Source organism: Gopherus evgoodei, chromosome 5, assembly GCF_007399415.2.
Source record: "Gopherus evgoodei ecotype Sinaloan lineage chromosome 5, rGopEvg1_v1.p, whole genome shotgun sequence".
NCBI classification, from domain to species: Eukaryota; Metazoa; Chordata; order Testudines; family Testudinidae; genus Gopherus; species Gopherus evgoodei.
The window spans coordinates 77,768,170-78,921,602 of record NC_044326.1 but is presented as its reverse complement, the minus strand read 5'-3'; the positions used below and the strand labels follow the sequence as shown (position 1 = coordinate 78,921,602).

General features: G+C 39.8%; 1 protein-coding gene across 3 annotated transcripts; it reads right to left on the bottom strand.

Annotated features, from left to right (window-relative positions):
* Positions 1-572,351: 572,351 nt before the first annotated feature.
* FSTL5 (follistatin like 5) lies at positions 572,352-1,150,815 on the bottom strand. 3 transcript variants are annotated; one of them, XM_030564448.1, is made up of 16 exons: positions 1,150,297-1,150,815; positions 1,100,321-1,100,459; positions 1,057,129-1,057,162; positions 974,654-974,902; positions 832,914-833,110; positions 820,504-820,624; positions 742,764-742,930; positions 701,805-701,925; positions 688,474-688,635; positions 682,023-682,157; positions 654,333-654,359; positions 650,258-650,376; positions 643,274-643,423; positions 635,614-635,721; positions 625,790-625,914; positions 572,352-574,789 (listed from the first exon to the last, which is right to left on the bottom strand). In XM_030564448.1, the coding sequence occupies exons 2-16, from the start codon at positions 1,100,441-1,100,443 to the stop codon at positions 574,087-574,089; spliced, it is 2,541 nt and encodes an 846-aa protein (XP_030420308.1). In that variant the 5' UTR covers positions 1,100,444-1,100,459; positions 1,150,297-1,150,815; the 3' UTR covers positions 572,352-574,086. The 3 variants fall into 3 exon arrangements, with proteins under 3 accessions (XP_030420308.1, XP_030420309.1, XP_030420310.1); XM_030564449.1 differs by lacking the exon at positions 1,150,297-1,150,815 and adding an exon at positions 1,149,693-1,149,759; XM_030564450.1 differs by lacking the exon at positions 654,333-654,359.
* Positions 1,150,816-1,153,433: the final 2,618 nt, after the last annotated feature.

Genomic DNA, 1,153,433 nt, shown 5'->3' with positions numbered 1-1,153,433 from the left:
TATAAACAAAATGCAGCTGTTCCTTATTATTGTCTGTATTATTGCTTGTTGTTGTCTGCAACAAAGGTATAAATGCTTGCTGTAATTGTTTCTGTTGAGAGACTTGTTCCGGACTGGGGCGACCCTGTGTCCTAGGGCACTCCCTCCCTCTACTGCAATTGCTGGAGAAATAAAAAAGTATTTGATTTTGCTGCACCCAAAGAAAAAGCAAGAACTGAGTTTTTCTTCGACAGTAATAGGGATAGAATACTGTAATAAGAAAATTAAATGACCAGGTCTTTTTTGGACATTATTTTTGTAATGGTGTGGCAGCTTACCTGATTTGCAAGTAATGCAAATCAGTTAGGCTAGGTCTACACTAGGAGGGAGAGTCGACCTAAGATACACAACTTCAGCTACTCTGCTTCCGCCTCTTGCCGAGGTGGAGTTCTGGAGTCAATGGCAGAGCGATTGGGGATCAATTTTATTGCTTCTACACTAGACGAGATAAATCGATCCCCAATAGATCGATCACTACCTGTCGATCTGGTGGGTATTGTAGACATACCCTTAGTGTATACACCAGTTTCATCAATTGGTACTCAAATGAACCTTAGGATGACATTCGGAATAGGTTCAATATTGATATTAAAAAGAGAATCTCCATTAGTTTACAATTTCTAGTTTAATACTGTGTACTGAAAAAGACATCAACAACTAACAAATTCCATTGTTTATCTATTAAGCTCTCTGGCAGTTTGATAAAATAAACTTGCTGTTATGATGAACAGATTTTTTCTTAAAGGGTTAGCAGATAGAATAGGTTTGTTTCTATGGCGGTATATGAAATATTATGTGAGGAATATGCAGTCTGTTTACTACTGTAAGGAGAGGTGTGACTGGTAATGTGTACAAGTGCTTTCAAAACTTCATCACTCTAGCAAGGTAGTTGGTGACTGGATGATTAAAAGGATTGGTAATAATGTACTGAATCTTTCACATCTGTCACTGGTTTAATGGTTTAAATTTGGCCCAATCAGTAATGGCTAAAAATTATTACTGTATGATGGCTGTGTAGTGGCCTACACAAAATAAATTGGCGGTCTCAATTCAGTTTCTAATGAACAGATATTCAAGTCAAAACAATCTGCACCAATGCCAGAATTTGGCATTCCTGAACAGAGAGGTGAACAATATTAGTGGAGGAGCATGAACTGTATTAGGATTATTTTAAACAAAACTGCCTGCATTTCCCTTAATAACTTGTCATAACATATCTAAGCATATTCTTGATGAATTGATTTTGTAACACTTTATAATAACCAAACAGAAATTAATGCTTAATTGCAATGTAATTCCTAGTAGTCAGAGGAGTCTAGCCTAATGGTTGGAGCAGAATCAGCATGCAGAACTGGAAGCCTGATCAGGGGACAAGCCAGTAGTTGGGAACCAGAAGTCAGGGGCCAGAACTGAACCAAAATACAGAATCAGAGTCAAGACCAGCAGACAAGCCAGTGGTCAGAGCTGGGAATCAGCAGCAGTTCAGAGGAAGGTAGGGAGAAGGGCCAGGGTGGGAGCAGGCACTGGCTGGAGGAGGGTCCAGACAGCAACCAGGTCTGGAGCATCTGTGGGCATGGAATGCATTGAACAGCCATTATGCTGCTGTTGATACAACCCTAAATGGTGATCTGTTGGCCCTTCTGTCCAATCAGGAAGCACAGTCATGTAGTGAGGGTTTATTGGGCCCAGCTGAGCTCATTAGACTGCTAGGTGACTGAGGCCAGAGTCAGCTGAGTCTACACCACGGGGGGAGCGGGGGAGAGGATCAATCTCAGTTATAACGTAGCTGAAGTTGACATACTTAGATTGACTTACTGTGGTGTCTTCACCATGGTGAGTCGACTGCTGCCACTTCCCTATCAACTCCGCCTGCACCTCTCACGGTGGTGGAGTACAGGAGTAGACAGGAGAGCACTCGGGAATCAATTTATCGCATCTAGACTAGATGCGATAAATCGACCCCCACTGGATCGATCGCTGCCCACTAATCGGGGGGGTAGTGTAGACATACCCTGAGAGATGATGGGCCTAAGCCTGCCCAAAGCTAATGGCCCACCCCCTCACCTGAGTGGGTGAGCAATTGAAGCCATGTCACAAGTGAATACTGGGAACAACAAATGAAAAAAACAAGAACAAGAGTGAAGATTAAAGGTTAACAATCAGGAATGCAGAGGGGTCCACTGAGCAGAGACCCCCTAACAATGCCTACTGTTCCTCTAAGATATCTAAGGACTCATTGGAAACTGCCCAAATGAACTCTGTCTGGGGCAGTGATCAGATGAGGGACCAGAGATAGACCTCACTTCGCAGAGCATTTCTCTCCCCCCCCGCCCCCGCTGCCCACCATCCAGCTTCCTCCTCCTGTAGTGATAGATGGCCATCTTGGCCAGGATGAGGAGGTTGATGAGGAAGTCTTACAACTTTATGGGGTTAAGGATGAGGTGTGCATAAATAAGGAGGTGAAGGGGAAAATGCAGCCAGAACCTCATTAAGAGGTTCTAGAGGAAATGGAAGACTTGCTGTAGCCTGGCACACTCTACACAGACATGTGCTAGGGTCTTCCTTTTGCCACAGAGGAGCAGGTATCAGGGGAATTCAGGAACTGTGACAGATACAAGCCCATGTTTACACTCCAGGGAGGAGCTGCCAACTAATATCCCCTGCGGACCCAAAATAGTATAAGAATTGAACTATAACCAATAGCCAGAAAATAAAATCTAATAATAAATGTTATAGAATTAGTGTTAAAAGAAATAGCTGTGTGATGATGACATCCTCAGGTTGTGCAAAATATATTTTGTCATGGACTGTAGAGTATAAAATGTAGATGTTAGTCTTTGATGTTACATACCTGGTTTATTAATTCCAAAGTACAGTGGCTAATTATTGAGACTCCAGAATACACTCACCAGTACAGTGGAATGAAAAAAAGCTCACCTGACATCAGCAGAAATGTCAGGAATATTAATGTGTCTTTTAAAAGTCGTTTATAGTCACTAACCTAGTTATAATCAATGGCTTAGGAAGATGGGAAGAGAGCATTTGTGATCAGGAGAGGTCAAAGTATTCCTCTGTACATATATAAGATAGAGTACATTGAATGTGAAGTGACTTTATTCCATATTATCCAAGTTATGAGATATGCTGGTTAAATACAAGAATATATAAAATATTTTAATGTAAAATGTGTTTATAGTATTTGCTTTATCTTAAATAAACTATTCAGTGTCAATCTCAACTTCATGTCTTGAGCAGACTACCATATGCCTCCAAAATTACTTCATAGTGTGCCTTGTGCCAACCCAATTCCCAGTTAATTTACTAATAACATAGTTGTAGTACAGGGATAGCATTTAAAAGAGAGAAACATGTACAGTGAGAAAGAGATGAATGACGAACTGCTGTAAGAGAAAATGAAGGAAATGTAGGTAGTTCCTCAGAGTAAACAACAGCAAGTTGCCAGAAAATTAAAACTGTTCATTGGGAAGGAAACAAAAGGGAAAATGTCAAATGTGCTACATGTTGTAGAGAACAAAATGCAGTACCTGTGTGATGGTGAAGCTATTTTCCCTGTATAGTCAAAATAGACTTGAGATCATGGAAATCCTTCCTCTTTAGTCCAGTTAGAGCACATAAATATATGAGGCCAAATTCACCCTGGTGTAACTTCACCAAATTCAATGGAGTTATATGAAGGATAAATTTGATTTGGTGAATGCACCATAAATATTACATTCAGTTCTGGGCACCAGATCACCTGAAACTTATTAACAAATTGGACAGTGTTCAGAGCAAAGCAACAAAAATTATCAGGAGACTGACTTGAAAGAATACTTAAATATATAAAGCTTGTCTGAGGGGAAGACATGGTAAAAGACTACAGATATTGAAAGTGTGTAAACACCAAGGCAGGAGACAAATTATTTTAGGTGGTGTTATTAGATAATATAACTAGAAGTATGGGATGAAACTAAAAACGTGAACATATTTCCTGATAGTGGTCTGTATTCTGTACTATCTCTGTACACGTTTATATACAGAGCTCATCACTTTAGTATCTGAGTGCCTTCCAGTACTTCATTAACCAACATGACTTACATTTTGATTTTCCTCACGTGTTTTTTCTTTTTCAATCAGCCTTTCCCCCATTAGGCTGTGCAAATCACTGTCGGGGTGGAGTGGGTGGGGGGAGGGAAAGGGAGAGGAAGAGGGAGTGGTAAAAATCCCATCACATAGGACTTTTAAAAATAGACTGGCAAAAACCATTAGAAAATACATTATAGAAACACCCCCTTATTGACTCAGGGAAGGAGATCTAGTAGATAATTTTCATATCTAACTTCTGTGAACAAAAGGAAGTACTTTTTCATACAACACATGCTCAATCTGTGGAATTTGTTGCCAAAGGATATTGTGAAGGCCAAAAGTATAACTGAGTTAAAAAATAATTAGAGAAATTCATGGAGGATAAGTCCATCAGTGATTTTTAGCCAAGAAGATCAGGGATCATAGAATATCAGGGTTGGAAGGGACCTCAGGAGGTCATTGAGTCCAACCCCCTGCTCAAAGCAGAGCCAATCCCCAGGCATGCTCTGGGTATCCCTAAGCCTCTGACTACTAGAAGCTGGGACTGGAAAATACGGGGTTGAAGCACTCACTAATTGTCTTGTTCTGTTCATTCCATCTGAAGAACCTGGCGTTGGCCACTGCTGGAAAACAGAATACTGGGCTAGATGGACCATTGGTCAGATCCAATATGGCTGTTCTTATGAATATAATGTACATTACTTATATAAAATTGTTACTTATAAAAAATTATGTTAACTGACTGTATTATGCTCTGTTCATAATTCTGTTCATGCATGTCAAGTACCCCATAACACTTTGGAAAGCTGAAGTTAGCTTTATCATTAGAAAGCCTGTCAGAAGCCATGATATGTAAATGATGTGTCCAGGCACAGGATGGGATGTATGTTGTGGCCAACTCTTTTGGACTGTGATATCCTAAACAGAGATAAAAGAAGTACTGAACAAAACAAGTAGTTAAGGAACTGTTACAAATTGGTGGGTTTGATTTTAGTGACATTGAGAGTGTTGTCATTTGCAAACTCATACCATAAATACTACTAGCTGAAATGCATAGCGTTGAAGCACACCTTCTGTGTAAGATCAACATGCTGGGACTTAAGAATTGCTTCCTGGAAGGACAGTCTGTATTTATACTTTGTGTATTATACTGATTTGTCTGTAGGCAATAAATTTGATTAAATTTGGTTATTTGGTCTTCTGAACATTTATAAAAATGAACCATAAGTGTCATCAAACAATTGGCTATACCTTTTAGTCAATAATGTAAATTAATAGATTCAAAGGCCAGAAGAGACCAATGTGATCATTTAGTCTGACCTACTGTATAACACAGGCCATTGAATTGACCCAAAATATTTTGTAGAAGGTATCTTTTAGAAAAAATAGCCAATCTTGATCTAAAAATTGTCAGTGATGAAGAATCCATAATGAACATTGGTAAATTGTTCCAGTAGTTAATAACCCTCATGGTTAAATATTCATGCTTTATTTCCAGTCTGAATTTGTCTAGCTTCAATGTCCAGCCATTGGATCATATTATATTTTTCTCTGCTAGATTGAAGAGTCCACTATCAAATAGTTGTTCTCCAGGTAGGTACATAATCAAGACACCTCTTAACCTTTTTTTTTTTTGTTTAGCTAAATCAATAGACCTCCCTGAGTCTATGAATATAAGGCAGATTTTCTAATCCTTGAATCCTTCTTGTGGGTCTTATGTAAGCCCTCTCTAATTTATTAACATCCTTCTTGAATTGAGGACACCAGAACTGGACACAGTATTCTAACAGTGGTTATACCAGTGCCAAATATAGAAGTAAAATAATCTCTCTACTCCTACTCAAGATTCCCCTGTTTATGCATTGTGACAAAGTTCCTCCTCTACCTTGGTGGGTCCTGCACTTGTTGGCAGATTTGCTCACCTCAGTGATCTCCCCCACAGTCTGGATCAACTCCTCCTGTGTCTGATCAGGAGTTGGGAGGGTTGGGGGGAACCCAGGCCCACCCTCTACTCTAGGTTCCAGCCCAGGGCCCTATGGATTTGCAGCTGTCTATAGTGCCTCTTGTAACAGCTATGTGACAGCTACACCTCCCTGGGCTACTTCCCCAAGGCCTCCTCCAAACACCTTCTTTATCCTCACCACAGGACCTTCCTCCTGGTGTCTGATAATGCTTGTACTCCTTAGTCCTCCAGCAGTTCACCCTCTCACTATCAGCTCCTTGTGCCTCTTGCTCCCAGCTCCTCCCCTATCTGACTGGAGAGATCTCCTTTTAAAACCCAGGTGCCCTGATTAGCCTGCCTTGATTGGCTGCAGGTGTTCTAATCAGCCTGTCTGCCTTAATTGGTTCTAGCAAGTTCCTGACTACTCTAGTGCAGACCTTACTCTGGTCACTCAGAGAACAGAAAACTACTCACCGAGTGACCAGTATATTTGCCCTCTACCAGACTCCTGCACCCCACTGGCCTGGGTCTGTCACAGCATCCAAAGATTGCACTAACCCTTTTAGGTACAGCATTTCGCTGGAAGCTTCTGTTCATCTGATTATTTGCCAGGATCCAAATCATTTTCAGAGTCACTGCTTTCCAGGACAGAAACCACATCATGTAAGTATTTCCTACATTTTTGTCTGATTTACATTTAATCATATCAAAACACATATTATTATGCTTGTGTCTAGCTTACCAGATATTCTAGATTGCTCTGTAACAGTTACCTGTCCTCTTCATTATTTACCGTGCCCCAAATTTTTGTGTCATTTGCAGAGTTTATCAAGTGAGGATTTTATGTTTTTTTCCAGGTCATTGATAAAAATATTAAATAGCATAGAGCCAAAAACCTGTTCCTGTCAGACTCCACTAGAAACACACCAGTTCAATGATATTTACCTGTTTACATTTTGAGATCTATCAGTTAGCCATTTTTAATTCATTTAACATGTGCCGTGTTAATTTGATATTTTCTAATACGCGTATTGTAACTAACGCTTCAACTGATTCAGCACCCTTTACATAACACTTGTAAATCTGACCCTATGAATTTAGAGACGGGCTTTGAAGCTCAGAAGCTAGTTGTATTTTGGAGTTAGATAAAAATTCAATAAAACGTGATGCAAAGTTGTTTCAGCATATGCACAACAGCCATTTAAAAATGTTAGCATCTCCTCTACAATCAAAAGAAACATTTTCTTGTTGTGGAAGTGCACTGTGAAGTTTTAATGTCTTAAGGAAGAAAAAAATGAATAATAAAACCCCACTTTTAGCCTCCAAAATCTTGGTTTTATTTGCCAACCTGGAAAAAAAGAGAGAGTCAGAAATAGTAAGTAAGTAAGTAAATAAATCCTTCTGGATTGTCAGCTTGAATAACAAATTCCAGGCCAGGGAGAACGTGTTTCATTTCATATACTATAGAATGGGGGATTGGATGTAAATGCTCGTATACAGCTTTAAGTACATGGAATTACAAATCTACAATAACATTTTTTACTCTCTCACTTTCATTTTTTTTAAATTAAAAGTGTCTGCAGAATATTCCATATATGTATTTTAAAATTAAAGCTTTATAGCATTCCATTAAGAAAAAAACACTCAGGCCACATTACCAGCATTCAGAGATGCAGCATTAAATAGATGATTCTGTACTCACTTAAGTGTTAATGCAAGACAGATTGTGATTATATTCCAACAAAGAAAGGCAAAGTAGGACAGTTTTACTATAGTTTTTAATGGACTTTGAAACTGTTCAAATGAAAAATTCTAGTCACATGGTCATTTCTTTCAGCCACTTCTATTTCTTTGAAATATAGTCAAGACTGCACTTTTAAAAATTAGAGCACAGAATATATCTTACTATCCAAGAGTACTTATTTCTTGTTATTTTAAAACAAAGTGTAATTTAGGATGAATAAACTCCAAATGTTATATATTATAATCAAAATCCAGCATAGAAAACCCAATGGATTATAGTTTATAACACTATTAAAATTAATATGACTCTACTCAATTTTGAAAATGTTCTTGGTAATTGTTCCTAAACTCTAGTCATCAAAAGGGAACTACATTGAACTAATATTTTAAAATCACATTGAAAAATTCAGTGAATTTAGACCTATTTTGTGTTAAACTTTTTATTGCAGAAATAATTTTGGACCGTATAAACAAAATAAATTCTACAAATCCTAGCAAAGTAAAAGAGCTGGAGCTAAAGAGGTACATTGATGAGCAATTAATATATTATGACAGGAGATACGGTATTACAGTTAACATATGAGAAACACAGGAATAATGTACCAGCAAATGGGGGAACTAGACTTTAAATTTACATTTTATTAAAGTGATTCACAGTATGCAAAAGTATGCAATGGTGGGGACTACAGAAATATTGTTATCAACAGCCTGGTTAGACTTGTATATCACAGAGCTACTGTAATATCAGCAAATGAGTGTGGAATTCATGACACTTTATTCTCCTATACTTCATATTTATTAGGCTATAAGTTTTGAAACTGAGATCATAAATGTTTCCTTTTCCCACTGAAAGATATCCCTTTGTTTTTCATTCAATGGCTATACTGCCATAAAAACAATGAAACACCTAATATCTGCTATGTATGTCTAGGTCTGGGACATAAAGATGTGCCATGCATTGTAATTTACTTAACTACTCAGCAAGCTACTTCAGGAATTCTTAGGAAAACATTTAAACAAAGTAGAGCAAAGGGAAGTGTGCGGCATATGGTAGAAATTCCTGTGCAAAACCAAATGCATGAACAAAGATGAGAGAGTAAGGGCATACTATACAGTAGTTTTAATCCAAAAATCTATAAGTAGCCCTCATGATGTCAGTGGAATTCCACAGGGTACAAGTTTCAAGTGGAAGGGGTATTGTCAGTTACCATTTATTGATGATCAATGTGCAAACTGTTGTATTATCTCTTTTCTCCCTCTTTTATGTTTTTCTCTCTTTTCTGTCCTAGGAGCATAGGGATTGCCATATTGGATTTACCAGAAGTCCATCTAGTCCAGCATCCTTGTTCTGACAGTAGCCAGTACCTAATGCTTGGTAGGAAGGTGTAAGTACTTTGCCGAAGACAGATACCTGCCTCCCATTAGGTCTTATCCAGATCTCCAATGGTTAGTAACAGAGATTGGCTTAAGCACTGGAGCATGCAGTGTAATAATCCTTTCAAAATGTTTGCCATCATTAATGATAACTCTTATTCTTGGTATCTATACAAATATCCAATCCCTTTCTAAACTTGTTAACATCTTGGCCTCAGCAACTTTCTGTGACAATGAGTTCCACAGGCTAATTTCACAATGAGTGAAAAAGTATTTCCTTTTATTGATTTTTTTTAATTCCTCACTTTTTTTGTATTCAGAGATGGAGAAAGAAGTTCCCAATCTACCTTCTCAATTCCCTACGTTATTGCATATACTTTTATCATGCCCTTCTTATTTCTCTCCTTCCAAAGGTAAACAATCCAATTCTTTCCCATCTCTTTGCACAAAAGTTTTCCCTCATCCTTAATCATTTTCATATCTCTTCTTTGACTCTCCCTCTGTAGTTATACAATATCCTTTTTGAAATGTAGTCACAAGTGTTGTACATGATATTCCAGATGAAACTTCATCATTGGTTTATATCAAGTCATTGTAATATTTTTTTGTATTATTCATTATCCTATTCCTTGTTCATCATTACAGACAACACAGAAAGGAATACTTTTATGACAGACAGTGGGATCTCAAAAACTAGAAATGAAGAGTAATTTAACAGTAAGTCTTTGTTCTTGGAATTTCTGGATGTTCAAGACAGTAAACAACCAGCACAAAGTGAAATAGACATTTGTCATATCAAAAGGACACCAGGACCGTTCATTAATAATATTCTGACATCATCTATATTGTTAGTTTAGATGTCTCAGCTTATATCTCAATATTTCAATAGATAAACTATTTAGAAAAAATATGAAAAACAAACACAAATTAGACTCTTCCAAAGGAAAGCAAAATATAAAAAAATAGGATGAGATCCACACCTGTGCAACCTTTTTACACCAGGTATAAGGGCTGGAGTCATGTAAAAGGACTGTAAAAGCCCTCCAGTTGTGTGGAGTATCCTTCAACTCAGACACTGGCCTCTGTGGGTATATCTACATTGCAGTTAAAAACCTGCCGCTGGTTTGTGCCAGCTTACTTGGACTCGCGAGGCTCAGACCAAGGGGCTGTATAATCACAGTGTAGACATTTGGTCTTGGTCTGGAACCTGGGCTCTAGGGCCCTGAGAGGTGGGAGGCTCCCAGACCTCAGCTGCAGCCTTAGCCCAAACATCTACCTGAGTCCCTTAGCTTGAGTCAGCTGGCATGGGCCAGCTGTGGGTTTTAATTGCAGTGTAGACAAACTCTGTAAAGCTGCAAGACTATCCTCTAAGGACCCATCACAATCACTTGTGTAGGGGATATGTTGGGGGCTGGGCTGGGGCAGGAAGGGCAAGCAGAGTGAGGTTGAAGCATTGTAAAGTTTCCAAGCAGTACTGTGGCCCACAGTACAGCCCAGGGAGACTGCCATAATGTAGTCAGGTTCCCATAGCTCCATCACAGAATCTCATCCTGAATAGGAAAAAATGTCAAAAGCACCTAAGTCCCATGTTTAAAAGACTTAGGCTCACTTAGGCCCTTCTGAAAATTTTACCCAGTGTCTCAAATATAAAGATTCTCCAAGATACCAAAATCTTCATCAGTTACTTTAACACAAAACAGAGATCCCCCCACCCCCAAAAAAGATAAAAAAACAAATCCCTTCACCCCACCCACTGAAAACAGTACAAAACCAGGTAATGCAATCACAGTCCAAAATACAATATTTAGTTCTACTTGATCATAGCATTAATGAGTGGGGAAAAAAAAACGTAAAAATTGAGCAGCTGTATTGAGAGCAGCTAGTTACTTAGAACTTTAAAGATCTTTCTTCTCTCCTCTCCAGCATTATAGGATGTAGGTGACTTTGGGAAATATTTATTTTTGGATGTAACCATTCCATTTCAAAGAGCCTTTAAGAATTTTTATTTGCCATCTGTTTGTTTTTATACTTCTGGATGGAGAAGCTAAAGCGGATCATGATGAATGCTTATGCAAACCAGATAATAAACACAGTAAAAAGGGGAATTAATTTTTTTTCCACGAGGATTTACTTAGAACTAGGAGTTATATGTCATGAGGACAGGAGTCGGAGTCGGAGACAGTGCAGCAGATTTTTTAGCTGTTATGAATTGGCATAGCTGTACTGAGATCAAGGGAGTAATACCAAGTTACACCAGCTGAGTTGTGAATATAGAGGTTCCAGTTGTATGTCTTGTTATTTGAGGAAAAGACATGGCTAGGACAGACCTGAGCACTCAGAATGGGGGACTGTTCTAAGAACACAGTGTTGTTAGAGAATCCAGAAGACTGCCTGTCAAGTATATTTTGTTGCTGCTAGAATTTATTTCTGTTCAAACTTAGCAAAAAGTAATTGAACATCATGAATTTTCGTGGTACTAGAGACAACTGGATATTTCTGCATAACATTAAGGTGAAGATGGCCACTTTTTAGAAAACTGAGGCAGAGAGGAAGAAGATCAAAGCTCAGGTGAACGTTTTTCTCTTTCATTCCCCATGAGATGCAGAATCTATTCATAGTACAGTGTACCTGACAACAATATGACTAATGGATAAAGCTGTCTGTAACCACTAAGTTCAATACAAGCATTTGAATTGCCCACATGCAATGTTTGTAATGTTACTGTAAGATAGGCATGGGATGTGTAGCGAGTTGGTGCGGCTCCCCTCCTGCCCAGGGGAGGGAACGCCCAGCCAGAAGCCTCAGTGGGCGGGGCTAATGAGCGGTGTGCCGCCCCTCAGAGGGTCAGGTGGCGACCCAGAAGTACAAAAGTCGGTTGTCAGAGCTCAGTTGGAGCCCAGCTGCTGCCGGGAGCAGACCTGCCACAGGGAGCTCGAGACTGGGAACCCTCTAGGGCCCAGGGCAGCCACCCTGACTGGCCGGAGCTTCCCCGCGCCCGCTACTTGGAGGAGCTACTGGAGCTTCCCCGCGCCTGCTACTTGGAGGGGCTGCTGGAGCTTCCCTGTGCCTACTACCCGGAGGAGCCGCTGGAGCCCCCCCGGCCCTGCTGTTACCCGGAGGAACCATCGGAGCAAGCCAGCCCCAACTTCCCTGAGGAACTACCAGACCTGCCACCCAGCCCTGGCCACGAGGAGCCCATGCTGCTGGACTTCCCGGGGGGCGACCCCATGGACCAGGTAGGTCCTGAGGGGGAGGTCGGAAGTAACCTGGGGGCAGCCGACTCCGGACAGGCTGCAACCATATCCAACCCTATGTCAGTGTGTTGCGGGCAGGATCCCCACTGATGCAGCAGTGGACCATCTGCCGCTGTTAGGGCCCCGGACTGGGACGCAGTGGAGTGGGTGGGCCTGATTCCCCCCTGCCACCCCACTTACAGGTGGCAGTCTCCCCCTCTCCCCGGTGCTCAGGCCTATGGGCCTGGGCTTATAGACTGTGCTTTGCTCAGCCCTGAGCCAAAAGGGTCTGAGCTCTGTGACTCTGCGTTTGGTGCCCCGCCCGAACTTAGGGCTGGGCCTCTTTAGACTGTATTGCTGCTCAGCCCCGAACCAGAGGGCTTGAGCTTCCTAAACCCTGTGCCTTGCTCAGCCCTGAGCCAAAAGGGCCTGAGCTTTGTGACTCTGCTTTTGGTGCCCTGCCTGAGCTTAGGGCTGAGCCCCTTTGACTCTGTATTGTTGCTCTGCCCTGAAGCAGAGGGCCTGAGCCCCTTTTGACTCTGGATTGTTGCTCCGCCCTGAAGCAGAGGGCCTGAGCCCCTTTTGACTCTGGATTGTTGCTCCGCCCTGAAGCAGAGGGCTTGAGCCCCTTTTGACTCTGGATTGTTGCTCCACCCTGAAGCAGAGGGCCTGAGCCCCTTTTGACTCTGTAGTGTTGCTCTGCCCTGAACTTGGGGACCCGAGCCTTGTGACTTTGTGTTTGTCGCCCCAGGACCGGAGCCAGGGGGCCTGCCCGGCCAGAGAACATGTAGCGAGCCGGAGTGGCTCCCCTCTGCCCCTCAGAGAGGGTCGAGCCCCGGTCCCACACGTTCACAGATGCCATATCCAAAAATGAAAGTGACAGCAACAACAGTCTTACTGCTGGTTAATGTCATTGTTGGCAAGACTCAAGCTCCCTGTTCAAGGGAGAAAGAATGGTCAGAGAAAGAACAGAATGTACCTTTGGCTTTTCCCTCTTTGAGGTCTCCCAGGCTTCCAGCTCCTCCCAGAAGCTTTTTTATTTTTGTTTTTAAATCTTGAATGATAAGCAGAGAATTGGCTGATTTGGGTGGAAACAACTGCTAGGTCTGTGGGACTACTGGTTTGGCTTCTGTGTAGGTGAGTGTCCTTTCTCTCCTTACCAGCCAGCCAGCATAGCTGAATTACTGCAAGGTGAGAAGTAAGCACTTTAGCCTTGTATCATATTAGTTAAAAATCTGTCTATTATTAAATTGCTTACTTTATATTCTGTGTACCAGAATTCCTCCTGGAATAAAAGGGATTATGAACCATATTTTAAAGTGCTTTGGGATGAAAGATGCTAATAACCAGTTAGTATTATTATTTTTAATTGCATAATCACACACTGCTTTTCCACAGACCCCCTGCCTCATTCAGTGAACAAGTTAGAGGTACAAGGAGGCTGAATTAAGGTTGGACAGGCAGCCACAAAGCTGACAATTCCTAACTCTTGAGTGCTTGACTCTGCAACCTAAATAAATGTCTTTAAATGTAGTTTTAGTATGAAAGTATTAATAGACTTCATCATGACTGTGAGGGTACATTGAAGAAAGAGTTGATGATTTCATCATGGGAAACATCACAGGGAAGTGAAATAATACTTTTATTTTTTTACTTTCCCAAGTTGTGCTTTGTTATGTGATACCTGTACCACTCATGTAAATGTTATGTTTTTGAAGTTTAGAATGATCAGGGAGAATATTAAAGCACAGCTGATAAAATTTTCAAAAAAGCCAAAGTGAAATGAAATCCCATTGACTGTCAGTGACATTTGGGCTCCTAAGTGTCTAAATCACTTTTAAAAATGAAACTTAGAGTTCTAAGTCACTTGAGTTTTTTTGAAAATTTTACCATCATCTTTCTAAACATTCATTTACTTATAAATAGGACGACTAATGAAAAAGGTTATCTCGGACTTTTTTCCTTTGTGACTAGGTTGCTGTCCAGTTCATCTTCCTTACAGACCTTTTGTTAAAATGCATAGCTGACTTGAAAAGACTGATTTATTATTGCCATTGTAGACTTGGATGAGGACATAAGCCAATGAGGTTTTAAGTTTAGCAGTCACCAAATTAATAACTTTCCATAATGAGCAGCACTGATGTTTGGAACATGTAGTATATTATGTGAGCTTTGTTTTCCATTTGGTGATATGCATGCAAAATGAACAAAACAAGCAAAATGTTTTCCTAACCTTCCCTGTTGAATTTTACATCAAGAATGAGAATGGAGGGGAAAGTAGGCATGAGGGAAAACAGAATTATATTATCACTTCACTGGAAACAAGAGAGGTAGCCATTTGTGAATTCTGCTGACACAAGAGGCACGAGAGAGCTTTATTTCATGGAAGAGCTGTTTTCTCCATTTATATTATCTGTGGCTTCACTAATCAGTACACAAGCAAGATCCTCATTTTGGAGTTTTTTAAATAAACCTATTAGTAAACAAGTGAACTTCTATGGTTCTCCGCCCCCCAAAAAATTGACAAAAGAAATAATTTACTGGGCCATATTCTCCCCTCAGAGTGTACATAAAACTTCCATTGGATTAAATTTCTTGTAGCCCCAATTACTTTAGTAAGGTTGTGTGGGGTCCAAATCATGGCAGATTGTGTCATTATTTCTAGCATTTCAAGTAGTCAAATTTGTTCTCAAGGAAGAGATCCTTTTTCTGAAGAAATTGCTAATCTAGAAAGGCTATCAAATTTATATCTTCCTCAGCTCAGACACCAGTTCCAACCATTCCTACTATAATTCTTTGCACAGTTCTAGTCATTGCTCCCTACTAAGAATATTAAAACTTAAAGAAAATTAGGAGAAATAGAAAGTAGACCACTGCAAGGGCTGGGCCTCATGACATATGCAAAGAGACTTCAAGGAGCTCAGTTTATGCAATCTGGAAAACAAGAGATTAAGGAAAACATTACACTGTATAAATATCTTCAGGGAAATCATATCAAGGAAGGAATAGGAATATTCAAATTTTCTGAAGATGGTAAACCAAGAAGTAATGGCATCCAGCTAAAAATTGAAGCATTCAGATTAGTCTTTAGGAAAATATCCTGAGGAGTGTGAATGATTAGGCATTGAAATAGGTTACCGCTGAGAACAATGTGCTATATTGGACATTAAGTATTTCTGAGTTCTAATCCTACTTCTTGTATGGATTTCCTAGTGTGTGCTTGGGCAAATCACTTAAACTCTCTCTCCATCAGTTTGCATGTTAGTGAAATTGGATAAAACTACTTGCACCTTATGGGGCTGTTGTGAGAATTAATCAATGAATGTCTTCAGAGTACTTTCAAGATGGAAAGTGTATATAAATGTTCACTATTAATATTAAAGGCAATAGTTAAGGCAAAGATTTCTGAGATAAAAAGCTATTGGGAATGACATAGGGAAAATTTCCTGTACTGTTCATATTGTTGGTCTGTACTTCTGTGGCAGAAGAGGCATGAACTTAAAGGCCACAAGGACTTCCTCAAGATAATTACAGGTCATTAGACCTAGTTAATGTTTGAATTTTCACTGAATCTTTTAAAACCCTACAATTCTGAGGCTCTTAGGGAAGTTTCTAAAAAGATGGTTACCCTGACATTGCATCTTAACTTGATCAGGAGATGGTTACCTGTAAGGGGGGTAAAGGTTAGTTCACCTTCCATGCAGACTCAGTCCTTAACCTCAATTCTGTGATTACCAGTAGCCATTTTATTGCCATCCATGGTGCTGGTTTTGTGATATAGACCCCATGCTAGTCATGATGAGATCACCGTTTCATTACTAGAGCTAGACAGAGGACAATTCTATTTTGTGACAACTTTCAAGATTTTGAAATTTGTTCTTGTTCTACATTGGAAAGAAGTCCAAACTTTTTGGATGTGTTAGAAGAATGAAATTGTGTATAAGTGTATATCTACCTAGCAAAAGAAGACCCAAGGCAGAGTGTCTCAAAGGCTGGGTCAACTGACTCAGGTTCCTGGGGCTAAAAATAGCAGCGTAGACATTTGAGCTTGGGCTCAGCCTGGTCTCTGAAACCTTGAAGGCTCTCAGAGCTATTTTTAGCCCCATAGCATGAGCCCTGTGAATCCAGGTTAGTTAACCAGGCTCTGCATTTTTTTTTCTGCACAGGTGGACCCTAAGGGTATGTTTACACAGTAAAAAGAAACCTGAGGCAGTGAGTTTCGGAGCCTGGGTCTACAGACTTGAGCTTGTGGGGCTCGTGCCAAAAGTAGAAATGTAGACACTCAGGCTCAGGCTTGTGTTCAGGCTCTGAAGCCCAGTGATGAGGGTTGGCTTCAGAGCCTAAGTTCCACCACGAGCCCTGACATTTACATAGCTATTTTCATCTCCGTAGCTCAAGCCTGAGTCTGTAAACCTGGGCTCTGAGATTCACTGATGTGGGTTTCTGCTTGCCAAGTAGACATATCCTAGATGTCCACTTTCAGACCAGTTCAGGTCTCTCATTCTCTCATCAGAAGTGACTACAGAGTTCATCTTGGACCTTAGAAATTTTCCTGTCCAAAACATCATCAACATTAATCTGTAAGGCCTCCTAGACTGGAACTAGCAATCAAGGGGTTGGAAAAATCCATAACATCTAAATCATCCAGTCTTCGGATGTGTAATAGGATATGATTCAAATTTGTGAGGACATGATTCATTGTTACAGTAGTGTCAATTTACCAAATGTTTAGTTACACTATTCACTTATAAATGTTCCTTTTAAGAAGGCCTTTAGAGATGCAGCATCTTATTTTCATTTCAGTCCTAGGGGACAGCAAGAAATGTATGTATAATGACTATCAGTTACATCTACCTAATGAATTCACATTGCTTATAAATGAAAATTGTGTATCAAATGTGAAAACGTTCAGTAGATTAACAATTTGTAAAAGCACGGACAGGCCCTACACACAGTAATATAATTCAGTTTTAAAAGCAGTAATTTCAGGAGATGCTCTTTAATTCTACTCCTCTTGGACAAGGTAGGAAATAACAACCTGCCTGCCTGGGATAATTGGGTAATATAATATATTACTAGATTACAAAAAGATACTGGAGAAATAACCCATTTGTCTAGATTAATCTGAGTTGTTTAGTGTCCTCCATCTTCCTGCATTTAGATTAGGTGTTCATCACCAATCTAATTCTTTTTTATGTGCATTGGTTTTTTTTTTAAAGCATAGTTTGCTCTAAACAGTTTAAATAATGGTAGTTTTGTAAAGTTTTGAATAGTTTTTCAAATGCCTTGAATTTTAACGTTGTGCCTCAGATTTTATTGCAGAATGTGCAGCTTGTATCAAGATATAACCTCAGCTCCTTTTAACTTGATGAAATATTTTGGTATGGAAGTAAGGGATAAAAAGGGTTTAATGCCACATTTCTGCTCCCCTGATCTTGGTGCCATCCCCTAAATTATGCCAATTGGTAATAGTTACCAAAGGCCATTATGCTAGCCAGGAGTCATCTAGAGTCAATATTCCCCTTGCCTCATACCAGGCCCTTACTTTTCCTTTCTGCCAGTTTCTACAAAGGGAGATGATGTAGAGCAGTGTTTTTCAATCCATGGATGGTAACTCAGTACTGGGTTGCAGCATGTAAGGTGTTGGGTCACCTTGTTCTGGTCAGCACCACCAACCGAGACATTAACAGCCTAGTGCCTACCTGCTCCAACACCGCTCTGTATCCTGTAAGTGACCAGCAGCAGTCCGGCTTCTAGGTCGTGGGACCATGGGGCTCCATGCGCTCCCCTGTGCCCCGAGCACCAGTTCCGGACTCCCGTTGGCCGGTTGCCAGCCAATGGGAACTGGAGGGGGCAGTGCCTACAGGTGAGAGTCACGCAGAGCTGCTTGTGTGCCTCTGCCTAGGAGCCAGACTTGGTTCTGGCTACTTCTGCAGTGCAGCACAGTCCACAGTGCAACCCTGCTGTGCCCCTGAGCTGCTGGGAGTAACTCCGTGCCCATGCCCCAATCCCTTGGCCCAACCCTGATCCCCCCCAAACCTGGAGCTCTTCCTTCACTCCAAACCCTTCAGCCCAAGCCCTGCCCCCCTCCCACACCCCAACCCCCTGCCCCAGCCCTAAGCCCCCCCAACCTGGAATCCCTTCCTGCCCCCAAACCCTTCATTCCTGCCCCCACTCCAGAGCCAGCACCCCCAGCCCAGAGCCTTGATCCCCTTCTGCACCCCAACCCTCTGCCCCAGACCTGAGCCCCACCCGCACCCCAGGCCCCTCATCCCTGGCTCCGTTGAGTTGCGTGCATCAACAATTTTCTTCAACTGGGTCCCCAGTTTGAAAATCACTATGTAGAGACAACTATACTGTATCTATACTGCCTGGGGATTCACTTTTGCCAGCTGCTCATTTAAGGCTGTTTTACATCCCCTTTGCACTATCAGAGTGGCACAATGGGCCATATCAGTCATCATGTTATTTCCAAATTCTGATAAAATAAACAATTAATATATCATCTCAATGTAGCACATTTTCTTCTGACACATATATAGTTACATTTCTGTTCTTAGAAATGCAATAGCTAGATCATTCTCTAAACCAATAAATATTTTACAGGAAAATCTTGCATATGTAACTCTTTTGTCAGGTAGATAAAGGCATCAAAAATGGCCAGGTTCAATATATAGAGTCCTCCTTGACAGATCACTAATCTGTCTTGACCCCCCACCAATCCCTTCCAAAACCTGGGAAAACTAAAACACATCTCCCTATGCACCCATTACAGGAAGAATTTCCCCATTCTTGAGCACTCTGAGACTGTGTACAAACAAGGAAATCTTTATTATGGGAAAAGGAACATAGTCATAACGTTTGAAAACCCAGCCACAAGACTGTATATGCAAATAGAGTAAGATACATTCTCTCTTCTGGTAACTTTGACAATAGTCCATCTAACTACTTTCCCACTCACTGGTGAGATGTCCCACAGGTAACAGTCTCTTGACGACACGATCTTACCCATCTACCAAGTCCCACTGATCAATCTGGATCAGTGCAGTAGTCCAAGTATGTTTCTTTTTTGCAGGTCTGTCTTCAGTCCCAAGGTTGCTGTTTGTCTGGTCCTGCTTGGTGGAGCCACCACCTAATCCAGTTTAGTAATTCAGTTTGATTAAGATGCTAAGTAGGAAGGGCATTACTAGACTCTACTCAGCTCTGCTGTTGTTGTCTGTAATGTTTTTCGCAGCAAGGTCCTTAGTTATCTCACCATGGAGTTCTTGATCTATATTGTCTCTTACTGTGAAGTCATCACAGGAAGGAAACCAAGAACTCTTCAGATCTTTGAGCAGAGTCCTGGCTGTGTGGAAATGAGGTAAGAACTTTTTCCCCTCTCTAAGCTCACTGTCTCCTGAAATCAAGCTCCTCTATAGTTATGGTGACTCATCAAGTGTCACTAGAGGAACTGTGGGTAGGTAACCTATGCAAATAAAACTCTCTCTAACAACAATTTTTCACCAACAGATGGAAAACTTCTGGGAATAGGCTAGGCAGAATTCAATGTTTATTTTTCGATAATTTTGATGGATAGTACTGATGTTTCTTTCTAGCTTTTTAAATTTATATCTGTTTACTTTTCCAGAGTTGTGAGAAATTATGGGGTTGGGTGATGTAATTTATTTAATGACCATAGATGTTGAGATTAAAAAAAAATAAAGATTTTTAATTATTAAAATACAAGTTGTCAACTTCACGTCAAAATATACAAAGCAAATATCCTTAAATGAAACTCTACAGTCTCAAGCAGTATTTTGCTTACTTGTTTATCTGAAAATTGTTTTCAATGGAAATATTTTTTGTCTATTTGTATGTGTAAACTGAAATTAACATTTGTCAGCATTTACTGATAAAAATCTAATCCTTTCAAATGTATATATAAATGAAAAATATTGAATTCCTCTGCATATATCACATTTAATAATGTTGACAAATTTTGTAAAAAGAGTAGAAGAATATAAAGAATTCAAGCTGAATTACTATTTTTGAAGGAAAGTCTTTACTAAAAAACATCCTGTGTGTAAAAAATTCTACCAGAACTGTTTTTACTTAGTATTGGTACACCCAAGATAACTAGAACTGAAGAAGTTATAGAGAAAATAGTAATTTATTATTTAGTTTGTTTACTTTGTCTCTTGACTGGATTTTCTTGTTGAGTCAGTTCCCCTTGTTGATTCTGTGGATCTTCATACAACAACAGGGAAAGGGTAATCATTTTTTAAAAAAAAATATTGTAAAACTAAGAAAATTGGAAGGTAGACTGATGGTCAAATCTAATACATGAAACTGCTTTCAAACTCCACTTTTCAAATTGGCTGGATTTTAAATTGATGTCCCCTTAAAATAAATGTCTACAGGATGGATTCTCTTCTACACGATAGTCCCAATAATTCAAAGGAACTACAATGTCAGCCCAGCTAATTGTGTGGAGATTTCCCTGAGTGTTGGGAGAATCCCTGATTGGTGTCAATCAAAGGTAATCTCTTTATAGCACTTTCTTTACAGCTTTTGGCATAAGATGTGTGGTGATATTACATCTCTCTCTCTCCCATTGTCTCCTTGGGGGAATAGCTATTCTTCAGTAGCTGTCTTTGTGGACACTCTTATTTTGCATTAAAAGTACCTTTGTGTGGTTTAGCTTAATCTACTTCAAAGTTAAAGCACAATAACTATTCTGCATTTCCGAAGTGTCCACATGGGTGGTTTAAATTCTCACCTTAGCAAAGATCGCATTACCTTTCCCATATAGGTAAGCTCTTAGGTACTTATATGGCCACCTATGACAAACCCCACACGAGGCAAGAAGGGGCTAAAAAGAGCAGCTTTGGTTTCAGCCAGCCCTACCACATCTATGAAGCATGCTAATCTTGGAGGAAGACCCTTAAAAAGGGAGAAACTCTGTTCAACAGGCCCCAGTCTAGGGAGATGGACAGACCTGTCATCCTCCTCTCCCAGAGAGGAGCACGACATAGACCCAAGCTTAGGTTGACTATGGACACAGAGCAGTAAGAGATAGATGGAAGATCTGGGTAGGAGAGAGAAGCTGGAGCCAGTCTTTATTTCTGTTAATTTAGTTTCTTTTCTTTTGTTACCTTGAGAAGTAAAATGAGGGGCTAGGCCCCAGAAAGGCTCCTATGGAGAATTAAGAGCCCCCCACCACCTCAAGGAGAAGGTGGATATAGGAAGTAGTCCTAGAAATAAGCAGGCAGTCTGACCAAACAGGCCTTAATCACTTGCCACAAGAGTTCTTGGGCTGGAACCCTGGGTAGAGGGCGGGACTTGGTTCCCCTATAGCCTCACTGGGAAGATTAGTTGGAAGACCACAGACAAAGGGACCAGAAGGACTATTGGCCCTGAGACTCTTGGGTGAAAACCCTGATTTACCCTGAAAGGGGCAAGACCAAAACTGACCCAACCAGTGGGCCAAGTTACAAGGCAATGGGTAGCAGTTGTGGACCTTGTCAGTGGGACTACAGAGTACAAAACACTGCAATGCTGCTCCTACTCACAAGGCAGCGCCTGGCTGGTGAATCACTTTTCCACATTGTAGTAATTACTGAGTGGCTCACTATCTTTACAAGATTTATCCTCTCAGCTCCCCTGTGAAGTAGAGAAGTGGCTGCAGAATGACCCTTTGGGACAGTTGGTAGTTAGGCATAAGTTAGAACAGTCCTGAGGTTCCTCTAATTTATGCTAGGGGTTGAACCAGCCCCTAGCTGGCCCCAGAGTTGAGGAATTACAAAGACATAAAGCCAACTTTCTCCCCACAAGTCCTATATTTAGTGCTGCTCAGCCAGGCTCAAGAATCAGGGCCTATGTTTTTGCTCAGCCTAACTCAGAAATATGAAAGTTCAAGTTCATTGAAATCACTGTGTATTTGAAAATGCAGGGTTTTAAAAACGAATTGGCACTTCTAAGCCAGCTTCTATTGGCAACTTTTTTGCTAAAAGTGACACAGGCAGCAGGAGACTTCTGTTTAGGAGTGAGTAAATAAATTCCCCTACTTGCTACAGTGTTGGTTCAGCATTCAGAAAAATAGTTTTACATTTTAAAAATTAAACAATTCCTGTAGTACTGCATAATAATCCCTTTCTTCTGGCTGCTAAAGCAATAGCACAGCAGGCTGAAACTTTATTAGAGTCCATTAAAATGAGCTCCCATATTGCTGGTGCCACAAATGATACCGTTTTTTATCAAGATGGCTGCCACCAGCAGCTGTCTCAGAAATACCAATTACAATTTTTAAAACTTTCAGTTTATTCTTGGTGACAAGGGCCTCTGATCTTTTGAACTTTCAGGTGCTAGGACTGAGTCAAATCAGGAGAATGTGCTTTGACCCAATACTTATGCTGTGCATTCAACACACAGAAGTCAAAAAATATAATGTTCACGTATGTTCCATTCTTAACCCACTGTTTGGGGAGCGGGGGGAGAATAGTCTGCAAGTTCTGTGTCAGCTTCTATTATGAATTTCCTGGCCTTTGTCAGTTTGTGTTATGCTAGTGATGATATTTACACCAAGCCCAGATTCAGCTTTCCTTGCACTCTGTGATGGAATGCAGAATTGAGCCTATAGACGGTACAGCTTCAGTAATAACTCCACCTTTAAATAGGATTTTAACCTGTTGCAGCCAAAGGAGCTAGCAAGAGTATTTCATGTTAATGATAGAGGAAGATCCTGTATTTTATTCCACAAATCAAAGTGACAAGTTATCAAGTGTTCTCTATTAAACAGAAACTTAGGATTTGATCAAATGACTGTTGAAATCAATTGGAGTTTTTCCATCAACTTCAAAAGGCTTTGGACAAAGTCCATAGGCAGCTTAAAAATATACGCAAAGAACTGGAATGAAATCTAAGTTTCAGTTTGGGAGAAGTGTTTGTGTGCCTCTTCCAGCTAGCTTGATCCCCATAAACTGAAAGTACTTCATCAGGAAGGGCCCAGCTTGGATTGGACTCTAGTTTCCCTCTTTCCTTGCAGCCCAATCCTGCAAGATGCTGAACATCACTTGTGATGTGCTGAAATCAATAGGGTGATGATGCTCACAAGATTAGATCCCTGGCATCATTTAATTTTCTATTATTTATTGTCATAAAAATACAAAAATCTTTAACTGAGATTAACAAGTACAAACATTCTATATTTACTTAAATGCCAAATAATTGCAAGACTTTTGTTCTGTCATCTGGTGTTGTCTTGCACATTTTGGGTCCTTATTCCAAAGAGTAAAGTCTGGTGTCACACATTTGCTGGAAAAAGCTATGAGGAAGGACACCCACATGATTAATCAGCAGGGTTTGAACCTTTAGATCCACCGCACAGACCTCTGTCTCTTGAACTATTGGAATAACTGATAGCAATAGTAGGATGTTATCCTCTCTGTGGAATGGCTCTAGCGGGCGTGGCATACTTTGCTAGTGGGCTTCAACAAATATTTGCTGACTCAGCATTCTTGGGTTCCATTCCAGGCTCTGGAGGGGAATGTGTTATAGGTGGCACAGATTCTTCTGCCCATTCCCCCCTAAGCATGACCTCTTCTGTCCCCATCCTGTCCCAGTGTTGTCTTTATCCCACCACTGGCTCCTCATCCCAGTCCCATTCTGCTCACCTAGCTGGTGTCAGTCTCCCTCCCATGCTATGTCTCCTGGACCAGCCATTCCCAGTTCCCCCCTTATTCTCACTCTCCCTGCCCTGGCAGCCTCAGCTCTATCCCACCCCGCTCCTCAATCTATCATTCTCCCCACCTTGGTCTCCACTCACCAACTTTCATCCAGACACTCCATCCCCAATGGCTCCCAGCCGCAGACTCCCTCCCTGTGCTTCTCACCCTCTCTGTGTCTTTGCCCAGTCAGTCAGTTTTTTTCCCTGTGCCCCAACTCCTTGTCAGAACTGTCACCCCTCCCCCAACATATATCTCCTACCTCACTGATTCCAAGATCCTTGCCCTGCCAAATTTCAGCTCCCCCCATATTCCTCACTGTTTCCCGTACCTTGGTTTCTAATCCTAGCCTCCAAGCCCAGTCCCAATCTCCACCCTCAGTGCCAACCTCTATTTCCAGTTACTGCCCCCAGGCTCCTTGTTCCAATTTACTTTTCCCCAGCCTTCCTTTCTTCACTCTAGTTCTTGTCCCCTCTGCATTTGAACAAGATGACTTCCTTCTGCACTGTCTGGGTGCCAGCTGGGGGACATTGATAGCACAGGAGAGACAGGCTTCCTGCTTTCCATTCCAGTGCCCAGCCCTAAATCAGCCCAAGAACAGGGAGCAGCCATTACAGTTAAAGTCTGGCTTTGCTTCTATAGACCTAGAGTGAAGTGATCATAGTTGCTCTGTGGGGACAGAGCATGTGCACTCCTGTCACAGGCAGGAACTATGAGCAGATGGACCATGCTCAGTTGCTGTCTAGAGATGGGGCACATGCAGCACTAGGAGATATAAGAGTATTGAGCTTGCTCAATCTTTGGACAGTTTAGCAGTTAAAATCTAGCAAGTCTCTATTGAGCATGTGTAAAATATTATTTTTTTTCAAAAGCTTATAATTTGTCCAAATGTGAATAGATTTTCACAGGGATGCCAAAGACATATCCCTCACACCAAGGCCACTCCCATGCCAAATTTCAAGCCCCTGCTCCAAAGAATTGGGGCTCTACAGCTTTCCAAATCAAAGGTTGCCAGAATTTTTTAAACATTGAAATGTAACTTATTTGCACAACTTCATTCTGAGAAAAGGCTGAAATATTTTGTGTAAAATTTTTAAAAAAGGTCAATCTGAAGCAGACACCTGGCATGGGAAATTTCAGCCTGAACGATTAATGTTTGGTAAAGCTATCATAGAACCATAGCAATGTAGGATTGTAAGAGACCTGAGGCAGGGCCAACTTAACCTAGACCATTCCTGACAGGTGTTTTGTCTTGGTCTTAAAAACTTCCAATGATGGATATTCCACAACCTCCCTTGGAAGCCTTTTGCAGAGATGAACTACCCTTATAGTTAAAAAGATTTTCCTAATATCTAACCTAAACCTTCCTTTCTGCAGATTAAGCTCATTACTCCTTGTCCTACCTTCAGTGGACCTGGAGTACAAGTGAACACCCACTCTTTAGAAAAGTCCTTAACAGGTCCACCCACAGTTGTCTGTTTTCAAGACTAAACCTGTCCAGTTTTTTTAAACCTTTCCACATAGGTCAGATATTCTAAACTTTCCATCATTATTTTTAGCTGACCTCTGGACTCTCTCCAGTTTAGCCACATCTTTTCTAAAGACTTGTGCCCAGAATCGGACTCAGTACTCAGGCTGAAGTCTCACCATTACATAATTGAGTAGGGGTAATAACCTCTCATTTCTTATCTAAAACTCTCCTGTTAATATAGCTCCAAAATATTAGCCTTTTTTGCAATTGCATCACATTGTTAACTCATATTCAATTAGTATTCCACTATACCCCACAGATCTTTTTCAGAACTACTGCCACCCAACCTGTTATTCCAATTTTGTATTTGTGCATTTGATGTTTTTCTTCTTAAGCGTAGAACTTGTGCTTGTTTTTATTGAATTTAATCTTGCTGATTTCAGACCAATTCACCAATTTGTCAAGGTAATTTTTAACTCTAATCCTATCCTCCATACTACGTACGACCACTCCTGACTTCGAGCCATTCACAAATTTTATAAGCATACTCTTCATTCCATTATGCAAGTAATTAGTGAAAATGTTGAATTGTCTAAGACACAGAAAAGACCCCTATGGGATCCCACTAGATATTTTCTCCCAGTTTGACAGCAAACCATCAATAACTATTCTTGGAGTAAAGTCTTTCAACCAGTTGTGCACCCACCTTATAGTATTTTCATCTAGACCACATTTCCGTAGTTTGCTTATAAGAGTGTCAGATGGGACTGTGTCATGTGGGACTGTTCCACTGTCCACTAGGTCAGTAACCCTGTCAAAGATGGAAATTAGGTTGGTCTGGCATGATTTGTACTTGACAAATTCATAATTGTAACCCTGTGATCCTCTAGGAGGTCACAAATTAATTGTTTAATAATTGTTTAAAGTATCTTCCAGGTATTGAAGTTAGGCTGACTGGTCTATAATTCCCTGGGTCCTTCTCCCCCCCCCACTTTAAAAATAGGTACTATGTTTGCCCTTCTGCAACTCTCTGGGACCTCACACATGATAGCTGTGTTCTCAAAGATAATTGGTAATGGTTCTGAGATTGCTTCTGCTGGTTCCTTAAGTACCCTAGGATGAATTTTATCAGGCTCAGCTGACTTGAACACATCTTATTAATCTAAAGTTCTTTAATCTTTTATTTTCCTGTTTTGGCTTGCGTTTCTTCTTCATTGCTAATATTAATTGTCTATATCTGGTCACCACTGGCCTTTTTAGTGAATACTGAAGCAAAATAGGCATTAAATACCTCAGCCTTTTTGATGTTGCTTTCCCTGCTAAGTAGACTTACATTTCCCTTCCTCTTTCTCTTGTTTCTAATGTTTTTGAAGTTTTTTGATCTTACAAGCAACTGAAAATGAGATGTTAGAATCAGAGAAGTCAGGCAATCTTACTAAGACATGATGTTACCAGCCCTGCCTGTAATAAACTGCATATGGGATGTTTGCTGGCAAATACTTGACAAATCCTCAGGAACCAGGATGCCAAGTATGTCACAGATAGTTAGGCTAACTTATGCCTTGCTTCCAGTGGTCACTTACTTGAGATGAGACGCATGTTTAACAGACCTTTTGGAAGCTGTGTGCTTTAAGGAAGGATTTAAAAGAAAAGAGAAGGTATATGGAGCAGTCAGTATCTGGTAAAGAGAGTATATAACAAAAGCCAAAAGTCAGGAGCTCTGCAACCAAGGATGTTTGTTCCTTTCCTTCTTGTAAATAACCTGAGCAGAATGGAGGAAGAAGCAGAAAAACTCAATTTTTATTATTGGGAAAGGTTATGTGTTTCATACTACTCACATGCATAAATGGGCATAAATGCTGGAACTAGAGGTGCGGAGGGTACTGTGCCCCCGGTTTGAAGTGGTTTCCATCATATTCAGCGTTTACAGTTTGATTCAAGGGCTCTCAGCACCCCATTACACAAATTGTTCCAGCACTCCTGTAAATAGACCAAGGGCGGGTCTACACTATGGGGGAAAATCGATCTTAGATACGCAACTTCAGCTACGTGACTAACGTAACTGGAGTCGAAGTATCTAAGATCGAATTACTCACTGTCCTCACAGTGCGAGATCGATGTCCGTGGCTCCCCCTGTCGATTCCGCAACTCCGTTCAGGTTGGTGGAGTTACGGAATCGATATAAGCACATTCGGGGATCGATATATCGTGTCTAGATGAGACATGATATATCGATCCTCGAGCAATCAATTGCTACCCGCCGGTACGGTGGGTAGGGAAGACGTACTCCAAGTCAATACTGGTCTGTTTACGCAAGATCACCCTGCTTCTTTACACAAGGAAAACTCATTACAAGCATGAGGAAAAAAATTAAGCTCAGGCTTTTGAGATTAGGCATATTACATTTTTGGAGTATTATATTTTATATCTTTAAAAGCTAACAGATTTTTAAAATTTTTTTGTACAAAAAGGCTGGGTCCATTATACTCCAAAATGTCATGTTGTATATTTTTTAGTAAGAGGACCTAGAAGAGATTCACTCAGAACAGGTTAATTTTAAAACATTTTTCTATAACTTAAATATATAAATATAAGTTCCAGAAATTTAAAATAAAAAGACTCCCAGGATGAGTATTTATATGTCAAGCCAAACACTGGAGTGAATTTTTATGGTCCAGTTATGAATCCATGAAAGTAGAGGTTTATAAGTACTGACAAAACCTTTAAGTAGTGTGAACAGTGCTACTATTATACTTCTAGATTTCTGGTATTTCTTTTAAAGCATTTGAAAATAAATAATATAGATTATGTTGAGAAACTACAAAGGAAAGAAGGTAATTTTGACAATACATAATAGGTGTCAGTACTAAATATGATTAGCATTCCAGCAACATATTGCAAAATGACCTTGTGCATTTCAAATAAAAACTTAGAAGTGAATTGTAGTAAAAACAACAAAACCCTTTTTCTTATAAAACCTAGTCATTCAGTTACCTGAAATTATTCTGCTGACTACTGTTTTTTTGCCTTCATTTATAGTGTATCATCACAAATGTACAGCAAACTTATGATTTCATTTATAGTTTATAAATTATAGGGTTTTATAGTTATAGATCTGTAAAAATTAAGATTTACATGTAAAATAAAACTACATTGTTGTCATGAATCTGATTTGTTAGTTGCCTCTTAAAAAAATTGTCCTGGATGAGTGCTCTGCTTGTTACAGAACCAATGTTGTATATTTTATCTAGTGACACTATGAGATGGACTGTCATAAACCTAGTCCCAGATTTGGACCTTAGCGTCCAAAATATGGGGGTTAGCATGAAAACCTCCAAGCTTAGTTACCAGCTTGGACCTGGTAAAGCTGCCACCACCCAAAAAATTAGAGTGTTTTGGGGCACTCTGGTCCCCCCAAAAACCTTCCCTGGGGACCCCAAGACCCAAATTCCTTGAGTCTCACAACAAAGGGGAATAAACCATTTCCCTTCCCTTCTCCCTTCCAGGTATTCCCTCCTTGGGTTCCTGGAGAGATAAACAGAAGCAAACTCCGTGAATCTAAACAGAGGGATTCCACCCTCCCCATTTCCAGCCTTGGAAAACAGAAGTACCGAGAGCTAATCTCTCTTCCCCCTCACCCAGAGGGAATGCAAAGTCAGGCTAGTAAATCTAACACACACAGATTTCCCCCTGACTTCTTCCTCCCACCAATTCCCTGGTGAGCACAGACTCAATTCCCTGGAGTTCCCCACTAAAGAAAAACTCCAACAGGTCTTAAAAAGAAAGCTTTATGTAAAAAGAAAGAAAAATACATAAAAATGGTCTCTCTGTATTAAGGTGACAAATACAGGGTCAATTGCTTAAAAGAAATATGAATAAACAGCCTTATTAAAAAAGAATACAATTCCATACACTCCAGCAACTACACACATGTAAAATACAAAAAAAAATATAAATCACTATCTGATCTTTTGTACTTACAACTGGGAAACAGAAGATTAGAAAACAGGAAATAGAGAAATCCTTCCCATAGCCAAGAGAGAGATAGGCACAAGACAAGAACTCAGACACAAACTTCCCTCCACCCAGACCTGAAAAAGTCTGGTTTCCTGATTGGTCCTCTGGTCAGGTGCTTCAGGTTACCTCTTTCCAGGTGTAAGAGACATTAACCCTTAGCTATCTGTTTATGACACGCCCCCCAAATTGCAGACAGTGGGGAAGCTCACTGGCGGCGATTTCCTCCTAGAACTTTCAAATAAACAGATTAATACAACACATGCACCTTTACATATACCACTAAGTATATAACTAACAGACTTCTACATTTTAAGAACACTTTTTAACTACTGGATTCTGGGAAACTCTCACGGGAGAGTGCATCAGCTACTTTGTTAGAAGCTCCTGAGATGTACTGAATTTTAAAATCAAAATCTTGGAGAGCAAAACTCCAACGAAGAAGTTTCTTGTTGTTCCCCTTGGCAGTATGAAGCCACTTTAGCGCAGCATGGTCAGCTTGTAGCTGGAACCACTGTCCCCAAACATATGGGCATAGCTTTTCCAGGGCGTACACAATGGCATAGCATTCCTTTTCACTGACTGACCAGCGACTTTCCCTCTCAGACAGTTTCTTGCTGAGAAACACGACAGGATGGAAGTTGTGATCTGGTCCTTCCTGCATGAGAACTGCTCCTATACCACGCTCAGATGCATCCGTGGTTACTAGGAATGGCTTGTCAAAGTCCGGGGCCCTGAGCACAGGGTCAGACATGAGCATCGCTTTAAGCTGGGTAAAGGCCTTTTGACACTCATCAGTCCACTTAACTGCATTTGGCTGGATCTTTTTGGTCAGGTCGGTCAGTGGGGCAGCAATTTGGCTGTAGTGTGGTACAAATCGCCTGTAGTACCCGGCCAAGCCTAAGAAGGATTGGACCTGTTTCTTTGACCTTGGGACAGGCCACTTTTGGATAGCATCCACCTTGGCCTGTAGGGGATTTATGGTTCCTCGACCCACCTGGTGCCCCAGGTAAGTCACTCTGTTTTGGCCTATTTGACACTTTTTGGCCTTAACAGTTAGTCCGGCCTGCCTGATGCGCTCAAAGACCTTTTCCAGGTGTAGTAGGTGTTCGGGCCAGGAGTCTGAAAAAATGGCCACATCATCGAGGTAGGCAACTGCATATTCTCCCAGTCCTGCTAGTAGACCATCTACCAGCCTCTGGAAGGTGGCGGGTGCATTTCGAAGGCCGAAAGGAAGGACATTAAATTCATACACCCCCGCATGGGTGACGAATGCTGACCTCTCCTTGGCAGGTTCATCTAGCGGTACTTGCCAGTACCCCTTGGTTAAGTCTATTGTAGAGATGAACTGGGCATGTCCCAACTTCTCCAATAGCTCATCGGTGCGTGGCATTGGATAGTTGTCCGGACGAGTTACCGCATTTAGCTTACAGTAGTCCACGCAAAAGCGTATTTCCCCATCGGGTTTGGGTACCAGAACCACTGGAGATGCCCATGCACTGGTAGATGAGCAGATTATACCCATCTGTAGCATGTTCTGGATACCCCGTTCTATAGCAGCTTGGGCATGAGGAGACACCCGGTAGGGTGAGGTTCTAATGGGGTGAGCATTACCTGTGTCAATGGAGTGGTATGCCCGTTCAGTCCGTCCTGGGGTGGCTGAGAACAATGGGGTGAAGCTAGTGCACAGCTCCTTGATTTGTCGCCGCTGCAGACGTTCCAGAGTGGTTGAGAGGTTCACCTCTTCCACGCCACCGTCTTTTTTCCCGTCGTAGTAGACACCGTCAGGCCACTCAGCATCATCTCCCTGGACTATAAACTGACAAACCTGTAAGTCTCTGGAATAGAAAGGCTTGAGAGAATTAACATGGTACACTCTGGGCTTTAGTGAGGAATTGGGAAATGCTATGAGGTAGTTCACAGTTCCCAGGCGCTCTTGGACCATGAATGGCCCTTCCCATGATGCTTCCATCTTATGGGCCTGTTGTGCCTTCAAGACCATAACCCGGTCTCCTACCTTGAAGGAACGTTCTCTGGCATGTCTGTCATACCAGGCCTTTTGCTCTTCCTGAGCATCCTTTAGGTTCTCTTTAGCAAGGGCTAAGGAGTGTCGGAGGGTGCTTTGTAGGTTGCTTACAAAGTCCAGAATGTTAGTTCCTGGAGAAGGCGTAAACCCCTCCCATTGCTGCTTCACCAACTGTAATGGCCCCTTAACCTCGTGACCATACACAAGTCAAACGGTGAAAACCCTAAACTGGGATGTGGTACAGCCCTGTAGGCAAACAGCAACTGCTGCAACACTAGGTCCCAATTATTGGAGTATTCGTTGATGAATTTACGTATCATGGCCCCCAAAGTTCCATTAAACCTTTCCACCAGGCCATTGGTTTGATGGTGGTACGGGGTGGCAACCAAGTGGTTCACCCCATGCGTGTCCCACAGTTTTTGCATAGTCCCTGCCAGGAAATTAGATCCTGAATCTGTAAGGATGTCGGAGGGCCAACTTACCCTGGCAAAAATATCTGTTAGGACCAGGCACACAGTGTTAGCCCTGGTGTTGCCTAGAGCTACTGCTTCCGGCCATCGGGTAGCAAAGTCCACGAAAGTCAGTACGTACTGCTTTCCTCTGGGCGTCTTTTTTGGGAAAGGACCCAGAATATCCACAGCTACTCGCTGAAATGAGACTTCAATTATGGGGAGTGGCTGGAGAGGGGCCTTGACCTGGTCTTGGGGTTTTCCCACTCTTTGGCATACCTCACAAGACCGGACATACTTGGCAACGTCCTTGCCCATCCCCTCCCAGTGGAAGGACTTTCCTAACCGGTCCTTGGTTCTGTTCACCCTAGCATGGCCACTGGGATGATCATGGGCTAAGCTTAAGAGCTTCCCCCGGTACTTAGTTGGAACCCCCAACTGTTTTTGTGGCTGCCATTCTTCCCGGTGTCCACCAGAAAGAATCTCCTTGTATAAAAGTCCTTGGTCTATAACAAACCGGGATCGATTAGAAGAGCTGAGAGGCGGTGGGGTGCTCCGTGCCGCCGCCCAAGCTTTCTGAAGGCTGTTATCTGCTTCCTGCTCAGTCTGGAACTATTCCCTTGAGGCTGGGGTCACCAGTTCTTCCTCAGACTGTGGACTTGGGCTTGGTCCCTCTGGAAGCGCTGTAGCTGATGGGGTTGTTTCCGTTGCTGGTGAACCGCTCTCCGCTGGTGCACCTGAGGGTATTTCAGGCTCTGGCTGTGCCTTTTGGGTATGGGTGTCTGTTGCTTCTGCCAGTTCTGGCTCGCTGGCGCCCACTGGCGTTAAGTTTGAAGATGTGGTTGCAATTGCTGGTGCTGGTTGCTGTTCCAGTTCCGGGACTGGGACTGGAGGTGCTGTGGCTGTTTCAGTGGTTGGCATGGAATCCGGGTCCACTACCTCTGTCTGGGTCTCTGGTAACACAGACGGGGCCTCTGTGGACGGCTCAGGAACAGGAATGGGTTTGGAAGCTTGTCTGGTTTGGCTGCATGTAACCATTCCCACTCTCTTGGCCCGCTTCACCTGGTTGGCCAAGTCTTCCCCTAGTAGCATGGGGATGGGATATTTGTCATAAACTGCAAAAATCCACATTCCTGACCAGCCTTTGTACTGGATAGACAGTTTAGCTGTAGGCAAGTCTACAGCTTGTTACATGAAGAGGTAAATTGTCACTTGGGCCTTTGGGTTGATGAATTTGGGGTCAACGAAGGATTGGTGGATAGCTGACACTTGTGCCCCCGTGTCTCTCCACGCAGTAACCTTCTTTCCACCCACTCTCACATTTTCCCTTCGCTCCAAGGGTATTTGAGAGGCATCTGGGCCTGGGAATCTTTGGTGTGATGGTGGTGTAATGAACTGCACTCGGATGGCGGTCTTTGGACAGTTGGCCTTGATATGTCCCAGTTCATTACACTTAAAGCATCTTCCATCTGATGGGTCACTGGGTCGAGGTGAGTTACTGGAAACCGGTGAGGTGGAAGAATAGTGTGTCTGTGGCTTTACTAGGGTTGTAGGTGGGGTTTTTGGCTGCCCTCGGTTGTAGGGTTTATGGTCGGTGTGCCCTCTGGGGTATTAGTTCCCCTTGACAGTAGCTTTCTTGCCTTCTGCCACTTCCATCCATCTGGCTCCAATCTCCCCCGCCTCGGTGAGATTTTTTGATTTTCCATCTTGTATGTACCGTGTTATGTCCTCAGGAACACTATCCAGGAACTGCTCCATTTGTATGAGGAGGTGCAGTTCTTCCAAGGATTTAACATTGTGTCCTGATATCCAGGCCTCATAATTTTTCCCAACGTAGTAGGCGTGTTTGGGAAATGACACATCTGGTTTCCACTTTTGGGTTCTGAAACGCCGACGGGCATGATCCGGGGTGATCCCCATTCTGTATCTGGCCTTGGTTTGAAAAAGTTTATAGTCGTTCATGTTCTCCTTAGGCATTTCAGCTGCCACCTCTGCTAAAGGTCCGCTGAGCTGTGGCCTCAATTCTATCATGTACTGGTTTTCAGAGATGCTGTACCCAAGACAGGCTCTTTCAAAATTTTCCAAGAAGGCCTCGGTGTCATCACCTGCCTCGTAGGTGGGAAATTTCCTGTGATGTGGAACCATAATTGGCGAAGGGTTGTTAGGATTGATTGGCGCATGCTGCCCAGCCTGCGCTAAATCCAGTTCATGTTTTCTCTGTTTTTCCTTCTCTTCACTTTCTTTTTGTTGTTTTTCCATGTCTTGGCGGTGGGCCACCTCTTCTTCTTCTAGTTTTCTGTGGTGGGCTGCATTTTTGGCTTCTTGTTCTCTTTTATGGGCTGCCTGTTTGATCTGTTCTTCTCTTTCTTTCATCTCTATCTCTTTTTGTTTTATTTCTAGTTCCTGTATTTTTTTTTCCATATCTCGCCTGTGCTCGGCGTCTTTGATTTGTTCTTCGGCCTCCATTTTTGTCTTGTTAGGCATGGTTCTTATTTTCTTGTGTTGGGGTGCCCTCCGGTGTTTATCTTCTGAACTGCAGGTTCTCTGTTGCCTCCTGGGGTCTGCCTAGCAACAGTGCCTTTTTCCCTTTCTTCCTCTAGCTAATCTTTTAAATGTAAAGTAAACCAGAAAAACCACTTTATTTGCATGTGTATAGTGCTGGTATTTGACTCCTAATGAGAGTGCTATTGTCGGACAAAAGACCTGTTTGTCACAGCTTAATGGTTCCTTGCTTAATATGCAAGCCAGAAACTTCAAGAGAGAGCAGAGAAAAAAAAATTCTCTCTGGTTCCTTTTAAAACCAAACCATTCCTCTCTGCTTAAAAGCCCCTAGCAGAGGAAAGAAAAATATAATATTCCTACTGGCTTCTGGATTCTATCTTTCCCACAAACGCTGCCACTCATGTCAATAAACCTAGTCCCAGATTTGGACCTTAGCGTCCAAAATATGGGGGTTAGCATGAAAACCTCCAAGCTTAGTTACCAGCTTGGACCTGGTAAAGCTGCCACCACCCAAAAAATTAGAGTGTTTTGGGGCACTCTGGTCCCCCCAAAAACCTTCCCTGGGGACCCCAAGACCCAAATTCCTTGAGTCTCACAACAAAGAGGAATAAACCATTTCCCTTCCCTTCTCCCTTCCAGGTATTCCCTCCCTGGGTTCCTGGAGAGATAAACAGAAGCAAACTCTGTGAATCTAAACAGAGGGGTTCCACCCTCCCCGTTTCCAGCCTTGGAAAACAGAAGTACCGAGAGCTAATCTCTCTTCCCCCTCATGCAGAGGGAATGTAAAGTCAGGCTAGTAAATCTACCACACACACATTTCCCCCTGACTTCTTCCTCCCACCAATTCCCTGGTGAGCACAGACTCAATTCCCTGGAGTTCCCCACTAAAGAAAAACTCCAACAGGTCTTAAAAAGAAAGCTTTATGTAAAAAGAAAGAAAAATACATAAAAATGGTCTCTCTGTATTAAGGTGACAAATACAGGGTCAATTGCTTAAAAGAAATATGAATAAACAGCCTTATTAAAAAAGAATACAATTCAAAACACTCCAGCAACTACACACATGTAAAATACAAAAAAAAATATAAATCACTATCTGATCTTTTGTACTTACAACTGGGAAACAGAAGATTAGAAAACAGGAAATAGAGAAATCCTTCCCATAGCCAAGAGAGAGATAGGCACAAGACAAGAACTCAGACACAAACTTCCCTCCACCCAGACCTGAAAAAGTCTGGTTTCCTGATTGGTCCTCTGGTCAGGTGCTTCAGGTTACCTCTTTCCAGGTGTAAGAGACATTAACCCTTAGCTATTTGTTTATGACATGGACTAATTCATAAGAATCAATAAGCAGGATGTATCTTTGTGGACAGCATACAGACAGGGCTATCCCTAGCCATTTTGGTGCCCTACGCAGCCCCACTCCCCGCCCCAGCCCACTCGGCTTGCTCCCCTGGCTTCCAGCCTTGGGGGGAAAAGGGGGGAACTGCCTCCCAGCACTCACTGGCAGTGCAGCTGGGAGCCAGGGGAGCGAAACAGGCTGGAGCCGGGTCGCTTCACTTAACATGCAGTGAATGCAGGTCCAACCCCTGCAGCAGTCCTCAGGGAAGTGGGAATGGGACTGGGACGGAGCAGGGGTGGGAAGAGGTGGGGTGGGAGTGGAGGAGGGGCTGGGGCTTGGGGAAGGGGTGAAGTGGAGGTGGGGCAGGGGCAGAGCAGGGGCAGGAAATGGCAGGGCTGGAGTGGAGAAGGGGCGGAGGCCATGGGGAAGAGGTGGAGCAGGGGTTGGAAATGTGGTACCCCAAATTTCCTGGTGCCCTACACAGCTGCATACTTTGCGTATGGGTAGGAACAGCCTTGCATACAGATTATAGAATCATAAAAATATAGGTTTGGAAGGAACCTCGACAGGTTATCTAGTCCAGCCTTCTGCGCGAGGCAGGACCAAGTATACTTACACTGTCTCTAACAAGTGTTTGTTTAACTTCTTAAAAAGCTCCAATGATGGGGATTCCACAATCTCCCTTGGAATCCTGTTGCAGAACTTAAGTATCCTTATAAGTTTTTCCTAATAACTAACCTAAATCTCCCTTGCTGCAGATTAAGCTCATTTCTTCTTGTTCTACTTTCAGTGGACATGGAATATAATTGATCACAATCCTTTTTAGAGCAGTTTAGTTTCTTTTTAAACATACTCAGGTTTTGTTTCCTCATTGGTTGGGTTTTATAAACCTTTTGTCATTTTTGTAGCTCTCTTCTGGACTCTGTCTAATTTATTCACATCTTTCTTAAAATGTGGCACTCCGTGTGTATATTCTGCCATTAATATTTTACAAATAGTTCCACTTTAGTTTTCATGTATGCATGAACAACTGTGGCACTTTCTTTCCACAATCTTTTTCTGAATAAACTTTTGCTCATGTAAATGTTTGCAAAAGACAACAAAAACAGGTTTCCAATATTATTCAGGGTATTTCATGTTTTTAATCAAACAAATGTTTGCAAATGCTTTTTAAATATTAATTGTCCAGCTCTAATGATGAAAACTTTACTCTTTACATTACACCTATAGTTTCGATTTAGGCTTCCATCTCCAAATCAGATATGTGGCAATGAGTATAAAATGCACTGCATTGAAATATCATTGCAATAAAATCTGCCTGGTTGGAGAGTGTGATTTTTTTTTAACTGATGTGATTACCTCAAAGAGAATAAAGATTGTGGGTGGCTAATTAAATGAAGGGCAGGCACAAACAGTGGTTTTAGCTTCTTATATAATGCATTGAACATTTTCTGAGGTATGAAGAAATGGCTATGTGTTGCAGTTTCAGAGTATCTGCTCCACTATTCTGTGGTTCACTAATAGCACTCACGGTAGGCTCCTGGCTCCCAGCTGTAACCTCTCTTGGGTGAAGATCCATGTTTCACTCCCTCCTGATGATGGGATATTTAAAGCTGCACAGTTCCCTGCCTATACTGTAATAGTCCCAGCAAGCCAGACTGCCTAAAAGCCAGCATATGAGCTTTGCTTTCTTTCCAGAGGTTTTGACCAGCATATTGCCTGCAGTTTTAAATTACCACACAGCTCTTTCTAGGCAAGCACATTTGTTCTTAATTTGAAAAGATTACAGAGAAAACATATTAAAAAAATTTAAAAAGGTGTTAGTCCTTCAGATCTTACTATTGGGTTTTCCCCATGGTTACAAGTTCGTAACTATCTCAGACTAGACTAGACTCATAACTAGATTCAGAGACTGGGTAGATCACCCTGCTTCTTTTTTACAGCTGGGATCTTCGATCTCCAGGATCACGTAATCAGCAGACAATCACTCTCTCCACAGGTTGTAGCTTCAAAAAGCTGTTGGCTTTTTTTGCATGACCAGAGATGGAGTATTTACATTAACCTCTCCCTATATAGTCCCCAGGAAATCCATTTAACATTTATTGTCCCAAAAGTCCATTCTTGTCTGGCATATTTTCAATATAATCCTTTGAACTTCCAGGCCTCACATCTGTCACATCTCCACCCTAGAGAGTTTACATATAATCCCAGCCCTCAATCCTACATAAATCATTCATTTAATATAATGGACCAAAGATGCTTTAATTTAATTCAGTAAGGTCTTCAAAGGATGTGGCAGGATGTTGCCATATATGTCATACTGTGAAATGAAAAAAACAACACCAGCATTTCCTACAGTTTAATGATTAGCCCAAAATAAGTGACAGTTCATGAAAAGGTAGCCATAAAATAAGATGATCAGACATCTAAACAGACTTGGAACAAGAACAAATGCAATGTAGGCTGCCTCATGTACTCAAAATACACAGTATATCATTCATAAAATTCTTGGGCCCTGTTACCATGGTGCCTTTTTTACATTGTCTGGCTGTGTCAAAAGAACAACAGGAGACATTTGACATGGGTTTAATCAGGATGCAACTTTATTATTAGATGTCCGGGACTACCTGGCAGAAAACAGTGTACAGTGCAGGTAAACACCATGTTTATTCCATAATTACCCACGAGGCTTTTAACAGCTCCCCCTCTTTTTCCATACCCAGGGTGAAGGGCTGCCACCAGCTCCACCTTTTTTTCCCTCCTGGTTCCTCCAGCAAATCCATTGCTGGGACCTTACCACCCACCCCTGCCTCCCAGGAGGGCTAAGGTGGGCTATAAGAATAGGGGGTTGGCTCCCTGCTGTACCAATCATAGGAGTCCCCAACTTCCCCCCCATTCATTCCTTTAATGAACACCTCTTTTTAAATCCTTTTCCAAGTCATTTATCCGGTCACTGTATGCCTTTCCTATGGAGTATCTGCACTGGACATCTGCTGTACACTTAAATGGTGAGTTGAGACACATGGCCTACCACCTATCATACTGTGCATGAACAGAGTCCTTCCACCAAAAAGAGACGGGTAGTGTAATTCCCACAGCAGGTGTTAACCAAACTAGTATTTAACCACCTAAAAGAGATGGAGGGTGGGTCCTGCCTGCCTTGGTCTGTGTAAAAGGAAGGCTCCTGGCACCATTCTGCTCCTTTTCAGACCCTGCATTCCTAGGGGATAAGTCAGCTACCACTCTGCCCCTTTTGCAGCAGTTTTCATCTCTCCCCATTCCCTAGCCATAGAGCACTGTTCCATTCACTCGTCCAGACCTGCCAAAAAAACTCTTGCTTGAAGGTGCAGTGCAGTCATTCTTCACAAAAAGGGATTACTCTAAAATTTTATGACATTATATAGAGAAGATTAATATGTAGCACAAAGGAAATTGTGGAAGTTATATTGCCATCAAATAGTTATTTATATTCAAGTCAGATCACACTGGATAATATTTCTGCTTGCATGCCCTGCTCTGCCAAATACCCTTCCAAATGGTTATAAGGAACTAGGCAACACTTAACATTAAAGATTTTAGAAAGATCAAAGTACACTCAACTATGTAGAAAAAATGAAGTGTGAATTTGCCTTACTTCCCTGTGAATTCTTGGATTTGGTTGTTGTCGAAAATTGACCACATGGTTGATTTTAAATCAGACAGCCTGAGGCTCCTTTATTTCATACAAGCATATATGCAGGGAGAGACAGCATGACCCCACGCAAGAGGCAAGCTGCTCTGCTCTCTACAATTCTTACCAAGTTTATAAAGGGTAAAACCGAAAACTGTAGCATGCTTGTTACACATTTTAATTGCCTTATTTGGGATACAATGTTAATCACAAGCAAGCTGACCAATTACTTTTCCATATATGGTTTTTCCTATTTTTGTTATCCCTAGCCAAGTCTGCGATTTGACTGTTTTAACACCTTTTCTGTAGTCCTGACAGCAAGCTCAGCTGTTGTAACTTAACAGATTTCCCGGTTCCCCTTTATCCAATTCCAGTTCCTCTTTTTGGGGCCCTGACCACATCTTTCTACCCCCGCATGCCCTTTGTACACACAAAGCCATTGTTCCATTTTGGGAACTTTCCACTGTGACTCCTTTCACCTCTTGACACACAGAAGGAACTTTCCTTCATTCTTTCATCACTTTGTTTCCCCCTCCTCTCTTCCCCTTATACACAGAGACAAGCTGAACCAAATTTCAACACAGCTTAAAAAGAAGCTTATCCAAAGTTTCGACCTAAAAGCCTGGCCAAAGTTGTAAGCCCACTGTATTTTCCCTCACATGGTCCTTTAGGCAAAACTGTTTGTAAACTCAAGGTAAAGAATGATGGCTTTTACTCATGCCTTATATGTACATGTCACTCACTCCCTGGATAATAAGTATGCGTCTGTCACTGAAGCCTTTTTTTCAGGCATAACTGCCATGGAGTCCTTGCAGCGTAACATCAGGCAAGTAGCAACCAAATAAGAGCCACCAAAAATAATAATCTTCATTCAAAATTGTCAGATATTATGCAATCAAGTAGATTAACGTTTGGAGATATGTACTAAAGTGAACCAGGGCTCATATGTTTAGGACATTAGAAGCTCAATATTTATATTTATTTATTTATATAAGGATGTGGATGGAATTTGTTAGACAGTATGAATTGTAGCCACCATGTCAAAGTTTCCTTTGAGAACCAGATCATAAGGTTGTGTAAAGTAACCTAGCTTCACTGAAGTCTGATTCAGGGCTAGACCTATCACAATGTACACCAATTGAGGATCTGATCCTGAAACTGCACTGCCATCTGAAAGTTGCTGTACTCCAGCTCCCCAGGCTGATCTGTATTTTCACTGTAACAAAAACCTAGTGAAGAAGGGTGACTGTTGTAACAAACATACTGTTTTTTCTTTGGGGTGAAATTATAAAGGAATACAGTATACTGCTCAGAAGTATCTTTTTCATGGTGAGTTTATTCTCCAAGGATTTTTCTCCATTACAAGAAGCTTAAATGTCAGTAATTATTCTGATCACATCAGTCCTCCATATCTCCCTCTCCATACTAGTGAGGTAGCCAGGCTATTTTACAGTTTGGTATAAATCTTGTAGCTGGCTGTGTAAGTAAGAAGCCAAGAGTGAAGATGTGACACAGAGACTGAGAAGCAGAAATACAATGAAAATGTGAAATTCATGCTACTTTTAGCTACTGCTTGCTTGCTTGCTTTTGGTTTGAGAAATATGAGCTAATACCCTAAGCCTATGTGATTAAATGGTTTTAGCAATTTTAGGACGCTGAAGATACTTCACTAACCCTGCTATTTAAAACCGGCAGCTACTCCGAAGACTTGTTCAATTTTGAAACATTTCTTGGATACCAATAGTAAAGTCATGCTGCAAATAATGGCCAAGTTGGCAATTAAAAGTACCTCTTCATTTCATTATTGTTTCTTATATTTTTATTATATTGATTTTCTTTTTTAACAGTTGGAAATGATTCAGTTTTTGTATTTTTCTTTATCTTTTAACATTTAGTTATAATCATGTAATAAGAACAGCTTGATTCAGTTCTGAAGACTTTTCTTTCTTACTCAAATGAGTAAAATATCTTTTGGTATCTGACATGAGTGATGATCAGATATGTACAGTATCCTGTCTACCTTTAGAAGAATGAGGGCCAAATTTAGCCATCATCTAAGCAGGTGCAAATCTTGAAGTCAGATAATAGAGTTGCATTAATTACCTGTGAGCTGAATTTGATCCTCAATGTCCCTATTTTTCTTTATAGTAATTGAACTTAGGCGCCATGCTCAACTTAATGTCAAGCACAGTAGGCAATACACTTAAAATTGTTTTCTTTACTCATAATATTAGTGATTATATTTGAGATATTTGTCAAACACTCAGACTGCTGATAATTATGGTGCTCTGAATAATATATTTTATTTGGTACGCATCCAATATTCAGAGGAAATCTACATTTAATAGAGCCAGTACAGAAGAGAAAAAGATAAGAGGATTTTCCCCTTCAGTTTTAGATTCTATGGGACAACTTTTGCTCTCAAAAAGTCTGGGTTTGTACAGATAGAAATAAGTGACAAATTTGGCCATAAATCCTTTACTGACATCTTTGAATGAGAACTGTTGAGACACAGGGAGTTAATTGGGACAAAGAAGTGGGTCTCAGTCTGGCTTGAGGATCGTTGAATAATTCCTCCATAGCATTCCTCCTGAAGTCATTTTAGATTCAGTGTCTTTAACTGAGTTCCAGTTTTTAAGCAAGGAAGCCTTGAAAACATTTAAAAGCTTTATACATGAAACCATATAAATGTGGGCATTTTACATTTCTAATGGCTTGTTTTATCTCATCTTTTCCAATAGAAGACCCTAAAGCAGTAATTAACTCTACAGGCCAAATTCTGTCCTCGGTTGCATGCAGGAGTCACATACACATCAAGAGTCAGAATTTAGCCCTCTTTCTGTGTCTCAGCCCATGTCCACACTACAGGTTAAAATCAGTGGTTTCAAAATCAAATTTATAAAGCAGGGTTTATAAAATCGATTTTGTGCGTCCACACTACGGCGACTTACATCGATCTTGAGCGTCCATGTTCCCTGGCGTCCATCGAAACCCAGAGCGTTGCACTCTGGGTACCTATCCCACAGTTCCTGCAGGGGTCCCTGCCCATTGGAATTATGGGTTACTACCCCAGTGCATGATGGGGCCAAAATCCCCGTCGTGGGTGGTTCTGGGTACAGTCTCACCCCTTCCCTTCCTGAAGGCGGCAGACAGTCACTTCGCGCGTTTTTTACTGGCTGCAGTGAGAAAACGCCATTTTGCAGCAAGCATGGATCCTGGTCAGCTCTTATCCTTGATCGCGGATGCTGTAAACAGTTCACGCATTCTTGTGCTATCCATGCTGAACCATGAGACAGAAATGCAAGAGAGAATGCTTCAGTGCAGGGATGACAGTGATGAGGACTTGGAGAACGAGTTTTCCGACACTGCGGGCCCCTGCGCTTTGGAGCTCCTGACGGTTATGGGGGAGGTTCTACCCATTCCTCGCCGATTTTGGGCACGGGAAACAAGCACTGACTGGTGGGACCGCATAGTCCTGCAGGTGTGGGACGATTCGCAGTGGCTGTGGAACTTTCGCATGTGTAAGAGCACTTTCTTTGAGCTTTGTGACTTGCTTTCCCCTGTCCTGAAATGCCATAATACCAGGATGAGACCAGCCCTCACAGTGGAGAAGTGAGTGGCAATAGCCATCTGGAAGCTTGCAATGCCAGACAGCTACCGGTCAGTCGGTAATCAATTTGGAGTGGGCAAATCTATTGTGGGGGCTGCTGTGCTGGAAGTAGCCAAAGCAATCATTAAGCTGCTGCTACGAAAGGTTGTGACTCTGGGAAACGTGCAGGTCATAGTGGATGGCTTTGCTGCAATGGGATTCCCTAACTGTGGGGGGGCCATAGATGGAACCCATATCCCTATCTTGGCACCGGAGCACCAGGGCACCCAGTACATAAACCGCAAGGGGTACTTTTCGATGGTGCTGCAAGCCCTGGTGGATCACAAGGGACGTTTCACCAACATCCAGGTGGGATGGCCAGGAAGGGTTCATGACGCTCGTGTCTTCAGGAGCACTACTCTGTTTAAACGGCTGCAGCAAGGGACTTACTTCCCGGACCAGAGAATAACAGTTGGAGATGTTGAAATGCCTATAGTTATCTTGGGGGACCCAGCCTACCCCTTGATGCCATGGCTAATGAAGCCATACACAGGCAGCCTGGACAGTGGTCAGGAGTTGTTTAATTACAGGCTGAGCAAGTGCAGAATGGTCGTAGAATGTGCATTTGGCAGATTGAAAGGATGCTGGAGAACGCTACTTACTCGCTCGGATCTCAGCCAAACCAATATCCCCTTTGTTATTGCTGCTTGCTGTGTGCTCCACAATCTCTGTGAGAGTAAGGGGGAGACCTTTATAGCGGGGTGGGAGGCTGAGGCAAACCACCTGGCCGCTGACTATGCGCAGCCAGACACCAGGGCAATTAGAAGATCACACCAGGATGCTATGCGCATCAGAGAAGCCCTGAAAAGTAGCTTCCTCATGGGCCAGGGTACAGTTTGAATGTAGAGTTTCTTTTCCATTGATTACCACCCTCCCCATGTATTCAGTCCTGCTGCTGCAAGGTAGCTTCCCTGCACCCTTCCAGAACTGCTTGCTTATGGAAAGTAAAGTTGCTGTCTGTAGAAAACATTGAATTCTTTATTAGAAGACAGTCCCTGTAAGCAACGCACCCTCCCTCTTGCATTTACAAGCCTGCGAATAGAATTACATAAGTTGGGTTTTTTTGGGGGGAGAATAGTAAAGGATTAGGGTTAGGGAGGGAGGGAGGAAGGGAACACAAAGGTAGTTAAGGGAGCCCAGAAGTGTCATCATGGACCAGGGAACAGTGTGACTGCTATGTTTATTTCCCTTTTATTACCCACCTCCCCATGTCTTGACTCCTGCTGCTGCAAGCAAGCTTCCCTGCACCCTTCCATAACTGATTGCTTATTGAAAATAAAGTTACTATTATATGCTTAAAAATTGTGTTCATTATTAAAAGTCAGTTCCTTTAAGCAACCAACCCTCATGCTTGCTTTATCAAGCCTCTGAATGAAATTTCATACCTCGGGGTTTTCCGGGGGAGGGAGGGAGGTTTGAAGGGAGGGAGGGAGGGAGGTAAGAAAAAGGCGCATCAAAGAAGCCCTGAAAACAAGATTTATCATGGTCCATGGTACGGTGTGACTGCTGTGTTTATTTCCCCTTTATTACCCACCTCCCCATGTGTTAACTCCTGATGCTGCAAGCTAGCTTCCCTGCAGCCTTCCAGAACTGCTTGCTTACTATCATTAACAACCCACCCTCACACTGCCTTTGAATAGCATGTACTGAGAGTCAAAAAAATGAAAAGGTACCACGGGAGAGGTTTGGGAGGAGTACAGGAGGGAAGAAACATGACATAAAGGGCATTTCAATGTAATGACAGCCTTCTGGTTGGACTGTCCACGGGGGTGGAGTGGGCAGTTGCAGAAAGCCTTCCCCCATGCGTTCTTACACGCCTGGTTCTGGAAGGAGTGGGACACGGTGAAAACTGAGGGAGGTTATACATGGGCTGCAGTGGCACTCTGTGACCCCGCAGCTCTTCCAGCATACTGGGGAGGATGTCAGTCTGATCACGAAGAAGCTCCAGCGTTGCTGCCCACCAACGCTGATCTTCCTCCCGCCACAAATCATTTTTAGCGTCCCTCCTGTCTTCACGTTGACTGGCAGCCTCCCTGTACTTTGCGACCAAATGTTTCCAGTCCCCCGATGAGCTCTCTCAGTACGGGTTACTGCCATTATTTCTGTGAACATCTCCTCCCGTGTCCTCTTCTTCCTTAGCCTCCTTATCTGACCTCCCCGTCGGACAGGAGAAGGGAGGCTGGAGAAATGTGCAGCTGTGTGGGGGGTGGGGGGGAGAAAGAGTGATAGAAGAATCATAAGAGACACATTTCACAGAACAATGGTTATACTCTTTCACAGTGAACTGCACTATTCACCGTACCTAACACATGTAACTGTACTACAAGGTCGCCTTAGGATTCTTTTAATACTTATTGCTTGCGGCTGTGGACTGAGATATCAGCTCAGACGCAGTTCAGGGGATCACACAAACCGTGTCTGGAGAACATGGTAAGTGAAATGGCAGTGAACCGTTCAATGGCTTTTATTACCCTGCACCCCCTGCTATTATCAGGTAGCTTGCACGCTTTGGAGGCAAAGTGCTTAAAGGAATAACACTGGATTCTTTTCTTAAGCCATGGAAAAGGTTCAGCAGAGGGCAATAGTGAATGCCCCCCCCACAATCTGCATCTCTGCTGTACTGGGAGGTAGGTTTAATGCTTTCCACCTCACCCCTTCCCCCCTCTGCCATGACAATTACTAGCAATGATTCATGCCGCCCAAGTGCTTGGAGACACCGCCCCGTGGGAATGTTTAGCATTCTACCATCCCCCACAGGGCTAAATGTTAGGAAAGATTTTCATTTACTGGAGCAATACAGCAGACACGAAAGAATGGTCATCTCTGTTCCCTTACTAAAGTACATTAATTTCTAACAGGTGACCATGAACGATATCACTCTCCTGAGGATAACAGAAAGAGAAAAAGAAATTATGCTTCTTGAATGCCAGCAGTCCCCGGGCCCATTCGCTGCTAGGCTTTGTCATGCAATGATACCTGATTACGTGCTCCAGGCATGGCGTGGTAAAGTTTCGTTTCATGGCGGACGGAACAAGGCAGCCCTGCCCAGAAACCTTCTGCAAAGGCTTTTGGGGTTCCTCCAGGAGTGCTTCATAGAGATGTCCATGGAGGATTTTCGCTCCATCCCCAGACATGTTAACAGACTGTTCCAGTAACTCTAATTCCAGCTACTGCATGCAAGCACTCATGGCAAATCACTCACTAAAAAATGCTTGCTTTCAAGCTATGCTTTTAATTAAAAAAAGTGCACTCACCAGAGGACGGTTCCACAGCTTCATTTTCTGGGCTACTGGCTTGAGAGGGCTGCCAGGGTACTTCTGTCAGGGTTAAGAAAAGATCCTGGCTGTTAGGGGGAATTGAATGCTCTGTGCTATCTGCTGTCTCGTCCTCCTCCTTTTCCTCATCCACATCTTCAACGTCCTCTAAGTCTTCAGCAGTGGCAGAGAACACTACCCCCACCTCTGAATCCACAGACAAGGGGGGGTTTGTCGTTGCGCAGTTCCCTAATATTGCGTTAAGCTCCTCGTAGAAGCGGCATGTTTTGGGGCCAGATCCCGACCTGCCCTTTGCTGCTTTGGTCTTCTGGTACGCCTGTCTGAGCTCCTTCACTTTAACTCTGCACTGCAATGAGTCTCTTTTATGTCCTCTCTGCTGCATGGCATTAGAAATCTTTTCAAAGGTTTTCTCATTTCGTCTACTGGACCGCAGTTCTGAAAGTACTGACTCTTCTCCCCATACAGCTATCAGATCCAATAACTCCTGTGTGTTCCATGCTGGAGCTCTTTTCCTATTCTCAGGAGATTGCATTGTTATCTCTGCTGCTGAGAGCTCCACGCTGGGCAGACAGGAAATGAAATTTAAAAGTTCCCGGGGCTTTTCCTGTGTACCTGGCCAGCAGTAGAGTTCCTTTACCTGTGCAGAGCGGCCACTGGTGCACTGTGGGATACCTCCCGGAGGCCATTAACTTCGGTTTCCGTCCACACTAGCTTAAAATCGATTTTAAAAAATCGATATTAGGGTTACTCCTCTCGTTTAGCTGGAGTACAGAAATTGATTTTAAGGCCCCTTAAAATTGATTTTCTATACCCTGTAGTGTGGACGGTTACAGCGTTAAATCGATTTAACGCTGTTTAAATCGATTTAAAGCTCTAGTCTGGACCTGGCCTCAAAGAGAAAAAGTCAAGAATCAAGATGCTGTATTACTGTAATATTCTGATGCTTGGTGGGGTTTTTTTAATAGCATTGTGAAATTTGGGATTTCTGTAGGTCCAGTGCAACCCCAGAGTTAAATTGTTTAGTTGAGCAGTGGCAGTACCTGTGCCTCTGGAAAAACATGCTGCACACCCCTGACCAGAAGATACAGGGGCCTTCTCAGGCCTTGGAAGACACAAGATACTGAGTGGTCCAACTGTGAAGAACCAGTAAGGGCAAGGGCCAGCCGGTTTCCCTCTGAAGATGATGGAAGGTCAGAGGCTGAAGGACAATGAGACACCGGGAAGAGGAGTTGAGAGAAGGAAGGGAACGAGCAGCTGCACGGTGCAGAGTACTTGATTACGGGACAGTAAAGGATAGGCTTGTTGCTCCTAATTCTACTAATAATCTGCGAACCTCACTTTTTCAGAGACTATAAAAACAGATAGCTGAGGTTTGGATAGGTGGAGTTCTATATAAGCTGGAAGTATTATATGATTCCTTTATATCACTCATAATCACATTGGCCATGCTCTTTGGCAGTCTTGGTGCAGGAGAATTTTGTTTTGTTTGTTTGTTTGTTTGTTTGTTACACTAGGCTGATTAAATCATAATGTTGCCAATTGAGCTGATTGTCTGTACCTGCCTCTGCTTCTGAGAGCATGGCATGTGGAATAGGAGAGCCATTGCTTTGGTCACTAACTACTGGCAATGGAAACAGTGGCATCTTTACGGGAGGTGCTGGCTTAGGTAGGTTGATTTGTAGCGTGGTGGCCAGGAATACAGTCACATTTCACTTCCAGAAATATCAGTTAAGCTCTTACTTTTATCTTTCCTCAGGTCTTTTTTGGTAAAATGGAAGAAATTCTCCATTAACCAAAATGCTGGTTGTCTATGATATTGGCATGAAGAGACCTGTGTTCCCTACTTCCACTGAAACTTCCCAGTGTTTTTATATATACAGAGAGAGAGAGAAAGAGAGATCATGTAATCCAGAATCATTCTTTTAAACATTCTGAAAACTTGGACAGGGACTCATTTTGTATGCTGAACAGATACTCCCATGAGTCTGGTTTTGTCATGAAGCAATCTGTTCTTCCCCGAATCAATTTCACAAGATGACAGGGTCCTGGGGTTCTACCCAAGACACAGAGTGGAATTCCTACCTATATGCCTTACTAATAATCAAACAGAGATTAGTGATGTGTGCTTTCCAGGGCTTTTGAAGAATGCCAGGGACACTGCAGCCAGACATACAGGGCAAAGGAGGAGTGATGATAGGCATAAGGCTTTTTATTCAAAATGTTTCCATTTGGGGGTAACATACGTAGGAGCTGCCCACTGTCTCTTTCACATTCCTGTTTTGCAACAATGGAGTACAGAATTGAGACTTTGCAGCATTTTTTTCTAGCACTCTTGCAAATCTCAGTAAATTACAGATTTATTTCAGATACTAAGAAATACTTCAATAAATAAATAGGGTCTATTCCTGTGCCCATTCATGTTAATGGGAGTTTTGCCATTTCAAAATTTCAGAAGTAGTACTTTAATATTTACTTCAAAATCATGGGAACAGAAAACAGATGAGGTGTTTTTTCTTGCTTTTTTTGAATAACCTTCTCTCCAGCTAGAACATAAAAATGAAAGAAAAGCCATGTGCTTTGATTGTATTTCTTTTTTTTTTCATATAGGTAATAGCTGAACCGAAAAGAAAGCGTCCAGCAGAGATATTCTCTGCCATCTGTATTGTATCCTACTAAAAAAAACAAAAGCAAAAAAAAAATCTATAGCTAGAAAACAAAAGCAAAAATCAAACAGAGGGAAAGGAAACAAAATATCTCACTACCTACTGTGCCTCACCAGTTTATTTAACATGAAATTAAAAGGAAGGCAGTCCTTTGATGGCTTCTTGTCAACAGCTTCCTTTCTTTGGCTGTATTCATTTAATTCTTTAGAAAGAAAAAAATGTATATCAAGAATAATAAAATGCAGATAATCACTTATCTGTCCCTCTCCATTTATCTGCCATTCACAACTTGGGTTAGAAGGAGACAGCTATGAGTGTAAACTGTATCACAGAGTGAAAGTAGTAGGGCAAGAAGTGTTGGGTAGCAGTCTTACAACCCAAGTTGTGGATGATGGATTAATGGGAAGAGACAGATAAATGATAATCTGCCATTTTATATCTGCCAAACATCCTTTCCCACCCCATGTAATTCAAAAGCAAGAAATGCTCTGAAGCATTTTGTAATAATTGAAATATAGATGTTTTTATTAGTTTGCATTAATGGTAGTAAAATATTCAGATGTTCATTTAAACTTTGATTAATAATAAAAAATTGCATTGCATACATTTAATTTTAAATATTCATTTATCGTTTATTATTTTATTATTTGTAAGACTAAGACTTTGTCATGGTTATTTTTAGTAAAAGTTGTGGACAGATCACGGGCAATAAACAAAGATTCACAGAAGCTATGACCTGTCTGTGACTTTTGCTTCCGCGGCTCCATAGTTTCCCCCACCACTATTGTGGCTTGGAGCTGTGGGGTGACCCTATTTCCCAAAGGGAAAACAGGGTACCCCCAGCCACTGGCCCGAGGTGTCCCTCTCTCCCAGCGCGAGTCTGTCACCTGTTACTGCAACCCTGCATGGGCCCCCTGTTGCCTGTCACTGCTGCTGTCAGAACCCTTCTAGTGCCCTGCTGGCTGCCAGCTCCAGAGTTTGAGTCCCACAACCCCTGTCATGGAGGCCTCTGGAAGTCATGGTTAATGTAACCTAAGCGATGTTAATGTAGCCTTAGTTATTTGTAATACAGTAGCACTCAAAGGCTCCAATCAGGGCCCTTTCTTGCTGGGTGCTGAACAAATGCAAAGGCTGCTGTAGACTCTAGAGCTCTATAAGGTTCTGGTCCAAAGCCTCTTGAAGGCAATGGGAGTCTTTCCACTGGCTGAAAGGGCTTCGGATCAGGCCCTATGTTATGTTTTTTGTTATTTATTTTTAATTTTGTGCTAGGAGTGTATTCTCAGAAATACCAGCAATGTTCACAGACAGCTATGATGCAGGTATTTTACAGGTGCACACAGTTGCTGTAGCTGCAGATATTGGATACCATCTCAACTGCTTTACAAAATTCTCCAACAAAAATCTACAAATACATTGTTCATATTAGCTTACCACGAGGTACTTTACAAACAGTATGAATGAACTGATACTTTCATAAGTCAAAAAGTTAAATAAGAACACAAACATTTCATTTCAAACTGCAGCAATCCCAGCTGGGAAAGAGCGCTGCAACCATGAGACATCAGAGTTAAAAGCCTTGAAGATATAAAGTACAGTATGTTTGAAAATGGAAGGTAAGAACCACAAAAACACCAGTATCAGCAAATCCCATGAAACAAGAAGTTAGAATGCCTTTCAAGAATAGTTCTTTATGAAGTGCCTACCTGTTATATCATACATATAAAAAGTGTAATCTTCTATCCAATGTTTTGATTACCAGGCAGCAAATTCAGGAATAAAATCATATGCTCTGAAAATTCTTCGTGATAAGTGTATTACTGTGTATAAATCCTAAAATGGTAAAAAGATTTAACTGTTGAGTTCATAGAAGGCTGCAGCAGTGTTTTGTCTCCTGTATGACAAATTATGTCAGAAATTATATAGAAGTGGTAAAAGGGATGAGTCTGAAATAGGCTGGACATAAACATTAGAATCCATTTTGGGATTCTGCTCTTCAGATAGCTCCAAAGCTCTCATCTCATAGTTTATCTTCATTTGTCTCTGACAGAAGTTATGAGGGGAAAACTAATGCTCTGTTCAGCAGCCTCTTTAGTGGCTTGGGACCCCAGACTTGCATGGAGATGTGCAAAGTATAAACTCACCCTTTATTATGGAGGCAACTGCTTCTTGCTAGTGAAGGCTCATAACCAGCACAACTCTACCTTATTCCAGAAGCATACTAGGTTGGGGGCCTCTTTTATTGTCAACTCTATTTTTGAAAGGAAAATACAATAAGACTGAAAGCCTGGTCTTAATGTGGAACAAATATTATCTTTAAAGTAAAACATATTTTTTAGTTGTTTGAGTTATTATCCAGTCTCGAAAACATTGCCACATATAATGCTTACTAATGTCATAGTCAGAGTGAGTTATCCCATTGACTATGACAATAAGCCCTATGGTCCAAAGACTTAGGCATGGTCTTAATGTTACACACCGTAAGTAGTATCATGTAGCTGAAGTCACCTTGCACTACTGAAGGCTGAGTTGAAATCAGTTGGACTACTCACAGATGGTGGTAGATGTTCGGCTGCATGTGTGTGTTCTTTCTGTGTGCTGCCCCAGCTCTGCGCAGAGAGCTGCCAAAGCAGACTGCGCAATTATCGACAAAGCACAGAAATAGCACTTGGCAGACTCTACGAGGATACTAAGACACATATGCCAACGCAATGGATGCAGCTCAATGAATGGTGGGACTTCCCATTCCCCGCTCAGCTGGACAAAGACACTCCCTCTGTTTGTCAGAGGGTGGAGATGGATGGCAGGAGAGAGATCACTTGATCATTCCCTGTTAGGTTCACTCCCTCTGGGGCACCTGGCATTGGCCACTGTTGGCAGACAGGATGCTGGGTTGGATGGACCCTTGGTCTGACCCAGTATGGCCTTTCTTATGTTCTTATACATCTTTATACCCAACCATCTATCCCTACCTTGCCTCAGTGGTTACTGCGAGTTATCAGATAGCCCCCGCTCACTGGGGCAAACTGCAGTCTGTAAAAGGCCACTCATCATTGGCAAGGGGGTCAGACCAGCTGCCTAACCCCAGGCTGCAGCCTCTGCAACCTGTTTTGGCCTTTAACCAAGCCCACAACCTGGGGAATTATTAGGCTGAGCTCCCCAGCTCCTCTTGCCTTTCCCCGAGTGCTGCTCCGTTCCCTAAGCTCCCAGGCAACTGAGTCCTTCTCCCTCCAAGGCTGCAGAGAGAAGACTTAGCTCCTGGCTCACAACCTTTTTATAGGGCCCGCTGTGGCCTGATTGGGGCATGGCCCCAGCTGTGGATTCTTCCCCAGTCAGCATAGCTTTTTCTCTCAGGAGCGGGGTAACTTCCACGTTACAGAAGCATGTTACCAGAAAAAGAACTGGTCCATTATGGATGGAGCTGCCTTGCCTATACAAGAAAATATTTTAATTACAGAATCAAGGGCACAGTGAATTTCTTGTCTAATTCTAAAACAAACTGGGGAGACTGTACCACAGAGGTGAAACCTTTACAGCATCATTTTGGCAAGGTATTGAGGGACAGGTGTCTTTGACAGTATTATAGTGCATATTGTAGTTATATATCATTCACAGAGCCTGTAATGTTTACTCATGTTGAGCACAACTCAACATCCTTAGTCAGCATAGATAATACTCTTTAGCTTTTTAATCATTTCTACTGCACAGTCATTTATAAAATGTTAACAGTTAAAATAACTAATAGTGAATACATAAGTGCATCCTCAAATGAAATGTGAATCATAGTGAATTGAAATAACAGTGGGGCCAGGGAGTGTTTTAGTTCAGACCAGAGCAAGAGGTTATACTGGTCTTGCCCTTACACACTGTATATTTTAAAGATGATGTCACTCACATTGAAAATCTGCAGAACTGTCTATAATATGTCATCTTGCTTCTGTTATGGTACATGATCCTTTAACAATTAAAGATAGTGAACTAACTTCTGCCAGCATGTAAGTGAGTGAAATTCTTATTGAAACTATCATTTAGTTGCACATGCTTACACCTGAACTGAGTTGGATCCTACATCAAAAGAAATACATGTGTGAGGGAAGTGATAAGTTTCCTCTAGGAGCCTTAATTTATGAATTTCTCCTCATTTTTGTGTTTAAATTTTATACCAAACTTAGCATTTACATAATTTTATTATACTTGAATTGCATTTATTTTAAAAACATTGTGAGCCATCCAGTATGTTAACTTCACTAAGACAGGATAAAGAAAAAGTATTTTCTGAGAATTAAATAAATAATTCCTAGTGTTACCTGCTTAGAAATAATAATCTACATTATAAGAGCAAAGAGCCTTATAAAAAAGCTCCTGGGAACTCTGTAATTGACAGAAACAGTATCAGAAGAACACTTATCTAAGGTGACAAACTGTTACTGCTGAGATAAAGGAAAGAATTACATTGTGGCAAAGCAATTTGAGAGCTCCAGCATGAGAGCTACAGTAACCACACTAGCAACAAACCACTGAAATATTAAGAATCATTCAAATTGTAGATGTGGCAAAATCAGTTGATAATTGAAAACCTTCATCAAAGCTGCATGTTCTTTAGTTTGTTCTAATACTTGATTGAATTGTTAATGACATATTATCTGAACAATAATATTGCTGAAAAATATTTTGTAACACCCAAAGAAATAATAAGAAATGAAGTGGTAGATAATGCTTCAGAGATGTGGACAAATTAGGGAGAGTGTAAAGAAGAACTGCAAAAGATTTTAAAAACCTGACCTATGAAGAAAGGTTACAAAAAATGGTGTATGTTTAGCATTGAGAAAAGATAACTGAGGGGGACCTGATAGTCTTCCAATATATTAAGGGCTGCTCTAAAGAGGATGGTGAGCAATTACTTACAATGTACACTGAAGGTAGGACAAGAAGTAATGGGCTTAGTTTGCAGCAAGAGAGATTTAGATTAGATATCAGGGAAAACTTTCTAACTATTAGGACAGTTAACTACTGAAACAGGTTACCAAGGGAGATTGTGGAATCTCCATCATTGGAAGCTTTTAAGAAAAGTTTGGACATACACCTGTTAGAGATGGTCTAGGAATACTTGGCCCTGCCTCATCATGGGGGAGCTGGACTAGATGACCTCTCAAGTCCTAGATTTCTATGATAATTTCCTTAATTGTATAAAATTTCATTTTTTTTTTGATGTGGAGAATTATGCTTTCTTTTTGAAATGTCAGTTTTCCAGCATTTTACTTATTAAAACACAAAAATACATACAAAAACAGCCTTTCATTTATGGCAGAAACTTCCAAAGATGCATTTGTGAAAACCATCCATTTTTACAATACAAGTGGAAAGCCAAAATGAGTTAATTTGTAATACTAATGAAAGATTTCACACATTTTCATATAAGCATAAATATGGTGCCAAATGCTGATTTCAGTTTCAATATCTATCTTTATGCTATAGTATGTATTATAATTATAGCCCTGGTTCAGCAGTTATTATTTCTTCCCTGAGTGTAGTCAGCCATGCAACATATGTAGGGCTAAATTTTCAATGCATTTATAGCATTAACCAAGGCAATAATAATAATTAATAAACAAGAAATAAAATAAATAATAAAGGCTCTGGTTTAGCAGTTTATCACTGTTAAGCAAAGTGCATAAGCATGTTCTTAACTGCTTGGGTGAATAAGGACAGATTTAAGTGGGTGCTTAGATGCTTTACTGAATTGGGTCTAGAATTTGCAAATTTTATTCATATTCAGTCAATAGACTTAATATGGTTTAATATCAGTGCAGCTGAGATCAGAATTTGTCCCATGATGCTAAACTACCCGTAGAGAACAGAGAATTATGAACCCCTGAATTATTGCATTAATAATATTCTGGTTGTATTGGTTAAAGAAATACAAAATATACAGAAACCTCTGACATGGGAGTAAATTTTCATATGAAGTGTGTCTTTCTGGGCCAAGTGCTTCCATAAAATGTAGTCATATTACATTAAGGAATTCATTCTCAAGTATTCAGAGTCACTGATCTGAGTGGTCCAGAATTAGATCAAAACAATGGAGTCTAATAAAAGTTATTTGTAACCATAACCATATCATCTCTGTAATGTTTATAACAAACTGTGCTTTCGTTTTTTGTCTGTATTATTCAAGCTCTGTTGAGGGAAAATTCATTAAAGATAAAAGTGGACAAAAGCTTTAGTGAGCTCCCTCTAGCTATTGTTTTCTAAGCTCTGCAAGTCAGTCAGCCATGAAATATGTATGTAGGGCTAATTTTTCAATGTATTTAGCCCTAAGTTGGACAGTTACACCCATAGTAACAGACACAAACTGTGGGCCAGTTCTGCAGCTAGTGTAACATGGCATAGCTCCATTGCTGAGGACATAGTCTGGTGCTTTTGCTTGCAGTGGAACACAAGTGGAATATAAGCACTAATAATTACATGACATAGATGGGGTATTTTTGGGGCATGATTTTAAAAAATATGTATCTTCAATGTAAGTTTGAAAGGAGAACATGTGGGTGCAAGTAGTTATTTAGCGGCAAACATTTTGTGCCTTCAAATGCAATGGCAAGTCCTATGCCAAGGTGAGCAACCCATATATCAGTTGATCTACATTAGTTCATTAAAGCAGCCTTGGATTTGTCGCCAGTCTCAAGAAAGAAGGAAACGTAGAAGACACAGATAAAGATTTCTAGGCAATGCATTCATTTCCTTGATTTGTTGGAGGAACAATGTTGATACACAATCCTGAATTTCTGTGAGAAATTATAAAGGGCTCGCTGAGTCAAACACAAAGTGCTCACGGTGAAACCTCTAGTGATCAGAGTGACCACTGCCTCCAATGCCTATATACAAGTGCTTTTCAGAGAACTATTGGAGACATCACAGGTAAAGCAATCCACTCTGCTGCTTCTGTCTACTCTAAATACCACTATCTGGATGTTTTAATCATTACATTAATGTCTCTAAAGTCTAGCACCAGCAGCAGTAAGTAATATGAGAGTCTGATGACATAACTAACTTGTCATCAGTCCTGGGTGCTGTTTGATGAAATGAACACTCATTCCTTTTCCCACAGCTTTATTCATTATACAAGAGTGTCCTGTTGGGAATCAAATCTATAGATCATTTGTGATGCAAAACACATTGTCACATATGCAGGAGTTGAAAACCCAGATCTTAATTCTCAGGTCTGGTCTTGCAGGAAAATTTGCCCCTGGGGAGCTACATGGGGGCTGACTAATGGCTAAGCAGTGGTTGTCAATTACAACCTTATTAATTATTGTTTATTATTATAATCTGTGATGTTGTTGAAGGCACAGTTTCATAATAAATATACTTTGTTGTTGAAGACCCTGCTGAACCTTTTAACACCTATTTAATGATGATCCTTTTCCAAATCATCCATCTCTGTCAGACTAATATGATGGGGCTAAGCATCTTGCCATCAAATCCATCATAGGATGAATCTTGTGGCACATTACAACACCCCACAGAAAGATCTGTGAGATAGTTCCAACATAGTACAACTAAGGTAGCCACAACAGATGGACTGTAATGTTCCTGAGCAATTGAATATTGAACTATCAGACCAAAAGGAGCACAATGATCATGAGCTAAGGGAAATGATTGTAGGTTGCCCCTGCAGCTCAAGCTAAAATGCTGTAGATAATCAGTAGATACTGATGGAACAACTGCTGAGCTAAATATACTACCATCATTTTGTTAGTTCCTAAGCGTAAGATGCTGAATGTATGTTTACAGAAAAAATAGCAAACCGAACTTTTAACCAGCACAGGATATTGGAATGAAGAAATTGCACTTCCTCTTGACCTGATTACCATTTTCCCTGTCTGAAGCTATGGCTGGCAGAAATCTTTGTAAAATATCTGAAGTTTCTAAACATAACTTTTTGACCATTTTGAGGTTCATTGTAAGCAACTTTCCTTTGCTAACCCCTAACCCTTCCTGATGATGCTCTGCCTGTCAGGTGTTGGTGACCATAGCTAGCACCATTCTTAATTCTGTTGACAATATTTTTGTAATAGCTTTTCAGAGATTTTTTGTTCCAGATAGGGAAAAAGGGGATAAAAACACATACGCCATGCTTAGATTAGGTGTTTAGCTATTTGTTTGCAGATACGATGCTTGAACCAGAAGTAGTACACAGCATTTTATACCAGATGTTTATGTCAATGTAGCAGAATTTTTGTACTAACTGTTATTTTCTTGCATTTAGCATGTATCCTTTAGCCCAGATAGTGAACATAATGTACCCAGAGGAAAATACTAATAGCTCTTTTGAAAATATTTTAATACCGTGAAATTCAAAAAATTCACATTATTAATTTGAAGGCTAAAATTAAGCATAGTAAATACCAGACATTCTGTAGCATTTAATCTACTAGTTGTCATAAACAGATAGCTAAGGGTTAATGTCTCTTTCACTTGAAGCACCTGACCAGAGGACCAATCAGGAAACCGGATTTTTTCAACTTTGGGTGGAGGGAATTTTGTGTCTGAGTCTTTGTTTTCTGGCTGCCTGCTTTCTCTGAGCTTTGGAGAAGTAGTTCTGTTTTCTAATCTTCTGTTTCTAAGTGTAAGGACAAAGAGATCAGATAGTAAGTTATATGGTTTCCTTTTTTTGGTATTTGCATGAATATAAGTGCTGGAGTGCTTTGATTTGTATTCTTTTTGAATAAGGCTGTTTATTCAATATTCTTTTAAGCAATCGACCCTGTGTTGTGTCACCTTAATACAGAGAGACCATTTGTATGTATTTTTTCTTTTTTTTTATATAAATCTTTCTTTTAAGACCTGTTGGAGTTTTTCTTTACTTCAGGGAAATTGAGTCCCTACTCACCAGGGAATTGGTGGGAGGAAGAAATCAGGGGAAATCTGTGTGCGTTGGATTTGCTAGCCTGATTTTGCATTCCCTCTGGGGAATAGGAAAGTCCTTTTTGTTTCCAGGACTGGGAACGGAGAGGGGGAGTCACTCTGTTTGGATTCACAGAGCTTGTGTCTGTGTATCTCTCCAGGAGCACCTGGAGGGGGGAAGGGAAAAAGGATTATTTCCCTTTGTTGTGAGACTCAAGGGATTTGGGTCTTGGGGTCCCCAGGGAAGGTTTTTCAGGGGGACCAGAATGCCCCAAAACACTCTAATTTTTTGGGTGGTGGCAGCAAGTACCAGGTCCAAGCTGGTAACTAAGCTTGGAGGTTTTCATGCTAACCCCCATATTTTGGACGCTAAGGTCCAAATCTGGGACTAAGGTTATGACACTAGTTCAGCTAAATTCCAAATTAATTTATATTTAGAAAGGCCTCTCCATCTGTAGTGAAAGCATGTTCTCAATTATATACTGAATTAAATAAGAGAGAAGATTTTTTTAGAGCTTGAAATTTATGGTTTCATTAGGCTGAAAAATTAAACCTAAAAATGTGTAAAAACTCACATTAATCATTTAATTTCAGAACATAAATGCAAATGGATCGGAATTCACCTTCATTTCCAACTGTAAGTAATAATTGCCTAGCAATACTTCATGAACTTCATTAGACGCCATGTTTAATAAAAAGTGGGGGGCACCAGGGAACTGCACAACAAGAGGATTATGGTATTTAATCAGCACAAAATGATAGCCATAAAGCTTCATTAGGTAACATTTTCAAAAACTGAAAGCAGGGAGGATGATCTGAAATAAGAGTGAGTGAACTATTCACAAATTGCAAGTTAAGCAATTAATCCTGCCCTTTTTTCTATTCATGAATTATTTGTGAACAGCCTTTGATATATATGAATCAGTTTGTTGTTTGACATTATTCACCGGGGTATATAGGAATCTCTTTCAGCTAATCAATAGCTCGCACACTACTTGCTGTAACAGTTGTCTCACACATTTGCTAATCACAATTTGGAATTTGTGGTGTGTTATGGTTACCTATATCAAAAGGTTGTTTCTGCTTCCTGGTTAGAGGACCCATAACCAGCTTTCAAGATGGCCTTGGAAATATGTTCAGCATGAATATGCATGCAAATATTTCTATAAGTATTCACAACTTTTTTTCTTTCTTCAAATATTATCACTAACAATATTCCACATTCATTAATATTTGTGAAAAATAAATAAAAGAGGTAGCAAACATTAACCAGATTCTGTGGAATTTTTAAAAAATGTATCCTTACAAATATTGTTTTATGCATTATTTTCTCAGCCCTGATCTTGAAAATGAAATCAGTTTCCAAGTGAATGTTAACTCAGGAAAATTTAACTAATTTCAGACAGATGTATTTTAATTCTTTTATAATAAAAAGTGATGGGGGAAAGATTCAGATTTACCTGAGTGAGATTTGTGGATCTATTTTCTTTGTTTAGAATATTTTTGTAATGTATATACAAAATGTTATAGTCTAAGAAAGATATTGAGGCAAATACTTCTAGTGCATGAGGAATAAGATGCACTGCTCCTGTGATTGTAATTAAGAAAAGTTGTGCTGAAAAGTTGCATGCTGCTATATTTAATACCACACTGAAATCGCAGCTTTCTTAGTACTGGTCCCTCACTGTACGTTAATATCAAATTGAGCTGGGGAGCTTATGTACAGTAATGCAGTGAACTGAGAAGGGTGTTTTCTAGGTGAGCTAGTGCCATATACAAGGAATTTAGATGAGGTGCATGTCATTCCCTTCTCACAATTCTTTGTTTAGGATGATGAAAAAAACTGAATTTGGGAGGCAACTCTCTGATTAGTTTCAAATTGTTTTTGTCCTTGACAAATTATGCATAGTTTAGTACATGAGAAACATGTATTAATTGTTCTCATGCCATAAAACAGGAAATATAATTGTACATTGGTAGAAGATAGAAAAAAGGTCTTGAAATATACCCTGATGTAGACTTTTTACCGTATCGTCTAATAATGTTTTCAAAGTTTAAGGAAATAAAAGTGCATTCATCTACCCTTACATTAAACACGAAACAAAAGGAATATACATGTAAATATTTTATTATATACTGTATTAATAATTATCTGAAAAAAATAGAAATGCAAATAAGTATACAAACCACAACTAAGAGGTACAAGTCTACTTTTCATTTCACAGAACAGATATCTATTGAAAGGGTATGATATCTCCACTCTGTTCAGGCCTTTCTTCATTCCAGTAAATATAAAGCTCTACAACCATTAATTTGTCCTTCCCTTATTTCAGAGTGGTGCACTCAATTTCTAAGCTTTGTGTTTGTTTTATTTTTAAGAACCTCTAATTACATATCCAGATACTCAAAACTCTTTAAAGCATAATCATTTTGACATTGTTTCTGTGGATTTGTGACTAATAAATACTTAAGTCTTTAAGAATTGAGCGGTAGCTGACACAGAGTTTTGGCCATTAGGACTTATTTTATTGAGCATGATAGAATTTTAGGTAGAAACCCAGAGTTACTTTCTAGTCTTCTGAACAAAGCTGTGAGATCTTCAGCTTCCTACGTGATCAATAATCAGAGAAGGGTAGAAGGGACTTCTGTTTAATATCTTTGTTAAGGGGGCACGCCAATTCTGGTTAAAGCTTAATTCTGACAGATGACATCTCTACCAGTTCTGCACTACAAAAGTCCTATACTACATGTACTCAAGACCTTGCATATGGCTTCAATTCATGATGTTCTGAACTAAAGGTAAGCATATTGCAGTGGATCTTACTGACATATACAATGGCCTTATCCCTCTCTGTCTTTCCTATTATAAATATATTGGCCTCATCCTACCAGTTTAATATTTACCCTGAAAATTTGTTTTCACTGTTGGCTATGTCGCATCCTACAATATCTTCACCTCAGCACTTTTATCATCTGTGCTGTTTAAAACTAAGCCAAGTGCTACATCTCAAGACGTCTCTGCCATCTGTTTATTTACAGGGCAAATATCAGAACCTTTCTTAAGGCATGCAAAACTAATGCTTGTAGAAGTTTGCATGTTCATCCAGGTATTTCAGAACATCAGATGTTAACCTCTTCAATCACAGAGGAATTTTGGATTCATATCTCTGTCCAAATGATCTCTACAATATGGATCTGAACTGCAAATCAGATCTGAAGTTCAAGGTTTTAGGAAGTTGCTCTCTTATTAGAATGAGTATTGCTTAGGTAGCTGAAATGCCCTATGATTTCCTATCTTTTCTCACAAAAATCTCTCCATTTTGAATCATTTTCTCATCTCCTACAATTTATAATGTTGTCTAGATGTTAGCAATAATCTTCTAATCATGATTTTGATGATTGATTCTTCTAGGCTGTTTTGAATTGTTTTCTCCTCCTCACCATAGCTATTTTTACCACTATCATTTTATCCTCAAATTTTCTCCTTCCCCTCTCCAGCTTCTACTCCCTGCCTACACCTTCTCCTAACCCTCTCTCCTCTGCCATGTTTTGCTACACATTCCCCAAGAATGTTCCTCACCTCTTCGCATTTGAGTCAAGTTTCTCTATGCTTTCATTTCTAGTGTCTGGCACCATGTTAGCAGCTGGAAACAGCAATTTTCAGTCCTAATCAGTCCGCACAGTCCTAGAATGGAGCATGCTCAGTTACTCTGTAGGGTTGACACACATGCTATCTTGTTTGTACATAGGAGGGGATGTAGCACGCTCAGAGCAGATGGAATCTTCAGAGAATTTAGTTGCCGAACTCTAACATGTCTCTACTGAGCACATGAAAATTGAGATTTGTCAGAGGTTTATAGCTTGGGCAGATTGTACAAGGATGTCAAAATGTCCATCCCTGACACTAGGGCAACCTCTTGCCAAAAGTCAAGTCTCTGATCCAAAGCACAGAAACATTAGTTTCTTAGCATAACAGTTGTAAGATATTTTTAATTTATGATCATACAGCCTCTTACATGAATACAGATGCTTCCTCTCAAAGTAGCTGCTAGGGTTGTATAGTGGACGTGTTGCTGCCTTATTTTGCTGCTATAATCACCATTATGTAGTGTATTTAGATAACTCCTGTTTCAGAAGAAATCATTCCTCTCTTCCTCCCAGCATTGAAATGATCTGGAGCTGGGGGAGAGGGGAAGAATCTAAAAATATTAACAGAAGGTTAATAGAGCAAACAGCCATTACGCAGATTGAAAACTGAAGTACACTAATATGAGAATCTCTTAGAACGATCTTGCTGTAATACACAATGCAATGCTTTCATACCTGGAGCTGGAGAGGAAAATAAGTACTAAAGGAAGATATAACATAATTCCACACTGTCTTGCTGGAAAATGAGCACAAACAATAAGAAATTTTAAGATAGCTTAACTCCTACATGGTGTTAAGACATTCTGGAAGAGCACATGTCGTAAAAGTCAGCACATAGCTTCGGAAAGAGAAGGAATCACAGTTCACTGAAACCTCCCTCTTCAAGTTTAAACTTCACCCCAAAACTCCAATCTCAGTTACTGATCATTTCTGATCACTTTGAAACATTCTCTAATTTAGCTATGGTATAGCCATTATGCATACAAAGAGAAAAGTTAATGGGGCTGATCCTGCATCCCTGTACTTCCATACACACTGTCATTGAGTTCAATGGGACTATGTGTGAAAGCAAACTTGTGTATGGTGATAAATGTATATATGACTAAGCCCCAAAAGAATCTGACCACCCTAAGAATTTTTCCTACCGCTCTCAACATGCCAGAAACAAATCCAGCTATTAACTTTTTTAACTGTAACTCCAAGCAGAAACACACACACAATACACATCTTACAATAATATTGTATGTAACATTTAATACAAATGTTATTAGCAGAGCAGGTCAAATACCCAAACACAGTGCACATGGACTTTCACTGTATTTCTGAATGGTTATTCAGTTTGAATCAAGACCTTTACTGTTAGTATTGATGAACACTCTCTGGAAGTAGTTTATATTCACATAAATGTTTCAGAAAGAGCTGTTCCCCTCATAGGTTAAACTTGTCCACATAACTATTCTGAAAATATGTTAGGAGTAAACAAGGTTGGCTCATGAGCACTCTGTAAACAAAATGCTGAATTCATGGAATAATTTATTCCCAATTAGCTCTAGGTAACTCGCTATATATGCAGTAACTGAAATGTATGTTCTTTACAATGAAAACTTCTGATTTTTTTATACACACTTTCTGGATATGGCCACCAGTTGTCCTCAACCTCACCCAACACACGTTCAAATTTGATAGCTAGATTGAAGGGCCAATTATAGATTATTTTAGACATGAGATTAAATTGAAAAGAACTTTCACACATCCTGCAATAACAAATCTTCTGCAACAGTATTCTAGAAGGCACTTTATGGGAGGGGAGATGGAATGTCTGAGACTACTATTAAAACACAAAGTCACATCAGTGCTAACAGTATTTGGAATGGACGAGGAATGTAAAAAGACTCCAAATTAAACCTCCTAGGACAATTCTGGGCTGAGTTACACACATGTATCAGGTTTTTAAACTTATTTACCACAATGATGCCACTGATTTCAGTGGAGTAACTCCTGATATGCACTAGTATATGTGAATTCAAAATCCTATGTATTCTGATTGAAATTAATAGGATTATGTGAGGTGTAATCTAGTGCAGAATTATGCCATTTTCTTTTGGAGGTACTAAATTTGGTCTGAAGGTATTTTACCAGTGCCTAGGAATCATTTTGAGAAGCATTTATATATGTCTACAAACATTCAGTTAAATTTATACCCGCTGTAACTCTGTCTTCACTAGAATTACATCAGGAATGAGTTTTGCCCATTTTTTAAAAAATGAATTACTTGTGGATGTGAAATACCATTTAATTTAGCAATTGAATTCCAACAACTGTGGCAAAATTTTAAGTAGTACCATAGGTGAAAGTGTCCATGATTGTTTCTAGAAACTCCTTGAACATATGCAAATATAAATAATGATTAGTTTTTCATTTTGCCCGCTTTTATTTATTATTTCAATGTGTTACTAAAATATAATGCTGAAGTAAATAATATCATTTTAAACATATATTAATAGAAAACAAGCTTGGTGTAATATTTTAATTTGTAGAAGGCAGTGAAATTAAAAACATCTGTTGTGCAAAACAGAAGCAAAACCTGTAGGTTTAATAGAGAAGCAGTATAGCGTAATTTATAGTGACAGAATGAGATTTCCTGAAATTAATTAGTCCTGAATTAAACCAGCACTGAAAGTACATTAGTCAAAATTTCAAACTAGCTTTGTATGTATTTCAAAATATCTTTGAAATGGTAACCATAGATATGATTTGTAACTTCCTCTGAAAAAATGGATGTAAAACTAAAGAGAGTGTAAAATCTGAATATCTACTACCATCAATGTTTCCCCCACAGTAATTTGCCAAAGCCCCTCACAGTCCCAGTTTCTACAACAGGCCTGTTGTGATACCAGTATCTGACATCTTATGTTGTCACTGAAAGGCAGTATTTCCAGGAAAAGCTTTGTGATACCAGTCAATAAGATAGTCTCATGAAGCAATGTTATTCTAGGGATGATCACTTTGAGGGTATATATGTGGGGAAAGGTATTTGCTCCTCAGTAACATAAAAAAGGCAGGAATTCAGTTCATTTCATAGGAAACAGAGGTAGCAAACCAAATATTATCATATAGCGTAACCAACAGTTACAAGCAAACTAATGGTCCACTCTACCACTCCTGAAAGACAAAAAGGTACCTTGAAAAGAATTTGTGATCAGGTAGCCTGTTGCACTGTCCCAGGAGAAGGCCAGGATAATCCTGAGAGTCACCATCTCCCTCCTAGTCTCTCCATTGCTCTGCAGAAGGGATAAACAATAGCAAGTCAATACCTGACACTGTGTAGGCTCCATGAAATGCTGGCCACATTATGTCATTATTACTCAAACATATCCCCAGCCCTCTGTGCTTGTCTGCACGAGGAGGATACATAGTCACTCTGTGGAGACTGCTTCTTTCCTATATATGCAGGAAGTGGTGGTATGGGCCACTAGCACAAGAGATTGTGCCAGTAGACAGGAAAAGCCATATTCTACTCCACAATGAAAAAGCTCATCTGGCCTATGTAAACAATAAATCAAAAACAAACTTCTAAAAGAAATATTGCTGAACTAAAGCAGTCAGCATCTACTGTGCTAAGTGCCCATATTAAACGACATCCAAACACAGTTGCTGTTAGGTATAGTACTGTGTTAATAACCCAGTTTTAGAGCTGGAACATGCATCTAGTGAGTACAGTGCAGATGGGTGCAGTCATCCTCTGAGTATTATTACTGTCTTGGGAACTAATAGAGAATTTTTTTAAAGTGTTTTGTTCCAATATATGTAAAGGAATCTCATCCTGAGCATTATTTAAAAAATCAGGAGCCAAATCCTGAAGTAATTGTCAAGTCTTTACCTTGTTATTTTAGTCCTTTAAGACATTCAAGTCAATGGGACTTTTCCTGAGTGAGAGCTGATTATGAACAAATGGCCTGATCTTGCAAGGTGCTGAGCATTTCCTGATATCTGCCCAGTACCTTCAGATCCCAAGAATTCAATGAGCTGAGGGCACTGAGCACTTTGCTGAGGACATTCAGCAGCTTATAGGTTCATGGCTGACCTAGAGAGGAGGGCCTCAATCCTCAAAGGCTTTTAGATACCAAATATCCTTTGATGAAGAAAGGAAGAAAGAAGAGCAGCAGAATACAGATCCTAGACTTCAGAAAAACAGACCTTGACACCCTCAGGGAACTGATGGGCAGGATTCCCTGAGAGAATAACATGAGGGTGAAAGAATCCTTATTGAGGTTGGAGGAACAAACCATCCTGGTGTGTAGAAAGAATAGGAAATATGGCAGGCGACCAGCTTGGCTTGACATTGAAATCTTTGCTGATCTTAAATGCAAAAAAGAAGCTTACAAGAAGTGGAAGATTGGACAAATGACCAGGGAGGAGTACAACTATATTGCTCAGGCATGCAGGAGTGAAATCAGGAAGCCCAAATCACACTTGGAATTGCAACAAGCAAGAGATGTTAAGAGTAACAAGAAGGGTTTCTATACGTATGTTAGCAACAAGAATAAGGACAGGGAAAGTGTGAGCCCTTTATTGAATGGGGGAGGCAACCTAGTGACAGAGGACGTTGAAAAAGCTAATGTACTCAATGCCTTTTTTGCTTGTGTCTTCACGAACTAGGTCAGTTACTAGACTACTGCACTGGACAGTACAGTATGGGGAGGAGGTGATCAGCCCTCTGTGGAGAAGAAGTGGTTCAGGACTGTTTAGAAAAGCTGGTTGAGCACAAGCCCATGGGGCCAGATGCACTGCATCTGAGGGTGCTAAAGGAGTTGGCAGATGTGACTGCAGAGCCATTGGCCATTATCTTTGAAAACTCATGGTGATTGGGGGAGGTCCTGGATGACTGGAAAAAGGCTAAACTAGTGTCCATCTTTAAAAAAGGGAAGAAGGAGGAGCCAGAGAACTACACGACAGTCAGCCTCACATCAGTCCCTGGAAAAGTCATGGAGCAGGTCCTCAAGGAATCAGTTTTGAAGCACTTAGAGGAGAGGAAAGTGATCAGGAACAGTCAGCATGGATTCACCAAGGGCAAATCATACCTGACTAATCTAATTGCCTTCTATAAGGAGATAACTGGCTCTGTAGATAAAGGGAAAGCAGTGGATTCCTTGACTTTAGCAAAGCTTTTCTTATGGTCATCCACAGTATTCTTGCCAGCAAGTTAAAGAAGTATAGGCTGGATGAATAGACTATAAGGTGGATAGAAAGCTGGCTAGATCATTGGGCTCAACGGATAGTGATCAATGGCTCCATGTCTAGGTGGCAGCTGGTATCAAGCAGAGTGCCCCAAGGGTTGGACCTGGGACCAGTTTTGTTCAATATCTTAATTAATGATCTGGAGGATGGCATGGATTTCACTCTCAGCAAATTTGCAGATGACAGTAAGCTGGGAGGAGTGGTAGATATGCTGGAGAGTAGAGATAGGATAGAGGGGGACCTAGACAAATTAGAGGATTGGGCCGACAGAAATCTGATGAGGTTCAACAAGGACAAGAGCAGAGTCCTGCACTTAGGATGGAAGAACCCCATGCACTGCTACAGACTAGGGACCAAGTGGCTAGGCAGCAGTGCTGCAGAAAAGGACCTAGGAGTTACAGTAGACAAGAAGTGGATATGAGTCAACAGTGTGTCCTTGTTGCCAAGAAGGATAATAGCAGTTTGGACTGTATAAATAGGAGCATTGCCAGCAGATCAAGGGCCGTGATCATTCCCCTCTATTCGGCATTGGTGAGGCCTCATCTGGAGTACTGTGTCCAGTTTTGGGCTCCACACTACGAGAAAGATGTGGAAAAACTGGGAAGAGTCCAGGGAAGAGCAACACAAATGATTAAGGGGCTGGAGCACATGACTTATGAGGAGAAGCTGAGGGAACTGGAATTGTTTAGTCTGCAAAAGACAAGAATGAGGGGGGATTTGATAGCTGCTTTCAACTACCTGAAAGGGGATTCCAAAGAGGATGGATCTAGACTGTTCAGAACAAGGAGTAATGGTCTCAAATTGTAGTGCGGGAGGTTTAGGTTGAATATTAGGAAAAACTTTTTCACTAAGAGAGTGGTGAAGCATCTAGGGAGGTGGTGGAATCTCCTTCCTTAGAGGTTTTTAAGGTCAGGCTTGATAAAGCCCTGGCTGGGATGATTTTTTTGAGGATTGGTCCTGCTTTGAGCAGAGGGTTGGACTAGATGACCTCCTAAGGTCCCTTCCAACCATGATATTCTATGATTCTATGATCTTGGCTGAGGTGCCTTAGAACAGTGTGTTTTACTGCAGTCTGGTCTCAACCATGTAATCCTGTCTAATCTGATTATAAACAGATGTAGTGAGAACTACATTAATACACAGACTCCAAACCTGGAATGGGTTCTGTGTGGATAGACCCCCTTTGCCAGCATAATGCTCTTCCATGACAAAAGCCAGAATCCATAAGCACAACCATGAGGCTAGTATAGATGAGCTCTTACTGAATGATGGTTACTCATTGCAGAGATGCACAAGGGCTTTCCAAGCCTTGAAATTCAGATGACATTTATGTTCATTAGGCTCCCTGATGTGGACATTCAATTAGATATCCTGAAAACACATGCAGAACATAAAGGAAGCCATGGAGACAATGGAAGCAAAGACAAAACTATAGAAAAAGCATGACATGTATGATGATATTTGCACAGAATAACTAGTAAACTAAATAAGTGTCAATCCTCCAGAGTTCTTGGGTCCCATATGTAAAAATAATTATTTGCTACAAAACCCACTAGTTGAGGCAGAGGATCTTGTCCTGAAATTTTTATTTTAAATAATAAAAATAAAAATTAACAAATATACATGGAACAAACAATTCTCTTTCTGTGCATTCAAAAATATCCAATTTTCATCCTGTCACATTTTTTGCTGCTGTTGAGTCTCTATGTAGTCATGAACAAAATCTCTCTTCTTTCCATTTAAGACACCTATTTGCTCCTTTGTTCCCACTGGGCTGGATTGTAACTGAGCCTGGGCACAAACCAGATTATGATTCTGTCTGTCGTAATTCGGTCTTTTTCCCAGGGTCGGTGGAAGTCTTCACCAGCCCTTCTGTTGGCACATTAAATCCCCATGTCCCCTCCCCATGTCTGGTGCACAGACCTGCACATTGGAAGGGGATGCTTTGCTAACTTCTTTCACGCACTCTGTGCCCACCTGGATGGGAAAGAGGATAGTAGCTTAGCAGACACCAGTGATGTGGGTAGGCTACACTAGGGCAAAGGGGGCTCCTTATTCCTATTTATTGCCCTGCATGGGAATGCAGCAGGGTTTACAACTGATATAACTGTGTTTAGTAATCTATCCCAATTAAAGTTGTGCTTTGTCTAATTTGAGAGGATGACACCCCTCAGCACTCTCAGATGTTGGTTACTAATTAAATGATGCAATCTAAAATCCTGCCTAGTGCATTAACCTTTAATCAACCTTTGTCTTTGCCTATAACACAAAGTAGTTTTCTTCCTCTGAATTCCTTAGCAATGGTAATGCATAATGGCACAGAAGAAATGTCATTACAAACATTAGCTGCAGGTGATGGAAATAATCAGGAAACTCTTTCAATCACCTGGTTGAAATCTTGCTTTTTGTTTTTTGTATGCGTTATTTCTTCCATAAAGGAGGTCCCGATCCAACATTGATTAAAAAGAGAATGCATTTTGCAGTAAAAAATGCAATTTTTCAAAATGATCACTTTCAAGAGCTGAGTTGCAATTAAATAATTACTTGGATTGTTGAAGTTCGACATTCTAGCAGCCTTTCAAAATAGTATTACAAATATAAATTATTTATGACCCTACAATTGTAATATACAATACTAATTCTGGTCTGCCAGACATTTAATCTTCACTTACTGTAAGATATAGTACCCCTTTCTGCTTGAAAATTCTTCAGTTACATTCCATATTTCCTACCATTAGCAGTGTAGCCGGAGGCCTAATCACATTCACTTTAACACAGAAGTCTGCTCTCCTATTTCACTTTTGCGGTGTTTTTTTTTTTTTTTTAAATCATTTGGAGGTTAGTCAGCACACACAGTATAATGTAAGGATTAGTAATCACTCAGCAGAGGCATGTCAGCAATAGCAACAAAAGGACTCTGTGCTTGACCTTTATTCACCAGAAAGACAATCGTGTTGCAGCAACATAATTCAAAAGACTCACTTGTATATACGTAATTTTAGAGGAGATAGCTAAGAAGCTGTTCCGCTCAATGCAGAATGTTGGTGAGGGGGAAGAATAAACTTTAGGAAAAGAGACAGATGTGGCAGGTATCAGCAAAGAGCTATCCAGCTTCTATCTAGGGACAAAAACATGATTTGGACAAAGGTCATAAAACAAACAAAGGTGCAGCAAAAAGCAATCACAGAGGAAAGCCAAAGTAGGAGTGAAATGTGAACAGAGAGCTTTGTGTGCTGTATGGACTGGACAAAACAAATTAAACACCACTACTAGGCTAGCTCATTCTTTTAAGAAAATATAAAAAACTGTCAATAACAAAAGAAAATGTCACCAAATGCCAGCAGCAGAAACACAAAATAAAGCCAAACATTTTCTACTGATAAAAGTTGTACAAACTTCACAAAACTCTCCAAATCAAATTCCAGACAGAGAATAAAACAATAGGAGAGATTGTCAATGCTAATAATGAGTGAAACGGAAACCTATCTATTGAGGTCACAGCCATGAGAACCTCCACAAAAATATCAAGTACAGATGGACCTGAATCAATAACCTGGTTGATGCCATCCCTAAACCTAGGGCAGGGCAGAGGTTTTTAAATCTGAATTCAATCCAAATCTGAATTTTGCAAATGCCTCCTATATATTATAAGTAGAAGAAAAAGAATTGGAGCCAAATCCCCCTGAAATCTGTTGTGCTCTAAAGCTATGTCTGACTTTTGCAGCTTGAGCACATATATTTTAATAGCTAATGATAAATGGATACATTTGCTGAAAAAGTATAGTAACAAAATACCTGTAACCATTATTTATATTTCCTTTTCACATTTATAGGAATGGTGGGTCCAATACATGATGGTGCACAATTCATAAATCATTTGGGACTGTGGTCTAGCACTCCTAATAAGATGTTTACATTTGTGTTCAAGGTGTAAAAATGTCTGGTTTGTTCATATTGCTCATTTGCATCTCTGTTCTGATTTCACATTTGTTTTGCTGTAAAATGAGGAACTGAAAAGCAACAAAACCCAACAAATTCTTTCTCTCCAAAAATACCTACAGCACCTACACACCATTTGCACTTAATCTACAGCTTCCGAAATAAATTCATTTAAATCATTTTGAACAGCTAAACTCATATCTAGAGATCATGGACCCAATTCTTAGACTTATTTCAGGCTAGAGAGAGAGGAGGAATTTTGGCTGAAGAGGTGTACCCACTAAAACTCCACACTGCAGATTTCCTATCTATCAAAAAGGCATGAAATAGCTCAGCCAGAAAAGATTAAATGTAATGTTATTGCCATAGAAATAATGGCAGTAACACCAAACCCGCAGGCTTTAAGTCTCCTGTGACTTTAGTGGCATGTTTGCAGCAGCATCCAAACAATCCATTATATGCCTATATTGGCTTCTGATGCAAAACTAGGTTTTGAGGGTATGAGAATAAAAGGAGAGAAAAGAAGAGCAAAGAAGCCTCAAGTCAATGCAATAAAAGAAATGATTGTAGGAGAAAACATCTGCAGTGCAAAGCATAGCTGACTTTGCAATTAGCATTCCATGGTTGATGAGTCCCAGGATTTGGGTTATGGTTACCTTTGTACATGGATTAGTTTTCTAATATTTCCAGTTGTTAGTATCCCCTTTTCCAGCTTATCAAACAATGAGGCTTCACAGCCTTTAACATAAATCCCTGCAATAATTTGGCTACAACAGCTTTTGGCAAGTAGAAATACTTCTAATATTTATTTTTTTTACTGCTATTTATAAACTTACTTACATTTGGTGTGCTGTTCCTATTGATTTCAATGCAACAGAACTGACTTCCTGCCCTTGGTTGTCACTTTCTCCCTGTTAGCAAGCAATATCAATAGTTACAGAAAAAACTCAGAAATATTCATACCCATAAGTAAGCTGAAATTTCTAGACCATTTCATAAACAATATTTTTTCTTGGAGGGTAGAGAACAAGTTAGTTATTTATCTAACTATAAAATAGGAAAACACTGAAATTTTTCCTTAATACCTGTTCTTATTTCCCTATTCAAACTCATGTATGTATCTTGCCTTATAGCACACACAGACACAGGAGATCTGTATCTATATATACTGCCCTTTCTGAATTTACGGTATTAGTAAGGCTATTTAACAGTGTACAGGAAATGAACATTTTGAAGCAATATTTTATCACTCATTTCACCTACTTTTGATTGCTTAAGGATCCAATCCCACAAAGACTTATGCACATGGTTAACTTTATGTATCTTAATAGTCCCACCGATTTCAACAGAACTACTGCTATGTGTCAAAAGGCATGTCCTTAAATCTTTACAGAGTCGGACACTGAAAGTGCAGCTACATGAATGCTATTTAAATATTGTCTTTCCTCTCGCAGGCTCTCTGAATTTCTGTTGGTCAGGCTTCCCAAACATGAGCACATGCAGCAAAATAAAACCATTCCAAACTTATTCTGCATGTTAGATTTCAATAGCCTCCATTCATGCCAGCATTCCAAAAAGCTCATTTTTCTTCTGACCTTATAGTGTAATTTCAAAGACCTTTTATAGGCTTGTTCTTCAGTTCCGGATTAATGGGAGCTGTAGTGGGGCAGATTGGATGCCCACAGACCCGGAGGGGGAGGAGCCACTCATTGAAACCTGGTGGGCAGAGCCATGCCTCCCTCAACCCTCCTGCCAGAAGTTAGTGGGCGGGACTGGAAGTACAAAATGCAGGCTGGAGAACTTAGTTGGGAGGCAGCCGCCGGAGGAGCCAGATGTCCCCTGCAAGCTGGGAAGCCACTGCAGCCCCCAAGGGAGCCAAGGCCATTTACAGACCCGAGCATGGAGGCGCTGCAAGCCTTTTTCCCCAGTGACCCTCTATAGTGCCAGGTACACCCTAAGGGGGAGTTGGGAAGTGGCCCAGGGTAGATCACCCCAGCCTGGCTGCAATGCTGACAGCGAGGGAGTCAGCAATAGTTACTCTGACAGCTGGGGGCCCAGCACCGACAGCAACAGCAACAATGTCTCCAGTAACTCACAACACTGCTGCCCCGACCTAGTTCGGTCCCTGGTGGGGCCACAGGGAATCCCCCCACTCCCTCAGTGCCCATAAGGCTGTCCAAGATGGGACCAAGGATGACCCAGAAGCCTTCCCTGTCACCTTTGAGTGGGTTGCCATAGTCGCAGGGTGGCCCCAGGAGCAGTGGGCCATTCTTGCAGCCCCTACTTGACTGGAACTGCGCAGACCACCTACCAGGGGCTTCCTCTGGAGGAGGCGTGAGACTATGGAAGAGTGAAGTTGGCCATCTTAGATGCCCTCAACATCACGTCAGAAACCTTGTGTCAGTAGTTCTGGACGATGACCTACCTCCTGGGTGCCTGGCCCCGCATCATAGCCCTGGCAATTAAAGACCTCTGCTGGTGCTGGCTTCTTCCAGAGAGATGCTCAATAAGCGAACTCACCAAACAGGTCACCCTACAGCAGTTCATCCAGGTGCTCCCACCCTGTGGTTGGGCTTGGGTATTCCACTACTATCTGATGACCTTGAGTACGGCGGTCACCTTGATGGAAGGCTCTCTGGCCATAGATACCCCCTTGGGCCAAGAACAGCCCACTCAGAGACCCGAACCCAAGACTGAACACTGACTGGGGCTCTGCAACCCAGACAACCAGCTCTGGAAAATCCCTCGGCAATCTGGAACCATGTTTTGTGGACACTCAGAGCAACATGGGCTGGGACTCTCACTGAAGCCCTCCTGCAAAGATGCCACCTTGGCAAGGATGTCCAGAAGTGGCACCCTGTTTCTCTGGCAGCCATTTTGGGCATTTACAATGGAAATGTCCTGAGATGAACTGCAGCTTTGGCCAGAGAGTCCTGTGCCTGCAAGCAGTCCACCTTGAAGCTGACGACATCCGTGGGGGTGGGACCTAGACAAGGCATGGACCTTCTGGACTCAGAGTGTTGGCAGACCCTCATTCATCAGGGGGTTGTCCCCAATCCTAGAGTGACAGAGGGGAGATCAGACTCCAGTATATACATGGGGATGTGAGAGTGTACCCCCACGTCAGGGTACTCCTGATGATAAATGGTGTGACAGAGGAAATGGGGTTGGCCCCCACTCTCGCCTATCCCATCATCCTCAGCCGAAACTGGCTGGGCTTTAATGACTTGCTGCAGGAGGCAGCCTCAGGGTACCTCCTACCCAGCTGGCTCTAGAGGGAGACCCTGTTGGATATCGAGACACTGAGGCCGAAGAAAATGCGGAGAGGAGGCTGGAAGGAGGGGATCTTGATGAGTCCGGAATCCCAACCCCCCCGGGGGAAGGCCCCTCGACAATCCTCCTAGCCGACTTCCCTCAAGACCATCGGGATGATCCTACACTCAGTTATGCCTATGACCAGGTGAGTACAGGCCTGAGCCAGAGACTCTTTGCTGCCTCGCCCCAGCCAGGGCTGGAGCTCCATAACTGTGTTTGTTGTACGGCCCTGATCAGAAGGCCTGAGCTTACATCTCCCATCACCTTGCTGATTCCCCACATCAGGCGACCCCCACAGGAGGAGGAGCCACTCCACCCAGAGGACTACAATGGCATTCAGACTTGTACTCAAGAGAGTGCCCACTGAGTGAATGAAAGTAAGCTTGTGAGTTTAGAGGGTCTTGTTCACTAGAGGAGGAGAAAAGTTAGCTGCTGCTCTAGTAATTAATGGTTAAATTACCCTTGGGTAGCAGGTAGCAGGTAGCATAACTTTACAATCTGGTAGCTCTAAATTTCACATCTAATTGCAGCTGTGGGAGTTTGAACACAGGTTGAAGACATAATGAAATTACCACCGGGAGGAACAGGCTAATGAGATGAAGTCCAGCAAAAGTTATAGCTAGGTTGCTGTCATCCTGAAAGTCTGTAAATAACAACTTTGAAAACCACGGAGGGCACTAGACAATAGATTTTATGTACACGTAAGCATGAATTGTGGATTGGGAAGGATAATAGAGTTTGCTATATTGTCAGGTATGTACTTGGAAAAAATCACTGGGTCATCACTTTAATTTCCATCACACACTATTTTCATTTTATTTTCACTTTTAAGCAGAAGACTGCAGAACCACTCTTAAGTCATACAGCATTGGGTTGTGTTAAACGGTGAGTATACAACTTTTATAAGTCTATTAATTCCTCAGTAAAATGCTTAGGGGAAAATATAGTAAGAAGGCAAAACATTATCACTCCACTCCAGGCTTTAGGTACCTCAATGTTCAATGTCATAATTTGGCCTGTTAGAAATACTCAGAATCTTCAGTCTACCCACAGCAGCTGTATGGAATGTTAATTTTAAAATAGCCTTTAAATGACTCCAGCCTGCATTTAATAAAATAATCTGCCATTAATAAACTACAAATGGGTGAATTCGGTGCTGTAGCCAGTATTAGCTAAAAATTGGATTTCTGTAGTTGTCTCCTCCTCAAGAAAAACTATATTGTCTATATCAAAGCACTTGTATTTACACTTTTATAAACTTCTGTGCTGTAGAGGCATCATATGTAGATGTCAAATCTGACCATTTCCCTTCTAAATATGGTTGGTGAAACCTGAGTTGATAGTATTTGCCATGTCTCTCTCTCTCTTTTATTTATATATATCTAATATATTCATTGTCAGCATACAATGAAACCCCATGAATCTGAGAGTCACTTCTTTATACAGGCTGACCCTCTGATCTTGTCCTCCGGTAACAGGTGACCAGTGGTCAGTGGGCCCTTTCTCAAGATGAAGCTTCAAGAGGCTGAGTTCTTACATAACTGGAGCAGGTATATTTGCATACATCTTCCCCTAGATATTTCCTGGAAACCCAACTAAACTGTGTTTGTCCTACAAGCTCATTGTTGTTTGGACCATTGTTTAAGTAGTCCTTTGAAGCTCATAACACTTCCCAGGGTTTACATTATTCACGATTTCCCCTTGAAGACATTACATACAGTCCCACAATCATACATAAATATTTTCATTTTTAGTAAAATGAACTCCTAAAATACTTAAACTGAATTCAATATGGTTTGTCCAGGATATTGAAGGAAATTCCTATATCTGTCACAATAACGTCCAATCTTTCATCTAAAGTGACTGTGTAGGCAGCATTAGTATGTATTTTAACTTTGACAATGGGTAGGCTGCTGATGCGCTAAGATCACAGCCTGCCATATTGACCATATTGTCTCATTGTTTCCTTGTACTTCCTGTCAATCTATCTGTATCCATTTGTAGTCTCCAGAGACTACTTATATTGTAGTCTCTGGAGGGCAGGGCAGAAACTGTCTTTTTGTTCTATGTTTACACAGCACCTAGCACAATGCAGCCCTGGTCCGTGATGGGGGGCTCATAGGCAGTATGATGATACAAATAAATAATAAGAAGGGCTATGCAGGGAAGATCTGATTGTGCGGGTAATCATTCAAGGGTTCGGTTTAGAGCTCCTGTTGCATTACAGATCCATGGTAGGAGGAAAAGGGGAATGAGTGAGATAAAGGAGATGTGAGTAGGGGCTGAAAAGGAAGCTAGAAAGTGTACCTCTGCCTTTCCTCTGGGCATCTACCTGATGTGGTTCCAGCTACTTGGCCAAACAGTGGAATAGGGGATTTTAGCTTAAATGTGAGGTAACTGTTGAAAGAATCTTGGTTTTAGGTTTAATCATAGGTTTAAAGCACCACATTACTTGAGCTAGAGACTTTTGTGTGTGTATGGGAGTTGGGTTAGATGCAGTGCTCAATTTATACCTTGTACTAATACTGCAGTAAAGATAAACCTATAGAAAATCCAAGAGCAGTCACTCAGACACTTCTGTCACTTGTATTCCCTCAGCCCCTCAATTTTTATTTTATATTACTCCTCTATCAAGCTTCCTCATACAATAAAACACACAATCAAAGCAAGGAGGCAAGATGAAAATGGAAAAAAAGCACTAGAATCTTCACTTTGTGGAGTTTGTTTTCTAACAAGCTTAGTCTTTGATCATTTCTCATTTGATCAAAAAGTACTTTGATGCTCTTTGAAGAAGTACTGAATTATTGGAATAAAGTAATAAAATTTGATTCACAATTTCATCATGACAAGCTAAGCAAGAGATGGACAGATAGTTTACAGGAGGTGTGCCTATGACATATGTTTTTCTTTCCACTTGTTTACAAGTATAAAATAGAAAATAATCTAATTCTAGTTATAAAAGAAAGTGGAAATGGGGAAAATAAAGCCACAGGTATAGTATAGTATAATATGCTTCTATGGCAGTGGTTCTTAACCTGGGATGCATGCACCCATTGGGGTTGCGAGATGCCCTTTTTGTGGCTGTGAGACGTGCCACAAATGAAGCACAGGCATGTAAGTACAACTACTTTGTTTCATCAAACCTATGTATTTATTAACATTATACATTTTTTTAACAATTACTGTAATATACAAAAAATATATCTAGGTTTAAAGAACTGACCTACTTCAACGATTTTTTATAAGAGGTGTGAGAACATATTTCGAGAACCAAAGGGGTGCAGGCTGCAGTAAAGTTTAGCAACCACTGTTCTATGAGACCTATGTCACTAATAGTCAAACAAATGATGATAAATGCCTTCAATTTGGAAACCAATGCATGCTTTTGAATATTATACGGTACATGTTTAGTACAGAACAATGCCTAAACCACTATGCACCATGTCTGGAATGATTTCAGTTTTCTCTGTTGTTGTAAGAAAAACAGGGAGGACAAGTTTTGAAAAACAGATGTATTTTTAGGTTTCTGTGATTTTGGTTTGTGTTCAGAAAATATTTTGGATGTAAACAAAAAAATATTGTAAGTAGGAAGTTGTCTGGCGTTCCTGAAAACCCTATGTTATGCAGTTTCAGAAAGTGTATATGTGAAAGGATGTTTCATTGTTAGCTGGATTGTTTATCATGTATATGGGGTAATAGTCATTGCAAATGTAAAATGCAAATTTTTATCCACTTCCTCATGCTACTGATGTGAAGAGAAAAATATATCTTTTACAAAGTCTTTCATGTGAGGATATCAAATATTTACAAACATAATTAAACCTCAGAACAACAAGGTGAGGTAGGTAGACACTGACTATTCCCATTTTGGAGTTGGGAAGGCTAAGGCAAAGTGACTTTATCTACAATAGAGAAATTTGGCATGGTAATCACCATTTGGTCCCCCATGACTCTCTTGAGGTGGTGTCAGTAGGAGTCTTTATCTCCTAACCACAGTCCTCCCCCTTCCAGAATGGATCTCAGCTTGCCTGAAGACAGGGATCAGTAGTCTAAGGTGATAGGTTCCAGCATATGTGGGGTGATGGTGACTGTGAGAGGGAAGGTGTAACATTTTAGGGTGCAACCTAGCCAGTGAGGGATTGTCACCACCTGCCCTGTAATTTTGGGTACCTTACATATTCTTCTGCTGTGACTCACCTCCTGGACATCAAACGCATGCGGCTTCCTGAGTTCTGTGTACGACAGAGCTTTGGTTCAACACTCTGACCCCATCAGCCCACAGACAAGAAGCAGTCCCACCCTCATCTCCACCAGCTTGATTACTTTTTGCAGGGTGACTTCAACACATTCCTAGTCTCAAATTTGCCCTGAAGTGTCATGCCTCTCCTGGAACACTCAGATAAATAATAAGGTCCATTGCACCTTTAAAGAGACAAAAGCTCTGTTTATTACTTTAACTGGAGTTAACAATCCCTTTAATTCAAACACAGCACTGGGTTGGTTTAGGTTAAAAGTGAAACAAGTTTATTTAAATAAAAAAGATAGAGGTTGTAAGTGACTTTAAGTACAAGGGATAAAGACAAAAATGATTACAGGCAAATAAAAATAAAACATTTTCTATTGGCTAAGACTTAACTCAACCAGCCACAATGTAGATTTCTTACCTATCTTTTCCTTTCCAACCATGAATGAATTTCTGTCAGTCACGATTTTCCACCGAAGTGCAAGGTGTTGCTTTCCCTTGTTTTCCTAGGTGAAAGATTTTTGCAGATTTCTCACCTATATTCAGTTGCAAGAGACTTTAAACCCTTTGGTTTAAGGACCTATCTTTCTCAGCTTGCAAGAGGTCTGGGCCCTTGTGTTTCTCCAGTGACGGATGCCAAGACAGCTTCTTCTCTCTCCTTATATCTTGCCAAACTCACTGTTTTGTTCCCAGACTCAGAATGACCTCCTGCTGTTTTTCCCTTCATGTGGACTTCCCATCCCTCTTCTGTTTTGTATGTAAATGGGGCTTCCATTGTTTTTTGTCACACCTTGATTAATTTCACTGGAGATAGGTAGATAGTGGCCTTCCCTCCTTTCTGGGAGAAAACCTGTTTCTTCCTGTAATTGGTCACAGACTTCAAAGCATAATATTATTGAGTGTCAATAATTCCTCATACAGTGTTAATACATACATTTCACAGTGATAATAATCACCAGTGTGTCATTAGCATTCATAAAATACTTGATATACTTCTATAATACAATAATATTGAATATAACAGTTGATTCAATTGCTTAACATTTGAGGTTCAAATATCTGAAAGAAACTATCTCATTTATTGCTAGGTTGATAGCTTTGTTTACCTTTTATGTTAATGTACCTTCATCGTATCTGATGACCAGCCTGGTCAGACAAATAAATATATGTTCCTTTGTATAAGGCAGACCATGCTTAGGCATTGCTTGCCAAACCCATTTTAAGGAAATAATTCTAGCACATATTTGTAACTCTTTGTGCACAGCCTGTATATACATCACACAAGAATATTAATGATCAATGACTGATTAGTTTTCCAATAATATCTTTTATGACACCTTTTAGATAAAGATTATGACATCAGTGTGTTAAAAGCGCAGTGAATATGTCAGGCCTGAGAAGAGCTACTGACACAGTCCTAAACCACTAATAGGACTCTGTGGCCTGGTCTACACTATGACTTTAGGTCAAATTTATCAGTGTTATCTCGATTTAACCTTGGACCCCTCCACAAAATAATCCTTTGTTGTTTTTTTTTTAACTTAAAGGGCTCTTTAAATCGATTTTTTTACTCCACCTCCGATGAGGGGATTAGAGCTGAAATCGGCCTTGCCGGGTCAAATTCGGGGTATTGTGGATGCAATTCAATGGTATTGGCCTCCGGGAGCTATCCCAGTGTGCTCCATTGTGACCGCTCTGGACAGTGTTCTGAACTCAGATGCACTTCCAGGTAGACAGGAAAAGTCCAGTGAACTTTTGACTTTCATTTCCTGTTTGGCCAGTGTGTTTGCAGAGCTCATGCAGAGCATCATCAGCATGATGTGCACATTGCCCGTACTTTGCCCATGCTGCTGTTGCTTCCTTGTGTAGTTTTGTGCGAAACAACTGTCTGTCGTTGCTCTGACAGAGGAAGGGGCGACTGATGACATGGCTTACAGGGAATTAAAATCAACAAAAAGAGTGGCTTTGCGTCAAGGAGAAACACAAACAACTGTCACACAGAATGGCCCCCTCAAGGTTTGAACTCAAAACCCTGAGTTTAGCAGGCCATTGATTTCACATCTTTTATATCTTAGGCTGGCAGCAGATTGTGCAGTATGACTGCTAGCCATTGTCATCTCCTGGGTGCTTGGTAGAAGATGCTGCATTATGATTGCTAGGCATTATCATCTCCTGGCTGCGCACCAGAAGATGGTCCAGTACAACTGCTAGCCATTGTCATCTCCTGGTGCTTGGCAGAAGATGAGAATGACCTGGCTGAGTCACTCCCATGTCTGCCCAGGCACCCCAACTGACCTCACCGAGGTCGGCTGAAAGAGCACTCAGGAATACGATGATGATGGCTACCAATCGTAATGCACCATCTGATGCCAAATGACAATGAGCTGATGCTGTGTAGCAATGCAGTCCCATGTCTGCCAGCACCCAGGAGACGTACAGTGACGGTGAGCTGAGCGGGCTCCATGCTTGCTGTGGTATGGCGTCTGCTCAGGTAACCTAGGAAAAAAGGTGTGAAACAATTGTCTGCTGTTGCTTTCATGGAAGGAGGGAGGGAGAGGGGGGCCTGATGAAATGTACCCAGAACCAGCCATGACACTGTTTTTTCCCCATCAGGCATTGGGATTTCAACCCAGAATTCCAATGGGCAGCGGAGACCGCAGGAACTGTGGGCTAGCTACCCACAGTGCAATGCTCCAGAAGTCGACACTAGCCTCGGTACTGTGGAGGCAGTCCTCCGACTTAATGCACTTAGACCGTTTTTGAAAGGGAGGACTTGTTCAGGCAGAAGGAGGAGGAACAGATGTTGACTTCAAAGGGAAGGGGAAATGAGATTTGAGGACTCATTTGACTTGTATTGTCACAATACAGTCTTTTATTGAGCACATAAAGGCTCAAAATATAAATGACAGCACAGCTGACCCTGGCAACTTAAAGACTGACAATATTACTGGTTGGACTGTCCTGCAGTTACCAACTCCCTCACACCCATTCCCCAGGCATTCTACCCTTTTGCAGACTCATGACAAGGAAAAATGAAGATACACTTTATGTTCCTGCAAAATAAATACTCTCTTTACTGCCCTACTTTGGTTCGATATTGCAGCTGGCCTACATGCTCATTTGTCTACAGTAAATTAGACTCTGTAAAAGAGTGTTGAGTACTTTAATATAGTACAATAATTTCCTCCATGAACTAAAACAAATCTTGAACAAACTATAATACAAATAAATGCACAGAACCACTTAATATATGATCTCACCATGACAAGTGCATGGAAAGGCACTTTAGAGCAGTAATTACTAATAATCACCTTCCCTCAATACTGCAGCACTGCACAACATTACTCATCTTAGAAATCAAGAGAATGGGATACATATTAAGGGTCACATTTGATACATAAGTAGAAATTCCACACCAATATAATAAAAAAGGCTCCAATATGTAAGAAAAAGTAATAGGCAAGTCCACATCCACATTTTTGGAACTGTGTTTACAGAACACTTTTAATTTGGCCAACACAGGCTGAGTTTATATATGTAACAACCCCCAGCACAACAGCTGGTTTGTCCAGCTGTGCACAGACTTCTGCAAATCTCCTCATTCCATTCTGCATTAAAGAATTCACCTTTGCTTTCACATATATTACCCAAAGTGTGGTAAATTGATATTATAATGCTATTTACATTAGTCACTGGACTGTCAGTGTAGGCCAACAAATACCAGCTCTTTGCTTTTGGTCACATAAATGCATACCCTACCACCAACCTGTAAGTGCTGAGCATATACTTAGACCGTCATCTTTCTGGGTTTATATAATCTGGACATGGTTTTGGAATCATGACAAAAGTGGGTGTGTTGGGGTCACCAGAATCATGACAGGGATGTCCAAAACATGTTAATCCAAAACTATGGATTTTGTAACTGAATTCTAGTTTTTAAACTTCTTCTCCATTCGCTGTCATTAGATTTGTAAAAGATTTGATCTTTCCCCTTCTTCCATGCATAAGTATTTTTAAAAACCTTTTGGTTTTGAGTGTATTTTCTTCTTACCTGTCTTTTGCTTTGCAGGTTTGTGGGTTTTTTTTATAGGATTTATCTAAAAATGCTCTTACTAATTCCTTGTGCTGGATTTGCTACTAAGAGAGTCAGTTTTTAAAATAAAGTAAATTCAGTCACTATTGTAGAAAAAAAGGCACTGAGCCAGACCAGGGAATAAGTATTCAGCACGCTAATTAGGAAAAGGATTTAGGATTTATTATTAAAAAAAAAAAATCTTTGAAATCATCATCTCAATAATAGCAGCAGTAAAAGACAAAAATATTAGACTGTAGTAGCTAAGGGATAGAACACAAACACAGTAAGTGATATTGTTATGTATAAGGGACTAACTAGACCTCCTCTGGAGCACTGTATATATTCCTGGGCACTTCACCAAGGTGTTGCTGTCTTGAAAGGCATAAATAAATTTGATATAGATAGATTGATAATGACATTAGAGAAGGAGTAAAAACTTATGACCAATTTTTTTCTAAAATAGCAGGAAAGTTAACTAGAACTATTGAATGCAATAATCAGTTAGCATATGAGATAAATTACTAGGGAAAAGTTAAATGTAGGGCCTGATCCAAAGTTGATTGGATGTAACAGATATTTCTAGGAGATTTATGTTCCTTGTAACTGATCAAATACACATATAGTCAAGGCAGCCCAATCATACTATAATAGGTAATAAAAATAAAAACATATGTTTCATATACATCTATTAAATTAGTTGAGCATTTTTTGTTTACGTGTCATTTGTGTCGGGGGCTCCGAATGAAGCCACAATTGTAAACCTGTACAAATGTGTATCTCCTTAACTCTTATCCCTATACCTATTTCCTTTCAGTTTATCAGTTTATTACTTTGTCTATGGAACAAGAAACAAGTGTGGGTTTTTTTGTTGTTTTTAGTTTTGTGTGAAGTGAAACTTCTACTGCCTTGAGCTTTACTGTACCTTTACTGTTAGATCAGTGTTTTTGCAGCTGCATTTATGTAAAACAATACTGGTTCAATGGCTGTCAGGGTGAGCACAGATATTCTCTCTTTTTAGATGTGTGTCAGCAGATGTACCAACTACCTGCTTCTCCTACTGTACTGTAGTTATCAGGATGCCAAATAACAAAGGCTCTGGCATTTCTTATTACTGTCCAGTCCAAATTGTCAGGTACACTGAAGTGACAAGCACAAGAGAGTATCAGAGGGGTAGCCATGTTAGTCTGGGTCTGTAAAAGCAGCAAAGAATCCCGTGGCACCTTATAGACTAACAGACATTTTGGAGCATGAGCTTTCATGGGTGAATACCCACTTTGTGCATCTGACGAAGTGGGTATTCAGCCACGAAAGCTCATGCTCCAAAACGTCTGTTAGTCTATAAGGTGCCACAGGATTCTTTGCTGCAAGCACAAGAGAAAAGTTCCTGTTGCCCTTGAGCTGGTAAGAACTAGTCTGGTCATCTGTAATTCAAAGTAAGATTGTAGCAGGAGTTTATAGTTTCTTTTTCAACAGTGAATTATTTTGCATATATTTTGGCATATATGCAAAGAAACCCACTTTAATCCTTAATATGAAAGAAAAGGCTGAGCATATTCAAAATAAAGAAAAAAAGTCATTCATATCTCCAAATGAAACAAGCATAATGGATTGTGAAAATTTTGCAAAGGCTTTCAGGTTCTCTCTCAAGGGAATGGTTTCTTACCACAAGTGTCCTGCTTTTTAGCATCTGTTCATTCTTTATTACTCATTGATCAGATAAAAGTGAATCACCCAAACTTAAGCTATAGAAATAATAAGAGGTCTGGGATTTGAAAATAGGCACAAACATATGTAACCCACTCCAGCTCAGTGTGGCATTCTGTCTCCTTCTGGCCAATAGGAGCTGCGGGAAGTGGCGTGGGCCGAGGGATGAGCTGGCCGCCACTTCCAGCAGCTCCCATTGGCCTGGAGCGGCGAACCGCAACTAGTGGGAGCCGCAATTGCCCAGACCCATGGATGCAGCAGGTAAACAAACCAGCCCAGACTGCCAGGGGCTTGACCTACACAAGCAGCATCCCAAGTTTGGGAAACACTGCTATAGGCCATGAGTAGAGCTGAACAAATAATTAATTTTGGAGGTTTGGGGGGACTGACCCAAAAGATTCAGTGTGGTTTGAACCAAAACTAAATTTTATTCTTTTTTTTATTTTGTCACTTCGGAGTGGAGGGAGTTTCAAGTAAAAAACAAAACAAAACAAAACATTTCATTTGACCTGAAATGATTTTTGTTTTGGTTATTAGTTTTGAGTCATTTTCAGAAGTTTTTACCCTATTTAATTATTTTTAAAAAATTAGTTAAATTTCTAAGTGAAATGCTGTTTCAAGATGGAAAGTCAAAATGAAACATTTTAAATTGATCAAAATGGAACATTTAGACTTTAAAAAAAAAATTTCCCCCCATTTTTTTTCAGCTGAAACTATTACTCAAATGCTCCCTAAATTTTCAAATAATATGGGTGAGCTGAAAAAATGCTTTTTTCAGTGAATTTTCTATTTGATGAATTTTTTTTGCCCAAGTCTAGCTGTGTGTAAACTCTTAACCCTACACTAGTAAATCCTGGTAATACGGTCAATACATGACCAACAGCCATTAACCTCCAACCGAAATGTGTTGTATATATCCATAACACAATAGCAGTGAAAATGAAAATAATCCAAACAATTTAAAAATGTGTATAATTTGAAGCTCAAAATAAATATCATAAAAATATCAGTCTTTCAGTAGAAAAAAAACACCCAGATGGGACCTCGACCCACATTCCATATGGCACTCAATCTCCCCATTCTATATCCCACTGTTTTCATGATATAATCCATATGAACATTACTTAATTGATCTGTTATTCTTGCAACATTTATTATCTGTTAGTATCTCCTTCAGGTAACAATATGATCAGTTCTCATCAGACACCCACTTCTTCCTAAATTAACATATATTGCTGGAAGGGTAGAAAATTAATTTCCTCATTTATTCCCCTCAGTGCCCCAGCTTGCTCCATTAGAGGTGGTGTAGGGAGTGCCTCATGGTGATCAAAGATGTGCAATTTGAGTCAAAATAGGAGTGGTGATAAGCTTTCCCCGAGCATAGTGATGTGTGTGCTTCCCTGTATGGCAGCAATACTCCTAGGGCATGGAGTAGCTTGAAGAGAGACACAGACACCTGGGCTATGTTCACCGTGTATGTTCTCCTTCCAACTGGGCATAATAATAGAGAGCATAAAGGAAGCCTGGAGAGTAGCAGTACAAGAATGGCAGAATCATAGATTAGAGGCATTATGGAACACACTCTCCAGAGAAAGGCAAAAAGAGGACAAGAGGCATTTAACCAGGGTTATAATTTCTAAGTGTGAGTCAGGGCAAACGAGTAACACCTGTACATTATGAGCTGGAATGGCTCATGGAATGTGGGGCAATAAGGCCAATGCCTGGCTTTCATCCCTGTTGCCAGAACAATACAAATTGCTGGGTTTAAAGTTAACTGTAAATCTGCATCTCATTGTGGATAGAAAGCTGGCTAGATCATCAGGCTCAACAGGTAGTGATCAATGACTCCATGTCTAGTTGGCAGCCGGTATCAAGTGGAATGCCCCAAGGGTCAGTCCTGGGGCTGGTTTTGTTCAATAGCTTCATTAATGATCTGGAGAATGGTGGGGACTGCACCCTCAGCAAGTTTGCAGATGACACTAAACTTGGAGGAATGGTAGATATGCTGGAGGGTAGGGATAGAATACAGAGGGACCTAGACAAATTAGAGGATTCGGCCAAAAGAAATCTGATGAGGTACAGCAAAGATAAGTGCAGAGTCCTGTACTTAGGACAGAAGAATCCCATGCACTGCTACAGACTAGGGACCAAGTGGCTAGGCAGCAGTTCTGCAGAAAAGGACTTAGGGGTTACAGTGGATAAGAAACTGGATATGAGTCAACAGGCTAACGGCATTTTGGGCTGTATAAGTAGGAGCATTTCCAGCAGATCAAGGGACATGATCATTGCCGTCTATTCGACATTGATGAGGCCTCATCTGGAATACTGTGTCCAGTTTTGGGCCCCACACTACAAGAAGGATGTGGAGAAGTTGGAAAGAGTCCAGCGGAGGGCAACAAAAATGATTAGGGGGCTGGAGCACATGACTTATGAGGAGAGGCTGAAGGAACTGGGATTATTTAGTCTGCAGAAGAGAAGAATGAGGCGGGATTTGATAGCTGCTTTCAACTACCTGAAAAGGGATTCCAAAGAGGATGGATCTAGACTGATCTCAGTGATAGCAGATGACAGAACAAGGAGTAATGGTCTCACGTTGCAGTGGGGAAGGTTTAGGTTGGATATTAGGAAAAACTTTTTCACTAGGAGTCGTGGTGAAGTACTGGACTGGATTACCTTGGGAAGCGGTGGAATCTCCTTTCTTAGAGGTTTTTAAGGTCAAGCTTGACAAAGCCCTGGCTTGGATGATTTTTTGGAGGATTGGTCCTGCTCTGTGCAGGGGGTTGGACTAGACAACCTTCTGAGTGCCTTCCAACCCTGATATTCTATGATTCTATTCAATGATTGTGGACAGCTTAATAAATACCTGTTCCTTGTGCAGCAAAGGTTAAAAAAATATAGAATGTCTGGGTCCATAAGGAATGGGATAGAAAATACTACAGAAAACACTATAGTTCCCAAATATAAATTAATGTTACCCACTCACTGGGAATGCTGTGTTCACTTCTGGTCTTCCTGTCTCCCAAAGGAGATAGCTATAATAATCAGGGTTCAGAGACGTGACGGTATGATGAAACTTACTAGGAAGATCTCCCTGTGAAGCAGGTTGAAAGTATTAGAGGTGAAAGATTCAAAAGGGGGATTCACACATTGCAATGCCAATGTTTTCATCCTGCTGCTGCCTAATGGAATTCACAGCTCCAAGGTAGGCATCCAAATTCTCTATACAGTGTATGTAGAGAATTAAACACCTAAAATAATAACTTGCAAAAGCTAACAGGTTGAGTGTGGAGCCACTTAAGCTAGCCAGTGGGAAAGAATGAGGAGAAGATGGTCTAAGCATATCGCTCAAAGGGAGTTAGATGCCTAAATCTGGACAAGAGGGAGGTGTCTCCCTTCACTTGGGATTCACAGCCATGAATCCTCTCCTGGTGTTAGGTGCGTAAGCAAGGTTAATTAGGTTTTTTGTGGTGAGAAAATGATATGGTGGTATGTTCTCAAAACAGCAGGGACTAGAGCACAGCTGGCACATGGAAGGTCTAGGTTCAAATCCTCACTCTGCCTGATTTAGAGCAGAGACTTGAACCCAGGTGTGTGTCCTAACCACTGGGTGATTAAGTATTTGGGGGTGGATTGCTCTCGCTCTCTACTATTCAAGTTGTTCTACTTTGTATAAAATTTATGAATAGTTGTTGGGCCAGAAAAGGGAATGGCTCTATAGCCAGGTGGTTAGGCTCCCTTGTGAATGCAATGCTGGGAATGCTGAATTTAGAGAGGAAATAATTAAGGAAAACTCTCCCCAAGTGTGGAGAGATGTCATTTAGATGTTCAGAATGATGGATGCAGTGTAAGAATCTGAATGAAATTCTGAGAGATAACACGTAAATTGCACCAACACATCTATTGTGCAGTCTTTTAAGGGAAATGAGCTGATTCTTCAATTAAAAATAGCAGTAGTAATAAATAAATTATCATCATAAATTTCAAGGTTTGCATGCATTAATTATTTTCAATAAAATTCTTTACTATTGTACAATATAGATCTGTCATTCTGCTTTTTCTAATTCAATCTATTTCCCACTGATAATATGTTCAAAATTCAGCCTTTTCCCCTCATTTTTATTCTATACTAATATATCCCCAATTAGGATATTTCAGTAATCCCCTCCCCCACATTTGGAATGTTGGGAAGACTACTAACATTAGAACAAGCAACCAATCAAAATTGGAATTAGTCTTCTTTTTCTATCTGCCAATTTCAATATGTATGTTCCAAAAAAAACATTCCAGTCACTCTGTTCAATATCAATCTTTATTAATTATTATCATTGTATGTCCATCCATACAATTCAACAAATGGAATAGAAAGTCTAATTACTTTTCCAATAAAGTTTAGCAGAGCTGACCAAGCTGTGTTGGGGAAGGAGTGGGGTGTTACCATGATAATTTGGAAGCATTTTACTCCCATTTTGCACAGTTGTAACACTAAGTACAAGGTAGCAGTGAATCAGGCCCTGAGTCCGTTAGTATTTTTTTCTGTTACAATTACACAGCTGTGATATACAGTTAAATGCATCATGGGCTACTGCTCCCTTAGAAGTCAATGGGTATTTTGACATTGACTTTAATAGAAGCAATATTGGACCCTAGGTGCTTTAAATATCTTTGAAACCTTCATTTAGAAGCATGAATATTGCCCAAGAGTAGATGGTTTTGATAACAATTTTACTCAGTAGACACTGTATTGACTTTGCAGTAAAATCAGTTGATGATAGCAAGTCTAGCTGTGTTTGGTACACCGCAACTCTAGCATTGCAGTTTCTGACAGGTTCAGTATTCATGACACTGACGAAGTAATGAAAAGTGAGCCTCCAGACTTAGATGTTCACCTGACCACAGTATATATGTGTGACCTAGAGCTGACCCTCATAATGTAAGAATCCACTGATTTTATAGATCTCATGACCTTTGAGTTAGTTAGCTTTATCTGGAGTTTTCGCTTTGCACTGATTTTTTTTTTCCCCTCACCAAATTTTCACAGCTACAAGGCATTGGATCAGTTCACCTTATCCTTTAATAACAAAAGAATGACTTCAAGGAAAAGAAAGTATAAATAGTACTAAAGTGCAAGAGACCAGCATTCACTGCAAATATTAAAAAAGATATAAAGGAGACATTTTAGTGTATTGCAACTTTGTTTTACAAGGCCATCTATTCTGAATATGTGAAGGGATATGTTTTTATTTAGATGACAATGTTCATAGCAGATATAATGTTTATTTTCTTCATTGTAATGATCTAGACTCAATATTAATTCAAGTGGTCAAAAACCAGACCCTAATTCATACTGTAGTCAGATGCAGAATTACATATATACACTGAATAGGGTTGATTGAATATGCCAAGTTTAAATTTGAGGTGGTTTTTTAGTGTGTTGGCAAGTAAGGCTTTAATCACTGATCTTCAGATGTTGCTAAAAAATGCCCAAGTGGATGTGGATTAATGTTCTTGCTGGATACACTTTTCTCCAAGTAAAAATTGATTGATTTTACTTCATTCTGCAAACAGTAAAGATCATGGATATGTGTTTCTGTGATAAATGGGTGGTGGCAAGGGAAATTTTATATGTTCTCTGCATATATTAGTTGAATGTGGTGTCTAAGGTTCCTGAAGAGGAGTGAGGGAAAATTGTAAATTAATTTTCTCCTCTAATTTAACTACAAATAAATGTTGTGGTAATTGTTATAAAAGGCATAAATAGTCATTCAACTAATCCTTAATTATCTGACCATGACAATCTAAAATCTAGCTAGGGTTATTGGTTACATATAATTAGATACAGTCCACAGCAAGAGGAGATACAGAGTTTCAGAGCTCAGGATGGAATTCTGGAGCTCCTAGCAATACAGGAGGAACATGACTTCTCTAAACCACTTCACAGCTGCAGCTTACTATACACTTTCAGAATTAGCATGGAGAAGAGGCAGAAAATGGCCTCAACTGCCTTGGACTTTCCTGCCACTTTCAAGGTTCTTCAACTCCCCAAAATATGGAAATGGAGCAATTGCATGCCCTCCCACTGTGCTGGAGGCATTCTGGTTCACAGCGCAATCATTACATTCCAAGCCATGTACCTACGGAAGGAGAATCCCATGAGGCCTTAAACTTTTAGTTCTCTTCCATAATCTTTGAGGAAGTAGCAATTAATCACAGACATATATGGAACACTCAGATAGAATACCAGTGCTTTTATCTGGGCAAGGACAAAATCTCAATTAGTAAAAGGGGACCCTGTGGGGAGTCGTGCACAACACTGCATGGATATCACAGTGCACTATAGCTACAAAAAATACAAAGTAATACTATCTAATCCAATGAAAAATAAAAACTATCTGCCAGTCTGAATCCTTTAGTCTCTGAATAGGGTACCTTCTTCCCTTTGCAGAGATTGCTCGTGCTTGGAAGTAGTGTCAGGTCACAGTGGTGATTCCTGGTCTCTGCTGCATCACCAGTGTCTGTCCTAGAGCTGGTTAAACCTATAAATCCCACCTCCCTTTATACACATAAATACAGAAAGTTTTGAATTTTTAAAAAAAAAAATTCAGAATTGGTTTTCAAACTAAAAATCAAAAATCTTCATTTACTGGCCAATTTTTTTGTGTCAGATTTTTGCTGATTTTTTTTCTGGAAAAAAAAATCTTCCAGATATTTTGAAGTTAATAGAGTGTTCTTGTGAGAATGACGAACCCTGTAAATCTGTGTATTGTGGATGTAACCGTGCCAAAGTGCCATGTACCATATTCTGTGCATGCCAAGGAAGTGTGATGTGTTGCAATGACCTGACAAAATTAGCTGTTACTGGACCAACTTCAAATGGTGAGAGAGACAACAGAAGTTGGTCCAATAAAAGACATTATCTCACCCACTTTGTCTCTCTAATATCATGGGATCAATCCATCTACAACAACACTGGATAAAATCAACTTTAGCATTTCCCTATGAAAATGGGATGACAAGTAGTGCCTGTATTACTTGTGTTAGGATGCTCAACTGCAATTTGAATGAGAGAGAATATATATCTGTAATAATTTATAATGATTCCAAAATTAAGTATTTGGTTAACATTATTGTTATTGTTGTATTATGATTTTGTTATATAGTTATGATTTGTTAAATATTTTTCACATTAAAAAGTGGTCACTATCTCAAATGAAAATTGAGGTTCACGCTATGCCCCCAACCCTCCTCCTCATATATTCTTCATATTCAAATATGTATCATTATTGACTGATATTACAAATTTTAAATACAAGCATTTCATGTACTAAAACTCTTCTGCCTTGATTTTTATGCCCCAAATCATGCAAACTTTTACTGATTAGGGGACTGGGCGTGGCAAAGGTGGACTGAAATGCTGATATTTCAAAATGCTCAACAGTGATAGTGTGTTCAGGGAGCTTTTAAAATGTATGCTCGCAAAATACAGAATCCACAAAAAAAAAAGGTATATAGATTCAAGGCAAGGTTGACTAGAGTGGCTTTGAGCTTCTGGGTGACAAATCCTTTCTCCTCTCCCAACCTTCCTATAGGTTCTGTCTCTCCAGCTCTGGGTCTTGCAGAAAACTCAGAGTCTCAGGCACTGTGCCAGGCAGCTGCTGCGGGTCCTGTCCAGGTTCCATGTGGACACTGAGAGTTCAGTCACTGGTTGCAGTTGATGGTCTCCACTTAATGCACTGCTGTGTGCCACCAAAGATGGGGACTTAAAAGAAGGGTTGTGGGCTGGAGGAAGGCAGAAGCTGGAGGAGGCTTCACTGCAATCAGCAGAGGGACCAGTTCAGATTTCAATATGGGGAGCAAATTTTGGCAGGAGTCCAGGGACAGAGGAGCAGCCAGATAGAATCCAAGTGGTGTTGCAACCCTGTAAGGGTAAGGCCTTTTCCTGTAGTCATATTGTAAGGTCCGAGGTCTTTTTCTGCAGCCTTATTAGGAAAGTAGCAACCATAAGCTAAGAAGCAGAAAGTCGCATCCTCACATTCCATCTAAATTATATTAAAACAATATAATATCTGGCTGTTAAGAAGGTGATCCTGTCCTAATAGTACCCACCTTCACCATATAAAGAAACATCTTAAGATGGTCAAAGAAAACTTTGTTTGATAGCATCTTGTCTGGCAAAAAATCACATCAACAGTTGTGCTTGAAAAATCTTTACTTCTGTTTTGCCTTTATAGTTACCACATCTCTATTGTTTATCTGTTTGTCTGTTTTTTTGATTGTTTCTATCTGTTGCAGAACTAATTTTGCTAGGTGTAAAAATCAGCTCTGGTGATGGGGTAAGATTGGTTAAAGGATTGTTTTATAATATGTTAGGACTGGTTAGAAAATTGTTTATAAATATTTTAGTAAAATGGTTGGTTAAGGTACAGCTAAGCAAGACTGAAGTTCCACTATATAAACTGGGGTCCAAAAGGAAATTCTTTGGAATGAACTCCATGACACAGCCCCAAGATCAGAGCTGCCAGATCTCAACATCCTGCCAATCACACTGAGCAGAAGTTGGAGTTCCCCAGATGACCTGATCCTTACCGGGCAACAAAAAAAGTTCATCTGCCTTATTGGAAGCGGTGAGCACTTTATGCTTAACAAGTGTATTCTGTTTTGGTAATTGTTAATAAATAGGGATTAAGTAGAATATTACTGTATAAGGCTCTTTCACTGGTAGAAGACACCATAAACCTACAAAAGATTGAGTCCACAGGCATGAGTGTTTGCTCTGAGTCCACAGGGAATGGGTGTTTAACTGGAGCCCATGGAGGGGTAAAGTTATGTGCATTTTACCTGGAGTCCTAAGAATTGGGAAAGGGTGGGGATGCCTAGATCCACCGGGTTATGCCTTGAGCCCTAGGAACTAGGTAAAGGTGTGATGTCCTAGAGTGTGCGGGCAACAAATTTAGGGTAAAGTTGGGTGCCTTATACCTGGAGCCCTAGGAATTGGGAAAGAGTGGGGATGACTAAATTAATAGGATTATGCCTTGAGCCCATGAAAGGGTAAAGGTGGGTGTACTAGAGTGTGTATAACAGAGCATTTTGTGCGGGTAACAACCCTCTGTGCCAGGTCACAATGCTACTCATATTTGGCCCAGCTGCCTCTCTATCTGGCATGATGGAGAGACATCGAGGCCAAATTTTGCAAAGTGTAGCCAGAGTGCCATTCCATCCTAGGTTTCACGTGCCAGAACGATGCCCTGGGCCATTGTGGCAGCCCTACACCCTGGTTGAAATATGGGATAAAAGGTGTCCTTTACTGATCAAATATGGGACAGGCAATTGTTTATTTAAATAAGGGAGATCCCTTATAACATGGGACTGTTGGCAATCCTACCTTCAACCAATCCCTTGTTTAAAAATGGGTAGGCCTGCTCTTGAGTGCTATTCATCTACTCCAATGAGAGGCAGGCTGGCAGCAGAAGTCAGGAATGGGATAGCCTCCCAATCCTCTTAAGCATTAATAGTTCTGAAGTGGAGGGTCCATCTCCCCTCTCTCTCTGTGCTCCTTATTAGTCAAGTTTTATGGTTAATAGGACAGGCCCTTCCACACAATTCAAATAGGCATGGAGAGTGATAAGCTTTAATGAAGAGACAGCTATTGGTCCTGGGTTCCTCATGGCCTCCTCACTAAGCACTCACATAAATGGCTAGACACAATCAGAGCTATAGTAATGCTATAACTGATCAATTGCTCTATATTTTTAAGAAGTACGAATGCATAAAAGCCCCCAGGTACCATACAGTGGGTATTCTGTGTAACATTGAAACTGTTAACACAGCTCAAAGAAATAAAATTAAGCAACAGTGGGTTTGATGTGAATTTGAGAATAATTCAGATGTATTTCTCACTAGTCTGAGTTGTTCATTAGCATGAAAAATAACAGTCTTCATCACATTTACATTCATCTTAGAAGTATGTAATGAGGGGAAAATAACAAGAAAACATATAAAAGCTGTCTGCATAGCAAGGAAATAGCTATTATGAAACATAATAAAATGAATACATCCACCTAGAACTACATGTTAATTAGGATGATTTATTGTACTCAAAGAAATGAAATTAGATGTAAACTCTGTTTTTCTGATGAACCCAGAAAGTTGTTTGATTTTTTCCAAAGGGAAGATTAATTTCTAACTGGCAACTTGGTTCCTATTCCTGGCACTAACTCTGTATAACTTGCACATGTCGGTGAGACCAAACTTTTCAATTATAATTGATATTTAGGCACTTAAATATATGGCCTGATTTTTCAAAGTTGCTGAACTCATCAGCTGTAATTACAGCTTTTAAAGGTGTTATCATTTTCCTTTATTACATACTTCCTAAATTAACATGAATGTGATTAAACATTTATTTTTCATTCCAAAGTTCAGATAAGCTTATCCAGAGCTTTATCCAAATCTTCAACATTTTAACTATCTCATTAAAAAGGTGTTTCTTTCATAATTTTAGTACTTCTAGTTTCTGTTAAGACAGGAAATAAATTGCATGCAACTGAGAAACAGAAATATGAGCCTAACAGCTGAAAACTTTTATAACAAATTTTAGTTTTAGGTCTTCAAAATGGGACAAAGTGTGGGGAGGATAAAAGAGAGGTTTTAATTTTCAGAATAACTGTAAATCTGTCATCTCCTAAAAAAAAAACACCTATATTTTAATGTCAAAGATTCAGAAAGCCCTTGGCCATCTTTTGCTTATTTCAACTATTGACAATCTGGAGTAACTTTTTTGACTAGTGGAATTGGTGGAATTGATATTGGTATAGCACAGTGCATAGTTCAGACCACTGTTGAGAGCACATTTTAACTTAATTGTGTGCATTCCAGTAAATAGACAATGTATCCACAATGAATATTATTATAGAATCATTTCAGCACATTTATGACTAATACTCACACTTATAGTTTTAGGGGAAAAAGAAAAAAAATGGGGCACAAGTCTAAAAAGAACCTTTAATGTTTTAACTGGTATTGTTCAGTAACATCTGGCGTCCCTTTTCCCTGAAAACTTCATTAAAGTGCTTTGCTATTTACAGAAGGATCTTTCAGTTTTATCTAATAGTTAACAAAAGTATACAAGTTTTCCCTATTCACTTTTGTGGTCAATTACTTAATTATAAGCCTACTCTGTTTTGCAAGCAGAACTTGTACAATGTCAGTCCAGCAGGCCAAGAGTTAAAGAACATTCACCACCAGCCTCTCCTTGATCTTGGCTGATAGGGTTCTTTGCTTAATGCTGCTGGAGCCTGAACTCTCTAGAATCAAGAACTACCGGTGATTTAAAGAAAAGCGAAGTTATGTAAGTTTTCACACATTAGATGGAGCAAGGAAACCATTCACTTACTCAAATATAAAAGAGTCAGACCTTTGAGTCTATCAGCTCTTTAGTACCTGGTGCAGCTTGGGACATGGAGGCCACCAGCTGCTGGGTTGCCTTCAAGGAGCAACTTAAAGCAACCTCACGAACACTGTAAATTGGACTGCCTGTAACAGCTAGCAAGGTGCTACTGAATTCCTATCTATTCATAATGACTCTTGCTCAAATTCTGCTCAGCTACAAAAGCTGTGAGAGCTTCAACAATCATGAAGACTTATTTGTGCTTTGCTAGTTGTGCTGCCATGTGCTTCAGATGAATTTCAGGAAAATTGTTCGCTGATGACATGCTGCATATTTGTGTTTTGTTGCTATGCATCACTAAAGAAAAGTCATTTCAGTGTAAGTGTTGTCAACAATCCTTCATCATGAAGATATTTGAACTTTTTGCTACTGGAGACTTTTTCTCACCTTTTATGGATGTTATTTTATTAAAAGTATACATTCTATGTATCTTAGTTACTTTTGCCAATACAATATTGCAGCAACAGGATAACATAATTATTTACAATGTGTATATTTTTACACAGGAGTTTACTTTGGTATTAATAAAAATGTGTACTTGCTATAGATCTTAATAAATTGCTGTAATGAGGTGGCCTGGCCCTTTAAGACCTGGGGCTAGCCTAGCCAGACCTGTTCAATCATCTCACCTGTGCCATAATTAACTTTATCGTAGGCAGAGGGAGCAGAGTTTATTAGTGTCAGCTGACAGCTTGAAAACCTGGGCCTCATAAAAGCCCCCTAAAGAGATCTCAGGAGGGGGATAGAACAGGGAGCAAGCTGTGTTCTTGCACAACACTCTGGAGTAGGGTCTGGAAGAGGGACTGAGTTTGAGACTGTGAGGGGAAGGAACCTGTGAGCGAGGGCTCTATTTCAGAGCTGGAGAGACTTAAAAGGTAACTCAGAAGGGGCTGGGTGTGAGTCCTGGAGGGCAGACTGAAGAGGAGACCAAGCAGGGTAGAAGAACCTTTGTTTGTATGAACATTTGTTGGACTTCTCTATGGGACTCTTGTTACCCCCGAAAAGAGATCCAGGCTAGACATGACTTAGCTAGAAGGCTAAGAGGTGACAGGGAATGCTAAGGACAAAGACTCTTGCTAGAGGGTGCTATGGTAGTGAGCAGGACTGCTTACATTATACAGAATATATTCAACCTGAGAACTGTTACTTCCTCCCCCTTTTTTAAACTACTCTTTTTAATGTGGCTTCTGAAAGAGATGTAAAATTAAAATTACAACATGTAAAGAAGCTAAAAAACTCTATAAAATAAAAATTACAGTGTGGCACGAACACAGATCAAGCCTACTTCTCTCTTTAAAACACAGTCATAAAAATGCCTGGTGTCACAATGAACTCCTACAATACCAGCATGTGTACAAATATTCAGTTGCAGCCAAAGAGGGACGGGATGCATCAAATGACCACTGTGACATTAATGCTTAAGTATTATGGCTGCTGCATCTGGGCACACACTATGACACTCTCTATCAGCATGGTTGTAATGGTACAGCAATAACCATTAAAAAATATTTGCCAGAACACTGCATTGAACACAGATGCAGTGACAAATGAATTTATATATTCACTTCTTGGTATGGCTTTAGTCCTTTCTATACCAGTTTTCTGTAACACTGAAGAATATCATTGTTTGCCATAAACTAATTCTTCAAAGGAAGCACATTCTTTGATTCTCTAAGTATGCATTTTCAGCAGAGCATTTATATTTACCATCTGCACTGTGTATTTTCTCTTTAAGCTTATTGAGGACTGAATTTGTGTCACACGTAATTAATTATTAGACTCTGAAGGTTTTTCTTGAAAGTGAATAATAGAAAATCTCACTTGCACTTGTCAAAACTTCCATGATATTCTGATGCTGCTCCACTTTGTCCATGTTGCAAAATGAATAATGGATGGATCTACATTTTCCTCATATTCCTCACACACAGGTCAAGGTCATGCAAATATTGTGACAATGTAGGACACTTCAGCAACTTCCCACAAGCCCCAGGCAGCACCTAATTTAAATAATTTGCATAACTTATAGCAAAAATTAATTCAAAGCAACATAACACTTCTTTGCGATCTTACACTTCTTTGCTGCTGAAGCCAAAGTTTTGACAGGAGTTCAACAGGGTTCAGCACATGTCAGCAGAGAGAATGAGGTGAACTGAGACTGCAGGGGAAGCAGGGCAGTCAGAGTCGGCAGGCAGAATGAGGAAATCTGAGCCAGCAGGAAAATAGCCTGGCAAGATTCAGCAAGCAGAGTCATATACACTGCTGTCACTGGTCAGCAGTCAGCCAAAGCACAACTGAGCCAGTAATCAGCATCGGAAGCCACAGAAGGAGAAGAATAATCAGGCACAGGAAGCAAAGTCTTTGACCTAAACAAAATGGTTGAGTGTTCAGATGAACTCTGAGGTAGAGTGGCCATAGCTGTGCTGTCTACATGGCTAAAGAAGAAGATGACCTGGAAAAAGTCTTCCTCGGAAGGTACTCATAATGTGAGATGCCATCAACATGTAATACACATTCTTTTCACAATCACTCATGGTGTTGCCAGACACCAAGGGGGAAGGCTGCTCGGACATCTCAGTGTTTCTGCCAATATGCCAAAGTTGTATGCAGTGTTGTTGTAGCTGTGTTGGTCCCAGCTATTAGGGAGACAAAGTGGGTGAGGTCCACCAGAAGTTGGGTCAATAAGATATTACCTCACCTACCTTCTCTCTGTAACATGACATTGGTAATATTTGATTTTTATGTTGTCTTTTAAATATATATTTCCTCATATTATCTAATGAAAGATCAGGAAGAAAATAGGTGGTCGGGATGGATGGCTGAAAGAGATCTTTCGTTTATATTCTTTCTTACTTTTGTTATGGAAAAGTGGACCAATCTTAAAGTAACCTCCTCAAATCATTGTCAGTAACACAGTTTACCTTAAACAACAAAATACTCTAGCCTTTCTTGTGAATTCATCTGTTGATTTCTGTAGCGTTTTCTTTGTCGCAAACCATAGACAGCAGACTGGAGATCCTGCTTAGGAAATAAAATTAAAATGGCAGCCCTCCTCGAGAGACATCAGAACAGTTCACAGTTGGGTAGATATTGAAACTGTGATAGGTATAATACAGCATTGCTAAAGAGCTTCATGGAAATTCATTCATGGATTCTGTCTTGGGAACTACAAAATGTATTTTATACTGGAGAATTCACTGCATTTTTTGTTTAAATAATTAAACTAGTTAGGCATGAAATCAGTTATAATGATAGAATATTCTTTGTGACAATGCTTGATGGGAGAGCACTAGATTTAAAACAACACTCTTGGGGGTAAAATACCATCTCCTTTGTCCTCAGACTTAATGGTTTAGTATACAATTGGACTCATATTTTAAAAAACCTTGTCTGGGATTTGCAAAACAAAACTTTGCAAACTTGCAAAACTAGAACCAGCCCTTTTCTTCTCCATTTCTGTCTGGAATAGTTAAGAGCCCAAACCTGAAATATTTATGTGACTTACCCCTGAAGTTTGTAGATTCAGATTCACTGAGATATCCTATAGTTTCAAGCCACCTCAGAGATCTGATTTCTGCATTCACATCTAGCCCCAAAATACTGCTATCTCCTGAGGCTGTGTTCCCTCTTTGCTGGGTTTTGTAGGGCTGTCAGATTGCTGTTTTTCCATCTTTCTTTGAAGAAGATGTGTATCACTATCCACTTATCTGTAATGTGGAAGTTGGTGGGATCAATAAACTGCCTGGATACACTAGTTCGCTGAAGTCTAAGCAGTAAGTAAGGGAGAAATTCCCTTTATTTTGAAGTCACTGTTGTAGTAAGAGAGGATCAGCTGCTGTCTAATAAGACTTAGCACATAGTTGTCAGGGGATCACTAGGAACCATAAGCTAAACTGTGAGGGGGCACTTAACCTAAATTGTATGGGGAAAGCTAACATGAAGAGCTACACTGAGGCCAGCTCCATGAACATTACAGTGTGTTGGTTGTAGGGGTTTTCTCTTGTAGTCCCCCTCTCATAGACAGAAGAAAAAGAAGCAATTACTTGATGTCCTTAGAAAACCCTAGAGGAGAAGCTCTAGTGGGCCTCTGAAGAATGGGAACAGATGCATTTGGGCCAATAATTTCGACCCTCAAGACTACCATTGTAAGGAGGGAGGATTTAAGCAGTGGTGCTGGAACAATTTTGATTGTGGGGGTGCTGAGAGCAATTGAACGAAATTGTAAATAGAAACCACTTCAAGCTAGGGGGTGCAGCACCCCTAGTACCAGAACCTATTCATTTAAGGGAAGAAAATCGCTGAGGGCCAGGCTGTCTGGGGAAGACAAATAAATTATATTTCTCCTCCATTTTTCCCACCTCCAAATTTTATTTGTGTGCGTGCAAGTGTGTGAAAGATTTATTTAACAAGCTGTAAAGCTTGTGCAATATTTATTTCTTTTTGATTAAAATAAAATAAAAATAACGTTTAAGAAAACATATTAATCTGAAGAAACAATATTTGCAAAAAATAAGTTACAAGCTTCTTACTGGCAGGAACCCCTTGGCAGTCTATATAGCTTAATGTGGATTTCAGTAAATTCCTAAATAAAAATGCAAGCAGATCTGTTTGTTCAGATCAACACAGTGGCACTCTTCCCCCCTTAAAGATGTGGTTTAAAGTAAAGTTTGTTTGCTGTCAGAAACAAGAGCCATATCTTCTTGTCATAAAGAATCTTGCTAAATCATTTATAACATTTTTTATTACTTATTGGTATTAGGATACAGCTTAGGATTTCAATAAGGGCTGGGACTCTGTATATGCAGTGGTTGCACCCACACCCCAAGCTTTTATTGTATTAAGGAATACTAACAGTTTCAGTGGTAATGTCCCCATTTTAAGTATAGGGAAACTCTCTAAATGACAGAACCTTTCAATCTAGAAGAAACCTGTTGAGAGGACTATAGGAAATCATTGTGCCTGACTTGTAGTATCTCCAATGGAGGTTGAAATAAAATACCACAAGTGAGTGTGACAAAGGAGGAGAGTAACAGAGTGATTAAGGCCAATGATGGTGCACAAATTCTATCATGTAAGTGTTGTGGTTTTTAAAATAAACACATATTGAGTAATACTGATGTCCCCCCCTCTAACTGTCTATCATTAATTAGCTGATGCTTTCTAAATAAGTGCCTCCCTCAAGAGGAGTGGCTAAGTGGCCTTACGGGCTGCTTCATGATAGGCATCCTGAAAGTGGTTAGCACTCCTGCCTTGTGCTGAAAACCTAAGTTCCTCTGAAATTAAAGGGAAATTGGGGAACTGAGCATCCGAGCAACTGTTAATATCTCACAGGTGTGCTCAACACTTGGCAAGGTTGAGTTTTTACTCATGAAGGCCACAGACAAAAAAATATGAAATGTTAATCAGAGAATCAGAGCAATGAGAAGTTCTGACTCTCAGTATTGTCAGAGTGCTTGAAGATTTAATAACAAAACAAAAGTAGATGAGAATCTCTAATAAACAATAAAATCAAATAGTAAATATTACTGTGCAACTAACCTATAATATTGACTAACAAGGAGAAAAACAACTATTGAGCATGATTCTCCTTGGCATCAGTTTTTGGCTCATGTAGTTCTGTTGAAATCAATGGAGTTTAAGTGATGAGAAACTGGTATATCCCAGTAGGGATATGGGCAAGTAATGGCAAGGTTGGTAAACATAAAGGGACAAAAGCTAATACAAAACTCTACAATAATCCTTAGGAGTTTTAGGGGTGGAAACTACTTAGATTTACACAAAGAATAAGGATTCACATCGACATGGAAAGTGTAACTATTGTCCAGCAATTTAATATAATACATCTAGATAAAGTCAATATAAATAACGCAACCAACAGGCATATCAGAATTTTGCCGTATGTGAAGTTAACCCTATCCTGTGTAAATCCATTCACATACTGCTAGGTTTGTTCACGTGGACTAAATTCATTTAATCTGATTGTTGTCTTCCTAAATTTGTTAACTCTAAGCAATTAGGATTTTACAAAAAACCATTAGATCTTGGGGCAGTGATACATAAAAGATGCTGGGTAGCAGAGTGGGTTCTGGTGGATAGCACTGTTGGCAGTGCTAGTGTTCCCAATTAAGCTATGTATGAAAGAGCATGGCCCCCTCACCCATTTTCCTTCAACTCTACATTAAGAGGAGTTGTCATGGTACAATCCCCCACTCTGAACCTTAGCGTCCAAAAGATGAGGTACCAGCATGAATTCCTCTAAGCTCAATTACCAGCTCAGTACTTGTAGCGCTGCCACCAACCAGGAATTCCAGTGCCTGGTACACTCTGGTCCCCCCAAAACCTTGCCCGGGGACCCCCAAGACCCAGTCCCTCTGGATCTTAACACAAGGAAAGTAAACCCTTTCCCTCACCATTGCCTCTCCCAGGCTTTCCCTCCCTGGGTTAACCTGGAAGATCACTGTGTGATTCAAACTCCTTGAATCACAAAACAGAGAGGACAATTCACCTTCCTCCCTCCTTCTCTTTCTCCCTCCCAGACTCTTCCTGAGAGAAAGTAATCCTGGCACAAAGAGAAATCAGCCTCTCTCTCCTTCTCTCCTTTCTCCCCACCAATTCCCTGGTGAATCCAGACCCAGTCCCCTGGGGTCTCACCAGAATAAAAAAACAATTAGGTTCTTAAACAAGAAAAGCTTTTAATTAAAGAAAGAAAAAAAACAGTAAAAATTATCTTTGTAAATTAAAAAAAAAAATGGAATAGGTACAGGGTCTTTCAGCTGTAGACACTGGGAACACCTTCCCAGCCTAAGTATACAAGTACAAATTAAAATCTTTTCAGGAAAATACCAATGTGAACTCCTTTCAGCCAAATACACATTTGAACTTCTTCCAACCAAATACATATTTGCAAATAAAGAAAACAACCATAAGCCTAACTCGCTTTATCTACCTAGTACTCACTAGTCTGAACTTATAAGAGCCTGTATTGGAGAGAAACCTGGTTGCACATCTGATCCCGCTGAGCCCCCAGAGTGAACAACAACCAAAACTAACAGCACAGCACAAAAACTTCCCTCCCTCAAGATTTGAAAGTATCCTGTCCTCTGATTGGTCCTCTGGTCAGGTGACAGCCAGGCTTACTGAACTTGTTAACCCTTTACAGTCAAAGAGATATAAAGTACTTCTGTGCTATTAACTTTTCTGATCTGTTTATGACAGGAGTGGTAGTGACATTTTTTTGTCCAAGCTATTTTCCAGCACACAAAACCCATTCCCATTAGTAATTAACTCTAACATTAAAAAGCTAAATTTTCAATGATTTAAAAGAATATATTTTAACTGTTTAAATTATAGTAAAAATTCTGCTTATACTCATGCTTAAATAATCAGTATCAACCAGCTAATGTTCACAATTAAGCTCCAATCATGCAAACTCACTTATTTTGTGACTTTTATTTAAATACATTTAAATACATTTCTATTTAAATACATTTTTTAATACTGTGATTGGTTTTTGTTAACCTTTTCCATACTATACTATACCTTTTCCATAAACACTTACAGAAGTATTGTTATGCTGGAAGGTATTAGTGAGCTGACATCAAGTATGTCTTTTATATACAGAAAAGTCATAGACCTCATTAAAGCTGTGGGCACTCTTCATTCAGACTAAATGCAAGAAGCAATTAATCTCTTTTTTGGAGTAACATTGTTGGAGCAATGGAAGCCACTACTCAAGGCATTAAGCCACATGCCCAACACGTGCAAGGCTCACCACGGTATGTCTGTATTATACTATAAGCTCAGGGTTCAATTCAGGCTGAAGCTTAACCCTTCCCCCGATTTCTGTCACCACACAAATTGTTCTAACTCAGGTTTGGACCCTGGACCCTATGGGATTGGCGAGTCCGAGCCTGAAACAAGCCAGAGCCCGTGGGTCAAGCCCTATTTCTTTGCAGTGTAGAAGCAGCCTCAGTGAACTCATGCTCTGGGAATCCACCAAAATTATTCCACAATCCCATGGGCCAACTTTCTTTGTCCTCTCGACAGTCAAGTTTTCCCACTCTGTACCCTGAACAAAGAGCTAGAGCTAAGAAGTCTGGGGTATGGGTTTGGATGCTGGAGTCCCAGGTTTGGACCCAGGGTTCAACAATTTCTAACTTAGGGTTAAACATGAATGTAGACACTCAAACCCTTGGTTAGCAAACCCAGGGCCTGTTAACTTGGAGTATGTCTACACTGCAATTAAAAACCTGCAGCTAACCCATGCCAGCTGATTTAGGCTCCTGGGGCTTGGGCTGTGGGGCTGTTTATCTGTAGTGTAGATGTTTGCACTTGGGCTGCAACCTGAACTCTGGGACCTCCCACCTCTCAGGGCTCTAGAGCCTGGGATCTAAGCTGAGCCCAAACATCTATACTGCAATTAAACAGTCTCCAAATAGCTCTGTTTTAAATCTTCTTGAAGTGGTGGGAGGACTTTCTTTATTTTCAGGGTTCAGAATTAACCAAGAGAAATCTACAAAGATCTGATTATGATGGGTTACCCCACTCCCGGGATGCCACCTGGAACTGAGGTATCACTGAGCCCTCTGATCCACTAGCCTGGGCTCCCTCTCACACTGTGTTGCCATGACAAGTTGCAAAGCCCTGCAAGCTTGCACTTTCACCAGCATTCACACAGGTAGAGACACATACACCTGCAGTCATATGCAAGCTTTCTAACCTCCCAGCCTAGGACCCCAGAGCAGTACCATGCTGCCCTGGTCAAATTTGGCCAGTATATGGGTTTAATAGTCTGCCTCTTCCTCAATTTGAAAAGGACCATGCACACTTATAGTAATGAACTTGAGATTTTCCCCAGACACCTTAGTCAAATGCACACTTGTTTGGATTAAAACATAGAACAAGTTTATTAGATATGAAAGGATAGATTTTAAGTGATTATAAGTGATAGAAAACAGATGAAAGCAGATTACCTAGTAAATAAACAAAACCACAAACTGATCTTAAAATACTAGATAGGTAGGATATGAATTAGCAAATTCTCACCGTGAGTGATAAACAGGCTGGCAGATTCTTAAGGCACAAGCTTCCCTGGCTTTGTAGCTTGGGTTTCCCATGTTTTCATACACAGGCTAGAAATCACTTTAGCCTGGGACCATCACTTCCCCCAGTTCAGTCTTTTTCCTCAGGTGTCTCCAGGTGTGGTGTTGTAGGGAGAGTGAAGTTTCCCTGTGATGTCACTTCCTCTCTTTTATATCTTCTTCCCACTTGCTGGAAAGCTCTTTTTCTGTGACCTGGGTCAAACAATTACCATTGTATAGTGCTATCTCAGAGAAGTTTCTATTGTACACAATTCCTGGAGTAATCTCTGTGCTTGTGTGAATTTCCTCAATAAGCCATTAACATTGTTTGGCCTTTTTATTCTTGTACCTGAAAGGCTGCTTGTGTGTGTTTTCAACCTCACAACATGTTTCAGTAACACATACATAGCCAAATTTCATGACTTCACATAAGACAATAGCATGTACAATCCAATGAGATATTAATGTCTAGCAGATCAAGACTGTTAGAATGAATTTTCACAAGGTATACTTTGTTGAAAACATATCCTGTTTACATGATAGTGGGGAACATTGGGGTGCCAAGGTATCACACTAATCATGTACTTTTCCTAAATAACAGTTTTTTCATGGAGTTTCTTGTAATACCAAGATAACATGAAATATGTCAGCAGCTGGTCTGACTAGATATAAGATCTGAGAAAGATGCACAGATATTACTCTTAGAAAAATTTCAGCATTCTGTAAAAGAACCACAGTTATGGTATCCATTGAGTATGCCTTGCTGATGGATTTCAGAAGCTGTTTTGTTTTGCTAGCTAGTTTCCTGTTAACAGTTTGGTCACTTTGAGATGGGTAAGGTTAGGATACTTCCAAGGAAATATTTCCTGCATCAGTCCTGCTAGGGTAATGGTGCATATCTGTCTTTGTGACCAGAATTTTATTCATCCTGCTAGTCAAAGGTAGGATTGATGTCTCATAGTTATGTGGCAGTGGTGGGAGAATATTGTTGTTATTTCCAGCAGTAGTAGAGTTTGCTTGGTAACCTGCAGACAGCAACATATTTACTAGCTAGCTAGCTGGGGGCCGATCATGCCTCTTTTTCTGCAGTTCATGCCTTCTTGGGGATATGTTGGCTTAGTTGGTTCATTAGCTGGGCATTCATCCCAGTACGTGCTATGGATGTATCTTGTCTTTGTTCAATGGGTGGGAAGAAGTAGTTTCTTCAATATGTTGTTACAAATTTGCACACCAACACAGTAGAAGGCACAAATTGGCACTAATTGTTTAGGAGTCTGATTTATTACAAGAAGAGATGTGTAGTTTTTGCAGTAAATAGTGACAGGGAGGAGGGGTGACCATAATGAGTACAGCTCATACTGATTTCAGGAAGCTGCTTTTTTTGCTCATCAGTGAGTGGATTTAAGAGTAGAGCTAATTCTGCCTCCCAACTCTTGTCCCTTATACTTTACTCTTGTGGCATCCATAACCTGTAAACAAGCCACACTTTGTGAGGGGAGAATTCCCTCACACCTCCGCCTACTGCTTCACCCTCTTCCAAGTGGGGGGCATGGGTAAGGCTATAAGGGGGAGGGAGTGGATCAGGGACAGAAGGACACATACCTGTAGTGCTGAGTGCTTCAGGGACTCTGAGCTGCCGTGGATCCTAATCCCAGACACAATCTCAGGGGAAATGCTGTAAATTAAAACCTGCCCAAGTATTTTTACTACTTCACCAGGCTAAGCTCCATAAAACTCATCAGATAAGCTGTCAAGACATTAATTGGGAACCAGGAGCGCAGGTATGTGGAATAATTCTTTTCTTCTTGATTATAGTCTCAATGTATTCATTTATTCCTAACTACTATCCCATGCATCAACACTGTGAGTAAAATACATTATTCAGTCCTTTTTGTTTTTTTTAATTTCTTGTTCCACCAATGGCCTCTAATAGTCTATATAAATCATAAATATATAATCAAAGTTTACATCTCCTGTATCTACAATTTGTAATTCACATATAAAATTTATTGATATTTAGCCTGCATACATCTGCTTTCACTAACTTGATAAGTACTTGTTTTAACTTATTACTATTTTATAAGTTAAAAATTCAGATACATTTACTCATAGGGCCAGATTAACCATAAATCCAACCCTTTAGGAATGTTAAATCTAATATTTAGGCAGCACAAAACCATTGCTTACTTGCCCCTAATCCTGTAGGCACCTAAATTTCCACCAGTAAAGTCCCATAAGCACATACATTTCTGCTGGTAGACATGAGCAAAGATGTCTAATTGCAGAGCTGCTTGATGCCTAACTCCCACAAAAGCCCTGGCAGGACTCACAAACTAGGGGACACCTGCACAGAGGAGGAGGAGATGACAGTAGTCCCCTTATAGCAAGTAGCTCAGCGGTTAGAGTTCTTCCACAATGTGAGTTACCCAATTTCAAATCCCTCTTCTGCCTGACTCACAGCTCTAGATCTCCTTGAGAGACTGGTCTGAGACTGCACTTCTCATCTCAGAATTTCATACTGGCTAGCTTTAGCAGCTCCCTTCTCAGTGTGCTGGCTTCTGTAAATCCCCTCTTTTTTTAGGTGCCTAAATTTCCCTATGCATTGTATAGGGAGCCTGGGCATCTAACTCTGGTCTGTGAATTCTGCTAGGTGACAGGGTACCTAAAATTTAAAGTCCCCCTTCTGAGTTTAGGCTATGGTGAATAATACCTTCCTCCACCAGTCAACGGGACTACTTGTGAAGTAAAATGCTACTTTAATGGAACAAGAATCTGGTCCTAGTTTATTATAGTTAATTCTGTTTTAATGTATAATTCCACACTTATAGAAATATTTTTATTTGCATCGTTTATAACAGAAATCCAATCAATATTTACTTCTGAATTATTCTATTATTTAATCTATATTGGATTCACAAATGGGAAATTAATTGATCAGTTTACAAATCTAACTTTCAATCTGCTTTTTTAATTCCTTTTTCCTCACATACTCATTTCTTTAATAAATTACCAAATGTAACTTTTAACATATATGGCCATTTTATGTCTGGTGAAAACTAGTGGGGATGTTTTAGATCCATTATTTAGGGGATTTTAAATTCCTGGCTTTCTTCTTCATGTTTTCTTTTCTTCTCTTTCTTTCTTTCTTTCTTTCTTTCTTTCTTTCTTTCTTTCTTTCTTTCTTCTCATCATAGAAGATGAAGCCTTTGTAGTTTCATCTTGTCCTGTCTTCTGTGTTACCTGTTACTGTGGGATGTTTAGGTGGGTGTACTTTAAATTAAATGGCATGGAATTAATATTATTAATACAAGGTACCACCAGACACTAATTAAACCCTAAATTCATCTATTAAATCCAGAGGTCAAATTATATTTATATAAGTGTTCTAAACATATTTTCAAAGCCTAAATAATAAGCAATTTATATGTCCATCCAGTAACAAACATTCATAAGTATTGATCACAATGCTCACAGAAGGGCTAGACCCAGAGGTGCTTAAATCCATGTTGTCTGGCTCCAACTGGACAGGCAGATATTAGCAATGAACCCTTCAAAAATTCACCCTTTTATACCTTTTAACAAACAAGAGACGTCATTGCCAATTTCTAAGTTTAGCTGAGAGCTAGTTTGGGCACATTATGGTTGGAGTCTTTTCTTAGGTTCTCCAGGCCTAAGATAAGAATTGAAACTTGTCGTTCTCTCTCCAGGACATTTTCCTTCTCTCTGATCAGATACATCCCAGGTCCTAAACCTATAATAAAGTACATTGTACTAATTTAACCCTTTGTATACCTATTTAAACTACAAAGGGATATGTTGCGAGTGTTGGCCCCTTGTAATATTATCTACTCACTGTCACCAGTGACAGAGGGGTCAAATGGGAACTACTTTTTTCAGGTGAGAAGTGTCCTGATCTGAAGGGTGAGTGTGTGGATGTGATGAGACTAATCTTATTTCTTAAGGGTTCTATGTGATAGGAATTCAGTTGTGGATAATAAAATCCCTCCTATTCACTGTCACATAATATGTATATGGCAATTACACAATTGCCTATATGGGAAAGTATATATAGTGTGTTTTTAGATGTCTTTTAATTAAACTTATCAGCTGGGATAAGGAGAATGCAGCTGCACAATGTCATCAGCCAGCTCTAGCTGGACCACAAGTAAGTGGTCCATGGATCACTGTTCAAGAACCCCTGCCTTTGGTCATGCAATATCAGGATCTTCCACATGGAACTTTAATCTACAAGTATTTGAAAGGCATACATATCAGGAAGGGAGCATAATTATTTAGAATAATCTAAGGGGACAAAAAATAATCTTGCGATGAAAATATGTACAGAAAAATGTTGACTTCTCTAATGGTAACAAAGTGAGTCTCAGGAATGTCTCAGGAATGCTTTCCTAATGGTGATGTGTAATAGTATGATTTATTTGCTTAAAAATGGACTTGGAGAATGCAACAAAACATTATCATGAGGAAAAATTCTGCACTGACACGGGGAGATCTTTTCAATCTATAATGTCTATTAGTCTAGCTCTGTTAAACAAGCACATTTTATTATCATTTCTTAGTTATACTGTAGTGTCCAAAGACACCAATTAGGTTTGGAGCTCCATAGGGCTAGACAGTACAGAATAGATCCATAAAGGGATTGCCTAACTTTAAGCTCCCCAAAGCAGAGAGCTGCCTAAGATAGCTGATAGGAAATGATGAGGAGAGGGATGTGGCCTAGGCCTCAACCCCTTGAAGGGAGTTAGGGGCTGCACTCAGGGCCACAGAGAGGTGCCTCCTTCCATTTGGGATTCACAGCTATGAACCCTCTCCTGGAATTAGTCATCTAAGTCAGATACTTAATACTTGCAAAAAAACAAGAAGGAGCAAATCTTATATCCTGGTGCATAGTGGGAGACCCAGATTTAAATTCCCACTTTGCCTGATGTGGAGCAGTAATTTTTAACCAGATTTTTCACCTTCCAGGTGACTGTGCTAACAATCAGATTATTGGGTATTCTGAGGGTAAGAATTGCCCTGTTGAAGTTGCTTCACTTTTTGGAAATACCATTGGTGGCACCTGCAGGGTTAGGCAAGAGCTGAACAGGGTTTTGAGGGTCTAAATTTTGATCTTAGGTGCTTAAAATGCCACTTAGCCACCTAAAATCCTTTGTCAATCTAGCCATGTACAAAGAGATGTGGTGAGTGGCTAAAAGAGGAGGATTACTTTTGCAATTTCACTTGAGAAGAAACATTCTCTTGTTTTACTGCAGTACCTCAGACACTTAGTTTATATGTTGGGAGACATCAAAGAGTGACTGAGTGGAGCAATCATTTGCCTTTCCTCATTCTGTAAAAATCAACAAATTCCACAACATTCCCTTAGAATTAAGACTCAAAGACATTTTCAGTAGGGACAGCTCTACAGCAAATTGAACATAAATTGATTCAAGATACATTTGACCCTGACAGCTTGTTAACCAAGATGGATGTAATATGCTCTTTTTAGATGGAGACTGAACCACTTTGAATCTAGCAGGCAGCAAACTCCTGATTTAAAGGTTGAGGAAAAGCTGGCACTTAAACTATGATCTCTGCCATGAAGAATAGACAAAATTCAATTATTACCAATAACAGAAGAGATCAGCCAGGAATTTTAAAAGAAATCTGAAGGAATTTTATAGCTTTAACATAGAAAATGAGGAAGATAATATGAAATTTATGAATAAACTGATACTGGAAAAACCTACAGTATATACCTTCAAAGGTTAAAAGAGCATAGCCTGGAATGAATTCAACCTTTTTTTAAAACTAAATTTTGTATTTTCATGTGTGGTTTGGGGAAGAAGTTATATGTTCTGTAAAAATATCCCAATATAATACATATGCATTTAGCTCATGAGGCTTTTATCTGCTGTCTTTCTCCTCTGCATTTTGTCTAAAACAAACAAACAAACAAACAAAAAGCACCTTTTAACAGACTTTCTCAACAACAACAAAAAAAAGAAGTTGTTTTGCTATGTTCAGTTACTGTTATCCAAGGCCTCACACCTGAAATTATTCTGTTTTGGCTGTCTCTGTAACCATGTGGAACCCTGACTTAAAGGTTGAGGAAAAGCTGGCACTTAAACTATGACTTTCCTGAGGGTGATGTGTAGATGTAGGGATCTACCTGCTCTGAGTCAGCTCCAGGACAGGGACTAGTTTTGTACAACAGTTTTAATGAAATGAGATCTTTAATGCAAATAAATAGAAAAGTCAGCTCTATGATCAGAGGATTTAGAAAAATCACGTTTCGTATCTGAAAAACAAAAAGTTCTCAGCTAAACAGAAATCATGGCAGTAGTGTCTGGGTAAATAACATAAAATAATTCTGCAACTATTTGAACTTTTATAGTTAAATAGCTATTTAATTTCTTATACCATGGCATCAAAGGCCTTCAATGAATTTGTAACAGACTGTTCAAGCTCCTTTCGTGTTATCTTCCATGAACATCTGAACAATTGAGTTTCATTGGAATTAATTTTCATGGCAAATGAATTTCAAAGCACATACAGAAATATTAATTGAAACTGAATATTAAATTTTATTGTGTAAGCATTTGTGCTGGAAATAATTTTACACACACCCAAGTCTACAGAAACGTATGTGACTTATTTGACCAAGCATAATCTCAATGAAGTCAACAGCCATATTTAGAAAGTTGATTGTGAGCAGTTCTCTGAGTAATCTGTAGAGTTAAAAACCTTACCCAGATTCATCTAATAATAGTGAAGAAATTATTTTGTGAGTAGAAAAAGAAGCTAAACTTATTGGATAAATTAATTGCTTCGTCTTATTTTCTTACCTTTTAATGTCAATATGTAAATAAAGGGCTAAATTGTGATTATTAACCAGTGTCTTGAGTGTTGGTGAAGAGACACTAAGCCTTGTTGGAGGCTTGGGGAAGGAGTATCCCAATCCTTATCCAGGTTACCTTGTGTACGGGGAACATGCAGTCTGTAATTTGTAGCTGCCTGTACCTATTGGGTTTCTGGGAACTGGGCGGGTAGAAGCCCGCCCACTGCGAAAGGATCCCCCCCTAGCCTAAGAGGAGGATCTACAGGACCTCAAAAACCCAACTGATTTTGGGGCACAACTAATAAAAGAACAGGGACAGGAGTTGTAGCTGCCTGTAGGAGGGTGGTCACCTGTCCTGCCTTAAAAAGCTTAAATCAAACCTGGGAGAGGGCTGAGGCTGTGAGATGGTTGCTGCTAGGAAAAGAAGCAAGCCTCCACTGATTGGGGAACCACCACAGATGTGGCCATGTCCCAATCAGGGCCCAGCTGTCCCTTATAAGAGGGCAGTGGGCTGGGAGCACACAGACATTCTCTCATTAGATGTGGAGAGGGATGGGCCTTGCTGCTATGAGCTAAGCAGAGTATTGAGACTGAAGCAGGGCTGGGGGAAGGCCAGAGGAGCTGGGGAGCTCTAGCCTAGAAACCCCATGGCTACAGGCCTTGTTAAAGGCCAAAGAAAGATATTGGGATTGCAGAAGGCACCCCAAGGGTATGCAGAGGCAGCAGGTTTGACCCCCCCTTGCCGGTGATGAGTGGCACTTACGCTGCAGTCTGCCCCAGGGTATGGGGGCTAGGTGAGGACTGACAGTGGTCATAGACTGAGGTGAGGTGGGGATAGAGGGTAGGAGTTCCCTAGGGAGGGGATACCCAGATCTGTGGGCCTGAAAGAGGCACTGGGGTCCAGGATGGACTTGAGTCCAGTGGCAAATGGGACACTGGCCTGCAGAGGGTGCTCTGGAGGCTAGAGAGCTAATTCCCGAGACAACCAGCAGGAGGTGCTGCACCAGTGAGTCATCACCCTGCCACACTACTCATCAGTTTGATTAGTGTAGAGGGAGGTGTGGCTATGGTTCTATCTTCTTCCTGCCCCTTGGTACTCCCTTGATACAAAGACTGTAATTGTGACAGGCGCTTGTGTGGGCAGTATAAGTGTGTGTGTTGTCTTCCCCTTTTCCATTTCCCCATGCACCCATATTAAAAGCTGTCATAATCTAGCCCATGGACTGAGTTTTAGTCTCCAATGAATGGCACCAAGAGATCAGATTAGTGCCATTCCAAATTTTCATCTCCAGGGCACTGTATTTCTACTGTTTGCTTCTCAGACAAAATTGGTTTTAAAATATTACCTTACATCATTTTTTTGGGTAGACAGTAATGGAATGGTGTGTATGTGAGAGAGAGAGGAAGAGGGTTTCAAACACACATTCTGCACCAAGTAGAAATCTCTAGCAAAATGTCTTATCCATTATCATTATAGATATAAAGTAAAAGCATGGAAAAATGTAAAATGGGAAAGTGAAATGGAAAAAAATACAATTAACGTTTTTTGTCACTTGCTCTTGGATTTTGCTGAAAGGTTTAAGTTCATATATACACTTTTTGCACATAGCTCCATAAAGGGCCTGTTCCTCAAATGATGTAAATCAGTGTAGCTCCATTAAGGATTGTGGAGGTACATCAGTTTACTTCAGCTAAAGATCTGATCCAAAATCTGAGGCTGCCCTCAGACTTTTCATGTAATATCATAGGATGGCATAAGGAATTGAATAATGATTCCTGACTTTAAACTTTGGTTTTACGTTTTTTAAATAGTAAATGAATTTCTTTAGATTTCCAGTAAGATAAAAACAGGATATTAGATTTTTCTGAGGCTTTTTCTTTCATATTTTCACTTGATCTCACTGAAGCCCAAATATAAAAAATGTATTACCGTATGATTAGAGAAGATTCAGTGCTTGTTTTCCCTCTTGCCTGGGTTCTGGACAAATGATTGTATCTCCACTATGAGTGTTTTATTGACTTCCTGCTCAGTCAGCTGTTTTCTTGGACTTTGATTTGGGACAGCAAGACTTAAGAAGTTTCTCCATCCAGGATAGCACCAAAAGGGAAAGATGAGCTCCCTTGAAAATAGGTGATGAATGCCACAGGATGCAGTGAAACATTTGGTGACCCAGAAGTGTCCCAGAACCTGAGGCATTTCCATTGGCTTTTCAGAATGAAGAATGGAATTGGAGTGTGTATTACTGGTGGATTACTGGAGTCATGGTACAAGACTGAAGATAACATGAAGGTCCTTGAATTAAATACAAGTAGCTTATATTTGATATGATGGAGAAGGGGAAAATACTGCTTTGCAGGATGCTTTTCTGTTTGACAGCCAGGCTCTGGTGTTGGATCAGGAAGACAGGAGAGCCCCTTCTAGATGATTTTTGTGTTGAGCACATGGTGCTCTTTCAAGAGAATAAGAGACACAAATGCATGTATTGGTATATGGAAAGCGATCACCTTACTGCACTCCTTTGCCTTTACTTTAGTGTTCAGTGCTTCTGTGTTTTTCCCAGTGCTGTGCTGCAGAAAGAAAAGACAACTGAAGTGTCTCTCTCATTGTTGGGGAATTAAACCAACCAAACAAAAGAACAGTTTCCTTCAGCAATTTAGAGGCTCCAGATCCCATAATAGAAAAGAATCTAGAGAGAAATTAATTTGTACTGAATGGAAAGGACATTTTTAATTTCTTAAAGATTTGGGCTGAGACTTTCAAAAAGTCCTAATTTCCATTAAAATTCAATGGCAGTTGAGCACCTAAGGGATTTAGGTCCCTATGAAAATCCCAGCCTTGGAGAATTCATGCTCTTTAAAGGTATTTCTGGTTCTGGGATACAGTACAGTAGGTGTAACAGAACTGGTAGGCTCATTAGGGGGCAGATTTTAGCACCAAGCCCATGATTGATAAATCTGATTCCTTAAGCTACAGCAGCCTGGAGATCCTCCACAGCATCTGTGGACCTGGATGTGAAGCATTCCTTTTTTTCATGTGCGCGTATGGATGTTACTTGCATTATTCTGAGTGCATACTTTAATGACATAAAGAAAAGGAGGACCTTTTTCCAACACCGATAAACAGATTTTCCATAAGTAGTTTATCTTTAAAAGATAAATTCAAAAGAATAATTCACAAAATAATTTGTCCAAGGAATATAACTTCTTTTCTGCTATCTCCAAGATAGATTCTGCTTTCCTCACATTTATTTACTATTTGAAATTATTTTACAATTTTGGGATGAAATTTCTAATTCCATGGACTAAATCTGAACAAGTCTCTCTGGATATTTTTTGGTTTGCTATTTAAGAGCACCATCACTGCTTGCCTTACGCATGAGTGCAGGGAGATAAAGTGACCAAAAGTACTCCATATTCCTCTAAATGGTCTATGCATCCTATAGCACGTAGCATGCATGGTAAAGCAGCCTCTACAGAGTTACTACTCCCATGCAGTACAGGTGAGTTGTAAGTGGACAGGCAGGACAGGGAGAGGATGAAGACTTACTCCACTCCTTTCCCCCACCACCTAAGTGTCAGCCAACCAAGCTGCACCTGCCCAGAGGAGGATGCTATTTGTTTAGAGTACCTCCTCTTCCCCAAAGCTCTTCCAGTATGAAATCATGCATGAGAGAATGTAAAATGTAACTTCCACAAATTCACATGCAGCTTTGCAATCAATTTTCTGTGAATGTTTGTGCTAGTAAAACTCAATCATATAAATGTTCACAGGAATCAAACACAAAATGGTGGGAAAGAGTTTAGAATGGCCCATGGGAATACACTAATCAAGTAATATTCACAGATATTTCTGTAATACTTACTTAACTCTAGTATTTATAATCCCTTTTTGGCCTTGCTATGTAGTTCACAACCACTTACAAACCTTTAGATGTTTTAAAAAACCTGTCTCCCTTTCCAAATAGGGGGATACATATGTCTACAAAATGTAGTCTGGAGCTAGTCAGAAAAGGGAGGAAAAGTGTGATTTTTTTTTCTAAGTTCATATTCCTTAGGTTTCAAAAAGGAATGAGTTTTCATTATTAAATATTTGTGTAAATATTTTATTGAACATTTTTCATTTTCAAAAATGTTTTGGCTATTTTGGGATTTCTTTCTCTATGCCTCTAAAAAAAGAGAGGTGGGTGGGAGAAGGAAAAAAATAAAAAAAACACTTTTCTGATTTTATCAATAAAATATATAAATTTAAAAAAAACTAGCAATTTTTGCCAAAATTTTCAGTTTTGACAAAAGGTTACTTTTCATGGAAAAAAATTGTTTGAAAAATTTCAGCCAGCTGTAGTGTGGTCTCTTATGTATTTCTAAAGCAGCCATGACGAGCTCTTCTTTACTGTGAGGTGTTTCATTTACAGAACAAGTACAACAATGTTACACCACTAAAGGCAGTGTTTGTATTAACTGACTATAAACCATTGTTTTATGCTTCTGTACTGATCAGCGTAGTGTGACACATTTCCAGTTTTCCTGTACTTGATAAGTGCATATTGTATTTTTTGTGCTTTCCTGTGGTAGCAATTTTTTTTCCTTTCATTTTGCATTCAGTAAGACTATTTTTGGCCTAGCATGGGCAGCTGGGAGTACTGCCAAAGCATTTGGCACCACTCATTGACCTCCCTCCAGCTGACCATAAAGCAAATTGATGGGATTCAAAAAGCTCACACTCTGGCCAGTAGAATGGATCTGGCTAATGCAGATTCTTTGAAGGAGAAAAGAGAGGTTATAGAGGGTATTTCTACAAAATACTTTGTACATTCTGTAGTTCTCTAAATTTTCTTTTTAATTAAGTGCACACAGCTTCCACAAGGTGAAGACCTAGTTTTTCTCTGGCAACTGCTCTCTACAATTATATTTTAAAATGATTATCAATTGAGAGTGGCAAGAATTTTTTGGCTGGTTCAGAGCTACCTAACATAAGTATTGAGCAAAATCAACTTCCAGTGCTGGCATATACCTCACATTTCACCATACATTGAACAATGACATTTGAATGTGGCTGCAGGAAACCGTCTACTTCTGCAAAAAGGCTGCAGTGGAAGCTAAATGTGAACAGATTAAGAAGATAACAAAAAAAGGTGTTAAAAGTGACCAAACATAGATGCTTAAAAAATACAGCTCTTGGGACCAAACTCAGGCTATATCAATTCTGGGGAATGGGGGACAGATGGAAAGGAAGGCATACACTAATGCTACAAAAGGAGCTAGCTCTTCTTTACCAGAAGCAAAAGCAGCATTAACAGAGGCCTGACAGTGGCCTCATGTACATACCCTGGCAGATTAATCTTGATATGACTAGGTCAGGGGCATGCAAACAAGAATTGACTACGGGTTTTAAGGGATTGAGGTTCTGTACTTCCTGAGTGCCTCTTTACAAGCTTATACATATGTGGAAGAGGCAGCCTAACCTTGGCCTTTATTGTTACCATAATGCTATTTTTGGTGGCTTGGGAACCTAAAGCTTGAATTTCTGTATTTTATTTCTCATTATAAAGTTGCCGGTATGGAAATAATAAAAATAATTGATTAAGGTTAGAAAATTGTTATGGGTTTTTAAGCCCCAAATGAGGGTGACCTCTGCCGACAGTGAAGGCTGATTGCTTTTTCAGGACATTTATCGAGTCTGGTAGTGCTGGAGCAGGGTAACAAGCTGCTCTCAGGTAAACTGGACTGTGCAGTGCTGCAGGTTCCCATCTGATCATCACTGTCCTGGGTTGAACACACAAAACATGGAAACTGAGAACCAAAACTTGTGTATAAAGCAGCTGTTCTCAAACTGTGGGTCGGGACCCCAAAGTGGGTTGGCACCCCATTTTAATGGGGTTGCCAGGGCTAGCTTAGACTTGCTGGGGTCCAGGGCTGAAGCCCAGGCCTTGAGGCTTTAGCCCTGGGTGGTGGGGCTCAGGTTATAGGCAGCGATGCACTGCCAAAATCTTAGGAACCAGTTCCCTACCAGTTCTTTGGCGCTGAGTCCTTCACTTGCTCCGAGTCTTCATCGGCATGTCGGTGGTGGGTACTTCAGTGCCACCGAAGATCTGGAGCAAGTGAAAGACCCGCCACCGAAGTTCCACTGAAGAACCTGCGGGGAATCGCTCGGTGAGTACAAGCCCCATGTGCCTCCCAAAACAGCCTATTTCCTCCCATCTGACCCCCCACCCATGTCCTGCCCCTGACTGCCCACCTCAGAACCTGCAACCCATCAACCCCCTCCGCTCCTTGTCTCCTGACCACCCCCTCTTGAGACTCCCCCACCCTAACTTCCCTCCAAAACCCCACCCTGTACCCAGCTCGCCCTGCTCCCTGTCCCCTAACTGCACCAACCCCATCCACCACCATCCCGACAGACCTCCAGAACTCCCATGCCTACCCAACCCTTCCCCGTTCTCCATCCCCTGACCAACCCCCCAGAACCTCCACTCCCTCCAACCACTCTCTGCCCCTTATCCAACCCCTCCTCCTGGCCTGGCCCCCTTACCATGCTGCTCAGAGCAGCATGTATGGATGCTGTGTGGCCCACTGGAGCTCGCAGCCCCACCTCCTTACCATGCCGCTCAAAGCGGCAGAAACTGCAGAGCTGTCCAGGAGTGGTCCAGAGTGCTGTGAGAGGGGGGAAGGCAGGGGATGGGCCAAGGGATCCTCCCCAGCTGGAAGCTCAGGTGGGCCAGATGTGGCCCATGGGCCAGTGTAATGACAGAAAAACTTCCCTCTCCCAACTGTCTGCCCCTTTAACAACCGGTTCTAAACCAGCTTCTAAATTTAACAACTGGTTCACGTGAACCAGTGTGAACCAGCTCCAGCTCATCACTGGTTATAAGCCTCCTGCTTGGGGCTGAAGCTCTTGGGCTTTGGCTTTGGCACCCCCCAGGAGGCAGAGCTCTAGTTGGCTCAGGCTTTGCTCCCCCCCCCTCCCCCGGGGTCATGTAATAATATTTGTTGTCAGGAGGGGGTTGTGGTGCAATGAAGTTTGAGAATCCCTGGTCTAAAGTATAGATCCTAATTTAGCTTAGTTTTGAAGGTTTCATGCTCCCTGGGGAAGTGTATGCTTCTCTCATTGACGGCCTGACTCAAAGCCCAATGAAGTAAAGGGAATGACTCCCGTTAGTTCTAACAAGGTTTTGGATTAGGCCAGGAACACTAATAGTCACATTTTCAAAAGTGGCTGCACAAATGTATATTTCAGAAGTGCTGAGCACTCAGTTTCCATGGATTTTAATTGGACGGGTGGGTGCTCAGCATCTCAGAAAATCATGCCAAAGATTTGTTAAACTCAGGTGTTGCTTTTGAAAAATTTGGCTTTTTTGGGGAGAAACTGCTTTCTGACATTTTAAAACATACAAATGATACATTGCCTGTGGGTGGAAAATTACAACTGGCAAGCCCAAACAAGATTAAAAGTGACAAAGTCATAAAGTCTATAAGCTATTGGAAAAATAGAAAAGATAAAGCAAACAGCTAACTCAATTTGATGCTACAGCTGAGAGTCTCTGTATTTGCAGAGAAGCTCCTTCTGCTGCTTTCATGCAGACTCTTTATTTCCATCAGGTGATGAGCAGGGGATGAACAGCTTAGGGAGCTTAGGTTATAGACATAATAAACGTTCAAAACAACATTTCCAAAGAACATGCAAATGACAAATGTAAGAGTACATGTCTAAAGAATAACTTACAATCCCTGCATCAGTCAGAACAATATAGCAAGAGCAGCAGCTCATTATGCACAGGAACATACCAACATTTGACAGCTTTCGGCTACATTTTACTGGAAAAGAAATGTTATCTTGATTTCTCATAGTAAATGCTTTTAATGATGCCCCTGTGGGCAAGCTGTCGGGTAGTACATGTATCATTTTTCCTAGAAAGATGAAAACTATCAACAGTGTTTTCATGGTGTTGCTCAAACACAAATCTTCTGCATCTTTTAATGACCATATCCATAATACCTTAATAATAACACGATTTCCTGCTGAATATCCCCATTGTTGTTCTTGGAAGAGCATGGCAACACTGATATATTGAAACTGTTTTATTGTTATAGTTTTGATTTCCTACCTGCTGAGCGAGCATATTTATAAGAATCAGAATTAAAAAATACCATGTCGAGTATTTGGAAACAAGTGCAAAGAGTCAGTGCTTCAGTTCTAGCTGAAACTGCATAAAGCAGTTTGCTTGAGAATTTTTACACGGGCAGCAATTCTCATGAATCCCCCTTTATGAATTGTAAAATACAATAAAGCTATGGTTTTCAGAAAGGAAAGATGTTTTAGGGGGCACAAATACCCTACTGATTATTCTGTATTATATGCAATATATAATCTCAGCCACTGCTCAAAACGCATTAGGAAAAAAATACATTAAGATAATTTGTTCCAGAGACTCCTAGACTCATGGTTGCTTGCTTACTGAAAAGCCAAATAGAACTTTATCCTGAATGTCATTTCCAAAAGTGTGATAGTGCAGGAATTCTGTCATTGACAATGGAAGTATAAATAAATTGACCTAGAATAAAATAGAAACTAAATAATAAAAAAAGCATTAACCACCCCCTTCATCCAAAAATAAGTTATTTAGGAAGCATTTGAAAGTTTGGAGCTGTCAGACTTGTGGTTGCCTGTACAACTTTAGTTCCCTGTGTACTGAATGAGATGGGCTCAGTTGGGAAAAATGTTATGCGATCATATAGTGAAAGACTGCATCAGAATGCATACACACAGCAGCACAGAACTAAGGTGGCATGAGCAATTGTAAATCTATTATTTCCTAACTTTTGTGGTTTTCACCTTGCAACTTAAATAATCTTCATTTATCACAGATTTTTTTTTGTCTGTCATTTCTTGGGTTATTTTTTAAGAAAAGAGTTTTTTAAAAAATCTATTTTAGACAAGTGTATCATTAGTAGGGATAGAACTCTGAATCTTCAATGTTATGCTAGAAGACTTCTACTTGAGCTACAGGACTAAACTACAATAGCTGGAAAAATCTATTATTCAAAAAGGGGGGATGGTTTGCTGGTATTCTGTGTTGGGCCCAGAATTTGGCTGGGAGAAGCCCAGCCCAGCTCTTTCATTTCCACCCCTTGGGGAATTGCTGCTTTATCTGGTGCCCCAGGTGGGCATATGAGCCATTGGGGCAAAGGGCTAAGCTACTGTGGGGAGGGACTTCACTTGGCACAGTCCAGTCCTCCTTCTCCCTCCCCCAATTCTCATGGGTCTGGCTTCTCCAGGAAATCCTGGGTGTTACTAGTTAGAACTGGTTGGGAATTTTCAGCAAAACACTTTTCCATCAGAAAATTCTGATTTGTCCAAACCAAAACATATCTGTTTCAGCAACGCTGTTCAGAAAGGTTTCTCAGGCCCAGGATAGAATTTATGCTTAAAACATAGGAGTGTGACCTATCCCAGTGGTTGGGACCCTCATCTGAGATGTAAGAGATTCAGATTCAGGTCTCTGCTCTGTCTGATTTTGAGTAAGGACTAGGGTATGGAAAACCAGTTTCCAGATGAGTGTCCCAACCAGCAGGATACAGAGCCAATCTCTCTAATTGCATTAGTATTTAATTATTTGTACAAAGTGGAACTTTCTTACAAGAGAGATTGTGAGAGAGAAAGAGAGAGAGATACTTAGACTTTATAGCCTGGTGTTTAGGACACTGTCCTGGGAAGCAGAAGACCCACATTCAAGTCCCTTCACTGGATCAGGCAGAGCCCAGCCCAGAGCTTCAATTGCAAGAAAAGTCCTGCTCACTGCTGGTGGAATCTTTGAGGAATTTAGCTACTCAAATCTAGGAAGTTTCTACTGAGCTTGTGCAAACTAATGTTTTCAAAGTCTTTTAATTTCACCAAATCTGGGCAGATTCTCACAGAGAAGGCACATCCCTGTGAATTCAAAGTCCCTATTCCAAAGTATAGGGTTGCTACAGCTTTTCAAATAAAAGGTGTTCAGAATTTTTTAATGTGGGTGTGATGGAGTGTACTCCACACACTGGTGCTGCAAGAGCTGAATTAGGCCAACAGGGTCCAGTCAGCCAATTAGGCTGCCAAGGCTGGAGATTTAGGCTGTTTGGTGGAAGCTAATTAAAAGGAAGCTCACCAGTGAGAGAACAGGCAGGGCTTCTCTAAGCCAGGAGGCTGGAATTAGTGTGGAGAAAGCAGCAGGAAGGAAGTCAATAATCCCTTTCCCTGAGCTAAGAGAGAACAAGTCTGGTAGGAAGGCATCCTGGGGTAAAAGCAGTAAGGTTGGTGGTGATGCAGACATTCACTGTTCACTACAGGGCCCTGGATCCAGAGTAGAGGGTGGACCTGGGTTTCCTTACCAATCACTGCAGTGTGGTGGTGTTATGAGCAGTGAACAGGAAGACTGCCAGAGTCACTGCTGGAGTGATAGGGCCAGGGCAGCTGGCTTTAGGGCTGCCTGATGCTGCTTGGGGACAAGGACTCTGAAAGACTACCCTGGAAGGGGAAATGGCTGAATCATGAAGAGGTTGCATCAGCTCTTGGAATGAAAGAGGGCTGTAGAGTGAGAGAGGGGTGGAGTGCACCTGCAGGAGAGGTGTCTGACTTGCAGAACTAATCCGCAAAACTGCCAGAAGGAAGTGCTGTCTAGTGGTGAGCAGAGCACCATCACAGTGGGCAAAACAATGTATTTTTCCCTAGCCTAATTTTTTGAAACAACTGAATTATTTTTGGCTACAAATTAAAAAAAATATATTACCTAGAGGCAGACACCCTGTGTGGAAAATTCAGCCTAAATAGTTAAAATCTGGTACAGTTATAAGCAACTGAAAACAGGGTCTTATAATGGGAAGTGATGGGCAAGATGAGTAATATTAGTGTTGCCAGTCCTACCTACAGTTAATCATATGCAACCTTCTGATTCAGTTATCATCAGATATGAAATTGAATGTAAATCTAGATCCAGGTCTGAATTTGAACTTTCTCAGGTGTGTGTTGTTTGTTTGGTTTTGGGAGGGGATGGTTATTAAAAATGTTGGTTCAGTTCATAATCACTTGTGGAAACAGATGTGAGCTGGAAAGCTCCAAAACAGATTTGAACTTCCTTTATCTTCATCTATGTAGGTTTCAGAGTAGAATTATCCTGTAGTATTTTTAGGTGGTCTGTAATCCAGTGTTACGATCCAGGACCTTCTCTGATTCAGATTTCAATTCTTATCTGAACTACCAGAGCAGAGCCTTTTTTTTTGTTTTGTTTTCCCCCCAAAATGGCCAGGAAATCTTTCAAAAGAGGTGCTTTTGTGAGTTCCTGATCTTTCCCATGGGTCAGAGAATACAGCCAGCACCTGTTTGGCCAGTTTTTTTAGGCTATAGTCCTGGTTTTGTTTTTAATTCATACAAAATAATTTTGCCATCCTTACTGTGTCTATGCTTGTTCCTTATGGGCCTGTGTTAATGCCCACTGAAATCAGCGGCAGCCTGTCCATTGAATTCACTGGATTGGGGATCAGGTGTGTTATTAAGTAATTGACACTTTTATTTGGCAAAAAGGTTTGCTAGCACATTGTGAAGTTTGCTCTTAGGACAGATCATTTGGTTCAGCTTGATCATGTACTTGGGCCACTTGTTTCTTCTCCATTATTACTGGTTTATTACAAAACAAAGTTAACATAGGTCCCAAGGAGGATTTGAAACAAAACCACATTTAACAATAAAATACATTTTTTACTGTGGTAGCACTGCAATATTCTAGCCTTGAATATAATACTAGACAGACTTGTCTTGCCAACCAGTCATCCTTAAAAGAGAAACAAACAAATGAAACACTTGGTGTTTGGTGTATTAGGAAAGCAACAAAAAGAGTAATTGGAGAATGTCCTTGATATGCTTGAATGCTGAGGGAAACTGAAATTGCCTATCTTGAATAGCAAAAGGCAAGCTTCTTCAGGGATTTCACCTCTGCACCCAGATGTGGTTGCTAGGAGGAGAAGATGGTTGTTAAAGTGACTATACTGCCATAAGTGCTGGAAGTAGGGGTGCTGGGGGTGCTACTGCACCCCCTGGCTTGAAGTGGTTTCTATTATATACAGGGCTAACAGTTTCAGTTAAATGGCTCTCAGCACCACCATTATAAAAATTGTTCCAGCACCCCTGCATGCAGTTGTTTTTTCTGGAAGACCTCCTGCTTTGTATGGTGGTGTGATTCAAATATATACTACATATTTTTCTGTGATTTACAGTTTTCAGTAAATACATTCATTTTTTCTAAAGAATGAGATTCTCACCATCATAGTGCATTATACTCAAACCATAGTGTGTGTGTGTGTGTGTGTGTGTGTGTGTGTGAGAGAGAGAGAGAGAATACATGATGCTGCTTTATTGCACACCTGTGCACTCACAACTTCTTCATTGCTATCTCTATTAAAACTATGGGATTCAGGTACTTTGTTCCTGGCTGGGTCATAATTTGCCCCCTCTATATGACAGTCACCTAAAAGCTGAATATATCCCCCTTTCAGTTCATTTGTTCAACTCAACTTTTTCCCGGATTGTTAATTCAGTTATTTCCAACCTGTATTGATTGCTGTCAGCTGGCAGTTTCTGGTGGAATAGTGAAAATCTGAGCTAATGTTCTGTTCTTTGTATTATCTGAAATATGATTATGATGTAGCTATGTTCAGTTTTCCATTACAAATAATCAAGTGATCTTGTTTTGTGGTCATGATGTGTAGACCTCTGCAATCAGTTAGGTCATCAATATGGAGAAAAAATATCAGTGCCTGGAATTTTGACTCCATGTGCTATTTTCATTTATTTTCCCTCTTGCATCTGCTGTTGAATGGAAATATTTAATAAGCTTTTTAACTAATGATTGTGCCTAGTTTTACTATTACTATTTACCAGGGCCAGATTAAGGTTATGAGGGGCCTAAGGCTAATGGGAGGAAAGAGCCTAAGTATGACTTGCATATTGCGGAAAAACTTATGAAATCATCAAACATTTATCTACATACATATTTATTTATGTAAAATTAGCAAGTTTATTCTACTCTCACTACACTCAATTCTTCAAACAGATACTTCTGAGTAAGAGGTATCATGAGGGATGCTACACTGTCCTTCTCTTAGGCCTCTTTCCTCCTAGGTATTGGAGTGCTCGTATGTATGAGGATGAACACTGTAACATTCCCCATCTTGCTCACCTCTTGAGCTTCTATCTTCAGCTCCCCACATGGCACTGTGCAAAGCCAACCCCTGCAGGTTTTTTTCCCCAAGCTATGGACTCTACACCACATACCCTGTCTCACTCTGACTGCAGTCTGGGAGCAACCAGCTTTTATTATGCACAAGAAAACCACTCAGGTGTAAAATCCACTGAAGTAGAGGAAGTAGTAGTGGTAAAATTACATTGGGTGGAGTGGCATTGTGTTTTACGCTGTCTTGCTCTGAAAGATGCCTCCCAGTGTTGCACTGGTTGAGGACAATGAATTACTGTTTTCACATTGAACTCAAATGTTATTTGTGGGATGATATCCAGTTTGTGTAGTTAATCTCCAGTGATTCACCAAGCTCTTCCACAATTAGAATAATAGAATAGAATCATAGGATTAGAAGGGACCTTGAGAGGTCATCTAGTCTGGTCCCCTGCACTCATGGCAGGACTAGGTATTATCTATTCTAGAATGTGTGATCAGGAGCCCTGACATAAGGTATCTTAAGCATGAGTTCTGTGTGCACCAGTCCCCTATGGTTTGCATTTTTCTTTTAATCTTTCTGCAAGATATAGGTAACAGATAGAAGTGATGTAGATCTTTAGATGGTTGCCCAGTCATAATATTTAGCACGTTTGTACTATATTATCTCTTCAAAATCACTGTACAAACATTAAATAAACTTAATCTAAAGCCTTTCAGCTTTTGAATAACTAGGAGTTGACAAAACAGAGCCATTCCCTCTCTGTGTTCTCTGTCCCCCTGAACAAAAAGATTTCATTGAGAAATCAGCATCTTAAAAGAACCATTAAGGATCTTTCAAAAGAATAGCCCAAGCGAGGCTACTGTAGAGACACCCTTGTTACATCAAGTCTGGTGTCTGTTTAAGGCTGGTGTAGAACAAGAGAGATTTTCCTTTTTCGTTTGCATGTGTAAATCAAGCAGACCTTTCTTATTTTTTTTCCCTTAAAGTGCTCAGAGTTTAGGGAAGGAAAGTGGATGAGATTCTGCTTATACCAGGTATGAAAAAGCAGAAGGGACCAAAATCAATTCTTGTGCAATCAATTCTTATGTTCTCCCTGAAGTCAATAAGGTTACACATGTATAACCATCAGCAGGAACTGATCTGTGTTCTCATTCCCTTCTCGAATCACACACATTCTATTCTTGCCCAACATTTTCCATTCGGGAAAGAAACTGGTCTGAGATGGGGCAGAAAAATGAAGACTAACTTCAGGTTTATTTAGCTTTAAGTTTTTGGAATGAAACTCAAAAGAAATCAAATGTGAGGTACTTTTTTGATGGATTGAACTGCTAGAGAACCAGAAAATGGAAAGAATTTGCCTGTTGCCTATTAATCCAGTCTTTCTATCATAGCCTGCTAAGAAGTGGATTTAAAATCCATTGAGGGAGAGAGGAGGGAGAAACCTAAAACATTGTGATGAGCTTCTTCCAGTGCGTTTTCAACCCCTTAAAAGTACAAAGTTGTGTTGGCCTTTGGAACTAGGCTAAACATAGGGAAAGAACGTGGTTGCCTGTGTATCCTAGTACAGAAAAATACATCAAAGGAAAAAATGGATTTCTTTGATTTTTGTTACAGTTCTATACTCTATTGAACATAGTGCATCATAAATCTGAAGCCCCTCAATGGAGGGTACTGTAAAATTTAAAGTACTTGTATCCAGAATGGGATGTTTTGTTTTTCCTACAAATGTGTGGGAATTTGTTCCTTACACATGGGAGGGCAATAGTTCTGGCTGGAGCTGGATATAGTGTATGCAGGTTGTGTGCAAGCTTCTCACCCTACCACTCTGGTACTGCATTTTCCCCACCACCACCTCCTGGCCCTGCCCCCTCACCAGTTATCCAGAAATGGGGCCCAGCACACACAGAAGATAACAATGATGGGCACTATGACCCAGGAGGCAGCATCATGGAGCTACCTGCCAGCCTCAACCCAGGAGAGGGACAGAGGGAGCTTCTTATCTCTCTGACAGCTAAGCAAAGCTCTGGCGAAATCCAGAGTGGAGAGAGCAGGAGGATGACAATGCCTGCTCAAACTACAATTTACATGGAGGAGAATGACATGGTCTCTGCCCAGAGGTGACTGATTTCTATGTGGCTACTGAAACAAAATCATTAATGACCCATGGGATCAATACTACTGAAAATATCTGCAGATTTCCAGGCTGCCCAAGTTTGAGCAGACTACTTGCTTGTACAGAATAAATCAGTTCCAGAAGATGCTGATTCTGCACACGGCTGATGTGTTCTGAAGAAAGTTTTTGTTCACCATGGAAGCCAATGAAAATGAAACACTCTGTACCTGAGAATTGTATATCTGCCCAGGAAGAGTGAGTTTCATACTCAGTGAACTCTTTCCTCCACCCCCACCCCAACCGTTTTTCTCTCTGTTCCCAGACTGTGCAAGTTGTGAGAAGTATTCCAGCACCCAAGAGTTGAACTACAAGCAGATGGATAGGCCTCAAACATAACATGTGTACCATCTTGTTGGGAAAGGGATGTGTTTGTGTGGAGTGAGTTTTTTTTTTTTTTTACTTTTTTATTTTGATAAAGAACTAGATAGTGAAAAGGTAAATTGTAATGTCTTGCGGCTTGTATACGTTTCCAAATACCATATGCTTCATTGGATTTCCAGTGGACTTATGTAATTATGCAGTTTTACAACTTGTTAAAGCTTCAAGATCAGGCTTGTTTGGGTTTTTAAAAGAAGTAAAAGAAACACTACCCCCTTCAAGCAAAATACCTTAATATATTTATAATAGGGAGCACTAACATAGGGAGAACAGTAGTGACAGAGCCTTTATGAAAAATGATAGAGAGGAGGGTAAAGTGAAGGCAGTTGAAAATCTCTTGGGGGTGGAGAAAATGTCTTCTTTTGATTGGCTAATCTGGGGAATGGGACATAGGGTCAGATGGCAGTCAGTGAAGTTCACTTAATCAGGAAGAATTTGCTCCCATATTCAAGCAATTCTCCTGTATAATTTCTCTTTAGCCCAGTTCTTATAGATATCAGGTTGTAAGGAAGTTATGGCAGCTGACATTCTATGGCTGTTGAAAAGATCTTTTCTCCTCTGAATAAAGAACAAATTTTCCTGGCTGAAGAGCATTAGTCAGAGCATCCCAGGGCCATGGAGTCAGCTTATAGCTAGAATGTTTTACTGTCTTACTGTAGAGCCCTATTAAAAGCTAACATGTATGTATTGCATATTTTTCATGCCTTGTAGCATACTGCTCATGCCTTTTTAGACTGGGAGTTCTTTGGTAATTGGACCCCGCTACTGAATGGCCAGTTGTTGTAAGGACAGTGTGTATATTTTCAGCATTTTGTGTATATTTAAAAACTTACAATAATTAAAATGCACATGTCTTTACAGAGCAACTGTGATCTATCATTGTAAACTTTCTTTTCCAGTAGTTTTGTTTTTCCTAATCTCAGTAGTGATGTCATTTCTAAATTTTGAGTAAGATCATTGTTGATTCCTGCTTGTACACAGGAAGACAAGTATCAGAGGGGTAGCCATGTTAGTCTGGATCTGTAAAAGCAGCAAAGAATCCTGTGGCACCTTATAGACTAATAGACGTTTTGAAACATGAGTTTTCGTGGGTGAATACCCACTTCGTCGGATGCATGTAGTGGAAATTTCCAGGGGCAGGTATATATATGCAAACAAGAAGCAAGCTAGAGATAACAAGGTTAGTTCACTGAGGGAGGATGAGGCCCTGTTCTAGCAGCTGAGGTGTTAAAACCAAGGGAGGAGAAACTGGTTTTGTAGGCGGCAAGCCATTCATAGTCTTTGTTTAATCCTGAGCCGATGGTGTCAAATTTGCAGATGAACTGAAGCTCAGCAGTTTCTCTTTGAAGTCTGGTCCCGAAGTTTTTTTGCCGCAGGATGGCCACCTTAAGATCTGCTACTGTGTGGCCAGGGAGGTTGAAGTGAAGTGTTCTCCTACAGGTTTTTGTATATTGCCATTCCTAACATCTGATTTGTGTCCATTTATCCTTTTCCGTAGCGACTGTCCAGTTTGGCCGATGTACATAGCACATCCACCAATGTAATATACACCATCATATGCCAACAATGCCCTTCTGCTATGTACATCGGCCCTGATTCCTTCCCAGAGCAGGTCCATATTACATACTAAATGAGACGTGGGTCTGTGGAAAACACAGTATGTGATCATGTAATTAAAGATTGTAACATAAACATTTCTCAACTGAATTTTTGGTTCAACTCTTGGATGTAAGGTTCTTTGCACAACTAAGTGCAAAACATAATTACATCCCACACAAAAAAGCTATTAAACTGTAGGTATAGCTGGGAATATAATTCTATAACTTTGGGAGGGGGAATTGAATGAAGTTTTATAAAAAGGAACATTAAGAAGCTAGGATAGACCAAGTTAAGATTAAACATAAAAAACCCACCATCACTGAAGTATTGGGATGGAAATGGGTACCTTGATTTTACTCCAATTTTATCAAAATTTTACTGCAAACTGCATTCTCAAATGACACAATTGTGGCTTACAGACACACTTGTTGTATATGTAAGTCCTTACATTTTCCAATGAATAACTGGAACAGATGTAAATCCTGTTCAACTTGCCCTTAACAATAAGTAATATTTCCATTAAGAAACAAAATGCAAACTTTATCTTCAAAGAATAAACAAAACCTAACAGTTCCACAACCATACCAGACTCACTGGCATCTGAATATATTCCATGTATCACTGGATTTCCACTTGTTTTATTCTCCATGCTCCTTTTCACTCTTTCACTCATTAAGTGACTTTAGAAATTATTTTCATGGAGTGGAGGCAAATGAACACTTGAGCTCATCAGTTTTAGCAGAAGTACTCTTTGGGAATTCCAGAATTTATTTAATACTTTTATTGCATCTGTGAAATGTCATGAAATGTAAGTTCAATCTTCCAAATAATTCATGGCTGCATCTTCTCTGGGGGGTGGTGAGGGTTTAAGGGGAAGTGTCCCTATAGCATTCCATAGATTACAGTTCTATAAAACCTAAATTGTATGTAATTATATGGATCTGGGTAACAGGTCAAGAAAACTTCTACAATATTTGAAAAGGTGAATACTTCCATTCTGCCATTGACTTACATTAAGGGATATGGAAGAGGTCATGGGACCGAATCCTTTGACCTGGCCTTGGTGTGCCTGTTTTTGTACCATCTTTGAAGCTACTTGATTCTGAGACTAGCCAGTGACAAATGGAGGTCCCAGTGCAGACGATGAAAGCCTTAAGTTCTCTTCTTCTATCCTCCATTCCTTCTCCTGATATCCTCTCTGCCCTGTGCTCTCCATACCAGTTATGATTGGATGTGTGGTGTCAGGAATTGAGTGATCCAGGTGGGGAGTTACCTGTCTCTTTTTTGGGTGTGTGGTATATTCAGGAGCAGCTCAAAGATGCAGGAGGAGAAGGTTAGAGAAATGTATAGTGATTCTATTTCCATTTCTATCACACAAACCTCCTTTGGTTTGCAATGAAAACCCTTTATGAACCTCTGGTGGTTCATAGGGTGGAGAAGGCAGGGCAGCAATCGTGCATCCCTGATTCTTTCTGACCCAATGAGCTGCTCAGAGTACCCACTCCACACTTCTGAAATCCCTTGTATAGGGCCCCTAGGGAGTCAAGACTCTCAATCCCTGGTCTACTTGACCTTCTATTCACCCTCTCAAGCTTTAGGAGGCTCATGGCTTCCATTCCCCATGATTGTTAATGCTTTCACCAATGCTATTTCAGATGCTGTAGTTAAGATATTACATTGCTTTCCATTGTGGGGTGAAATAAGTAGGATTTTTCTCTGTACCACTATTTCAATGTCTGTTTCAAACTTTTGTAGCCTGGTCTTTCCTTGAAGTATCTAACACCCTCTTGTCCATCTATATCATTGTTATAAAAACTCCTGCTGGTAATACTTTCACGTCACAGAATGCCCAGGAGTTCACAAGCCTTCAGTTAAGGGTTTAATGAATGCATGATGGTAATTCACTTGTTGCAGCACTGAATTCCAAGGCCATAATTTTTCCTCTGAAAAAATTAGGTTTATTTTAATTCAAGTAAAATACAATGCTTAGATACATCCTACAATGCCATTTAAATCCAAAATGATCCAGATCTTGAAGGAAAATGCATATGTAAGATGATGATGAGTATTGTGGCTCAGTAAAGAGGAAACTGAAGAGGATTTCAAAGATCTAAGTTACATTATATATATGATCCATAAAGGAAAGGACTGATAGTTACTCATTTAAAAACATGGACTTAGATTGAGGAAAGTCTCCTGTACAAGCAATTTAGGTAGAAATTTCTTTATAGAAAAGATGGTTGGAATATGTATTGTGCTGCTAATTCAGCAATATAAGCACAATTCCTCAGTTTAAAAATCAGCTTGATGACTTTTTTCCAAAAATGCAAATCGAAGATGCAGCTATTAGAGGAGGAAATGTACAGTCAGTATAATTGAAACCTGGAGGTGCTCTGGCCCCTTTATGTTCAATACAAGGGCCAGAGAGGCTCAAAGTCCTGATTACATCTGGGGGAATATTTCCTTGACACAGGCGCTGCAAGTGTCAGCCATAAGGCTGCCTTCCAATAATCCCTTGGAAGCCCTGGCATGTGAGGGAGGTGTGTAGGAGGCAGCGCTGCCTCCTGTCCAGGGCCACAGAGTATCCAGGCAGTGGTGTGGCCTTTAAAGCAGCCCAGAGAGGATGCCATAATTTAGACACCCCGACCTCAGGTCTGTCTAAATTATGCTGGGATAAAGGGGCAATTCAGGCTCTGGAGAACACCAGGATGACACAAAGGTATCTTAGCCACTTTAGCCAAACTCTCCCCACCCTTCTGGGCTGTCAAGCGCAGCACAGAATCCACCATGGGTATTTTACCGCAGGAGAAAAGTTTACGGTCATATTGTGGTGGGGAGAATACTACAGATAACACAAATGTGTTAATCATCACTTTTAATGTCATACTGTAGGTTCAGAAGACTTGCATTTCCTGTGTTGTAGATCAAATTGTTTTATTCCCTCTTCTTATGTTCATTACTAAAAGGAATACATTGTGCATGTTAAAAGAATACATCACACTTCTTCAACAGCTTTACACACATAATAAGTTTTATTTGTTCTAACAGAAAATATTGCATTCTTGTTGCCGAATATGTGCCCCTGGCTACAACTATGAGATTGTTCAAAGAATGTTTTCATTTCCTGTAACTATTTTCTCCCTGGGAGGTAGGGAGATTAGCCTGTGGAAATTCTTTCTTGTAAATCTGAGGCATAAGTCCATTTTTTTTTTTTTAAGGAAAAAATCAGGATTTTTATTTTCTCAAACAAATCTAATTTCTGCTGATAGTAGGATTCAAAAACTGTGCAAAATGACTTTTCTTTTCTATTTTGACTCATTTTCTCAAGTCAATATTGCTAAAAATATTTTTTACTTTTTTAAAATCAATAGAACAGTTACAATAAGGCATGAGTCACTCGCAGTCAATGGAGTTTTTCTGGTATAGAACTGTTCTGAGATCAACATTAAGTCACTTACTGAAGTGTTTAGTATTTAGTTTTTTCAACAAATTTAATAATAAAACATGGAAAACTAGGAATCCATAAATACTGAACTGTGCAAATTTTCTGTGAATAATAATTTGAAATATCACAGTTCAGCAATTAGCACTGGACCTGTTTCATTATTCATCTACTGTGCCTACAAAGTTAACAGGCACCTTTAATATAAAAAGGCAACAACAGAAAACTTTGTAATGATCTGGAATCATCAATTTATGCAATAGGAAACATATATAACTGATCTTATTAATGTTATCCTCTGCTTCTTCCCCCTTCCCCTTTTTCCCTAATAATTGGTTGCACCTTGTGCCAATTAAATTTAGAGATCATGTCTTCATAAACTTTTGCTTTTAAACTGATTGGAGCCTCTGAGCACTACTGAAATATATTTCTATTTATTTATCCTGTTATCTAGGAGTCCAAGTCCTAGAACAGGACACTTTTGTACTCAGTGTTGTACAAAGAAAGAACAAAAAGACAGTCCCAGCCCTACAGAGCATACAATCTAATTTGAATAATCACCTCTGAGTTACTACTATGTGATAGCTCTCAGAAAATGCTGACCTGATGACTAGGTAGGGATACTTTTTTAAATCTATTTAAAAAAAAACCAAATAATTTAGTGGAATTTTAGTGCTGATAACTTTACATCATGTTAGCCTAAACACTGCAAACATTTAAAAAACTTGCTAACTCCCTGATATGGCAATTCTTTAATGCTTTAATTTATAGTTGAAAAATATGCAGGAAATTACATTCCAGTACCTGACAGTTTACTAATGTGTTGTAACTAGCTTTTCTTGGAACAAATAGATTATCTCAGAATACATTACATTTAAAGCTTCTAAGAAATCTCTATCCCAAAATCCAAACCATTACAGTAGATAAATCTCCCTGTCTGCCTGGATTAATGCAAAGTAATCACATGACTCCTTTGTGTTTGTTTGGTAAAATGTTAACAGGTCTGATTGGGATTTAAATATTTAGAGTAGAAATTAAATTTTTATGGTTACCATGGGGAAACAAGCTGTAGCAACCTTACAGTAAAAACAGCTTTAAAAGGAAAGTGACATTAAAAACATATGCTGGTACTTATGTACTAGTCTACTTTCTTCAGTCATAGAAATGACCAAACTTTGGCTCTGTTCCTACATGATGCTGAGTGCCCTCAACTGTCCCCTTAGGTCAAATTCTGCTGTAAATCTGGAGACAAAATGACTTACTTGTTTGTTTATTTATTACTTCAATGCTGTTGCTCCTTATTATCTGTGGCTTAACAGAGCAGAATTTGGCTGACTTTAATGAGAATGGGGAGTGCTCAGCACCTTGCAGGATTAGGCCCTTCATTTGCAGTGTCTTTGAAATAATAATAAATCCATATAAGGGAAATGAGCACAAACATATACAGTCTGTTTCTCAGGACATTAGCTGAATCCATCTTTTTTCCTGCTCTTGCCATAATGTGCCCCTTCAGATAAAAGGGCTTGTGAAACGTGAAGAGCGTGCACATGAACATTCAAGTCAGAAACCATGGAGATATACTGCTGTGTAGTTCACTTAGACTGAGACTATACCATCTGGGAAGGAATTCCTCAAAGTTCACAAGTGCAGATGGCAATGCGCAAAAAGTGAAGCATCTTCTCCCTGCACAGCTAGTCAGCTGAGCCACAGCTCCACATATTTTCTGCCCCACTCCATCCACTTTGGGGCATCACCAGGGAGTAATTTAGTGCAGGGGGTGCAATTCTGTGTGGTCCTCATGCAGTCCATGCAAGGTCAGAAAGAGGGGAAGGTGGTTCCTTGCTCCCCATTCCAGACGTGTTATGGTCAGCCAGTTCTTAGGGACATGTTACATTTCCACTGTGTGTACATACATGTGTATACACAAGCTGTCATTTTTAGTTTAATACTCTTTTTATATTTAATTTTTTTGTCTTACTGAAATACAAAACCTAATTTAGGTATTAACTTAATTATAAGAAGTCATTAAGTGCAGCTAGTTAAATTGTAGTAATATTATGGAATACTTCATTGGGTTTTAAAGTTCAAGATAAAAGCAACTTAGGAAGTCATCAGTTTTGTTAAACTCCCTCTATTTTTAATTAATGGAGTTATTTTCCATATAAATGTAATGCATTTGTATTGTTACTTTCCATTATATGAGTTATATCACCAGGTAAAGATCACTGGAATCCTAGGTAGAACTTCTTGCTTTCTAATTAAATATTATGGGCCAGATCCTCAGCAGTGGGTGAAGTCCTCTGTGGAGTGGGGTACAAAGGGATCTTTGATCCATAAGGAAGCATTTATGTCCTAACAGTGTTTCCCAGACTTGGGACGCCACTTGGGAAAGCCCCTGGTGGGCCAGGCCAGTTTGTGTACCAGCCGCGTCCACAGGTCTGGCTGATCGTGGCTCCCACTGGCTGTGGTTCGCTGCTCCAGGCCAATGGGAGCTGCTGAAAGCAGCGGCCAGCACCTCCCTCAGCCTACGCTGCTTCCAGCAGCTCCCATTGGCCTGGAACAGCGAACCGTGGCCCCCAGTGGGAGCCGTGATCAGCTGGACCTGCGGATGCGGCAGGTACACAAACTGGCCCAGCCCACCAGAGGCTTTCCCTACACAAGCGGCATCCCAAATTTGGGAAACACTGTCTCAACAGATAAAGCACAAGATGCGGTATTAGTTTATATCTGCTACAAACCACCAAATCACACCAGGGAACCTATCAGTGTGTAATATATAACCCCCGCCTCCTGGAAAAAAAAGTTGCACAATCATGAGAGACTTCAATTTGAGTGACATGCTGAAGGTCTCGTGCTGCCAGTCCTAAAACATCCTTGGAACTTCTAAATATTCTTAAGATGACAGTTTCCTAAATCAGAAAGTGTTGCATCCAATATGACAAAATTCTATATTAGAACTAATCTTGACAGATAAAGAACTGCATAGTGTGACAGGTTCAGTCACAGTGACTCCCTTGAGACTATCACCTGATGTCCTGAAGTTACCTCTGAGCTCATTTTCCCTGCCAGCGTGGGACTTCCAGAACCCTGCCTGGTTGAACCAGACATGCTAGCCTGCTACAACACAGACCCAGGTCTGATCCATGCCCCCAAAGCTCCAGACTTTACCAAAAAATGCTCAGGAGGTCACCTATCTCTAGCACCCAGTCACCCAGTTCCCAATGGGATCCAAACCTCAAATAAATCAGTTTTACTCTTTTCTAAAGCTCATAGAGGATAAACACATAAATTGTCCGTGCTCTGTAACACTGACATAGAAGGAGATGCACAGTTGTTTGCTCATTCAGATATTAATCATTTACTCTGGGTTAATAAACAAGAATGATTTTATTAAGTATAAAAAGTAGGATTTTAGTGGTTTCAAGTAATATCAGACAGAATGAAGTAAGTTATCTAGCACAATAATGCAAAACAAGCAAGTCTAAACCTAATACATTAAGAAACTGTTTACAGGTAAAATCTCACCTTCAGATGTTCCAATAAGCTTCTTCACAGACTAGATTCCTTCCTAGTTTGGGCCCAATCCTTTCCCCAGGTACAGTCCATGTGAATTCCAGCAGACATCTTAGGTGGAAACTAGGGGTGTTCTCATGACTGGCAGCCTCCTTTTATAGCATTGGCACAAGACAGGAATCTTTTGTCTCTCTGGATTTCCCCCCCCCCATCCCCTTTTAAGTGGAAAAGCACCAGGTTTCAGATGAATTCCACCATTCTTCCTGGGCTGGCTTACACAAACACAGGAAAGCTTGCAAATAAACAGAGCCATTTACAACCATTTATCTCCTGATAAACAGAGGGCAAGCAAACTGTTTCAATATGACTAAATATAAATGTATGCATCTAGGACCAAAATGTAGACCATACTTAGATGAGGGAGGGGGGCTCTATCCTGGGAAGCAGTAACTCTAAAAGTGATTTGGTGTTGTAGGTGAATAATCAGCTGAACATGAGCTCCCAGTGCAATGATGTGGCCAAAAGGCTAATGTGATCCTTGGATGCATGAATGGGGGAAATCTCAAATAGCAGTAGACCATGTGTGGTTGGGTGTGTTGTTGTTTGTTTGTTTTATATGGGTGTATTTGGCACTAGTGTGACCATTGCTAGAACACTGTGTCCAGTTCTGGTGCCAACAGTTCGAGAAGGAGGATATTAAATTGGAGCGAGAAGAGCCACAAGAATGATTAAAGAATTAGAAAACATGTCTTATAGTGATGGACTCAAGGAGCTCAGTCAATTTAGCTTAACAAAGAGAAGGTTAAGGGATGACTTGATTAGTCTGTAACTTCCTATATGAGGAACTAATATTTGATAGACTCCTCAATATATGGAGAAACATGAACCAATGCCTATAAATTGAAATTAAACAAATTCAGACTGGAAATAAGGCATACATTTTAATAGTGAGGTTAATTGATAACTTACCAAGGAGGTCAGACTGGATGATTACAATGGTCTCTTCTGGCTTGGCATCTATGAGAGATGTCCTTTGTGCTCCTACAATCCTGAGTCTGCTTGGCTGAGAACTGCGCCCCCTCCCACCCTCCAAAACTGCGGTAATCTGTGCCATTTACCAACAGCCCCAATGCATGTTGCAGCTATGTCTGACATGGAGCTGGTACATTATTTATTAATACTGTGTTTGAATTTGAGATTTTAGTTACATTGGATAAGTGGAATTCTTTTACATGTTTATCTTGACGGAGGGGGAAAGGACAGTAGTTCCCAGATAAAGCATACCAGCACATCCTTGAAAGACAGAAGGAAAGCTATTTGTTTTGAGAATCATACATCATATCTGCATTTAAGTGAAAAAAGAACAGGAGAACTTGTGGCACCTTAGAGACTAACAAATTTATCTGAGCATAAGCTTTCGTGGGCTACAGCCCACTTCTTCGGCTGCTACTCTGAAACCTGCATTTAAGTGGCAAACCTTCTTTTGCCAGTTTGGGAAGCTATCAAATCAAAGGGCTCAGATTATACTGGAATGCTGTTCTGGCAGTGTTTTTGGAGCTGGGATGCCGTTACAATACTTTCTTTCTTTAGGAAATTGAGTACTGGGCTATTAGCAGTTTAAAAAGTGACTTGGCATCAGCAAAGAGGGGTAATGAAAAGAATGAGGAGGGTTTAAAGACACACTGCCTTAAGCAGAGAGTGAACTGGTTTGCAAGTTAAGGGAAAAGATTCTCACCCAGACCCCACACACCGTTCTGTAGAAAGCTTAAACCTTTCAGGATCCCCAGGTAGAAGATGGGTAGACACGTAGTAAGCTGGACAAGTATGTATTTATGTGTTTAAGATATTGTTCTCTGAACTCCTTTGGCTCTAAATACATCCTTTTTGCTTTAAGAAGGTTGACTGGACACCGTCATTGCTCCCAGGATGTTGCTGGGGCTGAATCTAGTCAGACCAAGTGAGATAATCCCGGTTAGTACCAGGGGAGAGCAGTCTAAAGCCTGCTCTGAGAGTGGAAAAATTATGTGAAAAGGGGGGTACTCAAGAGAGACTAGAGGTGCGGTGAGCCTGGTAACTGACAAGAGCAACTGGGAATAAGGGCACAGAGAAGTTGAGCCATACTTATTTTTCCCCTTCGACCAGCCATCCTCTGCTGGCAGGATGAGTGGCATAGGAGCTATTATGATAAACACTATGTGTCTTGCCCTACCCTCCTTCCCAGCCCCATGGTGATTCTCCAGGATGTGGATCATTTGGGTTTAGGACTGCTTTGTGCTTGTGGCGCATCACAAAGTGAATGGAACCAGGTACAGAATTGAAGCCCATATGTGTTCCTTCCTCTCTCCAATGTATATTTTATCTTATGATGTGCTCAAGCTGCAAAAGATCTGATATTCTGAAATGTTGAGGTTTTGGCTCTGCTCATTAGTGAAAGAAGCCAGTTCTGACATTCAGATCTGGATTTTTTACTAGGATTCAAAACCCACCCAAAGTTTGGTGTTTGGATCTGGGGTTTTGGTTTAGGACCATCTCTATGTTGTCTCCTCAGAGCCAGTAAAATAATTATGTCTTTCAATTTAACTACTTTTCAAACTTCAATGGAGTGACCCCAATACAAACCTGCCAAGGATGTGGCCCAATTACTCTAACTTCATCAAAACAACAAGCAAATGAAGTAACAGAAATAATCAAGTAAGCCTATGAGAAGGGCCTTTCTTTACAAACTACATCCAGTGCCGCTGTTTCCTTAGGTTCGATCTCCAGCTGCAGCTGCTTCCAACTGGGAAGATTGTGTTCTCAGTTCAGAATGTTCCTGGTCTTAAAGATGCTGAAAACCACACACAGGCACCACCATTCTTAAAACTTGGTTCGCCCTAATTATAGCATGAAACTTACACCTTTTCCTATCTATGGCTGATCATCATAGAGGTCAACATTTATTAATCTCCAGTTATTTAAAAAATGCAGTTATTTAAAAAATCCTTGCTCCACTGAATATACGGACTTATGATGTGATTGACAAATGCAGCTGAGTGCAGCCCACAGGGGCACTAGGTCACCAGAGATAAACAGGGTCCTGACCCAAATGTGAGAGTGAAAATTTCATGTCTTTGAAAAAAAGATTTCTATCTACAAGACCTGAACTGTGAATTAACTTTTGGCAGCAGAGTAAGGTTAAGAATCAAGCCAATTTGGCTGGGCTGAATAATCTTAAACTTCTCCTGGATTTATCTAACAGCAGCTAAATATTTTATTTTTTTTGTACAATATAATGACATTGGGAGATGAAGTTGTAATTTTAGTGGATATTAATTTGAGTTAATTATGCTTAATGTCTCTGCCAACTGGAGTATAATCAACATGTTTTGTCTGGTTGGCTGGTCAATATTTTTTGAGCACTACCAGAAAACTATTTCATGTCAGATGATTCCATCTAATCCAACTAATTCAGTCCAAAGATTGAAGCATATAATCTGTTAAATATTTCTGAATTCATTCATAGCTGATAAATACTACTCCATTGTTTTGGCTGAAGTATATGTAGATAAATATTTTGTTGACCCGGGAAATGTTAGGGCTATTAATGTCAATCACCTGTGGAAAAATGCTACAGAATATATGGATATTCTCTAATGTACATACAATAGGGCCATGGCTGATCAAATCAGCCTATGTCCACTGTTTGTAGTCTTTGTATTCTTGCACATTGGGTGGGTTTCCACTCTTTGGAATCTAGGTGACATTTTACTAAATTGGGCCCACAGTCTATAGCAGTGTGACTAACAGCAATGAAACACACATTTATCTTCAGGTCTCTCTTCCATACACCATCCAAAACCATTTGAAAATAATTTGTATCAAGTAGTAGTTCACTTTTGCTGAAAATCCAAATGTGTAAAATATAAATCCAAACATTTCATATTTCTCTGTGGAAGAAAGAGCAATTCATCTAGACAGTCTAGCCTATAATTGTGGAAAGATGAACTTCATAGCAATTTTAGGATATTTCTGACTACAGTTACTTTGATGTATTTTAAATATCTTAATTGTCTATATTTTTCTTGTATTTAATCTGAACAATTAGCTATCCTGAAGTAGATGCACCCATGCTAAAGGAGTTTGATTTGAAGTCTGCTGTGGAAAGGGCTAGATTTCAGAGAGGCAATGACAATAGAAAACCAAAGTTTAAGGGGTATTTTTGTTTAATTACTATTTCATTGGTAAAAGCTTAAGTTAACAATTTCTTAGTTCCATTTTTAATACTCAAGAAACTGACAAATGGTCAATGCTATTTCCTTGGAGACTGCGCTTCTGTGTGAGAAATCTGGTGAAATGGTTTACAATAAATGGTAATGTCCCTTTATTGTCACTGAACTTCTCATGTGTGAGAATTCCTTTAGTGCAATTTTTAATGTAGTTGTGTAGTGTTAAGGTTGAAAAGTTAAGTACTCAAGTCTTGGGATTCCAGAATTAGTTATCTGTACTAGCCTTCTTGTACCTATGCATTATGACAGTATTTTATTACATAACCTACTGTATTTTCAAAGGACCCTGCCTAATTGAGTAAATAGACTGTTTAATATATCTTTTCTCCTCATAGACTCATAGACTTTAGGGTTAGAAGGGACCAATATGATCATCTAGTCTGACCTCCTGCACAAAGCAGGCCACAGAACCCTACCCATCCACTTCTATAACAAACCCCTAACCTATGTTCAAGTTATTGAAGTCTTCAAATTGTGGTTTGAAGACCTCCAGCTGCAGAGAATCCACCAGCCAGTGACCCGTGCCCCACGCTGCAGAGGAAGGCGAAAACCCTCTAGGGCCTCTGCCAATCTGCCCCGGAGAAAAATTCCTTCCCGACCCCAAATATGGCGATCAGCTAAACCCTGAGCATGTGGGCAAGACTCACCAGCCAGCACTCAGGAAAGAATTCTCTGCAGTAACTCAGATCCCATCCCATCTAACATTGAATCTGTTGCTCCAGACCATATTTAATGCAAGACATCCCAATCCTGTACAGAATGCAGAATTATTCCTCCTAGTTTTATGGTGCTCTCACCATAACATCTGAGCTCTTCACAAACATTAGTGAATCTATTTTCATAACACCTTAGTGACATTGGCTAGCATTATCTCCATTTTACAAACAGGGAACTGAGGCACATAGAACTTATGGTCAGTTGTCAGAAGTGTCCAGTAATTTTGGGTATCCTTTTGAAAAGCCAACAACCTTAACTTTTGAACACTGTAATATTTTCAGAATCCTTTCTGTACTGAATGTAAAGGTCCCAATGATTTCAGTTTTTGTGCTGAATTCTCAGCAAATCTGGCATCAGGTTTCTTATATTAGGTATCCAGAAAACAAGGAAAACAGTGTGGCTAACTAAACATCTGTTTCACTTTCCCATTATCAAATAGGAACATTCAAGCAGAGGCAGGGATAGAGGGGGGGACATTCCATGACCATGACCATTCCTTAACCATGAGCCCAATTCTTTTCTTTCTACAGTCCCATCGCCTCGTTCACTACGCATCTTCCAACACCTTCAACAAATGAGGCAGGGGGCCTGACACATCAGTCTCCTTCACTACACAGCCCTGATTCCTTCCCAGAGCAGGTCCATATTACATACTAAATGAGACGTGGGTCTGTGGAAAACACAGTATGTGATCATGTAATTAAAGATTGTAACATAAACATTTCTCAACTGAATTTTTGGTTCAACTCTTGGATGTAAGGTTCTTTGCACAACTAAGTGCAAAACATAATTACATCCCACACAAAAAAGCTATTAAACTGTAGGTATAGCTGGGAATATAATTCTATAACTTTGGGAGGGGGAATTGAATGAAGTTTTATAAAAAGGAACATTAAGAAGCTAGGATAGACCAAGTTAAGATTAAACATAAAAAACCCACCATCACTGAAGTATTGGGATGGAAATGGGTACCTTGATTTTACTCCAATTCATTACTATCCTATTGCTGATCTGGTAGCATATGAAGTGACGTTAAAACAGATACTATTCTTTCTGCTGGAAAAATATACTAGTATTTGTGCTAAAGTCTAACATCATAATATGTATATCATTAATTTATATTCAAGTAGCTTGACTCTGTGACATGGATTAGAGCTAGCTGGATATCATACAAAAATTAGTTGAATAAATTATTTGACAAATGGTATTTGTACAGTTATAGAACTGGCTGAATACCATGAAAAAGCATTTGTTGAATAAATTATTGAAAAATTTAAAAATGAATGAATGTAGTCAATACATAATATTTGACTAACTCTACTGTAGATGTCACTTTTTTCTTGAATCCTGTAATAAACCATTTCCTAGAAATAACTCTCCTGGAAATTCCAGTTGAATTTCTTCAAATGGTTCTCTTTAGCCAGGTAAGAATTAGAAACAGAGATATGGATGGTTTTCTAGTACTTGGGCTACTAGTCTTCTAATTGAAATTGCCGGTGTTGGAGCTGAAGGATAAAAATTGTCATTAGAAAAAGTACATTTGACAAAGATCACAACTCCATAAAAATAACATAAGTTTTGGATCTGGCATGGCACACTGAAAAAATAATTCCAGTTTTAGAGGTATTACAGGTTTCTACAGTATTCCTCATTTTAACAAATGTTCCTTATAACTACATTCATCGTACTGTAACTTTTCTGATAAGGCTTTGCTTTCAGACTCATTAACATCTTTCACTTGACTGGCTCTTCTAAGGACCTTAAGCTTATCAGATCTTCCTATAGAATCTGAAGATATTCCCAAATCCACTATGTGGAAATAAGAAATGTCACAAACGGAAATATATTGGCCTGGGTGTGGTGGTGGCTGGGGGGTTGGCGGCATAGTGTCTGCTTACATGGTGGTAGGGAATTTTAGTACCAGGGAATCTGAGGGGCAAATAAATCTTGTTTATGCAGTGTCTATACTTGGACAAGTACTCTGACATATTTTACAGTATTTAGTAGACCCTTGGCAAATCTTTCAAACTCTTCCTGGGGTCTCAGTCTGCAGTAGCCTAACCAAATGTTCTAATGTGCAAAATTCAGTAGTACATAGAGCTGGGTGGGAAACGGTTTTCCCATTTCACAAATATATTTGAGAATTCAGATACTACCATCTCAGATCAGGACTAAAAGTGAAAATATCAACAATTTTCAGAGACTGAAAAATGGAAGGAAAAAAACCTGGGTCACGACACTTGAGACTGTATTTTGGAAACGTTGACATTTTTTCAGGCTGATTAACCAAAATTTTGAAACAGTCATTTCCTTTTGGAAAACTAACTTTTTGTATTGAAAATTTCCCAACTCTTTCTCCAGACAGTTATAAATCAAGAAATTTGTCAAAACCAAACCTGTTCAGTGAACAATTTGAACAGTTTTGACAAATTCTCATTTTTTTTAAATGAGAAAACATTTTCAAAAAATTCCTGTCCTGCTCTAGTGAATGACTTCCAAAATATTCAGATATTGATGGCTGTCTGAGGACAGGATACTGGGCTAGACAGAGCATTGGCTTGACCAAGTATGGCCATTCTTCTATAAAAGAATGAACCCTCTCTTCAAAATAGCATTCTTTTTTTTCCCCATTAAGCAATGTTGATACTGTATATCTTTTTTTTTTCCAATAAGTTTTGCTTGTGATATTGTTGGGAACTGATATCCTTGTCCAATAGACTTTCTATTATTGAAGCACAACTTTCTTTCCTAGTTTGTTTATGGATACACACATTTTCTAGCCATTGATGTAGCTTGTGATGCTGTAGATTAATGACAGTAAAATTTGTAACCAATCATGTACCTCTGGAAGCGCAGACAAGATTAATGCTTTCTCTTTTTTGTGTGCCAAAGATACAATATGTTCTGACTGTGTAGAATCACTAAAGCAAGTACTGAATGATGCATGAAATAAATAATAAAACCCCCACTGCCTTAGTGCATAGGGAGAATACAGACAGTGTTCTGCAATCATGCCGACAGTGCTGTACATATGAGTGCTGTGGGCTATATCCTTCTCAATGGCAATATTCAGCTCAAACAGTCACACAATGTTCAAAAGTCTCCACAGTGAAAACGAAATGAAAAATGCATGTTTTAAAGATTCTGTTGCTTTCCTTTTCTCCTATTTCTCCACTGGAATCTAGTTAATTGGAGCCAGTGTTAGACAGAATCCTGCTCCTCACACAGAATCTAAATCTTTTTTTTGGTTTTTCATAAAAAGCTGAAATCTAGGAAAGCTGAAATCTAGGTTTACAGCTTCACAAAGTTGAATTTGTATAAACATTTCAGTTCTTCTTTTCTTATGTTTGAGTGTTTCTTGCAGTCTAAACTCAGGTGGTTTTGATAGGAAAAATAAACTGAAGTGGATGGGAATTTAGAAAGATCAGAAGACAAAGAAAGCATCTTCCCAGTGAAGGGGAAACTGTTTTGCTTATCTTGATGAGCAGCACAGCTGGTATACTTTTGAGGCAGAGAACTTTCATGCTGGAAATTCAGTTTAGAAAATCTATAGTGTTATGAAGACCATACTTTTATCACTCTAATGGTTATACGCAAACATCCATGCAGTAGGAAAGAGCTTATAAGTTAGTTCTAAATAGTTCCAGCTAAAGTTAGTTCTAAATAGTTTCAGCTGCCAAAGGATGTAAGCCGGCTACCCCATGAACCAGATTTCAGATGCCAGGCTCACTGCACTAGCTGCAGAGAAGATGCATATCATAGGTGGAGAGCTCCTTTAGTGTGATCTTTTACTGTAGCTTTGTAGCTGTGGAGAAAACTGCAAAGCTGCTGTATTGCACAGTAAAAGATGGCCTGTGTGTTCTGGGATGCATCTTTCTTCTTGTATATAAGAAACATAAATTTAGAGAAAATGAGAACTCTTTAACAAGGGGTTTTTATGGTACCTGTTCATAATCACCCCTAAAGAATATATGCAAACCCCTTTTATGAAAAGAGATACCTAGTTTTGATCTGCCTTAGGTGAATGTAAATGGCTAATGGAAAAGGTAGCGGTGGAATTTCTCACAACTCCAGTTTTTCATTCAGTGGTAAGTATTACAAGTTTTTTGTGGCCAAAAACACTGCACATATACTCCTTTTATGCTCTTGGAAGCAATTTGATTGTCTCTGGCACTTCTTTCTCTGTTTTGTGTTGTTCTGATTCACAGTAGCATAAGAGCAATCAGTCCTAGGAGCTGCGGCCGGTGTAACGTTTACCTAAATCACTCCGCCTGCCCTGCCCCTTAGTATATGCAGAGGCAAAGTCACAATCTAATCCTTAGGTTTTCATTTTACTGCTGGCTAGCATGATGATCATGCAAGGAGGAGGGAGGAGTTGCTTTAATGTAAGTGTCAGTGTTGACACAAGAACAAATGGATATTTGGACAAATTGGCCATCAACAAGTTTAGATTCAGGATTAGGTGAAGGTGTCTAACTATCAGAGGAGTAAAGTTCTGGAACAGTCTTCCAAGGGGAGCAGTGGCGCAAAACATCAAGCTCAGCCCCGAAGCCAGGCAAGTAAGTTTGCCTACATTGGCATGTGGCCTGTCTGTGGCTACTAGTAGCAAATATCCCCAGTGGCCAGAGATGGGGTAGTAGATGGGAAGGGCTCTGAGTTATTGCAGAGAATTATTTCCCAGATCTCTATCTATTGAATCTTGTTGACATGATCAGGGTCTGACTGCCATATTTGGGTAGGGAAGGAATTCTCCTCAGGTAAGATTAGCAGGGCCGGAGGGGTTTCCTTCCTCTGCAGCATGGGTCAAAATAAATCATGGATTCTCTAACTGAAGTCTGTGTGGTTTGGTTGGTTTTTTTTGTTGGTTTTTTTTTTAAATCATGTTTTGAGGGCTTTAGTAACTCAGCAAGAGATTATGGGTCTGTTCCAGGAGGAGTGGGTGGGTGAGGTTCTGTGGCCTCGAATGTGATGTGCAGGAGATCGAAATAAATTATCACAATCCCTTCTGACCTTTAATCTAAAATTTAGAACTGGTCAATAGGAAACAAATTCACAGCTGACTAAATTCATTTTGGAATTAAAAACATGAAATCTTGAAGATTATGGTGAGGGAAAACCTCTCAAGAGCAACTAGAGATGGTCTAATCTGGAACCTGTTATTGGAACCTCTCAAGCTAACGTGGGTCCAAGCAGAATGTGGTCTTAACCATCCCTCTTTTTTTTTTTATTCTCCGCCCCCCCCACAAAAAAAAAACCAAAAAACCCCTATAGATGAAATGTTACAAAAATGTAAACTAAAACATGACCCTTCATAGTCTTATATTTAATATAAGCTATAGAGGAAAAAGCATATATGACTTCTGCATAGGGCAAAAATCCTAACCAATAATATCTGTGATAGAAATGACACACAGGCCTTGTAGATGCAAGAACCCTGAAAATGTGTATCCTTTTAGAGGAAACAGCTGCTGCTGTATGAGAAGAGCAGAAAAGTGATTGGGTGAGATCAGATGTCAACTTCTCCTTGATTAGTAAAAATGAAATGGTGCTTATGAGTAGGGATTCTGAGGAAGGCAGTTTGAAAACAGAACAGCACAGGCATGTGTCAAGAGTAGTACTGTTATAGTGAAAAATGAAGGCTAATATAAAAATCTTCCTATTAAGAGAAGAGGGATATAAATGAAAGTTGGTAACAGGAAATTATTTTTAGAAATACTTAAATGAGACTGAAGCAGAGAGATACAATGAAAGACATATTGTAGCTCAGATCTTGGAAACTTTTTGCTTCCCTTTTTAAATCCTTTTTTAAGAATTGGAAATGTCACTTCAGTAGAAATGATAGCCATATGAGTCTCCATATACAGTAATGTATTACACTTAACAGAAATTTTCATCAAATCCAGATTTGGACAATACTTCAAACCAGCTTCCATTTCAGACTAACAGATGCTCCCTCTGAATCTTCTGCAATACCCACAAGATCTTATTTTCAAAATGAATCTGAGCTGGATACAAAAATTAGGATTGAAAATTCATTGAAGGATCCCTAAAAATAGATGACAAATCAGTACATTAAACTGGTAGGAGATATCTAGCTTGATTCCATGGAGACATTTAAAGGCCACATTATTTAACATCTTAGTAATGCTCTAGAAATGAAGGTAACAGGACAAGATGGTAGAGTATTCATAGACAACAGTATGCCTATCCAAACTTTAGTGGATCTGAAAAATAACAGTTTAGTGCTTGCTTTGCACATGTACAGGGATAGCACTATGCAGAAAGTTGCCATCTTTAGTCTTAGGATCTGACGTCAGGAGGAGGAGCACAACCTTAGCAAACTGCACTTTTTTTTTTAAAGCAATGTATGCAATAAGCTATGAGGATTTGAGACTATGACCCTGGAAAGTATTCTATTCAACTAAAGACTTAAAAAGCTGTTGATAATTAAAAAATGTGGATCAAATTTTTGTTCCAAAAATAATTAAGCACTAAGACCTTCAGAATATTGAATATTTTAGTTCCTGCCATTAACCTCAAGGACAAGCCATTATTAGACTGTTGTACACTCCTTAGGGTCTTACTAGAAGTAATATTTTATAGTGTTTAAAGAAAGACTCTAAGAAGGACAAATACTTATGATGTAGAAATATTTATTTAAAATAGTACATGCCTTATATTTCAGGCAAATATTATCCTAAATAGTATAACTATTTAATGAAAGCCATTTTTAAGTGAGCTTTTATTAACCACATAAATGAGTCATTCTTCCAAACTGAAATTGAAAATGCTAATTTTTTAAGCTTTGGAGACCATTTTATGAAATTAAATTGATTTCAGTTTAAATAATGCTTATTTGCTGAATAGAAACTATTTAATGAAAAATCAACTTTAAAAAAGAATCATTTAGTTAAGATTTTCATGGAAGATTAGGGTCAAATGAGTAGCCTCTGATGAGTAATTTTAGAGAATATTTTAAACAGTCACTATTCTATTGGTCTGTGCAAATGTCAAGCACAGCTGAAAAGTTAAATTGATGTCAGATGTGATAATGTAAATCTACCTGTTATTACTTTCACTAACTACACTGTCTTAGGGCTGACCTTTGGATCCATTGTTGTAAAAATTTACACATGCTAAGTAATTGTACCCCACACATTCACAGGGACAAAATTTACCCATGTAAATTTGCAGTATTGAACACTGAGCCAACACACATGATTATTTAATCCCATTGCATTGGTATTGCCAACTCCAAGCATTCCAAAATTATCTGTGCGCCCCCCACCCCCAAATAAAGAGATTGGCTTTAAATTCACAATATTTTTAAAAGAAACATTTTGGGTTCCTTTTAGTAACCTTCTAGTTTTTTAACTTTAAGGCACACTCATCACTTTAAAACATTTCTCCATAAATGTGAGGGCTAGAAACTTAATTTAAAAAAATTAATGATATAATTCTCATTCACATGACTCCAGGAGTTGGAGTTTTCAGGGATATGCTAAATACTGTGAGTCTCATGGTAAAATCTCAAGATATGGCAACACTGTTTAGGACTCAAGCCAGCTAAGCCTGAGTGCCTCTTAGATAATATCATTTACCCTCATCTTCTATGGAAATTGATAGGAGCTTCTCAGGCGAAATTCACAATTTTGCAGATTTGGGCCCCCACTGGTTTCATAACTTCTAGATGAACCAGAACAGGTTTATTAATTCAGAAATGTCTTGATAAACTCTACAGAACCATGAACAAAAGAATCATACTGATGTTAGAAAACTTGCTTTTGTCTGAGATAGAGAAAATCCAGTGGTTTTTATATTTGTTGACAGAACCTAAGCAAATATAAAAATACACAGAGGGAAATGAGCTTTTCATGTAGGCAAAACTTACCTCTGAACAGAGTGAGTCTAAATTGGATTGATGTCCTGCATTGGCCTTCTATACTGAGATAAATTTCATTTTCTGTGTCTAAATTGAAGATAGGTGCAGGTACTAGATATTGTAGAAGCAGACAACCAAATCTTGCCCTGATTTCTCTAATACAAACTCCACTGGAGTCCTCTAGTGTGTAAAACAGGACACAACTTGGCCCAGAGAGTTGAATACCATTTTCTATATGGAATTCCTTGTACCTAGTTATTGGTAGCAAGATAGTACTTAAAAGCCCCCCACAAAAAAACGAACAAACAAACAAAAAGCCAAAGTTAATTCATAATTGCTGGTTTTGATAAATCATTCACTAAATCTCTATAGTTTGTTTTTAGGAAGGCTTGACACTCTTTAGCAAAATGCTGAAAATCTTTGCTTCAAAAAAAGGTTTCTGAATGACAAGATACATATCAGCACATCATTTACAAAACACAGCACTTAAGAGCAAAACCGAATAGTTTTGGATATGAAATCTTACACTGCCCCCTGTGATGGGGTAAGGCCAAATGGCTACAGTAAAGTAATGAGTAAAGTAAAGTAGTGAGGAACAGATATGTTAGTCCTAGGCTAAACAAATACCTGGTACCACTTTAACCAAATGGCAGTTGCTCCAGGTTAATCAAGACACCTGGGGCCAATTAAGATCCTTCTACAAGGCAGTGGAGATAGCTAGATTGATTGGGACAGCTGAAGCCAATCAATGGCTGGCTCACTCCCAGTTAGTCTGTGAGGCATGGGTCTCAGGAGCTATAGGAAGGAGCTGTGCTGTTGGAGGAATGAAGCAGTACAAATCCATATCAGGTGCAAGGAAGGAGGCCTTGAGATAACAGTGAAGGAGATATTGAGTAGGGGCTGCTGTGGAGAAGTTGACCAGGGAACTGTACATGCAGTTACCATAGCTGCTAATTTTAGAGTCCCTGGGGTGGAGCCGGGAGTAGAGGGTGGGCCCTGGCTCCCCCCTCCTGTGATTAATCACTGAGACTGGGAGACAACAGAGACTGTGTGAGGGAGGATTGCTTCTCCTCACCTCCATTGTTGGCTTATGATGAAAATGGCTCAGTAAGTTGTGACCCTTGCCTCTAGAGAGAGAAGGGCTATGTGGAGGGTCACAGTGAGCCTCTGAGGCTAGCAAAATCCGCCAGGAAATGCAGGACCCATGGAGTCAAGGACAGAACTTTGTCACACCACATAAAATACATGTAGTGAAATACTGCTCCCTTTGAAATCCAATGGTCATTTTGCCATTGACTTCAATAACTGGGATTTCACCCAAAGTTCTTATCAAATAATGGATATTTCATCACTCCAACACAACTTTGGATTTTGTGATGTGATAAGTGCCATAAATAAGTACATTGTAGATGTACAAGGTGTTGGCGATTGGGCTGAATCTGTAATGACCCTATGACACACCCTGGATGATTAATTTTTTTAAATAAATCCCTCATCAGCTAGTTTACTTGTCTTTTGTCTCTTTTGCATAAAAGTAGAGTGTAGAATGTGAAATTTCATAACTTTCTGGGCAGTATACTAGTCCCGGCTGAAGATTTGTATTGGGAGATATCAGAAATGCTAGTTAATATATCTTTTCCCACTGCTCTTAGATTAAGCGAGTTTTTGACAGTACAGTAAACCAATTTTTTTTTAATAAAGGATTCATACCTTCAATGTACAACAATTTTTATTGTAGTAAAAACTCATGACCTTTATTTAGAAAATTTGTTTGCTGACAGGAGCTAAAGGGTCAGGATTCAGAATATAGATATTCCACTAATCTTGTCAGTTTCCATTTTCTATTAGTTTATTGCTCCATACTGCTGATAAATTGATATAACAAGGTTAACCACTTGTAATTCTTAAGTAGGTCCAGAGAGGTCTGTCATTTTTTCCATACATTTCCAGTACAGTTTTTCTAATGTCCTTTTCATCATAGGCATAACAACTGTTTCATTGTAACTGCACCACTGGCACAGAGACTTCATTAGCATGTGCAGGAGGACCAGTGAGGATCTCTTAAGAAACTGCCAAACATAACTCACAAATGTTGGCCTCAATCTTGCAAATCTTCACATAGTGAGCATCAGGGAATACAAGGCATAGTCACCTGCATCAACAGAAGTAAATATCAAACTTCTTGTATGGCTACTTCATTAATACGCATTATGCTACAGTTGGTCATTACATGATCATATTTTAGTTTTCCACAGCACCTGAGACTTGTTTAATGCAGAAGATGAACACACCAAGAGAGAGAATTAGGGTTGCATGGGAAACCATAAATCCATCATTCAGTGACTTTTGAATGTTTGAGTTTCCATAATGTTCTTCAAATGTAGCTTGTTGCATGTTCCAGAAAGTATATTAATTTAACAGCTCTACATTTCCATCTGTTCAATTTACAAATGCATCTTACCAATTAGCACAAAGGAGCTACATTACTTTATTCATTAAATATATTAGGGGTGTAGTTTTCTCGGATTTACGGCTAAGAGAGGTGAAAACATTATCTGCTTTCTGAGTAGAGGGCCAAATATTGTGCTCTGTGCACAGATGTTTTTCAGAATGGAGCCCATGATTTGGGTTAGAATTCTGAAAATATTCCAGACACCTGTATTTCTTTATCAAGAAAGCATGTAAGTATGCACTCCTATACAATTTTAGATTCAGGTTATTGCTGAGTGATCTTTGAGTGGACTTTTCTAATCGTTATCTGGTTGGTGGATAGAAAGCTGGCTAGATCATCGGGCTCGATGGCTGCATGTCTAGTTGGCAGCCGGTATCAGGTGGAGTGCCCCAAAGATTGGTCCTTGGGCCGGTTTTGTTCAATGTCTTCATTAATGATCTGGAGGATGGCGTGGATTGCACCCTCAGCAAGTTTGCAATTTTGCTAAACTGGGAGGAGAGGTAGATATGCTGGAGGGTAGGGATAGGATACAGAGGGACCTAGACAAATTAGAGGATTGGGTCAAAAGAAATCTGATGAAGTTCAACAAGGATAAATGCAGAGTCCTGCATTTAGAATGGAAGAATCCCATTCACTGCTACAGACTAGGGACCGAATGGCTAGGCAGCAATTCTGCAGAAAAGGACCTAGGGTTACAGTAGATGAGAAGCTGGATATGAGTCAACAGTGTGCCCTTGTTGCCAAGAAGGCTAACGGCATTTTCGACTGTATAAGTAGGGGCATTGCCAGCAGCTTGAGGGATGTGATCATTCCCCTCCATTCAACACTGATGAGGCTCATCTGGAGTACTGTGTCCAGTTTTGGGCCCCACACTACAAGAAGGATGTGGAAAAATTGGAAAAAGTCCAGCGGAGAGCAGTGAAAATGATTCGGGGGCTGGAGTACATGACTTATGAGGAGAGACTGAGGGAACTGGGATTGGATAGTCTGCGGAAGAGAAGAATGAGGGGGGATTTGATAGCTGCTTTCAGCTATCTAAAACGGGGTTCCAAAGAGGATGGATCTAGTCTGTTCTCAGTGGTACCAGATGACAGAACAAGGAGACATGGTCTCAAGTTGCAGTGGAAGAGGTTTAGGTTGGATATGAGGAAAAATGTTTTCACTAGGAGGGTGGTGAAGCATTGGAATGGGTTACCTAGGGAGATGGTGGGTCTCCTTTCTTAGAGGTTTTTAAGGTCAGGCTTGACAAAGGCCCAGTTGGGATTATTTAGTTAGGGATTGGTCCTGTTTTGAGCAGGGGGTTGGACTAGATCATCTCCTAACGTCCCTTCCAACCCTGCTATTCTATGATGAATATGACCAATATACACTTTCCAAAGAAATGTTTTGTCTTAAATATCATAAAGAAGTTGGAATAATAAGAGTTTGCCTAGGATGTGTCATGTACTTCATTAATACTCCTCACAACCTCTGTTACAGCAGAGTTCATGGTGAAATTAACTGAAATCTACACATTTTTTGTTAAGTATCAGAGGGGTAGCGCCATGTTAGTCTGGATCTGTAAAAGCAGCAAAGAGTCCTATGGCACCGTATAGACTAACAGACGTATTGGCGCATGAGCTTTCGTGGGTGAATACATACATGCACCTGACGAAGTGGGTGTTCACCCACAAAAGCTCATGCGCCAATACGTCTGTTAGTCTAAAAGGTGCCACAGGACTCTTTGCTGCTTTTACATTTATTGTTGTGTAAATTCATTATACATTGCTGAGTTTTATGATACTCTAAGTAAATTAATTGCCCACATCCCTGTCTAAACTGGATAATCTAATGATTTTGGGCCTAGCTGATATATAATTTTGCCTTCATATGAGGACTGATCTTGAGATGCTTGCATAAGTCTGTAGTAGGGAAGACCAGTTACAAAATACTCTAAGTTCTTATGTATGTATATAGATAAATTCTAGTAAATTTAATTACACTGTGCACGTATTATCTGTCCAATATACATTAGAAATTACTTAAACACACACACTCACTCTAGAACTGAAGGAAATCTATACAATGGTTATAAAAATGTTAACACTTAGCCAAAATTACCACAAAGCAGTATTTGAGATGCCACTGTTTCCTCATACCTAGAATGCACACTAATTGTGGTATGAAATAGGTGTAGCTCATCTTCTTCTAAGTAATAGTAATAACTTTTTCCTATTAAACAGTAGGTGGTAAGAATGGGGTCTGAATGAAGAAATAATATTAAGATAATTAAATGGATACTTCAATACAAAATCAACATTATAGGAAAAATCCTCCATGTTATATTTAATATACTAAAGTATGAATAGAAATGTGATTTAATATTAATCAAAAATATTGTAGTACCCCTGGGGAGGAAAATCATTCAGTGGAGAAGATAAATGTACAGTGGCTGAGAAGGGGACATGGCATAAATATTTATTTGTAATACTCAGCACCTCTTCTATTTTCACTGTTTTCATTTTTTCAATAAGAGAGACAAATCTCAACACTGGCAATATTAGAAGTACCTGGCAGGTTACTACATTCATAAACAGTTTGCTAAAACAAATTTCTGTATAGAAGAGCATTTCAATCTTACTTTCTGAACACAAGACAGCTTAGTTTGAAGAATTTTCAGTTTGCTCGTAGTCCTCAGAATTCTAATGCTACTATCTTTTTTGATTGATTGATAAAAGATCAAGGTGGTTTTACAAGATTTACTTTCCTTAAACTACTCTTGATTGGCATTTATTATATTACCCTCTTAATTCTTTATCAGTAAGGTCCATTATAAACCACTCCTTTATCTTTCCTGGGACTGATAGGACTATAATTTCTCTTCTGAATATTTCGCCTACCTGTCAGACATTGCTCATAACAGTACCAGTCGTAAGCGAATCAACCCCACAGGATGACTTTCACATACTTCCTCTATGGTTCTTGAGGTCAGTGGGTCTTTTCATGACTCCTGGCAGGTAGTGTGAGGATCAAGGTAGAGAAATGAGTCTCCCTGGGTGGTGGTCAGGAGAACACTCTAGATTCCTTTCTGGCTGGGATTTAAGCTAGGCAGATGGGCACTGGTGGGAAGAAAAATGTGACTCAGCTGCTGTAGGACTCCCACACAGTGCAGTAGCACTTTGGCTTCACTTCTCTTATTCCTCCTCATGCTCTGCTGGAATTGTGTGTGTGTGTGCGTGTGCACACAAGGACTATATGGTGAATTCTCCATGTGCTCCTCGCAGTGCTGTTGAGTGTTGTATGAGAGGAGTTCCTTTTGTGGAATCTGCTGTTGCTAAGACAACAATAGTGATGATGATACATCTACCTGAGTGTACAGTAGGGTACTGAGTCCCAGTGCTAGAGATGGCTGAAATTTTTGACAGACAGATCAAGCCCTAACAGTTTTGGACAAGCTGGTGAAAATTTTGTCACCTCCCCTTTCCAAAAACAAGCAGTTTCTGACCACATGCTATATAAAATTTGACTCTCTCATTTCCATCATTCTTCCTTTGTATTATCCTCGTATCTTGAACAACTTATCTTTTTCTAAAAGATGAAAAACAGAGGGGAGAAATAATGGGAAGGTTGGGATATTTAGCGCTACCTAATTGACAGCTTTTTTTCTCCCTTTCTTCCATAATACATAAAGGGGAAAAGGAGAGGGAAAAGGAGACTCTGATAAACACAATTTCTAATAATGGTAAGTAATTTTCCCATTCCATTTGCACCAAAGCACATTAAGACAGATTCTAATTGCAGCATTGTTTAGAAAAGGAATGAAAAACAACCATGCTGCCAGTAATGTTTCCCACTGTTCTGAACATTGCTGAGGGCAACTACATGCTCTGATGTCTCAGAGTAAATGTAGAATAAATATCTGAAGTGCCTTCTTCTGCATCATGGAACTGCCTTAAGTATAGTGCTTTAAAATAAAATTAATTCAGTTCTTCAGGATCAGCAGCTAATAGTTGCATGAGCACAAGTAGAGTCCCTGCTGCTAAGTGCTGTGTCAAATAAATTTCATATATCTTCTTCCAGAGTTAAGGTTAGAATAAATGGTGGGTTTCATCTCTTAATTATATCCACGTGTGGTTTATTACTAAAATCTGACAAGGGAAATTTAAGTAGTGATGTTTAGATCTGAAAGGTAAGGTGGTTGTTCACAGCACTGAAATGAATGCTGTTCACAATGACTTGGTATCCATGGACTCACAAGCTCCTCTATTAGTTATTTGGTAGATTACCTATAGTGGATTTTTTTTTCTATTTGGTGGCTCACTGAGAATTAAAAATGGGTCTCAGAAATAATCAGGTTTCTCTGAACACTTGATGTTCCAAGGTCAGGTTGTGCGTATGACTAATAGATTTAATCTCTCATTGGATGTAAAGTGCCATTTCAATGTAATTGCTGCTATAAGGAATTTGAGTAGCAATACAGTGATATTTCTCAGTGATACTCTTCAGATAACTAACAGTAGAAGCTGCTGGCTCTTGGAACATGACATACAAATAGGTAGAGGCAACACCAGTTTCCATCATTTTCTACTAAAACTTATGTGAACAAAATTATATATTTTCAAACGATGCCAGCTTGATTTCGATCTGATAACTATGTATAGCCTAATAAGGCTTTGGAAAATATTGAGGCTGTTTTATATTTTGGTGCAACTTATTGACATGATTATTTTGAGATGTTAAAGTTGAGATGGTCCCAAATCTAAGTTCCCCAATCTGATTTACATTTGCTTCCTGTCTCTGTATGGGAATGACCCGAAAACCATAAGAATTGCCATATTGGGTTAGACCAGTGGTCTATCTAGCTCTGTGGCCAGTGCCAGGTGCTGCCGAGGGAATGAAAAGAACAGGGCAAGTATCAAGTGACATCCATTCCCAGCTTCTGGCAGTCAGAGGCTTAGGGACACCCAGAACATGGGGTTGTAATTCTGACCATCTGAGCTAATTGCCATTGATGGACCTCCGTGAATTTACCTGATTTATATTTTGAACCTTGTTATAGTTTTGGCCTTTACAACATCCCCTAGCAATGAGTTTTCCAGGTTGACTGACTGTGCATCGTGTGAAGAAGTATTTCTTTATTTTAAAGCTGCTTTCTATTAGCTTTTCTGGGTAACTTCTGGTTCTTGTCCTATGTGAAAGGGTAAATATAATTTATTTTTTTTCTCCGCAGCATTCATGATTTTATAGACCTCTATAGTAATCATGACATCTAGTATGTAGTCATCTTGCTACCATTGAACTTTGGGATGTTCAAAATTCAAATCTAGATCTAAATTGTATTAGCTCACTCTCATCCCTAGTTAAAGAAAGTTAGCTTTTCAGTCTGGTGCTTATTACTACTACATGCTTGCAATACAGTGATGGCTGACAGTAAAAACCCTAAAACAGATTACTGGACAGCAGCATCTGCTCGTACTGCTACAGTTTTTATTGCTCATACTTTCTCATAAACTCTATTCTGCAAAGCTTACAATTCATGAATAGAAATTTAGTAAGAAATGTGCCTTAGGGAAATATTTTTCAACACAAAATTTAAGAAAATACTTTTGCACTTTATAGTCAGGCAGTGGGCACTCTTTTCCTATCCCTGCCCACATTTCCTTTATTAGAGGGGGCATTTTATTAGGGGCTGAAAGATGGCAAAAGTGTGGCATAACACTTCCCAAGATGCCAAGAGCTGCTCTGGTGCACAGTGGGTCGAGCTCTGCTATCAGGTAGCCATAAGCACAGTCCACGTGCCTAGTGTCTTTATGGGAGTATGAGCAGGGGAAGTGGCTCATTGCATCTTCCAGTACACCCATGCTGAGCAGGCATAATTCATCATTCAGAGTATGGAAGCATTATAATGATCTGAGTTGCAATCATGCATGATACTGCACAGCATAGTCTGTAACATTGCAATGCCCCCAATTAGAAGTGAACTCAAGCTGTGAAATTTTGGCTCTGGATCCAAATCTGAACTTTTCCAAATTTCAGAAGAGTTCAGTCCATTTTTGCTCATATCTTGATATGCAGCATTCCCTTCCTTATAAAAAAAATGGAAAAACTCCCTTCACTTGAAATTTCATGGATGTGGAATTTTGAGCAGAAGCAGAAACAGCTGTAGAAGTGCTTTTTCTAATCTTATTTTTTGAAACTCATTTAATTTAAGCTGCTGGATGCTGATGTTAAAACTGTATTATCAAGCAAGACAAAAGCTGCTTGCAAACTACCCTAACATTAGAAAATGAGCTTTCTGATGAATCCTGCAGATAAAGAATATATATTGGAGTTTTCTTGGCCTGTCCAAATCCAAATATCAAACTGCTTCTTCATTTTAGGGACCACAGCAGCTCCAACACTCCTGGAGATATAATAGAAAAAAATGTTATCAGGAAGAGCCATTCTTCAAAAGAATCTCCCACACAATGGACTTTATTGTAATAATGCAGATCTCTGAGATCCTGACAAGGGCCTTCCTGAAGGAAATTCTACTTTTCCACATACTCCCCAGTGTAAATGTCTCTCTAGTCATTCAATTAAAATGCAAAACCCTGTTTACCACCTCTCAAAAGCATGATCTATATATGACAAAGGCAAACAAATCAATGTGTTAGCAAATAGGATCTTACCAAGCATACTCTATATCACCCACTGTGGCATAAGTTTCCTCTTTGAACTTGTAACCAAGCAGTTCTTACAAGAAATCATTCCTAAGAATTATCTTCCTTTTTTTCTTGTTTTTCATATCTTAACAGACCCTAGTGCTAATTCATTTTATCTTCCCCTTCATCCCACACCCCCACCAAAAGATAAATGAAGACACTTGTCGAACTGGAAAACTTGTGTTTTACGGAACTTTGATCTTGGAGCTATATTTATTGAGCATATGAAATAAATGTTAAAAAAAAGGAGATCAATCATAAACTTTGACAATGACTTTGATAGAGGATGTGATTTTTAGCTTTATCTCCAGGGTGTGTGGGAACAACATAATGGGAGGTAACGTACAAATTTAAAAATGCTAGCTACACCACTGAAGAGAGGCCCTGAAAAAGATTGAGGTTAAGTTCAATCCATTAGTCTGTGACAGTTCCAACTGTGTTAGCACTCATTTGCATTTATCAAATGTTGATTCAAGATGACTAAAGCAATGCCTTCTAGGTAAAAGAGTGCTCATTAGTTGGTTCTTATACAACAAATGTTCCTTGAGGCCCATCCACTGATTCCATTAAAATGGACTATGACACTGATGCATTTTTATCAGGAACACTGATGCTGTTCACCTTTTATGCTCTCACAGTTCACTCTGTTTTTTGGTTGGTCTTCTAAAATGGAATTTTCATACTTTATTTTACTTGGATTTCTCTTTTTTTTGTTTGTTTGTTGTTTTTTTGTTTGTTTCGTGCAAAAGTCCTTTGAATTCTTGGCTATATCTTTTAATTAAAACCTCAAGACTTGGGGCTTAAATGTGATATTCATCATTACATCAAATGAAGAGGTATGTCAACACTAATACCAGTAGATTAGTAGAAAATATTTTCTGGGACTCCTCATCACGGATCTGATCATGTGAGTTGCTGAGTACCTTCTGTCGTGTGCTCTGCACTCTCTTCTTCCCTGGATCCTGAGGGGAGTTGTGAGTTCTTGACACCTAACAAGTGGTTCCCTGTATCTCCCTAATCAGTTCAGAGGCTGTGTGGCCTGATCCTGGGGGTTGAGGGAACTCAGCACTTCCTGGGGGTGTCAGCAGCTTTCAAGAGTAAGCCCTTAATTGCAAAAACAGTCTATTACATGTATTGATTCCAATCATATTTTACCATCTCAGGATATGTTGTACCAGAATATTAATAATCTCATATTCTTTTTCACATTCTAATATTAAATGTTACGTGTATTAACGTAATACAATTTATTACACACGAATGGGACTGTTGTTGTTATGGGTCCTATATTTAATGAATTCTGTAGAGACAGAGGCAACTCTTCAGCTGGTGTAAATTGGTACTGAAGCACTGACCTCAGTGGTGCTACAGTGTCCTACATCTGGTACATTTTTAGGTTTAGCCGGTCATCCACTATTGTTGACAAATCCAGCAAACTTAGTTTTAAACTTTTTGATTAAAATATACGTTAATTATATTTTGGCATGAACACAGTTCAAGAAACAAATATGATTTTATTTCTGATTCTTTAAATCTTCATTATATTTGCAACAAAGTGTAATATCTGAAAGATTGTTAATTTTTTTTTGTAGTGTCTTACAAGTGTAAAACAATGTCTTACTTGTTTTAGCGATTTGAAATAAACAAGCTATCAGTTAAATTCATAAAGGGCTTTGGATAAACCCTTTCTATTCTAGTGGGTGACAAGAAATAGATTCCCAAAATATTTTTAACATGTTTGTCAGAAAAAAAAAACCCTCTTTAAATCTGGCAAATATAATATGCTAAATTAATTCTGGTGAAACTCCACTGACTTCAATGGAGTTATATTAGGGATGATTCTGGCTTTTTGTATTTAGATTTGAAATTCAGCTCCCTGGATTACAACTCAATAGTCAGAGTTTGCACTGCTACTCTATACTTTCCTATAACTATGTAACTACATTTGACTTTATTGAATGACTTGCAACACTGGTCTCACGACTGCAGACTGACTATATTGTGTACTTTGACTATGATGAAGATCGTTAGCTTTGCCTTATTAACTTAAAACAAGAATTTCTTATAAATGGATAAGCTTAAGTCCTCCTTTAGTTGGCTTTATGTTTTTAGGACTGCACTCTACATTCCATAAATTCCCCATTTGACAAACTTGTTTATAAATGGCTACATGTAAACAATTTTCAGCAAACAGTCTTGGGGAATCAATATCAGATTTCCAAATTCTAGAAAACCTGTACTAAAACCAAGAGGCAAAACCATTGCTTTTAACTTGAAACACCTCTTGTTCCTCCCATACCATGCAGAAAACAATAACAAATATGTTGAATTTCTTGGAGAGTTAGCAAATATTCAGGCAGTGCAAGTTAAAGTCTAGCCAGCAATAATGAGTCAAGTTGCAGCTGGCCTGGGATAAGAGATCAAGGGAGGGAGAAAAGATGTTGAAAGGAGCCTTTAACCAACTTATGCCTTTGTCATATTCTAGCATTCTGTCTGAGGATGTTATACTGCCACCCATCACTGTGGTATCTGAGTGGGAGTTCTCAAAAGGGAAATCATGGCCTATGCTAAGGGTGTCCTTAGCCACCTTAATAAGAGCCTGGTAATGGCTGACCCATAGTCTTGGTGAGTCCTGTTCTCCTCCCTCACCCTGTTATGAACACCCCAGGCCAACATAGTTGCCTTGGTGCCAAAGAATGCACAACGCAGCCTTTCAAAAGGCCCTCATGTTGGGGCAACAACATCTCTTCAACAAGTGGTTAAGGCATAGGAGATCTAATCAATGGCTCTTCCAGAAACCTCCTATATGACCTACTTGATCCCTCTCTGCCTCAGTTCATGATGTATAAAATGGGGACAAGTACTATTTTCCTCAGTTATCTATTTATATAGGCAGTGACAGTCCTTGTTCCAGACTTTACAGCGTTTCTACAATGCCTAGCATAAACTTCAGTGGGTCCGCTAGATGCTAGTGTAATACAAACAATGTTTTCCTCCTTGTTCCTAAGCCCTCTAGAAGGAATTTTCCCTGAGTCAGAACTATTCATGAATTTAAGTGGCTCGCAAGCCTGATGTGGCCATACAGTGCACGTATTCAGAGACACACACAGAGTTTTGTACATCTCTTTAGTCTTCCCCCTTTACCCTTGGCACAGGATTTGCCACTTAATTATTTATGCATTATTTTACTAGGGGAAGTCCTCTGAGATATAATCATTTAATTTCCTGAGAACAGTATGACTTTTGGCAATAGTACAACAAATTATCAAATGCACCTCCAATTTACTGAGTGAGCATTTACCAGAAACTGTAAATTTGTCTCAGCATACCAAAGACTTGCACATGAATGATTGCATGTGCCCAATACTTGCTTACCTGCACAATTACTGGTTTTGTGCATGTAACTTTCCATTCAATTTGTTCTAGAAGCAATTACAGACCCATCCATTTCCTTTTCTGTTAGGAAGTCAATATAGTTATCGACTGTTTTCACTCCTAGATATAGACCCCACGTGAGAGAATTATTTGATATGAATATTCTAGTTGAGGTTTCTTATCTTGGATCTTCAATCTCTACCCCCTCCCTGTTATTATAGTCTGTATATTCTATATCCTGTCTTTATTTACTGGTTTGATTTTATTTTGTATTGATTAGCTAAAGCAAGCTAGCACAAATATTTGTAACCTTTGGATAGATAAATGGTATACCGCTTACCCTTTCAGTTTCCCAAAGTCTAAATGTGTTTACCAAAATTCTGTGACATACTGGTGACCACAAGGTACACAGCAAGAACATAAAAGTAACAGTTCAGGCCAAACATAACTGGTTTTGAGAATGAAATAATTGATATTAAATGTATAGATATGCTATTAATAGATATGCTAGTCATAAATGTATAGATATGCTAGTCATAATTAATGACTATGCTATCCTATAAAGTAAGTATACCTGTAGATTTGTGGGTGAGGAAATAAAATTTGGGCATGGAAGGTTGGGCACTGACATGAACATTCAGGATAGTGCCAAGACCCTCTAAGAGGGCAAAGCACCCTGTGGAGACCGTTCTTTTAGTCTTCTTTTGTTTAACTACCAGCTTAGCTTTTGTAGTATAACTTAGCTAATCAACACTGACTCTTCTCTCCACCACCTGGACCATTGGTCTCATTTGGTATACCAGAGATGAGGCTGGTCCTTTGTTTCCATCACCAGGTCCCCAGAGAAGGGTGTGAGTATCCTAGTCTAAGTAACTTTTATAAGGAATGATATCACAGGTACCTATAGAAATGTATTTCTTTTTGATTCTGTGATTTGGAACTTCATCTTTTTTCCCCCCTTTATTTTAATAAAAATCTCTAAAGCTTGGCTTTGTTTTCAATGTGAGTGTTCTTTGACACCATGAGGGTCCCTACAAAGTATTGAACACTCTACATTCTCTAATTCTGTGGCTTGATTTCAGGACAAGAATCTGATTATCTTATAGTCAGATCACTGGTGAGCCTATAATAAAGCTGACATGATTTATAGAGGGCTGCTTTATCTCTTATCGTGTTGCACTCTGACCCCTCTGCTTTGCCAGTCTTGATTGCCTGTTTTCTCCCTCAAACATCTCTGTACTTTCTTCCATGTTTTCTCTTACATATGGAATATCACCGTTGCCTCCATAAACCCAGTTTTGTTTCTTCTTCCTTCAAAACCCATTTTTGCTGGGATGGCTGTAAGTCAAGCAGCAAATAATGCCTATGTGCAGTGAAAGTTTGTGATGGTTAATATTTATAAAAGAAAAAGGAAAAAACATTTCAAATGACCCCGAACCATCAAGTTGTGCACCTGGCTAACCTCATGGACTTACAGATGTTGTCCTTATTTTCCCTCCACTTCTAATCCTTTTATTGTTAGCGCTTGTTGCACTTGCTGTATCTTGTTGAAATGAATTTGTAAGCTCTTTAGGATAGGGATGGCATCTTCCTATGTGTGGTTGTACATGACAATAGGTTGCCTGATCCTGCCTGTTACCTTGCGGCATTAACAGAATACAACTAATAGAGGGTCAGGAAAGCTCAAATGACTGACTGAAATAGCAATGGAGGAGAATATGAAGAATCCTCAGATTATTCTAGAAGTGCTGAAAGGAAGTAAGGCCATCTTTGAGGCTGAAGAGAAATTTTAGCTATTTCTGGATATCTGGGATTCTTAACCCAATCTTCCCTGGAATAATATTTATCAGGAAAAATTCAGATGGAACAGACTTTTTTTCAGCAAAGAAACTGGTTGCAAGAAGAAATGTGAGACTATGTTCGTCAGATGAACTGGAAATTAATCTGTAAAATAGAATGAACATACTCCCTTCCACATTCCCATGGACTCCATTACTTTCCAGACTTGCAGCATTGGAAGAGGGTATGGGGACAGAGCTAACTGGGCTTCTTCTAGAATCTACCCTTTAAAACCCCAGAAGTAAGCATTGGAGGCAGCTATAGTAGGAGATACCCTAAAAGCATAGCTTCCACAGGAGATATGAAGGCCAGTGGGCCAGATTTTCTAAAAAGTATTTAGGGAACTAAAGATGCAGACAGATGCCTATTGAGATTTTTAAGAGTTCCTAGGGTTCCTAACTGCTCTCGAAATCAAGGAAATTGAAAAAGTAAATATGAAGTGAAGCAGTTACCACATTGTAAGTGTGACATCTACAGTAAGGAATCAGTTGAGTCACTGTATTTAGTGAATTTCAAGAGGTTTTCCTTTGAATTTTAGAACAGAGTAAAATGACTTTGGTAACAGACTGCCTCATGGTTGTATCAACTTTACCTCTCAGATGCAAAGCTGAATTAGAATTTGTGTGCTTATTTCAGTTCTGTGGTTTATTTTAAAATGCATGGATCAGAGTAGTCTTCAAAGAGAAGTTTATTTCTTTTGTAAGCCAGGCAGAGGGAAGACAAATGCAAATCAAACCCACAGTAAAATGTCTTCAGAGTTTGATCCTGCTCCCAATGAAGTCAATATCAACACTGCCATTGATTTTGTTGAAAACTGGAGAGACAGTCTTTAGTTTGCATTGCATTTTCATATAAAGCCAAATGGCTTACCTACGCAGTGGATTGAATTCTTTGTTGCAAATATTAACCGCAAATGTAGCCCATTTTCTGTTTGACAATTCATTCATTAACCAGTCTTTATTTCTGCAAATGCATTTATCCATACAGTATTTGCTTATTTTATTTTAAAGCTTACAGGTTTTCTGTACTAGTGGTTCCAAGTCTTTACTCTTTGTGATTAATTGCTTCCCTGAATCACAGTATTGTTTCTCTTTGGATGAAAACTTTCTAAAATCAGGACAATAAAAACAGCAAACAATGACTAATGTACTTCATCTATGATTTTTCAAACAAATGGTGACATTAAAATTCATCAAACTTACAAGATTTGCAAACATGTTTTCAAATATCCATCAAATGTCAAAATACTGATTTTAAAAAAAAGCAAATAACCCAGAAATAATTGTAAACCAAACTCACTCTTCTTATTCACAAATCACTTTCGTGTTATTCAGATGAAACTAAGAAACTGATTCATTAGCCTAACTTTGTAATAGCAGAAGGAGATAGAAATTGTAAAGTGTATAGCATGACTTTGAGAAGGTCACTTAGCCTCTCTGGCTCAGTTTCCTATCTGTAAAATGTGGAGGTAGGGAAGCATTGTTATTCCCAGCTGTATTGTGAGGATAAAAGATTATAAAGCATTTTGATATCAACTTTGAAAAGCTATCAGAGCTATATATAAGCTATATACCTTTTCTCCATTATAGGCAATGGAGAAAAGGTATAGGAGAAAAGGTATATGTTCATGTGAGATTGAAAAGTAAGACTAGATTCAAGTGTATCTTGTTTGTATTGTGTTGGCCAACCATTACTGAGTGGTTCTGCAACCCTGTGCACTAGGTCGCAATGACTAGAGCAGGGAGGCAGGCCAAGTTCTGCAGGAGAGGAGCCATTGCAGTGGGGTGGGCTTGTACTCCAGCCAACCCCTCTAGAGCCTCGCCCAGCCCAGGGCAGAGGGTTAGGGTTGCTGTGCTAAGGCAGAAGGTAATGCTGTAGGTGGTCGGTGACCCTTCAGTGGGATGAGGAGGAAGTGGCAGAGATGGAGAAGGATGCAGGCCTATGATTTTGCCACCTGCTCCCAAATTTGGATTCTGGATTGGTCACAAAAGTCAAAATGCAGTTCATGGTTCACCTTAGTAAAAAGTTGGGAATCACTGGTTCAGATGTAGCATTTTAGTGTCTTTATTTTTTCCTGACTATATCTGAGAGCCATTCTTCCTGTCTGCCATATTTTCAAATAGATTATATTTGAAATATCAATGAATAAGCCCTTCATTGCAGCTCCTATTTCTTTTTTTCCCTTCTCCCTTGCTTTTTTTTTAGCACTTGAACTGTTTTCTGATTTTTTTCCATTTTGTAATATGCTTCCAAGCACGATAGTGCTCTATTTCTAGCTGAATGGTCACTGTAGTGAATAGTTCAAACTTCGTCTCTAAATATAAAACTAAGTTGATAAACTCAGCATGTAGCTGGGTTTTACAGTTAAGAAGGCTAGTTTCCAACTTCTCTGTATAATGATGTAATTAATTTGACTCCTTTGGAGAGCTTCAAGTGGTTTTTCCTCTTTCTGTGATGTCAAAATAATGTATTGTATGATTGAGTGGTGAGTGAGTGATCTTATTCTATGTATCTCCGAGCCAATGAATTGTCATCCTGTTCAGAATGCCAATCTTTAACCTTCCCATTAACGTTAAACTCCCATATAATCAGCATGTTGTTTTTTATCACACTATTAATGTTTCTGTAATTGGCTGATAGTCTCTTCAATTTCATCATCTGATGCTCTAGTTAATGCCTAGGCTGAAAGCATTGGCAAACTTATTGCTGTTCTCTGGTGGCAGGTTGGAATATGTTTGCTTCCCCCCACCACAACCTCTTCCTCCCCCCCCCCATCTGTGGCATGCTCACCCCCACATTCACTATTGATTTAGCTTAAGAGAGAACATTGACTAGTCCATTACCTTTTATTAAATGAATACCAGTGCATTATCAGTGTTTACTTAATATTGCATATTCCTCTAGGGAAGTTACATTTGGTCATTCTAGGTAGTAATAGGCAGAAGTTCCTAATGTCATAACCTACTATTTTCTTTCCTGACATTATTAGGATGGATATCTTCTAAAAGTTTGGTCAATCTATCATTCCAGCATCCCAAATAAGAAGGTGCCTTGATAGTTAGGGAGCTCCTATCTAACCAACCTATGTTGTCTTAACATGGGATTGTACACTTTCACAGGAAAAATATTTTCTTTTTACTTCCACTTATTCAGTTTTGTTTTATGGGCAACACTTTCAAAGTATGGCCTCTGCATGCAATTTTGAATCTGTTTGCAATGTCCATGCACTGTTTCTTTTCTAAACTTATATTTTTACATGGGAAATTTGATTTTGTATAGGCAAATCAAGCACAAATGGCTTTTGCACAAGTATATTCCATCGTGTGTGCTCAAGCATTTATGTGCAAAGATTAGCTTTTGCATATCATCTGTGCAGGTAAAAATACAGGGCCTAATCCTCAACAGATATAAACAGGCGTAACTCCACTGACATCTACATTGATTTACAAGAGCTGAGGATTTGGCCTAGAGACTGGCCCTCTTGAAACTTAGCCTGATGTACTGATGCACCCTTCATGCTGAACAAATATTGCACACATCCCACAAGACATGGCAGGCATATCCACATTCAGGCACCAGCGCAGAAACCTGAACTTTTTTTTGTCTTGTACTTAAAACCAAACAAAACTACTTCTGAGCGTTAAGACCAATTATACCAAACTCAGAAAAGTAAGAGATACAGTTGACTAAGCCTTTTTTCTGTCAGAGGCCTAATTTTATTTAAGGACCATCTGAGTCAGTTCTGACTTGTGTAGTTTTACACCAATGCCATTCCATTGTCTTCAGTGACGTTATTCCTGATTAGTACAAAAACACAAATTTATTATTATTGAAACCTCATTTTCAGATTATAGGATTTCAAAATTCTCTTCTCAGTCTGAATATATGAAAGCATTTCCTACCTTCTGGCCAGACTACACGTGGCCTTTATGCAGATACATAATGGGGACAAGAGGACACTAGGAACCCAGCACTCAGAGTAATGCAAGGATTATGCCTTCCACTCTCCACTGCAGGTGCACATAATCTCAAATACAGTGGGGAGGGGCTGTGACTATATATGGGTGCAACACTAGATACTCTTTCTCCCTCCACCCCGTTCAGCTGGGGAGTTCTGAGTCATCCTGCCCCCAATGCAAAGCTGTGCCTTAAAATGACAACTGAGCCTTTAATCATTCTGACTAAAACTCTCTCCAAATAATATTACTTGTGGATTGAGGTTGATCGATGTCATTCTGAGATGCTAGGTGCTGATCTAGAATGCAGTTGCTTCAAATCAAACTCTCTCACCAAAAAAATAGTGACAGAAAAAAGCAACTATAAATCTTCAGCACAAGATCTGCCATCAATATTTTGTTCACTTGACGAGTTATATGACTAGAAAGGCAAGGTGCTGTAAATAAATTTAATGGGTAATCTTAAACTTTGCATCATCATTAAAGCTGACATAATTTGTCAGTTTTTTGGAGGAAATGATTTATTCTGTCTCACCGTAGGACATCGTGGATATATTTATGAGAGGTTTGTGAAATCTGCTAAACTCACCTGCTGGCAAATTCAGAAAGCTTCTCTTTCATTTGTGTCAAACAGATTTATCAGGTCCCTTCTATTTTAACAAAAGGAAAAAGAGGCCAGAAACCTGTGATACAATCGGAAGATTCATTTGGAAATGTACCACTGGAAGACACAAGTAGACATGCAGGAGGAGAAAAAGGTGTTCTAAATTGACTGGATAAGTCTCTTCTGTAATGTACCAATGCCCTGATGGTTTCTGATCTCTGTTTTTCTCATGGTTTTTCATAAGCAGGTTTTCTAAATATGAGTGTTTTTTTAATCTTGTTTGAAAGGACTGAAGCGAAAGGCTGTTTTCAGCTCCCCTGTGAAGGACTGGCTTCGTGACATCAGTCATATCATCATATGGCCCAGCATTGTTTGCCTGTGATACCCTGCCGAGGCCTGATGAGGAAGTGGTGCAAGAGACAGATGTACAGCTTTGATAGCGATATTCCACTGCTGGGTGGAATCTGTCATGAAGATAGAGCCTGACTATTGGCTCTATCTTCTGAAAATGAACAAGGCATTGAAAATAAATCCAAATCTTGCAGTGAGGTAATTATTAGAAAGGAGTTCCCACCGTCTCTGTGCTACTCAAGTAAAATGGCTGATGTTCAACCAACAGTTAACCCCTTAGAATACACCTAAGCACAAATTTGCTCTTATAGTGTCTTATCTTAGTTGCCAAACATAGAGCAAGTTCTTTAGTAATGTTCTAACTCTTGGGATGTAAAACTGTGGTCCGTGGTCCTTTGGTGGTCTGCAGAACAGTTTTATGTCGAAAGTCACTTAACTCACAGAAGGATCTGTAGGTCTTTGAACAGTGTTGCTGATTGTAACTCAATCTATCATTGAAGACTTATGGAGGTTTTTGATCATCTTTTCCTAAGCAAGTCTATTTTATATCCTTCATGGCTGTTCCTTGTCTATCATCATCTGGACTTTCTTTTGTACAAGTTCAAATATGGTACTGTTTGAGGATAATCACAAAGTGGTGGTAAATACACAGGACAAAACCACAGTGCAAAGTGACTAATTAGTAAGATATAAGCCTCTGACCCTCCCTATGCAATTAATTTCCATCATACGGTCTTGACATTTTTCCTACATACTCTTACGATCGGTTCATACTTTTTCATTCCCATCTTGGCTCTACTCTACTGTCCTTCAGATATGCTGCCTTGTTTCAGAATGATATGGAATCTAAACAGGCTCAAAATGTCCCCTTTTTGCCGGAGGTTAGCCCTTTTTAAAGGATATATTTCCTGTAATGTAGAGCTATATAGCATAAAACCCAGTTTAATACAATATTTAAATCCTGTATTGGTGGACTAAAACTAAACAAGGCCCCATCCAATCCAGCTAAAAGTTCTCATGGCATTCCTGGCAGTCTGCCCTGCCAAAGCTACTTCTTACTCCACAGTTCTCATAGCAGACTCAAGGGATTCTGGTAAGGGGCCCACCCTTTAGTTCCATGTGTTGATTCCACAGTCCCCATCCCAATCCAGGCCTAGGATCTATGGATCCAGAGTCTTTTCTTAATCCATCCAAATATTTATAGCCAAATACTCAAATTATATTTCACTTGAGGCATACATCTGGATAAGAAAGTGGTTCCAATGAAAGGATTTGGCCCGCAGAGTGGAGAATTGTACCCATTTAAGTAGGGGTTGGGATCACAATTAATGTTTGTCTTGTGTCTGTCCTGCATATGGGTGCAGCATTAGAATGGAGTGAATAATTTAATTTTTCAATTCCCTGGCCAAACTGAAAAATTAATAGTAATAAAATAATTGGATCAACCTGCAACTTTTTTTTTTTAGTTTTTCTTACCAAAATGAAAAACCAGAAAAAATTCATCATGGGTAGAATTTTATGTTTCATTTGACTCAAAACAATGTATCATTTCGTATTTGGTTCACCAAAATGTCTCTCTGAAACCCCAATTTTTTCCCTGTCTTGTTTTTTTAAAGTTTTTAGGTGTTTATATCCTTTATTAAAAAACAAATCTAGCTAAAGTTCAAAGGAAGTATTGTTTCAAATTGAAAAGTTGAAATGTTTTATTTTGAAAATATTGAAATGAAGTGATTTGACTCTTTTTTTCTTTTTCTTTTCTGAAACTAGTCACTGAACCCGAGCCAGATTCACAAATAGTTTTGATTGACCCACAGCTACATTTTTCTATATATAAACTATTCATCTGGAAAAAACAAATCACCCAGCCCTAGGCAGCATTACTTACTGCAAGGGTATGGTGTGTGGCACACTCCCTACCAGTGCGGTATGTGCCATGCTCCCTGCTGCCTTTATGTAGTCATAGTCCCTGCTCTGTGTGATACATTTTCGTCTTTGCAACTGAGGAGCAGCACCAAGAACTTTTATTCTATGCAAGAGTCTTGCATCTTTTTTCATATCCTGAAACTTAAAATGTAAAACAACTACAGGATATGAGTGAGTGTTACAGGTAATAAATGTGCTTTCCATTCTGTTAAAGAATTTTTTAAACATTTTAAAATTATTAATGCCAACTCCATCCAGATTAAAAAAATTAAATAAAAAATCCTCCTACTTTCGCTTTCCAGTCTTCTCTCTGCCTTTTTTCCTTAATTTTTGTGTCTTTAGCTTTTAACACACAACTATTGTTTCATAATTGGACTTCTTCTAAGACTAAAAATATTTTTCTTTTAAGACACTTATTTTTTAAATATATACATGATATATATTGTCATGGAGATATGCTTCATATCTCCAATACTCAGAGTAGCCAAACCATGACAGAAAACAGTGGCCATATATAGGTAAATCAAGATCACTTACTTGTACAGAAAAGCAAAGAAAACTTCCATTTGGTTACTGATTTTGCTTCAGTGATCAATGTCTGTCACCTCAACAGTGAGGTATTGCACTGCAACCTGTTTTGGGTTATAACAACAATAAATTCAGAAACTGAGCCTGGTGCAGGAAATGGCATCCCGTTCCAATGGACAGATACACAGATAGACACACACCCTCATGTTTAGAACACCTAGAGGGGCTCTTCAAATCATCCTTCCTCCACCCCACATAAAATGCCCATACTGTAATCAGTGATGAAGAGAACAAATGGTTTCATACTAGATTAAAACAGAAAGCAGAGAGAGAGAAGTTCCACATATAAAATGTTAAAATGTAACTGTGAATGTATATTCATTCCAACTATTCATTCATGAATATTTTCACTTCACATATTGCAGAAGTGATTCAGAATAATCACAAACAAATTTAAGTATAAGTACTAAAAAGGTATTTATTCACTGAACTGAACTGCACATTTAATGTAGGAGTTTGCATTTCAAAATGTTATACCTGAAGGCTGACTAACAATTGAGCCTTATGACCAATTCAGCAAAGCATTTACACACACGCTTAAAATTAGGCATGATCTGAAGTGCTTGATGAATCAGGCCTAAATCTTTGTGTCAGACTATTAGCATACATTAGATTATTTTAGTGAATCTTATGGCATAATCCTTTATAGTAAAATATTTGTTTTTTTGGGAGAGGCTTGTTTTCCAAGATTTCCTTCTCAGGTATAATTGGAGAAGGCATAAGAGGGCTCAGGACTGAGAAGTTAACCAACTTGAAACAGAATACAATGAATGTGGTGTAAGCAGGGCTTTGAGATTGCTTCATTTTGGTGCACTTTGTCACTTTTGCAGTGCTTCAAGCAATCTACAGAAACCTTAGTATCTCTTGAGAAGAAGTAAGATTACAGAAGAATGATGAAAGAAGTGAAATTGCTACAAGGATGAAGTTTGGAAGTAAGCACACGCTGTTTTTTTTTTTCGTTTTTTTTAAAAAAGATTCTCTCATCCAGACCTCTCGACTGCCATTAATAAATCACAATATAGGCTCTGGAGTTTTTAGTTTTGGCATTTCCCCACGTTTCTCCCTTTTCGGCCATTAGCTTTTTCACTGCAAGTGCACGATATGGCCCACGTTCTGCAGAGAACCATGATTCAAAATCTGGTTGAAAACAAAACAATCTAGTTCATACTATGAGAACTTTGCAATCCCAAAGTTCTGCAAGTTATAGCAATACTGTAACTAGCTAATTTTGGGTGTTTGAAATTATCATCATATTGGTGCTTCTTTTTCCCAGGCAATAACATATCAGCATTGTGTGTGTGTGTATATATATATATATATATATATATATTACAATGCTTTTAGCTTATGAATTCTCTTACACATTCTGCATACATGCAAGCATGAACTCAGTATACTTCACAAACTCTCATTCTGGCTAATTTAAAAATGCAGAAAATTATATTTTGGGTATATAAGGATAGTTTTTTAAATGCTAGTGAAATACTGAAAATTGACTAGTCAATTATTGTATGGCGAGCAGCCTTTTGGAGATCAAATTGTTTAGCTACTTCAGTATCATTTATCACAAACCAGTGCTAGCTGTATGATAGCTCTAAATGATGTACATTTGAATATCTCAGGAGAAACGTATGAGTTCAGTTTCAAAGGAATACTGAATAGGTGTCCATTACTTTTCCTGGAGACTTTGGAAACTGTGTCCTCTAAATATTTTCATATCATTATGATAATATATTGTATTTTATTTATAAAAATGTCACCCCCTCCACCCAGAAGTACCAGAATATTGTAAAATGGTTAAAATACAATACACTTAAAACAGAATGGCCTCAGAATGAGCATTTTGTGGCCAGCTTTCATCCATCACCTGTAGATAATTAGGTCCAACTAATTTATAAGAGTACAGAAACAAGAGAGTTTGAGTGTGGGAATGTTTCCTAAATCACATTAATGTGGTGCGGTTTCCTATTTGGAAACAGGAATGGATGCTAGGAGTCGATCTAAAAATTCATTCTCATGCATCGGGGGGGGGGGGGGCAATGAAGTTTGGGGTTTTTCACCAGGGAAGGTGGTGTGCTCAGAAATATCCTGTGGATTGGGGACAGTAAAGTAGAATTCTTTCCCATCTTGGTGGCAGTGTGTTTTGGGGGAAAGATTAAGGGTTAGAGGCACATAGGTAATAAGGTGTTGACATCTAAATGCATATAGAGCATATATGAGGCCTCTAGTTTGCAATCAGTCCAATGGTGTGAACTGCTAATTTTCCAATTTGTCAGATATGTAGGAACAAACCAGGTGAGCTAGTGTGTGGACCTGCAGACACAATGGGTATGTGTTCACTGCATTTGAAAACCTGGAGCTGGCCTGTGCCAGCCAACTTGGGCTTGAGTTAAGGGGCTCTTTAATTGTGAGTTAGACATTTAGGCTTGGGCTGAAACCTTCTGGAACCTCACAGACCCCTAGAGACCCAGGCTCCAACCTGAGCCCAAACATCTACACTGCAATTAAACTGCCTCTCAAGCCTGAGTCAGCTGGCAGGGACAAGCTGCTGGTGTCTAATTTCAGTGTAGACATATCCAGCTAATATGGGGGGAGGGATAGCTCAGTGGTTTGAGCATTGGCTTGCTAAACCCAGGCCAATGGGTTCAATCCTTGAGGGGGCCACTTAGGGATCTGGGGCAAAATCAGTACTGGGTCCAGCTAGCGAAGGCAGGGGGCAATGACCTTTCAAGGTTCCTTCCAGCTCTGAGATAGCTATGCCTATTGGGAAAACATTTAGGCAGAGAGTTCACCTAGAGGTTTGAAGCTGGACCAAAATAGTAAGTTGATCTTGAGTTGGCTTGGGACCAGCTGATGCCCCACTGACACACTTTGGCAGCCACTGGAAATGATAGTTTTTACCCAGGTGAACAATTTGGGATTCTGTAAAAGGACTGACGCAGGGGCACAGAGATTTTGGACAGATCCAGGACCTTTCCGTTGGGTGACTGTGTGAACTAGTTTGAAATGCTCCAGCAGATGGCATGGCAGGGAGCCACCAGGCTTCCAGAGGTTGAAAAGTCCTGAAGATATGTGAATCAGAAGGTGGCAAAATTTATATGAGAATGAGGAGGACTGGTAGTTATCCGTCAAAAATATCATTTGGATGCCCGAGTTATTTAAGGATGAGGAGGTGCATCTCTCCAACTGTGGAGTGGATATGTTTTTGGCTGATGTTAGTTATCACTTCCCTCCTGATCTGGAAATCTGACTAGGAGTGTAGGAAGGCAGCCTAGCTCATTGCTGGTGCTTCCTGGTGGCTGATGTCCTGTGTAGTACTTGTGCTATAAGGAGTCTGGTTCCCTGAAAAACTGTAATTCGGAAAAACATCCCTTAAAGAAACTGGGGAATGGACTGGTGCACCTAAGAACTGGTACAGCAAGGACACAACTCCCATTCTCTAGCCCCTTTCCCTTCATATGGGGGCAATGGACTGAGACCAGGGAGAGAGTAGGGGAAGGCTGTTGGTAGCCCTCCCAAATAGGTGGAAATAATGAAGGAAGGAAGGATGACCTGCAATGTAAAAGTTATTACTGGGTATTCTCAAATGAGTTAAGTGAATAAAGTTGTGGCCTATTTAAATCACAGCCCTCAAATCTTGTCATTCCTTCTGCATGTCTGGGACAATGGAATTGGACTGGCTTACAGCAGGTAGAAACATGACCCAGAATCTTTTCATTGAGGAGAGATGGATATTTTAAACAAGCAGTGGTTCTTTTTAAATGCAGTTTGCAACAATTGATAGAAGTTTCATATAAACTGTCAAATTGAAACAAGGTTTAAAGAAACATTTTCTCAGCACTTTAAACAACTGCAGGGATGTGATTCTAGAGTACATAAAAAGAAGTTACTTTCAGCTGAGTCCTAAGATGTCTGCTTGGAAGCTCTCTGAGAAAAGTCTTTGTTGAAAACGGAAGACACAAAGTCTGCATAGTATCAACTCAAAGGCAAGACTTGAGGTCAAGAAAGAGCAAGAGGAAAAACTACATTGATGTTTATTTCTGTCCAATGGTTCTGTATATTTTTTTATATAAATATTCAATATAAACCAAGAACAGACAATAACCCAGCTATTTCCTTTTGTTGAATCGGCATAGGAAAAATACAAAGACAGAGTATGTCTGCTAGTGAGCCAATATTACATATTCCCAGGATGTAATGTTTCTATTACTTTAATATTCTTATATGTTAAAAAATTTCCACTGCTCAAATATTTTGGCATTTTTTCCCCCCTGGTTTAAATCAATGGGGTTCAATCTGGGATGAATTTGATGTGATGAACTTTTGCATTTTTACAGATGTCATGGTTTTTTGTTAGTTTCTTTTCTCATATATGAGATGTATTTCGTTTTCTAGTAGTGTCCTTTTAAACATATAATTCTCCTTGTTTGCTTTCAGGCTATCTAGGTATTTTCTGTTAGCTAGCTTGTATTTTTTTCACCGAAGTAACAATACAAAATAATAGGTATTATGGACTTTAATCTTAGGCAATTTATCCCTAGAGCTCTGAAAATTGTGGTTTCAGCTTGCAGTAGTTCATGTGAACTTTTTTGCATTTTGGGTTTTTCAGCTTCAACACTTCTCTCAACCTCCCATCACTCTGGTTTCATTTTGAGTTTTTGCTTCAAACAAGCCCATCAATTTAAAAACATAAAATTTTGATCATTTTCAGGTTGAAACAATGTGATAATCATTTTATTTGGGTTTAAATTGAAACCTTAACTTTTGCCTAGATTCATCCAACATTCAGCATGAGTTCTCTTGAAGCTTAACTTTGATTCTCCAAAAACTTGCAAAGAAAAATAAAAATCACAAATCTGGTGAAACTTTTCAATCTCCTCTCTGTTTGAGCCAGGTTTGAAATCTTTATCTCCATTGACGTTTTGCTATTGACTTCAATGGACACAGGATTGCACCGAGAAATTGCAAAATCAGAAATCCAGGCAAATTTCACCTGGTTGTAGGTTCTGCTGTGAAAGTTTCATATAACTTTGCTTCATCTTCTCATACACAGCTCACATACTGATATTGCTGAGTAGAAATTTTCCAGCAAAATAGATTTGTCAATGCTGGTTCATCAAACCTGTAATTTCTTGCAAAAATGAGTGGGATTAGACCAATTTTGCTGAATCGCAGGCCGGGTTCTGGTGGACTGCCCTGGGGAGTTCTGTTTCAATATAATTGAAATGGGAGAGGATCAGAACATGACTTTCATTTAACTTATTCAAAGTAGGTATTCTTTCATAGCTGTCTTGCTCAGCCTTGGAATAGCTGTAGTAATTAATAACAAAGAATAGTTTCTTGCTGATATCTATCATTCTATCCTCTGAATGTTTGCCATATTAAGCTATGTGTATTTAATTGGGAATAAGTTGCCCGTCTGCCTTGTTAGTGTTGATGTGGAATGATTTTGAAATTATTAAATCCTTTTTATCTAAGAGGTGCTATGAAAACATTATGGTGATATATGAAAACAGTGTAAAGGCGCAGAGTATTGTTACTTTCAATAGTTTTGTGAGTGCCACTAGAGAACACTCAAATGACTTTGAGACACCGTCCTATTCCTATAGACTCCAAGGAATAGGCAATACCAATAATTCAGTCATGCAATGTTGCAATCATCAGGCCTTAAAATGTGAAAACACGTTCATATTCTTTATTCATTGTCCCTGTTGAAGGGCACTGGTTGGCCTTTTGTCTCCTCATATGACTAAATATATAAGAACAACGGAGCGGACAACATGTGATCTTCCGTTTCTCCTACCCTACACATCTTGGTTTCTTTAGTTCTATGCTGCTAAAATGTAGCCTGTATTAGCTCTAGGGGATATTACGGCTTGATTATTTCTTTTGAACTCTTAACAGAGTCTTTGTACTTCTAAACTGCTGCCAAATCTGCTAAACTGCTGCCCCAATTAAAATTAGTCTGTTCTTTTGGACTTTTTGTTAAATAATTGCTGCTAATCTTTTTCTAAAAAACATATCTATATAGCAAAATACTAGTAACTTTTTTTTTTTAATTACAAAGCGATTTTGAGCAAAACAGTTTGTGGGTACAAACTATCTGTCATGATTTATTGTATTTATCAAAACAAACAGTTTTGAATATCTGGACTGAATTGTTTTTCAGTTTAATAAAATCCCTACACAATAGTACTACATTAAGTTTAGATTTGTTGCTCTTGCAGTGAAGCTTACTCTCAATATGGAAAAAGTAGAATGAAGCCTGTTCTGTAAAAACAAGAAAGAGGGAATTCAAAGTAAGTGATAGGGCAAGGTGAAACAGTGTGAAGAGACTGAGTTGGCAAGAGGAAAGTTTGAATGTGAATGGCTCAAGTTGCATACAAGTCATCAAAAATTTCATTTGAATACAACAGTGTTATTAACAGTTTTATAAATACAAAAAGTTATGAAACAATGTGGTGATTACAAGCAATTTGTGAGAAGAGAAGAAAAAGGTGATTAACAGCAATTGGGAAAGGAGATTGTCCAGCTATACCAAAAGAAGGACAGGAGACACCTGATTGGATTTAATCAGGCCCTAACTTTATTATTAGATGTCTGTGACTACCCAGATCCATCTTAAAAATCCATTGCTGGGATCTTATCTACTCCCCCCTGTAGGAGGGGTAAGGTGGGCTATAAGAAAGGAGGGTTGGTTCGCTGCCATTCCAACCATAGGACCCCCAAGCCCCACACCGTTCTATTTGTCTAACCAGCACCTCCTTTTTAAGCCCTTTACCAGGCCATTTATCTGGTCTCTGGATGCCTTCCCTGTGGAGTACTTGCGCTGGACATCCACCACAAAGAGGTGCCAGCAATTAGCTCGGCTGCTTCCTCCCCCACACCTAGTCAGGGTCCCAGACATCTTCCAGTGGCCTTTGGTATAGCAGCCCAAAAACATGTTACCCCCCCAAGTTTGATCGGTGAACTCTCCTTCCCCCCGCCAATGAACTCTGTTGCCATTTGCATTACACAGGGATCATCAAGGACTCCGTAGCTGGATTGCCAATGTCACATACTGCAACATCCTTCCCTTCCTGATGGGCCATATAGGTGACCAGCCTCCCAGATCCTCATATGCCATAGCTCCATAGCACCAGCAGCATCTATTTGAGTGATGCCATCTTCCAATGACAGGCATGTGCATGGAAGGAAAAGAGATGTTAAGGCTTACACTCTGTGACACAAATTCATTCACTAACTTCGTAACCCTGCGTGCAGTGGAAGTTTGACCTGCCATGTTGTCATACCAGACAAACATACTTTTATTGGGAGGCAGCTGTAATATGCCAGCCTTTGTGTTCATTCGATACCCAGGTATGCTAATGTAGTGGAAGGGCCCTCTGTTTTGTCATCTGCATGGTGTACCCCAAAATGTTTTGCCAGGCCAGCTGGTTGATTGTAGTGTGAATGGAGCCACCTTGTGGGTATGAAAGCTGATGTATTACTCGATATTCCCTTGGAGTGCTGTTGGGAATTGAACCCCGGGGAACCCGTAGGTTTCCTATAGGCAATTGATTTTTTTTTAACTTACATTGGTGCTATTCCTTGAAAAGGGGATCCAAAATCCCAAAGTTAACCCCCTGCAAATGTGCCACATGTGCTTTATTAGGGTAATACCATAGGAAACTCTGAACACCTTAAACCTAATTGCCAATGGTACCTATGCCCATTGGACTGCCCCCAGCTTCCCTCCCTACCCTGCTTGTGTCCTGCACCTCATGACCTGCTTCAGCTGAGCCAAACCTGTGGATGGCACTCCACCCACCGCCAATCCTGTTTTCTCCTTGCAATCGTCCCCTACCGCTCCGGAAAGAATGGGCCAAATGGGTCTCAAAGCATATCTCACACACGTGCTTGAATCTGCCTTGCCTGCTGCATGGAAAAAGGGGTTTCCAGTGCCAAAGCTTGCACCTTTAAAACTTTCCACCTTTACATTCCAAGGATGTGAGTCAGTGCTGCAAAGCTGACCAACACCACCTTTTTGCAGCAGTTTCTGACCTTGTTCTCCACAGTCCCTGCCATAAAGCACTACTGTCTTCCTCTGGCAAGCCTGGACAATGCCCTGCTTTCAGTGCAGGGCAATTACTATAAAGATGAGCTAAAAAGGGGAAAAGTACAACTAGTTAATGATATAAGGGCATCTGATGAAAGATAACTCTTCCATTTAATCTAGAAGGACATCAGCAAATAATAAACTCATCTGCGGTAGGGTCTCAAAATCCCTGCTGGAGGGTACATTTATCCTAACTGTGGAAATAAATTCATTATTAATATAGCTCAAATAGGAATAATAATAAATTCATTATTAATATAGCTCAAATAGGAAGCATCCGCTATGAAACAACTCCTACATTTAACTACAGTCCTGAGATACGGAATGTTTTCTTGGCTCTATTGTCTCTCTTCCCAATGAGTAGCTTTAAGTGTGAAGACTACCAGATGACACCTCTGTTTTCAGCATCATGAGTTCTCTAAATTTTTTTATTTTATTTTAATCTTCCTATTTTATACAAAATATTGTTTGATGTAAGACTACAACGAACTTTAAGAATGTGCTGAAAGGACAATAAAGCCCTCCCCCAAACCACAAAGCCATTTAGACAATAGCTGGGCTTGCCTTTGCTCTGTAGGGATTGTTGTCCCTCTGGTTCTTAAGAACCATGAGAATGGACAGAAAAGTGAACATTCCCTGAGACTGCACACTAAAGTGCTATGGTTAACAATAGTACAACTGCATGCGGAAATATGGATTCTGCTGAAGTATATTTAGCTGTATCTAAACACAGGAGTGTATGGAAAATGATGGCTATGCTCTCTAAAATGTGTTAAAGGCATGAGTGGTATTGGGTGATTTTGTAATAACGGACTTGAATGTCCAGCTGTGAAATAGAACAATTATATGATATGATTAGTTGAATAGGAATACATTAGTATAAAAGGAGAGTGCTAATGTTGTTGTTTTCCTCATCATGAATTTTTTTACTGTTAGCCTTGTCAGGGATTATGAAGGGGTGCAGCTGACATGATTAAATACTGTTTTATCCGCTATGTGTGTTGAAGGGAAAAGCCACCATTCACAAGGGAATTGTGCATGATATGGAAGGATGGATCAGCGTGGCTGTAGATCTTTTGCACTGTAAAGGCTAGAAAGATATACTGGTAATTTCTTTAGAGAAGAATAATTTATCTGGATTAGGCTTGGATAATGTCATGGGTTATAAGGTCTTTTGAAAAGATTTTTTTTTAAAAAAAAAGACTTTGGAAAGAGAGCCATTTTTCAGTATGGCTTGTGCTCACAACCCTGCTATATGGTGTGTGAGGTCTGAAATTTCCATAAGTATTAAATTAAAAAGCTTGGTTACTTCCACTCGTGTTACCTTAGACATAGCTAACAAGTTCTGGTATGATTTATAGGCTGGATCTGGCTCATTGTCTCCAAGTTCTTGATGAGTCAAAGTTATTAACTGCTTCTAATAGTTATGAAATTCAACTGTGCTGTGCTAGACAGTGTACAAATACCCTCAGATTAAAATCAGAATCAATATGTAATGTAATATGTATGTTGACAAGAGGAGATGTCCAAAAATGGTGGGGGTTTTTTTTGATGTGATTTATATTTTGAAAAGTGCCTGTGCACAAACTGTGTCCTCAAATGTGTTTAGTTTCACAAGTAACAAGGTGGGGTGGGGAGGGGTTAGAGGACTGAGGGTAGTAACAGCCAGCCTAGCCTGAAAATCATTCTGGCTTCTGCATTTTCACCAGTAATAAAAATTCTAGAATCAGAACTAGTTAGAAATTCTGCTGGTGGGGCGGGGGAGGGGCGCGGGAGAGTCTTACTACTTTTCCCGTAGCTATGCCAGCTTTTCAGTAAAACGTAGGGAAAGCTAAACTAAGCAGGTGTGAGCCTGAATGCACATAGGAAGCAGATCTGTTGAGTGACATTTTTACATTTTAGATAGCCTCAAGCTTTCTCCTAAAGATGTGGATATTGCAGATGACATTTATACCAGTGCAAGTGAATCTGTTTCTCACACTGAAGTGGGTATGTTTGCATCTTCTATTGAGCTGCTGTCCCTTTCCGTCACTTTAATGTAGTGCTTTTTCCTTCCGAACAAGGAACAATGAGTGAGGCTTTTCGGGGGGGTTGTTTTTTAAGTAGCTTTCTTATTGCGTCTGGCATATTAAGGCTAAATTATATTTCCTCGTTGGCATGACGTGACTAGGAGCCTTAAGGGAAATTAAAGAGAAATTGTAGTAATTACTTCGGACATGTAAAGGCCTGTTCCCATTGAAGTGAGTGACAAAATTCCCATTGACTTTAATGAGAGCGGTATCAAGTCACTATTCAGATAAATATTTACCAAAAAAGGCTTAAATATTTAAAATTTTGCAATTTCAGAACAGTTTTCTGAAATACCTGCCAATTTTTCAGTATCTTTGTAATTGAGAGTGCTTCCGATGTTTCAGTGACAGCTGTTGTTTTACTGATATTTCCCAGAAGGAAGTTGTTTAATGCTATAATTTGATACGTAGGAAGTGCTACTTAGCACATTACTGATTCAGGAAGCCAGGAGACCTTCAGAGTTATTAGGTAAAGGTAGTTATTATTTTTTAAATTGAATGATGAAACTGGGGTTTGTACCAAATTCTCAAGCAATTTGGACCATAACTAAGCAATTTGTCAATAACTAAGAATTTCCTGCTTTTTATAATACTTTTATATGTGGAACAACATTTCCTGTGTCCTAAACTGCATTAGACTTCAAGATGTCAGCTTCTAGGTTAATTGTTTGCTCATTTAAAATATACAAAATATTCTTCACAAATAGATGTATTTTATTTCACATTGAAGTTTTTCCTTTAAGCTGGGAAAATTGTAACTTGAATGAATAAATTAGAGAAATTGACAAAAGCTGTATTGCAGTAAAGGGGCATTGACAGAAATGATTTATTTTTCCTAAGCTGCTTGGACTGCACAAATGCATGTAATTTAATATATTCTTATAGAATGATGTGCACTATTACTTACTTTTGGCTCTGACTGTTGTCTTGCATCCTCCAGGTCAATTCAGTTTGTAATACTTGTGCCACTAAAATCCCCTTTTAAGACTATGGGCTGAGGCTTACTGAGACTGACAGAAGCTGATCAATATGACTCCCCTAAGAAAGCTGAAGAGATAGTAAGTCAATAACAACTTGATGAATGATAATGGTGACCATGACCTTTCTGTCTTTTGCTCCATATGGAAGCATAGCTATCTGTATGCTTTTCTGTCAGAAAATGACACGTGAGTTCAGATGGAAGACTGAAGCAAAACACCTAATTTATTCAAAGTTGTTCATCTATATTATATATTTGAAAATTTCTGCTGTTACTAATTTAACTTCTGTTTTTATTTATATTCTGTAGTTTATTTTAGAGTTACAACTGCTGTACAACTTCATGACATGATAAGCAGTTTTCAGTTATCTAAAAGGGAGGAGGGAGAAAACTTGTTAATTTTAGCTTCTAAGGATAGAACAAGAAGCAATGGGCTTAACTGCAGCAAGGGAGGTTTAGGTTGGACATTAGGAAAAATTCCTAACTATCAGGGTGGTTAAACACTGGAATAAACTGCCTAGGTTAAACTGCCTATGGAGGTTGCAGAATCTCCATCTCTGGAGATATTTAAGAGTAAGTTAGATAAATGTCTATCAGGGATGGTCTAGAGAGTATTTGGTCCTGCCATGAGGGCAGGGGACTGGACTCGATGACCTCTTGAGGTCCCTTCCAGCCCTAGAATCTATGAATCTGAGTTACAACATAGCACACTTGGGTAACAGACAAATGTTTATATAATCCTGTGTACAGCTGAGGGGAAAACATTTTTCTATGGAATTTTAGGATTTGAGAATTCTTGATGATCACATGCTTTTGAAGTCAATGGGAAATCATTTTCGTTACTGGACAAAACCAGATACCACTATGTAAACTCTAGTCTAAACCTTTCCAATAAGAACAGTCAGATGTTACTTTTCTTGGTTGAAACCAAAGTAAAAGCCAGACAAACCAGGAATTCTAATGTCCAAATCAGGAAATTTGTTTTTATTTTGCAAGGTGTTATCAGGTGCAGACTCACCCAGCAGCACCTGACTGGGAATTAGCTCACCAGTCATCAGAGCACCCTCTACAGGTGAGGTGTCCCAGCTGTCATTGGCTCCCTTGTCCCTCCCAGACCCCGGTGCCCTTGTCTTGCGTGTTGTACCCCTGGCAGTACCCTACTCTCTCTCGGTCTCCCCACCCAGGGGAGATCCCACCTCCTATCCCCACGTCACCTCAGTCATGGCTACTGCCAGTCACCGACTAGCCCCCATGCCCTGGGGTGGAATGCAATCTATCAGCCAATCATCACAGGCAACAAGGGGTTTGAACTGGCTGCCTTTACTCACCCTCAAGCTGCCCCTCTGCAACCCCAATATCTATGTGGGCCTAGGACCAGGCCCTGCAGCCTGGAGAGTTGCTGGCCTAGGGCTTCCCCACCCCCAAGGTCTTTCCCCAGCCCTGACTCATTCTAGGTCCCCAGATGAATTCCCCAGCAGCCAGGCCTGTCTCTCTCTCCAGTCAGAGTGAGACTGCTGAGCTTCTGGCTGGCCTGGCCTTCTTACAATGCCCAGTTGCTCAGTTTGGGGCATGGCCCTAGCTGCAGCCACTTCCGCCAATCAGCTGGGGTTTTGCTCCCTTCCACAGCCCCAGCCCTCTGCAGGGCTTTTTCAACCCCTTCAGGCCTGGAGCGGGTGTTCACCCCGCTACACAAGGGTTTATGAACACTGGTGTTCTAGCATACTCTCTCAGTTGATCCTTACCAAATAGATTACTGATAGTTCACTTTTAGTTGTAACATTTAGTAGGGTTAAGTGTGCAGTGTATTTCAAGAAGTTAGGCAAAGAGTCTGCAAAGGTGAATCATTAGTACTGCAGAGTCCCACTGACTTTAAAAGAATTCAGCATGCAAATAAGTATCTACACAGAGACCTTTTTGCTAGAGATGACAAAGTATCAAAATGTTCAGAAAAATTAAATCTTGTCTATATTAATTTGTATGTTCAGTTCTATAGATCAGACTTAATTTTATTTGCATAACCTACAAAAAAACACTTACTAGTAATATGTATCTCTGCCTGTAGACTACGTAGAATATTATTCATTTTTCATGAGGAGCAGCAGAAAACATGAATAAATTATGAATTAGAGATTCATCCCTAAGAGCCCCTGAAGACAGCAATACTGTTTGAAACACCTCTTTTACTTAGCCACTGGGTTAAAGATTGCAGCACTTGTGTTTTACATATTTAATAACATCCCCATCTGGCTACGTAAGTAAAATAGTTTTCTTATATTAGACTTTTTTGGATTACACTTTTTGGACCATTTAATTATTTTGTCAATTCATCTTGTATGCTTAACATTAAACAGAATCCAGTATTTTTTCTTAGGTACGGGGAATAGGCAGGATTCTGAAAATCAGACAACAAATGTATTTTTGTTTGACCTTCAAGAACTTTTTTGCTTGCATATTGATAATCATTAGCTCATTCAATACTCTTTAGTTTTTACATATTGGACTTTAATATAAGAGCAACTCTCCATTTTTAAAATGACACCATACCAGCCATCTTTTTTTCCCGTTTATATGCTTTTATTACATTTTAAAGCATTTTGTATTTTAAATTATTGTGCAGACCCCTGAGCAGCTTCACAAGAAAGAGACATTTAATAAGTAAACTTACAATTCCTGATCAAGTACAGTAGCAAATCCTTTGAAGACAGACGCATGTAGCAAAAGGGAGTTTACAGCTCACCTCTTTAGGGGTGGAAATGTGTTCTTTTAAGCCACTTACCTTAGAATGCTAGGGTTCACTTGTTTCATTCTAAGTATTTGTATTACATCATGATTTCCAAGTGCCAAATATAAATATAGCTGTGGTTATCTGGAGACCGAGATGGTGGATAGGGGTGAGATAGTAAGACACCAAAGGGTGGCTGAGGGGCAAGAGAATTCAAGGGAGAGAAAGCATGCTGCTACCCACATAGAAGAGCGTTTCGGGTGGGAGGGAGCAGGATGGTGGATTTGGGGATGATGATTTTTAACCACCTCTCATCCAATGCCACATTTGGGAATCTAAGAGGGAGGAGTGGCATGACACAGGGATATGACCTACGGGTAGGATCATTGTTCCGGGAGTATCCAACGGGCCTCAGTATGTTCTGCGTTCCATGCAGATTAGCCAAGAATATGACTAAGCAGGAGTGTCAGACCCAGTGGGAGGTCACCTTCTCTCCAATACTAAAGATAAGATATTGAGAGGTGAATAAATAGACATTTTGTGATGACTCCACAGGGAAGCTATGACAGATAATGGGTAGAGCAATTCCTGGAAAGAAGCAAAGTGTTCAGGTATATGAATATAATCAGGCAATCATGTAGTACATTTGGGGGTCGTCTCTTGGTTAAACTAAGTTGAGCTGGAGGTACAACACAAGCTGGGATTTAGTGGGATAGTCACGTCTCACATCAGATGCCCTGAATGGAGTGGATGACACCAGGGGAGCCAGGTGTTCACACTCAAAGCAGCCTATTTATCACTCGGCAAACTCACCACACTGATGCGATGAATAAAATTTGCTGGGCTTTTATTTAGATTGGGTCTTTTTTCAGAGCATCTGGAAATTTAAACATGCCTGCAAGATGTCCTTTGGATTTACAACTGGAAAATAGTTGTCTTAACCCACTATCAGAGGGGTAATTGTGTTAGTCTGTATCCACAAAAACAACAAGGAGTCCGGTGGCACCTTCAAGACTAATAGATTTGAGCATAAGCTTTCATAAGTAAAAAAAAAACAAACCACTTCTTCAGATGCATAGGATCCATCTGAAGAAGTGGGTTTTTTTACTGATGAAAACTTATGCCCAAATAAATCTGTCAGTCCTGGAGATGCCACCAAACTCTCATTGTTTTTGTATTAACCCTGAGGATCTCGAAAACCAATTTGGGAGGGATGGGGAAATGGTGAGCCCTTAATGATACAGAAGAGGGATGAGGCAAGGATTTGCACTGTAAGGGCAAGTAAACAGGCTAAGCAAGTGGTGATGTGGACTTGCAGGCACAGTATTGTATACTGGGCACACAGATGGAACCTCCAAGTCATTGGGCAGTTCAGATCTGGGCCTAGGGAGTGAGGCAATCCTGAGCTAGCATGGAATGAGGGGCTGATGCACCTTGCAAACATTTTGGCAGAGCAGACAACATATACAAATATGGGTCACCTTGGTGTTTTTTATTCCTTTTTTTTTTTTTAAAGGAATCTGTGGATAACTGGGAAGCCAGCAGGGTTGTAAGGAGCTGACCGCCTTCTCACTGCACTGTACAATTTGTGGCTGGGCATTCCCAGATATAAGTGTATAAAGTTGTGGACTAATTAAACTTCCTCTGTCTTTCAGAGTGGACAAATAATAGTATCTTGCTAAAAGGGTAACATGCAAACATGCATGTCTCTGCAATCCCCTCTCCCTTCTGATACTGAATTTTAAAATAACTTATAAGGATATATATAGAAATAGAAACGCTCGTTTTTTCCCCAAAATATTATTTTCATCAAAGTTTGGAGCCTAAGACTTCTGAACAACTTTTAAATGCATGGTGGACAACAAAATGAGCCACTGCCTGTTGAGCTTTCATTTTAATTCTGTTGATACTATTTCTCCTTTTTATGTTTTTCTTTCAGTGATGCTTTCTACAGTAGAAATTAAACATGCAGACCTGCAATTTATAGATTCTGCTTGCAGCTAATCTGCCAAAATACAAAGTCTGCTATTGTCTATTTATAGGTAGGACTTTGGGGGAATACATAGCAAAACTAAATATTTTAATGCCAATGGAAAAAAATTAAATGAAATCTGCTGCAGAATTAAGTCTACACATCTCTGAATGTCTTCTTAGTACATAGTAGACGTTTTCAGACAGATGCACACTTAGATATCTGATTCTACTATTGATGGAAGTAATGCGGTTGATTTCATTAGCAGCATGTGGGAAATCTAACCTTTAGGTCACGAGTGGTGTGTTCTACATTCAAACTTTAGGTACTCAGCTATTCCCATCACTTAAGCAGCTGTAATCAAATTCTGAAAGGCTGATGCCTAATTTGCACCTGCACAAAATGCACAGATGCATAAATTCCTTTTCCACACTCAGGTTTTATACAATTTGCAGGCAGGATTGGTGTCTGCATGTTTTGTTGCAGGTCTAGTATAGGCTCCAACCTTTCAAAATGCAGTCCCAGCATGTCAAAATTGTACTTAGCTTGCAGAATGATAGAGAAACACTGAGAGCCAAAATCACAGGTAGCATAGTTGAAGGGGTATAAGGTGAATGTCAGCATTGACATTAGTTATATGCTCTGTGGGGGAGGAAGGAGGGTGATGTAGCATGAAAAGCAAACGAGTATACTATTGCCCTTTGCTAAATGGTGGCAGAGTTAGTTTCCTGTTAAAGAGAAATTGGTGACAGTCTCTGGGTATTTTTAAGTATTCTTATCTTACTCAAAAATATACCATGTCCAGTACACCTTCAATAGAAATGGCTAAAATCCCAAGCCCACTCCTTTTTGAGTGCCCAACCAGGCAAAAGAGTAGTAAGTGAGAGAGAGAAGTGAAATTTTTCATCTAAAACGTTTTAGTTGAAAAATGCATATTTGATACTGAAATGTCAAATTTGTTTGTCAAAACATTTTTTTTAAAAACTGTTTTGATCTCAAAATTTTGAGTTTTCAATTTGAAACTATTTAGACATTTTCTTTTGATTCAAAAAATAAAATTAAACATTAAAGGCTCAAAATGGGAGGAAAGCATTTTTTTTTAGTTTAAATGAAACATTGTGTGCAATACAAAACAATGGTTTCTTCAGTGTTTTGGAGTTGCCAGTGAACTGAGGAATCCATTGTCTGTAAGCAGCAGATCAGGTGCATAATGTGCTGAATGACCAGCTGCATGTGATTATATGTGGGTCCGATGGACCTGGCCCTATATATTAAATGTTTTCTGTGGAGAATTTGTAGCTTTGAGACCTGGCACACACACACACGCTCCATATTAAACCAGTCATGGGTGATACTCAGAGAGTTTACCACTAAAATGGGGAGAGGGAGAGGGAGAGGGAGAAGAATGTTCCTCTGCTGATAAAGCATCCCCGCCTCAGGAATGTCCGTAATGAGAGTTATAACCGCCAAGATTTTAAAGGTGCTGGGAAATTAGGGAGGATACAGAAGGAGACTCAACAAATAGTATGATAAGCTCTGACCAGCGTTTTATACTGACCATCTGCACAAATAGAGAAAGTCACAAGTATGTTACAGTTTAGACATGAAAGATAAAATGTAAGAAAAAAACAAAACCTTGGACAGGAAAGAGGACATATAGTTGCCAGTGTGTAATTGGTTAAATGTTTTGTTATTTAGGAATTTGGGATAAAGTGATAAATTTACTAAATTTGAAGGAGGGAGCTAGTTTTACCTATATCATGTAAATGAAAAACAGTGCTCTTTGGGAGCCATTTGAAGACTGTAGTTCAACATCAAGCTATTGTAATTCTGACCCCTGCAGGACCATGACATTCAGAGGCCTCTCTAGGAACCCCCAGATGATTGGATCCTGACTGGTTATCGGGTGAAATTTGTATATAGGGAGTGGTGAGCATAAGAGATTTGCTTGGTATATGTGTTCTGTTTGTTTCTAATAAATAGATGTTTAGAGCACAGCTGTATAAGGCTCTTTCACTGGAAAAGGACACACAGATCTGTATAGCCCTGAGCCCTGTGTATATGGGATGGTATTTAAATTGACCAGGTTTCTCCCTGAGTCCTGTGGGAAAGGCTAAGATGCCTTACCCCCTGAGTCTTTAGTAACGAAAAGAGTGGGAGGTGTCTAAATTGACTGAGTCAAGCCTTGAGCCCTCAGTTGGGTATAGACGGGGTGCCCTAAATTGAGTGGGTAACTTCACATTACGTGCTGTCACACTGAGAATTCATGACATTCTTTGTAATAACAATAGCTGTAATGTAGTCCTTTTTATGCCTTTTTATTGATTACTTTTCCTGCTTTTCACTGTTTATTATTCACAGTATATGATTCTTTCTAGATTCTTAAATGCCCCTTTCCCAATTAAAATACTATTTGAACTCTGCTTTGGTCATTTAAGTCACATATCATGATTTCTATTCTCTGAATGGATGACTGACTTTTTTTTCAGATATGCAGTGTAATTAACAGCACACAAGTTTGAGTCTTCAAATGAATACTCATTCATACTAAAATTTGATTATTTCAGTGTTTTCCTTTATTAAAAATAGTGGTAATATGAATACTCCTTTAATAGAAAATTATATGACTAAATGAATCCTAACCAGCCTCAATGATGGGATCTAAATTAGCTGTTACCACTCAAGAAAGAGATCTTGGAGTCATTGTGGATAGTTCTCTGAAAACATTTGCTCAGTGTGCAATTATCAGAGGCATAGCCATGGTGGTCTGTATGCACAAAAACAATGAGGAGTCCAGTGGCATCTGAAGAAGTGGGTTTTTTAACCACAAAAGCTTATGACCAAAAATCTGTTAGTCTTTAAGGTGCCACCGGATTCCTCGTTGTTCCAGTGTGGAATGGCAGTCAAAAACACTATCAGAATGTTTGGAACTGTTAGAAAAGGGATAGATAATAAGACAGTGTGGCAAACCCAGGACAAATGGCTACAAAGGGAGGGGCAGTAATTAGTCCCAGACGGGTTAAAAGGCCTCTCCCTATTCATTGAGGAGAGAGAGCCATGGAGAAATAAGCTTCAGCTGGAACAGGGGTTACCAGGAAACTAATTAGGTTCAGCTGGCCCCAATTGCTGGAACCTTTTTAAACCCTCCCTGGCATGGAAGCAGAGGGGGAGAGTGAGTGCAGCAGGACTTTGAACTCTTCCAACAAGGAAGGCTGCACTCTGTCCCCAGAAGGGGATAAAACCAGCACAAGGGACTGACTGAGGAAAGGATCAGCCAGACCCTGTGGGACCTGAAAGGGCTTTGCTTTGTCCAAGCCTGTGTCTCCAAGGCAAAAAGTGACTGAGCCAGCTGAAGAGAAGCATGTACTTTGACACACGTGGTGTCAGGGGTGGGATGTGATAGTGAGTGAGGCTCTGTGGCAAGCCATCTAAGGGGGTGGCTGCCCAGCAAGAGTCAGTACATGTCCAACAGGAGACAAACCATCTGCTGATGAAGCCACCATGAATGAAGTAGTGAACCAGTTGCTAGCCCTGACCACGCTGATGCATGGGGCCCAGGGGACCCGGCTGCTACAGGAGAGCACCTATTTACAGAACATGACAACAGATGACGATATGGAGGCATATCTCCTTGCATTCGAGAGGACAGCACTGTGGGAGGCCTGGCCCCAAGACCAGTGCACAGGCCTCCTGGCTCCATTCCTATGTAGGGAGGCCCAGAAGGCTTGCTTTGACATGACCACAGAAGCAGCTATGGATTATCCCCAGCTGAAGGTGGAAATCCTGGTGAGGACAGGCATGATGCTGCCCAAAAGAGCTCAGCGCTTCCATGAGTGGAAGTACCAGGATGACAAAGCACCAAGGTCCCAGCTATTTGACTTGATACACCTCGCCCGGAAGTGGCTCCGCCTCGAGACCCATGGGCCGGAGAAGGCAGTGGAAATCCTGGTATTGGACAGGTATATGACGGGGTTGCCACCAGACATATGTGGGTGGGTCCACCAAAATGGTCCCTCCTCTTTTATGATGAACTAGTTGCTCTCGTAGAAAGATACTTAGCAGCCCAAGAACTTTCTTGGACCACCGGGGAAGGAAGTCTCCAGAATCAGAGACTAGTCTCTGTGCTGAGACCGGACAATGGAGGGGAGGAAGGAGGCGGAAGAGCAGCCGGCAGTCCCGGAGAGACTGAGGGACTGGGGGAGAAAGACTTGGGGAATAAATCCCAGCAGCCTGAAAAATAGGGGGTTGCCCTGAGCGGGGTACTGATGTTATGCCTGTGGCAAACTAGGGCATATTGCTGCCCAATGCCCAAATCTAGGAGAGCCTATGCAATGTGAACTAGGAGATATAGGGGGACCATGTGATCTAATAAGTCTAGTTGGAGTTGCGATGGTCCCTCATAGATACACTAGGCCCGTTAAGATGAATGGTATAGAGACCACAGCATTAATTGACTTGGGAAGTGCAATCACATTAATCTCAGGAAAGCTGGTCAGGCAGGACCAACTATCCTGGGCCAAATGCTCGGGAATATCCTGTGTGCATGGGGATGTCAACTATTATTCAACCATCCCCATAAGCATATGTTCTCGGAAACTCCACTAAGTTGACGATGGGAGTAGTTCCGAAACTCCCCTACCCTGTCCTTATTAGACGAGACTTCCCGGGGTTTGATGGCCTACTCCCCGGGGACGAGGTAGAAGAAAATAATGACCCTGGGACCCAAGGTGTGGCCAAGATAGATGAGCCTCCCCCAATCTTCCAATAGTTTAGCCAGAATTTGTTCTCCCCACCAGGAAAGTCCAGGAAGACTCAGAGGGAATGGAGGGCAGATAAAACGAGGGGGACGAGGATCCTGACCCAGTACCAGAAGTCTACACTGGCAGGGGAAAGAAGGGGCTCAGCTGACAGTGGGACTGGGTCGGCCATCAACAACCTTAACATTGGACGTGGTTCCCCAGGGCTTTCCCCGAGGGGGAGACGTAGGTAGTCACCCCAGAATTTGGACAAATGGGGACCGCACACAGGAATTTTGGTCAGGATCAGGCCAATGATCCCATATACCACAATATTCATAAGGAAGTAGTTGAGGTAAATGGGGTCCCAGTGGAGGGGAGAGTTAAGGGCCCAGGGCCATATTATATGATTAAGAAGGATCTGCTATATAGAGTAGTCCGGGTCCAAGAGCAAGTCATAGAACAACTCTTGGTCCCCCGGAAGCATCAGAGGGCAGTAATGGATCTGGTCCACAGTCATCTGTTCGGGACCCATCTAGGAGTCGATAAGACCCTTGATCGGATTCTACAAAGGTTTTTTTGGCCTGGCATTTATGCAGTGGTCCGGCGATATTGTACCTCCTATCTGGAATGCCAGAACTCTTGAACTCTTCCAATAATGAAGAAAGCACTCTGTCCCCAGAAGAGGAGAAAACCAGCACAAGAGACTGACTGAGGGAAGGATCAGCCAGACCCTGTGCGACCTGGAAGGGCTCTGCTTTGTCCAAGCCTGTGTCTCCAAGGCAAGAAGTGACTGAGCCAGCTGAGGAGAAGCAGATACTTTGCCACAACAGTAAATATCATGCCATTATATAAACCCATGATACCGCCACACAGTGAATACTGCATGCAGTTTTGGTCACCTTCCTCCCTGCCCCACCCCCCAATATATTAGCATTGGATACAGAGAAGGGCAACAAAAATGACTAACGGTATGGAACAGCTGCTGTATGAAGAGAGATTAAAAAGACTGGGACTTGTCAGTTTGGAAAAGAGACCACTAAGAGGGCATATGATAGAGGTCTATAAAATCATTGGTGTAGAAAGTGAATAAAGAAGTGTTTACTTCTTCACGTGATATAAGAATCAGGGTCACCCAATAAAATTAATAGCTAACAAGTTTAAAAGAAATGAAAGGCAGTACTTCTCCACACAATGCAGTCAACCTTTGGAAATCATTGCCAGCGATGTTATGAAGGCCAAAACTATAACAAGGTTCAACAAATAATTAGATAAATTAATGGAAAATAAGGCCATCAATGGTCATTAGACAAGATGGTCAGGGATGCAACCCCATGCTCTGGGTATCCCTAGCCTCTGATTGCCAGAAGCTGGGAGTGGATGACAGGATGGATTATTCAATGATTGTCTGACTGTTCTATTTATTCTCTCTGAAGCACCTGACATTGGCCATTGTTGGAAGATTGGATACTGGGCTAGATGGACCTAGTATGGCCATTCATATGTTCTTAAGTAAATTCTGCTTTTTTTTTTTTTTTTTTTTTTAAGACTCTGATCCAGCAAACTACTTACGTAGTTCATACTTAACTTTTGGCATATGATTAGTCCCATTGACATATGCTAAGCTTATCCTTAAGTGCTTGTGCTTTGTTCTATTAGGGCCTAATCTGTGAATATGTATGAATCAGGGTGGATTATTTTAATTATCCTAATCTCTTTAATAATTAGGAGGGATACTTATTACCCTCTGAATAATTACTACAATTGTTTAAAATATCATTCTCAAAATTTGGTTTTAAGCACACAGTACACCCTAGCTACATATTCGTTATTCCTATTGTGGTAAAATGTAAATAAAAAATACAATTTTTCATTCTTAAATTTCAAAAAAGATAAATACAAGTTAGTAATGTTTAGTCTTACATACCTGATGCTGTATTACTTCTGCTGAATACATCGCTTTCGGATGGCTCTCACTGACACATATCTGTAGTCAGTTACCTGGCAACGTTGAGACATTAGGCATTAGCTGCCATCTGTGTCATTTTCTCACCTTAAAAAAAAAAAAACATAGAAAATTATCACAATCCTAAATTGGGCTCTCTTTCTTTTAATACATTGACACACATTCTTTTTCAGTTGACTAATTCTGTCAAGGCCTACACAATTAGCAAATGTTCAGAACAGATAAATATACACCTGATATGTTTATAAATGAGTGTATTTGGAGCATTAGAGTTTAGAAAGAAAAAGAAAATTACACTAACAATGTTCCCAGTGTCCAATACCGTTGTTGTTCATTTTAGGATGGCCTTTGATATAAGTTTTCACCTTCACCACACGTTTGTGTGTTCATAATGGACGAGAGGGAAAGGGGGGAATCTACAAGTGATTCTTCATCATGTATGCCTGAAATACAGAAAATGTATTCAAACAAATTTGAAGGCCCTCCTTATGAGTTACATTTTTTTTCTTCAAATATGCAACCAAGCTGGATATTGAACAAAGGTAGATATTTTTGTCTTTGTTTGTGTGTGTGTCGGGACTGAGGATGAGGGGTTGAAGATACTATGAATGCAGTGCTCATGAAACACGAGTAGATTTACATTAAGGGTGTTCTAAGTCCTCTGTCTGTCCACAGGACAAATAAAACACAGTCAGCCTTTTCTGGATGGTCTACCTCCATGTGAGAGAGGATACATCATTCTCTTTGCCATAGTGGTAAGTGGCAAACCTGACCATCCCGTGACCCATACAGTCCCCCAAAAGGTGTCTATTAGGAAAAGCAGAAGTCATCTACCAAATCAAAATAAGAGATGTCTATTCAGTTCAGTAACAAAACACATTTTGGAAATGTTCTGATATGCAACAATGCACACTTGGCTTTCATTACAGCTTCTTGTTCCACCACAATGCATTTCATATCCATATGCAGTTATATTCTCGCACAATGTAATACAGTGTTCCTTTCCCCACCTCTGTAGAATGTGAAGCAGACTTTATAAAAAGTGTTACAAATGACATCATAACTGCAGTTTGTTTAACTATGCTGTCATTTTTACAGTGCTGGTGTAGGTAAAGCTGTGAACATCCTCCATAGTAATTCTAACCTATTGTATTTAACACCTCTTGAACAAGACTCTGTGCTGTTCCTCAGAGGGTATGTCTGCACTGCATGGCTGGCCTCTGCCAACTGACTTGGGCTCATGGGGCTTGGTCTAAAAGGCTATTTAATTGTAGTGTGAATTTTTAGGGCCCAGGTTCTAGGACTCAACAAGGCAGGAGGGTCCAAGATCTCAGGCTGCAGCCCTGGCCTGAATGTCTATACCACAATTAAACACCCCCTTTAGCCTTAGCAGCTGGAATGGGCCAGCAATGAGTTTTTATCTGCAGTGTAGACATATCCCAAGAGGCCTTCAGGCTAAAGCATTACATGAAATCTCCGCAGTGCGGAATGGTCCAGCCTTGCCTCCTAAATGCCCCTACCACTCCCTATACCAGCGCTTGTGAAGGGTTCCTCAGAAGGCAGACTTCCAGCTGTCTTCCTCGGTTCCTGTGCTGGGGCATTTAGTGTCCCCTTATGCCATTCTGGCCCTTTTTAACTGGCATGCTGGGTAGGAGCAGTGGTGTGACTTTCAACCTTTATTTCTTCAGGTTTGTTCTTCCTAATCTCATGGAATCTGCAGAAGATAGTGTTTCCTGACTGGAAATACTGTTTGAATTGAGATAGCTACTGCTAGAACATAAATACTCTTTAGTTACTTCTTAATACTTTCCCCATCTAATTCTCTTATGAGGTTAGCAGAATATATTGTCATTGCCTACTCCTTCCCCTGTGACAATGTCGTTATTAATTTCAAGCTGTACAAAACCTATTGATTTTTCAATAGTGTTACTACAGATTACCCAAACTGGTGAGAGAAGAGTCAAACCCAAAGCAAACTGATTTGAGAGAGGCTCTGGGTGAGTGCAGGGAGTGAGGGTATGAGTAGCTGTGTTGTCAACTTTAATGGTTTTATAAAAAGTTTCAAGATACTTATTTTAGCTTTTACAGTCATGTGATTTTATGAGACTCTCTACTTTCATCAATAATAAATTAATAAAATGTTTCTAGTCCTCATGGTTGTGGAGAAAAGCTTAAACATATGAGCTGAATTTACAATAAGGGCTCAAAATCAGAAGAGAAATAAATACATTTTTTTAAATTTATTTTATTTTACATATCTCAAGATATTTAAGCCAACCTCTCAATTTTTTTTGAATGCCCAGATTGGCAATACTGGGGCAGAAATATATGACAACTGAGAAGTATGCAAGGCCTGGAAGGTGAGTATGAGCCTTACTTTGAAGCCAAAGGGAGGCCAGTTGATAGATACAAAAAGGGGAATAATGTGACTTGCATGGATATGGTTTTGAAAGGTAGGGATGGAGGGGAAAAGATAGATTTCAAAGATGTTATAGAGGAAGAACTAGTAGGATTTAGTGATAGCATGGGTGAAGTATGCAGAAGGAAAGAGAGTCAGCACCACAGAGCACAAAGCTGTGAGCCTGGGTGACAGAGAGGATAGCCAAATAGCCAAAAATCAAGAGAGGAATAGGGGAAAGAGGAATTCATTTTTTCCCCATTTTTGAGGTTGGTTCTGGCAGTGGGGCTTATGGAAAAAATGTCTGGTTGGTTGGTTTAATTATGTGCTGAGTTTTTATTTTCATTTATCTCAGATAGCACTGAATAATCAGATGAATTATCAGATAAACTATAAAGAGAAAGAAAGAAGTCAGAGGTTCTGATTCTGCCACTGTCACACATGTTAAATAATACTTGATGCTGGGAGCAGTCCCATCTCTGAAATCAGTGGAACTATTTAGAGAATAAGGCACTATTCTCACTATTCAGTGTGAGCAAGTGTTGGTAGAATCATGTCTCAAAGTCCCAAATTACAAATAAATCAGACTCTTAGTTTCCTCTAGGATTTACCAAAGTCTCTAAGTATCTTCCAGAGTTCTTTTTCTCCTGAAAAGAAGTGCTGTCAATGCGTGGAACAGAATGATATCATAATCAGATATTTTTTGCTTTTAATTTTAATGGATTGTTTTCATCTTGTTTTGTAACATAAAATGTCACTGTATATAAATTATAAGTTTAAATTAAAACATCAGTCAACGTCCTTGCAAATATCTCTTCCTAACTGCATCTCTAAATATTTTAAATACAAATTGGAGTAACAATTTTTAAATCCATATTTTCGAATAAATTAAATTTAGCTTTGACCAGATGGATGATAGCTGCAGTATGCTTTGCACATTGCTTTTGTTTTATTTAACTAAACCATTCACAGGAAACAATCAAATCTGTCGATTTTCTTCCAAATTAAGCCATCTGCCATATCTTTACACTGATGAAATAGAAATACAGAATTTCAAATGTAGTAATAAATAATCAGAGGTGGCTGTATTTCCGGGATAGTTTAAATAATTCTATGCATAAAAAGACAAGGTGACTGAGCTATTGCACCCACTTTTGTGAAAGAGACAAGTTTTTGAGCTGCAGAGAGCTCTTCTTCAGGTCCTCTGTGCATAGACAAGACAAAGGAGGTACTTTGGTTTTGGCAAAATCTCAGTAGCCATGGCTTGATTTTTTGCAAACTTTGGATCTGGATTCATGGTGTATGCCAATATGGAGCACCTTATGCTTTTCAAGCTCACTCAGTATATTTTAAACTCAAACGAAAATCATTTCCTTTTCTCCTTTTAAAGGAACAAATGTTTTAACTCTTCTCTCTTCATCTTTTCATTTTCTAAGCAACCATCTAAAACATTCAATAAAACACAAATATGATAAGAAATAGAAGCCTTTACTTCTCACTATGGGTCTGATCCAACTCCCATTTCGTGGAAAGTACATTGGGCATCATATATGGGAATTAATGGAACTTTTAAATGTCATTGCTTACTTGGCAACAGGGACAGAATGCTCTCTTTAGTGCTCAGTCTTTTGCTACTGAGGTGTTGGTGCTCACATCTGATCAGCCATGATGCCAGCCTCTGTTGCCTCCTTGTTAAATTTTCAGACACCTTCATCTTTCTTCCGTGCTGCCACACATACCTAAGTGCACAGTTGCCAACTTTCACATGGTAAATTAGCACCCCAACTTTTACAATAAACCAAAAATTAAGCTAATTCCATTTCAGAACAAGGCTAAAACAAGCCAATCCCTAAGAACCCCAACACTATATGTGACTAGATTTCCCCCCAGCGTACAGTCTGGGACAGTGGTACGCCAGCTGTCCACCCTTGACTCTCTCCCCGCCTTGCCCCTGCTTGCTACAACAAGCTACAAGCTAAACAAGCAACAAGTTACAAGCCAAAAACTAGCCAACAAGCAACTCACAAGCCAATTAAGCCCCAAACAAGCCCAATTTCTGCATTTTTTCTGTGGGTTTGGCATGTCTGCTTAGGAGGTGTTGGCTGTTAGACATTTGCAAAGCCACCTCATTTTCTACCTTCAGATCCCTCCTCGGAATTGTCTTTTGCTCTGATGACTAAAGGGAAAACACTTCACAGTGGCTAAACTGATAGTGTGCAGAGATCCCTGCCTACTTGGCTGACTAATAATTGTCTCATTGTTTACTTATCTTCCCCCTTCCATCTATATCCATCTGTTGTCTGTTGTCTCTTGTCTTATACTTTATTGTGAAATCCTTGGGGACGAGAATGCCTTCTTTTCCTATGTCCGCACAGAACCGAGCATAATGGGGTCCTGGTCCATGACTGAGGCTCTTAGGTGCTACAATAATCCAAATAATTAGTAATAGTAATAAGTGAACAAAGTGTTGCTGTATGGATTAATAAAAAATTACCTCTGGTTTAGGCATTTTCTGGCAGTTTATGTTCATCCAGAATAGTTGAGCATCATGAAGGGTGTTGGTGAATAGGCAGGTGGAGGGCATCCACATTGACTGGCATCCAAACTGATTTATTTATTACAAAGTTGAAAATTAGTTTTCCTATTGATTAGTTCCCTTTGATTCCATTGTGGTGGTATTGCAGTTGATGGAGATGCCCTCCTCTTAAAAAGCACTATGTACACACATGTCCTATTCAAAGAGACTCATTATGGCTATTCAAGAATATTGTTTTAAAAACCTGCACCTACGTAAGGAGTAAGCATCTTCCACTTCCAACTGATAGGGATGGAAGTTATTAATCCAAATATGTAGATGAATAGGAAAAGAAACAGACTCAGTTTTATGAGAGTTGCTAACTCCAGTGAGAATTCTTTGGCCAGTTGTCTGGCTGATGGGACTCTCCTACATCCTCAGAGTCTAACTGGTTGCCATATTTGGGGTCAAGAAGAAATTTCCCCCAGGTCATATTAGCAGAAACCCTGGGGCAGCATGCGGCATCAGTTGTTTGCTGGTGTGAACTAAAGTAAATGGTGGATTATCTGTACTTTAATCCTTTAAATCCAGATTCTAGGATTTCTGTAACTCAGTCAGAGGCTATGGCCTATTACAGGAGTGTGTGGGTGAGGTTCTGTGGCCTGCGATGTGCAAGAGGTCTGACTAGGTGTCCATGATGATCCCTTCTGACCTTAAAGTCTGAGTAATTATTCTCAGGCTGATGCTCTATGTGATGTTGGTTTCTCGGTCAACCTTGCCACTACAATATGTTTGTTCAATTACTGAGCAGTGTTTTGTGGTCTCAAAAATAACAAAGCGTACTATTTTAACGTTAAGAGAAAGGAAGAATGCATTTATAATATATGATAATCAGGGACAGCTCCAGCTTTTTTGCCATCCCAAGTGGCGAGGAAAAAAAAGAGGAAAAAAGGAAAACCCAATTGAGCTGCCGCCAAAGAGGACGAGAGGGAGTGAAGGACTTGCTGCCGAATTGCCGCAGAAGACTGAAGTGAAGGTAAGCTGCCGCCGAATTCTCACCGCAGACCAGACGTGCCGCCCCAATAATGGATGGACTGCCATCCCTATCTATTGTCCACCCCAGGCACCTGCTTCCTTCACTGGTGCCTGGAGCCAGCCCTGATGTTAATAATTTTGTTGTCTTATAAAGTGGTTAATGATTCAAGAATGGTTTTTCTCCTTTGAGTAAACTGCCAATGCAAAGAAAGTGTCTGTCTAATGTTAACAACTCTAAAAGGTGTTAAGTCACAAATCTTTCAAAGATTTATATGGAGTGGAAGGAGATGGTATGTTTGGTTTTTTTACTTGGATATTCAAAGGAAGTCTAGAAAACACTTTGGAGACAAAGTTGTAAATTGGATGGAAGTTTACATCCTTTTAGAGTCAAATTATGCTTGTGGATATTCACACAAATCCCATGGACTTAAATGAGGAGCATGCAAATGTATACATTGATTTTTAAATTATAGCATTATCCTGCAAAGAGCTATGAATATGTCATTGTACTCATGTAACTAATCCCATTGACGTTTACATTATAACACGCTGTGATGGGGTGTACAAGCCCCACAGTGGTCAACAAGGGGGCAAGGAATCATTTTGGGCCCAGTCAGCCCTGCCCCACCATACCTGCAGCAAATGCTCCACCTGATGGAAGAACTATAAAAGACAGAAAAACAGATCATTTGGCAGCAGACCTGGAGGAGAGCAGACCTGCAGCTCACGCTTCCAGCAGTGCAGAGGGAATGCTGGAATCTCCAAGGTGCCTATTTTGAGGGTGAGTCCTCCCTTTCATCAGGGAGGAACCTTTGGAACAAATGGAAATATTCCTCTCTCCCTCACATATGGACCCTGGGCATTGGTAATCTCTTTTTACTTTCTTGATTTGGACTGCCCCAGTGGCGAAAAGCCTTGGACTAAGCTAGGGTAGGGATGGAGATAGGAAGTGTCCCAGGAAGGGCAGCCTCAGTTGCCAGATCACTGGTAGCTCCAAAAGGCCCTCTGTCTGAGCCCGGTGGAGTGGGAAGGGCCAAGGCTCTCCTACCAACAACCCCCTGCAGGTGACTGGTTGCGGTCCTGAGCAGTAGGCCACTCTTTCCAACCAACCTCTGAGTGTGGACCATTACACATGCCTATTAATAATTGCAGGATTGGTGCCTAAATCTCAGATTCTTTAAATTACCATATATACTCGTTCATAAGCCGAATATTTTTGGTAAAAAAGTGACGCATCAAAGAGCGGGGTCAGCTTATAAATGGGTCTACACCAAAATCTGATGATTTTAAACTCTAAGGAATCATTAAATTGAATATTTAATACATTATCATTTTGTTTATCTGGAGTGTCTGCAGGCACGGAGCCCCTCAGCTCCCATTGTTTGGGAACGGCAAACCACGGACACTGGGAGCTGAGGGACTCCGTGCCTGTGAATGCTCGAGGTAAACAAAACATCCAGGCCTGCTAGCGGCTTACCCTAGAGCCAGGAGCCAAAGTTTGCCAACCCCTGAAATATAGGGTGGGCTTATGAAAGAGTCATATAGTTTTTGCTATTTTTACCTAACCATCTTGTGGGGGGTTGGCTTATAAACAAACAAGCTAATGAACGAGTATATACGGTACCTTGTCTGGGTGGGGAATTTACATGAATCAACAGAAATCCTTTTTTACTACTTGCTTAAAAATGTTTTAATATGGCTTAACAACATTAATTTCTACACATTAGAATCATATTGAAAGAACCTTATATGGACTCAACTGCAATTGATTTTAATCATATTAATTATTAAAAGCATTGTATATAAAATCAATATTCTATATATCTGAATTGGGACAGCTACAATTCATGGAAGACTAATAAGCTTATATGTTTAAAAAAATTTTGTTTGGTTGCTTGAATGATATTGTGTACATAGCTTGCAAAATAATTGTAATTAGTAGTATATCCAAGAATTGATCTTAAACTGTTTTTGGGAACTAAGACCCAGATTTGTAAAAGTATTTAGGTGTTACTCAACTCAGGATTGCAAGGGCTAACTGACTTGCAATGCTGAGGGGAGAAATGCCTAAATATCTCTAAAAATCTGCTCCTACCTCGCCAAATCCCAGGATACTGTCGGACTCGGCAGGGCCTCTTCCTAGGGCTACAGAGAGGTAAAGGAAGATTTGTACATCTCACCACAGTGCTCTATGCCCTACCTATTATTTGATTAAGAGGATTCCATTAAACTTTCTGTCAACCTGCATAACTCCCCTGTGCAAAGCCTGCTTAAATACTGAGAGTTTAAAATTCTTTCTAATTCAAGTGTAAAAAAGCCATTCAAACATGTCTTCCTTTTTTCTTTTGTATTTAGAGTCTTCTCATTTCAAGGAACAATACACCATCTTGGTTTTGGTCTTCTTTGATAACGAAACTCCTAGGATGCAAAGCTAAGGCGGCCCTTGGGTTGCGCTGTTTTATACCTAGACAGAACTTTGCACAGCCAGAGAATACAAGGAGCAGAAAAGGTAGCTTAAAGCCCTTGCCCTCTCCTCCATCAGTGCCTCAGGAATTAAGTAAATGAGAATTGTCCCTAATCCTGTAGTGGATTTTAATGGGATTTGTTATGCAATATCAGACCCCTGATTTGTAGGGCATCATGCTTCTGCTTCAAATATCCAGTCTTGGAGGAGGAGCAGGCAAAGACTGCAAAACAATGAATAATGCCGCAGTGATATCAATAAACACGATTTTTAAAATTCTAATCAGATAGTAATAGTTCATGATACAAGGAAATGTTTTGAATTATCATTTTCACCCCCCAAAACCTTGTGGGCATGAAAGATTGCTTCATTTCAGTTACTGCACATTAAAAAACTGTTACAGATTTTCCTTTCTAGCAAATCTGAGTCCTGCATAAGAATTGCTAATTCCCTGCAGAGTATTGACCCTCTTGGAACTTTCGTAATTTTCACCACTTCTACTTTGGAACAGAAGTCCTCCTGGGGAAATCTGTGAAGCTAATTATTTAATGATTTACTATTAGAAATAAAGACATGCAGTGTAATAATGGATATTTTGGAATTTATTTTAAGGCAGTAATTTTAGCTCCAAAGAGAAAATTATAAAATGAAAAATATGATAATCAGCTTACTCTAATAACCATCTCTAAACTCTGCCAAAGATCTGCTCCCTTCAGAATATTAAAGAGAACTTGGAATTAATAGAAAATGGTCATGGTTCATACAAACCACTTTTTTTTTTTTTTTGAAGGTCAGTGACTGCAATTCAAACAATAATGAACTCCAGGGGTGGTTTTATCAATATAACTTGTGATGAATGACTTCAGCAAAACAAAACAGAGTTTGGATTATAATATTCCTGTTGTACCTTATGGCCACTGAAACATTTACAAGTATTTTTTTTAAAATTGGCTATATTTAATATATTTAGATTTTTTTCAATCCTGAGTTTCATAATGGAAATCAGTTATTATTCCCTGTCATCACACTAATAGACTGAGTCAGCTGCAATACAAATGATCTGATAGGAAGTGACAAGAAGAGAAATGGAAGAAGGTAAAGATGCAAATGGGGGTACAGGGAATCCTAAATATCCAAAATGGTTTCCACCCCCAAGTAGAAAATTTTACCTATTCTAGTTACTGAAGGTGGCAGTGACAAAGGAGGACTTAGGCTGAGCAATGCAATGCTTAACTTTTAGGACCCTGCCATCAAGTGGAATTCATCCTTCTCCCTATACAATATGTGGAGATAGAAATGGGATTCACAAGAGCCAGCACTCTGAGTGGGAACTCACCTAATAACCCTATTTTAGGTTCAAGCCCTATAAGTTGTCAAGTTTCACTTGCTTGTTGTGTGTCTTTCTGTTGCTTTATTGTCTTCATCAAGTTTTCTAAAGCTTCTTTTCAAACATTAAAATTTATTTTGAATTCATTCTTTGTGAAATCTTTCTGCTGCATTGTTCTCTATAGATCAGTATGTTTAATAAAGCCTCTTTTTGTGTTTTTCCTTTTTTCTTTTTTGGCAAATATTTGGAATATGCTAACTTATTTTTCCTTTTGCTACCCCATCCCCTCCAAAGCAATGCTGCAAAAAGCAAAAATTCAACATTTGGCCAAAAAAAATAAGATAATAAAACTAATCACTTTTAAATTTACTAAACTATCAAAATCAATACAGCAGACAGAGTTCACACAGAATAAATGACATAAAAAACAGCCATACTATGTCAGATGATTGGTCTATCTAGTCCAGTATCCTGTTTTCTGAGAGTAGCCAATGTTGGATGCTCCAAAGGGAATAAATAGAACTGAATGTCAAGTGATCCATCTTCTGTTGTCTAGTCCCAAAATCTGGCAATCAGAGGCTTTGGGACACCAAGAGCAGGTGGTTGCATATAGTAATTGATGGACCTATCCTCTATGAACATATCTAATTTGTTTGTGAACCCAGTTATATTTTTGGCCTTCACATCATCCCCTGACAACAAGTTCTACTGATTGATTGTGCATTGTATGAAGAAGTACTTCCTTTCTGCTTTAAACCTGCTACCTATTCATTTCACCATGTGACTTCCATTCTTATGTTCTGTGAAGGGGTAAAAAAAGAGTCCTACAAAAAGTGGAAACTAGGTCAAATTACAAAAGATGAATATAAACAATGAAAGCATGTAGGGACAAAATTAGAAAGGCCAAGGCACAAAAAGAGATTAAACTAACTAGAGACGTAAAAAGTAACAAGAAAACATTTTACAAATACAGTAGAAGCAAGAGCAAGACCTAAGACAGGGTAGGCCCATTACTCAGTAAGGAGGGGAAAACAATAACTGACAATGTGGAAATGGCAGAAGTACTAAATGACTTTTTATTTGTTTTCACCAAAAGGTTTAGTAGCAATTGACATCTAACTTAATGAACGCCAATGAAAATGAGACAGGATCAGAGGTTAAAATAGGGAAAGAACAAGCTAAAAGATACTTAGACAAGTTAGATGTTTTCTAGTCAAGAAGGCCTGATGAAATACACCCTAGATTACTCAAGGAGCTGACTGAGGAGGTATCTGAGCCACTAATAATTGTCTTTGAAAAGTCATGAAAGAGGGGAGAGATTCCAGAGAATTGGAAAAATGTCACTATATTTGCCCATCTATAAAAAAGGGGAAATAAGGACAGCCTAGGGAATTACAGACCAGTCAGCTTAACTTCAGTACTGAGAGAGACAGTGGAGTAAATAATTAAGCAATCAATTTGCAGACACCTAGAAGATAATAAGGAGATAAGGAATAGTGTGCATTTGTCAAGAACAAATCATGTCAAACCAACCTAACAGATTTATTTGACAGGGTAAGAAGCCTTGTGGATAGAAGGGAAGTGGTAGATGTGGTATATCTTGACTGTCTTAAATGACCTTCTGATAAATAAATGGGAAATACTGTTACCCGGGGTTCTTTCAACCCAAAGCTCTTGGTAACTTTTACTCTGTTTGAGGTGGTATCAGGAAATAAATCAGGGGAGACACGGACATCTGACCGATAGATGGGTGGCACAAACAGGACAACACGGGTGCTTTCACTTAAAGCTAAACTTTACTTAGTCTCAAGCATTTACACATATCCGCAACAAGTTAGTAAAATACCCCCAACCCTAAATAATTACCAAAGCTGAGTGTGGCTCTTGAGTGACACAGTAGCAGGCTTCTGGTGGCCAAATCTTCCATCTGCCTGTGGGGACAGCAAGATGTATCCAGAGAGAGAATCCAAAAAGAGTCCAACTAACTTTTTTCCCTTATTTATACATTAGTAATAGACTGACATGTCCCTTAAAGAAAACTTTGTTAAGTAAGCAGTTTCAATGGTCAGGCAAGAGGTTCCTTCTGATTATTGATTAACCACATGTTTTTTTTTCCAGAGTTTACAGCCTTGAGACCCCAATAGACATTCCTTGGGCACATGCTGCTCTTTTAAAATACATGTATCAGCAACTTCAACACAATTCTTATCAGGAAGGATGCAGGGTCAAGCTGCCTTTTCTGTGGCACCTCATCCCCCCCCACCCTCCTGCTTTGGTCAAGCTGAGACTGATGAATAGGCTGCTTTTAACAATAAGCCATAGTAGTTTCAGGCACTTTACTGGTTTGCCAGAATCTCCCCGTACAGTACAACCTAGATGTAGCTACTATAAGGTGAGTGCATAACTGATTGGAAAACTTTTCCTAGAGAGTAGTTATCAGTGGTTCACAGCAAGCTGGAAGAGCATATCAAGTGGGGCCCAGCAGGGCTTCTGGGTCAGGTTTTGTTCGATATCTTCATCAATGATTTAGATAATGGCATAAAGTGGATGTAAAGTTTGTGGATGATACCAAGCTGGAAGGGGTTGCAAGTGCTTTGGAGGATAGGATTAAAATCAAAATGATCAGGAAAAACTGGAGAAATGGTCTGAAGTAAATAGGATAAAATTCAATAAGGAGAAATGCAAAGTACTTCATTTAGAAAGGAACAATCAGTTGCTCACAAACAGAATGGGAAATGACTGCATAGGAAGGACTACTGCAGGAAGGGATATGGAGGTCATAGTGGATCACAAACTAAATATAAGTCAAGAGTGTAATACTCTTGAAAAAAGCAAATATCTTTCTGGGCTGAATTAGCAGGGGTGCTGTAAGCAAGACTCCAGAAGTAATTATTCAGCTCTACTCCATGCTGATTAGGCCTCAACTTGAGTATTGTGTCTAGTTATGGGTGCCACATTTCAGGAAAGATGTGGACAAATTGGAAAAAGTCTAGAAAAGAGCAACAATAATGATGCAAGGTCTAGAAAATATGACCTACGAGTCAAGATATGAAAGAAAAAAATGGGTTTGATTAGTTGGGGGGGATGGGATGGGGGGGGTCATATCAGTTTTCAGGTGCATAAAATGTTACAAGGATGTGAGAGAAAAAATGTTCTTAACCTCTGAGGACAGGACAAGAAGCAATGGTCTTAAATTGCAAAAAGGACAGTTTAGGTTGGACATTAGGAAAAACTTCCTGTCAGGATGGTTAAGCACTGGAATAAATTGCTTATGGCGGTTATGGAATCTCCCTCACTGGAGATTTTTAAGAGCAGGTTAAACAAATACCTGTCAGGGATGGTCTAGATAATAACTAGTTCTGCCTTCAGTGCAGGGAACTGGACTAGAAGACCTCTGGATGCCCATTCCAGTCCTATGATTCTATAGTTCTCTATCCCTTCCCTAATGGTTCCTAACATTCTGTACATTTTGGCTTTGTTGTGGGTTTTTTTTTTTTGACTACCACTGCATTATTGAGCAGACATTTTCAGAGAACTGTCTGAAATGACTTCAAGATCTTTCTTGAGTGATAATAGCAAATTTAGATGCCATCACTTTGTATGCATGGTCGGGAGTATATATTCCAATGTGTATTACTTTGCATTTATCAACATTAAATTTTACCTGCCATCTTGCAGCCTAGTCACCCAGTTTTGTGAGATCCCCTTTTAACTCTTCAAAGTCCGCTTTGGACTTAATTATCTTGAATTATTTTGTATCATCTGCAAACTTTGCCACCTCACTGTTTACCCCCTTTTCCAGATCATTAATGAATATGTTGAACAGCACTGGTCCCAGAACAGATCCTTGGGGGACCCTGCTATTTACCTCTCTATTCTGAAAACTGGCCATTTATTCCTACCTTTTCCCTGTCTTTTAATCAATTATTAATCCATGAGAGGACCTTCCCTCTTATTCCATGACTGATTAGTTTGCTGAAAAGCCTTTTATTGAGGGACCTTGTCAAAAGCTTTCTGAAAGTCCAAGTACATTATATCCTCCGGATCATCCTTGTCCCCGTTTGTTGACCTCCCTCAAAATATTCTATTAGATTGGTGAGGTCTGATTTCCCTTTACAAAAGTCATATTGATTCTTCCCCCCACAACAAATCTTGCCTCTGATAATTCTGTTCTTTACTATATTTTCAACCAATTTTCCTGGTACTGAAGTTAGGCTTACCAGTCTGTAACTGGCAGGATCACCTCTGGAGTCTTTTTTTAAAAATTGGCATTATATTAACTATCCATCTGGTACAAAACTGATTTCAGTGATGGGTTACATATTACAATTAGTAGTTCTGCAAGTTCTTATTTGAGTTCCTTCAGAACTCTTGGTTCAATACCATCTGGTCCTGGTGACTTATTATTGTATAATTTTTCAGTTTGTTCCAAAACCTCCTTATTGTCACCTCAATCTGGGACAGTTCCTCAGAGTCTTCACCTAAAAGAATGGCTCCGGTGTGGGTACTTCCTTTATAGCTTCTTCAGTGAAGACCAATGCAAAGAATGTATTTAGCTCCTCCGCAGTGACCTTATCTTCCTTGAGTGCTCCATTAGCACCTTGATTGTCCAGTGGTCTCACAGATCATTTGTTTGCAGGCTTCCTTGCTTTTCATGTACTTAATTTTTTGTTGTTGCTGTTTTAGTCTTCTGCTAATTGCTCTTCAACTTATTTTTTGGCCTGCCAAATTATACTTTTACACTTGACTTGCCGAGTTTATGCTCATTTCTATTTTCTTCAGTAGGATTTGACTGCTAATTTTTAAAGGAGGACTTTTTGCCTGTAATCACTTCTGTTTAAGCAGGATGGCATTTTTTGGTCCTTTTACTATTTTTTTTAATTATGGGGATATACATTTAATTTGAGCCTCTACTATGGTATTTTAAACAAGTTTCCATGCATTGTACAGGCATTTCACTCTGGGGACTACTCCTTTTAATTTCCATTTAAATAGCTTCTTTATGTTTGTGTAGTTCCTCTTTCTGAAGTTAAATGCTACTGTGGTGGACTTCTTTGATATTCTTCCCCACCTCACACACAGTTAAATTTGATTATATTTTGGTGGTGTTACCAAGAGGTTCAACTATCTACTGGTAGCTACAGAAGCCTTGACAATTGGCAGGATAACCTTGTCCCCAACACTTATTTTTTTTTTAAAAAGGTTTAATTCAAAACATGGAGGAGATAGACATGGATTTTTTTTATAGAGGCTATATTAAGGCCTGGTTTAGATCTTCGTCAACATGTCCCTTTCATAGTAACATTTGCTTGGAAAGAAAAATGTCAACACACAGATACTTCAGCTGAAACTTGGTCAGGGAAGGATCCAGTTTTGGATTAAATTTATCTAACACATTAAATATTTTTTAATTTACAATTGACCTGATATTCTCCAGTCACACTGATGAATTAGAGATTTCAATAGTCTGTGTATTTCCAAGTTCATCAGGTAGTCCAAACTTTTGCACTTCAAAAATCAGAGAAATAGATCACTCTATGAACCAATACTGTTCCTGTGTCTGCTGACAGAGTGATTCAGTGCATTAATATATATCCATTCTACTCTTAAATTCACTTTGAATGTCAGTAATGTCATATTTGGGTAGACTCTTCTATCTAATAATGTCCCACTGAGTGAAAAAGGCTTGATATCTAATCTCTCTCTGATCTGCAAATATTTTTCAAAAATAAACTGAAAGGGTGTGCTCTGAGTGCTAGATAGTTATTCAATTCTACACTGATTTTATGTTTGTTCTAGATTTGCTGTTGCAGGACTCTAAATTTGCAGTCTATCAGCTCCTGCTCTTCAAAAAAAGGTTTGCTTGTTCTGATTAATTCACTGAAGCCATAGTGAAATTTTTGTAACATCACACTTGCTTATTTGGTAGTGAATGGTGATATCATGTCAATCCTATCTTGTGCCTTCTGTCTGATTCATTTACTGAGAAACAAACTAATTATAAATGGAAATAATCTTATGTTCAGCAATAGTGAAAACATTAAAATACAAAATCTCTCACAATTTCATTATATTGTAGGTAGAATATCACATTTTTTAAAGTTTGCTGAAGTGTGATTATGGTTCTTTAACAGGATACTGCCTAGGACTAAACATCCATCTAAGTGAAGAAGGTATTAGTATGCATTTTAAATTAATTCTTTAATTCTAACTTTGATATAAATTGAATGAAGTTCTGCAGCTGGAATGCATAGCAGGTGAAAACCCTGGAGCCAAAGAAAGTGAAAATGAAGGAACAGTTAACCACTGATCAGATAAGAAGAATTTAATCTTCATAAGACACAAGGCACAAACAAATAAGCAATACAGAATAAGCTAAACAACGTGCGTCATTGCTCTTCTATATAAACACAAAACAAATTAAATATCTTGGCCTTTCATGGGTCACTATTACAATGTGGGAAACCTTGTCCACAGATTTATTACTATTGAATCTATTGTACTATTGAATAATTACGTAAAACATTAATGGCAATGGAAGATCTGGCAAATAAGGACTGTCAAAGTCCAAGCTTCCTACACTGTTCCATCTATATGATCTAGTGTATTCAGGATCATACTCCACATCCATCAACATGGTATCTGAATGTCTACTCTTCAGCTACATTTAAAGAGAATATTGTAATCTGGTCTCTATAAGTATTCTCTTGACTGAGAAAGTCAACAAGTCTATACAGTCAGTGCCAATTGACTTTTGGGATCTGGTTTACATAAAAATGGACCAAGACCATCAGTTTCTTTCTTATAGTCCACCAGAAATCATTGGTAAAACACTGAGTTATTACAAGCCTGAGATGAATTGAATTGGTTTTCTGGACATGAAGGTTCTTTAATTCTATTTCCATTATGTTTGATTGTCAGATATTTGATATATCTCTTGTACACTTTTACAGCTCCCCAGCTCCCTCTATATTCTATCACAATACAAGCAGCTAATATAGAAATGATCTCTACTTCTGAATATGCTAGTTACTGGTTATCATATACATTGTAGATTTTGCTACATCACCACTGATGAGATGAGTAGTTCAGATTATAGAATTGTCCAAACTAACTCTGGAGAAGCTAAGTACATGGTGGCTGGTGAAGAGATCAACAGGCTGAGAAACTACTTCACAAATCATGAGATCTCAATGACTTTAGGCTTCATTTTGTGTTTGACTAAGTCATGGAACAGCAAATCAGTGTTGGTGTGCAGAAACATGAAGTATGCAGCGCCTCTAATCTGCATGGCACTGAGAAAAAGAAATGGCTGGAGCCTTGAAATTAACAAGAAAGCTGACTCTCCAACTTGCCTGCTGCCTGGTCTTCACTCTGAGCTGTGGGGAGCCATGCTGCAGCATGGGCCCTCAGCTTCCTACTCCCCTCCAGCAAAACAGCAGCTGACCAGACTCTAGGCTTGGATTTTCCCAGAGGAGCCCAGCTGCCCCTCCAGGCTTCTTGGCTCCTGATGTCCAGTTGGTTGCCCCATTCCTGGTGGGGATCAGGGAACGAGAAGCCTCATGCAATTGCCCTTCCTGGCAGGGAGCCAAGAAGCCTGGTGGGGCTGCCCTGTTCGTGGTGGGGAGCTGGGAGTGGAGCAGGGGGGAGCTGGGCTACCAACAGGGATCTGTTCACAGAGCTGGCTCTCAACCCACCCCTCTCCCCACTGATCCTCTTAAGTGAGTGGAAGTGTTCCTAATGGGGATGCAAACCACCAACAGGAGGGTAGTGTGGACATGAAACCACCTCAGTAATCACTGTGGTGGCTGTAAGTCAACCCAACATAGGTTGACCTAAGTTTATACTGTAGACATGCCCTCAGTACTTCTACACACAAGCTAGCTGACTGCCAGGTGTCTGTGTAAGTGAAAGGCATTCAAGTAAGGTGGTTTGAGCAGCACCTGAGTTTAGTAGGAAAGTATGAAGCCGGAAAGTAGTTGATAGATTCATCAGGCTGTATCTCAATTGATACTGGAGAAAATAGCTTCACTTTGATAAATCACTGCCTTTAATCTGCATGTGTTCTGAGCAAATATTTTTCATTTTATACACTTACAACCTGCTACAGTGATCCCACAAATCCTTAACCCAAAGTGAAGTAAAAGCAAAATATATTGTTATTGCATTCCTCCAACAGCAACATTACTGTACATATTTGCAGTTAGCACAGCAAGTAAGAGAGAGAAGATAATTTCAAATAAGAGTCTATATGTAACATGTAACATCCCATGTTATGCTGCTTGATGTTATGGTAATCTAGCAGTTGTACCCTCACTGGTTTTAATAATCTCTCTTTCTACTGTATCTATCCTTTGCTGTTCAAACGTAGCTTTGAACTCCTGCTCCTCTTGCAACTGTTTTTTCTGTTATAGAGATTTTTACCATAGCTCTGGAAATGAACTGATAGAATACTGCAAAACACTTTCAGTAGATATTTGTTCCAAGTTAGTTAATTGGTTCACTTAGCTTGTGTTCAGATCCCATTTGTGGCTGTTTTCCATTAATAGTGTAGCAAATTAATTTACTAGCAGAAATAAAAAAATTTAAATGAAAAATGTAGAAACTGAATTTTGAATTCTTAACCATGAGCATAACTTCCTGAAATACGATTATCAGTGTTAACTTACTCAATCAGGGAATACAAGAAAGTGTGACATCTCCATTCAGAACAATTCATATTTTAAATATTAAACACAATTAACTATTTGTAAGCCAGCTTCAGCTTGAGAATTGTTCATCCAAGATAGTTACGCCATAAATTTGAAGAATATGGAAAAAAAATGACAATCCACTGCAGGATACTTCATGATGAAAACACAAAATTCAGAACAAATTACTCATAAATTATTAATCCATTAGGCAACCTCATCCAGTTGAACTGGAATGTCTTTCAGTTAACCCTACAAAATCTTCATTTGTTTCTAAGTTATAGCTGACATTTTGTGAGCCTGGATATGTTTCATTTCCACTTTCTCTTTCAGGGTTTTGTCTTGGTTCCTGGTCTCAGCCTGCAGTCAGGTTTCCAGAATATCTACCATATGGTGGAAGATCCTTTTGGCTTTCTTAATCCTCTCATCCTCTTTCCTTCCTAATCTTAATCTGAGTGAAGAACATCTGAACTCTGAAACCCTTAACCACCTTTTACTTATGGTAGGTTTCGGCCATAGCAGATGAAACTCTACTCTTACAGAAGATCAAACTTAACTTTCAACTGAGGGGTGTTTTTCATAATATTGGGAGAGTAATTCTTTCTCTAGTAGATGGACTATCAAATATTTTCATCGCAAGGATCACATCTTGGTAGAGAGCCTCTTGTGAATCATTAGCCTTTCTATAAATGACTGTGTAAGTGGAAGGAGAAATAGTCCACATAACATTCCTGTGGCAAGTACATCAATTGTATATTTAAAAATACTAGGAAAAGATAGCAACGCCATTATTAATGGCTTTTCATTCAACAAGGGGTTTGAACCTGTTGAAAAAGATATGAGACCTGTGTCCTCCTCCCTATACCACCCATTCTATTCCTGCCTTCCTCCCACTTCCATCTCCCTATCCCTGCATCTGGCACCTGACCTTCCTAGTTGCCTCGCTCTCTTGTTTCACCAGTAGCTCTGGTCTTGTTGATTTTTCCTGGCTCCTGTCCTGCTGCAAGCTCCAGTACTGATGATGTTTCCATTTCTCCTTTACTTACACAGCAGCTGTGCTTCGATGAGGGAGGCACCTGAGTTCTGCCTCCTTGCTTCTAGCTTTTAGGGGCATCAAGGCTCTTCTCTGCAATGAAGACCTTTGACTCAAAGATCTAGCTGACAGTACAGAGAAACCAGTGGTATGTCTGTTGTTCGTTCTTTACAGACTACTAGCAGGTGATCAGAGGACTAGCAGAGGTATTGGTCTCATACAAGAAATACTGTCATGGAGTGTACTTAAATGTCATGATGTAACTCAAGTGTTCTGTCACATCTATCAGTGTCTACAGCAGCATTGAAATAGCACTTCATATTTTCAAAAGGCTGCACAAGCATTGCATAACTAATCCTCACAACATGCCTGAGGTAGGTAAATATATTTTTAAAAGGGGAAATGGAGTATGTCTATTCAACTTTGTTCAGTGTGCTTTTCCCAGGATCTCAGTACTTTACTATGTCTGTAACCCCAAAAGTGGAAAGTTGTAGTAACTTCCAGTAATTCCTGAGCTAAAATACTTTATGTAATCTTTGGAAAATGTTACATGTTGAATAGAATGAATGATAATTTATACTACTATAATAAATAATCTGTGGACACTAACCTACACAATCACTCCTCCCATGATATCACCTTTCATAGATTGTTATATTTTTGAGCAAGCACTTTCTCTCATGACACCCACTATGCATGGGAGAAGTTGTCCATAAACCTGTGGAAAGCCACCTCATTGTCCTTCCCGTCCCCATCCCACCTTTATTAGAATCTCCTCTATATTGTGAGGCCTACTAAAATCGTGATAGTGACTAGGCAGCTCGTGTGCTGTGACTGCTACTTTGTGCTGATCAGCCTCGTTGCTTCCTTATTATCCTCTACCTGTTTCTTGTATTCACCTGTTGTCTTTCCTTTTATACATCAAGAGTAAACTCTTTGAAACAGGGAGAATATTTTTGTTCTGTGTTTCTACAGTGCCTAGCTGGTGTAGCCCTGATCCATGACTACCACAATAAAAATAAGAAGACCAAACATATGTTACTTGTTGTTTATACAAATCCTCAATGTACTAAGTCAATAATAAAGTCAAGGGGACATGATCTCTGAATGGAAGAGCTTATCTATTTTTAAAAATATATTTAAACAATATGGGGCTGAAGATGGGGTGGGAACAAGGACCACACTACTGTTAGATATTTATTGTGGATTAATACCATAAATAGAATGTGAATGATGTTATTTGCAACATTACAACAAAAGGCACCAGCAAACAGACATTTCTATTTCTCTATTGTGGTTTTTTTAATGTTCTGTTGTATATCTTGAAGTGTCATCTCAACTCACTGCCACAGGCTATAGTTAGTTACTAAACTCAGTTTCAGACATGTCAAATGTACAGAGAAATGAGAAAATAATTTGAGAATATTGTAACATAATTCTCTAACCAATTATATCCCACTACCCTAGTTAACTTGCACCTAACAAAATTAATTATACTGCAGACAAACAATTAGAAAACCAGACAGATTAATAATGGAAAAGTGGGGCCATAAAGATAAAACAATACAGAAATGAGAGTTTCACAACCACAATCATTGATAAGTGATTTCTTGCCAGACAGGATGCTATCAAACTAAGTTTTCTTTAATCATCTTAAGATCTGTGTCTTTATCTGGTGGTGATAGGCACTATCAGGACAGGATTGTATTCCTAACAGCCCACTACCACCTTATTTCAATGTGACTGGTTTGGGATGTGAGGATGTGACTATAAGCTTCCCTGCTGCTTAGCCAAAGGCCTTAGCTTAAGAACAAGGCCTCAGACTATCCTAGTGAGAGAAGGCCAATCCCAGGCAGACTTATGATTTTGATTCTTTGTTTTATATCTCTATAACTAGCTAAGTGATGATAATACACCTAAGTTCTTAAAGTGTAGGCCTTTACAGGCAGGCCTGCATATCTATATTCTACCATGTGTCTTAACCCTCCTTTTTAGAGTTAGTCCTCCTTTTGGGAAAAAAAAATCCAGCTGAGATTCAGGAGACAGAGTCTATATAGAAGGATGTTCCCCGCAACTTTTCCTCGCCTATTTGATGACGGTTTACTGCTTGAATGAAAATTAAAGTAGAGCACACATTCCTTTGTTTGAGATAGACCTATTTGCCAAGCTCAGTTTTAGCATATGGTAAGAACACAGTATAGTGCAATAGCATAACTTCACATACAATGTTGCCATATACATTTTATCAAGACAATAATGACCAGCAAATTATGAGTTTTCAAATGATACCTCACAAGGCATACTTTTTGCAAAGATTATTACAATAGTATGTAGGATGTGGACATGAGTACATTCTGTCACACATAGATATTGATATTGTTGTTTAGGGTTGTCTACAGAGCAGCATATAACCTGTAGAACATCTTCTGTGCTATTGATGACATTGCTGCAATCAGATGGATTCTGTCTCCAAGAAAATAAGGAATACAGCCAAAACATTGATCATTAATAATACTTTCTAAATATTTAAGATGAGGGAAAGTAATTCTGCATAACAAAATAACTGTCTAAAACAGTATTAACTCTTTTAGTGTCCCCTTTGTTGCTACTATGTAAATCTGAGGTTTCCTTCCCTGTGGATCTTCTAGATGTAAAGGTTTGAAAGGCTATGCCTCTTCCCTATGGTGCAGCCCTCAAACAAGAGGACATTGCATCCTGAAAACTCAACTAGATTTTTCCTTGTAGAGTTTGCTGTGTTTTCCAGCCTCTTCCCCTAAATTTCTCTAAGTGAGGGGATGACCTGATCCTAGGTCATTTTTCCATTGATTTAGTCTGATTTATTAATTTAGATTGAATAAAGGGCCCAAAGAGTCACCGGCGTTAACATGATTCTTTTTATAACCCTAAACAGTTATAAATATGGTTTGGTATAGAGAGCCAACCTGTTTTGTATCATGGCAATCACACTGTAATGAGGAGGCATGGCCTCCCTCAGAGATTGACAAGGAGGGATCAGAAACTGCCCCTTGATTTGTAGAGCCAGGAAGTCCACGCCCACCTCACTGGAAGGTATGGGACAGGACAGGAAGCGGCAGTATAAAAGGCGGGCCCTGCAGCTTAGTTGGACTGGAGCCACTAAGGGAACAAGCCTGCTTGTTGCTGGAGCCCAAAGAGGACCCCAGCTGTACCAAGGACTTCCCAGAGCTGCAGGCCAACTGAGACACCGAGGAGCTAATGGAGCTACCACTGGCCACCTACCCCAGGGAGACAGAGGACATCCACAAAACAGAGGTACCACATAAAGGAAACATAAGAAGTAGCTGAGGGAAATGAAACTACAGTCTGGTTGGGTCTTGGCAAGGTACTAGGTCAGCATGTTGTGGATGAATCTCCGCTGACCCAGTGGCAGAACGTTCCACCACCACTAGAGCCCTAGGTTGGGATCTGGTGGAGTTGGGGTGACAGCCTATCCCTGGGTTGGCAGTCTCCCCAATATAGGCCAAGAGGCCTGCATTTGTCAGCTGTTCAGACCCAGGATGTCTGACGCTTTGTTGTTCTGCCCTGACTGCAGACTAGAACCCCCTACCTCTTTGGTGCCCCACCCAGCCTGAGGGCTTGGAACCATAGTCTCATTACTGCACAGCCCAGCTCGAATTGCCTTAGCTTTAAGGAGAGCTAATTCTCCTCTGACTGATTCCCATGACAAGGGCATGACTTGCTCTTTTAAAAGAACACCCCACCCATTCTCTTTCTATACTTGCCCTTTACATATCCCTAGGAAATTAAGAGTCTTGCCCTTTAAAATCACTTTCCCATTATATTGATAATCAGAAATGTTTCTGGATTCCTCTTGATAGATCAAGTGCATTTTTTTTAGACTCCTAGGGCTTTATTCTAATGTCACCTAATAAATTACATTCCACTAGCCTTGGTTGTCGATGAGGACTTGTACCTTAATCTTTCTTAGTGAACAGCATGAAGAGGTTCATATTTTCACATATATACCTTGCAAGTGCTAGTATTTAGACTTCTTATTTCACTTCTTTCTGGACCTATTTTTTGTCTTTCAAATTTTGACATTATCTAGGTTTTTTCCATTTTTTAACACTCTTGACCTTTTCCTAATTCCTGCTAATGTTTCCTTCCCTTTTTCTTTCCTTGATGGCTGTCTCTTGTAGCTCTCCAAATCTCTAACACTAAGAGTTCTTGAACTATGTCAGTATTTGATTCCTTATTAATATCTTTTTATTTATTCTCTTACTGTGGTATGTTTAAAACTTTACACTCATTGTAGAACTTCTGTTTCTCTACAAAGGATTTACTGTAAGATTTGTTTTAGGCAGAAAACATCCATTTGAAGTTCACATCCTGTATGTAAAATTTTAGTTTGCTAAGTGTGATGGAAATGTTACACACTGGCCAGTAGCCAGTGAAATCAAGCAGTATCTTCTTCAGCATGGAATTTCCTGCATCAGAAGAGAGGTTTCACTTTTTTTTGAATATTTCAGTCCTCCGGAATCTGAAAGAAAAAATATTCAGAAGGTCTGGCTCTGCCCCAAATGCAGAATTGGAAGGACAATACTCTCTGGCTATTTGGGGTAATTATAGTTGGGTCTTGTAAGTCATACAGTAGCCTAATTTGTCTATAAATTATTTCTTGGAACAAGGCTGAGGTGGCCCAAAGAGGAAGTCCCTGAACACTCTTCTAGTGAGGTGAATTACCTCTCAGCTCTGGTTTTAGCCATGGCTTTAGTTTCGTCGCTGGTAGACAGTTCTCTCTCTGTCTCCAAGACAGTGTGTCACTCTGATCAAATTAAAAAGTGCTCCCTTCCTGGAGAACATAAAGTTAAAAAACAAACCAACCCAATAAATAAATAAAATTTTTAAACAGTTCTTTGCCTCTTCCTGGGTCACAGTCCTCTCATTAGAGTATATCTAACTGTTTCTCCTCGCATACAGGGGTTCCTAGAAGTCTTTTGCTCGCCCTTGGACACAATCAACGTTGCAAGTTCTGAATAGTTTTGCTTCTTAGATGATGCCAGGGAGAAAAGGGAGGGCTTACTTGGAAGCATTGTCCAGTGGTCTGAAACAGGAAACTTGTATGCCGTTCTTATTCCTATAACTTTTTATTCCCTTTTTTGACATCCTTTTCCTTCATTCTGTTAGTCTATTGCCATTGTGACCATAATTTTCTAGGTTTCTTTACTGGCCTTCTTTACCTCTCCTATGCTCCTTATCCTACCCTAGGATCCTTATAGGGCCCCTCAGCAAGGAGATCACTTCCAGTCTGATCTCCTACCTAATCTCTCTTGAACTCTTCCACAACAACATCCTGAATGTTTTGATCAGAGAAACCTAACAGCCAATCCTCCACCTTCTAAGTCTCTCACTTTACTGAGCAAAACAAGAAACTTTTATATTATACATCTTGGAGCTCCTCTTCTCAGCATGCTTTGCTACCAGCCTACTGTTCCCAGGTCCCTCTGGGAATGACAACTCCCTGACAACAGTTGGCTTGGCTGCTCTGGGCCAGAACTTGAAACAAGGAAAATTGGATCTAGGGCTTCTCCTTAAGTAGTTACATGTTACATCTCATTCTCTGCTAACTTTCCCTAGGAGATTCAATGCTCAGTGGTTTCTTCAAACTTTTATGAAAACTTACTGGTCACATTATACTCATCCGTTAAATAGCAGAAATAATACCCGTGGTTTATGTGAACAATCACAAGTAATCAATACATCCTACATTTCTTTTCTCAAAATTGAATATTCATGTTGGACAGTTGGTGAGCAAACCTAGATTTAACAAACAAACAAACAAACCAACCAACAAAACTATCACCAAAATATTAATTGTATAAATTCAAACTATGAAAATAAGAAATTTATCTTAGAAAAATGCCACCTGCTTGCGGTCAATCCATGAAAAGGCTAAAACTAAAAATTATTTGCATAAAGCTATATGCTCAGCTTATAGCCATATGGGAAAGAGGCTGCTGTTGCAGTATGTTATAGGACTGTCACACATTGTTATACAGATTATATTAATTTACAGCCTGAAGAAATCACCTGATAGACCTAACTGTGCATAACAGATGTGCATGTGCACTGTCCTTGAGCTGTATAATGGACAAACACATCATGCAACTCACAAACACATTCTTGTCAGGTACATGTACATTGTAACCCTGAAGGGTTGTTCCAGGCGAGAAAATTCCCAGGTTCAAAGTAAATCTTATATCTCTGTTCCTTCGTTTGAGTTTATTATTGTGTACTTATCCCAAGTTCTATGTGAATTTTATAACCTCTTAGAATTCAGTGGATAGTATCTTTAAAATACAATTTTGTCACCTTTAAAAATTATCTTATTTTCCTACTATAGTTTCTTCATAATTCTAAAATCCAGATACTATTACCAGAAATTTCTTTCTCACTTTCAATAGGAGTTTTACAGGTATTTAATTTAGAAACTGAACCTCTTGTCTTAGTTATACTTGGGTATTTGGAAGATTATTTTAGTACCTAGTGGTATTGCCAACCATAGAGTTTCATTGTATTTAATTTTTTAAAGTCAGGTTCAAAAAAAACATGATTGGTTTAAAAATCATAAGATTTTTTTTTAAATACTAATAAATATTATTTTTATTTGCCTTTTGGGTTTTGACACTTCAGGGTTCACTGAGATCACATTTAAAGATTTATACTGCAATGTGAACTCTAGAAATTTACCATTAAAACAAGAGAGAGATATTAAGAGCTCAGATTCTCACAATTACATGAATCTTGAAGCTGGGGGTTTTAAGAACACTACCACATATTATAAGACTCACAATAAGGTTGTGAGAGTAGGCAACACTATGGCAGACGTGTGTACAAATATAGTGTTATAATAAATCATCAGATGGCACCTAAGCATGAGCAGCCAAATCTTAGAAGCTCAATGGCTGAGAGGAGAAGCTAGAGGAGTCCATGAAAGTTGGCAGGAGCTGGAGGGTGAGTGTGCCATCCTAGCTGCAGTATATGGGGGACTTGGCAGAATGGAGGACTGTGGTGCTCTTTGCGTGGCTGTGTTAGCCTGGGGAAAGGACTGTGAGTGAGGCTGGTGTTGAATACTTTGGACTCGCTCACATATGTCCCAAGAGATGATGAAGGCTGAAGGAGGGTCCCAAGGAGGAGCTGCGACACTTCTTCTTTAGGCTGTGGGTGCAGACCCAACAGCCACCAGAGGAGAAGCTACCTCACCAGGTTAGTGCACCTCAGTTCTATGTGAACCACTGGTGGGATTAGAGGTCTACAGTTTTGGGCATCTCCTGAGGTGGGGGAAGGGATTGTGTGATTGTTTTGCTGTGGAAGTTGAATTCCCTTAGTTTCCAATCCCTTTCAGTCTGTACTATTGCCTTGCCTAATATTCTTTTGTATAAACGGTTACAAAACTTCTGTGTGTGTTAACTGGCTTTGTGTCAGTAATTACCAAACCCATGTAAGTAGAGGAGGCCAATGCTTGGCCTAGAGAGGAATAAGTGAAGGCTTGCTACCTTGGGACATCTACCAGCACCTGAGTCCTGCATGGAGGTGAGTCTAGCATGGAGGGGTGTATGGGGGCAGAGGGATACCAGCAAGTGTTTTCCATAAACAGAAAAATAAGCAGCAACAGTACATTAAGTTCCAAACTCAACTTCTGTGTTGATTAACCATAGAGTAAAACAGAAAATCAATTCACATGACACGTTCAAGTCAAATTTTTGGATAGCACCAAAACAGAGAAATACATTAACATAGCACTAGAAGTTTCTTTTCTTCATTCCCTGTCTGAATCTCTAGTGTATTCATAGAATAAGTGTTTTATTATTTCAGAATCTTTTTCTACTTAAAATATTTGTTCCTGTCTTCAATCACAAACCCCAAACACAGTCTCCATTTTTTACCTTTATTTTGTTCACATACAGCTCTACGTTACAGACATAACATTATTTTTTTTAAAAATTGACCCTGAATTCTAGCAGTTGCAGACTGAAGAGGCACTTAACTAGATCAAAGGGAGTGATTTGGTTTGCTGTGTGGGCAACTAACATGTTACAATAGATACCTCATACATGCTCTATGTAAACCCTTGGATCCCCGTGCTGGACTGCTGTTGAGGGACTTCTAAGTAATGCTAGTGGGTGTCAAAACAACACCAGTAAAGGACTTTTGTGTGTCATGTAGGTGCAAAACAAAGCTTCAGCTTTATGCACCATTCTGTTTTCTAATAGTCATAATATACAGCTTGAATCATGCTCCAAACACCATAAGAACTTTCCAGAAGCTGAGTTCTGAAATTCCTGAAGCCCTTTTTAATGGCAAAACTTGTTTTTATGAGATTAATTAGGCCATCATTTGGGGGAATGCCATATGGCACCAATAAATAATTTTTCAGTGAGTTACTGCTATCCCCTAAAATAGATAAACATATGCCAGGTACTCAATTAAATTCATATAATTTTACTTTGAAATATAACCACCCCAATTAACCACCTCGAGCTGGCTGACAATGGCCTTGTCAGTTGACTGATTGTGGATATCTCAAGGGTATATGTATCATGAGAAATGTGGGATATTTTGCTCACATTTTCCAGGACATGTTCCCAGCAGCATCACAGAATGGCTGCATCTCTTTCAGACTATGAAAACACTTCACTTTTCTATACACCTTCTTCTTCTCTGTAGGTGCCCATGACCGCTGAGTGAAATAGCTATGAAATGAGACCATTTTCAATCTCTGCTGCTGCTGAAACTTAAACTTGATGAAAGTCGGAACATGTTGCAGCCTGGTAGTCAAAGACTGGGTATAGCACAAGGATAGGAAAGGCTGATTTATCTTTGTTCTCACTTTTTCCTCTGCTGAAACTTTGGGATTTGTTTGGATTGTCCATAGAGTATTTTTAACAGCACAAAAAGAGGATTACTTTCCTTTGTTGATCTTTCAACTAGCTAGAGAAGGGACCGTGGAGTTCAAAGATAGCTCTTTTATCTTTAATGCATCAAGACTTTGACACAGTTGTGTGATATCTTCAATTTGAGCTATATAAGTACTCCAAATTATCCTTGTTTCAAATCTGAACTGTATTTGTGAACCTTAGCCCTTGCTCATGAGAATTCAGCAAAACATGGTTTGAGATGGTTATTATGGGTGGGAGATCAGTGAACCTTCTTTCCCTCAGTTAAAGGAAGGACTATCCAGTGGTTACAGCATTATCTTAGGACATGGGAGACCTGGCTTCAAGTCCCTGCTCTGTCATAAACTTCCTGTCTGACATGGACATCATTTAGCCTTTCTATACCTCAGTTCCTCATCTGTAAAATAGAGATAACAGCTTTTCCTGACCTCACAGGTATTGTGCTAACAAATACATTTAAACATTGTGAGGTGCTCTGATATTCTGATAATGGGGGGCATATAAATCCCTAAAATTGCTAGCTACTCTCCCTCACACCTCTCTGCTACTATAATTATCAGGAAGTCCTTGATATCAAAAATAAAAAAGGTGGGGAGTTTGAATATGAAATCCCTTGTGAAGCTTGCAAGTTTAATTCACTGCAAATCAAACTTTTGTCTCCTTCAGAGTTCTTAAAACCGTATGGCTTAGACACCATCTCTTGCTGCTCTACTACTTCCTCAATATTACTAAAAATTATAAGGTTAAACAAACTATTCTTTGCTTCAAATTATCAGTCCAAACAAACATTTTACATATAATTAAGGGTTCATGATCTATCAAAATGCTCTATATAATGGGTAAGTGTTTGTACAAATAATACTGGATTTTGAATTTGTTTCTTCCTTTAAGTGTTTTGCAAGTGTATATGGTGACACCTCTGGATGACGCTGCTTCTCGGCGGCATTTCAGTGGATGCTCGTCCACTGATCAGTATGCAGGCGCACATAGATGCCCTAGCGGGTGCCATGGCACCCGTGGGCACCACGTTGGTGACCCCTGCTATAATTTATACATTTTATATATAATACACAGACTTTGGCTATTAAGTGCTTTTTTTTTTTTTAAGCTGGCTTCATGCTGATCTCATGGCCTGCTGATCTCATACTGTACAGATAATATCCTCTTTAACTTCATATTGAGATCTTGACTGATCATCATATGTCTTTTTAATTGGCTTTGTTAGTTTAATATTAATTGTGTCTTGGTGTTTAATATGAATACGTTTCTATACTATTTCACAGGTTAGGTCTTTGTCATCCCAGGTAAGACTTTCAAAAATGGGTTCTGTCTCAGGGTGCTCAATGGCTAGTGCTTTCAAATCAGGCCACTTGTTTAGATGCTTAAATATGGACTTAATTGTCTAATTTGAGGCACTTATTTTGGAAAATCATGGCCTCTATGTCTAAAGGGAGATGCATAAATTAGTTTAAGTTCCAGGATTCCAGGAACACCAGGATTGAGTAGGTAGCACTTTGGTAGGACTTGATAGTCTTCTCATACTTTGTACATGTATCTAGCAAAGCCTCCACAGCTGAGTAGAAGTTATTTAAGGGCCAAATTCAAAGCCGTAAAACTTAGAACGGCACGCTGATGGAGTAGGAACTCCTTTTCGCAAATCACTGTATGTCTTGCCTGCATTCCAGTTGCAGGCAACGTTCTTGAGTCATTAAACTTACTGTCTCAATCCTGTTAACTGGAGTCACACAGCCAGATCTTTGTGACTATATTTGTGTCTGTCCCTACATTTCTTCTCTCTCTCTCCAACCACTTGCAGCAGCCCAGACCCAATCTTTGCTTGTAAAGAATACATAGACTTTTCAAATCTAATCTCTTACACATCTTCAGTTCTCAGAGCTTGCTTTAGGTTCAGTAATTTTCTAACATTCTTGCTATTGATTTCAAGGACTGGAAAATCATCGGTCCTTTTTTTCAGGATTTGTGGGAACATTGGTTTCTATCATTTATATTCTGTCCCATACAAGTGTAGTTGATGCTTTTCTGTAGGGAATTACTTTCTGCTCTGAAGAGAGAAGGCAGGGCAGAGGCACATGAGATAGACAAGAGCCCAGAAAAAAAGACATGCTGTAGAGTCTGAGATGAAAGCACATAGCTGTACCTCTGACCTGAACAAACTATTTGCCTGAAGCTAACAGAATCTCCACCTCCTATAGTATTTATTGCCAGCATCATTTTTGTACTAGTTTAATTATTATCAGGCCTGTTTTATAAAAGGTTTTGTGAGGTGCATTTTAATAGTTTAATTTTGTAGTTCATATGTGTTTTGCAGTGCTTCAAAGCTGTAAAACACTGCATCAGTGAAAAGTATTATGAATAATGTAAAAAAAAAGTTTTCACTCATCATGGAACTCTAGATCAACAGGATAGAAAATAGTATGGAAGAAGTGTGGGAGCTGTATCATAAAGATTTATTCAGAGGTTATTTTTATGGGGAGAATCCCTTCAGACCTGCTGCTGAAACTGCAGGTGCAGAGAGCTCGTATCTCATGTCGTTCTAGGCACCAGACACAGTCTGAAGTGCTAATGCGATAATTACTGCTCATGTTCCAGTGCTGATACCCATCTAGATCAGTGCAGAGTTTGAACTACTTTAGGCTGGCAGAGCTCCATGGTAATAACTTGTGCCACCTTAAGAATCATGATGTTGTCCCTGGCTGATTTCTTGTCTTCTGTTTAACGCCCATTCCCTAGCACCACCACAGATTCTCACACTAAATCCAGTCATGTTGCTCATTCTACTCCAAAAAGATTTGAACAGTCCTAGTTGAATAGGAGCAATGGAGAAGTGGTGAGAAGGAAAAGATTACATATTAAATATATGTGTAGGACTATGTGTTAGGTCCCAATCAAATGATTTCACAGGGAGGCAGGTTTTCTTCAATTGGTCCTGGGTATGGATTATAAAGCACCTTGAAATACCTTATGTATGCCAGACAGTATCATATAGGAGCAGATTATATTGTTGTATAAGAATACTGTTACCCCTTTTGACTTGAGCTTTTAGTCAAAATTTGGGGTCTTGGGCCTTTTTCTCAGGATTATGCTACAAGTCCTTCTCCCTTGTCCTTGGTTTTCTGTCCCTTCTCTGTTCCATAAAGAAGCTTCTTTGCTTTTATGTTTGTCCTGAATGAAGGATGACTGCTATATCCACCAGCTTCAGTGAAGTTTCACCCAACCCCAAGCACACCAATGGCTTTTGTTGGGGAAGATACTAGAAGCTTTGAATTTGGCTTTTGTTTACAAAGGGTTTAGATACTTACTGAGACAAATCCACCTTATTTTTTCAGCTACTCCCATTAAGCAATATGACAGTTAATACACTGCATGCAGACTTACACCCCAGCATGCTGCACAATAAGGCCAGCAATATACTATAAACTTACATCAATATAAATACATCGCTCAGAGATGTGAAAAATCAGCACCCCCTAGGACACAGTTATATCGACCCAACCAAGGGTTTCTCCCTTCAACATAGCTATAGTCAGGACCACTTCTAAATACATTTGAAAACCAGCATTTGTCATGTCATAAAATACACATAGTAGCTGTATCTTGAACTACCATGTAGAAGCACTTAGTGGCACTGATTAAGGAGCCTCTATACCCTTCAGTAACATTAAACTGCTTTTAAAGAATGTTCTTATGTCCGAGCAGCTATATTAATAGAACATCATTCAAATGAATGGAGGGCCAGGACACATCAGCTATATTTGTCTTCATGAACATTTAAGACTTAATGTCTTTTGATTAAGTTGAGTACAGGTATACCTGTGTTAGTGTGCATCTTGACTTGCTATTATATATGTTTCATTCTGCATCAATATTTAGCACTCTTAGAAGGTAAAAATAGGTTTTAAAGCTGTCATTGCTATGCTAATTTTATGAGCAAACAGAAAGCCCAGTGTGTGACTGAAGATATGCATTAGGAGTAGCCAAATGTGGCTCATTGGTTCTACAACATGGCCAGAGGCCACCCTAATCAGTTATTCAAAAGTGTAGCACACAAAGACCAAAGACCACAGCATGTAATGCAACCAGGCAGCTTGAATGAAACATGCTCAAACCTGCAGTCCACAGTAATTGTGGCCCTTTAGCACCTGGCCAAGTTGCTGAAGTAGTTTGCAATGGCAAAAATCAGATAGGACACTTTTGGAACATGGTGGCTACCACTAAAATATCCAGGAGATACCAAAGTTACTTCATTTCCAAGCGTAAGGAAAAACTGCTTTCAGAAACCATTGTGTTAGTAATAGTTGACAAATTTTTTTTATTGTGCATTTTATCTTGCATTTCGATAAGGTACATGAAATATACCCCTCCATCTCCTTCCTGTGGTGTGATGAGGTTTTTTTTTTGGGGGGGTGGGGGTATTGGGGGAGGAGTGGGGGTTGGGCAAAAAGCATGCCCCCTTTGTGGCAATGAAATGCATTGACGTGCTGGGGAAAAGAGTTAAATTACACAGCTCTATTCTAACCTTTCAGTTTGCATCAATTGGTTTTTTGAGGTATAGTAGTTGCCATGGTGAAGCTTTTGGCTGAATCCTTGATGAAACCTATACTTTACAAAAATGTATCTCTGGCTTGAAGATCTCTACCTTTGAAGAAGGAAAAAACAGTTCTCCTCCAAAGTCCTGTGCCAGCTGTCACTCTTAGACTCCCAATACTATTGCTGCTGTTGTCTCTCACAGACAGACACAAAACAATATGACTCTTTACTTATATTCTTAGTTATTACTGGGCTTTTGGTAAGTTTATCTGCTTCTCACATGTAAGTGAGGACTTCTATAGTGACATGAGGCCTGTCATAAAAAGCAACTATGTGGGGAGTCTTAATACAGAAGTTAACAGTCATGCGGACAGTCGGGGTGGCTCTAGGGATTTTGCCACCCCAAGCACAGCAGGCAGGCTGCCTCCAGCGGTCTGTCTGCAGAGGGTCTGCTGGTTCCGCGGCTTTGGCGGACTTCCGCAGGCGTGGGTAGTCTGCCTGCCGCCCTCACGGTGCCAGCAGAGCACCCCCCGCAGCTTGCCTCCCCAAGCATGTGCTTGGTGTGCTGGGGCCTGGAGCCACCCCTGTGGACAGTGTTCAAACTGGTACAAGAAAGTTGATTCATTTAGTTAGTTACTTGAAAAACAAAGTAACATCAGTCTCTTCAGTCCCAAACAGTGTTTATATTGTTTTTGGTATCTGATTAACTTGTGTAAATCAGTGTCAGCAGCAACTTTGCTCCAAAATTATGAATCATCACATTGATGAAACACACCTATCCCATGCTCTAGCCACTTCTACACTATTTATAAATAAAATTCATCCATATTCTAATGAATTGATATCCATTAAATGTCAAAAACATTATAAATAAGATCTCCACTTCCCAACCCATTAACACATCAGTCAGTCCACCCCCATCAGATGTACCCTGAGAAACTAAACAGCCTTGCAGCATTTCTGAAGATCACTGAGTCTGCACGTGGATGGATGAAGGAACAATAATAGTAATGACCACCTTTATCCTCATTATTGTTAACATTAGTTTAGCTAGCATCCTTTATAAACATAGAGTCATAAACATAGAGACATGGTCCCTTCTGACCTTAAAGTCTATTATGATCGTCTAGTCTGACCTCCTGCACAATGCAGGCCACGGAATCTCATCCACCCACTCCTCTAATAAACCCCTAGCCTATGTCTGAGCTACTGAAGTCCTCAAATCATGGTTTAAAGACTTCAAGATGCACAGAATCCTTCAGCAAGTGACCCGTGCTCCCACGCTGCAGAGAAAGGTGAAAAAGTCCTAGGGCCTCTGCCAATCTGCCCTAGAGGAAAATTCCTTCCAAATATGGCAATCAGCTAAACCCTGAGCATGTGGGCAAGACTCGCCAGCCAGACACCCAGGAAAGAATTTTCTGTAATAACTCAGATCCCACCCATCTAACATTCCATCACAGGCTATTGAGCATATTTACTGCCTCAAATAGCTTCACAGAATGACAAACTATGCCTCCCAGTCCTACAGCTGACTTTGTGCAGGTGGACTGCTGCACCTGGGTGGAGTCCCACTGACTCCAAAGGGGTTCCACATGTAGGTAACAGCCCACCTGCATGCATAGATTTTCAAGCTCAGGACTCAAATATTGTGATATTGTAGATATAAGGATCACATCACTTCACTCACCATCAAAATGCCATCACCTCAGGGGAGGCATCATTAAAATAATGCTAGCATCCATACTGTGGCTGGGAGTGAGCCAAATGAATATATCCAATTAAAGAAATAAGAGAATTTTAGATCGGCAGAATGAAATAACCTAGTGGTTCTGAAACTGTGTCCTATTGATTACTTTTTTGGGGGGGAAATGTATACATCTTAATATCTGTAGGGTGGGATTTAAATTTGGAGCAACTCATATTGATTTGGCATACATTTTGGAATGCATGCCCCTAATTTGCATGAATTGTTATGGAATCTTTAATGTGAGAGGTCCTGGGTTCAAATCTCTGACGAACCCTCAAACTGAAGGAACATAAATACACACCGTGTACAGTCAAGCACAGGTGTTTATTATAGACAGCACTGTGGAGTGTCACCTTGCTTATTAGGCTCAGAGACACTGCAGAACAATTAATTACAATAGATTATATAGGGTGCTCACTGAGCAGAGAGAAGCAATGGGGATGGGTTTTCCCAAGCCCCTGCATAGGTTCAAGCAGCAAGACAAGATCAGCACAATAAGCCAAATGGTCTAAAAGATTACATAATGGCTCTGCACAGGCTCAAAATAACATATTGCTGGCACACAGATAATTACCCTTGAACTATGTCTATTAAAGTGTATAGGTCAAATCCTAATTTGGGGATCCAGGGAAATGGGAAGCAGCTCTCCCAGTTGACCAACAGGTTCATTCCTAGAGATTTAAAGCAAAAAAGCAGTAATTAGTGCACAATAGTTTATAAGTTTACCTTGGCATTTCTATGGGCTAGGATTGGCATACATCTGTGAGAGGATGGTGTCATAACTCGTGTTAGTCATATTAGGCCTCTCCGTGAACTCTGGGATCTGAGAGGTATTGTACCACTATCTCCTCCCTGCCTTAGGGAGTAACTGTGAGGCCTTTCTCAGCACGTGTCTATAACTCACGATAAGGATGCTCAATTACATTCTGAGTTATGCTGACTCCACTCACTGACTTGAAACACACAAGGTTATCTGTTTACTCCAGCTTTCTCTTAGCTATGTGTATTGTTCTCTGTTAGCCAGCCCCCATGGCCCAGGCCAAGCTGTGGACTCCAGCCTATATGAAAAGCTCTTAGCAGAAACAGCAGTTAAGATCTTACATCCACATTAAATGGATTATGGCCCTTCAGTAAGTGGTCAGGACTTTGGTTGTATGTCTAATTTTTAAGATGACAATGCCAAAAAGTTATATCATGCAATTATAAAGATGGCAAGCTTATGCTTAAAAAAATGAAGTAGTGACTAATGGCTTTATATTTAAAAGCAACTAGCCTAGAGTGACCTTCTGGATTACTTAAATCCTAAAAAGAACAGGAGTACTTGTGGCACTTTAGAGACTAACAAATTTATTTGAGCATAAACTTTCGTGGGCTACAGCTCACTTCTTTGGATGCATTAAATCCTAAAATTTCTCCAGATTCAAAGTTATTATGAACCTTGGGGATACAGCCACACAGGGAATTTAGGCTTTGTGCTGCAATGCTTAATTGTAGGTACCCTGCAAAATCTACAGCCTAGGTAGGTGTGCAGGCTCCCTTTGCAGTGCACAGGGTGACTTAGGTGTCCAAGAATAGGATCCGGCATGCTGAGCAGGGAGTTGCCTAAAATAACCAATAGGAAATACCTGGGAAAGGGTCTGACCTAAGCTTCATTCCAGTCTCAGACTTAGGCACATATCTTCACTAGAGATTCAAAGCCGTGAACCCTTTCCAGGAGATGGGTTCCTAACCTAGGTCAGTCCTTTCTCACCAAGAACTGAGGAGGAATTCGCCTTTATACCTAGCAGCTCAGTAGTTCGACACTCACACAGATTAAAAGCCGCACTCTGCCTGAAAGAAGAAAGGAATTGACCCAGGTCTTTCAGCACTCTGAAGAGTGCCCTGACAACTGGTTTATAGTATGTTCTGCAATATGGATCTCTCGATCTTTCCTGGTGGAGCCATTCCACAGTGTATAAAATACTTAAATAGTGATTTGAGCAGCAACTTGAACTTGGTTCCCCCCACCTGTTCCAGGTAAGTGTCTTACCACTAGGCTACAGAATGAGTTGCTTCCCTGCCACAATGAATATTTAACAATTCAGTACAAAGTACAATATTTAATTATTCAGGACAAAACTTTGACAGGAAAGATAAAGATCCGCCTCAGAATACCCCATAGCCTAGTGGTTATGCTATTGCTAGGTGTTCCCTTGGCTGAGGGCCTGGATCCTGGATCCTGCTCTCAGGCAGCTTCTGAGCTTGCCCACTGGATTGGACTCTTAGATGAGATGAGCAGAGAAATGCCTAATCTGAGAGTTTAAGCATGAAGTACATACTGGGCATCAGGACTTAGGTGGCTGTTCACATGCCCAATGGTAGATTTTTAGGTGACATTAGGACTCTATCACCAGAAGCTTAGATGCCTAGGGAATTTAGGTGCCTACAGCTTGAGACAGCATCTGAACGAGAGTTTTGATTAGCTAAATTTTAGGCTTAGTCATTTTAAGCGGCAGTTAGACACCTAAAGCTCTTTAGTCTACTCATGTTTCATTCAAAGAATTCTTATTATTGAAATGAATGTGGCCACTGTCCACAAAAACCCACCTAGAAAGCCAGGTTATAATGTATTTAATATAGTAATCAATATACAATTATTTTTATTGTCTATAGTATCTAAGTAGAGCTCTACTAAAAGCTTGTGAAGTATATTGGATAGGGAAGAAGAACATACAGTCGGTCTATTTTATGGTATAAGAACAAACTGCCTTCTATGCATGACCATTTGTGTCAGCAAAAAACATGAGCAAATTCTGTTTGTTCCCATCTCAGTAACTTTTTTTTTATTTGTTGGTATCCTCTATAAATCATTGGCATTTCTGCTATTCCATCTGAATTCTTTCTACTTAGAACTCATTTTTCTTTGTTTATATTTTTCCCTTGGCTTAGTCTTGAAGGGTTGAGACTTGAATTCATTTCAATCACTTAAAATGTATGCTGTTCCAGGAATTGTAGCAGCGCAGAGAGAAATGTAACACTTGAATTAGCATGAGGAGACGCTATTAAACTCAGCAAACTACTTATAATAATGCAATAAAAAAAATTTCCTGGCAGGGGTCTAGAGGAAAATGCTGTTTCATTCCTTAATTTGTAATTTTACCCAGAAACCTTTAATCGTTATTAGAAGGCTCTAATGCTCCTTTTGTAGGTGGTGGTGGTGGTGTGTGGGCATAATCATTTTAGAACTAAATGGCATATTTGTTTAAGACATTATCACCTTTAGAAAAATATATATTCTTTCTGTTCTTTCAATATTTTTTATTTTCTTGTTTTCATAGCATACATTTCACAGTCTTTACCTTTATTCCAATCTGCAAGGAAAATACAGTAGATTATAGGTTCTGGATACTGCAGAAGTGGTAGACAGGACACCAGGGTAGTCAATAGACATTAAATAGTGAAGGACCAACTTCAAAAATTTCAGAGGTCCAGTTTGCTTTATATAAGCACTGCCAAAGTACAGATTGTTATCTGAATCTGAAATGATCCTGGTGAAGCTGAAAAATTGGGATGGGACCCCTGTGAGAACAAGTTTCCCATGAAACTTCCAGTACTACTTTTTTTTCCTCCTCTTCCATTCATGTTGGAAATAGCTTGAGGACAGCTTTTCTTGTGGAGTTCAGAACCTCCATGCTCCTGTACTGATTGGAACCAAAGAAAGAATAAGGATATTGAAAAGAAAAATAATAGAAATTTTCGCTTAACTCTTTTCTTATCTTTAATAAGAAAAAAAAAGTTTGGATTCAGTTTAAGTTTGGAATGAAGGTTCATTGTAGTAATGACACTCCAGCTAAGACAGCTGAAGTCTGGCACTCAACACTTCCATTTCTAGGACTTATTATTTACTTTCATACGCATAAAACTCACTGTCAAAGAACAGGCCTGTAAAAAAAATACGTATATTTAAGTTATTTTAAAATATTATTTGTGTAACAAACCAGAAAGACTCATTCAAGAATTATTTTTCTCTCTTGGATCAGTACATAATGGTATAGTTTCTTATGTGTATTATACACCCATTAAATGATACCTCTCCCTTTCTTTGGGTGGCCACACATTCTCTGTACCCCTCTTGCTCCGAGTCAGAGCTCTGACCACTCCCTGTCCCTCTCCAACTTCTCCCCTACCCCCACTAGCAAGTGGGTAAGGAAGGTTATCTGGAGAGCAGATGTTGTGCTATACAGTAGATAAAGACCCAAGAAAGAAAGGGAGAGTGAGAGACCCTTTTCCCTGTTACTGCACTCTTGGCCAAGTAACATAAAGATAGCTTGAACTTAGCTTAAACTTTTGGCTGTACTTAGACATGTGGTGCACAGAATGAAGTAAAAAAGCTGTATAACCATTCTACAAAATGTATTGTGCAGATGCAGCAGCCAAACACATAAACTTTAAGTTACTTTTTTCTTTTTAAAAATATCAAAAGTTATTGCAGTATTCACTGATCCCTTGCCAATTCATTTCATATCAGAACTCTTATTTAATCGATACAAGGGCACCATATTGGCAAAGTAATCTTTTCTCCAGGAGTGGGAGCTTGTGTGGCTATCTCATTTGTATATTCACTAAAAACCAGGTTTTCATGCTGGAAAACTAGTCATTCCTAGGGAAGAACTAGGAACAAATTGGGGCTTTATAAAGGAATAGAAGAACAAATGGTCAACAAGAATGGACAGATAAGGACTGTTTTTTGGGGGGAGAGGAGGAAGATAGAAAAAATAAAAAGAAGGGAATATTGGGGTTTCTGAGGGAACAAAAAGGATAAGTAGAGGAGGAACCAGAACTGCAGTTGGAGGAAAGGTGATCTGTAACTGCTCAGGGAAGTAGGATGAACAAGAGAGCAAAATGAGAGCAATTTGTAAAACTGGAGGAAGAAGTGAAGAGGCATAAAACTGATCAATGTCATGATTTTCTGGAGAGGCAGGGACTGAGAAATTTTCCCTTGCATTATAACATTTCTGCAGGACCCTTTTAAACAATATTTTTACCTGCTGTGAATCATTAGAGGTATGTTTTCATGCTTCTGAGCTAATACCTGCTCTCTCCTCTCCTTTAAAGCAGGGCCGGTGCTTCCATTTAGGTGGCCTAGGCAATCACCTAGGGCACCAGGACTATTGGGGGGCGGCATTTTGCCGGGGGGTGTGGCAGGTGGCTTCGGTGGACCTGCCGCAGGCATTTCTGTGGACGGTCCGCTGCTCCCGCTGCTCCGGTGGACCTCCCGCAGACACGCCTGCGGCAGCTCCACCAGAGCTGTGGACCAGTGGACCCTCCGCAGGAATGCCTGCAGCAGGTCCACTGGAACCATGGGAGCAACGCGCGGGGCGGCGAAATGGCCGTGCGCCTAGGGCACTAAAAACACTGGCGCCGGTCCTGCTTTAAAGTGCTTCCAGATGATGAACATATTTAGGAACTGTTAGATGACCATTTTAAGAGGAGTTCTCTCTAGGATACGCAAGAAAGGATCCAAATCATGATGAGCTTTGAGTGCAACTCAAGGTGCTGATTTTGAAATTGAAAAATGTGTAGCAATTTTCAGTGGTTTCCAAAGTGATTGCAGATTGGTTCTGCTCATAGTACATGTAACAACTGGCACTATAACGGGGTTGGACTACATAAACCTAAGTCCCCTTGTCTATCTCTAATTTCTCTGAGTCTAGCAGCTAGCAGTTTTATGTATTGTAAAGGGGTCTTTAAAATTAAACCAAAAAGCTCAAATTTGCTACCAAATTTGTATGAAATTAAGTCTAGATGTCGCAGTAAGCTATGCTCAAGAGCCTTGATTTCTGACAAACAGCATTTTGAGCATAACAACATGAGGATTAATGTATGCTTTAGCCAAGATTAGCAACATATTGCCCCATGGAAACCTTCTTTGAAGATTTCTGCTTTCTAACAGGAATAACTACAAGGATCTCCATAATAAATTGCATACATGTTCCAAGAGTACTTATTTGTTCCCCTGTAGAGTAATTGAATGCCCACTATTGGTAGGCACTAGGTACAGTCCCTGCAGACCCTACACAGATTGCTCAATCGAGAAATCTACAGTACCAGTAAACGAGCATTGATAATTCATGGAAGTATCTTTTTCCAGAGGAGTACTTCTGAAAGTGATGCCTGAAAACACGTACAAAATGGTAAAGCAATTATCAATATCAATGTACTCATTCTCTGTCTGTATTACCAAGTATATCTAGGCTCAAACCTACCCTAAAGTTTCACAGCTATATTTCAAGTGCAGCATCCCAAAAATTGTTGCTTAAAACCATATATTACCATGCACTCATCCTCAATGTAACCTTTCTAAATGGCATGTATAAAACACAGTGAATGGATAAAGAAATGCTAGATCAAACATGGAGCAGTTCAGTTCTACAAATAGTCACATTACTAAGTAAGACTCACTATTATCACAGAGTGAGAGCAATCAATGCTGGACAATCATTCCGGGGAACAAAATATATCAGAAGGACAGACCAGGTCATGCAGGGGGAGGAGTGGCACTATATGTGAAAGAAAATGTAGATTCAAATGAAGTAAAAATCTTAATCGAATCCACATGTTCCATAGAATCCATATGGATAGAAATGTCTTGCTGTAATAAAAATATAACATTAGGGATCTATTATCAACCACCTGACTAGGATAGTAATAGTGATGATGAAATGCTAAGGGAAATTAGAGAGGCTATCAAAATTAAGAACCCAATAATAGTGGGGGATTTCAATTATCCCCATATTGACTGGGAACATTTCACTTCAGGACAAAATGCAGAGATAAAATTTCTCGATACTTTAAATGACTGCTTCATGGAGCAGCTGGTACAGGAGCCAACTAGGGGAGAGGCAACTCTAGATTTAATCCTGAGTGATCCAAGAGGCAACTATAGGAGGACCGCTTGGAAATAGTGACCATAATACAATAGCATTCAACATCCCTGTGATGGGAAGAATATCTCAACAGCCCAACACTATGGCATTTAATTTCAAAACAGGGAACTATACAAAAATGAAGGGGTTAGTTAAACAAAAGTTAAAAGGTACAGTGACTAAAGTGAAATCCCTGCAAGCTGCATGGGCTCTTTTTAAAGACATCATAATAGAGGCCCAACTTCAACATATACCCTAAATTAAGAAACACAGTAAAAGAACAAAAAAAGAGCCACCATGGCTTAACAACCATGTAAAAGAAGCAATGAGAGATTAAAAAAAACTTCCTTTAAAAATTGGAAGTCAAATCCTTGTGAGGCAAATAGAAAGGAGCATAAAAACTGCCAACTTAAGTGCAAGAGTGTAATAAGAAAAGCCAAAGAGAAGTTTGAAGAACAGCTAGCCAAAAACTCCAAAGGTAATAACAAAATATTTTTTAAGTACTTAAGAAGCAGGAAGCCTGCTAAACAACTAGTGGGGCCCTTTGACGATCGAAATACAAAAGGAGTGCTTAAAGACGATAAAGTCATTGCGGAGAAACTAAATGGATTCTTTGCTTCAGTCTTCACAGCTGAAGATGTTAGGGAGATTCCCAAACCTCAGCCGGCTTTTGTAGGTGACAAATCAGAGGAACTGTCACAGACTGAAGTATCACTAGAGGAGGTTTTGGAATTAATTGATAAACTCAACATTAACAAGTCACCGGGACCAGATGGCATTCATCCAAGAGTTCTGAAAGAACTCACATGTGAAGTTGCGGAACTATTAACTAAGATTTGTAACCTGTCCTTTAAATCAGCTTTGGTACCCAGTGACTGGAAGTTAGCTAATGTAACACCAATACTTAAAAAGGACTCTAGAGGTGATCCTGGCAATTACAGACCGGTAAGTTTAACATCGGTACTGGGCAAATTAGTCGAAACAATAGTTAAGAATAAAATTGTCAGACATATAGAAAAACATAAACTGTTAAGCAATAGTCAACATGGTTTCTGTAAAGGGAAATCGTGTCTTACTAATCTATTAGAGTTCTTTGAAGGGGTCAACAAATATGTGGACAAGGGGGATCCAGTGGACATAGTGTACTTAGATTTCCAGAAAGCCTTTGACAAGGTCCCTCACCAAAGGCTCTTACGTAAATTAAGCTGTCATGGGATAAAAGGGAAGGTCCTTTCATAGATTGAGAACTGGTTAAAAGACAGGGAACAAAGGGTAGGAATTCATGGTAAATTCTCAGAAAGGAGAGGGGTAATTAGTGGTGTTCCCCAGGGGTCAGTCCTAGGACCAATCCTATTCAATTTATTCATAAATGATCTGGAGAAAGGGGTAAACAGTGAGGTGGCAAAGTTTGCAGATGATACTAAACTACTCAAGATAGTTAAGACCAAAGCAGATTGTGAAGAACTTCAAAAAGATCTCACAAAACTAAATGATTGGGCAACAAAATGACAAATGAAATTTAATGTGTCTAAATGTAAAGTAATGCACACTGGAAAAAATAACCCCAACTATACATACAATATGATGGGGGCTAATTTAGCTAAAACGAATCAGGAAAAAGATCTTGGAGTGATCATGGATAGTTCTCTGAAGATGTCCACATAGTGTGCAGAGATGGTCAAGAAAGCAAACAGGATTTTAGGAATCATTAAAAAGAGGATAGAGAATAAGACTGAGAATATATTATTGCCCTTATATAAATCCATGGTACACCTACATCTTGAATACTGTGTACAGATGTGGTTTCCTCACCTCAAAAAAGATATTCTTACACTAAAAAAGATTCAGAAAAGGGCAAATAAAATGATTAGGGGTTTGGAGAGGGTCCCACTCTTCATCTTGGAAAAGAGGAGACTAAAGGGGGATATGATAGAGGTATATAAAATCATGAGTGATGTGGAGAAAGTGGATAAGGAAAAGTTAAGTATCAGGGGGGTAGCTGTGTTAGTCTGGATCTGTAAAAGCAGCAAAGAATCCTGTAGCAGCTTATAGACTAACAGACATTTTGGAGCATGAGCTTTCGTGGATGAATACCCACTTCGTCAGATGCATGTAGTGGAAATTTCCAGGGGCAGGTATATATATGCAGGTAAGCTAGAGATAATGAGGTAGTTCAGTCAGGGAGGATGAGGCCCTGTTCTAGCAGTTGAGGTGTGAAAACCAAGGGAGGAGAAACTGGTTTTGTAGTTGGCAAGCCATTCACAGTCTTTGTTTAATCCTGAGCTGATGGTGTCAAATTTGCAGATGAACTGAAGCTTAGCAGTTTCTCTTTGAAGTCTGGTCCTGAGGTTTTTTTGCTGCAGGATGGCCACCTTAAGGTCTACTATAGTGTGGCCAGGGAGGTTGAAGTGCTCTCCTACAGGTTTTTGTATATTGCCATTCCTAATATCTGATTTGTGTCCGTTTATCCTTTTCCGTAGCGACTGTCCAGTTTGGCCGATGTACATAGCAGAGGGGCATTGCTGGCATATGATGGCGTATGTTACATTGGTGGACATGCAGCTGAATGAACTGGTGATGGTGTGGCTGATCTGGTTAGGTCCTGTGGTGGTGTCGCTGGTGTAGATATGTGGGCAGAGATGGCATCAAGGTTTGTTGCAGGGATTGGTTCCTGAGCTAGAGTTCCTATGGTGCGGTGTGCAGTTACTGGTGAGAATATGTTTCAGATTGGCAGGTTGCCTGTGGGCGAGGACTGGCCTGCCACCCAAGGCCTGTGAAAGTGTGGGATAGCTGGGAGTGCTGGTGGCATAGGGTCTACAGGCCACTTCCCTCAGATCCCACTGAAGAATACACTAAGAAACTGCAACATCTACTCAGGACACTCCCTACACTAACACAGGAACAAATCAACATACCCTTAGAGCCCCAACCAGGGTTATTCTATCTACTACCCAAGATCCACAAACCCAGAAATCCTGGACGCCCCATCATCTCGGGCATTGGCACTCTCACTGAAGGACTGTCTGGATATGTGGACTCTCTACGCAGACCCTATGCTACCAGCACTCCCAGCTAGCTCCATGACACCACTGATTTCCTGAGGAAACTACAATGCATTGGTGACCTTCCAGAAAACACCATCCTAGCCACCATGGATTAGAGGCTCTCTACACGAACATCCCACACACAGATGGAATATAAGCTGTCAGGAATAGTATCCCTGATGATGCCACAGCACAACTGACTGCTGAGCTCTGTGCCTTTATCCTCACACACAACTATTTCAAATATGATGAAAATCTATATCTCCAGATCAGTGGCACTGCTATGGGCACCCGCATGGCCCCACAATATGCCAATATTGTTATGGCTGACCTGGAACAACACTTCCTCAGTTCTCGTCCACTCACGCCCCTTCTCTACCTACGCTACATTGATAACATCTTCATCATCTGGACCCATGGGAAGGAGACTCTGGAAAAATTCCACCATGATTTCAACAGCTTCCACCCCACAATCAACCTCAGCCTGGACCAATCTACATGGGAGGTCCACTTCCTAGACACCACGGTGCAAATAAGTGATGGTCACATTACCACCACCCTATACCGAAAACCTACCAACCGCTATGCCTACCTTCATGCCTCCAGCTTCCATCCCGAGCACATCACACGATCCATTGTGTACAGCCAAGCACTGAGGTACAACTGCATCTGCTCTAACTCCTCAGACAGAGACCAACACCTACAAAATCTCCACCAGCATTCTCAAAACTACAATATCCGCACGAGGAAATAAGGAAACAGATCAACAGAGCCAGACGTGTACCCAGAAGCCTCCTACTGCAAGACAAACCCAAGAAAGAGACCAACAGGACTCCACTGGCCATCAAATATAGTCCCCAGCTAAAACCTCTCCAACGTATCATCAGGGATCTACAACCCATCCTGGACAATGATCCCACACTTTCACAGGCCTGTGCTAGGCAGGCCAGTCCTAGCACAGGACCTAACCAGATCAGCCACACCATAACCGGTTCATTCACCTGCACATCCACCAATGTAGTATACGCCATCATATGCCAGCAATGCCCCTCTGCTATGTACATCGGTCAAACTGGACAGTCGCTACGGAAAAGGATAAATGGACACAAATCAGATATTAGGAATGGCAATATACAAAAACCTGTAGGAGAACACTTCAACCTCCCTGGCCACACTATAGTAGATCTTAAGGTGGTCATCCTGCAGCAAAAAAATCTCAGGACCAGACTTCAAAGAGAAACTGCTGAGTTTCAGTTCATCTGCAAATTTGACACCATCAGCTCAGGATTAAACAAAGACTGTGAATGGCTTGCCAACTACAAAACCAGTTTCTCCTCCCTTGGTTTTCACACCTCAACTGCTAGAACAGGGCCTCATCCTCCCTGATTGAACTACCTCATTATCTCTAGCTTACCTGCATATATATACCTGCCCCTGGAAATTTCCACTACATGCATCTGACGAAGTGGGTATTCACCCATGAAAGCTCATGCTCCAAAACGTCTGTTAGTCTATAAGGTGCCACAGGATTCTTTGCTGCTTTTAAGGAAAAGTTATTTACTTATTCCCATAATACAAGAACTAGGGGTCACCAAATGAAATTAATAGACAGCAGGTTTAAAACAAATAAAAGGAAGTTCTTCTTCACGCAGCACACAATCAACTTGTGGAACTCCTTACCTGAGGAGGTTGTGAAGGCTAGGACTATAGCAGTGTTTAAAAGAGAACTGGATAAATTCATGGTGGTTTAGTCCATAAATGGCTATTAGCCAGGATGGGTAAAGAATGGTGTCCCTAGCTTCTGTTTGTCAGAGGATGGAGATGAATGTCAGGATAGAGATCACTTGATCATTGCCTGTTAGGTTCACTCCCTCTGGGGCACCTGGCATTGGCCACTGTTGGTAGACAGATACTGGGCTAGATGGACCTTTAGTCTGACCCGGTACGGCCTTTCTTATGTTCTTATGAATTGCATATCTTTTTGATGGAAACAAGATATGTCCTTTAAAAATATAAAAAAATAAAGTAACTCCATATCAGTAAAGAAGTGAACATTTCAAATGCAAATACAAGCACAAAAAAATCCTTAGCATGAAGAAAAAACAAACAAACAAACAACTGAACAAAAACAACAACAAAAAACAAACCTGTAAGACAAAAATAAAATGAAAGTGAAATGTATGTCATAGGATGAGAGGTTCTCTGTAATTGTAGTTAGAGCAGAATGTGTTTAAGCCTGGGGAAATACTGAAATGCAGATGTGCCACTTTTTGAATAAAAACAAACTAATAATTTTGCTATAGTATCATAGCTACAAGGTTTCTGGAAGCTGGTAGAATTACATCAATTTTTATGTGCCATCCAAGGTGTGCTAGATTTTTTTCTAAGTCTGTAGCTCATCCTTTCTTCAACTTGAAAAGCTTTTCTTTATTGTTGCAAATGCTCTTAAATATTCAAAATGTTAATTTTACTTTGCCAATAAAGAACAATAATTTGTGAAAGATTTTTTTGTGTGTGGTGGTGGTTTTTTTGGTAAACACATGGAATCGGCAGCTGTTACACCGCAACATGTGGTGGCAGCTATTTTACCTTCTATAACATTTCTTCTTTCTGGATGACACTCATACCGTACCACTTTTGTACTAACACTTTCCCCACCTCCGTATTCTGCATTGTATTGAACTGTATTGCAACAATTTTAGTAAGGAACACTGTTCAGCAATGAGCACTTGCAAACAGGAAGTTTATTCTTGTGATTAAGTTCCCTGGACTTATTGAGGAGATCTGGGTTTAATACTTGGCTCCGTCCCAAACTTCCTGTTGCCTGGAACACTTGATAGGGTTACGCTGAGTTTAGGCAGTCAGTGAGCACTGAGTTGCTATGCCAACCCTAGAGCTACAGCTGGCTGGCTTTGAATTACGTTTTGTTCAGAGTCACAATCTAGTTGTGAATCTCCAAGTGTCTTTTACCTTTCTTTAAGCAAATAGAAGCAGGAGGTACTTGCATAGAAAGTTACCCATGTAAGCAAACAACTTGGACATACTTTCTATTTCCTGGGAGAGGTAGTCATCCTCATAGTCTTCCTAGACATCCATCTACTTATCCATTTATCTTTTCTATGGTGAGTAGACTTTTTTCTTGTAAATCAACTTTTGTTAATGAACCTCTCCTCATTTCTATTTCTAAAAAATAAAGTTTAGTAAAACAGGATTGTGTATGTAGCTGAATGGAGTATTATATTTTGCTATATGTATTTATAAAACATTCACTGCCTGGTCAAGCAATTATTTACTATGTGGAAACTGACATTAATGTGTGATTTTTGCACTCATTAATGTCAGGAATAGTTTATGATCAATTTCAGTGCAAGTTCAAGAGAAGGAGTTTGATACTATTGAACAGGGCTCTGTATTTTGTGGCCAAGGTATCTCAGTCTTGGGCTACAGAAGTTACTATTTATGATGAGCCTACATTCAGTGGAGAAATGTTTACTATAGAAAAATGTGTTGGCTGTGAATTCAACAATACTTGGAGAGATGGATGAGTAAGTGTTGAAGTAAGGAAAGATGAAAAGGATATGTGACTTCCAGATGAAATCATATTATATTGCTTTTTGCCCTTCATAATGATGCTTATTCTCATCTGTTTCTTTCTGTGATAGCAGCAGAAAAGAAAAACACTGCAGCCTGGTAATTAGCATGAGAGAGAAGCACAATGTAAATGTTTGTGATAAATAATATCAGAGAAAACTGAAAAACAATCAGTGTTCCCCACCTTACCATAGTACACAGCATTTAAAAGTCAGATTTTTTTGTTAAAAAAAGGTCGATTATTATAATATGCCAGTATGATTTAACACTAAAAGTCCAGGTTATACATTGACAATCTATAGACCAATGTCCCATTGTCTCTACTTGGGGGATAACAAAGTATGCTGTTTGTACAGTGGTGCAAAAAATGGTTTTCCAAGTCATATTGTAAATGTATAGTAAAAGATTCCTCTTAGTAACTTTGGGTAAAATGGAGTTACAGTACTGTATAAAATCTCTGATATGTTTGTGTTCTAATTTATAATACAACTTGGGTCTTCATTTTATGCAGAATCTCACTTTATTTCACTGAATAATAGTAATGAAAGTCCTGATCCTGTAATTTTTATTTAGGTAAGATCCCCAGTTCAATTTTTGTTTGCATAGTTATACTGTAAACAAGTGTTTTAATGGGAGTACTGTCTCAATAAGTAATAAGGACTACTAGAATCCATTAGCTGTGTAGATATTAAATAGCTTTACTATTTATTTTATTTTATTCTTCTTCTGTGGTAGTGCCTTGAGGTCCTGACTGGAATCACCCCATTGTGTTGGACACATACATACATACATATAGCAAAAAGACTGTTTCTCCAAATACCAGCACAGAACATCTCAGGAACGTGCACTGATCCACTAGAGAGACTAATTTTTGAGCAAAGATTGCAATATTAAATGGTATTTTTAAGAGGACAAAGACATCTGAAAGTATTTAGCAGGTACAGTACTGTAACATCACCTTTGAATGTGCATCCTCTCAGATTGTTTGCCCTAGAGATCAGACACAACAGCAGTCCCTGTACATAGGGAAACGCAGGGACTGCTTCCTTTTACAGCCCCAATGATGCAAATCACCTAAAGGTGCAGGGTAAGACTATGAAGCTGGCCTGCACTTTGGGAGGACTGAGGTCCTGAAGTACAATCCCTTTGCAAAGGTCCCCCTCCGCATGGGTTAGCTCTCAGTGGCACACTTTGGCCCAAAGCTGCATAGAACTGATGTAGGCCACTAGCCCACTATGTGGGGAACATTTTGAAGGAACTCCATATCCGTCTTGTAAATGTTTAAACGTTTAAAACTTTTTCTTACTGAAGATAACAAAACCATAAGCAAGCTATAAGCCCACACATAATGTTGAATCAGTAGGTAGGTGAAAATATATTTATTACAGCTTCCATGGCGGTAAGCCAACAGAGAGAAGCCTCAAGATTCTTTTTGAATCAGGTCCTGAAGAAGTTAACATATCCCGTTTTTAAATTTCATTAAATCTTCCAAATGTTCAGGGCATCTCATTTCCAGAGATGTGCAGAAAATGCCTAAGGCATAACCAACCAGCCCTTTTTCACTGCCTGACCTGGGAGTTTTATCTTCTCCATATAGACAGAGCAACTGTTTTAAATATTAAGTATCAGAGGGGTAGCCGTGTTAGTCTGGATCTGTAAAAACAGCAAAGAGTCCTGTGGCACCTTATAGACTAACAAACGCATTGGAGCATGAGCTTTCGTGGGTGAATACCCACTTCATTCACCCAGGAAAGCTCATGCTCCAATATGTTTGTCTATAAGGTGCTGCAGAATTCTTTGCCATGCTGACGTCTTTTTTTTTGTTTTTTGAGACTGTATAATTTATTTTTTATGTTTAAATATGTTTGTGGAAAATAAGTACTACTTATGGTCAAAATTGTGTCCCAAGTCGCACATCCATGCAGGGGCATAAAAGGAAACAAGAATCTCCTTGCTCGGCCTTCCTGTGCATTGGTCCAAGTGGAAAGGGTAAGGAGTGTTACTTACCTGCTGCTGTCTCAGGCATGTGAATGGAGAGTAGTCCAAAAATGGGTAGAGCCTTGACTTTACCTCTCCCTACTTCCCATTGCAGCAAGTTACACAAGAGAGCCAATGCAGAGGGGAAGTCATTTACCACTTTTCCCTTACTCTAAGAGGAACTAGGGAAGGATCTGTGACTCCCAGCTAATCACCATACCTTATTCAGGGCTACAAGAAAAGTGATGATCTAACCCTATATTGTAGTTTCATTCTCTCCCTCATTCCTTTCCTTTTATTTGGTAATGTATAGCTTATTTTATACTTAAATTGTCCAACCATATGATATTTTCATATATACAAGAGATAAATCATATTGTTTTGGTAAATTTATAATTTTTACCACTTTTTACAATATTATTCATCCTTCAAAATAGAAAATTTAATGCATGTTTCTGAGACCTTTTATTGTATCATTGATCTCTAGCTAACATACAGTGAAATATGAAAAGTTCTGATTGTTAAAATAAATGTTCTCTGTGATTGTCTTAAGACTAGTAATGCAATTCAAGACAGTTTTCTCTTCCTCCATTACTTGACTTATATAAACAGAACCTTATTGTCCATTTTGGGGAGGTTGTTTTGGACATCAGCTGAAAAATTCAAGCTTTCATCATTCAGCTTTTTCCCTCATATTGCAATCTGACAAGAGGTACAGGTGCTGATTTTTTGATTTCCTCCAGGGGTGCTTGACCCCTTCTTTCCTCCAGGCCCTGCTCCCACTCTGCCTCTTCTTGCCCCATTCCGGCCCTCTCCCCCAAATGTGCCCCGCCCTCTTTCTGTCCCCGCTTCTCTCCCCCCTCCAACTCCTCCCCCACATCTCCTGTCCACTGCTGAAGAGCTGATCAGTGGTGGGTGGGAGGCACTGGGGAGGAGCTGGTTGGTGGGGTTCACTGGTGAGTGTTGAGCACCCACAATTTTTTTTCTGTGTGCACTTCAGCCCCAGCGCACCCACAAGGTTGGCCCTGATATCAAGGGGTAATTCACTACAAGTTCCACAATTCAGTTGTTTTCTGCAGGGAAGTGATTTATGGGGGTCAGCGAAAGTTAAAGGAAACATATATAGAATACAGTTGGTGTATCTCTGGCAGTTAATGTAAAGTGAGCTCTCTAACTTAGCTTTAGAAAATGCAATTTTTCTGAGAGCTCCCAAAACTAATATTAAATTATTATTGACTATGCACAACTGTTTTAGGAATAAGGACACAAGCCAGAACAGTACAAAACAAACAGAACAGTCTAAACTAGAAGTGATGTACTCAAGAGAGATTGCCCTAATTATGTTTGAGAGACAAAATAGGCAGCATGAAAAAAAAGACTATAAAGGTAGGAATGAGCACAGGAGACAGAGAATGTATACAAGTGAAACTCAGTTAAAAAAAAGCAGGTTCAACCTGTCCAGTTTTTAATTTAGTCTCTTCTCTCTATAATTTCTTTAGAATAGCCCTCATTCACTGCTGGTGAAAGCAATGAATGAAGTCAAACCCACTTTTGCCAGTGGTGAATTTGGGGTGGTATGTTTTAGTTTTTACTAGTACATAACCTCCAAAACTTCTAGTTTTTGACCAAGTAACAATAATTTTAAAGCAACAAAAGAATGACAAAACCATAGGAAATAAATGAATGGTACACCAGTGATGCTTAATTGAGGAACGTGTATAAGGTAGCGATGGAAGTGGGTACTCAGAGAATACCACCTAATATTCGTGTTACTCTAGGGTACTAGCAAGCATTAGTTTGATTAAACTGATATTCAGAAAAAAAAGATTTGTTTCTTATTCTTAAAAAAGGAGATCACACATTAAAGGTCGGGGTAAAGGCAGTAAACGTCCATTGGAAAGTAGAAATGTTTTATAATGTATAGTGGAGACTTGTGTACACAGAGAGAGAGAGAGAATGCTGTGGCTGGAGCAAAGATCTTACAGGTGGATAGCTTTAGTCATCACATAAGAGAGAAGGAAGAATCCTCAGATTGGTTCTACATTAGCCCAGTTACCTAGGGACTCCTGTAAACTACAGCAGTTGGTATCAGTTACCAAGGAGCCATCTGCCTGCTGGAGATAGCTTGAGTGCATTGCTCTCAATCCATATCTCCTTGATATGGCTCAGAGGGAAGTGATGTATGAGCTGGGTACTCCATCTCTGCACCTGCTGGTGAGATTAAATTGTTTTTTCTCTCAATACTGCCTGAGCAGCACACATGGAAGAGAGAAGAGGTCATGATCTGGACCGACCAAAAAGTGTAACTGTTTACAGAAGACTATTTTCCTCTGAAGGAGTGGGAGCCATCATCTAGTTTTCTGAAATATTAAGATAATCAGAGGGGAAATAAAACAAATCATCAGCTTTAACAGTTACAGTCCTATCAGGGACAGTACAGAGAGGAAATACATAAGCTGCAGTGGCTGGAGAAATTCTGCATATGAAGCACAGATAATAGCAGAATGTCTCTGCAGCTGATGGGTAAGCTCATGCAAGAGTGTTCATAAAGAAATTAGATCTCCCTGATTCTCAGTCTGGAGTAGAGGAACAAGGTCATAGTCAAATGTCTACCACATATGGGCATGCCTCTTTGGGATGTTTAACATACTGCTCCAAATCACTACCCTCCTAGTTCTTACCAGATTAATTGAAATTAATGCACATTGCAGCATATAGCAGAGAAAAAAAATCTTTTGACGTTTTCGTAGTACTTATATTGGAAACAGTACTTAAAATTCTTTCATTAGCTTGAAAGTGAAATTACTTTAAAACCTACAATATTGGCCTCACTAATATCTTACTAATGGATTCCAATTTCTGGAACAAACACATCTCCTTTATATTTTTATACTTTTGATGCTATTTTCCAGCTTGTTAACCTCACTAGCTTTGTCTCCTACTTTCTATTATTTTCTTTTTGATCCTCATCTAATAACTCCATTTTATGTTCAGTGAAATTGTTAGCCCTGATCACACCTGTTCAATGTTCATTGTTTTCCTCCACAGTGAAAGCCATTTTTAGTTTTTCAATTTCTGTTATATTTTCTCCTTCCTCACCCTCCAAACACACCATATTGGCTTGTCATATATGTATGTATGTAATACAAATCTGTGTCCTTTCTCAACACAGATATAGCAATTACAGATTTAATTTAATGTCTTGTTGGAAGGTATATATATATAGAAGAGATTTTAGAAAGAGAAAAGGCCACCCAAATCAATGCACTTTATTGCTCTTGATTTCAGTATGATATTCCTACTTTTATATCATCCATCTCCAAAATCATTTTCTCCCAAAACTATTTGTTTAAAAACACATTTGTACATCAGCTGAGATCTCTGACAAGTTATCTGAGATGTTTGTTAGCTTTTTGTTTAAAAGTCACCAAAATTCTATTCCCATTTTTCTCATTTTTAGAGGAAGTCCCTTTGTTCATGAACTCTTGGCCAATGAAGAGTTGTTTACTTCATTATTTCCTTTTTAATTTTTTAAAATTATCATGTTCCTGAATTCTTGGCCAATGAAGAATTGTTTACTTCATTATTTCCTTTATAATTTTTCAAAATTATCATATGCAATTTCAAATTTGAGTCTTCTCCAATTAGATGACAAGACTTGGTACCGTTTTGTTGATGCACATTGCACCCAGGAAATGAAGACTTTCTGGAATCTGGTAATTAGGCTTTTCCAGATCAGCTTTAATAAGTGACCTATAATACTTACTTACATTTGGTTTTTCTGCTAATATGACCTACTGTCTGTTTCATCTTTTTCCTGCAGCTGTGGACTACCTTGATATTTTCAATGATTCTTCCACAACAACGTCCAATACAGAAAAAATGTTAGATTACTCCATTTAGAACATCATTATTATTTATTTTATTTTATTACTGTAGTGCCTAGGAGCTCCAGTCATGAACCAGGATTCATTGTGTGAGGTGTTGTACAAACACAGAACATAAAGACAGTCCCTGCCACAAAGAGCTTACTGTCTAAAGGACATATTCCCTTGGTTGATTCTTTTCTCCAGGAATGTATTTTTGTCTTCAGTTACATGAATTCGTGATCATGTTGACCTGATCATCTCATCTAATCTAATCTAATCTTAACTAATCTTTTAATTCTGGTGACACTTTGCCTTGTTTTTTCTGCTTCCATGTTTAGAATGATCTGCAAATTTCTTTTGTTTGGCTTTATCCAGTTATGAATGATATATTGTCATTTCTAGGTTGGGCACAAGCTTTTGATTGCTCCAGATTTTGACCTTGATTACAGTGATGTAAAATCCAGAGTAATTCTGTTGAATTATAATGAAGATATTTTGCATTTGCATTAATTTAATTGGGAAGAAAATATAGCTCAAGACATTGATGATTTCTTTTTGCGGAGATACATGAGTGAACACATTAAATAAATTAACATAGTCTATCTTATTTGCAATAGTTCTTGCAGAAGATAGGTGGAGTAGAATAACCTTCAATGCTATATTTTTGTTGTCTAATATTATATAAATCTAAAAGGCTTTTGCACTTGTGCTGACTATGAATTAGACTTCCAGAATGCTGTTCACTTTCGCAGAGCTCCACTGCAGAAACTTACTAGCAGGAAAACTCTATGCAACCTCTCTTGATTGTATATGCAGAACCTTTCTGGAGTGATGCCAAATATAAACAGTGTGGTGGGATAACTAGCATAGGTTTCTTTAATTAAATAAGGTGCTAAAAATAATGGGGTTAAGTACAAACCAGATAAGAAAAGGAATCAAAGTTCTGTGATAACCAGGGGCTATTCTGTCTGTTGTAAATATACCCTAAATGAGTTCATATTCTTTGGAGCAGTGAAAATGCTGCAACCCTGCTCTCCAGATTGGGAAAAGTCTCAACCCTTTCTGCATAGTGCCAATCTGTCTTTGACTAATAAACAATGGATGAGCTGAGCTACCTGAGGTCTCATTTACTCATTAATCAATAATATAGAACATATCCAGCCAACAATTTAAAGGTGAACACAAGGGAAAATGTTTAGTATATATGTTAAATCTTGCTAACAGATTAAACAGTTATTTTTTTCCTCTTTGAAATTTACAATTTTTACCCACTGCTTTCCCTCAGCATCTTGGGAAAACTCATTTAATGGGAAGTAACTTCACTAATGCCATTGAAATGTAAATCACTGAATTTTAGGTACCACTAATATGCCAATTTATGGCCCCTCTCTACCCTCCATGCTATGAGACAAGCACGGCAGCAATTACAAACCAAACACAGAGAGAGACACACCTCAGCCAGATCTCTGGGTACAAGTAGTTCAGAAGGACAGCAATTGTGGGGCTGCAAAGCAGAGGTACATGATGGGGAAGAGGCAGTAAGGCATTACCGGGGAGCTGGTTAGCGAATTTTGGAGTAACAAAATGCAGGTGGCCTTTTGGTCAAAAAGGCAGATGTCAGGTCAACATTCTGGAGAAGAAAATTGGAGGTGGTCTTATCAAAGGCAATGGCAGAGGACAAGGGAAAGCTGTAGGAATCAATATAAGCATATTATTCCAGTAAAATAATAAAGGACTTAAAATATCTGTACTGTCCAAGAGAGAGCTGAGCAGTACAGGACATACATTTCTGGGAGAAAATTGGGACTGGAGGCCAGCCTGCAGTATGACCATGGCTGATGTGAGCCAAACTGTAGCCCAAGTGTGGCTGGCAGGCTGCAGTTACACAGACACTCGGGCCTGAATGCTAGAAGACTGTTTGTGAGTTGCCAAGGTGGGAACTACCTCAGAAAGGTATTGTAAGGCACTCAAGGTTGCAGGGTAGGGGTGATAGCTCCCCAGTGATCTGGACTGTAACCTGGTAAACAACAACTTCAAGATATAAAGTTTCTTAACTCGCCAAAACAATCTGCACAGCCACAAATTAACAAATCAGAGAAAAAGGGAAAATTAGTTTTCAGTTCTTACTTAAAAAATGGAAACAGCCTAAAAGCTTCTCTGAGTATAGAGTTCTAGGGAGAGGGAAATAAATTACTCTAACAAAGGACATTCTGCATGGTGTGTTTGGTACTGGTGTAATAAAGCATTAAAGAACTTCAGTTAGCACCTCGACATCTGAAAGGAGTGACGAGAGCCAGAGAGACATCAAAATCCCATGGGGCTTTATAGCATGGGTTAAAAACAGTGCATTGACACTAATATGGAATCTGACTGGTTACTGGTACAACTGAGCTGGAGCTGGATTTTAGCTATTATGCTGTTTGCTGCCTGTGAGATCTAGAGTAAGAGCATTATTAATAGTCTCCTATCTGATAACTTGAATGGAGGGAGGACAGCACAGTGGTACTTTGATAGTCTAAATGAAATATAGCAAAGTCAGTCATAAGGATTTCTACATTAAGTCCATCTAACTTCTCTGCCATGCAATCCATAGACAGTCCACTTCCACACTGATTTAGATGCATTGGAAAGCAATATTTGGATGTATGTTTTGATGGTGATCCCTATAATATATATTCACACATATAGCAGAGATGGCTATTGTTTGCTCAAACAACTATCTATCCCAAAATTAATTAATACAATTGCTGCAACAGAAAATAGGGTTCTATGAGTTGTTTGAACTGAAAAATGAAGACATTTAACCAATGTCAGAACTGACAGTGAACCAAAAAAGGCTTATTTCTAGTTGAAGAATGCTCCAGAATAAATTCAGCTTTTTCTCTAAAAACTGCCTTTAAGATACATAGTAAAATGTCTTAGAATAAGTACTTGATTGACTGATGATCACTGTAAGAGGGACAGTTCATGAAACAAAGAGTTTCTATCTAACAGTTTAAAATGGCAACTCCATTATCTTGCAGCACAAAAAATCCTCCTCCTCCAGAGCAATAAAAGCTTTTCACAAAAAGTCGTCCATATAAGGCTGTGGGTGAGTATCATAACACTTCCACATCCCTGAAGGGTTAGAGATATTTCACTGAACCTCTAATGTCTCCATCTTGCAATTTGCCAGTGTGTGATTATCTGATATCCTCCATAATCAGGTTTTATATCTAATACAACTGAAATGTTTAAGACATTACTTTTTCTACAAACAAACTTGTTTCCACTCCCCACTGACTCCGTGTTCTTTAAACTACAGAAACAACAGGTAAATGCTGATAAGGTTTTGTAGACAGAGTGTATGTATGCAGCATATCTGAGATCTTCTTTGTATAAGTGTTCTGCCAATGTAATTTTTCTTCATCCTCCATTTATTTTTTAAATCTTCCCACTGAGTTTAAGGACTCCTGTTATTCTTGTACTGATGTTTTTTAATCTCAACTGGTACAATGATGAAATGATTCAAACTCATCTGTTGAGTGCAAAATGTTTTTTCATGTAAGTCTGTGTATAAAATGGAAAGCAAAAGTTGAAATGATTGCTTAACACACTAATGCTTTCTGCCTTAGTTCACTGATCCTCTGCTGTCTGTTGCCACAACTTTAAATCCCATTGGGGGTTCGAGCTCAGAGACTATAGTGACTTTCTGAATTTATATTGTGCTATCACAGAGGTCATTTTTCTTAGTGATAAGGAGCATGATTGCTTCTGGAGTGAAAAGGAAAAAAAGAATTGGTAACATTTTACAGTCTTTGAGTACTGCAACCCATTACTGACTGAAGAGCAGATATGAGCAGAGTTTGCTCCTTGGTGAATGTGAAATTATTCCATTTCCACCTTTCCCAGCAGGTGTATCAGCAACTGTGTATTGGCAGAAGACAATAGGAATAATGGAAATGTGACAGACAGGAGTGGTGGTACGACTCAGAAATAAAGTTCTGCCCTTTCATATTACCTGGGTCAGAGTTTCAAAAGGTTAATACACTTGTCACATGACATGAGCCAGTATCCCCTGCCTCCAATGCTACTCTGTCAATAAGAACAAATAAGGAATACCATAACAAATAACACATATTTTTAGGGATGATTTTGTTCTTATAACAATCTTGCACTGATGTAATGCTATTACCTTCAGTGGACTTTTACACTGCTGAAATCAGAATAATTTCCATTGATTGGTAAATGAATTCGTTGTAACTGAATTAATCATGAACAAAATAATACAAAAGCCTTGATTTTAGTTGATAATGAATAGTGATGAGATGCCAAAAAGTTTCAGATCTTTATTTCAAAAATCTGGAATTCAATTTGCTTTAAGGGCCTGATCTGGTGACCAGTGAAGTCAATGGAAAAAAATTCTTAATTTACATTAGTGGCCGCTGGAACAGGCTCTAACTATTAGATTCATTCTTATTTACAGTATTATATATTGACTTAAAGTAAAGAATCATTATTTAAAAACAACCTTATACTAGAAAATCATTCAGAAAGCTATGTCTGAAATGAAAATTAACTGTGAGATGATCTAGCAGAAAGAAATGGAGATTGCATATGACTCAGGAAAAGTGTCTGTGGGAACCGGCACAATTATATTGTTTGCTGTAGGTTTGCATTTTAAAGAATTAAACTTATTGGAAAAAACTGTATTAGCTTCAGATTAGAGGTTTAGAGATCCATTATTAGCAAGCTGCATGCTCTGGAAGATGATTAACCATTTTGCATTGTTCCATTAAAATTTTGTAGATGCTTTTAAAAAGAGAGAAAATTGTTGCCCTATTAGGGTTGCCAACTTTTTAACTGCACAAAACCGAACACCTTTGCCTTGCTCCTTCCTGAGGCCTCGCCACTACTCTACCCCTTCTCTGAAGCCCCACTCCACCTCCCCCTGCCGCTTGGTTTCCCCCACCTTCACTCACTGTCACTGGGCTGGGGCGGGGCTTGGACAGCGGGAGGGGGTGAGGGCTCTGGTTGGGGGTGCAGGCTCTGGAGTGGGAGAAGGGTTTGGGGTGCAGGAAGGGGCTCCGGGCTGGGGCCAAGGGCTTTGGGGAGCAAGCTCAGGGCTTGGGCAGGGGGTTGGGATGCAGAAGGGGGTGTGGGCTCTGGCTGGGGGTGTGGGCTCTGGGGTTGGACCAGGGATGAAGGGTTTGGGGTGCAGGAGGGGGCTCCTGGCTGGGGCTGAGCGGTTTGAAGTGCAGCAAATAAAGTAACTGATGGACTTAGAGGCCATTATTTCAGGAAAGGGCTGGAGAATCAGGGAGGTACAAAAAAGACTGTCACATTCGTTTTTTTTCCAGGTCCTAAGTCCTGAATCAACAAAGTACTTAAGCATTTGCCTAACTTTGAGCACAAGTGAAACTCCTATTCAAGTCATTGGACATACTTATGCTTAAAGTGGAGCAAAATGTGTAAGAACCTTTCTGAATCGACATCATGACATGTTCAAAAAACCCTGAATACTGAAAATAATCATCTAATATAAGCCCTTCATTAAATAATGGAACAAATATCTGGATTTCTAAAGAGTATTGTAATCACTAACACAGGGCTGGATGTTTCGCGCCCTAGGCTAAACTTCCACCTTGCGCCCTCCTCCCCCGTGCCCCTGCCCTGAGGCGCCCCCCCTCGCAACACTCCCCCTCTGCCCTGGGGTGCCCCCTTGCGGCAGTTCCCCACCCCCCACTCTCCGCCCTGAGGCACCATGCCCCCCCAGCTCACCCCTGCTCCACACACGAGCACAAGCACGCCATCACTGCTTCACTTCTCCCGCGTCCCAGGCTTGCGGCGCCTAAGCTGATTGGTGCCACAAGCCTGGGAGGTGGGAGAAGTGAAGCAGCCACTGCGTGCTCAGGGAGGAGGAGAGGCAGGGGTGAGCTGGGGCGGGGAGTTCCCTTGCGTGCTGCCCCCCCCTTACTTGCTGCAGGCGTCCCTCACTGCGCTCCCCTGCCCCAGCACCCTCTGCCTAAATGCCAGCAGTGACTGGGGCAGCCAAAGATCTGGCCGCCACGGTCACTGCCGAAGGAAATGGGGCCCCCCAAATGCCAGCGCCCTAGGCGACCGCCTAGGTCACCTAAATGGTTGCACTGGCCCTGCACAAACATGAATAATACAAGTCTTAATCAGTGTTTAGAATGAATTGTAGTGATAGATGATGAGGAGAATTTAGGTGCATATGTATATTGTATTGGGAAAATAAAGCATTTGATTCCATACTGCATATTTTTTATTTGAAAACTTAATTCCCGGGTGTGTATATGAGCATTTATATGGATAGTAAACTATCATAAAGTAAAGTCTACAATAAATGAGACTAATCTGATGTGGAACCTTGCAAGGTTTAGAGCTAAACTTCCTTAATGATTTGTCAATAGTGTGTGCATTAAGAAACATATTCTTTTGCACAGACTGAATAAATGACTACTTCTTTAGTTGTTACTGTAGAATGGCAAAATAATTGATCCATGCATTTAAAGCTAATAAACACAGAGAAATAGAACCTGAAATTAGATATTAATTTGGAGAAAGGCTTGGAAAAATACACAATGAAACTGGTAAAATGGAGATGAACATCTAACGTGCTATATGGTAGCCAAAAAAATCCCAGGCCCTATGCTAGACTTGAATATGTAGAGGAATCAGACAAGAGTCATTCCGGATATGGCACTGGTGAGATAGCACCTAGAACACTACATATAGTTTTGGGGTTCTTCACATCAGTTAAGATGTCAGCAAGTTGGAGGGAATTCAGAGAACAAAAAAAAAATAGACTAAGCAGCTAGATGTTGATATGGGTGGGGGGAAGACTGTAAGTAATAAATATGTATAGCTTGACTAAATGACAGCTGAGTGGGGGAGAGCGGAAGGGCAGGGACATGCTAACCAAGTATGTGAAGGGTGTTTACAGCAATTAAGTAGAAGGATTGTTTAACGGGGTCCAAGGGAGTAGGGATAATAAATTAAAAATTAGCCAAGGAAAATCTAAACTGAAAATAAGAACAAAATTCCAAATACTGAAACCTATTAGACTGAAATAATCTCCCAATGGAATTGGTGGAAATCATATCACTAGAGCCATTTAAAACAAAGTGTTTAAATCAAAACACTAGAAATATACTCTAGGGGCAGTCCTAAAGGGGCCACACTTGAACAGATAGAGAAGCTGATCTAATAGGCCTATTTCCTTTTCCAAAATCTATGATTCTGTAATAGAAAAAAAAATCCCCCATCCCTCTCCAAATAAATCCCAACACAGCAGCTAGAATGACTCCAGTATGGAGTAATTAGAAGGAAGAAAAAAATAGTTATATGTAAAAATAAACCTCAGAGTTACTCATTCTACTAGTTAGTGCACCCAGCAGCAAGTTTAAAGAAATGACAAAATTTTTCCAGTATTACAATTCAGATTAAAAGGGAAATTCCCTATAAAAAGTTATTTGTAGTGATCAAAAGGTAATAGAGGCCTTGGAAAGAGAAAGAGGGAATTTCTCCAATATATTTTATTGCCTTTCCCGTGAATAGTATATTGGATACTAAGCACTATGAATGGATGCTGATTGCCTAGATATATTTTTTCCCTCTCTTTGAAAGTCAAATCGCTACAGCCATACTGTACTGCAGCCTGTGTACTAAAACTGAACAAAAATGAGTCAAAATTGAATGTTCAATATATTGATCAAACCCAAAAGGAAAAATTGCAAGTGGAGACCCTCGTCTCTTTAGAGGAATCAGCACACCACAAGGACAATTAAGCTCTAAGAGCAGGAACAGGTGTACTTAGAAGTGAGGTAAATTATCCGCTAAATAGAAAATTCTGATTCTCATTTTGAAGATATTAACTTAAAGCAGGAATAGTCGAACATTTTCATTATGTGGACCACATTTTAACAGAGTTTCTCATTGACTTTTCACTCTCATTCACGATTACACAACATCCCTTAACAATTATAGTGTGACGCTCCTCAAGTGCACAGAAGGTTGTGAGGCACCTCACAACTATTTGTCTTTAGTTGAAACAGTCTGCTGCATCTCTGAATTCCCTAAATTCTGGTACCATAAGCCTGCCATCCAGGTCTCCTCAGAGCTCACTCTCTCAATTCAGGCTAGCTTTTCTGCAGAGCTAGCTGATTTTTCAGTCAATCAAGGATCAAGAACATTCACAAATCACTCCCCTCTACCAAGGGTGTTCCTCAGTGAAATGAATAACAATATGTCCTTTTGCTTCTCCTTATATTTCCCAGTGTTCATTCTCTTTGTTCCTGGAATCAGGATGACCCCTGGGGTTCAGACTCCAGTGTGCTTTTCCCTGTTGGTTTTATAGCCCCCATCAACCTGTTTGTCCTGTTAACTTCATATGCAAAAGGAGTTTCCTTTGTGTTGGCTTTACATTGCTTAATTTACATTAGAGACAGGGATAGTGGAACAGTTGATAGCAATATGTTAGGTGTAGTGAGTGTGTCAGGCCTGGTAGGAGTTGCTGTTACAGAACTTTGAATCCTTTGCCAATTATCACTGAGGAATTCTTAGGAACACATATAGCAATTGTTTACATGGAAAATATTAGAAAATTATTTTTAGCTGCCTTTAATGTGGTGCAGCAGCTGGAAACAACTCTCGCTATAGGCCTACCAGCTAGTGCTGTGCACTAGAACACAGTTTGAGAATCACAGCCAGAAAGGATAGTTTTGCTTGTTCAGCCAAAATTACTTTCTATTGCTTATTTCTTTTATTTTGTTTCTCAAATATATTTACAACTGCAAACCATATAGCCAAAACATGCTTAGCATAGAGAACAAGGAAGGCTATATATGATGATGAGAAGGGGTGGTTTACCACTATGAATTTTAATAACTAAGAAGAGTACATGAACAGACAAGAGCTGGAGAGGGCTGATTTTTGGTATTCTGTTGATGTATTGGCTTAACAACTGGTCCTCTAATTCTTTGGAAAAGATTATCCTGTACAAGTCAGTTGTGCCAATATGATTTTGACCCTGAATGATCTAACTCATGCTGAACTCCTTTAAAGAGGCTCTTGAGGAAGATGAAATGATAATCCAGACCAGAAGAGTTCCACATGGACAGCAAGGAAGAAAACAAACCAAGCCTCGTCCCCCCATTAGTTACATTCTGAAAATGCAGGTGTTTAAAGCAAAGATTTACAGACAGTCATGGTAGGAGAGGAAATAGATACAGTGGTCAGAGAGAAATCAGAAAGTATGTGCTATAGTTAGTGTTCTGTCTAGAAAAAGGAAGAGAAGCATGGGAATTACAATAAGTAAGAGCAGATACCGAACGTCTGTCAGACTAATATTTGTGAGCTTGGGTGCTGAAAGTTTGGCATATTTCAGCACCTATGTAAAAATGATTTGATTTTCTTTTAAATGTGGTGAGCCCCAAGTGGGTTCCACTCCTTGTGAAAGGCAGACAGTGTATACACCACTATTCTTCCTAAAGTGCTCCAGGAAGCCAGTTAAACATTGTTGCTCTGGCTTCATAGGAAGATACCCAGCTACACAGTTAAACAGACTCAATCAACTTTTGAATTTTATTAAGGACCACTGTATTGAGCTACCCATCTATTATCCTGAAAACTATACTTTTTATATATTTATTTTCTTGCTTTATATTTAATATATTTATAGATGAATTACTTATTTTAATACTAGGAATAAGATTATAGTTATCATATCTTTGGCTAATGCCTACTCTGTATCAGTAACATACTTACAGAGAATGTATCTATTTATTTATGCATCCATCCAACCATCCATCTAGATTCTTATACCATGCCCATCTTGGCAGTGCTTAGTATGCATAATGAGCTTTCTGTACTTCCATTATAATAATAAATCCTAAATAGTAGTAGTAATAATCTCCCAAAGAAACAAAAAAATATAAAAAAAGTTTAGTTTTATTTCATTGATAGAAAAGGGCTAGGAATTCAAGGTTACTCTCAGCTCAAATAGTGCCCTAAATTTAGTGTTTATAAAACAAGCTTTTATAAAGCTAAAACCCAATGGAAAAGTGTCCATGTTTAAAAAAATATTGCAAAAGAAACAGTCATTTTTAATTATTCATGCTCTGTTGCAAGCCACGAGAACTTAAAAAATAAAACTATCAACATTACAATTGATTCATCATTCATTCATCATCCAAACAGAGAAACAATTAACAGCAAAGTAATCAAATGGCATAAATAATAAATAAATGAATGAATAATACAGTACAGTATAAGCAGGATTGTTAAAATTCTTTACATTTAGTTGTTACTAGTGGCACTTATGCATATATCAATTCATTTAAAATATGGTTAACACTATATTTTCAATTTTTATGTTGTCTCTTTAAATCTAAATCACTAATCACTAAAATAGGGGTTTTTTTATACTCCATTGTTTTGTTCTAGTACACGTTCCATGATAACCCCAATGGACTCAAAGATTGAATGTGCTGTCCTTCAAGTGATGCTACCTATTAGTCCATTTTCTTCACAAAAGATTTTTTTTTCCTACACATAAAGGCAAAACTCAAAGCTATTTCTCTAACTTCCCTTAATCCCTTCACTACCTTGATAACCTGCCCTGCAGTGTTTCTTCTTTATCATACTTGGAAAGAGAGCTTTTCGTCTGCGACTTTACATGACACCAAAATTGCAATTCAAGCCCATGCTATAAAACTGACACTATAATACATGAAACATCAGTTATTGAATAGTAAAGGAATTATGAAGCAGAATCTGTTATTGAAGGATTCTGCCACGGTGCCCAAGCAGACCAGCCCTGACCCCATAGTGGGTAACATTACCTGGTAAGGGGCATAGACAGGGCATCTTTGTGATTATATGATTCATTGTATCCCATGACAGCTTTTGTCAGAGGGGCTCATATGAACCAACTTTATACAAGCATTGCTGCTCTCCCCTTTAAGTTACGCTACCTCCACTGCTGCAGGATCATGTAATTTACCCACCCCATGACACCAGTGAGTTTGGTGGAGACCCATGAGTATATGTTTATGGTTGACATGTATGTAACTGCATGTATCTGTATAATCACTAATTTAGTTCCCTATTCTGCAGCCTTTGCTTACATGCTCACAGTCTTATTGAAGGGATACGTTTCTTCAGTGCTTACAGGTGAAAATTGAAGAGAGATGTTTTCCCTAAAGGTTCCAATTGTTACAAGAAGTTTATAGTTGAACTTTTTAAACAGCAAACAAGTGCAACTATTGATACAGTTTGTCATCTTAAAATTATGATTTAAAGATGCAAGGGAATGGTAAATTCACTTGGATTTTTGCTTGTTTTGTTTTTGTTTTAATTTTGATTATATTTTAATGTTAGTTTTGTATAAAGTTCCTTAGGTGTTTTTTAAACAATAGACTTTTTTTAAAAAATGCATTTCAATAGTGGCTGAATCAGCTATTCCCATAATCTGCAAATCAGTGAATCAATAGATCACATTATCTCCAATAAAAAGTTTTGTACAAGAAAGAAAGAAAAAGAAAGAAAGAAAGAACCATCATACCACAATTGATCTATCCCAGACATCTACCACTCTTCTGTTCCTTGTCATGTAGTCCTTTCCTTTTCATTTTGTTTACTTGTTTTATAAAGGAGGAGCTTGTCAATAGCAGCACTTTAGGAGCAGTGGGAGTTATGTAATCAACATATTATGCAATAGAGGAGGCATACGAGACTTCTACAAGTTGTAAGCTCTGCTGAAAGCTTTTATCAGTATTAGTGGGAGAAGCTGGTGAGCCCAGTGGAACATTTTTACAGAACACAAGATTTTTCATGAAACTCACAGAAAGTAAAACTATAATTTGACCTACCTCTAAATTCAAATATCTCTGTCCTACCAACTGCTAAGAAGTTTGGCACTTGTTCTGAAATTTAGATAGCAGAGTGTGCATACACTTTTCTTTCAGCAGGGTTGGGTTTTTTTCCTCATGCAGTATAGCTTTTAACATCTTTCTGACTTTGCATGTCACATTTCTCTATGGGAAAATATGATCTTCAGTTTTATTATGACAGGAAAATATTTTGCATTGGAATATGCGTTGTTACTAATTATAAATAAGTGTCCTCATACAGGAACTTAAGGAAAACCATTTACACTGATGCTAGTTAATACCAAACCTATTGAAACAATGAGTGTGGATACAATAGTCCAAACAGGGTATATTTTATATATTAAGGATTGAAGTTCAGGGCATATTGTAGTATGTAAGATGAAAAAGAAAATGGTTGTAAAGTGAAATCAAAACTACACCTTGAAACCTTTTTCTTTGGTCTTTCTTTCCTCTTTTTTATGATTTTTTCCATGGACTGTTCTTATCTAATCATGAAGAACTTGAAATATTTCAGTTATGTTGCTGATCAAAATGGACAATAAACCCTTACTTTCCAACAAAGAGAAGTGGAAAATTCCTGCAAACTTAGTATTTACTCCTGTGTATTTATTCACTAATATAATCATTCAAAAACATTTGTTTTATTAACAGGAGCAAATAAACAATCCTCTTTTCAAGCACATTTTATAACTTTGTTTGTTTTTTGTTTGACTATGACATTTCTTTTATCTTACTTCTAGTAATAGTTTACTACATAAGGACCAAATCTTGCAAGCCCTCAGAGGGCTTCATCCTGAAATTGCTAAGTGCACTCTACTCCTATAGATTTGAATTTAATGGATGTGGATGTTGCTTAGCAATTAATAGGAATGACCTCAAACTACTTTTCATTATAGTGACTCATAATTTAGGCTCCAATTCAGGAAAACATCCCAATTCAGGAGAGCAGGTAGAACGATCAATAATTACACAGAAAATCAATATTTCTGTTCTGCATTTGAGGGATGAAAAATTATATAGTCTCATCATATGATGATGATAACATTCTTTCCATTTCACTGGTATTTCTGGTGCATGTTAAATAGAAGCTACTAAAATTAGACATTTTTAAATGATCAGGTCTAAATAACTTGCATCCAAGAGTTTTTAAAGAGCTGGCTGAGGAGCTCGCTGGATCGTTAATGTTAATGTTGATTTTCAATAAGGCTTGGAATACTGTGAAAGTTCCATAAGACTGGAAGAAAGCTAAATTTGTGCCAATTTTTAAAAAGCATAAACAGGATGTCCTAGGTAATAATAGTCCTATCAGCCTCACACTAATTCTGGGCAGGATAAGAGAGGAGCTGACACAGGACTTGATTAATAAAGAATTATGGAGGGTAATGGAAATCAACATGGCTTTCTGGAAAATAGATCATATGAAACTAACAATATATTTTTAATGGAATTATAAGTTTGGTTGATAAAGGTAAGAGTGGTGACATAATATACTTCCGGTACTACACAACATTTTGATTAAAAAACTATAATGATATAAAATTAACATGGCACACATTAAATGGATTAAAAACTAGCAAAATCTAGTTGTAAATGGGAAATTGTCATTGAGCAGCTGTTTCCAGTGGGGCCCAGTAGGGATTAGTTCTGGGCCTTATGCTATATAACATTTTATCAATGACCTGGAAGAAAACATAAAATCATCACTGATAAAGTTTGCAGATGACACAAAATAATTGGGGGAGTGATAAATAATGAAGATCAAGGTCACTAATTCAAGGCAATCTGGATTCTTGGTAAACTGGACTCAAACCAACAATTTGCATTTTAATATGGGTAAATGTAAACATCTAGGAACAGAGACTGTAGGCCACACTTGAAGGACGGGGGAAGCAGTGACTCTGGAAAAGATTTTGGGAGGGATAATCAGCTGAATATGAACTCCCAGTGTGCCACTGTGGCTAAAAGAGCTAATGCAACTCTGGGATGCATAAACAGCGGTATCTTGAGTAGGAGTAGAGAGGTTATTGTATTTCTATATTTGGCACTGTTTCAACCTTTGTTGGAATATTGTATTCAGTCCACAATCCAAGAAGGATGTAGATAAATTGGAGCAGGTATAGAAAAGAGCCATGATAATGAGCAAAGGATTAGATAGCATGTCATACAGTGATAGATTCAAAGAGCTTAATCTATTTAGCTTAACGAAGAAAAGGTAAAGGGGTGATTTGACTAGTCTGTAAGCATCTACATGGGGAACAAATATTTAATAATGGGCTCTTCAATGTATCACAGAAAAGTATAAGATGATCCAATGACTGGAAGCTGAAGCTGTACAAATTCAGTCTGGAAGTAAGGTATAATTTTTTAACAGTGAGAGTAAGTAACTATTGGAACAATTTACCCAGGGTTGTTCTTTATCACTGACAAATTTTAAATCAAGAGTGGATGTTTTTCTCAAAAATCTGCCCTTCGAGTTATTTTCAGGAAGTTCTATGGTCTCTGTTATACAAGAGGCCAGACTTGAAACTTCATGATCACAATGGTCCCTTCTGGCCTTGGAATCTATGAATTCATGAATCACATGCTTAAGTCCTGTTGACTTCACTGGAACTTCAGTACATGGTTAAAGTTAAACATGTGTTTAAATGCTATCCTAAATAAGAATGGATTTACAGATGTGCTATACTGTTTGTGCTTTCCAAGCAGGATGCCTCCAAGGTTATATATATATATGGTGTTTCTCAAATGAACTACAGGTATTTCTGACATGTTTAAAGAGGACATTTAATTAAAAAAAAAAAAAAACAACTCACAGAGAACCCCCCATATTTTTAAGTTATACTTCTAAAACAGTTTCTTAGATCATTGTTTTCAGACTTGGGTTCTGAGTAACCATATCACCCATTGAGTTGAATACCTAACACAGAGCCTCCAACAGTCAGGTACGTAAATATAGCTTTTAATACCTAACATTAGGCACTGAAATTAAGCAAGCAACAGTTTGGTCAAAAGGATGACATGAAGAAAGCAGGGAGTGGAGGTAAAGGGCGAGGGGAAAGAATCTTGATATGAAAGCACAGAACTAAGAATCAGGAGATCTAGGATCTGGTTTTGACTCTGTGACAAATAGCTTGTGTTATGCTGGACAAGTCTCTTAAACTCTCTGTATTATAATTGCCTCATCTCTGAAATAAGGGTAATGATATTTATCTACCTACCTCACAGGGATGTTGGGAAGCTTTATTCAATGTTCCCAAAGCATTTTGACAGCCTCAGAAAACAGATGTAAATGACTATTATTGTGAATATATTTTAAAAAACCAACTTTATCCTGAAAAAGTATTTTCTATAATTAAAATGTGTGTAAGTAGGAAGTATATAGGAAAGGCAATGAAAAAATGATATGTACACGTGTTTCATTTCCAGAACGTTTTATCAGTTATTACTTTTAATTGTACAAATGCGGCCCTTCTTTTTCAGATATCTCAGTTGGTATGATCCAGATTAAAAAAAAAAAACTTTTATGTATGTTCAGTCTGACTAAGAAAAGCACCAGAGCAATCCTCTGGTTTTGATAAATTAAACCGCCCCAGTTGACAAGATACTTCTGCACAATGTGGCTCATTGATCTTTTCCCCTATGTTTCATTTTAGCTCTCTGAAACCTGCTGTACAGCTAATAGCAATGTAGGATTCGCTCTGTTTTCAGAGGTTATTGCCTTCTCTTTTCCACTTACGTTAGCGTTTGCAACTTTTCCAGCTTTGAGCTACACCAGTGACTGGAGTTAATTTCATTCCCACTAAAAGATAATGAAATTTAGATAGCATGAATTACCATGAGTTACTGGAGCCTTGACTCATTGTTTCCAATAAAATGTACCAAATACAGTAACTTTGGTTATATTTCCAGGATTTAAACTTCACTACATTCAAAACATAAACAGACCAATTAAAGGCTTTGTTTTATGTAGAGAATGGCAGTGTTACATGTATTAATGTAACATGTCCCTTGGTATTTGTTTGATAGTAACTTGCCTGAGTGCCAGGAGTTAGATCTAAGGAAGCTGTTAATGGAGAAACCAGCAGAAAATGAAACGACGCATAAAGGTCCTGGAGGAAGCAATGGAAAAGCTGTTTATTGGGGAATACCCTGGGTCTGGTTTCTTCCAGGCTAGAGTGGTTTACTCTTCCTCTTCCTTTCTGATGCTGAATGTGATGATTACAGGTCTTAGACCCCTTTAAGGACCTCTTGAGATCACCCCTCAGGTGCTAGGCTTCCTGCACCTCACTCTGAGACTTCACTCTGGATCTCTGAACCACAGCCTTCTGAGAAGTTCTTTCACCTTGTTGGCTTCTCTCATCCCTTGGTCTGCTCCTTCGTTCCCATTCTTCAGTTTCTGGTCCAGTGTTTCTCTATATGGGGCCCATGTTCACTTAGGTCTTTTATACATTTTTCGACATTTCAGATTGCTTAATTTTTATCCAGTTGGCTTTTAGCATATCAGACTTTTGGATTCTTGGTAACCCATACATTATGCAAGCACAAACTTCAGTGATCCAATATCTGCATTTTTTCCTGTTAGATTTGCAGTTTTGGGGTCCTGTTGTTTTTGTGTCATTCTGCCCTAGGTATTCTCAGAAAAGAGGTGTGGGGTTTTTTATCATTGCATCTTCCAAGACAGCATGTTACCTTTGTTCTGTTAGCAGTATCATTTAAAGAAGATTAGCAATTCTATGTTAAGGGAGGAGAATTGGCAAAACCATGCTCATGCCACCAAGGACTTAGCTTAAGTGTTAACTCGTCTGTTTTCATTCACTATATGTAATTACAAACCATTAAAACAGAGTTTACAATGCTTTTAATCTAACCATTTAACAATTGTTCATTTTATATTTCAGTGTTATAGTCAGTATATGTTATTTTGTGTTACCCTTAGTCTATTGGAAAGGAGAGAGGTAGTTATGGAAAACATGATGATTATTCAATGCCATAATTACTTTTCTTCTTTAAACATCTTTTGTCATTAAAAGTCAGTTTTGTTTGTGAATCATTACAAAAAAAAATTCTATTCAGGTTTCCTGTGAATGCATTTTGAGGATTGTCTGAATTTTAGGGCCTCGATATGTATTTGCTTTTAATGGTACCCTAACAGTTGTACATTAATAGAAGGTGATAAAATTCAAAATTCAACTTAGGTACAGGCATACTGGCGCTTATAAAAACTTACTACAATCTCAGACTTGTTTCCCCTTAGCTTGCTGTTGCTAGGCCTGTTGTTTTATACTCCCCAGCCCAAGCATTTATCCTCTGTTCTACCCTTCTCCCCACATCATCCCATTTTAGTTGTATAGCAAGATACTATATGTCTAGTTAGGTATTTATATGGCTTTTATCAGTCTAGTACTTGAGCACTGGGTTCAGCAGCTTCTGTGATAGGAACTATGCGTTCTCAGGCCCTGTGGCATATGATTTAGCCTGGGCAACGAAGTCTCAGAGTAAACAAAAAGAAATAACGATTGAAAGTGGATGTGCCTGGGCCCAGCAGCCAGACACTACAGAAGCTTACAGACAAGTAGAGGACAAGAGGGACTTTCAGAGAAAAGGCTTGCAGGGAAATTATATAACTTTTGTAATTAGTCTAATATCTTGCCATAGTTAATACAAATTCTTGTTCTTTAATAAAACTTCCTTACTCTTGGACAGGAATCTGGTGTGGTTTTTTACCTAAATTCTTAAGTTAACACTTTATCTGAAATAAAATAATACTGGGTAGGATAATGGTTGATTGGCTAAAGTGCATGAGTTAGCATTAGCTTCACAATCTCTGACAATGGTAGTTACTGGAATCTTACACCACTTTTGCAATGTCATGCCATTGGCATAAATGCAATTTCTAATCCAGGACATCAAAGTGCTTTATAAACACCAAAGCCTCACAAAATGCTGATCAAATGGATATTGTTACTGGGGCCTTCTGATGGGATGTACTCCCCACAGGAACTGAATTAGGTTAAGTTGGCTCAATCAGACAATTAAGATGCAAATTGGGGGAGGGTCAGGCTTTGTACAAGTAGTGAATTAGAAGGAAGCTCACCTGTATGGGAACAGACAGGGCTTCTGTAAGTCAGAAGACAAGCAACAGTGTAAGGCATAGTAGGAAGGAATTTTTCCTGAGGTAAGGGAAAAGGAAGAACAGAAGTAGTACAGTAGGAAGAAATCCAGGGGTTTGTGTAATAAGGCTGGTGTGGATGCAAAATTTAAATGCTTACTACAGGGCCCTGGACTTTAATCCAGAGTAGAGAGGGGACCTGTGTTCCCCTGCTAACCACTGCAGAGTGGTGTTGCTAAGGGCAGTGAATAGGAAGACTGCAGGAGTGATGTAGTCAGAGTAGAAGGCATAAGGACTGCCTGGCACTGCTGTTGCAGAAGGACATTGAAAGAGCTCCCTTCCCTCTCTTTATTCCTTCCCTTCCCCCACCCCCGCCTCGGGAAATCACAAAGTGACCTGGCTGGAGGGCTGAGTCATGAAGCAGTTGTACTGTAACTCTGTGAGTGGGAGGAGAGTTGCAATGGGGAAAGAGAAGAAAGGAGTTGCTGACCCCGGCAGAGCTAATCCCCAGAATCATTTGAAGGAAATGCCACCTGCTGGTGAGTAGAGCACACTGTGATAGGCCAATATATTATTATAGTGTTTGGCACTATAGATTGGATAGGTCATCCAAAGTCACATATGCATGTGCAACTTTCCTCATGTGATTAGCCTAACTGACTTAAAAGTTAGTCACATGCATGAGTCTTTACAGGATTGAGCCCTAGTTAATAAACTTGTCAAGGTCAGACCCTAGTTCTTTTATTTCTAAAGCAGCTGGTATTCTTTATAAATATGTAATACATGATAACCACCATTTTATAAATGGGAAACTGAGGCTACTACAAAACTGGATATGCCCTCTCTCTCCAATGATTGGATGGTGCCCTCACAGGGTTCCCAGCCCTGATCACTAGGAAGAACAAGAACCAAATTTATGAATCCAAATTGTCATGCCAGTACATGATGCTGTGAAAGTAGGCCTTCCAGCAAACCCAAAATTGGGCTGGAACTTTGATTTTTTTTTTTAATTTTTTTTTTAAAGATCAAAGTGCAATGGTATACTAGCAGTATATAGCTTCCCCTTTAAATATTTATTTCATCAGCAGTTTCATCCCAATAAACATTTAATGTGATTTTCATTTTGTATTACTGAAACAGCAGTTTACAGATTTAGTCCTTTAATATAAGAGAGTTCTCATGAATATATTTCATATTTTAGTACTCCGAAAGATAATCACTGGGCAGTTCATTTGTTAAGATTCCATTACAAATACATTGTATTTGCTTTTCTATGGTTTGATGCACAAAAAAGTCATTTTAACAGTTCTATTACTTCAATGTTCATCTTAAATGTCTCATTGTCATTTTATTACATTAACAGCATTTTTGTTGTGGGCTGGAATGTACTTATACAATATGAAGGATGAGGAGCAATGTTGTAATGCAATCTTTCCTTCCTTCCTCCCTCCCAAATAAACAATGGGACAAAGAAAAACAATAAGTGTTTTGAATAGAGCGGAACAATTGTGACCTTATGGGACAAATTTTCAAAAGGGTGGCTTCCTTTGCAAGCTTATGGTTTTACACCTGCGCTTGAATGGAATATGCCACTCTGGATATTTAACTAAAGACTGTGGGCACAAATTCATTTTGTGAATCAAAGGTGAAAGTGCAAATTAAATAGGTTAAAGGGAGGCCAGTCTGGAACATTTAGAAAATGTTCCTCTATTTTTGCCCATGGTGTCTGAATGTATACTCTGCATACCTAAACTACAGTAGCTTCACTAATTCCACTTTGAGGCTTTATGTCAATGAGTATGTCACAAATATTTTCTTATTAAGCTTGAATTACTGTAATTGAGTTGACATTTGACTCTGTTAATCAACTCATCTCATCTCAGTTTGAAGTAATTTAACTTGAGTTCAACTAAATTAATTCTCAGCCTCACTCTTCAGGAAACTGCTTATATGATGATCATCTGCACGAGACACTCTTTGGGTTCTCCACAACAAAAGCAGATAAGTGTCAGTGGAGGTGTGTGTATCCTAGAGCCCTCAGCTGAAACTTCTAAGTTCAACAGTTGCTTCTACCAACTGAACTAGTGGAGCTGCTTCTCTAATTTGCCATCTTTCATTGTCCTTTATAACTGACTACACTGCCGCTGTTCACATGCAATAAGCTTTATATGATGTAGCTGTCTGGAATCAGTGTACTGCATTGGTCAATGATCCCACCTTTTCACTAGTGTCACTCCATTGACATTCCTGATTTACACCAATGTAAGTGACAAGAGAATGATGCCCCAAATATCCACATTAATATTATTCACTGGGCTGAACTGTCAGGGATAAACATGAATAGGAAGGAGAAGAGTTGTGGACAGCTGTTTCTCCCAGCCAATTGCCTCTGTGGCCCCTCCTCCTTACTGCTCCCAATCTTTCTTGGAGTAGTGTACACTAAGGGGATAAGGAGTTGGAGGGAGCAGCCATCACTTTTAGGAGAGCACAAAAAATGTAGGTGGGGCTGGCAATGGCATATGTAGTCCAAGGTTGTAGAGAAGACTTCTTGCAGGATTTCTTGAATATTGTTCCAATGGAGGGAGAGCTGGCACTTAGCTTTGGTGGATTGAGCAAATAATGGATAACCCAAAATGTATAGGGAAAACGCTTGTAGATTTTAGGACAGCTGCAGAAAGCTGGCAGAGAGACAGCAGGAGCAGGTATGTTGGTCCACTGTCTCTCCATATTGATCCCAAATCTCAGTTCCTGCTCCACTCCATGCCAGCACAACGCTCTAAGATACAACATAAATCTGTATTTTCTCCAGCAAGAAAATCCCCATGGAGTTGTCGGAGAACAATGACACAGAACATAGTCCTCTCATTGCCCTGCCACAGGAAATGCCTTCCCTAACTATGCATCCTCAACCCTTGTGGAATGGATTACCTTAGATGATTTGGCTCCCTTCTGTTCACAGAAAAGGGAAGCATTGCCCTTCATCCATTTTTGAATTCACAGTAAAAGTAGATCTGCTGCCATTTGTATCTTTGTGCTGTGTTTATTTTGTTTTAAACTATACCCGCAGCTCACATAGAGGCCCCTTTGACCAGTCTCTAATGGAACTTACTAAAACACCTGTTCAAAGTTTTTATTGTATGTTCCAGATTTATCAGAGAATATATTATGACTCAATTGTTCAGATTTACATATTTGTACAATGACATTATGGGCACTGTTGTTTCAGATGACTTAATAGACTAGTGCACTGATTCTTTATACTTTACTGCCTGGGGATATTACTTTCTTGAACTGTGGATGTTAACATGACAGATATTTAAAATGAGTCTCTACTTGTGGCCTCTGGAGTGGTGTATATGCTATATAGTTGTTCTAGCTCTTCCCTGCCCCCAGTACTGTATCTTTCAATCTCTAAGGATTCTTATCTCCTCAGAGATAGACAGTGTGATCTATTCAATGCAGACTGTCACAGATAGGTGCTGGACCTAAGAACGTGGGAGGTGCTGCTGCACCCCCTGGCTTGAAGTGGTTTCCATCATATACAAGATTTACAGTTAGGTTTAATGGCTCTCAGCACCCCTACTATACAACTTGTTCCAACCCCACGCTGTCAAAGAAGCAGCACAGATGGTCTTTTGCTGTTGTTGTTATTAATCTAAAATAAAGGTAATTTTTATTTTTATGTAGGGATAAATAAAAACTAAAAACAACTAAATCTGAACAGTAGCCTTTAGATTAGGGCATTGTAGAATGGAAAGAATCTATAGAAAGAGTTTTCACTCATATTGGGTGATGGACTAATGTTTGCTCTTGCTGCCCAACTTCCCTCTGAGTACAGTTCTGCTCAGTATTTCATGGAAAGATAAACTAAAACAGTCAGGTAGCTAAATAGAGCTAAAATAGTCTTGACTTGCTGTGATTAAACAGTTCTGAAGGTTGCAATAGAGAGCAGCTGAAGAAACTGTTGGAAGAATAGAGCAAAGCTTTGTGTTATCTCACAAGCTGCCATCTTGGGCTATGCATGAGCAGGGGTGAAAAGCAAAAATGTGTGCTGCATCTCTGTACACAATCCAGCCCTGCCTGTTAGTATCTCCTAATATATAAAACACTTAGTGGTTACAGAGAGCCCCAAGCTGTTGTTTCAGATATAATCACCACTAAAACCTGACTGTTCAAAATTCACTTCAGGATTTTTTGACATAAGCCCTCCTCTTTCTATGATACCTTTAGCTTGTAAGGTGCTGTGGTAGTTTATAGTGAACCACTCTGTACCACACTGACTGAACATATTCTGTTGTGAGCCTTGTAACAGAGCCCCTGGAAGGCCAGGTGGTTTAGTGAGTAGGATACCCAGTACTACCAGTCAGCAGGAAGGCCCTTCACAGTTTAGTTCCTCACTCAATGGTGGGTTTGTCTTAATCTCAGATGGCAATGTCCTTGCCCCTCTTCATATCAGAGGGAAAGTGGGGTCATAACATGGGTTATGCCCTTCCTGCATCAGGGACAGTTGGTAGGGGAGCCTGGGACCTTCCCACTCCAGCAAGCTCCAACCTAGCAGTTAGCAGAATCTGGCACCCTGGATTCCTCTTGGAGTTACACTCCCTGGGTCACAATCTGTCTCTTCCCTATTTCTCCAAGTCAGGGGTGGCAAAAGGTCTCAAATCATAGCTCCACCCTGCACTCGCTCCTCTCTTGCCTCCTTCTCTTGTTGCTTGCCCTTTTGGCCAGTAAAAGGTGGAGGGCCAAGGTCCCTTGGCCCTTGCATTTTGGCACCCCGATCCAAGTACAGTACGAAGTTATTTTGTTAAAACTAAACCTTCAGTCCCACTGCTGGGTTCAGCATGCAGTCCTGTTGCTCACAGGGAGGCTTCTTCAATACTTATGGCCCTACCAAATTCCTGGCCATAAAAAAAATGCATCATGGATCATAAAATCTGGTCTTTTGTGTGCTTTTACCCTATACAATATAGATTTCATGGGGAAAATCGGCATTTCTCAAACTGGGGGTCTTGACCCCAAAAGAGAGTTTCAGGGGTGTCACAAGGCTATTTTATGGGGGTTGTGGTATTACCATCCTTACCTCTGCACTGCTGCCTTCGGAGTTAAGGGGGGTGGGTGGACAGAGAGTGGTGGCTGCTGACTGAGGGCCCAGCTCTCCAGGCAGCAGCACAGAAGTATGGCTTTACCATACCATCCTTACTTCTGTGCTGCTGCTGGCAGAGACTCTGCTTTCAAAGCTGGGATCCCAGCCAGCAACCGCCATTCTCCAGCTGCCCAACTCTGAAGGCAGTGCCATTGCCAGTGGCAGTGCAGAAGTAATGGTAGCAGTACCACAACCTTCCCTACAATAACTTTGCAACTCCCCTCCCCACAACTCCTTTTGGGGTCAGGACCCCTACAATTACAACACCATGACATTTCAGATTTAAATAGCTGAAATCATGAAATTTTATTTTAAAAAATCCTTTGTCCATGAAATTGACCAAAATGGACCGTGAATTTGGACCAATAACCTTGTCCAGGAGCCCTTGGGGTAGGGGTCAGTCTTCCTTCCCTGACTGAGCTGGGTTGCTCCTTTTAAGCTTTCTGTACAGTTAGAATACTTTGCAGGTCTGGAGGGGTGAGGCTAGGGCCCAGTATTGTCCTTTCACCCCTTCAGGCCCAGTTTGAGATTTCTGCCCTCCATGACAAGCCTAATTAGCGAAAAAACCTGTTTGGGATTAGAGTTTAGAATTTAATATTGCAAAGTGAGTGCTTGAATTATTCAGGGACCAGTTCTGCGGGCAAAACTCTGGCTACTAATTACAACACAATATTTTGAGGACAAGAATGCCTATTCTTCTCCTTTCATCTCCTGCCTTTCTATCCTTCCTTAATGAGTCCATTCAGTCTCTTACAAACACATTTTTCAAACAGACAAAACCATTTCTTACTGCTAGAAATGAGTGCCTAAATACAAGGAAACAAATTTTGCTGACACAATGTCTAGCTGCTGAACTCTACCATATATTCATATAGTTAATGTTCCTAATAAGTGATATACTAACATAGTTTCAGCTTTAAAGGACTTTACCATGCCTAAAGTACATGGAGCAGAAGAAAAATGTTTCTCTAAGAGATACAGAAGATGAGTGAATCTATTGGCTGATTCATTGCTACGTTACCTAAACATTTTGTAATGTCAATAAGGGCTTTTGTTTGATGAGATGGTTCTACACCCGCTTTTAAATATGCATGGCATAGCTGTATGCTATTACTACCTAAGTTTACGTTGATGTGTTTGCACTTTCACCCATTCAGCTTCCTGCATACATACTTATGGACAGTGCCCCTTACTTGAAACTTATTGACTTTATATGCGAAGCATTATTACCAGCAAAATTCTGTATTGGCATCCTAACCTTGTAATTCACCATTTTAGGACTTTAAAAATGCAAATATTTAATAGATGAGGTTTATCTACAACTGCACAAAACTACTTCTGAACATGATTGCACTGATAAGCTAGGCCTAGTCCAACACACTGAACAATGTAACCATATGCGCATAAAATAATACACTCAAAATGATATTGCTCCATATATCAGACACTCGTTTCCCTCACAGACAGAGATAAATATGTCTTAGGAGCTACAAAAGAATGGCATCTTCAATTGAACTGACTTTTCACAGTGGGTGTGTCCAATTTTTATAAAGAAAAAGACACACAGGACTAAATTTTGTCCTGACTTAACAGGCATCCATTCAGATTCAACTCCTTTATAGCTGAGTTTTTTCTATAATCCCCCAAAATGTTGTATCCAAGCACTACATGTATTTGCTTATTCTGCCTCTGTAAAGATTGATACATTTTGAAGGAACACCAACAGATTGCTTTTATACTATTACTGTAATTGATTATTTCAGTAAAAGACCAGCAGTAGTCTTTACTAGCCAAATTATTTCCACAACAGTAATCAAATTAAATTATTTTTAGTCATGAAGAAAATCTAAGAGAACTAGCGTTTGAAAATGGACCCCGATTCAGAAATTCTTCATTTCTACATTACAAAGTAGAAACATTTTAAGCAGATATATTCATCTCTTTACTGATTCTGCCAATAGGGAACTAGAACATTTTTAAAAACAAGTTATGAACTATTGTCTGCAAACTACTGTTCCAGAAGAAAAACTCTGAATTTTTTTTTTTCCAGAACTACTGAATGACTTGATGTTCAACAATACAAATGCTTCTCAGGATTGGAGCATGCAGGTTAAGTTATTTTTCTCCAAAACAATCAGTCTTCTTAAGCAGATACAAAGCAATTGAGCCTGACATCAATCCTAGGCAAAATAACGGAAGGCTGATTTGGGATAGAAATATGTCAGGCAACATAGTTTTATGGAAAATAGGTCTATCATGGTAGTTGTCAATCTGTGCTGTTGAGGAGGATGAAAGTCCCAGGAAAGGAGAGCATCTAACTGGAGCAGAGGGAAACCATTCCGTAGTTGACACTATCCTTCCAGATGATGATGTAGTATCCTCTCTCATTGAGGCTACCTTTCCAAGGGAGGGAACTCTAGCTATTAGAAAGAAACAGGTATTAGTAATGGGCGATTCGATCATTAGAAACATAGATAGCTGGGTTTGCGATGACGGGGGGACCCAGATGATGATTTGCCTGCCTAGTGTGAACGTTGTGGATCTCTTGAGACATCTAAATAGACTTATGTGTAGTGCTGGAGAGAAGCTGTTGGTAGTGGTACCAGTGACATAGGGAAGGATAGGAGTGAGGTCCTGGGGGCCAAATTTAGGTTGCTAGGTGAGAGATTGATATCCAGGACCTCCATGGTAGCATTCTCTGAGATGCTCCCAGTTCCAAGTGCAGGGCCCGTTAGACAGGCAAAACTGAAGAGTCTCAATGGGAGGATGAGATGATTGTGTAGGTTGGAAAGGTTTAGATTTATTAGAAACTGGGAAAACTTTTGGGAAAGGGGGAGTCTATACAGGAAGGATGGGCTCCACCTAAACCAAAATGGAACCAGATTGCTGGCACTTGACATGAAAAAGGTCATAGAGTATTTTTTTTAAACTAAGGGCTGGGGGAAAGATGACAGACGGAGAGGGCACATGGTTCAGACATCCCCCAGGGGAGGATCTATTAACAGAGAATCTCTATGTCCTAGTTAGGACAAGAGGATGGAAAATGATAAAATACAGGCAGGGTCTGATCAGAAACAGTCAAATAAAAGAGTCTCATTCAATTACATAGTGTAATGGCAGACAGCTAAAAGGCGACAAGTTTTTTAAAGTGCTTATATACCAGTGCTAGAATTCTAAATAATAAGATGGGTGAACTAGAGTGCCTTGTATTTAAATGAGGATATTGATATAATAGGTATCACAGAAACTTGATGGAATGAGGATAATCAATGAGATACATTAACACCCAGTTACAAAATATATAGAAAGGACAAAACAGATCATGCTAGTGGGGGAGTGGTATTTGTGGTATGTGAAAGAAAGTGTAGAATCAAATGAAGTAAAAATTGTAAATGAATCAAACTGTACCATAGAATCTCTATGGATAGAACTTCCATGCTCTAATAAGAATATAGCGGTAAGGATATATTACTGATCACTTGACCAGAATGCTGATAGTGACTCTTAAATGATCAGAGAGATAAGAGAGGCTATTAAAATAAACTGGATAATATTAATAGGAAATTCAATTATCCCCATATTGACTGGGTACATGTCACCTCAGAACGGGATGGAGATAAAGTTTCTTGACACTAAATGACAACTCCTTGGAGCAGCTGGTCCTGGAACCGACCGAAGGAGAAGCAGTTCTTCGTTTAGTCCTAAGTGGAGCACAGGATGTGGTTCAAAAGGTGAATGTAGCTGGGCCGCTTGGTAATAGTGACAATAATATAATTAAATTTAATAGCCCTGTGACAGGAAAAACACCACAGTGGCCAACACTGTAGCATTTAATTTCAGAAATGACACAAAAATGAAGAGGTTAGTTAAACAGAAATTAAAGGGTACAGTGCCAAAAGTGAAATCTCTGCAAGCTGCATGGAAACTTTTTAAAGACACCATACTAGAGGCTCAACTTAAATGTTTACCCCAAATTAAAAAACATAATAAAAGAGCCACCATGGCTAAACGACACAGTCAAAGAAGCAGTGAGATGCAAAAAGGCATCCTTTAAAAAGTAGAAGTTAAATCCAAGTGAGGAAATAAAAAGGAGCATAAACACTGGCAAATTAAGTCTAAAAATACAATTAGGAAGGCCAAAAGAGAATTTGAGGAACAGTTAGTCAAGGACTCAAAGTAATAGCAATTTTTTTAAGTACATCAGAAGTGCAAAGCTGTTAAACAACCAGTGGAGCTACTGGACAATCGAGGTGCTAAAGGAGCAATCAAGGACGATAAGGCCATTGCGGAGAAATTCTTTGCATCGGTCTTCATAGCTGAGGATGTGAGGGAGATTCCCAATCCTGAACTAGTCTTTTAAGGTGACAGATCTGAGGAGCTGTCCCATATTGAGGTATCATTAGAGGAGGTTTTGGAACAAATTGATCAATTAAATAGTAATAAGTCATCAGGACAACATGGTATTCACCCAAGAGTTCTGAAGGAACTAGAATCTGAAATTGCAAAACTACTAACTGTAGTCTGTAACCTATCATTTAAATCAGCTTCTGTACCAGATGACTGGAGGATAGCTAATGTGATGCCAATTTTTAAAAAGGGCTCCAGAGGTAATCCCGGCAATTACAGGCCTGTAACCCTGACTTCAGTATCAGGCAAACTGGTTAAAACTATAATAAAGAACAATATTGTCAGACACATAGACGAACATAATTTGTTGAAGAGTCAACATGCTTTTAATAAAGGTAGATTGGGGAGGCATGATTTCCTAGAATTCTTTGAGGGGGTCAACAAGCATGTGGACCAAGGGGATCCAGTGGATCTAAGTGTTCTAAAATTTTCAGAAAGCCTTTGACAAGGTCCCTCACCAAAGGCCTTATGCAAAGTAAGCTGCCATGGGATAAGACGGAAGGTGCTCTCATGAAATGGTAACTGGTTAAAAGATAGGAAACAAAGGATAGGAATAAATGGTCAGTTTTCAGAATGAAGAGAGGTAAATAGTGGTGTCCTTCAGGGCTCTGTTCAGGGACCAGTTCCATTCAACATATTCATAAATGATCTGGAAAAAAGGGTAAACAGTGAGGTGGCAAAATGTGCAGATGGTACAAAATTACTGAAGACAGTTAAGACCCAGGCAGACTGAAAAGAGCTACAAAAGGACCTCTCAAAACTGGTGATTGGGCAACAAAATGGCAGATGAAATTTAATGTTGATAAATGCAAAGTAATGCACATTGTATAATTGGGATTATGCTTTCCATATAAAATGATGGGGTCTAAATTAACTGTTATCACTCAAGAAAGAGATCTTGGAGTCATTGTGGATAGTTCTCTGAAAACATCCACTCAATGTGCAGCAGCAGTCAAAAAAGTGAACAGAATACTGTGAATAATTAGGAAAGGGATAGATAATAGGACAGAAAATATCATATATAAATGTCTCTCTATAAATCCATGGTACGCCCACATCTTGAATACTGTGTGCAGATGTGGTAGCCCCATCTCAAAAATGATATATTGGAACTGCGAAAGGTTCAGAAAAGGGAAGCAAAAATGATTAGGGGTATGGAACAGCTTCAGTATGAGGAGAGATTAATAAGACAGGGACTTTTCAGCTTGGAAAAGAGATGGCTATAGGAAGATAAGATTGAGGTCTATAAAAATCATGACTGGTATAGAGAAAGTAAAAAGGGAAGTGTTATTTATGACTCCTTATAACAAAAGAACTAGGGGTCACCAAATGAAATCAATAGGCAGCAGGTTTAAAACAAACAAAAGGAAGTATTTCTTCACACAACACACAGTCAACCTTCTGTTGCCAGAGGATGTTGTGAAGGCCAAGACCATAACAGGGTTCAAAAAAGAAATAGATAAATTCATGGAGGATAGATCCATCAGTGACTATTAGCCAGGGTGGGCAGGAATGGTATCCTTAGCCTCTGTTTGCCAGAAGTTGGGAATGAACGATAGGGGATGGATCACTTGATGATTACCTGTTCTGTTCATTCCCACTGGGGCACCTGGCACTGGCTACTGCTGGAAAACAGGATAGTGGGCTAGATAGACCTTTGTTCTGACCCAGTAGGGCCATTCTTATGTTCTTATGATAATCATTGCTGAATGAGGATATTCCTAGTGGGGTTCCACAGTCTGTCTTCCTGTATAACACAAGCCATAGACTCTCAAGTATTTCCTGCCTCAACTTTATACCTTCTAGTTAAGCCAAACCCTTTTTAGAAGGCTTCAACTGATGGAGAATTCACTGCATTTGTTAAGTTGTTCTACTAATTAGCTTCACTAAAACTTTGTACTTTATTTCTAGCTTTAATTTATCTAGCTTCAGTTTCCAAGCAATGGATCATGTTATGCCTTTGTCTGCTAGGTTAAAAAGTCCTCCCCTATCAGAAATCTTCTCTCTACATAGCTACATATAGAAGATGATCATGTCACATCCTTACTTTCTCCTAGATAAGCTACAGAGCTTTTTAAGTCTCTCACTTAAATAAACATGGATGAACGTAAACATTGAGGCTAATAACTCTCAGTGATATATCACTTTTCATTACATATATACTATAAACCATAGTTAAAAATAAACAGAAATAAATCCTCTGAGAGGAAAAGTTATTTCTGCCCTGGAGTACCTGTGTACTTAATTAAAGAGATGTAAAACGTGTTTGTGTTTGTGTTTGTTTTTTTTAACCCAAAAGGTCCACTTAACATTCTAAGCATTCCTTCCAATTTATAGCTTGCAAACTTTGAAAGCAAATATTTTCTACTCCAGGGAAGAAAATCGAAGAATGATTATTCCTCTGAACCCTCATAAAAAAACATAGGACACTAATGGTTTTATTTTTTGAAATTGAACAGATACTCTAAGGAGCAGCAAAAACATATAGCTCTGACCTCTGACACACATTGTAACTTCTTTATCCTTGAATGAAATTTCTACATTGTTTGGATGTGACTTACATCTTCATTTTAGTGCTGATTTATATCTTGTACTGGGCATTCAATCTGGAGATTTTGATTTTCCCCCCACCTCCCTCAAAAATGTTACTATTCAAGTGTATTTGGGCCAGAAACTAGCTAGGACTTCTTCAGTTTTCAGTTCTTCTGCTTTATTTACTTAACTAGTTCTTTTTTTTTTTTGCTTTATTTAAACTTTTTCCAGATCACATTTCAACTTCAATTAATTTTTGCTTTTGAAATTCCTGAAGGCTCTGTTTTTAGAACTGTTCTGTTTTGTTTGCATCTGCACTCTTCCTTTGGGTGTCATTATTCACTTGAATGATTTGTAGTGCCCACAGTACATATGGTGCATTATACATAGATCTATTTTGTTTGGTCTAGAAAGACTTTGATGTTCTACATATTTGCATTTAGCTATTCCATTCTTAGAATCCAGAGAGATTATTTTTAATGTTCCAATCAGGTTGTGACCCATAAAAGCATTCCAGGCCAAGAACCTTTCTTTTTTTGGAAGGAAAAAAAATCCTTTAGTATTTCATGAGGGAAAGAACAATTCTCAAGACTAAAGAAATAGGGGCTCCAGGAAAAATGCGAGAGAGCTGGTGTACAAGTGAAGTTTAGATGATATGTGAATATGGGGGGGATTCAGTACCTGGGGTACTATCCAAATATCATAATGTCCCTACACAACCATTTGAAATGTCAGAATATACCCTGCAACAATGGATTAGTAGGGAGAGTGCAGATGAAGTCAAAGGTGTCAAAAAACCCAAACTCAAACCCCAAATGTAATTTAACTCAATGGTTTCACAATGTATTCATGGTTGAAAAAAATCTAAAAATCTCCCTGTGGACATCATGAATACATATAACACATTTTATTAGGGATACTATGGCAACGAAAACACTAGATATCCAAGAATAATAGAAACTGAATGCATCTTGTAAAGATGTGTTATCAGACTGACTGCAGTGTTTCTCAAACTGTGGGTCTTGATCCTAGTGGGGAGGGGGTTAGATTTATGAAAGGGTGCCAGGGAGTTGCAAGATGTTGAAGGAGAGGGAACAACCCTAGCTAGCAAAACCTGCTGTCCTTCTTTTAGCAGCTCTCGCCCTATGGGTCTCAATGCATTCAGCTCTACACTCTGGGCATTGTGAACTGGCTCCTGGTGCATGAGATTGTAGAACCATTCTGGTTTGGCCTGGCCCCCCGATTGGGGCATCTGGGCCAAATATGAGTGATGTTAAGCAGAACAACTTACTCAAATTTGGCTTGGCCACCAGGCCCATCAGGCCCACATGCTTGTATGATCTGGCCCCTGGCACACCACCTGAACTAGCCCAGTGTAGCCAAGCCCCATAGGGGGAGAAGCTGCAGGAGCTGCCATTGTGGTTGGGGAGACTCAACCCACTCTGTGGGTTCCCCCTGACTTCCCACCCCCTGCAGACAGCATCTGACATGCCCCCATCCCCACAACCTGGTGGCAGCACCTGACACACACCCCAGGATCACATTAGGATTATATTAATACCATGTCTGGAGTAGTGGAGGTAGTCTAAAAATATGGTTGTATGTGCCTTTAATTTTTAGACACCCCACCTCTGAGATCCCTGGGGGTCATGTTAACAAAGGTGTACCCAAAGGATACTTGCAACATAAAAAGGCTTGGGAACCACTGGCCTGGTGTATCACCATGACTGCAAAATAAATGTGCATTCTGTTCAGACCGTACTGTTTACTTGAGCCCAATCCTGCAAGCCTCTATGTGTGGGACTCCCATGACTCTGTAGAAGGTGGTTCTGGAGAATTGGGCCCCACAACAAAAATCCTGCAAACGTTCATATATTAGTGAATTTTCTCATGTGAGAAGACCCAGTGGCATGAAGGGGACTACAAATATGAGTAAAGTTATGCATATGCTTAAGGGTATATAGGATCAGAGCTCAAGTTAGTAATTGTTTTAGTTCACAGATCTTGTTTTCTCCTTGATTTTTATATAGCACTTATCTGTGGTTGATGACTAATCTATATAAAAAGTTTCCAGGATTGTCACCTATGTGTCATTCAGAAGCCTAAGTGTGTATTTAAGTCACAGTGAAGCAACTGAAACGTTACAATCTTTTTGTTCAGAATATCACCAGGTTCAGTCATCATTACAAGTCAGTCTGTGACTATCCAAATAAGTTTATGATTTTAAAATTTACACCTGTGCAACAGCAAGGGATGTATTTATGCCTTGCCAAAAATCCTAGGTCATTGTGATACCACAGGTAATGCAACCAATCAGCACCCCTTTATTTTACAGTTAATTTGCATGCACTAATTTAAGTGGTCGTACGAGCAAGACTGCACAGATGGTTGATTACTTGGCAGAACTGCCACAGTTCTTCAAAGCCACCCACACAGCAACACAGCCAAAACCAAAACAATAACCCCAGACAACCCCACACACGATAGCACACACGCTTATTTGCCACCTGCACAAATCCACGCAACTCTCCCAGGACAACACAATCTGTACACAGTAACTCCAACCATCACTCTGAAGCAGTGAAGTAATGGAAACAGCTCCAAGAATGATAGTGAGCATTTTTTTTTGTTCAGAATATCACCAGGTGACTGGGATTCATAGTCTGCTACCATACAATTTTAAAAATTCTCAGTCATTTTCAGTCTTTTTTTCTTTACACATAAGACTTTAGAGATTACATCTATGTAACAGCATGGGCTTTCAGCTAAATATGAAAGTAAATGCCTAAATGCATAAGATACTTTTAATATGCCACATTAAGTGATTTAACTGATTGATTTTTACCTTTTTATTCTAATAAAGGGGATTTTATACATTTCCAGCCCTTCTCTTACCCTCCACTTCTACATTTTTTTTCTAACATCCTGTTTCCTATATATTCTTCCAATCTTCTTTTCACATTGCCCAAAAATCTATGCCTAGATTTCCTCAGCTTTTCTATAATTGGGATCACCTTCTCACATGCACACGGTAAAGGTGATTCTAATTACACTCTCAATAAAATGGCCAATGTTTCAAGTGGCAATATGTATAAACATAATGTAGATTAAGGAAATAATGTTATTGCACCTAATCGGAGAACAGATCTTGGATGCTTGCTTTTGACCACAGCTACTCCTATGCCTATTTAGGTTACTTTTTGGCCTGGTTCCAGAAGTGCAGGCTAAGAGAAAAGCGATGTCCAGATAGAAAGGAAAATTGCAGACAGCTGCCAGTGATAACAGCCCTGCAGATTATGACACTCAAAACACAGGTGTTGTACAGTTTTTAAAAAACAGTCTCCAAGCACTGGGTCATAATGGACATGAAATATGCTCTAGCTAGATTGTTTCTCAGATTTTTCTGAGTGGCTAAAACACAATAATCTAAATTGTTCTACAGAACAATACCGAGTCTCATACATAAAATTATATTTTTTAGTTTTTTTTATCCTTTCAGATGAATGGGTTGCCTGCACAGATTTTATGTCAATAGTACATCTTTACACAATTCGATTAAGTACAGATGAGACTGTGTTGGGGTGGATGGGTGTTACATGCATTATTCCTGCTGTGTATATTCAGCCACTTGTAAAAATCTTGCTCTCTGTTGCTATTGACTGAAATGGCATTTCATTCTCCATGGAAACTAACTTTTTGCATGCAGAGCAATGCACTCAAAAAGAAAGAGGAAAAAGCTAATGCAATGGAAGATTTAACTAACTGAATTCTATATTTAAAAATAAGAGCTGTCGATTAATTGCAGTTAACTCACGTGATTAATTTTTTGAGTTAATCATGATTACTCCATTTTAATCGCACTGTTAATAGAATACAAATTTAAATTTATTAAATATTTTAGATGTTTTCCTACATTTTCATATATATTCTTTGTTGTAACTGAAATCAAAATGTGTATATTTTTATTATAAATATTTTCACTGTAAAACGAAACAAAATAAATAGTATTTTTCAGTTCACCTCATACATGTACTCTAGTGCAATCTTTGTTGTGACAGTGCAATTTACAAATGTAGGGTTTTTTTTTGTCACATAACTGCACTCAAAAACAAAACTATGTAAAATTTCAGAGCCTACAAGTCCACTCAGCGATTGTCTGAACAAGAAGTAGCATTAAGACAAACAAGTTTGTTTACATTGTTGTTCTCTTCTTATTTACAATATCACCAGAAAAGGAGAACAGGGATTTGCATGGCACTTTTGCAGCTGGCCTTGCAAGGTATTTATGTGCCAGATATGCTAAACATTCGTATGCCCCTTCATGCTTCAGCTACCATTCCAGAGGACATGCTTCCATGCTGATGATACTCATTAATGTGCCAATTAAATTTGAAACTGAACACCTTAGGGGAGAATTGTATGACCCTTGCTCTGTTTTACCTGCATTCTGCCATGTTATAGAAGTCTTGGATGATGACCCAGTACATGGTCTTCATTTTAAGAACACTTTCACTGCAGATCTCACATTGGTACCTTCTTTGCATTTTGTTAAATTTCTAAAGATAGCTACGGCACTCGAGCCAAGGTTTAAGAATCTGAAGTGCCTTCCAAAATCCGAGAGGGATGAGGTGTGGAGCATGCTTTCAGAAGACTTAAAAGAGCAAGACTTTCTGATGCGGAAACTACAGAACCAAAAAAGAAAATCAAACTGCTGGTGGCATTTGACTCAGATAATGAAAACGAGCATGCGTGGGTTCACACCGCTTTGGGTTATTATTGAGCAGAACCCGTCATCACCATGGATGCATGTCCCTGGGGAATGGTGTTTCAGGCATACAGGGATATAGGAATCTTTAGAGCATCTGGTACATAAATATCTTATGATGCTGATGTGCCATGAGAAGGCCTGTTGTCACTTTCAGGTTACATTGTAAACAAGAAGTGGTCAGCATTATCTTCTGCAAATGTAAGCAAACTTGTTTGTGTGAGTGATTGGCCTAACAAGAAGTAGGACTGAGTGGACTTGCAGGCTCTAAAATTGTGCATTTTTTTGTTCCTATTCCTACATTTGTAAGTTCAACTTTAATGATAAATAGATTGCATTACAGTACTTGTATTAGGTGAATTGAAAACGACTATTCTGGCTTTTTTTACAGTGCAAATACTTGTAATAAATATAAAGTGAGCACTGTACATTTGGCATTCTGTTTAGTAATTGAAATCACTATTTGTAGAAAGCATCAAAATATTTAAATAGTATTCTATTATTTAACAGTGTGATTAATTGCAATTAATTTTTAATTGCTTGGCGGCCTTATTAAAAAAACTTTATATTGAGAAAATAATCTAACACAGGCATTCATCAGTAACTCTTTTTAATGAAAGAAGTTAAAACTCAAACACTATTCCAAACAGGCAAGACCCCCAAATCAGTCAGTGGAGAATGTCCCTACATAGGCAAGAACTAGTCTTATGCTAACTTAATGACAAAAGAAGTAGAACAAAGAAAAGTAATGCTCTGTAACCATATAAAACACCATTAGTAGTGTGTTACAACTGAATCTAATATGTTTAGGTGGTTAAGTACTATGATTATTTTACAAATAGGCAAACTGTGCAGAAAAAATGACTTTCTCTAGACTACAGGGAGATTGTCAGAAGTGTAATTAAAACTTGAGGTTTACACAGCCCAGTCCTGTATGCACATATCACTAGATTATACCTAATTGTAAGATATCAAGGGAAAGATGCTCCTATGGACTTGTATTAGTGTAAAAGCCTGCTGACACTGTGCATTCATTTTGTAATATCTATGTATCAAAGTAACCTAAAACCACACTACAATACTCTGATCTACAGAGGATCACTAATGCTATCAGGAGTAAAGTTTCACACTTCTGCAGCTTCATTAATAATCTATGATAAAAGGGAATAAGTCAAAGAATTATGCAAGTGCCTATTCACTAGTCAGAACCATCAATCTAAAAAGATGATGTGGCTGATTGTGAAATAGTAATTGTAAATTGAATTGAGAAGCCATTTAAAACAAGGAATAAGTAATAGAAAGAACCTCTGTGGCTAATAACAGGAACTAAAAGCTAAATTAAAAAATGGACCAGAAATAAATTGCAGGCAAGGTAACCAGATGTTAGTCTTGCTGTTTTCTGAAATCATATGTGCAGCTAATAAAGATAAATTGAACAACTTTCTAATGTTGATTGATATCAAATAGAAAATCCTGTTCTGTTCAGATAGAGGAAGCCCAATTTCAACAGCACTTATTCTAGGAACACTATTTTTTGGTTCTTATTACAAGTTGTACCTTGTGCTATGCTTGAGTAGAACTCTCAAGATGGAGAAATGGTTTGATGAGCCTGATCACTTCACACTTACCATGAATAAGTAAACCAATACATTCAAAATTTGAGGTTTCTTTAATTTGAAAAATAGATCGGTAAAAGTATCTACTATAATGCTCAGCCTACGACTGGACAGCTAATCACATATCTTATCATCTATCTCTATATTCAGGCTTGATCTGTGTACCACATTACTCCAACATTCTATATAAAGTCTGAAATGGGAAATGCAATCTCTATTTAGGATTGTGCAAAAAGAATGAATATACTAGTGAGTATCTGCTGCTCCATCAGTCGTAATAGGCTTTCCATCTGCATACCATACATCAGAAGAGATTAATCTTATGTTTTGTTTTGGGGTTTTTTTGGCTCATACTGATTGTTGCCTCTCTCTACGAGCAAGCACAGTGTATTGCACACACTTTGAAAACTGAAGTATGTGTCCAGAGCTGAAGAGATGTGAAGACTAAGGGTACACGTACGCTTCATGCTGGGGGTGTAATTTCCAGTTCAAGGAGACATACCTGGTTAGCTCTGATCCAGCTAGCACACTAAAAAGTAGCAATGTACTTGTGTTGGCATAAGTAGCAGAAGCAGCTAGCCACTTAAGTATATGCCCTAGGGGCTTGGTGAGGAATGTAGTTGGGGCAGCTACACTCTGTTTTTAGCCTGATGAGCACTAGTGCAGGTATGTAGACTTAAGCCAGGAATCCCTCCTCCAGCTCTAAGCATGCATGTACCCTGTAAGCGAAGTTAATGAAAAGTAGGTCAGGATAGATCACAATGGTCACGCTATAGCTAGAAATGTTTGCTTTTCTAGAAACTCTTAACAGGACGTGGAAATCTTTCAAGAATAATTAAAAGGACAGAAAGAAGGCAATGACTGTTCTAAGTATTTTTTTTTCCTATTAGAAATAAGTTCTAAAACTAACCTAGGTTGGTCTTAACAAAAATAAAATAGCAACAATGTCTTTTCTTTGATGATAGGTCCCTAGTTCACTGACCTTTCTGGCTGAAGTGATTAGATTTTAGAAAAATGCCCTCTGAATGGTTATGAAGTAAAGGCCTAGCTCTCTCACATGCTGAAAGGGTGGCTCAGGGAGGGCCTGCAGACTCAAATCAAAACTCCTCTGCTTCACCAAAGGGTCCCGCCTGGTGCAGAGGGTCTTGCATAAGCTTTACCAACCGTGTGCACTACGTAACATTAGTAGGGCTGGAGGGAGAAATTGTGGTGGAGAGGGAGAGTTACCATAATAAGCTACATTTTCCTTGGCAATAATCTGTTCTCCTCTACTTTACCATTCATCACTTGGTATTGGCTTATCAACATATTAATACACTTGGAAGGCTGCTCCATTTATATCTTAATTGATCTGTAGCACTTAAATTCTATACAAATCTCAGACACGTTCCCCTCACAAGACCTTTTAAAAAAATATTGAAAACTAGCCTTCTCTGATCCCTAGACTACATTAATCAGGATTCTGGTTCACCTAGCACCTTATCATGGAGCTGCTTTGATACATCTACCCATTTTGAGAACTGAGAGAGAACAGAAAATACAGTCCCCTCTAATGAACACAACCATGGAAGAGGCCATTTTTTCTCATCCTGAACATTTCTCTCTCAGCCATTCATATACCTTTTCCTTCTTTACTGCACGAGGCCAGAAAAATTGTAGTCCACCTCCTCCATCCTGTTTCTCTTGCTCTTTTTAGAGAACAAACGTTTTTACCAGTAGTGTAATTTCCCCAGTAAAAGCAGGATTTGTATGCTTCTGTCGACAGAGATGACCCACTTTTAGTGAAGAGATGCCTTCCTTGTGAATGACAGCTCATTCAGCTGTTGAAGATTATTGTTAATGGAATTCTCATTACAATCAAAGTTGATTAATCTTGGAGCTCCTGAGTCTGAACACATTGAGGCAAACGTTTAATAAAATGTAATATTTTATCTGTTTCCTAAGAAACTGTCCTGTATTTCCTTTCCTAGACTGACTTATCAGGATATTATAATTACATGTAACAAGAAGTTTCCTCACTTTATAACCGGCATGGTATTCCTGGTAGATTGATGACAACATTATAGTTCACAAATATAGAAGTGTTTTTGATTAAGCCTTGCTTCTTCCACAAGGTCACAAATGCTCATCAAGGTCAGTAGAAGATGCTATTTCATTTTCATGCAAAGACAGCAAGTTCGCACCAGAGAACGTCTCTTCAAAATCATCCATTACATATTTGTCCTCTAGAATCTCTTCCTGTGTCATGCACAATGCTGAGCACATTGTTGCATAATTAAACAACAATAACTGTATTACGCACAAAGCAAGCTTCTGTGCTGGGTGTGTGAAAGAGATTTTTGCACAACACTTGAGACAGTGCCCAAAGCTCCTCCTATATGGGAAAGACCATGGCTCAGGAAGTAATTCTGAGAGGAATCAGAAATGTCAGCTGTCCTGCCCTACTGGTATCTATATTCAAAATTAATACTCTCTGAGGATCAGGGAAGGTTAATACTGGGACAGCTGTCAACTGTGATTTGAGTTCCTGAAAGCTTTTTGACAAGAATCAATAAAAACAAATTTCACTTGTCAACTAACAAATAGAGTTAATAACTATATCCACAAAGCGAGAACAAACTGCTAGTAGTAAGAAGGTAAGCCTAAAACATTGTGGGCTAGCTTCTCTCCTGTGCCAAGATCCACTAACTGTAGGAGTGTAGCACTCCCTAATTCAGCTGCTGCAACTGCTCCAGCCCCACCGTTAGAGTAAATGATAGTATCTTTAAGCTAAAGAAATCTAAATTTACAGCAGCTATCTATTGTTCCTAAGAGACCATATGCTAGCTGAGAGGTGATGGAACATTAGCACAGAAACTGCCTTCATACGCTTTATGTCAGCAGAAAGCTTCCCCCTACTAGGGGGATTTTCATGTGATTAGCCAATTACAGTCAGATTCTTGTCCTTTAACATTGTCTGAATGGCACGGAGGAGCCAAACTGTAAGAGAATCTGGCCCTACGTACCTTCCTCACATTTTCAGAGTTTGGTCAAGACTATTATGCTTCCATAGTCCTTACACTTATCGCTATTTCCTGTGAGGAAATTGATATGGCCTAAAAATTAGACTCAAGATTTAAACAATTGAAATTTGAATGGCTTTATGAATAAGCCAGCATTCTGTCATCATTAAGACCACTCCCAGATGGCTGTCTTTTGGCAAACAGTGACCAAACCCACTTATATCCTCTAGATACCCCATGTATCACACTGAACAATTCTTCTCCCTTTTGGGTGATTATGCATTTCAAATGTTTGTAGAACATTTTTTTTTTGATGTGATGTTCTTATTGCCAAGAGATGATTTTTATTACCAATAGCAAAAATTAACATAAATAAAGCCAATTATAAATAGGTCCAACTGCCAGACCTACTTGTCTCTTATTGAAAGAGAAGCTATAGTTACAGTAATTTTCAGCTTTTGTTTGCCATTGCATTCTGACTGTACCTACATTACTGTTGCAAAAGGGGGGGGGAACCTTCTGCAATTGGGATTGGTACCATTGTCTGATGTATTAATTAAGAAATACTTATTGTGAAGGTCAGAATTATGAATATTTCATACTGAGTGTAACCACTAATCGTGCTCAAGTGTTTGAGAAACTCAGAGCTGGCTGATGATCTTTTGCACTGCCATTATGAGAATTTAGAATAGTACAGTAATTGAGCAGTGATGAGTGTCAGGAAGGAGGAAACTTGTAGAAAGGTGCCAGTTAATTAATTTTACCAGATGTGGGGAAAACTAGAAATAAGTGCAGTACATATGTTTAGAAGACTACACATTTTCTATGCTACATCACTTTTTCTATCACATAATTGTAACAGCTCAGTGGCCCTCAACTTCTGTCCATACTATTACTCCCTATTACACTAGAAAAAAGTTAAATATGAGTGCTCCCTCACTTTTAGTTAGAAAGAAAGGAATGGTGGTTGATACCTTGAAACATGTCTGCAGCTTTGTGAGGGTCATGATCCCCAGCGTGAGAATGCATATATTTTATTTAAACAGACAACACCTGGACCAATGACGCTAGCACAGTGTTTGAGTTACCACAGCTACAGGGAAATGCTGTAGCGTCGCAGTGTGATAACCAATAATGAATATTAAGGACCTCATTATCATGATATCACTCCAGTTTTATGCTACTGTAACTCTTGAAGTCAGTGGAGTTACTGGTGTAAAATTGAAGAAATTCCATGATGAATAGGACCCAACTTTCCAAATTCTGGCCACTGATTTAAGTTACCATATCCTGCTACATCTGTCTTAGGGTAGTGATGACCTTAAAAATGGCCATTTCATTATCAAATTCCCTCTTAGTAATAACAACCATTCTTATAACTTATCTCTGTGATCAGTTCACTTTAGTTTCACTCACTGGGACATGCATTACTTATATCAAAGCTGGCATAAGTTAAAAATATCCACTAATGGCTACCGTTTGAACAGCTACCTTGCCTCTACAGTCCTCTGAAGTGATATTATGGTCCAGTTTTTTAGGAAGTGGTACTTTTGATGATTTTTGTCACAACAGCCAATCCATGTGTTCTGATTTTGAGACATTCTTTGATGCAGCTTACAAGGAAATGTAACAGAGAGCAACAACAAAATCTAAATAAAAGCACACTCCTCCTTTTCCACCAAAAACAGTTAAGTTAGAATGATCACATGAAAAGACAAAATATCTACCTTGTCCAAATAAAAGTCTTAATTCTTGGTTGCATAAGATCATTTCAATGTCAGAGACTGCAGTCCAATTCAATACTCCACACCCTCCCCGGATTATTTTCTTAAGTAAATTAAATCACTAACATGTGCAACTTGTACTTCACTTGTTCAAACCTACGAAGAGACAGGAGGACATTGGTACTTCTCTCACATATGATGGATAAAAGCAAAAAAGTAGTAATCTCTTAAACAAACTACATTAGCCATAGGATTATAGTTTTAATAACTTGGCATTTCCAATCCATTATGAGCAAGAATTTAGGCAGTCATCTTTTTGGGACTGATCTGATCCTTATAATTAAGTATAGTAGTTATTACTTTAGCTTGGTGTCAGTATTTACTGAGAGATCTAGTATACCTGGGCCAGTACTATAAATGATTATTTTGAGTGTCCATATTATTGCTTCACATGGCACGTATGTGTTTTCTGGATTCTGAATAACACTGAGTGCTGGCTGCCTGAAAAAAGAATGACTTTGCCACTTGATTCAAAGGTAAAGCTAGCTAGCAGGCAGTAACTGTGATAGGATAATTGAGTGGAATACATCATTACCCCTTTTTCCTCAGATTCTTTAAGGTATCTGTGTGTCCTAGTCACAATAATTTACCCATACTATTATTTATTTTTATATCTTCAACATGGGATAGCCTTTATACGTGTGTTTGGCTGCTTGAGAGTGTGCGGAAAATAAAATGTGTGCTCTATTGAAGGATTTTTCCTTCTTCTACATATTTAAAAAGACACCGTCAACTTGACATCTACTGATTTTTTTATTTTATTTTATTTTTTTTAAAAATACAGTCCTCTTGCCCATTTTGCAATCACATTTTCTCACATAGGTATCTCTCTCTAGATATCGATATTGAGACAGTGAGATCGAGAGATCGAGATATGAGAGAGAGATTTTTCTCTCACCTGTTGCTGTGTGGAAGACCCAGAGAAAACTGACTACGTAAATAATTTACCATATTGGAGAACCAAGGAAAAATACTTTACAAAATCTTCATCAAAAGCACAAACTGAAGAAATAGAAAGAAATAACTTTGCTCTCTAATGTCTTTCAGTTCTTGTAGCAGTTGTAAGGGGAAAAAAATTCAGACAATTGTGATTTTTAAGTTAAGTCTTTCAGTTTCTCTCAAACCATCTGTTTTCCTTTTCCTTTCTATTCATGCTCTCTTTTTCTAGGTGTTTAAAAAAAATTTAAAATAAGCCAATTCTTTTAAAACAAACAAAAAAACAACCTCAGTGTGTGAGTTTAATAGGAATATTTACAAGTAAGTATATCAGTATCTGACAATGACATTGTGGCATCATGTGTGTTTTCTTGTGGCGATATAGTCTGATTCATGAGGATCAAGATCATGAATGAATATTGCACAGGAATGTGCACACTCACACTGAAGACTTAGTACGATGCTTGACCCTTTTTTTCATCCAGTTTTTTGCATCTCTCTGCCTCAAAGCATTTATACCTTCCATTCTGATCCATCTGTAGCTATGTCTTCAAAGTTGTCAATATTTATTCTGCTTGAGAGGAGATTCCGTTTCACTGTGTCTTTGACCACCATTCCTGTGCTTTCCAAGTTTGAGCTCACTACAGAAAATTTTATTTTGGAATCTGTCATCGCCATTCTGATAACATGACATGTCCATCTAAGCAGAGCACTGATGATCATTGTCTCAGTGCTTGTAGTTTTTGCTCTTTCTCCCCAGTGGACCTTCGTATTAGAATGGAGACAACACGTGATTTTTTTTTTAAGTTGCTTTAGTGGTTCTGAGGTAAACTGTCCATGTTATCTCTGCTGCATTGTATATAATCAATTTTGTTGACAGTTTGTTGGTTGACCAAAGTCTTCTGAAGGCTTGGCTTGCTTTTTGTATTCTGTTTTGACATTTTTTGATCCAGGGAAATGTCACCTTAGATGCAACTGCCAATATATGTCAAGTGATTGATGCTTGTTCAGTCTAGATCATCGATGGTGATGTTTGGCTCAGTGGTAATGGTTGATGGAGCTAGTTGTTATTACTAAAAGGGAGTTTGATAATAAGCTGGTGAATGTTATCATTATTTTACCTATCTTAAAGTCCACAGATTAATTAAATAGATTCAAAATAGTTATTTTCTTCAGTTCCCAGTAGATGTTTGTGTGTATCATCTTGAAGAACTATACACTCAGGCCTGGTCTACACTATGCGTTTAAACCGAATTTAGCAGCGTTAAACCGATTTAACCCTGCACCCACCCACACAACAAGGCCCTTTATATCGATATAAAGGGCTCTTTAAACTGGTTTCTGTACTCCTCCCCAACAAGAGAAGTAGCGCTGAAATCAGTATTGCCATGTCGGATTAGGGTTAGTGTGGCCGCAAATCGATGTTATTGGCCTTTGGCCAGTATCCCACAGTGCACCATTGTGACCGTTCTGGACAGCAATCTGAACTCAGATGCACTGGCCAGGTAGACAGGAAAAGCCCCATGAACTTTTGAATTTCATTTCCTGTTTGCCCAGCGTGGAGCTCTGATCAGCACGGGTGGTGATGCAGTCCCAAATCCAAAAAGAGCTCCAGCATGGACTATATGGGAGTTATTGGATCTGATCGCTGTATGGGGAGACAAATCTGTTCTATCAGACCTCCGTTACAGAAGACGAAATGACAAACCATTTGAAAAAATCTCCATGCTATGATAGACAGAGGCCACAGCAGGGACTCAGCACAGTGCTGCGTGACAAGCATAACGGAAAGCCAAAGAATCAAATGGACACTCATGGAGGGAAGGGGGACTGAGGACTCCACCTATCCCACAGTCCCCACAGTCTCCGAAATGCATTTGCATTCTTGGCTGAGTTCCCAATTCCTGTAGGGTCAAAAACATTGTCCGGGGTGGTTCAGGGTATATCTCATCAATTTACTCTCCCCCTCCCCCCCCCCCGTGAAAGAAAAAGGAAAAAAATCATTTCTTGCCATTTTTCAATGTCACCGTATGTCTACTGCATGCTGCTGGTAGACTCGGTGCTGCGGTGATGAACAGCAGCATCCTCTCCCCTTCCTTTCCTGATGGCAGACAATAGAAAATAGTGGAAAACATTCATCAGCCCGTGAGTGCTCGTGGCTGGCCTCGGTGAGGTAGGCTGGGGGCGCCTGGGTGAAAATGGGAATGACTCCCTGTCATTCCTGGCAGATGGTGCAAAATGCTGGGTAACTGTCCTCATCATAGCAGCTGGAGCCTGAGCTCCATCAGCCCCCCGCCTCCCTCTTTTGTGTCTAAAGAAAAGATTCTGTACTCTCTGGACTATCATAGCAGTGGGTGGCTGTGATCCTCTCCCTCCCATCCTTTAATGTCCTGCCTGGACTATCATACAGCTGGAGGCTGGCTCTCTCTCATTTTCTCTCGCTAAAAAGTCAGTGTTTCTTATTCCTGCATTCTTTATTACTTCATCACGCAAATGGGGGACACTGTCACGGTAACCCAGGAGGGTTGGGGGGAGGAGGGAAGCAACAGGTGGGTTTGTTGTTAGAATGGCATGCAGCTCATCATTTCTGCAGGATCTCTGGGGCTCTGACCCAGAGCGACTCTGCTTTCTGGCTTTCTAATAGACTTGCCCCATATTCTAGGCAGGACTGACTCTATTTTTAGATAAAACATAAAGGAAATGACCCGGGGAGTCATTCCCATTTTTGTCCATGTGCCCCCAGACGACCTCAGCAAGGCCAGCCAGGAGCACCTATGACAGCAGCAGATGATACAAAATGATTGATAATAGTCGTCTCATCACCAATTTACAATGGCAGATGGTGCAACAGGGATGGTAACCATCTCTGCTACCTTGCAAAGGCAAATGAATGCTGCTGTGTAGCACTGCAGTACCGCCTCTGTCAGCGACATCCAGTACACATACAGTGACAGTGACAAAAGGCAAAACAGGCTCCATGGTTGCCATGCTATGGCGTCTGCCAGGGCAATCTAGGGAAAAAGGGCGCAAAATGATTTGTCTACCGTTGCGTTCACGGAGGAAGGATTGAGTGACGACATTTACCCAGAATCACTCGCGACAACACTGTTTTTGCACCATCATCATTGGGATCTCAACTGAGAATTCCAATGGGCAGAGGAGACTGCAGGAACTATGGGATAGCTACGGGACAGCTACCCACAGTGCAATGCTCCAGAAATCAACACTAGCCTTGGTACATGGACGCACACCACCGAATTAATGTGCTTAGTGTGGCCGTGTGCACTCGACTTTATACAATCTGTTTTACAAAACTAGTTTATGTAAAATCGAAATAATCCCATAGTGTAGACGTACCCTAAATAATTAAGTTACAGCATAATAATTAGAACTTACACTGTTATTTTTGGACAAGTTCTTCTGAATTTAATAAGAGTAAATCAAAAAGGTGCTATAGAATTATTACAGGATAACTTCCATAAAAAATATTGGGAAAAATAGCATTTAATAGAGGATTATGCTCTTTGTATAGGCTTAATGAACTACTCTCCAGAAGGGAATATAATTCTCTCTTTAATTCTATAGAATGGCTTAAAATATTCTTTAGGGCTTTTCCGTAAGAAATTTAACTTTAAGGATCATACTTTGAGTGGCAAGTGTGAAAAATAAGCTCAGTGATTATTGCAAGAGAAAATGGGAGCTGCATGACTGATACTTAGTACATATAAGTAAGTTTTCAGCAGCTAATATGGGTTGGTGTATATCAACCTTCACAACTGTTAAAGAGAAAGTTGCCACAGATCAGATAATATACATTCTTCTGAAGCTGCAGAGATCCCAAGATGGAGGAGAACTGTTAGGGAAAGGATGAGGGAACTTGCATGGAATGCCTGATTCTTTTTTTTTTTTCTTGCACCAGTGTGAATCAGGGGCTGCTCAGATGAAAGCCGCTAAGTCAGATTAATACAGCAGTGGTGTAAATGAAAAGAAAATGTGACTTGGATGTTCTCCATTCTCTGTTTACAATGAAATCCAGCTCTGGGGTTATATGTGAGTGTGCCAGAGGAGAGGGGAGTGCAGTTTGTTGCAGTTCTCCAAGAAATTGGACTTGGGAGCATGGAGGGGGAGGGGTTAGGGCTGGTAGATCAGCCGCAATATGAACTTGCTGGTCATTGACCCCTATGGAGCAGGAGCACAATATTAGTAGAGAATACTATCGGCAGCCAGAAGTGGTGTCAGGGTCTCTTTCCCACTTTGAACTTTAGCGTCCAGAAAGTGGGGACCTGCCTGTTCCCTGCTAAGCTTAATTTCTAGTTTAGATTTTATCACACTGCCACCAACCCAAAATATAGTGTTTGGGTACACTCCCGGTCCCCCCAAACCTTCCCTGGAGGACTCAAGACCCAAACTCCCTGGGTCTCAAAACAAAGGGAAATAAACCATTACCCCCTCCTTTCTTCCTCCCAGACTTTCCCCTCCCTGGGTTCCACTGGGAGATCACTGTGATTCAACCTCCTTGAATCTTAAAACAGAGAGGAAATACACCTTCCCCTCCTCCCCCTCCCAGACTCTTCCCGAGAGAGAGACAGTGATCCTAACACAGAGAGAAATTAACCTTTCCCTCCCCCTTCTCTTCTTTCCCCCCACCAATCCCTGGTGAGTCCAGACCCCGTCCCCTGGGGTCTCACACAAGAATAATAAAAAAAATCAATCAGGTTCTTAAAAGAAAAGCTTTTAATTAAAGGAAGAAAAAAATAAAAATTATCTCTGTAAAATCAAGATGGAAAATGTTACAGGGTCTTTCAGCTTCACCTAGACCAGCGGGCTCCCCCTCCCAGCCTAAGTATACAAGTTACAGCAGAGTTAAAATCCCTCCAGCTAAATACACATTTGCAATAAAGAAAACAAACAAATGCTTAATCCGCCTGCTATCTAGTACTTACAGTATGGAATAGAAGAGATTTTTTCAGAAAGATTGGAGAGCCTGTATACAAGTCTGGTCCCTCTCAGACCACAGAGAGAACAGAGGACAAAGAAAACAACACAAAACAAAGACTTCCCTCTACCCAGATTTGAAAGTATCTTGTCTCCCAATTGGTTCTTTGGTCAGGTGTCAGCCAGGTTTACTGAGTTTGTTAACCCTTTACAGGTACAAGAGACATTAACCCTTTACCATCTGTTTATGACAGGTGGTGATAAGGAGGTTTTCTCTTCCCTCAGTCCATAGGAAACATACCCTGTGCCAAACTGTGTTATGTAGGCCTCGTGCAAAAGATAAGATTTGGCCTCAAGTAAGGGTCACCCAGTTACATTAGATAAACTGAACTTTCAACTGCACTGGAAATACACATTCTGTTTATTATAAAGGATAAATGTATTGGCAAAGTTATTCACAAGAAACAAACTACGTATTAAATTACATATTTACTTCATATACATTACTGCGGGAAGAGTAGATAATGCTGCTTGTTTAGTTTTGTGCATCATCACTCAAAACACATTGTAGAATATTGTTGTAAACTTGTAATTGTTAATACAATGGGAAAGAGAACCTTTGGAGAGGTGGCATTCAATATCAGGAGTAGTAAAAACAAAATACAGATACCTGAAAATAAAGCATCAGAGGACGAGGAATTCACTGCTATGATTTGTCTATATTACAGAGGTAGTTGACAACAAGAGACACAGCAAGCTACTCTTTAATGTTCTCCTCTTCTACTGCAGCTGCTTTACTTTCAGTTCAAGAAGAAAAAAACCTGGTTTTGCACAAGAAATGCCTTTTGACTGTGGGTGGTTTTTTGTTTTTTAAACAGCACCAGGTCAGAAAATAAGCCAAAGTACAAATTACAGTTTTCCATTCCATGAGAAAATGGCTAGGTAGGTCTACACTACATCCACCATCAGCAGCTATGAGAAATTGCTGATTTATAGCTCCTTGTTGGCTGATATTATTTTGAAAAAGAGTACAGTAAATAGAGTTGCTGCTTCCCTTTAAAGAAGATTCCAATGTTTGTATAAGGAATGCTTATTATCAGGTGCATAAATAAGGTTGACACGATTCTTGGGTTTGTAAAGCAGCTGGAAATGGCTGGTGGAGAATTGGGAACTCTTTACAGAAAAATGTTGTCCAGGCAGCTCTGTCACCTCCTTCACAAGCACCCTTGCCCCACTGTTCAGAGGATGGGGATGGGGCATGATAGGGAGGGAAGGCAGCATGGCAGAACAGAGCTCTGCTGTGTCTGATTCTCCCTGAGGAGCTGCTGTCCTGCCAAATGGCCAAAAATATAGGAGTAATCAGCTTCCTGCGGCTCCCCTCTCTGAGCAAAGTTTGGTTGTAGTGGAGAATCTGCCTAAATTAAAAAAAAAAAGTCTGACTCCCCCCTCATTTAAACTACTTAGACAAAACATAAATGCTTGTTTTGAGACAAATGAGGACTGCTTGAGAAATGTCATCTGAGCAGTTTAACTGCTTTGGTAACAGCTTGAGAAATGTTAAATAAGTAATTCAGTTTGACTTGTGATCCCTTTCACTTGCTATTCTGTTCCCATTCCTTTGTATCTTCAGTTTAACTAATGACATGTGCTGATTGGCTTCCAACTTTTGGCATTACTTCTACCCCTGACATTACCCAAATGCCATTAGAAACAGATGCTGGGTAAATAATCCAATATACACGCTTCAAATGCCATCTCCTTTCTTTTGTGTGGAACTGGAGGGATAATTATTATCAATTGCCTATGTAACTATATGTATACTGTTTGTTTTGGTTCTTGTCATGAGCAAAATTCTCATCCTAGAGCTGACATTGCGGCAATTTTAGGGTTTTGCTGATAACACCTCTGCACTAAGACTTATTTATGTTTTTTCTTTTTTTTTTTATCTATGCACAGGAATTGCTGCAGAGTATGCCTCCCCCGCATGCACATCACAATAATGAACTGAAAGATATTAGTAATCACTGGAAACCCTTGAACAAGTCAGAGACTGCATTTAGCACTGCATAGACTCCGCCCATAAAAAATAAAATAAAATTGTACTGTCAAAAGTGGCAAAAAGTAAAATTAATTCAAAATTTTAAATATTTATCTGAAATAATAGGTAGATCAAGGTTCCAAGAAAGCATAGCAGAAACCCTACCACTGAGTTCAAATGTAATGAAAGTCTCTTCTCAGGCATAGCTGCACTCACACAACTAAAGAAAGAGAGTGAAACCACTCTGTGAAGAAAAAGTGACTATATGTCTCCTGGACTCTGCAAATGAAAAAGTTTATCATGCATATTTTCAAAGGGGTCTCAGTCTGGCCTTACCTCTGTGGGTATAACAAGCCCCTTGGCAGGAGTATGGTTCAACTGTGCAAAGAGAACATGAGGTGTGGTTAGGGTGACCAGATGTCTTGATTTTATAGGAACAGTTCTGATATTCGGGGCTTTTTCTTATATGGGCACCTATTACCCCCACACTCTGTCCCGACTTTTCATACTTGCTGTCTGGTCAACCTAGGTATGGTGGTACTACTTGGAGTGTGCACCCTGATTGGAGCATGAAGCCTATCCATGAGTCAGTTTCAACACAGAAAAAGGTTGGCAAGGGACATTTGTAGGGAGGAGACAGCAGGCAGAAAAGAAGCAGGTGTACCTCCGGTTCTTCCTCCCTCCCCACATAGAAGGGTCAACAGGATCTTGGCTCTGTCATTTAGTATGAAGATTCCTGTCCTCCCCCTGCAGACCTTTCTACCCAAGATCCTCATGCTGGGCACTAGAGATGGGATTTTCTCCTTAGTGTATGTGCAGTACACTTGTGCATACAATTATATGCACTCTCATTTGTTCACGCAAATGAGAATTTGTTGTTTTCTGTGGTTGATTTGCATACAGAAATGTGCATAAATTCTATCATTTTCATGCACATGTGATTATAGGTAGAAAGTTAGAAACTGGAGTATTGTGGGAAACAGAATTTTCACAGGAGATGGATTCAGAGTACAGAATTTATTCCCAAGTGAAAAAGAATAAGCATGGACTTCACTCCATTTTATCAACTAAATGAATAGATGCTGGGGATGCTGCTGGCTTGAAGTGGTTTCTCTTATATACTGGGTTTACAGTTTGATTTAATGGCTCTTAGCACCTGTCGCTATACAAATTGTTCCTAACTAAATGCAAAACTAGCTTTCCCTCACTACATTCTTCCTATATACACAAAGTGGGTATATAACACACCAACACACTTTTTTTTTTCAACCTCGGTCCCCCTCCCCCAACTCCTGAAAACCTAGTCATGCTATTTCTCCAACGGGCTGGAAAGAAAGAATTATGATTTCTATTTTCAAATATATGAGATGCACTCAGATGCTATGGTGTTAAGAACATATGCTTACATAAACAACATCTTGCAGTATGGGCCTGATTCTACCACCCTCATTTATTTATGAGTAGACAGTTAAGCTCTTATATAGCCCCTCTGGAAAACAGTGGGAGTCTTTCCATTGATTTTAATGGAATTGATCAGATCTTTACTCTTTGTATAGTAACATGAAGTCAATGTATAATTTGCAAAGCAAGATGTTAATCAGTATAAGGGTGGTAGAATCTAACCCTACACAAGCATTAATTATTATTGTCACTCTCTTAACATAGCTAGATATTTTCTCTTTTCACAGTTACAATCAACTTTCTGAACTGTATCAGATCACTGAAAGACTTTTATCACATTGTGTCACATGATTTCAGGCTTATCCTGGTTATGGTTCATCAAAGGCAGCATCAAAAATTAACCTTATTCTATTTTGTTTCAGCGAAAGCATGTTTATTATCTAGTGATTTCTGAAAGATTAATCAGCTATTAAAATTTTTGCTAGCTAGTCAAAATATTGACATTAGTTTTCTTGGCTGTCCAGATATTGCATAGTTGTTTGCATTGAGTCTGTTTGTCTGGTACTGTGTACAGCACATCCAGATTTGAAACTTGCTAACATTTTGACAAAGAACCCATTGTGGGAATTGCTAAGTGCCATTACTGGGAGATGAGGGTGCTCAGTTCTTCACAGAATCAGACCCTCAATTTACCCAGGCAAACTCCTATTGCTTTCAAGGCTGGGTCCTCCATGATTTGGTGGCAGCTATTTAGCAAACCATTCCCCCTTACCCCTACAGTTTGCATGTGTTTGTGACAAAACAGTAAATGACTTAATTCAATTTTTCAATATGTCAAAAATTCATAGTACTACTAGGAGGCTAAAAAGCTATTTATATAAGAATAAGGCCTCAATGGTTAAGATAAAAACATCCTTTTATTGAGCAAAGGCTGTTCTCTTTGATTAAACTAAATAGTGTGACAACATTCAAAAATCATAGCTCAATGAATTTGCTGCAGGTAATGAACTAGATAGCCATGACTACCAGAAAGGTTATAGTAATATAAGTACATAGCAATTGCCATATCAGTTCAAATCCGAGCTCCATGTAGTCTAATACACTGTCTCTGACAATAACCAGGACTCAGCGATTCAGAGGAAGGTGCAAGAATTTCTATACTGGAGAACTGTGGAGTTACCTGCCAATAAAATATTTTTTAATGATTGATTTAGGCTTGGAAGTATTAGGGTTTATATACCTTATATGTTTTATCTAGTTTGACCTACCCATGGTTTTATCCATGTAAGTGGCAATCCTGTTCTAAATTCTGCCAAATTCCTGGACTCAGTGATATTTTGAATGTATTTCCTTTCAATTTAATTGGCTAGTTTTGTTTGTTTTGTTTATTTTGAGAAAAGATAATTAGAAGTGACTGATTCTCTCTCATGCATTATTTGTTGTTCAAACTAAACAACCCTAATCTTCTGAGCCTCCACATATGTCTTTCCATGCCTTATAACCCTTTTTGTTGCCCATCTCCGAACCCTCTAATGTTGCATTATTTTTTGAGATAGAGTTGCTAGTACTGAATGCACGAATCAAGGTGATGGCATATCATCAATTTACATGTTGACATAAAAATATTTACAGTATTATTTTCTGTTCCATCCAAACATTGTTTGCTTTTTGAACCACTGCTGCAAAATAAGCAATGTTTGCTCTGATCTGTCCACACTAAGCCACAGATAGTTTTACTGACTCAATGGATACATTTTGCTGAGAATCCAGCAATGCCTACCAGTAGTCCAAATTATTCTTTCCAGTAAGTGTAATTGTGTCATTTACCTATCATTATTAAGTTCCTCTGGAGTGCCTCAATTTTTTCTCTACTCTTAGCATAAATAATTGTTGTCAATTGCAAATATCATGGATTTCTCAGCCCACTAATGAATATAGCATTTTCACCCCAGTGACTCTGGGTCCAATTCTTGTAGCATCTCACTGTTAACATTTTGCCATGTTGAAAATTCATGCTCTGTTTTCTGTGTTTTATCCAGTTTCTGATCCATGACTCCCTATGATTCCTTAGTTTTAATAGCTTCTTGCAAGAGATTTTGCCAAAGGCTTTTAGAAAGCCCAGATGTCTTTTGTATACCATTCACCATTTTACTGATACAAAGAATTCTAATCAATTAGATTAGAGACACAATATTCCTTTAGAGAAGTCAATAACTCTAATATACAGATAAACTAGATGCTTCATAATTTGATTTCAGATTGTTGTTTCAACCAATTTAGCTGTTACTGAGGGTCTGTAATTTCCAGGATCATCTAAGCATCCCTGCTAGATATAGGTACAATATGCACTACCCTCAAGATCTGTGGAATATTAGCTGATTTTAATGAGAGCTTGGTGTCTTTTTTTAATCAGTTTAGCCACCTTATTCTTATGTTCCTTTACAGCTCTTGGATGTGTCCTAGGGACTGACAAAATTTACCATTTTGTTCCAGCACCTCTTCTTTTGATATCTCAATCTCCAACAGTACCTTGTCTTTGAGTATTACTTTCTCTGATGATTATCTGCTTTTCAGGAACTAAATATAAACATTTCCAGTAAGTGAATATAATAAAATTTGTTTATTAAGTGGTGCTATCTCCATCCTTGGGTCAGAGAAAATGTTTCTATTTAACTGAGAAAACAAATACACACATTCCCTAGTCTCCCAGCCTTCTTACCTAGGGGTGCACATACCCCTCATTCCACAAACAAAGGAGAAAATGTTTGTGGGAGTTCCTTTTTAAAATACTAGTACTACATCCCTTACTAAATCAGATAGATTTAATCAAATGTACTGCATATGTATTGTTTAATATTCCTCTTAAATTCACATTGTGTTTAAAATGTGTAATTCACTTTTGTTTGTTATAAACATTCTGTCCACTTAGAACAGATAATTCAAACTGTTTTGGGCTACCTCTTATATCACAAATATGATATCCTTAATGTTACCAAAAGTCGTATTTTCACCAATAATGAATAATACTGTTCTATAGCACAATCTAGTGATACCTTCTAGAGCACAATAGGGCCAAGCTTTCAGAGAATTCATAGGAACTCATCTCAATTAGAGATAAATTGTGTAGTAAAGTTCAAATCCCATTTCAGATCTGAATTCCTCCCCCCCACCAAGTCAGGGATATTTGGATCCAAAGATCTAGTTTGGGTCCAATTACAATGTATAATTACAGCAGGGATTTGTGTCAGTTTTTACGGAGTGATCTATTTTTCCAAGGTGTTATCAGCGAAAGAGGGCAACTAAGCACTCTGACCCCAGTCCAACAAAGCATGTAAATACATGCTTAGTTCTAAGTACTTGAGTCACTAATTGCAATTTTTCTAATCGGAGGGCCTCAGAAGTGACTTAGGTGCCAATTGTCTATTTAGACCCTAAGGGCATCTCTAAATAAGTACTGTACAGCAAGATGGGGTGTAAAACCCAGCAGTGATCCAGTATGCCACATGCTAACTGTGAATGTGGACCTTGCTGATATGCACTAGACATTTCCTAGTGTACATTGATGTTGCCCTAAGTCTAACATTTGGGTACTACTAAGATCTTCAAAACCCCAGCTCAGCTACAGTCTATCCCTGCAGGCACCTCAATCTCCATAGGTTTCGGCTGGGAGGCACGTGCAAAGCCTCTTAAGTCCTGATACCACCTCACAGCTAACAAGCTGCTCCAAGCCCTAGCACATGCCAAAATCCTGATGAGTTTCACAAACTAGGTTTTCCCCCACCTAGCTTGCCTACAGGGCCTGATCTGGTAAGTGTGCTTTCTTAGCATGCTTAACCCACAAAAGACATCTAGATGCGGGCAGATTGGGAGCATTTGGTGTTGTCTGGTGCACATCTGGATCCCAGTAACTGACAGCCTAGCGGTTAGAGCACTGAGCTGAGGTGTCGGAAACTCTGACTTCAGTCTCCACTCTTCTTGATGTGGAGGAGGGACTGAACCCCATTGTTTCAGGATTTGAACTGGGCTCTCACGAGAGTGCCCTAACCAGTGAGTTATAGAGCCATGTGCATGTATACATGTGTGTGTATTAAAAGTGGAACAGCTTCAGCAGGAGCCTTTGAGAGAGACCCACACACCAATAGCCGGGTGGGTAGGGCACTCATTCAGAAGGTTGGAGGCCTGGATTGAGGTCCTTACCAAATCAGGGATTTGCAAACAAGTGTCCAACACTAGAGTTGCCAATTTTGGTTGGATATATTCCTGGAGATTTAATCATATGACAATCTTAAATTATATATTAATCTTTAATTCCTGGTGATTCCAAGCCAATCCTGAAGTATTTCCAATCCTACAACATCCCTAGTGAGTGCCATAATCAGTGAGACTTGTCTGTGTGCGTCATTTTTTTCATGAGAAAGAGCTGATGTGGCTTAGGCACCTAACTCCAGGAGAATTCCAAGCATAGGGAGGTGCTTTCCTCCTTGTCAATCAGGTGTGTGAGGCTCAGATCAGAGGAAGCTGAGCTCTTAAATCTTGTTGTATAATCTGGGCCCTAAGCATGCCCTTTTCCTCTGAAATACAGTCCTGCTTAGATGATTCTCTGCTCAGTATGCAACCTGTGTGCATCTAACTCAAGGGTGTGAATTCCACTAGGAGAAAGGCTGCCTGGGGATTTAAGTATTGCAGTGCCTAAGTCTCCTTTGCAAATCTAGATTGTAAATCCTTAATTTTGCATTCATATACCATTTTGTGTGTTCATAGCACTATATAGACATTAGCTCACAATATCCCTGTCTGACAAGTGAATATTCTCATTTACCAGATGAGGAAAATGAGCCAAAAATAATTATATAAATATCTAAAATCTGGTGCCTAACCATTATGATGAGTGGTGCTCTAAAAACAAGTAGATGATATACAGTTGCATGAGAGTATCAATTTTTAACTACAATTTGAATTAAATGAAATTTTCCTGATAGCAATACAGATAATATATAGACAAACAAATAATGTAGATTTGCTAGTGGACAGATTTATAGAAAAAACTCAGTTACTAAAATTGGTTCATTTTTAAAATTTGTTATTTATGTTGTATATATTCATTAAGTGAAAGAATAGCTCCTTTAATAGCAATAGTCCCCTGGGTTTGATTGAGCAATTAATCATAATTTGCATGATTGCTATATTTTACTTTCATTTAATTTACAGTTCTTTTAATGGGTTCCAAATGACCCTACACGCAGATCCTTATTAAAAGTGACATCCACAAAGATAATCTGCTACTCCTTCCTGGTTTTATAAAGCACTTAGAAAAATGAGGATTATTTTTACCATTCCAGGTTCTGAAATGCAATAAGGCAAGAACTTGAGCTTTATTCCTGAAGGCCAAACATATGCAAGAACAGGTAATGAGATAAACTATATTAGAATTCTGTTTTCACTCTGTGTTCAGTTTCACAGAGTAGAGAATAGATTTTCCAGAGCAAAGCAAAGTCAGAAAACAAAAGGAAACTGACAGCAATTACACCGCTATCTGGATGCTATTCAAATCCATATTTTCTCTTTAGTCTTTGTATATTCATTCAAGAAGTTTCTTTCTTTTTAAAATTACTGCTTATTTTGTGGCTTAATGGGGCAACTATAAAATGGAGAGACTGGAGGTCCACTTCTTTGAACTTGTATTGTACCCTTGTGAAATTATGCTTGACTGTAAAAGTCTCAAACTTTATGTTCTAGGAGAATAGTCAGAAAGTAGAAGTGGGCCTGAGCAAAAAAAATTTTTCATGTGGACTCAGATCTACACATCACCAAGAATTGCAGGGGTGGGTGGGAGGAGAGTGAATGTGGGTTTTGGTTTAAGTCCCTCTCTATTATAAAGGAAGGTTCTCTGAACCCTTCAGTGTTCAGCTGACTTGATTCATGAATTGGAACTGGATTTCACAGACACTGGTGCTTGGCCAGACTATGCAAGTTCAGGGAGAAGTTCAATACTACTGGTCACCTTCCTCCATAGAGCCAAGGCACTCCCATCTTTCCTTATCATGTCTTTAGCTTCAGTTTGCCTCACGTGTACCATGTCCTCCTGGTGCCAAGTAGCCAACTCTTCCCTCAAAGTGTAATCAAGTGGCCATTTACCCTCCTGCATGGTTTTCAGTGAGCCATTTATTATGCCTCGCTTCCTTCCCCACAATATGCACAAAATCTTCAGCAGCAATGTAAGGAGCTGTGCAATGAGAGGAAAATCAATCTTATTCCAGCTTCTATCTGCTGCCTTTACTGAATTACCTGTACAGATTAACTGTCATGCATAGGATTACAGGGTAAAACTACTGAGGTTACCCAACAAGTACATTTTAGGATTTACTGGGCTTCTCTTCTCTGGTGATAGGGAACCCTGAGGCTGTGAATCCCCATTAGAGATTGTTGAAAATCATTAGAGAAGTTGCTTGCTGACAGATGTAGTAGTGCTTCTCCTTTGATTGAGGGCAGTAGGCCACACCTGGGAAGGCCTCTGCTCTCATTGGGGCATCCATCTAGCATCCTCTAATGGGTCAGGGCAATCAGAGAAGGTTCCTGGCCCCAGCATGATGCAGGACTGAGGCAAGCTTCCCTGAGAGACATCTAAGATTAAGCTGAAGATTCCCATTTCCTGCAGGGAGTGGTGCTGGGGTAGATAAACATGGGCTGATAATAGTTAAGAGCATTTTCCACAGCATGAACCGAGATACAAATCACAAGGGAACCTGATGTCTTAGTGTATTTCCACTTAGAGAGGCAAATTCAGAAGTTATGGTAGGTAGCAGTATTTACCCTACCTATGACTTACTTGCACCCACTACCAATTTTTAAGGGCGTCAAAGTTAGTCTAGAGTGGGGGCAGCTTTAATTTATATCTTCTTCCAGCTTCTCAGTGTGTAACTCAAAATGAATTTGATTTCTATATGGATGGTGGAATGGAACGGCTCAGGGATCTAACTTCATATATAACTACTGAATTTGTCTCTATATGGATGCTCTACTGTGTAGATAGCTCCATTTACTAACTACTTCCTGTACCAGAGGCAACACATGTGGGGTCACCTTCCCCCGGGATTTTTTGGTTGGCTTGATCTGAGCATGCTCAGTAACACCTGCTGCAGCCACTGCTCTTACTCTGCCCACCCATTATCAGCAGGTACAGATCATCTTTGTTCCTAGTGTCTGTCTTCATGTTGGCTTTTTTCTCAATATTGTCTTTGTACTGGGCTGTGAAGAGTCTACTCAGTGTTCTGTGGGGTTTAAAAAGTGATGTACATCCATTGTATGCTCTAGGTGGACTTCAGAGGAACTTAATATGTCAGAATGTGACTGACTTAAGAAGAAGCCATTTTCCTTTTGTCAGCCCAGTGGGAGTGCAATGGAGGATATCTGTCTGTCTATTTCAAGCTAAACCCCAATGAATATGCTGGGTAGGGACAGAAAAAAGTGTCGGTTAAATCTGAGAGAAACATAGCATTTATCTTATTTATATTTTGTTTTATTTTCTTAAGTTGCTGTGTTTCTGGTCCATTAGTACCAAAAAAACCCCAAGCACCTCAAAACAAGAAAATAAAAACTTACCTTACCCAGTTTTGGCTGGAGAATTTTTAGAACTCTCTTCCGGTGGAAGGCACCAAGGGAATTCAGCTCCTTGGTCCATTCATGCAGAACATCATAACACTGTTCTAGGTGTAGATTTTCGAAGATTTCTTCCTGAAGTCACAAAACATGGGCTCTGGGTGATATTCCAGAATGAGAGATTTTATACTAATACTTGGAAACTTTTGTCTATTTTTGGCAACTGTACTGCATACATCACACATTATATAGCCACTGGGTTTTTGCTGCTGTCTGTCTTAACTGCATTTTGAAAGACTGCTGGCTGTGAATCAACTTTAAAAATACTTCACTGAAAGTGATGGGCAAAAAAAAAAACTTCAGTGCTTCAAAATGGCTTTTTGTTTGACTGGAAGTAAAATTTCAGTGTTTTATACAGCTGGAAAATTTTGTACTACAGCAGAAAATAAAAGCATCTTGCTGTAGAATGTAACGAGAGACTGGAATTTAATATTGACACATTCATAGAATTGCATCAGGTCCTCCTATGTCTGACTGAACTGTTTATGTGCATGTGTAAATTGATAACTTACAAACACCTACTTCCTCAGCCTTGTGAAGGTAATCAGCAGCTGTCTGTAGTGCATTATACAGTCAATGAGCAGGGTGTCATCTTTCTCATCCCTTCCAGGCTTTGATAAATAACATATTCAGCTAAATTCTGCCCTTCTGTGTAGCCCCTTGAAACAATTTAAAAAAAAAGATAACCCACTCAGTCTAGTCACTTCTGATGAAGGGAGGTAGAAAATATATATCTTTACTGGACATGTAATAATTTTAGATGATCTGATAACAAGTAACAAGGATCTAGATAAGATAACTGATCAACTAGGCTTTTGTAGCCAAATTCTGTGCACATTTAAAGCCCTAAAATCAATGGTTTCTACCCTGAGTTATACCTTTGCAACCCAATTGAGCCATTGGGATTGCAAATACTACTAAGGGCAGAATTTGGCTCCTTATCCTTGGTTAATCATCTATGTCCTTATTCAGTATCCGTCACCATAGTATCTGCATCACAAAGAATTATAATTATAAAGAGGTAGGTATATCCTTGGGTCTGGCCAAGATATGATTATCATAGGCTGTGGAAAATATGGCTTAAAGTCACATTTGTATTGTCCTAATCCTGGCGATAACAAGGGGCTTGTTTGGCCTAAATTTGAGCCGTCACAGGTTAATATCATTCCATGGTCAACCTTATTAAATTCTGTATGGGTATATGGCCCTAGTCCATGATCAAGAGTAGATTATCTATCAGTACTGCTGGAATGGTGCCTATTCTATGGCCTGCCTACGGCATGATTAGGAAGGGTTCAGATCACTATCAGTATCCTAGATGAGCTGGCATGAACTCTTAGTGAACTCAGTTTGCTCAGGAACGGAAGGTTAGATACTGTTGGTTGTAAAAGGCTTGACGTGTTGAGCAAGCAACATAGAGGCAGATGTTTCCCTTTGCTTATATGAGCAGATGCCACAGATCCCAACCACAAGAGCATAGAAGGCAGGAGTGCCAAGTTCTTCTGATCCTACAAAGTCCTCAGTGCTTGTTCTATGCTCTTAAGGCCCCATAAATTGGCATATGGGGGAAGCGGGCAAACATGCACATTGCAGAGAGGCTCTGGCCAGTCTCACTATTCAACCATTCTCACCACACAATCTGAAGTACAGTCCAATGTAAAGTAATGCTAACTGAGTCAGCATTAATTTGTGATCCTTCCTACTCCTTGGGTGATGCAGTGGTCAGCAGCTGGTAGGAGAGCCCATGGATTTCTCAGGAGCAAAGATGTCAGGCTTGGGAGGAAAGAATGGTGTTTTATACCAATGAGCTTTAACATTCACATATCTTGTCTTGCCTTCTGCAGGAGGGTAACATCACCTCATATACTCAACAGAAGGAGTACAAACTTGCTGAATTTCCAGTTATGCAGGTTCTCTCTAGTTAGAAGAACACTGGGCCCTTCCTGCTTTCTTCCTACACTTCCAAGTGTTGCATAGGGATCTAATGACAGAACTCCATTTGATATTAATGGGAGTGAGCACTAGCTCAACCCTTCTGTATTGATTTGAAAATATAAGTGTTAAAGAGGTGCTCCCTTTTCAGTTATGTTTAATTAGAGATGGTCGAAAACTATTGTATTTCTCCTTTAAATATATTGAAACAGTTTGTTTTCATTATACATTTTATTTAATTGAAAAATAAAAGATGCTGTTCAATAATTGTTACACATATTTTTTTTACAAACATAGCATTTCCATTTAATCAAAGACATTTTATCTGACAAAAGTTCCATGAAAAATTTCCAGCTAGATCTAATTATAATTTCATATGTGTGTATCTCTCTTTAATCAGTGGATACAAAAAGGAGCACCTCAGAATTCAGAGCATTTTGAGCACTTGATGCTCCATGAGCTTTTACAGTAAAAAAACACACCATACAAATGTTTGAGAGCTGAGAATATTGAAATAACCTTCTTTGCTTATCAAACATTTTACCCATAGAGCCAAGTGAAATGTAGTAACCAGTGGCAACACAACCACAGCTTTAGCACAGGCAAGTATGCTATATCATTTCAGTCTCTGTGGTGGCAACTGGTTCCTGTGCATATCTTGCTCTGCCCATTCATGGGAAGCAGCCTCAAAATTAAACAAAAATGCTGCTCTTGTCTGAACCTTAGCATTAGAGCTAGTCAGAAAATAGAAATTCTGGCATTTTGCAATATGTTTTTCTTTCAAATCAGAACTAAAAGTTCTCATGGAACAAATTATTGTGCACTAGTGAAATGTTTTGATAGGATTAAAATATTTTGTTCTGATAACATCAGAATATTTTGATATAAAATACAATACCTAACTATAATAAAATATTTTAATGTTGAATCAAAATGAAACATGCCATTTTTGAGATTATGAAAACAAAATGAGAAATTAAAATGATTCATTTCTATCAAAAATAATCAAAATCCCATTTTTCTGCAAAACTTTTTGAATTTGATGAAACAGCATTTATGAGGGAAAACACTGGCATGAAAATTTTGCCAATCAGCTCTACTTAGCAATACATTGCCACAAAGCTAAAGGCTGTGTAACTGATAGAATTTGATCTGAAGAGTCCAAGGTTTTGTCTAGATGGAGAAGTTAGTGTGGAATAGACTAGAGTGCAAGTGCACTAGCTATCCCTTTTGGTCCTGCTTTGAGCAGGTGGTTGGACTAGATGACCTCCTGAGGTCCCTTCCAACCCTGATATTCTGTGATACCACACTACCTCCCCACAGGGACACTCTTGTTCACACTAAGGCTATGTTTACAGTTGGATTTGGGGTCTCAATTCCCAGTTTGCATAGACATGAGAGCTGCTTGAGAGCTAGCACACTAAAAATAGCAGTATTGCCAGGGTGGCCCAGGTGATGACATGGGATAGCCACCTGAGTACATATCAGCCAGGACTTCTAGGTAATAAAATTAATAAATATATACCACACTCATTATCTTGATCAGATTCCTAGATAGGGGGTAGTACCTGAACCTGTGAATAAAAGGAGCATGTGCGTTGAAGCTGGAAGCATGAGGTGATTGAATTGAGCATGTGTCTACAGAATATGACATTTCTGAAGCATGTAGGATCTGTGATGAAAGATAGATGTGAAGAGTGAAAAAGAAAGCAGCAGAACTCCAGAGAAGTCAAGAGAACAGCAGTCACTGGGGAGATTGCGTCTTTGAAAGTTTAAAGCTGGGAGTTCAAAAAAAAGAGAGAAGGAACCATAGGAAGCTAGGAACTAAAAGCTGCAGGATTTGGAGAGCACAGCACTGTCATGAATAGGGATGTGCAGACCTCAGACAGAGGTTCAGCTGAACATACTGTACCTAACTGAGCTAAACACCTATTAAACTGAAATGTCATTCTGTAGGTTTAGTTTAGTTTTGGGACTTGGTGGTCCCCAATAGGCCTGGCTTTAAATAAATATAAAAATAAATAATCCAAAACCTGGTGAGCTTCTACTCTGTGTACAGTAATAGAGTTGCTCCAGTTTTACCCTACATAACCGAGCAGAGTTGGGCCTGGTATTCTTTAAAAAAAGATGACTCAGCTTCTTCACACAATTTCTGAGATCAAATTAGAGAATTTCTTATACCAGTTCTGATGAAGCCAATTAGTTTCTCTGTCCTTTCCAGACCCTCTGCCACAGCTGTAAAGTGCATAAGCAGAGGGGAAGAGAGTCTGAAGGCATAGTGAAGGAGCAGATGGTAGTAGGGAACAGTGGCAAGAGGGATGGAGGAGAACGTGTGAAATGGACAGTGAAGAGGCAGTGCGGAGAGGGAAGAAGCTGTTGGTGGCTCTAGAATTTGGAGAAAGGAAAGGAGGAGGATGAGTATGTGCATGAGGCTATGTGATGAAAAGAGGGAGAAAAGCTTTGAGGCAAGTGGCTAAATAAGAGTAAAGGGGGATGTTAGGCATTTGATCTGATACAACCACATAGAAGTGTGAGAAGTTTATCCATAGATTCCAAGGCTAGAAGAGACCATTGTGATCATCTTGTCTGACCTCCTGTATAGCACAGGCCACAGAACTTCCCCAAAATAATTCCTAGAGCAGATCTGTTAGAAAAACATCAAATCCTCATTTAAAATTGTCATTGATGGAGAATCCACCACTGCCCTTGATAAATTGTTCCAATGGTTAATTACTCTCACTGTTAGATGTTTATGCCAGTAGACAGGGTTTGGGAAGAGGATGGAATTCTAGGCTTAGAAAAGGGAAGGGAGGTTCTGTTGGCTGCCATTGGAGATGAGCTCCTCATGGCCGAGTGGGAGGCAGAGAGCTGCCCTGCCCTGCCCTGAGCAGTTGTGTGTCTCTTAGTCAACTTACAGGCAGCAATGGGAAGCAGGAAATAAAAGATGGTGCACGTCCTAAACCCTCCCCAGAGCATCAGACCTTTAGAAATGAAATTATGAAAAGGACAGTGTCCATATTCTGACAATGAAATGGATCAGCTTGGAAACTCCAATTCTATCTAGCAAGTAGGAACCTTGTCAGCTGGGACTTTTAGAACCAGTCTGGACAAAACAGTAGAAACTGTACAGTTAAGAGCAACAGTGCAGTGGCAGTATATTATCTAGATGATCTACCAGGTATCTATCTACTCTAGTTTCTATTAGTCTGTTTTTAAGTTGCTCTTTAAAATTTGGACAGATAAAATTACATAAAGACAAGCTGTTGCTCCAATATAAGCCTTACAAATGTATTAAATTCATTCACCTGTGTCACAGATCACTCCACAGTCCAAATTCTGTCCTCACTTACATTTGTGCATTGCCACTGAAATCAATGGGATAGCTTTAAATAACTACTCTTTATTCATGTTCACAATAATACAGTGCTTGTTTAGGAACAAACTGCATTGTGTATAGAATGCTAAAAGCAATAGAGGGTTTATTGTCCATTATCCCAATTTTTGAAGGAGTACTGTAATAAGTTTAGTAATCTAACACAAAATTTGCTCCCTACAGTACCCAATGCTATTAAATGATGAAAGACCATCTCCCAAGCCCTCCTAACAAGAATAGCCATAGTAACCCTGTGAATCCCTGAGGGGGCAAACTGCCAGAGTAATGGTCTCTTTCTTAAGTAGGTCTATCAACTGATCCTTTCCTTGAGTTCCTGTTGATTTGTATCTTTATAATCATTCTCTCATCTGTGTTAGCAGGCTGCACATGGATGTTCTACAGCCACAGCACTAATAGATTGGTGAGTCTGCTGACAATTTTAAATGAGTTTAGAGGACTGTTTTTCTGAAAAAAAGCCCTAGCCCTTTGAATCTTTATCTAGGCTCCAAAGAACATGAGCCCATTATCCCTTTAGTTATCTATACAGCATGGGGGTTTTTTTTAATAGAAGCTAAATATTGTTATAGGCTTCTCTGTTGCCCTTATTATTTGTATACTTTTTAAACATTTGGCTGAAAAAAGCTCATTCCTCACAAGAAATAAAAGCCATTCATTCCTGGGTTTGAAACTCAAAATCTTTTGAAATGTCAATTATGTCTGGCAGAGGGACATATTATCAGTCATTAAAGTCTAACAGAACTCTGGATCTAATGTATAAACTAGGCAACAATAAGAAAGTTCCAAAAAGGAAAAAAAGATCATTGTGGCAGAAGATTAAGCCATTTTAGTTAGCAGCATGAGGACTCAGTATGGGGACAATTTCTGATGCTTACTGTTGCTAACTTCTAACACGACCATTGGCATCAGGAAATACAACAGCAAGGTTTTTTTCTTAATTATTTTAGAGCTAGAAGGATATAGAGTTTGTGTCACAAGAAAAGGAGCCACTATTTCCTGTCTCATATAGAGCTGCCTCACAGGGACAAATGGCACAGAATATTATTAGAGGGGGACAGCGTAAGGGACTGTGATGATGGGAGGGGAAGAGCCTCTTATATTAATCCATCTGCTTGTTTCTCACAAGAATAGAGAGTGATTAAATTTTCTGACCTTAGCTGATCTCATTTAGGCTCCAATCCAGCAAGGTCCTTAATCGTGTACTTTATTCTAAGCACATGATTACTCAGTGACACTACAGCAGTGCGACTCAGGAGTAACACCACTGAAGTCAGTGCTACTACACTTAGGCCACGTCTACACTACAGCATAAAATCGAAATTATTAAAACCGGTTTTATAAAACTGGTTTTATAAAATCTATTTTATGCGTCCACACTAGGGCACATTAATTCGGTGGTGTGTGTCCATGGTCCTAGGCTACCATCGATTTCCGGAGCGGTGCACTCTGGGTAGCTCAGTAAAAGAATGAAACCAATAACTTCGATTTCCGTCCACACTAACCCTAAATTGATATAGTAATAGCGATTTTAGGGTTACTCCTCTCGTTGGGGAGGAGTACAGAAATCGATTTTAAGAGCCCTTAAAATCGATTTAAAGTGCTTTGTAGTGTGGACGGGTACAGCGTTAAATCGATTTAATGCTGTAGTGTGGACCAGGCCTAAGAATATGTCTACATTTACATCACTACAGTGACACAGGTACAATGCTGCAGCTGCGCCACTCTTGTGCTTCATTGCAGACACTACCTACCCCGAGGGGTTCTTTGAGAAGCGGTAGCTAGGTTGTCAAGCTAGCACAGTCTACACTGTGGGTTAGGTCTTTATAGTTATGTCTCTCAGTGGTGGATTTTTCACACCACTGAGAGACATAGCTATGCCCTTGTAAGTTCCCAGAAACCAGCCCAAAAATTTATTAGAATCAGGCCTTTAAAAGCAACAACAACAACAAAAAGACAATGTCCATTACATTTGTAAATCATTACTCATTTGGCCTCCTAGATAACTGTTTGATAACCATAACAGATTTAACATTTTGTTAACAGAGAGACCAAATTCTGTCTACTTGTGTGCATAGCTGCATATCAGAAAGTCAATAATATTATCCCCTGCATTTTTTGTGCAAGATAGAAGATGGGCACTGCTATCCTGGTCCTCCAATATTTGTGACGGTCCTACCACAGATCTCACTGCAAACCAGGGGCTAGAAAGGAGCATAATAAATTTTTCAAAAACAAATCCAGTGATGAGGTCTATGTTCACAGATGCAAAAACCTGGAGCACATAATGATCTTTATGTAGAGCTTGCCCATGCATTTTATTCATGTGGCAAAGGGACAAATCATGGCTACCTCAGGTGGATTATTAGACAGGGTGAGGAAGAGACAAGGCGTGAAGTCACTTCTCTTCATTCACCCATCCAAGTGCCAACCACAGTTCTACAAGCAGTGTTTACTGACTGCAAAGCTGGATCAGGCAGCTGGCACTGCCCACCCAAATGGGACATAAGTTGTTCGGTAGAGGACATAGCCAGGGCACTTACACACAGTCTAGTAGATGAAGTCTGTCATTGGGGAAAGATCATATAAAACATTCTACTGTGGAGCACATTCCCTCCAGTGCTTGTGTAGGCATGATGCTTCCCTTTGCCTTATGCCAGTAGTATGCTGCTGGCACTCTGCGTCATTAGATATAGCCCCACTGTCTTTGATAGCCATAATTTAGTCCCTAGTTTTGATTGCATATTGTGTATAGTATCAGTTAGAATATTAGCAGGTGTACATCAGTTCTGCTTTTGCATTATGGGCCAGGTTGTGACTGAGCCTTGCAAGGGTATGTGGAGGAGGAGAGGCTCAGGTAGCCTTTCCCCCATTATGTGTTCTGCACGATGGCCAGTTGCAGTCTCTGCGGTCAGGAGAATGCAAGGATGCACATCACCCCAAAAGGCAGAACCACTGTTCCATCCCACTTCCACACCTCTCTGTAGAAAGGGTAGGTTGTGATAGAGGGAGCAGGCAGGCAGCACCCTAGAGAATGAGGTAGTCTGAGCAATCCTGTAATACTAGGCCCCATTAAGGGAGGTCTGTGTCTGCTAAGGACACAAACCCATCCTGAGTTTCTTCTGGAAGAGGTATCTGAGAAATATGAAAATGATAAATATTGAAGAAAACAGAGACATGAGATAAAGAAAAAAGTAAAAAACATAAATGTCCTATGGCACAGTGACATTCAATATTAGGTCAACTGTCACCTAACCTTTAATTAAATCTCATTCTGTGGGACTGGATTACTGAACAACTTGCCATATGAATCCTATATCTTACTTTTGTCTCAGGTCTTTATATATCTAATATTGCCTGTTAAATTGAAAACTTTCTAATATAAGTAACTAAAACTGCTGATGCAAACTAAAATATTGTCAGTTGATGACAAAAATATATCCTATTTTATCAGAACTCATAGACTCATAGACTCCAGGACTGGAAGGGACCTTGAGAGGTCATCGAGTCCAGTCCCCTGCCCTCATGGCAGGACCAAATATTGTCTAGACCATCCCTAATAGACATTTATCTAACCTACTCTTAAATATTTCCAGAGATGGAGATTCCACAACTTACCTAGGCAATCTATTCCAGTGTTTAACTACCCTGACAGTTAGGAACTTTTTCCTAATGTCCAACCTAAATCTCCCTTGCTGCAGTTTAAGCCCATTGCTTCTTGTTCTATCATTGGAGGCTAAGGTGAACAAGTTTTCTCCCTCCTCCTGATGACACCCTTTTAGATACCTGAAAACTGCTATCATGTCCCCTCTCAGTCTTCTCTTTTCTAAACTAAACAAACCCAATTCCTTCAGCCTTCCTTCATAGGTCATGTTCTCAAGACCTTTAATCATTCTTGTTGCTCTTCTCTGGACCCTCTCCAATTTCTCCACATCTTTCTTGAAATGTGGTGCCCAGAACTGGACACAATACTCCAGTTGAGGCCTGACCAGTGCAGAGTAAAGCGGAAGAATGACTTCTCGTGTCTTGTTTACAACACACCTGTTAATGCATCCCAGAATCATGTTTGCTTTTTTTGCAACAGTATCACACTGTTGACTCATATTAAGCTTGTGGTCCACTATGACCCCTAGATCTCTTTCTGCCATACGCCTTCCTAGACAGTCTCTTCCCATTCTGTATGTGTGAAACTGATTGTTCCTTCCCAAGTGGAGCACTTTGCATTTATCTTTACTGAACTTCATCCTGTTTACCTCAGACCATTTCTCCAATTTGTCCAGATCATTTTCAATTTTGACCCTGTCCTCCAAAGCAGTTGCAATCCCTCCCAGTTTGGTATCGTCCGCAAACTTAATAAGCGTACTTTCTCTGCCAACATCTAAATCGTTGATGAAGATATTGAACAGAACCGGTCCCAAAACAGACCCCTGCGGAACCCCACTTGTTATACCTTTCCAGCAGGATTGGGAGCCATTAACAACTACTCTCTGAGTACGGTTATACAGCCAATTATGCACCCACCTTATAGTAGCCCCATCTAAATTGTACTTTCCTAGTTTATCTATAAGAATATCATGCGAGACCGTATCAAATGCCTTACTAAAGTCTAGGTATATCACATGCACCGCTTCTCCCTTATCCACAAGGCTCGTTATCCTATCAAAGAACCCTTGAATGAGTTAGACACAGTATGCAGGAAGATTAGTCTTTTATAAATGAAATTTAATTTATAGTGGGATGAATATGAAATTTAAACAAACTCATTATTGCTATATTGTAGGGTTGAGAAAACCGGCTCCACAGCTAATCTCTGTGGATTTACAAGACATTTAAAATGTACGTAATGTTTTTGTGTGTTTTTTTTTCTCCCCAGCATTACGGTACTATACTTAATAATTTTCAGTGGGATTTTGTTTTTGTTTCTTTAACAAGGAAGCCTTTATAACATTAGCACTAGGGAATTAAAAGTCTTCTTCAGTCTTTGAACAAACAGATCTTATTCCCTTTGCAAGCTATTAGACAACTTGTGTATGTATTCGTTTGATAATATTGAATACAATTGCACTATAGAACATGCAGAAAGTTTAGTGTTACTCTGCAAACAAGACTTCCTGACCACCTCATGAGAATTTGTCCTCATTATTTCTACTTTTTTTTCATCACAGGAGGTTGCTGTTTCATCAGCTGCTCTGTCAGATATTGCATCTGTAAATTTTTTTTTTCCCCCCTGTAACTCCTTGTAATAACTAGATGGGACATTTTTGTTTCTGTTTAGTTAACATTTTAGAAAAAGCTGATGAAAACTAGTATTAATGTTTAGCAATATCAAATAATGGGAAGACTATCTGATTGAAATAGCCACAGGAATTTTTCCTAAGAAAATGTACATGATTGTCTTTTCTTGTCAAAGTACTTAAGAGCCTCTTGAACAATACTGATAAGATGTGAAGGACAAAAGCAGTTCAGATCAAGTAGGAGCCAACATGAGCTTGAGCTGTGTCAAGTCTGAGAAATGAAGTCATCCCAGGCTCATGCCAGGAAAAGATGCCACAATATCATGTATTCTCTTTCTGTATAGAATGTTATCTGATAGACACAGGAAATGTACGTAGCACTGTAGAAGACACAAATAGCAGAACATCTGAAATCTGAGAAGTATATTATAGAAGAGTGCCAGTTCTGCTATAGTTAAGGTTAAGACAGTGTTTTTTGTTGTTAGTTCAAAGCTTGACTCCTGTAAGTGCTCTAAAATGTGTGGGATTATTTGGATTACCTTGACATTTGTTGTGCCTCATAGGGGTGTAGGATTTGGTTACTGATCCAAATTTGGACCCATTTAACCATAGTATTTCCAAAAGACAATCTGCCCCCCCAAGAAAACAAATAGCTTTTCTTAAAGTTGACATGTTTTGGAACTTTTTTGTGCATAGATATCACATCACACTTGATTTAATCTCTATCACATCAGGGTCTCAAATGCTTGAGAGTTATCCCAACAGAGTGCACATTCCTCATTAGCCTTTTGGGGGAAGTCAAAGTATAACTTTATTAGCTGAAGAGTTTGGTTCTCCACTTGGGGACACACCAAGCGGTTCTAAAGCTCACACGTGAAAGCTAGCTATGACTCTCAGGATCCAAATAGCTCAAGGGGGAATGTTACACCCATTGACCCTAAACACCATCCAGGCCATGTCTATAGGCCAATGGATACAGCAGCACAGCTACAGCACTGAAGCTGTGCCACTGTGGTGTAGACAATTCTTACACCGAGGGAAGGGGGTATTCCATCCATATAGTTAATCCTCTTCTCTGAGAGGTAGACTACACTGGGAGTTTAGTCAGCTTAAATAAGTGCTCCAAGTGCAACATTTTTCACAGCCCTGAGTGATGTAGCTAAGTTAGGGGGTTCTCAAACTGTGGGTCAGGACCCCAAAGTGGGTCATGACTCCATTTTAATAGGGTCACCAGCATTGGCGTTAAACTTGCTGGAGGCCGAAGCCCAAGCTAAAGCCCCAACACCTGGGGCCAAAGCCCGAGAGCTTAGTCCTAGGTGGTGGGGCTCAGGTTACAGGCCCCCCCATTTGGGGCTGAAGCCTTTGGGCTTTGACTTTGATCCTCCCTTCCTGGGATGGCAGAGCTCAGACAGTCTCAGGCTTCAGTCCCCCCTCCTGGAGTTTTGTAGTAATTTTTGTTGTCAGAAAGGGATTGTGGTGCAATGAAGTTTTGAGAACCACCAACTAGGTCACTAATTTTAAGGTATGGACCAGATCAGGGTGACCAGACAGCAAATGTGAAAAATTGGGACGGGGTGGGGGGTAATTGGAGCCTATATAAGAAAAAGATCCAAAAATCCAGACTGTGCCTATAAAATCGGGACATCTGGTCAGCCTAGACCAGATCCAAGACACTGAGTTCAAATGCAACCCTAAACAGAAATATAAAATTACAAAAGAAGGCATCTTGCTACAATCTGCCTCTGTCAAAAGTATGATTTTTTTTATCTTTGAGGAATTCAGAGTACAGCAGAATATTCAGAAAGCATTGAAACTGTTTTTCAAAAGACAATAAATTACACATGCAAATACTCATGGGTAGGGGAGGGAGATTGTGTGGAAGATCAGGTGGGAATAGAGGGAAGTGGTTTGGGATGCAATGAGGAGAGGAGGATAAGTAGGGATGGGTGTGTTGGAGAGGATTTGGGAGGCTGGTGATAGGGAAGGAGTGGTGATGATGGGGGTGGGAGCTAGGTGGAGTGGAGTGGGAGGGAGTGGGATGAACACTGGGAAAGGGGATTTGGGCTGCGTGAGGGGAGACCAGGGAAGAATAGGGGCAGGGCTGTGCATAAGTCTCATATTCCCCTCTTGTGTATGTGCCAGGATCTGGGGACCTCTAGCCCCTGTGGAGCTGACACCCTTCATTCATGCCCTGCTTATATGAGCTGGGATATGCCCTTCTATGCACATCTGAGCCCCTCTCCCCACCCTTGCATGTATGGCAGGATCTGGGGAAACACTGCTTCTCTGTGTGTGAAGCTGAGAACAGGCATACTGGGAGTAAGCACCAAGAACACACTACTTACGCAAGGATGAGGAATTGAGAATGGGCATGCTTGATGCTCTCCAGCTGCAGTGAGAGAGAATGCTCACACCTCATTCTAATGCACTAATGACTTAACTGGATGGAAAGAGGAGGGTGAGCTGGAATTGGGGTGAGGGAGGCTATATGTTATGGGGAATGGTGGTGGTGGGGAGGAGAGAGACGCTTCTGTCTTTCACACTCTTAAAGTTACTATAACTACCATGTAGAGTTCTTGGGGCACAGACCATGTCTGAGATGGCTCTGGCATCAGGTCTCTAGACATTTTCAAGTATGGTCATTGCCCCCATTCCACTACAATAAAGAGTACCTGGGAGTAGTTAGGAATCACATAGAAACAGTGTGACCTAGTGGAGAAAGATAAAAACCTAGGCTCTATTCCCAGTGCTGCCACTGGCCTGCTGGTGACTTCAGCCAAGTCACTTTACTTCTCTGTACCTTAGTTTCCCTGTCTCTATATGGGGGGAAAATGACGTTCCCCTCTTTAAGATGTACTAATGAAACGCATAAGGTATTATCGTTACCAGAATATCTGAACTGCACACCTGTATGATAATTATAATTGCCTATGTGACCACTTACTCCTATCAATAACATCAAACTTTCTGTTTAAAAAAAACCCTAGAAAATTAAATGGCAAAAACAAAAAAAATCCACAAAAATGTTGTTATTGCAGAGTTAAGTCTGCTTGGCTATAGCACATGCCCTTCGAGAATATCAAGTTCATTAAGACTCTGAAAACAAGGACATACAGAGACAAGGTACATGGCCATACAACTTTAACTTTGCCCTGTTGAGTGATGTCCTATGAGCTCAAAACATACTGACAGTTGTCCATTGCTGTGAAAAGGCAGTGTTATCTGTACCTTCCCTATGCTCAGACACTGAGGCCTGCTCTGCTACAGGTTTAGTTCAATGTAAGCTGCCTTGCATCAACCTAGCTGTGGAAGTGTCTTCACTTAAATTTGGCTCCTGCCAATGTAAGTGCCTCTCTACATCGATTTAGTAACACCATCTCCCCGATCAGTGCAGTGCTAATGTAACTAGGTTGATGCAGTGTCAATGTAGACACTGCATTGCTTACGTTGACTGTAACTGGCTTCCAGTGTTTTGTCCACTGATAGTCCACAATGGCTTGTCTTGTGTCTATAGGCCTTTTTTTTGGGAGGGTGGGGCGGGAAGTGATGGGGGCAGGAAATGACACCTCTTGTGGTAAACTAGCTTGTCACATTTGGTAATACTTCTCTCCTGACTGAGGTTTATAGTTTTAGAGCAAACACTTTTATAGTTACAAAGCAAACACTTAAATATTACAACATCTGTATCCCATGTTATAAAGTAAGTGAGATTAATGCATTCAGCAACTTACAATCATTTCATAGAGCCTAAACATCAAATACATTTTATAAATCTAATACCTATTTTAACAATAACACACAGGTGAGCCAGACTGATTTCCCACTATGCATTTGTCAGTATTCAGCTGAGGCCTGCACATGAACAGGCACCTAATCTGCCAACATCAGACTGCTCCCTCCCTCCCAACATTTTAGCACTCTCCTTTACTCCCTATATTGCACTGCACATCTGCTTGTCCTCTCTTTAGTGCTCCCATTGTCTCCTTCCACTCCCAACTTTGTGCCTTAACCAAAGCTGCATGCTACACTTCTAATGGCATCATTATGTGCCAAGCAAACTCAATTCCCTCAACTATCTCCTTGAGACTTACTTTTTGTAAACTCAGATTCAGCAAAGCATATTAGCACATGCTTAACATTAAAGCATGTGCATAGATGTTTTTCTGAAACAGGGCCTTAGCTTTTTAATGCTGATCTAATCTCTGCTCATGCTTCCAAAGCATATTTGCATATGTTGTGATGGCTACATAAAGCAGGAGTCAAAATCCTGGTAGATTCAGTGTTGGCATTCTCAAGAAAATGTAATCCATTCAAACCAGGCCATTTCTGCCTTTTCTTAATCTGGAATATTTGTTTGCACTTGAAATTGGTTGTGCATTATGTTCAGTTCCTCTCTGTCTTCAGCAAATTCTTGGACAGCATCAAACAGTCCTAAATTGTGCTCTGTCAGTAAAACGCAAAATTAAAGACTATTTACACAGTGGTGTGCTTACCACACAGCCTTTCCTCACCACAATACCCAGCTTCTCATTTTCAGTTGATAAAATTATGCAGTGGAGGATGAAAGATAAATCCTAATAACTATTCACAGGGCACATCATCCATTCTTCCATTAGTCAATAAAAATGTGTCCCTAGAAAGGCATTGCCGTCTTGCCCAGCTAGCCTATTTCATTTCTCCAGTATTTGCTGTCTGAGTGGAATTATGCATGCTTTTTTATGATAACAGGTTAATACGAAACCTTGATCCAGTGTAGGATCTCAGATATGCTAATGTAAATCTGAAATAACTATTGATTTCAATGTAGGGGATCAAATTATATCCCATTGCTGTTTTCTAAAAGGGACATTTTTTCCTGACCTGGACTTTTACCACTGGTTTCAGTGGGAGCAGGACCAGGCCTGTGTATTGGAGGAGTGCATTATATTTCTAAGATATTAATTCTAAACAAATGTAGATGCTGAAAATGATTGTTCTCTCAATTTGCTGCCACTCTCTGGTGCAGTTTGAACACTGTAGGGAAATTATCACAGTGCTGGCAATTCTGCATTGGTATAGCATGTAGGGTTTTTCTTTTTTAATTATTTGTAACAATGCTTATTAATTTGGTAGTTGAACTTTTTCACCTAAGATTTGAGGCAGTGATGCAGTTTCTCCAGGTGAAACAGAAAAGTGAGGCTGAGAATTGCAGCTACATCTTAACACAGATAAATTGTTTAATTAACCAGTGTAACCAATATTGGCTCTGTCCTTATATAGTGAGTTTGAGCTTTTTAAAAATATCCCAAACTTAAACAGATGTTTATTTTATATATGTTGTATAGAATATCTGATCAAAAATTACACTATGTAACATATGTCCAAAAATTAATCTCTTATTCATTTTTTCATGTCACAGAAAAAGTCTTAGACTTGTTTTCTCACTCACTAAACATAGCTCCCAGAACAGATCCTATAACAAGTTCTTTACATGTAGGTTCTGTCTCTGTAGATTTTGCTTTATCAGCCTCAGCTGTGAATTTGTAGATCTTAAATATGATCTCACGGAATTATAAACAGTGGTTTCTACTATCTGTGGTATAATTAGTTAACAGGTATTCTGCTACCACATATGGTGGGCAAAATAGTTGGAAACATTTAAAGAATATCCATCCAGTGACTGACACTGGACTTTGAATTCAAGGAAAAGAGAGGATTGCAACTGCCTACAGTGGTTTAAAATGCATTATAATGATTTATTCTTAAGAATGGTAATGTTTCTTACATTCAGAAATACTTTTGTAGCAAGACAAAGTTGAAAACTGGTAGACTAATACAGTGTGAATACTGGAGCTGATGGAGTAGCGGAAAAAATCTAGAAATATTCAAATTCTAAAACAAATTTTGATTTGATCAAATTCACAAGACTGTCATGTTCACTTTAAAAGTGTTTGCGTGTTCAAGATTTACTAGTGTGCATATTTTAAGCATGAATGCTCAAAAATATCAACAAAATCAAATTTATAAATTCTATATTCAACTGTAAAAATCTTCCTATGTTTGTTAAATATGTAAATCATTTAGTCAAGAGACAAACTTCCATGTGATATGCATAAGTAAGCAACCTGCACTTGTTTGAACATCTGAAGATCAACGATTATTCACTGAAGAAATTTACAAATAATCTGAGAATTTCCTCACTCTGAACAATTTGTAAATGGGGGAGGGTTAAATTTAAAGAATAAATTACTCATTTTGAATAATCTGCTTGGATCTAGTAATGATTTAGTTCTGATTAAAACAGTCTTGCTTCACTAACATCCATGAGAGTTTCAATTGGGATGAAGATGGTCAGGTTTTCACCCTCTATGTTTCATTTTTACTGTCAGTCATAATTCAGTATTGCCAAATATGTACTCAAGTTATTTCAAAACCAAACAAAAATAAAGATTTTTTCAGAGGTAAAAGAAATACCACCTTCTCACCTACATAGAGCTGGTCAGATTCCTCCTCCTCCTCCCCTTCACCCCCACAATAAAGTAAAAAAAGGAAAAAAAATAGCAACAAAAAAACCCAAACCCCAAAATAATTCAGTTCTGAAAGGCCACTGTGGTGACACCTTGGAGTTTTACTTCAGGTGCTTCATGCTGCAACTCACCTCTGCAACTGAGCTCTTTGGTCAGATTACACTTCCCATGATGCACCAGGGCCTTCCCTCTGAGGGAGGTGGTGCATCATGGAAGTTGCATCACCACAGTGCATTATGGAAGATAAGGTCCATCTGGGGAGTCAAGCCAATAGCAGAAAATGAAGACACGAGGAAACCAAACTACAGTTCCTATGGAGCCACAGCAGTGGTCTTTTGGAATGGAAAGTTCAGTTTTCAAGCATTTGGCTTTTTGACACAAAAATAACTTTTCTGGAGTTGGGTTTTTCAACAAAAAATTTTCAGCCATCCCTACATAAACACCCTCACAGAAGGAGAGTGTCAGGGATTTAATGATGCATCTAGAATATTTTATTGTTGTATGGCTAGGGAAGAATAAAAATATTGGTAAGTCCAAAGTAGAAGCATTATTTATAAGATCTCAATGGATATACTTTGGATAAAATACTAATTTACATAGTTTTTCAAAAATCCATCTCAGCCTTATTAATGAAGGAAAGATCATTAACAATATGGATCCAATTACATTAGAGAACAAAAGGTTTATCAACATCTTTGTTTGGCATAAAACAAAGTAATTTCAGTGGAAAAGGGAAAACTGGTTGATACAATTTAGACTTTCAAAAGGCCTTTCAGTGGTCTCTCACAAGAGGTTACTAAAGAAATAGTCATGGATTAATAGGCAACATATTGTCCTGGATCAAAAACTGGAATAAAAGAGTAAGAATTAACACTCATTTTCATCATGACAAAAGATAAACAGCAGGATGACTAAAGGTTCTGTACTAGGTTGCTTAATATATTTATTAATGATCTGGATAAGGGTGAGTACGGAGGCAGCAGCATTTGCAAATGATAACATTATTTAGGTTAAGTTGAGATCATTAGATGTACCATGGATCTGGCTCAGTATAAACATTTTATATTTCTATGTAACCAAGTAATAATTTGTTGTCCTTCTCTTATAGCTACTCTTTTCCATTCAGTTAACACAAACAACCTGCTTATGGGAGAGGAGGGACTGGCAGGATTAAGGGACTTTTCTAGTGTTTCACAATCATTAAACAGTGTGTCAGTATTGGAAGTTGGCTTGTCATTGTGCAGTGCAGGTCTAATGTTCTGTCTTAAGTGTTCATTGCTTAGATTTTTTTTCTTTGTTTGTTCTTAATCTGTCCTAGACACATGTTAATATTTTTTTGCCATCTTCCATGATGGATTCAGGTAGTTTCAGAGAAAGCAGCAGTGAGACAATCCTTAAGTTGGACACTGAATACAGACTAGCCCTACGTATCTTAGGCTCTGGCTGAGTGACATGTATTATTGAAAAGTTTGTCGATGTGGAAAATATAAAATCTGTGTGTTGTAAATATATTATAGATGGGACTGAAAGCACCAATTAAGTTTGCTTGACATATCCCATTATAAGACCCTGTTTTAAGTTGCTTATAACTTTGCCAAACTTTAACCCTTTGGACTATACATTTCCATGCTAGGTGTCTACCTCAGGCTGTATTTTTCTGAAAATTTCAGTCAGATTGGTTCAGTTGTTTAAAAGAACGAGGGTCAGGCAAAACAATGTATTTTTCCCAAGAAATCAGAGCCAGGCAGTAGTAAGAGCCGTCCAGGAAGCCCAGGCTGCTGTGGGGAACCCCGGATCCTCTACCTACCCCAGGCCCTCTACCTTTGCACAGTGGCCCAGGCTCCCTGGTTGGATCTTACCATGGCCCAGCTCCAGTTTCTAGCAGCTAAATGATCTGAATGCAGAAGAGACAAAAGCTAGACTGGGGAGAGGGAAGGAAATAGATTGGATCAAGGAGTCTGGTGAGACTGGGATGAGTTTGGGGGTAGAGAAACTGACTAGCTGGGCAAGAAGTGGGAAAGAAGGCTGGGATTAGGAGCTGAATGGGTGGAGAGGAGGCTGGAGTAGGCATCATGGCAGGTAGAATGAGGAGCAAGGAAGGAGGAACTGGGAGTGATTATGCAAAAACACAAAGTGAGGAGGAGAAATTAGGATTAGTGAGGGAGATTGGGACTAAAAGTGATCTGAAGGGGGAGAATAGGACTGGCTGGGTAAAGAAATTGGGACTAAAATGAGAAGTATTAAGTTAGGAGACTGGGGCTGGGACAAGAATCCTGGGATGGGAGAGAGGGGACAAGACAGAAGAATCTATGCTTATTCCCCCCCAAATCCTAGAATGGAACTCCAGATTCCTGAATCTCACCATTCTTCTACTGTCAGCAAATATCTAACTACAACCACCTCCCTTTCAGCTCCTCCATCCAGGCAGTGGTCAGACAGAGAAGAGAATCAATGCCTTTAATTGCAGCACTGTTATAACAATATTTCTGATATAGTCACCATCAACTGTTGTGCCATGAAGAAGGATCATGGGGTGTGTCAGAAACTGTAGACTATTAGAAAGGTCACAAAGAAAGAGGGGAAAAATTCCTATTGAAAATTTGGGGAGAGGATGGGAGAAGCAGGAGAAATTGGTAGGCCATACAAGGGAAGGGAGACTCAGATGGCTGTTAAAGAGGGAGGAGATAATGAGGAAAAGTAAGGGATGCCCAAAAGAATGGGATAATCTGAATAAATTGCAGTCAAGCATTCAGATTTTTGGATAATTCTTGAAACTAGGCCAAATCTTCTGACATTCTTCCTCAAATACCCAGAAATATAGAAAGCACCACTCCTTGAAGGGCAATACCACTTAGTTGCCTTTGCCATCACTAACCCCAAGTAAGACCTGGACCCAAGTACAAAACTGTGATAGTAACATTTTCAAAGTTTTTTTACCTAGCAGACAGAGCTTTCTTGCTTTAATTCAGGAACAGTCTGTAGGTCATAACAGTCAGGAGAAACCACCTGGGAGTGGTGAAAGGAAAATTTGTATGGGTAATGGACCTGGAAGCAGGAATTAAAGAAATAGAAAATGGCAAGATTCTTGTGACTGAATGATGAACTCTTCCTTTCCTCAATTATTCTAATGGTGCTTAGTATTTTCTTATGGCAGAGTATAAATTTAATTCCTATTCTTGTGTCAATGAGCTGTATAGGAGCTGGAAACTAGCAGGAAAAAATGTGAAGTCAGGCTGTTAGTATATAATAAATTGCCTCAACTTTACACCAGTTTTCAGAGATGTGAGAGAAGAGAAACAAGCCCTGCATGTCTACATCAGACTTATACAGTGTAGTCCTACACCTTACAATCCTAGATGTACTGCTGAATAGAATAGTATAATATAATAAAGATGAATTAAAAAAAAAAGATAAAAGCACTATTGTGTGTGCAAAGTTATAAGTGATACACTGAATCTATATATTGCATATATAAATCAGTCTACTATAAATTTGTCAGTCCTGTGCAATATATTCTATTGCCTTTTGATATTGGGACTATAACCGAATAAAAGTTATAATGTAGTTCTGCCTAATGAAAAAATCTCATAAAAGCATAATTTGTATGCAAAATTATAAATAACATTAATATCAGTGACACATCCAGTTTTGCTCTACTGGAGCAGCATGAACATCTGAAAACCAGCAATAACAGAACATTCAATGCCACAGTTTCTGTCCTGTGGACATTCCAGAATCTCTTCTAGCAAACATACAAGAAAACAATAATACATTTAATTAACAGATCTATGGTGCTGTGATAGCAATTTTCAGCCGTTTCAAACTGTATTACTCTATATGATATGCAGTAGTTGTTTGCTAACAGATGGTCTGGGACTAAGAACCAATTCACTATGTGGTTCTGGGATGTTCATAAAACTCAACAGCATCCATTTTTGGGAGCAGCAAACTTAAAAAAAGATTATTCTGTAAACAAAAGAATATATCCTCGCATGAGAATTTAACATTTTGGGCAAAACTAATAAAGGATGATACAACAGGCATGAAGCCGAAATGTTCATGTACACATGGCACCTACAAAAGTAGCATTTTCCTGCAAAAGCATGCATTTGTGTCTGCACCTGTTGTGCCCTTTATTAAAATGTTGGTCCATAGATTTCAAATTATTTATGCTTTTTAGTTGCTGAAAACATTAATTGTTGCCATTATTTTCCTCAAGATCTAAATGAAAATGGATTAAAACAGCTATTTACAAAAAATGTGGAACACTACTTGAAATATTATTGCCATTACAAGTTTTGTCTTAAAGAATTTTTACGCATTTACCTTCTGCAGCATTTGGTGAAGAAATAATCTGAGAAATATATAGCATATTTTAATGTCAATGTGTCAAAATCTTAAGTCCTTACTCAGATTTTTGTCCGGCTGAAAAATGAATAAGAACTTCACAATTGGGCCCAATATTAGCAGGGCCAGCTCCAGGCCACAGCGTGCCAAGCACATGCTTGGGGCAGCACGCCGCAGGGGGCACTCTGCCGGTTGCCGGGGGGGGCGGCAGGCGGCTCCGGTGGACCTCCCGCAGGCGTGCCTGAGGAGGATCCGCTGGTCCCGCGGCTCTGGTGGAGCATTCGCAGGCACGCCTGAGGGAGGTCCACTGGAGCTGCGGGACCACCGGACTCCCCACAGGCAGGCCTGCGGGAGGGCCACAGGAGCCGCAGGACCGGCCAGCGGCAGAGCGCCACCCATGGCGTGCCGCCGTGCTTGGGGCGGCGAAATTGCTAGAATATTAGTAATGTATTTTATTACGCCAGTGTCACACAAACTGCGAGGCTGATATCCTTGGGGAGAAGTCTCTAATTCCTTCCAGGGAAAGGTCTTAAAAACCCAGCGAAAAGACGGGCCTGGGCCAGAGCATTATTTTGCTAAGCTTTTTTGAATGTTCAGTGGTCAATACATATCTCAACAGATGACACTTTACTGAAACCAACATGGAAGTTACATAGTAGAAAGAAGAAAACAATAGGCTACCCCTCTGCATATGGTTAAAAGCTAGAGCTTCCTGGAAAAATGTTGATAGAACCATATTCCATTGGAATGTGTAGTTCTGTTGGAATCTAAATACTTTCAAAAAGACTAGATCTTGCCATTATTTTGTCGAGGCGGAGGGGAGCGGGGAGAGTTCTGACAATGTCTCAAAACATCCCTTTCAATACTTTCAGGACAATACATTTTGATTTTTTTAATTTGAAAATGACTTTGTTTTAAAAAAGATTTTGTATATTATATATTATAATATGACAGCAAAAGAAAAAAAAAACTTTGAAATTCTCCAAATGAAAATTCTAAAATTCTGTTTCAGGTAATTCTAAGGACTTTTAAAGTTTTTTTTTTCTTCAGATTCAAAATGAAGCGAAAAATTTTAAAGGCTTTCACAAAACAGAACTTCTGTCTTCCAATATTAAAAACATATTTTCTACTGAACCATTTGGTTCAGTTACATTCCTCAATAAAAGCCCTTTGCCATTTCTACATATATCTCATTATAAGTCCTATTTCAGGGAGATTATATACCACAGGGCTAACACAAGCATTCAGTAGAGTTGGTCCAATAAGAGATTCTCACCCATTGTCTCCTTAAACATTTGATTAATTCCATGGGATTACTCATGTGCTTAAAGTTATGCTCATGATGAATTACCAAATTACCCTGTTGTACAGGGCCTTAAACTGCATTTAGAATAGTCATTTTAAACTGTGTTTGGGTGAGCATTGGCTAAATTCAAGAATCTTCCATTATCTGTGATTATTCCAAAACACAATAGTTACTGATGGTCCAACCCATGTGTATTGTTAATGCATACATTTATATGTTGTTTTAACCAAAAAACTGTCTCACCCTCTTGTAAGTTTAAAGGCAGGCATATGTGTTTTTAGTATTATATGTACTAGACTTCAGTATTACTGTGTGCCTCCCATATATATTATTTTGGGAAGTTTATTACTGGCTTCATATTATGTTGTCCCAATCACAGAGTCAGGTGAAATGGTTTTAGCTGCTGTTGAGGTATTCCTCTTTCTATTGCAATAACTGCCAAATAGACCTGTATGAAATGTATAGCTTTTCTTTGGTAGAATTTTAAAAAAAGTTTGTAATTTTGTCTCAAGTAATTTCACACCTTCTGAATAAGTTACTCACAATTTCAATAGCCAATTTTGAAAAAAAAACTTCCAACAACACCCTCCAGTTTTTCTTATGTGATTTTCGTCTTCACTAACAAAAAGTAACTTATTTTTGCTTGGAAAGAGATACTTTAATTTAAAAAACAGAGTGTGTACCATATAAAAGCGCTTTTCTTGTGTGTGCGTGTGCACACACAATCTTGCATTTGACAAAAGAAAGGAAAAGTTTTCATTTTGAGTAGTTTTCTATTATAAAAATCCCACATACTTTTTATTTCCAAAGTTTAATACACTTTTTCCCGATGATAAACTGAAAACTGAGTCAAAGGAATAGGAGCTTGGGGAGAGACTGGCTTCAGTTTCTACTTAAGCTAGGAGTCTGATTGTGAACTTCTAGAGAAAAAGAACTTCAAGTGCATCTCTCTTTTTTTTTTTAAATAATTTCTTTAAGATTTTTCTTCCCAATATTGGGTGACATTTTGAAGTCAATGCTACTCTAGATTTACCCAACACTAAATGACATTAGATCTGACTTATGACTTTCACTGTTCCATTCACAAAGGCCCTGTCCACACTGTCAAGTTTCTGCATAGTAAAGCAGCTTTCTGTGTTGTAACTTCCAATGTGTACACACTGCCAAGCCACTTAGTGTGCAGAAATTGCGCAGTTGCAGCTCTTCTAAAAAAAACTCACCCCAACGAGAGGCATACAGCTTTCTATGCCAGGGGTACAGTGCTGTGGTGCCAGTGTAGAAACCATGGTCAATTGCAGTGCTCTACTGGCCTCCAGGAGGTGTCCCACAATGCCTGTTCTTGTCTCTCTAGTCATTGGTTTGAACTCTACTGCCCAGCCCTCAGGTGACCAACCATCATCCCCACCCCATAAATTCCTTTGGAATTTTGAAAGTCCCCTTCCTGTTTGCTTGGTAATGCATCCAGTGGTCTCAGAGCATCTTTCCAAGTGGTCATGCCTGCTCCATGCACCACACATGCTCTCCCACTTGAAGAAATGCTGAGTTGCTGGACCTCAGCAGCATTTGGGGACAGGAGGCTGTCCAGTCCCAGCTGCACTCCTGCCACTGGAATTATGATACCTATGGACAGATTTCATGATGCATGCCAGAAAGGGGCCATGATTGGGACACACTGCAGTGCAGGGTCAAAATGAAGGAGCTTCAGAACGCCTGTCACAAGGTGCAGGAGGCAAATGCCGCTCCGCCCATGAACTGCCGGTTCTATAAGGAGATGGATGTGTTAAATGGTGGAGGCCCCACCTCCACTGCGAAGGCCACTGTGGATTCTTTGGTGGCTCAGGTGCCAGTCAAGAGTGGACTGAGCCAGAAGGAGGAAATCTTGGATGAGGATGTGGAGAGGAGGGGGACACAGAGGCAGAGCATGACTCTGAGGTCAGAAATGCTTGCAGCCAGGAGCTCTTTTCCACCATGGGAGGAAACTAGCCAGCCACAGCTCTCAGATCTTGGCGAAACACAAACTGGAGAGGAGGCACCTGGTAAGTGGATTTGATTTTGGGAATCGCTGAAGTGAGTTGTTGGGGGCAGGAGGGTTGCAGAAAGCAGGCTTGTGTCTGTATGATGCACATACCACCACATGCCTAGTCTGAGCGGCAGAACAGGCTGTTGATTGACTCCCACACTTCATAGGAATCTGCCTCAGAGATCTCCAGGAAACTCTCAAGGAGATGCTGGACAATCCGCTGCCACAGGTTCTTTGGCAGAGCTGCTTTGTTTCTTGCCCCATTAACAGTAACTTTCCCATGCCACTGTGCCATCACAGCACAGGGGAGGAAGGGGGGGCGGACCATGGTTGCATAAGGGCCAGGGCAGAAACCGCAGTCTTGGAGAAGACCCTCCCTTGATTCCTTGCTCACCCTCAGCAGCGAGATATCGTCCATAATGATCAAAGCCTATGGAAAATGTGGAGACAGGAATGATTATCAGGCCTCACCTACAGTGCTGGATCTCCCCAAGAGCCATGTGTAGAGCAGGGTCTGGGAACACTGATTTACCCTGACCTTGTGGCTGCTTACCATTTTGGGGGTCTTGTGGCTTATGTGTGCTTGTCTGAGTCGGCCAGTTAGTGACAGGTATGCGAATACTTGCTGTGTTTTAAATCACTGAATCAATGTTCACTGTGTTGCAAACAATACAGCTTCTGTAAAATGTTGCGTTTTGGCTTTACAGAGATGACTTGGGAGCCCAGCTTCCCTCTTTGCCAGAATGAAGCCATGGAACAGCTCTTAAAAGTTCTGGAGTGCCAAACACACACAGTCCAGGCAATAATAGCACTGCAAACCGAGCAGCTCCGTGCCTGCCCTTCCCTGCAACTGCAGTCGCAGAAGTCTTTCCCATCTACCCCCCAGACACCACCAACACACTCTTATCAACTCCTGGCTCCAGTCTGTACCCGCTGCATTCCAGTCCTCCCCCTTCACAGTCCAGCACTGTGGACTCCCACTACCCACTCTACTCAACACCCATCCCTCTACAGTTTGGCCCTGCTGAAGTACAGTATCCACTATACTGTATTCCAAAGGAGAAGGTTGGATATGATCCCTGGACCCCACCTCCTCCTGGGACCTTCCCTTACCCCATCCCACCCAGTGCTGATGTATTTTTTTTGTTTGACTCTCTCCTCCAGTTGTTGTTTTTTAATAAAAGAATTGTGTTGGATTGAAAGCAAACAGAGCCCTGCAAAGCAATGGACAATTATCTTAAACCTTCATATTGCATCATCTGCACCAATCACAATCACCTCCTAGCATTACAAGCACTGCACTCCCAAGCATAGCAACAAATATTAGTGGCTTTCAGCTTCAAATGACTGCCTCAAGGCATCCCTGATCCTTACAGCTGCGCACTACACCCATCTAATAGTCCTGGTCTCTTGCTGTTCAACTTCAGACTCCAGGCACTGAGACTCAGTGGTCCAGCCCTGAGTGAAGCTTTCACTATTCTCTTCACTCACAAATATTATGGAGCATATAGCATGCGGCTACCATCACAGGTATAATGTCATTGGCCAGATCCAGCTTCCCATATAGGTAGCACCAGCAGACCTTTACATGGCCAAAAGCACACTACAGTCATTGTGCACTTCCTCAGCCTGTTGTTAAACCACTCCTTGTTGCGGTCAACTTGCCCCATGTATGGCTTCATACGCTATGGCATAAAGGGCTAGGCAGGGTCTCCCAGGCTTACAATGGGCATTTCGACTAGCCATACAGTGATCTTTTGGTCCGGGAAGAAAGTCCCTTCTTCCAGCTTCCAGAACAGGCCAGTGTTCTGAAAGATGTGTGCATTATACACCTTTCCGGATCAGCCTGTGTTAATGTCTGTGAAATGCCCACGGTGATCCACAAGCACCTGGAGAACCACTGAGAAATACCCCTTCCGATTAATATACTCAGTGGATAGGTGGTCTGGTGCCTGAATTGGAATATGCGTGCCATCTGTCGGCTCTCTGCAGTTACGGAAGCCAATTTATGCAAAGCCATCCACAATGTCATGCACATTGCCCAGCATTATGGTCTTTCGGAGCAGTGACTAATTTCCTGCACATTTCCATCAACATGCATCCAACCATTGACTTTCCCACTCCAAACTGATTACTACCAATTGGTTGCAGTCTGGAGTAGCCAGCTTCCACAGTGAAATCACCATGCGCTTCTCCAATGGCAGGGCAGCTTTCAGTCTCATGTCCTTGCACTGCAGGGGTGGGGCAAGCTCATCGCACAGTCCCATGAAAGTGGCTTGCCTTGCCTGAAAGTTCTGCAGCCACTGCTCATCATCCCAGATATGCATGACGATGTGATCCCATCACTCAGCGCTTGTTTCCTGAGCCCCAAAGTGGCATTCCACTGTGGTCAGCACCTCTGTGAATGTTACAAGCTATCTTGTGTCATAGCTACTACACATGGTGAGATCAACGTCATATTCCTCTTGCCTATGTAGTTTAAGGAATAACTCCACTCGTGACATGTTAGTCAGAGAGAGCAGCATAGTGGTCAACAGTTCAGGCTCCATTCCTGCAGACTGAAGAGGCAGAGCGCACAGTACACACATCATTGAAAGATGATACCAAATTCAGACAGAAGCACAGGGATTGCTGGGATGCACAGCAAGGCATCACGGGGCATTGGGACAGGACCCAGGATGCCCCACAACCCCCTCTGCCTTCTCACAACTCTTAGTGGCAGAAGAGGAAGAGATGCTCTGTGGGATAGCACCGCTCTGAATACTGCTGCAAGTGTGAACACACTATTGTGCAGGCAGCTGTCAGTGTGACCACACAACAGCGGTTTCCCTTCAGTGCTCTCTGAGTGGCGCTGTAACTGCTGGCTTTGTAAGTCTGCCAGAGTAGAAATACCTGAAAAGACTTTACTGAATTTACCCTTCATTGTCATGGAATAGAACATGCCTCTTTTATTTGCTTTGGACCAATGCCAACACTAAAATTCTTCCATTATAACTAACTTAAAGCATTGTTGCCAGCTCAAAAAGAAACCAATGAAGTGTAAACTTGTGGTTATGGCTGTTAACGCAGAAAGCAGTGATTTAAGGAACACATACAGTGTTGCAGTAATGTATTGCCATGAAAAGGGAAATTGCAAGAACTTTATACTACAATAATATGGATCTGCAGGGGATTTATGTTTCTCACCGTATGAAATGAAGGGTTTTCAAAGGTAGGCACAGACTTTAATGCCCTTCACCTGACATCTAGGAGCACCAGCCAAGTGAAAAATGTAACAGCTGAGGAATTATTAATTCCCTACAATCTTGAATTAAGTTTAAGGGAACTTTTTCAAGAAAAATCTAAACAATAAAACTTACGTTGACACAAAGCTTTGTCAAGGTTTGTGGAGAATGCTTATTAAAATGTAAGTGACCACAAGCATGCACCCTCTCCTCACTTTCTCCCAGGATCTTAACAACCTATTGTAAGCTACTCCATAATACTTCAAACATCCTTGTAACCTCAGATTAAATGCCAGTAGCTGACAATTAAAAAATTCAGGTGATGACACAGAGGCTAATTGGCAGTCTACCAAGCCCTAATATGGAGATCATCTATAAGGTACCTGGGCAGGGCTCCCCAGTTCAGTAGCATAGAAACAGAGAACTCTAGACAACCACTTTTTTAACTTCCAACCACAGGTGTCATCCTCCTCCTTGCCCCAGGAGTTCTCCATCCCCGTTCTGCCCCAGGCCTTGTCCCCACTTCACCCTTTTCCCCAAGCTTCCATCCCTGCCCGCCTCTTCCCGCCCAGTTCAGCCCTCTCCCCAAATATGCCCCATCCCCACTACTCCTCCCTCCCCCCTGAAGCTGTGGAACAGCTGATTGTGATGGTCAGGAGACACTGGAAAGGATGGGGAGGAGTAGATCAGCAGGACCACTGGTGGACAGAAGGCACTGGTGGCGGACGGGGAAGGGGGAGCTGGCTGCCAGTAGGTGTTAAGCATCTATGGTTCCTGTCATAAACAGATAGCTAAGGGTTAATGTCTCTTTCACCTGGAAAGGAGTAACCTGAAACACCTGACCAGAGGACCAATCAGGAAACAAGATTTTTTCAAATCTGGGTGGTGGGAAGTTTGTGTCTGAGTCCTTTGTCTTGAATCTATCCCTCTCGGCTATGGGAAGGATTTTTCTGTTTCCTGCTTTCTAATCTTCTGTTTCCAAGTTGTGAGTACAGAGATCATAAAACAATAGGGGTTATTGTTTTTTTCTTTTGTATTTACATGTGTGTAGTTGCTGGAGTGTTTGGAATTGTGTTCTTTTGAATAAGGCTGTTTATTCAATATTCTTTTAAAGCAATTGACCCTGTATTTGTCACCTTAATACAGAGAGACCATTTCTATGTATTTTTCTTTCTTTTTACACAAAGCTTTCTTTTAAGACCTGTTGGAGTTTTTCTTTAGTGGGGAACTCCAGGGAATTGAGTCTGTGCTCACCAGGGAATTGGTGGGAGGAAGAAGTCAGGGGAAAATCTGTGTGTGTTAGATTTACTAGCCTGACTTTGCATTCCCTCTAGGTGAAGAGGGAAGTACTTCTGTTTCCAGGACTGGAAATAGGGAGGGTGGAATTCCTCTGTTTAGATTCACGGAGCTTGCTTCTGTGTATCTCTCCAGGAACCCAGGGAGGGAACACCTGGAGGGGGGAAGGGAAATGGTTTATTCCCCTTTGTTGTGAGACTCCAGGAATTTGGGTCTTGGGGTCCCCAGGGAAGGTTTCTGGGGGGACCAGAGTGCCCAGAAACACTCTATTTTTTTGGGTGGTGGCAGCTTTACCAGGTCCAAGCTGGTAACTAAGCTTGGAGGTTTTCATGCTAACCCCCATATTTTGGACGCTAAGGTCCAAATCTGGGAATCGGTTATGACAGTTCCAACTACCTAATTCTTTTCTGAGCAATCTAAAAGTAAGAGAAACCAAATGCATGGCAAAATGTGGTAGATAGCATTTGAATTATACTAGTTAATAGTGGTTATGATACTGACTACAAGGAGAAGTTTCTGGAGAATTTTGTCACTAAACTTCTGTGTCTCAATTTCCCTGTTTATACAATGAGATAATGCTATATCACAGGAATATTGTAAAATCTGTTTTTATAATATTTGTAAAGTGACTGAGATTCTCAGACAGAATGTGCTATAGAAGTTGAGAATATTATTAATTTATAATCACTCAGTCCTCCCTCTAGGTTGGCTTTTCTGTATATGTATATTTTTCTTTATTTGATTTCAATGACTGTACCCCAAATATACACTGTGGAAATGAAAGCCAAATTTAGCCTACTAAAATTCAATACTTATAAAATATTATCTCAGGAAGAGTTTTGTTTTAGCTTACAGAAGGCAAGTTGGGAATGCCATTTTAGATTTGGTATTGATGAGTAGTGAGGACCTCATAGAAGAACTGACGTAGAGGATAATCTTGGTTTGAGTGATCATGAGTTAATTCAAGGAATGCTACCTCTTGGTGGTCATAAAGTATAGGGATAAAGTGAGAACTGCCAAAAGCCAAGCAGAGTTGGACCTTGCAATGGGATTAAAACCAACAGTCAAAGGTTCTATAACCATATAAATAAGAAGAAAACAAGAAAAGAAGAAGTGGGACCACTAAGCAGTGAGGATGGGGTAGAGATTAAACATTATCCAAGCATGGCCCAACACCTAAACAAATACTTTGCCTCAGTTTTTAATGAGGCTAATGAAGAGCCTAGGGGTAGTGGCAGGGTGCCTAATGGCAACAAGGATACGGATGTAGAAATTACCACATCCTAGGTAAAAGTCAAACTCAAATAGTTTAACAGCACTAAACCAGAGGGCCTGAATAATCTCCATCCAAAAATATTAAAGGAACTGTCACATGAAATTTCAAGACCAATAGCAAGTATTTTTTATGAATCTGTAAAATTGGGAGTCCTACCCTATGACTAGAGAATTGCTAATATAGTTCCTATTTTTAAGAAAGGGAATAAAGGTGATCCAAAAAACTACAGGCCTGTTTGTTTGACGTGAACCGTATGACGTGAACGTGAACCGTTTGACGTGAACCGTATGGAGTTCCACAGGGATCAGTCTTGGGACCAATTTTATTTAACATTTTTATTGCTGATCTTGACACAAAAAGTGAATAGGTGCTAATAAAATTTATGGATGACACAAAGTTGGGAGGTATAGCCAATATGGAGAAGGACTGAGATATCATACAAGAAAATCTGGATGACTTTATAAATAGTAATAGAAATGGGATGAAATTTAATAGTGTAAAGTGCAAGGTCATGTATTTAGGGACTAAAAACAAGAATTTGTGCTATAAACTGAGAACTTATCAGTTGGAAGCAAAAGAAGAGGCGAAAGATCTAAATGTATTGGTTGATCACAGGATGACTATGAGCTGTCAAAGTGATTGGCTGTGAAAAAGGCTTATTCAGTCCTAGGATTCATCAGTTGATGTATTTCCAACAGAGATAGAGAAATGTTAGTACCGTTATAGAAAGCACTGGAATACTATGGAATATTATGGAATACTGTGTGTAATTCTGCTCTATCACATTTAAGAAAGATGAATTCAAACTGGAACAGATGCAGAGAAGGGCTACTAGGATCCAAGAAACAGAAAACCTACGTTATGACAGGAGACTTAAAGAGCTTGGCTTATTTAGCCTAACCAATAGAAAACTGAGGAGAGATATGATTGTTCTCTATAAATACAAGAGAGGGGTAAATATCAGGGTGAGAAAAGAGTTATTTAAGTTAAGCACCAGTGTGGACACAATAACAAACTGATATGAACTGACCATCAACAAGTTTAGTCTCAAAATTTGGCAAAGGTTTCTAACCGTCAGAGGAGTGAAGTCCTGGAACAGCCTTCCAAGGGAAACAGTGAGGGTAAAAAAATTTAACTGGCTTCAAGACTGAACTCTATAGTATGATGGGACTGCCTACAATGGCATGTGGCCCATCGGAGACTGCCAGTAGTGAAAATCCACAACGGCTAGAGATGGAACACTAGATGGGGAGGACTCAGTTACTACAGAAAATTCTTTCCTAGGTGTCTGCTTGGTGGGTCTTGCCCACAGGTCCAGGATTTAACTGATCACCATATTTGGGGTTGGGAATGAATTGGCAGGGACCCTGGGGTTTTTCACCTTCCTCTACAGCATGGGTCACTTACAGAGAATTCACTGTTTACACTAGTTTAAACCTGCAACTTGATGTCTTTAAACCATGATTTGAGGACTTCAGTAACTCATTCGGAGGTTAAGCGTCTATTTCAGGGGTGGGTGGATGAGGTTCTTTGGCCTGCAATGTGCAGAAGGTCAGAACAGATTATCATGATGGTTCCTTCTGACCGTAAAGTCTATGAGTCTAATCTGCTTATCTGAAAGTTGATAGACATATTCTAAAAACAGATTTTAAACCTTCGTGTTCTATGTGAGAAATACTTACAACACCAGCAGCACATCTGCCATGTCTTTGTTGACTTCAAGAAGGCATTTGATAGGGTATGGCATGAAGCTCTCTGGGCAACCATGAAGTAGTACAGTGTTGTTTGTAAGCTAATTCTTACCATTAAACAACTGTATGCCAAGGCCAGCAGTGCAGTTCTCGTCAAGGGTACAAGCAGAGAGTGGTTTCACACCACTGTTGAAGTCCAGCAAACCTGCCTTCTTTCGCCCACACTGTTCAACATCTACTTGGAACGCATAACGACTGATGCCCTATCAGTGCACTTGGTTTATTGGCAAAGAGGGAGAAAGCACAGCCAAATGGTTAGTGTATAGAGAGGGAGTCAAGACAGCTGAGTTGTATTTAAAATTTGTGACTTACAGTTAATTTAACCTCACTATGCCTCATTTAATTGAATGGTTAGATAGATCTACTAATTTATGGGCTTGATTCACCCCATCTGGGATGGACAGAAAGGAAAGTTTCAAATTATTTTTAAAATGATTAGTTCTCTCAGTACTGGGTTATAGGGCATTTGTAGAATCTCTCCTGTTGAATCTGTTCCACTCTGTACAATTAAATATGCAGTGAGTCAGAGAGTGATAATGGGTCTATAGCTTGGTGGTTAGGGCAACTCACCTAGACAGAGCAACACTGGGTGATTTGGTGAATCTAGCCCTTCATTTTCTTTTCTTTTATTAAAAATACTTAGGTATGCCCACAATCTAAACAAAACTCTTAATTCAACCTGAAATAAAATGTTTTCTGAACTTTTAGTTGATCAAAAATTCTGAAAAACATTTTTTTTGAACTGCCAGTGAACTTAAAAATAATTTATTTACAAATCTCAATTGTGAGCACTTTGAGAGAATGCAGGTGGAAGCTCTTTGTTAACCAGACTTTTGGCTGCTGAAAGCTCAGATATTGGGTCTCTGTGGCAGCTGGCAGAATTGTGGGCTAAATCTAGTCTTTTGTTTATGAATTGTTGTGGAACTTCTATTCACCTGAGTAAATGCTCCACAATCAGGCCCTTTGAGATCTTCAACGGAATAGTGTTGGCATGTAAAGTACTATCACTAAAAAGGAAACAGACAATAAATGCATGCTAACCAGTGAATTGTTTTGTGTTTTATATAGTTACATTTTTACCAATTACTGGAAATAATTCAGAGGTCAATCTAGACCAAAGTGGATACAGGTTGTCATGGAGTCCAGCTAAAATTTGAAATGAATTTTTAAATGGGGAGAAAATTAACTATCACACTTAATAAAATCCAGAAAATGTCATTTACCCCCCCCGCCAAAAAAAAAAAAAGAGAAAGAAAGAAAGAAAGAAGAGAGAGGAATTAGGCTTTAAAGATTTCTTAAGTTAAATCAACAGACTATCCCTAAAAGAATCTATTGCAAGCTAAATTCTTCATGTTATAGTTAAAGAAACACTTATCTGATTCACTGCGGTTTGAAATCCTCTTGGATTTGTATCTCTTGAGCAAGATCTTATAAAGGATACACTACATAGGAGATTTTAAAATGACATCTGAGGACAACCTGCTGCTTGGCTCTTAGTATACTGATTATACTGTGATAACTTGGTTAGGCCCAGGTAAAGCTTAGTTATTTTGTTGACAGAAAGTGGTTAGCATTGATCCAAAATTAAATGGCTTTGCATTAAAAGGCAAAGCAATTATCCTATGTATTTTCAGCCATTACAATGTGGTTACACGCAGAATCTCGTGCAATATGTTTCAAGACAGATTATCCTTATGAACATGGCCTATTTAGCCTTCTGGATACTGCAGCAGCTGAGGACCAAACTTTTCTAAATGGCCTCTAACCTTGCACTAGTAACTAACTGTGACTTTTTTATAGTTAAATGATTTTCTCAAATTTTTATGAGGAGTGAGCTCTCTTAAAATAACAATAATTGCTAGAGAGTCAATAACATAAATGAAATAATTCATGTACTGATATGAATAGATGGCCAGTAAAAAATTAATAGGCAACCAAAGACAACGTGAAAAAGAGAAGTTACTAAAAATAAATAATTAAACTGGTCAAATTGCATCTAACCTTCCTCCTCAATTCCTTTACAGCTAATTAATTACAGTTTATTGTTGGTAACATTCGTAGCAAATGTTGTGAGTCTAACAGACCCTTTAGAGGGCATCATGCCCTAACCAGAAACAAAAAGTGCATTTCTCTGGCAGATGAGTCATCCTGTAAACATTGGGGAAGATTAACCCAGTGACAGTGATATAACCCAAACATGCAAAGCCAACCAGCCCCAGTGGAGTTAGATGCTGTCTACTATGCCCTTTCTTTTTCTTATCTGCATTCACTATTGATTAGTTGGTAGCTGTTCATCCTGCTTCCTTTCACTATCTGCTTTTATAAAGCATTTAAAACTATACAAGATATAAATTAGACTCACTGTAATTTCCAAGCATGCAAGTGATGACTGTAGAATCCATGTTTTTACTCTAACTACCAGCTTTAAAATACAAGAACTCCAGTGTATTATACATGGGGCATTCATGCAGCTTCTGGCTCTATTGCTGTAATATTGCTTTGGATTTTTCTTTGTGCATAAAATCTGTGGAATGTTCAGCCTGAAAGTAGACCACTTTAACCTTCCCTAAATGACCCCCTTTTACACACAGATTAGTTTAAATTGAAAAGGGTTACATATGGATAAATCTTTTGAGGCTGATAGAACTATTTGTCCAGGGGAAACAGTAGTCAATTCATAGCTATGTGGTGGTGTTCAGAGCAATGGGGAAGGAACAATTTACCAAATGCACAATATTCTGACACACTATTTCTACTAAATTAGAATTATGTTTTTACCTTCTAATTAATTTCTTGATTTAGTAGTAAACTCTGTTCCTGCTCTGCATAATGCAGCCACAGATGAGGCAGATTGTCTGACTCCTTTTAATATACGACTTTTGGAATAATCCCCAAGATCAGAAGTGAACAAAATATACTTTAATTATGACTGTAATTCTTTACTGGACTTCTTTAATAATTATTGCCTTTTCCCACCTAGATAAGAACTGGAATTTATATTGGTAAATAGCCCTTTGTCTACAGTATTTTTCTTGTTCCAACCCACTAATTATTTCTTACAAAACAACAATTAAAGATGAATGACATATTTGTCATAGCCTCACAGTAAAAGAGTCTTTGGGTAGAAAAGCCTGGAAACAGCAGACTTTTTATTATTTTTAATTCCTAAAAGTTATAAATAGAGTAGAAAAGGTTAAGGGACAGATTTTATTGATATTGGGTGTTGTAAAGAGTTATTTAAGCAACGTGATACTATAACATGATCTCCTTGCTACGAAATAGTTTCTTCTGCTAGCTCTGTTACCTGAAAAATGAATTTTGGGACACTGCTATAATAACCGGCTTATTACCCTCTTAAGCTGTTCTTCCCAAAGTAAAAGTTCCCAGGGAACACAAAAGGATGTGGATATAACCTGCTGATAAAGTAATTGACATAAGCAGTATTCTTTCCAAAAAAAGTATTTTAATTGATGTAACTAATAATCTGTAATACAGTGTATCCTAAAAGTTCTAAACAAAACACAATAAGGAATTGTGTCTCCGGGATTTTTGTAAGTTCAAGAGCACTTAAACGTTCATAGCATATAGTTTAAATGATTCTAAGTGAAGCAATTTCTTGAAAGTGACCAGTTTGCAACAAATTCCTGACATTAAATGTTATATAGATATTGCAATTAACAACATCATTTTATGCATTCTTATCAATACAAGACACATACATGTAACCCTATATTCTATCCAGTCCTATACTTACACTAAACTATAACTACAGAATATTAAGTTTATTCTATAAATCCATTGATGTTTCCTTTTAAAAATCTCTACTGCTGTTGTTCAGTTAGTTCCTGGTCAGTCCGTTCTGCTCTTCTCCAGCTTTCTTTTCTCGCTCTGTAACTGTTTGTCTTTGGCTTCTCTTGCTGGCTTCCTCGCTCTCTTCCTCAGACTCAGTCTCTGGACTCCAAAACCATTGCTGGCAGCTGGCCTTGCTACACTGTAGTTCTCTTGATATACCTTTCTATCATTAGAAGCAGTTATTTTACTCACACATGCCCAGTATTGACCATTATAGCAGAATTCTGATTGACAGCTCTGACCTTTAAAAACAAGTTGTGACTGATATGAATGGGCTCTGACCAGCTAGCTGCTCAGCTAACTGACAACTCTGTTACCAGGGTCGGCTCCAGGCCACAGCGCGCCAAGCGCATGCTTGGGACGACACGCCGCGGGGGGCGCTCTGCCGGTTGCTTGGAGGGCGGCAGGCGGCTCTGGTGGACCTGCCGCAGGCGTTTCTGCAGAGGGTCCGATGGTCCCGCAGCTCTGATGGAGCTGCTGCAGGCGTGGCTGTGGTCAGTCCGCTGGTCCTGCGGCTCCGGTGGACCTCCCGCAGACACGCCTGCGGCAACTCCATCAGAGTCGCGGGATCATCGGACCCTCCGCAGAAAAGCCTGCGGGAGGTCCACTGGGGCTGCGGGACCGGCGAGCGGCAGAGCGCCCCCCGCGGCATGCCGCCCTGCTTGGAGCAGCGAAATTGCTAGGTCCGGCCCTGTCTGTTACCCAGGGCTGGCTTTAGGAAGTGCGGGGCCCAATTCGAACATTTTCGGCATGGCCCTGGCAGGGATGACTTAAAAAAAAAAAAGTAGAAAAAAAAGCCTTTCATTTCTTTCATGTATTATTTGCTTTCCATAACTATATGAATAATAAAATTATATATTATATACATTGCATCATATATGCTGTTGATTGGCTATTAATGACCGCTATTTCAAATGTGTGGGTCCCCGCCACTCCCTGGGGGTGTGCACATGTGTTGGTCCCAGCTGCTCCCTGCCCCCCTCATTGAAGCAGGTGTGCAGGGTTACTGCCCTGGAAACTGCAGGGCAGCAGTGGACATGGGGCTGGCTGGAGGCGGGGCAGGGGCTGACTGGAGGTAGAGTCTAGCTGCAGGCAGGGCAAGGGGTGTGGGGCTGGTTGGAGACAGGAGGTGTGGGGCAGGCTGGCTTCAGGCAGGGCTGCAGGGGGGTGCAGCAGGGGTTTGCAGGTCTGGAGACAGCGGAGTGTGGAACTGGCTGGCTTCCGGCAGCGGGGTGCAGCAGGGGTTGACTGGAGACAGGGCAGAGGGTGCGGGCTGGGCAGGGTGTGCAGGGCTGGTGCGGGCAGCAGTGTGTGTGGGGCTGGCTGGCTTTGGGCAGGGCTGCAGGGGTTGGCTGGAGACAGGACAGGGGGTTTGGCAGAGGCTGGCTGTGGGCACAGGGTGCAGAGCTGGCTGCAGGCAGGGGGGGTGTCATAACATTTTTCCCAGATCTGGACCTTAGCGTCCAAAATATGGGTGTTAGCATGAAAACCTCCAAGCTTAGTTACCAGCTTGGACCTGGTAAAGCTGCCACCACACACATGTAAATACAAAAGAAAACAATATAAACCTTATTGTCTTACTATTTTTGTACTTACAACTTGGAAACAGAAGATTAGAAAGCCAGGAGACAGAAAGATCACTCTCAGAGCCGAGAGGGTCAGACACAAGACAAAGGACAAAGAACTCACACCCAAAACTTCCCTCCACCCAGATTTGAAAAAGTCTTGTTTCCTGATTGGTCCTCTGGTCAGGTGTTTCAGGTTACTCCTTTCCAGGTGAAAGAGACATTAACCCTTAGCTATCTGTTTATGACAGGGGCCAGACTGGTCTGGGCAGGTCAGGGGGTGCAGCAGAGGCAGCTGGAACCCCAGCCCTTTAAGCAGCCCTCAAACCCCCTTCTCCCTGCCCCGGACCTTTTAAATAGCCACGGGAGCGCTGGGGAATGCATGGGGGAGGTGGGGCTCCTGCGGCTATTTAAAGGACCTGCGTGGCAAAGGCAGGTGGAGCCCCGGGCCCTTTAAATAGCCCCCAGAGCCCCTCACTGCCCCAGGGCTCTGGAGGCTACTTAAAGGGCCCAGAGCACCAGCCGGGGTCACGGGGATTGCCACGGTCTGGCCGGAGCTCTAGCGGAGCCGCCAGGCTTGCCTCACTCCGGCCGGAGCGCGGCAAGCCCCGCCGCCCCGCTCTCCCGGCCAGAGCGCGGCAAGCCCCGCCGCCCCACTCTCCCGGCCGGAGTGCGGCAAGCCCTGCCGCCCCACACTCCCGGCTGAAACCCCGGCCAGAGCGCGGCAAGCCCCGCAGCCCCGCACGCCTGGCTGGAGCTCTAGCTGGGAGAGGGGGGCCGCACCGCGTTCCCGCCAGCACTTTGCTCAAAGGAGCGGGACCATGGAAGACCCCGGAGCAGACCGCAGCCAGGGACCGGGGGTGAGTTAAAAAAAAATTTAAAAGGTGCCTAAGGCGCGGGGCCCGATTCCCCAGAATCGGTTGAATCAGCCTAAAGCCGGCCCTGCTGTTACCTGTTACTACACATGCTCAGTAGCCACCAGTGTTCACTGTCATTTACCTCTGAACCAGGCCATTTTAGTTCTTATTGAGCATGCTCAGGGTTTGCAGCATTCATCTCAGGGTGGAGTGATTGCTTATTCAGAATAAAGATTTAGTAAAGCAAAACGGAGAGTGGAGAATCTCTCTCGTCAATGAGTCTCAATTCTCCTTCAAGACAAAAAAATTATGTAAAAGTTTCCATGATGCATCTAACAGGATGTCCGGTGCAAAAGTGACACAGGAACAGAGCAAAGTAGCTATAGAGGGAAAAGTGTCTGGCCCAAAATATGTATTGTAGCTAGTAACATAGTAATGAATACAATTATGTTGTGATTTTACAACATATGCTGAAAATCCAAAGATTTTTTAAAGTATGTTTAGTACTAGTAGGCTAACATTTTTTTCTGTATCACTGACTGTATATACATCATTCAACATTTATCATCCAGAATGATGCAGGCTGCAGAATATAGCAAATTCTTGGCACCATGCTATTCTGAGGAGGTTCTATCTGCTATCTGAAATCCCAGTAATATAAATCTTTAAAGCAGCACCAAAATGTAGAAAGTAGCAGAGCCAACCAGGATAGTGAGAGTTGTTGGATAATGGGGTCCATTATCTCAAATGAATCTTCTTATGCCAGTTCTCATGAATTTTCTCTTCTGTGGCTACATAACACTTTATGACTTCAAGGCTGGAGCACAATTTTTACTACATGACCACAGTTGCATAATGGATTCAGAGTGGTGGAGTGTCTGTTGAAGGGTTCAAATAATTTTTCTTTCACTAGGCCACAGTGAAATCTTTACTAGAACATAGAAAGTACTTTTTATGACACATAATCAATACTGTACATGGTCAAAATGCTCCTGTTTTTAATGCACACCTTAGCTGTGATACTATTTTAAAGACATACAATTCAGATTTTATCTGTTTGTTTAATGTAACCTTCCCACAGGGATAGAGAAGGCTCATCATAACAAAGATAAATTACACCCATATAAATCAAACATTAAGAAAATAAACTAGAGCTGAATGGATCAAATCATTGCTAGTTAACCATGTAGAAATTAAACTCCTTTTCAGAGGTACAATCCCCAAATCAGCAAGGTACTTAAGCACATGCTTGATTTTAAGCATATGAATAGCCCCATTCCAGTGGGGCTACTAATACTGCTTAATGTAAGCACATGGTTTACTACGTTGTTTAAGCTGTTCTGAAGAGAGAGAGAATATTTGTATGTGCACTTCAGAAACCAGTTTCTGGAGCAAAAGTATAATAATTCAAATACTTGTCCACGGCAAAAGTTGGGTTTTTTCTTTTAAGTGATTGGGTTTCACTGAAAAAAAAAACGGTGAAATTTTATCCTTGATCAAATTTATTAATATTTGAAGTACTAACCAAAATTCCAGACGATATACATGCCTACTGCAGCAGCAAAGCCAACGCTGGTAGTTTCTTATAGTTTTAAATAGAGCCATCATATATTTAGAATTATCACCTTAATAGCTTTCAAATGTATACTTACATAATGTAAAATAAAGATAATCCTTGCACAACACTACTATGTTTAGAAACACAAAAGACTTCTTAAGGACAGCAAAATGAAAAATCTATGTTTCTAATGGCACACAAACTAAGTGAAAAGCTATGATCTAAGTAATGTAATGAAAAACACTTGTTTCTAAATAAACACAGTGCATGCCCACATTGAGCCATTTACAAAATATGAGTAGCTGTGACATATCTACAAGTGATTTGCAGACCCTGGAGCTATAGATAAACCACATGCAATGTAATCTAAAACAGAATCACAATAATTCTGCCTTGAGTAGGCTTGCTGCCTCTGAAATACAGCAAGGTTTCTCCAGGGTCACAAAATACTGTTTAATGTATCCTTTGTGGACTTCCTAAATTTCCCCCATATAATGTCATCGTATTACAGTTTTATCAATAAGCATTATTATATACAGAAGTTATTCTAGAAAATCTGTGAACATCTTTCCTTGGCCCCTCATTGGATAATTCCCCATTGTGCATCCTAATTTACCCACACACAAGCTTTTCATCACATTGAAAACCCCCCAATGATTTAGCATCAAGGTTTTAATGCTGTGATTTGATATCGTCAGAAGTGTAAAATCTCACATAATATTAAAACTTCATTTTAAAAAACAATTTCATTTTATCTGAAGTTCCTCCTGTTTTAAGTCTCCCCAGTGGTGCACGGGAGACTTAAAACTGCCTTAAGACAGAACGTGGGGATTCACCTAGCACAGCCAGCTCTATGCCACCTGCTCCTCTACTTCACAGGATGAAGGGATTCCAGGATCGGGGAAAGGGGGAGGAGATAGGGAATAGATAAATCATGCAGGGTCAAAACACACTGAAGTCCAGACTAGCAGAGAGGCTTCTTAGAAGCCATTACCCAATTAAACAAATTAGAGCCATCCTCTAACAACCTGAGGATGTATTTGACCTATTGACTTCTAACACTTGCCTTAGCCATGCATTGGTGAGAGAGAGGAGAAAGTGGTTCTCCATGCCCATTTCAGCCCTTTGTGCTGAAAATGATGTCAAGACTGAGAATTAGTGTGAAATTAAAATATGGCAATTTTTTGGGGATTTGACATCTATCCAGTGTATGTTGGAATTAATTCACCAACTCATTTAAGCAGGAGAAGTTGTATATATATTGGCATCTTTTGTTTTAAGTGAAATCTTACAGCTTTTATTTTGCTGGTGAAAATTGGTGCTCAAAACTTTTTCCCTGTAAAATCCCAAATATACTCTAGTCTCTCTTGGCTATGCAGCAGCAGTGACAGAGAACCACTAAAAACTAACTCCAATACACAGCGATAGGGATGATTCAGACTTGCTTATAAAGGAATGCACAAATATAATTTATATCATTTCAGCATGTTATTGCTATATAAGAGCTAGATATTATTATTACTGTTATTACAGATGGTTGATATTCAATATTGCTGATCCTCCCCCCACTGTCACAAAGTGAGATGACATTTTTGTTTGATGGCTGAGAACCATTTGGCAAGTAAAACTATCAGACATATTTGGAAATCTTGTTGATAGCATAGCAAGGTTTTATTAGCCAATGTGGAGAGCTAGTATTAATATAGCTGTAAATTCTGTAATTTACCAGTGACATGCTGGCTTTAATAAGGAAAGCAGAAACAATGGCAACTCTTGAACTATGTCTGGCAGAAATGAATGAAGAGAGAGACTAACTATTTGAAATCTCTTCTAACCTTGGAGGTACTGCAATATTATCATAGCCTATATGGGGAGAAATGTTTAAGGAGAGAAGAAAGAAATATTCCAATCAGCCATATAAAAACACATCTTTCTGATGTTTGTCCTAATTCAGGATGAATACTGTCCAGTAAGCTGATGTCTGTCTCTAAAAAGCAATAAACTGTTTTTGCTATAATATGAAAGATAACATGATTTACCGAAAGATGATACAAGTATCTTTTCAATAGTTTGATCTTGGTTGTTCCCTCCTGCTGTAAGTATTCCCTGAAAGCATTTATTTAGTTTTACCTTTATTCCTTCATGTGCTTTATCATCATTCCTGTTTCAACCTTAACTGTGCCAATGTTTTCTGTTTTATCCACTTTTCCTTCAGTTGGCTAAACAGACTATTTCTACTTTTACTGTGATTTCCCCCCTCAGCTCTTTGCTCTCTTCTCCATTTTCTCAGCAGCTCAGATCCTCAGAATTCTGCTCATTGGATCTAAGGGTATGTCTACACTACCCAGCGGATTGGCATGCAGCGATGTATTCCAGCGGGGATCGATTTATCGTGTCTAGTCTAGATGCGATAAATCGATCCCCAAGAGCTCTCCCATTGACAACTGTACTCCAGCTCAGCGAGAGGCACAGGCAGAGTTGACGGGGGAGCGGCAGCAGTTGACTCACCGCAGTGAAGACAGCATGGTAAGTTGATCTAAGTACATCAACTTCAGCTACGTTATTCATGTAGCTGAGGTTGCATAACTTAGATTGATTCCCCGCCTCAGTGTAGACCAGAGAGAAGCAAAACAGAGATTGAAGGTGAGACAGAGCAAGATGACTAATCCATCTTTGTTCTTCCACAATCCCTGGGGCTGGCATGGGTCACAATTTGGCCTTCAGTGTAATTTAGAGCAGTCTCAAAGCTACTGTAAATTATTCCAGCTGTGTTGTCCCCCAAGAGGCCATTTTCCAACCGGGGAACACTGGAGTGCCCCCAAACCATTGATATGTCCTGGAAAAGTGTCTGTGAAGTCAGGTCTGTACTGCCCTTATCTGTTCCAGTTCCACAGAATTACTCCACACAGAAGGAAGATTCTCCAATGAGTGGAACTCAGAGCAAAACAGGTTTCTAAAACAGATTAATCACCTCCCCCTCACCCTAGCTGAGCTTGAGTTTAAATCAAATGAAATTCCATGACCCATACACTCAGGGTGAACTATTCGCTCTCAGGCATAAACTGCACAATTCTATGCCTTTTCATGCCTTCACATAATAATAATAATAATAAGTCAATCATTTATATAATCAAAAAACAAATTCCAACCAAAGCAACAAAACTCGGTGGAATTATGGCTAAACATAATTCATGTGATTGAAGCCTGCCAGAGTTGACTTTTCCCCTTCTCTCTTATAGAGGGCGCAGAGAGTTTGAGCCCTCTCAGGCTTCTGGCCCTGGTACTACATATATATATTATATTAAAATATTACGTAGAGTAGTACACATAGTTTTAATTAAGTTTGGGATCCCACTGTCCTACATGCTGCTCAAAAACAGACAGACTTGGTCTCTGCCCCCACGGGCTTTATATTCTAAGAAAACAAAACTTTGGCTCGGTGAAGAGAAGGAAATGCACACAATATTTTCATACAGTTGTTTTTATTTCGGGGACGGGCTGTTAAATAGTGGTGTAAATAAGTTTGACTTCTATTCCCTTTAAGCACAGTATAACAATATACTCTTTTTACAGCTCATATTCATCCAAGCTGGCTCCTTCCTTTCCTCCTCAATATGAACCCCATTGTTTAAGATGCTGAGTGCCCTTCTCTTGCAAAGGGAGGTGAGGGTATTCAGCACCTCTCACAATCAAGTTCTTTGTCTGTTTAAAGGGATATTTTTGTGTTGTGTAATGACTTCAAATGAGTCAATCTTGCTTTCAGCTCTTTTCCATTGAAAACTGTAAATCTCCAATAGACAGCTTTCTCTGACCCCACATCACTATATAATACAAGAAATGAAATGTTTGTGGTTGCGTTTCACCTAAAATCACATGACGGTATCCACACATAATTTCTGACTCCCATTCATTGCTCTCAAATATTTTCAGTTGCACCATGTTATGTGCCTATTCTTCATGATATGCCATACCAGTTATTAGGGTGTATTGTGTGTTATAATCTGAAAGGTTTATCCCATATATAAACCTAGGCTTTGATGTAGCCCATAGAGTTTTTAAAACTAATTCACTTGAAAGTTCTTTGAAAATATGAAGTTTTTAATTACAGTTCCTTGTCATATATGATGCTCAAATAATTGAGGATAGAAACTCCACAAAGTTCCTAATACCCAGTGGATTTCAACAGTTTACATTAACTCATTAGAATAAGGATCAACCTTAATCTTTCATAGTGTGCTAATAATAACAACGCTTTCCTTCACTAGTGTTTAAAAGCCTCATTGGGATGCTGGGAAAAGTATCTAAATATTTCTAGCCTTTCTTCACTTTCCTCACCCCTCTCCCCCATCAAATTACACCTGTATTTATAAGCACAGAGAATTTTCCTAACAAAAATGAAATCAACTTTTAAAAGCAAGTTATGTGAACAATATTTCTCATTAGCCATGCCATGTTACTTTTGTAATTTTTTGTGCTGGGTTGGTTTGATACTGGTTGTTTGAGTAATTTAGTCTATACTTTTGTGGTCAGAAAGATTAGCAAAAGCCATTTTGAATTCTTTTCAAACAGGGATTGTTCTTTCTGAGCCAGTGAGGGAGGAGGAAATGGTGTCAGCTTGTGGCTTCATGCTGCTCCTTATAGCAATAGACAGAAGGAATAATCTTTCATTTTGGCTTTTCATAATTTACTTTCATAGCATTAGCATTCTCTTAACATAGTCTTTTAAGTCAAATGTAGGAGTATTTCAACAGAGCAAGTTATGGTTTGTGTGATCTTGAGAACTGAAATTTTATCATATCTGAAAAGTATAAATAGAAAAGCAATATATTTGACCTTAGTGACAAAGACTAGAATAGTTTTACCAATCAGACTCTGATAGTCATTGCCCATATAGGTCTGTTATTTATTTTAAGGCTGCTTACTTCTGTTGCATCAATGTGGAGTCTCCATCCATTTATCAGCACAGGGAGAAACAACAAAACTAGCCACAAGTGGATTTTTTGTTATATTTTAAACTATATAGTGAAATGGTGACTAACATATGCCAAAATTCTATCAATGTATTTATATAAGGAGTATTAAAATGGCACATTCTTATAAGTCTGCTGCTATCATGTTTTCAGAAACATCAGTCACAATATTTGACTCTGGAAGAATTCCACCATGATTTCAACAGCTTCCACCCCATCAACCTCAGCCTGGACCAATCTACACAGGAGGTTTACTTCCCAGACACCATGGTACAAATAAGTGATGGTCACATTAACACCACCCTATACCGAAAACTGACTGAACCCTATGCCTACCTTCATGCCTCCAGCTTCCATCCTGGACACACCACACAATCCATCGTCTACAGCCAAGCACTGAGGTACAACCACATTTGCTCCAACCCCTCAGACAGAGACCAACACCTACAAGATCTTCACCAAGCACTCTCAATACCCGCATGAGGAAATAAGGAAACAAATGAACAGAGCCAGACGTATACCCAGAAGCCTCCTGCTGCAAGACAAACCCAAGAAAGAAACCAACAGAACTCCACTGGCTATCACCTACAGTCCTCAGCTAAACCCTCTCCAACGCATCATCAGTGATCTACAACCCATCCTGGACAACGATCCCTCACTTTCACAGGCCTTGGGAGGCAGGCCAGTCCTCACCCACAGACAACCCACCAACCTTAAGCATATTCTCACCAGCAACCACCCACCACACCATAGTAACTTTAACTCCAGAACCAATCCATGCAACAAACCTCGATGCCAACTCTGCCCACATATTTACACCAGTGACACCATAACAGGACCTAACCAGATCAGCCACAACATCACTGGCTCATTCACCTGCACATCCACTAATGTAATATATGCCATCACGTGCCAGCAATGCCCCTCTGCTATGTACATCAGCCAAACTGGACAATCCCTAAGTAAAAGGATAAATGGACATAAGTCAGATATTAGGAATGGCAATATACAAAAACGGGCAGGAGAACACTTCAACCTCCCTTGACACACAATAGCAGACTTAAAGGTAGCCATCCTGCAGCAACAAAAAACAAAAGAAACAAACAACAACTTCAGGACCAGACTTCAAAGAGAAACTGCTGAACTTCAGTTCATTTGCAAATTTGAAATCATCAGCTGCATAAACAAAGACTGTGAATGGCTAGCCAACTACAAAAGCAGTATTTCCTCCTTTGGTGTTCACACCTCAGCTGCTAGAAGAAGGCTGCATCCTCCCTAATTGAACTAACCTCGTTATCTCTAGACTGATTCTTGCCTGCATATTTATACCTGCCTCTGGAAATTTCTACTACATGTGTCTGACAAAGTGGGTATGCACCCATGAAAGCTTATGCTCTGTGATACAGCATGGCCAGAGGGCAGCAGGAGAACGTTAGCAGGGAACCTTATTCCCTGCCAGGGGAGGAAGGTTTGCTATAGATTAACTAGAGCACCTGAAGCCAATTAGAGCACCAGCAGTCAGTCATGTGATAAAACCCCCCTGCTTCAGTCAGACAGTGTGGGAGTTGGAACAGGAAGGTTTGGTTGGAGCAGAGAACAGTTTTGAAGAGAGACCAAAAGGAAAGTTTGGAGGAGTGCTGCGGTGGGCTGAGAAATCCAAAAAACCCTAGGTAAGGGGCACCTGGCTTATGTAGAAGGAGGGCAAGAAGCCCCTTCACAAGCTGAAGGGCAGGAGAGGGAAGTAGCCCACGGGAAGGAACTGCTAGTTCAAGTGGTTCACCACAAACCTTAGGGCCCCTGGGTTGGGACCTGGAGAAGAGGGTGGGCCCAGGTCCCTCATTCTCCACTCCCCTCCTCAAGGACAATAGTGGGGTAATTAAAATACTGATTCAGAGGCAAGCAGTGGCACCCTGAACCTTCCCCAAAGAAGAGAAAGCGCAAGACCCAGAATAACAGTACTGGCAATTTGCCACAGCTCCAATACGTCTGTTAGTCTATAAGGTGCCATAGGACTCTGTCGCTTTTTACAGGTTCAGACTAACATGGCTACCCTTCTGATACTTAATATTTGTTAATGGAATACATAACTTAGATCTATAGGTATTATGGTCATGGGCACCTTTGAAAAGAGGCAAGATAGCCAGATATGCTACCTTCTGCTTATGTGGTATAAAGGGAACTGAATAGCCCACAGGTCATGAAGAAGAGTCAAACAGAGAAAATGGTACACAAAGTGTAAAAGCAGCTATGTATTATATTCACCTCCACTGTGTAACTATCTCTTTTCAACAGCTACTGAATAGTTGATTGAAATGAAGGGCTGGCTAAAAGCAGAAATTCAAGGAACTTACATTGTGCAGAACATTCTTTTTGAAGGACTTCAGGACTTCAAATACATTTAGCATTGCATGTTACTTCGGTATGTCGGACAGTAGCAACCTTCATTCCAGTGCTTTTCTACTCCACAAAGATCAATGTTCATATGCAGAAGGGATCAGGCTTATCAGAAGGCAAAGTTTTATGTGGAGCATAATACAGTATGATAACTACCTGTGGATCCCTGCTTCTCTGTGACATTCTCAAGCCATTCCATCCGTCCATATCCAATCTTCGACAGACCCTAGACCTGGACAGAACAATATGATAGAGTGGCAGTAGTTAAGGAACTGAGGTAATGGCTTATCCTTCCTGCCTTCTGTGAGTTTGAAGGGGATCTAGCCTTTAGTCAGAAACCTTGTTTAGCGGGACTCTACTTTTAGCCAAATTCTCATTCAATGTCACAAATCCTTTTTAAGTATTTTAGAGTTTTTCCTTGTATTACTTTAAAACGCCCTGAAAAGGGGATGGTGTTCAGAAGCTTAATCTGAAAAACAAATGTTCCTTGCAGAGAGCTGTTCTCCACAGGCATAATTGTAGCCATAATAACCCAGAGGAGGCTGACAGTGCATTCAGACAGTATGAACAGAAAGAGGTTAGATAAACAGGGATGTCTCATAATGAAGGCTGCTTTCTTGATAAGAGAACAAGCTATCTGAATGCTGAATTCAACTTGCTTCCCATTGTTGCAAAAATGTACTATGTAAAGCAAGAAGATAGTAATGTGGTACTAGTTTCAAATTTGAATCTGAAGATGTGAAATTAGGGTGAATCACAGATCAATTTTAAGAAGCTGCAAATGCCAACATGCTGAAGAGAGGCAGATTCTTGGCCTTAAATAAACGTTATTATTTATGTAAGGTAAAGTCCATGGCAGAAAGGGAAAGGAATATCAAATCCCTTATTATAATTTGTATTTAAAGCCTCTGTCCTGCTGATTTACTCTTTCAGTTTCCCACAAAATTAAAATATTGAAGAGGCAGTGAGAAAGAAAAATCACACAATAGACTATTTAACAGAAAAAGAGCCTTTAAAGAAATCAGCCGTCCAGCAGCAGGATTATGTAGGATCCATATAATTTAAATTTTTGATCAAAACTTGCAGAGGAAATATTGGTTCTCTTTTTAGACTATCAATGCCATTCTTGAAGTAGGCAATATTCACTCACAAATGAGTGATTTTTAGGCTCCTGCTGCAACAGTCACTCTTGACACTGAATCTCACCAGTTATTGTCCTGTCTTATCTTCCTTTCGGTGAGAAAATTATTGACAAGGTAGTGTTGCAGCAACTCTGGCAATACCTTGATGTCTTCAGACTTCTGTGACAGTATATGAGGTAGCAATAGTTTCATTGGTCAATTAACTTTTCTCTTTGAACAAAAGGCAGGTAGGTGTCCAATTGGATTATTTTAGATCTATCAGTAGCCTTTGATACCGGGGACAATGAGATGTCCAAGGACTCAGGCAGCAACAAACAGGCTTGGCTAACTCTGTTCTTGTCTTTTCTTTCTAGGTGAAATGAGTGTCTAGTATTAGGTATCATCTGCCTTGAGTGCTCAGTCAAGTAAAATACCGAAAAACTCTATTCTGTCTCCTCTTTTGTTCAAGATGTGTGTGTCTGCTAATGGAGACAGTTTGGGGCTACAAATCTAATAATGTACTGATGTTGCATAGTCAGTCTATACCACTATTTCAATGGACTCAGATGTGGTAACTAGTAAGGCTAGTCAAAAAATGTTGCCCAACTGAAAACCAAACATATTTAAGTGGAAATCTGACCATTTTTTTTTTCAGTTTTCCAGTGAAAAAAACTTAAAACTTTCTAGGAGAGCAGACAGATTCCACAAAAAATGTTTGCTTAATTGAAAATTGAATTTTCCATCTAATAGAGTTTCAACAGAGTTTTTGACCAGCCGCTAGTCACTAGGCTTTTCCAGTGTTGGCTGATAATTAGGGCTGGAAAGAGCTGAGTAATAGAATGTGAACCAGAGGTGATGCTGGTGGATTGAAGACAGTAAAGTGGCCCCTTCATTTGAAGGCATAGGGGCATCTTTTATTACTAAAGTTCATACTTGGAGTCCATTTGATTCACAACTGATTCTGGGTGTACAGATAGAAATAGTAATCAACAGTCTTTCACTGCACCCCTGCAGAAGCAGTGCTTGGCTGAGAAGACTGTGACCTTTCCCATCAGACATGGATCTTGCCACAGTTATCAATGCTTTAACATCTCCAAAGTAGGTAATTTGTATATATTCTCTTATCAATTTTCATTCTCCTTGTCCTTGCCTTCAAGGCCTCACATCGTTCAGACCAAGCATCTCTGATCTGTCTCCTGCATTTCCCTTTCCTTTTCCATCTGACCAACGAACCTTCTGTCTCCTTCAGCTCTATCCTCCATGTCCTCCCCATCCCCAATACTGACTTGATACAGGTCACAATGGAAGTGTCATCTATTTAGCTAGGCTTTTCTGAAAGTGAACCATAAACAGTTGTTTTCCTTTTAGATTTTATGGACTTAGGATCATTGTCATTTGTATTTTTAAATGAATTGATGATGTATTTAGAGAGAGGTAGTACATGCATCAAATCAGATAAATACTGGATGCACTGGCTTCATAGGTTTGATGGAAAAACTCAGCCTTTTATCACTTAGAGGACAAACTTCATTAAACCTGATAACTAGCCAAGTGTCCGACAATATTCAAAGCTAACAGGGATTTACCAGCAGCACCACTGGCTGTAGTCAGTAGGCTCCTATTCCTTTAGAAATAAGCACCATAAGACATCTTTTATCCTTACCCTCTCTATTGCTGATCTGATTAAGCACACAATCTTTTTCCTCCTAACAGGCCTATTTGTCCTTGCTATTCCATGAAATCTACATAACTCAATCAGCAAAAATTAAAACAAAAAACAAACACCCTGTGCCAACAACACACTCAATTAACTGCAATGTGTACAATGTACTGATTGAATATTTTATACCATTAGAATTTAGGTCACAGTCCCGAATTTTCATTACAGTGAGACAAATTCCAAGCTGTGAGCCTGATGTGAGAGACAGTAAAAGTGTGACAGCAATTCAGCAAGGGACATTAAAAACATTAATGAACAAACATAACCATCTGAAACTGAAACTTTTAAGAACTTAGAACACTTCTCCATCAAAATAAAACTAGGAAGTCGTAACAGTTTAAGATAAAGACATTCCCAAAAGACCCAGCCGATGAAAGTGAAAGTTGAAACTCTTCAGATACAGAGGTTAATTTGGAAAACAACTGAGTCCTTCACAAAGAAACCAGCACAATGTTATGGTTAACTGAGGACAAAGCAGGGGTTATTCTCACAATAAATGTTTGATATCACTAGATTCCATAAAGTATACATGGAATTGTTCTATAAGCTTTGTCTGAATAAAAATAAGGTGTGGTGCTTTTTTTTTTTTAAAGCTTCTCATTTAAGAAGTTATTGAAAATCCACCTTACTACAGGAAATACTCCAGCTGTAATGATTACACATCCCTTGGTGAGTTTACATGGTATTTATTTATGGTAATGATGTCCAACACTTCCTTCAAAGTTTTAGTCTGTGAGCTCCTCAGGCCATGTATCATAAACAGATGGTAAAGGGTTAACAAGCTCAGTAAACCTGGCTGACACCTGACCAAAGAACCAATCAGGAGACAAGATACTTTCAAATCTGGGTGGAGGGAAGTCTTTGTTTTGTGCTGTTTTCTTTGTCCTCTGTTCTCTCTCTGGGGTCTGAGAAGGACCAGACATGTATACAGACTCTCCAATCTTTCTGAAATAGTTTCTTCTATTCAATACTGTAAGTACTAGATAGCAGGCGGATTAGGCATCTGTTTGTTTTCTTTATTGCAAATGTGTATTTTGCTGGAAGGATTTTAACTCTGCTGTAACTTGTATACTTAGGCTGGGAGGGGGAGTCCCTCTGGTCTAGGGGAACTGAAAGACCCTGTAACATATTCTATCTTGATTTTACAGAGATAATTTTTACTTTTTTTCTTTCTTTAATTAAAAGCTTTTCTTTTAAGAACCTGATTGAATATTTTTTTATTCTTGTATGAGACCCCGGGGAATGGGGTCTGGACTCACCAGGGATTGGTGGGGGAGAAAGGAGAGAAGGGGGAGGGAAAGGTTAATTTCTCTGTGTTAGGATCACTCTCTCTCTCTCTCAGGGAGAGTCTGGGAGGAAGAAAGGACAGGGGGGAATGGTTTATTTCCCTTTGTTTTAAGACCCAGGGGGTTTGGGTCTTGGGTCCCCCAGGGAAGGTTTTGGGGGACAGAGTGTACCCAAACACTGTATTTTGGGTTGGTGATAAGATCTAAACTAGGAATTAAGCTTAGAAGGGAACAGGCAGGTTCCCACTTTCTGGATGCTAAAGTTCAAAGTGGGAAAGAGACCCTGACACCATGTGAGTACCATGATAGACTAAAGGATAATTGGCAGCCTGTCTGTGGCCAGAGCATACTTACATCAATGCCACCTGCAATAGACCAGCATTGTTTCTAAGAGCTTAACCAGATGGCATATGACAGATTATCTGGCTGATGTTTGTAATAATTATAGCTCACATGTGAACTTTTGAAAAACTCCTGTTTTAAGAAATGTAATGGTTAAAAAAAATTATGGAAGAGTATGAAATAGTAAGAACACATTCACTTTATTATTGGGGTTGAAGTGTCAAAAGACTGCAGAGATCTAAAATAAGACCTTTATCCAGACAATACCTGAGAAGATAATTTGTGTCTCTCTTCACTGATCATCCTGGAAAAGTAGTCATTTATGGCATCTCTCCATACCGCTAACATTTATATTTTTATAATATATGAAGAACTCTTAGGATGGTCAAAATTTGCCTTGAAAAATCAATGGAATATTAAATATGCTATTTTTATTTACATTTAAAAGAGGGATTTAAATTGGGGGACCAATTTTTAAAAGTCTGACCTGGAACTCTTTTGAAGTGCACAGCAACTACAGTTGGGGTCTAGTTTTCAAAAGAATCTAGGCATCTGAATAATGGCCACATATTCAAAAGTGCTCAGTCCCCACTGTGATATTTATGGCCAGAACTCAGTAGCCAGTGTGCACAGCTCCTTTAAAATTCTGTCCCCAAATTATGGGTGCTGAGAACTTTTGAAAATTCTAACCTTAGAGATGGAGAGGGAGATAGGAGAGGTTTTGAGGGAGGCCTTTAGTCCTCGGCGGCTAATTTTGGATAATTGGATCTTTGAGGTGTCTTCTAAGTGGCTGCTTTTTGGTAACTACATCACAGTCAGCTGCAATAGGGCAAATGCAGAACAGAAGGTGGAGGGTCCTTTAATGTAGGGTGGCAATGGGGCATGATTAGTTCAAGGCATCAGGGTAGATGGGAAGGTGCAGGAAGGAAAGAAAATGAGTTTATCAAAATCAGCTAGGAAACCAACAAGACTCATGTCTCACTTCACATGGCTTATACCAGTTTGCTGCCTTGCTTGCTATTTCTGAAGGCTTTCTATAGCACTCACCACAGCATCTTTTGCCTCCATCTTTGTTTATTTCTACTTAAGTCTTTGCTCGAATATCTTACAATTTATCTTCTTACCCACTCTACAGAGTACATAGCACACTAACTGAATGAAAAGAGGCCTTGGATTATCCCTGGCTAAAGAGATGCAAAGACATTTCATTTTCCATGTTTACCATTCTAGTTACTCAAGAGAGACTAAGAAAAGAGACAAAATTGGAGAAATAGAAGATAAGACAATTGCTCCTGTGTACCTTATTACTCCTGCAAGAATTCTGCACCCAAACAAAAAAACCTCCAACTGCACCCGATACTTTAAAAATTTACGCAGATTTTGTCAAAAAACAGATTATAATCACTCCAGGTTCAGTTATTTTGGTAATTTATTTCACAATACCTGTCAGCAAGTATGTCTCTAACAATACAGACAACAAAAAAGATTCTCTTAGAAACCTCTATGACAACTCAGTTCCTGTTTCTCTGTTATGCTTTTGTTGGGAGGCTCAGTCTGGGTATGTCATATGAGCCAAGTGGGCACATCTTGAGGGAAAACATATTTTGCCCTGCCCCCTTAGGGTTATCATATTTCGAGTTCCCAAATAGAGGCCACTGCTGGGGTAATGGGGAGCTGAGGGAGTATTTCGGGAGTGCCGGAGGGGTGTGTGTGTGTACTGGGAAGGTGTATCTGGGAAGGAGTGGAGGGGGCTGCCCAGATACCCGCACATCCTTCCCCAAACCCCAGCCATGGGGCACCCCCAGCCCAGATGTTTGCATCCTCCTCCCCTCCAGAGCCCAGCCGCAGGCTCTGCTCCACACAGCTTAGTTACTGTTCTGCCAAGCGGAGACAACTAATATATGACAATAGTAGGGGGCAATTTAAAGGTTTTGCCACCCCCCCAACAGCTCCAGTCACACTTTTACCCAGAAGGCTTCCCCCACTTTTTCCTTAATTTCCCTTCCCGGAAAGCAGCGGCCCTTCCCTGCACTCCCAGGGGGCTCAATTTACCAGCTCTGGCAACTGCTGTACAGGAAGAGGCCCAGCCACATCACATGAGCTAGCAAACCTAGGAACCACAGGCACACTGCTAGCCTGGGGACATGGCTCTGTGGGGTCCAGTGGCCAGCAGCTGTACAGTACCAATTCTGCACACACAAAAAAAAAAGTTAAATTCAGTGCAGAACATTAATTCTGTACAAATTCTACAATCAGAATTCCGCAGGAATACCTTATTTAAACTGCTGCTATTCAAGAGAAACCAAAATATGCATCAAATCTGAGTATTATGGGAAAGATTCTTATCCAGGGCTGTCAAAACAGAAATCATTGGAGAACTTCTGGACCAGATTTTTTTCTCAATTACAAGTGTATGTAATTCAGTGGAAAAAATTGGCCCTCTTTATCCAGAAATCATGTGATCTAAGAATTTTTTCATAACCATAGAATTCCAGTTTTTGCATCTATCAAATGAGAATTGGTGTTCCTTCCTTGTTGGGGGAAGAAGAGAGGCATTCTGATAAAGGTTATGTATTCAGGCTACCACATAGGGTTAGCTGCACTTTGTCCCCTTCGTGAGGTGAAAGTACACCCCTCAGATGTGTAACTTACTGCCCTTACCTGTCTCTGAGTTGAATCTCATGATTCTTCCACTCTTAGACTAGGACCCGGTACATATGTAGCAACCACATATCACACCCTGCAGGTCTGACTGGATTTGGAATGGCTGTGCTTTCTTTTGAAAACCTGCAAACAGTAATGTTGACCAACAGTCTCCCTGAAACAAAGTACTTCTATTTAACAGTATTAGAGAGAGAGAGGGAGAAAAGGATTTTAACAGAACAAATAGCCTACATGCATATTTAGTTCCATCTAATCTTATGCTTCACTACAAGCTAAGTGAGATGGGCTTTCCTCTTAAATTACAGGAACAGACTGAACGAATTTACATTGACCTGGACAGCCCAGATCCTCCTCGGTGTAAGACTCTCAATCATCTTCTCCCAGACAAATCCACTTTGTTCAGGCTGGTGCCAGTGGGAGTCAGTGCTCCCCAGGGAGAGAAGATTAGAGCCAGTAAGACTGCTCACTCTGCCATTCTTTCTTAACAAACCTTAGATTAGGCAATTATTAGTAAGGGCCTCCTCTCTCTTTCCCTCAGTGGGTATGTTCTGCTATCCCTTAGGTGAATAATCCATTTCCATATACAGTACAAAATCAGCATATTACGGACAGAGCCAGGTGCAGTGATAATTATTAAAGAGGACCCCCCCCATCTGTCACACAGGACATCCATGAAAGGGCTCAACAGAACACATACTGCTACCATCCATTTCTTCTGCTCTGTGGAAGCCAATAAAGCTTTTTTTGTGAAACATACTTTCAAACGTATTTTCAGGGGACGTTAAATTTAAAGTATTATCAGTACCTTTAAAATATGATCAGAAAACCTTCAAGTAGAAATTTCACAAAATGTGGCAGGACATCTAAATTTAAAGAAGACTGTACTAAAATTTAAGTGTACAATATTTTTCAAATAGCATATATAATGCTGTCTGAATTTTTAAAATGACTTAATTCCATGGTTATTTAAAATGCAACTTAAAAAACAAAACATTAAAAATGAAAAGCTGTACAAGCAAGTACAAGACAAAAGAAAGGGCTAGAGCAAAAAGACCCTATGAAGGGGTTCCACTTACCACAGGCGCACTCTTTGTGGCATGGTCTAATAACTAGTTCTCACTCCATCTTGCACCCCCTTGTAGTCATTACCCAAGCTATGGCCCTTCTCTCTCTCTCTTTCTGACTCAGGATACTACCTTTTCGTGACCTGGCCTTCCAGCCCAGTCCCTGTACAAAGTCCCACTGAAAAAGCTGTCCAAAAAACATTTCAGCAGGTCTTCTGTTCCATGTCTCCAGCTCTTGTCCCACTTTCCCAGTAGTTGGTAGGGGAACCGAGGCCTACCCACTATCCCAGGTTCTAGCTCAGGGACCCTATAACTATCAATCTAGGTCTGCTCAGTCAAAGACCCTGTTGCTGTTTCCCTGGGGTCCTTCCTACTCCCAACTCAATATTGCCTTGCCTATCTCTGGTTTACCATGGAGATTCCTCTGCATCCCACAACTACTTTGCTCTTCTCAGCCTCTTGCCAGATTCCCTAGTCCTTCTCCACCTTTCCCTCTAGAAAGTGACCGTGGACCTCCTCCCTAGTTTATAAGCCTATCAAAGCTCCTCCTCCATCAGTCATGGCTTTATCAATCCTTGGTTGAGGGGTTCCCATCCAGGTGTAACATATAAGGTTAATTGGTCCCCCCTGACCCACCTTAACTGGTTCAGGGGTTGTGAGGGGGTGGATACTGCATAACTGACCCGAAAACAGAAGTAGAATGGCAGTTAGAAAATGTATCACATATTCTGACATTTACATAAGTGATGATCAGAGTCTGTACACACACGTTTACAACCACATATATATTATGTGCTCTCCAAAAGTAATTAATTGTAACAGCAATATATTTTATATAAAATAGAATCTACTATATTTTCTACTTATAAAGTAGTTTGCCTGACCTTAGGATTGGCCAATCATTTTTGGCTCGTTGTACAGTGCTATTTGAAAAATTCTTGCTTAATCAGCTATATGGGAGCAGGGTTCATAGGGAAAGCTGTTTCTGAAAAATCTGTACATCTCCAGGGTATAGTATTAATTAGAAGGTCCTGATCCTCCAAGAGGCTGAGTGCCTTACTTCGTACAGGCTCCAAAACAGTGGAGTACCAATAAATGAAATTCTCAGCTCCAGAACAAGACTTTCAAAGTAAAAATAAACCATTCTAGCATGAGTCATTAGCCACGTTTTTGTTGCTGTAGGTACCTGTTAAGGTACTCAGACACTATAGTGAAGGGGACTATGTAAGAAAGTGGAAAGATATGTAGGCAAAATGCACCTTCAGTCCCATTGTAGTGAGGCGGCCTGGCTCCCAGCCGCACCAGAGAGGGACGAGCCCTTATGGATGCCAAAATGGGTGGAGTCTCTGGAGCCTGCGCCGGCCCCCCAGAGGTCAAGGCGCAGGGCAGGAAGTATAAAAGCCCAACCCCAGGGCTCAGAAGGGGCCTGGCTGCCGGAGAGGCCATATGCAGATGCCCCAGCTCCCGCCGGGGAGACTCCCGTCACCTGTGACAACCCGAGGACTGGCCATACTCTGCGGAGGCTGGATGCTGACCTGACGCTGGGAGCGACAGTAAGCCAACCGGTACAAAGAGACCCAGATGAGCTGCCCAGTCTACCCCTCGCTCAGTATCCCGAGGAGCCCATGGTGTTGGATGCCCTGGAAGATGCCGCCAAGACACAGGTACTGGTAGAAGGGGAGGTCGGAAGTAGCCCGGGGCAGCTGACCCTAGTCTGGCGGCAGCACACCCAGAGCCAATGTCAGTGTGTTGCGGCCAGGATACCCACTGACATAGCAGCAGGCTGCCTGCCGCTGTTAGGGCCCCGGGCTGGGACACAGAGGAGTGGGCAGACCTGCATCCCCCCTGCCACCCCACTCCCAGGTGGCAGTCTCCCCCTCACCCTGATACTCAGGACCAGGAGCCTGGGCTTGTTAAATCCTGAACTACTTTGCACAGCCCCTGCCTGAAGGTCTGAGCCCCGAACTGTTGTTTGCTTCCCCGCCCTGACCAAGGGCCTGAGCTTATATACTGAACTACTTGGCTCAGCCCCTGCCTGAGGGTCTGAACTGTTGTTTGCTGCCATACCCTGACTTAGGGCCGGGGCTTAAATACTAAACTGTTTGCTCAGCCCCTGCCCGAGGGTCTGAGCCCTGACTGTTTGCTGCTCCTCCCTGACCTAGGGCCGGGGCTTGAATACTAACTGTTTGCTCAGCCCCTGCCTGATGGTCTGAGCTCCTGACTGTTTCCTTCCTCAACAGGCTAATTCGCCAGCTCACCGGACTAGTGTAGTGAGGCGGCCTGGCTCCCAGTTGCCCCAGGGAGTCCCGACTCCAACAGTGGACGCTTACACCCATCTAAAAGGCATGTCACATTTGAGATAACATTTGCTTGGAACCCTGTCATTTCAGAGGAGAAGTGTTGCATTTTGCTGTAATACAGGAGTGCAACAAAACCAACAGTGGATGGGTCAGCCTAAGGCTGAAGTTTAAATATTATATCAAAGGCTATTAAGGAAATCTGGGCATGAAACATGCTTTTAATCTTTTGAGGTATTCCAAACTTGGAAATATACTTTTTGCTAATTTTTGGTTTGGGGTTGTTATTTTGGTTACAGTAAGTCTCATATAAAATATGTGCTGCGAGAATGAAAGTCTGCTTTAAGAAACAATGGGCTCTTAAGGTTTGATCCTGCACCACATAAATCAATGAGAGTTCTTCTATTGATTTCACTTAGAGCAGGATTGTGCCCTCATTACAGTAGCAGATGACTTATATTTTTAAAATACATTACATATATATGAAATCAAAGATAAATTATCATTAGCCTGTATGATGTGTATCACTTTTTTGTCACTTTTAATCTCACACAATCTTATAAATGCTTAAGTTAAACAAAAAGACACTAGTTTCAGTGCATTATTGTGACAAGGCAAATCAGAAGTCCAGATACATGTAGTACATTTAAATATAATCTTTGGACAGTAAAAGTTAATAATACTTGAGAACTAATGCTCTTATGTTTGGTTCGCTTCATGCTAAAGCTATTATTATGCAATACAGAATATATCAGTTTAATGTAAGTGCTTTATCTATCTTATTGTAATGATCATAACAAAGCAGAAGCAAAAGTACAAACAACCGCCAAGGATATCAAGCCAATGGATTCTTAAATGAAGATGGTACCTCTGTCTTCTGATACATAGAGATGGGCCTTAACTTTAACTTTAAAACCAACTTCTATTTCCTTTCATCAAATTTTAAGAGACAATGTTTTTTCATCTGAATCCCTGAGTCCCAAATCACACTGATAATTTTGAAGCAGTGTCAGACAAAAATGGGCCTCTTTGCTGGATCCGGACTGGATCCAGCACAAGACCATGAAAATCTGCAACAACAACTGATCTAGTTTGGTTTCAGTTCCAAAGTCTGAACAAAATCTGTAACCAAATTAGAAACTAGAACCAATCATCACCACCTCCACCACAAAACAAACAAACAAAACAGTGTTAGAGACTGAGCAATACTGGAACCATTTATCCAAAGTAGTTCCTTAGCCAGGTGGTTGATAAGAGAGAACTCAGCTCCAAACGACTGTTCATGCTTTGGTTTTGCTGCGTAAAACTGAAAATCATCAGGTTCAGTAATATCAAAATCAACACAACTGATTTTGAGCATGTCAGCTCTTTATTTTACTGCACAAAACACAAACAAGTAGCTAAGGGTATCACAGACTTTCAGTCAAAACCAAATATATTTCCTTTGCATTCATTTTGGACTTTGACATATGATAGAATTTTATTTACCAATCCTTCTGTACAAGTTCATCAAGTTTTCATTAATTTTTCTAATTTCTATCCTTTTCTCAGTAAACCTAAAATTTAAATTGCACTGTCAAAACCTAACAAAATAATAATTTTTACTGTATTAAATCAATGTGTATTCATTTTGATATAGAACTTATAATAGCATGACCAACAAAAGGTGTTTGAGCAGCAATGGGTTTGCAAAGCAGTGGAAGGGTGAGGAATTGGTTTTATTTGTGTTTTTTCTCTCCCTCAGGCCATAGATCTCAAGCTGCCAAAAATCAAATGAGGAAGAAATTAACAAACACAGGACCCAGCAAGAAGTACTGGATCAAAAACATCCAAATAACATTTGAAATCTAATAAGCAGTCAATTTGTATTTTAAATGCCTTGATAGTTAATACATTGCACACTGATCATATGGCACAACCTACTCCCAATAATGATTGTCTTTTAAATCTACTTGTGTATTATATATGGGTAGTCACGGACGGAGGTGAGCTAGAGAAAGATGGCAAGACAGCATATTTCCTCTTTTTGGCTTGTGAGCAGGTATTTAGTGTGAAAGAGAATGCATCATGGAAATTAATGCTAAAAATATTTATTATTCCATTATGAAGGCATCTTCCAGTGCCAGGTTAGGTAAGGCTTTGTCAGCATTTCCTTTTTAATTCTCATTTTTGAGAGGTTTAATAACTCTGTAGTGATAATCCATATTATACAGAAACACAGTATTTGGCTAGAGTCACAGCTGGTATAAATGAGTGAAGTCTATCAACTATGTTGATTTACACCAACTGAGGACATGGCCCATTGTTTACCCAGATTTAATAGTCACTTGTTTCATCATTCAGAGATGAGTTAAAAAAAGTTTTTGTAATATTCTAATTCCAGAACTGATAACTATTTGTATTGCAGTAGCACCAATGAGCTCCAGTCCAGCATTATCGTACTAGGCATTGTAGAAACAAATAAGAAAGATGGTTCCTGTCCCGAAAAGACATGTGAATTAATATATCCTGTGTACCTGTATTTGGGAGGCTTCTTGAACCCAGGTCCCACATAATTGTTCCTACAGGAACAGAGAGGAAGATGTGGCAGAGAGAAAAAAAATCACTTTATAAAATTTCAGAAAAACCCTATTTTTATCTAATGCAAGTGAAAGTATAGGTACTTGTTTACCCAGATTTAAGATGGGGAAACAAAGTGTTTTAACCATGTTTCTATCTATTTGGATACTTACATGGTCTCCATCATAGTACTGGAAATCTTTGTTGTGCCTGTTTCAGTGTTTCCATTAATAGCGCTAGCCACTGGAGCTGGTCAAAAATGTTTTGACTAAACTTGTTTGCATAAAAAAATGCCATTTCATCCAAACCTAATGTTTCCACAAAATGTGGTTTTGACTAAACTGTCATCAGGAAGGTTTCTCAGATCCAGGATGGAATTTCTGGCCGAAACAAAGAGAAAAACATTAACTCTATAGCCAAATGGTTATGGCACTCGCCTGCATATGGGGAAACCCTGCTTAAGTTCCTTATCTGCATCAGGCAGAACAGAGACTTGCACATAGGTCTCCCACTGTCCAATCCATTTTCAGAGATGAATACACACAAATGCAGCTCTGAACACCTCCATTCTTTGTGAGGAGGATGAAAAACTAGACCCCATTTATGCAGCTCAGGACCATCTCTATTTCCATTTATTTATACAGTATTGTTCTTGGCCGTCAGCCCTTTGGTAAGCATAAGTCTGCACACAAACTTGTACAGGTTTAATTAAACTGGTACAAATTCCTGTGTGAACACACATTTATTGCAGTTAACTTAAAGATGTTTCTAATCAACTTAAAAAATAAGCCTGATTTAAACCAAAATAAGCATGTCCACATATCCTTTTGTTTTGGTTTAACTACATCAGTTTAAAATAACACCTTAAATGAAGAGTTTAGATCTTTACATTTGTGAGATTCTGACTTTTTTTTGTCAGACGGTCAGTCAGCACTCAATGTTTTGGGGCCAGATTCTAAGTTGTCATAAATCAGAGTAGGTCCATGACTCCAGTGAACCTATGCCAATTTACACATGCAGAAGATCTCACCTTTTAACTTATTTTGCTGGACAATACCTCAGTCAGGTTGGAAAGAATACCAAAAGGGGCCTTAACAGCAGCAGGTAGAGTGGAAAAGCATATTTCTCTAAATGAAAGACCCAGTGAAACAGATCTGTGGAAGTGGTTATACCTGAACTATCTATTAACCTTCTCTAAGTGAGAGTTAGACCTGGTCTACCCTAAAAAGTTAGGTGGGCCCAGCTACATCACACAGGGGTGTGAAAAATCCACACCCCATGAGTGACTTGGTTAAGCCAACCTAACCCCCTTGTATAGATAGCACTAAGATGCTGGAGGAATTCTTCCATCAACCTAGCTACCACCACTCAGGAAGGTGGACTATCAATGGCAATGGGAGAAGCCCTCCCATCTGCTTAGGTAGTGTCTACACTGAAGCGCTTCAGTGGCACAGGTGCAGCGGTGTGGCTGTAATGTTTCAAGTTTAGACAAATCCTTAGTTTCTCTCCTGTTTCAGCTGTAGACAGAATGTGAAGAGGAGAAAAATTCACACACAAAAGAAAGTGTTTGACGACTGATATGACAAGTGCAGGATGGTAGCTTACTGCAGCTGAAGTTAAGATAGTAATTCATTTTGTATAATGTGCAATCCGACGTGAATAACTGATTTTTTTTTTGATTTGCTGGCAGTTCTGAAGACATTGGAAAAAATGTGGTTCCATCCAAATCGAAACAATTTGGGGGGGGGAATTTTTGGTGAATTTAAAAAGTCAACAAAAATTGTGTGTTCGGTCAAATAAAACATCGTGTTTCATTTCTGGGCATTTCAAACCTTTTTAAATAAAAGCGAAGGAAACAAAGGGCTAGAATCACAAAACCACTAGAAGGAAGAGGTGGTGGTGGGAGTGGTGGCTCCGCAGCCCCCATTATGGGAACCCCAATCTTTCTTGTTAAAGCTGATCCACTTTTGCATAAATAATAGGGATTTAAGTAATATGCCTAATTACCAGGCTATGGAATCAGACTCATGCTCTTGCTCTGGCCCAATGACTAATCGAGTATTTTGTTTGAAGTGGAACAGCTTCAGCAGGAGAAATTGAGAGAGCCCTTCCGCAGAATTGCCTATAGCCTGGTGATTGGGGAACTCACCTGGGATGGTGGCAGACCATGAAGGTATAGAGCAGGGATTTGAACTCAGTGTGCCTCCCATCCCAGGTGAGTGTCCTAATCACTGGGTATGTGGAGACTGTGGCCATAGCACTGCCTCCATACAACATTTTGTGAGTGGCACCTAAGTTCCCTTGCAAATCTAGCCCCAAAGGGTTTTTTGTCCAAAACAATTCAGCAATTTTTTGTCAAACTATGAATAGTTTCAGTCAACCCAAATTTGTACCATCTGGCAAAAAAAACTAGTTGCCTGAAAAAATTCACCCAGCTCTAATGAAGTAGCTAAATATAATATGCACCCAGATTTTTAGAATAAGAACTATTAAATATTCCATATCTTGATTCTGTCTTTACCTTCCACTAAACTGGATACATATACTTTCTCCATTTAGCACTACCGCTGTACAAATTAAAATAGCACATACAGAGCTACTGAATTCAGGCTCTTTTGTAATGTTTGCAAATACATGACAGGGAGGGAGGAGATGGATTCTCTTGGTGCAAAGAATTCATGGTTCATTCATTGCCAAGCAATTGACATTATGCCAATAGAATCCAACTTTGGGTTTGGGATAATTAAAAAAGGAAAATGTAAATTAGCTGGCTTGTTTTTAAGGCTCCTGGATGACAATGACACAAGCAAGTCTGTACCCTGTAGCACTTGAACAGAGAAACAAAGTTTTATGACAATATTCACTGCTGATGTAAGATAATACAAATGCCCTTGACTCCAAAAGAATTGTACCTTCTCATGCTAGCAGGATTGCGGCCCGCTGTATTATGTTTGTTTTAGGACAATTACGCATATTTTCAGCCCTAAGCAATCAGAAACCATCTGATGTTGAAGAAAGAAACCTCAACAGAGTGAAAAGATTCATTGACACATAAGCAAATGATTAGAGATATTAAAAACAAATCCTTTCTCCCCCCACCCTCTTGCAGTGGAAACAGTAAGTTTCAATGATGAACTGAAGTTTGGGACATTGGAATAACAATCATTTATCTTCCATTCTAGGAGAAAAATTGCAGTATGTCACTATTGTCATTTCTATATTTACAAAATTCTGAACATTCATCTTCCTCCCTAACTGGCAGAATGCATCTAATATTTATAAGCAGTTTTGTTTTCTTGAATAGGATTTTCTAGGGTAAGGTTATCTTATAAGATATGGTGGGCTTGCTGTAAAAAGAAAGCTCATCTGAGCACCTGTGTCTGACAATATTTCTATTTGCCAGCAATACATTTTGTTTATTATAACCTTAAAAAGTAATAAAATATGGTATCCTATTTAATTATAGATTTAAGAGGTTTTCACAAGAATCTAGGGGAACGTGTACAGAGCAAATTAAAACCTGCAGCAGGCCTGTGCCAGCCAACTCAGGCTCACAATCTTGGACTTCGGGGCTGTTTCTTTGCTGTGTAGACTTCCAGGCTTGGGCTGAAGCTCAGGATCTAGGACCCTGTGAAGTGGGAGGGTCCCAGAGCTCAGGCTTTAGCCCGAGTCCAGAAGTCTACACAACAATGAAACAGCCCCACAGTCCAAGTGAGAGTCATCTGGCATGGGCCAGATGAGAGTTTTTCTTTGCTGTGTAGACATATCTTAAGAGTCCACTGAAAGTGAGTGTGAGTGGGACACCTAAGTCCCATAAGCTCATTTGAAAATCCCATTCTCAAATCTTTTACCTAGCTACCCCATTAACATGCAGGTTGTTATACCCATACAATTCAGGAAGCAGCGGCCAGCATGTCTTGCAGCCCACACCACTTCCTGCAGCTCCCATTGGCTGGAAACAGTGAACCACAACCACTGGGAGCTGTGGGGAGGGGGCTGTGCCTGCGAATGGCCAACATAAACAACATGTCTCATGGCCTGCCAGGGGATTACTCTGATGGGCCATGTGCCAAAGGTTGCTGACCCCTGCTGTAGACCACAGGCTAGCTTGTCTTTATTATATTCACTGATTTGCAGTATGTTCAGCAGTAATGCAAGGAACCTACAGGTCTATCTCCTGTAAGACATTAACTTCAGCAAGTTACCATAAAGCTTAAGGACTATGAACTCTGAACAGATAAATGGCCCAACTGAAAACCCCAAGTATGGGGAGCTGAAAATACAGTGTTTTAGGGGAATTTCTGACCACAGGAACATGACCCAACCACAAAAGTGTCATGGCAATGAACTGATGTAAATAACAGGTACATGAGCTACATCTGCAGATACCTTAAGCACATGAGGACCATGGTGACAAACTGACATATAAGATAATAAGTTGAGATCATTGTTATAATAACCTATAGGAGAAGGACACTTCAACATTAGTAAGGTGCGGAAATACAAATGAGGAGAAGGGGAAAATCTCCTACTGAATATGCATCAAGCACAGTGCTGTCGGTGTATCATATTATAAAATTTGCATCCCAGCCTAGGGTAAATAGGAGAAAGATGTAGTCCTTGGGAGGTGCCAGAATGACGGCCACTGTTGATGATGAGGGAGGTGATGGTGATGAGGAAGATGATGGCTAACATTTCAGGTTGTTCTGCAAGGGATGGTGAGAGTATATGGATATGCAGATGTACATTCTGTAGTATCTCTATCCACCTTACTGAGCTGAAGTGTTTGTATTACTGCTAAATGTATTAATAAACTATTTGTCAATATAGAAGAATTCCTACAGTGTGAGTGTTGCAACTGTGCAGATTGGGGTTCCCAACTATATAATAATTTAAATAATATTGGGTCTGATCTTGGAACAAGAACCTGTCAACAGTCAAAATTGGGAATTCTTAAGTAATCAATTCAATGTAATCTATATATCAGGCTACGTGCCCCAGATCAAGAAGAGAAGGGAAGGGAAGAAACACTACTGTCCATTGTTGGAGAAGCTGTTGACCATGGATGCTCATTTAGGGAGCAGGTTCAAGGAGATGCAAGTCTTGGATGGGTAGAAGCTAAACGTCTCCCCATATAGACCTACAAGAAGTTCATTGAGCTCAAAATCCTTGGGGTTTTAATCTGTTAGAGAGGGAGGATTTTTTTTAATTAAAGCAAGCACTCAGCAACTTTGTCTACTATCCCTTGGTGAAAGGGGACTGTTGTGCTTAATTTCTGGGAACAGTTTGTTTCAGACACCCTTCTGGAAGAGCTTTGTGTTGTTATCCTAAGACTGGAGAGTCCAGTTAGGCATTTAGGGATTTTTGTTTGTTTGCTTGTTGTTTAACAGCGGGCAAGGTGTAAGGACTGGTGCAGTGTCTTTTATGATATCTTTTAGATCATTGTTGCTTTTGGGGATGGAGAGCTGCCAAAATTCAAACCCCACCAGCTAATCTATCCACAAGGTCTTTTGGATGAGCCCCTAAATGTAGAGTTCACATCCACTCTGCTTAGGTATTTATGATCCCTTGTTTCTTATTGTAAATAGTATGGGTTTGTTTTCATGTCCTTGGCCAATATTTTACTAACTCCCACTCTTATGCATTTGATTGTGTGCTAGTTTCTGGGCTGTTTTCCTTTCATACCAGAAGTGACTACACTTCAATGGCTAATTAAGTCAAGTGTGTTTGTAATAAGAAGAGTGACTGTAAAAATTGCACCATCTTATTCAACATATCTACTCCCACATCTATTGTTCTATCCCCCCAAGTTTTCACTCTGGATGACAATACAGAGACAATACAGCTATGGATGAATGTGCTAGACTGCATTCCACAACAAGCTTATCAACAAAAGTGATAACAAAAAGCTGACTGAAGAATCTTTATTACTGGTGGTGATGCAAGACACTCGACTAGATTCTTATCTCACACCAGTGTAAAGCTGAAGTCTTGAATCCAATAATAGATCCAGATCTAAATCTGGCCTTCAGAACACATCTTGAGTTTCTAATCTCAGACTGAGCTGACCGTGCTGGCAATTAGAACAACAACATAGTTTGTCTTATAAACTAAGCAAAGTGTGTGGAAGTCATACCATATTGTTTTTACAGTACAGCTGTACTTCAAGAGCCATGGTCACTATTCTTTAGGAAGTCTCCAGTCTCTTTAGCAGGGACCATAAGGATGTGGATTGACACAGCAACTAGAAACAGGAGGCTAAAGAGCAGAGACTCTGACAAGTGGCTATAGCAGTGGGAATGGAACAATGGAACTCGGACACTGCTCCAAGCAAGAAACAAACAAAATCCTGGAAAGTAAATGAGATTGATTAAAAAAAAAAACTCTTCTAGATGACATGGCAATGCGAGATGAATAATGCATCTTCCTTATCTGTATACTACACAAGAAAATATACAAAAGATGGAATTAAATCTACCATCCAGTTGAAGCTACAAGTAGAAATGCCAAGAGGAGAATGATTGCACATGTGGAGGTGATAATGTGCAGAACAATCCAGAAGATAAAAGCGTCAATTCAAGATGGAAATAAAATGAAAAATTTTACCCTTTCTGCTGAACCAGCTGCAAGTCAGAAACTGTTGGGTAACAGCAAAGAAGATTTGTTAGATTTCAGGAAAGATGCCGAATCCAAATGAAATGCAACCGTAGTGGCTCCAGCAGGAGACTGTAAAAAAGATGGAAGTAGTTAAGAAGCCAAACACAGATTATGTAAACTGTGGATGGAGACGGCAAAAGAGATATGCAAGAGAAGCTCAAAGAAAAGTGGTGACTGAAGAAAGATGAGATGTGACAGAAATAAATGTGGGTAAATGGAAGCAATATAAATAAGAGTCACAAGAAAACAAGCTCACAGCAAGAAACTGAAATCATAAATAAAATCAATGAGTAAAGCATTGGATTGGAGTCAATGTATAAAAATGGTGACCCATTCTTGATTAAATGTCATCTAAATAACTTGAAGAAAAAAACAGGTGTGGATGAGAAATTGTTGGCAATCCCAGTGTATGGAAAAACAGTAATATATTGTTGCTAATTGAAATAGTTGTGCTATGCTATGTGAACTTTAGGAATGGAAAACTTAAAATTACAGAAAATTGTACTCGAATCTGAACACATTTTGAGGACTTTAGATATGTCAGAGATTAAAAAAGAGTGCTCAAATATATCGCTATATGGCCTAAAACTAAATCAAATTAAAAAATCAAACTGCCTCCTAAACAAGCAGCAGGCTGCTTGATTTTGGTTTGTTTGCAAACTATGTGGAGAACATTTTGTGAACATTTCTGCTCTATTCATATGTCTGCAGATGTTAATAGGTTGCTGTTCATAGTCTATTTTCACTTTTAGCCTGGGTCTTTGGGAGAGATCCACAATCCAAATAATAATATTTTTTCTCTGTCTCTCACTGTCTGAGTCTGTCTCATGTCATCAGGAGGTTTAGCCCTTCTCAAAAATTATTTTCATTTGTTTTCTAAGGGAGAAACAGAGGGGCAACTTTTTGTTTACTTTTCTGATCCAGAGGAGAATATTCCCCCCCACTCTCCCTTTGACAATTTTCTTGTCTGTCTGTCCCTGGCAGGCAATGAGGTAGTACTTTATTACCTTCTGTAACTCCAACAATTATTGGCACAAGTCTCATTCTTCTGTGAACCAAATGGATCATTATAGCACTGTTTTAAAAGTGGCCATGAGAAGCTGGGTTGATAGATACCAGAGGAACACAGACAGACAGATTATTGCAGGAATATTGAATATTGAAATTGCTTCCCACTTCTAGATTCCAGTGAACCAACAGTGCTGATGGGCATGTTCAAACTTCAGCTATGGGATTGCATTACAGCTACATTATTATTAATTAGTATTAGAAAATGTGTAGGTAGTGTTTGCAAGTGATCCATCTAGTTTCAAACAAAAGCACTTAGTACACCACGAGAAGAAAACATTAGAAAAAGAATATCTATTATGAATGTCATAAACCATTTTACACTCCTCTTGCAAATAAGAGAAAAATAATTAATACTGTGTGTCACTTTCTTTCTATGTCTTTTTATGAACCCCTCTTTTAAAAAATTTTCATATTATGCGGTTTTAGTATTTAGTATTTTATCAGTAATACTTGAAACAACTTTGTTTAGTTTTTCCTAATATAACCTACCACTATCTCTTTTTAATTCTTTTTTCCAACATATTTATATTCCTTTCACTGTATTTCCTGCATTACCTCTCTCATTTTCTCCATTTCACTTTTTAATTACAGTGCTACCAGTATTCTCAGTCTGAATATTACGCCTCTGTTATGGGAAGGTTGTATTCACATGTAGTTCAAAATAAGAATCTTTAAATTTTTACCCACAAGCAAAGCCCAATCAAAGATTTTAGCCTTCTTAAGGGTATTATGAGCCTTGTGCAAAAACCAAGATAAAAGAATAGATTTAAAAGATTCACAGTGCCAAACAGATGCAAGTCCCCAAGTCAGCAGGATTCCCCACAGTTGATTTTACATCATCTATATGTCCTCAGCTGTGGGGAATCTTGCTGTGAGCTGGGCAAACTTCTGCTTGGCACTGAGTGTCTTTTTGAACTATGCTTCTGCTGCTCAATGCTCCTAATTCCCTGAAGAAGGTCACTTAGTCCAAATACTGGATTGAGCTGTTTGTATATGGCTAAAAGATAAATGCACTTTGAATCGCATATGAGTAAAATCTTCTCTTGAAGATTTTCTTGAGCTAAAAGGCTGAATCCGATTAGTTTTTTACTTTGCTGAAAGATAAACATGCTTTGAACTCCATGTGAGTAAAAAGTTTCTTTTTCCTATAGCATTAGTAGAGCCCTGCTCTTCTATTGACAGCATCCAGATTTCTCCAAGGGCCACCAGCTTTTAGAATCAGCATCTAAACATTATTCTTCTCCATAGTGATAATACTGCTGGATGTACAACTGAAACATTATTTAAACTCTTTATTTAAACACACTAATTATTTTCATTGTTCTCTTTTCTCCTTTTGCATTAAATTTCTATATTATCTATTGAAAACCTTTTTTCTCTCTTTCCTTTCTCATCTTTCCCCATGTTCTTTTCATCCTCTGACTCTCACCTTCTCTGTCCTGGACTCATGGGTCTTCCTTGATAGGAGGCATTTATTCAAGAAAGTATCTACAATTACAGATACAAAGAAACAGCTTCCACACAGACTGAGTTCCAGTTTAGCCTTCTGGTTTATCAGGAACCACACCCTGCCTGGACCTGTATAAAGCACACAGAGACATCTATTAACTGAATTATATGCTGCAATTATATATATATATATATATATAAAATGTCTGTAAAATATGTTTATATGTTTATATATATATATATTACTCCTTCAATTCCCCCTTCTTCCCAGTCCCTGAACCTCTCCAAGCTTGCATCTTTCCTAAATAAAATATTTAAAACATATTTTACAGACATTTTATATCCCCTGAACTGCTTCTCTTCCTCCATCCAAATCCTAAACTTGGTGGTACAACCTCTGGGTATGCTTCTCTATTCCATGGTCAAGGAAGTCAGGCCAGCCTGCTGCATTCTGCCTCTGCTTTGAACATCATTATTTGTCAAAAGAGCATGTCACTGCAAAGCATAGACTGAGAAATGAGCCAAAAGCAGTGGCAGGACTGTATTGTGTTTTCATAGAAGAGGAACATGAGCAGACCTCACCAATTTGGGAAATCGATATATTAACAAATGCAAATAAAAGTATATGTATATGACTTCATGTGCGTTTCCTCAGATTTGTTGCCTCCATTTTGTACTGTTATTTCACCAACCTCTCTATGGAACTGTTTTGCATTGATTTTTCCCTTCTGTTTTCATTATTCACAGTCTATGTTTCAAAGTCCTATGATGTAGTATTAATTCAACAAGTCCACTGCTTCCCTTAGCATCTAGGAAACATCAGTCAGTGCCCACCTTTAGCGGTGTTTTAATCAGTAAGTAAAATCCCAGCTTTTCCAGTCTTCCTGCATGTGATAGGTCTCCAAACCCTTGTATTAATCTTCTGTTCATCTGGTCCTTTTTGCCTCGTTGTTTGGACACAATTTTACAAAGATGATCTAACAGGCCTCTTCTAGAGTACCACAACAATTTGATACATGTGCCCCATTTACATGCTATCTATTACTAGGTCAAATTTAATCCCTGGTGTAACTCGACTGAAGTCAAGAGAGTTACATCAGAGATAAATATGGCTTATTGTGGTGGCTCTTCAAACTCTTTACAGTGAACGTATTGTTTCATGGGTCTATACACCATAACTCCTTTGTTTATCTTATCTGTCCTGAACAAATGTTCATTTGGTATACGCTTTCTCCAAATATTTTAGTGGTAATGTTTCTACAGAAAGTTACTAACCCTGTCTGATGAGTCATTTATCTTTTAGCATAATTTAAATTTAAAATATAAAGGTGGTAAATGCTCATGTTCAAAGATTAGAAGATTTGGCAAGTCCTTGAGTCTTTTGGACTCATTCTGTTGACTTGCAAGCTTCTTTGCAGCTGTTATTAAAAAAAATGTAAATGTCTCATATGATCTGAAGCAGAAGACAATTTCAAATGTGGCTGAAACAAATCTAGAACAGTGATGCACTAAAAACTTTCACTTTATACCTCAGATCACTATCAGACACTTAGAAAGGTGGGCATGGAAAGGACCTCAGGAGGTCATCTTGTCTATCCCGCCTCTCCCCATGTACTATGTTCAAACAATGCCATTGTGCCTGTGGTCTCCTTTGCTGGTCTATTGACTTTTATGTCATTTTCAAATTTCAACACAAAATACCATTCTCTCTCTCTCTTTTTACATGTACAACTGTACATACATTAAAATGTAAGATCAAAGTCCTAAACCCTATGATAATTCATTTAGCCTCCTTCATATTATACACTGAACAATACATATTTTCCCTTACAACGTGTGCTTGATCATGATCTTGTTGCTTCAATGCTGATGGCTTTTATATTGTGTTGGCTACTCTTATGTAGTTAAGGTCTATAGTGCAATACTTTGTCAACTCTCTTCATAAAACAAAAGTGGCTTCAGCACTGACTGCTCTCTCTGTTACCTTATCAAAAATTCCAACAGCTTAGTCAGTAGTGATTTATATTAACAAATAGTACCTTGGACTTCTATAGATCCTTTTACCTGAGGATCTGTAAGCACTTTACAAATATAAACACAGAAGTCTTCTATGAAACAGATAAATGTTGTCTTAATTTTCTGCATAAAACTAAGTCAAGCATGTTAAGTGACTGGCCTGGGTCTCCGAGTGAGCCCATAGCAAATCTTGTCAAAAGAACCCAAATCTCCTGAATCCTAGTCCCGTGCATTAGACCATGCTTACTCCATTTCAAACCATAGTAGTTATTTTTAATTAGCTCATATTTCTCCATATGTTTTAATATCTATTTAAATTTACACACGACCCACATTCTGTGTGTACAAGTTATTATAGGGGCACTCTCGGTTTATAGATAGATTATAGACGCTCTTTCTGTGTGTGTGCTATTTTTCTGTGGTTCTCAGCTAGCTGCTAAACACTTGACAATTAAGAACAGCGACTCCACAGCTTATCAACTGTTACTGTGTCCGTCCCTTGTTCTGTTATGGCTAAATACAGCATGTGATTTTATAAAGCACCCCATCTAACTACAACAGTCCGTCCTAATCAGAAACTATATTTATCTAATTTCTGTTCAGCAACTTCTGCCTACAAAGCTGTAGCTGTGTATTTTCCATGACTGATCTCACAGTACATCTGTCTCTTCTGTAAGATAAAATAAAAAGCCCAGTGCATTACACTGTAGAATACAAGGCTCTAAGGATATAGAGGCACTGCAGCTGTGTATGTTGTTCTCAGCATGGGTAACAGACACATACAAGTTCTGCTTGAGCTAGCATGCTAAAAATAGCTGCATAGCTTAGAGTAGCATGTGCAGTGGCTTGAGGTAGGTGCCCAGGTATGTACCCAGAGGGGCCTGGCCCGTTTACACACAGGCAGTTAGCCCAAGCTACTGCTCATGCTACCACCAGATTCATGGTTATTTGTGTGTGCTAGCTCAAGAAGAGGAAGGGTGTCTGTCTATACACGCTGGTAAACAAAGACTTCTGCCATCTGTACTTTCCAGGTCTGTATCAACTAAAACACTGAGTCTTTTGAAAACTCATTTCAAATCAACTAAGTATATAAATAAATTGCAGGCCATGTATTGCACATATATTTAATGTTGTGCATTATTGTGACCCAGGTGACTCTTGGTGTCAACTGGCAAAGGGCACTGGATAGAGGTTACAGGAGCCTGCTGGTTCTGGTAGGTACATTCTAGTTCACCAAATGATGACATGTGAGGTCTCAATTGAAACTTGGTGTCACACCAGTTATCAGTGATCCATGTACAGATGTTGTGTAAGGAGCTATGTATTTATACTGAAAATATATTCTTAAAGTCTGTAGTTAGGTACTGGTCCCCAACAAAAGGTGAAAAATAGGTCTGTCAGACAAGAAATGTTTATTTCTCTCTTTATATGTACACATAGGCGCCAACTCCATGGGTGCTCTGGGCTGGAGCAACCATGGGGAAAAAATAGTGCATGCTGAACACCCACCGGCAGCCCCTCTACTGGAACCTCCCCCAACCCCCAGTACCTCCTGCCTGCTGGTGGGCCCAACCAATCAGAGCCTCCTCACCCTCCCAGCCCTCACCGCCTGCCACAGATCACCTGTTTTGTGGCGTAAGGAGGTGCTGGAGGGGAGGGGACTGGAGCGAGGGCACAGCGCTCAGGGAAGGGGATGGAACTGGAGGTGGGGTGGGGGCAGAGCAGGGGTGGAAAGAAGCAAGGTGGTGGTGGGGCCTTAGGGGAAATGGTGGAGTTGGGGCAGGATCTGGGTGGAGGTGCGGGGGGAGCCCCCCAGCTGATTAGAAACTCAGCACCAATGCCTGTACACTGAGTATTATCTTATTCACAGTGGGTCTCCTTCCACTAGTCTGAATTGTATGCAAATAAAGCATTATAAGACTTTCAGAAAGAAACTAACAGGAAAAGAAAAACATAATGGGAAGAGAACCTTATCCTGAGATGCATTTCAAAGTTTTGCTCTACTGAGTTTGGGGAGAAAAGACACCCCAGGATCCATCACATAACAAGGAAAAAGCAAATTTGCTTCATAAAAGCAGGCTCTCACCAAGACTGCTTCATGCTTAGGGCAGGTAGTGGTAAGTACCTCCCAACCCTGGCTGCTGCATTATACTTTGACAATGAGTCACTGGCCCTTCAAAGTAATTTTTGGCACCTATAATTGAAATTCAACACCATACTTGAAATGGCAGGGGAAAATGATCTATTCCAAAGTATATTCTAGAAGGAAGCACTGGGGAATGGAGGGTATGCTCCTCTTCTAGTGGATCAAGTTCCTTCACAAATATTGCATGTGCTTGCAAGCCATTGAGTTATCTGGGAATAATTTCTAGTACACTGTTGTATAGTATGAAAATATTCCACCTGGCTATCTGGGTAGTTGGAAAATGATTCCTATGCTCACCAGTGCAGAAGAAAGCAATTCATTAATTAATTAAACCTTGAAACATCTGATGAAGTTGAAATATAAAAGGTAAACTTAGGCACAGATGGATTAAACAGAGAATGATTGAGTATTTTTGCCTAAGGTCACAAAGAGTCAGTAGCAGAGATGGATATAATAAATGTCTATCAGGGATGGTCTAGATAGTATTTGGTCCTGCCATGAGGGCAGGAGACTGGACTCGATGACCTCTGAGGTCCCTTCCAGTCCTACAGTCTATGAATCTATGATATAGATCCCAGTAATTCTCTTTCCTAGACCTGTACTATTGCATCAGTAATAAGTAATTAACCATCATACACTAAAACTGATTTCATATGCCGTTTATGATTTTGAGCTTGTAAATAACCATAGGTATAATTTTGACAGCACAAATATTACAGTTACATTGTATTGTCCTAATACGCTTAGCCTGATTGTACTTGCAAATCACAAATCAAGACAAAAATGTTCAAACTGATCTGAAGTTAGGCACTTCAAATCCTTGCATGCATATAAATAAATTTAGTCTGATTTTCAGAGGTGGTGAGCACTCAATTCCCAGTAAAGTCACGGGGGATATGGGTAGTCATCACCCCTGAAAATCAGAGCTATAATTTGAAGTTTAAAGTGATGAACACTTCTTATTTTAAAGGCCTTTTCCTCCTCAGAAGGTGCTTCATGGCAATTGTGCAGAGAGCAAATTTATATTAGGGAGGTCTTTCACTAGTCTCTAGGGCTACTTGAAATCTTTCCTATGTGCTGCTTTTTCTGCCTTTGCAGCCTTCTCCGAAACCCTATATTGTCTGCATATCTTCTCTATTTCTTTGTCCTTTTCTCTATATCTTGGATACCCCTCAAGAGTTATGCCTGTGACTTGCACTTTTCCTTTTTTGCCTTGGAGTTTTATGCTCCGCAATCGTGCTCATGTTCCAGATGCAATTCATGCATCTTTCTTCCATCCTCTTCAATGGCCCACTGCGGAAGAACCAGACCATTACAGGTGATGCCTATCAGGGACTCTCATGGACAGATACTGAAAACACATGAACAAGCCAGATGATGGAAAGAATATTTCCATTGCATATTAAGCTGTCCAGAGCGGACAATCAGACACAGATGCAAGAAAAAATGTAAATACTGAATTAGAAATAGAAGGGAGACCAATAACACCCCAAGAAATTAAGGCAGCCATCAAAGTTCTCAAACAGGTGAATACTCTTGTGGCTGACAGAAGTCAAATAGAGGCACTGAAGGTGGTGGGGAGTGGCAGGAATTCTGAATGAGCAGCTAACAAAACTTTAATGAAATATGTGTAAAAGTGCCACGAACCTGAAAAAGTAGCATCATGGCACAAACTGGAGAGGCATTGTGCTGCTATCAGTCCAGGGAAGCAGCATTATGCTGAATAGAATAAAGAAGGCAGTGGATGAAATATTACAAGAACAACAGGCTGGGTTCCATCCAAGCAGACCATGTTGTGAACAGATATTCACTTTTTGACCGATCATTGAAAAAACTAATGCTACAGCTTAAAAGCAGTCAATCTACTTCACTGATTTTGAGAGAGCATTTGACAGTATCCATACAGGGATCTTGTGGAGTATTGCTAGAAGCTATGGGACAAGTTGATCAACACAGAAAGGAATTTATATGATGGAAGTAGATGCACAGTAAAATTGGGTACAGGCCTGTGTGAGTGGCTTGATATTGTGACTGGAGATAGGTGATGTGTTGTTCACCAATTCTCTTTGCATAGCAATAGACTTGGCGATGAACTTGACAACAAAAGTGCATCATGGCTGATGTAAAATGGGATAGTGGACATGAGTGACAATAAGCTTAACTTTGCCAACAAAATTGCTTTACTCAGTATAGCATGGAACAGTATGATTGGATACAAGTATATTCATAAGACAGAGTACTCTTTCAGGAACTGGCAAGTAATTTCTGTCTCCTCAGCACCAGCCCCCTTCCTAATGCACTGTCCTCTTTACATGAGTTTTTAAAAATTGGGTACAGCTGCTTGGCATTTTCCCCAGGAACTTGTAATAAAAGTCCTTTGGGTCCTACCTTCCCACTTCCACTGCAGGTGCTGCCTCCCATTGTTAGGGAAACTGAGACAATGTCAACTCCATGAGGCCCTGTGTCCCAAAATATTTGTATTTCCCATTACAATAAGCAAGACCATTTCCCTAGCTGACCTGAATGACAGGAAAGTGGTCTACCTGTAAACACTTATAATTTTGCGAGCACTAACAATGGACAAACTGTTTGCAATGTGATTTTAAAACCAAAATGAAGTGACATAAGATGTGCATGACTCAGAGGGGACTGTAGTGTTGTTATAGTCATGTTGGTTCCAGGATATGACAGAGATAAAATGAGTGAGATAATATGTTTTATTGGACCAGTTTCTGTTTGTGAAAGAGACAAGGTTTTGAAAGAGAGAGAAAGAGAGAGCACGCAAGTTCCATAGAGCTTGAAAGCGTGTTTCTTTCACTAACAGAAGTTGGTTCAATAAAACATATGACCTCATCCCCCCTTTTCTCTTGGAGGGGATTAACATTTGACAACACAATGGATTGTTGGAGGATTTCTTTTTTTAAAAAAAGGCTTTTGGTACAAATCACTTAGAAGTGTGTGGTTATCTTCACTTTTTAAAAAATAGCTTGCTGGTGTTAATGCAGTCCTATTTAGGATTAATGCCAAAGCTATTAAAACATCTGTCTTTATCTTGAAAAAGAATAGAGAATGCCCAAAACAGTACAGCCAACAAAGGATCAGAAATTCACATTTTATTAAGATAGGATAGTCTTATTTTTAAGTATTAAAGATGATCACAAAGAACTGAATATTATACTAATTCAGCTCAGTGCTTCAGACAACCGCTGGGCTGCATGGCAACAATACTCAGGGTAACACATGCATAAGGTAAGATTGCATTCATTACTTCCTTTGGAACAGAGATTTTTTTCCATATAATGGTGAGTGTTCTGTGCTTTGTACCATGCAAAATATACCCCAACACTACTGGCTATGTAGCGTCAGGCTCTGTAATTGGACGGGGTTCGGGCAGTGTGTATTAGCTCAATCCTCCATGAACCCATTGACTTGAAATCTATAGTTAGGTGGAAAACAGTCACCTGAAATATTCAAAATGTATTTTCAAGTCAGATTGAAGCACTCTCTCTCTGTAGAATTTATGAGTTAGCTTTATGTTTGTAACGTACTTTCAGAAAGACCCATCTCAATAAGGAAATGGCTTATGGTAGTGGAACCAGGCTAGAGCAGCCCTACTGTCACCTAATAATTTAGAGCAGAGACATTCTCCCCCCCCTCCAGGAGTCAGTCTGGCTAGTCGGGTTGTGAGCTGCTAAGAGGGTTATCATTTGTAGGGTGTTTGCTATTCTGAGACAACTCAGTTTTGTCTCTCCATTATGCCCAGTTTTGTCTCTCCATTATGTCCTTGTCACTGATACAGTGGGGTGAAGGTTCAAAGCTTTACCTGGATAAGAAAGTTGGTAGGTTGGAAAAACAACTTGCGGATTCTGATGAAAAGGGTGTGGCCTTCGTTTGTAACACAAAGTTCACAATGTATGTGGCCAAGAACATTTCTTTTCCATTTGCACCAGATAATTATTTATGCTTTTGAAACCTCAGTGCTAGACTGATGTGATATATGGTATGTTGGCCTACACCTAGAAGTCATTCACAAGCAGAAACTAGCATAGAAACTAGCATAGCACCCTGACATTATCATCAAAGAGGCTGATAAAGGAGGTGCCGTTGTCATCATGAACAGGTCTGACTACCAAAAGGAGGCCGCCATGCAAGGCACTGCCTTTAGCCGTATGGAGTGGAAATACATCAACCTCATGAAGAAACTTGCACAAATATAGACAGATATCATCTTCCTTTCCAAATGCAAACAGATGGACATCATACCAAATGGACTAAAGGTAAAAGATCCACTGCTATCTACATACTACACAGACCACAGTGAGAGATTATGCTATACTCTATCAAAAAAACTGAGGAACCACCTGATCAGCATCCTATACAGCAAACAGGAAAACACCAAAAAAGAGCTCTCCAACCTGGAGACTCTCATTAATAGCCAAACTTCCATACAAACGGACTTCACTAGAATAAGACAGGAGATCTACATTACTCACTTCACCTCTCTACAAAGGAAAAAGGACTGTAAGCTGTCTAAACTCCTACCTGCCACATGGGGCCACAACCGTGGTACCCCTAACCCACCCAGCAATATCGTCAATCTATCCAACTACACACTCAGCCCAGAAGAAAAGTCTGTCCTATCTCGGGGACTTTCTTTCTGCCCTGCCACCCCCACCAACATGGTACAGTTCTGTGGCGATCTGGAAGCCTACTTTCGCTGTGTCCGACTCAAAGAATACTTCCAGGACAACACTGAACAGTGCACTGATACACAGGTGCCCTCCCACCAACAGCACAAGAAGAAGAACTCCACATGGACTCCTCCTGGGGGTCGAAATGACAGTCTGGACCTATACATTGAATGCTTCCGCCGGCGTGCACAGGCAGAAATCGGGGAACAACAACATCGCTTGCCTCACAACCTAAGTCGTGCAGAACGCAATGCCATCCACAGCCTCAGAAACCACCCTGACATTATCATGAAAGAGGCTGATAAAGGAGGTGCCGTTGTCATCATGAACAGGTCTGACTACCAAAAGAGGCCGCCAGACAACTCTCCAATACCAAATTCTACAGGCCACTTCCCTCAGATCCCACTGAGGAATACACTAAGAAACTACAGCATCTACTCAGGACACTCCCTACACTAACACCAGAAGAAATCAACATACCCCTAGAGCCCCAACCAGGGTTATTCTATCTACTACCCAAGATCCACAAACCCGGAAATCCTGGACGCCCCATCATCTCGGGCATTGGCACTCTCACTGAAGGACTGTCTGGATATATGGACTCTCTACTCAGACCCTATGCCAACAGCACTCCTGGCTATCTCCGTGACACCACTGATTTCCTGAGGAAACTACAATGCATTGGTGACCTCCCAGAAAACACCATCCTAGCCACCATGGATGTAGAGGCTCTCTACACAAACATCCCACACACAGATGGAATAGAAGCTGTCAGGAACACTATCCCTGACGATGCCACAGCACAACTGGCTGCTGAGCTCTGTGCCTTTATACTTACACACAACTATTTCAAATTTGATGACAATATATATCTCCAGATCAGTGGCACTGCTATGGGCACCCGCATGGCCCCACAATATGCCAATATCTTTATGGCCGACCTGGAACAATGCTTCCTCAGCTCTCGTCCACTCACGCCCCTTCTCTACCTACGGTACATTGATGACATCTTCATCATCTGGACCCATGGGAAGGAGACTCTGGAAAAATTCCACCACGATTTCAACAGCTTCCACCCCACCATCAACCTCAGCCTGGACCAATCTACACGGGAGGTCCACTTTCTTGATACCACGGTGCAAATAAGTGATAGTCACATTAACACCACCCTATATCGAAAACCTACCGACCGCTATGCCTACCTTCATGCCTCCAGCTTCCATCCCGGACACATCACACAATCCATTGTCTACAGCCAAGCACTGAGGTACAACAGCATCTGCTCTAACCCCTCAGACAGAGACCAACACCTACAAAATCTCCACCAAGCATTCTCAAAACTAGAATACCCGCACGAGGAAATAAGGAAACAGATCAACAGAGCCAGACGTGTACCCAGAAGCCTCCTACTGCAAGACAAACCCAAGAAAGAAACCAACAGGACTCCACTGCCCATCACATACAGTCCCCAGCTAAAACCCCTCCAACGCATCATCAAGGATCTACAACCCATCCTGGACAATGATCCCACACTTTCACAGGCCTTGGGTGGCAGGCCAGTCCTTGCCCATAGACAACCTGTCAACCTGAAACATATTCTCACCAGTAACTGCACACCGCACCATAGGAACTCTAGCTCAGGAACCAATCCATGCAACAAACCTCGATGCCAACTCTGCCCACATATCTACACCAGCGACACCATCACAGGACCTAACCAGATCAGCCACACCATCACTGGTTCATTCACCTGCACATCCACCAATGTAATATACGCCATCATATGCCAGCAATTCCCCTCTCCTATGTGCATCGGCCAAACTGGACAGTCGCTACGGAAAAGGATAAACGGATACAAATCAGATATTAGGAATGGCAATATACAAAAACCTGTAGGAGAACACTTCAACCTCCCTGGCCACACTATAGCAGACCTTAAGGTGGCCATCCTGCAGCAGAAAAACTTCAGGACCAGACTTCAAAGAGAAACTGCTGAGCTTCAGTTCATCTGCAAATTTGACACCATCAGCTCAGGATTAAACAAAGACTGTGAATGGCTTGCCAATTACAAAACCAGTTTCTCCTCCCTTGGTTTTCACACCTCAACTGCTAGAACAGAGTCTCATCCTCCCTGATTGAACTACCTCATTATCTCTAGCTTGCCTGCATATATATACCTGCCCCTGGAAACTTCCACTACATGCATCTGACGAAGTGGGTATTCACCCACGAAAGCTCATGCTCCAAAACATCTGTTAGTCTATAAGGTGCCACAGGATTCTTTGCTGCTTTTACAGATCCAGACTACCACGGCTACCCCTCTGATACTTAGCATAATTTCTGTTATTGAAAAGATTTTCACATCAAGGGCTCCCTACACAGCACTGGCGGAGTTTAATTCAAAATATTTATTTTGACCTTTAATTATGTAAATGGGTTGGGGCCATTATGTGGAGCTTAGGGAGTGCCTGAAGCACTGGCTCTAGTGTCTAGTTCTGCAAGCAAAGCTCACAGATAGACAGACAGAATTAACCAGCTGAGGAGCAGAGCAAACCTTTCACCCTAGGCATTAGCATAGAGGTCATGCACCTCTGTTACCTCTGGAGCTGACACCCCCCAGAGATCCACCAGGAATAGGATAACTCCACATCATCCCTTACTCGAGTGTGTCTCATAGACTTCTTAGTTTGGTTTTGCTGTTTATAGGCATGCAAGGAATCCTGGTTACAAATCAGCAGAATAATGTTTCTGTGTCTGTTTCCATGACACAAATAAGGCAATGAGAGTAGTTTCCAAGATCTGTTGGTTGTTTTTTTTGCACTAGCTAGAGAGATTTAATTGCATAAATCATTCACAGCTTGCCACTCTGATTTAGTAAAATCAGCATTTACTCATAAAACAGTGCAGAGAAGGAAATCTATTAATTTGTTAGTGTTTTTGAAAACCTAGACAAATTAGGCAACATCCTATCTCCACAGAATGTGAAGTTATAAATTGTGTGTAGAAAGGAAAAATATAAGTGGGACTATCACAGACAAGAAATATATCATAAGGATGCTGTGCACACTGTTGGAAACAAAGCTGTTTTGGTATTTCTGTCCTCATCCACTAATCTCTAGGGATTATCACAGTGTTAGAATGATTCTTTTGTCTGGCTATACCAGTATAAAGAAGTGGTGTTTTTCTTCTGCCTTTTTCCATCCATGTATTCAACGATAATGCCCTTAATGTCATTGCATGGGTACCAGTACTATAAAAGGTGTAATGGGTAATGATGTCACTGCACATATACCAAAAGAGACACAAGCAAAAATTTCCTAACTTGGCAGCCTAACAGCAGGATGTCCTAAAAAATATACTGACAGGAACAGCCTTCCAGGGACCATTCTCCCAGTTGGGGATTGCCAGAGTGCCAGGCACTTTGCCCGCACCTTCTCCTATTTGCAACCTAGCAGTTGAAGCATAGGAATGGGTGACCAAGATACCACACAGGGATTCCCCTATGTCATGGAAATCCCTGTCTACCTTATTAGTGCATCTCTGGGGCTTTTCTGTGTCATCTGAGCTGCAAAAAATGGCTGGACTGGGAGACCTGTGGATCTGGCTGTTTATTTTTTTAAAAAGTTTTTCATTAGGTGATATTTCCAAACCATGACTGCAGGAAAGGAGTTGCCACTTTTTCTAAAATTAATCTGTATGCTATTATCTGAGTTGTTTCTGACTTTGGTGGTGGTACAGAGAATCTTAATTTTCAGTTGCTTAAGAGGAAATTCATATGCAGTGCTTCTAGCTCAGAATTATTTGCTAATGCACATTCAAAGCCATTTTCCTGTATTGCAGCAAGGCACCAGTCACCGTGACGGACACATAATGTCCGCTGAGATTTCTAGACAACAGCTTGTTGCTATGGTTAACTTCAACAAGAATGTCATGCCAGATGACAAGGCATAAAGTAAATCTGAATTATGACATTTCTGCCTGTAAGATCTTGGCTCCTATGTATGCTGCAGCAACTTTGATCTTCATAGCTTCATCCATATCTTGCAGAACATGTTGAAATTCTATAAGCATGTAGTGGAGTGCACTCACACTTTTCTACCTAGATTTAATAGAGAATATTTGAAAAATAACTAGAATGGAGTCTTTTCTAATGAAGTCTCCTGTGTAACATGAAGACAGAACAGGGGCTGCCAGTTAGCCAGAAGCAGCTATAGAATGAGACAGGTGTGGCTAACTAATGTGATATGTCATTTTTGTCTAATCATACGTGGTGGCTTGCAAGCAGCAGGGATGTATAAAAATAGCATGGCACAGTATTTAGACCATAACAGAACAGAGGAGATATTTCTTAAAAAAAATATGCCAATCATTATTTATATACTTAAATTTTAGAACTTTTCATGGGGAGAACATCTCATCCACCCTTTTCTACCCACTCCATATTCTTTTCACCTTGTCCAGATAAAATAGTGAGTTTTTTAATTGTAAAGATAGTGGGATGCTTGGACACTTAAAAAGATCATCCTCTATTTCTGTGAAAAAGGAGCAACAAACTTCTATTCAGATTTTGGGTGATTTATTAAGTGATTCTGGATGATTCATAACCCTTTTGGATTTGCATGTTTGGAATAGTTCATTAAAGCTTTGTGATTCAAAATTCCACTTCTCTGCCTGAACAGATCGTCTTTACCTTCAGTTGATCATCCTTCTAAGTCTATTAGGGGAGTCTTTGCTGGGCTCTCTACTGCCCTCAGATTTTTGTGATATCAGGATCCTTCGCAGGATCAGAGGCTCAACAAATTCCGAAGAATGCAGAAACTGTAAGGTTTGATAACAATAGCCAGTGCAAATACAGAACAATCAGCTAGACTTGCTAAGCTACTGAAATGGGGTAGGTAAAGGGGTTTATTGTCAATTTTACACAGAAATATGCAGGTAGGGGGCTATGGAGAATAGAAAGAAGGGGTAGAAGAGATGAAAAGGTGTCATTAGGCACAACTTGGAGAAGTTAGATACTTAGACTAGGTATTAGAGTTGCAGGAGAGAAAAGCTGGCAGAGCTGGGTGAAGGATGAGCTACAGCAAAGCATGAGAGGGAAAAACTCATGTTAGTATAGTCACCTAAGCTCTTTGATGCTGAACTGTCATCAGACTCTGAATACCCATGCTCTAAGTAAATATCACACAACATGATAGAAACACAGTAACCAATTAAAAGGTGTTTGGGAGGGTTTAAATTTGAGACCCACTTGGTACAGATTATAGAAATAGACTTGAGAAGCAATGTTCAGAACTGTATCCAAGCTTCTGCAGAATTTGTGAGGAAGGTAGAAGTTATCTGATTCAATCCCATTTCTAGGTGTATGTTCACAAGCCAAATCAAACACTGATTTAATGGATCAAATTAGAAACCCATGTAAAAAACAAGAGTGCTATTTTTGCTGAACTTGTCTACAAATGTTGAAGGAAAAATGTGGATGCAGAAACAATGAGACAAAGAAAATCTAGAGATGACAAGATCAATTCCATCACTACCCTGTCCTTATCATTTCATTTTACTATCCTCATTCATTTAAAATTTGTTTTGAACCAAGGCAAGCTTACAAAACTACAGTAGCTAATAAACAAGCTGATATGAGCTGCAAGGTTGTGGTACAGTTCTTCTTACAAATGTTTTCAATGTTTGTAGCTCTTCAGATTTGTGGTTCTGGTTTAGGGCCTATCTTTAAATAAGTTACTGTTTATTGTACAAGATTCCAGTGTAAGCATCAAGGTGTCTCCACCTCTCTCTCACTATGGCATTTAAGATGCCTCTCTCTCTCTCTCTCTCTCACTAAGGCATTCAAGCACATGCTTAAGTCCCACTGAAGTCAATGTTTGACATTAAGCACATATACTATAGATTTGGAGGCTCATGTGTTCACAGTATCTAGAGGTCTTAGAAGCTAAATTGCTTTTACGCTTCTGAGAATGGAACTTAGGCTTCTTAAGTCACTTAGGCACTTTTGAAAATTTTACTCTATGAGGTCTAGTTATTGAAGCACATTTGATGTTCCAATTAGACATAAGTAAACTCATTCAGACTAACTGGAGCAAATACAAACCACATACCAAAGACAAATTTATACAGGTTCAAAACTGATTGTCTAGGCTTTACATTTTGCAATTACTATTATTTCTTGGGTTCATTAATCTCTAGTTCTAGTTGATCCATTAGCAGGAAATACCTGAGTAATCTCAAAGGAGAGAGCCTGTTCTAAGAATGTTCAGCTAAATTTTGCTTACCAAAGAGGTTTGGATAATTAAATGAGGTTCAAACAAACATTCAAAATGCAGCAGTTTTACTAAATAAGACCATCAAACCTTCTAAAGTTAGATCACCACAAAATTTCCCTGGCATTTACTGCAGCCTGCTGGCTTGTATATTTTAGATCCACCCTAGTGGTAATATTGATATGTACTTTAGACAGCATTTCAAAATGAAAAAGTTGGGAGCACTGTTCTGTTTCTTGGGAGTGCAAGAGAAATAAATGGATAAGACAGAACTGAATATTACATATTAAAGTAAACAGTAGACAACACAGAGATTTGCTCAGAAAAGAGAACACAGAGAAGAGCCTGTTCTAATATTGATTTTGTTTTATTTATTTATTTTCTGTGTGCTTTAAGCAGTGAGTTTTTATCCCAATGCAAACAGAGTCCATTCTAGGATGATATATTTTATTGAAAAGATGTTTTTGTATTTCCTTCTGCCTCTGCAAGCCATCTATAAAGCAAACTGAAATCTAAAAGAATGCAGAAAGCAAACTACAGTACTGGGAGACGACCAAGGGCATGTTTTAACTTTTTACAGGGAGCAGCAGCTCTTTCCCCCCCCCCAGAGTTCTTTCTTTATTCTCCATAACCCTCGCTCCTGGACACAAGGGCTTGCAAAAATAATGATCCCTCAAAGAGGCTGCCCATGGAGCAAGATCTAAATCAACATAAATAGGGGTGACAGTATCTCTCCCATTGTGTTCTTTGCTTAATTGTTTTGTCTGTCATGCTTTGCTTGTCTTTTTATCCACCAAAAATAGTGACGGTCATGCATCTCTCACTAGGCTAAAAGGTATTAATGACAATTATCTATGTCTAGGGGACATGAAGATTATTGTGCATATGTTCTTTCTATGAGAGCAGTGAGATGTAAAAGGTATTAAATTATCACTGGTATTTTAAAATAGTACTGTTTAAATAGTGCTTCATTGAAGCTGACTAGGGAACTTTTACTGTGCACCAGCAGGGTCTACCCAGACCAGCTAGTGCCCAACACAGTAATGCATTTTAGAAATCACACCCCCATAGTGCGCTCTGTCACTATATTATATTGAAAAGTATCCAGACCCCAAACCTTAACAAATAAGAATTGACTAATTATCAAACTGATCCTCAAGCCAAATGTGCAATTTTTACATGATTGGATAAGCAACTCATCCTTTCTGTATCACAATCTACCAACAGGCTTCCCAGTGACTTCCAGCATCCCTTCTAGTTCATGACTTCCCCACACACAGCACACATATATATATATATACATGAATATATGAGTGAGAGAGAGAGATCCTATAACAAATAGATCTGCTGTCTTTTTCTGAGCCTGGGACTGTTTTTTCCTTTTCAAAATGTATGTTCTCTTGGGCTAGAGTGATCAGATATCCCGATTTTATAGAGATAATCCCATTTTTTGGTCTTTTTCTTATATAGGCTCCTATTGCCTCCCACCCCCCTTCCTGATTTTTCACATTTGCTGTCTGGTCACCCTATCTTGGGCTTTCCCATCAAAAATATATATGGATTCATCTCCCCAAGTTATGTGAGTTTTGAAATAAGAAACCAATCTTGTGTGCCTGGCTCCATACTGAGATATCAAATGGAGGAGGTGGTGGCCATTGGACATGTTATTTTGGAGTATTAGTAATATAAGAGTCTGGAACAAGTTAGAAAGAGAACTGATGTTATGGATATTAAGGGATATTCAACTGAGCTTAAATGAAGCTGCACAAGCAAGATGGAGGAGAGTTCAATTTCTGTTTCATTCTATAAATAATTACACCCACCAACATTCTCCAGTAGGGTATCAGGTCACATTACTAGCAAAAACCTCTTTGCCTGATCTGCTCCTGAAGCAAGTCACTGATGATAGCTGTTTGTGGAAGAAACAAGCTTAGAGAAGCAGACAACACTTTTCACGCACATGGGGGTGGGGGAGGAGGAGGTGTTACAGAGAAGAATATGTGTGGGGTGGGAGGGTTCTCGGAGCTGGTGTTTATAAAGAGTTAAATGAAGCCTACTAGGGGATGAACGGCAGAGGAAAAGGAAACAGGGATGACTTTTGGACTTTAACCACTATCTGGGCATCTCAGAATAGTGCAAGGGAGACTCCCTCACTGTGGGTACTAAGGACCATTTGTCTTCCTCACTCTCTCTGGATATGTAGGCTTTGGGAAAAAATGCCAGGAGGAGTCAGCCAGAAACTAAGGCCAGAAGAGGAGCTGCAGAAAGTAGTTCAAGCAGGAATTGCTGTACTGGAGAAGGGAAGTGATAAAATGAGGCCCAGGACCCCTCGGACTCAGAACTATACAGGGGAGACACCCCCCACCACCCACTCTGGAAGTTTTGGGATGGAAATTGCAGGGAAAAGCCAGGCAGAGATTGAAGTGAGAAGTAGAAGGGGGTAAATAATTGATTTTTCAGTTTGGCCAGAAAAATAAAATAAAATCAGAAAATACTTGGTTCAGTTCCAAAAATGTTTGGAATTTATCAGCCAATGAGAAAAGCCCAGTCAGCTTCAGAAAATGAACGTGTGAGCAGGCACACACACATCCCATTTTCTGGGAATGTGGGTGTAGACGTGTGGACTCACCCCCACAGCGCCCCCTGCTGGTTGCTTCAGGGAATTAGCTCGATTCCAGCTACAGAGCACCCTCTGCAGGCTAGTGATCCCCCTGTCCTCTGCTGGCCCCAGGCCCCTCCCTGGACCTCGGTGCCCCTTTAACTGGGTCTCCCCTCTCCCAGGAGAACCCCACCTATCCCTCAGTATTGGCTACTGCCCAGTCATTGTCTAGCCCCACACCCTGGGGCAGACTGCAGTCTCAGCCACTCATCATAGGCAAAGGGGTTTTGGCCTGGCTGCCTTTACCCACGCTCCAGCTGCCCCTCTGCAAGCCCAGTACCTTGCAGGCCTAGAATTAGGCCCTGCAGCCTGGGGAGTTGCTGGCCTAGGGCTTCCCAGCCCTGCCTGCCTGCCTGCCTGCCTGACTTCAGGTCCCCGGGGTGAGTCCCTCAGTAGCCAGGCCTCTCTCTCTCTCTCCAGTCAGAGAGAGACTTTTTTGCTTCTGGCTCCCCTGGCCTTCTTATACAGCCTTGTGGCTCAGTTTGGGGCATGGCCCCCAGCTGTAGCCACTCCAGCCATCAGCCCAGGCTTCTGGCTCCAGCCACAGCCCCTTGCCAGGGCTGTTTTAACCCCTTCTCTCCCGGAGCAGGAGTCCACCCTGCTATAGTGGGTGATTGCAGTTTGAATCTCCACCATGAGGGGACTTGAAGTCAAATTGCACCATGCCTAGGTGTGCATCCCAGCTACCTGGGTATTCTGGAGTTCCAGGAGGATCTTTGCACTCAATCTTTATTGCTGAAGTTGTTCCACTTTATATACATAATTATTAAGTGACCCAAAGAGAGAATGATTCTATATTCTGGTAATTAAGACATTCACTTGGGAGATAGAAGATGTGGATTCAAATCTTTTCGCTGCCTGATTCAGAGGAGGGCTTTTAGTCCACATCTCCTACCTTCCAGGTGAGTGCCTTAATCACAAGGCTATAGAGTCACTCAGTCCTTTGGTTCAATGAATATTTATGTATTTATACACAGTGGAACAGCTTCAGCAAGAGATATGAAGAGCAATTCACCCCAACACAGCCTATGGCCTGATGGTTAGGCTGCTCACCTGGGAGGAGTGAAATCTGTTTTCAAGTCTCTACTCCAGAGTGAAAATTTAAAGCTAGATCTCCCACATCCCAGGCAACTGCCCTAACCACTAGACTAAAGGATCACACACTCACATGCTTTTCCAAAGCTGGCTCTAAAAACCTTTTTCCTCACTGAAACTAATCAGGTCAACTTCACAAATTATTTTGGGTTGACCGAAGCTGCATTTTTGTCAAATTTTGCACTATTTCTCAAACAAACAAACAAACAAAAAATTAACTCAGCTCTAGCCCCCAGAGCAGTAGCAGAAAGTAGGGATTGGTGGATGCTAAGGTCAGACTGTTTTCTACACTTTTAAAGCTGAAGGTTCTCTCCTTGGTATTGATTGGCTGTTTGCTCCATCCCTTTCCTTTCCATCTTGATGCTTTCCTCCTAACATAACCCCATGACAGGATTAAAATACAAGAAAACAAAAATTCCAAAATAAACATATTTGATACCCTTGCACTATTCACTCAGACTGTAGACCCTATCCCTGTCTCTATCCCTTTATCTGTCTTGTCTATTCACATTATAAGATCTTTGGGGCAGAGACTGTGTCTTACTTCATATTTGTACAGTACCATGCTTAGTTGACTCCTAGATACAACCGTAATAAACATGGTAAACAACAATAAAAATAAACAACGTGCAGACATTTATGTCTTTGTAACAGAAGTAGGGAAAGTATTATGCTAATATTTCTTTCCCCTTTCCTGTACCTCCACTAACCTCTCTGCTGGATTATAGACCAGTGTTTTCAGGACTGTGATATATATCTTAATAAAACTATAATTATACATAGTTAAATCTCAGATAACAAAAGTGATGCAAAAAATCACTAAAGGGGAAAACATTTACTAGACCTAGATGATATAGATATACATACAGAAGCTATTTTATAATCCTTGGGAAAAAATTGTGAATAACACTTGTTTACAGCCCACATTTTCAGGATTTTCCCCCAAAATTTAGTACTTGTTACTATTAAAAGTATAAGATATAATCATTCATGCACCCATACACTCACATCCATGGGCTTCTTTCTGAGAGCATTTATCCTTCTTTGTTTCTATGGAATGGTGTCCAAACCCTCTGTAGGGCATGACAGCTCCTTAAAGTCTGGGAAACACGTGATTATTCGCAGGCTCTATCAAACTCTGCTTGAGTCTTTGCAATATCAGTCAGCAATTTGCACAGCCTGGAGCAATTTCATCCTCTCTTCTTTTCCAGTGGCATGAAGGAACCTGCAGTCTAAATCCAAAAATCTGTCAAATTCTCAGGAACACAAGCCTTACAGCAGACCCTTTTGATTCTAGAACTGCTCCACCATTGAGTTGTTCAATCTGGTTTCCATGCCTCCTATCTGTAAACTTTCCCTTCCCCCTGAATTCCCATTGGTTCCATTCTCAGTGGATGCCTGTGGTACGTCCCACTAGGCTGTTTGCCCCCAAAGGAAATTAGCTGTTAGAAGCTATGTAGGTAATTAGCACACCACCCAGTGCCCATGACACCCAATGGCTGGATAGTTTTGGCCCATCCAGCAGTCACTCCGCTCAGTCCAGGAAGTCTGCAGGCACACAATGTATCCCCAAAACTAAAACAAGGCACTACATATCTTCCTCATCATTTCTCTCCTTATTTACACCACTAAATGCTGCAATGCAAGCATGTGGGTTACATCTTCATATCCTAACTCTGTATCAGAGTGTAAATCTAAACCTAAGCTATCACAACTAAGTCTGGTTTATGTATATTTTATTCAATTTCTTCACATGACATTCATGTCACATCAGTAGAATCACTGTGGCCTGAAATGTGAGATTATAAAGTCCTTGTTCATTAATTATATAGGGATGGTGTAAAGCTCCTTCAGCTCTTCCTTTTAATTTTTGTTAATGCTACTATTTTCTTAATACTATAATGAAATGATACGTGCAGTCCTAGGAAATATACAGTGTCTATTATTTTTCATTACAAATATTATATGCTGAATTATCATTAAAAAAAAGAACAAAACAGATGTTTCTAATACTTTCATAGATAACACTAGAAAAAGCAATTAGTTTTAAATTCCATTTACCAGCTGAATTCCCTCTCTGATCCATTCCCTAATTATTGTTTGAAGAAGGCTGGGGCAGATCAATGGTTGACTCTTAAGTGTTATTTGTTTCTCTCCTTTTTAGCATGAGGCATTGGCTCTATTGTTGTTTTTTAATTTTGTGTCAATATGGAAACTAAGAGCACTGAGTCCATGAGGGGTTGGTAATATGGCTGAAAGGATTTGAAGTCTTTTTCACAAAAAGGACATCTTTAAGGCAGAATGTAATATTTCAATGAAGTACTGATTGTTGTCTGTAATATATCGAAATTCATTAAGTCCTTATATGATGTTCGCTCTCATTCTTCAAAGGAAAGGTTTTAGTGAACTATTTAAATCTGTCTAGATATTTGGGAATCCATAGATTTTAAATGATGTCATGATAAAAATCAGATCTTGCATTTAATATTTTAGTAGTGGTCATGCTGTTCTGTGAAGTGGGTGGCTGAATTGCCAGTAGAGATACTATTGAAACTTATCAGTAAAACTATCCTGTAGTATTTTTTTTAAATATCGTGTTCCTCTTTATGCAAAGGAATATTGCTTTACTTCTCTTAGCAATTGTTTTACTTTGACAGCATCTATGTAGAACAAACCCCAGCAGAAAATTTGCTGCATTATTATATTTTCTGTTATATAGCCACATTGTCAGTTTTCTAGTTTGGATTCTATCAGTAGCTTGTTTCTGTCAAAACCACTGAAGAGAAATAGATAAGAAAAGTAAACATGACTTCATTTATCTGGGACAAGGAGGAAAAAGCCCTTTATTTTTACCTTGAGATTTAAAGCTGTCATAAAGAAGTCAATTAAAATAGATTCCCCGCTCCCACTTTTTATCTTAGTATTAACATGAAGAAAGATCTAGTTAGTAGGTCTGTTTTATTTTTGCCCATCATGGAGAATGAGACACCCTGTGTCTCATCAGAATACACTGAAAAACAATTACACTGGAATGACATGTTTTAAAATGGATATGCTTGTCTACCGTGCATAGTGAAATAAATTTGTATTAAGTGAAGTTGCTAGTTGGACTCATGCTCCTGGAGTTTAATCATTAGTATCTGTCATCACAGTCTCTTTCCTGGATTTCTGATATAGTAGGTTGTCAAAATGACAGGGTTAGTGAAGGCCAATACTTATAGGCAGTTTACAGAAAGTGGAAAAAGTTCCTTTCATTTTCTTTCAGGAGGTAACATTATAAGATACTTACTTTAGATAAATATTTTTGTTTTAGAGGTAGAGGTAGATTTTCCTCCAACTGTCCAAAAAGCATAACCACTGTGAAAAGTAAGTATACCAAAAGTGTAACTTTAAATCATATTCATCTCCAGTCTTTTTACAAAAAAATGTTTAAAGGAATTGGATCATGTGTGTGGAGTTTCTTACTCTTCATTACAAAGTGAGCCTTCTCCACTTTTTTTTTTTCAAATTTTTGAAGCACAGTAAAAGTATTAGTATCTCCTATTAGAGATAAACCAGGTCTAGGGTGGTGGCAAGAGGGTAAGATGTGGGAGGGGCTAAGGGGTGCAGGCTCTGGCCAGACAATGCTTACTTTGGGTGGCTCCCAGAAGTGACAAGCATGTCTGGCTCCTAGGTTTGAATTGAAGCTAATTCCAGGAGACTCCCGGCCAATCTGGGAGGGTTGGCAACCCTACGCCACACTCAGGGCAGACTGCAAGAAAAAGGCAGACACACCCCCATAACTGGTGGTTTGTTCTATAATTAGGTTAATCAAACCAGTAACAAAAAAGACTCCGTAGCACCATACCAGTTAAAAAGAAGTCAAACACAATAAACTTTAGGCATTCCAGCCCTTGGTTCCCATCCAGACAAACTGCTATTATATGATGAGCAGTTACTGAAAACCCAAGTCCCCATGAAATTCTTCCAGTCCAGAAGGATGAGACACTTCCCCTAGTCCTATATATAATTCAGATCTTACCCAGATACCACGCTGTCAGCCAATCCTTAGTAAACTAACTAAGGATTTTATTAATAAAAGAAAAGAGAGTTATTGGATGGTTAAAAGATCATATACATTACAAATGATTGCAAAGTGCTTAGATCAGATTTGTAGCAGTGATGGATGAGTCTGCTGGCTTGCAAAGTCTCTCTAGAACTTCCAAAACATTGAAAGGCCCTCTGGCCATTGTTCAAAATACTCCTTTTGTTAGAAATCCACAATTCAGAGATTTGGAATAGGAATGAGGCAAAATGGAGATGTTTCAATTGCAATTTATACCCCCTCCCATGTGCATGAAAAGTTACTGTCCCAAACAATGCCCATAGCCCACCTTAGCCAAAGGTACTGGCAAAGATGGAGTCTTAGGTCACAGATCCATACCTGTTTTGATGAATCATAGGGGTAAGCCCTTGGCTTCAGGCTGTCTAAAGAACCTTCAGGAAGAGCTCACTGAAGAGTTGATTCCACTTAATGGCCCACTTGAATTATCCATCAACAATTGAATTGTTCATCAACAGTGTACTGGGTGTAAAATTACTTTGTGGGTGTCACCAAGAACAAAACACGTTTGAGATAAAAATACATAGCAAATATTCATAACTTCAGATTCAAAGATGATATGTGCATGTCAACAGAATTATCATATTTAGTAGGTTACAACTTTTCCTTTGACATCTTACATGATATACCTTGTGCCGGACTTAGTGCAATTGTGCAACAGTGATATAAATTGTCATCATCGTTTTGGTACAGCATCACACAGAGTGTCTGTCTGAATGTTTATTGATCACATGCTTATTGATAGCATGAAGAGTTCCTAATTTTAGGCCCAGACATATAAAGTCTATTTCCCCCCCTTTTTATGTATATTTCAAAGAAACATACGCAGATTAACCAAAGGCATACAGACTGTATAAAAACTGCAAGAGTTTTTAATGATAACTTCTTTATGCTTCAGTTGCCTCACCTACAAAAGAGGGATAATACTACTTTGTAAATTACTGTGAGATTGCATTTAAATAGGTCCTAGCAACCCAAAGTACTTTACACACTTCATCCAGCACTGAAATGCCACCCCATTATGGTCAGAGGTTTAACAGGAACACAATGAACACTGTATAATAGTTTAGCACTGAAAATAAAGAATTCTGCTATACTCAACTGAAATTTCAAGGAAGAGATTTAGATAAAGTACAATTACTAAAATTAGAATTTATCAAGGACACCAAGGCTAACAGTTTTACACTTGTAAAAAATGTCATTTGATCTTCAACAAGAAGAGTCTGGGGTCTGAATTTTGTGTCCCATTCCAAAACTAGCACCTCAAGAATCATTACACCTCCTATCATTATGCTGTAAAAAATATTGACATTTATCTGAACTAGCCACAAAAATGAATCAAGAATATTTATATTATATATAGAAGTGTGAGATAAAGAATCACAAGTACATTTTTACAGACTTCTTGGGCAAAATTTATCCTGATGCATTTCTATTGATTTTCAGCAGAACTACAAAGAGACAAATTTGGTCCATTATATATTTTTCTGATTTTACAGATAGAAAATAATGGTAAAAACTCTATTGCAGGGGTTGGCAACCTTTCAGAAGTCGCATGCCGAGTCTTCATTTATTCACTATAATTTAAGGTTTCTCATGCCAGTCATACACTTTAATATTTTAAGAAGGTCTCTTTCTATAAGTCTATAATATATAACTAAACTATTGTTTTATGTAAAGTAAATAAGCTTTTAAAATGTTTAAGAAGCTTCATTTAAAATTAAATTAAAATGCAGAGCCCCTCAGACTGGTGGCCAAGGACCTGGGCAGGGTGAGTGCCACTGAAAATCAGCTCGTGTGCCGCCGCCTTCGGCATCCATGCCATAGGTTGCCTACCCCTGCTCTACTGTTTTCCAACAGCTTCAATTTTTTTTCCTTCTCTAGTAAGGTTAAGTTGTTTCATTGGAATTAATAACAACCCATATGGAGTATCTGAAATAGCCATTCATTAAGACTATAATTCCATTTAAGGATTCTAGTGATACCGTAGAATCAACTTTATATATAGTTGAGGTGCACATTTTTCCTTATCTTAAAAGCCTAAGGCAGTGTCTACATTACAGGCTAAATCAGCGATGCTATGATTGATGCAGTTGCATTGATTTAGTGGGTCTAGAGAAGACATGCTAAATTGATGGGAGGGCGCTCTCCCATTGACATCTGTAATCCACTTCAATGCGAAGCAGAAGCTATGTTGCCAGAAGTGTGACATAGCACAGTGTGAACACCGCTGTAAATCAATCTAAGGTATGTCAACTTAAGTTACCTTACTTACATAACTTAATTAGTGTAACTTAGATTGACTTACAGCATTAGTGTAGACCAGGCCTCAGTAACATTCTTTCTCCGAAAATCTTGAAATTAGTTAGGCTAAAGTAACTTTGAAAATCATGGAGGCCAATGAAATGAAACAAAAATCAAAAACAATCATGGCATAAAATGATTACATTTTAATACCTGAAAGTCAGAACTGCCAAAATGTCTGGAAAGCTTGTCTCGTGTTAAGTTCCCATACACTGTGTCATTATTTGTTCAGGTGCTTCTAATTATAGTGTCTTTCAGTGGAAAGAACAATGGATTGTCTTGGTTGAGAATTGTCCTTGCTTTACAATATGAAGGTCAAGGCAAATTAAAGCAGCTGGTTTAAAATAAATGAAAGTCAAGGGTGTGGGTCGTTCTTTTATTTTTTAATTTTTTGTGGGGGGTACTTTTCTCCTAATAAGGAAAGTGTACACAGTGGGAAAATATGTGAAATAATACCCTTGTGAGGATGAAAAGATTACTACTCATCTCAAGGATAATGCAGACACAAGTGTTATGCACATCAACATCCTTGTATCATTTCATTCTGCTTTACAACATACATGGGGAGAATAGGGCCATATGCTACCTCTCCCATATATGGAAGTCCCATTGAATACTGCTGGGCAAATTCAGCATAGATTTTCACTCAATATGTTCCCAAATGAAACCACAGGAATGCTGAAATTATAAATCTGTGCTGAACTTGGCCCAAGAACATTGAGCACAGACTCAGAACAAAACACAGCAAGGTAGGAAATGAATTGCAGATTAAGTGTAAAAGATTCCCTGTAGACTGTACTTGTGCAGAGCTTTTCCAGAGGAATTTTCCATATAAATTATTTTTAATTACACATTTATTCTTTCATAGAAGTTTAAGCAGGTATATGTGACAGCCTCCAGTTGTACTTATATAGAAAATGTCACTGTGTAAATGATTTCTAGCTCACAAGTGAAGAAAGATTCAATAATTCATAAGTGGTGGAACCAAAGGCAAAAATTGGAGGTATTTCCATTCATATTGACTAAAATCTGTCCATGGCATATGCTGCACTATGTTTATTCAATGGACTTCATTTCACAGCTGATATTTGTTCTGTCTTTTTACTTTAATTTTCTTTTTTCTTTCTATGGTCATTTCATCCTTGACCAAAGAATGACATTTACTTAATGTTCATTTGCTGTCAGATATTCTTACTCATTTAAAATCACCTTTCACTGTCTGAGTTGAATAGTTCTAAGATAGGTAGGAGTGGGATTGTTTTGAAAATCAATTCTGATTAAAGGGCAGAAAGGACCGTGTCTGTATAGTACAAACACAGAGAGAGAGACAGAGAGCAAGAAAGCACAAACACTTTGATACACATAATCTATGTCCTTGATCCTGCAAACAACTCCACTATTATGGACCTTTCCTCTCCTGCAACATGCCCTTGACTATATCTGATTGGTTGTTTTATGGATCTGAAGAAACAGTGTTTTACTTACCTACCATTATACTTTTAAAATGCTATCTGGGTGACTACAGTCTATGATAGGCATTTTCTTTTCTTAGCTAAAAGTCTAAATAAATAAATAAAATTAGTCTCTGCCAAGTAGAATCATTACATAGGGCTATTAAAAAAAAGATGTAAATCACTTTGTCACAGCAGCAGAAATAATTTAACTAAGCTGCATAAAAATATGACAGAAGAATATCAGTGTCCTTTTAAGCATCAACAAGATATGCTGCCACTAAATGTTGTAACATTCACTTATAACCATGGTTTTGGTTTGATACTGTAGTTTTAAAGATAAGTCTCTATGGTTTTCCAATGATCTTTTTCATGTACCAAAAGAAAAAAGTGTAAAAGGAGAACATAATACCTTAGATAGGAGGCATGTTGAAAATGTGGTACTCAGTAGATTGCAACATTTACAGGCAGAAAACAGCCTTATATTAGAAATAATTTGGTATAAAATAATAATCCTATTCAAAACTCAAACTGTTCCTAGTTTGTGTGGTGTAAGTCTCTGCGAATGTGACCAACGCTACATGTGCTGGAAAGATTAGAATCCATTTGACTGGTGAAGTTGAACACTTCACAAACAAACTGGATAAAAAAGCAACTCATTTCAGACCGGATCTTACTAAATGCTGGACTCTGGACTTGATCTAGAAAAGCACTTAAGCAAGACCTTAATTTTAAGTAAAAGAGTAGTCCCATTGGGATGAAGGGAATAGAGCTCATGTTAAGTAGCAGCACAATAGATACAACATCAGTGCTTATTTACCTAATTATTTTGACTGCAGGCATCCCAATGTGACTATATCATATATAGAAAAATCCAATACACATCTATTTTTCATTATATATGCACATTTATATTTAGGTGATTAAATCTTTTCATTTCTAAATTTTAGCATAGAATGGCCATTCAAAATACTGAAAAGTATTTTCCCTAATAAAGAGCAGCATGATAATCCTAGTCTGAACTTTGTAAAATACATCCCATTTGAGTGATGTAGACTCCCCTAAATAGGAAAATATTCCAAAAATTAATAGATATCTTTTCCTATCGAACTGCCAAATCTCCAAAGCTCCTTTTCTAATTCTTGTCAAACTTCCCAAAGAAATTTTGTCCCAGTATAACATTATGGATGCTATCTTCAATTTTGACTATGAAAGGGCTAATGCCACTCCAATCTTTGTATGCTTTTCTAATGCATTCATTACTGTGCTATCTAGTGACTGATAGCAAAATTAAGACTTATACAAATGCATCTATAAGAGACTTAATTCCATGGTTTTGTTTCTTTGTAGATTTTGAGGTTTCCTCCTCTCCAGGGCTTTGGAGCTGTGCTCCAACTCTGCTCCAGCTCCAGGCAAAAATCTGCAGCTCCACTGCTCCGGAGCTGCTTCGCGCTCCAGCTCCAGGGTCCACTCCAAAGCCCTGCTCGTCTCCTGAAAATTTTTCTTCTTCTTTCCCACCCACGCACCTCCCCCGACTTTTGCTCTCTACCACTTTTACAGGGTGCAATTGAAATTTATCTTCCTTAACTTAGTTAACTACAAGTATCAGGGTGTAGCTGTGTTAGTATGTATCCACAAAAACAACCAGCAGTCTGGTGGCACCTTAAAGACCAACAGATTTATTTGGGCATAAGTTTTCGTGGGTAAAAAATCCACTTCTTTTTTCCCAGGATAGCTTATACCCAAATAAATCTGTTAGTCTTTAAGGTGCCACCGGACTCCTTGTTGTTTTTTTCAGTTATCTACAGTATCATTATATACTCTTTCTACCATGTAGTCTGTGCTCTCCTGCTATTGTGAAATGACTAAAAGTAAAGTGAGCCTCCTCCCCCGCCCTCTGAAATAAGTTTGATGCCTGATGTTTCACCTATTAGGCAGCAGAATTTCCTAGTGTCATTCTACAATGAAAATTTGAGGCTGTTCCCTATTACCTTAATGATAACCGTATCCAGGCAATATACAACTTGATCTTCAGCCTCAGAGTTTATTTAGTTCAAAATGCAATTAGTACCAAGTTAATAGGAAACACTGTCAAATCTAAAGATTAAGGACAAATTAGTGCCCTGCGATGCATAGACTCACTCACTGCAGATGGGCAGGAATACAGGCTAATCATCTCTTGAGCAATGGTTGGAGAAGCAGATGAGATTCCCGCAGCAAAAAAGTGGTTTATTGTCTTCGCAGTATGGATTAGTCCCAATACACATTCTGTTTTAAGCTATTGGGAGACACATAGGACAAGAGCTGGCTCTAGACCTTGCAAGTGAATCTGAAAAATTATTTCAAATTTAAATATGGAAATCATGATAAAAGGAAGGGCATCCTGAATATGTTCTTGTACACTGTTAATACGATGAGTCTGAAATACAGGGACTTTAGTAGTAGGAATCAGCATCTACTGTATTACTGTGTAGCAACTGCTATAGTACAGAAAAGTGAAATACAGCACTGTACTCAAAATAAAGCTTTAGATAGAATCACTGCACAAAGCTGCTCTAAACAATAGGAGAGAAGTGGATGGCGCAGGGAATCAATTTGAACCATCAATTGACATTCAGTTCTTTGACTGTCTACTTCTGTGCCAGTGATGTATAATATCTAACACTGGATGGCATTTTAGTGCAAAAAAAGAAAAAAAACCTAAAAGTGTTATTTTCCAGCCATGAGCCAAGGAATGCTGGCCAGCCATGGGATGGCAATTCAACTAAAAGGCCTGTTCAGAGAGGCTGGATGGTTGGTTCAACTGCAGCTCATATTGATTGCCCCCACTCAATCACTTTTTGATAGTCTATGTGAAATGAGTTTGGTGGCTTCACTGGTATTCCTAGTGGATAGATGTCCACATTATAAAAATCACCAATACAAGCTGGCAATGGCAATCTTGCTGGCAGCCTCGGAAAAAGAACAGGGATTTAACTGGCAAAGAAACAAAACTATCTTCCACTGATCCAGCTAGCACAATTTGCGTCAGATGGATGCATTCATGGGTGGAAGTTTGTACTACTGATTCTTTTGCTGTACTGGAGATTAAGGATGCAATTAACAAAAACACAAAGGAGGTCAGTGCTCTCTGAAAACCTCAGCATAGGAATAAATTGGTGCATGTGCGTATGCTGTACCTCTGCTGCACCAGGCTGAATCTTACCCTAAAAGTAAAATTTAGTCAACAGGACTGTTCGTTTTTGAGTACCAAACTCACAACAAAAGATGAAGGGGGAAAAAAAAAACTTGCAGTGGAACTTTGTGGAAAAAAGTATCAATGGCACCTATCTTTTCATGTTCATCTTTTGCAATGTTTACTTACATGTAAAATTATTTAGTTATTCAAAAAATATTGCCATGAAAAGAAACATTTAGAGAAAGTAAAGTGATGAAAGCCCCTACTGTGTATATTCAAACTGACAGCTAAATTATGTAGGTATTTTGTCTTGTCTTTATACTACTAGTTAATTATTACATATACACAATTTAAAAGTGCAAATGATGACTAGTTAGCCAGTAGATAAGATTGGTAATTAACCTGTTTACTCAAATTATGCATTCAAAAATATTTATATCAAAGTAAAAACTTGGTCTAGAAAGAGAAAGGTTTAGTCTTTGGCAAAGAATACAACTTGGGCCTAGTTAAACAATAGGTATTCAAAAATGTCAAATGAAGACTTAATTTTCCCTTGGATCATGCCATTTTATTGCTTATATTTTGTCTGTCCACAACTGGATTTATTGGAGCAAAGACTTATTCTGCTCTGAGCTCTCCCTAATAGTTTTTATTTTTTAACCATTATACTATTATCAGCTTAATTTAGTATTTATTATATGCACTCTAGTCCATAATACTTGTATAATATTGTCTAACTTATATGTAAGCAGTGTTTTTGTAGCCCTGTTGGTCCCAGGACATTAGAGAAACAAGGTGAGTGAGGTAATATCTTTTATTGGACCAACTTTTGTTAGTGAGAGAGACAAACTTCCAAGTTTACTCAAAACTCTTCTGTGTGCACTCAAAAGCTTGTCTCTGTCACGATAGAAGTTTGGTCTGTGATGGGGTGGATCAGCCCCATACTGGTACGATGGGGGTTAATCCTTCCCTCGTAGCAGAAGCAGCCCCACTCTGAGGCTGTACTGGGCATGCTCCACCTGGAAGCAGGGATGGCTTCAGATCCCAGCACGCCAGGTCACCGGGAGGGTGGCAGGCAGGCAGGCAGCCTTTGGCGGCATGCCAGTGGAGGGTCCACTGGTCCCACGGATTTGGTGGAGTCACAGGACCAGCGGACCCTCCGCAGGCATGCCTGCGGGAGGTCCACTGGAGCCGCGGGACCAGCGACCGGCAGAGCGCCCCCAGCGGCATGCAGCCATGCTTGGGGTGGCGAAATGTCTAAAGCCACCCCTGCCTGGAAGTCAGGTATAAAAGCCTGCAGAGCTGCTCAGTTGGGGGGAAAGGAGGGTGGGGAAGGAGACTTGTCACTCTCTCCAGCAATAGAGTGGCTCACACATCAGGACACAGAGATCAGACACACCCAGAAGCGCTGCAGAGGGGAAGCAGAGGATGCCACAGATCTGGTCAAATCTGAGGAAGGGGTAGGAAGTGAACCAGGGAGTCCTTAAAGGGGAAAGATGTGAAGACCGTTCAGGCTGGTGTGTTTTGGGAGGATCCCTGCCAGACCACTGGTAAGGAGAACTTGCCACCAACAGGGCCCTGGGTTGAGAACCGGGCAGGGGGTGGGATTGGGTCCCCCTACCTCTCACATCTACCTTTGAAAGGGAGTGGCCCTACACAGTGAGTTGGTTGGACTTCGGCTGGCAGGCAGCATTACCCCACTAGAGGAGGAGAATTAGATGGACTCTGGCCATTGGGCCGTGCTGGCCTAGGGGCACGTTGTATGGACTTCGGCTGCCAGGCCGCCTTATCCCATTATGAAAGGGGAACTAGGTGAACTCTGGCCATTGGGCCACACTGCTGTAGGGGCGCATAGTATGGATTCTTGCTGCCAGGCTGCATTACTCCACTAGGGAAGGAGAACTCTCACTTGGGCCACACTGTGCTAACTACAGAAGGGTTTAGAACATGGACTTGGATATAGTGAGGCTGGGTTACCTACTGCCACTTTGACTTAAGAGGTCATCGAGGTACAAGCCTCACCACAAGTCCAATATAAGGTATTATCTCTCCCACCTTGTCTCTCTCGTTGTCTAACTTATGCATTGTTAAGTTGAAATACAGTTTGTGGGCTTCACTGTCCACTCTGGCTGTGCTTGGGATAATAAAGAAAAGGGAGGATGAAGAACAAAGGTGTCTTCAAGCCATCTCATGTCTGCTGAATTTTTTGCCTTGCTGGGCCTCAGGGCTGTTCTAACTAAGCCCCCAAGAGGCTGGTCCACAGAGGAGAATAACTGGAGTGCAGCATGTCCTGACCAAGAAACTAACGTGAAGGTATAATTAGTGTATCATAGAAGCACAGAACTGTAGTGTTGGAAAGGTCATCAAATCCAGGACCACATGTGCCTAGATCAGTGGTGGGCAATCTGCAGAGTGCGGTTCACACTTGGCCCTTCAGGTTAATCCACTGGTGGGCCGCAAGACAGTGTTTACATTGACCGCCCACTGGCGTGGCCGCCCATAGCTCCACGGTTTGCCGTTCTTGTCCAATGGGAGCTGCGGAAAGCCACAGGGAAGCCACAGGGACATGCTGGCTGCCACTTCCCACAGTTCCCATTGACTGCGAACAGCAGCCACTAGGAACTGGGGAGGCCATGCCCGTGGATGATCAACGTAAACACCGTCTCACAGCCCGCCGGTGGATTCCCTTGACGGGCTGCATGCAGTCTGGGGGCCCCAGGTTGCCCACCTCTGACATAGACCATCCCTGACAGGGGTTTGTCCAATCTGTTCTTTAAAAGACCTCCAACCACCCTTGGTCATTTATTCCAGTACTTAACTACCTTTCCTAATATCTTATCTAAATCTCCCTCTATACAGATTAAGCCCATTACTTCTTGTCCTACCTTCAGCGGACAACAATTGACGTTGTCCTATTTATAACAGCCCTTCATATATTTGAAGACTGTCAGGTAGGGTGACAGATAGCAAGTGTGAAAAATAGAGATGGGGCAGGGGGCATAATAGGGGGACTGTCCTTATAAAATGGGGTCATCTGGTCACCCTACTATCAGGTCCCCCTCCATTTTCTTTTCTCAATACTAAATGTGCTAAGGTTTTTTAACCTTTCCTCATAGGTCAGCTTTTCTAAACCTTTTATCATTTTTGTTGCTTTTCTCTGGCCTCTCTCCAGTTTGGCCACTTCTTTCCCAAAGTGTAGCACCCAGAATTGGACACAGTACTCCAGTTGAGGACTCACCAGTGCCGAGTAGCACCCTAGTGTCTTATACAAAATACTCTCTATATAGCTCTCTATATATTATTTCTCTATATAGCTTTTCTTACTTCTTTGTTCAGCCTACTTTATAATGTGTTTAAGTGCAAGATTTTTACCATCCCTCTTAAAAGAATTTTTAAGCATTGTTTTTTCTGATATTTATAGCTTACAATTACCCATGCTACATTTCACCCCGGTATTGCTTCTTCTATTTTCAGGATATACCACAGTACTTTGGGACATTTGGAGCTTGGCAAGGGAGGGAGCCATTGGTTCTGCAGATACATCAAGCCAGAGTCCATACATTTCCACCCAAATAGTAGGGAAGGGTTGCAGTCACTGTTTGCAGCTGTACAGTAGTTAGTACAAAGGTCTTTCAGGGGGCCCCCTTTATAATTCTGCAGTGTGCCTTTTGGTTGAGGGATTGAATTTCACCCCCTCATAAAACCACGCTTATTTCTTGCACAAAGGGTTAAATTCACCTCTGTGCAGAGGGCCAGTAACAGGGCACCACTTCAACCCCAAAAAAACCCTATTTGAGGGCTTAAATGTTACACAACCAAGCCTTGTACTGGCCTTCTGAATAGGACTTAATTTCACCCTCCAAGTAAGTTCCATTGTATACAGAAAAACTAGGTCTAGCCTAGAACTATCCAGCAAATTTTATGTCATGTAACCAGATATGCCCTCTTATTAAACCTGCAATTATATTTTTGTGACTAGGAAGATAAACAGGGATTACAGTGCACATACTGAACACAGTAATGAGAACAAAGATTTCCAGTCCAAGATTAACTTGATCTTTACCTTTGTTATGCAATGTTTGCTTTTTTACATTCGGTGTTTGCATACTTTATCTCTGCTTAATTATTCTGTTTTATGATTCTCATCACAGATTAGGACACAACCCATGGAGAAAAACAAACAACAATACATTTCAGGATGTAAGAGATCCTACATTCCAGCAAGCCCTGAACAAGTTAAAATATTACCAAGTAATCTATTTTCTATAATAAAAAAAACCTGCTAGGCAAATAATACTGATTGAAAAAAGGTTATCTTGGTCTCTGCAATTTCAGTTGTGTATTTGAGAAATACTTGATATTAATACTGTACTATATAGCACAGGCTTTTGAAAGTGAAAGTAAGCATCCCAATTTTTACTTTTAATCATAGCATTAGTCTGGGAAAATAAAACTAGAGACTGTCAAAAAAAAATTGATTATTTTTTGTAATCTAGTACAGCAGATCAAATGAGGAAAAAATGACACCTCCCCTTGAGTGACTGTAATTCATAAAACACTAGCACAAAAATGCATCAAAATAACATTACTGTTTTGATTTAAATAAAAAGCAAGCATTTTTATCTCTTTTTGTACTGAGGTATTGGAGGATTCTGATCCAAGTATTTGAAGGTATTTAGTAGTATGCCATGTATTAAAGGCTGCTACCTATGGGGATCACTTGAATGTTATGTTTGCAAAGCTTTTAAATTAAATTTATTTTTAAACTGATGGTATGAAGGAACTCCATTCCCCACACAGGTCCCAATAAAAGAGGCGGAGGAGAAAAGGAAAAGAGAAATACTTTTAAAATTTCTTCATTGAGGTACTATAAAAAGTGATAATAGACTTATAAAATCAGTTTTACTTCTGAGAGGAAGAGAAGTCTTCCAATAGGTTAAAATCATAAATAGGCCCAGGCAGGAGCAAGTTCACCTCCAAGTCACATATACCTGAAAGCAAACAGTATACAAGGCAAGGAAGGTCATTGTCTTAAGGAGGACATGCCAATTTTTGCAGTTCAGTAAATTCTTCCAAATGTCCCCCCCACCACTCCCACAGAACAAACTGCCCTTAGTCAAGGTGGCTCTGGGATGCAAGGAAGCCCTGTGTAGATAATCAGAGGATGGGAAGTTCCAGGTAGGTAAAAGAAGGTTATCAACAGAGAGGCACCAGAATAAGTTTCACACAAACACTACCTTTCCAATGTGCCTCGACTCGGATGCAGGGACTTCCTTTTAGTTCTGTCTCCACAGCTCATTCTCTTCTTGGTCCTGGTGCTGAGTCTCCCATTTGCTGTAAAGCATGCTCGTCAGTTTGTGATGCAGGAGCTGCAACTAAGACCTACCAAACCCATCTCATAAAGGGGCTACCAAACAGCCATTAAATGGGACTAACTTTTAATACCTTCTAAAATGAGCTAGATTCAAACTGGTGACACAGAAATGAAAGATTTTGTCATTCTTTAGCAATGCCCTGTGGCATCTGGTCCCCCAGTAAGGACTAATGACAGGGGGATCCCCTGTATTATATATTAAAATACTATCTTAATAAAATGTTATGAATGCAAAATAAAACTTCTGAAACTTAGGAAATGCCAGATTTGCGGTTAGCCATGCAACCTTAATTCAGCTTCATTGTGAATACATGTTATGAAGATATAATCTTTAATTGAATGATCACAAACTATTTCTTCCAGCATGGAAGGTCAGAAGGATTTGAAGAGGACCATCAGTTCCACAGCACACACCTTTTGCACTTGAGCTTAAGGAATAACTACTAGAAGGCTATGAGATAGCTTCGCACAATTGTGGTGGGTGGGCAGTGGTCCTTAATGGTGTGAAAGGCCTGGGAATCTCCTCCCCCATTTTCCCCCACATGGATCAGCCTCCCACATTCCTACATTTTTAGACATTGCCTTATTTTTCCGCCTTCTCAACTTTATTCAGGTCCCCATCTCAACTCCCTAATTCTCATTTCCCTCAGAGTAAGCTCTCAATTCAGTTCCCATCTTCTAATACTTCCACCATCTCATCTTCCCACTCAGTTGTTCATATCAGTCTTTCTTTCTCAGATCTCCATTCAGTTCACGCCAATCTTAGCTGTTCTCCTTTTCAGACCATCCATTCACCCATCCAGACTGGTTGCTGCTCTGCTGGCAAAGTAAAATTCTCCTCTCTGTTCCTCCTGCTGGCTTGGCCCACCAAGCAGGTGGCACTGTAGCCTCCAGTGGCCAGGAGTAGAACTGCAGTTCTAGCCCACAGCCTGGCTAGATACAAGAGGATCCTGCTGGAATACAAGGATACCTGACACTTGGCAGCCCTAGACAAGCACCGAGAGCTGAAGTACAAGGGGAAATCAAAAGCATTTTGCTTGCCAGAAACACATGCACAGATGGCTGGGGAAGAGGAAGAGCAGGGCTGAGCACATTGGTTATTGTAGTTCTCATGCATTCTCAGTCCCGTTCCCTGTCTGGCTTCTGAAAAGACCTTTATGAAAAATAATACACTATCAGAAAACTGAATTCTTTAAATTAGACATTTGAAAACTTCTGCTTACAGCGCCTCCTTAAATTAGGGTATTTTGAAATAAATCTACAAAGCCATGGAATTTCAGATAGAGTAATATCCTTTCTACAGAATTTTTAAACTAAACTATAAATAATCATATCCCTACTATATAGGTACAATTTTAAATGCTAAAGAAAAAATAATCTTGTTAGAATGACCGCCCTGCATCTTTAAGCAGGGTGGGGGGTATTTGGCTGGCTGAATGAAGGGAACTGTGCTTTATGGCTGGTTGGGGGCAAGAGGAGATGAAAACTGCTGCAAAAAAGGGTCAGCATGGTTGCTGACTCATTCCTTGGGAATACAGGGTTTAAAAGGAGCAGCTCTGCACCCGTAGCTTCCTTTTTTACATGGACCAGGATGAAACAGAAGGGTGCCAGTGTACAGCTCGATTCAGATCTTTGTGGAAGTGGGGACCTGGGCAAGGGCTAAAGCCCCGCCCCCCCCATCAGTGCCGGAATAGAGCAGCAGGAGCTTGCAGCAAGTGTCAGCATGGTTCCAGGGGGACACAGAACAGTGAGAACAAGGAGGAGTAATTCTCCCTTTTCCTTGTTTCTGGTGGGGTGAGGCAGGCATAGCAGAGTGAATTCACAAAGGGAAGGGGAATTGAGTAGCAAGGTAGCATGGTATCAGATTCTGTTGCTAGGTATACAGATAAGGCGAGGGACATGGAGTATGGCCCGCTCTCATAGCAGCTGTGCTGTGCATAGAGGTTTAGGGAAAAGGGTTTCAGGTTTTTCCTGCTGTGGAGAGAGGAGAGAGAGAATGTGTGTGTGTGAAAGCAAAAGTGAGACATTTTGCTTCTTTCTCTCCCAGTTAGTATTCCTGGGACAGGAAGCTGGGAAAACTCAAACCATGCACAGTGGGATGTAGTGCAGGTATTTGGGCTGCGGTGAGCCAAGGGCAGGATCCTTGCAACAAGGATGAGGGGCTGGGGAATGAGGGGACTCTAGGTGAAGCACTCCCGCATACAAGAGAGCTGGTCGCATTTACTGGTTAGTCAGTCAGTGGGGATTTGCTACAAGTAATCAGGGTTGTTGCGTCTGAGGTAGTTTCCACAGCTTTGCAGGCCATACCAGGTTTAATGATTCACCCAGATATAGGACATTCCACTCAAGTGATTGCAGGAGAGGAGGGAAACACCAAGGGCAGGGGTACACAGATTTCTGGAACTGGTACCAGGCACCAGCCAGGAACCCAGGTAGAGGCCACTAGCACTATGGAACTTTGGCATAGAATGGTTGGCAGTGTGGTGCGGAGATCAGTTGCTTCATGCACATGGCAGAACTATGAGAGAAGTTTTAATGATTTCATGCAATTTCAGGATCAGAAAGACCGTTCAACAATACGGCCCATCACAGAAGACTAAGTGCTGCGGTACATGCTGTTGTTGACAACCCGTCAACTGCCATCCTCCACAATCTTGAATCACCTTTCTGCCATTATATTTGTCAGTAGGCTCAATGTTTATTCTGCACCTTGCAGTGGTTTTTTAGTTTGAAGGTTTTTAGCCAGGTGGTCATGTACTAATGGCCCCAGGGTGGATTCCTGTCATCGCATCGTGGTTTATATGTTCATGGATTTCATGCAGATCCTTGGCACCACAGGTCATAGTGGACATGAGGCAGCCTTGTTCAGGACTGCATTCTTAACAGCATTTTTTGGTGCTTTCAGGATCAGCAAGCTAGTACTTGGGTGCAGTAGGGAGTCTGCAGGAAGGGCTTTGCAACTGTGGGACAATGGCACAAGCAGTCAGTGATATTACACTTGCAAAGTCAAAGACAGATCAAGTCAGCTGGGGTGAATCTGTGATCCTCCAGTAGGGTGGTGAGCCTGGGGTCGGCCTAGTTCAGGCTTTGAAGGTCTACTGGGTGATATGACCGAAGGGGGGGAGGGCTCCTCTTTATGCACAGTCATGGGAGTCCCCTCACAGCATAACAATTTGTTACTATGTTGAGATCGGTTAATTTGGTGTAATTACATTACAGATGTTGGACCACTAGCCATACAGATGGTGGTGTGGAGCTGCAAGCACAGTATCGTCTTTTGGGCATATAGGCACACGTCCAGGTTGCATAAGGGTTTGCAGCTGGGCTTCAGTGATGAAGCGATACTCACTTGGCATGCCAAGAGGGGTATGTTATGGGATCAACTAATACTGCTGCTGTATGGGCCCAACAGCGGCTACCAGATATAATTGTGGTGCATTTGGTGGGAAATGACTTGGGAATGCTTAAAGGGGCGGAACTAATGCTCAGAGAAAGGAGGAACTTTAGGCTAATCTTTGAATTTTTCCCAGGAGTTAACATTGTTTGGCCATAAATGCTTCAGCACAGAGTCTGACAGGGAGCGCCCCGCCCTCCACTTGCACACCCAGTGGGGAAGGCAAGGAGGTATGTGAACAGAGAGGTGGCCAAATTCCTTGGGCCCATAGGAAGTGCAGTAATTTCATATTCTGATATAAGCAGCAAAGAGTTCTGTGGCACCTTATAGACTAACAGACGTTTTGGAGCATGAGCTTTTGTGGGTGAATACCCACTTCGTCAGATGCATGTAGTGGAAATTTCCAGGGGCAGGTATATATATGCAGGCAAGCTAGAGATAATGAGGTAGTTCAATCAGGGAGGATGAGGCCCTGTTCTAGCAGTTGAGGTGTGAAAACCAAGGGAGGAGAAACTGGTTCTGTAATTGGCAAGCCATTCACAGTCTTTGTTTAATCCTCAGCTGATGGTGTCAAATTTGCAGATGAACTGAAGCTCAGCAATTTCTCCTTGAAGTCTGGTCCTGAAGTTTTTTTGCTGCAGGATGGCCACCTTAAGGTCTGCTATAGTGTGGCCAGGGAGGTTGAAGTGTTCTCCTACAGGTTTTTGTATATTGCCATTCCTAATATCTGATTTGTGTCCATTTATCCTTTTCCGTAGCAACTGTCCAGTTTGGCCGATGTACATAGCAGAGGGGCATTGCTGGCATATGATGGCGTATATTACATTGGTGGATGTGCAGGTGAATGAACCGGTGATGGTATGGCTGATCTGATTAGGTCCTGTGATGGTGTCGCTGGTGTAGATATGTGGGCAGAGTTGGCATCGAGGTTTGTTGCATGGATTGGTTCCTGAGCTAGAGTTCCTATGGTGCGGTGTGCAGTTACTGGTGAGAATATGTTTCAGGTTGGCAGGTTGCCTGTGGGCGAGGACTGGCCTGCCACCCAAGGCCTGTGAAAGTGTGGGATCATTGTCCAGGATGGGTTGTAGGTCCCTGATGATGCGTTGGAGAGGTTTTAGCTGGGGACTGTATGTGATGGGCAGTGGAGTCCTGTTGGTTTCTTTCTTGGGTAGTAGATAGAATAACCCTGGTCGGGGCTCTAAGGGTATGTTGATTTGTTCCTGTGTTAGTGTAGGGAGTGTCCTGAGTAGCCAACCTCAGTGGTGGCATGTTTTTCACTGATTTAAAAGACGGCATTAGGAGATGTCTGAGAACCCGAGTGGGTGTGGGGGGGAGGCAGCCAAGCTAACTGCTAGTGCCTCATTGTGGCAGATGTCCCGTGCAGGGACTCCATAGGGAAGGCATACAGTGACCGGCTAAATAGTTTAGAAAAGAACTTTAAAAGAGGTGTTTATTAAAGGAATGAAAGAGGGGAAGTTGGGGATTGGTACAGCAGGGAGACAACTCCTACAGGGAGGAGTGGATGGTAAGGTCCTGGCAATGAATTTGCTGGAGGGACCTGTATGGCAAGAGGGGGAGCTGGTAAAATCCCCCCTGGTAATTATGGAATAAAGATGGGGTTACCTGTACTGTACACTTTTATCTGTCATCTAATAATAAAGTTGTGGCTTAATTAAACCCATGTTGAATGTCTCCTGTCTGGCTATGCCCAAAGAAGGACAACTCCCTAAAAGGACATAGCCTACAAAATATATAAGTACAGGACACATCTTTTTTTTTTATTATTAACTTACATAGTTAAACAGTGCAATACATTCATTCGCATTGATTTCTCTTACATAGTCTTAAACTGGTCCCAACTGAATGATGGAAGGACAACAGTACCTATTAATTTTGTATTGTATTTGTTCTGTACTTTCTCATTTACACTACTGCATTTTCTATCAGGTATAAAATGCCCTGTAATCATTTTGCTCTATTTTCATGTTGTATGGCTGAGTGCACCTCATTAACAAGTTATTAATTTTTGTCCTTGAAGTCTGCACTACAATATATGCTTTATACAATGTAGTAATTCCTTATTTAACTCTGGCTTAATCATTTCTGTGTGTTGTGTCGCAATGCAGGGATTTTGTTTGTGCTACACTAAAACCACATTTTTGTTTAAACAATGGTGAATGCCTATCCCTTCCCCTTTTCTCAAAATAGTTTATTATATATCACATATCATTTGCAGTATGGTACTTCTTTCCATTAGTTATAGAAGTCTGAAATAACCCAAATTAATACAGGCAACCCCTCTTTTTGATGAGTTACCAGCTAGGAGTAACATTAAAGATGTTTCTTTTATTAACAATGCTTGACAAAATAGGGCCAATATACTCTGGTTTTAGCCCTATTTTGGCCAACTCTATCCCTTGCAGATCGCATTTAAGTGGAATATTTGATACAGCTGGTTGGTAGTTGACCATTATCAGATAACTGAAACCAGAAAATAAAGATCTATCTCTTACCACTCAGCACTCTTGGGTGTCTTGTATTTAATACAAAGCTCACAACCACTCCAATTGTGAAAAGGATAACTAGCAGCCTATGGTAATGTGGCTGTAACTCAAAACTTGTCCAAGAGCTTTACTCTACAGGTCTGAGGTGTAGAGCAGGAATGTCAAGGGTCAAACAAAGGCCAGAAATAATCTTGTCCTGTAGATTTATTAAGAAATAAAGTTACAAACTTTTTTGCTTGCTGTAATAAGAAAGTGGTCCATTTAATTTGACTGGTGATAAATAAATAAATATGATTGAAAGTATTTTCTTTTTTTTAAAAAAAAAAGGTCATGGAGATAACTGCATTCTATAAAACACGGATTTGTTTTAGTTACAGTTGTCATCCATTGGTCCAATTAAATCATCTGAATTAAATCAAAGAATCGAGGCTTGACAGCTCGTATATACATACTATATATGAAAATAAATGTGTTTGGGTTATAGCCCTATTGAAGAACAGGGTTTGCAATGGAATCAATGACAAACTCTTTCTTCATAATAAAAATCTCAATAGCACTATGAACAGTTTAATAGTCTTATCTGACCTTTCCAGGTTAATAATCAGAGAATTAATTAGCTAGTCTGTCTAAAGATACTATTTTTCTAATCTGAAATATGAGGGAGAACAATACCATTTCTGGTCAGAAAACCACTCCTATGTCTGGCATGGAGGTTAAGTAGATTTTTCAAAATGCTCTACATAATGTGCACACCACTTATGTCACACTAGGATCAAGGCAATCATCTGCAACACATAATGAAGGCTTTGAAGCAACAGGGTCATGGTCAAGATCAAATACTTGTCACAGCCTTCTCTTATTTCCATTTCTCTAATTCTTTAACAGTTGAATAAGCGATTATTTCAGTGGGCAATAAGAAATTCATTTTTCAATTATCTTTAAGGTCACATTCTGATTTTCTGTACACATCAAATGATAGTGCATATAACATTTATTTCAATGACAGTAATGCAAGGGCTACTTTTTATAGGATCATACACTTTCTGCCATTTAGTGAGTAAGAATGTATAATTTAATATATGGAAGTGTACCCAATCATCTCACCATGGCTTATGTTCACCACCCATAAATATGTAGAAAGAATACTTCTCCTGAACAGAAAACATTTTGTGTGCACAACACCAGGTTTGTACTTTGCAATGTCCATTAGAAGATATTTTTATTCCACTAATTGAACACCACTTGTTTTTACTTGGAATGATGTTTCAAGAGCACCAAAAGGATCCTGATTATTGGGATTAGCACAAATAATCAGCATCTTGATTTTGATAAACTGAGAAAAGTTGTATACATTGGAGATATGGAAACTATTCTCTGAAGACTGGAAAAGTTGTTAGAGTGCCTGTTTCACTACGTTGCTGGAGAAAGAAGAACTAAAATAGATAGCATTAACATTAGAAAAAATGCCTTGGTCATAAAAGTACCAAAATCATAATAAACCAAGCTAGCATAAAATGCTTGTATATTTAAGCTGTGTATTCTTCAAGTTTCGAGTTAGTTCCTTTTGCGGGGGGAGGGATGTCTCTTGAAGATTGGAAGAGTTTTTAGGCTTTAGGAGGCAATGCCTATGTGTACAAGTACTTGTCTGAGCAAACAAATGAGAGCTTGCATGTGCAATTTATATAACCAATTCTCAAAAAGTTGTTCCCAGTTGCTAACTTAAAAAATTAAAATAAATATTTGTCTTTGTATAGGATGTATTGAATCCTCATGAAAGAAAAAAACAAAACTATTAGTGCCACATTTCAGGATTCTAGTTCATCAGAAACAAGAAAATTAATTGTGCCAATCAGTCAGTGAGTAGCAAACCGTCACAAGTGCCTGCATATATTAATCTGTCATATTAGTTAAATGAATAAATATTCAGCAGGGAAATCGTTTGAGTGTGTAGCACAAAATCAGGTCTGTTTTCACTAATATTCAAAGTATAGATGAGTTTACTTTGCCAAACAGAGAGGCAAGTCAAAAGCCAAAATAGGATTAATTAAACAAGGGTTGTAGGATCATCATAGGCAGATTACAGTCATAAATGAAATGAAGCCTCTAGTTTCTAAAGCACCATGTGCTGACCAAATCAATTGTTCTGTGTCTGGAGAGGCAGCTGACATGTTCTTTTGTATCATATATGGACTGGTCACAGAGCTTGCTTGAACACATCTGATGTGTTCATTATAAGATTCTTTAATGTTTGATAGGTAGAGGTGAGGTTCATTTAAATAAGGTATTTTACACACTGTGGCTGAAGAGTATAATAGAGTTGAGCATCCCATTACATCTGTCCATTTAAGGTCTACTTCCTTACCATTTACAATATTTACACTACCATACTGTCTTTGTAGTTGTCTGGATCAGTCTGTTAAATATCTGAGTCATACTGGTTTTCTAATTACCTGACCTGAATGCGTAACAGCTGGGTCACCTGGCTGTCCGTTATTTGGGACAACTCTCTATATTCCGTTTGGCATCCTTGCATCTTCTTCTCCTGTATCTACCATCTGTAAAATTTCCTCTGTTGATTATTCTTTCTGAGGAACAGACTGACAGTTTCTGTTGACTTCTCCACAGTCAGGCTGGATAACATATGATCTGGGCGCTGGAATTATTTTTCTTTATGACATCTGGAGTCGTCTGTTCTTTTTCTCCATCTAATTTGACACAAACACAGTCACCAGGGTCTAGGCCTGGCAATTCTATAACTGAGTGACGTCTGTTGTAAAAGTTTTGCCTTTTTGTCCAATTTGGCTATTCTCTTCATATCTAACCACTTCTGAGTGGTATCCCCATCTGGGGTTGTGCTGCACTATATCCAATAGTTGCTATTGGTGTTAATCTGTAACACAGAAGAGCCAGGAAAGGATCTTTCTGCTTTAGGATTTTCTTGGATATCTGTACAGCTCTCTCAATGTCTCCATTTGCTTATAGGTAAGGTGGTCTGCTAGTACTATGATCAAAATCATATTTCATTTGGAATACCTTCAGTTCTGCTGAAATGAACTGTGGTCCTTTGTCTGTCACTAGCGTCTCAGAATATGCACAATGTGCCCAACCATTGGATGGCATCTGCATCAACCAGATGGAGAGCCAGTAGCTTGCCATCAAAATAAGTCAGGCACTCATCAAGGATATGCAGCATAATCTGAAGTTGACCACAACTGCATCATGAGTCATTAGAAAAAAAACATTTAAAGAGATTAGATGCACAGTTGCCCTGTCCTGTTTGAAACCCATCCAGATCTAATTAGATTGGGTCAGTAATGAGAGAGTGATTAACAATTGTCATCAATGACCACTCGTTGCACCAAGCAGACGCTACTGTCACATCCCACGGTGGCATAAATTACCACAGAGGGCATCTAGAAGATAGGCGAACTGGTGGGTGGTTGAAGAGATCTGTGTACAAAAAGGCAGGGCACTGTTCTCATGGATCTTGGCTAGTAGGATGACAGAGGTCTTCTCGTGGCTAATATGGGGTGGTGCTATGTCTCTAAGCATTGGAAGCCACGGCAATGGAGTTGCACGTAAAGTCCCAGTAACAATGCACATAGTTTTGATCAGTCTCGTGTAGAGGTGTCACTAGTGGTTCTGAAATACCAAAGTGAGCAAAAGTCCACTTCCAATTTCTCCATAAAACTGCAGCATATGTCTTTTAAGTACATTATTTCTGTATACTTGGATCAATAGCCTACGATAACCAGGTAATGTACCCTGAATTTGTATAAATCTGCAGCTTGTCTCTCTCATGCTATCTGGAATATCTCATGACTAAGAGTGCCAGCCTCAGGGCAGACACCCTAAACTGATGGTTTGTTCTATAGATTTCACCAACCCAGGAACATACATGAACTCCTGGCTCATGATAACAGTCTTACCATGGAGTCACAGACAGTCCCCTGGCCACTCCCCAGTCTATTTTGCCACCCACGCAAGCTGGACTTAGTGATAAATGGTCACTTACACCAAAAATCACAAAATTCAGGTTTATGTCAGTTCCAAGAGACCAGTCACTTACCCCAGATCAATTTGTACCTTAGATCTCACACAACATTGGTAGACAATCCTATACTAAACTAATTAAGGATTTATTAACTAGGGAAAGGAAATGAGAGTTATTCACAGGTTAAAGCAGGCAACATATATACCCAAATGGGTTCAGTTTATGACTCCAAACAGTGACAGAGATGTAGCAGTAATCTCTCAGCATTGAACGTCTTTTTAGACCGAGGTTGACCCTGGGGATCTCTTCCTCTTGTTTCTTACCTCCAGCCCTGGCAAGAGTCAAGACAGCAAAGAAATGAAAAATCTTCATATTAACAATCTTTATTTATCTCTTTAAAGCTTCAAGCTTGTGGGACATACTCTCTCAAGTTATGGCATACATATCATGCTCAATGGGCCACAGTATGCTGCAACAAAATTCAAATGATTCAGCATCAAGTGAATGTTTGAGCACAAGTGGTCTTCCCCTTGGCATTTACAAGGTGGGAAGGCAGAGCAGGCAGTAGAGACAGCCAAGAGGCTAATGACAAAGGAAAAACAGACAGGATGGGATCCTTATTGGCAACATTGTACCATTGCAATACGCATTCTCAGGGTCTACATAGTAGCCCCATACAGAGATAGATAGGATGGCGAACCAAGACTCTTTCCGTGGAGGGGGGCAGTCTGCTGCAGTCAAAGGAGGAACAAGGCATAGGACACAGATGAAGTTAAGAGAATACCAAGCTAAGCAGACAGCCCACTACAACAAAGGAGCCAAAAATATGAAGCCACTGCACATAGGTGAGGGGGTCTGGGGCCAGACATCAAACAGCTAAATAAAGCTATGGCCAAAGGCAAAAGTCTAAGCTGCAGGGTGACATAGTGGTATCTACAGTGGTATTTACAGACACAGGACAGCAGTGGAGCTTAAACCAAAAACAACTTTGGAGTGATGAAAGACAGCTGGCACACCCAGACACAGAGGACCCAGGCCAGGATGAGGCAGACTTAGAAAGACCCTCAGCCATTAACTGGTCTAAGGCAGGAGTGGCAGAAGAAGCAAGGCATATAAGTGATATAGTCGACCAACAGGACACCACACAATGGAATGGAGGCAACAGATTGGAAGCAAGTATTCACCAACAGGAGAACATAAAGATGTCTGGGACTGATTCAAGACCAGCATATTTGAAGGCGTCAGAGACCTAACAGGTTGCAAGGTCATGTCCTTATAATGGGACATGTACTAGTAATAGTAATGGAAACACTTGCACAAAAGACACAACATAAATTGTAAAAAGGAAAGATGTAGCAACCCGCATGGAACTTGAAGGGAGGAACACAGAATCCAGAAAGGAAGAGTTTAGAGAACATTCCATAAAGTCAGTCTGTATTATAACATGCACATGACTAGAATGTTAGCTGAAGTTTGGGCATATCTTTAAAATAGTTCTTTCAATAAAGAGTAAGTTTAGTTTTTCAAGCATGGAATCCTTTCATGTTATATTATCTACCATGTGATACATGAAACACTATGGGTAAGATCCCGAGCCAGTGAGTATTCCCACTGAAGTCAGTTGGACTATGTAAAATTAAGCACAAGCATAAGTTTTTGAAAGACTGAGGCTTTTAGACAGTTTAGTTGTATACACTTATCAGTTAATAAAAGAACAGTTTAAAACTGTGTGCAACAATGACAGGTGCTTGGAGAGAAATTAAGTACACTGTTTAATCTGATTGAGCCTAGTGTACGTGCAATTTCACTGAAATTAGCATTCTGGATCCGTGGGAATTAGTCACCTGCTGTGAACTAAAGAAGATAATACCAAGCTTCTACTTTGGATGCTCTGCATCAGAGTCACATGTCAAGGTTTAATTTTGTGTCAAACACATGAAATTCAAAGTCACTGCTACCCAAAGACAACTTAAAAAAGCTTACATTTTGATGCCTGGATGATATAGCGAAAGTTGAGTAACAAATGTACCATGGTTCACATTCACAGCTTAGAAATATCTAATTCTTTATTTACCCTTCTCTTTAAAATATATATTATAGTAAACCTGATCAAGGGCCCATTGAAATCAATAGGAGTGCTGACATTGTCTTCAGTAGGAGCAGAATCAGGCACCAACGATTTGTTGTAGTTCCATTTCTTTCTAGCCTTCCTTAGCTGTGATACACGTAGAAAAGCAGATCTTTACCACTGCCTGCTCCTGGTTATTGGTTGGCTTTGTTCACAACAACTGGGTATACCACGTTAGGCATTTCACAGCTGCCCCTGCCAATGATGCAGGTCGGGCAGCAAACTCATTTATCATCTCAGTACAAATAGGGCCTCCCTCCAACACCAGCAGCTCGTCCTGTATCATGATGTACTTTCACTGCAACTCTGTTGCTCCCCAGATAACAGCATTACTGTTTAAATGGTGTCTTCTATTAAATGGGAGGCCATACACAGAAACATTCATTTACATTAATGGATTAATTAATTCAGCTAGTGAGCACGTGACTGAAATTTGAGTTGAGACTGGATAGTCCCCGGTAAACAAGAGATGACTTGGAACTCATTTGTATCCATAGACAAAAAGATGAAAAATAGTATCCCACACACATTATTAAATCATTGCTTCTCTGCTTTTTGTTGTACTAGCATTGATGAGAGATTTTTAAAGAGCTAGTGGAAACTGTGGACAGCAATCCTCTCTCTTAGTGATCCTTTTATATTAATTTTAAGTTAATTTTGCACTTCGGAGTCATTTTCTCAGAATCTGAAATCAAAGTATGCAGTTTATCTACAATTGGATGGTACTGATGTAGAATGGACCAAACGGTTTAAAACAAAACAAAACAAAAACCACAATGCCTGCCTGAACTTCTGCTCCTCTCCGGATTATAAGGCAGACTTTGGATTCAATGCTGTTTGTAGCAATATTTTCTCCACGTTATGAGGCAGATAGGCCAGTATATATAATGGAACACCTACACTGTGATTCTAGGAAGAAAAGACTTGTTTCTCTCATCAAGTTCAAGTCTAACCATTCACCTAGTTTGTGTGTGTCAAAACACTGTTTAAAGTGTAACTGCCACTCTGTGGGCAAGGCTGAGTGAATTTATGATCAGTGTTTTGAGGCATGGTTGAGATAATGAGGTTACAGGTCAGTTTTCAGGCAAACATATCTACAGACATCTTGACTCAATATCTGAATATATTTTGGATAGGTGGACTTTCCAAGTTTGAAGTTACTGGAGGTTCTTTGTTTGCATAAAGGTGATCTCATCAAACCCCATTGGGAGATGTCAGTGTTCTAAAAAGGGCATGATCCATTTTGATTCACCAATAGATTCCTGAAGAGGAATTCCAAAGGGGGCACAACTTGCCAGGCCAGCCACCATCTTCAAAAACTGAAAGAAAAAAAAAAGGCCTTGCTTGTTGAAGTGTTTGGATTCATGGCTTGTTTACCTCTAATAACTGCTGCTATACCCACTGCTTTCCAGCTTCTGTCTATGTGATGCCAGCATGCCTGACAAAAAAGGCCAGTACTTGCTCCACCCTTCCAGCCACCGAGGAGTAAGAGTCCATCAATGCAAGACATCTAAGATTTATCATCTACAGGCAGGTAACTTCTAGCCAGCCAACATGTCCACCAACGTTAAAACATCTACACTAATAAGACCACCTGCTAATCTTTTCAATCACATACTGGCTTCCTGAAGCTAAATGAAACCACAAGAGTTATTGCTCATCTGGGATTTCACCTGGGAAGATTCTGAAGCTTGGGACTGTCTGTTACAGCTGTCCCCCTGCTGAATTCCTTTTTCCCCTCTCCTTTCTGTTTGTCCTGTGTGGCAGCCCTTCCCGGCCATTGTGCTAACTAAAGTCACAGCCCCCCACACCGAGCCCGGGTCTGAACAGACTAACTGGAGCCATTGCTTTGCCTAGGGAGGGGGCTTCTTGCTTCTTTGTTTGGCTCCTTTGTTCAGACCCGGGCTCGGTTTGGGGGGCGCTGCCCAGAAATGCAAGACCTGAAGTGGCCAACTAATTAAGCATATGAGTCATACCTGTGGCTCAGAACCTGCCCAAGCATGCCTATGCTTACCTGCAGCCTTTCCCTGCCTTCTCTACTCCCCTGTATCAAGAGGAGCCAATCAAAAGTACTGGTGGGAAACTGGTGGTGAGTTTGCCATCAAAGACAGACATTTTCTGATCAGACCTCGGAGAAGGTCCTTGCTTTGCCACCTGGTCTGATCAGCTAGGGGTCTTTGGGGGGGCCCTCTCCCCGCTCTCGTTTGTTTTTGAGCGTACCCCCTTTTTTACACTCCCCTCCCACGAACAACGAATATGTGCCTGGAGATCTCCTGATTATTGTAAGCAAATCAAGTCCTCTCTCCATCCTCCGATGCTACTGCTGTTCCTGCCTCTGTGCTTGCTGCTGTCCTGGGGATTGGTAAGAACTCCCTCTTGCAGACTCCCCTTATCCTAGCTGCTGGCCTTGTTTCCCCAGCAGACAGACCCAAGCGAACTCCTTGGTCTGTATCTGTAATCTGTTTCTTGCTCCGCAGTGCCTTTGCTGCTAAAAATAAGCCTGTGCCGCTGCTAAGCTGTGCCTTCCTGGACTGTATCCTGGGCCGCTGGCTTGCAGCTGTCCCACTGCTGCAGCCACCTCCCCTCCCCTGGGGGCTGTACCCTGGGCATACACCACTCTGCCCTCTGGAACTGCTCCCCCTCCCGATCAAAGAATCGGCATAGTGTAAGGTTCACCTATTAGAATCAGGTTCTTAGTCTAGATAAGTTGTAATTTCATTTTGCATAGCTTTGGTTAAGTTAGGTTTAAAGAATTGTTTGCATTGTGCTCTGTAAGTTAGGTTTAAAAAAGAATTGTTGCACTGTGTTCTCTTACTTGCTAATTTGTGTAGTCTTGGTTAAGTTAGATCATAAATAAGATTTTGCTGTGTTCTATATAATTGTGGTTGTCTGTCTTCCCGCTGCCCTAACCCTCCCACCCAAGCTTGCCCGTGTCTCCCCCCGAGCTCCCCAGTCACTCGTTGCAGTCTCTCTGCTGTTTAAACTTGCAGCCTGTCTGCTCTCTGTGTCTCCCTGAGTTTAAATCTCCCTCCGCAGCGCCTCTGCCTTTGGTCTCTGCTCCACCACGTGCTCCTCTTCCCCCATCCCCCAACCTCATTCCTCTACCACTGCCTTTCTCTCTCTCTCTCACTCTTTTAATCCCTTCCCCCACATGTTCACCCTGCTCCTACTGCTGCCAAACCTCAACTGTATTACTGAAGTCTAGCATAAAACCCCATTGGTTATCCCTTTTCTCTCTGACACACCTCACATTTTACATTTACACCACTGTGACACATTTTTACCTAGAGTTGTTGGTTATTTAACACATTTTACCTATAACTGTTAGTTGGTTATATGCTGCTGTGACACATCCTTTACATAAAAATTGTTAGCTACCTGTTACATTTATATTCAGTGTTAATTGGTTACCAACTATATTGTACCCCACTGTATTGTAGCCCACTATTGAAACCCCCTATACTATTTACTAAAAGAAACCCCTCCCCAATTGTCTACCTTAACAAACCCCATACCCCTCACTATTGAATTTTCCCTGTTTTTGCATTTTCTTAATAAAGTTTATTTTGCACCCTACCAGTGCAGTAGTTGTCCCCCAAGATCCCCTACCTGCTGGCAGGGTCAGGGACGTGCATCCTCAGCTAGGGGAAGTATGTAGCCCACACACCTCCTGGTTATGGTGTGTGTCTTATCTAGTGATTCTGAGAGATAAAGAGAGATAAAAGGAGTCTACCCTACAGCCTGAGCTAACAGGTAGTTGGCTTTTAGCTCATGTGGTAGAGGCTCATGCACTAGACTCCAGAGGTCCTCAGTTCAATTCCGCCTGACAACGACCGGGGTCTGTCATGCAGCATGGTTGTCATAATGTAATGCCAAGTATCAGCTTATTTGTTTGTTTTTTTTCTTCCCCAAACTTTATTATAGAGGGGTGCCTCTACCTCAGCATTCTTGGGCTTGTTTTGTACTCCAGCAAATGGCATGTCTAGATAGAATGCATCTAGTTAGTGGCATGTTAGTGAGCATGTCTAGATAGAATCCAAAGAATGTATTTGAGAATGCCTCCTATAGAATAGCTCCTCAAATACTTAAAACAGTGCTAGGTTTAACAACTATCCTGTCTAAAATGTTGCATGCATGCACACACATGTATTTCATGAGTTAAGAGTTGTATGTTTAATCTTGAGAAATCATGTTATTTTTGTGATTTGAATGTTAACGGTAAAAAGCTGTGAAATCTTGGATTGTATTGTAATGTTTCATATAACATTGTGTTGGGGGCAGGGGTAACAAGACTGGCCATTGCCCAATCATCAGTAATTTGGGCAGGCTGCCTTAACTGGCATCTCAACATTGACTTCAATCTGGGAGTGATTTGACTCTCCCTGTCTCAGCTATTTGATTAGAATAGAAATACATCAAGTGGCCTTGAGACTGATATTGCCCTGTTACTTTGGAGCTGATCACTGAACAGGACTGCTTCCTTAACAAAGTAGAATCCAGTGTATAAGGAATTGTTGGTCTATTTGACATGGTTTAATCATCCTAGTAATTAGATTAATATAATGATTTTATATTAACCTATTTTCTTTTAATTTGTTTTGTTAAATGTGTTTTATTTTATGCTTTTGCTGAATTATATAGTTAATAAAATTGGAAACTTGTGCAGTTTGGATGTTTCTTCCCCAGATCTTAGGATTTCAGTCCTGAGGAATCTAAGGATAAATACAAAAGGCAAGTCTGACTTATCTAGTAGAGATCTGTAGAACTGATCTGGCAAAACTAGTTGTTAAAGAAGAACTCTATTGAGTTTTGAGGTTGATCATTTTATTCAATAAGCAATGTGGGTTTCAGGATCTTTGGGGGCCTGGTATGGTAGATATGAGCTGGTTAACCTAAAGGCTGATCAATATCCCATAATTTCTTTATACATCTCACAATATACTTATGAAAATAGAAATGTCTCACTTAAAAGACTAAATATTCTCTAGGGATGTGTGAACTAGGTCATAAAAATAAAGCCTTGATAAACAGTAATCTTTCACCAACCAGAAGCCAAGACTTTTTAGAAGGTTTTGAAGGAGACACACATTTTCTCTAACCAGACGGCATGTTCTCATCAGATATTCTGTCAAGGCTCTAAAATCTGCCCTTACGTCCACACAAATTCTCTGCAAGTTCTGCCAACCTCCTTCAACTCTCTATAGTGCCCCTATGCCACCACCCAGTTCAATTGTTGATCCCAGGATGGAGCCCTGCTGATCTCCAGTCTCTTTTTACTGGGCTCAAGGCCAGTTTCACCTTTCAAAACTTTTCTTCTATGGATTTTTCCTGACTGATAAGCACAAAATTTATAGACACCACTAATAAAAAATTCCTGAAGCACATGACATAATAGGGAAAATTAGTCCAAGACCAAGCAGACAGATTAGACATCCTGGTTGCATTCCAAACATAAGTGGATATGAATCTATAAGGGGAGGCAGGATGAGAGAGTGGTTTTAGGCCTGAGAAAGTAACGTGGTGAGACAGTCACAGATCACAGATATATAAGCGTGGTGAAGGGCAGATGTATTAGCCCTAGAATGGTGAAGGCCCTGTTTCCTATGACCTGAAAAAAGGTTATCCCAGGTTAATTAAAGACACCTAAGGCCAGTTAAGGTCTGCCAATGACCTTTAAAAACTCTTCTTTTGGTGAAAGAGGAGGAGTGGATAGAGAAGCTGTTGCAGGAAGGAAAGGCTTCCCCCGAGTGGAATGCTGTCTCTCCTCCCTACAGGGAAAGAAACTAAGTGCTTGTCTACACAATCCAGCTTTTAGCAACAAGGCTGTATCAACACAGCTTTGTCGCTAAAAATCAGCGTGTGTAAACACTCTTTGTTGGTGCTTTGTTGGCACTGTTGCCGACAAAATCCTTCCAGCCCCGTGTGCTTCTACCGACAAGCTGCGTTCACACTGCCACTTCCGTCGGCAAAACCTTTGTCTTTCATGGGGGAACTTTTTTAAGTGAAAGACAAAAGTTGTGTCAACAACTTTGCAGTGTAGACATACCCTAAGTTAACAGCTGCTTGGAGAAAGATTGGCTATTAGGAGCCAGCCTGGTGGTAACACCCTGGAAAGGGGGCAGGAAACACTACTTGCTTATATTATTCATTGGGGGAGAGGTTGTTTGCTTAAGGAAAATTCTTAGGCTTACCCTGAGGCCCACCCCGTAAACAGAGAAAACCAGAGTAAAGAGAAAAACTCTCTGGAGTCAGACTGATTTATTCTGGGCCCCCCTACCACCTGAGGAAGAAACACTGAGGCCAAGGAAGCAAAGGAGCTATCCTGCCACAGTGGAAGAGGAAACATTTGCTGCTGGGCAGGTTCACTCATCACTAATTTCCCATTTTCATACCATCTCAGGGTACGTCTACACTACGGGATTATTCCAATTTTACATAAACCGGTTTTGTAAAACAGATTGTATAAAGTTGAGTGCACGCGGCCACACTAAGTACATTAATTCGGTGGTGTGCGTCCATGGCCTGAGGCTAGCATCAATTTTTGGAGCGTTGCACTGTGGGTAGCTATTCTGTAGCTATCCCATAGTTCTCGCAGTCTCCCCCACCCCTTGGAATTCTGGGTTGAGATCCCAGTGCCTGATGGGGCAAAAATCATTGTAGTGGGTGGTGCTGGGTAAATGTCATCACTCATTCCTTCCTCTGGGAAAATAACGGCAGACAATCATTTTGCACCCTTTTTCCCTGGATTGATCTGGCAGATGCCATAGCACGGCAACCATGGAGCCCATTCAGCATTTTTTTTTACTGTCACCGTCTGTGTCCTGGATGCCGCTAACAGAGGCGTTACTGCAGTGCTACACAGCAGCATTCGTTTGCTTTTGCATGATAGCAGAGATGGGTATCAGTCATTCTGTACTGTCTGCTGCCACTGTAAATTGGCAATAAGATGACGGTTATCTGTAGTTCTGTACTTTTTGCTGCTATCATGGGTGCCCCTGGCTGAGGTTGGTCGGGGGAGCAAAGGCAAAACTGGGAATGACTCCTCGAGTCAATCCCTCCTTTATGGTTTCCAAAAATAGAGTCAGTCCTGCCTAGAATATGAGGCAAGTGTACTAGGGAACCAGTGTATCAGAAAGCACAGCTGCTCCATGTCAGATCCTGCAGAAATGATGAGCTACATGCCATTCACGGGGGTTGCCCCTGCAACAACCCCACCCGTTGCTTCCCTCCTCCCCAACCTTCCTGTGCTACCGTGGCAGTGTCCCCCCCCCATTTGTGTCATGAAGTTATAAAGAATGCAGGAATAAGAAACAGTGACTTGTTAGTGAGATAAAATGAGGCGGAGGCAGCCTCCAGGTGCTATGACAGTCCAGGCAGGACATTAAGCGGTGCAGAGAAGAGGAGCCCAGCATCCTGTTGCTATGATAGTCCAGGCAGTACAGAATCTTTTCTTTACACAGGAAAGGGAGGGGGCTGATGGAGCTCAGCCCCCAGTTGCTATGATGAGGACGGTTACCAGCCGTTCTGTACCATCTACTGGGAATGACCAGGAATCATTCCTATTTTTACCCAGGTGTCCCCGGCCAGCCTCACCTGAGGCCAGCCAGGAGCACTCACGGGCTGATGGTGATGACAGCAGTCATATTGTACATCTGCCACCAGGGAGGGGAGAGGAACCGATACTGCTCTTCACTGTTGCAGCATCGCATCTACCACCAGCATTCAGTAGACATAGGGTGACATTGAAAAAAGTCAAGAAACTATTTCTTTCTCTTTTCTTTCATGTGGTGGGGGGAGGGAGTAAATTGACGAGCTATACCCTGAACCACGCTGGACAATGTGTTTGAACCTATAGGCACTAGGAGCTCATCCAAAAATGTAAATAGTTTTCGGAGACTGCTGTGGACTGTGGGATAGCTGGAGTCCTCAGTACCCTCTCCCTCCCTCCATGAGCGTTCATTTGAGTCTTTGGCTTTCCGTTACGCTTGTCATACACCACTGTGTAGCCTGGAGATTTTTTTTTCAAATGGTTTGGCATTTCATCTTCTGTAACGGAGCTCTGATAGAACAGATTTGTCTCCCCATACAGCGATCAGATCCAGTATCTCCTGTACGGTCCATGCTGGAGCTCTTTTTGGATTTGTGACTGCATCGCCACCCGTGCTGATCAGAGCTCTACGCTGGGTAAACAGGAAATGTAATTAAAAAGTTCACGAGGCTTTTCCTGTTTACCTGGCCACTGCATCTGAGTTCAGATTGCTGTCCAGAGCGGTCACAGTGGTGCATTGTGGGATACCGCCCAGAGGCCAATACCGTCGATTTGCGGCCACACTAATCCTAATCCGATATGGTAATACCGATTTTAGTGCTACTCCTCTTGTTGGGGAGAAGTACAGAAACCGATTTAAAGAGCCCTTTATATTGATATAAAGGGCCTTGTAGTGTGGATGGGTACGGCGTTAAATCGGTTTAACGCTACTAAAATCGGTTTAAATGCGTAGACCAGGCCTTACTCTCTCCAAAAATGCCTTTAATATGACTCATTTAAATTAGAGATGAGCCCAATCGAAATCCCATGCTCAAACACTCAAATCCTAGGAAATTTAGGTATGGCTCTAAATCTTCATCTTGGATCTCTCTCAATTGATAATTGTGGAAGTAGAGAGAACTGACAGGGATTTGTAGGGGATCTTAATGCATGACAGTCTCTGTTAGCAAGAGTTAGCTTAACTGTAACCCTAATAACACGAGGTTTGTAGAAGCGAGGATTGTGAGAGGCGAGTGGAAAAGAACTGTGTGCGAAGTTGTTTTTCGACCTTGTGCAGATAATACGAAACGTAGACTGGAGTCTCTTAAGTGAGAAAAACAAGATATCAGGATGACCTATGTATAAACAAAATGCAGCTGTTGCTTATTATTGCCTGTAAGAAAAGTATAAATGCTGCTATAATTGTTTACCTGTTGAGAGACCTGTCCAGGAAGGGGAGACCCTATTCTAGTGCACGCTCTCCCTGTTGTAGCTGCTAAACAGAATAAAGTATCTGACTCTGCTGCACCCAAAAAAAAACAAGAACTGAGTTTTTCTCTGACATAATAGACCAGGTTTTTCAGTTACCCATGTGGGAACCTAAATGAAGTGGCTACATTTTCAAAAGTGTGGCACTCCTACTGAAGAAGAATGGGACATAGATTTTCAAAACTGCTCAGCACTCACTGTCCATTAATGCTCTAAATGGAAATTACTTTAACAATCTGACCCAACATTCTATTTTATTCTGTATAGGTTTTTATACTTCACTTATCAATGTAGAATCTTAGTGGCTTCCTCTAGTGCATTGAGCAATGTGACTACATAGCTGTCATGTGTTTGTTCTCTCATTGTCTCTCCGTAGAGGGAGAAGTGTGTGCAGTGGAATGTCTCATTTTGGTAGGGTATCTTTTTTTGTTTTGTGCACATGCACATATGGACACCTTTTGCTTGGTTAGTTTTTAATCCTCCTCCCACTATTCTATTTTATTCTTTCAGCCTTTTCCCTAGCAGGATTCTCTTTGTCCATGAAGGACTGACCCAATAAAAAGAACAGAAAACATTTCTTTTTATAACTGTGTCTACATTAATTAACCCAGAAATCAATATATAAGAGCTGAGTAGTGTCTCTTATGTTTTGAAGTAAGCATTTGCAGTTCTAGTAAGTTCATGTAAACTGGTCATTTCATAAAAGAGAATCTTTATCTTGATGATTTAGATTTCAAATACATGTTATACGGAACTCAATTATTCCTGTTCTTTTCTACAAATTCCCTTATGCTCAGTGATGCTATCCACAAATATAATGTGGATATTTAAATACACTAGGATATCACCTCTACAAGTTTAATATCAACAGCAGGGCAATCAGTATACTTATATCCTAGTCTATCTCACTATTCATTTAAATAATGTACTTTTCTATTGTACTAGTTTACTTGCCATATGAAACTGTTATTAATAGAGCTGAGTGAATATTGCACAAACATTTTCTCAAGGATTTGTGTGAAAATAATTAAACACCTATGCTCCTAATTTATATCCAGCTAAAAAATTGTATTGCCTTTGGTAAAAATACACAGGCTCTAACACTGCAGTTTTTTACAGCAGTGCAGTTTGTGAGATAAGGTGTGTGCAGGGAATGGGGTTGGAGGGAGGGAATGCAAATAAATTAACACTTATTGAAAAGAAAAAAGTAATTGCTGGAACAATTAATGTTATATTTTAACAGATTACTTGGGCCAGACAAAACCCTTTCCTAATTGTCTATTAACTCCATACTTCAGAATGCAGCTATTGAAATAAAAATGTAACGTAATCCATAACGTGCAGTCAGGTTGATTTTGCAAGGCAATATAGAAACTGTCTGAGTTGTGTTGTAAGGTGATCTTCCCTTTTAATTTCTTGCTATCTAATGGGCAGTATTAAAAAATGGAATCTAGATTACTTTATGGGTGATGCCTAGAGTCCTCGGTCTTAAATTATTACATGCGGACACTGATTAATTTGGACTTCATTATAAAAATGCTAGCCTTCTAATAAAACATAAAAAATACATTAAGGCTTGTTAAACTTGCTTTTCAAGTGACCTCTTTCCCCTATATCAAATATTTTAGCAAATGAGATCACTGGCAGGAATATTCACAGTAAAAAGCATAGTTGAAGTGAATTTTACAGAATATTTATGGTGACTCAGATTTATAATCACAAGCACTGTAGCAGGAGCTTGATTCTTAGGGTTGCATTCATCCATACAGGGAACAGAAAGAACACAATGTAACCTATATGGTTATTATATGGACTTATTAATGGAAAATAATTCTGATCAAAGATTTTAGAAAATTGGGACCTTTTTGTGAAGAATTTGAAACAGAAAAAAGCAGCAAAATCATTGGATATATTTGTTAACATTTATTTATCTAGCTTTAATTATTAAACTCATCCAGCCCTGGAAGGATACTTCCAATATAAATTTTTATGCTGCTGGTCTAGCAGGAGGCCTCTATAGCACTGTTCCTGGCCAACGGGAGCTGTGAGAAGTGGTGGCCCGGTCCACGCCTCTTCCCACAGATCCCATTGACTGGGAACAGTGAACCGTGGCCACTGGGATCTGCGAGCGGCCGTACTTGTGGACACTCAGGTAAACAAAGTGTCTCGCGGCCCGCCAGGTGCTTACTCTGAACAAGCTGTGAACCAAGTTTGGGAACCCCTGATCTATAGCATGCACTTCTCTAACTGAGGTTTTGCCCTCTTGGGTCATTTGCAGCTGGCATAAGCTAGAAAAAAGTGAAGGCAAGTATACACAAAAGCATCAACATGTATAAATAAATGGGGTTATATTTGCTTCATTGACAGGTTATTAATGCAAGCTGTTGAATGTAAGTGTAACCCACATGCTTTATACTTCAACATTTGATTTGTTTTGACCAAAGAAAGGGAGAGAAGCAGTAGGGAGGAGACATGGATTTTTTATTTGGAATACTCTGTGGTCTCTGCACTCATGGGCTGGACAACTCAGCTAGAATGGCCCAGAAAATCCAGAAATAGGGTGTGGCAGTTTTTAGACACTCTCAGTAGCTCTTCCTATAGCTATACACATATTCACCATTTGAGAGCTGAGCCAATCAGAGTTCAGGGGTGGGGAGAGCTGAGCCAATCAGAGTTCAGGGGTGAATATAGGAGTTAAAGACAGCCCTATATACTCAGCAGCTAACTTACACAAGACTAAGACACATATCTATTGTGAAGGCTGGGTCTCAGTGCCTGTACTACTTTGGATAGAGGTCAGTGTTATTCCAGATTTACTTACTAGGGAAGCTCTCCATTAGGATAATATTAGGTCCACCTCAAAATATTATGGAGCTAGAGGGATAGCTACACTCCAAAAGGCTACTCAGGTTATGGGGCTATCATAATGGAGCAGTGGCCACATCAAAACTTACGTGAGTAGCATTGCAACCTGGTGTACTGGGTCACAACACAGCCATCTGTCCATTATGACAGAAGGATGGTAGCGCCAAATCTGCCAGTCTAGGCACCTGCGTAATTCTCATGCAGCTAGAGCAGCCTCTGTTTCGTTAGCTGCTTTAAACTGGGATTTTATTCCCTTTAGAGAACAGGAGAGCTCAGTGAGGTGAAGATTTGTAAATGTTTGCTTGACTTAACTGAGCTTATGCAGAAAGATAGTGTCCTATAGAGTGAGATAATTATGGAAATTTAAGGAATGGATGTTTTATATGCTGATCTCCATACTTTGATTTCCTATTTTACCAGCTACAGGTTTTCTTTCTTATCACCAACTGAGCAGACTAGTCCAGTATGAACCCAAGGACAGGCATTCTGTTAGCTGTAAGGATCCCCAGATTTGTGTTTGCTGTCAACGCTCCGCGGTGTTTGGAAAAGAACAGCGATGTTACTATACTTTCCAAGATCTGAAGAATCCAGGTGACACACTGCATATTATGGCCATGGTACAGAGACTGAGAAATCATCTCTGGAAGATCAGAGGGGAATGTGCATACTAAAGTGCAGGAGTATAAATGTTATGTTGAAACTCTGCATTTAAATATATGTAACAGCACCAAACTGGGGAAGTTTGTATAAGTAGATTTACTACCTAATAGCTTTTGTTTAAAAATATTCATATGTATTTCAAATATTATTCACAATGCTTTTTTGTATTAAATATTTGTTTACTAACAGCTTGAAAGACAGGGTACTATACAGTTGACTGGTAACGATTACTATGACAGCTACAGTCAGGGTTTTACATATGATAGCCCTGAGATTTAGCTCTGTGTAATGTTTACTGAAAAGTCCTGAAATGGCAGAACTCTGGCCTATTCCATAGCAAAGAATTGAGCTGAGATGCAGGAAAATAGAACATGTAATGGAATTAAATGTAATATTACTTCAGCACCCCACTCTGTGTTATATAAACATTATATGTACTTGGATGTTTAATTATATTACAATATGTACAATCTTTTTTAAAAGTTAGGTTTTTTACTATTCATTTCCATGGTCTTTAAATTTGATGTTTATATGCATTACATCTGTATATGTAAATAAATGGAGAGAGGAATTTAGCCCAGGAATAGTATGTTCTTCCATCATATCTCAGCCTGGTTCCAATAGCAAGACCCTGGGATTTCTTACATTTGTCATAGATAAGGCCCTGCTTAACTCACAATATTGTGAAAATTGTGGATTCTGCAATACTAGGCTTCCACCACAATTTTGAGAACAGGAGCCTCCTCTCTCATTCCTAGGTCACTGCTTTCAGCCCCAGCCAACTGACAGTAGAGAGCACCTGCTCTCAGCCCTGGGTCTCCACTCTCAACCCCACGTGGCAGACAGCAAAAATCATGGAAAAATAATAATGGACCTTATTAAGGCAAATATCCAATATTATTTTTTCTGCAATTTTCCCTGGTTTGTTTGCAACTTAGCTGCATTTTTTGGACAATCATCCAGCAATTCAAGTTGGTCCTTAGTCATAGTTCATTTCATGGCATACATACAGAAGAGACAGATAACTAACACACACTCTCACTGGAAGGTTGCAACATAACACTACTCTAATCCTTAGAATTCAGAACACATAGGAACCCAAAACAGAGAGAGACACAAAGTAGGCTGTTCCCTGTAACAGAGAAGCACAACTCACCCTACCTTAGTATAGGTTGGCTGACTGCAGACTGACTGCTGTCAGGCCCAGCTTTCACATTTCCTCACAGAACACCTTGGCCTGCAAAAAGGACCAGGAAAACACCCTGAAATTTTAAGTGATAACTTATAATTTTAATGCTATTCTCAATACACTGAAAGTAAAGCAGATCAGAATTCATGGTTCTTTACCCTAACTCTGTGAATGCTTGGGGGTCAGTGTGGACACATTAGTGCCATTTGTGCACACAAGTCAGGTATTTTGAAAAACCAAAAACGTAGTGCTTAGAATGTGGATTCTCCAAACTAGTAACACTTTTGGACAGTGGGATCTATTAATAGTGGACATAACCCACAAAAAACAAAAAGATTTCTATATATAATCTAGCTGGGAGTACGTTACTGCAGTCCTATTCTGGAAGCAACATTTCACAGACAAATCCCTGAAATGATTAGTTGGGTTCTGTTCTTGCTCCCATTGAACTTTATTGCATTTTGCTATTGGCTTTAATGAAAACAGGACTAGACTTTTAATGTGGTTGAGATTTTCAACTGATAAATCCTGTCTTGGGACTGGACTGTGCCTTGGGTGAAGGTGACTTTCCCAACATTATAGGTGAAGTGATTGAAAGTTGGGTTTAAAAGGGCAGAAGAAGATCCAGATGATCATCTCACTGAAAGAGAGAAAGCAGAGTAAAAGTTTTGTTCAGAGTAGAATAGGTAGATAACTAGTAAGAAAGAGGTGGTGATAAAGCTCTAATATAATAATCTTAGTTTAGAAAAGAAAGATCAGGCTTTCTGTTGTGTCAATTTTATTCAAGATACTATTCACTAGCTGGGGATTGCCAGAGTAGAGTGCACCCTCTCTATGCCTCTCTCCATTCTCACCATGCTGAAATCGCCTTATGTGCTGGAACTACATGGGGAACAGTGTAGAAACCAGTTCCAGGTGTGAGCCTAAGCCTATATCAGAGAAATCGTTAGCTGGGGAGTTGTGATGAGTTTCCGCTCCCCGGGGCAGATCTTCAGCAGATGTCAATGCACACCAATGGAGGCTCTTGCCCATCTTGTTCTTTGGTTGAGAAAGGGGAAAATTTTACTGCCACTGAAACATGATACTAAACACATGTTAAAAGGAATGCAGAGAGATTTAATTCTTTGCCTTGCTTGCACTATTAGACAAGAAAACAAAGGTTTAATTTGGTAGTAGCAGAACTAATATGTATTAAAACTTCTACATCCGCTAGGTCAGATTTCCTTGTTACATTTCGTTAATGTCTGTAATTCAAGTTGGAACAGTAAATAGAACCCTTCCTTGGAAGAAAGGAAAAAGTTCCTTCAGATGTACCTCATTGTCTACAGGTTGCTTTTACATTAGCATGGTTAGGCTTTAGTCTAAGTATTTAGCAAAGGGTGTGTTCTGAAGTCATTCAAGGAAACGAAGATTATTGCGTGGGCAATACAAAGTGTTTAAACCCATGAGAAGTTAGTACAGAAAATGCATTTCTTGAGAAAAATCAGCATTCCCAGCGTAACAGCTTTTTAATGCTACATGTTGAAGGAAGGAACACAAAAGAGGGAAAGGAAGGAACTTGCACAAGCCAATTGGAGGCCAGTCACAATAATAGTAGTTATCCAGAGATCCCCCTCTTCCCGCACCTGCCATCTAGGACAGGACATTCATTATCAGAAGCTCAAAGTTTCCCATTCCTTTCAGGAATTATTATTTTTTGCTATGATTAAATATTGTACCATATATTTTGATTAATTTTCGCTTGTTTCAGTGATCAAATTCCTTTCATAACATACAGCATTTATAGAATAAACACTTATTGACAGTGATGTTGGGTTACAGCCCAGAACACATTCTGGGCTTTTCTGTGGATTAAGAAGCAAAAGACTTTTATGGAGAAGTCTAATTACTTTATATCTTGAAAAGAATAACTAAATGGCCTGGAAAATGAGAAATGGGAATGTTTGCCTAATTCCACCCAGGCTATGCGTAAGAATGCAGGATGAATTTCACAACACATGACTTATTAGCTTCATTACCATGATCCATGAGAAGAACATTCATTACCAACAAAGAGGTGTTTCTTCATAACTGCTTGAAATAAAACATTCATAAAATGATACATTTGATGAAAAAATCTCAAAGAAGCAGTTTCTCATTGATTTTTGGCATATGTTTGAATTGCAATTCAATATATTTGAAACTATATCTTGAATGCAATTTATTTTATTCATCTATTTGCCAGGTCTGCCTATCTATATGTCAAATAGCCTTCAAAAATTAAGAGTATTTTCAGGGAGATTTTCAAAGGCCAGAGGGAAAAAAGTTAGGGGATCACTTTCAATAGGAGTTTAACAAGTAACTTTCCTTTGTGCCCCTTTAAAATGATTATTAATTGGAAGCAGCTTTTAAATTTTGAGTGCATACCTTCTGAAAACCTTATTTAAACATAGTTTTAAGACAGGTTGCAGCAAAAGTCTTTCTTTAAAAGAATGAAAAAAATAGTAGTACTACACTTTAATATTTGATATACTGACAGGATCAAAAAAAGTGTTAATTTCTCTTTATTGTTGGATCATCTCCCCTTTGGGTTCAGCAAATTAGATTTCATCTTATTTTGGAAATGGTAATCAGTCATGAACATTCAGTCCTAGATTTTGCTTCTGAGCAACTGCAGTGAGAAGTAATACAATCAGCTTTTCATCCAGCCTCATTGAATCACTTTGTTCAAGCCTTTATCTATTGATCAAGTTATAGCTTCCATAATAAATCCATGCCTGTGATTTGCCAAAAAAAAAAAAAAAGGCATGGATATTAGCCTGCTCAAGCCTGGATATGTACACTGGTAGGTAGCCCATGCTGATGTCTGTGCTGCTGTGGCTTCAGTGCTATTAGCACTCACACTAGCTAAATTAAAGCTAGCTTGAGTAAGTCTACATGTGCTGCAACCACGTCTTTGACTGGAGTGCTGCCATACTTTAAGGAGAATGTTAAACACCACATACTAGGGATAAACATATTTTAATAAGCAGGACAGATAACTTGCGCTTCAGATACATAAAAGACCTGGCTGAATACAGTTAATACCAGTCAACTTGGTTTTATGGAAGATAGGTCTTGTAATCTCAAAGCATGAAATCAGGATTGTTTGACAAGTTTGGTTGGTAAAGGTAGGGGCACGGGACTAATAACTTTAGACTTCTGTAAGGCATGTGACTTAGTACTGAAGAACATTCTGATTAAAAAAATAGCATTAAGCAGTATGAATAAAGCATACATTAAATGGATTAAGAACTGACTAAGAGAGACCTCAGAAAGTAATTGTCAAATGGGTGTGCCTCCAGTAGGCTTGCACAGTGTTTGGTACTATGCTTGATGCTACCCAACTTTTCATCGCTGACGTGAAAGTAAATACAAAATCATTGTTGATAAAATTTGCAATGACAAAGATTAATGGAGTGGTAAAGAATGTGAGCAAAGTAGGCCTACGGAGCAAACTGTGTCACTTGGAAAGCTGGGACCACTAACAAAAATGTGTTGTAAAACAATCAAATGAAAAGTGCTACATCAAAATAACAAAGAATTCAGATCATACCTACACAGAATAGGGTATCTTGAAAAGCAGTGACTCTGAAAAAGACATTGGGCTCATAGTGAACAAGCAACTCAACATGAACTCTCAGTGCAAAGCTGTGGCAAAAAAGGGCTAATACAGGGGTAGGCAACCTATGGAGCTGATTTTCAGTGGCATCACACTGTCTGGGTCCTGGCCGTTAGTCTGGGGGGCTCTGCATTTTAATTTAATTTTAAATTAAGCTTCTTAAACATTTTTAAAACATTATTTATTTACATACAACAATAGTTTAGTTATATATTATAGACTTATAGAAAGAGACCTTCTAAGAACCTTAAAATATATTACTGGCATGTGAAACCTTAAATTAGAAATAAATGAAGACTCGGCACACTGCTTCTGAAAGGTTGCCGATCCCTGGGCTAATGCAGTCCTTGGATGTATAAACAGAGGAGTGGGGAAGTAATTTTGCCTCTATATATGAGATTGATGTATCCAATACTAGAATACTGTGAATAGTTCTGGTGTCCAAACATTAAAAAGGATATTGAAAAATTGGAGAAGGTGCAGAAAAGAGCCATACAATTATTTGAGAGCTGAAAAACGTGACTTACACTGAGACACTTGAAGATCTCAATCTGTTTAGCTTATTAAAAAGAAGACTGAGGTGTGACTTGATTACAGTGCATAAGCACCTTCATGGGGATAAAATATTGGATTCGAATGAGCTGTTTAATCAGAGAGAGAATAATACATAACAAGAACCAATGAGTGAAAGCTGAAACCTGACAAATTCAAATTAGAAATAAGGCACTTTTTTTTATTAGTAAGGATGGAACAATTTACTATGGGAAGAGGTGGATTATCCATCTCTTGATGTCTTCAGATCAAGACTGGATGCCTTTTTGGAAGATATGCTTTAGCCAAACATAAGTTATTGGGTTCTATAAAGTGATGATGGGGCGACTGTGATATACAGGTGGTGAGACTAGGTGATCACAGATCCCTTTTAGCCTTAAGCTCTATAAAACTATGAATTGAAGGGCCTGCATTTCTTTTTTTTCAGCTGAAAAAACGGTGATGTAATATCTTAATAAGGGGCACACCTAATGAATAATAATAATAATAATAAATCAAATGGCTTACCTGTGTTAAGGATTCTTGGCTCTTTGATAGATCTGCCAGAAAATATCTACCTGAAAAATGACAATGAAAATTAATTACTTAAAAAACCCTAAAGTGAATTAAAAGCAAAACTGAATACTTAATAAAATATTAATAAATTACTTAATAAAGTAATAATAATAAATAATAGCAATACAATACGTTAATTTCTTATCAGACTTGTAAAAGAGAGCCAAAGTTAAAATTGGACACATTCAAAATATCTATGTAAAATATTATTTTCTTAGATAAACATGTCAAAAATGCAATACAAGAACTAACTTTCAATAATATTAAGAGTTTTACATAAGGTCAGAAAATCTGAATGAACAAGAGTAAGCTATTCTATGGGCTAGATTCAGCTTGCACACCAATATAAAACTGGACTAACTCCCCCAAACTCAATAGAGTTATACCAGCATAAAAACAGGTGGGAATGAGAATCAAGCTCTGTGTGCATAACACTTGCTGATGCTTATTTGAGTTATAAGAATGCAATAGCAGAAGAGTATTCTGTCTGCCATTCTGCCTTAGTTATATGGTTTATTTAGGAATGAGCAAACCCAGTGAAATTCCATGAGTGCCAATGAAGGCAGAATTTACCCTGCATAACTAAACCACTAAAATAAAGTTTAATAATGAGCAACAGTTTAAAAATAAACTTGATGGCCAGCTCACTGGTTCTCAACCAGAGGTATGGGACACCCTGGAAGGCCACGGGCAGGATTCAGGGGGTCCGCCAAGCAGGGCCAGCGTTAGACCTGCTAGGGACCAGGGCAGAAAGCCAAAGCCCTGCTGGGCAGGACTGCAGCCCAGGACCCCAAACCACTTCACCAGCGTCTGCATAGAGTCTGGGCTGTCAGAGAGGCTGAAATTTCTTCTAGCATGAGTTAGAGAAGCACTGGCATTATGGTTATTACACCCTTACCTGGACTGTTCTGCATTCCAGAAACCCCAATTGTGCTGAGTACCAAAAGAACCCTTCCTGTCCCTGATCTGCCTCCTTATGCCACAGCTCTACCCCCTGATATTGGGGCCTACTGGGAGAGGGAGCAACTAGGATCATATACATAGACACTATGCTGTTCTTGTGCCAGGGGAATTCTTCTCCAGCTCATTATAAGGGCCAGAATCTTGCACAATATTTCTTCAGGGGAAAAGATAAGCAGTTCTCTCTCTTCATTCCCCTGTGAGTAAATCACCAAGTAAATATTTGTAAAAAATATGTATTTGTGGAACTTAATAGCCCTGAAGCACCCATTAGTGTCAATTATGTGTTTTTAAAATTATGTTTAAAAATTGCTCGATTTCTTGTAAAGGGATTTCACTCCTACAAAATTATTAATATGTATAAGTGCATGAATGAATACATGAATGATGTGCTGCCTTAATGAGAATGTGTTCTATCATAGAGGCTAATATAGAAAATGGATTATACCTCCAACTTTTGCTGAAAGAGGGTGCTGGTGATGGAGTGTGTGGCTGAGGGCATAAGGAGGTTTGGGACTGTTTCTAAATGATACACATTTTTAAGTATAAAATTATTCTTAGATGAAATACTAAAAGTAGCAAAAGAAATAAACAATAAAGACTTGTTTATAAAAATATACTTCTGGTACAAAAATAAGTAATTTATTTGGGATTTGGACCCCATTGGGAGTTGGGCATCTGAGTGTTAGAGACTTCTAAAGATGCTTTCAATTAAGCCTGCAGCTGTTAGGGGACATGATTCAGACCTGGGTCTGGGTTTGGAGCAGGCTAGCAGGTCTGGCTCAAACCAGGCAGGGCACTAAAGTCCCAAGCTGCCAGGGCAGGTGTCATAAACAGATAAGTAAAAGTTAATAGAACAGAAGTGCTTTATTTCTCTTTTGCCTGTAAAGGGTTAACAAGATCTGTGAGCCTGGCTGTCACCTGATCAGATCTTTCAAATCTTGAGGGAGGGAAGTTTTTGTGTGTGCAGTTAGTGTTTGATTGTTATTCACTCTGGGGGCTCAGAGGGACCAGACGTGCAACCAGGTTTCTCCCCAATCTCTCCGATACAGGCTCTTTTAAGTTGAGAATAGTGAGTACTAGGTAGACAAAGCGAGTTAGGCTTATGATTGTTTTCTTTATTTGCAAATGTGTATTTGGCTAAAAGGAGTTCAAATTGGTATTTTGCTGAAAAAATTTTAATTTGTACTTGTATACTTAGGCTGGGAGGGTATTCCCAGTGTCTATAGCTGAAAGACCCTGTACCTATTCCATTTTTTAAATTTACAAAGATAATTTTTACTGTTTTTTTTCTTTCTTTAATTAAAAGCTTTTCTTGTTTAAGAACCTGATTGTTTTGTTATTCTAGTGAGACCCCAGGGGACTGGGTCTGGATCCACCAGGGAATTGGTGGGGAGAAAGGAGAGAAGAGGGGGAGAGAGGTTATTTTCTCTCTGTGTTAGGATTACTGTCTTTCTCAGGGAAAGTCTGGGAGGGGGAAGAGAGAAGGAGGGGGGAAGGTGCATTTTCCTCTCTGTTTAATATTCAAAAAGTTTGAATCACAGTGATCTTCCAGGGTAACCCAGGGAGGGGAAGCCTGGGAGATGTAACAGTGAGTGAAAGGGTTTACTTTCCTTGTGTTAAGATCCAGAGAGTCTGGGTCTTGGGGGTCCCCGGGCAAGGTTTTGGGGGGACCAGAGTGTACCAGGCACTGGAATTCCTGGTTGGTGGCAGCGCTACAGGTTCTAAGCTGGTAACTGAGCTTTGAGGAATTCATGCTGGTACCCCATCTTTTGGACGCTAAGGTTCAGAGTGGGGAATTATACCATGACAGCAGGAAAGTAGGGGCAGAAGTAGTCTTGGCACATCCATTGGCAGCCCCAAAGGGGTTTCTGTGATTCAACCTGTCACATCAATTTTTTTTAAATGTAAATTATGCTGAAAAATTGGGATGAGAGAAAACAATTCAAGCAACAGGTTTCTTAAAGAAGTAGCAGTAGAAAGCTTCACTGACATCACAATGTTTTGTTTAAAATATCTATCAAAACATTGAAATAGGTGTAATGTACTACAGTATAAAAATACTTCACATTTTGTTTATAACTGAAGTTTTGACCTTTCTGTCTTTGGTTAGGATTTTATTACATCCTCTGAATAATCATCTTTTTAAACAGCACTTCCTCTCATCTATTGGGGCAAAAGTTTTGAGACAAAATAGAGAATTAGGCACTGGGACTTTATCCTGTTGTACATTTTGAAGATTGATGAAATTCTGTCCTCCTTAAATGACATACTGGATACATGGAGCAGGGGATGTGGAGTTGCTTGACCCAGTGAAGTTATTTCTGATTTATAAACTGCAGCAGGCTTTCCATCAAAACAGCAGGAAAGGCTGTTGTGTTGTCTTGAATGAAATCCAGATTCTCTGCAAAACAGAGAAACTTGATTTAAAAGGTATCATTTTCCTGAAGTTAAAAGCACCCCCTACTGCTACTTATCCTGAATGAGGCCCTCAGTTTAGATTCTGGCAAACAGCATTTTTTGCTATCTCATAGATTTATTGTCCTTCTGCTGAGGTTCCCAAACAAACTGTGGTACTCAGAATCTGGCCTTAGTATTTTAAGGTGCAACGCTTTATCAAGTTTTAAATCATGAGTGATGCCTTGCTACATGTATATAGTAGATATGGATTATCATAGATTGAGCTTCAACTGTGACTTCATTTTAGGCAATGTCACAAAGAGATATGATTGCTGGTTTGGATTTAAAGAGGAAAGAAAATGTCCCTTCACCTTGACGAGTTCTCTTTGTTCCACAAAGTTTTAAAACAGATCCTGCCCACACTGGAGCACAGATACTCCAGCCCATTAAGAGTTCTGTGAGCCTTTAATGCAGCAAGATATTGGCTAGCTAAAGGGTACTAACAGAGAATTTAAGTGGGATAAAGGATTTGTAGCCTATAAGCATTTTCCAGGTGAGGCACAGGTATAAATTAAGGTAATAATGCAATGTGCCTACAGGCCTGTAACACAATAACTTAGCCAAACTAATTAAGGGATAAGGCCCCCAAAAGCGTTAGCATATGTAGTTAATCACGGTAAACCGCAGATCATAAGATAACGCAAGATAGCTAAACTGCTGATAGGTAATCACAGAATATTAGTTTATAACAGGTTGGGATATTTTTAGTTAGGGACATCAAATGATGTCTGAGCACAAGAATGTCATGGTAACCAATTGATATATATACTAATCAGTTTGAGGGACAAGGACTAATAACCTATGAGAGAGGGCTTCCCAACATTAGTTGGAACTACAAATGAGGAAAAGGTACTGAAAGCCCTACTAAATATGCATCAGTTATAGTGATATCAGCGTAACACATTATAAAAGTTGTATCCCAGCCAGTGTGCTTAGAAAGGGAGAGATGTAGCCCTTGCAAGATACCAAGATGACCACCACTGGAGATGGTGATGGTGAGGGGAAAGACAAGGAAGATGATAACTAATGTTTCAGGTTGTTTTTAAAGAGATCGTGTAAGTATCTGGATGCTGAGCTCCTTCTATATGATCTCTACCTGCCTTGTGGGTTGGAGTGTTTGTGACTTTGCTAACTGTGTTAATAAAATTATAAATATAGTGTGATTTTCTAAGTAGCTGCTGCTACTGCAGCAAAGTCCTTGGCCTTTTAAAGCTCTGCCAAAGCCCGGGACCCTGGGGTAGCAGCGGCAGCTGGGAGCCCCCTCCAATAGTTATTTAAAGGGCTCAGGGCTCCCAGCTGCTGCTACCATAGCCCCACCCCCTTTAAATCCTGATTAAAAGATCCCAGGGATTTAAAGTCCCTGCCTCTTCTGGTTGAGGCCATGCCTCTTCCGGTTGAGGCCTCACCCCCTCCTAAGGGCTCCACAATACCGGTAAGTCCTCTAAGTTACTTTCACCCCATATGCATCCCAACGAATAGCATGTTCAGGTCTATGTCCTACTGAAATGGATATATTCAGGCTGGTAGATCAAAGATACAGAAATGGGGAATTTCAATGGCTACTTAGAGGCTGGAGTGGCAAAACCAAAACAATTGGTGCACAGGCTCCCAAACAATTGCAGGGGGCTGTATTACAAAATATAGTCCAGGAGCTCTGGTAAATGATTATCTCTGCTGGACTCACAGCATGGTGGGGAATAGGTCAGTGGTTTGAGCATTGGTCTGCTAACCCAGGGTTGTGAGTTCAATCCTTGAGGAGGCCATTTAGGGATCTAGGGCAAATATCTGTCTTGGTATTGGTCCTTCTTTGAGCAGGGGGTTGGACTACATGACCTCCTGAAGTCCCTTACAACTCTGGTATTCTATGATTCTAAGAATTGTTCCAGAACTAAGAAGGAGAGGGAACTGGAAATGGGAAAGAGGACACAAAAATCATGATAGGTTCTAATGAGAAAGCTAGGTTAACTGAAAGCTAGTGAGTTAATTCAAGAACACCACACTGCTGATGCTTGTAAGGAGTGAGAAAGGCCTAGTGGATTAATGGCATGGCTGCTTTTCTTCATGATTTTTTAGAAAAAGGGATAATAACCTAGATATGTTTCCTTCATATCACTTGCTGGGAAAAGAGGGATGAGCGAGAGGCAAAAGTGACAGATGGCCAAAAAAATTTAGTTCCACTGCTATTCTCACATGAATTTCCTTCCACAGCTCTAAACGATGAAGGCAAATAAATACCACTAATGGGAAAGAGAGGTAATAGATGTATATGAAATGGATCACTAGTTGTCGCCTTGTATCTCAGCTTCTTTCAGGTAGATTTAAAAGTCCATCAGGTAAAGATCTCTTCTCACTGTTGAGAAAAGGGAGCAAATGACAAAAGGCTTTATAAAGAGAGGCAAATTTTAGTTTCAGGAATCTTCTGACAAGATGTCTAATAAAACTGTTCTAAAGCCGGTTACATTGAAACATATTAATATTTTGGGGTTTAAATAAAACTGCAGCCTTTCAAAGTATTTGTGCTTTCTTTTGGCAAGGTGAATGGTGTGGGAGAGCATGCTAGTGTAACTCTCATTTCTGCCTAAATCATTGTGTGACACAGCAGTAGTTTTCAATGGAAAGACATCAGAGCAGCACAGGATTTCCTGGCAGCAGCATGAAAACAGTTCCATTAAGCAGAGAAAGTGGCAGGATTCTGGAGTGTCATGCAGGTGGAGCACACCTTCTAGCCAGTATGGATGTCATTTCCTAGAAGTTCCTCACTGCCAGCATTTAAGGGCAGGTGATGGTGGCTCAGAGCAGGCCAGAGAAGGAACAGCAGCAAGACTTGAACATCTGTTGCTTTGCGGAGACTCATTTATTATAATGATGCCCAGAGTCACCAGTCAGGTCAGGCATAGTTCAGTACAGAGACAGACAGTTTCTTTCTTTCCCTGCCAAGGGGTTATCAGAGTGTGAGCTCTCACATGGTGAGATTTTACAGACTTCTCAGTAACAATAGAATACATTCCATGTGCTAATTAAACCAAGTCAATTGAAACATATGGAGGAATCACTAACTTAATTTACTGTGGTTTCACATTTTCCACTGTAAATGAATACATGCTATTTTCTATAAATTTTGTATTAAATTGAATAAACTCTAATACTAAAGAATAAACAATGTGAAATTAGGATCTATCCATGTCAAAAATGTAGTTAGTTAATCACTTTGTAACTTTGCATTAAAGAAGAAATGCAAATCAATATTGTCACTATTAAATGTCATTTGTAGTGACATTTGTAATACAAAAGGTCAATATACTACTATTATATGTACCATAAATAAATACAGTGAGATCTGTCACTTACTAGGAAAAAAATCTACCTTCTCCCTGAGAATTCCTCCTCTCTTCTTGATGCTTCTTTTGTTTCTTTCTCCCACTAATTAATCCATGTCTTTTATCATCTTCCTCCTAAGCCTGACACTACCTCCCTCTTCTTACATATAATGGTCTGATTTCACTAGGAATTGAATTCAATGGTAGTTGGAAACTTTGAATACCTTGCACATTAGAGCCTCAAGAGTCTGATACAAAGCCAACTGAAGTCAGTTGAAAGACTCCCTTTAACTTCAACTGATGTTAAATATGTCCCCAAGTGACTGCACCCTATTCCTTCAAAATTTCTCTTCAATACTTGCTTCCCTCAACTAATTTTCCATCACTGATCTCCACTCCAGCTTATGCACTACCACCTAACCTACCAAAAATGGTAACAAACAGAGACACAAAGCAACATATATAATCTGCTCACTCATAGAAAAAAAATGATGCTTTGTCAATAGAAATTTTTTTTCCCATTGATTATTGTTGTTTCCCCTGCATACCTATGCACATCTCTTGTTGTTTCCATTGCCTTAATGGAACTATTTCATGTAGCAGCTCTTCGGAATGGAAACCTTGCCCTATCACTGACAACACCATGTAACGTACACAAGTGGTCACATGAATATAGGCAACATCATTATGAAAATATTCCCAGGCAATGACAAGATAGTATTATTAGAGCTGAAAGAAGAATTTTTCAGTTCAGTGGCTGAATTGAATAGTAAAAAATAAAAATAAAAATAAAAATAGTTTGTTTCATTCAGCCGGAACAAATTTTTGAGGGGTTCTGTTTCAGTGAGATAGAACTTCAGTTTCTGTTAGAAACAGAAGTTCTATCTCACTGAAACAGAACCCCTCAAAAATTTGATCTGGCTGAATGAAACGTTTTGAATGTCTATTTGAACAGACATTTTGCATTGAAAAATTCATTTTGAAACAAAATGTCAAAATGGTTCTTTTAAAAAATGTTGAAACAAACCATTTCAGTAACAGTTTTCTCCTCTTGTTTTTTTCCCAATCAAAATTCTTTACCAAATTCAGATTAATTCGTGATTAATTTTGGTATCTAAAAAAATGTTTAGTGAATTTACTGTTTGCAAATATATTTAATAATATAATGATTAGATTAGTTAACAATCAGTGAATCCCAGTTCCCCAGAGAGAACTCCCTGCATTGTCCAGTCCCTTTCATTGGACAATCACAGAAATTGTTAAGTTTGCTGCCTCCAAAGAGAAAAAGCACACTTCAACCTGTTCAGTTAAAGACTCACGCTTCACTTTAATACACAGAATTGAGATGGTTTTATAATAAACAAAAATAGTGAAGATCAGAGATTTAAGAGAAAAAGAGGCAGGCCTGGTTACAAATAAAACAAAACAAAGCTACTTTCTAGTAACTAAAACTTAATCTTAGTACATTACAATCTTTGCATAAGCAGTTTTCTTACTTACAGTAAATTACCAGCATCCATAGACCTTCAAACTAAAGATCCAACTTTCACAGTCTTGAAGATGTTGTACCCTGTATCTCCTCAGTAAAGGATAACAAAAAAGATCTTTTTCATCCCCTGTAATTACTCAGAGTACAGTGCCCCTGCCTGAAGAGCCAGGAAGGATTCCTGGGGTACAGATTCTGTTCCCCAGCATGGTTATTCAATTATCCTTCGCTTGTTTAACTTGATGGCTTTGTTTACCTTATATTTACATGTACTTGCATTGTCCTTTGGCTTACAGAGCTTGACCCAGATAGAAATACTTATTTCTTTGTCTAGGACAGGGGTAAGCAACCTATGGCATGTGCACCGAAGGCAGAATGCGAGCTGATTTTCAGTGGCACTCACACTGCCCGGGTCCTGGCCACCGGTCCGAGGGGTTCTGCATTTTAATTTAATTTTAAATGAAGCTTTTAAACATTTTAAAAAGCTTATTTACTTTACAACAATTGTTTAGTTATATATTATAGACTTATAAAAAGAGACCTTCTAAAAATGTTTAAATGTATTATTGGTACGTGAAACCTTAAATTAGAGTGAATAAATGAAGACTTGGCACATCACTTCTGAAAGATTGCCGACCCCTGGCCTAAGGCATGCTAGGTTTTAAGCTCTGCCTCTCAAAACATTTTATTTTCAGCACCCACCTATAACTCTTTGTACTCAAACTGTACGTACATCACACAATTATTTTCAGGACCAGCATGTCACCAGTTTACATACAATACCTTATATCAGGGTTTCTCAAACCAGGGGTTGGCGACCCCTCAGGGGTCATGAGGTTATTACATTGGGGGTTGCAAGCTGTCAGCCTCCACCCCAAACCCTGCTTTGCCTCCAGCATTTATAATGGCGTTTAATATTTTTAAAGTGTTTTAACGTATGGGGGGGAGGGCGCATGCAGAGGCTTTTGTATGGTCCAAGAGTCTGAGAACCCCTGCCTTATGGACACTTTTGCGATATATATTATCAGCATGCCGGAGGAATCAGTGTGTCAGGCCTGATGTGAGTTACATCATAAGCGTGATCCTCTGCCTGTTTGCACTGAGGTGTTCCTAGGGTCACAACTGAATCAGGATAGGAGTTTCTGAAAGAATTAACAAGCGTGCAGTAGAGAATTTCACCAGCTATCGGTGGTTTCTGTGTCTCATTCAATATCTACAAACAATGCTGTCTAATACAACCATTAATAAAATATGACACCTAATGTGCTCCATAACCGTCTCATAATGGGAAAGACTACTGAGTTTAGAATTAATGATGGACAAGGATGTATAGTAGACGGCATTAAAATTTTTGATAAAGTGAATTTTCCCTCATTTAAAAAAAGTTAAACACATTTCATTGATGTCATTTAAAGACCTGCTGTACATTTTACAAAATGAGCTCATATTACACTACCCTTCTGGTGCAACAAGCATCTTCTAATAAATGAGATCAACTCTGCCTACAGCTTTATGTAATTTGCTAGAGCCTTCGCTTTAATAGTTTTTCATTGTGTTGAGTTTCAGTTGGAAGTGGCATTTTCACTTATTCTCAGCTGACTTCACTTAATTTCACCCACTGCAATAATTCAGTCATCCTCTTCAGAAGAAGTGAAATCAGGGAATATTAGAATAGTCTTCACAATACACATATTGGAGGCATTTAAAATTGGAGCCAGATTTTTTTTTAAACTTGTGTTCAGTTAAGAAATTAACAAAAGAATCAATCTGAATTTTGTTGCAAAATATAATAATAAAAGCCTACTTCTCATTTATATGCTAACTCCTTTACATCATTGTAGCATCCTCTTTACACTGCCATAGTGGCATGAAGGGATTTATGCAAATGATAATCAGACCTCAAATATACTAGCTACTGTGGTATATCTGTAGCTTATCAATATATTTATCATATCTACACTGTAGTGTCACATATTCCAAGACCAGGAGGGATCACTGTGATCATCTGGACTGACCTCCTGTATAACAAATGCCACAAAAACAAACAAAAAACACTGTCCCCCCCCACAAATTTCTATGGCAAATCTCTCAGAAAATCATCCAATCTTAATTTAAAAATTTCTAGTGGCGAAGAATCGAGCATCACCCTTTGAAAATTGTTCCAACTGTTAATTATTCTCACTGCCATTCTATTCTAATCACTATCTTCAATCTTTTTCTAACTTTCACAAACACATTGTTTTGGGTTACAATTTCTCACATGTAGTTTCATACCAAAAAGACTAATATTGAAAATTTGGACAAAACTCATGGAGCTATTTTGAAATATAAAGCAGTTATGAATGTGCATGTCTCTGTTTTTAAGTGCATCTCTAATCTTCTCTCTCAGCTGACATAACATGTATTGAACAACAATTTAAAGGTACGCGTAAGAGGTCTATGTAAAGAACCTCACACGAGAAACAGAAAAGAACTATTTACATATATGCAGACAGATTTTGTACCAGTGAACATCTTAATATTGCGCCATTAAGGTCAACTATGTAAAAGCAGCAATGAGAGATAAAAAGGCATCTTTTAAAAAGTGGAATCAAATCCTAGTGAGATAAATAGAAAGGAGCATAAATACTGCCAAATTAAGTGTAAAAATGTAAGAAAAGCCAAAAAGGAATTTGAAGAACAGGTAGCCAAAAACTCAAAAGGTAATAAAATGTTTAAGTACTTCAGAAGCAGGAAGCCTGCTAAACAACCAGTGGGGCCCCTGGACGATCGAGATACAAAAGGAGCACTTAAAGACGATAAAGTAATTGAGGAGAAACTAAATGAATTCTTCCCTTCAGTCTTCACGGCTGAGGATATTAGGGAGATTCCCAAACATGAGCTATCCTTTGTAGGTGACAAATCTGAGGAATTGTCATCTATTGAAGTGTCACTAGAGGAGGTGATTTTGGAATTAATTGATAAACTTAACAGTAACAAGTCACCGGGACCAGATGGCATTCACCAAAGAGTTCTTTCGGAACTCAAATATGAAATTGTGGAACTATGGTTTGTAACCTGTCCTTTAAATCAGCTTCTGTACCCAATGACTGGAAGATAGCTAATGAAATGCCAATATTTAAAAAAAGGGCTCTAGAGGTAAAATTCAGTTACTGTGAAATTTGAGATTTAACTATTTTTTAAATCCTATGACTGTGAAATTGACCAAAATGGACAGTGAACTTGGTTGGGCCCTAAGTATTACACAGCTGTGTGACGATGGGCACATTGTAAAAATGTCATCTATGACCAACTGCAATGCTGGTTGTTACCTGTAACAACTAAACTATACTTTAATATTCTAGTTTGCAGAGGAATTGGGTGTGGTCTTGACAATTTGGGTCTTTGATGCCATCCAAGAGAAGACAGACTGGTTTGTGCTCTACTTGCTATGAAGAATTAACAGGGAATTTACCACCATCTTTTGTAGGTTATTCCTCTCTCTACAGCAAGTTACGTCAACCAGAATAAGTGGGTTCCTCTCTTTTCAAGACTAGAAAGAATATGAACTCTCTGACAGAGCCACATGGTTATTAGGTGGTTTAATAGGAATACCAGAAGGAATGCAAGTGAAATGAACTGAAACTGCTATGTGACATGAAGGATATTCTAATCCCAATAATTGCCAAGAACAGTGTATATATTAAAAAACCGACCAGCCCACTAATATGGTGCCTATCAAAAACAAAAAAAACAAAAAACAGAAGATAGCATCCTATAGTGTGATGCACTGTCAGTTAAAGCAACTACTGATAATGACATTTTTGTAAACCTAGTTTAGAAGTTTACTTTAAAAAGATATATTCTTGTGCAAAACATTCATTTAGCTACCTATAGGGATACTCTTTAACCACTAGTTTTCCTTTAAGACATGAGAATTTATATATTACACATTCGCGGCCTTGTGGCCGGCTGGCCCGCCACTGGCCTTACAGACCGGTAAGTAACGTCAGCATCGGGTAAATTAGTTGAAACAATAGTAAAGAATAAAATTGTCAGACATAGAGAAAAACAAATTATTGGGCAAAAGTCAACATGGTTTCTGTAAGGGGAAATCATGTCTTACTAATCTATTAGAGTTCTTTGAAGGGGTCAACAAACGTGTTCAAGGGGGATCCAGTGGCTATAGTGTACTTAGATTTCCAGAAAGCCTTAAACAAGGTCCCTCACTAAAGGCTCTTACGTAAATTAAGATGGGGTCATGAGATAAGAGAGAAGATCCTTTCATGGATTGAGAACTAGTTAAAAGACAGGGAACAAAGGGTAGGAATAAATGGTAAATTTTCAGAATGGAGAGGGGTAACTATTGGTGTTCCCCAAGAGTCAGTCCTAGGACCCATCCTATTCTTCAACTTATTCATAAATGAACTGGAGAATGGGGTAAACAGTGAGGTGGCAAAGTTTGCAGATGATACTAAACTGCTCAAGATAGTTAAGACCATAGCAGACTGTGAAGAACTTCAAAAAGATCTCACAAAACTAAGTGATTGGGCAACAAAATAGCAAATGAAATTTAATGTGTCTAAATGTAAAGTAATGCACATTGGAAAAAATAACCCCAACTATACATACAATATGATGGGGGCTAATTTAACTACAACTAATCAGGGAAGAGATCTTGGAGTCACTATGGATAGTTCTCTGAAGACGTCCACGCAGTGTGCAGTGGCAGTCAAAAAAGCAAACAGAATGTTAGGAATCATTTAAAAAGGGATAGAGAATAAAGAGAATTTCTTATTGCCCTTATCTAAATCCATGTTATACCTACATCTTGAATACTGTTTACAGATGTGATCTCCTCATCTTTAAAAAAAAGAACCCCCCCACCACCACATACTAGCTTTAGAAAAAGGTTCAGAGAAGGGCAACAAGTTGATTAGGGGTTTGGAATGGGTCCCATATGAGGAGAGATTAAAGAGGCTAGGACCTTTCAGCTTGAAAAAGAGGGTACTAAGGCAGGATATGATAGAGATATGTAAAAACCATGAGTGGTGTGGAGAAAGTGAATAAGGAAAAGTTGTTCCCATAATATAAGAACTAGGGGCCACCAAATGAAATTAATGGACAGCACATTTAAAACAAATAAAAGGAAGTTCTTCATACAGCACACTGTCAACCTGTGGAAATCCTTGCCTGAGGAGGTTGTGAAGGCTAGGACTATAACAGGGTTTAAAAGAGAACTAGATAAATTCATGGAGGTTAAGTCCATTAATGGCTGTTAGCCAGGATGGGTAAGGAATGGTGTTCCTAGCCTCTGTTTGTCAGAGGGTGGAGATGGATGGCAGGAGAGAGATCACTTGATCATTACCTGCAAAGAGTCCTGTAGCACTTTATAGACTAACAGACGTAGTGGACCACGAGCTTTTGTGGGTGAATACCCACTTTGTTGGATGCATGCTCCAATACCCACTTCGTCGGATGCATGCTCCAATACGTCTGTTAGTCTATAAAGTGCCACAGGACTCTTTGCTGCTTTTACAGATCCAGAGTAACACGACTACCCCTCTGATACTTAATCATTACCTGTTATGTTCACTCCCTCTGGTGCATCTGGCATTGGCCAGTGTCAGCGGACAGGATACTGGCCTGGATAGAGCTTTGGTCTGACCCAATATGGCCATTCTTATGTTCTTATGGGAGTTTTTGAAACCCCTTCTAAGACATGAAGCAGGTCTAATCCTCTGAGGTGCTGAGCACTCTTGATTCTCATCCCCATGTATGTGCTCAGCCCCTAGCAAGATGAGTTTCTATTGGTTTTCCAATTATGCTCCTAGTCTTCGAGTTCAATCTATTTATCTAGGACTTTTTCATGTTTTCATTTCTTTTATTTTCTATATCCCTGCTGCTTGATGCTCTGTAAATAACAGGTTGCATACCCTTTGCACTCCAGTTATTTTTAATAAAACGTTTCTATTGCTGGCAATTCTCTAGTCAATGCAATCTTATTTTTCTCCTGAATAAGATAATGTTTGATTTGAATATATAGCCTATATGAGAGATCACGGCACTTATATTTCAATTAGGGTTGGACAAAACCCCTGATCTCTTCCAAATATTTCTTGAAATTTACTTTTTCTGCCTTCAGCTACAGTCGAAGAATATTCCTGTCTAAAGAGAATGAGTTTTATTGAGGCTTAATAAATTTAGTCTTAGCAAAATTTGTTCCTACTTGTCCATTAATACCTATTTATCCACCTGGAGTACATATTCTGTTATTAATTTTACTGAATAAACAATTCATTATCAAGTACAATATATTTCCTTATTTAAGCAGTAGAAGATACAAACAAATTTCTCAGACTGATCCTCTTAACACGAGAGATAAAATATATCATACTATTTTGGGGAGATGAACATTAGACATGAATATTTGCCAGGATCAGGAGAAACAAACAAACCACTGTAGAGAACACAAGAAACTCTGGCCTTGCGTGCACAAAATGAATACAATTGTAAGAACTTTTACTGATCATTCTGAATAGCTCTCCTGTTTTTCATTCTGCACTTTGATTTTGTTTTTCACATGAAAAGAATTTCATGACACCTAAGCTATTTGTTAAAAATTAAGTTGAAAAGCCTTTCCCATTACATTCATTCACACATGTAACTTGTGATCTTTGGAAGAAGATAGAAGATAGAGCCTTTCAGATCCCCAAAGGGTATTAATGGATAATCTCGGTTCAGAGCTTTCATTTTACTAATTATGGCCTGAGGCAGTAATAAATCATTTTCAAACAGAAAATGCAGTGAATAAAAGAGAAGTATAAATATCACCAGAAATCAATAGCCTGGGGTTTTATCATTGTACTATAATTACTAACATAATTTAGTTCTAATGCTATCTAAAATTGAGTTAATTACCTAAAGGGAGCAGAACAATGGGATAGAGCATACACACTAAAAATGACAAATTATTTTGGCAAAAACAGACCTTCATCTGAAATTTTCTAACCAGACTAGACATCTAAAGTGCCAGTTGAACCCACATTGCCAATTCCAAACAGATGCAGGAAAGGATAAGAAATTAGTTTGTTAACTTCTGTACATTTGAAGGAAAATGTTCTGTATGCTTAAACAATGAGCTTCTGTTCCATCCATGTATATCTTCCTTTCTTGTTAATGACAGTTTTGAAAACTCCACAATAATTTTCCTTTAACAAGGGAGATACTGGGGGCAAAAAAGGCTTTCATTGTTCTACTAGTAACTATGCCTTGCACTACACCATTGCATTTCAATCCTGACCTGAAAAGACCATACTAATTGAATCCCCACACTCATCTAAGCAAAGACTGACAGTTGTGCCAAAGGGAGGTTTTTATTTATGCTGTTATCTGCACAGAGCTCAGCAGAGACCACAATGCTTACTTCAAATGCCTTCATTAGCAGAAGGCTTTTAAAACAAAAATGCTTGAGTTGTTCTCATTAATGTATTTTGTTTTAAATTGGAGACTTTCCTAGCATAAAATTAATTTAATTTTTCTTAATATAGCAAAGGCCTTCTCTAAATCACTTTAGAAGTCCAAGTAAGTTTAACCTTTTTTGCATTGAGCCTATATTTGTTTAGATTGCTCTGTATGCATATGTAAAATAGTGAGACTGACATCACCACCAGCTTCCATCTTGATAAGTTATATTGTTGTGTGTTCAGCTTCAGAAACCATACTTCTACTTCAGACAAGAATTTAAATGCTGTGAGAACAGAGGATCAAAGGAAATCCTACAGTTCTTATTCAAGCAAAACTCAGCTGAGTTGAGTGGGAGTTCTGCATAAGAAACAACTGCAGTCAGACCCCAATAGCCTAGTTTTGACACCTCTACTCAACAAGTAATATTTTACTCCATACGTAGTTCCACTGACCTCAACAGCAGAAAACAAAACCACATGGTTTCCCTCAAAGAGACTATTCATGGAATAAGTACTAATCAATATAAGAGTGGAAGAACCTTGTCCTAAATTAACTAAATTAAGCAAAGCTTTCTTCAATTACAAATACATGACAAAAATCCAGGCTGCTCTGATTATTCATATCTATGGAAAAATAATTCATTTTAAAAAAAAGTGCTCAGCAGAATTTTCTTATATTTTCAAGATTGTCCTAAATTAAAACTCAATTCAAAATTGCAACAACAGAGAGTAAGTGGGTGCAGCCATAATAATAGACTGATAGAGCAAAGAGAACAAAAATTAGAAAAAAAAATGTGAAGCTGAAGTACTGAATTTGTAGTTGTCGTTCCAGAAAATGTAGTTCAATTTGAACATAACAGAAGACAGCTGGGTTTGGAATGATTGATTGTGCATGTTTAGAGATTTCTTGTAAACTGTAGGTTTTGTTCCAATATGGTCAAGTTTACGGTTCTCATCTCCATTGACAAATGGTCATAGCAATGGGTTAACATGTATCAGTCTGGGTAGTTGGGAAGCCCAGTATACTCATTTGCTCTGGTCCTGTCCACTTGCTTTTTTTAGGATATGATTGTCTGTTATTTTAATGATTAAAGGAATGTGATCTAAACATTATTTTAATCCTTGTCTTTCTTATTATGTGATTTACATCAAGATGTGAAGTTTCTCTCAATTATTTTTAAAAAGGCAGAATAATCAGCAAAAACAATTATTTCTGCCTATTTACAAATTAGTGGGTATGGACAATTTTTTTCTAGCATTTAGTGAATGTGTGCTGACTCATATTTTGAGTCTTCCTAGATTTCTATCTGCTTTAAAAAATTATTTTGATAGCTTAGGATTTTTAGGTTGATTACTTTTCTACTTTTTCTGGTACTCGATTGTGGGTATTTTACATTGCTTGTGGGGTATTTTACAATGTGAAATGTTGGGCCAAAGCATCAACCCCATTATGTTTTCTTTCCATTACTCTGGTAGGACAAAGCAAATGAAAAGTCATGAGCGGCACAAAGCTGGCATAATAGGTGCCTTTGTGACATGATAGATGAGAAATGCAATAGTCACATGAAGTTAGCCAATGGTAGTATAGCTCCTTTATGGAGTGCTGCCTGGTGGGAAGGACCATACGGAAAAGTGAACCCTCCCTGAGAACCCCTGTAACTTGGTGGTCTTTAGGCTTTCCTTTCCCATGAATACTGAGGACATGCAAGTTTGGAGGCTTTGACAACGGCCACTCTATGCACCAAAGGTCACTTCTGCATCAGAGTATGTGCCTGGAAGATTGAGCAAGATGATCACCACAGGATTGTCTGTCCCCTCTGCCCTTTCCCAAAAAGATTTCTCCTCAGAGGTGGTAGAGGGGAATGGTCAGGCCAAAGTATTTATAATCTTGACACCACATCGACCCAGATTTTTTGTTTTGGTAGGTTCAGAGAGCTCACAAAGTATAGTTTACCCCCACAAACAGTCAGAATCAGAACTCAGCAAAAGTAAGTTCTTTTCATCTACAAATGCCCTTTTTTCAAGATGAAAAGGTTTTACCTAAAACTTGACTTTCAAATTTTTTCATTATTTCTTTAAATAAAAGCATGTAACAAAATTGTTACCAAAATGGTTCTTGGCAGGTTATTCAGTAAACAAAAAAGTAGGATGAACCTAAGACTATTATATTTAACAAACTTACTTGTATGTTTGAGCCAGGTCTCAAAAGCATAAACATTTCAAAGACCATTATACTGAGATGAGCCAGATGATGAGAGCCCATAGATTATTCAGAGACAAAAGTAAGTGTTGCCTTATTCACTCAGGGGCAGTGTTCCTTATGGAATCCAGAATCACTAGGGGCCAATGCATGCAAAAGTCCCAAAGCAGGTTATACAAATACCCACCCTTTGATACTTGAGCCCCCTGGGGGAAAAAAGAGCAGTGATTGGTTTTACTGAGAAACAAAGGCTTTAGATGTATTAAGGATCAGTTTAAACAGACTCAGGGGCCTTCTTTTTGATTCAGCAAACTGCTATGACCTTTTGTCAAAGGGAGGACCCAACTCTGGTTGGAAAGATTAGAGCCTCCAAGTGTCACCATAGGACTGATGGGCAGGATACTGGTTTTGCTTTATATGTTTTGCTGTGTCCTTTTATCCCTGAAGAATATACTCTGCTTATGACATTTTGACAGTGGGGATATTGCTTAACAATTTGTATTCCTATTGACTCCTACTGCTGCTGGTGAACTTCTGGCTCAGTTTTATCTCTTGGACCAGAACTTAGGGTCATTGTATTTCTCTTATTTTGTTCTTTTGCAGGCACTGTAAAGAACTAAGCCCATTGATCTTTATATGTAGACATTTCGTAATAAGGGACTCTACCAAGTCAAAGGACCTTTATGGCACCCTACCTTTTTGACTTTTGCTACTTTGTCAGCTACTAAAACAGAAAAACAAAAAGTATGGAATTATGCAAGTTTCGTATTAACAGCCTTCCAACTTGGTTAAACTTTTGCCAGTTAACAGTCTTTAAAGTATCTATTTAATTGACCTACCAGCTCCACATTTCATCTGAACCATTTTATTTTATTTTATATAGTGTGATGGTTGCCATTTAAAAAAAAAGCATGTAATCACAGTGCTGTATTGTAGTATTCCCTTTTCCAAATAGAGTGAAATAGGTCAGATACCAGAGGGACAGATTGTGCCCATACCCTGAAGAGAGGCTAGAAACATGTCCCCCTTCTGTTCAGCTATGCAGCAGTAGCTTTCCCAAAGGCAGTAGAGAGGAGGCAAGGCTCTGACCTGAACCCTTTTATGCCAGCTAGCATAGCCCAGCTAGCCTGAAAGGATGGGAAAGTATGGTATATCCTTGTGAGAGCTGGCATAGCAGCTGAGCTGCTCAGAAAAATCTACTGGGGCAAGATGGCTCTTCACTACCACAAAAATCAGGGGCCCAACAAGCCATAATAGACTCCAAAGTGTGATACCTCAGTAAGTATTAATTTTTTAATGGCTCTATCTGCAGAGGTTCTCAAACTGCGGGTCAGGACCCCTCAGTGGGTCACAAGGTTATTACATGGGGTGGGGTCATGAGCTGTCAGCCTCCAGCACAAGCCCTGCTTTGCCTCCAGCATATATAATGGTGGTAGATATATTGAAAAGTGTTTTGAAAAGTGTTTTTAATTGATAAGGGGGGTGGGGTTGCACTCAGAGGCTTGCTATGTGAAAGGAGTCACCAGTAGAAAAGTTTGAGAACCACTGGACTAATACAAGTCTCTCTTGATTTTAAATTAACATTTTGTCCTTTTGCTCTCGACTTTTAGTGAATAATGTTTGGTTACTAAAGTCCATCCAGCAGACTGGAACTCTATTGGAGAGAGATTACGTTTATTCTTAAACTTAGCTGATTCTCTGCAATAATACATTTTCTTCTTATGGTCAGGCAACTAGTTATGTACTTACCAGTCATATTCATAAAATATACTTTAAATAGATTTGCTTTTAGCTCTGGGTTTTAGTGATCTTTCCAATGAAAAGTTTCACATTAATATTCCTTCATTCGAAATGTCCCATTTCTGATGGAGCTCTCCTACTAGCTTGAGGGCCTAAGCTGCATACAGTATCATTGATAGTAGGGAACTCATGTATTCTACAAGCTAACTAGTTAGAAATTTCCCAATGCAGGAATGCCAGCATTTGCAAGGATTCATGAGTCAACCTCGACAGTTAGTTTATCACACACACAGTTAGTCCATAAAGTAATATGTCTACAAATAATTTTAACAAGGCTATAGAGCAAATTTCATAACTGATGATGCCACTGATTTAAGTGTCAGGTGTATTTATCATTTTCCTTTCTAAAATATAAAACTACAACTGTCAATCCTGCAGTGCCTAAGAGCTTTATTGCCCATTGAGCTTCCTTAGTCATCTGTTCCTTTCCCAATTTCCACATTGTACAATTCCCCTATAAGTGCTCTCTCATACACACACTTTCATAGAAAATTATTCATGTAATTTGATTAGAAGGCACCTGCTGGGCTTCTGAACTGAAATTGTATTTTACCTTCAGAAATCACACACATTACGTGCCATACTTCTATGAAAAACAAAAACAAAACAAAAGAAAACATAGGCATGGAGGTCCAATAAATCCTATACACAATAGTTCCATATATCTCCAATAAAATAATAGTCAGCAGTTTTGTAATACTTGAGTCAATTGAGATACTGCTTTCACAGTTCTCATTAAATTACCATATGAAGAAAATTACCTTCAAGCTATCATTACTAGATACTGTATCATGACAAAAATCCAAGAACTGTTGAAAAACTCTCCAGGCATTGCTGTTGGGACTCCATCTAAGCACACATGATTTGAGCTAAATTGTTAAGATGCGTAACATTTTTTAAAAAGTAAACCTCTCTGAATCACTTGTGCTATCTTTATTTTTCTGAGGGTATTTAATTCCAATGGTGCAAAATGCCGCTATCTAAATAATACATTTAAAAATTATTGACAAGATGTTGCATCACTTAAGAGGAAAACAAAGTTTGGGTTTCATTAATTTATTCTAAATGTAAGGGATTTCTAGACATGTATGCCAACTTGGCTATTACTGTTTTTTCTATGTAAAATGGAAATCTCAGGAAACTGTGTCCTCTTCCGAAATTTTCTCTACATGGGGCTGCATCTTGAGACAGTACAAATTCTTCATTTGGTACAAACTGTTAAAGGGAGTTTTTTCTTCTCCTGGGAGCACATTAAATCAGTGCTCCAAGATGTCCACTGACTTCTGCTTAATTACCAGGAGCAATTTAAGGTACAATGTTCAGGACCTGATCTCTCACTGTTAAGCTCTAGATTATGGACTTCCACAACCCCGGAATAGGGTAGCACATAGTTGCACTGCCACTGGGGAAGAAAGGGATTAGACTGTGATTCAGAAAGGCACAGTCTGGTCCCTGGTTCCCCACTTAGGGGAGACATAATCTGCCCAATACCTGGAGCAAATTACTTTCCTTCCAGTCTGTAATGGCTATGCTGTTGGCACACTGAAGAAGTCAAGACTCCGCTGACTCCACTCCTGCCTATTCACTCCCCCCCATCTATGTCAGACAGCTCTGAGAGTATATCTTATCCCTTGTGCTGTGTGTGGCTCAGATAAGGAGCAGTGGGAGTACTTTATGCATAGCAGGTCACAGTCTGGCCCTAAATCACTGGGAGCTCTGCCATTGTCTTAGATTGTAAAAGCCTTTCAGTGTATTGGGTCTTGGAAAGCTCTAAGACAACCTGAGTTTACTGTGGTAGTTGAGACCTGTTGTATACCTTGCATTTTAAGAGAACTAATTTTAAGGTAACTCATTCATCCAAAATGCAGCATTAAAAATGATTTAGATCACTTAATTACAAACATCTTTGAGGAAATAATTAAAATTACTACACTAGAAGATAATTTTTAAAATATATTACTTAATTCTCAGAACCTGATTTGCTAGTACACAAATGTGCAAGAATAATTTTTAGTTTGAGTATTATCCCTAATGCTGATGGCAGCAAATTCTACCTTCTAGACAATCTTTCCACCAGTCTCCTCATCAAAGTACCTCTTGTGGTTAAAAGCAAAACAAAAAACCCAGCAAGAACAAAAAGCATGAGAACAGCGGTGATGGAAAAGCCAAAGAGAACAGACATAAGTGCCAAGTTAACTGTTGTTGTAGTAATTATACTAATAAAGGAATCCTTATGCACTACCACTCAGCGAATTGAGAGAGTCAGTTAAAAAGAAAAAAAAAACCACACACCACAAACTGATGGCTTCAGTTCACTTATTCTTTTATGGCTTGCAAGATATTTGCGGTGTTAAGAATACAACAAGATGAATCCTATTTATTCCATCTTTACTCTCTTAGACTTCCATGTGCATTTTGCTTGAGCACAGTCATGTCATAATCTTATTCTCATTCAAATCAATAGGATCTTTACCACAGAGTTCAGATGGTGCAGGACCATGCTTTAAGTGAAGGACTTTGAAGAACTGATCCAGGAAGAAAATGTTCATTCTCTTTCTGTATTTATGAAACAAAAATAAAGGAACAATCCCTTAAACAAATCCTCTGGGGGTGTGTCGGGGAGGGTCCTTCTAGCAATACCTTTAAAGCATGGTGGGTTGAAAGTCTTAAAATATTCCTGCTATATCTAAAGGTTAAAGTTCCTTAATATCGTCCATGTCTAATTTCTGTCTTTTTTTCTGTAGAGTCTAGAATGAACTAAGGATAATATAGTATAAAGAGAGTATTGCTAAACTCTGCACTAGCCTCCCTGTGAGTAATTTTTTTCACCTCTTATATTTTGCATTTTAGCAAACTTGCTGACATGGTAATTTTTCCCCCCTCACCAAGTTTAGTTTAAACAGCATAATTCATTGGCTATGGTTGTGTGTTCTATCTAAGCTCTCATTTTACACTGTATACTATAGTGTAATCTCTTGATTGTATTGCTTCTGTGATTCATTCATTGCCCTGATAAGGGATGAAATGCTCGATATCAGCACGTATATCCCTAAACTGCAGCAAATATTTTACCTCACTACTTTACAGTGTTCATTGACAAGAGAAAGGTAATTAAAAATGAAGATGTACCTCCTACTCTTCTCACAAATCACATTTTATTGTTATTCATGCTTTTTTATACAAGCATTTGAAGGGAATACATCATAAATTTTTATGGTGTACAGGAAAAATTAGGTAATATTCCAAATAGGTAATAACTTTACAAATTGTATGGAAATTAATGGTAAATGGATTGCTAGTGCTGTTGCCTTTTCAATACACACTGCAACAACATCAATAACTCAGAGAAATTTTATTCAAATGCTTATAAGTTCAGAACTCTTTTTCAATATAACATGTTCATTGCTTTGTTCAGTGATCCTATAGATTGTAGAAAATGTTCACAGGTAATATAAAACATATTTCCTGCTTAAATTATTGGTCAGTCAGTCTCTATATTTGAGAGATTATAGAATCTATAGGGGGATTAAAATCACAGTGGCTGAAATGATGGTATATAGTGGGACTTTCTGGCTCTATTGCAGACTATTGTATGTGAAAGGTAGCTTGATGAAATAGTCACTAAAATTGGACCATGAAGAGCTTTTCCCATCAAAATGACAACTTGCTATTGATTATGTTATGTTATGTTCCAGCACCATGGGATTTTCTGGAAGAATGAATTACACATCTGTACTGCAGTGATAATATTCACAAACCACTTCTGTGGCATCTTGTCTACAACCATAAATATTTACAATGGGGACAATTAATATGCTCTGATATGATAAAGAAGGAATGTCAAGCATGACACTGGATGTATTTCCACTGTTATGGAATCACTTGACAGCATATTGTGCTATCTGATGATAAATGAAAGACAGATTTTAATAAACTCATTTGAAAAATTATTAAAATGGGCTGTACAGATAAGTATTTCTGGGTATGTCTGCACAGCACATTAAACCCAGGTCTGTGTGACCTGAGCCTGAAGGTTCTGTTTCCAAGCCTGTGCTTGAGCATCCATACTACATTGGAAACACAGGTCTCACAACTGTACTGGCACTATGCAGACCTGAATCACAACTTCATCTTCTGTGGGTATATACTATTATATCTCATCTCAGGAGTTTTAGTGCCTTCGCTGGCTAAAGATGGTCTAGAGCTCAGCTCATAGTGGTTGTGGGAGAATTGGTCTGTCCTGCAGAAATTGACCAGAATGTCTTTAGCCCACCAACACATCCACTCAAACCATTGTGTGTATCTGAACAGACCTAGTAGCTACAGTCATCAACATGGATCCCGACCTAGTGGGAGAACATTACCATCTCATGCCACCAGTCCTATTTCAGGAAACAGGTGGTGGAGCATCTACAAGATGCAGGTGGATATTTTGGTGGCACTTTTGAATTGCCAAAAGCACCTCTCCAAGGGGATATCATCATGTTGGCTACAACCCAGCTGAAGCTGCTTATGCCTGTTGTCTGAGCTGCAGACTCTCCCTATGAAGGCTAGTGCTTCTGGAGCAGGGCCACAAGCAGACTGGGATGACCAGCAGTGCTTCTGGAGCAGGGATCCCATCATCATGCAGACCTGGGATGACCAGCAGTAAGTCCACAATTTTCATATGAAGAAGCAGATGTTCCCTCAGGTTTCTGATCAGTTTATCCCAACATGCCAGCACCAGATCACGACATAGGTAGACCATACTGGTCCAGAAGCAGGTCACCATGGTCATCTAGAAGATGGCAACCCTAGTCTGCTACTGGTCGGTAACTAAACAGTTTGGAGTTGGCAAACTGTGGGGTTTGTGGCCGGTTTGTGAGGTGAGCTGGACTGTGATGTACCCCCAAAGTGGTAGATATTACAAATATTCCTGAAATTATTGCTGACTTGAGAATAGGGTTTCCAAACTGCACTAGGGCCATTAATGTGACCCACATGCCTCTAGTATGCCCTCTGTAAGGAACACAAACTGCAAAGGGTGCTACTCAATCATTATGCAGGCTCTGGTTACCCGCACAGGGGTAGATTCATGGGCATTGACATCATGCACCCTGCCAGTGCATCCTATGTGTGAGTGTTCCAGAGATCATGATTTTACCTTCATAGACAAGCAGGCACATTATTCCCAGAAGAATTATTGCTATTCTAGGAGACCCTGCTCATCCTGATATTGCTTATGAAACCATAGCCTGATTTCAGAGGACTTGGCAAAAGAAGATTCAACTACATGCTCAGTAGCTGGTGGAATGTATAGTTGGCAGATTGAAAACTTACATTGGTGCTGCCCTCAAAGCCATTTGGATTCCAGTGTCATCAACACAGACCACAATAATATAGCCTGCTGCATTCTGCACAATAGCTGTCAGGAAAAGGGAGAACCTTTTCACCAGAACAGACTCAAGACAGTGCTCAGTTTCTGAAGCATTATATACAGCAGAGGAAGTCAGGAGTGCTTTGTGCACCCATATAATGGACTGTACTGTCCTATACATGAGAAAAAATGAAATGTTATTGGAGGTTCTGCTATGTTTATTAAGTGTGTTGGGATTATGGATGGTTAATTCTGCAGACACTCCCATGAAGTGTATGGAGCTGTGTTCTGCATTTTATCAATACTGGCTATGTACTGCAACTGAGTATAAACTGTCATCACAGAAACTTATAAAAAAATTATGAAAGTTACTGAGAATAGGCATATGATGCCATTCATTAAAATCTGTGGCACTTAACATTACATAATAAAACCTATTATAACCTTGTGTGCAAATTCAACACTTTGGTATGTAAAATAATGCAAGAACTAGAAAAGCAGATCAACCGACTTCAAAACATACTGCACAATAAACAAACTCAGTGCCAAAACATTCAAAGGTCCATGTTCCCTAATGGCATGTCTAATTATTTCCTGGGCATCCCTTCTCCCTCTGGCCTTTTGGTGCATTTTGAACATGGGGCCCTTGACTGGATTGGAGTAGGTGAATGCTCAGGGTACATTTGTCCATGCCATGCGTTAGTAATCATTGGATTTGATGTGGTCCAGCCATCTCCTGAATTATACAAAGGTTGCATGATCTTCAGGACGCAATAGTGCAAAGGGGACTCATGGACACAGCAGCACAAGTAATCACTCAAACTCCTCCTATTGTGCTCTTTCTTCCTCAACCTGCAGTGACACTCAAAGAGCTTGTCCACTGACTATCATATAACCATGAAAAAAAGATTTCCCTCGATGATAGACGTTGAACTAATTCAAAGTAAAAAATGATACTTTTAAATCAGTGGGCTGTATTTTATTCACACAATAATACAGGTCAATTCTGATATCCCTTGGAGCAGCACTGTAGACCACCACACATCATTTTAAAGTACACATACAAAATTCAATTGAAATTATTTCTTTATCCCCTTTATTTTCCCCAGGGCAGACTGCAAGGCTTATGAATAGTCTAGTTACTAGCTATGTTTTTTTCAATCCTGTCAGGCAGGGCAAGCTCTGGGGAATATTGATATTCTGAAGGTTCCCAAGCGGAAGCGTGAACATCTGTTCAGGCCAGGGAAGGACAGCCATCTATGTATTCTAAGGAGGCCATCCAGGGAAGGGAGTATTAGGGGATTGACATGTGTTAGGCCCTGAACAGAAACACACCAAATCCCTGACTTGTATTAATTGAACAGGCTCCTAGGCTAGAAATCCTTCTCATCCATGTATTTGTAATAAACAAAGCACTACCAGGCTCCAACACTTGCTCTGATGTTGGTGCCCCAGCAAGCTGCTCTCCAGAGCCATCTCCAAACAACTCCTCCAAGTTCAGACTGAAGACATGCTATAGCTCCTGTGTTGGCATAATGTCATTGGTTACCATTCTTACTTTTCATCAGGTAGCTGTCTCTCCTCCGGCAGTGCCTGGGATGGGGGAAGTTATAAGGGTGCAAATCCCACTCAGCAGCTCATCATACACATTGTGGGCTCAGCGCTTACTACAGTTCCCAGAATCCAGTTTAATTCCTCATAAAAGAGGTATAAATATGGGGAGTTCCCGGAGGTACCATCAGTATCCTCGACTTTGCAGTATTCAGTCTTCAGCTGCTTGATTCATTCTCTGCCTTGTTCTTCTGTCCAGTCAATCCCTAACGCCACCAGCTGCTCAAATACTGTTCTGTAGACAGCAGCAGCAAGAGCACAAGAAATGAAGTCAAATGTCTTGCTTGCCTCTCACCAGAGGCTAACTAGAAACTAGCTGTGTTCCTCTATCCAGTTAGCAGCACACTCAATGCAGGACTTCTTCTAAGTGCTACCCATGCTAGTACTTGTGAGGTTGTAGAAATTGTAGAAATTCCATCACTGAGATTTTTAAGAGCAGGCTAGACAAACACCTGTCAGGGATGGTCTAGATCAGGGGTTCTCAAACTGTGGGTTGGCACCCCAAAGTGGCTCACAACCCCATTTTAATGAGGTCACCAAGGCTGGTGTTGGCCCTGGGCCCCAGCAAGTCTGAAGCTCAAGCCCAAGCCCCACCACCCAGGCGAAGGTTGGGCTTCAGCTTTGCCACGCCCCCCCAGCCTGGGTGTTGGGGCTTTAGTGTTGGTCCCCCATCCTGAATCATGTAGTAATTTTTGTTGTCAGAAGGGGGTCATGGTGCAATGACGACCTCTCAACGTACCTTCCAGTTCTATGGCAGGACATAGTGCTATGGTAATTCTTTCACATTTGACTGATTAACATGACCTACTACCCTCTGTGACAACATTTTAAGTATACACAACACACAAAGCCCGAGCTCTGACTCAGGGTTAAGTTCAAGCCCCACTCCCATTCCACTCCAAAATTAGTCTCAGTCCAGGAACTCTTCTGGGCTTGGGTCCATGGACCCATTTCCAGGATTGAGTCAGAGCTTGAGTCCTGCTGGTCAAGTCATTTTTCAGTGTGGATGCAGCTCAAGTGTGTGTTGCCAAACTCTGGTCTGGAGAATCTTCCAAAGCCATTCTTTCACATCCTGCGGATGTGGTTTCCTGCACTTCAATCCCAAAACTTCCAACTCACTCACTTACTTCCCAGGAACTAAAAGAAACCTGGTTAAAATGTTGTTGCTTGGCATTTAACCCTTAACTTCCACACAGACTATTTAACTGGAAAAAAAGTGTTGACTCATATTTAGGTTGTAGTCTACTATAACTGCCCTATCCCTTTCCACAATACTCCTTCCTAGACAGTCATTTCCCATTTTCTATGTGTGCAACTGATTATTCCGCTTAGGAAGGAACACTTTGCATTTGTCCTTATTGAATTTCATCTTATTTACTTCAGACCATTTCTCCAGATCATTTTAGATTATAATCCTATCCTCCAAAGCACTTGCAACCTCTCCCAGCTTGGTATCATCTGCAAACTTTATAAAACCGTACTCTCTATGCCATTAGCTAAATCTTCGATGAAGATATTGAGCAGACCTATCTAATGACCTACATCTGTAGTAACATGTCATACTACAGTGACTTTGATTACTTAATAGGTACGTGTTAAGAAGGCCTTCATACACTAAGGTAGATATTTTTATTGGTGTCCAATTCAGGGTCCATTTCTGCAATACTCCCACTGACTTCACTGGGAACAGCATCAGGACCATAACTAGCCTAGAAAGAAACACACAAGATGTAGAAACTATCACTTTCATTAAAATTTACTTGTCTCAGGATTCATTTCTTCCTTATCCACATTTTCCATTTCTTTATTCCTTTTTCTTTCCTTTTATCTCCAAAATGTTTTTTTCAGTCTTTTGTATTTTTCCCCACCCAAAATTTGCTTTCCATCCCCATTTTTTCTGTTTTGCAGATGGGATTTGATCAGCTTTCCCTCCTTATCTCTTTTGCTCTTCTCCCCATGTTCAAGTACCAACGACCCTATAGTACAGGACTGTGACACATAGGAGTGCCAATAAGAGGCCAAGTGATCGTTACCTTCCTGGCTCTGGTCACTTGATGTGGACCAGGATTCCAAAAAGTTAATAGCTGTCACATAACAGGAATTAGTATCCCCCGACTCCAATAGCTACTTATATAGTACTGACAACTGCCTCTCTTTCCCCCCCCCACTACTCCTCTCTCTCTACCTACAGCCTGTCCTTTCTTTACAAGCCACCTTTTATTTGCCCTCACCGAAAAAAGGAAACAGTGGACTACCTCTTTTCTCCTAGTCAGAAAACCTGGGGGAGCACCAGTAGGCCTACATACCTGCATAAGTTACTGCTGATAAGCCATGAACCTCTTCGCCAGTTCTCCTGATAATGACTGTTACATAGGCAGGAAGGAATGTGGTGGAGCTCTGTTTTGCCTATTTTCAACAAGCGTATGGTCCATAAACCAGTGGTATAACTTAGAGCAGCCTCAGAATCAGGCAGAGAGAACCATTTCTCTAACAACCATCATCTCCTCACTGTCTTCTGCACCAAGGGAGCTCTCTGCCACCAAGATGTAGACCAGCCCTTAGCCTCTCCACTTAAAATGCTACAGTGGTGCAGCTGCACCACTGTAGGGCTTTAATGAAGATATTCTATGCTGAAGGGAGAGCTTATCCTGTTGGCATAGTCAATCCATCCCCCCAAGAGGCAGTAGCTATATTGATAGGTAAATTTTCCCACAGGCAGTGTTGTCTACAGCAGAGGGTTAGGTTGATACAACTACATTGCTCAAGGGTGTTTATTTAAGTAAGTTTGTAGTGTAGACCAGACTAAAGTGACTTGCACAAGGCGCAAGAGAGACTTGGATCAGAATTCAAGAGCAGATCTGCCTAACATCTGGCTTTGGGGCGTTTCCTTAAACCTAGTAGATTGCAGCACTCTTAGATTCCTGAGGTATTGTCTGCACTTTCTATGGGTTTCCATGCAGCTGTGGGCCATGCTTAGATAATGAGTCTTCATGCCTTACACTGTGATATCACTATGTAGACTTTGTATATGGTACACCTGTAGAAGGGAGGTACTGCTGTCTAGGAGATAAATGGCAGAAGTGAGTTTCTGCCGCACATTTTCTCCACACACCATGCTCCCTACTACAGCCTTACATAAAGCTTAGTCCTGCCTGTGCTGAGAAGGTAGTGCTTTGCAGCTGTTCAGTTATACAAGACATTCAATGTAGGAAAAGAGAAGAGTATTAAAGCAAGCAGTATTCAGTATGGTAGGCAGTGTAGCCTAGTCAATGGTGGTTCAAAGATGGACTGAGTAATAGAGATAAATGAAGAGAGGAAGAGGAAAGTCACAATACACATAGATCGAACATCAGCATATATAAAATGCCAGATGTGCCTAAAGAAAGAGAAAAGGAGATTTCTCTGATTAAGGACAGCCCAGGCATTGGTGCAATGGCTACTAGGAAACCCAGAATGGGAAGATGTCTGAGAATGCCTGATGCAGAAAGAGGAAAAAGTCAATGAGCTGGAGGACAAAAGGAAGAGAATCTGTGTGTACTGGAGGGATGCAGGTACAAAAAAAAATGGTGAAAGTGCAATTTACTTAGTAAATATATTTGGTTTTCATACACTTCCTTCACTTTAAGTCATAAAAATGCATTTCCTTTACTCTCAGAATCCCATATTTTCCTACATTTAACAATCTCCACTCACATGTCAATGAGTAGAGCTGAGTAAGCTGGCAAGGGCTGTGATGGCAAGTGCCTCTCTGGGAAGGGGCGGGGAGAGAGAATACCTGGTGCTACTCATTTGTGTGTTTGCTCTTGTTTACCACTATAATTTACTACGGAAAAATGATGAGTGGTAAAATTAAGTGTTTTAGTAGAATTTTAAAATAAGCAATCATCCTACTTCAGTGAAAAATATTCTGCCTGATCCCAACCCTAATGAAAATCATTGAGTAGATTTCATTGAGCTTTAGACCAGGCACATAAAGTTTCCATTCTGAACAGTACAGTGCAATAAACCACAAGCGTTTTCACATAACTAATTCTATCAAATTATTCTGTCAAATTTAAAAGGACAAAAGGTAAAAAAACAAAAAATCATCAATAAATTTTAACAGCCCTTAAACTGCCCATGAAATAAATCTTGGGCTCTCCAACTTTGTTGTGTCATGTTAGAGAAGGCTGGTGGGGAGAACGGCACATAAGGGAAAATGACAAGGGGATTTGAGTAAGGGAAAGCAAAAAAGAGTGGAGATAGGTTCTCTTGTCCAGACAGGCCACAAATAAGAAAAAAGTCTAGAGTGATCAGATAGCAATTGTGAAAAATCAGGATGGGGGTGGAGGTAATAGGCATCTTTATACAAAAAAGCCCTGCATATCAGGACTGTCTCTATATAATTGGAACATCTGGTCACCCTACCTGAGTCCCACCATTATCCAGATTTAATTAAAATAGATAATATTGACAAATTTAACCAAACTTTTGCAGCACATATTTACAGAACACTTTTACTGCATTGGGAGGCCCCATGAGGCAGCGCAATGGCATTGTCAAAAGGCATTGTGCCTGAAGGGCTGATACTGAGCACTCCGAGAAGTGCCATCTTTGAAGAGGGTGCAATATCTGCTTCTTTGCTCACCTATCATTGCACACAATGGAGATGCTAGTATCATCAATAATGCTAGCCTGGCATAGCCTGAGACTACATATGCTGGAGCATGTGGAGCGGGGAAGAAGAGGTTGACCCCATGGAGTCCCCATCCCCCCTGACCTCACCCCTGTACAGACAAATCTCAGGATTCTAGTACTGTTTTCAGATCATTAGACCAGTAGTTCTCACTCTCCTTACACATAATGAAAGGATAGCATTTTGGTCTTAACTGACTTTCAGTAATTAATGTAGCTAAAACAATTTGTATGCTGTAACATTTACTTTTTGTTTGAGCTTTAAGCAATTTAAACTCTAACAGAGACTCCTACTTGTAATGAAACAAAATATTTTAAAGGTCCGTACTAGCCTTGGGAATATACAGCCTTCTTAATGGCAAGATATAATTTTATGCTTTTGCTGCCAAGAAAAAAGAGTTATCAGCTAAGCAAGTCTACATTTTATTGCAAATGACCATAAATATGAACAGCCATAGGGCCTGAACAAACATTGATAGGTTTAATTAGATATGGCTTCAAGAATGAGCTTTAAACTAACATTATTTTCCTCCATAAACATCTGCTTTGTTATTCTCCCCCACTCTCCCAATTATATAATGGACATTTCTCTACAACAAAGTTCTTCACAGAAAAAGCTGGTCTGTTGCTAGTTAACTCTGGAAAAGTATGCTGTAAATAATGTCACCTTTTTCTAAAATAAATATTTTAATTTTATGTAATCCAACCAACTCACAAGGAATCTGAAAACAATGTCTAGTGGGCATTCCATGCGCAATTATTCCCATTATTATTATTATGGAAATTCAGTTAGGAATCACTTTAGAAAAATATCTTATTTGATCTTTAAAACTTGATAACGTTTAACACTTGTTCAAGGCTTCTTATCTTCAAAACACTATACAAACATTGTGATATGGACACTGTCAATTGTTGATTTTTTTTGTCCTTTTTCCCATATTATCAAAATATAATTTTCAGTCTTGAGATTAAAGAGATCTTTGTTTTATAGTCAGTATAAGCTATACGATTTATTAGTAGTGTTTCATAGAGTTTAAGGCCAGAGGGGACCATTAGATCATCTAATCTTACCTCCTGTGAGTCACAGGACATTTCATGCAAGTACCCCTATATTAAGCCCAAAGACTTTAGACCAAAACATTTAAATCTTCAGGAAACTAAACTGTGCACCACAGATAGAAGCACCAATGCTCAGGAGCCTACAATGCGAAGGAAATGATTAGGCAAGATGATCCTAGCATCCAAATCTGACCAAAGGCTGGAGAAGACAGTAAAAGACAGATTCCTTCAGGTCAGAATGGAACATCAATTCTTTCCCAAATACAGATCTGGAGATTAGTATGTCCGTGAGCATGTAAACAAGACACCAGCCAGACAACCAGAAAAGTTTCTCTACAGCATCTCAGAGCAGTGGTCAGCCTCCAGCAGTAGCCAGTCTCTGATGCTTCAGGGGAAGGCCAAAAACAAACCCCTCCCCAAACAAAACAGTGTGTATCTAGTCAATTGTGCTTGAGGGGAAAATCCCCCCAAACCCATGCAGGGAGCAGGCTGAAGTCACGAAGCATGAGATTTGATTGTAGTAATTAGTTTAAAGCAGAAGTTTTAGGATAATGTTGAGAGCAATACAGGCAGTCCTGTTCTCCACGGCCCATTTAAAAAAAAACAACAACAAAAAAAAAGAAAGATGAACATGGAGAAGGTGGGGGGTGAAGAGGCATATTTACAGGTTTCAGAGTAGCAGCTGTGTTAGTCTGTATCCGCAAAAAGAACAGGAGTACTTGTGGCACCTTAGAGACTTAACAAATTTATTTCAGCATGAGCTTTCGTGAGCTACAGCTCACTTCTTCGGATGCATAGAATGGAACACACAGACAGGAGACATTTATACATACATAGAACATGGAAAGGTGGAAGTATGCATACCAACAGGAAGAGTCTAATCAATTGAGATGAGCTATCATCAGCAGGGGAAAAAACAACTTTTGAAGTGATAATTAAGATGACCCATAGAAGGTGTGAGGAGAACTTAACATTGGGAAATAGATTCAATCAGTGTAATGACCCAACCAGTCCCAGTCTCTGTTTAGGCCTCTTTGGAGTCTGTTTTTGAAGTTTTTTTGTTGCAAAATTGCCACCTTCAAGTTTGTCACTGAGTGGTTAGAGAGGTTGAAATTTTCTCTCACTGGTTTTTGAATGTTATGATTCCTAATGTCAGATTTGTGTCCATTTATTCTTTTGCGTAGAGACTGTCCCGTTTGGCCAATGCACATGGAAGAGGGGCATTGCTGGCACATATCACATTGGTAGATGTGCAGGTGAATGAACCCCTGATGGCGTGGCTGATGTGATTAGGTCCTATGATGGTGTCACTTGAATAGATATGTGGACAGAGCTGGCATCAGGCTTTGTTGCAAGGATAGGTTCCTGGGTTAGGTGTTTATGTTGTATGGTGTGCGGTTGCTGGTGAGTATTTGCTTCAGGTTGGGAGGCTGTCTATAAGCGAGGACTGGCCTATCTCCCAAGATCTGTGAGAGTGAGGGATCATCTTTAAGGAAGGTTGTAGATCTTTGATGATGCGCTAGAGAGGTTTTAGTTGGGGGCTGTAGGTGATGGCTAGTGGCATTCTGTTATTTTCTTTGTTGGGCCTGTCCTGTAGTAGGTGGCTTCTGGGTACTCTTCTGGCTCTGTCAATCTGTTTTTTCACTTTAGCAGGTGGGTATTGTAGTTTTAAGAATGCTTGATAGAAATCTTGTAGGTGTTTATCTCTGAGGGATTGGAGCAAATACAGTTGTATCTTAGAGCTTGGCTGTAGACAATGGATCGTGTGGTGTGTCCTGGATGGAAGCTGGAGGCATGTAAGTAAGTATAGCGGTCAGTTGGTTTCTGGGATAGGGTGGTGTTTATGTGACCACAGCTTATTAGCACAGTAGTGTCTAGGAAATGGACCGCTTGTGTGGATTGATCTAGGCTGACGTTGATGGTGGGATGGAAATTGTTAAAATCACGGTGGAATTCCTTGAGGGCTTCTTTTCCATGAGTCCAGATAATGAAGATGTCATCAATGTAGTGCAAGTAGAGTAGGGGTGTTAGGGAACGAAAGCTGAGGAAGCATTGTTCTAAGTCAGCCATAAAGATGTTGGCATACTGTAGGGCCAGGTGAGTACCCATAGCAGTGCCACTGACTTGAAGGTATATATTGTCCCCAAATGTGAAATAGTTGTGGGTGAGGACAAAGTCAAACGGGTACCCGCTCATTTGAACTTTATCCAGAATTTCCAAATCCTTTTTGAAGTGTGATCATCAGGGGTGGCTCCAGGCACCAGTGCAGCAAGCACGTGCCTGGGGCAGCAAGCCGAGGGGTGGGGGCTGCCAGTTGTCATGAGGGTGGCAGTCAGGGAGCCTTCAGAAGCATTTCTGCAGGAGGTCTGCTGGTCCCGCGGCTTCGGTGGTAATTCGGCAGCAGGGACACCAAAAGGCACGGGACCAGCAGATCACCTGCAGAAACGCCACCGAAGGCTCTTTGACTGCTGTGCTTGGGGCGGTAAAAAACAGAGCTGCCTTGGTGGATATCATAAGTAGACACAGAATTTTAGCAGCTATCTTATTAATGTGGTATACTGTGGTAAAATTGACTTCCCTTTTGATACATTCAAGTTCACAACAGCCCTTTTTGCCATAATCTGGCACTGACTGCTCATGTTGAGATGATTATCTAGGATGACCCTTAAATCCTTCTTTGAATCACTGCTTTCCAAGACAGTGTTCCATCATTATCTTTATAGAACCACTCATTGTACTGTACATAGTGTTCAAACTGCAACAATAGACTGAAGTGACAGTCTTCGTTCTGAATCCTGAATGTAAAGGGACTAGTCATGTGCATAAAATTATTCAGTGTGTTTACAGAATCCAGAGTACATAATGATAAAAATATTTGGCAAATTTCCACATTTCTGCAAAACATTGTGGAAAATATCCGTATTATTTAGGGACAACACTTTACTTTTCTTATACCTTGGTGATAAGTTTCACTGTGGTCCTTTGCATCTTCGAATGTTTTCATTTGATTGGAGACAGTGGAGTCTTGAGCACATACCATAAAAAAAGGGGGCTAGAAAAAATGTTCAGTAATCTTAAATTGTCACTTACAGGTTAATTACCAAAACTTTCAACCATCAGGTTCTCCCCCCGCCCCACAGGAAATATTACATAAATTTTCATTGCAGTTTAAATATTATTCTCTCAGAGGAGATCAGTCTATAGAATTGTTGTAATTCAATACTCAGCAGCTGTTCAGATCATTTGTATCACAACAGGGATCTTTGTTACTTAGATGCAATCTGTGGTAGATTTAGTTCTTCACAAGAGCAGCGATACTCAGACAAAGTCTACACTACCACTTATGTGGGCAAAATTTATGTCCCTCTGAGTGACATGTGTTCCCCCCAGCCCCCAATACAAATCGTAGTGTGCACAGCACTATGCTGACGGAAGAGCTTCTCCTGCCAACATCACTAATGCCGGTCATTAAGGTTGTCAATGGGAAAACTCTCCCATCGGCATACAGCAGCTACACAAGCTATCTGTACAGTTGTCCTGTTGCAAGCTTGCTAGTGTAGACATGACACCAGGGTATGTCTGTACAACAAAAGCTGTGTTTGGGCTAGCCTATCTGAGAGATCTTGAATTTAGCTAGCATGTGTAAACAGCAGTGAATGCTGCTTAGAAATTTAAGTTAATTTACAGTAAAAAAGTTATAAAAATATTCACAATCAAAATCTAACATTTCAATTGACACTCCAAGATGTTTGGATATTCAGTTTGCAAAAAATTGAGATTTTGACTCCGTCCCAATTTGTGCCTACTAATTATTTTTAATTTTGAAAATTCTCCTGTGATGGGAAAAAACATTTCCTGCCTAACTCTACCCAATCCCTACACTTCCCAAATCCTTTACATAAATAAAATAAATAATCAGCCTGTTCAGTTTCATCCTCCATCACCTTAACCACATATGGCAACAGATAAATTCCACACTCATTAGTCAATGGACTTTCCAAAGGGCACGACAAATTTTTCCTTCCTCCCTAAATAAAAGAAACACAGTCAGCCAGACTTTGGCAGTACAAATAACATTTCCAAAAAGGAGCTGGAAGTCATACCCTCCAACTATGTTAATTATGTGTTTAGTACCACACTCTCGCATTGGGTGGGATCATCCCAGGAACATGGCTCTGTACACATGTAGGGGAGTGAGGGTTCTAAATAGTCTTCTTATACCAGTTTGGGAAGCAGCCACATAGCTAGACCCTGTGCAGGAGGAACAGCAACTGTCACTAGGCTGCTATCCCCCTCATCCCGGGTGAGCATGAATGGAGACATGGAAGAACCCAGAGGGAGCAAGAGGAAAGCCTATAGCCACAATTCAGTCCTTGCTGTTTCCCTGGGGCAGCAAAGCTGTGTGTTGCCCCTTATTCAGCTTGGATCGCAGGCTGCCCGTCCAGCTCAGAGGGTTGGGGGTGAGAGAAACAATTCCACAGAAAGTAGTAATATAGAAGGTTCTATTGGAATCTCCTTCAAGAAAATTTGTCAATGCATTTTCATTCAAATTGCACTTTTACTTAAAAAAAAAAAGAGACATGTATGCATATTTAGTGTCATTCACAGTGGATAGAACACACAACCTCCATAAACTGCCAAAAGAGTTGCACAATATATTCAATGAAAATGCACATCCTAAAAAATTGAAGGATGATATTTTTCTGTCTCTTTACCCTATGATTTTCCAGAATGCTAACATAGCACAAAAATGTAAGTGACTGTCTGTCAGGATTTTTGCCTTTAAGTTAGAGACAATAGAATATTTTGGGCATTCCTATAATTATTTTTTTTAAAACCATGCTTTCAAGGTATCTTTCTTACAAAAGCATCATAGAAGAGCTGTCAAGTTTTAAGTGATCATAAAACTTTTAAACACTTTCCAGCTTTTCAAAGGCTTAGGTCTTTGATGAATGCTTGTTCCATGTTCTATGCTTTTCTACTTCAATTGCTATTCAACCACTCATTCAAACCTTTCATTTAGCAGATTTTGCTCCCTCCCAGACCTAATAATTACCTTTTGATGAGATATAATTTCTTAGACTTCAGCCATTTGCTTTCAAGTGTAGATTATATGTGCCCTTATAAAGTATTTCTTCTTATAGTAATGGATTTCTACTTTTTAATACCAAGGCCATATACTTTCATCAAAAACATCAACAAATTAATTTCAGCAAAGCTGTAATTAGAGACTAGAAACAACATTTTTTGGGACAAAAACCAACCCTATAAACTGAATGAGATGTTATGACCTTTGATAACTTCTTTGTTTTTCCAGATTTGAAGAAGATGAGTGAACATACACTTCATGGTAGCATAGCTAATAACCATAGCTAACAGCATAGGTCAAAAGTATTAGATAGGTCCTTTGTGTAAGAATGATGGAGGAATAGCTGAAACTGCATCCAAAAGCATGCTGCCTTTGTTGCCTGAACTGTTGTGATAAGTTTGAAGCTTATCTGCTTTCACAAGCCCAAAGGGATTTTGTAGGGGAAAGCAATCACTCATGATGTGTCCTGAAAATACTTTTGGAAGACATTTCTATTTAGGAAGTTAATATTCTATGAAAAAAAGTGCACTATTACAAAGTTTATAGAGCTTATCAAAAGGAAAATGAAGGAAAACTTTTAATCAGAAAATAGGGTTTTAGCAAACATGAAAATGTTGGGAAACTGTAAGAAGGGTGGGAAGTCATTCACTTTCACAGTTTCAAGATTTCCCATTGGAAAATCAGAATTTCCCAAACAGGAAAAAAATCTAGAGAAATCTTCATAGGAAAAGTCCTGCTTTTCAGGCCAGCTTTCAAAATTTATATTGCAAAATATAGCTTATGCCATCCCCAGAGTGGACTCCAGATATAATGAGACAAAAATAGATTTAAAATAGGATTATAGAAGGGGGATGTAAATAAGTTATAAAACAAGAGAGAAGTCATTGTTTGTGGGATTTATTATATAAATTCTACTCCAGTGAGTTTCAGAGAGCTTCACATTACATTTGTCCAACCTTGAAAAGCAAAGTAAATAGGAAACAGCCTTGCAAACAAATTGAGTTTAAAGTTTGTGATAACTTACAGGTTTAACAGATCTCTGTTAATAACTATATCTTACTTACCCTTTAGCCTCCTATGTTGTCTTCTCATTGTTGGGAACTAGTGAACTTTGCCTTGGGCCATAGTTTGCCCACTCCTGGCCTATGTCCAGGGGGTGTATCTGGCCTTCCAGATGTTTTAATCTAGCCCTTGAGCTCCTGACAGGGAGTGGGGTCCAGGGCTTACCCCACTCCAGCACTGCAGCCAGGGAGGGGGATTGCCCCACTCCGCACAGCTCCCAGAAGAGGAAGCATGTCTCTGCTCTGGCTCCTACACCGAGGCATGACCAAGATGGGCTCTGCATGCTGCCCTGCCCGCAGGCAGCTCCCCTGCAGCTCCCATTGGCTGTGGTTCCTGGCCAATGGGAGTTGTGGGGGTAGTGTGCAGAGCCCCCAGCTTGCCCAACTCCGTACGGCTCCCAGAAGCAGCAGCATGTCCCCGCTCTGGCTCTTAAATGTAGGCGCTGCCAGGGGCTTCTGCATGCTGCCCCCACAGCTCCCATTGTCGGGAACTGGAGCCAATGGGAGTTGCAGGGGTGCCGCCTACAGACAGGGCAGCGTGCAGAGCCCACCTGCCATGCCTCCATGTAGGAGCCAGAGGGGAGACATACCACTGCTTCTGAGAGCTGTTTGAAGAAAGTGCCACTCAGAGCCTGAACCCCTGACTCCTTCCCATACCTGACCCCCCTGACATAGCTCTGATCCCTCTCCTGCCCTCTGAACCCCTCCGTCCCAGCACGGAGCAACCTCCAGCACCCCAACCCCTCATCCCCATCTTCACCCCAGAGTCTGCACCCCAACTGGACCCTCCACTCCCCACCCCCCAACATGGAGCCCCCTCCTGTATGCTGAACTCATTTCTGGCCCCACCCCAGAGCACCCACCCCCAATCAGAGCCTTCACCCCCTCCCACATCCCAACCCCCCATTTCGTAGGCACTGAGTATTTGCTGTTGACTCTTTGCATGGCATTTCCAACATGTTCTTCCTGAACTTCTAAGCTGCAAGGTTTGGGGTTATTTTTTAAGATTTTTCCCCTAAGAAATCAATGTTTTTGATGTTTCAACTTCAGAACTTTAAATAGCTTTCTTGCCAAAAGAACCAAACACTAGGTGGAACAAACAAGTGTTTTCTTTTCATAATGAGTAGTCTAGGAGCACTGTTATTTCACTTTTCAGAAGTCGAGATTTTGAAAATCTAATACACTAGATAGCCCACTCTTTGAGAAGACTGGTGTTCAATTTATGCTACTAAACCCTCAAATTATTGTTCTAGTTTTTTTAGTAGAGATGAGAAATACATTTGGGAGAAATATCCTAGTATTAGCAGTCACAGACAATTAATTAATTAATGTGTGTAGGTGCTATTGGATTGCTCCCTTCATAATAACTTCTTGAACAGAATGAATTCCTGAAGTTGCATATTTAACATTCTCTGAACAGGCATACACAGCTGTGTAACTAAAGGAAGTGATATTTTACTCTAGATTGTTAGTTTTCACCGAGTCTGACTGACTCGAAAATGGTGGAGGAATTTGAATACAGGGAATAATGCTAGTATTTCAGCTGTGCCTGTTATTATAGGACTGCAATACTAGCACTCACTGTTCGTATCACGGTACTACCATGGCTGCTGCTTCCTTCGTGAGTGACTCCAAGCCACTCCTAATCCTCAGAATGACCTGCAACTTCATTCCAATCTCCACTCCTGCACTACTCAACAACCTCCCTCTTATCTTGTGCTGGGAGGTGGATATTAGCATCCTGCTGCTAATCTTCCTCTCTTCACTTGAGGCTGAGCGTATTTTTGCACCTGTTATTTAATTAATATTGATGCCTATTTCAGATTTGTAGTGAAAAGTTTTGTGTTTCAAACTTTCAAATGCTGATGTATATTACATGCATATTGGCTATGCTTTCTGTATTTCTCACCAAAAGAAAATGGAAAGATTTTAATTCTGAGAATATTCTGAAAGCTCTCATTATAACTTGTCTTCATTTAAAGGAATATTCAGAATCATTTCCTTTTGTTACATATCCTTAAAGAGTTCAGGACTGTGTGTCATATAAGAAATACTCAAAATGAGATTAAAATGTCTCTTCATCCTTCTTTTTCTTTCCTGAGATGCTCTGAACAGAGGATTTAGGGCAGGTTTGAGGATTAATATTTTTGGATGCCATGTAAGGTGCATTGCCTTTTGTGGGTATATTTGGTGGGCAGTTGCTCTGCACTGAAGAAGTGATTGAGCTTGAGTGACTCATCCAATAAAATACCTTTTTTGTGTGTGTATGCATGCATCAGCAATGAACTGCTAGCAACAGCATGCCTTCCAAGACATAATCCTTTGATCATGCAAATAAATATGTAAGATCATGTCTTTTTCCTCCAAATAAGATGTGGGTTTGTTTTTAATAGCAGCAAGATAACTAATGCAAATTACCCCTCTCTGTAAAATCCTAGGGCAGGCAGAGTATAGGGTAGTTTACCAGAGCTAGGCTAGGTCAACACTATACCATATACAGGGTTCATAACAATAGTATTGCTAAAAAGAGATTCCTCCAGAAGACAAGGTGCTCCATCCTCTCAGAAGATGAATGTTTTGTGCATACAGAACTTACATCCATTCCCATCAGCAGTAACACAAAACCAGATATGGAAACCTGATCTCTTTCAAGGCAGTTTTACATAACTAGACCATATGATCTCTTTCTTTCAGTTCTCCATTGATGTTTATAGTAAGGAGTTTGCAATACAAACTTCATGCCAATATGACATTGCATAGTGATAATACAGCTTAATATTGATATGCTGGACGTTGGGTGGTTCTCTCCAAGCATATTTTCTGTCAATGAGATAGTCACAAGCCTCAGAAACTGGTGGGTGTAATAGCTCATTTAGCCTAACTGGAAGGTAGCTATCAGTTAAATCCCCTTTGTTTATTAATAGCTGGAAAAAATAGAAGCCACTATGCAAATCACAGACTTTCAAAGGAGTCTGAATGCAAATGTGAGGGTTGGGTATTTTTTGGTGGAGCTGTGTACATCTGTAAGTAAAAAGCAGTCAAAACAAGTGGAAAGTCATGAAACAAAAGCAGCACTGTCAAAGTGGCCCACAGAGAAAGCTAAGAGTAAGAAACGGAATTATCAGTAAGGAAACTGTGTCCTGTTTAATTCTGACTTGTTCAGGGAAGGAGGATTTGTGTATATTCTTATATTAAAAAAAAAAAAAAAAAAAAAAAGCAGGTTTGTGTCAAAGAAATACCCAACAATTATTGGGTTTCTCCTCTTAATAGATACAACCTTCCACCAGGCCCTGAATATTGGCTAATCACTCAGGCCAAAAGAGGGTAATACTATTTGATTTGTATAAAAATGACAAATGTGTGTATTCCATATTGATTTGCAAGTTTATGTTATAATTAACTCCTCTCTTTTCTGAACCAGGCTTCTAATTAAAGAGTGATGCTACTTCTATACACAACAAAAGGATTTTACAATACTGAAGTTGCGATAGCTGGTTTCTTAGCCAACCACAGAGATTGAAGCAGTGACCTGCAGAGCGAAACCCATGGAGTCTTTGCAATTTCAAATAAAGTGCATCAAGCTAACAGCTGAAATAGACACGCATCCACAGTGGGGTGGGAATGAGGGCAAACAACACAGTAGTGGGACAGTTGGTTACTGTGTCATTTAGGTTATCTAAGTCTGAAAATTTCATTCCTACATATTTTGTAGAGATGGCTTCTATGTGTGCTCCATTGGATGAAGGAACTAAGGCTTGATACAAAGAGCAGACTCTCTTCCAGCTGCTCAAGGCAATTTTCTGCTGAGAAATTGAGAAATAGAGGGTGAAATCCTGGCCCCAATTAAGTTGATGGCAAAACTCCCATTGACTTTAATGGGGCCAATAATTCACCTTAAGGATTTATCTTCCAAGTATTATCTTCCTACCATTTTTAATACACATCTCATAGGTACACTTAATTCTTTTCCAGTAATACTGGACAATATAACAAAGTTCTGAGTTCATATGCATTCCCATATTAAGTGTACGAACGTACCTGCTTTAATCTGATACAGTACCTTGAATTCTCTAAAATTAAAAAAGGAAATTCTATTATACACTTGAGGTAATATTTTATATTGTATTGTTACCATCTTCAATAAATAAGAGTTTTAGTACTGTGGCAAATATTTCTCCACATTTTCCACTTGGTGTCTTGACCTATATTTTTCTTCCACTTATCCTTCAAGAATAAATTAAGTTCAGTCTCTGAATGTTTGGTATATTTTACTTAGCATATTGATACCACATCTAATCATGCTCACTAGTTTTGCATTATTATCTACACTAACATTCATCTCTTTTGATGATGCTTTTAAATTTATTATTTCTATACACTTGGTTAGTGTTCAAATTGTATTAATCTTGCATTTGGGTCAGAGTTAATTCAATTTTATAAGCATCATATAGATAGTTTAGGTGTACAATTTGCGCATCTTGTCAGAACTGAAAGTAGACACCTATCACACAAACTGCTAATCAAACATTGTTGGGGGGGGGAAGAGGGGGGAGGAGACTGAGGGACTTCCCTTCAGTTCCTGACTGATTCTCAGTTCCATTACGCTAATTTTAGGGTGGTCTGATTTTTCACTGAACAGTGCAAATAAGGGTTTAATTATATGTTGAAATAATCATAGCTCAGTTAAATATTAACTCAATTTTTGCACTAATCTAGTCAATACATATTGGCAGGACTTATATGGAGTGGAACTGAAGTAAATATTTTCAAACCCTAAAGTCCCCAGCCTCAACACACACCCCTCCCCCTGCAGCGCTAAAGCCCAGATCCCTAGAGGTGGCGGTTCAGGAAATAATTTTTGAGAATTTAAGCCCTGTATACTGGAAGCAAATTTTTGCTTCATCTCTTTTGCATAGTAATGAGCTTCAGTCCCTCACTATCCAGATTGAAAGTGGGCATGATTTCCAATGAGGTTGAAGGAAAGGAAAGTGAAACAACGTGTTCTGTTGTGGGGAGATACTGCCCTGCTGCATTGATCTGCTTAAAAACAGATGAGGGGTGTGGGGTGTAGCGGAGAGAACATAAACCAGTTCAGTATGTACTGTTACTTTGACCAAACTTATCTCACTTGATATTGAAAACTAGTATTGTTTTAGATTCTAAGGGCTGGCTTGTGACTTCGCTACAAGCATTGAGTTAGGAACTGCACATAATTGCATCTGAGTAGACCAGGGTCAAATTGTGGTGTCTTCTCACTCTCCACATACCTGCACTGGAGTAGGAGTGGTAACTCTGCAGAGGCTGCTCAACTGCAACCTACAATACAGGTAGCCCATACTGCAATTTTATGATAAATGTAGAGCTTTTTTATGTGCACATGTAGAGAAGTAAAAGCAATAAAGGTTGCACTTGTGCTCAGTTTTTTTTCTTACATGTTATTCATGAGTTTTTTAAATTCTTATATGCATTACAAAGAGCACTAGACTAGGCACAGGAAACTTGTATTCTATGCCTGCCTCTGTCACTGACCTGCTGGGTGACCTTGGGCAAGTTACTTTACAGCTGTGCCATCTGTAAAATGGGAATAGTACTACCAACCTCCTTTGTAAAAACACTTTGAAATCTACTGATGAAAAGTGCTGTAGAAGAGCTAGGTATTTATTATGATAAATGGAATTCCTATAGACATTGGAACAGATAGATCCTCAGATGGTATAAATCAGCACTCATCTATTTCACAGCAGTTTAGGATCTTTTCCCTTTATATTTTGGAAAGCTCATTTAAAGGACAGATGGTGATCATTTTTTTCTTCTTTACATTAGTTGTATTGAAATTATACAGCTGAATAGGTTCTTCATTTATATGATGAATGAACTGTTCCCTGTAACTGGTAAACAGGTACAAAAATGCTTTTTCATAGATGAAACATAAATATGTTTCAAGTTATACTGCCATATATGAATTCAAATAAACCCAGAATACAACTGAAGATTTAATACCAAAATGACCTAAATATCCTAATTTTAAACATTTGCAGTGTTCCATTAAAGAGCATGTTTTCAACATGCGAAGAATAAAGTCATTTGACTTTCTGCCTCTTATACATAGGTACTGATGCTTTATTTATATTTTAACCAAATCAAACAGTGGTTTCTTATTTTTTCATATCCATTAATACTTTGTGTGATATTAAAATCACAAAGAAAGAAACTATTCTAGAGATGGGCAAAATTTTCCAGACATAGTTATTTGCCAGTGATGATGCCCTTATAACCCACTGGCCAGGGCATTCATCTGAGATGTAGATGACCGAGGTTTAATTCCCCATTCTGCTAGATGTAGAGAAGGGGTTTGAATGGGAGTTTCTGAGCTCCCAGGTGAGTGTCTTAACCACTGGGCCTTGAGGCATTCTGGGCTAGGTCTCAGTCTTCACCACTGAAATTGTTCCAATTTGTATACATAGTCATGGAGCAGTGACTAGAACCTTGGTCTACTATGTTCCAGATTCATCCTCTAACCTCTGAGATAGAGACTTGTTCTAATGCTCTGTCTCTTGCCCAGTGAAATCCCAGTTCATCTTTCAGCAAACATGTAAATCTAGTCCATGCTGAATTAAATGTTTTAGGCAACAATCAAAGAAGCTAACAAATTTCATTTTAGATTTGTCAAAAAAAAACCCACACCACAAAAAAAAAAAAAAAACTTTTGGAATTTTTAGTTTCAGTTTGAACTAGCCCAATATTTTTTTGATTTTTCAGGACTTCCAGCAAACTGACGAATGAGTTATTCTCCCAGAATTGTTGTACATCAATAGATGTTAAGTTTACTGCAACTGATTCTTTGTAAATTTTAAAACAATTTGCTGCAATATTTGTTTAGAAGTAATACAGAGGGCTGCTGTTTCATCACAGACTTGATCATGGAAAACTATTCTGTAGAGCAGGGATCAGCATCCTTTCAAAAGTGGTGTGCCAAGTCTTCATTTATTGGCTCTAATTTAAAGTTTCGTATGCCATTAATACACATTAACATTTTTAGAAGGTCTCTTTCTACAAGTAAATAAGGTTTTTAAAATGTTTAAGAAGCTTCATTTAAAATTAAATTAAAATGAAGAGCTCCCCAGACTGGTGGCCAGGATCAGGGCAGTATGAGTGCCACTGAAAATGAGCTCACATGCTGCCTTCAGCACACATGCCATAGGTTGTCTACCCCTACTGTAGAGCATGTTAAACTGGATAGTCTCTTAATACTATGTAATGACTTGTACTAAATGAATCTGTGGTCTCAGTCCAGATCTTAATAGATGTATCTGCAGCATAAAAAAATCCTATCACCATCAGAACTAACTGGGACACTTGCCCACTGGAAGACTGGATTCCCATTGTCTTCAGTGGGCTTCCGATCAGATCCAGTCACTCTTTGGTCTCTGCTAAATCTGGGTGTGGAAACTGAATGTATCCCACTTACTGAAGTACTCTGCAGGTTAGAGTTTGGTTTTCTGCAAGTAAACAAATTCAGGGCCAGATACTCAGCTGGTGTAAATAAGCAGAGCTTCACTGAAAGCTATGGAGCTCCACTGATTTACACCCACTGAAGATACTGCCACTTGTCTACAAGACCATCAATTACCTTCCATTAAACTTGAGGGGGAAAAGTTCCCATCTGGATTTCTGAAATTCTACTTATAAAATCTGGCCAGGGAATCTCTTTGTAAAATTCTTTCAAGCACCAGTGTAGCAAATAAATAAAAGGATAAATGTTTTAGAGCTATGTATGTTTATGATAGCATCAACTAGAAATGGAATTTCCCTTGTTAAAACAGAGAGTCTCTTGATTAATTTCCCACTCCACTGAAGTAAAGGGGGAATAATGACAATGAAATAATTTGTTAAAAGGTCATCTGACAGATACAGAAGAGAAGTAAAAAACTAATTAAAGACTCATAAGGGAAAGTGTTCAAAACAACATTCAGATTCTAAAAAAGTTAGACAGAGAACAGAACATTAGAACCTGATTTTCTATAGCACTTTCAAATATGTTTTACGGAATTTTAAAAATATTTTTATAATGAAAAAGTAAAGCTACTCAGAAATTTCAGATCCTCTGCCCCAGAGGTGCACTACACCTCAGTTTACTACTTTTACCTTAAACCACCACTCCTGTATGCCACACAGCAGTAATAAAAAAAGAGTTGATTCAAGAAAGGATAAAGATTTAACTAGAAATGAGAGGAAGTTATGGAAACAGTTACAATACAAAACAAAATTGTAGAACACAAACCTGGCTCTATGCTTTATTAATAAAGTAGGTTCTCTCCCTATCTCCAAGTTCACTCTGTTGCAGGACTGGCTGGTTTCACAAGGACAAGCATCCAAACATTCATGAATACATCCCTGCTTCACAAGGGGTTTCCTTAGTGAATGGAGTCAGAGGACCTTTCTCTCCTCTACATTATATTGAAACAGTCTTTTAGTTTAGTTGCTATCCATAGAGAGGGTGAACCTGTCTTGTTGCAATGTTTCTTTTATAGCTTCAAGGAGTTTTGGTTGTTTGCAGTTGACTCTGATGCCTTTCCACTCAAAGTCTTCGTATTGAACAAGGGTAAACAATTGAGCCTTGCATTACACCACCAGCTAAATAGGGCTGAATGACAACAACTCCTTCCTGCTTGAATGGACTATCTCTGCAGCATATTATCCCCTGGTGACTAATTTTTATGTCAGATCTATAAAGCATATTTTCAGTACAAATACATTATTCCTTAAATATTGCCTGTTCATACATGTCAGAATGATTATGAGTCTTGACAATTAATGAGCTTTCTGTAGCTATTTTACACGTTACTCTACAGAAAAATATCCTGTAAGAGATGCGTGTGATGTAGTGAGTTAGCCGTGTCTGAGGTGAGTGTTGTTCACAAAGAACAGGGAACGCTTTGCTAAGGAATCTGTCACATTACACATCATCCTTATATATAAAGAACAAACAGAATCAAATTAGCCACACTGGAAAAGTGCTGAGATCAGCACTATCAAAATAATGGAAGATATTCAGAAACTAGCAGCTGAAGTAGGAATAGAAGCCAGAGGTCCACAGATAGGATCATGGCAGATTAATTGAGTCAATTACTGAAGCAGATCTACTGTCCACTACCATTTCTTGCTGCGTAAACCTTACTTAGACTCTGCTTGCAGCTTTGCATCATTTACTTTGTCAGAGAACCAACCAGTATTCATCTTGCTAAAGATAATCCTTCCCAAGCGACTTTCAAGAGACTAAAAAAGTGTTCAAATGTGTGCATGGCATAATTGCTTTCAGTGATACAGCTATGTTGTTTGAGATGTGATTTCTTAGTGGAATGCTCATGGAGAATATGGGTTACACTAACATTCTGGAAAAAAATTCAAATTTTACCCTCTCATTAATGCGGTCATCTTATCTGTTCCTGCCCTTTCAGGCTCAACTTGAGCCATTGAACTTTCTTTCAGATCTTTGCAGCATGAAGATGTGGCTCTGACCAGCAGTGGGCAAGCAGAGGATGAATGGATTGTGTTGGGTGTATGTCCATCAGGAGAAGATTAATCTAAGGACACATTTCTGGAGAGAATGCTGAATCAATTGGGACTTAGGGCAAAGAAACTTTGTGTCCTCTTTAAGGAAACAAACCCCTCGTGCATGAGCAAATTATGCTACATTCAGTATTTTTTTTTTAACTATCGTTATCAATCATTATTTGATTAAAACTTGTACCTGGCAACAAAATGCATGCTAAATAAAACATTTAGCTTGTTTTAAAAAAAAAAAAAGGCGGGAGGGGGAAGGAATGTACTAATTCAGGGAAAGAAAAAAATGCAACTGTGCAGATTACTAATCAAATCACTTAAAACTATCAGAGGGGTAGCTATGTTAGTCTGGATCTGTAAAAAAGCAACAAAAGAGTGTCCTGTGGCACCTTATAGACTAACAGATATATTGGAGCATAAGCTTTTGTGGGGGAATGCCCACTTCGTCAGATGCATGACAAAGTATTCCCCCATGAAAGCTTATGCTCCAATACATCTGTTAGTCTATAAGGTGACACAGGACTCTTTGTTGCTTAATTACAACTAGTTTGTGTTGATCCGGAATTCTTGACTTAAGACTGGGAATGATATTGTCAATGAGAAACAGTCAATTTTGTTCACATATTAAACAAAAACTTTGTAATGTTATTAAAAACTTTCCAAATCCCTAACATGAATAAATTGATAAAATTTGACCAAAACAGTTCCACAGCTGATTTCAGAAAGTAGTAATTTATGCTCTGTACACTACATACATTCTTTGAAATTGTTACATCACAGAATTTACTTAAATCCAATCATTTCACACTTCTCTCGTATAGATATATTGAATAAAACTTCCCCCAATGCAAAATTGTGCAATAAAGCCCAGTGATAAGATCTAAACTATAAAATTCAAATCCAGACTCGGCTTTTCTGGAAGACTGGGTGTAAATTGGTCTTAAATTGTAGTGATTGAGGACCATTATAAAGATAGGACTGAGCCTCAAAGTTCAGATATAGATCCAAGCTACCCTCAAGGTTGAGTGTGGGTGATAACTGTGGATCCAGGATTCGAAGTTCAGGCTTATCTCCAATGCTGGGATTAATTATTACAGAAAATGCTACCTGGAGGGGAATTTAGCAATTCTATAACCTCCATCAATAGTGCCCATATGATAAATCATCCAATAACTTAACTATTGTGACTATCTACCAACTCAAAAATGGGAATCATTTGCATAAAATTTCCAACCTTCCCTACATCACTCTTATTCATGGAACATCCTTCTGAACTGGTCCGCAAGCCACCCTTCAATCTCTCCCGAAGACTTACTGTGCAATGCCTTCAAGAATTAGCCGGCTAAAGGTTGGATCCAAAATTCACTTGAATCAATAGAACCCATTGACAAGGGTTTCAATCAGGTCCTATGGCATTTGTCTATTACTTTTGTTTATCTCATGAATAAATGCTGATCAATTGTGTTTAGAAGAAGGTGAAGTGAAAGGTTGGAGCATGGAAGGGGCATAGGACATTGGAAGCAGTGAGGCAGAAAGGCATGAAACACTAAAGAAAGAGGGTAGGGAAGGCAAGGGAATAGAGTGTTCTTAACTTTAAAAAACCCAACAACTACAGTGTTTGTCAGCACACTGATCACTCTACTTATATATTAAAGCCATTTCTCCAACCCTTCAGCTGTCTACATCCTATCAGATTGCACATGTTGGGGGAAGACTGTGGCTCTTTCATCATAAAAATTTAATCATATGGATGATATTCCTACACATCATTGTAATATACTCTGATTTTGGTCCATCTTCTAATTCCTTCCTCCATGTGACAGGGTGCTTCACTCACTGTTAGAATGGCACCCCCTCTTGGTCACTCTGCGGAATAGCTTGTAAGGTTGATTCCCTTCTCACTGGCCAGGTCACCAAATGGTTTCCTCTTCCCGGGTTGGAAAGGCTCTTTCCAAAACCAGGCTCAGGCAATCTTGCTATTTATTGCCCTATGGTGCAGTTTCCTCAGTGGCTGGCAGGGAAACTAAGGCCCACCTCTACCTCTACTCCAGATTCCAGCTCAGGGACCCTCCAGTCAGCAGTCAAGCTCTGTTCCACCCCAGATCGTGCTTTATTCCTCTGAGCCCTTTCCTAATCTTCTGGCTCTCACTTCCTTCTCTGGGTCTACCAACTTTACCGCTCCCTCCTCCTAGTGAGAGGCTACAGTCTTTCCCAGCAACCCTCTCTTACTGCTACCAATTACCTGTCTTTGGAAATCCAGCCCAGCTCATTCCTCCTCAGATGTGCTCCCCTCACTCAATCCAGTGATTATTTAGCACCTGAGAGGAATCAGGCGCTAAGTAACACTCCATCACACTCCCCTGATACTCTCAGTATAAATTCAGATCAAGAGTAGAAAAAAAGCTACAATTAAGGTAGTATTTCCCCATGGTTGGCCTCTATACTTTGAGGCTTAGAAGCATATTTTTCACATGTAATTAAGCATCTCCATTTTTGTGGGCTCACAAATGTGAATGCAAATTTCTATTTTCCACAATGAGAAAATTCCTATATCACAAATGGTTTTAAATTTTACATGCATTTATTTTCACCTACTGAGTTTTTCTAAGCCTCGGATTTCACCTGCCAAGATTAGACAGGGTTCCAACTGTATGGGAATTTAAAGTCACTGCCCAGCATCCACAGACAAAAATAAAGGTCAGACGATTCAGCCACCGCTTTAAAAGTTCCTTGGTTGTAGTGACTATGTAGCCATTCAATTTTTAGTCCTCAGTTTAAGATGAAAATTAAGTGATTTGTGTAGCACTGTAAACTTTATTTGCTCCTCTCCCCCAACACTTTGCTCTGCTACCTCTTTTTCTGGTTGCAATGTAATCATCTGCACTAACCTCATTAGCACATCTACTTGGAGATCATTGCAGATCATGTTTACTCAGGAGCAGTCAGGTAACGTTTAGGTCCAGTGGGTCTAAATTGTTGACTATATAAAATCAAGCACAATGTGAACATATTTAGAATTGTGAGCTAAGTTGCACTCACCTCACCAGCCTTTCCAAAGAAATAAGATCAATGTAACACTTTTTTCTTGAGTTGCTCCTCAGTTTTGTATAGCTGTTTATTCTACTGTTAATGATAGAATGGTAAATTGTGATCAATTCTGATTGCCACTTAATACAATTTTGATGGACAATGCTTCCCCAGTTAAAATATTTGGGAATAGTAGTGTGGGTAGTAAGCTTTGATAAAATATAAGCCATACAAAAAAGTTGAAGACAGTAGTCACATGTGGCCTAAGGTGATATGAAAAGAGCATTTCTCCTTACCCAATGCCAAGAAACTCTAAACAGAAAACCACGCTTTATTATAAAAGCACAACTTGTGCTTATTTCAAAAAATAATCTTTCATAGTGCCTCCACAAGACTCATCACTGCTTCCTACCATTTGTCAGGCAAAAGTCTTGACTCACAGAAACCATATTAAATTACCTACTAGCTTTTCCAAACAGATGGGGGGGAAACTAAGACAACCATTTGACAGTCAGCATATTACTAATGTAATGCTTGTACCAACAATAGCAGAGTTCAATCTTTATCTGAGATTACATTAAACAGAGCACTGACTTGCCATTTAACATCATGCCCAATGTGTTCCTTCTCAAAAATGGCCCTGATTTTTTTCCTTGATCTATTAAAGGCACTTCATTTTAATTCATGTATGAAACAAAGACCAAGTGCTTCTAAACTCAGCACTTACAAGCTTGCTTAAAAAGCTCAGGGCATAATTATATGAACTAAATTTCTTTTAGTGAAGCAAGGCTATGTTTGCATGTTCTTGACAACTGGTTTGGCATAGAAAGGGCTTTTAATTAGTGATAGATAATTTTCAGAAAGTTTCGAGTCCAGGTTTGGTTCAGATAAGCATCCAACCTTATGTAAAAATATCTGAATCTTTCAGTCTATCATTATTCAGGAACTTCTCTGTCCAGTGCCCCCATGACCCCCTCTACAAAAAATCCCTAGTTTACTATGATCATAGAATATCAGGGTTGGAAGGGACTTCAGGAGGTCAGCTAGTCCAACCCCCTGCTCAAAGCAGGACCAATTCCCAACTAAATCATGCCAGCCAGTGCTTTGTCAAGCCTGACCCTAAAAACCTCTAAGGAAGGAGATTCCACCAGCACCCTAGGTAACCCATTGCAGTGCTTCACCACCCTCCTAGTGAATAAGTTTTTTTTAATACCCAACCGAAACCTCCCCCAGTGCAACTTGAGACCATTGCTCCTTGTTCTGTCATCTGCTACCACTGAGAACAGTCTAGATCCATCCTCTCTGGAACTCCCTTTCATGTAGTTGAAAGCAGCTATCAAATCCCCCCTCATTCTTCTCTTCTACAGACTAAACAATCCCAGTTCCCTCAGGCTTTCCTTCTAAGTCATGTGCTCCAGCCCCCTAATAATTTTTGTTGCCCTCTGCTGGACTCTTTCCAATTTTGCCACATCCTTCTTGTAGTGTGGGGCCCAAAACTGGACACATTACTCCAGATGAGGCCTCACCGATGTCGAATAGAGTGGAAATGATCACATCCCTCGATCTGCTTGCAATGCCCCTACTTATACAGCCCAAAATGCTGTTAGCCTTCTTGGCAACAAGGGCACACTGTTGACTCATATCCAGCTTCTTGTCCACTGTAACCCCTAGGTCCTTTTCTGCAGATCTGCTGCCTAGCCACTCTGTCCCTAGTCTGTAACAGTGAATGGGATTCTTCCGTCCTAAGTGCAGGACTCTGCCCTTGTTCTTGTTGAATCTCAGGTTTCTTTTGGCCCAGTCCTCTAATTTGTCTAGGTCTCTCTGTATCCTATCCCTACCCTCCAGCATATCTACCACTCCTCCCAATTTAGTGTCATCTGCAAACTTGCTGAGAGTGCAGTTCACGCCATTAATGAAGATCTTGAACAAAACCAGCCCCTTGGGGCACTCCACTTGAAACCGGCTGCCAACTAGACATGGAGCCATTGATCACTACCCGCTGAGCCCGACAATCTAGCCAGCTTTCTATCCATCTTATAGTCCAATCATCCAGCCCATACTTCTTTAACTTGCTGGCAAGAATACTGTGGGAGACCGTATCAAAAGCTTTGCTAAAGTCAAGGAATAACACATTCACTGCTTTCCCCTCATCCACAGACCCAGTTATCTCCTAATAGAAGGCAATTAGGTTAGTCAGGCATGCCCTTGGTGAATCCATGCTGACTGTTCCTGATCACTTTCCTCTCCTCTAAGTGCTTCAGAATTGATTCCTTGAGGACCCACTCCATGGATTTTTCGAGGGATTGAGGTGCGGTTGACTGGCCTGTAGTTCCCTGGATCCTCCTTCTTCCCTTTTTAAAAGATGAGCACTATAGTAGCCTTTTTCCAGTCATCCGAGACTCCCCCATTCACCATGAGTTTTCAAAGATAATGACCAATGGCTCTGCAATCACATCCGCCAACTCCTTTGGCACCCTCTGATGCAGGGCATCCAGCCCCATGGATTTGTGCTCATCCAATCTTTCTAAATAGTCCCGAACCACTTCTTTCTCCATAGAGGGCTGGTCACCTTCTCCCCATCCTGTGCTGCCCAGTGCAGCAGTCTGGAAGCTGACCTTGTTTGTGAAGACAAAGGCAAAAAAAAAACATTGAGTACATTAGCTTTTTCTACATCGTCTGTCACTAGGCTGCCTCCCTCATTTAGTAAGGGGCCCACACTTTCCTTGAGTTTCTTCTTGTTGCTAACGTACCTGAAGAAACCCTTCTTGTTAGTCTTAACATCTCTTGCTAGCTGCAACTCCAAGTGTTATTTGGCCTTCCTGATTTTACTCCTGGATGCCTAAGCAATATTTTTATACTCCTCCCTGTTCATTTGTCCAATCTTCCACTTCTTGTAAGCTTCTTTTTTGCATTTAAGATCAGCAAGAGTTTCACTGTTAAGCCAAGCTGGTCACCTGCCATATTTACTATTCTTTCTACACATCGGGATGGTTTGTTTCTGCAACCTCAATAAGGATTCTTTAAAATACAGCCAGCTCTCCTGGACTCCTTTCCCCCTCATGTTATTTTCCCAGGGAATCCTGCCCATCAGCTCCCTGAGGGAGTCAAAGTCTGCTTTTTCCCTGTGTCAGGATCCTGAACTCAACCATCTCATGGTCACTGCCTCCCAGGTTCCCATCCACTTTTGCTTCCCCTACTAACTCTTCTCTGTTTGTGAGCAGCAGGTCAAGAAGAGCTTTGCCCCTAGTTGGTTCCTCCAGCACTTGGACCAGGAAATTGTCTCCTACACTTTCCAAAAACTTCCTGGATTGTCTGTGCACTGCTGTATTGCTCTCCCAGCAGATATCAGGGTGATTAAAGTCTCCCATGAGAACTAGGGCCTGCAATCTAGTAACTTCTGCTAGTTGCCAGAAGAAAGCCTTGTCCACCTCATCCCTCTGGTCTGGTGGTCAATAGTAGACTCCCATCACAACATCACTCTTTTTGCTCACACTTCTAAACTTAATCCAGAGACTCTCAGGTTTTTCCTGCAGTTTCATACTGGAGCTCTGAGCAGTCATATTGCTCTTACATACAATGCAACTCCCCCACCTTTTCTGCCCTGCCTGTCCTTCCTGAACAGTTTATATCCATCCATGACAGTACTCCAGTCATGTGAGTTATCCCACCAAGTCTGTTATTCCAATCACATTATAGTTCCTTGACTGTGCCAGGACTTCCAGTTCTCCCTGCTTGTTACCCATACTTCTTGCATTTGTGTATAGGCACTTAAGATAACTCGCTGATTGTCCTGCTTTCTCGGTCTGAGACAGGAGTCCTCCCTTCTTGCACTCTCCTGCTCGTGCTTCCTCCCAGTATCCCATTTCCTCACTTACCTCAGGGCTTTGGTCTCCTTCCCCCAGTGAACCTAGTTTAAAGCCCTCCTTTAAACTAGAAAGCTGTTAGTTTATATGGAAGGGGAATAACTATTACCTCTACTGCATTTTTCTCCTTGTTTGTGCAAGGTGCAGCAGCTTGCTCCATGGCCTTCAAGACGTATCTCACCCAGCCCCTGGCATTACACAGGGGAAAGGTTCTCTGGCCAGCTATGTTCTGTGGGCAAGTCTCTTTAGAGATTAACCTAGCAACCCTTTTATCTATCTATGTCACTTTTATGGGAACTGAGGCCATAATATCCAAGTACCTAAATCTTTCATGTATTTATCCTCAATATCCCCAAGGTAGGGAAGTACTAACACAATTTTATACCTGGGGAATTGAAAGAAAGAGATTAAGGTCTTGTCCTCAGAGGAAGGATAGAGCTCAGCAAGCATGGGCATGAAAAATGCACAAGGCACTTTTAGTCCACACAGGGAGTTTGTGCATCCTACTTTGCGGCTTCCCCCTCTAAACAAGCCCCAAGTGACTTGCCCAAGGTCACACAGGTTGTTTCTGATGGAGCAAGGAATCGAACCCAAGTCTTTGAGTCCTAGGCTAATGTCCTAACAACCAGATTAGCCTTTCACTCCTAATGGGTGGGATTTTCAAAAGCACTCAGCACTGACCTAATTCTGCTTCTATTAATGTCAATGGGGACATTAACATTGATTTAGGGAGTATCTACAGTGTGGGGATTGGAGGGGGTGTCAAGGTTCCTTCCCCACTCTGAACTTTAGGGTACAGCTGTGGGGACCTGCACAGACACTTCTAAGCTTAATTACTAGCTTAGATCTGGTATCGCTGCCACCATCCAGAATTTTCAGTGTCTGGATCACTCCCTTTCCCCCCAAAAAACCTTCCCCTCCCTGGGTAGCCTTGAGAGACTCCTTCACCAATTCCCTGATGAGTCCAGATCCAATCACTTGGATCTTCAAACAAGGAGAAATCAATCAGGTATTAAGAAAAAAGCTTTTAATTAAAGAAAAGAAAGGTAAAAGAAAACTCTCTGGGAGAGATTAGCATACCAGCTACTCTCACAGACAACAGATTCAAAATACAGAGGATGTTCCCCTGGGCACAAATTTAGTTACACAAAAAAATACCCAATTTGATTCTACCCCTAATTGCATAGGACAGGTTACAAAGACATAAACATAAACCTATTTATTCCTTTCAAAAATTACTACTCTGATAAGAGGCTGGTTCCTTGATCTTTTTCACTCCGTCTGAAAACTGAAACTCTAAACAAAGGAAAAACTTCCCTCCTTCCTTTGGAAACATCTTGTTCCTCCATTGGTTCCTCTGGTCAGGTGTTAGCTAGGCTAGGTGAATTTTTTAACCCTTTACAGGTAAAAGAGGCATTAACCCGTAACCATCTGTTTATGACAGGGGGTTAATCTGAAGCTTTCAGATGCACATCAGGTAACTCATAATACAGAAGTCACACAAATAGCGTACACACTGAATGCCTGTTTTGTTTTCAGTTCAAATCATGTGAACAGATAGCAGCAGTTTGCTGTGAACTAAAGGTGTGGTCCATGGTCCTCTCTGCTTCCAAGGAGTATCCATCCTGGGGTTGTTTTCACCATGTTTCCACTGTCTCCATCCTGTGCTTCCTTTCTGGAATGTCTCACATCATTTTCAAATTGTTGTTGGCCAGCAAGGACCAAACAATGCTGTACATCACTATGGTGACCAGTTTGAATATGCACAGGCTACTTGGGTCATATTACAGCAGTCAGAGCTAGATGAATTCATCGTTAGACTTCACCCATCACAGTATTGAGTAGATGGAGCAAGAAAAACACTGTCAGCAGCGGCTCCTCTGGTAGCAGGATGAGCAGAAGAACAGGATGACAACTGCTGGAACAAGAAAACCACTTCCTGGATCACCAGAACGGCATTCGGTGCCATTTCTGGGCCTGGGAAACCAACATGGATTGGTGGGAGGATCACTCTGCTGATGTTCTCTCGCTAAAGCTGCTTATCCCATTTCAGGATGGGGGCAGCTACCATTTTTGATCTCTACACAGAACTGGCCCTGGAGCTTCAATGAGAGGTTTCACATCAGAGTTAGCAGCCATAAAACACCACATCGATCTCAAGAACAAACATGCCTTAACACACCACACACACAAAAACCCACTAAGCTTTCCTCATAGGTGAGGTTTAGAAAATCTCTTATTTTTGTTGTTCTCTTCTGAACTCTAATTTATCCACCTTTTCTTAAAGCACTGTGCCCAGAATTGGACAGATTTCCACCTAAGAACTCATCAGTGCTGAAAAGATCAGGACAATAATATCTGGTGTCTTACACAGGACGCTTGTTAATATCTCTCAAAATGATTTTAACCTTTTTGGCAACTGCCTTGCATTGATGAATCATTCAATCTGTGATCCACTATAAACTCCAAGCTCCCTTCCAGCAGTACTTCTGCTTACCCAGTTATGTCCCATTTTGTAGTTGGGCATTTGATTTTTCCTCCTTAAGTGTAGCACTTCACATTTGTCTTCACTGAATTCCATTTTCTTGATTTCAGACTAATTTTCCAACAACTCTGTCAAGGTAATTTTGAATTCCAATCCCATCTGAAATGCTGCCATCTCTGCTAACTTGTCATTATTCACAGATTTTATAAGCACACTCTTCACTTCATTAGCCAAAGTTACTAATGAAAATATTGACCAGACAGACTGAGGGCTGACCTGTAGGACCTCATTAGATATGTGCTTGCAGTCTGACAGCAAACCAATGATAACTACTCTTTGAGTATGATCTTTCAACCAATTGCATACCCACTGTGGCACTATGCCCCCATATTCTTCATAGTGATAGTTATAGGATTATAGCATAACTGATGTATTTTATGCAAGGCATGTGAGATATCATTGGAAAGGCTATGATTTACCGAATATGGATTATTCGGTGTGTATGCGTGTATCATTTTTTTTGTATCTGAAGTTAGGAATATGGTCTATGCATGTATTACAAATGTGTTTACCTGGGGAAGCAGGGGATTAACATCTTCACTGACTCCCCACCCAAGAAAGAAGACTGCTGGAAACACCTGAGAAAGAGAAGGACTCAACTAGGGGAAGGGCTGAAGCCAGGCTAGCCTGTGAATGGAATACCTGGAGTTTTAAGCTGCAAGAAAGGTTGCAGGGAGTCTTGAAGGCAAGCTGCACTGCCTAGAACAACAAATATTTAGGGAACAAAATTTAGAGAATTTGCTTCTCATATCCAATTTCATTAGTGTAGTAAGGGTGGATTGTATTTATTTTATTTGCTAGGTAATCGGCTTTGATCTTTTGCTATCCTTTATAATTACTTAAAAATCTTTTAGTGAATAAACTTGTTTTGTTTGGTCTAAAACCACTGTGGGGGGGTGCGGAAATCAATTTGGGGCAGTAAACTGTATCTATCTCTCTCCACATTGAGGGAGGGGGCAAGTTTAATGAGCTTACGCTGTGCAGTGCAAGACAGTACAATTTGAGGGTTACCCTCTAGAGGGGTGTGTGCACTTGAGTACTGGGAAATTTCCTTAGCTGATCCTTCCCATGCAGAGCTGATTTCAGGGTCTGTGTTTCTGCAGCTGGGTGTGTCCCTATTTCTGTGCTAGCGAAAGTGAGAGACCAGGACCATGTCTACAGCTTGACACAACATTAAAGGGTGAAAGGGAGCCCAGGCTGGTGGGTTAGTTAGGCTCAATGGTGCCCCAGTTCCAGGCAGCACCTCCAAGCTGTCACACCCACCTGACAGTAATTTCCTCTACTTATTTCTACTTTGCATACGAGAATGTCATATAGGACAGCATCAAAAGTCTTACTAAACCCAAGAGCTATCATATCTACTACTTCCCCATTGCCATCCACTAGGCTGGCAACCTTATGAAAGAAGGATATTGGTGATTTGACATTATTTGTTCTTGACAAATACACATGGGAGATTCATTCTAATCCTGTAATCCTTTAGGTGGTTGTACACTGATTGTTTAGTAATTTGTTTCCAGTACCTTTTCAGGTATTGAAGTTAGGCTGACAGAGTTATAATTCCCAGGGTCTTCTTTGTCTCCTCTTTTAAAGATAGGAGAAACATAGTAACTTCAATACTCTGGGGTCTGACCCATCTACCAGGAGTTCTTGAAGATTATTGTTAATGGTTCCAAGATTGCTTCAGTTAGTTCCTTAAATACCTTAGGATGAAGTTCATCCAACACTCCCAACTTGATTACTTCTAATGTAGTTAGATATTCTTTAACTTATTCTTTCCTTATTTTGGCCTGTGTTCCTCACCCCTTGTTAATATTAATTGTGTTGAGTAGCTAATCAGCATTAACCTTTTTAGTGAAGATTAAAGCAAAATAGGTATTAACTCAGCCTTCTTGAGGTCATCAGTTCTCCTTTGCTGCTAACTTTCCTTCACTTTCCTCTTTCTCTGAATGTATCAAAAGGCAATAATAAGAAGATGGTTGGTGTAATTCACTTTGTACTTTAGCCTTTCTGGTTTTGTCCCTTCATGCTTGTTCTAGTATTTTGCACTTCTCCTTAGCACTTTGTCCACATTTCTACTTTTGGTAGGATTCCTTTTAGATGTTCAAATCATAAGGAACTCCCGGTAGAAGCATATTGTTATCTTTCTATTTTTCAATCTTACCTTTTGCATCAGAATACGTTGCTGTTGTGCTTTAATGTGGTCTCTTTGAGAAACTGTAAGCTTTCCTAAGCTCCTTTATCCCTTAGATTTTCTTCCCATAGGACCTTACCTACCAGTTCATGAATTTATTGAAGTTTGATTTTTGTTTTTTAAGTCCATTGTTCTTATTCTGCTTTGCTCATGTTTTCTTTCCTTAGAATCAAGAAATCTATCCTTTCATGCTCATTTTCATCCAAATGCTCTATTTTCACAACCAGTTCCTCCCTGCTGGTCATAATCAAGTCTAAAATGACTGTCCTCCTGGTTACTTCCTAAAACAAAATGTAGCCCCAATACTTACTGGAAATGTTCTCTTTCACCATATTACTTTTCTAACAGATGTCTGGATATTTATAGTCCATTAGTATCAGGTCTTGTGTTTTGGATATTTTGGTTATATGTTCTAGCAATACCTCATCCACCTCTTCTTCTGGAAAGTTCCAGTGTGGATGGGGAATTAGGAAGTGTCCACATGAGGTCACTGTAACCCAGTGGACTACCTGGGCATAACAATGCATGGTGAGGCAGTGTCTATGTCTGTGGGTACGTCTTCACCACCGGCCGTATCGGTGGGTAGCATTGATTTCTCGAGGATCGATATATCAAGTCTAGATGAGACGAGATATATTGATCCCCGAATGTGTTCCTGTCGACTCCGGAACTCCACCAATGCGAATGGCGGTAGCGGAGTCGACATGGGGAGCCGCAGATGTCGATCCCACGCTGTGAGGACGGTAGGTAACTTGATCTAAGATACTTACGCAACTTCAGCTACGTTATTCAGGTAGCTGAAGTTGCGTATCTTAGATTGATCCCACCCCCTAATGTAGACCAGCCCTGACACTGCTTGTGGCTCCTGTCATCTTATTTCTCATATCTTCAGTGTGAAGGAGGGGAGTGGGTCAGGAGTCAGGCCTCCACTTGGGGTCCTTTTCCAGACCTAAAAAGGACATGGCATTCACATCCACCCGCAGGTTTTCAGTGTGTGGGGCCATGGGTGACAATTGAGAACTGCACCAAAACAAACCTGCCAGGTAGGACCTTACCTACCTTCCCATAGGACCTTACCTATCAGTTCATGAGTTTGGAGTAGTTACCTCAATTCAAAGCTTTATTTAAAGTTGCAGCCTATGCATTTAATCATCCTCTGTCTGTGTCATGGGCACAATGACAATAGCCCTAAGTTTGAAAAAAAAAATCTTGTATTAAAATCGTTATCAGAATTCATGCACTGAAAGCCTTGGTAAACTGTAAGTATTTAAATGTCTATAATTTGATAAGTCTCAAAACACTTAAACATTTGGAAATCGTTTGCTAAACACTGAAATTTACCAAGAAATTTTGCCACCTCCCCCACAGATTGGTCCCTGAAGAAATAACATGGATTGTGGGGCTGACCTTTCCCCATTAAGAATTGACTCAAGTCCACAAGCTTTCATATGAAAAAACAAAAAAACACATCGCAACACACAGCTAGTCAATGGCAATAGTTTGTGTTTATTACTGATCAATAGGACTCACTGAAGTCAGAATTCTACAGCTGAGGATCTGGCCTAATTATTAAACTTTGTTAGGGTTTCTATAGCATTCGTTACTGTAGTATTTGAAATCTGGAACACAAAGCCACTGAAAGGCTCAATATCCTCTAACAATCAGTCCCTAACACAAGCTCAATATTAGATAAAGCAGTTGACTGCACCTCACTTAAACTGGGACAAATGTTGGCTGGGCTTGCCAAAGGAGGGCAGCTGTGCTTTATGGCAGGGAGGATGCTGGGGTAAAATGAGGTCAGAGACTGCTGCAAAAGGTGAACAGTGGTCAGCTTTGCAGTGCTGACTCACCCCCCAGGAATGTGAGGTCTGAAGGCCATAAAAGGTTCAAGACCTAGGCAGCAGGGAACCCCTTTTGTTCCATGCAGCAGAGAATCTAGGCATGCTGAACAGCATGGCTCCACATGGTAACAGGCAGAGGAGAGCAGGGAGAAGGTCCCCACTTCCCCAGAGAGGGACAGGATCATTCTACATAGGAGCTGCTCCCAGGGAAGGTGAGTCAGCTAGTGTGATTGCTCAATGTCAGATCAGATAGCCAGGCATTGGGAGGAGAAGGGAGAATAAGGAGGAGGTAGCTTAGCTCCCTCTTGTCCCAACCATTCTTTTACCAAATGCGTGGGGAAATTGGTTTCGTCTCATTCCTGCTGAGGGCAGATTAGCACTGAGAGAAATGTACCTTCACTGGGGGTCTGGGGTAACAAACGCTGCACAGGGCAGTCCTAGTGGGGGTGAAGGGGTAAATGATGGCTCAGCATGGGCTCACCACACCAGGAGCAAGGGGTTGTTACTAGGACAGGGGTTGGGGAACTCTATAGTGGTCTGTTAGGTCACCTAGGGAAGTCTCATGCACTGGGGGAACGGGATGCTTCGGGGGGCAACTATACATGCAGGTGAGCAGGCTGTTTGCTGGTGAGTTAGTCACTAGCCATTTGCAGCAAGTGGTCAGTGAAGTTGTTTCCACAGTACTGCAGGGCTTCCAAAGTGCACTGGGCCACTCAGAACCACAATGTTCTTTTACACAGAACCCAGGAGACGGGGGTGAGGCTGATTCCAGGGATGAGTGTGCTTTGCAATCAACAGGTTGGGGAGAAGGGGAGACAGGTGGCACAGGTGATATCCTGCCTTGCAATGTGTGGTGATTGCACAGACCTTAGGGAGGTGCAGGATCTAGGCTTAAATTGTACCATCAGAGTACACTGGAAGGGAATGGGAGTGAGCCTTGCAGGGTAACAAATAGGCCAGGGCCAGGAATGAGAGTCCCAGAATCCATATCAGACCCATTTGGAGGGTGCACCCCTGCTGGAGACACTAATGGTGTTGTGCAGCTGCTGCAAACTAATCTGCAGTTGCTGCAACAGCTTCAGGCATCTGTGAGTGAGGAGTCTGGCCTGGGTTCCAGGAAAGGCCAGCATGGGCATGAGTTTGAGAGTAGTGAGACAGGCAGGTAGGGAAACCCCACATCTCCCCCCTTTCCCCCCCCCACAAGTGCAGCGGGGGCAGCAGTGTGGTGGAAACCCCTGAGCACATCAACTCACTGGTTGTTGACAGATAACTTTCCCAAATACGGTTATGCTCAGGTGGGTGACCTGATAGTTGTACTGAGCAGGTGAACTCCCAAGGATAAAATCCTAAGTGGGGTATGTGGACATATTATCCCTCTTGCACAGAGAGGTATTGACGGAAAGTAAGCTGGAACAGAGTATACAGAATAACGAGTCACTGTGCCTAGAACGTGGGAAAACTGGGAGGCTGCCTTCCTTATTTATGCAGGTTTATTATACAGGCTTACCCAGATTGAAGCTCAGCCTTTAAGTACATGGATAGAATCAGGTGGGCATACGTCTGGGCGCATGTCTTGGTTTAATTATGATGAGCAATTTCGATTAAGGGCAGCAACACAAACTGGGATCTGATGGCACATACTGCATCACAACTGTGGTTAGAGTGGATGACTCCGAGGGGAGAAAGATTTCACATGGATAGCGGCCTGTTCCTTCCACTGCAAACTCAGGAGGGGCACAAGTCACATAATATTTGCTGGGCATTTAATAGTTTTTGCAGCCCCTCTAGATTGAAGCACATGTTCAAGATATGTTTTGGGACCCATTCAGCCCATTCTTGCCAGAGCAGAAGGGGACTATTGCAAGGGGAAACAGAACTGGGGGTGGCTCAAGTGACAACCTCAGGTTTGGCTCAGTTAGAACAGGTTATGGGAGACAGAACACAAGCTGCAGAGGTGGACGAGTTGGTGGTGATGCAATAGTCACAAGCACCAGTGCCAGTGTTTGGGTGATCCCATGGGAGAACCTTTAACAAGGCAGATGGGGCATATTTATGGGACAAGTTTACTGTGGGATTTTAGATCCCTTTTGTGCAGAATAGGACTTGTGATGTCAGAAAAATTAGAGTCAGTAACTGGGATGGGACATATTGCTCAAGGAAAGATTACACAGGAATAAAGGAGGGCAGGGCAGCTGGGCCATTTGACAAATTACCTATAGAAAATTCAGGGTATCCCCTCTGGGTTTGGACCCTAATACCAATTAATCCAGGGACATACCGATTAATCTGAGTGGTCCAGGGACATATTGATGAATTCATCGCCTGACATACCCATGAGGTAGCTCTGTTAATGATGGGATAGACCTGATGCAATGTTTTGTGCGCTGTTCCTCCATTGATGAAGCTGTTTGTATGGTTAGGGCTTCTGGCCTGGGGGCAATAATGGTTAACTGTGATATGAAGTCTGCTTTTTGACTGCTGCCAGTGCATCCACTGGACTTTGACCTTTTAAGTTTCTCTTTTGAGGAACAATTTTATTTTGACTATGGCTATGAGCTGTCTGGTATCCTGTTTAGCATTTGAAAAAATTAGTACAGTGTCGCACCAGGCAGTAGTGAAAGCAGCGGAACTATACCAACTAGTGCATTATTTGGATAATTTTTTGTTTGCAAGATGATCTGGGACAGATGAGTGTGCTTACCTATTGTGCTTTTTTTTTTTGGACCTGAAATATGTTCGGCACAGAGGACCCTTCCATTACATTGACCTACTTGGGGATCAAGCTGGACACCACAGAAGGCATATCACAACTCCCTCAGGATAAGCTTCAGAGCTATTGGGGTTGCTCAGGAGAGCAGTCGGAGCCAAAAAACTCATGCCGCAAGACCTGCAATCGATTCTGGGGCACCTCAACTTTGCCTGCATGGTTGTTGCCCTGGGGCAGGCATTTTGTTCCCTGATGGAAGTGGCAACAGTGGGCATAGCCAGGCCACACCATTACATACAAGTCACTAGAGAGATAAAGCAGGATTTGAAGGTGTGGGAATGTGTTTTATCAAGGCAGATGGTGTGCCCAGAAATTGCTATCTGGAAGCAAAAAAGGGTTGTTTGGGATACAAATTTATTGGAATTCCCCTTCTCCCATTTTAGTTGTGGTGTTCTGGGGACCAGAGCTGACTAATAAAAGGGTGCGTTTCTGGTGTGACAGCATGGCAGTGGTACAGGTTATCAATTGCCAAACTTCCATATCGCACAGGGTTATGAAGTTGGGGCATTTGTTCTACAATGTTTAAACCTCAACATATGTTTTCTTCCAAGCACGAGTTGAGCATGGATAATGACATAGCAGATGCCTTGTCTCCTTTCCAGTTTGATAGATTTTGTGAGCTTGCTCCAAGAGCTAGCAATGAATCCATGCAGATGCTGCTGGCTCCATGGAACCTCAGCATACAATGTAATCAGTGGCATGGAGATTCTTGGTTCCAGGCACCCCTACTCCCCCCTATTCTCATAGCCCACCTTAACCTTCCTATGAAGGGGGGGGGAGATGGTAAGATCCAAGCCATGGGTTGGCTGATGGGATCTAGATGGAAAATAAAAGGGGGCTGGTGGAAGCCCCAGGTAATGATTTGGATAAACATGGATTTGCCTGCACCGTACACTTCATCTACCAGGTAATCCCAGACATCTATATAATAAAGTTGCAGCCTGATTAAAAATCCATATCAAATGTCTCCTGTCCTCCTTCCAGTATACCTAGACAATGAACTTCTCTCTCAAATAACCTGATGCTGCTAGCAGTAGCACATTGTACTGCCATATAGAAGAGCAGAATATAATTGCCTAACTTGGATATTCACTCCTTGGTCCAAAAGTAGTCAGGAGATGTACAAGTCAGTGAGCAGTCTCTCAATCTGTTGAAAAGTTTGCAGGCAGATTTAGAAGCAGTGTTTTTGGCTCCAAATGGAGTTCTATCCATTTCTCCTGAGCTGGAAACTGCCTTGCATAACAGGGTCTTAAAAGCACAAAAAGATATAGACAGACATTGCATAAGTCTTCTGTGCTTATGTATACACTGAACACAGAATTTAATTGTTTGACCTGCCTAGCTGAAGATGAATCTATTTCAAACAAGAATGGGACATCATCTTTTCTCCAATATAAAAAATTAAATTCTGTGATAAGAATCAAGATAAGTAGATTTGATTTGAAGTCTCATGCTTCATAGGTTTATAAATATCTGCTATGGCAAGCTAGTCTCTTAAGTATGAAAAGCTCACTGAAATGATGAAGTAAATCCCACAGAAAGCTTGTAATCAATCTCAGAGATCTTACATGTATGAGTATATGATACTGCAGACAGATGGCATGAATAGCCTCATCCATGAAGGAGTGCAACTGCTCTATGAATGTGGGGGAATCCATGTCAATACTCAAAATGAACTAGCACAGCTATTCTGAAAGACTGAGCAAATGGAATTAAATATTTTTTCTAGTGAAGTTGTATGTGAAGTATGCTGTAAAACAATACATTTTATGAAGATGCAAGTCAGCTGTAAGCCTCCTAACCACTATTAAACAATTGGCATTACCTTGGGTTTCCAATTTGCAAGTATTTTTAGAAATCCATAACTGCCATAATTGATTAAACTTTCCGTTACCATAGTTAAAAGCCTTGTAAAGCTTCCATTATTCTCGAGTAATTGGTATGTGCTGTTGTTCTAATGGGCCCTTGTGCATGACTTCAATATTAACAATTTACCCTTTTATTTTAGCACATTATAACTAACAGGAAATAGTATATCAGTTTTCATCTCTGTATATTTGGTATAGCTTCAAATAATCTCCTCCCTTTGTTAGAGGATATGTTGTGATTGCTTGAAATAATGGAACTTGCCTACAGCCTTAACTCATGAATTAAATTATTTAATGAAATCTGCAGAATAATAAGGAAAATATTAACCTAAAGGCTGCCTACATTCAGATAGGAATAACGCTAGGAAGTTTAACAGCTTTGACTTTTTAGTAGTGAACTCAAACCACTAACAACAGAAGTCAACTTAATCATGCTTTATTTTTAAACATATATTCTTATAATTATGATGCAAGCAGTTAATTCCTGGAATATACTATTTAAACCAGAAGTGGGTTGGTTATTAAGGACATTGGATGTTTACTAATCAATGGAAATTTTTAATTCATATTTTTCCCAAGTATACTTTCAACATATTAAAGTATTCAGTTATTACCATAAGCCATCTGTGTATTATCTTGTCCGTTACAGCTATTCCCCTATTCCATTTTGTTTCCCCAGACTCCATTTTGTTTTCTGTTCTCCTGTGGCCGCCCTTCCCTGGCTGTTAAGTTGTTTAACAAGAGCCATTGCCCTTCTCAAAGGGATGGCCACTTGTGCTGCATGCTAAGTGGGACCACTGCCCTTTTCAAAGGGTTAGTCCTGTTATCACCTCGTTGAACCTGGGCTTGGTGTAGGGTAGGCAATGTCCAGAGCTGCAAGGCCTATTGTGGTTTTAAGATCCTGGGCATGAGTCATAGTCTCATGTGCTCTTGAGTCACCTATTGCACAGGACTATGTCCAGGCATGTCTCTGGGCTTACCTTCAGTTTTTCCCCTGTGCCCCCTCCCCTGTGACAGAGGGAGCCTATCAGGATTACTGGTGGGAAACTGCCCAAGTTTGCCTTTAAAACCAGACATTTTTGAAACACACCTCAGAAAGGTTCCTGCATTGCTGCCTGGTCTGATCAGCCAGGGGTTCTGGGGGGTCCTTTCTCCGCTCTCGTTTTATTTTTGAGCGTACCCCCGTTTTTGAAAAAAAAAACCCACGAAAAACGAATTGCTACCTGAGAGATCTCCTGATTATTGAGACTGTACCGAACCCTCCTTGCCTCTTCTGATGTTGCTGCTGCTTCTGCCTTTGCTGCTGCCTTGGGGACTGGTAAGAATCCCTCTGTAAAACTTTCTATACTTTTATTTTATTATTTTAGCTGCTGGCTCTGTTTCCCCAGCACACAGACTCAAGCTAAACCTTGGTCTGTGTCTTAAAACCTCTCTTAAACTACAGGGCTCTTTGCCACTGCTAAGCTCTGCTCCTGTGGGCTTTGCCTTGGGGCTCTCTGCTTTCAGCTGTATCCACCGCTGTAGCTACCATCCCTTGGCTTCCTTTGGAGCTGGGTCCTGGATACATACCACTCTGCCCTCTGTAACCTCCCCATAGCATAAGGTGCACCATAGGTCTTGTTTTTTTTTTTTAATAAGTCATAGTTTGTTAAGATTGTAGAGCTTGTAAGTTTCTGTGATATTTGTTGTGTTGCCTAATTGTTGGTTAAGATAAGTATAGAAAATCATTGCCTGGTTGTATTCTGTAGCTGCTTGTCATTTTATATAAGTTTGATTAAGTTAGGGGATAGATAAGGTTTTTACTATTTAAATTTGTCTTCCCACTGCCCCAATTCCCCCCCACCCCCGAGCTCCCCAGTCACTTATTGCAGTCTCTCTGCTGTTTAAACTTGCAGCCTGTCTGCTCTCTGTGTCTCCCTGAGTTTAAATCCCCCTCTGTAGCGCCTCTATCTTTGGTTTCTGCTCCACCACGTGCTCCTCTTCCCCCATCCCCTAACCTCATTCCTCTACCACTGCCTTTCTCTCTCTCTCTCTCTCTCTTTTAATCCCTTCCCCCACGTGTTCACCCCGCTCCTACTGCTGCCAAACCTCAATTGTATTACTGAAGTCTAGCATAAAACCCCATTGGTTACCCTTTTTCTCTCTCACACACCTCACATTTATATTTACACCACTGTGACACATTTTTACCTAAAGTTGTTGGTTATTTAACACATTTTACCCATAACTGTTAGTTGGTTATATGCTGCTGTGACACACCCTTTACCTAGAAATTGTTAGCTACCTGTTACATTTATACTTCAGTGTTAGTTGGTTACCAACTGTATTGTACCCAACTGTATTGTACCCCACTATTGAAACCCCCTATACTATACTAAAAGAACTCCCTCCCCAATTGCCTACCTTAACAAACCCCATACCCCTCACTATTAAATTTTCCCTGTTTTTGCATTTTCTTAATAAAGTTTATTTTGCACCCCACCTGTGTGGTAATTGCTCCCCAAGATCCCATATACCTGCAGGCAGGGACATGGCGTCACGAACAGGATCTTGGGGTAACAATTACTGCCCTCCCTGTCCCTGGAAAGAGGCCAAGACCTCTGGGACAGAGGAAGATCAGACCAACCACCTACAATACCACTTGTTGCAAAGTAAACAGCAGCCTAAGGCCCTAGAATGGATCTGTACTATTGGCAAAAGCCAGAGCTCTAGGGTGTATACCACCCACCTGGGGCTCACTGATGTGGGGTGCCTCTTAACCTGCCACCCCACATTCAGGGCCAGCCCTGCTGATTCCAGCCTCCGGCCAGTCTGCACTAAGGCAGGAGAGCCAGCCGCAGCTTCAGATCCCACCCGCCTCTGGAGAGAGGTGGGAAGGGTTGCGAAAGCCTGCGGGGGGGCTCCATCTAAGCTCGCCCCTGAACCTCGAATTTTGCAGGGGTCCCCCACCCACCAGATATTAACAGAACTGGTGCAGAAGCTGGATGAAATTCGAAAGCCCAAGAAACTGTGGCATGACATATATAAGCCCCAAAAGGTAGCCACAGTTACCTATGAGATCCTGGCTCAGGCCCTTGATAAACTAACTGTTTTCCATGGGGCCCTAATGACCTCAGCCAAGGAGGCCACTAGCCAGGCTAGCCAGGAGGGACCACCGCTGACCTCTAGCCTGCCCAGTCCCAATAAATCCCCTGAAAAACCACCCCCATATACCCACCCAGAGGCCTCATCTCCCCTCAAGAAAACCCCACTATACCCAGCCCTACCTTCAGCCCCTCTAGAGGCCCAAGCCCATGAACCTGCACCCACTGTCACCTCTGGTGAAGCCCTGCCGGTATCCATCAGTCGTATAAAGATTGATAACCAGGGCAATACCACACAGGTGACAGAACTCCGACCTCGCTCCAAAGCAGAGATGAAGGAGTTCATCTCAGACACCGCTAGGGGGGCCAATGAGCCACCACTACTGTGGCTAGGCCGCCTGGCTCTGCAAAACGGACAAGAGTTAGTGGATAGAGAAGAGGGCATAGTATTAGCCAGGACCAGTAGCTGGTCCAGGGGTCTCTCAGGGAGCCTGGTAATATCTAACACTGCATGGCCCCTGACCACCCCAGCACTGGCCTTCCTCCATTTACAGCACTCCCTTCAAGGGATCCAAGTCCCCAGAGGAAGCGTCAAGGACATCTCTTCCCTCAGATGTGCCATCGCAGGGGGGTCCATCATGCTGTGGTCCCCTACCCAACACCCTCTGGGGCTTACTCAGGCTCAGATTAACCAGGTCAATGCCTTCAGACACGTTATTGACCCCACCGAGATACCCATAGACGAAGCTGCCATTGACTTAGCCATGGATAGCAGTACCACCCCTGACACTGGGGCAGTTCTGTGGCTAAGGGGGTATGCTAGGCGCCCCATTGGGCGACTCTATGAAGCCCTCGAGAAAATAAGATGGCCCTCAGCCCAAGCTCTACCCATCAGTTCACCCCCACCACACATCAGTACACCCCCACCACACGCCAGTCCACACCCCCCACATGCCAGTTCACAACCCAGGCCCCAGTACTCACAGCATTCATTTACAGAACGCAAAATTTTTGGGTTCTTATTGTACAAGGGCCTCACTAAGGAGGTTGTACATAAGCTCAATAGTGAGCAGCAAAGAGCCTTGGCCATAGCTCTGGGATGGGAAGAGCGCTCAGAACCTTCCCAGCCAAAAAAACGGGTAATGGCCGGGTGCTTGGCAGCGGCCAGCACCCGGCAAGGGGACCCCCGCCCCTATTATCCGCTAGTTTTTGACAAGGGTCTCGTCATCCCCTTTTTGCTGGACACGGGGGCACAGGTGTCCATTGTTCCTCCTCACGTCCCTCACACCCCCACAGGACACACCATTTATGTGCAAGGCCTCAACAGCACAGAACCCCATGCAGAAGTAAAGGTACACGCATCCATAGGCCACACACCAGTAACATTTCGGGCCCTAGTGGGACCCATGCCACTCCTTGGGGTTCGGGAGCTACGGCGTTTTAAACTGGCCGAAGCCGTGCTTGATGCACTACCAGTCACCCTATCGGGTGCCAGTGCCCCCCATGAACCTGAACTTCTCAACCCCACACCCTGGAAATACAGACCCATACTCACAGCCCCAGAAGGTCAACCACACATTGCCCAGCTCATTGAAACATTGCTTAATGATAACAAGATTCGGCGTGTGTCAGCGAGCAAATACTTGTCCAGTGCATGGGGAATCCCAAAACCACACAAAACCAATGAGTACAGGATGGTTATAGATTATCGCGCCGCTAACAAACACATACGATCAGTAGCATTCGCCGCCAAATGGGATATCTCCACTATAGAACGCATCCTACTGGACGACACTAACCAATGGGCCTGTACAATAGACCTAAAAGATATGTTTTATCAGATCCCCCTCTATGACCCCAAGGGATTGTTAAACTTCGCTTACCAGGGAGCCCAGTACCAATGGCAAGCGTGTCCCCAAGGGTACAAAAACTCACCTGCCTGTGCCAGTGAGGCCCTAACCCGCACATTAGAGAAGGTACCATCCCTCCCCAACATTCATGTTGTCTATTACGTGGACGACATTCTTATAACTGGCACCATACCAACTGAAGTACAAAAGGTCACTGAACAGGTTCAGGCCGCTTTATCCACCGATGGGTGGAACCTCAGTTTGCCTAAAAGTGTCCTCACTGCTACTTCTACCTTTCAGTTTTTAGGTTTTACTGTAGAAAAGGGACAGCTACGCCACTTAACTTACCACCCACTCACGAATTCTTTCCCCTTGGGGGTAGCTCCCCCCAGACGTGAAGTGCAGCATGTGTTAGGTGTAATTAACTATCACAGACAGTTTCTCCCTGCTGCTTTGTTGCCACAACTATCTGTTTTGCAGCAATATGCCAGGAACATTAAAACCCCTTGGACACCAGAGGCCGAGCAGGCAGTGTCTTCCCTGGCTGCCTGGTTGGGCTCTGGGCCCACCTTGGCTCGATGGAATCCCACCAACCCTATTGAAATTACCCTCACTGTGTCCTCAGACCATGTGGCCGTAACTGTGTCCCAAGAGGACCTCCCTGTCCACAATCAGGCCCGGAAGTTGTCAGGACCCGAATATCGTTATGGGCCTGTGGGCATTGCCATGCTTGCTGTCCAGTGTGCTCTCCCATGGGGTAAATCTGCCACAGGCACCCTAAAGGGGCCTCATGTGGAGCTTCTCCCATACCTCACCTTCACCCTGGCCCCCCAGTTCCAGGGAGCCCCTGCTACCTGGGAGCGACTCGTTTACCAGGCCCAGGAGGTATTTGGACATTGGGCCCTCAAGTCCTCCTCCACTGCAGCTCCCACTGAGCCGGGGGCTATTGCCCAACTGAGTGCCTATGCCCCTTGGATTGTATCTGATGGGGGCACATCGCCTTCTCCCCGAGCAGGAATGCTGTGTGCTACCTGTAACACCCTCAAAGTTAAACCCTTAGATTTTTCCAGCTCAGCTCAGAAGGCCGAAGCAGAAGGCGTCCTACTGGCAGCCTCTCACATTGTGGCAGCCCACCCGAAAACACGCGTGGTCCTGGGAGTGGACTCAAGCTACTGCGTGTCCATCCTGATGGGAGAAGGACGGCCCACCGCTCATGAAGAAATATGGGCACAGATTACTCAACTGGCAGCACAGTCCAAGCTGCCATGGTTTGTTACTCATTGTCCTTCACACAGGTCTGACAGTAACCCTCTTCATTCCAGCCTGGATCTACAACTCCGAGAATATAAGTGTAACATATCCCAGGTTAACATTATCTCTTGCAGTGATCCCTTCATCACCTGGCTTCATAAAGAGTGGGGGCACCTGCCTGCCCGTGCCCTACATCAGCTGTTGACTGACCGAGGGAGACGAACATCGAGCGTGTCTAGGCAGCAGTGCACCCAAGCTGTTCAAGGGTGTCTGAGCTGCCAACAGGCACGAGTCACTAACAAGCCTGTCTATGCTCATGGTGCTTATAGCCCTGAGCACTTTAGCCCAGGTAAAACCTGGCAGATGGACCTCATTGGCCCCCTCCCGGGGGCCAAACAGTATCCAAAGGGGCTTGTAATAGTTGACCTAGGGTCTCGTCAGTTAGTGTGTTCTCCCCTCAGGCGATCTACTGCACCAGCTGTTTCTGTAGCCCTTCTCCAGGTAATTGCTGCCTGGGGGGCACCCGAAGAGATCCAGACCGATGGAGGGCCACCGTTCACCAGTAAAGCTATAGACCAGACAGTGTCCCAGTGGGGGGTGCGTCTTCACACACACCTGCCATATCACCCCCAAAGCAACGGAGTCGTGGAGAGACGGATCGGAATGCTGAAGACCCAGATTCGGGCCATACTTAGCACCCCTGATTACAAGGGGTGGGACCGGGTCCTGCCTCAAGCCCTCATTTCCCTTAATACAGCATACAGCCGATGGCCAGAAATTGCTCCTAAACCACGGGAACCTTGGAAACCTGCCTATAGTATTTCCCAGCCAGTGTGGATCTCTATTCCCAATGCCTAGGGAACCTGCACTCCACTAGCAGCCACCATCATCACACCTGGCCGGTTCCCTAACACCTATCATATTCAAATAGATGGACGGGGCAAGCCTGACCTGGTCCACCACAACTGGCTTAGTGTTCGGTCATAACAGGCCCTAAGAGGGGCCACCTTTCTTTTATGTCTCCGTAGGAATCAGTCGCCATGATTTCCACCCCGCCTCGAGAAAATCCTCTGGTTGCCTGGTTGAGAGCCTACGCCCTACAGGAGGTCCTCATCGGGAACCTGTCAGATGTCCCCCCATCACATGATTGCGTTGCCTGTACAAGACCAAAGGCCTCAGAGGGAGGGTCCCCCTTCCTCTGGGAGTTCCTCCCCCTCACGAACCTGACTCCACAGCATCCAGCTTCAGCCTGCAACAACACAAACTGGGTTCATCGGCCTCTATTCACGTGCAACACCACCAGCGACGACCGAAGACCCAACTCATTCGCCCCTGTTGTGGTGACAGGATCACTCCCAGCAGCCCCCTGCATCGTGTTCTTTGGCTTCTCCAATCCCACTCCGTTGGGGCAGTATCCCAATTGAACCCAATGGTTCATAGGACCTCGCCCTAACTCAAACCCCAAAAAGGAAGCTCAAGATACTGCACTGAGTTCACCAGGTTTATTAATCATCTTTCAACAAGTACAGTGTTTAACCCCACCCAATACTTATCCACAGCTCAGACCCATGTAGAACTGAGACAGGTCAGAGCCGCCCACCTACTATGGATGGAGGTCGATATACCACCTGGCCAGAAATCCCCCCAGCGAAGCTCCATCCATGACCAGTTTTTACCCTCTTCCCCAGGCAGCCACCGAGATGGTCATAGGAGGGTACATACAGTTTAACCCCCTCTCATACAGTTTAACTTTACAGCAAATCCGTGGACTGTCGCTTGGTCTGGAGGCCCTCACCAACATCACAGCAGAAGGACTTCGTCGAACCAGCGACGCCCTCACTATCCTAGCCAACTACGCCGAGCAGAACCGTCTTCTGATCCAGACCATCCTACAGAAGGACTTTTGTGTCGCCTTGGAGGACCTCGATCCTCGCTTTAAAGGACAATGTTGCCTGCACCTTCAGCCTGGGTGGAACAATGTCTCAGCCGTGGCTGACCAACTATCCTCCCTCGCCGTCCAGATTCGTAAAGAGCGTAAGCAGTGGGATTGGTGGCAAGCTCAGTGGTCCAGCTGGGGGTTGGGGACCTGGGCTCAGTCCATCAAGCTGTGGCTATTGTTCTTGTGGCCTTTCTGTTGGGGATAGCAGTGGTCAAGCAGCTAATTCATAAGGTTGTGACAGCCCTGCCTTTGCAGGTGAGGTATTTCTCCATCCCCTTGGACAGCAGCAAACCACCACCTCCATACTACGAAGACGATGACTTGTAAAACCTTTTTTTTTCTCTTTTTTTTTTGTTCCTTTTTTTGGTCTTTGCATGGGACATCCCCCTCACAGCCCGTTCAGGTCGGCCAGGGGGGCATGTTCGTTACAGCTATTCCCCTATTCCATTTTGTTTCCCCAGACTCCATTTTGTTTTCTGTTCTCCTGTGGCCGCCCTTCCCTGGCTGTTAAGTTGTTTACCAGGGCCACTGCCCTTCTCAAAGGGAGGGCCCCTTAAGTTGTTTAACAAGAGCCATTGCCCTTCTCAAAGGGATGGCCACTTGTGCTGCATGCTAAGTGGGACCACTGCCCTTTTCAAAGGGTTAGTCCTGTTATCACCTCGTTGAACCTGGGCTTGGTGTAGGGTAGGCAATGTCCAGAGCTGCAAGGCCTATTGTGGTTTTAAGATCCTGGGCATGAGTCATAGTCTCATGTGCTCTTGAGTCACCTATTGCACAGGACTATGTCCAGGCATGTCTCTGGGCTTACCTTCAGTTTTTCCCCTGTGCCCCTGTCATAAACAGATAGCTAAGGGTTAAGGTCTCTTTCACCTGAAACACCTGACCAGAGAACCAATCAGGAAACCGGATTTTTTCAACCTTGGGTGGAGGGAAGTGTGTCTCTGAGTCTTTTGTCTGTCTGCCTGTTTTCCTCTGAGCTTTGGAGAAGTAGTTCTATTTTCTAGTCTTCTGTTTCTAAGTGTAAGGACAAAGAGATCAGATAGTAAGTTCTATGGTTTCTTTTCTTTGGTATTTGCATGAATATAAGTGCTGGAATGCTTTGATTTGTATTCTTTTTGAATAAGGCTGTTTATTCAATATTCTTTTAAGCAATTGACCCTGTGTTGTATCATCTTAATACAGAGAGAACATTTGTATTTTTTCTTTCTTTTTTATATAAAGTTTTCTTTTAAGACCTGTTGGAGTTTTTCTTTACTTCAGGGAAATTAAGTCTGTACTCACCAGGGAATTGGTGGGAGGAAGAAATCAAGGGGGAGAGCTGTGTGTTGGATTGCTAGCCTGATTTTGCATTTCCTCTGGGTGAAGAGGAAAGTGCTTTTGTTCCAGGATTGGGAACGGAGAGGGGGAATCACTCTGCGTAGTTTCACAGAGCTTGTGTCTGGGTATCTCTCCAGGAGCATCTGGAGGGGGGAAGGGAAAAAGGATTATTTCCCTTTGTTGTGAGACTCAAGGGATTTGGGTCTTGGGTCCCCAGGGAAGGTTTTTCAGTGGGACCAGAGTGCCCCAAAACACTCTAATTTTTTGGGTGGTGGCAGCAGTACCAGGTCCAAGCTGGTAACTAAGCTTGGAGGTTTTCATGCTAACCCCCATATTTTGGACGCTAAGGTCCAGAATCTGGGAATAAGGTTATAACATGGTGTAGCAGCGGCGGGATATAGACAGAACCCAGAAGCCAGTAAGAATATTATATTTTTCTTTTCTCTGCTAAGGGCTTTTTAGCAGAGAGAAACAGTTTGGTTTTAAAAGGGAACCAGAGAGAATTTTTTTTTTCTGCTCTCTAGCAGTTTGTGGTTTGCATATTAAGCGAGAAGACTGTTAAGGGTCTTTTGTCATGCAATAGCCCTCCCATTAGGAGGCAAGTACCAGCACTTATATGCATGCAGATAAAGTGGTTTTTCTGGTTTCCCTTAATTGAACATTAGCTAGAGAGAGAAAAGGAAAAAAGCACTGTTGCTAGGCAGACTTCAGGAGGCAACAGAGAGCCTGCAGTTCAGAAGATAAACACCGGAGGGCACCCCAACACAAGAAAACAGGAACCATGACTTCTAAGGCAAGGATTGACGCCGAAGAACAAATCAAAGACGCTGAACACAGGCGACAGATGGAGATGAAAGAAAAGGAAGAAAGCCTCAAACTGGCAGCCTTCCAAAGAGAACAGGCAGCCCAAGAGGCAGCACACAAAAGAAAACTAGAAGAAGAAGAGGTGGCCCACCGCCGAGAAATGGAAAAACAACAAAAAGAAATGGAAAAACAACAAAAAGAGAATGAAGAGAAGGAAAAACAGAGAAAACATGAACTGGAGATGGCAAAAGCTGGGCTGCATGTGCCAGCCAACCCTAACAACCCGGCGCCAATTATTGCTCCACAGCACAGGAAATTTCCCACCTACAAGGCAGGTGATGACACCGAGGCCTTCTTGGAAAATTTTGAAAGAGCCTGTCTTGGGTACAGCATCCCCGAAGACCAGTACATGGTAGAATTGAGGTCACAGCTCAGTGGACCTTTAGCAGAGGTGGCAGCTGAAATGCCTAAGCAGCAAATGAATGACTATAAACTTTTTCAAACCAAGGCCAGATACAGGATGGGGATAACCCCAGATCATGCCCGTCGGCGCTTCAGAACCCAAAAGTGGAAACCAGAGGTGTCATTTCCCAAACACGCCTACTACATTGCAAAAAACTATGAGGCCTGGTTAACAGGAAACAACATTCAAACCTTGGAAGAAGTGAACCTCCTCATACAAATGGAGCAGTTCTTGGATGGTGTTCCTGAAGACATCACACGGTACATACAAGATAGAAATCCCAAAACTATCGCTGAGGCGGGGGAGATTGGAGCCAAATGGATGGAACTGGCAGAAAGCAAAAAAGCTACTGTCAAGGGGAACGATTACCCCAGGGGGCACACAGACCATAAACCCTACAACCGAGGACAGCCAAAGACCCTACATACCACCCAAGTAAAGGCACAGATACCCTACTCTTCAACCTCACCAGTCTCCAGTAACTCACCTCGGCCCAGTGACCCATCAGATGGAAGATGCTTTAAGTGTAATGAACCGGGACATATCAAGGCCAACTGTCCCAAGAACACCATGCGAGTGCAATTCATTACACCTCCATCACACCAAAGATCCCCAGGCCCAGATGCCTCTCAAATACCCTTGGAGCGAAGGGAAAATTTGAGAGTGGGCGGAAAGAAGGTTACTGCGTGGAGAGACACGGGGGCACAAGTGTCAGCTATCCACCAATCCTTCGTTGACCCCAAATTCATCAACCCAAAGGCCAAAGTTACAATTTACCCCTTCATGTCACAAGCTGTACACTTGCCTACAGCTCAACTGCCTGTCCAGTACAAAGGCTGGTCAGGAATGTGGACTTTTGCAGTCTATGACAATTATCCTATCCCCATGTTACTGGGGGAAGACTTGGCCAACCAGGTGAGGCGGGCCAAGAGAGTGGGAATGGTTACCCGTAGCCAAACCAGGCAAGCTTCCAGACCCATTCCTGTTCCTGAGCCGTCCACAGAAGCCCCGTCTGTGTTACCAGAGACCCAGACAGAGGCAGTGGACCCGGATTCCATGCCTACCACTGAAACAGCCACAGCATCTCCAGTCCCAGGCCCGGAACTGGAACAGCAACCAGCACCAGCAAGTGCAACCACATCTTCAAACTCAACGCCAGAGGGCGCCAGCAAGCCAGAACTGGCAGAAGCAAAAGACAGCCATACCCAAAAGGCTCAGCCAGAGCCTGAAATACCCTCAGGTGCACCAGCGGAGAGCGGTTCACCAGCAACGGAAACAACCCCATCACCTACATCGCTTCCAGAGGGACCAAGCCCAAGTCCACAGTCTGAGGAAAAACTGGTGACCCCAGCCTCAAGGGAACAGTTCCAGGCTGAGCAGGAAGCAGATGACAGCCTTCAGAAAGCGTGGGCGGCGGCACGGAGCACCCCACCGCCTCTCAGCTCTTCAAATCGATCCCGGTTTGTTATAGACCAAGGACTTTTATACAAGGAAATTCTTTCTGGTGGACACCAGGAAGAATGGCAGCCGCAAAAACAGTTGGTGGTTCCAACTAAGTACCGGGAAAAGCTCTTAAGCTTAGCCCATGATCATCCCAGTGGCCATGCTGGGGTGAACAGAACCAAGGACCGGTTGGGGAAGTCCTTCCACTGGGAGGGGATGGGCAAGGATGTTGCCAAGTATGTCCGGTCTTGTGAGGTATGCCAAAGAGTGGGTAAGCCTCAAGACCAGGTCAAGGCCCCTCTCCAGCCACTCCCCATAACTGAGGTCCCATTTCAGCGAGTAGCTGTGGATATTCTGGGCCCTTTCCCAAAAAAGACGCCCAGAGGAAAGCAGTATGTACTGACTTTAGTGGACTTTGCTACCCGATGGCCAGAAGCAGTAGCTCTAGGCAACACCAGGGCTAACACTGTATGCCTGGCCCTAACAGACATCTTTGCCAGGGTAGGTTGGCCCTCCGACATCCTTACAGATTCAGGGTCTAATTTCCTGGCAGGGACCATGGAAAAACTGTGGGAAACTCATGGGGTGAATCACTTGGTTGCCACCCCGTACCACCATCAAACCAATGGCCTGGTGGAAAGGTTCAATGGAACTTTGGGGGCCATGATAAGAAAATTCATCAACGAATTCTCCAATAATTGGGACCTAGTGTTGCAGCAGTTGCTGTTTGCCTACAGGGCTGTACCACATCCCAGTTTAGGGTTTTCACCATTTGAACTTGTGTATGGTCACGAGGTTAAGGGGCCATTACAGTTGGTGAAGCAGCAATGGGAGGGGTTTACGCCTTCTCCAGGAACTAACATTCTGGACTTTGTAAGCAACCTACAAAGCACCCTCCGACACTCTTTAGCCCTTGCTAGAGAGAACCTAAAGGATGCTCAAGAAGAGCAAAAGGCCTGGTATGACAGACATGCCAGAGAACGTTCCTTCAAGGTAGGAGACCAGGTTATGGTCTTGAAGGCGCAACAGGCCCATAAGATGGAAGCATCATGGGAAGGGCCATTCACGGTCCAAGAGCGCCTGGGAGCTGTAAACTACCTCATAGCATTTCCCAATTCCTCACTAAAGCCTAAAGTGTACCATGTTAATTCTCTCAAGCCTTTCTATTCCAGAGACTTACAGGTTTGTCAGTTTACAGTCCAGGGAGATGATGCTGAGTGGCCTGACGGTGTCTACTACGACGGAAAAAAAGACGGTGGCGTGGAAGAGGTAAACCTCTCAACCACCCTGGAACGTCTGCAGCAGCAACAAATCAAGGAGCTGTGCACTAGCTTCGCCCCATTGTTCTCAGCCACCCCAGGACGGACTGAACGGGCATACCACTCCATTGATACAGGTAATGCTCACCCAATCAGAACCCCACCCTACCGGGTGTCTCCTCATGCCCAAGCTGCTATAGAACGGGAGATCCAGAACATGCTACAGATGGGTATAATCCGCCCATCTACCAGTGCATGGGCATCTCCAGTGGTTCTGGTACCCAAACCAGATGGGGAAATACGCTTTTGCGTGGACTACCGTAAGCTAAATGCTGTAACTCGTCCGGACAACTATCCGATGCCACGTACTAATGAGCTATTGGAAAAGTTGGGACGTGCCCAGTTCATCTCTACAATAGACTTAACCAAGGGGTACTGGCAAGTACCGCTAGATGAACCTGCCAAGGAGAGGTCAGCATTCGTCACCCATGCGGGGGTGTATGAATTCAATGTCCTTCCTTTCGGCCTTCAAAATGCACCCGCCACCTTCCAGAGGCTGGTAGATGGTCTACTAGCTGGACTGGGAGAATTTGCAGTTGCCTACCTCGATGATGTGGCCATTTTTTCAGACTCCTGGCCCGAACACCTACTCCACCTGGAAAAGGTCTTTGAGCGCATCAGGCAGGCAGGACTAACTGTTAAGGCCAAAAAGTGTCAAATAGGCCAAAACAAAGTAACTTACCTGGGGCACCAGGTGGGTCGAGGAACCATAAACCCCCTACAGGCCAAGGTGGATGCTATCCAAAAGTGGCCTGTCCCAAGGTCAAAGAAACAGGTCCAATCCTTCTTAGGCTTGGCCGGATACTACAGGCGATTTGTACCACACTACAGCCAAATCGCTGCCCCATTAACCGACCTAACCAAAAAGACCCAGCCAAATGCCGTTAAGTGGACTAATGAGTGTCAAGAGGCCTTTACCCAGCTTAAGGCAACGCTCATGTCTGACCCTGTACTCAGGGCCCCGGATTTTGACAAACCATTCCTAGTAACCACAGATGCATCTGAGCGTGGTATAGGAGCAGTGCTCATGCAGGAAGCAACAGATCACAACTTCCATCCTGTCGTGTTTCTCAGCAAGAAACTGTCCGAGAGGGAAAGTCACTGGTCAGTCAGTGAAAAGGAATGCTATGCCATTGTGTACGCCCTGGAAAAGCTACGCCCATATGTTTGGGGACGGCGGTTCCAACTACAAACTGACCATGCTGCACTAAAGTGGCTTCATACTGCCAAGGGGAACAACAAGAAACTTCTTCGTTGGAGTTTAGCTCTCCAAGATTTTGATTTTGAAATTCAACACATCACAGGAGCTTCTAACAAAGTTGCTGATGCACTCTCCCGTGAGAGTTTCCCAGAATCCAGTAGTTAAAAAGTGTTCTTAACATGTAAAAGTCTGTTAGTTATATACTTAGTAGTATATGTAAAGGTGCATGTGTTGTATTAATCTGTTTATTTTCAAGTTCTAGAAGGAAATTGCCGCCAGTGAGCTTCCCCACTGTCTGCAATTTGGGGGGCGTGTCATAAACAGATAGCTAAGGGTTAATGTCTCTTTCACCTGAAACACCTGACCAGAGAACCAATCAGGAAACCGGATTTTTTCAACCTTGGGTGGAGGGAAGTGTGTCTCTGAGTCTTTTGTCTGTCTGCCTGTTTTCCTCTGAGCTTTGGAGAAGTAGTTCTATTTTCTAGTCTTCTGTTTCTAAGTGTAAGGACAAAGAGATCAGATAGTAAGTTCTATGGTTTCTTTTCTTTGGTATTTGCATGAATATAAGTGCTGGAATGCTTTGATTTGTATTCTTTTTGAATAAGGCTGTTTATTCAATATTCTTTTAAGCAATTGACCCTGTGTTGTATCATCTTAATACAGAGAGAACATTTGTATTTTTTCTTTCTTTTTTATATAAAGTTTTCTTTTAAGACCTGTTGGAGTTTTTCTTTACTTCAGGGAAATTAAGTCTGTACTCACCAAGGAATTGGTGGGAGTAAGAAATCAAGGGGGAGAGCTGTGTGTTGGATTGCTAGCCTGATTTGGCATTTCCTCTGGGTGAAGAGGAAAGTGCTTTTGTTCCAGGATTGGGAACGGAGAGGGGGAATCACTCTGCGTAGTTTCACAGAGCTTGTGTCTGGGTATCTCTCCAGGAGCATCTGGAGGGGGGAAGGGAAAAAGGATTATTTCCCTTTGTTGTGAGACTCAAGGGATTTGGGTCTTGGGTCCCCAGGGAAGGTTTTTCAGTGGGACCAGAGTGCCCCAAAACACTCTAATTTTTTGGGTGATGGCAGCAGTACCAGGTCCAAGCTGGTAACTAAGCTTGGAGGTTTTCATGCTAACCCCCATATTTTGGACGCTAAGGTCCAGAATCTGGGAATAAGGTTATAACAGCCCCCTCCCCTGTGACAGAGGGAGCCTATCAGGATTACTGGTGGGAAACTGCCCAAGTTTGCCTTTAAAACCAGACATTTTTGAAACACACCTCAGAAAGGTTCCTGCATTGCTGCCTGGTCTGATCAGCCAGGGGTTCTGGGGGGTCCTTTCTCCGCTCTCGTTTTATTTTTGAGCGTACCCCCGTTTTTGAAAAAAAAAACCCACGAAAAACGAATTGCTACCTGAGAGATCTCCTGATTATTGAGACTGTACCGAACCCTCCTTGCCTCTTCTGATGTTGCTGCTGCTTCTGCCTTTGCTGCTGCCTTGGGGACTGGTAAGAATCCCTCTGTAAAACTTTCTATACTTTTATTTTATTATTTTAGCTGCTGGCTCTGTTTCCCCAGCACACAGACTCAAGCTAAACCTTGGTCTGTGTCTTAAAACCTCTCAAACTACAGGGCTCTTTGCCACTGCTAAGCTCTGCTCCTGTGGGCTTTGCCTTGGGGCTCTCTGCTTTCAGCTGTATCCACCGCTGTAGCTACCATCCCTTGGCTTCCTTTGGAGCTGGGTCCTGGATACATACCACTCTGCCCTCTGTAACCTCCCCATAGCATAAGGTGCACCATAGGTCTTGTTTTTTTTTTTAAAAAGTCATAGTTTGTTAAGATTGTAGAGCTTGTAAGTTTCTGTGATATTTGTTGTGTTGCCTAATTGTTGGTTAAGATAAGTTTAGAAAATCATTGCCTGGTTGTATTCTGTAGCTGCTTGTCATTTTATATAAGTTTGATTAAGTTAGGGGATAGATAAGGTTTTTACTATTTAAATTTGTCTTCCCACTGCCCCAATTCCCCCCCACCCCCGAGCTCCCCAGTCACTTATTGCAGTCTCTCTGCTGTTTAAACTTGCAGCCTGTCTGCTCTCTGTGTCTCCCTGAGTTTAAATCCCCCTCTGTAGCGCCTCTATCTTTGGTTTCTGCTCCACCACGTGCTCCTCTTCCCCCATCCCCTAACCTCATTCCTCTACCACTGCCTTTCTCTCTCTCTCTCTTTTAATCCCTTCCCCCACGTGTTCACCCCGCTCCTACTGCTGCCAAACCTCAATTGTATTACTGAAGTCTAGCATAAAACCCCATTGGTTACCCTTTTTCTCTCTCACACACCTCACATTTATATTTACACCACTGTGACACATTTTTACCTAAAGTTGTTGGTTATTTAACACATTTTACCCATAACTGTTAGTTGGTTATATGCTGCTGTGACACACCCTTTACCTAGAAATTGTTAGCTACCTGTTACATTTATACTTCAGTGTTAGTTGGTTACCAACTGTATTGTACCCAACTGTATTGTACCCCACTATTGAAACCCCCTATACTATACTAAAAGAACTCCCTCCCCAATTGCCTACCTTAACAAACCCCATACCCCTCACTATTAAATTTTCCCTGTTTTTGCATTTTCTTAATAAAGTTTATTTTGCACCCCACCTGTGTGGTAATTGCTCCCCAAGATCCCATATACCTGCAGGCAGGGACATATCTATGTTCAAGAATGAGGAAAAATAGGTCTATATTAGCTTCCCTTGAAAGATTTTTTTTTCCATTACACAGTTCCTGTAGATAGCCAACCTCAAAACTAAATGTATCCTCCCTGATTTGAGTCACCCTTTGTTCCTTAAGATAGGCATTGCTATAAAAGCCAGAGGCAACCCTCAAACCACCACCTTCTCACATGAAAGCATCAGTAGAGACCTTCTAATAGTATTCATGTTAATTAGGCAGCATTTGTAGTAAAAACACTCCCAAAGCCTCTCCAGAGACAGCAAGAACAATTCTGTTGCACCTTTGTTAGAAGACCATCATCCTAATAAATGATTATTCTTTTGAGTGACTACTGGTTGCTTCAATCAAGTCTCACTGTCTTTATTTCCAAAGATGATAGTTACCTGCATTTCCAGGTTAAACGGCAACTACTAATCAACCTTCCACCATCCAGCTGCAAATGGAATGGGGCACTCTTGGTGAATCCCTATGCAATGAAACATGAAAGTCAATATGGCACAATACATTTTCATCTTTGCTCAATCTATATCTATTTCAAAATTAATTCGTTTAGCAGACACCAGACTGCAGAATCAACAACTTGCTGGAGCCTCAACCTCTCACTTGTAATACATTGTCTTTGTGCATATGAGGGAGGAAGTCATATTGTTTTCTAGTACCTGGCCTGATAATTACCTGTTACTATTACTACCACCTACTACAGTGTGTCAGATGTTCAGCTGCGTGTGTGTGTTTTCAGAGTGCTGTCCTAGCTCTCCACAGATAGTGGAGATAGCATCCTTCCATTGAACTGCCCAATAAATCCACAGGCCCTGTTTTTAGTGAAAGCACCTGGACTTATTGACAGTAAGCCTGGCATGGTCCTAGTATCCTGCAGACTCTACAGCAGTGGTTCCCAAACTTTAACAACCTGTGAACCCCTTTCACTAAAATGTCAAGTCTTGTGAACCCCCTCTTAAAAGAGAAAATCCCTGGAAATATTCATTTTTATCTGAGTATAAATTATAAAAGCAGTGCTCTTGGAAGTATAAAATTTGTAACATGCTTATTACACACTATGTATTAATTATCTATCATTACAGTATTTGTATTGCACTATGAAAATGGCAACACTCTTCCAAGATCTCACTTTTGTAGCTTGTTTCACTTTGAATAAGCCTGTTATAAGACAAGGCTCCTATGTTTCATCAAGGAGCATAGAGGTGAAACAGCATGATGGTATTTAAGAAGCCAGCTCAAAGAGTTCCTCCTACACAAGCATTCAGGTCTTGAGCAGTCTAGGGAAACACCACATTACAACAAAGCTTAAACTTCTTCATAATAATTTTAAAAATACTAACTGCCTATTTAATTTTAAAAACTGCAAAAAATATCAACCTTCAAGACTCCATATAAGAAATGGAAAGGGAGGTGAAGTCTCCTCAGTGTGATAAATATGTTTGCTTTGATCTGATTAGCTCTTGGAAGTCTAGGGGCTCCAGGCTGCTGGCCCCATGCTACCCGGGATCCCTAGGGACAGCTCTGTCTGCCATTAGGGAATTTTTGCTCCCCGAGAACCCCCTGTAATATTTCACAAGCCCCAGTTTGGGAATCACTGCTCTCCAGGATCACTAACACATGTATGCCCGTTACAGCGGACCAGCTCAGCATATGGCAAGACTTTCCGTTCCTCCCTAGGCCAGACGAAGACATTCCCTTTGAGATTATTTTATATACCAACACAAACAAGTTATGTATTGCCCTTCTGACATGGTAAGTTGCCACCCTCTGACATGGCTAGCTACCACCCATCACCTTGTACACGTTGGTTCAGTCAAAACATCTCTCCCCATCATACTGACCTTATCTTTGACGAGCATGCTTGTACCATTCTTGGTATCAGGTGTTCTGATACTGCCCTTCTGGAATACATTTAGGTGAATGTTCCATGCCTAGCACTTATTAGGAATGTGTGTTTCTTCACTATCAGCCCTGTTCTTGCCAGGTTCTGTGAGTGTGCATGCAGGCAGGCAGAGCCTTACTTTTGCTCACAGCCTGTTTTTGCTTAATTTCAGGCCTCAGGCCTCATACCAGCCTCTGATACAAGGGCTTAGGTCTCAGGCTCTCTTTCTACCACTGTGTTCACCTTTAGTTCAAATAGTGAAAGGATGTGTTCGTGGCTGAAAGTAAGGGTCCAATTCTTGCTCCCTGTATGTGGGTATATATTGTGTTTGATTTATACAGTAACTGTGGGCTTATCTACATGGTGCACACACTATATAGTACTGAGGCTACATTAACATGCTCTAGGGAACTGTCATTGTATGCCAGCAGGGTCCACAGAAGCCAGTTAGTGGAGAATATGCTAGTGCACATTAGAATTTATATTCCAGGTAGTGCAAATTAAGGCACTGTGTAGACAAGCCCTGTGTCTGCTTATAGCTTTTACTACAGATTAGCACCCAGCTGTTGGACCCGAACTGTGGACCTCAGACGCTCAGGACAAGCATTATCTTACAGGCAAGTGTTTATAGAGTAACTTTCTGACTTGGGGTCAAGAACAACAAACTCACATAACCCAGCTGTTCTCAGAATGATCTTTGCACTTCTTCCATTCTATCCTGTGCATAGGTAAGATACTTCTCAAACTGATACGAGAAGCTAGTTGTCTGTCTGGTGTATCTGGGGTAGCTGTGTTAGTCTGTATCCACAAAAACAAGGAGTCCAGTGGCACCTTAAAAAGTAACAGATTTATTTGGGCATAAAGCTTTCGTGGTTAAAAAACCTCACTTCTTCAGATGCATGGAGTGAAAGTTACAAATGCAGGCATTTATATAATGACACATGAAGAGAAGGGAGTACCTCACAAGTGGAGAACCAGTGTTAATAGGGCCAATTCAATCAAACAATTCAAACTAGTTTCTTGTTGTTCAAGTCCCTCTTCAGTGCTAACTTTGGCTGTGATGCCTACAAAAGTTAGCTAGGTAGTAATTGTAAGTAAAAGGGTGACAGAATTTCTGCATACACAAACTGCACACACACTTTACAATACAAATGTCATTTCACTCAACTTATTAATTGCATCCCTTTCTCATACCTTTCGCTAAGTGTTGGTCTTTCATGTTGTAAGATTGAGTAGTCATAACATGTCCACTAGTGGCTGACTAAAATAAAAGATTAGAGTCCTACCACTGCTCTGAGCTACAAAAGACCTCCTCTAGTGCAAATGTTAATAGCCTGTATTTTTTGAATGTGAAATATCAGGTTCTAGGTCTTGGCTCCACAGGTCTGTCACACATACTGTATGTATATGATTTATATATTAATTCTGTCTGTTGGAAACAAAGAATTGTTATTTTAGTAGCACATATTCACCGGAATCTCTAGCTAAGACCATTCATCTGTACCTATATATGAGAAACCCTTAATTATTCAGTTCTCTAAACCTTCACCGTCTGAGGATAACCCAGTAAGAGTTTTGAGGTTAACGTGACGAAGTAGTAAAAGTACCTGAGCTCAATCTATACAACAGTTAACATCATTGTAACAGGGTGATCATTTTTTTCTACAAGAGTTAGACATTTCCTATTGCACACACTCCCTGTTGAGTTATGTGACTAGTGATTCTGGATGTCTAGATTTCTGAGTGCCAAATTACAAACAGCTTAAAGGGAGCTCAGAGGGCAGTTATTCAGCACTTTCTGAAAGTTAGGTACATTTAGATTTTCTTAACTTACATGCCCCAAAATCTAAGCACCCAAAATCTTTAGTCATCTTTGAAAAAAGGTCAGTCTACTTTCCCATTATATATAAAAATGTCTTGGATGAGTATTTTTATTTCTTGAATATGAGTCTAGTATTGTATGCAAGACACAAGAGTTAGTTGTTCCATTCTACTTTGCACTGGTGAGGCCTCAGCTAAAGTGTTGCCTCTGATTTTGGGCACCACGCTTTAAGAAAGATGTGAACAAAGTGGAGAGAGTCCAGAGGAGAGTGATCTCAATAATAAGAGGTTTAGAAAACCCAACCTATAAGACAAGGCTGCAAGAACTGAAAAGACAACTACAGGGGACTTGATAACTCAATAATATCAAGGGCTGTTATAAAGAGGATGGTGATCAATTGTTCTGCATGTCTACTGACAATAGATCTTAGTTTGCTGCAAGGGAAATTTAGGTTAGATATTAGCGAAAAAAGCTTTTTAACTATAAGTAAGGACTGGAACAGGCTATGGGATCCCTATGATTGCAGATTTTCAAGAATAGGCTAGGTATACCCCAGTCAGGGATGGTCTGGATATACTTAATGCACCATGTGACCTTCTGAGGTTCCTGTCAGCCTTACATTTGTATGATTATTTGTACTTGATTTCACTAAAGTGTCCATGAAAGAACACGTTCACTCTAATGATCAGCACATGTGTACTGAAACACAAATTTGGAACTGCCTCCTTTGTTATTAAACAGTGTCTTAGAAGAAGTCCTAAAAACATTGTCTAATGTACCTACAATGAGCCTGGAAGAAAATTATTAAAATGTCCATCAAACTTCTGATAAATTGAGCAAAGAGCAGATTTCAGTTTGGTTCAACTTTTGTGTGAAAGTTTGAGTCATGTCTTATTTTATCTGAAGGGGTTTTATCTTTTCTAAGTCTAAGACATATTAGAGGCAGTGTTAAATTTTAAGCAAATATCAATAATAAAGTAAACAAAGAAGCAGCATTATCCACAATCTATCCCAGAGCACTTCAGTAAGGGGAAAAATCTTGTTTCCCTAATGTGGCCTGTTGCTACTGCTACCGTACATCTATAGCTGTATCTTTCACATGGGAGAAAAATCAAAACACACCACCACCACACACCCCAAACATGTTCCTTTCATGATTGTAGGGCCTCAATCAAGGATTACTATAATTAAAAAAAAAAAAGATTAAGTAGATGGATCCATAGAGTATTTAAGATACTCATCTGTGTTAAGGTAGACAGTTAGGCATAAGCACAAGAAAAAACCTTTTAAGTAGTTTAAATACAAACAAACAACTACAGCCTTGAATCTGTCAGGCTGGTTTCTTTTCTTAAGGGGCCTTATTGTGTGTGGGAACTCTCAGGACCTAATTGCTTTAAATGTTCTTTTTCCCCCCCCTCTAAATGGTGCATATAAGTTCTCCTGCTCTTATTGCAGGAAGAGATGAATTCAGATGATAGCTGGATAAAAAAAATGCAGGGGATAATCACAACCACGCTAACAGAAAGAGAGCATAGTGCTTTTTGCAAAAGTGCAAAAATACATTATAATGTAGGGTGAAATGGTACTGCCACAATTTCCAAAGGATTCCAGGTGTGGTAATTACTTCATTGGGAAAGAAGTAAGTGGATGTGTGACATGATGAGTGGAATATAATATCTCACTGAAAGGTGACAGGGCCAGAAAGAGTTAATTAACTCAGACTGACTTGATCCATGGCCTAACTTTAGAGACTGGTTAGAAAGATATGTAAATACATAGATCTTTGAAATGCAAGTCTGGATTGTTAGAGGTAGAAGGGAAGTGTTTGCTCAGGTCTTGTGATGTAAGCAAACAAGTCTTGTCTATTGCTATAGCTTTGATTCAAAGATTTAAAAAGGAGTATTAACATTTAGGAAGTGAAATAGTATTGAGTGAAATAGTATTATTGTCTTTGTCTTTGAAGGTTGTGGTAACCTATATCTGAACTGTTTAATGGATAAATTACCCTGTGCTAATTGCAGGATGGGCAAAAGGCTGCTGGAAGTGCACAAGAACCCTGGGACATGAACCTTCTTCATCTCAGATCTGCTTTGGGTTTCAAGAGGGGGAAAACCTTAAGCCATAAGGACTGAGATCCCCAGTCACTGATTGGAGTCACCCTGAATATGGATATTGGACTATAACCTATGGACTATATCTAAAGAGGACTTTTGGCAACTACAAACATAGCAGAGATGAGCATCTGAACCTCAAGATTTGACTTCAAGTCTATGTATATTGATCTTTTAACCAACAGTCTTTTTTTTAAAATAAATTTTAGCTTAGTTAATAAGAACTGTCTATAAGCGTGTATTTTAGGTAAAATCTAAGTTTTAACTGAAGCTGTGTGTGTCTAATCCTTTGGGATTGGAAGGACTTCTCTTATATGATAAGATTTTCAGCAATCATTATATCTGACATGTGTGTCTGGATGGAGGCCTTTGGCTGGGTACTTTAAGGGAACTGTGTGGTTTGGACTTCTGAGTAAGCAGTAAGGTACTATAAAAGCTGCTTTGCGCTGGCTTGGTAAATCTAAGTATTGGAATATCCACCAGAGTTTGGTGTTTGTTTGCCCCGTTCTATTTGCAGTTCACCCTGATTGAGTGACCTCAGCTGGGTCCCACAGGCAGCATCATCACAGGATGCCAAGAGACTAGTGAATTCCCCACTCCACCCCCCAATTTGTGTGTGTGTGAGCAGGTGTTTTTGATGGTAATGTCAGCAGCAAATCTTGCAGTTCACAGGCATAGCTCCATTTTCAGAACACGAGCAAAGGCAGCTGTGTTTAAACAACTTCAGCTAGCCAACAGTTTCTCTTCCTCCTGCTTCTCTCAAGACACTATTCCCAAAGTATATACACCGTAAAGAACTTTTTTGCTAAGGCACACTCTCAACCTTGTCTAAAATTGATTACAGCCATTAGTATGGATAGCTGCACAGGCCAGGGTCCGATGTCTAGGAGGAGTAAGCTCACCTAGCCACACCATCAGTCTCATTTGGTCCAACTATCAAAATATCTGAGTATCTCACCTTCTTTAATATACTTAGCATCTGTCAGTGCTATCAAGTGACTTGCTTAAGGCTACATATTGACCCTGTGGCAGAGCCAGGACTTGAACCTAGGTTTCCTAATTAGTAAGCTAGTGTCTGAACCACTGGCTTATCACGCCTTTCAAGTCCAGTAGGGGTTTGCACCAATGCACCTATACCAACAGATGGCAGTTGACGGGGCCCAGCCCTGCTCACAGCCAAGACCTTAGTCAATGGCCCAGGTAACACCTCATGACTGAATGCACCCTTGTATTCTGACCCTATGCACCACTGTAATAACCTTTGTGCTAAGTGTGCTTTATGAGGTATCATTTGAAATCTGATAACTCACTGCTCAGTAATATCATTGTGAAATTTATGTAAAGTTATGCTTTCCCCCAAATGCTGTTGGTAGCAGCTGTTCAAACCCAAGTAGCCCCAGTTAGGTAGGGATGGTCAAGCAGGTCTATTTTAAATGAATGAGTGTCTACCTCAATTTACATTAACAGTAAAGAAGGTCCTGGAGACAGCCAGAGGGAGACATCCTAGACTCACCTCCTTCTTTACTGTGAGTAATCTTCGTTTTGAGGGTATGTATAATATTTTCATGAACACACTCAGTAGATTATAAACTTTGTAAGGTATCATTACAAAGTTTATAATCTACTGAGTGTGTTCATCCTATTTGTATAAATGTGCCACTCTTGTATCTGAAACTTGAAATATGAAATACAACTCTGAGGGCCTATTGTAATTATGTAAAGTCTGGGCCATTAGTGGCGGTTTGGAATATTGATGACTTCCATTAACCAGGTCAATTGACTGAAGATGGTTCTGTTTTACCTGTAAGTCTTCCTGTATGTGTGTGTGCCGGCAAGTGGGTAATGAAGCCTTACAATGACATGTGATCATGTCACCTGAACTGGAACTCATCTTTAACCTGGTGCTTTTCTACTGGGGAGAGGTGGTGGGAAACCAGAGGGACAAATGATTCCCACCTTATGCAAAAGATATATAAAAAAAAGTGAGTGGAACAGAACAAAGAGTACTCATATTTTACAGGGTTCCAAGTTAACCATATCAATTCAGGAAGAGAACCTGGACATCACTGTGGAAAAGTCTATGTTTGATGTTCAGCTGTGGTCCAAAAAGCCAAGATAGTAGGATGTACAACAGTGGTCCCCAAACTTTTTACCTCATGCCCCCTGTCAAGGCTGATTCCCCACTCTAGCACTTCGAGTGCAGAAGGTGGGTGCCTGCAAGGATTCTAAAAAGTAATATTGGCCACTCCAGGCTGGTATTAAATGCCAAAAGGTTATAGCTTCTCTCTGACCTTGGATGGTTAAATGCTGCCACGGCCCAAGTGCAAAAAAACCCAAAAAGGAGCACTGGGAATTCCTCCCTGTGGGGTAACCTCAGGTCCTTTCACACACCCCTCCAGCGATGAGCTGAGAAAGAAAACAAAGGAAATCAGCTGTTGCCACCAGCTAAAACAACAACATATGTACAAACTGTTAGGACACAAAAAACCCCAGTCCTGTTGATAATAAAATGTACCTTTTTTTAAAAGACAAAAAAAGAAAATACATCTGGAACTTAGGCTACTGATAATTATATTTGCTCTGTTTAAATCTAAGCATCAAGAATGGTTTTCTTGAGGTCCAGCTTAATGGTTACAAGAAAAACAAAGCATTTAAGGATTAGCAGAGGAGTCCACAGGCCTTACAGAAATAAAAGATAAACCTAAATTGCGTCTTTCTAGACATTTCCTGATCTACTTACTTATCTGGAGCTTCAAATTGAGTAGTTTCTAGGTATGATCTGGTAATTTTCATAGCTCCAGCCCTGTTTCTTCTCTGTCCCCTCTCTCTGGAGAACAAACAGACAAAGGAAAAGTCTCCCCCCCCATTTTAAAAAAGTTCTAGCCCTCCCATTGACTCTTTTGGTCAGGTGCCCACTCCCTTCCTTTTACCTATGGACTTTTAATGCTTTACAGGTAAAGCAAGTGGAGAATAGCTATTAATAGGGGTTTTGTAGCTAATTGGCTGTCTGGTGTCCATAAAAGGAATATACCCTGCCCGCACCCCCTCATTTATCACATACACCCTTACCTCTGTCCACACCACCTCCAGCCTCCTGGAGCTGGAGACAGATTTCCAGGAGTGAGGGGGACGTGGACAGGAGTAAGGGCACCAAGTCTGGGGCCATAGCTGGGAGTGGCAGCGGAGATGGTGGTGTGGTGCCCCAGGGCCAGGAGGGGAGCTGAATGGTGCTTCCTGTAGGGGCTGGCGCAGGTTCCAACTGTGCCCCCACAAATATTTCTCCATGCCCTCCCTGGGGGGGGTGTGCCCCATAGATTGGGGACCTCTGAGTCAGAGTGGGATAGAGAATGTGGAAATTATCAGTCTATTACATCAATCAATGGTATAACCGCCATCTGAAATATTGAACGCAGTACTGGTGATCCCATCTCAAAAAGGATATGGGAGTAAACATGTTGAGAACAATTAGCGGCCTAAACTCTCACATGAGGAAACTGAAGATTGAGAGATTGTTTAGCTTAGAAAGGAGAGGAGTAAGAGTTGACATGATAGAAAAATTAAACTGTCTAGAGAAGTTTGACATTCAATGAAAATGAAAGGTGGCAAATTGAAATCTGATAAAGGAAACTAGTTTTTCAAGCAAACTGTAATTAGATTTTGGAATTGATTGCTGCAGAATGACATGGAGACCAAAAATTTAGCAAGATTCAAGAAGAGTTTGGATATTTATGAACAAGAATATCCAGAATTGTAAGAATTAATGCTAACAGAAAAACAGGAAGGCATACAAAACCCCATGCTGCAGCATTTAAATCTACCTCCAACTATTACATATTAGGTTGACATCTTCATGGGAGACTAATTCAAAGTGCATAGATGTGGAACAATCACATGTCTTGCCCCTTCTGAAGCTCCTGGCTCTGGCCCCTATCAGAAGGAGGATTCTAGACTAGGTAATTCCTGGTTCTGATCTAGGTTAGTGATTCCTATTGATGGTTCAAGCCTGATCTTTGCTTTATGGTTTGGTTTTGATATATTGAGCTTGATTGATCCTTGTGTTACAAAACTGGTATAAAAGTGGTGAACCAGCTCCATTAAGGGATTTGGCTTAAAGGAAAAAACAAACAAATAAAAAGGCTATTGTTTCTGTATTCTCTCTTTTTTAAAAAAATTGTTTTCCCCCCATTTTCTTCTGCTTAGCTTAAGCACACATCAGGCTGCTCTTTATGGTATTAAATGACTCCATTTCTGTTTTATTTCCAATGAACAATACCATGGAGTCAGCTTAACTTGAATTTACTGAGATGTTTTAGGTGGCTTGATTACCATTTATGAGCTTCATTGCTGTGTTGGAAAAAATCCATTAAAACGACAATAAGTAAATTAATGAAATACATGAAGATTTAGGTTTTACTTCCAAATCAACCACTAAGAAAAACAAAACAGTTCAACTTTTCAGCAATTGCTTTCTCAATCAAGCCATAACAAAAAATAGCCAAGCAACAATTAGCACACTCATTCCACTTCAATTAGACAGTGATACAGCCGATTCCGTTATCCCACCAAGTTATGTAATTTATCTTGAAGTCTCTAGCCTGAATATTAAAGCTAAACATTTTAACATGTTGGACATGTGGGCTAACAGTATCAAGGGAGAGTAAAAGTAAGTCTGTGCTAGGGAAAAAACATCTGCTATACTGAAGGCAGTGCTAATGAGGTCCAATAAATCTTTCTGGCATTGAATTTATCAGAAGTAAAGCTTTCCTGTAGGATCTTGGTCTTTCTCCAGAGTTTGCAGGGGTTTGGATTGACAGCTCACTTAATTTCATAGTGAGAGAGACTACATTTTGCCTCAAGTAACTTGAAAAAAAAGTGAGCTTTCTGGCAGGATAAGGGAGACTGGCTGTAATTGGAGACCCACCTATTCTTCCACCATCCTTCTAATTGAGGCTGTGAAGCAGGGCTTCAAAGGAGGTGAGACAGAAACAAGGCCAAGAGAAGGATCCTCTTTTCATTGTAATGGACTTCTGATCCCCTAAGGGAATGAATCTCCAAGCTAAACTCCAATTTTTATTCACACATAGAAGCACAGGTGCCTTGTTCATTAAAATAATTCAATATCATTATAATGATATTAGTATGACATATGCTTAGTAACTACAATCCAGTTATAATTACTTTATAAATTTATTTGTGGAAGCTAAATAGACCTTCAGAAAATTGCAAAAAATATCAAGCTAATGGCATTTCCATATAAATCACATTTTACAAAAATCTTCTGTATAATAGAGTCTATACTTTCATTGTGTTTCTTTACATAGAACAAAATTACTGAGTTCCCCAGTGGCTGACAAAAGAGTGCTAAATATACACTAGCAACTCTCTCATGCATCAAATTTTTAATAAAAAAACATGTCTAAGTCTGAAGGAAAAATCTGCACTTTAGAGAAATCATTAAATAAAACTAATTAACAGAGAGATGTTTTTCATCTCCCCCCCACACACTCTATCCTGCTGTATTTCACACCAAAGCTGTCTGCATTTCAGTGGTGAGAGAAGTGTACTGTCATTTGGGTTCCTTCACACAGAGGTAATATAGAAATTTAATATATAGTTAATAAAGTATATTATTTACTGAGACTCATCTATGCCTCAATTTCTGTAGCCTCTACCACCCTAATCCATTGCAAATTCTTTTAATTTGGAATTCCAGTATCATCATTTTGGTAGTTTTATCTGGGACTGAAAGCTCTATCAAGTATAAATTGGCAAATCTGCCACAGAGCATAGCCATTGACCTTTGTTCATGACACTTGCAGCTGAAGCAGTTGATTGCATCTGAAAACCTTACCTGGCTTGAGAAGGTCTCAGTCCTAACTAACTTTTTCCTCCATATCAGAATACATATCCTGGATGTTTCCTTAATGGGAGATGCCATTAGACAATTGAGGCTGGCCTGTGACAGCTGAATCAAGCTCAGAGGGCTCAGGCTATGGAGTTATTAAAAACTGTATTGTGGACATTCGGGCTTGGGCTGCAACCTAAGCTCTGGGATGCTCCAACCTCACAAGGTGCTGGAGTCCAGGCTCCAGACTGAGACCGAACATCTATAATGCAATTAAACAGCCTCTTAGCCCAAGCACACTGATGCCAAATCAGCTGGCATGGGCCAGTCAGAGGGTTTTTAATTGCAGTATAAACATACTCCCATTCATCTACAGCTAGTGACCTGGCCCTTAAACTGCCAGGACAAGAACTTTTAATCTTTAGAATATTTGGCTCAACAACATTAGGTCTGTCACATCTTTTCATGCTTTAAATCACAGTCAAAGGTTTTTATTTAATTTTGTTAAAAGTGTCTTATGTAGCAAAATCCTGGACCTGTCTGCTTACTCTTGCTTTTTTCATTGTATGTCACTGATATTTTCTTTTTTCACCGCTCATATGTGCTCTTTGTAAAATACTTCAAGATATGCTTGAGAAGTAAGTGATAAGTGAATTGATACACTGGATGGGAACTTGTCAACATTAACATATTGAATGAATTTTACACATTTTAATGGCCAACATAATATAATTACTTATGAGGCAAACTATCCAAAACAGTTTTCTTATAAGAGTGCTGGATTTCAGTCTTGCATAAAATATATTAGCATTTAAAGGTTCCACAATTCATTTTCATAGCTGGCTTTCTGTACTCATGCAATTTAAAAAGCAGTTTCTTGACTGTCCATTTGGCTGCCCCTGTTGTTAAAGATGTACTCCTTAATCAGAACTTTTTTTAAAAAAGCTCAATATGTATTGAAAAATGCTGCAAATAGTCTTTTGGAATTATGCATTCCATCTGTGAAACTGAAATACATTCTTTAGAAATGGGAAATGGTGCAGCCTGCTCTCACAAAAAAAACAAAAAACACAGAATATCAATATTCTGTAAAGGAGAGTGCTCCCAAAAAGAAAACCTAAATGTTTTCAATAGGACATATTTCAATACTACCTCTTCAGAGTCTTGAGGAAAGCAGCACAATGAAAAGGAACTCAGCTTTCTTTTCTCCCCTCAATCACGACTAAAGGTGGGAGATATAGAAAGGGTTTTTGTACACTTCTCCATCTTGAGAACAAAACTATCAGAGTCAGTAACACCTTTCAAAATCCAAGACGTCTGGAAATAAAAAAAAAGTTCTTGTCCCAGCAAGTTCTTAAAGAAGGCAAATTTGTCTATTAAAAAGTTTTTAAAATGAGATTATCCTCAGAAATGTGAATATAAGAGTGTCATTATAGGGCTCCATGTTTATTGTCTCCACACAGTTCTGTTTCAAAATTTGCTCAGTCTAGAAGGATGAAGACTTTCATTCCTCAACAGTCAGCACTGCAAAACTCACTCAGGCATTTAAAAGTCAAGCTAAGTTCTTTCTGGTCAAGGCTTGAAATGGCTGGGGGGAGGGAGGGGGCACATTGGCCTGCTCCCAAGCTACACCCAGTTGAGATTGATACCAAAATGACGTAGACACCTATTCCTTCAACCTTGCTGAACTTTGCTTGCCCATGGTGGAGTTTGAATCCTCCTCCGACATCTGCTGGTCTTGACTCACTCTCAATGGGACTTTGCTTGTCCTCTGTCAGGCTTGGACATCATTCTGGGCTCAATTTGTTCTCAGAGGGATCAATTTGTTCTCAGAGGGACCCATTTGTCCCTCAGAGATTGAGGCATGGTTGGTTCCCTCTAGTTGAGATGTTGCCTATCTGGCTATTGCACCTGTTCTGGTGGGCGTAACATTGCTGCTGCCTCTACTTAGTGCTCTCTCTCTCAGGAAGGCAAAAATGCTTGCTGCTTCTGTGTTGAGGTAGCAAGGACTCCCACCCAGGGATTTCAGAGAGCAAAAGATGGGAGGAATTGGCAGAAGTTGGGGGCCCAGTAGACAACCCCACAGGGAGAATGCCTCTCATGAGGGACATTTTTTTTTCCTATATTGAGCCTTCATGGGCAGGGCTACAACTGTGTTTGAATTTGGATCATTCTCCCTCTGTTTAGAGAATGATGCTGGGGCAACACAAAATAGCTATTGAGTAGCAGCCAGGTAATCATCAGGAAGCCCAGAAGTAAAATAAAAAAGGATAGATGGCCAAAAATGCCCTGGTTCATCAAACTGGCATAAGTCAAAACAATTTGAGAACTGCAAGCACCTGACTAAAAAAAAAGGTGTATTATTGGAGTCAGTAAAGTGCAATTGCCATGTTCTGCTATATTCAGGGTAAAGATGAGGGACAGGGTAGGGTTAAAATTTGTGTTCATAATGCATGAGCTGAACTAATTATTGCCCGGTGTTTATCCTCTCTTTTCTAACCAAAAGAATCAAGATGATGGAAACTTTCCCCCCCTAATAGCACCCATTAAATGCCAATAGACTGATGCCTGTCAGAATTAAGGTCAGAGAAGGATACAGAGACAGCAGTTGCAGCACCAGCAGATGATCACCTCCTAGCCATACTCATGCTACTGGGTCTCTGTGCATTATTTAATGCAGGAGTACATTGAAATGCACTGAAATGGCAGAGATCATTCACATTCTGACTCACAGAAACATTACAGGCAGCTGTTTCTTCACCTTTAAGACCCTCACTTGTGGATTCTTACCTCTAAGAGCCTCACTTGTGGATTCTTATTGGGTGGTCCCAGTTAGAGGGTGAGCTTCACTTTGCAGTCCCTCTTGACTGTGCCCCGCTGGTAAACGCTACCATCACCCCTTTCTGGGTAGAATGATGCAGTCCTACCACGCTGTGGGCTAAAGTCCCCACTTACCACTCATGATAATCAATAGGCCTAACTGTATTTGGCATTTGAACTTTCCTTCAGGACCTTGTGACCAGAAGCTGACTAAAGTGACTCAAAACAGGTCCTTCAAAACAAACTCTTTGTTCACCTAAAGGTACATATTCAGAGAAATGGGTTAAAAACAGAAGTCTGTACACATCCAGTCTTGCCTAAACATTATCCTTTCTTTGCAAATTTTGGTAAGTGCCACTTAAACCCATCTATTGCTGGCTGGAGAAGAAACTTCTTGTTCTGCCTTTGTATCTTGCCCAAGTAACTGCTGCCCACTCATGCCCACCCTGCCTCTCTAGATAGGGTTCTCAACTGTTCATTGGCCTTTTTTAATCTAGGCTTGAGCCTTGCCAAAAAAAAAAAAAACAGCTGGCACTAGAAAATGCACCCTTCCAATTAGTAGGTTCCTCACTATTATCTTAACTCACTTAAAGTTGTTGACTACAGATGTCTTATCTGACCATTGTTTTGTTTCCTGTTTGCTATTCCTAAGAGCTCCTTTGAATTAACTCTGTGTAGTCAGACAATCATATCAAGTAGGTAATCTGTGCTACAACTCATATTCATACAAAACACTGGTTTCCCCCTCATTCGCCACACAAGTCCCAAACCTCTAAAAAAGTTGGCATGATATCACAGTCTGAAGTACCAGCAAGTAACACCAAATGTTTTCAAAAAGTTAAACAGGACCAGTCATCAACTTGAAATATCTCTAACCAAAATCAGAACCTAGATGAAGGGCAGCTTGCTATAGCTGAACACAGTCAAGACTGAACTGATGGTAGCGTGAAAGCGAATGCATGTAGGAAAAGATGTCTCCCGAAGGCTATGATGCCCAATAAGCATGCATCCATGACAAGCTAAAAGCCTGTGCTCTAGCCTATTGGGCAATTCTAGCTATAGAGGTTCCATGTATCCCAGGCTTCATTACTGCAACTTCTTATGACTAGGAATGAGACCACATGCCTCAAAACATCTCCTACTTATGCAAATCATAGCAACCTCTGCGCTTAGCAACACAGATTGATAGAAACAGTGAAGAGAGCGAAGCATCAGGGTGCTAACACCCCAATGGATACACAGCCCAGTTTAATGTCTCTATGTGGAGATTCAAAGCATTCCAGAGGACTGGCACTAGCTTCATAAGAGATCACCCCACTCTCTGAGATATTGAGCTCCCATATATGTTCAGAAGGGTAGTCATAATTTCAAAAGAGGAACACCAACCTCACTAAAAAACACAACTCATCTTTTTGACTGCCCCTTAGTAAGTTATTTAAAAACACAAAAAAACCACATACACAATTAAAACTAACAAGCTATATCTTTTAAAAGATAGGACTCGAGAGATTTTTAAAAAATAGAAATAAATAATTCTTAAAAGGTGCTTAGATCCTATGGTAATAGGGGACATAAATATATAAATGAAACTGAATACACAAAATGAACAGATCTATTGAGAAAGAAAATGCCAATATAACAGTGTCACTTAGAAAAAACAAAAAACACACCATAAAAGTACTTTACAGACCTGGCTCACAGGGGATTTTGCTTCAAGATATTTCATTAGCCTGGTGTGATAGGATCACAGACAATCACTATGAGGTACACAAGACAAGTTTTTTATTTGTCTAGCATCCTTTTTAGGCAAGGCAACACCTGCATCAGCTTTAGCCAGCAACAAACAAAGCACTGTAGCACATCATTACAATAATCTCACTTCAGGCCTACCTTTCCTTCCAGGGCTCGGACAGGCAGTAGTTTCTCAAGCAGCTCCTGGTTCAGTGTGAAAGCTAGAAGTCTGTTCCTCTTCCTAGCCAACCTAGAGGTGACCTGGGCTCTCTCCTTTTAACTCCTCCCCCGAAGCCTGGCATCTAACGCAGGTGTAGCAGGTTAGGGGTGATTAAGCACACAGATGCTTGTTAACCTTTTCCTGGCTAGTATGGGGTTTGTACACCCATTCACATCTGCTGCTACCAAACTCTTTTGATTCTTTTAAAAAATAATTTTAACTCCATACATAAAACAAAACAAAATGTAAAACAAACAAAGACCCAAGCATCGTTCTGCGGGGTCCATGTCCATTGTGTGAAGCCCAACACAGCTTTTTGTAACAGCTGAGTTCCATAGCTGTGGAAATATAAGCACTGTTGCTGGTTGAGAATTTTTCACTGGAACAAACTTTTGTTAGAAAATGCAGATTAATCAAACCAAAACTTGTGGAAATGTATTGGCTGTGAAAGACAGAGCTTCAAGTCCATGCTCTGAACTAGACAGTATAAGGACTTGATCCTGGCTCTCTCACAGTCTAGCTGGGTGCCTTTACAACCAACCTAGTCAGAGGGACAGTGGTAGTTCTCTAAAACATTTCTAAAGGTCTGAGTTTCCTGAGCTGGAACAGGAAGTTACTTTGAAATTTTGGTGGAATGGGAAAACCACTTCCTACCAAGCTCTAACAAGCATGTACTATAGGAAAATTGCCCTTGAAAAGGCTGCATAGCATTTAAATAATCCTCAGGGAGGAGCAAATATACAGACTTCTCTCAAGCCAACTTCTATAAATGGTAATAAGGTGCTTGAAGTGGTATTAGGAGAAGTATTGGTCATGTGTGTTGCCTCCCTGTCATCCCAACACGGGAATGAGTTTCTCCACTGCTGACAATGAGTCGGGATGAAATAATGCCCTGCTTTGGCTCTGTGGAAGTCAGTGACAAAGCTCTGGCAGGATTTGGACCTAAAATGAGCCACAATGCTTGAAAATAATCTTTTGCTGACAGCCCTGCAAGGAGATGGGGCCCCAAGGGCTGCAGATCCTCCTCCTCCTTTGGCACTGAGGGAGAAGGAGGAGTCCTTCTTCTTCCCACCTTTGAAATTACTGTAGTCCTAGGGTTTGAGTAATAACTAATGCCCAAGCTGGGGTGGGGACAGGTGAGAGGGAGACTTGGGACCACAGTTGACAATTTTCATACAGTAAATAAGCACCCCAACTTTCATAATTAGCCAAAAATCAAGCTAATCCCATTTCAAAATAAGGCCAAAACAAGCCAAACCCTAAGAACCCCAACACTCAATGTACTAGAGCCCCTCCCCAACCCCAGCGTGCAGTCTGGGACTGTGGTGAGTCCACTGTGCACCCCTGACTCTCTCCCCACCTTGCCCCTGCTTGCTGGAAGCCGATCAGAAAAAAGAAGGAACAAGTTACAAGCCAAAAACTAGCCAACAAGCAAGTCACAAGCCTATTAAGCCAAAAACAAGCCCAATTTCTGCATTTTTTTCCATGGGTTTGGCATGTCTGCTTGGGACACATGCAGGGCTGAACTGGTCAAAAAAAGGCAGAAAGAAAAGGTTAAAAAATGACTTTCACTCTCTCAACCAGTAAAATAAACAACAAAATCTCTTACAAAAAAAGTCCAAATTTTGAAAAATCCAAAGTATTTGACCGTCTCTACCACAGGGTTGTTCTGGTTGCTGTATGCACATATAAATGTGAGCCGCACCCCATAAACAGTTTCACAGCTTCTGACTGCACAGCAGTGAGGGGTCCCCGGCCCCTGCTCTACACCAATGCCTGACCTTTCATTAGAGACTCTTGCCCCAAAATTATTGCAGCCAGTTTTAATGGTATGCTGGGACTCACATGCGCTATACTGCTGAATACTTATTTGCGCACAGACTGGCTAACCTAGTAAGGAGGGCTTTAAACTAGGTTCGACGGGGACAGGTGAGCAAAGCCCACAGGTAAGTGGGGAACAAGACCTGGGAGATGGGTTGGAAACAGGAGGGAGCACGGGCTATAATGGCAGAGAGGAAGGAGGGTCAGGGCAAAGCTGGGAGGCAAGATCAAACCAGTATCTTAGATGCCTATATACAAATGCAAGAAGTATGGGTAATAAGCAGGAGGAACTGGAAGTGCTAATAAATAAATACAACTATGACATTATTGGCATTACTGAAACTTGGTGGGATAATACACACGACTGGAATGTTGGTGTGGATGGGTATAGTTTGCTCAGGAAGGATAGACAGGGGAAAAAGGGAGGAGGTGTTGCCTTATATATTAAAAATGTACACACTTGGACTGAGGTGGAGATGGACATAGGAGACGGAAGTGTGGAGAGTCTCTGGGTTAGGCTAAAAGGGGTAAAAAACACAGGTGATGTCATGCTGGGAGTCTACTACAGGCCACCTAATCAGGTGGAAGAGGTGGATGAGGCTTTTTTCAAACAACTAACAAAATCATCTAAAGCCCAAGATTTGGTGGTGATGGGGGACTTCAACTATCCAGATATATGTTGGGAAAATAACACCGCGGGGCACAGACTATCCAATAAGTTCCTGGACTGCATAGCAGACAACTTTTTATTTCAGAAAGTTGAAAAAGCTACCAGGGGGGAAGCTATTCTAGACATGATTTTAACAAATAGGGAGGAACTTGTTGAGAATTTGAAAGTAGAAGGAAGCTTGGGTGAAAGTGATCATGAAATCATAGAATTTGCAGTTCTAAGGAAGAGTAGAAGGGAGTACAGCAGAATAGAGACAATGGATTTCAGGAAGGCGGATTTTGGTAAGCTCAGAGAGCTGATAGGTAAGGTCCTATGGGAATTAAGACTGAGGGGAAAAACAACTGAGGAAAGTTGGCAGTTTTTCAAAGGGACACTATTAAGGGCCCAAAAGCAAGTTATTCCGATGGTTAGGAAAGATAGAAAATGTGGCAAAAGATCGCCTTGGCTTACCCTTGAGATCTTGTGTGACCTACAAAATAAAAAGGTGTCATATAAAAAATGGAAACTAGGTCAGATCACGAAGGATGAATATAGGCAAATAACACAGGAATGCAGAGGCAAGAATAGAAAAGCAAAGGCACAGAATGAACTCAAACTAGCTATGGGAATAAAGGGAAACAAGAAGACTTTTTATCAATACATTAGAAGCAAGAGGAAGACTAAGGACAGGGTAGGCCCACTGCTCAATGAGGAGGGGGAAACAGTAACGGGAGACTTGGAAATGGCAGAGATGCTTAATGACTTCTTTGTTTCGGTCTTCACTGAGAAGTTTGAAGGAATGTCTAGTATAGTGAATGCTTATGGGAAGAGGGTAGGTTTAGAAGATAAAATAAAAAAAGAGCAAGTAAAAAATCACTTAGAAAAGTTAGATGCCTGCAAGTCACCAGGGCCTGATGAAATGCATCCTAGAATACTCAAGGAGTTAATAGAAGAAGTATCTGAGCCTCTAGCTATTATCTCTGGGAAATCATGGGAGACGGGGGAGATTCCAGAAGACTGGAAGGGGGCAAATATAGTGCCCATCTATAAAAAGGGAAATAAAAACAACCCAGGAAACTACAGACCAGTTAGTTTAACTTCTGTGCCAGGGAAGATAATGGAGCAGGTAATCAAAGAAATCACCTGCAAACACTTGGAAGGTGGTAAGGTGATAGGGAATAGCCAGCATGGATTTGTAAAGAACAAATCATGTCAAACTAATCTGATAGCGTTCTTTGATAGTATAACGAGCCTTGTGGATAAAGGAGAAGCGGTGGATGTGATATATCTAGACTTTAGTAAGGCATTTGATACGGTCTCGCATGATATTCTTATAGATAAACTAGGAAAGTACAATTGAGATGGGGCTACTATAAGATGGGTGCATAACTGGCTGGATAACCGTACTCAGAGAGTAGTTGTTAATGGCTCCCAATCCTGCTGGAAAGGTATAACAAGTGGGGTTCCGCAGGGGTCTGTTTTGGGACCGGTTCTGTTCAATATCTTCATCAACGATTTAGATGTTGGCATAGAAAGTACGCTTATTAAGTTTGCGGACGATACCAAACTGGGAGGGATTGCAACTGCTTTGGAGGACAGGGTCAAAATTCAAAATGATCTGGACAAATTGGAGAAATGGTCTGAGGTAAACAGGATGAAGTTCAATAAAGATAAATGCAAAGTGCTCCACCTAGGAAGGAACAATCAGTTTCACACATACAGAATGGGAAGAGACTGTCTAGGAAGGAGTATGGCAGAAAGAGATCTAGGGGTCATAGTAGACCACAAGCATAATATGAGTGAACAGTGTGATACTGTTGCAAAAAAAGCAAACATGATTCTGGGATGCATTAACAGGTGTGTCGTAAACAAGATACGAGAAGTCATTCTTCCGCTTTACGCTGCGCTGGTTAGGCCTCAACTGGAGTATTGTGTCCAGTTCTGGGCACCGCATTTCAAGAAAGATGTGGAGAAATTGGAGAGGGTCCAGAGAAGAGCAACAAGAATGATTAAAGGTCTTGAGAACATGACCTATGAAGGAAGGCTGAAGGAATTGGGTTTGTTTAGTTTGGAAAAGAGAAGACTGAGAGGGGACATGATAGCACTTTTCAGGTATCTAAAAGGGTGTCATCAGGAGGAGAGAGAAAACTTATTCACCTTAGCCTCCAATGATAGAACAAGAAGCAATGGGCTTAAACTGCAGCAAGGGAGATTTAGGTTGGACATTAGGAAAAAGTTCCTAACTGTCAGGGTAGTTAAACACTGGAATAGATTGCCTAGGGAAGTTGTGGAATCTCCATCTCTGGCGATATTTAAGAGTAGGTTAGATCAATGTCTATTAGGGATGGTCTAGACAGTATTTGGTCCTGCCATGAGGGCAGGGGACTGGACTCGATGACCTCTCGAGGTCCCTTCCAGTCCTAGAGTCTATGAGTCTATACACTGAGCATAAGATTTGGCCCCAAAGTAATAAAATACATAAAACACTAACTGTCTATTGAAAAGTTCAGCTTGAATGAGAATGGAAAGAATCTTTTTGAGCCTATCATAAAGACTCCAAATGTCATCATGCACTCTTCTCTTTCTGCTGTCATTAATGTCTGCTTGGACTATCACAATCATTCTTATATTCATCAGGCATGTGGTACTTTCCACTGTCTCATTAGAACTCTCAGAACAGCTAGTGCAAGAGAAACCCATCTGAAGGCAAATGGAGAAAGATGGAAATTAGGAACAGAGAGACTCAAAGTAAAGTGCTTAGAAGATGGGACTAAATATATGATTGCAAGCAAGAAGGAGCGGCTGTTACAAATGTCAATGTAATACATTTTTGCCTTCAAGACATAGGAGTAATCTGAGGGACAGATTTGCAGGTTGTCATTGCCACAGGCACTTCCAGAATGTTTCATCATTTGAACATCCTGCCTTGTTCATTCTCTCTGACATCCAAAAGTTCCCGAAGGTTTTTAGAACTCTTTGGCAGCTTCTACGCAACAGATTTCCCACTTGTCAATTGTTCAACTCTCTCTGTGATTTCTTTCTCCCAAGCCTGAATATATATTTTCCCCTTAAGAGGTAGTAGCTGCTAGCACTGCATTAGTGAGAAGAAAATCCAGTTCAATCAGCAACAGAATATGAGATAATTGTACTTTCCAATTTTCTTATGACTGTGGACCCTTAAAAATTCCATCTCTCCTGCAGGGTCGCTTCTGAATAACATTATATTTCTGCTAAAACCCAATAGGCTTTTCTTCAAACAAAGGTGAAGCTTTAAGGCTGAAGGACTATGTACCTTTGAGAGATCAGATTTATATTTTAACTTTGTTAGTTTGCATTCTAGCACCAAAGCACATAAAGTTACTTTGGAAGAAATGTTAACTCATATAGCATACATCTTTAAATAACAGAGCTGTGAGCATTTACCAATAGATTAGCATTCACATACAAAAAATGGCTACTCTTGGAAATAGAGTATTTGCAATGTTAATATGAGAGTATAATTTCCTGATTATACACATGGGTTTTTAGAAAATGGCTGAATTTATTACATGGGCAAAGTGATGTCATTCATTTGCAAACAGGGAAAATCTCAAAAAAATTAAATCAGAAATACGACACCATTGAATAGCACTTTCAATTTCTGATAGGAAAAAAATCTTCCTTCGCCTCTACCCCCAAATTAGAGGCAAAAAAAAAACAAAAAAATGTTGTTTTTATGGAAACTCATGAAATATACAGCTTCAGTGCAGGGAGCTGGATTTGGTGACTTCTTGAGGTTCCTTCCAGTTCTACATGTCTACAGTTCTATGGTTCTATATTGTTTACTGGCTTTGCCAGTGGTGACAATTGTATTATATAGTTTTGGTAACTTAGTGACATCCTCATATTCAGTCTACAGAAACTCTCATTTATTTGTTTCCCTAAAAAAGTGAAACGTCTACATGCTATGCATTAAGGGTAAGGCTGGGGGGGAGGGTTTGTTTTGTTTTTAACAAACCCTACTCTATCAATTTAAGAGATGATGGAACATATAAAATAAAGGATGTTGTCATAAAAGTTAGAAATATCCTCTCTCCTAGCAGATTCTGGGGCCTATCTACATAGTAGGCTCTTTGTTGTGTAGTGAGTCCATTTTATTAACTTTCTATTTCTGGGAAGCCCTAAAAGGCAAGAATTTTCAGAAACAGCAGTTCCTGACAACATGTATTGTTTGAGCAAAGCCAAATGACAAGTTTTATTGTGACAGCATTTGCAGATGTCAAAAAACAGTTCTGAATCTATTTCCAAATCATAAAAGGAACACCATATTCTGCATGGCAAATCAAATTGGTAACTCTTTTAATGCTGAGTAGTTAGCTAACATTCAGGGCCCTGAGGATTGTTTCTGTTAGGAGAAGAAATTGATGAGGGAATCAAGTAACTTTGATGCAATCTTGTTTATTTACCAAGACTATACAAAGTCCTGTTTCCCTGAACGGAGGAGAAATCAAACAACAGGACATAGTTTTCTTGCTCACAGCTTCAAGTCTCTTTCCAACCAGCATTCAGCCCAAAAGCTCTCCCTCTCTCTTTCTGTCTCTCAGGGCACACTGCCAGTGCTTCCATCACTGTACCTGGTGTTTCCTTTCTGACTTCTTCATCAGCTTCTCAGATCTTTTATTTATTTTTCTTTAATTGAGGCAAAGTTATGATAAAATGTTAACATACTACACTGTACACTACTTATTCAGGATCAGGTGAATATTCAAAGAATCTGGGTAAAGATTCTGGTTTCCTGCTGTTTCTCTCACCGACACATAATAATAGCCAGCAAAATTCTTCCACCCACATGTGCCTTTGCTTTGGACGGTAACATGTGCCTGTATTTGAGGTAGAGGCCACTATTATTTTCACCTATATCAAAGAGCTCATTAGCTTCTGCAATTATCTTAAATGATGAGTGGCGGTTATACTCCTTGCCCCAGATTCTGAGAGATTTAATCCAACTCAGAACAATGTAATTTAGTTCCTTCTTGTTTATATATACAGATTTAAATGCATTCTAGGTGTAGATAGGAATAAAAACTACAACCATCATATTCAGTCCTCAGTGCCTACAGTTAGACATGTAAAAAAGTGGCCTGATTTTCACCAGAGCTGAGCATGCACATTTACTTGCCTTTATTTTGATTCAGGTGCCTAACTTTGGACACACATGTTTTAAAATGTTAGCACACACTTTAAAAAAATTGTCCTTCTGGATCTCTTGTTTCTCATACAGAGATGGGCCAGCATCTTTCTATTCAGTTGGTGCAGGAGATCAGGGAGGTGCAATCAGGGGCACGTCCCAACTTCTCCAATAGCTCATCGGTGCATGGCATTGGATAGTTGTCCGGACGAGTTACCGCATTTAGCTTACGGTAGTCCACGCAAAAGCGTATTTCCCCATCTGGTTTGGGTACCAGAACCACTGGAGATGCCCATGCACTGGTAGATGAGCGGATTATACCTATCTGTAGCATGTTCTGGATCTCCCATTCTATAGCAGCTTGGGCATGAGGAGACACCCGGTAGGGTGGGGTTCTGATTGGGTGAGCATTACCTGTATCAATGGAGTGGTATGCCCGTTCAGTCCGTCCTGGGGTGGCTGAGAACAATGGGATGAAGCGAGTGCACAGCTCCTTGATTTGTCGCCGCTGCAGACGTTCCAAGGTGGTTGAGAGGTTCACCTCTTCCATGCCACCGTCTTTTTTCCCGTCGTAGTAGACACCGTCAGGCCACTCAGCATCATCTCCCTGGACTGTAAACTGACAAACCTGTAAGTCTCTGGAATAGAAAGGCTTGAGAGAATTAACATGGTACACTTTAGGCTTTAGTGAGGAATTGGGAAATGCTATGAGGTAGTTTACAGTTCCCAGGCACTCTTGGACCGTGAATGGCCCTTCCCATGATGCTTCCATCTTATGGGCCTGTTGCGCCTTCAAGACCATAACCTGGTCTCCTACCTTGAAGGAACGTTCTCTGGCATGTCTGTCATACCAGGCCTTTTGCTCTTCTTGAGCATCCTTTAGGTTCTCTCTAGCAAGGGCTAAAGAGTGTTGGAGGATGCTTTGAAGGTTGCTTACAAAGTCCAGAATGTTAGTTCCTGGAGAAGGCGTAAACCCCTCCCATTGTTGCTTCACCAACTGTAATGGCCCCTTAACCTCGTGACCATACACAAGTTCAAACGGTGAAAACCCTAAACTGGGATGTGGTACAGCCCTGTAGGCAAACAGCAACTGCTGCAACACTAGGTCCCAATTATTGGAGAATTCGTTGATGAATTTTCATATCATGGCCCCCAAAGTTCCATTGAACCTTTCCACCAGGCCATTGGTTTGATGGTGGTGCGGGTTGGCAACCAAGTGATTCACCCCATGAGTTTCCCACAGTTTTTCCATGGTCCCTGCCAGGAAATTAAACCCTGAATCTGTAAGGATGTCGGAGGGCCAACCTACTCTGGCAAAGATGTCTGTTAGGGCCAGGCACACAGTGTTAGCCCTGGTGTTGCGTAGAGCTACTGCTTCCGGCCATCGGGTAGCAAAGTCCACTAAAGTCAGTACGTACTGCTTTCCTCTGGGCGTCTTTTTTGGGAAAGGGCCCAGAATATCCACAGCTACTCGCTGAAATGGGACCTCAATTATGAGGAGTGGCTGGAGAGGCGCCTTGACCTGGTCTTGAGGCTTTCCCACTCTTTGGCACACCTCCCAAGACCGGACATACTTGGCAACGTCCTTGCCCATCCCCTCCCAGTGGAAGGACTTCCCCAACCTGTCTTTGGTTCTGTTCACCCCAGCATGGCCACTGGGATGATCATGGGCTAAGCTTAAGAGCTTCCCCCGGTACTTAGTTGGAACCACCAACTGTTTTTGCGGCTGCCATTCTTCCCGGTGTCCACCAGAAAGAATTTCCTTGTATAAAAGTCCTTGGTCTATAACAAACCGGGATCGATTAGAAGAGCTGAGAGGCGGTGGGGTGCCCGTGCCGCCGCCCAAGCTTTCTGAAGGCTGTCATCTGCTTCCTGCTCAGTCTGGAACTGTTCCCTTGAGGCTGGGGTCACCAGTTCTTCCTCAGACTGTGGACTTGGGCTTGGTCCCTCTGGAAGCGATGTAGGTGAGGGGTTGTTTCCATTGCTGGTGAACCGCTCTCCGCTGGTGCACCTGAGGGTATTTCAGGCTCTGGCTGAGCCTTTTGGGTATGGCTGTCTGTTGCTTCTGCCAGTTGTGGCTCGCTGACGCCCACTGGCGTTGAGTTTGAAGATGGGATTGCAATTGCTGGTGCTGGTTGCTGTTCCAGTTCCGGTCCTGGGACTGGAGGTGCTGTGGCTGTTTCAGTGGTTGGCATGGAATCCGGGTCCACTACCTCTGTCTGGGTCTCTGGTAACACAGACGGGGCCTCTGTGGACGGCTTCAGGAACAGGAATAGGTCTGGAAGCTTGCCTGGTTTGGCTACATGTAACCATTCCCACTCTCTTGGCCCCGCTCACCTGGTTGGCCAAGTCTTCCCCCAGTAGCATGGGGATAGGATAATTGTCATAGACTGCAAAAGTCCACATTCCTGACCAGCCTTTGTACTGGACAGGCAGTTGAGCTGTAGGCAAGTCTACAGCTTGTGACATGAAGGGGTAAATCGTAACTTTGGCCTTTGGGTTGATGAATTTGGGGTCAACGAAGGATTGGTGGATAGCTGACACTTGTGCCCCCATGTCTCTCGACGCAGTAACCTTCTTTCCGCCCACTCTCAACTTTTCCCTTCGCTCCAAGGGTATTTGAGAGGCATCTGGGCTGGGGATCTTTGGTGTGATGGTGGTGTAATGAATTGCACTCGCATGGTGTTTTTTGGACAGTTGGCCTTGATATGTCCCCGTTCATTACACTTAAAGCATCTTCCATCAGGATGGGTCACTGGGCCGAGGTGAGTTACTGGAGACTGGTGAGGTGGAAGAGTAGGGCGTCTGTGGCTTTATTTGGGTTGTATGTGGGGTCTTTGGCTGTCCTCGGTTGTAGGGTTTATGGTCGGTGTGCCCCCTGGGGTATTCGTTCCCCTTGACAGTAGCTTTCTTGCTTTCTGCCACTTCCATCCATTTGGCTCCAATCTTCCCCCGCCTCAGCGAGATCTTTGGGTTTTCCATGTTGTATGTACCGTGTGATGTCTTCAGGAACAACATCCAAGAACTGCTCCATTTGTATGAGGAGGTGCAGTTCTTCCAAGGTTTGAACGTTGTGTCCTGTTATCCAGGCCTCATAGTTTTTTGCAACGTAGTAGGCGTGTTTGGGAAATGACACATCTGGTTTCCACTTTTGGGTTCTGAAGCGCCGACGGGCATGATCTGGGGTTATCCCCATTCTGTATTTGGCCTTGGTTTGAAAAAGTTTATAGTCATTCATTTGCTGCTTAGACATTTCAGCTGCCACCTCTGCTAAAGGTCCACTGAGCTGTGACCTCAATTCTACCATGTACTGGTCTTCGGGGATGCTGTACCCAAGACAGGCTCTTTCAAAATTTTCCAAGAAGGCCTGGGTGTCATCACCTGCCTTGTAGGTGGGAAATTTCCTGTGCTGTGGAGCAATAATTGGCGCCGGGTTGTTAGGGTTGGCTGGCACATGCAGCCCAGCTTTTGCCAAGTCCAGTTCATGTTTTCTCTGTTTTTCCTTCTCTTCATACTCTTTTTATTGTTTTTTCCATTTCTTTTTGTTGTTTTTCCATGTCTCGGTGGTGGGCCACCTCTTTTTCTTCTAGTTTTCTTTTGTGTGCTGCCTCTTTGGCTGCCTGTTCTCTTTGGTAGGCTGCCTCTCTTTCTCTCTCTCTTATTTCCATCTCTGTTTGTTTTATTTCCAGTTGTTGCCTGTGTTCACCTTCTCTGACTTGACTTCGGCCTCAATTTTTGCCTTAGAAGTCATGGTTCCTGTTTTCTTGTGTTGGGGTGCCCTCCAGTGTTTATCTTCTGAACTGCAGGCTCTGTTGCCTCCTGGGGTCTGCCTAGCAACCGGGGTTTTGCCCTTTGTTTTCAATGTAAAGCAAACCAGAAAAACCACTTTATTTGCATGTATATAGTGCTGGTAATGACTCTCAATGGGAGTGCTATTGTGTGACAAAAGACTCTTAATAGCACCTTAATGGTTTCTTGCTTATTATGCAAGCCACAAACTGCCAGAGAGAGCAGAAAAAAAAATTCTCTCTGGTTCCCTTTTAAAACCACACTGTTTCTCTCTGCTAAAAAGGCCTTAGCAGAGAAAAGAAAAATATAATATTCCTACTGGCTTCTGGATTTTGTCTATCCCGTAACCGCTGCACACCATGTCATAACTTTAGTCCCAGATTTGGACCTTAGCGTCCAAAATATGGGGGTTAGCATGAAAACCTCCAAGCTTAGTTACCAGCTTGGACCTGGTACTTGCTGCCACCACCCAAAAAATTAGAGTGTTTTGGGGCACTCTGGTCCCCCTGAAAACCCTTCCCTGGGGACCCCAAGACCCAAATCCCTTGAGTCTCACAACAAAGGGAAATAATCCTTTTTCCCTTCCCCCCTCCATGTGCTCCTGGAGAGATACACAGACACAAGCTCTGTGAATCCAAACAGAGTGACTCCCCCTCTCCGTTCCCAGTCATGGAAACAAAAGCACTTTCCTATTCACCCAGAGGGAATGCAGAATCAGGCTAGCAAATCCAACACACACAGATCTCCCCCTGATTTCTTCCTCCCACCAATTCCCTGGTGAGTACAGACTCAATTTCCCTGAAGTAAAGAAAAACTCCAACAGGTTTTAAAAGAAAGCTTTATATAAAAAAGAAAGAAAAATACATTCAAATGGTCTCTCTGTATTAAGGTGACAAATTACAGGGTAGATTGCTTAAAAGAAATATGAATAAACAGCCTTATTCAAAAAGAATACAAATCAAAGCACTTCAGCACTTATATTCATGCAAATACCAAACAAAAGAAACCATATAACTTACTATCTGATCTCTTTGTCCTTACACTTAGAAACAGAAGACTAGAAAGCAGAAACTACTTCTCCAAAGCTCAGAGAAAGCAGGCAGACAGAAAACAAAGACTCAGACACAAACTTCCCTCCACCCAGAGTTGAAAAAAATTCGGTTTCCTGATTGGTCCTCTGGTCAGGTGCTTCAGGTGAAAGAGACATTAACCCTTAGCTATCTGTTTATGACAGGGGGCCAGTTACTTCCTAGTGCTCAAATTGCCTCAGTCCTGACACAGAGGTAGATAGACAGGAGCAATCTAGGGACTACTCTAATTTATGACACCTGGATCTGGGCCCTAAGGACCATATACCAGCTGTGGTTTGACATGGAGAATTCCCTACCTCTGACTTGTCCCCTACTTCAGGGGAGGGACTGATGGCATAGGAGCCAGTTCTGACAGTTTTTCACCAGTTGACTATTCTGCTCCATCTGGGGAATTCTCAGTTTGTACCTAGATCCAGAAACTTGCCTCTTTGTGCTGCAAAGGGTTACAATAAGGACAGAGCAGCTGGACCTCCTTGCATGTCATGTTCCATTCTTTAATGTTAACTTTCACACTACAGCAGGGGTTCTCAAACTGAGGGTTGGGACCGTTCATGGGGGTCACGAGGTCATTACATGGGGGGTCGTGAGCTATCAATCTCCACCCTAAACCTCACTTGCCTCCAGCATTTATAATGGTGTTAAATATATTGAACAGTTTGTTTAATTTATTAGGGGAGAGTCACACTCAGAAGCTCGCAATGTGAAAGGGGTCACCAGTAAAAAAGTTTGAGACCCATTGCGCTGAAGGGCAAATTGTCAAAAACAGTTTCTAATGTAATCACTATTTTATGCTGACACTCATCTGTGGGAGATTTTCAAGTGCAAATAATTGCCACTATTTATGCCCTTGACTGAGCATGTAAAATCATGCCTACAAGCATTGGCGGCTCCAGGCACCAGCACTCCAAGCGCGTGCCTGGGGCGGCAAGCCACAGGGGGGCGCCCTGCCAATCCTTGTGAGGGCGGCAGTCAGGCAGCCTTCAGCGGCTTGCCTGCGGGAGGTCCACCGGTCCTGTGGATTCGGCGGCAATTCGCCGGTGGGTGCGCTGAAGCCACAGGACTGGCAGACTTCCTGCGGGCATGCCACCAAATCCATGGGACCGAAGACCTCCCGCAGGCAATCTGCCGAAGGCTGCCTGACTGCCGTGCTTGGGGTGGCAAAAAAGCTAGAGCTGCCCCTGCCTATAAGTAAGTAAATAAGTAAAACTCACACCAAATTAGAGGTTGAGGTAAGTACTGTAAATATCATGAAGGATGATGGAAATCCCACCCCAAAGACTTGACAAATCTGAGATGACAATGTTTTAAAATCCTCTGCCAACCTTCTTGCCTTCTCTAGCCTTGTTTTCTTTAATGAATTGTAGCGGTTTGGAAATTAAACTGATAGAAGAACTATGCTCTCAGGAGAGATTAAAAGGAGGAATGTGCCAGGGTTTGCCGCGTCAGGGATGGCATTCCTAGTGCAGCGTGGGCAGTGTGGGGAAGGAGAAAGTGAAGGGATAAGCATAGGAAAAGGATTAAGAGAGGTGAGATAGAGTTCAAAAGGGCGAAGAATTTATAGCTACAGGGTGAATGGGAGCATATAAGGTTAGGATGAGGCTAAGGAGTTTAAACCTGATATGGAAGCCAATGGGAAGCCAATAAAGGGACTTATGAAGCATTAATATAATCCGAGGCAGATGAATATTATTTTACTAGAAGCATTTTGCAGGTAGCAGGCAGAACTATTAGCTATTGTAAAACTTACCATACATTTATTTAGCCAGGAAATTGAATTTCAAATTTTGGGCGTATGTTGCTTGTGTTGAGAGAGTCAGAAAGGATTTTTTCCACATACATGGATCATTGAACTAGTGTCTTGGTGCATTATGGGAAGAATAGCTGTTTTTTTTCCCATCCTCTGAGTAATCTGGGAGTGACTACTGCCCAGGATGTCCAGATTACCATTAGTTATGATGTATTTGGAAGTTCAGATAGTACGCAGCCCTCATACAATTTTACCAGTAGATGCATTACTTACTACAATGTATGTTCTGCATGTTTCAACTGTCTTGAGAAGCAATTCCTCTAAAAAAAGAGAAATCATCATATTTCTGTCTGCCCAGGAAACTATAATGTGTCTCAGTGTTTATTGCTAAAGTGACAATCATACACAACTGAAAACAAAAGGGATCTGATCAGCTAAGGTAAGTTCTGATGTCCTGTGATATAGATTTATAGATTCGAAGGCCAGGAGGGACTATTGTGACCATCTAGTATGATTTCCTGCACAGCATGGGGCTTAGAGCTGCCCCCTCCCCAAATTCCTGTTTGAACTAGATCATTTAGAAAAATATCCAGTCTTGATTTAAAAATTGCCTGTGATAGAAAATCTACCATTCCTTTTGGTAAGTTGTATCAATGATTAATCACCATTGCTGACAAAAATGTACCCTTTATTCCAGTCTAATTTGTCTAGCTTCAGCTTCCAGCCATTGAACTTTATTATACTTTTGTTTTCTAGTAAAGAGTCCGTTATCAAATATTTGTTCCCAACATAGGTACTTATAGACTGTAATCAAGTGACTGCTTAACCTTCTCTTTGTTAAGCTATATAGATGGAGTTACTTGAGTCTGTCACAATAAGTCATGTTTTCCCATTTAGATTATGTGAGGTAGCAAGAAGAGGTTGGTGGATAATTAATTTTTGACTCACTGGAGTTTCTGAAAAACATGAAATAAAAATAGATTCAGATAGAAATTTTTTTGAAAAGTTACAAAAAATTTGGTGAATCAAAAAGTATTTTTCCAAGTTAATTATTTAATTAATCGTTTTAATTTACTATTCACTGAAAACAAAAAATTCTGTCAGCTCTAGTGGCAAGTGATATTGGCTAAGAAAATCAACATAAAGCATAGAAATGGTGGCTGGAATTCATCTGCATATATCTTTTTTTTAATTAGACATTAGTTCTCTGAGAGTCAATTGAAAACAATAAAATGACACAAAGCAAAATAATTTATTTAGAGATCCAAAATATTAACTGCATGCAGAAGCTCCTATGAGCATCTAGACCTTTCATTGTCTGACTCCAAGCTTTTCTAATGCAAATCATATTTTAATTCTATATCTCTCACATATACCAACATACACTGTACAATAGTTGGTGTTGATACACGGTACAGGGAAATTACATGCATATTCCTACACTTTGCTATTAGATATTTCTGATTGCCTGTATTTTTGATGGAAACAACATATTGCAGGTAACTTGGACTGGTGAAGCATGAAAAACCATATTTTATGGGCAGCTCTGGTGTGCGTACATCACTCACTTTGTGGATTGGTTGTTTTTTTGTTGTTTTTTTAAGTCTGTGCACTAACACAAATGATCAGACTTCTAAAGCTCTGACAAATGAAATGTACTGTCATTCATTTAAACAATTGCGATGCCTAACATCCAGGAGGCATACAAACATAAAGGTGGAATTGAACGAGCATAGTATTACAGAGAAAAACTTCAAGCATTAAAATATTCCACTCAGAAAACTAACCACAATTATCCCAAGAATGAGAAAACATCCTGGGACAAACTTCTCTTTGAGCCATCCAGCCCTACATTAGCTGCATGTTTCATGGACTTCCTGCAAGTGATTGGCTCCAATCCTACAACTGTACACCGTAGAAAAAGGTAGATTTTGCTGTAAGTCTGGGACATGCGAAAAAGAGCAGGTGTCCCCCTTACGCAGATGCCTTGCCAAGCGAAACACCCTCACAGAGATAACCATCTAACTGCAGTTTTCCATTCATTACAATGAGCACACTAGGGGATTGAAGACAACTATGGAGAAAACACCTGCATGAAATCTCTCATCTTCTACAGAACAAAGTAATATTAACAAAGAGCACATTATCATTGCGCAATTTGAAGTCTCCCCTTTAACAAGTTGAATTTTTTTGTCTGTAGCTCATATTGGATTTTTAATAGGAGCCTAGCAGCATGAATGTAAGAACACTAGGAAAGAGCTATTTTCCTGTCTGCAGGGCCTTGTTTGTCTGTTCTTTCCAGAGATGAGAGTCAACCATCTCGTACTTCATGGGAAGCAATTCTCAGCAGTCCAGTATAACAATATTTGCTGACATTTCCTAATAATCCACAAGTGGAGAGAAAACATGCAGCTGCCATTTCTTTGTGCTGCTGAACTAGCATAAAGCTCTCTCATTCTTTTCATCCTCTCACTCATTTCCAGTTTTAAACTCCGAAAAAAGAGAACAAAAAGTGAAACTCCTCCTTTGGGGTGGAAAAAGAAACTTCACCATAACTGTTGAATTCAGACAGTTATTTCAATTTGTCTTTTTTTTCTTTTTGATTCTTAATATTATGGGCCAAATGATAGCCATTTCCTGCACGAACTCTCCCTGGAATCAGCCACTATTGAAGTCCCTTGTGTTCCCCTGAGAATAAAAGCTAGTGCCCCATAGTGTGCTAGCTTCTCCAAAAGCACCGGGGAGGAGGTAGTAAAGACAGTGCCATATTTCTTATCTCCCTCCCCCAACCAGCACAACCACCAGCAGGCCAATGATGCAAATGGGCAGCTCACACTGTCTGATGGCTATTCTCTGTAGAAGTTCTGGACTATACTCTACTCAGGACTGCTCTACATAGCAAACTTTCTGACTTTATTTAAGAAGTGGTGTTTGCAAGCTATAATACTACTAATAAATAATAGGACAGTTAAAATGTCTTTGAATGGTTATTACCTTCCTGTAAATACAATAGACATCTATGTGTAAATGGTGAGAACTCCCTAAATAATAAAGTAAGTGCTCCACACCCGTATACATGCCAGATAAAAGTTGTGTGTGTTTCTTGATTAACATGGCTCTTCCTATTCTAATTCAATATTCTCTTTTTAGCCTTCAGATTATTCATTTTTCCCACTCATGCCCTCTCCCTCTTTACAGTATTGTAGATTTATGTCATTCCACATATGCTATAGACAGAATTCTTGTCTCATTTATCCCAGTAGAAAGCAGGACAGATTCCACTGAAACTGATGAAATTACACTAGTGTAAAAGCACTATGAGATTGGAATCAGGCCCAGTGCTCTTCATTGCTCCCTGCAGGGTCTGCATCTACCAATGTATGCAGGAGCCCAAGATTTTCTCTAAATAAACTGCTTGAATTATTGTAGTTGCACATTGCTTTTCCACGGAACCATAGACTTGGCCTGATTGGGTGACAGTAATACAAGGAGTAGGTGGCAGAGTGAATCTAGGTTCATACAGTACTGGTAGTAATGTGTAAAATGAGGACTTGACTGCTCTGATATATAAGTATTCAAATTCTCCTCTCACTTAAATTAATGTATACCCAGATTAATGCCACTGCAGTCAATCCAGTTATTCTATCAAGTTGCATCAGTATAACTGGAACGTAGCGAAGAATTTCCTTTTTCGATTAATTCTGAAAGGTGACTCAGTATGTTAATAGCAATAGATCTTCTGTTGATTAATTTATTTCTAGTCCATTGATTCATCCTATCTTTAGCTGTCATCTGCATTTTTAACCTATGTCCTGGACATGCCGATGGACTGTGCTTAGATTAATTTCCATTCTTTACTACAAAATACATGAAAAAAATAGATCATGAAATGGATTTAATTATTTGTAACACATCCTGGATGTAGATGAAGTGATCTACCATTTCAGCATATCCTGGGTTCTTCTCTGGATACTGTGCCTCAAATTTTCAAAGAGACATGTTGAAAGGTGGCAGTAATTGTTTGAAATGTGGCTCTGGATATTCACACTCAAAATATTTTATTGAGAACAAACATTATAGTTCTTCAGGACAACAGGAATGAAAAAAGTTGTTTGGCAGTTTCTGTTATTCCAAAGGTCCTACAAGCTAAATTTTGATCCTGTTGTATTTAATGATAGAAGAATGTCCTTAATTTTGAAAGTACGTAAGAGAAAACAGCTTCTTTTTCAAAATTAGATTATCTTGCATAAAGTTCTTCACACAGATTCCCATAGGTAGTGCGACGAGAGCCATTTCAATGAGACGATGGGAAATTTCCTAAATAGATTAGATGCTGTTCTTTCTAACATATTTCTGAGGTGTTATTTCTAACAGGTGCCAGACTGACAAAAACAACATTTAGACAGGCTAGAATGTGAAGTACTTGAATGATAAACAGTTAAAGATCACAATAGTAATTGCTCTGAATGGGGCCACTGTATAAGGAAACATTGAGGATAAACTATTGTTATTGCACAAGAAATCAAACAGCGATAACAGTATGTATAGGGAGCACTGTAGAAAGGAAACATCAGAGAAACAGGGAAATATGTTGTTTAAAAACTGAATTTATCCAACTACATTTAGTCAAACAGCTACTGTGTACCTAGAATGGAAATAAAAGAACATTTACTTGCTTCAACTAATCTGAGATCTTAACTTGGGTCCTCTGCTTGTGTTACCTAAAAGAGAAAGTAAAATATCTTCTCTTGGTAATATAGTTTTGTTGAGACAAGTGTTAATATTGTGGTAGAGATAGTTACCATGAATGACCATATATTAATCCCATCAACTGCAGCTATTTTGTAGGGTTTTATTTTTTTTTTTCTTCAGATATTTACCAGGCCTATTATGATTTTCTGTTTTCCTTAAAGTAACTCACTCTGCAGGTGGTAAGTGATAGCTTCCATGATTAAAGGGAATGAAAAATAAAATTTCTATGAAAAAAGATAATAATTCAAAATACAGAATAATAATGATAGGAAACAGTTACAGTGTAACAAATTCTGTCCAGACAAGAAGGCAGATTTGCATAAAGGCACAAACCTGATAGCCTACATCTATATAGTTACTCTGATGACACACATAAATACTCTAGTGGTTTGATTCCAGGATGATGATAACCAACAATTCCTAGCATCAAACAAAAAATTGTAATTTGAAATATAAGCATGAATAAACTTCAAATATTGCAGTCAAATATGGCTGTATAGACTGTATACCTGTGAATACACTATTTACTTCAGTGAAGCTGTGCACAAATGTAGTGTCCACTTATATGGATCCAAGAACTAGAGCCATGTAGGAAATTGGTTTCTGTCCTGCAAAAATTTCTGAAATGTCCAAAATAAATAAATAAATAAATAAATAATACTGACCAAAATCAGGACAGTTGAAATCTCAAGTTTTTTGCACTGAAAAGCCTAAAATAAAATAAATAGCTGGATCTTGTAAATTAAAATATTTTGTTTCTATTTTGACCTTTTATTAAAGAATAGTTTGAAGGTTTTTTAATAATAAATTAATTTAAATTTCTAAATTTAAAAAATAAACAAACAAATGTAGAAAATGTCAACATGGGATGTTCTGACAACTTTGAAACTTTAGTTTTGACAAATTGGCATTTTGTGACCAAAAAAAAAAGAAAGAAAGAAAAAAAAAGTCAACAAATTCCTGACCAGCTTTACTAAGTATCATTTTGGGACACAAAATGATTGTTATAACTGGTGAGCTAATTAATTGCCTTGTGTTGGAGTATATTGATTGAAATAAATTTTGTTAAATTTGCAAAAAAGGGCATTCCATTGTTAGATTCAAAACAATTTAAGTTAGCACGATCCTGGCTGTGAATGCTACGGAGACTTTTATTCTGCTGAAATAAAGTGTACCTTTCTGAAGTGAGAAATCACTCAGTCAGCAAAGTCAATATGAGAGGAAGCATTACAGCTTTGACCTCTTTAATGGGCCTACCAATGAGCAGAGTCTCAGATGCCAGTTGTCATAAACAGATAGCTAAGGGTTAATGTCTCTTTCACCTGGAAAGAAGTAACCTGAAACACCTGACCAGAGGACCAATCAGGAAACAAGACTTTTTCAAATCTGGAAGGAGGGAAGTTTGTGTGTGAGTCCTTTGTTCTTGGTCTTGTGCCTGTCTCTCTCTCGGCTATGAGAGGATTTTTGTCTCTTGCTTTCTAATCTTCTGTTTCCCAGTTGTAAGTACAAAAAAGATAAGACAGTGATTTATATGTTTTTTTATTTTGTATTTACATGTGTGTAGTTGCTGGAATGTGTTAAATTGTATTCTTTTGAATAAGGCTGTTTATTCATATTTCTTTTAAGCAATTGACCCTGTATTTGTCACCTTAATACAGAGAGACCATTTTTATGTATTTTTTTTTCTTTTTACATGAAGCTTGGTTATGACACCAGTAAGATGAATAATGTTACTGAAATTCTGAGGGGGAAAAGTTGATTTCCTGGGAACAAGACATGAAAGACAAATGGTGATGTCTTCTTAGCATATGCACAACCTGCCTCATGTGGCGCGTGCCCAGGATTCATCACCAAATTTGGTCCGCTGGTTTAGTAGCATGTTATAATGCTCACTTACAGCATGCTACTAAATGGACACTAGAGTTGCTCAGCCTCAACCATGCAATGAAAACGGGATGGAATTAGTAATGGACCACTAGGATACCTCAAGATTACTGCAACAGGTAGCAATGGAAAAACATCTCCAGTTTTCTCCCTCTCCTCATGTCAGGGAAAAGTACCAAACCTATTTTTTCATGATTCTGTGGAAATAAATACTGCACGATCAGGATAATACTGATACCAAATGATACAAGGATGGATGGAAGGCACTATGTAACTGTCCTGAAGGCTCTAGCTAAATGATCACTGAAAGTACCTTTAGAAAAGCAATAAGAAGATTGTAATTCCCTAATTTTATAGACTACTGAATTAACAAACTGTCTGTTAGCTATGGAAAATCACAATCAATCTCTTTATATCCTGCATTAAGGAAATTAAGCTTTAAAAACAGTGTTGTAGCAGTGCTGGGGGGGTTGTTGTTTTTCTTTGTTTGTTTATTTGTTTTTGTTTTAAATCTACAACACAAAAGCAGCTTCCTAATTAAAGAAGAGGATTGATCTGATTCCAAGAACTCTTTCTTGGTGATTAAGAAATAAGAGTATTAGATTATGAAAATAATCCTTGAAAAGTACTCACATTTAAGATTTTCAGTGTTTGCCAAATGCAAGTATTAATATAATTAGGAAACATGTTATGGAATAATAGATATTTTTGTTAGAGTTATGTGAAACTTTTGTATAAATACACCAAAATAACAGAATGGTCATCCACTATAGTACTCGGTTTCAGAGTAGCAGCCATGTTAGTCTGTATCAGCAAAAAGAACAGGAGTACTTGTGGCACCTTAGAGACTAACAAATTTATTTGAGCATAAGCTTTCATGGGCTAAAGCCCACTTCATCGGATGCTAGGGTGACCAGATGTCCCAATTTTATAGGTCTTTTTCTTATATAGGCTCCTATTACCCTCCAACCCGTCCCGATTTTTCACATTTGCTGTCTGGTCATCCTATCAGATGCATAGAATGGAACATACAGTAAGAAGATATTTATACATACAGAGAACATGAAAAGGTGGAAGCACTGTGCCAGAAAATATATCTAGGAATGGTTTCCAAAGAGACTGACACTTGAGATGAACTCTTGTGATCATTTGGGGTCCCATTAAAGTCAATGGAAAGACTCCCCTTGACTTTGATAGGAATTTTATCAGACTCCCGTTTTACACAGCTGGTAGATTTGCAATCTGGATACCATAGTTGGGGCTTTTGTTTGTTTTGGAGTTCAATCAATATTGAGCCAGTCTATCCTATTTGCCTGCTAGTACTCCATTGGCTTGTCATTAACTGCTATCGTGACATGATGACATATACTGATTTTTCTATTTATGTATAAGCACCAGTGTCCCTGGCATGAGAAATAGCATGGATCTAGCATGAGATAGCAGTACTGTAGTGCTTATTGCTTTTTGTTTTCTTCAGTGAAGATCTTAACTTATGTAGTGGTGCCTCTGCTTTATGGCTTTCCTCCTGAGAGGACACAAAGGAGTGCTATTCCCAGGAAATATAAAACACTAGCTATTCAAGAATAATACACATTTCCCTCAGAAATCAACAAACAGAGTCAGAAAAGAAGGCCAAAACATCCCTCTGCTGAATTAAAGAAAAGATGGCTTATTTGGATTATAAAAAAAGATAAATAAATAGAGGACAGGAGAAGAGCAAAGAAGAATTTATACCCATGGAGTGAGCACTGGACAGCTCCAATGGACATGCTGCTGGGTCTGACACATTTAACATTACTGTGTGAGAAGAATGGGAGTCTGATGGTAGATTTGGGGGCTTAGGGAAAATGATTCACACTGTGGCAGTCATGTTTGGGATTAGATTGGGGAATGAGTGTTCTGAGCATCGGTGCTGCCATGCTGACTTGCCTGGAACTTGGAGTCAGGAGAACCATTGCAGGGGATCTTCTAGCTCTGATCCTGCTCAGCCTTCCACTGTGAGCCCTCAGTTTTGCTGTCTCCATGTTATCATTAGCAAATGACAGCTGGGTTTTGGGTGTGCTCTTTCAGCTATGGAGCACATTATGTTAATCTGTAATAGTTGTATGAATATGTGATCTGTCAGTGAGCCAATGCATTTCTATATCAGGCCATTGGAATGTGAGAATGTCTTTCACCTGTTTAATATTGGACTGTTGGGCAGGCAACAGTTACAACCCAGAAAAGGAACAGCCACTTGAAAGACAACAGAGCTATCAGTTGAGAAGAAGCCACTTTCAGGTGCCAGTACGAGTTGCACAGCTACTGTGCTAAGATACTTTGCTAAGCTCAACAGGACTCTAAAAAATTGAAAAGATTCGCTGGGGAAAGTGTTTGTGTGTATGTGGGGGGGGGTGAGGGGGAGGGTGAGTTGTCAGCAGATGCTGCAGAAGAGAGTTACTGATTCACAGCAAGTCTCCAGACTAGAGGTGAGAGTGTACTTGGATTAAGAGGAATGTACCAAAAATCTGGAAAGGAACGTTAAGGTTTAGGCAAGTTCTACAGCTCTGCTAGGTTTAACCCTGTCCTCTGATGACTATGTACCTGTTTGTTTGGAAGAAGCTGTTTTGAATTACTTTAATTAGCCTCTGGTCACAGACTTCCAAAGGAAAGTTGCTGGTAAGTGCCAAGTACAGTTGGGCCCGTGGATTTATGATGGTTGAAAAGAGGGATGGAGTCTGCCATCCCGGGATTCAGTCTAACAGTGGCAGAGCTATGGGGTTACACTCAGAAAGATGAAGGTAACAGAAGGAGATGAAGGTATCAGAAGGGGACAGCTGAGAGGGACAGAAAAGGGGTCAAAGCACAGCTCATCCTGTAACTATGACAGTACAGTGGGAACGGGAGTTGTTGTACCTTGGTGATCCAGTCTAAAGTGGGATTAACCTCAGAGTTCCACTCAGAAGGAAGTGCAGGAAGAGGTTTGTCACTTGGAAAGAATACCCAACAGAGATATCGGGAGAGGGATTATAGGTGCAACACACTCTGGAACCATGACACCAGTTTTGGAAGAAAACAGCTATTTATTTAAAATTATGAATGAAGTCATCTCAAAATTAGTTTTGGAGTAAATTGGAAACCTAAGCAGCAGTCCTCTTTGAGCAATAGTTTTGTTATGAAAAATATTTAAAAAATAATTGAACTGAACAGAAAAACACTGGATTTTGAAAAGGACTACAGGAATCTGAAATTATTCAGACTTCCAGCAAAAAAAAATGCAAAAGCACTTCAAATGTTGGATTCCATGTTTATTTTATTCAAAAACTACATTGGCTCACTTGATTTAAAGGTTTGAAAATCCCATTGAACTGAAATCCCTGATTCAACCTTAAGTATGCGCTTGCTACTAATCCACTATACACCTCTACCCTATAACACAACCCAATATAACACAGATTTGCATATAGCATGGTAGCTGTGGGGCTCCAGCGGCGCTTTAAAGGGCCCGGGGCTCTGGCTACTGTGGGGAGCCCTGGGCTCTTTAAATCACTGCTGCAGCCCTGCCACCGCTACCCCAATGTAACGGCGTTTCACCTATAACGTGGTAGGGATTTTTGGCTCCCCATGACCATATTGTATTGGGGTAGAGGTGTACTAAACTGATGAGCCAAATGCTCAGCTGTTAATTGGCATAGCTGTACTGAAGTCAAAAAAGCTATTCTGATTCGCACCAGCCGAAGATCTAGGCTCATATATTTTAAAATAAGGGTTCCTTAAAATGTGAACAACTTGCATTCCAGTGGCTGCTCCTCCACTAAACATGCACCTCTAAAGAATATATGTTGAATTGTTTCAATACTCATGAATAGTAATATTATTCTTCTTTTAATCTTGATGAACAATAACTTCTTGCTATTAATCACAAGGCTAATGGTCTTATTTTTAATCTTCTTGCTGGTAGTGTATCCTATATCCTCCTATGAGGCTGGACAATAGCTCTTTCAGTGTTTAAGAATGTAGGGAGATAGCAGCAGTGGCAATGGACTTGCAGTCTTCTGGCAAACAGAGGCTAGGGACACCATCTCTGCCCATCCTGGCTAATAGCCATTGATGGGCCTATCCTCCATAAATTTATCTAGTTCTTTTTTGAACCCTCTTATAATCTTGGCCTTCACCACATCCTCTGGCAAGGAGTTCCACAGGTTGACAGTGTGATGTGTGAAAAAAATACTTCTTTTTGTTTGTTTTAAACCTGCTGCCTATTAATTTCATTTGGTGATTCCTACTTCTTGTGTTATGAGAATAAATAATACTTCCTTATTTACTTTCTAAATACCAGTCATGATTTTATAGACCTCAATCATATCCCCCCCCTTAGTTGTCTCTTTTCCAAGGTGAAAAGTCCCAGTCTTATTATTCTCTCCTCATACAGAAGCTATTCCATATTCATAATCATTTTTTTGCCTTTTTTTAACCTTTTCCAATTCCAATATATCTTTTTTGAGAGGAGGCAACCACATACGCAGTATTCAAGATGTGGGTGTACCATGGCTTTACATAGAGGCAATATGATATTTTCTGTCTTATTATCTATCCCTTTCTTAATGATTCCCAAGGGAAATTTCAATGGAGTTCAATATTCTTCTAAAAATCTGAATTTGTCAACCACTGTGAAGTGGAGCTCAGCTGAAGATATTCAGATGAGTATAATTTTAGCATATATTTAAACACGCTGGCACAGTCAGTGGATGCAACTTTACTATTAAAAGAGATTTGACAGAGTAATATAAAAAGTTAAAAAAACATGATGGTTAAGAATGTTCTGTCAATGATAGACCACACTCTTCTTTCTACCCTTATACTTTTTGTCACAGCAATTATTAAAGAGTGATTTTCACTTCTTAAAACCAGGATTATGTTCTTTTCTTGTTACTCAGATGCACTGCTCCTACTAACAGTTATTCAGAGTTTATATGCAAATTGAAGACATTAGCAAAAGCTATTGAGTGCCAGCACTTCCAGAGTGTTTGTCTTCACTAGGGTACCAGTGATATGAATTAGCTCACTGTCTTTATTTGCTGTTCTGGTTCATGCTTTTTTCTGTTCTGCTCTCTGTGTGTGAAACGGCCTCCCAGTTCCAGCATACCAGGGTTCTACCGACTTCACATTCAAATTCCTCCAAAGATCACATCTTCCAAGCACTAACTACCTTCAGCCAAATAGTCTCTGCACCCCTGTGTTATGAGAGAGGAAGGAGGAGAGGAAAAGGCAGAGGAACTACAACATTGCTGCTTTCTAGTGTATCTTGTTTTAGCTCTATCTGAATTTAGGAGGATTAAAATGGTAAGACCCAGATTTGCATCTATACATTTCACCTCTTCATGGTGGCTATAGTCACTGATCATTTAATTTTGCTTTATTGTCAGGTTGAAACTGCATACTCCTTATTTCCTCTTGTTCTTCCATAACAATAGCTTTATGTTCATGGCTAATCACAGACAGAATGACATAATCAGTAAGCTTTCTGAGAAACTGATTCAAATGAAAGTTAATAAGCAGACTGAAGGAGATGTACAGATCAAAGATGCCAATTTTGGCTTTCTCCAGGAAGCTAATTCTATTTTCTTCATGAGCAAAGAGTTCCCTATGAAAACACTCATACTATATACTTGACATGATCTCTCCTGTCCCAAGCCAATTAACAAGTTAGCTTCTCTTCTACTTTACCATTGCACCCCCAATGAATACGACATGGTTGGCTTCTAATATTAAGTATTTGTCCAGAGTATAAAACCCAGAACTGCTGCACTCAGCTGGGGCAGGTCTGGGCCATTAGGCGGCCCCGCCACTACTGGGCCATTAGGAAGAATGTAAGGGGTGGGCCTTGGCTGTGAGGTTCAGATTTGTATATGGTCTATCCAGTGCTGAAGCTGAGTCCCACTTCAGTTGTGCTATAGCTGTTCTTCCGCCATTTCTAAAGGAGTACTTAGTGTACAATTCCCTTTGCAGGTTCCTTTACGAACCTGGGCTTATTTGACACCTGAGGACTGGATTCTAGGCATCAACATGAGACTGCTTCTGCCTCAAGATGAAATATTCAGGGCTCTAGATTAGCCAAATGTCAACACATATTTCTGATTATATCTTGGGCCAGATTTTTAGCCCCTCCCTGAGTCTCTGGGCTTTATGGTTGCAAATTAGGCAATTTAGCTTTAAGTACTGATATGCAAGTGCAATCAAGTAGTTTGACATTTGAAACACTTCAATTATGTCTGTAATTATTTTCAAGAATTGGTTTCATGAGCAAAAATGAAAGCCAGCATTTATGAATCTTGCAGTTGATGATTATGCTATCAGATCTCCCCTTTGCCATCTTTTCTTTATGTTGGCATTTAAGGTAGTGTGTCGCTCCCTAAACAAATATTCAAGGATTACTAGAACAATAACCCATCAAACTCACCTATACTAATGCACCGTGGAATAAAATTCAGATGCTCTTTCAAACTATGGAATGAATACTGCTTGGATTAAAATCTGCTAATACTTTAAGAAACAACATGTCATGCTCTACCTACTGGATTTTTTGCTTTTTTTTTTTTTTAATATGCCAGTAATTATGGTTTGTTGGTTTTTATTTTGTTTTTTTTTTAAACCCAGTTGATCTAAAAAAGATCATTTTAAACTCTCTTTTCTAGGATAAAGTTTTAGGATCTTATTCTCTTCTCATTTATATCAAGAGTCAGTGCCTTTAAGTCAATGGGTTCATACTGATGTAAAATTGTTGTAGGTGAGAGGAGTATCAGCCATTTGCTAAACAAACCAAAAGAGGCAGCTTATGTCACTAGGTGAACATTTGATTGTCTGAGGTGGTGATAGTTTTCTATGTTTGTTCATCTGTTATATATTTAGAGCTAAATTTTCAGTGAGGTACATGTAAATGTTCATATATATTTGTGGCCTCAGAAGTTATGAATGCAAATATGTAACAAAACCACATAGAACAGGTATTTGTATGGGCCTTAAGTGAGACCACTAGTCTCCTTGCTTAAAGGTCTCATTCTGATATTGGACAAAAATTAAGTGTCCATGTGGATTCTTTTAGCAGAGACAGTAAGATGATGAGGACAGCAGTGTCTGCAGTATGCGGAGAACATGCATCTCTACAGCTGTTTCATTGGACAGTTCACCAGTTCAGTTTTCTCAGCATCCAGCAGAGATTGGGACTTTACTGGTTTAGACTCAGTCCATGTAAAGACATAAAGAGAACAGAGTAGTTTGGGGAAACAAGCAGAGGAACTACCAGAGATTATACTAGTGATCTCTAATGAGGGGAATGGGTCGCCCCTTTGTCACTCAGGTTCACAACCTAGAGGTCTTGATGGACCCTTTGCAGTTGAATGTAGGGAGATAGCAGCAGTGGCAATGGACTGGTTCAGAGTCAATTTTCCACCTGTGCTTAGCCAGAGTAATGATGGTGTTGAGTTTTTTTGTCACAATTCTCATCACATTTAATCATTCATTTGTCCTCTTCAGATTGTGTTACTACAGCACATTCTTCATACATGAAGACAACTTTCAGACACTGTATTTGGTGCAGAATTCAAGTATCGAATCACATAGCTGTTTCTCTTCAGACCATTATTCAATATGTGCTCTAAGTTCCAATTTATTTCTGGGTGCAATTCAAACTCTTGGTTTTGATATATAAATTCTCAGCAGGTTGGGGCTGGTCACATCAGATACCACCATTTTCTTCATGTAATGCATATGATCAAGCAAGGTCACAGTCTGTTGACCTTTAGAACATGCAATAAAACTCAGCTGTTTTCACACATTCCTCCCTCCCCAGGAATGGGCAGAATGATTGCAAGGCTAACTGTAAATAGTGGAAGTATTCCTGGATGGTGGAATTGGTGCAAATTTATGGCTAATTTACGACTAACATGTATTTTTAGGAGCGTCTGAAATATTGATGCAGGTGATTATCCTTCCCAAAATACCATGAGAGGTGAAAGGTTAAACATCACAAGTAGAAATGAAAAAGGATGGCATGGCTAACATTAGTAGATGATGTAGGACGTGTATGAATAATTGGCAGTCCTTTTTCAAAAGTTAGCAGGACACCTTTTCTGCCAATTAAAATAAATAGCCCAAATTAAGCTGGTATTGCTAACTCAGTTACAAGCCCAGTCAGGGCACCCAAGTATATTGTGTTAAGTGGGCAAGAGAATTTAATAATTATACTTTGATATTTATACAACATTCTTCATTTATAAGTCTCCTGAATAACTTTGCAAATATATTTAAGAATAATTTCACTGAAATCCCTGAGTGAAAATTAGCAGCTGCTTAACAGCATATTGCAAACTACACCCATTTAAACTTGAAAGGGTAGAAAAAATCTGCATCTAATTTAAACAGTAAGGTAAGATATAGGAAGGCAGAATAGAATTATCCTATCTGGGATACAGCCAAGACTCAAAAACCAAACAGTGCTATGAGATTTTAAAAGCTAAAAATATTCAGAGGCTCACCCAGCTAACAATCCCTACAGTAAAAGCCGCCTAGCACTACGTTAATTCCACTGCCATCCACATCACTTACAATAGCAATAGTATTTTCTTTAGAAGTCTCCCGTCTGAGAACTTGTTAAGCCAGATGATTCTTAACATTTTCTTTCTTAGCTGACAAGATCACATCTGAGATGGCATTGCTAGAGGCAAACCCTCAATGATTATAATTTTCACCCTATACTTTAAAAATCACTATGAGCACTAGTGTTTTTTAAATGTGTCTGTAATTGTATGAACAACAAATATGCTTGAATTTTTGATGGGATGGGAGATTTTCAGACATTTGCAAATGAGTTTTTGGGCCAATATACTCTTTTGTGCCATATGTCTGCACACTGGAAATAACTTGTTTGCAGCAGATATAATTAAACGTGTTAAGGTAGGTGTTTTGAGCTTAGTTTACCTATTTCTGTGGGAGAATTAATTGGTGATTAATTTGCACTTAGGAAACCAAGCAGTCTGTTGAAAGAATGTAAATGAAGGCAACGTGTACATGTTGGAAGATACAACCATCAGATTTCTGAGTGGATACCTCCACTAGTTTATAAAAGGAAACAGCAGTGGCCTCCCATCTTCCCTCCCCTGCATGTAGGTACTCAACACAAGACAGGTAGATCATATTTCAATTGATTATTGGTATGGAAGAAGTTATTAAAAAGTAAGTGCTCCAGAGCATCACATCCACCACCCTTCCCTTCTCCTATCAAACTGATGGAAAATTTAACATGATTTCCTTGCCTCAGGTGGAGTTTATTCTTCTCTCTACTGCTAAATTAGCCCTGCTAGAACCTTGTCTCATGAAAGTACAGCATTCTTTTGGAACAGTTAAGGTTGGAACACATGGGAAGCTAAGGATTTTCAAAGCAATTCCCAGTGGAGGTCTCCATTCTACCCCATATTCATTAAATTACACATTTTAATGCTGTGATGTCCTTTCAATATACTCAGTTTTCGGAAATAAACTTTTCCAGCAAATTATTTTTACTGTAAATTTGTTTGCCATGTGGTTTTTGACTCCTTTCTGTGTTATGACTAGGTTTCTCAATTTGTATTTATGAGCAGACCCTAAAGGTTTATCACAGGTTACGGAGAAAAATCAGGACATTTACCACAGGATTTTTTTTATTTTTGTGGGAAGCCCTTGCTAAAATATTGTCACAGAACATTATTAGTCTATATTTTAAGAGATAAGATTGATTGAGTCTTCATTTATTAGATCAGTAAAGAAAGGATCTGAAACTGCCTACTGTATCTTGCATATGCACATCAAGGTGGAATTTTGGCTGCATCAAAGTCAACAGGAGTTTTGCTATTGACTTCAGAGGCAGAACTTCACCCCAGATGCAGGGAAGCTGGAAGGATCATTTAAAATCAGCAACTGGAAACCAACCAAATTGTGGGATTTTGTGACAGCACAATAGGAGAACAAAGCAAGCAAAGAACTGCTCCAACTACCTTATCCAAGTATAGTTAAAATGGTGGATTTTAAACTAGAATTTAGCAAGTTACTGGGCCAGATTCTATGCTTATATAAATTAATGTAGTTTCACTGAAGCCAATTGAATTCTTCCAGTTTACATGAGCAGAAAATTTGGCCCACTATGTTTAACATATTTAATTTACAACTTAAAGTGCCATCTACTACCAATTATTTTTCAATACTTACAGAAATTTACTTTGACCAAACTGGTAATTGACTGTTTTATTGATACTTCAATGAGACAGTGGGGCTAACACATAATGTGGAACAGCCTCTCAAAAGTATGCTTTACTGTTGGAGACAATCACACTGTGCTGTATAGATAAATAAAAGTTGTGAATCTTTCTGTATAAAAGCAAATGTAAAGTTTCTCCAAACAAAAAACATATGCTGCATATATCATTCATGATATGCAGTAGGTGATGAAAGGCCTCTTTTCCCTTGGCCTTCAAATAAAAAGTAGTGTTATATGTTTCTCAGGTTACTACAATAAAATATAATTATGGCTGTATTGCAACATTCACTGAAGTCAAGAATGTTTAAAATTTAAGGGGTTTATTCTCCTTTTGTCAAGCATTTTCTACATACAGAACATCCACATAGTGTCAGTTACAGAAGAAAAATGCATAAGTGACAGACTACTGTAAATAACTGAGTAACAGTTTACATGGTTCTCACTCACAATGGGAAAAATTGTTAAAAAGGAAAACAGATTTAGTAGCTAGAAATGTAAGCAGATTTTTATTTTAATTAAATCTACCTGCCAGGAAGTTTCCTCAAGCTAAAGAGAGATCTACTGTATCACACAGCACAGGATGCTAAATACACACACAATTACAATGCTAGAAAATTTCAGGTTTCTAAGTGATTTTACACAATCTAAACTGGAGTAAAATTTTACTTAGAAAAGATTTTTTTTCCTAATTGCTTTAGTAAACAAAGGACATTTTAAAAGCTCATAAGCATTCCTTATGAAAATAAAAAATAAAAATTACCCAAAATTTTTATGTCATTACTGTAAGTCCGGATAGATGTTTTACTGCTGGCTTCAATTAGTCACATTTTTTCTGATTCTATATACTATCATTATTCTAAATTTAAGAACCTTATCATTCTCATTTAGATGTGCAAGCTAATGTTCAAATTTAGAGTAACAGTTAGTTAAACTAAAAAAAAATTCAAGAGATGTTTTATTTTATTTTATTTGCAATAATCCAATTAGAGATTTGGTGTGGAAAATCTACTGAAGAAATGGAAAAGGTTACGAAATACTTGTATATGACATAATGCACAAGCAAAAACTCTATCCACTGGTTGTAGTCTTAAATCCAGTTCTGAGTTTTATGTTAAGTTCTTCAAAATGCATGTTTCATAAAATTTTAAAAAATAAGTTTTCTTGCCAGGACAAGTGAAGCTTCATATCAGTTTGACAAAGTGTGATTTATTCTAAGCAGATACACATCATTTTTCTCTTTAATAGACCTGAAACTCCCTGTTGATACAACCCTGTGATAGCAAAGTAACTTGACACAAAAAAGGTAAATCTTCTGCTATCAGTTGAAATTATCTCAACTAAAACTGACAATAAAAATAAATTTCTCAAACTGCAGTGATCAAAACACAGAGTAACATGCTCCACAACCTGATGGAGACTAAAAACTTGAGATACTAAATGCTTCTTTTTAATGACACAAAATCCTGTAGTCACGCTGGGAATAAAATAAATAATTTCTACTCTTCCTTTTCCTTGTGAGACATTCCCTTCAAGGCACAAAAAGATTGAACAGTGGACAGGACAGAACATTTCAGTTTAAGAAGTCTAAGGTTGCACAACACTTCTTATTTTTGTTGGAAGAAAACCAAACTGGAATTTAAATATATTTCAGTATGCCACTTACAAGTGCAATGGATCATATTAAGTCCTTTGAAACTCCCTGAAGTGTAGGTTTGTTTTTTTTACTACTTTAAAATATTGTATCATTTCATAATTAAGCTTTATAATTGCTCTCATTATTAAGGTACCATAAATTTCAATATTGATTTTAATCAACCAATGTATCCTCAGATGATCATTAGTAATAAGTCCCTTTGATGAGTAATCAAAGTTTTAATAATTTTTTATGTCAAAGTTAATATCAAATTTTATCTGAACCAAACAAATGATAGATACAGAAGGGTCTAAATTTCAAAGGAAGGCAATCTAAATTTAAAGAATGGAGTTAAGTGCAATGTACTGTAGAACTATTCATTTGGTAATTATCTAATATGATTCTTTATGCTTCTCCAACCCAAATTACTGTGTTGCCTCTCTCAACTTCAGTAATTTCACAATTTAACTTATTGAGTCTTCCATCCAGGATAAACAGGGATTCCTTGGAAGGTGTCATAAGGTACTGGCCAAAGAGACCACTGTCCTTGATTAGCCGGTTCTTACTGTTCCATGGCCATTCTTCTGTCTTGACAGGCTCTTTAAGGCTCTTTACCATTTTAACTTTGCCAGAGGAGAGCTCTACAAAGAGCACATCAGTTTGTGTGCTGGAGCTAGCATAGATGTTGTACTGATGGGCTTCAGTAAATGATGGCTGAAAAGCAACATCAGATATGTGCAAGTTAGTGTGAATATCAAATGCATCCTGCACTTCTCCTCTGATTGTAAAGGACTGGACCCTCATGAGACCTTTCACATCATCAATGCTGACAAGATAGTGTCCATCTGGAGAGATATATGGAGTGCCTGTCACATCACCATTGTATCCAATCACAGAATCAGTGACACTGTCCACAATAAGCTGTGGTGGTAGAGCCCCAGTTGTATCAGGCTTGCAGCAGATAAAATAATATCCTCCAAGTTGTGTATAAGCCAGAGACTGAGGAATACAATTATACTCCTTTAAACTAATTGTCTTGATGTATGACATAGTTTCAAGATCCATTTTCTGGAGCACAGGCTCATCTTTGTGAAGAATAAGTCCAAACCTAAGAGGAAAAAGCACAACATCAAAAAAAGAAAGCCGTAGTCTAATTATGTACAAATGAGCAATAAACGCAAGGAAAGTAGAGGAGTTAAGATGTATAACAATATGTTCTTGCATATCTCAATTTCAAATGTTTCAAACAGTAAACTGCTTAAAAACATCTATGTTTTCTTGGCTTCTTTGCAATTATAATTCAGAATTTGTAAACCAAAATATTTTAAAACCATAGATCTAGTTAATTGGAAGAGCATAATTGTTTGTTTTTTTTTACCAAGGGTAAGAGGTAAACATTATTCCAGATGTGTCTAAATCTATTGACATTTTGTATATTCAGTTATAAAATCAAGTAACTTTTACCAAAACCAGAAGGGATAAAAAGCTTGAATATCAAGATGCAGTATATCCCGCATATTTTAATTCACTCATTTAGTTCTCATATTTTGTTGAGATCATCAGATTAATCCATCTGAATTGCTACTCAGATAATAATGCAAATCCTTCTAATTTAATTCAGCTGAAATAAATATCAAATAAGGATTTAGATTTATGTTTTTCAACCACAAGGACCTCCTTTGTAAAATTTGTAAACATCCCTTTGTAAATCACAGAATTTCCATTGAAAATGAGTTGTACAATTAAACCTTAAAATCTCTTAAATTTTATATTGATAAAAATTTTAATATAAACGCCATATGAGGTCTCTATCTGCGTATTGTCCCACAAAGAAACATTTCTGGTCCCAATAATTATTTTGCGTGAGTGCAATGCAAACCTTAAACATTTTCTAAAGCTTAGGAAGTGCACAGTATTCTTCCCTTCAAGACAAGAGCATCAGTAGAATTTTTTCTTAACGTGCTTCATCTCAATACACATCTCAAACTGTAACTGACCCCTAGCTCCTAAGAGCCAGGTTTTCTTGCTGCTGCGTGCTAATATATCTGGAAAGCATGACAATCTGAACCAATGGGTTAATAGGATTAACAACAAATAAGGATGACAGTGATGCTGGGACAGGAAATTGGAATGGATTGACTGAACAAGATTAGGCTCATATTGTGTTTTGCAAAGTCTGATTTTGGATGCCTTTTCTTTTAGCTTTGACCTTGACTAAAATACCCTTCCATACTCTTCTCATGAAGCCTACTGAGTCTCCTGATGCATGATATTGTGTTGCTGAAGGCGCAAAATACAGTATTCACAATGCAATTTCACTAATGCTACACACATTGTGAAATGGCAAATGCATATGTTTGTCAGACATTTAAAACAATATTGGGCACTATTACATACCAAATTACCATTTGTAACATGTGGTCACTTATCAAGCAACAGTATGAATTCTTAAAACTATATAGTCCATCTCAATGCACATATCAACATACTGCATACAAATGCAGAGAGGTAGCATGATTTAACAAAGGTGACTAGAAAAGAGTAATTAACTAAATCCTGATGTCCTTTATGTAATGGCCTCTACTGAGACTGATCTTTGGGGATTAATCCCTGAATCTCCAGTGCTAACTGTAAAGGAGCATTAATTGGTAGCTACAGTGGATTCATTCTTTCCATTAATCAACTGGAATAACACACACTTAACAATGGTTTATACTTACCTATTACTCAATCTTTTCCCATGCAAACCATTCAACTGGATTTTTATATGGACAAGCAATAACTGGGCAAGATAACATCTTCAATTCTGAGGCAAAACTCCCCTTTGGCTTCATCTTTAATACCAAATTCCTCCCTCTTCCCTCAAAAAAATTGTAACATTAAGATTGCTAAGTCAAGCATTCAAAAGTCAGTAAATACAAATCAAAAATGGTTTGTCTCACAGCATTAGCTCAGCTTAGCAACACAGCCTTTCTACTATATGGTATGCATTAATAAAAACAAAAATTACATTTAACAAGGAAAACAGGATTTGAAACCACCACTTATATGTAACTTAGCTGAGTTAACATTGTGGGAGAAAATCTTAACCTTTGGCATTTCTTGACTTTTGAGATGAGTGAATACAATTGATGGTTTTAAAAATAAATAAATCAGATGTTTTCATTTCAATCACATATTTTATAAATTAAATACATTTTTCTTTTAAAAATAAACCTGTTTAAAATTAAATTTAAAATTATAACAATGTATGTTAAGGCCTAAACCTACTACAACTTATTTGTTGACCTGTGGCCATTATCCTGAAGAGGTTCTGAGGCAAACTTAATTCATATATTGTTTGCAAAATTACTTTTATGAGTCAAGCTAATATAGCTAAAATGAAAGCAAAAAACATACAGTATAAATGTTAACATTATTAATGTTAAGTTAAGTTTGGCACTAAAGCTGAGGCCTAGCGATGTCTATTAGTAGTTACAGTTGTTAGCAGAAATAGCATAGGAGTTAGCATAGATTATATTTAGTAATATGTTCCTTGTGATAAATGTGTAAATTGCAAAAGTACCAGTACAACTTTTGAAATAACGGAATTTTAGGGACTTTGTAACAGGAGCTAATCACACTGATGTATTAAAAATATTAGGAAATGTACTGACGGAAATAGTATTGGGGGTAGCTGTGTTAGTCTGGATCTGTAAGAGCAGGAAAGAGTCCTGTGGCACCTTATAGACTAACAGAAGTTTTGGAGCATGAGTTTTCGTGGGTGCATCCGATAAAGTGAGTATTCACCCACAAAAGCTCATGCTCCAAAACGTCCGTTAGTCTATAAGGTGCCACAGGACTCTTTGCTGATGGAAATAGCTTATGTTAATAGCTGAAACATTAATTATGATCATTCAGGATACCATGCACAGGCAAGGGGCTAAAATTTAACAAGTCATCATCCTGGACATGTGTGGGTGTTCAAAGTATAAAAGCTAATACATTTATGTTTACAAGTGGGTTCAACAAAATAACAAGAGCAGGCAGCAGGCCAAATCCTCACTTCCACTTGCAATGTGCTCCATTTATTGTTCTTTCCGTCTTCCTTTCTAATGGTCTCCATAAGATTGAGCAATAGAGGACGACATTTTGTTATTTTTACTTTGCTTTATTATAATTTTCTATGATTTCAATTATATTTATTTCCAATACCTAAAACTCAATGTCTGTGTGTGCATCTACCAATCTCATACTTAATACAAATTCTTACGTAGTGACTGAAGAAAAGAATCTGTTATTAGTGACCTGTGAAATTTCCACTCTAAAGTTATAAAAGGCTACAATTAAAACATTTAAATAACTAAATATGCTGGAAGAATGAGCCTCCTCTGGTTGCCCCATTTCAAAAGAGATATATTAGAATTGGAAAAGGTGCAGAGAAGGGCAACAAAAATGATTTTGGGTATAGAACAGCTTCCACATGAAAAGACTGGGATTGTTCAGCTTAGAAAAGAGATGACTAAAGAGAGATATGATGGAGGCTTATATAATCACAAATGGTGTTGAGATAGTGAATAAGGCAGTGTTATTTACATAACACAGAACTAGGGATCACCCAATGAAATTAAAGGCAACAGGTTTAAAACAACCAAAAGGAAGTACTTCTTCACACAACCCACAGTCAACCTGTGAAAGACTGCCAGGGAATGTTGTGAAGACCAAAAGTATAATTGGGTTCAAGAAAGAATTAGATAAGTTCATGGAAGACAGGTCCATCTATGGCTATTATCATAGAATGGTTAGTATGTTACAGATAGAGATAAGTAAAAGATTTTTATAAGAAATAGAGTATCTGCATCACATTTGAAGAAATCAATATCTATAACCATTAAAATGAATCTAACCTTGTTCCTTAGAACATAATGACTATCCAAAGCAGCAAGTTGGCAAGTTTTCATCAAGTTACTGGGGAAAAAAGAAGTTAAAGAAAGAATACCTATAATAAGTAACTGATTAGGCAGGGCTGGCCTTACCATGAGGCAAACTGATGTGGCCGCCTCAGGTGCTAGATTGTGGAAGGGTGCCACTAGGACCCAGAGTATAGAAAATTGTATCTGTTGCTATGTATGTATCTGTTGTATATGTATTCTCTCTGCTCTAGATGCACAGAAATGGTGGAGTGCTGCACTGGAGGAAGGAGGGCACAAGAGACATAACAGGCAGGCAAGAGAAAAGGGGAGAGGGAATAACAGAAAGCAGCAGGAGCTGCAGAGAGAGAGAGAGAGAGAGAGAGAGGAGGAGGAGCCTCTTATGCACTTCTGTAGCACTCCCAGGAGCCTGGACTGATTAACAGCTTCTCAGGGAGCTTCTTGTTTCCCTGAACCCACTTGAGGAGAACAGGCAGGCTGAAGTAGTAGGAGCCAGTTAGACCCCCAGATACACTAATATTTTCCCTCACTCAGGCCCTGCTAACAGTCCGCTTATTTTCCCCCTTCAACTGAGTGTTCAGAGCCACTATAGCTGGCACAGAACAGCAGTCATGAGTGAAAGAAAAAACGCCCCTCTAGGCAGCATTCAGAAAAAGAAAAAAAGCAAAAGGAAGCTTTTCTATCTAAGCAGAAAGGTGCTTTCCTGAGATACATAGTCACAAATGTTCACAGTGAGCCTTCCAGCCCCAGTGAGGATGTGAATGATGAGGAGATGCCTGATCTTCCAGTTGTCAGATTGCAGTTGACCTGGCAGCTACTTCAGCATCCATATCTCCATTTCAAATGGATGTAACCAAGCACATTCCTGAAGAAAAGTGTAGATCAGAGAAGACTGTGGTGGAGGTGCAAAAAAGAGCTGCTGATGAGTTTAGTTCCTTAAGTCTAGATGATCAAGGACTGAGGACCCACTTGAGCAGTAGGCTAGGGGACTTCCTTGTACTGCCTGGGCCACAGCAAGTGAAAAACTTCATGTCCTCCAAAGACAACGAAAATAGAAGTTTCCATCCAACACATTACTGGTGTGAAACCCCCAATGGTGACAAAGTGGAGAGGCGATGGCTTAGGTACTCAAAAACCGAGAATGCTGCATATTGTTTTTGCTGCAAACTTTTCCAGTCTAATGTTCCAGCCACATTGGGTTCCTCAGGAACAAAGGACTGGAAAAATCTGGCTAGAAATCTGGCATGCTATGAGAAGGCAGCAAATCACCAGAGCTTGAGATGAGACTAAGGTTAAAGGCCACCACAGATGATGAGCATCAAGAGAAGATTGCATCAGAATCTCTTTACTGGCAAAATGTTCTGAAAAGGCTCATTGCCATTGCTACCCAAAATCGTGCCACTGCATGGAACTTCAGTTCAGCTGTATGTGCCAAACAATGGAAACTTCCTTAAAACTGTGGAGCTGATGACTCAGTTTGATGCTGTACTCCAGGAGCATTTAAGAGGAGTCACCACCCAAGAAATGTACACACACACAACTACCTTGGAAAAACAATTCAATATGAGATCATACAGTTACTGGCAACAAAAGTCAAACAGAAGATTAGTATCAGAGGGGTAGCCGTGTTAGTCTGGATCTGTTAAAGCAGCAAAGAATCCAGTGGCAACTTATAGACTAACAGACGTTTTGGAGCACGAGCTTTCGTGGGTGAATACCCACTTCGTCAGATGCATGTAGTGGAAGTTTCCAGGGGCAGGTATATATATGCAGGCAAGCTAGAGATAATGAGGTAGTTCAATCAGGGAGGATGAGACTCTGTTCTAGCAGCTGAGGTGTGAAAACCAAGGGAGGAGAAACTGGTTTTTTAATTGGCAAGACATTCACAGTCTTTGTTTAATCCTCAGCTGATGGTGTCAAATTTGCAGATGAACTGAAGCTCAACAGTTTCTCTTTGAAGTCTGGTCCTGAAGTTTTTTTGCTGCAGGATGGCCACCTTAAGGTCTGCTATAGTGTGGCCAGGGAGGTTGAAGTGTTCTCCTACAGGTTTTTGTATATTGCCATTCCTAATATCTGATTTGTGTCCGTTTATCCTTTTCCGTAGCGACTGTCCAGTTTGGCCGATGTACATAGCAGAGGGGCATTGCTGGCATATGATGGCATATATTACATTGTGGACATGCAGGTGAATGTACTGGAGATGGTGTGGCTGATCTGGTTAGGTCCTGTGATGGTGGTGTTGCTGGTGTAGATATGTGGGCAGAGTTGGCATCGAGGTTTGTTGCATAGATTGGTTCCTGAGCTAGAGTTCCTATGGTGCGGTGTGCAGTTACTGGTGAGAATATGTTTCAGGTTGGCAGGTTGCCTGTGGGCGAGGACTGGCCTGCCACCCAAGGCCTGTGAAAGTGTGGGATCATTGTCCAGGATGGGTTGTAGATCCCTGATGATGCGTTGGAGAGGTTTTAGCTGGGGATTGTATGTGATGGCCAGTGGAGTCCTGTTGGTTTCTTTCTTGCAGTAGGAGGCTTCCGGGTACACGTCTGGCTCTGTTGATCTGTTTCCTTATTTCCTCGTGCGGGTATTGTAGTTTTGAGAATGCTTGGTGGAGATTTTGTAGGTGTTGGTCTCTGTCTGAGGGGTTAGAGCAGACACGGTTGTACCTAGTGCTTGGCTGTAGACAATGGATCGTATGATGTGCCTGGGATGGAAGCTGGAGGCATGAAGGTAGGCATAGCGGTCGGTAGGTTTTTGGTATAGGGTGGCGGTAATGTGACCATCACTTATTTGCACCATGGTGTCTAGGAAGTGGACCTCCCGTGTAGATTGGTCCAGGCTGAGGTTGATGGTGGGGTGGAAGCTGTTGAAATTGTGGTGGAATTTTTCCAGAGTCTCCTTCCCATGGGTCCAGATAATGAAGATGTCATCAATGTAGCGTAGGTAGAGAAGGGGCGTGAGTGGACGACCATAAATATGGTCGGCCATAAAAATATTGGCATATTGTGGGACCATGCAGGTGCCCATAGCGGTGCCACTGATCTGGAGATATAAATTGTCATCAAATTTGAAATAGTTGTGTGTGAGGATAAAGGCACAGAGTTCAGCAGCCAGTTGTGCTGGGGCATCATCAGGGATACTGTTCCTGAAAGCTTGTATTCCACTTGTGTGTGGGATGTTCGTGTAGAGAGCCTCTACATCCATGGTGGCTAGGATGGTGTTTTCTGGAAGGTCACCAATGCATTGTAGTTTCCTCAGGAAATCAGTGGTGTCACGGAGATAGCTGGAAGTGCTGGTGGCATAGGGTCTGAGTAGAGAGTCCACATATCCAGACAGTCCTTCAGTGAGAGTGCCAATGCCCGAGATGATGGGGCGTTCAGGATTTCCGGGTTTGTGGATCTTGGGTAGTAGATAGAATAACCCTGGTTGGGGCTATAAGGGTATGTTGATTTGTTCCGGTGTTAATGTAGGGAGTGTTCTGAGTAGATGTTGCAGTTTCTTAGTGTATTCCTCAGTGGGATCTGAGGGAAGTGGCCTGTAGAATTTGGTGTTGGACAGTTGTCTGGCAGCCTCCTTTTGGTAGTCAGACCTGTTCATGACGACAACGGCACCTCCTTTATCAGCCTCTTTGATGATAATGTCTGGGTGGTTTCTGAGGCCGTGGATGGCATTGTGTTCTGCACGACTTAGGTTATGAGGCAAGCGGTGTTGTTTTTCCACAATTTCTGCCTGTACACGTCAGCGGAAGCATTCAATGTAGAGGTCCAGACTATCATTTTGACCTTCAGGAGGAGTCCATGTGGAGTTCTTCTTGTGCTGTTGGTGGGAGGGTACCTGTGTATCAGTGCGCTGTTCAGTTTTGTCCTGAAAGTATTCCTTGAGTTGGAGACGGCGAAAGTAGGCTTCCAGATCGCCGTAGAACTGTATCAGACTCTGGAAAAATTCCACCACGATTTCAACAGCTTCCACCCCACCATCAACCTCAGCCTCAGCCTGGACCAATCTACACGGGAGGTCCACTTCCTAGACAGCACGGTGCAAATAAGTGATGGTCACATTAACACCACCCTATACCGAAAACCTACTGACCGCTATGCCTACCTTTATGCATCCAGCTTGCATCCTGGGCACGTCACACAATCCATTGTCTACAGCCAAGCACTGAGGTACAACCGTGTCTGCTCTAACCCCTCAGACAGAGACCAACACCTACAAAATCTCCACCAAGCATTCTCAAAACTACAGTACCCGCACGAGGAAATAAGGAAACAGATCAACAGAGCCAGACGTGTACCCGGAAGCCTCCTACTGCAAGACAAACCCAAGAAAGAAACCAACAGGACTGGCCATCACATACAATCCCCAGCTAAAACCTCTCCAACGCATCATCAGGGATCTACAACCCATCCTGGACAATGATCCCACACTTTCACAGGCCTTGGGTGGCAGGCCAGTCCTCGCCCACAGGCAACCTGCTAACCTGAAACATATTCTCACCAGTAACTGCACACCGCACCATAGGAACTCTAGCTCAGGAACCAATCCATGCAACAAACCTTGATGCCAACTCTGCCCACATATCTACACCAGCAACACCACCATCACAGGACCTAACCAGATCAGCCTCACCATCACCGGTTCATTCACCTGCACGTCCACTAATGTAATATACGCCATCATATGCCAGCAATGCCCCTCTGCTATGTACATCGGCCAAACTGGACAGTCGCTACGGAAAAGGATAAACGGACACAAATCAGATATTAGGAATGGCAATATACAAAAACCTGTAGGAGAACACTTCAACCTCCCTGGCCACACTATAGCAGACCTTAAGGTGGCCATCCTGCAGCAAAAAAACTTCAGGACCAGACTTCAAAGAGAAACTGTTGAGCTTCAGTTCATCTGCAAATTTGACACCATCAGCTGAGGATTAAACAAAGACTGTGAATGGCTTGCCAATTAAAAAACCAGTTTCTCCTCCCTTGGTTTTCACACCTCAACTGCTAGAACAGGGTCTCATCCTCCCTGACTGAACTACCTCATTATCTCTAGCTTGCCTGCATATATATACCTGCGCCTGGAAATTTCCACTACATGCATCTGACGAAGTGGGTATTCACCCATGAAAGCTCATGCTCAAAACAGAAGAATGTGGCAGCAAGATATTACTCTGTTATTCTGGACTGCACACCTGACATCAGCCATACGGAACAAATGACTTTAATGGCGTGTTTTGTAATAACAATATAATCTAGTGAAAATGTGCATGCAATGGTGACTATAGAGAGCATTTTCCAGATTTTATTGACATTGATGATACTACAGGAGCTGGTATGACAAATGTGCTTCTTAAAAAGCTGGAAGACACAGGAATTGCAATAGCTGACATGAGAGTTCAGGGCTATGATAATGGTGCCAACATGACAGGAAAGAATAGAGTGCAGACACAGATATGAGAGTTAAACCCTCGAGCTTTTTTTATCCCATGCAGTTCTCGTTCACTGAATTTGATGGTCAGTGATGCAGCATCAGCTTCTAGTGAGGCTGCTGAATTTTTTAATGTAATGCAACGTGTCTATGTATTTTTCTCTGCATCAACGCATCAATGGCAAATTTTGAAGCAATGTCTGGGAACATCCTCTCTGACACTGAAACCACTGAGTGCCACACGATGGAAAAATTGAGTGGAGGCGATAAAGCCTATCAAACACCAAACTGGGAAGATAGATGATGCCATAGTTCCCATTATGGAGAATAATGCTATGACAGGAACTGCTTGTGAGAAAACAGTGGCAGATGGAAATGGAATCACCAGAAACAGACATAACTTCAAATTTCTGTGTAGCTTAGTGTTGTGGCATGACATATTGTTTGAAATAAATGTTTAAGCAAGAGACTCCAAGGTGTTGACCTTGATATATCTGGAGCAATGGCACAACTGGACAAAGCAAAGTCATACCTACAGTCTTACCTGTCAGATGAGGGATTTCAAAATGTCTGAAGAGTGCACAGAAGTTGGCCGAAAAACTTCAACTGAAACTATTTTCCCATCCATTCAAGAATACAAGATTCACCGAAGAAGATGACATTTTGATTACGAGGCATAGGATAATCCCATAAGAGACACCAAACAACAATTGAAGGTTGAATTCTTTAACTAGGTGCTAGATTGTGCAATGCAGTCAGTTGAAGAATGTTTCATGCAGCTCAAGGAACACAGCAGTGTATTTGAGATGTTGTATGATATTCCAAAACTCCTCACTATACCTGAAGAAGACTTACACCAGTAATATGGGGCACTAGAGACAGTGTTGACACATGACGACATGCATGATATTGATGCAAGTGATGAACTGAAAGTCCTTTCAAGATATATTTCATGAGGATCAACTCCAAAGGCTTTTCTGAAATATATGTGCACAAATAAGATGACCACCCTCTTTCCAAATGCTTTTGTTGCTCTGCACATACTTCTAAACACTTCCTATAACAGTTGCCAGTGGAGAATGCAGCTTCTCCAAGCTGAGGTTAATAAAAACACATCTATGCTCCACAATGACACAGGAGAGGCTGGTCGGCCTTGCAACCATCTCAGCAGAGCACGAGCTGGCCCAGACTGTGGACCTTCAGGAAGCAGTTCAAATCTTTGCAACCAAGAAGGCACAGAAAGCACCACTTTGATTATTGAAACAGATAAAAATGCCAGTATTTACTCTGCAGACAAGAAAAGTTACATAATCTGTTCAGACATTTGAAAGTTAAATGTTACTTAATTTTTTTTTAAAAGGCATTTTAAGTTGTTAGTTCTCCTTTACTGGAGTAGGTAGCATAGCAGTACCATGAGAGGAGTAGAACAGGAAGAAGGCAGAATTGAGATCTTTCAAAGTTTTGGCCCAAGAAAGGAGGCATGGGGGCGTCATTTGAGCTCCCCACCTCAGGTGCCAAAATGTTGTGGGCCAGCCCTGTGATTAGGACTAGCAACAGGTTATCAAAGTTGTTATTCATTGACTTATTTGTACTGAGCTAATCATATAAGGACAAACTGTTAAACACTTCAGCATTAGAGTTGGACAGACTCAGAAATACTCAGCTCAACAATACAGTTGAACAGAAGCAGTAGAATAGAAAGTTTGGGAGGGAGTAGCTGCTTATCCTGTGCTTGGAGATAAAAATTCAATGAACTGTATTTTTGGTACATTTGTATGTTTCTGTGAGGGCTGAGTGGCAGTGGTTGTAGGCCTCTTAACAAGCCAGGTGAGAGAGATCAATTTGCTCATACGTGCATGAGGACTGTGCAGCTGAGACCCCATGTCTGAGGTTTTTGAGGCTCTGTCTATACTGCAGCTGGGAGGTGTGACTTGGGCAAGCTCATCTCAATGTAGCACACTAAAAAGAGCAGTGTGGATGTTGCAGTGCTGGTGGTGATTGGGATTAGCCACCTGGTGTTGGACCCAGAGGGCCCAGTGGGCTTGGATTGGACAGCTAGCCCAAGCTGCCACCGGTGCCACCATGTCCATGCTGCTATCTGTAGTGTACTACCTTGAGCTGAGCTAACATGAGTCTATCAGGGCTGGGAATCATACCTCCCATCTGCAGTGTATTGACACCCCAAGTGGTTAATCCCTCTCTGTCTTGTCAGCATGGGATTAAACAATGGAATTTAGTATATAAGCCTGTTGCCAGGATAACTCCTGAGCTGGTGAATAGGAGCAACAAGCAACAAGTTTGGTTTCTTTCTGTTCAGATAGAGCTTTACACCAGGTGGGAGATATGCAGGATGATAGAAAAACCAATATGCCTGCCTGGAGTGCAGTATGTTTTCCTTTGTGCTGGTAGACAGAAAAGATTTCTGATGCAGAAAGTGTAAGTTGGTGTCTACATTGAATGAGAAGATATATGGTCTGGAAGAGCAAGTTTCAACATTGCATAACATGGATGGAAACAGACTTTTTGGACTATCAGATTCAGAAATCATTGACACAGATGCCACAAGGGGAAGGACCAACAATAAAGGAATTGGTGAGAATAGAAACTGAAGAAACAGACTGGTTTGTCGTGACCAAGAGGTGGAAGAGAGCCAGGAGACATTCAACCCAGCTAGAAGTACTGAATCATTCTCAGATACTCACGAGTCAACTACCCAGGAACTGGTCTCTGGGAGGCAGAAGAGAAAGCCACAGAATACACCTGATGGATATCTTTGCAAGCAGCTACCAAGAAAGATTCTTCAGACATCCTAAAAAGGCAAGCATTCATCATGGGCAACTCCATACTGAGAAGAATGACAGCCATTTCAGCAAGGGACACGAGTATAGCAGGAGAATGTGGTGTCTCTTTGGAGTGAAAATATGAGATGTAACTGCAATACTGGATGGGACTCTGAAGTCATGTGGCAAGTCTCCACTGATGTTCATATACACTGGAGGAAATGACATGGCATGATTTGAAACTGCACATATATAGAAAACATCAAGTATCATGTAAAAAGTGACAAAGAGTCCTGTGGCACCTTATAGACTAACAGATGTATTGGAGTATAAGCATACGTCTGACGAAGTGAGTATTCACCAATGAATGCTTATGCTCCAATATGTCTGTCAGTCTATAAGGTGCCACAGGACTCTTTTTACAGATCCAGACTAACACGGCTACCCCTCTGATATCAGGTATCATGGAAGGGAGCTGAAGAAGAGGAAAGTCCAAATGATATTCTTGGTGCGTGAACAGTGTGAAGCTGAAGGTTTTGGTTTTGTGGAACACTGGGCCATATTTCATTGGGAAAGTGGCCTGTATAAACAGAACAGCTGACATCTCAAAAGTAATGGAAGCTAATCTTCTCCACTGGAGTGACAGGAGTGCATTAAACTAACAATGCAATGGAAGAGAGGTATGGAGGCAAATTTGGTACAAAATCAACTCAGCATATTGTTAACAAATTTAAACAATGTGAGAAACAATGTAAAGATATAATTAGCATTACTGAAACTTGGTGGGACAATTCACATGATTGGAATGTTAACATTTCTGGTTATAATCTGTTTAGGATAGAGAGAATTGGTCAAAGATCCGGTGACACTACTAAAGACACCATTGCCTATTTTACAGCTATTGATAATGCAGAACCACAGGATCTTGAATATATATATCAATCAATGTGCTCACTATCAATGCCTAGGAGCAGGTACTTGTGGAGGACTGTTACAGACCATAAAAATCACAACAAGAACAGGATGAGTAACTCCTTAAGCACCTGCCTGTAACGTGGAAAGAAAAAATGTTATGTCAATTTGGGGGAGACATGCTAAAGCTATCATGCAGCCAGTAGTAAAAAACACCAACAAAGTTGCTAAAGGTTACAGAGGATAATTTTCTAACATAAAAAAGTATTGCATCCACCATAAGGTAACTATTTTGGACCTCATTATGATGGTCATTAAGCACTGAACTGAAAATTGTTTATTGTCTAGAGACCTGATTTTAACCTGATGCTATTCAATATGGGCAAACAAGAGGACAGTCAAAACCAGTAATACTTGGTGCCTCAAAAGGACTAATTTTCCAAAGCTGAGGCAAATTATGAGCAAAATTGTTTGTGAGGAAAAAGTTAGACGGAAAAATGTGAGTGAAAATTGGGAATTCTTTAAGAAGAATTAGGTGGCCAAAAAGCTAAGATTCCAAAAAATTAAGAGAAAAGATAAAGTTGGCTAAATACCCATCTTTGTTCAGTGGTACAGTGAAGGCAGAAATTAGAAATAAAATAGAAAAAGATAAATAAGAAAAAAAAGGAAACATACAACAAGCAATATAATTTAGATATTAAGTGTAGAAAATTGATAAGAGACATCAGGGAAAAAATCACGGCTAAAGAAAATAAGGGGAAGGGTTTTTTAAGTACATTAGTAACACAAACCATCCTGGCAATGATACAGGCCCATTACTTGAGAAGATGGTAAAAATATTATTAACGATGCAAAAAAGGCAAAAGTGTTCAATAAATACTTCTGTTCTGTATTTGGGAAGAAAATGATGAAGTACTTTCTAGTTCATTTGTAACTAAGGAGGATATTAATCAGCATCTACTAGTATCTAATGATGACAGGGCAGTCATACAGAATGGTACAGACCACTTGACAACCTTGGTCCGTTCATACAAAATGCTTTTTTATATACTGTCAAATGAAAAAATATACATCTAGGAATAAGGAATACAGACCACACCTACAGAACAGGCAACTGTCTCCTGGAAAGCAATGACTTGGAAAGTCGACCTAAGGTCCATTGATTCCAGCTCTGTTATTCACGTATCTGGAGGGGTGTAACTTAGGTTGACTTATCCCCATAGTGAAGACAAACCCATAATAAACAAGCAACATCAGCTTTTAGTGTAATGATATGTGAAAAAGAGCTAATGTGATCTTTGGATTTATAGCAGAGGAATAGTGAGTAGGCGTGGGAAGGTGATTTTGCTTCTGTGTATAGCATTGGTGAGACTGATACTGGAATACTGTGTAAAATTCTAGTGGCCACATTTTAAAAAATATTTCAAAAAATTAGAGAGAGTACAGAAAAGGATAAGAATAGTGACTTGAGGGCTGAACAACATGCCATACAGGATGAGACTTAGAACTTAATTTGTTTAACTTATTGAAAAGGTTGAGAAGTGACTTGATTAAAGCGTGTAAGTACTTTCACATGAAAAAAATACTGGGTATTAAGGGCTCTTTAAATTTATTGAGAAAAGATATAACAAACAAACCAATGGCTGAAAACTGAAGCCAGACAAATTCAAATGAGAAATTAAAGGCATACATTTTAAAAAGTGAGGGTGACTAATCACTGGAACAAACTACCCACAGAAGAGGTGTATTCTCCATATCTTGTTATCCTCAAACCAAGACTAGATGCCTTTCTGTAAGATCTTCTTCAGCCAAACACAAGTTATTCTTTAGTCAAACACAAGATGTTAGGCTTTAGACTAGACTAAATGGGTGAAATTTAATGGTCTCTGATATACAAGAAGGGCAGACTAGATGATCTAGCTTGACAGCTTAAATATATAACTTTGCTAGATAGTAATGATTATGAACTGAATAGAGGCACTGGATTTATGGTTTATTACAATAATCTATAACCCACTCCCCCCCCCAGGCTTCTTTAGCTTCTCCCCCTCCCCCTTTTTTTCCTCTTATGACTGGAAATGTATTAATGGGACACTTCATCTCGAATGGTCCCTTGAAATACTTATGTTAACCAATCTCTTCCACCTTGTATTTAGCTGTGAAACTGTGAGTACTTTTCCCAGACTGGAAGAAGACCTCTGTGTAAGCTGGAAATCTTCTCTCTCATCAACAGAAGTTGATCCAATAAGAGATATTACCTCACACACCTTGTTTCTCTAACCCCCGGTACCATCACAATTATGATAACACTGCATAGATGATTTAATGGTTTTTTCTGACAAACTATGAAACACACAGTTAGTCCTACTCTAAGGCCTTGTCTACACAAGAAAATTGCATTAATTTAATGAAATTGGTTTAGAAACTGATTCAATTAAATCAATACAACCTCCTTATTTAGGCATTCTTGCTTTTGATTTAAGAGTGTCTATACAAGGGGGTTGGATTGATTTAACTAAATCTGTTTTTTAACCAATTTTGTTAAATTGATGCCATTTTCTTGTGGAGTCAAAGGGTCAAGTAACACCAAATAGACTGCTGGTAAACCAGCTTATCTAGCAGCTAAAAAGTTGTAATTTAACTGATTTGTTGCAAAACCTTAAAATCACTAGTTTTCTTTTTTTAATCAATGTAGGGAAAGAGGGAGGAAGAGAGATTTTAAAGAGCATTTTTAAAGGCTGCTTTTTTACTTATAACTGTTTAGAGAGAGTCTCTCAAATTGGGATGGGGATGGGTGTGTGTGTGTGTGCAGGGGACAATTGTATGTGTGTGCAGGGGACGGCTGTGTGTGTGTGCATGCATGCATGAAAAGAGGATCTGCTAGTTAAGGCACTGGACTGGGATTCAGATATCCAGTTTCAGTTTCTGGATCTGCCACAGACTGATTGCACAACTTTGGAGAAGTTACTGAAACTCTCTGCACCTCAATTTCCATCTCTAAAACAGTGATACTACTACTTTCTTTCTGACATCCTTTGTCATATTCTTAAATTTCATATTCTGGGGCAAAGACTCGCTCTTACTTTCTATGTACACAGCATAACAAGAAAGTGATCTCAATTGGGGCCTTCAGGTGCTACAGTAATAAAAATAAAAGGAAAAACGTACACCTCCATGCTCTGGAGATAGGATGTATTTCCACTGCTCGCTTGGAAAGTTTGGTGAGAGGAAGCAGAATTAAGTTATGGTTCAATCTCAGAAGAGTCTCATCAACCAAGCTGCTGTGCAGATACATTAAATCAGCACATCTCAGTTGGCCTGACAACTTATTCCTGGCCAGATCTTTCCTCATGTTGGCTGTGTTGATCCCCCAAAGTCCTTCAGTGGAGGGAAGATTGCAGCTGCCTTCTGCTACAAACCTTACCCAGTAGACATTTCCCTCTCAAAGGCCACAGCCAAGGTCTGAACCAGCACAGACACTGGGTAGCTGCTTCCAGCCCACTCTATTAAAGCACATGTGGCTGGAATTTTCAAAGGAGCTGGGCACCTTACTCACTTAGGTTTCTTTCAGAATGTAAGCCTATAAAGTAAACATAAGATAGCATGCAGAAGCTCCTGTATTCATAGAGACCTTGGCTTTTCATGTCACATTTGGACCATTTTAAAAAGGAATATTTTAGTTTTAAAATTAACCTCACACCACTTTTGGTCTATAGCTTTTATCATTTCCATACTCTGCTGATTTCACACAAGGGCATTTTAATTAACCTTTTCTAAATGAAAAAATGAATGACCAGCTGTGCACATACATTCTTCAAACTAAATGTCTCCTCCAGCCTAGAACCAGGTCTTCTTATAAGGTACTGATCTAGTAACTTGGCAGGGGGCGGGGGGCAGGAGGGGAAGGGATTGATATTTATAATTTTACATTTTTAAAGATTGTCAAAAGGAGACCCAGGCCTGGGTTGGCCATTCTTTTGAGGGATATAAACCTAAATAAATAAATACTCATAAAATGTACTGTTGCTCACAGGTGTTTTTATGTTAATTAGCCACAAACATGTGGAAGCTCCTCAAGTAGCAGTGAATGGCTTAGGGGCCTAGCACTGGGATAGATATGGAAGCTTTTCTCTCAAGATTGCCAGTTGTATGCAGTTTTCAGAGTAGCAGCCGTGTTAGTCTGTATCACAAAAAGAACAGAAGTACTTGTGGCAGTGTAGTTGTAGCTGTGTCAGCCCCTGAATATTAGAGAGACAAGGTGGGTGACGTAATATTTTTTATTGGACCAATAACTTCTGTTGGTGAGAGAGACAACCTTGAGGGCTTGTCTACACTTGCACTTCACAGCACTGCAACTTTCTCACTCACAGGTGTGAAAAAACAGTGCAGCGCTGGTAGTTACGCCCCTCATGGAGGTGTTTTTTCTAGAACGCTGGGACAGCTCTCTCCCAGTGCTGCGCCGTGAGCACACAAGCCATGAAAGGTGTGCCATGGGTGGTATTGATCATTTAAGCAGTGGAGATATGTCTGAAGGTTTTGCTTCTGTTGTTCTGGCAGAGTCTGGTGCTGCTTTGAGTGGTTTGTCCTGGCTGTGGGGAGCTTGCTTCTGATGATGAGTTGGAAAGGCTGGGGTGTTGTTTTAAGGACAGAGGAGGGGGTTTAGGAAAGCTTTCTTTCAGGATAGAGTCCCATCAAGTATGCATAATAGTTTTTTGATGATACCCTGGCCTATATGGTTCTAGTGTGGGGTGGTAGGTGGCAATTTGAGGTGTGCAGTTGGAGTGGGTTTATTTCTGTATTGAAGCAGGTTCTCTTGGGGTATGTGGGTGGCCATTTCCACGATGCAATCTACTCTGGAGGAATGTCTTTGTTTGATGAAGGTGGTTATGAATGCATTAAGGTGTATATTCCAGACTTTCTTCTCAGAGCATATTCTGTGGTATCTGAGTTCCTGACACCACTACAATAATCAACACCTGCCACAACATACCTTTCAATATCCCTGGGTCCTACACATGCCATCACATCATGTAGTGTACTTCATGGAGTGCACTAAATGCCCCAGTAACAACTCTGTGAGTGAAACCAGACAATTACTACATTTTTGAATAAACTCACACAGGAAAATGATAAAAGACAAAAACACCATATCAGCTGTAGCGCTTCTCACAAAGCGATCACTCTGTATCTGACCTCTCAGTCCTCATCCTCAAAGGATACCTGCACAAAACTTTCAAAAGATGAGCCTGGGAGCTAAAATTCGTAACTTTGCTAGCAGGGGCGGCTCCAGGCCCCAGCACGCCAAGCGTGTGCTTGGGGCGGCAAGCCACAGGGGGCAGGCTGCAGGAGGTCTACCAAAGCTGCAGGACCAGCGGACCCACTGCAGGCAAACTGCCAGAGGCAGCCTGCCTGTTGTGCTTGGGGTCAGGACCGGCGCTACGGGTTTGAGCGCCCTAGGCGCACGGCAATTTTGCCGCCCCACGCGCTGGTGCCGGGGCTCCGGTGGAGTTGCCGCAGTGGTGCCTGCAGAGGGTCCGCTGGTCCGCGGCTCCAGTGGAGCTGCCGCAGTCATGCCTGCGGGCGGTCCACTGGAGCCACGCGAGGAGCCGACCGCCCACAGGCATGACTGCGGCAGCTCCACCGGAGCCGCGGGCCAGCGGACCCTCTGCAGGCACCACTGCGGCAGCTCCACCAGAGCCACCTGCCGCCCCCTCCGGCAAAACGGTGCCCACCAATTATTCTGGCGCCCTAGGCGATTGTCTAGGCTACCTAAATGGTAGCGCCGGCCCTGCTTGGGGTTGCAAAATCCCTAGAGCCGCCCCTGTTTGCTAGACACTAAAAATTATAGAGCAAATAGAGACAGTAGATTTATGGCATATTACAATAATCTATAATCCACTAAAAAAAACAACTCACCTCCCTTCCCCCCACCCCTCCAATCACTGGAAGGATACTAATGAGCCACTTACATGAATGGTCCCTTGAAATATTTGTTAACTACTTATGCTAAACAATCTTTTCCACCTTGGTGTTTTTCTGTGACATTTTGAGTAAATTTCCCAGACCTGAAGAAGAGGTCTGTGTAAGCTCTAAAGCTTGTCCCGCTCAGTAACGGAAATTTTCCAGTAAAAGATAATACCTCGCCCATATTGTGTCTATGACCCTGCCAGTTAGAATTTGGCCTAAGTTAACAGCAAACTGATTAGGTTGGTGTTGGTTCTGCTTTGAGGGGACTAGATGACCTCGTGAGGTCTCTTCCATCCCTAATGTTCTATGATTCTATGAAATGGCATTTCTGCTGTCTCATGTCTTCTCAATGTCCTATATGAAATGAATGGTTTGTTATTTCAGTCCTGATTCCTTGTAGAATGATGTCCTCTTCACAAAACTGGCTTTAAATAGAACCTGTTGTTGACAGTCTCAGCAGACTGGTTAGTGATTTCAGAATGGTCAGATTTCACTATCCACTTAGCTTTATGTAAGGTTCCTTCTGATCTGTATGTGGAAGTCTGTACTGCTATCCCCTATGCTTCACGTGCTCTGTGGATGCAGCAATTCAATTTCCATTACAAATTTCAAAAGCATTTAATTTTAAAATATTTTTATTTTTAAAAAATATAGCCACGCATAATCATGCTAAGAAATTATGCCTGTGGCTTATGTGCTGTATGACTATTTTATGACTAGGCCTCCAGTAGAACAAGGGATACATCACAGAGCCTTCAGTTTTCCCAAATGATTCATAGGTAAGAAGTGGTATGTTTAATGCAAAGTTTCCTCTCGTACAAGTTGATATGTAGAGTCCTCCCATTGTTCATTAATCCCTGATTAATATTTATGAGTTCAACCCTCATGTCGCCTCCATGCAATAAAATCAAGCACAGTATCAGGCAGCCTATATGACATTTGTCAGAGCATGTACTGGAACTCAAACAACTCAAGTCTGCAAGACTCAGTAGCTAAAATTTATTTTTTTCAACAATTTACTTTACAATTAATGAAGGTGGGAAGCTGTAACCTGCAGGCACATCACTGTATTTAGAGTATTTGTCAGAGTTACAAAAGCTGTAGGCAGTTGTTTCTTTCTCCATTTATTCTATCTGACTGTCTAATACAAAATCTCAATCTTCCTAAATTTAGCCAAATTGTATTTTGTGACAAACAATCAAAAGAAGGTTTCAGAGTGGTAGCCGTGTTAGTCTGTATCAGCAAAAACAACGAGGTGTCCTTGTGGTACCTTAGAGACTAAGAAATTTATTTGTGCATAAGCTTTCGTGGGCTAAAACCCACTTCACCAGATGCATGTAGTGAAAAATACAGTAAGCAGTATATATATGAAAGGATGGGAGTTGCCTTACCGAATTAAGGATCAGTGCTAATGAGGCCAATTCAATTAAGGTGAATAGGCCACTTCTACCTTAATTGAATTGGCCTCATTAGCACTGACCTCCTACTTGGTAAGACAACTCCCATCTTTTCATATATATACGGCTTACTGTATTTTTTAACCCCATGCATCCGATGAAATGGGCTTTATCCCACAAAAGCTTATGCCCAAATAAATTTCTTAGTCTCTAAGGTGCCACATATCAGAGGGGTAGACATGTTAGTCTGGATCTGTAAAAGCAGCAAAGAGTCCTGTGGCACCTTATAGACTAACAGACATTTCGGAGCATGAGCTTTCGTGGGTGAATACCCACCTCGTCGGATGAATGCCACAGTGGTGCCACAACGACTCCTCATTGTTTTTAATCAAAAGAAGAAATCTAAAGCAATAATACTTTGCTTTTCTATAGCACTTTTTAGCTCGGGGGCCTAGAAGTACTTTACAAACACGAATGAATTAAGCTTCATATTATCCACATCAAGTGCACTGGGTAAGTACTATTATTATAGTGCCAACTTGGGTAAATTGAGGAAAAGAGAAGTTAAATGACCTCTCCAAAATGATACAGTGCAGGTGGGAAGACAATCCTGGAATCCTCACTTAGTGCCCTGCTCTACATTAGACCACACTTCCCCCAGAAGTAAAGCACAACCAATACAGATATTTATTTTTCTAATTCAAATAAAAGTGGCTATATTTAAGCATATAGTACCTTTAACAACTAAGTTAACAATATGTTCCAGCTGACTCCCTGTATAGTCTCAAAATCTATATCTGACATGAGACTTTTTTTTACTATGTTATGTGTTCCTTAATACTTAGCTGTGCTTATATTAATGCATGTTGCCTCCTGTAAAGGAAAGATTGAGTAATGTTCACCATAAAATACAAAAGAAACAGCATTCTAGCTGAACTTCATATGAAAGCTGAGGTGAAATATATCAGTTCTTAAATAGTAGTTGCATTCATAGTTAGTAGAAAAAAAGCACAGAGAAGTACAAATGGATACATTTATTATAGCTCTAAAGCTAGAGCTGGAACAGGTTCTGAATATCTCAAATGCTGGGACATAGCTGAGAAATGGATGAGCTCTTCTGAGCCATAGATTTATGGAACCAATAACCAATATATAGGCATAACCAGAGAATGGGAAAAAACTAACAGCTTAGATCGCTGTGGCATGTTTTTTCACATAAACATCCCCCATCATGAAAGACTTCCACTACCTTCCTATATCCATTACAACCACTGCAAACCAGTTCCCTTTCATTCAACACCTTTCATGGTCATGCCTTTAGCTACTTCTCAAAATTCTTCTCTCTAGTTTCTCCATTCTGACAATAACAGCCTCTTCTCCCACTTTGAGGTTTTCTTACTTCATCAGCTTTGTGAAACATTTTATCTCTATTGTCTTCAACCAGAGAGTACCCACATACTTCAGGTATGATTAATTTTCCACATTCTCTCATAGAATCAATGGAATTGCCATGGCAGATTAGACTAGTGATCTGTCTGGTTCAGCATCCTGTCTGATAGTAGCCACTACCAGCTATTTAAGAAACCCTGCAGTAAGCAGTTATGAAATAGCCCACACCCAGGGACAGTTTCTTCCCCAGCCCTTTCATTGAGAGTTGGCTTATGTCCTGAAGCATAGGGGTTTAATTCAGATTTCAAGGTATGTTTATTTTTAAATCCTAACAATGGTTATTCTGGATATTCATGCTACCCATATTACATGCTTAAGTGATATTTCAAGTTCTACCTGCCTCTTTTTGTTTGTTATCTCTACCTACGTTTGCATTGTTTTTCAATATTTTTCCATTGTTTTAACTGTTGTGGCCAGTGAGGAGAATGAATCATACATTATACAAATATATTGGGTTATAATGTATATCTTCAAAAGGAATAGAACAGAAGTCTTTCACTGTATGAGAAAATATCATGTGAGAGTGCAGTATACATATTCTGCTGCCACCATGAGATTTATATAGCTACCTCCTTTCCATTGCCTGAAACACTTACATAAGTGATTTGTCATTGTCTTTTAGTGCATGAGTTATTTTCACAATTGCTCCAACTCTACAGCTACTGCAGAAAAAGAACCTGGTAAAACCCACTGTTGGATATATTTTGTATAATACTCCTATTCAAATTCTACATCTGTGCCATTTGGAATGGATCATGCTCCTTGAGGCCATAGAGTAGACCAATAGGAGTAAAAATTCTCTTTTGTTGACAGAAGGAGTCCTCAGTTTGATTATTTTCTTTCTTTGTTATATGCATCTTTATTTCTACCCCCACTTTAAAAATGCTTTGAAGGTTTTAGCACAGTTTAAAGTCTAGATGACTCTGTGGATAGATGAATCTGAAGTCCAGAAGCTTATCTGAAATCTTACATGAACTACCAAGCTTATGGAAGCTTCCCCACTCAACATCCTCCTTGTTCCTAGCAAAAGAAACACCCCTTATAGCCAATAGGTTCTAGATCCCCCAACCATGTCTGGGTACCTCTCTTCCTGTTCTCTAGCACTGAGAAGAGTGGGGGAGCCATCTTCTAAACTCCCACACTCGTGAGATCCATTCCTCTGAGCTTCATTGCAGCACTTCTATCTCTGTTTAGGGATCATATTGTCTGATTCACCCAAACTAATATACATGGCTGTGAGGCAAGCAGGATAAATGTTGTCCAGTTCCCCTCTGAAGATAGGATACAGAATCAGAGGAGACCCATGACAGCAGAGATTGATGGCCATATTTAAGAATGAATTTTGTAGCCTCTTATTAAATCTACTATTTTTTAATGCGTTCATCTGGAAGCTGCATTCCCTCAGGCTGATTCTACTCCCTACATGCCACCCTGACAGGGTATGCAAACTGTAATAGAGCCATAAGTAGATAGGGAAGAATACCCTTGGTGAAGAAGCTGCATAGGGCCAACACATGCCCCTATGAAGCCCTCCCCTCCATCCCTTGTAATTTCCATTTGGGAGCAGAAGACTGCTGAGGCTATTGGAAATTCTGGGCTGCTTCCATAAATCTGCATAGCTGGATCTGAGGTAGGCCACTGTAAGTTAGAGCAGCCCTCTGTTGGGGTCTCTCCTGGCCCCCTCAGCAGCCCAGAATCCAGTGGGTGCAAGATTGGCAGAAAAATCAGCTTTTTCCCCATGACCCTGTGCTACAGCACTCTGGAATTGGAGCTCAGATACTACCTCTCTCTGTGGTGTAGTCTGCATCATCCAACTTTCAAGATGGCATTTTCTTTTCTGATAGTTTATTATTATTTTTCTTATAATTAAGACACCAAAATATGTTGTCATTTGCTTTATTGGCGATTAGCTGCAGCGATGAAAATATCTTCCATATTATACAAGGATTTTTAGTTCAGTTACTTCTTGACACATTCTATACGTTTCTCAGTTTTCCTTGTAATGAAGGCAAACAGCTTTACTTCTGATCAATTTTTTTTTAAAGGAAGAAAATGGATTTTTGGTATTGGCGTAGGGATGTCACATGACTTTTCTTCTCTACTCTCTGCCCAAAAGGCCATAGGTAGAGTTAGTGCACAATGCTTCTTTTGCATCAAACGGAGGGTCCTCTTGAATGTAACACGAGGACCTCCTCCCTCCCTACCCTCAAGGGATGAGCATACTGCCTCTGCATATAAATAAATTCAATCTTGTGCTTCAGTTTATGAAATGGATGCTCAAATTTATACTTCACTGTCATAGAACAAAGTACACTGGTGGAGATGGAACCAACAAGTCCTGAAGTTTGGGGGATTCACCATCTAGGTCCAAATTCGGCAGCTCAAGCATATTTTAGCCTCATTACCATCAGTGATGTTTTCGAATGCTGAACATTACCAAAAAAAAAAAAGACTCTGCTTCTTAGGATCAAAGGTACAAAGGCATTTGATAGAACACCAGATTATACTGTTATATTTTTAAAGTCTTGTATTTCCCACAATGTACGTCTTGGATCAGTTTTTCAATAAATGGCATGGAGATCACATGCCCCCTTTTGGGTTAGGCATGGTGTTATACATGAGCCCTGCCTCATTGCCCTGCTTCATTTCCCTTCTGCCCTTATAAACAACTCCAGACAGATATTTTTATCAAAGAGCCTGCCTTTTCCTACAAGTGTAACTAGGACCTTACCCAGATGCAGGAGCGAGGGTGCTGAGGAGAAGGAAGACACCCTGGCATCCCTAGATGCATGTAGCCAGGAGCTGTTCTCAAGCCAGGAAGAAGGTAGCCAATCATGGCGGCCGGTGCTTTGGGAAGGTGCCCGGTAAGTGGTTTTTATTTTGGGAAGGAAGTTATTTGGTGCAGGCTCTTAGAGCGAGGAGAGTTAGGGCTGCATGTATACCTAGATTCGGAATAGGGCGTTGATGTGCTCTCTCACATCGGGGTAATCAGCCTCAGTGATCTCTTCAAAGGTCTCATCCAGAACATGGGCAAAGCACTTGCGCAGGTTTCTTGGGAGAGCCACTGTGGTCCTTGTCCCGGTCAGGCTAACATGTCCGCAACACTGTGCTGTTAGAGGCGGGGGAACCATTGCTGCACACAGGCAAGCTGCATATGGGCCAGGGCGGAAGCCGCATTGCAGTAGAAGACCCTCCCTTGCTTCCCAGGTCACCCTCAGCAGCGAGATATCTTCCAGGACAAAGTCCTGTGGAAAATGTGGGGACAATTTCAGTATAGGGGCCCCCTGAAGCTGTTGGCTCTCCCCAAGGCACAGAAACCCAGAGGCCAGTATGGCCATGAAACGATCAGTCTCCCTTGACCCTGTGCTTACTCACCATTTTGGGACTCCCGTGGGTTATGTCCACTCGCTTTGGGATGGGCAAATTATGCTACTATGCTTGCCCTTAAGTACAGGGGACTCATTGCTCTGTCTGGTGTGAACAATGCTGCCTCTATTAAGTTGCATTTTGCCTTTACAGATTCAACCTGGAGATCTCAGTCATCTGTGTTATCACTGGCCGAAAAACTCCAAAGAATTAGCAAGAGGCCACATAGAAGCAAAGACGACATGCTGCATAAAGTAATGTAGCAGTCCTGTAACAAGAATCTAAAAGTACAGGAGTGGAGGGAGAGTGAAAGGAGGATCCTCCAGCAGAATAAGGAGTGCGGCACAAAAGCGTGGAGCTCTGGCAACAAAGCACTGATCAGCTGATGGAGCGCCAAGCGAACTCAATCCAGGTGCTCATAGCCATGCAGGTGGAGCACTACCGTGCCCACCCCCACAGCTCTTGTCCCCAAACTCTTTCCCTTGTGCCCCATGTCACCTCCAACCCACTTTCCTGAACACCCGGGTTCTTATTGCCACCAGTTGCCTCCAACACCTGTAGCTTCACCATCCAGCCCTGAAAACTATGACCCTGACCCTAACCCTTACCCTTACAACTGGACTCAATGCCCATCACCATGCATTATAGCCATACAGAAGTGCAGCACTCATTGCACAGCACTCCAGACAGGAAGGCTGAGTATGATAACAGGACATATGCAAATCAGCGGTTTTACAGTTCCCCACCCCACTCCCTTGCCCTTTCTGTTTCCCAAGCAATTGTGTTTCTTTACAATAAATTAATTTTATTTTCAATAAATGGATTTTTTGGCTTTGAAAACATTCTTTATTGTTGCATAAAGTAAAAGATACCTTAGCCCAGGAAAGCAACAGGCAATGCAAGTCAGTGTAGCAAATGCAGATTCCTACTAACATTGGAAACATTGCACTTCACTCCCGTGCAGGGCACCAAACATTACTGGTGGCTTTCAGCCTCAAATTGCTCCCTCAAGGTATCCCTAATCCTTGCAGCCCTGCGCTGGGCCCTTCTAATAGCCCTTCTCTCTGGCTATTCAAATTCAGCCTCCAGCTGTTGAACCTCTGAGCTCCATGCCTGAGTGAATCTTTCACCCTTCCCTTCACAAATGTTATGGAGGGTACAGCACGCAGATACAACCGTGGGCATGCTGTCATCGGTCAGGTCCAGCTTCCCATACAGAGAGTGCCAGTGGCCCTTTAAATGTCATTCTGCACTGGCTCAGCCTGTTGAACCACTCCTTGTTGTTGTCAAGGCTCCCTGTGGAGGGTTTCATGATCCATGGCATTAAAGGGTAAGCGGGGTCTTCAAGGATCACAATGGGCATTTTGACTTCCTCTATGGTGATCTTCTGGTCTGGGAAAAAAGTCCCGGACTACAGCTTCCTGAACAGGCCAACGTTTCAAAAGATGTGTGTGTCATGCACTTTTCTGGGCCAGCTGTGTTAATGTCAATGAAATGCCCACGGTGATCCACAAGTGCCTGGAGAACCATAGAGAAATACCCCTTCCAATTAAAGTACTCGCAGGCTAGGTGGGCTGGTGCCAGAATTGGAATATATGTCCCATCTATCGTCCCTATGCAGTTAGGGAAACCCATTTGTGCAAAGCCAGCCACATCATGTATGTTTCCCAGAGTCACGGTTCTTCTGAGCAGGATGCAACTAATCATCCTGCAAACTTGCATCAACACGATTCCAACAGTCGACTTTCTCAATCCACACTGGTTAGCAACCAATTGGTAGCTGTCTGGAGTTGCCATCTTCCAGATTGCAATAACCACCCACTTCTCCACCATCAGAGCATCTCTCAATCTCGTATCCTTGAGCAGCAGGATGGGAGCGAGCTCATTACACAGTCCCATGAAAGTGGCTTTTCTCATCTGAAAGTTCTGCAGCCACAGCTCATCATCCCAGACTTGCATGATGCTGTGATCCCACCACTCAGTGCTTGTTTTCTGAGCCCAAAAGTGGTGTTTCCTGGTGGCGAGTATGTCTCATAGACTCATAGGTCAGAAGGGACCAATCTGATCATCTAGTCTGACCTCCTGCACAAGGCAGGCCACAGAACCCCACCCATCCAATTTTATAACACCCCCTATCCCAGGATTGAGTTATTGAAATCTTCAAAATTGGTTTGAAGACCTCAAGCTGCAGAGAAACCACCAGCAAGCGACCCGTGCCCCACGCTGCAGGGGAAGGTGAAAAACCTCCAGGGCCCCTGCCAATCCGCCCTGGAGGAAAATTCCTTCCCGACCCCAAATATGGCGATCAGCTAAACCCTGAGCATGTGGGCAAGAGTCACCAGCCAGCACCCAAGAAGGAATTCTCTGCAGTAACTCAGTTCCCATGCCATCCAACATCTCCCCGCAGACCATTGAGCAGACCTATCTGGTGGTAATCCAAGATCAATTGCCCAAATTAACAATCCTATCATAACATCCCCTCCATATACTTATCAAGCTTTGTCTTAAAGCCAGGAAAGTCTTTTGCCCCCACTACTTCCCTCGGAAGGCTGTTCCAGAACTTCACTCCCCTAATGGTTAGAAACCTTCGTCTAATTTCAAGTCTAAACTTCCTAATATCCAGTTTATACCCATTCGTCCTCGTGCCTACATTAGTACTAAACTTAAATAATTCCTCTCCCTCCCTAACATTAACCCCCCTGATATATTTATATAGAGCAAGCATATCCCCCCGCAGCCTTCTTTTGGCCAGGCTAAACAAGCCAAGCTCTTTGAGTCTCCTTTCATAAGGCAGTTTTTCCATTCCTCGGATCATCCTTGTAGCCCGTCTCTGAACCTGTTCCAGTTTGAATTCATCCTTCTTGAACATGGGACACCAGAACTGCACACAGTATTCCAGATGGGGTCTCACCAACGCCTTGTATAACGGTACTAACACCTCCTTATCCTTGCAGGAAATACCCCGCCTGATGCATCCCAAAATCGCATTTGCATTTTTAACAGCCGTATCACATTGGCGACTCATAGTCATCCTGCTATCAACCAGTACCCCAAGGTCCTTCTCCTCCTCCGTCGCTTCCAACTGATGCGCCCCCAACGTATATCCAAAATTCTTATTATTAATTCCTAAATGCATAACCTTGCACTTTTCACTATTGTATTTCATCCTATTTCTATTACTCCAGTTTACAAGGTGGTTCAGATCTTCCTGAATAGGATCCCTGTCCTTCTCCGTGTTAGCAATACCCCCCAGCTTCGTGTCATCCGCAAACTTTATTAGCACATTCCCGCTCTTTGTGCCAAGGTCAGTAATAAAAAGGTTAAATAAGATCGGTCCCAAAACCGATCCTTGAGGGACTCCACTAGTGACCTCCTTCCAGCCTGACAATTCACCTTTCAATACGACCCTCTGGAGTCTCCCCTTTAACCAGTTCCTTATCCAACTTACAACTTTCATATTCATTCCCATCTTTTCCAATTTGACTAACAGTTCCCCGTGCGGAACCGTGTCGAACGCCTTACTGAAATCTAGGTAAATTATATCTACTGCATTTCCTTTATCTAAGTAATCCGTCATCTTCTCAAAGAAGGAGATCAGATTGGTTTGACACGATCTACCTTTAGTAAATCCGTGTTGCAATTCGTCCCAATTACCGTTGACCTCTATGTCCTTAACTACTTTCTCCCTTAAAATTTTTTCCAAGACCTTGCATACTACAGACGTCAAGCTAACAGGCCTATAATTACCCGGATCACTTTTATTCCCTTTCTTAAAAATAGGAACTACATTAGCAATCCTCCAATCATATGGCACAACCCCCGAGTTTACCGATTGCTTAAAAATTTTCGCTAACGGGCTCGCAATTTCACGCGCCAGTTCCTTTAATATCCTCGGATGGAGATTGTCCGGGCCCTCCGACTTCGTCCCATCGAGCTGTTCAAGTACGGCCTCTACCTCAGTTGCGGTAATATCCACTTCCATATCCACATTCCCGTTTATCATCCCTCCATCATCGCAAGGTTCCTCACTAGTCTTATTAAAAACTGAAGCAAAGTACTTGTTTAGATGTTGGGCCATGCCTAGGTTATCCTTAATCTCCATTCCATCGTCAGTGTATAGCGGCCCCACTTCTTCTTTCTTTGTTTTCTTCTTATTTATGTGGCTGTAGAACCTTTTACTATTGGTTTTGATTCCCTTTGCAAGGTCCAGTTCAATGCGGCTTTTAGCCTTCCTCACTTTATCCCTACACGTTCTGACCTCACCAAGGTAGCTTTCCTTACTGATCCTGCCTTTCTTCCACTCCCTGTAAGCTTTCTGCTTTTGTCTAATCCCCTCTCTGAGTTGTTTGCTCATCCAGTTTGGCCTACAACTCCTGCCCATGGTTTTTTTCCCCTTTCTCGGGATGCAGGCTTCCGACAGTCTCCGCAGCTGCGACTTAAAGTAATTCCAGGCCTCCTCCACATTCAAATCCACTAATTCCTCCGTCCAATCCACTTCCCTAACTAATTTCCTTAACTCTTTAAAATTAGCCCTCGAGAAGTCAAAAACCCTAATCCCAGATCTACATTTGTTTATCCTTCCATCTAGTTTGAACTGAATCAGCTCATGATCACTCGAACCAAGGTTGTCCCCTACCACCATTTCTTCTACGAGGTCCTCACTGCTCACCAACACCAAATCTAAAATGGCATCTCCTCTCGTAGGTACTTCAACTACTTGATGAAGAAATCCATCCGCTATCACATCCAGAAAAATCTGACCCCTATTATTCTTGCAAGTACTCGTCCTCCAGTCTATATCCGGGAAGTTGAAGTCCCCCATAATCACACATTTCCCCTTTGTGTTTACTTCATTAAAGACATTAAAGAGGTCTCTATCCATATCCCAATCAGATCCCGGCGGTCTGTAGCACACTCCAAGCACTATCTCAGGGGAAGCTCTAGTTGCTTTTTTACCCAGTGTGATTTTCGCCCAGACAGACTCTGTCTTATCCATTCCATCGCTTCTTATTTCGCTACAGTTAATGTCATCATTGATGTACAAGGCTACTCCACCACCTTTGCCTTTCTTCCTGTCTTTTCTAAACAGCACATAGCCTTCAATACCCATGCTCCAGTCATGAGTACTATTCCACCAGGTTTCAGTTATCCCTATAATATCCGGTTTCACTTCCTGCACTAGTAACTCCAGTTCCTCCATCTTGTTACCTAGACTCCTCGCATTAGTGTACAGACCTTTTAATTTTCGGTGTTTGGCGTCAGTGACATTCTTTCCCCCGTCGTGCAGAGACCTTTTACCACCAGCATCACCCGTTACTCTGGTTTCTCCACTATTCCTCCTTGGATCAAATCTTGGGACCACAAGGGTATCCCCTCTCACTTTGTTTACTTTCCTCTCCAGGTTACATTCCAGCGTGGAGATCTCCTGAACATCTCCCAACCATCTCCCCCAACTTCCTAGTTTAAAGCTCTCTTGATGAGGTCGGCGAGCCTCCATCCTAGAATTCTATTTCCCTCCTTGCTTAGATGAAGTCCATCCTGAGCGAACAGTCGTCTATCCGTAAACGCTTCCCAATGACCGTACATCCCAAAGCCCTCCTTATAACACCACTCCCTAAGCCATCTGTTGATCGCCATAATCTTGTCACTCCTTCGTCGCCCCGCTCTAGGAACCGGCAGAATCCCACTGAAGATCACCTGAGCCTCGATGTCTTTGAGCCTCTTCCCCAGTCTGGCATAGTCCTCCTTGATACAGTCCAGCGAGTAACTAGCCGTATCATTCAATCCCACATGAAGGATAATCAACGGATTCTTTCCCGCTCCCGCTAAGATCGTATTCAGCCTCAGGTCCACATCCTGTATCTTAGCCCCTGGCAGACAGCACACCCTTCTGTTCTCCCGATCAGGTCTAGTTACAGGCCTATCTACTCTTCTCAGTAAAGAGTCTCCATGTCCATGAATGCCACAAGCAATCTCGTGTCATATGCGTTACTCGAGTCGATATCATCGGAGTCCTCACTGTCAGTTTGGATCTTAAGGAGTAACTCGACTGCCAAATGTGACATGCTGGCAAGACTTGTCAGCATATTCCTCAGCAGTTCGGGCTCCATTCCCGCAGCACAAAAGGGAAGACAGAGCACGCAGTACAAAACACGTTGAAAGATGGCACCAAATGTGGATGGAAGCACAGGGATTGCTGGGATGCATCACAGGGCATTGGGACAGAACCCAAAATGCCCCGCTTCCCCAGCCTCCTTCCCACAAGTCACAGCATCAGAATGGGAGTAGGTGCTATGTGGGACAGCTGCCTATAATGCACTGCTCCCAGAGCTGCTGCAAGTGCCGCAAATGTGGCCACACCAGTGAGCTTGCAGCTGTCAGTGTGGACAGACTGCAGAGCTTTCCCTACTGCACTCTGTAAAGACTGGTTCAACTCAAAACACTCTACATCTGCAAGTGTAGCCATGCCCTTGGTTTCCTTCTAAAAATTCAGGGATCTGTGCAGATACTTTTTATAGGCTTCAAAGATTATTCCTGGGAAACTGTAATGGAGGACCACAAATAAGCTGTGTGTTTTAGGGAAAAACTAGTTTTGAAACACTAGTTATCAATGAAGATATTTTTATACTTTTACATTTTCAAAACTATGTTCCCAAGGAAAAGGGCTAGATATTTGAAAGAGAGAAAAGAAAAAGAGAGGAAAAATAAAAGAACAAAAAGAAAAACAAAAAGAGAAACTTATGATTCTCCCTTTCATTTCTAGGCACCTAACAAGTTTTCCAAGGTAACTGTGCTTATTGCAAATCTAAATGTGCTAGATGTTGTTGTTACTATTGCACTAAAAGATTTGACATACTCTGCTAGCATTAATGTGATAGCAGCCAGTGATATGGCTTCTACTAGATTTCTTTCAGATATTCCATTTAGAAATGTTGAAAAATGTTTAGAAAGGAAGATTGAACTCTGAAGAAAATATTAATATTTTTCCCCAGGAAATCTTAGATACATTATCTGCAACATAGCTTTAATATTTATGGATGACAGCTGAATAACTCATGATGATTTTTTAAAAATATATCTAAATACACATCAGTCGCAAAGCATTGAATCACATTATTAGTGTATAATAATTTTTTTTAAAGAAATATTGTGATTGGTGTGAGTAATTATTTTAAGTTATTCCTTTTTAAAAAAGGACATTTTGAGTTTGCCTTTATATGTACACACAGGCTGATAATGTCAAAACTAATACGGAAATTGAACATCCAGTTTTCATGAATTTTTAATGGCAACTGGGCATCTCTCTCATTCAGGTGGCATGTATATACTGCTATATATTATTTCTTTACATAATATGTATGTATGGAACAGAGTGCTCACTATTAAAAAAAGAAGTCATCATTTGCCAATTGTTATCACACAGTGATATTTGAGATTACTATAATTTCCCACTGTTTAGCATAGGAGATGGCTGTGTGAATTGTGTGATAATATCTGACTTCTGTACAACACGCTAGTGCTGGGTGAATAGCTCAGGAGAAATTCAAGCCCACTTCAAGCAGTAATATTTGAGTTCCTGATGCTTCTTAATTTTAGCCCAATTAATGTCATAGAGATTAAAGCCTCCGAGTACTTTAATTGGAAGGGGTATTTCTCTATGGGTCAGATGCATGGCAAAAAGAAGTGCACTGAGAACTGATCTCTGGGGAGCAGGGAAAGCTGTTTCCCTGCATCTCTGAACCCCATTTCTGAAGTTCAGGTGATTCAGATTTGACCAAACTTTGTATCTAGGTGCTGAACGTGAACATCTTTAGGCTGTTCCATGCCAGTAACACTGCATTCCCAATAGTACACTATTGCCATGCTGACATCTGATACAGTTAACTCCTAGAGTGAAGAATAATATCGTCTGAAACCTCATGTATTCACAGCTCGCCTGTTATTCTGAAAATAGTTTCAGACAGTTACAAACACTAGTGAAGATGTGCCCTTAGTCTGGTCTTATTCTAAATGTTACTTCTTAGAGAAACTGTGCTCACTATTACACCAGGATACCTTGGCAGAGAAGGAAGGTCATACAGGTAATGAAAGAAAAAAATAAGGAAAAGTGCACTCAGATAGCCAAAAAATACTTTTTAAAAAAATGTAAACGTTATATTTATTTTCAAATGTGTTCATCTAATGAAATGAGCAGGAAAATGGGTTGAATAGACTGTGCTGTAGTCTATGGAAAATATAAAGTCATTTTCAATTTCTATCTCAGTCCCTGCTCCCACAAAATATCTACTGAAGTCAATAGGCATATTTGTGGAATCAAGAGTAAACAGAGAGAGTGAGGACTCCCAAGAATGTGATGCTATGAAAGGAGAATGAGCGCTTAAGGACAAATTTCTCTCTCAAAATAAATTTTAAAAAATCCAAAAGAAAACAAAATGGGGAAAAAAAGAAAGGGCTGGACCAATTAAGAAACGAAGATTTATCCTTTCTATCAGCAAAGAGCAGCAGAAGAATCTATGGGACTCCATGTTTATGTAATTGTCTGTGACTAACCCATTGAAGGACTGGGGCTTAATACCAGGAAAAGCATCTTTTCAATCCATGTGGAAAACTACTAATTATCACAAACAAAATTCAAAAGAAGCAAAACATTATCTACTAGCAATTCTTCTCATGAAATGGGGTAATATTCACTATAGTTGCAGACAGGGAAATATTCTTTAAAAAAAAACAAAAAGGAACATGTTTTTGCATGTTTTAATCAGACCGTTCAGCTTTCAGGGGCCCATTTAGTTTTTGTGACAAATAAAATATCAAAATTATTACACTTTTCACTCTAAATATTTGATCCTTTAGGAGTCTTGACATTTAGTATATCAAGCACTAGCTATTTCTTCTGTTACTCTCCAGTTTATAGCTACACATAGATGGATGGGTGAGTGTGATTGACTGGTTGTGCAGATCATTTATTTGATCTGGAAGTCTTGCATTCAGACATTTTAAAATACCACATGGATAGCCTTCTCTGGCTAACATATTTTTAAACAGGCTATACTTCTTTAGAGCCATTTTATATTACAAATATCCTATTATGTATTACACGTACATATATTTATCTATAGATAACATACACTTTAGACTGAACTGTTTCTAGTGTCACAAACTGTCAGCAAGTGCATAGCAAACATCCCCTCAGGTCTCAGAAAATCATTGTTGCCTAGGACAGTACATTTCAAACAGATGCTGAGAATGGACCTTTGTTTAATTTCTGTAATTCAAAATTGTTTGATGATAATGAAAGGCTAAGTGGATATTGTCCAGTGGCTATTGCTCATCAGAAAAAAAAGTTTTTCTTTTGGGTGCTATTACAGTCTCTGACCTTTAAAGTTCATTTCCTTAATTTTTCCTTTCCTGCTGTTCTCTATGAATAAATGCTACTGTACTTTTGCATCAATATTTAGTGCTCTGTTTCTGTGGAAAGATTAATCATTCATTTTTTGGTTTGGAATATTTATGTGTGAAAATTTTAAGGATGTTGAAGTCCACCTGGCTGAGGACTCAAGGGGCACACACTGATATCCCTGTGTTGTTTCTGTTATTGAAGGCCTTCTTCCCTTCTGCAATTTATTTTATTTGTTGTATCAGTGAGTAATATTAAAATTTTCCTTATATAAAACACAACAACATTTTACTAGCCTGAAATACTGCAGTAACACAGTAATCTACTTGTTAGGGGAATCCAAACATGGTTACTCTTATGATCACAATATGGGAGTGGATGAGTAGGCCAACCAAAAAAAGCAGAGCACAGGAATGACAGGGAAATTGAGTCTTATAGACAGATGCATAAAAACAGCCAACACTCTGTGAAACACCCTCATCAACCCAAAATTAAAAGGAGTTGAGAGGTCAGCTCAGATGAAACATAGGATTGATAAGACTGTACGTTTAGTCCTCAGAATGTTCATGCTGCTCAGATCACTGCTATTTCAAAGGAAGTGTTGGATTCTGAGCTAAAGATGTGTGAGAGCTTATGAACATAAAAACAGAGATAAATACTGTGTGTAAGTGAGAAGAATGGAAAGATTTTCCCACTGTTAAATTCATTACTTTTACTGAATGTGCATTTATTGACCTAGGTCCAAACTGACCTCAGCATGCTTAAGTGATAAGCCAATAATAATGATGATGATGCAAAGCATTTGTGAGGGTTTTCTTTGCAAACCAGTACTGCCCATCTAGCTGATCAATATACTTCAGAATGTGAGTAATTTTCATTGATATTTTAGATTTACTCAGTCAGGCTGCTGAACTAATAATAATCTTGCCTGATGTGAATTCATTTTCTAGGTTTGTGAGTAATTTTATTTTGGAACAGCATTTAAAGGTGAATTGCAAATGTCTTCCTAAAAGGTTAAGAACTTCTTTGTATGATTCCAGTAATCACCAAAAGGATATGCTTATTTTTTAATTAGCACTGTGTTTTAATAAAAACAAACAAACCTTCAGACCATGAGAAATCAGAGCTCTACTTTGGTTGCTCTCTGCTATGAGTGATGTCATATATTCCAGAAACAAAAGGAATGACAATGATAATTGTTGTTATGATGTTGTTCATTCAGATAAACGCCTCAATGTTCCAAACACATACCCAACTGACCAGTCATCGCCAATTCAACTGAATTACTCACATATAACTGTTTGCATGATCAGGGACAAAGTTTGCATATTAGATTTATGTAGATGGTAAAGTGGAACACAGTCTCCAATTGATACAATTATACTAATCGTCACTGCTTTATGCTTTTTTATATTAAGATATGTTTGCACAAGGAAGAAATACAACAACCTGACATTGCAGGATAATACCAACAGAGGGATTTCTTTATAGGCTGATGCTGCATTACTGAAGTCAACAGCAGTTTTACCGATGACTTCAGGAGGAGTAGGATCCAGTCCCAAGTACAAAGAGAAGGAAGACACTTATTTTAGATCATGGCAATAAAAGTTTTCCAGATTTGTCAATATCTAAAGGGGAGAGGGTGTGCATGTAGGTAGGAGTGGGTAGGCATGCTATTTTATATGGGAACTATTCACCATGAGAAATTTCACTATCTTTTTAACAATTTTTTTTTGGCCTTGGAAAGCTTACCAACAAATTTTAGTGATTTAAAAAAATATATTTTCAGATCCTATTAAAGGCTATGATAGTTAATGAGAAACTGAACAAGAGACACCGCTAAAGCTAGTATTCAATGTCAGTACGAGGAAGGAGAGAATTACAAAGATTTCAGACTCAGAAAAACATGGTAACATCAAGGTGAGGTGATGCCAAGTGGAATGCACAGAGGAATTTGTACGAGTCAGAGAGGAATGCCAGTACAGATGGAGGAATGAATCATGAGGTAAAGATCAGACTAGCTAGAGGTTGTGAAATACTTGTAAGTCAGCAGAACAAAATCTCAAAAGTTGTGTCCACCAACAAACTGGATATATTGCAAAAATTAAAATGAACTAATAGAAACAGACTCACTATAGCCTCTACCATTCCATTCCACTCTCAACTCAAATCAAGAAAAAGCCAGACACACAAATGTATTTTGTGCTGCACCCTACAGATCACCAGTAGAGTTCTGGCAAACAGAAAAACAGAAATAAAGTTGATTTTGCAAATTTAGGGCTCCATTTCCTTTACATTTACCCTAGAAGGGAAAAGGAACTTCATGAGTTCCAATTTGTGGATTTTCTGAATAATTCTTCTGTTGCAGTGGATGGCTGGGAGTGGTTTGTCCCCAAGGAAAAGACTACAGGTTCAGCCTGAGAACTCATGAATCCTGAGTCTCAAATCGATGCTGATGAATTCCCCAGAGGCTCTGGCCCATCATAGAGATGTGCAGAGTTCTGTGTAACTATAATGATACAAATGAGAACAGAATTTGGCCATGTGACTAACTGCAGATGGAGACTGAAGTGATTGATAAAGATCTTGTTACCAATCCTTGCAATTTTAGTGCAAATCTTATGATACAGTATCTGGTGCGGTGGGTGAGTCTTTGAGTCATGCCATTAAATGAGAATCCTGACTTTCAGGACAAAAATTAAAAGTAAATTTCTAGCACTTGTGGTTGCAGAGAAAAGCCTGAAAACGTGAAGTGAGTGTGCGTTAAAAGCTCAAAAATACAGAAAGAAAATCTAATTCTATTTACATCAATTTCCTGATGATCAGGAGTCTGACACATGATTTTTTAAACCATGGGGTTGGCAATTTTGAAGTGTGGAAAAACTTGGGTCTGACTAATTCACAGAAGTGTAAATCATGAGTAGTTCCACTGATATTAGTGAAGTTGCATCAGTGAAAAATCTGTATAATAACTGTGAAGAAATCCAAACCCTCTTAGGAAAAAAAATGATTGAACAACAGCTCCTGTATATCTGATGGACCTTGGGTTATAGTCTACATTTTTGATCTTATAGTTCAGACATGGGAGTATATGTCTGATAGATATTCCAAAAAATACAATCCACTTAATCATTTGCTATTAACTTGTAGGTGGAAAAGCCACCAAAATAAGTTTAATTAACTTGTGGTCATTCTGTGCAATGAATAAAAAGCTTTTAAACAAACAAACAAATAGAAAATCTGTCCCTTAGCACATACACTGAATTTAATTTAATAATCATGCTTTGGAAGCTGACAAAATGGGTAACTGTTAAATATCAAGATAATTTCATATGTCTTGCCATCACTTGCCATAGTCTTTATAATTTGATTTATCTGATTAATTAGAAGGGCATTAAAGAAAAGTTACCTGCTGCTCTTTGAATACCATGAGTAATAGGCTACGCCTCTGTGGATTAGTTTTCTGCTATACTTGAATGCATCTTAGAATATATTACACACGTGCTTTATTTCCATGTAATGCTACACACTGCTGTCCCAAAAATTTATTTGAAATAATGGTTTATTTAGCCAGTTCTAATGGAACAGGTGCCCATTATCCTTCCAGTACACTTGCTCTTTGATATTTGTGCACGCATTAGGGAAGAAACATATAGGGTGAAATTATGGTCTAACTGAAGTCAATGGCAAAATTTTCATTGACTTCATTGGGGCCAGGATTTCATGCACGCAACTTATTTATGGCCAGATTCTAGCTGGTGCTTGAATTGCTGTAAAAGGAGTATAGGGCACAAGGAATTTCCTTTCACCACCACCTTTGTGCCACAGCACACAGCGGGTCAGAATTCCACATGTTTCTAACAGAGTGCTAAGCATCAATTTTGATAAATAGCAATACTGAAAGAGTTAGGTATGTACTATCATCTTTACTCAATTAACAATTAGCAGCTATACCTCTATATACTTTGCAAAATTCTAGTCCATTCACTCACAACAAAGATATTCGGTAGGGTTTTTCATGTGTGTGCGTGAATTAAATCAAATATTCTTTTTTTTCTTTATCATCAGTTTTAATGGTATAAAGGAGGCATGTAAAATTTCATGTCTGAAATGCTGGTCAATTTTCATGTTTTTTAAGGCTAATTTAATAAATGTATTATTACTGGTTAGCTATGTTGAAATATCTTGTCTGTATAAATCAATGACTTTTAAATAAAAATAATAAAGAACACAAGGTGAATTTAGAAATGAATTGCAATCTGTGGCAAACTACGAAATAATGTTTATTAATTTTCTTTTATCTATCAATTTCATTTGCAAACAATGGTCAGATGAATCCACAGACCTAACTTGAACTGTTACACCAGTTCATTTCTCCTATAAATACTGGATGACCTATACAAGCTAAATCTCTTCTCTTTTGTTCATTCTTTGTATTGCTTTTAAAGTACAGATCCTGGACGGGCACAATTTAAAACTAGAGGAAGATAAAGTCTTAAGGAAGGTTTATATCAGTCTCACATTCTTCCTGTAAAAGCTATTTATGCACCCAATTGCACTCTTACCTCTTCTTTGGATGGGGAGAAGGAACATAGGAATGGGAAAGAGGGCTGAAAAATTCTGCAAGGTTATTTTTGCAGTTTCCAGCTAATGCTCTCCTCACCATTAAGTGGTTTACAGTGAGCATGGGCCTCCAAATTTTGCAGCTCCTGCACAAGTTGTTCTGTCTCTGGCTGCTCAAAGCATCAACTGGATACTACAGTTACTGTCAATTACAGTTGCTCCACAGATTCTCCTCCTCCTCAGAGAAGGCCTCCGCTCTTGAAAGAGTGGATCCCACAGAGTTGGGGAATATTAGCTTCCTTTGGTCTAAGGTGGCATGCTGTGGCGCTGCTGAGCCTTCTATGCCTGTGTCCTTAAGCACTACCTGAAATGGCTTCCCCCTTAAGTTTACATTACTGCTGAGAAGCACTGCTTCCTATATTATAAACCCATCATTAATATTTTGTTCACTAATGTGCGTGAATTGGCATAAATTATCATTTCCCTTACCCAATGTTCAGTAGTATTTGTAAAATACTAAGTGATGGTCTATCATTATTGAACTAGACCACATTAGCTAATTGGATACACAATCCAGAATTTAACTGTATCTCTTTGTTATTGTTTTGACAAGGATAGACACAGAATTTACTGCCTGCATCGTCTGTTTGCAAATCAAAGCAAAATTTCATGATTTCTAATCTTACAGGATTTCTGAAGCAAAGTGATATTTTTTAATGTGCTGATTTGCATTTGGTTCAAAGAATGTACTTCCAGTCTTTCAGATATTCTACAGCAGTGTGCGAGCCTATGCTTTGGAATGAAGTTGGAAACTATGTGAGTTTTTTGAATGCATTCATTCTTCCCAAGTGACTCACTTTTTTAGGAACTCTTACAATGTTGTATTTCCAATGACTTTTTAATGACAGCTCAGTTTTTAGGAAGTCTAGCGTGAACAAATGAGTATAATTTCAGAGTGGATATTTCTCCTATTATCTACACAACAGAAAGAAGAATGAGACATGGCAAACAGAGAATATTTAATTTTACTCAGATCACAAGCTATCCCCCACTAATGAGTTGATTGTTCATTCTTTCACAGATTGAGGCAGGTAACTGTATGATGTTCAAAATGCTTGCTAAAAAGATTAAAACAGCTAAAGACTTAGAGAGAATCCATTACAATGAGTTCATTTAATATTGCTTTGAAATGTTGTACAGGAGTGTAATATAAACTTAAATGTATTCCAATTATCTTTTGTTCCCTTAGATTTATGAACTGCGGAAATGAAATAATCAGCCCTTGTGCTCCTTAGACTTCTAAGAACATACTTTAGTGGGCATTGCAAAAATAATCTTTTTGTAACCATCCCACACACTAATTACAAATGTCTACTTTTATGATAAGGAGCAGATATTAAGAGACAACATAATTGCTTGTATTGATCTATCTTAGCAGGAAGGGTGGTTCATTGAATGAAATTTTCTTCAAGGTAAATATATGAGGCCAAAGACTGAAGTCCATACTCAATTTTTACAGACAAATCTTCAAAGGGAATAAATTGGGTATAGGTTTGTCTGAGTAAAACCTAAGTAAAACAGAATAAATGAGCTTGGGATTTGTTCTACTAATAACACGTTCCATCTTAACTATTTGTCTGCTTGTATGACCATGGTATCTGAGTGCCCTTGGCTGCAACAGTGGGATCTACTTTCAGGCTGTATACACTGAATATATGAGAAGAAGAAACTATATAGATTCATAGATTCTAGGGTCAGAAGGGACCAATGTGATCATCTAGTCCGACCCCCTGCACAAAGCAGGCCACAGAACCCTACCCATCCACTTCTATAACAAACCCCTAACCTATGACTGAGTTATTAAAGTCTTCAAATTGTGGTTTGAAGACCTCAAGCTGCAGAGAATCCACCAGCAAGTGACCCATGCCCCATGCTGCAGGGGAAGGCGAAAAACCTCCAGGGCCTCTGCCAATCTGCCCTGGAGAAAAATTCCCTCCTGACCCCAAATATGGCGATCAGCTAAACCCTGAGCATGTGGGCAAGACTCACCAGCCAGCACTCAGAAAAGACTTCTCTGCAGTAACTCAGATCCCATCCCATCCAACATCCCATCACCAACCACTGGGCATACTTATCTGGCGATAATCAAAGATCAATTGCCAAAATTAGGCTCTCCCATCATACCAATCCCTTCCATAAACTTATCAAGCTTAATCTTAAAGCCAGATATGTCTTTTGCCCCCACTACTCCCCTTGGAAGGCTGTTCCAGAACTTCACTCCTCTAATGGTTAGAAACCTTCGTCTAATTTCAAGTCTAAACTTCCTAGTGTCCAGTTTATACCCATTCGTTCTTGTATCTACATTGGTACTAAGATTAAATAATTCCTCTCCCTCCCTAATATTAATCCCTCTGATATATTTATAAAGAGCAAGCATATCACTCCTCAGCCTTCTTTTGGCTAGACTAAACAAGCCAAGCTCTTTGAGTCTCCTTTCATATGACAGGTTTTCCATTCCTTGGATCATCCTAGTAGCCCGTCTCTGAACCTGTTCCAGTTTGAATTCATCCTTCTTAAACATAGGAGACCAGAACTGCACACAGTATTCCAGGTGGGGTCTCACCAGCGCCTTATATAATGATACTAACACCTCCTTATCTTTGCTGGAAATACCTCGCCTGATGCATCCTAAAACTGCATTAGCTTTTTTAACGGCCATATCACATTGGTGGCTCATAGTCATCCTGCAATCTACAAATACCCTAAGGTCCTTCTCCTCCTCTGTTGCTTCCAACTGATGCGTCCCCAATCTATATCTGAAGTTTTTATTATTAATCCCTAAGTGCATGACCTTGCACTTTTCACTATTAAATTTCATCCTATTACTATTACTCCAGTTTACAAGATCGTCCAGATCTTCCTGTATGATATCCCGGTCCTTCTCCGTGTTAGCAATACCCCCCAGCTTCATGTCATCCGCGAACTTTATTAGCACTTTCTGCTTTTTGTGCCAAGGTCAGTAATAAAAAGGTTAAATAAGATTGGTCCCAGAACCGATCCTTGCGGAACTCCACTAGTAACCTCCTTCTAGCATGACAGTTCACCATTCAGTACGACCCATTGTAGTCTCCCCTTTAACCAGTTCCTTATCCACCTTTCAATTCTCATATTGATCCCCATCTTTTCCAATTTGACTAATAATTCCGCATGTGGAACCGTGTCAAATGCCTTACTGAAATCGAAGTAAATTAGGTCTACTGCATTTCCTTTGTCTAAATAGTCTGTCACCTTCTCAAAGAAGGAGATCAGGTTGGTTTGGCACAATCTACCTTTAGTAAAACTATGTTGTACTTTGTCCCAATTACCATTGACCTCAATGTCCTTTACTTTCTCCTTCAAAATTTTTTCCAAGACCTTACATACTACAGATGTCAAACTAAGAGGCCTATAGTTACTCGGATCACTCTTTCTCCCTTTCTTAAAGATAGGAACTACGTTAGCAATTCTCCAGTCGTACGGTACAACCACTGAGTTTACTGATTCATTTAAAATTGTTGCTAACGGGCTTGAAATTTTATGTGCCAGTTCCTTTAATATACTTGGATAAAGATTGTCCGGGCCCTCCGATTTTGTCCCATTAAGCTGTTCAAGTATGGCTTCTACCTCAGATGTGGTAATATCCACCTCCATATCCTCATTCCCGTTTGTCATCCTTCCATTACCCCTAAGCTCCCCATTAGCCTTATTAAAGACTGAGGCAAAGTACTTATTTAGATATTGGGCCATGCCTAGGTTATCCTTAACCTCCTTTTTATCCTCAGTGTGTAGCGGTCCCACTTCTTTCTTCATTTTCTTCTTATTTATATGGCTATAGAACCTTTTACTATTGATTTTAATTCCCTTTGCAAGGTTCAACTCTACTTGGCTTTTAGCCTTTTTCACTTTATCCCTACATGTTCTGACCTCACTAAGATAGCTTTCCTTGCTAATCCCACCCTTCTTCCACTCCTTGTAGGCTTTCTGCTTTTTCTTAATCACCTCCCTGAGATGCTTGCTCATCCAGCTTGGTCTACAACTCCTGCCTATGGTTTTTTTCCCCTTTCTTGGGATGCAGGCTTCCGATAGTTTCTGCAGTTGAGACAAAGTAATTCCAGGCCTCTTCCGCATTTAGATCCACAAGTTCTTCAGTCCAATCCACTTCCCTAACTAATTTCCTTAATTCTTTAAAGTTAGCCCTTTTGAAATCAAAAACTCTAGTCCCAGATCTATTTTTGTTTACCCTTCCATCTAGTTTGAACTGAATTAGCTCATGATCACTCGAACCAAGGTTGTCCCCTACAACCATTTCTTCTATGAGGTCCTCACTGCTCACCAAAACCAAATCTAAAATACCCTCTTGTCGGTATATTTTTACACACATGTACATGCATGCATGATTTAACTGAAACCAGAAATGGGTCAATATGTTACAGGTACTAACAAAGTAGCAGTTGATAACAGGCTATACATTTTTTCAAGATTTGCAAAATTCAAAATAAAAACAAAAACTCTCAGTTGAAGACCATACACGCTTAACACCAAGCCCTCAATTATTTATAGGTTTCAGTGGTGCCTTAGTGGGTTGTACATAGTGTCCTTCCAGCTTGTGATCTGCCCGAGATGGAATTCTAGTGCACTGGACTCAAATAGCAGGTACTAGAGTCTCAGGAAACAGTGCAGAAGTCACTATTCAGTCCCGCTGAAGTCAATGGTACTTTTACTTGAGTGACAACTTCAAGCATGTGTCCTTCATTTTTTAAGTCTCAAGGGAACGAAGGTCCTTTGCTGTCCCTTGGAGGAACTCTCACATGCATGGTGCCACCTGTCCCAATGTAACTGGCAGGAGGACCTGCCAAGCCATAAAGTGACATAGGGATTATGGGGTTAAATTCACATGATTTTCAGAGTCTCATCAGGGAGTGCTTCCCTGACCTTAGAGTAATTGAGGAAATCTTAGGTTTCCTACCTGCATTTGAGAAAATCAGGCATGGATTTGGTAACTAGAAAAAAGGACACGGTATTCTGGAGATATTAGAGCAACCTTTAACAACAGAGCTAACCTTTATTGTATGTTTTGCTTTGGTGTTTAAAGATGGTTAACTGAAAGCAATGTGGTCAGAGCCTGGTAGCTTGCTTAACATTATTTTAGCAGGGGAGAGGAGTAGTTTGACCAGACCAGAGGGAGAAAGACACACCCTGTGCTCTTGGCTATGCTGCAAGATAGAGTAGGGGAGGTGCTCAGCCCTTCACCTTCCAATGCTGGAGGATAGCTCAGTGGTTTGAGCATTAGCCTGCTAAACCCAGGGTTGAGAATTCAATCCTTGAGGAGGCCACTTAGGGATCTGGGGCAAAAATTGGTACTTAGTCCTGCTATTGAAGGCAGGGGGCTGGACTTGATGACCTTTCAAGGTCCCTTCCAGTTCCAGGAGATAGGCAGATCTCCAATTATACTTATTATAAGGAGAGGGGCCTAGGGGTGGCTTCAGGAACAAAGCAGGACACTTGTTCCACCCACTTTTGACAGTCATCCGGCTAGCTCAGGGGAGGGAACCAACTGGGTTTGGTCAGCTCCTAAGGTCTATCCCCAGGCCTGGCACAATCTTTGCTGATGTCCAAATGGCTCTTACTCTCTCTACCTGGTACTTAATTGTCCTGAAAATAGCATACCTGGGACTCCCACTATGCTGTCAGCTAAGCCATATCACCCTTCAATTACAGAGGAAAGTTTGGGAAGAAATTTTATATCAGGACAGCATGGGCCATTGCTCTGAGGATTTTTGGTTTTTATTGTTTTTCTTTTTACTTCCTCATGATACCTGGAAGCCTTTTTGGGTGGGATGGGCTTTGAGAGTCAACACAACATTTAGCTGGTGTCCAGCATGGGATTAGTGTAGCTCTCAGTTGTAGTGTAGTGTAGCTCATGGGATAAACCTGCACACAGGACTCAAAGCAACTCCTTAATTCACTTTTTGTAGAGTGAGAGTAGGTCTCTTCAGTTTTGCATGGGTCACAGAATTTTCCCTCCAACTTCATTCCCTAACAAGAACAGGAGGAATCAGGAGGCTAGACCTTTAGGGTACTGAGAGGTTGAGGCCTTGTTTGTGTTGTTGTTGCAGCATAATGCCATATTTTCCTCTATTGGACCACCCTTTTGCCTGATGGAATTTGTCATACTTTTCATCCTAGCATTAATTCAGATCAATAAAAAGTTATGATCTGCTGTTTAAACCTATGTACTGTGTGTTGTGTCTGCATTCATCTGTGTATCTGGGTCAAAAACCCTGGAAATAACATCAGATTCCAATTCTGGATTAGCTTTTAGAAAACACATTAAAATAATGTTCGGACAGCCACTAATCTGGTCCTATCTCAAATATTATTCTCAGGGAATAATCAGCAGCACCCAGATTAATTCAACTATTCAGTGAAATAGACACAAAGTTTAACTCATTTTCCCCCCACTCAAATCCATTTTCTCAAAAATTCTTTGCTCTAATGTACTAAGTCCACATCTCTTGGAAGTCTTTTAAATGCTTAGGAGCTTTGAAAACTATAGGCCAATGCTCATTTAGGTGAATGTTTGAAGTACAGTACTCAGTGGACAAGTCTTGCATAATTAATTTTTGTTAATGCTGGTAAGGAACAAGGAATACCTTTTAAATGACTCATGGATAAATGTAACAACTAATTTTATATGACAGATTTTTTTAAAGAGTAACTTAGCAGTGTATTTTTCTTTTTTAAATGTAAAATTAAAAACAGCAAACTGCTAGGGGTGACCACATATAATTCTGTCAGTGTTAGTCTCATTCAAATGAAAATATAAAACATCTGTATTTATATAAAGTTTTAAATAAGTATATAATTGTGTTAAAGGTAAAAATGAGAAAAAACTAAGAGTCCACCATTGCTTTACATTTCTCACTTTCATTTATGTACATACAAAACATATAGATGCTATCCCTCTCATACAAACCTCTTTAGCCTCTGTACTGCACAAATAAAAACTCAGTAGAAAGAGCATGATGTAGGTGACATCATTTAAACTACGTGCGATATCTTTTGAGAGATATAGTCTTTTCACAAGACAACCTCAGATTAAAAAAACAAACGAACAAAAACACACACACAAAAAACCCTCAGATTTTTCCTGTACACCAATTCGGTAAAACATGCACATTCTGTAACCTGTCTCACCATTAAAATAATTTAGTTTACAAGTGACAAATGTGCATAACTCCAGAAGGTTTTCATTACGATGAAAAACTCTGCTCTTGCATGGTCAGTGGGGACTGAATTCTAATAAAGCAAAGAGAAGCTCTTGAACAGTTAACACTATCAGCTCACTCAGCCAGCGGGGTTATTTCCTTTGTAGCTGTCTCTTGCTTTTCAAGTTCATGACGTGTTCTCCTGGTTGGTTTATACACAAAAGGATAAGCAGCAGGAAATCTGATGTTTGTTGCTTAACATCCTTAACACACTTGTGCTGTTATTGAGTATTTTCATTGCTCACTGATGACAAGTTAGATTTAGACAGTTTTTTCCTATACTACTACTAATTTGACGGATTTCTCTTTTGCAGTTAATTTAAAACCTTCCCTGACACATAGCTCATATAGTTCATTTTTTATTTAAACAAAACCTCAAAGTGTTTGAAAGTCAGGCATGGTGAAAGGTGAATTATTTAAATAATGAACAAATTTAAATAGATTTACTCCAGAAAAGTAGAAGAAAATATACAAATGTGATCTTTGTCTGCACCATTGCTTTTTTTTTTTCCTCTCTAAATACAAGATGCAGTCAGAGTTGGTACGATTTTAACAATCTAACTGCAGCTCTTTTTAGTGTCAAATTCCTTGGGAGGTAAAAGCTCCATATGTATGACCAAGGTCAGGATTTGTTTGATTGGAATGAATATTGGGAGTATTGGCAGAAGTATTTGAACTATTGGTAATCAAGAATTTTTTTCGGTGAAAATAATATGAAGAAAGAGGCAAAGGCAAATAATTACCTCTTTGAATAGGAAGAAGTCATTTGCTACTCAGGATCAGAGGCTTTTAATGATACTGCCAAACGATTTGCAAAAAAACAATTTTTGATTTTGATTTTAAATACACTATTGATTAAAAATAAAGGACACTATTTGAACTTCTAGAAATTTAAAAATGGCATGTCCTTACCGGAGTTTTTTCTAAGCATGAGGAGGGTTGTCATTTTGGAAATATATTTTAGGGCATTTCCAAAGCAGCAGAAACCAATCAAGCTCTGGGGAATTAATTTCATTGGTTACATACATAAATCAAATATGTCAGCATAGAAAAAATATATTACAAGCCCTTTTGAAACAGTGACCATTTTATTTTAGACTATTTCTTGAAAAGAAATTGCAAAAGACATTAGAAGTTAGAGAAATCAGAAGCATCAAAAAATAAAATAAAATTCACTAATCCTAAAAGTTGTGTTTCTTTCTATTTTATGTTGTCACTCCTTATCCTATTTCATTCTTTCAATATTTCATTCAATATATGTCTTTCTTTTCTGTGTATTTTTAATTTAAAATTCAATGTGTACAATGTAATTTTGAGTTTTCTTTTTCATCTTTCCTTTCATTCTGTTGGCTGTATTCCAAAGCCCGCTGAAGTCAAAAGAAAGATTCTCACTGGTTTCAACGGGCTTTGAATCAGACCCTTTGTCGTTTCCCATTCCCAGGTCACTGTTGGCTCTTTTGCCTTTTTTAGACTTGAGTAGGAGTATGAAGGTTAAATTATCTCTGTATTTAGCACCACTGAAGCTACTGCTGAAATACTATGTCTAGTTCTGGTCTTCACAATTCAAAAGGATGTTGAAAATGGGCAAGGGTTCAGAGAAGAGGCACAGAAATGATTATAGCGATACACTCAAGGATCTCAGTCTACTTAGCTTAGCAAAGAGAAGGTTAAGGGATGACTCAATCACATTTTAGAAGACCTACATGAAGAACATTTACAATGGGCTCTTCAGTCTAGGAGACAAAGGTATAACAAGATCCAATGGCTGGAAATTGAAACTAAACAAATTCAGTCTGGAAATAAGATGCAAATTGTTAACAATAAGGGTAATTAACCTTTGGAACCCCTTCCAAAGGTTGTGGTGGACTCATCATTAGTGGCCATTTTAAAATCAAGATTGGTTGTTTTTATAAAAGATACCTTCTGCTTCAATCAGGAATTAGTTCAGGGAAGTCCTATGGCCTGTGTTATACAGTAGATCAGACTAGATGATCATAGCAGGCCCTTCTATCTTATAACTTTTGAACATACATCCGTTTCCATATTTCTGTTTCCTGTTCTAACTGTAGGTAAATTAATGTACCTAACTGAAATCTCACCTCTGTTCCACTGTAAAAATCTGCACAAGGAATGTTTTATAGATATATTAAATTTTGACCCTGATAAAGCTGGTAGCATCCCTTTAAATAAATGTGTCTGCCTAAATCTTTTTGTCTTTCATGAAACAAAATAAATATATTTAATACTAATATGGTTCATTACCAAAATGATACAATATGTGCCTATCTATATTTAATTTAGAAAGTTGACTCATTATCTTTATTTTGACAAAGCTTTTTACTGGTAGCCATGCCATGGGATGTAAAAGCACACCGTGTTTTAGTGTTATGCTTAAGCTATACTGCTTAAACTGAACACAATTAGCAACACACACAAGTACCCAACCGGATCCATTAGTTGAAATATTGCTTAGGAAGACAATTAAATGAATCAGCCCAGCACTTCAGGGTAGATCAATGCCAGCTCTGTCCTTTAATTGTTGCTCTCCATTATGAATTAAGGGTTTGTGGGCACCTGTCCAGGTAAGAACCACCACCACTGCATGCCATTAATGAGAGAATTCAATAGAAACTGAGTTTCCCCAGGGCATTAATGCAGAAATAAACAAATTATATTCCATTAATACTAGGACAAGTGCTTCCTTACTTGATTGCTACTTTACATAAACAGTGGCCATTGCCTTTAAAGTACTACTACTCCAAAATGTAGCAGACATAGTTTAATGATTTTCTAAGCATGACGATAAGGACTGTTTGTGCACTTATTCAGGGATAGTGTGTACTCATGTTTAATTTGATTTAATTAAAGAAATATGTGCATAGTAATGGTAGTTGGAATCAGAATTTATTATTTAAATGTGTTAATTTACATTTACATTTACTATATGTTTTCATTTACATATGACAGGTGATAAATCACTTGTTATCTACGAATTACGTGGAAAATTAGACATTTTGCCTTTTAATATGATAGCATCTTCAGGAGAACTGCAAAGATGCTTTCTGATACAAAGGACCAGATTCATCAAATATAAAGAGAATATTTTTAGTTTTATGAATTTCAGCAGCTCAGTCTCTTTCTTACTCATTTGAATTCAGAAATAGACACTGACAAATACTTCTAATGATAAATTTCAGATTCAAAAGAAAGCTAATGCCAAAATTCTAAACATATATTTTAAAAAGGGATAATATATATGATTTGAAATTATAGCTGAATCTCCCTCAGGGTGAACGATGCTTGTTTATTTATAGTGAAGATATTCCTAATTAAGGCAGTTTTGTACAAGTATCAAAAACTTTTGAAACTCAGAGTACTAAACAAAAAGCTCAATTATTTGCAACACTGGACTGAAGTGAAAACAGGACAAGGTTATTCCGGGGCTGACCTTGCATTCCTTGAGCACACAAAGCTCCCAGTGAGAACTAATGCAAGTTTTGGAGGAACATATAACTGAATTCTGCATCTGCTATAGACTGAAGCACTAGTAACTGCTATAGGCAAATTTGGAGGAAAAAAAAAGCCATTTAATATACCTGCTAACATACTCAGAGAAAAAAATTAGTATAATTAAAATTGACATGCGTTTACATATATTGTTGGTTACAGCATATGGTGATGGTGTGGGGACTTCCAGATCTTCTCTTTTGAAGTGGGTAGGATGGAGAGATTGGGGCGTGGGTGGAAACGAGATTTTCTCCCTTCTTTCTCTTTTCAAATATTTCCCTCCTTCCCTCACCTCTTCACAATTTCTTTTTCCTCTCTGACTAACCCATGTCTCCATAAAATCCAATTGGCCACTTTCCCCCGTACCTGGAATATTCATTTTACAGGCAGAGTTTATAGAGTATGTAGGACAAATAAGCACAATTCATGGAATTTATAGGTTCCAGTGGTTCAGCTAGTAGATTGTTACACTCCTTGAGAGATACAGCTAGAGTCCATGAAATGTACAACTTCTTCCAAAACAGATTGTAATGAGCTCCCACTAAAACCAACAAGAGATGTACTTTTTGTCATGAAGAAACAGCAGGAAACTCACTATACAAGAATTCATGCACATTCATTTGTGAGGGCACAATTAAGAAAGCAATTGGTTATATCTAATGTAGTCTCTGTCAGAAAAGTTGTTCTTTGGTTATCAAGACACCCCGGGCTCAATTCTGCATTGTCAATGGGACTTTCAAGTGTGTGCGCAATGGACAGCAATACTAACAAACTGTTATCTGTGATCTTCATTCAAGAAAGCATTCAGACTCCAGAAATAAATCAAATAACCAGAGAACACTCAATGCCAACATTATTCCATGCATGGAGCCTTTACTGACATCAGTGGAAGTTTTCAATATATGACAAGACCAGGAAGAAATATGCTGGTACTTGGCCAAAGTTTGACATATTTAGTCTTTACTCAGCAAAATTCCCACTGAAGTGGGCCCATTAGAATAACTTTATAATACAGTAATAAATGTTATCATTACTGGTTTTTTTCAAACAATACAGTGCTTTCTTTACATGAGATGTCATGGTTCATTTGAAAGTTAATTACAAAATATTATGACTTATTGGAACTTACCTAATATGGGTGATGATTAGGGTTGTAGTTGGAATGAAAAAGTCATCCACTCTATCAAACTGTTTTCCCACTGGCTGAGTATGGATTGTGTGGTGAGAAACACTCCCACTGGCCTGTGTTATTACCTAGAGTAATAAAAATAGTATTACATGCTTTAATTAATCCAACAATTAGTTTGAATTAATAGGGTTTGATTCAAAATAATAAGCAGGTTTAAAGACACCCTCCCCCTGAACTCTACCATTGTCAGCGCAGGAATGCTATTATATGCAAGTCAACTTTAATAAATGGTAATAGTCCATCATCAATTGCCTTCTTATTCAACTCCTGTTTGCAATAATCTTTGGCTATGCTGATAAAGAGCAGTTCAAAGACAATGGAGTAAAACTGACCGGTATTACAGATTTTGGAGAATCAATGTGTGTCCAGGCTTTAACACTGTTGTAATGATCGGGCTTACACATTTATCCTAATTGGGAGCTCAATTGTAAAAGTGTGTAAAAAAATCTTACTGTAATGAACAACAACAAATGTTGATGGGAAAAGGTGCAAAGTAAGACACAAAGACTGAATTAATACAAACAAAAAACTCCTACTAATATAATTCAAGAACTGTGTTTACCAGTCATAATTTTAACATGAGACATTAAGGATCAGAAATTAATGAACTAAAATGGATGTGTTGAAAATTAGGCCTAACTGGTGGACAAAATGATGAAGGCTACTCCTTTTGGGGTAGTTAAAGAGACTTTGGAAAACAACTGGCTACTTCACCATCATGGCTGCTACCCCTATCTTCATTCTAATCCTGGAGAGATAGCCTGATAGACCTGGCCAGAGAGGGACCCAGAAGACACCAGCACCTCCACCAGTTCTGGAATGTGAGACTTTGTCTTTCTTCCTCACACGCCCTATGTGTTCTTCTCCTTGCTAACCTTATTTCCTTGCTGTGAGTCTGTGATCAAAAAGAGGCAGCTGAAAGCAATGCCCTACGGCCTGATGCTGGTACAAATTTGCCATGTCTCGGAGTGGCTAATAAGACAGTATGCTGTGCCTGTGTTTTTCCAGCAGTAAGGTTCCAAGTGAAAGTCAACATCAAAGACAAATTGCATTTTCTATCTTTGCTATTCTTTTCTCTTCCCTTTTTGAGTGTTTGCCTTGTTTTATCTTTTTAGGAAACAGGATTAGTCTTTAACAGCAGCAGCCTCTAAAGCTCCAGACCATCTCAACAAATTTCTTTTTTCCCAAAGAGGACAGTTACTACCATCTTTAATACCATCTATGGGCAGGTCCAGACTAGAGCTTCAAATCAATTTAAACAGCTTTAAATCGATTTAAAGCTGTAACCGTCCACACTACAGAGTACAGTAAATCGATTTTAAGGGTCCCTAAAATCGATTTCTGTACTCCACCTAAACGAGCGGAGTAACCCTAAAATCGATTTTGTAAAATTGATTTTATGCTAGTGTGGACGGAAACAGAAGTTAATGGCCTCCGGGAGGTATCCCATAGTGCACCAGTGGCTGCTCTGCACAGGTAAAGGAACTCTACTGCTGGCCAGGTAAACAGGAAAAGCCCCGGGAACTTTGAAATTTCAGTTCCTGTTTGCCCAGCGTGGAGCTCTCAGCAGCAGAGATAACAATGCAATCTCCTGAGAATAGGAAAAGAGCTCCAGCATGGAACGCACAGGAGTTACAGGATCTGATAGCTGTATGGGGAGAAGAGTCAGTGCCTTCAGAACTGAGGTCCAGCAGAAGAAATGAGAAAACCTTTGAAAAGATTTCTAATGCCATGAGACAGAGAGGACACAGTAGAGACTCGTTGCAGTGCAGGGTGAAAGTGAAGGAGCACAGACAGGCGTATCAGAAGACCAAAGCAGCAAAGGGCAGGTCAGGATCTGGCCCCAAAACATGCCGCTTCTACGAGGAGCTGAACGCAATATTGGGGAACTGTGCAACGACAACCCCCCCCTTGTCTGTGGATTCAGAGGTGGGGGTAGTGATCTCTGCCACTGCCGAAGATTTAGAGGACGGCGAAGATCACGATGAGGACCAAGAGGACCAAGAGGAGGACGAAACAGCAGAGAGCACAGAGCATTCAATTCCCACTAACAGCCAGGATCTTTTCTTAACCCTTACAGAAGTACCCTGCCAGCCCTCTCAAGCCAGTAGCACAGAAAATGATGCTGTGGAATCGTCCTCTGGTGAGTGCACTTTTTTTTATTAAGGCTGAATGAATGCAAGCCTTTTTTAGTGAGTGATTTGCCATGAGTGCCTGCATGCAGTAGCTGGAATTAGAGTTACTGGAACAGTCTGTTAACATGTCTGGGGATGAAGTGAAAATCCTCCAGGGACATCTCTATGAAGCACTCCTGGAGGTACCCCAAAAGCCTCTGCAGAAGGTTTCTGGGCAGGGCGGCCTTATTCCGTCCGCCATGAAACGAAACTTTACCACGCCATGCCTGCAGCACGTAATCAGGTATCATTGCATGACAAATCCTAGCAGCAAATGGGCCTGGCGACTGCTGGCATTCAAGAAGCATAATTTCTTTTTCTCTGTCTGTTATCCTCAGGAGAGTGATATCGTTCATGGTCTCCTGTTAGAAAGTAATGTACTTTTAGTAAGGGAACATAGATGACCATTCATTCCTTTCTTCTGTGCTGAGCCAGTAAATGAAAAACCTTTCCTAAAACAATGACCCAGGAGGTGGTTGTAAAGCTATTCATTCCTACAGGGCAGTGTCCCCTAGCACTTGGCCAGCATGAATCATCCCTATTAACTGCCATGGCAGAGGGGGGATGGGGTTAGGTAGATGGCATTAAAGCTAACTCCAAAGTGCAACACAGATGATTGTGGGATGGAACTTGTATTTCCCTGTGCTGCACCTTTTCCATGGCTTAAGAAACCAGTGTTGTTCCTTAAAGCACTTTGCCCCACTACTGTGCATGCTACCTGATAATAGCAGGGGGTGCAGGATACTACAAGCCACTGCACGGTTCACTACCAAATAACTTACCATTGTCTCCGGACACGGTCTGTGTGCTCCCCTGACCTGCGTACCTGAGGTAAAGTTACATGCTCAAGGTACGGTGAATAGCGCAGTTCACTGAGAAAGACTGTATCCATTGTTCTGTGAAATGTGTCTCTTATGATTCTTCTATCACTCTTTCCACCCCCCCCCCACACACAGCTGCACATTTCTCCAGCCTCCCTCTCCCTTCTCCTGTCCGACGGGGAGGTCACATAAGAAGGCTAAGAAAAAAGAGGACGCGTGAGGAGATGTTCACAGAAATTATGGCAGTAACCCATACTGAGAGAGCTCAGCAGGGGGACTGGAAACAATTGGTCGCAAAGTACAGGGAGGCTGCCAGTCAACACGAAGACAGGAGGGATGCTAAAAATGATTTCAGGTGGCAGGAAGATCAGCGCTGGCGGGCAGCAACGCTGGATCTTCTTCGTGATCAGACCGACATACTCCGCGATATGCTGGAAGAGCTGCGTGGTCTCAGGTTGCCTCTGCAGCCCATGTATAACCTCCCTCAGTACTCACCCTGTCCCACACCTTCCAGAACCAGGCGTGTACGAACGCGTGGGGGAAGGCAATCTGCACCAGCCAACTACACCCCTGTGGACAGTCCAACCAGAAGGCTGTCATTACATTGAAAACTCCTTAATTGTTATGTTTCTTCCCTCCTGTACTCCTCCCAAACCTCTCCCTTGGCACCATTTACTTACTTTACTCTCAGGACATGCTATGCAAAGGCAGTGTGAGGGTGAGTTGTTAAACAAATAAAGCATGCAGCTTTGCAAAGCTTCAGGGAAGCTAGTTTGCAGCATCAGGAGTAAACACATGGGGAGGTGGGTAATACAGGGAAAATAAACAAAGCAGTCATACCGTACCATGGTCCATGATAAATCTTCTTATGTCTTCTCTGATGCGCCTTCTTCTTACCAACCTCCCTCCCACTTCCTGCAAACCTCCCTCACTCCCTTCCCCGGAGAACCCCGAGTTATGAAATGTCATGCACAGGATTGTAACAGCAAGCATGATGATTGATTGCTGAAAGGGTCTGATTTTTAATAAAGAACTCAATTTCTTTAACAAATAACAGTAACGTTATTTTCAATAAGCAAGCAGTTAAGGAAGGGAGCCAGGAAGCTCGTTTGTAGCAGCCAGAGTCAAGACATGGGGAGGTAGGTAATAACAGGGAAATAAACATACCAATCACAATGTTCCCTGGTCCATGAAGCCACTTCTGGGCTCCCTTTGTCTTTCCTTCCTACATCCCTCCCTAACCCTAGCCATTTACTATTCTCCTCCCAAAAAACCCCTATTACTGTAATTCTATTCGCAGGCTTCTAAATGCAAGAGGGAGGGTGCACTGCTTACAGTGACTATCTTTTAATAAAGAATTCAATGTTTTCTACAGACACAGACGGCTATTTTAATTACCGTAAGCAAGCAGTTGTGGAAGGGTGCAGAGAAGGCAGCTTGCAGCAGCAGGACTGAATACATGGGGAGGGTGGTAATCAATGGAAAAGAAACTCAGCATTCAAACTGTACCCTGGCCCATGAGGAAGCTACTTTTCAGGGCTTCTCTGATGCGCACAGCATCCTGGTGTGATCTTCTAATTGCCCTGGTGTCTGGCTGTGCATAATCAGCGGCCAGGTGGTTTGCCTCAGCCTCCCACCCCGCTATAAAGGTCTCCCCCTTACTCTCACAGAGATTGTGGAGCACACAACAAGCAGCAATGACAAAGGGGATATTGGTTTGGCTAAGATCTGAGCGAGTAAGAAGCGTTCGCCATCTTCCCTTCAATCTGCCAAATGCACATTCTACCACCATTCTGCACTTTGCTCAGCCTGTAATTAAACAACTCCTGAGCACTGTCAAGGCTGCCTGTGTATGGCTTCATTAGCCAGGGCATCAAGGGGTAGGCTGGGTCCCCAAGGATAACTATAGGCATTTCAACATCTCCAACTGTTATTCTCTGGTCAGGGAAGTAGGTCCCTTGCTGCAGCCGTTTAAACAGTGTGGTGCTTCTGAAGACACGTGCGTCATGAACCCTTCCTGGCCATCCCACGTGGATGTTGGTGAAACGTCCCTTGTGATCCACCAGGGCTTGCAGCACCATCGAAAAGTACCCCTTGCGGTTTATATACTGGGCGCCCTGGTGCTCCGGTGCCAAGATAGGGATATGGGTTCCATCTATGGACCCCCCACAGTTAGGGAATCCCATTGCAGCAAAGCCATCCACAATGGCCTGCACGTTTCCCAGAGTCACAACCTTTCGAAGCAGCAGCTTAATGATTGCGTTGGATACTTCCAGCACAGCAGCCCCCACAGTAGATTTTCCCACTCCAAATTGATTCCCGACTGACCAGTAGCTGTCTGGCGTTGCAAGCTTCCAGATGACTATGGCCACTCGCTTTTCCACTGTGGGGGCTGGTCTCATCCTGGTATTATGCCGTTTCAGGACAGGAGAAAGCGAGTCACAAAGTTCAAAGAAAGTGCTCTTACGCATGCGAAAGTTCCACAGCCACTGCGAATCGTCCCACACCTGCAGGACTATGCGGTCCCACCAGTCCGTGCTTGTTTCCCGTGCCCAAAAGCGGTGCGGAATGGGTAGAACCTCCCCCATAACCGTCAGGAGCTCCAAAGTGCAGGGGCCCGGGGTGTCGGAAAACTCGTTCTCCAAGTCCTCATCACTGTCGTCCCCGCAGTCAAGCATTCTCTCTTGCATTTCTTACTCATGGTTCAGCATGGATAGCACGAGAATGCGTGAACTATTTACAGCATTCGCGGTCAAGGATAAGAGCACACCTGGACCCATGCTTGCTGCAAAATGGCGTTTTCTCACTGCAGCCAGTAAAAACCGCGCGAAGTGACTGTGTTCCGCTGACAGGAAGGGAGGGGGTGAGGCTGTACCCAGAACCACCCACGACGGGGATTTTGGCCCCATCATGCACTGAGGTAGTAACCCATAATTCCAAAGGCCAGGGACCCGTGCAGGAACCGTGGGATAGGTACCCAGAGTGCAACGCTCAGGGAAAAGATGGACGCCAGGGAACATGGACGCTCAACATCCATGTAAGTAGCCCTAGTGTGGACGCGCAAAATCAATTTTATAAAGCCTGCTTTATAAAATCTATTTTAATAACATCGATTTTACCCTGTAGTGTGGACGTGGGCTAAGAGACTGTCAAACAAGATCCCTCCCCCTTCTCACAAACTCTGTCCAGCTAAAGGAAAGGAAGACTCACTTAGTACTTTACATCTCAAATGCTTTAACTGTTTTTCCTTTTTTCTGTATCATTAATAAAAAGTTAACAAGATGTTGAGTGTTGTTTTTGCCATGGTACTAAGCAGGCTAATGTCTCTGTGTACCAAACCTTCTTTAACACTGTTTAATGTTGCACAGGGTTGTCTAACACCTTTTACTTTCTGGGCTCTGTCACACAGCAGGGTTCCCTCACTCTGTCCTTACTGCCATCAGTCTTCATCAACATAGAACTCATGGCAAGTTCAACATCCAGTGCCCTATTTACAGTGTGAATATAAAAGAACAAGTACCCTACTGCTTGAGGTTCTTACATTCTCCCTAGGCACAGTGTGACAGAGGAGAGAGATCGCACCTCCCTGAGATCCTAGGTTTCTTTATTTCTTTCTTCCAGCATTTCCCTCTTCCTGTCTCTCTTTTAGCTGTCCTCCATTGATGAGCTGAAGCACCTTGTTAACTGGTTAATCATTCAGTCCTTAACTAATTATCTCCCTAAGTTGTCCCATGTGGGGATGCTTAGCAAATGCCCAGCCTGGTGAGTTAGCCTAAGGCTACTCTCACTCTGTCACCATATATTCCATCTAAATTAGTACAACAATCCTCATGCTTACCTTTTATTCTAGTATAGTTTTCTTAGGCCAAGGTCAAGAACAAGACTTTTTTTAAATGAGTGCCTGAAATCAAGCTGCTGAATCCACAATGGGGCATCTAAATTAAAGGGCCAGATTTTCAAAATGCAAAGTGTATCCAGTAGTTCCCACTGAAAACCACCCCACTTGCACTCTTTTTAAAAAAATCTTAGCCTTAATCTTTATACAGCAAAAAAGAGGATGTATGGGGGAAGATTCTGTAAAGCAGTAGGAAAGGAAAAGGCAAAATGAAATAGCCAGGTACCCTGAAATTACAGTAGAAAAATATCAGGTAGAGCAGGAGATTACCACATTGTCATGATGTTGTTTTAAACAGAAGTAGAAAACAGTATGAAAAAATAAAAAAAATAAGTGCAACTGTTGAAATGTATTTTTTAAATTGCTCTCCAGTGACTGTACTTAGATTTGCACAAGCTCACAAATATTGTAAAAGTGAAGCTATTTATTCTTTTATTTCCAAAAACAAGTTCACATTATGGGGTTTTTTTTTAGCTTGCCTACATCTCCATAAAGCCTGCATAATTTTACTGAAATGCAGTTTAGTAATGCTACATCTAGGTAGCAGATCAACATGCTTAAAACCCAGTGAATGCTCCAACCAGACATACAGTCATAGTCAGTTGCAACACATACAGTCTACATTCAAAAGACAGGTTACAAGAATAATGTTTTGTAGTTGCCTGTGTCCCACTGCCATTATCAATTCAGTAGAATCACCCCTTTAGAAATGAATATGATGAAAACAACCTTCAGTAAACAAATTCACTGGTTATCTGAATTACTTTTAGGTAGTTCACTTTATCACCATTGTTGAGATTATTAATATTATATTTAAATGAAGACACACAAAATGTTGTGATTAAGCAGATTGTCAGGTTTCCATATAATTTAATAATTTTGGGATGAAATACTGTTTCCATGTAATTTTAAATCACTTTTTATTTGCTGAATGAAAAAGTATTCCCAGTGAAAAACTAATTTGGGTATACAATGAAAACGGTCTTCCCCAACACCATTCTGTTTAAGTGTCATAGTTTCTATATATATATATATTGTGGCAAATTGCCAGTACTGTTAAGCAGGGTCTCGCACTTTCTTTTCTTTGGGGAAGGTTCAGGGCGTCATTGCTTGCCTCTGAATCGGTATTTTAATTACCCCACTATTGTCCTTGAGGAGGAGAGTGGAGAGGGAGGGACCTGGGCCCGCCCTCTTCTCCAGGTCCCAAACCAGGGGCCCTGAGGTTTGTGGTGAACCACTTGAATTAGCGGTTCCTTCCCAGGGCTACTTCCTTCTCCTGCCCTTCAGCTTGTGAAGGGGCTTCTTGCCCTCCTTCTACATAAGCCAGGTGCCCCTTACCTAGGGTTTTTTTTGATTTCTCAGCCCACCGCAGCACTCCTCCAAACTTTCCTTTTGGTCTCTCATCAAAACTGTTCTCTTCTCCAACTCCTTCAAACTGCTCTCTGCTCCAACCAAACCTTCCTGCTCCAACTCGTACACTGTCTGACTGAAGCAGGGGTTTTTATCACATGACTGACTGCTGGTACTCTAATTGGCTTCGGTGCTCTAGTTAATCTATAGCAAACCTTCCTCCCCTTGCAGGAATAAGGCTCCCTGCTAACACTCTCCCAGAGCTGCCCTCTGGCCATGCTGTATCACAATATATACATCATGGCCAGACATATATTTGGTTTATGTGCGTTTTATATATATATAAAATAGAGCTAAAATATATATCTAAAACACACATAAACCAAATATTTTAGATCTAATTTTATGTTTTATATAAAATGCACATAAATCAAATATTTTAGCTCTATTTTTCTTCTCTTGACTAGTGTCTTCCATTCTTTGTGCTCAATTTTGAGAGATGCTGAGTTCTTCTTGGGAGGTGATGAAACTTCTAGACTCCCAGTGATGACAGTGACCATTCAAGATCCTCCACACTCGACATGATCAAACTCCATTATTTGCTATTTTGTCATGCACGCAAGTCTCCTCCCAGGATATGTTAAGTCCATCAAGGCCCTGATTGTGGAAAGCGTCCTTATTCAGGACATAAAATATTTGCTTAAATGCTGTCCTGAATAGGGATGGACATATATAAGGGCTTACATGCTGAGCTGAATCAGGTCCCAAATTTATGACCTAAAAATTTTGAACCCAGGTCTCTAGATGGTAAAATGCCAGGACATGAATCTGTTATGTTGTTAGTGTTGCTAGTGCTGCTGGTACTGCTGTTTCTGGAACGTGTGTGTATTCTGCATCAGCAGAGAGTGTAGTTTGTTGATTCAGCGGATCTCAATGTTACTCAAAGAAAGACCACAGGCTTGGTTCGGTGGTGAAGGCTTGGCCAGGTTGATTGTCAGCAAAGCACTGTGCTAGCACGCTGTCCAATGGGTTACAGGGACACTAATACATGCATGCCCGTGACAAAGTACTGAATCAATCAACAGTGTTATCCACTAGGCCATTACGAAGACAGCCCTCCTTTCACTCCTTTTTTATACATTGATACATAGAAGTTACATATTACATTCCGTATGTTGCTACCACCTTTGTACTTTGTAGTTCAAACAAAACATCCTCATCCATTATCCTGTCATCCCATCCTTATCTTTACAGTAGGTCTATGGTTTCCTGTACCACCTTCTTAGGAATTTCTTTACATACTTAGTTGAGCACTCTGTGTGTTCCTATACCATTCTCTCAGGTCAGGGACACGCTTAGTTAGCTGATACCTAGTGTCACTTTTCTGAGAAGGCCTGCTTTGGTTCACAGTCTTTCTTTAGTTCATACTTTAAGCCCAGGGCTCCAGCAAGGCCTGCACTACCCACTGACTTTTGTTAAGCTTCAGTATTAGCATTACTGCAAAGATTCACAAAGTGTACTGACCTGCAATGTTGGTGAATTCTTCTCCATGTTTCCCCAGCTGAGCACCCATACCTGATCATGTGATTTGTCATAGTGTAGTTTCACTGGAACAGAGTCTGTGCTTACTGCCTATAGTGTAAAAAAAGTAGAAATAATCTCTCTTTGATTTCAGAAGAGAAAAATAAAACAATAGAATAATACAAGAAATTATGACTGAATGAGATCTTCCAGATGTCGTAAGTCCACATATAAAAATCAGGCTGCCAATTGTTGAAGCAGGACACTGATTGATTTGTAGTTACTGTACTTCCGCTTAAATAGTCATCTTTGTTCATTATTTGCACAATATGACAGAGATATGTGTTCACTCAGCATCTGACTGTATACTATACTGCAGCTACAAAGAAGCTCAAGATAAAAGTGTCAAGTCAGCTAAATGTTTAACCTCCTTACTACATAGTATATAACAGTTAATGAATATGGGTAAGACTTTTTACTGGACATTGACTGAAAAGGGAAAGGCATTTTGATAATATAGCACACTAAAAGTTTTGCATTTCTCTTGAGTTGTAGATTAAAGTTTGAAAAATCCCCCTAAAAATTTCAGAGCTTAAAACAGCAGGCACATTTGTACAACACATTTCATTCCTAGCTGGATTACTAAAATGATAAGGCTACCATTAAGAAGGAAACAGTTTGTATAGTACTGTGTATAAATTAGTACTTTTATTAGTCAGTCAACATTTGTTAATGGTTGGTATTTAATTTACTAAATTTGAAAGAAATGACTGCCACAAAAATGTTCTTATTCTACCTAATTGGGTGCTTCTGCTACAGATCAATACTACTTTTGTTTTTAAATTCATTGAATTTCATATTTTGATATTTTTGTATTTTTACAAAATACGTTCAATAGAACATCTTACCAACCTTTAACAGTATTTACAATAGAGGCAGAATTGTCAAAAGTAGTGTAAAATCTTATTGCACTATATAAAATGTTCTTAACTGGTTGGGACAATATTGGTTCTGGGTATTTATGGGGAAACTATGTGGGTGGGTGAAAGATGTTCTGGTTTGGATTCTAGCTACATTTTTGGCAGCTCTGACTTTTCAATTTCATTAAAACTACTATGTTACATCGTATGCAGTGAGACCCCAGAAGAGGCTTGGAGCCCATCTTCAAAAAGAGAAGATAAGAAAGCTAGCGTCAAAAGCAAGCAATCTATATTTTATACTTTTTAGGTCATATAGGGTACATCTATACAGCAATTGAAGATGTGATTGCAGTTCAGGAAGGCATACCTGCATTAGCTTTAATCTAGCTAGCATGGTTGACAGTAACAGTGAAGATACAGCATCATGAACCTTGGACCAGGCTATGGTTTCAGGTGCGAATGTACAGTTTGTGCTAAGGCCTGTATTGCCACGTCTTCACTGCTATTTTTAGCCATGCTAGCTAGAGTTAAGCTAGTGTGGATATGCCTGCCCAAGCTACCATCATATCTTTGATAGCAGTGTAGACACATCCATAGTGTGAGATCTTCATTTTGATATTACAACTGAAACCTCACTAAGTTGCGAAAAAATGTGTCAGGATGCAATGTCATTTCAAGGCTGTGGAACATGTAGAAAAGTGTATTGGACTGACTCAAATCAAATGTATTCATGCTAGTTCAGAATTCCGCCAGAACTGTTCATATAACGTTAATAAAATACAGAAATATTTAAACATTTAAACTCATTGCAAAGGTAGAGAGAAATTGAGAATAGAGAAAAGGTAGACTTTTACCTCCCAGTAACTGTAATAATTCACTAAGGCCTTGATTCAGAGACTTAGGCACTGCCACTTCAGGTGCCTAAAAACCAGAATCAGGCCACAGTAGCATTCAAAAAACCTCTGCTCAGCTGCCCCTGAGTCCTATAGGGGTACAGGATCACCATGGCTAAATTTCTTTGTGAATGTAGTCCCAAATGAATAAATCTGGAGTAATTCTGTTGGTTTCAACACAGTTATACAATGTGAGTTCAGACTTTGGGTCCAATAACATTCCCTGCTTTTCGGGGTGGAGGGATAGCTCAGTGATTTGAGCACTGGCCAGCTAAATCCACGGTTGTAAACTCAATCCTTGAGGGGGGCCATTTAGGGATCTGGGGCAAAAATCTGTCAAGGACAGTACTTGATCCTACTGTGAAAGCAGGGAACTAGACTCCATGATCTTTCAAGGTTCCTTACATTTCTATGAGATAGGTATATACTGCCATTATAATAAAAAATTTGAAGCCTTATGATCAAGTCCTAGTAGGTCACAGAGCTCAATAGGTTAATTCAGTATAACTAATTTAAGTTCTGTACCTCTTCAGCCCAACCAACATGCAAATATTTTAGGTATTTGCATGTTCTTCTTTCCTTTGTTGGAAATGGCTTGTTAACAAAATCACACAGCTGAAAACATATCTGAAGACTTTATAAGTGGAGGACAACAGAGCATTTGATTAAGTGACACATTGTATTATAAGTGAAGTAAAACAACTGTAGGGATAATTTTTCTATTTTGGTTATTACAGTAGAAAAAACAACACGTGGCACTCTGCTTTTTGGTCTTGCCATTATGCAACTGTAAAGCACAGCTTGTTTATCGGTTTGTCAAGGAGAGTACCAGCTGGCTAATTAAGTGAACCTAATTTAAACTAATGATGTCGATCCTCAAGATAATGCACTAATGGCTGGATGAGATTGCAGATGATACTTAACTGTACTCCTGAGGTCTCAGAACAAGCCTCTGCTGCTAACAAGCAGAACCTGGTTTCCCTTTTGAACACACGCAATGAAGCAAGTTGTTCATTAGCTCTCTTTTTTTAAGCAGCAAGATAACCCCTGTAAAAATTCATTCACACTTTATAAAACTTTTAGAGTACTGTGGAGTTAAGCTACTTAGTGTCTAAAACAATAGTTAGACTGATGCACTATTTGATTTGCCTCAAATTTCCATTTAGCAACTTCAAAGGAATGGTCTAAATGACAAATATTTATGATTATACATGAATGATTCCATTTCTTCTCTCTTGGTAATACCCCAAATTCCCAATCCTAATCCCCATTGTGCCAGACATAGCACTAACACAGAAGGCAAACACTGTCCTAAAGATTTGTTTAAGGCCCATATCCTGCAGATATTTAATTTTATGCATCTGACTAGTCCAACTAAAGTCAAGGGATCATTCATGCTTAAAGATAAGCATGTGCTTGTTTGCAATAATCATTTGTAACTCAGAACATTCAACATAGGATCGGTCATCTCATATTCACTATATATATATATATATATCCCTAAAAAATACATCATCTTATAACCAAATTCTCTCATATGTACCTCTACATTTTTTCCTTTACTGTGATTTTTATCAAATAAATAAATAATGCCAGCTAGAAAAAGTTGAGCCAACAAAATCACAACAGAAATTAAAAGGCCAATAAATGAATGAAGCAAAATAAGAGATAAAATTTAGATAGGAACTCTGCAGCCTAAAAATTTGCCCAAAACATGAAAAATTGATTTTTGTCACTTAGAGTTTCTTCACTTTAGAAACTTGATAGATTTCTTCATTACTGAATCCATGTCTCTCTCTGTTTTCTCCACTTTTGATCCTGACGAGAACACTTTTTTTTTGCACGTCTGAAAACTCAGTTTTGCAAAGCAGATATAAGAACATAAGAATGGCCATACTGGGTCAGACCAAAGGTCCATCCAGCTCAGTATCCTGTCTTCCGACAGTGGCCAATGCTAGGTGCCCCAAAGGGAATGAACAGAACAAGTAATCATCAAATGATCCACTCCCTCTCACCCATTCCCAGCTTCTGGCAAACAAAGACTAGGGATACTATCTCTGCCCATCCTAGCTAATAGCCATTGATGGGCCTATCCTCCATGAACTTATCTAGTTCTTTTTTTAACTCTCTTATAGTCTTAGCCTTCACAACACCCTCTGGCAAGGTGTTCCACATGTTGTCTGTGCATTGTATGAAAAAATACTTCCTTTTGTTTGTTTTAAACCTGCTGCCTATTAATTTCATTTGGTGATTCCAACTTCTTGTGTTATGAGAAAGAATAAATAATACTTCCTTACTTTAGTCTCAGAGTCTGTTCCCTTCCCAGCAGATCCAATCAAGTCTTTAACCCACTGATCCAGGTGGACTCTATTTTAGGAGGTATGACCTTATTTATATACAGAGGAGACAGGTTTTTTAGATTTTACCTTAGTTACTTACAAAGGAGGCAATCTATTAAGAAGCAGCTGAACAAACAGCTTACTATTATATTTTCCAAGAAACTTTGACTTTTTGCAATTTCCTGTGCTAGGAAATTGTACTCATATGAACAACAGAAATAAATACTTTTTGAACAACTGACATGAGTAAGAAGTTACGCTCCCCTTTCACTTCATTTTAAAGTATATATTTACAGACCTAACTTAAAGAGAAAAAAAAAATTACTAGTGCTTAGGGGGAAAAAGGGTGGGGAGGTGAAAGCAGATGTCTTATTAAAAGATAAGGAGAATAGGACTGTTTCTGTGGTAATACCAGCAATGCTGAGCAAAGTATTTCTTGTACTATGTGTAGAAACTTCTTATGGACTTTTTTTCTCCTCTACTTAAACACTTGCAGATTTTTCAGGCTGCTGTCAAGCTATATATTTTAAGTATGTGCATGGTTAACAGCAACCACTCATATGAGGCAAGTCCCATGGTATTTTTGCAGTGATTGCGTAAGCATATCCCATGTGCTGGAAAGCCAGTTGAGCTCAGAGGAAGCTCTATCCAATCACTTAAATAGAGAGACAGGCTGCTTTTCAGTTAATTTCTCTAGTCCAACAGATATTCTTAGCCCTATTATCTGACTTCCTATAACACCTTTGAGGATGATCTTTTATTTATATTTGTCTGAATTAAGTATTTTCAAGTTTATTGGGGGAAAATGCATTTCTTTCACTAATATAAGTCGCCTTGTACCATTAAGACTGAGGCTTATATTCCTGGACAAACGTCACCTCTGTAGTTCCCCAAGTTATTGTCCAGCAGTATTATCATTTGATATTTTACTTGATACAAATATCTCTCAGTTTCATAATAGGAATTTTCCTTGATATTCAAATTTTTCTTGGGCAAAAACTTAGATTTTCTGGGGAAGTCATCCTTGCACTGGCAGCAGGGTCAGTCTGGACTGGTGGGAGGTGGCTTGTGCTTCCTATATTAAGGCGATGTCTTAGTCACTGGTGCAGACCAGAGTTGCTCTGTTCCCCATCCACAATCCTCTTCCTCCCACAGCACTGGAAACTCTTGCAGAGCAACACAGAATGGGCTCCTGAAAAAGGCCTTTGTTGTTGTTTTTAATTTAGGGTAGTTTAACGATGTATTCCATTGAATTTTATGATGACAGAAAGATAATTTTAAATAAAAGTAAATGGAATGATTTATACCTTAAGTTAAAAACTTTGGTTGTATTTGCATATTTTTGTTAGAATCCTAAAGTGCTATTAAAAATAAAATGTATATTATTGTTAAAAAGCATGTGTTATATATGAACATTACATCATTTACACAAAGAATCTTGTAGACATTATAAACACTGTGTGATTGCAATTTGAATGAGAACATGCACTGTGGTATAAGAAACCCTCACACTGAAATAATTGCCTTTTTTCTGAGGATGACAGATGAATTGTTAAGAAGTTATTAGGCTTATTCATGAACTGGATTCATAGATGCTTGCAACAGAGTTAAATTCATTTTAGAAAGTGCAGAGCTCTACTTTTAAAATAAGTTCAGAGATGATTCTACATGTTCTGAAATGGACAGTAATTAGAAAACTTCTTTGCTGGCAAAAGACTGTTGACAGTTCCGAACTGAATGCCTGTAATTGGTTGACCTGTGTTCCAGCTGGAAACAAAGTAAAGCTAATTTTCTTGGTCAGATGCCAACAGTCAGAAAGACTGTATAGTATAATATATTCCACTGTATATAATCTTTGGATAATGCTTTTGTGGAGGTATTAAACAAATTGAACTAAGAGGAAAAGGAGTTCTATTGCAACTGTGCCTATTGTAAATTTGATCTGTCTTATTATGAACTGTAAACACATGAGAGTTTACAACAAGTAACCTCTTCATATTTTGGAGATACATTTTTAGACATTGTAAAGCTTATTCTATTATTCTCCATGCACATTTTTATATTTGAGCATCCCATGTAGCTGGTGATAGAGGGCCTGATCCTGCTGCCAGTAACATTAATGATAAAAGTTTCCACAGAGTTCAAATGGAGCAAGATCAGGACCACAGTGCTCAGTCTTGTAGTCCTTACTCATATGAATCCTCATCTTGATTGACTTAAATGGGAGGACTCACATGAATAATGACTACTGGGTTATTGACATCAGTATGACTGTGCATGTGAGTAATGTCACCAGAACTGAGGCTATAGTAAGATTTTACATGGCTTTGTTAACAAATCAAAACTGCACACCCTGGAGCAATTGGGAGGGATTCTCACCTCTGCTAGGATCTTTCTGTGGAAGCACAAAAGAGCCTGAGGAGCTCTTGATCACAGTTTGCCATAACTTAAGAAGCCCCTCAGGGTTGTCGAAGTCATGTTGGGGGCCTCCCTACCTCTCTAGCAGCCAAGAAATGAGAGGACAGAAAGATGGCTTAAAGTCACCTTGAGCTTCATTCTCCGAGCTGTGGAATTTTGTGCTCTTGCAATGCCAACAGACCATGGTCGTCGGCGGGCGAGATCAAACCAAGGACCTCTGGAACTTAAAGCATGAGCCTCTACTGCATGAACTAAAAGCCAACGGGCAGTTAGGTAAGGCTGTAGACCAGACTCATTAATTGCTCTCTAAGTGGGACAGAACATCACACCCAGGAGGTGTGTGGGTTACATACTTCCCCTAGATGAAGAAGCGTGACCCAAGCTTCAGAGACTTCTCATTTGAAATCCTGGATGAGCCCCCACTTGTAACACTGACAGACCTCATCGTTGGAAGCCAGGTGACCTCTAGAGCTTAGTGCATCAGCATCTACCACAGGAACTAAAAGCCTGTTAGTTAAGGCTGTAAAGCAGGCTCATTAATTGCTCTCTAAGTGGTCTCCGTGCCACTAGCTGGGAAAGAACTTCACACTAGGAGGTGTGTGGGTTACACCGTGTTTAAGAAGCACAGCATAGAACCTAACACATAGCATCTTGAATATCTGTATATAGGGACTATAACAACTTCTAAAATGGATATTATTTTTTTAATTGACAAATTAAAAAAATCATTTTTTGATGGAGCACCCTTTAAATGGTATATTAAAATATTTTTAATGTCATCTTTATATTTCTAAAGGTCTTTTCAGTTAGTTTCTCCCTGGCTAACTCTCTATATTCAGCGGAAAGGTGAAAGTGCCTAAACACAAACTGCTGTCAAATACACAAAGTAAACAAATTGGGGGTGGGGGGGGTTCATTAATTACTTTCAGTGTAAGTAATGTTTGGTGTGAACTGTAATAACAATATGTTGAATTGTTTTCAGACATAAGATGTAATTGTCAGGTTAAATATGTCCCGGAAAAGCATATAGAGAAGCAGAGCTGGAGATGTTCCATCCAGACTTGTCATTAATTGTAAAGTTAGAAATAAGTACCTGCACAACTTTTTGGGACTGTACATCAACAATAAGCACTCTGTCCAAAGTAGGCTGAGTTACGTAAATGAACTTGTCTTTGATATTAACAGCAGATGCCCACACACACCTCTGAACAGTATCTCTTTCAGCTTTGGGACAAACTTCATCCTGTAATGCAAAAGAAACAAATAAGAGAGAGAAATGAAAATCAAAATAATAAAGTCAAGTAATGCAAAGACTGGTCACAATTACTGTTTGTATCATGCTTCCTCCTGGATCAAATACAAGGGATATTGCATTTCATCCAAGGAATTTAAAAAAAAAAAGGTTAAGGTATAGACTATTCCAGGAGCTTATCATCTTAGTGTCAAAAACAATGCGGACAAACACCTTTAAGTTAGAGTTTTTTTCAAAGTCTCATGGGTGAAATCCTGAGCCCATTGAAGTTTACAGCAAAAATTTCCATTGAATTTGAAGCCTTAGGAAGAACTTGAAAAATACTGTTTAGAAATGTATGTCAAGCTTCCCCCCCCACATACTTTTATTTCTCCAACTTTTACTACTTGGGACAGTTTGATCAAAGCAACATTTTTGTCTCCTTACAAATTCACCTGCTGCTTATTCCTTATCTACAGTCCTCTGTTGGATATATCATAACTGGTTGCTGTAGAAATGATTATAATGTGTCAGGGGATGATGATTTCAAATGGGAAATAAGCAGCAAGAATGAATGAGCTCTAAATAAGAATTTTGTTTCCTTTGACTCCTTTGAAAAAAGTAAAGGGAAAAAAATACTACGCCATACCAATAGAACTGGTACTAAACAGTATGTTTATCATAACATGAAATATACTTTAAAGCTAAATTTTCGATAGCATCAGTATTTTTGATCATTGTTCTTCAGATAGACACAGACAGGATCTTCACATGTCAAAGTGAGACATAAATACATTTCCAATCCCAAGAGACAGACCTACTTGTGTAGAAAGTCACTAACAACCACTAGTTTCTCTATGGTTCTTAAATCTCAAGGAGTGGGGGATGCTGAAGAAATCACATTGATAGGGAAGAGGGCCTGCATTCAGTATCACGAGATAGTACATAAAACAACATGCCCTTGTTGGAACATGAATGCTGAATAAAATTCCCTTGGCACTGGCTATATAATTGTGCTAGTTCAGGGATCGGCAATCTTTGGCATGCAACGCATCAGGAAAATCTGCTGGTGGGCTGGGATGGTTTGTTTACCCACAGCATTCACAGGTTCGGCCGATCACATCTCCCACTGGCCATGGTCGCCGTTCCAGGCCAATGCAGGAAGCGGCAGTCAGCACATCTGTCGACCCGTGCTGCTTCAACATTCAATGATAACAACGTTCAAGATAAAAACTGGAGTTTACAAGCAAAAGTGTCTACATATTCATGGAACGAGACTGGCCAGGGTTTCATATGAGGTTTATATGAAGGAGTTTGGAGAAGGAATGGAGCAAGTCAGGGAGAAGCTGGTAGGAAGCAGAGGAAACCGCTCATGCACATGCTTAAATTTAAGCACCTGCTTAAGTGCTTTTCTGAATTGAGGCCCAGAATATTCACTGAAGTGTCCCTATCTACACACTAGTGATTTCAGGTGTGTATTTTGAATCCTGGTTCCTGTGATGGGGATCCATTCAATTACATTATTTGTTTTTCTTCTCTATGACTTCACAGAGTATCCTATGTGTGAGTGCATAAAGAAAGCTATTTGAGAATTTAAAAATGAATCTCTACGTGAAAATGAAGTAAAATATCATGAGACCTGTGACCCATTTCAAGTGCTAATATTTTTTAAATTAGCAATTATGTTAAACTAAAATGGAGATATGGAATATTCAGAATTTTTTCTCTCCTATTCTGTGTCACACACACAAAATGCAAAACAAATGCTGTCTCAAATAATAAATTTAAAAGGTGGACAAATTAAAGTTTATAATTAACCTCCCCAATGCAAATACAACCAAGGAGTCACTATAGTGGCTTTATGATTTATTTCTTTTTTGAATTCCACAATAGGTTTGCTGACCCTTGCTCTCCTCAAAACATCCTTTACAAAAATATATTGAAAGTTTCAAATCAGTAGTATAAAAACACTACAATCCCCAAACTCTCTTATCTAAAAATACAATCCCCACAGGAATCAGTTTCCCACTTGCTTCCCCACTTACTCAGTCTCCCATTTATCTGGCATTCTAGAGGTTCCATAATTATTTCGGATAAATGGAGCTGAAATTTTGCCTTTTAAAGAGGTAAAAAAAATTTGTGAGGAGGCTGAATTTGGAGTTCTCTTTAAAACTATACTCTCTGCTATTAAGATTCCATATTATTTTCCCTAGCAGTCGGGTAATTGGATAAAATAATTTTCCCTTAAAGTATAGGTATAAATGTATACTATTTTCTCTTTTTAATTAAAACATAAGCAGTTTAGCTTTTTTCTAATTTAGCCTTTGTACAAAACAAGCAAACATCTGACAAAAGGCAATGGGAAAAGTTAGTTTATTTAATTCTTTTCACCACATTTCCCTAATCAGAAAATGACTCATCCTAAATCAAACCAAGAGATGGTGGAAAATAATTCCTTGGGAGTACTATAAAAATGTTTGAAGAAGTTGGGGGAACAATACATTATAAAGAGAAAACATTTGTCTGTGGACAAATTTTACTTTAATTCAAAGCCACTGAAGTCAATACAATAATTCCATCGTCCAGCTACACCAAAAAGAGGACAGAAGACACTTAATATGGTTTTAATCAGGCCACAACTTTATTATTAGATGTATGGCAATATCCAGCAATTAAAAGTATATGGTACAGGTAACTATATGTTCATTCCATATCTATATGGGGGGCTTTCACCAGCCTCCATCTTTTTCCATCCAGGTACCCCAGCCCACCCATAGTTGGGATTTTACCAAGCCCTCTCCTGAAAAAATGAGGATTAAGGTGGGTTATAAGAAAAGGGGTGACTCCCTGCCGTAGCAATCATAGGAGCCCAGAACTCCCCAACCCCCTTCCACTCCTTTAAAAAACACCTCCTTTGAAAGTCCTTTACCAAGCCATTTATCTGGACAATGTATCCCTTCCCTACAGAGTACCTGCACTGGACACCTGCTCCACAACTTGCATCATGAGTTGCAACACCATAGCCTAACTCACCATAACAAAGCCCCCCTGAAACTACTATGGGGAAGGTAAAAAAACAAAAACAACAAAAGAACACTCCCCCTTGACCAATTTGTTGGTAAGGGAAAAATTCCTTCCCTAGGAAGGGGCAACTAGTGTGATGCCCACAGCAGGTCCTGAGTCCTGACCAACCCTGGTATTTTGCTACCTCCAAGGATGGGGAGGACAGGTGCTGCTCTGTCTAGTCCAGGGGCTTGTTCTGCTGGGTTTGCCCATTTCTAACTCCTCAGCCCTTCCAGTCCCTGGGGATGAGTCAGCATCGCCACATTGACTCACTCTGCCTTTGGCTTCTGTGCCCCTACTCCCCCCCTCCAGCCCGTAAATTGTTATTCCCTTCGGCAAGCTGGACAACAGCCTTCGCACCCACTTAAAGGCGTAGTGCAGCTAATTGTATCTCATGGGCTGTTTAAACACTGATTTGATAATCTGATGAACTCTTACTACATAATTGTAATTAATAATCTTAAAAAACCCTCCTTCTACTGGTTAAGGTTTAAGTTTTTCAACACAAATAATCTTCCATAAAAAGCGTTGGACAAGATTCCAGTCCGAAATTCAGGGTGAGTACCCCACCCATCTCACAAAGGGTACAACTGCCTTTGTGCACATTGAACCAGTCGGGGCTTTTTCAAAGTATACAGTGAAATCTAGCTTCCCTTTCATAATGTATTCCTTTGTTTGCTAGTGTAATACAGCTGAGATAGACCAACAACCTGGAAAAACTAGAGGAATGTGTATACTGCCCCCAGAAAAATTGGCTGGTGTTAGCTATTGTACGGTATCAGGTTGTACAAGATACTGTATATGTTGTTATTATGTGCACTCATTTTAGAAGGACAGGATCCTGGTTTAAAACATTAAAACTGTAATTTAACAACAACAATTACAACACAATTTCAGGATAAAAAATAGTTTTAAAGAATTTGGTCCCATCTTAACTTTATGTGCTTAAATGCTGTCATGAACTGGTTTAACTGTGTAAAGGACAGACAAGGGTTGAAATCTTGGCTTCACTGAAGTTAATGGGAGTTTTTGCTATTGACTTCAGTGAGCCCGAGTTTTCACCAGCCTCAGGGGAAGGGAGAGGATCTGGGATTTTTATTTGTTTTAAGAGTTTTACTTTAAGTGTGAATGATTTTCACTCTGCAGGGCAAAGATCCCCTGCACAACTGTAGAATTTAGGGCTTCTAGGACTTTATCATAGCAAACAAAAACACAATCATCAGTATGAAATTTTCAAGGCCAATGAAACCAAAGCCATCTACGAAATATTTTAAGTACTTCATTATTACTCTGAGAAAAAGAGAGATTCTCTTTCCTCTGGCACAAATGTAATGAAAGGAATCAATACATTCAGAAACTTCTGAAGGGAGTGTAGGCTGGAAAGAAAAAAAACAGAGCAAGTTTGGGATGCCACTGATCCAAATATGGATGCAAGCAACCAAATAAGGCTTCAATCCAGCAAAGTACTTAAGCACATACCTAACTTTGAAGATGTGAGTAGTCCCATTGATGTGAATAGTCCCATAAATGTTAAGCACCTGTATAAATGCTTTGCTGGATTGAGGCTCAACAGAATGAGTGCCAATAAAATCTTAGTATACACTTGGTGGGAACCTACATTTTCCCTCATTAAAATGTAGACATCTAATTTACTGAACAGAGTGGTCACAGCTACCAAAGAGCCCTAAATATGAGTTTAAGGAGTGTTGGAGCATTACCTCAGAAAGGTATTAAAAAAAGATTAATTCAAGGAGCTGTGCATATGCTTCCACTGAAGGGCTCATATTTAGAAGGCTTTGTAAAAAAACACAGCATGGTTACTTGTAGACATATCAAAGAATTAAATAATGGAAATTTATCCATGGTAGGGCAAAAATATATGCATAGCTATAAAAGTAGATATAACTAAACTCCTACCCAGTAAAGCTCTCTGGCGAAGGAAGCGGGAAGAAAGAATAACTGAGAATGCATGACATGAATCCTTACCAGTCAATGAGCACAAGCTGAAAGTTGATGAAATCTGACACTACACCAAAATTGAATTTTTATTTAGAGCAAACCCAGAGCTTTTTCCAAAGAGGTATGGGAAAGATAACAACTGACTCCTTTGCAGAGTATATCTAAAGTTCCTGCTCAATGACTTATTTAGAGTAGCACACTGCTGCTGTCTTGATATTAAGAGTGTATATAGAGAATTCTGTTATATCCATGTTTCAATCCTTCTTCTAGGAAGAAAATAATCTCAATGGACTTCTATTTGTCCTATTACACTCCAGAATCTTTCACTGAAAATCAAACCCTTTTTCTTGGACAGGGAAGAGAAGAGTAGTTTAACAAGTATTTGTAAAAACAAAAACAAACAACAATAAAAACAAACCAAAACACACACACCAAGGTAGCTGTCTGAATACTCTCATGTTTCTTTCTGCAAGTAAAAGTCCCCATTAACCTGCCTATTCAAGGGAAGAAAAAGTCAGTCTTCTGATGTATGTGAAGCACTATCATTGACATTAATGGAGGTGACCCAAACATTCAAGGGCAAAATCTACTGCCCTCTCCTTTTAAAATATGTAACCCTGTGCTATCTTATAATTTTATACATAAACCAAGATACATTCTACAGAGACACCAAGTTTGTTCCTTATTGAAAGAAAAGAGTCACTCTCTAACATTTCCTTGGCTTAATTAGAATGTTATTTTGAAAATGGAAAGCTACAAAAAAGAAATAAGATTTTTTTCATTAAACTTACTTATCCAGATTATTAATCATTTTGAAGATCATTAAATTCTTAAACAAAGCACAGGACACATTTAAAATAGACTATTCTCATTTTCACTTTAACCCAATAACATTTTCAGAGATTTCTTAAATAATCAGCTTTTGAATTAACCATCCATGAAGAAAGGTCTTGGGCTTATTTTTGGCTGTCAACCTAATTTAACTTAAGCAGCACAAATCAAGGCATGATTAGCTGCCGAAAGTATAATTATCCACAGTAAAAATATATCTTGCTGTTGTGTATTGCATAATATGACTTCTCTAATGACAGCTGAAGAGGCAAATTCCATAGGGATAGTTCTGCCTCTTTTTTTTTTATTTATTTCACTTAAATGTACTTTTGGTAATTGGAAAACATTGCATGGGGGATTGCTCATGGATTGTTAGACTGAGTTTTTCATCTAAAGCTCCATCAGTCAAATCCAGTCCAGATGTGCAGTGAGAAAGTTATTACTGTTTGAAGGCTTTATAATGGAATATACAAAATGAGTTAATTTAGATAGGAGCACACAAGTGCTCCTATCAAAAGTGCCCATCACCCCAGTCAATAAGAGAATGAGTGGACATGGAGACTAAACTATTGTTTACAGAGTGCTTTTCAAACACACACAAAAATTGAACACAGAGAAATGGATGAAACTGGGTACAACACCATTCATTGCAGAGAGATGCAACTGCTTACACCAACTCCACAGTAAGAGATTCTCTTCTGATGTTAACTGTCTCCATTGACTATGACAATTTACACCAGCAGAGGTCTCTGATCTATAGAGCTAACAATCTAATTTAGACAAATAAAATAAAATGGAGAACAATACAAACAGTTCAGCATTGAGGCACATTGGTTTGTAACAATTACCTGCTCCAGTAGACATGTAGAAAATTTCACTTTCCATGGTCATCATCCTGGCACATTTGACCAGCATTAAATTGGCATTTTTCTTTTAAAAGAAAAGAATCATTGAGGAAAAAAAACCCTATAAATAAATTTATAAATTACTTGCCTGAAACCCGAGGAGTTTTTCACTGGGCTTAATATGTCTCTGAAATTCACATTCTATGGGTTGTATCACTTTGATTCCATCTTCATAAAACACATAGAACATGTTCCCAATTCCCAGACCTTAGGAACAAAAACACATCCAAATGAACAAAATTAGACCCTAAAAAAAAACAACAAAAAACACACAACCATGTTCTCCTTTTGAATACAAGCCCTCACCATATCACTGTGCCATATCACTGGCATGAGATCAATTTATTAATGTGCATGATGTTAATAAAGCTAATCCTATGGGATCTTTTATTGTTTAGCTAAAACAAACAAACAAAAAACCACCTTGACATTATTCAGGATTTCACATTGGGTTTTTCCCACCAGGAGTAAGCCAGTGGGCTTCATGAACACAGACTTGGAAATAACAAGGAGTTCTTCAGGCACCTTAGAGACTAACAAATTTATTTGGGCATAAGCTTTTGTGGGCTTGAGCCCATTTCATCACATGCATGAAGTGAAAAATACAGGAGCAGGTATAAATACATGAAAGGGTGGGGGTAGCTTTACCAAGTGCGAGGTCAGTCTAGCGAGATAAATCAATTAACAGCGGGATACCAAGGGAAGAAAAACAACTTCATTAATGAAAATGATCATGTAATTTTTTTTCCATTGGGATCAAATAAAAATAAATTCCACATATTTTTCACTTTTCCTTTTCTGAGGGATGAGTTCAAATAATTTCTATAAAACATTAACAGAAATGTCCTGATTTTTAATTATTCATTATTATATATTATATCACATTTCTTTCAGTATTGTAAAAAAGATATTCTCTATTACATTTTACTGGAAATCATGGTGGAAGAAGAGGGGGCCTACTTTAATGCTAATTTGAACAAACACAAATGTTTATCCACTGTACAATCATAGAAATGTAGATCTGGACAGGACCGTGAGAAGTCATCTAGTCCAGCACCCTGTGCTGAGATAGGACCAAGTATACCGAGACCATTCCTGACAGATTAACTTGTTTTTAAAAATCTCCAGTTTCAGGGATTCAACAACATCCCTTGGAAGCTTATTCCAGTGCTTAACTATATTTATAGTTCGAAAGTTTTTCCTAATATCTAACCTAAATCTCCCTGATGCAGGTTAACAGTATTACTTCTTGTTCTACTTTTAGTGAACATGGAGAACAACTGATCGCTGTCCTTTTAATAAATGTAGTAGAAGACTGTTATTAGGTGCCTTCCCCGGTTTTCTTTTCTCAAGGCTAAATATGCCCAGTTTTACCTTGCCTCCAAAGTTAGGTTTTCTAAATTTTTTTTCTCTCTGAACTCTGTACTCTCTCCAGTTTATCTACATCTCTTCTAAAGTGTGGATTCAGAACTGGACACAGTACTCCCATTGAGGCTTCACCAGTGCCAAATAGACCCCCTGTGTCTTACATACAACACTTCTCCTCCATGAAGTATATTAGCCTTTTTCACAATTGCATCACATTGCTGGCTCACATTCAATTTGTGATCCACTATGACCCCAGATTCTTTACAACAGCACTACTGCCTAGACAGCTATTCCCCTTTCTGTAGTTGTGCATTTGATTTTTTTTTTCCTAAGTCTTCATGGAACTTCATTTTCATTTTCTAATTTGTCAAAGTAATTTTGAATTCTATTCCTGTCCTCCAAAATGCTTGCAACCACTCCCAAATTCTTTTCATCCCACAAATTTTGTTAGTATACTCTGCACTCCTTTATCCAAGTCATTAATGAAAATATTGAATTGTACTGGACCCTGGACACACCCATGTGGAATTAGACACATTCTCCCAGTTTGACAGTGAACCATGATAACTACTCTAAATACAGCCTTTCAACCAGTTGTTATGGGGGACCAAGTGAAAAACCTTACTAAAATTAAGATCACATCTACTGCTCCCCCCATCTCCACTAGGCTCTAACCCTGTAAAAAAAATAAATTAGGTTGGTCTGGAATGACTTGGGCTTGACAAATCCAAGTTGGCTATTCCTTATAACCCTATGTAACCACCCTCTAGGAGGATACAAAATGATTGCTTAATAATCTGGTCCACTATCTTTCCAGGTATTGAAGTTAGCCTATAATAGGCTGATTCTATAATTCTATAATTCCCCAGGTCCTCTTTGTTCCCCTTTTTAAACGTAGATACTATGCCTGCCCTTCTCCAGTTGTCTGGGATCTTACCACATAATTGCTTCAAAGTCCAGACGCATCCATGCTACAACTGTGAGAGCTTGTATTAACTGGACTGTCAGTACTCAACTCCATCAAGGTACAGCAATAAGTAAATATCAGACTTAAAGGAAAGGTAAGTATCATGGGAGTCTTGCAACAGTGCAGAAAGGGAGCAAAGGCATACTTCCTCCTGGTGTTGCCTTTATTGGATGTCTGCTGTCACCACCTTCTTGCCAACCCCAATTCTTGTTAAAGGCACAGGGACTGACCTGAGAATAAGAGAACTGCCATTGGCCTGTGACAGTTTGGGTACAGTCCCCGCTCCACTAATAGCAGGCCATAAAAGGGTCTAGGACATGTTTACTCTGTTCTCTTCAGTCTACACACTGGTACATTCTTTTTATTATTAACAACTATTGTTACAGAAGCAATAAAAATGTGGTAGGTACTCTGCAATCACAGAAGATGGACAGAGGATCAGGCTTGAAAAGTTTACACTCAGCTTATATTCAGAAGACAAAAAAGGGCCAATAATGTACTCAGTTCTATACAAGACAGGAAATGAGAGAAGCCTTTGATAAAATTGCAAAATAAGCTTCAAGGGTGAAACACATTAGATTCTCAGTCCCCACCAACTGAATCAAGAGCCCTAGTGTGTGACTCTCAGTGTGGTCTTGGAAAATTCACTTGAACTCTCTGGGCCTGATTCCCACGTGGTGTACTTTGGCTTAGCTCCACTGAGGTCACTGAATTGGCAGGTTTATATCAGCTGAGGCTCTGGACCCCGTAAAACGGATGTTGAAAGAACTAGTTAATATCTGTAAAGCACTTTGGTAATATAAAGAATATGTGCTAAATTTCATTTTGTAATTAGGCCAGTTCCAAGTCAAATGTTATATTTTGAACTTTGATTTCTTTGGAACAGAAAATTCAATCACAAAAAATGTATTTGATTGCCACCCATCAACACCTACTGTGGCAAAAGAGCACTCTAGTACAGAGCAAAATCTGTGAGAAATTCAGCTACCATGAGTCTTTCATTGAAAGTAATTGGAAAAAAAAACAAACTTCACATTTATGGAAATATTTAAAAGTTTCCCTATAACTTTAAGTGAATATAGCACTAGTCAGAGTTAAGAATAAGGGGTCATATTAACACTTCTGCTTCAACATTTTCGCTTGTGTCTAGATATTGCTCTGATAAGTCATATTAAAGCACAGAACTCAGATCCAGCAAAATACCTATCATTGGAAGTAAACCTTAGATGACAACAGTGTTCTAAACTGCACAAACATCTGATACTGCTTATGTCATAAAATGTATCCCACAGAGAAGTTTCCAATAGGTCATGAAATTTCCCCCTGGAGTCACATCTTTTATATCAAGAAGAAACTGCTTTGTCTCATTAATTAATTAACCAATCAGAATTCTCTATTATTCTGGAAACTGCACAAGATGATACTCTTGACAAATGATTCACACCATGTGGTCAAAATTCTAACTACAGATAGGCTGAATGGCTGAAAGATTTATAACATCAAAGGGACAAGTTAAGAGCAAAGCAACAGCCTGGATTTTCAACTCTAACTCTGAGTTTCCTTGCTCCTATGCATTTAACCCTTAATTTTACACAAATGTAGGTCAAATACAAACAATAAAAAAGTTGTTGTAAATAATTCATTTGACTCAAAATAAAGAAAATCAGTTGACAATGGCATATTTACATAAAGGCATTAAAATACCATGATATTTTACAAAAAAAAACCCCAACCCTGCAAATTACTAGAACTACTGACTGCTAACAAGTAATGTAATAGGCACAAAAGAAAAAAATATCATAGTATAGAAAAAATAATGTGTTAGTACCTTCCTCTCGCCACAATATGTTTGCAACTGCAGCATGTAAGAGAGAGAAAGAACAGAAGAGACAAATGAACAAGAAAAAAAAACGTGAAATGGTATATCAGTCTCTGAAATAATTATGATGCTATATTTTCTGGCTCATAAACTAAAGAACTTATATATACAAAATACATAGAATTTACCAAAAAGTTTCATATCAAACTATTGTACTTCAAAATGGGAAAAACAATGACTTATCCATGCTTCTTGTTGATGTTTTTTTGCAATTAACATTTCTACTCTTTTATTAATAAGAGTGTGTTTAATATTCCATTACTAACAACAAATCTCAAGTTTATGTTCATAGAAATATAGATAAGATTATATCTGAAGATAATTTTCATCTTCTGTTTTTAGTGAAAATAATGACATTTGAAGAATTATTCATTTTAGAAAAAAGTGATGAGAGACAAACACGTTTAAGAACATATTTATAAGAGGCACTTAAAAATCATTCTTACTTCTATACTTCTGTAACATGAGACCTGATCCTTCAAAGTTAATGGTATGTTTGCCATTGATAGGCGGGCTGCGATCAATCCAGCAAGGATCAAATTATTGCGTCTAGTCTAGATGTGATAAATCGACCCAAGTGCTCTCCTGTTGACTCCTGTACTCCAGCGCCACGAGAGGCGCAGGCAGAGTTGACAGGCAGAGTACTGCAGTGCCGCGAGACATGCAGGCAGAGCTATTCACGTAGCTGAAGTTGCGTAACTTAGATCAACTCCCCTTTGCCCCCCAGCGTAGACCAGCGCTTTGTGGGACAAACACACATGAATTGTGAGTTACATTTGCATGACATCATTAGCCATATTTGAAATTCTTGTTTTTTGTGTCTGGATTTTAGACATGAGGTAGAGAAAAATTTATTATATAAATTCTGCTACCTCTTCCATTTGGGGGGATAGAATGTATATATATACATATATATACAATATAACTATATATTTCTAAATATTTAAAGAACAAGCTGCAGTGGAAGAAACTAATCAAACACACAGACACTTTGAAAAATAATTGTCCTCACAAATACATACAAATTTTAAGGAAAAGGAACAGAACATGCAGGGGAGGGATAACTCAGTGGTTTGAGCATTGGCCTATTAAACCCAGGGTTGTGAGTTAAATCCTTGAGGTCAAGTATCAGACAGGTAGCCATGTTACTCTGGATCTGTAAAAAGTGACAAAGAGTCCTGTGGCACCTTATAGTATAAGCTTTTGTGGGTGAATACCCACTTTGTCAGACACATGTACATGCATCTGACAAAGTGGGTATTCACCCACAAAAGCTTAAGATCCAATACATTTGTTAGTCTATAAGGTGCCACCGGACTCTCAATCCCACTTAGGGATCTGGGGCAAAATCAGGTCTTGGTCCTGCCAGTGAAAGCAGGGGGCTGGACTCAGTGACCTTTCAGGGTCCCTTCCAGTTCTATGAGATAGGTATTTCTCCATATATTATTATTATTTTGTTATTAAGAAAGAGAGAGCACAAGGTTTTATAAGCCCCTGGAGAATGCCATTACACTTTTTGCTAATTTCATGATTCAGAGGCTCGGAAAACATGTCAGTTGTATTTTTCCTATTATCTTTTTGCCTGCCTCCACATTGCGTTTCACAAACTGTCTCTCTTAGTAGTACTGACTTTCTGTATGACCTTAGCCATAGTACTTAAACACACTGTCTTTCAATTTCCCCATCCACACTAGAGGAGGAGAACATTTATCCACATTCAGCACTTTCAGATCTATGGATGAAGTTTTCTATATAAGTGTAAATTAGAAATAGCAATAGTGAAATGCAGCACTATTGAATTTTGGAATCAAAGCTTCACTCTTCTATATGAGAGCATACATTATAAAGATATTACTGGATTAATGTTTATTAGCTTTATAACTGTTTAATTGTTGTGCCTTTGTTAACTGCCCCTTGTGTGTATAGTAACGTCAAACTCCCAACACTGTATTATCTTCAAGATGTGACCCATTGATGTGTTATACACTACAGATGGCTAATAATAATTGTGGTCCTGATTCTGCCACCTTTTATTCACATTATGACATTTCTATATAAGGGGGCAGATCCTTCTCAGTTGGTTTAAATTGTAACAGAGTCACTGGAACCAAAATTGAGTCACAGCAATTTAAAATCTATTTGTATATTCGCTCAATTATTTATTTTTATATTTGCTCTTTTGAAGTCAGGTTGGCTTCCTATTTCAAAAAGAGATTGACGTCAGTGGAGTTATGACAATTTACACCAGCTCAGGATCTGTCCCTAAGTGTCACTGAAAGTAGCAGGATACCATCTGCAGAGTAAATTACTACCCAGCAACAATGAGGAGGGCAGAACCGGACTCTATGCTTACAGCACAAAATGAGCTAGGCTTGCAGTGTGATATTACATTGGCAATCACAAACACGGTAGTTAATATGCCTCTGATAGTGTAAGGTACAATACTTTTTACTTGGCTACTCATGTGTAAGCAATTTGGCTGTTCTGCTAAATGATATTTCTTTTGTCCTTGTGTAAAAGGGTTTAACAGTTTGCAGATCTAGTCCTTTTGCTATAAACTGCATTCATGTAGGGATGGAATTAGCTTGGTGTCTTATTGATTGATTCTCTTTGTGAAGAAAGAAACCAACTTGACATAAAAAGAGCAGAGAGAGAGAGAGTGTATGTGTATAAACAACTGAAAGGGTATAAAACATAGATTTTTAAATTGGGGTATGCTTAGCGGTTTGAGCATTGGTCTGCTAAACCCAGGGTTGTGAGTACAATCCTTGAGGGGATCACTCAGGGATCTGGGGCAAAATCAGTACTTGGTCTTGCTAGTGAAGGCAGGGGGCTGGACTCAGTGACCTTTCAAGGTCCCTTCTAGTTCTAGAAGAAAGGATATCTCCATTAATTTAATATTAAATTTATTTAATTTACTTCAAACAATGGAGAGAAAAAGGTTGAATTTAGATTTTTTTTCTACTTAAAAGAAAATTTTCAATTAGATAATCATAGTCTTGCTGCTATAGAGCCAGCATCCCCTTTTCTGCACAGGAAGGTGAGAGCTGGTGGTACCCATAAAGAGAAGGAAGTACAGCCAATAAAGCATTACCCTTCCCTTTAACTCCTTAGAAGCCCCTCTTTGCAAACAACCTGCAGTGTAGCCTCACGTGCAGGGTAAACCAGCATGAAGGAGGGGGTGGGAGGTGAAAAAAAAACTAAACACTCTACATGTCATGCACCCCTAGTAACTCAATCTTTCCAAGAAAACACAAACATAGTAGTTAACACCCCAGCATTTAACTGCCCTTTATACATCTGCAGCAGGGTAGGGCACAAATAGGGATTCAGAGAGCAGCATGGATGAGCAGGGTGTCCTTGCAGATGCACTAGGATAGTTTGGCTGGAGACGATTATGCATGAACTTTCAGTACATGCAGCATTTTGGGGCTCAATTTCCCTATGTAATGTTATGCAGGGTCTCACTGCAAGACTCAAAAGCTGTCTCCCTAGAGCAAATTGGAGGGATTTTTAAAAAAAATTAGTTTTCCTCTCTAAAGATTTTCTTAAGGAAGGACAGCATGTGATCCAAATGTATTCAAGGACTCCTGCACTGAGCTGTAACTCCTGCATTTGAACAATAAAAAGGTGGAAGTGGAAGCATGAGATAAAAGAAAATTAAAATCATTCCCCCAATTATTTCAACATGTGAGGACATGGCACTAACAAATGCATGACCTCTAAGACATTCAATACAGAATACGAATAATCTGGTTAATACAAAATGAAACATATGGTTTCTAGACTTGTCATACAAGACAAAAAATGAAGAAAGGAAAAAAAATCCCTCAGCTTTAGAAAAACTGACTTACTAGCTGGAAAATACCACAACAAACCTGATAAAATGTAGTGGGAAGAAGATTTTGCATTTCTTTTTGAAACTGCAGCTTGGATGTGAAATACAGATTTCACAGATTTTAAGAGCAGAACATTATCACCATCTAATCTAACCTCCTGGATAACACAGGCCAAAGACACTGACTCGATAATTTATGCATTAAAGTCCATAAAAATATGTTATAGCTCAAATAGAAGTTAAGGAAGATATTTAGTCCTGATATAAAGATTCCAATAACGGAGGATCCACCACATCTGCACTACAGATGGAAGGCACTACAAGGTACATACCCTTCAGATTCTATTTTTTAATAAAAACTAATCACTCAGTCATACCCCAATACTCAACTCTTGCATTTTTTTTAAGCTCAGGATGGAAAAAATGCATGATTATTATAGGTAATCTCATATATGAAAACTGTATTAAAATAGAGAATTATCATGTTCCAGGCATATCTTTTTTGGGTCAAGAAATGCATTATGTAATGCATTAGGATTGCTTCTTATTAAACAGTTAATATTTACAATAGTAATACTGGTCAAGATCCAAAACTTTTCCCCTTGAACAAGAAGTGTTCTTAATATAATCAGAAACCTCCGCAAATAGTCCAGAGAAGCTGTGAATGGCTAGCAAAACACATATATTCAGTATTTACAAAAGATGATATAAGTAAAGAAAATGCAGTGTAACTACAAATTATAAATATATTTCTATGCTTTTGTGGTGGGCACCATTTTACCAATCCCTGACCATAAATTACTAACATGCATTTTTAAAACCTATCTTTCAGTTGTTCAGCCTTTTATTCAACCTTATTCTCCTTCTTTGGTGGCCACTGCTCTTTCTCTCTTTATGGAAGGCAGCTATACAGCTCTCATAAATATACCATTAGCATTTCACAGATTGTCTGAGATGAATCTTACATCATGCAGCTTTTTGTACCCTTTGAAGAGAAAAAAAAATAACATGCTACTTCTAGGAGAGGGTGCTAGAACATTGTTCTCAAAATGAAGTCTCCTGTATCCTACTACATTGTGCTGCCACCAAACTATTGTCATTATAGTCACTCCGCCATAAGAGATCCTTAAAACAACCAAAATACAAACTTCAAATGATGTGCCACATTGTCAGGGTGGCACCCTCTTGTGGCCCCTCCAAACACAATTAATCCCACTGTGGACCAGGGCTGGTATATATCTCTATTTTGATAAGGTCCAGTGTAGTGGTGCGTTGGCTTGCTAGCCAGAGTACCCCTCAGTCCTACGACTTTCAGGGCATAAATATTAAAAGGTAATCAGAAATACAATAAACTTGATTCAAAACAGGGTCAACCCACAAACCTTTGGTGCCCCACCCCCTTTCATTCAGGGCTGGTCTTCTAATCAGTCTGTTCTTCTGCCAATGACCTTGTGCCTCACCCCTTCCACTCTATTGGGTCTGGTCAACCTTTCTAGGAGGTCAGATCTGGCTGAGAAGCAAAATCTATCTCAAGGCTGCAACCAGGCTTCTCTTCCATTAGGAGAGGCCTTACCCTCCTTCCTCATCAACAGTGAATTAGGCTGGTTCTCTTTCTTTTAGCTCTCCTTTCCACATTGGCTACAGAGGTAGTGGGGTAGGACCATATGGATTCTCAGGCTTTCACCAACCCTTTCATTAGCAGTGGAGAGCTTGTCTGCATCCTTAAAGCCCTCACTGCCAGTATGGGACTTCTCTGCCCCATCACATGATATTACAATGTCCTAATTTTCTTCTTTACATTGAAATGGTAGAGGATGGAAACAAATGATGAGATCTTTCTTCTTGTTTTTCATGCAACTTGAAATTCAACAATTTTGCAGTTGAATTAACAATTTCCTTTTGCCGACATAACTGGATCATCATATTTCCAACAATCAATAAGCTGTATATTATGTTTCAGAAGAAAACACAGGGTGAGGCCACTAAGAATCAGAAAAAAGTCACTTGTTTTGTATAAAAATGCTCTTTCATGTTTTCCAAAGAACAGTTTTACCTCTTGACTCACATGCTTCAATGGCCAACATCTAAAAAGCAGCTGATGACCTTTATCTATTAGCTTTTATCTTCACTGAAGTATTGTCATTTTTTTTCTGGACCTATATTATGCAGCTTGTGGTTAAATAAGCTTTTGTTCCGTCTCCACTGGTTTTTCTAATCACAGGGCTAAACAAAATATTTCAGTAGCGTTTTGTTGCTTTGGTTCTACTGTAGACTAAGTGGAAATCAATTGAAAGCTTAAGCTTAGAAAAGTTTCTAGAATCACTATGGTGGCTGAACATTTTAATTCAAAACAGCCTCATAAAAGTGTGTGTGGGGGGAAACCCTACAAAAAATACACCAAATTCTTTTCTTGGTTTGCATACTAATCTAGTAAGAAATAAATTGTTTCAACATTGCCATTATGATATTAAATTAACAGGTTTCAAACTGAGCATCTATTTGTGGAAACTTGGCAAGTGGAGAAAAAACAATGATCTCTCCTGACACCTTATGAAATACAACTCAAACTCAAATTTCTGGATCTCTAACTCCTCAAAATGCCTTTCTATTGTTTGCATTTATTAAGAATATATTAACTGACAAATTGATGGTGAATCAACAGTTTCATTTTGCAGGAATTCGTCCATAATTTTTATTATGTCAATACACATCCTGTTTCTTTATCCCCCTTATTAGAGACTATCCCAAAAGTTCCTCAGCCTAGTATTATTAATATCAATAGATCGATTGATAGATACATGCACACTAGAGCCACAACATGGGTAACCTCCTTTTGCATTAACCCAACAACCTTGGGTGCCTGGTCAGGATATCCACTGAGAATTCCTCCTACTGACTCTGCTGCTGCTCAAGGATAGGAAGGGGATTCTGTAGAGTTGGCTTCTAATGGCAGTAATTCCAAACATTTTCATTAATTGTGATCATGAGTTCACACCACATGAATTTCAATTTAAAGGCTGGATTCAAAACCCATCAGGTTTCATTTGGTTCCCTGCTGACCATTTAAACCCACACAGTTTGCAATATTTCTGAATGAACTTGATTTGAGTTTTGGCTTAGTCATGAAACCAGAAACCAGGTGATAAATTTGCATATATTTGGTTTTGTGTGTGTGGGTGTTATCTTCAGATAGTGTAACCAAGTATAACAAAGATGTCATTTCAGTTATAGTGGTGCATATTATGACACACATAATCTTGCTGTCAAGAGATTAAATATTCACATCTTTTAGTGAACCTGATTTTTCAGAGGTAAAATAGATCTGATGCTCGTCACTGATATTAGTCAGCAATACACTGCTCTCTTTTATTTACATTTGTAAGTGCTGGCAGTGGGTTCATATGGCTTGTGATTGGTGGTTATGACAAATTAAACAGAACATTTATAATTTTGCTCACAGTGTTAGCCACCCCAATACAACACTATAATAGTAATGACTGCAGACACTGGCTACAGGTTGCCTTTTCAGACTATTTTCTTCTGAAAAATATGAATAGCTGCCCTTATGTCATGCATGAGGATCCTGGTTTCTGTTCCTAACTCTGTCTCAGACTTCCTATGCGATACTGGGTAAGTTTCTTAATCCGTGGTTCAGGTTTCCCATAATACTTTCTTAAATTATGTGTTTCTGAATTTCCTCATTACCATTTAGTTTCCCCTTTTTGGAATTTTGGGTAAACTTAATAGTGATATCAGATCCTAATTCAGATTTTCTCAGTACTCATTGTCTACCAATGTTATGGTCAAATACTGCTCTTCATCCACGGTGAAACTCATATTAATATAAATGAAATATTCATGTGTGGGCTCATACAACATATGGCCCTAAAGATTCATTTCTAGGTATGTTTCAGGCCTGTCTCCATAGTACTGTATAAATGAGTACAGACATGGTAAGTGAATTTTAGGAAGGCAGTTGCAGTACACTTTTACTGCTCTCTATTATAGCTATAAGAGTAATTGTTGAGAAATAATGTCATTTTGGGGGAGAGACATTCTCTGCTTGATTCACATGGTGATAACCCTCATAGACAACAGCTGTACACAGATATACACCCATCAAGAAGAAACCATATCCCTAATGGTATAATTTGTTCTGGTACTTCTTAAAAAAACCACAATACTCCTAAGTGATAGGGACAATGTTGCGTCATTAATAATTCTTGGTACTGGAATAAAACAATGCACCTTTTCAAAAAGAACCATGATTTATTTCAATTGGTATTCATGTAATAGACTATATCTGACAAAGTAAGCCTGACTCTTTTGTTCTATTAGCATCATCTCAGATTTAAGAGAAAAAAAATGAGGCTGCTCTCTCTTCATGTGATACATGCTTGATTTCATCTTGGGGTATATTAAAACCAATTATCTAACATCTATTGTCCTGACTAATTATTAAGCTTTTACTTATCAGTTAAAATGTCACAACTGCTGGATTACTTCCTCTAATTATATTGCTCAGAGGAGAAGGTTGTTTGATTTTAATTTTTCATAATTATATTTTGAGATAGTGTAACAAAGCATAGCAAAGATGACATTTTAGTGATAGGTGTGAACATTATGACACAAATATTTTTTCTGTAAGAGATTAAATACTCACACCTTTCAGTGAAACTGACTTTTCAGGGGTAGGATAGTTCTGGAGTTCATCATAAATGTTTCTAGCTATACACTGCTCTCTTATTTGTTTTCTGTAAGTTCTGGTAGTGATCCAACCTGAATTCCTTTGCCTTAGCACATTAACACACATATAATGTACATGAAAATAATCTGAAAGTTTATCCTTATTTAAGCTTTGAATACCCGCCATAAAATGAAATGCCAGAGTAAATTATCTGCAAAGAAATTAGGTAAATAGGTATCACTGAGTATGAGAGTCGACAGGGAGATTCCATTAAAGGTGCATAAAGCCTTGCAGGGAAACTTTAGGCAATAAATCATAGCCAAAAAGCTTTTAGTCTTATTCCAAATTCTAGGTAGCGGAGATGCCCGGTTGCTTATGATGGCTATAAACCTCTCAAGTCAGTAGTATTCAGATCACATAACCTCTTGTTAGGTGATAAGACTATGACATTACTTCCAAAAAGGCATTGTGTTAGAAATAGATCTATTTAATGGCATGGAAAAGGCATATTATTTTTTAAATACAGCCCCAAGACAAAGAATGCATGAGGTAGATAATTTTCAGCTTCCTCTGGGTGAGTAGATGAAAGGTTTTATAGAAAAAGTTGCTTCATGGAATGTGACTTTGTCACAGTGGATAAAGTGAGTACATGGGAAGCTGTAATTGATATTAAATAATAAAAACTGCTTTATAAAATTTTTATAAGGTCATCAAATATTCTTAAACTGCTTCAGAAATACCATAATGATATTATGTGACAAATTTCTAATTCACTATATTACCAGGTACATCTCTTACATGAAAATTTAGATCTAGGCAGTAAATTAGTTAAAAATAATTAAAGAGAAATTGTTTAATTTAGATCTGACATATGTTTTGTAAAACAAACTTCTAGAAAGTTTGAAAGCAATAGAAATGTTGCCATGATTTAAAAAACAAACTTAAAATCAACTGGTTCCGTTGATTTTTAAAAGAGCACATGTATTTTCATTATCGCCAAGTCCAATATTGCAATATTCAGCGAATGTGCAATGACCCAACAATGAAACTGACCATAAGCAAGTGAAATGTATCTAGTTGCATTGTTAAAACTGAGTGAATAGCAAAAATTTAACAGAAAAAATATTAATATTTTAAACAAAAATCCTTTGTTAATAATTAATTAGTAACCTAGGTAATTTGTTTTTAATACATGACAATAAGTATTGAAAGTGTCCCTTTGGCATACACTTTCTTCTGTCTTTGATGGTCATTCTTTTGCTCTTCTATAGTATACTGCCAGCTTATCTTTTCCTCTCCCTATCTAATCTATTCCACACTTCTAAACATGTGATTAATACTACTCTACTTCTGTAACTTTCTTTTATCTTTCCAACCTGATTTGAGTTTCCACTTAAGACAGATTTCACTGTGCTTCCCAACTTTGCAGTTCTTCTCTCAGAATGCAAATTTCAGTCTTGCTCCTTAGTCATTTATTCAAATATATCTTGGCTGACATTATTTTACTGAACTAAAGCTTGGATATATATTATCCAGTACTGTTACTATCTGAAAGAATCTGTAACTTAACTTTAGGTTAATGAAACTAAAATAGCCCACAGACAGACAAAACCATTTCTGCCTCCTCAATGTTTCATTCTGATATAGTGAATGAAAACCAAACCAAAATGGTCATCCTCTGCATTGTTACCGAGATGTTGTCAACTCAAATTTACTCCCATTCATTAATATTTAATGAATGCCAGTACCTCAGCCAGAGCACCTGGACCCTTTGCCTGGAGTCTTTCAGAACTCAGGTTGACCAGACTGTAATTCTGATAGTAAGAACACATATATTAAACTGAGTCAGCACAGGGCCTGCTGCAGACTTGCGCTCACATAATCTAATCAATTACATACTTATTATGATGGAGGGAGAAGCTGCTCATATCAATGACTTTAATGAGAGGGTTGAGAGCTTCTTGAAATGCAGCTGCATGTACTGCAAACTACGAAAAGAAACAGCTGTCTTATCAGCTGTTGCTGGAGATGATGGACTACTGGAATAAGAATCATGTTCAGAAAACAGTGAGATTAACTGTTCCTTTTAGGAGAAGATGTAGCTTTAACTACACTTGATATCTTTGTTTTAAGCTGAAGGAATTACTTCTAGCTGCTTGATAGTCATTCTATGTCATTTTATTCTCCTCCAGTCCATAACAACAAAGGCCACCTCACAACAACCTATCAGATACAAAACAATAATGTGATGCAGAAGCAAATAAGGCAAACATAATTCTAGACTGTATTAACAAAATTGTCACATGTAAGACATGGTAGCTGTTCCACTATACTCAGCATTGGTGACACTTCAGCTGAAATATTATGTCCAGTTATTGGTGCTATGCTTTTAAAAAAATGTGGACATACTGGAGAGAGTCAGAGGAGAGCAACAAAAATGATAAGAAGGTTAGAAAACCTGATGTGTGAGGAAAAGTATTTTTTTTCTTAAAAGGACATATTTAAGTCTTGAGAAAAGAAGACCAAGGGGACCTAATAATGTTCTTCAAATATGGTAAGGGCTGTCAAAAGGAGAGATCAGTGATCAGTTATTCTCCATGTCCACTGAAGTTAGGACAAGAAGTAATTGGATTAATCTGCTTCAAGGGACATTTAGGTTAGCTATTAGGAAAGGTTCTACTATAGGATAGTAAAGTACAGGAATAGGTTACCAAATGAGGTTGTGGAATCCCCATCATTGGAGATTTGTAAGAAAAGGGTAGACAAACAGCTGTAAGTGATAGTCTAGGTATACTTGGTCCTGCCTCAGTGTGGCAGACATAGACCATATATTTCTATGATTCAATCAAATATGTGCATGTATGTGAGGAGAAAAAAAATATGGCCAGATGGTGCCTAACAAAGATAATTGATCCAAATGATAAATCACAAGGAAAAACTATAAAAAGAGAAGGAAAAATATTCCCTTTTAAGAGCTACTCAAAATCTGCCAGGTTTGTTTTCCGTGGATGTTGGAAAATTTTATAGCATGTTTCATTGTTAGTATTGTTCAATAAATATTTCTATTTTCTTTTGGAAAGAAGTAGGATGATATACACTTATCACATGGATAATTTGCATCAAAGAGTCCCAAAAGAGTTGGCTGAGAAAGGCTGTTGCTCATTTGAATTAATTTTTACATTTTGAAACACCAGAGACATTCCAGAAGACCTGGAAAAGTGCTAATATTGTGCTAATATTAAAAAAGAGCAAGAGAGATGACCTAAGTAACAATACACCAGTCAGCCTGATATAATCCCAGGCAAAATAATGCAAAATCTGATGAGGTCTAATTGATAAAAAATGAAAGGACAGGACTATAATTCATGCCAGCCAACATAGGTTTAAGGCAAATAGGTTTTATCAAAGAAACGAGATTTCATTCTTTGAGGAAATTGCAAGTTTGGCTGATAAAGGTAACTGCAGCATTGTAATACATTGACTTAGTATTGCACAGCATTCTGATTTAAATATTAGCATGCTACAATATATCAAAAGGAAAACTTTAAATGGAATAAGAACTGAATAACAGACAGATCTCAAAAAGTAATAAAGTAGTTGTCAGTGGGGAATCATCATCAAATGGGAACATTTCTAGAGGTATTCCATAGAGATTGGCAGAGTGATAAATAATCATAAAAACAGGGCAATCATACTGCACAATCTTGATTACTTGTTTAACTGGGCCCATTTAAGAAAATGTGTTCTAATATAGCCAAATGCAAAATTATACATGCGGGAACAAGGGATGCAGGCAATCCTTATAGAACAGGGGACCTTAACCTAGAAAGCTATGATTCTGAACAGGATTTAGAGGTCATAACAGGCAACCAACCCCAGTGGGATGCTGTAGCAAAACAGGCTAATGTAATCCTGGGTAACGTAAACAAGGGAGCAGTGAGAGTAGGGATAAGGAAATGATTTTATCTCTGTATACTGCATTGGAGAGACTGATCCAGAAATACTGTGTATACACTTTTGGTGTCCACATTTTAGAAAGGATGTTGAAAAACTGGAGAAGGTGCAGAAAAGGACCACAAAAATCATTTGAGGCTAGGGAAAATGCCAGATAGTGAAAGACTTACAAAATTCAATCCACGCATCTTATCATAGAGACAAGGTGACTTGATTACATAGTATAAATATCTTCATGGGAAGAAAATACCAGAGCTAAAAGTTTCCTTAATCTAGCAGAGAAACGCATAACAAGAACCAATGGATAGAATATAAAGTCAGAGAATTTAAATTAGCAATTAAGCACCTTTTTAAAAAAAAACAACAACAGTCAGGGTGGTTAACCATTGGAACAAACTACCACTACTACTAGACATCTCTTGATTTCTTCAGATTAAGACTTGATGCCTTTCTGAAGGATATGCTTTAGCTAAACACAAGTTAATGGGCTTGATACAGCCATTACTGCATGAAATCTGATTTTCTGTGATTACAGAAGGTGAGACTTGATCTAACTGGTCCCTTCTAGCCTTAAACTTTAAGTAGTTACAGTTTCACTCTGAGCATTGAATTCATTTGAATTTGAAATGCCAAACAAAATAGAATAGAACTGGAAAGCCAACAGGTTTCATTGTTTTTATTGTGAAACTGATGGAACTAGCCCTGATCTTCCTATCCACAATAAGTATCCAAAAGACACTATAGGTGATGGGATAAATGTTGCTCAAGCTTCCCATCCTAATTCAAGCAGATATCTGATATTTTGGGAGATCAGTACCTGCTGGGAATGGGGCCTGGTCAAAAATCTCACACTGAAGTTTGTTTATGATAATTATAGGCATTTTCCAGTTTTGTTACAAAGCTTTCACAAAGCCTGCTTAATTTACCACTAAGGGAGTTTGTGACTAGAAACTGGGATGGGTGATAGGGATGGATCACTTGAGGATTACCTGGTCAGTGCATTCCCTCTGAAGCACCTGGCATTAGACACTGTCAGAAGACAGGATACTGGGTTAGATGGACCTTTGGTCTGATCCAGTATGGCCGTTCTTATGTTTGTATGACCCAAATTCTACTGAAATGAATAGAAAGAATCCTTTTGACTTCATAGGCTTTAGAATGGTTTTGCTTTGCTTCCACCATTGCTCCTGCCTTCTGTTGACCTAAAAAATAATCCACACAGAGAACTAACCTCAAGACCATTGGGATGTCATGTACAAAGTATGATTGAAAAGGTTTTGGCTCTCTAAATTGTGGGGAAATCAAAATGGATTGCTTCAGATGTAAGAAAAAATGTATTCATTGGTATCACTGCATGGATAAAAACTTGTCAGAGTGCACTCTGCTGTAGTTCCTGTATTAAAATAAAACTGGTGTCAGGAATTTGTTTGCTCAGTGAAGTCTACACACTCACATGCTATTTTTCAGTCTATAGAATAAATAATGAATGAAAAAACATAGCTTATGGTCTACATTTAAATATGATTACTGTTAGACAATCATATTGAATGTATGTGCTAGAAATGTTACCTATTTTTGGTGGATAAAAATTTGCTTTGATTGTAGAGTATTTTATTTTAATGTTTAAAGTGGGGGGTTCCTTCCAAAATGGGTTGGGCCATTAGTTTAAGGTCAGAATCTACAAAGCAGGATGCAATGGGTACATACACAAAACTGCATGCACCAATTAACTCCCATTTGTATGCTAAGAATGCATTTTTATACATTATTATAACAATATATATAGTTTATATAGACATACATTAACAAAACTATATTAAAAGATCAATAAGAGGTTGCAAACTCAAGCACTCAAAAGTTAAAAATGTCAGAATTAAGGTTACCCATACAATCTTAATGTGGTCTCCTTGTGTGTACGCACTACGATACAATCTTTAATTTCATGGCCATATACTGTTTTTTCCACACGAACCCCGCCGCATGCAGTGAATCAGCAGCTACTCAATATTTCTTTTCTTCTTCATATTCAATGTATGTCCATAGGCCTTATTTAATATATGCCATCCAACCCCTGAATTGAATAAAAAATATTAATTTCCTCATGGATATTTCTATGGTGTTTTCATTATCGTATGTGAGTGCTTCACAAACATTAATGAATTTAACTTTCAAATATCTTGTGAGATTAAGTTGCAGTATAAATCCAATTTGCGAATGGGGAACTGAGGCACAGAGAGATTAAGGACAAAACTGTGAGACGTGAGCTCAATTTAAATCACCTATGACCTGATTTTTTAGAGTACTTAGCATTATATAGTACAGTATATGTTCAGAGCGCAGCTCTCACTGACTTCAGTTGCAGTTGTGATTGCTCAACACTTTTGCAAATCTGTCCTGAGGTTTTTCATGCTGGGTATCCAGAAAATGAGGAACACACTATTAGTGGCCAACGATGCAGTTTGGATTAAGAGATTTCCCCAGTATCACACAGGAACTCTGTGGCAGAGGCAGGGATAGAATCCGTTTCTCCAGGACAGAATATAACTGCCTCAACCATTAGACTATGCTTTAGCTTTTGCAGTTCTCTGCCACCACACATCTTCCAACATCTGCAACAAATCAGGCAGATGTTCTACAAACAGCAGCCTCCTTCACTACACAATCCTTATTAATTTGTGGAGCACGATCCATCCTTTACACTGAATGAGGCAGGAATCGTCTGGAAAAAATAGTATATAATCATGTCATTATAGAGCAAGGGTGGCCATCCTCTGGCTCCGGAGCCACATGCGGCTATTCAGAAGTTAATACGCGGCTCCTTGTATAGGCACTGACTCTGGGGCTGGAGCTACAGGTGCCAACTTTCCAATGTGCCAGCGGGTGCTCACTGCTCAACCCCCGGCTCTGCCACAGGCCCTGCACCCACTCCACCCTTTCCTGCTCCCTCCCCTGAGTCTGCAATGCTTTTGCTCTCTCCTCCCCCCTCAGCCTCTTGAATGCCATGAAACAGCTGATCAGGAGGTGCTGGGAGGGAGGGAGAGGTGCTGACTGGCAGGGCTGCTAGTGGGTGGGAAGCGCTGGGAGCAGGATGTGGGAGCTGATGGGGGGCTGCTGACATATTAGTGTGGCTCTTTGGCACTGTACATTGTTAAATTCGGGCCACCCCTGTTATAGAGTGTATCATAATACATACATAAAAGATCGATTAATTAAGTTTACACAGGTAAACATAATCATAGCATTTTCTAATTTTTGAATGCTTGGCTTTGCAAGCTATTTCATATATTTGTATATATAATTTATTAATTAAAAAAATAAAACCCCACAAAATCTGTCATGTGGAACCACACTGAGCCCCTAAATTGGGTCATCGGCAGGATTCAGACAATTATATTCACAGCATAGACCTCTACCACTTGAGCTTACTTAGTAATTAGTAGTAGCAGTAGACAATTATCCTCTATATGGACCAGATACTAGAAAGTGGATGAGACACACACCTGCCATTGATTTCTCAAATAGTTGCTAACAAGAGAGGAATATAAAGAATGAGAACTCCTGGGTTTCATTCCAGCTTCTGTAGAGGAGGGTGCTCTCATGGTTATGGACCCCTCTACACAATCTGTTCCTCTGTTCTTATCCACTCCTGGCTTCTATCCATCTAATAATCCCACAGTTCCTGCCATCCTCCTGCTCTATCTTATATAACTCCAGAACCACACTCTCTGCTCCTATCCACACACCTGCTATCCTTGCCTCCTTTGCTTCCCCACACTCTTTAGCCCCTGATTCTAGCAAGCCTCTCTTCCTGTCCTGGGATTCTTCTTCCTTCTGTACCCCAATCAATTTACTTTCTCCTTCTCTGCCACACAGTCGAGGTACCAACAGAGGAGCACTGAGTATGCTTTCAGTTTCTTTACCAGTTCCACATTGGCCTCTAACAGCCAGGAGAGCCATTACAGGAAAAGTCCTGCTCAGTTCCTGCAGCCCTAGGGATGGAGCATGCCATAAGTACAGAAAAAATCTGAAGAGAATTTAGCTGCCACACTTTAACAAGTCTCTATTGACCACATATAAACTGGGATTATTTAGAGGCTTATAATATGGCCAAATTTGGGCAGATTTTAATTGGGATGGCAAAAAGCACATTCCAGTGCCACTGCGATCTCCCTACCCCCTAATTCCAGTCCTTGTTCCAAAATGTGGATATACTAAAGCTTCTCAATAAAACTAGTTTTTTTAAACATAAACAAAAACAATTTTCTCCTAACCTTTTTCTCAGAAATGGCCAAACCTACTTGTTGAAACTTAAACAAACCAAAGAACCATCTAAGACAGACAACTGTCATGGAAAGTTTCAGCCTGAACGGTTAAGGTTCAGCAAATGAAAATAGAGTCTAATAATGGGAAGTGTCAGGTAAGTTCTGCATAGAATATAAATGTTTTGGGGAATAGTATGTAACTTGAAAAATTCTCATGGCATTTTTTTCCAGATCTGGCAAGAAAAAGGTATTGGGTCTTGGGCTCAAATGTAAAATATATCAAGTTTCAATTCAAAAGGGAGTTTGTCTGTTGACATAGTAATCCCCTTAAAGTATATTGTGTGAAAGAAAATGCTCCTGCACATTCAAGTACTGTGCTTCTGGGACAATCCTAACATGAAAACATATTTTTAAAAGTTTGTTATGTTTTCTTTTAAAAATATATACTGCATAATGCTCAAGGGCTAACCAGAGGCTGGATTTTTCTTGAGATTGCCATCATTTATTAAAATCTTACCTATATGTAACAGAACATCAGCTCATTGTTTAATGTAAGCATAAATTTAACAGCTCTGGGTGACAAAGCACTTTCACAGTGTTTTTCCATCTACTTTAATCTTGAATTTCCATCTTGATGATGAATCATTATCATCTAGGTGTACTGACTTCTCCTGGGAATGGGAATGTGTCAAATATCTGTGCTACCTGCTAGAAACTTTACAATAAATAACATCCTTACTGATCTACCTAAACCATACCTCACATTGTTTATTTCCTTTTATTCTTGCTTCTAGCATCAGGCACCACACAATCCACTATAGGTCCTTATCCATCACTTTATCTCTCTTTCTGTGATAAACCACAGGACATTCATCTCTAACACATCACACCATAAACTATTACATCTCAGCAATCTAATCTCAAATTTAAAATATAATAATAAAGGAAATGCTCTGATATTTATTTACAATTACTAACTTCAAAAAAGAAAATTTCAGATTATTACCTCCTCAACAGCCAATCAGCATTCTGAATTCCCCAATATTCTGACATACTGTTGTTCTCAGAAAGCAGGGGAGTTCAGTCAAGCTGAGGAGCTGGAGAGGAGGAACGTTGCTTCCCTCCCGATGCAGCATTCCACTATAACGTTTCCAACATGGAGGCTTCTGTGCTTCAGTAAGAAAGAAAAAAACAACAACCTAGATTAAGAATATAAACATGTCCACTTTATTCCCTTAATGGAGAATAAAAGTGGAATCATTTATAATGCATGTAATATAACAGGGCTACAGCTTATATGAGATCATATGAAATCACATTTGCACCACTCACTAGAGGACAGTCTTGGATCAGAACCTGTAGCCTCAGCAGCAGGAATTAGATTATAGTTGGGGGGGAAAAACAAAAAAACCCAACACTTTATATTTAAGTAACAAATAACTAACCAGATGGTTCTGGCTGTGTCACTCTCATCCTTGTTAAGGGTAAAGCATTTTTTTCCAAAATGCAGTGCTTGGGGGGGTATGAATAAAAGCAGACTGAGGTTAGTGATGAAGCCCTCCTCCTCTAACTTCAAATATTATAAATTAAAGTATTCTGTAAAGGCACATCTTTTTCAGTAAGAACACAACGGAAGTGACAGCAAAAAAAAAAAAAATTAAAACAAAGAGTGGCATGCCATGGCATCTACAAAAAATCAGTACTTGTGCAGGCAGGCTAGCATTTGTGCATGTAAAAACAATAACTGGATGCTGACAGTAACTACCCATTTTCATTTATATGCCCATAAGTCTGATTTGCACATGCAAATATAGGTTTTGAGTTCATGTGCATCTTCTGGAAGCACCTGCTGAACCCATGTTTGAAAAACTGACTCCAAATGTAATGAGGTATAAGAAGCTGAGGACAATAATGTCCATATCTATATAGTCACAGATTTTTAGAAAAAAACATGTTCAGAGATTCTTAAGAATAGGACAATAATACTCCCAGTCCCCAACATACACAGTCTGACAAGGATACTCAAAGCAAGCAGTCTGTTTTACTTAGATGGATTCTCTTAGAAATATTTAGGTTTATATTCTGTTTTTCTCTTGTTACAAATTTCAGCTAAACCCAAATGTCTACATTAACTGCTCCTGACATATTGCTACTGGACCTGAATGTATTCGCAGCAAGCATAATTTACTGCCTGTTATATGATTTTGTAGGCTTTATAAAGTTCGCTGCTATGAAGTCTTGGCATCATTTTATAGTTCATGAAAACAGTATTCTGAAATTGTAAAGGGAATCTTTTCTGAGTTTAGACCTCAAAAATCACAACTTAAAATGATCTTCTCTACTTAACTTTAGTTCTCAGTTTTATAAACTAAGAAGAATAAACATAACTGTTGAGCATAAAGTAAAATAATTAATAATAATTTTGTTTGTAATAAAGACATCAAAATAGAAAAACACTATACATCAAGATAAAAAAAACAACTAAAAAGGATATATATTGAGCATTAAAGTTGAAAGGCCCAAAACTTTACTTCAAACACATAAACCACTTTAAAACGTGACCTCCTGATCCTGGAAAATCTAATAATGACTCAAACTGAAGATGACAGCCTTGATAAATATTAAAGTTTATGGTATCTGTTTTGTAATCCTACAACAGGAAAACTAATGTGCAGGATTTCTTTATGATCATGGATGGTAAAGGAAGCTTTAAATTGTCCTTCACATCCTTTGTCCATTCTTAGCATCATGAAGGATTTATTTTAATATCCCTTCCTCTCACAGGAGTGTTTTGAAAATAAATCAATCAATGTTTGTGATGCACTCAGATACTATAGTGATGACACCCCTGAGGAAATTACTAATTCTGTCTTCAGAGTAGGATATGAATAGTGTGCAGTAAATAAACCTAGGGCCACTTGTTGAATCATGAATATTCAACAATATATCGAAGGCTGCATTCTAATTTAGCAGCGTTAATCCTGTGCACTGAATGAGGCAGCGATTCTGTGGAAAAACAGTATGTGATAATGTAATTAAAAACTGCATCAACATGCACATGCATAGGTGGGTTGGGCTAAGGGTGCATGAATTAAAGTTACCTTTGCATTGCCTAACTTTTAAGTGCTTGACTTTCCAATCTTAATAATGTTTTTTCAGTGTAGTTCTTTGTGTACAACCTCCTAGATTTAAAAAAACAAAAACAAACAAAAAAAACCTTGCAAAAATAGAAAATCTAGCATATGGCATCAAAATGACACCCACTGTGTCATCGGCATGGTTGGATCATTTAGATCCACCACATAGACCTTTGCCACTTGAGCTAAAGATGCAACTGATAGAAACAATAGGTTGTTATTCTCTAAGTGGACAAGTATTAGATGGAGATTTTGATGGAGTTTACCCCCTGTACCTGCAAGGCAAGGGAAAGAACCCAGGTTCCACACCTGGATGGTAATTAATCGATTGCCTTCTGGCCAGACTAGACAGAGGTAGGCCTTATAAGTAGACTGAGGGAGCTCAGTTGGGAAGGGACAACAGAGGTGACTGGACTCTCTGATGGAGAGAAGCCCTAGCTTAGGGTTTAACAGTACAAGAGCAGGTTAGGCTCCTGCAGGGGAAGCCCTGGAGCAGAATGAACAAGTGATGCCTGAGAGACGTGGAATGGCTATTAGTTATAAGATTTATTTGGATTTTCATTTGGACCTGTAACCCTGGAAGGGGCTTAAACTTTTATATGATTTGGCTGGAGGGCCAAGCCATACAATACCCCAAGGGGGAGTCAGGAGAAGATGCAAGCTGAGAAAGAACATTGCAGGTCCAAGGAAGAGCCCAGTAGGGGGATTCCAGAGCCAAGGACCCCAAAGTATGGAGCAGGGACTTGAAATTTGCATCTCAAAACAAAGGTGACCAAAATTTTGTAACATGTGCATAAAAGTATTGTTCCTGAGAGCCTAGCTCTCAGAAATGGATGAACCTTTTTGGTTGAAGTTTAAAACCCACAACAAACAAAAACAAAAACTCCACAAAGTCCAAGGTAAATAGCCATCATGCATAATTTCAGCCCAAATGCTTAAAGTTTGGTAAGGTTATATGCAATTGAGAACAGGGTCTTATAATGAGAAGTCTCAGACAACCTTACTGTAATACAATAATATATATAGTCTATAATATCTATGATTGCTGAAAAATCAGCCAGGTTCCAAGGATTCCTTGAATTAATACAATGAGACTCATTAGTAAACTATCAGTTTTACTAGGTGTACTTGCAATGAATGGGCATCTGCATGGTATTTAATAAAACTTGAAGAGTAGTTCCACCATGAACTAGGCTTAGTGTAAAACCAGTTGGGCTTCTTTGGAGGTGTTCCTTATTCAGGTGATACAAAGACCAATTGTAAGATCCTTGGCATCTAAAATTTCTCTGTATCACTCTAGTTCTGCAAAGGGCAGTTGAAGCTGCCTTTAAGTAACAGCTAAGGATTTCCCTGGCATAGTGGAATCCTGTTCTGGCATAGGACTAGGATCACTGATGTTTTTATTACCCCAGGCTAACAGGTGCTTAGGGGAGTGTTCGGGTATGGAGGGAGAATTAAAAAAGCACAAGATTGCAGAGCCAGACTACAGTTCTTTGGACTCATTGGTGTCTGTTACCTACTAGACTCTAGTAACTAGACCAATTAAAGCTGAGCCCTGTTTAGGGGGTGGGGCTTGTCTGCTTAGGGGTCCTATAAAAATAGCCAGCCAGTCAGGCAGTGGCATAGACAGCTGCAGCAGCACAGCAGCCAGCAAACAGAGCTGTAAACAGGGGAGTTTCAGAGGGAGTTTGCAGGGGAGACTAAGATACCTAGGCAGAGAAACTGACAGGCTAGTGAAGGGAGTGGGTGGTGGTCAGCCAGTGTTCTGGTGCATGTTGGCGGTTTGTTTTGTTTTGTGCTTCTTGGACTAACAGGTTTTAGGTGGGAAGACTATGACCAATACAGAGGCAGCAGTGAAAGATACAATGAGGATGACTGGATGTGGAAGCTGCGGCATGTACATGATCCTGGAGAAGGTACCTGAAAAAAGTTTGGTCTGCATGAAGTGTCACCTGATAGAGCTGATGGAAGAAAAGATCCGAAGACTGGAGATGCAGGTGGAAACTCTGGTAGAGTTTAGAAGGGGGTGTCATAAACAGAGAGTTAAGGGTTAATGTCTCTTTTACCTGTAAAGGGTTAACAAACAGTGAACCTGGAACACCTGACAAGAGGACCAATCAGGAGACAAGATACTTGCAAATCTCGGTGGAGGGAAGCCTTTGTTTCGGGCTGTTTTGCGGGGTTTTTGTTCTCTCTGGGTTCTGAGAGGGACCAGACATGTAAGCAGATATCTCCAAATTTCTGAAACAGCCTCTTCTGTTCAATTTAGTAAGTACCAGTTAGGAAGGTGGTTTAGTCTTTTTGTTTGTTTTCTTTATTTGCAAATGTGTATTTGCTGGAAGGATTGTATCTCTGTTGCTGAAACTTGTATTTGTGCTGGGGCGAGGATTTTCTCCAGTGTCTATAAGCTGAAAGACCCTGTAACATTTGTCATCTTGATTTTACAGAGACAACTTTTAATTTTTTCTCTCTTTTATTAAAAGCTTTTCTTTTTAAGAACCTGATTGATTTTTGGCTATCTTGTGTAAGACCCAAGGGGAGGGAGTCTGCACTCACCAGGGAATGGGTGGGAGGAAGGAGAGAAGGGGGGAGGAAAAGCCTGATTTCTCTCTGTTTTAAGATTCAAGGAGTTTGAATCACAGTGATCTTCCAGGGTAGCCCAGGGAGGGGAAGCCTGGGAGAGGCAACGGTGGGGGAAAGGGTTTAGTTTCCTTGTGTTAAGATCCAGGGGATCTGGGTCTTGGGATCCCCTGGGAAGGTTTTGGGGGGACCAGAGTGTATCAGGCACTGCAAGTCCTGGCTGGTGGCAGCACTACAAGATCTAAGCTGGTAATTAAGCTTAGGGGGGTTCATGCTGGTACCCCATCTTTTGGACGCTAAGGTTCAGAGTGGGGGCTCATACCATGACAGGGGGTTTGAGCAGATGGTGGAGCAAAGACATGAGGAGCCTGAAGGGATAAGCTCAGACTTGCAGATGGCAGCTGGACCAAAGAATTCTGAGGAGAGACTGCTGGGTGAGGAAAGTGGACGGTGGAAGCATGTGACTAAGAGAACCAGGCAGAGGAAAAGACGGGCCAGTGAAAGAGAAATAGAACTCAGGAACAGGTTTGCAGAGTTGGAAAATGAAGAAGGGGCACATCAGGTGGTCGCTGAAGGTGAGAGGGCAAGGAAAAAGAGAAGAGCTGCTAGTCCTACAGGAAGAGGGGAAGAGTCAGTGGAGACGACACCAAATATGAGCCCCAGGAGGATAAGGAAAGGGTTGCGGAAGATTACAAGGATGAATAGGAATCGAGAGGACTTGCAGCCAGTGGAAGCAGGGGATAGACTGGAGAATCACACTGTCACCAAGAAAAGGCAGGTCTGCGTGATTGGGGACTCCTTACTGAGAAGAATAGACAGGCCTGTAACTAGAGTTGATCCGGAGAACAGAAAGGTGTGCTGTCTGCCAGGTGCTAAGATATTGGATGTGGACCTGAGGCTGAAAAAGATCCTAACGGGAGCAGGAAAGAGTCTGTTGATTGTCCTTTATATGGGAATGAATGATACTGCTAGATTCTTGCTGTAACGTATCAAGGGAGACTATGCCAGACTGGGGAAAATGCTTAAGGAAATCGAGGCACAGGTGATCTTCAGTGGGATTCTGCCGGTTCCTAGAGAAGGGCAACAAAGGTGTGACAAGATTATGGAGATCAACAGATGGCTCAGGCAGTGGTGCAATAAGGAGGGCTTTGGGATATACGGTCACTGGGAAGCATTTATGGGCAAAAAACTGTTCTCTTGGGATGGACTTCACCTGAGTAAGGAGGGAAATAGGCTTCTAGGATGGAGGCTTACCCAACTGATTAAGAGAGCTTTAAACTAGGAATTTGGGGGAGATGGTTGGGAGATGTCCAGGTAATCTCCACGCCGGAATTTAACATTGAGAGGGAAGAAAACAATGTAAGAGAGGATACAGCTGTGGGCAGAAGAATTGACATAAGGAGGAAGGTAGTGTAGATACCAGTCTAATAGATAATGCTGATGGTAGGACGTCTGTGCCTAACTGGGTAAAGAATGTCAGTGAAGCCAAATGGCAAAAATTAAGATGTCTGTACACTAACGCGAGGAGCCTAGGTAATAAAATGGAGGAACTAGAGCTACTGGTGCAGGAAGTGAAACTGGATATTATAGGGATAACAGAAACATGGTGGAACAGTAGTCATGACCGGAGTACAGGTATTGAAGGCTATGTGCTGTTTAGGAAAGACAGAAAAAAAGGCAAAGGTGGTGGAGTAGCATTGTATATCAATGATGAGGTTAACTGTAAAGAACTAAGAAGTGATGGAAAGGATAAGACAGAGTCTGTCTGGGCAAAAATCATACTGGGAAAGAAAACTACTAGAGCCTCCCCTAAGATAGTGCTTGGGGTGTGCTACAGACCACCGGGATCTGATCTGGATATGGATAGAGACCTCTTTAATGTTTTTAATGAAGTAAACACTAATGGGAATTGTGTGATCATGGGAGTCTTTAACTTCCTAGATATAGACTGGAGGACAAGTGCTAGTAACAATAATAGGGCTCAGATTTTTCTGGATGTGATAGCTGATGGATTTCTTCACCAAGTAGTTGAAGAACCAACAAGAGGGTATGCCATTTTAGATTTGGTTTTGGTGAGAAGTGAGGACCTCATAGAAGAAATGGATGTAGGGGACAACCTTGGTTCGAGTGATCATGAGCTAATTCATTTCAAACTAGATGGAAGGATAAACAAAAATAGATCTGGGACTAGGGTTTTTTATTTCAAAAGGGCTAACTTTAAAGAATTAAGGAAATTAGTTAGGGAAGTGGATTGGACTGAAGAACGTGTGGATCTATAGGCCGAGAAGCCTGGAATTACATCAAGTCAAAGTTGCAGAAACTATCAGAAGCCTGTATCCCAAGAAAGGGGAAAAAGCCATAGGCAGGAGTTGTAGACCAAGCTGGATGAGCAAGCATCTCAGAGAGGTGATTAAGAAAAAGGAGAAAGCCTACAAGGAGTGGAAGATGGGCAGTATTAGCAAGGAAAGCTACCTTATTGAGGTCAGAACATGTAGGGATGAAGTGAGAAAGGCTAAAAGCCATGTAGAGTTGGACCTTGCAAAGGGAATTAAAACCAATAGTAAAAGGTTCTATAGCCATGTAAATAAGAAGAAAACAAAGAAAGAAGAAGTGAGACCGCTAAACACTGAGGATGAAATGGAGGTTAAGGATAATCTAGGCATGGCCTAGATAAATAAATAAATACTTTGCCTCAGTCTTTAATAAGGCTAATGAGGAGCTTAGGGATAATGGAAGGATGACAAATGGGAATGAGGATATGGGGAGGTAGATATTACCACATCTGAGGTAGAAGCCAAACTTGAATAGCTTAATGGGACAAAATCAGAGGGCCCAGATAATCTTCATCCAAGAATATTAAAGGAACTGGCGCATGAAATTGCAAGCCCATTAGCAAGAATTTTTAATGAATTAGTAAACTCAGAGCTTGTACCGTACGACTGGAGACTTGCTAACATAGTTCCTATTTTTAAGAAAGAGAAAAACAGTGATCCGGGTAACTATAGTCCTGTTAGTTTGACATCTGTAGTATGTAAGGTCTTGGAAAAATTTTTTAAGGAGAAAGTAGTTAAGGACATTGAGGTCAATGGTAATTGGGACAAATTACAACATGGTTTTACAAAAGGTAGATCATGCCAAACCAACTTGATCTCCTTCTTTGAGAAGGTAACAGATTATTTAGACAAAGAAAATGCAGTAGATCTAATTTACCTCGATTTCAGTAAGGCACTTGACACGGTTCCACATGGGGAATTATTAGTTAAATTGGAAAAGATGGGGATCAATATGAAAATTGAAAGGTGGATAAGGAACTGGTTAAAGGGGACACTACAATGGGTCCTACTGAAGGGTGAACTGTCAGGCTGGAAGGAGGTTACTAGTGGAGTTCCTCAGGGATCAGTTTTGGGACCAATCTTATTTAACCTTTTTATTACTGACCTTGGCACAAAAAGCGGGAATGTGCCAATAAAGTTTGTGGATGACACAAAGCTGGGAAGTATTGCTAACACAGAGAAGGACCGGGATATCATACAGGAAGATATGGATGACCTTGTAAACTAGAGTAATAGTAATAGGATGAAATTTAATAGTGAAAAGTGCAAGGTCATGTATTTAGGGATTAATAATAAGAATTTCAGTTATAAATTGGGGATGCATCAGTTGGAAGTAATAGAGGAGGAGAAGGACCTCGGAGTATTGGTTGATCACAGGATGACTATGAGCTGCCAATGTGATATGGCCGTTAAAAAAGCTAATGCAGTTTTAGGATGCATCAGGTGAGGTATTTCCAGCAAAGATAAGGAGGTGTTAGTACCGCTATACAAGGCACTGATGAGACCTCATCTGGAATACTGTATGCAGTTCTGGTCTCCCATGTTTAAGAAGGATGAATTCAAACTGGAACAGGTTCAGAGAAGGGCTACTAGGATGATCCGAGGAATGGAAAACTGTCTTATGAAAGGAGACTCAAAGAGCTTGGCTTGCTTAGCCTAACCAAAAGAAGGTTGAGAGGGGATATGATTGCTCTTCATAAATATATCAGAGGGATTAATATTAGGGAGGGAGAGGAATTATTTAAGATTAGTACCAATGTGGACACAAGAACAAATGGGTATAAACTGAACATTAGGAAGTTTAGACTTGAAATTAGACGAAGGTTTCTAATCATTAGAGGAGTGAAGTTCTGGAACAGCTTTCCAAGAGGAGCAGTGCGGGCAAAAGACATATCTGGCTTTAAGACTAAGCTTGGTAAGTTTGTGGAAGTGATAGTATGATGGCATAGCCTAATTTTGGCAATTGATTTTGGAAATTGATCTTTGATTATCAGCAGGTAAGTATGGCCCACTTGTCTGTGATGGGATGTTAGATGGGTTGGGATCTGAGTTACTGCAGAGAATTCTTTCCTGGGTGCTGGCGGGTGAGTCTTGCCCACATGCTCAGGGTTTAGCAGATCACCATATATGGGGTCAGGAAGGAATTTTCCTCCAGGGCAGATTGGGAGATGCCCTGGAGGTTTTTCCCTTCCCCTGCACGGTGGGGCACGGGTCACTTGGTGGAGGATTCTCTGCAGCTTGAGGTCTTCAAACCACAATTTGAAGATTCAATAACTCAGATATAGGTTAGCGGTTTATTATAGAAGTGGATAGGTAAGATTCTGTGGCTGCATTGTGCAGGAGGTCAGACTAGATGATCATAATGGTCCCTTCTGACCTTAAAGTCTATGAGGCCACTCTAATGTGAACCAGAGCCATGTTTGACCCTCAGTGGACTCCAAAATCAGAGGAGCAAAAAGATGGCAGAAAGTCACCTATGCTTCTTCTCCCTCAGCTGTCCTGTATCTAGGGATAGAGATCATAGACAGAAACCTATAAAGACATTGCAATATGATAAAATGATCCTCAGGGAACTATCGAAACAATAATGCTGGTACAGGGAGGCTTCAATTCACAGAATTAATCAGACATTTCACATTACTTCAGGATAAAATTAATATTCAAAATAACACTCTTTTCAATGGCTATACTTATCTTACAACTTTATTTTTTATTTATTTTTTAGTTTCTAGCTATCTAGACATACTAAATATAATTTATTTAATACTTCACAGTGCTTTTCAATATCAATTTTCTTAACACATAGCTGAGGGCTAACATAAGAAATAGACTTCTTCCCAATACATACGGGTCTTCCGAGCAGAATCTTCCACAAAGAGAGAAGAAATGTCTTCATCCACTCCTGCTTCGTTCTTTGCAATACAAGTATACGCTCCTGTATCTTCATAGCGCACATTGCTAATGTGAACCTCACTTGCATTTGCTGAAAACAGGGAGAACACGCCACGTGAACAACAATTTCAGTTTTGCTACAGTGCTTTCACATTACACTCAGGCAGTTTTCTCAGTTCATCTTAATTAAACTGCTTTCCTTCCTGAGTTCATGCATTGGAGCCATGCCAAACTACTCCAAAGATGTAGTAGCAGTATCAACCATTTCACAGAGAACAGGAATATCTCAACTGTACTTGCTGCTTGGATCTGGATGTCAGTTCCAGATTATATACCTGCCTGAGTGCTGATATGCCCTCTTCTATAGACTTTAGCTGTTGTTATACTTATGCAGTATACAGTCATTGACATTCTGGTGTCTTGTATTGCTGATTTAACACAAAATAACATGGCTTCCATAGAACATAATGGGGTAAATTTTCAGCTCAATTCATGCTGAAAGAGAGATAGCTTCTAGTTTATGGGATGCTACATTAATTGAATTTATTTATAATTTGGTATAATTGAGTTAGAAAAATAGAGGGTCAAATTTGCATAACCCAACCTCTTTTTCATGTGTACTCCTGTTCACAAATTAGTCAGAGTGCCACTGCACTCTCAGATGACAATTTATATGTGCAAAATGTGGACAAAGTCACTCATATGTGCTTACAGCCATAAAAGTCTAACAAATGCAAACTGTCAAAAGAACTACTCCACCACATGCTGAAAGACCAATATAGCTCCTAGTTTATGCAATGCTACTCATGAAGGCTGGAATGAGCGTCCTTTGAAATACCGGTGTAAGAAATTTCACCTTTCTGAAACAGTTCTCAAACATGCAATATTGCTCTAATTCAATTGATAATTCTGCATTTAAAACTACATCTGGAAGTGAATGCAGAATAGCAGCAGCTAAGTTTGTACAAGATTTTATAGTAGGATTCTGTGGAAACCTGTCTCTGTAACAATTTCAGGGCTACATTTCACATATGCTTATGAAATGATACACACAAATAGTGTTTTGTGCACACGTTTGTTCATGCAAAAGCAATATGTGTGCGTACAAATGGAAAATTGTATGTAGACTTTGGGTAGATAGATGTTGCATGATATTCCCACAAATTCTCTTTTGTAATAGGAGTGCCACTCTGCTGTAAGTGCAAAATGTGCCTGTTGAAATTCAGAATCTATGTTTAAGAATCCACTCTTTACAATTGTATATGGACAAAATGGGACTCAGAGATGTGGCATATAGCTTGCCAAGGAGCACTTTTCTTTTGTTCCAGTCTTTACTGCTGATTTGAGGTGTAAAGGATAGGGAGGATATAGAAAAATTGTATTAAAATTATCCATAATTTAATTTTTAATAAAGTGTATTAGCAAGAAGGCATGAAATATGTTTTCCTTGAACAAAGATCATTCTCTTCATTTTATTTATCTCTAGACATCTAATATTAAGGCCAGAAGAGAACCTCCTCTTACAATCCTCCAGCGCACAAGTGAGCTGTCAGAGTCCAGAAGGTATGTTCCCATGAACAGTGGTCCTGAAGAAGGGAATGTTCCCATGGAATGAAATGCTCCTTCAAGGAGAAAGCGGGTATAAGGGTAGGTGCAACATTCTCTTCACAGAGCTATCAGCTACCTTCCCATCTGTGCTCTTTTCCCAGATGCACTTTGATATATTGTTGGTAGGAACTCCACACTGTCTCACTCCCCAGACACTTCTCTATCTAGAGGAGTCACTGCCACATGCCTTATCTTTGAAGTTGGAAATAATGGAGTTGTAGAGGGTCCCTTAAAGTGGCAGATCATCCAAGAAGAGGATGGGCAACAAGAATCTCTGCACATGGAACAGAAGGGAGTTGAAAGAGTGATTTACCCTGCATTCAGACAGACCTGAGATCCACAAGATCATTCCATTTGTCTTCCTTTATTGTTTCACAAAATCACTTTCCTTTAGATGCTTCTGTTTGCAAGAGTGCTCCCCAGACATCCATTCAAGAGAGCTCTCATGTCATCTGTCATAACCTAGTCCCAGATTTGGACCTTAGCGTCCAAAATATGGGAGCTAGCATGAAAACCTCCAAGCTTAGTTACCAGCTTGGACCTGGTAAAGCTGCCACCACCCAAAAAATTAGAGTGTTTTGGGGCACTCTGGTCCCCCCAAAACCTTCCCTGGGGACCCCAAGACCCAAATCCCTTGAGTCTCACAACAAAGGGAAATAAATCTTTTCCCTTCCCCCCTCCAGGTGTTCCTGGAGAGCTACACAGAAGCAAACTTCGTGACTCTAAACAGAGGGAGTCCACCCTCTCTATTTCCAGTCCTGGAAACACAAGCACTTCCCTCTTCACCCAGAGGGAATGCAAAGTCAGGCTAGTAAATCTAACACACACAGATTTTCCCCTGACTTCTTCCTCCCACCAATTCCCTGGTGAGCTGCAGACTCAATTCCCTGGAGTTCCCCACTAAAGAAAAACTCTAACAGGTCTTAAAAGAAAGCTTAATATAAAAAGAAAGAAAAATACATAAAAATGGTCTCTCTGTATTAAGGTGACAAATACAGGGTCATTTGCTTAAAAGAATATTGAATAAACAGCCTTATTCAAAAAGAATACAATTCAAAGCACTCCAGCAGCTATAGACATGTAAATACAAAAAAACATATAAATCACTATCTGATCTTTGGTACTTACAACTGGGAAACAGAATATTAGAAAGCAGGAAACAGAAATCACTTCTCATAGCTGAGAGAGAGACAGACCGAAGACCAAGAACAAAGGACTCACACACAAACTTCCCTCCACCCAGAGTTGAAAAAATCCTGTTTCCTGATTGGTCCTCTGGTCAGGTGCTTCAGATACTTATTTCCAGGTGAAAGAGACGTTAACCCTTAGCTATTTGTTTTATGACATCATCCTGACCAGCTGTGCATCTTTTGGGTACTTCTCTGGCCCTTTCTGCTACCAGGTCCCTTATTAGAGGTCTGAGTATTCCTCTCTTCCCCGCCCCCAATACCTTAGCAAAACATAGGACAGCCATGTGTTTAGGCACCCTTCTAATGCAGGTATTGCTCTTTGCTGACAACGTAGTAACTCTCAGCGTTGGGGGACCCTCTCCTGTGAGAGGGTGGGAAGTTCTTGGGATTAAGTGGGTAAAAATGAACTTTAATAAAGAGAGAGAGAGGCCAAGAATGGCCTTTAATTTATACTTTATATAAAGTACAAGTTGCTAATATAGAAATAAGTATACAGCTGTATACTTTAAAAGCTATAGGATCTTCCATGCACCCTTACATTATATCCATTTCAATGGATGTTCAATCAAAGCTCCTATCAGTGCACAAGAACTATCTTATAGCAGTAAATAAATTAAACACACAAACATTTCAGAAAGTAATTAGTGATTGTATGTGCCTCAACCTTTTCCCAAATTGGGACACCTTAAAAAGGCCCAATTTTCAAGAATTCTGTGCATCTGCCCCTGAAAAAAAAAATCAGACACTTCTGAGGTGTCCCAACTTGGGAAAAGGTTGAGGCACCTACAATCACTAATTACTTTTGGAAACGTATACTTAAATGACTAAAAATACACTAAAAGTTAGATCCATCAAAGCAACTTTAAGTACAACTGAATCTCATGTCGGGAAATAGAGGATTATTTAAATTTTGTTTTAGAGTTAAGGACAAAACTGAACCCTAGCATTTGACCCGATTCCAAACTTTGGGAAAGTTTAGATCCAGAACTATACTTTCTGTCTTGGGATTCTTCTTTCATATTAGAGAACTAGATTGCTATTAATTACAAATTTGTATAAAATATTAAAACAAAAACATATGAGAACTTATATCCTCCCTCTGTTTTTAATCAATTATTTAACATTTTAAAGTATTTGGGGATAACATATGTGTGGAAAGTCATACACAAAATAAATCTGCTCAGTATTACGTGAGACTGCATTCTGGACATTAGGAAATATGGAGGCTGCTTCGGTATGATAAGACCTGACCTGAATCTTCATCCAAACTTGAAATGAACCAGAAGCGAATTTTGTTAGGAGTTGGAAAATGTTGATTATTTTTAATTTTTTTTTCTTCTTTGCATGTCTCTGTATCATGACTTTGGCTATGACAGGAAGCACTGAAATACTGACCAGATTCATTACTTTTAGAAATCTCAAGAAGGAGCCTTCCCTCTGTCCGATTTCCAGCCAAAAGTGGTATCCACATTTTCAGTGCTGTCTAAAACCAACTTTGAGGGTTTTCTCTATATTCTGATAGCCTTACTTCTATTGAGTTGTACCTTACTTCTTGAATAGCCTCAGTGGCAATAATAGAACTACTCACACACTGGGATACTATTCACCCTGAGTAAGGGTGCCAAAATCTGACCTTGGCGCATTTTCAAAATAAAAATCATGACACTTTGTCATGAAATTCTTCTACAAAAAGATAGAAAAGAACACATTTTCAAAAATGCTGCACAGTTCTTGCTACCTCACACCTGCATTTTTCTCAGAGGGAAGGATTTTTTCCAACCACTTAAGGTAAGTCTATACTGCAGCTGGGAACTTACTTCTCAGTGTGGGCAGACAGACCTGGTTAAGCCTATGCACTAAAACTAGCAGAGCTGAGGCATGGGCTAGCTGCCTCAGTACAAATGCTCTGGATGCACAGTAATGCCTCAATTCTACAACCCCTTTCCAGATCAAGTAACATATTCACAATAGTATCCCCATTTACTACAATGAGACTACTCACATGAATAAGTACCACTCATCAGATATGTCTTCACATCAAAGCTAGCTGGAGTTAGCACTCTAGAGTTAACTGCACTCAAACTAGCCTAGCTTCAGAAAGTTTGGCCACATTTCAGAGCAATCGTGGAATTACACAGAGTGACTTGATTACCAGCACAGAGTGATTGTATTAGCTGATGATGAATGGTTGTAATTCGAGCTGTTGCATCCACATTGAATTTCTATCACAAGCTTCAACAGCAACAGAGTTTTAACAACTACATACATCCTGCCCTCCAAAACTAGCTAGCTTGAGTTTAAAGCACCACTTAACTCAAGCTAGAGATGTTTCTGTATGAAGAGGAGTTCACCTGGGGTAACACTCAAGTTATAACTTAAGATAACCGTGCTGTGAAGACAAATCCATTGTGAGTAAGGGTTGCAAAATAGGATCATGACAATTCAGATACTTAACACTTGGAGTCTTCTACTCAATCTACAGAGGAAACTGCTAATACTTCTGGACAGCTGGACAATTCTATTAGTGCTTCGTGTATTGCCAATTCCTGTCCAGCAGGCAAGGGTGGTTTTTAAATCTTAAAAGAATATCTTTTCAGCCTGGCTTTTAGCAGAGTCTTTTTTCAGCTCCTTGCTTGTATTTTATTTACAGCATGCATCACAAAATGGTACGAGACATCTTTACCAATGACTTTATTGGACATTATAATGAAACAAATATAACTGATTAATGCTCTGTTCTAGTCATTCTTTACTTATCTCAGTGAACAGATTTTATTGGTCTTAACAGAAACTGCAAAATTTACAAAATTCACTTAAATCCTAATCCATCCCTAAAGTAAACTCTTTTGTTTTCAATAGAGTTAGAGTAAAAAATGAATTTGGAACACTGGATCAAGTTCTGCTTTCATTTATGGTGGAGTAAATCTGAAAAAACTCCATTAAAGTCAATAGAATGAGTTTGGATTTACACCAGTGTAACAAATAAAAACAATAACTGAGATTCTTGGCTATCTTTTTTTAAACATATTATTTGCTCCTAAATTAGGTAAATGGCAAAAACAGCATAAATTGTTCCAAGTAAAAAACTTTAGTGCTGAATTGCAATTAAACTATCATCTGGACTGTGCCTTGTACTAGGCCTGTCTAGGAGAGTAAGAATCATCACCATTCACTTACATGGATCTTGGGTTTAAGATCACTTTTTCTATCTGATACATGGTTGGAGAAGTCTTAGCTCACTTCTTCATTGTGCTGGCCCACACAGATAAACTCTAGTGCAGGACTGGGGACAGATGCAGGTATTGAAATTCATTGTTGGTACAGCCCAGAATCAATTACTCCCTCAATTCCCTTGCTCAAGCAAAGGGGAAGAAGGGAGGGATTTGTGCCTCAGAGGGTACCTCTAAGGCACAGTGTCTCCTGAAGTGGTGCAATTCACACTTCGCTCCTTGGTTCAGGGATGTGTCTAATGGCACAACGTCTCTCTAAACAGATAGATAAAAGCAGCATAAAAGGTCAGATTCCACTGTAGAATCTCTGTAGTGCTGTTTTTTTTTTTCCCTAAAAACATGTCTATGGCCTTAGACAATGGTAAGTATGCCTTTTTACCTTGAAGGGTTAACTGTTTGGATAACTTTGGAGTAATATCAATTCCATTCTTCAGCCAACCAAGCTGTGGGTTTGGGATACCTTCAGCGTAGCATCGGAGGCTTGCTGTCACACCAGGCTCCCTGGCCTGGCTCTCTGGATAGACTCGAATGACTGGTGGAACTGAATACAGAAAACAATGATCAGTCAAATGAAAAGCAAAATTATCACATTAAAAAAAAATTCTCCAAGCAGTTGATTCTAAATATCCTGAAGCCATATATAATGAAATAATGAAAGGGTAATGTGATATTACCAGCATATTTAACAGCATCTGGCACTGCATTCTACAGCAAGTCAATTTCTGAAAGAGAAGGAATGTCATTCTGAGAAATCCCTCTTTCCATTGTCAACAGTGTGACTGCACAGTTCTGATTTTTAATTCAGTTGTTCTTAGGGTTTTACCTACACTTCACAGTTTGACTTGAGATTTTTGGTTGGTTTACACTCTTAGAAAAATGTTCTCCTCCATCCTCCTCCTATACTGTAATGCATCTTCCTACCTCAGCCTTCACCCCATCACCTCACAGAGCACTTTTTCCAAGCAACGAGCATTAATCCATTTTATATGAACAAAAATATCCATACTTAAAATAGTTGATGCTAACAAAAATATTTGAATGGTAAGTCAACGCTCAACTCTTAAGAATTAGAAAGAGACCTTCAAGAGGAGCAGATTGGCCCACACCTGCCTACTATTGCAGGGTTTCCTGTCCCTTTCTCTAAAGCATCTGGTTCTGGTCACTGTCAAAACACAGGATATTGGGTGAGCTGGACCTGGATCTGAGCCAATAAAAAATTCCTATAATCCTAATGATTTTAACTGATAAATAAGGCTGGCTGAATAAAAATAATTTAGCTTTGTGAAAAAACTTTAAGGTTTCAATTTTTGTTTTCATTGCATACTGGAAGAAAACAGATATTTGGAAATGTTTACTGAAAAAAAACTAGGGAAGAGAGCCATATCCAGTTTCAAGTCCCTACTCTACCTGATTTAGAGTAACGACTTGAATGCAGGTCTTCTACATCACAGGTGTGTGTGCTAACCACCAGGCTATTCGCAGAAGATCTTTGCTTTCTCTACTCCCCTCTCCTCCTTCCCCAGAGATACCCTCCTGGACTTGAGACACCTTCCCAACAAAAGCATCATCAAAAAAACTGTTTCCATAAAAAAATTCAGTTTCAACAAATCAGCATTTTACCACAACAGAAAAAAAACAAACAAACAATTCCAATCAGCTTTACTGATGAACTACAAGTAACATTTAGAAGACATAACAATAAAAACCTGAACATGCAAGACACAAACATATAAAAACTGAAGCAATTGCTTAAATTTATTATATTGCTCTCAGCCTGCCTTCCATCAACCCTCCACTCCTTTTTGCCTCTTACCATTTGTTACATTATTTCTAAGTTTAAGTTTAGACCCCAAACATGCAAGTGAATCTATGTGGAAGGATCCTTATCCCTGCATAGAGACTCATGGAAGCCAATATGGCTCTGGTTGGACATAAAAATTCACTTTCACAGATTCAATTCCAGGATTGGGGCCATAGGTCATAAGATATTTGGACTATGCCTTTTTTCATGTTCTGAAAAATCTCATGCATACTTAAGACATTGTATGCAATTTAATAACAATAATTAATGATAAAAGAAAAAAGATTAAATGGAAAGAGTACAGAGGCATGAAGGGTAGGAGAATAAAGGGAGAAGAGGGACTGAAATATGCCAGGATAGCATACCTCCATGGAGCATCCATCAGATAGTCTATAATAAGAGAAATTGGGAGCCCCTGCATTTTAGGCTGCAGTATTGCTAATATGGGAATGATATTTAACTTCACATCTCCTTTTGTTGAATCTGGATGCGGTGGTGTCTCTGCCCTCCCAGAGTTTACTGGAGGTAGTGACATGCATAACAGAATACTGGCAGAAACTCAATTTGGATAAAATGGAAGTAGTATATATTGGAAGGGAAAGGTATCTGTGTGTGTACCTTGTGTTTTTCCATTTACTAACACAATCTTCAGTGTAGGAGTTATTCTTAATGTGTCACTACTTTGGATGCCTCATCACTTATTAATTTAAATTGGTTGTTCTTAAGTACTATTTTATGTACATTTAAATGCTGTTATGGTGCCTAAATGCTATGGTAACAGGCAGTACTTAAACATAAAGGAAGAATAAACACCAAAATAATTACTGAAAAATGGCGAAGAGATGCTTTCCTTCCATTACCATGCCACAATATGCTTTACTTCACCTTCACTGCCAGCTCATAATTAAATGTCAGAAAGGACAAAAGTCAAGGAATAACTCTTGAATGATCCATTTAAAGGGTCAAAACAGCAACCACAGGTACAATATCCACTGATACTTCATTACGCTAAATAGTATTGAAATTATTAACATATATGGTATATGCCATTTTTCATATTGCCCTTTGAGGTTTTTTGGGAATGTTTTTCCTGAAATACTGGATATCGATATTTTACACATTTAACTGATACAGCCAAAATTCCACTAGCAGCAAGCAGGAAAAAAAATGTATTTCATGGCAATTTTGCAATCAGAAGCTTATATTCATTTTATTACTTTGTTAAATACTACCTGAAGACCTACAGTATAATCTATAACTACTGTATGACATCTGTAAAATATAACTTTTAAAGTCACAGAAAAAAACAGTATTTGATGCTAACAGTGAAATCCTCTAATTAAAAATGATTTGGGGTTCCCATTTTTGATGGTTGTTCAGTTTCATTGTGCTTGTAGCAGATCTTCTTACGAGTGGGAGCTAGTCAAGGCTGATTACAGAATGAGCCACACTTGAGAGTGATCAGGGTGCTTGCCCAATAAAGAGCAGGAGGAGCCAAAAAGCTTAGGAAATGGTATCAAGTAGGAATGACTAGTGCAGGGAAGATCCTAAGATTAAGGGAGTTATGACAGAAGAGTTGTAGTGAGCAGGATACTCCTATTAGAGATCCTGACTGGGAGAAGGGTTTGGGGCCCTGGAAGTCAGAGGGCTGTGGAAGGCTGAGCTCCAGCCAGGTACAGCTTGGTACATGTACACTACAATAAAAAACTGGCACTGAGTCTTGTAGCCTGGGTCAATTGACTTGGGCTTGTGGGGCTTGGGTTCTGGGGCTAAAAGCTGCAGCATAGCTGGTTAGGCTTGGACTGCAGCCTTGACTCTGAGACCCATCCTTCTGAAAGCCCAAGTCAGATGACCCAGGCCAGCCATGGCCATGTTGTAGGAGATACACATGGGTAAGGTGGGGAAAGTTAAAAAATCAGAAGAAAACTAAAAAGCACTTTTCTTTTTAAATTCACTTCTGACTCCTAATTTTTGAACCTTTGCAGCTGGACTATTGTAAATAAAAATATTTGTTGAGTACATTAGTTGTAGATTAGTATTTAAACATCTTACATATTTTAGAAGCTCTTACATATTTCATCAGGTAGAGGGAACTGGAACTCATGGCTATAGTAGGCGGGGTGGAGGAAGGAGGAGGAGGCAGCCAGAAAAACAGAAATTTTAATAGACCTACAGTAACTCCTCATTTAATGTCATTCCAGTTAACATTGTTTCAATGCTACATCCCTGCTCAATTAGGGAACATGCTCATTTAAAGTTGAGCAATGCTGCCTGTTTGTAAGATTCTGTGGAAGAGCAGTGACTTTACAAGGGATCATTGCACAAGTTCCGCTTCTTCGCCTCCCCTCTCTCCAGAGAGGAGGTGGAGTGAGGTTGGGAAGAGATGGCCTGGAGTGGAGTGGGGACAGGAAGAGGTGGGCCTGGAGCATTCTCAGCAAAGTCCGAGCCTGTTCTTCTCCAGGGAAGCTGCTGCTGCAAAAGTGCTTCCTAGCATCTTTGCCTGCAGTGGGCTGTGCCTGTGTGGGGTAAACCAGGGTCACTTCCCAACCACAGTACAGTATTGTACAGTATATAATGCCTTTTGTCTGCTCCCAGAAAATTTCCTTGGACATAACCCCCCCCCCCGCATTTACGTTAAATCTTATGGGAAAATCGGATTAGTTTAACATCGTTTCACTTAAAGTTACATTTTTCAGGAACATTACTACAACATTAAACGAGGAATTACTGTAGTCAGGTTGATATATTAATAAGTACAGGAGTTTGTCAAACTATTTAGCTAATACAACTGTTTATTTTTAGGAAATGGAAGAGTGCCTATAGCTGTTCTAAGACACTTCCAGGAAGTAACAGATAGAGATTTTTCTTTCATTGGTGTCTTTCTTAGTAGGCAGAAATCTGAGGCATTTCTTTATTAACAGGATCCTAATGCGACAATATGGTGGGGCATTTCTTGTATACAGTTGGATAACACTTGAAATATTTAACTGATTATCTTGGAATGGGATTATTTTTTCATTTTGTTATCTTACTTTATTATCTCTCCAATGGTGATTGGTGACACCAGTTGAGTGCTCCAAATTCTATTTAATTATAGGAAATAAAACTTGAGGAAAAGGGAGGTATGTTCCTTTAACCTTCATTACAATTTGTTTTTTACAAAGAAGCACAAAGTTCCTGCTATTTAATACATAATTAAAGATAAGATCACCAATTACTTTTGTTCAAAAAAACTAATTAGCAGATTTAAGAAATCTTGCTTAATCATTGATTACTAATAGGAATATGCCCAATGTTATATCACATCCTTTTTTTCGCCAATAGTGACATATTACATAGCAGACTTTCACTGATAAGCATGTACTGTAGCTTCTTTACAAGACCTTGACCAGAGCTTTTGATTATCATTGTTTTTTTGCTAAAGGCACTGATAAAACAGCAGATTAGTGTGGCCTGTACCTCTGGAGCTCATTTAAACAGGTGGTATGGCTCTGGAACTTAAGTACAATTAGTTGGATAGCCTCAGGTCAATTACTGTGAAATACTTTATAACAAAATACACACATATACAGTCATATGTCTAAAACACATACTGTAAGAAGAAACTAAGGCACAGGGAGGTTAAGAGAATTGCACAAGGTCACCCATAGGCCACTGACAGAGCCAGGAATAGAATGCTGAGTGCCAATCCAATGTTCTAAGCACTAGACAACCTTGTTTCCCTGTAAATATTTATATCTAAAAGGGAGTAGGCCTAGCCACAGGGAGAGGCTTTTACTTTCCCCATAAAACTCCATTCAGAATCAGCTGACTTTTAAGATATCAAAAACTGCCATTTGCAGTGTGCACTAAGGTCATTAGAGCTTACTTAAGACCTGTTGATAAAATCACTATTTCATCTGAGTATATTTCCAGCATTGTACAGAGTTGAACTTCTTCCTCCTCTATCTCCTTAAAATACGCTTTGTCCTAGGGAAGTTGCACAGGGTTGGGGAAGAAGATCATGCATTCTAAGCTTACCACTTCTGGTAAATGATTAATAATTCAGTGTTTTTCTCAAAAAGTATTGAACAAGCTTCACACCCCACAGTAAGATTACACGAGGTGGGAGGTCTTAATCTTATCCATTCTGCTTTTCAGATAGAATCTGCCAGATATATGTGCTTGGCTATGTTGTCAGTAAAATGGGATTACTAGTGTATATATAGTACATTATTTCAATTAATTATATATCTTCCTCTAGTGGGTTATGCCCTGTGGACATCTGCTATTATATCATACCTGCTGTTTAGTCATTTAGCCCATGTGATCTGTCTTGCAGTGCTGAGACTCCAGAGCTCATGCTCTGCTGATGATATGTGGAAGGGAAGCAGTATAGTTGTGATACGACCTAAGAAATGTGCTTCACCCTAAGAGTATTTGCTCAAATTTAGTAACTAATTTGGAACAGCTGTGGTTGTGCCCCCTTTGTGTTCTCCATCTGAACTTTTGTACAATTGACTTCTACTTGCAAGAATGCTCATGGAAAGAAAATGTTAAGCTTGCATGCTAAAGCACTCATTAATGATGTATTTTAAATGCAAATGCTTGATTACTTGAACCAAAAGTTTTATAATGGACAGAAGTGGTGAGGATAGGGTTCCTAGGTCCCCTCATCAGAGCCCTGCCAAATTAAATGAATCAAAGAAGGTTCTGACCTACACTCTTTGCAGCTAAGACCACCAAAGTACATGCAATTACTTGGTTTGAATGTGATACAGAAGAAATCTATATCTAGCTAATATATCTTATGGTAATATAATATTTCTAGGAATGATGCCTCAGGCAAGAGTTGTGGATCCTTATTCCCAGAGAAAAATAAACACTACAAATGAGATGAAATCCATTTACTAAAAACTAATAGTAATTCCATAATGAACTGGAAACTACTAGTGCTCTAAAGGATCATCTTTTCTTTTAGAATTAAAGAGAAATATCTGACTTGGATGCAAAAAGCTGTTCAAGGTAAAAGGTACTTGAGTACAATGGACCAGTTCCTCAGCTGATGTAATTCTGCATAGCTGTACTGATTTACTCCCACTAAGGATCTAGCTCACTGATTGTTCCTTTGTAGTAGTAGAATAAAACCCTCACTGAAGGGGTTTAGTCCAGAACCCAAATGTGGCATGAGGAGAACACATGCAATCATTCTGCATGGAAGCTCCATAGAAGTCAGTGGGGCTTTTGGGGAAAAAAATCAATAGTAACGAGCAGAGATAAAAATATCATGTTATGTTATTACTTATTTAGCTATTCTGTAAAATACACAATGGAATTCAAACTGTTTCTATCCCAGCTTTTTTTAAAAAAAAATGCCTGAATTAACAGGTAAAATCCTTCACTTTTTTATCACAAAAGGTATAAAGTCCTGGAATTTATTCTTTGGAAAAGCCATGTAAATATATTTATGGTCATTTCATTTACATGTGAGAACAACTGAGCTATAAATAAGGATCTGGTCTCATCTAGCTATTGTGCACATAACTCCCAGTAGAATCAGTAAGATTAACATCCATGTGCATGGAGAGAATCGATCCATAAGAATATCATCATATACTCAGATGACATAGTAAATGTTCAGTTAACGAGAAAAAGAAAACCTAAATGCAATTACTTCTAAGATATCTACTAAGATATTGTGCTTTTCCCAGGGCACTTTTGAGAGCTTGCATGTGTCAGCTGTAGTAGAGTCATCATTTGAAACCTCAGGCTACTGTAAATTGTTCTAATCATATCACACTAACATAATACCAAAGAACAACAACAAAAAGATTGATTTATTTTCCTGGTCCTTAATAAATACATTCAGTTAGCATAAAGCATAGCATCCCAGAGCAAGGAAGTAAACTAACTCTTCTGTGATACAATCTATTCTTTTTTTCCTCTAGCATCGAAGTGTGATCTGTTATCTTCAGAACTAACTGAACTCTTGTGATTCAAGTAGGAAAATTGCATGATGTACTTTGAGAGCAGTGGGTTGGGGATATTTGGGATGAATAGCTGACCGACAGCAATTGTTTTATTCCAGGAGAAAACAAGAATGAATTGGAGGTGAATCATAAGGTCACTCACAAGTAAACCAATCAAAAAGTTGGATATTTTTTTTCAAAAGGTTTTTGCTGCTGTCATTATTTTCTATTTTTTTAAAGAATTCTGCCACTGTTCTTCCACAGTTTAGTCATACACCTGCTGTAAAAAGGGTTAGAAATAGGCTTGATGGAACAAATACAAATGTCTTTAAAATACTGGTAACTCACCACTGCATTTGTGATGTTGTTCTTTTGTGACTAAAGCAAGTCCACTGTGTTCTTTTGTGACTAAAGCAAGCTTCCAATGAAAAATTATGGGGCTGATTTTATAAATATGTTATGGCCTAGTGAACTAGTCAACGCCTTTTGTCTAAATCGTTATTAATGCAATCAATCCCCCCCATCATTGTCCTAGCACCGATTTCCTCTCTTTATGATTTTCATATTATCTCTTGCCACCAAAACAAAAACAAAAAAAACCCTCCCATACCATTACCATTCAACATAAAAACATGTCAGATCTTAAAAACATGCAAACATACTCCAACATCTAAATAATCCATTCCAAATTTGATGGCCACATTAATCCCTCTATTTCATCAGCATCAAATCATAGAAATTTTAGGAGAAATTTTTTGACAAAAATTACGTTTTTAAAAATAGATATTTCATTAAGGAATTAAGAATACCCCATTTCAGTTTTTGACATATTCAAAAATGTGGGGAATGATCTATTGAGTTAGAAAGACCCAGCTACATGAGCTCTCCACTATCAAGCAGGACTTCAAATGACCAGCCAAAAACATTCCCATGCTAAATAATTCATTTAGTGTGAAGCCAAATCTTTAGCCATTTTGGTTGAATAGGTTTAGTTAGTCTTGTATCTTAGTCCCTCAGGTTAGAAATAATCCATGTCATGAGAAAGAATCTTTAACAATTACATTTTCCTTGCGGAGTTTTAAGAAATTCCAAATGTGACATATGTTCATTTAATACAGGGCCCCAGTCATGCACTGTCAATTACACAGCAGATAGCTACAATATTGGGCCCATGACATGTAGTGACAGATCTACCTACTGTATGCTGGCAACATAATTTAGCTTCATTTCACCAGAGAAAATTGAGTGTGGACCCATGGAAACATTTTGATGAAAGGGATCAATCCTATGCTCAACAGTAAGCATTAAAATTCTCTTTTATTAGGATTATTTAGTGATTCTATAACACTTTGGCAATGTAAAGTGTTATATAAGTGCAAAGAATTAATTAGTGAAATAATTATTCCTGCACAAACATTGTTTTGTGATGAGTTGTCTATTTACCATATGCATGAAAAAAGTCTTAAAATAATTAATTTTTACTCAAAATATTATTTGCATAAAAAAGAATATATTCTGTTCATAAAATGCAACTTTTTATGCAGTGATTATTATATTATTTAAATAAGGGCTTCACTGATTTTTTTTAACACCTAATATGTCAGTTCAGAACATTAGAATTTAATCCTGATACACCCAAATAAGTCAAAGTATAAAATATGTTTTTAAAATGTTTAAGGATTGGGCAAACTGGTGAATGCAAAATATATAGAAAACACTTCTGACAAAATATGAATTAACATACCCGTGTATTGCAAAAGTGCTTAAAATCTAATTAAAATGTCTTCAAAGTACCCTCATTGCTAGATGTTAAGATCAACTAAGCCTCACTATCTCATTAATCTTCTTTTGACTCTTCTGTTAGACAAGTGTCATTATATGAGTACTGACTATCTTGTCTCTCTCTAGGAACATTACAGTTTAGATGTACAGATGTAATCTATGGAAGTGCTGTTCATTTGACCAGAACATTCAACTTTATGTTTTTCATCCCATTTAACTACAACATTCAAATTGTAATGGTTTAATCAGCATGCACCTTCATTTGATAATGTTACAACAGAAACAAAATAATTGTGTAACAGTGTCTTCAAATATACAATACTCTTGCTATTACATTAAATACATAGTGGTACAGTTCACGTATATAATAAGATGACAGCAACCTAGGCATTAAATGCCCATCAGGAATTATTTTAACCTGATCCTAGATCTGACAGGCTAAAGAAAAACAGTATCCAAATTTGTGAGAGAAGGGTTCACTCCAGTACTGATTCTTAGAGCAGCGGCTGCCAGGGCAGAAAAAATACAGAGTAGTCAATTTGTTTAGGTAGCTTAAAATAATCTGATAGTGACAAATAGTAGTACAGGCAGCTATTGCCTTCAGTACCATGTATGTTTACAATATGCTCCGAATGACTAACAAATAGTAACAGTAATATGCTGATGGACATATCCTGCAACTACAAGAATATGTACAAAAATTAGTATTTCAGCTGTGGATGTTTTATTGTATAAGCACCTATTCTGAAAGAAAAGTGCTTTTCTGAAGATAGCCAAGAAAAGCATGAAATTGTTTCCTTCTCATTGTTTCCTTGTGCACTCTCTGCCTATCTGTTGTATCCATCTGTTGTTTCTTGTTTTAGTTCTTCAGGGCAGGGACCATGTCTTTGTTATATTCATGTACAGTGCCTGGCACAATGGGGCTAGGGCTTCTAGGCACCACAGCAATACAAGTAATAAATAACAATAGCAGCAGCAACAAAGCAGGTGCTCAGTACTTTGATAATCAGGCCATTGATGTATAATTTTTAGGAACAATTTAGCATTGCTTACTCAGGCAAAGCTTGCACATACTTAACCAGGAGTTTTGCCTGAGGAAGGAGTGTTAAATTGAGTCCAAATACCATACAGTAAGAACTGCATAACACTATTAATTGTGCTATAACAACACCCAAAAAAGCCCTTCATCAGGATAGGGTCTCTATTCTGCTAAACACTATGCAAACACATAGAAGACATGGTCCCTGTCCCACTAAGCTTATAGCTGAATCTGAAACAAGACATGGGAAGTGGTGGGGGAAGAGGATGATGATAAGGATAATACTAATATGTCCATGTAGTTACATAGTCTTGCTCTATGTTCAAATTTCAGGTTTAATGTTTATCTTTAAATAAATACCAGGTGTCTCTATTTCCTCCTCAGTTTAGCCAGAGTTAATTGGCTGGCTTCTTGTTAGCATCAAAGCTTGAGGAAAGATTTGAAGGAGGAAGGTTTGTGGTTTTATGCATTACTTCAGGAAGGGCATTCAACCTGCAACAGGCTGCGTGGAAGAAAATACAGAGACACTTGTGGAAGATCTGGACAAATAGGCATTCAAGGCTGACAGCATTGAAGGAACAGAGGGAGTGGGAAGACAACGTGAGAGTGAATAATCATGAAGAGTATCAGAGGGGTAGCTGTGTTGGTCTGGATCTGTAAAAGCAGCAAAGAGTCCTGTGGCACCTTATAGACTAACAGACGAATTGGAGCATGAGCTTTCATGGGTGAATACATGTATGCATCCGACGAAGTGGGTATTCACCCATGAAAGCTCATGCTCTAATATGTCTGTTAGTCTATAGGGTTCCACAGGACTCTGCTGCTAATCATGAAGAGACTAAGTTAGGGCAATAACAAGAATCTTGAATTTGATGTGATGGAGAAAGTGGAGTTACCAGGGGAATACAAAGGGCAGACTGAAGGGCAAGGAAATGGTATATTTTTTATGGATGAACAAATGGGGATATCAGGGAGTCCAGTGAGAAGATTTTCATTATCAAGGGAGGAAATAATGAGAGCATGGATAAGAATCACAGATGTCTGGACAGAGAGGAAAGGACATATTGTAGAGTTGAGAGAAGAAGTGTCAGGGAGTGGACACATGTTTAATGGATCTGAAAAGACAGAGAGAGTCAAAGTTGAGAAGAATTTGGGCCTAGCTAACAGGGAGAGCAGTAGTGGTACCAACAGTAACAAAGACTGGGAGAATGGAGTAGGCTTCAGCAGAAAGATAAGGAGTTTTTGGCTGCTGTCCAGACATCTAGGGCTAGATTACAGAGAAAGAGACTTTAAAATCTTTAATCCTGACCAAAAATATTGGATTGGATGAAGAATATTGAAATTGGTAGTGAAAAGGTAAATATCATCATAAACATTGAAATTGAAGCTGCGAGCACAGATGAAGTCTTTCAAAGAAAGATAAAACAGAAAAGGAGAGGGAGGCATGGACTGAGCCCCTTGAGTCACCCCATGAATGACTGTACCACAACTAAATGGGGGCAGAATTTGTCTGGGCTTACCCAAAGAAGGCAGCTCTGCTTTGGAGAGGGAGGGGAAGAGGAAGTTCAGAAACTGCTGCAAAAGGTGCTTTGCAGCAATGACTCCCCCCAACCCCACCCCTACCCCAGGAATGTGCATAAAGGTACGAAACCTGGGTGGGACAAGTCTCTATGTCCAAGCAGCAAGGAAGCCAACACCCACCCTCATACCCCTAGTGGAGGCGAATGGCAGGCTGAGATAGGACCTGTTGTGGGCACTATGCTAGTCACCCCTTTTAAAGGAGGAATGGGAAGGAATTTTTCCACACCACCAGAATTGGCTTTGGTGGAGTGTGGTTTTTTCATCTTCCTCACAGCAGGTGTGAGATTGAACCTTTTCTGGTGAATAGAAAAGGTGGCACGCCATATGTCACAACTTATTTTGTAATATTGGGTGGATGTTCAGTGCAGGTACTCCATAGGGAGGGCAGCCAGTGACCAGATAAGTGGCCTGGTAAAAACTTAAAAGGAGGTCCCAGATAAAGGAACAGAATGGGGAAGGGAGGTTGGGGACTCCTATGATTGGTACATCAGGGAGCCAACCCCCTGCATTCTCATAGCCCTCCTGAACCCTCTTATGAGGCTGGTGGATGGTAAGGTCCAAGCCATGGACTGGCTGGGGGACCTGGATGGAAATAAAGAGGGGGGGTGGTGAAAGCCCCAGAAAATTGATTTAAATAAGCATGGATTTGCCTGCACTGTACACTTTATCTGTTGGGTAGTCCCAGACATCTATTTAATAAAGTTGCGGACTGATTAAAACCCATAAAAAGTCTCTTGTCCTTCTTCCAGTATACCTAGACAAAAGTTTAACAGAGGTGGAGGATGACCACTCAAAAATAACTTGAAGGGATAATATGAGATGTAGGAGGAGAACGAGGAGAAGACAGTGTCTTGCAAGCCAAAGGAAGGGCAGATGTTAAGGATACTATTACTGATTTCAGTTGAGGTTCTCCCTGAGTAAGGAATACAGGAATGGGGCTTTATATGCTGACAAAGGCTTTGAACATTTTGGACTAGGTTTTCAAAACCAGAAGCCTAAATCTGGACTCCAAAAACCACAATTAGGCACCTAAACAGATGCTTTGATCTCTAAAAAAAAATAGAGAAGCCAATGATTCTCATGGAAATTAATTGAAGCTCAACACTTAAGTCTTTTATTTTTAAAAACAAATGAGGTGGGTTTTTTTTTTGAAGTTTTATTATACTTAATATTTTTTCAGAGAAATAGAGCTGCAAACACGTTTTCGCAGCTTGTACAGTATAATGATTATGTTGCTATTTAAAATTACATTTTTTATAAATACCTATTGTACAAATAGCATGGTAATAACGTGCATTAACAATATTAAGAGAAAAAATGTTTGGTTTTGTATTATTCTTTTTAATAAATATTATTTATGTAGGATCACTAAATACTGTGATTATATTTTATTTTCCTGCAATCTTATATACAGAAGGAAAGCTATTGACGAAAACATATTGCTCGCTCTATCTACTATTGTATTCAGCTGTAATATAAAGTTAAATAACTGAAAAAAACCCTACCAAATAATATCCAGAGTCTGCCCTATAACTGGCAATTAGAACATCTTTCCTTACCATTTACTTGGACAATATGAGTCTGATAGAGATTATCATAGCCATCGGCATAGCAGCTGTAATTTCCCATGTGAGTTGTGGTAACCTTAGTAATGTACAAGGACCCGTCATCTCCAAAATCCTACAGGGAAAGATTAAAAACAAGGTGATCATAATTACTTCAGTAGTATTAGAATAATTGTGTTCTTCACCTTGGCAACAGAGCTGATGCAACAATTAAACATCTACATTTCAAACAAGAAGATGCTGGAGAAAATTGAGTAACTTCAGATAGGCATTGGTGGTATACCTAAGAGCAGACTTTGGGGTTAATATTTTATCTATAGCTTTGCTTTTGTGTGTGCCTTCCCTGCCCTGCAGTTCATCTTAAGTAAAAGGAAATAACACTTTTCTTTTTGTAACTCATTAAACCTCAAAATTAGCATTAGTATACTTTGTATTGCATCTAATTTTTACATTTAATTATGGCAGTTATGGGGGAGAGGTTAGTTTTGCCTCTACATGTTCACATGGAAAAAAAAATCACTGCCCAATGTATGTAATATTTTAAAGTAACAAACTAAATAACACGTTGCAGGAATAAGATAATATTTATCCTTGGACATTATACAGAAAAGAAGTTCATTTTTCATGAAGTTTGCTTTCACTCTTAAATTACATCTAGTTCCACTTTAATTAGTGGACAGGTTCCACAGGATTAGGATACAGGTTGGAAATCAGAAGCTCTAGGTTTGGTTCCCCACTGCCAAGTTCCCACTATATACAAGTCACTACTTTTCTACTTCTTAGTTTCCCCATCTGCAAAATGGTGAGGACAATATTTACTTTTCATCATAAAGTGAAGTGAAATATTTGGAATAAAAGTGCCAAGTTTAAAACATTAGTTTTAGTAACAAGATATAGCCTCAAATTTACAACAGGAAGTTAACAGTTATGACAATTATTTGGCAGAGTTATAGCAATGTAGCTATTGAAACATATTCAAGTTTTCTTTGTTATGTTTCATGTCTTCAAAGATTGATAACTTTAACACAAAAGTCATATTCCTCTCTATGGTCTTCATATGTCCCATGGATTTTAAGGCACTGAATACAAAGCCGGCTAGGTCTGTATTGTTCTATTAATTGACATGATTTATTTTGGCAAAAATATTTCTTGACCTTTCTTTTTAATTTTGCTAATGCAGCGTATGTTTTTGTGCTGCACTGTTAAAGTGATTATGTTCCTTTTTTTGCGTATTTAGAAAAAGAGAGGGAGCCTATTTTCATAACAAACAATAAGTTAATTTGAACTAAAACATTTACATATTAAAATACCTAACAGCTTGTTACCTAATACATATGTGGTTGTTTTGTATTATTTTCCAAGATAGCTTCTGTTGTCTGATATGTAATTCAGCACCAAGAAATACAATGGAAATTAAATGAGTACAGAAAATTTTGAAAAAAAAGTATTCCTTCCATTTTCCCAAATACAACAAAGACTTTCAAATCCTAGAAACCTGTAACAACAGAAGACAATACAGGTTGGTGAGACTACAGCAATCTTTCCTAAAGCAATCAAGAGTTGAAAGGTTTGAATGTACATATATAGAAAAACAAGTATCAAATAGGCCTCTGATTGACTAGAACTGTGCTAAATACAAAGCTGCTAGTGATAAATGGACTTGTATGCCTCATTAGGGTCAAGTACAGTGTCACAAAAGCAATAAATTTGTAAACATTAATTTTCAAACTAGGAAGAGTTATAGGGCCAGATTCTCAGCTCCACTTGTGCACCACTTAAGTTGGTGCAAAGTGGATACACTTGAGCTGCAACTGTCTAATGGTGCTGAGTAATTCTCATAAAACCAGTTAGGGTGACTCCAATATCAATTGTCCCTACTTCTTGTCATCAGAAGAATATGCTTGGCAAGGCATATCTCCATTCCACTCCACTTACATCAGGATTAGACTAAGACCCTTGAGAATCAGGAAGCAGTAACCTGATGAATCTCCATCTCCCCTCTGTGCTGAGTGTATTTCAGCATTGGAGAGAATCTCTGACCTATCTTCTTTAATGGATCTTTGGCATTGTGTGTGAGGGAGGGGGACATTTTAAGAGAGGTGGAGGAGAATAGCTTACCGAGAGATCCTGCAAGATGCTGCAATGACAAGTTTAGAGCTGTCTATGGGAGCCAAAAAGTATCACCAGCTATTTTGTTTAATCACGGAGGAGACTGAATCTTCATTCTCATTAATGACAGGTAAATGCTGACACCATGATTGTTCTCTTAAAAATCCAGTTCAGATAACAGGACATTAGAGTGCCATAAAATATGCACTTAAAATACACTGTATGCCACTCCAGTGAGAAATCAAAAGCAGATGATACCAGAACAAAAGCAAGTTCTAGTACAACAATCAATTAAAGGCAATTATTGATGAGTATAAGAGCTGATCAAAGAGAGACAATTATGTAATGAAGAGAGCTAGGTGCTATTATTGCTGTTAGTAATTGCATACAGAGTACAATGAAAGTCCAAATTGCCCATTTTCAGAAGCATCTGTTACAGTAATTATGAGAGGTATTAACATTTTTAGTTCAATCTTAGAGTTTTGTTTGTGTGCATCTAGTGATCATCCTGGACTTTTTTCTAAACTACATCTAGTCATGACATGCAATTATTACTCTTGGATGTAACCCACATTGTCATTTGTGCCTTTGTATTTGAAGATTAGATTATTGCTTGATATTATGTATAGGGCTATAATTTACTTCTACTTGAAAACTGAAAGTGGTGTAGAAGACAGTGTCTCACTTGTCACTTTACATATCTTGCTAGTGATGACACTAGTACTCAGTAATCTGCATTGGCTGCTTGTTGATTTCCAGGTGGAATTTAGGAAACTGGTGCAAGCTGTATGGTATATGGGTGACCATTTATAATATTATTGATACCAAGATTACAAAATTGCAATGAATTTTATACACAATATGCCATGTAAGGTATCATTAGAAAAGTTATGATTTGCTAAATATGATGAGCTTATTTATATGTCTATATCATCTCTGTATCATGAGTTATAAAAATGTGCGTATATTGATATCTCAAACTTGTGCTGTGCATGTAGGCAGGGCCGGCTCCAGGCCTCAGCACGCCAAGCACGTGCTTGGGGCGGCATGCTTCAGAGGGTGCTCTGCTGGTTGCTGGGAGGGCGGCAGGCAACTCTTGTGGACCTCCCTCAGGCATGCCTGCGAAGGGTCCGCTGGTCCCGCGGCTCAGGTGGAGCATCCGCAGGCACGCCTGCAGGAGGTCCACGGGAGCTGCGGGACCAGCGGACCCTCCGCAGGGATGGCTGCGGGAGGTCCACCAGAGCCATGGGACCAGCGGAACCTCCACAGGGATGCCTGCAGAAGGTCCACCGGAACCACGGGACCGGTGAGTGACAGAGTGCTCCCCGCAGCATGCCGCCGTGCTTGGGGGGCGAAATGGCTAGAGCCAGCCCTGCATGTAGGTGACACCCTCAGAAAGACAGGCATCATCACTCTCCAGCCTGCTTGATGGCCCAACAAGGGCAAATCAGCTGTACAATAAACCCATCGAGAGAAGCCAGAGGCTATGCCTATGAGTCAGCAGGACTTTTAGGAACATGCCTAGGGACAGGGGATTCCGAATACTTTTCCATGCCCATGTGCTGTGAGCATGTGTTTGGGACAAAGAATGTACAAGCCACATGGCAGAGAATAAAAAAAAGGCAGCTGCATCAACAGACGTACAAGGATCTCCATGTGGAAGATACACTGACACCCAGTAAGCTAGACATGTATAGTCTCTTTATTGTTTTAACACATCTTTTTCTTTGAACTACTTTGGTACCAATTAAATAATACTTTGCTTTAAGAAGATTGTCAGGTCACTGGTTACCATTGTCATTGCTCTTGGAGGGAAGAGAACTGCAGGTTCTTAACCTAAGTCAGGCCTGTGAAGGTAATCACAACTGATAAACAGGGCACTGTAGCTCAGGTTCTAGTCTGACAGAGAGAACCATATGACTCCATCCTGAGAGACAGGTGTAAGCTTGAGGCTCAATACCTGAGAGGAGATGCACTTGAAGAGACCAGCAAGGGTCAGAGGTGCAGTTTTCACTTGACTATTTCCCGCTATTAAGTCCTTTCCCTCCTTCCCTCTACTCTATTATCCTCCTTTCACTACCGACTGTCTTCACCCACACCTACCTATACAGCAAGCTGACACCAACCCATCCCCCTATCAGTTCAGACATCGCCCATGTCCCCATGGCTTCCTCCCACTGATCAGAAGCTTCCTCTCAGGTAAAAATATCTCCCTTCCCACAGCACAGAATTCTTCCCCACATACTTTTTTTACCCAGCTTCCTAAAGCTCAGAGCAAACCCTGCATCTCTCCCCAGAGCTCAGAAACCCCTGCCTTTCACACACACTTGCCTCAAGCTCAGAAACCATCTACCTATAAGGTCAGAAAAACTCTGTTCAGGTGCAGAGGTCTTCCCCATACTTCCTAACCCAACCTCAAACTCAGAATTCTAGTTCCACAGAAACAGGATGGGAGGGGAAAACTGAATTATTGGTACTTAGCCTCTGAATGATAGCACAGTAGACTCCATCTTTGCTTATCATGCATAATCACCACCCAGGCAAAAAGTAGGCTCTCTCAGTTACACCTCTGGAACTCCAGTGGGGTTTGATGAAAAAGGGATAAGCAAATATGGACAAGCGTATATCATTTGACCTGTAGAATCTTTGGTACTAGTGATGATCCATAAGAAGAAAAGGACCCAGCATGCCTCTCAAAGCCCAGGTGAGTTTGTAGGGCTGGTAGTTAAGGGAAAAAAATTGTGTGTGTGTGTAAATTGTGCACATTTAATGTGACACACAAACAAAAAAAATAATTCTAACTGTTTCAGAGTACTTTTTCAGAGTAGAACCAAGCTTTAAAAAGATATCCACTCCCTGTGCTCTCACTTTGTTCTTTTATCTGGTTAATGGGATTTGGCATTTTTTTTTGGTAATTACCTATATATTTTGCTGTGTTGTGCACTTTACTTCAATAACTGGTCTGTCTAGTCCCCCCCCACACACGCACCCACCCCTTTTAGTCTGGGATTTGTTGCTTTCTGCTAAAATATAGGCCTTCCACAATCTTTTTTTCCTCATCTGTCACAGTCCTGGTTCTTTGAGGTAAGAAATGCTTCCGGGTTCACTGGAGTATGGTGGGTTCTGTGTTTGGTTTTGATAGGTTAGAGATTTTGTGCACAGAGATTTAGCACAGAGTTACTTGGAGTCAGTTGATCCTTGTTGCCATATGTAGGTTTTTTTTGTTTTTGTTTTTTTGTCATGAATGAAAGAAAAGAACATTAGAAGTGTTTAAATATGCAACATATCCTTTTAGCAAGACCTTACCAGAGGACCTCCTTTCTTCATTACATAGAGTATGTTCTCTGTGAACATTCACAGTTGAATGTTGTTAGTAAGGCTGGCCAGAAAACAGGAATTCTGTAATTTTGATATTTTCATTCCAATGCAGAATGAAAACACGACCATTCAAAAATTTATGGGTGGGGGGGGGAACCTCCCAAGAGAACCACCTCAGAACAGCCAATAGCCCTATGGTTTAAGGCACTCATCTGAGGTATGGGTGCCCCAGGTTCAAGTCCGTCCTGAGAATCAGGCAGAACAAGGACTTGAACCTGGTGTTCCACGTCCAAAGAGCTCTAATCACTTGGCTATTGTGGGATATGTCTTTCACTCAAAATTCTATACTGTATCTGAGAAATTGTCCTAATAAAATTTTCATTGAAACCAATGCATTTCTGTGAAACATTTCAGTTTCAACAACCTGGCATGTTTTAATAGGAAAAACATTGAAACATTTTGATTAGCTCTAGTTGTTAGTGAAAGTCTGTAATGTATTATGTAGTTCAGTGGACCGGAGTCTCCAGCTCTAATGCAGATTATAGAAAGACATCATTGGAGAGAAATTCAGACATTACAGTAATGTGACTCAGGCTGCTGCCATTCAAAATAGGCCAGAGCACCTGCTTGAGTTTAAGCAAGAACATATAGCTGAAGCAATTTTATATTCTCTGGTTAGTAGTTGCCTTAAGCCACTATATAATTGGCTACTATAACTTTTGTAAAACTTAGAATGATTTTTACTCACATGGTATCTGTATCCAGGGGAAGAAAATTCCTACATTAAACTCAGAGCTAGAGCTCCCCAAAAATGTGCCTATTGTGCTGATCAGTTTAACTCTGCCCTTCCGTGTATTTTAATCACTTGAAGCAATGTCAGGAAGTTCACCGATATCATAGACCCTCTTTTATCCCCACTGTTCCATGAAAATGTGACTTCTGTTTTAAACATGGAGATGACACGCTATTCTACCCTAATTTGTCATACTCTCTATGCATGTACTTAAAATTCATATTGAGTAAAAGATAATATTCTAGAAGTACCAAACAGCACTGAATAAAGGACACAGCTTTATGTAATGATCACTGATTAGTTCTGATTGTGCACATTGTCTTATTTCCTGAGTGTGCCACTCAATTAATAGGTCTTTTCATTATTATTTCAAGTGAGATAATGTTATATATATGAAGAAGGTACATCTTAGAATTTAGCATTCAGCTGGATTATTCAAGCAAACAAAACTTGGTATGTCAGCAGAAAATCTCTCCAGACCAACTTTGAGGTTTGATACTTATATTCTTTCTCTTGCTTGGCTCTATGAGGTAATAAACCCCTTTGACTGATATTCTCTCCTTGCTAGTTTGCTCCATATTATCAAGGAGTGGCTGTTTAACTAAATGGAGGCAGTGGGGATCTTCAAAAGAGCCATAACAGAGGGATAGTAGAAGAAAACAGGCTGCTCTTTCCTACTGCTTATACACTATGGCTAAATCAATCACGGGATTTAATTTTACTGGGACTGTGCCATTTTTCCATATGATATCCCAGGAAATTCTTTTGGGATGCATGAAGTATCCCAGTTTTTCATATAATCAGTCAAAATGGTAGTGGCGGTGGGGGTTTTGTTTGTTTGGTTGGTTTTTTTTAAAATATGTAAGTACAATATAAATGTTCATGGCATATTATTACATTAAGTAGAATTTTTCCTGTGCTACCAGAAAAAAATTTGCTCTGAAAAAACAAACAGATGTCACTGTTGAGTCAGAAACTGGTAATAGTACCTCAGTACACATGAGGGGTGGGCAGGGGAAGAGGGGGAACCATTCTATTATCTTTTAAAGGAAATTTAAGGTTTTATGACCTGAAAAAAAAAGTTGTTACAAAAGTTTCCCAGTTTTTGAATCTGAAAATATTGTCATCTTAGGTATAGAGTGTGTATAGTAACTACTTTTGAAATATAAACTATTAGAACTTCTAAAATTAAATTGATAATCTCTTTCATTATTTTTAGCACACAAAAGGATTGTGATATTCAACTGTTATTTTGGAAATCATGATTCTCCAAAGGCCTTGTATACTACTAAGGGACTTGGCATTTAAGCATGTGTGTGATGAATATCAATTAAACTGATGCTATTGAACTAAAAAAAAATGACAATCAATTTTCACTTAATCATGTTACTGACAATGGAAACTTAAAGAAATATTTGTTTTCTAATTGGTTGTTTTATCATCTTTAGATGTTCAGTTTGTTTTCATGTGCTAATCCCTATGTAGATGGAAGGAGTTTGTGAACACTTCCTGGTCCTTGATTATGTGTGGCTCTAGAAGCAACTGACTTCCACTCTATACAATAAAGAGGAAGTTTGTATAAAGAAAGCAATTTAACTCCAATCTATGTGTAAATAAATGTATTATTACACTATTGTTATATTACTTTCTTAAAGTGTATTTATGGTTTCTGTATTTCCAATTTGCCCTCACAAACTCTGATCCTTTTCCTCAGTTACAAAACAATACCTTACTTTAAAAACAAACAGAAAAGAAGAAAACCCTCTCATCCCATCCTGCCAAATCTCCCCCTGCAAAGATACCACAGGCAATGCACACAAGATGTCCTCCAGTATCTCCTCACACAATATACAATATTCTAGAATTTTTGCAGAGGTGGCATGCATCAGAGTCTCGAAAACAATCTCCTGCAGACATACAGGATTTCAAAAAGGGAAGACCTAACATATGGCACGTTGGAGGGCTGCCATGACACAATATTTAGTAGGGCTATTGGCCTTGTTCTCTCTCTCTCTCTCAACCTGAGGAGTTAAGTTTTCCTAATCTTCCATGACTTCTCCAAGGGCAACTCCTTTGCCTATATGAAGTCCTGAAGATAGTAGCAACACAGAACTGAAGTGTTCCAAAATAAGCTGTTGTGAGTTAGACTGCACACTTCTACACTGGTGTTTTTTGTGGCCTGTGTTAGGAAAATCAAATTAAATAATCACCATGGTTCCCAGTGGCCTTAAAATATGATTTCATGGATTACAAATGACTTCAAAACATCAACCTGGCATGTGTACCTGCTTTCTAAAACTCCACATTTTGGAGCAAAAATAATGAAAAGACGAAACATTCAGGGGGAAAAGAAAGGACATCGTTTCAGACATTATTTTGAAACAGAAAATTTGAGTTGATTAAAATGAATTACTAGCATAAACACACACAATATTCTAAATTTATTTAGAATCTAATATTCTAAAAATCTGGGCCTAAACCTACAGGAAATTGTGTCAAACCAACCTGATATCATTTTTTGACAGGATAACAAGCCTTGTGGATGGGGGGAAGTGGTAGACATGGTATAGCTTGACTTTAGTAAAGCTTTTGATACTGTCCCGCATGACCATTTCATAAATAAAACAGGGAAATGCAACCTAGAGGGAGCTACTATAAGGTGGGTGCAAAACTGGTTGGAAAACCATTCCCAGAGCATAATCATTAGTGGTTCAGAGTCATCTTGAAGGGCATAATGAGTGGGGTCCTGCCGCGATTAGTTCTGGGTCCAGTTCTGTTCAATATTTTCATATATGATTTAGATAATGGCATTGAGAGTACTTTTGTAAAGTCTGTGAATGATACACATCTGGGAGGGATAGCAAGTGCTTTGAAGAATAGGATTATCATTCAAAATGATCTAGACGAAAGGGAGAAATGGTCTGAAGTAAATAGGATGAAATTCAATAAGGACAAATGCAAAGTACTCCATTTAGGAAGGAACAATCAGTTGCACATATACAAAATGGGAAATGACTGCATAGGATGGAATACTGAGGAAAGGGATCTGGGGTAATAGTGGACCACAAGCTAAAAGAAGCAAACATCATTCTAGGATGTATTAGCAGGAGTGTTGTAAGCAAAACACGAGAAGTAATTCTTCTGCTATGATTAGGTCTCATCTGAAGTATTGTGTTCATTTCTGGGCACCACATTTCAGAAAGGATGTGGACAAATTGGAGAGAGTCCAGAGAAGAGCAGCAAAAATGATTAAAGGGCTAGAAAACATGACCTATGAGGGAACACTGAAAACATTGGTTTGTTTAGTCTGGAAAAGAAAAGACTGAGAGGGGATGTGATAACAGTTTTCAAGTATGTAAAATGTTATTAAAAGAAGGAGGAAGAAAAAATGTTTTTCTTAACCTCTGAGGATAGGACAAGAAGCAATGGGCTCAAATTGCAGCAAAAGAGATTTAGATTGGACATTAGGAAAAACTTCCTAATTATCAGGGTGGTTAAGCACTGGAATAAATTGCCTAGGGAGATTTGGAGATTTTTAAGAGCAGGTTACACTGCTCTACAGCCAAAATGCTTCTGAAATAAATGTAGTCCAACTTTACTAATTCTGGGTCACTGAGAACGAAAATGATGCTTAAAATTGTTGATTGGCTCTAGTTTTCAAGATATTCTATTGGGTCAGTATATACGACCCTTGACTTGGGAATGGCGGAGGATAAGTGAGTTGTAAAGGGAAGGGATCTCAATTTAAACCAGAAATGACTAAAATACATCTTTGACTGGATCTATGAATAAATCTATGACTGGGTTTGGACAGTACTTGCTTTTTAGGCAAAACAATGAATGATGCAATCTGAAGCTGGTATTGCGTCATACATGATATGAATTGCGTCATGTTATTCCTAGACGTCACGGGTGATGCAATCATAATGAAGCTTACATCACTCTGTTGAACAAATTGCCCTACATCAGCTCTAGAAATCATACAGTGTCGTGCTCTCTTATTTGTCAGTGTTTGATTTTGCAAAGGGACACATTTCTGTTTAGCCAAAGTGAGCAGAGATGCCTCGTACTTGTGTGAACAGTGCAGATAACTTCTGCTATGTTTGTGGTGAAGTGACTTTTGCGTCACAAAAACGCAGTCTAACCACTATGGTTAAGAAAGCCTATCACCTTTCTTTTGGCTGCAAAATTGGAGATCAGGACAAGAGGTGGGCCCCACACATATGCTGCAACACTTGTGCAACAAATCTTCGCCAGTGGTTGAACAGGAAAAGGAAATCTATGCCTTTTGCAGTGCCAATGATTTGGAGAGAGCCAACAGATCATACCAGCAATTGTTACTTCTGCATGGTGCCTCCAGTTGGGAAAAGTTTGTCAAAGAAGAAAAAGTAGACTGTGCCTTATTCAAACATTCCATCAGCTGTACGCCCAGTACCCCACGGAGAAGGACTGCTGGTTCCTGATGCACCAGAATCATTCTCACTTGAGTCAGACGAGGAAGAGGAAGAGGATGAAACTTCTGGTCCTGAACCATCAATGTAACAGGACCCACATTTTCTCCCATCCTCCTCCTCTGAACCCACACCTCATAACACAAGGTGAACTGAATGACCTTGTCAGGGATTTGGAACTACCCAAGAGTAAGGCAGAGCTGTTGGGCTCCAGACTACAGCCGTGGAATCTCCTGGCAGGCTATCAGGGCAAATGGAGCCCATCAATGCTTGCAGACTATTGCTGGACAGTGACAAGAGATGCTCCAGTTAATGAATACAAGAGACAAGCCAAGAAGCGCCGAGTAGACACTGAATAGGACTAAACTATGTACTTAATAGTTTTCTGCCTTTTGTTTCATAATCAATTTTATTTATATAACCCTTTTGCTGATTTTTAAAGTGTTACATAAACAGGACAGGTGAAATATTATCATGTAAAGCAACCATAAACACATGAAAAGACCTAGGTTTACAATTTATGATTAAAACTCTACTATCTACACAATATACATAGACATAAAATGTAAAAACTTAAATGTCTTAGAAACACTAGCCAATCAGTTGTTTTAATTGCCATATTTGAATTCAGCACATCAAAATACATAATAAATATCACATTTTATCTCTGAAGCTGACGACTTCTCAAAAATTGTAGACCAGTGTTATACAAAGATCTGTCAGGAACGGTCCAGATCAGTCGTTCTCAAACTTTCTTTTTCGCGGACCACTTGAACGTTGCTGAGGGTCTTGGAAGACCACTTAATCTTTCCAAATGTTGTATGGATCATTAGCTAACTATTGTAAAGCACTTTGGATAAAAGTGCTATATACAAAAACCTTTAACAATTTTTTTTGTTGTTCTGCAAATGAAAGCACACAACTCATATTTTAATACCAGTAGTTTTACCTTTCCAGTGCAATGGATGTGCCCTCTCTCCCCTGCCACGGCAGCCCCCTGAGCTGGGGCTGGGAAGGAGGGGGGGTCTCTCCCCTGCCACAGCAGCCACAGAGCTGAGGCTGGAAAGCAGGGCCGTCTCTTTCTGGCAGCTGCAGCCCTGATGCTGGGGAAGGTCACCTCTTTCTCTGGCCACTGCAGAACTGCATGTCCCAAATTACTCGTATTCCCTCTTTTTACCCCACTGCCTCCTCCCACCTACCCCCTATTCCCCCCAAGACCACCATCTCACCTTACAAGTGCATCTTCTCCAAGGCCCAGCCACCTAATTAGTGGAGCAACCCTTACACGGCTCCACTAATTAGGTGAGTGGCCCTTCATTCTCTCATGTGCAGCCACCCAGATGTGCACCTTAGAGGGAACTATCACAGTTTGGGAACCTCTGGTCTAGATAATTAGTCCTACCACCAGTGCACGGGGTTGGACTAGATGACCTTTTGAGGTCCCTTTCAGTTCTATGAGTCTATGAAAGCAAATCTACCTGTAAACAGCATAGGGATCATACATTACCTGCTCTATCTCAAAGAACACTTGCTGAACATATATAACTCCAGCTGAAATCAATGGGATCTGAGAAGGCTCAGCAAGTTTGACAATTGGCAGACAAACTTTCTGTTACTCTAAATGAGTGAAATCCATTTAAAGTGGTTGAGCTGTGTCTGTTTATACCAGCAGATGATTTGGCCTTAACACCTGCCTCCCTCTTCACAAGTCTGAGTATACAATAAGGATTGAAGTTTTACACAAGAGATAAATAAATGGCAACAGCTATTGCCCGCTGTTGTTTTATGCTACAAATATCCACCAGCTCTGTGCTCTCCAAATGCTGCAGACAGAGTTAGGGCTGCTTTTTGGCTCTGTCTGGCTGGGGGAAAGTGTCACTTGCTCAGGACTGAAGAGTTGGAGATATCACTTAGTCCCCTCTAAGAAAGTAATGATAAATCCAACAGATCTCATAGCACCATCACCAACCAGGGGAAGAAGAGAGTAGAATAGTCAGCCCCTGCACATTAACAGAGAAAGGGACTCTCTAGCAACACTTCTCGCTGAAGTGTGCTAAGGACCATCCCTTCTGAATCAATGATGAAAACAGACATGAAAATAGAAGTTGGATGGCATATATTGGGAGACATGGTTATGAAATTTGAATCCCAATTTAGAATACTGACTCTTGAAGGCCATCTACTGGAGCATTTATTGGGTTGTGACATCACGAAGTGTGACAAATTAATTTTTTGGACAATCAAATCTCCACTTTATGACCAAAAATGACTTCTTTTTACTAAAATGTCTGAGTTCTCTGATAGTACGGCTCCTTATGAGATGGTTTATTTTAGATACCGGGTGGGATTTCAAAAGTTCCTAAGATTTTTAGGAGCACAAACTCTGTAGAAAGTCAATGAGATTTGTGCTCCTAAATTACTTAGGAATTTTTGAAAATCTTATCCATAATCTGATATCTCATGAATATTTATATAATATTCCTGTGTGTGCTGATCAAGCTTCACAAAATAAAAACTAATGTGTCATTTGCATAGTCCACCTTTCTACCTACTTGTTGACTTTTCCACTAAAGGTGCTTTTTTCCTTTTTTTGGCTAGGTCTATCCCATCTGTTTTTGTTTGTTTTTTTTCCCAGTCTTGCTGTGTCTTTGATTTCACTGGTACTACTCACTGGAGTGTTCGTATTATAGGAACATTGTTTCACAACATTTAGTGGAAATTTAATTAAAATTTTCTTTCTTTTAAAAAATAATGAGAAAAGAAAAGTATTTTTCAAGCTTTGTGCTGTGAGTTGATCTCTCATTTTATTATTATTTTTATATTGTTACACACTTCAGTTTATTTAGGCAAAGCTATCTAGCATTCCCCTAGTATGCTTTGAACATATTTTCCTCATTAGACAGTTTAACAACTGCTCGTGTACTGTTTTGACATTCCTCTGTAATAATTACTCCATCCTCATCATCATAAACTATAGGTTAAGCTAGTATGAACTTAACACAGCATGTTCCATATGAATTCTAGAAAAATATAACCCTGAGTAAAAAGCTGTATGAAAGCTTTCCCATCATCTTCATCCTCAGCATGCCACCTATTACAATAAAAGCAATGCCTTCTGTCTGTAGCCATGACTCAAGAAACCAGCCACTTCTGAAACCTTTTCTATCAAGTTCTGTTTAACTGAAACTGTTGGGTTGAATCCTCAGCTAAAGTAAATCAGTATCACTTAATTCAAATCGATGAAGCTGCACTGATTTACATCACTTGAGGACCCGGCACTTTCTTCATTCTGAATATGTCAGCCTTTACTCTTGCAAAGTGATCTTTATGTTCTAGTTGTAAAGGATCCAGCACTATTCATTGTAGATAAAGATGGCAGAATATGGTCCTCAGTGAGCTTGCTTAATTTCAATGAGTCTATATCCCTAAACACCATAATATGTAACTTGGTATCTCTTCTGGGTGCATCCTGTCACCAATTCACCAGTGAACTATATCACCTTTTGTTTTGTTTTGGGGGTTTTTTTTGGTTTTTTACCTAGTTGTGGTTGATACTATTTCACTATTGGATTTTATTCTTTCATTTGCAGTTACCGATTAACTACTTAAATCTACATATTTCTAAATAAAGTAACCTGTACCCTGGGGTTGCTTTCAGCTTTGAGCACAGCGCCACTGAAAATGCTCCATCAATTCACAAATAATGAACTATGGTTCGCACACAGGGTATACATATAATTATTTATTTTATATCTCTTTCCATGCATAACAGTGTAATAGTCTGAGAACTGCTATAACTTTTGGCTGAAACCTTATCCTAGCACTGCCCTCTTTCCTTCAGTCACATACTTTTTTTTTCTTGCTGCTACAGGAACAGGACAAGGAGGGTAAATGGCATAAAAGTCCCATATTCTGAGGTAATTTCCCCTCAGACAGTGACATTAGATTTAAAGCCAGAAACTGGAGAAAGCACACAATGCATAATTTGATCCTATAAGTATAACTTTAGTATCCTAATACTTCACATTTGGTAACACAAGAACGTATTCTAAATAAAATACCAACTGTACCAGTTCAAATTGTCCTGATGAGAATGAGTTCACCTTTCACTGATGTTGCAAATAAATGTTAAAAGCATTATTTTTTTCCTTGAAGCTCTGCTGAATGTACACTGCTATTCTACTGGTAGTACCACTAGCCCTTAACATTGCTGCACCAGAAGTAGTTTGTTGTTATCTATTGTAGGTGACTTTAATATTACTTTTATTTCAACCACTTTGCTCTAAAAGCCACACTTAGAGAGCTTGTTATAGCTGTCTAAGTATATTTCTTTTGACTATTATGGAAACGTTATTTGGGGATCAGATTTAACTCCATCTGTGCAAACCCCTTCCCTTATGATGGAAGCAATTTACAATTTTAGAGTGAAGGGTTGAAAGTATATTTTTGTTCCTTTACGATACTGTAGGTAACAGCTTTTTTTTTTTTTTCCTTTTTATTATACCAAATTTCTTTGGTTGCATGTTTAGGAGCTTACAAAATTCCACATAAAATACAAAAATGATCCTTAAAACCTATGTTACTGAAATCTTCATCCATCCACATTACCAAAACTGTCAGAAACCATATGTCTGTAAATACATATGCGTCTTTCAGCTTTACAGAGGCAACAGAAGGTCCGTGAGCAAAATCTGCATTTTATTACTGGGGAACAACACTACCCTGCACAGATATGATAAAACACCAAAAGGACAATAAAATACCCTGCCAAACATATACCTTTCCTTCAAGTATGTTACAATCAATGTAGATATTTGAGAGCCACCTCAAAGCTGTGTCTTGTTATCCTCCTTGCATCTAGAATGCACAAGAAGGCTAACTCTTTTTATCCGTTGCTTGTTTTTAACATTGTATTTATACATTGGAAAGTTCTGGCAATTCTAAGGGTTCCTTTGCCCTTTGTTACAATAGAATTCCAAGTGTCTGAGTGGGTCAAAATCGGCACTGTGTTTTCAGGTCTTTTCTCTTGAATTCAAAGTCTACAATATTCCTAAAAAGCACAAAAGAGGGGCAAGTCAGGTTCATCACAACAGAATTTGCAAGTGTTAATGGCATGACAGGGGAAAGGGAGCCTGCTGACCACAGTGCCCTGAGTGGTTCCCTCTGGGTCCAGGTGGAGAACGGGGAGACCCTGAGTTATCCTCTGCCCACTTGGCATCAAAAGAGAAAGAGAAAAGAAAAAAAAGAAAAAGAATTATTGTGGTACTGCTGGGTGAGAAACTTGAAAGACATGCTTTCGTGACATCTCTTACCCAGTTTTGCATTCAGGAAGATCAAATAAACTGCTTACACACTTTTGGATACTCATCTGAACCTAAGCACAGAAGATTTGTATAGGAATCATTTAGTCATTGCCCACCATACCTGAGAACAGTTGTGAATTATCAGCTGATTCTGATACAAAGTGGGGTGCTCCCAACATGTAGGTACTACAGAATTAGATAGGAAATCTCAGAAGAATAGCTTCTCCTATTGTAGTCTAGATCTTTTGCTTAATACACCAAATGGAACAAAAAGATTAAAAAAAATCAAAAATAATTACACCTACTAGCCTTAAATCAAAATGATTCAGCTCTTTAATTTTGGGGAACACTGGAAAATAATTTTGGGCAACACGGAAGACTCTTATTTTAACTTATTTGCCTGTTCCTAGCTCTTCTAGTCATATGCAGCAGGCACACAATCTCCTAACAACAACATACTGCTAGCACTAACTATTGCATTTCTCATCAGGATCACCAACAGATTGCCATTTTGGCAGTTCATTATAACAAAATGATATAAATATGTATAAAATGATTTGAAGACCACTTGTTTTTTAGAAAAATCCTATATGAAGGATAGGAAAAGAATACAGACTAACACATACGCAAGAGCATGCATACACACATACAAGTGACATATTCCTCCCATTATCTTCCTTAGTTCCCTATGGATAAGCCTATGGATAAAGCAAAGTGGTAAAAGATGACACATTTGTTCTAGCTGCTTCATTTTAGCTAGGGCTTATCCCAACTTAACATACTTTACACTCATTGTATTTTTTGTTAAATAAATTATTTCTGAAAATAGCTTAACTCCAGTCAATCTAAACTAAGAATTTAGCACCAGCTGCAGAACAGCAAGTTGAATGAATTAGTAAACAAATACATAGAGAATGATGAATGACACTAATTAAAAACTGGAAGTTTAGAGAAGTTAAGCATTTATGTTTAATGTCAGTTTTAGTTAGAGACTAACTGCATATCTAGACATTGCCTTTCTCAGATCTCTAGCACAATGTAAAATTCTTTTCAGATTAATCTTATATCATGAGAATAACTTTACTGTGCAAGATCATTTCTATTACAGAAGTGCAAGAAAAGACCTTTCAGTTCCATTGGCAGCACCTTCAACACTTTTATTGTAACTATTGAAACCAATTACGTAGGAATGACTCATTTTTTTTCTTCTACCAGAAAGGGTCATAAAGGTGGCCTCTTTAAAAATGGCTTTTGTATTTCACCCTGATACTGTGTTCTGAACAGGCAAGGTGTAGGCTATTAAAGGAGGGCAGAACCCGGAGTGTGGGGTGAACTGTTGATTACTGTGTTAGACAAGTTGTCGTCACAAAAAGGATTCAGCAACTACATGGCATTGGCAGAAGTTACTGGTTGGAGCTGAGCCTAAACTAGTGACATCTTTTCTTTTACCAAATGATGTTATCAAGAAATTATATAACCCTACCAATAACAGTTGCATCTGTATTCCTACCCTCTGCAAAAGCTTAAAAAAAAACAATCCTCCCTGCACACACAAACCTTTTGGGCCCAGCGCAACAGATTTTGACCATTCTGGACCAAAGGAAATGCAAATTCCAAAACCACAGGGAATGCTATGCTGACAGTTTCCTTACTTTTGCCATCACAGCCAGCCATCTTCAGCTCAAGCATCTCAGCTATTTTATGGTAGCATTGCACAGGGAGTGGAGAAGGCAGCTTATCTTTCAAGAAGGCAGCTCCTAGAAATTTAGGGCTTATCTATTGACATCAGCACTTTATTCTCTACCCAGAAGGCAACTCATAACCCAAGCCTGCACAACATGTGGCCCGTGGAGGCTCACTGTGCGGCCCGCGGCAGGGAATCAAAGGGCTCTGGGTAGCCTGCAGCCGCTGGGAGCCCAGAGCCCTTTAAATCCCAGCCGTGGCCGGGATTCAAATGGCTCTGAGCTGCCCGCAGCCGCGGGGAGCCAGAGCCCTTTCAATCCCAGCCCCGGCCGGGATTCAAAAGACTCTGGGCTGCCCGCAGAGATTTCCAGCCGCAGTTGAGATTTGAAGGGCTCAGGGCTCCCTGCCGCCACGGCAGCCCAGAGCTCTTTGATTCCGGGTGGCGGCTGAGATTTAAAGGGATCAAGGCTCCCCGCGGCTGCAGGCAGCCAGAGCCCTTTGAATCCCAGCCGCGGTTCCAGCGGATGGGCTGGGGCTGGGATTTAAAGGGCTCTGGCTCCCCTCAGCAGCAGGAGCTCTGGGCCCTTTAAATACCTGCCCCAGCCCCACAAAGCTCCAGGTTCCCTCAGCCGCCAGTGCCCCCAGGCCCTTTAATTTGCCCTGGACAGCTCCCAGCCACCTCTTCAGCTGGGAGCCCCTGGTTGATTTAAAATCAAGTATCACCTCCCCACCCCCAACCTTCCTTTTTGGCCCACAGCTGTTTTGGTGGGGCGGCGCTGGGGAAGGAGGGTTTGTTTCTGCAGGGCTGGGCGGTGCTGGGGCAGGGCGTTTCTGCGGGCTGGGAGGTCCTGGGGGGGTGTTTTCGCGGGGCCAAGGGGTTTCAGCCCTCAGCTGTTTTCTTTGGAGTAATGTGGCCCTCACCGGTTTATGAGTTGTGCAGGCCTGTCATAACCAGTGATGATCACAGAAATCTCATGTCCAGGTCTGCCAGCAAGAATCACATCAAGACAAATCAAAAGTGCAGGGAGCATCATTGCACTTAAGCTATAACTTCAAAATAGATTTCAGGTATAGCCTTATTCAATATCTAACTGCAGTAGTTTGATCCTGAAGCAACAAGGGCCTGGTCGTTTCTACACACTATGGTCAATAAAACATTTCTGATCCTTCCCTCTCACACTGCTTTTCATTTTGCCTGATCCTATACCTATGTGATGGAAACCAGTGAGGAAATTACCCATTTACTAGTGTCCCATGGGCAGCAGGTATCATAGGCTGGGGGAGGCCGTGCCTCCCCAAACAGCCTGGCATGACCCAGCCACACTCCACCCCCAGACTCCCTTCTGCAGTTCCCAGTGTTCTGCCCTGGCCCAAGCTGGCTGAGGCTGGCCAGCCTGCCTGCTTGCTATGGGGACTCAAAGCAGCTGACACTGGGGACATGCTGCCTTTCCAGTGCTCGGACCATGCAGCTTGGCTGGCTGGCAGGCACTCTGGGGTGGCGGAGCTAACCGTCTGGCATTCCAGGGTTCGCACCAGGACTTGGGACACTGTGCACCGGGGCTGAAGGCACTGCCACCAAGATGGCCACCCGGCACACTTGGAAAGACATTATTTGGAAATGGCCGTGCCTTTCAATCTTTCTGCCATTGATAAGAATAAGTATGGCAACCATCCGAAAGGTTTAGTTCTGTCCAGGTAAAAGGCTAATGCTTGCCTGAAGTCCAATTTGCTCCTTCTGATTGTTGTGTGGTTTTAGAAAGAAGCATGGGAGGTGGATTGGTTGATTTAGATAGAAAGAGGATGGTATTTTGAGTGAGAATTTTGGGAGTGGACATAAGGCAAACTTATCTTTATGAAGTATTGTGTGTGGCGGGGGGAATGCCATGAGCACACCAATATAAAATTTCATGGATAAATGAAAATACGAATAGGTTGCCATTGGTTCGAATGGTGCTCTAATAAGGGAGCAGAGTATGAGGCCACGGTCTCAAACAGGAGTGGGATCTCATATCTACGGATAAAGATTTTGGATGACCTTCAGGAATCTTTTCAAGAGTGAGTGGCTAAAAATGGAGTGATCCTCCATACCATGGTGAAAAGCAGTGATGGCAGTTAAGTGTGCTGGTGGAGCTGGTGGATAATCCTGATTCTTTAAGATGTAAAACATAATCTAGGATGAAGGTAAGGGAGAGTTCATTGCATTGACATGATTGGCAGTGCACCAGGATTGGAATCTTGTGCATTTTTGGAGAGAAGTGTGTCGAGTTTTGTCACATCTCCTAGTCAAGAGTATCTTTTACTGCCTCTGAATAGGTCATCTCTAAATCATGATACAATGGGAGAGCCATGTCTTCAGACGGAGTAGCTGTTGATTGGGATTGAGGATTCAATTCTCATCTTGAGAGAGGAGTTGTGGAATTGATCTCAGAATGATCGGAGAACATACCACCATACAAATCAGGTAAGTATACCAGTTACGTCATGGCTATGTCGGAGCTATAAGGTTCCCTTGGATCTTGTGGAGTACTCTGAACAGAAGGTGAAAGGAAGAGAAAGTGAAGAGTAACGGGGTATCTCGTGTGAGGAGAAAAGTGTCTTCCAGAGATCTGAGGCCTAGGCCAGATCTTGAGCAGAACTGAGGACAATGGGTGTTCTCCAGTGTGGTGAAGAGATCATGGGAAATCCCCAGCAGCTGAATATGTGGTGCAGGACTTGCACATCCAGCTCCCATTTGTGGTCATGGGAGAAGCTGCTCAATGAGTCTGCTCTGGTGGCTAGGGAGGCATGCAGCTGAGATGCTGATGTTGGATACACCAGTGCCATAATTTCAGCACCTCCTAGTATAGAGAGTGGGATCTGACTCCGCCTTGCCTGTTGATGTGGAACATGCAGGCAATATTGTCCGTTGTAACTCTTAAAGTGTCATGTGAGAACAATGGTAGAAAATGTCAGCAGGTATTGTGGACCTCCCATAGCTCTAGGAGGTTGATGTGCAGGGTGGATTTGGTTAAGGACCATCTATCTGCCCTGCACTGGATGGGTCTGGAGGTGCGCTCCCCAACCAATTAAGGAGGCATCAGTTGTTAATATCATTGACGGTGCTGGTTGAATGAAATGGACTCTGACAGACATTTTTGGGTTTAGTTCACCAGTGTCATGAATTGGTGACCTTGATAAGCATGGATAGTAGCTCGTGAAAGCTGTGTCTGAGAGGTACATAAATTATACATAGGCATAACTGGAGGCAGTGCATGTGCAACCATGCATACTTTACCACTAATGTGGCTGCCATCATTTGGCCAAATAGCTGGAGACACATCCTGGTTGAGATCTGGGGACAAGTCCTCATTGTGGATATGAGATCAACTATTGCTGCAAATCTGCAAGGACAGAGGAAAGCGCTGAATTTTATGGCATTCAACTGTTCCCCAATAAACTGTAGGTATTGCACCAGTGATAATCCTGATTTTTCCAGGTTTATGTGAAGCCTAAGGCTCAAAAAGAGGTCCATTGTCAGTTATATGGCGCGAACGGCATCAGGTTCAAATGGGGCCTTGAGGAGACCGTCGTCTAAGTATGGCCATAGGACGATGCCCTGTTTGCGTATGTAGGCAGCCAGTACCTCAAGGAATTTGAAGAATATCTAGGGGGCTGTAGAAAGTCCAAATGGTAGTACCCTGTACTGGTAGTGGTCCATGTTAAATTGGAGGAACCATCTGTAGGCAGGATATATTGTGATATGAAAACCTGTGTCTTAGAAGTCGAGGGCTGAGAACCAGTCATCCAGTTCCAGTGCAGGGATAATGGCTGATAGAGTAACCATCTTGAAATGCTGCAGTTTGATAAACTTGTTGAGGTTTTGTACAGAGCCCTGCAAATCCACAGCTATCCGCTTTATATCCGTGGACCATTTCTGTGCATACCAGCATGGATGCAGATACAAATTTTGTATCCATGCAGGGCTCTGACAGTAAGAGCAGGTGGGCAGCTGTGAGGAACCATGGCACGGATCATCCACCTGCCCTGGCAGAGGGACTGGGGGGCAGGGGCTGTGGGCTGCTTAGGCCCCACACCCAGGAAAGGTGGAGAGTCCAACTGGGCTCCACACAGCTGCCCGCCCAGCTCTTACTGCGGCAGGGGTGTAGTTCCACGGTGCCCCCCTGGCCAGAGCCAGGTCAGGGAGAGCCACACTGGCAGCTGTGGGGACCCTGGGTCCCTCCACCTGCCCTGCGCGGGGGGCTGGGACACTGGGTGAAGGGCTGCTCAGAGGGCTGCATAGGGCAGTTGGAGGGTCTCCACACAGCTGCCAACACACCTCTACCAGACCAGGGTCTAGGGGAGCGGTATCAGAGCCTCAGTTCGGCCCCTGGTGTAGAACCCTGCAAATCCACAGATAATTTTTGCGGATCAGATGTGGATACACATTTGTGTATCTGCGCAGGGCTCTATTTTTGCAGTTCTTGGATAAGTCTCTACCCTTAGATTTCTGTTGGATCAGAAAATAATGTCAGTACAAACCCTTCCCTCTGTGTTGGGATGGGACTGGTTCTATGGCTCCCAGTTGCAGAAGATGGTTTATTTCTTCTCATAGAATGTGTTTGTGAGAAGGGTCTCTGAGGAGGGACAGAGAGAAGGGATAGTTTGTTGGGATAGATAGGAATGGGATGGAGTATCCTTCTTTGATGATCTCTAGGACCCACTTGTCCAAGGTAATTAGCCACCATCATGGATAAAAAGGGGTTAAATGGTCACCAACCAGTGGGATGTTGGAGATGGTTGCAGTAGCTGTTGTGGGGGGAAACTTCTCAGTCTCAATGAAACCTTCCAAATTGTTGTTTGGCTGAGAGTCAAGTGTCTGTGCTTCAAAGGTGGTTTCTGTTGTTGGCATTGGGTGTTGCATCATCAATAAGGAGTCTGCCCGCTTACAGCTATTTATAGATGCTGCTCATGGCGTGAGATAGGAAGGTGCGCATGTATGGTCCAATGGGCACTGCTACTGGAGACTGCTGATCCCAGTCGCACCTACAGTGGAGCACTCATAAGAACATCACTCAAAGAAGAACATTCTGTTTTTCAACACTTTTTTTATTTAATTCCCAATAGCACATAATGCACTTACCTTGACCTGTTTAGCAAACTATTGCTAGAAATTTGATGGGTTTTCCTTAGAAATAAAAATACCTAGCTAATTTCAGTTTATTTAGTCTGATTCTTTATTTCACTCACATAGTTTTCTAAATTAATCATCCTTCAGAACTTCATTCAGATGGCATATTGTTTCGTGTACCATGAAACCACATACCTAGAAAATACTTGCTTTTTTTTGCAGCTTTGTCACACATTTCCATACAAGACAATGCAGAGGCACTATTATTGTAAACCATGAATGTTAATATCAGGATATGTGACTGGGTTACAGAAGCACCAGAAAAGCAATTTTTGTTACGCACAGTTCATACTTAGCATGGAAGACTGAAGCGCACAGAAGGTCCCTTTCAATTGCTGATGCCATTTGCTGACACTAGTTTCAGTTATATTTTACTCTATTTATAACTCTAGCATCAACAGTTGCTGACAGGTTACATTACTCTTTTCAGAAACAAGACCTTTAGAAAAATGAAATCATCCATGGGGGCAAAAAGCAGCAACGGAGTTTTATTTTTTTACTTCAGTTTAAAATGTTGATGTTTAAATGTTATACCCTTAAACTGCACTGCTTTCACTCATGAATAAATTGTTTAAAATTAAGAATAATGTGTGTCTTGTGTCCAAAACATGCAGACAAGGCAAAGCTTCCATCATTCCTCAGTAATCACAAGTATGGATTTTATTTCATAGAACTGGAAAAAAAATCTTGCATACTGAAACTTCATGACATACCAGTCTGAATATTTACCAATACTTCCTTTTATATTATTTATTATTATGAGAGCATCCCGAGGCCACAAGCAAGATCAGGATTCACTGTGCTATATGCCATAGAGAGGAAGACATAGTCCTTGCCACAAAGAATTGACCATCAAAGAACTTGAGCAAACATTTGGTGTGTGGACACAAAGACATAGAATTTAAAAATGTTAAAAATGACATGACAGGATTTGAACAGAGAGGATGAAAAGCAGAATTGGTTTGATGGCAAAAATCAGGAGTGGAAAGGTAAACTTATGAGTCATGGGCATAAAGAAGGCAGTTGAAGCAAGGAGAATGGAAAACATAATCCAAGGAAAGGGTCTAAAGAAAGGAGAGGACAGAGATTAGTGAAAAGTTTTTGGAAAGTAGGAAAGGAGAGAAGGTGGCCTAAATAAAATGGATGCTGTCATAAACAGATAGTTAAGGGTTAATGTCTCTTTTACCTGTAAAGAGTTACAAGCAGTGAACCTGGAACACCTGACCAGAGGACCACTCAGAAGACAAGATACTTTCAAATCTCGGAGGAGGGAATTCTTTGTTTTGTGTTGTTTGTTTGTCTGTTGTTCTCTCTGGGTTCTGAGAATGACCAGACGTATCTACAGGCTCTCTAATTTTCTGTTCAAGTAGTAAGTACAAGTAGAAAGGTGGTTTAGTCTTTTTGATCGTTTTCTTTATTTGCAAATGTGTATTTTGCTGGAAGGATTTTAATTTGTATTTGTGCTGGGGGGAAGGCTTCTCTCTAGTGTCTATAAGCTGAAAGACACTGTAACATTTACCATCTTGATTACAGAGACAACTTTTACTTTTTTCTTTCTTTTATTAAAAGCTTTTCTTTTTTAAGACCTGATTGATTTTTTCCCCTTGTTGAGGCTCAAGGGAATTGAGTCTGTACTCACCAGGGAATTGGTGGGGAGAAAGGGAGAGAGAAGGGAGGGGGCAAGGTGGAATTCCTCTGTTTTAGATTCACGGAGCTTGAATCTGTATTACCTCTTGGGGAGGGGAAAAGAGGAGGGGGGAAGGTGCATTCCTCTCTGTTTTGTGATTCAAGGAGTTTGAATCACAGTGATCTTCCATGGTAACCCAGGGAGGGAAAGCCTGGGAGAGGCAATGGTGGGGGAAAGGGTTTACTTTCCTTGTGTAAGATCCAGGGGGTCTGGGTCTTGGGGTCCTCTGGGAAGGTTTTGGGGGGACCAGAGTGTACCAGGCACTGCAAGTCCTGGTTGGTGGCAGCACTACAAGATCTAAGCTGGTAATTAAGCTTAGGGGGATTCATGCTGGTATCCCATCTTTTGGACACTAAGGTTGAGAGTGGGTGTTATACCATGACAGATGCTAAGGGAATGGTCACAGGAAAACTAAGGTGGAGAAGAGGAGTATCACAAAACTTGAATGGACACAAGATGTTACGGAGAGGACAAGCAGCAATGTCAAAAGAGGCAAAAGGGTCAAGGATGATGAGGATATAGTAGAGGCCCTGAGATTTAGTTCTGAGCACATCATTACAGGCTTTGGTTAGACTCGTTTTAGTGACCTGGAGAGAGTGAAAACCAGAATAGAATGGATCCAGCAAAGACTTGGAGAAGAACTCAAAGCAAAGCTTTTAGACAGTATACTGTAGTGAGTTTACAGAGAAAGAGAGATGGAGTAATAATAGGATAGGCCAGTATGGCTACGAATGAATTTTTCTTGAGGGTAGAAAAATGGAGATTAGAGCAGGCTTGTGCTGTGAACAGAGGGAACTCAAGAAAAGTAAGAGTTTAAGGACAGTGATGTAGGTGACAAGAACAGAAACAAAGAAGGTCAGAACACAGGATAGGATGAGCTTATTAAAGCAAGTAGAGTGGTTAGAGGAGAGCAGACGTGAAACCTGGATGTCAGTAATGAGGGGGAATAAACAATTTGCAAGACTATGCATGGAGATGCATGAAGATGTTGGAGGTTGAGTGAAGTTTTAATACATGCAAGGTGGTAAAGAGGCTGCTGAGATTACGTGTGTGAGAGACAATGAGAAAGGAGAAGTAGCGTTGCTTGAGCAGGATAATGGCAGAACTCCAAATGGTCATGTGCCTTTTTCCACAGACATTCAGAGGTGTTGAAGCAGATGCTAAGAGTAAAGCAGGGTTGACAGTAGGAGAGCAGGACAGACTTTACGGTTGAAGAGCAGGACAAAGTTATACAGACTTCCAAGAAATTTAGTTGCAAAGAGACAGGGAAGGTGAAGCATGTAATACTAAATATCATGTATTATTAACAAAGCAGAGTAGCAGGAAAGTTAAATGAAGAAATCAGAGAAAGGCCATCCATGGCAGCACCAAAAGCAAGAAGATGAGTATAAACAACAGCATTGGAAATCTCATGTCCATGCTGCTACACTGCTCAATATAAACAAATACAAATTAAGGAATTACATATTTTAAGGAGTTTTGTACGCACAGAGAATGCAAGATTGAGCCCTAAAAAGTTACCAAGGGAGGCAGGCAAAATTTGGATGTCCATTGCACCATGATTGTATCTTTTGTTATATAATATGGCTATCAACTAAAGTATAGGTTCTTCCAGAACAAACCAAGGCCTTTCTATAACTGAAGAGAACAATGACTAAAACAGATATATACTCCTGAGTTTTACCATCCCCTGTATAACCCTGAGAATGGAATGGCCAGAACCCATACAAAATGTAAGCAGAAGTAGCACTATCAAAAACAAGAAGGAGAATCAAACAGACTTTCTACTGATGATGATTACTAGCTAGTAATGTAAAGATAATTAATTTTCCAAAACCGTATGTTATAGCAGGGATCTGAAATTAAATCAGCAAGAGGGAATATTTATGTACCAGAAGTGGCATCTAACACTCGGAGGAAGTTTATGGTGTTTCTATTCATTCTCTGTTAGATAGCATGTAGAATTGCAGAATACACTGAAAGAAAATAAAAGTTCTCCTGTAAAGACAGTGTAAGGACAAAGAGATCAGATAGTAAGTTATATGGTTTCTTTTCTTTGGTATTTGCATGAATATAAGTGCTGGAGTGCTTTGATTTGTATTCTTTTTGAATAAGGCTGTTTATTCATATTTCTTTTAAGCAATTAACCCTGTATTTTGTCACCTTAATACAGAGAAACCATTTGTATGTATTTTTCTTTCTTTTAAGACCTGTTGAAGTTTTCTTTTCTGGGAAATTTCAGGGAAATTGAGTCTGTACTCACCAGGGAATTGGTGGGAGGAAGAAATCAGGGGGAGATCTGTGTGTGTTGGATTTGCTAGCCTGATTTTGCATTCCCTCTGGGTGAAGCGGAAAGTGCTTTTGTTTCCAGGACTGGGAACGGAGAGGGGGAGTCACTCTGTTTGGATTCACAGAGCTTGTGTCTGTGTATCTCTCCAGAAGCACCTGGAGGGGGGAAGGGAAAAAGGATTATTTCCCTTTGTTGTGAGACTCAAGGGATTTGGGTCTTGGGGTCCCCAGGGAAGGTTTTTCAGGGGGACCAGAGTGCCCCAAAACACTCTAATTTTTTGGGTGGTGGCAGCAAGTACCAGGTCCAAGCTGGTAACTAAGCTTGGAGGTTTTCATGCTAACCCCCATATTTTGGACACTAAGGTCCAAATCTGGGACTAAAGTTATGACAGTATGTTATAGCAGGGATCTGAAATTAAATCAGCAAGAGGGAATATTTATGTACCAGAAGTGGCATCTAACACTCGGAGGAAGTTTATGGTGTTTCTATTCATTCTCTGTTAGATAGCATGTAGAATTGCAGAATACACTGAAAGAAAATAAAAGTTCTCCTGTAAAGACAAACAGAAGACTTAACAGCTGGCTCTCCAGCAGGACCATGAATAATTGTGTTTCTGCATGCAGGTACTATCAGTTTTCAAAATGAAGGGGGGATGGGTGTAATCTTGATGTTTTAGGGAACAAAGTATAGGAAATGGAGCCTTTCACTTTCAGATGACCCATTCAAATCCAGCTGAGGCAAGCAGCCATCATGTGCTTCAGGTCCTATGTGTATGAATTTGGTGGTGTCTGTCTCATTTCCAGTAGAGAGGTGTCAAGATAAAAGAAATGTCCAATAAATGACACTTTTGTTGGGAGGGGGAGACCAAGACAGGAATGGCCATGGAAACTGCAACATCATCTGACTCCTTGAGGCGATCCTTCTAGGTCACTGTTAAGGCACAAAGCCAGGAAAAGGTGGTGAAAAAGTGCCCTTGATTTGGCTGAGTTTGTTATGTGAATCAAGACCTTCATGACCAATAATTCATATGAAAGTTCTAATTAAACAAACAAACAAAAATATGATATAAGATTCATTTAAAAATTAGCAATTTATAGGCATGGATTCAAAAGAGCGAAACTATGCCAGACAAATCAAGTAAAAAAGGAAGTATTCCAACTTTTATGTGGGGAATTCATTGTCATGAGCTTAGGAAAACTTTTGTACAGTGCTGTTCAATATGCCACAATAGAAATGTGAAAAATAATATAATACTCAATAAAGGGAGAGCTATTTGAACATATAAAATGACTTGCTATGAAAACAATGGCTACTTACATATGTCTGGAAGTGGAAACAGTTTGGGATGAAAAGCAGTGAAAAATGAGTGTGACACTATTTAAACAGATTTTAACTTAGTATAAAACAACAAGGAATACACAGAAAGGTGTTAAAGTTTGTATATAGTACAGAACTTGCAATGAGGAAAGAGAAATCACTCAGTACTAAAGTAGATTATTAATAAAATTTAGAAGTAAATGCATGCAAAGAACTAGGAACATGGGTAGCTAGATCAGTGAGCAGTTTAATTAGAGAAATGTTAAGTGCCATCACTTGAGAAGTATGTCAGACAGACCATCTTGTGTTGTAATCCTGTCAAAGCTCACATATTAAGCAGGGGTAATCTTTATAAGTAATTTGCTGCATTTCAGTTCGGCTGGGAATGGTGCTAGTGATTTTATAGTGGGATGCAATCTGCTTTTTAAGTCAGTACTGAATCAAATACTTGTTGTCCTGTTCTCTTGCAGTACTTCAGGATTGTATGGTATTTTGGGGAACATTATAGATGTTAGCTCCAGCCAAATTCTAACACGATAATTACATTTGGCCTGTCCAAACTCAACTTCCCCAGATGCCTAAACCAAAGGGTAGTGCTGTTGGGCTCAGTTGGCCACTTCTGGGGCACAGCACAGAGTCAGGACAGGCAAAGACTAGCCTGCATTAGCCCTACAGCACTGTCAACCGGACTTTTAATGGTCTGGTCGGCAATGCTGACCAGAGCCACCAGGGTCCCTTTTCAACCAGGTGTTCAGGTAAAAGAAACATACATCTGCTCACCCTAGAATGGAGACAACAATGATACTCAGATTCTGAGTTGTAGAGAAAATGTTAGCGATACTAGATCTAAAAAGGATCTAAGAGAAAGAGCATATGAAAAGGAGACCACAGTAAAATACACAAATTCTGATAAAAATTGTTTTCTGTGCAACAGTTAAATCCAAGAATGATGAGGCATAAATTTAAAGGTAGGAATTGATATTAATTTAGATGGAATCTCTTGGAAAAATACTAAAATCTACTATATTAATAGAACTAAAGAATAGTTTTTGAAAGAATATATTCTGATAAATGTGTATTGGATATAAAGACTGCTTGCTAAAAGAAAGGAACAAGTCTGGAAGGGTTCCCTGGCCTCCTTTTTTCTTGAAATGACCCACATTTCTAAAGCATCATGAACAGTTAATTGCAACTCATTTCATACAACTTAAAATTAGAACAGGTATCAAAGCAGGGCACAATTGTGCAGGAGAATACTAAAAACAATAGTACAAATCAGGAAAAAAAGATTTTTTTGTTTTCTTTCTGCAAGACAAAATTAGCTTTATAATTCCTATTGTAGAAGAAACTATTTTTAAATAAAAAAAAAATATGTGCATTAGTGCAAAACAATAAATAGGATGTTTACAAACAAATGAGGACCCTTTCATGCTTTATTTAAAAAACCTGGATATTTGTTTAACATTTAAAATTGCAGTTATACTTATGTTCCTTCCCATTTGTTTTTAGTGTGTGTAAAATGAACAATGTAAAATTTTGTGTGCTCTAAGGAATTACAACACATGCAATGTCTTGCTTCCCTAACATGTATGGTGACCAGATGTCCCAATTTTATAGGGACAGTCCTGATATTTGGGGCTTTTTCTTATTTAGACTCCTATTACCGCCCACCCTCTGTCCCGATTTTTCACACTTGCTATTTGGTCACCCTACTAACATGGCATATAAAATAGTCATGCACTCTTTTTGTTTTTTTAGGAGTACATTTTCTGTGCTGAAAATTTAACTCAGAAATATCCAGACTCTTTCCAAGCCTGTAATCTTTGGATAACATTTGTTCTGCTTCTGTGACCAAATTCCTGTAATATGAAAGAGAAATCCCAAGTCTGAATCAGCCTCTGTCCCAGCTTTCTTATATGTTTTTGTCTCCCCAGTATTTCCTCATGAATGGAAGCCTGCTGCTTAGTTAAACTGAATGTTCAAGTTAAGATTTTCAAAAGTGACTAATGATTTTGGATGCCTCAGTTTCTGGATGCCCAACTTGAGATACCTAAACGAGCTGCATTTTGAGTGTTGGTTCTCAGAACTTTCCCAGAAATCTAGCTTTTTAAGGTTATTTTATTACAATAAGCAGAATGGATTGATTTACATAAGCCATTTTAATGATGATTTAAATCAGCAATCATGAAATCTTGATTTCAATAATCAATTTTAATCGTGTTTTGAATTTGTACTTTTTCCATTATTTTCCTAAAGAAAGATTGATTATTATTGGTTGGTAACCATTAACACATGCTGATTTGCTACTAAATATAGCCTTTACACTAAGTGTGGTGGTTCTGGTTGCCAGCCAGGAGAATATACTATATCTATGCTCTTTTAAACAATTATACTACTCAGCTTCTATTTATTCAGATTCTTATACTTTACATTTTTCTTATGTTAAAAAATGATTAATGATGCATTTCTTATTTACTAGATGATTATTTTTTTACTTGTGATTTCTCACAAGCTGTATCTGGATAGAAAGTAAAATCCAAAATTAACAAACACATTTTATTTTTTATTATTTAGTAATTATTTATTATTATGATTAATAATAAATAAAGCTATATTATATGTTCTGGAAAAGTAAAAAATACATTTATCAAACATTTTGCATTTAAAACAAACTGATGCATTATATGTAGTTAATGAATTGAACTGATTGTTTCTGGTCTCCATGTCCTTTAAGGCTTTAGAACAAGTAGGTAAACTCTTATACCTAGTTTTTAATCATCTATTGGAAGAAGAGAAGTTTTTTCTGCTTTTTCAACTTCAATTTTTTTATAAATTTTAAATGAACTAGCCATTGAATTACTTGAATCAACTGAAATAAAGAAAATATTTTCTCTGCACCTGCAAAAAAAGGCTACTGCAATCAAAGGCTGGTTTAGCACTTCAGCAAACTTTGGTTCCAAGTGCTTAGCCAATGACTTCCAGCAGTTCAGTCATTTGATTTTCTTTAAAATTTGGCAGAAAACGTACTGCTTAATATTAGTTTTGTCTTCAGCATAAGTGACTTAATATATTATGTCAAGTTTAGGCCTTAATACAGATTGTCAATTTCAAATGCTAATTGGGTTTATTTGAAAAAACAAATAAACAAAAAACACATTTAACTTAAATTGTAGGGGAGCCAATTTATAAAGTCTGATTTAAAAAAAATCATCATTTTTTATCCATTCTGGCAATAAGTATTGCAGTAGACAGGCCAAATTCTTGGAAAGAGATCTGTATTTTGCTTCTTTACAGACATCATGTTCCTTATTCAGGGGGTACTGGAATCTAATACAGCAACAATACCTTCCCTTGCAGACACAGTCACACAGTGCCAATTGAATTTTCCTCTGTGATGAGCATGCTGGCTCAACCAGTGCCTCTGCTCCCAGTCACAGATCTCCTTCTGGACAGCGATCACCCATTCTTTCAAATCATCTCCATAGTCCATCAGACTGATCTTCTGCTTTTCTACTACACATACAAAGTTCCAGTGCTCAGTGCTTGTGATCAGATCCCTGGCCTCATTAGCTGGAGTCACTGGCAGTTTTCATCCACTACCGTGTCTTTTTTTCTGGTTTGTTAATGTGAGAATCATTTTCGTACTGGCTGTATTGTGCTCTCATTGTTCATTCCCTTGAAAGCACCTACTCCAACTAAAAAGTCAAGTCTGGGAATTACTCTGGAGGATCCTTCTCCATGAGGGCCTAATGTCCAGCTGTAATCGAACTGGGTGGCTCCCCAACAACATTATTACATACAGTGATATTGATATTCTGTCCCTTTGCTCTTCTGCCTCAAGTCTCTGACCTCTATATGTCTTTGGAATTAGGTAGAGAATCATGATAACCATATCTTCCCACACTGTCTATGGGGACATTCACTTCCTGTACAATTCTAAAACAACAACTCTGAAACCCACTCTCAGTCTTGTACATTCTGCTAAAATGGTTTAGTTTTCCATACTCCTTATCACAATGTTCAAGTGCAGTTTTCTTTTACCCAGTACTTGGGACAAGTAGCTAAAGTGAGAGATTCAGCAGTTTCAAGCAGAGAAGAGTTAACAATAAATTTCAAGTATGGCTATTGTGTTAAAAATATTAGAATTAAGATACAATACAACAACACATTTCATTAGGTATGTAGCTGTGATATGATGCAATACTGCTTGAGGAAACAGTATATTAGACTGACTGTATACAAACAACAAAATGGCATTTTCCTACTTAATAGTATTAAACAATTTCGGGTTGTAAAAGATTAAATGTTTAATTAGACAATAAATACTTTTAAAATATTGGATTTTTAAGGGACATCAAATTGAAAATCACAAATCTATTTTGAAATCTTGTACCTATTGTTGTCACAAGAAACTCCTTGGATTAATATAACTCAAAGAGACTGGGAAAGGGAAAGATCTCTCTCTCTCTATTTCTGTATTATCGGTATCTGGCAGCACTTTGTATAGGGTCAGCTTCATTTATTATTTACTTATATTGCAGTACTGCTTAGAGGTCTCAATTAGATCAGTGTCCAGTTGTGCTCGGTACACAACAAAAAGAAAATCCATTCCTTCACAATCTTACATTACAAGTGAATTCACAAAAGCAGCGAGAGAAGGGGAGCACTAGAGTCTGTATCCACAAAGGGACTTAGGTGCCTGAATCTCAGATTTAGGCACAATTGTGAGATATAAAATCCGTACTCAGCTGCCATCTAATTCTGTAGATTCCTAAACTCACTCAGCACCTAAATTTCTGCTGTAAGACTTCCTTGAGTGCCTAAGTTTCTGCTTCTGTGTACACACACTTTACTTTACCAGCCTAGATTCCTATCTCCTGCCTAAGTGACATTATGATCCACAAACTAGGAGAAGACAAGTGAAGGAACACCTACCTTGCCTGCAAGGCTCAATGTACTAGATGTGGTCAGAGGCCACTTAAGTCCACACAAAGCAGGAGATAAGGGGAAGTAAGAGGACTCCACCCTTATAACCTTTAGCCTGGTGGTTAGGGTACCAATCTAGGATGAGAGACATCTCACTTCAGTACTCCCTCCCTCCCAATGAGGAGAAAGGATTTGAACAAGTATTTCCCACCTCTTAGGTGAGTGCTTAACTACTGAACTATAGAGTGACTGTCACTTTTTCTCTGGCCCAATTAATATTTAATTATTGAATTAAAGAGCTTAAATGGGAGAGATTGAGGGAGACCCACATCAGAATAGCCCATGGCCCAGTGACCAGGGCACTCGCATGAGAGGTGGAAAAACTCTCATCAAATCTGTTCACCTAATTAGACAGGAAGGGGGAGGAGACTGAATCCTGGTCTATCACATCTTGATTAAGTATCCAAACCACTGAGCTAAAGGTTACAGGGGAGGTTGCAAGAAGTGGGAGGGGTTCCTAGCTGTGGATCCTCACAGCCTGAATTTAGGTGCTGAAATCTGTGACTGGGGTGGAGCTTAAGACAAACTCCTCTTGCCAGCATCTCCCATTGCTAGCTTGGGTGTCTCCCTGCCTAGGGAGCTGGCTTTTGTGGATTGCATTCATAGGCGACTCTCTCTCTCTCCTTGCATTATATATAGGGAGTCTAGGCTTAGGCTAACTTAGGCTTTGTGGATATCAGTTATGTTCCAGTGATCTTTGAGGCACCTAGATATTAGGCAATGCAACACCTAAGCCCCATTGTGGATCCATATCAAGGTGACAATGAGCCTGTCACAGGTTGAGCTAGCCCTTTAAGGGGGCTGGGAGGTGCCTCCCTTGGTGAAGGGAATAAGTTCAGGAGTTACATAAGCATATGTGACTCACAGTCATGCCTGCTGGGAGATATATATGGTAGTATGAGATCAATGCGGGACTTAAAGAAACAGGAGGGTTGCGTGAGCTCCTCTACACAGAAAGATGTACTCAGATTTCGTCCGAAGAAAGTGGGCATTCACCCATGAAAGCTCATGCTCCAAAACGTCTGTTAATCTATAAGATGCCACAGGACTCTTTGTTGCTTTTACAGATCCAGACTAACACAGCTACCCCTCTGGTACTCAGATTGTAAACTGTTGGCAGGGTGCAGGGGCCATCTTAATGTTCTGTGTTTGTAAGGTGCCTAGCACAACTGGCTTCTACTCCCTGCCTGGAGCTCCTAAGCACTACTCTATAACAATAAGAGAGACTCTCTAAGTCCTACAGCAGAGGATCTGGAAAGTCAAGCCTTTAGGGAGCAGGAGTCAACCAAGAAGGGTTGAGTGTGGGGAGCAAATATACTGGAAGAAGAAGCCTCCGCAGATGCACAACTAAGGAGAATCCTGTACCAGAGCTTGAGAGCCATCTGGGTGGAATTTTTTTGTGCTGTTTTGACATTTACACTAATAAACAAGACTCCCAAAATAGGAGAGTTACTGAGAAGACTCCCACAGAGTGAAGTTTCTTGACATGAGGAAGAAGTGAAAATTGAGACAACAACAGGGAGAAGTATAAGTGGGATAAGTTGTGGCCACAGCATATGACTTTGTGTAGGGTTAGTTTCACTGTTTATTGATGGCATGCCCTTCTCTCGGTGCTAAAAAGAACGTGTTTCCTAGTAAAAGCAGGAAGAGAGCAGAAACTGGATGGTGTACTTCAGTCCACTCAAAAGATACTTCTAAACAAGCAGGAATCAGAAAATCCCCTCTAACTGTTTTTAAAATGGTGTTTTAGATAAAGAACGCCGAGGAATGTCATGATGATAAACTGATTTTAAATTAGTTTAAAAATGTCAAGTTGGCAATATCCCTTTAATTTTGTGATTATAACAGCTAACAAAAAATATATGTAACAGTATGAAAATGTTTAAAATGCTCAGAGTGATGTGCAAGATAACAATTACTCATTTTGTTAGCAGTTCATATAAAACATTTAGTGTGTATATCCTTCCAGCTAGTTTAACATGGATTGCCTCAGGTTATTCTCCAAAATTCCATCAGGGCAGTTAGGAGTGGGTATATATCTTATATTACAGCCTTTCAGTGACACAAGGCCTTTCAATTTGAAGTTATAAAGGACAAAAAAAAATATTAACAGACCCAGCTTATTCAGATATGTTGAAAAGAAAAAGACATTTGGGTGTAAAATGAGAATTTGTGGAAAACAAAACAAAACAAAATAGAACACAAATAGACGTAACAGAAGTTGTCACCCATCTAGCCACTGGGGATGATGTGAAGCTGCACTCCTCATGTCAGACTCTGGAAGACCATGAACCAGACTCTGCCCTCAGTTACTCTGATGGAAACCTGAGAGCAGATGCCACAGTACTCAGTTCAACAGGTCAGAGACTTGATTGGACATACAGTGTGGTGAATAGCCCCGGGGAGAGGTGGATGCTGAAGAACTCAGAGGTGAGACCTCCTGTCATAAACAGATGGTTAAGGGTTAATGTCTCTTTTACCTGTAAAGGGTTAAGAAGCTCAGTAAACCTGGCTGACACCTGACCAGAGGACCAGTAGGGGGACAAGATACTTTCAAATCTTGGTGGAGGGAAGTCTTTGTTTGTGTTTTTTGTTTTGTTCGTTGTTCGCTGTTGGGGCTTAGAGGGACCAGACGTACACCCAGGCTTTCCCAATCTTTCTGAATCAGTCTTTCATGTTTCAAAATTGTAAGTAGTAGCCAGGCAAGGCAGATTAGTCTTATGTTTGTTTTCTTAACTGGTAAATGTGTCTTTTTTGCTGGAAGGATTTTTACCTTTGTTTGCTGTAACTTTGAATCTAAGGCTTGGGGGCGTACCTCTAGTCTATATGACTCTTGAGTACCCTGTAAAGCATTTTCCATCCTGATTTTAGAGAGATAATTTTTACCTTTTCTTTCTTTAATTAAAAACTTTCTTTTTAAGAACCTGATTGATTTTTCCTTGTTTTAAAATCCAAGGGACTGAGTCTGAACTCACCAGGGATTGATGGGGGGAAAGGAGGAGGGATGGTTAATTCCTCTTTGCTTTAAAATCCAAGGAGTTTGGATCGGTGTGAAGCCTCTCAAAGCAACCCAGGGAGGGGAAAGTCTGGCGGGGGGAAGGAGGGGGATGGTTAATTTCTCCTTGTTTTAAGACCCAAGGGGTTTGGGTCTGGGTTCCCCAGGGAAGGGGGGGGAACAGAAAGTGTGCCAGACACTAAATTCTGGCTGGTGGCAGCGTGCCAGATTGAAGCTAGTATTAAACTTAAAAGTGTTCATGCAAGTCCCCACTTTTTGTATCCTAAAGTTCAAAGTGGGGGAGAAACTTTAACATCTCCTCTTCCAAAGCTGACCAGCCAGAGGGAGAGGGTATCTGACTGGTTCCTAACTCCTGTTTCTCCCCACCACCCATTAATTTAAACCATTGACTGGGTCTTTTAAAGTCTCTCGCTCTCTTTAGCTGTCCCACCCTCCCTCCTTGTAATTGTAATATAGTGGCTGTGTTTTGTAGGATGATTGCCTGTTTTGGGATCACGAAGGAATTGTTTCCATTGGGGATAAATTGAGAGAAGCCTGATGGGATTTTTCACCTTCCTCACAGCATCATGGAGACACAGTTAGATCAAAGAGGAGAACCTAGAAATTAATATTAGGAATTTGTACAGCTGTTTAATTCATCATGGCTGAAGTTTAGCGCAGATAAAAGGCAAAAAAGACAGCTTCCAAAAGTAATGGATACCTCATATTTCACTGGTGGTCCTTGCACCTATGGGAGAAAGGGAGAGCTGAAGTCTTCGCTGACAGAGGTCCCCCTTGCAGGTAGGAAGAATAAGAGGATTCACAAGCATGAGCTGAATCATTTGGGTAGGCTGAGGGGAGTCTACCCTGAGTTATATGTTATATGGTGGGAGCCCTGTAGCCCCACACTTCAAAGATTCATAGTTTCCAAGGCTAGAAGAGAATAATCTGGCCTCCTGTATATACAGGTTATAAAGCTTCCCCAAAATAATTACTGTAGCAGATTTGTTAGAAAAAACATCCAATCTTGATTTAAAAATATCCAATGATGGGGACTCCACCACCATCCTTAGTAAATTGTCCCAATGGTTAATTGTTTTCACCATTAAAAATGTATGCCTTATATTTTCAGTCTGAATTTGTCTGGCTTCAACTTCCAGCTACATGAATTGTGTTATGCCTTTCTGTGCTAGACTGAAGAGCCTATCAAATATTTCTTCCCCATATAGTAATTGTGTCACCCCTTAACCTTCTCTTTGTTAAATTAAAAGAGTTTAGACAGATAGCTCTTTCAGTCTATCATAATAAGGCAGGTTTTCTAATCCTATATTCATTCTCATAGCTCTTTTCTGAACCCTCTCCAAATTGTATACCCTCTTGAATTGTGAATACCAGAATTGGCACATTATTCCAATAGCAGCTGTACCAGTGCCAAATATAGAGTAAAATAACCTCTCTATTCCCACTCTAAATTCCCATTTATGCATCCAAGGATTGCATTAGTTCTTCTGGCCACAGCTTCACATTGGGAGTCCATGATCTATTTTTCCATAAACTCCTGCTGATTTGCAATAAATACATCATTTTTAAAAATTCTTTATTAATCAAGGCCTGTATTAGCCTTTCCATTATCTTTAGTAATTACCAAGGTCATCCCATTTACTCTTTTTAAAAATTGGCACAGCATTAGCTTTCTTCCAGTCTTCCAGAGCTTTCCCTGAAAGTCAACATTAATGGTCAAGTGAGCTCTTCAGATCACTCTTTTAAAACTCTTGGCTGTAACTTATCTGAACCCGCTGATTTAAAAATGTCTTTAGCAACTTCTGTTTAATGTCCTCCAGACAGACTAGTGGAATGGAAAGAGTTACCATCACCATATGATGAGACTATATCATCTATTTTTATCCCCAAATACAGAACAGAAATATTTACTGCACACCTTTGTCTCTTCTGCATTGTTATTGATGACTTTACCATTTCTATCTAGTGATGAATCAATATTATTGTCAGGATTCTTTTTTTTCCTAATATATATTTTTTTACAAAACCTCTTTATTGTCCTTAACTTTTCTGGTCTCTTAGCCTACTTAAATTCCTGCTATGGGAGAGTTGGGAGAGATGAGTTAGAAAGCACTGTTTTGTGCTGTTAAATTAATAAAGTTGAGCCCTGCCACATAAATCCATCCCTGTTTGTCTTCATATTTCAAAGGTGGCACGCGAGCCGATTTTCCATGGCACATGGGGGGGCTGAGCTGCTCAGCCCACCATCTCTCTGGGGTTCCCGCTTCTGGCCCCTTACCAGCCGAGGTCCCGCCCAGTCCCACTCAGCACCTGCTGCTGGCCTGGGGGATGGAACCCCAGGCTGGCAGCGGGCTGAGACCCCAGCTGGCAAGGAGTTGGTGGTGGAAACCCCAGAGCAGCGGCAGGCTGAGCAGCTCAGCCCCTCCCCGCTCTGGGGTTCCCACTGCTGGCCCCTTGCCAGCTGGGGTCCCCCACACCGCAGCCCCACTCAGCCCCACTCAGCAGGCTGAGACCCCAACTGGCAGGAACCGGTGGTGGAAACCCCAGAGTGGTGGCGGTCAGCCTGCCACCACTCTGGGGTTCTGGCTGCTGGCCCCTTCCAGCCAGGATCCCCACTCCCCTTGCTTCCAGTTGGAGTTCCAGCACAGGCTCCCTGCCAGACAGGGTCCAGGCTTCCCGCCCTGCTCAGCCCTACCAGCCGCCAGCTCCACTCACCTCAGCTGCCGATCTGGGGTTCCAGTCAGTTAACAACTGATCACTCAGAAGCTGGTGTGCAGCTTAAAGTATCCAAATAGGTCCCACCAGACATTGGAAAACTCAGCAAGGAAAAGCAAGGCAAGGATCACAGTACACTACCCACCAGACATTGGAAAACTCAGCAAGGAAAAGCAAGGCAAGGATCACACTACACTAATAAGATCTGCATTTTAATTTAATTTTAAATAAAGCTTCTGGAACATTTTGAAAATCTTGTTTACTTTACATATAACAGTAGTTTGGTTATATATTATAGACTTATAGAGAGACCTTCTAAAAAATGTTCAAATGTATTACCGGCATGTGAAGTCTTAAATTAGAGTGTATACATGAAAACTAGGCACACTACTGCTGAAAGGTTGCCGACCCCTGGTTTATAATATAATTACAGGTGAGCGCAAAACACACCCCTTCTGGAGATATTTGAAATTATGCAACTACTTTGAATGTTAAAATTGCCTCAGTAAGTACAACAAATTATTTGTTAGTTAAAGTATAGTATAAACTGTAACATACAATTGTTTTCTTTTTAAGTGTTTAGTTTAAGATCCAGGTACCTTTAAGTGCTAAATTCATTTTCTGTAGTGGGATTTAAAAGGCAACTCTCCTCTGTGGAGCTATCGAACTACTGTTCTTTGTTCTCCCGGGTTTTTATTTTTTGCCACTTGCCTAAATGGATTTTATATAATGATTGCATGACAACTCTTGAAATGAATGGATTGAATAGATGGAGAATATCAAATGAACCAGGGACTGGAAGGGCATGGCCTAACCAAAGAAACACCTGAAAATCCAAGAGAACTGGAGAAAAAGAAAAAAAGATCAAAGTGATGTAAAATAGCTCAACATGGAAAACAATTCTCATGGAACACCAATGACTTAAGGAGTTGCAATTCAGCATTGGAGTAAGTTGGTGCAACTCCCTTGAAGTCAATGCAATCTATGCTTGTGATGATTTAAGCTTCAAAAGTAAGTTCAAACTTTCTTGGACTAGTTGGAGGATGAAGAAAGGTGCTACAGAAGTAAGTGGAGGATCAAAAAAGACAGGAGAAATATTAATTGATTGTTGACATGTTATCCATACAAAAATTTCTGAAAAGTACAAAAACTGAAAATTAGAATGCTTGCAAATGATATACTCAGTTTATTTAAGCCTGCAAGCAGGACAAACAACTGCAATTGGAAGCAAATTCTTGAGTGGATGGTAGCATGTATTTTTCAATCAATACAACTTGTATCGTTGGTAGTTTATTATTCTAATAACAGTGATCTGCCTGTGTTTGTAATGCAATCCTAAGCCCGTGACTAAATCATATTGCAAGTTTCAGAGGGCAGGAATTTTCCTATTTGCTTATAAAGTGCTATGAACACTCTCAGTGTTCTATGAATAGGCTTGGCAGAATTTGATTATTTTAATAAAATTTTGAGAGATAATATCAATGTTTATTTATAAGCATTTATTCAAGTGACCATGGACAAACTAGTGAACATGGTCACTAAAAGACCAGTAATTAAATTAAAACTACAATATGTGCCAGATATTAAAATACCACACTTAAAAAATACTTTCTTGGTTGCTTCATTTTATGGACAAGTATTGTATAAAAACCTAAATATAGCTCTACATTTGTCAGCAGAGATATGCTAAACCCAGAATTCACCACGGTAAGTAGACAGATATTCTGTCTCAAATTGCATATACTTCACAAACTTGATTATCCAAATGCTGCTGGGGTCATATTATAACAATGCATGATCATTACAAAACAATAGATAAGTAAAGATCTGAAAATAATTCAATTTTCATTTGGTTTAGGCTGTAAAGAAACATTAACAATTAAATATATCCAGCTCAGTATGACAAAAAATAAGGCAAAGATTCATAAATAAAAACAAGCATATTAGCTCTTTCACTTCCTCTCTTTTTTATCTTACTAGCAAACATCTGGTTAAAACATTTGTGAGTAATATCTCATCAGAGGCAATTATCAGCTTGTCAAATAACACTGCTAATTTTGTATGGCTAACATTTTATAATGAGAACATTAAATCATTTTGGAACCCTTCATTACTTACATTGATGTCTTCCAAATCCAAGTTATTTAGAATGACATTGTTCCTTTTCCAGATGATAGGAGGTCTCAGGGCTCCCTGAATGGCACAACTTAGGACAGCACTTTGTCCTACTGTTGCTGTAGTGATACTTATTTTCTGATCATCTGGAAGACTCAGCTGAACAATCTCTGTAAAAGATATATTGTTTGTAAGGTTAATTAGCATGCAGTTTCATAAGGTTAATTGGCATGCAGTTTCCACACCTTGGTAATTTAAGGATTCTAATTTGAATCAAAGGGGAAAGAACTTTCAATGGACTGTTGGAAATTTAAATTGTTCCAAATAAAAGGTCAGCATGACATTTCAATTAAATTGACTGACAAGTATCACCCAATCAGAAAAGAAGCATTTAACATGAAATAAATTTCAGAGATACGGTTATAATAAACATGGCAGATTGGATCCAAAGGTAGACACAAAATTATTTAACTGCCAAGCCAGCATCTGCAATTGAACCAAAACAGATCAGTTTATTCACCAATATATCATTATAATAGCCATTGAGACATGTTCATTTCCTGCTAAGTCAGAACATAAATGGAGCTGAATGAATAAAATATGCTGATGTATTTGGAAACACATGAGAGGGAAAATAAAATGTGTTTTGGGAGTTTAAGATAAGGCTCTGAAACAGGAGATTTGTAAAATGTAGGTTTGTTTCTTTATATCTAGTCCACCTTTGTCTAGAACCAGTTTAACTCAAGAAAATAAGGTTATGGCAGGCAAGTGATGAAGCTGATTTAAACTGATCTATTGTTAAGAAGCATTTGTACAAATATTTTTATACGTACTAAAGGAAAAAATGCAATGTAGTATTTTGATGAGACTATAGCAAAAACCCTGCTTTGAAGCTATTTGCAAACATTTGCTCTAATGGAACATGTTGCAGACAATATGGACAAAATCCCAGTTTAAACCAATTTAAAGAATACTGAAAGAACTCAGAACTATGTCCAAAAATGTGCCCAGAAATATGAACATCCAAAAGAAGACTTTTCCTACCTAATCTAAAATTCTCCAGGGGAGAGGTGAAAATGAACATTATAACCTGAAAAGAGAAAGTTTCCAAAAAGCTGAGGAAAGTGTACATTTTAGTACTAATAAAAACCTACAAATCACGTCCCACAGTATAATAAGGTGTTAATGTTGCATTGACCAAATACAGGGTGGATCAAAATCACAGATTTTTTTTTAAAAACAAATAAAAATAATCAGATTTTTTTAATTTAAATTGGATTTTTTATTTAAATTGCATACATTTTTCTTTTTCTAAACCTATTCAAAATTAAATTAGAAATTATCACAAACTTTATTAAGGATTACATTTATGATATATTAAGATCATGTAAATTAAATAAAAGGAAAATAAGATTAGGTAATGCATGTTTGCTGCTGAAGTTGTAAAGAAAGTCAAAGCACTGAATCAATGGAAGCCACTAGCTAAGCACCTGAAACTACAGTGTGTTGGCATGCTAAACCAGCTTTTGGCAGTCACCACCCTGCACTAAAGCAGGGAGGAGTTTGGCTGACTGCGAGGAGAAGGCAATGCTTTCTGGCTTGGCAGAGGAGGGAACATGTAAAGCTGCTGGAAGAGCAGTCAGCATGGTGGATGACTCACCACCTCGGAATGAAAGGTTTAAAAAGGTCAGCTGGGCCTGGCATGTTCAGTGCAGGTACTCCATAAACTAAGCACAAAAGAACGAAAAAAATGGCTTGGAAAAGGAATCAAGGAGAGGTGCTTGGTAATAGAGCAAGCCAGGGGCAGTTGGGGACTTGTATGACTGGTACAGCAGGGAGTTAAACCCCTGCTCATTAAAGTCCACCTTAACCCCTCCTATGAAGGGGCGTGGTCGGTAATGTCCTGACAAGAGAATTGCTGGAGGGACCTGGTCCTGGCAAGAAAATTTCTGGAGGGACCTGGATGAAAAGGTTGGGGAGCTGATGAAAGTCCCCCTCCTGGAATTGGTAAGGTCCTTGCAGCGAATCTGCTGGAGGGACATACATTTTGCACCTGCACTGCACACATTTTATCCACTGGCTTAGTCCCAGACATCTGTCTGATAATAAAGTTGTGGCCTGATTAAACCCATATCTAATGTCTCCTGTCATTCTTTTAGCATAGCCAGACAATAGCCTCTTCTGCAGGTGTAGAGAATATTTTCTTCATTTCAGTTTACTGAAATAGTTCAGTTCAATGTCTAGTTCATTTAAAGTTAAGAAACTGATTGGCACTTGAGAAAAGCAGGAAAGCTTGTTCACTTCTATTAATCCAGGAATAAAAACTTAGAATTTTCTAAATTTACAAGTTCTACTATCTTCAAGGACATGGTGACCAGAAAAAAAAAATCAATTAAATTTACAAACAACAACAAAAAACAATAATAAATAAACAAAAAAAAAACCTGATTTGTGCATTTTTAATTGAATTCCAATTCCCATCCAAATAGAATTTGACGCAAAGTATGAATAAAAATAAATTAATCACCGACTAAATATGAAATTCATCATTTACCATTTTAACATAATATAAAATGTAAACTTTAAGAATCTGAGTCAGTGTGCTATGATATACAATTACTTAATTGAGTGTATAGATACAGCATATCCTCTTGGTTTGCAAGAAGAAAAACAAATTTAATGTAAAGGCTATGTTTAGTTGCAAATCAACATATTTTAAATAGTTAGCAACCCATGAGAATCAACCTTTTCTTAGGACTATATTTGAAAAGTACAAATGGAAAGGAAGATTAAAATCAATTATTTAAATCAGTTTCTTGCTTTCTGATTTAAATTATGATTAAAATAGTTGATTTAATTTGCTTTGATTTGAATTAATCCACCCTGACCAAGGAGCCCCAATAAAGCATAACACTTCACACTCAAATCTGGCTCAATCACCCTCTCATTAGAATATTTATTTGCACACCTGATGGATTTCTGTGTTCAGAAAATAAGAGGAAGGAATTTGTTGCAGTTCCTCTAGTGACAAATCTATTGTGCTTATGCCTTCCTTCTTTCTGTCAATGAAATCATGGTTTATTGATCAGGCTAGCACTGCTAATGAAGGTGGGAATGGTCTCTCTTTCCAGCTCTCAGAAGAACTTTATTATCCATGATTTACTGAGCACAATAGGATTTCAAATTATTTCCATTAAAAAGAAACAGAACTAAGTTAACTTCTTTTGGATTACTGCAGTAAGTGAAATGTTTCCTTTGACTTCTTATGAAACTCATAACAGTAACAGTAAAGAGCACATTTTACATGCATGAAACTCCTTTGAATCCAATAGAGATCAAAACACTTTACGAAGTACATACATGAATCACTGCATCCACCGAGCAACCTACTTCTCTGAGAGAACATGGCAGCTATTGTAGAGCATGGCAATGCGACACAACAGCTGAGGACAAGAATTATTCTAAATGAAAAAGTAGAGGGAATAGAAGGAGGTTAGAATTTAGCTAGGAATGATCTGCTATGATCTGATGACCTGTTTGCAAAAGTATATCACCCAAAGAGCAAGAGTCCAATAAGATTGGAGGATCTCCGTAATTTAAATACAATAGAGAAACTGAATAAGTTTGTGAAACGGAAGAAAAGCCTCTCCACAGTATACACGGCTCTCAAAGGAAGACAGAATTACTGAAACTGACAATTAAAAGGTTTAAATATTGAAATAAATAAGCACACAGATACAATTAAGGAACTGTGAGGCAATATTTCTTTAACTGGTTAGAATTAGAAGCACACAATCTACATTATCAATCTGGCATAATTAATACACACATTTTTAAGGTGGTAGGTGTTAGAAATATGGTGTTCTTAGTGGCCTGAGCAGAGGAATTGGAACCAAGGATATCAGAGTTCTAATTCTGGTTCTGACAAAGATTCTTTTTATGGTCATTGCCACGTGAATCAAACTCTCTGCCTCAGTTTGTCTGTAAAATAGGAGTAAGAATTACTTAATTAGCTACCTCCCAGGTTTGGCATGAGTATTAATTAATTTATATTTGTAAAGCACTTTTATGGGGAAAGTTGTTATTTAAGTCCTAAGCATTTGCAGAAAACAAATTGTGGAGTGAAGTTACTAATTCAAAGAAGATTAAAAGGGCTGCATGGTCTCTTGTCTCAAGCTTCCTCTTTAGATTATGGTAAAAATTAAAGAGGCAACATATTTCTGAATTAGGGGAAGTTGTTATAGTATCTCAGATCCATATATTTATTGCATACAATCCCCTATGCATTGAATGTCCTCACTAATTCAGTTTGCCAAGCCTCCAGGAAATCCTATTCTTTTATGATGCTTATAAGATGCAAGTATATAATATTTAAAAGCTAATGACCAACTAAATTATCTTCACTTCTGAATTTTCCAGTGTTTTCTGTTTTATATGGGTCTGGTTTTCAGAAGTGCTCATAATACAGATATCCAGCTGAAATGTACGAGAGCAGTTCATATTCAACCCCCAAGAAAAAATAAGCACAATGTTGGTGCTAAACAAACAACATTATATGTAACACTTCTTACTAAAACCACAACATTTTGCACTGTTACAGAATCATATAAACAAAAAATGTTTAATACAGTCATTGCACTTAAAATAGATTAATTCTGCCTCTGCATTTTTCATTGTCCTCCTTATACTTCCTATGGAGAACACTGAGGGGCATATTGCAAATACAGTGGTGTTTAGTTACCTGAGAAAAAAATGAAAGTTTTAAAATGTGACTACTGTACTTGTACCAGAGGAAGAGAATTAAACTTATTACATTTTCCTACTGGAATTATAAGAGACCTGGTTATTATCCATTTCATGAAATATCTAAAGTACCCCGCTAACAATGTTTATATAATGTATCTTTTTATTCAGTTATTTTTAACACAAAGTGCCTAAAGCTTGACCCTCCCCCTTTAAATTCTAAAAAAATAAAAGTTTAGAATAACAACACTTAAGAATACTTGAACCAAACATGGATAAAATTGACTTATTCAGTTGTAGTTCTGCTGTACTATATTTTAGATCTTGCCATCTAGCTAGGCAGTCTTGGCAATTCAAACAGGCCAGCCTGCTGTAAACAACACAGTAAATATGTGACTCACTAAATGCTTCTTATGTTAGAAAAGCATGCTTTTTAATAACTGCATCACATCACACAGAGCCAGGAGGATCTTCTCTGCCAGAACCAGAGCCAATAAACCTAAATCTGTATAATGTAGTGAGGACTGACAAAAAACAATGCTGTTTTTCAACCTATTTCCTTCTTAGTAGTGTGCATATAAATCCACTAGCCTCCCCTGTACACATACATAATTGGAGGAAGAAAGAAAAGGCTCCTGTTACACTCACTCTGCGAAGTTAAAACTTAAAAAAAAGCAACAGTCCTGGTTTTTCTTCAGACACACCAAAACAGCTCACTTAGAATGGGCTTCTATCTCCTGTCAAGTTTTTATTTAATTAAAATCTCAGTGGGCTTTCACCTCCAAACAAAGGGAGAAGAACACCAAGTCCCATCATCCAAACTATAGAATATCAGGAATTGGTACATCATAAGTAGGGTCCTACCAAATTCACAGTCCATTGTGATCATTTTCATGGCCAGAGAGTTTTAAAAATGGTCAATTTTACATCTGAAATTTCAACCCAAAATGTACTTGGAGGTACGTCTGATTCCCTTCCCAGCCCAGCCAGGACTCTCAGCTAAGGGTCCCTGGCTGGGGCACTCCTAAGAGCAGGGGGACATCTGAGCCCCAGAGCTTCCTGAACTAGGGAGAGGCACTTGGAGGTGAGTCTGATCTTCCCCCAAGAGCAGCTGTTCAGGGGAAGGCAAGTTCTGTCTCTCCCTCTCAGGCAAGGACTCGCAGAAGGGAGCCCCTAGCTGGGGTGCTCCCAGCAGCATGTGGGAGATCAGGTTTCATGGGGAAAGGATTGTTTCACGGTCCGTGAAACATTTTTCATGCTGTGAATTTGGTAGGGCCCTAATCATAGGATACTCTGAAGGCACTAGGACAACATCTGGGGACATGAGGATGCAGGCAATGCCTCCTTTTCTCCCCCTTGCCCTCCTCCTGCCATGTGGGATGCAGAGAGAAGCCATCCAGAGACTCCAACGAGTAGGCACACAGCAGTCAAAATAGGGACCTTTTGAACTAGACAATCTGAATCCCCAAAGTGCTGCAATGATCCTCTGCTAGAAGACAGTATTTCTGAAATGAAGATCAGTTAACTGCATCCATACTTAGAAGGAGAGGCAACTGTTTACGACATATTATATGACATTTTAAACATTTGTTTCCGAAATATACTGCTTTTCTATCCACATTCACATTCATCCATCCATTTTATCCAGTGCGGCGCAAGCAGTACAAGCAGTAGTATAGAAGCTTACTCTTTTGTTCTGCTCCTTGTGTAGTCATTTACACCAGTGCAATATGAGTGCATATTAAATGCATTCTGATTTGGTAGCATTTTATACCCACTTTGAGCTGGTGTCAAAAGGAGCAGAACAATGGAATATCAAGCGAAGAGTAACTTTCCATACATTGCCCATGACTCCAGGTAAAAGCTGGGTTTATGTCCTTTCAAAATCCAGGGCCTCATGTTGAGGCCGACAAAGATGCAAGTAATTGATAATTAGGAGAGTATTCTTCTGTGGACACGTCCCCTACAAATTGGACTGAGAACAGCAACTCATTTCACCTAGATTATTGAAGAGCCATTAGATCGTAATGATTTAAAGCAACTACTGACCTGGACTCAATTAGAATCAGTGTCCTAGAAATGAAAAGCCCTTTATCTTATAACAAATTATCTTAGCCAATGTTCATTTAAAAACAAACAAACAAACCTAAGATACACTTGTGCAGGTCCTGCTTTGAATCAATTCCAATCCAGCCAAAACCAAAAGCTTTTGATCTATTATTAGAAAGGATGTTTCAAGTGAAAATGAGGCTCTATCTCATGAAGTGTTGTCTACAGCTTCTTATTCTGGAGAAGGGATATGGGGTTCGGAGAGCTGGAATATTGAAAGTTGTATTTTTGGCTGCTAGATTAATCTAATCCAAAATAATCTAAAAGTGACATACATTAAAAGCAGCAGCATAGTTAGGAATGAGTGTGGAATTTAAAGCTGACAGGAAGAAGGTGCTGAGAAGTTCCTGCTGTTTCCACTAGCAAGAATCACTGCAGAGATGATCATGGCAACAAGAACATCGTGGCTTCTCTCAGTCTGTTTTCTCCAGTGCCAGCTCTAGGCACCAGCGCTCCAAGCACGTGCTTGGGGCAACACTTTCCAAGGGGCAGAACTCCGGCTCCTTTTTTTTTTTTTTGGCTTGGGGCACAAAAAGCCAGGAGCCGGCCCTGAGTGGAGGTGATCTGCAGTGGTGGGGGGCGCTGAGAGGGCTGCAAGAAGTAACCGATGGGGGAGAGAGGAATTGCTCCCCACACAGCTCACCTCCACTCCACTGCCACCTGCTCCCCCGAGCGTGCCGCCGCTCTGCTTCTTCCCCCTCCCTTCCAGGCTTGCCACACAAATCAGCAGTTTTGCGGCAAGCCTGGGAAGGAGGGGGAGAAGCGGAGCGGTGGCAGTGTGCTCAGGGGAGCAGGCAGAGCAGAGGTGAGCTGCAGCGGTGGGGGGCACAGGGAGGGCCACAGGAAGTAGCTCAATGGTGGAGGGATAGATCCGTGGTTTGAGCATTGGTCTGCCAAACCCAGGGTTGAGTGTTCACTCCTTCAGGGGGCCACTTAGGGATCTGAGGCAAAAATCAGTACTTGGTCCTGCTAGTGAAGGCAGGGGGCTGGACTCAATAAACTTCCAGTTCTATGAGATACATAGCTTCACATATTTTACAATATGATGGGGGCTAACTTAGCTACAACAAATCAGGAAAAAGATCTTGGAGTCATCGTGGATAGTTCTCTGAAGATGTACATTGAGTGTGCAGAAGTGGTCAAAAAAGCAAACAGGATGTTAGGAATCATTAAAAAGGGGATAGAGAATACATTATTGCCCTTATATAAATAGATGGTATGCCCACATCTTGAATACTGCATACAGATGTGGTGGCCTCATCTCAAAAAAGATATAGTGGTACTAGAAAAGGTTCAGAGAAGGGCAACTAAAATGATTAGGGGTTTGGAACAAGTCCCATTGAGGAGAGATTAAAGAGGCTAGGACTTTTCAGCTTGGAAAACAAGAGACTAAGGGGGGATATGATAGAGGTATATAAAATTATGAGTGATGTGAAGAAAGTAGATAAGGAAAAATTATTTACTTATTCCCATAATACAAGAACTAGGGGTCACTAAATGAAATTAATAGGCAGCAGGTTTAAAACAAACAAAAGGAAGTTCTTCACACAGTGCACAGTCAACCTGTGGAACTCCTTACCTGATGAGGTTGTGAAGGCTAGGACTATAACAGCGTTTAAAAGAGAACTTCATAAATTAACGGCTGTTAGCCACAATGGGTAAGGGATAGTGTCCCTAGACTCTGTTTGTCAGAAGGTGGAGATGGATGGCAGGAGAGAGATCATTTGATCATTACCTGTTAGTTTCACTCCCTCTGGGGCACCTGGCATTGGTCACTGTTGGTAGACAGGAGACTGGGCTAGATGGACCTTTGGTCTGACCCAGTACGGCTGTTCTTATGTAAGTAACCCCGGGGCGGGGGCTGGAGGGGCAGAGGAACTGCCCCCCCCCAGGTCACTTCTGCCTCCTCCGCTGAGTGCGCTGCCACTCCGCTTCTCCCCCTTCCCTCTCAGGCCGGGGATTTGGGGAAGAGGTTGGAATGGGGTGGGGAAGGGGCAGAGTTGGGGCGGGGCCAGGGCCAGAGGGGCACAAGAACATTTTTTTGTTTGGGGTGGCAAAAAACTTGGAGCCAGCCCTGGTTCTCTCTTACCACCAGCCAGGCTGACTCACTCAAAAAGGCAAAAAGCCTAAAGGGTATTTAGCTAGAAGCAACAGAAGTGAATACACAGGAATTAGGGTGGAGCAAACATTGAACTGGCTTCTCTGTTCCTGACAGTTATTTGAAGGCTTTCCTGCCACATTATGCTTTCTTCTGCAGTGCACATCATTTAGCCCTCAGGACAACTTCCTTGTTTCCTTCTGCAGATATCATATAACAATGTCATTCTCACTCTTCCATCTTCTTTACAATTACTTCAGTCATTCAGAAATTTCCATAAAATCAAATGAAACTCTCAGTTTACAACAAATTCTTAATCTCCCTTTCACATCTCAAGCATACAATTACTGAAATATGAAAATTTTAAGTTTATAGGGCTTTCATCTTCTAATGCAATTAAGGGGAGAAAGGTTTGGATAATTTGAAGAAGTTTAGTATATTACCCAGGGGCAGCTGTAACTTTTTTTCCGCCCCCAGCATGGCAGGCAGGCTACCTTCAGCGGCTTGCCTGCGAGAGGTCCACCAGTCCTGCAGCTTTGGTGTACCGGCCACCGAATTGCCACCGAATCCGTGGGACCAGCGGACCTCCCACAGGCAAGCTGCCGAAGGCAGCCTGACTGCTGCCCTCACAGGGACCGGCGGGTGCTCCCCGTGACTTGCCGCCCCAGGCACGTGCTTGTAGTGCTGGTGCCTGTAGCTGCTGCTGATATTACCTTCCATACACTGGAGGCCTTTATTGAATCTTGACAACCTTTCGGGGTTCATCCCAGGCTAACCATTTCATTGCCAAGTGCTAGACCTTCAATTATTTTATCTTTCAGTTTTTAAATAACTGGAGTGACTCCCAAAGGCTTCACTTTTCTCCATTCTTCTTTAATTAGCAAGTTAGGTTCATATAAAACAGGCATTAATCTTTAGATTATGACAAAACAGCAACCTATGAACATGCTGAGATCCTTAACTGGCTCCCTTTTACTCCCAAAGGCAACACTTAGTAATTAGCATTAGCACAATTAAAAAGATAGTACATTTTGTCTAATGTGTTTCAAAGTAGAGTAGGCATCAAAGTAGTATTTCAATAGCTTTAAGAAGAAAAGCTATGTTATTTCATCATTAAATCATAAAACTAAATATTTCAGTTTTCTCTGGATATAAATATTAATCTTCTATTTAGACAAGAAGAAAAATTACATCAACTTGTTCTTTTCCAAAAGGCATGCTCCATAAGTCAGAGCTTAATATATTGCCCAGAAGAGACATGTAAATGTGATTTATACTTTGTTTTACTGGAATCATCATGTGACATACAGTTATGAATGTCACCAGCTAGAAAATCTTTAAAAAAAAAAAGAAAAGAAAGAAATGAATCAAGTAGAAGATCTGTGGTCATGTACTATAGTTTCTAAGGTCAAATGTATCCATTTGGAATATTTCAAACCCCTGTTCTCTCCATATTATTAGAGATGTACATGGGGTAGACTTCCTGAAACTATCTGTTTAGCTACTGTCAGATTCAAAACACATAATTACTTCTAGGAGACAAACACATACTTTGCTCATTTATAGTAGTGTATCAGTTATCTTTTCATCCAATGATCTCAAAGAACTTCACAAAGTGCTATTGATGGTGGTAGTGGTTTGTAGTATGCTGGAGGTCAGACTAAATGATCTGGTGGTCCCTTCTGCTTTAAACACAATGACTCTATTAATTCTAATTTACACCTGGTGAAACAGAGGCTTAGGGGGATTAATTGACTTGCCCAAGGTTACACAGGAAGCCAGAGTTGGACTAGTCTTCAAGACTCCCAGACTTGTTCCTTAACCTCTAGACCACACCACAATGCCAAGTGTTGTTTGCAGAGTGGCAACTTTAAAAAAAATAAAATAAAATAAAAAGTCTTGCTTGTTTTCAGATTTTTGTTTTTCTCTTCTACATCTCTTTGCCAAACTAGAAATATTACAAATTGAAATATTCAGCAGAGCAGAGATTAGCAGAAATGTTGCCATAGAACTTTTCGAGCCATGGTGCCTCCAAGGGTGGAAAACAACAACCTATGTTTATCTTCTTATTTTCTTTAGCTACTCAGGAAGCTTGCCTTTCATACTAGCTCACAGTGAGAATGGTTATGTTTCTTCATGCCCAAGGTCACCAACAAACTTTATTATTCTCTTTATCTTTAATGCAATATAACGTCTAGTTCAATCTTGAAAGTTGCACTCAAAGTTGAGGCCTGACTCTTCCACTCTTACTAATATTCAGTACTACTATACTCTGGCCCCATTTCAGCAAATAACTTTACATCTTCAAGTTCATATCTATTCAGCAAAACACATAACTTTCAGAATGTGTGGGACTTAAACTACTAAAAGTGAATAAGGATGTAAGTCTGGACTCCTTAGTTTTTAAGGGCTGTCAGTGACAGCAGGGACAATGATAGACTTAGTATTCCTACTGGAAGATACTCTTTTAATATTAGGCTTTTAGATAACTGATACACTACTTACACATAAATTATAGTTCAAGTTTTTGTGTTTCTCTGGGGGCTACGAGAAAACAAAGTAAGAAAAGTCTATTTACAAATACTTTTATTTTACATCTCCATGAACATCACCATGAGCCTAGTTTTATGAATGATTAGAAACAAAGCCTACTCATACTGAAGCACATTCTCCCTCACTTTCTCTTACAGGCAGCGTATTCTTACTCCCTCTCACATACAGCATGTTTATGTCACTGAGAGTTCTACTATACAAGACACAAGGGTACAAGTAAGCATACTGCAATAATTGCTTTCTATCTGCAGACAACAATCAATATGGGAGTGGGGGAAAAGATCAGTGATATATATCAAAGTCAATATATTCTTACATTTCAAATATTCACATAGGGTCAAAATCTGAAGTCCTTACTCAAGCAAATTTGTCACAGAAGTCACAGAGTCAAATCAGGAGGTTTTTACTTAGTTTTAAAATTATGAAATCAATAGGAACTTGTCAAAAAATAAGGTAAAATGAGTAATGTTCTTGCAATTCAGGGCTAATGGGAGTTTTGTCTACGTACTAAATAAAATTACTTATATCTATTAGTCTGTTTGTATCTACAAATAAGCTTAAATAAATGTACAAATGTGTATTTTTACAAGACAATTCCCTAAAAAGTTGACTGTTCTTTACTCTAGGGCTATCCACAATCATGATAACAGCTACTAAAACATGACAAAACTGTATTTGTGAACCTTCATTCAAATAAATATCTTAAATTTTATTTGATGGTATTTGCAATTTTTTTTATGAACATTGCATACATATTTGTAGGACAGATTTTTGGGAGGTCCTAGTAATGGACACCGAAAGACACAGTTGAGATTATTTGTGCAATCATAATGGCAATAGTACTTGCAAGAATGTATATTTTCATTTCTATTTGCGCCACAAGTTACTTATCCAAACCATCCTCCTGTTTAGCCATTAAGTCAGTGAACATAACATGTGCAATGAAACTTAAGTGACCAATTCTACCATGTGAAGAACAAATTAGAAACAATGAGGACATTGTTGTAGAAAATAGGCTGTGAGCAGTCTATAGGCTCTTGCTGTAAGTAATCTAACTAGCTAATTATGATATTAGGAGAAGAGCTATAAAATAATAGCTTTCATATTTTCAGTTTCTCCATGAATATCAGAAACCTATCTTCACTTATAAAGTTCTGACCTAACAGATATTAGGAAGTTACTGGTTTTCACTGAGGTTAGATTGGTTTGGAATATAATCTCGGTCTACACAGAGTGGTACTGATTTGCCTGATCAACTATTACTTAACACCGGATATCCTTGAAACAACAGTTGTTTGCTATTGTCTCTTTGTTGCACTGAATTGTGCCAGGCACAACTGACTTCCTGCATGCACCTGAGAAATGTAAAACTGCCAAAATGGAAGAACAGATTTTCAAATATTGCTCTCTCCTCACAAAGACGCTGCAGGCAGTATTATGAATATTATTTTTAATCAACTACTCTAAATGCTTGTACATAGAGATATAAAAAAATGAGTTATGTTTCACATAACAGAAATGTTTGTCAGATTTTTTAATGTTGAGAAAAAGTATACTTCTTCGCCAGCAGAAAAGGCAACTTTAACCAAGATGGCATACTCAATTAAAGAGACATACTAGCTCTACTACTTGATTGAGGTGATATAAATAATCCATGTGGAAGGTATATTTTTCTACTGCTCTACTATCTAGTGGTAATGATAACCTTGTACACTAACAATTCATGAAACAGAAAATAATGAGCTTCAAATCAAGGTATAATTATAGTACTGATAAAGGAATTCCCTAAACGTGACTTCAGTAACACTCAATCTTCTATATAATATACATTCATATTCATTTCTGTACTATGATTATAATTATAAATACATATGTATAATACCTAAGCTGAGTCATGCCAGCTCAGAACTGGTCAATGTACTCAAGTTATAAAGAAATGTTTCTCTGAGTGCAATAACAAAACAACCAGCGAGAGGTCTGTTTGGAAGCCCTTTATGTATCTATTTATTTATTTTGCAAAACACCATATGTATGTTACATATGCAATACAAAAGTAATTATGAAATTATGTATTTGTACAGGCAGGCCCGCCAACAGCAATGATGGGCCCCAGGGCCAGAGCTGTCCCTGAGAAGCGGGGCCCAGGCAGAAGTGACAAATTTGTCACTTCCAGGACCGCTCCTCACTCCTAGATGCATTGAGAGGCCCTGCAGGCTGGCATGACTGGTCAGCAGGGCCACATGCACCTAGGATCCCTGTGGCCTGCCCAGGAGACTTAAAAGTGCTAGGGGCTCCCGTCACCACAGCAGCGGTGGGAGCCGGGAGCCCCTGGGCCCTTTTAAATCGCCTGGGCTCCTGGGCAATTTCCCCCTTTGCCCCCCCTGCCAGTGGGCCTGTGTACAGGTTATATTGTGCAAAATATCTCTTGTTGAAGTTGTACAAAATCTCACTTTTTTCTGATATTCTACAAAAATATATATATTTTACACTATTTTTTTCATAAAGAAAGCTACATTTTATCAGTGAAATACTCATTTTGACATAATAATCTCTACTTACAAAAAAAAAAATCACAATTTTATCTATATGGAAGAATTAAACCAGTTAGACCACTAACAAATTTACTAAGCAGAAATAGCTAACTTTTGTGGTAAATTAAATTCACAAAAGACTCATGAATATACCCATTTTTTCATATGTGTATTTGTATTTCAATAAGTTAAAAGGACAGGTACATAGGAATTGCCATAGACAGACCGAAAAAATGGTCAGGTCACTGATCACTGTCAGATTCCTCATTGGAAGGTATAAATCAATGTCTACATTACACATACACCTCACAGCATTGTTTTACAATGGAGGGCTATTTCTTCCTTACACTAACTAATCATCAACCTATGACCGAAGCCTTAGAATTGATTACAGAACTATGAGTCATAATTTTAAACAGCTCTTTGAGGGCAGAGTTATCAGATGATTGAAGACAAGTAAAAATGGAAATCCAAAGTTTGTCTAACATCAACAGTAAATATTTGAACAAACAAGTGGAGAAAATTTCAACATAAATACAAGATAGCAATTTCTTGCACAACGGACAGAATGGGTTTAAAAAGCAAATTGTAATAGACAATCCACAATAGTCCTTCCATGAGGCAATTACATATTTCATACACAGGCAATGCAATGATCCTAATATAATACTGAAATATGATCTTCACATGTTAACCTAGCTGAGAAATTAAATTGATGAATAATTATACTATGATGATCAGATAGATATTGTGCATAATTAACTGCTTGGAAGTAACAAAGGGAGGGGGAGGAAATTGTCATAATTTCAGGGTTAACTGTACCATAGACACATCCTCCCACCTTGGTCTCTGAAGGCACCAACGTATGGTTTGAGGTTCTTGGCAGTCACCTCCCTGAGGTAGAGACCCTTGTCTCATTCCCTTTTTATTTTTTTGAGTCTGCACTGTCCTATCTCATACTGTAATATCCCCAACAAGTCTCAGTGCCCGCAAGGAAGACCAGGCAGGAAATCAAACTTGCAGTTATCCGTGAAACAGAGACTATATGGTGGCAGCATGTGTAATCTATGACAGTGTGGAATTGCCAGCAAAGTGCTTCCTGTAGAACGAAAAAGAACCAAGGAAAGTGTCAGTGTCTTCAGGAAATGAATAGTGAAAGGAGAGACAGGGGAAAATGAGTTATGAACAGCTGAAAAAAAGTTACCTGGTTGAGATATGGAGAGAAAAGCAGCTGAACACTGAGGATCAGACAAAGGCACAGCTGGTTGACCTGCTATACTCTGGGGACTGAAAATGAATGATGGTTCAAGATCACAGGAAACACCCAGCCCAGCAGCAGGGATACCAGCAGGCAGGGGAAATCCAGTCCCTGGATGGAAGAAGGTAAGATGCTGACAGACACACCAAGTGTGCTCCACCTAGGCCAAATGCACCACTGTAACAGGGACTATGGATGGATTGTCAGTCAGATCAAGAGAAGCTGCAGCTGGAAAGGGACAGACTGTGTCTGGAAGCCCTGTTGCTTGCGGACCAGGAAAAGATGCACCAACTACAGAGAAGCACAGAGAAGCACAACCCCTAGGGTATTTGAATATAATGATTTGAACTGGGTTTTCCAGACACTCACACAAAGAAAGGGCTTTTGGTATAAAAAGGCTGAATTTGAACTGACATGGGGCCTTCTTTCTGGTCCAGCAAATGGACTTGACCTTTTTGTCCTAGGGAGGCCCCAGCCTTTGTGGAAGGGTGGGAAAGACTGTGGCCTACTAGGGTCCCACAAGACTGACTGGTGATTCCTGGTATGTTTAAATCTGTTTGGGGGGGGGTTGTTTTTTTTTTTTTACGTTTTCTCTGTAATGTTTTAAGAATTGAGAATAAAAAAGCTTGCTTAGAGCAGTGTGCTCATTGTAAGTGCTGCCAATGCACTATCCATAGCCCTGAGAACAAAGCAATGCACAGCACTGGCCTCTAGACAGACTGGCTTGCTGGGGATATCACAGGATAGACAAGGAATTATGCAGCATTTAAAATCCTGATTAGAAGGGAGTGGGACAAGGATGTTCACCTGAGAGAAGTGGTGGCTAGAAGTCTGAAGTAGGTGTCCTTGAGGAAGACTGGAGCTGAAGTGGTTCAAAGGTGCAGTTAACCCAGTATCTGTGCCAGAGATATTTAAGATTTTACAAGTAGTAAGACATTGAATCTAGAATAGGCATTAAGCATTAATAAAACATTTCTAACAGTGACATTAGTTAGAAAATAAAATATTTTACCAAGGGAAGCCATTGATGTCCTTAGATGTAATACTAGCTGGAATATTTAAGTTTTACATATAGGACAGTCCTGCCTAGTAACTGACCACACCTGCCAGCCTCATTAGCAGGAACTATAAGGCTGGGAGAAAGTGAGAGAAAGGGGGGAAGTGGAGACTAAGAGTGGGAGGTCAGCCTCAGAGGAAGGAGGAGTCTCCTAGTCAGTTGCTGGCCAGGCCTGTGGTAGGCCAAGCAGTTGTAAAGCCCGTATATAGTTGGAAACTGGTGGTGGGAAACTGATATGTGTGTTGCACCAGACTGAAGTGTCCCTGATTCATGGAGGAGAGGGGCCAAAGGGCTGAATCTGGAGCGGTGCAGTGTGTACCCCATTACACCCCCCAAGTTTACAATCCTAAGATTGTGAACTTACCGCTGCTGATTCCACTTCTCTATTCACTGCTGGAGTTCACTGCACTAGACACAACTGGGATTACATTAGATAAGTTTAAGATTTCAGCAGCCAAAGCAAAGGAGAAGAGATCAGCTGAGAGAGATTTCTGGAGAAGTTGTCACAAATTTCAAATGGTTGTAATGTGTATCAATTCTCCGAGAATGGGAATATTTTATTTTATTCTGAATACTTCCAGTTAACTGGTATGTAACAGAAGGCCCCTCTATTTATCAGAGAGACAATCAGGGTTCAAAAAAAAAATAAATGCTGTCAGACAAAATAGAATTTTGCAGGGATATCCTTCCTTCAAATAGGGAAGCAACCTTCATGCCACCCATCGCTAAGCCTCATGGGCTGTCATAATTTTGTTGCAAGTTAGTGGCCAATAGCAATAATACCATACTTTTAAAAAATATTTAGTAAGAAATTGCTTTAAAGGCAGGGACAAATGATCTTTGGGTATCACTGAGCTGCACTTTAAGTTTCCTTTCTGTTTCTCTAATTCTAGAGATAGTAGCAGCTGGTGTGGCCCCCATCATAATTTAGAGTAGCCTTTGGGATGTTCTAACTTCAACTTGCTTACATGAGCTTACCCCCCAAGAGTTATTATATTGGCTGGAGAATAAAGTTATCTTGTTGCACGGCAGAGATTCCTTCCGTACGCATGGGGAAATCCCACCTCTGGCTGCCTTTACACCAGTTTTAAGGGGCTGGACACAAATACTGACCCTCAATACCTCTGGGGAACAAGCCACATCTGAGTAGAAGGAAGGGACACGGAGCTTCTCCTGGGATGGGTTGCCAAACCCTGCCCAGAGACTAGGGTCAAAAAGCCATAACTAAGCCCAGAATGTGAATATGGAAAGCTGGAAATTGAACTTATGAAAATGTTCTATTCTAAACTTTGTATACCACATTTTAATTGATAACATATTATAGCAGTAAACCATTTAATTAACCAAAACATAAAAATATATTCCATTAACAATTGTGCAGTTTGAGCTTTCTCATTTATTTATGTAAGTTTTCATTTATTTATTTATGGCAACCACAGAACTTCTCTTGGAATATAAACTAATGAACATTATGCAGGCTGGTGTTCTTTATCAAGACTTAAGACTGCATTAAGCCTATATTCATTTTGTTTGCCTATTTAGAATGTAATTTAAGAGCAAACATCTTTTAAACCCATACAAAGAAGTTTGTCTATACTGTAGTTTACAGTATGCTTCAAGTCTATGTAATGCATGAAATCTAAAATCAAAATGGGTGCTGTGACGGCAAACTTCTGCATTTTGTTTTTGCATGGCTTTAGTGTCTGATTTTGTGAAAAGTTTAATGTTATTGCATATGCTATTTTATTTTACTGTTTCTTCATCAGGGTACAAAATGTCAGCTTTGCTTTCAGCTCACTTAAAAAAAATGTATCTCACACTGTTAAACTGAAGCATAGTTTCCTTACAAGCTTGGCAAACTACTTTTAAACAGTTTGAATAAATGAGTTAATCAGCAGAAATGTACATCAAAATGATAATTAAATGAAACTTATTCAAACTACGCTTGTTAGAAATGCTTGATGTTATCATACTGTATATCAAAGAAGATAAACTAGCTTATCTACACATGAAACCATTGAATGATAGAATTGTGAAAATGACACTTAGTACTCCACATGACAATCCTTCAACTGGTTCGATTTTTTTCCCCCCTTGGTTTGCTTTATCCATCTAGAATTTAAAGTAATTTGCTGTAACGGTTTTCTTTGGTGACACAATACAAGCCTAAAACTTTCTGTTGGGGAGAATGGCGATGCATGACCTGCATCTCTGTGCAGGTGTGGAGCAACAGAAATCAATACAAAACTTTCCTTGCCTGCAACATAGCTTTTGGGAGAGGTTTCCAGATCCACGTGATGAATTTTCAATCACTGCTTGCCTCACTCTTGAGGAGGGATTTCAGGGTATATGTATGCTACAGTAAAACATGCATGGTTGGCTAGATCAACTGACTTGGGTTTTCAGGCTCCAGGGGTATAAAATTGCAGTGTAGATGTTTGGGCTCAGATTGGAACCCCAACTCTGGGACCCTACGAGGGGTGATGGTCCCAGAGTCCATCCTCCAGCTCAATCCCTGCCTACTGTGAGTGTTTTACTTCAGTGTGGACATAACTTCAGTTTCTGCTACTAATACATTACCAAAGTAAGGAAGTCCCTAGTTCTTCCCAAGATTTAATATACAAATATATACTCCTTACCAGGACCAACATGATCAGCATACATATTTCTGCTGGAAGATTAACTGAAAGGTGATTTTATATTTAATTATTTTGGACTGCAAAAAACTTCTTGTCCAAAAAGTATATAAAATCATGTAACTGGACCATCCATCCAAAGGTTATGATTCCAAAAAGAAAGAAAGAAGTAAGATTTCCGTAATTTCTGACAAGTGGTATTCCTGTCAGTTAACCGAAAAATGTGTCAAACTTCTGCCATTTGATTGTGGCAAGTCATACTATGCCATGAATATTTTGTAGCATAGCTCAGTCCAGGTGACATGGAACAAGTGAAATGCAAATGAAGCCAAGTGCCTTTTACATCACTTGCATCCAAGCCATGTACCTCAAAATGCTGTAACATCTCAGATATGTGTCTTGATTTCTTCTGTTCTTTCGCTAATGAAGTTAAAAAGTAGTACACTAATTAATAACAATAACACTATTTGATCAGCTCAGACATCAAAATTTTCAAATGATGCAAAATTATTATATATGGTAATGTCAGAATTTGTTGTTGCTGAGAAGGACTCATCTTTTGAAATTTCAGTGTGGCAGGCTGAATGTATTGAATTTCTCTTTAAAATATAATGAAACATTTCAGTTCAGGAAATCTCTCTCACAAATAGATTTCTTCTATGAAACTAAAATGTACCAGAGACAATACTTCTGTTCTTGAGTGTTAATGTTTATATTGGAACTTTCAGATTAAGGAGATATGGGGGCTGAGGTGCAAGAAATATATCCAACTAGTAAACCTATATGTCAACAGCTGTTATATCTTAGGGCTTGTCTACATCAGAAAGTTGCAGCGCTGGTGAGGGAGTTACAGCGCTGCAACTTTGAAGGTGTACACATCTGCAGGGCACCACCAGCGCTGCAACTCCCTGTTTGCAGCGCTGGCCGTACTCCCGTTTTGTCTCGGGTGTAGAGGATCCAGCGCTGGTGATCCAGCGCTGGTAATCCAATGTAGACACTTACCAGCGCTTTTCTTGACCTCCGTGGAAGGAGGAAGCCTCTGGTAATCAAGCTGGTTTCCTTTCCCGGTTTGCTCTCTCGGTCCCGGAGCCACCCAGCAAACCGCAGGGAAGGAGACCTGCTTGCTCGGGGTTCCGGGACCGAGAGAGCAAACCGGGAAAGGAGACCAGCTTCGCCGCGGTTTGCTCTCGCGTTCCCGGAGCCAGCCAGCAAACCGCAGGGAAGGAGACCTGCTTGCTCGGGGTTCCGGGACCGAGAGAGCAAACCGGGAACGCCGCGGTTTGCTCTCTCGGTCCCGGAGCCAGCCAGCAAACCGCAGGGAAGGAGACCTGCTTGCTCGGGGTTCCGGGACCGAGAGAGCAAACCGGGAAAGGAGACCAGCTTCGCCGCGGTTTGCTCTCGCGTTCCCGGAACCACCCAGCAAACCTCAGGGAAGGAGACCTGCTTGCTCGGGGTTCCGGGACCGAGAGAGCAAACCGGGAAAGGAAACCAGCTTCGCCGCGGTTTGCTCTCTCGGTCCCGGAACCCCGAGCAAGCAGGTCTCCTTCCCTGCGGTTTGCTGGCTGGCTCCGGGACCGAGAGAGCAAACCGCGGCGTTTCCGGTTTGCTCTCTCGGTCCCGGAACCCCGAGCAAGCAGGTCTCCTTCCCTGCGGTTTGCTGGCTGGCTCCGGGACCGAGAGAGCAAACCGCGGCGTTCCCGGTTTGCTCTCTCGGTCCCGGAACCCCGAGCAAGCAGGTCTCCTTCCCTGCGGTTTGCTGGCTGGCTCCGGGACCGAGAGAGCAAACCGCGGCGTTCCCGGTTTGCTCTCTCGGTCCCGGAACCCCGAGCAAGCAGGTCTCCTTCCCTGCGGTTTGCTGGCTGGCTCCGGGACCGAGAGAGCAAACCGCGGCGTTCCCGGTTTGCTCTCTCGGTCCCGGAACCCCGAGCAAGCAGGTCTCCTTCCCTGCGGTTTGCTGACTGGCTCCGGGACCGAGAGAGCAAACCGCGGCGTTCCCGGTTTGCTCTCTCGGTCCCGGAACCCCGAGCAAGCAGGTCTCCTTCCCTGCGGTTTGCTGGCTGGCTCCGGGACCGAGAGAGCAAACCGCGGCGAAGCTGGTTTCCTTTCCCGGTTTGCTCTCTCGTCCCGGAACCCCCCTTGAAGCCGCCCAACAGCGCTGCAGTGTGGCCACATCTAACACCACTTGCAGCGCTGGTTGCTGTAAGTGTGGCCACTCTGCAGCGCTGGCCCTATACAGCTGTACTAATACAGCTGTAACAACCAGCGCTGCAAAATTTTAGATGTAGACATGGCCTCAGTTACTCCATCACAGGAAATGAATACAGTCACTTTTTCATCTGAATTGGACTTTGTTTAAACCACTGGATGGGATAGTAAAATCCAAATTAGTGATAATTATTCTGTCGAACAACACATCTTTATTTCCAAACCACAAATATTTATTGTGATTCCATTTACCATAACCAGGTAGTACAGAGGCAGCAAAAACACTATTAGGAATATTGATTATTTCCAAGAATCGCTCTTTAAGAGGTACAGCAAGATTATACCTTATTTATGCCTTTTATTGAAGATCAACACCAACAAATTTGATGGAAGAATTTAGTTGTCAATGTAATAATTAAGCAGTAGTTTTCCAACATTAAACTTATTTAAATGTATCAATATTAGTGATTATATTATATTTAATAAATATAAAAACAACAAAACACTTCATTTTGTTGTCACAGAGAAAATCATGTCAGTATTTGCTGATTATATACAATACCACACCAGACCTGAGTCTGAAGGTCCAGAATATCAAGGTAATTTTCCAAAATAAAACAATATAGGAGGCTGAACAAACAGGAAACAACCTGCTCATGATCAAGACCAAGGCAGCAGATGTGCCTGCCTTTGCTCTTCATTCTGGCATAAACAAATGATTCCCACGCTCAATGGAATGTCTCAGCATGAGACCTGTTTTTTGATTGGCTGTTGTTTTCCAGGCATTGTGCCAACAATGGGACTTTTTAAAAGTTAAACTCAATTTTCAGAGGACTAAGAACTAGGCAGCCCCATGCCAGCTGTCTGAAAAAAGCAGCATGAACTTTGAATGTGGAACTAGCTACTGGAGCTGTTTCCCCCATTCCAGCTGGACTGATGCAAAATGGGTTAAAATAGGAGAGGAAATAAAGATAACATTATAGCACTTTTCAAATTCAAAGCATTGTAATACAGCAACTAATCTTCACAACTCTTATGTGAGAGAGACTTGTAGTTTTGTCATCCCCATTTAACAGAGAGAAAATGTTTAAGCAACTTTCTCACTGCCACACAGTGACAGCTCAGTGACATGGGGTTTAGAACTCAGGAGTCCTTGGTTAAAGAACATAATAAGACATAAGAATGGTCATACTGTGTCAGACATAAGAATGATCCATCTAGCCGACTATCCTGTCTAACAACAGTGACCAATTCCAGATACTTCAGAAGGAATTAACAGAATAGGGCAATTATTGTGTGATGCATCCCTGTCATCGAGTCCCAGCATCTGACAGTCAAAGGCCTAGGGATACCCAGAGCATGGGGTTGTCTCTCTGACCATCTTGGCTAATAGCTATTGATGGACCTAACCTCTATGAATTTATCTAATTCTTTTTTAAATCCAGTTGTACGTTTGGCCGTCACAAAATCCCCTGGTAATGAGTTCCACAGGTTGATTGTGCATCATGTGAACAAGTACTTCCTTTGGTTTGTTTAAACCTGCTGCTTATTAATTTAATTTGGTGACCCCCTCATTCTTCTGTTATGTGAAGGGATAAACAACACTTCCTTATTCACTTTCTCCACATCATTCACTATTTTAGTCATATCTTTTCCAAGCTTAACAGTCCGAGTCTTTTTTTAATTTTATCTCATATGGAAGTTGTTCCATACTCCTAATCATTTTTGTTGCACTTCTCTGTACTTTTAAAAATTTCAATATATCTTTTTTGAGATGGGATGAACAGAATTGCATGCAGTCTTCAAGGTGTACCACACATTAATATAGTGATATGATGATATTTCCGGTTTTATTGTCTATCCCTTTCCTAATTGTTCCTCACATTCTGTTTACTTTTTTTGACTGCTGCTGCCCACTGAGTGGATGTTTTCAGAGAACCATCCATGATGACTCTAAGATCTCTTTCTTGAGCGATAACAGCTAATTTAGACTCCATCATTCTGTATGTGTAGTTGGGATTATGTTTTCTAATGTACATTACCTTGCATTTATTAACATTGAATTTCATCTGCCTTTTCCTGCCCAATCACCCTATTTTGTGAGATCCCTATGCAACTCTTTGAAGTCTAATTGGTTTTAACTATTTTGTGTAATTTAATATCATGTGCAACTTTGTCACTTCACTGTTTACCCCCTTTTCCAGATAATTTATGAATATGTTGAACAGTTCTGGTCCCAATACTGGTCCTTGAGGGACACTACTATTTACCTCTCTCTATTCTGAAAAGTGACCATTTATGCCTACCCTTTGTTACTCGTCTTTTAGCCAGTTACTGACCCAAGAGAGGACCTTCCCTCTTATCCCACAACTGCTTAGTTTGCTTAAGAACCTTTGGTGAAGGATCTTTCCAAAAGTCCAAGTAGATTATATCCACTGGATCACCTTTGTCCACGTTTGTTGACCACCTCAAAGAATTCTAGTAGATTGGTGAGGCATTTCCCTTAACAAAATCCATGTTGACTCTTCCCCAACAAATCCTATTCATCTAGATGTCTCATAATACTCTTCTTCACTACAGTTTCAACCTATTTGCCTGGTACTGAAATTAAGCTAACCGGCCTGTAATTGCCACGATCACCTCTGGAGCCCTTTTAAAAATTGACTTCACATTAGCTGCTCTTCAGTCATCTGCTGCAAAAGCTGATTTAAGTGATCGGTTACATATGACAGTAGTTCTGCAAATTACTTCAGAACTCCTGGGTGAATATCATCTTGTCCTGGTCACTTATTATTGTTTAATTTATGATTTTTTTCCAAAACTTCCTCTACTGACACTTCAAGTTGGGACAGTTGCTCAGATTTATCATCTAAAAAATGGCTCAAGTATGGGAATCTCCCTCATGTCCTCTGCTGTTAAGACTGATGCAAATAATTCATTTAGCTTCTCCATCATGGCTTATTTTCCTTGCATGCTCATCCTGTGGACCCACTGATTGTCTGGCAGGCTTTCTGCTTCTCATGTACTTAAAAAAATTGCTGTTAGCTTTTGTGTCTTTTGCTAGTTGCTCTTCAAATTCTTTTCTTTCCTGCCTAATTATACCTCTACTCTTGACTTGCCAGAGCTTATGCTCCTTTCTATTTTCCTCACTAGCATTTGACTTCCAATTTTTAAAGGATGCTTTCCCCTCCCTGCCAACCGCTGCTTATACTCTGTTTATTCATGATGGCTTTTTTTTGGTTCTCTTATTTATTTATTTTTAATATTTGCCAAATACTTTTAATTTGAGCCTGTAGTGTAGTATTTTTAAAGGTGTCCATGCAGGTTGCAGGCATTTAATTCATATGACTCTTCCTTTTGATTTCTGTTTATTTAGCTTCCTTATTTTTGTGTAGGTACTCTTCTTGAAATTAATGCTACTGTGCTGGGCTTCTTTGGTATTTATTTTGTTGCCAGCCTTATGGTCAGCTCAGCAGAGCACTCTGCCTTTCTAACACAGTAATATGGCATCCAAAACCAAAAACTCCTCCTAAATCAGAATTACAGCTGTAATTAAAATACATTCTTTTTTTTTAGTCTCTTCCCAAGTCAATTGAAAGTCACTTTTCTGTTGACATGTAAAGCTAATACTGGAACATCTCAAGTTTGTAAGATATCTTGCAAAAGCTGATTCCATAAGGAAAATAAATACAAACTGTAAAAAAAATCTGTAAACAATTTTTATGTTGGAGCAATGGGTATTAATAAAGGGTAATTTATGTTATACTAGTCAACATCTATGTCAAGGAGGAAAAAAAAATATGTAACAGAGCTAAAACCCATGCAAACTTTTGCTTTTTTTTATTACATACAGAATGCAACATTTTTATTTTGTTATCTGGAAAACCAACAGAATGCTTCAGCTTTAAAAATTAGCATTTTACACATGACTTATAAGGTGAAATACCTCTATTAACATTTAGTCAAATCACTATTAGACACTTGCATTAACTGGAACTGATTACATATCTTTCATCTTCTGATTAGGTTAGGGCCAAGATATTAAATAGAAGCAGATGTCCAAATGAGACATATCGGCACTGAAGTAAATGAATGGACTAGATGCAGGCATGCAAGGAGACAACAATTTATGTAATACAAACCAACTACTAAACATTTTATATTTACCAATAACTTTGACTTAAATTTACGAAATTTCATAGTTAAAAACATGCTTGGATTTAGAGTGAATTTTACATTTAGCTTTTCAACAGTAATTGTGCTTGGTACAATCTCTTGGTCTTTCCTAATGTGGGAACCACAGTATGGTTAACAAACTTCCTGGTGTATCTAAAAGTTTTTTGTCAGTCCTGGGCCTTGTGCAGTTTTCCATCTGAGTTAAAGACTGCCTATCCTTCCTAGTGTAAACAATATTTATAGTTATTCATAGCCACATATAAACAATTCTCAAATAAATAACATCCATAGGAATTTATACCTTAAGGGTAGATTAAGATATAAACAAGTGCACAGGGTCTCAGTTTCTGGAATTGGAAGGTGACATCTGAATCTCAGTTTTTGTTGTTTTAATTTTGGGGGCGGGGGGATCTGTTTCCAGCCCTCCTGGCTGTGTCGAAAACATTGAGTGCAACCAATGCAGCGACATCTGTCAGAGTCTGCAGAAAGTCTGAAACATCCCACACATCATAATAGGTTGTTAATTCTCCAGCTTGCAGCTCTGGAGACTCTACAGACACTACCTCAGTAGATGGGGAGGGAGTCTTCATTGCTGTCACTCCATTATTGACTGTAGGGTGCCCTCCTGAGGGCACAAAGCAGTGGTCCACAGGGAGGAGGCTCAGCTTCCGCAAAGAAGAATGTTTATGGGCTCCCAGCAAACTGTTTTTGTATGAGTGGCCATGGCTAATACCATCCCAAAGAGGAGTGGGGGCTCCTGCATTACAGTGTGTCTAATCTGATTCGGTATATCACCTTAAAAAAACCCAAACACTTTATCTGCATTCCACATACGAGATATACATTTTGGGTAAGATAGATCTCAGATACGATAAAAACTGGGAAATGAAGAATATGTCTTTGATTCATAGATTTTAAGACCTTTCCCCTTCACAGGGTCCTAGAGCTTGGGAGCTAGCCTGAGTTTAAATGTCTACAGCATAATTAAACAGCCCTGCAGCCTGATTCCCAGGAGCCTGAGTCACCAGCCACAGGTGTTTAATTGATCTGTAGACATACCTTAAATCTCTCACTGCAAGGTATTTCTCCAGCTCTTAAAATAATTTTTGTAGTTCTTTTCTGCATCATCTAAAATTTTTCAACATCCTTTTAAAAATGTTGGCACCAGAACTGTACGCAGTATTCATCTGACCAATGATATATTCAGAAGTAAAAACTCCCTTCTTACTCCTACTGATCATCCTCCTGTTTATAAGTCATCCATAAAGTGACCCTCACGTAGTTTAGTAAAGACTGTTTTCTTAGGGAAGGGAGTTTGTTCTCTTCCCAGAGAACAGGCAGGAAGGTCCATTTCCAAAATCTGCAGATTTGTGAAGATATGCCAGAAGAAAAAAAAATCAGTACAGAAGTTTTATCTCCATACTGGCTCCAGAACCCCGTTTCCAATATAGGCATTGTTTGAGGGGGTGTCCTGGATTAAGGACTGATGGAAAGAAAGAGAATAATAACATAACAACCAATTAATAAGCTCCGTAAGCAGCCAAACTCCCTTAGCAAGAATAAAATAGTACACAGTTGTCTTACTAAAGTTAGTTTTATTCTTCACATTGTAATTTTAAAATGAAAAGGAACAAAAGTTAAAATAAATCTTAAAGATGTTAATTCTGCAGCATGAAGAATGCTAATCCCTATGCAAAATGATGGGGTTGGAAATATTCAGTCAATCTGATAAACTCCAATTGGCTGAGCATTCCCAAGTACTTTATAGAGTTAATGAAAGGATTTTATTTTATTTTGTTTTAAATTGTTCCTTAGCATTTTAGTAACATTAATGGAATTATAGGCAAACTATTTTGTTGACAGAATAGCTGGCTACATGTTGTCGTGATGTTTTCTAGTATGTTATTCAGGAATGTCATGTTTAGTTACCAGATCTAGGGTTCTTGTTTCTTGGGCTGACAGGAGCTGGAAACATTGCAAAGACAGCATGCTTGACCTTTGATGGGAGGGGAATAATGGCCTTCTGTCAGTTAACAGTGACCTCTGACTGATCATGGTGCAACAGATGAGCTTTTAATGCAGACCTGTCTAGACAGTCATCTTCAGATAAAAGATGATGCTAATGCTGCAGGGCTTTCAGAAAAACTGGAGCAGGGGGTTAAAGTTGGGACAACATCTCAGGGTTCTGTCAGAGATGCAAAGGACTCACTGGTAATAAAACTGCACCGGATAATTTGAACACATGTATAGGAACAGTTTACAGTGGGGGCTTTGTGCATTGATATAAGTTCAGCAGTGAAAGCCCTCAGGGTCTGTATTTTTATTTTATAGAAAATATTTTCAAGGAGTGTTGGGGAGGAGAGGGAGAAGGAGGTTAGCTGGACTCCATGAAATACTATTTTTTAACTACATCATTTGTTTGGGAAAACTTTCTTGCAGAAAACTCCTCCACCCCGTGCTACCACTCATAATTCCAGAACAGTCCAAATGCTGGATTCACATTGTAACAGGGAGCCCATGGAAGTTGCATGGTATCCACTGTGGAGGTACAGAACCTTTAATGAATTGCTTGTTGCTTCTGCATGTGTAACCCTGCCCCCGTCAGAAAAATTTTCTTCTCTGAGAAAATCTAGTCCATATCATTAACTTTGAACTTAGCTCCTGTGTCCTATAAGACTATCTTAAAGGATGTCTGGGGAAACAACCCCTCCCTCAGACTTCAGATACAGGGAGGGAAGGGGGTAAGCCAATCTAACAACCACAAAGGCTTTAAGGGAAAATGGATTTTCAAGGGCAGACCTTGTAAGTCCCAAGAAAACAAAATAAGATAAACTGAACTCACTAGTATAGGTTTGCCAAAACTATACAAACCAACCAGTGAATTATAATGTTATTATAACAAAAATGTCTCCTGCTGGCTGCATGAACATCAGCGCTAATTAAAAGCTAATTTCAAACTCACTGTGTGTGTGTGTGTGTGTGTGTGTGTGTGTGTGTGTGTGTGTGTGTGTGTGTGTGTGTGTGTGTGTGTGTAATTATATATATAAGATTTGCATCTTGGTTCTCAGATTGTAAAGGTGAGAATTAATGCTCTATTAAATAAAAAAAGATGTCACATAAGAACACTGGTAAGAGACTGTTTCATCTACTAGTTCCTATCATATTACATATTTATAGAATCATAGAAGATTAGGGTTGGAAGAGACCTCAGGAGGTCATCTAAGCAGGTCCAGCTCAAAGCAGGACCAACACCAACTAAATCATTCCAGCCAGGGCTTTGTCAAGCCAGGCCTTAAAAACCTTTAAGGGTGGAGATTCCACCACCTCCCTAGGTGCTTCACCACCCTCAAAGTCATCTCTAGCACAACTCCACTGACCCCAACAGGACAAACATTTTGTATTATTCTTTCAAGTATTACTATAATACAGTATCAGAGGGGTAGCTGTGTTAGTCTGGATCTGTAAAAAGCGACAAAGAGTCCTGTGGCACCTTACAGAATAACAGACATATTGGAGCATAAACTTTCGTGGGTGAATACCCACTTCATCAATGCAGATAATACAGCAATTTAGATATATTGATACACTAGTCTATCTTCTGAACCTCAACTATATTATCATGGATTATTTAAATAATATTATACATATTGTTTTCTAACTATTCTGATATTTTTAAATTGCTCTAATTAGACTGCATTTGAAAGGGCAAACAAGCTTAAAGTATATTAGTTTTAGGATAAAAAAATGCAAAATGATACTAGTAGGGATTATTAGTGTAATTAATATTTATAATTTATATTTTAAAACTAAAAAAACTCACAGTCACCCAAAGCTTTTCTGTAATTTCTCATCATTATCCTATAGCATCCATTTATTTTGTTACATTCATTCATGTTTTGACTTAAATTAGATTGTAAACTCTTTGGGACAAGGAACATCTCTTACATGCATCCAACAAGTGGGTATTCACCCACGAAAGCTCATGCTCCAATACGTCTGTTAGTCTATAAGGTGCCACAGGACTCTTCGCTGCTTTTACAGATCCAGACTAACACGGCTACCCCTCTGATACTCTTACTTTTTGTTTGCTGAGTATAACACAATGGGACTCCATTTATGAATAGGCCCTCTGTTGCTAGAGCAATGATGACAATTCATATAGAGCAATACATAATAAGCAGGTGCCTTTACTTGCACATCTCTTGAATACTTGGAAAACAAATTAAAAGACTGTATACATGGAAATGTTAAAAGGCATTTATATTACAATATTTTTGTGTTTAAAACTACCAGTGCCACTGTTTAGAAAGACTTAGAATGTAACCACATTAAAAAAAAAAAGTCAGACAGAAACATAATCAGCACAAGCAGATTAGGGATAATCCTTTGCTCATTTCCATATATTCCGCTTAGGAATGAAATGAGTTGGTTTGCAAAAAAAATGTCTCCAAGAAGCAGCAGTGGGAAGGAATAATTGCCTTTACTAATAAAAAACGTGCCCAGGAAAATAACTTCTACAACTGCATGCCTTAAGCAAAGGAATTACCTTATAGATTCTCTATAGGTAATGCAAATAACTATAGCTGCTAGAGGCCAGTGCAATTATCTGATTCATGAACATCTACCAAATTATTATTATGAACCAGGGGATTTTGCAACTGATCACAGACTGATTTGTATTTTGATTTTTGAATATCATATCTGAAAATGCAAGAAAATAACTGTTATAAAAAGTAACAAGCATATGCACACAGACAATTTAATCAAATCAACACTTAATAGAACATCATAGCTACTTTCTTCTGGTTGCTGAAAATTTTGTGGAAGTCCTGAATATGCTCCAGGAAATTTTAACATTATAATATATTCACATTTTAATTGATTAGGAAATACATTTGTGTAACCTAGCTGTAAATGCAAACAACTATATTCAGCCAATTCCTTGTTACTCATGGAAGACTACTTATTGTACATCTACTTGTTTTAATAATGAAAAATGCAACATTTTTCATTATATTTTAGTCAATTCCCATTTAACTTTGTCATCAGAATATAATTAATATACTTTGTCTATGTGAGGGTGTTGCAGTGTCTGATGTAAATATCTGTCAGATCTGTCATTACAATTTTAATGGTTCTGTCTTCTGAAGTTCATAGTGTGTTCATGTTCTTCATAAAAGGAAAGAAACTAACAATAAATACAAACAAATGAACACAATCTGTACAACACTGATCAGTACAAGGTAAAACAAGGGCTTCAACATTTTGCATTAGAAGCTGTTAATAACAGATTGTGGTGGTTTGGTACTAGGGGTCAAAGTGGTAATGACAAGTATGGAAAATATAAATTACAAAGACAGCCCTAGAAAATAACGTATTAAAATTACGTCATTATGAAATGTTTGACTAAAATGTTTTAAATAAATACCATGTTATATTAAAGATTATTTATTAAATATGTTTCTGGGAGCAGGTCCATTACTAAACTACTCTATAAACATGGTTTACATCTTTTATAAAATTCAGACATACCCTCTTCCTGGGGTTGGAATTATGGGTGGGTGGAGGAGAGAAACAAAACAAAATTAATAAGGTAAAACAGACCAGATAAAACCTCTATTTTCAGGTTTAATTGCTCTTAGCATTCCTCCTCAGGACTATATAGCCCACAACCTAGATACATTTCTTCAAAGGAGCCACTCCAACGTCCCTTATATCCAGGAAGGAAAATGAATCACCCAGCTCAGTAGGTCAATAGGACCCACTTAACACCTTCACATTAAGATTAACACCTGATAAACAAGGTGGAATGTTCCAGGAACATAATGCTAGCTTGATACAGTTTATTTATGGTGTGGGCGGTGGGGGGTAGTTTTGTATTCTTTTGTTTTTTAATTATTATTATTATGAGCCGGTTTCTTAAACAAAAATATCAATCCTTTCCCAAAAGTTGCTCTATGAGACAAAAATGAGTTAACATATTGCTATGTTTTCTTATATAAATGTACTAATACAAGTAATACTGGAAGGTACTACGGTCAGTTAATAAGCTTCTAAAATAATGTTTTGATCACAGTAACATCATTTATTTCTTGCTCTTTATTGAGATCTATAAATGATTGACCACCCCCCACCACCCCAAATCTGGCCCTGTGTGCTAAAGGTAAAAGTTTCCTGATAATGTTTGACACATTAGTCTAAATGATCAACTAAATGTTGCCTTATGATGGCTGACAGCTCCTTTTTTAATTACTTTATTTTGCTTTTTTCTCTCTCTCAAAATACCTTCTGCTGTTTATTGCTCAGAGTTTCTGAAGTTACTTCGTTTACTGAGAACAGAAGAGTCAGATGGCAGGAAATCTTTTTTCCTACCCACTTAACTTCAAATTGTATATAGGTCAGATAGACTGTACAGATGACACATGCAGAAGGTGAAAGAAAAAGAGAACATCCACAAAAACACTGGCAAGTAGGAATCTAGAGTAAGTATTTTTTTTCCCCCATTTACTTCAGATTTAGCCTTACAGTGCAAAGTGTTTGAGACTGGGCTTCCTGGCATCCATGTGGGGAAGAAGGAAATGTTCTCCTGCTTACTATGTATTTATAAAGTGTCTAACACAATGGGACTCTAATCTTGCTTGGAATCTATCAGTGCTACTGTAATACTAATAAATACATAAATAAATAAATAATACAGTCGTTTGAACAGCAATTTTCAATCACAAAAATATAGCCTTTTTGTGAATTGAAGATATACCACATAAAGGGAACATTTTGTTGAAGCTGCTGAAAAAGTCTTTTGTGTTGGTTTTACCAGTGTATAAATATTTTTGCACAACTTTAAGGAATCTTTATGAATGTTCTCTTTAGTCAACAGATGAGGATATTGTTCTTTTTCACTGTTCAATGACTGATGAGAAAATTCATCTTGAAACAAATACCCAAAGTTAGCCTTGTTTAATGTATTCTGATCTATCTATAAACCTTCCTGAGGAACATAATATGACTGGAAGAGAATTCTGAAAATGCAGAGTTGGGTTAGTTAACATACCTATGTATAGGCTTGCATTGACAGCTTCACCAGGACCAATATTTTCCAATATTAACAAGATAGTAAGAAAAGCAAGTCTGGGGGTCGATGGGTAACTGAGACATTAATATTTTAGGCTGCCAACCTTGTAAAGTAAGAAATTCCAGTTGCTGTTCAAATGCACACAACAGGCAAAATCAAGAGCCAATCCTGCAAGGTGCTGATCTCCTTTTATGAGCACCTTCAGTATCCATTGGAAGCAGAAAGTGCTCAGCATCTTAAGGATCAGACCTTAATTCTAAAGTTTAATAAATGGAGTGCACTTGCAGTTAAGTTAATCATTGAATGGGGATATACACAGACATTAAAAACACTGACAATACCTCGCTGCATGTTATATTTATGGGTTTGTGGAAAATAAGCTTTCCTCTGGATAAAGAGTAGCTCCCTCCCTCCATTTGTCACCACATTATGTGAAATCTTAATGTCACACTGGTGTGACAACAAATTTCCATTTTAACAGTGGCTATTTGTGTATTTCACTGGACAAAGTTCCTTTTTCATTGAAGAAATTAAATAGATTCACAAGGATTATATATGAACTATTTTTTAAAATAAAACTGTGATCTAAAATCATCTGTCTTCCGTATTTTCCTTAAAAAAGTCAAAATAATTGAAATGAGATATGTAAAGTGATAACATTGGAAAGTTGGCTAACCGTAGCTTAGATAAAACAAAAACTTGATACCAATATTTTCAGTATCATTTATACTTCCCAATGCTTACTACAGGAATACTTAGAATACCTCAGATAGACACCTCAATCCTGCAACTGACAGTGCAGCAGCCTTTTCTGAATTCAGTGGGGCTCCCTGCCACTCACGGATCTGACTTGATGAAGTAAGTTGGAGGATTGGTAGAAATGATATGTCATAACTGCCAACTCAGGGGGCGGGGTTTCACACCCTCCTATTGCAGGGAAAACTGCTAGCCTATAGGGAAATTCCCACCTCATTGGCTGCCTTTCCCGTCCTCTGTTTCCTGGGGAAGAGCAGCGAATCAGAGCTCCAGTATGCACTGAGTGACAGACTCACTGATTGGAGCAGCTAGTGCCTCCTATCCCTCCACTGAATGAAGTGTGGAAGTGCTTCTGCTGGCTGGCCTGCAGGTTCTGCAGCCTTGGTGTTACTCCCAATAGTGATCCTAGCACAAGCCTGGAGGGTGGGGGATTAAGGTGAAGGATCATTCCTGGCCAGCCCTTCTCTCAGAAGAGGTTCCCTGTGTTGCCTTACCCAAAGTGAAGGGGAAGGAGGTTAAAATGAAATTGGGGAGGGTGCATTTGGGTTTCAGAATGTAATTTGGGGATGGCATTTTTAAAATAAACCAATTTTATCTGAAGTGGGGACATTTTGGAATAAAAAGCTGATGCTGGTTGGGGAATAAAATAAGAGAATGAAACAGTGGAGCCTCTCTCTGCCTCCCTTCTTCCCTAGTTCCATAATTTTTTTATCTATATATTGATGCAAAGATATTTAATTTTTGTACAGTTTTGCAGTTATGTAAGCTACTGGTTTTCATTCTGAGGATGTTGTCAGGTAAGACATATGGACACTGATCCTACAAAAACTTACACAGTTTCTTAACGTTAAGGACCCATAGTCCCATTGAATTCACCATTGCCAATACCAGCTAAGGAAATTAGCAAGATTTTAAGAGGGGTTACTCCAATATAAAGCTTGTATTTTTCTCTCTATGATTAAAATATTTATTCCCAAAAAAAGTTAAAAGCAATTTAGGGTGGAAAGTATGTTTTGACTTACTCCAAATATCACTCCCCCAAAGCTTAAATTTCCTTTACAAAACCTTTACTAATTTGAAAACCAAATAATAAAAGTATAGAAATGAAAAGTTAAGCAATTCAGCCAGTCCCTGCCACCATCACTCACTATCACTCCATCAGATTCACACAATACACCTAAGATTCACTTTTCCCCTGGATTTGTTCTGTAATTGACTGTGTTTAGTAAAGATTTCAAAATGAATATAGTCTCGATGTACATCAAGTCATGCAATAATTATATCATTTTTCTCATAGCGTGATGTATTAGCTCAAAGAATATTTTTATAAATGATGCTGGATTGACTGATCTATTCACTGTTCTCAAAATATATGGTGTTGCAAGCTTATGTAAGTGTATGCAGAGTTGCAACTTTTTATATGGTAAATATTTTTAAATTATACAATTAATAGCATTTTTGTAGCCAATACATTTGTAGTAAATGTTAACATTAAAGTAATTTAGAAATTGATTTAAAAAGAACAACAAAAAACTACAGTCTTCTAGTCATCTGTAGTTTTTTCCTTTGCACATATTTTACCAAATTTTAAGTAGTACATTTAATATTGATTGGACACAGTTCAAAAAGCTGCACACTAAATATACTCCCAGCACAAAATGAACCCACAATGGTTTGGAAAAGTGATTAGGCCTCCCACCTACAGTGCTACATCACTGTATGGGAAAAGAGCCACTTTAATGGGGCTATGTAATGAGCTGCAATGACTTTACCTGTCATATGTGATAATATGACAGCAGCAGCCAGGAGAGCTCATCCACCAAGTTATCCTTATTTACTCACTCATTCATTGACCCTAGTGCATTCTTGCACCCATCATGTGGTGATAATGACTTTAAAAATTGCTACTACTGTGCTTATAGTTGCTAAAAAAAAAATCCCACAAAGAAATACGGTCTCCAATGTTAGGAGCTGCAGGGAAAATAAAATTGTGTATTCAACTTGGCCTTAACTAAGTTCACTTTTGTGAAACAAAGAGGGGAGAGTGGGAATGTAGCAGTGTATTGGACTAATTAGCATACATGTCTAAAACTGATAAGGCATGATTGACTTGGCTTAGATCTGAATTCCCTTGTTTTGTCTGTGACATTTATTATATCATATTTCTGTTATTTTTAGTGTTCACCAAAGAACAAGTTAGACAAGTGTTCAGGGCAATAGGTCTCACTACAGTAATATTGGTTCCTTTGTTAAATAAGGAGAACACTGGATATGCTAGATTTCAAGTGATTTTGTACTAATAAACACAGGACTATTTCTTGTTAACTTTAATGTCAATATGTCATTGTGGGCATTTAGCTGGTAAACAGTAGCAGCCGGTAGTGTTTCCACCCCTTCCTCCTAAGCCAAAAGCAATATAAATTAACAGTGATGTTAAATTTAGCCTCAGTACCTTTTAATGACATCTATGTTTAGTTTGAGGCAAATTAGTATGTGTGACCAAAGTTTTAATCTTTTAATAACTGTGGTGATATGAGGGATGGTAATAAATAGGAGAGGACTTGGAGGAAAACACAGAAATATTAGGAAAGGGGAGAGGTACAAATTATCAAAAAACTAAGGTAGGACAGATAGGGAGAAGAAAGGAAATAGAAGGGACTGAGAGCACAAAAAAGGACAGAAAGGGAAAGGTGGAGAGGAATAAGCTAAGAAGAGAGTGGGATAAAGGAGAAAAAAGGATTCAAAATTAAAAGGAAAGAAAAGATTAAAGATAGTATATGAAGGACCCTCTTACTATCATATAGAAACATATATAACTAAACTATTGTTTTATGTAAGGTCAATAAGGTTTTAAAAATGTTTAAGAAGCTTCATTTAAAATTAAATTAAAATGCAGAGCCCCTCAGAGCGGTGGCCAGGATCCAGGCAATGTGAGTGCCACTGAAAATCAGCTTGCATGCCACCTTCGGCACACGTGCCATAGGTTGCCTACCCCTGTTATAGACTAACAGATGTATTGGAGCATAAACTTTTTTTGCGTCTGACGAAGTGGGTATTCACCCACAAAAGCTTATGCTCCAATACGTCTGTTAGTCTATAAGGTGCCACAGGACTCTTTGTTGCTCCTTTTCCAGATTATTCATGAATATGTTGAATATGTATAGGACTGATCCCAATACAGACCTCTGGAAGACACCAGTATTTACCTCTCTCTAATCAGAAAACTGACCATTTATGCCTACCTTTTGTTTCCTATCTTTTAACTAGTTACTGATCCATGAGAGGACCTTCTCCTTTATCCCATAACAGCTTACTTTGCTTAAAAGCCTTTGGTGAGGGACCTTGTCAAAGGCTTTCTGAAAATCTAAGTATACTGTATCCACTGGATCCCCTTGTCCACATACTTGTTGACCCCCTCAAAGAATTCTAGTGATTGGTGAGGCATGATTTCCCTTTACAAAAATCATATTGACTCTTCCCCAACAAATTATGTTCATCTATGTGTCTGAAAATTTTGTTCTTTACTATAGTTTCAACCAGTTTACCCAGTACTAAAGTCAATCTTACTGGGCTTGTAATTGCTTGGATCACTTCTGGAGACCTTTTTAAAAATTGGTGTCACATTAGCAGTCTTCCAGTCAGAAGCTGATTAAATGATAGGTTACAAACTACAGTTAGTAGTTCTGCAATTTCACATTTGAGTTCCTTCAGAACTTTTGGGTGAATACCATCTGGTCTTGGTGACTTATTGCAGTTCAGTTTATCAATAATGAATAGTGAGATAAGGGGAAAGGAAAAGAAGAGAGATTGCTGTACTTATTAACCCTACACTCAAACTGATAATAATAAACCTAATAGCCTATATTCCAGTTTTAAAGAGGAAGAATTCAGACAGAAAAAGCTGATATGTTGGAAGGGCTCTGAAGAATGACATTTGTGGTGCAACAGATTGTATTAGGGCTTGGCTACACTGGTGAGTTGCAGTGCTGGTAGTGGGTTTACAGCGCTGCAACTTAGTAACTGTCCACACCTGCAAGGCACATCCAGTGCTGCAACTCCCTGGCTGCAGCGCTGGCTGTACACCTGGTCTGCTTGGGGTGTAACGATTGCAGCGCTGGTGATGCAGCGCTGCTCATCAAGTGTGGCCACCAAAAGCGCTGTTATTGGCCTCCAGGATATTAGGAGGTATCCCAGAATTCCTGTCCACAACAACCCGGAAGAATGGCTGAACTCGGAGCTCCCCGGAGCTACTTATCCAAAAAACAAACACAGCTGCTCTTTGCTCCAGCGAGCGAGCGGATGCAGGGGAATTGCTTTGGAATGTTCACAGCTGTTTGCTTGAGGAGAGAGGGGAGTCCTGTTGAGCAGCTGCTTATGTGGTCTGAAGGCTATTTAGGAGTGCATAATTTGCATTTAGTGAATAAGAGAGGGGTGGGGGAAGGGGTCGAAACTTTTAAAATGATTGAAGGTAGGAGCTGTGTATCTTCCAGTCCTTAGAACTTGCAAGGCAGGGAGCTGAGAACAGCGTCAGCTCCAAAAATCCACTCTCTCTGTCTCTCCCACGCTCCCTGTCACACTCCATCCCACCCCCCTGTTTTGAAAAGCACGTTGCAGCCACTTGAATGGTGGGATAGCTGCCCACAATGCACCACTCCCAACAGCGCTGCAAATGCTGCAAATGTGGCCACACTGCAGCGCTGGTAGCTGTCAGTGTGGCCACATTGCAGCGCTTTCCCTACACAGCTGTACGAACACAGCTGTAACTCCCAGCTCTGTACAACAGTAAGTGTAGCCATACGCTGAGTGTATATTTTTCCTATCTCCTAAATGAAGCAATGGCTGGTGGTAGAAAGAGGAAGTGGTTGAGGGCTATTAGGGACTCACATTGTAGTGATATTGGCAGTCTGACCAAGGATAGATCAGGGTACAAACTCCTACAGCAGGGCTCAACTAGCTGCTATGAGCAGCCCAAGCAACACCTTCTGAACAGCTCATCCAAGGCATGATTAGACAGAAGGGATAAATCCTTTGTAAAAGCTGGGGGCATTCTCCCTAGGGAAATATTTTGAAAAAATACCTATAATTTGATGAGAACCATTCCCCTCAAAGACAAAAAGATTGTTCTTCAGAAGCATTTTCAAAGAACGTCTCTTCAAAAAACAATCCATGACAAGGGTATTAAGAAATGAGGCTGAAATCCACCAAGAGCAAGGATCCCCTTGCAATCCTATATTCAGTTCAAAGAGTACTCATATGTATATCTCATATCTGTAGAATCTACAATACTATTTATGTATTTAAGAGTAACATTCTGGCAATCTATTTCAGATTTTTTTTTTACATCTTTCTTGCTTTTGTCTCTTCCTTCATTTTATATTTTTTCCAATAGTAAGCTTGTTTTTAGTGATCTGTGATTGCATCATTCTCTCATTCATAGCTTTGTTCCACTTCTTTCTTTTCCTGAATTATGCTGTCTTTCCTTATCCCCACCAATCAGATTTCTTCTCTGCCCGTTTTTAACTTTGCCCATAAACCTCATCACTTTTCTGCTCAGTGATTCCATTACACCCACATGTACACTCTTACTGGTACTCAAATATGCTTTCATGTGTCAGCTCTAGATTTCAAGTTTTATTTGGGTTTGTATTTTCTTATGAAAACTCCACATAGTTCTACATATAATGAAAATAAAGATCAGCTTGCACTTCTGCTACCAGAAACATGGTCACAGCATCTATTTTAAATAAACAGACAGACAGAAACTCTGTCTTTAGACTGTTATATTTAACAATTGAAACTACCTCTTAAGGGGGAATGGTGCACTGGAATTTAAGTCCAAAATAACAAGTAAATGCATATATATAAGGATCAAGTGTAACAGTTCCACTATTTAGCTGAGGTAAATATATATATATAATTCTGTAGTTTTCAAGCCACAGATTCTTGCTACAATAGGATATGGTATTTCCAGTCACACAGTAATGGCTTATCTTGTTACAGCTTAGAGATTTTTCTGTTTGTACATCCAAATACTTGACAAAATATATCATCTCCACTGATGTTGTCTTTTAAGGTAAGTGTGGTACCTACATACTAAACAACCATAGTTTAAAATCTTTCAACCTTATTCTCCAGCTACAGAATAGGAGTAAATCTCATTGAAAAAGTACAGAGAGCCTACATTTTCTCATGTCTTCCAAGAAAGGAAATCCCAAGAGAGATTAAAATATTGGTTAATGAGATAACAGAAAAGAGGGTGTTGAACAGGGGCAACAGAGAAAAAGTACGAGCGTTAATTGGACTGCTAGCTGACATTCAGAAATAAAATTTCCACCCTACTGCCTTAACACATTAGAATTCCTTCATCTGGAAGAGGGAGTAGAGTTAGTTCTTCCCTCAAGTCAAAAGAAAATTAGGCCCCTGTTACTGTGAGTGTACAGTAAGATGCTTTTAAAATTTAATAGAGCAAAGTACATTACTTTTCTTTTAGTTAATGGAGGTAAAAAAAGTCTTAAAATCACCTTTGTTTACCTTATTCAAAACCAAAGACACTGCACCCCACCCCTAAAACAACAAAAAAACAAATATGCTCCTAGGCTGATTCCTCCAACAGCAAGTCATGAACCAAAAGCAAATCATATAGTCCAATTTCAAACCCATAAAATGAGAATTTATAATGATAACCCAAATCCTTATAAAAAGAAATTTAGTACTGTCAGAGGGAAACAATAATTCTTTGTATGGAAACAACTGACTCATTCCAATAATAAAATGATTAAGTGTCAAGAGTGAAACCTTAGGGCATATCAATCCATTCATCCAGTTACAAGTAAATACTCCATTACAAATAGCTGGAATGGAAAAGAGGAATGAAATTAATTAAACAGGATTGTCTGGCCCTGAATGTGAAACAAAACTAGGATAATTCATCCTACTTGGTCAGAGAAACTTCAACAGAATCATATTCTGACAGAATATATAGTTTCATCAAAATGCTTTGCATGATCTGGTCAATTTTACTGGAATATCATTTAAAAATAAAAGAGGAAGAAATTCTGGTGATATTGAAATGGGATGTTTTGACATTTTGGAATAAAATAAAAAAAATGACTTTTTTCCAGTTCTTTTAACATTTCATGTTATTATGCAATATAAAATTTTAAAAAGTCTACATAAAAACAAAATACTTTGACTAACCTGAGAAATTTTTTTTCCAGAATGTTTTTTCATGAGAAATTTCAAAGTTTCTGGGTTTTGTTCCACTTCGTAAATAATCCAGATTTCAAAATATTGAAATCCTTTGAGAACTTCAATCCACCATACAGCTCGAATAATTAATTTAACAGCTTCCTGTGATCTGTTACAAGATCTGCTGTAATGTCAATATCTGGCAAGGACAACAGTGGCAAGGGGATCTTGACTATGAAGTGCCAAACTAACTGCTGCTCTTTATGTTCAAAATAAATAAATATTTTTGGTATGTGAAGACCAAGGCAGCTCCTCAGGCTAGTCCCATGACCTGACCTTTTACAACATGAATACAAATGCATTATATACAAGTACTCACTTCAAAATCTCCCATGCTCAGTTCAAACAAAATGGCATTTTAGTACACAAGGGACCATATTTAATTTGTTGTAAACTTCAGATTCATATTAGGCTTTTCAAGTGCCTTGGTGAAATAAATATTTATTATATTATATACAAAAAAACCCTGTTAACTATTGAGGTTGCAAGGCCAGGCAAGAATTAAGAAATGCCAGAATTAAGGTTGCCTGTGCAACCTTATTTCTTAGCTTTCTTAATTCTGAAATTTCCTAACTTTTAAGTGCATGATTTTGCAATCTTAATAATATTCTTTTAACATAGTTTGTCTGTGTGTAATTCCCTAGATGTTTTTTTTGTTGGTGGTGGGGTTTTTTTTTAAAGAATTTCCCTTGTTTTGAAAATGATATTCCATCATATTGATACCCATATGGTTCATTAGCAAGGTTGGTACCCTTTAGATCCACCACACTGATCTCCACCACTTGAGCTAAAAGAGTAATTGATAACATCTCATCCTTTATATGGCCCAGCATGAGAGGGGGACGAGACACATACCTTGTCAGTGGTATCACAGATATTTGCAAACAGAGAAATGGGGAGACTCAGGAATTTTGGGTTCCATTCTAGGCTCTGGAAGGGAGTGTACTCTAGGGGTCATGGACTCTTCTTTTCTCTTTCCTCCAAGCATGATCTCTTATGCCCTCTCTACCTGTCACAATCCTATCTCTTTCCTACTCCTGCATCTATTCCCCAGTCCCATTCTCTTTGCCTATCCCATCTTAGTTCTCTCACTCTTGCCCCAATTCTTGTCCTCAGTCTTCTAGCCCAGCCAGTCTCAGTTCCCTGCTCCTGGCTCATCACCCAATGTGTATCTTCCCTCCACCACAATCTGGTTCATAGTCCCAGTCTCCCTGACTGGGCTTTTCATCCAGCCTCAGTATCCCCAATCCAGGGTCCCGTACTCAATCTCTCCCCTAGATGGCTCATTGCCCAGTTGGTTTCAGCCTTCCCCTGCACCCTAGCTCCTTTTCATATCTGTCTCTGTTTCCCTCTACCTCACTTTCCTCCACCCTGCTTCCCGATCAGTCCCTCTTTTAGCACAATGAGTTTTTCCACCTATCTCCATAACTCATTTGTTTTCAGAACCATGCCCTATTGTTACTTAGATCCTAATCCTAAACTTCATATTCAAAATGGAAGTTGTCGAGTAAAATCTTGAAGTCAATAAGAATTCTGTGACTTATAAGTGCAGGATCAGAACTGTAAAATTGTTGAATTCCTTACCTGTTGCACAAGACAAGACAGTTTTATTTAGACCACTACTATCCTAGATCAAAAAATATTATATAGCAATAGGCTGAATCATCTTTTGTGTAGATTCCACATAAGATTTGGGGGCAAGGGAGCTAAATAGCACCAGTCAGACCATATTAACATGCACTCCAAATGTGAATTTCTGAAAAAAATGCACACATGTGTACTGCATCTTTCAGGTACAAACTCTCAAAATCCTGACATTTTTATAAAGAAGCAAATGCTACCAAATAAGAAGTACTACAGACAGTAGAATTATATTTATATACTTACCAGTAATATTTTCATATTAAAGCTTTTCAATAGATGCTTATGTTACACATATTTAGGCAGTGAACCATTATTTATGACTCCTTCCTTTTCAACAATATTTGAACTAGGATTTCCCAACTTCCATAATGTATAAAAGGTTGAGATACAATAGAACTACAGAGTGATTACATACTGCATTTTCTAAATCCACACAGGAAGTCTAATGAGGAATAAAGTCAGTCATGAGCCTTGATAAGTCCGATTATAAAGGTTTATTACAGAATTAATTTCAAATTTATCCAATATGAGCAATTAGAAAAATGATAAAACTGAATGCAATCAAGCTGAAAATAGTGTTTCCCATGGAAATAATGACATGTTACAGCATGCATGGTTGATGGCATGTGAGGAGCAAGAACTGAATGCTAATTTTTGGAACTTTAAATATATTAGTTCAAATTATATACAGTGTGAATGATGGCAAATTCAAAATAGAGCTTTTAGTTATGAGGAGATAATTGATAAAGTTATGTAAGTGTTCATGAAATACAATTCAACTGGAAGATTATAGGGTTTATGGACAGACAATGCAAATATTAGAAAAGTTGTCCACACAGACAACTACGTATTCCTATCACAATTTCTCTCTTGTCCTCCCTCCTCATTCCCTCCTTTTGTTATGTTTGTATAGTTGGGAATGTTTTCCAATGTGCATTACTCTACATTTATCAATATTGAATTTCATCTGTAATTTTCTCACCCAGTTTTGTGAGATCTGTTTGTAACTCTTTGCAGTCTGCTTTGGACTCAACTTACTATCTTGGGTAATTTTCAATCATTTGAAAATGTTGCCACCTCACTGTTTACCCCCTTTTCCAGATATTTATGAATATGTTGAGTAGGACTGATCCCAGTACAGACCCTTGGGGGACACCACTATTTACCTCTCTTCATTCTGAAAACTGACCATTTATTTCTATCCTTTGTTTCCTATCCTTTAACCAGTTACTGATCCATGAGAGGACCTTCCCTCTTATCCCATAACAGCTTACTTTGCTTAAGAGCCTTTGATGGAGGACCTTGTCAAAGGAGTTCTGAAAATCTAAGTACACTGCATCCAGGGAATCACTCCTGGCCAACGCCTTCAAAGGATTCTAAAGATTGGTAAGGCATGATTTTCCTTTACAAAAGCCATTTTGACTCTTCCCCAATAAATTGTGTTAATCTGTGTGTCCAATAATTCTGTTCTTTACTACAGTTTCAACAAATTTGCCAGGTACTGAAGTCAGGCTTACTGGCCCATAGTTGCCAGGATTGCCTCTGGAGCCCTTTTTAAAAATTGGTGTCACATTAGCTATTCTCCAGTCATCTGGAGCAGAAACTGATTTAAATGGTAGGTTACATACCACTGTTAGTAGTTCTACAATTTCCCATTTGAGTTCCTTCAGAATTCTTCGGTGAATACCATCTGGTCCTGGTAACTTATTACTGTTTAATTGATCAATGTGTTCCAAAACCTTCTGTACTGAAACCTCAATTTGGGACAGTTCCACATATTTGTCATTTAAGAAAATTAACTGAGGTATGGGAATCTCCCCCACATCCTCTGCAGTGAAGGCTGATGTAAATAATTAATGTAGTTTCTCTAAATGGCCTTATCTTACTCCTTTAGCATCTCAATCGTCCAGAAGCCCCACTGAATGTTTGGTAGGTTTCCTGTTTCTGATATACTTCCAAAAAAAATATTGTTAGTTTTAGTGTCTTTCACTAGTTGCTTTTCAAATTCTTTTCTTACCTGCTTAATTATATTTCTACTTTTGACTTGCCAGAGTTTATGCTCTTTTCTATTTTCTTCAATAGGATTTGACTTCCAGTTTTTAAAGTATTCCCCCCTCCCCAACCACCTCTTATACTCCATTGTTTAGCCATTGTGGAACTGTTTTGGTCCTCTTACTGTTTCTGCCCCCTCCAATTTGGAGTATCAAGAAACTTTGTCTCTGCTTCCCGTCATGAGGTGACATATAGAGATAGTTGAAATCCATCATTATTATTGAGGTTTTATTTTATTTTATTTTTACAGCCTCTTTAATCTCCCCGAGTATTTCACAGTCACTATCATCCTAGTCAGGAGGCTGATAGTATATCCCTACTGCTATATTCTTATTATTCAACCAAAGAATTACTATCCATGAAGATTTTATGGTACAGTTTGATTAATTTAAGATTTTACTATATTTGAGTCCATACTTTATTTCACATATAGTGCCACTCCCCCACCAAAAAGACCTACTCATTTCCTTCCGATATATTTTGTACCCTGGTATTACTGTGTCCCCTTGATTACCCTCATGCCACCAAATTTCTGTGATGCCAACTATATCAACATCCTCATTTAATATGAGCCAGTCAAGTTCACTCATCTTATTATTTAGACTTCTAGCATTTGTACAGAAATACTTTAAAATTGTCACTTTTTAGCTGTCAGCTATTATTTGATGTAACTGAATGGGTCTGTTTTACTTGACTGTTATCAGAGAAATAGCTGTGTTAGTCTGGATCTGTAAAAAGCAACAAAGAGTCCTGTGGAATCTTATACACTAACAGATGTATTAGAGCATAAGCTTTCGTGGGTGAATACCCACTTTGTCAGACTCATGTAGTAGAAATTTCCAGAGTCAGGTATAAATATGCACACCAGAATCACTCTGGATATAACGAGGTTAGTTCAATCAGGGAGGATGAGGCCCTCTTCTAGCAGTTGAGGTGTGAACACCAAGGGAGGAAAAACTGCTTTTGTAGTTGGCTAGCCATTCACAGTCTTTGTTTAATCCTGAGCTGGTGGTGTCAAATTTGCAAATGAACAGCAGGTTTTCTTTGAAGTCTGGTCCTGAAGTTTTTTGCTGTAGGATGTCTACCTTAAAATCTGCTATTGTGTGGCCAGGAAGGTTGAAGTGTTCTCCTACAGGTTTTTGTATATTGCCATTCCTAATATCTGACTTTTGTCCATTTATCCTTTTATGTAGGGACTGTCCAGTTTGGCCAACGTACACATCAAAGGAGCATTGCTGGCACATGACAGCGTATATAACGTTGGTGGATGTGCAGGTGAATGAGCCGGTGTTGTTGTAGCTGATCTGGTTAGGTCCTGTGATGGTGTTGCTGGTGTAGATATGTGGACAGAGTTGGCATCAAGATTTGTTGTATGGATTGGTTCCTGAGTTAGAGTTGCTATGGTGCAGTGTGTGGTTGCTGGTGAGAATATGCTTAAGGTTGGCGGGTTGTCTTTGTGGGCGAGGACTGGCTTGCCTCCCAAGGTCTGTGAAAGCAAGGAATCACCGTCCAGGATGAGTTGTAGATCACTGATGATGCATTGGAGAGGTTTAAGCTGAGGACTGTAGGTGATGGCCAGTGGAGTTCTGTTGGTTTCTTTCTTGGGCCCATCACCTACAGTCCTCAGCTTAAACCTCTCCAACACATCATCAGAAAATGAGGAGCACACAAACATTTTCATTTAAGCAATGTGCCCAGCATCACATAGGAACTCTGGCAGAGAGAGGATATAATCCAGTTCTCTGGGGTGGCATTCAGCAATCTTAACCATGAAACCATCCTTTCTTTTCCTGAAACCCTGTGCTTCATTCACTACACCCCTTCCACTTTCTGCAACAAACGTGGCACGAGTCCTACAGACTATAGTTTAGTTCACTACACAACCCTGATTCATTCCAAGCACAACATCCAGCATGTGCATTGAATGAGGTAGGTTCCTTTGGAATATATGTATGGGATTATGCAATTAAAGCTTGTATAATAATATGCACATACTAGGCAGCTGAATAAAGATTGGAAAATTTTAATTAAGGCATTTCTTAATGTTTAATGTTAACCTTATTGTTTTAAGTGCTTCCCAGCTTTTTAAAATTTATTTAAACAAACTGAAAAAAAAATAGGAATACTTGTGGCATCTTAAAGACTAACAAATTTATTTGAGCATAAGATTTCGTGGGCTACAGCCCACTTCATCAGATGCATGTAGTGAAAACATAGCAGGATGCATCCGATGAAGTGGGCTGTAGCCCACGAAAGCTTATGCTGAGATAAATTTGTTAGTCTCTAAGGTGCCACAAGTACTCCTGTTCTTTCAGCAGATACAAACTAACATGGCTGCTACTCTGAAACCTGAAAAAAAAAATCAGTCATGTGGAATCATATGACCCCCAGTTTGGCTCCTCAGCAGATTTCAGACCTTTAGATCCATAGCATGGACTTCTACCAACTGAGCTAACAGTGTAACTGGTAGCAGGAGTAGGTTTGCATCCCTACATTGACTAGTCATTGGAAAAGAGACACTTTATTTCATAGGTATTTTCTGACAGTAGAGAATGTAGACACTAGGTTCAATGTCAGGTTATACAGGAAAGTTTGTCACAGTAGTTATAGACCCTTCTGACACTGTAACAGTCTTTTTCCTTCTGCTTATACCCACCCCCTGCTTCCTCATTCTGTCTCTTCCAATCTCTGCTCCGCTCTACTCCCTACCCACACCTCCACTAGCTCACAGTGACCTGGCTCCTCCAACCCACCATCATCATCATTGCTCATCTTTCTGAATTCCAGTAAGGCTGTATAAGGAAATAAGCTCTCCAGTATAATATAAATTCTTGTTTTCATAAGTAATTTGTATCTCCATGCGTTGCATCTAAAACCAATAGCCTAAGGGACAAAATAGGAACTCAATTCCTATGAACAAATGATGTTATGCAACTTCAGCTGAAGACTAGTCTGAATTTACTTTACTCAACCTTTAAAAACTGAAAAGCATCCAAGGCACTTAATTGGGTGGCAGCCTGGAGAACAACAATGATAAATGTGTTAAGTTCTCATACTGTAACAATGAAAGGATTCTTCCAGTGTTTCATTTATAACTTCAAATGATACGTATCAGAGGGGTAGCCGTGCTCATCTAGATCTGTAAAAAGCAACAAAGAGTCCTGTTGCACCTTACAGACTAAAAGACTTCTTGGAACATAAGATTTTAAGAGTGAATACCCACCTCATGAAATGATATGTTGACTCTCTTTTCTGTAATGTCTACAGGGTATGATCTGAGAATACTAGCCAATAAAACCCATCATGCAATACAAGGTTTCAATTCGGTATAATTCCCCAAACAATATAGTGATGTGGAACAGAATGGGCATTTTCAGGGACAATATTTGATTAAACATTCTAGTCACTGTGAAATAAGAGAAATATGAGTCATTCATGTTATGCTTTTTAGACTTTTCCAGTTGTTCACTATACATAACTGATGAATTAATTACTTTTAAATCTGAGACACCTGTTTCCATCTTGCTGAAGGAAAAATAAAAACATCCCAAGAGAGAGCGAGAATCACATTTTGCTGTTAGCTACACTTCTACAGACCTAAAGTCAGTGGGGTTTATGGCTAAAATGAGCGCAGAATTTGACCAACAATGTCCAGTAGCTACAAACATACACAAATGGTAATACTGACATCTTCATTACTTTTAATAAAATCACTTGCCATTTTTTTCCTGAAAACAGTTTTTATATTAAACAGTTTTATGTGAAACACAGTTTAGCCCCTACACCAAATTCAGATGTCAGTTCATTAAAGAGATAGTGCAATAACTAGCATAAAAGACTAATCATCTTTGGCCTAATATATTGCAGAAAAGCTTGGTGAATTTGTCTAACTGGAAAAGTGAATTTATGCAAAAATCAGTTACAGTGAATATCTGTTGTGTTTTCACATGACTAGCTCAAGCAAAAATATTTTACTTAGATGTTAAAAGTTTAGCAAACATTTTCAAGCAATTTTACTGGTACGGATCCCAATTTCATGCTTCTTATGTTTACTACAAATACAGATGCTGAACATCAATATTGCATTCTTGCAGTTACCTCAAAGTAAACACTTAAAATGCAGCAGTTTAATCTACAAGGTATTTCTGGAACTAATCAATAGTAATGGGAATTTTAAGAGAAGAGTTGATATCCCCAGTAACGCATGGTTTTATACATGAAGGTTTAGGGTTTTTTTAAAATATAATACATTTACCCATTTTATTTAGTTCATATCTTGATTTACATTTTGAATTCTAATGTTCCTTTCTCAGAACTGTAGTAGAAGGACTAAATATTTACAACCTTTGGAATTATCTAGAAGTTCACAATAATGAGACTTTTGGAAGTACTCTCTTTACTTCTAGTTCCATCAGCAAAGTGATAGAACAATAAATCTAATATAGTCATCAAGATTAAATCTTCCTAACCACAGAGGGGCCTCAGGCATCCTGAAACATAACAGAATTGCAGCATTTCCAGTGGAACAGGAGAGAGAGGCCACACAAGAACTGTACAGTTCTCTGTATACTAAAAAGTAGCTCTACACAGAAGTCTGAAATGTGGAAATAGGTTGGGCTGGAGTAGCAGTGGTATAGCAAGAGACTCTGGAAATCTATCAATCAACTGGCCACTTATTCACAGGCAAGGGGAGAGGGAAAGAATACAGGATGGAGAGAGAAGGCAGTGTCTGCCACACACCTGTGCAGATGCCATTCATTTTGGCTATCGGTTGAGGGGACGTTTCCGTACCCCACCAGTATTGATTTCCATAAAATGTTTGTGCTTTCCAAGGAACCAAATTTCACCTCTTAGATTAAATTACCTGGTATAAACTGAGCAGGATGGAGCATATTCTGTAAGTTTTGTTCAGGGTTGTAACTGCTTGTGTGTAACATCAGTGTGCCAAATTCTGTCCTTAGTTACATCCCCCACAATTCCCATGACTTTTGTGGGGTTTGCACAGGGTTTAACTGAGGATAGGATTTCATCCAGTGTGTTTTAATCTTGGCAACAAAACTAGACAAATCCCAAGTCAAAAGCCAAAACACAATCAATTATTTGTGGGGGCGGAGGGGCTCAGTGTCCCTCGTGTAGTGAACCACCATACTCTTGAAAGCTCTTATCACACTAGACAATTAAATTGGTCTGCTGGAACTCCTGTTGTCTAAAGAAGGGATGGTAGTAAGCTAAATTACAACCGTAGTCGGCCTCCACAAATACTTCCAGCCTATATAAAACAAACTTTGGTGAGACTCCATGGAAGTGGTGGCTAAATATTTAGCCCCAATTCTGCAAAGACTTAAACATAGGTTTAATTTTATACAGAGTGGGTAGTCCCACCGACTACTCACGCCCCCCCCCCATTACAGAAAGTACCTATTTTCAAGAAAACACATAAGCATGTGAATAATTTGAAGGCAATGGGACTTAAGCATATGCTTAAGTTTAAGTACTTTTCCTGAATCAAGGCATGTATGTAACTCTTTCTGCAGAATTGGTAGCCAATTATGTACAAAAATTTCAGAGCTTTAGTAAAAATGTATTAAATGAGAACTAAAGTTTTTGCACAGATCTACTGCTGGATTTATAATTTATAAAAGAGTTAAGTGCGCAGATTTTTTTCCATTTACACAATTTTGATGAATGACATAATACCTATTTACTACTGAATTTTAACTAAGAATCATCAGTGTGTATTTTTCCTATTTAAAAATAAATTGTGCATTGGGTGAGATAATATACTGTACCTCTAAGGGTATTTCTACAGTGCCATCAGAGATGTGATTATAGCTTGGGTAGGCATACCTTTGCTAGCTTTAATCAAGCTAGCGTAGCTAAAAATAGCAGTGAAGACATGGCAGCACAGATCTCAGCATGGGTTAGAAGCATGAATATGTACTAAGGATTCCAGGCAGATTTGTATAACCCACAGCGTGGTCCATACCAGACATCTTTATGGCTAATTTCAGTAGCATTAGCTAGATTAAAACTAGGGTGGGCATCCCTGTGCAACAGACTTGCCAGGCATCCTGTTTGCGGATCCCAGAAGCAGTGGCATGTCCTCCCTCCAGCTCCTAGGTGCAGGGGCAATCACAGGGACTCCTCACTCTGCCCCCCCCACAAGTGCTGGCTCCGCAGCTCCCACAGGCAGCCCTGAGCCCCTCCTGCACCCAAACTCCCTCCCGGAGCCCACACTCACTCCCACACCCCAACCGCAGCCCTCAGACCTTTCTTGCACTCCATACCCCTGTGCCCCAGCCTGGAACCTCCTCCTGAACACCAAACCCCTCATCCCTGGCCTCATCCCAGAGCCCTCACCCCCAGCTGCAGCCCTCTCCCACACACACCCTACCCCCCCGCCCCAGACCGGAGCCTGCTCCAGCACCCCAAACCCCTCATCCCCAGCCCCACCCTAGATCCCATACCCCAAGCTGGAGCCCCCACTCCCTCCCTCAGCCCAATGACCAAGTGAGTGAGGGTGCGGGAGAATGAGCAATGGGGGAGAGTGGAGGGAATGGGGGTGGGGCCTCAGAGAAGGAGTAGGGTATAGCAGGGCCTCAGGCTGGGGCAGGGCAAAGGTATTCAGCTTTCTGCAGTCACAAAGTTGGCAACCCTACTACCCAAGTTGCAATCACAACTGTGACTGTAGTTATATACTGAAAGAGGCTCAGCAATATAGCTGAGCAAGTAACAAACCTTTTGGCAATTGCTGGCAATTCTGGAAAGCAAATGTTTCAGGATGAACAGAATTTGATTTTAACTTATAGAAAATTTTAATGTGAAAAGCAGTTTCAAATAAAAAAATCAAAATGTTTCAATTAGAAAATGTTGAAACAAAATATTTGGTTTGTTTATTTTGTTAAACCAAATCAATTTGGTAAAATTGACATAAATCCCCCCAAAATGTTTTGAGAAAACAGAATCTGCCTCTTTTCCTCACCTTCAGAGCCCAGTCCCCAATGCCACCAGCCCTCCCACAGCCACAACCCCTCTCCCCCCCCCACACACACACACATTGGGGCATGATGGGTCCCTGGAAGGCAGCCTTACTGCTTCCTCAGTTCTTCTGCTGCAGAAATACTTCCCCAGCCTCAAATGGGAGTTGCAGGCCTCATTTAAACTGTCCCAGCCAGAGACCTGTTTGGAGACGAAATATCTCACCCCATGATTTGATATTTCACATATAGTAACTCACTACAAGTCATATGATTCAGATAACAAACATTGACCCAGTGCTCCACTCAGTCTGAAGAGAACATTTTTTTGTCTGTGAAAGGTTAGATAACTTCTACACTTAATTAAATTTTCATGTACTTTTACACTTAGAGTGTCAGATTGAACCAAAAACAGAATGCTGAGAGTGCAAAAAAGATTATTCTTTTTATATTTTTAGTCTAATCAGATACAAGCTATTGTATAAGTGAGCCCACCCTTGCAAAAATTTCAATCCAGTTCTGCAGGTTTAGGATATTCTGAGAATTCATAAAAGCATCCAAACTTTTATCTTGCACCTGAAATTGGATCCACTAGCATGGAACCAGGGTAGATAAAAATTAATTATTTTAAAAAATGGATTGTTTTTTATTTAAATCAGATTTTTTTTGATAAAATGCTTTCTAAAACTATCTAAAGATTGTTTTAATCAAGATAAATTATAGCTCAAAGACATCTCAGCATGGAATAGGGATTATAAATCCTAATTCTATAGTATGAGATAATGTATTCATGTAATGTTTAAGAAAAGTTTTGTAAATGAGTTCCAATAGTTCAGGACCCAATTCTACAGAATTCCAGGGGCTTCCGTACAGATTATTTAGGTGAATCTTTCTATCTACCCAATGGATCTCACTCAGTGCTCAGTCTAGAAGATACCATCAGAGATGCTTAGTTTTGCAATTCTCAAACTGTGGATTTGTGTCTCCAGAGATAACATGCTGGTTAACAGGAAAAATATTTTAAAATAAGTAAATAAATAACATATAGAGGTGGGAAATGACAGATCTCAACCTTATTGTCCCTCTGAAAACTTGTGTACACAGAGTCAATCCCTTACCTCTCTCTCTAAAAGTGCAAAGCTTCAGAAGTTCATTGAATAGAAGATTGTTGGGGGTGGAATAGATCTGGACAAGGAGAAGGGAGATAAATGTGAGAAGGAGGGACAGGCAGTAGAAACAAAAGTGATATTCCAGAAATATTGAGATCTTTCTGAGTGTAGCCTTCATCAATTTGAGATCTACCATACCATTCTCTCACGAGAAGGGAAAACCTATAATGGCAGCAGGCCATAAAAGAGACCCAGTTTGGAAATATTTTAATGAAGTTCCTCTACCTATGTGTAAAACAGGCATGTGTACAAAATGCAAACAGTGCATCAATAACGCAAGGCCTGCTTGCCCAAATAAAACAACATCATGAGAAGTGTTCCTTCTCAGGAGGAAGCTGCATTGATGATGATGAAGGAACATGTAGGATCTTCAGGTTGGTAAATTTCTTTATTTCATACTTCTTTCTTAAGGATTGCTTGTCTTCCTTCTGGACTATTATTGAATTCCCATGTTTGAGCAAAAAAAATATAGTTGTTACTCTATTTTAGATGCAGTTGTGATAAAAAATAAATAACTTAAATAGGCAGATCTTCCTTTTACAATTTCACCTTTAAAGTAGTACTGAGTGCTAGTGAATGCAATGAGTAATACTAAATGAGCAGTATGGTAATAATAATTAAATAACTGCATTGGCTTATTTTGTTTAGGAGAATCCATCCTCAACGTACAGGATTCTGAAGACTATCCACCTTCAAGATCACCACTCTATAGTTTCAGAGTTATCTGCCAATTATAGCGTTTCAGTCATATCATGTATGTCCCATAGCCACCATGTATATCATCTGTAGCAAACAGAAAAGAATCTCCATCATTCAGAAACAACTCTAGATAAATTTGTGATAAGAACTAGCAGATTACAAAAATAAGGAGTTGATAAAAAAAAATTGCCTGGTTTGTTTATGCAACCAACTCTCTTTTCCGTATGATTGAGAATCCACACTTCATTAACATGGTTCAGTCATTAAGACCAGGATAGAGTCCACCCAACAGAGCAGATGTCACAGACAAATTGCTGGATAAAGTGTAAGTAAAACAAATTGAGCAGTGTGCAAAAGGACTAGAGGGTAAAATTATTAACCTGAGTCTTGATGGGTGGAGCAATGTCCAAAATGATCCTGTTGTATGTGCTTGTGTGACAACAGAAGAAGGAAATGACTTGCTTACAGAAACAATTGATACATCAGGAAATGCACACACAGCAGAATACTTACAAGAAGTAGCAGTAAAAGCTATAACAAAGTGTTAAAAAAAATTCAAATGTCTAGTACACAGCTTGGTCACAGACAATGCTGCAAATGATTCTAAGATGAGAAGAAATTATTTAGAAAAGAATCCCAAGCTAATAACATACAGTTGCAGTGCTCATTTGATGCACCTCCTAGCCAAAGACTTCAGTGTTCCAAAAATAAAGGCTAATGTTCTTGAAATTGCAAAATACTTCTGTGACAACAACTTTACAGCAGCTGCTCTGAAAAAAAAAGGCAGGAACTAAGCTAGTTCTCCCACAAGATGTGCGATGGAACTCAGTAGTGGACTGTTTTGAGCACTATATCAAGTACTGGCCTAATCTGATGACAGTTTGTGAACAAAATTGTGAAGAAAAATAGATGGCACTGTCACAGCCAAAGTTCTCAACTTTGGCCTTAAGAGAAATGTTGAACACATGCTGAGTACCAGGAAGCCTATTCCTGTAGCCTTGAACAAAGTCCAGGGAAACAGCTGTTTTATTGCTGATGCTGTTAAAATTTGGAAGGAACTGAGTGAAATCTTAATATGCAATGACAGAGTTAAATTACAAGCATTAAAAAAATGAATGGAACAAGCACTATCTCCAGCTCATTTTCTTGCAAATATTCTCAATACCCAGTACCAGAGTCAACCCTTAACTGCTGAAGAAGAGGAGTTGGCTATGATATGCCCATCCAGAAATCATTCTTCCATAATGCCAACTATAATACACTTCAGAGCTAAGGGTGAACCATTCAAGAAATCTATGTTTGCTGATGATGTTTTAAAGAGAGTCACACCAGTGAACTGGCTGAAGTCACATAGCAGTTGAATTCAAAGACTGTTGAAGTGATAATCTCTTTTAACAGTAGTAGCTTCTTCTGCTAACATAGAAAGAATATTTTTGTTCTTTGGACTAATTCATTCCAAATGGAGAAATCGTTTGAGGCCTGAAAAAGCAGGAAAGCTTGTTTTTCTTTTCCAGATTATGAACAAATAGGAAAATGAAGGTGAAGACGACTGAGTTAGCTGCAGAAGCCAATATTTTCTCATGTTGAAAATGAGATAAACAGTTCATTTCTGCTACAGTTTTGAGATCATTGTCCATTAGGATCCTGTCCTTATGGTTTATGTGAGATACAACAAATGTAAATACTTGTGATATTAACAAAAGGAGAGTCAGACCATATTTTAAGTGGATCCAAAATAAGTAACCTTGAAAAGAAGCAAACAAAACCAGCAAGGACAATTTGCATCCTTGGTTGTGAAATTGTTAAATTAAACCAAAATTATCTGCCTGGAAAATAGTGTTACTATCAAGAGTGTGTTGAATATATGTGTGTTGAATCTTACTGAAGATAGCTGATGTCATAAATAGAAAGGTTTCTGTAGTATAACTTTCATTATATGTTTTTAGACTAAGTTTATGAACCGCATCATGCATGCTTAATTCCATTCCTTGCTTTCAACAAGGAAGATGAAAACACTCTAGTACTAGTTGCATATTAGACCTGTCAATAGACATCCATCTTCAGTCTTTTATGTTTTCTATATGTCACAGATAAGGACAATTAAAAACCTCATGTTATAATTGCAGCAATCCACAAGCACTACCATACTAATGTGAACAAGTTTTGTGGGTCACAATCAATAAATAACTCCTCCTCCCTACAAACTCCCTTTTTTCTTTATCAAGAAAATAAATAGATAAATACAAATTCTACAAATATTTTAAAAGGACTTGCTTGTTACAAATATTCTAGATCAGGGATCTGCCTCAACTCCCTCTTTAGCTAGGTGGAGTACTTAGATGAAGATAAACATTTAAAAAATGAACCATTTCTCCTCTTTTTGCTGATTGATTAGAGGTAGAGACATTTTCAGAAGCCAAGAAGCCATTTCACTGTACATCTCTGAAATAAAGTGAAGCCCTATCACAGACTAAATCTCTAACCCTGCAAATACCTTCATGCATGTTTAAATCAATGCAATTACTCATGTGTTTAAAGTCAAGCATGTTTATATGTGTTTGCAGGATCACAGTGCAAGAACTGGATTCTGCAAGGTGCTAAGCATTTTGGCCCCAATCCAAGCAAGCATTTGAGCAAATGAATAATTCCATTGGAACTACTCACAGTCTTAAGTGCTGGGATTGATCAGGGAATGAGAGAACTATTTGTTGAGTTCCTTGTTAAAATACTTGTAGTACACCTGGGCTCTGAAATAATACACCATATTTAAAAATACTTACAATTGGTGGCAGAGAGAAATATGTATTAACCAGAGTTCTAAAAACATCAGACCTCCAAATAGTTGTGGGTTTTTTAATTAAATTTTGAAATTGAACAACAGAGGTAATAAAAAATGTAAAACATAAACATAGTCAAAATAATAAGAAATATTAACTCAACACTTCAGAAATTCAACCAGAAGGCACTGATCTGCACCATTTTCAGATGAGGGACTTCAACTACCCAGACATCTGTTGGGAAAATAACAACAGTAGGGCACAGATTATCCAATAATATCTTGGAATGTATTGGAGACATTTTTTTTTATTTCAGAAGGTGGAGATAGCTACCAGGGAAGAGGCTGTTCTAGATTTGATTTTGACAAATAAGGAGGAACTGGCTGAGAATTTGAAAACGGAAGGCAGCTTGGGTGAAAGTGATCATGAAATGATAGAGTTCACAATTCTAAAGAATGGTAGGAAGGAGAACAGCAAAATAAAGACAATGGATTTAAGAAGGCAGACTTTAGAAAATTCAGGGAGTTGGTAGGTAAGATCCTATGGGAAGCAAATCTCAGGGGAAAAACAATTGAAGACAGTTGGCAGTTTTTCAAAGAGACATTATTAAGGGCACAAGAGGAAACTATCTCACTGCATAGGAAAGATAAGAAGTATGGCAAGAGACCACCCTGGCTTAACCACGAGATCCTCAGTGATCTAAAAATAAAAAAAAATAGCCCTACAAAAAGTGGAAACTAGGTCAAATTACAAAGGATGAACATAAACAACGCAAGTATTTAGGGACAAAATGAGATCAAACTAGCTAGAGACAAAAAAGGTAACAAGAAAATGTTCTACAAATACATTAGAAGCAACAGAAAGACCAAGGACAGAGTAAGACCATTACTCAATGAGGCGGGGAGGAGGGAAAATAATAACAGAAAATATGGAAATGGCAGAGGTGCTTAATGTCGTCTTTGTTTCAGTTTTCACAAGAAGGTTGGTGGTGATTGGACGTCTAATGTAATGAATGCCAGTGAAAATGAGCTAGGATCAGAAGAGGCTAAAATAGAGAAAGAAAAAGTTAAAAATGACTTGGACAAATTAGATGTCTTCAAGTCACCAGAGTGTGATGAAATGCTTCCTAGAATACTCAAGGAGCTGACTGGGAAGATATCTGAGCCATTAGTGATTATCTTTGAGAAGCCATGGAAGACAGGGGAGACTCCAGAAGACTGGAAAAGAGCAAATATAGTGGCCATCTATAAAAAGGGAAATAAGGATAACCCAGGGAATTACAGGCCAATCAGCTTAACTTCTGTACCCAGAAAGATAATGGAGCAAATAATTAAGCAATCAATTTGCAAACATCTGGAAGATAATAAGGTAATAAGTAACAGTCACAATGGATTTCTCAAAAACAAATCATGTCAACCCAACCTGATAGCTTTCTTTGACCAGGTAACAAGCCTTGTGGATAGGAAGGAAGTGGCAGACATGGTATATCTTGACTTTAGTAAAGCTTTTGATACTGTCTCACATGACCTTCTCATAAACAAACTAGGGAAATGCAACCTAGATGGAGCTACTATAAGGGGGATGTAAAACAGGTTGGAAAAATGTTCCCAGAGAGTAGTAGTTGTCAGTAGTTCACAGTCATGCTGGAAGGGCATAATGAGTGGAGTCCTGCAGGGATCAGTTCTGGGTCTGGTTCTGTTCAATATCTTCATCAATGATTTAAATAATGGCATAGAGAGTATATTTATAAAGTTTGTGGATGATACCAAGCTGGAAGTGGTTGCAAGTGCTTTGGAGAATAGGATTATAATTCAAAATGATCTGCACAAACTGGACAAATGGTCTGAAGTAAACAGAATGAAAGTCAATAAGGACAAAAGCAAAGTACTCCATTTAGGAAGAAACAATCAATTGCACATATACAAAATGGGAAATGACTGCATAGGAATGAGTACTGTGGAAAGGGACCTGGAGGTCACAGTGGACCACAAACTAAATATTAGTCAACAATGTAACACTGTTGCAAAAAAAGAGAACATCATTCCGGGATGCATTAGCAGGAGTGTTGTAAACAAGACATGAGAAGTAATTCTTCCACTCTACTCCACTCTGATTAGGCCTCAACCAGAGTATTGTGTCCAGTTCTGAGTGCCACATTTCAGAAAGGATGTTGGTCAAATTGGAGAGAGTCCAGAGAAGAGTGACAAAAATGATTAAAGGTCTAGAAAACATGACCTATGAGGGAAGATTGAAAAAGTGGGGGTTGTTTAGTCTGAAAAGAGAAGACTGAGAGGGGAGATGGTAATAGTTTTCAAGTATGTTAAAGTTGTTTCAAGGAGGAGGAAGAAAAATTGTTTTTCTTAACCTCTGAGGATAGGACAAGAATTATGGGGCAGGGCCGACGAGGGGGCGGGGTGGGGAGGGGAAGCCAAATTACCGGGGCCTGGCTGTCTGGAAAGGGGCCTGGGGCCCAGCTTCCCTGGCTTTGTTGGCCCTGTTTAGCCAGTCCGCCCTTGCTGGGGGCCCCGAAAAAAATTTTTCACCGGGGCCTGAACCATCTCTTGGCTGTCATGGCAATGGGCTTAAATTGCAGCAAGGGAGGTTTAGGCTGGACATTAAGAAAAACATCCTGACAGAGTTGTTAAGCACCGGAATAAATTGCCTAGGGAGGTTGTGGAATTTCCATCATTGGAGATTTTTAAGAGCAGGTTAGACAAATACCTGTCAGGAATGGTCTAGATAATTAGTCCTGCCTTGAGTGCAGGGGACTGGGCTAGATGACCTCTCAAGGTCCCTTTCAGTCCTATGATTCTGTGATTTATTACATACAAAGTCCAATCTGTTTTGGAAATAATATATCTTTCCCCCCAAACATATCATCAACCACTACCATATGTCCTCAGTGTGGGGGCTTGCCTCTGTAATACAATATGAACAAAATGCACTAACAGTGCTTCTAGCTTCAGTGATTTATTCGCTTGCGGGGGAAATAACCAGGTGAATTTCCCCAACCTCTCTTCCATTTTAGACAATCTATTCCCTGACTCTATATTCAATAATTCCCCCACCCAGAGACCACATTTGTTTCCCTCCTCCTCTATATTTCCTTTGTTTTGCATTATCTCTTTCTAAATATTTTATGACATAATACTGCAATAGATTTACTTCTGCCTGCAGCTTTGAAACCTTTGACTGGTGCTTTCCTCCCTCCAGGAATTTCATAAATAAATCACAGTTAACTTAGGCCTGGTCTACACTACATGTTTAAACCGATTTTAGCAGTGTTAAACCGATTTAATGCTATACCCGTCCACACTATGAGGCCCTTTATATCAATATAAAGGGCTCTTTAAATCGGTTTCTGTACTCTTCCCCAACAAGAGGAGTAGCGCTAAAATCCGTATTACCATATCGGATTAAGGTTAGTGTGGCCGCAAATCGATGGTATTGGCCTCTGGGTGGTATCCCACAGTGCACCACTGTGACCGCTCTGGACAGCAATTTGAACTCGGATGCAGTGGCCAGGTAAACAGGAAAAGCCCCGAGAACGTTTGAATTTCATTTCCTGTTTGATCAGCGCGGGTGGCGATGCAGTCCCAAATCCAAAAAGAGCTCCAGCATGGACCATACGGGAGATGCTGGATCTGATCGCTGTATGGGGAGACAAATCTTTTCTAACAGAACTCCATTACAGAAGACAAAATGCCAAAGTGTTTGAAAAAAATCTCCAGGCTACACAGTGCTGCGTGACAAGTGTAACAGAAAGCCAAAGAATCAAACGGACGCTCATGGAGGGAGGGAGGGGGTACTGAGGACTCCAGCTATCACACAGTCCACAGCAGTCTCTGAAAAATATTTACATTCTTGGCTGAGCTCCCAATGCCTGTAGGTTCAAACATATTGTCCGGCGTGGTTCAGAGTATTACTCTCCCCTCCCCACGTGAAAGAAAAGGGAAAGAAATCGTTTCTTGACTTCTTTCAGTGTCACCCTATGTCTACTGAATGCTGCTGGTAGACACGATGCTGCGGCAGTGAAGAGCAGTATTCGCTCCTCTCCCCTCCCCGGTGGCAGATGGTGCAGTAGGACTGCTAGGCATCCTTGTCATCAGCCCATGAGTGCTCCTGGCTGGCCTCGGGTAAGGCTGGCCGATGGCGCCTGGGTAAAAATAGGAATGATTCCCGGTCATTCCCAGTAGATGGTACAGAACGGCTGGTAACCGTCCTCATCATAGCAACTGGGGGCTGAGCTCCATCAGCCCCCACCCTTTCCTGTGTAAAGAAAAGATTCTCTACTGCCTGGACTGTCATAGCAGTGGGATGCTGGGCTCCTCTCCCCCACATCGCTTAATGTTCTGCCTGGACTGTCATAGCAGCGGGAGGCTGCCTGCCCCTCATTTTATCTCACTAACAGGTCACTGTTTCTTATTCCTGCATTCTTTATAACTTCATGACACAATGGGGGGGACACTGCCACGGTAGCCCAGGAAGGTTGGGGAGGAGGGAAGCAATGGGTGGAGTTGTTGCAGGGGCAACCCCCGTGAATGGCATGCAGCTCGTCATTTCTCCGGGATCTGACATGGAGCAGCTGTGCTCTCTGATACACTGGTTCTCTAGTACACTTGCCCCATATTCTAGGCAGGACTGACACTATTTTTAGATACCATAAAGGAGGGATTGACTCAGGGGGTCATTCCCATTTTGTCTTTGCGCCCCCGGCCAAACTCAGCCAGGGGCACCCATGATAGCAGCAGACAGTACAGAACGACAGATAACTGTCATCTCATTGCCAATTTACAATGGCAGCAGACAGTACAGAACGATTGTCTGCCGTTGCTTTCCCAGAGGAAGGAATGAGTGACGACATTTACCCAGAACTACCCGCGACAATGATTTTTGCCCCATCAGGCACTGGGATCTCAACCCAGAATTCCAAGGGGCGGGGGTGACTGCAGGGACTATGGGATGGCTACGGAATAGCTACCCACAGCGCAACGCTCCGGAAGTCGACGCTAGCCTCGGACCATGGATGCACACCACCGAATTAATGTGCTTAGTGTGGCTGCATGCACTCGACTTTATACAATCTGTTTTAGAAAACCAGTTTATGTAAAATCGGAATAATCCCGTAGTGTAGACGTACCCTTAGTTACACAGGATTCTGAGTACCTAGGAATTCCAGGGGCTCAGGAATCCATTCACATGTTTATTTTTGGTAAAGCACAAGCCCAGTTTTTGGAAAGGCTTTGGAATAAATACAAAAATCTCTCAATAAACATGATTCTCGATAAATGGAAGTGCAGTGTGTATTATGATATGCAGTTAGGGTGACCATCTTTACAAAAAGCAAAAGCAGGACACGTGCAGGAGCCACTCCCTGCTTCTCTCCCCGCAAACCCCTTCACCCCCTTGCCCTCTTCTTTATCCTGAGGCCCCGTCCCCAGCCAGGTCAGAACCCAGAGCTGGGCCATAGTAACAGCCACTCGGGGAGCCCTGGACTCTCCATCTGTGTGTGTTTGGGGGGTGCCAAGTTATCCAAGAGCAGGCCCATGTCCCCACTCCTAGGGTCACACCGCTCAGGGCAGGTAGAGGATCCAGGGTTCCCCACAGCAGCCAAGGCTCCCTGGGCGGCTCTTATTACTGCCTGACTCCAGCTTCTGGCCTTGGGGCGGGAAGGGGGATTCAGAGGGGAGGACCTCATGGCAAAAAGGTGAAAAAGCCCACCTAAGCCCCTCCCCCTCCAGGAACCACCACCGAGCCTTGGGCAGGCATGGAGCAGCGCTGCAGGAAATCCAGGACAAATGCTGTCCCTGGAGTCATTCAGCTCAGGACTGGGACCTGAATTCTGCATTTCAGGACTCTCCCACCCAATTCAGGACAGCTGGTCACCCTACATGTAGTAAGGACAGGACTGACCATTAGCTACTAGGAATTTTGGCCTATCACAGTCTTCAGTGATTGAGTTGTCCCTAGATGATGTTAATTTGCTCTCTCTCTCTCTCTCTCTCTCTCTCAGTGTGTGTGTGTGTGTGAGAGAGAGAGAGAGAGAGAGAGGGAGTCTATACAATATACATATATTTACAAGTATATTTGTAATTATGATGTACTATTATTTGAATAGCTAGAGAACCAGCAAAGATCAGGAGTGATGAGTATCAGTGTGAAACAACATTAATTTTCATAGATTTAAAATCCAGAAGGTATCACGGTTATCATCTAGTCTGACCTCCTGGATACAACAGGCCATAGAACTTCCCCAAAATAAGACCATATCTTTTAGGGAAAAAAAATCTAATTTTGATTTAAAAATTACCAGTGAAGGAGAATCCACTATTACCCTTGCTAAATTGTTCCAATGGTTAGCCAAGATCATAACAATAGCTGTGACAGTCTGAAGCATTTGATACTCCCCCTCCTTTCTCCAGTACATACATGCACTGGTTTCTATGAAAAAGCCAACACGTACTAAGAATCACCACACCACTGTATCAGGAATATTACAATTATTTTCTATTCTAAAAGTAGAAATAAACCAAAGTGCAGCAACTATTGGCACTTTTTTGACTTTTGACCACAGTAGACATGGTTTGTGTAAACAAAAAAAAATAAATTATATTACCATGCAACATGGGCTGACAAAAGATTTGTGCTTTATATAGTGTCTCATAAATTTTTATGTGTTCCAGTTTTAAAACATACTGAAAGAAATCTATCACTAGAGGATTGGGAAGACCTATTTTTCAAGACTTCATAATAGCTCTTAGGGTTCAGCAAAGGATATATTCAGCTTTCATACCATATAGGATTGCAGAGAATGATTTTTCATGTTTTGTTTAGACTTTCCAAATCTATCAGTGAGTCAGAGGTAGCCAGCTGTCACAATGGAAGCTTTTTAGAAAAGCATCTTGTGCATGTACCAAAATGATGGACATAGTCAAATATGGTTATTGGAAACTATCATTACTATACACTACCCTGCTGAGATTATTCGATATATTAAAGAGACAGAAGTAGTCTCTCTTTAAAGAAAGGTTTCCTTCATACCTTTTATTTCCTCTCAAAGAGGTTGCTCTTTTAAATGATAACTTTTAGACTACTGTATAGCAGGAGCACTAGGAGATTAAGAAACTAGGAAAATAAGAGATACAATCTGTTACACTCCAGCTAAAATAAGTACTAATTTTTTAAATAAAAAGCAAAAACCAAAATTCAGATTTTTATTATTTAAGTGATGGCAGTGTGTGCAGTGCTCTACAAGGGATAAAAAAACCATGAATAATGTGTAATATAAGTGAAACAAGAAAATAAGATAATGGTAGGGAAGGAGATACCACAGATTTTTTACTGTTCATTTTGTTTTTTCTAATTTCTTTGGTAAACATGGGTTGAAATACTGCAAACCATTGTGTAATGCAATTGTCCCACTAATCTAGCGTGTTTAAAACCAGGAATTTTGAAGTCATCAATACTTTGTGACTTTAAATTTTCAAAATGAAATAAAAAATTAAAATCTTCTTTGCTATTTAGAGAACCACCTCCAATTTAGGGGCCAGGACCTAGCAGGGGAGCTCTAACTAGTTCAGCGGGTACAGAGAAGGGAACAATTCATGGGTGGAGTCTTTGGATCTGTTCTTCTGCCATGCAACTATGCTTCTGTAACTGTATGTAATGTATCCTCTTGAAAAACACCGCTTTTCACTTTCTTCTTCCATAAACATTACTAATGAAAATGATTACAGATGCAGCTGACATGTTTCCCTTCTCATGTCGTTTGACAGCTGCCTATTTTGTCCACTGCTTGCAGGAAGAGTGGCCCCTTGCAGCTAGCTGGTGGGTGGTTGGAACCAGGGTGGACCAAGTGACCCCCTCTACCAGCTACCCCTATCAGCTCCCTGCTCCACTAAGTTCCCTTTGCAGCTGTCCCTCCCCACACTACCATGTGCTGCTCCTGCCCTCTGCCTTGGAGCTGCTCCCAGAGACTCCTGCTTGCTGTATAGGGGGAGGAGGGAAAAGAGGAGCTAATGTCAAGGTGTCTCCCCCTCCCTCCTGCACCCCGCTTACCCCATCTTCCATAGAGCAGGGGAGACTCATGATGGAGAGAGGGAACTTCTCGGCAGTAGCTGCCCTCTCAGGTCTCAGCAAGCTGATTTAATTAACAAGGCAGCGTACTTAAGCCTGGGGTCAGCTACTTATAGGAGAAATACACATTTTCTCTCTCACACACAGGGTGTATGTCTCTGTCTGCCCTCCCTCCTTTCCTGCTGCCTTGTAGAGTGTTGTGAAAGTTAACTCCTGAGGACAAGGTCAATTGCTAGTTCATTTAGCAGTAAGGCATTCCTTGGAAAATATCCCACACTCTGACTCCTCCACCTCAACCAAGCTTCACAACCATCATCACTATGTACCAGTATTAATTGTTTGTTTAAAACTTAAACTGTGTGTGTGTGTGTGTATATATATTTTATATATATAGTCTTTTGTCTGGTGAAAAAAATTTCCCTGGAACCTAACCCCCTCGTTTACATTAATTCTTATGGAAAAATTGGATTTGCTTAACATCATTTTACTTAAAGTCACATTTTTCAGGAATATAACTACAATGTTAAGTGAGGAGTTCCTGTATAGGACCCAATTTTGCCCTCAGGTACCAATATATAAATCTCTGCAATTCCAACTGAAGTCAGCCAGAGCTGTAAGTGCATATAAGAGGGCAGAATTGGGCACACTGCATATTGAGGTTTACATTTAACGACACAACCAGTCATCCACAATACTCATTTAAAGACACCTGAATTCAATGAGAGTCTTGCAGCTTGACTTCCATGAGCCTTGAATCAGGCTCTGTGTTCATGACATGGGTAAGTAAAGTAAATTGACTTACAGGCAAAAATTGTAAAGTTGAGGAAGGTTTGCAAGCTTCAAATGCCACCCTGAAATGTTTGGGGCTTCACAACAGTGTTTTCAACACTTAGATAAAAGCAATCAATAATTATTGCTGTAAATAAACAATACAAAACCTCAAATGCTCATCTATACACGAGATTTTAGTAAAATATCTATTATTTCAGTCACACACAGCTTTTTTATTTTCATGTAACAAAGAGCTTGAGTCGAGTCTCAGCAATTACATACATACTATGGAAGCCTCCAATATGTGGGAATTACTTGACATCACTATGACTAATTAATTCTCATTGGTAATGTGAGAAATAATTTCAGCCATACAGCAACATAGTAGTTAAAGAACCATGTACTAAAAGAAATTATCAGTTGCTAAACAGTGTCATTCAACAACATTTATTGTATGCTTCTGCAACTATTCCCTGCCAATCTCTACAATGAAAATAAAAAAAAAAAAGCAGGTTTGGGAAATTTAAAAAGATCGTAAGACAGGCCCAAAGTGATTACAAAAATGTTAGGACCAAATCCTGCAATCCCTCTTAGGGACTTTCACTGAATTAAGTCGTTGTGCATACTGTGTAGAGATACCATGATTTGGGCCTTTTGGGTCTGATCCAAAATTCACTGAAGTAGAACGATTTCATTGATTTTAGTTGGCTTTGTATCAGACACTGTGTTTCTATGATTGTTGGACCTTGGCCTCTTTTTCACTGTGCAAGAGCAAAGTCACAGATTTGTACTATGATTTTGCAAAATTTCCATGGAATATCTGTGTCTGACAAATTTACAACCAAATAAGACTAATTAAAAATAAAATGTAAATCAAAATAAGGCATGAGTCTGAAACAAAATCCCTTTGGGGAGGAAGAAGCATTGGAATATCAACCCAGATTCAAATTTTAAGGATGACAATGTCACTGTCATAGCCCTGATCAGAACTTGAACACCCTGGAAATACGGAATGTTTTCAACTCAGATCAGAATTTTCTGACCTGAGCCCTATCTGTAATAAAATAAAGTACATTCCATTATCTGAAGTATACTGCAATGCATTATGTAGAGTACCAGGACCTGGTATTCTAAACTACAAGTAACCACTATGAACCAGATTGGGATATCCTTATTCATGATGAGCAGCACATTATATCACAAGTAGGAAAGTACTATTCTTTGAGAATAAAGGTATCAGAACTAGGCCCCTGTTTTGTTTTGTGCAGCTAATTCTTCAATTAGCTCCTGACATATTTGGTGGCATTTAAAAAAAATCCAAATTGCTTCAATATTTGTTTCCACGCACTTTTATTCAGCATAAATTGCCCTTAGAAACAGTTACGCACTAATACGGGTAATTCATTGCAGAAGACTGTGATTTTTTTTTTCTTCACTTCAAGAGGATGCCAGTTGCTACAACTGGACCATTACTTTGCTGCATTATTTATGATAAAGCTTGGTATTCGCATTCATTGTATTCAATGAGTTCTATTCAGAAATGTCCACATTACCTTCATTTTTTTCTACTGCTATCATAAATGGAAGTGCTCACAAATGTATCCGCATCTGTTAAGCGATCAAACAGAATAATTTACTATTTACTTGTCTGTAGTAAAGCTTTGAGATTTTGTGGCCCATTGTACAGGCCACCTGAGCTATATGCTTCAGAGATTTTCATTTTAAAAATTAAAGAGCACAATATATTAATACAAAATGATTTGTTTCATAAATTGAATAATACTGCTACAGCACAAAGATAAAAGAGTGTTTCTAATCTATATAAAATTACTCTGATACCATAAGAAACATTACAGCAGAGCTATAGTTAAGATTAATATCAGCATTTCTGTTTAAAGCTCAACTGGTCAAAGTGCTCTAAAACTGAATTGCCTTGAAATCTGGTGTGCCTTATCGGGGTGCAGGATGTGGTCAGTGATCCAAATTTGGGGCCATCTGATCAAGGGGATTCCAGCATATAGCCTCCAAGAAAAAAAACACACTTTTCTTAAAGTTGACAATTTTGGAAACACATTTTTGTGTGCAGAGAGAGATCAAGAGGGCTGAGATAATTGCATCAGGGTCTCCAATGCTCAGGGGTTACTACAACAGAGTGCATGCCACCCATCACCCATTATTTGAAAAAGAGTTTGTTTCTTCAGTTAGGCCTTCTGCCAAGATTAAGGGCAGGTCTACCCTACCACTTAAATCAATCTAACTTACATAGCTCAGGGGAACCCCCTTCCCCTGCAACTCAAGTTTCGCTCTGCCCCCACACTGGCACTATGTCAACTGCCCACATAGCTTCTGCTTCTTGCCAACGTAGAGTAATTATGCTGACAAGAGAGTGCTCTCCCACTTTTATAGTGTATCTTCACCAGACACGCTGCAGCTGTGCTGATGTGGTGCTGTAGTGTATACTTGCCCTAAGGCTCACATGCCTAATACATTACACTGCACCTGTGCAGAGAGTGAGAACACAAGGAGTGTTTAAAGGTGCCCTAGAGTCACAGGACTTGTGCAGCTCCAAGGGAATGTTCCTGCCAATGAATCTAAGCACCACACAGGCACTAAAATCCAATTCAAGACAGAAATCTGAAATAAAAAGACGAGCTATTTTTGCTCTGATCTGCCTTTGTCAAAGCATCTTTTAATGATGGAGAAATGCAATCTGAGTGCAGCATTCAGAAGGTGCCAAAACTATTTTTGAAAAGAAAATAAATGACAGATGCAAATGTTCACTGGGAGGGGCTGGTGATTTGCAGTGGCAGAGTAGGTGGAAATAGGATGAGAAAGGTGTAGGTGTGAGGAGGGATTGAGAGGATGGGAGGGGGGACGGGGAGGAGGGGTGAGACACTGAGGGGAAACATGGGGGTGAGTAACAGGACTGAAGGAAAATGGAGGCAGTGGCACCTGTCAGGACCACATTCCCCTCCCATGAGTGTGTCACAAGCTAGAGAGGGTGGGGCACCAGTGGGGATCTGACATCCCCTTCCCCCCTCATGCGAACTGGAATCAAGGGTGAGGCATACAGTCAACGTGGATTCATCAAGGGCAAGTCATGCCTGACCAACCTGATTGCCTTCTATGATGAGATAAGTGGCTCTGTGGATATGGGGAAAGAAGTGCACATGATATACTTTGACTTTAGCAAAGCTTTTGATACGGTCTCCCACAGTATTCTTGCCAGCAAGTTAAAAAAGTATGAATTAGATGAATGTACTATAAGGTGAATAGAAAGCTGGCTAGATTGTTGGGTTCAATGGGTAGTGATCCACAGCTTAATGTCTACTTGGCAGCCAGTATTAAGCAGAGTGCTCCAGGGATCGGTCCTGGGGCCAGTTTTGTTCAACATCTTCATTAATGATCTGGATGGTGGGATGGATTGTACCCTCAGCACATTTGCAGATGACAATAAGCTGGGGGGAGAGATAGATACGCTGGAGGGTGGGGATAGGGTCCAGAGTGACCTAGACAAATTGGAAGTTTAGGCCAAAAGAAATCTGATGACGTTCAACAAGGACAAGTGCTGAGTCTTGCATGTAGGATGGAAGAATCGCATGCACTGCTACAGGCTGGGGACCAATTGGCTAGGCAGCAGTTCTGCAGAAAATGACCTGGGGATTACAGTGGACAAGAAGCTGGATATGAGTCAACAGTGTGTCCTTGTTGCCAAGAAGGCTAACGGCATATTGGGCTGCATTAGTAGAAGCACTGCCAGCAGATCGAGGAAAGTGATTATTCCCCTCTATTAAGCACTGGTGAGGCCATATCTGGAGTATTGCACCCAGTTTGGGGTCCCCCACTACGGAAAGCATGTGGACAAATTGGAGAGAGTCCAGTGGAGGACAATGAAAATGATCAGGGGTCTGGTGCATATGACTTATGAGGAGAGGATGAGGGAAATGGGCTTGTTTAGTCTGCAGAAGAGAAGAGTGAGGGAGGATTTGATAGCAGCCTTCAACTACCTGAAGATAGGTTTCAAAGAGAATGGAGCTAGGCTGGTCTCAGTGGTAGCAGATGACAAATCCATTCCATAACTGTAGGCTGCATCTACACTACAGGGTTACGCTAGCATAAGTATGGCACTATAGGTGTGCAGCTATTGTCCCTATAGTGTACCTACTCTCCTGACAGAAAAAGTTCACTTGTGAAATTAAACAACCCCTTCACACTTACTCACAGGATACCATGTAAACTTATACTTCCCCTTATCTTCACTAACCCCCACAGACTGCTCTCATATCCCAGCTCACTATTGATAATCCCTGTGGAAAGACCCTCCCATCCTCTGGTGCCCTGCTACTGTGACAACCTATAGAATCTTTCAGTAGCTCCTTGAAGTATTCATGTTCCCCTTTCCTTTACTCACACACATGGGGTAGGCACAAACCTGATCTCCTCATATCACAGCCATATCTCTGTGACACTCAAACTAATCCCCATCTCTCATCTTACAAATATACTTCTATCAACCTGCCCCACCTACCTCCTCCACTGTTCAAAGCATTTAACTTACACACTGAATGCAGGGCAGTGCATGCAGATAATTCCCATTGCTGTTGCAGCTCCAGGAAAGCAGAGTTAAGGATAGCTCTGTATTTACCTTAATGCTGTATTTTCTGAAGATTGACTTATGCTGAACTAGACATTCTAGAAGGGCACAAGCTGGTACTGGGAAACCTTAACTCTGCGCTAATGAACTTTTTTGCCATTTAATTATACAAAGTCAGCAAATCCTTGAGTTCTTTTGTGAATAATTTTTAATTTACAGAACCTAAAACTCTGAATATTCTGTATTTGATTCCTCTACTTGGTGACTAGCTCCATCATCTTACGTTTCAGCCGCTCCTCTGAGACAAAATACATTTATTCTTTGCCCATTATTAAAAGAGGTATTCATAAATATAAACCCCTTTGACTTTACTTTTATTTGGTGTGTTGTGTATGTGCACGCGTATGTATGCATACATCATTTTATTTTATATATATATATATATATTATAATTTACCCCCACACGGGGTATCCATATTCTAAGCTTCAGAACCATATGATAACTAGAGTTGGTCTGAATTTTTCCAACTGACTTTGTTTCTGTCAACAAATGCTCATTCTTTGAACTCAAAACATTTGAAGGAATCTCTTGATTTCAACAAAGCTTTTGTGGAAATCAGACAGGTTCCTGACTCCCTGACTCCCCTGGCTCCTCATCAGTCTGTCTAGAGGAAACTGAGAGCCTTGCAGTCCTGGGAGCCTTGCCTCCAGATGGAGCTCTCAAGGCATCTAAGCTCCTCAGGACCTTTGTGGCCCTGGAAGCTGTGGGAGTCAAGCTTAAGACAAGTTTCCTAGTTTCTAAGTTTCCCATTCTGTGGCAGAGAACTCAAATGGAAATGTTCCAAAGAACCAAAATATTCTTTCCACAGCAAATTTCATATTAAAAAAAACAATCTGAGTCTGAACAAAAACAACTTCTTAGAATTCCCTGTGGAACAGAAATTCCAAGTTTGAGCAGCTATAGTGACAATCAATATCCAACCTTTTCCAACCTACTCACTAAACAGTGCACAATTCCTTTTTGACTAAAAAGGGTGGTCAGGTAGAATCCGAAGGGTAGGGAAAGCTTTATCTATGTTACATACTCCATGTCCCTGCTTTAAAAGACATCTCTATCATTTTAGTTTTAATGATTCCTGTTTATGGGTCTTGCACTGAGACACTGTTCCATAGTCTAACAAAATCTGATTGGGAATTTTTTCTTAATATTCAGCTTATTTTTTTCCTTTTAACCCCCTACTATTGTTGGAAGTTATTTGTTTTGCTCTTTTGTGATTGCACCATTCAAATAGCAGGGCTGGAAATATAACCTGTAGCCCTTCAAAAGCTCATGATATATGTAAAAAGGCTAACATTGGCATATGTATGTTAAGGATAAAAGAACAAAAGCCTCGAAATAAAAACCCCACAAATTCCGAGGCCCTACTGAAGCCAATAGGACTACTCAGATGCTTAAATTTACAAACATGTTGAGTTATCTTGATTAACTGGGGCCCAAGTAACTAGATTTCAAGACAGAGTTCTGTCAGAAGAAGTTCTCACCTCTCTGTTATCGCCTTCATCATCTACTCACAGAAGAGAAAAAGCCTTGAATGTAAGGACCATAACTTTTTAGGCCGCTTCATCCCAAGAGAGACAGTCTGTCACTCTGTATTCTCCCTTACAATAAATACCAGAAATACCAGACTACACTAACCCACTGATACTTGGAAGAGACTTTTGTTTTGCTATCGGAGGGGTAGCCGTGTTAGTCTGGATCTGTAAAAGCAGCAAAGAGTCCTGTAGCACCTTATAGACTAACAGACGTTTTGGAGCATGAGCTTTCGTGGGTGAATACATGTATGCATCTGACGAAGTGGGTATTCACCCACGAAAGCTCATGCTCCAAAACGTCTGTTAGTCTATAAGGTGCCACAGGACTCCTTGCTTTGTTTTGCAGTCTCTTACAGCTATCTTAAATGGGGGGTGGATCTCACAGCTGTTTAATGGAGGTTTAACCCAATACATCACTTACTATTTAAATTACAAATCTTCCTGAGCATGATGCCATCTGCTTCCGTCAGCAACATTGTTATATGAACTGGTAGCTGGTAAAAGTACAGCACAAATAAACACAAGTTAAAAAACTGTAAATTTAAACGAACTGTATATTTAAGAGTGATATCTGCTTATTTCACACATACTTATTTTACAATTGCAAAAGTGGGGGGGATTCAGAATTTATCTCAAATGCATTTTGTCAACTGAAGAGATATTGTCTAAATAATTAGCAGTAAGTGAATATGAATATAATATGTTAATCTTTCTACTAGGCAACTACCAGTTTATTATCAAGAAAACCAGCTTCCTTTAATCTAAAATATATATTGTAATCTTTAAAATGGATGATCTCTCTTTGTCCTGAAGGTAATTTATTAAAAGAAAAAAATATAAATTCCTATTGCCTGACTGGAGCCTTATCATAAAATGCACAATATAATTCACAGTCATATTTGATTCTAAACTTACAATCTTTATGTCACAGTCAAGGCTATAAACAACTACACTACTGGAAAAAAAGCTATTAGGAGATGCTAATGAAACAAAAGATAATTAATTAAAACAGATATCACACTCTGGTCCTTGTCTGCATATTGAAATAAAATTTAATTGCCTAAATAAGTGATTTTCAACATGTGGTCCATGGACCCCTGAGGGTCCACAGACACATCTAAGTTTTCTAAAGGGGTCCGCACCTCCATTCAACATTTTTTAGCACATGGAAGAAGACTGAAAACCACTGACCTAAGTCTTTAAGGGACCTAGGTTGTATAGCAGATTAGTAAAATAGGCTTTCAACTCCAAAGATTTGGGTTCAAATATCATTCTAAGTCCTGGTTAAAAATGAGTTTGATGATCTCATACTCAGTTACAAGACTTCCTTCTTTACTCCCAAGCTATTGATACAAATGCACTAAAGATCTCCTCTCATACTTGTTTCCAGTCTTGCAGTCCTTCCTCATACAGATACTTGTGTGTGCTATATTACCACATACATATAGATAACATACACGAAAACTATTCCAGGACAGAAGCTGAGAGAACCTCTGGACAGGAACTACTGTGAGGCAGGAAGGCAATGTGGTACCTAAACACCAGAATTTGGAAATATTAATATTTCTATACTGGGTGATAATTAAAACAGAAAGAGACATTTCTTTGAGAGAGGCATCTAACTTTGTGTCTGTATATATGTACCGACAATTTGTGGGTACAAAAGATAGTCATCTAAATTCCGACGTCCTGAAGCACAGTAACAAGTGACAAACTCAAAGATGATCCCACACCACAATTTACCCAGGAATTTTAGGCTATCGTCAAATTTTTCCCCAAACAATTCCAAGAGAAAACTCTACAAATTCAGTCCCCATAAACCCACCCCATGGACATTCTACATGCTTCTTAAGATACACAAACAAGAGAACCCAGGCAGACCCATCATATATGGCCATGGAACTCTTCCTGACGGAATATGGAGACTCACAGAAACCATCTTCAGACTAATCACCACGCAAAAGGCCAACTTCCCCCAGGACACAACCGACTTCTTCCACAAACTCCACAATATTAACAACCTCTCTCAGAATACCATCCTTGCCATCATGGATGTCACATCCTTATATACCAACATCTCTCACAATTGCCACCCGGCACTTAAGCAGGGAGGAGTTTGTCTGGCTGGCCGGGAGAAGAAGGCAATGCTTTCTGGGTAGGAGTGACTGTGACCTGTACCACAGAGGTTAGGGGGAATGGGTGGCAGAGGTGGTATCTGGCCATCCAGCCTGGCAAGGGGTGGCAGTTGCAGGGGCCACTGCCAGGTACAAGGATCACGCTCAACCAGTCACTCAGGGACTTCACCTGACAGGAGTCAGCCTATTGGAATAGTAAATATGCAAAATACTCTGGGCCCAGGAGTGGAAGGTCCAAAAGCTGGTCTTTCAGTGTGGGAATTGATGGTATTACACAGATGCTGCATGCTGATTTGCATTTGCGACAGCAGCTTCAGGCAGCTAGGTATGAGGGGTCTGCATGGGGTCACAGAGCAGGCCCAGCCTGGGCTGAAGTTTGGGCAGCAAGACAGGGACAGGTCCTCTCAGCAAAGGTAGCGATGCCCATGTTGCAAATGAAGCCCCAGGGCATATGGGGACTTATCGGCCATTACGGCATGTAACCTCATGGGACAGGGTAGAGACTCCTGGGGGTTTCTGGGGGAGTAGGGCTCTGAGGAAATTCCTCCATGCAGTTCTCAGCACAGTTATGCTGGGGCAGCTAATGCACAGGGAGGTGTAACAGATAGTAAATATGGGCAAGGCAAGCAAAATAGCGAACTGCCCAATAGGCCCAGGGTGCCTAAAACATTTTAAAAAAGCAGGAGGGAGGCTGCCTTCCTCATCTATGCAGGTGTTATAGTACAGGCCAACCCACAGAGGAGCCCTACCAGCATCAACTTCCTGGACAACGTGATTAGCTTCAACAATGGAACCCTACAGACAACTATATAAAAGAAACCCGGGGATCACCATACCTACCTGCATAGATCCAATAACCAAGCCAAACACATCAAGAAATCTTATCTATCTACAACCAAGCACTCTGTCAGATGCCATAGAATATGCTCTGAGGAGAAAGTCTGGGATATACATCTTAACATACTCAAAACCCACCTTCACCAAACAAGGACACTCCACCAGAGAAATAGATTGTATTATGGAATGGGTCATCCAAATACCCTAGCATACTTGTTTCAATAGAAATAAAACCCCCTCTGACTGCACACCCCTAATTGACATCTACCACCCCAAACTGGAACCCCTACTGGCTATCACCAAATAACCACAACTCATACTCGATGTGGACCCCATCCTGAAATAAGTCTTTCCTGAATCCCATCTTTGGGTCTTCAAATAACTCCTCAACCTCTCCAAGCTCATCATTAGAAGCAAGCACCCCACAGACCAGGACACATCAACATGCAGCGGCAGCAGACCCGGCCAGAACAACAGATGCAAAACTTGTAGACATATGTCCACTGCTACAGTGATCACCACCCTCCACAATAAACTTTTCAGGATCCAGAGGTTCTACACATGCCTATTACAGCATGTGGTGTACCTCATGCAGTGCACTAAATGCCCCAATAGCAACTATGTGGGTGAAGCCTGACAATCACTACACTCTTGAATGAACTCTCACAGGAAAATGATAAAAGACAAAAACACCACATCACCCGTGAGTGAACACTTTTCACAAAGTGATCACTCTATATCTGACCTATCCGTCCTCATCCTCCAAGGAAACCTGCACAACACTTTCAAAAGACGAGGCTGGGAGCTTAAATTCCTGATTTTGCTAGACATTAAAAATCATGGATTGAATAGACATACCGGACTTATTACAACTATGTATAACCCACTAGCAACCCTCCCCACCAGCTGTTTTTCCCTCCTCTTCCCTTTCCTCTCTGTGATGGGAGGGATGCTGAAATGGGTGGTAAGTATTCCTGATAAACATTCTGTTCCATCTTGTATTTAGCAGCGACACTCTAAATTTCCCAGAGCTGAAGAAGAGATTTATGTAAGCTCAAATTCTTGTCTCTCTCACCAGCAGAAATTGGTCTTATAAAAGATATTCCCTCATCCACTTTACCTTTCTGACTCATAACACAAGTAGTAAGACTTCTTAGCTGTATCACTGTACCCAAAATGGATTGCATAAGAAGAACTGCACGTTCGAAATCAGAGGATGCTTTTTTTAAAATCTGCCCCAGAAATAGTTTAAATGGACCAAAGTTTATTTAAATGAGTTATACAATCCCTATCATATTCAGTATCTTGTTTAAATGCCCAGATTCGCACCAAGAGTGTAACAATGTATGTAATAATACATAAAGTATGTGATGTAGTCTATTTAGTATTCTCATAGATAAACTAGGAAAGTACAATTTAGATGGGGCTACTATAAGGTGGGTGCGTAACTGGCTGGATAACCGTACTCAGAGAGTAGTTGTTAATGGCTCCCAATTCTGCTGGAAAGGTATAACAAGTGGGGTTCCGCAGGGGTCTGTTTTGGGACCAGTTCTGTTCAATATCTTCATCAACGATTTAGATGTTGGCATAGAAAGTACGCTTATTAAGTTTGCGGACGATACCAAACTGGGAGGGATTGCAACTGCTTTGGAGGACAGGGTCAAAATTCAAAATGATCTGGACAAATTGGAGAAATGGTCTGAGGTAAACAGGATGAAGTTCAATAAAGATAAATGCAAAGTGCTCCACTTAGGAAGGAACAATCAGTTTCACACATACAGAATGGGAAGAGACTGTCTAGGAAGGAGTATGGCAGAAAGAGATCTAGGGGACATAGTGGACCACAAGCTTAATATGAGTCAACAGTGTGATACTGTTGCAAAAAAAGCAAACGTGATTCTGGGATGCATTAACAGGTGTGTTGTAAACAAGACACGAGAAGTCATTCTTCCGCTTTACTCTGCGCTGGTTGGGCCTCAACTGGAGTATTGTGTCCAGTTCTGGGCACCGCATTTCAAGAGAGATGTGGAGAAATTGGAGAGGGTCCAGAGAAGAGCAACAAGAATGATTAAAGGTCTTGAGAACATGACCTATGAAGGAAGGCTGAAGGAATTGGGTTTGTTTAGTTTGGAAAAGAGAAGACAGAGAGGGGACATGATAGCAGTTTTCAGGTATCTAAAAGGGTGTCATCAGGAGGAGGGAGAAAACTTGTTCACCTTAGCCTCCAATGATAGAACAAGAAGCAATGGGCTTAAACTGCAGCAAGGGAGATTTAGGTTGGACATTAGGAAAAAGTTCCTAACTGTCAGGGTAGTTAAACACTGGAATAGATTGCCTAGGGAAGTTGTGGAATCTCCATCTCTGGAGATATTTAAGAGTAGGTTAGATAAATGTCTATTAGGGATGGTCTAGACAATATTTGGTCCTGCCATGAGGGCAGGGGACTGGACTCGATGACCTCTCAAGGTCCCTTCCAGTCATGGAGTCTATGAATCTATGAATCTAGTACTATACCTATCTTCATTTTCTTAATCTTTCATGATTAAAAATATTATACAGACATATTATATGTCATACACTATCTTTCTGGTGGACCCTGCATGTATCAACAAGGGGACTAATAGTTTTTATTGTTTTCACACAAGGCTTATATGCACACATAATTTAAGTTGAACAATCATTTATCCACTAGCCTTTCCTAAGAATTTTTAAAACCATACTGAATAATTCAAATGGAATAATTTATAAATGATGATCATGCTTGCACATTTCAAAGAGCAGGCATGTGATATTTCTGAATACATTCAATTAGTTCCCTTTTAAAAAGGGTGAAGTTTGGCGCTCATGTATTGAAAGGACTAATAGCAACTAATAGTCAGCACCAGAGCTCGTGCATACAGTAGTTGTGCAGGTTTCTCCATGTAGCTCTGTCACTGAACCTCGAGACTGACCTTCAACACTCCTGGGCTTCACCACAGATTATGCTAGAATGTGACAAATTACGAAAGGGCTTCTTTTTGCACACAGCAACTAGGAAGAAAACACCAAATTCATTTCACCTTACACTCCCAGACTGCTCTGCTCTCACTTATATAAATGTAAATTATATGCCCCTTAAAATCAAACCAGTTACATCAGTTGGAAAACACTAAGAAGTGACTCGGGCTCTTCATTGCCTAACAGAAAAACCTAAGGTGGCTGTGAAGCAATGCTTCCATTATCCATCACCTCCCATTTGTTTTCCAATAGCTTCCCAATTTTAAATATGGTCTCCTCTAACATCTTTTAGTGTAACATCTTTTAGTGGTAAGCAGAAAAGAAAAAACTTTCAATTCATTATAATATCATTACCCCTTTTTGACTCAAGCAACTAGCCAAAAAATTGGGGTCGTGTAACAGAAAACAGCAGTGTCTGGAGATGCAACAATACCATACAGCAGTAAACTTTTGTTCCCAGACACCTTGGACATCCAGTAATGAGGGATGTCCAACAAGGACCACCAACAAGTAACACTGAAAATTCACCTGGTTCTATGAATCCTCTACAGAATACCCTTCAACAAATTTTGTTGAACAAGCACAACAGCAGCAGATCAGCATGAAATGAACACTTGTATCTGTTAAGCTTGTGGCAATCAGAATACAGAAAAGGGATGTGGCTTGACCAATTTTGCAGATTACAAGCTGATCTTGAATACAGTAGCTTTTCACTAGTGCATCCGTACATTCATTTGTTGACAGAAAAGCAGATCTTCTACAAATACCCCTTTATCAGAATCATTGTCTTGAGAAAACTGGACACAAACAAATCTTCTATTGATTTCTGTTTCAGGATGTTCCCATGCATCATAATGATCAAGTTGTGCTCACTGTTGAAGCACCTCATCATGGCACTTCAAATTAGGACATTTGATTTTTAAAAAGAGTGAGACAGAAAGAGAAAACTGTGAGAAGAATAGAAAAAATCTTGTACTTACCAAATGCTCTGTAGAATTCTTCCAGAACTAGGTGCTTGTCACTGTTATAATCATCATATTTCAGCAGATCGAACAGAGAGCAGTCAGACAGATCCTTGTCAAGCTCATCTTGTTTTATTACCTGACAAGAAAATTATAACCATGAAATTACATTTGAGCTCTTAGAGTTTCACAGTATAATTAATTGTTTCTAATAATCATTTAATAGATCATTTTAAGGCTGCTTTGGCAATGAACTGAAACTGTGTAAAGTTGGGGACTTCCACTTGCTTTATAATTATTTATTACAGTTTAGAAAGTTAATATCTTTAAGTCAGTGCCAATGAGTTTACAGAAAAGTTTGTGAAATGTGAGGAATATATCGTATGACACAGCATGTAATAACACTGTATAGATATTCTTGTCTGCAAGCAAGATTTAACTGTATTGAAATTCTTTACAAAAAAAATGAGATGTATTAACAAGGACATTGTCCTCTTATAACAACATTGATTAGTAGCAAGTCTCTCTATCCTATGACCCTCCCTTTCCCCACACCCCAAATCAGAACATTTTTATTTTTGTTAGGTTTCAATTCTTATTACACCAGCAATTACATCAATTTCTTATACACATCTGACAACCCAATTATATTTCCTAAGAACCTATTATAAAAGACCTGAAAAGATATCTCAGTGTCTCCACAAGGGGGGCATCCACTTGGTAACTGGATTATAATTAGTGGTTATTAGATTTTAACACTAATGAACCTCTGCTGAAGGTATGTTCTTCTAATTTGTGCATCATTTATATTCAGTCTCTAGACTTTGCAAGGACAAATGTAGATTACACCAAAAATTGCCAGATGTTAGTCTGCAAATCCCATAGACGCACCTAATATCTTAAAAGTGCCAGGAGATCTTTCATAACAACAAATGCTCGAGAGCCATGTTTTACATCACAGATTAAAGAGAAAACTTAAGTACGCATCCATAAGAATCAAAGAAAACACAGCCAACCGTTGTAGTGCTGCAAGAAGCTCAAACTTCTGCAATGAACACAGCTCAATTCAATATAAAACATACACTTTTCTCCTCCTAAATAAATATAAACACATAAATAATAAAAACTATACTTCAGCTGAAGGGATATTACAGTTTACACTATTACCTTTGAATGCTATGTTTTCCCATAATCAAATGCAGAGGATCCAGACTGTTTCACAAATATGCAATTGGGATATTCCAATTGCTCTACCCAAGGGACAACAAGAGCAGAAAGGAGCAATGCTGACAAATGAATTCACAGCTCTCCTTAGAGCAAATGAAAATATTTCCAAACATGCAAATACCATAAAACAAAAGGACCAATAAGCCTAAAGATAGGAAATGCAAACTTATTTTTCCCTAACAAAGGGGATGGTTCTCATATAGAGCTGTACGAAATTCTTTAAACATGTATAATGACCTTGTTAATAATTTATAAATGATAATTTATAGATGCACAAGCACAAAAACCTTAAAAACTACCATGCACATAGTTTAGTTATTAAATAAGATGTTAACTGAAGAAAATTAGTTCTATTATGCATTGTTTATCTAGCTTGTTTATTATGATTAATGCCACCAGAATGCAGAAAAAGGATGCTGTATGGAATCTATGCAATGAAACTGGTCCTTAAGCACCCAACCATCTCTTTAGCTGGCTGATAAAAGGCAGAAATGCAGCCAAAGACAATTAAATATACATACCTTATGTTCCAAGTTAGTTACTGTGCTTATAGCATTTGGGAATCTCACTGTTAAAGAAGTCTTATAAGTTTCAGCTAATTAACTTCTAAATTTGAGATGCTTGTAGATGTTAAAATTCACAACTGGCTCATGAAAACAGAACTTTGTGTACACAGAATCCCTCAGAACAACAGACCCTGCACTGTCCAGGCCAGGGCTACAAGGGCAAAACCACACTTTCCACATAATAGCGACTCTGGGCCAGGCATCTGAACTGACAGCAGAAAGCCTCGCTCTCCTATGCTCCTAATTATTGCTCGGCCCCAATTGACTCAAATGGAACAGGGACAAGAGCTGGGGATGGGGGTGGGGGTGGGGAGGGAGAGAATCTATTGGAATGAGGACCTGGGGAGTGGGAGACCAGAACTGGGGGGGGAGGGCAGAAGGTGGAGAAGCAAAGAGAATGAAACTGAAACTGGAAGTTGGAAAGAAGAGAGAATGGGACTAGAAGATAGTGTGAAATGGAAGAGAAGGACTGGGAGTCAGTGGGTGAGAATGAGACTGAGATTGGGTGAAGGGCCAGGGCAAACTGAGAGTTCGGTGAGGATACTAGTACCATAAATCAGTGCAACAGGGAGTGGAGGTGGAGAAAGAAAGAAAGAGCCATGCTGGTGCAGAAGGAGGAACAAGGAATCAGAGATGGAGGGTGGGTAAGGAGACTGGGATGAAAAATGTCAGGAGTGGAGACTGGCACTGGTAATGTGAGAAGAAGAATGTGAGGAGCAATGGGTAACGAATAAACAAGACTGAGCCAGGTCAAAAGGGACAGAGAAGAAGGGGTCATAAGCTTGGAGGAAAATGGGTGCAATCTGCTGTCAGCAAATATCTGTGAAACCCACTGGCAAAGTATCCCACCTCCTTTTAGCACTAACTCATATAAGTTAACAACCTACTACTATTAGTCACTCAAATGGCAGAGGTCTGTACAATGAGTCTAAAAGTCCCAAACCCTGCTGATGAGCCACATAGGAATCAATATGCTGTAATAGGATACAATTTCTATTCTTTATGCTGACGTTTCAAAAAACCTAGGAAACCACACATACACACTTTTAAAAAATATTATTAAGCTTGCAGCAAAGTTAAGAATTCAAATGCCAGGATTACAGTTGCCTGTGCATTTTAACACATTATTTAACACATGATCACACATCTGGGGTTCTCAAACTGGGGGGTTGTGACCCCTTAGGGGGTAACAAACTATCAGCCTCCATCCTCAAATCTTGCTTCACCCACAGAATTTACAATAGTGCTAAATATAACAAAATGTGATTTTAATTTATAAGGGGAAGAGGGGTCTATCATAACCTTAGTCCCAGATCTGGACCTTAGCGTCCAAAATATGGGGGTTAGCATGAAAACCTCCAAGCTTAGTTACCAGCTTGGACCTGGTACTTGCTGCCACCACCCAAAAAATTAGAGTGTTTTGGGGCACTCTGGTCCCCCTGAAAAACCTTCCCTGGGGACCCCAAGACCCAAATCCCTTGAGTCTCACAACAAAGGGAAATAATCCTTTTTCCCTTCCCCCCTCCAGGTGCTCCTGGAGAGATACACAGACACAAGCTCTGTGAATCCAAACAGAGTGACTCCCCCTCTCCGTTCCCAGTCCTGGAAACAAAAAGGACTTTCCTATTCCCCAGAGGGAATGCAAAATCAGGCTGGCAAATCCAACGCACACAGATTTCCCCTGATTTCTTCCTCCCACCAATTCCCTGGTGAGTACAGACTCAATTTCCCTGAAGTAAAGAAAAACTCCAACAGGTCTTAAAAGAGAGCTTTATATAAAAAGAAAGAAAAAATACATACAAATGGTCTCTCTGTATTAAGGTGACACAACACAGGGTCGATGGCTTAAAAGAATATTGAATAAACAGCCTTATTCAAAAAGAATACAAATCAAAGCACTCCAGCACTTATATTCATGCAAATACCAAAGAAAAGAAACCATATAACTTACTATCTGATCTCTTTGTCCTTACACTTAGAAACAGAAGATTAGAAAACAGAACTACTTCTCCAAAGCTCAGAGAAAGCAGGCAGCCAGAAAACAAAGACTCAGACACAAACTTCCCTCCACCCAAAGTTGAAAAAATCCGGTTTCCTGATTGGTCCTCTGGTCAGGTGCTTCAGGTGAAAGAGACATTAACCCTTAGCTATCTGTTTATGACAGGGTCATACTCAGAAGCTTGCTGTGTAAAAGGGGTCAATAATAAAGAAGCTTGAAAACCATTGCCATACATATATTCCACAAGATCCTTGCTTCGTTCAGTACACAGAATGGGTGGTGCTCTGAGAATGAGGGCATGTCTACATTACAATGCTACAGCAGTGTAGTTACACCACTGCAGCTGTGCTGTTGTAGTGCTTTAGTGTAGATGTTACTTAGAACTATGGAAAGGTTTTTCCCATCAGCACAGGTAACCCACATCCCTAAGAGACAGTAGCTAGGTTGACATAAGAAATCTTCTGTCAACCTAGTGCTGTCTACACTGGGGGGGGGGTTAGTTTAGGGTGACCAGATGTCCCAAAATTAAGGCCTTTGTGTTATATATGCAACAATTCCACCCCCCACTCCCTGATTTTTCACACTTGCTATTTGGTCACCCTAGATTAGGTCGGTACTGCTACGTCTCTCAGGGGTGTGGATTTTTTTATAATGCTGAGAGACATGGTTATACCAAAGTAAATTCCTAGTATAAACCAATCCTAAATTAGGATTATAGAGTACACTAAGGTGTTGACTGTAGGACCCTCTGTCTCATTTGTTGCAGATGCTGGAAGGTGTGTCCTGAATGAGGCATGGGATTGCAGGAAGAGAAAGGATGGTCTCATGGTTAAGGAAGTTGAATACTACCCTGAACAACTGTCTCCTATCCCTGCCTCTGCCAGAGTTCCAATGTGATGCAAGTCAAGTGAAAACGAAACTTTCCACAGATGGTCACTAATTGGGTGTTCTGCATTTTCTGGGTGCCCAACTTGAGATATTGGGGTCTAATTTGCAGATGAGTGCTCACTGCTGCAGTTGAAGTCAATGGGAGCCATGGTTTGAACATATAAAAGGCTACACAGTGCCAAATACTTGGAAAAAAATCAGGTTTTAAACATCTCAAATTAAGCATCTAAAATTGGTGGATATTTTTTACTTTATTTCCTCTGTGCCTCAGTTCCTAAGCAAGAAGATGGAGATAATGCTACCTGTTCTCCTCACAAAGAGTTCATGAAGGTAAATTCAGAGCAAGAACATGAACCTGGGTCTCCCACATCCCATATGAGTGCCCTGATCACTGGGCTACAGAGTCAGTCTGGGAATGTCTGCAGGTGAGTTCCAGCATTGGCAGATAGACTCTCTCTAGCTCTGCCTGAGCTAGCACTCAAAAAATAGCAGCATAGATGATTCTGCATGGGTAGCAGCTTGGGATAGCTGCCCAACTCCAGCCCACCTGGGCTCCTGGGTCTGAGATCAGGCAAGTCTGTCTATTCATGCTAGGAATCACATCTCGCAGCTGCAGCACAGATGTACCCAGACTGACTCTCTAGCCTGGTTGTCATGGCACTCATCTAGGATGTAGAAGACTCACATTCATGCTCCTGTCAGGGCCAGCTCTAGGCACCAGCAAACCAAGCATGTGCTTGAGGTGGCACAATTTCAGGGGCAGCATTCTGGACACCACTTTTTTTTTTTTTTTTTTTTTTTTTTTTTTTGCTGCTTAGGGTTGCCAAAACCCCTAGAGCCGGCCCTGGCTCTTGCTTTGAATTTCAATTCATGAAGCCTTTGTGTACCTCAGTTCAGGCTAGCCCAAGTATTTCTGTCTGCACTGGGATTTACACCTTCCAGCTACACTATGGACATAACCACCCTTCCTTTTTGCCCACATAAATATAGTTCCAATAGGAAAGAGAGACTGCAAGAGAAAGAGGCACTGAGCGAACTGGGTGAAACTCTAGAAACTTTTCTGGTTTTTGCATGTAGTAGAGATACATTTAGAAACCATTTAATTTGTCACTGGCACTTTTCTGGAGTGAGGACTGATGCCATTTGAAACATAAATCACAGTAAGAATGAGTGATTGTATTGTGCTTTACAATACAACTCAACTCTTAAGAACATCCTACACTGTTTTACTTCAGAAAATCTCAGGAACTTAGTCAATTGATTTAAATCCTAGGGAAAGAGGAGAAGAGATCATGCTAAAACTGACATTCATTTTCATTGTCGGTTAAGATTATCATTCATTTCACTTTTGACCTTGGCTATACTGGAGACAGGATATTCACAGTTAAATGCTACTACATCTGGAGGGTTTAGACTAGCAATGACATATTTTCCTTCATCAGCCCAGATGACTTCAGGTGCTCATGTGCTTTCCTATATAGGAATGGACATAAGCATATGCTTAAATACTTTCATAAATCAGGCTTTTATATAAAGGGCGTAAACAAGGGTTAACTACCCAATGAGTTATTTGATAGCTTGTCCTAAAAGAAGGGTATATTGAACACAAAATACCACCACCACAACTGGCAGTAAAAGACTTAAAAAAAATCAGAGAGGTCAAGAATTTAATTAGTATACAGAAAACTTCTAGCTTTCCCACAGAATAACCTCTCAAGAAAAGCATTGGCCGAGACTTGACTTAGACACAAGCACAAGCAAATAGTTCTTTTGGGCCTCAGGTTTCTACAAACTACGTGAAGCAGCCAGACTGGAACTCATTGGCCTTCTCTTTGATGCCAGAGGAGATAAATATCCCTGTGTAATGCTGTATGGAATCTGGGGGACACTTTAGGATATTATGAATGCGAATACTGTAAAATTGCAATGAGTTATGCCAGATACACCATGTAAGATATCTGCAAAAATGTTATGATTTGCCAGATATGATACTCTTGTTTATATGTTTGTATCACCTTTTGTATTATGAGTTATAGATATGTATGTATATGTATGTCAAACATAGGCTATACTTCTGTGTGACACCTCCAGACAGTCTGGCATCAGATCTGCCTAGCGTGCTTGATGGCCCATTAAGAACCATCTGCTATACAACTGACCCATTGAGAGAAGGCAGAGGATACACCTTATGACTCAGCAAGGCCTGCATGGGCATGCCTATGGACAGAAAAGGCTTGTGTTTGAAACAAAGGAAGCACAGGCACATGGCAACAGACTATAAAAGGCAGCTGCATCTTCTCCATTTTGTCTTCAGTCCTGCTTCTTATCTCTGGAGGAACTTTGCTACAAACTGAAGCTCCGAACAAAGGACTGAATGACCCATCCAAACTGTGGATGAATTCCAGAGTGACTTTCAAACCAGCAAACTCACCAATACTGCTAGGAAACTCATGGACTTTGAATCTTTGTTTGTATGAGACTGTTTTACCATTTAACATCTGTGTTCTTGTTCTCTCTTTTTTCTTTATAATAAAATTTTAGTTTTAGATACTAAAGGATTGGCTGTCAGTATAGTCTTCTGGATAAGATCCAAACCTATACTGACCTGGTAATCTGATTGACCTTTAAGGGTCAGAAGAACATTTTGTATATGTGAGGAGAGTTTTTTTTAAATAACTTCTCACTGTACTGGACCTAGGTGTTGATTAGGAGCCTGAAAACTGGAATGAAATAAAGGGGGCTGTGTGAGATTTTTTTTTTTCGCTTCTTGATAACCAGTGTGAGGAATCATATGACTGGTTGGGAAATTAAACTTCAGTGTTACCCACCAATCTTGGGACTATCTGTTCCCCCTTTTATAGCCTGCCCTGATCTTGGCATTTCCAGTGAGGACTTCCCCGGGAACAACGGGTCACACCCTGTTCCATCTCTTCCTGCAGGAGAACAGGAGGTGGGGGCCTCATACATGTGAATATTTACAAAACAAAAAAGATGAATAATCATGATCATCTTATTATAATCTCTTTCCCTTTACAGCTATTGTTTATTAGCCTTAGTTGCTCTCTTGTCTAAAATTAAATAGTAAACTCTTCAAGGCAGCAACTGCATCTTTTATCTGTTCTCTAAAGCAAAGCATGCAGGTTAGGGCATCACTACTATATAATTAAGAAGGATATAATAAAATGTTGTGTATGTGCTAAATGATAGGACTGACCTTGAAAATGAGGCATGAGTTATGCAGAAGTTTATAATGTCCCTGCCTGTGCCTTGTAGATAAAAGCTTGAGTTAGGAAAGCATATACTTAAGTCCATTGTTATATAAGAAAACACAGGAGCACTTGAAGTCAATGGGATTTAAGTATTTTCCTCAATAGGGACGTTCTCCTAAATCAAAATCAGAGAGAGGATCTCCATCTCTCATTATCAGAAGCTTAAAACACTTTTAATGCTTATAATATATATTTTTCAATCATGTGATTTGAATAGTGGAAACAACTAATTTGGTTCTGTCAAAGATAATTGAATGTGTTCCCCATGGCAGATAAAACAAAGAAGTTTTTCTACTAAAAACAAGCAATCATGGCAAGATGTGAGCCAATCACCCTGACCACTATAAAATGTCTTTCCATTCCACCCATCTTTTTCCTAAATCATTTTTAGTTTTCTGCTCTTTTTCCCCTTTTATCTTTGATTATAAGAACTTGGGGGCAGGCACCATACATTTTTATATTTTTGTACAACATTTAGAAAATAATAATGCCCAATAAAAAGCAAAGTATGTACAGCAGTAGCTAAAGAGCCATAGCATGTCCCTACTTGTGCCACAGGCATGAAAGTGTACCAAAGTTTGAAAAGGAAACAACATGATGGAAGAAACAGGTAAGGACAAAAACATAAAGACTAGAGGCAATAACAAGCGAGAGGGAGTGTGGCAATACCAGATTTCATCTCAACAATGATCATCTGCAAAATGAAAGTGAGGAGCTATACATTGAATGATGCTACAGGATTCTTTCAGAAAGCTGTTTGGATGTGGAGGACAATGGTGTGACTAAAGAGAGTAGTCCTGGCTGTGTAAATAGGGATACAAGGTATTGAAGGCAGTAAGAAGAAAGCATGGTATTACCATATAAGGAAAAAAATAAAATGCCATTCTCTTTAGATCTCAGAGCTTTGACACAATAGAGGAATAATACAGTTTAGGAACCTTTCATCTCTGAGTTAGTAGATGCTGATGTACTTCAACTCCAAGTAGTGGGTTATATATAAAAGGATAGACCCATCAACTCTAAAGAAATAGCTCAGTAACATTGTATTGGTAAATATAAGAACTGACCATGATTGGATCAAAATCTAGTAATAAGAATTTTCAAAATTAAACTGTTACTTGGAAAATTTGATCATAATGCCTACTATCCAGCCTGTATCTTTGGGAAGAAATGAATGCTAATACTATAATAAAATTAAAATACTAAACTAAAGTTAGTTTTTTTAATGAATTAACATGCAATAACTATGTTGTTCACAATATTACCTTTCATTTAATCTGTGAATAAAAGAGGAATTTAATTTACTATCCATGTAGGCACTGCATGAATTAAAGACTATGCAGTGAGATTCTAAAACATAGAATGTGTGTGTGAGTAAAAATTTTAGGAAGGAAAATGGGAGAGAGAACTTTCAGTAGATAAAAAGAGGGAGAGAGAGAGAGAGAGACTGCTGGGGAGCAGACCCCCAGCCCACAATGGCTGGGATATCTAGGATAAGCTAGGCCTACCTAAGCATTAGATAAGATAGATATGCAGGTAGACTTTTTATTGTGTTAAGGCCTTTTTCTCTTTGTTCCTTACTGTTGAGCTTAAACCATACTTCCTTTAGAATAGGCTGTTTTGGGTCACTGCATTCACTGCTTATCACAGCTCCTGAAGGGAAGACTTGCAGAATGCCACGTCTGTTGAGCAATCACAGTTGGTACACAGGGTGTACCCTGGACCTGGTCTAAAGAGTCAGGAAAATCATGAGATTCCATCCAGAATAGGTGAAGACGAGAGGTCTAACACCTAAGGGGGATGCACTCAGAGAGATCAAAAGGTGCAGCTAGGCCTATGACATATATTTAAGTTGTGCTTGTCCTATATCTAGTAAAAACATTCCAAGTATAAATAAGAGTCTTGTTTACACTGCTGTGCTTCATGAGAAGTCAGACACTATGCCTTCACTTGTACTTGCAGTGTAAGATTTTTGGTAATACATTAAAAAGGTGTATTCCTCATCTGAGTTTAAAGGTTTTTCTATAGCTTCAATGCGTCACCCTTGGAAACAGCAGTCAACTTCACAAGTAAGTTTACCAATACATAATAAGTCTCCTGCCACAGTAACTGGAATGTATTCAAACAGACAATACCAATATATGAAAGAATAATTATGAGCTTTAAAAAAATCCCACTAAATGTTTTCCTTTGTCCTATTTTAAATCAGAAAATACAAGAAAAGAAAACAATATATATTTTGACATCTGATGCTCTAAACAGTACGTCATGAATAAGGGTGTGAAGCAGATCTCATTCCTCATCATTACTCTATCTGACATGCTTAATCTGCTTTTGGATCAAGTCATTTTAGGAGAATTTCCCACTTTTTCATCAGTATACATTCGTCTGGATGGCCCACAAGCATAATGAGTAAATACAGTAGCAAAACAAAACACAGCTTCTGGGGACTTAATCAAGTGTAAAATTGTTTCATCTTTTTTTATAGTACTGCAAAAAATGCACTTCAATATGTCTAGTTGAGTTTGATGAAGCACATTAAAAGCCCAAATACCTTTCAGTGAACACTTACGGCAAATAAGAAAGGTGGTTTACTGTCTGTAAAAGGTCAATCCCACCATATGGGAAATACTGCATTCTTCACCAGAAAAGCACAATTTTATTCCCATGTCTCCCCATAATAATTTGGATCCTTGTTCTCGCTTTCACACCCACCCACCCACACCACTATAAAGTAACTTAAGTAACAAAGAGTTCTGCAACAACAAGAAAACAATCAGAGTTTATAAATGGGTATTCAATAATAGTTTGTTTTATGTGTAAGAGAACAGATAGCTAGAAAGTAAGTTTGCTGGATGCAATTTATAGCTAAGGATATGATTCTATCATGGAGGTAACGGATTCTGTGACTTTCCAGAACCTCCATGACTTCTTCTGCAGCAGCAGGGTTGAAGCAGCTGTCAGCCCCAGGGATGCCAAGGCAGTGGCTGGGGTTGGGTCGACCTCCCCTGGGGCTGGAACAGCAGTGGTCATCCCCTGTGACAAAAGCAGTGTCAGTGCTGGAACAGATGGCAGAAGCAGCGGTCCTCAGGGCTTCCAGGGCAGCAGCTGAGGTTCAATCATCCCCTGCAGCAGGAGCAGCAGTGGGACTGGAAAAGCTGCTGGATGTCAGCAGCTGGCAGTGCTCTGACTGTTAGTCTTCTCCTCCACCATGGTATTTTTAGTAAAAGTCAGGGCCAGGTAGTGGGCTTCCATTAATTTTTGTTGATTGCCTGCAACCTGTCCCTGACTTTTACCAAAAATACCTGTAACAGAATCTTAATCTTATTCATAGCTAACCACCAGCAGGGCCAATGTATTATCTTCTTTTATTCTGGTTAACTTGAAGTCTGATCCTGCAAGGTACCAAATCCCTTCAACCATGACTGAATTTTCCTAGTGTTACAAATTGTTTAGATATTTTGAATTACTGTTACTTTTGAGAGAGGGGGAAAGATTAAATTTTAATCAGTATGGTCTAGATAGTGCAAACTTTACCCATCCTGGGTTAGCACTTGCCCACGTGAGTAGTCCCATTAGTGACCATTAAAGTAGTTACATAAGTAAGTGTTCACTAACATGAGTAAAGACTCCACAATTTGTCATATACTTACACTGGACAACTGAGGTAAATATATTCTTGAGCTATAATACTGTATTAAATTATAGTAAATCACAATCATTTGTTAATAACAAATCACATCAGGATGATGGCTTTTCAAATGAAAGGGAAAATGATTAATGTCTGGCCAACTTTAGATACTGTAATGATACATTAAATAAATTAACTTTTGGGAAAGATCTCACTTTTGGAAACATCAGTTTTAAGAATTCATGAAAGGAGACAGCTTGACTACTGCAAAATCCATAATCTCTTTGCTGGAAAGGTATTTGCATGTCACATATTGTGGAAAGAAATTTCATGACTGGTAAACCAAAATATTGCAATCAGGAACCAAATCCTGCTGTCAATATTTCTATGAAGTCTCCAACTGATTTATCTGAGTTGTTCACTAGTAAAGAATTACTATATATAGCACTTTACATACTCTGAGATAAAAGGGGCTATGAAATATGACATGTTATATACAGAATGAGGTGGTATGAAGATTATATTGGGATACAATATTAAATAGTGCAGTTCAACATGGTCAACATTTTTACAGAATTTTTGAATTTCTTGACTTATTTAGTTCTTAACACTGTCTTATTTAATGCCTTAAGATAATAATAATCCTTTTCAAGACGTCCTAAATCCTTGAGTTAAGTCTCACATCTACTAAGCCTACATGTAAGTATCAAATGAAGGAAAAGGGTTGCATCAAAGGTACCACATACCACATATATACACCACACTAGAGATTTTACAAACTTAACCAAGTTAACTAAAAAGCAAACTAAAAAGGTAATGTGCTGATGAAAGCAAAATCCAAATTTTACCTGAGAGAGTTCATTACTGTCCACAAGTCCATTGTTGTCAGAATCGAAATATTTAAACATTTGATCCACTAGCAATTTCTTTAAAATCATTTTATCTTCAGCATTTTTTTCTCTTGCTTGTGCAATGTATCTCTGGTTTTGTAGATCCAACAACATATTTTTCACTTTGCTGTATTCAGTGGATGTGCACTTGTCCCCTGGAAAGGAAATGCACAAGATAATTTTGAAGCTGATTTTAAAAATTGTTTAAATGGATAAAGAAAATATGCAAATAGAGAGGACAGTGACATCTTCTACTGCTAGCACTATCCAACAGGGTTAATGCATGTAGGTGCATTGCTGTTTTCATTTGTACATCTAGTGAGCTAGAGATCTGTTCTATGAAGGCTGAATCCAAGTAAGTGGGAGGTTTTCCATTTACTTATATGCGCTTTGGGAGAGGCCAAATAGGATTATAAAGGTGTAACAATCATATGTGGTTGCTTAGTTGTCTGTCTCACAAGATTTTCAATTAAAAACATTTTGTAACTACTTAAACAGTGTCCAACAGCCTGCTATTCTTTTCACTGTAGGTAATTTTAGAGCTGGACTATCTGAAGATTTTCATAAAATTTTATACATACTACATTTTGTATGAATATTAATAAAGTATAAATTACAATACAATATATGTGGTAATGATGGTAAACATGATAAAATGATGTATTACAAAATGTATATAGTTCATAACAGTATTTGACTTCAAAAACAAAAGTGACAACTGTAAGTACTCATAAACCAACCCAAACTCTTTATCCACCTTGAATATGAATTTAAGTTTAATAGAGGAGGGAGGGTAAGAGGGAGCAAGCATATCTATGACATATGATCTAGTAGAGACAGAAAGTGGGCAAGTTAATACCCTTTATTGAAACAGCTTCTGTTAGTCCACTAAAAAATATTATCTCAACCATTGGGGGGAGGGATAGCCCAGTGGTTTGAGTAGTGACTTGCTAAACCCAGGGCTGTGAGTTCAATCCTTGACGGGGCCATTTGGGGTAAAATCAGTACTTGGTCCTGCTAGTAAAGGCAGAGGGCTGGACTTGATGACCTTTGGTCCCTTCCAGTTCTACAAAAAAGGTGTATCTCCATATATTGTCATCATCTTACATCTCTCATATCCTGGGATCGACAGAACTGCATACTTTTTTTTTCTAATTTATTCCTTTCATTGTCAGGTATTTCTATAAACCAGGGACTACATTATGCATATGTTCTGGTTACAGTGATTATAAAAGCTATTTTCTCTACAACAAAATGTAATAAAACCTCCTCAATTCCTCTAACCTCCATCACACACATACAGGCCACATTTCAAGGTGAAGGGAGAAGTTTTGTTGTAATATTAGAAACAAGTTTAAGGTTTCAAGACAGAGTTGTTTCTTGAGATCACAGAAATCATAGAAATGTAGGGTTAGAAGGGACCTCCGAAAGTCATTTAGTCCCTGGCTGAGGCAGGATTAAGTATACTACACCATTCCTGCTAGATTTTGTCTAACGTGTTCTCAAAAAATTCTAGTGATGGGGAATCCACAACCTCCCTACATAGCCTGTTCCAGTGCTTAACTATCCTTATAGTTAGAAAGATTTTCTAATGTTTAACCTATATATCCCTTTCTGCAAACTAAGCCAATTTCTTCTTATCCTACCCTCAATTGATCACTGTCCTCTTCATAACAAACTTTTACATAGTTGAAGACTGTTATGTCCCTTTCAGTCTTCCCTAGACTAAACATGCTCAATTCCTTTTAATCTTTCCTAACAGATCATGTTTTCTAAACCTCTTACCATTTTTTGTTGCTCTCCTCTGTCTCTCTCCAGTTTTATCACATAAGTTTTATCACAATACTCCAGCTAAGGCCTCAATAGTTCAGAGTAGATCAGAATAATTTTATTTTGTGTCTTACATATGACATTCCTATTAACAGTCCCCTCTCCTTGATATTTGTCTCTATTTGCAACAGCATCACACATAAGAACAGCATACTGGGTCAGATCAAAAGACCATTAAGCCCAGTATCCTGTCTTCCAACATTGGCCATTCCAGGTGCTTCAGAGGTAATCAACAAGTAATTCAACCCCTGTTGCCAATTCCCAGCTTCTGACAAACAGAGGCAAAGGACACCATCCCTGCCAATCATGGCTAGTAGCCATTGACGGACCTATCCTCCATGTATTTCTCTAGTTCTTTTTTGAACCGTTATAGTCTTGGCCTTCAACACATCCTCTGGCAGAGTTCCACAGGGTGACTGTGTGAAGAAATACTTCCATTTGTTTGTTTTAAAAGTGCTGTCTGTTAATTTAATTTGGGGACTCCTAGTTCTTGTGCTATGAGAAGGAGTAAATAACACTTCCTTATTTACTTTCTACAAACCAGTTGTGATTTTATAGGCCTCTATCATATCCCCTCTTAGTCATCTCTTTTCCAAGCTGAAAAGTCCCAGTCTTATTCATCTCTCCTCATACTGAAGCTGTTTGATGCCCCTAATCATTTTTGTTACCCATTTCTGAACCTTTTCCAATTCCAATATATCTTTTTTGAGAAGTATTCAGTATTCAGTAGTGGGCATGCCATGTATTTATATAGAGGCAATATGAAATTCTGTCTTATTATCTATCCCTTTCTTAGTGATTCCCAGCATTGTGTTAGCTTTTTTGACTTCTGCTGAGCATTGAGTGTTTTCCAAGAACTATTTACAATGCTCCAAGATCTCTTGATCTTGTTGACTCATATTCAATTTGTGATCCACTATAACTCCCATGTCCTATTCTGATGTACTGCTGCCTAGTCAGTTATTCCCCATTTTGTATTTGTGCATTTGGCATTTCCTTCCTAAGCGCAGTACTTTGCACTTTATTGATTTACATCTTGATTCAGATCAGCTCTTAAATTGTTCAAGGTCATTTTGAATTCTAATCCTGTCACATGAAGTGCTAGCAAACCCTCCCAGATCATCTGCAAATTTCATAAATGTACTTTCTACTCCATTATCCAAGACATTAATGAATATATTGACTAGTAGTAGACTCAGGACAGACCTCCGAAGGACCCCGCTTGATATGTCTTCCCAATTTGACAGCAAACCACTGATAACTTCTCTGTGAATATAGCCTGTCAACCAGTTGTGCATCCACCTTATGGTAATTTCACTGAGACCATATTTCTCTAGTTTAGTTATGAGAATGTCACTTGAGACTGTGTCAAAAGCCTTATTAAAGTCAAGATATATTGCCTTTATTGCTCCTCCCTATCTATTAGGCCAGTTATCCTGTCAAAGAAGGAAACTAAATTAGTTTGGCCACTCTGTATCATATGCCCTTGAGGAGAGTGGCACAAGGACATGGCTGGCGCAGGTATAGCCCCAACAGACACTGATAGTCAAAAGATTCCAATTGCACACCATACAATTTATACAAAGACTTAAAGTAGAATTATATCTAAAATTTACTGTGTCTTACAAGCTCTTAATTTCTCAAAGCTGGACAACATATGTAGATCCTGCCTCATGGGCTGTATGTATGCGCTGTGACCAAAGGGTTAACAGTCTACGCCACCAATTTTGCAAAGTATTCCATTTGTCTTAGGACAGATGTCTGGTGGTTAAAGCACTGTATTGAGACTCAGGAGATCTCAGTTCAATTCCTATTTCTGACACAGGCATCTTATGTGACCTTGGGCAAGTTTTGTATAGTTTTTGGAAAGAGAATAAGTTTAACTAAAGAAACCATAGCTTTTTCTCTAGTGTAGAATTAGGTCAATATATTTTACTTTGTTAGCTGGTCCAAGCTGACTCTAGGGTCTCCCACTGTATAGTTGAGATAACACTTCTAATACACAGGAGTATTATAAAGCTGTAAACATTACTATGTGGGAAGGATTCACATGGGGAACATCAAGTCTTCTTGTAGACACAAAATTACTTAAAGTTTGACTTTAATTTGAGATAAAAATTATAATGCTTAAACAGTGAAAGTTCAATATTTTTACTTTAAATGTCACTACATGTACTAAAGTACTAATTATCCAAGTGAATTTTATTGAAATAATTCAATCACTTAGTCATGAAGACATTTTTCATGCCTTAATTAAAACCATTTTAGTTCTCAACTTTGAACAGGTCAGTTACTTGAACTAATTACACTTACTATGGAGAGTGAGAAGAGGAATATAGAATTTTTTCTGTCTTTTATTTACATAGCTTGCTTATCTCAAATTGACTACAATAGTCATATGTAGAAAAAGTGGAGTAAATAATTAGAATCTACATCTAGATTTGACAATGATGGAGAATCTATTGTTTCTGTTCTGCATTAACTGACTACATACAGAGCGATATATGGCATTTACTATTGGCATAATAATTTAGATACTGTTTTTTAGGTGATTCACAATGACTATAGATTAAGGGAGGGATCCAGTTAAACTCTTGCCTGCAATCACTCTAATTATACTATAACAGTGTCACTGTCAACTAAATACCTTAAATTACCCCCTATCGGTTGTTAAAATGGTTTATACTTACCACACTGATAAATCATGTATTCATGGACAAAATACTTCCCTAGGAACAGAAATTGTCAGCCTTAACTAAAAGTCTCTATGGAGTTTCTACAATCAAGGTAATTTCTGGTCCCTATTTTTTTGGTTTCTGTTGGAAATTTAATAATTTTTTTCCTAAGGGGAAATCATAACCATTGGCATAAGTTGCTGGTTACCAAAAAAACAAACAACCAAAGTTTTTATTGTGTTTGTATATCATTAATGATTCTTAGGTTAAACAATTTTAATGTGAAAAAAAATAGGAAAGAAACTGTAGTTAATTTGAGACAGAAATGGATAGCTAATTATTGTATAGATTCTGAAACATTAACAAGGTTTGTCGTGACCAGCCAGCTATAAACGAAGTAAATATAATTGGCAAAGCAATTTTATCTGTCTATAGCCCATCTCCTGTAGATCATCATTTTAGATTAGAATTTAGTATTTAAGCCTATTCTTTCTATGGTGCTGTTTAAGTAAGATAATAGCGGTAATTTCCTTGCACTGTGTACCTGTTCACTCTACAGATCTACCTGATTCTGAATTACAATACCAGCTACAATAGTAATGGGCCATCCAACATCTTCTCCATCTCTTTGAGATTAGTATAGAAAGATTGTCAATATTTAATCACCAAAGCACAGTCATTTTTTCAAAACATAAAATAATAACAATTTATTGTATTAAAAAAACCTTTGTCTGAATCAGTTAGGATTTAGACAGATACCATTGCACTTCTCACACACAATACAAATGAAATACGGTGACAACTGTAATTAAGATGCTTTGGATGTATAGGTTCTTTGCCAGTTAGGTCTGTGATGTTTGCGACCGTGGCAAGTTATTTAACCTCTCTGTGCCTCGTTTCCCATCTACAAAATGAGAATAATACTCCCCTAGCTCACAGAAAGAGCACTCAATTCAAAGTACTTTGAAGTTATTGTGTACAAAAGTATTATATAAAAGTATTGTTGATAATTATGTTAGTCTATTCCTGACTGAGAACTTATAAAAGAAAATAACTTCTAACACTTGCAATAAGTTTTCTGTTACCATTGTTTTTGTTTGTTTCTTTTCAATAGTTCAGGACAGCTATCAATAAATAATGCAAAAATACCCTGAATGTGTTGACCTTCAGAAATGCTGCAAAACCCATCAATTTGACAATACTTCAGGGGAGGGCTGACTCCTGGGCATTTTGGTGGAAGGATTATGTATAATTTACTGATGTACTTACTGGCTAGTATATTAACTTATCTTATTGTATTATATTGCTGACTGATACCCCCTATAAATTTTAAGTTTTCATTGTTAGATTGCTTAGAGGTTACATATACGTATTTACATATTTTAAATCAAAATAAATATATAAATAAAAATTGTAACTACTTTTCAACACATGCTCAAATTGTTTAGCCTACATTTTCTCTACAGAGTTTCCTCTTAACATGCTGAGTCAAAGAAACAAGGATAGGTAAAAAGGTACAGACTACCATTGGCATTCTTTAAGAATAAGAATGACTCAAGAACCTGCACAACCTGTGACAATTCTATGGAAAAGTGTGGTTATGTCTAGCTTTCCTTACCCATTCTTTCTTTTTCATTGTATTTGACAGAAAGAACTTAGCTTATATTGAACTTTGCTACCTTGTATCAAAGTTGCTGTGAAGACTCTGGAAACTTTGATGTAATGTGCACCTCAATATCACTAGGTGTTCCTGCAGAATATTTTTGTTTTATGTTAGCAGCAGTGTAACTTTGATAATGGTTTAAGATTATTACATTTGTTATATATATAACAGGTTTATATTAGACTATTGAGTTAAAATAATTTGGTGTTAGTCCTCTTTATCTGTAAAATAAGTATAAGTAGAGATCATTTTCTGTGCATTTGACCTGCCTCCCCAATTACCAGCCCTTTTCCTTTCTTTCCACTTCTAAGCTCCTTGAAATTTCATTTAGAACTGCTGCTTTGACTTCCTCTCTTCCAGCTCATTCCTATATTCCCTCTAATTTATATAAATACAATAAGAATACACAAGACTGTAGTACAGTGTAAAAGCTCCTACTGGCATAAGTTGGCATTGCCAAAATTACTTTAAAATGGTGAAACTATGTCATTCCAATTGAGTGCCAATAAAGTCTTACCTACCATACCATCATGTATGCTCAATATGCCCCACATGCCACAGAAAATTATGTTTTAGAGAGTCTTTTAATCAATTGGGATAACTTTTTGCATGCTTCTGCCTATATAGCTCAATGCCTTAGTCAGTGTGAGTCCAGTTGTACAGGAGTCATAGGGAGAGAAAAATCAATCAAAATGTCACACACCTCTAAAAGTGATCACACTTTCTTTTTTGTTTGTTTTTGTTTTGTTTTGGTATTTCAGTGTGTCATGATTTTAATATTATTGAGACTTCCAGGGCTAGAAAGTAGTGATAGCCATCCAGATGGGAAGCTATGAATCTTCTCTTTCCAAAAATATAAAGCTCCTATTCCTAACTGTGCAGCTAGATAACAGATCATAAACCTATCAGTCTTGATCTAACACTGATTATTGCCATTTATATGGGCCGCAAGAAAAATACACATTTCAGGGGAAAGGAAAAAACATTCCTCTGTCATTTAAAAAATATGTTTTTTCAATCAGCATCTGTTTGAAACTACTCATAGGTTCAGAATTTTAGAAGTAGTCTGGGAAAAGATGAATTAGTGTGTGCAAGGACAGCGACTGGCACCATATTGCTTAACTCTAAATACATAGGTAGTTGTGCTGACTTCAAAAGGAACTATTATTTAATACTTGCATCGCTGTTGCAGCTGGGAATCCAAGTCAGGAAAACAAGGTGGCTCTGCAGATATTTATGCATAAGACACAGCATGGTGGAAAAGAACAAAGATGCTTGCTTGAAAATTTAACCAGTAGATGAAGAAGTCTTGAATTTCTGACAGAGCAGAGGCATGAGTTGACATCTCAATAACATATGACTGTTGGTAAGCAGGGTGGGTAGGACATGAAGGCTTTGAAAGTGAAGACAAGTAATTTGTCTTTAATGTCACGGAGAAATGGGAGCTGAGGGAGCAATAGAGGGGTGAAACAAGAGGGATGAGCCAGAAAAATGATCTCTGCAGGAGTATTTTGAATAGTTACAAATGAAGCAAGATTGTATTTGTCAAGACCAGAGAAGAGAATGTTGCAGCAATCAAGAGGCAAGAATTTCAGCTGTATGATGGAAAAAAGCTGTATCTTACCCCTGGTCTACACTAGGCGTTTATACCGAATTTAGCAGCATTAAACCGAATTAACCCTGCACTCATCCACACAACAAAGCCCTTTATATTGATATAAAGGGCTCTTACTATCGGTATCTGTAATCCTCCCCGACGAGAGGAGTAGCGCTGAAATCGGTATTGCCATGTCGGATTAGGTTTAGTGTGGCTGCAAATTGACAGTATTGGCCTCCCGGCACTATCCCACAGTGCACCATTGTGACCGCTCTGGACAGCAATCTGAACTCAAATGCACTGGCCAGGTAGACAGGAAAAGCCCCGCGAACTTTTGAATTTAATTTCCTGTTTGCCCAGCATGGAGAGCTGATCAGCACAGATGACCACACAGAGCTCATCAGCACAGGTAAGCATGCAGTCTGAGAATCGAAAAAGAGCTCCAGCATGGACCGTATGGGAGGTACTGGATCTGATCGCTATATGGGGAGATGGTTGCGTGCTAACAGAATTCTGTTCCAAAAGACAAAATGAAAAAATATTTGAAAAAATCTCCAAGGCCATGAGGGAGAGAGGCCACATCAGGGACTCAGTACAGTGCCATGAGAAAGTTAAGGAGCTTAGACAAGCCTACCAGAAAACCAAAGAAGCAAACGGAAGGTCCAGGGCAGGGCTGCAAAATCCTGCTTCTACGCTGAGCTGCAGGCAATTCTAGGGGGGTTCTCTACCACTACCCCACCCTGACTGTGAATTCCAAGGCGGGGGTAATCTCCGCCATGCCTGAGGATTCTGCGGACGGGGAAGATGAGGAGGAGGAAGAGGAGGACGAGCTTGCAGAGCACACAGCACACTGTTCCCCCCAACAGCCAGGACCTTTTTCTCAGCCTGATGGAATTGCCCTCCCAGCCCTCCCAAGCCACTATCTCAGACAATGAAGCCATGGAAGGGACCTCTGGTGAGTGTACCTTTGTAAATATAAAATACGGTTTTAAAGCAAACGTTTTCTAATGATTAATTTGCCCTGAGGACTTGGGATGCATTCACGGCCAGTACAGTTACTGGAAAAGTCTGTTAACATGTCTGGGGATGGAACGCAAATCCTCCAAGGACATCTCCATGAAGCTCTCCTGGAGGTACTCCAAAAGCCTTTGCAGAAGGTTTCTGGGCAGCGCAGCCTTATTCCGTCCTCCATGGTAGGACACTTGACCACGCCATTCATGTAGCAAGTAATCTGGTATCATTGCATGACAAAGCCTAGCAGCATATGGTCCCGGTGTTTGCTGGGCATTCAAGCAACATCCGTTCTTTATCTCACTGTGTTGTCCTCTGGAGAGGGATATCGTTCATGGTAACCTGGTTGAAACACAGGAATTTAATTAAGGGGACAGAGGTGGCCATTCCCATTGGGCTGTTTGCCTGTGGCTGAAAAAAAATCCTTCTCTGCAGTGAGCCAAGCAGGGGGAGGAGGGAAGGGTGATTGGCGCTGAGCGTTTTTGCATTTGGCAAGCAGGGATCTTCCATGATACCATCCACGCGGTGGGGGGAAGGGTAAAGCAATCATCCCAGAGAATTGGATGGGGGGGAGAGTTTGGTTTCTGCTGCTGCATGTTAAACAGGAAAGACACAGCACTCAACGGACTTTGCTTGGTATTTGGGAAACGAGGGTGCTGGACATATGAAGGCTGCAGAAACCGAAAGACAATGGCTTACCATGGCCGCATGCAAGCCGAATTCTGTTGCCTGGACCTGTGTCTGTGATCTCTAACACCAAAGCCGCAGGCACTCAATATTAAGATGCAAAATGTGACCTTGTACTGAAATCACATGTGCAATGTAACATGAATAGTGTTGTTCACTGTGAAAGTGTGTAACTATTGTTCTGTAAAATGTATCTTTTAAAAAACTTCTCTCCTTTTTCTCCCTCCCTCCTGCAGCTAAAAATTTTTCAAACCTCCCTACTCCGTCCCAAAGGCTACCTCAGATAAGGCGGCGGAAAAAAAAGACACAAGACGAAATGTTCTCCGAAATCTTGGAAGTGACCTGCAATGAAAGAGCTCATTTGAATGAGTGGAAGGACGTGGTATCAAAGTACAGGAAAGATGCCAGTGACCATGAGGCAGGAGGGACAAATGTGAGGACAGGAGAGACGCTCGAGATGAGAGGTGTCGGCAGGAAGATCAGCGGTGGCGGGATGCAACACTGGGGCTGCTGCGTGATCAAACTAACATGCTCCGGCGTCTGGTGGAGCTTCAGGAACGGCAGCAGGATCACAGAGTGCCGCTGCAGCCCCTGTATAACCACCCTTCCCCCTCACCATGTTCCTTAGCCTCCTCACCCACCAGATGTGTAAGAACGTGTGGGTGGAGGCTCTATGCACCCGCCCACTCCACCCTAGTGGACAGCCCAACCAAAAGGCTGTCATTATTTTGAAAAATGTTTAGTTGCCTGTTCCTTCCCTCCTATCCTCCTCCCAAACCCCACCCGGGCTACCTTGTCAGTTCTCTCCCTCTTTTTATAATGAATTAATAAAGAATACATGATTTTTAAATGATAGTGACTTTATTTCCTTAGAAAGCAAGCTGTGATCAAAGGGGGAGGGTGGGTTGCTTACAAAGAATGAGTCAATCAAGGGGGCAGGTTTTCATCAAGGAGAAACAAACACAACAGTCACATCATACCCTGGCCAGTGATGAAACAGGTTCTCAAAGCTTCTCTGACATGCACCACTTCCTGGTGTGCTCTTCTAATCGCGCTGGTGTCTGGCTGCGCGTAATCAGCGGCCAGGTGATTTGCCTCAGCCTTCCACTCCGCCATAAATGTCTCCCCCTTAGTCTCACAGAGATTGTGGAGCACACAGCAAGCAGCAATAACAATGGGGATATTGGTTTGGCTGAGGTCTGAGCGAGCCAGTAATGAGCGCCAGTGTCCCTTTAAACATCCAAATGCACATTCTACCACCATTCTGCACTTGCTCAGGCTGTAGTTGAACAGCTCCTGACTACTGTCCAGGCTGCCTGTGTATGACTTCATGAGCCATGGCATCAAGGGGTAGGCTGGGTCCCCCAGGATAACTACAGGCATTTCAACATCCCCAACTGTTATTTTCTGGTCTGGGAAGTAATTCCCTTGCTGCAGCTGTTTAAACAGAGTAGTGTTCCTGAAGATACGAGCGTCCTGAACCCTTCCCGGCCATCCCACGTGGATGTTGGTGAAATGTCCCTTGTGATCCACCAGTGCTTGCAGCTCCATTGAAAGGTATCCTTGCAGTTTATGTACTGGCTGCCCTGGTGCTCCGGTGCCAAGATAGGGATATGGGTTCCATCTATCACCACACCACAGTTAGGGAATCCCATTGCAGCAAAGCCATTAACTATGACCTGCACATTTCCCAGAGTCACTACCTTTCGTAGCAGCAGCTTAGCGATTGCTTTGACTACTTGCATCACAGCAGCCCCCACAGTAGATTTGCCCACTCCAAATTGATTCCCGACTGACCGGTAGCTGTCTGGTGTTGCAAGCTTCCAGAGGGCTATCGCTCACTTCTCAACTGTGAGGGCTGCTCTCATATTAGTATTCTGGCATTTCATAGCAGGGGAAAGCAAGTCACAAAGTTCCATGAAAGTGCCCTTACGTATGTGAAAGTTTTACAGCCACTGGGAATCATCCCACACCTGAAACACTATGCGGTCCCACCAGTCTGTGCTTGTTTCCCGGGCCCAAAATTGGCGTTCAATGGCTAGAACCTGCCCCATTACCAGCATGATCTCCAATGCGCCAGGGCTCATGGTTTGAGAGAATTCTGTGTCATGTCCTCATCACTTTCATCGTCGCTCTGCCGTAGCCACCGCCTCCTCACCTGGTTTTGCAGGTCCTGGTTCAGCATAGACTGCATGAGAATGTGCGAGGTGTTTACAACGTCCATAATTGCTGTTTTGAGTTGAGCAGGCTCCATGCTTGCCGTGGGACGGCATCTGCACAGTTCACCCAGGAAAAAAGGCGTGAAACGGTTATCGCTGCTGCTTTCACAGAGGGAGAGGTGAGGCTGTACCCAGAACCACCAGCGACAATGTTTTTTGCCCCATCAGGCACTGGGATCTCAACCCAGAATTCCAATGGGTGGGGGAGAGTGGGGGAACTATGGGATAGCTATGGGATAGCTACCCACAGTGCAATGCTTCGGAAATCGATGCTAGCCTCGGTACATGGACACACACCACCGAATTAATGTGCTTAGTGTGGCCGCGTGCTCTCGACTTTATACAATCTGTTTAAAAAAAATAGTTTCTGTAAAATTGGAATAATCCTGTAGTGTAGACACACCCTTAGGGTATTACAAAGGAAGTCCCAGCAATATTTAAACATAGCCTGGATGTGAGGACCTAGAGCGAGGCCAGAGTAACAAACAGGATGGCTGCATTCTTCATGGTGACTGAGGGCATATCCATACTTTGAGCTGGAGATGTAAATTCCATCTCAAGGAGACATATCTGTATGAGCTCTGATCATGTTAGCATGATAAAAATAAAGGGAAGCTGCAGCAGTCCAAGCAGTACAGGGGCTAGCCAACTTGAGTACATATTTAGCAACTTGGTCTTGGGGTGGCTAGCCCCTCCTACTATTTTAGTGCACTAGATCAGTAACAAATAATGTGCGTATATATCTTCAAGCTGGAATTTACACCTGCAGCTTGAAGTGTAGACATACCCAAAGAAAGGAGGGAGGGGGAAAGGGCATGAGATGAAAGATTAACAGTTCAGTTTTAAGAATGCGTGCATGCGGCACCTTAGAGACTGACAAATTTATTTGGGCATAAGCTTTTGTGGGCTAAAACCCACTTCATCGGATGCATGCAGTGGAAAATACAGCAGGAAGATATATATACACACAGAGAACATGAAAAAAGGGGGGTTGCCAATTCTAACAAGACTAATCAATTAAGGTGAACTATTATCAGCAGGAGAAAAAAAACTTGTGTATTCATAATCAGGATGGCCCATTTCAAACAGTTAACAAGAGGGTGTGAGTAACAGTAGGAGGAAAATTAGCATTAGTTCTTTACAGATTAACATGGCTACCACTCTGAAACCTGATGCTCAGTTTTAGTCACACTGATCTTAAATTCACAGCTAGAATTCACAAGATTACTCACATGCTTAGGTATAAACTCATGCTTGCATACTTTGCTGGATCAAAGTCACTACAGCTGGCTTTTTCCATCTCCCTCTTTTTGAACCTGCATGAAGAAGCTGGGTACAATCTTCCCTTAATGTTGCTCATAACCATTACAATCTTGAAAAAAGCTTAAAAGGAGATACTACTGGTAAATACTAATTATAGTCTGTGTTTTAATCTTTTCCAGCTTTAACATTTGCTTGAATGCTCCATGGGACGAAGTAATCCAGCTATGAAGTTTTCAGGTTCTTGCATCTACAACATTTCCCCCCATCGGCCTAATAGGCATGATTTCAATACTTTTTTATTGGCTTCATACTGGTTTTAGATAATATAGCTTTGGTGTTTTTTGTTTGTTTGTGTTTTTGCAGAAACTTAAATAACGTTAAAACAGGTGAACCAGCAGGAGTAAAAAGTGTCACTCCTCTGTCCTCCAGTTCATATTTAATTTTTGAAATATTGATAGGTTTGGATTGGGGCATGTTAATGAAAGTTCAAAGAAAGTGAAAAAGTGGAAAGATTTGCCTATTTGTTTCCTTCCACTCTGTGCAATTTATTCTTTTAGCTCTGTGTTAGTTACCAAGGAAACAGGTGTAAAGTGTTTTTTTTAAGCGCTATTGTCCTCATTGGCTGAGTTTTGAATAGATGTTTGCCTATTATGCATAAGAAAAGTAAATATTTGACAATTTAAGTTTTATTTAATTTGTAAGGGGAGTAGAAACATTGAAAATTAATAAGATTATACTTATGAAAAGTTAGTTAGAAAAGGAAATACTGTACAAGCATTACAACTTTGTGTGAAGAAATATTTCTGATTGCTCTAAATAAGGGTATTCTAGATAATGGTTTTTAACATCTCAAATTATAAAAATATTACTTATCTCAGAGGTTTTTGGAAAATACTTCAGTGTGTAGACAGAAAGGATGGTGTCATAAAAAAATAAAAGGGGCTATTTAACTCTCACCTTGCAGGGTCCTATAGTCCAGGCTGCAGCCTGAACCCGAACATCTATACTGAAGTTAAACAGCCCATTAGCTTGAGCTGCAAGAGCCAAAGTCAGGTGTCATGGGAAAGTCACAGGTTTTTAACTGCAGCATAGACATACGCAAAGAGGCTAAGTGACTTACCCATGGTCACGCAGGAAGTGTTTGTCATAATATGGCCAAACCTAGAAGTTCCAATTAAGCTTCTAAACTTAAGCTGGAACAAATTACAGTTTTCAGAGTGCTAAAAGATGCACTTAAAATATATTATTATAATATAGTAATGGATGCCCCTGTAGGATATTTGACATCGGTAAACAACTTTGTGAAAATTGGGGAATTACCTCAAGCCATATTAATTCTGAAACTGGAGATTTCTTCGACCTTGGTAACATGTTACATTTCAAGTATTTACTTCAACGGAAGGATGTATGGGTGGTGTGCACGGGTGTATGAGCGCAAATGTGCACATCTATTACAGATTGACAGAGCCAGAAGGGTAACCAGAAGTTACCTACTACAGGACATGTCCAACAAAGAAAGTAACAGAAGTTACAAGCCATCACCTACAGCCCCCAACTAAAATTTCTCTAGTGCAACATCAAGGATCTACAACCTATCCTGAAGGATGATCCCTCACTCTCATAGATCTTGGGAGACAGGTCAGTCCTCGCTTACAGACAGCCCCCGCCTCCCCAACCTGAAGCAAATACTCACCAGCAACTACATACCATACAACAAAAACTCTAACCCAGGAACCAATCCTTGCAACAAACCCTGTTGCCAACTCCATCCACATATCTATTCAAGGGACACTATCATAGGACCTAACCACATCAGCCACACCTTCTGGGGCTCGTTCACTTGCACATCTACCAATGTGATACATGCCATCATGTGCCAGCAATGCCCCTCTGCCATGTATGTTGGCCAAACCAGACAGTCTCTATGGAAAAGAATAAATGGACACAAATCAGACATCAAGAATTGTAACATTAAAAAGGAGAGCACTTCAATCTCCCTGGACACTCAATAACAGACTTAAAAGTGGCCATTCTTCAACAAAAAAAATTCAAAAACAGACTTCAGCGAGAAACTGCAGAACTGGAATTAATTTGCAAACTCAACACTATCAAATTAGATCTGAATAAAGACTGGGAATGGATAGGTCACTACAAAAAGTAATTTTCCTTCTGCTGATACGCACTCCTTCTTGTCAACTGTTGGAAATGGGCGACGTCCACTTTGATTGCATTGGCCTCATTAGCACTACAAAAGTACTTTTCCGTCTCTTAATATTCACCCCTTCTTGTCAACTGTTGAGAATAGGCCACTGGCACCTTCATTAAATTGGCCTCATTAGCACTGAACCCCTGCTTGGTAAGGCACTCATGTCTTTTAATGAAAGCTTATGCCCAAATAAATTTGTTAGTCTCTAAGGTGCCACAAGGACTCCTCATTGTTTTTTTCTGAAACAGAATAATATGGCTACCACTCTGACATCTATTACTATCACTCTTAGCATGTAATCAGGATTACTGTCTTATTTATTAAAAGCTAAAAGAAGATTCCTTTTTAGCTCCAGATTATAGGTACTTGTGTTTTTAGGACAGCAGAATCTGAATTTTATCTCCTTTATCAGTATGAAATTGTAAGCACCTATGACATGCAGTGAAAATACATCTGATACATCCAGTGAGCTGCCATGATGGTTGTTATAATATAACAATATGTAAAAAGCAACATATATAACAATCATATACAATGAATTTATGAGAATTTTGTCTCCTACAGATATTTGGTCCCATTACAAACATTTTCAGTTTATTATCATGTTGCTTCTACAACAGACATGAGGTCAGATTCTGATCTCAGTTAAACTATGTAAGTCTTGAATAACTAATATAGCATGACATTTTAAAGTTATTTAATTATGGCCAGAATATTTGTTTTTTATATTTTTGAGAGTTGTTAGAGTAATAATGCTGGTATCTCCAAAATATAAGTCATAAGATATTGAATTAAAAATATGTTTCAGATCAATAATTTGTCTGGTAATGACACCTTTACCAGCTATATTTTCTGAATTTCAATAAAAAGGATTTCAGATGTAGAACTTGACAACATACCCTCTAGATTTTGAAATTTCATTAGATTCTTGGTATAAAACTCAAGTTTCTGAAAGTCTTAAACTGTTTTCCTTAATTAAGGATCAAGTTGACATGTATTTGTGCGTGTCATGTCTTGTCTACAGACACATATAGACAAATCTTCAATACTTAAGAAATAACTTACAGTATGCAGATAAATTATTCAGTGTCATCCAAAAGATAATGTCCCAGTTAAGGTAAACATGATTAGAGGCTGTATTAAATAATTTAAGATGTAAAAAGTTACTTTACATAACTTGTCTGAATGTGGTATTTGCCAAATACAGGCCTCAGTTACATATTAATCGCACTGAGAGCTGCACGAAGTAACAAGTAGCTTGACTCTGATTACATTCATTCTAGTAATTACTGATGACTCTGCATGAGTAACAGAGTCTAATGATCATTTTTTCCTTACTGCAAAAGTGTGTTATATTTAAAGACGTTGTACTTTTCCTTTTTCATTAGCATTATCTTGCATTTATATTATTTCAATAGATAAAATCTCTTCATATTAAATCCCATAGATCTACATAATTGAACCTTTAAATCAGACAAAGTTACCTAAAGCTGTCTCTTCATTGACTATCTACTATGTGCTCAATGTTCTTTGATTATACAGAATAATTATCCTTTAACATTATTGGTAATCTAAGTTAAAAGAAAAGAATCAGGTTGTTTCAGAAAATAATATATCTATGTGTGACTTTGCTAAAGAAAATACTTAATCCAGATGCTCCATTTAATTTCGCTTGCAGTTTTTTATATATTTATCATCAATTCTTAGGAGGCAGTAAGGGAACTACTTTAGCCTCTTTTTCAATTTTTTTTGATCCTCATCACCAAGATCTCTTTTGTTTTATTTTTCTACTTGCCCCCTTGAACTTGCAACTTCAACAGCACTGAACACTTCTATATGCAAATTTAACAAAAAATTAACCCTGGAGTTCTCTATACTTTCCATTCACTCAATTTATCAAAGGAAAAAAAATAAGAGTGAGAAAGACATAAAAGCATCCTGTCCCCAAGGAAGACATTGCTGAAAGTAAAGGTCAAGACAGGAGTTCAAAGTGACGCTTTATTTTCCTCTCTAGTGAAGTTAGCCCAACAGTTGCTGTCATGCCTTCTCCCATAGGGCCTGGATATTTTTGCCTTTCAATATTTATTCAGAATAATACTATAAAAGCATAAAATCCCCCAGTTTTAACATGTTAAAATAAATATTGAAAGGCAAAAGAAAGCCCAAATCCAGAAGGAAAATGCTTTAGGATTTGAAAGGCTGCCATAACAAAGATAGAGGAAAGTTGTTCTCTGTTGCCACAGAGGGCAGAACAAGAGGCAGTAGATTCAGATTACAGCATAACAAATTTAAATTAAATCTCAGGAAAAACTTCCTAACTGTAAGAACATAGGACAATTGAACAGACTGCCTAGGGAGGTTGTGGAAGGCCCTTCCCTGGAGGTTTTCAAAAGGAGGCTGTACAACCATCTGTCTTGGATGGTTTAGTCACAACAAATCCTGCCACTTGGCAGGGGGTTAGACTAAATGACCCTTGTGGTCCCTTCTGACACTATAGTTCTAAGGCAGTGTTGAGTTAACCACAAATCTACACAGATTGTTCATTTTTGTTTCTTGTCATCTCTGCCACGGGGCTATATTGCTATCCTTTCACACAGTATCTGGAAAAGGGAAATGTGGGTTATATTAAGCCACTATCTTCAATGTTTCCCAAATGTTTGCCATATACTTGGCCAATAAGTTATTCTCTAGAGAGACTCAGCTTTAATTTAAAATACAACAAAAAGGTGAAGTGAGTGAAACCAATCAGTTTGCAGAGATATCTGAAGAGTGAACTGCCCTATTCATTGCAATGGCTGCTCAATCAGCCTTTACCTTAAAACTTCCATACTGTTAACTATCTCAGTGCTCACATTAAAACAAGTAATTATCATATTAGGAAGCATTTTCCTTGGAAGTGTGTATGAAGAACTAAATACTACAATAATAGGCCACACTATAAAATCCCTAAATTGCCATGGGATGACAGAAGACGATGTGTAGGTAATTAACAGCACATGGTAGAGTACATGAGAGGAGGGTAGCTAGTGGTTTCATGTTCAAGAAGGGGGATCAGTTTTCAAAAGTATGAATCACAACTTTATTAATATTCACTATTTTATTTTTAACTTGAATACTGATGTATCCAGTAATACCAGGGTACAAAATATAAAAGAATGACAGAGTAGGTGGCAATGGTAGGGGGGTATACATGAAAAAAGCCATAGAATCTAATAAAGTAAATTTACATAAATCAAACTGTACGACAGAATCTCTATGGATAAAAATTCCATGCTTGAATAATGAGAGTATAGCAGTAAAAATATTCTACCAACCACCTGACCCAGGTGGTGACAGTGACTGGGAAATACTCAGGAAGATCAGAGACGTTGCAAAGGCAGAAAACACATAATAAAGGGTTATTTCAACTATCCTCATATTGACTATATGTCACTGAAGGAAGAGATGCAGAGATAAAATGCCTAGACATCTACAAATGACTGCTTCTTGGAGCCCAGAATGGGAAAAAGAATTCTTGATTTTGTCCTAAATGTCATCCAGAAGGTGAATATTTTTGAACCATTTCTTAATAGCAACCATAACATAATTAAATTTAACATCTTTGTAGGGGGGGGAATACCAAAGAAACTCATCACAGTAGCATTTAACTTTAAAAAGGGGAACTACACAAAAATGAGGAAGTGGTTAAACAGAAATCAGAAATGTGAAATGCCTACAAACTGCATGGATACTATTTAAAAACACCATACCAAAGGCTCAAACTAAATGTATATGATCAATAAAAAAAACAAGCATAAAATGCACACATACACACACAAGGGCCAAAAAAATGCCACCCTGCCTAAACAGCAGAATAAAAGAAGTGGTCAGTGGCAAAAAGGCATCTTTTAAAAGCTAGAAGTTAAATCCTACTGTGGGAAATAGAAAGGAACATATACTTTTGCACTTGACTTGCAGAATTTAAGAAGGCAGGCCAACACAGATTTTGAAGAGGAAGTAGCTAAGGACACAGAAAGTAGCAAAAGTAACCATTTTTTTGGTTTTAAAATACCTCAAAAGCAGAAAGCCTACCCAATCAGTAGGGGTACTGGATGACTGAGGTACTAAAGGAGTGCTCAAGGAACACAAGACTATTGCAGAGAAGCAAATGAATTATTTGCATTAGTTTTCACTGCAGAGGATATGGGGGAGATCCCCAGACCCGAGCCATTCTTTGTAGGTGTTAAAGTCTGAGGAACTGTCCCAGACTGAAATGTTCATGGAAGAGGGTTTGGAACAAACTGATGAATTAAACAGTAATAAGTCACTAGGACCATAACTCAAATATGAACTCGCAGAACTACTAAAGTGGATTGTAACCTATCACTTAAATCAGGATCTGTACCAAATGACTGGAGGTCAGCTAATGCAATGCTTATATCTTAAAAAGGCTCCACAGGCCATCCTGGCAATTACAGGCTAGTAATTCTAACTTTAGTGCCAGGCAAACTGGTTGAAACTATAGTAAAGAACAAAATTATCAGACACGGAAAAACACAATATTTTGGCAAAGAGTCAACATGGCTTTCATAATGGGAAAGTATGCCTCACCAACCTATTAGAATTCTTTGCGGGAGTCAACAATCATATGGACCAAGGTGAGCCATTGATACAGTACTTCGTGTTTCAGAAAGTCTTTGACAAGGTCCCACACCAAAGGCTCTTAGGCAAAGTTAGCCTTCACGGGATAACAGAGAAAATCCTCTCATGGATCAGTAACAGGGCAAAGACAGAAAACAAAAGGTAGCAATAAATGGTTTCATAATAGAAAAAGTTAAATAGCAGGATTCCCCCCGCCCCCAGGATCTGTACTGGCACCTTTGCTATTCAACAAATTCATAAAAGATCTGGAAAACGGTGTGAACAATGAGTTGTCAAAATTTGCTGATATACAACATTACTCAAGATAGTTAAGTCTAAGGATGAGGTCCAAAAGTTACAAAGTGATCTCATTAAACTGTGTGACTTGGCAACAAAATGTGTTGATAAGTTCAAAATAATGTACATTCGAAATAAGAATCCCAACTATGCATACAAAAGAATGGGATCTAATTTATCTGTTACCACTCAAGAAAGATCTTGAAGTCATGGTGGTTAGTTTTTCAGAAACATCCACTCAGTGTGCAGCGTCAGTCAAAAAAAACTAACAAAATGTAAGGAACTGTTAGGAAAGGGATAAACACTAAGACAGTAAATATAATGACACTATATAAATCCATGATAAGCCCACTCCTTGAATACTGTGCAGAGTTCCAGTCACCCCCATCTCAATATATAAGAAATGGAAAAGATATACACGAAAAATGATGAGCTATATAGAAGTTTTCACATGATCAGAGATTAAAAAGACTGGAACTGTTCAATTTAGAGAAGAGATGACTAAGGGGGAATACGATAGAGAATATGATAGACATATGAATGTTAGGGATAAAGTGAACAGAGAAGTGTTATTTACTCCATCACACGAACTAGAGGTCACCCAATGGAATTAATAGGTAGCACGTTTAAAAGAATTAAAAAAAGGTGTTCACAGTCAACACAGTCAACCTGTGGAACTCATTGCCATGGGATGTTGTGAAGGCTAAAAGTATATCTGGATTCAAAACAGAATTAAATACATTCATAGAGTATGGCTACTAGGAAAGATAGTTAGGGATGCAACCTTATGCACCTGGCATCCCTAAAACTTTTTTTGCCGGAAGTTGGGACTAGATGACAGATTACACAAAATTGCCCTGTTCTGTTCATTCCCTCTAAAACATCTAGCACCAGCCATTGCTAAAGACAGGATATTGGACTAGATGGAGCATTAGTATGACCCAGTATCAAAGAATCATAGACTTTAAGGTCAGAAGGGACCATTATGATCATCTAGTTTGACCTCCTGCACAATGCAGGCCACAGTATCTCACCCACCCACTCCTGTATCAAACCTGTGTCTGAGCCATTGAAGTCCTCAAATCACGGTTTAAAGACTTCTGGGTGCAGAGAACCTTCCAGCAAGTGACCCATGCCCCACACTGCAGAGGAAGCTGAAAAACCTCCAGTGCTTCTGCCAATCTGCCCTGGAGGAAAATTCCTTCCCAACCCCCATATATGGTGATCTGCTAAACCCTGAGCATGTGGGCAAGACTCACCAGCCAGACACCCAGGAAAGAATTCTCTGCAGTAATTCAGATCCCACCCCATCTAACAGCCCATTACAAGCCATTGGGCATATTTACCGCTAGTAGTCAAAGACTAATTAATTGCCAAAATTAAGCTTTCTCATTGAACCATCCCCTGCATAAACGTATCAAGCTTAGTCTTGAAGCCAGAGATATGTCTTTTCCCCCAGTACTCCCCTTGGAAGGCTGTTCCAGAACTTCACTCCTCTGATGGTTAGAAACCTTCATCTAATTTCAAGTCAAAACTTCCTGATAGCCAGTTTATATCCATTTGTTCACCTGTCCACATTGGTACTGAGTTTAAATAATTCCTCTCCCTCTCTGGTATTTATTCCTCTGACATATTTATAGATAGTAATCATATCTATTCTCAGCCTTCTTTTGCTTAGGCTAAACAAGCCAAGCTCTTTGAGTCTCCTTTCATATGACAGGTTTTCCATTCTTCAGATCATCCTAATAGCCCTTCTCTGAACCTGTTCCAGTTTGAATTCATCCTTCTTAAACATGGGAGACCAGAACTGCACACAGTATTCCAGATGAGGTCTCACCAGTGCCTTGTATAACGGTACTAACACCTCTTTATCTTTACTGGAAATACCTCACCTGATGCATCTCAAGACCGCATTAGCTTTTTTCACAGTCATATCACATTGGTGGCTTACAGTCATCCTGTGATCAACCAATACTCCAAGGTCCTTCTCCTCCTCTGTTACTACCAACTGATTCCACCCCCCCAGCTTATAACAATAGTTTTTGTTATTAATCCCTAAATGCATGACCTTGCTATTTTCACTATTAAATTTCATCCTATTACTATTCTTCCAGTTTACAAGGTCATCCAGATCTTCCTGTATGATATGCCGGTCCTTCTCTGTATTGGCAATACCTCCCAGCTTTGTGTCATCCGCAAGTTTTATTAGCACATTCCCACTTTTTGTGCCAAGGTCAGTAATAAAAAGATTAAAATAAGATTGGTCCCAAAACCAATCCCCGAGGATCTCCACTAGTAACTCCCCTCCAGCTTGACAATTCACCTTTCAGTACGACCCGTTGTAGTTTCCCCTTTAACCTGTTCCTTATCCACCTTTCAATTTTAATATTGATCCCCATATTTTCCAATTTAGCTAATAATTCCCCAAGTGGAACCATATCAAATACCTTACTGAAATCAAGGTAAATTAGATCCATTGCATTTCCTTTATCTAAAAAATATGTTACCTTCTCAAAGGAGATCAGGTTGGTTTGTCACGATCTACCTTTTGAAAAACCATGTTGTATTTTGTCCTAATTACCATTGACCTCAATGTCCTTGACTACTTTTTCCCTGAATTTTTTTCCAAGACCTTGCATACTACAGATGTCAAACTGACAGGCCTGTAGTTGCCCAGATCACTTTTTTTCCCTTTCTTAAAGACAGGAACTATGTTGGCAATTTTCCAGTCATATGGTACAACCCCTGAGTTTACTGATTCATTAAAAATTCTTGCTAATGGGCTTGCAATTTCATGTGCCAGTTCCTTTAATATTCTTGGATGAAGATTATCTGGGCCCCCTGATTTTGTCCCAGTAAGCTGTTCGAGTTTGGCTTCTACCTCAGATGTGGTAATATCTACCTCCATATCCTCATTCCTATCCGTCATCCTACCATTATCCCTAAGTTCCTTATTAGCCTCATTAAAGACTGAGGCAAAGTATTTGTTTACATATTGGGCCATGCCTAGATTATCCTTAACTTCCACTCTATCCTCAGTGTTCAGTGGACCCAGTTCTTCTTTCTTTGTTTTCTTCTTATTTATATGGCTATAGAACCTTTTATTATTGGTTTTAATTCCCTTTGTAAGGGAAAACTCTATATGGCTTTTGGCCTTTCTAACTTTATCCCTACATGTTCTGACCTCAATAAGGTAGCTTTCCTTGCTGATCACTCCCATCTTCCATTCCTCATAGGCTTTCTGCTTTTTCCTAATCACCTCTCTGAGATGCTTGCTCACCCAGCTTGGTCTACAACTCCTGCCTATGAATTTTCCCCCCTTTCTTGGGATGCAGATTTCTGATAGTTTCTGCAACTTTGACTTGAAGTAATTCCTGGCTTCCCCCACCTTTAGATCCACAAGTTCTTCAGTCTAATCCACTTCCCTAACTAATTTCCTTAATTCTTTAAAGTTGGCCCTTTTGAAATAAAAAACCTTAGTCCCAGATCTATTTTTGTTTATCTTTCCATTTAGTTTAAACTGAATCATGATCGCTCGAACCAAGGTTGTCCCCTACAACCATTTCTTCTATGAGGTCCTCACTACTCACCAAAACCAAATCTAAAATGGTATCCCCTCTTGTTGTTTCAGCAACTACTTGGTGAAGGAATCCATCAGCTATCATATCTAGGAAAATCTGAGCCCTATTATTATTACTAGCACTTGCCCTCCAGTCTATATCTGGGAAGTTAAAGTCTCCCATGATCACAAAATTCCCATTAGTATTTACTTCATTAAAACATTAAAAAGGTTTCTATCCATATCCAAATCAGATCCAGCGATCTATAGCACACTCCAAACACTATCTCAGGGGAGGTTCTAGTAGCTTTCTTCCCCAATGTGATTTTTGCCCAGACAGACTCTGTCTTATCCATCCATCACTTCTTATTTCTTTACAGTCTACCTCATAATTGATATACAAAGCTACTCCACCAGCTTTGCCTTTATTTCTGTCTTTCCTAAACAGCACATACCCTTCAATACCTATACTCCAGTCATGACTACTATTCCACCATGTTTCTGTTATCCCTATAATAGCCGATTTCACTTCCTGCACTAGTAACTCTAGTTCCTCCATTTTGGTACCTAGGCTCCTCACACTGGTGTACAAACATCCTCATTCTTGCTGTTTGGCTTCACTCACATTCTTTACCCGATTAGGCCCAGACGTTCTACCATCAGTATCACCTATTAGACTTGTATCTACAGTCCCCTTTCTCCGTATGTCCATTCTCCTACCCACGACAGTATTCTTTCTTGCTTCGTTTTCTTCACTCTCAATGTTAAAATCCGGCATGGAGATTACCTGGACATCTCTCAATCATCTACCCCCAATTCCTAATTTAAAGCCCTCTTAATCAGTTGTGCCAGCCTCCATCCTAGAAGTCTATTTCCCTCCCTACTCACGTGAAGTCCATCCCGAGACAACAGTCTTCTGTCCATGAATGTCTCCCAGTGGCCATACATCCCAAAGCCCTCTTTACAGCATCACTGCCTGAGCCATCTGTTGATCGCCATAATCTTGTCACACCTTTGTTACTCTTCTCTATGGCCGTTCTTATATAATGTAAAATTAGCAATATTTACACAATGAGTTTCAAACTTTTTTTTCAGCCAAACACACTTCAGAAATAGGTTAGTATTTTTTCTTTGAACTTTAAATCAAAATTTTAAAAAACTGGCTTTCACAAACAAATGGAACATTAGCCTGAAAGGAGAATATTTTGGAAAGCTATGAGAATGAAAAAAATCTTAGCTGTAGAATTCATTACCAAGCAAATGGTACAATACTTTGGCATTAGGTACTAGTTCTGTACAAATTACATCTACAAAACAAATTAAGGATCATTAAAATAAAAGTCAATTATTGCATCTAATATTGTAATGTAATGCAACTTCAGTGTTAAACACTACTGCATTCACAGCTCATTTTTAAAATAAAGAGCTGCAGTATACATACCACGATGAGTCATATTCTTTAATGTTATGTGATCATGTAATGAAAGACCTGAACGTATCTCCCCAACAACCATTGTACAAAGGGTAAAGTTAAAGGTGCCTTAAATCTGTAATTCCTGATTTGGGGGATAAAAATAAAAAAAGACTATTATGCTAATTAACATTTTTGCACTGTATGCAGTATAATGAACCTGATTCTTCTTTCACACCAGTCACTGGAGCCATGCCAATGTGAAAGGAAAGTCAGCCTGAGATAGGTTTACAGTAGCTTACTTTCTGATGTGTGATTTGTTTCATAAGTATGGGATGACACACGTAGGCGTGTTGTGACAAGTCATTTCTAAGCAACATCTGGATCACGGTTTTCTCTTATCCTAAGAGAGTAGATCAATCATTTTATTCTAGCTTCACTACTAAGAAATAAATGTTTCAACTCAAGATATCTCTGTACAACTACAAAGGAGGTTGTTGACCTAATAGCTGAGGTTAAGGTGTTACAGGCTGTCTTCAAGTGCAGTTTCATATTGCTAGCCTTCATTTGTGGTTTGATGCAGAAGTGTGTGATTAAAAAGGATTTGAATCTACAGCTACTATAATTTGGTCCCAGATTTTTTTTTTTTTAAACAGTGAAGCTTGTCTTTCCTTTGAGTTTTTATTTCATCTTTTGGCCTTCAGAACAGAGCCCTCATTCACATATAAGCCTTTCTAACAAAAAAGGTACATAGTTTCTATTCTATTCCATACTATGAATATGATTCTGCCTCTATTTCAGAGAGACACAAATGAAACAGACTAAAGATTATGCGAACAAGTCATGAAAGATGTTTCTGTGAAAATGGAAAACATTTATTTAAATTCAGCTCCACAGATATCAGTTTGGATATGTAATTTCATCTATCTTGTCCATTAGTCCATTAAGGGCACAACTCAGGGAAATGGCATGTTGCTATCTAGATTACTTTATTTTGAAATGCACACATTTTTCAGTTACATTAATTTAGACATATGAAGTTATCTAGCATCTACCTATTTATAAGGCCTGATTAGAAATTGGGGCACAGGATCTGATTAAATCAAGACAAACTTATGACATCTCTCTTGTTTCGCTCCACTTTCTTTTGTGAATGGAGAGTGAGGATGGAGATAGACATTTGGATTTTTGGTTAAATGGCTGCAACATTACTATAATCTTGTAATTTTAAAACAGCAAAACTCCTTGAGGCACCCTGTCCTGGCAGCAGTGAAATGGAGGTGGCAAAGACCACCCCACACTGTTATGGCTTTTTCCCCTGGAAAAATTTGAATCCAAAGGATCCTGCAAGTCCCACGCTTAGTCTGTGTATTTAAACCATAGGCTCTATCTTGGCTCTCATTATTCTAACTAAAGCCTGCAACCCAAGCTACTAACTAACTAAGAGACGTAAGCAAGGCTTGCAACTCCATAAAAGCTGATGCACAAAGGCACTTCTGTGATATAAATATTAAACTTCAGACAACAAATGACATTAAAAGAACACTACTGAAATTGCAAAATAAAGCACTTCCACTCCACTCGAGGCCTAGCTCTAGTCCCCTCTTCTTTCAAATCAGGCAGCTTCCTCCTTTACATGGTCTGGGTGCTAGAACAGAGGCCTTTGAGAACATAGAAGAAACCACTCCCTGCTCCCATTTCTTGTCTAGTCCCAACGTGGCCCTCAGCAGCCCAGAATCAGCAGATGGACTCTTGAGATATTTTAGCTGTGAAGCCGTATATAACAGTGCATGTGCGAGCTGTGATTTTCTGAAGCTTATAACATAGCCAAATTTAGGCAGATTTTCATGGTGATAGCCAAAGGCACAACTCTGGAGGTATGTGGGTTACACATGGAAGGACTAAGTAATATTTAGACCTGTTCTTAAAAATCTCCGATCATGGAGATTCCACAACTCCCTAGACAATTTATTCCAGTGCTTAACCACCCTGACCATTAGGAAGCTTTTCCTAATGTCCAGCTTAAACCTCCCTTGTTGCAATTTAAACTCATTGCTTCTTATCCTTTTCTCACAGGTTAATAAATTTTTTTCCTTCTTCCCAAGTATATAATAACCTTTTACATATTTAAAAACGGTTATGTCCCCTCTCAGTCGTCTCTTCTCCAGACTAAACAAATCCAATTTTTTCGGTCTTTCCTCATAAGTCATGTCATTTTTGTTGCTCTTAAGAAAGGAGCAGAAAAGAAAGTGCAGCATTTGGGCAGAATAAGTTATGAAATATATCAAATAGAGCAACACAGTTGCCTGCTTCTTGATTTAATTTGACCTTGTTTCAACCAAGAGTCAGTTGCAAAAACAAGATTGCAAAAATGTTATGTCATGTGAAAATGTCTCAGCCAACTACATTTTTATGGTAATTTGAGGATATCAGTATATGTGGTTATTATATCCTAGAATAACTCTCCTGCTCCCTGTTTGATAAAAAGGGTAGTGTAAAACAGGGCAATGTGTCTTGGAATTTTCACAAGTAAGTAGAGTTTGAACCATAATTCTGCCTTGCTTGAGAACCACTTCTCTCCTAGAAGCTTGTGTGAGAGACGGGAATTGTCCTGTTTGGCCAAAACCAGTTTACCACTCATCCTTCCAGTTCCTTTGGAGGACCTGATCTTGTTTAAAATGGGGGATTGTTTGTCTCAAAATGGTTATAACCAGGGTAACCTGTTGAGCAGACTCTGAAATCTGTGTTCAGGGATGGGCATCTGTTCAGCTCCTTTGACTACCTGAAGATCTGAGCTGTCCCTAGAATCTTCTGGATAATTGAGGTTTTACTGGATATAAAGATCACCTGATAATATTGGCACTCATTTCTCCCAAAGAAAATGTGACTTTTTTGTTCAATGGCACTTTCTATACAAAGTATAATTATTTATTAACAGATTTAGTTATTTGAGGAATCACACAATCTCTTTTTGAAACAACATTGAGATAAAATATTTCGGTACACTGCACAAAGCTACTATATTGTGTTCATCAAGTTGTTTGTATTCCAGATGAGTTGTGTTTGAAATTTAAGGAGAACATATTAAAAATGGCCACCTGGCGAGACTTGCTGCTGGTATGCTTCCTTTCACTCACTGAACTGAAATATATGATGTTATTTCAAGATAATCCTTGAAGACACAGGAATTTCTTCTTTACCTTAGAGTTCTGGAAATATTAGAGAATAGAACCTTTAACTAAAAGAACTCAGATCAAAGACAAACATGACAAAATTAAAGAAAGAATATCTATAAACTCTCCCATAACCACCACCTAATGCTTTTTATAAGTAGATCCCAATGCACTTTACAAAACGGAGGCAAGCATCATCATCCTTATTTTATAGAGGGGGAAACTGAGGCAGAAAGAGGTGACATGAGTTGCCCAAAGTCAACCAGCAGACCAGTGGCCAACCTGGGAATAGAACCAAAATCTATTGTAATAATTGGGGCCTCGCTGACCTACACCCGCTGTGGTAAACTCTGGTAAAGTGGGCAAAAGTTTGTAAAATGACTCAGTCAACTGCAACAACAAATGTTGGTGGAAACAGATGAAAAAGGCAGACAAAGGCTGAATTAGTCCAAACAAAAAGGCCTATTATACAGCATGCATGGTGAAGAAGAAAAGTGGGGAACCGGAAATTAATGAACCAAAATTGGTATTTTGGGAATTAGGCCTAATTGGTGGACAAAATAATGAAGGGATATACTATTTGTCCCATCACTCATTTTTGCAGTCCTCAACAACAAACAAACAAACAAAGAAAAAAATAGTGGAGAAAAAGCTGGCTGTCTCGTTGCTGGCTGCCTGAAAGGCAGGGAAGAAGTAAGCATCACCATTATGGCTAACACAAACATGATCTTCTTTATCCTAATTCTAAAAGATGTCCTGACCAGAGTGGGCCAGGGAGGAAGCCAGATGACATTGCTATCTGAACACACCTTTGTGTCCTTCTCCTTCCCCACCTTATTTCTTCTCCTTCTCCTTCTCCTTTTATCTAATAAGAGTCTGGCTTAGCTGGCCAAGACTGCATAGTTTGCAACACTGATATCAGCCTGTGAACCGAAAGAAGTAGCTCAAATCAGTGCCTTAAGCAGCCCAATGCTGGTACAAGTTAGTCATGTCTCAGAGTGGCTGATAAGAAAATATGCCATGCCTGTGTTTTTCCAGCAGTGAGGTTGCAAGTGAGAATCAAAACCAGAGACAAAAGCAGCATTTTCTATCTTTGTTCTTTTGTTTACCCCTTTGTGTGTGTATGTTTTGTTGAGTCTTCTAGGAAATAGAACTGAACTTTAACAACAATCCCAGCCAATCAACTAATTTCTCCCCTTTTCTCCAAAAGTGACAGTTATCATCATCTTTAATATCATGTAAGAGATTGTCAAACATGTCTCCCTCCTCACCTCTCAAACATGTCTCCCTCCCCACCCTCCAAAGACTCTCTACAGCAGAAGGGAAAGAGAGCATGGGATCTTATTAATATAAAAGCCTCACTTAATACTTTATATTTCAACTGCTTTAAGCTCTTCCCCCTTCTTTTTCTGTATCTTTAATAAAAGGTTATAAAAATGTTTAATGGTGTGTCTACCATGTCACTAAGCAGGATGAAGTCTCTTTATACCAGACCACAAACCTTGTTTAAAACTGTTTAATATTGGACAGTTTCAGGGTCATGTTAACACCTTTTACTCTTTGGCCTCATACATTCCACCTAAATTAAAATGACCGGTCTCTTGATTCCCTGTCTAGTGCTCTTCCATTAGGTCACACTGCCTCTCCCTCCAGGTAAGTTAACTGTGTCTAATACCTAATAGATATTAGATATTATTTTGGTTTTCTTTTTGACTAGGAATACACTGATTCATTTATTATAATCCTACTGGATTCAAATTCTGGTTGTAACAGAATCTTGAGCTACCACCTAACCTAATGATCCTATGACATCTCTTATTATGTAGTTTCTATAGGCATCATAGTTTGAACCACATCCCCAAAAGGACCTTTCCTTTGTGCATTCATGACTTCAATCAGTGTAGACAACTTGGGGTGGGGGAGAGTGGGAGGAGGAAGGGAAGGGAATTATGTATTCATGTTAGCATATATATTTGTTCCAAAAAATAGTTCTATTTACTACAATTCTGAAGGGGGAGGGAAGAATCCATTTAAGAGAAGGAATAAAACCAAAGCAATTTCAAAGACAATCAGGAAAAAACATGCTTACAGTTGCTCAAACTATTTCCTGCCATGAGGGCTTTTCTGTCTTCCTGGTCCTCACTTTTTCTCGCTAAATTCTAACTGGGTAATTTTTTTTTCAAAACTTCCCCTGTGGTAGTTTGTGTTGGTTATATTTTCTTCTATACTTTCTGTCCTTAAATTGTTGTTTTGTATTTTTGTTATTATTTTAATACTGCAGTCTTCTACTCAACTGACGGCTGCTTTTCAGCAATGGGTGGAAGATAGGTGTGTGCAGTTTTTAAGTGTGTAAAGCACTTTGGGATACTTGGATAAAAAGTATTTATTAGATAAGTGTTAACCACCACCAATAAGCTGCCCACCAACAAAGTCAGTTATATGCTAATTATATTAAACTATAAGGATGAGTCGACATTTCATCTAAATCTACCAAAGAAAAATGTAAGGGTGGGTTTCTGTGGACTTACCATGAGCTTCATACTGTCAATGTAGCCTAGGCAATTTGTGCTTGATATTGTTCACACTTGTGCTGGGTTTAGAATAGCATTCTCCACTGAAATCCAGAGAACAGTTACACCAGCATAAAAATTAAGTCAGAGGAGAATCAGACACATTATAGACCTACGATACCTTCTACAAAAGAAACTAGAATCCACATATCTTTTAGGATACACTTAAGAATATAAGAACAGCCATACTAGATGAGACCGAAGGTCCATCTAGCCCAGTATCCTGCCTTCCGATAGCGCCCAATGCTAGGTGCTTTGGAGGGAATGAACAGAACAAGTAATCAAGTGATGTATCCCGTTGCCCATTCCCAGCTTCTGGCAAACAGAGGCTAGGGACACCATCTCTATCCATCCTGGCTAATAGCCATTGATGAACCTATCCTCCATGAACTTTTCTAGTTCTTGTTTGAACTCTTGTTATAGTTTTGGCCTTCACAACATCCTTTGGCAAGGAGTTACACAAGTTGACCATGCTTTGTATGAAGAAATACTTCTGTTTGTTTGCTTTAAACCTGATGCCTATTAATTTCATTTGGTGACCCCTAGTTCTTCTGTTGTGAGAAGCAGTCATGATTTTATAGACCTCTATCTTATCCCCTTTTAGTTGTCTCTGTTCCAAGCTGAAAAGTTCCATTCTTATTAATCTCTCCTCATACGGAAGCCATTCCATACCCCTAATCATTTTTGTTGCCCTTTTCCGAACCTTTTCCAATTCCAATATATCTTTTTTTGAGATGGGGTGATCACATCTGCACACAATATTCAAGATGTGGGCATACCCTGGATTTATATACAGACAATATATTTTGTCTTATCTATCCCTTTCTTAGTGATTCCCAACATTCTGTTCCATTTTTTCACTGCCACTGAAAGTTGACATTTTCAGAGAACTATCCACAATGACTCCAAGATCTCTTTCTTGAGTGGTAACAGCTAATTTAGACCCCCGCTTTTTATATGTCTAGTTGGAATTATGTTTTCCAACGTGCATTACTTTCAATTTATCGATACTGAATTTAATCTGACATTTTGCTGTCCAGTCACCCAGTTTTGTGAAATCCTTCTGCAGCTCTTTGCAGTCTGCTTGGGACTTAACTATCCTGAGTAATTTTGTATTATCTGCAAATTTTGCCACCTCGCTGTTTACCCCTTTTTCCAGATCATTTATGAATACATTAAACAGGACTGGGACAAGTCCAGACCCCCTGGGGGACACCACTATTTACCACTCTCCATTTTGAAAACTGACCATTTATTCCTACCCTTTGTTTCCTATCTTTTAACCAGTTACTAATCCATAAGAGGACCTTCCCCCTTATCACATGACAGCTTAAGCGGCTTCGCTGAGGGACCTTGTCAAAGGCTTTCTGAAAATCTAAGTGCATTATATCCACTGGATTCACCCTTGTCCACATGCTTGTTGACTCCTCAAAGAATTATAATAGATTGGTGAGGCATGATTTCCATGCTCAAAAACCACGTTGACTCTTCCCCAACAAAATTATGTTCATCTATGTGTCTGACAATTTTGTTATTTACTATAGTTTCAAACAGTTTTCCCAATACTGAAATCAGTCTTACTGGCCTGTAATTGCCAGGATCCCTTCTGGAGCCCTTTTTAAAAATTGGCATCACATTAGCTATCCTCCAGTCATCTGGTACAGAAGTTGATTTAAATGATAGGTTACAGGCTACAGTTAGTAGTTCTGCAATTTCACATTTGGGTTCCTTCAGAACTCTTGGGTGAATACCATCTGTTCCTAGTGACTTATTACTGTTTAGTTTATCAATTTGTTCCAAAACCTCCTCTGACGACACCTCAATCTGGGACAGTTCCTCAGATTTGTCACCTAAAAAGAATGGCTCACATTTAAGAATCTCCATCACTTCCTCAGCCATGAAGACTGATGCAAAGAATTCATTTAGTTTCTCCTCAATTGCCTTATCTTCCTTGAGTGCTCCTTTAGCATTTCCATGATACAGTGAACCACTGGTTGTTTAGCAGGCTTCCTACTTCTGATGTACTTAACCATGTTTTGGCTATTACTTTGAGTCTTCGGCTAACCATTTTTCAAATTCTTTTTGCCCTTCCTAATTATATTTTTACATTTCATTTGCAGAGTTTATGCTCCTTTCTATTTTCCTCAATAGGATTTAACTTCCACTTTTTAAAAGATGCCTTTTTACCTCTGACTGTTTCTTTTACTCTGTTGTTTAGCCACAGTGACACATTTTTGGTTCTCTTCCTATGTTTTTTGATTTAGGATATACATTTTAGTTGAACCTAAATTATGGTGTCTTTAAAAAGTTTCCATGCAGCTTGCAGGGATTTCACTTTTGACACTGTACCTTTTGATTTCTGTTTAACTTCCTCATTGTTGTGTAGTTCTCCTTTCTGAAATTAAATGCTACAGTGTTGGGCTGCTATGATGTTTACCCCAACACAGGGATGTAAAATTTAATTATATTATGGTCACTATTACCAAGTGGCCGGGCTATATTCACCTCTTGAACCAGATCCTGTGCTCCACTTTGGACTTAATCAAGAATTGTCTCTCCTCTTGTGAGTTCCAGGACTAGCTGCTCCAAGAAGCAGTCATTTAAGGTGTCAAGAAACTTCACCTCTGCTTCCTGTCTTGAGGTGACAGGTAAGCAATCAATATGGGGATAGCTGAAATTCCCCATTATTATTATTGTGTTATTTTCATAGCCTCTCTAATCTGAGTGTTTCACAGTCACTATCACCAGCTTGGACAGCTGCTGCTATATTCTTATTAGAGTCATTCCATGCTCTAATCTACAGAGATTCTATGGTACAGTTTGGTTTATTTATGATTTTTACTTAATTTGATTCTATGCTTTCTTTCTCATGTAATTCCCCTTCCCCACCAGTATAACCTGCTCTATCCTCCCAATATATTTTGTACCCTGGTATTACTGTGTCCGATTGATTATCCTCATTCCACCAAGTTTCCGTGATGCCTATTATATCAATATCCTGTGTAATATGAGGCGCTCTACACATCTTATTATCTAGACTTCTAGCATTGGTATATAAGCACTTTAAAAACTTGTCACTTTTCAGTTGTCTATCATTACATGATGTAATTGAATGGGATCTTTTTCATTTGACTGTTTCTCATCAGAGCCTACCAGTATTTTATCATCTTCCATCCTCTTCTCCTTACTAGGACATAGAGAATTTCCATTAATAAATCCTCCCCTAAGGGATGTCACTGCCCAAACCACATGCTCCTCCACACCAGTCGGCTTTCCCTCCACCCAATTTTCATTTTAAGTGCCAGCAATCTGGTACCATTTTGGTTTAGGTGGAGCCCATCCTTCCTGTATAGGCTCCCCATTTTGCAAAAGGTTCTCCAATTCCTAATAAATCTAAACCCTTCTTCCCTACACCATCATCTCATCTACACATTGTGACCCTGCAGTTCTGCCTGTCTAACTGGCCCTGCACATGGAACTAGGAGCATTTCTGAGAATGCTATCATAGAGGTCCTGGATTTCAATCTCTTACTTAGCAGTCTAAATTTGGCCTCCAGGACACTCTCTTATCCTCCCCTAAGTCATTGGCACCTAAATGTACCACAACCCCGGCCCCAGCACTACACATAGGCCTATCTAGATGTCTCAAGAGATCTGCAACCTTCACACTAGGCAGGCAAGTCACAATGTGGTTCTCCCAGTCATTGCAAGCCCCGCTATCTATGTTTCTAATGACTGAATCACCCTTTACTAATATCCATGTCTTCTCTAATAACTGGAGGTCCCTCCCTTGGAGAAGTATCCTCAGCGTGAGAGGATACCACATCATCATCTGGAATAAGGACCCCAACTATGGTACCTTTTTCCTCTGCTCCAGTTGGATGTTCTCCTTCCCTGAGACTTTCATCCTCCTCAGCAAAACAGAGGCTGTCAGACTAGGGGTGGGACTGTTCTGCTCTGTCCTGAAAACTCTCATCTATGTACCTCTCTGTCTCCCTTAGCTCCTCCAGTTCAGCCACTCTGGTCTCCAAATCCCATACACAGTCTCTGAGGGCCAGAAACTCCTTGCACCTACCTACGGGGCAAGTAATCATGCATGCTGCATTGTGTGCAATAAACTGGACAGCCCCCACTCCATTTCTGGACTTCTGTCTACATTGTATCTTTTAACTCCTGAAGCTTGTTCCTTTGTTGTTCTTTTGTTTTTATTAGGGGGTGTTTTTGGCTTTAAGTTTAACGTAGTTTAAGGAATGTTAAGTGTATCTAGCCCCCTCCTCACTTCCCCGCTCTTGAAAAACTCTCTTTTCACTAGCACTTCAAAGAAAGTGGGCAGGTGTGACAGAATGTACCCATGTTTACACACTATTGTAATAACGTTTGTACAAAGTATGCCTTGTGAGGTCTGATTTGAAATTCATAATTTGCTGGTCATTATTGTCTTGATAAAATGTGTCTGGAAATATTGTATGTGAAGTTATAAGATTCCAGTGTCTGGTGTTCTTAACATGTTTCAAACTAAGGTTGACAAACAGATATGCCACAAATAAAGGAATGTGTGCTCTGCTTAACTTGCATGCAGTAAACAGTCATCAAGCAGGAATGGAAACAAAAGAAGCTTCAACAGTTGAGGAAAAGCAGCAGGAAACATCCTTCCCTATAGAACCTTAGTGCCCCACCTCCCCCCTTGAAAAATATTTCCAGCTGAGATTCAGGAGACAGACTCTATAAAAAGGAGGGGCAAACACCCGAAGACATCCCCTTCCCTTCCCCCTTCCCCCATCGCATTCACAGCACCAGAAGCGACAAAGGAAGAATTAGTTGAACACTGGGAGAAGAGGTCCTGACCTAAGAAGTTTGGTCAGTAAGACTGCTGAATTGTGAGAAAACTTTGCTTTGAATTTAACATAGCTTGTTAAATTAGGCACGCCACTATGGTGTTTTGCAAGTGTTTACTTTTTAATACCAAGCAATGTTACAGTAAGAGATGTGACAGCCCATTTCTCATCTTTATTGTGAACCCTCTGAGTACTGAACATAAATGGAAACTACAGGAATCTTTTGTTATGAAATCTAATTTTTTGCAAAACGTAGCTTAAGTTCAGTCAACCTGCAACTTCATCCAGTGTCAATTAAAGTTTCAGCGACATTTGTGAACATTTTGGACTGAGCTGGTTTCAGTGTTTGGCGAAGCCCCATAGAGTTTCACACCATCCAACACTCCTAAAATCTCTCACTTATCTTCTGTTGTCTTTAGGGAATGTGAAGAGGGATTGAAAAGAGGATTTGGCCTGCATAAGCTATCCCTTATCTTCCCAATCTTCAGTTCCCTACAAATCCTCACAAAGGATCCCTGCTAATAAATAAATAAATACAAATATGTGGGAGGAGAGTGTTTGTTTACATTTTACTTGGAAACAGAATAATACCTTGTGAATTTGGCCAAGTTTCACTCTGTTTCTCCAGTTCAAGAAATGTAAAACCACATGAAACTAATTTTATGTATACATTTAAAGGAGGCCCCATGGTCCTACCACACCTTGCCCGAGGAAAAAGAACAGTGAACCTGGATCATCCTGACCTGACTAGAAAAGCTGCAGGGAGCAACCAATTACAGCACTGCAGGCTCAGTTAAAAGGAGCTGCAGGGGCTGAGCAGACCAGTTCCTGGCTGCCGCCTGAGTAGCAAAGAAGAGTGTTCTATTCTGGTCAAAGGTAGAGCCCTAAGAAGATACAAAATTTATATCCATACATATAAATTGTATATCCACAGAGTTGCAGGGCTCTACCGGGAGCAATATGTCAGGCTGCCGCTCGCAGGAGCCAGTGTCTGGCATGGGCAGCTCCTCCAGCCTGGCTATACCTCCGCCAGCCCAGCCCACTGGGGCGGGCACCAGACTCACCAGTAGCTGTCTCTGGTCATACTAGCTGTCTCTGATCATACTAGTGTGTGCAAGTGGCTTGCACGCTCCCAGATAGGATGCCTTCCATGCAGCAATCTGAGTCTCCTGTTCGAGGGACAGCTGCCAGTGATCCAGGTGCCTGCCCCAAGGGGTGGGGCTGAGGGCAGTACAGCCTCACTGGAGGAGCTAACCTGCAGAGCGCTGGCTCCTGTGAACGGCAGCCCAACATGCTGCTGCTTTTGCCTCTGCATTTCCTGCTAGAACCCTGCAGGTTCTGCAGATATCCGATTTATATCTGCGGATATACATTTTGTATCTGTGCAGGGCTTTAGTCACAGGAGAGGTAACCAGAAGTTGTGTTCTGGCTGCATTTTGCTTTCTGCAAGGAGAGAGCAGACCTGAAAATTTTAACCCTGAAGTACTGTGGGACACAGAAGAGACTCAGTGGGAAGAAGCCCAGGAAAAACAGTAGCAGCTAATTGATGGAGTTAAAGGGATCAGTGTGTGACTGCTGTTCATAGGGTACCTGGGTTGGGACTCAGAGTAGTGGGTGGGCCTGGGTCCCTCCACTGGCCACTAGGGCAGTGCCCTAAGCCTCAGGAAGGGGATAAGACTATTTGCTAGAAGCCTGACAAAGGGGTTGGAATTCAAACAGTCCAGAGACAGGGCTCATGTGTTGAATTTTGCTACCCTGGCTGGAGAGCTGGGACAGTGAGAAGTGATGAAGACAGAGTCGTGAGGAACAAAGCCCTGAGGGGTAATTGCCTATAACAGGGCAGGGATGGACTTAAACTTAGCCAAGAAAGGGCTGAGAACTGAGCCTAAAAACCCTTACAAAGGTACAGTGATGGTCCTTTTGGACCTTTGTAACCCCAGAGGGATTCATCCATTGACAACTGTGTGACTGAGCTGAGGGCTCATCCACTGAAGACCTGTCTGATGAGGTCAACAACCTAAAAGGGGTACCACGATACAGAAAACTAGCATCACACCCAACCAACAGGAGGCACTCACGAGAGGTGAGTGCACCCCTGCACAGTAACAAGAGTCCTGTGATTTAAGATCACAGTTTCAATCAGCTCAAACTCTTTTCCAACAATCAGTTATTTTACCATAAGCAAATATTCCAAAAGATATGTGCAGGAACAGGAAGCAGGTATTTACTGCTATTAATCTCTAGAATTTCTAGTTCTACTATCTGATTGCCCTCATAACTTTCATATTTATGGCCTTAAATCTAATAGAGGAATGTTTTGGAAAGTAGACTGATAATACTGAAGAATGCAATCCATTGGGCTATGAGGGAGACTTCTGAATCTATACAGTCAAGAGTGGTTCTAATATATAGGAGTGTTCCTCTCTCAGTTAAATCTGCCTCTTGATTTTGAGTATGGCAGGAATGGAAAGAGCTTTCGATCCCCTGAGGCTTTTTCCTAAATATCTTTTTTCAGATTTTTTTTTTTAAACTTTAAGGCTTCCTGCCATTGATGAGTCACCAGCCCCTACTCAGTCATCAATTCAAGAGGCTCCATTCACTCTCATGCATTGGCAGGCGTGACCTCTTCATTCATACATCAGAAGACAGACAGCTAAGAAGCCTTTATCGTTTCTTCTAGAGCAGGAGCTAGATTAAAGTACTCTGCTGATTTCCTTGGCAAGATTGAAGTTTTCAGTTCCAGCCCATGTGTTATATGATTGACATTGCTGTTGAAAATTAAATATTGTCCTGCATTTCCACTAGATTACCAAATATAGTTTCCTGACAACTGGGGGTCACATAGAAGCTCAATCACTCTTCTGCTTTTTCTGCTCTCACTGGGCAAAAAACAAAAGTATTTGCAGCCAAATTGTGCTGTGTTTAATAAACAAAACTGAATCTAGCAGTTGAATTGAAGTTGTCCAAAGCCATCCAATACTGCAGTGTTATTTTTCTGTTCCTCGTATTTAGTTTATTACTATGGTATAGTTTATTATTTTTAAAATAAAAAATCAGTACTTGCCTGGTTACTTCCTAAAAGTGCAGTGCATTCCCATTAGATATGATAATATTAGACAAGCTGGAAAAGTAATATGGTAGAAGGAGGAAACAAGATTTTATCTCCCAAGATTCAAAAGGTGACATTCTGGAGTTTCGTAATTATTATTTATGTTGGTTAAGAGATATGTGTTTAAGACAAGCCCAAACTCAGTGCAGCACAATATCTTTATATTTTTACAAGTAAACAAGCTCAGAGCTAAGGGCTGACTCCTACTCAGGTAGCTGACAGTGCAATGGGTATTTCAGCAGGAAGGGTGAGGGCAAGAAATTCTGCTCAGTAGAAGCTTCTTCAGCTCAAGTGTTGAAGCAACTCTAATGTGCCCAGGTGGGGAAAGGACATGCTGACAAACCTCTGGAACACAGGGCCACCCAGAGGATTCAGGGGGTCTGGGGTCTTCAGGGGAATTGCCGCTGAAGACTCGCTCCGGGACCTGCTGCTGAAGTGCTGAAAGGACACCCTCCCCCGCCGCGGGTCTTCGGGGCACTTCGGCAGCGGGTCCCGGAGCGGAAGAACCCCCTGCTGCCAAATTGCCCACGACAACCTGGAGTGGAAGAAGCTCCGGGGGCCCGGGCCCCGCGAGAGTTTTCCGGGGCCCCCAGACTGAGTGAAGGACCCTGCTCCAGGGGTCCCAAAAACTTTTGTGGGGGCTCCTGTGGGGCCCGGGGCAAATTGCCCCTCTTGCCCCCCCACCCCCGGGTGGCCCTGCTGGAACTGGACAGTGCACAATCCCTGTTTATTCTTTTAAATCCTGTCCCTGTGGCACTGCAGAATGACATTGATTCTGCTGCCAGAGGGTGCAGCAACAAAGGTGGGAGATGGACATGCTTCTCTAAGCCTTTCACTATACAGACTTTACTTTTGTATCTCAACATCTATCAAAACATAATGTTTAGCCTATGACAAGACCTATATTATTTCCAGAATTCTAAGATGTAGCTTTCTAAAGAAATAACTGAGCTTTCTATTATTTTTTTGTCATCTGATGTTAATCGGGCCAATTGTATTTAGATTATCCATTGTTAGTTTAGCAACAACCATTCTTGCTGCTGCAGAAAATATATACAGAGAGATGCTCTTCAGAGAAGGAACTACATTCTAAAAGACAGTAACATAGAAGAAAACAGAATATTTTAGAGGGGATTTTTTTTTTTCATTCTGCGTCTCCACCACTGATTTTTCCTTTAGGCATTGATTTTGAACCCCTTACTCACTGGTGAGCATTTATAAACCCAAGTAGTCCCATTGACTCCAGTGGGATCAGTCATGTAAAAAAAAAGTCCTATATGTCAATCAGTTAGTACTGTGTTGCTTAACTATCACAATGCCTTCTGCCTCAATCTACCTAGAAACACCACATATGGATTCTTGTCCATATCTACTGGATATTTTCATACATGATTAAAATTGTTCTATATCATTGCTTCTCTCTCCCCTGTAAACAGAAAAGAACAGTGATAAAAGCCTTGACATGCTTTCCCCATGGAAAAGATGTATCTATCAAGCAGATGGGTGGCTATTCCTCAATCTTTCTAATAAGAATTAATGGAAATTAAAAAAGGATTTATTGACTGATGGCAGATGGCTGGAGGATTTTGTGGAGGTTGTGTAAATTACAGCAACAGCACACTCAACTTCTTGCTGTGGACAAAAGGTTAGTTCTGCATTAAATTAGGAATGTTCTGCTTGATTAAATGTTAAGAAGAAAACAACAGTTTTGTTCTACCTTGTCAGATATCAGCATGCAAGATCCACCCCATCTCTTGATCATGATATTTAACTACCTATTAAGCTTCTCGTGAATTAGTAATGCACAACTCTCTCTCATACTTAACAGCCTTTAGGCTCAAGCCTATCACAACTGCTTTGGAGAACAGAAGTGTTCTACATTCTGAACTTCTCTTCTGCACCCACAAGCCACACCCTCTCCTGATCTCTGCCCACAGCTCCCATTCTGTTCTGCTATTGCAGTCCATTCCGCTTCCTCCTTTGCTTTGGATACATACAGCCCAAGCAGAGAATCAAGTTTGTTGCCCTCAAACATTTGAATATTCTCCTGATCAGCACTGATCTCTTTGCTCTGGCTTTGTGAGTCACAATGAGTCTGGGAGGACTAATAAATGAGTGCACAGGCTGAGACAGAGGAGTAGGTTGGCAATTTGAAGGTTTGCAACACTCCAACTATTGGCAGGCTTATAAGGAAATGAGGCACAGGGAGGAAAAAGAGGAAAAAAAAAATCCCACATTTCTTTCAGCATGGTATAAATTTCCCTCAAACCTTTGGCGAGTATTGGGAGTTCTGCAATCTAAATAGCACTATCATGCTGGGCTGAACATACCAGATACGGAGACAAGTGAGTGCAGAACTTTGGGTGCTACTCCCCTTGCAGGTGTACTGCTCTTAGGTCAAAGCCCAATGTGTCCTTCTGACAGAGCAGCTAATGCACTACCAAGAAATTTTAATTTGTTTTTGGACAACTGCTCTTCAAGCCTGGTTATCTGCATTTCTGTGGTCTTTCCACAATCCACACATACTGGTAGTTATGATCCCAGTGGTACCTCCTGCCCACCAAAGGCACCCCATCAGATAGGACCTCCCACAACACCTGTGCAGGGTGAGAGAGACCAATCTAGGATCCACTCAGATGAAGCTAATGGCACCAGTAGCAAACCTCACTTAATCAGGAGGGAACACCCCCCCACAACTGTGGAGGCAGAGGAGAAAGACCCAGGTCAGGTTGACCTTCCATCTGAACAATTTATAGACCCAGCAGCTGGAATCAGCACTCCAACCCTTACTCTGGGAAATCAACCTTCCTGCTGGTACTGGCTAAAGCTTGTTGGTCCTGAAACTCAAGTATTAGCAGCCTATCTTGTACTACTGTGCATGCAGGGTTCAAACCATGCTGATGATTCCTGATTGGTGTCAGTGTTTGATATAGTTGCACAAAGGAGGACTTGTTTTTATCTTTTTCCATTTTTAAACATATGTAGGAAATTACACTCAAACTATAACACAAAGTTATTTTGGTTAGGAAGTCAAGCACTCAAAAGTTAGGAACACCAGATTTAAAGTTGTCTGTGAAACATTAATTCTGACCATTGTGCATATGCATTATTAAACACCCTTTAGTTATATAACCTATTTTCCCCAATTTTTAGCTCACAATTTGACACATGAGGGGAAAGAGTTAAGACTGGTCTTTAAGCTTTCCTAACTTTCAAGTGTTTGACTTCACAAGAACGTTTTATTTTAACTTAGATTTTTTGTATGTAATTATATCCTAAATGTTCAGAGCATGGTTTTGTCTTCATATTTTTTGTTAAATTCCCAGTCCTGCTGTTATATATAACTATGATATAACTAATGCTAAAGACAAAATATGAAAGCCTACCTCCTAACAAACTTGCATCGGAGTGCATGCCAAATTCACAGGGTAGCATTCTCTCTCTCTCTCTCACACACACACGCACACACACAAAACCATTTTTAAAAATAAAGCAGTAACAGTGATTGTGCAGGTTTTACCTTTGTTTCATTTGTTTAAAATAAAACAGGTTACTCTCCTTCTCCACACCCACTGCAAGAACATCATGCTTCCAAACTCATCACCCAAACAGAAATAAGGGTATGTCTATACCAAAATTGCAGATTCATAGCATACCCAGTGCTAGTTTTAATCTAGCTAGAGCAGTTAAATCTAGCAGTGAAGATGCAGTGGTGCTGGCATCAGTGCAGGCTGTGAAAGCCCACCCAGAACCCTGGGTAGATATTCATGTTGCTAGCCTATACTAAGATCCATGCCACTTTGTATTCACAGCTATTATAATGTGGACCTGTTTCTATGAGCTGCAATCATTCTTGAAATTGCAGTGTAGACATACCCCAAAATCTCTTAAACCATCACAAGTGTGTCATGAGCCCACAGGAAATCAACCACTGGATGAAGGGCAGCTGGCTCAACCTATATCTAGAGAAGACTTAAGAGTGTTGGCTGGAAGAGGGAAACACTTAGTGCAGACACTGTTTTCCTCTTCCATCAAGGTTGCCTCCATCACATTTATTCAAACATTGAAACAGCTAGAAGACTTATTAATAGGCCTACATGATGAAGGAACATTAATGAAAAAGGTTATATTTCTCCATTTTCTACTTGGGAAGAAACTTTGCTCCTTGCCACCATGATCCACGCATCTGTCATCTCCAGACTAGATTACTGCAATTCAGTGTATCTGGGACTAAAAGGACTAAGTACTGCAAAGGCTCCAGAAGTATACAGTTGCTCACCTGCAGAGCTTCAGTGGTTCCTAATCTGATTCATTTGCCAGTTCTAGGCACTGCTTCTGATACTTAAAGCCATCAACAACAGATGCAGCTGAATTAGAAACTGCATCTCTGAGTGACCAACAAAGACATCTATACTTCTCTGGGAAAAGGCAGCTGACAGACAGCATACAATGAAGTCAATGAGTGCAGGAGACAAGCATGGCTAGTTGAGAGGTTTCAGCTATTGAAAGAGCTTCCAGAGGAGATCAAACTAATCCATATTTAATGCACAAAGCAAGATCCTTTCCCATGATTACACTCTCTCACTGTAATTAGACTGACCATATTTCACATAAAATGCATGCCCACAGCAACAGAATTTTCTGTCAAGAAGCAAGGGAGGAGAGGAGAAGTTTCCATGAAGTCCACTAAGACTTGTCCTGGAAAATTAGGTCTGCAAGACAATGTTTATGTACTTCAGTTATAGGTACAAAAAAAGATAGTAACCAAGATCAGAATCTGGTGTATATATAATCTCTTTTTTTACTGGTCTTTCAAAGCATTCATTGTTATCACACTGCATCAATAAAAAACTACCACATTAATTAATATCACTTAAATAGATCGTTAAATCCATAAACTGAAAATAAAAAATATAAGAATTATTTTTTTCTGAAAGTTTTGTAGTAACTGGGAAAGCATATTGAGCAATACATTTATTTCAATACCATATGTCAAATTTACAATAATAGCAGTCACACAGAGTACCTCCTTAACTCAAATTAACCCCTGGAGTGTTCTTTGCAGAGGTAACATATGTCTATAAATTAAAAACTGTATGGCCATCTGAGATGTTTGTCTCACATCCTGCAGCACAGTGCTTTTTTAAAACACAAAGGAAGGTGATAATTTTCCATTATGAAAGCATGAGAACCAGCACAAAGACTGAAAATGTTGTTTCTGTATATTTTATTACTGTCCATTACAATCCAAACTGTAACCTATAGTAGGCACGAACACGGTGGAGTAGGATGTCCCTTAACTCCACTGACCCAGAGATGTCCCTTTCCCCTTGTCTCCAGCAAGCTATATGCTTCAATCACTGATCAAAGTGCGTGTGGTTGAGATGCCACTACTTGAGGCCACTACTCCCCCTCCTGCCCACCCATGTGCTAAGGACTGAGGACTGGGCAAAGCCTTGATGCTGTTTCATCATCCCCTCCATGCTTGCTGGCCAGCATGGCTAAGCAACAGCAGAAAGTGCAGCTTGCTTCCTATGTAAAGCACAGGCAAGTGAAGACTAAATTATGACTGAGACAGTCTGGTAACCTGGTCTGCTCCTGGGATTGTGTATTTAGGTGCTGCCACTTACTCAGCACTTGATTTAATTCCACAACCTACCCCTAAAACTTATTTATTTTCAGGTGCTGTCCCCACTAGAAAACTGCCAGTGTAATAAATTACACACATGCACACACGTTTTGTGGAACTGGAGAGACCACATGAAGATCTAATTGATAACCCAGGATAAGCTTGCACATTCACTCTGCAGAATACTTGAGATGTAATTTCTTCCCTCCTATTAACTTTCAGGTGTTAAAGAACAGCTGATAGTCATGACTTTTTCATGCCCCTTTCCCTCTCCCCGATTAAGGTTGCATTTCTCTATTTACTAGAGAATAATAATTTAAAACAAGGGTACATTTCTCTACCATTAATTGAATAATAGCAATTGATTACTGCTAACCAGCTGGGAAATATAGAAATAAGCACCAGTAAATTAATTGTATGGATGCACGTGTAGAACTATAATTCAGACACAATAATGCATCATGCTTTTTCTTTACTTAGAAATGGATGGACAAATTCAGCAACACATTTAGAAACTGTTTAAACAATTGTGTCAATACCAGTGTGTGCGGTGAAGGATGGTGGCAGAAAGGACTCTAGAATAGTACTAATAATTTTCACTTATGTTGCACCTTCCATGCAAGGATCTCAAAGTACTTTACGAACATAGAAGCGCTGTTTTTAAATCTCTTTACTGGAAAATGGTATAGAGGGGGAAGCTTGTTCAGGAAGAACAGATGGGAGAGAAAAAGGAGGAGATGTCACATTATACATCAAGAAGATATAGGTCCAGGAGTTGAGACAGACCAGATGAAAGTCAGTGGGTAAAGACAAAAGTGGGGAAAAAATATGGGTGACATCCTGGTAGGAATCTGCTGTTGACCACCAAGTCAGAAAAAGGTGGCGGATGAGGCATTTTCAGAATAAATAAGAGAAATATCCAAACTACAAGACCTGGAAGTTGCGGGGGGGAGGGGATTTTAAGTTCCCAGACATCTATTGGAAGAAATATGGCAAAACACAAAAATTTCCAACATGAAATGTATTGGGGACAACGTTTTGTTTCAGAACAAGAGGTATGGAAAGGGGAGGAGGAACACAAGCCAAAATAGGAAAAGAGATTAAAGAATATTTAGATAAGTTAGATGTGATTAAGTTGGCAGGGCCTGATGAAATTCATCCTATGGTACTTAAGGAATTAGATGAAGCAATCACAGAACCACTAGCAATTATCTTCAAGAACTCCAGGAGAATGGGTGAAGTCCCAGAGGATGAAGGAGGACAAAAATAGTACTTATTTTTAAAAAAAGGGGGAACCAAAAGGACCCAGATAATTATATAGACTAGTCAGCGTAACTTCAATACCTGGAAAGATACAAGAACAAATCATTAAATCAGTTTGTAAGCATCAATCCTAGATAATAATAAGGTTATAAGAAAGAGCCAACTTATGCCTGTCAAGAACAAATCATGCAAAACCAATCCACTTTCCTTTTTTGACAGGGTTACTACTGGCCTAGTGGATAGAGGAAAAGCAATAGACATGATATATCTTGATTTTAGTAAAGTTTTTGACACAGTCCCACATGACATTCTCATAAGCAAACTACAGAAACATGGTCTAAATGAAATTATTATAAGGTGGGTGCACAACTGGTTGAAAGAGACTTGACTTGAAGAATAGTTATCAATGGTTCTCTGTTAAACTTTGAGAATGTATTTATTGGGGTCCTCTAGGATCAGCCCTGGGTCTGGTACTATTCAATAATTTTCATTAATGATTTGGATAACGGAGTACAAAGTATGCTTATAGTATTTGTGGATGATACCAAGATGGGAGAAGTTGAAAACACTGTGGAGGACAGGATTAGAATTCAAAGTGACCTTAGATTAGAGAAATCAACAAGATGAAATTCAGTAAAGAAATACAAAGTACTACACTGAGCAAGGAAAAAAATAAAATGAACTACAAAATGGGGAAAAACTAGCTAGGTGTATTATTGCTCTAAAGGATCTCGGGGTTACAACGGATCACAAATTGAGAGTGAATCAACAATATGATGCAGTTTTGGAAAAGGCTAATATTCTGGGATGTATTAACAGGAGTGTTGTATGTTAGACAAAGAAGGTAATTATGCTGCTCTGCTAGACACTGATGAGGCCTCGGCTGGATTACTGTGTCCCATTCTGGGTATCACATTTTAGGAAAGATGTGGGTAAACTGGAGATAATCCAGAGGAGAGCTACAAAAATGATAAAAAGTTTAGAAAACCTGACCTATGAGGAAAGGTTAAAAGCATCTGGGCATATTTATTCTTGAGAAAGAAAACTGAAGGGGGACGTGATAACAGTCTTCAAATACGTTAAGGGTTGTGATAAAGGGGACAGTGATCAGTTACTATCCATGCCCACCAAATGGAGGACAAGACATAATGGGCTTAATCAGCTGCAGGAAGATTTAGGTTAGTGAGACAGGGTGATGGGCAAAGGATTACTGATTCAGCCCTCTGTCATTTAGGCTGAATTTAGGGTACTAAATTAGAGCTGGCTGGCTATAACCTGACCCTAACTGGGGAAGCAGAGACAGCTGCAGCCTATTTAGCCTGGGGCTGAATAACAGCCTCAGCGGAAGGAAGCCAGCAGGAGATCCGAAAGAAAGAGAAAAGGCAGGGAGTGGAAGCAGGGAGGTAGTTCTTCCCACCTTCCCTCTTGCCTGCAGATGGTGAAGGGCCAACTGTATATGGTGCAAAGGTGATGAGAACAATCCTACGAATAAACTGCACCAGTGGATACTAACCCCAGGGCCTCAGAGTGACTTTGTTGATTGAGCAGAGGCAGGAGCCAAGGGGACACTGCTGCATGCTGCTAGAGTTAGAAATTGGGGGGGGACGGACCTCTAAGGATAGTTAAGTACTGGAACAAGCTTCCAAAGATTATTGTGAGGCATCAGTGGAAGTTTTCAAGAACAGGGTGCATAAACACCTTGATGGATGGTCTAAGTATACTTGGTCCTGCCTCAGATGGGGCTCCATTTGGTGACCTCTTCAGGTTCTATGATTCTCCTACTATTCTAAAGTTATATGGAAAATATTTTTGTTTTGATAAAGTCACAGATTAAAAGTTATTCACAATAGAAAACCAATTAATTTATACAATTCTCAAAGTAACTTTCTAAACTTGTTAAACAATCCTTAGTAAACCTATAAACAGCAATAACTTATGAATTCAAATTTTACATCAAATTGCAGATCGTGGTCCACAGTGGGTGTGTCCCCTGAACCCATTTACAATTAAAGCACTAATGCTGCTTTTTCTGTTGCCTTAAGAAATGTAATTTAACTTTTCACCCTCTATTGGTCCCAGGGTGACCACAGTTGCAAAGTATATCCCCAACACTAGTAACAATGGTGAAGTTTTTTACTTGGTAACACATTTTATGATTTTTTTAATCTGATATTTATATTTTGTTTTACATTAACTAGATTATATATACATATATATATTATAAACAGGTTAGATTTTATCTTTCATTTCACCTACAGATAGCTGACTGAGACAAGGGATGTTATGTTTTTCATAACTACATACATACGAAATGCATGTAAAGCATATTTCTCCACACCAGAAAAACTAAGATATTTATGTGACCAGTCAAAATATAGTTATTTTATAATTAGGGGTATAATTCAACTTTCATCTTAACAATGGGCATTTAAAATCAACATCATGATGGAATTTTCATGGTCTACAGTTAACACAAAATTTCCCTCAGTCAGCTTTAGTCAAAACAAATTACAAAACTAATCATAAAATGACTTTTGTGAGAGTTTTTGCATCATCCTGCCCCATGTTTCTGGTAAAGTACAACAGGTTTATTTTGTAGCAAAGACATTGTCAAAAATTTGTAATTCCGCTTGCACAAAAATTAATGCATTATGAGTCATATCCAAATCCATCTAACCACTGAAGAGGTACTACATAGATATAGTGATTTGCTGGCTCAGATTTCAGATATAATGTGTACTCTGATACAATTTTATTTAATAATACATCACTGAACTATTAAGACATTAAAGGTCTGCATACAAAGGGAAACTAAGGGACATGAGCCATGATGTCTGTTTAAAAATATGGATTTGGCCAGTTCATTCCCTTTGCAGGCATTGTTGGAAGATTCCATGTAAACCAGGGGTGGGCAAACTTTTTGACCCGAAGGCCACATTTTGTTGGGGAAATTGCATGCAGGGCCATCAATGTAGGGCTGGGGCAGGGAGTTGGGGTGCAGGAGGGAGTGCGGGGTGCGGGAGGGGGTGTGGTGTGCAGGAAGGTGTGTTCATTGCCCTTGCCTGTGGGTACCTTCCCCGAAGCTCCCAATGGCTGCGGTCCCCGTTTCCGACCAATGGGAGCAGCGGGGGGGCGATGCCAGTAGACCTGGTGCTGGCTGCTTCTGGGAGTGGCTCAGGACCCGCAGCACCACAGGGTGGCAATCCCATGGGCCGAATCCATCCCGCGGATTGTAGTTTGCCCACCCCTGATGTAAACATTTTATATCTACAGGTAATCAATCCTCTCCCAATACTGACACAATAAGACTGGGCTTGTAAAAGAGACAAATAAGGGGTGATATGATAGATGCCAAGACTATAACAGGGTTAAAAAAACCAAACAACTAGATAAATTCATGGAGGATAGGTTTATCAATGGCTATTAGCCATGATTGCCAGGAATGGTGTCCCTGCCCTCTGCTTGTCAGAAGCTGGTAATGAGCAACAGGGAATGGATCACTTGATGATTACCTGTTGCGTTCATTCCCCTGGGGCACCTGGCATTGGCCAGGATACTAGACTAGATGGACCTTTGGTCTGACCCAGTATGGCTCTTCTTATATTCTAGGAACAACACTGGGGAAAAAAAACTAATTTTATTGTGCAAAGGCTTCAAAATGTGTCCCCAGTGCATGCTAAAGGCTCAAAAAGCAGAAGGCAAATCAAAAGAACACAAAATCTATTATTTTAACAATCTCAATCTCATGATTTTTTTATGATCTTAACTCAATATTTTTTGAATATTTGGTGTTAGCAATACAGTACTGAGGAAGCACCTTCTACACTGAAGTCCTATGCCTCCACATGAGCTTTGGTTCTTGGCAACCTTTCCTCTCTCTCAGGTTCCCTGAGAACTGGACTGCCAGTGTGAAACTCACAGAGGAGATAAGGCCCCAGTTATAATACCTTTTCTGCTGAACCTCTGCCAGAGTGATGGAGGTAGAGTGGAGCAAATGTGAATGCCTCCAAGGTGACTTAGCTTCTGACCCTTTCCCACAATGGATCTAGAATATGATGGAACAATGACATAGAGGGTTCAAACAAGAGAGGTCCGATCCAGAGGCATGGGGTATGCTACAGCATGTGCTTTGTCTTGGGGGAGTGGAATGGTCTGACCCATAAATACTAATTAGCACAAGCAAATGCAAAATGTGTGTGCCTAATAAGCAACCAACAAATTTTGAGACTTCAATATATGCTTCGGAAAAACCGGCTCAATGTTTTAATCTTCCATCTACAATTTTGTTGGCACTTAGTACTAGATGGTTTTAAAGCCTGATCCAATGCCCACTGAGGTTAATGCACAATGGAAGAGGCCACTGGTGATTTGAATTGGTCTTCTGTTGGATTTTTTATCTAGATGACTGGCTAACATAAAACAATGACTCTTATTTTTCCCAATATTCATTTAAGTAATTGTTGTCTAAAAGTAGAGAAATATAGCAGCTATTAATTTTGCTTTTTGTGCATAACCAAATAGTTTTTTCCTATTTATTTACATTCCAACTTACTGACCCAAATACTGTCATCATTTATAACCACATAACTCCATTAACTGTCAGTTGAGCGTGGCATATAGAAGCTGCAGTTTCTCAGACTACAACAACAAATATTTTGGCCATAAACCTTTCAAGAGTCTCTCACCGAAAAGTACTTCTCGCCCCGCCACCCCAAGAAACTTACTCAGCAAATAACTAGCAATTTACTGCCTAAAAATATAAGGAACAAACTCAGTGAATAATCTTCAAAAATACTTTAAGATTTTAGATTTTTATTGCTAACAAAATGAGCAGAGTTTATAATGTCATACAATTAAATCTTCTGCTTGTAGTATATACCTTTCACTTCATCATGTTTTTTTTTCATTTATCATACATTTAGAAAATGCAACATTTGCATTTTGATAAGACAGTCATTTTTAGCAATGGTTGCTGAATCTGATGTACTTTAATTTTCTTTCATATCCTTATCTGACTGTTCAACTTCAACAATATTGCCACTTCTGAACCAGCAGCTGACGTCTCGTTATAAATTCAGAGAAGACCTTACTCTATTTTGATCTATATTTACAAAATTCCAACAATCACAAGGTCCATGGAAAGTATAGTGTGTTATATTCCAGAAAATTGTTATTGCCTATCATATTCTGCTCAGCATATTTTTTAACCTTTTGCATTGCCCTAACATTTCTCTCTGAATGCAGGCAAGTGACAAAGGAGGATCTCACTTTGCAGTGCTCTATTTTGTGAGTAAGAACACTGAAAATGCTCTCCCCCCTCCACCATACCCTATATTTGCAGCCCAGCTAGTCCCATTCATTTTGGTCAGTGGATTCCTCCTTCTTGGGGCATACAGTAAATGCATCACAAAAGAAGGATATTTTTCAGACTAGTAATGTGGACCACATGTTACTATATTACCTTGTGGAACATTTTGCTTCTCATTCATGCTGACGTAGAGCATCTTCACTCCAATTTGCTGTTTCATAATAATCTCATGACAACTACAATTGCTTCCTAAATCTAATTTTCCATGTAATGTATTTAATGTCCCTTTAGCTTTTTTAATGCAGTTCAGCAGCTAGAAACCAAGACAAGAGTCTGCACCATGTGGCTAGCCTCTTCTCTAGGACCACCAGGCAGTGCTCCAAGGTACACAATTCATAGTTTTACAACTGCTGCTTTATAGTCCTCCTCCTTGATACTAATCTGTTACTATTTATGCATATAAGTAATTAAATAAAAATGTTAGTTGGAAAAAGTGTTCTCTGGATACTCAGTGTTTTTAGAAGGATAAATACATAACAAGCTGATACAAACTATATCATTTTCTTCTACATCTGAAATGGAGAACTAACATCAAGCTAGAGGATTGAACACTTAGTTTAAAACCCTTTCAGAATTAAATTTATTCATGTATTTACACACGGTGTTTGAGTGTCTTACGATTTACATTACAAGATCTCTTTCCTTACCCATGAGGGTAGGATATTTCCCCCCTTTTCTTTCACTTCTTTTTGGGGAAAGCTATGTCAGAGCAACAGGGGTTTTGCATTTTATTTCTAAAATCCATATTAATTCTAATCTCTCCTAGAAGTGAATTCTATAGTTGTGGGCCAGGAGCCTGCACTCAGGAGTCTCACCTTTTAGATGGATAATTCCATTATTCCTATAGAATGTAGTTATGAGAGATCATGATCAGAGAAAAGGGGGGAGGGGGAGAGATGGTCAAATGTAGCTTGGGCAAACCCTATGAATGGTTTTGAAAATTAGGATTGAGATTTTGAATTTCAGTTGGTGAAGTGAGCAAAGCACAGGGATAATGTGCACTCTGCAACCTGTTACTAAGTAAGCAGGCAGTTACATTCTAAACTGGAGCTTTTCCCCCGATCTAATGCCTTCTTTAGTAAGTACAAGTGGCAATATTTTAACCTGAATCATATCCAGTTTCCTGTCCAATTGTTGGTGGAAAATGGTCTTAAAAAATCAGACAGTTATATGGGTATCCAGGATCAGAGAGTACCCCAAAATCTCAATTATTTGAGGACAATTTTGATGGAGGGAGACATTACGGTAGTGAGAGCTCTACAAAAGATTTTTTTGTCTTGCACAGTTCAGCTATCTGCTTATCATTTAGGAGCTGATATTTCTTAGGCACTGGGATAACAGATGACAGTGTTCACATTTGAAGTAAAGGATGTGCAGAACCAGGTATTTTCCCTCCAACATATTGCTGCCATTTAAAGATTGTGGGCTCAAAAATTTATCATTGCTTGGACATTTTTGTAAATTTGTTCAGCTGAGCATCCATTAGTCAAGAGAGCATATAGGTATTCACACCTGTATATGTAATAAGAAGAACAAGTCCTTAGACGTTCTGAGCATTAGCTGCACCTCTGTGACATCTCCAGCTAATTAAGACAGAGGTTTGAAAAATAATGTTTATCTCTTTCTCCAGATATATGTTGGGTGCAGCTATGGCAGGTGTTATTTGGGGATAACTGTGGGAAAAAAGGACATTCAACAAAAATATTCTGGAGAATACATAAAACTAATGCCATTGCTTTTCTTCAGAAGGTATTAGCAGAGCATAAAAACTTATTGATGAAAAACAGGTCACACAATTCTGTTAGTAACAAAGTAATAAATGTACATGCCAGAGCAACAAGAATCTAGTTGGCTACTGTGATAGCAGAATTACCTAACAGCAGGTGCTTACAATAAGAACAACCTTGTTGTTATATAGTTAACATCTGTGCTTCATAAATGGTAAAGTAAATGAACATAACGGTTATTGCTCTGGATTCGCATTTTGCCACCTGTTTTTGCATGGCAATATACTCAGTGTAATCAAACTAGAAAAGCCAACAAAACTCTAATTCCATTCTTCCAGCTTCTCTTGAACATCCATATGTAAGATGGTTATATCTAGACATCCAACACACCAAGAAAAGTTTATTTAAAAAAAAAACAAAACCTCAGAAACTTTGACTGCAATAAGACATGGCCAGGATCAGCAATGCTGGCAAATGGCAGAAAAAACATTGGCTTTGCCAAGGCCAGCAAATCACCACATTTTTGCTTACTTGATTGAACATATCTAATCATTTTGCAGTTCTAGTTATTCAGTGAAATCACAGAGATCATAACAAAACAATCCCCATGCTACACTTACATGAAGCAGCACTTAAATGAACGTCTGGAACTTTTATAAACCAGGTTAAGTGAACAGGTTTAAAAAATAATCTTAACCCCAAGCACAAACCACAACACTGATGTCTGGAGATTAAATAAAGTAATGGGGCTGCAGGTGGCACACTGTAGCCCTCCCCACCTTTGTTTGTTTGTTTTTTATTTAAAAAAATATGACCAGGCTGCTGTGATTGGGAATGCTGAAGCAAAATTTTTGGTGGGGGAGTGGGAAGAAAGATGGTCTCCCTCTCCCTTTCAAAATGAAAAACTGGAATGTTTCCTGATAAAGAGCAGGATAGGAGAAAATGGTATTTATCACTCTGTTATTCCGTCATTGTTTACTCCTAGTCCCAAACCCAAACCTTCCCCATCCAATCTTGTTCTTACCCCTCCATGCTTTTTCCCCCATACACAAAAGCATACCACCAAGTTGACTCCATGCCCTGCTGCACTCAGCCCTGCCAACCCCACTCAAACAAACTCCCTCTCAGTTCCAAATGCCCCAAACCACTTTCTCCCTTCCATCCTCACCTGCTCAGAAACACTCCCCTAACATGCTAGTTTAGTTTGCCTGGCCAATCGGTCATTTGTTGCTTTTATTTTATGCCACACCTCACACTTGTATGATAGACGCAGTTATTAGTCCCAACAAATTTTCAAGTTTGAGCAGTTTTGTTGTTCAGCTCCGCACAATTTGTGGAACCAAACTTGCTGGGTTCTGATCAGATCTGGTGTGAAACATATTTAAAAACTAGTTACATTGTATTTTGGAAGAGAGCTGTTTTGAAGATATTATATGCAGAGTTGTTCACATATATATATAGTTAAATTTCAGGATTATATCAGATTCTGTTTCTGGAATACATCTGATATTTTTAAAATATCCCCTCTGTTCATTCAGGAATAAATTTAGTATAACTATTGAAAGAATTATACTTTCCTAAGTGAGTTCTGTAAACTTTGTGGATGGTCCCTTAATCATTAGGTTAGGGGGAGGGTAAGAGAGGTCTGCATGTGGAGTAACTAATTTATTTGATTGAATTCAAGAGAGAAGATCTGTGAGCAGAAAAAGCAAATAAATTCTCATTACGTTGGGGGAGGAGGGAACCAACAGCTTTGACCCTAAGGAAATCTAAAATGTGTTAACTATGATTGTTTCTGATTAGTTACTATTATGTTCAGTTGTGCTCAAGAGAGAGTTAATGAAGTGTTAATTAATGAAAGACTAAAACAGATAGAAACCTTTGAGCATTATATATGTTTATTTTTATGTAGTAATTCCTATAAATGTTGGCACTTCAAGAATATGAATAAAGAGCAGAGTATTCAGAGTAATGAAAAAATCAGATATTTAAAAAAATAAGAGGAAAAAATTCAGTTAAGAGCATGTATGGTCAATGAGAGAAAATGTGTGGGTGTTTTTTAGAATACAGTAATTGATGTAAATACAATTCTGTATTAGCTATACTGGCACACTAAAATATTTATTGCCACATTGATTTTTCAATGTATCTGTACAAAAAGGTATTTGGTAGTCAATAGAGTCCCTGCAGTGACTGAGTAGGAGTTGCTGGGCATACAGCTGTGGTGTTTTGAAAACAGTGTTTATAATAAGTTATTAATTTAACTTTAAATTCTAAATGTTTCCCGGTTCTGCCTGAAGCTTAGAGAGCTTTGTAGGAAAGCATGCAATCTGGGTCTTAAGAAACCAGACTGTAAGGAGCCAGCCTAATACAAGGTGGGGTGAGGTGTGCCTCTCTACTTTAAGGAGCAGCCTGCTTTCTTGCTTTTTACTTTTGTCTCTTACATGTTAAGGTTTGGGGTTTTAAAAAATAATGTAGTGTTACATCGCAAATTTCCACAAAGAGTGTTTTAAATAACTTCTCTGTCTGCTGTTAACATAACAGAGAACCAGCCTTGATTATTTTTTTAATAACATAGGAGTTTCCAAACAAGCTTATACACTCAAAGCTACTAATGAAACGGGTTGAATTTTTCATGATTGAGTTGGTATCTACAGATTTGTCAATGTTAAATTGAAAAGTTCTGTTTGGCCAAGTGGACCATGTCTATTCTGCCTGCTTATTAGAGCAAATTTATTTATTGACATTATCAATTTGCCTCTGCAAAGATGAAGCTGTCAACCAAGGAGGAAACACTATCTCCTTTGAACCTAAATCTTAGAGAGGGACTGTAACCCTGGCCTGAAGAGAGTATGACAGCAATATATTAGGAATCTTTTTGGTTATATAAGTTTAGTTGTATTTGTCACTTGTAGATATATGTGTAAAAGTCACACAGGATTATAGGTGTTTTTCATCTCCTCAGGAGTTGGGCGAGGTATTTTCTGCTTTGATACTTATTTACTTCTGAGGTTTGTAACATACTGGTTAGTGCATATGTGTAAAAACTGTTCTCTTTAAAGTGGATTGTCAGACCTGCTCAAGAGAGTGTCAAGAATTCTAATACTGCGACTGCTAAAAGAGATTCTAGTTTAGCTCAACTAGCCTGGGAATGGGTTTTTGGACACAAACCTGAGTTTCTAGTCTCACTTATGATGGTGAAGAAACTTGATGGCTTCATATCCATCACTTTGAGGTGTCTAGCGGTTTTTCCTCCTTACTTGCTTGCATCATTATCCAAATAACTTCTCTCTTTTTATCAACCTAGGTGTATGGAATAAATCCTTCCCAGTGCTGAATATGAACCCTTAAACAAAATATCAGCAATACCTCCTTCTTCCCAGTGCAGAATATGAACCTTTAAACAAAATATTAGCAATACCTTCTTAGGCCCCAATCGTGCAAACACATAATTTTACATTTGAGAGTAGTTTCATTATTCCAAAGGGACAATTAATGTGCATAAAATTAGGCACATGCATGCTAGCAGCATCACAGCATTATTTATCAGATGGTGTCAGTGGCTGAGAGAAACAAGGCCAGATTTCTGGCATTTTTTCCCTCTCCGACATACATATACGTGATTGTACCAGCCAAAGTTGACAGCTGTGAGAAACAACATAGTGCCTTTCAGTTATAACTACTAGGTATTTCCCTACATCATTTGTATGTCATTTCCCATTTTCAGTATGTTCACTTAAGGTAAACACATTAATTCTATTATTATTTATCTTCCATTTTAAAATAGCACTATCTTCTGTATTGTTCATGTTTAAGCTACATGCCAAATTTTGAACTAAACTTAAATTATTCCCTTTCCTTGCTTCTCTCCTATGCAGTTTATGGCAAGCATTTAGCATTTACATGAATTACAAACATTAAAAATACCAAGTTTATTTTTCAGATTGCTCTTTGTAATCTATTTTATGTGTTTATTGAACATTTTAACAAAGAGGTCAATAAATGTACTGGGAAATATGATCCACTTGAATGTAAAATTACTAAGCAATATTCCTGAACAGATGCTCAAACCCTAAGATGTCCCATCACGGTACTGGAACGGAATTTGCCATATGTCTCCTATGGCAATTCTCCTTTGTGTATTGCAAAATTAATATAAAATTAAATCGGAAGAAGATTAACAAATGGATTCACTAATTGACAAATCAAAACATTTACAACCATGATTTAGTCCTCTAGATACAAAAACAGTGAAAAGATTATATTCAAGCAATAATGACCTCACTGCACATTAAGTGGTGGAGGGTATTGTATGGTTTGTAGAAGAAGGTATCGGGACCCTTTAAGGGCTAGCTAGCTAGAGAGTGACTTGCTGTGGCAGTCTCAGACTGGGTTGGCATGGAGATGCTGACCCAACTCCCCAGGTGACTGGAAGAGAGGAGACACTATTTTTAGGTCCAATCCAGTGCAGGAAAAGCTCCACTCTTATCTAAACCAGGCATAACCACATCCTCCCTCCCACCCAAGGAAGTAGTTAAATATCAGGTTTATTCCATGATCCACTGTGGGCTTTGTGTTAGTCACTCCATTCTTGTGGGGACTGGGAAGGAACTTTTTCCCTCACTGCCAGATTGGCCAACGTGAGGGGGTTTTTTGTTTTGGTTTTGTTTTGCCTTTGGACTGGGGGCTTAGCTGGGGTGAACATGAAACAGTGGTTAGACTATGATATCACCACTCACTATGTAAGCATGGGGCAGATGTCCAGTGCACGTACTCCATAGGGAAGGGATACAGTGACCAAATAAAATGGATTTGGAAAGGATTTAAAGGAGGTGTTGTTTAAGGGACAAGAAACAGGAGGATTTGGGGCTCCGGTGAGTGGTATGGGAGGGAGCCAATCCCCCTCACATATTGCTCTCCTTACCCCTCATTAAAGGGAGGAGGTGGCAAGGTCCAACCAGCAGGTTGACTGGGGACCAGGATAGCTAACTGCAGGCCCTCTGGGGTATCTGTAAATGGTTATGGAATTACTTGTTCTGTACACTTTTATCTGCCAGGTACTCCCCAACATTTAGGAATAAATTTGCAGCCTAATTAAACCACATCCAGTGCCTCCTTTCCTTCTTCTGGCATAACTGGACAATTCTAATAGATTCAGTTTAATCTGCTTTTAGAAAACAAAACTTTAAGCAATTAAACATCCTATAACTTTAGTTGCATTTATTTGTTACGATGGGCCAGATTCTGAAATCCCTATTCTCACTGAGTAGTACTTTCACAAGTACTCCTAATGACTTCACTCCCCTAAGTGTGTGTGCTATTCAACAGGCATACCGTTTTTCCTCTTCTTTCAAAACCACAACCCCCTCACTATCATAAACAACATACAACAATGCAGCCTGCATTAATAAACACTTTGGTCACACTCTTTGTGAATTCTACTGAGTTGGCCTCATGCCAAGCCATGCTTTCACAACGCAGTGAGAGTTCTGTTCTAGCACTTTGTTCCACTAATAAGATCAGACATGCCCCCATAAGACATTGCATATTTTCTTCCTTTGGTAACACTGTATAGAAAGTACAACCTTACACATCATGCAGTTAAAAAGTTCTCAGATTATAACTTATTTATTTTGCGAATTACGTGGCATAATTCAAAGATTGTGAAAAGGACGTGTTTCCCTTGACTTTACTGAGTGTTGGAGAAAGCCACATATATTAACTTCCAATTAAACAGATGTCTCTGCACAGGCACAAACTCTCACTTTAAAGAAAAAAAACAATCCAAAACACCTTCCAGTTAGAGAATTTGAGTTTTTGTCATATTCTAGAGAAGACTGGAATATAATATACATATAGCACAACCTCTGTAACTGACAATTGTGACGGAGCTCCACCCATCACACATTACCAAACATTGTAAGCTGGTCCGCAATTCAGGAAAGCAATTAAGCACATGTTTAATTCCTATCATGATCCATGGATCTCGAACGCAGGACTGCAGGGTTCATAGGAGCAGCTACGTTCCAACCTGCCATCTGGCAGCCTGCTAACAATTACTTACCTGGCACCCATGCAGCTGAGCCCCAGATGGAGGCTCCACCTCCACCTGAGGTTCTATTGGCAAAGTCTGGGAGTAGTCAATGAGCCCACTGGCTCTACTTAAGCCAGCAGCAGGAATAGGAAGTTATCTGATCAGCTGGCCTTCACTCTGTTGTTGACTGTGTTTCTTGTGCTTCCTGCTCCCCTGGCTTGATTTCCTGGCATGACTCCTGGTACCTGACTCATGATTCTAATTTCCAGTTTGTCTCCATGTAACTGAGCTGCTTCCAGTTTAACTCCCTATGTTCACTGATCCATTGGTGTCCCATCAATAACAGTTCCTCCAGGGAACACTGGCATTTGGACTCCAGTTCCATTGATGATACACCTTCCCTATTTTACAAACATTAATATAAACATTATAAACAAACAATTGATGGCCAGAACCCCATCCCATGTCCTATTATGTAACTAGCTGAGTCTGTTGTAGTCTTTGAGATAGTTTGATCTCCTCAACAGGCACCATATGAGAGGTGACCTTTGTCTGTCCAACTTTCACCTAACTCCACGTCTAGCAAATACTCTCGGAAGTCTCCTCCCTCCCTGTGGGGTTGGCCTCTGGATGGTTGTCTCTCTCTGTTCTGCGATTATCTCCATATTTATATAGGTTTCTTTGGCTGTTGTGTCTGCTGGCTTGTAAGTGTCTCCTGATCCTTTGGCTCATTTGTCCCCCTTACATAATCACCTTGTATGACCTGGATGCCGCTGCACCTCTCTTGACTCTTACTCCTCTCCTTCTGCTGTCTCCAATATCTGGATCCTCACAGTATCAGAGGGGTAGCTGTGTTAGTCTGGATCTGTAAAAGCAGCAGAGAGTCCTGTGGCACCTTATAGACTAACAAATGTTTTGGAGCATGAGCTTTCGTGGGTGAATACCCACTTCGTCAGATGCATGTAGTGGAAATTTCCAGGGGCAGGTATATATATGCAGGCAAGCTAGAGATAATGAGGTAGTTCAATCAGGGAGGATGAGGCCCTGTTCTAGCAGTTGAGGTGTGAAAACCAAGGGAGGAGAAACTGGCTCTGTAATTGGCAAGCCATTCACAGTCTTTGTTTAATCCTGAGCTGATGGTGTCAAATTTGCAGATGAACTGAAGCTCAGCAGTTTCTCTTTGAAGTCTGGCCCTGAAGTTTTTTTGCTGCAGGATGGCCACCTTAAGGAAAAACAACATCGCTTGCCTCATAACCTAAGTCATGCAGAACGCAATGCCATGCACAGCCTCAGAAACCACCCAGACATTATCATCAAAGAGGCTGATAAAGGAGGTGCTGTTGTCATCATGAACAGGTCTGACTACCAAAAGGAGGCAGCCAGACAACTCTCCAACACCAAATTCTACAAGCCACTTCCCTCAGATCCCACTGAGGAATACACTAAGAAACTGCAACATCTTCTCAGAACACTCCCTACACTAACACCGGAACAAATCAACATGCCCTTAGAGCCCCAACCAGGGTTATTCTATCTACTACCCAAGATCCACAAACCCGGAAATCCTGGACGCCTCATCATCTCGGGCATTGGCACTCTCACTGAAGGACTGTCTGGATATGTGGACTCTCTACTCAGACTCTATGCCACCAGCACTCCCAGCTATCTCCGTGACGCCACTGATTTCCTGAGGAAACTACAATGCATTGGTGACCTTCCAGAAAACACCATCCTAGCCACCATGGATGTAGAGGCTCTCTACACGAACATCCCACACACAGATGGAATACAAGCTGTCAGAAACACTATCCCTGATGATGCTACAGCACAATTGTCTGCTGAGCTCTGTGCCTTTATCCTCACACACAACTATTTCAAATTTAAAGACAATATATATCTCCAGATCAATGGCACAGCTATGGGCACCCGCATGGCCCCACAATATGCCAATATTTTTATGGCTGACCTGGAACAACACTTCCTCAGCTCTCGTCCACTCATGCCCCTTCTCTGTCTACGCTACATTGAAGACATCTTCATCATCTGGACCCATGGGAAGGAATCTCTGGAAAAATTCCACCACGATTTCAACAGCTTCCACCCCACCATCAACCTCAGCCTGGACCAATCTACACGGGAGGTCCACTTCCTAGACACCACAGTGCAAATAAATGATGGTCACATTAACACCACCCTATACTGAAAACCTACCGACAGCTATGCCTACCTTCATGCCTCCAGCTTCCATCCCGGGCACATCACACGATCCATCGTCTACAGCCAAGCACTGAGGTACAACCACATCTGCTCTAACCCCTCAGACAGAGACAACACCTACAAAATCTCCACCAAGCATTCTCAAAACTACAATACCCACATGAGGAAATAAGGAAACAGATCAACAAAGCCGGACATGTACCCAGAAGCCTCCTACTGCAAGACAAACCCAAGAAAGAAACCAACACTGGCCATCACATACAGTCCCCAGCTAAAACCTCTCCAATGCATCATCAGGGACCTACATCCATCCTGGACAATGATCCCACACTTTCACAGGCCTTGGGTGGCAGGCCAGTCCTCGCTCACAGGCAACCTGCCAACCTGAAACATATTCTCACCAGTAACTGCACACCGCACCATAGGAACTGTAGCTCAGGAACCATTCCATGCAACAAACCTCGATGCCAACTCTGCCCACATATCTACACCAGCGACACCATCACAGGACCTAACCAGATCAGCCACACCATCACCGGTTCATTCACCTGCATGTCCACCAATGTAATATACGCCATCATATGCCAGCAATGCCCCTCTGCTATGTACATCGGCCAAACTGGACAGTCGCTATGGAAAAGGATAAATGGACACAAATCAGACATTAGGAATGACAATATACAAAAACCTGTAGGAGAACACTTCAACCTCCCTGGCCACACTATAGCAGACCTTAAGGTGGCCATTCTGCAGCAAAAAAACTTCAGGACCAGACTTCAAAGAGAAACTGCTGAGCTTCAGTTCATCTGCAAATTTGACACCATCAGCTCAGGATTAAACAAAGACTGTGAATGGCTTGCCAATTACAGAGCCAGTTTCTCCTCCTTTGGTTTTCACACCTCAACTGCTAGAACAGGGCCTCATCCTCCCTGATTGAACTACCTCATTTTCTCTAGCTTGCCTGCATATATATACCTGCCCCTGGAAATTTCCACTACATGCATCTGACGAAGTGGGTATTCACCCACGAAAGCTCATGCTCCAAAACATCTGTTAGTCTATAAGGTGCCACAGGACTCTTGGATCCTCACAGGAGTTCTCCAGTGCTGGTAGGTCATTCGTTGACCCATCCTATTCTCATACCTGCTTTCTCTGACTGTTAACCATCTGTTCTTGGTGGTGTTTCCATTCTTCTGGCTGCAGCAGGTCTCCTCTCATTGGTAGCAGGGTCAGTAACACCCATCCAGGGATCATGGGCCCTCTGAATCCACTTCCATTGATCATGATGTAAGGGGAGAGACTTTTGTCTCCAATGAATTGTGGTTTAGTAAAGTTTTGTTGTAGTAAAATAATGTTAACTATGGAATCCAGATCAATCACAAACAACAAATCATATGACATTTCTTCCCTCATGCTCATGGATATCCCTTTGAAGCCCACTTGTTTAGGAACTAAATCCATGCCCCCCTTCCCCATACACACACACAAGCAGGTGAGGAGGGTAAGGTGTAGGCATAGCCTTTATAGCCTCGTGGTGAACTTACGCTGAAGTTTCAGAGATCATACATTGTGCTGGCAATAGACCTTGCACAGCTTAGTCCTTCCCCAGAGCAGTGGGATGATCAAGAGATACTGTGACTCCCAGGCACAATTTCCATTCTGACCGCTCCAGAGGCAGACCAATAATGTATTTCCCGTTGGACACCACAAAGCACTGTTGGCTTAAAATTATACATTTAATTTTGTTCTCCATAATCATGAATATTGTACAGTGTTTCCAGTCAGCCTCTCCTTTCAGTTCCTCAAGGTTAGAGTTTGATATATAAATTAGCAACAGGATTATCATAATTACTTTTAATATATTAATATACTGCACTTAATTAAAAGCAGCCAAATAAAAGGGACTATGAAGCAAGCTCAAGTTTAAATCTGTCAACCTGATGTTCTCCCTTTAAGTTAGCACAGTAATTCTTGAAATATAGCTGGCACTGCAGAGCCTACTGCAGTCAAAGTCCCTATGCATTAGCAGGTGTGCTGTGAGAACATCAGTTTGAATTTCATCAGCTCTGATCATTAACTTATCATGCAGTGAAAGGATATTTCAGAGTGACTGTTCTTCCAGGACATACTGAAGAGGCTTAGGAAAATTTACTCAAGCAAGAACCAAAAACAGATTTTCATTTTGCAGGTGGGGGAAGAAGGGAAAGCAACCGTGCACCACAGTGTTTTGAAAGACAGATGGCAGAGCACTCGATTCAAATTCAGCCATTTAAAAAAATCCTTTTGTACTTCATGGTCAACTAGGGAAAAGGAAGAGACACTTGTAACAACATGCAGATTCGGGAGGAAGACCATGTCTTATCTGAAGAGCAGAAAATCTTTACTTTCTCTGGCATGGGCCCACAGGCACAAGCCAAGAAATGCTCATCTCTCTCCACTCTGGTGGAACTTTCGTATACAAAAGGAAAAAGACTTTATCAAGTACCTAGTAAAATCAATGGCAATTTACCAAGGGAAGAACTACTTATTATATGATCCTATGTGTCAAAAAGCTACTAAACACAGAGAAGAATTTAATATCTCAAGTACCAGACTGAGATTCAGATTAAGATGGACACCCACTGTGCACTATGAATACTGCATACTGGCTCATTGCAGGCAGCTAACATATATGGGTATGGCTATGCTTGCAGCCATACAGGGCTGCCGCGGGAGCGCTCCCGCAGCAGCGCTTTGAAGTGCAAGTGTGATAGCGGTGCCAGCGCTGAGAGAGAGCTCTCCCAGCACTGCAGGTACTCCACCTCCTCGTGAGGATTAGTTTACAGCGCTGAGAGCTGCGCTTCCAGCGCTGGGGCAGTGTTTACCCTGACGCTTTGCAGCACTATAACTTGCTGCTCTCAGGGGTGTGTTTTTTCATACTTCTGAGTGAGAAAGTTGAAGCGCTGTAAAGCGCCAGTGTAACAGAAGCATAAGTTTACTTCTATGGCTCTTCATAATCTTAAACTTTTATAGATAGTAAATAGCAATATGATCTCCTAAGGTTTTCCTAATTTGTTTGTTTAGTAAAATCACTTGGATTATTTTGAACAGTGCTTTTCAACACAGTAAATTGCACAAATCTAATGTAACAGGATTTCCTCTGGCCAGAATGTGCATTCTGTGAGTTGTGCTTTCAGCAAGCTCTCTTTCCTAAAGAGTTGGATTTACCAAAGCCAGTGTATTAATGACAGGGAAATAAATTATGTCAGACTTACCCTTCATCTGGCTCTGTTACCTTGAACAGAAAAGGCATTAGTAATGGGTCCACATACTTCCTTCCAAACACAGTGTCATAAGCAGATAGTAGGAGTTAATAGAACAGAAGTACTTTATATCTCTTTTGCCTGTAAAGGGTTAACAAAATCAGTGAGCCAGGCTGTCACCTGACCAGAGGACCAATCGGGGACAGGATACTTTCAAATCTTGAGGCAGGGAAGTTTGTGTGTGTGCTGTTAGTTTTTGGTTGTTGTTCACTCTGGGGTCTCAGAGGGACCAGATGTGCAACCAGGTTTCTCTCCAATCTCTCTGATACAGGCTCTGATACAGGCTCAGAATAGTGAGTACTAGGTAGATAAAGCGAGTTAGGCTTATGGTTGTTTTCTTTATTTGCAAATGTGTATTTGACTGGAAGGAGTTCAAATTTGTATTTTGCTGAAAGGATTTTAATTTGTACCTGGATACTTAGGCTGGGAGGGTATTCCCAGTGTCTATAGCTGAAAGACCCTGTAACATATTCCATCTTAAATTTACAAAGATAATTTTTACTGTTTTTCTCTCTTTAATTAAAAGTTTCTTGTTTAAGAACCTGATTGTTTTTTAATTCTGGTGTCAGATCCCAGGGGACGGGGTCTGGATCCACCAGGGAATTGGTGGGGAGAAAGGAGGGAAGGGGGAGAGAAAGGTTAATTTTCTCTCTGTGTTAGGATTACTTTCTCTCTCAGGGAGAGTCTGGGAGGGGGAGACAGAAGGAGGGGGGAAGGTGGATTTTCCTTTCTGTTTAAGATTCATGGAGTTTGAATCACAGTGACCTTCCAGGGAAACCCAAGGAGAGGAAGCCTGGGAGAGGCAACGGTGGGGGAAAGGGTTTACTTTCCTTGTGGTAAGATCCAGAGGGTTTAGGTCTTGGGGTTCCCCGGGCAAGGTCTTGGGGGGACCAGAATGTACCAGGCACTGGAATTCCTGGTTGCTGGCAGCGCTACAGGTTCTAAGCTGGTAATTAAGCTTAGAGGAATTCATGCTGGTACCCCATCTTTTGGACACTAAGGTTCAGAGTGAGGAATTATACCATAACACACTGTCCCTCCTGCAACATTCAGGAAAGCTGCTTTCCCAACTACGCATCTGTCATTAAATTAACCAAACTTAACCAGGACCAAGCAGCTACCAAGGATGCACATGACAATGAGTGTTATTGTTGCTGATTCTAAAGAGGAGGTCTCCTTAGCAGATCCTTAAATTGGCCATGACTCTGAAACAGGATCTATGAATAAGAATCATGAGTAGGGAAAGGATGATGGCATGTGAATAATGAGGAATGGATGACAATCTTTATTGCCAGACCAAGAGGCAGACAAACTACCTTTTTAGCAACAAGGATGAAGAACTCCCACTAGAATATCTTATTTCATGCTAAAATACACAAGTACTTGAACCATGCAAACTATTGGGAGTATCAGCATAAGAGCTATAGGGAGAGGTAAAGAAAAATTCTCTCATGAATTCACAAACAAACAATGTCAAAGTTAATAGTGAGCCACAACCCTGAGGAAGAAGTCTGAGTTGTGTGAATTTGGGATTTTGGCATCTTTTTTTTTTTCTTTTTTGGTATACACATCTGTCACTGTTACTACTCCCAAAACTCACCTATTTCAGTTTTGGGGAATGTCTGGTGTGAGATCAGCTCATATCAAGTGAAAATAGTAACTGAAGGAATCCCAACAGACAGAATTATAAACCTATGGGAGCATGTAGGCTTCTGTCCAGGAGTCACGCACACAGTGCTAGTCTGGTGCAACAGAAGGACCCCAGCATCAGGAAAGGTTTTCATTGTAAAAGTAGGATGTGTCAGCCAAAATATAAAATAAATCCCAATAATGGCGGAATTAGCCCTGGTTTACACTACAAAAAACATACGTTGGTATAACTACGTCGCTCGGGGTGTAGAAAATCAAAGATCCCTAAGCAATACAGTTATAACTGATCTAACAAGCTGTGTAGAAACCCTGCTGTCAACATAGCTATGGACTCTAAGGGAGGTGGAAGCTTTTCCATCATTGTAGGTAGCATCTTTACTAAGTGCTACAGCGATGCAGCTGCAGCACTGTAAGTGTAGACAAACCCTTGAGAAGGTAATGTACTAAGTCACTGCTTACCAGTGACAAAGAAGATAGGATTTTTTTTTTCTGGATTTCTCCCCCTCCCCCCTCAGATGAAAAAGCTCAAATAAAATACGGAGTCTCTTTCCGACAGTGGTTTCACCAAGCTATTTTATCATGTGGATCTCAAATATACCGATCTGGATATCCCTCTTGATCAGAAGGTACATGTTCATCCAATCAGATCTAGAACCCCTATCTCTTATACAGTGTTTTGCAGAAGTAGATCTCAAGCACTTTCGAAAAGATGCCAGTATCATTATCCTCACTTTACAGAAGAGGAAACTGAGGCATGGATAAGCAAAGTGACTTGCTCAACGTCACCTTGTAGGCCAGTAGCAGAGCTGATAATAGAACCCATATCTTCTTAGTCTCAGACCAGTGCTCCATCCACTAGGCAACACTTCTCAAAGAATTACATGACTTTCATCACGTTTTGATCAATGTCATTTATACCAACACATGCAAACTTAATCTCTGAAAACATCACAAACCACAGGCTAATAATGTTCGTAGTAATTTGCAAACCAAAAGGTTTTAACACACTATTGGTGATTCTCAGATGTTGACTGAAATCAAAGCAATGATGATTTAGAATATTTTGTGTTCAAACATTTTACAAGCTTTGCTTCATGGATAGGATTTCAGAATGGAGATACTAATGTGCAAACAAGTGATAGCAAATACCTACTGCAAATATTGCCAAACACTCCTCATTTTACAAGGGTAAAATCCATCTATCTTTGGCACTTGAACTGTAACTTGAAAGAGGATGGCTATTAATTTAACTAATTTACTAAGATGAATTTTTATGCTAAATGTTATTAATTTGAGATTTCTGTACCATTTGACTACATAGTTCATATTGCACATGTCAGTAGATAAAGGACATAGTGAGTTTAAGCTTGACATTTTCATTTTTCTGTCATTCATTTAACAGAACTGGACTTTGTTGTCACTAGATAATATTTATATATAGAAACATATTAATATAAAGACATATCTCAAAAATTACCTGGTTGGCAATTGTGGCCTGATCCAACCTAATATATTCAGAGCATACAGAGCTGCACATGCCCTGGAAACCATAACTAACTCTCCACAGTTGGAAAACACTTCCCAGAGCTGCTCCTTGGTAGTTAATAGAGGATCCTGGGAACACATGGAGAGCTCAAACAGACAAATGTTTGAACTCCCATGCTGGATATAACCAATTATCATGTTCTCTCCCAATTTAGGTCCACATAGCACGCTGGAGTTACAACTGAAAGATTTGAACAATAACTTTTTGCCCTTTTCAGAGGGCCTTTGACCTAGATTTTTTCCAATGTTTTACATCAATATCCAAAAGCAGATATAGAGACGTGTATACATGTGCACGTTTGTAGGATGCACAAAAATGATTGGTCCTTTGAGCATTTTTCTTCTCTTTCTTAGCAAGAGAAGTAAAGCTGCAAACCCAGGAGGAGTTGCTAATTGGATCCATTACTTAAATTTTCCACCTTGCAGACATGGAAGAGTCCACTTTTAAACCAGTCATTGCAAGATTTCTGGAGGAACATCATTCTCATCAGACTGAGCTGGACAGTAGAAAGAAGGGAAAGATAATACAATTCCTAATATAGCAGAGGCCTTGTCGAGATTAGGATTTAAGGTGTGATGTCACCCTGCGTTAGCTAATGTGCTAATTAATGTGTTTTAAAAGTCTAGTGTAGACAAGGCACATCACCTATCAAATGCACTAAACTGTTAGAGTTAAATCTTGGACTGGTTGTAACTCAGCCTTTAACACAGAGGTGGGCAAACTACGGCCCGCAGGCCACATCTGGTCTGCGGGACTCTCCTGCCTGGCCCCTGAGCTCCTGCCCCGGGAAGCTAACCCCTGGCCCCTCCCCGATTTTCCCTTCCCCCGCAGCATCAGCTCGCTGAGCCGCCGGTGCAGTGCTCTGGGTGGCGGGGCTGCAGAGCCACGGCCTGACCCAGAACTCTGTGCTGAGTGGTGGTGTGGCTGGCTCCAGCCGGGCAGCAGGGCTGCCTGTCCTGGTGCTCTGGGTGGCGCAACTGTCATGCCACCAGCCACCGGTGCTCCAGGCAGCGTGGTAAGAGGCAGGGAGCAGGCGGGGTTGGATAGAGGGCAGAGGAGTTCAGGGGGCAGGGGTGTGGACAGAGGTCTGGGAGGTCAGAGGGTGGAGAACAGGGGAGTTGAATAGGGGCAGGAGTCCCTGGGAGGCAGTCAGGAAGGTGGGGGGGAGTGGATGGGGTGGCAGGGCATCTGCGGGTGGTCAGGGAGAAGTGGTGGTTGGATGGGGCCATCAGGCGGTGAGAAGTGGGGGGAGTTGGATAGCGGGCGGGGAGCCAGGAACAACCTCCCCAAACCAGCCCTCCATACAATTTCGGAAACCTGATGTGGCCCTCAGGCCAAAAAGTTTTCCCACCCCTGCTTTAACACATGCTAATTTGGTAGCCTGCCTAGAAACTTGTTAGCTACCATGTTAACATCACACTTTAAATCCTGATCTAGATAAGGCCAAATAGGGTTCACTTACTGCATACCTTGGAACAGCATGAGATTCTGTGGCAGCAGAGACATCTCTCTCAACATCTTAATCAAGCAACATATGATAAAATGCAGTAAAATAGCCCAACTCTATGATTTGGGGGCGGGGTGAAGAAGGGCCTGTAAAATGTAGACTTTTTTCCCCCACTAGCTCTATGAAACTGTTTTACTAAATTAGGATATATAATAAAACTCCTTACCAATGCAGAACTGCACAAGAAAGGTGGAGGTGGGATGGGGGAGGGAGGACGGGGACACCAGGGAGTAAGATCAGTTATAATGATATCACAACAAAATGGAAAACATATTAGACTCCTTCTCCAGGACGCTAGGCACCCCTTGTTCCAGCCTTGGGAAGAGTCTCTCACACAATCCCATTCAGCTTTTCTGGAATGGCCATCTTGGCTTGTTGATGGCCACTTTAAGTTCCTGCCTCTTTCCCCCTAGCATTTCTACAGATTGTGCTTTCTCAGGAAGCCCTGAGCATTGTCTCCTTGATAAGCTGGTGCAGAGAAAGAGGTGCAGTAAAAGGCCAAATGGTAAAGAAGAAGGTAAAGTGTTCAGACAAAGGCAGCAGCAGAACGTGCAGCACAACAGCTCCTATCTCTTGGCAACTGAGAGCTGCCCGGAGAACATGCAATATCTGTAGATTTGTAAGTTCTTGAGTGCAAGAACTGTGATTGGCCCCAACAGGGCCAGTGCAAGGTGTTTCATGCCCTAGGCGAAACTTGCACCTTGCGCCCTCCCCCTCCGCGCCCCTACCCTGAGGCGCCCCCTCTGCAGCACTTCCCTCCCCCTCCGCCCTGAGGCATCCCCCCTGGCCCAGCTCACCCCTGCTTTGCGCACGAGCACAAGCACGCCATCACTGCTTCACTTCTCTGGCGTCCCAGGCTTGCGGCTCCTAAGCTGATTGGCGCCACAAGCCTGGGAGGTGGGAGAAGTGAAGCAGCCATGGCATGCTCTGGGAGGAGGCGGGGCAGGGGTGAGCTGGGGCGGGGAGTTCTCCTGCATGCTGCCCCCCCTTACTTGCTGCAGGCGGCCCTCCCCGCGCTGCCCTGCCCCAGCGCCCTCTGCCTAAATGCCAGCGGTGACTGGGCAGCCGAACATCTGGCCGCCATGGTCGCTGCCGAAGAAAATGGCACCCCCCAAATGCTAGTGCCCTAGGCAACCGCCTAGGTCACCTAAATGGTTGCATCGGCCCTGGGCCCCAACACTGCAAAGGGATTCTGTCACACAAAACACCTACAACTTGCATTGCATCCAAATATCTATTTCCAATTATTTCCATGACCTTGTCTTCACTGCAAGTTAGCTTGAGCAGAACACTAAAGTTGTTCCACTAGACTTAGCTCTGTGTGTGTGTGTGTGTGTGTGTGTGTATGTGTGTGTGTGTGTGAGAGACAGAGGGAGAGAGAGAGACCGACCACAATCCTTGGAAGGAGCAATGGCTTCTTCTATGTTATAAACAATCACATTAACAGTTCTTAACATAACAACAAATAGGAGTGACCTAAGGAAGGGTAAAAGATTTTTCAAAGAAAGTGACGGTAATACCCAAGGTGTCTAAAGTGGCACAGCATCAAGAGAGGCTTATTTCAACTCAATGGCCTCATACTTGTACTGCTTAGATTTTATAACAATTTGTAATCTGATGGAGACACCTCTTTATTAGCAAAGATTGGTACTGTAATTTTTAACTCCATATCCCTTAAAAAGAAAGAAAAACAAAACGCCTTGGCCCATATTAGGCAGTGTTTGCTTTCACATGAATAATTTAACTTGGAATGTCAATTATATTGACAAGCCTTACCTAAATAGATGTTAATAAAATACCCAATCAGAATATCTTTTCTTACCATATGCAAATATTTTTTTGCATGTTCAATTCTGGATATTTTTGAGTAGCTCCAATTTAAAACAAAATATTTTAGTTTTAAGAACAATTATTTTCTCATAATACAGGGTGCCTCTTTAATTGACTCAGTGCTAAAATATTAATTAAGCTTTAGAAAAAAAGAACGTAAAATTAGCAATGTCTGCCCATTAGCAGAAGTCAACAACCTGGGAAATTCATCATAAGTAGTAACTATAGAGACAGGGTGTAAGTTTCTCATGAATTTAATTTCCAATATATAAAGTGCTTTGAACAATCACTATCTTGTTAATTCTCAGCGAATAATGAAAACTGTACACCCATTGGTGACACAGGAGTTGAAGCATGAAAGAGAGTCAACTACATAAATTTGCTGAGGTACCAGTTAGATTTTAAAGTTGAAATCTAAAACTAGATTTGCCAGTTGGATAAGTGTTACTCTCTTTTTATTGAGTCCTGGGAGCATTAGATTACTAATAGAAATCTATGTTTCCTTCAGATTTGCTTTCATCTTTCACAGGAAAACTGGTTATTCTTAATTAATCAACCATTTATTAATTATTCCAGAACCACATCAGTTCCTCAATCATGTGTAAACACAAGCATTGCTCTAGGCATGCACTGAACTCACCATTTCAGTCTTGCAAGCAATTATCAGACTAGGTTTGACGCTTAGTAGTTATACAAAGGAATAGTGCAAATCACCAAGATTTTGTAAAACATTTACTTATGATTGTCAGTTCTTTAGTATCTAACGTATTTCTCCAAGAAATAAGGATGCACTTTAAGAATTTAAGGGTTTCATACTGAAGGGACAAGTTTACAATGCCAAAAGCCAATGCCTAAAGTTATTGTTCAAATCCCTTGGATCGATTTGCTTGGATTTATAAAGGAAGCTATGCCTAGAGCAATACTCAGATTACCTGAAGTCTCACTAAAGTGCATGCACTCAACAAGATAACTGTCAGTTATTTATATTAAAGAACAGAAGAAGAAATACAATCTTTGAAATGAAATCTCGCTACTTCTTATCCTGTTACCCCTGCAATGAGGAAAATGCCTTTCCATGCAGCTGGTTCAGGCATCAGTCACACTTGGGATTCTACAGTTTCTTTGTGGGTTCATTCAACTCTTTTTCGTCCTGTGACTCTGGACAAGGGGAAGTGTTCAGAGAGGTTCCGGTAAATCTTCTTAGTGCTGTGATCCTGGATGAGGCCACACAGGGATTCAGCAAGCTCTGAGGTCTTACACACTGACCTGAGTTTTATATACCTGGATTCCAAAGTTTATTGTAGAGGACCATCCTCTGACCAGAGGGGACACGTCCTCTGATATGGCCATGTAGATGGTGTTGGTGTATAATAAATTCTTTCAATGCTATTTTTAGTCAGAGGGTTTAATTCATTTAATGTATTGCACTTCATTATTAGCCCTAGATTATCAGCTGGGATCACCTTTATAAAGCTATCAGAGGGGTAGCCGTGTTAGTCTGGATCTGTAAAAGCAGCAAAGAATCCTGTGGCACCTTATAGACTAACAGACGTTTTGGAGCATGAGTTTTCGTGGGTGAATACCCACTTCCTCAGATGCATGTAATGGAAATTTCCAGGGGCAAGTATATATATGCTAGCAAGCAAGCTAGAGATAACGAGGTCAGTTCAATCAGGAAGGATGAGGCCCTGTTCTAGCAGTTGAGGTGTGAAAACCAAGAGAGGAGAAACTGGTTCTGTAATTGGCAAGCCATTCACAGTCTTTGTTCAATCCTGAGCTGATGGTGTCAAATTTGCAGATGAACTGAAGCTCAGCAGTTTCTCTTTGAAGTCTGGTCCTGAAGTTTTCTTGCTGCAGGATGGCCACCTTAAGGTCTGCTATAGTGTGGCCAGGGAGGTTGAAGTGCTCTCCTACAGGTTTTTGTATATTGCCATTCCTAATGTCTGATTTGTGTCCATTTATCCTTTTCCGTAGAGACTGTCCAGTTTGGCCGATGTACATAGCAGAGGGGCATTGCTGGCATATGATGGCATATATTACATTGGTGGATGTGTAGGTGAATGAACCAGTGATGGTGTGGCTGATCAGGTTAGGTCCTGTGATGGTGTCGCTGGTGTAGATATGTGGGCAGAGTTGACATCGAGGTTTGTTGCATGGATTGGTTCCTGAGCTAGAGTTATTATGGTGCGGTGTGCAGTTACTCGTGAGAATATGTTTCAGGTTGGCAGGTTGTCTGTGGGCAAGGACTGGCCTGCCACCCAAGGCTTCTGAAAGTGTGGGATCATTGTCCCGGATGGGTTGTAGATGCTTGATGATGCGTTGGAGGGGTTTTAGCTGGGGGCTGTATGTGATGGCCAGTGGAGTCCTGTTGGTTTCTTTCTTGGGTTTGTCTTGCAGTAGGAGACTTGTGGGTACACGTCTGGCTCTGTTGATCTGTTTCCTTATTTCCTCGTGCGGGTATTGTAGTTTTGAGAATGCTTGGTGGAGATTTTGTAGGTGTTGGTCTCTGTCTGAGGGGTTAGAGCAGATGCGGTTGTACCTAAGTGCTTGGCTGTAGACAATGGATCGTGTGATGTGCCCGGGATGGAAGCTGGAGGCATGAAGGTAGGCATAGCGGTCGGTAGGTTTTCGAAATAGGGTGGTGTTAATGTGACCATCACTTATTTGCACCATGGTGTCAAGAAAGTGGACCTCCCGTGTAGATTGGTCCAGGCTGAGGTTGATGGTGGGGTGGAAGCTGTTGAAATCTTGGTGGAATTTTTCCAGAGTCTCCTTCCCATGGGTCCAGATGATGAAGATGTCATCAATGTAGCGTAGGTAGAGAAGGGGCGTGAGTGGACGAGAGCTGAGGAAGCGTTGTTCCAGGTCGGCCATAAAGATATTGGCATATTGTGGGCCATGCGGGTGCCCTAGCAGTGCCACTGATCTGGAGATATATATTGTCATCAAATTTGAAATAGTTGTGTGTAAGTATAAAGGCACAGAGCTCAGCAGCCAGTTGTGCTGTGGCATCATCAGGGATAAAGTTCCTGACAGCTTGTATTCCATCTGTGTGTGGGATGTTTGTGTAGAGAGCCTCTACATCCATGGTGGCTAGGATGGTGTTTTCTGGGAGGTCACCAAAGCACTGTAGTTTCCTCAGGAAATCAGTGGTGTCACGGAGATAGCTGGGAGTGCTGGTGGCATAGGGTCTGAGTAGAGAGTCCATATATCCAGAAAGTCCTTCAGTGAGAGTGCCAATGCCTGAGATGATGGGGCATCCAGGATTTCCGGGTTTGTGGATCTTGGGTAGTAGATAGAATAACCCTGGTCGGGTCTCCAGGGGTATGTTGATTTCTTCTGGTGTTAGTGTAGGGAGTGTCCTGAGTAGATGCTGTAGTTTCTTAGTGTATTCCTCAGTGGGATCTGAGGGAAGTGGCCTGTAGAATTTGGTATTGGAGAGTTGTCTGGCTGCCTCCTTTTGGTAGTCAGACCTGTTCATGATGACAATGGCACCTCCTTTATCAGCGTCTTTGATGATAATGTCAGGGTGGTTTCTGAGGCTGTGGATGGCATTGCGTTCTGCACGACATAGGTTGTGAGGCAAGCGATGTTGTTGTTCCATGATTTCTGCCTGTGCACGCCGGCGGAATCATTCAATGTATAGGTCCAGGCTGTCATTTCGACCCTCAGGAGGAGTCCATGTGGAGTTCTTCTTCTTGTGCTGTTGGTGGGAGGGCACCTGTGTATCAGTGCACTGTTCAGTGTTGTCCTGGAAGTATTCTTTGAGTCGGAGACGGCGAAAGTAGGCTTCCAGATTGCCACAGAACTGTATCATGTTGGTGGGGGTGGCAGGGCAGAAAGAGAGTCCCCGAGATAGGACAGACTTTTCTTCTGGGCTGAGTGTGTAGTTGGATAGATTGACAATATTGCTGGGTGGGTTAGGGGTACCACGGTTGTGGCCCCAGGTGGCAGGTAGGAGTTTAGACAGCTTACAGTCCTTTTTCCTTTGTAGAGAGGTGAAGTGAGTAATGTAGATCTTCTGTCTCATTCTAGTGAAGTCCGTTTGTATAGAAGTTTGGTTATTAATGAGAGTCTCCAGGTTGGAGAGCTCTTTTTTGATGTTTTCCTGTTTGCTGTATAGGATGCTGATCAGGTGGTTCCTCAGTTTTTTTTGACAGAGTATGACATAATCTCTCACTGTGGTCTGTGTAGTATGTAGATAGCAGTGGATTTTTTACCGTTAGTCCATTTGGTATGATGTCCATCCATTTGCATTTGGAAAGGAAGATGATATCTGTCTGTATTTGTGCAAGTTTCTTCATGAGGTTGATGGATTTCCACTCCATACAGCTAAATGCAGTGCCTTGCATGGTGTCAAGTATCAGAGGGGTAGCCGTGTTAGTCTGGATCTGTAAAAGTAGCAAAGAATCCTGTGGCACCTTATAGACTAACAGACGTTTTGGAGCATGAGCTTTCGTGGGTGAATACCCACTTCCTCAGATGCATGAAATAAGGAAACAGATCAACAGAGCCAGACGTGTACCCAGAAGCCTCCTACTGCAAGACAAACCCAAGAAAGAAACCAACAGGACTCCACTGGCCATCACATACAGCCCCCAGCTAAAACCCCTCCAAAGCATCATCAAGGATCTACAACCCATCCTGGACAATGATCCCACACTTTCACAGGCCTTGGGTAGCAGGCCAGTCCTTGCCCATAGACAACCTGCCAACCTGAAACATATTCTCACGAGTAACTGCACACCGCACCATAATAACTCTAGCTCAGGAACCAATCCATGCAACAAACCTCGATGCCAACTCTGCCCACATATCTACACCAGCAACACCATCACAGGACCTAACCAGATCAGCCATCACTGGTTCATTCACCTGCACATCCACCAATGTAATATATGCCATCATTTGCCAGCAATGCCCCTCTGCTATGTACATCTGCCAAACTGGACAGTCTCTACGGAAAAGGATAAATGGACACAAATCAGACATTAGGAATGGCAATATACAAAAACCTGTAGCAGAGCACTTCAACCTCCCTGGCCACACTATAGCAGACCTTAAGGTGGCCATCCTGCAGCAAAAAAACTTCAGGACCAGACTTCAAAGAGAAACTGCTGAGCTTCAGTTCATCTGCAAATTTGACACCATCAGCTCAGGATTGAACAAAGATTGTGAATGGCTTGCCAATTACAGAACCAGTTTCTCCTCTCTTGGTTTTCACACCTCAACTGCTAGAACAGGGCCTCATCCTCCCTGATTGAACTGACCTCGTTATCTCTAGCTTGCTTGCTAGCATATATATACCTGCCCCTGGAAATTTCCATTACATGCATCTGAGGAAGTGGGTATTCACCCACGAAAGCTCATGCTCCAAAACGTCTGTTAGTCTATAAGGTGCCACAGGATTCTTTGCTGCTTTATAAAGCTATTTATCTTAATTTTCTAAAGTTTACCCTGGCTAGTGCTTATAACTTTCAGCATTCCTTTCCCAACATGACCCTCCCACCTGGTGCTTACTGTGACCCTAACAGCATTCCAGTGCAAAAGGGCAAGGAGTTTACAGGTATCTAGTAGTGAGTTTCAGCTGATTGATAAATTGAGTGTACCCTAACACACTAATGTCATAACCTGTATCTAAAAAGACCTGAAGAAGAGCTCAGAGACTAGCTTTCAAACTTATGCAATCAACAGAAGTTGGTCCAATAGAAAAATATTACCTCACCCACCTTGCCTTTCTAAAAGGTGTCATATAAGATATCAGTAGAAAGCTAATATCATACTGATCAGTAATATTATTACACGGTGCTTGTATAGAGGACAAATTCAAAACTGCAAACATATTGTAAATTACATTCTTAAAGTCTGCCAAGTAGGCCTTTAATTACCCCACAGTAGACAAAGGAATTTAGTTCTGCCACCGTGAAGATATTTGCAATCTAAATTCAGAGACAATTGGAATGCAATTTACACAGAAGGTAAACAGGATCATCAAACCAACAAAAGGAGGAGATAAACACCCAGCGGGAGGAGTCTGCAGGTTACAGATCAATTTGCATTTTAGCAGACACAGCAGGGGAAGAAACTAGCATGAAAATTCCTTTTCCAGGAGCTCTATGTTTCCCTCCTCACAGCTTGAATGAAGTTCACTTTTTCAGGAGTGCCTTCAGAACACTCCATTTCAGCTATTCACAGGACTATGAGAGAGAGAGGCAAAGAACCCCAAATCATCTTTCACCTAAAAAGACAAAGAAGTTGAACCCTTTAGACTTCATGGGAGAACTGAAAAAGGAACTGGTCAACTATCTCGCTGAAAGGTAGCTTGGAATGAAGGCTGTAGCTTGTTTTGTTAAGTCTTAGCTTCTACAAATCATTTTTTCACTTTTATTTGCTTATAACCATTTCTAATGCTATCCTCTATACTTGAACTCAATTAAAATCCTCTCCCCTTTTGTTAATAAACTTTTGTTTTACTTCTAATCTAAACCAACCCAGCACTGTGTTTGATTTAAAGCGAATGTTAACTACAGTTATGCTGGCAAGCTGCTAGGTATTGCATCTTGAGAGGAACAACAAATCTTAATATTTCTGAATGGTCCAAGAGAGGGCTGGACATTGCAGAGCATACTAGTTGGGGAAAAATTTGGGACTGAGGGGAAGGGATCATCTTACCAGGTGTAACCAAGGCTGGAAGAGACTAGAATGTGGCAATGGTGTAACAATCAGAGTTGCTGAGTCTGTGCTACTTAACCCACTGACACCCAGTGCATGCTTGTCTGCTGACTGGAAATGCCCGGACAAGGAAGCTACATCAGTAAAGCACTTTGAGGCACTTAGGGTTACAGGACAGGCAGTGACACAACCCCTCACTAGTCTGATTGCACTTCAGAATGTGACACTAATACAATTCCTATAATAGCTCTAGTGTAACAATCACAATCAAAGAACACACACAAAATCCCTTATAGTAGTTCTAAACACACTGGATACAATCCATACATTCTTTGTCCAATACCTTCAAGTTTTATCATATGATATGAGACATTACACAAGAGGAAAAAGATATGATTCCCAAGGAGAGATAAAGATCTGTTTCCTCAGGCAAACAAATATATACTTACACACACACACACACACACACACACACACCTTTCAAGAAGAAGCTGTTATATATCAAGCCGTTTGACCTCAAACTTTCAGGTTTTGGGGTCAAACTATTCCTAATTGGTTTAAACCTGTTTTTTGTTTTTCCACTCCTGTTTCTTAATATATAGGAAACAATAGGGTACTCTGCACAGAAAAGGAGGGAGTAACTCTTATTTGTTACTTAGCAGGAGTTCTTAGATTAAGAGATGGATATGTGACAGAATTTTACTGAATTAAGTTCAACATCTTTGGGGTCCATTATATTAAAAAAGCAATTATGTGTGTGTTACATGTATGTACCTTCTGTAGGAAACTGATTAATGCAATCTCTGGAAGGTTTTAGGAACTTCAAAGGACTTTTTAGAATAATACCTGTGTAGTGGATTTGCTAGGAAGTACCTAGGTAATGAAAACAATTCATTTCAAATCTGCCCTTTTGAAGCTAAGTGCTGGGTAGGAAAATCCATTGTCTACTAATTACCTGCTCTCAGTAATTCTATATCAAAGATCCCTGAACTGTAAAAAGGGTGGACTAAATATGCTATGAGTGTGCTTGTTCTTAGCTGAAGCCCTAATGAACTTCTAAACCACAGGGAATCCCTTTGGGTTAGGGGGGCTGAAGGACCTCTCCTGCCAGAATTCATGTTAGGGTGAGGTGATCTCTGGTAAATGTATTAGCATGATTGTACTCTTTTACTGTTTTTAATATGTTTTCTCTGTAGTACTTACACCTTAATAAAGAAGGCTTGCAAGAAAGAACTGTGTGGTAACTTATAACCATTGCAATTACACGTATTAACTCTCTGAAGACACAACAAGCAGGTATGCTTGGGCTGCCTGTCTCTGCCGGGAATAAACACAGTAAAGACAGAACTGTGCAGCCTGGAATTGCCCTTGTCAGAAAGAAGAGAGAGAGGTGTCACCACCCAAGAAAGGCAACAGCTGGAGACCTGGAAGCCTGAGAGTTGGTGCCCTATCTGAACCATTGAGGGGAAATAGAGGTGCAGTGGCCTGGAAAACTGTGACAGGAAGTTTTATCCATAAGCAAATTGTGGGAGTCATTAGTTGGAAAATTCATTATCAAACCTCAGAGCTTCCCTTTCCTGGGAAATATGTATTTTAACTTTAGCTTAATGTTGCCCAGATTAGATTTGCCACTTGCTGGGGTGGGCCAATTCATCCTCATTGTCTTTATTTCTGAGAAATTAAGAGTTTGGAAGGTGCATAAAAGTGATTGATGGCAATCTTAGTTGCTGCAGACTGATAGAAAGGCAGAATAGGATAACTGTAGTTAAACACATTTTAATGTCTATACACCTTTATGTTTTCATCCCCATTAAAAAATCCTGGCTTTTCCCCCTCAGAAACCACACAATTTGTTTTAGAAAAGAACAGTTTTACGCATTTAGTCAAAAATCACCTCTTATTAAAAACTTGAAAAGAAGAGAGGTTAAAGGGCTTGTTGGTTTTTCTCACACTCATATCTGACCAAATTTTCTAAGAAAAGGTTGGGGGAAAAAACCTATGTGCCTAAGCTCAGGTTTGCTGCTACTGATAAAGAAAGAACTAACCAGAATCTCTGTGCCAAAATTCAATCCAATCCTTCCTTGAGATTTGGAAAGATACGTTTTCATATGCTACAAATCTCTACTTCTGCTCCCATCTGGAAGTACCATTGTACTACAAGAAAGGCTGTACTTCATAGGGCTGGCTGGAAAACAAGAATTTTCTTTCACAAACTTTTTCAAGGTTTTGATGTTTATTTTCATTCTGTGTAAGAACAAAAAATAGACCTTTCAAAAATGTTCATGAAAAAATAAGGGGGATGCCAGCCCCAGAATAGTCAAGGCACCCATCTGACATGCAGGAAACCTGGTTTTCTCACATCAGGCAGACGAGGGACTACAACCTGAGTCATCCACATCCCATGATTATTATTTCCAGGAGAGTCCTGTGTGGGTGAGTCTTCCTCTCTTCTCAGACTGTCCTAGGCCTGAAAAATGCTGAAAGTGAAACTTATGTGGATATGTCTCAACAAATAGGCATTTTCTGATTTAAAAAAAATAGTTTTGTCCAGGATCTCCCAACCAGTTCTAGTATTTTCAGTTTACCAGAAGCAGAGTTTACCAAAGTATTCGGAAGAACTTCTCTCCTCATGAAATTTCCAGCACTATTTTGCTGACTTAGATGGACTTTTATGCATGACTGAAATCATGTTTGAGTAATGTAGATAAGATTCTGAAATTCTGGAAAATTATTAAAAGAATCTCTTAACCTTTTGAAGTGTGAACATTTCTGAAAGTTTCTTCAAATCACAAGAGGAGCACATATTTCCACGATTTTCATAATGTAATACTTTCCATTGCAAATTTATTCTAGATACTTTGAGAGAGTATTAATCAGCATAACTCCATTAACAGCTTGGTTCCATTGACTTCAATGGACCTATGCAATTTACATCATCATCTGGTGACCTGGCATTTTGTAATTTGAGACTAGTACAACAAAATAAAATTGAATGCACTTTGGGAAGCATCCTATCAATAATTCCTATTTCCAGATAGTTACAAGTTATGCTTTGCTAGTTCTGTACTGCACATCGTAACAAATGTATTCAGGCTATACAAGAAAAATAGTCAGAATGCATATTGTTGTACCTAATTAAAAATGTTTACACTTTTGTTATTGTTGCATGTCATTGAGTCTCTTTTGTTCCCTGTGTGCACATGAAAAGAAATGCTTGATCAGAAGAGAGAAAACTCAAAGAATTTCTGTTATTAATAACTAAAAATAACAAAGAACAAAAATACTAGCCCTTCAGTAGAATTTCTCTAAGAGGTCAGAGGGAAGCTGACCATGCTGCTTTCCCCTGTTCTTCAGACATAAACCAAAAAACAAACCACCACCACAAAATGAAATACAACTTGAGAGCATCATGGGTTTCAGAGGACAGATAAGTTATATTCTCTGCAAGACGCACTCCTCTGTGCTGTCAAAGCAGATGGAAATTCACATTACCTTTAGTCTCTAAGAGCCATGCACAGAGCTTCAGATGTTCTGTATTGCAAACTCTATTGTCAAGGTTAAAAAAAGAGATACTGGTAGGAGGTTTCTATACTTGTCAGCTTCCTCGATTCGAGCATCTTTCATTTTTGACCCTCCACTTTTTATATTAAGAATCCACACAGAGATTAGTCAGTCTCCTTAACTCCCTCTACAGGAGTACAGCAATTGGTTACTGCTGTTATCTTTAGCTATTTTCCTTAGTGAAGGATTCCTCACTCACTCCTATGAGAAAGGTACACAGTAACAGGAGCCTATGAGATAGGAAACATTCATCTTCTCTTATACAAGTCCTATTCATGTTTGTACTGTGCTTTTGAAAATAGAAAGTACTATATAAAAGCTAAATATTATAATTATTCCACAACAAAAGGATGGCTGCTGTTAAATTCTTCCATAGCAGAATTTCAAATTTCTAAACTAAACTAGCAGATATGACAGATGCCAGAAATGTATATAGTTAAGATTGTCTAACTTTTTCTAAATTTTCTAATATTCTCACCACTATTTTCAGTTGTTTTTAACTCTGCCAAACTTTATATATTTTCTTTGTGTAAGGGGACTGTTATCCCCTTATTAACATTCAGTGGGGTTGTTTGCTTGCTTGCTCCCAGCACTAAAAGGGGAGGGATCAATGGCAAATCAGGACCCTGAGACTGACAGTCCCCAGGAAAAATGGCGAGAGGCCAATGCTCTGGGTCAGCCTGATTGACAGGGCAGGCAGGCTAATCAAGGAGACGGAAGGCCAGGGTGGGTCCCGTCCTCTGTGTGAGCTGAAATTGCCTGGGTCATACAGAGTGGGGCCGAGCTAAGGAGAGAGCAGCAGCCCAAAAAGCCAGAGCACAGCCCAGAGAGAGAGACCTGCCCTGGGAGGGAAGCTGCAGCGAGAGCCAGAGGGCCCAGACAAACAGCCCAGGAAGCAGGTGAGAGCTGAGAGAGAGTCACAGAAGCAGCCTGCAGAGCAGACCTGCCCTGGAGCAGAACTGTAGCAACTGGAGCCAGAGAGGCCAGAGAAGCAGCCCAGGGAGCTGACGGCAGTGCAGCAGCAGCAGCCGTGCTGAGGCAGTGTGGAGCTGGGGCTGGAGCAGTCCGGAGCTGGGTACGGTGAGCAGCTGGGCAGAGTGAGGGGGACCCTGGGCAGTGGGCCCAGCACAGGACGCCTCAGCCAAGAGGCTCTACAGGCCAGACTTGGAGGGGGATCATAACCCTGACAGAGCGAGGGTGACACTGGGGAGCAGGGACAGCTTTAGGCCGATTCCCCGGAATCGGGCCCCGCGCCTTAAGCGCCATTTAATTTTTTTTTACTTACCCTGGCTGCGGTCTGCTCCGGGGTCTTCCATGGGCCCGCTCCCCTGACCAAAGCGCCGGCGGGAGCGCAGCTGCCCCACAGTCCAGCTCTCCCAGTGGAGCCCCGGCCGGAGCGCAACAAGCCGCCCCGCGGCCCCGGCTGGAGCCCCGACCGGAGCGGGGCAAGCTACCCCGCAATCCCGCCCTCCCGGCTGGAGCTCCGGCCAGAGCGCAAGCCCTATCCTGCAGCCCTGCTCTCCCGGCTGGAGCTCTGGATCCTTTAAATAGCCCCCAAAGCCCTGGGATAGCTGGGGGCTCCGGGGGCTATTTAAAGGGCCGGGGCTCCAGCTGCCTCTGCCACCCCGTCCTTTAAATAGCCACTGGAGCCCCCCCACCTCCATGTATTCTCCAGGGCTCCCGCGGCTATTTAAAAGGTCCGGGTGGGTAGAAGCGGGGGAACCCCCAGAGCCCTGGGATAGCGGGAGCCTTGGGGGCTATTTTAAGGGCAGGGGCTACAGCTGCCTCTGCTGCACCTCCTGCCCTGCCCGCACCAGCCCTGCCCCCCTGCCTGCAGCCAGCTCTGCACTCCGTGCCGACAGCCAGCCCCTGCCCAACCCCCTGCCCTGTCTCCAGCCAACCCCTGCCACACACCTCTGTGGCCCTGCTCAAAGCCAGCCAGCCCCACACACAGCCCTGCCTGCCCGCACCAGCCCTGCACACCCTGCCCACCCTGCCCACACCCAGCTCCGCACCCACTGCCCTGTCTGCAGCCAATCCCTGCAGACAGGGCAGTGGCCAGTGAAGCCAGCCAGTTCCGCACTCCTCTCTCTCCAGCCCTCTCAACCCCTGCTGCATCCCCCTGCGGCCCTGCCTGAAGCCAGCCCTGCAGCCCTTGCCCTGCCTGCAGCTAGACCCTACCTCCAGTCAGCCCCTGCCCTGCCTCCAACCAGCCTCATGTCCACTGCTGCCCTGCAGTTCCCAGGGCAGTAACCCTGCACACCTACTTCAATGAGGGGGACAGGGAGCAGCTGGGACCCACACGTGCACGCCTGCAGGGAGTGGCAGGGACCCACACATATTACAAATGAGAGGAAAATCTACCCCTGTGTATCACATAAGGAAACTTTGGGTTAAGTGGTTCTCAGAATGTGGGTTGGGACCCCAAAGTGGGTCACAACCACATTTTAACGGGGTCGCCAGGACTGGCTTAGACTTCCTGAGGCCTGATGCTGAAACCAACATGTAACAAACTAACTGGCTGTGTCAGGGGTTCTCAAACTGGGGGGTTGGGACCCCCCAGGAGGTCATGAGGTTAATACATGCGGGATCGCGAGCTGTCAGCCTCCACCGCAAACCCTGCATTGCCTCCAGCATTTATAATGGTGTTAGATATATAAACAAGTGTTTTTAATGTATGGCGAGGCGGGGTCATATGCAGAGGCCTGCTGCACGAAAGGGGTCACCAGTACAAAAGTCTGAGAACCCCTGGGCTTGTAGACCCTGTTGGCACACACTATATATTCTGTAGTATGTTTATGCACACTATGGAATTTTTAGTGCCTGCCAGCAGGGTCTACACAGACCAATTAATGTGGAACACATTGGTGCCCTTTAGAATTCACACTCTGCTGGTGCACATTATTGCACCTTGTATACAAGAACTAACTCTAAAAAGGTCAAAAAAAGATTAAAAGGCTAAATTCAGCTCTCAGTGATGCCTGTATGAATCCAGATTAATTCCACTGATTTTAGTAAAGTTATTCCAGGTTTATGCTAGTACAACAAAGCACCATTTGGCTCGCAAGTGCCTACACTACTTCTATGAGTCCTGGAATGATATATGACGCAGGTTTGATATAACAAACAGCAATACGCCATTTAAAAAAAAACTATGCTAAAAAAGGAATTCCAGCTCTTAGTGCATTTATCCAGTATATAATACACTAAGACATACCTGAGGGTATTGCAAGAACCTACCTTACAGAAACACTGTTATGTCATATAACCATTTGGGGCTAAATTCTGCTCAGTTATACTAGTACAAATCAGCAGTAATGTCTCTGAATTTAGGTTCAGCTAAAGTACTTGATTTACACAATATGAAACATAACAGAATTTGCTTTTAATATCTTAGGCAGCAATTGGATACCATTTGCTATGTGCTAAACATTCACAGGAACAACGAAAAGCAAACCAAAACACATGCTGTTAAAATAGACATTAATCCCTATCCATAGTTCTGGTTAAGATTCAAATATTTCTCGGACAGTCACCTTCTTGTCTAAAACCTACACAACTTTAGTTTCATTCAAGTGTGGATTGTTGGTTTGCAATAAAATTTACTAGAAAGTTAGAAGAATATCAGACATTACATAATCAATTAACCTTCTTAGTTATTTTACTAAAGAAGTCTTTTTTTCAGACCAGATAATTCCTTGTTCATTCCTGTGTGATCAGACTAGAGACTATTTGCCCCCAATCTCACAAGATGAAAAAGGATAGACTATCTTGTAGATTATAGACGGGAACTGAACATCTATTTGATCAGAACAAGAAAAATCAGTGTAATTTCTTCACTGCAGTTTCATCTACCATAAGCCTGCATTTTGCCAGGCATACCTTAACCCTGAAGATTAATTTTAAAGCTTCACAGAGGGATTTGTGGCCTTAGGTGGAACCTTTCTTTTTCCCTCTAGCAGTGTGCTGAACTAGATGAATAGCAGCAACAGCGTTAGAAAGTTTACTAATTTAGGACATTTGCAAGGTTGCATCTTGGTTTCTAGCAGATGCAGTTTCAAAAAGCATTATGAAAAAAATACTTAAGGTCCATTTTGTCTGCAAACATCAAAAAATGAATGTTCACCGCTTGACTTGTGTCCACAGTGTGCTCACTTCCCCAATCCTGTTTTGATTTTCACTTAGGCACACTGTGTCTACTGAATAGGTAGAAACAGGAACTATTTCCTAGAAATACTGAACATAGTGGTAGTATCAGAGGGATTAGCATTTCCGTGCCAGCACACACCATCTCCACCCATGAACATTAGCAGGGGAGGGGGGTTCAAAAGGAGGAGGGGAGAATGGGGGAAATCATAGAAACACCTACCCCTTCTGCTCTCAGAATGAAGGTTCCTGTGCAACTCTCCTATTAGATAGGATACTCAGAACTGCAAACACTAATGATTCTGCCTATTTTTTTCACTTTGGGAATGGGTTCCTGTATTTTTCTAGCATTAGAACATATACACTGATAATTTCATATGCATTGTCAGACGCCTGTCATTAAAGAATATGCATGATTCCCAGAGATATAAAACACCTACCAAACCAATATAATGATACTTCCTTGTTAATATAAAGAATAGTATACAACAGCAGAACAAGGAATAGATTTTGAAAAAAAATTATCCCTTAAGTAAAAGCTTAGAGCAATTTTTATTGTCTTTATTAAGGTACAACTGCCTGAAAATTGGATTTACACATATATTCAATTAGGACTGCAGGATTTGGCTCTGTACTAGTAGATTTATGTAAATGGCTCTTAATTTAAAAATACATGTTCTCATGAATGAAGAAGTTCAAAACAGGTAAAAGTTTCTAAAGGACAAAATATTTATGGACAGAATAAAAAAAGTGGGGGAAAAAAACAGACCAATGGTTAAAGGAAAATGGAGAGAAGCACAAACAGACAACGAATGGGACAGTTTGAGATTTAGAAGGATACTGAAGTCAGATAGGAGCAAAATTCAGAACACCAAAGACAAATGGAAATACTGTTAGGAAGATTATAAAGGGGAAAAAGAGGAAAAAAAGATTTAAAGCACGTTGGTAGCAAGAGGATGACTTAAGTCTTAAATAAATAAATAAATAAATAGATCTGAGATGTATAGTTGCTATCCTATTCAGCCCATATGTAATAGAATAATGAGATGTTTAATGCAATAATAATAAGAGAGAAAAGAGAAAACTCAGGATATAATACGAAAGTAACATATTAAATAATAAATGGCCAATTCAAATTGACTTCACATTAACAGTCTGATGAAATTCAAACTGATAGTACTAAAGGAACTCACAGAGGAATCAGAATCAAAGACAATTATTTGAGAATTTGTGGAGAATGGGCAAAGGATTTTCTAATAGCAAACACACTGCTAGATATCATGTGTTAATCCAGCAACAAAGTGGTTAATTATCACTAAATTTATTGAATGTGGTTAAATTATAATACTAATAGTTGTCATGTCCCATTGACTAGCAGAGCATGGGGACAAATAGAAATGCACTGTTGCAACTATGTTCTAGCTTTCCTTTGTTTTAATATGCAGAGAGTTTCCAGAAGAACCGCTTGAGAGCAGATGGAAAAAAGAGCTAAGTTCTAAAATGCTTAAATGGCTGTTTTAATTTTTATCATATTTTAGAAACCTTTTCTTTAATAAAACTTAGCCATTGTGGTTATGTAAATTCCAACATGCAGTTAGTCTGAGTTTTAATACAGAAGACATCATAGCTATTTTTGCAAAGGAAAATACAGACCAGCAAGTTTAATTTCAATGAGAGGCAAATTGCTAGTATAATAAAACAATCATTTTGTAAGCAACAAGAGGAAAATAAAGTGATTAGGTGGTAATCTGGATTCGTCAAAAATTGCCATCAATTTGTTAGTGTTTCAGTAACAAGTAGGGAAGAGGAATTGAGTGAGCTCCTATAGGGATTTGTGGTGAGTGCTCAGTGTTACAGTTAAAAATTAGGAGAATATAAAGCACATTAATCAAATTCACAGACAACATTGAACAGGGACTACCAATTTTTTTGGTAGATAGAATAAAAATACTGTGGAATCTTTATACAAAAGATTAAATCAATAAAATGAGATACAAAACAATGCAAAGTGGGCTCCACAGTAAAGAAAAATCCAATGAACGCAAATTGAATGGAACAATGTTGTTTAGGTAGAAGTGCTATTTGGATGATAGTACATTTATCGTAGATTTATATTAGATTATATCAATAGATAAGTGGAACAGGAATCTATTTGGTCTAGAACAAGGTTTCACATGTGTCCCTCTTTCCAAAATTCCCTTTTATAATGTCCAAATACTTGAGACATTGTTACAGGTTTATATTTATTTGTAAGAAACTATATCACAAAACAGAACACATTAGTTTAGCTGAATTTGATGTGTGTTTCCCAAAGCAAGCTAAGCTCACTGCACCAGAGATAAGATAAGTTTTTTCTTAAGGACAGTCTAAATTATTATTGTTATTTTTTAACTCTGCTCTGCCTGATCTGAATTTATTATTATTTTCTCGGTGTTTGTAACAGTTATGAGACTGGTGCTTTCTGCTTCAAACAAAATAAATACATAAAAGAAAAGCAAATGTAAGAGGGGATAATAACTGGTATATGTATTAACAACTATTATTTTCATTACTATAGTTGAAGAACCCCAGTCACGGGCCTAGAAACCACAGAATGATTGTCCCTGCCCCACAGAACTTACACTCTTAAGTATATGCATTAAACACCTGTAGTACACACTTGCCTTCATGAACACAAAAGATCAGGAAGCTGAAGCTAGTAAAGTATTTTGGCAATATATATAATTGCTAAATGAACTGAGAAAAAAATTCAGATGTCATGGTTATTTTTTGCTGTGTGTTATAAAATCGTGCTTATCAAATGGCAATTTAAATGCATGTTTTAACTAAAATAGTTCTCTACTTCTTGAATTCCCATGAGAACAATTTTATGAAAGATAAAAGTCAGACTATGTCTGTGGGATAAAGTCCCAAGAGCTAACTTGTTTACAAACTGTCTATCAGTATGAGGAGGTGAGTTCATGTTTCTAGATCTTCAGTGATATCATCCAGCTTTTATGTTTAAACAGATGGTCTCAAGGAACAGGAATAAATCCACACTAAATACTGAAAAATATATTTAAGAATACCTCTTCTGATACGAATAGGAAATGAACCTCTCATCAGCTCTACATTTGCAAGAGAACTTTAAATACATCTATTTGTAAAAATGACATTTTAACACTTACACACAATACTATAAGACAATCTATGTATAGTTATTCACAGGAATAGAACATGTCCAACAAAGACTGAAAAGGCTGTTCTAAAGTTAAATGAATTATTCCATAGCAGAACATTCTTTTCCTTCCCTAGAGCACAAGATTAAACAATACTGGTAATGAGAGAGAGCCACTGTCAATATTTGCAACAGTTAGTTGGTATTCCTGGCCAAAACAACCACAACCAACCAAAATCAGAAAACAAAGCAAAACCCCCACAAACTTCAACTGGGATTTGCCAACAATAACCTTTGCTGTTGTTTTTACAAAACCAAAAAGGACCACATTTACAATTTAAAAATTCTAATTGCCTGCCTATGTGCCTCTAAACAAGTTGTTGAATCATTAATGTTGACTGGCATATGTTAAGAAACTGCCCTTAACTATGGTTCAGTGCTTTATGTGTTCCCTTCTGTGAATGATCCATAGTGGATGGGTGTGACACTCTATAAGCAACACCCTGGCACCCCCATATTTACCATATGGATATAATTTTTATGTGTTTTCTACAAAATATGCCTTGTGAGGTATCATTCTAAAAGTCATGATGTGTTGAACTTAAAATATCCTGTTTGATTGTATGTGCTGTTATTGTATGTGAAGTAATGAAGTCTTGCTCTGTGTGTGTTACTGAAATATGTTGTGAAATTGGAAACACCCACAACCAGCCTTTCAGGTACAACAATGGATACACCAGACAGTGTTGATGGCCCATGAAGGGGAATCCACAGTACTAAGGACTATTACAGGACCTGAATACAATAAAGACTTCTCAGAGAGAGCATGTGAACAACGGAGATAGCAAAAGATCTTTCCAGCAAGCTGGAGGAACCTAAAAAGGAGGGGAAGTGACATCATCGTTCGGCCTCACTTCCCGCACAACTCAAAACCTGGAAATACATCTGGAAAATAAAGACTGAACTCGGAAGGTGGTCACAGGCTGGAAAGAACAATCCTAGCCTGTGTATTAAGGAATAATACCACTAGGGTGAGACACTGCTTGATTCAAATCCCGTCTAGTTTATAGAACTTGGATTGTGTTTTTACTTTTATTTTTTAGATAATCAGCTTTGATCTGGATGCTTACTACTTATAATCACTTAAAAACTTTCTGTAGTTAATAAATCTGTTTTATATTTTACCTAAAACAGTGTGTTGCTTGGAGGGCTTGGGGAATCTGCTCAGCCTAAAAAGCTGGTGCGTGCCCACTTTCCTTTGTAGAAGTGGCAGACTGGGTAATAAATTTACACTGGTCAGGTTTCTGACCAGAGCAAGATGGTACAGCTCTGGGGTCCTAGGCTGGGGAGCTGGGAGAATTGCTTGGAGCCTCTCTATTTTTAGTTAATGAGTGGCTAAGAGAAGCATTCATGTAACTCAGCTGGGTATGTCCCTGCCTGTGGATGGCCGTGTAAGTGAAGGATCAGGAGAGCACTGGAGCTTGTCACAGCACCACAATGGGAGAGGGAGACCAGGTTGGTATGCCAGAGGACTCAGTGGTACCCCAGTTCCAAGTTGCACTCCGGGGAACCCATCACAATGGGTATTTTACAGCTCTCAGACATAGAAGTTGGTTCTTTAGCTCAAGCTGTAAAGGCTCGTGTTTTTCATTCTAGTTCAATTCCATCATGACCAAAATAGCAGTCATCCTAAGAACACCTCATAATTAGAAAGAGTATTAAATAATAATAATAATAATTAATAATAAAAACAAATCATGCACTGGTATCTGAACTTCCACCAAGAAGGTACTCTCATTCAGTGATACTCTGCATTCTGACTAGGGGACTGACCTCACTGCACATTTAGTGGTGACCCTTGTGTGGCTTATCAGAAAAGGTATATTGTCCCTTTTAGAGTAGCTAGAGACCCAGAGAGTTACCTAGCTGTTTTTGTTCAAGTTGCATTTCATAATGATAAAATTTCTAAAGCATTTTGTAAGACAATGGGACTTTTAATTATGACAGTATCAACTGCTGTTGATGCAGTCTCTCTGGGGTTCCAGCTGTCTCCTAACTGGTCCCCTTCAATTCACCTACAGTTAGACCAGTCCATAAATGCTTAACCTAAACTGAGCCTACCAGCTCTTCAACTGTAGATCTTACAGTCTTCTTTTTGTCACCATCTTCAAAGCATGAATGGTGGCTCTTGCCCTTCTACTATCCCATGCTTTTCTGATGCACTTTTGCTCTCTGTTCTCCCTCCTTTATAGCTAGGCTTGTTTTCTTTATTGGTCACAGCTGTGGGCAGGGGCAGCTCCAGGCACCGGCGCTCCAAGCGCATGCCTGGGGCGGCAAGCTGTGGGGGGCGGCTTGCCAGTTGCCGCGAAGGCCACAGTCAGGTTGCTTTAGGCGGCATGCCTGCAGGAGGTCTGCCAGTCCCACGACTTCAGCGGTAATTCAGCGGTGGGTATGCCAAAGCCACGGGACCAGAGGACCTCCCGCAGGCATGCCACCAAATCCGTGTTACCAGCGGACTTCCCGCAGGCGCACCACCGAAAGCACCTGACTGCCGTGCTTGAGGTGGCAAAATATATAGAACTGCCCCTGGCTGTGGGTGAATGCCTCTGTGATTGGCAGTTCCGGCAGCTGTGTGGTGGCGTGGGCAGCCTGATTGCCTGGAAACAAGGAAGAATCTCCTCTCCCTTCTGGCTACACTCTGTATAGGATATGTAAACCCCATTACGGGTCAATATATTTTCTACTTATTTTTTCAATATTAAGGATGCCTTTTAAAGTTAAGAAATTTTGTGGATATATTGGTGATATGGGGCAGGGTGTGTGTGTTATATTTAGTACTTGATTTGAGACGTTTATAATACTAAACATAATTCAATAAATGACAGTTCTGACATCTTCTTCAAGTTAACAAGGTAGGTGTTTTGGTACTTTTATGTATGCTATTCCATGAATCTGCAAGGTCTATATTTGGAGGCTAATTCAGGATGAACTCTGGCTTGGGCTAACAGAAGTTGGGTTTATCATCAGTATTATGTCCTTGCAGAATAGGGACATAGAAGGATTCATGGGCGGGGGGGGAGGGAAGGGGGGGGAATCATGACCGATATTAACTGGGGCTATGAAAGCTGCCTCCTTACTCTACTTTATGAAAATTAAATTGTAATAAAAGTTGAAAGGGAAAGGAAAGGAAGGGAAACATATAGGAGTAAGCTGCTCAGACAGGCTTACCGAGCAGTGTCTAGGAATGGAGTAGTTACTTTATTTCAGTGTATATTTAATATTTTAGGTCCCATTGAAACATAGTATAACATCACTAGCATTTCCCAACTTGGTTCATCTGAGGTATGTGGAACAGATTATTTTTTTTCCATTCCAAGAAGGCCTGTGAAAATGGTATTCATTTTTAACGTTGATTGAGTCCTTCATTCAAAGATGCAGAAAGTGATATGACTATATATCTTTTAAAAAGTTATCAAATCTCCAAACAATAGAGTCAAAAAGTAGTACAGTTCTATGGACACTTGTGGTACCATTCCTTACAAAAGCTACTTAGACTTGCATACTCATACCCTGCCTTGGGAACCCGGTAGTGGGAGACAAAGGACCAGTCTCATCTCTGACATGCCAAATGATTCCAATGATACAGGTTCCTCGGTCCCAAGATGGAGGCAATAAGGGTCAAATGTCGAATAGCTAAGTTATACTGCTAAAGCTGAGCTGATTGCTAAACAAGAGAGAACTAAACATCTAAACAAATCAAAGAATCAAAGAAGGCCTAATTCTATAGGGTGGTTTGGCCTCTTATAGGGTCTTGGAACTATTCTGAATATTCATGTTAGTGCCTAACCTTCCATGTCCAAATATCATTTCCCCATCTACATACACCTTAGGTTACATTTACTCTGTAGGTTCACATATACATGCATACTAATGTCAGTTATTTCATTCTTGAAACCCATTAGCTTTTGCCTGAACCGCTATTTCCATGTTTTTGTGCTATTCCTTGTGGTTATTGGTGTGTTCCAGAATTTTGGTAAACACATTCAGTTCCCCAAAGTCTAAAAGGATAACCATTAGGCCATATACTTATGCCAGAGGTTACAGGCAGTTCAGAAGTCACTTATGAATTTAAGGATAAACCATCTCTGTTTTGATCCATTGAACAAGCTGACTAGGGAATTGGGAAGAGGGAGTGTGTCATGATCAGTGTGTTGGTTACGCCATGGTCAGCGGAGGATTACATCACTTCTTAGCTCCTATTCAATAACTTATTGAAACAAAGGGCTATAGGACTTATTATTGAGATTCCAGAAGTCTACCTTTATTTACCATCCCCGCAGTGATCCTCTTCTGTCCATTTGTGGGATACAGCATACTTGGCTACAGTAGGTTTATCACATTATACCTCCACTATAAATGTTAATTAAAAAAAAAAATCAGTAATCTGCAGTGGACTTCCCCTAACAGTGTAGGTTAATGTTACTTCACTGGAGTACAAGTTGGAGTTATAATAAAGTCATATAAATGTACTTACTACAAAATTACAATAGTCAGATATTTGGATATACAAATAAATATGCAGCATGTATATATTTACCTCATGTTCAAATAAAGATTACATATTTTGTTTTGCCTTCTTATTTCCTTTGTGCACCTAGGTTGAAATTCGGGCCACAGTGAAGTCAATGGCAAAGCGCCCATTAACGTTAATGTAGTCAGGATTTCACTCCTAGTCACGGACAAGAAGCTAAAATGCACACCCATTAAATCCTACTCCAAGCGACTATGCTGAAGGGAGGAAAACACCTAATGAAAGGGAGGAAAAGTTCTCACCGCTCAAGAGCATTTATAATAATAAGATGCCTCAAGACTGTGCTGAACAGATCAAAATACCACAAATCAGGAGTCTTCAAAACTTAGGTCTTTCATGTGCTGCTGCTACACCATCCTAGTGAAATTTAAAAGGACTTTTGTGTATTCAGTGTGCCATTCCGAATCAAGGGAATATGAAGTTTGATCTTATATTACAATAAAATATTACTTTTTGAAGTTAAAGCAATGAAAACCTCCACAAGGCAGATTCCCCACAGGTAATCCTAACCTTTACATAGCTGCTTCATGACATAAATGTCTGCACCTTATAAATTTTACATTGTAGAACATAAAATAACTGAAGTTTATATACTAAAATTCAATTGGAATAAAGTCTCTGAATAAGTTTAAATTGTTCAAACATAGATTGGATTTCTGATCTAGATTAAATGTCATTTTGCTATGAAGTCCATCTCAGCAGAAAATTGTAATTGTTCCCTGCCAAAGGATATACACAAATATATATTATGTCAAGAGTCAGTTTTGGCCAGCAATTGTTACATAGTGAAAATAACCATGATATCCTGAGTAGTAACTCTTGCTGAATGACTTTTTAATCGTGACTATAGTATACACACATATATATTATATACACACACAAGCACGCACACACACAAATCTCCATGTGATAATATGGATATAAAATACATGTTTGCAAAGTCAAGCACTGGAAATTTAAGAAATACCAGAGTTAAGGTTTCATCTGCAATCTTAATTCATCCCCCTTGTGCAATTACATTATCATGTAGTACTTTTTCCACAGAACCCCTGACTTGTTTATTGTACAGGGTAGACAGTGCTTATTGAATGGGCAGCTATTCAATCTTTCTTCATACTTGAAATGCTAACAAACACAGCTGTGACATATTCGGCATCACAAAGACTTGGTGGGATAATACGCATGACTAAAATACTGATATAGAAGGGTACAGCTTGCTCAGGAAGGACAGGCAGGGGAAAAAGGGAGGATGTGTTGCTTTATATATTAAAAATGTATATACTTGGACTGAGGTTGAAATGGAAATAGGAGACAGACTTTTTGAAAGTCTCTGGGTAAGGATAAAAGGGGTAAAAAACAAGGGTGATGTCATGTTAGATGTCTACTGCAGACCACTTAAACGAGAAGAAGATGTGGATGAGGCTTTTTTTAAACCATTAACAAAATCATTCAAAGCACAGGACTTGGTGGTGATGGGCGACTTCAACTACCCAGATAACTGTTGAGAAAATAAAACATCAAGAAACAGATTATCCAACAAACTTTTGAAATGTATTGGAGACAATTTTTTATTTCAGAAGTTGGAGAAAGTTACTATGGGAGAGGCTGTTCTAAACTTGATTTTGGCAAATAGGGAGGAACTGGTTGACAATTTGAAAATGGAGGGCAGTTTGGGTGAAAGTGATCATGATTCTAAGGAATGGTAAGAGGGAAAACAGCACAGTAACGATAGTGGATTTCAAGAAGGCAAACTTTATTAAACTCAGGGAGTAAGATCAGGTAAGATCCTATGGGGAGTAAGTCTAAGGGGAAAAACAGTTCAAGAGAGTTGGAAGTTTTTCAAAGAGACATTATTAAGGGTACAAGAGCAAACTATCCCACTGCGTAAGAAAGATAGGAAGTATGGCAAGAGACCACCCTCTTCAGAGATCTGAAGATCAAAAGAGAGTATTGCAAAAAGTGGAAATTAGGTCAAATTATAAAGGATGAATACAAACAAATGACACAATTATGTAGGGATAAAATTAGAAAGTCACAAAACAAGATTAAACTAGCTACAGACAAAGAGTAACAAGAAAACATTGTATGACTACATTAGAAGCAATAGGAAGACCAAGGACAGGGTAGACCCTTTACTCAATGAGAGGGGAAAAATAATAACAGAAAATGTGGAAATGGCAGAAGTGCTATGACTTTTTGTTTCAGTTTCTCATACACTAACTAGGTGAAATACTACCTATATGGAGCTACTGTAAGATGGATATATAACTGGTTGGAAAATCATTCCCAAAGAGTAGTTATCAGTGATTAACCATAAAGCTGGAAGGGCATATTGTTCTACCTACCGGGATCAGTTTTGGGTCCAGTTCTGTTCAGTATCTTCATAAATGATTTAGATAATGGCATAGCGAGAACACAAAGTTTGTGGATGAAACCTGTTGGGAGGTGCTCTGGAGAATAGGATTAAAATTCAAAATGAGCTGGACAAACTCGATAAATGGTCTGAAGTGAAAAGGATGAAATTCAATAAGGACAAATGCAAAATACTCCACTTAGGAAGGAAAAATGAGTTGCACACTTACAAAATGGGGAATGACTGCCTAGAAAGGAGTACTGCAGAAAGGGATCTGGGGGTCACAGAGTATCACAAGCTAAATATGAGTCAACAGTGTAAAACTGTTGCAAAACAAGCAAACATCATTCTGGGATGTACTTGCAGGAGTGTTGAAAGCAAGACACAAGAACTAATTCTTCTGTTCTACTTTGCGATGATAAGGCCTCAACTGGAGTAGTATGTCCGCTGGGTGCCACATTTTAGGAAAGATGTGGATAAATTGGAGAAAATCCAGAGAAGAGCAACAAAAAATTATTAAAGGTCTAGAAAACATGACCTATGAGAGAAGATTGAAAAAAATTGGGTTTGTTTAGTCTGGAGAAGAGAAGACTGAGAGGGGACATGAGAGCAATTTTCAAGAACATAAAACATTGTTACAAAGAAGAGAGAGAAAATTTGTTTTTCTTAACCTCTGGGGATAAGACAAGAAGCAATGTGCTTAAAGTGGCTTAGGCTGGACATTAGGAAAAAAAGTCCTAACTGTCAGAGTGGTAAAACACTGGAATAAATTGCCTAGGGTTGTGGAATTTCTATGATTGGAGATTTTAAAGAGCAAGTTAGACAAACACCTGTCAGGGCTGTTCTAGATAATACAGAGTCCTGCCATGAGTTCAGCGGACTGGATTAGATGACCTCTTGCAGTCCCTTACAGTTCTATGATTCTATATCTTCATTATTTAATGTCTTTACCTTAGAATATATTTACCACCATTCCTCCAGACTCTAAACTGAATAAAGCATTTTTTATTTTCTCACTTGCATTTCTATGGCACTCATCACTGTAGTATCTGACTATTTCACAAATATTTATGAATTTATCTTCACTACATGCATAGGTGAGGTGAGAAGGTGATATTATATCCATTTAAGAGATGGAGGAATGAAGCACAGACATGTTAAGGCCAAAACTGCAGAAGGTATCCATTAATTTTGTGTGCCCAACTTGAGATACAAAGTCCCTGACATTTCAGAGTACTTAGTATTGCTATAGTGCTTTATACATTTAAGAATAGCTTCCATTGCCTTCAGTTGAAGTTGTGACAGCTCAGTACTTCTGAAAATCAGACCCCGTGATTTAGAGTCATGCATCCAAAAATTGGAGACACAAAGTTAGTGGCTACCTGTGAAAAGTTTTGTTTAGGTGACTTGCCTAGAATCACATAGGGATTCTGTGGCAATGACAGTTCCATAGGGTGGGGATTTGACTGCTTCAGCCATAAGACTTTCTCTTCTTGCAGTTCAATCTCTTATTCACCATATACCATCCAACTTCTTCAACAAATGGGGCAAAGGTTCTACAGACAATAGCCTCATTCACATACCAACCTGATTTATTCCCTGGCATTCTATGCCTGCTTCCCATTTTCTTGCCTTCTCCCAGCACATTTCATTCTTCTCCTGTTCCCCAGTATGTCCCCTACCATCTTGTTACCCCCTCCTTCCACTGATCCAACCCCCATTGTTCCCATCATCCCAAACCTGTCCTTAAACGCTACATCCATATCCACCCTCACATGCCTCTGTGCCTGTAACCTCCAGATTGTTCCTATTCCTTTTTACTACAATCCCTTCAGCCTATCCTTATCTCCCCTGTCTACTCACCCCACTGCACTCTAGTAAGAGTGCGCCCTCCTTCTCTTTCATTCTGTCTGGAAGCCAGAATTTCTGCCTCAGTTCTATTACTTCCAGAAGGAGCAATTACACAAGTCTTGATTAGCCCTTGCAGCTCCGAGCTATAGCATACTCAATTCAGAGGGAATCAGATTTTTAAAAAATATCAGTCTAAAACAAATCTCTACTAGGCATGTGCAAACAGCAAATTTTCAGAGGGTTATACTCAGCCAAATATGAGTGAATTTTCAAAAAAGACACCAAAAAAAACCCCAACTCTTTTCATGGCAGGTCTGCCCCTCTGCAACAAAGCTTGGAAGTGGCATGGTTTCTCAAATAATTGACTGTAAGAATTGATCAGTCCTAAAATATTAGACCTTTAAAAACAATTTATAAGGTGTCCGGTGTTTCACTGGTCTCTATTTTCATATTATGAATTTTTTAAAGAGGAGAAAAAACAGGAAATCCTTAAAAAAATACTAAGGTTGCAAAGTTAAACACAAAGCAGTACATTCTAGAGTTAAGACGGTGATTATTAATGTTGCATGTACATTAACATGCACAAATATTATAAAGGCATCCACAATGATCTGATTATGGACTATTTCTCAAATAAAATAAAAAATAAAGAAGTCGCTTTTCAGTTTTCAGTATGTTTTTCAATTTCAATTGATCAATTAGGCTAATAACTTGTTTTCAGGCTACTAATGCAATTTCAATTTATTTATGAATCAAATTGAATTCAAGTTCAATTTATAAAACAAAACCTTCAGTCAATTCATTACAGATATTTGGACCTTTAAACTATTTAAAAATAATGATATTCATTAGCATATTCTCCACAGGCAAATATAGTTTAACCTTGCATAATGAACATGGAACATGGAGTAGATATTAGCAGAACATACTTTGCATATCTTACTCATATTAGTAAGAAACATTTGTCATAAAACTGTTCTTCTAAAACACGTTTTCTGAACACTGATAATTTTCTTATATAAAGATCATGGTACTTAGCTTGTAAGGAAAGCTAGCTATTTTCTATTTTCATTTGAACATTTTCTCTTTATAATAATTACTATTTAGTAGGATACTTAAGGCTGAATATGATGACAACTTTATTCTACTTGTGTAAAAATCTACTTGAAGCCATAGAAGACCTTCCATTTTATTTAATATATCTCAAAATAAGGAGAAAATTCTTCCTTCAGAAACTGTTTTGCCATCAGATTGGACTCTGTACATTCAATGTTGAATTGAACAAAAATACACTACTTCTGAAAACAGGGCTCTTCACATTAAATATTGTAAGAACTGAATTTGTTTTGTATGATAATAATTCTGCCTGTGGAATCATTATGTAAAATTTAAATTCTAGTAAAAACATACTGTAAAAAAAATTCAGTGTGAATTACACTAATTTGTTCATATTTTCTATTACCAAATACTCCCTTCACAGCACTGTTTCATTTCACATGCTGTGGAAATTTATCATCTCAACAATTACACCTTATCCGGTCTTTCTGCATCATCTTTTTCTCATTCAGTCTAGCCAAGATATCAACTATATTAATTTGCTTTTTTATTCTAACAACATCAAATCCAAGCTCTCTCATTTTAATGGTTCTAATTACTCTAGTACCCATTTACATCAGTGCTTTCAGGCCCCGATTTCAACAAAATACTTAAGTATAGGTTTCACTGACTTCATGGGCTTAAGTGTTTTGCTGAATAGGAATGATTTAAGCAGAGGCTTAAATTCTTTTCCTTCCATTTCTCTGTCTCCCACTTTTGGCTTCACAAGCTATTTTCTAGGTAGGCTCTCTTTTGTCCACCAGGTGCACTCCATCCCTCTCCCATTTTTAAATCCCTCCTTAAAAGCCATTGCTACCTGGAATCTTTCCCAACTACTACTTCTCATCAATAATTCATCACATGCTCTTTTTCCTTAATTTTGTCTAAATTAAATTGTTTGAGTTTCTTGGAGCAGGGCATGTGCCTTACTGTATAAACTGCAGTGTACATTTACTGAGCTATAATGATTTTCATAGCAGCATACGAGAATAATTTCCAGTACATACATTCCATGTCTGACCACTTATGCACTAAATAAAACTTGTGCTCAAATGTTTTGTGTTATAGGATAAGTGAAGCAACACACTTTGGCTTTTCTCTTTATCCAAAAGGCTTAAATTTACATAGAGCTAAGGTTCTCTGTGAAACAAGTTTGCTGATTTCAGCTTTGTCCCTAAATTCTATTTCTAAAATAAAATGCTTTGACCAGGAGGTAGGAATGACTGCAAAAATCAAGTGATCTAACCTGTACAAAATTAGCTGAGCTACAAATTTGAGTACCACCTATTCCCACAAGTTTTGGCTAGTGATATTGGTGTCTCACTTATATGAATGCATTTTTTTTCCAAATTATAAAAACAAAACAAACAAAACAAACATCTGTATCTGACCACACAAATTGAATAACATTCACCCAGGGTATAGCTGACTTCACATACTGCATAGAGCATTCCCCAATGTGAAGTCTTTATAAAATATTTCTGAACCCATATAAGTTAAGGAAATAATTTACTGTAATGGGAAGTTATATTTCTAGTTATATTTCTCATTGTCTGAAATATCTAGTGTTTTATATAATATTTTCTAAATAAACTTGCTCTAAAAACTGGTCTGTTTTATAAGAGATATTTAAATTGACAGAGATATGTACAATACAAATACATTTGATAATAGTGGCGATCAAGGGGGGTCCTGGACGATTAGAGAAAGGCAAATATAGTGCCTATCTTTAAAAACGGGAAGGAGAATCCGGGGAACTACTGACTGGTCAGCCTCACCTCAGTCACTGGAAAAATCATGGAGGAATCCATTTTGAAGCACATGGAGGAGAGTAAGGTGATCAGGAAGTCAATATGGATTTACCAAGAGCAAGTCATGCCTGACCAACCTGATTGTCTTCTATGATGAAATAACTGGGTCAGTGAATATGGGGAAAGCGGTGGACGTGATACATCTTGACTTTAGCAAAGCTTTTGATATGGTCTCCCACAGTATTCTTCCCAGCAAGTTAAAAACTGGATTGAATGAATGAACTATAAGGTGGATAGAAAGCTGTCTAGATCATCAGACTCAACGGGTAGTGATCAATGTCTCAATGTCTAGTGGCAGCCGGTATCAAGTGGAGTGCCCCAGGGATCGGTCATGGGGCAGGTTGTGTTCAATTAAATGATCTGGATGATGGGATGGACTGCACTCTCCACAAGTTCATGGATGACACTAAGATAGGGGGAGAGGTAGATATGCTAGAGGGTAAGGACAGGGTCCACAGTGACCTAGACAAATTGAAGGATTGGGCCAAAAGAAATCTGATGAGGTTCAGCAAGGACAAGTACAGAGTCCTGCATTTAGAACAGAAGAATCCCATGCACTGCTACAAGCTGGGGACCGAATGGCTAAGCGGCAGTACTGCAGAAAAGGACCTGGGATTACAGTGGACGAGAAGCTGGATATGAGTCAACAGTGTGCCCTTGTTGCCAAGAAAGCTAACAGCATATTGGGCTGCATTAGTAGGAGCATTGCCAACAGGTCAAGGAAAGTGATTATTCCCCTCTATTAAGCACTGGTGAGGTCACATCTGGAGTATTGCATCTAGTTTTGCCCCTCACTAAAGAAAGGATGTGGACAAATTGGAGAGAGTCCAGCAAAGGGCCACAAAACTGATTAGGGGCTGGGACACATGACTGACAAGGAGAGGCTGAGGGAACTGGGCTTATTTAGCCTGCAGAAAAGAAGAGTGAGGGAGGATTTGATAGCAGCCTTCAACTACCTGAATGGGGGATCCAAAGAGGATGGAGCTAGGCTGTTCTCAGTAGTGGCAGATTAGAGAACAAGAAGTAATGGTCTTAAATTGCAGTGGGGGAGGTCTAGGTTAGATATTATGAAACACTATTTCACTAGGAGGGTGGAGAAGCATTGCAATGGGTTACCTGGGGAGGTGGTGGAATCTCCATTGTCAGAGGTTTTTAAGGCCTGGCTTGACAAAGCCCTGGCTGGGATGATTTAGTAGGCGTTGTCCTGCTTTGAGCAGGGGGTTGGGCTAGATGACCTCCTGAGGTCCCTTCCAACATTAATCTTCTATTATTCTGCGATTTTATAGAAAATGTTTATTTCCCTAATTAAAGACTTCATTTAATTTTCCAGTAATCTTTTTCTTCTTGGATCTCATATTCAATAGTCCCCCCATCTTGTCTCATACATAATAAATTCTTCTCCTAGACAAATTGAATAATCCTTTGCCACCTCCCTCTCAGATGATCTGTAAACTTTTTCCTTGTAAGTCACAAGTTGTAAATAAAAACTACAGTGAAACTGTTCTTGTATATTTAAGTAAAACATGTTAATAATCATAACCATATATCATCAATTCACATTTCCAGAGATAGAACTCTTCCTTGGAGAGCCTCCCATAGTTATCATCCCATCCCACTGTTATTTACTTAGTGTGTCTCAAATGTTTATATGAGTCTGTGAAAGTATGCATATGTTGAAGATTTCTCCTAAAATATAATTCTTCTCAATTAAGATAAAATGTGACATAACTTTGTCCTATAAATTAAAGGAGCCTTTCTGGTATTGACACACCATTTAATGTCTATTCTATACCCCTGTTCACGAGAGAATGTAGCAGCTCTACAGAGTCTGATTTCTCTTCTGTGGTGTGTGGCAGTACAGATACCTGCTACAAGGTACTAAAGGGGACCCTTAAGCCTCATTACTACTTCGCAGAGCTGCACAAATTGGGTTATGCTCTGGTCCAAAAATGATAAGTGGTCCTAGGCATTTATAAACAATTTTGCTTAGCGACTCTCCATCAATTTTAGTTCCAAAAATAACTCTTGCAAAACTCAGAACATTGTTACTTTGACAGAAATAAATAGTTTGTTGAAGAAAATAAATATATGGAAGTCATTTCATCATAGTTATGTTAATGATGCATTTTTCATAGGTATTTAATGCTGCTTGGGATTAATAATTGTTAACTCTCTCATAGAGTTAGTTCCCTAAGCCAGGCCAGTCCTTCCTCACCAAAAAACAGCAAGAGACCTCCTGCACCAATATAATGTATACTCAATGGTTAGGGCACCCATCTGGAATTTGGGAGACCTGATTTCAAATTTTTACTGTGCTTGATTTAGAGCAGTGACTTGAACTGAGCTCTCCCATATCTTAGAACAGTGCTTCTCAAACTAGGGCCGCCGCTTGTTCCGGGAAAGCCCCTGGCAGGTTTGTTTACCTGCTGCGTCCACAGGTTCGGCTAATTGTGGCTCCCACTGGCCGCGGTTCAAGCTCCAGGGCAATGGGGGTTGTGGGAAAGGCGGCCAACACATCCCTCAGCCCGTACCGCTTTCCGCAGCCCCCATTGGCCTGGAGCGGTGAATGGGGCTTTCCCTGCACAAGAGGCAGCCCAACTTTGAGAAGCACTTGTCATAAACAGATAGCTAAGGGTTAATGTTCTTTTACCTGTAAAGGGGTAACAACAGTAACCTGAAACACCTGACCAGAGGACCAATCAGGAAACAAGACTTTTTCAAATCTGGATGGAGGGAAGTTTTGGGGTGTGAGTTCTTTGTTCTTTGTCTTGGGTCTGACCCTCTCGGCTCTGAGAGTGATCTTTCTATCTCCTGGCTTTCTAATCTTCTGTTTCCAAGTTGTAAGTACAAGGATAGTAAGACAATAGGTTTATATTGTTTTCTTTTGTATTTACATGTGTGTAGTTGCTGGAGTGTTTTGAATTGTATTCTTTTTGGATAAGGCTGTTTATTCACTTTTTTTTCTTAAGCAATTGACCCTGTATATTGTCATCTTATTAGAGAGACTATTTTTAATGTCTTTTTCTTTCTTTTTTTTATATAAAGCTTTCTTTTTAAGACCTGTTGGAGTTTTTCTTTAGTGGGGACTCCAGGGAATTGAGTCTGCAGCTCACCAGGGAATTGGTGGGAGAAAGAAGTCGGGGGAAAATCTCTTTGTGTTAAATTTACTAAGCCTGACTTTGCATACCCTCTGGGTGAGGGGGGAAGAGAGATTAGCTCTCTCGGTACTTGTGTTTCCAGGACTGGAAGCAGGGAATCTCCTAGGGTCATCCAGGGAGGGGAGCCTGGGAGGAAGTAACCAGGAAACAAGGGGAGGGGATTATTTCCCTTTGTTGTAAGACTCAAGGCATCTGAGTCTGGGAGTCCCCCAGGGAAAGTTTTGGGGAGACCACAGTGAGCTAGGCACTGTATAATTCCTGGCTGGTGGCAGCTTTACCAGGTCCAAGCTGGTAACTAAGCTTGGAGGTTTTCATGCTAACACCCATATTTTGGACGCTAAGGTCCAGATCTGGGAAAAAATGTTATGACAGCCCTGTCTTAGAAAACTAACCTAACCACCGCTATTTGTTATCCTGAGGTTAATGTTTCTCAATCTCTCCTGTTGAAGTAGTTCCACTTTATATTAAAGAACTAACTATTCTTTGGGCCATAGAGACCGCAAGAGAGATTGACTCTAGAGTCCAGTAGTGAGGGCACTCTCCAGGGTTATGGGAGATTCAGGTTAAAGTCCCTATTCCTGTAAATATTTAATGATAGTATATCACCAGAACATTTTGTTGTGTGTATGTTGTTACTTATAATATTAGGACTATAAAAGTACACTTTAGGGAGCTATTCCAGTTTGAAACAATGCTGAGATTTCAGAGTAGCAGCCGTGTTAGTCTGTATCTGCAAAAAGAACAGGAGTACTTGTGGCACCTTAGAGACTAACAAATTTATTTCACCATGAGCTTTCATGAGCTACAGCCCACTTCTTCGGAAGCATAGAATGGAACACAGACAGGAAATATTTATACATACAGAGAACATGAAAAGGTGGAAGTATGCATACCAACAGGAAGAGTCTAATCAATTGAGATGAGCTGTCAACAGCAGGAGAAAAAAAACTTTTGAAGTGATAAGAAGACCCATAGAAGGTGTGAGGAGAACTTAACATAGGGAAATAGATTCAATTAGTGTAATGACCCAACCATTCCCAGTCTCTGTTTAGGCCTGAGTTAATTGTATCTAATTTGCATATTAATTTGAGTTTGTCAGTCTCTCTTTGGAGTCTGTTTTTGAAGTTTTTTTGTTGCAAAATTGCTACCTTCAAGTCTGTCACTGAGTGGCTAGAGAGGTTGAAGTGTTCTCCCGCTGGGTTTTGAATGTTATGATTAATGATGTCAGATTTGTGTCCATTTATTCTTTTGCATAGAGACTGTCTGGTTTGGCCAATGTACATGGCAGAGGGGCATTGCTGGCACATGATGGCATATATCACGGTTGGTCGATGTGCAGGTGAACGAGCCCCTGATGGCGTGGCTGATGTGATTAGGTCTATGATGGTGTCATCTGAATAGATATATGGACAGAGCTGGATTCGGGCTTTGTTGCAAAGATAGGTTCCTGGGTTAGTGTTTATGTTGTATTGTGTGCGGTTGCTGGTGAGTATTTGCTTCAGGTTGGGAGGCTGTCTATAAGTGAGGACTGGCCTGTCTCGCAAGATCTGTGAGAGTGAGGGATCATCTCAGATTAACATTTTCACGCAGTTCATCAATGATCTTTGCAAAATGATTTCTGTGAAGAACCGTAGGAGTTTCTAAGTGGTAGTTTTCCAGCTTGTTTTAAGCTATCTTGTGTTAAGAGTTCTGAATGGTTATAACAATTAGTACTTTTTAATCTAATCTGTCAAAATGATATTCCTTCATGCTGAAAAATGACAAGATGCTTAAAGCTCTGGAAGCTTCTTAACTGTTGTGTTGTGTTCTGTTTATTTTTAAATGATTCTATAGAAGATGCAGCATATTTGTACAAGAAATGTATACTATTTGTACAGTGTTAAGATTCTAATATCCTTCTTGTTCATTGTGTGGACCATGTTAGTGTTTTATGAAGTCATACTGGAGAACTGAAAATATATGCACAATATATACTTGCAATGGATCCTTATCTTTTTGAGCTAATATGATTAATTCCTTGTCAGAGCTTTTTTATGTAAATCTTAAAATAACCATCTTTACCAATTTGTATCTCATCATCATGGAGCTACAAAGACAGAATACATAGATCAAGAGTGCCTGGTTCACTTTCCCTCTTATAGAGGTAAACCTGATCAAATGTCTTCAAGAATTTCCTCCCTTATGCATCACTAATGCCTCTCCAAAGGCTCTGTTTTCAGTCTCTCCTTCCCCCTACTGGTCAATACTCTCAGAGTCCTAGGAGGATGAAGGAACTAATGCCCTTTTCTTTCTATAATATCTAAGACAGCATTAATGGACTGTAAACAGATTGCCTATCTTATCTCAAATTGTCCCCATCTAATTCAGGCTTTTCTCAAATGACTATTGATCCACTATTTCAAAAGCACAACATTTCAACTAATTCTCTGACAGAATACTTAGGTATGTCATCTCTTGTGCCCCAAAAGAGTTAAAACTGCTTGGAAAATTGAACTCGATCCTTTAGAATACATTTTGGCAGGACACTAGTAAACCCTCCCCAGGAAAAGTAAGAGAGAGAGAGAGAGAGAGAGAGAGAGAGAGAGAGAGAGAGAGAGAGTGTGTGTGAGAGAGAGAGAGAGTGAGTGAGTGCAAAAGGGTGCATTGTTGGTTAACTATCTGAAACATAGAGCTACACAGCAATCACAATCCTAAGCATCCCATGCCTGAGCTTACAGTGTATAAATAAAATGTATATTTGCACTACAACTATTTTCTAGTGCACTACAATAGAAAAGCAATTTGAACAGTAGAATATAAGCAGAACTGCTAAGTGACGCTAATGTATTTGACAGCCCTGTCACACCTGCTGGCAAGCCTCGCATACAAGACAAAAGAGAGAAACAGAAACTATCTCCACAAAATATACTTTGGATTACAGGAAAATGCATTGCTCTAAGAGCCAGGCTAGCATAGGCCCTGGTCTGACTTCTTCTACTGATAGCATATACCTGTCCTAAGTGGCAGCAACCACTGGAAATAAGTAAACTAAGTATCTTGAAAACACAATGGCAGAATGTCGCTTCAGGCAGAGCTTTGAACAAACCTACCTCTCTAATATGACAGACCTGATTCTAATCCACTCAGCCACACACTTTCAGACAAAAATGTACAAATCTCTGTGTTTAGCTATTCTGCCTGTAACCATTAACCCACATTCTGCTCTCAAAGCTGGGAGTAGAACCCCAAGAATCCTGATAGTTAACATTCTGTTATTCACAAAAAGCTGTACAACCTATGACAAAATGTATGTTGTGTCTCCATTTAGGAGCTGGTCCATAGAGGCAATAAAAGCTACCAGTTACTACTTCAGCTCATGTGGAAGTGGCATATACTTTGTATCTAAAAGGCCTGGCTTCAATTCTGCTGACCACCAATGCAGAAAAAAAATATATAATTAAAGAATGTATTACAGAACTTGTGCACAATGGGCAGAATATCAATATTGGTATTTTCCAACTTTTAAGAGCTTAATTTTGCAAATGGAACAATCTTAGCCGAGGCAGAGAGAGAATAAACTACTTCTTAAATGAGCTTAAGGACCTGAGAATAATCGTAATGGATTTTACACTTGTTAAAATGATTTTATATTCCAAAACACCCTATTTAGAAGTGAATGAGTATTGTGGTAACATTTATTTTTTACTGTGGCATTTTATTGTTTATATTTTGGTTAATGGAGTTGTCTCTTGACAATAAAGCACCTGATTGTGAAGTATGTTTGCAAGAGACAGAACAATATGTGGCCAATGTTTGCCCACATGTCCAGAGAATGCTGAAGAAAACTTTAAAAAGTCACAATTTGATTTAATAAACATTGTTTTAAATAAGTCTCACTCGAAAAAGTATAACAGTAGCATATATTTGAGGATTACACGCTTTTAGGCATTATTAATGAGCTAGCTCACTAGTCTGTATCTAGCACATCTTAGTAAAAAATCAAAACTTGCTCCCAATCATTAGCTGTTTGCAGGCCCTTAGATGAGATGAATTTGGTGGGTCTTAGTACTGGTTCCCAAATCACAATCTCATCACCATGCTTTGCACTAACTGAGAAACTCAACAGGCTAAGAAATGCTTTGGCCACTGAGACCACCTGTGTTATCCCTAGAAGTTGCCTCATATGAAAGTTAAGAGATGCTGGCAGGGCAGTATGAATGAAAAGCTTGCCATGCTGCTGCCCTGTAGAAAAAATAGAGGGCTGCACTCACCAGGGCTGTCAAGTTAATGCCTTTCACCAGCTGTAAATCCACATTTTTTTATTTTAAAAGGAAGTGTATTGTTATTTAATGATCTTATTTTCACATAATTTGCCTAAAGTGTTAGAGTTTCTGAATTTGGTGTGTGTTTCTCATTTCAATTAATTCTACAAAATAGTTAACAGACTACATCAGGTTGTGTCCTGTGTGCTTGTGAAAGTTCCCAAGCAATAACTATACTACAAACAAGCTACAGAAGTGGCCAGTGTAGCACATACTCCTTCATGTTATGCCTAAATACTATTCTACAGGAATAGCTGTTATGACCTCTCCATTTAGACTTCAACAAAGGTGCCGGTGGTGTTGATGTAGTCACCTATTCAATGAAAATGGGAGCAAGATCATTAAGCTTGCTTCAAATTGTTTCAAGCCAGACAGCGATTGGATGATAACTTTCAATGAATACAGATCTCAGATGGATTCAGTCTGATAGCTTAGAATAAAGGTTATATGAACTTGATCCAATGTCCACTACAGTCAATAGAAAGTAGGGTGACCAGATGTCCCGATTTTATAGGGACAGTCCCGATTTTTGGGTCTTTTTCTTATATAGACTCCTACCACCCTCCACCCCCATCCTCATTTTTCACACCTGCTTTCTGGTCATCCTAATAGAAAGATTCCCTAATAGAAAGATTGACTTAAATGGCTTCTGTATTAAGCCCTAAATCACATTATAAAACCTTATGCAGTCCCTCATGTCAGTACGACCCTCACAGTTTGGTCAAACTGGTCCCAATGTTTTTCTTTCCCTGGCTTTGTTAATATATGATTTTACCAGAAAGGAAAATATTTTAGTACTATAAACCATAACCTAAAGTTCTTGTGCTAGGTGAGAGGTTTGAATGTGTGTAGATGAAATAATATTTTTAAAATAGAAACACAAAAACCAAACTAGGGACAAAATAAGTGTGCAGAATTATTTAAAGTTATAGTTTTCCCGTTCTGAATTAAAGAGATGGTTTGGGATACATTAGGCTGACTCAATTGCTGTGACATGATTCAGCTGTCAAAACAGGATGGGATGTATCTGAGAAATGATACTGCATGTCAGCTGAGGAAATTGAAAACAGTGCAATTGATGGGTTTTTTACCTTTAAGAGGTTTCTACTCTATTAAAAAAGGAAATGGTGCAATTGCCTGAAAACGGAGTTTAAAATGCTATTAAATGCCTGTACTTTGAAACATAGCCCAAAGCTATTTGATGGCCCTTTATGCATCTTATCAGCATGCTGAAGACAATTCAAATATCCAAAAGAATCAGGAATGTTACTTGGAGAAGATTGACTTTTTCTTAGCAAATATGGTGACCAGGTAATTAAGGAACATTTCTTTGTATATGAGTTTGAACTGGTCATTTAAAGTTCATGTTGAAGAAAACAGCTTGTCTTCTGTTAAGTCTTGATTTTAGAATAACTCATCAGCTGCATTTTTCCCTTCTAAATATCTTTTTAATACTAACCTTCTCTATCTAGCTCCAAGTCTCTTTTGAAAAAATAAAATGTATTAATGGTTTCTAATCTGAAAAAATCCCAAAACTTCTAGGCAACAAGTTTTAGTCTCAATCCCTTGTAGTTTTATGTTACCAACTATCTATCTTCTAATCTATTTTAATAGGCTTAATCTACTGTATCATAGAGTATGCTCTAACTACTTTGACTTCCTTCTGATATTGTTGTTCCTAGACTGGTGAGGATTTTTTTTCCTTTGTATATATGCATACTGAATATATACCTAGATGGTCTTCCCTCACTTTTTCTGACAACCCACAAGAAATTTCAGTGTCTGTGGGTCCAAAAAAGTTCTCTCCTTGGCTGACAGATCTCTTACGGAGAGCTTTATGGGAAAAGCAAGGAACTCACTCTGCTGAAGGTGTCTTCACCAAACCTCACAAAACTTGAGATTATATGATTGAGGAAACCTGAATTACAGAATCTACATTTATTATAAGCGGTGGAGGGACCTTCTAGCCTCCATTTCTCTCTGGCAGTTAGAAACAAGAGAAAAACACCACTCCCCTACGGGTCCGTAATTTCATACACCTATACATAAGATAATACAGGTTTCAGACTGGTTGGCTGGTTTGGGGCTCACCAGGACCTGTGCCTTTCCCCTTCTTGGCAACATCCATATGAGTTTTATACATATACACAGACACACACACTAAACTGTAGCCACTTTCATCAGTTTTAAGACCCCAGTGCAATCTATGATAAAGAAGGTAGCATGGGAGCCTGCAACCATATTCAACTTCCTTGTGATGCATTTTTGGAGAGTAGGAAATGCAAGTTGGTGAGTGTATGGGGTGGTCCCTACCATAGCAACTTCTTGATAGCATGGCCTGCTGACCAATCAGCAGCTGCAACATAGAATGCTTGTGTGGTCTAAAAGGTCGGCAGACATGCTCATGTGGATAAAGACTTTAAAATGGATAGAAACCTTGATCCCACATGGAGATTGAGGAAGTTTTGTGTAGTATTTTTTGTAAATATCATATGGCCCCCAGGTTATCTGTTTGATATTATCCTGCCTTACTGACAGGAGTTAAACGGGAAGCAAACAGCAAATGAAATAATGGCACAGACAAAACACTTGAGTTAAACAACTTCAAAATGCGTTAAGAAAACAATGGAAGGGCCACCAATTGGGAAGATGCTATCTGCTTGGCTCTCACCAGGCTGGCACAGTTTACTTCCTAAGGTCGAAAGTGTGGGATCAAAGAAGATCCTTAACCTTAAAGATGCTGCTTCAGGAAGTAGGAGAGACTGCTCGGGGAGTCAGACAGTGCTGACAGACATACAGGGAGACAGAGACAGCATGCTGCAAGCAGGACAGTCTGCTTCTGCAAGCCAGAGATGGGAATGAGCTGGACATACCTGAGCTATGGATAGAGAGTGTAAGCTTGGGTAAGAAAATAATATGTAGGATTTTTCTGTGTGTTAACCCATTTCCTATATTCAGACATCCTTCTGGGAATTAAATGCTACCTTGTTTTGAAGATGCTGCTTTTGAGTCACTTTAATCAGCTGCTGCCCGGAAAAAAAGTTTTTACAGTTAGCCCTCTTGGGGATAGCTTAGTGGTCTGAGCATTAGCCTGCTAAACCCAGGGTTGTGAGTTCAATCCTTGAGGGGGCCACGTAGGGCAAAATCACTACTTGGTCCTGCTAGTGAAGGTAGGGGGTTGGATTCAATGACCTTTCAAGGTCCCTTCCAGTTCTAGTCTAATCTCCAAGATGGTTGGGAAGTGTGTGTATGTGAGGGGTGGAAGGAGCCATGCAGAAACCCACTCTAGGAGTGGCTGGACTATGTGGTTCCACCAATAGTGAGATGAGGTGAGTGAGGCAGGTCTGTCAGCCAAGGAATGCACTCTAGAGGGATTGAAAGGGTTCTACAAAGCACAGCTTGCCAGTAACTGTGACAACCTTTTTCAGAAATATTAACATGTTAGCCAATACTGGTATAAAATTAAAGCCAAGGACTGACAAAATTTTAATCTAAGTTATTTATTCTCCACCAGACTCAACAAAATCAGTATCAAACATAAAAACATGTACATATTTTTAAGATGAACAGATTAATTCAGTGGTACTATATATTCTTCACAACACAAACTATTTGGTTAAGCAAATGTTCTAAACATGTTAGATTACTATGCAGAAACCATTCCCCTTGTTTTGCAGGACTTAAGCTCAGTATATTTAGTTGGAATATTTTGGCATAGGTATAGGACAGTTACAAATCATTATGTTTTAGTATTAATGCTTGCTTGTAATTGTTGGTTCTATAGTTCAGACTAAATGCCTTAATCAAATTGCTTGGGCACATTTGTTTCTGAATGTAACTGAAGTGGCCTGTTCATGATATTTACATTCTACCCTTTAGTTACTTACATTATAGAATTTACCAAAAATCATGAATAATTCTGTTCAAACCAGGCTAAGATGAGTATTTTATTTCAAAGCTATTGTTTTATGAATTCATAAGTCTGTGTACTTGACTTCTCTGGCACACTTCAGAAAGTGGTGTCAGGAACTATTCTGGTGGTCAGGATAGGGAGACTGACACACACTGCTCAAATTTCATAATGCCTGGTCATTGAATGGAAAAACAGACCACTTTACATTCTGTGGACTCACTTAAATCTACTCATGGGCACAAGAACCAGACTGCAAATTAAGCAATACAACCATCAGGCTAAAAGAGATTCCTTTCTCACAACCTTGCTATGTTTTCAAAACTGCTAAGCACATACTCAGGATGGTTTGCAGGTTAATTAAGGTAATGATAATAATACTAAGCACTTTGCAAACATTATCTAATTAACCATCATTAGCCCTGCAAGGAGGTATTCTCCTCATTTCAGATTTACATAAATTGAACCAGATGCAAAGTAAATTGTCTATTGCCACAGTATTGATGTCCAGACAAGAACCCTGAACTACAACTCAGGATTTCCTCAGTATAAGTTCAGTGCTTAAACTAGTGGTCTACAGTTCTTTCTATGATCACAGGGGACCTGGTGAAAATTACACCTGCATTAGACCCATCCTCTTATATTACTATTTCAGAGCTCCTGAATGCCCTTGAACAAACAATGTTACAATGACAGACAAAAATCACACACTTGATTTCTACAGAGGAGGAAAAATATTGATTTTTTTTTAATGTGCAGATAGTTCAGTTTTGCTTCCTTAATAACCAGCATACAATGGGATTTTCAGAATAGAGTGCAACGAAGAGATCTGTATGAGTGGGTTTCATTATAAAAAATAACAGTAAGTTTGAGTATGTAGCCAAATGTTTATACATTGACTCAAGTTTTTAATAGTAAATTTTAAATTTGAACTTCACTATAAAGTGATTTGATGAAACAAGCAAACTACACATGGGGTGTATATTCTCTCAGTATGCAGAAACCTATTGTCAAGAGAACACTATAGCCAATTATTTCTGAAATGGCTAAAAAACTATTAAACTTCCTCTGATGATGTCAAGTCTCATAAAGTTAGAGTGACATATCCCCACCCCTTAAATTAGGGGACATTTAGATGCACTGAATGTGAGTAAAGAAGTCATTCTCTCAGGCCTGGTCTACACTGGTGGGAGGGGGGGGGGGATCGATTTAAGTTTCGCAACTTCAGCTACGTAAATAACATAGCTGAAGTCGACATACTTAGATCTACTTACTCAGTGTCTTCACTGAGGTAAATCGACAGTTGATGCTCCCCCGTTGACTCTGCTTCTCACTCTGCTGGAGTACCGGAGTCAACAGGAGAGCGCTCGGCAATCAATTTATCGCGTTTAGACTAGATGAGATAAATCAACCCTCCTCTGGATCAATCACTTCCCGTCGATCCAGCATGTAATGTAGACATGCCCTCAGAGAAATTTGTGAGTTACTCCCTACCAGCCCAGAGAAGACTATTTACTTCTTATTGTAGGTAAGATTAGAAGAGAATTTCCACTGTCAGCCATCCATGGAATCACCATTGCATCTGTAATAGGTTACTGCAACAAATACAATATAATTTGCACATTTCCAACTTTCAGAGGCCATCCTTGGATGAAAAGACAAACAAAATAAATTGAGAATGTTAAAGAGTTCACTTGATCACAGTCTATAAGTACTTACATGGAGATGAGACTTCTGCTACTAGAGGACTCCTTAAACTATTAAAAAAAGGCATAACAAGATTCAATAGCTAGAATTCAAAACTAGACCAATTCAAAGTGAAAAAAATGCACACAATTTTAAGGCTAAGGGTAGTCAACCTGGGAAAAAATTACTAAGAGATGTGGACTATGTTGTTGATTTTCTGTCACTTTAAGCCTTCAAAATCAAGGCCTCTTTCTAAAAGACATGTCCTAGTTCAACCAAAAGTTATAGCCTGTGATACACATGCAGAAGGTCAGATTTGATTACCATCTATGAACCTATGTGAAGCCATTTACACAAGAAAGAGTCTTTCTACCAACCCAAACAAGGAGAGGAGACAAATTATGCTGAGAGCCATTACAGAAGTTATGCATCAGTCAGGTGCTAAGAAAAGTTGCTTTAATCTTATTAGTGCCTCATCCTGGGTTATTTTTCTGTACAGTTGAATACTGCCAGATCCTGTGAGTACCATAGAGACCTGGAAGATACATAGAGCAGTTGTAGCCAGTCAATTCACCAACTAGTGCAGCCAGCAATCTCTCGTCAGGGAAGAACATAAGATGCCTGCAATAGCCATTTTGAATGACTTGTCTTGTCAGAAATCCCAGCCTGGGAGTTTGAAAAAAAGGGCTGTGACTTTTCTACCTTATTATAGCTTTTACACTTGTTAGTTCTGGATTAACTAACAAGGCCTTGGTACTGGGACTGTCTTAACAAGTACACTAGGCCCATAGCCGAATCAAAGTTCTTTATAGCACCTGTGGTACTATTAAACTGTAAGCTTCCCAAGCACACTGCATATCCTAACTTCATACAAATACAAATAAAAATCCCTGTATTAAAAAATATGGTTGCTAGGTCAAGCATTTGAAGATTAGGAAATGCCAAATTAGGGCTGCATATAAGTAAGTCTGATGATATTATCTTTAATTACATAAATCATATGAATTTAGTATCCCAGCATCTCTCAAACAAATTTATCTTTACAGTACCCCTGCAATTACTTCTGATTTACAGATGTGGAACTGAATCACAAAGTGATTAAAGCCAAAATGTACACAAGCATCCGTACATTTTTAGTGCCTCAGTGATTGGGTGCCGAACTTGAAATTTTTGTGCCTTATTTTTAGAGGTACTGAGCACCTACAGTCCCCATTCACTTAAAATGCAGTTACAAGTGCTCAGCTCTTTTGAAAATCAGTTTCTAGGTGTTTCAGGTTAGTCATCCAGAAAATGAAGTCCAAACAGTTAATAGTCACCTCTGAAGACTTTAGTTTAAGTAATTTTTGTGGCATCCCACAGGAATTTTATGGCAGAGTCAGATATAGAATCCAGTTCTCCTGAGTCACAGTCAAGTATCTTAAACACAAGACTATCCTCTCTCTTCAAGTAGCCCCTTCATCCCCATTCATTTCACACCTTCCAAATTTTGCAGTAAATGAGGCAGGGAACCTATAGACAACCTTATTCATAACAGAACCTTAAATAATTCGCTAAGCATTATCCATTCATAAGGCAGACCCCTTTGGGGAAAAAAAATAGGCAATCATGTATAACCAAAGGCTAGATCAAAATGCAAGTGCATGAGGAAACCTTAATAAAAACATTTCATAGTTTTTGAGTGTTTGACTTTTCAACCTTAATAATGTTCTTTCAATTTAGCTTTTTTGTTTGTTTGATTGTTTAATGGAATGTTCCATGTAAAGAAATGAAAAATGAAAAATAAAGAAAATAAAAGAAATTATATCATGTATAACCCTGTGCATGACTCATCAGCAATGTTTGAATTTCACAACTGCCACAGAGACCTCTACAAACTGAGTTTAAATGTCTAATAACTTCATTAGCTTGCAGCAGGAGTAGGTCTGTGAACTAACCACAAGAGAGGGCATGTAATGCACTGAACAAGTGAGTTACATATGCTGAAGTAGTCCAATTTATATAGCATAGCCAAGCATGTAGACAGAGAATAGTGGATGACACTCGAGTCTATCATATTACAAATGTGGTTTGTACCGAGAGTAACCTTTACAACCTCTCGGTTACTCATTTTGTAAAATGAGAGAGAGGAGGCTGATATTTGCCATCTACCTAGGTTTGGCATATCCTTGGATCAATAATAATATTATGAAGTGCACAGAATTAACTCCAATCAATAGAGGAGGTGGAACTAGAACTTAGTTTTTTGGCTCCCAGTCCAGTTCACCATCCCTTAGAACAAACCTTATTTTGATGGGCAAAAACAGGAGGAGAATCAACTTGGTCAGTGTTCCATTGTACAGTAAAAGTGCAAATGGCAATTTTCCTCAGCTGGTAGATCAGCCAACTTGGATAATTAAAGGGTCAGCAAAAGGCGCTCTCTGATCACAAGATTATCCCCCATCTAACTTCAAGTTCTTACCTCCAAAACACAGAAATGCTACAACTATTTTAAAAAGCATTGTTTTTTTGAACATTGGAAGAACTATTAAGTGTTCATTAACTTTGTTCTCAAAAATGCTATTTTTGCTCAAACTTGTAAAGAAATGCCACCTGCCACAGTATTATCACTCCCAAACATTCAAAAATATGAACATAGCTTCCAAAAATAATTAAATTGTCTTAAAAGCATGAGATTTTTTTTAAAGTATTTATTTGCCTTTCTGTCTTAGAGCATTCTGCAGCAAATTTCCAAGCTCTTCTCTGAAACCATATAACCAGAAACTTATTTTTGTTTTAATGACAGCTAAGATTCCCACAAACATGACACTAGGCGCTTGAGTTTTAGGGAAAAACACCAAACATCATAAGACTCATGATACAATCATGTGAGCTGCTGACATGGCTGCACAGACTGAGCATAGAATATTTCAGGACTAACAGAGTTTGGCAAAGTTATCAGTATCTAAAAACAGGGGGTTGTAGAGGGAGGTGTTTAGCAACTTTAATACAGATGTGACTTCCAGTTCACTTATAGGTAAATGCCATCTTCAGAAATTACCACCTTTACTAATTATCTCCATATATGTAAGTTGTAATTGCTTTTACTGTTTGTTAATAGTTTAAGTGTAAATAGTTGCATCCCCTCAGAATTTCTAGTGTCCGTTTATCACTAACCTACTATACTCACTTCTATTGCTGTGAACAGACCACTCTGCAAGATATTGAGGCCTCAAGAACTGTTGTGATTTCAGGCGTTAGACAGTTTACTATGTATTGCCTTTACCTTCTGCTGTCCCTACCATCAAATAGATCTATCTTTGTATGTACTATCTAGTTACTGCCTCACAGCTGAAGGGGTTTTCCTTAACTAATTCGCTTGTGTACTATATCACATATGCATAAATGTGAGATACAACAAAACATCTTTGTAAAAAAGATACAACAAAAGAACTTGATCCCACTGAAGTCAGTTGGAGTCTTTCCACCAACCTCAGACCCCTAGTGCCCATTCAGCATACAAGCATCTTCCAGAGAGAGGAGTCACCTAGAAAATTTCAGTCAGAAACTTGTACTTGAGATGCTGCTGCTTATTGGTTTTGGCTATAGCTTTACACTTTTATTTTTAGGATGAGACAAGATCTTCCCTAGGATTATGTATTAACAGTCAAGGGTGTGGCTGCACTGAGACCACTTCTTCAATGGATTGTTTATTTCTAATTTAATGGGAATGACTGACATATTTTCTCCTAGCATTTAGTCCTTATTCTACTTGCAAATTGTCACAGAACTGGTCATGATTTTTTTATGAACTTATTCCGTATCACAGTTAGAGGAATAATTTTTGTGAACAAGTTTGTACAATATCAAATTAATATTTCAAAGCCTCAATCTTTGGCAGAATGAAGGAAAAGCACTGCCTTATGTTTAATAAAAAATAAGTGCAGGACTTGTAAGTTATTGCTGCCACCATCTAGTTTTCAGTTTCAAATTATTCTTCTTTTTAAACAACCAGAACAAACTGTAGATAGTTTGCAAAACAATGTAGGAAAATGTTCTTAATACTGACTGAAAGCAAATTACAAAATTCATTTTTCAATTTAAACATGATTCTTCTTGTATTTTTTTTATCGATATAAGCTTTTAATCCTACTGTACAGGTCAGTTTTCAATAGTGGATAAAAATAATTTACAATCTTAAAGAAAGATTACCAGGTGCACTAGCTTTATACCCATTTTATATATGAATAAACAAAGGAGCAAAGATTATAAGTGTTAATCTGAAACACAGTGTTTTCTAGCGATAGAGCACCGGCCATAAAAGAGACCTGGGTTCTATTTCTAGCTATGCCTCTGACCCATTGTGTGTCCCCGGGCAAGTAACTTGACATTTGTGTCTCGGCTTCCTTTCCTACCCTTGTATATTTTATCTGCTTAGACTTTAAGCTCTTTGGAGCAGTGACTGTCTCTTGCTCAGTGCTTGTACGGTTCCTAGCTCGATGGGAGCCCAGCATGAGTTGGGGTATACAAGTGCTACTGCAATATGAACATTAATCCAGGTCTCACACTGGGTCAGTGGTAGAGTTGGCAAGAGCAATCTTGCTCCCAATGACCTCTTAACACATACACAACATTCTCTAAAATCAGTGGATGTAAATGGACTTGTCCAAGTGTTTGTTCAACTATAGTTTCTTGAACGTTCCTAAAAAATGGATCCAGTTTTAATTTGAAAACACATCAGAGTTGATACACATGGGTGCCATTTGGGGTCCTGTGTAAAATGAGCAAACAGCCACCAGCCGGGGTCTAATCAAACCTGCAGTTGCCGTTGCCTCTCCCAATCTTTCATTAAGAAAACTAGATTTATTTATAAAAATTGCTACATAACTTAATTTAGAGGCATCATCAGTGTTGACACCTATAGGACTTCTCCTGGGACTATTTAATGTTGCCTTCCTACTGCCTCTCTTCAGTAAACAACAACTCTGTTTCACAAAGAACTTTGAGGTTTCAGAATCTGTTTTTGTCCTAGAAAGGAGTGAACCTGCAAACTTTTGAATTTTTTTTGTGAAAACAGAGACAGATACCTCTTCACCCTAGAATAGCCAATAGCCTTGTGTGTGAGAGATGGTGGTGGGTGTTATTTCTCTGTTTTCATAAAATAGTCAAAAGATCTTGGGTTTGTCCAAATCTGGTAGATCAGGGACTTGAACCCATGCCTCAAGACAATGCTGTAGCAACTGGATTGTAAAGGTCAGTTTCTACTATGGGAGCTGTTTTCCCCTTTGTATGAATCATTAAATATCCATTGGTCCAAGTGGAGACTGACTTCATAGCCTGCTCATTAATGTGCTAGTTTGGAACAGACTTCAGTTTAAATCCTTGCTCCAAATCAGGCATACCAGGCTCTCTCACACTACCGGGCTATTAGCTATTTTAAGGTGGCCTTGTGCTCTCTCTTTATGAGCCCATCTTGGACCTGAATAATCTTCCCATCAGAAAGTTAATTAATACTGGCACATTTTCATTAAACTTTTTGGTTGTGACAGAAACAAAGTTACCAACATTTTTTCATCCAGCTGTAATCTGTCCCAATACACCTCCCAAACCCTCCATCTAATGTCCTATGGATCTTCTCTTAGCTCTTGCTTTTTACCTGTATGATACTCCTTATGATTTTCTCCCCTTAAGGGCCTGATCTAAAGTATATTAAAGTCACTGGTATTTGTATCAAGCCTGAAATAAGGTCTTTCCAATGAATGATGCCATTGCCTGGCTACCTCTTTACCTTAAGCCTTCTGCCAGAAATCCTTACCACTTGTTTTGTTTTAGTTAATATTCTGGAAGGATGCCTGGTGTGATTTTTAAATCAAAGATTTATTCTAAAAACAGTTACAAAAACAATTAAGAAAAAAATCATTAGATTCCTTAAATCCACAATATAAGTGAATGCAATTTTAGGTCACAAATCCTGATTTATGAAATCTATACCATTTCCAACACACTAGTATTAGAAGCTTTAGGGTCTTATACCAGTTCTTTTATATACAGTTGATTATACAAGTCTCTGCTTTTCTACCCCATAGCTAAAATTTCTGCTTTAAAACTTCATCATACAGTAAAAAAGATAGATGTATTCCCAGTGTGGCCATTCACCATCTGCTTAAGCAAATACACTTAAAGATGCTTCTACAGTTGTGATAAAGTGACAGCAGATCTAAGAGCACACAGAGCTCAGATTTTTAAATGATGATTGTACAGCTGTAGTTTGCATCATTAGGGACCAATGAAATCTTTATGTTCCATTTGAATGGCAAGGACCTTTATCAAAGAGAATCTGAAATGGGCAAATAACAAAGAAATGATCCATTCAGCCGCTGTTTTAAATTTAGGAGTGCTAATGAAAGAAACTTCTTAACCATAATTAGTATTTAGCACTGGAAAGGTATTTCCTCACTTTCATATGTTCCTATCAATATATCAAACTTGCCATTTAAATTTTTTTCCCAGTTTTTTTGTCTCACTTTCTTGTGGGAAAACTATTATATAAGCAGAAGCAAATTCCAGATTCTTAACAGCAATGCAATTAGAGTTCTCTCTGTGTTTCAGGGACTTCATTTTAAACTTATCAAAGAGATGTTTAGGAAAATGCTAAGTTCTTTGTGTTTTCCTTGCACAGTGGAATTTCCTAGAACATGGAGAGTGAAAATGCTTTAATTTCTTATTCACAGATACTAAACACTCAGTACTTTTGCTTTTTCTAGTCTACACAAATATAACATTACTAAAAAGCTATAACATTACTATTAAAACAAGAAGAAAAACAAAGGCTTCAGTGTAGTATATGGTTATTGGCAGCCTCAGCAATAATCCCTTAGAGAGCACTGCTAAGAACCCTATTGCTTTAGGTTGACATCAGCAGTTTTTCCCAGTGAATGCATTTTTTCTTCTCTCACAGATTCAGCAGTCCTGGTCTCTAAATATTTCAACCATCTGCTCCAGCCCTCAGGGAGACAAACTTTTCAGCCAGTAGACAGTTCAGAACTTAATTGTAACACAACCAAATAAAGATAAATGCAAAAATTCTAAACCTTGTCCATTACAAATGAAAGTATTTGTATGCTTGTACTTTAGCTTATGTCATGGGGTGACATTTTAACCTGTTTTTGTTGTAAGATGTTTCATTTGTTTCTTTTATTTGCTTCTAACAGTTTAAAATTAAATCAATGTTACCATTACAGACAGTCAGAAAACCAGTGAATCTAATTAGTGTGTATTTGCCCAATTTGTTATGAGTTTAATTTAATATTCATTTCAAGTATAAAGAAAGCACATTTTCTAGGACAATTGGCCATAGAAATGTTTTCCAATCTCAAATAACCACTTTTCTGGAAAATGAGTTTCTTTATAAAATAAGAAAATCAATCTCTGTCTCTCTCTCTTTGTGGCTTAGTTCTGCTGCCATTGAAGTTATTGGGAGTTTTGTCATTGATTTCAATGGGAGCAGGTTCAGATCCCAGCAAAAAAAGAACTAAATTAATTTTGAGGCTAACAAATCTGTTTTGTTGTTCCTGGAAAGAATTTCTTAAATACAATTTCTGCCATCAGAGTCATGTGGCCAGCTCATATTGACTTCAGTAGGAACCATGTATGGATATCAGAGAACAGTTTAGTCCTTCAGTAGTATAATTTCTTTTGTTTCTAGATTATGGTTAGAAAGTAAAAAGAAGAGAAAGAGTTCTAGAAAGATGATCTTTAAAGTGTTAAATTTGACTTTCTCCCCTCGATCTGCTTTCTCTACCACTTCAAGTTATTATCCTTGCCTGATTCAGAGCCTTTTGTCATTGTTCCAGGATTAGCTACACCTCTGTCCTGTTGTGGTCTCTTTGAGTGCAGCCCTCTTAGATGTCAGGCCTTGTGCCTTCACCTACATCCTACAGAGCCTTTACCTATCTTAAAGAGATTTTTTCCTTCCTCCCCGCCCCTCCACCCCCGACAGCCCTCTAATGAGTTACCCAATAACCAGACCAACATATAGCATTCATAAATTATTACAGAGCGGCTTCAAATATGAATCTGCCCTCCCTACCTTTCTAATCTAAACTCTGGGTGAGTCAGCTCAAACCTTGATATAAGTCTACATGCCCTATTCAGCCATCCCTACGCTAAAAGTTCACTAGTGTGCATTAATGTAGTGTACCTTGTTTATTTTAAACCAATTCTGCAATTTGTCAAGGTCATTTTGAATTCCAATTCTATCCTCCAGAATGTTTGCAACCCCTCCCAGCTTGGTGTCCTCATCAGATTTTATAAGTGTAATCTCCACTCTCCAAATCTTTCAAGTAAATGTTGAATAGTACATATCCAAGACAGGTCCCTGCAGGACCCCATTAGAGACATCATCTCAATTTGACAGTGAACCACTGAGAGCTACTCTTTAAGTATGGGCTTACAACCAGTTATGCATTCACCTTATAGCAATTTCACATACACCACATTTCACTAGCTTTCTTATGAGAATGAAAAGGGGGACTGTGTCAGAAGCCTTACTACAATCAAGATTATCACATCTACTGCTTCCCCACCATCCACTAAGCCAGTAACCCCATCAAAGAAGGAAATTAGATTGATTTGGCATAATCTGTTCTAGACAAATCCATGCTGGCAATTCCTTATTATCCTATTATCCTTGAGGTCCTTACTAATTGATTGTTTAATCATTTGCTCCACTATTTTTCCAGCTATTGAAGTTAGGCTGACTAGTCTATAATTCCTTATGTCCTTTTTGTTTCCCCTTTTAAAGATACTATGTTTGCTCTTCTCCAGTCTTTTTGGACTTCACCCATTCTCCATGAGTTCTTGAAGATGGTCACTAACCATTAAAAGCAGCAAAGAATCCTGTGGCACCTTATAGACTAACAGACGTTTTGGAGCATGAGCTTTCGTGGGTGAATACCCACTTCCTCAGATGCATGTAATGGAAAAATCCAGGGGCAGGTATATATATGTGTGCTAGCAAGCAAGCTAGAGATAACGAGGTCAGTTCAATCAGGGAGGATGAGGCCCTGTTCTAGCAGTTGAGGTGTGAAAACCAAGAGAGGAGAAACTGGTTCTGTAATTGGCAAGCCATTCACAGTCTTTGTTCAATCCTGAGCTGATGGTGTCAAATTTGCAGATGAACTGAAGCTCAGCAGTTTCTCTTTGAAGTCTGGTCCTGAAGTTTTTTTGCTGCAGGATGGCCACCTTAAGGTCTGCTATAGTGTGGCCAGGGAGGTTGAAGTGCTCTCCTACAGGTTTTTGTATATTGCCATTCCTAATGTCTGATTTGTGTCCATTTATCCTTTTCCGTAGAGACTGTCCAGTTTGGCCGATGTACATAGCAGAGGGGCATTGCTGGCATATGATGGCGTATATTACATTGGTGGATGTGCAGGTGAATGAACCAGTGATGGTGTGGCTGATCTGGTTAGGTCCTGTGATGGTGTCGCTGGTGTAGATATGTGGGCAGAGTTGGCATCGAGGTTTGTTGCATGGATTGGTTCCTGAGCTAGAGTTATTATGGTGTGGTGTGCAGTTACTGGTGAGAATATGTTTCAGGTTGGCAGGTTGTCTGTGGGCAAGGATTGGCCTGCCACCCAAGGCCTGTGAAAGTGTGGGAACATTGTCCAGGATGGGTTGTAGATCCTTGATGATGCGTTGGAGGGGTTTTAGCTGGGGGCTGTATGTGATGGCCAGTGGAGTCCTGTTGGTTTCTCTCTTGGGTTTGTCTTGCAGTAGGAGGCTTCTGGGTACACGTCTGGCTCTGTTGATCTGTTTCCTTATTTCCTCATGCGGGTATTGTAGTTTTGAGAATGCTTGGTGGAGATTTTGTAGGTGTTGGTCTCTGTCTGAGGGGTTAGAGCAGATGCGGTTGTACCTCAGTGCTTGGCTGTAGACAATGGATCGTGTGATGTGCCCGGGATGGAAGCTGGAGGCATGAAGGTAGGCATAGCGGTCTGTGGGTTTTCGATATAGGGTGGTGTTAATGTGACCATCACTTATTTGCACCGTGGTGTCAAGAAAGTGGACCTCCCGTGTAGATTGATCCAGGCTGAGTTTGATGGTGGGGTGGAAGCTGTTGAAATCATGGTGGAATTTTTCCAGAGTCTCCTTCCCATGGGTCCAGATGATGAAGATGTCATCAATGTAGCGTAGATAGAGAAGGGGTGTGAGTGGACGAGAGCTGAGGAAGCGTTGTTCCAGGTCGGCCATGAAGATATTGGCATATTGTGGGGCCATGCGGGTGCCCATAGCAGTGCCACTGATCTGGAGATATATATTGTCATCAAATTTGAAATAGTTGTGTGTAAGTATAAAGGCACAGAGCTCAGCAGCCAGTTGTGCTGTGGCATCATCAGGGATGGTGTTCCTGACAGCTTGTATTCCATCTGTGTGTGGGATGTTTGTGTAGAGAGCCTCTACATCCATGGTGGCTAGGATGGTGTTTTCTGGGAGGTCACCAATGCATTGTAGTTTCCTCAGGAAATCAGTGGTGTCGCGGAGATAGCTGGGAGTGCTGGTGGCATAGGGTCTGAGTAGAGAGTCCATATATCCAGACAGTCCTTCAGTGAGAGTGCCAATGCCCGAGATGATGGGGCGTCCAGGATTTCCGGGTTTGTGGATCTTGGGTAGTAGATAGAATAACCCTGGTCGGGGCTCTAGGGGTATTTTGATTTCTTCTGGTGTTAGTGTAGGGAGTGTCCTGAGTAGATGCTGTAGTTTCTTAGTGTATTCCTCAGTGGGATCTGAGGGAAGTGGCCTGTAGAATTTGGTATTGGAGAGTTGTCTGGCTGCCTCCTTTTGATAGTCAGACCTGTTCATGATGACAACGGCACCTCCTTTATCAGCCTCTTTGATGATAATGTCAGGGTGGTTTCTGAGGCTGTGGATGGCATTGCGTTCTGCACGGCTTAGGTTGTGAGGCAAGCGGTGTTGTTGTTCCACGATTTCTGCCTGTGCACGCCGGCGGAAGCATTCAATGTATAGGTCCAGGCTGTCATTTCGACCCTCAGGAGGAGTCCATGTGGAGTTCTTTTTCTTGTGCTGTTGGTGGGAGGGCACCCGTGTATCAGTGCACTGTTCAGTGTTGTCCTGGAAGTATTCTTTGAGTCGGAGACGGCGAAAGTAGGCTTCCAGATCGCCACAGAACTGTATCATTGAACAAAGACTGTGAATGGCTTGCCAATTACAGAACCTACTTTCGCCGTCTCCGACTCAAAGAATACTTCCAGGACAACACTGAACAGTGCACTGATACACGGGTGCCCTCCCACCAACAGCACAAGAAAAAGAACTCCACATGGACTCCTCCTGAGGGTCGAAATGACAGCCTGGACCTATACATTGAATGCTTCCGCCGGCGTGCACAGGCAGAAATCGTGGAACAACAACACCGCTTGCCTCACAACCTAAGCCGTGCAGAACGCAATGCCATCCACAGCCTCAGAAACCACCCTGACATTATCATCAAAGAGGCTGATAAAGGAGGTGCCGTTGTCATCATGAACAGGTCTGACTATCAAAAGGAGGCAGCCAGACAACTCTCCAATACCAAATTCTACAGGCCACTTCCCTCAGATCCCACTGAGGAATACACTAAGAAACTACAGCATCTACTCAGGACACTCCCTACACTAACACCAGAAGAAATCAACATACCCCTAGAGCCCCGACCAGGGTTATTCTATCTACTACCCAAGATCCACAAACCCGGAAATCCTGGACGCCCCATCATCTCGGGCATTGGCACTCTCACTGAAGGACTGTCTGGATATATGGACTCTCTACTCAGACCCTATGCCACCAGCACTCCCAGCTATCTCCGCGACACCACTGATTTCCTGAGGAAACTACAATGCATTGGTGACCTCCCAGAAAACACCATCCTAGCCACCATGGATGTAGAGGCTCTCTACACAAACATCCCACACACAGATGGAATACAAGCTGTCAGGAACACCATCCCTGATGATGCCACAGCACAACTGGCTGCTGAGCTCTGTGCCTTTATACTTACACACAACTATTTCAAATTTGATGACAATATATATCTCCAGATCAGTGGCACTGCTATGGGCACCCGCATGGCCCCACAATATGCCAATATCTTCATGGCCGACCTGGAACAACGCTTCCTCAGCTCTCGTCCACTCACACCCCTTCTCTATCTACGCTACATTGATGACATCTTCATCATCTGGACCCATGGGAAGGAGACTCTGGAAAAATTCCACCATGATTTCAACAGCTTCCACCCCACCATCAAACTCAGCCTGGATCAATCTACACGGGAGGTCCACTTTCTTGACACCACGGTGCAAATAAGTGATGGTCACATTAACACCACCCTATATCGAAAACCCACAGACCGCTATGCCTACCTTCATGCCTCCAGCTTCCATCCCGGGCACATCACACGATCCATTGTCTACAGCCAAGCACTGAGGTACAACCGCATCTGCTCTAACCCCTCAGACAGAGACCAACACCTACAAAATCTCCACCAAGCATTCTCAAAACTACAATACCCGCATGAGGAAATAAGGAAACAGATCAACAGAGCCAGACGTGTACCCAGAAGCCTCCTACTGCAAGACAAACCCAAGAGAGAAACCAACAGGACTCCACTGGCCATCACATACAGCCCCCAGCTAAAACCCCTCCAACGCATCATCAAGGATCTACAACCCATCCTGGACAATGATCCCACACTTTCACAGGCCTTGGGTGGCAGGCCAATCCTTGCCCACAGACAACCTGCCAACCTGAAACATATTCTCACCAGTAACTGCACACCACACCATAATAACTCTAGCTCAGGAACCAATCCATGCAACAAACCTCGATGCCAACTCTGCCCACATATCTACACCAGCGACACCATCACAGGACCTAACCAGATCAGCCACACCATCACTGGTTCATTCACCTGCACATCCACCAATGTAATATACGCCATCATATGCCAGCAATGCCCCTCTGCTATGTACATCGGCCAAACTGGACAGTCTCTACGGAAAAGGATAAATGGACACAAATCAGACATTAGGAATGGCAATATACAAAAACCTGTAGGAGAGCACTTCAACCTCCCTGGCCACACTATAGCAGACCTTAAGGTGGCCATCCTGCAGCAAAAAAACTTCAGGACCAGACTTCAAAGAGAAACTGCTGAGCTTCAGTTCATCTGCAAATTTGACACCATCAGCTCAGGATTGAACAAAGACTGTGAATGGCTTGCCAATTACAGAACCAGTTTCTCCTCTCTTGGTTTTCACACCTCAACTGCTAGAACAGGGCCTCATCCTCCCTGATTGAACTGACCTCGTTATCTCTAGCTTGCTTGCTAGCACACATATATATACCTGCCCCTGGATTTTTCCATTACATGCATCTGAGGAAGTGGGTATTCACCCACGAAAGCTCATGCTCCAAAACGTCTGTTAGTCTATAAGGTGCCACAGGATTCTTTGCTGCTTTTACAGATCCAGACTAACACGGCTACCCTCTGATACTAACCATTAAGTTTTAGTTACATTATACCAGGGGTTCGCAAATGGGGGTCAGGATCCCTCAGGGGGTTGTGATGTCATTACATGGAGGGTTGTGAGCTGTCAACCTCCACCCAAACCCCATTTGCCTCCAGCATTTATAATGGTGTTAAATATATTAAAAAGTGTGTTTAATTTATTAGGGGGTTACACTCAGAGACTTGCAATGTGAAAGGGGTCGCCAATAAAGAAAAGTTTAAGACTCACTGCATTATAGCCTGATCCATCACAGCTGCACATCACCTATCACTTCCTGTGTGACCATGTTTGAATTGTCTGGATCATGGCTCTGGAATGGGAGAGAGACAATGGGACGGTACATCTGATCAAGTAGGTGAAGAGTGGAAAGGAAGGGGTGTGTAGCAATCAGAGCCATATCTCTAGCCTTGCATATGCCAACCAGTGGAGCTGAGGTGGGAGGAAAGGAAGGTCACAGACCACTAATCAGCCATAACATCATTATAAACTGTCAGTGGATGTTAACCATTTGAACCAAGAAATACATGGAGTTTATATCAGATTACTAAAACCCTGTTACTCCCAACAGCCATGAACAAAACCACATTCAACTCTTACAGCATGTTAACCAACTGCAGTATGCAAATTACCTAGTAACTAGTCTGAATTCTTCCTGATAATATCACACCTTCCAAGTCATATTGTTACTCTTCTGAAGTCAAACTACTCACTATTAAAAAAGAAAAAGAGAGATAGATGTTTTCTTCTCTCTCACTGTTTTTTTCCTCTTTTTTTCCCTAAAAAAATAAAAAAAAAATCAACAAAACATTTCTGCCCTTGGCAGGCCAGACAATCTAGCTGCAAAAAGTGGAGAGAAAGCAGCCCAAACTGATCAATATTCTGAACAGCAGTGCCAACTTCCAGAGCTAATTCCATGCAGCCTTGTCAGCTGGAGGCATTTTAAACTCCGAAAGTGGGGACTAAGGATGGGAGAAGTAATAAATAAGCAGGAAGAGGGGAGGTGACTTTTCAAGGGTCCCTTTCCATCAAAAATCTTCTAATAGTCTTCAAGTATATAAAAAAAGGCTGTCTCACAGCTCTGAAATCTTAAACCAGGTGTGCCTCACGTGATGTTGTGAACACCTTAGGGTTGTCATCATAGCATGTAAATGGGAAGAGCATGAAAAACCACACAAGACATGCTTGTAACCCATATGCTCTATCCAGTCCAAATTTGCTTTCCTGACAGTTATTAAGAACCTCTTACTCAGCACTGACAATGTGTGTGTGTGTTTACATGCCTATTTACTTTATTATTAATGAAAGAAGCTGTTGCTTTATCTACTGCTATGTCATATTCCAGCTAACTCTGAGTTACAGCTATTATGCCAATATGTCATGTAAATGTGGAATTGTATCCAACTGTTAAGATCTTTAAAGGCCAAAAATATGTTGTATTAATCAGACATAGTTCCTCAGATTTGATGATAATTCTGGCATGACTTTAATTAAAACTAAAGAAACCATGTTGTTTGCCTTGTATTAGCTGATGTGTATCAGTTGAATGCTTTTTTGTTATTCTAAACTCTGTTGCATTTAAATTTATGATTGGATAGTTCAATTTTATTTGATTTACTATCCCTTTTCACTATCCCACATTGTCTCTGATTAAAAGTAACAGTTTTGATAAAAACCTGTACCAGGTGTTACACCTGACAGAGTGCTGAAGTTGACAGAGCAGGCAGAATGTTGATACATTGTTGGCCACTCTTGCCTATGATTTTCCTGTGTTAAGAGAAACTCCCTCAACGTGAAGAGTGCTGATATTTATTTTAAAACACTAAACAAAGTGTTTGTTTTCACTTTTTAATCATTTTGTTTTAAATGAAAGTTGCCCAGGTGTTGAAGCCTCATGTATCACATCAGCCCTCTCTGCCTTTCAAGCAGGTTGCGGGAGGTGGGTGGAGCTCTACACCAGGGCCGGTGCAACCATTTAGGCAGACTAGGCAGTTGCCTAGGGCGCTGAGATTTGGGGGCACCAAAAAGCGCCCCCAATTTTTTTTTAAATGGTTGATCAACCACTGCTGCTAGGACAGAGAGGGAGTCTGAGCTGCCAGCGGCAGCCAGCAGCCCAGGGTATCCCCGGGTCAGGGGGCGGCAGGCAGCTCCCGTGGAGCTGCTGCAGTTGTGCCTGCGGGCGGGCGGGCGGGCGGTCGGCTGCTTGCGCGGCTCGGATGGACCGCCCACAGGCACAACTGCGGCAGCTCCATCCGAGCCGCAGACCAGTGCATGGGGCAGCGAAACTGCCGTACGCCTAGGGCGCTCAAAACCCTAGCGCCGGTCCTGCTCTACACCACTGGTGCTGTGAAAGGTGGCTCTACAGTGATCCTGAATTGGCTAATATATAGGGAGAGCTAAGGATTGGTCTCCCAGATCTCCACTATCATGGATCCCATGTCCCAATTATCCCCAATTATGTTTTGCTACAGCAACACAGCTCCTCTCTGTTCTTTGTACAGAGAAGGAAGTTGGATTCTAACTCACCCAGAATTCTTCACACAGGGTTTGATTACATTTGTTATATTTAGGATGGGAAGAGAATGGGGAAAGGGAATTTTATCATTTTTTTAAAAATCTAGTACCTTGTAGACCAATTTATAAATAATGTTATATATGTTGTAGATACTGCACATGGTAAATATCATATGATCTTCAGAACAGAACAAGCAAGATGTGCATCTCTTTCTACAAAAGAAAGATCTTGTTTGCTCAATGTATTAGTGAAGTCAAACTATACTATTTTTGGAGAATTACTGTTATTGCACTTGACAGGTATGTAGGTGTTTTTAAGCATTAGTGAAACTATTCATGCAGATACAGTATTACCACTTGAAATTAAACCCACAAAGTGATAAAGCTCATGAATCTTGCTCAATCATTTTACAAGGAGGGACAGGGTCTTCTAATACCCTGTTCTTTCAGACCAAAACCTCACTTCAGTTATCCATGCCTTTGTCAGGTTGCTAATGGATTACTGCATTGTGATCTACAACAGCTACATATAAAGCCTTTTTCAAAACATGAAACAATGCATAATGCAACTGATGTAATTCCTGCCAACAACTCTCTGGTTTTAACGGGATAGGATTGGTAGCAGAGAAATTTTCAGCTAATATTTGATTGTGTCCAGATATGTGTTGGCCTTCAGAGCATGTTGGGAGGCCTATTTTCCAGGCTCTCTCTGGGTGCAGAAGTTAAATGTTGATGCAGATGTTATATGGAGCAAAAGCAGAGTTTTATTTGGAGCAGACCAAGGTGTTTTATATAGATATTGGTCCACTGATATTGTTCTTAAATGACGTATACAGCAGCTGAAACTTAAACAAGTGCACTTGATTAATCAAGCTACATAATTATACAATAAAATAAAGTCCAAAAAACCAATATTATCATGTTCCATCTTTTTATTTATAAACATTAAACCGCCTGGATGAATATTTCTTGTTAAAATCTAAAACATCCTACATTAATAGGTGAATAAAGAATCTCACAGAAGCCACAGTTTAAATTATCCTATATTCTAAAAACCGAAAACACAGCTTTAAACTTATTTATCTACAAACTGCATCTGCCAGCACCTAAGACTAAATGTATGTGACCATTACTCATTGTAAAAAGACCTCTTTTACCAGTTGCTGAGAGATTAGTTGTAGAAATATCCAGATTCTAGTACTCATGTAGATCCTTTCCTATCCATTAGGGTTCAGACAATCTAACTTCTATACTGTTTGTTGCAGCTACAATGACTGACTTCATACTAATCCAGAATTTACAACCTTGGAGGCACTTCTTATAGGTATAACCTGTGGCATCAAGCCTGTGTCAGATTATTTGCACCAAACATCTGCAACATAAACCAGTTGAAGAATACAGTCACTTCATTCTGCTGATTTTGTCATTGTTTTAAACAGGTTACATTATGTTTACTTCTTCCTCTTATTCCATCAACTGGGGTTGAGTCATCATGCAAGCATCCACTGCCTTTGTCTGTTTCATGGGGCCTTAAAATCCATTTATGATTTTCTTTGGTGCAATCCATCCTTCTTCAGCTTTCCTCGGTGTCTCTTTTCTACCACCCTCTCCTGCCATGCTATCTTGACCAAGTGTCTTTAATTCATCCTCTGTATTCATCCAAATCAGCAAAGTCAGTGCTTACTGGATTTTGTCAGCCACTTCACAGACTTTGACTTTCATCCTATTATTTACATTTCCAATCCTGTCTCTTTGTGCAACTCGTCTTGTGGCACAAAGACATCTCATTTCAAATACTGTAGGTGTTGAACCTGTGATCTCTATTGCCTATGCTTCTGAACCATACTACAGGGTACACCATTATTCTATTATACAGTTTCTCTTTTAGTCTCAATGGCATACCCGAGATGTCATTCCGCACTCTTCCAACACCCTCAAATCTGGACGGTATCTCACAGAAAGCTCACCATCTTCCATGTCATGGCCACAAAGGTACTTGAACTGGTGAGTCTGGTTTATTCTCACATTAATCATTATGTCCAGTCACACTGTGCCTCCTTTTACTTACCCACACAACCTCAGTCTTAGGTATGCTCATTTTCATCCCAAGCCTGCTCAGCCAGTCATACTACTGATTTATTTTTTCCTCTAGATTTTCTTTTGAGGATGCACTTATTGCTAGGTTGCCTGCATATAGCAGGTTCTCACCTTTTCCTACTGGGGTCTTCCTGCTGACATAGCCCATCAATATGATAAATAGCAGCAATTTAGGGCCAACCTTTGGTACAGTCCAACTTTCACTTCAAAGAGACTTGTTCAGATCACTGTTTTAGGTGATCTATATAGGGCATTCACCACAGTTATTGAATCCTCAGATGCTCCATATTTCTCTAGCATGGGTACAAGCATCCTTCTATCCTCTTTATCATATGTCTTTTTCAAGCCTATAAAAGCTGGGAAGCTATCCTGCTAGTAGAATAGTCATTCTCTACCCCTTGATGAATTACAAACATGCTGTCTGTGGCTCCCCATCCTTTCCTAACCCAAACTGTTATTGTCTGAGGAGGGGCTCCACCATTCTCCTAACACTAGCACTCAGGATCTATTCCAGTACCTTCATCTCATGGAACAAAAGTTTTATCCCTCAATACCTTCCACATTCATGGGTACTTACCTTATGTATTAGACCAGGATAAACTTGGACCAGTCTTCAGGAATTCTCTTACCTTGCCATACAACTTTAACCATTCTGCTGATCCACTTTATACCTCTGTTGCCCAAGACTTTTACCAGATCTGTCATTCCTTCATCAGGTCCCACTGCCTTACCAGTCTTCATTTCCTGGACTGTATTTCTCTCCTCTACTTCTGTTATATCAGACTCGGACACCACATTAGGATCACAAGTTGGAAATGCCACTCTAAAGGAGTTTGCCTCATTTAATGCCTTGCCTACACTTTCATTTTGTGTCAACACAATAAAAATTGCAATTTTGTATCCACACTTGCTCCCTCTGTTGACAGATCATGTCCACAATAGGGGCACAATCATGGACAGTTTGAGCAATGCACTGTGGGTACCTATCCCACAGTCCTTCTGTCGCTAGGTGTTGTGAAATGACGGTGCGGATCGCAGCACATCTTGGGACAGTGCTAAATGTCCCATGATGCATTGTTTTCTGTTGCAGCGCTCCATGAGCTTCCAGCTTTCATGGCATTTTTTCAACGGCCCACTTTTGCTGTGCACCTTGGAATCTTTGTGAGAAGGACGGATCCTGCACTGCTCTCCTATGCTCTGTTAACTATCATGAAGACATTGCAGATGGCAGTGTAGTTAATTGTGAAGTTTCTAACTGAAGAAGGCTGGGAGGTGGGGTGGGGTGCTCTGCATGGGGAAAAGAGCCCTCTACAAGGGTTGCGGTGCAGCCGAGTTGGGAAAAAAATATAAAATTCTCCCTCACTTTTCAACAGGCAGGGGCTATAGTAGTAGATATCTCACTGCTGAGTGTAAGCAGGGAAGTGAGGGTACATCTACTCCGTGCTTGCGGCTTCCACCCTGCTCCCTAGTCTGCTCACCTGAGTGCCGCTTTGGTCCTTGCACAACTGATTACCAAATGATGCCGTAAAGTCTCCTACAAAGGGCTGCTCTGCCAACGGAACATTCGGCAGAGGTTTATTTTCCTGGAGATCTCTCTGGAAAATTCCCGTGAGATCTCGGCGTGCATCAACGGCGTGCATCTCAGTGTGCACCCTGTTCCACCATATCAATTAGCTACATAGAGAAATGTCCAACTCACAGAAACACAGCCAGCCTCCCACATTTCTATGCCCTGAACCCACCTCCACACTACACAAGCCACAGCCACTTACCAGGCGTCTGATCTCTTGCTTCTTGCTCCTCGGAGAGCAACTGCTGAAACTGGCTAGCTACCTCTGGAGTGGAGAACAGTTCCTGGCTGCCTGCCCCACTGGGCGACTCTGCCAGGAGCTGCACATCCTCATCTAACTCCATCTCTTCATCCAAAACGTCGTCCTCTGGGTTAGGTCCACCTTCCGCCACCTCCATGCCCTCCGAAGTGTCCACGGTGCTCTTCATGATGGCGGTGGTGTCACCACCAAGGATAGCATCCAGCTCTTTATAGAACCAGCAGGTCTTAGGTGCAGCACTGAAGCGACTGTTTGCCTCCCTCACCTTATGGTATACTTGCCTAAGCTCTTTTATCTTTGCCCTGCACTGCAGCATGTCCTGATCACAGCCCTTTTTGCACAAGCCTCAAGAAATGTACCTATAGGTATCCCAATTCCTCTGGCTCAAGCGCAGCTGAGACCGCACAGCCTCCTCTCCCCATATACTGATCAGATGCAACAGCTCCGCAGTGGTCCAAGCAGGGGAGTGTTTGCTGCAATAACCTGCCCTGGTCACCTGGGAAGATGCAATGAGGCCTCTGCACACCGAGCAAAGAGGAAATGAAATTTCAAAAATTCCTGAGGCTTCTAATGTGGAGGGGCGAATGGTTGTTTACCTGGCTTCAGGGCAGTGGAGTTCAAACTGCTGACTAGAGAAGTCAGGTTGGGCATTGTGGGATACCTCCTAGAGGCCAATTAAAGTGATGAAATGAAGTGTGGTGTCTACTGTTGCACTTTGTCAACAACAATATAGAGGTAAAAGACATAAGTCTCTCATGAGGGTGTATGTATTTTGTCACCAAGACTGGGCATTTTCCCCAACAAAAGTCGTGTTGCAGTGTGTACGCACTCACTTTTTGGATCAACAAATGGCAGTTTTGGTGACAAAACTTGCTAGTGTAGACAAGGCCAAAGTTACTCTCAAAGTATTGTTTCCACTATCCTTCACTTGTTCAGGTGTTGCCAACAGTCTCTCCTAATCATCATTTGCAAATGGTGTTACAACACCATCCCTTTCTCTTTTCATCTCATGTTTGCAGTGCTATAGATCTTTTTGCAAGCCAGCTGTGAGTAGTTTACAAGCTCAGTCCACATTATGCTTACTACAATAGCTCAAGTAGAATAGATTTTATTTTATTTTATTTTATTGTTACAGGTCTCCCTACATAAATTTATTTCAGACAATATGGCAAAATTAGATTTCTTGCCTAAAATCTGAGGTTAATTAAGCCAGGAGTCATGGATTCATCGATCCAGGCTCTGCATTGTGACAGGGTCCACAAAGTTTAAATTCAAGAATTTTTGTTTTGAGTGGGCTGGTAACCCCAGTATCCTAGAGTGTTCATGAGAAGTGAGTAGGAGGGAGCACTAATCAGGAAGCCACAGCAAAGCTGTCCTGCCCCAGCCTTCTGCCTGTTGACTCACGCTTTCAACTGGCCAGCAGCCACTTCCCTGTGAGGCAGAATGGGCAAATATGCAGGTGTACTAGCTGCCTTATTCCTTACACCTCCCTTCCCTGTTGATCAAACATTCCAGGTTACATGTAGGAATAATTTCTTCGTGACCTTGGTTACCTGAAGAAGGGTCCATCAAGTAGCAGCCAACTTAGTTTATGTTATTGAAACGGGTGTGTCAGCCACAGTATGTGACAGGCCTGATATCTGTGCCTGTTTTCCCTTTCACTTTGAATCCCACATGATACAGAAAGAAAATAACATCTATAAAAGGGGGCAGAGCATGAACAAGAGGAGAAGGATGGGATCTCAGAGGAAAATGAGAGGTCCTTAGGTCTCAGAGGGGACAAGAGCAGTGAAGACTTCCAGGACTGTTTGTGGGGAGGGGGAAAGACAAAACTGGAAAGTCCCTCTGGGAGTGGCTAGCAGTGGGGAAAGAGCAAGGAGTCTCACTGGTCCTGTATACATTTGCAGAGATCTAAAATGCATAATATTTATATTGGTATTTATACAATATTTGCATACTTAGTTAACTTCCCCTCAACTCTGCCTCTCACTGCAGTCCCCATGGAGGAGGCATATCTTAGAGAGTTTCACCATTGCTGTGCTCAATTCTACTCCTGTTCCCATATTTACCTGCCCCTAGGCTGGCCACCATCCAAGTCTATAAAGCCTATCTGCATTACAGCACTATGAATCTGGAATGAGAGATGGAGACACAGATGAGCTCTCTACAAAAAGAGTCTTGCACTGTTCCCGGTTACATTTCTGCAATTGCAGGGGAGCACAAACAAGCACATGGCAGACACAGCCTCCTTCTGGCTTCTTCTCCCTCCCATTCCACAAACTGTGAAGGTCAAGGTAACACACACACAATACATATAGCTGGACCCCCCCCATCCAAGGACTTGTGAACCACAGGTTGAATATCACTATGCTAGAGAGTATGAGCTACCAGAGTATTTATAAATCATGTGTTGCAGTGAACAAAATGCTTTTGACTTACAAAAAGAAAAAGTCTCTTCTTGATGCCACCCTGTCACTATTTTGTTTCCAAACCTGCTAATAGAACAGCAACCATCCCTAGCAACCATGAAATAAGATACAATACCTTCAAACCCAATGCACAAAATTTAAGCTGAGTAAAACTACAGGCTAGAAATGTCCAGAAAAGACAGACAGACATGACATTCAGTAAGTGTTGCAGGTAGAAAAATTATCTCAGCAAAATAAAAAAATAAACAAAGAATCTTGCAAGTAGCAATTTAGTGGGGAAAAAATAGTATTCTGTAGTATCTCAATGGACAGGACCTTCTAAAAAAAATAGTAAAAAAGGAAAGAAAACAATTTAAGATACAAGTGTATCTACTTTTAAACTACCTATAGGCTAAATATATTAAGTATTATATCTGATATATTTTGAATGATACAAGACATACACACAAAGAAATACATAAATGCCACTTTGTGTACATTGTCTCATCTCTGTCAAAACATATCAAACATTTTAATGCCACGATCTCAAAAATGTTAAAATCAGGTAAAAAGGAAAACAGAAATCTCAAAAAAGATTTAGTGAAATTAAAATGTAGTGCAATGAAAAGTGGGCCCAAATATTCCAAATCTGAAATCAACCTCCTAAATTTTGAGCAGAATTCATATATAAACCCACTCAACTGATTTTGTTTCTAAAGCAATCAGGGAAAAGAGGAGCGTCAGACTCCAAGCAATTCTCACAAATTTTCCAGCATTTGGACCACAAAACTACTACCAAACTGCCCAAAGGATTTTAGTCCCATTTGTGGCTTCAATACTGTCAACACTTTATCCATCACATCTATAAATATGGGCACCACGCTTCACACGTTTGGCCATTTGAGTGGTGATGGCACTGAATCAGTAGCTCAGGCAGACAACTTAGAATAAGAGTTTCCCCATAAGAATAAAAAGGTAAACAAGTTAAAAATTCCATGCCATGTGGCATTCTGTACAGAAATCCATATTACAAGAGAACTGAAGGCAGGTCTGTGGTGCAACATAAGTGAAAAAGAAATACCTAGTGTTTCCAGTCTACCATTTAAATAAAACTTTATCAAAGTTACTGACATGGATTTAGTGAAGCCAACGCACAATGCAGTGCATGTGACAAAAGAGGAAAAACTTTAACTAAAGCCTCTTTGATGTGCAGTATTGGACTCGCCGTCTACTGTGTGTTACACATCAATTGTAGCATTTGATGACATCACTGCTCAATCACACAGTCCATTGTCCCATGCATAAAAGAAGTCCAGTTCCCAAGTAAAAGAACAATTCTAGCCTTCTAAACTTGCCAGACAGCCACTAGCTCTAGCTGAGAATACATGCTGCAAAGATGCTGGCAGAAGCACAGAGTAGAGCAGTTCTAATCAATTGAAATCACCACCCACTGGGGGTTATTAAAGGTAGGCTGGCAACAGATAGCAGGGGGTTATTTATTATTATCATCTTCCTCTTCTGCCTCAAATAGTGCAGTCAGCCAGCCATTTCTCAGTTCTCCCACTGCACCAGTCAAAAGCAATTCTGAGGCACAAAGCACATGGCCCGAGACCAGGGACATCATTAAGGGTGGCCTATATGTTGTCTCTATGCCCAAAAAGTCCTTTCAGCCAGCCAGCCAGCCAGCCAAACAGGCAGCAGGAGCACAACAGAGCTCACAAGCTCAGCCTGCTGACATCAGAAAGATGATTTTCAACTTCTCATTTTGTCTTATATTGTCCACTTCAGTTCACCAGGCATAACGCCTTTTCCCTAATCTAACCCAGTTCTTCATGTCCATCATCAACCTTTCTTATCCTTCCTTCTCTTCCCACCCTCCATCATCTTTTTTTCCTCTTATCTTCAAAAAAAGCTTTAAATGTAATTGTCTGGAAACTGCAAACTAAAATGTTATCACATATAATCACCATGTAGTATGCAAAACAAATCAAGCCAACCCTATGATCTAATTTATACAAACACTTGTGCTCCCATCTCCTTACTCTCCCCAGTGACCATAATCACTTCTTGGTATGTTTTTAGAATGTAAGCTCTGTAGGGCACAGACCAGGTCTTTCAAACATTCTCCTAATTGCTCAGTATATTTTAGGCATGATATCATTAATAGCAGTTTTAAACATCCACATATGGTAAAAGGTTGATCACATTTCTGACAGTGGTAGCTGTATATTGTATTCATTGACTGGGGATACTTGACTCTGCAGCTCAGTAACTCTGGCTCAGAAGATACTGATGAGGAATATGATATGTTTCATATAGATGCTTGATTCCCAGCAGTGTACATTTCTCCCCAAACCTCAGAAGACATACAGATGAACATCTAACAAAACCCTTAGTGTAAGGCCATGTTGCTGAATTGTTGTTGCGTGTCCAATGGCTATACAACAATGCTAGTAAAAACTGGTGAGAAAATTATTATGCAAAAGGGAAGGAATTAGTTTTGGTTTAGAATGTCTATTATCTTGATGCATCTGATTCACGTTATAGAATGTGCTGTTTGCCTAAGAACTCAGCAGAGAAAGAAAAGGAAACAATTTATCCCTTCTCCTTTGATTACTATTTGAAATTAGTGCAGTCCAATGCCCAGGAGACACATAAGGTTTCATTTGTGGTTGGAAAGGAAGGTGGCAGAGGACAGTGATCCAATGAGTCTTCCCATGGCCATATCAGAACATTCTTTATCAAAGACACTGGAGAGAGGAGAACAACTGATCTGCTGCTCCTGCTGCTGTCAGTTCACTTAGCAGACCCACACAGGCTGACAGCTTGCCACTGGGGCCAATACAAAAATGCGTCTAACTGCTTTAGAGACAAATAATTTATATTATAAACAAGATAGATGTGGATATCTGAAGATCTGCATTGCATCATAACATAAGCAGAGGGACTGCCTCCATCGCCTCAAAAGCTCACAGTGCCTACATACATATTTCAAAGGTATTTCAGGTATTAGTATAGAATGTTATTTCTTCTGTCTACAGGACAACAAACTGACCTCAGACAAGACAAGCAATCCTCTGTGATTTCAATGGAAGTTTCCAAACATAAACCAAAAGGAGTTTTTGGGGGGTTTAATGTGTCACTCCCTCAACCTCACATATAACACACCACTCTGTTCAAAGGGCAATTTCCACATCACTAAGCCAGATCTCTGAAGTTCTTCAAGATCAATTTGAAAATTATTCAAATATACATTGTATTATTTTAACAATTATAGCTACTAAGCTCTTACTGTTTGTGATGCTAATTGAGGTGCACAGAGCATTTGCTTGTGAGATTTTCATTCTCTACTCAGTGAATGACAAGTGGTTTTCTATGTAGCTGTGTTCCTTATAAAATGGGTCACTCTCAATTATTTTGTTTTAGGATTTATATTCAGTTTCTGTCTGAAGCTTTAAATTTAAACCTGAAGCAAGTAAATTTTGTTTTCTAACAGACTGACCCTGTGTCAGGGTTGAAAAAAATTGTGCTTGTTAGAAACAACTATATGGATTAGATCAGCTATAAAGTTATAGGAAAATGGTGAAGTAAATGCCTGTCTAGTTTGAAAAGTGAATGACTAAGCAAGACACAGAAATTGAAATATTTATATTAAAGCATCATTTGAAATGCATCTATGATGCCAATGACAATAGATGCTGTTGTATTGGATCTTGAATGGAAACAGTTAAAAAAAGTTATTTCCTACTTAAAAAAATAATAAATCTCTATGAGTAAACCCTATCTGTGATAACATAGGAGTGCTTAGCTGTTTTCTGCATTTAGTTCAAAATAATTAAACGTGATTTATAATCAGTGGTAGATTAAGACCAGATCCTCTGTGCTTGAGGATCTAGGCTCTGTCACTGCAGAGGACCTGCCCAGCTAAGGGCAGCTGATGATTATGGAATTCTTCTCCAAAGACACCATCTATTCAGGATCTGACTTCGTTCTTGTCCATCCATGAAAGAAAACTTCCTTAGCTCTTAAGTTTTTGTCTACTGGCTGAGTCAAGTGCATTGCCCTACTGAGCACATCCTGGAAATTCTGTAAGATGATATGGTCGGTGAGGCAGAACTACTACAGGTGGAAGAAATCCCTTTCTCTCTCTTATTCCACAAAAGTATGTGAAAAGTGGGTGGGAATCTAGCCCCCATAACTTCAGCCTTTCAGAAATGATGCAATCTCCTTACAAGATCTTCCTTTCTGCATTCTCTCTCTGAATTGGCTGCTGTATAACATAACTTCCTGTATCATGTTATAATGGTGGTAACAGAGGCACTTGAAAGTGACTGTACTATGTGGTGGTGGGCTGCAGAGTGGGAAAATGTTCAATGACTTTAAAAACAAATTCAGAAAACAAAACAGGCCACCCTTTAAATTAATTAAAAGAGAGCTATGTCTACAATTTCAACTGTTGTTCTTGATCTGCAATGCAACCGTTTAATATCTACAGGTCATATAATGCCATTCATGTGCAAAAGTTCCTACTTAAATTAAAAAAAAAGAACATGATATGCCCCAGTGAAATTAACAACAACAGGTAATGGAAAAACAATGTTTGTCAAACTGCCACCAATCTCACCTGTGCAACCTCAATGAAGTCAGAATTCACTCAAGTCTTGTGGAGCTAAGCCAACAAAAGTTCAGTAAAACTTCTGACAGCATTTGCCCTAAAATTCCCTGTAGACTTTCTAAAATAGACTGTAGGTATAATATTCTGCATGCGAGAAACACCATTGCAATGACTGGACTGGTTACCACATTCTAAACTAGCTGAAACTTCTAAGTGATCTTCAAGGATACCACATGGAGGGCACATAGGAATAATTCATCTGGCGGTGACAAAGCATGGATAATTGGTCCATAACTCCAAGAGATCACAGTCTCCTTTTTTAAAAATTAGAAAGCAACATTTTCCCGAGGAAGATTAAAAAACATGATGTAGAGCAGCTTTTTATATTGTACATGATGCAGTGTGCTGTACTCATTTTAGCCATTGCATGCTTACTACCACAAAGAAGCTAAAGTTATTGGGACAATTTCAGTTATTTAATACATCTTTCTACACCGTAAAGTTAGTGGAAAACACAGGAGTGAACATTTTAACATGTAATATTTGCATAAATTTATACCACACTGCAAGTAATTCACTGATTTAAAATATATGCACACTTTCTCTTAAAAATCTTGGAGTCTCTCTTAATTTCTATGACGTACAATTATTATTTTATTTAAATGTGCCTAGATGTTGCCTAGTTATATTGTTTTATGTTAATGGAACTCAATTTTCTGAGTTTTTAGTGGACATCTTATTGTAGTGTTTATTTTCATATTCGTTGCTGGATCATTGAGCAGTTCACACGTACCTATGCAGGGCAAGTATTTATAAACATAACTTATCACAAAAATGTTAATAAAATAATGTCAGTTGTAAAAAGAATACAAAGTCATTCAACCTAATCAGGCCATTCAGAGTGCCTCACTTGAAAAAAAGCTTTTCTTGAAAAGCCCTCTGCTCCTCTCTGCTTTAAACAAGAAAAAGCCACACAATGCAGAATTCAGAAAAAAAAAAACATTAAAATACTTCCATCATTTACATCGGCACATACAAAAATTGTTTAATCAATGACTGTATTGGTGGTGTTCTAGGAGCCTCAAAGCTGCACTTCAGTTGCATAAAATGGAGCAGGCTCTGATGACTCTCATCTTTAATATGATAGATGTTGCTGCTGCCAACTGCCATCTCTCAGCATTCGGTGTGGCCTCCAATTTACAAGCAACTCTGCACAGGGGACTCCTGCACCCACATGGAACCCCATGCAAGTCTTCGATTGTATTTTGGCGTCACTGCCATGAATTTATACTGCATGTTGAGACTACCACCTCATGTTAATGATGAAAGTGGTCATCAGCTACATTTGTATAGCTAGCTCTTTGGGTATATTGGTCCCAGAGCCACACTTTGACTTACCCAGGTTTACACAAACTGTTTTCAGAGGATATTGAGTAAAATGAAAAAAACAGCTGCAAGAAATCTCTAGAGTGAGATACTTGTCGAATCAACTTTTTGCATCACTTCTTCATGATACACTCTGTGCAATCTTACTGGTGCTTTAATTGAATTGCTTCAAAATATGCACCTGATAAGAGTATTCCAGACTTTGTCCAACCACTTACCTTTGAAGAAGCAGTCTTCATTGTGAACGATGGTAACCTTTTGCTTTTTCAAGCAGGCAGCTCTGTGCACTTCACAATGGTTTTTATAGAATTCTCCATCAGAACCACACACAGGCTTGTAGTGCGATTTGCAGTATTCCAGGCATCCACATTCAGCTTGGCCAATCTCTCTGTTAACAACACAGTGCCTACCTAAACCACAGTATTTATTTTCACAAGATCCAAAGGGGCCATCCTGATCAACGCGCCCTGAGGAAAAGAAAAAAAAAAGGTTATGAATTTACATGTAATCATCTGACAACCAGGACGATATATATCACCTGGCCTGCAGGTTTTCTTTGAAAATAGAAATCGGAGCCCTATGAACCTAATATAAATTGTTACATACCTTAGTAGAAAGAATTGTCTTGTGATGTGCATGGGTGAGAATTGTGACATGAAAAAAGCATAGTTCTGCAATCCACTGAGTAGGTTACTCTATAAGGGTTACTACAAATGGGGAGCTGTTTTACTTTAAATCCTCTGATTTTATCAAGTCAGTATCCTCTGACTATTTTAAGGCTGTTTGCATACTTTGCATAAGAAGTGAGAACCGAGTTACAATGCAATGTCCTGTTGGGAGAATACCTGCAGCTAAAAAGTATGTTTAAGGTTTTGGAAAGAGGCAGACTTTAGAATAACAGTGTTTAGAAAATTAGGAAATGTAATCTCTGGCTGATGAAGAAACAATGATATACCATAGCATAAGAAGAGTTAATGACAATATACTGCAGATAGTCTGCAGTTCTTTTATTAAGTAAACTGTAACCATAAGACCAATTAGCAATACTTCTAAATTCCACTACTGTTCTCACTATAATTTCAAGAAGCTTGAAAATAATGTATTTCTCCCATGCCCTATAGGAATTATTTGTTGTATGCACTTACTTTATTTAAATATTCTTCATTTAAGCCAACCCTCAGCCAATTGCAATTGTGGGTCCTCATTTTCTTTTCTTTTTTTTTTTTTTTTAACTCTGAGCCTCAGTAGAATATTTTAACACTGTAACTTCCAACTTAATAGCCCAATTTTGGAGGAGCTGACTTTACTTTTGTGTGTGGAAATTTCATTTTAAATGGCAGCTGTGAACCAAATTGGGGGATGAAGAGTAATGTTTGTTCTTAAAAGTACTGATATTTCAAGAAAGGAATTCACCATTTAAAAAAATCATTCTTTCCCCTTCTCTCACTTACCTTCCTATCAAGAAAAATAACCACCTCTCCCACCAAATTAGGATAGCCACTTCCTTCCCCTCATTCGCTCTTTGCTTCTTTCTCAGAACAACCCATTTCTCTGGTCTCTCTTCCTCATTTGCTCCTCTCTTCCCCCTACTTCTCTTCTATATTCCTTACTGCTCACATACTCTGTCCCAATTATCCTGCTCTGATTTTCTCTTCCTGTTTTGTATGCTATCATCTGTTCCCTTCTCTCCCATTTGCTTCTCTAGTGCATACATAATGTCCAATCTTGACAACAACAAAAAGGGATCTTCACCAAGCATTCTCAAAACTATGATATCCACATGAGGAAATAAGGAAACAAATCAACAGAGCCAGACGTATACCCAGAAGCCTCCTGCTGCAAGACAAGTCCAAGAAAGAAACCAACAGGACTCCACTGGCCATCACCTACAGTCCTAACCTTAAACCTCTCCAACACATCATCAGTGATCTAAAACCCAACCTGGACAATGATCCCTTGCTTTCACAGACCTTAGGAGGCAGGCAGTCCTCGCCCACAGACAACCCACCAACTTTAAGCATATTCTCACCAGCAATCACTCACCACACCATAGTAACTCTAACTCAGGAACCAATCCATCCAACAAACCTCGATGCCAACTCTGCCCACATATTTACACCAGCGACACCATCACAGGACCTAACCACATCAGCCACAACATCACTGGTTCATTCACCTGCACGTCCACTAATGTTATATACGCCATCATGTGCCAGCAATGCCCCTCTGCTATTTACATCGGCCAAACTGGACAGTCCCTACATAAAAGGAAAAATGGATACAAGTCAGATATTAGGACTGGCAATATACAAAAACCTGTAGAACACTTCAACCTCCCTGAACGCACAATAGCAGATTAAAGGTAGCCATCCTACAGCAAAATAACGTCAGGACCAGACTTCAAAGAGAAACCGCTGAGCTTCAGTTCATTTGCAGATTTGACACCATCAGCTCAGGATTAAACAAGCAAAGACTGTGAATGGCTTGCCAACCACAAATGCAATTTCTCCTCCCTTGGTGTTCACAGCTTAACTGCTAGAAGAGGGCTTCATCCTCCCTGATTGAACTAACCTCGTTATCTCTAGACTGATTCTTGCCTCTATATTTATGCCTGCCTCTGGAAATTTCCATTACATGCATCTGACAAAGTGGGTATTCACCCATGACAGCTTATGCTCCAATACATCTGTTAGTCTATAAGGTGACACAGGACTCTTTGTTGCTTTTTACAGATCCAGACTAACATGGCTACCCCTCTGATACTTGCAACCTTGAAAACAGTATCTCTACTCCACATATGTGAGACCCACCTTGATCATTCAAAGTATTTAGAAAATCAGACCTTCAAAACAATTTTACTAGTATGTTGGCAAATTAGCCAAAAAGTGCTAAATAGAGCAGAAAAGGACTGCAAGACTGAAAGGTTTTGGTGAAGGCTTCACTATGGTATCTGTTGGGCAATCGTTTTATAAAACAACAATATTCCTCTATTGTCTATAGAACAAGGCCTTTATTTTTCTGCTCCATTACTACCTATGCTGATGGTTTAGATACTTATGTCAGGTATTGAGCATGAGAGCCCACTTTACTCTTTACAAGGCCTGCAAAGAGCAGTGGAAGGGGTGAATGCTTTTCTTCACACAGAAAATAACCTGATAAATTGCAGCTATGGATCCCACACAAGGGAAGAGTAGCAGCCTAATATGTCAAGCAGGCTTCAAGCTGAGTATCAGTGATGTGAAAAAAAACACCTGGATACAGTGCGCATTTACAGTACATCATCAAATCTGGTATTCCTAAAACTAGCAATTCAGACAAACTGGTTGCATTAGAAAATTAGCCATTTTTAGGAGTTAATGATCTGTTTTACACCACATGCAAACATACAGATTCTAAGTAGCTTCAATACAATTAAACAAAATGTAATTAATCCATACAAGCATCCTTTTGGATCTCATATTATGTCAATGAATGGTGAGAACATGGCCTTTCTGACTGTAATTATCCATGACTAATGTAAAACATAGTTCAGACTGAGATTAAATCAATTTAATCTGATTATCATGACTAGGTATATGTTCAGTTGTCATTATACACTAAATGAATTGCAATCAGGAGCAACCAATAACTTTGCATAATTTACTCTTTTTAAAAGATATATTTTCACTCTAAATCACGCCAACTCTTACAAGTCTTCTTTTAAAAAAAAATCTACTACAAGACTTCATATCACTGGAATGGTTTACTATATAGATATTAAAAACCCACAAACAATTGTATCAAAAAGGCTGATAGGAAAAATAACCCATACAAAAACAAAAACATAACTGCCATGTAGACTATACAATATTCACTATCTCATAACATCAATAATAATAAACACAAGAAAACACCTCTCTTTATTGGAATAACCCAGTGTGGGGTTCTGAAATTCCATCAGGCTCCCCCACAGATGTTTTTTAGTGGTTTTTTAGAGTTTGCTTTTCACTCCCAGAATGAACAAGATGTTAGATCCCAAAGTGGTACATGCTCCAAACTCTTTCCTGGCTCTCTGCCCCTTTGTAACTCTTTTCCAGCCCCTCTCCAGATTCATGCTGGACTCTGCTACCATCCAATATTCCCCGTGGTCTCATAGTGAGAGGAAAAAAGAGGAGTGTCAAAGGCAATACTGCCTCAGATAACATAAAATTGAGGTTCTACTATGAAAATTGAGAACTTTGTACTCAACATATGTGCTCCCTGAGTGCATTCAGTCTCATGCTGACTTTCAATGACTAAAATATGTTTTTATTACTTTTTACAATCACCTTGTTAGTCCTATAGAATGAATACAGATAAGACTTGGGTTCTTTCCTTTCCTGTGCATCAACACAATTGGGTTTTTAAGTTTCAATAAACTGCATCTCTGCCAATCCCCTGAAGGCAATTGGTTTATACAAGTGTCACCGAGGGAATAACACACAGGCAATGGGAAAATAAAGACACAGTTTGGCCTAAAGTATTTTATTACTGGTGATGATGCATTAGAAGGAAAAAAACCCAGCCAGCCTGACTGTGAGACTTCAGGCTTAGTTCATAGGATTGGCAATTAGGAAATTTGCTCATAAACTGAACACATGTTCATTAGTTAATATTAAGAAAAAATAACCATGGTTATCCATTAAGCCATTGTAGACAGCTGCTTTTCAGAAGAGAACCACACTAATTTAGGTGGAGATTTACCATAGGGCAGGGTAATGACACATGGAGATAACACAACCCATTGGCCCCACTGACTCCTACATGTGTCTGCCCCATTCCCAACTTCACATATGGATCCCTAGAGATCCCCTACAGAGGGGTTTCTGCAGGGACAAGGGAAGGGTTGTGAAGTAACGCCCTGGGTACAGTTCCCCTTAGGGATCTGCTAGTTTGTTTGTTTTTTTCCAAACAACTTTTGCCCTGAAAGCGATTCTTTAAATTGATTTTGCTATACACTGATAACTTAAAAGGTACAAAATACTTGCAACTTATCCACATATTTTGCCCATATTAATGGGAAAATACCTTTTATATTTGGTTTTTAAATTACCCAGTATGATGAGTCCCTCCGAATAAAAGTTATCTCCTAGTATTTTCTATAGCTTTATTTTTATTTTCCACTTGGAGCCTCACAAACACAATATATCTCCCAACCGGCTGGTCAATTCCATTATCCAAACAATGATCTCCCCACCCCCACTCTTAACAATGTTGCTTCCTTTTCCTTAAAAAAAAAACCAAAGAACTTTAAAAGATGCTCCAAAAATATTTCAAAATAGGGTAGCATTAAATGCATATGATAGTATCACATTAAAACTAGGCAAATTTGTAAAATGGGGAATTGGTCTTGTTACAGTGAATGGGGAAGGTCCAAACAATATAAAGTCATTTACCTAAAGTAAATGCAATGAAAGCACCTGCATTTTCATTCTGGAGACCATATATGTAAGGGAGAGCACGTAACCATGGAAATTAGCATTGATGCGACATTCTTTTGCTGCATTATGTTACACTTATTTGGGGGTACAACTTAAGTTTGCATGTGGTCTTTAATGTGTGATACTTCTAATATATCTCTACATTCTATTGGTATTCAACATACATGGGAGGAACTCACTAGCCAGACTGGTTTTAATGGGTACAATTTTCAAAAACACTTAAGTAACTTTGAAGGTTTGGTGCTTATGAAAATTTTACCCAACATGCCAAGAAATTACTACTATGGGTGGGCATTAGATATTACCTGATACAAGTTCATGGAAATCCAAATTCCTTATATAACCACTAACGTCAAATAAAGTAACATTTTTCAGAATTTGAGACTACTTTATGGACTAGGTCGTGCACACACATTACAAAATTATGAGACTCCCTCCCGTGAAGGGATAGAATTCTTGTAGTGTGAAGCCAAAGTCTATAAATCATTATTATTTCTGCTTTCTGAATTAGAAGATAAAGATCAGAGACTGACAATTGTTCTGAATTATTGAAGTATGTGTGGAGACTTAACAATGCATAGTGCAGCATACTGCTGTGCAAGTAGAGACTGAAGTGAGACTTCACTTGGGATTTGATTTTAGTAATGTAATTGACTCTGATACCTGAAAGCAAAAGGCCAACTAAATAGCTTCTTCAGGACAAAGGAAAAAATATATATAATGCATATCTGATATCCACTATATGCCAGAAGTAACATTGATACACGGAATTAAACAAACAAGCTCTCCCTCCTAATGGAAAACTTCATTATTAATTTGCAGAGAAGACCTTTTTTATCAACTCTTTGCTTTATACTACCAACCATAATTATTCTAATATATAGAATGGAACAATACTCATTAACTTGAACAGGGTGAGGATTTCACCCACAGTCTTGATCTGGAATTCATTTGTTATTGAATGGCCACAATATATTTAAAAGGAGTATAGGAAATAGCTTTGTAGGTTTTAATTTGAATTTAGAAGATGACAGCATATTTTCTAATGACCTTCATAAAAAGAGTAACAGTGCACATTATTTTAAGCTTATGTATCATACAATAGTATGTTTTGAAGTATAACACTTCATAGATTTGTTTTTAAAAAGAAGGCCATTGACTTGTGCTTACTGGTCACATATGGCAAAAAATGGAAAGAAAAAGAATCCCACACTTCTCAAATAAAGTAATATGAGGCTCACAATAACTCAACTCTAAATCTACACTAAAGTATGTCCCAAAGCCTGAAAATGTAATCAAACTTATAGGTACTAAGAAGCAATAGGAAAATTTAAAAAAAATTAAAAAATATTTTTTAAAAATTGTGATACATAAAATAAATAAGAATTGTGGTACAATAAATATGTGAGTTAAGGTCATCTATAGAAATAAAGACTTGAACCTGAGCACTGAAGACAATGCAAGCCTTACTGTGTTCAGGATCAAACCCAACAATCCGTAAAATGTGCAAGGCTCCCACAACCTTCTTAGAACATTCTTTTCCTGAGAACATCAAAAGAAAAGGGAAAACCAGTATATCAGTAAGTGCTGTGTCTGAATAATACATTGAGAGGAAAGAGGAAAGTGGTGAGAAATACTATTTTAAAGAATTACTGAGCCAATTGTTCCCCCAGATGCATACTTACATCTCTCTCATTGAATCCAGTGAAACACACATGTGCAGCAGAGGGAAGAATTAGATAAAAGAGCCCAGATGTTTTGAATTGCCTAAGTAAGGGGCATTTTTAGTGGCAGATGAAAACACTGACATTCTGATATCAAGAGCTGATAATTTACTGTATATCGGACCCAAACATGACGGTAAAGAGATATGCATAATGATCAATGACCCTTCCTTCTATCTATACATGTATTCTATAGTATTACCCTGCTATCACAGTAAGCCTCCAAAATATGTATATTGGGTGGGGGGAGGAAATGTACCTGTTAATTAGGCAACTGGCTAACTTTTAGCTAGGTCATTTATCTATTTACCCTTTTGTGGGTAACTTCTGTTAGATAAAATATCCTCTCTTCACACCTACCACACACAGATTTCTAAATTATGTCAGAGTCCAGTTTAAACCCAGAAAGACAATTAAAGTATGGGGGGTGAAATTTCATCATTAATCCAGTTAATTCACCTAGGTAGCACAGCACAGTGGAATTTTAATATTATCATGCAGCATTTGAAAAGATTCCCTGCAACACTTAGGCACAATAAACCAGCCAACAGCCTTAGCTACACTGGTGCTTTACAGCGCTGCAACCCTCTCGCTCAGGGATGTGAAAAAACACCCCCCTGAGCACAGCAAGTTACAGCGCTGCAAAGCGCCAGTGTAAACACTGCCCCAGGCCTGGGAGTACGGCTCTCAATGCTGCAAGCTAATCCCCTTGGGGAGGTGGAGCACCTGCAGCGCTGGGAGAGTTCTCTCCCAGAGCTAGCGTTGCGACCACACTTGCACTTCAAAGTGCTGCCATGGGAGTGCTCCAGTGACAGCGCTTTGGAGTTTCGAGTGTAGCCAAGCCCGAAGACTCTTGAGGCTAAATTCTGATCTCAGTTACAATTATAGTGATTGTACTGGTGTAACTGTGTGAATACGTTGACTACAGAATGAAAGTAGCCCCCAAAAATTGAATTTGATGGGCTAACTGCATTCTCTACTCAGACAGGTAGATGTGTCACTGTATTGGTATTTCTAAAGTAAAGTTGGGTCAGTTACAAGCCTCTAATGGACCTAAGTTTTAATATCCCCTGAAGAGGCACCATTCTTAAAAGAGCAGGAGGTTAAAGCATTGCACATCAATGTCTTATTAAAAGTGTAGCTTATGTTCATGTTTCATGAACACAATTTCATGTAATTGCTGAACTAAACAATAGACATGAGTCTCCACAGCTGTCTGGTCAATAGTTTTCTCTGCCTTCAAGTGATCTATAAATTGTCAGTTATAAATAAGATATATTATGTAGATTTTGGACACTCCCCAACAGACTGTGAATCCATAAAAAATTAATACAATACACTTGAACATACATAAAAGTTCCTATCTGAAACAGATATAATATTGATAATAGTCTTTATTTAACAAGCTATTCAAGTACAATTCATTTTAACTTCCTCATAGAAGTTAGAAATGGTCTATATTAGTTTCACACAACAAAGTCAAATAGGAATTGCTTTTAAAGATTTGAGTAAGTTTACAGGATAAACCACAGAAACAGAATACTGCAAATTAATGTTCTGCACTAGCAAGTAATCTCCACTGATCTTGAAATGCAGTAGGTTCACCCCATGTTCCCATAATTTCCAAGAGTTGGCATGATTTAGAGTGAAAATATATCTTTTAAGAAGAGTAAATTATGCAAAGTTATTGGTTGCTCCTGATTGCAATTCATTTAGTGTATAATGACAGCTGAATGTATACCTAGTCATGATAATCAGATTAAATTGATTTAATCTTAGGCTGAACTATGCTTCACATTAGTCATGGATAATTACAGTCAGAAAGGCCATGTTCTCATCATTCATTTGAAACAACCAACTGAGAAGACTTACAGAAAGAGCACCACTGTGCTCATATGTAAATGTAGACTGATGTCCTTCAAGTAGTTTCAAGCCAATAATTAATTAAATGATATTATATTCTTGGTTGCACCTAACATTTATTGTGTTCCTTCATATTTTGTCTTAAAAATGTTTATTTTTCAAGTATATTAAACCAGTGATGAGCAACAGATGTCTAAAGCAAAGTGAGAAGTGACCTCACCAGAGTTGCCTCACCAGAGATACAGGGACCACCGGTATTCAAATAAGTGGAGCGCTTTTCAGTAGCAGCACAGCATACAAGCCTTCAATCTGCCAACTTTGCTTTACCCAGTGTCACCAAGTAGCAGAAGGAAACATGTATCACAATCATTACAGTTTTGAAAAAGGTCATACTGTGAACAACATTTACCTGAAATGTCACTTAAAAATCTCAGAGGCCTGGATCAGTTATACCACACAGGCAATACTACCTATATAGTACATTCAGTACACAAAATTAAGAATAGATTAGCTAGAATTAAGGTCAATAGTTTAAACTTTGGCAAAACTCTGAACGAAATCATTGGGATTTTCATTTTAGCCGAAATTTAATAAAAACAAATTAGTAAGGACTTTACAATTCGGTCTTAGTAGTAGTAATTACTATGGTATCTAAAAAATCAGGGGTGTACTAATTTTTCTTGAATGTTGACTTTAAATGCCAAGCATGGATTCTTACATAGGGCCCACTGCATATTTAGTATGTGCATACAACTCCCATTTGGATTAAATAAGTGCACAATCAAAAGGGAGTATAATCAGGATTTTAGACTCTTCCACTGAATCAGCATCAGTCATAAGGCAAGTCATTCAGTCTTTCTCTGCTATATTTCAATTTCTTGTAACATTATATTAATAAGGTATAAAACTGATGTTTTAAATTTCTTTGAGTCCTCCCTCTCTAGTGGAACAGTTTGCAGCTGCTTTCAAACGAAGTTCCCCTTGCGTGTCTGTTAGCAGAAATGACAGCGTACAGTGAACTGCATAATATGGTTGAAAGTTACAAACAAAATACAGCACTATAACTTTGCAGAAAAAACTAAGAACTCAGTAGATGTGAGACTGTTGGTCTGGTGCTGCCACATTTCAGGCATCATGAAAGTGGAGAAGGAGAAAAAAAATGAAACAGAGTCAAGAGGGTAAGAAAAATATAGAGTAATTTCTAAGCTGTCCTTACAATTCCAGAGTCAATAGAATTTTGAAAGAAAATATTATTTTTACCAATACAAGAGCAGAGTTGATATATACTGTTTCTACTTCAAACTAGTGGAAGTATGATCTTAAAAATGCTAGGAGACATAAAATGTTCTGTCATCTCTCCATCACCTAGTTGGAGCAAAAGTAGTCTCATGAAAAAATTAATTTTTTGGGAATATTAAAAAGGGCAAGAGAGTCCCGTGAAATCACTACAGTAACACCACCCTGAAAGAGCAGCAACATGCATTTGCACACTTTGTAAGCTTATAGATTGCTTCCATCATTTCTAATGAGCCCAGAGTAGAACAGGATCTTTCCAACAAATTCAGTCGGCATCATCATCAATAGAAGTACATCATTCTGCCTGGAAAGGTCTATGGATATTACCAGAAGACTACTTGCTCAAATAAGAAGCTGGAAACCTGCTGGAAGCAACTCTGACAAAAATTAATTACTATTCACTTCCTGAATTTCTCATTGTCAAGCAAGCACTCAGAAGCTGCGCCTAGTTGCATGAGGACAGACTGAAGAATCCTGCTTAAGGGAGTCAGGTCTGTGGATAATGAGTATTTTGACACTAGTTCATCTCTATAAGTTAATTTCAGGTTATCACAAATCCATAACGTGATTGTGTATGTGCTGCCATCAATTATTCATTTTATTATAGAAGTATATTAATGTTGTTCACACATCATGCAAAAGTGAATGCAAAGGAGCCATATGACTCCTTAACTGGTATTTCTAGTTGTTTATTAAAAGACCTGCAGAATTAGAAATCCTATTTCTATAATGTATGTTTCCCTGTTCACTGAACTTAAATGTGTATGGCCTTTTTAATTCTGGGGAAAAAAACTGAGTGCCCCACAAATTCCCAACTGAAATATAACAAACAAACTTTTCAATCTATTGTTTATTGTTCAATATAGAATCTTGTTTCTTAGAGCCAAGCTCTTGATGAGGCGAAGAAAGGGGAAAAAAATGAGTTGAGAATCACTCAGCAGAACTGACCTACTTTGAATTTTTCATAACAAGAGCATATACTCCCCAAAGACACCTAACTCAAACAAAAAACTTTGACATCAATGTGAGTCTCAATTTCTGGATAAAGACCCTTCAAACCTAAATGTCATTTCTAAAGGTACCATCAATGGCATTTCTGAAAATGATGTTTCAGAAGCAGAAAGATAGAATCTTCAAAGGGTTGGTTCTTCTAAAAATGGCTGTTGCCCCTATGATAAGCAATGGAACATGCAACACTGATTTTTGCCGGTACGGGAATCTTCATGGCTCAGCACTGCAAAATTACTTGTCAAAACAGTTAAGAATCCATAAGGTGCACAACACGTGTCTGTTTTCTATCTAGAATTTTCTTTGATGGACTCAATTGTTGTGAAACTTCTATACTCATTAACAACTGTGATGAGCAGACCTCACTAAGACAGAGAACATACAAAGATTTTCCCCCTCTCTTTTTGGCATGAATACTGATTAAAATGAAATGTAGCTGGCAGGATAAAGCAATAGAAATATTTAATTTTGATGTATGGTAGAGACTGCATATTTGCAAGAACACTGCTTTTTTAAAAACATACAATAGAAGAAGTTCACGTAAAGAAAGGTCTATAAAAAAAGAAAAGCTACATTTTCTGTGTTCTAAATGCTACCTGTAAAATATTGTAGAGAAGCCCATTGAAATGAGTGTAAGCAAAAGGAATAAACTATTTCTAAGGACGATGTCCTTTATTAACTGTAACAAGATGACCCAAATAACAGAACTACTGAAGATGATGTTTTCCATTTACTAATGACAACACACTGTATCTGATAATACAATGAGATTTTCATAAATATATACTTGATGAAGAATGTTACAGAACACGTTAGATGTGAAATCACATTAACTGATGTTAAGTATATAAGAATGAACACTTTCGGTTAGAAACCTTTCACAATAGAGACAAATATTTCTATTCCCTTTATCCTTGTGTTCAATATGTCATAGACGCTTAAAGCACAAATCAAATGAGACTCATGTCCTTCATGCTGAAAGATGAACACTTTTAAGAAAGTGCTTTGTGTGGTAAATGCCAGAGGAAAGTATTTTAGATTACAATAGAAAGGATAATTCATGTTCCAGTCACTGGACCTGCACATTCTGTATTCTAAGTGAACATTTATGGAAGTAAAGAAAAACTGGTACTAATGCAAAACTATTGAAAAGAAATAATCCTGTGTTTTTACTTAAAACTTACTGTGCCAGAAACACAGATCTTAGATCTTGGCTTGCATGAAACATTTTTGTTTTTGTTTTTTAAAAAAAGCACTATAATTAAAAAAAATAGCTCCATACATTTTGCACTAAGAATAACCATTTGCACAACAGGAAGCAATGTCACTAAATTTCACATGGATCCCACGGAATGGAAAGTTTCTACAGCTTCAACCACTCCATTTTTCACATTCCAACTATGCATTATTAATCTCTTTTGACAAAGATACGCAATTTTTAAGGTTAAAATTAAATGGTAGAAATTACAATGTAGACTATTTCTTCTAAGCTTCCTTACTACTGGAGGAGGTCTCTTCTTTTCCCAACAGTTTGAAAGCCAGTAAAGAGACCTAAACAGGATATGTGTGACCTTATTAATTCAATTTAACTTACTTCAAAATGTCAATATGTTAATGTTTTCCAGAAGGTATATATTTCTGTCAGACTGTAGTTTTATGCTTACCCCTGAAGAATAAAATTAAGTGACTATAGCCATATTCATTTAATTACCAAAGCAAAGTGCCAAAAACTTTGTCATGGCATGTTTTTTTCAGTCTGCCCTGGAGATCCTTATTGCAGTGTATCCTTTGGGTGGCTGGGGGGGTGATCCTATGCTTCTGTACAGAGGGGATATAGAGGCCTTGAGGTTATTGTTGTGGGAGTTTGGATTCCTTGATCCCTGTGGCAGGCTGGATCCTCCGTGATCTGGTAGGAGATAGAGACAGGAAAAAAAATCTGGAAGATTGTGAAAACATACTTATTTCTCAAGAGTTTGGGATGTCAGTGGACAAGGGTCCTTTGTTCTTCAGTTCTTGGTGATTAATGTAAATTTGGTAATAAATAAGACTCCAAAATTATTCACGATTTCATAAGGGATGATATCTCCAGCATTGCATGGATATTCAAAACCTGATTAGAGGACAGTGCTGAAGTGGCGTTGGCATATTTGTTTCCAGCAAGGTATTCAGTGCATCATGAACCAACGGGTGATTGGGGAGGAGGTGGAATAGCCGTACTGCTAGTCATGCCTTAGATGTAGATGATCTCCTGCTCCATATCTAAATCTGAACTATTGTGTTCATCTTCTATATAAACCATGGGATAGGGTGAAGGTGGGACTAGTTTTAAAGTACCTATTACCCTAGTCCAATGCAAAGACACTGGGTTCAATTAAGCTTCTCATTATCATGGTATTGACAATCACCAAAAGGTAATTGTGTTTGGTGAATTCAATATCCGTGGAAAAGATGAATTTTCTAAGCCAGCTCAGGATTTCATGGCCATTCTGACTATTATCAAGTATGGCTTGCAGTAGGGTTCTATTTTTTCAACATTTATATGGCGTTTGCAGGATTAGTATTCCATTTCATTCTCAGTTCTGAATCATTCCCCTAGCAATTAGGTCTTTCTTCATCTGAGGCACTGGCTGGGAAGTTGTACACTTCTTCGAGTAGGTACCATCTCTTTTTCCTTTGTAAAGCAACATGGTTCTATGTAAATAACAGTAATAATAATTAGAGGTGATGCAGATGATGCCTACAACAAAAGTTGTCTGACTCTTTCCAGTATAAACCTCTGTTTTCAGTAATTCATACCTTTGGCAATCTTGCAAAATGGTCCAGCCATTTCTCAGAATGAAATCAGGGAAAACAGAGAGACAAATAGGGTGAGGTAATATCTTGTATTCGATCAACTTCTGGACCAACAGATGTTGGTCCAATAAAAGATATTATCTTACCCATCTTGTCTCTCTAATATCCTGGTACCAATAAAGCCACAATGTTGCGTACAATATTAGTAAAAATACACTGTTTTGCTCATGTTAAAAAAAATCTTTCAATCATTTTGATGAGAAACTCTAGTAGCTACATGCTTTGGAGCTGGGACTTAAAATTTGGCAAGGTAATCACTTTGGTGTCATGGATATGCCTTTTGCCAACCCTATGAAAATTTGCCCAAGTTTGGCCAATATCAACCTTTTGAAATGCACAATTTGTAAAGTCCTGGTAGAGATTTGTTAAAGTTTGGCAGTTAAATTCTCCAAAGATGCTGCCTCACTGAATATGCTCCATCCCTTAGCAGCTCCTATGTGCTAACTAGACTGAGTATTCACCATCGATACAAGCAACTGTGCATGCCCCATCCCAGGAGTCCAGGTGCTGAGCAGGACTTTTCTCACAATTGTTCTGCAAGTTGAGGACTACTACGGCACCAAGCATCAGAACTTAGAGCTGGAAAACAGTCTCTCCTGTGCTCTCCATTGATATCCTGGGAGCATAGAGAAGGAGAAAGCCACATGATTTAAATTCAGGGCTGTGAAGAACCTGGACGGGGGCGGGGGTAAGGGAGGAGTTAAAGATACAGGGCAGAGGACTAAGGGAGGATAGGAATCTGAGGAAAAAGGAAGACAGGGATGGAAACAAAGGGGAGATGATAGAAAGAAAGACTGTGGATGAGGATATGGGCAGAGAGGCATAATCAGGAGTAGGGAGGAGATAAACAAGAACAGGAGCTGGGTGGGAAGATAGCTGCAGGGAGGTGGGGAAGGGTGGACAGAGGCAAGCACTGGAGAGGAGAAGAGGGAACAGAGAGAGGCTGTGTTGACAGGGGAAGAATGGTCCGTAATCACTAGAGAACACTCCTGTATGGAACCTGGAAATGAACCCATTATTCCTTAGTCTCAAAATTCCTTTGCTGGCTAGAAAATTGCTGTGAAACCCACTAGCAAAGTGTGATTCCAACCTGCTCTACTGACAGGTCTACATAAAAGATAACATTCTGTTGCTGCTAATAACTCCATTAGCTGAAGTGGTAGACAACAGTAGTTCAGATCTAAAGAATGCACAGGCAACTCCCAACTTGTGAGTGCTTGATTTGCAGCCTTAAGATTGTTTTACTTAGTTTTACTTCTTGAAGTAATTAAGCATAAGATATATGTTAATTAGCATTAAGCATCAAAATGCAGAATTTCTCTTTGCAAGAAAGATGGCCACTATGAAGCTTTGGTTGGAAATAAACCACTTTCATACTTTAAGTTGTTGCGAACCTGATGTAAAAAAAAATTCTGAATCATAATCATACGGATGTTAAGCAACAGGATGTGAACAATGAGCATGGCCACCCAAAGAAAAAAATATTTTATATTTTTTTGTTACTGATGGTAAAATATATGCCATTTACTAGTGATTACTTGGTTTGGTATGAAAGTTACCAATTTTTATGACTAATACAATATCATAGAGGGATACGTTAGAAGGACCAAGCTTCACGATCAGGGATGCTGCCACATTCACTATTTTCTGGTAGCCTAGATATCTACCGTGATACTACTGGTCTTTGTTGTACTGATCCTGAAAACCATCTTGATCAGACCAGGTCAGAGTGAGGGAACCATATGACATTGCCAGCTTCACTCGCTCCAGCTACATTCTGACCACCAGCTCAGATGTGAGACTTCGGTTCCTGCTGTCAGTCTGTCCTTATGTCATTTTTCCTCCTTAACCTGCCTTATAGCTCCTCTTTCCTGTCAATCTCTTTTTGCCTTCTGTCTAATGAGAGTCTGACTTATCTGGTCCAGACAACTTCACTTTTTTTTCAACTCTGCTATGAGCTAGTGACACAAAAGACAAACTAAGACCAATGTCTTCATAGAAGAATCATAGAATATCAGGGTTGGAAGGGACCTCAGGAGGTCATCTAGTCCAACCTCCTGCTCAAAGCAGGCCCAATCCCCAGATAGCTCCCTCAAGGATTGAATTCACAACCCTGGGTTTAGTAGGCCAATGCTCAAACCACTGAGCTATCTTGAACAATCTGACAACGGTAAAAGTTTGCTAGGTCTCAGAGTAGCTCACAGTTACAAGTGTGTATTCCCCAGGATCTTGGTTGCAAATGAAAGTCAGCCCCAAAGGCAGAAGCTGTGTATTCTATGTTATTCTTTTCTCTTTCTTTTTGTATGAGTTTGTCTTGTTTTGTTGTTAGAAGATCTGACTTCAACAACAGTAGCTCGAGACCATCTAAACTAACTTTATTTTGCCCCCCAAAAGAACAATTGATGCCAACTTTAATACCGTTTAAAACAAGTATCAAACAAAACTTTTCCCCTATAAAAGAAAGACTCTACACACCTAAAGCTAACAAGAACTAGGAAATTAAATAGATTACAGAAATTAATAGATGTTTAATGGTGGTTGTTACAAAGAAGTAAGCCAACAAGAACTTGACAGAAAATGTGGGACCACGTTTAACTGTTTGACCTCCTTATAGACCCAACATACCTTCCTACCTGTTGAATGCACAAACCCTAACCTTATCAGTAATGTCCAAACTAGTGTATGCCCATCTATGATAAACTAAAAAAAAAAAATCTTCAAAGCTGCTTGTTTGAAAGGTTAGGCTTCCTTGGAATAAATCCAGCTAGAAGAAAAAATATTTTGCATATATTGCTAATCAAAATATTAATAAAAGAGAGAGCGAAAAAACAAGTTGTGACCACAGCCCTCCAACTAACTGAATAGAGAATTAAAGAAACTATCTGACATTGTAGTTTTACTGTGTGACTCCCATGATCCACACAGAATGCAAATCATGTGGTAATAATTAGATTATGCAGGTCTTCAAAGTGTTTTTTTGTAGGTGGACTGTTTATTACTTGGTGTGTGTTTGCTTAACTTTATATATCAAATAAAATGAATAGTCAAGCTGATTTTTTTGTTTTGTTTACCGAAGTAAAGCAAATATGGCTAATTGATATTGTATTATGGTTTATCTATGAATGACAAATTCATGGGGAAATTACAGCAAAATAGTTAGGGTATCAATCTAAATTGAAAAAGCTATCTCTCACTAAGTCCGAGTGTACATGATGTTATTCTGCTTTAAAGTGGCTTTGTGCAGTTTAGCTTAATCCACTTCCAAAACTAAAATGCAATAGTATTCTGTGCTTCCAAAGTCAATCAACCTAAACCACACAAAGGCACTTGTAGTGCAGAATAAAGTGCCAGTTATACAGTTACTGAGGAATAACCATTCAGCAATAGATGTTCTGGGTTTTTCCACCCCACAGGTCCTGAATTCTAACCTCCCTGACATGTTATAAATTAGGAGCAACTCCACTGACATCAGAACTACGCTGTTGTAAAACTAGTGACAGACTGAAAGAGACCAATCAAATTAGTTTTACAAAGAGAAGAGTATGGGGTGACTGGATTAATGCCTTTAAGTACTACCATGGAGAAAAAATATTTTATTAGGGGCTGTTCAATCTAGTAAAGAAAGGTATAATGTGACCCAGACAGAAAGGATTTGGTCATGGGTCATCCTGGGAAGATCTGAGATTCAGATAATCATCTATCTGGTATGGAGCACTATGTATTCTTTAGTTACCTAGAAGAGAAAATGAGGATAAAGGGAGATTGGAACTGGCAGGTGGGAGCAGGAGACTGGAGGGAAAAGCTTGGTTTGGCTGCAGGGGGAGGACAGATAGCCAGGTCTGATGGGCAGCTGCAGATCAAGCCTAGCATTGCTAGGGCAGAGGCTGGCCTGAACCAGGACAGAAAAGCAAAGAGCATTGCCATCTGGTGGGACTGAAAGAAGACAGGGGAACCAATAAGTAACAGCAGAACCATGATTGGGGAAAGCATTGCTTCAGCAGTGGACTTCAGAGCTGGCTGGCAGAAACTGGCAGAGAGCAAGGAATGAGGTATGGCAGAATATTTGCACAGACCCCGGTGATGGGTCCAGGGTTGTGTTATATACTGTCCAACTCACAAAAGCAGAGAATGTGGGCAAACAGCACTCAAGGCAGCAGAGAGAAGACATGAAGGGGACCACCAATGTGACCATCAGGAGATACCTAGAATACCAGTGTAGAGAAAGACCTAGCCTCTGGATGCAAGTAATTTGGACTTTCTCCCAGAGACATCAAAAATGTCAAGTGAATTTAAAAAAACTGTAAAGAGAACTAGAAAAGTATTACTATTGGATGTCAGAGGCAAATCTAGTATTAGAGGCGTAAAACAGTTTAAGAATTTTAACCACTCTGCCTGCTGGTAAGTGGTGTTGTTTTCTTGCTTCTCCAGATAAACCTTTTTTTGCATCTTCTTTAAGTCTGTTTCTACCAAGACAGTCCTAGCTTCTATAATATTTTACCAGATAAACCATTTTTGCATTTGTTTGGTCAAACTTAGATTCTAGGCCTTGTATGGCCCAATTTTATCTACAGGTATAAAAAGTAATTGAGAGAGTTATGGATAGCAATATAAAATGAAATTGAAATTATGAAGTTTTGTCACCAAAATTAATGCTCTCGCATATAAATTGTTAAAAGGACTAGTCACAAGGACTGGAATATGAGGAATGACTATCATTTTTGCAGTCTCCTTAGACAACAGAAGAGTGTTAGGAAGTAAACATTTATCTAAACAAGTCCCACCTTTGTTCTTCTGCTTCCTCTGGGGAGCTAGATTTATAAACCATATAATGGGAAATATGCCTCCCTTTGATGCACAGGGAATGCAGGATCAAAAAAGCAAAACAAATTGATAGGAAAAAAAAAAAAGATGTGCTGTATTGTTGTGGAATGTCTTATCGAAATAAAGTCCTATTTAATGCTTATTAATAATCATTACAATTATTGCAAAAATTAACTCCATTCTTAAAACTATTTCACTATAAATGATGCATAGGATAAGTAATTTCATGGGAAGTTCCAAAAATTAACTCAAAGCAAAGAATTAAAAACAAACATTTGATTTTTGGTGTAGATAGAAACCTCCTAAATAAGCCCTCATATAATTTGACGCTAAATTGAGTTGAACAAATGCATTTTAAATCAACGTTAGCGTATACACAAGTATTATGAGACTATCTTTTATTGCTAAACAGAACACAGTATACATAAAAATACACATTTATATTTTATAAACTTATACTAAAGTTTCAAGCTATTATGCAAAATTGACTTTATTATATATTCATGTGCACCACTTTTTTCTGGTATACCAGTGACATCATTGCTACTATTATAGTAACTCATGTAATTCTAAGAGGAAATGCTTAGGGAAATAAAGGTGTCCCAGAGTCTGCTGGCCACTTCTTTATTTCTCAAAACTTCTGTCCTCTACCCCCTCTTTTCTCCAATGGGAGAGGAGGAAAAATACTCCCTTCCCCCCTGGACTTCCACAAGAGGAACAAACAGATGCACAATTTTGTTTAGCTGGCTGCGCACCTTCTGGGCAGTCTGCTAGACTTGCATTTCCATTTCTTCTTTGGTTTTTATTCTCTTCCTCTTCTTGCATTCCATCACCATGTTGTTATATAATGTCCCATCATTAGGCCATATTGAGAGCTGTAATGGCAGCCACCAAAACTGGTCCAACCACCATTCTATCTGGATTTATTCCAGCCACTAGTTGTATTTTAGACACACTTGAGCAATGCAGTCATCCTACGATTATGAATACCTCAGAGCACCCCTAACCACTGGATATTCTCTAAAGTTATCAGTCTTTAGATACTCTCCATACACTATATGGCACAGCAATAGGAAATGTTCTATATTAGCATATAATGTATGTAAAACAGAATATAATTGCAATTGCTAATGAACTGAAAGTTTGCTTGTAAATACCATATTAAAGAGAATGCAATCTGGCTTGATTTGGAAAAAAAAAAGTCTAATATTTTTACTTGAAAGTATGTTTCTCCCAATCCGAAGTCAAATCCAAGAAACAAAAGATTCTGAAGTAATGAATAAAACACAGCCTATTCATAGACTGAGTTCACTGTAAATGGACTTGGAATCTCTGCAACATACACTTACATTTGTGTTGGATCTTTCACTTAAGAAAAACTGAATTTCAAATCAGTATCTTGCAGCTTCCGAAATTCTGAAAAAAAATTCAATCTGTATTGATCTATCATCATGACCCATTAAAATGCACATAACTTTTAGAATGTGTTTTATTATAATCCTTGAACTGTGAGATACTGATTGTTCTGAAACTAGAGAACTAGGTTTACACAGCAGGAATTTCAGTGTTAATTACATTTCTTGTACAGTATATATAAATCTCTAATGGATATCAACAAAATTGATTCAACATTATGCACAGATAGCCAAGACTTCTTTTTTGCACAGCTAGATTTTGCTAGAATTCTGGACACAACTGAGAGGCACATCAAAGCTTTGTAAAAGTCATTTCAAGGCTGTTTTCTCTTTTGTTGACAAAAGGACCTTTAAAAGCCTTACGACAAGTAATACTAATGCTGAATTTTAAACTGTATTGTAAAATTTTCAATTAATATTATCAAGTTATAACAATATATTTTTCTCTCTTTCTAAAGAATATTTTCAATATGGTCAAAAGGGAATAATATAAAACTTTAAAATAAGCTATTTTCAGAAATCCAGATTGATGTGGACTCTACATATAAATAATACTCAGAATACATTTGCTATGGTTTAACTATCTGCTGCAACTTTATCAAAGTACTTAAGCAAGCAACAATAACTGTTAAGGCTTAGTGCATAAAAGCCCTTTCAGATGTCACCTGCCACTATCGCAGTCCAGTGCAGTACTGGCTGTCTGACACCACTGGGGATGCTACCATTGTTTATACATTCCAATCCAAGTCTGGAGGGCACTACAGCAATTGCAGAATACCCCCAAATACCTCTTCCTAATGAGAGGAATCCAGAATCAGATGAGGAATGCCATAATCTGTATATGACATTGAAACTAAAGACCACTATCCAACTGCCTGCTAATGGTCCCAGACTATTTTCTTCCTAGCCCTGCACTTTGGACTGGGATCAATAGACAGCCTGAGCTATATTATCACTCCTTCACAGATTCCTGCCCCACAAAGTTACAATAAATTTTCCCTAACATTAATAGGCCTTACATGCATGTATCAAGGAGATTGTGAATATGGTAGAACCTCAGAGTTACGAACCCCTCGGGAACAGAGGTTGTTCATAACTCTGAAATATTCACAACTGAACAAAATATTATGGCTGTTCTTTCTAAAGTTTACAACTGAACATTGACTTAATGCAGATTTGAAAACTTTACTATGCAGAAGAAAAATGCTGCTTTTAACCATCTTAATTTAAATAAACCAAGCACAGAAACTGTTTCCTTACCTTGTCAAATCTTTTTAAAACTTTCCCTTTATTTTTTTTAGTAGTTTCATTTAACACAGTAATGTATTTGTTTTGTTTTGTGGGGTTTTTTGGCACTTTTTTGGGGTCGGTGGGGAGGGGTCTGCACGGTGGTCTGATTGAGTACTTGCAGTTCTAAATGAGGTGTGTGTTTGACCGGTCAGTTTGTAACTCTGGTGTTCGTAACTTAGAGGTTTTACTGTAAATAGTGTACTCCAACAACTTTTCAGTAAGGTTAAATCCACACTATAAAGTCAGCATGAATCTTGAAATAGTCAAACAAACAGTATAGTGTCAGCATCATACACTTAAATAATTATAAAATACTGCTGCAAGTATACAATCTGAAAAGGACTTTGCTGGATATTTAAAAAAAATTGATTTCTTTTTGCATACAATAGTGTCTGCCTTCCATCAGAAAGTGTACCTCACTATGTGTGTTTGGAAATGCTTGATATGTCATGTTCTGATATACTATTGCTTCAGATAGAAGAGAAAAAAAAGGTACTTCATTTCACCAATTTTTATTACTTTGTATGCTGAGCCATAGAGAGCAAACACGTGAAGCAATTAATATTTAGAGGTTGAGAATAAAATGTTATAAATTAAATATAAGCTGTTTTCACAGGGCTAGATTCTGTCACCTAACTCATGATGATCAGTATCTAACTCCACAAGTTATCCCATGGTGTTCAAATAAAGACTGATTTCAGTGGGACTACTTGCAAAGTGAGGGACTACTTAATGTAAGTGTGGCAGAGTCTTGCCTATAGACAGAAAGAAAATCTGACCTCAAAAGATGAGAAAGGGTTTAACATGGTAACAAAGAAATAAAGGCTAAAGGAGATCTTCAATATATTCAGCCAATAATATTATCTAAGACACAAGCTCTCTCATGTAAATAAAACAATATTCTATTCTGCTATATTTGCTCCTGATCTACATTAATTAGGATACTGGGCAGCTCTAATCAATATCAAATATAGACCATTATTCCATGGAACCAGAACTGTTCTTATCAAAAGCCATGTGAGGCACTTTACGCATACAGAAGAAAAGCCAAAAGTTTGCACTTCACAAATCCAACAGAACTCTTCTTCATGTATGATTCTCCTAGAAAATGTTTCAGAGAAGGACTGCCATAACCCTCTATATTTTATGAGAAATGTTATCACTACAGTCTTCCAAATTTTGAAGTCTGAAATCAAAGTGAAAGCATGATAAATTATGCATCAATTAAAGAATAAAAAGAATAAAGGATGTCAGTGAGCAAACTTGTGCAGATACTGTTTTCTACGGAAGAATTTCTCTGACTCCAGGTTTTCAATTCACATCACATGGTTGTCAGTCTGTAATAAAATCCCAGAGATACTCACCAGAATACAATGAAAGCCATGTCAAATTCAGCTGCTTTATTTATTAAACACATTTCAGGATCATACAAGTGTTTAGAATGTATTTTGATGCAAAGAAGAGTGAGCTAATAGCAAGAATCCATAAAGTTTGAATGAGTTTGGCAGGGAAACATAGTTCTTGAATACCATTATTCCACAGCATCTTTCAGAAAAGGCAACCTGGGGATATGTCAAACATAACATTTACTTTATGGAGTTGAGAATAAGACCGCTACAGAGCCTACATCTGCAAAAATACAAATAATGATGTGAGATATACACCCGCTTATGGTGGATCCATGCCCCTGAACATCACATCAGGATCCCAAGTTTACCATCTTCCAGCCAGGCAAAAACTGAAGTAAACTTCATCCCTAACCATATCTCTGGTCACGCCAACAAGTGCCACCCTCTGTCAAGACACAACAACTGTCTATGTATCTTCTGGACTCTGTGGAAAGGAGCAAAGCTGATATGCAGAAAGCAATATTGTTTTTGCCCTGTGTTATTCTGCTCTCTTTATCTCCCAAAATGCAGAGGCACTGACTCTGACTTGCTGCATGGTCTGGAGAAAATAACATCTGAGAACTTCAATTTTCCCATCTGGAAAATGAAAAATATTACATATTACACCTAATATTACACCTGGTGGATATAAAGCAAATCACATATTGTGTAATAGGTGCTATGTAAGGGTAGGGGTAAGGCCACACAGCGTGGCAAAGCCAGGGTTAGGGTTAGGGTTAGGGTTAGGGTTAGGGTTAGGGTTAGGGTTAGGGTTAGAACTCAGGAGGTCCTGGCTCAGCCTGCTGCTCTGTTTATTAGACCATTTTTCCTTAGTATCTCTTCCTAATCACAATGTATACAGGTTAGCCTTGTTATCTTAGTCTGATCTAATATCAGGACTGTACTGTTGAAATCAGACCATGCACAGTCATTTTAGGTTCAGAAGATATGAAATGAGTAATTTAAAAATACTATCCTAGAATTTCCCACAATGTTAGAGGCACCAGTGCTGTTTGAGGCCAAACAAGAAAAATACATTTGGAGTATATAGAAGTTCCTACTCTGCTCTGAACAATGTATGAGCACATTGAAAAAAGCCAAGATTTACCCTCATCCTGGGAACTTGGCTTTTTTGCTACCTAAAACAAAAACACAACAGAAACTTCAGCCTACAAATTTGTCCACGGTTGGCTGTACCTCTGTTTTTTGCTGCAGGACCTCTGTCCTAAACCCTAGTTCCTTATGTTCTTAAGAGAGGCTCCAATCTCCTTCATATCCTAGTTAAAGATAATATAATCCACTTATTGGTATGACTTAGTAATAATTATAAACTACACCTTCATACATGGTTTAAATATGTACGGTACAGGTACTTGGTAACAAGATGCAAAGTAGGAGTTCTATATCCTTTTGCAGGACCCTTGTGTCTGGCATCTCATTATAGTGAAGCCAAACAATTTTTGATAGGACATTTGAAAATAAAAAGACTTTGGTAAAATGCCTCCATGTTTAAATTAGTGCACATTATTAAATGCCTTGTACAATTCACTCCAGGCCAAGCTTTATAAAAGACTTTTCTCCTTTGGCAGAGAAGCAAACATGAGAACTTCCATATGCATTGACTGTGTTTTGGTCAATTGAAGAGGGACAAATTGAATTTCTAATAGACAGGAAGTCCCAACTTTAATAAGCTACTCCTACATAAAAAAAATCACATCATATTATCTACTGTATTAGAACATTTCAGTAAACAACAGATTAAATATTTGGTTTTAAAAATAGCAAGGTATTGTCAATGTAACATTTTATATGAATATTACTTGAAAAAAAGTAAATTACTACAATCTGGGGCCTGGATTCTCTAGGCCAGCTGAGCTGCACTTGGCAAAGTCAGGTGAGGGAGCAAAGGCAGTCTTAAGCCACCTTTATACTCCTCCAATTCTGCAGCCACTGGGCAGCATCCAGGTCCATAGTGAGAAACAGAGCAGTTTGCTCTATTCTACAGCAACTGCCAATAACCTATACCAGCCATTTGGTCATTCAAGGACCAGCAGGGAGAAGAGAGACAAGAGGGGCATGGTGCACGAGAGAATTCTCCAATGGGTGGAAAGGGGGCTCAGAATAATCTTTAAGGATCAGAGAAATTAGCACCGATGTTGTATGAATATATACTGCTCTCTTGTCTTACTATATTGTACTTATCTTGTTGTGTGAGAGTACATTATATTTAACTAGGATTATAACTTTCCAAATAGCATTTTTGCTAAGATTCAGAATAGTATCAATTAATATCTGATATGTCCTCTGTTGAGGGGCTCCGTCTTGCCCTTACAGGACAGAGAAGTTTATGATCTAATAGGACTTTTCCATCACTAACTACTATGATTTTACACCATTTTCCTTGCTGAGGAAAAGCCACTCATTCTGCTTTGTAATTTTATTTTTTCCTTCATAAAAAAAGAGAAGCCAAATCTGCCAAAATAATAAATGGGTTAGAACCTTTAGTATACAAGTTTATCTAGAACGTAGTCCAGCTTTAAACCATTTTGATAATATACAGACTTCTGAAGCTATAAAACAATTACAAAGTGTGAACAAAAGCACATATTGTCAATCTGTCTTCTTGATGAAGGCTGCATTCCTCATCTTTTGCCAAAGCTGCTTAGTATGGTAACATATTGCATAAGCTTAAATGAAGTTTCAACAAATATTTACGTTAGCAATTAAAATGCACACTCTATGAACACAATCACCAAGACCCACAATTACTACAAAAGAGAACCTCTAGACATCTCCTCAAGACATCTGTCATAGGTTTCACCCCCATTCTGAACTTTACAGGGAAAAGATGTGAGGACCTGCATGAGAACCCCTAAGCTTAATTACCAGCCTAGGTCTGGTTACTGCCATCACCCAAATTGTTTAAAACAGCTGTTTATGAGTCATTTGGGAAACTCTGTCCCCCCCACTCCCCAAAAAAATCTCTCCCTCCCAAATACTGTAATCTTTCCCTGGGTAATCTTGAGAGACTTCTCCACCAATTTCCTGGTGAACACTGATCCAACACCTTGGATCTTAAAACAAGGAAAAAATCAATCAGATTCTTAAAAAGAAGACTTAATTAAAGAAAAGGGGTAAAAGAAATATCTCTGAGAGATTAACATGCAAACTACTCTCACAGACAACAGATTCAAAACACAGAGGATGTTCCCCTGGGCAAAAACTTTAGTTACACAAAAGAAAAGCCAATTTTATTATCCCTCTTACGCAAAAAGACAAAGTCACAAAAGGAAATAAACATAAGCTAATTAATTCCTTCTCTAATACTCACTGCCCTGGGTGATTCCTGGATCTTTACACTCTGACACAGAACTTAAAGAAAGAACAAAAGAAGAACTTCCCTCCTTCCTCTTGAAACATCTTGTCCCCCCATTGGTTCCTCTGGTCAGGTGTCAGCTAGACTAGACGAACTTCTTCACCCTTAACTGTCTGTTTATGACAACATCTCAATATGAGTTTGTATGTTTAACACATGTCACTCTGTTGGTGATATTTACAGACTGCAGTCAAGATAATACTTATGTTATAGGCATTATTACAGCAAATGCAGGAAATAATGTACTATGAATTAACAGTACGCTGCAGCTTTGTTAACAATGTACAAAAAGAAAGTGTAGATTTACTATCAAGCAATAAGCTATGATATTCATGTCTTTGGGGAGCATCTCTAGTAAATCCTATTGGGTATTTGAATAATTTAAAAGGAGTGTGTGTGTCTTTAACTACAGAATCCAAAAGTATGATAAGCACTTTAAAGGACAAATAGATACGGGTCCTATCCTAAAGAAATGACAATCTCATTTTTATGTGAGAATATCTGGGGATAAAATAATAGGGAAGGAGGACAAGATCTTCAACAATAAAAGTACAGTTATTCATTATAGGTATGGGCACTTCTAGGAATTTGGGGGTTTTTTTAATGGTAATGAATAGAATCTATGTAAGTGACTTCATCTAGAGTGATAGGTCAAACTGTTTGACTTCTGTACCTGAATACTTCTTTTATTATAATATTTGCTTTAGAAATCTCTCATCATTTTTATTTATATTAGATGATACAAGTGACAATTTAACTGATAACATGTGCCTTACTGTTAGATAAAAAGGAAACAAATTAAGAAAGATTTTTTAAAAGCAAATAGTAAACAAATGTGCTTGCACAGCATACATTGTTCCTAGTTTTGTTTTGTTTTAACAACTATCCAGAAGTATATGGAAGAAGAAAAATATATTTAAGACAAGACCTTTTCAGTAGAAAAAATGTCAAGGTAGGTTAGTGCCTTAGCCTAACAGCCACAATAGTACTCCTTTTAATAGTCTCTACCAATATCAGAAAAAGGGAGCCTGAGAAGAGTTAGAGGAAACCAAAATAACAAAAAGCACTGTATTATGTTTTTAAAGTTTTCCAACTTTTAGCCCCTGGGTGTTGAGAACTGGATTTCCTTCCTGGATCTTATTGCCAGCATTCAGACACAAGATTAATCTTATGAGGTTAGGAGCATTGCATCTCCCAGTGGCTTAACTGGGATTTTGCAAGTCCAGCTTCTTTAGAGATTAAGCCCCATATAACCAGTAGCACCAAGACTCATGCATAGGAAAAAAAGCCATTGACTTCAAGCTGAGAATTCACATCTGTAAAGGGCCTAAAACTCTATGGGGATAGATCATTTGATGAGTGCCTGTTCTGTTTATTCTCTCTGGGGCACTGGACATCGGCCACTGTTGGAAGAGAGAATACTGGGCTAGATCGAACTTTGGTCTGATCTCATATGGCCGTTCTTATGGAATTCTAACCTGTTAATCTTTAAAAATGTTCTGTTATGCTGATTCAATAAAAAAGCTAATGTACGGTTATAGTGGAGTAGCACCCACCTCTCTTGAGTGCACCCCTTCTGGTTAGGTGCATCTGCACTCTTTGAACCAGTCCTGGCTCTGGCAGTGGGCCGCACCAGCAGGGCTTCCTCTGTGGAGGCAATAATTTTGCCTTCTCTGGTCTGCTCTGGCCCACAGCTGGGTTTCTTAACAGTTCAGTTCCCTTTCCAAAGGTTTATTTCGGTCCCAGAGTCAACCAGTTCCCCAGTAGTCTATGGGGGGGACCCAGGCTCACCTACTACTCCAGGTCCCAGCCCAGGGGCCCTAAGAGTAGCAGCCAACCACCTTGCCCCATGCCTTCAGCTCCCTGAACCACTTCCCTGCAGCCCCAGCCTTCACTGATGTGTTACCCTTCACTCAGGGCTCTTTTTCATTCAGGCCCAGCAAGCAGCCAGAAGCTCATTCTCACTCCCCCAGCCCCTGTCTGCACTGTGCTGTCTATAGGGCTGCAGTTCCCTTTAAACAGCCAGGAGTACCATCTGAACTCCTCTAACTCCAGCAATGATCTGACTGACTAAATCTGCAGCTTCTTTTTATATAGCCCTCCTGGGCCTTGATTGGCTGCTCCCTGCAGCCTTTCTGATTGGCTAGCACTGAAGCCTTTCCCTGATTGACTGCCTCTTGCACAGTCTCTTTAGGGTGCTGGGAGTACTTAGCAGTGGCTCCTTTCCTGGGATGGGTGTGGCAGGACCCAGAGGCCTCCAGCAGGGGGTTATAATCATAAAATTCTAGTCTATCAACTATCCAGAGACATTTGCAAAAACAAAACAAAAAACAAAAACAAGTTTGTATTTAAGGAGGTAGCAAACAAAACTCATTTGCTGCTAATCAGAAGCCAAATTCACCTCTACCTTTCTCAAGTTCTCCTACTTACTCCTACTCACTACACAAAAAGAAAAAGTAAAGAAAGACTGTTTTAACAAAGAAAAGACATGCAGTTATATGCACCCACTTTCTCTTAAGTTATAGATTTTGTAATGGGTTTAAATGGAATATACAGAGTGTAAAATGTTTCTGGTTGTTAAGACTGAGAAGATAAGAACTCAGCTTTTTGTAATCACCGTGGGTTGTGATGGCTGAAGAGAAGATGAGATCAGATCTGAATTTTTGGTTAATAGACTAATATAAAAACCAGAAATTAGTTCATTATCTATTTTTCAAACAACATAAAATGAAATGGTTTATTTTTCATTATATGGCTTTCATTATTTAGTAGGGGGAAATGAATTGTTTCTTTATTTATCACTTGCTTCTTATTCATTTAGTGTAGGGCTGGCTGAACTTTTTGGCCCCACAAACAAAAGCCTCTCACACTTGCTTCTTTACTTCCAAAGAAGAGACACCAAAATGTAAAGAGGGGGAGGGAAGTGAGCAGGAGACCAAAAAACTAAACAAAACAAAAATCAGACATTGAAGCAACAGGAGAAAAGCAGCATCTGCTGAAGACAGAAAATAAAAGAAGGAAAAACACCCAGTGTCTAAAATGCTTCCTCACCTGATCTATCTTTTAAACGCTAAACAAAATAAAGCTACACATGCAAAATAGTTTCAATTTTCCTTTCAAGAAAATGTCTTTCAGCCTCAATTTCTCCTCTTTTTCTCCTCTCTGTTTCACTATTTTGCCATGTTTTAGAAGTCCATGTATACACAAAAGTCAGAGTCTTGGCACCTAAATGCACACTGACTTGCTCAGGTACTTAGTCAGATACTTGGATAATAAGGAGGGCCTTGCTTAGGGCAGAATGATGGTCTAGTGGATCAGGAAATAGACTAGGACTTAGGAGATGTAGGTTCAATTCTAGCGATGTCATAGCCTTCATATAATCAGCTTCAGTTCCCCATTTGTAAAAAGAGGACAATTCTTCCCTACCTCATAGAAGTATTATTGGGCTAAAATCCATTAATGATTATAAAGCATTCAGATAATATAGACAGTAAGAGTCCATGGATACGTTACATGTACAGCATTTTATTGAGTTGGTAAAACATGAGATGATACAGGGGGCATAACTAGGTGCCATGGAAACGGAATAAAGTATATGTACTGGGGCAAAATTCCAAGGGATTGCTGGAAGATCAGATATATTCAGAACTGGTTCAGACAATGCTGGCCAACTATAGGAGCAGTGGGTCCCCATGTATAGGGCCTCCATCCCAGGGACAGGTTGAAACATTTGTGTGATCCTTATGTAACGCCGACCCTGGTTGTTGGTGGGAGGATCGAACCAGGGACCTCTGGAGCTTAGTGCATGAGCCTCTACTGCATGAGCTAAAAGTGAAGGCTGTAGAGCAGACTCATTTACTCTCTCTCTAAGTGGTCTTGGTGCCACAACACCACACCCTGTAAGCACGTGGGTTACACTTGCATATGCACTTGTGCTCCCTGGTGGGAAGTATCAGCTACTGCTTGTTGACTGAGCGCTCTATGGTGAAACTAGATTTTTACCTTCTATCATTGCCTTCCACATCAAAGGTTTCCCTTCCAGCTGTTTAACAGGAAATCTTCATCCACTATTTCCCTAATTCCTATATATATATTCACAAGTTCTGAATATATTTAAATTAGAAGGCGGAACAGCTCTCCCCCCCCCCCCTTCCATGCAAATCAATAGAATTCTCATGCTCACTGTGAAGATTTGGATACTGGATCTTCTTAGTAGGCCAGACAGCTAGTATTTCTGCACTCACTTTTGAAGTAGCAATCCTATACTGAGACTGAGACAGCCTGCCAGCTACAACCAATGAACGGTTAAACCAGAAGGACATTCTAATTATACTAAAATCCTTCTCCAAAGTCTACTGTCAAATTTGAAAGAAAAACAGAGGCAACTAACTCCCTAGTGCATAATGCCAAGCTATTTTTCTCCCTTATCTTAGTCATTATATTACAAAGAGATACCTGGGGAACTCCTATTTTCTGGAACTGCTTACCTATTGGTTCTGAGGCCTAGGTGAAACCAACAGTACTTGCCTACTGCTGGAAGATGCCATCTAGGAATCATGGCAGTGATGCCAATTTAAATCTCATATAGCTCCACTTGGTGGCAGAAATGCTGTATTACAGCTTCTCATTAAATTGAATGATGAAATTGCAAAATATGTGATTTTGTTTTGTTTTCCCATCTTTTGTAGTTGTTAGGTGGTGGGGTATTGGTATCTCCTAATTTTGTGCTGGTCAAAGATGCAGTCCTTTTGTTTTATGGCTAAAATCAAACACACACAACAATTGAGGTGGGGGTGGGGGAGGGGAGAGACAACAACATAGAGAGAGCTGCCTGGCTGAAACCAGTCATATGTCAAAGCCTTTTAAGACTCATCTTCAGAATTTAAGCAGGCAGTTCAGAAAATGTTTTTTAAGTTTAAATTTGCATTGTATTATATAATTTGGAGTTGCACTAGATTTTATGGTTTCAACAAGCTGGGGGAGATGTTTATCAGCTATACTACCCATTCTCTCTGTAGAAAATAACCAAAAATAAATTATGGAGGTAATTATATTGTATAGCAAAATTGAATCAGATTCTTTATTAATTAAAAATTACTGGATAAAAATCAAAAGAGGTGCCAAGGAGTTGATGGAGTTCAGAATCTCTCAGAGTCTGGTTCATTAAGCTTACCTGGGGCCCAATCCTGCTTCTGTTCATACTGATGGAAGTTCTTTGATTTCAAAATGGGAGGAGGATAGAGCCCTTATTTTTAATCTTTTTGTAATATACTGTAATATAACATTGCTCTCTCAGAATTCTCTCTCTTGCTTTCCATTTTAGTGACAGAATGTGGCTGGCTTTGCATGGGTACACAGAATGGAGGAAAGGAACCATACATCCCTGACCACAGGGCGGCTGGGAAGCACAGGCAGTATGTATGGCTAGAGCCACTGATAGCTGAAGCTTTCACAAAAAGGGAGAGAGAAAGGCCAATGAAGGTAGACCAATTGCTCCAAGCCTATCCCTACCACCAGTGGGAGTGGCTGGAGACCAAGAGGTCAGTTTCTAGGGCACTCTCTCCAAGAATAGCAGAACAGCCACCTCAGCATTCCCTGGAAGCCCCCAGGGATGGTCAGTCAGAATGCCTCATGAGGACTGCACCCCTTTTGCATTGTCATTAGTGTGGGTAAGGTGGTACGCCACAAACCGGCCCTTAATTATTTGAAATGACAGTTTACAAAAAAAATAAGATGTTGATAGTTACTTTGAAGTGAGGTAAAAATTCCTTGTAGAAGAACATATGAAATCCTGTTTAATAACACTGCTCTACAGCCAAAAAGCGTCTGAAATAAATGTAGTCAAACTTTACTAATTCTGGGTCACTGAGAACGAAAATGATGCTTAAAATTGTTGATTGGCTCTAGTTTTCAAGATATGCTATTGGGTCAGTATATACGACCCTTGACTTGGGAATGGCGGAGGATAAGTGAGTTATAAAGGGAATGGATCTCAATTTAAACCAGAAATGACGAAAATACATCTTTGACTGGATCTATGAATAAATCTATGACTGGGTTTGGACAGTACTTGCTTTTGAGGCAAAACAATGAATGGTGCAATCTGAAGCTGGTATTGCGTCATACATGATATGAATTGCATCATGTTATTCCTAGAAGTCATGGATGATGCAATCATAACGAAGCTTACATCACGCTGCTGAACAAATTGCCCTATATTAGCTCTAGAAATCATACAGTGTCGTGCTCTCTTCTTTGTCAGTGTTTGATTTTGCAAAGGGACACATTTCTGTTTAGCCAAAGTAAGCAGAGATGCCTCGTACTTGTGTGAACAGTGCAGATAACTTCTGCTATGTTTGTGGTGAAGTGACTTTTGCATCACAAAAGTGCAGTATAACCACTATGGTTAGGAAAGCCTGTCACCTTTCTTTTGGCTGCAAAATTGGAGATCAGGACAAGAGGTGGGCCCCACATATATGCTGCAACACTTGTGCAACAAATCTTCGCCAGTGGTTGAACAGGAAAAGGAAATCTATGCCTTTTGTAGTGCCAATGATTTGGAGAGAGCCAACAGATCATACCAGCAATTGTTACTTCTGCATGGTACCTCCAGTTGGGAAAGGTGTGTCAAAAAAGAAAAAGTGGACTGTGCATTATCCAAACATTCCATCAGCTATACGCCCGGTATCCCACGGAGAAGGACTGCCGGTTCCTGATGCACCAGAATCATTCTCACTTGAGTCAGACGAGGAAGAGGAAGAGGATGAAACTTCTGGTCCTGAACCATCAATGTCACAGGACCCACATTTTCTCCCATCCTTCTCTGAACCACACCTCATAACACAAGGTGAACTGAATGACCTTGTCAGGGATTTGGAACTACCCAAGAGTAAGGCAGAGCTGTTGGGCTCCAGACTACAGCCGTGGAATCTCCTGGCAGGCTATCAGGGCAAACGGAGCCCATCAATGCTTGCAGACTATTGCTGGACAGTGACAAGAGATGCTCCATTTAATGAATACAAGAGACAAGCCAAGAAGCGCTGAGTAGACACTGAATAGGACTAAACTATGTATATAATAGTTTTTTGCCTTTTGTTTCATAATAAATTTTATTTATATAACCCTTTTGCTGATTTTTAAAGTGTTACATAAACAGGACAGGTGAAATATTATCATGTAAAGCAACCATAAACACATGAAAAGACCTAGGTTTACAATTTATGTTTAAAACTCTACTATCTACACAATATACATAAACATAAAATGTAAAAACTTAAATATCTTAGAAACAGTAGCCAATCAGTTGTTTTAATTGTCATATTTGAATTCAGCACATCAAAATATGTTATAAATATCACATTTTATCTCTGAAGCAGACGACTTCTCAAAAATTGTAGACCAGTGTAATTAGAGATTCTTAAGTGCCAGGGCACTACAATTTATGTAGCCCTTTGCCTTATGAGACAGTATCATCTAATACTCACTGTGAGAATACTCTCAAGCTCAGCTCAGTAAAGGATTTAGAAACTGTCAGACAAAAATGGTACTGTTGGCATGTGGCTTCACAATGTCGTATGACTGGATGCCTCGTGTTATTTGGAAAGCAAGAGTATATTTGTGAGCTGAAGCAGTAAAAACAGACTGCAAGCTTTTAAATGACTGATTCCCATTCATTACTGTCCAAATTATATGTGAACAATCTGGCAAATGCATGTTCTCTATTTCTTCTGTATCTTTGTGAATTCTTTGGAAAAGTGAAATGATAATTGCAGGATGATCTTTTTTTTGTTTTAATCAGGCCCGTCAAAAGATTCCTAGATGAAAGCTGAAATAATGAGGGCCATTTACCATAAAAGAGGATAATTTAGCCTACTCAGAAAACTCAGTTTCAGAAATGGTGATGTGCTCTGGTTTCAGTTAACTGAGTTAAGCCCTATCTATGCAGGCAGATCCCCACATCCTTGTACAGAGCCACTAAAATCAGTGTGGCTCCATGTGGCTTCATAGTCTATAAAGCATGACTGCACATCAAGAGTAAATATCATTATTTGGCCATATCTGTCTTAGCTATAATATAGATAGATAGATTAGGAAGAGATAAAAAATTATAAAGTTACTTTTATCCTCTTGTATCTTGATTATGGCAACATCCTTTTCACTGCCTTGACAAATGCAATCTTGCCCTATTATTTTCTCTTAGTCCATTGCTTTGATCATGTCACTGCTCTCTTTGAATCCTTTCACTAGCTCCTCTCTTCTCTATCATATCAAATATAAGCTACTTGTCTTTACTTTCAAGGCCCTTCACGACCTATCCCATCCTACCTATCATTTCTCATTCAGCATTAAAAAGTCAACTCTCATCTCTGATTAACCCCAGATGTCAACCTCCACTGCCCATTTGTTAAATTTTCAAACAAGCATCTTTGTGATGTCTTCCATGCTGCCCCTTGCACTTGAGAGAAGTTTTATTTTTGTAAATATCCACAACATTACCTCATTATCCTCCTGAAAACTCTCTTTTTGCTTTGAGGCAAAAAAACTTGACATTGATTAAGCTGGTGATGTGTTGAGACCACCACCTATCATGCTGCCCATTTTGTTATATTTTTGTGTTTTTTTTTTGTCTGTATCCATCTTGTTTATATTTGGATTGTAAGCTCTATGGAACATGGACTATTTTTTTTGTTCAGTGTTTATACAGTGTCTCACACAGTGGAGTCCTAGTCAAAGACCGGGGCCCCTAGGAGCTACAGGAATCCAACAAATAATGACCACCACCACCAAAATGGAAGCTTAGAAAATTGGAAGAAATAATCAGTGATTCAAAAACATCATTAGTCCTCTTGGACTGCTGAATTATCTATAAACTAATGCTTCTGCATGCTCAGTCTGGTTCAAAGACCCCGAGTGAAGCAATATATTAACATTCCATAAACTCCAATAATAGCCACTACCTTGCCGAATGTGAACCTAGCAGTCTATGAACAAAACAGTGTTCTTTTGTGTGTTTCCTCAAGCTGTCCTTTCAGTGCTCTAGTTGATTTAGGAAAAAAGATGCTAAACCTGGTTTATTTGGTATAGCAAAAAAAGAGTTAATTCTAATAATATTATAACCCCTTACGGTGTTGTCTTTGGATCATTAGAGGATTTGCAGATAGTATCTTGTGAATGAAAACAAGATAATCATACAAGTGCTGATATCAAGCAGTCCTTCTCCCAAACAGTGGTGAGCATGCATATTCAACAGAATGCAAATATTGACTTTTCTGACGGCAACCAGATCAGATTGCTAAAGTGCCTGATGGGAAATTGCAGTCCCATTGTGGGAAGCCATACTGACCTTCATGCCCTATATGGCTAGCAAGTAGTCTACTTGCATTTATGATTCCCCTAACCTTTAAACAGTTGCCACAGTTGGAAGAATAAAATAGACATCTGGAAAAGGGCAGTCTCTGTCAGTACAAAAAGGTTTGAAAGGAAGTAAACAGGCTTCATGTCTCATAATATTTCTCTAGAGATGCAAGGCAAGTAAGAACTGCAGGCTGCAATAGACTGCTTATAAAGACAACTCAGAAGCATGAAAAGGCTCTTCTTTCTGAATAAGAAAGCAAAAGTGATGATAAAAAGATCAGATAACAGTGTGCCCACTGATCAGTATTGTCAGCAAATATATTAGTACGTATAAATCTATTCAAACATGTAATATTTTAAACAGTAACTGATCAAGCCAGGATGAAATCAGACAGTTTCCTCTCCTACAATGTTTTACAAATCTCAGACTGTACACTTCCAAACAATTTTCCAAATTCTTAACCAGCATTTCCAAACAAAGTACGGAAAGGTAAGAAATGGAATGAAAGGGTCTCTGTATTTTCCACTATTTTTATTACACTTGCAGTAGGCATTGACAGTGGTGAGAGTAACTTTAAAAAGTTTGCTTAAAATAAGCATTCAAAAGCTTATTTAAGCCTCCTTTGCCTGGAAAACTCACAAGAGAATGCTTTCTTTTGGGATTTCCAGAAGAACTTTATGTACTGGCTAAATAGCAACTAGTGTGAGAATTGCTTCTCTCATTATTTACACTTTTCCTGGCTCTGGTCACGACAGTGTGAGAAAGTGCAAGCTTTCTGTATGTTTTTTAAGTTAATATTTTTAACCTCCAAAAAGGGTTAGTTTATTGCATTTTGATCAAAAGTTAATCTGTCCTCCGTCATCAGTGGTCAAAAATGTGTAGCTTCTTTGATAAAATTCTTGCTTTTAAACTGGATACATAATCAAGTAATTTTCCACTTAACAAAAATATCTGACCATTGTTCTTTCCAGTTTGGGCATGTTGGTTCTGCACATGTAAGAGAGGACGTGTATCATGTTTCATTGCCATCATCACTATTCATCTATTAAAAATAAAACTTGAAACTATTTTATGAATAGAGCTAGGCAATATTTTCAGATGAATAGTTTATTTGCTGAAAAATGCCATTTCAGGGCCACCAAAACTATTAATGAGTTTATGTCAAGTTTGCCAGATAATTTAGACTGAACCAAAAAGGTCTAAATGTTTTGGTAATATTTTCATTTCAACCCATAACATTTGCTTAAATTTTCAGGTATTTTTTTTTAAAGCAAAGGGAAGGATTCCCAAAATGGCTGCAGGAACAGAAGGAAGAGGTGATATTGGTGCTGCTTTCCTTGTAAGCTTTAGCCCAGGGGATAAGCCACACAGATGACTATGGATTGCCACTATGAATGACAGTGGCATTCTCACTGCAATTTTATGTAGTGGGTCTTCGTCTAGCTGGCTGGGAGAAAGGGGATTGTTGCCCCTTTAAGGATTCCACCTGCAACTGGTAACAGAGAGGAGGAAGGGGAAATTTCACCTCTATGAAGTCTCCAGGAAGAGCAGCTGGACCAGGTGAGGGCAGGTGTATTTGTACCCTGTGTAGTCCACCTAAAGCACTCTTTCACTTGGACCAGGCTGGCAACTGCTGCTGCTGCTCTGGTGCCTGCATGTGCTCACCACAGCCGGGCAGCAGAGAGCATTTTTGGGGCTCACAACAAAATCTGAAACTGAGGGCCCCACCCTTCCAAAAAAATTGACCATAGAGGGAAGGTCCCAGATGGACAGTGAGCCCAGTGACTCGGTTCCTGTGCAGCAAGGCTGGACCTGGCTCTCTGCAGCGATCATTAAAATCTGGCACGAGGAGTTGCAGGCCCACTCTGGGTTGGCTTGGCCACCCTCCATCATGACAGAAAGGCCACTAGGCCAACCTGATTGGCACTCTGACCTTGTATGCCAGAGTGCAATACCACTCAGTTTGAGAGCCCTCTGGGATGGTGCCGCTTTTTCTTTGACCACAGCAGCATGGCAGTGGGAGGGGGAAATCCTAACTAGCATGGCCTGGGAATAAGGGAGGCCAAGCACATGGGAGAACGTGCAAGGTTAGGGTACCTAGCACAGAGGAGAGGGAAACCGATCCAGGCAGAAAGTGAGAGTGCAGAGTCAGGGTCCTGGAGAGGAGGGAGAGTTTCCTCTTTCTCACCCCAGAACTGCCCCTCCAGTAAGGATGGGATGGAGTCCTGTGTGGCAGCTAGTAGGGAAGCATCAAGATGAGTGAGAGAGAATGACTGGCTGTGCTCTTCCAAGATGTTGTGGCCCCTCTTGGGAGAGGGGGGAGACAGGGTGGCAGATCGGCTCTCCCCACCACAACAGAGCTCTGAAGGGCAAGAAGGAGAGCAGGGGAAATACAGGCATGTGTCCAGAGTTTGGAGTTTCTTGCCTGGGATTCCATAGGTTATAGAGTCCACACATTAAAGAGTAGTCAGGCAATCCCATAGACACTCTGCAGGCTACATGGGGGTTTGGAATGGAGGACAAACAGCAAAGCCTGGGTCTCCCCAGAAGGCAGAGTGTTACAGATCAAGCACCTCATATCCAGCTCAGAGAAGGAACTTAGGGAAAGGGGGCAAAGATCATTGAGAGACCTTCCCCTACAAGGAGGGGGCATGTGGTAGGACAACCACATCCTCAGGTAACAGAAACTGGGGAAACTGAGGCACATCTCAAGGTGGCCTTACCCAAGAATCCTGCCAAAACAGAGGAACAGCTCAAGGTTGGCTGCAGCCCAGACTCCAGCCCAATTTGAATACCAAATCTGGTAAAACTGAGGCATCATTCAAAGTTGTTGTGGCCAAGACTCTAGCCAAAATTGGAGAATAAAAATGGAGAAACTATAGCCCTTGGAATAGGAGCCAGGAGTGTGGGATAGATATGGTCAAGATTCCAGCAGAAATAGGGGACCAAAACTGGGGAAACAGGTACAGTTCAGAGTTGATGCAGCCAAGCTCCCAGTAGATATTGAAAACTGCAACTGGGGAAACTCATGCAGTGCTCAGGGTGGCTGCCAGTAGACATTTGAGACCAAATTTAGGGAAAATGAGACATGGCCCAAGGTGGCTGTGGCCAAGTTCCTAGCTGACATTTGGGAACCTGAAGCACAGTCCAGGGTGTCGCTGGCCAAAATTTTAGTGGAAATTGCGGAAAGTGAGGCCCGGCATCCAAGATACCTGTGCAGCAATTGGGAAGCTGTGGCCTATAACTGGGAACTATTAAAAGAAGTCAGCCCTGGATTTTAGGGGACAGCTCAGTCAAGGGACCCTGACTCACAGCACACACTGTGGTGGAGATAAGGAGTGTTCTTGGGGAAGAAACATACCCTTAACCCTAAAGAGGGGAGATATTTTCCTTACACGTGTAGCCCAGGGGGAGAGACAACCACCCCAGAAAGGCATGCCATAGCAAGTGGGGAGAGGAGGCATGAATCCCTTCCCCACCTGATAGTGAGTACAGTAATTGAAGCCCAGATGTAACTTAAGACTAGCTTTGCATGTGGTGGGCCACCTGGATTCATTTTTGTTTGCAGCAAGTGGATTCAAAAGAAAATGCAAGCCTGACTTCATTGCACTCTGTCTGGTAGGTTAGGAGCTGTTAGCAAAAGAAAATACAACTACCACCACCCCCAACCAGCAACTCACTTGTCTGGAGACAAGTTAGAGGCAGGCAGATAACTCCATTCCCTGTTAATAAATTGGCAGGATGGAGGGAGTCGGCTAGGAGAACAGAGCCATCGGTGATTACTTTGCATGAACTACATGCTTAGCCATCTTTAATTTCACACCCCAGGTGGTGCCCTTGGGATGCATGTTTTACACTTCCTCAGTCATGGCAGATCCCATTTATTGAGGGAAAATTAAGAGGGTTTTTTTTCTGAGTGTTGGACAAACCTAGTCAGTGTTTCCTTGGAGGAAGGATGGGGTACCAGAGGTCAGACATGATAACTGAGCAGTGTTCACTGGATCTGGGGAGGGATGGGAGCATAACTCTTTCCTGTCCTAGTGGCAGTGACTACCTACACAAATGAAATTAGGGCTAGGGAGGTGATTCAGGCATGGGTCCACATAGAGCTTTAAGTCACTTGGAGTATGAGGTGGGTAGAATTTGAGAGTTGTTGTAGAGAACCACGGAAAGAGACAATTTGGGTGCAGTGAGACGTTGGGAAGCCTGATTTTTTTTTGACCAATTTTAGGAGAATTTACTTCACTTCGCTATCAGATTTAATAAGGGTTTTTATAAGGATGGATTTAGATAGGGCCAGGGGTGGTAAAACAATTTGTATAGTGGAGGTGTGGAGAGCCATTGAACAAAACTGTAACCCCTGTACATGCTAGAAACCACTTCAAGCCAGGGGGTGTGGCAGCACCCCCAGCAACCCTTGTTCCAGCACCTATGGATAGGGCTTTGGGGATCTGCAGGAGAGATCTGACTCTCTAACTGAGTGTCAAGAAGCCAATGAGGGGTAGCAAGGCAAGTTGTAATGCTACAAGAATGTGGGGAAGGCTGGTGGGATCCGTTGGAGTGACTGACTTTATCTGTGCTAAGGAGGGCTTCAGCAAGGAAAGTTATAGACAGGGCTTTGGAATTCAGGAAGGTGGGAGTGACCTGGCAGCCTGACTTGCAGACTGTCGAAAAACAACTTACGGGGCACAAGGAGAGTCATAATACTACAAGAGCATGGAGGAGGCTGGGATTTTCGCAGTCAAAGCAATATGGACTTGCTTAGTGCAGGTGCCACTTTCATTCCTGGGAAAGGGAGTTACCTTGGAGAATGAAAATTCAGTTTGTGGTCATGTCAAAGAATGCATATTGTTGATGTTACCCTGGTGAGCTAATGCAGGATTGCATTGGTTATACCCACAGCACAGCTTGAAATAGGAGCCCAATAAATCAAACTTACCAGTGGTGGCATCCAAATGCATACAAGGTTGGCACCCTGGGTTAAGGAGAGTAATTTATGTGCTAAACTCTTTGTTTATTTCTTACTTCAGGATCACGTGAATGGACTCAGGTGCTGGTAACAGGATGTTTGGACTTAATCTTGTACATTTGGCCCAAAGGTTCACTGATTGGCCTCAGCAGTGAGGCAGTTCTGAGTCTAGACACTCTCTAGAGGGAACAGGTCAAGGAGGGAATATTCTGGGACCAGCTGATGAACCCTGTACACTCTATGGCAGCCCAGGAGCAGGCAATAGATATGATTTTTGTTCACCTTGATTAAAATGATTTGGGAAGGTATAAGGGGGTCAACTTGATAGACAGATCTAAGAGGGATTTGGGGCAGATCCAGGATATTTTCCCAGCATGATGATTGTTTGGGATTACATGTTGCAGTATGGGGGTGGCGAGAAGCAATGAAGCATCCTGGGGTGGATAAATCCAGGAGGTATGTGAATAAGAATGTGTCTGGAATCATATGCAACGAAGGAGGATTGGATGTTCCACATCCAGACATATCTAACAGGCACCTGAGTTATTCAGTGACGATGGGGTACTCCTCTCTGATTGGGGAGCAAATATATTTTTTTCTGATATTAAGGAATGAATCAGTGAATATCTGGGAACTCAGCAAGAGTGAGAGGGAAGCAGCCAAGCATACCTGCTGGCATCTCCTTGTGGAAGATATTCAGTGTAGGTACTTGATATAGAAGAGATACAGTCATTGGATAAAATGGATTGGAGAAGGATTTGAAGAAAAGCATCCCTTCAGGGAGCTGAATAAGGGGGATTCGTGCTCCTAAGTATGGTAAGGTGGCGAGATGATCCTTTTCTAGCCCCTTTAGCACTCATATCAGGAGAGAGTGGCAGGGTCCCAGCAATGCCTGCAAGTCACCAGGGCCTGATGAAATGCATCCTAGAATACTCAAGGAGTTAATAGAAGAGGTATCTGAGCCTCTAGCTATTATCTTTGGGAAATCATGGGAGATGGGGGAGATTCCAGAAGACTGGAAGGGGGCAAATATAGTGCCCATCTATAAAAAGGGAAATAAAAACAAACCAGGAAACTACAGACCAGTTAGTTTAACTTCTGTGCCAGGGAAGATAATGGAGCAGGTAATCAAAGAAATTATCTGCAAACACTTGGAAGGTGGTAAGGTGATAGGGAATAGCCAGCATGGATTTGTAAAGAACAAATCGTGTCAAACTAATCTGATTGCATTCTTTGATAGGATAACGAGCCTTGTGGATAAGGGAGAAGTGGTGGATGTGATATACCTAGACTTTAGTAAGGCATTTGATACGGTCTCGCATGATATTCTTATAGATAAACTAGGAAAGTACAATTTAGATGGGGCTACTATAAGGTGGGTGCATAACTGGGTGGATAACCGTACTCAGAGAGTAGTTGTTAATGGCTCCCAATCCTGCTGCAAAGGTATAACAAGTGGGGTTCCGCAGGGGTCTGTTTTGGGACCGGTTCTGTTCAATATCTTCATCAATGATTTAGATGTTGGCATAGAAAATACGCTTATTAAGTTTGCGGACAATACCAAACTGGGAGGGATTGCAACTGCTTTGGACGACAGGGTCAAAATTCAAAATGATCTGGACAAATTGGAGAAATGGTCTGAGGATGAAGTTCAATAAAGATAAATGCAAAGTGCTCCACCTAGGAAGGAACAATCAGTTTCACACATACAGAATGGGAAGAGACTGTCTAGGAAGGAGTAAGGCAGAAAGAGATCTAGGGGTCATAGTAGACCACAAGCTTAATATGAGTCAACAGTGTGATACTGTTGCAAAAAAAGCAAACGTTATTCTGGGATGCATTAACAGGTGTGTTGTAAACAAGACACGAGAAGTCATTCTTCCGCTTTACTCTGCGCTGGTTAGGCCTCAGCTGGAATATTGTGTCCAGTTCTGGGCACCACATTTCAAGAAAGATGTGGAGAAATTGGAGAGGGTCCAGAGAAGAGCAACAAGAATGATTAAAGGTCTTGAGAACATGACCTATGAAGGAAGGCTGAAGGAATTGGGTTTGTTTAGTTTGGAAAAGAGAAGACTGAGAGGGGACATGATAGCAGTTTTCAGGTATCTAAAAGGGCGTCATCAGGAGGAGGGAGAAAACTTGTTCACCTTAGCCTCCAATGATAGAACAAGAAGCAATGGGCTTAAACTGCAGCAAGGGAGATTTAGGTTGGACATTAGGAAAAAGTTCCTAACTGTCAGGGTAGTTAAACACTGGAATAGATTGTCTAGGGAAGTTGTGGAATCTCCATCTCTGGAGATATTTAAGAGTAGGTTAGATAAATGTCTATTAGGGATGGTCTAGACAGTATTTGGTCCTGCCATGAGGGCAGGGGACTGGACTCGATGACCTCTCGAGGTCCCTTCCAGTCCTAGAGTCTATGAGTCTATGAGATAGCTGGGGCCAAGACGGGGATTACATGTAAAGAATTAAGAAAATTATGTTGACCTGTACAGTACAATTTATTGCTGGGTGCTCCCACATATTTTACATGAATAAAGTTGTGGCCTAAATAAACCACAGTTATTGGCTCCTGTCTTTCTCCCAGTGTGGCTGGACAATGGATAGTCATTGGGCCAATGAAAAACTGAGAATGACCCTATAGCCTGGTAATTGAGTCACTTGCCTAGGCTGTAGAAGACCCAAGTTCAAATACATGCTACAGTGACTATTTAATTATTTATAAAAAGTGGAGCAGCTCTAAGAGGAAAGACTGAAAGAGACTCATACCAGAATATCCCACAGAAGTGTCTAGGATGCTCTTTTGCAATGTGGGAGACCCAAGTTCAAATCTCTTCTTCCTACCAAAAAGCGGAAATTGAGCCTGGGTCTCCCACATCTTGGGTGAATGCCCTAACCCTTAGGCAAATTCTTATAAAAGTGAGGCACCACCTCCCCTCTGGAGCCATCTTATGAAGCCTTCCTTTTGCTTTTGTCAAAATGCCTGAAAAAAATCAAACCAACATTTCCAGAGTCAAAATGAAACATTTTGTTTTGATGCTACTGAAATATTTAAATTTGTTTCAATCTGAATTATTTTTTACTTTTTGATTAACCAAACAATGGCATTTTCTGTCCCTTCCCCTCCCGCTTTTTTTTTAAAAGGTAAGCAAACTGAAAAGCCCTTTATTTTCCCAACTCTACTTACGATAAAGTCAAAAGTTTTCACTCATATAATTCCCAAACATTTATGTGGCTGTACAAAGCTTATCAAAACTATTTAGGTCTTCTTCCTTCCATCCTACATCTTATATCAACCCACTTCTTACCTTTCTTGTGCCTATTTTCATTTCCAGCCAATTAACCAACACCTGATGTCCCTCTCCTTCCCTTACTGGCCTTTTCCTCACCCTCTGAACTTGGCACCCAAAAAGTAACAGAATGTAATATGTCCTTCTGCCAGCACCCATAACATAATAGTCAGCCCAACAGTGAGAACCATGTCAGACTAGACATTGCAAGCCACATAATTTCACATAGTAACAACAAAGTTATGGGGACTGTCAGATAGCAGAAGAAATGTTTATTAGGTGGAGTCCTAATCATTATAACCAAGGTGAGGATTAGTTCAGTATGGCATCTGGGCTGAGAAGCCCATCAGATGTTTCCCCTCCTCTAAACCAAATTCTCTTTCCTCAGTATCAGACTTTCTGAATTTGCCAGCCACAAACGTTATAAGATTAATTTTCAGTTACCAGTACAGCTTTTAACCATACATTTTAAATCCTTATTACATTGTTCTACTCAAGTCACTGTACCAAAATAAATTGTTTACATTGAGATGATATACTTCTGAATTGTTATGATAACTGAACATTTAAAAATACAAAAACAAAATCCTGCAAATGGTAGCAATGCACAGGTTTAATAACACCGCTTTTCAAGCCAGCCTCACAATTTAAAGGCTATTCTGTGAATCTTGCCGGAGGCACCAAGAGGGGAGTAAGCAGGCACAAAGAACCCCCTTACTGCTTTGTGACTGATACTCTTTTTGTGGGTAGCTGTGCAGGGGAGGAAGAATACCCTCTGCAGTATTGCTCTACACCTCCAACATGCTTCAAGGGTAGATGCCAGGAATAGACAGAACCTTGATTCCGCTCCACCCCCTCATGTGCATTGCATTGGTTACTGAGCAGGCACAACAGGGGAAGTAATCTGGAGCAGTATAAGCCAGTGCAGATTCTGCTTCCCAACTCCCAGCCAAGCAAGGAGAAACCAGGGACCAGATAATCTTCTCTTGGGACAGCACAACCACTTGCTCTCCCCTACTCAGGGCTTGTGGCAAAGCCATTATTTAGTCCTAAAATAACTGTTACTTGACACAGTTTATTATTGTGACACATCACAATTTATTGATTATATTTGGTGATGTAATGCAATCTGACAATTTTCCTGGGCAAAACAAAATGTCATTTCAATACTATATTAAATATTTTGAAAAACTAGAGTTAATTTAAGGCTGTATTTTAAAGTGATTTAAGGGTGTTAGGCACAGCTACTGTTAGTATTCAGATGGAGTTGGGCACTTAACCGCCCTTTGCAAAATCCCAGCCTACATGTTCAATTTAATACTACTCCTGAAGTTAACATTCTGCTTACATTTTTCTAATCTATATAAGGAACTCAAATTTGTCCCATATATTTCAAATTCTGTATAAAAGCACTAATAACATGATTATGAATGATCTAAAAATATTAAAGGAAGAACAACATTATAAACTCAGTCAGTCAAGTATCAGAGGGGTAGCCATGTTAGTCTGGATCTGTAAAAGCAGCAAAGAATCTTGTGGCACCTTATAGACTAACAGACGTTTTGGAGCATAACAGGACCTAACCACATCAGCCACACCATCACTGGTTCATTCACCTGCACATCCACCAATGTAATATACGCCATCATATACCAGCAATGCCCCTCTGCTATGTACATGGGCCAAACTGGACAGTCTCTATGGAAAAGGATAAATGGACATGTCATAATTTTCCTACTCAGATCTGAACCTTAAAGTTCAGAACATGAGAAGCTAACATGAAACCTCCAAACTTAATTACCAGCTTGGATCTGATATCGCTGCCACCAGCCAGAAAATTCCAGTGTCTGGCTCACTCTGGTCTCCCCAAAACCTTCCCTGGGGGACCCCAAGACTCAGATGCCCTGAGTCTCACCACAAAGGGAAATACCCAACTTCCCTTTCCCCTCTTTACCTCCTCCCAGATTTCCACGCCCTGGGAACTCTAGGATATTCCCTGCTTCAAGTCCTTGAAACACAAGTACCGAGAGATCAATCTCTCTCTCCCCTCACCCAAAGGTTATGCAAAGTCAGACTTAGTAAATCTAACACAAAGAGATTCTCTCTTCCCCGCTGTCTTCTTCCTCCCACCAATTCCCTGGTGAGCTGCAGACTCAATCCCCGTGAGCCCCCACTAGAAAAAAAAATCCAGCAGGTCCTAAAAAGAAAGCTTTATATAAAAAGAAAGAAGAAGACATAAAATTGGTCTCTGTATCAAGGTGACAATATACAGGGTCAATTGCTTAAAAGAGAAAATGAATAAACAGCCTTATCCAAAAAGAATACAATTTAAAACATTCCAGCAACTACACACATGTAAATACAAAAAACAATATAAACCTATTGTCTTACTATCCTTGTCCTTACAACTTGGAAACAGAAGATTAAAAAGCCTGGAGATAGAGAGATCACTCTCAGAGCCGAGAGGGCCACCGAACCAAGCCAAAGAACACCCACCCAAAAACTTCCCTCCCTTGACATTTGAAAAATCTTGTTTTCTGATTGGTCCTCTGGTCAGGTGTTTTGTTCCCTTTGTTAACCCTTTACAGGTAAAAGAACATTAACCCTTAGCTATCTGTTTATGACAGGACACAAATCAGATATTAGGAATGGCAATATACAAAAACCTGTAGGAGAGCACTTCAACCTCCCTGGCCACACTATAGCAGATCTTAAGGTGGCTATCCTGCAGCAAAATAACTTCAGGACCAGACTTCAAAGAGAAACTGCTGAGCTTCAGTTCATCTGCAAATTTGACACCATCAGCTCAGGATTAGACAAAGACTGTGAATGGCTTGCCAACTATAAAACCAGTTTCTCTTCCCTTGGTTTTCACACCTCAACTGCTAGAACAGGGCCTCATCCTCCCTGATTGAACTAACCTTGTTATCTCTAGCTTGCTTGCATATATATACCTGCCCCTGGAAATTTCCACTACATGCATCCGACGAAGTGGATATTCACCCACAAAAGCTCATGCTCCAAAACATCTGTTAGTCTATAAGGTGCCACATGATTCTTTGCCGTTCAGTCAGTCAAGAAATTCATACTTTTGAACCCCAGTGATCAGTAAACTAAATTCAGAAGTGATGGTGTAAGTCAGGCCCTCCTTACACAGAGATTCCTTTATGGTAACTTACACCCATTCTACTATGTGAAAGAAGGTCCAACTGAATGTAGTTGAGGAGCTAGAAGAACACATAAACTAAAATAGTCCCCTTTCATCCTTTAATTTGCACCCCTCAGACTCTCTTTTGACTCCCCAGCATGTAAGTTGCACACTGTCTTTCAAACAACTTGTGTGAGTGGATTCCTATCCCTATAGGAAGAACCACTGAAGTCAGTGAGGCTCTGTGTGGGTCCAAGGGTTCACTGGCAAACCACAGTTTGCATGAGAAGGGCCTGAATGTAAGGGGTTAAGACTCACATATCTTATGCATAACTTCTGAATTTGTCTCGTGCAAATTACGAAGTTACAGACAATGGGTGGCAAAAGCCTTCCATAGGTACCACTGAAAAAGAAATAAAGAATAAAGTCCTGGCTTATGCTGCAAAGTATTACTGTTTTCTGTCTGCACTGCCTTGCACATGTCCATACTCAACTTTGAGTTCTGCCAACAAAATCAACAACTTTTTCAGGTGAAGTTAAACCAGTTCTCCAAGCAACTTAAGCCCTCTCCAGTATGTTTCTACAGCACAATGCCTGTGTACAACACAAGTACAAATAGGCCTCCAGGAATAAGTTCACATTGCAGCTGTTCCTGCAATGCTAACTGTTCTGGTCAAATTTTTGAACTCAGCTTCATTATTAAGTCTTGCATGACATTCCATTGTTAAACTGAAACATCTTTCATCATATTTTCTTCGTGTTCTGGTATCCAAAGAAACTGTGCACTATTCAGTTGACAACCTTTGATCTCCAGATGTTTAGACAACAGAAGCTTAAATGTAACTCTACAAAAGAAGAAATAATCTAAAACACTTATTGCCAGTGTTTTTAATATTTTTCTAGTTATAATGAAGAAAGATAAGCTGCATTTTGACTGGAATCTTATAAAGCATACTAACTGTACCACTATTTGCCATGAAAAAAAAGGGAACCTAAGCGAAAGTTAATACAATTTATTATCCTTTCCCTCTGTGAAAAAACATCCATCAGTGGTCTTACTCCTTTTGTAGAGAAAAAGTGTGCTGAAGAACTCTAGAGACTCTGTTTGAAGGAGGATTTTATTTGAGACACTTAAACATATTCCCCCCAGGCTTTGTGGTGCTGTACCAGCAATGCCAATTTTATTTACTTTCTTGTAATTGTAACTCTGCATAACTATTTCTATTCTGAGGTGTCTGCTGACTTCCTTATAAACAGTAACAGGATTCTTCAGTGTTTGGGGTAGGGGAAGGTCATCTCAGTGCTAATTAGATCATATTGCAAGATGCACAGATGATCGTCTAGGGATAGAAATTACGATAACAGAAAATTATTTTTATAGGTTTGTCCTCCATTTGTAGCACATTTTTAGTGGGCAATTATCCCTAAAGCTATGAGATCACAACTCTAACATTTTACAGGGGAGAATCAATGTGTGTGCTAATTAGAGCCTCCATGGAACATCTAACAGGAGTGGGATTTTTGTGTCTCATTCTGATTTGTTAAAATTCTTTATTCTGCCTCCCTCCTAAGAATTCTATGCTGCATGTTCTATAGCTAAGAAAAATGCTTAGTGTAGTATTCAGATACTATTTTGGGAACAAATCATGAAGTGCTTATTAGTTTTTTCTTTAATCTTAAATCAAGCAACGCTCCCATTGATTTTTTAGGGAGCTTTAACTGAGTAAAGACATTGGGATTTGGCCAATTATCCTTGGAGGGGTCATTCACAGTGATATCTAGTTTATTTTAATATGCGCTGAATTGGGAGCAAATTAACATGAATTATGCACTGGGACCCCTGAAGCACAGTAATATAATGTTGTACTCAGAGAAAAGTCCAGACAGTGGGCTGAATGTTAGAGAAGCAAAAGTTCATAATTAGTGCAAAGTTTGGGTAAGTAGATGTATCTTATAATATATAACAAGTGTAGGTTTGTGATTTATTTCCAATTCTACCGGATACTTTATCTTTGGATGCAGTGAGCCTTGCTCTTGGGAGAATTAGATTAAATTGTGGATGTACACAGGTGGTATAAAAGGTCAGAATAGGAATGTAATCTCTTAAGTAATTTATGTCTAGGCCATCTAGGGCTTTCTAGATCAAAACCAGTGTGAAAGATTAACTCTAATCTGTCAGTAGTTCATATCTGATATACCGCAGAAATAAGGTTAAAATGAAATTATTGAAAAACAGAATCCATGTCTCTAAAGAACAGGTTTCAGGTTCACAGCTGAAACAAGGAACAGAAAACATTTGGAGGGAGATTGATTAGCATACCAAAATTATCACTTCAAAACTCAGACAGTTACGTTAGGGGTGGGGGAGCACAAATATCAACTAAGAGACAACTACTGTATGGACATACCTGTCAGTGCTGTTAAATTGGGTTCTCATCTGAAGTCATTTCACACAATCTCTCCTGGAGATGATAAACAACCCTGAACCTCTAAAAAGTGAAGGGAGGGTGTCTGCTGCTCACTCTGATGAGGTTTCTCAAGCAAAAAGGTCACAAACATAAGGCATCTCTCTGCTAGCACTGCATTCCCTGAGATGCCTAGAAATGCCTCAAGACCACAGATGATAACTAATTACATGGAGCTTAAAGTGACACCCTTCACCCTGAACTTCACCTGGTGTATGAGCAACCAGTGTAGAGAGTGGGACACTGGGGGCAAAATGCTCTCACATATTTGTTTCACTCAGAAAACTGATTCTGCTCTAGCAGAAGCTTCAATTGTCTTTATGGTTAGCCTCATTTTAATAGTGTAGTTTAAAGGTGACATAGGAATGGATGAGACAGATAAGGCTTAAGTCTAAGTTGAAAGTGCACAATGAATTGGACAAATTAAGATGTTTCTGACCACTGACTCAGTCTTAGAATGTTAGTACTGTAATGGCTGTAAACTAGTTGAAAAGCAGATAGACACCCTCCTTTGAAAGATCGGGTAGTTTTCACTAAATCCTCAAATTGTTTCCCCCTACATGCATTGTATCTACTATTTTAGTCCAGTTTAAATACGGAAGAAATGTAGCATGGGTCTGTCATTCAAATTATGCACAATTGTTATATTTCCCCTGGAATTTTGAGTGCATATTATTAAACTTGCCAGGCATGAATGGTCTGCTGGACAAACAGAGAATTTGTACCTGCATAATGGTGTGTGGGTGGAAAATTAAAAGAAACGGGGCTAGTCCAAAAGATTAAGTTATATGAACCCAAACAAAAATGCTTTAACTTTCATAAGCATTGCATAAGAAGCAAATAACTCCCTGACTTTCACAGCACTATGGAAATCTGCCCATAAGGAAAACCATTTTGAATATATTCCTAAAATAAATATTGCTTCAGAATCAAGTAAGAATTTAATCTAATTGTACCACCTTTTTCTTTCTGACTATATTATTGTAGCCATGATGCAAGGCAAATTTTAATCATTTCAGAAAATTGTAAGTGGGGCTGTTAGCATTGCCTATTGTGGTTGACTGACATCCCATTATAAGTTGCTTATAACTTTGCCAAACTTTAACAGTCTGGGCTGCCATTTTCCATGCCATAAGATTGGCTTAGGCTGCATTGTTTCAGAAAATTTCATCCAAAATGGTTCCACTGTTTTCGGGAAAGAGGCTAAGGAAAATTACATTGTTTTACTCATGTTAAAAAAGAAGACAAAAAACAGAATTTTTTAAGTTCTAGTGGCCAGTCTTTTCAACAAGGACTTGAAATTCAGCAGACTGGTGTCCTTTGTGTCAGGGAGGTGACTTTTGCTTGCCTAATGAAAATCCACCCAAATTTGGCTTAGTCAAATTTAATTTGCCCCCTTTATGCATAGGCATTATGACTAAATATTTAATTATATGATGATATATTTTTTCCGCAGGATCCCTGCCTTATTCAATGCACAGAATGGGCTTGCTCTGGGGATTAATCAGGGTTATATAATGAAGGAGACTGTTGGTAGGACCTCTACCTCATTTGCTGTAGAAGCTGGAAGGTATGTAGTCAATAAAGCAGGATAGTGCAAAAAGAGAAAATCGGTACTCATGGCTAAGACAGTTGAATACTGTCTTGGAGAACTGGATTCTATCCCTGCCTCTGCCACAAAGTTCTGACATGATGTTGGGCAAGTCCTCCTCATTCTTCATTTTCTGGTTGACTTATTTGTGACCTTGGGCTCTGATTTGCAGAAGTGCTGAGACGAGTGGGGCAAAGAAAGGTGCAACTATTTTGCAGAGGATTTGGGGATTTTAAAATTTGCTTTCATTTCAATTTGGAATGAAAAACAAACAAAAATGTTGAAATTCTTTTGAAACAGAAATCCAAAAAAAACTGTTTTGAAAAATCGAAACATTTTGTTTCAATATTTTCAAAACAAAATCCATCTGGGAGGCTGAAGTGGGCCTAGAATCCTTGGAGTCCTGGCTGAGTTGGATTGGGAGGCAGCCCTGTCATGTCTACACTGCAATTAGACACTCACAGCTGGCCCATGCCAGCTAACTTGTGCTTGTGGGACTTGAGCTGCAGGGCTGTTTCATTAATGTGTGGACTTCCAGGCTCAGGCTGCAGCCCAGGGTCTAGGACCTTGCGAGATGGGAGGGTCAAGAGTCCAGGCTCCAGCCCGGAAGTCCGCACAGCAATGAAATAGCTCAACAGACTCAGCCCCAAGAGCCTGAGTTGGTGGCACGAGCCATCTATGAGTTTTTCTTTGTTGTATAGACATACCCTCATGGCTTCCAGGCTTCTCTTCAGCCTTGGGCTGCCAGAGAGCCAGGAAGCCACAGCTCTGCAATATTTGCCTTGCGCCCTGACTCATGACACAGCTGGATCCAGGCTGCCTCAATCTTGGGAGTTGGACAGCTTGGGGAGCCAGTTGCCCATGTAGTCCCTGACTCCAAAGAAGTCTATCTGAAGGGCTGCCCTGGAACTGACCATGGGACTCCAGGGCTCACCATCAGCTTGCCAGGTAAGTTGCAAAAGAGTAGGGCAAGCGATCTGGGAAGCAACCAGACAGGTTTAAAACGGAAGCCTGCCTGGGTTCCATCAAAACTTTGTGAAAATTGAACCATTTCCGCAAAGTGTTTAGATTTTGATGAATCCACAAATTTCAATGAAAAAATATGTTGTCAGAATTTTTCCAACCAGCCCTAGTGCACGCACAGCTGCAACTAAAGTCAATGGGAGCTGTACCTTGAATATAGAAAGTGCTATATGATTTTTAGTACCCTGAAAAATCAGAAACTAAACATCTCAAATTGGGCACCCAAAATTAATGAATACTGCTGTGCTCAATCTCTCTGTGCCTCTCCATTAGTGAAGCAGGGATGATACCACCCCCTTATTTCACATGGGCATTGTGAAGATTAATTAATTAAAAGTTAATGAAGCACTCATATACTATAGTGATAAGCACCATAGAAAAACCTCTGTGGAAATTAATAATTCTGTCTTCAGAAAACGGTTTGAATAGTGTGCAAAAAATAAGGCCTAAGCCACACAGTGAACAATGAGGAGAAAACAAAATACTGAATAGCTGCTCCTTCAGTGAGTACCATCCATCCTGTGCACTGTGGGATGCTGTGGAAAAAATAGTATGTACTCATGTAATTAAAGATTGTATCATAATGCACATGCACAAGAGGTGTGAATTAAGGTCGCACAGACAATCTTAATTCTGGCATTTCCTTTCTTTTGAGTGCTTAACTTTACAAGTTTATTAAAGTTCTTTCAATGTTGTTTTTGTATGTGTAATATTTGTAGATATATACATGCAGACACACACTTCATATACATGTATAGTCATATTTCCTTCTTGGGATGGAATGCAGATATGCCTAATTTCCAGAATCTACAGTGCTTGGAAAAGGTAGCAACTGTTTTCTCCCCTAAAGGACATCAGTAAAGGTGAATAAGTAACTGACAAAACTCACTATGCAGTGATAGAAGGAATAAGGCATTTCTTTCCCACTTTTGCTTGTGTGTAGGTATTATGGATTGCATTTTTAAAGCTGAACACATAATATTAATTACTGTCAACCATACTGTAACATGTAAGTGGAGGTTAAAAGGATTCTGATAGGGAATGGGGGGTGGGTGTTATTGTGATGGTCAGTGGATTGTTTTTTGAATGTGTTTTAAATACTATAGGTAAAAGTATTGTTCAGTTGCTCTATGCTGTCTGCCCACATCTTTCACTGTTGGATTAAGAAGCCACACAGAAGATACTGAAAAAAAATTGCAAGAACCAGAAATTAAAGAGAGGTTTCACATCCTTGGAAATGTCTTGGGGCAAAAGAAAGGACCATGAGCATTGGTCTACTAAATGTCCTTGAATTGTGTATAAAAATTGCATGTCCTCATTCGTTTGGGATGTGTGATGAATGTAATATCAGTTGATGTCCCTTAATGAATTAGAACATAAGAACAGCCATACTGGGTTAGATCAAAGGTCCATCTAGTCCAGTATCCTGTCTTCTGAAAGTGACAATTCCAGGTGCCCCAGAGGGAATGAACAGAACAGGCAATCATCAAGTGATCCATTCCTTGTCACCCATTCCCATTTTCTGGCAAACAGAGGCTAGGGACACCATCCCTGCCCATCCTGGCTAATAGCCTTGATGAACCTATCCTCCATGAATTTAGCTAGTTCAGTGAATTAATGAAACTGAATGGTATAATTGCACAGTAAATGGCATAAAGTGAATCAGTGTTAAAGATTATATGAGTAGCTCCAAAGCACAAATTTCAGTTAGCACTTTGTTTTCTTGTTGATCCATCAAAACAAAATTACATGTCAGCACCCGCCCAAATAATCCAATTTTTAGCATATTCTATATCAGTTAGGTTTAAGAGCAAACCCTGCTTACCTTCCTCATGTGAAGTTGTCACACAGAAGTAAATGGGAGTTCTGTCCTTTTATGTTATGTGTAAATGGCTTCAATATGACCACTCTAAGGAGTAAGGTGAGCAGACTGTGTCCGTTAACCTTGTTTACTTTGTGGGCTGAGGTAGATGGAGTCATTGGCACACATTTATTGGCTCTTTTCAAGACGTATAAGCACTGTGTAGCATAATGGTTGCTATGGAAATTAATAGCTGAATAGCAGAGAGATTATTAGAATAAAGGTATTTATAATTTACCAGCAGGTACACATTTTGGGGAAGTGTTAATACTGCTTGTTTAAACTAGGCTACCTCAAATAATAATCCTAATTCTGTATTACACAACCTTGCAACACTAGCAAATAAATATCTATTACACAGATTTCAGGTATGACTAAGGCAATGTAGACAGAATACTGGTAACCCAGTTTACATTTAACTAATCAGAATATGTAATATAAGACCTCCTCTTTTTAAAAGTCTGTAATAAACAGAAATTGCCTGAACAATTCCTGCATTTCAGAGGCCTAATATTTAAATATCTTTTTGGGGAAGGGGGTGCTGACAAGTCACGAGAAGGAATGAATGCCCACAGAGAAACCTGCACGTATAGAAGAATCTGGTAGAGTGCAACAAATACTACATGCATAAGAACTAGGACATCTTTTAATGATAATTTGCATTTATACAGCATCTTTCACTGAAGATCTCAATGCACTTTGCAAATACTAATTAAAGCTCAACACCTGATGATGTAACAGAGTGGGGTTGCATTAGTCAAACACTTTCCACCTTATTTACTTGTTTTTAAACAAAAATGTTGTTAGCCTGGGGATGCAGCAATATTGTCCAAGCAATCAGAACTCCTGAGTCACATCCATTTCTCAATATTTTTATTCAGATTGACTTAAAAATAATGAGATTTTAGAAAAAAAATTAAAATCACATTATTCTGCTGATCTTATGATTTGTTTGCATCTTTAGGGGGAAGTTACTGACTCTCAATTTTGGTGGTTCAGCTTAGGTTCAGAAATCAACCATAAATACAATACGCAAGCCTCCCTATTCACTACTTTTACCTTCTCCTAGTCCCTAGGTTGTGGGGAGCGGCCAATCTTTCCATCTCTAACTAGACTGGAAAGACTACCCTGCTCACCATACTCTTGCACAGTCTCCTGTCCCTAACTTCTTCTCTACATTCATTTGCACCGATATTTCTCTCCCTTTGCCTTTGTTTCCTACTCTGACATACCACATTCTCTTGCACCCTCTTAATTCTGCACCCAGCTCCCCACATTTCCTTGAATCACCCTCAGTCTGCTTTCTGCCCTCCATACTCCTCTACCCACCTCAGTCAGTCAGTCTCTTTCTCCCTACATAGCCCTCCATCTTCTCTTACTTCTCCCATTATTCTGACTCCTTACAGTGTCCTGTCCTGTCTCCCAGTAGATGCCCAGATTCCCTCTTCCTCCTATCCATGCAATTGCATTCTAGGCAACTCCACATTCTCCTGTTGTCTGTCTAGACCTCATATGGCGACTAAGACGACATCATCTTCTCTTAGGACAGTCTCTCTTTAGTCACATTGGAAACAATGGGAGGTGGGAGCCATCTTGCCATGGGAAGTCTAAGACTTCAGTCACATTTCAGAGTAATTGGTTTTAGCATCCATTTGGGATTATATTTGAAGATTTTACTTCATAAAATTGATTCTCATTTACACGCATTTTAAGGCCATTTTACCCTGCCAGAGTGATATGAAGGCGCCTTACTGTAAATGAGAATCAGGCCTAATGTGTATATCCTGACACACACAGAATAGGTCCATTGCTCTCTCTCCACTCACAAGATTTCACTTTCTAGCATTTCTAAACATTGGAGTTGGTTTAATTGTTGCATGTGAAACATGCTGTGGTATCACACTCAGGTTCATTTACTTGAGATGCCTACAGAATTCGCATTATTCCTGAAGGCCCTTAAGTTATTCAGAATAGGAGACAGTTGGCAGACAACAGCATTTCATACTTCTGTTAAGTAGAAACAGTGGTAGAAAGCTACTGCCAGAGCTGGTGTGTTCCTGTTTTGGGAAAGAATTCCTTAGTGTCTTACCTGGGTTCCTGACAGATGTCCTTGGTGAAAGGAAAGGAGAAGAATTAAAATTCCAATAAATTTCTCATAATTCTTGCCTCAATGGATTTAGACCATCCTATTTTTTATATTTAAAGTAATACTAGTTTGCAGCTGGTGCTTCCAACTGGATAACCTCAGCTACTCAAGGAACTAGTTAAATAGAAGGATTATGAATTTTCTTTTCTTTTAGAAAAGAAACTGAGTTTTTTGTACTTATAAACTGAAAAGCAGAAAGACATTTGATTGACAGTAGCCTCTGGGTTGATCCTTTCTAAAAATGGGTCTAATAATTACCCACATTTAAACTGCTAGTTAAGAATGGATGAATTCACTCCTTGTAAAGTCTCCCTAGAAACACTAGATTTTAAGCATAATCAAAACAGACAGCTAGGTCCACCCTTTATGATAATGTGCCATGCAGCTTTATTAATCTGACCTTTGGAAATAAATGAGGAATTTAATACTGCCCCACCATAATTGTTAGTGGCAGGCATTTTAGCAGTCTTTAATGTGAACTTCACTTTAATATCTGCTCTCAGTTATGATGTAAACGTTAACAGGATCTGACACTATTAATAGTGTTCTAATGTCTGAAACAGTGGCAAAAGAATGTTCTTGGAGTAAACTAGAACATGACCTTAATAGATAATGAAGTGTCAACCCTTGTATGCAAAGATTAGAGCACAAAATGAATACAGTAATTGTTTCAGCAGCCACCTGCATAATGTACAGTGCTGCAATTATAGAGTATGCATGAAGAAAAAAGCGTACTCATTGGACTCATATTTCAAGGTTACGTAAGTTCTGATTGTTCTTTGAGTCACTTGTAAGAGATATGAGAAAATAATACGTTCCCAACATATAATTAATAGCACTCTAAAGAATTCAGAGTGAGCACAGAAAGCTAATAATGGCAAGAGTAAAAAAACTGCTTCTATAAACCCCGTTCAACACAATTAAATCTTGATTTTCTGCACAAAAGTGTTCTTAACAGGCCGTGCATATTACCCAAATATTTTTTGCTAGTTATAGGATAACTGATAGCTATTTAACTTTATGGTAAACATGTTGTGGAATGCTATTTAAATGAACATATTCTGTAGTTGCAGGTATTTACTGTACAGCAATTTAGTTCTGTAAAGCCAGGATCTGAGATTCGTTAACCTTTGCTCGTACATACTCCCCTTTTCATCTTTTATTCATCATTCATGCCACCCTTTTACACGTAAAACACTTTCCCTTCCTCAAACACCAAACTACACTTCTTAAAGATCTGTGGATGAAAAGGGCTACAGATTGATATTTATTAAGTCTTCTCCTAAAAAGCACTTCTATATCACACTTTAATGATGAATTCCCTAAAAATACTTGTACCATTTTAAAGAGTCCTTCATACGTGTCATGTTCTGATATAAACTACTTGATACAGAGATCACAGTTTCCTCTCAATTCACTAAGAAGGCATCACAGCAGCTTCTTTTAGTTAAGGTTGCATTGAGATTGGTACTTAAAGCACGGATTACACCTATTTGTTATGCATGAATAATGTCAAGGTTTCTTTCCAAGTTTAGAGTATTTACTATTAGATTGCAGTGTGAATTTTCTGTGATTTGAAAATTGTTTCACACCTAGAGTATAACAAAATCTGAGGCTACTTTTAAACTTTATTCATGTGGATTTTTAATTTATTAACTAGAGCTGTGAAAATAACTGATTTCTTTTGGTTTGCTAGCTGTTCCAAAAATAAATACATAAATAAATAAATTGGTGAACAGAAAAGTAAGAAAAAATATTGTTTTTGGTCAAATAAAACACTTCATTTGAGCTGAAATGGAAAGTTTCATTTTGTTTTCAAGCTAAATTATTTTTTAAAAACATAACTGAAGCAAAATTTTGAACGGAAAAGCAAATTGACTTGAAGTCACAAAGTGTTTCATTTAACCCAAAAACTACATTTTTTTTGTGAAAACAATTTCACCAAGTTTTATTATTAATATTATTCATCAAAAACATTTCTATGTGCATCACAATGTCAATCAATGGAAATATTAACTAATATTATTTTTCTTTAATATTGGTTGTCAAATAGATGTTCCAGGATCTGCTGACAAACTAAATGACTAGCTCAATAGATCCACATTGCTTCATTCATATAAAAGGAAACCACACTGCAACAAGCAAACAATTCTGATCTATACAGCTATTAAATGATATCTTGTAAATATACAAATACTTATACACTGTGCTATATGCATATTCATATGTCCAAATTTAAATACTATTTATGTGTACACAGTTTGACATGGTGTGTTTTATAGCTGATGGTATTTTTTTTTCAATTTCACTGCAAATTACATAGAAGTAGTTTCTTTTTTTGACAGGGTAAACAATTTTGAATATGTAATCAAAGTTGGATTCTTTATCTGTCTGGTGTAAGGCATATGAAGATGCTGATGGCCAGGTCTGAGGAACACTCAGCAGAGCTGAGGAGGGTGCAGAGATGCCCTTGCATGTCCCTGATACTAGGACCACTTTGTGTAAATTCAATCTGCTATCACACATAGACTGCTCTAACTTGCTCTAGCGGCTAATACCTCAACATGCCATTAGTGAAGCTATGGTTTGCTAGGACATAGGGGAGCCTCAGCTATAGCCTCTGTGCAGCCTGAAGATAATTTTATGCAAAGGAGATACTCCCAACTAGAGATGCTCAGAAAACTTTTGACTAAATGAAATTTTGTCAAAGCCAAAATGTTTTGTGGAGATGTGTTGGTTTTGATGGAGTTTTCATCAAGAATGGTTGGGGTTGGGGGAGGGGGTTGGTAGAGTGACAGAGTTGTCACACTCTCTTGCCTGGTAGCTAGGGCACTGGCCTGAGATGTAGCAAACATAGGTCTCTGCTCTGCCTGATTCAGAACGACAAACTCTGCTCTGAGCCAGGCATAGTAGATACTTGAACCTGGGTTCTTACATCAAAGGTCAATGCCCTAAGCCCAAGTATATAGACACACACACACAAATAAAACTCATATTTTGATCTAACAACAAACATTTCAATCCAATTCTGTTTTCATTTTGTGCTGTTTTCATTCCAATTGTGGAACAAAAACAAATGTCAAACCTCAAAAGTTGCCTCAAAATGCTCCAGCCAGGTCTACACCCAAGGCCTGATTAATCAGGTTTAGGGCCAGGTTTAGGGCCACTTTGTACCATGTAATATGGTACAAAACAATGGTGCCTGTCTCACAACTGTAACCCAATATTGTAATTTTAAGATTAAAATTGTCATTACAATATTACAGAATGTAGCACTCTAAATATGGAGCTAAAGTTGTGCATTTTGTGTGATTTTCAATTCCTGATATGTGTATTAAGGGTGATAATGTTAAATTGACAATGTTAGTATGTTATGGGTGTCTAACTACCATGACTTTAGTGATTAATACATAAATATTGGTATATGTGTTTAGTGTTTCTGTGGCAAGAAAATACATTTGAACAACCATAACCTTATTTTAGTGATGATTTTGAAAGGGAATATTTCCTCCGCAGCATTTCTGCATGCTGTTATGGCTTTCTAAATAATAATAATCTACAGAAAGTTGAAATCATTTAGCCCCTAATGCTACAAAGACTTTATGCATATGCCTAATTTTACCCAGTATAAGAAGTTCCATTAAAGTCAAACAGGGCATATGATTGTCAGTTCTTCTGGGCAATAATTGCCTCTTATTATTGGTAGAGCATCTAGAAAAACAGGGTTATGGTATTGGTTGGGGGGGGGTCTCTAAACATTGATGTACTTAACATACATAATAATAACAATTTCATGATATTTAGTAAGTAAAATGTACAAAGTCACCATATAAATACAAAAGACTTAACTAAACATTTTATTTTGAGATGTAATAAATACTCTGGCATAGAAAAGAGAATCACAGTCTTGTGTTTCAATTGTTTTTACTTCTATTTTGAACATATATAATAACCTTAAAGAAACTATCCATTTTGTGTTATTTGTCATTGAAAGAGTTTACACCAAAATGACTTTAATTTTAATAGTTTTCTTTCTTTCTAGTAAGGACTCATGTTCATTGTGAATTATTTGTATAGTACTAACAGACCAAAGTCTCTTGTTTTGGCTGCCTGAAGGAACCAAACTATTGAAAACCAGAAGAAGTAAAAACTCCCACAAAAACTGAGGATAAAGGGGACCACCATGTACACATCCCAGAGAAAACAATAGTATAAACCAGGGGTAGGCAACCTGCGGCATGTGAGCTGATTTTCAGTGGCACTCACACTACCCGGGTCCTGGCCACCAGTCGGGGGGGTGGGGAGGTGTTCTGCACAACAAAGGGGAAAGATATAGTGGAAAGTTTTCTAAACCATTTTGAAGAACGAGGAGTTGACATCAGAAAAATATTGTGTGTGACAGGTGGTGTCAAGGTGTCACCCCCACTCTGAACATTAGGGTACAGATGTGGGGACCTGCATGAAATAACCCCTAAGCTTATTTACCAGCTTAGTAGTTGCCACCACCAAATAATTTAAACAAACTTTTATGGGAGAGTCAGTTAGAAACTCTGTCTCACCCCCAAATATTTCCCCAGTCTTTATCCCCCTTTTCCTGGCAGGATTGAGACTGATTCACCTCCCACCAATTCCCGGTGAGCCCAGATCCAAAAAACCCTTGGATCCTAAAACAAGGAAAAATCAATCAGGTTCTTAGAAGAAGACTTTTAATTAAAGAAAAAGGGTGAAAGGAATACCTCTGTGAGATTAGCATGCAAGCTACTCTCATAGACAACAGATCCAAAACACAGAGGATGTCCCTCGGCGCAAAAACCTTATAGTTATACAAAGACACCCAATTTGATTCTCCCTCTATGCAAAATGAAGTCACAAAAGAAAATAAACAATCAAATACATTTCTTCTCTAAACACTTACTACTTTTAATAAATGTTAGATGGCTGATTCCTGGATCCATCACTCCGGCACAAACTTTTCTGAAAGACAAAAGACTGATTTCCCTCCTCGTTCTTTGAAAACATCTTGTTCCCCCATTGATTCCTCTGGCTATGTGAACTTCTTAACCCTTTACAGGTAAGAGAGGAATTAACCCTTAACTGTCTGTTTATGACAGATGATGCACCTCCCATGGTCAGAAAACAGAAAAGATTTATAAAGTTACTTGAAGATCAAATTGGCCACCCATCAGTCAAATTTCACTGTATCAAACATCAAGAAAACCTGTGTGCTAAAATTATCTAATTCAGAGCTTAATAATGTGATGAAGACAGTGGTATGAATTGTGAATTTCCTTGTTGCTCGATCTGCTTTGACTCACAGACAGTTCCAAGCACTGCTAGAAGAGATGGACAAAGCTTATAACAACATTCCACTTCACTGTAACATTTGGTAGTTAAGTTGTGGTAAGGTTTTGGTGTGCTTTGTAAACTGTTTTGATGCAATCAAGGCCTTATTGTCGGGAAAAGGACAAAACTACCCCAAACTGGATGATGACAAATCTGTGTAAGCTCATGTTTCTAACTGACATCACTGCTCACCTAAATGAACTCAACTTCTGTCTCCAAGGTGCAGGGCAAATGGTTCTGGATCTTTATGAAGCCTGGAAGGCATTTGTTTGTAAAACTAGCATTTTTTTCCTCAGGATATTCGGGCTTCGACTTTCCGCTACTTCCAATACATAAAAAAGCTATCAACACATTGCATTGTCAGTGTCGATGAGATTGGAATGTACATGCAAGAACTGGAATCAGAATTTGACAGATTTCAAGATTTCCAGTGATTTGACCTAACGCTTTCTTTTCTAATTAAACCTGAAAAGTTCAATGGAAGTGACTTGGATTTGTCTGTATTTCAGTGGATGGGTATTGAAGATTTCAAAATGCAGCTCATTCCAATAAAAACCTCAGAATTGTGGGCATCACAGTCTGCGGAGTGCACTTGAAGTTACCAAGAAAAATCATGAGGCCTCTATTCTGACCTGCTGGGTGTCCCTGCCAGTGAAATGTAACTGTTTGAAGAAAATTGCATTTGCAATGTTTTCAGTATTTGGATACACATACATGTGTGAACAGGTATTTTCATACATGAAATCTGTCCTTTGTCCCTTTCGGAGCTGGTTAAAAACTGATCCCTCAGAAGCCTGTGTGCAGCTTAAAGTATTCAAATATATGCCAGACATTGGAAAACTCAGCAAGGAAAAGCAAGGGCAAGGATCACACTAAACTGATAAGATCTGCATTTTAAATGAAGCTGCTTAAACATTTTAAAAACCTTATTTACTTTATATTCAACAATAGTTTAGTTATATATTATAGACTTATAGAAAGAGATCTTCTAAAAACATTGAAATGTATTACTGGGGCACGCAAAACCTTAAATTAGAGTGAATAAATGAAGACTCATCACATCACTTCTGATAGGTTGCCGACCCCTGGTATAAACCATAAGCAAAGGGAGAACAAAAATTGCCAATGTGTTGTGAGCAAAGGATATAAAACCTTATGCTTTAGTGTTTAAATCATCTCTAATGTTAGTGCTAGTGCTATTTTTGTTTATTTGCAGAAAGTGAAAAAGCAGTCATGCAAATATGTGGTTGGTGCTGTAAGTGTTTATGTAGCCAGGTTTATCATCATCTCTCCAATATATTTCATGTTTGTTTCAAAGTTTTAACAATAGCATATAGCAAAGAGCCAAACTTTTAAACAGAGAGTAACAGAAAGAAGCTGAGGATACAAATCTATGGTATTAGCTCTACAGGCTTTCTACAATGTTACCGCGTACAGTAGCAAGCAACTGTTACACATTATCCTAATGAAGGTAGATAATTTTGCAATATGGGAGTTCTTCAGGTCATTTTTCTCTGGCACTTGCTGAATGACAGAGAGGTCACAATGGAACAAACAGCAATCTAAATGACAAACTTTCTACCTTGCAAAAACTGTAAGCAGTAAAATAAATAATAATGGATTGTCAATTTTGTGTCATTCTAAAGCTGCTTATGCAACTGAAACAAAAGATAAGTATTCTACATAAATTCCAGCTGAACTCTCTTCCATTTACAGTGCACTAGAGTAAAACTGCAGTGTGAAATACAATTTAGCTACATATATTCTTCCCATTATACAATAATATGCCAATTATTTTAGTGCCATTAGTGACAAGCCTTCATCACTGGATTTATATTCTGTACTATCTGAAGGGATTATATATAAATTTGAAACTGTTTACTGTAGATCATATTGTGCAATTCTTACTGATGCTGAATAGCACTTAACCCTGGGAATAAACCATGATGTCTACATCAGTGGCATCAGTCACCTGGGTTACTCAGGATGAGACAGGATTTCTGAAATGGCTCTAATCAACAAATTAAATAGCATAAAAAAGCCACATTACCCACGAGAGGAAACTAATTATTATTATGTACAGAAATTCTTATTAGAGGTTATTTTTGCCTTCAAAGACACTTTGAAATGGAACAAGCACTAATATTTTAAATAAAGTATGTAAGCAAAATATGTTCTCAAAGAAAGATAAAAGACCAGTACATCTTTAGTTTTACATTTCCTAATAACAAATCAGTTAAACTAGGCAAACCAAACAGACAAAGAATTTACTTAACTATCTTTGAACTCAGAGAAACAAGAGTGTTTAGATTTTATAGAAGGGATGGGGAGGTGCAGATTCTGACCTGTTACCTGGGTGTAAATCTAGAGTAAAATCATAGACGGAAATCAATGGAATTATCCCAGATTACCATCACTGCAAGTGAGATTTCAATTTGGCCTAGAATATCCACTACCAGTCACTATTTGTGGGTAGGGATTTTTAATCATGCAGAACTACCCACAGACAAAACCATCTTTTGGGAGGATTCCCTTTGTGGTTTATAAGTACAAAGGTATTCAAAGTGTCTGATCCTAATCCCATCAAACCAATTGGTATATTTCCTATTTGGCTTCAATGTATAGAAAATCGGGCCCCAAAATAACTTAAGGACAGAATATGCATGTCCATTCCTGGAGGGTGAAGGGATGATACAAGAAACATTGTCACCCTCTTTGCTGCCCTGTGTATCAGCCAGGTCCAACCAGACTACCTGGGAGGTGTAGGGATTACTTGTTCCTAGCAACCCCTAGATGCCAAGATCCCTCAAAGGGCATGGAGAGAGACACTACACATCTCCCAGAAGCTTTTCGGCAGTCACACTTCCATGCCACAGATTGATTTATTTCATCCTGCCCTTTACTATGATATTTAACTTCCATAATCTAATTTATTCATTCTGGGCCTGACGCTCCTGCAGAAAAAAGTGGTAGGAAAACAGCCTACTCTCAGGCCTGGTCTACACTACGCGTTTATACCAATTTTAGCAGCGTTAAACCGATTTAGCGCTGCACCCAACCACACAACGAGGCCCTTTATATCGATATAAAGGGCTCTTTAAACCAGTTTCTGTACTTCTCCCCGATGAGAGGAGTAGCGCTGAAATCGGTATTACCATATCAGATTAGGATTAGTGTGGCCGCAAATCGACGGTCTTGGCCTCTGGGCAGTATCCCACAGTGCACCATTGTGACTGCTCTGGACAGCAATTTGAACTCGGATGCACTGGCTAGGTAGACAGGAAAACTTTTTAATTTTATTTCCTGTTTGTTCAGTGTGGAGCTCTGATCAGCACGGGTGGCGATGCAGTCCCAAATCCCAAAAGAGCTCCAGCATGGACCGTACAGGAGATACTGGATCTGATCGCTGTATGGGGAGGCAAATCTGTTCTATCAGTGCTCCGTTCCAGAAGACAAAATGCCAAAGCATTTGAAAAAATCTCCAGACAGAGGCCACAGCAGGGACTCAGCATAGTGCTGCGTGATAAATGTAATGGAAAGCCAAAGAATCAAATGGACAGTCATGGAGGGAGGGAAGAGGTACTGAGGACTCCAGCTATCCCACAGTCCCCACAGTCTCTGAAAAGCTTTTGCATTATTGGCTGAGCTCCAAATGCCTGTAGGGTCAAACACATTGTCCGGGGTGGTTCAGGGTATAGCTCGTCAATTTAACCCTCCCCCCCCAAAAGGGGAAAAAATCATTTCTTGACTTTTTTATGTCACCCTATGTCTACTGTATGCTGCTGGTAGACATGGTGCTGGGGCAATGAACAGCAGCACCCTCTCCCCTCCCCTCCTCGGTGGCAGACGGTACAATATGACTGCTATCCATCGTCATCATCAGCCTGTGAGTGCTCCTGGCTGGCCTCAGGTGAGGTTGGCCGGGGGCGCCTGGGTAAAAATAGGAATGACTCTAAGTCATTCCCAGTAGATGGTACAGAATGGCTGGTAATCATCTTCATCATAGCAACTGGGGGCTGAGCTCCATCAGCCCCCTCCTTTCATGTCTAAAGAAAAGATTCTGTACTGCCTGGACTATCATAGCAGCGGGATGCTGGGCTCCTCTCCCCCGCACCATTTAATATCCTGCCTGGACTATCATAGCAGCTGGAGGCTGCCTTCCCTCATTTTATCTCACTAACAAGTCAGTGTTTCTTATTCCTGCATTCTTTAATACTTCATCACACAAATGCAGGGGACACTGCAATGGTAGCCCAGGAAGGTTGGGGGAGCAGGGAAGCAACGGTGGGGTTGTTGCAGGGGCACCCCCTAGAATGGCATGCAGCTCATCATTTCTGCGGGATCTGACATGGAGTGGCTGTGCTCTCTGGTTCTCTAGTACACTTGCCCCATATTCTAGGCAGGACTGACTATTTTTAGATAAACCATAAAGGAGAGAATGACCCGGGGAGTCATTCCCATTTTTGTCTTTGTGCCCCCGACCGACCTCAGCCAGGGGCACCCATGACAGTAGCAGACGGTACAGAACGACTGATAACCATCATCTCATCGTCAATTTACAATAGCATGGCAGATGGTACAGAACAACTGATAACCATCTCTGCTATCTTGCAAAGGCAAATGAATGCTGCTGTGTAGCGCTGCAGTACCGCCTCTATTAGCGGCATCCAGTACACATACGGTGACAGTGACAAAAGGCAAAATGGGCTCCATGTTTGCCATGCTATGGCATCTGCCAGGGCAATCCAGGGGAAAAGGGTGCAAAATGATTGTCTGCCGTTGCTTTCACGGAGGAAGGAATGAGTGACGACATTTACCCAGTATCACCCGTGACACTATTTTTGCACCATCATGCATTGGGATCTCAACCCAGAATTCCAATGGGCGAGGGAGACTGCAGGAACTATGGGATAGCTATGGGATAGCTACCCACAGTGCAACGCTCCAGAAATCGATGCTAGCCTCGGTACATGGATGCACACTGCCAAATTAATGTGCTTAGTGTGGCCGCGTGCACTCAACTTTATACAATCTGTTTTACAAAACCGGTTTATGTAAAATCGGAATAATCCCGTAGTGTAGACATACCGTCTCCATTCACACAAGTGGGCAGGCAGAGATTGTTTGGATGTGAAGAGTGAGAGGAGCCAAGGCAACATAGCTGGCCCAGCACATTGAAGGACATATGTCACATCATGTATAGAGATGATACAGGATACAATGCTCCCCACCACCCGAACAGGGAGAAACTGCTCAATAGTTTCTGAGGTTTTTTTTTAATTCATACATGGGATTTGTGACAAAGCTACAATTTAACCCTCTGTGCCTACCTACAGAGATAGTTAACCCTTCACACTGCCCAATTCAGCAAATTAAACATACCCATTATCTAGTAATACATTTCAGTTTTTTCAGCTTTCCTCTTCAGCATATGTATGACAGGAAGACTTTGGAATGGCTTGCAGATTTCATGCTTACCCAGGTTAGAAATAAGTGCTACTGATCTCTTAATTTCATTTGCACTAAAATTCTTCAGTTAAAAAAAATGGCAAAATGGCTTTTTCCCATTTTTCTAAGACCGTTTGATAATGAAATGGACTACTGGCTAGAGTATTCATGTGTCACTGTTATCTACTTGAGACAATTGGAACCGTTCAACTGTTACACACACCCTGTGTGAAGCTCTATGCCACTAATAGCTAAAAGAAATTCTCCCTTAGCTCAAATTCTCAGGTCATTTTATTTATTTATTTATTTTAAATCAAAAGGGTGTGCTCAGGTTCCTGCTGTAATTGATATGGTATGAATAAGTATGGTAGTGACAACTATAAAGCCTTAGCAGATCTTAGATCAGTTTAAGAAGTGAGATTTTGACCACGGATGCTTAAGAATGAGCTTTTTCTCAGTATAGGTGTATGTCCCAAGCTGGCTAGAGTTGTATATGTGTATTACTACCCTGTGCTGGATGGTATAAGAACAGCTAAAATGCAAATCACCGGCCATACATTGCTAATAACAAACAAATTATATTTTGTCTCAAGTAGTATGAGCAAGGCCCATTCTTTTGATAAAACAAATTGAGGCCTTATCCCCCCTGCCACGATAAAATTCTGAGTATGGAAACAAGGTCAACTGTAAGGTCCCTAGGTGATCACAGGTTTGTTACAATGCTTTGAAGATCAACATCAAAAATAGCAAAATATTATGTTTTCTGGCTATTATGTTACAGCTATTTGCCCTTTTTTTTTTAGTAACAAAAATAAAAGCAGAACAACATACGAACATCAGAGTCAAGTCTCTCATCAAAAGGAAATTAAAAATAAATCCTAAATTGCAATATTGAAGTTATGCACAAACCAATGTTATGAAATTCTATGAGAAGACGGATAATCCTTACAGACCTCCAGCCTGACACTCTGGCCAATATTCTCACCTTCAATAGGTCAGAATTAATCATCCCTGCATTTAAGAAATGTTAAATAGTATAGCAATGATGCAATATGCATGCAACGTCTGAATCATCTGTTATCGCTTGCATAATTTTGATTTTCTTCATTTACGTGTAATTTCAGTAGACCCACCCTAGCAACCTTCAAGATAAAAGACAGTGGGCCAAACTCATCCTTGGTGCAACTCCAAAGTCTTCTTTAGGCTTAAACCAACAATAAATATGGTCCAATGTCACTGGACCACAAATACACTGAAGAAAGAGCTGACTTCCTTTTAACTGGAATCTAGATTCTCTTTAATTAGTGAATTGACATAGATTCTCACCTGTTATACAATATAGACTTTATTCTTATCTGACACTGGTTTTATAGCTGTGTAACTTTAGCATTAACATCAGTGGAGTTACCGTGGATGTACTCTGAATTAGATGAGAAAAGAATCAGGCCTTAAGAGTTTGAAAACTAATGTTTAAGATACAAGTTAATTCACCACTTCATGCCAGTTTATGCTCATGTAGCTTTAATGAAGCCAAAAGAATTATACTGGCACAAAACTGGAATGGCTGGGGGTGGCATCCAATGTGAAAGGTGCCTACTAGTGGAATCTCTCAGGCAGCAGGTGGGAGAGCTACAGGAGGAGGTGGCCAGGCTGAGGAACATCTATGTCCCTGAGCAATTCCTGGACAGTATCCATGTGGAGACAGCTGACGGTGCTGTCCCAGTTGACAGGACTACCGACACTCCAGTGGAGGAGGAGATGCCTCAGGGTGTGTCTGACACACCAGTGGAGGAGGAGGCTCAGGGTGGACACAGCCAGCTGGTTACTTCTAGCAGCAGGCAGTGCTCCACCGCTGCTGCGAACCCTCCTGCTGTGGTAAAAGATAACCATTATGCTCCTCTTGATACAGGAGAGAAGAAATCACCCCCAGCAGTTAAGGGGGTGAAGCCTCGTACCCCTAAGGCTGGGAGGTCTGCTGCCACCACTGATAAGAAACGTAGGGTAGTGGTGGTTGGAGACTCTCTGCTGAGGGGGACGGAGACGCCCATCTGTCGCCCTGACCGTTCATCCCGGGAGGTATGCTGCCTGCCAGGGGCCCGTATCCGAGATGTTACAGAGGCTTTGTCGAGGATTATCCGGCCTTCTGACTACTATCCCATGCTACTCATCCATGTGGGCACAAATGATACTGCGAGGTGTGACGCTGAGCAGATCAAGAGTGACTACAGGGCTCTGGGAGTACGGGTTAAGGAGTTTGGAGCGCAGGTGGTATTCTCTTCGATTCTTCCTGTTGAAGGTAGGGGTCCTGGCAGAAACAGATGCATCGTGGAGGTGAATACCTGGCTGCGAAGATGGTGTCGCCAGGAGGGCTTTGGCTTCCTCGACCACGGGATGCTGTTTGAGGAAGGACTGCTAGGAACAGATGGCGTTCACCTTTCGAAGCAGGGAAAGGCCTTATTTGCGCACAGACTGGCTAACCTAGTAAGGAGGGCTTTAAACTAGGTTCGACGGGGACAGGTGAGCAAAGCCCACAGGTAAGTGGGGAACAAGACCTGGGAGATGGGTTGGAAACAGGAGGGAGCACGGGCTATAATAGCAGAGAGGAAGGAGGGTCAGGGCAAAGCTGGGAGGCAAGATCAAACCAGTATCTTAGATGCCTTTATACAAATGCAAGAAGTATGGGTAATAAGCAGGAAGAACTGGAAGTGCTAATAAATAAATACAACTATGACATTATTGGCATTACTGAAACTTGGTGGGATAATACACACGACTGGAATGTTGGTGTGGATGGGTATAGTTTGCTCAGGAAGGACAGACAGGGGAAAAAGGGAGGAGGTGTTGCCTTATATATTAAAAATGTACACACTTGGACTGAGGTGGAGATGGACATAGGAGACGGAAGGGTGGAGAGTCTCTGGGTTAGACTAAAAGGGGTAAAAAACACAGGTGATGTCGTGCTGGGAGTCTACTACAGGCCACCTAATCAGGCGGAAGAGGTGGATGAGGCTTTTTTCAAACAACTAACAAAATCATCCAAAGCCCAAGATTTGGTGGTGATGGGGGACTTCAACTATCCAGATATATGTTGGGAAAATAACACCGCGGGGCACAGACTATCCAATAAGTTCCTGGACTGCATTGCAGACAACTTTTTATTTCAGAAAGTTGAAAAAGCTACTAGGGGGGAAGCTGTTCTAGACTTGATTTTAACCAATAGGGAGGAACTTGTTGAGAATTTAAAAGTAGAAGGAAGCTTGGGTGAAAGTGATCATGAAATCATAGAATTTGCAATTCTAAGGAAGGGTAGAAAGGAGTACAGCAGAATAGAGACAATGGATTTCAGGAAGGCGGATTTTGGTAAGCTCAGAGAGCTGATAGGCAAGGTCCCATGGGAATTAAGACTGAGGGGAAAAACAACTGAGGAAAGTTGGCAATTTTTCAAAGGGACGCTATTAAGGGCCCAAAAGCAAGTTATTCCGATGGTTAGGAAAGATAGAAAATGTGGCAAAAGACCACCTTGGCTTACCCTTGAGATCTTGCGTGACCTACAAAATAAAAAGGCGTCATGTAAAAAATGGAAACTAGGTCAGATAACGAAGGATGAATATAGGCAAATAACACAGGAATGCAGAGGCAAGATTAGAAAAGCAAAGGCACAAAATGAACTCAAACTAGCTATGGGAATAAAGGGAAACAAGAAGACTTTTTATCAATACATTAGAAGCAAGAGGAAGACTAAGGACAGGGTAGGCCCACTGCTCAATGAGGAGGGGGTAACAGTAACGGGAGACTTGGAAATGGCAGAGATGCTTAATGACTTCTTTGTTTCGGTCTTCACTGAGAAGTCTGAAGGAATGTCTAGTATAGTGAATGCTTACGGATAGAGGGTAGGTTTAGAAGAGAAAATAAGGAAAGAGCAAGTAAAAAATCACTTAGAAAAGTTAGATGCCTGCAAGTCACCAGGGCCTGATGAAATACATCCTAGAATACTCAAGGAGTTAATAGAGGAGGTATCTGAGCCTCTAGCTATTATCTTTGGGAAATCATGGGAGACGGGGGAGATTCCAGAAGACTGGAAGGGGGCAAATATAGTGCCCATCTATAAAAAGGGAAATAAAAACAACCCAGGAAACTACAGACCAGTTAGTTTAACTTCTGTGCCAGGGAAGATAATGGAGCAGGTAATCAAAGAAATCATCTGCAAACACTTGGAAGGTGGTAAGGTGATAGGGAATAGCCAGCATGGATTTGTAAAGAACAAATCGTGTCAAACTAATCTGATAACGTTCTTTGATAGGATAACGAGCCTTGTGGATAGGGGGGAAGCGGTGGATGTGATATACCTAGACTTTAGTAAGGCATTTGATACAGTTTCGCATGATATTCTTATAGATAAGCTAGGAAAGTACAATTTAGATGGGGCTACTATAAGGTGGGTGCATAACTGGCTGGATAACCATACTCAGAGAGTAGTTGTTAATGGCTCCCAATCCTGCTGGAAAGGTATAACAAGTGGGGTTCCGCAGGGGTCTGTTTTGGGACCGGTTCTGTTCAATATCTTCATCAACGATTTAGATGTTGGCATAGAAAGTACGCTTATTAAGTTTGCGGACGATACCAAACTGGGAGGGATTGCAACTGCTCTGGAGGACAGGGTCAAAATTCAAAATGATCTGGACAAATTGGAGAAATGGTCTGAGGTAAACAGGATGAAGTTCAATAAAGATAAATGCAAAGTGCTCCACTTAGGAAGGAACAATCAGTTTCACACATACAGAATGGGAAGAGACTGTCTAGGAAGGAGTATGGCAGAAAGAGATCTAGGGGTCATAGTGGACCACAAGCTTAATATGAGTCAACAGTGTGATACTGTTGCAAAAAAAGCAAACATGATTCTGGGATGCATTAACAGGTGTGTTGTAAACAAGACACGAGAAGTCATTCTTCCGCTTTACTCTGCGCTGGTTAGGCCTCAACTGGAGTATTGTGTCCAGTTCTGGGCACCGCATTTCAGGAAAGATGTGGAGAAATTGGAGCGGGTCCAGAGAAGAGCAACAAGAATGATTAAAGGTCTTGAGAACATGACCTATGAAGGAAGGCTGAAGGAATTGGGTTTGTTTAGTTTGGAAAAGAGAAGACTGAGAGGGGACCTGATAGCAGTTTTCAGGTATCTAAAAGGGTGTCATCAGGAGGAGGGAGAAAACTTGTTCACCTTGGCCTCCAATGGTAGAACAAGAAGCAATGGGCTTAAACTGCAGCAAGGGAGATTTAGGTTGGACATTAGGAAAAAGTTCCTAACTGTCAGGGTAGTTAAACACTGGAATAGATTGCCTAGGGAAGTTGTGGAATCTCCATCACTGGAGATATTTAAGAGTAGGTTAGATAAATGTCTATCAGGGATGGTCTAGACAGTATTTGGTCCTGCCATGAGGGCAGGGGACTGGACTCGATGACCTCTCGAGGTCCCTTCCAGTCCTAGAGTCTATGAGTCTATGAGTCTATGAGACACCTTGGTGAATCAGATCCATGTATTTTATTTTTTCCACTAAAGCTCATTTCACAACAAACGCCAGTTATCTCCACAAACTGAATTATGTTAAATGAAGAGTGTTGGTGGGAAAAACACAAGTGACCCTTCACAATTTGTTTCAGTGTTTCATGTTATAATTATTTGATTCATAAACTGAAGAAAATCACACATGTAACACATTCAAGCCGTTCCAAACTATAAGATGAAAATGTTTTATTGATCCAAATCTGCATCAGTAGGACTGATTGTGAGAGTCAGGTGAGCAGTAACTGCTCTTACATTGACCTCATGGGTCAGATCCTTGACCCAACTCTACACCTTTTGTACTGCTTTTGTGGAGAATTGCCCTACAAGGATAGATGGGTTATTTGGAGCCCTTGCACCGGGGGATTTTCAAGTGACCTAAAGCTAGCGCTACACAAAGGACACTCTGAAGGAGTTTGACAAGGGTTGGAGAGGATGTGGTGCAGTGTCTCGTACAAAGGGAATTGTATATCTGCAGATCAGCCTTTAGGATCTTGTTAGTTGGGACAAGTTAGAGTATTACTAACAAAAGGACACACAAACCAAAAAACCAAAATGTTTAACTTTCTTTTCAAGGGAATGGTTTAACTGTCCATTTAAATGTAGGATGAATGTAATAGACCAAATCTGTTCATGATTCTATTCTAGCATGAAGGACATTTTGGATTAAAGTCACAAGCTTAACTGATTTTTTTTCAATCACTTCAAACACAAATCACTTCAGTTTATATCAGAATGTATCCAGATGTATCCTGATTCTAATCACACTTACACCAATATCACTTAACTGAAGATAGTGGAGTTATTGGAATTTAGAATAGTGTAAGAGAGCAGAATTGCAGCCATGTATCAAATGACCCATGACAAACAGGAACAAAAGATTATGTTTATACAGTGATATAATTAAGTGTGTTAATATGATGTAATATCAGGAGCAGATACAGTATATTGTACATTTTAATGTAGTTTGCTTTGTTCCAAATTTAGACACATCAAAGATTGCCATACTATAAGATATTTAAAATATTTTCTATTAAGTGTGCTTCTCACTCTCTAGCATCTGACAGGAACTGAGGATAGTCTGGCCATTTTCTAGCAAGGCAATTATTTGACAAAGGTCCCTTTTAGACTCCTTCTGAAATATATTTTAATGTTGAACAGTGTTCAGCTGTTTCTCCCTTCTCCTTCTCCTCTTACTTTTGTTTATGCACAGAAAAGTGTATGCATTTACAACTCTATGAAACCAGCTATCTTATCAGTCTAGCATTCCAAACAGGATTGGTACTGAGTACTGGTATTGTGCACCTGTTGTCTTTTTCCAAGTGCTAAATGCAAGTAAGATATCCAAGTAGCACCCATATGGTATACTTTTTATTCCTGGTAGCTAAAGATTAGAAAAAGGACAGATGTTTGTTAATGAAATCAGAAAAGGCTGGCAGTATGTTCATAATAATAGAGAATTACATTTTTGAAATTGATCTGTAAGTCAACAGTCATTTTGTATTCATATTGTTAAGGTAAGCGTAAATTGAAAAGGATTGAACATTTTTAGAAACTAATACTGTAATTAAAGAGCTGTCAATCAATATTCTTCTATTTAGTTGCATGTGCTGGTGACACTAAGCTCAGCTGATGAATAGCAGTTCATAAAAACCTGACAAATTTTAGTCAGTTTCTAAAATGCAATTTAAATTAAAAAAAAAACAAAAAACAGGGATACTGAAAATGTTAACACCATACAAATCAACCAAGCACATATGCCATTGCTTACAAACTGTGAAACATTTTGTCTTTTGCCAGTATCCATTTGGCCCCTTTTTATATTTTTTTATTCTCTCTTACAAGTTATTATGAGAAAGACACAAACTAACATTGGTCTCTGCCCAGTATGATTTCAGTTGAGTCAGTGACTGCAGGATGTTAATCCTTTAGATTTTGTTTTGTTTTTCCTCTTCGGTTCTGTTGATATTTGGTAAAAGGGGTTCTTGGACATTGATTGTAAATTAGTTTCTATTGCTACACTGAAAGGACATGAGAGACATTTGCTATAGTTTTAATCAGGCCATAACTTTATTATTAGATGTCTGGGACTACCCGGCAGATAAAAGTGGACAGTGCAGGTAACCCCATGTTTATTCAATAATTACATGGGGGTCTTCCATCAGCTCCCCTGTCTCTTTCCATCCAGGTCTCCCAGCCAATCCATTGCTGGGACTTTACCATCCACCTCCCTTATAGGAGGGTTAAGATGGGCCATAAGTAGGGCCCTATCAAATTCATGACTATGAAAAATGCATCACAGACCATGAAATCTGGTCTCCCCCCATGAAATCTGGTCTTTTGTGTGCTTTTACCCAATACTATACAGATTTCATGGGGGAGACCAGTGTTCCTCAAATTGGGGTCCTGACCCAAAAGGGAGTTGCAGGGGGAAGGGGGGTCACAAGGTTATTTTAAGGGGGTAGCAGTATTACTACACTTACTTCTGTGCTGACTTCAGAGCTGGGGGGCCAGAGAGTGGCGGCTGTTGGCCGGGCACCCAGCTCTGAAGGCAGAGCCCCAGCAGTAGCAGTGGAGAAGTATGGGTGGCAATACTATACCATGCCACCCTTACATCTGCAAAGCTACCTTCAGAGCTGGGTGGCCAGACAATGGCAGCTGATGACTGAGGGCCCAGCTTGGCAGGCAGCAGTGCAGAAGTAAGGGTGGCAATACCATCCCATGCCATCCTTACTTTTGCGCTGCTGCTGTCAGTGGCTCTGCCTCCAAAACTGAGCTCCCAGCCAACAGCTGCCACTCTCCAGCTGCCCAGCTCTGAAGGCAGCGCCGCTCCCAGCAGCAGCACTGAAGTAAGGGTAGCAGTACTGCAACCTCCCCCTACAAATAACCTTGCAACCCCTCCACAACTCCTTTTTGGATCAGGACCCCTACATTACAACACCATCAAATTTCAGATATAAATAGCTGAAATCATGAAATTTATGATTTTTAATATCCTATGATCATGAAATTGACCAAAATGGACTGAGTTTGGTAGGGCCCTAGCATAAGAAAGGGGGTTGGCTGCCTGTGGTACCAGTCATAGGAGCCCCAAACCTCCCCCTATTCGATTCCTTTGGAAAGCCCCTCCTTTTTAAGTCCTTTTCAAAGCCATTTATCTGGTCTTTGTATACCTTGCATCTGCCCTACACTTAAATAATAGGGTGTAGATCACAACTCATCACCCTTCATGTCATGCATCAACAGAGCTCTTGCTGAACCTGCTGTGGGAAGGCCAAAAAAAAACAAAAAAAAAACAACTTTACCTAGGCCAATCTGGTGATAAGGGAAAAATTCCTTCCCAACCCCGCTAAATGAGTGGCGGCTAGCGCAATGTCCACAGCAAGTCTTGACCAAACCTGGTATTTCACCACCTAAAGGGGAGGAAGCGTAGATGCTGCCTCAGTCTGATCCATATAATAAGGGATTTCATGCACAGTGCTAGCCCCTTTTAAACCCTTCCACCCATCTAGTTCCCAGTGGAAGAGCCAGTTGGTGCCTTGTCCCCTTTTGCAGCAGTTTTTCCTCTCTTTCCCCCCACCCCCTGCAGCCCTAAAGCACTGTTCCCTTCATTTGGCTAGCCAGCCAAATTCCATGCCACCTGCTGCCCCTGCTTAAAGGTGTGGTGCGGTCTGGTCATTATCATAAAAAGGAAATAGAAATAGAGCTATAATTATTTTTCTACTTCAACTATGGGAGCATTTCAAAATAGCTTTGGTGTGAGTTCAACTTTTGATCATGAACCACAGTGGTTTATTAGACTATTTGCCTCCACAAACTGTACAGCTTTTTTTTTTTTGTTATTCTAGCTGACTGTCCACAAACTATTTCTCAGCACCTTACATTGTTGGAGTTAAAAGGCTGCTCATTTTATCTGGAGGTAGTGAATACTGGAGAACATTAAATTGTAGTTATTGGTTGCAAAGGTTGGACAAGGTCTTAGCTTGTCATTTTTTGCCTTATCATCGTTGTTAGCATATGCATTTGAGCAATCCTAGTTGCAATATAGTTATGTATGAGGAGACTTTGGCAAACCAGTAAAGTGCTTGAAAAAACTATGGCTTATTGTTAAAGGTGGCCTAGTCAGCAAGCTGTAAATTGGCCATTCAACAATCTCAGCTTGACCAAGGCAGGAGGGGAGGGCAAGTAGGGCAATTTGCCTCAGGCCCTATGCCCCACAGGGACCCCCACAAGTATATAGTATTCTATAGTAATGCAACTTTTTTTATGGAAGGGGCCCCCAAAATTGCTTTGCCTCAGGCCCCCTGAATTCTCTGGGTGGCCCTGGAGGGGGTTTGAGGTGCCACAGAAAGGGCAGCTTGACCTCACGTCCTTCATGATAAGAATTGTGTTAAAATTGCTGATACATACATTTTAAAAGAGTAGGATATACCCCAGGAATGTCTGTTGGGGTCTCAAGGCTGAAAACTCCAGAAAAACCCACACCTGGTTAATCAATAATGAGAAGGAACCTCTTGCTTGATCATTGAAACTGCTTACTTAACAAGGTTTCTTTAAGGAACATGTCATTCTATTACTAATGTATAAATAAGGGGGGGAAAGCTTGAGGTAGGGGGGACTCTTCAGGAATGGTCTCTCCCGCTGGATGCATCTTGTGTTACCCACCAGCAGATGGGCTGCCACTGTGCCACTCAAGAGCCACACTCAGCTTCAGTAATTATTGAGGGTTGGGGGTGTATTATTAACCTATTGCGAACGTATGTAAGTGCTTGAGACTAAGTTTAGCTTTAAGTGAAAGCACTCTTGCGTTGCCCTGTTTGTGCCACCTATCTATTGGTCAGATGGCCGTGTCCCTCCTGATTTATTTCCTGACACCATCTCGCACAGAGTAAAAGTTACCAAGAACTTTGGGTTGCAAGAACCCTGGATAACAGTTATGGTTTTTATTTAGAAGAACTCTATTAAAACAACATACGCCAATTTTACATAAGTACTCTAATTTTAGTTTCTAACAGTTTATGGCACGTTACATTTCATATATGTTAAGATATCTAAAATTAGACAGGAGACCCTTATCCAAGCGTGTATGCATTACTTTACTCTTTAAATATCAGAGAGGTAGCTGTGTTAGTCTGGATCTGTAAAAGTGGCAAAGAGTTCTCTGGCACCTTATAGACTAGCAAACGTAACGGAGCATGAACTTTCATGGGTGAATACCCACTTCATCAGATGCATGTATGTCTACTCTTTGCCACTTTTACTCTTTAAGGTGCTATTCTATCACCATTCACATGCTATGTTTAAATTTACACATAATTAAACAAGATACTTATATTAGAATACTCCATCACTTACTTTATGTACAATTTATATTCTTTCTGATGTTGACAAAATCACAATCATCTCAAAAATATTCTAGTGACATAACGAAGGGTGACAGCACATTCTAAAGCTGTGATTGGGACATTTTAAAATTATGTAACTTTGTAAACAGAAGCAAATATTCTGACTTAAGCTATGTATGGTAAAAGTTCAGAGATATTTGGAACAAAAGACAATGTTGCAGACAGAAAGTGGTTAGTTTATTTGTTTCTGTTTTGGTGTGAGTGACCTGAGGATGATAGCAGAAGTAACAGCTGGAACAGAAGAGCAAAGGGAAAAAAATGCCAAAATATAAATATAAATTCTGGCATCAGATATGCTGCAACACAAAGAATCACTTAGAATTTATCATATGACTGAAAATTATAGAATCATATTTAGATACTAAAGGCTTGATCCTACTCCAAATCAAATCAACAGAAGAAGTCCTATTGACTTCAATGATGCTGAATCAAGCCTTAACTGGATAGGTATTTTATAAGATAAAAACTAATGGGAATGCCAGGGTAAAGAGAAGGTATCTGAGTATAACTGGCAGCCAAGAGTTACAAAGTACTGCAAATCATTAAAATTGGAGGGAAAAAAGCTCTTGATTTACATTTTCAGAAAGCTGTTGTACATGATCTTCACTTACTCTCCAAATTAAAACAAGACAGATGTCCTGAAAGGTTCAGAACATTTCAGGAACCTCAGATGTTGATTAGTTTTATCTATCCCTAATTAAAAACTATTATTAATGGAGTCTATTACTTCTTGTAGAATCAGGCAAGTAGAAGGACATTATCTCAGAACAACATACAGTAGTTATCCTGTGCACAGAATGTAGAAAACATAATTAAATTCTGTCTTGGAAACTTAAAACTACTTTAAGTTTACCATAAGAATAAGTACAGTACAGTAGTTTTAGGAAGTGAATGACAGGTGAAATGAGATTCCCTGTTGCCAGTAAAGGAGTTTCTATAAACTAAAATTTGAATGTAGGCTTACATTATTTACAGTGTTAATCCAACCAGTAAAACTCCACTGCTATAGTAACATATTTTCCTCTCCATTTAAAATAAGGATAATTTTCTGAAACTTCACAATGGCAAAGAGAGTAAAAAATGTGACAATAAAAAATGAGAAAAGCACAAAGTACTCTATGAACAAAAGCACAAAAGAATACTTGAGCATTATTGTAAAATCCAATCAGTGTGTCTATTTAGTAGAAAAGTGGAATCAATTTTCCAGACAGTGCCTTGTGCCTCAGTGTTCTTTCAAATCACTGGAATCTTCAAAGTTGGATTGTCAGTGTAAACAGAGACATGCACAGCACGCAGGAAAATCAGTAGATTAAAAAATTCCTTTAGAGATGTCAAAGTCATAACCATGAAGATTCTGGTGCAGCTGAACACTAATTTAACTGACTGCTTGGAGGTCATGGATTTATCCCTGAAATAGTGCTTGGCATAGTTTTTGTTTACTTATTAGTCTGCTAAACTGATGGCCCAATGCACCTCTGAAGATGTGAGCCATGCCAATTGGCAGGTAATTGGTTCCCTACTTTAATATATTCCTCATTGCATGGAGGTAACACACTCAGAAACAATAAATATAAACTTACCAATCAGTATGTCCTGTGACATACCTTCTAGATGATTTAATGCTGTAAGAACTGGATAAGTGGGCTGAGAGCTTTCTCATGGACAGATACAAGTTGCATGTACTTAAGTACTGTATCCACAAATTTATAATTTATGTACACTTAAATGTTTTGGAAGCCATAACATAAATTAATGTTTTCAGCAATGTATCATGGCATATCATGAGAGTTCTGAAGGGTTCAGCTGTGGATTATATGTCTGAGAAAACACACATGCACATAGGCAATAGTGAAATGCCTTAGATTGTAAACTCTTTAGGCTAAGGACTATGGGGCAGATACTTAGCTGGTGTAAAATGTCATAGATCCATTGCTGTCAATAGAGCTATGACAATTTACACCAGCTAAAGATCTGGCCCACATCTTTAGACCACTCTAGTGTAATGGGGCACAAATCGTGACTAATGTAAGCAGTTTATATATATACACACACTAATTATTGTTTTATTTATTGTAAATTGTAACACTTAGTTCAGAAAATACAATTAAGCACTTCACCAGGACATTAATGAACAAGTAAGAAGCACCAGTGTTAGTTGTGCAGTTAAAAAATAGAAATACAATTTCAGACTAATTCAAGACACAAACTGTAATATATCTATCTACCTGTTGTTCAGAAGAAAGATCAGGCTTTGCTGTGCCAAGGAAGCATCAGAGAACAACTGAACACAAGAACAGCAGATGACTACTGTGTGAGTGTATATACATATGCAATTTCTACTAATAGTGCTTTGTGTTATTTGAAGTGGTTATAATAAACTGCATATATGATACATAAATTAGATTCTATCCTCTTAGACTTTAACTTATATTAATTGCTTAGGGTTTTTTTTTCCCCTCTGTTCACCGACTCATGTTTCATATTGTTTTTCTTTGCGTTGCCGCAACATTTCCTCCAGTGGCATAACAAAAAAGTAATTGTAAGTGCAGTACAGAAACAGCATCAAAATTATGATTACGACTATAAGAAAAGCCAATAAATCTTATCAAATAGAATTCTATTGCTAAAATTCTCTGTTCCTGTACATGTTGCCACTCCCTCCTCTTCTCTGGCTTGACAAATGTTATCTCGCACACTTGTGTCCACTCAAAGCACTGTTGCAAAGAGCATTTTCCTGGTATGTCTCTACAACTAAGTCATCCTTTTTTTGTATCCTTCAACTGGTTCCCCCTTCTTCACTGCATCAAACACAAACTCCTCGTCTTCATTTTTAAAGCTCATCATGGCTTATCTTGCACTACCTCTCACTTGTTATGTGGTACTAAGACACTGACCCCTGCCTCTAGTCTGACCTCTCAGTGATACCAGCCTGCATTAACCATTTGAAAAGCTTTCCAACAAGCAACTTTGGGGGGAAACAGTTTACCTGGAAATAGTTCCCTGCAAAAATCTGTCTTCCTTCAAATATGTTCTTAAAAATAAACTCTACTATAATGGCTTCAAAACACTTAATGATTAGTCAGCTGGTATGCTGTCACTGCTGCATATCACTCTAATTTGACTTATCTCACTGTTACTTGCACCCATCCTGCCTGCATTGTATCCACCATTTGTCTTTTGTCTTATATTTGCACTGTAAACAGTTCAGAGCAGGAACTTTCTTATTGTTATATACTTATTCAGTGCCTAGCTCAATGGGGATGGGCCTTGTAGGTACTACCACAGTATAAATAATATGTGGAAATAAATTAAACCTATATTGGCAACTCAACCAGTTTTTCATGCACGGAATTTCTTTACACTTCTTGTGCTAGGGGAATAGGGTCTGTTTCCTCATGTGGAAATGGCAAAAGGTTCAAATCCCAAAGTGCATGGATCTCCTGAGATCTCTAAAAAGCAAGATGAATCCACATGGAGAGCCCTTGATTCTGCAATGGCACCTGTTCCTCCCTCCATTCCTCTCCCTCAATTCTGTATCTGCACAGCACAGTTCCTGCAAGAACTAGACTGAGAAGGGTCTCCCTGGACTGTCACTGCTTCCAGAGCCTCCTTAGAATAGTATAAAAGGGTAATCAGTGCAAAAGCTAAACACTAGCTGAAGTAATTCTCGAGTTTGTCCCCTGAATTTGAGAAGCAGGAGAATCCAGTGGAGCATAAATTCCCTGCCCTTTCACAACAGATCTGGTTCTTCACCGAGCTCCCATGGAGTTGATGGAAAAGGGAAATTATGTTATGCACCTCCCTCAGCCAGACTGACCAGTTTTCGGTTCCAGGCCATAGACTCTGACTTTGTGGATGCTCCGGGGCTGGAACACCCAGGTTAAAAAAATAGTGGTGCTCAGCACGCACCAGCCACAGTTGTTTGGCAGCATCCCCAATCAGCTGTTTGATAGCACCCCCGATTAGCTGATTGTAGGTGCCGCCAAACAGCTGATTGGTGGTTGGGGAAGGGGTGAGGGTGGAGAGCTGCAAGCAGCAGGGGCCTCGGGGACGGGAAGGAGCAGGGGCAGGAGGAGGTATGGTGAGGACAGGGTCTGGGGGGGGGGAAGAGTGAGAGAGGGGCCTTAGAGGAGGAGTGGAGTAGGGTTAGGGGTGGGGTCTCAGTGTAGAGCGGGGAGTGGAGCATTCCTGGGGAAAAGAAAAACTCAGCACCTATGGTTCAGGCCCTTCAATTTTCATGCCTCATGCTGTTTTACACTGATATAAATATTTTAATCTAGCGTATAATGTAACAAAACTGCTATTGTAAATAAATATAAAGAAGTGCTTGCTTGCCTAAAACACTGAATATTATTGTTTCCTAAGGGGGTCTATTGAGGCGCTGATTAATTTGTAAATAAAATTGGGATCAACTCTATGCGAGGGCTGGAAATGTAGTAATTTTTGTACATACCATTTTTCTATATAGGTTTGTCATAAGTTCATTGACTTTGGTTCTATATCACAATGAAACACTCAGTAAATAATGTGAAGATTATTTTAAACATGTATGAAGATTAGGCTCCTGATAATGGCATTAAAGAATTAGCTAGTACTTACCTTTATTTCTTGAACTTTCTTGACTCTTTTCTTGCTGGAATTAAAAAAATAGAAAGAAAAATGTATCATTAACTGTATTAGCTGTATTAGCAAATTAACAAGGAAAAGGTTTATTCCACTGAGAACAGCACCATATAAGTAATAACAGTTGTTAGCGTGTTTGTAAAACTTAATCACCTAAAGAAAATATATAGCAGTTCTGAATCCCGTTTTTTTTCAATAAGCAGATTAAGTGAGTTAAAGTAGACACTCAGAAGACTAAATCTGGGTGAACTGTATATAGGGGAATATATTCTGATTTTATTAATTCTTCTTATTGTTATTATTATTAGCAGCAATTGCCTGACACTTTATACATATTTAGCCTATGAATTGTTCTCCACCTATGTACTTCTACTACATCTTCAAATGTTACTAGTCATTCTGTGTGGTACGGAGCTGGTCACCTAAGCCACATAATATTGTTTCTACTCCCTGATAGAATGAATAGAAATGTAGGGATCAGACTAGTCCAGTGTCATGTTTCTGACAGTAGCCAACACCTGATGTACCTTAGAAAGGTGCAAAACAGCCCATGATGGGCAACTGTACAATAACTTGCCCTCAAGGAATGTTTTGTCCTCATTCCAAGTAATTAGTGGTTGATTTTTAGCCCTGATAGATTTTCTAACTACTTCCTCCTCATCCCTGAGATAGGCCTGAGCTTGTGTGCCCACTCATGAACAATAATTGGTTAGTGTTGGTAGCTGTGATAACCACACCACAACCCTGGAGGCAAACTCTCAGAGCAATATGGGCATTTAACACATGTTGGGTTCATCCAAGAACAGTATGCTCCATTAGAAGTGACACTTCAGGGATGCAGCCTGAGGAAAGTGGAGTCTCCTTTCCTCTCCTCAGATTCAGTGAGTTGCAGATGCATACCCTGTTCCCCTGGGCACCAGACGCACAGTACTTTAACGTCCTGCCTTCCAAAGTGTCTCCTAACATGGATTCCGACCCCAAAGTCATTTTTCTGGCTGAGATAGAGGGACTCATTTATCTATCAAAATATCAGTCTCTGATCTGCCAAAAACTGCAACAGGTCAGTCTTCTGCTGGGGAGACAGTAATCGCCATTTCAAGGCTCAGGACAACATTTACACTATCTTCTCTCATTGTAGATATTTATATGGACAAATTGTTTTTAATCCTGAAAAGTTCTTATCCTCATATTGTATGACAGTGGGTTGTACCATTAATTATTTTATAACATAAAAAGCTATTTCCTTCAATCAGTTTTTAAATTTTTTGCCTGGCAATTTCATTAGAGAAACATCTATAACAAAAAGGAAGGAAATCAAAGAGATTTAAAGATGCCTTCATAAGTACTTCCAGTCTTTAGGAAACATATATCTAAATCAGCGTTCACAAGACATTCACTTGCCACAAACATTCCTGCAAACAATTACAAACTTCTCCTACATATATTTGTGGAGAATGAACAGAATGGACTGTGAATATAGTTGAAGTGAATTCATGGTTTGTTTGTTTTTTTCATTTGAACAGGGATTTCTGATTTTTTTCTGCAGTATTTTCCCATTTATGCTATATGTTCTCAAATAATAAAGCAATATCTTCAGTGGGAAAAAAATCAATTTGAGTGTTAAGGGTGGCATATTAATACAGAAACATAGTGTTAGGTGGCATCCATCTTAAAAGTCCTATTTTTTTCCCATTAGGAATAGGATAGCAATTTAACATTAACTTACTAAATAGTTTGAACTCTGTAGACTCATAGACTTTAAGGTCAGAAGGGACCATTATGATCATCTAATCTGACCTCCTCACAGAATCTCACCCATCCACTCCTGTAACAAACCCCTAACCTACGTCTGAGTTATTGAAGACCTCAAATTGTTGTTTAAAGACCTCAAGGTGCAGAGAATCCTCCAGCAAGTGACCCGTGCCCCACACTGCAAGGAAGACAAAAAACCTTCAGGGCCTCTGCCAATCTGCCCTGGAGGAAAAGTTCTTCCCGACGCCAAATATGGTGATCAGCTAAACCCTGAGTATGTGGACAAGACTCACCAGCCAGCACCCAGGAAAGAATTCTCTGTAGTAACTCAGATCCCACCCCACCTAATATCCCATCACAGACCATTGGACATATTTACTGCTAATAATCAAAGATCAGTTAATTGCCAAAATTAGGCTACTCCATCATACCATCCCCTCCATACACTTATTAAGCTTAGTCTTGAATCCAGATATGTCTTTTGCCCCCACTATTCCCGTTGGAAGGCTATTCCCGAACTTCATTCCTCTAATGGTTAGAAACCTTATTCTAATTTAAAGTCTAAACTTCCTAATGTCCAGTTTACACCCATTTGTTCTTGTGTCCACATTGGTACTGAGCTTAAATAATTCCTCTCCCTCCCTGATATTTATCTCTCTGATATATTTATAAAAAGCCATCATATATCCCCTCAGCCTTCTTTTGGTTAGGCTAAACAAGCCAAGCTCTTTGATTCTTTCATAAGACAAGTTTTCCATTCCTCGGATCATCCAGGTAGCCCTTCTCTGTACCTGTTCCAGTTTGTATTCATCCTTCTTAAACGTGGGAGACCAGAACTGCACACAATATTCCAGATGATGTCTTACCAGTGCCTTGTATAACGGTATTAATACCTCCTTATCTTTACTGGAAATATCTTGCCTGATGCATGCATCCCAAGACTGCATTAGCTTTTTTAACAACCATATCACATCGGCAGCTCATAGTCATCGTGTGATCAACCAATACTCCAAGATCCTTCTCCTCCTCTGTTACTTCCAACTGATGTGTCCCCAATTTATAACCAAAATTCTTGTTATTAATCCCTAAATGAGCATTGCACTTGCACTTTTCACTATTAAATTTCATTGCTCCAGTTTACAAGGTCATCCAGATCTTCCTGTATGATATCCTGGTCCTTCTCTGTATTAGCAATACCTCGCAGCTGTACCTAGTATTAAGAATAAACGATTGATAAAGGACAAAGAAAAGGGTCAAGTAAGCTGTGAATTCCCCAGGAGGATACAAAGAACTCTTGGAAATCCTGCCAGTTAACTTACCAAAGGGCCCTCCTCTCACTCATCTGAAACAAAAGCTAAAGTAGACAATTCTTCTTTTTATTCATTTAGATCTGACTCTCTATTTAACACACATCTTGCTCATTGCCTGGCAACCCAGGAAGTATTACTTCTCATTCAAGCATTAACTGCCATCATACCATATTCTTCTAATTTAATCTTTAAGCATATTTTACTTTCTGATTGACAAGTTACTTCTCTAGTAGTGTTGAATTCCATGTAACATAAGAGTTTGGATGTACCTAGCTCAAAGTGGGTGCCTGGCAAGTCCAAACATACAATTGCACATAGTCACTAAACACCCTAATAACTTTCTCTAAAGTAGGAGCACAATAAAGAAAACTTACTGCTTAGTGAAATATTCAGAGTTTAAAAGAGAGGTATATCCTCAAGTGTAAACCATCTTCAGTGGAGCTATGGCCTGATAAAGATCTGTCCCCAAACCTTCAAACATTCTTATTATACACAATGGCTGCCACAACAGTCAGTCTCCGATTTCTTTACTTTGGGTCACTTTTTCAAATCTTTTGTTCTCTATCAACTGTTATTATACCAGCAATGTGTGTTGAAAATAAGTTAACACAAATTACCTCAAAAAGAATCAATTTTTATTGGAACACATGAGTATTTACAATACTTGAAAAATAGGTATGATACTTTGGGTTTTGGTTTTGTGACAAATTTATATACAAATAGTAATGAGAGAATAATCTTAAATTTAACCACTATACTAGGCATTTTGTGTGTGTGTTTCCCTACAAAAAATAAATCAGGCTTAATGTCAAATTGCATTATTCTATCTAATTTATCTATAACATTTACCAAACATCCATCTACAGCATTTCTAAGGTTCCCATTACTGTGGTACCCATATAAAATTCATTTGTATCAGTCATGAACAAGCTAAACATTACACACAATGTACATGTCATAGGCGGGGGAACGGGAATTAGAAGCAGATTCTACTAGTGCTATATCCTTGTGTCTAGATTCCAGAGTACCATTCTAACATTCCTTTTTCCCAGAAGCCAAGTAACTGTATGCTGTGACTTAATACCAGCCTTTGCCAATTGGCAATGACAAAATTTCAGTGCCTGAAGCTACTTTTATGTTCCTACATACTTATTTTAAAAGCTACTAGGTATCTCATAGCTGTAGGCAACAAAATTGTCCCAGCACTGAGAGAGTATTCGATTATTTTAGTATAGACAGAAGCTTCTACCCACTGTTAACTCCACTGCGGGACTTTCTCACCTGTGTGATGTCAAACATATGTATTATTTTTACTTTAAAAACACTCTTTCTATAGGATAGTCTCCTAGTGGCCACAGGGTAGTAAACATGCCTTGTGGGGCTGATACTGCTCCAGTGAAAGTTTTGCTAATGACTTTAACGGTAACAAGGACTGTGTCCATGCTGTATATATCTAGAACAGTGATCCCCAAATTTTTAACATCCCATCCCCTCTAACTTCTGTCCACGCGTCGATCTCTGTGCCATGATTTGGAGTCGGGCCACAGTGGGGAGCAGGGCCGGATCTCTGGCTGGGTCTGGGGGAAGGTTTGGGGGTGGGAGCAGGGCTGGGAGCAGAGCCATGGTCAGAGCCAGGGGTGGGAGGGACAGGGGCTGTGGCCAGGTGCAAAGCCATGACCAGGCCAGGAGCCAGAGGCTGAGGATGTAGCTGCAGGGCAGAGCAGTGGCTGGAAACAAGGGCCGTGGCTGGAGTCAACGACTGAGCAGAGCTGGAGGCAAAGTGAGACTGGGTGGTGTGCCTCCCTGCCCCCTGTGGGGGCTAGCCCAGCCTGTCCCTACACTCCCCACATTCCTCTGTGCCCCACTAGATGGATGTACCCCACAGTTTGGGGACGGGTGATCTAGATTGAGGGGCATTTTGAACATGCTGCTTATGGGTGTGTATAAAGTGAACAATCACCAGCAGTGCTCCCTAAGGTCAGATGGGGACTGGCAGATCAATTCCCTGTTAAAACACAATCCTGTCCTTCTCTGCTCCTGCCCCAAGGGTTTAAGCACAGGGAATTTGGGGACTGGGCCCTTGAATAGTCAAAGTCTTTTCAGCTGGTCTCTCACCTTAGGTGAAGGGTCTAGTAGTTGTAATGTCCTCCCTGACTGGGTAGAGAGGAGCCTGGGCCTTCCCTCTCCACCAGCCTCCAGGCAGGGCCCAGTGGTAGGCAGCTACACAACACCTTGCTAAGCCGCTGCACCCCTGGACCACTTCCTACCCCAGTCTCCTTTAGCTACCAAGAGTAAATCAGTCCAATCAAGTCTCTAACCTGCACACTTAGTCACCTGCCTCTCTTTCATGGGCTTGCCCAGGTCTCTGGTGTCAGGCTTCAGGCAATGAGCCCCTGGCCAGTATTTGTCCCTCAGAGCAGCCATTTTCTCCCTTCCACTGCTTGCCTCTGACTTGATCTGCTCCCCCTTTTAAAGCCCTGCTTCTAGCTTGTGCAGACTTTGCATGTGTGCCTGGGTGGGGCTGCCTGAGCTCAGAACTGCTCCTTAACACCTTGCTGTCCAGCGTGGCATAAAAGCCCCACTAAAAACTAATTAGAATATGTACTTCAGTCTTAATTGCAACATAATAGATGCTATAATGGACCTTAAACTGTTTCAGATTACATGACTAAATGATTCCTTATACAATGGGATGGTATTTCCTGACATTTTCAACAGACCACATAAATTAAATTCCAAAGTAAATCTTAGGATCTAATTCTGATGACATACTAGTTTTACTGTGGTTAACTCCTTTGACATCAGTGTAAATGAAGTCATAATTTCACTTAAGGGAGCCTAAATTGTTGTAAATTACATTTTCTTCCAACCCTATGAAGGACATAATCTGCTCTCATTCCCATGGTATAAATTTAGAACAACTTCAGTGGAGTTAAGAAGTGTTGTAACTTAAACTTCTACACATTTACATCAAATTCCAAGAGCAGAATCTCTCTTTTAAACAGGCCCTGATTATAAAAGAAAGGTTCAGAGTTGAAAAAGGTTAGTGTTGTGTCAACATAGAGATAACAGTACTTTACTCCAGAGGCCTTAATCTGAAAGAATGGAAATTTGAGACTACAATAGATTATGAAGACCAAATGTCAGCACTGACTGTAAAATCAGAGGGGCCTTGCAGGAAAGCAAAGGAGGAGGAGATCAATCTACTAAAAATGAATTTTGTGCATATCAAAAAATATTTTGAAAGGGAAGGGAAGGGGAACACTAGACATGAGCATGCATGTGGTGCTCTCAGCCTGTCTCTGGCAGAAAGGACAGGTACAGAACTGTTTAGAAAATGCGGAAAGATGTTGATGAAGAAAATTGTTTTCCTTAAAGTTTTCAGCAAAAACTGAAGAGTTTTTGTTTTTCAAGGTTCTGATAAATAAAAAATCCAGAAAAGCAGATTGTCATAAACAGATGGTTAAGGGTTAATGCCTTTTTTACCTGTAAAGGGTTAAAAAGTTCATCTAGCATAGCTAACACCTGACCAGAGAGACCAATGGGGGAACAAGATGTTTCAAAAGGAAGGAGGGATGTTTTTCCTTTGTTTAGAGTTTCAGTTTCAGCCGGAGTGAAAAAGATCAAGGAACCAGCCTCTTAACAGAGTAGTAAGTTTTAGAAAGGAATAAATAGGTTTATGTTTATTTCTTTGTAACCTGTCTTATGCAGTTAGAGGTAGAATCAAATTGGGTATTATATATTTTTTTCACGTAACTAAATTTGTGCCCAGAAGAACATCCTCTGTGTTTTGAATCTGTTGTCTGTGAGAGTAGCTGGCATGCTCATCTCTCCGAGAGGGTTTTCTTTTACCTTTCTTTTCTTTAATTAAAAGCCTTTTTCTTAATACCTGATTGATTTTTCCTTGTTTTTTTAGATCCAAGGGGGTTGGATCTGGACTCACCAGGGTTTGGTGGGAGAAAGTGAGGGAGATGGTTAATTTCTCCTTGTTTTAAGATCCAAGGGGTTTGGATCTGTGTTCACCAGGGAACTGGTGAAGTCCCTCAAGACTATCCAGGGAAAAAGGTGGTACTTGGGGGTGGTGGCGGTGATACCAGATCTAAGCTAGTAATTAAGCTTAGAAGTGTCCATGCAGGTCCCCACATCTGTACCCTAAAGTTCAGAGTGGGAAAGGAACCTTGACACAGGTGCTAGCTGTAACTTTTTTCATTTTGTTGAAAATCCAATTTTCAGTTGGAAAAAAAGTTCAGCCTGAAAATTTTCAACCAGCTCTAGGCAAGAACCTGAGTCTCAGTTTCAGTTCCCTGACAAGAGACTGCAGTCTTGTGAACTCTGGCTTTATATCACCTAGCTTCCTAGCCTCAGTGCCATTTGAGTTGCCAGACCAGAACTCATAGAAGTAATGCTGATCCAGAAATAGTTGAATGTTATCAAGCTAGAAGCAACACTAATGAGTTATGAAATAAATCCTCTCTCTCCCTTCTCGCTGGAGGGAATTTGCTGCAAAATGATGCCTTTGACCAGACAAGGGAGAGTTAAAATGTAGAGAAAGCCAGCTTTCAATGAAAGTGAATACATTCAGATTCCTCACTAACTAAATCCTGGGTACCATCAGGGTACTACCACTATCTGGGTTAAACTATGAAGTGTACCCGAACAAAAACAGCACAGGTTAGTGAGGAATTTGGTATAAGATGGAAATAAGTAAGCAGTATGTCTTAAAAATCTATATTTCAACAATATAAAGTTTGCATCCTTAGGGGACAAAGAACAGCCCTGTTGAGGGGAGAAGCCAACCTTCAGGGACAGAGAGAATTCCCTTTCCTCCTCACTTGGCAGAAGTCATCAGCAGCCACAATTGTCACAACCCATATGCATCAGTGAGGTCAACAAGCTGTTCTTTTTTATTTGAACTTAGGAAGATTTTTTCTATTTTTTTCCCAGTGTTTGTACAGCACAATGGATCTCTGATCCTAAATTGGCTCTTTGAGTTAATAAAATAATATATCAAAATAATTAATAATTTAACAGTTATTACATGTAAATATTCAACTGTTGTTGTGTTGTAATTAAAACAGACAGTTGTGTATACTAAAAAAAAATGAGTGTCTCTCTATATAAGGAGATACAACTTAGATAATGTTTTCTAATGAGGCTGAGAATGTATTATAACATCAATCTCTGATACTGCACTGTAATATGTAAGCAAAACATTTTCAACTGATGGTTTAACATTCACGGAAATGAGATCTATTTAAATAAAAACAGAAATGATTATGTGACTTAAAACACACAACAGTATCCACTGCTGCAAGTCATTTGCAGCCAGCACAAATTATCTTGCTTCCCAACGTTTCTCATCTGCCATAATGTACCAAAATAGTTTGAATCTAATATGCTTCAGCCAACTTAATCTGATGAGTTGCATGGCATTGCATCATATTACGTTGCATCATGTTGTGTCAGCCTAGTCCAGTGAAATGTAGCAATACAGAATACATCAGAACTGGAAAGAAGCCAGTCTTTTGTGTCAGACAGGCTCTTTTCTATCCTAACTTTTCTAAGAACAGTAGATGAAAGTGGAGAACATGTCAAATTTTCCACTTTGTTTGTGAACTAGAAAAGATCACGGATGGCTGACCACACAAATTGCTACTCTGGCACATCACGAGTTATAAGCTACTTGCAGTATATCTTAAACCAGGGGCTGCAAAGGATCTGATTTAAATACACTGAAATGTTTTTGCAGAGGTAAAATCTTCCTTTTAGTAACTGCTATAATATCTTAGTCACAATACACAAATATACTCAATCTTTCATAAAGGATTTTGACATTGTTATTGCTCAGTTATGACTGGGTAAACAGCATGGGTGTACTTTAAAATTTTTATTTGTCAAAGAAACTTTATCACTAAGTTCTCAATGACAATAAAGAAATAGAATAGCAGAGCTGGGAGGTGAAGAGGACTAGCAAAAGAGATAGGTCAGTAGTCATAAAGATATGCAGAGTGATAGACTTGGTAGATAATATATGTAAACTAAAACCTCCAGATCATTACATGAAGAGTTCCTTATTCAGAGCCTTTTTAAATCTATATTTTGTGACTTCTGTTTTGTTTTGTTTGTTATTCATGCCTAGCTGGCTGAAAAAGAGAAGTTGATATTTATTTATGTATCAACAGTGGAGAGATTTTCAAAAGGGAATATGGGATTTCAGAGCACAAGTTCCACTGAGTTTCAATGGGTCTTGTGCTCCTAAAATCTTTAGGCACATTTGAAAATCTCTTCCTAGAAAAATATGCATTCTTATTACACCCATCTTCAGAGATAAGCACTGTATTACAGATATGCCTCTTTGGATCAGGGATGAAGGAGAGAAGCAACATGTCTTCATCCTCAAAGTTTCCCACAAATTCTACCCAGGGTAAACAGATCTTTTTGAATATTTGTTGCATTAAAAGTGGAAAGGTTGAATCAATAAAACTCTTAAAATAAACACGTGTTAATTAGTCTAACATACTGTAGACTGTCCTTGGCATGTGAATGAATGATTATAATTTTGCAAACATAAATTACTAACTAATGAAAATGGGAAGGAATAGGGAATACAAACCTATTTCCTTGATTAACATATTTTTATAATGAAAATTCATCATCAGTCATCATATGATGTAATTACGATGCAGAATATGACTTTGGTGCTCATTAAATGTGTTCCTCCTGTGATAGTATTTTTACTAACAACTTTTTGTAATGAACCATAAGGAATAATTGCTATAAAAATATAATATGTTGATATGAGAAAATTTGAAATAAAAAAATCAGTTTTTCCATGATTTTACAAAAGCCCACACATGTTCAAGTATTTGAATAACAATATATTTATAACTTACATTTATATAGCTGCTTTAATACCAATTGATCCCTAGTATTTTTATGGTCTATACACCTACAGAAACTTCTTCTCTCCTGGATGGGTAGCTAACTCTGCAGTAGGACAGTCACAACCAGGTAGATAACAAAAGCACAGCGACAAGATCTTGGTGGAGAATAAAATTTGGTCACAAATATGAGCAGACACATTCTTACAAAAAGAATTCATGGATCATTTTTTCAGCAGAAGCTCTTAATGACAGCCATAAAATAGCAAGATAACCTGGCTTTGTATAGATTATACACACAGGACTAGATTGTGACATATACTAAGCACCCATGGAAAGGAGCAAGCAGCCTCCACTCCTGCACAGCCATTCTGGCAAACAGTAGTAAGCCAGGCTACACACCCACTAATTCTCTAAAGCAGCCCAAACAGACAGGTAGGCAGGTACAGAATGGGCAGGGTTTGGGTTACGTCCCCGCTACTCACTGGGTAGGGCAGCTGCGCCATCAGACAGAGTATTCTAATTGGCTGTGTGTAACGGGGTGGTGGTCCTGAAAGTGAAGGCATGTCCGAGCACTGCTGTTATAAGGCTTCTACTCTTTAAAACCAGGACTTCTGGGGATGTAGTCTGGAGCAACTGATGGGGAATGTAGGGTTGGAGTCATATTACTGATAACGTGAAGAAAGCATGAGATAAAAGTCTGAGCCTGCTGCTCAAACACATATAGACCATGGATTGGAAAAAAGAGATGCTGTTGGCCTCATCATGGAGAATGGGAGGATGACATTTGCTTAGGAAAGAGCAGTGCCAAGGGTCCAGAGTAGTTATCTGCAAAGAGGGAGCTGGGGCACAAACTTAATAGCAAAACTAATGGGAGACCTTCCTGGGTGAAAACATGGTGAAGCCTTGATAGAAGGGTAACCATGAAACCCTAGAAATGATTGGGGAAGTCCAGAGTGAAGACTTTATTTAATCCTAATAATAAATGAAACTCCAGCAGGTAAGACTGGTGTGAAATATAACATTGTGTTTGAGACTTTATTGAGCTGAGCCATTGAAGAATGGAAAACTCAAACATGGTGGCATACAGAGATCAGGAATATATGGTAACCCTCCTGCACTGCTGTGATAGGCCTCAGTGAATTACTACTGCATAAGAGCAAGGAGGAATTGTGACATGGAGGTGTGTTTCTGAGTTATAATGCCTTTAGGGGTAGTGCACCAACCCTTTATTGAGACTGTGCCTAAAAGCACAATGTAGCATGACTTTTTTTTCTGTTACAGCTTTTCTGTCATCAGTTGCATTCAGCTCACTGCAAAAATGAGTATTAATATCACAGTAGTATTGTATAAATCATGTAGATTTCTGCAAACTTATTTACCTTATTCTGACTAATAAAGAAAGAGGCAGTGAGAGAGAAAGAGAAATCTCTCATCTGGTAAGCTTACACTCATCTGGTAAGCTTACACCTGCAAAATCATTGACGACGTGAGAAGTGTTTGCTTAAAACTGCTGCCTAATGTAAAAAGACCTATGTGCAGCAGGTTGTAAATAGATCCTAAAGGATTTAAGCACCCCCAGCTAGTGTTAGGTCCATCTGCCCTGATCAACACCTGTCGGTGAAAGGAGCTGACAAGCAGTATCTATTTTTACCTTACCTTTAAATTCCAGGAACCTCATTTCACTAAATCATCACTTTCTATTCAGATTGTAAAGCACTCTCCCACTGTTTATTCATTTTAAATCTAGATCTACTAACTCAAGAGTACTGCTCTAAGATGGCTACTGTCCTGATCACTCTACTTGACCTTTGTCACTGCTTTCCCCCACACCTCAACTTATTGATATAGAAAAAGGCATGCTGAGGCTATTTTGCACTATTCGAAAACTGGATGCAGATATGCCCATAGAAAACAAAACACTATTACTCTGGCTGTTTCTGCAACCTTTGTATGTATCACAATTTATAAACCAACCAAATGAATGAATACATTTATTTTTCAGAACCTCAGATAATACTATTGACTCCCTCATTTAAAGTTTTACCAAATGATAGTATGATATTTAGCAGGCTAAAATCATCAAGCTGACTGTAAGGCCTGAATCTGCCATGTAATATTCCTCCTTCCCATACTTAAGTGGATTTCAATATGAATTTTGGATTTATCTTTCCTTATAGGATCAGTCCCTGCAAAGATGGCACCAGTGCCCCCCCAAGCTCCCTCGCAGCCCAATATGGCATTGCAGCACTGCCCCACCTTAATTTCTCCAAGTGGAGCTGCAATAGATTCAGTTCAAAACTCCCAGGGCAAGGAGAAGTCAACACATATCAACACGATATCATGATCTTTTTTTAATCAGACTTCAAGACAGGCCTTATTGTAACAAACACTTCATCAGGGTTCCCAAACTTACAGTCCATACCAAGAGTTATGCTTATTTACTGGTGCCTGAGAGATCAGCTGCCATCAAATTGCAACCTTCTTGGCTTCTATTAATTAATTAATTTCCCCTGCCCTACTTCCTGCTCTTGTTCATATGATTCAGTGCCCATGGCAGAGTTCAATCTCCTTGATTATCCCCAGGCTGCAAGCTTCCGTCTGACCCTTAAATGGTTAGTATGCTTTTTAACCATATGCTGTTTCACAGCCACTAATTGAAGTGAAGAAAATGGTTACAAACACATATAAAGATTTACCCTGGGTAAATCCATTATCCAGTGCAGTTTTACAGAGAACAGTTTTACAGAGTACAGTTTACTGTTTTCAATAGATCTGCTTACAGGAGCGAGGAGCAATCTTCCCGACAACAGTCCATAAGTAGCTCCTCTTTTTCACTAAGGCTGGAATTCACTTAGAGTGACCAAAAGTTCCGATTTGATAGGGACAGTCCAGGGGCACCTATAAAGACTTTGTCTTTATAGGTGCCCATTACCCCCACCCTTGTCCCGATTTTCCTGACTGCTGTCTGGTCACCCTAAATTCTCTTCAGTTGAGATGACCAGTGCAAAGCTCTCCACATTAAGCCCCATTTAAGATCTTAACAATAAGATTTTAAGGATTAAGCGGTGTAGACTGCAATATATGTTTCACTTGGGCGAATATAGAATATGACCACCACCACTACATGGATTTCTATAATCAGCTTCTGTACTGAATTGATTATCTCCTAGTTTAAGTTGGGAAAGCTCCTGAACTGAGCAGGAACAGCTTGGTTATGGCCCAGGAGCAGAACATGTTTTGTAAAGAGTGGTCCAACAGAGCTGAATTATTACTGTTAGTGCTTGTTATTGTCCTAAAATTTAACTGCTCAAGCAATAAAAACATGCTTTCAGCATGGAAGTACCTGCCCGTGTATGAGTAGCATGGGGATTTTTCTACACATCACTACCGAGAAAGAAATAAGGTACTGTGGGAAGGCTAATATGCTGTACTCTCACATGCATAATAATAAACACCGGAAAAAGTGAGGTAACCACTGGGTATTTGTACAGTAAATATCTCCAGAGTACCCAGTGACATATCCCAGATTTGGGTAGCATATTAAAAAGTTAAAGGGATTTTGAGAAATGAGATTTCAAGACCACCAATTATTATTCAGTGTAATAGGGGACTGATTTAACAGGTATAAAAATACCTTCTCCAGCCTGTGAGTTCCTAAAACTCTTGATCTTTACACAATTTCTAAAAAGTATTTTTCTCCTGAAGAACACTGTCTTTTTTCTCCCAAAAAATCACAAATGGATTTTTGCTATTCAACCTCCACTGGCATTAATGGGAGTAATTAGATTAAAATCCCATTCTGCTCTCAAAATTTTGGAGTGGGGTTTTGATTTTAATTTTCTACAAAATCACATAATGTGTTGCATTTTATTATTCATCCTATTTAAAGCACATTCTGATCTTATCAAAAAAGATGTATTTTTTGTTCCTTGCTCATTTAAAAAAATGTAGTGAGATACAAGAAAAATCTGAGGGAAGGAGGAAAATTAGGAAAATATAGACATATTACAGCTTTATTGTCAATTACCTTCTCACAAACCAAGAATGTATGTAATACTTAGGCTGTTTGGGGACATAATTATTGATCAGACTTTAGCGTATCCTGTGGTATTGATTAGAATTGATAGATTGTTTTTCTTTGCAACGTTACCTTCTCTGGCCTTTTAAGATGAATAGTAAAAGCAGTATATTATTTCTTGAGAATTCCTCAGAATCTGGTTTCTCATAGACTCATAGACTCTATGAGTCTATGAGTCTATGAGAAACCAGATTCTGAGGAATTCTCAAGAAATAATATACTGCTTTTACTATTCATCTTAAAAGGCCAGAGAAGGTAACGTTGCAAAGAAAAACAGAAGTGGGTGATATGAATATTAATCAGTTGCATCTGCCCTTTGGTAAAGTGCTTGACCAAATATTTGAGGGATAGGCTCATTCTAACTTCAGACTTGATGAAAGATAATATTACATTGCCTACTTTGTGATATTTATGAAACTAGAGTACAAAATTACGATGGTAATTTTGTATTAAATCTCAGAAAATTCCAGATTATGTGATATCTGCACATCAACGAACTTTTCAGAATGAAGTAGAAAGCAGAGCTATACAGACTATGGAGGTATTGGCAATTGACTGCAATCACCTATTAAATTAATCTTTGTAATTAATTTAAAGCTTTTAGTTATTTTCTTTTAGTGTTTATGCTAAAGGAAGGAAGCTTCTTATTTCTAAAGCAAATGCAATAATAATTTAATAATACAACTGAAATTCAATTGTAATTGTTCTAAATATATTAAGCATTAAAGTATATATTATTCATCTTGCTTTTAAGAAGACCGGCATATCAAATTTTTAACAGCCATCAGCTTTTCATCTTTTTTTCCTGAACATATCACAACTGATTTAAATTTAGCAGGAATTGCTAAAGTATATACACTTCCTTTTTTCAGAGCACAGACACCTGTTCTGCAGTGACCTCCCTGTATTGGTTCTGATCTCCTGTCAGACTCTCATTGTTTCTATGATGAGCTCTTCTTTTTGCTGGATTTTTCTCAGCTCCTCTTTTTCCATTTCTTCATTTGTACCTTGGTAATTATTTTGTATACCTTGGAAACTTGTCTTTACCCCCTTTACCCATGCATATAATCATGCAGTGTTCTCACTTTTGTTTTGATCAGTTCTCATAACATCCATGTCAGCGATCAGCTTCTTGCTTTACTTACAATGTTCTTGCTTAAATCATATGATGACAGCTGATAATATGATAAAAAAAAAAGACTGCACTTCTTTACAATAGGCTAATGTAGTGGTTTGACACCAGCTCTGCATGACCTAACTTTAGCTCAACAGTAGTCCCTATTTTCCCAAATTTATGAGGTTGCAGAACTCAAAAGTGGCACTCTTAAGGTCTCAGAAGCAAGTACTCCCTGTGTATCCTCTGACAGCTTATCCATGAAGAAGCTTTAATGTTAACTGAAGCATAGGAAGCCATTCGTCAGCCAGGCTGACTGAGTTCAAGATTGCTTAAATGTCTTATAATATCGCAACCATTTCAAATTGCATTGGATTGAAAGGTAGTATAAAAAAGTATTAGTATGAATTCAATTTATGAAAAACATGGTTTAAATCCATTAATGTTGTTGAAGTTGTAGAACTGCTGAAAACCTAATCACAAGTTATCTTTAAATATTTTTATTTTTGTCAAAAAGTTACAGCCAAATCCTGAAGCCAGTGGCAAAAGGCAGTAGAATCAGGATATCGGCCCAGATTCAGCATGCTTAAGACACACCAATTTCAGGTGGACTTAATCACATGCTTAAGCTTTTGTTCTTCTTTTTTTGCCCCTTTTCTATCTGGGGTCAGCGATTATATCTCCTTCATATTCATCTGACATTTTCCCTTTCTTAAGAATATAACTGAACAAACTTTAAAGATATTTGATGCTTTCCCTTACCAGTAACTGAAACAGATCCACTGATACTTGATCCAGCCAGGTGTTTTCTTCTTTTTCATTTTCCTAAATGCCTCTGCAATCTCTTCCTCCTATATACAATCTGTTATGCCCCAATTTGGGTTACATGTTCTCAATTCCACTCTTGGGTTCTCCTCGTTCATCACTCTCAAAATAATCACTCCAAACTTTGTTGATTGATTCATCATTCATTTACAAAATACTATATTCATTTCTACTGTAAGCAAACTCATTCACATCCCTCATCATTTTCTCTCTTGCTTTGGTGAGTTTATAGATGGCCTTCTGTCCCTTGTGTCCTCATAGTCGGTTGTATAGCTCCGAATCCACATGAGCTCCAAGTGCAATGCAGTGGCAAGAAAGACTAATGCAATCCTTGGATGGGGTAACGGGAACAGGGGAATAGTGAGTAGGTGATTTTACCTCCTTATGTGGCATTAGACAGACTAATACTGGAATACTTTGTAAATTCTGGTGTACATATTTTACAAAGGATGTTGAAAAACTAGAGGGGACAAAAAATAGACACAAAAATTATTCAAGGGCTGAAAAAAATGCCTTACAGTGAGAAACACAAAGAGCTCTCCCAAAAAAATCAAGGGGTGAGTTAATGACAGTATGTAAGTACTTTCACAGAGAGTAAATGCTGAATACTAAAGGCTTTTTCATCTAGTGGAGAAAAGCATATAAAACACTATGTCTAGAAGTTGAAGCCAGAAAATTCAATTTAGAAAGATTTTTTTTTTAACAGGGATAGTCATTAACCATTGGAACAAACCACTGGAACAAACTACGAAGGAAGTGGTGAATTCTCCATCTCTTGCTGTCTTCACATCTGTCCCTGCCTGCAGGTATATGGGATCTTGGGGAGCAATTACCACACAGCTGGGGTTCCAATTAATTTCTTTATTAAAGGAAAAAAAAGGAAGTGGTGGGAATTTAGTAATGAAATACGATGGGATGGGGTGTATAGGGTGTTTACAATAGACAACGATGGGGGGGTTCTTCTTATTGAACGGTGTAGGGAGTTCTAATAGTGGGCTACAGAAAGTGGGGTTCAGCACAATGGGATATAGTACAGTAAATAAGCAACTCTAGATACAGTGTGGAAATGCAAAGCGTGCCCAAAAGAAATGCAAAATAAAATGGTAGCTTCTATATGAGTTAATAGCTAGATACACAATGTAACACAGTGGCATCAATGTAAATACAAAGTATATCAGAAAAGTGGAGACAACCAATGGGGTGTTATAATTACAAGTAAAATGTGAGTTACAGTACAACAATACAATATCAATATAAAGGCTGGGTCAAGAAACAGGAGGGGGGGTGAGTGATTAGTGGTATGCAGATGAGCGGCTGGAAGCAGCGAGAGACTCTGAAGCCCTGCAGGGTAAGAACAATGGAGCAGTGTGATGGTGATCTTCGGTGGGGGAGGGGCAGCGGAGAAGTGTAAAGAAGGGCTAGAGAGAGGTTTAAGCAACAAGCGGACACCAAAAACAAAGGTAAAAAAAAACAGCAAAGGGTTTGGGAAGTTTCACAGGGGGAGAAGCAGCAAGGGGTCTGGGAAGTTCGGAGGGTGATGCAGACGCGGTGGGGGGAAGCAGCAAGGAGTTGGGAAGTTCGGAGGGAGTGCAGATGCGGGGGAAAAGCAGCAAAGGGTTATAACAGGGAGACATGGAGGAGCACACAGAGGGGGAGACTGGAGCGGGGGAAAAACAGACACGGGAAAGTTCAGGGAGAGATCGGGACAGCAGGAAGGCGAATTTAAGCAACAAAAAACCTTATCTATCTTAACCAACGACTAGGCAAAACAACAAATATCACAATTCTAAGCAAAGCTATAACAAGCAACTATACGGAGCAACAAAACAGTAAACTATAACAAGGCAGCTGAAACTTACAAGCTCTACAATCTTAACAAACTATGACTTATTAAACTAAAAAAACGAGACCTGTGGTGCACCTTATGCTATGGGGAGGTTACAGAGGGCAGAGTGGTATGTGTCCAGGACCCAGCTCCCAAGGAAGCCAAGGGATGGTGGCTACAGCGGTGGATACAGCTGAAAGCAGAGAGCCCCAAGGCAAAGCCCACAGGAGCAGAGCTTAGCAGCGGCACAAACTTATTTTTAGCGGCAAAGAGCCCTGGAGTTTAAGAGAGGTTTTAAGACACAGACCAAGGTTTAGCTTGAGTCTGTGTGCTGGGGAAACAGAGCCAGCAGCTAAAATAATAAAATAAAAGTATAGAAAGTTTTACAGAGGGATTCTTACCAGTCCCCAAGGCAGCAGCAAAGGCAGAAGCAGCAGCAACATCAGAAGAGACAAGGAGGGCTCGGTACACTCTCAATAATCAGGAGATCTCTCAGGTAGCAATTCGTTCTTCGTGGGGGTGGCGTTCAAAAAACAGGGGTACGCTCAAAAATAAAACGAGAGCAGAGAAAGGACCCCCCAGAACCCCTGGCTGATCAGACCAGGCAGCAATGCAGGAACCTTTCTGAGGTGTGTTTCAAAAATGTCTGGTTTTAAAGGCAAACTTGGGCAGTTTCCCGCCAGTAATCCTGATAGGCTCCCTCTGTTACAGGGGAGGGGGCACAGGGAAAAAACTGAAGGTAAGCCCAGAGACATGCCTGGACATAGTCCTGTGCAATAGGTGACTCAAGAGCACATGAGGCCTATGACTCATGCCCAGGATCTTAAAAACACATTAGGTCTTGCAGCTCTGGACATTGCCTATCCTACACCAATCCCAGGCTCAACGAAGTGATAACAGGACTAACCCTTTGAACAGGGCAGTGGTCCCACTTAGCACGCAGCACAAGTGGCCATCCCTTTGAGAAGGGCAATGGCTCTTGTTAAACAACTTAAGGGGCCCTCCCTTTGAGAAGGGCAGTGGCCCTGGTAAACAACTTAACAGCCAGGGAAGGGCGGCCACAGGAGAACAGAAAACAAAATGGAGTCTGGGGACAGCTGTAAGAAACAAAATGGAATAGTGGATAGCTGTAACAGACAACATCAAGACTGGATGCCTTTCTAGAGCATATGTTTAAGTCAAGCACAAGTTATTGGTTCAATAGAGGAGTAACTGGGTGAAATTCTATGGTCTGTGTTATACAGAAGATCATATTAATGATCTCTTTTGGTCTTAAAATCTGTGAATCTTTGAATCAATAGAAACAGGATCAGGCTTTTAGTCCTTAACATTTTCTTGTACTAATGTTGTAATGATCATTCATTTAAATTGGACTTTAACTGATGAACAATATTATATTAATACCAATCCAACTAATCAGGACACATTATGACATCAACATGGTTTTGATGAGTATGTTGTTCTATGGAGATCTGTTGGAGGAAAATGATATCAAAACAATATACCGATGAAGACTATGTAGAAGATTCAACAATGTTAATTAATCAATATTACATAATGCTAAATTATGTACCACATGCTGCAAATTGGGTGCATTCAAAGAGTAAAGTCCTACTCAAAATGAGTAAGAATCAGTGGCAGAATCAGTCTCTATAATAAAAAAAAATGTTTTGCAATGTGAGTATAGTAAAACTTCAGTACAATAGCTCATGTTATCATGGCTAGTTATACTACTATTAAAAAAAATCAAACAAATAATATAGAAACATGTTATGATTGTCACCCTCAAAAATGTAGTGAAATTGTAAAGTAAGGTTGTAAAGCACTGTTAGAGGCAAATCCTTATTCAATCCTTCCTGCAGCAATTGAGTGTGAGTTTTGGAAGAGGAAGACTCTCATAAGAAAGGCAGGATTTGTCCTTTCATGCACACTCCATAGGTCATAGTGTTGAACACAGTAAGTGAGAGAAAAATGTAACCCCATGTACATGACAGCATTTATCAATGTCTATGAAAAAGTTCCTCTCATACAGAAGCTCAGACACCATTTTCCACTCTCTCACTCCAAATAACTTTTCCATCCCCTTGCAGCATTCTATCTTCCTAGTCCGCTGTGTGTTGGATGTCCCAGTGTTGTTTTGCAGTCTCTACTTAAGAAAAAAAAACCTGGATATAGAAGCTCTGCTTTCTCATTGGGATCACCCTGTCATAAACAGATAGCTAAGGGTTAATGTCTCTTTCACCTGGAAAGGAGTAACCTGAAACACCTGACCAGAGGACCAATCAGGAAACAAGCCTTTTTCAAATCTGGGTGGAGGGAAGTTTGTGTCTGAGTCCTTTGTCTTCTGCCTGTACTCTCTTGGCTATGAGAGGATTTTTTTCTGCCTCCTGCTTTTCTAATCTTCTGTTTCCCAGCTGTAAGTACAAAATATAAAATAGTGATTTATAGGGTTTTTATTTTGTATTTACATGTGTGTACTTGCTGGAATGTGTTAAATTGTATTCTTTTGAATAAGGCTGTTTATTCATATTTCTTTTAAGCAATTGACCCTGTATTTGTCACCTTAATACAGAGAGACCATTTTTATGTATTTTTCTTTCTTTTTACATAAAGCTTTCTTTTTAAGACCTGTTGGAGTTTTTCTTTAGTGGGGAACTCCAGGAAATTGAGTCTGTAGCTCACCAGGGAATTGGTGGGAGGAAGAAGTCAGGGGGAAATCTGTGTGGGTTAGATTTACTAGCCTGACTTTGCATTCCCTCTGGGTGAAGAGGGAAGTACTTGTGTTTCCAGGACTGGAAACAGGGAGGGTGGCGTCCCTCTGTTTAGATTCACGGAGCTTGCATCTGTGTATCTCTCCAGGAACCCAGGGAGGGAACACCTGGAAGGGAGAAGGGAAGGGAAATGGTTTATTCCCCTTTTTTGTGAGACTCAAGGAATATGGGTCTTGGGGTTCCCAGGGAAGGTTTTTGGGGGGACCAGAGTGCCCCAAAACACTCTAATTTTTTGGGCGGTGGCAGCCGGTAACTAAGCTTGGAGGTTTTCATGCTAACCCCCATATTTTGGATGCTAAGGTCCAAATCTGGGAATAGGTTATGACACACCCTAATGTCACTTATGACATACTGTCCTCTGAATATTTTTGTCTGGTTCCTCACTATCCCAGAGTCTCTTTGCTCCACTGGGAAAACATAGGACATGAATCACATAAACACGCCCGCACAGACAGACCTGTCTCTGCACAGGAAGAGGAGAAAAGGAGACCGGGCCCTGCCACTCCACTGAATGTGAGCCCTTCAGCAGCTGCAGGCCACCTTTCCCCCTCTCTAACCCAGCCCACAGTCTGAATAATCCATTCTAGGATGGAGCATGGAACCCTGTTCCCAAACCAACCAGCACCACAACCTGGGGAATCCCATTTCCTCCAACAGCCCAGGGAGACCCACTACTACAGATGACCCACCTGCTCCAAAAATTAAATAAAATCTGTTTTCCAATCAACTAATCAGACCTTAATGAGAGGGCACCAGTTCGTCTCCTGATTAACCATGCCCCCCTGCCAAACACACAGGATGATTTGCTCACAACCACAATGTTGCTAGCAGAGAACTTGAAGGAATCAATGCATGTCCTGTGGGAACAGTGAGAAACAATTTGGGGCAGAAGCTTAGGTGAGGAGAGAAAAGTAAACAAGACTACAGATCTTCAGAGACCATGAATTACAGTATGTATTTATGACTCAGTTTTAGGCTGGTGGGACTGAACTTGCACTATCTTACAGCAGTAGTATTGTAGCATTCTAACAGATTTATAATGTACATTTAAGGCATTCATGAAATGCCAGATTTATTTATAAAAATTACAGCCTGGATTATTGGTTGTTTTCCCCAGAGTATGTACTTTACTATGCCATAAGTGTTTGATGTTTGAGGGGAAAAGTAAGAAAAAGGGGCTTGTTAGAATTGTTTTTTTCATATTTTGTTATAATGTCCAGAGTGTATGAATCCAAGCAAAGAATTATAATTAGCAGCTAAAATTAACAACTAACAGATCATTAAGCAGCCATGCTTTAATATAAACTAACACAAATATTTATTGCTGTGACACTTGATTTAGGAAGTATATGCTATCTGTAGTAGTACTTAACTAGCTGTGGGGAATTCAGACGAGGAAGAGCAATGTGGTTAAGATACAAAAAAATCTTCTTAATTCCTCAGCTATATTTAGAACTGAGCTCTAATTGAACCTTTTTGAAGTTCATAATGTCTGGATTTTTAGCTTTTGTTTTAATATCTTGGGGCATTCATTAGTAAACTTCATAGGGAAACCCTAGTCTCCTTTTAAGCTTTGGATACCATGATAGTGGATGCATAACTGAAAAGGACAAAGAAAAGAACAAAATACAACATAACACTTACTACTTTCAGTCAAAATATCATTAGAATATCTGATTTCCTGGTGTTTCAGCTCTGACTAGAACTACAAGGAGCTTTCACTTCCCCCCCTTAAGATTTTGAGCCCAGTTATCTAGAGGGAGGAGGTTGGTGAAATTTAGAAGGAAGATTAGTAGTTAAAAATGCTGTAGTTTCATTATTGTATGGCTGGGTAGAATTGGAGATAGTGATGAGGATGGTGCTCTTGATTGAGGGGATTGGCTGTGGAACAAGTTAGCAAAGACAATTGGATTAATCCAGAGTCTGACTAATTATGCAATTACCACCACAAATGGGAACCGGGTGAAGAGCAGAATACTCCATGAAGTCTCACAAGGACTTCACAATACAGGTCTACTTGTGCAGTACTTAGATACTGCAGTGATGGGTAATAGAGAAAATGCTGAGAAAGACAGAAGTAATTCATCCCTGGATATTGGTAGATTAGAAATAACATTAAAACTAAGATCAGGGTGAAATGATATCCAATCTGTCCCTGGCAAATCTTTCATTCACTTCAATAGGGCCAGGATTTCAGATTCTTAAAAAAGCTACTAAAAAGGCCAATGACAGTGTACTCATGCGCACACACACACACACACACACACACACACACACACACAGACTCACAGTGACTTCCCCAATAGAAACAAGGTTATCCATCAGAAACTTTTTCTTGTTAGGGGAAAATTAATTTCTGTGCCTGTATCTAACAATCTGAGTGGTAACACTATTCATTTTCTCACATAGATTGGACTACGGGAAGATGACATCAGACAAATCAAGAAAAGGATATAACACATCCACAATGGATGGGCTGCTCTGGGCCTGGTATCCAGAATGATCAGCTGGCTGTCAGATTCTGATCGCAGGAAACCAATGATTTTCCAGGTTTCATATTAATAGCACAATAGTAAATAAAGCCAAAAGAAGGCTGATGCTTGATTATTAATTTTGAGAACTGAGAAAAACTTTTGTTTTGATGGTATGCACCATTCTACCTTTTTATCTGTCAAAAGGAATACACTTAGTGCTTTGTTCAGCAGACAAACTTAATTCCTCCACTAGAGGTATGAGGAGTGCTCTGAGTGTTGGATTATCTGTTGCAGTATACATCATGAGAATTGTTCCGGTCCCCACCACAATGGTGACAAAAAGCGGAGGAGCAGGCAAAATAAAAAACAAAACATGAAATCTTTGAATTACCTATAAATGTTTGGGGATGAATAGATGGCACTCAAAGAGGGACTCATCTCCCTATTGTCTGAGAATATAGTTTTGGATGGCTGTGGCTCTTGGAAGCTGGAAAGATCATGCAGACGTGTTCCATCCCTTGTACAAACAATGTATTTTTTTAAATAAATACTGCCCTTAATGCTATTAACAATTCAAAAAGCTATTTAAAATCAATTTGTTTGGCAGGTAAAATAGAAATTAACAGTTAACTTTAAAATGAAGGATGATACTATATAGCATTCTAAAATCTACTCTTAAAATTATCAAGGGATGAATGGTGCTGAGAATTCTTCAGTTCTGGTATTCTTCTTAAAGTCTATGTGGATGAAGAAATGTGCTCCCACCTTACAAATAGATAAGGTTTCTGCTGTCCAATAGTATTTTTCATCACTTACACTACTGAAAGAGACTCTGGAGGTAATTTTGAGTTTACAATTTCTCTATGTTCCAACAAAATACACTGATATCATATCACAGGTTCGTTTCAAACTACATATACAGGGAAAGAGCAACTAGTCAGTCAAGAAGAAGGATATATGGGGGAGGACATTGAACTCAAACCCTTAGAAAATATTTGATTCAAAACAGAGAAGTTGCCTGATCCAAAATAGAGATCTCTGCAAAGCCCACAGTAAAACTAAAAATAAGTAAAGACAAAAATATCTGCTGATGTAAGATTTTTAAAAACTCTTCAGAATAGCTAGAAGATGGCAGATCTACTTTGTAGCACTGATTTAGAGACCTACAAGCCTCAGTTTTCTGTGAGTGGGACAAAGTATGGTAATTAAAGCTGGAAGAAAACTTAGAGGGTTTTTCCAGCAAAATTTGATAACATTTTTGATAAACAATTTTTGGAATCATTTTTTGACCAATGCTGCTGGTAACAATATCCTGGAAAAAAATAATAGCAATAAGAATGCCTCATTATAAACTCCTGTGTAGCCATGGATACCAATTTAGGCAGGTTAGTCCCTGAGGTTATTACTCCAGAAACCCACATGAATATAATGAATCAGGTATCAGTGCTGATTGAAAGGGACCTTATGAAGCAGGGAATAAAAATGATTAAACTTACTGTATACTTACTTACTCCTAGCAATAATTGAAGGGAAAAAAAAACACTCACCACTAAATTGAACTTTTGGAAAAATGGGCATGCACGTTTGTTGGAGGTCCCAAAGGCACTGAGAATGAGTACTTAATTGCATTTCTTCAATTAATTCTTAAGGCTCCTTAGGTAAATACATGAAAAATCTAATATATATTGAGGGAGTTCATACACTCCCAAAAAAGGGCTTCAGTTGACAGTAGTGGCTAAAAGGAAACCATCGTTTTTATTATCTGACTTCACGTAGTGAAGACAATGGGACTACTGGCACATGCTTACAATTAAGCACATGAATAAGTTTCTGTAGGACCAGGACTTCTCACTGTGACACAGAATTAAAGAAAGAACACAAATACAATGAAGTGTTAATTGTTTCAATAACCACAGTATTCACTTTATGCCAATAGACTGTCATTCAATTTTTCTTAGTATAATTTGTTAATAGCATAATTAAATTTTAAGTGCAGTAATCTATGATTTAGATGTTATGACCTGTACATTTAATAGAAATCACTTAATGCTAGTTAAAGTAGTAAGATGTAACTTGTGTTTGTAATACTGTACCACTACCTGCCAGTGTTCTATATAACCATTTTGAATTATTATATTTATTAGCACCAAATGCACATATCATTGCTGGCATTTTTCTCTATATCTACAGTAAGGATAAACAAATTAAATCACTACCTCCAGTAAGGAATAAGCCATGGATTAATATATTTTTTATTCACTATATATGCAGAAACCTATTCAGAGAATCTTGCATTGAAGAGTAGTGATACACAGTTCTTTTTACTTAGACATTGTAGTTTCATGTATCAATCCAAAGCTGTACCATCAATGATACCATGTTGACAACATTAATGTCAAAACTTCAACAACAAACAGAATAAGTGAAAAATGTGACTCAGGGGTCATAAAAGCACTTATCAGAAAGTTCACTTTGGCATACATGTAATACTTTTCCCTCTACTTTTAGAAATATTTAACCACTTTACAGCCAGACAGGGAGTTACGAACATTTCTACTCATGTAGATATTTTTAAAAAGGTACTTTCAATAATCTTCAGTGAAATGCCAGGATATCTATGGCATGTTTGACAATACAATAGCTACATGTTTCACTTTGTGTAATAACTGGAATATATTGTAACAGATTCCTCCATAGCTATATGGACCAATGTGATCATCCAATCTGATTTCCTGCACAACACAGGCCATAGCACTACCCTGAATTAATTCCTGCTTCAACTCTAGAGCACATCTTTTAAGGGGGAAAATGCCATCCAATTTTGATTTAAAAGTTACCAGTGATGGAAAAGTTCAACACAACCCTTGATAAGTTGCTCTGATGGGTATTTACTGCCACTGCAAAAAATGTGCACCTTATTTCTAGTCTGAATCTGTCTAGCTTCAACTTCTAGCCAATAGCTCTTGCTATAGCTTTGTCCGCTAGATTGAAGCATCTTTTCTTCCCAAATTTATGTTCTCCACATAGACTGTGATCAAATCAACCATTAAACAACCTTTTAGTTGAGAAGTTAATAAATTGAGCTCCTTGATACTCTCCCTCTAAGGCATATTTTCCCATGCCTTTAGTTGTTCGTCGGCTCTTCTCTGAACTCCCTCCAATTCTTCAATATCCTCCTTGAAATGTGGACACCAGAACTGGATACAGTATTCCAATTTCAGTTGCACCAATGCCAAATACAAGAGTAATATAACCTCCTTACTCCTACTCAGTAACCCCATATTGATACATCCAAGGATTTCATTAATCCATTTAGCCACAGAGTTGTGGTGGGAGCTCCCAGTCAACTGATTATCCACCATGACCCCCAAGTCTTCTTTGGAGTAACTAGTTTACAGAATAATCCCCCATCCTGTAGTATGGCCTACTGTCATGATCTTACAGGTCTCAAATATTGGTCCACAGGGCTCCCAGACAACTGACATTTCCCTGATTTCACACAGTGGCTTGCTACCAACCAATTGGGAAGAAAGACCATGAAATCTGAAGCTACATCCCTGGTTCCTCCTTTCCTAACCTTTCCCTCATCCTTGCCCCTGGTCTCTGACTTTTTGACTCCAGCTCTTATCCTTGGCTCAACTCCCAAGTCAAATCCTTGGCTTGATGCTGACTCCTGCTCTGACCCCTGGGTTAGACCATTCAAGCCCCAGTCATGACACTTACATTCTTTGTTCCTAGCTGTATAAGCTTATATTTGGCCATACTGAAACACATCTGCATACACTCAGCTGACCAAGCAATTCAAATTGTTCTTATTAGTGTGATGCACTCTTCTTTATTTATCACTCCTTCAATGTTTGTGTCATCTGCAAGCTTTATCAGTGAGTTTATGTTTTTGTCAAAGGTATAGGTAAAAGTTATTAAATAGGGCCAAGAACCTATCCCTACACATCCCCACCAGAAACACATCTGCTCCATGATTCCCTGTTTACAATTAAATTTTGACACTTATCAGTTAGCCAGTTTTCATTAATTTAATGTGTTGTGCTGATTTTATATCATTCTGGTTTCTTAATTAAAATGTTATGCAGTACCAAGTCAAATCTATTACAGAAGTTTTTTTACATCAACAGTATTATTTTTTAATCAACCGAACTTGTATTCTCATTCAAACCTGACGTGAAGTTAGCTTGACAAGATGTATTTTGCATTTAACCTCACATTGAGTGGCATTAATTATAATCGCCTTTTTAATTCTAGATTAACCAGGTTCTGTATCTGCAGTTCCATTATTTTTGCTAGGATTGAAGCCAGGCTGAAAGGACTATAAAATTACTCAAGTCAATCTGTTTACCTTTATTAAATATTGGCACAACAGCAGCTTTCTTCAAGTCCGCTGGAACTTCCCCAGTGTTCCAGTCCTCCTTAAAAATCAACACTGGGGTCCCTCAGTAAGCTCTTTTAAAACTCTTGGATATAAATTATCCAGATCTGGCAATTTAAAGATGTCTAACTTTTGTAGCTGCTGTTTAACATTCTTCTTAGTTGCTATTGGGATAGAAAGTATTTCAACATCATCATCATCTGATATGCAGCCTTGTTTTCCCATCCTGAGACTTAAGTCTACTGGGCTAAGCAGGACCTGCTTCAATAAGCCTAGAGAAGCTAGAAGGATAGGCAAGAGTCATGCATTTAGGGTTTCTTTGTTATTTTAACCCATATCTTTAGCTGTGTTCCTGTGGACAAATAACATTTTGTTGTTAGGAGACTGAACTGTATCCCTGCATACATTTTCTAGTTACAAACCTCTCAAGAGAGAAGACACCTACAGGGAACTAAGCCAAATTATCCCTGTTGAACTGAGCTTTGGTGAGAAACAGGGACCCAAATCAAGAGTGGCAATCGCAGGACTCCCCCTTGACTAAACTGGAGACCTGGACCTATCACAAGGAAAGATGCACTCATGAGACTACAGAGAGTACAAGGTGTAGCATGCTTTTTGGAACATGCAAAAGTGGCTATCTGAAAAAATCCCTCCATCAAACATAGAGAGACAAAAAACTTACAGGGCTTAGCAACAAAGAGGACATGCAAAGAGCAGCCTGGAATAGCTAGGGATGGTGAAGTTTTGTTCATACTCGAAGCAATGTCTGATATTGCAAGAAGGTTTCAGATTCAGATAGGATATGAATATATGCGCTAGCTTTTTCCCAGATATAAAACAGAAATATTTAAATAGTTAAGCAAATGACAGACTTTTAGAAGTAAAAGTGAGAAAGAAGTAATGATATCTCTGGCAATACTACATGATTGACTACCATTAATAAAAGCGTTGACTGTAGCCAGCCTTATTTAAAGACAGAGAAAATTACTAGCTTGCGTCTTTGAAAATCCATCTGATGTTATGAATATCCCTTTCTCCTTCAGCTTTGCAACTGAATCAGCATTTTTGTAGTGGCGCATCTATACTCTATTGAATGGAATACACTAATTGAAATGAATGAAGCAGTCCTAGTCCAGTATTTGCTGATACTCTAACACAAGAGTTAGCAATTTTGTCAGATTCAGTGACAAAATGTTTGGCATAATGAAGAGGATAGAACTTGTTCAAATACACTTGGAACTCACTAAACATATAGTTTAAAATATATTAAACCCTGAAAATCTGTGTCCTTGAAAAATTATTTTCCAGTGATGTCTGAAAATTATTTAGATTGTTATCTACATAATTTCTCAATGTGCAAATACTCTTAGAATGTAGGTTGGATATCAATAAAGTCTTTCTGAAAGTATGATATTAGACAATGGAATAATTTCCAGAGACTTTGGTGGAAACTCATCATTGGAGACATTTAAAACTGAAGAGGAAAAACACACTTAAAAAGTACCTTAGAGAATAATCCTTCAGTAACAGGAATTTACTGCAATGAGCTGAGCACTGTAGCCCCTTCAGGGTAAACAGGATTGTGTTGGTTCTTGGTGCATGCAGGAATGAGTGCCATCTTATTACCCCGTGTCCAGTGAAAGAGAGTCTTTTTGTGATAGCTGAGTGTCAGTTCTCTGACACCTCCAGTCTCTCAGCCACTCAAACACTCTCCTCTGGACTATGCCAACCTAGTGATATCCCCTGTGATATCCAGCTCCTGACACTGGCTACTCACAGAAATTCCAGATCTTCTCCACCCAAAGATGCAGTGTACCCCAGTTTTACCTTATTTCCCTGCTCCTGTAAACCACAAAGCACTTGTGAGCATGTATAATAAAACAAAAGTAGGTTTATTCAAGAAAGAATAAAGATTTAAGCAGAAGTGAGAGAAAGTGATGGAAACAACTGGTTACATTACAAAACAAAATCAAACACTAAACTTGTCCAACAATTCGCAATAGTTATATTTCCTATATAATAAATATATAGTCTATGTACTTATAGACTATATAAATATGCAACTTCCCCCACAAAGTTCAGTCCACTGCAGAGCTGGCTGTTTTCAACAGAACCAGAATACAACATTCCTGAAAATCCCTTGGACTTCTTTAGTGAATGAATCCAGCCTTTCCCTACACTCTGCTGTACAGAAATAGTAAAGGGCTTTCTATAGATACCTTATATGTTACTCTTTATTGATAAATATCTTGGTAAGACATGTTTTGTGCAATGAGTTTACCAGGTCTGATGGGAGACTTGTCTGCAAAGAATAGGGGAGCATTTGCCAAGAAGTCTCTGTATTACAGGGATGACCTGGGTAGTTGTAGGCTAGTTAACCTACAAGATGAAATCATAGAACAGCTGATATGGTAATTCAATCAATGAAGAATTGAAGGATAATAGAATATTTAATACCATTCAAGATGGTTTTATGGAAAATAGGTCTTGTCAAACAAAACTTTTAGGAGATTTCAAATTTTGTAACGGTAATTGACAAAATACTCAGATTTATCACTATATCAAATTAATGTAATACATATTAAATGGATTAAAAAGCAATTTCAAAATATAGTTATTAGTGGCGAATCATCATCAAATGGGTATATTTCTAATAGAGTCCTGTAGGGATCTGTTCTTGGCCTAATGCTATGCAATATCTTTATCATTGTTCTGGGGGAAAATATAAAATTATTGCAGGTAAATTTTGCAGATGACATGAAGAATGATAGAGTGGTAAATAAATTTAAGAAAAAAGAACAATTCAGTTTTTCAGAGTGATCTGAATCATTGGTAAACTGGGTGCAATCAACCATTTTCATGCAGCCCAAAGCAAAGTCATTCATACAAAGCATATAGGTCAAATTTACAGGACAGAGTACTGTATATTGGAAAAGTTTGACAGTAAAAAGGACATTGGGGGTCGTGGTGAATAATTAAGTGAATATGTTTGCTCAATGAGATTCTATGACTAAAAGGGTAACGTAATTCTTTTGTGCAGGGGAATGTCAAGTAGCAGTCACGGGTGGGGGGTGATGTTACTTCTATATGCACTATGAGAGACCATTTCTGAAACGGTGTGTCAGTTTCTCACATCCACATTCAAAGAGAAGGTGAACAGGTGACTTGATCATAGTCAAGGTACCTACATAGCGAGAAGATTTCTGATACTAGAGGGCTTCAGAAGACAAAGACATAACAAGCAACAATGGCTGGAAGTTGAGGCTAGACAAATTCCAATGGGAAATAAGACTAAAAAAATAATAATTAAGGTAATTGACCAGTGAAACAAGAAGATGATGCATTCTCCATCACTTGAAGTCTTTAAATCTAGACAATGTCTTCAAACAGATATGCTCTACTTAAACCATACATTATGGGCTTGATATAGGAATTACGGTGAAACTCTGATTTATTCAGTATATCAGACTACATGATAATAACTAACATCCCTTTGTCTTTTATTTAAAAAAATAAATCTACAAATACAGTATTTCTAAAAACTGGCAAATAGTTCAAATAAGAATATACTGTAGTTTGCCGCCACCTTCTCGGTTGCCTCCTTACCATATCAGATAGTGCTGTAATTTCCATGACAGCAGTACCTCACAGAGTGTACATTGAATACTGAAATCAAACTGCCTACGATAAAACAGAATAATGATCAAGGAGGTGCCCTAATGTCATGATGCAGTTTGGTAACACATTCTGACATCCAATAAAAAATTATAAACAATGGTAATCTATTATAGAGAGAAGAGGGGAAGCAGCAAATATACAGTCTATGAATAAAAGACAAGAAATCAGCAGGTTTAAAAGTCATGAAGCTACAGTAAGAATTAAGAAGTTATTTATATTTGCTCAATAAGACCTTTTCAGTTTCCATGTGACAGTCTTGCTAAGGCACCTATTAAGTAAATGGCGCACAGGATCCTCCAGAGACCCTTTTTTTTGGCTTCAAAACACATATCTGCAAATTAAAATAATCTTTAGAAAATAATCTGCCTTCTTTTTCTTGGGGGAATCTAGGTTAAATCAACCAGGAAGAAATGGGAGTTAAGACTCTTGAGACCTTTTCCTGGTGTTAAAAGGGAAGCCAATTTTCTGTGAAAAGTCATTTGTTTTTCCAGCAAAGAGAAAACAGGAGAGAAAGACGCTTAAAAGCTTAAAAATAAATCAGTAAAACAAATGCATGAATTAAAAATGGGATCAAATCTAAATTCTGAATTAAATTCCACACATATGCTTTGCCTGAACCCCAAAGACTGGCACAAACAAAATAACTTCTACAGTTCACCCTCTTTTTTTTTTTTAAACAATGCTGCTCCATACTAGCATTATTTGTATCCCAGTGATAGTATATTACTGTACATGTATACAGTATGTTGGTGTTTCAAAATCTAATATTTATAATATATATTTCCTCTGATTTATACTACAGCAGTTTGCTAATTGGAATCAGAACAGAAATTTTAATAATTCATTACTTTAAAACAGTGGAACTGGGGTATATGTCAGCTTGTCAAGACACCACTATTAACAATTAGATAGACTTCATTTTCCTGCTAAGATTACATATCATTCTATAAGATTTTCTCATATTGATTTTGAATTTTTTTATTTGACATTACAATTTTATTAAATTAATATGTACGCTCTGGAACTATCATTCTCACTCATATGATACAAGTGATAATGTGTGCAGATCATACCTCACCAACACACTGTAATTCACTTAACCCATGTATGTACTTTGTCCAAGCGCTGCGCAAACTCTCACACCCAGTGTCAGGATTCACATGAGCGGAGAGGACAGCGGATGGTGCTAAAACTTCTACTTCTCTCCTCATTGACTCCAGAGAATTTCCCAAGTGAAGGTAATACAGTCAGATGCCGCCAGCGGCCAACAACAGGAGCCAGCACAGGGCCTCTGCATCTATAATCCTGGCCTTTTGCAGAATGTAGCATTTCTGGCCAGAACTACTGCTTCTTCCACAGGGAATGCCAGTGGGTGGGAGAAACAATGTGCAGCAGACTTTGTAAGAGAAACCTCAGTTTCCTTCCCCAAAAAATTCCTTTTAAGGGTTTTCCATGGGAGGGAATGTCCTTGATTTCCAACTAATAGCAGCTACCATATGATGGTTATAATAACACTTTATAAATAGGTCATGTCCTGAAAATACTAATGGACATAGGAAAGAAATAATATGATATTAGATTGTCAAATTTTATTCATGCATATCTGGAAGAAAACATTAAATATTGTTACTGTTTACAAGACTACTGTTAAACAAAAAAAACAAAAACCCAAACTGCCATGTAGCGTAGGGGAAACCTGAAATCTGTAACTCAATCCCGTGACATATTAAAAGGGCAATGGGTACAGAATATAAGATCCTTCAGGAATAAAAGAATTCTCACATTTTTACTAGTGAGAGCAGCACTGCACTCTGAGTCTCCAGCATTCACTGCTACAATTTACAGCAAGAGAAAGCCTTTTTTTCCAGGGCAGAGAGGATTTATGGGGATGAAATCATATGAATTCTCAAAGCCTTCAGGCAGGCAGGACTTCTAGATAAACGCTGTGAACTTTTAAACTTGGGATTGTTTGGAGCCTTGATAATCTGGGCTTTGCCTGCATGACCCTTCTCTGTATCTTTGAGTAGCATTATTTTGCATGTAATCTTTCTTGGATAAAATGTCCCAAATGAGCATGTGAGTATAACCTTAAAAAACATAAATAGCATACACAATACATAATCACTGAAATGAACATCTGTATAAAGCCTCCCGTTTACTGATATACATTATACAACATGCTAACTACTTTACGTTACATAATTTTTAATGAAAATAATGTTTTGTCCCAATTTATTATATTATTATATTACTTGGAATGCACCTGTTTCTGTCTACAAAATTTTATTTTTCTATTTCCCTTCTTTGTTTCACCTTAAAGTGCAGATTTTTCATAGGAAGGCAAAAATGGAAATATTGTGGTGAGAAGCATCTAAGTTTGTAAGGGCACTAAAAGTCTTAAGATCAGCTTAGAATGCATTTTGCTTTTATTTCATTTGGCCAAATATGACTTTTTGTGTTTTGACTTATATTCACTTAAAATCTATCTTTGTAGTTAATAAATTTGTTTGTTCTACCTCAAGTAGTGCATTTGGTTTGAAGTGTGTCAGAGACTCCCCTTGGGATAACAAGCCTGGTACAGATAAATATCTTTGTTAAATTGACAAACTCATATAAGCTTAAAGCATCCAGCAGGCATAACTAGACATTGCAAGATGGAGGTTCCTAAGGTTGTGTCTGGGACCAGAGATATTTGCTAGTATCATTCGGTTGCATAATCAAAGGAGCAGTTTATAAGCTGAACAGCCCAGGAATGGGGGTTCTCACAGCAGAGCAGCGTAAGGTTGGCTCCAAAAGTCAAGGATTAGAGTGACCTAGCAGATCACCAGTCCAGATAACACCAGGGGAATGTCACAGTGGCACAGTGAGCAGATTGTATGTGCGGCTTGTTATTCCAAGTGGAGTTCACACTTTAAGCACTGATATTTGTGATGTTAAGTGAGTCTTAAGTGCAGAGGCTAAGAACAATCAGGAGAAGGTCACAATTTTGTTATTTTCTGTTTGTTTATTTTGGGTGAGAGAAATAAGCACAAAAAAGCAGAAAAATGACTACCAGTGAGACAGCGGCAAAACTAGAGCTGGTCAGCCTGGAAGCGTAAGAGAAGGAAAGGGACCGTGAATTTCAAATATGGCAGGCAGAATGAGGCTCAAAAAAGAGAAGTTTCACACAGAAGGGCTATGGTAGAAAAAGAGAGAGAAAGATAAGAAGAAGAGAGAGAAAGTGAGCAAGAGAGAAGAAAGAGAATGAGAGAGAAAATACTAGCTGTACCTGATAGAGAAGCAAAACCAGAGGCCCCCGACCACAACGACTCCTATTACTTCAAAAATCCACAGATGGGAACGCTTATGTCCTGTATACAGTGAAGAGGACAATATTGCTGAACATCTGACCACCTTTGACAGGCTGTGTGTAACACATGAAATCCCTGATGATAAGAGAGTTCCTACCCTGATTGCAAAATTAACTGGTCAAGCTTGAAATGTATTTAATGGAATGTCTATTGAAGATGCTTTAGACTGCTCTAAATTTAAAAATATTGTTTTGCAAAGTTTTCAGTTTACACCAGAAACATATAGAATTAAATTTAGGAATTTTAAAAGAGATATTGGGATGAGTAATAGGGAATATATAAACAAAAAGAAAGATTTGTTGGGAAAATGGGTGAGGGGTAAAGAGGTGGCAAGTTTTGAAGGAATACTTGATCTTGTTGCTCAAGAGCATTTCCTAAGCATGTGTAAGGCTGATGTAAAGCAGTGTCTATGGAATAAAGATGTAAAGACTGTGGATGAGATGTTTTTTTAGCTGATGCCTTCAGCTAAACAGACTCAGGCGTCTGTTGAGGGTAGGCCACAGAAAGAGGAGTTTAAAACTGGTGGGAAGGGAGGATCCCATTTTGCCCCTGGGAAGAGAAAAGAGGATTGAGAGCCTAAAATTCTCTTACCCAAAAACATTCCTCTACTGGTAACTCCTATCCCAAATCTTCTGTAAAAGCAGAAGAACCCATAAGATGCTATCAGTGTAATTCTAGTGATCACCTGAGGAATAACTGCCCTGTGCTGGGAGGAAGCAGGCAACCAATAGCTCATGTTAGCTCTGCTGTCCTCAACACAGAACCCCCCCAAGCAATTGAAATCCATCATATTGGTTTTGTGAGGTTAGCCTCTGCAGAACCAGATATGGAGCATGTGAAGGCTGTCCAAATTGATGGCAGGGAATATTTGGGGCAGAGGGATACAGTGGCCCAGATCTTTCTGGTTAAGCAGAGTGTGATCCCAAGGGCCAGTATGCTACCTGGCCAAATGGCAGATTGTGGGGGTGGGTGAAAGCAGATTCCTCATACCACGTGCTAAAATCCATGTGGTGTGGGAAGGTTTGGAAAATGTTTTGAATGTAGGGGTAATGAAACACGTCTTAGTCAACCTGCTTCTTGGTAATGATTTTTTCCGTGTAGCTCAGGTTAAAGTATTTGCCTGCAGCAGGAGGGAGTTTTATGCTGGGACACTTGAGGGGAAGGCTAAGGTCCCAGGAACTGCTGAGAGAATGGGAGACAGTCTCCTTTATTCTTCTGCAACACAGGGAAGCCACATGCTTCCAGATGGGAGGGTGTGATCAACTCCTGCACTGCAGCTGGAGGCAACACCACATCAGGAAGGGATGGGGGTGTAATGCCTGCCAGGGAGAGAACTGCTCAGGTTGTTAGTTGCCAGCAAGTTGCAGCTGAACCAGGTGTTTATATGACAACAGATAGGTCAGGTATATTTTTTAGTTGTCCTCTCTCTTTTCAGATCAATAACTAAACGCAATTCTCAATACCATGCCCATTCCAGCATCATGGTTGAGTAGTTTTATAGAATTCTCAAGAATTAGCAGGTTCAATGCACATTGAAGCGTGGAGGAGAGGGGATGCATATCTTATACAAGCATAATTGAGCTATAGCTCTGCTACACATATAGTAGTATACAGCGCATTCAATATCTCAAAGCCATGGGCAAGGAGCCATAGCTGTTTCTCAGGATTCTATTTAGTTGGATTTCTGAAATCCACAGAATATGCTTGTTCACTGAAATTACTTTTACTCTCTGCTTTCACTGCCACCGCCATACATATCATCAGCAGAAAATTCACTAGGGTGCTAAAAACAATTTCTAATGATTTCAGAAGTGAGACTTAATATTAATAAATGATCTACAATAGCTCATCAGCAATGCAAGACAACTTCCAAATGAATTACAAATTTATTCAGTGTTTTTGCTTACGGAAAACCAGGAGAAACTTGCAAAACAGTAAACCCAAATAACATTCAGACATAGCTTAACATCCCTCTGAATAACCACAGCAAAATATTCTGTGGAGTTTAATCTAAAAAGACAACCTGGAGTAACATTTTTAGAAATGTTCACTCATCACTGATTTTACTAAATGCTTCTATTGATATCAATGGATGTTTTACCATTGACGGAGTGGCAGCAGTTAGGCCAGAGCTGAGTTTTTTTGAAAATTCTACCACTAATCTCCTCCAGATTCTAGAACTTCTTATTCATCTTTCTGAAGTATTACACCAATCAAATCTCTCTTATACCTAAACCCACTGTTCTACCTGCTGTTCTGTTTTTGTGACAAGAATTTTGTTCATTTTCTTTTTTCTTTTCTTGAAAGGCATAATTTTGACAATGTTCTTTTGAATAAAACCAGTGATGATAAACCACTTAAGCAAGACCAGACAACTAATAGTGTTGCACAATTAAAATATAAATATGGATCACTGTTCTAAAATTAATAGCGGAACATCTTACTTAAGGAAATGTGCTCTTCAAGAAGCCCCATTTTGGACCACAGAGATATGATATTGAGCAGTGGTTAAAATTCAGTGATCAGATATAATAGGCTATTGCTGAGCCAAAGTGACATAACCACAAGAACATTTTCTTGATAACTGGAAATTTCCCAGTTTTCCAGTGGTCCATTAGTTTAAGTCTAATTTATACAGTCAAACATTTGAACTTAATTGACATGATATTATGGTAATGCCTGAACTATTGTCAGTTTACTTGCACAGAGTTGACAAGTTACAGATAATTGAATTTTATTCCCTTAGAAAATTTCCAGAAGGCAGGATGAGACACACTGCTTGCACGCCAGCTGGTCATTTTGTATACTGGGTATTAAAAATACTATAAATGAAACTTTTAATAATTTCAATTAATAACTGATGAAATTAGACTTCCTCTCATAAGATCATTTTCTTGGACCCTTAACATTTTGAGATCTTTTTGCTGAAATATTATAAAGTGAATTGATAAGCTCAAATGGGGAAGAAATTTCTGGTAATTCCTAACGATAAAGTGAAACCTATCAAAATAACATTAAACATTTTTTCTATTAACATATAATAATATGTAATGGTATTGTCATGAGAAAGTGTAAATGAGGAAATGGTAGTTCCAATAGCACTGAATCCAAATATTCATTAACTACCACTGTTATCACCCACACCCCTAGACTGTACTGGGGTTGGCCAGGACCATTGCGCCCAGGTCCAGAACTGAGGTATCTAAGTACTCAGACTTGTATTGCCACATCTTTCTGTATAAAGTTAGCCAAAAATGAAAGATTAGATATTTAAAGCTAGTTTGCAAGATTGTCAATGTCAAGTGATGCAAAAGACAGCACAGCTATCTCCTTAAGAAAGTCTTGTACATATTGTCTAAGGGAAGTGTTAATAGTCTTCATCAAAGATGAGACTAGTTGTTCCCTGATGGCCTGCATCAGTCATAAAGGAATAAGTTCTCTACAGTCATGGCATAATTTTTTTTTTATAATCTGTATGTTCCAATCAGTCTGAAGCATCTGTTGTCAAAACATCTTTCATCTTATCTCATCTATTGCAGGTCATTTATAAACCCAGGTGATCTGTGAAAATGAAGCCGGAGAACAGAGACTACCCTTTTGATGGCTGAAGATAAAAAATAAAATAAACAGATAAAAGAGATAAAGATAAAAATCTTTTGGGAGAATAATAAAGACTCTTGTGGCCTTCTGAAAGAGCTCCAATTCCCTTGACCAGTAAGGGCAGACCATCAGCACAAGTCCCTCACCCCAACAAGGTAAGTCTGTCCCAACCTCTAAACTGACAAAGGCAATGATCAGACCATGACAAATTCAAAAGTGCTAACTACCTAACCTACAATCCCAATCCAGAAACTAAATTAAGAGTGAATTATGTGAAATGAGATAGTTATTACATGTGCTAGTTCCATGGCCAATATATTAGTTAAGAAATCTTGAACTGATTCAAAAGATGTCATGAGATGGCTGTTAAGGCACAAAGCATTAGCAGCCAATGCCACTGTGGTGAGGAAACCCATAAACTCATGCAGGGACTTCCCTCTTTGGCAAGTGACTGGTACAGCAGAACCAGTCCCAGTTTTACTCCATACTCTGTATTCTATCCATTTATGGTGTAGGGCATCTCTTGAATTGCAAATTGGATACAAAAAGCACAGCCATATCACCTCTTCACTGATTCCTCCTTAATTCAGGCTGAGCTGAATGCCTGGCCAGAATCAACTGCATCAAAAGCAGTCCAGCAGTATCACCCAACAAGCCTTCAGTGATGCAATGCAAACCATTTGAATGAAATCATGGACATCTGAAACTTTATTAACCATTGATCATGCACTTAGCATCATGAACCTAAAACTGGCATCTTTGTTTAGCAACACCACACTGAGAGTTAATGACAAGTAATAAACCTCTCAGTTCTGGTTACACTGCAGACATGATTTCTTTCTGCCTTGTCTTCCCCTGTCTGCTACCACAGAGATCAACGAACCCAAGCACTCACCATCGATCTCTCCCTCGAGGCCTCTGTAACACTGGTTAGAGTAGCATTGTGAGAGAGAAAGAGAAAAAGTCTGGAATCAAGTGGTGTGTGTATTTGTTTGTAAAATAGAGAGGTTCTCTGGGGCAGGAGGAAGAGGAAGATGGAAGAAGGGCTGTAGGAAGTCACATGATGTTTCTAGGAAAGCTGACAGTGACCCACTTCCGAATTATAATCTCTTCACAGTGAGAAGAACAGTGGTGATTTAGTTTCCTGTTCCACTGTTTCCACAGTACTATAGGGTTTACATGGGGAATCTAGAGTTTGGTATGTGTTAAATGTCTATATTTGTTTTCCTGGGTGATGTGGTTTCAGCTGGCTAATTTGCATGGCATTTCTAGAAAATTCATACACTGAGCATTAGCTAGTGATATCTGAAGAACTTATTGATCTAATTTATAATAGACTTTACTACTCAGCCTATTAAATCAGTGGATTAGGGAATCCTCTCTCTCTTTTATTATCTTTAGCAAGGATGTTGCTGCTTTCAGTGGCAACTATATCTTTCCCTGGTAACATTCTTGGCAGCTATTTTATGTTTGTGTGTGTATCATTGACATTTTAATTGTCAATGATCTCTCTTCAGAACTCAATAGGCTAAATTCCATCCACACAAACCCACTAATATCAGGACTCGTCCATGTATACTGTAAATTTTAAATTTACAGTATACATGGACGAGTCCTGATATTAGTGGGTTTGTGTGGATGGAATTTAGCCTATTGAGTTCTGAAGAGAGATCATTGACAATTAAAATGTCAATGATACACACACAAACATAAAATAGCTGCCAAGAATGTTACCAGGGAAAGATATAGTTTAAATTAACCTCAAAGTTGCCTGAGTTTTCCTATACCTACTTGCAACTGTGCAAAAAACAAACAAACAAACAAAAACAAAAAACCAAACCAAAACAAAAAAAAACACCCCTGCACAAAAGTGGTATATAACTCATTTTTAAATATAAATGCACAAAACCTTTGTGAATATCTAAACTTACTAACTACAGAAACAGTGTAAACAGTAACTACCTCCTCAAGCTGATAAGTTAATCATTTCAAGTTAACTAAGAAACGGGATATTGTTTTCACCTGACAGTTGAAACTACTCTGACTGTATTGTAATCATTGGTTAAGCTTCCCAGCACTGAAGCAGCAGTGAATCCTCATTTGCTTTCATATTATGCAGCCATAAACCATTCCAAAATGTTACTTACTCATTAGCAAGTAACACCATGCTGTACTTGTGATCATCTTTACCTGCAATAAGTAATCTTACCTAATTGAATCTATTTATTTAAATATTTGAAATATAAAATGCTTGTTGGAAGCAGAAAAAGGCTCAGATTCTCTTGGTACATATCCGATATAAAATATTATTATTTGTTAAATACATTGAATACATATCAGCGCCAGAACTGATTACAAAAGATTGACTTTAGGATGCATTTTGTATCTTTTTGTTTTATACTGATATTGAAAGCTAGATCATTTTATCATCTAGAAACATTTTCCAGATAATAATTCACACACAGATTTTGTTGGTTAGCTGTCAGAAAACATTTTAGTTCTCAATTTCATCTACTTTTCTTCCACTTTTCCTATGTTCTCTTCACTTTTATCACTCAACTTTTTTCTCTTTTTAAAACTTTAATTTTATCTTTTTCAAAGAAATAAAAATACGAGATATGCTAACAGAATGTGCCATCACTTCTGCAGTAAAACATAACATTCTAGTCCCCTACTTCTTAACAGTTATTTTCAAGGACAGTGGACATGATTCTGGTTCCCTTGAACTAGTGTATCTCAGGAATTACTCCACTAGAGTAAATCAGAAGTTAATAATTCCCATCATTAAAGTTGGTCAGGAAATTTTTTTGACAAAGTAGTCCCCGCCCAGAGAAAATGCCAATTTGTCAAAATCAAAACATTTAATGGGAATGTACCAATTTTAATGAGACTTTGGTCAGAAAAGTTTCCCAAGTCCAGGATAGAATTGTGGTCAACACCAGAGGAGACAAAGAAAGAGAACAATACCCCAGAATAGCCAACATTCTGGTGGCTAGGGCATTCACTTGAAATGTGGAAGATTCAGAATCAAGTTGCAGATCTAAATCAGGAAGATTCTTCCATATCACAGTGGGTAACCTAACTACCAGGCTATCTCTGGGTGTTTATCGAAAAACTTTGAAAAGTCTTGATTTCATACCAATGTGGAAAGGGAAATTTTTTTGAAATCTTGTAAATTTTCATGGGACAGGAAAACCATTTCCTGACCAGCTCTACCCATCATTGATTGCATTCTGTAAGCAGGGCCCTTTAACAACCTGCAGTATAAAAAAGTCTACATATTTTAAAATCCAAACTCACCTAATTCTAGGGGTTTAGTTTTACAACAATAAAGTAACAAACACAAACACGATCTCACACTGTCTACTAGGTATGACTGTTCAGAGGATTTTTTCCCCTTAGGAATGTTCAGTCCACAGTTTACATCTTTCTTCTCTCTGAAAGAGATTCCCACTTCCTTTATAGTGATAAGTCATCTCAGTGAGTCAACAAGGACTCTTTTAAACCTTCCCCAGAAGTACCAACACTAGAGGGAGGGTGTTTCAGGAAAACATTGCCAGCCTGATACATTCTCACAACTAATTGCAAACAAAAACGTATGAGTACAATATCAGAGGCCTTTTAATAGAATTGGCTAAATAAAATAAAGCAATGATGGTTTAGAGATAAGAGACAAAAATAATCCTCTATTTTTATCTGTGTTAATCTCCACAAACTATGCTTGTAATCTGCATTATATTCTGTTCCAAACATAAAACAGCTATCTAAGAATTACTCCACCAATAACACTACAAACAGACTAACGGTAACCTAAGATATATTAACTAGAGACTACGTAAATCTGAAAAATGTATACTTAGTTGTTGTTGTTTTTTATCTCTTGCTTCTGTCTCTATCTCTGCTTTCATCTCCTTTCTTCCTCTTTTTTCTTTCCACCTAAACTGTCTGTATTTCCAGGGCTGTTTTCATGGTCACCTTTCCTGTCTGTCTGTTTTCATTTCCTCCCAGTTTCAGTCTATTGTTTTCTCATTTTTTCTTTCTTCTCCTTGCTACTATAGTAGAGTGCACTGCTCTGAAATTGCATAAATGGAACTGAATTAACAGGTAAAGTCTAAGACCCTGATCCTGCCAAGCAGTCCACTTACCTGTTTAAAATGAAACACATGTATGAGTGTTTGCAGGACTGGGCCTCACATACTCAAGACATTCTTAGTACATGCTGATATTTGGAACAGTAATCCACAGAGGATTCATACTATACCATTTCTTTGTAATTGTACTAAAATATAGTGTTTACATATTTTATGTTCCGTCTGTAAGAAATATACTGTACTTACATAAATAATGTACATTCATGGGCAAATCTTTCAGTATTTACTTAAGCAAAACTTCCACTGATTTCAATGGTGAGTTTCATCTGAATATAGACCGAATGAGAACTGCAGGATCTGGGCTCATCTTTACAAACTTACAAATATCAGGAAACCATTTTGATATTTTGTAAACTGTACAAAGAAATTAAATTAAAATACTTTGCAATGTTAACAACAACTTTGATGGTTTCAGAATACTTAGATATTTAATACAGATAATGGCCCTGATTCTCCAGCTGAAGTGCACCCGGCACAAGCCCAGAAGTAGGGGGCAAAGGTGGTTTTAAGTCACCATTGTGGCCCCATGCCTAGATCCTAAGGCTGTCCAGGTGCTGCTTCTGTCCTTGCCATAAATTAAAGCAATTAAAAGGCTGTTTTAGTCTATGCCAACTGCAGACAACCCCCAGGACCCATTATAGCAGCCCGGTATACCTTTCCATGGCCACTCACCTAAACTGGCAGCCCAGGGAGGAGCAGTTTAGGAGATGCTATGATGATTCTGTACCGCTAGAGAATCACCCTCTGCAAGGGAAGTTATCTTGTGACTATGGAAACTAGATTTAAGACTGTTTTGATCCCGGGAGAGTTGCAAAGCAGCTCCATTATACTGAATAATCAGAGCAATATTCTGAAGATTTTATTATTGGAAAGAGTTTCTTTCTAAATGGTTACTCTGATAAAATAAAAGTCTACTGAGTAAATTATTCCTTATTTGTGGAAAAGCGAAGAATGCTAGAAAATAATCAGTACCTTGTGGCGTAATCTTACTAGAGGCTGATATGGCTTAAAGTCATATCCTTCCTTGACTGGCCACCCTTCTGCTCCCAGCGAAATGCATCCAAGAAATAAAACAGCTGACCACCACATAAACATCCTTACTGGTTTCCTCCTGTCAAAATAAAAATAGTAAAAGATTAATGACAGACCTTAATAAATCATTTTCCCACAAATAATCTAATAAAAACTAAAAAAAATTAAAATTCCATTTGAAGACTAGAATAGATGTTATCAAAAGTATCAAGCATAATCCATCTGATAATCAAAGAAAATGATGGGCTGGTGTTTAGGAATCAAAAAATGACTAGGTTGTATTAGACTAAATGTTTTTTAATCAGCATTCAGCACTTATAACATAGCTTGTCTGTGGGGAAAAAAAACAAAAACATGTAAAGGACAGTACATAAAAGAAAAGCATTGAAGAAAACAAAAAAAATTAAAACTGAAGAGGAGAAAAGAAGTAGAACACCAATGACAGTGCTTTTTGTTTATAAGCATATTCTCCAACATTGCACTGTCTAGTGTAGGATATCATCTCCAGTATATATTCGCTATTCTAATTATCATACAGGATATGTAAACGTAAACTGTATGCAATGCATTGTACATGTGAACACATATCTTAATATATCCCAATATGCTGGTGAGCTTCTTAAATCAGGGTACTGAGGCACACATTTTATGAGCTTCATTAATTATGTCTGCACTCAATGTGTATTTCTATTCCACTGACTAAAATCCTGAAGTCCTGTTCCAGTATGTGATGCAATGTGTAAAAACTGTGTTAGATTCTTTGAGAGAAAACTCTTTGTCGATTGTTTAAAAAACCACAGCTAAGCTGTGGCTGAGCTCAGATAGCACAGTTTAGGAAGGTTGTGAGGGAACAAAGATTCTGGAACCTGTCATGGACTACTTTGATCATTGGCATAAAATAGACACTAATGGCTAATTCTGCTGACTTTGTGCCCACCAGAGGTGACATAAAGAGGTCATAATGAAACCCAGAAGTAGGGCCTCAATCAGGACCTGGACAGTCTATCCTCAAGACATCACACAGAGGAGGATTAGGGATTAGGAAAGTTTTATGTGTTTGTTTAATGATTTGTTTAGTACATTTCATTAAAACTTTTCTTTTATATGTGTATATCCCCTAGAGTATGAGACAGGGAAAATATAACTTTAACTATATAAAATAAATATCATGTGAACTGGTACTACTCTAGCCATCACCCAGAATTAAAGGGGATGTTGTTTGTATCTTTCTTTTGTTCTATTATATTCTAGGTGCTGTATCTATAAACATACGTAGAGAAACTTGATGTTGGTTATGCTGGTTTATATCCTGTAACACCAATAAGCTAAGAATTTAACATATATTTCACCACCCCCCGCTATTCAGCTCGCTCACTCACTCTCTCTCTCTCTCACACACACACACACACACACACACACACACACACACACACACACACACACACACACACACACACACACACACACACACACACACAGATTTCTAGTTTGATCCCTGAGCTGAAATATTCATTTGTTCAGCTCTGGTCTTCTCTATTCACATTGTAAAATCTTTGGGGCAGGGACTCTCTCTTACTATGTGTTTACACAGAATCCAGCACAATGGTACCAGGATCTTGGCCTGCTTTAGTAGTACAATAATAAATAATAATGACTAATTTCATTCAGCAAAGTTTGGTGGGGATGAGGAAGGAGAAAAGATAAAGGTAGAATGAGGGGCAGGGTGAGTAAATCCAACAGTTTATGGATTCACCAGCCATTGCATACACCCCTCAAAGAATGGAGGAGCAGGAATAGTAGGAGTCACTGTTGGTTCAAAAGTGCAACAGTCCATTGTCTTTGTTGGGGAGAAGGATTTAAGCAATTTCGCCTTTGAGGAACTCTCCTTTGCCAACCTTAATTACCTGGGCTTGGTACAGATGCAAGGTAAATCTCTATTACCAGTGACCTATAAAAGATATATCATGCTCTGTTCACATTTATGATACTATAGAAATTACAATAAAGTATACAGCATGATCTGCTGAAAAGGATGGAAAGCCCACTTGTAAAACCATAGAGTTCAAAAGTATTCCACATAACTCAGAAAACTGCAGCTTCCATTCTGGGTTGTTTCTGCAATTGAAACAAAGCATCTTTCTTTGTGTTCAGAAAGCACTCAACATTTTGGGAACTGCTGCCATCTAAATACTGAATAATAATTACCTCAGAAGGGTTGATTTAAGATCAAAGTTTCTAAACATTTAAAATAGCCTCTCAATCCTGAGCCTTCTTAGAATCAAATCCAAAAAGGCAACTGAAATTTAGTAAGGTAGATTTCATGAGCCACAACATGATCTTCCAGGACCCATACTTAATAAGCTAGTGGTATTTAGTTAATGTATTTCACCTTTAGAAATAGTTTTAAAAGGTCGAGATTTCTTTTTAACTTCATATTCAGCCATTTATATTGTAAATAACATTTTAAAGTGTGAACATCACGGAGAACACTTTGAAAGACCGTTAATAACACAGGGATAATTTATTTCACAATATTTTGAAGTAGCATCTTTAACTTCAGGTACTGAAACATCTCAACAGCTATTCTTATTTGCATAGGTAATGGTCAATTTGTTGACAGCTCAGTGGGAATGCTGAAAATCATGTGACAAACCCAATGTAACTTTTTATGATACACTGAAACTTGAAAGAGATAAAGTTTAAATCCAGATATTCTCCTTGTTCAAAGCCCAGTTATTGAGCATTGCTTTGGTTATGCAGGAATCAAAAAGGGACAGAATCCTCCTGTTTAGATCCAGAGCATCCTTCGTTGCTGCTGCAACCTCCTATTCTGGGGGCAAGGGAGTTGGCTGATGGAACCAGATCAGTTACTCAATTTCAGGCTGTTCATACCCATGTACAGGCAGGCCAAGTTTACTCTTTAGGGATACAAATCAGACTGTTAAATTTAAAAATAAATATAAATACACAGGATAGTATGATAAATATGCTAAATTTCATAAATCATGCACCTTTGATGGCCTTACCTGCACTCTACCCATTACTCCATTATACTGGACTCATTCTAACATTCCAAATTTCTAAGCAGCTCCAAACTACTGTCATTTTTTAAAAATCAACATAGCACACAAATGTTTGCTTCTGGCCCTCATCCTAATATGTAACTTCCATAGCAAAATTGCAGGTGCGGGACATACATACATCATTCAGTCCCAGGCAAGTGACAGGTTTAAGGTCTGAAATCTTGTGATTAGGATTAAAATAGGAAATTTATGTTAGTGAAAAGGGGAGAATCCAAGCTAATGCACTTGCTTCTAGCTCTGGCAGGTCCCTAGATATCAGATTTTAAAATTATGACACACAAAAGAGGCTGCCAGGAATTACTGGAAAGTCATAGAAAGTTCATGTCACTGTTGCTTCTGAGGAAAGGTGAAGTCTTTTCTTAAAACAAATTTTTAACATCCTCTGCTAGTTCAGATTTCCTCACTTTCTGTTAATGCATCTCTACCCCAATATAACACTGTCGTTGGGAGCCAAAAAATCTTACTACGTTATAGGTGAAACCGCGTTATATCGAACTTGTTTTGATCAGCCAGAGTGAGTAGCCCCACCCCGCCGGAGCCCCTTTTTACCTTGTTATATCTGAATTTATGTTATATTGGGTCACATTATATCAGGGAAGAGGTGTAGTTGTAAGCCTGGGTATCTGTGTGTTTGGTGGAATGCCAGCTTTTGTGTGTTTGACCTATTTTTAACTCATTTGACCTAATAGCAACTGAAGAAAATACCATGCATGTTGATTCATATTGCTTGAACTACAGTAATCAATATCAGTCTCGTTTCTTGGTACTTAAAAATGACACCTACAGAAGAAGAAATACAGCTGGGAAGGTAATTTATATAAGGTTTCCAGAAAATTCCATTTAGGTACTTACATATGTTCAACCTGTATTATCTGAGCACCTCACATACATAAGACCAATCTTCTTCCTTAACATTATATTCTATAAAAATCAAGAAAAAAATCAATACATCTGTTATTGAAATTGGTGCATTTCTCCTTTTAGGGTTCATGTATCTCCCATTGGTATTGGGAGCCCATATCATATGCTATATTTTATAAATAAAAGTCTTCTGGCTATTCACATTCTATAGAGAAGCCTGTAGAGTTTGAAAATGTCTATGGACGTTCCACACGTTCTTCTACAAGATACAAGATACCAAAATTACATCTGGTTGAGAACTCTTCAGCATTAAAAATATCTTCCCTCTATCAGACGTATCAGACCTACATTAATGATTGTTTCTTCCAAAGCAAATCCTAACCTATCCTTTGCAAAATGGAATAGGAACAGGGATTGTTTCATTGCACAAAGGGTGGGACAGAATTTTGTTTGCCATGCAGAAGAGAGTGCTGCTCTTCTTCCTTGTGAAGTTAAGCGTCACTGATCTCTGGTTTCTTTTACAAGGGAGATGAATGAAGAGCAGATCAGGATGGAGGATATACCACTATGCAGTAGAAGGACTACTGATTCTGCTGACGGGGACTGGTAATGGTTTCTCCTCCCCTTCACCACATGAACGCTTCAACTCCCTGCCCAGCTAACTGGCATGCACAGTGGGAGAAAGCATTTGTGCAGTAGATACTCTTATCATTTAGATGGAATGCTTTTTGTCATTTGGAATGTACTGGAGTCCCCTGCTCCTCCTCCTATATATGCATAATTCCCAGTGATATTAATGATGGTATATAGGGAGAGAAAAATCAAACTATTTAAAAACAAGCAAAATTTAATTACTAGAAAGTTATAACTTACTAAGGACCAGATAAGATCTATCTAGGAAGGACCTATAAGAATCACACTTACACTTATAAAAATTGTATGAGTCTCCTGTTTGTGTTTCTTATGCATTTCAGAGGTGTGCTATACACTGAAACTACCATCTCCACAGACAACAAAGTAAAAAGATGAGGGTTGAGATCTATGCAAGTCATTCTGTTTATTCAGTCTTGAAATAAGAGATAAAATTGATCTTTATATGCAAGCTGACTTACTATTTACTTTCTCTTTAGTATCCTGCAGCTAATATCCCTATGCTGCCAATGTGTAGATGTGTGGTAAGAACAAAAGGATACATGAGTAATTACACAGAGGCAGAAGAGTGCCCTAGGAGTCCAAGAACATGACTGTGATTAGAATGTTAAAGTCTGGACTATAATTTATTTTTTACTCATGTTATGGGAACTCAACTAAGCTTAAAATGTGAACAAGTTGGGGAACAGTGGTTATCCTACATACTTATGTCCATGCTCCTGGCACTACTGCTACTCCTTTATGCTTTTGATTATATCATGCTACATACAACTGTAGTCCTTCAACTCATCTGGAAGCAAGGCTATTTCCTCTAGAGGTGTTGACCACCATGATTTGCAGGGAGATCAAGTCTGCCCTCTACTCCAGGCTCCAGTCCTGGATATGCAATGAAACAGCTGCTTTCCCCAAAGTTCAACCTGTTCCTCTTTATAAGGGCTACTTACTATTTCTGGCTGTTTCTGTATTTATGGCATTAACCAAGCCCTGCCCAGCTTTCATTCCCTCTTAGCACAGACCTCCACACCTGTCTTAGTTCAAAACCTAGCTCCCTGGAGAGCTCCAACCAGTAAGCCACTATATTGCTCCTTCCAGGTTTCCCACCACATAGTCCTCCCTAGTCCTCTTCCTCCTGAATGTAAAGTTGCCCCTTATATAGTACATCATGCTTTGTTTCAGCAGTCCATGATTCCAGTCTGCAGTGATCTGACCTGTTTGGAAAAATTCCTGACCTTAACAGGGCTAAAGCCCTTTAACAGATTTTTGGCTCATGCCTGTTCTTAAAGGGCCAGGATGGTCTATTACAGAGGGATGCTTTTGCATAAGTTAACTGATTCTGACTCTGTAGGTTCTGTAACTGTTTCTGACTCTCTAGGTTCTGTAACTAAAACATTCTGGTGTTAATTGAAAGTCAGATATGGATGCTACTAATACCAGGCTAACACAGAAGAAAACCAAATATTCCCAGCAGATCGCTGGTATTGAAGAGTTGAAACAGCCCTGCATTATGGAATATTGGCATATATTTCATTGTAATTTTGGAATTCAAGTATACACAAAGAATGGTATTTTTCTTTTATGGTCTCCAGTAACAATGATTTAGAAAAAAAATGTACAAACAAGGAAACTTGACTTCTAATGTTGGGGTAAAGCTTATTTGTATCCAGTATATTGGTGAAAATGTTTGAAAGTAGTTATTTGTTAACCTCTAGCTGATAGTGACCTTGAAGTTAACAGTTATACATGCTAAAACTGGCCATCCACTTTTGAACCTGTGCCTCTCTTGTGCCCTGGAGGAAAGTTCCATTGTATAATGAAAATGTAGGCTACAGAATAGTAATTTCACATAAAATAGAGAGGAAAGTCACATTCCACCACTCTTGCATCTAAACTGCATAAATTTTAGCCTCATGTGGTGTGAAAGAATAGACCTCTTGCAATTTTAAAAATTATCTGACCTTGAAGGGTTTTTTCTTTGTTCTGGTTCAAAAGAAGAGAAAATTATTACACGTTCAGTCTTCTGACTTCATTGCCTCTTACCTTGATGAGCACTTAAAATGTAAATTAAAGACGAAATGCAGCTTTTAGGACAGGCTCTCCCTAAAATCCCAGAGGTATGATGTCTGCAGTTCTTATTTGCTGCTCATTTCATTTTTGTCAAAGTCAGACAAAATTTCTCTTGAACTTATTGCATAATGTGATTGCTACAATGATTATTTCTACCTTAAAAAGCAATTGAAAAGGGTACTACTCTACCTTAAATCAATTACTGCTTTTTATTACATCTTCATAATAAGAGTAACATGATTTACATATTAATACTATTAAATTTTGAGGAATAAACAAGGAGGGAAATTGACTATATTAAATAAGAGGAGACACTGAAACTTCATCCAAAATCCACACTGTTCCCTTACTGACCTACATAAGTGGGTACCAAAAGTCATGATTTGGCCCTTTACACATGTATAATGTCTAAAGCAATGGAACTCTACTTCCTGTAGGCACTACCACAGCACAAATATATAAAAATACATTTAATTTGAGAACATAGCCACCAGGAAAAATATCATAAAAACATCCTAGAAAAATGTTACTCTTTTATGTTGTACTTGAGGGATGTCTGCCATGATTCAACTACAACAAATTACATTATGATCTTTACGGTCTCCCAGTGTGCATTGCTTAAGCACCCAAAACACCAACTGATGTTAATGACTACAGACTTGGGCCCTAAGTCTTGTTTGGTTATTGATTTTAATTTAATCATTAAGCATGTAGTAACTGATTAATATTTTCATACATTTTTGTCTTGTGTAATTTTACATTCACATGGAATGGATAAGTTTGAGCCCAAAATGGCAGTGCCCTTTTCTAACATCTCATTACATTAGTATGTGCGGTACATTTGTATACCATGCTTTTACTGCAATATAAAGTAATAGTCAACAATAAGACTTGTAGATACGTAAGGGAGCTGAGGATAACTGATGGATACAATTAGAAGTTATAGACCAAACTTATCTCAAAGAAAATATAGCATTGAAAAACCAAACAGATTTACCAAAAATTCTAATATGTAGAAGGAAAAAAAAGTGTTTTCAGGAAATATACTTGCTCAACAAAAGTAGCTTTTTTTTTTGGACCCAGCAAGTAAAAAATCCTGCATCCTTTGCATTTTACTTCCATCACTGCAAAGGGAGAGGAACAGTGCGGAAAGAGGGGTCTACTTTAATTTTTTGAATCTCCTGAACATAAAAACTGAGTGCCCACTAAGATTTACTCTGTTTGACAGTCAAAGGTGTTAGAAATGTCAGAAGCATGAGTCATGCAGAGTGATCGAATTGGGACAGAACAGGGTAATACTTATGCTGAATGTGTAAAGGGAGTAAGGGGATAGTTGGACTCTTGTAAGAGAAATCCATGCTATGCCCCAAGAGAAGTTAATTGACTAATATCTTTTTTCCATATATCTGTCATTCATTGCTTTAATGGTAATTGAAATCATGAGGTATGCTTTGAGTCCAAATAAAGGTTTGAATTAATAAACCTGAGTGTCTCAGTCCTGAGTGTGTTGTGTTCCTCACCTAACAAGGGGCAACCAAAGCATATGCCTCACTGCATCCCCCACAAGGGCAACACAGTCTTTGTGTTCCCATTGTTATGAAGACTCGCGTCTGGATTTCCTGGCTGGAGCTCTAACCAGACAAGACAGAGGAGATGCTGACCTTCAGGGAAACAACCAGAGAATTTGGCAAGGGCTAAAATACTGGTCTATACTCCCTACTGAAGGGTGGTTGCTTCTCTTCACCATTGCTTAGGGCTAGACTGTGCCCGTGAAGCACAGCATATAAGAATGGGTGGTTCAGAGCCAATGAATAAATTATTTGCTGATATTCTGAAAGTGGTTTGATCAGATTGTCAGATATTCAGTCCTGGGTAACCTTTAACAGCTTTGTCAGCTGTTAGACAGTTTGTGGTTGTCCGTATTTTAACAGCATCCTTTCAAAAACCTTTGTGGAATTTATTTACCATTTCACATGTCATACTAATGACCATATCATACAGTAAGTGGGGGTGGGGGGTGTCTTGTTTGTTGGAGGAAAGTGTGTCTCTCTTTAAGGGATTAGGGAGACATGGCATGACTTTTACAGCAGCTGCAGAGCAGGTCAGCACAGGGATGCCGACTCATCCCTCCCTGAAGATGAGCAGAAGTGAGGGATATTATATAGGTCCATGCCAGGCAGGAGAAACCCTCTTTTACCTGATCCAGGCAAAGCAGCACTCCCTCTCCCACCCATGAAAGTGGTGAAATAGCAGGTTGTCAGGATCTGCTGTGGGCATTGCACAAGTCACTTCTTTCTTGGGGGGGCTGGGAAGAAATTTTCCCCCTCACCACCAGATTGGCCAAGGCAAAGTGGGGGGGTTGTCACTTTTCCCACAGCAGCTTCGCGGGGATGAGGGAAGGTTTAGTTGGGATGAACATGGAATAGAAGTTAAGCTATGATGTCACAACTCATTATGAAAGCATGTGGTAGATGTCCAGTGCAAGTACTCCATACGGAAGGGATACAGTGATCAGAAAAAATGGATTGATGAATTTAAAAGGCAGTATTCATTAGAGTACCAAAAAAGGCAGATTTAGGGCTTGTATGACTAGCATACTAGGAAGCCAACCTCTCCTCCTTTATAGCCCACCCAACCCTCATTTGAGGGATGGTGAAGTCCTAGCTGCAGGTTGGCTGGGGTCCAGGATGGGTATATGGGGGAGGGTTCATGGAGTATTTATGTATATATGAAAGTGATCACAGAGTTACCTGCACTGTACACTTTTATCTACCGGGTAGTCCCTGACAGTTACGAATAAAGTTGCAGCCTAATTAAACCACATTCACTGCCTCCTGTCCTTCTTCCAGCATAGCCAGACAACATATACCCAAAGACTGCATATTACAATATGGCTTCTACTACACATTTGTAGCCATTTTGGAATAAGTCAAAATACATACTCTCTAACTCTATCCTCAATATTAGCATCATGTATTAGCAGGAGTATGGTAAGTAAGACACAAGAAGTAACTCTTCCTTACTTTACCTACAGGATATTGTTCACCATTATACTGCTAAAAGCATTCTGGGTCCATTACTTTTAAAATATGTATTAGTTTTATTCTGTCTTCACCCACACCACAAGGGATTGTCATTCAGCAGCCATCACAGAAGAATATCCTCTGCACTTCCAAATATTACATTTATATTATCTACCTCTACAAAATACACATACAACCACTGTCCTCAATCTTAAACAGTAGCAAACACTACATAATTGTAGTTTATTAAGCATAAAACCTCCCACTTCAACAACTAGAATTCAACCTAGCATATGATCACATTCAATCTTGATTGAAAAGTGCCATACATAAATACATTGGTCAGAATGATCTCAGTCAGGATGAGTCTTCAGTCTGGCCAGTAGACCATACTGGAACACATCTTTTGAATCCTGAAACCCTCTGATTGTCACTGAAGTGCTAAATGCTGCAAATCATTTAGTAGTTAAACTGCTCCTGTCTGTTGAAGTGGACAAAATGAGACAAACCCATATATTACCCTACCAAAGGCATGAGATTAATCCTGCGAACCTGTTTCTCTCTCCTGCACCTGCTGATGGATTCTTATTGCCCAATATTGTCTTCTAATTAATGTATTTTACCCTTGAAGTATATCCAAAGCCCAAGAAGACAGGATAATTTGGATAACAATCCTATAAGTATCTGAACTTTTGAGCTGGCTAAGATTATATGAACTGAACCTGCAAATATTTTGAAGTTTGACCATTACCTCGGTAATTTAAAAGTCAGTCAAACTTCCTCTAAACAGTGAAATAATTCCTAAGAGGTGCTGAGCTCTTACAACTCCTATTTAAGTCCCACAGAGTTGTATGTGCTCAGTGCCTCTCATGATTTGGCCCAGTACACACACAGACACCTGGGTTATAGCTAAAGCATGAAACAATAGAATTCTATACAACAAGCGATTAGGGATATTCTACCCCTTAGCACATATCCTCTGAAATTACTGTACCATTGTAACTATCACAATGACAGAACAGATATAATTGTTTTTCCATGTTCCAGCATAAAAAGAAATAGAGCAAAATAGTGCAATATTCAGGTTTTATTCTTTCACCCACATAACCTTTTCTTTCTCATCAAGCCCTTCCCGAAAGTAGAGTTTTTTAAGTTCCTACATGCAATCATACTATAGCACCTATTTATACTAACCTCCTTTTTGTCACATTTATTTGAAATAACAAAATTAACCCAAATACCATAATATACTTGCAAACTTAACAGTCTATTATGCCTATATAAAGGTCACAGCATCATACATATAAAACTTAGCACCACCTTTTTTTAAGCTAATCAAGGCCTTACTTGCTTGGCAACTAAGGTATTTTCCTTCGAGTTTGAGAGGATTGTTCTCTACTGCATTAATATGGTCCAGAGTCTTGCATAAACCTTGCAGGTGGTTGGATGTTGGAGAGAATGTGAGTCTCTCTTACGGCAATGGGAGACTACCTGCACTTGGTTCTGCTGGTGGGGTATTTTTGAGAGTCTGTTTCTTCTTTCAGAGTACCAGCTGTGTTAGTCTGTATTCACAAAAAGAACAGGAGTGCTTGTGGCACCTTAGAGACTAACAAATTTATCTCAGCGCAAGCTTTCGTGAGCTACAGCTCACTTCTTCAGATGCATAGAATGGAACACACAGACAGGAGATATTTATACATACAGAGAAGCTGATCAAGTCTCAGCAACATGCACATTTTGTCATCTTTCACGTTCTTGGTTTTTTCCTGTGTTCTTGTGGGTGAATGGATTTGTAATTTTGGTGAATACACACCCATTCACTGTTACATATCTTATAAGAAGGATTAATCTGCTCAATACATACAGCTTGCTTCCAAGTGCATGATTTATCCTGAGAAACTAGTTTGATCCTGATAGGATCTCCCATTTGTAGCTCTGGGAGGTTTTTTGTTTGTCGGATGTAGTAGATTTTGGCCTTTGCTGGTCTTTCTTCCTTTTTATTTCTTCCACCACTGCCAGTATGCTGGGGCTATAGGCACATAGGTACACACGCAGCATAACATCAGGTATTGTTCTGGGCTGCTATTAATACTTGGGTGGGAGTGTTTCTCCATTCAAAGATGGCCAGCCATATATTTGTGTTGTTTTTTACAGCTCTCTTTAATAGAGCCTTAAAAATTTTAAGCTACCAGTTTGGCTTTACCATATGACTGTCTGTGGTATGGTGATGATGTGATATGACTGATTCCCATGCCCAAGTAAACTTCACAAACTCACTTTAAGGGTTCTTTATCTGAAACTGCAGAGTTTGGGATACTATGCGCGATGAAATGCTTCACTGCTTTGTCTGTGATGGTCACTGTCGTAGTGTCTGACAGTTGGCCTAGTTCCTAGAAGTCTGAATAGTAGCCTGCAATAATGAGGTAGTTATTGAGTATGGTTTGCAGTGAAAAGGTCTGTTCCTACTTTGCTTCAAGGTCTGACAGGGATGCTGTTCATTTTCATTGTATCTTTCTGCTGCTTGGCCTGCATTTCCCTCTTGAGTATCACAACTGCTCCCCAGGTTTCAGCTATCTGGGGTCATGTTTGACCAGTTTACTGTATCTCTGGCTTTTGAGATACATGCTTCCATTCCATAAAAGCTCTGATGTATTCTTGAGAGAATTTGTTCTCAATAGTCCAGACATTATGATTTGACTGCCTTTGTATATGAAGCTATCTTTGATGCTCAGATTCTCAGGATAGTTCCAGTATTCCTGGGAGGCAAGTGAGGCTTCTCCACTGGTGTTTGGCCATCCTGATAGAATGATGAATGTTAGCACTGAAATATATAGCTTGTATAGCTTGTTCTCAGATTCTTTCTAGATCTGCCTTGAAACTGACAAATAATTGGTTTAGTTGATTTTCTTGTGTCTTTCTGTATTTTCCATATCTCTATCAGGTTGTGGGTATCATATTCTTGTCCAGCTGTCTTACTTTCATGCTGCAAGGCTGCTCTGGATAAGAAGTCAGTTATGCTCATGTCTGTCCCTTTCTTATAATGTACATTTAAGTTGCAGCACTTGTGTTTCAGCAGCATGCACTGTTTTGGGGCCACTAGCTGTCATTTTTAAAGAAGCTGTTGCTTTCTGATTTACAGTCACTTTCTATTGAATAATTTCCCACTCTTGAACTTACTGGTTGAACTTATCACATGTGAAAACTATGCAATGTTGTTGTAGCCATGTCCATCCCAGGATATTGGAGAGTGGTCACACTCTGAGTCCCTCCCCCAGACCAGAGCAAGAGCTCAGTGTAGCTCAAAAGCTTGTCTCTCGCCAGCAGAAATTGGTCCAATAAAAGATATTACCTCAACCACCTTGTCTGTCTGACACTGTGGAAGACATTCCTGTTCACTCTCAGCATATTTTTGTTCCATTGACATAGGAGGCGGCGAACAGAGCGGCTAACAGGGGAGTTTCAGTGGGAGTGCTGTTGGAGGAGCAGGTTTTTGTAGTTTGTGGTGTTTGTGTGTGTGTGAGTGAGTGTGTGTGCAGGCTGCTAGGGGCTGTGTCCTGGGAGCGAGGCTGAGCCCTGAGTTGGGGGCGGGGATTACCTGATTAGGGGTCCTATATAAGGAGCCAGGCACTCAGGCAGCGGCACAGTCAGCTGCAGCGGCACAGGAGGCGGCGAACAGAGCGACTAACAGGGGAGTTTCAGTGGGAGTGCTGTTGGAGGAGGTTACAGGGGAGACCAAGGCAGAGGAACCAGGAAGGCAGACCAGGGAAGAGGCAGGGGTCTGCCAGCAGCCCAGCACTTGTTGGTGGCCTGCGGTGTGCTGTGAGGCGTGGATTGCCAGGCACAGAGTTGGAGCGCTACGATGGAGGCGGAGGTAGCAGGTGCAGACACACTGAGGATGACCGGATGCGGTAGCTGCGGCATGTACATGGTCCTAGAGGGAGCACCTGAAAGGAGTTTCATCTGCATGAAGTGCTGCCTGATAGAGCTGCTGGAGGAAAAGGTAAGGGGACTGGAGATGCAAGTGGAAACTCTGGCTGAGTTTAGAAGGGGATTCGAGCAGTTGATGGAACACAGACATGATGAGGCACAGGGGACGAGCTCAGATGAGCGGATAGAAGCAGGACCAAAGGACTCTGAGGAGGGGCTGCTGGGTGAGGAAAGTGGACGGTGGAAGCATGTGACTAGGAGAACCAGGCAGAGGAAAAGACGGGCCAGCGATGGAGAAATAGAACTCAGGAACAGGTTTGCTGAGTTGGGAAATGAAGATGGAGCACAGCAGGCTGCTGAAGGACAAAGGGCGAGGAAGAAGAGGCGAGCAGCTAGTCCTGCAGAAGGAGGGGAGGAGTCGATGGAGGCGACACCAAGTATGAGCCCTAGGAGGACTGTAAGGGCGAATACAAATCGACAGGAATTGCGACCACCTGCTGTGGGGGATAGACCGCAGAATCGCACTGTCGCCAGGAAAAGGCAAGTCTACGTGATTGGAGACTCTTTACTGAGAAGAGTAGATAGGCCTGTAACTAGGCCTGATCGGGAGAACAGAAGGGTGTGCTGTCTGCCAGGGGCTAAGATACAGGATGTGGACCTGAGGCTGAATACGATCTTAGCGGGAGCGGGAAAGAATCCGTTGATTGTGCTTCATGTGGGAACGAATGATACGGCTAGTTACTCGCTGGACTGTATCAAGGAGGACTATGCCAGACTGGGGAAGAGGCTCAAAGACATCGAGGCTCAGGTGATCTTCAGTGGGATTCTGCCGGTTCCTAGAGCGGGACGACGAAGGAGTGACAAGATTATGGCGATCAACAGATGGCTTAGGGAGTGGTGTTATAAGGAGGGCTTTGGGATGTATGGTCACTGGGAAGCGTTTACGGATAGACGACTGTTCGCTCAGGATGGACTTCATCTAAGCAAGGAGGGAAATAGAATTCTAGGATGGAGGCTCGCCGACCTCATCAAGAGAGCTTTAAACTAGGAAGTTGGGGGAGATGGTTGGGAGATGTTCGGGAGATCTCCACGCCGGAATATAACCTGGAGAGGAAAGTAAACAAAGTGAGAGGGGATACCCTTGCGGTCCCAAGAATTGATCCAAGGAGGAATAGTGGAGAAACCAGAGTAACGGGTGATGCTGGTGGTAAAAGGTTTCTGCACGATGGGGGAAAAAATGTCACTGACGCCAAATGCCGAAAATTAAAAGGTCTGTACACTAATGCAAGGAGTCTAGGTAACAAGATGGAGGAACTGGAGTTACTGGTGCAGGAAGTGAAACCGGATATTATAGGGATAACTGAAACCTGGTGGAATAGTACTCATGACTGGAGCACGGGTATTGAAGGCTATGTGCTGTTTAGAAAAGACAGGAAGAAAGGCAAAGATGGTGGAGTAGCCTTGTACATCAATGATGAAATTAACTGTAGCGAAATAAGAAGCAATGGAATGGATAAGACAGAGTCTGTCTGGGCGAAAATCACACTGGGTAAAAAAGCAACTAGAGCTTCCCCTGAGATAGTGCTTGGCGTGTGCTACAGACTGCCGGGATCTGATTGGGATATGGATAGAGACCTCTTTAATGTCTTTAATGAAGTAAACACAAAGGGGAAATGTGTGATTATGGGGGACTTCAACTTCCCAGATATAGACTGGAGAACGAGTACTTGCAAGAATAATAGGGGTCAGATTTTTCTGGATGTGATAGCGGATGGATTTCTTCATCAAGTAGTTGAAGTACCTACGAGAGGAGATGCCATTTTAGATTTGGTGTTGGTGAGCAGTGAGGACCTCGTTGAAGAAATGGTGGTAGGGGACAACCTTGGTTCGAGTGATCATGAGCTGATTCAGTTCAAACTATACGGAAGGATAAACAAATGTAGATCTGGGATTAGGGTTTTTTACTTCTCGAGGGCTAATTTTAAAGAGTTAAGGAAATTAGTTAGGGAAGTGGATTGGACGGAGGAATTAGTGGATTTAAATGCGGAAGAGGCCTGGAATTACATTAAGTCGCAGCTGCGGAGACTGTCGGAAGCCTGCATCCCGAGAAAGGGGAAAAAAACCATGGGCAGGAGTTGTAGGCCAAACTGGATGAGCAAGCAACTCAGAGAGGGGATTAGACAAAAGCAGAAAGCTTACAGGGAGTGGAAAAAGGCAGGATCAGTAAGGAAAGCTACCTTGGTGAGGTCAGAACGTGTAGGGATAAAGTGAGGAAGGCTAAAAGCCGCATTGAACTGGACCTTGCAAAGGGAATCAAAACCAATAGTAAAAGGTTCTACAGCCACATAAATAAGAAGAAAACAAAGAAAGAAGAAGTGGGGCCGCTATACACTGAGGATGGAATGGAGGTTAAGGATAACCTAGGCATGGCCCAACATCTAAACAAGTACTTTGCTTCAGTTTTTAATAAGACTAGTGAGGAACCTTGCGATGATGGAGGGATGATAAACGGGAATGTGGATATGGAAGTGGATATTACCGCAACTGAGGTAGAGGCCGTACTTGAACAGGTCGATGGGATGAAGTCGGAGGGCCCGGACAATCTCCATCCGAGGATATTAAAGGAACTGGCGCGTGAAATTGCGAGCCCGTTAGCGAGAATTTTTAAGCAATCGATAAACTCGGGGGTTGTGCCGTATGACTGGAGGATTGCTAATGTAGTTCCTATTTTTAAGAAAGGGAATAAAAGTGATCCAGGTACTTATAGGCCTGTTAGCTTGACGTCTGTAGTATGCAAGGTCTTGGAAAAAATTTTAAGGGAGAAAGTAGTTAAGGACATAGAGGTCTATGGTAATTGGGACGAATTGCAACACGGATTTAGTAAAGGTAGATCGTGTCAAACCAATCTGATCTCCTTCTTTGAGAAGGTGACGGATTACTTAGATAAAGGAAATGCGGTAGATATAATTTACCTAGATTTCAGTAAGGCGTTCGACACGGTTCCGCACGGGGAACTGTTAGTCAAATTGGAAAAGATGGGAATGAATATGAAAGTTGTAAGTTGGATAAGGAACTGGTTAAAGGGGAGACTCCAGAGGGTCGTATTGAAAGGTGAATTGTCAGGCTGGAAGGAGGTCACTAGTGGAGTCCCTCAAGGATCGGTTTTGGGACCGATCTTATTTAACCTTTTTATTACTGACCTTGGCACAAAGAGCGGGAATGTGCTAATAAAGTTTGCGGATGACACGAAGCTGGGGGGTATTGCTAACACGGAGAAGGACAGGGATACTATTCAGGAAGATCTGAATCACCTTGTAAACTGGAGTAATAGAAATAGGATGAAATACAATAGTGAAAAGTGCAAGGTTATGCATTTAGGAATTAATAATAAGAATTTTGGATATATGTTGGGGGCGCATCAGCTGGAAGCGACGGAGGAGGAGAAGGACCTTGGGGTACTGGTTGATAGCAGGATGACTATGAGTCGCCAATGTGATACGGCTGTTAAAAAAGCAAATGCGATTTTGGGATGCATCAGGCGGGGTATTTCCTGCAAGGATAAGGAAGTGTTAGTACCATTATACAAGGCGTTGGTGAGACCCCATCTGGAATACTGTGTGCAGTTCTGGTGTCCCATGTTCAAGAAGGATGAATTCAAACTGGAACAGGTTCAGAGACGGGCTACAAGGATGATCCGAGGAATGGAAAAACTGCCTTATGAAAGGAGACTCAAAGAGCTTGGCTTGTTTAGCCTGGCCAAGAGAAGGCTGCGGGGGGATATGCTTGCTCTATATAAATATATCAGGGGGGTTAACGTTAGGGAGGGAGAGGAATTATTTAAGTTTAGTACTAATGTAGGCACGAGAACGAATGGGTATAAACTGGATATTAGGAAGTTTAGACTTGAAATTAGACAAAGATTTCTAACCATTAGGGGAGTGACGTTCTGGAACAGCCTTCCGAGGGAAGTAGTGGGGGCAAAAGACTTTCCCGGCTTTAAGACAAAGTTTGATAAGTATATGGAGGGGATGTTATGATAGGATTGTTAATTTGGGCAATTGATCTTGGATTACCACCAGATAGGTCTGCTCAATGGTCTGCGGGGAGATGTTGGATGGAATGGGAACTGAGTTACTGCAGAGAATTCCTTCTTGGGTGCTGGCTGGTGACTCTTGCCCACATGCTCAGGGTTTAGCTGATCGCCATATTTGGAGTCGGGAAGGAATTTTCCTCCAGGGCAGATTGGCAGGGGCCCTGGAGGTTTTTCGCCTTCCCCTGCAGCGTGGGGCACGGGTCACTTGCTGGTGGTTTCTCTGCAGCTTGAGGTCTTCAAACCAATTTTGAGGATTTCAATAACTCTGTCCTGGGTTAGGGGTTGTTATAAAATTGGATGGGTGGGGTTCTGTGGCCTGCCTTGTGCAGGAGGTCAGACTAGATGATCAGATTGGTCCCTTCTGACCTATGAGTCTATGAGTAGTAACCTTTTTATGAAGACTACTTTTGTAGCAGTGATGCTTAAAGCTAAAATTTAGTTACAAGTATTTTGGGGAAAAGTCATGGACAGTCACAGGCAATAAATAAAAATTCATGACCTGTCCATGACTTTTCCCAAAAATATCTGACTAAATCTGTACTTCTGAGGCCTTGCTGCACCAGGGGCCCCTGTTCCAGTGCTGGGGGTTGACTGCCCCTGGCAGCTGTTCCCCAGGGTCCACTCTCCAGACAGCCTCCGTGTGCCCGTGAGACCACTGATATAGCCCCCCCAGGACTGCTGTTGCTTGGGTATTCACCAGGACCGCTGCTTAGGCACTCCCCGGAGCCAGCAGCACCTGCCACTGCTTTGGCGGTCCCTGGAGCCAGCTGCCCAGGGTTGCCTGAGTAGCGGCTGGTGCGGCTGGCCCCAAGGACCACCTGAGACCACTGCTGGGGCACTCCCTGGGGCTGGCCCTAGGACCACTGCTTGGGTGGTCCCCTAAGCCAGCTACCTGGGGCCTCACAAGCAGCTGCCAGTGTAGACGGTCCTGGGGACCACCCAAGCAGTTGGCCCTGGGTCACTCCAGAAGAGTAAGTCACATCAGCTGCTGTGGAAGTCACAGAAGCTGTGGAAAGTCACAGAATTCATGACTTCCGCAACCTCTGTGAGACAATCACAGCCTTAGTGATGCTCCAAGCCCTATCTTATTGGCATTATGTTGTATGGTTGTTTATCACTCATGTTGTAGTATTTCAGGATAGGATAGTTGGTCACCAGCTCCTTGATACACAACACGGGTACATCAGATTGAGGTAACTATGTCCATTCTGCACCTTTGTCCAGTTGTCACCTTAGGGGTTCATAAACATCTGACAGGTTTGGAAAATATTTTGTTAGATAGTTTCTGAACTGATTTAATACCTTTAGTGGTAGGCAACTGTTGTATTCCTTTTACCTTTTCAAGGTCAGGTTGCAGCCTTTCAGAGATCAGCAATTGTCCCATCTATGGTATTATAGTCAACCACAATTTAATCTTGTTTTTATTCAATTTTAGATTTATTTGACAGGCTCTTTCTGGCAGACACGAGACTGTACTTGTGATCTGTCACAACTTCCACCCTGTTGTCTTTGCATCCATTCATCAGAATGTCATCAGCTATGACCATCATATCTGTCAGTCCTGCCAGCATATCTTGCTGGTAATGTTGATATTCTTCCACTGCTTCTCTGATTCCAAATCACATTCTCAACCATCCCTATCTACCTGTGGAATCCAAAATGTGATAAGGTAACTCCTTTCCTTATTCTGTAGCATTTGCCAACATCTGCCTTTGACATCAAGTACTCAGAATAGTTTGTGTTTTGTGAAGCAGGTAATATTTCTTCAGTTGTACGCATTTGATAATGAGGTTTTTTAATTGCTTTGTATAAGTTGCTTGGTTCTATGCAAATGCACAATATGCCTAGCTTCTCAATAGATATCATGCCGCTTATCCAACCTAGAATAAGAAGGAATCATTGCTATTTACTTCATTGCTCCCAATATTTTTTTCTCTTAATACAATGGGCACCATTAGGAAAATGTAAATAAAGAACAGAATATCAAGGAAACCTATACAAGCTCAAATATGACATTAATACAGGCTAAAATGGCCAAAATAAATGATTTATAAAACTCAGGGACTGTACCGGCTGAAACATTTTATCTATTTCCAGTTATAACATTCCTGGAGGACATTTCAGTTCTTCAAAATTATCTTGGTAATCTTTTCTCAGCTTTTCTGCAAGGATGCCACAGTTCTTTAGTTTTTTGTTCTTCTTGTGTGTCTATTGTACGAATCATGTGTCACAGGCTTAATGTCACTAGGTTCATGTATTCATTTGTTCTAGCTGAAAAAAGTGGCTTCTATGTACTACCTGAAATTTCAACCTGTGTAGGTTTCCTTGGTATGCTGCTCATAATTTACATTTTCCTAGTGGTATTATGATCATTCATTGGTATAATTTTTAATTTGACTTTGCTTGGTTGTAATTTCACTTCCTTCTCTTGAATAATGCTGAGAGAAACCTTTGTAGCTTAGCATATTTACTGATGTCTCATTGTCTATTTGGCATTCCATTTCCTGTTTGTTTCTGTGTTTCTGTCTTGCTTTTGCATCTGGTGTTAGTCTGAGCTTCATAAACTATTTATTTTGACTATTTTGCCTATATTAATAGCATATGCGTACAAAATATCATCCTTTGAGTCTCTGCTTCTTTCCTCAATATGGCACTTTTTTTTGGCTGCAAGCTTTGACATCATGATTAATTTTGCTGCAAATATTGCATATGACCCCATATACTAGCCACATGCTAAACAATACTTTTAAACACTCTGTTGTATTAAGAAATATATCAGATAAGAAAAATAAATTTGTTTTGGAGAACCCTTACCAAACAGTTACATTAAAAAGCTGAACCTATATATGTATAGTTGGATATATCAAAATTCTAAATGATTGAAAGTTCATTGACTTTTGAAACACATCTTAAATTATAAGAAAGAATCCATATCTAAAGAGGGGAATATCCATTTTGAATATGAATGTATTTATAGCTTAATTATCAAGTTTTTCAGTTTCAAAGAAAGAAACCGCTATAGGAAATTTTTCACATATTTTACTATTATGCTGTATTTCTTGAGGGCAACTAGCCAGGATATTGTCATTAGAAACCTTCATATAATTCATTTGAACATATTACTGTCCTCTCCAAAGACATTGATGTTAATCAACAAAACCGTAATAATGGAATTTAAATACTGGTTGGCCTATTTAATTTCTTCTCCTGTTGAGGCAAGAGACTATCTCCAAAACAGAGAACATAGATATTAAACTGATACCTCATTTGACCCTATCAAAAAGGTTATATTAAAAATATCAAGGATGTTTCTATACACGTTCAAGATCTGACAGCTGTTTTACTCAAATTGCTAATTTGGAAAAGAGAATAATTAATTATTTACTACAGACCAGGCATAGGTTGTGAGTTCAATCTTCATATTTTGTGTTATTAATAGGTTTATAATACAGCTACTGTGGTAAATATGAACTATGCTTCATTGCGTATTATTTGAACAAATCATTGTATATGCTGATGCAAATAAATTTCTGTTGGTGAAGAATATACTTGCTACCCTTTCCTAAATATGGTTTTGCTATATGCACTCCTTTTTTCATAGCATGATGGCACGTGCAAACAAGTTTACTTTTATAGGAATGATGGAGAATGTTCAGTTACGTAAATTATAGATTGTTCAAAAATAAACTTTAAGGGTGTCTAGAACTACGAACCAGTCATATTTCCCTTAGTGGTAGAGTTGAATAATGAAATCCACTATATGGATTTTATGTACATTTTTACATATTTGGAGCCAGATCCTGAGACTGAGGTGCATGAACCACAGATCAAGAGAGATGTAGTTGTGGCCATTGATCACCATTAAGTGACTGTAATCTTGGGACTCTGCAGATAGACCAAAGACTGCTCTAGTTTATGCTATCTGCCACAGTCCCAAGGAATCTGGCAGTGAACAATTACCTGAATCAATGATTGTTGGAGTAGCCAAATTTTCTAGAAATAATGCCCAGAAAAGTTTTAACATTTTATAAATGTCTACAATGCTGATTTATCTGCTGCTTGTCCCTAAACTGCTCATTCTCTAAAAGATTCTTATTCCTAGTGTCTTCATCAAGTTGTCGTTATACGTCTCTCTCAAAGAATAGAAACAATGTCCTTCTATGACTAATCACAACTAACCAACATAATTAAATTTCCTCATTTAGAAGAATAGATTGACGTGTTCATATTCAGTGTATAGATTTAAAAAAAGAAAAAATCTCTTGGAGGAAAACTATTAAATAAGTAGATTTGGGGAAATTTCCTTATGCATGCTAGATAGTACCTTATTCTGAAAAGTCCAAGTAGAGTCAATGAAAGTCAGGAATTACCAGAATAGGGTATTACCCAACATGAATAAGAATATTGGAATATTATGCTGTGTGAGAAAAAAGAGAAGCCTTAGTAAATTATTTGCAATTAATTTTAACTTCAATTTAATATTAACTTTTTTGCAATAAATAAAATTAGAAATACCCATGTAAACAGAGTCAGGATGAGCTGCACTGACCAGGAATAGAGACTTTTTGGTGATTTTTTGGGTTGCTGGACTCAAGAGACTTTTTGGGGTGTTGGACTTTTGGGATTTTGGGTGATTTTTTTCGGGGAGGGGTTGCTGGACTTCAGACCCCGGGGGAAAAAGGACTTGGGTGGGTCTTTTGCTCATGTTTTGTGCTATGAATCCTGTTTGTGGTGTTTCCCCAACATAATTCTGCATTGTTTCCCTCCTTTATTAAAAGGATTTTGCTGCACTCAGACTCCATGCTTGTGAGAGGGGAAGTATTGCCTCTTAGAGGCGCCCAGGGAGTGGTATGTAATTGTCCCAGGTCACTGGGTAGGGGCTTGAGTCGGTTTTGTATTGTGTTATTGAAACGGAACCCCTGATACTGAACCCACCCTTGTTGCTGCCAACTCAGACAGGCAGGGTTACACCCATAATACCAGATTCCTTAGTTCCTGCGACACAGATCTAAGTGGAATATAATGAAATGGTAAACACTGCAAACTTAACCCCTTCTCATTACATCCTTGAGATTGTAATCTCGTAATCTCTCTTGAATGCTGTAGGAAAAGAAACATGATAAAGGTATTATCCTTCACAGGCCTCAAAGGAGCCTTTTTAATAGAATTGGGCTGTGCCTTTTGATCTCATTTTCCCATAAAGCTTCAAAGCTCAGTCTCATGGAACTGCTGTGTTTACCAGGATTGCTATTTGTACTCAGAGCTAGTATACAGAACAGGTATAGTCAGCTAAGCAGTCCCTTTCTTCTCTTGTTAACTGGGCTTGTTATTACTGCTTCCTTAATATCCTAGGGGATTCATGTACCTGATCATGTCAGCTGAAGAACTAGTGGGAATTACAACTGCTGTACATTATGAAAACATGAGTACTATGTCTGTCATCTTAAAACTCATGTAAACACTGTGTTCTATGTTTTCAATAACTTTTATATTTTTTTCATTGCACAGCTTTAGGACAATTATAAAGAGAGGTGCAAAACTCGTTTGAAAAAGTGCAGGTGTATGTTTCTTCTAACGTGAAAAGTTTAACTTCTCAGCATGGTACTTTCAACCTTTTCTTTGCACAATGGGAGAGATTTTTGTCATGCAACTTTTCAATATAGCCTTGACATAATTTAAATAACTCACTCTTTTAAAAGGTATTGATAGTATTTTCCATAGCCAGAAAACAAAACAAAAAACGTCTGAACAACAAAAATAATGATAAGAAAAAACAGCAGTTGTTACTATATCAACTCATTGTTAGGATTATTCTAACAATTAATTGTTGTTAATTATTATTCTCACCGGTAAACTTATTCTTGCTTATCCTGTGGCAAGAACAGTGCCAACTAAAGTTATGGATGTTTGTCCAATCGGTTAAGATAATGGATTGAAGGATATGAGATTGTCCAGCCTTAGATAGTATGCACTAATTATTTCATCATCCCATTTAATCTTTGACACTCTAGGGAAATTTCAGATTCTGCACTTCAGCTAGAAATTAGTCAAGCGGTGGGTCTGTGCCAAAGCCCACTGAAGTCCATAGAAAGATCTCCAGATTTTGGATCAAGCTGTGTTTACCATGAGGTTGTAAGCACCCTTCAGAGTCAGGAGTTAAGAGTATTCAGCAACTGTCACGACTGGACCCAAATTATGTTTTCCCATTGACTGTCTCAGACTGTGGATGAAATCCTATCCTTGCTAAAAATCAGTTGCAAAATTTGATTTCACCTTGTTTCAAGAACTGTGCTGATATCATTGATGGTGCTGGTGCACAGAGAAAGAATAGAGAAAAAATGATCTTTGGTATGAAATCTGCCATTCTTCCTGCTCGCTCTCCAATAACACAATAAAAAAAATAATGAAAACAAATCTTACATTTCTAAAAGAATATTATGTACAATCATAAGAATAAGTCCTTAAATAATACAAAATAATTGACCATGTTCTATGCTTAAGGTAAATATACATTTGTAGAAAATATTTTTGTCTTCCCTATTACATTGCTTTGGGTTTTTTTCCTCTCTGCCTTGGGGGAAGCTAGCTTTGGTTCTACTTTAAAGCTATCAAGGTCAACTTTCTTGATGAGCCTGAATATACCATAGTCAGAAATAAGTGCAGAAAATTGCACTTGTTCTGTCAGTCATAAAAGAAGAAGCTTGAGTTGCTAGGGTAATGTAATGTATTCAACATCTTTCTTAGATCTGTCAATTGAGGAAGCTTCCAGAACCTGTCAGAGCTTCTGTCATAACATATTCCCAGATTTGGACCTTAGAGTCCAAAATATGGGGGTTAGCATGAAAACCTCCAAGCTTAGTTACCAGCTTGGACCTGGTAAAGCTGCCACCACCCAAAAAATTAGAGTGTTTTGGGGCACTCTGGTCCCCCAAAAAACCTTCCCTGGGGACCCCAAGACCCATATTCCTTGAGTCTCACAACAAAGGGGAATAAACCATTTCCCCTCCCCCCTCCAGGTGTTCCCTCCCTGGGTTCCTGGAGAGATATACAGAAGCAAGCTCCGTGAATTTAAACAGAGGGACTCCACCCTCCCCGCTTCCAGTCCTGGAAAACAGAAGTACCGAGATATTTAATCTCTCTTCCACTCCCCGCCCTTCACCCAGAGGGAATGCAAAGTCAGGCTAGTAAATCTAACACACAGAGCTTTTCTTTTCCCCCTGACGTCTTCCTCCCACCAATTCCCTGGTGAATTGCAGACTCAATTCCCTGGAGTCCCCACTAAAGAAAAGCTCCAACAGGTCTTAAAAAGAAAGCTTTATATAAAAAGAAAGAAAAAGTACATAAAAATGGTCTCTCTGTATTAAGGTGACAAATACAGGGTCAGTTGCTTAAAAGAAATGTGAATAAACAGCCTTATTCAAAAGAACACAATTCAAAACAGTCCAGCAACTACACACATGTAAATATAAAAGAAAAAAACCCAATAACCCCTATTGTTTCATGATCTTTGTACTCACAACTTGGAAACAGAAGATTAGAAAGCAGGAGACAGAAAAATCCTTCCCATAGCCGAGAGGGACAGACACAAGACAAAGAACAAAGAACTCACACCCAAAACTTCCCTCCACCCAGATTTGAAAAAGTCTTGTTTCCTGATTGGTCCTCTGGTCAGGTGTTTCAGGTTACTCCTTTCCAGGTAAAAGAACATTAACCCTTAGCTATCTGTTTATGACACGCCCCCCAAATTGCAGACAGTGGGGAACCTCACTGGCAGCGATTTCCTCCTAGAACTTTAAAATAAACAGATTAATACAACACATGCACCTTTATATATACCACTAAGTATATAACTAACAGACTTTTACATTTTAAGAACACTTTTTAACTACTGGATTCTGGGAAACTCTCACGGGAGAGAGCATCAGCTACTTTGTTAGAAGCTCCTGAAATGTGCTGAATTTCAAAATCAAAATCTTGGAGAGCTAAACTCCAATGAAGAAGTTTCTTGTTATTCCCCTTGGCAGTATGAAGCCATTTTAGCGCAGCATGGTCAATTTGTAGCTGGAACCGCCGTCCCCAAACATATGGGCGTAGCTTTTTCAGGGTGTACACAATGGCATAGCATTCCTTTTCACTGACTGACCAGTGACTTTCCCTCTTAGACAGTTTTTTGCTGAGAAACATGACAGGATGGAAGTTGTGATCCGTTGCTTTCTGCATGAGAACTGCTCCTATACTACGGTCAGATGCATCCGTGGTTACTAGGAATGGCTTCTCAAAGTCCGGGGCCCTGAGCACAGGCTGAGACATGAGTGTTGCCTTAAGTTGGGTAAAGGCCTTTTGACACTTATTAGTCCACTTAACTGCATTTGGCTGGGTCTTTTTGGTCAGGTCGGTCAGTGGGGCAGCAATTTGGCTGTAGTGTGGTACAAATCGCCTGTAGTACCCGGCCAAGCCTAAGAAGGATTGAACTTGTTTCTTTGACTTTGGGACAGGCCACTTTTGGATAGCATCCACCTTGGCCTGTAGGGGGTTAATGGTTCCTCAATCCACCTGGTGCCCCAGGTAAGTCACTCTGTTTTGGCCTATTTGACACTTTTGGGCCTTAACAGTTAGTCCTGCCTGCCTGATGCGCTCAAAGACCTTTTCCAGGTGTAGTAGGTGTTCGGGCCAGGAGATCGAAAAAATGGCCACATCATCGAGGTAGGCAACTGCATATACTCCCAGTCCTGCTAGTAGACCATCTACCAGCCTCTGGAAGGTAGCGGGTGCATTCCGAAGGCCGAAAGGAAGGACATTAAATTCATACACCCCCACATGGGTGACGAATGCTGACCTTTTCTTGGCAGGTTCATCTAGCGGTACTTGCCAGTACCCCTTGGTTAAGTCTATTGTAGAGATGAACTGGGCACGTCCCAACTTCTCCAATAGCTCATCGGTGCATGGCACTGGATAGTTGTCCGGACGAGTTACTGCATTTAGCTTAGGGTAGTCCACGCAAAAGCGTATTTCCCCATCTGGTTTGGGTACCAGAACCACTGGAGATGCCCATGCACTGGTAGACGAGCGGATTATACCCATCTGTAGCATGTTCTGGATCTCCCGTTCTATAGCAGCTTGGGCATGAGGAGACACCCGGTAGGGTAGGGTTCTAATGAGGTGAGCATTACCTGTGTCAATGGAGTGGTACACCCGTTCAGTCCATCCTGGGGTGGCTGAGAACAATGGGCCGAAGCTAGTGCACAGCTCCTTGATTTGTCGATGCTGCAGACGTTCCAGGGTGGTTGAGAGGTTCACCTCTTCCACGCCACCGTCTTTTTTCCCTTCATAGTAGACACCGTCAGGCCACTCAGCATCATCTCCCTGGACTGTAAACTGACAAACCTGTAAATTTCTGGAATAGAAAGGCTTGAGAGAATTAACATGGTACACTCTGGGCTTTAGTGAGGAATTGGGAAATGCTATGAGGTAGTTCACAGTTCCCAGGCGCTCTTGGACCGTGAATGGCCCTTCTCATGATGCTTCCATCTTATGGGCCTGTTGCGCCTTCAAGACCATAACCTGGTCTCCTACTTTGAAGGAACGTTCTCTGGTATGTCTGTCATACCAGGCCTTTTGCTCTTCCTGAGCATCCTTTAGGTTTTCTGAAGCAAGGGCTAAAGAGTGTCGGAGGGTGCTTTGTAGGTTGCTCACAAAGTCCAGAATGTTAGTTCCTGGAGAAGGGGTAAACTCCTCCCATTGCTGCTTCAACAACTGTAATGGCCCCTTAAGCTCGTGACCATGCACAAGTTCAAACGGTGAAAACCCTAAACTGGGATGTGGTACAGCCCTGTAGGCAAACAGCAACTGCTGCAACACTAGGTCCCAATTATTGGAGTGTTCGTTGACAAATTTACGTATCATGGCCCCCAAAGTTCCATTAAACCTTTCCACCAGGCCATTGGTTTGATGGTGGTGCGGTGTGGCAACCAAGTGGTTCACCCCATGAGTTTCCCACAGTTTTTGCATGGTCCCTGCCAGGAATTTAGATCCTGAATCTGTAAGGATGTCGGAGGGCCAACCTACCCTGGCAAAAATGTCCGTTAGGGCCAGGCACACAGTGTTAGCCCTGGTGTTGCCTAGAGCTACTGCTTCCGGCCATCGGGTAGGAAAGTCCACGAAAGTCAGTACGTACTGCTTTCCTCTAGGCGTCTTTTTTGGGAAAGGACCCAGAATATCCACAGCTACTCGCTGAAATGGGACCTCAATGATGGGGAGTGATTGGAGAGGGGCCTTGACCTGGTCTTGGGATTTTCCCACTCTTTGGCATACCTCACAAGACCGGACATACTTGGCAACATCGTTGCCCATCCCCTTCCAGTGGAAGGACTTCCCCAACCGGTCCTTGGTTCTGTTCACCCCAGTATGGCCACTGGGATGATCATGGGCTAAGCTTAAGAGATTCCCCGGTACTTAGTTGGAACCACCAACTGTTTTTGCGGCTTCCATTCTTTCCGGAGTCCACCAGAAAGAATCTCCTTGTATAAAAGTCCTTGGTCTATAACAAACCGGGATCGATTAGAAGAGCTGAGAGGCGGTGAGGTGCTCCGTGCTGCCGCCCAAGCTTTCTGAAGGCTGTCATCTGCTTCCTGCTCAGTCTGGAACTATTCCCTTGAGGCTGGGGTCACCAGTTCTTCCTCAGACTGGGGACTTGGGCTTGGTCCCTCTGGAAGCGATGTAGGTGATGGGGTTGTTTCTGTTGCTGGTGAATCGCTCTCCACTGGTGCACCAGGGAGTTTTTCAGGTCTGGCTGAGCCTTTTGGGTGTGGTTGTCTGTTGCTTCTGCCAGTTCTGGCTCGCTGGCGCCCTCTGGTGTTGAATTTGAAGGTGTGGTTGCAATTGCTGGCGCTGGTTGCTGTTCCTGTTCCGGGCCTGGGACTGGAGGTGCTGTGGCTGTTTCAGTGGTTGGCATGGAATCTGGGTCCATTACCTCTGTCTGGGTCTCTGTTAACACAGACGGGGCGTCTGTGGACGGCTCAGGAACAGGATTGGGTCTGGAAGCTTGCCTGGTTTGGCTGCGTGTAACCATTCCCACTCTCTTGGCCCGCTTCACCTGGTTGGCCAAGTCTTCCCCCAGTAGCATGGGGATGGGATAGTTGTCATAGACTGCAAAAGTCCACATTCCTGACCAGCCTTTGTACTAGACAGGCAGTTCAGCTGTAGGCAAGTCTACAGCTTGTGACATGAAGGGGTAAATTGTCACTTGGGCCTTTGGGTTGATGAATTTGGGGTCTACGAAGGATTGGTGGAGAGCTGACACTTGTGCCCCCGTGTCTCTCCAAGCAGTAACCTTCTTTCCGCCCACTCTCAAAATTTCCTTTCGCTCCAAGGGTATTTGAGAGGCATCTGGGCCTGGGGATCTTTTGGGTGATGGTGGTGTAATGAACTGCACTCGGTTGGCAGTCTTTGGGCAGTTGGCCTTGATATGTCCCAGTTCATTACACTTAAAGCATCTTCCATCTGACTGGTCACTGGGTGGAGGTGGGTTACTGGACACTGGTGAGGTGGAAAAATAGGGCGTCTGTGGCTTTACTTGGGTTGTATGTGGGGTCTTTGGCTGTCCTCGGTTGTAGGGTTTATGGTCGGTGTGCCCCCTGGGATATTCGCTCCCCTTGACAGTAGCTTTCTTGCTTTCTGCCACTTCCATCCATCTGGCTCCAATCTCCCCCACCTCAGTGAGATTTTTGGGTCTTCCATCTTGTATGTACCATGTTATGTCCTCAGGAACACCATCCAAGAACTGCTCCATTTGTATGAGGAGGTGCAGTTCTTCCAAGGATTTAACATTGTGTCCTGATATCCAGGCCTCATAATTTTTCCCAATATAGTAAGCGTGTTTGGGAAATGACACATCTGGTTTCCACTTTTGGGTTCTGAAACGCCGACAGGCATGATCCAGGGTTATCCCCATTCTGTATCTGGCCTTGGTTTGAAAAAGTTTATAGTCGTTCATTTTCTCCTTAGGCATTTCAGCTGCCACCTCTGCTAAAGCTCCACTGAGCTGTGGCCTCAATTCTACCATGTACTGGTTTTCAGGGATGCTGTACCCAAGACAGGCTGTTTCAAAATTTTCCAAGAAGGCCTCAGTGTCATCACCTGCCTTGAAGGTGGGAAATTTCCTGGGACGTGGAACCATAATTGGTGAAGGGTTCTTAGGATTGGCTGGAGCATGCTGCCCAGCCTGCGCTAAGTCCAGTTCATGTTTTCTCTGTTTTTCCTTCTCTTCACTTTCTTTTTGTTGTTTTTCCATGTCTCGGCGGTGGGCCACCTCTTCTTCTTCTTGTTTCCTTCGGTGGGCCACCTCTTCTTCTTCTACTTTTCTTTTGTGGGCTGCCTCTTTGGCTGCTTGTTCTCTTTTGTAGGCTGCCAGTTTGATGCTTTCTTCCTTTTTTCTCAGCTCCACCTCTTTTTGTCTTTTTTCCAGTTGTCGCCTGTGTTCAGCTTCTTTGATTTGTTCTTTGGCCTCCATTTTTGTTTGCTAATCAAATTTAAAAGATTTTAAATTTAAATTTAAAAGATTTGCTAATCTTTTAAATGTAAAGTAAACCAGAAAAACCACTTTATTTTCATTTGTTTTGTGCTGGTATTTGACTCCTAATGGGAGTGCTATTGTGTGACAAAAGACCCGTAATAGTTCCTTAATGGTTCCTTGCTTAATATGCAAGCCAGAAACTGCAAGAGAGAGCAGAGAAAAAAAAATTCTCTCTGGTTCCTTTTAAAACCAAACTGTTTCTCTCTGCTTAAAAGCCCTAGCAGAGAAAAAGAAAATAATATTTCTACTGGCTTCTGGATTCTATCTTTCCCACAACACTGCACACCATGTCATAACATATTCCCAGATTTGGACCTTAGCGTCCAAAATATGGGGGTTAGCATGAAAACCTCCAAGCTTAGTTACCAGCTTGGAACTGGTAAAGCTGCCACCACCCATAAAAATTAGAGTGTTTTGGGGCACTCTGGTCCCCCAAAAAACCGTCCCTGGGGAACCCAAGACCCAAATTCCTTGAGTCTCACAACAAAGGGGAATAAACCATTTCCCCTCCCCCCTCCAGGTGTTCCCTCCCTGGGTTCCTGGAGAGATATACAGAAGCAAGCTCCGTGAATTTAAACAGAGGGACTCCACCCTCCCCGTTTCCAGTCCTGGAAAACAGAAGTACTAAGATATCTAATCTCTCTTCCACCCCCCGCCCTTCACCCAGAGGGAATGCAAAGTCAGGCTAGTAAATCTAACACACAGAGATTTTCTTTTCCCCCTGACTTCTTCCTCCCACCAATTCCCTGGTGAGTTGCAGACTCAATTCCCTGGAGTCCCCAATAAAGAAAAACGCCAACCGGTCTTAAAAAGAAAGCTTTATATAAAAAGAAAGAAAAAATACATAAAAATGGTCTCTCTGTATTAAGGTGACAAATACAGGGTCAATTGCTTAAAAGAAATATGAACAAACAGCCTTATTCAAAAGAACACAATTCAAAACACTCCAGCAACTACACACATGTAAATACAAAAGAAAAAAACCCAATAACCCCTATTGTTTTATGATCTTTGTACTCACAACTTGGAAACAGAAGATTAGAAAGCAGGAGACAGAAAAATCCTTCCCATAGCCGAGAGGGACAGACAAAAGACAAAGAACAAAGAACTCACACCCAAAACTTCCCTCCACCCAGATTTGAAAAAGTCTTGTTTCCTGATTGGTCCTCTGGTCAGCTGCTTCAGGTTACTCCTTTCCAGGTAAAAGAACATTAACCCTTAGCTATCTGTTTATGAGCCTGAATATACCATAGTCAGAAATAAGTGCAGAAAATTGCACTTGTTCTGTCAGTCATGAAAGAAGCTTGAGTTGCTAGGGTAATGTAATGTATTCAACATCTTTCTTAGATCTGTCAATTGAGGAAGCTTCCAGAACCTGTCAGAACTTCACTCTTTGGTAACAATTTTAAGAGACATCTTTGGCTCCAGTTAGAAGTGGAAATATCATGTCTGTTAGCCTCGCTGCTTCAATTGGACAGTTCGGTAAAAATTAAAAAGTATGGTGTGGAATATAAAGTGAATTATATATTAACAAGTATTTGAAGAATATCACCAAAAGAAGCAGCAAACATTCTAACCCACAGACTAGCATGTTCAATGAAACATATGTACCATTACTGTAGTTGTCTCTAGCTTATAAATTCTACTATTGATAGACATCTATTTTATCAATGCATAACATATTTACATTTTATTGCACTAATATAATCTCATTTCAGCTTTTTTATTGCAAGGCCATTGATATAAGAATTTATTTACTGTCCTCTCAGAATCCCATCTATTATAATCAGGAACTTCATAGCATGCAATGTACTATTATGATCAAACTAATTGTATTTTATTCAAAAGAGTTTTAATAGTTTAGTATGAAATTCTAGTGGTAAAATATATAAACAAATAACTACTGGAATTGGCAATGGTCATATTACACACGCACACACACACACGACTTAGTCTGCTCCAGGGATGATGCAACTACATGTTGCTCCTTACTGTGGGCAGATTATAAATCCCTATGATAGTGCCAGAGTCATTATACACAAAGAAATCGGCCTCCATGCACAGAACATACTACTGGTATCCATGAAATGCAATACAGCTGTGTTTGGCATGCCCACACACCCTGAAGAGTATAAATCAGCTATTTCTTAATCCTTGCTACTGTAGTTTAATTTCACACATCAACCTCCAAATGCTAACTCTTTTAGTAAGTTGAAAGAGGAGATCAAGGAAGATTAATTCTTAATGTTAAGGGATATAGAACACTCACCATTTTCAATGGTGGCAAGTGTTCCTTACTGAGCAACAAAATTACCTCTGCTTAAAAATATGTGCAACACAATTATCATATTCCTCAGTTTTCAAGGGGAAAAATACTATGCAATATTTATCAGGACTACTATTAAAAGAATCTGGCTGTCTCTCAAATCAGAATTCTGTTTTCTTTAATCATCATCCTTGAGGATATGCATCAGATGATGGCTCATGTTCTAGTCCTTTTGTGCCACTCTAGTGGCACAAAAAGGCTGAAAACTTGCCCAAGGAGGGCATCTAAATATTCTCCCTGTATGGGGGAACCAGAGCTAGCACCAGCCAGCAGTACATGACATCCTTCTAGCTCAGAAACACGCCAGGGGAGGGAGCACAGGAGGCTACAGCTCCCCTAATGCTAGCACTTAGTTTAAATGACTTTTATGTACATCTGGTGAAGTCTCATTTGTTAGATTTTGAATTATTGTCAACCATTATGTCCTCCGTTCATTCTTTTTTAAAGTTTTCTAGATAGTGAGTTTGTCCTTCCAGTGCATATTCCAAAGTTTCTCTTAGCATTTTAATGTAATTTTGTTTTACCTTCAGTTTCCAGTTAATTACAAGAAAACTGTCTTTATATTGGTCATGGTCTTAGACATCTTGTAGCTCCTCAGATTATTTGGATAGTTCTGTGCCCTAATTTCTCAATATCATCAGGCAGTTCTGGTAAAGAGTCTTTATGTCAGCCAGTCTAATACAGTTCTTGAATGATTCTGGCCAAAGATGTCTGGCATCCAACTTCCAAATCATGGGTTAATGTAGTCTGAAACTTGTTCCTGTCTTTTTCTGATAAATATCTTAGCATAATAAGGGTACACCTCTTTATACTGCGAACAAGAAATATAACTTTTTGTTCTCTGGTCCATTGGTTCATTTGCCCTATTATCTCAAAATGAGCATAATAAGCTTCAAAAGATTATTTTACTTCAAAGCTGACTGGTTTCTGAATTGATTGATTAACCAAGCTGTCTACATAAGCACTTGTCGAGTTTCTTGTGGCTGTAAACTTGTCTCTGGATTCCATAGCATAAAAGAAATGTGTAACTTTCCTTTGTAGGACTTTCCTGAATTCCTGAAGAAGGAACTATAGGTTGTAATTCAGGCAGATTCTTTCCACAGACTTTCTAGCTCAGCGTGAGATGGTCTAAAATGGTCTGCATTCCTTTTAAACAAAAATTAGTCCTTGATTTGTTTCTTCTTTAACTTTGTCAGTTTTATGAGATGTTTCTTCAATCATTTTGTAGATTTTTTTCCTAAGTTTTACTTCCAACCATGATTATTTTGTGACAACTTTCATGTTTTCATGTTTCTCAAGTTTTTTGGGTCATGATGTATAGCAGGTTTGTATTTACCTTTGTATATTTTGTAATATTTGGTTAAGTATACCTGGCTACTTTTCTCCCATCCTTCTATTTCATTTTATGTGGCTTTGATACGGTCTTTACAGGTTCCATACATATTTGTCCCAGTTAATTTTAATTTTTTCCATTAGCTGGCCACTAATTTCATTTGCCAGATTTTTGGTTTCATCAATATTTGTAGAATGTTAACAGGTATCAGTATTTGTAGAATGTTTACGGGTAACAGAAAACAGCTCAGCTGTCCCATGTAATCTGAGGCAGGGTTTTTTTTTTTTTAACTATAAAAAATAAAGCCCAAAATACACTGTAAAAGTGGATCTGGCTCAGAACTACTACTCAACTAAACTACATGGCTCAGAACTACTACTCAACATTCCTCAAGAGTGATAGACACAGGGCTATGTGGTTTAACTCTGTGTTTGAACAGTCCAGATCTCTTAAGAGTGATACATGCAGAGCCAGCACAAGAACTACACCTGTATTACAACTTAATGTATATTAAAATCCTCACTGCCTTAATATTGCTTTGGAAGCTGATAACTATTTTTAACATTATTACATTTATAAAAAAAAACTAGCCTAAATAGAAAGTCTAATATACAATCATACATTTATAAAATATTAAGACATTAAATATATAATGAAGCTAAATAGCAGAAATAAAATTCTTTTTTCTCATTAGGTACTTGGCAAGAACTATTTGCAGTTCTCAGTTAAGAACAGGTGACACTGCAATGTATACTTTTTCTTAAACAAAGATCATCTGCAGGTTTTTCTTGCACTAACTGGTGCCTCTATCAATTTCTGTGTTTATGTCTATGCTTGCCAAGACTCCCTACCTTAATATGGAAGATTTGTTTCCGGAGATGGATGTGTAACTCATATGCTCTAGCATTTGATTTTGTTTGGACCAAAGAAAGGGAAATAAACAGTGGAGAGGACATAAGGATTTCAGCTGGAATATTCTTTGTCTTTATAAACTTGCAGAATGCTGTGCAGGTCAACTCAGTTGGAAGAGCACAGAGATAGGATGTGGTGGTTAACTAAACATGCTCACTAGCTGTTCCTGTAGCTATCAGGGTCGGCTCTAGGGACCAGCAAAACAAGTAGGTGCCTGGGGCGTCACATTTCCAGGGGGGCGTCATTTTGGCCATGTTTTTTTTTAACCTCACTTCCGCCCCTCTCACAACCCTGCATAAGCGGAGCCACTGAGCAGCTGGGGATCCAGCATGGGCGCTGAGAACTCAGGGGACCCTGGGAGCTGTAGTTCCTTGCCTAGCTCCCTGCCTATAGAGCCAGCCCTGGAGCAGGGAAAGAACTACATTTCCCAGCAATTCCTTGGCAGCTATCAACAGGAAAGTGGAGAGAGTGAGGTAGCTGAACCATGCTGCGAGTTGAAAAGGTTGGCACTGGGTTGAATGGGGAACAAATGTGCCCAAGGAGTCGAAGGCTTTGCCCCAGATGTCCCCTTCAGAAGACTTCCGCAGACTGCATTAGAGATACTGGTGTGACCTCACCTTGCAGCCCACAAAGAAGGAATTGGGTGGATAAATGGACAGTGCACCTCTCTATCTGAAGCCTAGCAAGGGAGGTATGTGGATCCCACTAGAATTTAAAGTGAAAAGTAAGGGAGGGGAGGCTCTGCTAAGGGACTTTGGCAGCTTTAGATACAGTACCAGGCATGTAGGAGGATTTCCACATCTGAGCCATGGAAGCAGAAATTGACTTTTCCTTTCCAGATTTAGCTAATATTCAGAAAGAGAATCTAGCACCTGCCTTCCAGATTTGAACACCCTCAAAATTCAGGAGTGCTCAGGCTCAATTTGGGCAGCTGTTACTTCATTCTCCCAGATCAAATATACTGATCCAACTGTAACTTGCTGCAGAAAAAGTAGGGTAAGAAATGAAGAAGCAAGAAATACTTCCCAGTGTTTTTTAGGACTGGAATTGCTATTTTCAACAGCTATTCCCCCGCCCCCTTTTTTTTTAAAGTTGTATTTGTTTAAAAGGAAGACAGTAATATTGCATTGGCAGATTCCCCATATAAACAAAGAGTGGAACAAAAGAATAATAAAGGCATCTCAACTTTTCCTCATTTATGTAGGATAGTCTTATAATATGCATCCAGATATCCTGCAATCAAACAAGCTGAAAATTGTTCCACTTTACTGCAGTTCTGTAACCATATGGGAACCAATCCTGTCTGTGTTCTGTGCACATCCAAAATTCCTGCTGAATGACCCGCCCTGGCAGTGAGTTACCAGTGACCCAGGGCTGGGACAGCAGGAGGCTGCAGGTTGGGGGGACAGCCCAGGACTGGGGCGGCAGGAGAGTGCGGGTGGGGTCAGGGCACTGGTGGGGAGAAAGGAGGGAGCCCAGTGCTCGGGCGGCAAGGGGTGTGGGGGCAAGAAGCCCAGGGCAGGGGCAGCAGCGGGTGTGGGGAGGGGTTCCCAGGGCTGGGGTAGGGTGCAGCCAATTTTTTTTTTGCTTGAGGTGGCAGAAAAACTAGAGCTGGCCCTGGTAGCTTTATAGGTATTTTTTGTTGTGGATGAACCACCTGGTCAGTCAGACCCTATTCGCTAACCTGAGAGCTGAGCCAGTCAGCATATAGGGGCTGGGGAGAGAAAGGAACGGGTATAAACATTATGGGTTAAAAACAGCCCTGACTGATGTAGGACTGAGGGATGTGTGTGCTGCGAGGATGGGTTCCAATACCAGAAGCACTCTGGATATAGGTCAGTACTATTCCAGCTTTACATATTAGGGAAGCTCTCCATTAACATGTTTGGTCCACTCTAGTCTATAGACCTAGAGGGAGAGCTGGTAGGGGAGCATTTATTACCCCTAGAAGCTACACAGCTATTAACTAACTGGGACTCTATAGACCTAGAGGGAGAGCTGGTAGGGGAGCATTTATTACCCCTAGAAGCTACACAGCTATTAACTAACTGGGACTCTCTCAGGGGCTAATCTGAGGGAGGTGAAAGTTTGTAAATTCTTACCTGAATGACCCGAGTTTATGGAAAAAAGATAGTGCCCTATATAGTGAAACCTTTATAGAAATCCAGGGATCCCATTACCTGTACCACTCTGGATGTAGACTACAGATTTCTCTTTTATCAGCAGCTAAGGAGATCAGTCAACTATTAGCCCAAGTGCTCAAATGCTGCTAGCTGTACCGATCCCCAGATAGTTTGCTATCAGGGTTCTGAAGTATTTAAAAGGACTGAGATGCTGCCACTATTCCCAAGTTCTGAAGAGTCTAGGTGACACACATTACATATTGCAGTCACATTACAGAGACTAAAAAATCATTGCTATAAAAAGATCAGAGGGAAGTGAGTTCATTGATATGTGTTAAAGTACAGAAGTGTAAATGTTAAGTTGAAACATTGCATTTAAACATGTAAAAGCAAAAAAAAAAAAAAGTGTGGGAGGGAGGGAAGTCTATATGAAGAACACCAGTAGATTTACTATTTGATAGCTTTTGTTTAAAAGTTATTTATAGTATTCCATGTACTGTTTACATTATTTTCTGTATACACTTAATGTTTTTCTACACAGGAACCGTAAAGTTGACTGAGGACTACCACAACTGACTGCTAAGGGTATTACATACAGTAACCCTGTGGTTTATCTCTGTAATACTTTCTGAGAAGTCTGGAAATAGACACAACTCTGGCCTGTGCTTCAGGAAAGAGAGCTTGTCTAAACAATGAATTAGTCTGAAGCAAGCTGGAGTGTGAATCTACTGTGCTCCAGTGTCCATGTGGACCCTGCTGATGCTCCCTAGTGCGCAATGAAGAACACAAAGCCAAGCCCTGACCTGGGCTTTAGCCTGATGCGATTGGGCGTCAACTTTCTGCCCTAGGCCCCAGAGAGTCTAATGCTGGCCCTGCTTGGAGGCCTCCTGAAACCTGCTTGAGGCCCCCTAGGGGGCCCCAGAGCCCTGGTTGAGAACAACTGGTCTAACCAGTTCTTAAAAATTCTCAATGACAGGGATTCCACAACCTCCCTAGATAACCTCTTGCAGCGCTTAACTATTTCCTCCTAAATAGAAAAATGGCAATGTGTCCCTCTATGGACTGAGGGACATGGCCCTCTGTCCCTCACATTCATGTTAACATTATTATTTTTTACACTTAAGAACAAAGTGTAGGATAAGTTTAAATGTTTCATATCTTGCTGACTTAGTGCGGTTCATGTGTACCGAGAACAGAAATTAGCCCAGAAGGGTACTGCAATAACACTTACTTTGTCTTTTAAGTGGCTTGTTTAGACAAATAGATTGTTGAATAACTCCAAGATATATTATATAGAGTGATAAACACCAATAAGTTCATTTCAAGACCTATACAGAACAACGTAGAATTCTGAAGATAAATCTGTGAAGATGATTTTTTTTTAAAAGTCCGTTCCAAGAACTCCCAGATTAAAATGCCTTTGTCAAGAGACATCATTTTCAGCTGAGAATCTACAACTGCTGAGCTCACTTCCCTCATTGGTCTCATAGAGCCGAAGTTTGTTAATTTTCACTGCACATTGCCAGGCCTGTCTGTTCAGACTTTTGCATTAGGGATTGACGTGAAGAGATGTGACTTTATGTGGCTCTTTGAGTATCTTTGAAATGACTTTTTCTCAGTTTAGTTTGTGATTTTAAGACTGAGGTACTCTATAGCCACAGAGATTATGATTTGTATATTTTATAAAATGAAGAGATAATAAATTTATGTTGGGGTCTACCCAAATATTCTCTGACTTCAACGAAGTGAGGAATTGAGAAAAAAATTACTTGCAAGAAGATAAAAAATGCATTGGAAAAATGAGAAAAAATGGCAACACAGAAGCTAGAGGACACGATAAGTGCCAAGCGTGAGGAAAGTGATGCCTGGGACAGCTATTATATCCAGCCAAGACACGCAGTTGAGGTAGAGTTGGTGCAAGATTGTGACAGAGCTGATCCCTCAGATACTTGTCAAAAGCAATGAAAATTTCACATGGATTGTTAGCACAAAGGCTTAGTCTGAATGCAAGGCAGATAAATAACCTGGGGAACTAATTGTCCCTGAATACTCAGAGATTCTACTGCACTGTGTCTTTTCAAGTGGAGGTGTGCTTCTTGCTCCCCCAAAGACTCAGTGGTTTGTGGGGCAGTGGCCCTTCTCTGGTTGTTTCTTGAAAGACCCAGCTCCAGTGGGGCTGGACAATTGGTGCCCCCTAGACACTCTCTCCCTCTTCTGAAGAAAATTCAGATAAACGGAGCGATCCCAGGGTTTAACAGAGTGCTTTACCAGGAAAGAAATTGCTGGTAGGTCTCTCCACACAGCAGAGGTCTAGGTCTGCCAAATGCTGATGAAACTAATGTGATGATCAAAATCATAATGGAACCTCGGAACCCCTATGCTTTCAGATAAATTTGAAGCTTTATGTGAACCTTACTTTTGAGCCATTAAGATCGGGCTGGTTTTTTTTCAAGTCCTTATATAAGTATTCAAACTGCAGTGTCTTCAAAAAAGAATCTCTTACGTAAATAATCGCATTTTTTTTAAACTCTGAGCTTCTATGAATACAATCTATTGTTCTTTTTCTGCTTTAAAAAGAAACATAATTGCAGACACAGTCCCCCACTCACATTTACATCACATTAAGAGCTGCACTTTCAAATATTTAAAGTTATTTTCAACATTTATACCCATTTCATGAACAAATACCTATTTTAACACTTAAATACAGGTGTGGTGGATGCACCTTTGGCTCCCTCTCCTCTTCCCAGAGAGATTAATCCTTGATGTTAGTTATGTTCCTTTGCACAATGCTGGAAGGTGCTTAGTGTGGTATATGAACTTGAATAAAACAGACTCACAATAGCCAGAATATTCCAGATTGCATATGGAATTTTATTTCATGTCTTTGTATCTATGTGTTGTGGATGATAGGGTACATTTAAACATACATACTGCAATGGATCATATGAGCTGCAATAACCAGGAATATTTGGATAACTGGAAGAGAGGGTATCAGTTTTAATTTTGAATTTCCAAACAAGAGCTTTACTATTGTTTTAGCATTTTTGTGAGTGAAAATATATATAGTATACACAAAGACAAATGCACACATACCATTTGAAAAATGTAACTATAGGAGAGAACATTTACTAACTGAGAGCGTGGATCACTATGTGAATGAGACTATCATGGTGAAAAGATGTAAAGTACATAAATATATTAAAATATTAGATTTGTGGCCTGCAGGTTGTCATAACCTATTCCCAGATTTGGACCTTAGCATCCAAAATATGGGGGTTAGCATTAAAACCTCCAAGCTTAGTTACCAGCTTGGACCTGATAAAGCTGCCACCACCCCAAAAATTAGAGTGTTTTGGGGCACTCTGGTCCCCCCAAAAAACCTTCCCTGGGGACCCCAAGACCCAAATTCCTTGAGTCTCACAACAAAGGAGAATAAACCATTTCCCTTCCCTTCTCCCCTCCAGGTGTTCCGTCCCTGGGTTCCTGGAGAGATACACAAAAGCAAGCTCCGTGAATCTAAACAGAGGGACTCCACCCTCTCTATTTCCAGTCCTGGAAACACAAGGAGAGAGAGCCAATCTCTCCCCCCACCTCCCTCCTTCACCCAGAGGGAATGCAAAGTCAGGCTAGTAAATCTAACACACACAGATTTCCCCCTGACTTCTTCCTCCCACCAATTCCCTGGTGAGCACAGACTCAGTTCCCTGGAGTTCCCCACTAAAGAAAAACTCCAACAGGTCTTAAAAGAAAGCTTTATATAAAAAGAAAGAAAAAATACATAAAAATGGTCTCTCTGTATTAAGGTGATAAATACAGGGTCAGTTGCTTAAAAGAAATATGAATAAACAGCCTTATTCAAAAAGAATACAATTCAAAACATTCCAGCAACTACACACATGTAAATACAAAAGAACACAATATAAACCTTACTGCCTTACTATATTTGTACTTACAACTTGGAAACAGAAGATTAGAAAGCAAGAGACAGAAATCCTCTCATAGCCAAGAGAGAGACAGGCAAAAGACCAGAACAAAGGACTCAGACACAACTTCCCTCCACCCAGATTTGAAAAAGTCTTGTTTCCTGATTGGTCCTCTGGTCAGGTGTTTCAGGTTACTTCTTTCCAGGTGAAAGAGACATTAACCCTTAGCTATCTGTTTATGACACAGGGGCATCTTCCTTTAATTTCTAAGGCCTACAGCATTCTGCCTATTTTCAGAGGAAAACCCTTAGGTGCATCTTACCCTCCCTGTTGACTGCAACAAGAACATGAAAATGCAAGTTATTCCAGTATGTTTGTGGCAATAATTCTCTAGGTATAAAGGAACAAAATTAGTAGATGACAATAGGCAAAAATGTAATATAGCCAAAGAACCCCATCTAAAAGTCACCTGATACTGTCACCAACTTAGGACTTTTACTTAGCAAACACCAAAATTAAACCTCAGGGAAAGCATTGTTCAGTTTCTAGTGTCCCAAGCAAATAACTAAACTGCCCATGCATTAATATGCAGAATACCTTTTACTAAAACTTACTATTGATCAAAAACTACTCAGAGCAAAACCATAAAAATAAAATAGGAATCTCTCTCCTTTTATTTATAACCACTAGACAGCTGCTCTGTTTCTGAATGGTCCAAGAAATGTAATGGAATATGAATGGGTGAGAGAAGCACAGCAAGTGTATTGGAGACAACAGTTTTAGGATTAATATTTTAGATCTCCATTGTGGTAGCTGAGGTTCGTTCTTCTTAAATATACAGTGTGTTCAGATCATGATAATGTGGTGAAAAATGTCTTATATCTGCTTAGGAACAAAATGTTTTAGGAGATTAGTAATGTTATAGTGTCTATCACTTACAGATTATTTGTCACAATTTGGTCCATGGCAGTAGTGATTGAAAGCCAGTACACTTCCCACAACAGCAGTGGCTTGTCACTAAGGTTGATGTCATGATTAGCCTTTACATAGTGTGACGAGTGGGTAAGGAGATTTTCTCTACCCTTACACAGCATCAATAAGGGCCAGAAAAAATTGCACACAAGGACTGCTATTTCTCTGTATACTCCCAGGAGCTATACCCCTATATCAGCCTGCAGAGCAGATTGAGGACACATTGTGAGGAACAAGCTGCACCACCATTCTGGTAGGTCAGTTAGCCACTGGACCTCTGTGGACACTATAGAGCTTAGACAGTGAATGTATAGTGACCATATTACTCTCTGAGTTACTGTCTGATTCCTCCTAGTCAAGACTTAAAAAAAAAATCAGAAAGCTTGCAGTTCCCCATGAGGTACTTGTTCTGATGACTTCACTCTCCAGGGCTGACACCTTTTATAAAAAAATGAATAGTCACTTAGGTTCTGATAAAAAGCCCAGGAAGGACAAGGAGAGTCATTTTATTGACTTAGATGTGCTTTGGAGCAGAACCTTAGACTAGGGAAAAAGAAAAAAAAATAATCACTGCCGAGAAAATGGAAAGAAGAACAAAACTGAGGCATACAGAAGTTGAAAAAGCAATTAAAAAAATGAAACCTAAAAGAGAAATTCCTTGCTTGTGAAAGGAAAAGATGGTCTCTCTCAAAATGAGTATTAAGGAACTGTTCTCAGACTGGTACATATGGGAGTTATTTGCATAAAACCCTCCCTATCACATCAGTAAGAGAGAGAGTAGACGCCTATATTTGGGGTAAGGGTAATCACTAAAGTGTTTATTCTCTTCTTCATGTGCATACTTAACTCTCAGTAACATTCTCTGGAATTCAGCACTCCAGCATTAAGAGAGCAGATGCTAGTATTTGTGTTTATATATTAAATTTTATTTTAAAAGTTCAACCGTATAGACTATACATATGGCATTAGTGGTACAGACACACAAAAGACGAGAGAGAGAAATCTGGCCTGTCTGTTCCAAAAAATGAACTAAATCTGCAGAATATTTGTGGAGTTTTTTCCCACAATGTGATTACTCAAAGAAATAGAAAAATAATATGGTAATATTCAAATGACATCATATTTGCATTTGGTGCATTTTCATGTAGATAGTTCAATTTCTGAACAAATCCTTTCTGAGAAGTATTTTGAGAAAGGCAAGGGCACTTTTATTTTAATTATATATAATAAAATATAGCAAACAGGTAGGTAAGCATGTTTTCTTAAAAAAACATAAGAACTGCCATTCTAGATCAGACCAAAGATCCATTTCATCCAGTATCCTGGTGATCAATATAGGATACTTTAGAGCAGTGTTTCCCAAACTTGGGATGCCGCTTGTATAGGAAAAGCCCCTGGCGGGCCAAGTTGGTTTGTTTACCTGTCACATCTGCAGGTCAGGCCGATCGTGGCTCCCACTGGCCACGGTTCACTGCCAATGGGAGCTGCAGGAAGCGGCTTGGGAGCTGCGATCAGCCAGACCAGCGGATGCGGGAGTTAAATAAACTGGCCTGGCCCACCAGGGGCTTTCCCTACACAAGCGGCATCCCAAGTTTGGGAAACACTGCTTTAGAAGAAGGAACAAGAAATACCATCATGGAAAAATCAAGGTATACCTAATCCACAGGAGAAATTTCTTCCTAACCTAAATTAGTGGTGGGTTTATTGCCTTGAAGATGAGTCTTTATATTGCTTATAAAGTGTTTCATTTTTGTGTAATATATTTGTGGATATTCTCACTATCTGTATGTGTCTACTTCTTTTTTTACCTTGATAATCACTTGGCTTCAGTGATAACTTGTGGCAGTAAGTTCCAAAGATCAATTATGTTCTGTGCAAAAAAAAAAATCCTTTAATTGGTTTTACATTTGTTTCCATTCAATTTTGCTGAATGTCCCTTTGTTCTTGTGCTATGAGAAAGAGTAACTGGAACTCACTTGAATTACTCTCTCCATGTCATTCATTATTTTATATTCTTTTATCATGTCCTGTCTTTTTCATCTATTCTCCAATCATTTCAGTCTCATCAGTTACGGAAGTTTACATCCACATCCAATATTTTTAGGTACCCATCTCTGAATCTCACATATCTCTGCTCTCCTAGTGCCTTTCTGAGATAATGTGACCATCACTGAACACAATATTCAAGGTAAGAAGGCATGGAATTATATTATCTGTTATTGTCTATCTCATTCTTTATACATCCTAACATTTTACTTACATTTTTTGACTGATGTTTCACACTGAGCAGAGTTTTCCACTGAGCTATCCACAGTGATGCCAATCTTTTTTTTTCTAAGTAACTGTTAATTTAAACCCAATAAGTCCTATAAGTGACACACTGTACCAGGCTATACAACATTGAGCTGAAACAAATTTATAATATAATACAATACAACATAAAATATTCTACCTTGAAACATGATACAGTAGTCAAGATATTTGAAAGGCAAATTATATCCTATTTCCTTATAAATTAAGAGCACCAGTTTTCCCTCCTGTGTACTCTTGCATTCCCTCATTACTAGGTTTGTTTTAGTGTAACTGAGAGCATAATCAGACCCAGAAGATTTGTCCAGATAATTTATGTATTAGGATTACCTCAGAATTGTAGGTGTTTTCAAAAGAGTTACACTATAGAAAGCATCTAGGATTTTGTGGTGCCGTTTTGAATCCAAATAATCAATACTAATAAATTACAAGTTTCTCTCATTTATTAAACTCTCTTATAGTGATAGAGTATATTGCATATGACTAATATTAAAAGATATAAACCATACATAGTATTTAATTGTCAATGCAGGTGTTCGACACCACTGGAAAATAAGCCATTTTTATTTAGACACCTAAACATGCCTTTATAAAAGCTTAACATTAGATACCCAGTTTTGGCCCTTATTAACACAAGAATGCATACTTAGTGGTATAAGTATTTGAAAGTTACTATAAAGTTTGCTTAGATAAAACATATTTAAGTACAAAAAATTATCAGACAGAAAAAAAATCTTGAAAATATCTTTCATTATCTTCCCTCTAACATACACAAGTATTCACTGAGTACTTTATTATACTAAAGTCTTTCTGAACCCTGTTCTATAAAGCTCTGCTGGACACCAAACTCAATTAATTCAAATGCAAATAAATCCTGAACTTCAACCTACTTCAAGTAATCAGTGACAGTACTGCCAACTAGTCCTCAGATTTAACTCTTCATATTCTTTTAGCATCTTATGGTTTGGAAAACCTAGTGATACAATCCAAATAAAATGCCATTAATTTCACTTTAAATGTGTCAAAGGGTAATTAATTAAATCAAGCAGTCATGCTTATTTCATGGTTTATTTCTAAACTAGTAAAGGGAAATATCTCAGTGAAAATTAGCTGCCAAATAAATAAATATATCTCTGTATCACACAGAATAATAAATGTATAATTCAATATACACTCAAATTGTCACTTCCACTCATCTGGGAATCATACCTTTCTGATTCCCAATAGGACTGATTGATTTGAAGACCACCAATCTATTCACCTGTTCACATGGATGATTATGGGGAATGGAAGATGCTGTCAATGGGAAATAGCTCTTCAGCTTCTTTCACATATGGACAGTGAAGAATTTTCCCTATCAAAATTTCCCACTCTTTATTGTTCAGGCAAAGGCGGGCCAGAGTTAATGACAACATGTCTGTTACTTCATTCAATGCATTTTTACTGCTGATATTTTTATTACAAACTCATAACTACAGTATCTGTCAGCAAAAAGTGCCTTCAAGCAGGAGAAATTGGAGAGGGTGTCACTAACACAAAACCTGGGTATAGAATTTGGAAAGTGAACACCACAAAGTAGCCCCAGAGGAAAGTCTGATTACAGTAGGGTGACCACATCTCCCATTTTGGCAGGGATAGTCCCTTTTTTAAGCCTTGTCCCAGCCATCCCGACTTTTTTTTGCAAAAGTGGGAATTTGTCAAAAAAGTGGGGTGTGGAGGAACATGTGTGTGGGGGGGGTTTGAATGGTGATGCCAGTCCCAGCCGGGAGTGGGAGGGGGGAGCAGGGTTCAGGCAGGGGGCAGGCAGGGCTCAGGCGAGCAGCGATGCCAGCCCCAGCCTAGCATAGCATGGGCGAGCAGCAATTCCAGGTCCGTGTGGTGGGTTGGGGGGTGCGGGCAAGTGGCTGGGGTGGTTCCAGAGAGTGTCCCATTTTCCCTTTGAGAAATATGGTCACCCTAGATTATGATGAAGAGATATGAAGAACCATTGTGAGTGGGCCGATTCTACCTGTGGACAGAAAGCAAAATCAGGGAGTGGTGGGAAGGGCTGTTTTCCCGAAGATTGCGCAATGATAGTAACTTTGGCCTTAATAATTGTTGGATATTACCAAAAGAGTTAGATTTTTGCTCAGCACAGTTTTCAGAGTTGTGGGACACCGACAACTCTCAGTGAAATCATAGGTTGCTCTGGATGCCCTGCACCTCGGAAACCTGGTCTTTATTAACCAGTATAATGTGTTTAATGAAAAGTTGCAACTTATGGTCCTTTTAGTGAAATACACAAGAGAACTGACTGTCTTTTTTTTCTGCCTGACAGGCAGAAAAAAACAACCCTATTGTATCAAACTATAATATCATGACAATTCCAGACTTTGAAATGGCTGCAAATTAGAAGAGCAAATGATTTCACTAAGCCACCCATTTTGCTTTAGCATTACATAATGTAATGGAACAAGTTATAGTAAATAAAAAAGACTTCCTAGTTTAATCTAAAAAAATAAAAATATTAAAGTTAAGACATGACTCATAAGTCAGTCTTTGAGAGCTACATCATGTTCTGTTCTGAGATCACTGCAACATCTGGCAATAATGGTGTAATATTGTGAACTGAAAACTAAATTTTTTGCTCAAGGCCAATTTTTACATCTAGGGTGTGAATCCTTTAATTTAGGCCCTTCAAGCTAAACTCAGAATTGCTGTAACTGGGTGCAACTGAACATAATGGAGGCATCCTCCTGTGTTTCAGGTATGAATTTGATTTTTTTAAGGATGGGTGTTATCATGGAAACATGGCAGAACTTGAAGTGTAGCATTGCTGTCAGTAGAAGCTAGGGAAATTAATGGAAAAATTACATCTTTTACTTTGTACAGAAATTTAGAATACTGGTTATTGATGATGGAAGTTTATGATTTTTTTGTATTTGTTTATGTGTCTTAACCTAGATGGGTGAAATATCTATCTTTTAAAGAAATATTAAAGGCTAGACAAGCACAAAGAAAAGTGCAGAATGACAGCTCAGTATAATTAGATCACAACTGAGAAAATCTTTCAAACAGAGTAACACAGACAACATTCACTTGAAACCAGATCAATAACTTTTTGTTGCTGTTGTTTAACTCAGCAAAATAACTGCATGGCCCACAAACAAAGGTATGCTAAGAACTACTGGAAGGCTTTTTATTGACATTGATATAATCCTTGTACTTGCATTTGCAAATACATTCACGTACTTAGTCACTGTTGGCAAGGCTCACACTGCGGCCCTTAGTAAATGGGAGGGTTTGACTGAATAATGATTTTTGGTAAGGACCTAAAATAGGCAACAATGTGAAGCTGTGTTAGTTTGAGAATTCAATATAGCAGTGATTTGACTGTGTAAGTTTAATTTTCATCGGCTATCAAGAGATAATTTTGTAATTTAAAGTTTTTGGAACTTTGCACTAACAAATCCCATTGTTATCTGTGTGTGTGTGTGTGTATGTATATTGCAAGGATGAAAAATGACTGTTTCCTAATCACACAAACTGAACAAAAGAAATATTCATGGGCCACAGTGTTTGAATTACTCTTAGATTATATGTTTAAAATGTCTATTTGAAGATAGCAATACCATTTTACTACTTGGAAAGTCTCTGCCCAATAGGTAAAATCTCTGTTATTTTTAAACCTGTGATTCACAGCTCTAAAAGAAAGCAGCATAGTGTAAACCACACAGACACACATAAAGATTTTAAAGAGGTACAATAAGAATTTACATGTTGTAAATTCTAAGTGCATCATTTATCATATGATTAACCCTAGTAACACGATCGATGTCAGAGAGTTCAATTCTGCACACTCTTCCTCATGTGAGGAGTCCTTAATCTTGCAAGCAGTAACAATGATGTTAACATGACTACCTATGTGTGAGTAGGGACTACTTAAGTAACAAGGCTCAGGCCCTTTGTATGTGTATACAACATTACAAAATGTGGTTGTGTACTTTACTTTTTTTTAATTTTCACTGGTTTTGTAACATGTTTCAAAATATAGTTTTCAAAAAAATAAATGTAATCAGTCTTTGAAAGCAAACTTCCTGAAATTGCACACTTCTTTAAAAAAAAAAAGAGGAGGCAGGGACAAAAATCAAGGATTAACATGTTTATGAAAATCCTGAATATATTTATAAACAAATATTCACATGTGTTAAAGGTGATATAGACCTCTAACTGTAGGCTCATGAAGGTTAACAGTCTGTTTGAATGCTGTATATAAACTCCCACCCGCTTTTCTTTGGGGTAGGAAGGAGGGAGAGCTGCTTTATAATTAGTGAGGGGAAAAGGACATTTCTTACATCTATGTAACAGGGTTCAATACTACTTAAATGTAATTAGAACATTTACTTTTGCCTGAATTTATCAGCTTTTAACTTTACATTTCACCATGCCTGCACTGCTGCCAAGTAGCCTAACTTATATTGTAGCTGATAAATATTCACTAAAATCACACTTTAACTTTAAATAAATTGTAAAGAGAAAATGTTGCTGTAATAACGTGGCAGTAACTTTTCTGCTTCTGGAATGAAGCAGATAAATAATCTCCATTTAATGCTTATACCTATTAAGGCTACTTGCACATTACAAATACGTGATGCGGCACATGACTTTTAGATTTGGAGTCTAAGGAAAATTCATTGAATTGGCCAAAGTAATAAATAACGTCACAAAATGCAGGATGGAGACTTAATTTGTCTCCCTATTCCGCTCAGTCACCTCACTGGCGCTGCTACAAACCATCCATTCATTTTGGAATCAGCATTTAGCTCTCCACACACAAATCCCCGCTCCTCTCGTTGTATACTCAGGACACTGAGAATTTAGAGAAGCAAGCAACGCATCTTCTACTGCAAACCCTTAAATGGAGCAGAGCGCTCTGCTAAGCACGCCAAAGGATAAACGCTGCTGAAACAGCGGCATTTCATCTGCCCACGCTTCCCACTTCCATTCAATTACCAAACAGCAGCGGCCCTGTAATACAATATAATACTGTACTATTAAATCAGAGCTCCACATTTACACCTACTTCTAGCCCAGAGGAAGGCCTGACATTCACCAGTCAACACTGGAACAACCAAGGCACAACTTTCAAAACACGTACCCCTATCCACCTTGATGAAGAAGCGAGGACGAGCTCCCAGAGAGATTTCAATTTCACAAGTTTGTTGTTGTTTTTATCAACCACCCTAAGGCATCACTCCTCTTCTCTGCCACACATACAGACGCCAGGGCAAACATCAGGCATTTCTTTTGCAAATCCTCTCTAATTCCTGCTTGGCTCATTAGTTCCCAGCCTGACCTTACATACCACTCGCCCACAGGCGAAATCGATTAGAGATGTACTCGCCCCAAACCTGGAAGTTATGTGAAGTATCTTCTTCAATGCAGGTTAATTAAAATCCATCAAAAATATAATACCCCGTCCCCTTTACAAACTGGGAATTATTTGTTTATGATAAACCCAACATCAGGATTATAGAAACTTCGCAACAAAAATAATCCCCCAACTTCCCATTCTGCATTCCTCTCTTGCTTGCAGAGCCCATTTTGATGCTGAAAGCTGCTGAAATCTTTCCCAATTGTTTCCTTTGCACTGACCTCAGAGCTAACAAGCTCACAACTTTGCACTTTTCTTCTTCTTTTGGCCAGTCCCCCTCTCCAACAAATAAACATGCATTTCCATTCAAACAGAGCTTCCTCCTTACCTGGTCTAACAGTCACAAAAGTCCCTCAGGAGAAAACAGTGAGTCCTTTTACAAGAATGGTGCATACAGAAATATTTCTTTTCACCACACGTCCAAATTGGGATCACGCAACGGGGAGAAAAGGGAGCCAACAGTTTGGGTAAAACTCCGAAGCAATCCCCAGGAACTAGTCTAGCAGGGCGCCCAGGAGCAGCAGAGCCGGCGGGATCTCTTCCAGGGGCGATCAGCTCCTTTGCCAAGTTGCTCCTAAGTGGGTGATGGGCGGAGTGGAAGGGGGTGGGGCGCTGTGGCCTTTGGGGGGGTGGGGAGGTGTGTAGCTCGCGCGCGGTCCCGGGTTCAGCACCAGCCGCGCCGTGGACAGCACCAGCTGCTCCTAGCCTCCAGTTTGTCTCAGTCACTGAACCCGCCTGGCTCTCCCGCCTCCTTGCTCCCCGGCGCTGCCACTCAGCCCCGGCATGTCCCGCCTCCCCCTCCCCAGCCAGCACGTCAGCCCCGGCTCTTTCCTTATTTGCATGGAAGTCGAGGAGGGGGCAGCCGCGGGCAGCTCAGCATCCAGCAGGAGCAGCCGGCCGTAGCGGGGACTGCCAGCCAGGGGATGACCGCCCAGCCATAACCCTCCCGCTGCAAAGCTCCCAGCCCACGAGCAGGCTGCTCCTTCTGTTCACAGTCGGATGGTCGTCTTTGTACGCCCAGGGATCAGCCGCCGCACAGAGCTGCAGGAGCCTGGTTTCCTAAGCACGTCTCATTGCCTCCGGCGTGTGCAAGTGCTGAGAACTTGTGGGGTTTCCTGAAGAGGATGAGAAACAGGAATTTAAGCCCCCTTCCCTTCTTTTGGACCCCTGGTAACAAACTAGCACCTCTAACTGCATTGATGCTATTTGAGACTCTCCCCCCTTTTGGAATTTAAAGACAGCCAAACCCGGCCCGGATCGTCTTCACTGATTTTGTGTGTGTGTTTGTCAGAGAGAGAGAGAGAGAGAGAGAGAGAGAGAGAGAGATCCCAATGTCTGTTTGGGAGAAGAGTGCAATCACCCCCAAAATAGCAACCAATTCCCATCTTGAACTCAGAGCCTGCTTCCATTCTAAAGGCAGAATGGAGGTTATGCACTTTTTATGAGATCGCATAGGTCAATTGGCTACCTGAAAAATCAAGTATGCTAGAAGCATTGCACAGCCTGTAGCAGTAATCCCTACTCTCTATATCATATTTTAGTGACCTCGTTCTGAGGTGAAGTTTTTCACTAAAATCAGGATACTGATTGCTCAGGCAAAATTCACACATGGGGTATTATTTATTGGTGGTATTAGTACACATAAGGAAAAATATGGCTAAAGAGCAGGACCGGCCAAATTATGATTCTCAGCTCTTGTAAAAGAAATTTAGTCCCTTTGAAAAGGGCAGAAAAAGAAATTGACAGCAATATAATACCTAAAACATTGGCAATATTTTCATGGAGATAGGGGACTTATGCAAAAATAAATATATCCAATAGAGAGATTCACTGGAATATGTTTAATTTCTTCTCTCCCCCCTAGAGCAATCCGATGTATTACTTTTTAAATGTATGGCAGAAAATTAATAAATATGAACCTCTTTTCTTGAAAGGGTTACTGATATTGAAATTACAGGTTACATAGTTCTGGCCAGTGGGGTTAACACATATTCCAGATTAAAGTATTAAACTATCTCTACATCATCCATGACTAGGGTGAGACAGACTCAGGTCAGCTGCAGTGATCTATGGTAGCATGCCAAATTAGTGAATTATCCTTGCTGCTATATGTAAAATCAACACATATAGCAGCAAACATTAATAACAACATATTTGATCATTCTAAATTATTCATTTTTCAGTATATCTAATATGGCATGGAACTAAGTAAACAACATTTAGCTTTAAGAACTCAACTATTTTAAATAGAAACATTTTTATGTCACAGTATGATTGTGTTTGTTAGTGTGGTGGTAGTAAGACTGTTTTTACACACACACCCCTTTACAGTATTATGCCTGTGTGTATCTTTATTCATGAGACTAGTCCCATTAGCTATACATGTAGTGCATGCAAAGAGCCATATCCTCAGCCTTGATACATTCCCCTTGTTGTGTTCTGATTGTGCAATGGGGTCATGAAAGCAAGCTTAACTGACTTCCAGAGGATTCTGGATCATCCCCAGAGGGCCAGCAAAGCTGGTTCTACTCCAGCCCTCTTGTGACTTACAGAATAGGTACATGCAGAATGGGAGATTGTTGAGCACTATTGTATTGTTGAATCTCCTCTTTCTGGAGCACAGTGTAGAGCAACATTGAAATGTCCAGGCAGCTTTGACTCCTAGCCACTCAGCTACCCCAGGGTTGCTCTGGCACAGGTGAAGATCTAACCCAAAACACAACTTCTGTTCTAACGTCAGGAAAAGTTGAATTCATGTACATGACAGCAAAATCAGGAACCCATATAGCACATATGGAGACTATATAGATAGATAGGAATAAATCAACACTAGCATGTATAATATGAAAAAATAAACCCAAAGTAAAGTCTACTAGATCATGTAAGTTCTGGCAAAGACAATATAATATTCCTTATTTATACTATTTGGCTTAGTAGGGCTTCTAATTTAAAAGACCACCAAAAGTAGCAACTGAAGCCAGTAGAAAAAAATCTTCTAATCTGTAAATCTCATGTCCACTTAAGCCTTTTAATTTGGATACTAAATGTGTACACAAGAGAATGACACACACAAATTAGAAAGATCATCCAGCATTTCTACTATATAATGAATTACATTTCTCTAATCATGTTCCTGTTGTCTTCTCTTTTTTGGACACCTGCTATGACATCTAATTTTTCAAACTTCCATTTAATTAGAATTCTTTTTCTGTATTTGTAGTACATACACTATGTTATTTTTCCCCTTCTTGCTTCAGTTATCATGGCAATATTTGTTTCTAATTAAAAACACATTTTGAAAACCTGAGCTTTGCATCTTCCACTGGACAGATGTTTACCATTTTTCATTGTGTAATCCAGAAAAATAGGCCATGAAGCAAAATGTTTTGTGGGTAAATTAACCCACACTTCTTAATTATCTTAAGAAAGTAATAGATTGCACCATCACTACTCACTTCTGGAAAG

Bases quoted from the DNA above. Each gene is read 5' to 3' on its own strand.
- FSTL5 (XM_030564448.1), bottom strand. From the start codon at position 1,100,443: ATGTTTATGTGGTGGTCAGCTGTTTTATTTCTTGGATGCATTTCGCTG. The intron at 742,931-820,503 runs GTAAGTACAAGA...TATCTTTTACAG, and splicing joins AGAATTCTACAGAGCATTTG to AGATTGTTCAGCTGAGTCTT. The intron at 688,636-701,804 runs GTAAGGAAAGAT...TTCTGTATTCAG, and splicing joins TCATATTGTCCAAGTAAATG to TTCCACCAGTCATTCGAGTC.